Source organism: Alternaria incomplexa (assembly GCF_024043165.1).
Source record: "Alternaria incomplexa strain BMP 0042 chromosome Unknown scaffold_5, whole genome shotgun sequence".
Taxonomy (NCBI): domain Eukaryota; kingdom Fungi; phylum Ascomycota; class Dothideomycetes; order Pleosporales; family Pleosporaceae; genus Alternaria; species Alternaria incomplexa.
In genome coordinates, this window is record NW_026249854.1 from 450,000 (window position 1) to 1,261,076 (window position 811,077).

At 51.3% G+C, this 811,077-nt stretch overlaps 265 protein-coding genes and 1 non-coding gene across 266 annotated transcripts; 125 read left to right on the forward strand and 141 right to left on the reverse strand.

Annotated features, from left to right (window-relative positions):
* Window positions 1-1,770: 1,770 nt before the first annotated feature.
* J4E90_004067 (uncharacterized protein) lies at window positions 1,771-2,419 on the forward strand (the record flags this gene model as incomplete). Its single annotated transcript, XM_051433633.1, has 3 exons — window positions 1,771-2,021; window positions 2,172-2,276; window positions 2,326-2,419. 3 exons carry the CDS (start codon window positions 1,771-1,773, stop codon window positions 2,417-2,419), a joined length of 450 nt encoding a protein of 149 aa, XP_051292151.1.
* Window positions 2,420-5,076: 2,657 nt separating this feature from the next.
* Window positions 5,077-6,949, reverse strand: J4E90_004068 (uncharacterized protein; the record flags this gene model as incomplete). Its single annotated transcript, XM_051433634.1, has 3 exons — window positions 5,077-6,122; window positions 6,175-6,767; window positions 6,813-6,949. 3 exons carry the CDS (start codon window positions 6,947-6,949, stop codon window positions 5,077-5,079), a joined length of 1,776 nt encoding a protein of 591 aa, XP_051292152.1.
* A 569-nt stretch (window positions 6,950-7,518) lies between these two features.
* On the reverse strand, window positions 7,519-8,363 carry J4E90_004069 (uncharacterized protein; the record flags this gene model as incomplete). Its single annotated transcript, XM_051433635.1, has 4 exons — window positions 7,519-7,870; window positions 7,918-8,018; window positions 8,067-8,201; window positions 8,343-8,363. 4 exons carry the CDS (start codon window positions 8,361-8,363, stop codon window positions 7,519-7,521), a joined length of 609 nt encoding a protein of 202 aa, XP_051292153.1.
* Window positions 8,364-8,753: 390 nt separating this feature from the next.
* On the forward strand, window positions 8,754-11,064 carry DUS3 (tRNA-dihydrouridine synthase 3; the record flags this gene model as incomplete). The annotated part of the gene is made up of 3 exons (XM_051433636.1): window positions 8,754-8,965; window positions 9,013-10,926; window positions 10,977-11,064. 3 exons carry the CDS (start codon window positions 8,754-8,756, stop codon window positions 11,062-11,064), a joined length of 2,214 nt encoding a protein of 737 aa, XP_051292154.1.
* A 213-nt stretch (window positions 11,065-11,277) lies between these two features.
* Window positions 11,278-13,125, reverse strand: J4E90_004071 (uncharacterized protein; the record flags this gene model as incomplete). The annotated part of the gene is made up of 1 exon (XM_051433637.1): window positions 11,278-13,125. One exon carries the CDS (start codon window positions 13,123-13,125, stop codon window positions 11,278-11,280), a length of 1,848 nt encoding a protein of 615 aa, XP_051292155.1.
* Window positions 13,126-13,869: 744 nt separating this feature from the next.
* On the reverse strand, window positions 13,870-17,033 carry J4E90_004072 (uncharacterized protein; the record flags this gene model as incomplete). The annotated part of the gene is made up of 3 exons (XM_051433638.1): window positions 13,870-14,632; window positions 14,682-16,579; window positions 16,626-17,033. The coding sequence occupies 3 exons, from the start codon at window positions 17,031-17,033 to the stop codon at window positions 13,870-13,872; spliced, it is 3,069 nt and encodes a 1,022-aa protein (XP_051292156.1).
* A 1,360-nt stretch (window positions 17,034-18,393) lies between these two features.
* J4E90_004073 (uncharacterized protein) lies at window positions 18,394-21,218 on the reverse strand (the record flags this gene model as incomplete). The annotated part of the gene is made up of 3 exons (XM_051433639.1): window positions 18,394-18,469; window positions 18,521-20,988; window positions 21,039-21,218. 3 exons carry the CDS (start codon window positions 21,216-21,218, stop codon window positions 18,394-18,396), a joined length of 2,724 nt encoding a protein of 907 aa, XP_051292157.1.
* Window positions 21,219-23,547: 2,329 nt separating this feature from the next.
* Window positions 23,548-25,087, forward strand: J4E90_004074 (uncharacterized protein; the record flags this gene model as incomplete). Its single annotated transcript, XM_051433640.1, has 3 exons — window positions 23,548-23,801; window positions 23,855-24,942; window positions 24,996-25,087. 3 exons carry the CDS (start codon window positions 23,548-23,550, stop codon window positions 25,085-25,087), a joined length of 1,434 nt encoding a protein of 477 aa, XP_051292158.1.
* Window positions 25,088-26,876: 1,789 nt separating this feature from the next.
* Window positions 26,877-28,703, reverse strand: J4E90_004075 (uncharacterized protein; the record flags this gene model as incomplete). The annotated part of the gene is made up of 4 exons (XM_051433641.1): window positions 26,877-27,077; window positions 27,255-27,392; window positions 27,445-28,439; window positions 28,505-28,703. 4 exons carry the CDS (start codon window positions 28,701-28,703, stop codon window positions 26,877-26,879), a joined length of 1,533 nt encoding a protein of 510 aa, XP_051292159.1.
* A 1,409-nt stretch (window positions 28,704-30,112) lies between these two features.
* On the reverse strand, window positions 30,113-31,195 carry J4E90_004076 (uncharacterized protein; the record flags this gene model as incomplete). Its single annotated transcript, XM_051433642.1, has 2 exons — window positions 30,113-30,957; window positions 31,015-31,195. The coding sequence occupies 2 exons, from the start codon at window positions 31,193-31,195 to the stop codon at window positions 30,113-30,115; spliced, it is 1,026 nt and encodes a 341-aa protein (XP_051292160.1).
* A 286-nt stretch (window positions 31,196-31,481) lies between these two features.
* Window positions 31,482-33,636, forward strand: J4E90_004077 (uncharacterized protein; the record flags this gene model as incomplete). Its single annotated transcript, XM_051433643.1, has 2 exons — window positions 31,482-31,723; window positions 31,773-33,636. The coding sequence occupies 2 exons, from the start codon at window positions 31,482-31,484 to the stop codon at window positions 33,634-33,636; spliced, it is 2,106 nt and encodes a 701-aa protein (XP_051292161.1).
* A 520-nt stretch (window positions 33,637-34,156) lies between these two features.
* On the forward strand, window positions 34,157-35,456 carry J4E90_004078 (uncharacterized protein; the record flags this gene model as incomplete). Its single annotated transcript, XM_051433644.1, has 2 exons — window positions 34,157-34,160; window positions 34,309-35,456. 2 exons carry the CDS (start codon window positions 34,157-34,159, stop codon window positions 35,454-35,456), a joined length of 1,152 nt encoding a protein of 383 aa, XP_051292162.1.
* A 2,626-nt stretch (window positions 35,457-38,082) lies between these two features.
* Window positions 38,083-38,851, reverse strand: J4E90_004079 (uncharacterized protein; the record flags this gene model as incomplete). Its single annotated transcript, XM_051433645.1, has 3 exons — window positions 38,083-38,253; window positions 38,360-38,482; window positions 38,537-38,851. 3 exons carry the CDS (start codon window positions 38,849-38,851, stop codon window positions 38,083-38,085), a joined length of 609 nt encoding a protein of 202 aa, XP_051292163.1.
* Window positions 38,852-41,652: 2,801 nt separating this feature from the next.
* On the reverse strand, window positions 41,653-44,772 carry J4E90_004080 (uncharacterized protein; the record flags this gene model as incomplete). Its single annotated transcript, XM_051433646.1, has 1 exon — window positions 41,653-44,772. The coding sequence occupies one exon, from the start codon at window positions 44,770-44,772 to the stop codon at window positions 41,653-41,655; it is 3,120 nt and encodes a 1,039-aa protein (XP_051292164.1).
* Window positions 44,773-45,695: 923 nt separating this feature from the next.
* J4E90_004081 (uncharacterized protein) lies at window positions 45,696-46,506 on the reverse strand (the record flags this gene model as incomplete). Its single annotated transcript, XM_051433647.1, has 2 exons — window positions 45,696-46,330; window positions 46,383-46,506. The coding sequence occupies 2 exons, from the start codon at window positions 46,504-46,506 to the stop codon at window positions 45,696-45,698; spliced, it is 759 nt and encodes a 252-aa protein (XP_051292165.1).
* A 291-nt stretch (window positions 46,507-46,797) lies between these two features.
* Window positions 46,798-48,427, reverse strand: J4E90_004082 (uncharacterized protein; the record flags this gene model as incomplete). The annotated part of the gene is made up of 3 exons (XM_051433648.1): window positions 46,798-47,349; window positions 47,402-47,815; window positions 47,864-48,427. The coding sequence occupies 3 exons, from the start codon at window positions 48,425-48,427 to the stop codon at window positions 46,798-46,800; spliced, it is 1,530 nt and encodes a 509-aa protein (XP_051292166.1).
* Window positions 48,428-49,418: 991 nt separating this feature from the next.
* J4E90_004083 (uncharacterized protein) lies at window positions 49,419-51,370 on the forward strand (the record flags this gene model as incomplete). The annotated part of the gene is made up of 2 exons (XM_051433649.1): window positions 49,419-49,598; window positions 49,652-51,370. 2 exons carry the CDS (start codon window positions 49,419-49,421, stop codon window positions 51,368-51,370), a joined length of 1,899 nt encoding a protein of 632 aa, XP_051292167.1.
* Window positions 51,371-53,207: 1,837 nt separating this feature from the next.
* J4E90_004084 (uncharacterized protein) lies at window positions 53,208-54,049 on the forward strand (the record flags this gene model as incomplete). The annotated part of the gene is made up of 2 exons (XM_051433650.1): window positions 53,208-53,399; window positions 53,453-54,049. 2 exons carry the CDS (start codon window positions 53,208-53,210, stop codon window positions 54,047-54,049), a joined length of 789 nt encoding a protein of 262 aa, XP_051292168.1.
* A 9,384-nt stretch (window positions 54,050-63,433) lies between these two features.
* J4E90_004085 (uncharacterized protein) lies at window positions 63,434-64,294 on the reverse strand (the record flags this gene model as incomplete). Its single annotated transcript, XM_051433651.1, has 1 exon — window positions 63,434-64,294. The coding sequence occupies one exon, from the start codon at window positions 64,292-64,294 to the stop codon at window positions 63,434-63,436; it is 861 nt and encodes a 286-aa protein (XP_051292169.1).
* A 1,489-nt stretch (window positions 64,295-65,783) lies between these two features.
* J4E90_004086 (uncharacterized protein) lies at window positions 65,784-66,088 on the reverse strand (the record flags this gene model as incomplete). The annotated part of the gene is made up of 2 exons (XM_051433652.1): window positions 65,784-65,942; window positions 65,993-66,088. The coding sequence occupies 2 exons, from the start codon at window positions 66,086-66,088 to the stop codon at window positions 65,784-65,786; spliced, it is 255 nt and encodes an 84-aa protein (XP_051292170.1).
* Window positions 66,089-66,266: 178 nt separating this feature from the next.
* J4E90_004087 (uncharacterized protein) lies at window positions 66,267-66,880 on the forward strand (the record flags this gene model as incomplete). Its single annotated transcript, XM_051433653.1, has 5 exons — window positions 66,267-66,269; window positions 66,318-66,356; window positions 66,408-66,441; window positions 66,553-66,653; window positions 66,716-66,880. The coding sequence occupies 5 exons, from the start codon at window positions 66,267-66,269 to the stop codon at window positions 66,878-66,880; spliced, it is 342 nt and encodes a 113-aa protein (XP_051292171.1).
* A 522-nt stretch (window positions 66,881-67,402) lies between these two features.
* Window positions 67,403-68,841, forward strand: J4E90_004088 (uncharacterized protein; the record flags this gene model as incomplete). Its single annotated transcript, XM_051433654.1, has 8 exons — window positions 67,403-67,586; window positions 67,640-67,651; window positions 67,706-67,925; window positions 68,090-68,217; window positions 68,264-68,498; window positions 68,553-68,675; window positions 68,729-68,763; window positions 68,816-68,841. 8 exons carry the CDS (start codon window positions 67,403-67,405, stop codon window positions 68,839-68,841), a joined length of 963 nt encoding a protein of 320 aa, XP_051292172.1.
* Window positions 68,842-69,542: 701 nt separating this feature from the next.
* J4E90_004089 (uncharacterized protein) lies at window positions 69,543-71,086 on the forward strand (the record flags this gene model as incomplete). The annotated part of the gene is made up of 2 exons (XM_051433655.1): window positions 69,543-69,869; window positions 69,923-71,086. The coding sequence occupies 2 exons, from the start codon at window positions 69,543-69,545 to the stop codon at window positions 71,084-71,086; spliced, it is 1,491 nt and encodes a 496-aa protein (XP_051292173.1).
* Window positions 71,087-72,805: 1,719 nt separating this feature from the next.
* J4E90_004090 (uncharacterized protein) lies at window positions 72,806-74,467 on the forward strand (the record flags this gene model as incomplete). Its single annotated transcript, XM_051433656.1, has 2 exons — window positions 72,806-72,965; window positions 73,014-74,467. 2 exons carry the CDS (start codon window positions 72,806-72,808, stop codon window positions 74,465-74,467), a joined length of 1,614 nt encoding a protein of 537 aa, XP_051292174.1.
* Window positions 74,468-75,080: 613 nt separating this feature from the next.
* On the reverse strand, window positions 75,081-75,538 carry J4E90_004091 (uncharacterized protein; the record flags this gene model as incomplete). Its single annotated transcript, XM_051433657.1, has 2 exons — window positions 75,081-75,454; window positions 75,523-75,538. The coding sequence occupies 2 exons, from the start codon at window positions 75,536-75,538 to the stop codon at window positions 75,081-75,083; spliced, it is 390 nt and encodes a 129-aa protein (XP_051292175.1).
* A 721-nt stretch (window positions 75,539-76,259) lies between these two features.
* J4E90_004092 (uncharacterized protein) lies at window positions 76,260-79,374 on the forward strand (the record flags this gene model as incomplete). Its single annotated transcript, XM_051433658.1, has 2 exons — window positions 76,260-78,353; window positions 78,637-79,374. The coding sequence occupies 2 exons, from the start codon at window positions 76,260-76,262 to the stop codon at window positions 79,372-79,374; spliced, it is 2,832 nt and encodes a 943-aa protein (XP_051292176.1).
* Window positions 79,375-79,526: 152 nt separating this feature from the next.
* Window positions 79,527-80,708, reverse strand: J4E90_004093 (uncharacterized protein; the record flags this gene model as incomplete). The annotated part of the gene is made up of 1 exon (XM_051433659.1): window positions 79,527-80,708. The coding sequence occupies one exon, from the start codon at window positions 80,706-80,708 to the stop codon at window positions 79,527-79,529; it is 1,182 nt and encodes a 393-aa protein (XP_051292177.1).
* Window positions 80,709-81,423: 715 nt separating this feature from the next.
* On the reverse strand, window positions 81,424-83,656 carry J4E90_004094 (uncharacterized protein; the record flags this gene model as incomplete). The annotated part of the gene is made up of 5 exons (XM_051433660.1): window positions 81,424-82,305; window positions 82,360-82,928; window positions 82,982-83,084; window positions 83,131-83,539; window positions 83,586-83,656. The coding sequence occupies 5 exons, from the start codon at window positions 83,654-83,656 to the stop codon at window positions 81,424-81,426; spliced, it is 2,034 nt and encodes a 677-aa protein (XP_051292178.1).
* A 1,713-nt stretch (window positions 83,657-85,369) lies between these two features.
* On the reverse strand, window positions 85,370-87,412 carry J4E90_004095 (uncharacterized protein; the record flags this gene model as incomplete). Its single annotated transcript, XM_051433661.1, has 2 exons — window positions 85,370-86,912; window positions 86,967-87,412. The coding sequence occupies 2 exons, from the start codon at window positions 87,410-87,412 to the stop codon at window positions 85,370-85,372; spliced, it is 1,989 nt and encodes a 662-aa protein (XP_051292179.1).
* A 2,842-nt stretch (window positions 87,413-90,254) lies between these two features.
* Window positions 90,255-91,733, reverse strand: GCN5 (histone acetyltransferase; the record flags this gene model as incomplete). The annotated part of the gene is made up of 3 exons (XM_051433662.1): window positions 90,255-90,284; window positions 90,343-91,168; window positions 91,225-91,733. The coding sequence occupies 3 exons, from the start codon at window positions 91,731-91,733 to the stop codon at window positions 90,255-90,257; spliced, it is 1,365 nt and encodes a 454-aa protein (XP_051292180.1).
* An 814-nt stretch (window positions 91,734-92,547) lies between these two features.
* J4E90_004097 (uncharacterized protein) lies at window positions 92,548-93,781 on the forward strand (the record flags this gene model as incomplete). The annotated part of the gene is made up of 2 exons (XM_051433663.1): window positions 92,548-92,704; window positions 92,763-93,781. 2 exons carry the CDS (start codon window positions 92,548-92,550, stop codon window positions 93,779-93,781), a joined length of 1,176 nt encoding a protein of 391 aa, XP_051292181.1.
* A 665-nt stretch (window positions 93,782-94,446) lies between these two features.
* J4E90_004098 (uncharacterized protein) lies at window positions 94,447-99,069 on the reverse strand (the record flags this gene model as incomplete). The annotated part of the gene is made up of 7 exons (XM_051433664.1): window positions 94,447-94,486; window positions 94,536-95,557; window positions 95,943-96,044; window positions 96,803-96,819; window positions 96,871-97,699; window positions 97,790-98,644; window positions 98,929-99,069. 7 exons carry the CDS (start codon window positions 99,067-99,069, stop codon window positions 94,447-94,449), a joined length of 3,006 nt encoding a protein of 1,001 aa, XP_051292182.1.
* A 1,182-nt stretch (window positions 99,070-100,251) lies between these two features.
* J4E90_004099 (uncharacterized protein) lies at window positions 100,252-102,585 on the reverse strand (the record flags this gene model as incomplete). The annotated part of the gene is made up of 3 exons (XM_051433665.1): window positions 100,252-101,206; window positions 101,257-101,627; window positions 101,680-102,585. The coding sequence occupies 3 exons, from the start codon at window positions 102,583-102,585 to the stop codon at window positions 100,252-100,254; spliced, it is 2,232 nt and encodes a 743-aa protein (XP_051292183.1).
* A 528-nt stretch (window positions 102,586-103,113) lies between these two features.
* On the reverse strand, window positions 103,114-104,438 carry J4E90_004100 (uncharacterized protein; the record flags this gene model as incomplete). Its single annotated transcript, XM_051433666.1, has 3 exons — window positions 103,114-103,683; window positions 103,731-104,215; window positions 104,279-104,438. The coding sequence occupies 3 exons, from the start codon at window positions 104,436-104,438 to the stop codon at window positions 103,114-103,116; spliced, it is 1,215 nt and encodes a 404-aa protein (XP_051292184.1).
* Window positions 104,439-104,986: 548 nt separating this feature from the next.
* On the forward strand, window positions 104,987-105,785 carry J4E90_004101 (uncharacterized protein; the record flags this gene model as incomplete). The annotated part of the gene is made up of 2 exons (XM_051433667.1): window positions 104,987-105,199; window positions 105,252-105,785. 2 exons carry the CDS (start codon window positions 104,987-104,989, stop codon window positions 105,783-105,785), a joined length of 747 nt encoding a protein of 248 aa, XP_051292185.1.
* Window positions 105,786-106,422: 637 nt separating this feature from the next.
* On the reverse strand, window positions 106,423-109,252 carry J4E90_004102 (uncharacterized protein; the record flags this gene model as incomplete). The annotated part of the gene is made up of 7 exons (XM_051433668.1): window positions 106,423-107,261; window positions 107,658-107,970; window positions 108,026-108,219; window positions 108,569-108,597; window positions 108,752-108,883; window positions 109,048-109,137; window positions 109,239-109,252. The coding sequence occupies 7 exons, from the start codon at window positions 109,250-109,252 to the stop codon at window positions 106,423-106,425; spliced, it is 1,611 nt and encodes a 536-aa protein (XP_051292186.1).
* A 2,170-nt stretch (window positions 109,253-111,422) lies between these two features.
* On the reverse strand, window positions 111,423-114,441 carry J4E90_004103 (uncharacterized protein; the record flags this gene model as incomplete). Its single annotated transcript, XM_051433669.1, has 3 exons — window positions 111,423-111,560; window positions 111,612-113,835; window positions 113,912-114,441. The coding sequence occupies 3 exons, from the start codon at window positions 114,439-114,441 to the stop codon at window positions 111,423-111,425; spliced, it is 2,892 nt and encodes a 963-aa protein (XP_051292187.1).
* A 1,049-nt stretch (window positions 114,442-115,490) lies between these two features.
* Window positions 115,491-116,536, forward strand: J4E90_004104 (uncharacterized protein; the record flags this gene model as incomplete). Its single annotated transcript, XM_051433670.1, has 3 exons — window positions 115,491-115,891; window positions 116,059-116,191; window positions 116,249-116,536. The coding sequence occupies 3 exons, from the start codon at window positions 115,491-115,493 to the stop codon at window positions 116,534-116,536; spliced, it is 822 nt and encodes a 273-aa protein (XP_051292188.1).
* Window positions 116,537-117,029: 493 nt separating this feature from the next.
* J4E90_004105 (uncharacterized protein) lies at window positions 117,030-117,648 on the reverse strand (the record flags this gene model as incomplete). Its single annotated transcript, XM_051433671.1, has 2 exons — window positions 117,030-117,110; window positions 117,163-117,648. The coding sequence occupies 2 exons, from the start codon at window positions 117,646-117,648 to the stop codon at window positions 117,030-117,032; spliced, it is 567 nt and encodes a 188-aa protein (XP_051292189.1).
* Window positions 117,649-118,029: 381 nt separating this feature from the next.
* On the reverse strand, window positions 118,030-119,247 carry J4E90_004106 (uncharacterized protein; the record flags this gene model as incomplete). Its single annotated transcript, XM_051433672.1, has 1 exon — window positions 118,030-119,247. The coding sequence occupies one exon, from the start codon at window positions 119,245-119,247 to the stop codon at window positions 118,030-118,032; it is 1,218 nt and encodes a 405-aa protein (XP_051292190.1).
* A 343-nt stretch (window positions 119,248-119,590) lies between these two features.
* On the reverse strand, window positions 119,591-121,634 carry J4E90_004107 (uncharacterized protein; the record flags this gene model as incomplete). The annotated part of the gene is made up of 4 exons (XM_051433673.1): window positions 119,591-119,697; window positions 119,763-120,649; window positions 120,716-121,338; window positions 121,398-121,634. 4 exons carry the CDS (start codon window positions 121,632-121,634, stop codon window positions 119,591-119,593), a joined length of 1,854 nt encoding a protein of 617 aa, XP_051292191.1.
* Window positions 121,635-122,314: 680 nt separating this feature from the next.
* On the forward strand, window positions 122,315-124,324 carry J4E90_004108 (uncharacterized protein; the record flags this gene model as incomplete). Its single annotated transcript, XM_051433674.1, has 3 exons — window positions 122,315-122,628; window positions 122,826-123,915; window positions 123,965-124,324. The coding sequence occupies 3 exons, from the start codon at window positions 122,315-122,317 to the stop codon at window positions 124,322-124,324; spliced, it is 1,764 nt and encodes a 587-aa protein (XP_051292192.1).
* Window positions 124,325-125,817: 1,493 nt separating this feature from the next.
* On the reverse strand, window positions 125,818-127,754 carry J4E90_004109 (uncharacterized protein; the record flags this gene model as incomplete). Its single annotated transcript, XM_051433675.1, has 3 exons — window positions 125,818-126,089; window positions 126,146-127,423; window positions 127,475-127,754. 3 exons carry the CDS (start codon window positions 127,752-127,754, stop codon window positions 125,818-125,820), a joined length of 1,830 nt encoding a protein of 609 aa, XP_051292193.1.
* An 862-nt stretch (window positions 127,755-128,616) lies between these two features.
* Window positions 128,617-129,876, reverse strand: J4E90_004110 (uncharacterized protein; the record flags this gene model as incomplete). Its single annotated transcript, XM_051433676.1, has 1 exon — window positions 128,617-129,876. One exon carries the CDS (start codon window positions 129,874-129,876, stop codon window positions 128,617-128,619), a length of 1,260 nt encoding a protein of 419 aa, XP_051292194.1.
* A 1,944-nt stretch (window positions 129,877-131,820) lies between these two features.
* Window positions 131,821-136,140, forward strand: J4E90_004111 (uncharacterized protein; the record flags this gene model as incomplete). The annotated part of the gene is made up of 3 exons (XM_051433677.1): window positions 131,821-131,942; window positions 132,038-132,080; window positions 132,223-136,140. 3 exons carry the CDS (start codon window positions 131,821-131,823, stop codon window positions 136,138-136,140), a joined length of 4,083 nt encoding a protein of 1,360 aa, XP_051292195.1.
* Window positions 136,141-136,869: 729 nt separating this feature from the next.
* J4E90_004112 (uncharacterized protein) lies at window positions 136,870-137,290 on the reverse strand (the record flags this gene model as incomplete). Its single annotated transcript, XM_051433678.1, has 2 exons — window positions 136,870-137,175; window positions 137,228-137,290. 2 exons carry the CDS (start codon window positions 137,288-137,290, stop codon window positions 136,870-136,872), a joined length of 369 nt encoding a protein of 122 aa, XP_051292196.1.
* A 417-nt stretch (window positions 137,291-137,707) lies between these two features.
* Window positions 137,708-138,305, forward strand: J4E90_004113 (uncharacterized protein; the record flags this gene model as incomplete). The annotated part of the gene is made up of 2 exons (XM_051433679.1): window positions 137,708-137,773; window positions 137,838-138,305. The coding sequence occupies 2 exons, from the start codon at window positions 137,708-137,710 to the stop codon at window positions 138,303-138,305; spliced, it is 534 nt and encodes a 177-aa protein (XP_051292197.1).
* A 374-nt stretch (window positions 138,306-138,679) lies between these two features.
* On the reverse strand, window positions 138,680-139,863 carry J4E90_004114 (uncharacterized protein; the record flags this gene model as incomplete). Its single annotated transcript, XM_051433680.1, has 2 exons — window positions 138,680-139,339; window positions 139,393-139,863. The coding sequence occupies 2 exons, from the start codon at window positions 139,861-139,863 to the stop codon at window positions 138,680-138,682; spliced, it is 1,131 nt and encodes a 376-aa protein (XP_051292198.1).
* A 1,868-nt stretch (window positions 139,864-141,731) lies between these two features.
* On the reverse strand, window positions 141,732-143,393 carry J4E90_004115 (uncharacterized protein; the record flags this gene model as incomplete). Its single annotated transcript, XM_051433681.1, has 2 exons — window positions 141,732-143,301; window positions 143,386-143,393. The coding sequence occupies 2 exons, from the start codon at window positions 143,391-143,393 to the stop codon at window positions 141,732-141,734; spliced, it is 1,578 nt and encodes a 525-aa protein (XP_051292199.1).
* Window positions 143,394-151,452: 8,059 nt separating this feature from the next.
* J4E90_004116 (uncharacterized protein) lies at window positions 151,453-153,216 on the reverse strand (the record flags this gene model as incomplete). The annotated part of the gene is made up of 3 exons (XM_051433682.1): window positions 151,453-152,636; window positions 152,686-152,856; window positions 152,904-153,216. 3 exons carry the CDS (start codon window positions 153,214-153,216, stop codon window positions 151,453-151,455), a joined length of 1,668 nt encoding a protein of 555 aa, XP_051292200.1.
* Window positions 153,217-154,030: 814 nt separating this feature from the next.
* Window positions 154,031-157,031, reverse strand: J4E90_004117 (uncharacterized protein; the record flags this gene model as incomplete). Its single annotated transcript, XM_051433683.1, has 4 exons — window positions 154,031-155,664; window positions 155,713-155,799; window positions 155,849-156,199; window positions 156,248-157,031. 4 exons carry the CDS (start codon window positions 157,029-157,031, stop codon window positions 154,031-154,033), a joined length of 2,856 nt encoding a protein of 951 aa, XP_051292201.1.
* A 250-nt stretch (window positions 157,032-157,281) lies between these two features.
* J4E90_004118 (uncharacterized protein) lies at window positions 157,282-158,842 on the forward strand (the record flags this gene model as incomplete). The annotated part of the gene is made up of 5 exons (XM_051433684.1): window positions 157,282-157,340; window positions 157,393-157,497; window positions 157,550-157,555; window positions 157,628-158,587; window positions 158,650-158,842. The coding sequence occupies 5 exons, from the start codon at window positions 157,282-157,284 to the stop codon at window positions 158,840-158,842; spliced, it is 1,323 nt and encodes a 440-aa protein (XP_051292202.1).
* Window positions 158,843-159,051: 209 nt separating this feature from the next.
* J4E90_004119 (uncharacterized protein) lies at window positions 159,052-160,120 on the reverse strand (the record flags this gene model as incomplete). Its single annotated transcript, XM_051433685.1, has 2 exons — window positions 159,052-159,926; window positions 159,982-160,120. 2 exons carry the CDS (start codon window positions 160,118-160,120, stop codon window positions 159,052-159,054), a joined length of 1,014 nt encoding a protein of 337 aa, XP_051292203.1.
* Window positions 160,121-160,698: 578 nt separating this feature from the next.
* J4E90_004120 (uncharacterized protein) lies at window positions 160,699-160,908 on the forward strand (the record flags this gene model as incomplete). Its single annotated transcript, XM_051433686.1, has 1 exon — window positions 160,699-160,908. The coding sequence occupies one exon, from the start codon at window positions 160,699-160,701 to the stop codon at window positions 160,906-160,908; it is 210 nt and encodes a 69-aa protein (XP_051292204.1).
* Window positions 160,909-165,857: 4,949 nt separating this feature from the next.
* J4E90_004121 (uncharacterized protein) lies at window positions 165,858-167,154 on the forward strand (the record flags this gene model as incomplete). Its single annotated transcript, XM_051433687.1, has 3 exons — window positions 165,858-165,863; window positions 165,913-166,301; window positions 166,353-167,154. 3 exons carry the CDS (start codon window positions 165,858-165,860, stop codon window positions 167,152-167,154), a joined length of 1,197 nt encoding a protein of 398 aa, XP_051292205.1.
* A 3,106-nt stretch (window positions 167,155-170,260) lies between these two features.
* On the forward strand, window positions 170,261-171,698 carry J4E90_004122 (uncharacterized protein; the record flags this gene model as incomplete). The annotated part of the gene is made up of 4 exons (XM_051433688.1): window positions 170,261-170,453; window positions 170,621-170,968; window positions 171,057-171,276; window positions 171,344-171,698. 4 exons carry the CDS (start codon window positions 170,261-170,263, stop codon window positions 171,696-171,698), a joined length of 1,116 nt encoding a protein of 371 aa, XP_051292206.1.
* Window positions 171,699-171,890: 192 nt separating this feature from the next.
* Window positions 171,891-172,621, reverse strand: TVP23 (Golgi apparatus membrane protein tvp23; the record flags this gene model as incomplete). The annotated part of the gene is made up of 3 exons (XM_051433689.1): window positions 171,891-172,045; window positions 172,107-172,442; window positions 172,525-172,621. 3 exons carry the CDS (start codon window positions 172,619-172,621, stop codon window positions 171,891-171,893), a joined length of 588 nt encoding a protein of 195 aa, XP_051292207.1.
* Window positions 172,622-172,920: 299 nt separating this feature from the next.
* J4E90_004124 (uncharacterized protein) lies at window positions 172,921-173,921 on the forward strand (the record flags this gene model as incomplete). The annotated part of the gene is made up of 2 exons (XM_051433690.1): window positions 172,921-172,927; window positions 172,999-173,921. The coding sequence occupies 2 exons, from the start codon at window positions 172,921-172,923 to the stop codon at window positions 173,919-173,921; spliced, it is 930 nt and encodes a 309-aa protein (XP_051292208.1).
* A 72-nt stretch (window positions 173,922-173,993) lies between these two features.
* On the reverse strand, window positions 173,994-175,579 carry J4E90_004125 (uncharacterized protein; the record flags this gene model as incomplete). Its single annotated transcript, XM_051433691.1, has 3 exons — window positions 173,994-174,203; window positions 174,252-175,222; window positions 175,270-175,579. The coding sequence occupies 3 exons, from the start codon at window positions 175,577-175,579 to the stop codon at window positions 173,994-173,996; spliced, it is 1,491 nt and encodes a 496-aa protein (XP_051292209.1).
* Window positions 175,580-175,752: 173 nt separating this feature from the next.
* J4E90_004126 (uncharacterized protein) lies at window positions 175,753-177,290 on the forward strand (the record flags this gene model as incomplete). Its single annotated transcript, XM_051433692.1, has 6 exons — window positions 175,753-176,070; window positions 176,127-176,186; window positions 176,250-176,368; window positions 176,414-177,033; window positions 177,080-177,149; window positions 177,197-177,290. The coding sequence occupies 6 exons, from the start codon at window positions 175,753-175,755 to the stop codon at window positions 177,288-177,290; spliced, it is 1,281 nt and encodes a 426-aa protein (XP_051292210.1).
* Window positions 177,291-177,913: 623 nt separating this feature from the next.
* On the forward strand, window positions 177,914-178,459 carry J4E90_004127 (uncharacterized protein; the record flags this gene model as incomplete). The annotated part of the gene is made up of 1 exon (XM_051433693.1): window positions 177,914-178,459. The coding sequence occupies one exon, from the start codon at window positions 177,914-177,916 to the stop codon at window positions 178,457-178,459; it is 546 nt and encodes a 181-aa protein (XP_051292211.1).
* Window positions 178,460-178,785: 326 nt separating this feature from the next.
* J4E90_004128 (uncharacterized protein) lies at window positions 178,786-179,114 on the forward strand (the record flags this gene model as incomplete). Its single annotated transcript, XM_051433694.1, has 2 exons — window positions 178,786-178,926; window positions 178,983-179,114. 2 exons carry the CDS (start codon window positions 178,786-178,788, stop codon window positions 179,112-179,114), a joined length of 273 nt encoding a protein of 90 aa, XP_051292212.1.
* Window positions 179,115-179,795: 681 nt separating this feature from the next.
* On the forward strand, window positions 179,796-180,813 carry J4E90_004129 (uncharacterized protein; the record flags this gene model as incomplete). Its single annotated transcript, XM_051433695.1, has 2 exons — window positions 179,796-179,933; window positions 180,307-180,813. The coding sequence occupies 2 exons, from the start codon at window positions 179,796-179,798 to the stop codon at window positions 180,811-180,813; spliced, it is 645 nt and encodes a 214-aa protein (XP_051292213.1).
* Window positions 180,814-182,074: 1,261 nt separating this feature from the next.
* J4E90_004130 (uncharacterized protein) lies at window positions 182,075-182,436 on the reverse strand (the record flags this gene model as incomplete). The annotated part of the gene is made up of 2 exons (XM_051433696.1): window positions 182,075-182,229; window positions 182,283-182,436. 2 exons carry the CDS (start codon window positions 182,434-182,436, stop codon window positions 182,075-182,077), a joined length of 309 nt encoding a protein of 102 aa, XP_051292214.1.
* A 1,000-nt stretch (window positions 182,437-183,436) lies between these two features.
* J4E90_004131 (uncharacterized protein) lies at window positions 183,437-184,922 on the forward strand (the record flags this gene model as incomplete). Its single annotated transcript, XM_051433697.1, has 6 exons — window positions 183,437-183,443; window positions 183,499-183,550; window positions 183,604-183,811; window positions 183,864-184,020; window positions 184,073-184,458; window positions 184,506-184,922. 6 exons carry the CDS (start codon window positions 183,437-183,439, stop codon window positions 184,920-184,922), a joined length of 1,227 nt encoding a protein of 408 aa, XP_051292215.1.
* A 415-nt stretch (window positions 184,923-185,337) lies between these two features.
* On the forward strand, window positions 185,338-188,054 carry J4E90_004132 (uncharacterized protein; the record flags this gene model as incomplete). Its single annotated transcript, XM_051433698.1, has 7 exons — window positions 185,338-185,421; window positions 185,677-185,771; window positions 185,861-185,903; window positions 185,959-186,497; window positions 186,547-186,808; window positions 186,858-187,524; window positions 187,573-188,054. 7 exons carry the CDS (start codon window positions 185,338-185,340, stop codon window positions 188,052-188,054), a joined length of 2,172 nt encoding a protein of 723 aa, XP_051292216.1.
* An 847-nt stretch (window positions 188,055-188,901) lies between these two features.
* Window positions 188,902-191,014, forward strand: J4E90_004133 (uncharacterized protein; the record flags this gene model as incomplete). Its single annotated transcript, XM_051433699.1, has 2 exons — window positions 188,902-189,224; window positions 190,309-191,014. The coding sequence occupies 2 exons, from the start codon at window positions 188,902-188,904 to the stop codon at window positions 191,012-191,014; spliced, it is 1,029 nt and encodes a 342-aa protein (XP_051292217.1).
* A 2,914-nt stretch (window positions 191,015-193,928) lies between these two features.
* On the forward strand, window positions 193,929-195,876 carry J4E90_004134 (uncharacterized protein; the record flags this gene model as incomplete). The annotated part of the gene is made up of 2 exons (XM_051433700.1): window positions 193,929-194,355; window positions 194,408-195,876. The coding sequence occupies 2 exons, from the start codon at window positions 193,929-193,931 to the stop codon at window positions 195,874-195,876; spliced, it is 1,896 nt and encodes a 631-aa protein (XP_051292218.1).
* A 296-nt stretch (window positions 195,877-196,172) lies between these two features.
* On the reverse strand, window positions 196,173-197,729 carry J4E90_004135 (uncharacterized protein; the record flags this gene model as incomplete). Its single annotated transcript, XM_051433701.1, has 2 exons — window positions 196,173-196,882; window positions 196,952-197,729. 2 exons carry the CDS (start codon window positions 197,727-197,729, stop codon window positions 196,173-196,175), a joined length of 1,488 nt encoding a protein of 495 aa, XP_051292219.1.
* Window positions 197,730-199,315: 1,586 nt separating this feature from the next.
* J4E90_004136 (uncharacterized protein) lies at window positions 199,316-200,461 on the forward strand (the record flags this gene model as incomplete). The annotated part of the gene is made up of 3 exons (XM_051433702.1): window positions 199,316-199,435; window positions 199,531-200,288; window positions 200,338-200,461. The coding sequence occupies 3 exons, from the start codon at window positions 199,316-199,318 to the stop codon at window positions 200,459-200,461; spliced, it is 1,002 nt and encodes a 333-aa protein (XP_051292220.1).
* A 209-nt stretch (window positions 200,462-200,670) lies between these two features.
* Window positions 200,671-202,621, reverse strand: J4E90_004137 (uncharacterized protein; the record flags this gene model as incomplete). Its single annotated transcript, XM_051433703.1, has 2 exons — window positions 200,671-201,847; window positions 202,272-202,621. The coding sequence occupies 2 exons, from the start codon at window positions 202,619-202,621 to the stop codon at window positions 200,671-200,673; spliced, it is 1,527 nt and encodes a 508-aa protein (XP_051292221.1).
* Window positions 202,622-203,081: 460 nt separating this feature from the next.
* On the forward strand, window positions 203,082-204,507 carry TIF1 (translation initiation factor eIF4A; the record flags this gene model as incomplete). Its single annotated transcript, XM_051433704.1, has 4 exons — window positions 203,082-203,115; window positions 203,240-203,383; window positions 203,440-204,441; window positions 204,497-204,507. The coding sequence occupies 4 exons, from the start codon at window positions 203,082-203,084 to the stop codon at window positions 204,505-204,507; spliced, it is 1,191 nt and encodes a 396-aa protein (XP_051292222.1).
* Window positions 204,508-205,163: 656 nt separating this feature from the next.
* Window positions 205,164-206,301, forward strand: J4E90_004139 (uncharacterized protein; the record flags this gene model as incomplete). Its single annotated transcript, XM_051433705.1, has 4 exons — window positions 205,164-205,218; window positions 205,280-205,326; window positions 205,448-205,463; window positions 205,517-206,301. 4 exons carry the CDS (start codon window positions 205,164-205,166, stop codon window positions 206,299-206,301), a joined length of 903 nt encoding a protein of 300 aa, XP_051292223.1.
* Window positions 206,302-208,809: 2,508 nt separating this feature from the next.
* J4E90_004140 (uncharacterized protein) lies at window positions 208,810-210,669 on the forward strand (the record flags this gene model as incomplete). The annotated part of the gene is made up of 2 exons (XM_051433706.1): window positions 208,810-210,369; window positions 210,421-210,669. 2 exons carry the CDS (start codon window positions 208,810-208,812, stop codon window positions 210,667-210,669), a joined length of 1,809 nt encoding a protein of 602 aa, XP_051292224.1.
* Window positions 210,670-212,288: 1,619 nt separating this feature from the next.
* Window positions 212,289-213,600, reverse strand: J4E90_004141 (uncharacterized protein; the record flags this gene model as incomplete). Its single annotated transcript, XM_051433707.1, has 3 exons — window positions 212,289-212,450; window positions 212,541-213,206; window positions 213,268-213,600. The coding sequence occupies 3 exons, from the start codon at window positions 213,598-213,600 to the stop codon at window positions 212,289-212,291; spliced, it is 1,161 nt and encodes a 386-aa protein (XP_051292225.1).
* A 527-nt stretch (window positions 213,601-214,127) lies between these two features.
* Window positions 214,128-219,051, reverse strand: J4E90_004142 (uncharacterized protein; the record flags this gene model as incomplete). Its single annotated transcript, XM_051433708.1, has 2 exons — window positions 214,128-218,941; window positions 218,991-219,051. The coding sequence occupies 2 exons, from the start codon at window positions 219,049-219,051 to the stop codon at window positions 214,128-214,130; spliced, it is 4,875 nt and encodes a 1,624-aa protein (XP_051292226.1).
* A 568-nt stretch (window positions 219,052-219,619) lies between these two features.
* Window positions 219,620-221,065, forward strand: TRM5 (tRNA(m(1)G37)methyltransferase; the record flags this gene model as incomplete). The annotated part of the gene is made up of 2 exons (XM_051433709.1): window positions 219,620-219,866; window positions 219,921-221,065. 2 exons carry the CDS (start codon window positions 219,620-219,622, stop codon window positions 221,063-221,065), a joined length of 1,392 nt encoding a protein of 463 aa, XP_051292227.1.
* Window positions 221,066-221,221: 156 nt separating this feature from the next.
* Window positions 221,222-224,418, reverse strand: J4E90_004144 (uncharacterized protein; the record flags this gene model as incomplete). The annotated part of the gene is made up of 2 exons (XM_051433710.1): window positions 221,222-223,928; window positions 223,982-224,418. The coding sequence occupies 2 exons, from the start codon at window positions 224,416-224,418 to the stop codon at window positions 221,222-221,224; spliced, it is 3,144 nt and encodes a 1,047-aa protein (XP_051292228.1).
* A 598-nt stretch (window positions 224,419-225,016) lies between these two features.
* J4E90_004145 (uncharacterized protein) lies at window positions 225,017-225,838 on the forward strand (the record flags this gene model as incomplete). Its single annotated transcript, XM_051433711.1, has 1 exon — window positions 225,017-225,838. One exon carries the CDS (start codon window positions 225,017-225,019, stop codon window positions 225,836-225,838), a length of 822 nt encoding a protein of 273 aa, XP_051292229.1.
* A 794-nt stretch (window positions 225,839-226,632) lies between these two features.
* Window positions 226,633-227,609, reverse strand: J4E90_004146 (uncharacterized protein; the record flags this gene model as incomplete). Its single annotated transcript, XM_051433712.1, has 3 exons — window positions 226,633-227,163; window positions 227,186-227,192; window positions 227,602-227,609. The coding sequence occupies 3 exons, from the start codon at window positions 227,607-227,609 to the stop codon at window positions 226,633-226,635; spliced, it is 546 nt and encodes a 181-aa protein (XP_051292230.1).
* A 718-nt stretch (window positions 227,610-228,327) lies between these two features.
* On the reverse strand, window positions 228,328-229,486 carry J4E90_004147 (uncharacterized protein; the record flags this gene model as incomplete). The annotated part of the gene is made up of 2 exons (XM_051433713.1): window positions 228,328-229,071; window positions 229,121-229,486. The coding sequence occupies 2 exons, from the start codon at window positions 229,484-229,486 to the stop codon at window positions 228,328-228,330; spliced, it is 1,110 nt and encodes a 369-aa protein (XP_051292231.1).
* A 1,947-nt stretch (window positions 229,487-231,433) lies between these two features.
* Window positions 231,434-231,976, reverse strand: J4E90_004148 (uncharacterized protein; the record flags this gene model as incomplete). Its single annotated transcript, XM_051433714.1, has 1 exon — window positions 231,434-231,976. One exon carries the CDS (start codon window positions 231,974-231,976, stop codon window positions 231,434-231,436), a length of 543 nt encoding a protein of 180 aa, XP_051292232.1.
* A 2,117-nt stretch (window positions 231,977-234,093) lies between these two features.
* J4E90_004149 (uncharacterized protein) lies at window positions 234,094-234,675 on the forward strand (the record flags this gene model as incomplete). Its single annotated transcript, XM_051433715.1, has 1 exon — window positions 234,094-234,675. The coding sequence occupies one exon, from the start codon at window positions 234,094-234,096 to the stop codon at window positions 234,673-234,675; it is 582 nt and encodes a 193-aa protein (XP_051292233.1).
* A 141-nt stretch (window positions 234,676-234,816) lies between these two features.
* On the reverse strand, window positions 234,817-236,251 carry J4E90_004150 (uncharacterized protein; the record flags this gene model as incomplete). The annotated part of the gene is made up of 3 exons (XM_051433716.1): window positions 234,817-235,047; window positions 235,099-235,300; window positions 235,350-236,251. 3 exons carry the CDS (start codon window positions 236,249-236,251, stop codon window positions 234,817-234,819), a joined length of 1,335 nt encoding a protein of 444 aa, XP_051292234.1.
* Window positions 236,252-237,273: 1,022 nt separating this feature from the next.
* On the reverse strand, window positions 237,274-238,865 carry J4E90_004151 (uncharacterized protein; the record flags this gene model as incomplete). The annotated part of the gene is made up of 3 exons (XM_051433717.1): window positions 237,274-237,491; window positions 237,547-238,605; window positions 238,661-238,865. 3 exons carry the CDS (start codon window positions 238,863-238,865, stop codon window positions 237,274-237,276), a joined length of 1,482 nt encoding a protein of 493 aa, XP_051292235.1.
* Window positions 238,866-240,055: 1,190 nt separating this feature from the next.
* J4E90_004152 (uncharacterized protein) lies at window positions 240,056-242,918 on the forward strand (the record flags this gene model as incomplete). The annotated part of the gene is made up of 2 exons (XM_051433718.1): window positions 240,056-241,908; window positions 241,958-242,918. The coding sequence occupies 2 exons, from the start codon at window positions 240,056-240,058 to the stop codon at window positions 242,916-242,918; spliced, it is 2,814 nt and encodes a 937-aa protein (XP_051292236.1).
* A 66-nt stretch (window positions 242,919-242,984) lies between these two features.
* J4E90_004153 (uncharacterized protein) lies at window positions 242,985-243,977 on the reverse strand (the record flags this gene model as incomplete). The annotated part of the gene is made up of 3 exons (XM_051433719.1): window positions 242,985-243,788; window positions 243,842-243,913; window positions 243,960-243,977. 3 exons carry the CDS (start codon window positions 243,975-243,977, stop codon window positions 242,985-242,987), a joined length of 894 nt encoding a protein of 297 aa, XP_051292237.1.
* Window positions 243,978-244,393: 416 nt separating this feature from the next.
* J4E90_004154 (uncharacterized protein) lies at window positions 244,394-246,163 on the reverse strand (the record flags this gene model as incomplete). The annotated part of the gene is made up of 2 exons (XM_051433720.1): window positions 244,394-244,989; window positions 245,038-246,163. 2 exons carry the CDS (start codon window positions 246,161-246,163, stop codon window positions 244,394-244,396), a joined length of 1,722 nt encoding a protein of 573 aa, XP_051292238.1.
* A 5,666-nt stretch (window positions 246,164-251,829) lies between these two features.
* J4E90_004155 (uncharacterized protein) lies at window positions 251,830-253,048 on the forward strand (the record flags this gene model as incomplete). The annotated part of the gene is made up of 3 exons (XM_051433721.1): window positions 251,830-252,542; window positions 252,590-252,760; window positions 252,814-253,048. The coding sequence occupies 3 exons, from the start codon at window positions 251,830-251,832 to the stop codon at window positions 253,046-253,048; spliced, it is 1,119 nt and encodes a 372-aa protein (XP_051292239.1).
* Window positions 253,049-253,561: 513 nt separating this feature from the next.
* On the forward strand, window positions 253,562-253,648 carry J4E90_004156. Its single transcript has one exon. It is a non-coding gene; the product is annotated as a tRNA-Asp (tRNA).
* Window positions 253,649-254,882: 1,234 nt separating this feature from the next.
* On the forward strand, window positions 254,883-255,965 carry J4E90_004157 (uncharacterized protein; the record flags this gene model as incomplete). Its single annotated transcript, XM_051433722.1, has 1 exon — window positions 254,883-255,965. The coding sequence occupies one exon, from the start codon at window positions 254,883-254,885 to the stop codon at window positions 255,963-255,965; it is 1,083 nt and encodes a 360-aa protein (XP_051292240.1).
* Window positions 255,966-256,036: 71 nt separating this feature from the next.
* Window positions 256,037-257,509, reverse strand: J4E90_004158 (uncharacterized protein; the record flags this gene model as incomplete). Its single annotated transcript, XM_051433723.1, has 2 exons — window positions 256,037-256,294; window positions 256,349-257,509. 2 exons carry the CDS (start codon window positions 257,507-257,509, stop codon window positions 256,037-256,039), a joined length of 1,419 nt encoding a protein of 472 aa, XP_051292241.1.
* A 426-nt stretch (window positions 257,510-257,935) lies between these two features.
* Window positions 257,936-258,388, reverse strand: J4E90_004159 (uncharacterized protein; the record flags this gene model as incomplete). The annotated part of the gene is made up of 2 exons (XM_051433724.1): window positions 257,936-258,024; window positions 258,163-258,388. The coding sequence occupies 2 exons, from the start codon at window positions 258,386-258,388 to the stop codon at window positions 257,936-257,938; spliced, it is 315 nt and encodes a 104-aa protein (XP_051292242.1).
* Window positions 258,389-259,764: 1,376 nt separating this feature from the next.
* On the reverse strand, window positions 259,765-261,799 carry J4E90_004160 (uncharacterized protein; the record flags this gene model as incomplete). Its single annotated transcript, XM_051433725.1, has 2 exons — window positions 259,765-260,274; window positions 260,405-261,799. The coding sequence occupies 2 exons, from the start codon at window positions 261,797-261,799 to the stop codon at window positions 259,765-259,767; spliced, it is 1,905 nt and encodes a 634-aa protein (XP_051292243.1).
* A 1,990-nt stretch (window positions 261,800-263,789) lies between these two features.
* J4E90_004161 (uncharacterized protein) lies at window positions 263,790-265,632 on the forward strand (the record flags this gene model as incomplete). The annotated part of the gene is made up of 2 exons (XM_051433726.1): window positions 263,790-264,445; window positions 264,555-265,632. The coding sequence occupies 2 exons, from the start codon at window positions 263,790-263,792 to the stop codon at window positions 265,630-265,632; spliced, it is 1,734 nt and encodes a 577-aa protein (XP_051292244.1).
* A 769-nt stretch (window positions 265,633-266,401) lies between these two features.
* J4E90_004162 (uncharacterized protein) lies at window positions 266,402-268,303 on the forward strand (the record flags this gene model as incomplete). Its single annotated transcript, XM_051433727.1, has 5 exons — window positions 266,402-266,521; window positions 266,574-266,856; window positions 266,908-267,038; window positions 267,084-267,737; window positions 267,788-268,303. The coding sequence occupies 5 exons, from the start codon at window positions 266,402-266,404 to the stop codon at window positions 268,301-268,303; spliced, it is 1,704 nt and encodes a 567-aa protein (XP_051292245.1).
* A 292-nt stretch (window positions 268,304-268,595) lies between these two features.
* Window positions 268,596-268,948, reverse strand: J4E90_004163 (uncharacterized protein; the record flags this gene model as incomplete). Its single annotated transcript, XM_051433728.1, has 2 exons — window positions 268,596-268,875; window positions 268,908-268,948. The coding sequence occupies 2 exons, from the start codon at window positions 268,946-268,948 to the stop codon at window positions 268,596-268,598; spliced, it is 321 nt and encodes a 106-aa protein (XP_051292246.1).
* A 1,774-nt stretch (window positions 268,949-270,722) lies between these two features.
* J4E90_004164 (uncharacterized protein) lies at window positions 270,723-272,404 on the forward strand (the record flags this gene model as incomplete). Its single annotated transcript, XM_051433729.1, has 4 exons — window positions 270,723-271,191; window positions 271,243-271,886; window positions 271,938-272,177; window positions 272,228-272,404. 4 exons carry the CDS (start codon window positions 270,723-270,725, stop codon window positions 272,402-272,404), a joined length of 1,530 nt encoding a protein of 509 aa, XP_051292247.1.
* A 1,201-nt stretch (window positions 272,405-273,605) lies between these two features.
* On the forward strand, window positions 273,606-274,780 carry J4E90_004165 (uncharacterized protein; the record flags this gene model as incomplete). The annotated part of the gene is made up of 3 exons (XM_051433730.1): window positions 273,606-273,792; window positions 273,844-273,921; window positions 273,972-274,780. 3 exons carry the CDS (start codon window positions 273,606-273,608, stop codon window positions 274,778-274,780), a joined length of 1,074 nt encoding a protein of 357 aa, XP_051292248.1.
* Window positions 274,781-275,265: 485 nt separating this feature from the next.
* Window positions 275,266-275,694, reverse strand: VMA21 (vacuolar ATPase assembly integral membrane protein vma21; the record flags this gene model as incomplete). The annotated part of the gene is made up of 3 exons (XM_051433731.1): window positions 275,266-275,399; window positions 275,446-275,537; window positions 275,597-275,694. 3 exons carry the CDS (start codon window positions 275,692-275,694, stop codon window positions 275,266-275,268), a joined length of 324 nt encoding a protein of 107 aa, XP_051292249.1.
* Window positions 275,695-276,136: 442 nt separating this feature from the next.
* On the forward strand, window positions 276,137-279,649 carry J4E90_004167 (uncharacterized protein; the record flags this gene model as incomplete). Its single annotated transcript, XM_051433732.1, has 1 exon — window positions 276,137-279,649. The coding sequence occupies one exon, from the start codon at window positions 276,137-276,139 to the stop codon at window positions 279,647-279,649; it is 3,513 nt and encodes a 1,170-aa protein (XP_051292250.1).
* Window positions 279,650-279,944: 295 nt separating this feature from the next.
* J4E90_004168 (uncharacterized protein) lies at window positions 279,945-281,592 on the reverse strand (the record flags this gene model as incomplete). Its single annotated transcript, XM_051433733.1, has 2 exons — window positions 279,945-281,300; window positions 281,356-281,592. 2 exons carry the CDS (start codon window positions 281,590-281,592, stop codon window positions 279,945-279,947), a joined length of 1,593 nt encoding a protein of 530 aa, XP_051292251.1.
* Window positions 281,593-281,993: 401 nt separating this feature from the next.
* On the reverse strand, window positions 281,994-283,494 carry J4E90_004169 (uncharacterized protein; the record flags this gene model as incomplete). Its single annotated transcript, XM_051433734.1, has 5 exons — window positions 281,994-282,084; window positions 282,136-282,471; window positions 282,606-283,019; window positions 283,070-283,157; window positions 283,206-283,494. The coding sequence occupies 5 exons, from the start codon at window positions 283,492-283,494 to the stop codon at window positions 281,994-281,996; spliced, it is 1,218 nt and encodes a 405-aa protein (XP_051292252.1).
* A 1,757-nt stretch (window positions 283,495-285,251) lies between these two features.
* J4E90_004170 (uncharacterized protein) lies at window positions 285,252-286,606 on the reverse strand (the record flags this gene model as incomplete). Its single annotated transcript, XM_051433735.1, has 6 exons — window positions 285,252-285,605; window positions 285,669-285,918; window positions 285,965-286,066; window positions 286,115-286,152; window positions 286,203-286,449; window positions 286,572-286,606. 6 exons carry the CDS (start codon window positions 286,604-286,606, stop codon window positions 285,252-285,254), a joined length of 1,026 nt encoding a protein of 341 aa, XP_051292253.1.
* A 1,040-nt stretch (window positions 286,607-287,646) lies between these two features.
* J4E90_004171 (uncharacterized protein) lies at window positions 287,647-288,393 on the forward strand (the record flags this gene model as incomplete). The annotated part of the gene is made up of 2 exons (XM_051433736.1): window positions 287,647-288,040; window positions 288,098-288,393. The coding sequence occupies 2 exons, from the start codon at window positions 287,647-287,649 to the stop codon at window positions 288,391-288,393; spliced, it is 690 nt and encodes a 229-aa protein (XP_051292254.1).
* A 478-nt stretch (window positions 288,394-288,871) lies between these two features.
* On the reverse strand, window positions 288,872-290,823 carry J4E90_004172 (uncharacterized protein; the record flags this gene model as incomplete). The annotated part of the gene is given in 2 exon segments (XM_051433737.1): window positions 288,872-290,801; window positions 290,819-290,823. The coding sequence occupies 2 exon segments, from the start codon at window positions 290,821-290,823 to the stop codon at window positions 288,872-288,874; spliced, it is 1,935 nt and encodes a 644-aa protein (XP_051292255.1).
* Window positions 290,824-292,268: 1,445 nt separating this feature from the next.
* PRP10 (U2 snRNP component prp10) lies at window positions 292,269-295,865 on the forward strand (the record flags this gene model as incomplete). The annotated part of the gene is made up of 1 exon (XM_051433738.1): window positions 292,269-295,865. One exon carries the CDS (start codon window positions 292,269-292,271, stop codon window positions 295,863-295,865), a length of 3,597 nt encoding a protein of 1,198 aa, XP_051292256.1.
* A 1,374-nt stretch (window positions 295,866-297,239) lies between these two features.
* On the forward strand, window positions 297,240-298,157 carry J4E90_004174 (uncharacterized protein; the record flags this gene model as incomplete). Its single annotated transcript, XM_051433739.1, has 1 exon — window positions 297,240-298,157. One exon carries the CDS (start codon window positions 297,240-297,242, stop codon window positions 298,155-298,157), a length of 918 nt encoding a protein of 305 aa, XP_051292257.1.
* A 271-nt stretch (window positions 298,158-298,428) lies between these two features.
* J4E90_004175 (uncharacterized protein) lies at window positions 298,429-298,933 on the forward strand (the record flags this gene model as incomplete). The annotated part of the gene is made up of 2 exons (XM_051433740.1): window positions 298,429-298,680; window positions 298,751-298,933. The coding sequence occupies 2 exons, from the start codon at window positions 298,429-298,431 to the stop codon at window positions 298,931-298,933; spliced, it is 435 nt and encodes a 144-aa protein (XP_051292258.1).
* Window positions 298,934-299,313: 380 nt separating this feature from the next.
* Window positions 299,314-300,411, forward strand: J4E90_004176 (uncharacterized protein; the record flags this gene model as incomplete). The annotated part of the gene is made up of 1 exon (XM_051433741.1): window positions 299,314-300,411. The coding sequence occupies one exon, from the start codon at window positions 299,314-299,316 to the stop codon at window positions 300,409-300,411; it is 1,098 nt and encodes a 365-aa protein (XP_051292259.1).
* A 3,001-nt stretch (window positions 300,412-303,412) lies between these two features.
* On the forward strand, window positions 303,413-304,106 carry J4E90_004177 (uncharacterized protein; the record flags this gene model as incomplete). Its single annotated transcript, XM_051433742.1, has 2 exons — window positions 303,413-303,682; window positions 303,738-304,106. 2 exons carry the CDS (start codon window positions 303,413-303,415, stop codon window positions 304,104-304,106), a joined length of 639 nt encoding a protein of 212 aa, XP_051292260.1.
* A 1-nt stretch (window position 304,107) lies between these two features.
* Window positions 304,108-305,172, reverse strand: J4E90_004178 (uncharacterized protein; the record flags this gene model as incomplete). The annotated part of the gene is made up of 1 exon (XM_051433743.1): window positions 304,108-305,172. The coding sequence occupies one exon, from the start codon at window positions 305,170-305,172 to the stop codon at window positions 304,108-304,110; it is 1,065 nt and encodes a 354-aa protein (XP_051292261.1).
* Window positions 305,173-306,545: 1,373 nt separating this feature from the next.
* J4E90_004179 (uncharacterized protein) lies at window positions 306,546-307,785 on the reverse strand (the record flags this gene model as incomplete). The annotated part of the gene is made up of 3 exons (XM_051433744.1): window positions 306,546-306,826; window positions 306,881-307,260; window positions 307,331-307,785. The coding sequence occupies 3 exons, from the start codon at window positions 307,783-307,785 to the stop codon at window positions 306,546-306,548; spliced, it is 1,116 nt and encodes a 371-aa protein (XP_051292262.1).
* A 506-nt stretch (window positions 307,786-308,291) lies between these two features.
* On the reverse strand, window positions 308,292-308,761 carry J4E90_004180 (uncharacterized protein; the record flags this gene model as incomplete). Its single annotated transcript, XM_051433745.1, has 3 exons — window positions 308,292-308,432; window positions 308,486-308,631; window positions 308,689-308,761. 3 exons carry the CDS (start codon window positions 308,759-308,761, stop codon window positions 308,292-308,294), a joined length of 360 nt encoding a protein of 119 aa, XP_051292263.1.
* A 716-nt stretch (window positions 308,762-309,477) lies between these two features.
* On the forward strand, window positions 309,478-310,495 carry J4E90_004181 (uncharacterized protein; the record flags this gene model as incomplete). The annotated part of the gene is made up of 2 exons (XM_051433746.1): window positions 309,478-309,771; window positions 309,821-310,495. The coding sequence occupies 2 exons, from the start codon at window positions 309,478-309,480 to the stop codon at window positions 310,493-310,495; spliced, it is 969 nt and encodes a 322-aa protein (XP_051292264.1).
* Window positions 310,496-313,220: 2,725 nt separating this feature from the next.
* J4E90_004182 (uncharacterized protein) lies at window positions 313,221-313,847 on the forward strand (the record flags this gene model as incomplete). Its single annotated transcript, XM_051433747.1, has 1 exon — window positions 313,221-313,847. One exon carries the CDS (start codon window positions 313,221-313,223, stop codon window positions 313,845-313,847), a length of 627 nt encoding a protein of 208 aa, XP_051292265.1.
* Window positions 313,848-315,784: 1,937 nt separating this feature from the next.
* J4E90_004183 (uncharacterized protein) lies at window positions 315,785-317,785 on the forward strand (the record flags this gene model as incomplete). The annotated part of the gene is made up of 1 exon (XM_051433748.1): window positions 315,785-317,785. The coding sequence occupies one exon, from the start codon at window positions 315,785-315,787 to the stop codon at window positions 317,783-317,785; it is 2,001 nt and encodes a 666-aa protein (XP_051292266.1).
* A 1,367-nt stretch (window positions 317,786-319,152) lies between these two features.
* On the forward strand, window positions 319,153-320,579 carry J4E90_004184 (uncharacterized protein; the record flags this gene model as incomplete). Its single annotated transcript, XM_051433749.1, has 4 exons — window positions 319,153-319,247; window positions 319,298-319,523; window positions 319,585-319,944; window positions 320,082-320,579. The coding sequence occupies 4 exons, from the start codon at window positions 319,153-319,155 to the stop codon at window positions 320,577-320,579; spliced, it is 1,179 nt and encodes a 392-aa protein (XP_051292267.1).
* Window positions 320,580-320,949: 370 nt separating this feature from the next.
* J4E90_004185 (uncharacterized protein) lies at window positions 320,950-323,883 on the forward strand (the record flags this gene model as incomplete). The annotated part of the gene is made up of 3 exons (XM_051433750.1): window positions 320,950-320,953; window positions 321,234-321,759; window positions 321,822-323,883. The coding sequence occupies 3 exons, from the start codon at window positions 320,950-320,952 to the stop codon at window positions 323,881-323,883; spliced, it is 2,592 nt and encodes an 863-aa protein (XP_051292268.1).
* A 3,160-nt stretch (window positions 323,884-327,043) lies between these two features.
* On the forward strand, window positions 327,044-331,356 carry J4E90_004186 (uncharacterized protein; the record flags this gene model as incomplete). The annotated part of the gene is made up of 7 exons (XM_051433751.1): window positions 327,044-327,265; window positions 327,318-327,966; window positions 328,018-329,477; window positions 329,530-330,200; window positions 330,254-330,404; window positions 330,460-330,612; window positions 330,673-331,356. The coding sequence occupies 7 exons, from the start codon at window positions 327,044-327,046 to the stop codon at window positions 331,354-331,356; spliced, it is 3,990 nt and encodes a 1,329-aa protein (XP_051292269.1).
* Window positions 331,357-335,963: 4,607 nt separating this feature from the next.
* Window positions 335,964-337,140, forward strand: J4E90_004187 (uncharacterized protein; the record flags this gene model as incomplete). The annotated part of the gene is made up of 2 exons (XM_051433752.1): window positions 335,964-336,963; window positions 337,013-337,140. The coding sequence occupies 2 exons, from the start codon at window positions 335,964-335,966 to the stop codon at window positions 337,138-337,140; spliced, it is 1,128 nt and encodes a 375-aa protein (XP_051292270.1).
* Window positions 337,141-339,940: 2,800 nt separating this feature from the next.
* J4E90_004188 (uncharacterized protein) lies at window positions 339,941-340,591 on the reverse strand (the record flags this gene model as incomplete). The annotated part of the gene is made up of 3 exons (XM_051433753.1): window positions 339,941-340,132; window positions 340,197-340,403; window positions 340,457-340,591. The coding sequence occupies 3 exons, from the start codon at window positions 340,589-340,591 to the stop codon at window positions 339,941-339,943; spliced, it is 534 nt and encodes a 177-aa protein (XP_051292271.1).
* A 2,651-nt stretch (window positions 340,592-343,242) lies between these two features.
* On the reverse strand, window positions 343,243-345,639 carry J4E90_004189 (uncharacterized protein; the record flags this gene model as incomplete). The annotated part of the gene is made up of 3 exons (XM_051433754.1): window positions 343,243-345,286; window positions 345,399-345,553; window positions 345,604-345,639. The coding sequence occupies 3 exons, from the start codon at window positions 345,637-345,639 to the stop codon at window positions 343,243-343,245; spliced, it is 2,235 nt and encodes a 744-aa protein (XP_051292272.1).
* A 1,235-nt stretch (window positions 345,640-346,874) lies between these two features.
* Window positions 346,875-350,274, reverse strand: J4E90_004190 (uncharacterized protein; the record flags this gene model as incomplete). Its single annotated transcript, XM_051433755.1, has 2 exons — window positions 346,875-348,005; window positions 348,055-350,274. 2 exons carry the CDS (start codon window positions 350,272-350,274, stop codon window positions 346,875-346,877), a joined length of 3,351 nt encoding a protein of 1,116 aa, XP_051292273.1.
* Window positions 350,275-351,773: 1,499 nt separating this feature from the next.
* Window positions 351,774-352,677, forward strand: LCL3 (putative endonuclease lcl3; the record flags this gene model as incomplete). Its single annotated transcript, XM_051433756.1, has 2 exons — window positions 351,774-352,145; window positions 352,225-352,677. The coding sequence occupies 2 exons, from the start codon at window positions 351,774-351,776 to the stop codon at window positions 352,675-352,677; spliced, it is 825 nt and encodes a 274-aa protein (XP_051292274.1).
* A 943-nt stretch (window positions 352,678-353,620) lies between these two features.
* ARG4 (argininosuccinate lyase) lies at window positions 353,621-357,418 on the forward strand (the record flags this gene model as incomplete). The annotated part of the gene is made up of 6 exons (XM_051433757.1): window positions 353,621-353,960; window positions 354,013-355,504; window positions 355,561-355,588; window positions 355,664-355,849; window positions 355,898-357,262; window positions 357,314-357,418. The coding sequence occupies 6 exons, from the start codon at window positions 353,621-353,623 to the stop codon at window positions 357,416-357,418; spliced, it is 3,516 nt and encodes a 1,171-aa protein (XP_051292275.1).
* A 1,827-nt stretch (window positions 357,419-359,245) lies between these two features.
* Window positions 359,246-360,080, forward strand: J4E90_004193 (uncharacterized protein; the record flags this gene model as incomplete). The annotated part of the gene is made up of 3 exons (XM_051433758.1): window positions 359,246-359,286; window positions 359,343-359,991; window positions 360,030-360,080. 3 exons carry the CDS (start codon window positions 359,246-359,248, stop codon window positions 360,078-360,080), a joined length of 741 nt encoding a protein of 246 aa, XP_051292276.1.
* Window positions 360,081-360,467: 387 nt separating this feature from the next.
* Window positions 360,468-361,701, reverse strand: J4E90_004194 (uncharacterized protein; the record flags this gene model as incomplete). Its single annotated transcript, XM_051433759.1, has 2 exons — window positions 360,468-361,582; window positions 361,653-361,701. 2 exons carry the CDS (start codon window positions 361,699-361,701, stop codon window positions 360,468-360,470), a joined length of 1,164 nt encoding a protein of 387 aa, XP_051292277.1.
* Window positions 361,702-363,129: 1,428 nt separating this feature from the next.
* Window positions 363,130-364,587, reverse strand: J4E90_004195 (uncharacterized protein; the record flags this gene model as incomplete). Its single annotated transcript, XM_051433760.1, has 3 exons — window positions 363,130-363,805; window positions 363,852-364,140; window positions 364,197-364,587. 3 exons carry the CDS (start codon window positions 364,585-364,587, stop codon window positions 363,130-363,132), a joined length of 1,356 nt encoding a protein of 451 aa, XP_051292278.1.
* Window positions 364,588-366,675: 2,088 nt separating this feature from the next.
* On the forward strand, window positions 366,676-369,726 carry J4E90_004196 (uncharacterized protein; the record flags this gene model as incomplete). Its single annotated transcript, XM_051433761.1, has 1 exon — window positions 366,676-369,726. The coding sequence occupies one exon, from the start codon at window positions 366,676-366,678 to the stop codon at window positions 369,724-369,726; it is 3,051 nt and encodes a 1,016-aa protein (XP_051292279.1).
* Window positions 369,727-371,694: 1,968 nt separating this feature from the next.
* Window positions 371,695-373,764, forward strand: J4E90_004197 (uncharacterized protein; the record flags this gene model as incomplete). The annotated part of the gene is made up of 2 exons (XM_051433762.1): window positions 371,695-372,062; window positions 372,111-373,764. 2 exons carry the CDS (start codon window positions 371,695-371,697, stop codon window positions 373,762-373,764), a joined length of 2,022 nt encoding a protein of 673 aa, XP_051292280.1.
* Window positions 373,765-376,319: 2,555 nt separating this feature from the next.
* Window positions 376,320-376,894, forward strand: J4E90_004198 (uncharacterized protein; the record flags this gene model as incomplete). Its single annotated transcript, XM_051433763.1, has 2 exons — window positions 376,320-376,548; window positions 376,602-376,894. 2 exons carry the CDS (start codon window positions 376,320-376,322, stop codon window positions 376,892-376,894), a joined length of 522 nt encoding a protein of 173 aa, XP_051292281.1.
* Window positions 376,895-378,007: 1,113 nt separating this feature from the next.
* Window positions 378,008-379,700, reverse strand: J4E90_004199 (uncharacterized protein; the record flags this gene model as incomplete). The annotated part of the gene is made up of 2 exons (XM_051433764.1): window positions 378,008-379,025; window positions 379,075-379,700. The coding sequence occupies 2 exons, from the start codon at window positions 379,698-379,700 to the stop codon at window positions 378,008-378,010; spliced, it is 1,644 nt and encodes a 547-aa protein (XP_051292282.1).
* Window positions 379,701-379,905: 205 nt separating this feature from the next.
* Window positions 379,906-380,792, forward strand: ATP3 (atp3 gamma subunit of the F1 sector of mitochondrial F1F0 ATP synthase; the record flags this gene model as incomplete). The annotated part of the gene is made up of 4 exons (XM_051433765.1): window positions 379,906-379,936; window positions 379,996-380,447; window positions 380,501-380,723; window positions 380,773-380,792. 4 exons carry the CDS (start codon window positions 379,906-379,908, stop codon window positions 380,790-380,792), a joined length of 726 nt encoding a protein of 241 aa, XP_051292283.1.
* Window positions 380,793-381,099: 307 nt separating this feature from the next.
* On the reverse strand, window positions 381,100-382,610 carry J4E90_004201 (uncharacterized protein; the record flags this gene model as incomplete). The annotated part of the gene is made up of 2 exons (XM_051433766.1): window positions 381,100-382,446; window positions 382,503-382,610. The coding sequence occupies 2 exons, from the start codon at window positions 382,608-382,610 to the stop codon at window positions 381,100-381,102; spliced, it is 1,455 nt and encodes a 484-aa protein (XP_051292284.1).
* A 3,517-nt stretch (window positions 382,611-386,127) lies between these two features.
* On the reverse strand, window positions 386,128-387,495 carry J4E90_004202 (uncharacterized protein; the record flags this gene model as incomplete). The annotated part of the gene is made up of 5 exons (XM_051433767.1): window positions 386,128-386,206; window positions 386,267-386,534; window positions 386,592-387,155; window positions 387,233-387,394; window positions 387,453-387,495. 5 exons carry the CDS (start codon window positions 387,493-387,495, stop codon window positions 386,128-386,130), a joined length of 1,116 nt encoding a protein of 371 aa, XP_051292285.1.
* Window positions 387,496-389,521: 2,026 nt separating this feature from the next.
* On the reverse strand, window positions 389,522-392,595 carry J4E90_004203 (uncharacterized protein; the record flags this gene model as incomplete). Its single annotated transcript, XM_051433768.1, has 5 exons — window positions 389,522-389,656; window positions 389,707-390,156; window positions 390,207-392,051; window positions 392,107-392,348; window positions 392,547-392,595. 5 exons carry the CDS (start codon window positions 392,593-392,595, stop codon window positions 389,522-389,524), a joined length of 2,721 nt encoding a protein of 906 aa, XP_051292286.1.
* An 803-nt stretch (window positions 392,596-393,398) lies between these two features.
* Window positions 393,399-394,468, forward strand: J4E90_004204 (uncharacterized protein; the record flags this gene model as incomplete). Its single annotated transcript, XM_051433769.1, has 3 exons — window positions 393,399-393,460; window positions 393,570-394,159; window positions 394,209-394,468. The coding sequence occupies 3 exons, from the start codon at window positions 393,399-393,401 to the stop codon at window positions 394,466-394,468; spliced, it is 912 nt and encodes a 303-aa protein (XP_051292287.1).
* Window positions 394,469-395,653: 1,185 nt separating this feature from the next.
* Window positions 395,654-396,657, forward strand: J4E90_004205 (uncharacterized protein; the record flags this gene model as incomplete). Its single annotated transcript, XM_051433770.1, has 2 exons — window positions 395,654-395,782; window positions 395,878-396,657. 2 exons carry the CDS (start codon window positions 395,654-395,656, stop codon window positions 396,655-396,657), a joined length of 909 nt encoding a protein of 302 aa, XP_051292288.1.
* A 582-nt stretch (window positions 396,658-397,239) lies between these two features.
* Window positions 397,240-398,480, reverse strand: J4E90_004206 (uncharacterized protein; the record flags this gene model as incomplete). Its single annotated transcript, XM_051433771.1, has 3 exons — window positions 397,240-398,226; window positions 398,284-398,388; window positions 398,442-398,480. The coding sequence occupies 3 exons, from the start codon at window positions 398,478-398,480 to the stop codon at window positions 397,240-397,242; spliced, it is 1,131 nt and encodes a 376-aa protein (XP_051292289.1).
* A 231-nt stretch (window positions 398,481-398,711) lies between these two features.
* On the forward strand, window positions 398,712-400,189 carry NUO49 (NADH:ubiquinone oxidoreductase 49kD subunit; the record flags this gene model as incomplete). The annotated part of the gene is made up of 2 exons (XM_051433772.1): window positions 398,712-399,380; window positions 399,431-400,189. The coding sequence occupies 2 exons, from the start codon at window positions 398,712-398,714 to the stop codon at window positions 400,187-400,189; spliced, it is 1,428 nt and encodes a 475-aa protein (XP_051292290.1).
* A 2,170-nt stretch (window positions 400,190-402,359) lies between these two features.
* On the reverse strand, window positions 402,360-404,296 carry J4E90_004208 (uncharacterized protein; the record flags this gene model as incomplete). The annotated part of the gene is made up of 2 exons (XM_051433773.1): window positions 402,360-404,193; window positions 404,271-404,296. The coding sequence occupies 2 exons, from the start codon at window positions 404,294-404,296 to the stop codon at window positions 402,360-402,362; spliced, it is 1,860 nt and encodes a 619-aa protein (XP_051292291.1).
* Window positions 404,297-406,311: 2,015 nt separating this feature from the next.
* J4E90_004209 (uncharacterized protein) lies at window positions 406,312-407,994 on the reverse strand (the record flags this gene model as incomplete). Its single annotated transcript, XM_051433774.1, has 3 exons — window positions 406,312-407,682; window positions 407,732-407,818; window positions 407,869-407,994. The coding sequence occupies 3 exons, from the start codon at window positions 407,992-407,994 to the stop codon at window positions 406,312-406,314; spliced, it is 1,584 nt and encodes a 527-aa protein (XP_051292292.1).
* A 1,938-nt stretch (window positions 407,995-409,932) lies between these two features.
* Window positions 409,933-411,787, reverse strand: J4E90_004210 (uncharacterized protein; the record flags this gene model as incomplete). The annotated part of the gene is made up of 2 exons (XM_051433775.1): window positions 409,933-411,392; window positions 411,502-411,787. The coding sequence occupies 2 exons, from the start codon at window positions 411,785-411,787 to the stop codon at window positions 409,933-409,935; spliced, it is 1,746 nt and encodes a 581-aa protein (XP_051292293.1).
* Window positions 411,788-412,622: 835 nt separating this feature from the next.
* Window positions 412,623-413,839, reverse strand: J4E90_004211 (uncharacterized protein; the record flags this gene model as incomplete). Its single annotated transcript, XM_051433776.1, has 2 exons — window positions 412,623-412,787; window positions 412,835-413,839. 2 exons carry the CDS (start codon window positions 413,837-413,839, stop codon window positions 412,623-412,625), a joined length of 1,170 nt encoding a protein of 389 aa, XP_051292294.1.
* Window positions 413,840-414,474: 635 nt separating this feature from the next.
* Window positions 414,475-415,371, reverse strand: J4E90_004212 (uncharacterized protein; the record flags this gene model as incomplete). Its single annotated transcript, XM_051433777.1, has 1 exon — window positions 414,475-415,371. One exon carries the CDS (start codon window positions 415,369-415,371, stop codon window positions 414,475-414,477), a length of 897 nt encoding a protein of 298 aa, XP_051292295.1.
* Window positions 415,372-416,397: 1,026 nt separating this feature from the next.
* Window positions 416,398-419,223, reverse strand: J4E90_004213 (uncharacterized protein; the record flags this gene model as incomplete). The annotated part of the gene is made up of 3 exons (XM_051433778.1): window positions 416,398-417,775; window positions 417,867-418,742; window positions 418,790-419,223. The coding sequence occupies 3 exons, from the start codon at window positions 419,221-419,223 to the stop codon at window positions 416,398-416,400; spliced, it is 2,688 nt and encodes an 895-aa protein (XP_051292296.1).
* Window positions 419,224-419,480: 257 nt separating this feature from the next.
* On the reverse strand, window positions 419,481-420,344 carry J4E90_004214 (uncharacterized protein; the record flags this gene model as incomplete). Its single annotated transcript, XM_051433779.1, has 1 exon — window positions 419,481-420,344. One exon carries the CDS (start codon window positions 420,342-420,344, stop codon window positions 419,481-419,483), a length of 864 nt encoding a protein of 287 aa, XP_051292297.1.
* Window positions 420,345-422,199: 1,855 nt separating this feature from the next.
* On the reverse strand, window positions 422,200-423,354 carry J4E90_004215 (uncharacterized protein; the record flags this gene model as incomplete). The annotated part of the gene is made up of 2 exons (XM_051433780.1): window positions 422,200-423,294; window positions 423,349-423,354. The coding sequence occupies 2 exons, from the start codon at window positions 423,352-423,354 to the stop codon at window positions 422,200-422,202; spliced, it is 1,101 nt and encodes a 366-aa protein (XP_051292298.1).
* Window positions 423,355-423,852: 498 nt separating this feature from the next.
* Window positions 423,853-424,249, forward strand: ALTA5 (60S acidic ribosomal protein P2; the record flags this gene model as incomplete). The annotated part of the gene is made up of 2 exons (XM_051433781.1): window positions 423,853-423,924; window positions 423,980-424,249. 2 exons carry the CDS (start codon window positions 423,853-423,855, stop codon window positions 424,247-424,249), a joined length of 342 nt encoding a protein of 113 aa, XP_051292299.1.
* Window positions 424,250-425,098: 849 nt separating this feature from the next.
* On the forward strand, window positions 425,099-425,787 carry RPS15 (ribosomal protein S15; the record flags this gene model as incomplete). Its single annotated transcript, XM_051433782.1, has 4 exons — window positions 425,099-425,135; window positions 425,234-425,291; window positions 425,371-425,492; window positions 425,543-425,787. The coding sequence occupies 4 exons, from the start codon at window positions 425,099-425,101 to the stop codon at window positions 425,785-425,787; spliced, it is 462 nt and encodes a 153-aa protein (XP_051292300.1).
* A 371-nt stretch (window positions 425,788-426,158) lies between these two features.
* On the reverse strand, window positions 426,159-427,296 carry J4E90_004218 (uncharacterized protein; the record flags this gene model as incomplete). The annotated part of the gene is made up of 3 exons (XM_051433783.1): window positions 426,159-426,249; window positions 426,300-426,717; window positions 426,768-427,296. 3 exons carry the CDS (start codon window positions 427,294-427,296, stop codon window positions 426,159-426,161), a joined length of 1,038 nt encoding a protein of 345 aa, XP_051292301.1.
* Window positions 427,297-428,016: 720 nt separating this feature from the next.
* J4E90_004219 (uncharacterized protein) lies at window positions 428,017-430,642 on the forward strand (the record flags this gene model as incomplete). Its single annotated transcript, XM_051433784.1, has 3 exons — window positions 428,017-428,112; window positions 428,162-429,849; window positions 429,898-430,642. 3 exons carry the CDS (start codon window positions 428,017-428,019, stop codon window positions 430,640-430,642), a joined length of 2,529 nt encoding a protein of 842 aa, XP_051292302.1.
* A 1,093-nt stretch (window positions 430,643-431,735) lies between these two features.
* Window positions 431,736-432,589, forward strand: J4E90_004220 (uncharacterized protein; the record flags this gene model as incomplete). The annotated part of the gene is made up of 2 exons (XM_051433785.1): window positions 431,736-431,857; window positions 431,914-432,589. 2 exons carry the CDS (start codon window positions 431,736-431,738, stop codon window positions 432,587-432,589), a joined length of 798 nt encoding a protein of 265 aa, XP_051292303.1.
* A 1,801-nt stretch (window positions 432,590-434,390) lies between these two features.
* Window positions 434,391-436,105, reverse strand: J4E90_004221 (uncharacterized protein; the record flags this gene model as incomplete). Its single annotated transcript, XM_051433786.1, has 3 exons — window positions 434,391-435,226; window positions 435,280-435,672; window positions 435,724-436,105. The coding sequence occupies 3 exons, from the start codon at window positions 436,103-436,105 to the stop codon at window positions 434,391-434,393; spliced, it is 1,611 nt and encodes a 536-aa protein (XP_051292304.1).
* A 186-nt stretch (window positions 436,106-436,291) lies between these two features.
* Window positions 436,292-437,478, reverse strand: J4E90_004222 (uncharacterized protein; the record flags this gene model as incomplete). Its single annotated transcript, XM_051433787.1, has 2 exons — window positions 436,292-437,184; window positions 437,238-437,478. The coding sequence occupies 2 exons, from the start codon at window positions 437,476-437,478 to the stop codon at window positions 436,292-436,294; spliced, it is 1,134 nt and encodes a 377-aa protein (XP_051292305.1).
* Window positions 437,479-439,215: 1,737 nt separating this feature from the next.
* On the forward strand, window positions 439,216-440,943 carry J4E90_004223 (uncharacterized protein; the record flags this gene model as incomplete). The annotated part of the gene is made up of 2 exons (XM_051433788.1): window positions 439,216-439,388; window positions 439,440-440,943. 2 exons carry the CDS (start codon window positions 439,216-439,218, stop codon window positions 440,941-440,943), a joined length of 1,677 nt encoding a protein of 558 aa, XP_051292306.1.
* Window positions 440,944-451,841: 10,898 nt separating this feature from the next.
* On the reverse strand, window positions 451,842-452,786 carry J4E90_004224 (uncharacterized protein; the record flags this gene model as incomplete). Its single annotated transcript, XM_051433789.1, has 2 exons — window positions 451,842-452,365; window positions 452,411-452,786. 2 exons carry the CDS (start codon window positions 452,784-452,786, stop codon window positions 451,842-451,844), a joined length of 900 nt encoding a protein of 299 aa, XP_051292307.1.
* A 1,712-nt stretch (window positions 452,787-454,498) lies between these two features.
* On the reverse strand, window positions 454,499-455,319 carry J4E90_004225 (uncharacterized protein; the record flags this gene model as incomplete). The annotated part of the gene is made up of 2 exons (XM_051433790.1): window positions 454,499-455,045; window positions 455,099-455,319. 2 exons carry the CDS (start codon window positions 455,317-455,319, stop codon window positions 454,499-454,501), a joined length of 768 nt encoding a protein of 255 aa, XP_051292308.1.
* A 1,357-nt stretch (window positions 455,320-456,676) lies between these two features.
* J4E90_004226 (uncharacterized protein) lies at window positions 456,677-457,957 on the forward strand (the record flags this gene model as incomplete). The annotated part of the gene is made up of 4 exons (XM_051433791.1): window positions 456,677-456,846; window positions 456,900-456,924; window positions 456,974-457,226; window positions 457,275-457,957. 4 exons carry the CDS (start codon window positions 456,677-456,679, stop codon window positions 457,955-457,957), a joined length of 1,131 nt encoding a protein of 376 aa, XP_051292309.1.
* Window positions 457,958-458,398: 441 nt separating this feature from the next.
* On the forward strand, window positions 458,399-461,064 carry J4E90_004227 (uncharacterized protein; the record flags this gene model as incomplete). Its single annotated transcript, XM_051433792.1, has 5 exons — window positions 458,399-459,130; window positions 459,179-459,457; window positions 459,507-459,622; window positions 459,669-460,451; window positions 460,506-461,064. 5 exons carry the CDS (start codon window positions 458,399-458,401, stop codon window positions 461,062-461,064), a joined length of 2,469 nt encoding a protein of 822 aa, XP_051292310.1.
* Window positions 461,065-461,203: 139 nt separating this feature from the next.
* On the reverse strand, window positions 461,204-461,853 carry J4E90_004228 (uncharacterized protein; the record flags this gene model as incomplete). Its single annotated transcript, XM_051433793.1, has 2 exons — window positions 461,204-461,760; window positions 461,811-461,853. 2 exons carry the CDS (start codon window positions 461,851-461,853, stop codon window positions 461,204-461,206), a joined length of 600 nt encoding a protein of 199 aa, XP_051292311.1.
* A 266-nt stretch (window positions 461,854-462,119) lies between these two features.
* J4E90_004229 (uncharacterized protein) lies at window positions 462,120-464,648 on the forward strand (the record flags this gene model as incomplete). The annotated part of the gene is made up of 1 exon (XM_051433794.1): window positions 462,120-464,648. One exon carries the CDS (start codon window positions 462,120-462,122, stop codon window positions 464,646-464,648), a length of 2,529 nt encoding a protein of 842 aa, XP_051292312.1.
* A 3,132-nt stretch (window positions 464,649-467,780) lies between these two features.
* J4E90_004230 (uncharacterized protein) lies at window positions 467,781-470,375 on the forward strand (the record flags this gene model as incomplete). Its single annotated transcript, XM_051433795.1, has 3 exons — window positions 467,781-468,066; window positions 468,116-468,817; window positions 468,865-470,375. The coding sequence occupies 3 exons, from the start codon at window positions 467,781-467,783 to the stop codon at window positions 470,373-470,375; spliced, it is 2,499 nt and encodes an 832-aa protein (XP_051292313.1).
* Window positions 470,376-471,062: 687 nt separating this feature from the next.
* Window positions 471,063-472,046, reverse strand: J4E90_004231 (uncharacterized protein; the record flags this gene model as incomplete). The annotated part of the gene is made up of 1 exon (XM_051433796.1): window positions 471,063-472,046. One exon carries the CDS (start codon window positions 472,044-472,046, stop codon window positions 471,063-471,065), a length of 984 nt encoding a protein of 327 aa, XP_051292314.1.
* Window positions 472,047-472,771: 725 nt separating this feature from the next.
* J4E90_004232 (uncharacterized protein) lies at window positions 472,772-474,217 on the reverse strand (the record flags this gene model as incomplete). Its single annotated transcript, XM_051433797.1, has 3 exons — window positions 472,772-472,939; window positions 472,998-473,769; window positions 473,844-474,217. 3 exons carry the CDS (start codon window positions 474,215-474,217, stop codon window positions 472,772-472,774), a joined length of 1,314 nt encoding a protein of 437 aa, XP_051292315.1.
* Window positions 474,218-474,817: 600 nt separating this feature from the next.
* On the reverse strand, window positions 474,818-478,017 carry J4E90_004233 (uncharacterized protein; the record flags this gene model as incomplete). The annotated part of the gene is made up of 6 exons (XM_051433798.1): window positions 474,818-475,048; window positions 475,099-475,656; window positions 475,709-477,112; window positions 477,165-477,473; window positions 477,531-477,760; window positions 477,813-478,017. The coding sequence occupies 6 exons, from the start codon at window positions 478,015-478,017 to the stop codon at window positions 474,818-474,820; spliced, it is 2,937 nt and encodes a 978-aa protein (XP_051292316.1).
* A 1,004-nt stretch (window positions 478,018-479,021) lies between these two features.
* Window positions 479,022-481,940, reverse strand: J4E90_004234 (uncharacterized protein; the record flags this gene model as incomplete). Its single annotated transcript, XM_051433799.1, has 3 exons — window positions 479,022-479,528; window positions 479,580-481,588; window positions 481,820-481,940. The coding sequence occupies 3 exons, from the start codon at window positions 481,938-481,940 to the stop codon at window positions 479,022-479,024; spliced, it is 2,637 nt and encodes an 878-aa protein (XP_051292317.1).
* An 807-nt stretch (window positions 481,941-482,747) lies between these two features.
* Window positions 482,748-483,463, forward strand: J4E90_004235 (uncharacterized protein; the record flags this gene model as incomplete). Its single annotated transcript, XM_051433800.1, has 4 exons — window positions 482,748-482,859; window positions 482,910-483,082; window positions 483,134-483,349; window positions 483,407-483,463. 4 exons carry the CDS (start codon window positions 482,748-482,750, stop codon window positions 483,461-483,463), a joined length of 558 nt encoding a protein of 185 aa, XP_051292318.1.
* A 2,250-nt stretch (window positions 483,464-485,713) lies between these two features.
* On the forward strand, window positions 485,714-486,465 carry J4E90_004236 (uncharacterized protein; the record flags this gene model as incomplete). Its single annotated transcript, XM_051433801.1, has 2 exons — window positions 485,714-485,874; window positions 485,925-486,465. 2 exons carry the CDS (start codon window positions 485,714-485,716, stop codon window positions 486,463-486,465), a joined length of 702 nt encoding a protein of 233 aa, XP_051292319.1.
* A 2,899-nt stretch (window positions 486,466-489,364) lies between these two features.
* J4E90_004237 (uncharacterized protein) lies at window positions 489,365-491,898 on the forward strand (the record flags this gene model as incomplete). The annotated part of the gene is made up of 6 exons (XM_051433802.1): window positions 489,365-489,925; window positions 489,975-490,014; window positions 490,067-490,160; window positions 490,256-490,562; window positions 490,828-490,892; window positions 491,868-491,898. The coding sequence occupies 6 exons, from the start codon at window positions 489,365-489,367 to the stop codon at window positions 491,896-491,898; spliced, it is 1,098 nt and encodes a 365-aa protein (XP_051292320.1).
* Window positions 491,899-494,539: 2,641 nt separating this feature from the next.
* On the reverse strand, window positions 494,540-496,582 carry J4E90_004238 (uncharacterized protein; the record flags this gene model as incomplete). The annotated part of the gene is made up of 2 exons (XM_051433803.1): window positions 494,540-495,680; window positions 495,780-496,582. 2 exons carry the CDS (start codon window positions 496,580-496,582, stop codon window positions 494,540-494,542), a joined length of 1,944 nt encoding a protein of 647 aa, XP_051292321.1.
* A 3,137-nt stretch (window positions 496,583-499,719) lies between these two features.
* J4E90_004239 (uncharacterized protein) lies at window positions 499,720-501,369 on the reverse strand (the record flags this gene model as incomplete). The annotated part of the gene is made up of 2 exons (XM_051433804.1): window positions 499,720-501,216; window positions 501,319-501,369. 2 exons carry the CDS (start codon window positions 501,367-501,369, stop codon window positions 499,720-499,722), a joined length of 1,548 nt encoding a protein of 515 aa, XP_051292322.1.
* A 273-nt stretch (window positions 501,370-501,642) lies between these two features.
* J4E90_004240 (uncharacterized protein) lies at window positions 501,643-503,153 on the forward strand (the record flags this gene model as incomplete). The annotated part of the gene is made up of 2 exons (XM_051433805.1): window positions 501,643-501,657; window positions 501,819-503,153. The coding sequence occupies 2 exons, from the start codon at window positions 501,643-501,645 to the stop codon at window positions 503,151-503,153; spliced, it is 1,350 nt and encodes a 449-aa protein (XP_051292323.1).
* An 880-nt stretch (window positions 503,154-504,033) lies between these two features.
* J4E90_004241 (uncharacterized protein) lies at window positions 504,034-505,836 on the forward strand (the record flags this gene model as incomplete). Its single annotated transcript, XM_051433806.1, has 2 exons — window positions 504,034-504,975; window positions 505,024-505,836. The coding sequence occupies 2 exons, from the start codon at window positions 504,034-504,036 to the stop codon at window positions 505,834-505,836; spliced, it is 1,755 nt and encodes a 584-aa protein (XP_051292324.1).
* An 876-nt stretch (window positions 505,837-506,712) lies between these two features.
* On the reverse strand, window positions 506,713-508,383 carry J4E90_004242 (uncharacterized protein; the record flags this gene model as incomplete). Its single annotated transcript, XM_051433807.1, has 1 exon — window positions 506,713-508,383. The coding sequence occupies one exon, from the start codon at window positions 508,381-508,383 to the stop codon at window positions 506,713-506,715; it is 1,671 nt and encodes a 556-aa protein (XP_051292325.1).
* Window positions 508,384-508,692: 309 nt separating this feature from the next.
* Window positions 508,693-509,485, forward strand: J4E90_004243 (uncharacterized protein; the record flags this gene model as incomplete). Its single annotated transcript, XM_051433808.1, has 2 exons — window positions 508,693-509,188; window positions 509,241-509,485. The coding sequence occupies 2 exons, from the start codon at window positions 508,693-508,695 to the stop codon at window positions 509,483-509,485; spliced, it is 741 nt and encodes a 246-aa protein (XP_051292326.1).
* Window positions 509,486-510,338: 853 nt separating this feature from the next.
* On the forward strand, window positions 510,339-510,949 carry J4E90_004244 (uncharacterized protein; the record flags this gene model as incomplete). The annotated part of the gene is made up of 2 exons (XM_051433809.1): window positions 510,339-510,739; window positions 510,793-510,949. 2 exons carry the CDS (start codon window positions 510,339-510,341, stop codon window positions 510,947-510,949), a joined length of 558 nt encoding a protein of 185 aa, XP_051292327.1.
* Window positions 510,950-511,725: 776 nt separating this feature from the next.
* Window positions 511,726-513,627, reverse strand: J4E90_004245 (uncharacterized protein; the record flags this gene model as incomplete). The annotated part of the gene is made up of 2 exons (XM_051433810.1): window positions 511,726-513,357; window positions 513,406-513,627. The coding sequence occupies 2 exons, from the start codon at window positions 513,625-513,627 to the stop codon at window positions 511,726-511,728; spliced, it is 1,854 nt and encodes a 617-aa protein (XP_051292328.1).
* Window positions 513,628-517,149: 3,522 nt separating this feature from the next.
* J4E90_004246 (uncharacterized protein) lies at window positions 517,150-518,235 on the reverse strand (the record flags this gene model as incomplete). The annotated part of the gene is made up of 3 exons (XM_051433811.1): window positions 517,150-517,950; window positions 518,003-518,100; window positions 518,157-518,235. The coding sequence occupies 3 exons, from the start codon at window positions 518,233-518,235 to the stop codon at window positions 517,150-517,152; spliced, it is 978 nt and encodes a 325-aa protein (XP_051292329.1).
* A 639-nt stretch (window positions 518,236-518,874) lies between these two features.
* Window positions 518,875-520,802, reverse strand: J4E90_004247 (uncharacterized protein; the record flags this gene model as incomplete). Its single annotated transcript, XM_051433812.1, has 4 exons — window positions 518,875-519,624; window positions 519,674-520,419; window positions 520,495-520,590; window positions 520,652-520,802. 4 exons carry the CDS (start codon window positions 520,800-520,802, stop codon window positions 518,875-518,877), a joined length of 1,743 nt encoding a protein of 580 aa, XP_051292330.1.
* Window positions 520,803-523,633: 2,831 nt separating this feature from the next.
* On the forward strand, window positions 523,634-524,177 carry J4E90_004248 (uncharacterized protein; the record flags this gene model as incomplete). Its single annotated transcript, XM_051433813.1, has 2 exons — window positions 523,634-523,711; window positions 523,758-524,177. 2 exons carry the CDS (start codon window positions 523,634-523,636, stop codon window positions 524,175-524,177), a joined length of 498 nt encoding a protein of 165 aa, XP_051292331.1.
* Window positions 524,178-524,909: 732 nt separating this feature from the next.
* Window positions 524,910-526,166, forward strand: J4E90_004249 (uncharacterized protein; the record flags this gene model as incomplete). Its single annotated transcript, XM_051433814.1, has 3 exons — window positions 524,910-525,358; window positions 525,417-526,060; window positions 526,111-526,166. The coding sequence occupies 3 exons, from the start codon at window positions 524,910-524,912 to the stop codon at window positions 526,164-526,166; spliced, it is 1,149 nt and encodes a 382-aa protein (XP_051292332.1).
* Window positions 526,167-527,287: 1,121 nt separating this feature from the next.
* On the reverse strand, window positions 527,288-528,379 carry J4E90_004250 (uncharacterized protein; the record flags this gene model as incomplete). The annotated part of the gene is made up of 6 exons (XM_051433815.1): window positions 527,288-527,371; window positions 527,580-527,650; window positions 527,701-527,709; window positions 527,768-527,921; window positions 527,971-528,135; window positions 528,185-528,379. 6 exons carry the CDS (start codon window positions 528,377-528,379, stop codon window positions 527,288-527,290), a joined length of 678 nt encoding a protein of 225 aa, XP_051292333.1.
* Window positions 528,380-529,496: 1,117 nt separating this feature from the next.
* J4E90_004251 (uncharacterized protein) lies at window positions 529,497-530,884 on the forward strand (the record flags this gene model as incomplete). The annotated part of the gene is made up of 2 exons (XM_051433816.1): window positions 529,497-530,659; window positions 530,731-530,884. The coding sequence occupies 2 exons, from the start codon at window positions 529,497-529,499 to the stop codon at window positions 530,882-530,884; spliced, it is 1,317 nt and encodes a 438-aa protein (XP_051292334.1).
* Window positions 530,885-531,517: 633 nt separating this feature from the next.
* J4E90_004252 (uncharacterized protein) lies at window positions 531,518-531,916 on the reverse strand (the record flags this gene model as incomplete). Its single annotated transcript, XM_051433817.1, has 2 exons — window positions 531,518-531,784; window positions 531,845-531,916. The coding sequence occupies 2 exons, from the start codon at window positions 531,914-531,916 to the stop codon at window positions 531,518-531,520; spliced, it is 339 nt and encodes a 112-aa protein (XP_051292335.1).
* Window positions 531,917-532,639: 723 nt separating this feature from the next.
* On the forward strand, window positions 532,640-533,235 carry J4E90_004253 (uncharacterized protein; the record flags this gene model as incomplete). Its single annotated transcript, XM_051433818.1, has 2 exons — window positions 532,640-532,733; window positions 532,808-533,235. 2 exons carry the CDS (start codon window positions 532,640-532,642, stop codon window positions 533,233-533,235), a joined length of 522 nt encoding a protein of 173 aa, XP_051292336.1.
* A 1,127-nt stretch (window positions 533,236-534,362) lies between these two features.
* J4E90_004254 (uncharacterized protein) lies at window positions 534,363-535,100 on the reverse strand (the record flags this gene model as incomplete). The annotated part of the gene is made up of 2 exons (XM_051433819.1): window positions 534,363-535,069; window positions 535,097-535,100. 2 exons carry the CDS (start codon window positions 535,098-535,100, stop codon window positions 534,363-534,365), a joined length of 711 nt encoding a protein of 236 aa, XP_051292337.1.
* A 526-nt stretch (window positions 535,101-535,626) lies between these two features.
* J4E90_004255 (uncharacterized protein) lies at window positions 535,627-537,954 on the reverse strand (the record flags this gene model as incomplete). The annotated part of the gene is made up of 4 exons (XM_051433820.1): window positions 535,627-535,997; window positions 536,046-536,218; window positions 536,268-536,981; window positions 537,032-537,954. 4 exons carry the CDS (start codon window positions 537,952-537,954, stop codon window positions 535,627-535,629), a joined length of 2,181 nt encoding a protein of 726 aa, XP_051292338.1.
* Window positions 537,955-539,171: 1,217 nt separating this feature from the next.
* On the forward strand, window positions 539,172-540,373 carry J4E90_004256 (uncharacterized protein; the record flags this gene model as incomplete). The annotated part of the gene is made up of 2 exons (XM_051433821.1): window positions 539,172-539,623; window positions 539,671-540,373. The coding sequence occupies 2 exons, from the start codon at window positions 539,172-539,174 to the stop codon at window positions 540,371-540,373; spliced, it is 1,155 nt and encodes a 384-aa protein (XP_051292339.1).
* Window positions 540,374-541,135: 762 nt separating this feature from the next.
* Window positions 541,136-543,264, reverse strand: ATP1 (Alpha subunit of the F1 sector of mitochondrial F1F0 ATP synthase; the record flags this gene model as incomplete). The annotated part of the gene is made up of 5 exons (XM_051433822.1): window positions 541,136-541,940; window positions 542,120-542,290; window positions 542,344-542,739; window positions 542,793-543,001; window positions 543,193-543,264. The coding sequence occupies 5 exons, from the start codon at window positions 543,262-543,264 to the stop codon at window positions 541,136-541,138; spliced, it is 1,653 nt and encodes a 550-aa protein (XP_051292340.1).
* Window positions 543,265-544,338: 1,074 nt separating this feature from the next.
* J4E90_004258 (uncharacterized protein) lies at window positions 544,339-545,069 on the reverse strand (the record flags this gene model as incomplete). The annotated part of the gene is made up of 4 exons (XM_051433823.1): window positions 544,339-544,800; window positions 544,849-544,908; window positions 544,965-544,988; window positions 545,037-545,069. The coding sequence occupies 4 exons, from the start codon at window positions 545,067-545,069 to the stop codon at window positions 544,339-544,341; spliced, it is 579 nt and encodes a 192-aa protein (XP_051292341.1).
* Window positions 545,070-545,700: 631 nt separating this feature from the next.
* Window positions 545,701-549,847, forward strand: J4E90_004259 (uncharacterized protein; the record flags this gene model as incomplete). The annotated part of the gene is made up of 6 exons (XM_051433824.1): window positions 545,701-545,949; window positions 546,002-546,082; window positions 546,131-546,289; window positions 547,006-549,355; window positions 549,404-549,673; window positions 549,726-549,847. The coding sequence occupies 6 exons, from the start codon at window positions 545,701-545,703 to the stop codon at window positions 549,845-549,847; spliced, it is 3,231 nt and encodes a 1,076-aa protein (XP_051292342.1).
* A 497-nt stretch (window positions 549,848-550,344) lies between these two features.
* Window positions 550,345-551,427, forward strand: J4E90_004260 (uncharacterized protein; the record flags this gene model as incomplete). The annotated part of the gene is made up of 3 exons (XM_051433825.1): window positions 550,345-550,443; window positions 550,530-551,105; window positions 551,161-551,427. The coding sequence occupies 3 exons, from the start codon at window positions 550,345-550,347 to the stop codon at window positions 551,425-551,427; spliced, it is 942 nt and encodes a 313-aa protein (XP_051292343.1).
* Window positions 551,428-551,693: 266 nt separating this feature from the next.
* On the reverse strand, window positions 551,694-552,765 carry J4E90_004261 (uncharacterized protein; the record flags this gene model as incomplete). Its single annotated transcript, XM_051433826.1, has 2 exons — window positions 551,694-551,780; window positions 552,232-552,765. The coding sequence occupies 2 exons, from the start codon at window positions 552,763-552,765 to the stop codon at window positions 551,694-551,696; spliced, it is 621 nt and encodes a 206-aa protein (XP_051292344.1).
* Window positions 552,766-553,004: 239 nt separating this feature from the next.
* J4E90_004262 (uncharacterized protein) lies at window positions 553,005-553,683 on the forward strand (the record flags this gene model as incomplete). The annotated part of the gene is made up of 2 exons (XM_051433827.1): window positions 553,005-553,034; window positions 553,084-553,683. 2 exons carry the CDS (start codon window positions 553,005-553,007, stop codon window positions 553,681-553,683), a joined length of 630 nt encoding a protein of 209 aa, XP_051292345.1.
* Window positions 553,684-555,925: 2,242 nt separating this feature from the next.
* J4E90_004263 (uncharacterized protein) lies at window positions 555,926-556,723 on the forward strand (the record flags this gene model as incomplete). The annotated part of the gene is made up of 2 exons (XM_051433828.1): window positions 555,926-556,080; window positions 556,132-556,723. The coding sequence occupies 2 exons, from the start codon at window positions 555,926-555,928 to the stop codon at window positions 556,721-556,723; spliced, it is 747 nt and encodes a 248-aa protein (XP_051292346.1).
* Window positions 556,724-556,996: 273 nt separating this feature from the next.
* On the forward strand, window positions 556,997-557,280 carry J4E90_004264 (uncharacterized protein; the record flags this gene model as incomplete). Its single annotated transcript, XM_051433829.1, has 2 exons — window positions 556,997-557,124; window positions 557,175-557,280. 2 exons carry the CDS (start codon window positions 556,997-556,999, stop codon window positions 557,278-557,280), a joined length of 234 nt encoding a protein of 77 aa, XP_051292347.1.
* Window positions 557,281-561,356: 4,076 nt separating this feature from the next.
* Window positions 561,357-562,421, reverse strand: J4E90_004265 (uncharacterized protein; the record flags this gene model as incomplete). The annotated part of the gene is made up of 1 exon (XM_051433830.1): window positions 561,357-562,421. The coding sequence occupies one exon, from the start codon at window positions 562,419-562,421 to the stop codon at window positions 561,357-561,359; it is 1,065 nt and encodes a 354-aa protein (XP_051292348.1).
* A 1,021-nt stretch (window positions 562,422-563,442) lies between these two features.
* Window positions 563,443-564,389, reverse strand: J4E90_004266 (uncharacterized protein; the record flags this gene model as incomplete). The annotated part of the gene is made up of 3 exons (XM_051433831.1): window positions 563,443-563,678; window positions 563,728-564,109; window positions 564,162-564,389. The coding sequence occupies 3 exons, from the start codon at window positions 564,387-564,389 to the stop codon at window positions 563,443-563,445; spliced, it is 846 nt and encodes a 281-aa protein (XP_051292349.1).
* A 1,915-nt stretch (window positions 564,390-566,304) lies between these two features.
* On the reverse strand, window positions 566,305-567,863 carry J4E90_004267 (uncharacterized protein; the record flags this gene model as incomplete). The annotated part of the gene is made up of 2 exons (XM_051433832.1): window positions 566,305-567,545; window positions 567,593-567,863. The coding sequence occupies 2 exons, from the start codon at window positions 567,861-567,863 to the stop codon at window positions 566,305-566,307; spliced, it is 1,512 nt and encodes a 503-aa protein (XP_051292350.1).
* Window positions 567,864-570,397: 2,534 nt separating this feature from the next.
* On the forward strand, window positions 570,398-572,939 carry J4E90_004268 (uncharacterized protein; the record flags this gene model as incomplete). Its single annotated transcript, XM_051433833.1, has 4 exons — window positions 570,398-570,503; window positions 570,551-571,561; window positions 571,612-572,343; window positions 572,395-572,939. 4 exons carry the CDS (start codon window positions 570,398-570,400, stop codon window positions 572,937-572,939), a joined length of 2,394 nt encoding a protein of 797 aa, XP_051292351.1.
* A 204-nt stretch (window positions 572,940-573,143) lies between these two features.
* Window positions 573,144-573,900, reverse strand: J4E90_004269 (uncharacterized protein; the record flags this gene model as incomplete). The annotated part of the gene is made up of 2 exons (XM_051433834.1): window positions 573,144-573,489; window positions 573,560-573,900. The coding sequence occupies 2 exons, from the start codon at window positions 573,898-573,900 to the stop codon at window positions 573,144-573,146; spliced, it is 687 nt and encodes a 228-aa protein (XP_051292352.1).
* A 3,307-nt stretch (window positions 573,901-577,207) lies between these two features.
* J4E90_004270 (uncharacterized protein) lies at window positions 577,208-578,638 on the forward strand (the record flags this gene model as incomplete). The annotated part of the gene is made up of 1 exon (XM_051433835.1): window positions 577,208-578,638. One exon carries the CDS (start codon window positions 577,208-577,210, stop codon window positions 578,636-578,638), a length of 1,431 nt encoding a protein of 476 aa, XP_051292353.1.
* A 1,187-nt stretch (window positions 578,639-579,825) lies between these two features.
* Window positions 579,826-583,010, reverse strand: J4E90_004271 (uncharacterized protein; the record flags this gene model as incomplete). Its single annotated transcript, XM_051433836.1, has 3 exons — window positions 579,826-582,641; window positions 582,739-582,882; window positions 582,953-583,010. The coding sequence occupies 3 exons, from the start codon at window positions 583,008-583,010 to the stop codon at window positions 579,826-579,828; spliced, it is 3,018 nt and encodes a 1,005-aa protein (XP_051292354.1).
* An 882-nt stretch (window positions 583,011-583,892) lies between these two features.
* On the forward strand, window positions 583,893-586,892 carry J4E90_004272 (uncharacterized protein; the record flags this gene model as incomplete). The annotated part of the gene is made up of 1 exon (XM_051433837.1): window positions 583,893-586,892. One exon carries the CDS (start codon window positions 583,893-583,895, stop codon window positions 586,890-586,892), a length of 3,000 nt encoding a protein of 999 aa, XP_051292355.1.
* A 1,749-nt stretch (window positions 586,893-588,641) lies between these two features.
* J4E90_004273 (uncharacterized protein) lies at window positions 588,642-589,489 on the reverse strand (the record flags this gene model as incomplete). Its single annotated transcript, XM_051433838.1, has 2 exons — window positions 588,642-589,301; window positions 589,352-589,489. The coding sequence occupies 2 exons, from the start codon at window positions 589,487-589,489 to the stop codon at window positions 588,642-588,644; spliced, it is 798 nt and encodes a 265-aa protein (XP_051292356.1).
* A 428-nt stretch (window positions 589,490-589,917) lies between these two features.
* J4E90_004274 (uncharacterized protein) lies at window positions 589,918-590,592 on the reverse strand (the record flags this gene model as incomplete). The annotated part of the gene is made up of 1 exon (XM_051433839.1): window positions 589,918-590,592. The coding sequence occupies one exon, from the start codon at window positions 590,590-590,592 to the stop codon at window positions 589,918-589,920; it is 675 nt and encodes a 224-aa protein (XP_051292357.1).
* A 10,300-nt stretch (window positions 590,593-600,892) lies between these two features.
* Window positions 600,893-601,864, forward strand: J4E90_004275 (uncharacterized protein; the record flags this gene model as incomplete). Its single annotated transcript, XM_051433840.1, has 1 exon — window positions 600,893-601,864. The coding sequence occupies one exon, from the start codon at window positions 600,893-600,895 to the stop codon at window positions 601,862-601,864; it is 972 nt and encodes a 323-aa protein (XP_051292358.1).
* A 1,084-nt stretch (window positions 601,865-602,948) lies between these two features.
* J4E90_004276 (uncharacterized protein) lies at window positions 602,949-604,330 on the forward strand (the record flags this gene model as incomplete). The annotated part of the gene is made up of 2 exons (XM_051433841.1): window positions 602,949-603,196; window positions 603,421-604,330. The coding sequence occupies 2 exons, from the start codon at window positions 602,949-602,951 to the stop codon at window positions 604,328-604,330; spliced, it is 1,158 nt and encodes a 385-aa protein (XP_051292359.1).
* Window positions 604,331-604,585: 255 nt separating this feature from the next.
* J4E90_004277 (uncharacterized protein) lies at window positions 604,586-606,148 on the forward strand (the record flags this gene model as incomplete). The annotated part of the gene is made up of 1 exon (XM_051433842.1): window positions 604,586-606,148. The coding sequence occupies one exon, from the start codon at window positions 604,586-604,588 to the stop codon at window positions 606,146-606,148; it is 1,563 nt and encodes a 520-aa protein (XP_051292360.1).
* A 964-nt stretch (window positions 606,149-607,112) lies between these two features.
* On the forward strand, window positions 607,113-608,165 carry J4E90_004278 (uncharacterized protein; the record flags this gene model as incomplete). Its single annotated transcript, XM_051433843.1, has 2 exons — window positions 607,113-607,828; window positions 607,880-608,165. The coding sequence occupies 2 exons, from the start codon at window positions 607,113-607,115 to the stop codon at window positions 608,163-608,165; spliced, it is 1,002 nt and encodes a 333-aa protein (XP_051292361.1).
* Window positions 608,166-608,652: 487 nt separating this feature from the next.
* J4E90_004279 (uncharacterized protein) lies at window positions 608,653-610,074 on the forward strand (the record flags this gene model as incomplete). Its single annotated transcript, XM_051433844.1, has 3 exons — window positions 608,653-608,744; window positions 608,800-609,651; window positions 609,708-610,074. 3 exons carry the CDS (start codon window positions 608,653-608,655, stop codon window positions 610,072-610,074), a joined length of 1,311 nt encoding a protein of 436 aa, XP_051292362.1.
* Window positions 610,075-611,891: 1,817 nt separating this feature from the next.
* J4E90_004280 (uncharacterized protein) lies at window positions 611,892-616,906 on the forward strand (the record flags this gene model as incomplete). The annotated part of the gene is made up of 2 exons (XM_051433845.1): window positions 611,892-612,549; window positions 612,597-616,906. 2 exons carry the CDS (start codon window positions 611,892-611,894, stop codon window positions 616,904-616,906), a joined length of 4,968 nt encoding a protein of 1,655 aa, XP_051292363.1.
* Window positions 616,907-618,178: 1,272 nt separating this feature from the next.
* On the reverse strand, window positions 618,179-619,051 carry J4E90_004281 (uncharacterized protein; the record flags this gene model as incomplete). Its single annotated transcript, XM_051433846.1, has 2 exons — window positions 618,179-618,649; window positions 618,716-619,051. 2 exons carry the CDS (start codon window positions 619,049-619,051, stop codon window positions 618,179-618,181), a joined length of 807 nt encoding a protein of 268 aa, XP_051292364.1.
* Window positions 619,052-619,659: 608 nt separating this feature from the next.
* J4E90_004282 (uncharacterized protein) lies at window positions 619,660-620,051 on the reverse strand (the record flags this gene model as incomplete). The annotated part of the gene is made up of 2 exons (XM_051433847.1): window positions 619,660-619,804; window positions 619,858-620,051. The coding sequence occupies 2 exons, from the start codon at window positions 620,049-620,051 to the stop codon at window positions 619,660-619,662; spliced, it is 339 nt and encodes a 112-aa protein (XP_051292365.1).
* Window positions 620,052-622,831: 2,780 nt separating this feature from the next.
* Window positions 622,832-623,828, forward strand: J4E90_004283 (uncharacterized protein; the record flags this gene model as incomplete). Its single annotated transcript, XM_051433848.1, has 3 exons — window positions 622,832-623,042; window positions 623,116-623,463; window positions 623,533-623,828. The coding sequence occupies 3 exons, from the start codon at window positions 622,832-622,834 to the stop codon at window positions 623,826-623,828; spliced, it is 855 nt and encodes a 284-aa protein (XP_051292366.1).
* A 354-nt stretch (window positions 623,829-624,182) lies between these two features.
* Window positions 624,183-625,405, reverse strand: J4E90_004284 (uncharacterized protein; the record flags this gene model as incomplete). The annotated part of the gene is made up of 3 exons (XM_051433849.1): window positions 624,183-624,299; window positions 624,348-624,893; window positions 624,944-625,405. The coding sequence occupies 3 exons, from the start codon at window positions 625,403-625,405 to the stop codon at window positions 624,183-624,185; spliced, it is 1,125 nt and encodes a 374-aa protein (XP_051292367.1).
* A 664-nt stretch (window positions 625,406-626,069) lies between these two features.
* On the forward strand, window positions 626,070-627,416 carry J4E90_004285 (uncharacterized protein; the record flags this gene model as incomplete). The annotated part of the gene is made up of 3 exons (XM_051433850.1): window positions 626,070-626,136; window positions 626,193-626,230; window positions 626,283-627,416. The coding sequence occupies 3 exons, from the start codon at window positions 626,070-626,072 to the stop codon at window positions 627,414-627,416; spliced, it is 1,239 nt and encodes a 412-aa protein (XP_051292368.1).
* A 617-nt stretch (window positions 627,417-628,033) lies between these two features.
* On the forward strand, window positions 628,034-629,125 carry J4E90_004286 (uncharacterized protein; the record flags this gene model as incomplete). The annotated part of the gene is made up of 1 exon (XM_051433851.1): window positions 628,034-629,125. One exon carries the CDS (start codon window positions 628,034-628,036, stop codon window positions 629,123-629,125), a length of 1,092 nt encoding a protein of 363 aa, XP_051292369.1.
* Window positions 629,126-630,967: 1,842 nt separating this feature from the next.
* Window positions 630,968-633,156, reverse strand: J4E90_004287 (uncharacterized protein; the record flags this gene model as incomplete). Its single annotated transcript, XM_051433852.1, has 6 exons — window positions 630,968-631,034; window positions 631,099-631,645; window positions 631,874-632,012; window positions 632,061-632,096; window positions 632,147-632,984; window positions 633,038-633,156. The coding sequence occupies 6 exons, from the start codon at window positions 633,154-633,156 to the stop codon at window positions 630,968-630,970; spliced, it is 1,746 nt and encodes a 581-aa protein (XP_051292370.1).
* Window positions 633,157-637,191: 4,035 nt separating this feature from the next.
* On the reverse strand, window positions 637,192-637,843 carry J4E90_004288 (uncharacterized protein; the record flags this gene model as incomplete). Its single annotated transcript, XM_051433853.1, has 3 exons — window positions 637,192-637,337; window positions 637,388-637,515; window positions 637,584-637,843. The coding sequence occupies 3 exons, from the start codon at window positions 637,841-637,843 to the stop codon at window positions 637,192-637,194; spliced, it is 534 nt and encodes a 177-aa protein (XP_051292371.1).
* A 1,291-nt stretch (window positions 637,844-639,134) lies between these two features.
* On the forward strand, window positions 639,135-642,959 carry J4E90_004289 (uncharacterized protein; the record flags this gene model as incomplete). The annotated part of the gene is made up of 5 exons (XM_051433854.1): window positions 639,135-639,416; window positions 639,589-640,924; window positions 641,036-642,145; window positions 642,191-642,477; window positions 642,528-642,959. The coding sequence occupies 5 exons, from the start codon at window positions 639,135-639,137 to the stop codon at window positions 642,957-642,959; spliced, it is 3,447 nt and encodes a 1,148-aa protein (XP_051292372.1).
* A 900-nt stretch (window positions 642,960-643,859) lies between these two features.
* J4E90_004290 (uncharacterized protein) lies at window positions 643,860-645,302 on the forward strand (the record flags this gene model as incomplete). The annotated part of the gene is made up of 3 exons (XM_051433855.1): window positions 643,860-644,106; window positions 644,160-644,866; window positions 645,246-645,302. 3 exons carry the CDS (start codon window positions 643,860-643,862, stop codon window positions 645,300-645,302), a joined length of 1,011 nt encoding a protein of 336 aa, XP_051292373.1.
* A 695-nt stretch (window positions 645,303-645,997) lies between these two features.
* On the reverse strand, window positions 645,998-646,852 carry J4E90_004291 (uncharacterized protein; the record flags this gene model as incomplete). The annotated part of the gene is made up of 1 exon (XM_051433856.1): window positions 645,998-646,852. One exon carries the CDS (start codon window positions 646,850-646,852, stop codon window positions 645,998-646,000), a length of 855 nt encoding a protein of 284 aa, XP_051292374.1.
* Window positions 646,853-647,503: 651 nt separating this feature from the next.
* On the reverse strand, window positions 647,504-649,693 carry J4E90_004292 (uncharacterized protein; the record flags this gene model as incomplete). The annotated part of the gene is made up of 7 exons (XM_051433857.1): window positions 647,504-647,701; window positions 647,753-648,451; window positions 648,664-648,780; window positions 648,837-649,091; window positions 649,170-649,303; window positions 649,356-649,490; window positions 649,543-649,693. 7 exons carry the CDS (start codon window positions 649,691-649,693, stop codon window positions 647,504-647,506), a joined length of 1,689 nt encoding a protein of 562 aa, XP_051292375.1.
* Window positions 649,694-651,146: 1,453 nt separating this feature from the next.
* On the reverse strand, window positions 651,147-652,316 carry J4E90_004293 (uncharacterized protein; the record flags this gene model as incomplete). The annotated part of the gene is made up of 1 exon (XM_051433858.1): window positions 651,147-652,316. One exon carries the CDS (start codon window positions 652,314-652,316, stop codon window positions 651,147-651,149), a length of 1,170 nt encoding a protein of 389 aa, XP_051292376.1.
* A 2,010-nt stretch (window positions 652,317-654,326) lies between these two features.
* Window positions 654,327-655,622, reverse strand: J4E90_004294 (uncharacterized protein; the record flags this gene model as incomplete). The annotated part of the gene is made up of 1 exon (XM_051433859.1): window positions 654,327-655,622. One exon carries the CDS (start codon window positions 655,620-655,622, stop codon window positions 654,327-654,329), a length of 1,296 nt encoding a protein of 431 aa, XP_051292377.1.
* An 844-nt stretch (window positions 655,623-656,466) lies between these two features.
* J4E90_004295 (uncharacterized protein) lies at window positions 656,467-656,967 on the forward strand (the record flags this gene model as incomplete). The annotated part of the gene is made up of 2 exons (XM_051433860.1): window positions 656,467-656,587; window positions 656,642-656,967. The coding sequence occupies 2 exons, from the start codon at window positions 656,467-656,469 to the stop codon at window positions 656,965-656,967; spliced, it is 447 nt and encodes a 148-aa protein (XP_051292378.1).
* A 3,481-nt stretch (window positions 656,968-660,448) lies between these two features.
* J4E90_004296 (uncharacterized protein) lies at window positions 660,449-663,273 on the reverse strand (the record flags this gene model as incomplete). The annotated part of the gene is made up of 4 exons (XM_051433861.1): window positions 660,449-660,520; window positions 660,576-660,767; window positions 660,817-663,094; window positions 663,149-663,273. The coding sequence occupies 4 exons, from the start codon at window positions 663,271-663,273 to the stop codon at window positions 660,449-660,451; spliced, it is 2,667 nt and encodes an 888-aa protein (XP_051292379.1).
* Window positions 663,274-664,778: 1,505 nt separating this feature from the next.
* On the reverse strand, window positions 664,779-665,783 carry J4E90_004297 (uncharacterized protein; the record flags this gene model as incomplete). Its single annotated transcript, XM_051433862.1, has 1 exon — window positions 664,779-665,783. The coding sequence occupies one exon, from the start codon at window positions 665,781-665,783 to the stop codon at window positions 664,779-664,781; it is 1,005 nt and encodes a 334-aa protein (XP_051292380.1).
* A 2,046-nt stretch (window positions 665,784-667,829) lies between these two features.
* Window positions 667,830-669,434, forward strand: J4E90_004298 (uncharacterized protein; the record flags this gene model as incomplete). The annotated part of the gene is made up of 1 exon (XM_051433863.1): window positions 667,830-669,434. One exon carries the CDS (start codon window positions 667,830-667,832, stop codon window positions 669,432-669,434), a length of 1,605 nt encoding a protein of 534 aa, XP_051292381.1.
* A 628-nt stretch (window positions 669,435-670,062) lies between these two features.
* J4E90_004299 (uncharacterized protein) lies at window positions 670,063-671,502 on the forward strand (the record flags this gene model as incomplete). The annotated part of the gene is made up of 1 exon (XM_051433864.1): window positions 670,063-671,502. The coding sequence occupies one exon, from the start codon at window positions 670,063-670,065 to the stop codon at window positions 671,500-671,502; it is 1,440 nt and encodes a 479-aa protein (XP_051292382.1).
* A 166-nt stretch (window positions 671,503-671,668) lies between these two features.
* Window positions 671,669-672,852, reverse strand: J4E90_004300 (uncharacterized protein; the record flags this gene model as incomplete). The annotated part of the gene is made up of 2 exons (XM_051433865.1): window positions 671,669-672,544; window positions 672,604-672,852. The coding sequence occupies 2 exons, from the start codon at window positions 672,850-672,852 to the stop codon at window positions 671,669-671,671; spliced, it is 1,125 nt and encodes a 374-aa protein (XP_051292383.1).
* Window positions 672,853-675,286: 2,434 nt separating this feature from the next.
* J4E90_004301 (uncharacterized protein) lies at window positions 675,287-676,222 on the reverse strand (the record flags this gene model as incomplete). The annotated part of the gene is made up of 1 exon (XM_051433866.1): window positions 675,287-676,222. The coding sequence occupies one exon, from the start codon at window positions 676,220-676,222 to the stop codon at window positions 675,287-675,289; it is 936 nt and encodes a 311-aa protein (XP_051292384.1).
* Window positions 676,223-677,147: 925 nt separating this feature from the next.
* On the reverse strand, window positions 677,148-678,329 carry J4E90_004302 (uncharacterized protein; the record flags this gene model as incomplete). Its single annotated transcript, XM_051433867.1, has 3 exons — window positions 677,148-677,956; window positions 678,046-678,231; window positions 678,287-678,329. 3 exons carry the CDS (start codon window positions 678,327-678,329, stop codon window positions 677,148-677,150), a joined length of 1,038 nt encoding a protein of 345 aa, XP_051292385.1.
* Window positions 678,330-678,782: 453 nt separating this feature from the next.
* J4E90_004303 (uncharacterized protein) lies at window positions 678,783-680,051 on the reverse strand (the record flags this gene model as incomplete). Its single annotated transcript, XM_051433868.1, has 1 exon — window positions 678,783-680,051. One exon carries the CDS (start codon window positions 680,049-680,051, stop codon window positions 678,783-678,785), a length of 1,269 nt encoding a protein of 422 aa, XP_051292386.1.
* A 999-nt stretch (window positions 680,052-681,050) lies between these two features.
* On the forward strand, window positions 681,051-682,219 carry J4E90_004304 (uncharacterized protein; the record flags this gene model as incomplete). Its single annotated transcript, XM_051433869.1, has 2 exons — window positions 681,051-681,432; window positions 681,489-682,219. The coding sequence occupies 2 exons, from the start codon at window positions 681,051-681,053 to the stop codon at window positions 682,217-682,219; spliced, it is 1,113 nt and encodes a 370-aa protein (XP_051292387.1).
* A 716-nt stretch (window positions 682,220-682,935) lies between these two features.
* J4E90_004305 (uncharacterized protein) lies at window positions 682,936-683,733 on the forward strand (the record flags this gene model as incomplete). Its single annotated transcript, XM_051433870.1, has 1 exon — window positions 682,936-683,733. One exon carries the CDS (start codon window positions 682,936-682,938, stop codon window positions 683,731-683,733), a length of 798 nt encoding a protein of 265 aa, XP_051292388.1.
* Window positions 683,734-683,925: 192 nt separating this feature from the next.
* J4E90_004306 (uncharacterized protein) lies at window positions 683,926-684,975 on the reverse strand (the record flags this gene model as incomplete). The annotated part of the gene is made up of 2 exons (XM_051433871.1): window positions 683,926-684,160; window positions 684,230-684,975. The coding sequence occupies 2 exons, from the start codon at window positions 684,973-684,975 to the stop codon at window positions 683,926-683,928; spliced, it is 981 nt and encodes a 326-aa protein (XP_051292389.1).
* A 306-nt stretch (window positions 684,976-685,281) lies between these two features.
* J4E90_004307 (uncharacterized protein) lies at window positions 685,282-688,687 on the reverse strand (the record flags this gene model as incomplete). Its single annotated transcript, XM_051433872.1, has 4 exons — window positions 685,282-686,283; window positions 687,008-687,762; window positions 687,893-688,474; window positions 688,528-688,687. 4 exons carry the CDS (start codon window positions 688,685-688,687, stop codon window positions 685,282-685,284), a joined length of 2,499 nt encoding a protein of 832 aa, XP_051292390.1.
* A 4,895-nt stretch (window positions 688,688-693,582) lies between these two features.
* Window positions 693,583-695,427, reverse strand: J4E90_004308 (uncharacterized protein; the record flags this gene model as incomplete). The annotated part of the gene is made up of 2 exons (XM_051433873.1): window positions 693,583-695,148; window positions 695,230-695,427. The coding sequence occupies 2 exons, from the start codon at window positions 695,425-695,427 to the stop codon at window positions 693,583-693,585; spliced, it is 1,764 nt and encodes a 587-aa protein (XP_051292391.1).
* Window positions 695,428-695,819: 392 nt separating this feature from the next.
* Window positions 695,820-697,127, reverse strand: J4E90_004309 (uncharacterized protein; the record flags this gene model as incomplete). Its single annotated transcript, XM_051433874.1, has 1 exon — window positions 695,820-697,127. One exon carries the CDS (start codon window positions 697,125-697,127, stop codon window positions 695,820-695,822), a length of 1,308 nt encoding a protein of 435 aa, XP_051292392.1.
* Window positions 697,128-699,788: 2,661 nt separating this feature from the next.
* On the reverse strand, window positions 699,789-701,183 carry J4E90_004310 (uncharacterized protein; the record flags this gene model as incomplete). Its single annotated transcript, XM_051433875.1, has 1 exon — window positions 699,789-701,183. The coding sequence occupies one exon, from the start codon at window positions 701,181-701,183 to the stop codon at window positions 699,789-699,791; it is 1,395 nt and encodes a 464-aa protein (XP_051292393.1).
* A 255-nt stretch (window positions 701,184-701,438) lies between these two features.
* Window positions 701,439-702,584, reverse strand: J4E90_004311 (uncharacterized protein; the record flags this gene model as incomplete). The annotated part of the gene is made up of 3 exons (XM_051433876.1): window positions 701,439-701,491; window positions 701,543-701,744; window positions 701,796-702,584. The coding sequence occupies 3 exons, from the start codon at window positions 702,582-702,584 to the stop codon at window positions 701,439-701,441; spliced, it is 1,044 nt and encodes a 347-aa protein (XP_051292394.1).
* Window positions 702,585-703,232: 648 nt separating this feature from the next.
* On the forward strand, window positions 703,233-704,050 carry J4E90_004312 (uncharacterized protein; the record flags this gene model as incomplete). Its single annotated transcript, XM_051433877.1, has 3 exons — window positions 703,233-703,388; window positions 703,489-703,733; window positions 703,852-704,050. The coding sequence occupies 3 exons, from the start codon at window positions 703,233-703,235 to the stop codon at window positions 704,048-704,050; spliced, it is 600 nt and encodes a 199-aa protein (XP_051292395.1).
* Window positions 704,051-705,402: 1,352 nt separating this feature from the next.
* Window positions 705,403-706,649, forward strand: J4E90_004313 (uncharacterized protein; the record flags this gene model as incomplete). The annotated part of the gene is made up of 2 exons (XM_051433878.1): window positions 705,403-705,457; window positions 705,640-706,649. 2 exons carry the CDS (start codon window positions 705,403-705,405, stop codon window positions 706,647-706,649), a joined length of 1,065 nt encoding a protein of 354 aa, XP_051292396.1.
* A 1,077-nt stretch (window positions 706,650-707,726) lies between these two features.
* On the reverse strand, window positions 707,727-707,996 carry J4E90_004314 (uncharacterized protein; the record flags this gene model as incomplete). The annotated part of the gene is made up of 2 exons (XM_051433879.1): window positions 707,727-707,825; window positions 707,874-707,996. The coding sequence occupies 2 exons, from the start codon at window positions 707,994-707,996 to the stop codon at window positions 707,727-707,729; spliced, it is 222 nt and encodes a 73-aa protein (XP_051292397.1).
* Window positions 707,997-711,603: 3,607 nt separating this feature from the next.
* On the reverse strand, window positions 711,604-714,232 carry J4E90_004315 (uncharacterized protein; the record flags this gene model as incomplete). Its single annotated transcript, XM_051433880.1, has 2 exons — window positions 711,604-711,778; window positions 712,356-714,232. 2 exons carry the CDS (start codon window positions 714,230-714,232, stop codon window positions 711,604-711,606), a joined length of 2,052 nt encoding a protein of 683 aa, XP_051292398.1.
* A 1,024-nt stretch (window positions 714,233-715,256) lies between these two features.
* On the reverse strand, window positions 715,257-716,885 carry J4E90_004316 (uncharacterized protein; the record flags this gene model as incomplete). The annotated part of the gene is made up of 1 exon (XM_051433881.1): window positions 715,257-716,885. The coding sequence occupies one exon, from the start codon at window positions 716,883-716,885 to the stop codon at window positions 715,257-715,259; it is 1,629 nt and encodes a 542-aa protein (XP_051292399.1).
* A 295-nt stretch (window positions 716,886-717,180) lies between these two features.
* On the forward strand, window positions 717,181-718,098 carry J4E90_004317 (uncharacterized protein; the record flags this gene model as incomplete). The annotated part of the gene is made up of 4 exons (XM_051433882.1): window positions 717,181-717,192; window positions 717,364-717,559; window positions 717,609-717,940; window positions 717,991-718,098. 4 exons carry the CDS (start codon window positions 717,181-717,183, stop codon window positions 718,096-718,098), a joined length of 648 nt encoding a protein of 215 aa, XP_051292400.1.
* A 337-nt stretch (window positions 718,099-718,435) lies between these two features.
* Window positions 718,436-720,458, forward strand: J4E90_004318 (uncharacterized protein; the record flags this gene model as incomplete). The annotated part of the gene is made up of 3 exons (XM_051433883.1): window positions 718,436-719,558; window positions 719,614-719,813; window positions 719,859-720,458. The coding sequence occupies 3 exons, from the start codon at window positions 718,436-718,438 to the stop codon at window positions 720,456-720,458; spliced, it is 1,923 nt and encodes a 640-aa protein (XP_051292401.1).
* A 2,470-nt stretch (window positions 720,459-722,928) lies between these two features.
* J4E90_004319 (uncharacterized protein) lies at window positions 722,929-723,506 on the reverse strand (the record flags this gene model as incomplete). The annotated part of the gene is made up of 2 exons (XM_051433884.1): window positions 722,929-723,293; window positions 723,350-723,506. 2 exons carry the CDS (start codon window positions 723,504-723,506, stop codon window positions 722,929-722,931), a joined length of 522 nt encoding a protein of 173 aa, XP_051292402.1.
* A 1,800-nt stretch (window positions 723,507-725,306) lies between these two features.
* On the forward strand, window positions 725,307-727,560 carry J4E90_004320 (uncharacterized protein; the record flags this gene model as incomplete). Its single annotated transcript, XM_051433885.1, has 10 exons — window positions 725,307-725,392; window positions 725,443-725,707; window positions 725,763-725,807; window positions 725,859-725,931; window positions 725,979-726,126; window positions 726,177-726,308; window positions 726,363-726,465; window positions 726,517-726,867; window positions 726,919-727,075; window positions 727,124-727,560. The coding sequence occupies 10 exons, from the start codon at window positions 725,307-725,309 to the stop codon at window positions 727,558-727,560; spliced, it is 1,797 nt and encodes a 598-aa protein (XP_051292403.1).
* A 3,017-nt stretch (window positions 727,561-730,577) lies between these two features.
* J4E90_004321 (uncharacterized protein) lies at window positions 730,578-731,482 on the reverse strand (the record flags this gene model as incomplete). The annotated part of the gene is made up of 2 exons (XM_051433886.1): window positions 730,578-730,885; window positions 730,933-731,482. The coding sequence occupies 2 exons, from the start codon at window positions 731,480-731,482 to the stop codon at window positions 730,578-730,580; spliced, it is 858 nt and encodes a 285-aa protein (XP_051292404.1).
* Window positions 731,483-732,568: 1,086 nt separating this feature from the next.
* Window positions 732,569-733,766, forward strand: J4E90_004322 (uncharacterized protein; the record flags this gene model as incomplete). Its single annotated transcript, XM_051433887.1, has 3 exons — window positions 732,569-732,735; window positions 732,785-733,478; window positions 733,530-733,766. 3 exons carry the CDS (start codon window positions 732,569-732,571, stop codon window positions 733,764-733,766), a joined length of 1,098 nt encoding a protein of 365 aa, XP_051292405.1.
* A 643-nt stretch (window positions 733,767-734,409) lies between these two features.
* J4E90_004323 (uncharacterized protein) lies at window positions 734,410-736,202 on the forward strand (the record flags this gene model as incomplete). The annotated part of the gene is made up of 2 exons (XM_051433888.1): window positions 734,410-735,718; window positions 735,772-736,202. 2 exons carry the CDS (start codon window positions 734,410-734,412, stop codon window positions 736,200-736,202), a joined length of 1,740 nt encoding a protein of 579 aa, XP_051292406.1.
* Window positions 736,203-736,782: 580 nt separating this feature from the next.
* Window positions 736,783-737,715, forward strand: J4E90_004324 (uncharacterized protein; the record flags this gene model as incomplete). The annotated part of the gene is made up of 2 exons (XM_051433889.1): window positions 736,783-737,065; window positions 737,291-737,715. 2 exons carry the CDS (start codon window positions 736,783-736,785, stop codon window positions 737,713-737,715), a joined length of 708 nt encoding a protein of 235 aa, XP_051292407.1.
* A 143-nt stretch (window positions 737,716-737,858) lies between these two features.
* On the reverse strand, window positions 737,859-738,683 carry J4E90_004325 (uncharacterized protein; the record flags this gene model as incomplete). Its single annotated transcript, XM_051433890.1, has 2 exons — window positions 737,859-738,208; window positions 738,518-738,683. 2 exons carry the CDS (start codon window positions 738,681-738,683, stop codon window positions 737,859-737,861), a joined length of 516 nt encoding a protein of 171 aa, XP_051292408.1.
* Window positions 738,684-739,570: 887 nt separating this feature from the next.
* Window positions 739,571-741,859, reverse strand: J4E90_004326 (uncharacterized protein; the record flags this gene model as incomplete). The annotated part of the gene is made up of 3 exons (XM_051433891.1): window positions 739,571-741,221; window positions 741,355-741,587; window positions 741,668-741,859. The coding sequence occupies 3 exons, from the start codon at window positions 741,857-741,859 to the stop codon at window positions 739,571-739,573; spliced, it is 2,076 nt and encodes a 691-aa protein (XP_051292409.1).
* A 3,671-nt stretch (window positions 741,860-745,530) lies between these two features.
* Window positions 745,531-746,120, reverse strand: UBC11 (Ubiquitin-conjugating enzyme E2 11; the record flags this gene model as incomplete). The annotated part of the gene is made up of 3 exons (XM_051433892.1): window positions 745,531-745,639; window positions 745,698-746,027; window positions 746,089-746,120. 3 exons carry the CDS (start codon window positions 746,118-746,120, stop codon window positions 745,531-745,533), a joined length of 471 nt encoding a protein of 156 aa, XP_051292410.1.
* A 683-nt stretch (window positions 746,121-746,803) lies between these two features.
* Window positions 746,804-747,616, reverse strand: J4E90_004328 (uncharacterized protein; the record flags this gene model as incomplete). Its single annotated transcript, XM_051433893.1, has 2 exons — window positions 746,804-747,370; window positions 747,422-747,616. The coding sequence occupies 2 exons, from the start codon at window positions 747,614-747,616 to the stop codon at window positions 746,804-746,806; spliced, it is 762 nt and encodes a 253-aa protein (XP_051292411.1).
* Window positions 747,617-750,854: 3,238 nt separating this feature from the next.
* Window positions 750,855-752,669, forward strand: J4E90_004329 (uncharacterized protein; the record flags this gene model as incomplete). The annotated part of the gene is made up of 7 exons (XM_051433894.1): window positions 750,855-751,090; window positions 751,142-751,431; window positions 751,484-751,615; window positions 751,676-751,908; window positions 751,956-752,377; window positions 752,431-752,581; window positions 752,634-752,669. 7 exons carry the CDS (start codon window positions 750,855-750,857, stop codon window positions 752,667-752,669), a joined length of 1,500 nt encoding a protein of 499 aa, XP_051292412.1.
* A 2,815-nt stretch (window positions 752,670-755,484) lies between these two features.
* J4E90_004330 (uncharacterized protein) lies at window positions 755,485-756,327 on the reverse strand (the record flags this gene model as incomplete). The annotated part of the gene is given in 2 exon segments (XM_051433895.1): window positions 755,485-756,309; window positions 756,322-756,327. 2 exon segments carry the CDS (start codon window positions 756,325-756,327, stop codon window positions 755,485-755,487), a joined length of 831 nt encoding a protein of 276 aa, XP_051292413.1.
* Window positions 756,328-756,496: 169 nt separating this feature from the next.
* On the reverse strand, window positions 756,497-762,154 carry J4E90_004331 (uncharacterized protein; the record flags this gene model as incomplete). The annotated part of the gene is made up of 3 exons (XM_051433896.1): window positions 756,497-761,734; window positions 761,819-761,938; window positions 761,993-762,154. The coding sequence occupies 3 exons, from the start codon at window positions 762,152-762,154 to the stop codon at window positions 756,497-756,499; spliced, it is 5,520 nt and encodes a 1,839-aa protein (XP_051292414.1).
* Window positions 762,155-762,941: 787 nt separating this feature from the next.
* J4E90_004332 (uncharacterized protein) lies at window positions 762,942-764,816 on the forward strand (the record flags this gene model as incomplete). The annotated part of the gene is made up of 3 exons (XM_051433897.1): window positions 762,942-763,077; window positions 763,138-764,010; window positions 764,095-764,816. The coding sequence occupies 3 exons, from the start codon at window positions 762,942-762,944 to the stop codon at window positions 764,814-764,816; spliced, it is 1,731 nt and encodes a 576-aa protein (XP_051292415.1).
* Between the last annotated feature and the right edge of the window lie 46,261 nt (window positions 764,817-811,077).

Genomic DNA, 811,077 nt, shown 5'->3' on the forward strand with positions numbered 1-811,077 from the left:
GCTCATCCAGCGCAAGTCGCAACCTAGCGAGATGCGGATCGTACCGGCGAGGTGGAGCTATGCGCGCTGAAACAACTTATTGATAATGGGGAAGCGGCAGGCCACTCAGACGAGTATGTTTTCTCACGTTGGAACGTTCAACGTCATGATCCTGGAGATCGCCGTTGTCCAATGCAGGAGAAGTACGGATTGGACAAAGTGCGACAGAGTCGCGGCGGAGGCGGGAAATGTTCCATGCACTTATGACAGAATCACGGCTGTCATATTGCACGAAAAGAAGCTCTTGGCCCGGCGCGCAAAGGTCGAATAGAAGCACCGTGAGCGGTTGCTCAGCGGCCAGGGTGACGTGCTGATCAAACGAGAATTTCGTCATTGGTCATGGCATAGTGCGGAGTCAACGCACACGAGATCTAAGGGTCTCTGGCGCTCGCGAGGGAGTGTGAGGGGCTGGAGACGAGGCTCGAAAAGGGCTTTTGTGTGTGCCGGGCGCTGGCTGTGTGCGTGCTGGTGGTGCCAACGGGCGAGGATTGGTGGCAACGGCAATCTACAAAATACCATGCAAGCCAAAATGGCAGGCCAACGCCGCCGCCGCAGGGTCCCCTTAGCTGATCTTATATATTTCTGGTGCGCAAGCTCGACGAAACGGATGGCTCACAAAGAGGGATCAGCAACCACGCCCAACACGAGCGGCTGGTGATGTGCGCATGGACAGCATGACCCGCAGTCAGTCGGTCTGTAACGCGTCGCTGTGCGCTGTGGGTACAATACCTAGGTAGTTTGGGCGGAGACAGCGTGGTGGTGATGCACTGCTGTCTGGGTGCACGCAGCGATGAGGCTGCCCGCCCGCATCGTGACTTTCAACGTTGGACGCAGGCACCGTCGTCGCCGCCCCCAGCACAGGCGCAGAGACGTCAGCGACGACGCCATTGGCGGTTGACGGAACCCACGGCAGTGTTCAGTGATGTCAGCCGCCCGCAACGCGCAGCCGTGCTCAGTGTGCGGTGGGACGTGGCGGAATGGGGCAAGTGATCAGCTCTCCCATGTCTCACAGCGGCCGGCGACGTCATGCACCGCTTTCGGCCTTCATCATGACCTCTGCAGTCGCAGCGCCGCAGCAACGTCTTCAACCCCCTCGCCCGCGCGCACGCCCTGAATCACGCCGACGACACGGTCCACGCTGCGCTCATCCACTGCCCGCACCACATTCGCCAACACGCCCCAGTTGCCCTCTCGCAGGCCTGGCAATAGCTGTTCGGCCATCGCAGCGCTAATTGACCGCTTCTAATCATCCGCGCCTCTGGTGGGTGCTTTTGCCCTTGCCGATCAGCAACGCAAACCTTGCCTGCGTGTCGACAACAAAACACAGTCACAGTCATCTCGTGAGTAGACGCCGCTGGTAGCCATACGAGAGCGCTATTGCCTGCTGCCGCCGCCGCCACCCCGAGCTGTCTGCTAGGAGCGCTCGCTGCGTGCACATTCGACGCCCGCGCGCAGGGATCCTCGTCTCGGGAGACCCTGAAGCATTATCTGGCTTAGCGCGGACAGGGGCCCACCCACTCTAACATCCTTCCACATCAACCGTGTGGCTTTATCTTGGCCTGAATCCACCCACGGCATACTCTTGCCGACGCTCGCCCACCTGGCTCCATCCCTAACCTACACTCTGAGAGCCGCACTATACTGTCTCGTGCCATGAACCCGCACATTTCCATCACCTCCTACCCGTCTACTTCAACGCAAGACGACCGCCGCCCCTCCTACCCCGACGACATGTCGACTTCCTCCTCCAACTCTTCCATCAGCGACCAGGAGATGAAGAACGACCCCACACTACAGGCCCGGCCCCGGCTAGGGAGCAGAAAGTCGAGCGGCACCATCATAATACCCCGCGACAGTCCCAACGTCGAGATGAAGGAGGAAGAGGAGGAGTACGACGACGGCGATGCGCGCACCATGAGCCCTCGCCGGAGTAGCGAAGAGATTGAGAAGATGGGCCAGGATGCTCGCCAAGCTCTGATAGAGTAAGTAACTCAACCCTGCATCTCCACGTACGTGGCATGCAACGCTGCGACCCCCCTCGGTGTCGCTGTCGCCCACTGTGCTACCTCTCTCGTTTGTGTGCGCGTTTTTGACTTTCGTCCCAGCCCTTACCAGACTAACCGTTTCGCTAGACAAGCAAAAGCCCTCCAAGCCAGCCTCATGCAGATTGTCGACCGCGTCGAGGTTGTCAAGAACGAACACGAGAAGCTCGAGGGCGGCAACAAGTTTCTCCAATCGTATGTACTCTCCGCATCTCCATTGTGACGACTGGCTAACGGCTCGCAGATATATTGGCGAGCTGATGCAGACCAGCAAGCTCACCTCGACGGGCGCTGGCAAAGCGTCCAAGGTCAAGGGCAAGGGCAGGGTTATCAAATAACAATCAGTCCTCGTACTCCTACCCACAGGCGCTGTGAGCCTCCACTACGTCGGCATTCCTCCCAGGCCCCGACTCATCATGGACGCCACTCGGCTCTCGAACCCCTACTACCACGCAATCATGATGGTCTACTGTCTCACATACTGATCATCACCACCTCCTTCCAATACACGAAACACGCACGTTGATACCGCGTTTATGAGCATCTGCATAGCGGCACAGGATTGGGGAACCGGCGTTCGTCATTACACTTCGATTCAGCATACAGCTTCTGTCTTACCACCCTTCCGACAACCATTTGAACTCGGCACCGCTGGCTCAGTGTTGTCGCACTCGATTTTGCGATTATACCACGGCACATTGCGCCCTTGACCATTGGGTTTTACATTACAATAACTTTACACTTTCACCCGACCACTTTACGGGGCCATGGCGACTACGGTGTTATAGGAGTTCCTGTTTGTTTTCATTCTATACCATGGCAGGATTCTGTACGGTACCCAAGCCCAGCCCCCTTTGTTTTTGCTACCAATGGAAGAGTTGAATCAACCTCTTCCAGCCTATAGCTGAAGTATCGGTGCTTTGTCTGATACTCGGCGCTATGTAAGGCTTCATCTTATTTGAGAGAAAATTAGAAGTAACATGGTTTGCACGAGCGAATAAGCACAATGGTTATTCATGCACAGAACCGTCGCACAACCGTTTTGTTCCTGCCGCCCAACATTGCCATCATCATCTTCCAATGTAGATGACAACTCCATGACTGCATGTGTGCCAGTGCATGTATGCCCAATCTAGCATCGAAACAGGCAGGACCCTGCATGCCCATGCCAGATACGGTGAGCTGCGTAGCAGATGACCCGTCCAAGGCTCCACGAAGGAACATGACAAGGCTGCCGCAACGCAAGAAAAACTGTTCGAGCAGACCCGCACCGCTGCCCCTCTCTTTGTCGGACCATGCTCCAACCCAAAGCACGCAAGACAAGGAAAACTGACAGCCGCCACACTAAGCTTGACTGAACTAAGAAAACCACGCAGACAACACCCACCTCCCTGGTAACGCACGCCCGTCTCCGCTCTCCGTTGTTCCTACTTTGACGCTTTCTTGTTTCTCTCCGCTTGCATCCAAGCGAAAGCGATCGGAATGCCCACGATGAACTAAAGCACCAAAGAACTCTATTCCATCACGCGCAAATCTAACGACTCATGCTGTTTTTTTCTTCTCTTGCGCCGCCCGCTTGCTTGCCTACGTTCCGCTTTAGCGCGTGGGCGCCCACGCGATGCAATCATCAATCATACACAAGCCTTTAGTGTGCGATTCGCCGTTGCAACGTCGTGTCACAGATCTCATGTGTCTGACTTGTGCGCTAAGCCCACGCTGCGGTAATGCAGGTGCACTCCACTCTGCTCTGCCGTGGGAAGGCTCACATGTGCAGGAGGTCATCGCACTTGCCGAGTTGTTACCGGAAGGAAGGAAGCAAAGCAAGCGCAAGGTGGAGGAAGGTTATGGGAATAAATCTTGAAACTCTCTACCTTGCTCGACTCGGGTGTTGGTCCGTAACTTCTTGCATGCCGTGATTGGTGCGGAACCCGTCGAGGGAAATGGGAGATTAAGGTGCGGATGTTATGATTCGTGGGGGCGAAATTGGCCGCCCTGCGCTTGGGGAGGGGGTTCCGCGACATCAACTTAGCAAGCGAGATGGGTGGGAGTGCTAGTTGCTATCGATAATATTGGGATTGACAAGCTCATGAGCTCAAGCCAAAGGCAGGCCATCGCGCTCGGTGGGCACGTTGTATTGTTGTTGTTGTTCATCTTCGGTATCGGTGCGGTGAGGGGAACACGCCGACGATCTTTATCAGCCTTGCATCACGACTTCCCCATCTTGCCCTGGTACTCCGACGACACGCAAATACCACGATAACAACCGCTCACATGCGCCGGCATTCATGTCAATCTCGGTACTGTGCTTGCGGAGCTGAACACGTATGCTTCCATGGAGCTCTCGAAACTTTCCACTTTGGTCTCGTCGACTTCCTCTTCTGTAGATCTGAGGAAGGCGCTACTGACCCGCAGTTGACACGGTCTTCTGCAGTCGCCAACGGGTTGTTGCAGATGAAGTGTGGTGACTAGGTGTACGTGTCCGCACATGAGCTTGTCTGGTCATCGTCTGATCCACGATGCTGTATATGCATGGAGCGAGTCATTTCCCTCCGATCCGGGCATTGGAGACTTGTACCTACGTTTGACTGATGTAAAAAGTGGTAATGGAGTATGCCACATCGTCGATGCCTTGGATGCTACACCCGCACCGAAGCCGGAATCTTCACACAGAGGCTGCGGCAAGATATCGTTTGACCATATCGCCAACTTGAAGATCTTCTTGACCCTTGCGTCCACTGGAGACTTCTTGACAGCTAAATATCAAGGTAGCATGGATTCATACCTATGTCCCAGTATATCAAGCATCCACACCGGCTACTGGAACCAGAGGTGTTGGATAGTCATATCCATTCCCTGGATCAATCAGATAGAGTACCGTCAGAACAGGAGGAGGTAAGAGAACGGATTTGGTATGTTAATGGAGAACGAATCCCAAACACACCTTGACAAGGCAGCCAAGCGGTGTTTATTCATGCCCTAAAGTTGATTCGCTCTCCTAAGCTTTCATGACATCCACCCATCCTTCTGGCATGACCTTCCCACCCTTATATCCATCAAGCAGCCACTGCTCTCCATCAAACCCAAACTCAATCAGCGCATCTTCACTTCCCCACTCTCCGTTCCCACTCAGCCCGATCGGGACCTTGCCAGTGCCCTTTACGCCATCCACATATGCAATAGGGAATTGTATGCAGGGGATTCCTGTGAAGTTCGCTAACCACACATACTCCATGTTCCTGATTTGCATGTTGCCGTTCGTCACCCCATGTGAAAGTTCAGCTTCATCAATAGGCCAGCCCGCGTTTGGCGTCGTGGGCGTGACGATGATGAGGCCAGGATGTTTGCGGAAAAGGTCGGCAAGATGTTCCATGAGAACGTTGCGCAGACGCTGGGCAAGCAGAAAGTCAGTTGCTGGGGTCTGTTTCGCCACACTCATGAGAATCCTGTTGGCGGGCGTGAGGTCGTAGATGGACGTCCTGTGTCCTGCTGCGCCTTCGGCCATAATAGTCATTGCGTGAGCAAGTTGACCCTCTGTTAGCAGCGGGATGCTGATATCGACAATTTGGTATCCCTGTTCTGACTCGAAGTACCGCAAGGCTGATTGACAGGCCTCCTGTACTGGAGGGTCTGCGCGGTCGATCCAGGCTTTGTATACACCCAGTACTTTGTTTCGAGACCCAGTGTGCTTCTTGGGTGGGTTGAATAGCGATGAGGGGTATGTTGATGGGTCGGGCTGAGCGAGCACGCGGTATGCGATCTCGAGATCTGACATGTTGCTTGCGAGGGGCCCGCGAACGGTGACGGATTTCCCGGCGTCTGGCATGGGCGCGACGGAGACACGGGAGTGCGATGGCTTCAGACCATATAGACCACAGTAGTTGCTGGGAATTCGGACTGAGCCACCTCCATCTGATCCAATAGCAAAGGGTATAAGGCCATGTCCTACTGCAGACGCAGCGCCTCCCGATGAGCCTCCGGGATAGTATGAACAGTTGTATGGGTTCCGCGGTGTGCCCCAGTTAGGGTTGTTGTTTGTGGTATCTAGATCAGTCAGTATCTTCCATGAAACCACAGAACCGACGCTTCCACTCACCCATTCCCATCTCATGCATAGTCAGCGTCCCGACCAAGACCGCGCCTTCCTTCTCAAGCATCTTCGCACACCAGCTCGTTTCCTTGTTTCCCCCGTGGCTGTAGTCATAAGTGGTGCCGACATAATGCTTATATCCCGTGACCTTAAGATCGTCTTTGACTCCGAACGGCACGCCATCTAGTATACCCAATGGCTGCCCCTGCTTGTACCGTTGCGTGGAGGCTTCGGCAGCTTGTCTGACCATGTCTACTTTGCTGTCCATGAAGGCCGTCGAATAGGGCGAGCGCTGCGCAACATCTCTGCGTATGAGGGGCAGGATGTGTTCTACTACGTCGGTCGGTGTAAGTGTGCCGCTCGAGTAGGCATCGTGGAAGTCTTTGATCGAGTGGAATCGGTTGGAGGACGCGTGCGAGGACGGTGCGCGAAAGTTGGATTTGTCTGTGTAGTTGAGGGGAGCATCGTCGGATTCAGGCAGCGGGATTACGGTGGGATCATAGCGCGGGTCAATGCCGTCGAGTTGCCTGCATTCTCGCAAGGAGCTGAAGCCGGCATTGCTCCACAGGATGCCAGGGACTAGCGGTACAGTCGCGACTCTGGAGCTGTTAGCTTGGTGACAAAAGAATGGTGGATTGACTAACAGGTTGGAAAGATAGTGCAGCAAGGCGCCCTTGACTACGGGGTTCTTTCCGGGCGGCGGGGCCTTGTATGGCGCGTCGTGAGGTTTGGGGCGCGGATAGTTGAAGAAGCGCGGGGATGTCTGGCTGCTTCCCGACATCTTGGCTGTGGCTGCACGGAACCAATGGCAAGTGAAGCTGAAGCGATATGCAATTGGGCCTTAGGTAACACTGGTAAACGCTTGTATGCTCCTCCACTGCCTTTATGTGGAATCTTGATAAGCCTCAAGTGCTCGGGATACCTGAAGCACTGCGCTAGCTTTCACATGCTACTAGTTGGGGTGTTTTGTCATCGCGCAAGCTCCCGAGGTCCAAGACGTCCGAAGGTCCCAACGTAAGCAACAACAGAAGAAGCTTTCCGAACAAGGTCCGATACTGATCAAAGAGCATATGAATTCAATCGTGTTTACTGTCTATTGCTGCTGAGCCATATGCGAAAGTTACGTCAGCACTGTAGCTCTCCTTCCCCCTCAAAACTAGTTACCACACCGCAACACCCAGAGGACAAAGATAAAATAGTCGTATGCGTGGCATCCACCAGCATAGAGCCCTTGAAACTTCAACTTTGAAAGTACAATTGTAGTGACGACCTCTCCCGGGCGTGCGCCTGCCGTCCTACAGGATAGCCGTAGCCTGCATTCCGTGTCCGTTCGAAGCCATTCGTACGCGTCTACTGCTTGCCAGAGACCTGGTCGCCCATGCGGTTGTACTCCTTCTGCATGTTCTCAACCTGCTTCTTCAGGTTCGCCATGTCGCGGTCCTTGGCAGCAAGCTCCTCCTTGAGAGCTCCAACCTCGCCAGCACCACCAACGTTCTTCAGCGAAGAGCCCTTCTTGGTGCTGGGGTCGCCCTTGAGGGTCTTGACCTCCTCCTCGAGACGGAGAACATCGAGGATCATGACGTAGGTACGGTTGAGGATGAGCGACAGGAAGAGGGTGAAACCGCAAAGGTACATGTTGCGCTGCGAGTAGAACTTGCGGGCCTGGACCTCCATGCGCTCGATGCCTCCAGCAGCAACGCTTCTTGTGTCGTTAGTACAGCACTTTGTAGGTAGGGTACTCTGACTTACGATCCGCGGCCCTGGTCGTCTGAGCCAGAGAGCTCAATCTGCACGCGGTATACGCGGTTGACACTGTCAATGAACAGGATCAGGATGAAGATGAACGTAATCTACGCATGTCAGACGGGTCCTCCACTTGAATACAGTGACTCCCATACCTTCATGCCATATTGCAGCTTTGCTATTATAGGGCTCTCCGATATGAAGGTGAAGAGCTTGCGGCGCCATGTGAAGGGCAGAGGGACGATGAGGGCGCAGAAGATGAGCATCTCCGTCACCAGGAGGAGGAAGACCTAGAAGATGGAGGGTTAGCACAAAGGCCACATACGCGGTTGTCAGGTAAGGCGCGTAGGCGAGCACGCGAGCAGTGACGAGACGACACCATTGGCATCTCTCTCGATCGCTGCTTTCCTGCAAGGAGAGGGGCTGCTTACCAGACTGTAGTAGAGCGTCATGATGGCTACGTGGTATTATTGTCTGGTGTGTGTGTGTTTGTGTGGGAGCGGGGTTGAGCTGAATCAACAATGGATCTGGGAGGAGCTGGCTTGCGTGTGCGTGCAAAGGACCAGCAGGAAGATAAGAATCGTGCGGAGGGCCGGAAAGGATTGCAGGAGGGTTGATGTGAAAGTGGGAACGGGAAACGCGATGTGATGTAGGGGAGCCGCAAGTGCCTGGCTGTGACGTATGATCGCAGCTTTCCCAACTTGCTCACTAGCGCATGGGCCGCCGGTCTAGCCTCTTCTAGCCGCATTCGCCCTCACAATTTGAGCGAGTGCTTTTCTCTTTTGAGCAGCAACGCCAACCACGCACGCCTATTCTCAGCCTGGCCACCTTTCTTGCATAAGATGACGACAGGTGAAGGAACCAAGCTCGAGCCCGACCATTCGGCCCCAGACGGTGCTGTCTCCAATGGCATCAATGGCGGCAATGGTACAGTCGATGTGCAGTCCGAACCACCTGCGAGCCCCAAGAAGAGGAACAGGACTAGCAGTCAAGACATTGAGGATGCGGATACTTCTGTGAAGCGAGTCAAGGGTGTCGCACCCATCAAGGCAGAGTACATGCGCCACCCGCTTGAAGTAATTCGCATGCTAAGAACATCAGATTCCTGATACGACTGGATAACAACAAGGCCGCCACCAAGGACAGAGTCATTGACGACGATGCAGCTGAGGGCGCCGATGCTGAGCACAAATCTGAAGGCCTACCAAAGACTGATGCTCGCGATGGCCCCAGAAAGGGCAAGAACAACAAGAAAGACAAAAAGCAAAAGGGCCAAAACACCAGCCGCACTTTCGGCAGCTCGCGCGACAAGATACCGCTCTGTGGTACTCGCGCAGCCTACAATGAATTCTCACCCAAGGAGTGTCCGTTTGGCGAGAAGTGCAAGTTCGAACACGATATCCGCAAGTACCTCAAGGACGGTCGACGAGAAGATCTTACTACCTTCGATGGTCAATGTCCAGTCTATGCCGTCAAGGGATTCTGTCACTTTGGCTGGAAGTGTCGATTCGTCGGTAGCCATTCCGAAGAGCGCACCCTAGAAGACGGCCGGAAAGAATTAGTCCTGAAAGAAGATGCTGACCGGAAATCCGAGTTCTCCAGCTTCGACGAAGAAGCAGAGGCTGAAGTGGTCAACATCGTGCCAAAGGATATCAAGATTGGTTTATCGAGACGGAAGATTGGGACCCCGCGCTCTGACCAGTACCTGCAATGGATCGAGACCAATGCTCGCAACGAAAGAGAAATGTTCGATGCAGCTCAGATGGACATGGACGTTCTCAAGGAGGAGAAGGAGGCGCGCAGAGCGGAGTTTGTGGAGGCGCCCTTCAGGCCATCAGAGAAGCGTAGGCTCTACTACGGACCCGAGACACCAATGCTCGCACCCCTCACCACTCAAGGCAACATGCCGTACCGCCGGCTCTGCGTGGATTTTGGCTGCCAAGTGACTTGGAGTGAGATGGCCATGGGTATGCCATTGATCCAAGGTGACAAGGGCGAATGGCCACTTCTCAAAGCCCACGAATCTGAGGTAACCCCTCCAAAGTTCTTGGGCAAGAACACTGTTGTCCAGGGCTACGACAACTCGACTGATCTCAAGTTCGGCGCACAAATCGCGGCGAACAAGCCATGGCTGGCCACCAAGACGGTTGAAGTACTGACTGAATACTGCCCGAAGCTGCGCGCTATCGATCTCAACTGCGGATGCCCCATCAACCTCGTCTGTGAGAAGGGAAGTGGTTCCGCACTACTCGATAGCGAGGCAAAACTGGAGAGTATCCTCCGTGGAATGACCTATGTATCCAAGGAGGTCCCCATCACCGTCAAGATCCGCATGGGTACCAAGGACAACCACCCGACCGCGCAAAAGCTCATCAAGCGACTCGTACTTGGCGGCCACGAAGCCGTAGAGTCTGGAAAGGGTCTCTCGGGTATCGCAGCCGTTACCCTCCACGGCAGGAGTAAGCAGCAGCGATACTCTCGAAGCGCAGACTGGTCCTACATCGCCGAATGCTCTGCCCTCATCAACCGACTCCGTAAAGAACAGGCGGCCAAAACGGACACCGCCGCCGAAGCTGATCCCCGTGACCTCGCAAACGGCGGCCATGTCTACTTTGTCGGCAACGGCGACTGCTACTCGCACGAGGACTACTACAACCATCTGGAAAACGCCAAGGTTGACACCGTCATGGTCGGTCGTGGCGCACTCATCAAGCCCTGGCTCTTCGAAGAGATTGAAAAGGGCCAGTACCTTGACAAGTCTGCATCGGAGCGCCTTTCCTATATCGAGAAGTTTACCAAGTACGGTCTGCAGACTTGGGGTTCTGATGAGATGGGCATTGGCACGACTCGTCGTTTCCTCCTTGAATGGCTAAGCTTTGCGCATCGCTATGTGCCGGTTGGTCTATTGGAACACTTGCCCCCGAACATCCAGGATCGTCCCCCGAGGTTCAAGGGTAGGAATGACCTGGAGACGTTGATGGCTAGCGAGCACTACACGGACTGGATCAAGCTCAGGTATGTTCTTCTTGTGATGTAGGAAGGGGTCTTAGCTAACGTATTTGCAGTGAGATGTTCTTGGGTCCTGCTCACCCTAATTTCAAGTTTGAGCCTAAACATAAGTCCAACGCTTATGAGATCGAGGCGGAGGGTTAGAGCTTGGGTGAAATGAAGGATACATATTGTTATGGGGAGCTGCTGCGTACATGCATTGGTTGAGGAGCAGAATAGCGTGGCGACTTCGATGCATTTGCATAGATATCTTTCAAGTCTTCAGGTCTCGGTAGATGCCTCTATAGGGCTTCGCATGGAAAAGTCATATTTGAATACCAGAAACATTCATCCCGTGCGTTTGCTTCCGTAATATATCTACACCAAAAATCCCACAAGCGTCTCCAACATTTCCCTCTCCGCTGGCTCAACTGCCATCACGCCATCGAGCTGCGCTTGCAACGTCCTCTTGACGTCTCCAAGTCCTTCGTCCCTCTCCGCCAGTGCCTTCTCAATAGCCACCTTGGCACCCCCGTCCTCAGCAACCAACCAGGCCAATACAGCATCGATCCTCTCCAGACAATACAGCCCCTCACTCAACCGGTCTGGAATATTCTCCAGCTCAAAAGCCTCTAGCTCATCTTTCCCGCTTATCCGCAACGCCTTCTTCTTCTCTGCTAACTTGCTATCGAAAGCAGATAACCGGGTAACGTAGCCTCTGCGCAATTCAACCAGTTTGTGTATCTTGTCGTAGTCCTTCTCGAGGAACTTGGCTAGGAGGCGGAAACGGGTATCGGAGTTGCCCGGTAAGGAGCGGAGGAGTGAGGCGAAGATGCCGAGTATATGTTCGGTTTGCTGGGGGTCGTGTGACTTTTTCGTTTTGGAAAAGGTGCTAAAGAGAGGTTTTAGGCCGCGGCTGTCGACGAGTTTGGTGCAGACGGCTGTGGCGCTGTTTGTGGCTTCGGGGACTTCTGCTGCGGCTTCTTTGCCTTTTGCGCTTGTATTGCCGTTGGTTTGTGGTGGTGTTGTTTCTTCTGCGTAGCCGCAGGCGTGGTCTAGTACTTTCAGGGCGCGGCTCTTGCTGGTCTTGCCGTCGCGGACGAAGAGGAGACAGAGCTCTACACCTTCTGCTTCTAGGAACTTGGCTTTTCCAAGAGGCTCTTCTGTTACTGACGAGAGGCAGTTGAACAGGTTCTCCATGTATTCCTCCTCGTTGCTGTCCTTTTCTGGGTCGTCTCTTCGGTACGGCGCGAGGTTTGTGAGGAAGATTTCGACACCGTTTGCGTCGGCTACGTGGTTTCGGTTCGGTCGCGAAGATTGTGTGAGGATGGAGAGGATCTCGGAGGCATATTGTTTGTTCTGTGTTGTGGGTTTCTCGGGCTTCTGTATCCTGTCCAGTAGCCACTTTAGCAGAGCTGTCTCCCTGCCTATTATGTCTGTGTATGTGGGTTGTGATAGGAGGTTCTCGATGACGCTGAGGGAGTTGTAGACGCCCGATGCGTCGGCTTCGTCGGTCTCGTCGAAGCGGGAGAAGTTGGATACGAGCAGGCTGAGCAGGTCGGCCTCCATGAAGGCGGTGACGAGCGCATCCCATTGTTCTTGCTCCCCTCCAACGTCTTCGTCTGTGAGCTCCGAGACCATCTCGATCGCTGCGATTGCGATGTCTGTGTTCTCATGCGCCAGTAGTTCCACCAACTTGGACGCCGCTGTGCTTTTCGCAAACTCTTCGTATAGCTCCGGGTGCTCCGACAGTATGCTGAGCGCCTTGATGCCTTCGTCCAGATCGCCTTCCGACTCCATGAATTTGGTGGGGTCGTCCTCGTACTTTGCGCGCAGCGATGCGTTCTTGTTGACCTTCTTCTCAAAGTTGAGCGCCAGCTTGCGCACCCACGGCACGTCGTATTTCTCTTCGCCTATAGCTCCATCGCCGTCTTGCGCATCGATGTACTCCATGGCGTCCCGCGCATTCTCGTCCAGGCCATCGCCAAAGAAGCGTCCTTCGTCGTCGTCGCCGGGCCCGTCCTCGAAGTCGGGCGGTAACGAGGGGCCAGCCTCGTCGTCGTCATCTTCGTCAGCTACCGAGGCTTGCGCTGGGGCTTTGACATCGCCATCTGCATCCAGCTTTGCAGATTTGTAGGATTGGGTCGGGTCGGCTTCGTTTGGGTTCTCGAACTTGCGCTTTGCCGAACCGTTTGCGCTTTTAAAGAGGTCGTCGATGCTCGTCATTATGCGCGATGCGACGCAAGCAGAAGCAGAAGAAAGGCGAGTACAGCGAAGCGGAATTGGTCGACTTGTCGCGTCTTTACGAGTCGCTGAACATTGGGAATCTAGCTGGTCCCAGCTCGGCACTAGCGCGTTTTCTCCGCCGCAACGCTCACCTGTGTCGGATCCACTTCTCATCCGCACCCTCTCCATCCGCAGTACATCATCTGCACAGATGGGTTTCCTCTGCTCACCCGGAAAGTCTGGTAGACACCCACGAACCATTTTCACTTCTTGTATCTGACCAAACATATCTTTCCTTTCACACGGTCTCCTGCTTTACTCCAGCGTTGCTATGGCACGTCATGAAAGTGTCACTGATGAGATGAAGTGGAATGCTGCTTCCTCCTCCCCGGCACCGACATCTGGACTGCTAGATACTCTTGAAAGTTATAACGCATGTACTGTTGCAGGGTGCAAAGCTCATTTGCACACATCATCATCTGCATTCCAGTTCCCGTCCATAAGGAGGCCCGTTCACTCTATATGAGGATAGCATAGTTCAAGCGCATAATCAAACGGTTCACTGTAGAAGCTACTGTATAACTAAGCGTATTGGTGATGTCAGCCACGATGATGTTCATATTGGCGAGTCTATCGGCTGAGTTGGGCGGTTCATGCAGGTACTACAGCATAGTCATCATGGTGCTCCGGACACGGCCCAGCAACCCCAAGCCACGTTAAGACCCCGCGGAAAAGACGTCATGTCTAGTAACGCCTTCCATACCCCTCCTCACCATAACCACCGGAGCCATACTCCTGCCTTCGCTGGCCATATTCGTCTTCATCGTCACGGCGGCGGCCATAACCTTGAGTCTCTTCACCGAAACCACCGGGGACGCCAGAGGCGCCGTAAGATTGATCAGGACGCTCACCACCGTATTCGAGGCCCTCCGAACGACCGTATCCGCTGGATCTGTAAGGGTCAGTACCGTAGCCCCGGTGAGAAGATTCGCCAACGTACTCTTGACGACCGTAGCTCGACTCTTCCTGGCGACGGCCATATCCAGACTCCTCTTGACGACCGTATCCGCCAGTGCTATAAGAGTCAGCACCATACTGCGGTTGCTGACGGCCGTAGCCTCCAGCATCTCCGCCGTACTCCTGACGTCCGTACCTGGATGGCTCTTCACGACCGTAGCCTGACTGCTCGCCGTAGCGCTGCTCTTGGCCGTAGCCTTGCGAGTATCCTCCAGACTGGCGCTGGGGCGAGCGGCTGCCGCTCTTCTTGCGACGGTGTTCATGCTCACGGGAGCGAGAGCGATGCCTATGTTCACCAGATCCTGATCGACGCTTGTCAGCATCATCCGAATCGTCATCGCCACTGCCGTGTTTCTTGTGCTTATGGCGCTTCTTCTCCTCCTTCTCACGCTTCTTGCGCTCCTTCTTCATCCGCTTCTCGTATGAATCTTCGCCGCCCGAATCGTTCGAATCGTCGTCATCGGAGTGTTTCTTGGACTTACCACGTCGTCTGCACATCTGTTAGCCTGGGATCGGTACAACTCGTAAAACACATTTACTCTTTCTCCTCGGAGTAGTATTCTCCAGACCGATCGATCCCTTCGCGTGTTTCTTCGGAGCGCCATTGATCGCCGTGCTGGACGCGACGCTCCTCGCGACGCTCATATCCACCGGTGTTGCTGTAGCTCGAAGTCTCGACACGCTGTTCGTAGCTGTAGGATCCGCCACGGTCGTCCCGTTCCTGACGAGAGTACTCCTCGCGACGCCCACCACTCGGGTATTGTGTCTGCTCGTACTCGGCGCGGCCATAGCGATCGTTGTCGCCATACGAAGATGCCTGGTGATGACCAGTCTCTGAGTAGGACTGAGTGTAAGAGCCGTCTTGACCGTAGCTCTCCTCCTTGTGGCTCTTCTTTTCCTTTCCACCAAAAGCGTCACCAAGCAGAGAGCCGCCGATGCCGCCAACAAGACCACCGACAAGGCCGCCTAGGGCGCCACCACCAACGGCTTCGCCTGCGAGCTTGCCAACATGGTCAGAGGCCTGCTGGATCTGTGGGTTGACACCACCTTGTCCGCCGGAAGAGCCGAAGTTGTTGGCCATACCCAGAGGTTTGCCACAACCATGGCCCTTGTCGTGCACGTTCTCCTTGTGGTTGCGGAGGTTCTGTACGCCGTCCCGACTGAGCTGATCACGGAACTCCTCTTGTGCGCGCCTGTCCTTGGAGCTCCACCACTTTCCAACCGTGTCAAACATGATTTGGTGGCATTCCTGGACCCCGCGATCACCCCGTCCTCCATGATTTCTCTCTGCCGCAGCAACCGCAGGGTGGTGGAACACGCCCTTGATGATGCGGTCAATGGTTTCCTCAGGGTCGGCCTCACCGTCCCAGCACTGGACGACTTGCGGAACAGCCCAGCTCAGCACGGCAGATGCTACGCGACCAGCAGGCTCGTTGAGCACGTTGGAGAAATGATCCTTGGAAAGCATGCTGTGGGTCGGGTCGGTACAGTCATCGTCATTGAAGACGATGTGTTGCTTCTCACGAGAGCTTGCAATGACTTCGCTGGATCCCGTCTCAAGCTCAGACTTGACTTGGCTAAGAATGGGCAGAACGTAGGGAGCAAGAAGACTGAAGACGAAGATAGTGACCTGGCTCTGGACCTCCTCGATCAGATCTGGCAGAATTGGGATCTTCTCAATGAATTCGGTGATGGACTGCATGATTTCATCGTGGAACTCCATGATGGGGTAGATCTGCTTGACTAGCTCTCCAATCTGCTCAGTAAATGCCTCAGGCTCCTTAGGGGTGATCTGGATGTTGCCCATCGCAGCAGCGTTGGAGTTGTCGGCAAGCTCCTCGGCCTTACCAGCTTCGTCTTTGCCACCAAAGATGCCGTCTGGGAGCTTAGCAAGGAGCTCTTGGATCTTGCTCTTGTTCTCATTCCTGTCGGCATTGGCAATTGCGCCTTCAAGTTCCTGCAGCTCGGACTGTGTAGCCTTGTCGGTAATCTCACCGCAGACCGAGTGCAAAAAGTCGACGCCACCGAATGTGCCTGTGATGATGGGGTATACCTGCTTTCCAGCGGCGCGGACATCGAACAGGGCGTTCCTTCCGACGTGGGGGAAAATGCCCCGGTTGTCTTCGTCGAGTTCAATCAAGGCAAGCTCGACATAATTGGAGTGGGCAGAGTAGTCTTCTAGACAGTGGGTCGCAGTACCAAGCAGCCTCAAGGCTTCGTAGAAGTCGGGACCCTTTCCTCGTGAGCGACGTCCCAGGTCGATGCAACGCCGAAGCAGGTCGCGGACCATGCCAGCCGATGTTGTGATACCCAAGTCTTCGGAAGCGATGTAGTTCTTCAGGCCGGTTCGCTCGTCGACGCTGAGCTCGCGTCTCTCGTCAACGGGGCCTCGCAGGCGGCGGTCGTAGTCGCGGGCATCGAGGTTGTCGGCGTAGTCCTGAATAGTCAGTATCATGGCTTGAGCAATAAAGCGGTGTACTGACCTTGGGGTTGTCAATGTGCTCTTCAGGTCTGTAGCAACCAAGGCGATCGCGGGTGACCTCGAACTCCTTGGTTCCGTAGCCGAAGCTCATGAAGCCGAGCACCCAGAGGAGGATGCGGATAGCCTCTGCAGAGACCATCTTGACAGTGCCGACATCGACGGCCTGGGAGTAGTCGCGCAGCCAGTTGCCAAAGTAGACACGCTTGACATCCATCTTGCTGAACTTCTTGCCCGTCTGGCCGCTGATAAGCAGAGTGAGTAGGGTATCTTCGATATCTCCATGGCGCCAGTTCTGTCCCTCAATGGCGCTCAGGCTTGCAATGTTGCCCGCACCGAAAGCTGCCGTGGGGCGCGCCCACAACACCATTACGATGAGGCATGGCAGCCAGATGTCGCTGATTTGCGGCATCGTGCTCGTGATTTCGTATACTCTTGTTGATATGCACGGAACAGTCTAGGAAGAGGTTGTAGGTCGAGGAGAGAGGGGTGCGTTGTGTACACCGGTGTCTATGTGAATGTTGCTAGTGGCATGTTTCAGTGGCTGGTCTTGCTTGAGCTTACCCCACCACAGCTGACGTAGAGGGGCCACAGCCCACCAGATCGCCAGTGAGCGCTGTTCGACCAAACTACCTCTTACACCCGTCAAACACGCGTATCCCTCGTTTCGCGCAAACATCGCCCTTGCCCTAACGTGCGCGATACCAAAGTTACGCGTGTCGTTGGATGTCCGCTTCCTACTGCAGGAAATTGCCGTGCATCCTCAGCTGGCATGTAGCCCCAGGCGGCTACCGGCTACCTTGTAATCGCACCGGGCCATGACAGAATCTGTGTCGCATCAGGTAGATCTCTACAGAACCGCCATCTCCACAACTCACAATGTACACCCCGTACCGATGTATGCATCGGCTTGTTTACTATCTGTTCATTACCATAGTCGCATCATGCGGATATCCCTTCAGATGTCTTTCGCATCGCTGCATGCACAGTACTCTCATTCTAAACCAAGTGCGTTGAGACAGGCGCGGCAGAAAACGCCGTCGCTGAAGAGACTGCACATATCGTCGATGTGCACGCCGACCGTAGCATCTAGATCCATGGCGAGGTGTGGTGTGCTATCATCTGAATGGTGCTGCCTCAACTGGCCAGGTAGGAAAGCGCAAGCCGCGACGGGAACCCCGGTCAGAGCGCAGCTGTGTCGAGAGGATCGACTTCATGCTGATTGGGGTTTCGCGATGGGCTGAAATCTGTTCGGTTATGTGGTGTTGTGAATGGCTAGGAATGGCCATGTGGTGACGGTAGTGAGTTGTGGCTTGATGGCCTGGTGCGCGGTCCAAGTTGCGCCGTGTTACGCTTTCCACCGCCAGCCCGCCCGCGACTGCCGTATGAAGAGCACGCAGCTGCCATCACGCCCCCAGGTAACACCACACCTCCGCAACTCCTTCCATCTCATCGCCATCGCCTCTCACACGACCCCAACTCGGCGAAATCATACGGAACCAATGCGACTCCTCCATGCATATCGCCGGGAGCATAGTCATCAAGCGGTGAGCATGTGTAGGCGGAAGAACTGTCATTTTTGTAACGAGATTAGAAATTAACCTGTAAAGTAGGTCATACAACTCTAGAACCAACGCCGACAAGGGAATGGTGCCCTCCATGATGCGATGACCCGCTCTATGTATCCCGATCCATGGTGCCAACTGGCTTCCAATTCCCAACGCCGCAACAGGTGAATCGAACAAAGGAAAATACATCCAGTCATGACCCAACTAGTAGTTGAAGACCGTCAATGACGGGTTCAGTACGATGGGCAACAGGCAGTGCATGATAACCGTTACGGCCCAACTAGGGATGGTTAGCGAAATGTTAATGATATCGGAGTAGGAGGGTACTTACGGCAGAACGGCAGTCAGACCGGTAATCTCCCAGCCGTGGGGAGCGAAGCATCCGAGGTAGATCATACCTCCGATCATGAGGATCATGATCATGTACATCCACTTGAAGCGCTTCCAGATCTTGGGCAGCTCGGCGAAGAAGTTGGAGTTGTCCTTTTCCTTGGCTGTGGCACCCCAGCTCATGTCGATACAGAACATGTGGGAGCAAATGGCGAGGAGGATGTGGAACGAGACACCACCGAAGAAGATCATGAAGAAGGGCATCCACTTGAGGTTCTCGAAGAAGGCACCCAGTAGACTGGCCTCACCGATACGGTAGCGCATAATGGCGAAGCAGACGTTGGACATTCCGTTGAACACGATGAGCAGGACGATGAAGATCTTCCACGATTCGACATAGTACTTGTCGAGATCACCGTTGAGCCATCCGACCAGGAAGTAGTTGAGGCAACCGAGGGGAACGGCCGATCCGAGAGCGTAGTAGGAGAAGATGTAACCGCAGATGGAGATCTTGGACGACAGCTGGATGTTGGAGAAGATGAAGGTGCGGAAGAGCTTGGTGAAGGGGGACTTCCACAACCAGGTGTGCACAGGGTTGAAGACCAGTTCGTTGCAACCGTACGCGTACTTCTCCCATCTGTCCAACTCGTCGAAGATGGAAAGAGACACACCCTCCTTGAAACCACGACCGTGGTAACTGGCCAAGCGGACAATGTTACCCTTGATCTGGAGACGAAGCGCGATATCGAAATCCTCGGACACGTGGCTCTCGGACCAGAAGCAGACGTAGCCGTCATCTTCCGGAGGGTTGCCGACGGACTGGACAGCTTGCCATCGCAAGAAGGCGTTGTGACCGACAAAGGGTGCGACTTCACCGCTACCGACTGAGAAGCGGATGGCGGTGTAGACGAGGTTAGTGAAGTACGTGATACCGTTCTCGAAGTAATCCCAAGAGACTTGCATGACACCAGTGGCGTGCTGAACAATGGCGACTTCGGGCGACAGGTACATTTCGGCGGCACCGTACATGAGGCAGTCTTCAGGAACGATGGTATCGGAGTCGACAATGAGAATGATTTCACCCATACGGATGTTACCGCCAGCCTTCGCGCGGGGGTCCGCGGTGAGAACCTGTTCGAGAGCCTCGTGATAGAGAGCGAGCTCCTCCTCCTCGGAGATCGAAGCATCACCATCAGCCTTGTCGAAACGGTTGTCGACCATGCTTTGAAGTACATCCTCGACCTTGTTGGAGGTGTTGAGAGCGAAGTTCATGTTCGAGGCCTTCTTGAACTTTCCGCGGCGAACGAAGCCTTCGTGGTTGTGCTTTGGGCGCGAGACCCATCCAATGTTGTTGTTCTCGTAGAATCGCAGGAACTTCTCGTTATCCTCTGCCGATCGGACGGCCATACCATCGTCGTTGATGAAGATGCGTGCAGTTCCACCACGGGACTCGTAGTAGGAGATGGCGGCTTGCAAACTGGCGACGGTGGGCTTGACGACACCCTCAAGGGACTCGGTGTAGATGGGCATTTGGATGGTGATGGTCGACGGCGTGAATCCCATGGCGCGTGCCTGGGCAAGGTTGGGCTTGACGGCGGAGTGGAAGCGGCTGTTGGACTTGACACCAGTGACGGGTCCGAACACCTCGAAGATGTTACCCAGGACGACAACGACGAAGAAGAGACCAAGGGCGATCCACAGTGGCTCGGTTAGGACGAGAAGGATACGAGGGTAGAAGTGATCGGTCATAGTCTGGAGAATGATGGCCTTGTTTCCGAGACCGATGACGAGGACGATGATCAAAACCATGGCAAGACCGACGAAGATGGAACTTGTGAAGATGAGAGGACGTGCGAGCGACTCCTTGGGACCTTCGGCCTTCTCGAGGTCACCATCAACCTCCTCAGCATTGACCTCAACATCGTCCTTCTTGCTGTCGATAGCGAAGTCGACGGTTGATCCTCCAAGGGTGGAGTTGGCACTGGACTGGATGGCGCTGTCGAAACCACTGAAGGGGTTCTTTGATGTACCCCAAACCAAGGCCAGGATCCTTGATTCGATCTCCATCGCCTGGGAAAGGATCGCACCGAGGTCATCGTGCCATACAAGGAGGAGCCTCTCCTGGCGGATAAGAGCTGCGTATTGGAACTTGCGGATGGTACTCGAGGTAGCGACCTCTGCCATTGACTCGAAGATCTGGATCTGGGAGCCGTTCTGGAACATCAACTCCGTCTCGAAGGGCTCGAGGACATCAAAGATGGCCTGGGTACCATCGGTGCTCATGGTGAGGGCGACACCAGGGTTGATCCTCTTTACTGCCGAGAGAAGGTCCTTGTTGGCCGCGACGGGTTCTGTGACGTATTCTCCTTGACCCTTTCGGATCAGGACACCTTCGCAGGAGCCAGGTGTCAGGGCACTGGATGTCATCCATCGCATGGAGCATGCCTTGGCGTAAAGGTGCTTGATGATCTAGGTTGTGTGAGACATTGTTATGCAATCTTGAGGTTGTTTGTACTTACGGCACGGTATCTTGAGTCTTCGTCAATCTTCATGGTCAACGGCCGCGACAGGGCCGGACGACTCGTCGGTGTCTGGGGAACGGAGTAGCGGGAGGAGTCATTGACACTGCCACTGAACGATTGCCTGCTGGAGGGGATGAAGGGTCTGTCCCCATCGTGGGAAGGTGTGGCGGAAGACATGCCGAGGGGATGTCAAAAGAATTAAGAGGAGCGGTAGGGATAGTAAGCGATTGTAAGGAGCAGACGAGTCTGTTAAAGACAGGTGCTGTGGTCGGAGCCAAGAAACGAGGGAATGGGCAAGGAGCCCTGCGAAGATCAGTAAAGCGCGAGTGTGTAGAGACTGGAAAGAGAATGGAAGCGGTCGACGAGCAGAGGTTATCAACGCGGCACAGTTGGTAGTGTCTACACAATTCTCTCCGACTACGCGAAACAGGGCCCCGCCACAATCCTTAGCGACCAGGTCAAAGATACACTCATGCTACACACTATCGAATGTTCGGCAGACCCCTTGTCTAGCACGTTCGAGTCTCAACAAGACCTGCTACGCGAATGCCCCGATTAAGGTCACTGCGTCTGTCACAAACGCTATCTCGCATTCACCACCATCCAGAATCGGCGGCAGCGCAGACCGCCAGCTGCACCTAGCGATCCTTCCATCTATCGATTATTTCGCCAGCGCACGCCCCGGTCGCTCTCCCGTCCGCTGGGCCATGGTGGTCCTCGATGTTGGGACAGTGGCTCCCTTACTAGCATCGACGAACATATGTTTCGCCGGTGCAACACCATCAAGCTATGGGTCATCATCGAGATCTGAAGCAAAAGGGGATGTGCAATTGTTTGTCGCATTCGGGTACCTTGCACGCCCACGCTTGTGCCTGAGCTAAGTGGAACGGTTTAGCCTAGCCGCTGCTATACTGGGCGTGCGCCACCACTTTTTGACGTTCCGCCGGAGGAGAATTTACTTTTCTCGACGTTCGGTCAGCTCCTCGGCGTCACGTAGCGGACCTGTCCAGCCAGCCTCCTACGTTGCGATTAAGAGTCAGGTCGGAAGTGGAGACAGCTGGCCGCCTAGCTCAGCGCCGAACCGGGCATCTGGAGCGCTGGACCGCTCAGTCTTGCCGGCACCCTACGCCGCAAATACAGTGACGTCCTGCAAGCCAAGATGAGGTCCTGGCCCACGCGTGCGCCATCCCGACAACCTCTGGGCGAGCGGTATACATCCTCAGAAGGGGGACAAGACCCTGCAAATTGCTTTTACAGGATGCCCACGTTCCGGGAGCGGATGAATCCCACGTCGCAAACAAGCCAATGATCAATGCGCAGCTTACTGCATGTTGCCCTTGATAAGCACCCTTGCTGACTCTCCCGTGGTTAAGATTAGGACTTTGTTCCGCCTCTATTGATCCTGTACCCCCGTCTACATGTCGAACAACACACAAAGCAGCTCGCCACTATCAGCCACACGTCACAGATTTCCTGCCTCAACTCTTTAACTTTGCATGACGCGATGCCCAGCTGGGCTATTTCGAGCCAGCAGAGTTGCTAGTCAACAGAGTTCGATTGCAGCAGCGGAGCTACTAGATGTGCGACACCCGTCGTGGTTAGTGCGTTTAGCCGGCTCGCCGATAACTCAATCAACAGCTTCTGGTCAGCAAGCCGAGGTGCAGGATTTAGCCACCAACGTGCAGATACGGAGGGGAGGATACAACATCAGAAGCTTGCATACTGGCAAGCCGCGTCTAGGCTGACCCGCCAATGCATAGACGGCTGCATCAAGGGCTACGGAGGCGCATCTACAGGTCCACACTTTTCTGGGTACAAGCGTGGAAAACCCAAGTGTAGATCGCGCGGGTTTTGAAAAGCGATCGACCGGGCGCTAGACAAAACATGAACCATGGATTGATGTGCCGTGGCGCCCGAGATCCAAGTCAACTCTCCAACGTCAAGCCTCAAGCACAAGCCTAGCCACGGCCGGTCAAATCCTTCCGTATCCCTAGCGGTGTGTGGCTTTCCCCCCTGGCACGTTGACTGCAAGGCTGTCACACTAGTTCTGCGCCTATCTCATCTTTCCTGACGTACCTGCGTCTAAACGAACGCTAGCAACAGCCACGCTACTGTGCACTATTTCCAAGACCGTAACAAGCGACTGGGATGAAACTGCCATGGGCACTGCCCGCCCCTTGCACTTGCAGAAGCCATCACGTCGAGAACGGCAGATACGCCTAGAGCCTGTTGAATGTTCTAAATCTAGGCTTTTGGAATCCGTGAACCTCGCTCTTCCCGACGCCGCTTGAGCCTACTATCGATTTATCGGTGCCGCATACTCAGCGCGGCGCTCGCTCGGCTTGTGGTATCGATACTTCAGCTCCCAACAACGTCCCCTGCGTTGTTTTGTGTACTCTTCCAATCTCCTTAGACGAGGTCGCGTACGGCAATAAACTACCTTGCCCATCGCTAACACTTTGGCATTTCCATTCCGCTTTTGATACCTTCATTCTACAGTACGACAATGCCTTCCTTCTTCAAGCGCAACAAGAAGGCCAGCCCTGAGGAGGACGCACCGCCTCAGGCCCACTCCCAAGATGTCCCAGACCTTCCTGCCGGCATGTCACAAAGGATGCGTCCCGAGTCCTCAAACCAGGGAGCATACATTCCCAGAAACCCTTCCAACCTGTCATTCGGTCCTATATATGGGAGCCAGATCAGCGCTTCCGAAATACGGAAACAACCGCGACCCTTCAGAAGCTACAGGCTACGGGGAGAGTATGTACTACCCATTCCACCCGCTGTCAACTTGTATCTAATTTCCATGTTAGGCGTGAGCAGCCATGGGTCGACGACCCAAGGATGAAGAAGACCAAGGTCGGCAACTGGATCACCCTTGGCTTCATCATCATCGGCTTCTGTGTCAGTGGATACATCATGTACACTGGTGTGCAAGAGGCCCAAATACCTGAGCAATGTCTTATCATGGAAGACAACTTTGAGAAGATTGACCCTGCCAACTGGGGCTACGAGATCCAGACTGGCGGCTACGGAAACGGAGAGTTTGACTGGACTACCAACGACCCCAAGAACAGCTTCGTCGACGCAGAAGGTCTTCACATTGTCCCAACCCTCACCACGGAATCGACCAGTATTACCGAGGAGCAGATCGTCAATGGCTACACACTGAACATCACCAAGGCAGACGGCGACGGCTCTTGCACATCCAGCGACTACAAGTCTTGCGGTATCCGCTCCAACTCGACCACTGGAACTATCATTCCTCCTGTTCGATCCGCACGCATGACCACCAAGGGCAAGAAGTCGATCAAATACGGCCGCGTCGAGGTTGTGGCAAAGACAGCCAAGGGTGACTGGCTCTGGCCCGCCATCTGGATGATGCCCGAAGAGGACAAGTACGGTGAATGGCCTCGCAGTGGAGAAATCGACATTGCTGAGTTCCGCGGTAACTCGTACAAGTACCCTGAGGGTCGTGACTTCGTTTCCTCTACGCTTCACTGGGGTCCCGACTACAAGCACGACGGCTACATCAACACCCACGGTACCGCCTTCTTCCGCCGCACAGACTTCGCTTCCAGCTGGCACACATTCGGTATGGAATGGACTGAGAACTACCTCATGTTGTACCTCGACAGCCGTCTCAAGCAGGTCATGTACTTCAAGTTCAATGAGAAGAACAAGCTATGGAACAAGGGTGGCTTCAACGGTCTGACTACCAGCAACGGCACTCTCTTCGAGGACCCCTGGAAGCAGGGCGGCAAGAACGCGCCTTTCGACGAGAAGTTCTACCTCATTCTTAACGTCGCCGTCGGTGCGCAAAACGGATGGTTCTTTGACGGCGAGGGCAACAAGCCCTGGGTTGATGGCAGTGACTTTGCTGTCCGCGACTTCTGGAATGGTATGTTCACACACACCTCGCAACACTATGATCACTATGCTAACTCTCCATAGCTAAGGATGACTGGCTCCCAACCTGGGGCGAGGGCACCGAGCGCGGCATGACTGTCAAGTCTGTCAAGATGTGGCAGGCCGGCAAGTGCTAGATCACCAGCGTCTGACTGCCGAACGCTCCTTCCTTTTTCTATCTGATAACCCCACGGGTCCACTTCACACTATAAACCGGGGTTCACGATCACGGACGTATCACATTTCTTTTCCACAACGTCAGTCAGGGCACAAGGGCACATTAGATGAACGTTTCCCATTTCTTTTCTTCCCTGGCATGGTAGAGGCGCCGAGGCGTCTTGGGCATCAAACGTCCACATCGTACATTTTACAGATAAGGACAAAACAATACTGTAGTATCTAATAGAATTTTTTCTCACCAATCGCTTCTATGCAATCACACCAGTCCCATGCAGCTTACGTGCAGCGGAAGTTGACAGCCTAGCGACAGGCCTCCAGCGACACGACATAACCGAATACACCGTCGTGCATAATCGCTGTATGTACGACGCATCTCGTATCCGCAATCATGGTCCCACAAGCCTCGCGAAGCATCCACTCCAGCCTCGCATCGAAGACACTCGCAGCTTCGCGTCCATCACTTGCATGTCGCGTCAGCACTCGTGTCTCACCTTCCTTCCCTGACCCAGCGAACACGCAAACAATGCACCCCCGCGCATCTCCATGTCCATCGCCCGTTCTCGCCTTTGCCCAGCTATGCATCGCACCCCTGAGAAAATCACGTACGGTATCGATGCCAAAGCGCGATAAACTTTCTGTTGAACATTCGCACTAATCTCCACACGACTTAGCCTGCGACTCAGTCTCCTAATCCAAATGCAGTAGTTGCAACGCTAATGTCGGCGAATCAGAGGCCTTGGGCGCGAGCACGACTCCCACCTGTTTAAGTTGCTGCAGGGGCTCACCGGCGGAGGCGCTTCCGCTTATCTGTACACGGGAGCGCACGAACTGCGCCGCATCATCCCGATTTTGATTGTCTTGTTCCACTTGTCCCACAGTTGGCGGGCCTGGTACCCAGTCAAGTCGGCAACTGGGAGGGTGTTTACTTTTTTTGGGACCTTCTGGGGTTGGCCGTTTCAGTCACCGCAGGAGGTTTTGTTTGCTTTTCCGAACTTCCAAGTCCACAGGCGTGGGATCAGGGGCGTGGCTAGGGTACCGAGATTCACTCATGGTTGATCTTAGGTATGATGCAAGAGGGGTTGCCTACTTGGACTACATGCCGCAGAGGAGGGGCAGCGACTAGCCAACACCCTCTCATCTCTCGTGCATATTCCAACATCATGGTGTGCTTACAATCAAGGCATCATCCACTCTGGTCTCCAACACCAATCTCCCTACTTCCAGGTTTTTTCTTGTCGCTCATCAACCGCGGCAACAGCCTTGCTAGGCAGCCACGCGAGGGATTTACCGGTGGCAACTTGTCTGCTCCATCGCCTTGCATACTGCAAGCCAGAACCCATGATGAGGCGGGCTGAGGACAATGTGGGACGGCACAATCCGCGGAGGCTTCGGCTGGGCGCCACGGTATTCCAGAAGGTGTAGATTGCAACTCGGAGCGCCACCAGGGCTTCTCACAATATACAATACTTCGTCTATGCATTGCGATGCTCGCTAGCCCTAGCAGTTGCAGCAACAGGGTAAGTACTTTTTACTTTGCGATTGGGCCGTTATCTGCCAGCTCACATCGGGCCTATGATACCTTGCAGTTCCACTCCGCTACTGCACGTTACCATGTCAATCTCGTCCTCGATTGCTCAACTACTCTATCTGTCATTCCAAGTATAGCAACCGACAATCACAGTCGCACCCAGAACCGGGTACTCAGCTACCCGACGGGCCGTCGCTGCTGCGATACGTTCCTCAACATCAGAGGCCCTGTCGCCTTACCATGACCTTGACTTGGAAATCCCTCGGCTTGACGAACCAGTAATTCGTCGTTTCCCAATCTGCAGCCTGCAGGTGGGGGGCGAGCGAAAAATCAAAGTCGCGCACCAGCATGGGGATTAGCTTGGACATCTCCAAGTGCGAGATGTGTCTTCCGATGCACGTTCGTGAGCCTAGACCAAACTGTTGCCACTTTTGTTAGCCGCTGTCCATCGTGAGAGAAAAGAGATGAAGGATTTGGTGAGGCTGGCTGAGATGGCGAAAGAGGCAATGGTGAACGAGTGGCGTTATGTTTGTGGAAACGACGACGCAGCGGTCGGCAGAAGCCGATCAAGGTGACATTCGGGTGCTACGACTTACCGGCATCCAGTTGCGGTCCATGAGACTAAGCTTTTCTTTATCGGAGCTGAGCCAGCGCTCAGGTCTGAACACGTCTGCGTCAGGGCCGAAAACAGATGTGTTGCGGTGAGCCACCCAGGAGTTGATTCCGACGATAGTCTACACAAGCAGTCAGCCTAGAGAGCGCGATTTGGCATGCACGGCAACTTACGCCCTCGGGAAAGAACTGATCACATATGCTCGCTCCTCCAGCGGGTACCACGCGCTCGAGTGGTAGGCCAGTAGCTGGGTGCATTCGCAGCGCCTCCTTCATGACGGCTTGAAGATACGGCATTTCCTGGCTTTCCTTGAATGTGATGTAGTGGCCAATCTTGCCTTCGCGCTGCCGCTCGTCGATCTCTTGACGCAGAGTCTCGAAGGTTTGCGGGAACTTGAGTAGGTAGTAGAGGATTGCGGAGAGACTGATTGCTGTAGTATCTGAACCAGCGACCATGTTCGAAACGCAGCCCATGCTGAGATGGTACATTGTAAACGCCTTGGGGTCATCTGCATTCTTCTTGAAGAATTTGGAAAGGAAGTCCATGCTTGTCTTGCCTTCCTCAATGCCATCGACGGGAATGGCTTTGGTCTGCTCCTTCTCGTGTTCCGCAATGCGCTCTTGCGTGAACTTCATGACATACGCCCTCCCAGTGCCTGTCGGACCAGCCAGCCAATTTCGGATGGGAAAGAGATATTTGTGCAGCCAGGAGAAGATGCCCGTAAAGGTAGCGTACCACAGGTGATCTTCGAGAGCCGCAATCACGCCACGGATATCCTCACCCCTATCCAAGAAGCCCAGTCGCTTCGAGTATGTGATCAATCCAATAACATCGAAGGCATAGCATTGCAGCCAATGCCCCATGTCGGCATATGCACCCGCACTCGCTACCTCCTGGAGGCGCTGGCTGAACAGGTCTGTGCACTCGTCGACGTACGGCTCGTAGCTGACGAGCGATGACATTGTGTATGCGCTTTGATATTGCCTCCGGTTCTCGCTGTGTCTTGGTATAGATTGGTCGGCGAAGAGGGACCACTGCGAGGGTGACGGGTTCTGCCAGGTTGCGTACCACGAAGACTTTGGAAATTTGGCGCCATGCCCGTAGACAGTTTTCTGAGCATCGGGAGAGGAGAGGGAGTATCGATTCGGACCGTAGCGGACTATTTCGCCTGTGGTAGTAGTGTAAGTATGGTATCGGGACAGATCAGGAACAGGCCGGCAGGGTCCAACTCACCATGCTTTCGATGCAGCTCGATGTTGTCCTGTTCAAAGCCTCCTCTTCTCACTCTCCAAAGATACCACAGGTCTGTGAATCGTGTTGCGGCTGGTCCAGGTACATTTCGCAATGGTGAAGATACATTTTTGAACAACGGAAAGAGGATGCGCGCGACAGCAGCTACGACAGCTGCGAAAGCAAGAACTTCGGAATGCATTTTGACAACCTCAGTCACAGATACAACAGCAGTCTAATCGCGATGTCCTCTTATAGCTTTCGCGACGCATTTCGCGCGATCTGCTACATGTTTAGGCTCGTCCGAAGGTTCGTTGTGCGGGGAAGCGATGACGCGCGGAGAAGGAGCGGATGGCGGGAGCGGGATGTGGAGCGGAGCCTAGCATGCTCGTACGAACATTGAACGGATTCTGGATATCTCACATCATTAGCGTTCGGCATATACTGGCCATTTCGGTGGTTGAGAGATGATACAGCGAACCGCGTTGTTGGGTGAATGGGATCGATGTGCAGACATCAAAGTCGTATAGCCGAGGTAAACGCGTCCTTGACACGAACTGCATCCGATGAAGAAGCACCACCATCCCACCATGTCAACACTAAAAGTATGCCTACGGGTTCTTCTATTTTCAGATGATCTGAATGTTCTACAGAAAGCTGGGGAACAATTAGGAGAATCAAGGTTCTCAGACTCACCAACCATCTGAGCCATTGCTGGATGCATCCTGCCCACTGATTGCATCGACACAATTTCTGTGTCGCGCGTCTACAAATATCCAAAGTTCCATTCTAGGTACAGGGCGTCATTGTATGCAACAGCATTTGTGTATTGGCCCAGACGGGTGGAACAGATACCACAGGGATTACTCTACACCCTCCTCCACATTCCGACTAGAACCCAGATCAGACAAAGGTCTTGGGGAAAACGCTCATCTATCGTGAGCACCGGGTTATTTGGAACCGAATACGTTGAGATTCCTACTTCGGCGGTCGCACTATCGGGAAGGTGCGACCGCGCAACTTTCAGTTCCAAAGCTCAGGTGGCTTCTTCATATCTACAGAGCCGAACTCGGTCTCCTCATCACAACCCTGAGGCTTCGTTCCGCAGCAACAAAGCAGTGACAGCGCTTTCCGGATACATTTAAACAGTCGACTATTTTTCCTCGGAAACCCATGGAGCTCGTACTGACCCGGTGACGTTTGTTCATGGCAGCAGCAGCAGCAGCAACATGCATCCAGATGGCTTCTATACCAGTAGCATATTTTACCTCGTGTGAAGCTGATATGCTAGTATACTTGCCGCATTCTTGTTTTTTGGTATTTCCTAGATGAAGGCTCCTTCCCCAGTGTGAGCACAGGCACGGAAGGTACTACCCAGACTTGCTGACACGCGATCACCAGTGGGGCCTTGGACCCAAGAGCCATGACAATCTATTCGGGTATGACAATGTTCCTAGCTTAACGTGTTTCCATGAGCGTCGAGCTGCAGTTTGGGTACTCAGGCGTAGGTTCTACAATGAGCAACTGATGACTGGTAACCAAATCAAAGCGCCAAAAGAATTCATGATCGCAAACGCAGTGAAAGGTATCCATTTTGTATCATGTACATACCTAGAAGGCAAGTTGCCACATGTCCGTCAAACGCTCGTTGTTCTCACCGAGCCCACCATGAATGATGACGCTGTCGTTGCCGCTCTCAGCCTTGACCACATCAGCATCAAACCAACCACGGGGGTCAGGAGTACCATCGCTGCCATCGGGTTGTAGTTGAGTCCACCACTTCTCGCTGATGTCATATATCCAGACGTCCTTCAACATCTTGCCTGCACCGGCATGACCGAGCGATGAAGGGTCATGTTCACCGAAGAGAGTAAGGAGCTTGTCTTTTCGAGCCAGCTTGACTGGCAGTAGAACACAAACACTACGAGCTTCAGGTCCATCGTTGCCATCCGCTTTGAATGTGTCAGTTGACCAAGTATTGTTGGCAAGATCGAAGACGTCGATACTACCACCCTGCTCCGTGGTTCCATCAAATCCATTCATCCTGTAAAGCTTGCCACCACTGTAAGCGATAGAAGTTCCTCCTCGATGCGGCGCCGGAGCGTCGGGGGCTTGTTTCCATGTACGTTCGTTGATGTTGAACATCCACAGATCTGAGAGACGGCCACTTGCGGGACATCCAGCATGGAGGAAGAAGGTGTCTTTGCCATCGCTAGTAGAGCAGTGATAACTGCGAGCTGGTGGATATGGCGCAGATGAATCAGCAGGCATGATCTTGGACCAGGCTGAGCTTGAGGGGTCGAAGCACCACACTGCGCCATCTTCCTCTATTGGAGCCATGTCGATGCCACCCCGACCAGAGAAAAGGTACATTTTCCCATTCAGTACAGCCGAAGCACTTCCAACGCGGGGAGTGGGCGCCGAAGAGACACCTTTCGTTTCCAAACGCTTTGCATCTGTGGCGTCGTTAGTGCTGTACCTTGATGGCCTCTTACAAAGAGGGGAAGTAATACCAGACTTGAGCGAGAAAATGTCGACTTTATCATCCAGCGGCTCCCTTGGCTTCACCTCACCACCGAAGATGCAGACATGATCGTCGATAACGGAGAGGACCTGGGAAGATCGGCGCAGACGTTCGTCGTCGAGAAGACGTTTCCAGGAACCTTTGAGCGTACTGATGGGCATCATAGGCATCGTTACAGTTTGCGAAATCTGAATTGGAACGGACAGCAATTGACTATGTCGAACTTGTAGTCCTAGGTTAGTGATATATAGCTCAGATCAAAATCGAGGATTGCGTCATGTGCGGGTGGTAATACACCTGCTGTTTGCAGTGACATGCCGGTGAATCTAGAAGTGGAGAAGGGGCTAATCAAATAGGGTTAGGCTCGAATGCAGGGATCGTCATCGCCCTAGCTCCTTCCAAAAGTTCGCGACCATCGCATTTGACGCGCGAACACATGCGCCTCAACACGCCATCATGAGGCTTCGACTGACGGTCCAGCGGAATGGCTTGCCTGCCGCCAACATACTCTGGAGCGTGCCCGAAACGAACAGCACGCAGGCATACACCATTACGCGTCTGCTCGAGGATGTCAACCACATTATCCCGCTAGAGGCCGAGCACTGGGGCCTGGAGCACTATGTCGTCGAGGTGGGCGGCTTCGAGTGCCTGCACTTTATGCCCGTCACGAATGCGCTCAAAGAAGACGATCATGTTTCGTACGTGATTCTAAAACCTCTACACTAACATCTGCTAACAGCCTACCAGCATCCGCCCACTCATGACTGCCGAAGTACGCGCGCGCACCCTCACCGGCCGTGATCAAATATCAGACGGAGGCCAACATCTCGTCGATGGCGTTCCCTTCGGTCGACCCTACCTGCGCCAACCAAATCGACCTGCTGTTCGCATACCTCCGCGCAAACGACGCCGACTGGACGATGGGCAGTCCGACGATGATACTGAAGCTGTGGGACTTCTAACGGAACATGGAGAACCATCCGAAGCGCGCGACGATGTTGCGGCGCTGAGCGGTCACAAAGGGTCGGGGAATAAAGCATCAAGGGCGCAACGGGTAGTCAAGTCGGTGCAGTTCGAGCAGCCCGAAATTGATGATTCGGACGACAGCGAGGAAGATGATGATGACTTTGCACCCGAAGAAGCAGAGGAGGAGGCGTCCTCTTCAGACGACTCGGACTCGGACTCAGACTCAGACTTAGATTCCGACTCAGAGGCAGACGCAATGGCAAAGGCAAAGTCGGACGCGTCGTCTAGTGCCTCAGATACTTCGGATTCAGATTCAGAGACAGACACCTCGAGCGATTCCGACTCCGACTCCGACGATAGCGACGCAAGCTCCCCGCCCGATGTCTTGTCTTCCAAAGACGGTTGCAAGACCAAAGCAGCCACAACGCATGTACCCCCCGGAGATGGACTCAAAGCTACAAAGCTGAGGAACTCGCGACGTACAAGAGCTAATCGTCTGCGTAGTCTCAAGGCGTCTGGCAAGCTTCCCGGAACCGCTACGTTCAGTGACCTGACCGCCTACGAAGACGGCAGGTATGGTCTGGATGAGGAAGAACCTCGACACACACAACCTTTTGCCAAATCCCAAGGCAAGAGAAAACGATTAGACGAAGATGAGCCGGCAGAGGAGGTCGCGGAAGACACGACAGAGCTGGAGCGAAGGAAACGGGACCTGATGGCGAGGTTCGGAGAAAGCACAGAAGCGACTGCACCAGCGGACGAGGCCATACAGCCAACGACTCCGGTCGCTGAGAAAGCCACTACTACCCTAGTGGAAGAAGAGCCACCGGCGAAGAAAGAGCCTACCTCCAGAAGACTGCGACCAGACACCCGCGCCATTGGTCGGATACTTGCTCGACAGGCTGGGCCTGTTCGGAAGACAAAAGCGAAGGCACCGACACCTGAGCCTGAAGAGTGGTCAAACCCCGATTTCTGGAAAACCCGAATCAACCTCTCGGCGTTTGAATGCTGGGAAGAGGACTTTGAGCTCAGCGCTCCGCCCTTCCCGTTTCAGCAGCACTGGGACCCAGCCAGCAAGCTTATGCATGACAAAGCTAGAAAAAAGAAGCAAAAGAGGCGGAGTAATGTGCAGCAGGAGGCAACACCAGTAGAAGAAGAGGAGGAAGAGAAGATCATCTTAGACTACGACGATGCCCCCACAACGAACGCCGACTCTGAGTCCATCAACGCAGCCGTCGAGGACCAGCTGCGCCAAGATCTTGCAATGGCTGCGCAGTCTGATCTGCCACCACTTCCTGAAGACATGAGCACCCTGCCAGATCTCACGTCGTCCGACATGAAGGCTGGTGCGGTCATCGCCTGCAAATTCTTTACCGTGAATCCCGTCACTGTTACACCCGAGATTAGCGGATACAAGACAGCTACTGTAGAGCAAGAAGGCGACTCAGGCCCTGGTGCGGGTACGATCCAGCTCAAGATTGCTTTGCGCGATCTCCCAAAGAGGGAGAAGAAGTTTGACAGCAAGGGCAATCGCATCTACAACGCGGCCGACGCTCTCCTCATGGAAGAGGACGACGAGGATGAGGGCTTGTGGGAAGGCTCATTTGGCGAGTTACTTGAAGCGAAGCTTGTGAAGGCTGCATAAGTGATACCACGAGGTATGTGTCGTTGCCTGGTCGACCATTCGTATGGTTATCGGCCACATGTAACACCCTCTATCTTACTTCATCGTGCATCTTTCAATATACCCAATTTCATCTACTTTTGACCTTTGGGTATGTGCACGGTCCGCGAATCCGAGTGTGGTGTCGCGAACTGAAGTTTGGTGAGGTTACCCCGCCGAACGTCATGCAAACCCCTCCAGGTCCAGAAGCTGCAGAGCTGACAGCCACCGGCACTACTCTCTTCCACGGGATGAGTTTCCCATGGCGAGCGTCTCATGTACACAGGGTCTTTGCCTGCGTTTGATGTTTTCTACGAGCTTTCGCCCGCGGTGTGACTTCCCTTCGGAGCAAGTTGCCCGCGCCCGCTATTCCTCGGCGCCCCCAATTCAGGGTCTTAGCTCCAAAATTGTAACTGCCGTGGCCCACTAGCTTCATGATTAGACGCGGACGGGTACGTTATGCCATGGAGGACCGACGAGGCCGTGTACGAATTTTCGGCAGATGCGTCCCGTCTCGTCATCTTATTGCTAAGCCTCTAGCCAAACTACAGCATCATTGTGTCTGACAGACAAACTATCGCATAGCAAAAACCACAACATCTCATGTAAGTCTTGACGCTGCGATAGTGGCACAGCATGCTAACCGTCGTACAGAACTAGACACAATGCCTCTTCCCACTGGTGTATATCGGGCCGACCACGTCGGCTCCTTCCTCCGCCCCAAAGCCGTCCTCGAAGCGCGTACAAAGGCAGCCAACGGTGAGATCACCGCCGACGAGCTCCGCAATGTCGAAGACGAACACATCAAATACGTCGCAAAGAAGCAAATAGAGAGCGGTCTCCGATCCATCACCGACGGCGAGTTCCGCCGCGCATACTTCCATCTAGACTTCCTCAAGCACGTCGAAGGTATCGAGGAGAAGGGTCAAGTGGGAAACATCAGGCACAAGGATGGCTTCTCGCCACCAACGCTGGTCGTAAAGGGAAAGCTGGCCCACCCCGAGGCCATTCAGGTCAAGGATTTCCAGTTCCTTGAGCAAGCGATCAAAGAGAATGGCGGCAAGGCGAGCACAAAAGTCGCCATCCCATCGCCAACAATGGTGCATTTCCGTGGTGGACGCGCCTCGATCGACATCTCCGCATACCCCGACCTTGATGTCTTCTTCGAGGACCTCGCGCGCGTATACCAGGAGGAACTAGACAGCCTGTACAAGGCCGGCTGCCGCTTCGTCCAACTCGACGACACCAACCTGGCCTACCTGTGCGACCCCGACATGCGCAAAGCCGCCGAGCAAGAACGCAACGAAGACCTCAGCACCCTCCCCCGCAAATACGCCGAGCTCATCAACAAGGCCATCGAGAAACGACCCGCAGACATGAAGATCGGCATCCACCTCTGCCGCGGCAACTACCGCTCCAAGTGGTTCGCCTCTGGCGGCTACGAGCCCGTCTCAGAAGTTCTCTTCAAGGAGCTCAACGTTGATGCCTACTTCCTCGAGTACGACGATGCGCGATCTGGCGACTTCTCCCCGCTGCGCCATCTGCCCGAGCACAAGGTCGTTGTGCTCGGTGTCATGAGCAGCAAGAAGAACACCCTAGACGACAAGGAGGAGATCATCAAGAGGCTACATGAGGCGGCTAAGGTTGCCCCCAAGGGTCTCGATCAGCTTTGCGTGAGCCACCAGTGTGGATTCAGCTCCACAGCTGAGGGTAACGAGTTGACGGAGGAGGAGCAATGGGCTAAGGTGAAGCTGAGTGTAGAGATTGCCAAGCAGGTCTGGGGCGATGACATTAGCAAGTAAGAAGAGTTTTGTTTCGGTTGGGGGAGTTTGCGGTGCTGGTACTGAGATGAAAGCATGAGTACGGTGTTGTGTAAAAGTGGTCTGATCAGGTCTCAACGACTGATCCATGTATGTATTATGAAGTAACGGTTCAACCCCAGTGAGATCAAATGTATCAAATATAACAACATTGCCGCGTCATCACATGTCAGTGACATAATGAACAGCTGAAACCAGGCGGCCTTTTGCTCTGCAGTTCGCAGATCTCGTGTTGAGCGTTTTACTCAACAGGGTGGTCTTGCTACCCAAACCACAAGCTGTCATGGATGTTGCCTCTGCTGTTTCAGTTCCCTTCTACCTCTACAGCATACTTCTGTATGTCGCTCTTGTAAACATCTCTAAACAACCCCGGAATATCAAAGAAACAGACCTCGAAATATTTCGGACCACGATACTCCTGTTCTCGGTGCACGCGACAAACGTGAAAGTGCGTTATCAGAGCATCGAGTAACACGTTGATATTGTCATAATAGGCGTCTTTTCTGCTCTTGTTTGCATGGCCGTCACGGCAAGCCTGAGGAAGTACGGCTGGTGTGAGAGGCCCACGTTTCTGGTAATTTCGACCGAGGTAGACATGCCAGAGCGGTAGCTTCCTCAATCTCTGGTATATCGACTTCCATGATCCGTCCGTTAAGGTCGCTTCCGTTGCCTCGAACCACACCAATTTCTCGGCGCGCTTGAGAAATCCTCGGAGTCGGCTACCACTTAGGTACAGATCGGAAAGCTCTAGTGACTGCAAATGCTCGTACGAGCGGGCCATCATGTGTGTAGAGAATAGACTTTCGCAGCCATGGCATATCCTAAGCTCAGGAACTTCGTTGCACCCTAGGAGTTGTAGGCGTTCAACACTAGTAGTGGCAGCAACAACTTTCAATACATCGGGATGGACCGGGCGCACATTCTTGATGAGAGCTCCAACTTCGCGACTCTTCGCAACATCTCTGCCGTATGCATTTGGTGTTAAGAAGACAGCTTTCTTGATCCAAGGTCGAAATTCCGACAATGAGTCTGCAAACAGCCGCCATTCGGGCTTCTGAGAGTTCTCCAGCCAGAGGTAGACATAGGCGACCTTCTCTGGAAACTGCGACAGCTGCAGTGCTCGCAGCACAGTTGTCTGTTCACTTACAATATGAGTCCCAAAGGGTAGCTCTAGCTCGATGAAAGAGTCCACGTCTTGATGCTGTCGGAAACATTGGGCGAGCATATGGGCGGCTTCACCGGACCTCACAAAGCTGTACTCGTCCTCGTGTAGCAGATACCATTCGTAGTCGCTTGTCGTCTTGGGTTTTTTGAGCGGGCATACAGTTATGCGCACCATTCGATTGCGGAGGGCGGGGATACGAGACAAGTGTAGGAAGAGAGTAAGCGACGACGGCTCGAGATCAAAGCAGCATTCCTGGAGGCCGTACCGAATACTTGCGTCGAACTCGGTCCTAGCGTAGATGGCTTTGCATGTCGATCGCAGCGATCCAAAGTCTCTGTTCTTGTATGAATACTTGTTGTTGTTGGTACCCGACGCTCGTCCGAGGAAGCGACACACTCGACTGAGAAGCTCTACTGGAAGCTCGATCAAGTCCATTTTGTCTTTTCGCTGGTGGTCTGATCAGACGATTGCCTATATGGTCTCCAGAGGGTAGGTCAAATGATGCTAGGTTGAGGGATTGTTTTATGTTGACCGAACGTAGAGAGCCAGAATTGCTGTAGTCCAGACGTTAAAAGCTGCCGCTGCCTAGGTGATAAAGCCTGTCCGTGCACCAACGATGACTACATGATTTGGTCGGACCACCAGTGAATATCGTCGACTATTCTGGAGTTGCTCTACGAGCTACGGTTATGAGGATGTAGCCTGCGCTCTCATATCTGTCTGCTAGCCGCGCACTGGTAACAGTACGCGAGCATGTATTAAAAGAATACGACTGAACCTAGAGAATACGCATTGTGTTCTTTGGGTGAATGTACAGAGGAATGAAGAGAGAAGGAGCACCCAAGGAGAGTGGAAGGGATGATGTCACCGCGCTAGGCCGGAAGAGAGTGTCGCTCTTGCTTCAGTTGCACTTGAGCAGGCATTCCTCCCACAAACTACTCCATACATCACCGAGACTAGATATGAAGACTTTGTTTATCGGTGCTTGTTTCGCTGGCTTCTCTTCAAGGACCCATGGCCCGAAGGATGTGTCCACCCGTCTCCCGGCGCTTCTATCGACGTCAGCAGCCAGATGTCCCGCAAGTGCACTGACGCTTGCTGAGTAATAAACAAAGAGAGATGTACCCGAGATGAGAGGTGTTAGAAGAGCGCTAGTGACAAGTTCCTACGACTTATATGCAGAGGCAAAGAATAGATGTAAAACACTCATATCGTGATGGTGGACTTTTGGACGAAAGTGAGTTTACATTGACTATGCGATCGACCGTAAAGCGCAACTATCAAACAGAAACATGGCCAACCATGTGGTAATGACTGTCCTGAGACCTTTGAAGGCTCTACAAATATTGCCCATCGTCATCGACATTCCTCCCCTACTCCATCCACAGAGTTCGTTCAGCTTCGAGACCTTTCCGCATAGTGATTATAGGGCTGAAACTCTATCTAAGCAGCAGCGACCATCTCGCGGCGGGCGAACCTGAGGCTCCTCTTCTTGAGGGCAAGGCCCTGGTACTTGTCGATGCAAATAGTAAGAGTTCCGGACAGGGCGCCTGCTTCATCCTTGAGATCGGCGGCGCGGGCCTCGAAGGTATCAATCAACATGAAGGCAATCGTCTGCGAAAGGCTGTTAGCGAGCAGACTCAAGGAATTACGTTGGAGTTCAACAGATAGTATCGGAGCGGGCGCTAGGCGTGAAAACTACAAGAGAGGAAAGACTTACATCAACGACCTGTTCGACCTGTCTGAGTACGGCCGCAACTGGCTGACCGATGAAAGGAACAGTCTGGAACAGACCAGCCTTGCCAATGAGGATGTTGAGGAGCGCTTGGTGAACACGGACAAACTGTTTCTCTGCGTAAGCTACATATAGATTTCAATGGGATCAGACAATACTAACCTCGCGGAAGGCCTCAAAGACAGCATCGGTAGAAGCACCTGCGGGCTCTTTGGGCATGCCCTGCATCTGGGCGATGGCGGTGGTGGCGGTCGTCACAATGTCCGAGAAGCCGAGGATGATTTTAGGAAACGGTCCCTGTCCGATCAAGACCAATGGGCCATTGACAAGGCTAATATCTTTAGCTGGTGCCTGTAGGGCCAGGCTCTTCTGCGTGATCGACTTGATGTTGGTGACAACCTCAGCGGGCGTGATAGCAGCCGAGATAGGCACGGAGAAGGCCAAGGCGGCGGTGAAGAAGTTGCGGAATGAGACCATGATTGCGGTGGGAAGAAGCTGTGAAAGCGGTTGTTGGTGGTAGATGGTAGAAGTGAGGAGTGATGATTGCAGATGAAGGTGTGCGATACCTTCTTTTCATGGGAGACTGCGGTGTCTTTATACTCGACGTGCGATGTAGCCAAGCTCGAGTCAACGGAGCAAATGCTTCCCGTAGTCCTGAACGACAACTAGATCCGCTGATCCTCCTGTACACCGCGTTGAGATGCCAATCAAGCCCATAACCCAGAAGGTGGGTGATGTAGCGTACACTACTGTCAAAAGAACAAAGTTTAATGACAAGTGAGGCTATGCACTACAACCCACTTTGCCTTGACCGAACACACTCAGATACTTGCATGTAGGCCTCTGAATCAGTTGGCAAAAGTTGCTTGCACGTTGATCATAAGAGATTATTGATAGGAGTATGGCATAAGTTGACACGTTGTATCGTATCGTGTTGAAACAGCTTTCAACTATCGTCGGTAGCCACTCTGCTCTCAGCATTGTGGTTGATGTTACCTCACAGTGATTATCGACAGGGTCTACCGAACTCGTCTCTGGCAGAGAGATCTGCCATGATCCATCGCCGAGTGGGGCTTTTGCGGCTGAATCTGCACATGGCATTGCGATCATCGATTTCCACTACTCTCATCTAATACATGATCAACAATTTACTCCCAGTGAATCAAGAGACGCCGTATTGGGTAGAGAGCACTAACCGATCTCAGGGCTAAGGGGCTCATGTCACTTCCCAACTTGCAGGGTGAGCTCAGACTACCCCAAGATTAGCCTTGCAGTAGCATAGTAGATCGCTACCTTCTGCGAACAAGGCTTCTTGTCGACGTGCCCGAGTTCAGCTGAGGTTGTTCAGTTAGTAGCTCTTTGTTGGCAAGCGGCGCCCCACTGGAAAGGATGTAGTAGCGGTATCTACGGGTCGGCGATCCTTCTGCGGGCGTAGCCGTCGAACATCAGTGCGATGATGCAGCCGCCCGACATGCAGAAGCAGGCACCTACGATCGTCCAGTCAGAAATCCCAGCAACGAAGTAGGGTCGCCGAGCCTTATGCAGATCTGCTTTTTCCGTGTCCGGAGCGGCCGCAACCAATGCCAAGTCACGTGGAGGCCTTTGTTGCCCCTCGTGTAGATGGCAATCTAGTCTCACAATGTACAACGGCATGCAGGTGACTACCTGGAAAAGGGAAATGCGACATGTTCGCTGCGTGGCGCGGTCCGCCAAAAGCAACACAAAGGGTCCGGCTGATGTGTTGTTGTTTCTTTTGTCCAAGTCAGGGCTCGGAATAATGCCGAGCCCGCTGAGTCGCGGACGCTCGCCGACACTAGCCGTACAGACAGCTCCTATACTTTGGCGAGGAGCTAGCTCCTGTGCTCTCATGGTAGCTCAACTTCGGCGACTTCGCTGCACAATTTCTGCTGATTTGTAGCGACCGGAATACTCAACACATGTCGATTAGGAAATGAGAGACATGGTAATAAGAGTGAATGTCCAGATAGGTATAAATCGGCCGATCCTTCCCAGATAGCTACGTCAGCTCAAAGTTTAGTGAGATCGTACCTTAGGCCAACACCATTAGCCGCAAAAACCACCGGTATATTGCCGGCGTACTTGATGTGATGCCAGCTTGTGCTTAACCACCAACTAATTGCAGAGGCTCATTTGCTGCGGGTATTCACTCGCGACCGTTGTGACCAACCCTGTAAGCTACCAAACTTCTAAATAGCCTCCATGAACAAAGCAACGAGAACGAAAAAGCACGTTGGCAATTTACACCAGTAGAAAGCACGATGTCGGGTGTTCCGTACTGTCTGCACTGCCATGTAACTTGCGCGTGCCTAGACGAAAGGCTCTGACACAGGACGCTAAACTCCACATCCTGACGCCACTGGGCAGAACTCACTTTGATGTTGTACTGAGTCGGGCTCAATACGCTGATTGATTCTTACTGGCTTCTTTCATGTACGAGCCAGTCTTTTGTGAAGTCGGCCGTACTTCTACAGACCTCCAAACGGACTACGGCCACGTACAGCAGTGAGTGGAAGACTTACCATGAACCTCAATTACAAGTGCGTGTGCATATAACATGTCTGGGTAGTCCTCAACTAGGCGCTCAGACTCCAACCCCATCATTAACGCACCAACAAACGTCAAGCAAAGACCATAAACGAGACAGTCCTCATCCATGTGACGGCGCCACATCGTCACCTCAATATCGAACTCCGCCAACAAGAATGCGATCCAGCTCTCGATCTCTCAGGTGTCAAGAAGTCGTGAGGCGCCTCCGCATGACAGCATCTACCATTATAGATGTTTGGTCGAGGCTAAGCTCCTAGTCCTCCAAGCAGAAAGGCACCTTCTACTTTCAGCCTCCCGTCCGTGTTTCTTTACTTTTTCGTTCTTCGCAATTACAGAGCGGGCTTTCGTAGCTCCTCTCGCTGCCGTCGGAGGGGTTGAACCGAGTTGCAAGCGCCTTGCTATAAGACATAGAAAAGCAAACACTGACAGACATGATGAAGGCTAGCCAAGACAACATCGGTTACCCTTAGGTCACTACAAGACAGCTGTCAGTGTGTAGCGCATACTTACGATGTTGTCACTGTTCTGAAATTGTTCCTATGTTGAGCAAGCGGTGCTACCGGAAGCCTTATTCCCAAGGTCGTTATTACATCCATATGCTCTTAGTAGAGCTTCCCCAAAATCTGAACGCCAGCATATTACATAGACTAAATGAAATTAACGCCCCCAGAACGAGGTCTGCATTCAATATGGCAGATGACCCATAGCCCTCATGCAGTCGGCAGACGTGCCAACAACGGTAGGACGTCTTTGAACCTCACTGGCTTGAGAAGGAACTCGTCAAAACCGCTATTCTTCGCTTGCTTTCGCGCTTTCTCGCTACCAAGACCCGTTAATGCGAAGATGTACGCCCGGGTACCTCTCTCTTCCTCTAGAGTGCCATCTAAACCATGTTTCGCAGCGTCATCGGACTGTCTTGGTATGCCTTTTTCCAGCAAACCGTGTTCGATTCCACGAATCTTTGATACGGCTTGGAAGCCATCCATAACTGGCATGCTGATGTCCATGAAGATGCAGTCATAGTTTGCTTTTGGGTCCCCTTGCTCAGTGGCGGTTCGATAGAGACGCACCGCTTCTGCGCCGTCGGTGGCACTGGAATACGGTACGCCGAGGCGTTTTGCAAAAGCGCATAGCATTTTTAGATTTATGGGGTTATCGTCTACCAAGAGCAGACGGTGGAATCGGCATGTCGGGCTGCTTGTAAGCGGGGTAGGTGGTTGTGTTGGTAATGGTGCTTGTAGAGCAGGACTTGTGGCGGCGTCGGCTCGTGTCACACGCTGCAACGATAAGCTGCGGTGTGGAAGTACTTTGGTTTGCGGGTCTGGCTCTAGCATTGTGTCGGCATGTTCTAACGGCTCTGTTGGCTCCATGTCAGGTCTGCTTCTGACTTCTATGGACGGCACTGCCTTCTCCTTGGTAGTGACATCCTTCATAGCCGAGATGAGTGCAGGTCCGAGCGAGTTTGCAGTGACTAGTACCGTGTGCATGGCCTTGCTAGTGCCAGATTCGGGAGGTGCGCCTTTAATATTGCGCAGGTCGACCATGACCGGGTAAGTCCCTCCCGTATACGTAGGGAACAATGTTTTCAAGTCGTACGTGAGTGTCGAAGAGATGGCATGGTGATCGATGAGGAGTACATCCAGAACCGGAAGTGTGTCTGTGGAAACAGTGGTGAACCTCATGCCGAAGCGATCCTGGCAGATATTTTGAACGGCCCGCTCCAGCGCTTCGGGAGGCGAATCGATAGAGGGGGCAAATTCTTTGCCTTGCTCTTCGGGTAGAGAGAGACTGAGCATACCGATTGCCTTTCCGCGTAGGCATTCGTGAGAGGAAACGTTCTCGCTACGTGGCGCATTTGGTGTCTGCGCCGTTTGACTAGCCGGAATGTTGATGATGATCTTCGTTCCCTTGCCCAAACGACTAGAGACTGATATAGTTCCGTGTAGTGACTCCACGATGCTCTTCACTAAGCTCAAACCTAGCCCAGTTCCTGGACTTAGTAGATTCTCCTGAGTGAAGGGTGTAAAGAGATGGTACTTGAGGAAATCCTCACTCATGCCTACACCCGTGTCGGTCACAGAAAGACTGATTTGTGACTGACTGTCATCGGCAGCCTCCATGAATGCTAGACCTACGTGAATGTAGCCCGACTTGGTATACTTCAATGCGTTGCTGACGACATTGAGTAAAATGCGCTTCCAAGCACCCTTGTCAATGACAAAGGTCCAATCACGGGCCTTTTCAATGCGTGTGGTGACGACGACAGGCTCGGTTTGTGCCGTTGCGGGCGATCCTGCCAACAAATCTTGACGCTCTTTATTAAGTCCAGAAGAGAGGCGCGAAGAATGGTCATGACCTACAGAAACAGTCCCAATGACATCTTCGACCATAGAAGCCAAGTCGACAGCTACTGCACCGTGATGAACGTGGGTGGTGGAACGAGGATCTCCATTTCCGCCTCTTTGTCCAACGCTGGCGCGGCTATTCACTTTGGAATATTCCAACAGATGGTCAAATGTATCGAGAAGAGTAACCGCACAAGACTCAATCATGGAGATCTCCGACATCAAACCAGATCCCTGGCAGTTTTCTTGGATCAGCTCAATGCTGGCCAAAATGCCATGCAAGGGACTTCGTAACTCGTGACTGATGGTCGAAACAAAGTCCGACTTGGAAAGTGTATTTTCGCATGCTTCTAAGCGAAAGACCTCAGCCATCAGTGAGTTACCGAAAGCTGTCAATGAATTGACATCGCCAGTATCAAGTGTTTTGCCGGTGTCAGATACCCAGGCTAGGCAGGTTGCGTAACAAGCTTCTCTTGAATAGTGAAACATAGGCAGGAATATTACGTAGCGGGTCTTTGGCAATAAACTGAAGAGATCATTCCATCTGTCATCCGCACCAGAGTCAAGTTCGCCATCGCAATCGTGTTGGAAGACCCCATGTTCATCGACTGCGAAGACATGCCCTCGAGGGTACTTGGCAGTCAAGCGCTGGATGAGCGACTGACGCAATTTCAGCTGTCCGGGGGCGTTATCTCTGTGGTAATAGGACAGAGGTACCGCAAAGAGATCGCATGTTGGCGAAGATGTATTGTCAGGAGACATGTCTCGTACCTGACAACCTTTGTTTCGGGTGCCAGTTGAAACGGTGTCAAAGAAGACTAGGCCATCCAGACCCATAGCATCGCCAATACTATCTGCGGCTTTCATGAAGAGAGTGTCGACTTGAGTAGCAAAGTCAGATTTGACCCGTTTTGAGACATTATCTTGGGGCGAAACGATAACAGATGCATCGCAAACAGGCAATGACTGAACATGGTCTGGCATGGTGACGCTTGCATTCGTGCCGTCGGATAGCTTCTTGTCAGGTTTTCTTCGCGAGGCGGCGCCAAAAACATCTAGGTCGAATTGGCTTGTGTGAGCTCCAGGGCGCACAGGGGCCACAGACCTTGGAACCATGTCATCTGAAGCTACGAAGCGGCGAAGACCATGCATCATCTCAGCAGATCGAGACTTACAAGCTTCGGCGCGTCGCATATCGAGGTATGCACTGATAGCCGAGGTAGTTTCGCGAAGAGTGCTCAGCGACTTGGGATGCAGAAAGTCCCGTTCTTTAGTGTCAACAACACAGTAGCTGCCCAATATGTGCCCAGACATTGCAAACAGCGGTATCTCGAGGTATGAAACCATGTGCGGGTAGCCAGCCACGAACGGGCGCTCGGCAAATGTGGGAACCTGGCGAAAGTCTTTTATGCAGAAATACGACTTGTCGGCAATGATATAGGGACTGTCCGGCATAGGCACTGGTTTGCCCTGGAAGATGCACATGGTGAATGGGCAGACGCCCCATTCGAGAGCGATTCGCGAAGTACCCAGCAAGAGCGGCTCGGCCGGGTCTGCACTCGAAAGCGACTGGTGCCTCGTCATCTCTGCGCATATGAATTGATTTCGATTATCAATGAGCGAAAGGAATGCGCGATCGCAGTCCATCTTGTGCACGCCATGCTGGACGAGGGCGTTGAGGGTTATGTCGCTGCTGGGGACTGGTTCGGACGGCGGTCCTTCTGGGATGTGGAAGGGGAACGACGCGGCAGAGAGATATCTAGGGCCGTGTTAGCAACAGGAATCGGCAATGTGACGTCGGCTGGCAATTCTCACGCGGCGATCTCGTATGCGCGTACCCGTTCGTGGTTATCGATAGCTGCGGGTGGCGTCGTGGTCGAGATGGGCGCGGTCGTAGCCATGGTCCATTACGTCACTCACATAGAATGAAGACTGCTGGTGCTGCGTGCGACGTTTGCGCGGGCCCCAGCAGTCTTCTGGGCTTTAGCAGGCAGTCTTGGCGTTAGTCAGCCAACACATAAACGGCCCGTAAAACCAAAGCTGCCATGCTCAAGCACGGCTTAATTTCTCGTCAAATTCATCGGATCGTGATGTCTCACAACAACGCTAGCCTAACACGGGTTCCGCGGCTGCATAGGGCTAGACGCTCAGAGACGCGTATTCGTCGCACACTTCAGTCAACTTCCTTCTCGTCCCGGGCTCCATAACACTGTGCCCAGCGTCGTCTATGAAGTGCAATCTGCTCTCCGGCCACTGCTTGTACAACTCCCAGGCTGTAACCGGCGGGCAGACAACATCGTACCTGCCCTGCACGATGGTCGTCGGAATGTTCCGGATCCGGTCCACGTTCTCCTTCCTCAACCTGCAGGACAAAGTCAGTAATCATCTGCATTCCGTACAGCCAAGACTTACAGCTGCCCGTCTTCCATCCATGCTTTGTTGATGAAGTAGTGGATCTCCATCCTAGCATGTGCGAGCAGATAGGCTGGTTCTTTCAGTTTCTTGTACGCGTGTGGGTCAGGATACAGGGTGCTGATTGATAGCTCCCACGTGTTCCACGCCTCAGCCGCGGGATGACTGATAGACGAGTCCGAAGACATGAGGCGTTTGTGGTAGTTGCCGATATGATCGGAACGTTCTTCCTCTGGTAAAAACTTGATAAAGTCCTCCCAGCGGTCGGGAAACAGCATTTGCGCGCCGCCTGCATGGTTGGTCCACTTGAGTTCGATGTCTCGCACGGTGAAGATGCCGCGCAGGACTAGACTACCTACACTATCGGGGTGTGTTTGCGCATATGCTAGAGCGAGTGTGGATCCCCAGGAGCCACCAAAGACCATGTGCCATTTGGAAAACTTCAGATGCTTGCGCAGCTTTTCGATGTCTTCGACGAGATGCCAAGTAGTGTTGTCTGTTGTGTTGGCATTAGGGCGCGATTGACCACAGCCTCGCTGGTCGAGCAGAACCACTCGGTATTCAGAGGGGTTGAAGAAGACCGTGTTGGTTTTGGAGCAGTTCCCGCCAGGCCCACCATGGAGGTAGATGACTGCAAAGCGTTAACTATCAGGAAAGTTGGACAACATGGCTGACACTTTTACCAGGCTTTCCGTCCTTCTTGCCAAACTGTTGATAGTAAAGTTCATGGGTGTCATCCACCCGCAGCCAATTCACGTCCCAGGCATCCTCATGCTCGTAGCTGGTGAACTGGAGTGTTTGAGCCATCGTGCCTTAGTAGTAGATAGAAAATTTGCGGCGAGACAAGAAGATGAAAGAGCTTTTGTAGTCGACGTGTGTGCAAGACAGTCATACTGGTAGTGATGGAGTCAGACACCCAGGTACGACTACCCCGCTTTCAGTATAGTGGCCCCGCTGCTTCAAGAACACCTTCCTATTCTGCTCCCAGAATGCGACTGACTAACGGCAGCAAGCGTGCGAAAGATGCAATTGACACGCTCATATTTAAAATACACATTATTGTATGTACTGGATAATAATGACGTTGGCGACAAGGACCTAATACTTAAAACCACCTGCCCTGGTGCTCCACAAGCCGTTCGGGTCAACACTCTTCTGCAATGCCTTAAACTTGTTGTAATCCTTGTAGCTCTGGAAAACTGGCTGGTCCCACATGGCATCGTTGATGAATAATGGCATGTACATGTCGCTTGGCATACCCGCTTCTGCTATCCATTGAGGCACGACCTTGTCTAACCAAGCCGTCAATTCCCTGGCGATGCCAAACGCAAGAGCGTCGTCTGTGGGCAAGTTCCACGCTCCTTGGTAGATTAGGATGATGCGGTCAGGGTCGGAGGACGAAAGTCCCATGGCGTTTCCGCCCTTGGACTCGGACACCTTTCCAAAGCGGGATGGAAGAGGTTGGAAGTCAACGCTGAACTGGATGGCGCGAACGACAGGTAGGGTGTTGAGGAAGATACCAGTGAGTTCAGCAAGCTTGTCGCGAATCTCCTTGTACATCTGAGGCCGGGATGCAATGTATGGGACAGTGTAAGTGCGGAAGAATGCGCGGGCGTTCAAGAGTCGGACTGGCTCGCCGTTTGCCTTCAGCTGAGAATCGTTAGGTGCCATACGGCACATTGAAGTTGGATTATAGACTTACTAGCTCAGAGTACTTTTGTGTCTTGGGTAGACACAAAGGGTTGACGATCTTGAAGAAATCGGCAAACGGACCCGATGTAGGTGGCTTAGGGTTGTCGTAAAAGGAAAAGAGAATTTTCGTCTTGATTCCAGCTGCGACTACGAGGTCCGTAAGAATGATAGCCGCCTTGGGGTCTTCGGCACCGTGTGCCATGAAGTTGTGCAAAGCAGCGTATAGTGCGTCGGATTTTGAGTCGTCGAAGACACACGAGCCACCCCAGACGTCGCCCATGTGATGGACTTTAGTCTTGAACTGGGTGACAATACCGAACTGGCTACCGGAACCACGCATAGCTTGCGCAAGGTCGGGATGCTTTGCAGCATTGACGTTGACGACAGACCCGTTCGCCATAACAGTCTCCCATTCGATGATGTTCTATCGCTTGTTAGCATAGCTGCCCTTTGCATATAGCGGAAAACTGACATCGGCTGCAAGACCCTCTTGAGCACCGAGGAAGGAAAGACCTCCACCGAGCAGCAGACCAGCGACACCGACGAGACCGAGTCGTCCTCCAGCGATTGCCACGCCGCTCTTCTCAAGGTCGCCAATGACGTCGTTCCATTCGCCACCGGGTCGGACGTAAGCAACATCTTCTGCTGCGTCGTACGTCGCTCCGACTAGATTGGTCATGGCGATGAGAACACCGTCTTGGACCGCAGCATGCTGCTTGTTTGGATCGTGACCTCCGCTCCGTGTAGCAAGCTTGACAGTCGGGTACTTGTTCAAGATCTTGATAGCAATGGACACATCTTGGGCAGAGTCTGGTTGAACAATGCATGCAGGATCGACTTCGCGGAGATTGGTAGCCCAGTATTGCTGCGTCTCATGTGCGTATTCGAGCTTGAGAAGTCCCGGAGTGAGGACTTTTCCTGGAAGAGCATTGTTGATTTCGTTACACGCTTTAGTAGTGGCCTCTGTGGGAATAGCAAAGGCGGATTGGGCTCCTAACAGGAGAGTCGCAAGAGCGAGAGAGATGAACTTGTCCATGTCTGGAAGTGAATGAGTGTAAGGAACGAGCGAAAGATGGACGAAAGCGCAGAAGAACGAACGCAGCCTACAGACCACCTCTTGATGAGCGATGTGCCTTAAGTACTACAATGTGGGCTTCTTCGACGTTAGGTTTAGCTGTCTCCGGTCTTGGTTCCGGACGCCATGGCAGCCATGCAGAGAGCAGCACATGTACACAAGCTGGGGAGAACCATGGCTAGGGCAGATCGCGTGGAAGAATCGCAAAATACGGCAAACCCCCTCCAATGGCGACGCATGAAATGAGGAATTGAGTGCAGATCATGTGTGAGTCCCTGCGAAGCTTACGGTAATGGGCCCGACATTTGAGGGGAATCGACGCACACCGTCGTAAAACTATATGGTTTGCTGGATTGGGCATTTAGCCTGGATAGGATAAGGCGAGCCCAGTATTGGAAACGGTACTTGAGTGCCGAATTGCAGGACTGGCAGTCTCGGAACCCGAAGGTTTGTCAGACAAGCAGTGCGTATAATTGTCATCGACGGTCATGGTGGGGTGCGCTGATGGTGGGACCGAGTCCGAGTCCGATCTCAGGGGAAAAACACGTCTGTGGCATTAAACTTCTGGGCCATGCGAAACGAGAGTCACGCACAGATACGCTAGAGAAGTATATGTATGTCGCTGGTAATCACGATAATTGCTGAAGCGCGAGTGGTGGTGAAGCCGGGTGCAGGCGGATGCAACGATGGTGATGATGCGAGAAGGACACGAAGAGGCTGCATGCACGGCTGTGACGGGCTGGCTGAAGGTGGACGTCGTCGTATCACGTCGACATTGCATGGAGTCGTGGCGGAAGGATCGGAACGCGTAGGTCCGTGCTTGTTCGGTTGCTCCTTCTACCTCCTACCTGGGCATCGGAACCCAGGGATAAACAAACAGTGGCCGACAAGCTCACAACGCCGCCACATCCGACGACGCCGCCGGTAGCCGACCACGACGGCTGCACTCACCATGGACTCGTACAATCTCAAGACGGCGTCGACGTACATCAACAACCTGCTGCTTGCGCGGGGGTTGTTGCGCAATGGCACGCCCATTGAGTTTGCGCATCCGTCGAGGGGAGAAGGGGGGAAAGAGGCCACCATGGCCCAGATCATCAACCTGGTGCACGACCTGATATTGAAGCGCGATGTAGGCACATGCACGTTTACGTTCTGGTGGGGAGGGTCCTAATGAGCAGACAGCGCGACCAGGAATACCGCGAATCCAGCGCCGACACGCTGCGAAGCCTGCGCGCCGAGTCGACGCGCCAGACGGCCGCCCTCGAGAAGCAGCACAACCGCAATGCCGACCTATCGCGACAGCTCTCGCTCGCCCAGGCGCAAGAGCAGTCGGCGCGCAAAGCCCTGCACACGGCCGAGTCGTCGGCGCGGAAGCTGCGCGCCGAGATGCAGCGCCTCAAGACGACGGTCGACCAAGTGCGCACCAGCTGCACCAACGACGTGCGCAAGCGCGACAAGGAGATTGCACGGCTCAAGAGCCACCTGACGAGCCAGCAGCGCGGCAACAAGACGGGCCTCGTCGGCGCAAGCATCACCATCAACCCCGGCAGCACGGGCTTGGGCGCCGCCACGGGCCATGCGCGCGACGAGTCGCCCAATGTCGACGACCCCGAATACAGCCTGAAGCAGGAGACGACCGAGTTCTTGACCCAGCTGAGCCAGAGCTTGAGCGACGAGAACGACAACCTCATCGGCCTCGTGCGGAGCGCTCTGGTGACACTGAGGGAGCTACAAGGCATGCCCGAAGTCAATCGCAAACAAGACGCAGACGACGCCTCGGTCGCGGGCGACGAGCAAGACGACACGCAACAGGACATGCTGCACACGCTGCCTACCGACTACGAGACTCTCGCCGACGACATGGACACGGTCTTGGACAACCTGAAGAACCTCCTCACAAATCCAAACTTTGTAGCAGTGGACGAGGTCGAGATGCGCGAGGAGGAGATTCACAGGCTACGCGCCGGCTGGGAGAAGATGGAGGCTCGGCTGCGCGAGTCGTTCCTCCTCATGGACTCCTGGCGAAAGCGCATGACCAATGGGGACACCATCGACCTCGAGGAGCTTAGGATGGGACTAGGATTTGGCGAAGGGTTCGAGACGGTCGATAGGGAAGGATTCTCCGTGATTGATGAAGAAAGCGAGGCCGAGGAAGCTGCAAGCTCAGCCTTAGAAGAAGACGTGGACAATACAGAAGAACAAGAGGAGGCCGTCTACCTGCCCTCACCCAAGCCACACGCGAGACCAGACAAGACAACCGGGCCCGATGTCTTCAGCATCAAGTTGCAACCCAGCCAGCCAGCGCTGAGGGAGACCAACGGCAACAAGTCGCCCAGTCGATCGCCCCGCAAAGTCGCCTTCTCAGCGTCCATACCGAATACACCGTCTCAGGTGGACGGAGAGAACGCAGACACGTCTGGGATAGATCTAGTCGATGCGGAGAAGGCTAGTCGGCCAACCTCTGCAGCCAAACCGCCTCGTTCAGAAGAACGAGCGTCAAGACCAACAAGTCAAGACAGACCACGCCATGTACGTTGTGACATCTTTCCCTCTACGTCCACTCCCTCCACAATCTCCAGCCCATCAGCACCACACCCATCCTTCAACAGATCTGACAATTTACGACAGACCAAGAAGCGCTTGTCGAGCCCACGTGCCCATCCCGACGAGCGATCGCCGAAGCTATCGGTCCAAGACAAGTTACGAGAGGCCGCGGAAGCAGCCGCTGTAACCGACGGAGACATCTCCACCAAGAAGACGGACGAAAGCACCGAAGTGTCCGAGGAAAACCCTAAGAAGCGGACACCTAGATCTCCCGTCAAGACACGAATCAGTGGGAGGCCAAAGAGGAGAAAAAGCACCTTGACGCCAGAGGAGCTGGCAAATCTTCTAGGCTGCTAGACTAGGTTGGAGCATGTGCGATCCTCACGATGGCACCGTGAACTAGGACTTGATAGCGACTCGAGGCTGCATCGGCGGCTGGTCATGCAAGATCATGCCATCAACTGGCTTCCAGTTATATGCGAGGCTTGCATGTTGAGGAGTCGGTCGGTGGAGTGAATGATGGGCGTGACCCATGCTCTCCTCTATTGGGTAGGTCATAGATGCCAGTGCGTTTGTGGCCCTTATGCACTGGGTAACGGCGCGTATCCTGAGGCCCTCCTCGACTGGACTATCAAATCTCGCCAGGCCCACTCATGAGCTCGCACAGATTCGGTCAATGCGCGACTGTGAACGGTCTTGATTTTGAAGGACGTCCACGAGAAATGACCTACCTCATCGTGCGAATGGGCCATGGCACAGCAGCAACACAGCATCTCCCCTGCTTCTTGTGTGCCCAAGGGGCTGCGTATCCGACGCAGTGACATGCCTTGGTGGAAGTGCTCATAGTCGGGCATTGATAATGTTATCGTCCTCGGTCGCTTCGCGTACCTGAATCCTCCCGCCCGCCCGTCATTCCTCCTGACAACTCTGCGCTCGTTCAATCTCTAGTCTTCACATGCACCTTTGCACATCATCACGAGAGACACCGGTTTTCCTCCACATGGCGCACATTGTGACCGCAGTGTGGCCGTAAAAATCGCTCGCTCCGCCTCCAGCATTCCTGAGGTTGGTGATGTGGTGTTGTGGTTGGACGGCGTTGCAAGCCACTAAGTTTATTAGCCGCCCATTGTCCCCATTCGGGACATTAGGTGATGGAGGATATGAGCACAGCTCCAGTGATTGGGCAGAGGCCGAGATGCGGATGCAGAATGGCTGTAAATAGGTCTCTATGCGGCAGGGAGGATAGCTGCAGCGCGATCAAGGTAGCAGCCTTGGAAAGCAAATTTCTCTGCATCTGTCGTCAGCCCTCGAGCCACAGTTCCCCCGTCGAAAATGCACTGTTATGCAGTGTGACAGGCGATTATCTGCACCTTGCACATCCCGGCATCACATGGCTCTCCTGTTCTCTGCTGCTCATTGGTGTGGTGTTTTCACCCCAAGCCCGTGCGCTACGTGACGGCCCACTTATGTATTCCCCGCCCGCGTTGGCGAATGAGGGCGCAGAAGCAAGACGCCCGGCTACACACGTTAAGCCCGCCCACCACTCCCGCTTCACCATCAAGCGCTCGCCGTACATTCGATAGACTGCTCTCCACACCCGCTACCAGCTTACACCCTGCGAACATGGCGTGTCTACGCAGCGCAGGTAATCAATCGCTACCGGGTCCAGCGAGACCTGGCCCATAGTTGGCGTAGTGCAATGTGCCGGCCTGCCAGCCCCTCGCTAACGCCCAATGGTCGCTCAGCAGCTGTGCGATGCTGTGTCTATAGATAAGTAGGCCTGGCGCCGCTCACATCTCGTCTTTTTTTCTTCAGCAAGTGTGTCAAGTTCAGAGCTGTTGTGTTCGTCTTTTGTCTATTCTTTTTACCCCTCCCCTTCTCCCCCTCTACTCTCCAGGCCTGGTGCCATTTAATTCCCACTACCTCACCGTCGACCTTTATACCCACCCTTTTACAATAATCCAATTCTTTGTGGCCGGTCCACTTTCACGTAATACACAGTTCTACTTGCTCGAAACGAACTTTCAAACTCACAACGACAACGCAATACTCGCAAACCTTTACGAAACTCTCAACACACAGCTTCTTCAGCAATCTTGACGTCTATCCATTAGTTTGGCATCGGACGAATTCGAAAGAAACGATTACATCATAATACCAATCTTTACAACAGAAAGAACGAAACAACATCACAATGGCCGCTATCCAGCTTAACTTCACTCTCCGCACTTCCTCCAACTGCAAGACCGTGCACTTGCTCGGCTCCTGGGACGGCTACCAGGGTCAGCTCCCGCTCTCCAAGGACCCCAAGAAGTCCGGAGGCTGGGTCGGATGCTTCAAGTTCCAAGGACAGACCTTGAAGCAGGGACAGCGCTACTGGTACTACGTATGTCTCTCCTCTAGCACTGCATGGTGAACTGGAAGCTAACATCTGCCCAGTACATCATCGACGGCTACCACGTCTCGCACGACCCCGCTAAGGACCACACCACCGAACCCACCACTGGCCGCAAGCTTAACATCATCGACATCCCCGCTGCCAAGTCGAGCTCCAAGACAACCACCTCCAGCTCAGACCGCAAGTCCCGCCGCGTCTCGACCGCCACCATCCCCAAGGGCCGTGGCCTCAGCCCAGAGCGCATCGTCGCGCCCAAGCCCCAGCGCCCACACGAGACCCGCCAGGTCATCAACACCCAGTACGACAAGACCACTCTTGAGGATCTGAACCGCCGCTTTGCCAAGCAGCAAATCGAGGAGTCGTCCGACGACTCAGACTACGACTCCGACGAGGGCTCCGACGTTCCCTCGCTCACCAGCCGCTCCACCAACAGCTCCAGCCCGTCCAGTGTCAGCTCTGGTAGCTCATGCTGCACATGCGAACGCTACGGAATCACCCGCGCTGGTGACCGCGTCAAGCTCGACTGCGGTGGTGCTCGCTGCGGATACTCTGATGACTCATCTGACTGCTCCTCCGAGGACGAGTACGTGTACGAGGAGAAGACCACCCGCCGCCAGGGTGTCGTCATCCGCTCCTAAGTGCCTCACTACCTTCCTGGATACCATTGTTCCGTCATCGACACCTGCATCCTTGCATCTTCTATCGCAGTGTGCCGATGCGCCTTTTCAACCTCTTTCTTCTGTGCATATTATGATTACGAATCTTCTTTCTTATCTTGTTCTATCAACTACGACCGGCCTCGTGTTCAGAGGCTGGCTTCCGCTCTTTGGGATATCATGACGGGTATTATTGCCGCTGGTATGGGAGCTGCCCATGGGTTTTATGCTGGGGGGAAACGAGGCAACTGCCTGCACCTTACGACAATGGCTTAACAAGCCACCCAGAGAACACGCTAGATGTTCTCATCGTGCCAATGCACGCTCATGTAGTCTATAGTTTACTAAATCTACGGATCCGCATGCGCTCGTGCGCGGAAAGATACATCGCTTTTCAAATATGCACTCTAAGTGACTTTGAGGTATTGTAAGCGGCAGGGTGCACCGTGACCTCGTCAGGTCAGGTTGTCGCAGCTTCCCCACGTTCGTTGAGGGGTAACTGCCTAGCTCAACAGGTTCAGGCCACGGCTCTGACGCGACACCATCATCTTCATTGCCCCTCTCGGTCCGCTCTCTCACCAACACAACAACGTCACCTCTTTGGAATCCACCTACCCCATCGATCTTCCGATTTCTGAGACCCCTCACATGGAACCCTGATCTTCGTCCTTGCGCTCATCATTATGGAAGCCACTCGAAAGGACGTAAATTGTCAAACATGTCAGTTGAATGGGATTCGCCTCAGTACACATGGCATGGATACTGAAGGCTTTTTTCGATATGACGACGCCTTTCTTTTACTCCATGAGCCCTGTCCAAAATGCGATAATACGGAGCTGGATCCTTCCTTACGCTTGTGCGAGGTTTGTCATCACTTCCGTATTTGGCATTTGCTCACCTGCCGTGGCCAAATAAAATGGGACGGCCACCTCAAACACTGTCACAACAATCAGGGGCATTGCGACTTTTGCCATTCCGTCATCTCAGCGGCGCAAGACTCCAGTAGAGGATACGGAGAAACACTGGACCTCCAAGATGCCGATAGCGTCAAATTCAGACTTCGTAGTGACAGTGGCGACGGACTCGTGCGCTGCATTCTCTACATGTTCTTCGTCAGTGTTAATGGCAAAGAAGAGCCTTTTGCGGGCAACCACGAATGTATAGTAGACACAACACACCGACTCATTGATCGTGCCTTTTTCAATGCAGGGGTGTCATCATCTTTCGAGCCAGAGAAAAACACCAAAGCACTAATGTCGCGTCTCCATCCTTATATTGACTGGAGACAACAACGAATTTGGCTCGGAAGCCTACCATTGCTGAGATCATCGGAGGACAGCCCTGGAGGATTGCTCTTACGAAAACCACTCCAAGACGTTCGCGTGGTAGATGTCGTGGATGCGTGCATCGTACATCTACCTCGAGAAGCCGAGTTCGTTGCCCTATCGTATGTGTGGGGACCAGACTCCGCGAAAGATTTTCGGACCTTGCGCACCAATCTGCGCGACCTTGATACCCCCGGTAGCCTGGATAGGATTGACCTACCCTCGACAATATCAGATGCTATCACAGTATGCAGACAGCTGGAGCATCGATTCTTATGGATAGACCGACTTTGCATAATACAAGACGAACTGCACGCGGAAGCAATTCAGTTAGAGCAGATGGCAAGTCTATACCACCAAGCAGCCTTGACCATTGTTGCAGCTGCAGGTTCCGATGCAGCACATGGATTGCTGGGGGTGAGCCGGGCGAGGGCAGAGCAAAAACAACTGAAGTTTCACAGTCGCCTCCAGCTGGTGAAAACCGCACCAGATCTCAAACAAGTCTTACACAAGACTACGTGGAGCAGTCGTGCTTGGACATTCCAGGAGTACCTGTCGTCAACGACCATGATATTCTTCACTGAACATGGACTTTACGTTGGCCACAGATCGGAACCCGGCTTGCTTGATGTATACACCGAAGCACCCGCGGTACAACAATCCACATATGATCGATTACAAAATTCCTTCGACGCATTGGAGACATACACGGACAAGTCGCTCACGCACTCATCTGATAGACTGCGCGGATTCTCGGGAATACTGTATGCTACACATGGTAATAGAACAACGTACGGAGTGCCCATTGACGACTTCGATCGCAGTGTTCTGTGGCGACGACAAGGGTCGAGGATTGAACCAAGAACCCAGGAACAAGAGAATACCATACCCACATGGTCTTGGACATCGGTTGGAGGACCCATCGGGTTTTACCAGAAGTACTGTTATTCTTATAGCCTTGCTTACTGGGGCAGGTTCATCTACGAAGAAGACAGGGTGGTGAAGGTCGTTATTGGACCACCGAAGCGAACATGCCAAGTTAGAAGAGAGGGAAACGATCACGCTGTAGCCGCACTTGCATGGCTGGCTGGCTGCGTGCGCTCAAAACCACCATCCTATCTCAAAATCGACTGTTCAAGTACGGAGTACGAGAAACGGCTCGAGGAGAGGTGGTCTGACGACGATCTCCCTGGATACTGGGAAGATGCTTTTCGCGAGTATAAAGCAGATGAACTGTTTGAAAGCGTTCGTGGTAATTTCAAAGACATCACCAGACGCACCATAGTCCATACACAAAAGGCTTCCTTCACACTGGATCGAAGCAGCCGAATGAGAAGGAAAACACTACGCCCTTGGGTACATCCAGAAAATGTCACGATCCTAATTCGCAGCAATGGTCTAGTTGCAGGTGCCATAGAGCTCGATGAAGGTCTTGTCGACAGTAATGGAAGCCGAAAGATGGACCATTGTGACGTAGACTTGATTGCACTCTCAGTAGATCCTGAGGGCCATATATTCCCGCCAGTAATACCGTGCTTCGATTCACCATCTGACAGCTCGTCGCTCAGCGAGTTCTTTGGATGTATGTGCTCGTCAAACGGGACCATCGATTTAGAACCGGAAGCGCATCTGGTAGAGTGTCCCAGACACGTGAATTTCGACACACCCAGCTTTTGCAAAGATCTAGTGTCTCCCTATGATATGATTATTCGTGGGCAGGAACAGACCGAGGAAGCAAGGGCATTTGTCAAGCACTGGGAAGGATTGAGCTATTTTGGCATCGACGGCAGTCCTATTCACGATTTGAAATACATACCTGAGTTGTATGTAATGGCAGTTGCGCCGGTTCCAGTTCAAGAAGACGGCGACGTCATATACCGGAGACTGGGCATTGGAAGGGTTTATCTGAAGAGATGGGTTGAAGCGTCGCCGAAGTTCGAGACAATCGTCCTGGAATGAGGTGACTCGGATGTAGTAGATGGGTCATGAAAGACGCTGCTTTGGGCAAGCTTCGATTGGATGCGCTGCTATAGCACCTTGGCTCAGTTCTGGAGCGCAGCTAAACGGAGAGAACAAGAGATTGCGGGAAAAATGCTGACTGCCATCGAGAAGAGTTGTATCTTAGAAGAATACACTAATTGGTATTGGGTCCATATATTACGAGTATTGTCACCTAACGAATGAATCGTCACTTGGTCCCTCAATAACACATGACCACGCCTTGCTGCAAGGCCGCCTGCATCCCTAGCAAGATGCTCCAGCCCCATAATCAGCCTCCACGCGACTGCGCCGCTGGCTTAAAATCGGTACTACGCGAGAGCGTTTGCCCCTGGCCGGATCCCGCTCGCCACGATGGAAACGCCCACTAAGCCTTATCATGGGTTTCCCAGAAGAGGCTCATGTGGAGGCAGTGACTGATTAAAGTGGAGCATAGAGTGGTTGGTGGGTATGCGAGTATGGCCCAGTGTACGCTAGTACAACGCTTGTAGGGGCAGGCTCACGTAAGGCGGGATTTGGTGCCAAGGCGATTGGGTTTGAAGAATGTGATTGGTGCGCGGTTTGGATGCCGAGGTTCCCAATATCTTTTCGATGTGTTGATGAAGCCAGTCGGCACGGTTTATCCTTTGATCATCTGGGGTATGATACTTGTTTGATGCTGGAAGGCCCTAAAGTATGCAGAGCTGGGGCTGAGTACTTGCTGGTCGGTGAACGTGGGCGTAATAATTGTCTGGACTTCCAGAACAGTGCGATGGTGAGTAGGTCTATGAGTATTGGAGCCAACCTGGACGAATGAGGACATTAGAACGCCTCATGACCAGATAAGGCAAAACAAGCAGTGCTAATGCATCTCGAAGTATTAGCCTCATCTCCAATAATGTGTACAACATCGAGCTTCCAATCGTAACATGTTCTGTAGGCTTTGAGCTAATGCAGGGGTCTTTCGTGACACCAGCGTATTGGTGACGGTAGATTCGGGATGGCAATGGATCCACGACCCGTCTTGCCGCAGTGGATCAACAGCCGACCACCCAACGTCCTTGCGAGCAGTCCACAAGGCTGAATCGATGTCTCGGCAGCGTCCGTTCGGGAGCCTCTCGGCTAGGACGCATCTTATACCCGCTCTAGTGTACAGCTGTCCAAGGTCGATTGTCGGAGATGACCAACAGGGGAAGGGTTGCGCAAAACGCGCCTAAGGAGTAATGCAACCTGGCTTGAAATGTTAGCTCATACGAAAAGTCTGGGTCTTTGAAGCTGGGCAAGCTGATAGGCGGAGCACTAGGAAGCTTTAGAGATACGATACCACGTTGGCTCAAATCTGGAGAATGGGCTTCCTCGACCCCAACTAACAGCACTAGCATGCCGGAAATATTGGATCCCGCACAAGAATATAGCATTGACATGATGAGAGCAAGGCGAGCAGATGAAGGCATCGAGGAAATCCAGCCAACCGGTGGTGAGAAGCAATGGATGCCTAGCTTTCAAGCTATGACTGTAGAGTTGCCACGCAAGCCTCAATCCACGGATACGAGAATGGGAGACCTAGATCTATCCAGCGGCAGTCGCGGTACCGTTGGCTACGGCAATGTGACCCCTTCGCCCTGCGCCTAGCCTACGCGTGGTCCGTTACAGGGTGGATTCGTGAGCTTGCAGCGGAAGCAACGGCCTTCGTGGGTCATGACGAGGTGCATCGCCTTCACGGTATGTAGGCCTTCCGATCGACTGTGGCGCAATGATCCGACTCGCCGAGACTTGAGAATGCCGAATGTCGTTCACCGGCGACGTCGGAAGCGGCCGGGGTGTGAGTCGTCCTGCAAGCACCATCGGGGCGTGGTCGCGATCTAGATAGACTACAAATTTGTGATACGACGACTGAAGTGTGGGGTGGGGAGTAACGGTTTCTACACCGACGGATAAGGCGAGTTTTAGGTGTATACTTTTCATTCTGCTCATGGAGATGGCGGTGACCCTTGAAGTGGCACGTGCATTGGCCGCCAAAGGTGGGTCTGCTTGGCGAAGATGACGTCTCACGGAACTCTGTATGCACTTGCGAACACGCTACGATGCTTCATTCTATCACGTAGACCTAAATCATTACGACTACATATAATAAGTTCTCGTGTTGACTCAAGTCATGTATCGGGGCCGAACGGAGCAAATTTCTCCGTCTAGGAATAGTGGGCTTAATTGGGGTGGTGCCTTGCACAAGGCAGACTCAAATGTGCTCGTAAAAATAGCACAATGACATTGAAGGTTAACGCTACGATTGAAGTAGAAACTGCAAGTAAGAATACCACACGACGTGGACAGTCGATGCTGCTACTGATGTAACAAAGACCGAAGCAGTTGGTGTTGTCCAAAGCATGCGCAATACGCCAGTTCTTATGATGACTCCCATATCCTCGTGATGTTACTGTGCGGACCCAAAAGAAAACGCCAATTCCTCCTTCATTCCCGTGTTCCATGCGTGTAACCCATCATGTCGATCCAAACCCTCTTAAACTCCATGGTAATGCGTGTATCGTCGAAAGTGTGAAATGATGCGAACGTAAAGTGGCTGAAGATACAGCACTGAGTAACCAGCTCGAGAAGATAGTTGTGTGTTATAGTGAGCAAACGGCCTGGCGATGGAATGATAGCCCGTCTTCGCAGCTGAATGTGAGTTGTGGACATACAACCTCATGCATTCATCGTAGGTATGCCGGAGAAAACCCGCCGCTACCATAGCCGGAATCTGGGAGAACACCGGCATGATAGACTTGAGTTCGATGGTGGCTATGAGAGCTGCAGGCGTAGCCTACGAGAACTGTCTTCTCTTGGATCCCATGTCCTCGTTGACCATGGGCGGCGCATGGATCGATTGCGTGTTTGTAGTATAAGCACCGGCAGACCGAATAGCGCTCAATGACTTGATAACACATGCCGAAGAGTGTGTGATTGTGTATAATAGTGCCCAAATGTGAAGTGGCCCAGGGAAAGTGAAGATCTGAATAGCGTGAATGCCAACGATATGGTACAAAAGAAGATGTGTTGACAAGAGTGAACTGAGACTTGTAGTGATGAATCCTGACTCGACGTGGCAAGCGGTAGCATATATAGCGATAGGCGTGAAGTCAACTCGGACGCATAGGCCAGTGTGGGTCACCCGGTAGGCATCGTTGACTACCCGCAGCTCCGTCAGGCAACGGGGACCAAGTGTAGGGATGAGTGCACAGTCAGCCGGACGCTGCTAAGATGGGATTCCCAGAGGCAACTAACACAGCCATCGTGGCCGTTAGCTTGTTGACGGTAGGGAAAAAGGTTTGGTCTTGACATCCAGCAGGGGTTGGTGGTTCGCTTCTTGGAGGCTCTTCAGCTGTTGTGCATGGTGCGTCCCATGTTCTAATTGGTCAGTGGCCAAGACCATTTAATCTTGCCGGTTCGCTGAGCACATCAGTAGAGGCTTGAACGGGGCGCGCAGCAAAGCAGAGCTGTACAGGGTGTGGAAGCGCAGTAGAAGCTAACCGGGGCTGCAAAACCCCTGTAGCGCGCGGACCATGTGAACGTGCCACGATACCGCACAAGAGTTCATGTTCAAATCGGTACGTAGTGTATGAGGTGGGTGTCACGATAGCTGCGTGACTCTAATCGCATCTGACAACCCGCTTAGTCCCAGCCACGTTCCCTGATATAGCGATCGATCTGTTGGTAGGCAAGGAGGGGCAGTGTCATTTCTGACGTAGATTACTCAGGTTCGGGCCTCTTCGCGGACCACGGCGGTTTCGCTGGAGAAGTATCGTTTGGCCAGTGGCGCCTGTCGCGCGGGTCGGAGCTGCTACCGAGCAAAAGGTTTAACGTGAGAAGAAGAGTGCGTGGGCAGGCCGACAACGCGGAAGTCGAAGCTGGGGTAGGAGGAGGCACGTGCACGTCCTTGCGCTCCAATAAACGTGGAAGTGTCCGTTGCGGGGCAATTGGCAGTACAAAGTATTCTTGGTGCTTCCGCCCTTTTCCATCCACCACACTCCAATGAACCAGGTTTACTCAATCGCAAAGCCGATTACTTTACATGGCTGCGCAAGCTAACGGTCTTCACCAACTTCCCATTGAAGTCCATGGGCGGGACTGCCTGGAGCTTCAGGCTGACCAGCTGAGTGCTGCCTGGCGACCTATGGGCCGACGCCAGAGCTACGTCGACGATTCGAAAACAGATGCATATCCGCTTCTCTCATTGGTCACATTCCATGACTGAGTAACTTTCTGCATCTGTCGAGCATGCAAAGTTCCTTTACCTACGTCAAGTGTTTGAGCACACCGCTGATACAATCAGATGCGGATAGCTTCAAGAGCTTCCATCGCGTCATTATCATATCGAAACACTCTCGTCTACCCAGTGGCTATCCTCTGGTTGGTCCAGTATTGCTTCCGATCCCCTGTTAGGGCTGAAGACCCTGCCACTGGCTTGTTACACGGCTCGAGGCTGACCTGCAACGTTCGACAATCATGCAGCCCTATGCACCCTCCCGTTTCCTGGGAACGCGTGGTGGCGGTCAGTATGTCGGATGCTGCACCACCTACGTTTTCATTTGCGGTTACCGGTCGCATCTCCAATAACGTTCACGACCATCACCCTTTGCATGGCCGCAAGCGCTTTGGAAAGTGTGCGTGCCACACCGGCCCCATGCCATAGTTACTTGTTTCAGTAAACGAAAATGTAGGTCCGCAGCAGTCATCAGAACTTTCGGCCCCCAACCCTACAACTGGTCCACCAAGAGACGAGCATGATGCAATCGTGCTTGTCTTATTCCATTCGGTCCGATCAAGTCACTGTGTGCTCGTAACTGCACAGACAACTTTGTCCGACTTCACCTCCGGAATACTTAGGTATATGTTGAACGTTGCGAACACAATTCAGCTAGTGAAGGGAAGAGGTGACACCGTGAAATGACTGCGGGCAGCGAACGCAGGTCCGACCGTACCTGCGACCAGCGCACGTAATGCCATCTACCTTTAGGTACCAACCAAAATAGAGTGACACCGTTGTGCTGCGCCGGGTGTCCCTTTCCTTGAGCGACCTTGGAACGCAACGCTAGCAGAGTCACGATGACCTGCCGAGGCATCACGATTGGTATGTAGAAAATGCAGCAGCATTCATGGAATAGGTTAGCCAAAGAACAAAGATGCTATATTGTCAACGCCACCAAGCTGACAGAGCAGCCTTACTACCGATATATCCCCGCGCTTCGTAGACCTATCGCGCTCCACGGATGCGCCCGTACAAACAAGCGAGAACCGCATGTCCGGGCAGACCATCGCTTCATATGCTCCTAAGTAGCAATTGTACGATGTGCCACTTCACCGCTTAGACCCCGCGTCAGCTGACTTACATGCGCTCGAATACCCCACGCACCATCTCGCCCATCGTTCCCGCAGATACGGTACCAGGCGAGTGTCTCGGGACCTGTAACGATGTCGGCACTGCCTAGTTATCACTCACCGGAAACAGGGCGAAGATATATCCGGTTGCTGTTCGTATGTTCTTTGGATAACATTGGATACGATATCCCACTTGCATCATTCTATACATGGGATACACCGCCTTCTTTATCTCCAAATGTCCGGTTGCTCCTCCGCATGTTGGTTCCACGAAGTCACAACGACCTATGAGTCAGTAGCAAGGCGTCACTGTTTTGACCGGAATCATTGCACACAGGACGAGCAACCCAACACCGTTCGTTGCCCGAGGCGACACGAAGGAATCACAACAGGGTTAACAGCTTATAAAGCTTACGATAAGTCACAGCGGGCAAACGTCCTGTTTGAAAATGAGAGGGTCTATTATTGAGTGATACGTATGAAGGTCCTCAAAGCAGATAAAGCCAGAACAATCGACTTGGGGGTATATCCATGTCTTCCACCAAGCCTGGCGGGATCAAATGTCCTATCCTGACAGGAATCCCGCTGAACAAAGAAAAAATCCTCCAAACGCCCCCGGTGTTCTTCTAAAATGGTCGTAACGTCGTCATATTATACATCTCCCATCCGCGAAGTCGAGCGTTGCTTGGTCTTACATCAAGACTCCAGCCAGTACCATCATACCAACTGCGTAGTATCCGACGTACTTTCCGGCACTCAAGCTCATAGCTCCGCTGTCGTCGGTGCCACCAGGCGCAGTGGTGCCTTTCTCAAGGGTACCATTTAGAACAAGAGACCTGGTGCCATTGACATCAGAAACTGTGACAAGGGTCTTGTTGAGTGCGGCATAGCTGCCGTTGCCGACAAGATCGTTGAGGTATTGCTGGTCGTCGTTCTCGTCGCATCCACAGACGAATTCCTCTTCGCACAAGCACACGACGGGGAGAGACTCATTGCGGCCCTGCGTTTGGCGTGTCCACAGTGCGCGCCGGTCATTGTCGTTGTCGTCATCGTCGTTGGTCGCGGACTGGTTGTAAAAACGGTAGGGGTTGTTGTAATAGTAAGGGTAGGCGCTGTGGAGCCACAGGCCGGGCATGATGGCCACTACGAGGGCTACTCCAATCAGAGGAGCGGCGACGAGTCCCTTGGGCGTTCTCGAACCAGCGGTGTAGGGTGTTCGAGCACCGCCGCCATAGTATTGTCCACCGCCGAAAGTGCGCGGTCGACCTGATCCAGCGGAGGATAGGCCACCAGCGTTGGAGGAGGGTGATGTACGTCCTGAAGAGCCGCCACCGCTGCTTCCTCCACCCGAGCGACTGCCACCGCCTCCGCCACCACCTCCACGGCCACCGCCTCCCTTGCGACGCTCTAGTGTGTGGTCTGGTGAGACAATTTCGGAGGGAGGAACAACTCGTCGCTCTTCGAGGACGTTGAGGGCGTTGGATTCGGGTATCGAGGCGGCGCTGATTACTTGTGCGGCAACAAGGCCGGTGAGGATCTGTGAGAACTTCATGATGATGTTGATGTGTGACGGTGATACAGGAGAATCGCGGATGTAATTTGCGACACCAGATCTCGGGTCGAAGTAATACCGATAAAGCTACAGGGATGTGATAGTAGTGTGGTATGAGAAAGCAAAACGTAAGATGTTTGCAGTGTGATTGTGTAGCGGAGTTGCTAGGTATAGGGTAGGATCAATGTACGGGTTTGTGAAGAGGCAGGCGTGGGTCTTTAATGTTGTGCTGGCGCAAGACATGGGTTGCACAGCCCTGCGTCATCAAAGAAAGCCTGGGGCAAAGGGTAAAGCTTAGTCGGTTGCGACCCGCCACCATACCAGCCAAGCTCAACGCCATAATCTAGCAGGCAGTTGGGTGCCTGACCAGTTGTTCCCGATCTGACCATGCTATAGGCTAAATCCTATGGATTTTTGTGGCTGAAGCATGCGATTTCTTTGGGCGCCCGTTGGTATACGCTGTAAAAGCGCCGTTGATCTGCTCGAATGGGCGCAATGCTGCACAAACGCCTGACACAATTTGGATACCTTCTCACTCTCGACCACAACCTGAGTCTGTCCCTGAAAGTCTTCATTGTAGAATATTCATGACGTGCAAATCGATCAAGTGCATCGCATTACTCAGGGTATATGACCTCATGGTTGCTGATCTGCCGAGGCACTAAACGAGCCTCCGAACCAGAGGTGTGGCCAAACGCATCACAGACTGGATGACCAACAAACCAGAGCAAGCTCTGCCGAATATCCGATTGCGCCTCGATGTGGTTTGCTAGCGGGAGGCATTGCAATCGCTATGAATCACTACCATGGAATCTCGTCATTGGTGCGCAAATGTGCTCTGGGCATACGGCGCGGAAACAACGAACGCCAAGAACGCAATCTTGGGTGTGTGGGACTGCACGCATCAATGTGCGCGAACCATAACAATGAATGTTGTGTCTTGCATGTATGGATCTCGAAGCGCATGATGCTTTGTTGGCACAACCCGGTATTGACAATGGGCAGCATCGTGGCAGGATTAACGACAGGACCGGAGTAAAAGGCTTGGCAATTGTGACGGAGTATCATCGTACTGCGGTGTAGGACGCCTAAACGGTAAACGATGCTTCGTGATACTTGGATAATGGCCGCACCACATGCTCCATTCCTCCGCCGGCCTGCTTCTTCAGTAAAGCTCTTTGTTGTCCGTCGAGCGCCTGGTCCTCATTGTGAACAATTTCTACGATATAATTGTTGATTTGTTCGCGCGACCCTACATGTTGTTACTGCACATGCGAATGGAGTTTCCGCATCTCGAGCCGTTGATGGGCCACCGATAGTCGTAGGGCTATGTATACGCCGGTCCCTTGGTCTGGGTTCAACGGTGGCGCAGCCAGGGCACATGGTAGGCCTGGTACTTCGTGACCGTATCTGCGGGCAGCAAGGCTGATGTGGCGCTATGCCTATGAGTTGCCGGGCTTTGCGCAGCAGACATGGTCTACTCGGGCTATCATCGTGCTTGCGGTGGTGGTTCAGCGGGGCCTCCATCCGACACTGTCTGGTATTTCCTGTATTCCTGCTCGAGTTCTCTCTGCATCTCGAAGTCGGCCTGTCGTTCGCGCTTGACTCGTTGCTGTTCGAAGTCCCGGATGACGCCCATGTGCATTGCCTGATACAAGTTAGATAATTCCTGGACCATGTCCGTTCCGCAGTACTCACGGCTTTGTCGTTCCTCTGCGACCAATGCACAAATGCTACGGTACCGATTGCGGTGACGCACGTAGTCGCCAGTGTGATCTGCGACGCTCGAGACATGGCGGGGACCGTGGAGTAAAGGCGAAGTTGGGGACGGAGCCTTGTGTAAAGTTGGAGCGGCTTCTCTGCGGGTGGGAGCTCGGGCCTTAGAGCTCCTTCCGCCAAGTCGACGGCTGCATCATGCCTCTCCGCAACTCTACCCTGTGATAACCAACATCCCCGCAAATCAGCACTCAAGATGGTGAGGACATCAATAGCAGGATGTCGGGGCGAACACTGACAGCTACAGTCCGCCCAAAACTCCGCGGGAATCCAGACCCTGCTCGATGTAAGGCAGCGCAACCCACTACAACCTCCGCATAGCTCACACCGCACCTAGGCCGAGCGCGAAGCTCAGAAGATTGTTCAGCAAGGTATTTCAGCACCCAAGCTTGTCTGTTCAGGTAGTCGCTAACCACTCACCAGCAAGAGAATGTAAACAACGCCCGACGTACCCAGCCGTCTCAACACTCTAACCGACCCAGACCGTACGAAGCGAGTAAAGGACGCCCGAAACGAAGCACAGAAGGAGATCGAGGACTACAGGAAAGAGAAGGAGTCCGAATACCAGAAGTTCGAGAAGGAGGTGCGTCGGCCGAGACGACCTACTATACGCGTAACGAAAGTGGGAGACTAACTATGGCGCAGCACAGCTCAGGCAACCAGAAGGCTGAAGAGGACGCAAAGAAGGACACAGATGCCAAGGTCAAGGAGATTGACGAGATTGGCAACAAGTCTGGCAGCAAGGTCGTCGACCAGCTCATCGAGGCCGTCGTAAACGCGCACCCCAAGCCACCGGGCAAGCAGGACTAGAGCGCCAACACAAGTGGTAGGATGAAGTGTGGAGTCAGACTGGTGCGATGCTGTTGAGGAGACATATGAAGAAGAGCGCTCCTTGTACATGATCTTTGACGGACCCAAGACAGTCAAGGTCGATCTATCGGCCTCGAACATACCAACAATAGACGATATGCTGCGAGTTTGGTGAATGTACTCCAGTTCAACTTGCCTTTTTCTTCTAGGCTTAATGGTCGAGTTGATGTCTATCGTGAAATACATTCCAGTCTTCCAAGGTCACCAACCCGACACGCTTGTATAGCGCATACAACTACATTGGTGACGTCCTAGAAGTATGCATCTGTACTGTGTTCTTAGCCTCGCATGTGTGAATAGCAGACCAAGTCCTCATATCTTAGTTGTTGCTGCACCTCTCTACTCGTTGCGGACCCTGGCCCACGCTCGTCCTAGCTTCCCGAGGGCCTACGTCACTGCTGTGGAACTTTATCGCTCAAGCATCAACGCGTCCCCAGACTGCAAAACAATGCGCTGTACCCAATGATACGAATCTGTGCTCGAGCGACCATTCGCTCGCCTGTATACAGAACCACATCATGTATACTCTCACCACTAAATGCGACACGCCAATTCAGCGGCTCGCAATGTCGCAAAGAAGATCCGCGCATCTCCGACTTTGGTCGCGAGATTGTAGATGAGTTTGCTGTAATGCGCGAGAAATATGGTATGCCATGCCACTATCAAACTCAACTTCTGAAAGTAGCTAACGAAAAGTAGATGCACCTGTATGTGCTTTCGTCCTTCGCACATCGCACCCCTGACCCTTCCAGAAACACACCATAGTCCTTGCACACGGTTTGCTAGGCTTCGACGAACTACGGCTCGCAGGACAGTTCATACCTGGCATACAATACTGGCGTGGCATCACAGATGCGCTGGCGCACAAGGGCATCGAGGTTATCGTGGCTGCGGTCCCAGCCAGTGGCAGTATCGAGGCGCGCTCTGCGAAACTGGCGGAGAGCATTGCGCTCAAAGCGAAGGGAAAGCAGGTCAACATTATCGCGTGAGCTGAATTGATCCAATGAGATGCTGCATCGCAGACCACTAACAATTCATAGGCATAGCATGGTATTGACACATTGACATGATACAATAATGAGTGACTGACCTCTACTTAGGGGTAATCAGTGCCTACACCCACGCAATGCAGTTACTAAATACACGTAGGGGTCTCGACTCACGATACATGATCAGCCAGCTCCGGCCGACTGACTTCAAGATTCTCTCTTTGACCACCATAGCCACTCCACACAGGGGTTCTGCTTTTGCAGATTACATGTTCGAGACGATCGGTCGTACGTCAGTGATACTTCTTGAATGCTTCTACTAAACTATTTCTAGCACGCAGAATCAAACGTGTCTACAGTGTTATGGAGTACTTCGGTCTTGAAACTGGCGCCTTCTCCCAACTCACGCAAGAGTACATGAAGAATAACTTCAATCCCAAGACGCCAGACATACCTGATGTCAAGTATTACTCATATGGCGCATCTCTCGAACCCACTCGATGGTCCGTCTTTGCGCCTTCCCACAGTATCGTCAAGGCAAAGGAGGGCATCAACGATGGCCTGGTCAGGTGCGTGGACGGCTGGCGTTTGGTACGCTTAATGACAACTAACCACGTTGATAGCGTCGAGTCGAGTCGGTGGGGCGACTACAAAGGCACCTTGATTGGTGTAAGCCATCTCGACCTGATCAACTGGACGAACCGGCTGAAGTGGTTCTTTTGGGAGCTTACGGGCAGCAAGCGCAAGTATGGAAGCGACGCTCACAACGACTGCTGAACTTGAGCTGACCATGATGTAGCTTCAATGCCATTGCATTCTATCTTGACATATGCGGTCAGTAGCTCTGGTCCAAACTTTGGTGACAGATCACTGACACAGATCACAGATATGCTGGCCAAAGAAGATCTGTGAACTTGCCAGATGCACACCAACAAGTCGCAATTGTGGATGCGTTCTGGTCCTCCTGTATCTGACGTCTGAGCAAGCTTGTGCGTCGTCGTGGAATTCAGCTCCGCCCTTTGAGAGAAGGCTATTGATTAATGAGCCTCAGCTGAGGAAGCGTTGCGCCCAGTCACACGACGCGATGCTCATGTAAGACAGGGGTCAGCTTCAGCCCGGAAGTGCGGCTATGGCTGTGGCTGTGTCCGGCACATTGTCCGAAATGGGCACATGGCATGCCGAATATGTACACTCAAAGTTTAAGTAAATACGCAAAAAGATACTCTCTTCAGGGTACAACCTTGAACGTTGCCGCAGAAGCCGTGCAAGAGAGTGGTTTGGGTGATTGTTGCGTTGAAAAGCCTTCGCGTTGGGTTATGACGTTGGGGACGGACCCTGGTCAGGCAGAAGGAACCCCGCGGGCATCCGTTCTGGAGATGCCCAGCCCGCATCGCAAACACTCCCACGACATGACACGCGTTCCCCAGGCTTAGCCGCTGCATCACCAACTGACTTCATGCGCTAAATTGATCGTCTGCTCCCCAGCTACAACCTTTATCCTTGACATGTCGGTTCACTTCTACAAGCTTCGCGACTACCCGTTTACTTAGCCACCCGGTGCCTGGAAGCAACATTGAAATACTGGCCACTAATCTTGAACGCGAACCTTCAAGATGATCGTCAACATAGTGCTCGAGAACCCTCACGAGCACTACACCAATCTCGACGTCATCCAAGGCAGAGTCCATCTGCGGGTGCCGAATCCGACCAACATTAGCAGCATTATCGTGAAGCTAGAGGGCGAAAGCAGGACGCGACTGCTGGCACCCATACACCCAAACAGACCAGACAAACAGCGACCAGTGCTGGAAGTCCACAAGTTCCTGTACAAGACACAGGTGGTGTGGCCGACAAATGTGCGCCCCGAAGATGTCGCCCAGAATCCGAAGGCAGCCTTCACCATCAACGCCGGGTCCTTTGAGTATCCGTTCCAGTTCAAGGTACAACGCGCAATACACGTCAACATATCGCATATAGCTAACAACCCTCTCAGCTTCCTCTCAATACGCAATGCCAGCAGACGAATAACCCCATCTCCAACGTTTCCTTTTCGAACGCGATACCCGAATTCGCGAAGACACCGACACAACATGTAAAGGCGACACTACCTCCTACACTGGGTGGATTTCCGGGAGAGGCAGAGATACGATACTTTGTCAAGGTCACAGTAAACAGACCGCAGTTCTTCAAGGAGAATCCCAGGGCAATTGCGAACTTCAATTTCCTTCCGATTGAACCTCCAAGACCAGACAAGACAGACGGCGAGGCGTATGCGAGGCGACAACATGAGTTCCTTGAAAATGCGCCAAGCGTAGCGGCAGGCAAACGAATGAGCTTTTTCGATAGAAAGAGCTCGACAGGAAGTGTTCCACCATCACCGACGACAGGCAGTGTGCCACCTCGGATAGCCATTGATGCCCGATTACCCAATCCTGCCATCCTCACTAGCAACCAAGACTTACCACTGAGACTACTGGTGAAGAATGTCAGCGCGCGCACAAAGAACATTTATCTGCAGATGCTCCAGATTGAGCTGATAGGGTATACCAAGGTACGCGCGCATGAGGTATCACGGACAGAGTCGAACAGCTGGATCCTGTGCTCTTTCAGTAACATGGCCATTCCCATTGGAAGTCCTTCTGACCCTCTGGATACGGAAGTGCCCATTAATGCCGAGTACTGGTCTGGGAAGCCAGTACCCAATACGGTGCCACCCACCTTCACGTCCTGCAACCTCGCGCGTTTCTACGAGTTGGAGATACGTGTTGGCGTTGGCTATGGGAGCTACAAGCACGGTGAAGATCAGCTCATTGTCTTACCCCTCAGACTACCAGTCAAGGTCTACTCGGGCATCGCGCCACCCAAAGCACTCCTGGAAGGTGGTTTCCCTGCAGACAAACCCACCACACTTGCCCCACCGCCCCAAGCAGCTGCTCACACACCAACAACGCCAACACAAGGAGGTTTCAACGCATCTAACGCGTCTTTTGGGCAGCCAGTACAGCCCCAGCATGCTCCCGCTTATGACGATGCGCCGCCGAGCTACGAGGACGCGATTGGACAGGATCTTCCCCCGATCAATGGGTACAGAGGTAGTTACCAGCCCCCTCCTGCACCCGAAGGCGCGCCTAGGTTTTCCGACGAAAAGAGACGATGAAGACGTATACTACGCCTATGTTCGTTTCTACAGCCCGAAGTCTAGCTGCTGTGCACCCTGAGGATTACACTACGTGTTTGTCGGTACATCAACACAAATCACCGCCAAGGCCTTCCATGGACACCATATAATGGTTACCACCTGAGAGGAAACGAATTCCTCTATAAACGTCAAGGAACAGGGCTATGCCGCGGATCAGCACCCTGGACGCGTCGAGCAGTGGCGATGTGGTAGGGGATGAGCGAGTCTAGGCGGGCGACATGCGACCAAGAAGAACCTTTGGGCCGCAGCGAACGGCCTAAGAAGCATGCGTGCTGCAACCGAAGTGGGGGGGCATGCAGCAGTTCTATGGCGGAGGTTGATCTCTTTCTACCCAGTAATCACCCTTGCTAATAGCTTTTCTGTAGTTATCGGTGGAGCAATCTGAAACAGTATATTGTAGTATGGTGTATGTCGCAAGCTTTTCATCGTTACAGTTGGCTTTAATACCGAATCACTTTGTAGCTCAATGTAATCATTCAAAACGTTTGTACGTCTAGACGACATTCTTGGATAGATGTGTTCAGGTGCGGGGCATACCGTGTGACCGGTGAAGCTACACGGCAGATCGGTGGAGAGCGGCAGAATGGCACTATGCAAGCCATGCCTGTCACCAGCCATCAAGTGAGGCGTGTGAGGCATTAACGCGGTCATGGTGTGCCACTGGTAAACGGCTAGCTTTGTTGTGGTTGCGAGCTTTGCGCAGACGCGTCTGTGGGAGCAACATTGCTAAACGCGCTGTAGGTATCGGATGTACCAAAACCACAAACAAAGACACTGCCGCCCACTCCCAAGGCTGTATCGTGCATTCGACGCGACACAATGCGGTCACGATACTCTGGTGGTGTTGACACTGCGTGACTGCCTTAGCCACAGACGCGCCTTCCGGCTAGCTATCGATAGCTGGGTCCAAAACAGCCTTCAACCTTCAAAACAGACGCGCATAGCCGGCACCAATGCAAGCACGGCATTTGTTGTTGTTGTGGTCCTCGAATCGCGACTCTCCAGAGTAACGTCCAGAGCCCACTGTGCGCACTAACAGACGCGTCGTGCCTGACTTACGGGATGAGTAACAGCCCTGCACGCGACGGGATCGCTGACCGCCAGTCGTGACTGTTTAGCCACAGCTTCCAAGACCCGGATGCAGACACGATGCAAGACTAATGCAAGCGCCGCATACACTATCCCGTGCATGCTTCGAGCCGGTTGGTCAGAATGCGTGAAACGTTTCAAGCCGGCTCCAGGCTGCAGCCCCACTCGACCACTTGGTCGAATCGTCGCGTCTAACACCATATATACACGTCTACCCACCGCGAGATGGTCGCGTTTTCTGATCAATTCTTCGGCTGCTTTGCGTTAAGAGTTGGGAATCCGGTGGCGGGCTCGTTGGCATCTAGGGGAACGACCTTTGACTCACACCTGCAGCTCACGTGTAGTAGCGTCTGGCCCCGCTTTGCAACCATGCACCGCGCTGTGGTAAATACAGCTGGGGACGAGGTCGTGGCTGGTCCCGTCGGATTTTCTGTTTCCTGAGGTTTCGCTCTTACTCTTTCGAATGCTGGATGTTTGAAACGACTTTTACGATTTACTTGAGATTTACCACGAGATTGATACCTTGAAGAATAAACGACCTTTTTACGAACCAACACTATTGCATGCGACCAACTCGACTATTACAACATGTACTCGCAGCGATCATCGCCACCGCCACTGAAACGCTCACATTCGGGTGAGAGCCAGAACAGCTATGCCAGCGCTGCGACAACAGTATCGCGCGCAAGCTCCAAGTTACTGTTTGGAGAGATCCCATTGACACCTGCGACGACAGTAGATGGACGATGTAAGTACCCCGTCGCAATGCGCGCGCTCTCATCCTAACGTCATGAAGCGATTCGTTCCAATGGCTCCATCTGCAACCTGGTCCTCTCCACAAGCTCAGTCTTCTTGCGCTTCTGGTTAAACGACGCCTGCCGCGACAACGTACTGGATCACATGGAAACTGAAGACCTGTCCAATTTCCGCCTTGTATGCCATGACTTTTCATCGAAAGCCGCGCCACGACTCTTTGAGAAGATGACCGTGACCTTCAAGACATCGACCTTTTCCAAGCCAGCGCGCATCGAAGCGCTATCGAGGATAGGCCGTCACGTCAAGACCTTTACCTTCCACATGCCACATGGCCCAGAGACCTGCTTGCCACCCATCATCGACCCGTGCACTGGCACAGAGAAGCAGTTCATCTACGAGCCCCAAGTCCAGACACCGCAACATGGACCGGCCAAAGACAAGGCACCCAAGTATGGCAGTTGGGAGATGCAGGACTTGCTCATCAAACAGTACCCACCACTGTTCCATGCCGCGACCAATGTCCCTGCCTTTTGCGCCGCCTTCTCTGAACTGATCAACCTCACGCATCTTAAGGTCTCATGTCCGGGATCTACTGGCTCACTTCGACACCGACGAGGTGTAGTCGACTATGCGCTCATCTCTCTCCGCATCGCTATTGAGCGCGCTCCATTGTACAGCCTCTCTGCTCTTTCCCTCCACCCCATCCACCCTGGTGGCCTCTTATACCTCCACCCCATGCACGGCTTCGGCAGCACACCATCCTCAGCCAAGCGCTGGGGTCAAATCCGTCGCCTCTCAATCTGCATGGAAAGCATACCCTTCAACTCAAGCTCATCGCGCACCCGCGCCCAATCTCTAGAACACCTCCGCATCCTACATGCCTACCTCGCCACACTCTCACGCGGCCTAACGCGTGTCTTCTTCCGCTGGAAAGGCGAGCGAGGCCCTTCACCCCTCTCACTCGACCGTGAACCTTGCATGCTTCCCAGCCGAGAGGAGTCCACCCACCCCTCTCTCCGCGGCCAAACCAATGGTCCCCGCCCCCTGAAGTTCCCTCGCCTCCGTGTCATGGAACTGGAAAACGCGCTCATGGACTCCGCGCAAATCAGCGACTTCATCACAAAGCACAAGCGCTCCCTCCGCGAGTTCAACTTCGAAGACGTTAAGCTGCGCGAGGGCGACTGGGATCTCGCGCTTGAACCTCTGACTACCATCTCAGGGAGTGATCGGTGGAAGCAGTACCAAGAAGAAGTCATGGATGTTCCCATTATGCTCTCGCCTATTGATGCCGAGCCGCGGGTCATGGGCCCGTTGCTTGAGGAGGTCGAACAGGCCATTGAAGAGGTTAGTGGAAAGGAGAGGAGAGAACATGCGCTGTCGAGGTGGTTGGGTAGACCACGACAGTCAAGTAAGAAAGATAGCTTCTGGGGTGGAGGCAAGAGGTTCCTGCATCTTTCGAGCTGGAAAGGCAGCTCGCCTGTCATGGTCAGGTGAAGTAGCTGTGCTTGTTTTCCTGGGTTCTTGTCTGGTACTAGGGAGTTTTGCTGTGGTATGTCACGGTTGATACCCCTCGGGCATGGTTTATGGCGTCTGCTTTCTGTCTTTATCGTTCTTGTTGTTGGGTTTCGGATAACGGCCTCTCATGTCCTCTCTTTTCGTCTTTCCTTTGTCTTGTCTTCCTCACGCTCTTTACGACTTCGACGTCTTCACGGCCTTTACGACTACTCCGAAAATCACGTTTGCGCATAGTTACGATGGTATGAGTAGAATAGTATGACCTTACGATCCTTCAATGACATTTCCTTCTGGTCCTTACCTTGTGTTTGCGCTCATCGCATCGGTTCAGTGTGATTTGGATGTCTACTTTGAGAGGAACCGACTCCAGGCTGTGCTCGTGCATTGCCGTACCTGCAAGGTGTCCGTACATTTGTTTACAGGTCATGTCCGCGCCTAAAGCTCAGTAAGTATAGCAGTGCAAGAATGTCAGTAATTCGCATCCGATTAGTCATTGAGCACACATGCATTAGAAACGTGTGTATTGAAGCAGACTCCAAGTATGTCGAATATCTGCTTGAAATGGTATACATATTCGACTCCAGCCTCGCATCTATAGCTTAGCCTTGTTCTGCACCTTCTTGAAGATAGGCTCTAGCTTCGTCGCGCTCATAACGTTTCCCTTGACCTTCAACTTCCCGCTCATAAACAGCTTCTGAGCATTCGCGTTGCCGGCCGCAAGCTTGCCAAAGTCCTCGTCGCTCAGCACCAGTGTGGCGGTAGCCTTCTTGCCCGCTGGAGCAGGGCCCTTGCCGACCGTGCCGGTCTCCTTGAGATCAAGGTACCATGTTTCTTGTGCGCCGGCCTTGTTCTTGAGTGTGAAAGCGAAGATGGCCTTGCCGTTCTTGATGGCGTCTTTGCGGTCGGCGTCGGAAGCGGAAAGGGCTTGCGCGATCTCGTCGAAGGCGGCGGAGGCGGGGAAATCGTCTAGACGTGTGTTAGTCACACTATTCTGAGGTTCCGTAGGAGGTTGTGAAGGCTCGTCATGTGCATACCGTTCTTGAGAGACATGTTGGCGATGTGTTGCTAGAGTGGTGATGCGCGTTCGGGGGAGATAGAGACTGATGGCGATAGTCGCTAGGCAGAAGAGGTTTGTGGAATCGGTGTCGCGAGTGCAGAACAGTCTGGGGTATATAAGAGCTTCGGAGGCTTGTGACAGCAGTGATGATGTATGCAGCTGCGAATCTGGGGAAGCATGTGAATGAGTGAGTGGGCCGAGACCCTTGAAACGATCATGCCGAGGCATAACCGCTTTTGGATGGAGCACGTGGACTAGTTCTTCGGCAGGCTCGCATCTCTTTCCTCAAACTACTTCAAAATTCAACGATCCCTAGCAGCGGACAATACCTTCAAGTTGCTAGGAGGTAAATTGAACTTATTCGCAGCGGCTTACTCTGTTGCATTTCGTCGCACCATTGCAGTCAATCTGTGTTTCCACGAAGTGCCATTGCTACGGCCTGATAGTTCTGGACGCTGGTGAGGTAGTTGCGGCGGACGTTGAGACCGAGCAGCTTGCGGCGCATCCACTTCTGCGTTTGACTCGACTAATGCTGTTGCATGAAGAGATCGGGATGGTTGCGCGTTATTACGTCGCCGCCAAGCTGAACACGTGATGACGTGGAACAACGCGCGCGCGTCTAAGCTCGACGCGTTCCCGTTCCCGTCTCCATCTCATTCCATCTCATCATTGCACCTTCTCATCAGCCACAACACTCAAACGCTCACTTACACTATGAAGAACGATATTCACAAGACATTCGGCGAGATCTTCGATGGCGATATCACGGCTTTCCGCAAGCAACTGCTGGAGATCCAACACATCCAAGCTGATCGGAAGAAGGCTGAAGACTGGGTATCGAAACTTCGCTTCTTAGATATTTCCAAAGTCCCAAACCTACTGGACGAGGAAGTCCAACAATATGTCTCCTACGAGTATCTCGATGACCCGTGGCTTGATCCAGAGATACCGTCGCATGAAATCCCTGTTACAGAGCGCGAAGATGACGACAGCGAGGTTGAATACATTGCTGTCTCTTGGAAGTGGGATGAACGCCATCATGGCCGTCTAGATTATGCAACCAAGCCACCTATCTTCGAATACCAAATCAAGAGACCTGATGCCCCAGCCCATAAAAGTAGCTTTCCAGGCCGCTATATGGATCGAGTAATTCGATTCGCCCAGAGCAAGAGCATCAACGCGTCCAAATTATGGATTGACAAGGAATGTATATATCAGAGACGCGAAGACGAACACATCTTCTCAGAAGACAAAGAGCTTGGTGTTCAGATCATGGACGTTGTGTATGGCGGCAGCACCTTGTCAGTTGGCTTACTTACGGTGGAGCTTGCACACGAGCACGAAATTGACCTCCTATCGAAGCTGCTTCAAGGCGAAATATTTGCCAATCCCAGGTCCCAAAGCTCGCCAGGACTGGGACCCGAAGTTGACAAGAGGGCAGTACAGATGCTCATCCTGCGTATCTTGAGCGATCCACGCTGGTCGCGCGGATGGATCTTCCAGGAAGATCATTTGGCTTCCCATCGGATGATCCTGCTGATACCATGTCCCCGAGGTATTCGCAAAGATCGCGGATACAACTTTGGTGATACCATGGGGGAATTACAAGTCAGACTCAAGGATTTCCGACAATCTGTGACCATGTTTTGCGAGGCCACCTACAAGGATCAAGGACGATGGCCGAATACTGAGTTTTTGGGAAAGGCAAAACAGTACAACATCTGCAATAAGCGCCTCGTATTTGGGGGACCGGGTATCCCTCAGGTCTCCCGGCGTCTTTGGAGGGATGATGCCAGCGACGAGAGCAACCCTAGAGTTGAAGCCTACCCCACCACCACTAACAGCGTACTGGAAGACATTTGCAACCGATCACTGGAGTATGAGGAGGACAGGATCGCCATTCTTGCAAACGCTTTGAGGTTCAATAAGCGACTAAACCTCGCAAAAGATTCTCCCTTGCTCGAGGTGGGCCAATACAGCCTCTCTGTAGCACTGCTCGCACTTGTGCTTATGAATGGTGAGATTCTGGACGATGTGTCGTTGCAGAAAGATCTGATGACATTCACATTGCAATCATATCTAGATGCATGTCAAAACAGATTCGTTGTTCCTAACCTCAGATACCGGCAGAGTTTCGTCGACCGTTGCCGTTTCAGGTCACCAATCATCACACCTCGTGGTCTTGAAACGAAAGGCTTCCTGTTCACGCTACTGCCTAAAAGGCCATCAAAGGATAGAGCACATAGATACAACCCTCTCCTCCTTACAACCTCGGATCGAAAAGCCCTGTCGCCAATGGGCGGAGGTCCAATGCTTGGAGGCAAGAAGCTGAACAAGAATGCACACACAGTATTGAATCTGGTGGTCCGGAAGCTGGAGGCACTATGGCCAGGTAGTAAGCTCGCCAGGCATATGCTGCGGCACTTATCCTTTGACCAACGTCAGCGACAAGGGGAAGTCGTACCGCCGTCTGCATCATATGTATTGGATATGATGTCCGTCCTTTATCAAGCTCTTTGTGAGGACGATCAAAAGCTACGTCTCGCGCGATTAGCTTCGGCTCCTTTCGACGGAGAGCCTGTTGCCATCTTTATTGAGCCGACGCCGGACGGCTGGATAATGGAGTCTCCAGACACCAAAACACAAGACGGGAAGCCGATTCTCGCCAACGTATTTACCAGCTGGGACGCCACGCGAAAGCCCTACAACAAAGACCGGGTCGTGAGCTTATCAGTCGCTATAGAAGATGGCAAGGGCACAAGACAGAGCTGGGACAGCCGGACTTGTTACATGGAAAATACGGGATGGGTACACGGAGTTTGGTGTGCTGCAGGCGAGGAAATGGCTGACTATGTATTTCCTCTGCCAGGCCTCACTGATCATCGCATATTCAAGGAACAGCCGGAAAGTAGTAGCGGAAGAAAGAGGAAGAGAGAGGTCGATGTTTGAAGGGTCCAGGAACCGAGGATCGACACCGCCCATGGCAATATGGAATCATGGCTCAGCAAGCATTGTCCTTCATCTTTTCTCTCGCAGTTTCCACGCATGCGCAGCCACAGGAGAAGGTTTGGTGCTGACTAGTCTAAACAAGAAGCAAACGAGCGTATCACTTGCTTCTTCACCGCTCTCCAAGAACCGGCACCGATCATTCAACCAAAGCATGTCTTCCCAGACTAAAAAGCTCGTCCTGAAATTCACTCTTACCCCGCTTACATACCTGTTCACTCACATCAACTCGCTCTTTCAATCGCAGCGTAGGGCATGGAAAGACTTCGCCGACAATGCTCCGGATCCTGCTCTTGTAAACCTGATCAATGGCCCCATGGAGGATACTGGAAGACTGCTGAACATGACACAAAACTTTCTGCGAAAGCTCATCGACTTGGCAGAGATCAAACTGAAGCAGGTAGAAACGGAAGCACAAATAGCCGGTGCAGAATGGCTCGACAACCCGACCGATCCCATGAACAACGCCAAATTCCTCATGGCGAGAAAGATTCATAGCGAATACGCAAAGCATATGAGGGAGGCTTGGGATGTTGGGTTAAAAATCATTCCTGGAATACAGGCGAGATTTGACGATATGGAGGATACGCTCGAGAAGCTCGCTGTGCTCATACCAATCGAGGAGCTGGCGCTGCCACTTGAGCCGTTCGTAGTCAAGGCATTAGAGATCAACGACAGGATGTGGATATTTGCAATCAGATTATTGGGCATCGTGCGGACGGTTGATATCCCCCTCGGTGTTGCGACTGTGGCTGTCAACGTCGAAAAGTACCCAGAAGCGGACAAACTTGCGCGAGCAAGATACAAATTTGGGGACTACTGAGTGTCAGAGGATGAGGAAGTGTCTGGTGCGTAAGTAAGAGCACATTAGTTCGTTGCGAAGGTCTTAGATCTAGGTCTTGAATTCGTAACATCGTGCGCACTGATGAAGCCCGCTAGGTCGCTTGCGCTGTCTAGTCTATAAATCGCCTTGGTCTATGCCCATCCAATTCTATAAAGATTATATCCGCTCTCGTCACCTCGTCCAATACCCCGTCTCTTCTCTACAAACTCTCTTTCCAGAATTCTGAATGTAAACCCGTCGTCGCTCTTCGGACAGAGCTCTGGTTCGAAAGCGGCTTCGACAGTATCGGGAATGCCCTCAAATTTGCCAGTCTTGCGCACTGTGACCATAAGCCAGAATACACCGTTCTGAGCCAGAAGATGAGCCGCACAATCACGTAGCCAAGCGGCATGTTCGGGAGCGTAGACCACGTCTGAGGCGATAAGAAGATCGGATGCTGATTCCATGTGTTTGGGAGGTTGGGCCCAGTCCAGTATTGCGGTATCTACAGGTGGTGTGTCGTATGAGCTCAAAGGGAAATTCGCCTCGATGTTTGCGTTGCAGTTCTCCAGAACCGCAGGGTGATAGTCTGTCGCCGTGATGCTGACAGGTCCAGCGCCGACCACAGGAAGCAATTTCGCTACTGCCAAGCTGACGAGTCCAGTGCCTGCACCGAGCTCGATAATTGTCTGCTTCCCCGCAAGACTGTCTTCAGTCAGTCCAAAGCGCTCTGGCTCGGCGCACATCATGCTACTGAGTACGATGCTGGCACCCCAGGACTGAAGTCCGACTGCTGTATGATCTGTACTCGACAATGGCGCATCATTGAGCGTGACCTTAACTGTATCTCCAGATGATGCGGGGAAGCAAAAGTCTCGTGTCAGCGCCTCTTCCTCTTCATCGGCATTCTCGAATAGGGTTGAAAGAATGAAGCCGGCGTCATCGACAAGCTTTTCTCGTACATCGTCATCGACTTCCATCTCTTCCGAGCGCGCGAGGAGCGAGTTGAGCCATTGGGTGGCAAAAGTGCGCTCGAATGGGTCTGCACGCAGAGCTGCTGTCACCTCTTCGGTTGTAATTTGGTTCTCATCATCTTCGCCTTCGTCTTGAGACGCGTAACCGGAATCCGCGGGTCCAGGGGGTGAGACGATAGATGTGTGCTCTCTTTTCGATGTCGGGTGTGAGATAGTAGTCGGAAGGCGTACAGGACAGTACAACGTCTGTAGGTTCTTAAGAGCGGCGAAGACCTGATCTTCCGATGCCGATAGCAGTGAACGAATAGGTGGTAAGCTGCTTGATGGTGGCAGACAACTGCCTGTAAGACTGACACTCATCTGACGCCTCGCTAACAAATGGACAGACCAAAGAACGCACACAGGGAAAAGGAATGTGGAGAGAAGAAGGAAAGAACTGGAGAAGACGTGGAGACAAGGGTTCAGTCAGAAAAATCAATCGGCCAAGGCAAGGGACAATTTGACGATACTTAGTTTAGCCTCACGCTCGGGCAAAGTCGTGACTTCTAGATCTTTTCACCGCCTGTCATCTGGCATCGTGGGCGCATGTTTGGATCCAAAAGGCAGGTGCACAGGGTGAGCTTGCTTCGTCGGACTAGCATATTGCATGCTAAAACCGTAGTACCCGTCACACTCGACATCTACAAGAAGGCATGCAGCACTGTGAATGGGCCAGCCGATACATCTAGGGGTAGTGATTTTTGCGTGGGACGGCTATTGCCACGTGGGTCGCTAAGCCGAGCCTCATCGACGCTAGACCACGCAAGGCATAGCTATCAGATCCAATGGTCAGAGACCCATCCTAGAAAACTTCGGTCAACACCGGCAAATACGAATTGTGCCGACGGAAATAGCCTTGAAACATCTTGGTATACTCTATCAGGAATCTCGCGCAACACGTCGATTGTAGCACTAGTGGCTTGGAACCGCCTTGTGGGCTAATGCCCAGGCTGCTCAGTCTCCGGCTACGCGGCCTTTACGATCGTGCTCTTTAGGTAGACAGTGATGGACAATCCTGCTCTCTTCCGATTACAACTCATTTCTCCACCATCTTCTCATCCATAGCCTCCGGAGGTGTATCCGTGCCTTCACCCTCCACAACCATCGGCCCCTTACCCGGCTTCTTCCTCCCCGTGATGTCCATGTATATCGACTTGAATGTCCTGACACTTGTTTTTCTCCCCTCCCAAAGCGGATATAACCCTACTGCGAAGCACGAGCAGAACATCCACAAAATACCCACAACAACCCATCCAGTGAAGAACTTCTTGCTGAAAATATACGAAGAACCGTACATGGGCATGGGCCACAGCACAAGGAAAGATATCGCCATGAAGAGCGTGAGCCAGCGCGCAATACGCGATGCTTTGAGTAATTTGGCTTGTTCCTCTTCGTCAGCTTCGATAGCTCGTCGTTGTTCACCGGGGATCCGTTCTAGATCGACGTTCGCGGCAAGAGCAAGATCGTGGTCGTCACCCCTGCGGATAGCCTTCATGCTCTGCCAATCGTAGTTCTGGGGTCCGAAAGCGTACGTGAAGACGGGGATGAAAACAATGGGAGAGAGGAGGGCGACAACGTTTCCTGCTAGCATAGGGTTGTTGGCGCCGGTAGTGAGCACAGTGAGTTCTCCACTCTCTTTCTGTGCGGTGACGAGCCAAGCAATAAGGGAGCAGGCGAAGCCGAGAGGTGGTGTGAAGGTTGCTGCGACCCAGTTCATCTTCGACCACATCAGCGTTAGAGTGGCGGGCAGGACAGCGGACGAGATTATGACGCCCATGAGGAGATATAGGTAGCCCATGCTGATGCCGATGTAGTAAAGCCCTGTACTCCAGGCTGCCATTGCGACAGCGAAGCCGACAACCATGGTGTGAGACATGTAGATGAGTTGTTTCCCTGTAGCTTTAGGGTTGACATAAGTCTATGTTTCGTCAGCTCAATAATCCGCTTTCATGACCAGTAAAGTCAAGCTTACCTGGTAGAAGTCATAGGTGAAAATGGAAGAAACGGCAATCAGCTCAGCAGACATGGCGCTGGTCACAGCCATGAAGACGAGAAGCAGAACTGCAGCCGCTCCTCCCGAACCCATCAGGGCAACAGCGGCCGTGGGCAACACAAGCCCAGCCGTCACATCAGCATCAGCCATGCGGTTAGGATAGCCGGGGAAAACAGGGTTGTTCTCCAGGGCGATCGCGCTGAGACCCATCGTGGTAGCGGCTAGCCATGGAATCGCGAACCAGGACAGACCACCAATGATATATCCGGGAAGAGCATCGACGGGGCTGGCAGCGATGGCTTTGTTATAATATCCGTTGTCGCAGAACACAGTACCAAAGTTGCCCACGATGTTGATCACGAAGAAGATTGCACCTTCTTTCGATCGCATGGTTAGGTAAGAGCCTCCGGCGTTCCCTTCGACTGGGTGATCCGATGCGGCTTGTACCAGTAGATCGAAGACTTTCCCAGGGCTTCCGAGATTCTCGTTGGTCGCATATGCGGTGAAGGCAAACATCAAGAGGATGATCAGAATGACAACAGTGTGTGCTAGAGGTAATCTTAGCGACTTTTTGCTGCAAATGTAGAAGAGAGTAACTTACCATAGTCAGTCAAGAAAGTGGCCTTGATGCCTCCAAACATGGTGTAAAGAACTACACCAACAGGTAACAGGAAGCAAGCAGCAGCAGTTGGCATGCCGGTGAGCTTGAGTAGGTTAGTACAGATATATCATTCGCCGCGTTTGACGTACCGAAGTCACAACAGCGGAGCCTCCAGTCAACAACATCGAAGTGACAAGGATGTTGGTAAAGAGACCAAAGACCATGAAAACGACGTGCGTGACTGGACCGTATCTGGCTCGAATAACCTCAAGGAAGGTATGTGCATTAGGTGCTCTTCGTTTCAGCTCGATAGCAATCGTAGCAAATAAGATGATCTGCACAGTCGCTCCCGAGGCGTACCAGAAGGGGCCAGATACTCCATACCGGTAGGCGACTGCGCTCGATTGGAGAAGTGTTGCCGCCCATGTCCAAGATGATACTACGGCTGACGCGACAAGTCCTGATTTTACTGTACGACCAGCTGTCGAGAACATCTCAGAGGTTTGGAGTTCATAGTTGTATCTCTTCAGTACGAATGTCGTCAAGATCATACCGAAGCTTTGCCGAGTTAGTAATGCCCATGTATGGGGAATGTAAGACCTACGAGAAGGCAAAGCCTAGACCGATCACAATGCCATAGCCAAAGCCTTGGCTTAGCGGCGGAGGTGTACTCATGCTGGGTGAGTTAAAGACACCTCAGGTGACGAGCAGTTGGCAAGTGGAAAGTGCGATGTCAGAGGGATGCCGGAAGTTGATATATGATTAACCTTACTGCTTAGCTTCGCTTGGGAGATTTTGCAGAAAGCTTCGGTCATGATCTGCCGGCATACGACCTCTAGGAGAGGGCTTTAACCATGATAAAGCAAGAGCATTACCGTTCATCGGCCGGACGCATAGGGCAGGTATAGCCAACCGTAGGGCTAGCGTGCATATTCGCGGATAATTATTAAAGGTGACAACGATCACAGCTCGACATATGCATGGTTCTGCAGGCTTTCGTGGGGTTGGGCAACAGGAGGATGCACACCATGTGCGGAAACGATCTTCCAACCCCGGTATGGTCCGATAACGCGGCGGAACAATGCAGATAAGATGCGAACTCTTGTGTGGCATCTTTTATTCACAGCCAAGCTGCGACCAATCGCAGGCCTGCACGGCTTCGAGATCGTTGGGTTCAGGCAGCTGCTCGCGGCTGTCCAAACGCGGCTGTATATCGCATCGTTGAATGCATTGCATTGCGAGAGGCAAACGCCGACGATTTCGCAGCCTTCCAGCCATGAATGTCGAAACTACCAAGGCGAAGGTTTGTAAACTCGATGGCAAGATGCAGGAAAGTCGTTGGAACACGGAAAAAGCACTCGTCCAGCATCTCTTCCGTCAAGCTTCCAGCGGCAATCTTAGCAGGCTCGCTTAGTTGCCCGTCGCGACGCGTCATTGGCTGTTCAGCATCTCTTATCTTCCTGGCGGGATTGGCAGCCCCAGATGCCACATCGCGTTGGGATCACGCCGTCAGCGGGGATTATCGAGTGCAATCGGTCTGTGCGGGTCGGCAGGCGTTCGATCTTGCCATTCAACGGTGTGGCATAGCACCTACTAGCGCTCTTGTATGCGAAACGTACCCTTCTCTTCGACGTGTCGCTAATGCATTGTATAGCTGGCTCAGCATGTGGTGTGCGATCAGCGTAGAGTACTGGTCTTGGACTTTGAGAAGGAGCGAGCGTCATGGTATCGCAGGCGGTCTTTCCATTGACAAAGCTGGCACGGGCTTGGCGGAGCAGGAATAAACATCAACACCGTAAACCTCGACCTTGCATCGTCGCATTTTGCGACTCTAATGAGATATATGGTGGTCGAATAGCCTCGCACAAACATTGGTATCAGAGCTCGTAGTTTTTTCAAGTCCACGAACGCTGTCGTGGCCTCAGCACGTGCTCATCAGCAGCCGCCCAAGACCCATCCCGAAGCTTGAGCATGGGAAACTGTGAAGATATCATTATCCCTATGATACTCTTAGTCGCCGATACGCCGCAGAGGCTGACCCGTATCGCAAGCGAGATTGCTGTGTCGTTCATGTTGGAGAGACTGCCCTTCTTGCAGACGCTAACCGGATTGAGGCAACATGTCGTGAGTAAAAGGGCGACGCCAAGGTAGAGCCTGCGTCCAAGGGCGGAGTGCATAACCCATCTCGTGTCCACGTTTAAAGTCATCATCACGTCCCACGGTCAGAGTTTTGAGAAAGAGGTTTGAAGTGAGAGTATTGATTCTTCATCAAATCCATGTACTACTGTGGGTATCTCGTACACCAAAACTGGCTAAACATAATATTTTAGGACCACCAAACAGCGACTCCTCAGCAATGCAACATTTCATACATTTCCCGCTCCAGGCCTACGAGCCTGAGCTAAAGTTGGATCCGTCTAGAACGACAAGACCAGCGACCGTCGCACTGGACAGAGTGGAGAAAACACCTGTAATGAGAGCGGACATTGCGAGACGCGATACGTCACCGCTGCGGCCAGGACTAATCTGACTGAGCACACCGATTTGTGTACCCAGGGAACCAATGTTGCCGAAACCGCAGAGAGCGTAGGTAGCGATAAGGCGGGAGCGTGGGCTCAGGTCGTGGTAGGGGGACGCGGGGTCCTCGTCGGTGAGCGATTGGAACGCAACGAACTCGTTGGTGATGACCTTGATACCGATGAGACGAGCGACAAGAATCAGATCGTTGCCTTGACGCGATACACCGAGGAGGAAAGCGACAGGGTACAAAAGGTAACCGAGGATCAGCTCGAGCGTCAAGTCGTAATCGCCGTCGAGGTTGATGTAGCGTCCCCACCAGGTGAGCAGACCGTCGACCAGGTTGAGAAGAGCGATAATACACAAGAGCGTAGAGACGATCATACCGGCGATCTTGAGACCGAGCCAGGCACCGTTGGCAAAGGCGTGCAGGGCGTTGGCGGCCTTGTGCTCATCGTCGTCGGGCACGACAACGCGACCGGCGGTAAGAGTCTCCTCAGTCTCCGGGTATCGCAGCTTACTGAAAGCAAGCGATGCAGGGATACTCATGACGCAAGATGAAATCAGGGCTTGCGGGTTAAGGCCCATACCGATGTAGGCCACCAACACACTACCGGCGATGGTAGCGAATCCAGAGCACATGACCTGGTGCATCTCGGCCATGGTGAGATGAGCAACGAAGGGCTTAATCAACATAGCAGATTCACCCTGGCCGATGAAAGGAGAGGCAGACGCGACCACGGCCTCAGCACCGGATACTCGCATGGACCAGAAGAAGAAGACGGCGAATTTGCCAATGAACCACTGGAGAATGCCCCAGTAGTACAAGAGCTGGACGAACGAGACGAAGAAGATAATGGCTGGGATGACGCTGAACATGAAGTACGTGTTCTGAGAGATCTCTGGGGTGGTCAAGAAAGCGACACCATCCCTAGCGAAACCCAAGAGCAGGCGAGCAAGCTCAGAGATGAAGTTGAAGATGTCGTATCCAGCCTTGGTACGGAGAACGAACAGCGCGATGATGAACTGCATGAGCATACCGACGATGACCGTATGCCATACAATCTTGCTGCGGTTGCGGGAAGTCGCCCAGAACATGAAGATGAAGACGGCGAGACCGAACAGCGAAACGGCCCGGTTTGCGCGGGTGTTGTCCTCGCTCTCTTCGCTGGCGAATGATCCGACAATGATGACAGCGATGGCAAGGCAAGCAGCGGCAGGAATGCGCATCTTCTCCGGGATGAGGTTGGCAATTCTCGTTCCAGTGTTGGCCCAGACCCAGTGCATGGGTTTGGTGACAATGGTGATGGGAACGTGCAGAGTGATCAGGCGGATCATAATGGCCAGCCAGAACAAGAATGGAATGATCCAGTTCTTGTCGTTGCGGTGCACGACTACACTGGCAATCCACCATCTGATACTGTTAGCCCAAAGCACTCGAGACGATGGACGTGGAAATGCGCCTTACCCGGTGAAGAGCGCTCCAATGAAGATGTGGACAGGCAGTCTGAAAGTCCGGTAGAAAGCACTAAAGGAAGTGTACCAGGGCTTCTTCTCTGCCTCCATTTCGGGATCAGAAGAGCTGCGCGTAGCCTTCTCGACTTCATAGTCGTAGCCACCGGCCTTCTCAATGTCATGCTTCTCGTTGACAGAGTGGCGCTGGTGGAGGTTGGTGCTGTCAACACCAATGGGCGTGAATTGGCTGGCGCTGTCAAGACCACTGGGCCGGAACAACTTGCTGGTCGGCTCGTCTGTGGTTCCGGTGGTGTAGACAACGTTATCAGGGTGGGCCGCACGCGCGCTGTGGTGCACGTGTTCGTGGTGGTGCTCGCGCGCAATGTCTAGCGCCGGGTCGTCATTGCGGGCGACACCGGGCATTGGTGAGCCGTTATGTTGGTCGCGGATATCAGCCATGGCGACGAATAGGCACAAGGACAATTCCTGAACAGAGGTTGAACGACGAGGAACTGTTGGTTCTCATATCGAGGTCGGCCCTCGCGGAATTATATTTTCGCACCGTGGCACGCGCTACCACCAAAGTGGAGGGATCGCACCGTCGCTGGCCCAGACAAACAGTTGAACGGGCTCCAGACGGTCACTTGGCAACTTCCTCTTTTGCACTGGCTAGAGCACAGTAGCACAGGGTTCCATTGGCTCCCGGTCGTCTCCGCTTTCTGGAATATCTACCGTCTCATGTTGGTGCTCGCTTACTCGCTGTTCACACGCCTGTCTCTTGTGTCAACACGACCCAGTACCGGCCGACCTACCGCGCTTCTGCAACCCGGACCAGGTTCTTATCTTTCCCCAGCATTGATAGCCTGTCCAAGCGCCAATCACGGAGATGAACGTGCTGGAACGCCCGCCCAGTCCGTGATAAGCGGCGGCGAATATGCGCCCCTCCTCGGTTGAGGCTCTGTTTTGGGCTTCGCGTGGCGTTCTCGAAGCAACACCTCTGCCTCGACAACCCGACCTCCATCGTCTTCCCCGAGGTCGACGATTCCGCTGCCCTGGGTCATGTGCAGAAGCAATTGCCAGGGTCTCGCAGCAATTACACAGGCACAGGGGCGAAGACAGCATCTGCGAACCGTCGCTGAATTTCGCCTGTACTTTGTCTTTGTGGACCCTCCGGAATGCAGATCAGACCGGGTACTCCGTCTGACGCAAGGAGACCAACCCACTCCTATCAGTACGCTGCAGCGGGACACGCGCGAACGCCATGGTAGCACACGGCGTGCGCCTCCATCAGCGAGTGTTGGATTGGTGTCCCTCAATGCTATCTGACCAACGGGTCTCGACCAGCGCTATCACCATCATTCCGATAACCAGGTCTACGCTAGGGACGCTGGACCATCGAGCGCGCTTGTGGTGTCCTGCAGCTGAGGGAAGCTGGGGTTCTTATCACGAGGGCACGCATCGAGATATATGCGCCGAATCATGTCGCGGACTTCGCCTGTGTATACACTTTGGATAGCCGCTGTCTTGGCTGGCCGAGCGATCCTGACATGCTTTTGGACGCCAGACGCATTGTAATGAATGCCGTTCAAGATCCGCAGGTGGCCTTGGAGCTAGCCTTGTCCCTTCCCCGCAGCGGGCCCAGCTCCATGCGGTAGCACATCGTGTGGGCTGGCATCATTTCGAGCTGGACTGCGAAGCCAGCCCTCCCAAATTCCTACTTCACAGGGCTCATCACATGGGAAAATGTCTGCTTCGCGTTGCTCCAACTTAACGTCTTACGCTGCACTAGGCCAAGTCGTCGGCACTTCTCCCATGTCAGGCTTACCACCCCACCCGCGGCCAACCGAAAGGTTACAATTTACTGTACCTAATCATACTCTACGTGGCGTCTGCTAAGAGCACAATCACGGAATACCAACAACTAAGAGGCACAGCCATCCGCGGAGCCTCCATTCACTGATTACATATGTTCGATTCGAAGGATCATGGTCGATGCAGCACCTTATTCGCAATCCGGAACACTTACTTTTTGCATCCGTGCTGTCCGTCATCTCGGTCAGTTCCTATCAGTGTCTGGGAGAGAGTCTCCACTTTCCGAGACGAAACACGGGTGAAATATACGTGTGTGTACACCACGTCAAGCAAACACGAGCCTATACATCTGCGCTATTGCGTAAGGCCTGTCTATTGGTGTTAGGTGCAATTCACAGCGAGATCACGATTGTAATCGTAAGTTTGCGAAGCACAATCCGGGACTGCCGGAGCTCATTTAGGTACACCCATCAGCAACAGGAACCCCCAGATCTAGTGCACAGCTCCATGTAGGGGCTGTGAATTGAATCGCTCCACACGCTTTCTTTTGGGCAAGTGATCTTTCTTTCCAATTGTTGTGCTTGCACTTGATCAAATCACAGTTCCTCGAAACACGATCAGCGCAGCCTTCGAACGACCTTAGGCTACTCTCGCGTGATTTATCCCAACGAGCTTAGCATCCTCATGCTCTTCGTCCACCGCACTGCAGCTCATACTTCCTAGCGCGCACTGCACACGCCTCCTTACCGTCCACAAAGCTTGTTCCCTCGCTTCTGTGTCGTGGCTGTCACATAGACGACCACTATACCCCGTCGCTAAACCGCGAAGCCTTGTCCAAACCTCATCAACCGAGTACATCAACCACTACGGACGCCACAATAAGGTTACGGGACACGACATGTTAGCATTGTGCGATTGTACAAAACATATTTGGCCCACGGCTACCTACTTTCGTTTAGGGTGATCACAGAATCTGGTCCCACGTACCTAGCCTTGCGAAAGTGTGCTTGGTGCTACCGCGTGCTAACCCGTGATGTGAACCTCATGCGGAGAGCAAACACGTAGTCACATATCTTGTAATGTGAACAGTGACGAATCGAGAATGTGCTCGACATAATGGGGAAGGCCTGCTCGCATAGCAGATAGGCCACATGGATAAATCAATATTCCATCATCGGTCTGGGACTTCATCACACTCTGCGCCTTTATGTGATTGCTGAACGAGATGTTCACAGGTACGCTGCACACCCAGCATCTCACTGCATGTTCTTGTGAGATGGGTATGAACAAGTGATTCGAATACGTAACGACAAAGGGTATAATCAGCCCGACCGAACCCTTAACCAATACTACCATACCATACACCTTACACCGTACCCAATGCCGCTAAACAACAAGCCTGTTGATGATGATAATACAAGTTGGCATAACCCACATAACAAACGCCCCCTATGCACGGCGAAATCAGAGTGATCGGACCCCAAACCTCTTACTTGCCTGTCAACTCGCCTTCCAGATGCTGGTAGTTTGTTAGTCATGACGTTGCTGCGCCAGGCACGAGAGTGTTGAATACTTACCGACCACTCTGGAATGTCACGTATTCGCTGCCACATATATCTTTCCAAACGATTCGCCGCCTTTGCGTAGGGCGTGCTTTCATTGTTGTACTTGCGGCAATTATCGAAGATGAGCTTGGCATCTCTGATAAAGTCCTCGGGGGTAGGATAAAGATCCTTTTCGTGTTTCTCTTCCATAGTCGCGAGATCCATGGGCTCTTTGATGACGTCGTAATAGTCAAGCACCTCATCCTTATTGACGGGCTGTTGGAACGGCCAGGCGTTGCTGTTGTTCTGCATGTCATTGAGGAGATGGAGAAGGGCATTGTAGTTGGGCCCGTGGCGGGGCGCGCGAGCGAGTTCGTCCATAACAGGTGACCAGCCGGAGTTCTTGATGGCGGGAATGGTCAAGGGGTCGATGGCTTTCAGTTCGCCCTTTGCCCATTGCGCTGGCGGCGCGTGGACTTCGTAGCTCTTGCTCACGGCCCTAATCTTGGCGTTTGCGCATTCCTTCTGCTTCAAGAGCATTCTGCCGCTTTCCAAGTATCTTATCTTGGGCACCATGCTACACTGCATGATGGTGCCGCCTTCGTAGTCCTTGATGTAGCCCATCCATCTTGACTTTTCCAGGGTAATCTCCTTGGTGAAGCCTTGTTTTTTGAAGTATCCGATGGCATAGTTGTCGGCGTAGGTCAAGAAGTGCATGACCTGCGAGGTGGCTTTGACGTAGTCTTTGAGATGGGACATGAGATGGGCACCGTAGCCCTTGACCTGTTGATCCGAGGAGATGGCGCAAAAGACGATTTCGGCGAACTGGCCTTTGTCGAAGGGACGGTATGTGATGCCACTGGAACGTTGTATTGTCAGCGTCTGGCCAGACATGGGACGAGAGCCTTTACATACCCTACCACCTCGAGGGGATGTTTCACGATGGCTATGCTCAGATGGGTCCTGTCGTAGACGAGGCGCGCAATGTAGTCCTTTGGCATCTTGGGCAACTGTTTCTGGAAGATACACTTCAAGCCTGTCAAGATGATGGTGCTCTCCCTCTCCCCATCATTGTTGACCACTCTGAATTCAATCTCCCCATTGCGCTCTTCTATGACGGCGGGCTTCTCGGGGAATGGCACTATACGTTTCACGGGAGGCGCGGGGGCATCGTCGGCAGCAGAAGGTGTCGAGGGATCCTGCTTTATGCGCTTGGGAGAGCCGTTGGGAGGGTCGGTCGTCGCTTTGCGCTTAGCTTCAGCGCGAGACGGGTTAGCTTGTAGTTCGCGAAGTCGTGCGTTGGAAGAAGACTGCCGGGTGTGTCGGCGAGGTATGGGGGGAGGAGCGAGCAGTGGTGAAGTTGGGGGAGAGGTGGGATAGCCCAACACGTCGCGCAACTGCGGGATGTCGTTGCGGGGAGACATGTCGGGCTTGTGGGTATGATGCACGTCTGTTGACGCGCATGGAGCTGGAGAGGGCATGCGCACTTACTGTCGTCGGTCGCGCCCGCCATGTTGCAGTGTAGGGCGCCTTCTGTGTGCCGTCGCGCCTTCTCTCAGCCCTGTGCGTGGTGTTGACTGAATGTCGGGGAAGTTGCGCCTCCCGCGCTAGTCGCCCCACACCAATCACGGCCGATCACCTGCGAGTGAACACGAAAGGCCACCAAAGCAGCTTCACGAGAGAGAGACACTTACATAGCCCAATTGCACGCCTGCACACATGTCGAGCCCACTTGTAGACGTCTGGGAGGCTGCTGCGTCCTCGCCCTTCAGCCCTGCCGTCGGAAAGAACACGCAGTTCACAGTCGGCTTCGTGCTGCTGGCCATCTGTATGTTGGAAGCTCTGCTGCTTAGTGGACCTCTGCTAACAACGCGCGCAGCTCTCATCTTGACTACCATCTTCGGCTTGAGTACGCGACATAGCCACGCCCCTCTAGCGAACCCTACTCATGCGCACACAGACCGCTCCTTCATCAACCTCCCCGTTCTCGGTGTTCCCGCGTCATTAGCATTCGGGTACGTGGCCTCGGAAACCCAGCTACAACATGCGCCCACTGACTGCAAACAGCTTCGGCGCCGTCTACATGATCTGCGCAGTCGGCGTATACGTCTAGTTTCCTACTTCTCCATCCGGCGTTAGGGGCATACTGTGTACAATTTATGGAATACCAATAAAAGTTCAAGACTCTCGAATCTACCTGCGCGATAGCCCGTACCCTCACACTCACAACACAGCACCATGGACGAAGAAGAGCCCCCAATCCTCACGGCAGTGTCAAGCTCTGCGCGACAATTGTACCTGCTCCTCCGCTGCATCGCCTTCTCCAACAAGGCTCATGTCCACATCAGCGACATTGGCATGAAGCTTGCTGTGGATGAGGCGAGCGTCATGGAAGGTACGTAGCGTCTGGATACAATGTATTTTTGCACATTCCAAATCTGACACGACTACAGCATCCGCCTTCCTCGACAAGTCTCTCTTCACAACCTACACCTTCAATGCGCCCGCCCCACCGCCGAACTCACAACACTCCGACAGCGAAGATGAACTCGACCCAACATCTACTACCACTCCCGCGTTTCAAATATCTCTTCCCGCTCTCCTTGAGACCCTCCAGATCTTTGGCCTCACCGACCCCTCCACTTCCAAACCCCCATGGGCGCGCGATGGTGCATATCCCACTAGCACAGCCTTCACTGGAAACAACATATTAGGCGGCATGAACAACCTTTGTCGGATAAGCTATCATGGCCCCGGTGCTCCACTGGCCGTCACTTTGACAGAGGCGAGCATACGCACGCAATGCGATCTCACGACGTACGAGCCAGAGTACACAGACGAAATACCTTTTGATCGACAAGCCCTCGCCCTGAAAATCATCATGCGAGGCAGCTGGTTGTATGACGCAGTACAAGAGCTATCATCTACAAGCCCAGAGAAGCTGACCATGTACGCCAAAACCGTGCGCGGCAAACCCTTCTTCGCTCTATCGTCATCAGGCACTCTAGGCTCAGCGCGCGTCGAGTTCAACAATCAGCCCCAACCCTCTGCCTACCGCACTCCTGCGTCCACGAACCTCAACACGAACAATGAGGCAGCAGATCAGAAACCTACCAACCTGCTCGAGACCTTTCAGCTCAGCGATCCACAAGCTGTTCTCCGCTCATCCTACAAGTTTAGCTTGATACAAAAGGCCGCGCGCGCCATGAACGTTGCGACTAAAGTCAGTATACGAGCAGATACCCAAGGCGTGTTGAGTCTACAGTTCATGATTGAGGTCGAAGGCAGTGGGTCGGCTTCTCAGACTGGACCTGGAGGGGCCACAGGCGGACAAGTGAGTTTCGTCGACTTTCGCTTTGTCCCGCTCGTGGAAGAGGATGACGAGGAGGCTGAGGGCGCAGACGTTGACGAGACCCTGATGCACAATGGCACAGGAAGCGATGGCGAGAGTGGCGCTGACGATATGCTATGAGAGTACGATAGGCATCACTACTGGTAGAAAACAGGGAGCTTGAGCTCAGCATATGCCGATTTTGCTAATTCTTGTATTTGCTAGTCTGTCCAGACCCGAACAGAGTAGGAAATGAAATCCACAATCTCTTCTGTGATGAAGCAACCAAGAGCCCTTGTTTGGCAGCCTCTTACTTGGAAGTCCTGACGTTTTGCTGTGAACATGGCCCCGAACTCGACAATTCCTTCTTTTACTCAAGCTGAAAAACTCCACCTGATGAAATATAATCCTGCCATGGAGCCCGTACGCCTGTGCTTGGACATGTGAGACCAGCCAAACTTCTAGTCCTGACATGAATGCAAAATCAATTTGAATAGCGTAAACTAGGAGTACTCAGGACGCCCAGTCGTCCTTTCCATAGTTCTGTGTAATGCGTCATGGGAATCAGCTTCTTTCTTGTTTTCTTCTTTCTCGAATGTCGCGCGAGGCCATAGTATCCAATCTGATGCCCGTTATCGATGTTCGTATCGAGCCGCTTTGTCGTCGCGAAGGGGGGATCGAGCTTGGTGAGTCGTGTATCAGGCGTGCTAGACTCGCGTCTCGATCGAATGGGATTCGTGCGCTGCACGGAGCGACTTAGAACTCGAGTTCAGCTACCACAGGCATTAGCAATGGGTGGCGAATGTTCACCATTCGAATTCACCATTTGCTTTGTGGAACAGATATCTTCCAAAGCGTTAGCAAAATCTCTTCAAGGTCTCAACACCCAACTTACTCCTTCTTGTTCGTGGTCAAGATGCCGTCCTTAAGCGTGCACTTCCACTTGTTCTTCACGCGCTGGACTTTGTCGTAGGTGCACAACATATAGTCGACCATTTCATCGTCGCTGTTATCGCCATCCCCGAGTTCGTCCTCCGAGTCATCTAGGTCAGAGTTAATGGCATCATCCGGATCTTCTTCTGGCTTCACATCGTCGTCACCGTCGAAGCGCGCGGGAACCGGTGCGCTTGACGAGGCCTCTGCGTCTTCGGCCTGCAGGACACGCATAGCCGCCTTGCGCTTTCTGCCCTTTGGCATCGAATCGAGGGGTACCATGAGACCACTGTCCTGACGCATAGCCATGGCATCAACGCGAGAACGCATGAAGTCGTCCGCCGCCATGCGCTCTACTGCATCAGCAGCGCGTGCGGCCTTCAAGGCCTCCCAGTCAGCCATAGCATCACCCGAACCATCAGTCTGTGAGGTGTACATATGATTTTGCGGTGGGGGACGCTGCTGTGGCATTCCCTGCTGCTGTTGTTGTGGAGGTCGTTGATGCTGCTGCTGCTGTTGTTGTTGTTGTTGTTGTTGTTGTTGTTGTTGTTGTTGCTGCTGCTGTTGCGCCATCATGCGTTGCTGTTGCTGCTGTTGCTGGTTCTGCATAGGCATTTGAGGCAGATGGCCCTGTTGCGCCAGATTGGGAAAGTTCTGCTGCACATGTCCTTGCTGTTGCACTCGCTGCTGTACCAGAGCAGCTGCACGCTGGTGCGCGAGCTGCTGGTTTTGATCATAAGTACCGCCGTAGCCGTTGTTCGCAGTCTGAGCAGGAGGGTAGTTAGCAACTGGTGGCTGGTATCCTCCTTCTTGCTTCACGGGCACGTTGGGGAAGTTGAGAGCCTCCTGAGGTCCGGACACGGAAGGCATATCATTGTCAACCTTTACGTTGGACGGTACCGTAGGCGGCTGACGAACAGGCTCAGGAGCAGGGTCCCATGGGAAGTGAGCAATCTTGAGAGCGGATAGCCTCTCTTGCCAGCCCTAGCGATAGTCAGTATATGCTCAGCACAACTTCAACAAAACATGATGTGAGAACAACCGTCACATGACAGACTATGCCTTGTTGGGAAATGATGCGTTGGTCTTGGCGGGTGGGGGAGCTGTGCAGGGGCTATAAGAAGGCATCTCAAATACTGAGGCGCCCCCGGAGCTGCCAGACCGACCGGCAACTCCGCCCCGCTTCCAGCCGCCCATCACCCAAGCCAGGCGGTCACCGCGCGATCGCCGCAGCCAGCGAAACCGATGCGAGAAATGAATTGACAAGAAAAGTGAGAGATATAAAAGCGGTGTGACGGCAGTCGCAGGTGTGCTGCGACAAAGAAAAGGATGGCGCGCTGGCCGAGATGGAGGCCAGGTTGCAACATACCTGCTTCATCTCGTCGAGCGTGCTATGATCGACGCCCGACTCCTCGAAGTCATTCTGCGAGGTCTGGATCACCTTCTCGATGATCTGCTGGTACACGCCGCCCTGGTGGTTGCTGTTAGCAAGCCTGCCTTTACCCATCCACCGCTCGCATGCGCGCCTTGGGGATACTAACCACGACCGAGTTCGACATGATCGCGACTGTTTGATATGGTCTGAGCTATCTAGTATACGATGCGGGCTCTGTGATAGCTGCGCGACGGCTTGTGATGGTTGCTCGCGTGCAGAGGATTGAGGAATAGGCAGGCAAGCCAGGCAGGCGACGTCAGCGCTTGAGGCTGCAGAGAGGTGCGCGCGCTTGAGGAAGCTTCTGCGCGGTCAAGGAAGTTCTACGGATATCGCTAGCCCAGACGGAAGGCTTTGTACGACGTGTTCGGGTGCCCTCAGCTTTCGGGGTCGTGGGTGTATGAGTGATAGTGAGCGGCGTTCCGGCAATCATTGAGGGCGCCGGTTCCTTAGCGCCTAACGCTACTCTAGCGCCACACGTGACCACGCTCACAGCTCAACATCCAAAGATCGCGATGCAGCGTTCTGGCAGATTCGAAATATAGTAGTGCTCATGATCAATATACATACGAATCGATTCAAATGTTGGTACAAACGTCGTCAGTTCATCAATTGCACCTCAAACAGCCAACTGCATCCCATAAGAAGCAAAACTCCCGCCACTGCACTCGAATCGCACCTGGGTATCTTGGCATGCTCCTCGCAATCGCTACCGGCTAATGGTCATGCACCAAAGCCTTTTGTACCGCTGCATCGACGTCCTTGCGCCGATACCCCGGTGATCGCCCGAGACACACGCCGTGTATAATGATCTCTGTAGTAATAGTCAGCCAACTGTTGACCTCGCGTGAATGTGTACACTCACCATCAATCAGCTTCGAAACGTCTAGCCAGGCAGTCTTCTTCCGTTTCTGCCTCACCACTGGTAGAGCTGCCGCTACATCGCTCATCATGTTCATGCCCAGATCTATGTTGTCCATGTGAAAGGCGGGTGTATGCGAAAACCCATAATCATACCCAGGTGCGAGATCCAAACCCAGGGTCTGATCATATGAGATTTCGTAGTTGACAAGCCTAGGGTATTCACCGGTGTTCCCAAAAGACAAGTCTAGCCCATAAGCTCCACTATCCGCGATGTTGTAAGAGTTGTTTGGCGGATTTGTCGAAGTGGTCGACGGAGCTGCCGATGCGTTTGCGGAGTTCTGGTGAAGAGGAGGCAGACTCGTCGCGTTGTGCGGCCGTTGCCGTAGTGCACTATTGGGGGCTCTGGACAGTTCTTCGTCGTCAACGTCGATAACACACTCGGCGAACGAGCTCTTCGGGTCGAGCTTGCACGAGTACTTTTCTTCCAAATAGCCCTGTACGTCGTAACAGTCGAACCATTCCCCCTCGTATCCACGGAGGTCCACGCCGCGTAGCTCTTCACTCCTACCGTCTTCTGTATTCTCTATTATGAGCACCTTGTTCTCTGTTGGCCCAATTTGCCGTACGTTCCATCCGTTTCTGACAGACTTCACGTTGCCAGCAGCGTCCCGTCGCGGATAATGAGTTCCTGCACCACCGAGATGAAGGAATGGCGACTCCCACCAATCCAGGTCTTCGTCAATGCCACGGGCCATGATAGTTCGGAAGCGGCTTCGTATTTGATCGAGGGTCTCATGAGGTAGAGAAAGCTTAAAGACACGGTTGATTGCCTAGCTGTCATGATTAGCCTTGTATCACTACTGGAGAAATGACAGTGAAGCCAAAGAAACAATTCCTACATCGACTAGCTGAAAACGTACCGTAGGGCGAGCTTGGGCGTTGCTAAGCAAATGGAACCCCGCCTCAAGCGCCGCCCTCGACAATCGTCTGGCAAATGTTGTTTCTTGGAAACTGTACGTTGTGACCGGAGGGAGCGTCTTCGACGTTAACTTCGATAGAGGCGGCGTAGGCAATCTGTTCGTTGGCGGTGTCGCTTCAGGCGTCGGTACACGGACGGAGTACGTGTGCAGGTTTGATGTTGCATACGGTGGTTGGTGCTGACTCAGAAGGTCTACAAGCCCGAAAGGCAGCTGCGTCGGTTGGGATGAAGTATGCGATGGTGATGGGTCTGCTGGAGGCTGCGAAGATCGGTGCGACTGGTCGAAGACCGCACCAGCTCCAAACTGACGGCAACCCACCAGATCGCTCCTGCGGGAGTCTACATTGCCATATGCAGCACTGATGTGGGCGAGGTAGCTATCCGGTGTTGACAATTGTGGCTGCGGACGCTTCTCAGCGGCTGGTTTCGGAACTGCGGAATATCCCCATCCAATGTGCTGCACTTCAGGCTCCGGTTCGGCTAGCTTTGGTGCACCATTCCCTTCAATCCCGTGTTCGCCGTGTTCACCATCTTCGTCTCCCTCGTACTGGCCCTCGTTGGCTGTCTTTGTCAAGCTCGCGAACGTCTCCGTTACCAGCTTGAACTCTTGGGCCAAGCTCGGATTCAGCTGTAACAAACCTGACTTGACGGTGGACTCGTTTAGCTTTAAAAAGGCTTTGTTCATCTGCTCGATAATCGAGTGGAGCTGTGTGCTTTGATTCTTCAACGACGCGATGGTGGTTTCCTTCCGCTGCCGATATGCACGCTGCGCAAGCCGGATTTGAGTTCTTCGTCTCTGGTAAATCTGTCAGTACATTCGACATGAATGCTGAGATCGGATCGCGAGGAGCTTCATGCTGGGTAGTGTCATCTGGAGCACGGCAGGCTCATCAGCGTCGTTCACAGGAGGTGGGGATGCCGATGAGGAGCTCACAGTGGGTCGAGCTGGAGGACACATCAACAACTTGACAGCTTCTTCGATCAGGACAGGTGCGCATGTCCCGTTTACCCTCCCGCTCCAAGAGTTGACAACGACGAATCGGGTAGATAGAACAAAAAGGACGTTGCGTCTCCACTCACATCTGCAGCCGTGGCGTCCTGTGTGTCTACCCTTGGACGGCCCCTAGCCTTCTTTCCTCCAGCACCACCGTCATCGACGCTGTCCCTCCTGCGTGAGCGCTTCCGTGATGTCTGCGCCTGTTCTGATTCTGAGCTGGTCATGATTCTGGTTTTCGCTTCTGATACCGCTGATCGAACAGAGTAAGGTCCGGAGGTATGTCACCGAAGGAGTTCGGTGGAACCAATAGCGAGACTGACTACGAAAGGCGAAAGGATGCTGAACCGAAGTCGGTCTCCACGGACTACTAATCACTCCGTTCCGACTCTTGAAACACCACTATCGTTCACTTGTGAGGAAAATCGTAAACGCTTCGTATAGATTCTCAATGGAGTAATTTGGTTCGCGTAAAAATAGCGGGAAGACGTTGTGTACATGTAGATTGCACCCAGAACTAGTTCAACCTGACGCAAGCCAGACGGTAGGTATGGAAAAGCAAAAGATGCTCCGGCGCCGATTCAGTGAACGGCCGCTACAGCTCACAAGGTTCGAGATCGATCAAGGGTCCGCTGTTACACGGGGCTAATGCGCGTCTCCGCACAGGATGCGGCTAGTTCCTGCTGTCTGTAGGGCGAAGAGGCGGACGAGTGCATGGGCGGGTGGGTTCATGACCATAGGTTTGCAGGCGTTGTGGTCCCATCTACGTGGGTTTATTTGCGTGCAAATTTATAACTCGCAAGCCTATCCTAGACATTCTTGATGGTGAGATGTTTGAGACCGATGTCGTCGGAGCTTAGTAGCTGGGTGTGGCCAATTGTTTCGTTGTGCGTCTTGTAGCTCTGGTGCAGTTCGGGAGGCTTTGGCAGCATGATTACTGAACAACAAATTTCCCGGAACGGCAAGTGCCGCATGCCAAGTGCTGCACGTGACACCAAGGTGACTCCTGTCAGCAGTCTGCAGGGCTGGCGGTTATAAATTTTTCCCTCGCTCCATTGTCAGCTGGTTTCTTGTCAGCGCTTGATTATATAAGCTGTTTAAACCTCTCTAGCTTGGTTAATCAAACGCCCCCCTTTACGCTCCAGGGCGCGATACCTGGGCAGACGCTTCCTTGGGTAGCTTCAGCCAAGTCTATACGGTATACGGGCGACGCGACACCGGGAACAACGTAGATCCTAGAATATACAGATCATGACGTCAATGTTTTGATGAACGAGTGAACGAGACTGTCCAACTTATAAGTTGACGATGTCACAATCACGACTTCCATGCGTCTCAGGTACCAATGCACTAGCCCGGTCAAGGATATTTAGAGCTTGTGTATGATCACATAATCTAACGTTGTATATCTATGCTGATGCTTGCCCTGGACCGTGTCTAAGCTTCGGCACGACGCCCAACCAGTTGTTCGATTGTTCATCTTCGCCCTGCTCTGCAGCGGCCGCTGCGTGCCCACCCCCAGACTCCCCACTAGTGTTCTTCTCCGCATCATCATATCTATCTCGAACCCCATGCCCTGTTTGCTGACTGTTTGCATCCTTTACCTCCGCCTCATGTTCCCGTACCGGTCTTTCGCTTCTCTCTGCCTCTCTGCGGGAGGGGCTTGCAGATCTAGGCGCATCGGCAGCCGCATGATGATTATTCCGAGATTCCTCCGCCGATACAATAGCATGATCCTCATCTATGCGCTTTTCTCCTCTGTCTTCTGCTTTGATCCATGTTTGCAGATCCTCCTCTGAAGGTTTATGGAAACACCACATCTCGTCAGAAGTCGTGTATCCAGTGCCCATGCCGCCTTGAAAGTTGCGCTTAAACTTTCTTTGCAGACCAGCAGCTAACCGTTTCCTGAACTCATTGTCAACTCGTAGTCGGGCAGCTATCCACTGGTCGTTCGGTCGGTGGTCGTTGGGCATGTCTTCCATAAGAGGCGTGTCCAGAATCTTCTCATCTGTCATACATCGATTAATGATGGACTTGCCGCCTCCCGAGTCGGGCGTAACCAAACGGAGGAACTCGAGGCTAGTGCTGACGTTGAGATCGATAGCTCTTTGCGGATGGACAGTGGCCTTCATGAACAACGATGAGACGTGCTTGTACAAGATCGAGAAGTCGCTTTGGTTGATGTGAACGGAGCCTCGGACCGTAAGAAGATACGCAGGGGCACCATGCTCGCTGGCCTCCTTCATCAGAGACATGGACGCATCCCAGTTTTTCTGCCAATACATGAACGCTTCACTGGCGATGCCCAGCAGGGGGAGGTGTATTCGGTGCTTCGGGTCTTCCACAGGTGGCTTTACAGGCGCGCTACAAATGTGTTAGTTCCAATGTAACGACGGGGAGAAAGATATAGTCACCCCCAGATGTCGTAGATTATCCCCGCTTGCACATTAGTAAATCTTTCGGCGTGCCTGAGCACTTCTACCACTGTTGCTGCTCCGAAACTATGACCAGCCATTGTCATTTTATCTACGTGAAAACGATGTTTCCATTGTGCCCAATCAATTCCGCCCAGACCTCTGGAAGAGCCTCCAACGTAGCCTTCGCCTCGGAGATTCTGTCGTGCGATTTCCTCTCCATCGCCGTCAGATATCATCTTGAGTACACGGTATGCTTCCTCTAGCTCGCAAAGGCGCAGCTCTATTTGTGCGCTGCGCAGTTCGCCGTCGACGCCGTGCTCATTGTTCGGTGCGGTGTCCATCGGATTATCTTTGGGGAAGATGTAGTCCTGCTATAGTCAGCCTAATAGATTCTGTATTCCAAAACCTCACAGTACGCACGACATAGTGATAACCTTGCGCAATTTCTTCGTCAGTGTGATCCAGATGCTGAAACTTGGCAAAGTCTTTGTCGTCTTCTACGTCTCCGTCGCAATCCGTATGGTTCGCTTTCCCTCCTCCTTGGGCATCCTTTCTCCGCTTCCCTCGCTTCTTGTGATTAATGAAAGTCCGCGGTCCACTCCCGTCTCTATGCTCCACTGCGCACACGACGAAGCCGTAGCTCGCGAACTCAGAGCATAGGCTGCTGTATGCGGTTCTAGAGCCACCAAGACCATGACTAAACATCAACAGTGGGAACATGGGCTCGTCGTTCATGCCCTCGGGCGGACTACCCTGCTGGTTCTTGATCTCATACCCGTCTTTCTTCATGTTGCCTTCCGGAGGCCAATGGGTCGCAGGAGGGGCGTTCCTAAAACCGCGCAATTTGGTGAGCATGGTGGTCGCGCCAAAGATGCCGATGCTTATAGGGCTCGGTATGCCAGCAAACCGCGCATAACCCTTCGCCGTCTCCATGCGCGGCCTTGGAAGCCATGTCTCGCGACTCCATTTCTTCTCTCCTCCTGGGGCGTTCCCGTTACCACTCCCGAACGAGGCTGGGTAATATAGTGTAAACAAAACAGTCTCCAACTGCAGAAGGTGCCGGCCCTTGCGCTTGATGTTCGAGATCGGACGAGGGTGTTCGACAGGGACTTCTATCTCCATGCTGCCTATGGAGTATGGCCCTGAAGTGGGAGAGAGGGTCGAGTTTGGGTAAGGGAGATGATCGCGTATCGATGCGGGCGGTCTCGTGCGTGGTTTCTTCGCGTTGGGTATCTTGCCCGAGGACGAGGGATTGAGGATGCTGTGTCGACGGGCGCCATCTTCGTCACCCGTAATGCGCGTCTTTTGACGCTCAAGGAAGGACATGGTCGATGGCGAGCGGTGGTGTGAAGGGTGATCGAGGGTATCTTAGAAGAAAAAGCGCGTAACAAAACGGACGCGGTAGGACCACGCCTCTGGGTGATGAAAGCGATACAGCGATCGTGAAGAACAACGGCCGAGAATGCTTCGCCATTCTTAGTAGGCGCTAGGAGGCCCCGCCTGAAACGCTTGCTCCGCTGGCGAGACTGTGCGGATGCGCCCGGGAGACCTAACTGTAGTGTTTGGTGTTTTGTGAGAATGCCGATGATGTCATGGGCCGGTTCCCGTGGAGCGCGTAAGTGGGGCCGATACCCCTTCGCCGTCCCTGACGAGCGCAGACACTCGGCCTACATCAAGCATGACGTGAATTTGCTGGCGTTCAACTTAAGTCATGTTGAATTGAGCTATCAACTAAGATGGTGAATAACATACTTTTCCAAAAGTTGTACAGTGTGCAATACAGCACATAACGCGAGATAGAAGACATGTGCACCCAACATGTTATGGGTGCAGTCTCGGTCGCTTTGGCTCAGGCTATGAGGTCTTCGACCTGTCCACCACCGGATATTGATCGGTACCGAAAGTAGAGTTGAGCGACACCTGTCCCGAAATCTTACCGTTCTCCATGCGGATCCACGTGTCGACCACCTTCGCATCCAGCATATCCTCCTTGACGACGATCTGACGCGCGCCCCGTGTCCAATCAGTGTAGCCACCATAGCCTGAGTGACGATTGAAGCAGATGTTCAGCCCGTTGCCGTTGCTAGGAGAGTTGCCAGGGAGGTCTTTGGCCCATTTCATGCACCAGTCTACGCCATGGTCGTGACCCGAGAAAACGGCCAGGAGGTTTTCCGTCTCCACGAGCGCCTTCATGAAAGGAATGTCGGCTCCACCGTACTTGCAGTTGTTCCCAGTATGATCGCAAATATCGCCCTGGTTGCCTACACTCTCCTCGTTGATGCCTGGGTTCGCGGTCTTGGAACGCCCGTTATGTTGGAAAGAATCTGCAGCGTGTATCGGAATGTGCACGAAAGCCATGCTGGGAACCGCGCGGCCATATTGCTGGCGAAAGGCGTTGTTGGTATTGCGAAACCATTCGACAACCTGCAAGAATCAGTACGTTATGAATCCCTGTAACAAGAGTCTCATACCTTCTCGTCGACCCAATTCGGAACACCGACATCATCACCAGTGGGTTGATACTTCATGCCTCCTTTGCTGTCAAAGAACCACAACAGCATCTTCAGATCAGAAGCATCCGTAGAGCTGTACACTGGGGCGAAATAGCTGCTCCAGCCAACTTGATTGATATCGCCAGACACGGACTGCGTCGTGAAAGAGAGTTTCTTGCCATTGTTGCCCTTGACGTCCGACCACATGTGTTTGGACATGGCACTAGTGCTGCAAGTCTTGGAAGCATCATGATTGCCGAATGTTGCGCCGAAAGGCAGGTTGCGGGCGACGAGTGGAGCCACGATCTGATCGATCAACGGATTTGCGTCTTGAGGGGCCACCCACTCACAAGAGAGGAGATCGCCGTTGAGGACGACGAAGTCGGGCTGCTCGTTGTCGAGGACTGAGTTCATGACTCCGATGGTTTTGAAGTCTGCGAATGGACGGCCGCGCTGAGACTCAGCTACAAGTTGTTAGTATATACCGGTTTCAGGTTCATTCGACGTAGAGAGATGCGATGACTTACGCTCACCGAAGTGGAGATCACTGAAGACGGAAATCGACAATTGTCTATCCGCAGCGAATTGGATACCTGCATAGTAGGGCGCGGATCTGCTGTGAAGCACAGCGGCACTCACTGTTGAAGCCAGCAGCCAGATGAATTGGGTAAACTTCAAGGTAGCCATAACGGGCTAAGTGGGATGTTGTAAGTTGATGCACTTAGAGGCAGCAGGTAGTCGAGCCGAAGGTGAAGCAAGATCAGTGGAAGTGAGGGTGCATTGCAAGCAAAGGAAGCGAGACCAGAGTGAAAGACTTGCTCACGCAGATAGCGAGGGTGAGTGCAGGAAGGGGCGTGGGGGCCTACAACCCAATGGAGTCGAAGGTGAAGAGCGAGCGGCATCATGGGAAAGAGCTGATTGAACTCAACTCAGGTCTCGTTGATACTTTACGTTGTAACGTCGATGCCGCCTATCTCAGATGCGGCAGTCGTGTATGTTGTCTCTATTCCCCTACAATCTCCTCATCACGCAAAATCTAATGCCATTCCGACAGAAACACAAGGACAAACGGCCCCAATACCAGCCCACTGAAGAATGGGGCTATTTGAAGTGTGGAGGAAGGTAGGCAGGGAATGAACGGCCGGGGGTCCGCTCTGGACGGTCGCGCTAGCCAAGACTTCCCCACCAAAATTTCCAGACGCGAAGTTGGGGATCAGTCCTTCACCTCCGCCGCCATGAACGCCGAGGCTTATCTGCGCAAGCAAGGCTGGCAGGGCTCAGGTCACTCGCTCGACCAAACCGGCCGCGGCATCAAGAAGCCGCTTCTCATCGCCCACAAGAACGACCAGCTCGGACTCGGCAAGAAGAAGGCGGCGCATACGACAGACGACCAGTGGTGGTTGCGCGCATTTGACCAGAGTCTGCAGAGCATTGGTACAGGCAAGGACGTATGCAGTCATGCACCACTGCGCGCGATCAAACAGCTAATATCCCGCTCAGAGCACGCTTGACCAGATCCGCACCCAAGGCATCTATCGCGGAGGTCTCTATGGCTTCTTCGTAAAGGGCGAGATGATTGGAGGTACGATTGGAGAATCCTCAGCGACCACCACAGACGCATCGAATCCCGCTTCCGGCGCAAGCACGCCTCCCACATCCGCATCCGACACCGAAACGCCCGCGCCTACCAAGGGGAAAACCGACAAAAAGAAGAAGCGCAAGCGAGACGAGGGAGATGCCTCGGTTAGCAAAAAGGCGAAGAGCGACGCGGTCGAATCGAAGAATGAACAAAGCTCGGCGGCAGTCACGGGCAAAGACCTGAAGGCCGTAACGAAGAAGCTTGCGAAGCTGAAAACCGAAGAAAAAGCCGAGTACGAGACGCGCGCGAAAGCAAAGGGCCAGACACTCGAGCAATACGTCCTCCGTCGCATCCAGAAGAAGTCAGAAACGCGCGCTCCTAAGCCAGTAGAAAAAATCAAGGAGAAGAAATCGAAGTCGGATAAAAAGGAGAAGAAGAGCAAGAAGGCGCAATAACCACGAAGATACAATGGTGTAGATGGAGAGAACAGTAGACGATCACATCACTCTCAGGATCGGCGTGGGATGCCCGCAGCCTTTTCAGGGTGGACAAGCCCTCGAAGCGCATGCGGGAGCTGTGCAAAGAGCAGAAGTAAAAGGATCCTGGCTCGAGGGGCTATATGTCGCCGATCCATCTTCAATGAGCCGGGCGTGATCGTCAGGATAGATACCCAAGTCTGTAGGGGCCGCTGACGACTACCCCAGGGAACGTGGTCTGAATGCAAAATAAGGGCCACAACGAGAGCACCGGATCAGAGAATTGACCGGGAAGCGCAACGTTGTAGAGTCGGGATTTCTAGGCACATGCCATACGTGCGGAATACTGTATTATACCAATATTGCGATGTTGTTACAGACGAATATTATTCGATCACTCAAATAAACAACACCAACAGCATCCAGATCTTACATTTCACCATCATCTCATCCCCGCTATCATACACTGCTTCGTCTCACCAATACACACAAACAGCCCCATCGCAAAAATCGTCATCGTCAGTCGAGAAGGGAAAGAAAACCCACCAAACTCATCGACAAGACAAAAACCTACCAAAGACAGAAGTTTGTAAACAAATCACCTCGCCCAGCTAACTCAACCCGTCTTCCCACTCAGAATCCAGGGCCTCTTCTCCCAAAAATCGTCCTTGATGATATCCACGTGCTCCATCAGCACCATCGCCTTACTCCGCTTCTTCTTGTCTTTATCCCTCTGCGTACGACTCATGGGTACGGGCCATCCTTCGTTCGCCTGTTGAGGCGCAGTAGCTGCAGCCTTACTATTCGTTTCCGATTGTGGTTGTTTGCCTTTATCCGGCCTGGCCTTTGAAGAGTTGGACTTGGAGGGTTTGGGTGTGCTGGTGTCTTTGTTGCGACTGCTGGTGGACGGGCGACTGGTGGGAAAGGCTTGGGAACTTGGCCCTGCAGCGGATGTTGAGGATATTAGGGTGTGGAGATCGGGGCCTGAATGAGGGTATGGTAGGGTTGCTGATGTAGGCGCAGACTGTGTTGGTGTGGAAAAGGCGTGGAGTTCTGCAATACCTGGGTGGGAGATGTGGTCTTGCGTACCCCAGCCTTGACCCGCTCTGTTGTCTGAGTCGCTTGGCCTTCGCTGAGGCGACTCGCTGCCGTTGATAGCGTACTTGCTCCAGTCTTGCCATGGGCTGTTTCCCTTGACCTTCTCTCGCGTGCGCATCTCCTCTTCTGCGCTCATTGGCGGACTGGGCAGAGCCTTGTTCTTTTGGATCGGCGGGCTGACTTTGCGGGGCGGCGTCGATGTCGCATCTCCGGGGGTAACGATGCTCTCCTTCTCATCCAAAGTATCTCTCGTAGCTTTGAGTGTTGACGTTGATCGATGGACTGGTAAAGACAGCTTCCGCGGCTTGCTGTTGGCAGGAATGCTGGATATTCGCAGTGGTATAGACGGGGGCTTCACTGCAGGTGTGCTAGATGATGCAAAATATGAAGGCAGAGAAGGCTGGCTCGGCGATCGTTGTTTGATACGCGAAGGCTTCACTTGAGGTGGGTATGAATGTGTCAAAGAAGCAGAAGCGGAGTGGGAGAATCCATGGCTGGCCGCTGCAGTGGCATGGTGGCGGTAGCCTGCTATAGGAAAATCTGCAGGAAAATCGCCCTGTGGTGTCACTGGGGAGAAGTTGGTACGTGTTGTCGGATTCGGTTGGCTCAATGACATCGGAGGCTTGCTGCTTGGCTTCAATATTGGTGGGGACAGCGGCAAAGGCGTCAACGATGGTAGGTGTTGCTTGCCGTTCAATGAACCGTTGTTGTTCCAGGTGGCAGTTGTTGGCGGAGAAAGCGGCATGGACGAACCTGGCATATTACCCTCACCATCGGAGCCAATCGGATTGGACCTGAGTGGGTTGGGGAATGCTGATCTCGAAATCGTAGGTGGCGATGGCGGCGGTGATGGCGTTGATGTTGTGGAGAGAAAGGTAGGACGTCTGCATAGACCTGGATTCTCCATCATCTCCTTCTTATCCGGTAGATAAGGGATAGACCTCTCAATAGACTGTGATGCCTGGTGATTGGACGCTCGCTTTGGTGTTGGCTGAGCGATCGGTGGCGTTGGGAAGTCCGACAGCACGGGTGACGACAATTGCTCGGTCGGCGGGGTAGGGAAGAACTGTCACGGTCAGAAACGTGGGCGTGAATATTGATGTTGCTAAAGCATCTCTTACGTCTCGGTACAGCACCGTGCCTTTCTTGAAGCACTCTGGTTCGTTGTTGTAGTTGATTCCGAACTCCTTGAACAAGATCTCGTTCTTGTCGGATGACACTGTGCCTTTGAGTCTTTGCTCTGCTTCTCGCGCTCCCATGCCACCCTGCTGAACAAGGGTCCAGAAAGTGGTGTTGTACAGATTGTTGATATGACCTGCACGATGGTCAGATCCACTCTACGACCGACACCAAGAGCAAGCAAAAACTTCAGTCTAACAAGAAAAGGCAGGATGAAGATGATGCATCAAAATACTTACAATCGGCTTGCCGCCAGCTCATATAGTGTCGAAGGTTGATATCGCTTGGGTATAAGACCGCACGCCCATCGAAGGTCGGTAGGGGTGCTGTGAGTGGCTTATCCGGAAAGTATGTTGACCAAGAATACACATAGTAAGCAGTGAAAGTCGAGACAATCGTCGTAGTCAGTTTGCTAAACGGGGATCAGTTCTAGACGAATGACCACCGGAGGTGATAAAGTTGCACCAATAGGAGGATTCCCGTACCTGGCTCGTCGTTCGAATAAGGCGCAGTCCTTGTGAAAGACGAAACTGCGACCCACGTCAGCTAAGCCGCCCCGAAACATGCTGCCCCACCCCTGTGTATACCGCGCTGGGAACATTGGGCAGCTCGATGGAGGCATAATCAATCTCAAACACAACGTGCTCGAATAAAAGAATGCAACATACCTGTATTCGTCGCTGTTGCCAAATGCAAGGACAAGGTCGGGCAGTTCCTTCATGACCGCTACGGCGGCAGCATTCATGACATCAAGGCCATTCTTGTCGTTTGGCTTGAGGAACTCATATTTGGACGTGAACCTGTTCGCGCGTTGTTAACAATGGCCCTTGTTGGTGTACAATAGCCGAGATGTTGGCCTGGGGCAGCAATTCCGTTCATGCAACATGGTGACGGGTACCTGCATATCCCGGACCAAGAAAGTTTGCCACGGCGCAAGTGAGGGAGAGAGAATTGGTGAGCGTACTTGGAAAAGCCACGTCCGTCTATCCGTACTACAATCCAGGTGTTGGGAATTAGATTGTCGGGCTGCTCGAACCCGCGCACGTATTCGAATCTGGAGTCCGTTAGTTGAGGTCCGGTGAGCTTGTGCAGGCGGCCAGCTCTGGACGTTGGCGGCAGCTTCCCCACCCGCTCGAAAAGCTATTGATTACTCACTTGCTGTTCGCCATTTATGGCCTCTCTGCAGATAACAACCTTTCTGCCCCTGCACAGGCGCACGGCATAGTCTTTGAGCGATGAAAGACAAGAATTGACGGACGTCAGCGTGAGCTTGTTTGCTGCTCAGGAGTGCGTAAGTGTGGTTTTGAAGGCTGAGAGTCCGGGGCTTAGGCTAACCCGGTGTGCAGTACAGCAAAAGACGGTGTTTCAGGTTTGCAGATGTAATGCAGCTACCGCGACAAGCTTCTCGAGCCGACTGAAGCGCGGATAACGAGCGCGCAATTGGCACCCTCCGAACTGGCTATCATGCATTGCGTGGGTTACCCGCGGGTCGCAAAGTCTTTGAACATGGGATGAGTCCCCACACTCCGTTCCGGACGATCTCTGGCGCTCGGGCCAACGCCTTCCTCTCCAACAAAGCGACGCGCCCGCCGACACACGACCACCACCTTATCGCTTTCATGCACCAAGGGAAAGAGCTTCAGTGTACAAAGCAGAGTTGTACGCGTCCTTGCGCCAAGCCACTCTAGTATCTCCCCCTCATCGCACAGACAGACGCATGAAGCACTCGGACATGCGGCATCTCCCGACCCATACGTAGTTGCCGGAGCGGAGCGAGCGGTGAATGTGCTCAGACGCGTGCCTGTGCTTCTCGCAAATAACCGCCACGTGTGGCACCTGCTACGGGCTTCATGCTGGGAGGCATGGCGTAGCCTGACGCATACGGGACACCGGTTCTTTAGGAATCCAACTAAGGCCAGCCGCTACGCCATCTTCAAACAACAACACCATGCAATGTATACAGACACTACCGAAATCTTTCCGGATAGCTCCTATCCACCGGTTCTATAGCCTCTATCGCCACAGTATACGTCTCAGCCTCCGGAATCTGCAGCAGCGTCTTCGTCAAATCGCCGCGTTGAGCATTTAGGTTGTTGCCCAAAGATCTCTGGGGGTTCATACAGCAGCATGAACTCTGCACCCTTGTTTGTTCCTCCTGAGCTTTGTCCTCCTCCTTTAGCGATAGCCTAGCGAGAGTATTCTCCTGGTGGTGGTTACCAAAGTGCGTCAGCCACTCAGCGATCGGCATACTCATAATTACAATTAATTCCTAGCAGCACCAGGCATTACCACAAACAAAAAGCCGGGCCGGCGCATCAAAACATCAATTTCGGCCTTGTTATTCTCCGCTACTTACTGCAGGTCCCGTCCCGCACATCTCAACTTTGGATCGTCGGTCGATCTCATGTCTTGGCATATTTACGTCCCAAAGACAGCATGTGAAAAGGGCCGTTCTCACGGCTCGGCCAGAAACAAACGTAGTGGCCAAGACTTTTGATCTAATTCTTACACGACGGGTATTGGCGACGCTGGCGTCATAAGTCCATGACGGGGTTAATCTATGCTTGTTAGTATCGATTGTAGACGGCATACGATAGCTAGAAACAAGATTTTCTGATGAATCACCGCCAAACCTAACCTCAACGTCGAGATCTTCTTGTTCTCGCGCTCGTCTTGTAACGATCCGATTGCAACTACTTCGGGTGGTACGTTAGGTGGTTGTATATGTGATGACTCTGAGCTGGCATGTCTCAATCTACATCCACGGTACGGCGATGAGTCTTCGAAGTGACTCTGCGATGAGAACGTCGAAATCAAGATGAAGCATGTTGCAAGATTTTCATGTTTCTCGTGAGAATAAAGGGTTCACAAAACCATATCCTTGAAGTCCACTATTTCTGTGCATCGTGCGCCAACCCCACCGCTCTCCAAAAACCGATCTTCCTTGGCCTATCCTTGCACACCGCACTGCTAAATTGCCGATGAGACGTAATCTTCCGGCGTCAAGCACTGTCTTGTGATACCCCATGCGGCTAGACTTAGACTGGCTGGTGATGTTCCGTAAAATACTTTTGTGGCTGAAGTCTTGTTAGAACTCCATCAATCTGCATGTGTGCTACCAGGCGCTGAGTGCCTATCCCGATAGCAATGTGATATACACAGAAGTTGGTGCGCAGCTGTGGACCACAGGACAGGAACACATGATTCTCGTCCTTCCCGCAGCTTCAAATTAGGTACCCCAGGGACCGCTTCCAGGTGGGACACGAGACAATGTAGAGACTTCTAGACTCGACGATTGAGATGTCGAATGAATTAAGCAAAGTGCCAGAGAAATTCATTTCAAGGCACCAATGCATTAGATCGGAGGCCGAGGCCCGGTGTCGGCGGGTCGATGGATAAAGGTGCCAGTTGTGGCATCAAGGATTTCATCATCAACACCAAGTCGGTTGCTTTGAACGGCTTCTGCATGATGCGATCCTGTACAGCCTGTTAGCCTAGAAACGCTTTCGACAGTTATCATATACTTACTGCTCCAGCAGCAATAGCAGTATCGATCTGCTCTTTCCGAACGTTCGCCGTAACAGCAATCACAGGCAACCGTTCAGAAGACAGCACCCCCTGCCCCTCCTCCCTTTTCCGTATCTCGCGCATCGCACCAAGCCCATCAAGTACCGGCATCTCCAGATCCATCAACACGATGTCAAACGTTTCTCTCTCCAGTATCTCGAGCGCCTCCAGACCATGGTTCGCGACGGATACGTGGCATCCCGCTTTCTTAAGTTGTTTGCCGAGCACTTGCTGGTTGATGATATTGTCTTCCACCAAGAGTACGTGGAGTTGCCGCATTGCCGCTTCCTTATTGCCGGTTTGTTGAAAAATCTCTTTGAGGGTCCTGGGCTTCCATTCCACTCTTCGCGTCTTGACGTAGAATCCAAAAGTCGAACCTTGGCCCTGAACGGATGACACGCCTATTTCGCCGCCTTGCTTCTCAGTAAGCTCCTTTGAGATGAACAGACCCAGCCCACTGCCGCCGTATTTAACATGCGTCTTCACGTTCGCTTGGCGGAAGCGCTCGAATATCTTGTGAATTTCCTTCTCTTGCAAGCCAATTCCCGAGTCCTTGACGGTAAACGCAAGATAGATTTCTTCACCGGTGCCCCAATCTGGATTGCTTGTAACATCGCCGTCTTGCTTGCCCTCAGTAGCCCAGAACATGTCTTCCGGAAAGAGTTCACGGGGTCCCGAGGTGCTGGCGCCATAGCGAATGGAGAGGGCTGGCTCTTTTGATGGTTTGACGAACTTGATGGCATTCGTCAGTAGATTGATGAAGACTTGTGTCACGCGGGACGGATCCAGATGAAGGTGGTCAATGCCTAGACTCAAGAATGACGTGTCAGGTGTGACACTGTAAGAGATGTTGTGCGTCTTCATCTCAGCTTGGAAGATGTTGACGATGGATTCCACGAGCTTTGCGGGTTTGACTGCGACGGGCGTGATGGACAAGAGCATGGAGTCGAGCTTACTCAAAGTAAGTACATCGTCGATAATACGCTTCTGATGATTTGCACATTGCATGATGACGTTTGCGCTTTGTATGTTGTCATTGAGAGTATCGAGACACGGTACAGGCATATCGGCGAGCTGCGTCTGGCACTCGACAACCGCGTTGGCAATCGCATCTGCGCAATGTACAATGGCGCTCAATGGGTTCCGCATCTCGTGTGAAACTACGTCAATGAAGGCTTCCTGCTGTCTTTTTGCTTCTCTTGCTTCGGCGGCTAATCGAGCCTGGAAGGTCTGCGCCCAGCACAGCCTGCTAATGTCAGTCGTACAAGCCATTACGCTTCTCACGCTTCCATGCTCGTCGCGGTACGGGAAGGCCAGAACCTGGATCTGGGCGGGTTCGGGATCCCCGGTAGGAGGCGTGTACATGCGCTTCATGCGCAAGTCGGCTGTGACGTGGTCGGCGCCTCTAATCAGACGCTCCCAAACATCATCAGCTTTTAACCGATCATCCTCGTGATATGCGTCAAGAAAGGCAAGACCGATGGCATGTTCCGAAGGAGATTTCCCAGCTAGCTCATAGTAGTGATCGTTGGCCCAGAGCATATTACCGTCAAGAGATACATGGCACATGCCAACAGACGCGTGATCAATCAGATGGCGTAGCTTGAGATCACTGAAAGCCAGATCAGTCTCGAGCTGCTCTTGACGCTTCTTGGTGGATTCATTGTCCACGGCAGAAGATATGATACTTGACACCATGCGACCTAGGTCCCGGATAAATTGCGTGCATATATCGTCGTGGGGGCGAAATGGATTGGTGCCGAAGACGAGGTAGCCGAAAAGGCGTGTTCCGCTCATGATGGGCATTACGACAATCTTCTTGGAAGGCGCGCTCCAACCTCTCCACGAGGTAGCGAGAAATCGTTCATCATGCTCGATGACCATAGTGTCTATGCCAGCTCGTCGCAGATCTGGTATTAGTCCTTGCTCACTGTCGATAGTGGCTGTCTGGATGAGAAGGTCGTGCCCCTCGGGGAAACCAAATTGGCCGTGGAGTATCAACTTGTTCGAGCCTGGGGTTGTGTCCATTCGGTAGAGCATGGACATGGGCACATCGTTGGCGTTGGTTTCGAGCGTGGTGAGAATGTGAGAGCAGACTGCGTCGACACATTGTGAAGGCACGGAGGCGAGACTATTCAGGCAGGTGGTACGGCGGTCTGCGAGCTTCTGGCTTGTTACCTCGTAGCTAGTTGGGTCAGCTGTGTTTGGAAATAGGTCACTGGGAAACGCGTTTTCTAGCTTGGTTACTACACGTAACTCACGTTGTATTCATGAAGCCCTCGATAGCGCCTGGCATGCCGACTGGAACAAAGCCGCCAGAGAAGAAGGCCTCCTCTTGGTAGCCTCTGCGCTCGACAACCGTGGGCATGGCAGAGCTGTAATTGACTCCAGTGCCTGTCCGCTTGGCCTGTATGAAGTACTGGCTGATGGACGGCCAGAGATCGGGAAAGCCATCCTGGAAGAGGGAGCCCATAAGGTTGGGGTGAGCGCCCCCGGCCAAGGGAGCATAGGCCTCGTTGTATATGGCAGTGAGGTTGGAGATGTCTTCTCCCCACCAGAGGCAGGCTCCGCGCGAATCGGCCAGTACATAACTTGCGAACATGCGCAGCGTCGGGCTCCACGTGCTCAGTGGCCCCAGGCAGCTGCGCGACCAGTCCGTGGTGCGGAAGAAGGCGATATGGTCGGTCTGAGGAAGCGCCGCGGTCCAATCATCGTATACGCATTCATCGTCGGGGTTCATGGGAGGAGCGCCGAAGCCGTCTTCGTCGGGGGGAGGAGTGAGCATCTGCATGTAGCTGCCGGCGCAGAAGTGGCAGTCGCGAGGGAGACACAAAGTGGCTGCAGCATCTTCAAAAGGAATCGACGTTTGCGCAGGCAAGGCGCGGTCAGGACCCGGTTATCTTATTCCCATGCGATGCTTCGGTTTTGGCTGCGGCGGTGCTTCTTCGGCCAGTACTGGCGTCGATTGCATGTGGGCACGGGGCACAATCGAAGATGCATCTCGCACCTCCCCTCGCACATGCCGATCTGCCGAGATTCCCATCGCCTCGCCCCGGGCCACATGCCCTTTGAACCCATCCGCATGCCCTCGTACCAACCCTGGTACATCTACATCTCCCGAGACACTCTGTATGGGAGCAAACGAAATTCCAACCTCGCGCAGCAGCAAGACAGCCGCTGTTTGGCGGGGCAAACCTTCTCGTCCACAGGGCATTGCGACGCCACAAGCGGGTGATCCTTTTTCTTCATCGACCGATCACCGTCTTTTCGACATGGTAGAACAGGGGGGCGCTGTATCCGCCGTGTTTGCAGCCTCGCCGAATGCAGCTAGTTGCCCGTCGCTGCCCATCGCATTCACGCCCGATACTATTCCAGTACTGCAACCCACTCGCTCGTATCATGTCTGTCCAAACCGAGCGTGTCTGACTCACCTCGCCGCACTCTTTACCGGATGCAACAGAGATGCCAATTGCTGGTTGTATACGCAGGGATGCCTGTGTACTGCATTGCTCTGCTACCATGTTACGAATCAAACTGTAAGATTGATGAGAGCCTACTGCTGTCGGTCAACAAGAATTTCTCCTCTTTTCGAATATTACAAATGTCGACGTTTGGTGTCTCCAAGGTTATTTCTGCTCCACTAGCGGTTTGTAAGCGTTACGTCATTTCGTCGAGATAGCCGTTGAGTGGTTACTCGCTCAATCGCCCAACCAGACATTACGAAGCATGTCAAGATTGATCTCTAGCACCGCTCGATATAGGCCTGAGATACAAAACACATTTTCATGTAGGAACAAAACTCTATCGGTTACACATTCATACTGAGCCTCACTTTCCACAATGTCTGTCCTTATCACGGGAGCCTCTGGGTATCTTGGTGGCTCGCTGCTTGCGGCACTACACAACGCCGTACTCACTGAGCACAAAGACATATATGCTCTCGTCAGATCTCCAGACCAAGCGGAAGCGGTGAAGAAGTATGGCGCGCGCCCTCTCACTCTCAATTTACAAGATGAAGAGAGTGTGATCAAGAGCATCGTCGATGCGCAGATATCCGTCATATTCTTCCTCGTTGACGCTATGAACTCCGATATGCAGGTTCCCATGATAAAAGCCCTCGCAGAAGTCCAGAAGCAAACTGGACGCGAAGTCCACTTTTTGCACACCAGTGGCGCAAAGATCTTCAGCGAACATGCGGGGATGCCTATCGATCGACCACTTCCCGATACAGATGATGATCTGTACAAACTACAAAAGAGCTCCAAAGCTCCTCATCGACTCTTAACGCAGGTATGAGGCAACTAGCGTGTACGCGGTCCAAAGTCCAATCTCTCTTACTGAAATGACCTCAGGCGACGAACACGAACAATGTCATCATTGAAACGGCGGAGAAACATGGAGTTCGCAGCTACATCTTCATTCCATGTATCGTGTACGGCGAAGGCAAAGGTTTTGGTAACAAAATCTCGATCCAAACCACAGCTGTGGTCAAAGCCGCGAAGGGGGCCGGCGCCGTGTACGATGTCAATCCGGAGGGTTGGGTAGGTGTTATTGAATAGTCACCAAGTCAACCACTCGCATGCTGACGATGTACTCAGACTTGGCCCGTATGTCATATCGACGACAACTCGAAACTGTACGTGAAACTGCTGAAGAGTATCCTACGCGACGAGAATCCAGGATATGGCGAGAATGGGTACTATCTTGCTTCCTCCGGAAGTGTAGCCTGGTACGAAATATACACCGCAATGGCGAAAGCGCTTGCGAAGCGTGGTATTATCGGCAGTCCTGAAGTCAAGAAAGCGGATGAAGCAGCGCTAGATAAGATGGCGCAGGCCTTGAGTTGCCCAAAAGAGCTTGTTGCAGTTCAGCTGGGTGGAAAGTAAGTCTACTTATATGCTCACAAGGATAGACCAGAGGTTGACACCAGACACAGATGCACACTTGAAGCGAAGAGGGGCTATAGCTTAGCTTGGAGACCAGACCATGAGCCGAAGCACATCTTGGAGGCGGCAGATGCAGAGGTAGAGCTTATCTTAAAGCATATATGAGCAGTGAGCAGTATAGTAATAGGCATTGCGGCACCTCATTCAAAGGAAAAACTGAACAGGTCTGCAGACTACATCAAGTCAAAGGCGTGCAAAGTAGGTGACACAACGTCAACGTAGACTGCGGAGTATCCAGTCTTTTCCTAGGCTGGCCTGGCGGCATGGTATAGCTTCGAATTGTAGCTGCCTTTTCCATATGTGATAACCTGGAAGTTTCAATGTGCCAAAGAACAAGAGGACAAGCCAATGAAAGATCCGCAATTAGTGTTCCAGCAAAGCTCTTTTTCTCCCATACTCAAGTTCTGAGTTGTTCGTCTCCATCCACACTAACTCATGCCCTTTCTCCACCAGACGAAGATGCCGATCCCATAATAATGTCCAACTCTGCCTTTGTATACCTCCGTTGCGGCTGCTGCAAAGCACAATTAGCACCATCACCCTAACATGCTCCCTCAACAACTTACCTCCACGAATTTCGGTCCATCGTACTCGCGTAATAGCTCAACGTACTCCATCAAAGGCCGCATGATCGAGGCATCAGCATTCAACGCTGGACCACTGAGCGCAATATCCAGGTCATATGCCAAAACGACGACTGGACCGCGAAACGGCAGTCCAAGGCTCTTGTTCTCGAAGAGTGCACGCTCTCCCTTCACATTCATGTCGTAATTGATCTGGATGAAATACGGAAAGTAGCGGTTGTGGAATGATAGTTTCTTGATCTCCTGGGCCGGCACACCGGGGAAATGGTAGTCAAGGCCGCTTACCGTACCTTCCTCGTCGAACGCCAGAACGGAGAAGATAGGTTTGGCTGAATTGGCGGGGAAGTGTAAAACGCGCCGCATGTTTTTGCCAATGGGTTGTTTGATGGCTTTGGCGTAGGGCTTGCAGGCGAGCTTGTGGCTGGAGAGCCAGTCGCGTTCTTGACAGGCTGGCGAGCAGTAGAGCATGTTTTTGCACTGGCCACATATCTTCTTCGCACCAGGAGTACGACAGGAAGCGCAATGATCTACAACAGCAGTGGGTAGAGGAGGGACCGGGATGTAGTCTTCGAGCATCAACGGATAGCCAAAGTCCTGAGGTGTGTATGGTGTAGTTGAGGACATGGCGAGCGGCTGTAGATTGAAGAGTATCGGAGCGATATCAGGAATGGATTATAATTAGAGAATGTACCCCCAGAAGGAAATAGAGAGCTCAGCAAGCGAGCTATGAGCTTAGAAGATATACTAGCATTAGTCGTACGGCATATGAATGAGGTCGCATGACGTCTATCTCACCGCAAATGACATACTGCCTTTACCTGAGAGCCTTGATCAAGTACCCAGGTAATTTCAGTATGGGCGGTAAAGCCACTGCGATGGATGAAAGAAGACATCGAAATCCACACCGCCAAACACGCCAATCGCCGGAAATAGGTCGCACTCGCCCCTCAAACCAGTGTTGCCCCCCTCGCTTCGTACGTCGAGCTCCTCGTTGCCATCCCAGCCACCTTCCTTTACTCCATTACGCGTGAAAAACACGTCGATATCTAACATCCTTCCCTGTTGCGACTGCTCGTATGATGGTGGGTTGCGCGGAACCGAGAAGGTAATACCAATACCCACAGTATCACCGGGCTTGAAAGCCGAGGTGAAGTCGATACCACCCCATGCATCGTTAACGTACTTTCTTCCATCATCTCCATGCACTCCAAGACTGGCACGTTCCCAGCCTGGGAGACGGAACGTAGGATAAGGCGGCGCAACGAAGCCTATCGCGATGCCGGCGTCTGCTTCCGAGAAGGAGAAGCCACCGCGACCAATTCCAAGGACTTTGAGTTCAAAGTAGACAGTCTTGGAGCGTTGTGTGTTGAGCGGTGAGTCCCAAAACACGCTGTACATGGGTAAATTTGTAAGGATACTCGAATCCCTGCAGTTCGCGTGGGTGCGACAACGCCAGTGGCCTGCTTGAGGTTGAGGGAGTAAGTCTCCCAGGTAGGATGGCGCTTTCAGCAGAGCAAGCTGCCCATTCTGGATCGCAGCATGAGTGCTAGGCTGCAAGTTCTGCGGTGGCCACAAAGGATTCATGTTGGTCCAAGCCAAGGCACGATCGCCATCTTCAGTAGATGCATTAGCAGTGGGAGAACTATCGTAGCCCATCGACGGTGGTGGAGGTAGAAGCGAAGTGTCAGGTACGACTGTCCAGTCGTGGTATGGCGGAGGATCCCAGCTAGGAGGGGGTTGCTGTGGATACGAAGGAGGTGGTCCTGCTGGGGGTGCGTAACCTGAAAACTCTTGTTTAGGTGGAGGCCCTGGAGGAGCAGTATAAGAAGACGACCCGTGGCTCGGTGGAGGACCTGGTGGAGCGGAGTACCCAGACGAGGATGAAGCTTGGTTCGGCGGCGGGCCAGGCGGTGCTTGATACTTCTCCGTCGGCGCTATATTATGCTGTTGGTCTTGGGGTGAGCTGTAGTAAGGGTTGTTTGAATGCAGGTCGTGTTGATCTGTCCCATATGACGGCCTTGAAGAGCTGTCGTCGCCCTTTATCTTGTCCTTGAACTTCTTGAACATGGTGGGGCTGGAAACTCAGAGCAATGCCGAAAAATGCCCTACCCTAATTTGTGGTATAAGTAGAAGGTAGTCGAGAAAATGCTGATCAGGGGTGTGTAGTATTGTTGAGTCACATACTAGGAAAGCGGGCGCACTTGAATGATGATGTAGCGAAGGTGGCCGGTTGTGGCTGTGCACGCGCAACAAACCCCGGGTTGATTGTCACCTACCCGTCTACGTCATCGTTGGTGGCTTGGCAGGGTCCTTGAAGCCTAAACCCCGGCCACAATCAATGATGCCCGTGTCGCGCTCCAACAAACGCGCGATTTCAACGCGATGGAAGTCTGGCAACCAGACCGTTCAGTCACGCATCCCTCGCATACCTTCCAGCCACAGCCTTGCCGCGGACCCTTCCTTCTATGAACTTCACGGGGACCTCGACTTCCACATCTCTCAACCAATCGCCCATACCTAAAGATCGGTGTACGAAGTCAGTGTTTGTCTCACATGCAGTTCGTACATCGGCAATTACTCACCTTTCGCGAACGCATCCAGCCTGCTACTTCCGCTAACGCCTCTGCCTAACACCCCATAAACCACGAAATGTACCGCCATGATACCTTCGAACTCCACCCTTTCCATGAAAAAGCTGTCGTTCCAGCTCTCCCCAAACATATCCTTGAGTTTGGGCATGGTGAGGAAGCTGCGGAGCCAGTCCCAGCTTTCGGCATACAGGGGTGATGACTGTGGGTAGGAGGAAGGTAGGCTTGTGGGTATAAAGAAGCCAATGTTTGCATTTCCACCTTTGTCGCCTGAGCGGGCGAGCACGATGTCTCCCAGCCGCGCACGCGTCATTGGGCCAAAAGAACGAAGATCCACGGGACTCGCAGTTTCATAGCTTTCGCGCCTCCCAATCTCTTCCGACAGCGCTGGCGGCGTGGTCGTCAACGTCCTTGTCTCGCCAGCTTCGAGAAGATTGATCGCCGTCTTTAGCTTGCTTTGCGGCCAAATCGCTGGATAGAAGCTCAAGTACGGTTTCGGTATCGCCGTACGATGGTCCATCGTACTATGGAAGCCAGAGTAGTGCTGCATCGCAAAGTCTGCCAGTAGACTCGCTAGACCCAGGTTCACGTTTGGATCGCCGCTCTCCGCGAAGATTCGACAATACGATGTACTTCTGAGCTGGCTCTTCGGGTCGGTCTCCGGCATGCCTATGCGCTGGAATTCCAAGATGTCGAATCTGTCCAGTATGCCTTTCTGCTTCAGGCCAAACTTGATCATGCGTTCCCAGAGATCGAATTTCTCAGCCGTGGCATACCCGGTTGCGTTGACGACAATCTCGGATTGGTAACCTGCATGATAGAAGATTGCGAGCTTCGTGGTGGGTGGGGGTGGTTTGCCTTTGACGCCCCACAGACGAACTCTTTCTAATTGTTAGCGAGATTGCTCCTGCCAGCATGACATTTAAGTGAAGGAGATTCGAGCGTACCTGTTCTTGCCTCCAGCTTTGACCTGAACCTCATCCAAGATAGCCTTGACATCGCTATTCAGGTACACGTTGCCCTGAAGCTCATATAGAAACTGACATTTGACAGTGTCTTCTGTGACAAAACCCTTCCTAGCTTCGTGCTTCGTGATCACACATGTTCCGTCCTTTTCGACCTCTGCGATGCCGAAAGTGATGTCGTACAGGTCATCCAGCGGATACTCGTAGAAGCCCGCGAAATTCGAGCCTGTTACATAGCCACTGCATTCGATGAGATGACCCGCAATAAGGGCTCCTGCAAGTGCGTCGAAGTCGGTGTCACGCCACGAGTACCAGTACCATGCAGCACCGATTACGGGGCTGGCGTCCGCAACGCGACCCGCGATGATAATGTCTGCGCCTTCTTCGAGACCTTTGACGATTTCGCGGGCGCCGAGGTAGACGTTCGCACTGACGATTGGTTTGTCGCTTTTCAGGACGTCGAGCGTGTGATCCGCGACCGTTACCTCGCTGTTGTCAGAATCTAGATGCGGCGGTAAACCTTTCTCTTTGATATCCTTCATTTCGTCCATTAGGTTGTCACCAGACACATACGCAACCTTCAGATCATATCCTTTGCTTAAGACCTGCTCGTCTGTCAATTAACTAGACCATGTAGCGACTACATCGATGAGACGAGACTCACGAGTTCATGCACCTTCTCTGCCAACCCCTTCGGATTGTGCGCACCACCATTGATAACGACTTTGATCCTCTTCTCATTCAACAGGTCGATCGTCTGCTCGATGCCATCCCAAGCTGTTTTCTCCCATCCAGGATGCTTGCCCGCTGCATGTGCCTGGGCATTTTCCGCGATGTTGACTTCGGCAAGATAGTCTCCTGTAATAAAGTCTACATCTCCTAGCTCTGCTTGGTAGAGCATGTGATATCCGGGATCCCCTTGCATTCGTCAGACTGGTATGACATAGGGAAGGCTGGTATCACCTTTGTAGCCTGAGCAGTTTGCTATCCTCACTGGACGGCTTCCGCGCTGCGCTGTCCATCTCGTGCTGTAGGCTGACGATGCCATAGCTACTGCTTCAAAGATGACAGTCGACAAAGGGCTTGTGGTGAGATATTATGTGTATTCTGGGATTAGATTGCTAACGCATGCGCATGCGCGTAAAGCAGAGTTGCATTATCGCGATACAGCCGCAACTTAAATCATCCCACCAAACTTCCAATCACGAACACCTCCACATCAGACTGCTATTTCAACAGACCTGATCCTCTTCTTGCGTAACGTGTATCCAGATTGCGGGGTGATACCCCACCTTGTCGGGTAGATTGAGCTAGTCGACTTACTCGCCCGAGGGCCGAAAACGAATTGCCGTCCATCTACCATGATCGGCAGTGCTTGAGTAAGACCGGTGACAACTAGGACGATGGAGCTGATGCGCCGATTGGCGTTGCTGGCACCATGTTACAAGGCGACCAAGTAGCTAATGGGGTCGAGTGGGACGTGTTTCGGACAGCACAAACGATAAAGCCCATGCTACCCGCGTCTCGAAGCCACACTCTCAGTTCTCTCAAGTCGAAGTCAAGGCTCTACAACTATTAGAAATGTCAAATACTATGACGAACGGTCATACGAACGGCACGAATGGTAGCCACAAGGACTACTCTGTCCCCCGCGAAACCCAACACATCTTCGAAAAGGGCATATTAAGCAATCCCCTCATTGCTCCAACATTACCCATCGACATCGCAGAATGCGCAAAGACAGTCCAGTTCAAAGGCAGCGATAAGCCCAGTATACCCATCAACTGGCGCTTCGCCGAAAGCATCTCGGCACTCAAGGGGCTGGAAGCCGCCATGATCAACGTCCTTCTGAAGCAGAAATATGGACTGGAACCCCAAGAAGCTGTCATAGATACGTAAGTTGAAATATCCGAGCTTCCACGTTAATCAAGAAAAGACCGAACAGGCCTGCAGCCTACATTAGCATGGAAACCTACAAGATAGGTGACCTAGCGTTAATGTAGGCTGCAGGCCTGTTTAGTTTTTTTCTTGTATAAGGTGCTTCTGTTGTTACGAGTTGTAGCCATTGAGTAGCTAACGCGTGTCGGTGAAGCGACCATGCGCAACTCTTCTTCATGTCGATCCTATTGAACGTCATCGATCCCGATGGCGAACACATCGAGTTCTTGACCAAACCATTCGCGAGTGGATCGGACGCATACAACAGATATTTCAAGAACTGCGATCTGCATGATACTAGTAGGACTCCGTATCGCGTGGCGGCTACGAACATCTACCGGTGCGAAGATGGAAGGTACTTCCATTTACATGGCTCCATGAACCCTGAACCCACACAAGAGAGTGTTGGGTTACCGCATGATATGGACTTGGCTGAGTCGGAGGATCCATGGAAACCGTACGAAGAGAAGCTAGCAAGCATTGAATCTGACGAGATGCAAAGGTTGGCATCGGACGTCTACAAGCAAGCTGGTACCATCTGCTGGACAACCGAGGAGTTCAAGAATAGCGAACATGGAAAAGCGAACGCCCATGTAGGCCTCTACGAGATTCACGACGTCAAGAACCAGAAACAGCCAGCGTGTTGGTGGCCAAATAGTTCGGAGACAGGTGTAAAGAGGCCACTCGCAGGTCTCAAAGTCGTCGACCTGACCCGCGTAATTGCTGCTCCAGCTCTAACCCGAGGCCTTGCCGAACTGGGTGCTTCGGTGATGCGAGTAACAGCTGAGCACGTTACTGACATGTCCATGCTACACGTCGATCTCAGCTGGGGAAAGTGGAACTCGCATCTAGATTTCCGGAATGAAGAGGATAGAGAGAAGCTGCGCGCTTTAGTCCGAGAAGCCGACGTCGTCGTACAAGGCTATCGGCCTGGCGTGTTGGAAAAATATGGTTTCTCTCCTGAGGGCCTACTCGACCTGACGAAAGATCGAGAGCGAGGTCTCATTGTTGTGCGGGAGAACTGCTATGGCTGGTATGGTCCCTGGTCGTATCGCAGCGGGTGGCAACAAATCTCTGACGCGTGCTGTGGCGTATCGATGGAGTTTGGACGAGCCATGGGCAATGACGAGCCTGTGACACCAGTTTTCCCCAACAGCGACTTCTGCACTGGTACTTCTGGCGTCATCGCCGTCTTGAACGCGATAATTCGAAGGGGTACTGAAGGCGGCTCCTACAAAGTCGATGTAAGTCAGCTCCACCGTTCGGTAGCGTTGTGGACACTAACTTCTACAGATTGCCTTGAACTACTACTCCCAATGGTTGGTAAACAGCGTCGGCACCTACCCTACAGATGTCTGGGAAGATGTCTGGACACGCAATGGCCGCCAAGTATTCCGCCATTACCACAACATGCAGTATACGTTGCCGCGCTACATGAAGATGCTATTCGAGAACTCAGGATCCGTGCTCTTCAAACCCGATTTCTTCGAGATGCGACACGCGGGCGCGATCGGCAAAGACGTAAAGGGAGTCAAGCCCATTATCCAATACCCACAAGGGAAGGTGGAGTTGGGATATAATGTAGGGACGCGAGGAAATGGTGTCGATAAGCCAGTGTGGCCAAAGAGCCTGATGACCGAGGTTGTCGCGTAATCCTTGGATGTCATCTTTTTGGCAAGGGCGAGGAGATAACTAGAAGGGACGTATCAAGGCATGACTATTTGTTGAACGGAATTTGTCGCGAAATTTGATCCTGCTGTGTTCAAGTGAAGAGGCGAAGAAGGGAACCTTGGAAGTGAGCTGCCGCTGGGAAAGCGCGCTAGTCGACGCGTCTTCACGTGACTACAGTTTGATAGGTAGCCACCGGATCGTCTCACAAGCTCAACATTCTTCTCGCAAACCATGCGAACGAATTTCCAAATACTGGCAGGCTGCCAATGTAGGCGCATGCCATCTAATGAAAAGGATGAACATCTACCTATGGGGGATAATGGATGTAAACAGCCTAGAAGTCTACATTGCGTTCAGACTTTGCTAACTTCTATGTGAACACTAATGTAGACTGCAGGGTGTTTAGTCTTTCCTCGAACGCGGTGGGCGACTATGCGAGACGTCGTTAGAGCCAACGTCATTCGTGCCTTCCATATCCACACGAAAAGCTTCATCATCAAGACTAAGCACCATTGACTCATACATCCTTGACGTTACTCCTTTCATCTGACATGTATTTATTCCGCTACAAGTACATCAGCCTCCATAAGCCTTTCCACTGTTCCCAAGATTTTCGATCAAACACACCTCCAGGGCTATCTCAATCCGAGCCTCTCAAGCCATGGAAGCACTCATCCACACCCACCGCCTAACGCTTCTCCGCCTAACAGACACCTCGTCCCCTTCCTCTACACACGTCCGTATCTTCCACGAAAACTGGTCGAATCCCGACGCCACAGCATGGAGTCTGCACGGGCCCACGCATTCCCTGCCCGAAAGCTACGAGTGGATGAAAGAGCAATTGGCGCCTGAACTTGATAGCATGTTTTATGCTGTATTTGTCAAAGCCGACACATCAAACTCAGCCTCTACTAGCGACGATGACACTGGGCTGGGGAAGCATATAGGCAGCGTAAGCCTACGTCTTCAACCTAGCGGTCCTTCTCTTCCAATCTCACAGACATCCACATCGACCAATGTGAGGGTGCTGGGTTACGCCTTGTTTCCGTCAGCGTGGGGAAAGGGATATGCGACGGAAGCCGGTCACGCGTTGCTGCACGCATATACTGCTTTCGTGTCTTCATCTTCCTCATTCTCGGGCGCTCAAGAAGACAACGACGGAACCGAGCCACAAAAAGGGAAGACGTACATCGAAGCAGCAGTAGACGAGGGTAATCCTGGTAGCGTAAAAGTACTGGAGAAACTTGGCTTCAAGAAACTGGGTTGGAAGCATGAAGAGGGGAAAATGTGGCTTAATGGAGCGTGGAGGAACCCTGGGTATTGGGTGTATGGGATGTTTGTTTAGTGTGCAAGTATGAGAAAGCACATGACTGAGGCTGGAGAAGAAGTAGTAATACATAATCGCATACACAGCGGAGTATGCAAACCTCTCAAGAACTATGTTCCCACAGAGTATCCGTACATGACTGCGTGCCTTACCACTCCGCGACTTCACCCTGCTTGGGTAGTGTCGCCCGAACAACCTTGTCGCAGTTGAGCAAGCAAAGAGGATCGAATGCCTTCTTGAGCTGCCTCATTGCGTCCACAGTAGTTTGGCCCACTTCGTGTGGTAGGTAGTCTCTCTTGACGAGGCCGACGCCATGTTCACCTGTGGCTGTACCTTCGAGTTCGATAGCGCGCTTGACCATTTCGTGGACGAGGTGGGAGGCTTTGTCGAAGTCCTGGTTACGGTTGTAGAGGATGATGGCTGGAATGATATGTAAGCGAAAGAGTCCTAAGATGAGGATGCACGCATGAACCTACAGTGGAAGTTTCCGTCTCCAACATGTCCTACGATACTGGCGAGTAGTCCACTCTGTCGAATCTTCTCCTTGGTCTCTTCGATGATTTGTGGCAGCTTGGATATCGGGACGGCGACGTCGGTGGTCCAGACAGCCATGTCTGGGTTGCCCTCGCCCTTGGCCATAACGCTCCAGAGTGCTTCCTTCCGCGCTTGCCATAGGTCCTCCTTCTCTTGTTCGGACTTGGCGAACTCGAAGCTTACGGATCCGGTCTTCTTGGCAAGACCTTGCACCTGGCTAATTTGTTCCTTGACGGAGCTCTGTGTGCCGGCGAACTTGAAGAAGAGGGTGGGGGCATTCTTCCAGGTCTTGGAAGTCTGTCCCGCGTCGTTGATACATTGCATCTGAACATCATCGAGGATCTCAATGGCAGCAATAGGTACGCCAGCGCCAACGACTTTGAAGACGCAATCTGCTGCTGCGCGGATGGATGGGAAAGCGCATACGGCTACACTGGTGTGCTGTGGCTTTACAATGACTTTCAGCGTGGCTTCTGTGACGAGACCTAACGTGCCTTCGCTACCGATGAACATGCGCGTAAGATCGTATCCAGCGGAAGACTTTCGCGGCCGTTGTCGCGTCTTGATGACAGTTCCATCAGCCAGGACTACGGTGAGCGACACGACCCAGTCCTTCATTGTGCCATAACGGTATGCGTTGGTACCGGAGCACCCTGTCCCGACCATGCCGCCGATCATTGCCCCTGGACCTGGGTCGGGAGGGAAGAAGAGACCTTCTTTTGACAGCTCTTCGTTTAGAAGTTCCCAGCCCACTGCTGGTTGAACGACAACATCCATGTCGCCCTTGTGGAGCTTTATGATCTTATCCATGCGACTGAAGTCGATGCATATGCCACCCTTTGTTGCTGCGAAGTGACCCTCTAAGCTTGTACCTCCGCTGTACGGAGTGACTGGTATTTTGCGTTCATGGCAGACCTTCATGATCGCACTAACTTCTTGTGTGCTGCCTGGCTTCACGACGCAGAATGGCACATCGCCTGGCTGGGAGGGATGCGAAGACCACGATGATCCGCTGTGCGACTCTAGGTCGTTGGGATCCAGTGTGAGATTCTCCTTTCCGACAATATCGCGGAAATCTGTCCAGGCTGCTTCCATGTTCGCCTCTGAGATATTGTGCTTGGGAGGATTGAAGGTCTCGAGTGGTGCGGTCGAACTCGTGTCTGCGATTGGAGGCATCATCTGGCCATAGTAGTAGCCGATGCTTGCGGTCATAAGACATGCTACTCAACTATTAGTATACGCGACAACTGGGGTGTATGAACGGTTGGTACCAAATACTGTCGCAAAGAATTGTCCTCTTGCCGTTCTTTGCTGTAATGACTGGATCTGGATCTGCTCGGCCTTCTCTTTCTGTACACGCTCGTAGATACTCTCATTGAGTTGCAGGTAGAATGGCTTTTCGTCCTCTCTGCCCATCGGTTTTCTTTCGCTCGCCCATCGCCTCTGCGTTATTCTTCCGACTCCCGCACCAGCTCCGCATGTCCGCCATAGCGCTCCTCCCGTTGCGCCTCTTACGGCGAATGAGCCTCGTGGCAGGCTTCGTAGCGGCATTGCGACTACAATTGACGGTGATTCATGTCGTAGGCGTCGATGCGACAAAAGCGGGGAAAGCTTTGCATGTGAGTTGAACGATGATGCTGCGCGGGTAAATCCCGGACTTAAGAGACCGCCAAGAGTTCTCTATGCATGTCGCAACCAGTGATGAGCATTCTATGTGGTTGTGGAGAAGCGTTCATGCGTAGTCTCATACTGAGCAATTACTGGCAGATATCACGACATCGGGATCTGTCAGAAAAGATGCGTCATCACGTGTAAGTCTGTCAAATTACGACATCCGAACAAAAGCAAGCATCCCGAGGTCAAATGTAGTCAACGAAGATTCGATAAGGATAGAATGCATTTGAGAAGCTCGATGGCCGATACCAGAGCGTGTTATACCGAAAGCAAACCCAGTCGCCGTACCCAAATTCTCGCAACGCCGCCAGACACATGGTGCCGGCCTTGAGAGAGGTACCCAGAGCGTATCCAACGCCAGTGCATGTCCAAGTGATGAGTGTGTAAGATATGATGAAAAGCAAGTAAACAAAGCAGGTCTCTACCAATGCGCCTAAAGGAAGAATGCTAAGTCTCTGAAGATGCTCGCAAGATGTATAGCATAAGCATGGGAGGAGCATATATCATGAAAAAGGCCGTGATCCCAAACCAAACGCCATGCTAAAAACACGAAAGAATATATGCAAGAAAGAATGGGGTATAAGGATGAGATGCAAAACCAATCTGCTCAAGTGTCGGGCCAAGTGAGAGGGGTGTGTAGGGCATCGGGGTTAGAGGTAGTGGGGTGGCACCCAAGGCGACTGCTTACGCGGCTAGGCTGTCTACATCCGCTGCGCGTGTCTGTGGCGGTGCATGCGGCCTACTTTCCAGACATGCGCAGCAGTCGAGTCTTGAGCCAGATTACGAAACGCTGCCACGTACCCTTCGCGGCTCGGCTTTTGGTGACTTTGGGCGTAGAGGAAAAGACGGCTGCTTTCTCGGGGTCGACGGTTGCCACAAGCTTTGGCAGCGAGTTGGAGTGCGCCTCACGGTGGTCTGAATATTGGCGTCCACCCACTGAAGGGCGTCCGGCTATCGAGGGTCGTGGCGTCTTCTCATAGTCGGTGGACACAGTACGCGTGCGGTTTATCTCTGATCGGTCGAGCGTCTCTGACTTGCGACGTTGGTGATCCTCCTTCTTCTGCTGCTTGCGGTAGTCGCGTTCCTGCTGCTTGTGTGCCACCTTTTCGTACTTTCGCTCCTTGGCTCGCTGCTCCTCCTCGAACTTCTGTCGCGCAGCACGAATGGAGGCAGCTCTCGAGGCGGGGTCTACGGGGGAGTCACGACCGCCGCGGATAAAGCGGTAGGTCTGATCGAAGGAGGTACGCGAACTGGGCGAGGTGGTGTCGATGGACTTGAGCGTGTCACCACGCGCCCTGGGTTGGGCAATCGGAGAGGTGAGCGAGACGGACGACTGGGAGTAGCTGCCAGCGAGGCGGGTGGACGAGTTGTTGGTGTGGATGCGTAGGGATGTTCCCTGTGCCGAGGAGATGGAACCGGATCTGCGCGCGGGTTCATACGCGTTTTGTCTCAAGCGGAACTCGTCGCCCGACATGATATCATCGCCCTCGTGCTCGCTCCCGAGAATTGATGGCGGCGACGAGTGGGCTATTGGCGGTGTGTACGGCTGCGGAGTCTGGCGGATGGCAGGCAGTGGCGTCGGCCGCTGCAGACCAGACGACGAGGAGAACTGCGAGGTGTTGGAGGTGGAGCGATTGTGTCTGTGGCGGCCGTTGACGGGCGAAAAAGAAACATCGGATATGGACCGTGAGTGGGCGCCATATTCTGATATACCCAGACCGGTGAGGTCGTTCTCGGCAGCAGGGCGTGATAGATCGAGCCCGCTGGTCTCCTTGGACGAGAGCTTGCGCAGGTAAGGCTTGATCTTGAGCTGGTGGGAGGAAGTCGCAGACGGCATGGGGCGTTGTGTCTCTATCCAAGACTCTTCGTAGACCTTGGGCGTGTCTGAACGGTTAAAGGTAACGACGTCGTAGTCAGCAACGGGGCTCAGAGGGCGCGGACTGGAAACAGCAGAGGCTGAGTAGCCTCGTTTATGGAGACGCGCATGCCGGTTGGACATTGTGGGCGGAGTGAGTGCTCGCGCGTGTTATCGGCGCATGTCAAAGTACGCTGTAAGTAGACCAGGAGAGATCGGCGCAGGTGGTTGTTGCACGCAATAGCATATCACCAAGCCAACGTCAGGACCAGGACTGGCGGCAATCTTCCGATGGTTCCGCGGCTGTCAAGCGCCCACAAAATGGTGACGAAACGAAGGTGTCAACTCGTGCGCGGGATCCGGGGTAGCGATGGCGTAGACAAGACGGCGGTTTCCTCTCTAGCCGACAGACGCTTCCTTGGTTCCTTGGTTGCTGGAACCCATGGACTGGTCCGACTAGCTGCGAACGCTCAGATCAAGGCAGCCGGCCCCAGCTCTAAGCGCCTAGACGGCTAGGCGGTGGGAGAGTAGGTGAGAGATTTATGTTGCCGGGGGTGATAAGAGGAGCATCACCTCGAGACGCAGACGCCCACGGCGTTTAGGGGCCTGGGTGCTTATATGCGCTCGCTGCTGTGAGCGTCTTGTCTAGTAGATGCAGGATGGTGGAGGTACACCTAGGAGAGGAGACCGGCTGAAGCGGAATCGCCGCCTGCTTGGAACGAGATAGCAATATGACTGGCTGGGAGAGCCTCACCGCTCGTGAGCCACGGAATAGAGTGCTACCGTGCCGTCCGACGATATGCCTCATCGCTTTCCGTACCGCTACCTCCATCTCGCTCCTCTTTCGCCCCGCCCCGTATGCCCCGTCGCGCCATCAACACCGCGCAATCTAGTGGCACAGCAGCTCAGAACGCACAGCACTTCATCACTAGAGGCCACGAGTCGATTCGAGGCGCGGAGATGCTGCAAAGCTGAAGCTGACCTAGATTCTCATAGCCCGCACGACTCAGCCATGCAAGTGCTCCGCCCATCGTGGAATTGGCTGATATCTCACGATACTCTTACCCCGCAGTACCAATCCTTGTCCTAGCCCAAGCCACATCAGACATTCAAGGCTGTTATCAACGCAGTATGCATGTGACGAGAGAAGGCCTGGCCCACAAAAGCCCTCGAGTACCTCCTCACGTGCGCGCTGTTCACCGCGGCCCGCCTGAAACACGCTGGGATGAAACACATCTTTTACCCCTCACTCTTGCCCAACCATCTCCTCTCTAAAACTTTCAAGCGATACCATTCGTGCACCATTCCTCGATTTTGAGAGTCAAGTATGTATGACAACACCCATACGGACAAGAACTGTGATTCCTCTGGCCGGTCTTGCACCACAGCATGCACCTTGAAACCTTGGAATCTTCACGCTACGCATATCGGGATCCAGCACGCGTTCCGCCATCAACGATGTATCACATTGGAAAGACGTCACCATGTAGGATACGATCACGAGGAAAGACGCCTTATGAACTAACGAGTTCATGTCAAAATGCTGCGTGTAATGCATTCTTGACAACCTTCTTTTCTTAGTTGTGTCACAACGCGATGCGCTAACATTCAACGCGGTGCCACAATATTGGACGCGTTTCGAGCATCGAGAAGATGACGAATGTGCTCGAGAGTAGTCAGCATCTGAATTGGTTTAGGCTCATCGAAAAATTTGTATTCGATAGTGCTGCAAGGCAGGTTGTGGCTTTACCCGACAAGAGGCGTTGGATGTGAGTGAGAGAACATGTAGTAGTGGTAAAAGTTTGCGAATATGCACATGGAAGTAGAAGCGCATAGTCAGTCCTTTGTATGCGGTGTTGCTATTCTCTGGCAGGGCTAGTTTGCTGTCAGGGTGAGAGAAAGTCCTGGCGTTGCTGGGCAATGGACAAGGCCCACCCTGACGTCGAGCACGGGTCGCAACTTCCCTACCAACATCAAAAACATCTCAGCACCATCTTCATCCACCACGCGCGTCCCATGGAGTTATAACCATCCCAACCAGCCACCGACCGCATCCATCACTTTCAGACTCCTCGAGTGATCGCGACCATGTCGTCCAATAAGCGGGGCAACATTTTTGACCAGGGGAGGCCCGAAAACCCCTACGACGATCGCGATGAAGTCGCGGATGTGCCCCAGAAGGCGACGGCAGCACAGCTGGCAGCCCGCAAGTAAGTCACCTTCACCAGTCATCGTTGGAGTCTATCCCAGACCTCTCTAGTCACGATGCGCTTTGTCCGTCGCGTGCTGACTCTTTGTCCCCCAGAATCAAGACCGCGAAAGCCCGACGACCAGCAGGCGCCACCTCCGTGAGTACCCTAACCACAACACCACACTCCCCACCGCACCCTCGACGGCTGCGCAAGCATGTCGACCACCCGCCACACCCCGAAAGGGCGACGCGAGTTGCAACGCAGGATGCAGGCCTTTGCTAACGCACGCGCTCACCAGGGTCTATCACAGAGCGCGAACTTTGGCGCACCACAACAAAACGCCTTTGGCTTCGGCGCCTCAACACCCGCCCCCGCGAGCAACGGCGCGAACGGCTTCGGTGGCGGCAATGCCTTCGGCGGCGGCGCGACCAACAGCTTCCCACCCGCGCAGTCCGCTGCCCCGAGCAACAACTTCGCTGCCTCGTCTTTTCCAGCGTTCGGAGGAAGCAACCAGGGCACAGGCTTCAACCCTACACCGCCCTCGTCTGCGGGCTTCAACTTCACAGCTGGAGGTGCAAACCCATTCGCGACGGCCAACTCGGGACCCGCGACCAATGGCAGCACGCCTGCGCCCGCATTTGGGGGATCGTCCATGTTCGGCAACAACGACCAGGCGCAAAGTAATCCGTTTGGCGGCCTAGGCCAGAACAACACCACAAGCGCAGCCTCATCAGGCGGTATGTTCGGTACTACCAGTTCAGCTCCCACAGGCGGTATGTTTGGGTCGTCCAGCGCTGCGCCTACTGGAGGCATGTTTGGAACGTCGAGCGCTGCACCATCATCAGGAGGTATGTTCGGTACATCCACCGCCGCTTCTTCCGGCGGAATGTTTGGTACATCTAGCGCTGCGACCTCAGGTGGTATGTTTGGCACATCGAATGCTGCCCCCGGTGGCATGTTTGGCACCACCAGCGGCGCCCCAAACGCTACGAGCACCGCCGCTCCCGCATCCACACCCTTCACGTTCGGCGCCGCAACGACCACAGCCTCGAACACCGCGAGTACGCCGGCGACGAGCGGTATCTTCAGCGGATTTGGCAACTCAACACAGTCTACGGCGCCTTCACAACCAAGCACGTTCGGCGGCTTTGGTGCCAATGCGCAGAAGGAAGATGCCTCCAAGCAGGCGGCTGCGCCCCAAAACAACATGTTTGGTGGTTTCGGTTCCAACGCACAGAAGACGGAGGGTACCTCGGAAACGCCCAAGCAGAACAACTTCTTTGGAGGCTTGGGTACGAGCGCGCAAGGCACGCCAAATGCTACGGCCACCGCTCCTGCGTCGAATCTATTCAACTTCGGCGCGAATGCGCAGAAGTCTAACAGCACGACGTCAAGCGCCCCTCCAACAAACCTCTTTGGTTCTGCTCCGTCCAGCAATCCGTTCGCAAACCTCCCGACCGCCGAGAACACGTCTTCTGGAGCAGCTGCACCAACGAACCTGTTCAGCAGCCTCAAGAAGCCTGAAGAGTCTGGCAGCAGCCTTTCTGCCGATACCCCCAAGTCCAACCCGTTCGCGGCACTTCCCAAGCCAGCCGACACACCTACCACTACAGGAAGCAGTTCAGGTTTCAGCATATTTGGTGCCAACAAGGATGCGGGCGCAGCAACAGTGAAGGCTCCCGAAGCGCCAAAGTCAAGTCTATTCCAGCCGTTCAGCACACCACAGCCAGCGAAGACAACCGACGTGGAGAAGTCTCAAGGGGGCATGTTCACTGCTGCTCAACCCAAAACCAGCTCTGGCCTCTTCTCCCAAACGTTCCAGCCCGAGAGCAACAATTCCAACAATTTGTTCAAAAAGCCACAGTCAAGCTTCCCCCCTGCATCGACATCGGCATCAGAAACACCCAAGGCTGCACCTGAGGCTTCCAACCCCTTTGCCTCTTTGCCCAAACCTTCGACAGATCGTCCCAACTTGTTCAGCGCTTCGAAGGAACCCTCGCAACCCTCCCCTGCGCCGGCCACATCGATCTTCAACAGTACTACCTCCGATTCGAGGGGAGAATCGCAGGCATCTGAGATGCCCAAGGTTCCCAAGGTGCACGTTCCCAAAGACTGGGCTGTTCCAGGTGCCGTTCGCGCGCAGAGCAGCGATGGCCTACTGAAGCAGATATCCGATCTGACTGCTCAACTGCAAATGTTGAACGAAAAGTACCGACAACAGCTGAGCAACCTTCCTCCCACGGCAGACTGGTCAAGCGTGTCGCTTTGGCACTACCAGCATGCGGTCGACATTAAGAAGAAGATCGACAACGTGAAGAAGCAACGTGCAGCCGGACGAGGTATCACCGGCAATGAATCAAGCTTGTCCACGAAGCGCAAGGTCAACGATGACAGCCACGAAGTCCGCGATCCATCCCCTTCCAAGCGAGCTCGTGCGACGGAAGCATCTGCTGGTCCGACTCCGCAGCTCTCGGCTTCTACACCGAAGCTCAGTGCCCCAGCCACGGCGACATCAAACATGTTTGCCAAGGCGATCGGAAACAAGCCCTCTACACCTGCGCCAGCGTCATCGACAAGCCTGTTCGCCCCAAAGACAGCTGAAAAGTCCGCCACCGAGCCCTCGCAGCCAGCTGCATCGACTCCCGGTTTCGGTTTCAAGCCCTCAGTTCCCACCACTAACGGTGCAGAAACTTCGGCAGCCTCGTCTGGCTTCAAGCCAAGCTTCGGTGCTTCCTCCACCAGTACATCAGGTTCTGCTGGTTTCAAGCCAAACTTCGGCAGTGCTCCGGCAGGCGGCTTTATGGCTCAGTTCACTAAGACCGCGAAGACTTACGAGGAACTCGCCGCAGAACGCAAGAGGAAGGCTATGGATGAGGACTACGACTCAGATGATGAGACCAAGGAGGAGTGGTCTGCCAGGTACGACAAGGCTGAGGCTGACCGTCTCGCCAAGGAGAAGGAGATTGCTGCCTCGACCAAATTCGTGTTACCTGGTAGTACTTCTGGAAGTACTTCACCCAAGGGGAACCCGTTCACTGGACTTTTGAAGCCTAAGAGCGGAGTTTCCACTCCCAAAGCTCCCAGCCCGGCGCCGTCTACAGGCAGTCAATCGGTTTTCAACGCCTCCACGTCGCAAGCATCATCCCCCAATATCTTCGGCCACCTATCAGGTCCTTCTTCCAGCAACCAGGAAGAGTCGGATGACGACGACCAACAACAAGACAATGCTGGGTCAGCAGAGCCGCCTTCGCCTCCGAAGCGCTCGGTCGATGCATCGGAGACCGAATCCGAAGATACCCAACAGCACAATCAGCAGGAGTCAAGTTCCAAGGGCAGCTTGTTCTCAAGGATCACCAGGGATAATGATTCCGAGGCAGAGAAGGAGAACAGTGGCGCCTCTTCTCTGTTTGGACAGAGTAACGGTACTACAACTCCTTCCAACAAACCTTTCCAGTTCTTCGATTTCGGTGCTGCATCCAAGACCGCGCCGCCGAAGACCGACACGTTTGCCGGCGATCAGACTTTCAAGGCGGGTACTCCGATCAAGTTTGGCGGAGCTCCTGCTACTGAGAAGAAGGACACTGCACCTAAATTTAACTTCCAGCCTGCTACGCCTGGTGCTGGCGAGTTCTCCACAACGCCGGCGAAACCACCACCCAGCTCGATCTTCAATTTCGCCCCGTCCACAGGTGGATCTTCGCTTTTCGCTCCATCCGGTGGTAACTCTGTGACCTCGTCTGTATTCTCTTCGCGCGCAAACACGCCTCTCTCTGAAGCTGGCGATACCAGTGCCGCGTCTGCAGCAGAAGATGACGAAGAGGGCGGCAAGCAAGAACAGATTGACTTGACCAAGTTGACTGAGGATGAGCTCAACACTTACGACATTGTCTTCCACACTGAAGTCGTACTCGCCAAACACCAGGAGGGAGAGAAGGGCTGGACGAACATAGCAAAGGGCCCGCTCTGGATCCTCAAGGACAAACAGACGGGCAAATGCTCTGTGCGAGTGCGCATCCCCAGCGGTGCCACCCCAGTCAACTACCAGATCCTACCTGCGCTGCCTGCCACCGTCACTGGCGGTAGCAAGAAGATGGTCATGGCGACCAAGCCTGCCAAGGAAGGCGGACTCCAGTCTGTTCTTTACGCAGTCAAGACGCCTGAGATCGCACAGGAACTCGCAGCGAAGTACACAGAGTGTGTACCTAAATCGCAGTAAGCGACCTTGTCCATGTCGACATTCATACCCATTCTACGAACCGTGGGGTTGAGCGTCTAGCTCATCACCTGCATCCACGGATTCGATCACTTTGTTTGCATTTGTTTGTTCACCTTACCCCTGTTTCCGTTGACACCTCCATACACGTGTACCTATATATTCCCACAAGATTGGCGACATTGTTTGTTTTTCCCCCAGCGACTACCTTCTTCATTCCCCCTTTACTTCGGGCTTGTTGGAACATCATCACAGAGAGATGAGCATTGCATAGTAATGGCGTTGGTGGCAAGGAGCCCCTCTTGATTTGTTTTCTTTTATGCGAAGCGACGATGGATGGAAAAATGGGATCTTGATCTTCATGTAGTATACTATGAGCCTTCTTCCTTAATATGCATCAGCGCATTAGTCGCGCTATCTTTTGAACACATTTTTGGGACGTTCACGTGCATGACTACGTGTAACTGTGGTGCTTCCACTGACTGAGGGGGTAACCACTACCGTGGACTCAGATCATAGTTGCTTCGCACAGCCCCGCAAGCTGGCCCCGGGTCCTCTGCCTCCACTTCCCCTTTCGCTATTTTCTCTTCCAGGATTCTTCGTTCCTCGTTGAATCGATCTCTCTCTGCCATACGCTCGTTCTTCGTACTTGGAGGTGGTAAGACACCAGGGAGTGGATTAAACCATTGTCTAGAGAAGATATCAGCTTATTGCCACATCATACAACAACGCTTACTCTTTCGGCGTATTCCTGCCGTCCACGCCACGAAAGCGATCTTCAGTCGTCTGACTCCAGTCGTGTCGATCAAGGTACGCCTTCAACAGGAACGGTGACATGGGCTGTGCATCATAGACCTCTATGCCATTTGGCTCGTCATCCGGTGCTGGCACCCTACGGAGGGTCCTGCAGATGCCGTCACAGCCTATTTGGCGGAAGCACTTGAGATCTGCTGGGCGCTTCATCGTTGCGGAGAACTCGGCGAGCGCAGCTCTGGCCTTGGACGGGTCTGCAGGGCTCGGTTCGTGGACGCCGGTCTTCTATGGATAGGGTTAGGTTTGCCTGTGTTGAACATCTGGTTGATTGGCCTACGCTCTGTTCAGGCGATGATGAACCTTGTACCTGCGGGGGTGAATGAGGTTGTGGTGCAGACATGCTGGTACCTAGGTATGTAAGTTTATCGATGCTGTTGAACGCAGAGATGAGGGGCGTTGCTGTGCATGTATGTATTATAGCCTGCGTGAACAACGGTAATCAGGCTAATGCCAGTGTAATGCTGACCTTACGAAGAAGTTCTAGGCTGCGAGTTGAAGTTATTGCGGCACAGGCGCACAAACGAGGGGAATGTATTGGCTTTATGTGGGCAGTGCTTACTTTCTTGCTGAGTATGACGTATATGGCAGTACGGCTAAACTACCTTGTGCATGTTTGCATCAAGTAGCTACCTGATCGCGACGAGACAATGTCATACAAGTATTCGCAAGTTCGCTGGCATGTATACTCGAAGATATACTTCCTGTACCAAACTACTTGGTCTTCCTTCCTTGCTCATCTCGTCTCCTCACTCCCGCAATGAAGCTCTCAGTTGTGATATACGCCAGTGCGACTTTCCTCTTCTCAACAGCCACGCAAGAACAAGTGAGTGCATCTAGAAACACCCACTCATCATGCGTATACTCTTGTACTGAAGCAAACGCTGTAGTCTCTCCGCGAAGTACTCCGATCTCTCAATACCGAAACAAACGGTATGACCATGCTAGGACAAGACGGAGTCCTTCGGAGGCTCAACCCGGCTCACGACACGGTCATGGACTACGTTCAGCTCTCGCCACGGCACCTAGCCGAGTACGTCGCAAAGTACCCACCCGAGGCGCGTGAAATGTGGGCGGGCGTCGATGGACGCGCAGTTACGTCTGAAGCACAGCTGTGGGCTGTCCCGAGCGACGTCATGCCCCGAGACCCAAGCGCCTTGGTTACTGTACCGCATACCAGTTCGCTGTTGAAGAAGCAGGAGAACAACTGCCGAATGTGGACCTGTACAGAGGACGATGAGTGCAAGGCTGAGCACCCCGGATGTAATTCATGCGATAAATACTATGAGTGTGTTGGGGGATCAGGAAGTTGTTCCAGGCTCGTCAAGTGCGATGATACTTTGCCTAGCATCGAGTGAGCAGCTGAATCTGTTACTCACAACGATGGTATTACTATGTTTAAGTAGCTTTGTCTTCGTGCGGTATTAGGAGCGTGTGTAGCACCTCATACAAGAAAAATATCGAACAGGTCTAGAGCCTACATCGACGTTAGATCGCTTACTTTGCATGTTTTTATGTTGATGTAGGCTGTAACTACAGTAACGTAGGCTGCAGACCTGTTCAACTTTCCCCTAGGTTGACGTAGAAGAGTACTGCGAGTGTGTTGCATACGTCGATGATCTGGAAAATGCCTTTGATTCGGCCCTGCTTCGCGAAATTGGGTATATACTCGGGACCAAAACAAATTACTTACAGCCAATATTCGCCTTCCCTCTGAAAAAAACGGCTCATATTACTCCAAAACCCTACTCTCACCATTCTTCATACCCTGAAAGTGCACATCTTCAAAGACGTCCCCGTCTTGTGCTCTTGCTTCTTTCAACGCATCTTCCACTGTCCACATCTTTCGGCGGAGGAACCAACTTATCAGGCCTCCTCCTTTTTTCACCTCGTCATGTGTTGCGACCCAGTACTTTGCCCGGAGTGTGCGTTGGGCGAGGATGCCGTTCTTCGCTCCGAGATTGAGCTGCTGGGCTGAGGATATAGAGACATCGTGGAGGCCGTGTAGGAAAGCGAGGGTATGTAGTGGTGGGTCGGCTGTGGCAATTGGGCTGAGGGCTTCGTGGGGGATGCCGTGTGGTGTATATATTACACATTCGGCTTCTTCGCCGTTGATGTTAGACGATAGTTCTTCCGCTCCATCGCCATTTATACTGAGTGTAGAGAGACGCTTTTTAGGCGTCGCTGTCGACAGGAAGGGATGCGTGGCGAAGGTTATTAGGAGCGCGGAGTGGAGGTAGAGAGAGTCTCCGGACGCTGTGAGGCGCGATATGCTGAGCCATGAGGGGAGCGGCGAGAGACTGTAGTCGTGCCAGTCAGAATGGTCGGCGAAGGTGGGTGTTGTGATTACTGTGCGGAAGTGGTTCCAAGAGGATATTAGGTTGGCGGCTTGCTGCGGTACTTGTCAGCTCCTATTACCCTTGATCATGTCGCATGAGAATATACCTCTGTCGCGAGCACAGGCACATCACGATGAACCTCTAAAAGCGTCTCTTTATGGCAGTGGTCGGTGAATTCATGGCTAACAGCCACACAGTCCACATAACTCTCCTCATCCACCTCTTCCACCTTCCTCTTTTTGCTTCTTCCTCTGCCTAGTCGCAGTCCTCCAGCCATTATTTCGACCTGTCGTGCCAACTCCTCCACCTCGGCAATACTCTTCACGGCGCTCTCCGTCGCGTGGAATTGCTGGCTGAACCATTTCGCGACATCGCTCTGTCCACCGACGAACCATGGATCTATTAAAACATTGTAGTATACCCGGCTCCCGTGTTTGACGGCGTTCGCTGGACGCGGTATCTGAAGCAGCCAAGACGAGTCGGCGTTCAGGTGGTGGAGGATGGGCCGGCGCGTTGCGAGCGCGCGAACGACGGCGTCGCGAATCTCGAGGTGGAGTTGTGAAGATGGATCATCCATGTTTCGAGCGTGTCGTGATATGTTCGCGCTGGTTCTGCGGTTGCGCTAGATGGACGCGCCGGATTTGCGCACTTCAGGGCGACATCTGGCGCGTCGAAACGGTGACGATGCGACGAAAAGGCGCTAACGGAGGCTGGGGAAATCGTGGCGATGACGCACGGGCGACATGGAAGGCCCTCGTTGCAGCACTCATCGTCACAAGTTCAGCCTTGCGACATTCGGGCAGTCACCTCACAACTACTTTTGTATGTGTGTCAACGAATCCACTGGGTTATTTTGATCTCGGAGCGACGATATGATCACATGAACCCTGCCATAGGGATGGTTCCCCAATCGAAAAGTCTTCGTCGCCCATCAATTTACCACAATCTCCGCGCCATAATCCAGAACGTGAACGCTTTGCTCCCACCAGAATGACTGTGCAAGCCGAGTTTTCTGGTTTGTTTCTTGGACGTAGCATCTCACGCTCGGTATAACAAAACCACAACTGGTCGCATCCTCATGGACTTACGGACCACTATTTCGATGATATCTCTAGCTCTTTTACATGTCTAGGATCGAAGACGCGAAAGGACGTCGACCTGAGGTATGGTTGATCGCCCTTTGTGGGAGACTTCCACCTGGAATCATCATATCTATCGTCTGATGGAAGCTTGTAGGCATCATCAGTGTCATTGGTATTAAGTTTGCAAGAGACGGAAAGAACGGGGATGAGCCAAACGATGACTGGTCAATTATTCCAGTCCAATGCCTCAAAGCAACTACATCTCCCTTCTACCAGTCATCTCAAACACTTATCGCGCTCGACGGCGTTCAGTGCGCCATCCTCTCTACTTTCTGCCGTAAGCCATCACTCTACGAAGGTCTTCTACTGATGACCCTCGATCCTTCTGCCTATCTTGATCGCTGAAGAAAAGATAAATTCAAGCCGTCTCCTAGTGTGTTCTTTACTAGTACACTTGTTGGGTCTGTCTAGACTTGCCGTCCAGCCGATAAACTTCAGCGAGTATTGGCTACACCCTAGCACATACAAGTCTTTGTGACAGCCGGTGACAACGAACAGTGTTCGTCCAGGCCATCGCATGCAGTCATCCACTTCTGTCAACTAGAGGAGAAGGTCTCTCAACAATGAAGCTTCCTTGTTGAGCAAGTTATAAGCAATGTTGGCGCCAAAAGCCGCTCATTCGTCTTATGCCTATCCAGGTATACGAAGTCACTCGCAGTGTCTTATCGCAGGATTCGATGGAAAGCATCATGCGTGCATTTCACGATGCATGTTCGTGGGTTGACGATGTGAAAGAAATGTTCGCGCGCACTGATACGAGATAGACTATCGATTGCGCGGGAAGACTGCCGAATGCGGCAACGTCGCTGGCAACACGAGTACGGGGTTGCATAGATTGATTGTACGTGCATAAGCGCGTTGTTGGCTCTTTTGCGCCAGCCAGTGCTAGTATCTGAGAAATATTGTGTGAGTAGTTTTGCTGACGTCATTGGGTGCTAGAGCTGTTTGTTGGTGTCGCACATGCTTCGAAGTCACTTAACAAAATACTCACGGGGAAAGATGAACAAGCACTTTTGAAGGAGTGACAAAAGTTGGTCATAATTTCTGTCTACTACTACTAAGCTCGTGCCCGTCGTAACCATTCTATACCAGTTGTTCGTTGAATATAAACAGTTGAAGAGGAAAATCCAAACGCGTGAAAACCATGATAAAGCAGAACTAAAACGCTGGAGCTATACAAGGCGAGGGAATGAAGGCTCCAAGACAGAAGAGCTACAGCAATTGTTTTGCCGTCAAAACACCTAGACCGCCCGAAATCTTTGCTTGATAAGTGAAGAGAATCCGCTCAAGCTACCCGAGTAGCTTAGTAGTGAGGGTAGGCGACGTAGCCGGTGGGCTGGGGGGTCACCTTCGAGGACGAAGGAGTGTTCACGGGGTAGTGAGCCGCCGAGCTTGAAGGGGTGGCAGCGGGGTACTCCTTAGTAGACGAGGAGGGGGTAGCAGCTGGGTACTCCTTGGTGGAAGAAGAGGGAGTGGCAACTGGGTAGCCCTTGGAGGAAGAGGGGGTGGCAGCCGGGTACTCCTTAGTGGATGACGAAGGGGTAGGGTACTCGGTGGGGTAGGCCTTGGAGGAGGAGGGAGTGTGGATCGGGTAAGGCGCGGACGAAGCACTGTAGTGGATCGAGCTACCGGAGGAAGGGTAGGGAGGCTTGACCTCAGAAGAAGGCTTGGGGCCAACGGGGTAGGGCTTGGTGGAAGCTGAAGGCTTGGGGCCGACTGGGTAAGGCTTTCCAGACTCTGATGGCTTAGGGGCCTCTGAGTAGTGCTCCGCAGGAGTGGATGGCTTCATACCCTCGGGGTAGGCAGAAGGGGCTGGGCCGGGAGTATAAGCTCCACCGACAGTGACGGTCTTGGTCTCGACTACATGCTCAGTCTTGGTGACAGTGACCTGAGCAGGGCACTGGGGAGCGGGAGGGATACCAGCAGGGTAGGTTGGCTTGGGAGCCTCGGGAGTCCCAGCGGGGTGAGTCTCAGCAGGGTATGTAGGCTTGGGGGCCTCGGGGGTGCCTGCTGGGTAGGTTGGCTTGGGAGCCTCAGGAGTTCCAGCGGGGTGAGTCTCGGCTGGGTGGGATGGCTTGGGAGCCTCAGGGGTGCCGGCTGAGTACGTGGGCTTAGGAGCCTCAGGAGTTCCAGCAGGGTAAGTGGGCTGGTGGGCCGAAGGAGTCTCAGCTGGATAAACGGGCATGTCAGATGTGGGCTTCGAGCCGTGGATGGTCGATGTCACAGTGACAGTGTTGTAGGTTGGGGTCAAGTAGGTTGAGTAGATGACGCTGGAGTGCTCTCCGTGGCCAACAGAGGTGCTGCATGGCACCCAAGCTGTGTGGGTGGAGGTGAGCGTGGTCGTGATGTCGCTGTGGGGGTACTCGACAGCCGATGAAGGCTTAGGAGTAGGCTTGACGTAACCAGTTCCGTAGGAAGAGGCGTGGTAGACGGGGGTGGAGGCACTGTAGGCTGGGTGAGATGCGCTGTAGACAGGCTTGGAGGCACTGTAGATGGGAGTTGAAGCATGGTAGACCGGAGTGCTCTCGGCAGGCTTGGAAGCACTGTAGACGGGGACAGAAGCGCTGTAGACTGGAGTGGAGGCGTGGTATGCGGACGAGCTCACTGCAGGAGTCGACGCGCTGTAGACCGGGGTGGAGGCGTGGTAGACCGATGAGCTCTCAGCAGGCTTGGAAGCGCTGTAGGCGGGGACAGACGCGCTGTAGACAGGAGTTGAAGCATGGTATACCGATGAGCTTGCGGCAGGAGTGGATGCGCTGTAAGCGGGAGGGGTGGATGCCTCGTAGACCGGTGTGCTAGCTGGGTAGTGAACCTCACTGCTGGGTGTGGACGCTTCGTACGGCTTGGAAGAGGGAGTCGAGGCGTGGTAAGCACTGGAAGTGGATGCTGCTTCATACGGCTTTGAAGAAGTTGGTGCAGGCTGGTATCCAGTGGGGACAACCGCTGAGTAGCCGTACTGAGGCATGGCCAAGGCCGAGCCGACGAGGGTAGCAGCAACGTAAGAGTAACGCATCTTGATGGTATTGCTGATTTGAGTCCTAGGTGATTGATCCGGAAGTTGTCGAGATGGTATTAAGTATTAGAAGGCTTTTGTGAGGACACCGTAGCGAGTGTTGGTGTAGGAAAACTGTTGGAAAGCGAAGGTGATGGTTGGTGGATGAGTATGATAGTTGAGATGGAACGAAAGTTATATACCGTAGTCTCCAGAGTCTATACGCTTCCATAATGGCTGACGTCGATGCCGTCTCCACTTTGTCAACACGAAGTAACATCTCGCCATGTGAAGGGCTCCGCTCTACGTACGAGCTGTCGATAGCGTGAGCAGCCCGACAGTAGCATCAGCGAGAAAAACCTGCAGGGGTTGAGCGAGTAGAGGCACAGCCCTACCGCACAGTGATGCCGGCGCTGCCGGGATGAGCGACCGTTGTGGGCTATTTCTGCACCACGCTTTGGCTGTTTCCGGACTAGCGTGGGGCTGTCATCCACTCACGGCACCCGGAGCACGTATCGCATCACCCTCATCTCAGTCCAGCCCATCGTCCGTCAGACCTCAACAACAGCCGTTCGCGACTTTCGCGCATTCGGAGACACTGCCGGTGTTGCTACGCTACCCACGTTCCGCTCCCAAAGATAGCCGGCCACGTTCCTGAAGATCCACCAGGGCCGTAGCCTCGGGCGACCCACGAGCCGGAGCCTGAATTTTCCAGATGTTTACTACCAGCCACCGTGGAGGCTATACCTAATCGGGTCTTTGATAACAGACCCTCGGTGATTCGGATGAGTATTGTATTATCGCCTTTCCTCATTGCGCAGTCAATACTTCCTTACTCCATCGCCAGCGACGCCACATATGCTGACTTGCAGTTACGAGATGTCGGCTTTACCCTCCAGGGTTATCTACGCGAAGAACAAGCAATGCGCTGATGGTCTGTGGCGTCCGACCTGGCATGAACGTTGCACCGCTGACCCAAGTCTCTATGCACATGAGCGTCGGCCGTCATACCCACTAGCGAATGCGGCAGAAAACGTTCTATGCCGCGTCCCATGAAGCTATGTGACTGAACCTGCAGTACTCTGCGCGAGTAGAGCCGTGTGCGCACTGACACGAGATGCAAGCGTTGGGTTGTGCAAATGCCTCTCCCCCCTCCACTACGCTACTCGTATTTTCCAATCGACAGCCACTAGGATCACTACCTCCAGGAATATACCGGGCTATTAGGAAGGCTCGGCTATATAGCATATCAGCCACATACATCACACATCGAATTAGTGCTGGTTGTGCCCACAACTCGACTTGCCTCCGCTCTTTGTTGAATCTGGTGGAAGCTTATTTCTCTCAAGCTTCTCACAGATCATAGCAAGCAGAGTACCTCAGACAACAAAATCCTGCACAGATCTGCAGACTACGCTACGATAAAACGAACGAATCGGAAGATCTGGCGTCAATGTAGGCCCCAGAGTCTTCGGTTGTTCCTTGATTGAGCTGGGAGCACGATCAAGATTTCGGTACTTCTGTTACCAGAACATTCGAATGCACCGGCGGACCTTGTCTGGCGCCTCAGCGATGCCGTATAGGCCGTTCGCAAACACACCCGCTGCCATTTACGTTTGACTTCGTCTTCATGGCTAGAAGGACTAGCTTCATCGCAACGAATGCAAATTCGCAATAATTATTTGGCGAAACAGCGGATTTGCCCAGACGGCCATCTGTATCCATACCGAAGTTGGAAGAGAACATCCTGCTGATCACAAGCTCAAACCGGATGTTCATACCAGCGTACCTTCACCGAGTTCGCAAGAGGAATATGGTCTGACGCAGTTTTCGTCATGGCGTGGGTAAAATGTCGTGATCATTGTCAACTCAGCGCACTGTCATGCGATATTTTGCTGATACGAGCATCAGCATGGTCATTCCACCGAAGAGTGCCATTATTAGCATCGGATGGTGGTCCAGCCACACTAGGCTATCGCTCTAGATCCAGGTCTCGATACTTTCCAGCGCACAGCGACAGGCCGTTGGTACCCAGCTCCCACGAGGGAACTACAGCCAGACTGTCACCACACTAGAGTAGGAATGCGATAAAGGCATTGTAAAACCTGCACTATTATCTCCAGGTGCAGCGAAGCTGTGAGATTAATGCATGTTGGGCTCAGTACAGGGCTTGGTTTGGCAGCTTGGCACTATCAGGACTTGGGCTGGTAGCGATGACGACGGGTCCGGTGTCCCCGCAAGAGGCAGAAGCAACAGCCTGAGGCTACAGCACACTCGCTAATTCCGGAGAACAGTCACTCCCGTTGCAGCATGCCGAACACACGGGGCACAGATACTTCTCCAACTTTGCAGTCCTTATTGATCACAAAAGAGGCAGTAACGGTTGACTTGATAAGATTCACTAAAGGTGGGCGGCGCTCAGATTGTCTACTCTTAGCACCTACATCAGCTTCATTCTGTCTGTCGTCCGCATCCATCTCGTTCAAGGAAACTCCTAGCAGTTCTGCTGCTTACATTAAGATTAAAAGATGCAAAGTAAGTAATCTAAGGTCAACGTACGCTCTAGGGTGTCAAGTTACGAAGCAGGCGTCGAGGCTATTATGCGCTCAGCTAGGATCTCTACAGCTGCTCCTAGGCTGTCCAATACTGCCATAGCTGGATAATCATGCGCGAGAGCGCACAAGGTCCAGTGAAGGTCATTGCACAAAACTGGTAGCTCATCATAGCGTCCATCGTTCATGCAGCTGAAGATGAACGTGAGACAAGTATGAACTTCAGTCTCGAACGCTTCGAGAAGTGAGGCTGAAGGTATACGCGAGGTTGTTGTAGCTGCTGCGTGTGGTTCGCAATGGGGCTGAGTGAGTGTGAGATCTGGTGCGCTGTCCCAAACAACATCAGTGAACATATCCTCGCATGTCAGGTGTGGAGGTAAGCTCGGCATCGTTGGCGCCTCTAAGCCATGTTCAACGTAGGTCCCTCCTTCTTCGTCTTCGTCATCTGAGAACCCTTGTGGGCGCTCCTCAAGGGGTTTCGCAAACCTCCGGTAATCAGCAAAGCCGATAGAGTCCTCTGAGGAAGACGGGCTGGGCCAAGACAGCTGTTCTTCGTCGACCGTGGACAAGGGCTCAGATGCAGGCACGAGCTGAGTAGCAAGTGTCAGCCGTGGAGAGCGACGTTGGTGGTGAGACAGATTGCTGGAGTACAGCCCAAACGGTAAACACTGTTGGCGCACAGCTGACTGGTTTTGAAGATTGGGCTGTGGCGGTGCTGGTGGTTGGCCAATACCTGATGTGAAATCAGACCAGAATCTGCTCGGACAAGGGTCATCTCGTAGCGATATCCGGGACTTGCGGCCTTGATCTTCTAGATTGAGACAGCTGTGTTCCTTCAGCTCAGCTGAGCCGTGATCCTCATCATCGGGAATGTCTCGGTGAATCACCGGACGCGGTCGGTCTTCTTGCATCGATAGTAATTGGTTCAAAGCGGTATACGCGACGCATTTGTGCGTTTCAGCATCGACATATGCTATTTCAGCGTACCGAGGTGGTGACAAACCTGGTTCTTCGTTTGTCTCCGATGTCTCTGAGACATTGTCCTTGTCACACACATCTGAGACATCGTCCAAAGTAGGTGAGTACAGCAGCGGGCCGCATGCGACAAAGGCGTCCATATCTGGTGAAGAGGTGAAGGAAGTGTCTAGAAGGACCGGTGGTTGTTTCGTGATGTTCCCAAAGTCATCTTCCACGTCGAACATGTCCACATCAACTAGCTCGTCTATGAGCTCAAAAATGTCTTTTGCCGTGGGATACCTCGACGATAGACTGAAGTCATCGTACTTGTCAGCGAGAACGAAATCTTCTCCTGGCACACGACGAGTACCTCTCTTGTTGTCCAAACAGGTACACTCGCCATCATGGCAATCGCCAAGGAAGCAAGCAGTTGCGCGATAGAGGTCTTCGATATCGCGGTCGTATTCGACAGTTAAAGAGCAGGTGGTGATGTTACGAAGAGAATCTCGTCCCGGAAGGAATGAATGATTAGTAGCATATCGGAGAACGGGGTCGTGCTCGAGTTGCCAGTGCTCCTGAGTAGCTACATCTCCCTCCGTAGCCGACAGGGATGGGTGCGTCAAAGACCGGCCTGGACGGTTACATGGAATCTCAGGCATGGTATATCGATCTTCGCGAAAGATCGGAGAAGTGTTGAAGTCGGAGGCTACTGATACATGATCGTGTGATTCATGCACTGCCAGGGACGGTTGAAGTTTTAGATCACTGGTATCGAGAAGATCTGGAGTTAGCAAACGTTGTTGATGATGTATCAGCGGATACGTCGCTATCTCAGGCAAAGAGCCAGTAGTAAACATACTGCGGTTGGCTAGATCTTCGTCGCTGGCATATGGAGTCTCTGCATCGAAGAGCAGCTCCACATACGCAGGAGCCCTGCAATAAGAAGCGCAGGCCGGCTGCTTGTCTTCTTTGACTGGCTCCAATGTAGCAATGGTCGACATTGTCCGGGTCTTTGCTACCGATGATGGCTCATTGACTCCTCCTGCAACGAAATCGAAGGAATCGATGCGCTTCAGCGGAGGCGTTGTAGACTGCTCGGTTGCTCCAGATTCCCACTGCTCGGCAAAGACTTCGTCGGCGTCAGTAACTTCTGCAAAGACATCGAGGTAGTCATTTCCATTCTCTGTCTCCTCGATAACGGATGCAGAGGTATATTGACGTAAAGGTGTAAGTGACTCAAAGGTCGAAGTTAAGTAAAGTTCTTCAATCCGAGGAGGAGTTAGCCGTCTACCAGAGGCGCTTGCATGTCGAGGCGCAGCCGAAGAACTCATGGTATGGAATTTGGCTTATGTAACAGGATGTCAGCGCGGGGCTAAATTCGAGATCCTGCTTTCAGTGATCAACGGGATCAGGTGCAGGACGGTACTCTGTTCGCAAGGGTGCTGATGGCGTCTGAAGGCCAAGCAAGCTCTCGAGTCTCGTAGAGTGATAAAGGAATATATGAAGACATAGGAGGATCTCGTATACTTCCATTGACCATATACGTTGTGTAGTCTTCAAAATGCATTGTGTAAAATATCAGGGTTGTTGTTATCAGTACCACCACATTGTCTTGCGATACTCTTGAGCTGTCTTGGTGCAGATGACAAACTGAAGTCTAGATACAAGCAAATCAAAGATATTTTGATGCGCAATCAGTTTCCATGCTCGAAAACCAGCCTGGAAGGTCGCCTTTCGGCCGGAGGGCTCCGCATCCGCAGTGCAAACCCTTTTGAAGAAGCTCTCGGCAAAGACATTAACACGAACGCGCGCATCGAGCCACATGTTCAAACCGTCCTCAGCCGGGCTCGTGAATATCTTGTGAGGTAGCAGAATAGACACGGTAGCGCCAGTGTTTCCTTTCACATCCTGTTGCAGCTTTCAGTTCGAGGCAGCCATATTCGTACGCCGCTCAACAAGGCAGTGCGAGGTATTTACACGCCAGCGCAGATGAATTGCAATACGAGGCTGGAGCCAAGCACATGGCTGGGAAAGTCTTCCTACACTGACGCGTCGCGGTAACTTCTCAGCGAATCTCCACCAATTTGATACCAGGTGTTGAGGATTTAAGCTTGGCCTTGCGCGCCTGGTGTTGTAAGACCTTTCATGTTTGCCAATAGCTAGAGGCTCCAAGTTCACATCTCCGGGCTTCTTCTTCAGCTGCAGAAAAGGCTTTGTAATTCTTCCTTTTCTCTTGTCTGAGTGTATGTTTTTCCCATTCTTTCATCACCTGCAACGTCGCTACGACAAGTGCCGGCTCCACAGTCGTCTGACGTATGTAGACAGATTCATCAGGGGTATGACCTCCGCTTGCGTCGACATATCCGTCCCAGAAGCAGTGATCTGCCACGATACCACCATACAGCGGATCAGGATTGTTCCCTATCGCGGCGAAGAGCGCATGTCTCAGCGTGTCGTAGCGGGAACCGTGGATGGAGGAAACCTTAGTGCTTGTGACCCACATGTATGCACGTCCGTCTGGACCGATGAAGCGCAGTGAGTCGTAATTGAGCGCGTGCACGTAAGTTGTCAAAATGGATCTTGCGTTTGGGCCACCTTGGAGTAAGACTTCAGACTTTCGTAAATTGGTCCTGGGGTCCAGCTTTAATTCGTAAGACCATGCGGTCTGCTGTGATTTCGGTACCTTCTTTCCTGACTCTGTCGGCTCCTCGGGGCATGTCATTGTCCACGAGAATTTGGGACTACGGAAGCTACCAGTCGTGCTTTTGAATTTGAATGTAAACGCCGGTGGAACAGGATTATGTGCATGTTCAGAGGGGCGTATTGTTCGCCATGCACACGACTCTGGCGTGTCCAGCCAGCTGGACCCGGATGACCGTTTGCTTTCCTGGTAAGCATGCAGTGTAGAGACAACGGGTGGAAGGTTCCACTGAGGCGGATACGGTGCTTGGCGGTACTGCTCGAGATACCCTGGCAACGACATTGATTCTAGTGCGACTGATGGGTGTCTAATAGGCTGTTGCAGGCGTTCAATGGGCTGTTGATCCAGCAAGACTGGAATTGGTAAATTCTCAAGCGGTGACTCGAGATCTTTATCCAGATGCTGCTCTACAACCACTTCCGGTAAGGTGCTGAACAGATTTGGATCTCGCGCTTGTTCGAACGATCCAGGACTCCATGGTTCGGCGGCCGCTCCGACACTTCTCGAATGAGGTCGAAGCGTTTGTGCAGAGTGTTGATGCGCTAGAGGTAGAGGCGCAAGCTGGGTGGTCACTGGTGCCATGTTTCCTGGTTTCTGGTCGACAAAGGATGAAACGCTTTTTGAATGTAATCGCAAAGCCTGCGCGGATCGCTGTTGATGTAGGAGTGGTGACAGACGCTGTGAGCTGGGTGGCATCATACTGGCAGGGCGTTCCTGTTGGCTTACTGCACTGAGCGATCTCTTTCGAACCCCTTCCACCTCCAAATGCTGCATCCTATGCGCGAGCAGCTCATCTTGCTTCAATTGCTCCTCAGACGTCGTAGTTGGTGGAGCTGGAGGCAAAGGTGCTGGCAGCTCTGCGATGAAAGGCGCTGGCGCATCTTCGCTGTAGTGTGGTTGAATATATGATGCTGGCGCAGGTGCATAGTGTCCATAGTATGAGTGGTTGGGCGAAGAGGCCTGCGAGTATCGGTTGTATGGGTACACTGGCTGTTGCGGCGGCGACTGCTGTTGCCGATGTGTGTCCCAGCCCTGCCATTGGGAATTAGGAATCGGCAACGACATGGTATTTCCTGCTAAGCTGACGTCTTGGGATGAGCAGCGCAGTAGGGAGTAGGGCTGACGTCTTCAAGTATAGGAAGATCTGCAAGATTTCGCCCCATCCCAAAACATGTTAATCAACACGGGGCGTTGTTGTACAGTACGCGCTATGCGCAACGCGCATTACCCCAGGAAACGGGAACCTTCGGGGAAGATATCAACGAGAATGATCAACAGAAGCAGAACATGTCTTAGTAAGAAGCAGACTACGCGAAGTTTGTGAGGCAAGCGTAAAGGGCGAGCGTCTGAAGGAGCGGGTGCCTGTTAACTGCAGCCGCGGGCTGCTGGGCGCCTGAAACAACGCCTCAAGCCATGCTGACGGCGGCTGGCTATAGTTGAGGGCGTCCCTCAACCACTGTAACGATGGAGCACCACGACACAACCCTTGGGAGTTTCCTGCATACATCGGATTGTTCAATGGCGTGGGACGATGTGCAATTGTGGGTACGCGTGGGTTGCGTGTTCCCTATGTTCGGGTCTAAGCGTACCAGGCTGCCAAATTGCGAAGCTGAACAATTGGTCTCGCATCAGACACCTGCAAAAGAGCAACGTTATATCAAATACATTATAATATACAAGTGTAGACACACATCAAATTGCACACAGTCTACCAAGAAGAGCATAGCAGAGTGTAAGCGGCAGGCGGCAAGCGTCACGATTCCTATCATCTCAGTGGTGGGAGAGCTGCACGAATAGTTCCTCTATTGAAGAGCGAAGCACTTCACTTCGTCTTGGAAATGCTAACAACGTTTCGCAATGTACCAAAAGGCAGCACGTCAGCGATCCTCTTCTTACTAGCGAACAGCATGACCAATCTATCCAACCCACAACCCCAGCCACCAGTGGGAGGCATACCCCACTCCAGCGCCTCGAGATAACTTTCGTCAATCGCGCCTTCACCCTCGGGGTGGAAATCACGCTGCTGCATGAACTTGCGACGCTGTTCAAACGGAGAATTTTCCTCTTCGTATGCGTTGACGTATTCGCGGCCATGGATAAACAGTTCCACGCGAGATGCAACGCGTTGTCCAGTAGCCTCGTCAAGATACGACTTTGAGAGTGGAGAAAGCGCTTCAGGGTGCTGAGTGATGAAAGTGGGATTCTTGCAGAGTGGCTCGATATATGTCTCAGCAAGGGTGTCGAGAAGACGTGGAAGTGTGGGGTTGGGCGGAACGGTGAGTTCAAGGTCGTCAAACAGCTGAAGCAGCTCCTTGGAAGCGTTCGGTGATAACAGATCAGGCAGCTTGCGACTGCAGGCTTGCTCGATGGTGGGTATGAAGGGAAGCTGAGCGAAGGGCTGTGCGAAGTCGATATCTTCCGGCGCCGCTAGGGTAGGGAAGTACGTCGGCCTTAGCGACTCAACCGCGGTATGGAGTCCGTGTACCAGTTGCTCCGTCCTGGCGACGACAGTGGGTAGGGTCGCGCCGACTTCGTAGAACTCGCAAGTCGAGAACTCTGGGTTATGCGTGTTGTCGACACCCTCGTTTCTGAAGGCGCGTCCGATCTCGAAGATCTTGTCTTGCCCCCCAACAATCAACCGCTTAAGGTTGAGCTCAGGTGCTATCCTAAGCCGTACAGGGGTGTTGGACACTTCATTTGCGACAGTCTCGAAGGATCGCGCAATGGCACCTCCAGCGTTGACGTCGAACATGGGAGTCTCCACTTCCAGAAACCCACTTTGTATAAAGTATGTGCGCACGTAGTCGTAGATCAGCGCTCGCAATCGAAGAACATCGCCAGGCTCGTCGCTCGTGAGCGCGTGAATGTGCGGTCGTCGGGCAAGTGTCTCGGCATCGTCGATCCTCTCTGGGAGGTGGTGAAGGCATGGCGCGAGGATTTGAGGTACATCACGAGCAAGGACAGAGAGTTGTCCAGTAGATGTTTTCGTAGGGTTGCCTTTGATAGCTATACGGAATCAGAGTCTGATCTGAAGCTAAATGATTCATCTACTTACACACCCAATCGCCAATTCTGGCGACTTTCTTGAAACTCTTGAAGCTCTCATCTAAGCCATCTTGCGGCGTGAGCTTCATGAGCTCCACCATGACCTGCAATCGCTGGGTGTCGCGTTCGATATCGAGGAACATCAACTTGGAGCCGAGCAGCCGCACTGAGCGCACCCTTCCTGACATTGTCAGAACCAGACTGGTGCTCATGGGTGGTGCACCCTACCAAACACAGACACGAGGTCCTCCTTCGTCTCCTGGATGCTATCGTACTTGGCGTTGAAGTCGCGTATCGACAAGTTTTGAGCATCCGCAGAGTGAACCAACCTGGGGTGGTAATCGCCCAACGGCTTTACCTTGCCCAAGTGCTCCAGACGCTTCTGCTTCTCGACGTCATGCGGGCCGGTGTATGCATCGGCGGCTAGGCTCTGAGCAAAGCGCCGCTGGACAGCGAGGTACGCGCGAGCATGTTCCGGTTTAACGGAGCGACTAGCCTGGTGAAGGTATGGACGGAGAAAGTTGAGGACTGGGCGGCTCATGGTTCCTTTGTCTTGTTAGCTACAATTCGCTGACAAGGCTTTGTAACAAGTTGCAATAGAGAGTGGTTCAGTAAAGGGTATGGTGAAGTCAACCGCCCGAAGGCGTCATTCGCAACGGTTCTAAGGTTGTTTTGGATCATCATAGGAAAGGGTGTGTATAGATTGAGAGCGCTGAACTTACTTTTCTCTGGAACATGCCTGTCATGGCATGCAATGACAAGCAGTGAAGAAGATCAAGGTGAGAGAACTTCACAGCTCGGACGGCAGCCCACCCAGCGCCCGGAGTCTAGCCGTTAAGCGAGCATATAGCGTCTATAAAGCGTCTGTGCCTCTTCACGTGACCTTTAGTGTGCCAAGTCTCACTGTCTATTTATTCTGTTCGATCCCTCATGATAATCCTGCATACTTACCTTCTTGCGATTACCCAGCTCAAAGATTGGGTTAATCTGAGCGCCTGGTCTGCATTGCACAACGCGGTACTGGGCTCTCACGAGCTTCCTTCGGGAATCTCGGCGGGGCAATTTTTGCTGGTCACACATCTGTGTTGCTTTTTCATTGACGACATTGCTCTATGCAGTGTCTTGAGGAAGAAGACATTCGGATCGCTTTGCTGCATACATAGTATTGTATCGCGTCAAGTTGAGAGATCATAAGATGATGTATCTTTCTACCCTACGTATCAGTAACGTTCGGTCACGATCTTAAGCCCAGGTAGCAGTCTGGCCAAATATTCGAAATTTACAGGTATCACCTCGTCGGTCGGTCGCTCAGGGTCGCAGTTCACAGCTAGTATTCGACCAACTTTACATACGCGCTAATAATTCATCAGTTCACCCGCCAACCTCCTCTGATACTTCTCAATCACCTCCTGGCAACGAACCACCACGCCAGCAGCCAACACGCGCACCCTCTCGTCCTCCTCGCTCCCCGCCCCTAGACCCTCGAAGACCATCCTCACCCAGGCCTGCGTCTCCATAAGCTCCTTGCCTTGCTCCGTAGCCACTCGCTCCTTGTTCTCGTTCGTCTCCAATAACATCAGGAACCCGAATAAAACCGCGTTCAGGATATTCTTGTCCTTACTCGCCAGTCCGCGCACCGACAGTAGCAGATCCCAATACTCGCGCGTCATCTGCGGCAACGCGAGCGTGTTCGGGCCCGACGCGTTGAGCAACAATGACAGAGTCTGCAGAAAGGGTGGGAGAAGGTGAGTAGACGCGTATATCGAGTCGTTGTTCGCGCGAATCTGCAGCCACCAACGGCCCGTGAGTGGGAAGAAGAAGTTATCTGCCACGATTTGCGCAAGCGCGTTAGGTATTGGCTTATGCCGCTTCTTCTCGACTTCCATGCGCGAGGAGAAGGTTCGGACTTTGAGTATGTTCGGGCCGCTGAGCTGATCGGCTGCTTGACTAGCCATAGGCGATAGCATCTCACGCACCATGCTGCTTGAGATCTTGGCTACTGTAGGCGCCTTGTTCTCCTCGGCATACATTTCGTGGAGGTGTGGCGGAAGCTGCTTGCTAGGAAAGTCCGGCTTTGCAGGCACCAAATCGTCGGTCGATGTGTCCTTCATGCCCGCCAACTCACGCGCTCCCAGGCCGAGAGTCGTGAGCATGGCGATGCGTTGCTGTAGACTGTAGTCGCCTGAGAAGAACGATCGAGCAAACCATTGAGCCATTTGCGCTGGTTTCGCCAGGAGCACGGCAATTAAGGCCTGCTGCCGTTGCTGCGCGAAACCTTCAAGCTCCGAGTTGTCTTGCAATCCCGTAAGCAAAGTGGCTAATTCTTCGAGATGATCGATGACTTCAGTTCCAAAGTTCGCTTTCCGTCGGATCAATGATGCTGCAGTAGCTAAAGCGAGTTCGTGGCGATCGTAGTTTTCTTGATCACGCAGCCCTGTTATAAGGTCTCGGATGTAGACGGGCGCGGTGGGCTTGTTACGATTTATAGCCGTCGCATCGTCTGTATCGTCTTCTGGATCGGAGTCTGGCTTTTCGTACACCATCAGATCTGTATCCTCATCCTCGGACTCGGACAAGACTTCCACAACCCTTGGGCCTTGTATCTCGGTAATTCCAGAAGCTTTGGATACCTTGGGAGGCGGCTTGGGCTTCGACTGGATTCTCTTCGTTTTTGCCACGATATCCTGTTTAGCCGCAAGATTCGTGACTTCTCCAATCTTATCGTCAACCTCAGTAAGGCGTTGATACCAGCTCGCTTCTTCTGCCTCAGCACCCTCCAACTCGAACTTAAGCTGAAGTTCTGGTTTGTCCACCATCTTCGAGATAGCAACACCAACTGCGATACCTAGGAAGCGAGCCCTTGCAGATGCCGCTCCTATGCGATTTGACATGCCATTGACGTGATGGGTTGACTTTGCCATCATGGTGAGGAACATGGGCTGGGAACGCTTTACATAGCCACTGCATATGGCCAAGGTCTGAGAAAGAGCTGGAGTACATTAGTGATTTATAGCGATAGAGCGCAAATACGAAATACCTTCTTGTTGCAGCACAGGCGTGTGCCTGATGTATACTGAATCGCCAAACATCTTTATGAGACCCTCCAGAAGAGTATATAGCTTGTCTAAGTATCGTCAGTCTTGACTGTCAATGGGCGTATGATGATCACGGACCCTCGTCTTTGGCAAAAGCAGCTAGAACACTTCGCCTGGCTGATAGGGAGTCATCAAGTGCAGGAACTGTTGACCGCGTAAGTGATGTCACGAGCTGCTCTTTTAGGACGTCATTGTCCTTGATGAGCTTGTGAAACAGGGCGGCGGCAGATGATATGTTGACAGAGGTTGCAACGGGGGCATCGTCTTTACTAATAGTTTCCGTAGAGAAATACTTCTTGGCCACGAAAGCGACTACAGCATTGAGATACTTCCGTTGCTCGAACGTTTTCATCTGGGACAAAAGATTGGTCAGGCGCTCAATGGCCCCGCTACCAATCAATGTCGGAACAAGGGCTCTCATGATATGATCTGTATTGTCAGTATGTAGCAACAGACCTCGACAGAGTTTCGACGTACCGGTGTAACCCAATCCTAGCGACTTCGAACATAACTCAATAATGGCGGCAAGATACTCCTCGTTATTTGAGTTGCGCTCGAGCGAGACAGCGATGTTGCGTCCCAGCCACGCTGCATACTGCTTGCCATCCGCGACCCAACTTGTGTCTTGGTGAGCCTCATCACTCTTCTTGAGTACATCCTCAGCCTCTGCTGCCATTGATAGTAATCGACCGGAAGCAACCTGCGTGATGTACTCTCTCCAGATGAGTTTTCTTTGTGTTGGGGTTTTCCCAAACGCTAAAACGTCTTGCAACACGAGATGGGATGTTTCGTCGCGGCTTAACACCAGACTTAAGACTTGGAGAGCATCCGCAATGTGCTCAGCCGTGTTTCTCGCTTCGCCCGGTGCCTTCTTTTGGTGAGTATCTGCAACTAGCGATCGAAGCCTCGTGTTAAGATGTCCAAGACATGTTGGGTTTCGGAGTATCTTCTCGAGCTTTATAACTTCGTTGGCGTCCTTGATAGTTCTCCAGTAGTTCGGAATGGTGTCGTTGATGAGTTGATGCGCGATGCTTGCGTTTAGTGGTTCTGGTAGTAGGAGGCTGAACCCTTCAGTGGTAAGATAGCTCAGAACGGCATTCACGGTGTTGCGGCTGGGTTGGTTCTTGAGTGCCTCCAGTGCCGATTCTGTGGAGTTGATGGCAACTGCATCTTCTTGTATGCTCAAGCTCTTGACTTCCTGAATGAGAGATTCTTCCTTTTTGACTTTCCTGGTGGATACGGCTGTGAGAAAGTCGGCCATGGCGTCTAGAACAGGTTATCCGGTGCGTATACCCACACCAATCCAAAGGAAACTCGGGTCGTTGTTCCTGCTCTATTCGTGATCAATGCGAAAGGCAGACGCTCAGTGGACCTTACCCAATCGGTGTTTCCTTCCCCATGCGAGGGCCCACAGGCTAGCGCCTTGGCAGACCGTCTACGCTCTGATGCCTACGACCACCGTTTGCTGCCCTTGACTCTGCCAACAATCATTTTCCACACATTTCTACAGGATGGCTGTCAGCATCGACAATATGAGTGCGGCATCGACAAGCAGCCCGCGAGCGAGATGGTAAGCTGGATAATAAGAAAGGTCAGAGCTCTTGACTGATAGCATGCAATAGGAAGTACCTGGACAACTTCCTTACTCGCAAGGGCCCATTCACAGATGATGAAGCTTTCATGGCCGGCGAACAAGTTATCGAGTATCTGAGTAATCTCAAAGTTCTGTAGGAACATCGCGTTTCCGAAGCGCAGGGTGTCATAGCTAACCATTTGCAGTGTTATGTACGTTGTAACAACACTCGATGATAATGCACGACCGTCCCTCATGTCGCATCCTTACTAACTATTATTTAGCGGAGCTGGTGGTCTAGGATGCGAGATCCTCAAAAATCTTGCCCTATCCGGATTCAAAGACATTCACGTTATCGATATGGATACCATTGACGTCAGCAACCTGAACCGACAATTCCTATTCCGCGCCTCGGATGTGGGAAAATACAAGGCCGAAACAGCTGCTGCTTTCGTCGAGAAGCGTGTTAAGGGCGTCAAGATCACTCCCTACTGTGGCAAAATCCAGGACAAGGACGAAAGCTACTACATGCAATTCGGTCTCATCGTATGCGGTCTGGATTCCATAGAAGCGAGACGATGGATCAACGCAACTTTGGTGGGGATGGTGGATGAGAATGATCCGGATTCGATGAAGCCATTAATCGACGGAGGAACAGAGGGTTTCAAGGGCCAAGCGCGTGTCATCTTCCCAACCATGACCTCATGCATCGAGTGCCAACTGGATATGCACGCTCCTCGCGCGGCAGTCCCTCTTTGCACACTTGCTACTATTCCACGTCAACCGCAACATTGTATCGAATGGGCGCATATCATCGCCTGGGACGAGGAGCGCAAAGATATAACTCTCGACACCGACGACCCGGAGCACATCACCTGGCTGTTCAACAAGGCTTCCGCTCGTGCCAAGGAGTTCAACATCGAAGGTGTTACCTACAGCATGACGCAAGGTGTCGTTAAGAACATTATTCCGGCCATCGCGAGTACGAACGCCATTGTAGCAGCCAGTTGCTGCAACGAAGCATTTAAGGTGGCGACAAACACGGCTCCTTTCATGGGTTTCCCCGGTACAGATAACTACATGATGTATACTGGCGATGACTCGGTCTACACATATACATTTGAGCACCAGAAGAAAGACGACTGTCCCGTTTGTGGCGCTGGCAACATCGCTCGTCCTCTGCAAGTTCTTCCGGGTATCACGCTGCAGGAGTTCATCGAGGGACTGGCAGAGCGACCAGAAGCGTATGTACCCCAATCCTGATCTCATATACCCAACTCTGTCTACAGTATACTGACCTACCCAGTCAACTCAAGAAGCCCTCCATCCGTACAGGCGAAAAGTCACTCTACATGCAGCTCGCAGGCCTCGAAGAGCAGACGCGACCCAATCTAGAGAAGAAGATGGTCGACCTGGTGGAAGAGGGAGAGGAGCTGCTCATCACGGATAGGAGCTTCCCCACTCAGTTCAAGTACAAGGTCGTATGGGCATCCAAGTAGATTTCGGGACTCAGTCGCATTGGGCTACCTGATAGGGGGAAGCCGGCGGAATGATCCTGCAGGACACATCGCGCCCGTCAGAGCAACGTAAATATGCTGCACAACATGTAAATCGATGTCATGCCACGGAAATGACAATCGCACGGTATGCTATCATGTGTCTTTGGTGTCCGTAAATGTACAGCTACAATACAGATATCCATGGCCCTTTATTGTACAACAGCCTGCTTCTTCTCTGCACCACTGACCTCGATTGGTCCTTCCTCCTCAAGTGTCTCCTGCCCAAACGGCTCCGCATCTCCATCAAGCACCCTGCGAACCTTCAGCGTTGCCTCGGCTCCAAACATGCCCACAACGCCAATCCTCCTCTCCAAAGGTCCCCAAATCTTGACTGGTGGCGCCTCGCCCTTGAACAGCTCCCGTCCAGCGTGTATCAGCTCGTTGGCCGCAAAACTGCCCTTGGCGTACTTGGGCTCATAAGTCACGCGATCCCACTCCTTCCTTTGCAGGCGCAGGAGCTGCTGCTTCATGCTATCCGAGACAGTATCGCCAAGCCTGATGTCGGCGAGTTTGGTGCCCATCCTTTCGTCGCCGCCGGCTTTCCTCTCGCGCTTCTTAGGGCCTCCTCCGCTGCCCTTGTTACCTGCCGCACCAGCGCGGCCTTTTCCACCTGGTCCTGGTCTACCGCCTTCTCGGCCACGTAGATTTGGCCCACGGAGGTTGGGTCCTCGTGGACCACCAGGCCCGCGAGCAGGGCCATCAACCTTTTCGCGGGTTATACGCAGGGTGGAGGGGGCGCGGACCATCTGGCCCTGGGGAGGGGTGGAGCCGCGGGTCGTCGTCGGGCGCGCTGTGTTGCGGGCGAAGCGGGGGTTCGCGTCTGGCTGCGCATCGGCGGGGGCTTTGTTTTCGGGGATGAAGCCGTCCTTGTTGGCTTGAGGAGAAGGGGAGCCCGGACTTCGTCGTGCCGTTTGGCCGCTGGGGAAGGAGCCTCGTGCGAGTGCGCCGGGCTGGATGCGGCGATTTTGGAGCGAGGTAATCTGCTTGAGAGCCGTCGCTTGCCGGGCTTTGCGGGTGTTTGGTGCTGAATATCTATCAGCATTGAATTGACAGGGCCATTGAGCGTCTTCAAGGCGTACGGTGGGCTGGAGATGCTGAATCACTGGGTTGCTCTTCCAGTCTCTTCGCGGTGCTGTGGAGTGCCCTCGCTGAGCATTTGGGCAGAGTCGATACATCTGCTACTAATGAGCGCCTCAAAGCGCCCATTGAAGGGCACATGTGTCGCTGGGCCATGCTGTGTGGATGGCTGCATTCGACGCTGGCGCTCCAAACTCCAAAAGTTCAAGATCACGATGTCTTGGCAGACAGGGATCTTGCCCGCTGGGCCTCCGCACCACGTGCTCCGCTCTCACTCCGCCGACAAAGGGCGCAGTGACAGTTCCGCGACACATTCACTGTACTCCAGTCATCCCGTCTCAGCAGAGCTGGTCTTTGTTTTGAAAGCACGTTCTTCCCGTCGCGTGCGCGTGACTGTAACTCCAAGTCAACAAAATCCTCGTCTTTCATCGCAACTCATCTACACCACCTGCAACCCGATTCTTCGGTCGACACTCTCTTGGGCTTCTATACACAAACTGTAGTCATTCTTTTAATTACACTGTTGCATCCCACCTCAACTGCAGTCTACCTCAACGGCGCATCACTTAACACCGGGATAAAATCAACAACAAACACACATCATCACTTCCGTCAGCCTCTCCTTGAGACACAGCCTTCTATACAGACCTGTTCTGTGCTGCTTCGAGCGCATCCGCATACCTTTTCACGTTCTCAATCCACGACCCAACATCATCGCTATGCTCCGACGCACACCCACCACAATCACCCTCACCCAGGCGGACATTGAGCAGTGGGAGGCTAGTCGCCAACGCAAACTCCACGAGGCTCAGCAGAAGCTCGAAGCTGAGATCGCTGCGAATGAATCCAATGCGGTATACAAACCCAAGGAGTCCAAGCAGAAGTCTACGAAGGACCGTATCATGGGTGGGACTGGAAAGGGCTACTGAAGAACCCTGCCCGCTCCATCTAACGACCATCGACGTCTTCACGACTCATTTCACGTATTCGCATCCGATATTTTGCGAGTAACGACTCTTCTGGCTTCATCTTGTATCACCAAAAGTTTGGAATTTCTCCGTGGCGCGTTTTGGCATACATCTACGGCTTTGCTTTACGGCCATCGATTGGTATGCTGGAATCTCCTGGAAGCGACTGTAACGTATGCCTACTCACACGTGGCAGGCTACCCACGCATGTCCGAGTCGTTGTGACAAGAATCTGGGGAACTGGATAAATACCAGACTATGTATGAGTCAGAGAATTGTTCTCTTTGTATCTATGTATGTACCTGATAAATGCGGTGGTAGATCTTCCACTGTAGTCGATGTAAAGAAGATCAAAAAGTCCCACAGCGTCGTTGCTTCCTGGGGGTTTGTAGGGGTCAGAGGGAACGCAATGTACACAATGTACACAATGTTACCTGTTTTTCGTTTCTTTTGGTAGATGAAGATGTAAAGTTTTTTCGTACACGTTTGCCAAGTTTGCCAGTGCAAAGTGACGATGACAGTAACAATGTGTTTGGCATTACTAAAGGTCGTTGTACTCGATAAATGGCGGACGATCATACGCCAGCTACATCAAAGTACCAAATTGCTTTTCTTCTGAGAAAAAATCTCCGAATGAACCAATGACATACTCCAGCGTCAACGTTACCAATAGCATCAACGAGGCGTGCCGTCCCGGGACGTCGAGACCCTTCCGGTGGGCCACGACTTGCTTTTGCGGCAACACGGGCGGTCACTTTTGCACACCGATCTTCCCTCACATTATTACGTGTCAACGGATAGGCTTGCAATCCTGGTGAACGTCCCGTGTGTGCGCTCACCCAAGGATTCGGTAACGTTGGTAAATGGGACGAAGGATCTGACGCCAGCAGTGCTTTACGTACGAGTGTCGGGTAGACCTCTACTCGTCGCCACTGCTGAACCCATTTCCAGTCCCGATAGCTGAATGCCAGATGATTATGTCCCCAAGGCCATCATGTAGTTGTCAAGCAATAATGTACGTTCAGTAAAACCACATCGCAAGCATAAGCGAAGGCAATGCGGCTCGTGGCTCGAAGTTCCAATATCCCCGTCCGGGCATCGATCCCAAAACGACAGCCACGCCCGTTGACAAACGCCATACCCGCCACCACACCGAGGGTTGCATTGGAAGAAGGCTTCTTGGGTCCAAGTTCGAGACCCTTGGAAAGGGTCGTAATGTGGAGGGAGAAGCGGGATGACCTACATGTCACTCATAGATATAGCTAGTATGTCGATGGATTGCTGTCTACCTAGGTATAAAAGATCGCATATGGCGATAAGGCTTGACGGGTTCATCGACGCGAGCTTATAGGGCTGGAGGTAATGCATAGTGAACATGGGTTCGTGCATCGCTTGGAGGTATGGCGTACTTATGGCGAGCTGATCGTATTATCGAGATGAGATATCGACGGCTCAATGCAGTGTTACTCCTGGTTCATAGTAGTCGCCTGTCAAGATGCCTTTCCCGGAACACCTTATACAAGGGAAAAATTGAACACCCTAGAGCCTACATCAAGACAAAAATATGCAAAGTAGGTAGCCCTACGTCAACGTAGGCTCTAGGGTGTTCAGATTTATCCTTGTATGAGGTGGGAAGGTTATCACAGTTGTGTGTGGACATCGATAACGGCTAACGGATGCCAATCATATTTTATCCTTTACATGCTGGCAGCAAGTGCTTGGAAACACGGCTGGTAAGGCTGCCGCTCTCAGGGTATGTTCCTTGGTTCATGCGGAGAGCGATTTCTCCGCCTGCCGAGTGATTCTGAGACGTCAGCCGCAGACCTATCAGGCCGTGATACGAGTATTAGAGTACGCACTTCAAGGGCTTTTTGCGATGTAACCTACCGCAGTGCAGACATGTAGTCACAATATGTCTAGGGCCGAGACACATGTACTGATCTGACTACGGGCCGACTACTCTCAGATGCTTCGAAGGATTGTGACGTTCTAGTTCGGACCAGCTCCCCAATCGCGACGGTTTACCGTCTCTACGCATACTGACCCACAAACGAGGCGTTCTTCGGGTTCTATTTGGGTCGCAAGTACTTGCTCGTGCAGGCTGCGGATGGTGTGAAGTGATTGTAGCGTCTCTTAGCGTTCTGCAGAACCATGGGATGCGTAGCTCGTGGTAGATCAGACGTGGCAAGCCAGGTCCTTGGGTTATACGAGACAGAGTAGTCTGAACCAGGCAGTTGGTGACTTCGGGCGACGACGGTCTCCTTGCAGGGCAGAAGGCTAATGATTAGTATGTTGGGATAGATACTTCTACGCGGGTTTCGTGAGCCTAGGCACATATAGAGTGGCGGAACCAAGACGACCGAACCGTTTGAACTTGCTCCAGCTCCTCCCTTCCCCACGAATCCAACGGCACGAACGACGACAGCGGCTCGGGTTCATCTTGCCTTTCAAGCGGTGGTTCGTGAGTACGGGCCAACATGTACCAAGAAGAAGTCTGCTGAAATGTCCGCCAATCAGAGTTTTGTGCGTCTCCAGTCCGAACGATGCCTAAGAAGGCGAAGGGGCTTCTGCAGGCACAGTGCAGGGCTAATGCGCGTTCTCCGTCTCGCTACCTCAGACGGACCACACTGTTTCTGAGGCATAGCGCCCTTCCCACAAGCCAGTAGAAAAAGCCAGAAATCATCGCGCGATGAGGGTGCATCAAGAGCAGGTCACTGCGAGAGAATGCTATACTTGAGACATCCATAGATGGTTTGGGAACGAGTTGGGATGGTCGGTTCGTGCGTCATACCTAGACAGGGTCAGGACACGTGCCGACCTGCCACCCGTGGACAGACCTCATCCAACGTTCGGACAACACAAACTCGTGTCCACAAGCAAGTCAGCGGCGCAGCATCACAATGACGAAGCCTGTCCTAATCGAGTCAGTATCGTGACCCGATCAAAACAACGAGAAGTTTTTACGCGTCGGCACGCGTTTGTTGGGGAACCTCACCAAGCGGCGCTAACGCGGGAAAGAGTGCTCGAAACCGCCGGACGTTGCAGAGCTGACTACGCCACCCAGTGCTCACCGGAGCCTGGTTGGTGCAGCTTACGATCGAGGCTCTCAACGCAGGTGTCAGACCGGAGATTTATGGGACAGTTCGTGCTTCCCGCGCGTGTTTTTGCTTACTCCAACCGGCAGAGCAGGCACAAGCAAGCTGAATAGTTCACAGGTCCACAGCAGGAGACCTCGATCGATGGCCACTCTTCATGGTGACCAAGTGGATCGAGGAGCAGTTGGGCTTCCCGCCACCGGACGTCAGTGATGAACCGCTAGGGATTGTGAACGATGACCCGGAACCACTTGTAGCGAGCTATTGATTTCCTCAACGGTTCTCGGAGGGTCGTTGCCGATAGTCAATTGGACGCGCCAGACAGTTCTGTACGAGAAGGCTCGCGATAGCATCAGTGCTGGGCGTTCAGTCAGCAGCAATCTCGCAGATCCGTGGTGGCTGGAAAGCCAATCCTGCAGGCAGCCTGTCGAGTCTCGACTCCATCGCAACACCATCAGAACCGATGATTTGGGGCTCTCCACAAAAGGATCCTGTTGGAAGGGGTGATTTTTAATCTCAACCTCTGCGAGCTACTACACCGCAAAGATCTTTGCTAGACGCCCGTGGATGCCGTCTTGGATGCTGTCGCGCTTCGGTGTGGGAAGCCCTTTGTCCATTGTCGCGAATCACGATGCACGAGCTGGGAAAAGACATGCGAGCTGACCGTGCTGCCTTCGGCTCCTTCGAGCCAGTGTCCTTGCGCATGCGAGCCCTGTTCCTGAACCCAACCGTAATCCATGTCTGCAGACCCGCCCTCTGCTACGAATCCTAGCCGTCCTCGCATGTCTTGGCCACTAAGCTTCTGGGGGTGAGGCCGCGCTAAACCAGGGGAGAAGTGTACCTGCAGGGGTGAAGATGGTCCGTTCCCTTTTGGATCGCCGCACCCACTTGACCTGTCCCCAGGCCGCCCAACCAGGAGCCACATTCAAGACCAGGCCGTCTTCCTGCATCACTGCGGCTTCGCTCTCATGCCGTGACGGCTTTTCTTACTTCTGCCAAAACGTCCCGTCGTTCTTTTTGCATCTGCTCGGCCCTACGCGCCCTTAATCCGACCAAAACCTTATTCACTCTTTAGACTCTCCGCGTTCGAGCTAACGGCAACCAACTCACTCCACAATCGTTTCGTTTTCTCATCTGCGACATCCGTTCCGCCTGACACTGCCTATACTGTCACCAGTTTCATCTACACGGCATTGTCTTCCAAGAAGCCATCCTATACCAGCCCACGTCCGCGCTTGACTGAAGCTCAGAGACAGTCTTGCCGGTAGGGTCCACGTACTGCCTATAACCCTGTTACATCGCACTTCGGACAAGAGTGGGGATCACCGCTGGAAGGACTCTCATGCTGCATATTAACTGAACGCTTCGGTTCGTTTGGTGAGAAGAGTAAGAATATTCGACATGGCCAACACTACACTGCTGCGGGGACAATGCCCGCCGCCTTTCTATGATGTGTCGAAATTTGGATTCGACGGCTGTAAGTGCTCTAATTTAGCTTTTATACAGTTGCTGACATTCATAGTTCTCGCTGGAAGGTTTTGTGCGCCAGTTACACCAGGCAGTGACGTTATCTGCTGCTTGCCCTGTCCTCTGACAGATTTCCTGTACCCAGAAAGTAGGTACCTGGAAAGCCCACATTGAGATTCACGTTCCTAATCTTTTCTAGGTTTCAATACCGCATATCGCGCAGCTGAAGCGCTCAATGTGGCTGGTCTCATCTGTCTGGTCATCCTGCTCATCACGTACTTGGTCTTGCCGGCCGAAAAGACTCGTCGACATTATCTCAGCTATTGTCTCATCATAGCCGCAATTCTCATGGCAGTAAGTCTGAACTCGGCCTACCCAGCCTACATCTACTGATCGACTTTAGCTTGGCTTCGTAATACCCTTTGGTGCTCAACCAGAGCAGTGCTACGATGAGATCACCCCAAACGATATGTACTCAAGTTTGACGTGTGCTTTCTCTGGTGCTTTCCTCATCTCTGGAGGCATGTCGATGGCAGTTTGGATCTTCATTCGCGCTCTCTCTATGCATCTTCAGATCTGCTGGGACGTCACGCCAGGACAGAAGTTCTTCTACTGGGCGCAAGGTCTGGGTTGGTCAGTTGCGGCCACTTTCTTCACCATCACTATCACGATCACTGGAGTCTCGTTCAGATTCGGTGACGTCTGCCACGTCAATGCCGAGCACTCAATGAAGGACTTTTGGGGTCCCTTGTTGGCCATTGCGGGTGCAGCTATGGTTATTCAGGTCGCAACGTAAGTCACTCGGGAGAGACAATGTGACGACATTACTAACATCGTTATCAGCTTCGTATACTGTATCAAGGTGTATCTTCAGAACATGTTCAGCGACGACAAGACCGAAACACAAAGCAGCGCTGGCCTCCCCTCTTACACGACCAGCATACGGAACCGATCTGCACGAGCTGTTTACCGGCGTGTTCGCAAAGTCCTATACCTGCAGTGGCGCGGCATAACCATCGTGGTCTTCATCCTCGTGGACGTCATCTTCTTCTCTATCGTTTTCATCTGGCTGAACTCCGTAACATCGCACGCCACTGAGGACCTCGACAAATTCCTTCCATATGTCATTTGTCTGGTAACACACGCCGACAAAGGCCCAGAGCCATGTTATGAACTCGGCCAATCCCTCGCTGTCGACCAATCTACCGTGACAGCAATCTTGATGATGCTGTCCATTGCCGGTCTTCAAGTGTTCTTCCTGCTTAGCCGATGGAGCATGGTAGTCGGCTGGCGAGATTTGATCCGAAGCAAGTTCAGCAAGAACCGCGAATTTGTATCCTTGGACGCTAGGAATCCCCAGGAAGATGTACGCCATTTCGAAATGAAGAACTTCGAGCCGAAATCCACAGCAGATGCATACTATGGTACTCCTGGACTTGCTAGCTACGCTATGGGAAACGAGCGATCGGACACCCCGGATCATTTCCACAAAGAAACTCAGCGCGACTACAAGAGCCCGACACTGAGCTTTTCGACTCCAAGACCCCAATCACGGGCGGCTACCCATGTCGACTGGGATCCTAGATCATCCATGGCAAGAGGAGGACTCGGACTGCATCCTCCAGACTACGAATCTAAGATCTGAGCATGAATACAACAATTTTCCTTCGCTACACTCCATCACATCATATTAGTGCTGAATCTGGAATGATCATGCTCTGGGTATGAAATCAACCGTCTGATTTACCCGTCACTACACGCGAGCCGAATCGAGACTCTCAGTTCAGCGAGTTGCAGTCGCGAGACTAGCACACTTGGCCATGCACCAGCATATGGCCATGGGTCGGGACAGAGAATACGCGGTCTTTGCGCGAGACCATGATACAGATCAGTCTCAACGCAGCCATTCGCATGTCAATGATTGACGCCATGCCCTTCTTGTCTCTGAACTATATGTCAGACCACTAGCTTGGCATCTCTGACTAGGTGTACTGCTGATATAGAGTTCAAAGACCTCCTCACAGACTCTATCGCTGATTCATCGCCAAAGGCGAACGAGGGGTTGGGCATCATTACACCCGCCTCAGTACACGTCGCCTTGTATGAAAGAATACATGGGTGTGTATGCGGATGACAGTCTGTCACTGCAGCAGCAACAGTCTTGTCGCCTGGCCAAGGCCGTGGTAGTTCCTTTCTCCGGGTCGTTTCTTACTGTATTCTTACACATTCGTTCGTTGCACGGAATGGAACTCGGTGCAACTCATCATTCCCTGTATCATCATTGCAGGCGATCTTCTCGCCCTTATACGGAGTCGATCATTCGCATGTACCGGATTCAGCATCGCACGAAGCCACAAGCTCGTCGGCTCCCACGCCTGCCTTCCACGCGAACTTAAGACCCGCTTCTCTTGGTAGTAGCTCTACCATAGCTCACATATATAGCAAGTATAGCTATCCTATAATAAAATACATAAACTAAGAGCCGAACGCATCGAAAACCTTACTTCTACTCGCGTCCCTACACCCGCCCGCTTTCGCATGGATCGGCTGAACGTCCAATGCCGTTGTACGATCGCTTTTGAACGGGCCGGGACCTGGCTTGTACCGGTAATATGGGTAAATTCGAAGCATATGATATGTCGATCTTGGCAGGGTCAGGGAAGACGTCGCCGAGCAAAAAGAAACAGCCCAGAAAACGTGGTAATGGGAAGCACATCCTTTCCTCCCTGACAATGGAACCCTTGCTCGGGTCCATCAGCGACGTCGTGTTGAAGACAGACTTTGACTAGTCTTTCGTGTAGTGACATGCGCACGCGGGATTTTGCGAACTTTACTCGATAACAGCGAATGAGCGTTATGCCGTGCTTACGCCCCATTCTTCACCATGCCATTGGGTCGCTATACCATTTCCAGAGGGATTCCTGACACCTCCGTACTCCGCACCTCTCTCCGCCCAGCAGCAGCGACCAGAACCCATCAATGCGATGCAGTCTTTCGACTCCACCTTTCGAAAAGAATTGTTTCCACTTCCGCGGCTGCAGGAGCAAGGGAATCAGGTCACATTCACATTGCATGGTGGGAATGGATCTGCACTACTCCTTCCCTTTGCACATCCTCCTCAACAAAAGGCCCCAGTTTCCAGAACATCGTTCCCCGGGAAGACACGCGACTGACATGACGGAGGAACGTTATGGAAAGAGAAGGTCCCCCTTCCACGTGTGGGTACACGGGCGCATCTTGACAGCGGCCCCTTGTTTTTATCGGTATAGCGAGACGCCTCTTTAGGAGCAGGCATGAACGCGTGCTCGGCTCGAGCTGCAGGAACAGGTATCTGGGCCGCAGAGCGGTTGGCCTGACGTGACATGGGTGTTGCGTGGCCCGCGCGTCTCGAGGCAGGATTTATCCAACGGCTCGGCTCAGCAGGCCGTAAGAGCAACCGAGATTGAGGGCTGATGTGCCCTTGGGGGAAATGCTGGACGCGATAGCGAAGTCGGTATCTGCGGGATGTATTGACTTGTCAGACATAATAATTTCGGCACTTATAGCCTTACGTGGTGCGTCGTGGACGGTCCGATAGAAGAGTTGTCGACGAAGGCATGGGTTGTGAGAGCGGCTTCGAAGTCGGACGTTGAGGCCCCACACCAGGCATGAAAGTCGACTCAGTTTCAGCTTGCGTGCGATAGATGTACGCAGGGCTCCTGACAGTCTCTGCGACCATGCTCCGTTTTCCATGTGCGCCTGAATAAGAGAAGTGGACCGGTCCGCGGCGGAAAGATTTGTTATTATCCGCGTCGCCTACAGCATCAGGCTCTCCCTTCGTATAGTTCGGCGTGATAGTCGTGCAGCTCCACGTTCACGTACTGAAGGCTCTTTCCAGTCGCCCTCGAGCCTGCTACACATAATTAAGGCCGATAGAATCCACACGAAGTATGCTTTCTAATCATCGCAGACTTGGAACAATACATGTCTCGACATGGCCATGCTACTATGAGCACTGAAATATGTTGTGTATGCCTTGACAGCTGACGTGCACTAACTCAACAAAATCGGCCTGCGATGTTGCACATCTCTACTGCGCTGTTCGCTCTTAAAGCCAGGAAGCCCTTGCGCAGGCCAGTGATGAATATCTGATAGTGCATAGGTTCCTAAGAAGAGCGGATGTCAGTCGGTGCAATTAGCGTGGTGGTGTGACAGCTTCCACTGCTGGCTGGCGACTCCACTACATCCTGAATCCCAGACCGTAATTACCTAGTATTGCATAGCAGAGTGTGGCTAAAACTCTTAGAATCAGCTTAAATTTAACGTCGCACAAGATGAGCCTTCAACACAGGCGCTGATGTCACAAACACATTGTTCACATAAGCCATGTCTCCCATAACACCAGGCACAGATCTTTGAGCCTACCTAGCTCTTACTCATACTCCCCCAGAAAGCATCATTGATAAAGTTAAGTAACGGAGTCGCAACATATGGCACAAGAACGTGTGCGTGTTCTAGACTTTAAGGATCTAAACAACGTCATGACTTCAAGGGTCAGGGCGAAGGGGAAGGAAGGCGATACCCCACCATGTAGCGTACCTAGGTATACGTACCGACTCCATCCCCACTTCCATCGTCATTACCAAGCAACGAGGTACGACTTTCGACTTTCGCCATCACCAGCACGATCAATTCGCATATCGGACTTTACAGCTCTTCTTTAGACCCTCAGTCCACACCCACTACTTGTCTCTAAAGCTAGCATGGTCGCGATGGGAGGAGGTCCAGATTTACCGTCTCGAAATGCATCGAAAGAGAAGGAGCTTGTGCTGTGCGCATTGCACTGGCCTCAAGAGCTATGCGAGCGTGGCTTGAAAGTCCTCAGAGAAGCTTTTGACGATGTGGAAGTGAAGTACTTCCAAGTCAAGTGGGAAGGTGGCAAGTCGGAGATGGACGCACCTGAAGGTTAGTTGGCAGTAGACACACAACCTTGCAGTGAAGAAGAGATCGAAACCGAGATGACGGGTTCGCGCGTTACCAGTCGTCCAACAAGCACAACCCATCTGCAGCTGCAGAGCTTCCATGCTTCCCGCGATTATACCTGTTACACAACGTGGCTAATATCATCCCAGACGACATCAAGCGCGCAACCTATATCGCGACGCTATCCTGGCTCCCGGAATCCGCATCGTCCATTCCAAACACCAAGCTCATCCAATTCTTCTCTGCAGGCACGAACCACGTGTCCAGCCACCCAATCTACACTGACTCTAAGATCCCGCTATGCTCTGCCAATGGCGTTCATGGCCCGCAGATTGCCGAATGGGTCATCATGATGAATTTGGTGCACAGTCATAGCTACACTAAGCTTTATGACAACCAGAAGAACAGGGTTTGGGACCAGAAGGTGGGACTCAGTGTCAGTGATCGGGTGGGGAAGAGAGTGGGTATATTGGGGTACGGTAGCATTGGTCGACAAGGTATGTTTAATCAACTTCGAAAAGACGGAGAAACACAACTTTTGCTGGCATACTTGCTGCCCATGGAAGCTATGCTAATCCACGGCAGTCGCTCACGTAGCAAAGGCCATGGGCATGGACGTAATAGCCTACACAGCCTCACCACGCAAAACCCCAGAGTCCAAGCACGACAACGGGTACATCGTCCCTGGAACTGGTGATCCCGATGGCAGTATTCCCAGCGCGTGGTACAGTGGAACTAGCAAAGAAGATGTGCACGAGTTCTTGAAGCAGGAAATCGACCTATTAGTGGTTGCTGTGCCGCTAACGTGAGTAACCTGCCCACGTCATATACTGAGAAACGGTTCGATCATTTTTCACTAACACATCAACTAGAAAAGCGACAACGCATCTCCTCTCCACCGAGGAATTTGAGCTCCTGCACAAGTCCAATCCAAAGGGCACCTACATCGCGAACATCGCGCGGGGGCAGATCATCGACCAGAAGGCTCTCATCACTGCTCTAGAGAAGGAACATATTAGTGGTGCGGCCCTTGACGTTACTGATCCCGAACCTCTGCCTAAGGATGATCCGCTGTGGGATGCACCAAATGTCCTGATTACACCGCACTGCAGCGGAGCGTCAGACGCGTATGCCGACCGCGCGTTCCAATTGTTGGTTGAAAACATAAAGAGGGACCGAAGTAACGGCAAACTGATCAACGAGGTGAACCGCGAGAGAGGCTATTGAGCCAGCACAACACCCCAGACTATAGCTCCGTAGAACATTGAAGTCGATTTGATAGATCGATGTAGGGTATCATAGATGCCCTGGGTAGACTCCAAGTAATAGACCATGTGCCTAATCGTACAAGACTCTCCTGCGCTTGTCTCAATGGCCAGAGAAACGAAAGCATCGCGCAAACACCGAAACGTCAATGTATCACCGCCTGAACAGCCCAGAGATCATGCCGCCAGCCAGATTCCTCGCGAGACCCGAACCGTACATTGCGTTTGAGGCGAAGCCCGTCGCTTGGCTGAACTTGTCGCATCGGGAGAAGGCAAGGGTGTTCGTAATCGTAAGGACGAGCGCGATAACTGAGACCAAAACGTTAGCTCACCACTACCGATGCCCACAAGAAAGCAATTCGATACATACCAACAAGCGTCAACCAAATAAACTCCAAGCTGACGAGCGCGACAATCGCCAGCAGCACCCACAACACAGGCTGCGCATACAGCGCGAGCCAAAAGAAGCGCTTATCCGTCGCATTGATCTGGCGCCCCGTTTCCGGATCCAGACTCTCAAACACCCAGCGCCCGTCTCCTGTGTTGGCGTCGACTTCGTTCCACCAGCGGAGGCCGACGAGGCGACGGCCAGCAATGTTCTTAAGGTAGTAGAAGTCCATGGCGAGGAGCAGGATGGTGATGATGAAGATCATGACGAAGTTTGCGGTGAGGAGGCGGAGGCCGAGGAGGTAGACTAGTAGGGACGCTGGGGGAGAGTTAGCTGTGAAGGTGACATACTGGGCACGTATGCATGTGGTGCCTGTAGCTTGTAAGTTGGGATAACGTACAGATGCGAAAGGTGAGGAAGGTAAGCAGCGTGATGGGATGACTGCTTAGTCTCCAGCTCAGCGAACCAGGCGCCGGCTCTTGTTGTGCGTTCTCCATGGTTTCTTGTGCCGTCGGGGTGTGCGTGGTGCTGGGGGAAACAGTCCGAGACGTGTGAAGATCAGCTTCACGTGGCTTTCTCAGGGACGCGTCGGCGATCGGCGTTTGGGGGGAGCTTTGGTGGAGCTGCGACTTCCCCGCACGTCATAGGCTAGCGACAGTGTCCGAGGTGCGTAACGGCTGTATGACTTTCTGCCATTCAGGCTTATACAGTTTTGTGCTCGAGGCAGGCCTCTCGGAGGAAGTAATTCAGTCAGTTCTGAAGCAGGATGGCGGCGCCAATTATACGGAGGGCGTGCATGTACGGTATACCATCACCACTCCATTCACATACCATACAAGCAGTTCCACCAGTACCATACTGACACTCCTCACAGTGCCGTCCTCTTCCAAGAGAATGCTCGAAAAGTCCTTCGCCATGACCGCCGACAACGTAACCTACGACCTCGAAGACAGCGTCGCCCCGCACATGAAGCCCGAAGCGCGCTCCAACCTCCGCTCCATCCTCAATAAGCCCCGACCCGCCGGAATAAAAGAGATGTGCGTAAGGATAAACAGCGTAGACACAGGCCTCGCGCTGGATGACCTGACCGAAGTGCTCAAAGGCGAGCACCTCGATGCCATCATGCTGCCCAAGTGCGAAAGCGCTGCAGACCTGCATTTCGTCACGGACGTGATACGGCATCTCTCGCCCGACCGCCATCCTAGTGCAGGGACACAAGGGAAGAGGGAGCCAGTGCGCATAATAGCGCTGATAGAGAGCGCAAAGGCGATCCAGAATCTGAGTGAGATTTGCGCGGCTTCGCCGTATATTTCGGGGCTCGTCTTTGCGGCAGAGGACTTTGCTAAGGATATGAGTCTCACGCGTACACCTTCGCTTATGGAGTTTTTGTATGCAAGGAGTGCGATTGCGACGGCGGCGAGGGCTGCCAGACTTCCTAGTACTATTGACTTGGTATGTACGAGCTACAAGGGCGAGCAAGGGCTCAAGACACTGGAGGAAGAGTGTTTGAATGGCAAAGGGCTCGGGTTCAACGGCAAGCAATGCATACACCCAAGTCAAGTCGCCGTGTGTCACAAAGCGTTCAGTCCTGGCGAGAAGGAGCTTGAGTGGGCGACAAGGGTAGTCATAGCGGATGACAAGGCAAGCAAAGCTGGACGAGGGGCTTGGACATTGGACGGCAAGATGATCGATGCGCCAGTCGTGAAGAAGGCACATGCGATACTGAGACATGCTGAGGTATGTGAGATGGATGTAAGTGCTGTCAAGGAGACATGGAAGGGACAGGAGCCTGAGTAGCTGCCAATGCATGTTGGCATCTTCGTATTGTTCTCCTACATGATGACCGCGAGAGGACCGTATGGCTCTGATCTATACCGTAATCATGACACTGGCGTTCTTGTACCAGCTCAGCAAGGGGTTGTCACCATTCTTCGTCGTTGTCTCCGCAATGTCTGCTCTGCCGGCCATGAAATCTTCGTGTAGGTATGTTCGTGCGAAGCGTCCGGTTATCGACGTGTACATGGGTTCCATGACTTCGAAGTCAGTGGGGAAGAGTATGTCAAAGTAGCCTTGGTGCACCTGGGATGTATTAGTGGCTGCCTTGTAATCAAACAGTAATTAACTTACAAGAGGTGTCGAAACAGGAATCATCTGCCTCTTGTACCTCGTTTGCACAACAGGCGCATTGATACCTTCGACCGCATCGCCCAGCTTGTGGAAGTCGCTACTGATCAACTTGTGGTTTGGAAACTTCTCGTACAGCATGTAGAAGAACTGCATCAGCCGCGTTGGGATGTACTCCGGCATGCTCATATTAGAGCGGAACGGTACCAAGCTCTTCAGGTTATTCATGAGCCGCGAGCCTTGCAGCGGGTGTGGGTATGTGGTGCAGGCAGCGTGTCTGCGCTCGAGGAATTGGGTAACGAGGGGGTCTATGGTGCGCGAGTAGTATTCGAAGAGCTCTCCACGAGGATCAATGACGACGTGGGATTGATATGGGAGGCCCGTTTCGAAGTCGTACTTTAGGGCATCGTGTGCGAAGTTGTCGAAGACTTCCAATGCGAGGAAGTAGCAGGGAGAGGAGACGTAGATGTTCCAGTCAAAGACACTGCGATTGATGATTTCCACTTTGTCAGAGTGACCTCGCGCATATGCTGAGTGTCCTAGACCCTTCTGTTGCAGATCGGCTAATTGACTGGAGATCTCGATGATCTTGAACTTGGTCCGCTCGTACACGTCCGGGTGCACGTCTCTTATGAAATCGAGGATGTTCAACATCATTGTACCGTTACCCGCGCCCATTTCGTATATGTTCAAATCATGGTATGGGTAGAAATTGTACTTGTAGTCCTCGACGAGGTAGCGTGCGATCGCTTCTCCGTAGTAAGGCGAGAAGAGTTCGGTCGGCGTATGCCAGAGCTGGCGTAGGTCGTTCGGTTCTTGGTAATCAAGATCGTCTTCGAAGGCGGTATAGCGGTGCCGCAGCTGCTGGAAGAATTCGTGCTCAGAGCCCATGGAGTTGAAGTCGAATGGATCGCCCGGAGAGAAGATGACGACTTGCTTGGAGAAGTAGCCGTAATTGGGGTTGTACAAGCTGTCTTTGAATCCATCAGTATAGTACTACACCACAGGCAAGATTCCCAACCTTCTATAAAGTCGCGCAACAACATCTTGACTCTGCGCGGTCTTTCTCTCCTACTCCGCAGCATGTCCGCTGTGACCATTGGGTATCTCTCAAACTCTTCCGTCCTCTCGTGCGGGAATGCATTCTTCCTCGGCGTCCATCTGCTCTCGCGCTTCGTTTCTCCCTCACCCAACCGTGTGGCCTTGCCTCGTCTTTGGTGGTGTGGTACGCGGGCGCCTGCGAGCGCTGGTCGAGCTCCGCGGGCAAGACATTGCGACGCTCGATGCGAGAACAGCTGGCGGAAGAGCTGCGTGGCGAGCGGCGAGTCCATTGGTGCCAGAGACAATTGTCACGAATGCGTCGCGACAGCAGTGGTGGCTGTGGTCTTCCGCGCGAATGCACGTGGTGAGCTTTGCGGGAAGCCGCGCCAAGACGGGGATACCACCAGCTCCGATCGCGTCAACTCTGCAAACTGCACGCCACAACTCCCCAACTTTTTGAAAAATGGTGGATCGCTCCAAATATTACCTCTTAGGCGCTTTGCTGCTAGGGATTGCTCTGACGACTGCATACAACAAAAAGAGGTCGATAGAAGGAATAGATAATGCAGATCAACTTCTGGCGCAGCAGCAAAAATGGCTATCGCAACTCGCAAAAATTAATGACTTGGAAACGTTGAAGAAGAGTTTACTGGAATTTGGTGGTGGGCACGGCGCCGTCAACATCAAGGAAGGCATCGAAGGATGCATAGGCGACACGCCCCTCATCAAAATCAAGTCACTTTCGGAGTTTACAGGATGTGACATACTTGCAAAAGCTGAGGTAGGAATACTTGCATGGATTTATTTGCCCTGGAATGTCGCTAACGTGAATAACAGTTCCTCAACGGAGCCGGCAACAGTCCAAAAGACAGAGTCGCTCTAAGCATCATCGAGATGGTACGAGAAGACTCTACTCCGCCTCCGGTTTACATCATGTATGTTTGCTGATTCTCATAACAGGCTGAAGAGAAGGGTCTTTTGATCCCACACTCTGGTGACACCATATACGAAGGCACTGTGGGGAGCACTGGTATATCATTAGCCGCTATTTGCAGAGCAAGAGGTTACAAAGCACACATGTAAGTCGTCATCTGACTCAGAGGTGTGTTGGCTGACAAGCGAAGCTGTATGCCAAACGACATGGCAATCGAGAAGTCAGATCTCCTCCTGAAGCTTGGTGCTGAAGTAGAAAGAGTGCGCCCGGCGCCTATCGTGGACCAGAAACAATTTGTCAACCTCGCACGATCGCGAGCAGAAGAGCACACCGCAAGTTCCGAAAAGCCTGGGAGAGGACTGTTCGCCGATCAATTCGAAACGGAAGCCAACTGGCGCGCACACTTCACTGGCACGGGACCTGAGATCTATGAGCAAACTGGGCGTCGTGTAGATGCTTTCGTTAGCGGCGCTGGCACTGGAGGAACTATCTCTGGAGTAGCGTTATTCCTGAAGTCCAAATTACCCGACATCAGGGTCGTCCTTGCGGATCCCCCTGGCAGCGGCTTGTTCAACCGCGTCAAGTACGGTGTTATGTTCGACCCCAAGGAAAGAGAAGGAACGCGGCGGCGACACCAAGTGGACACAATCGTTGAAGGGATCGGCATCAACAGAGTGACTCACAACTTCGACGTTGGTAGGGAGCTGATCGACGATGCCATCAGGGTTAACGACGAGCAAGCAATTTCCATGGCGCGCTGGTTGGTTGAGCACGATGGCATCTTTGTTGGAAGCTCTAGTGCTGTGAACTGTAAGTTGTGAAGCGTTCAACAGCAGGCGGCACTGACTTATTGAAGGCGTCGCTGCCACGAAACTTGCAAAGACACTTGGCCCAGGACACCGCATCGTCACCATATTATGCGACAGGTAAGCCAATGTCTCAAACCTCTAAGTATGTACTAACACCTTCACAGTGGTGCAAGGCACTTGAGCAAGTTCTGGAAAAATACCGAACCAGTTGGTGGCGCCGAGAACGATGTGTCTCTCCAAGCCATTCTCGACGCTTGAGGCTTCCTTCCATTGACGCTATCTGCCTTCAGATACCTGACGCATGCAAGGCCTTCATTCCCATTATCTATACCCACCACAGTTTTCGAAAACGAAGAGGTTGACAAATTCACCGCTGGTCGTGTCTGAAACGGAGCTGTACAGCGGCGTTCAGATCGTGAAAGATTTGCCAACGCATCACAATGTAAGCCAACACGCCACCGCATCCTCAACAAGGGTGATCAGCCCCCGCCTTCATCAAGCACTACCATCACTACCATGGATGCGCAACATTGTGCAGTAGCAGCCTTCCATCATCCACACGGAGACAATGGACACGTGACAGGAGAAAGACAAAGGCTCTACTCTTCACGAGATACTAGGAGTCAGAAGAGCAAGTCTTGAGCGGCGGTGTCTTAACAAAGAGCAAAGCTCCAACAAAACCCATTCTTCTGACAGCCGCCACGCCCGTTTGTGTCGCCTTTATATACTACGGCGACCCCTCAACCCTGCATGCTACACACTCCCGGCTGGTTCACACCAAATATCGTCGCACACGTCCTCCTGCAGCAAACTTTCTTCATTCAGCAAGCCCTTGCCCGACCAGGATCTCTTTACCAAACGAACATATGCCTAACCGACGCATGAGCGATACAAACGGAATCAACAAAGCAATAAGTCCTACATCGAGCATTGTGCAAAGGCGAATAGCAAGAAAGATGTCACCATGGAATCGCAACCCAGCCCTCGCAAATAAAATTGCCGAAATGCGCCTCACCATCGCCCCCATAGTGCACGTGGAGACAGGGATACCAGCACCCGAGTTCCCCTCTACAATGCTCGATCTTTTCCTCCTCACCGAAGCGCAACTCGACGCGCTAGCTGCCTACTATTCCCAAACAAATTCAACAGACCTCACAAACCAATATCCCCAGACAATGAACTGGCAACAACCCTTCTTAGACGCCAGCGATGCCTTACCCGAAAATTGTAAACTAGGTGAGCTGGAACGGTTAAAGATCAAGATGAGGATGTTTGCGAGGTTCATTGGTATGAGGGGTGCGGATACACCGCGGTGGGAGTATGATCGTCAGATTGAGATTTTGAGGAATAAGATCCAGAGGAGGATTATGGATGAGGAGGAGAAGGTGCTGAGGAAATTTTATCAAGGTCCTGTTAGTAGGCCATGAGGGCTTAGAAGGGTGTCGGGCGTGCTGATCATGCGTGAGGATAGAGGGAGGTTGCAGCTTTGTTGGCGCCTTCCGTTAATGCGCTTCGTATATGTCAACAATGTATCCTCTAGATTTTACCATCCTGTATTCCAAGAATAGTGGTCAGATTGCAGCAATACGCGGACAGGGTATTGGATGTGTGCTTTTCTGGTAGTACCGAATTTCAACCATGGGTTCGCAAACCGCAAAACCATTCCATATCCCTCACACAATAGCATAAAATACTTCCAACACCAAACTTGAGACTCCTCAGCTCATAGATTCAACATACCATCCACGCCACCATGAAGCTCTACATCAACATCCTCCGCCTAGCCCTGTGCGCCGCCGCCACCGCCTCCGTGCACCTATCCGAATCCCAGCTGCGTCAAAACCCCGACACAATCCCTCTCGCAGATCTCGAACCCACAACACCCCTCAAACAGGTAAGTCAAGAAACTAAATCCCCCTCTGCATGAAAAAATCGCCTAACAAAACCTAGTGCTACAACTACTGCATGGTCACGCTCAAGTACAAGGCCCGCCGAGGCGGAGAAGGAGATTGGAATTACATCCGCTGCTCGAAGGCATGCAAGGAAGATCCGAACGTGAGTGAGACCAGGATAGACGTCTGAGCATCTCTGTGGGTGTGGTTGTGGACTTGGGTGTGCTGACGAGGGTGTAGTATGCTGAACAGCCTACTGAGACGTGGCGGGCGATGTTTGTGTTGCAGGCGAAGGACTGTGAGCGCGTGGCAGATGAGTTTATGAAGGAGCATCCGCGTGATGCTATGGATCTTCCGGAGCATTTGAAGCGTCTGGGGTGTTGAGAGGAGCGCTTTGCGGGTTAATGAGGGAAGCCACAGTATACATTCGGAATACAAGACCGAGAGGATTTGGACATCTTCAAGTAGGTTGTAGTACAGTCAGCTCTCGCGATCATATGAAGATACCCGAGAGCTCTTGGAAAAAGGCTGTATCGCGTCCCAAAGCACTAGCTCAACGATCAGTACAAAAGGAAGGCATGCGAAAGCCTGCCATATAAACCCTTCTCTCGCGACGGTATCCTGCTTTCGCACATGGTTATCGTTTGATTGCTGATTGGAGACGCGCGTCTTCAGGATGTTGAGCGTTTTGACGATGGCTCATTGGATAGGGTTTGGAGTTCAATGGATCAAGCCATCACTCAAGGGTTCAGGAACCATGCCACCTCTGTTCTCTCCGCACTGAAGCGATCGCACCCGAACGCGTCAAGAGGGTTCACATCTATTTGAACAACAGCGCAGCCACCAAGTTCTAGGAAATAACTCCTCCATCATGAAGCTCCTTACCAACATCCTCGGTGTTGTCTTGTGCAGTGCCGTTGCCGGCACTGCACAGGCACCTGGCTTACAGCAAACTCCCGACATCGAAGTTCCGAAAGCCCAGCCCAGTATCGACGTACTCCGCGAGAAGGTAACCTGCCAGGTGAGATTGAGACGTACCCTCCAGTAATATCTAAAATCTAACGGAGTATAGTGTATCAGGTACTGTTTCGATGGACTCGCCGAAGAAGATGAAGCTCCTGCTGAATGTACTCGTGCGATCGGTTGTGCATACACATGCGGCACAACGAAAGTTCCAGACGATCGCTTGAAGTACATGCTTCACTATGGTTAGGCGACAGAGGGGTTTAGTAGGGTCAGTGCTAGAATATGTCCTCACCAGCACCAAAACCTTACTTACTCAGCGCAGGCAACCAAATACTATGGCAGACAAGCCTCCGTAAGTTCGCACAAGGAATCACGTTCATATCAGTGCCGAGAGAGATGTACTGACCAAATGACAGTGGCTGCGGGATCTCCTTGATGCGGACATTCGATATCCGTCTGCGGACCCATACAAGCACTACGGACAAATTTTGGAAGATTTCGAGAAGCTGGAGAGAACGTTCACTCCGTATACGACAGATGAGATGAAAGGACTGGGACGAAGGGGGAGTTCCGAAGAGGATGTCAAACGAACTGCCCTACTACGAGATGGAAAGCCGTTTGAGTCAACGCCAGCAAATGAAGGCACAGACGCTCCATCATCCAGAGATCTCCTTGGCGCGGACACTGATTGGCCGTCTGCGGACGAGGACGAGGATGAGTCATATGCGGAATTTCTGAGCAGCAGTTGGGAATATGCTGAGAATATCCGTGCCTTGAGGGATACTGACAGGATGTATGTGGTGGAAGCCCCGGAAAAGACGGGTGTATCATCAGAGGGTTCCAACCGCTATTGGTTGTATACGTACGACGGTCGCAGGTACGGGCCGTACGACAACAAAGCTCAGGTAGAGTTCGCACTTTGAGCGCGGTTACGTCATCTTCTCCACCATTGAAATGAGAAAGAGCCTTCTGGTGGTTCATCTTGCGTTGATGGAGGGGTGAAGTAGGGTAGAGCGGCTTCTCCAGATCATTTGTAGTACCTCGGGGGTGGTGATACTGTCTAGAGCAACGATAGCTGAACCTACATCTCCTTTTAGATTGCGCAAAGCACTGCGATGCATGTGAATCCGTGTACGTCAACAGCAAAGCTGATGATAAAGAGCCGCAGCCGAATTGACCACCTCACGCTAGCCCTCCGGTAACACTATACCTCTTCCGTCCAAGCACCAAACCGCCAACGGCCCGGGAGATCGACAGAGCATCGGCAAAGCTTCGCTCGCGTTCGCCCATCACTCACCAGCACTTCGCCAATACTGCTCCTTCCCCGCTCACGATGCGCCCGAGCCCCCGGGTTCTCTCACGCCACCACAATTTATCGTGAAAATGCCACCACGCGCGCGTCCCCGCCACCGACCCTTGACCATCGCAACCATCTGCGGTACCACATCGCTCATCCTACCCACCGTCACGCTCATCCGCCTCTACACCATCGCGGCGCTACCCGTATACTCGCTCATCTACGCTGGCTTGATAAGCGGGGTGACGTTTCTCTTCTATGGCTACGATAAGATGCAGGCGCGGAATCTGGAGTGGAGGGTCAAAGAAGTGACGTTGCATACACTGGCGATAGTCGGAGGGTGGCCGGGAGCATTGGCAGGCATGCACTATTTCCAGCATAAGACGAGGAAGGTGAGGTTTCAGGCTGTGTTCTGGGGGATTGTTCTGGGCTGGGAGGGGGTCGCGTGGCTGGTGTGGAGTGGTGGGGTACAGGTTGGATAATGAGGAATTGAAACAAGTCTATCAAGACGACGGGGAAAGATTTCATTAGGGATATGGGAGGCCGTTATGAGAGCCATGACGGTCGTGAGAGTACGGCGCAAACCTGCCGGGACGGTACACAAGGAGAAGGCTACCGTGAGAGGAGCCACAAAGGAACCACCAAACGCCTACCGAGGGTATGTCCAACATTCGCCTTCTGCTGTCGTGTCGCTACTCCGCTTTCTTCCGGACGTCTCTCTGAATCGTCTCCTTGGATGCGATAACCCATCCCCGAAGGCATTCGAGCAATGCCCTCAGACACGCCTTCACCACCTCCTAGTGGAACCGGTCCGAGATCTTCTTCGATACGTCCTTGGTCTGATCCCAGACTTGGGTCGCCGCTCGGACTGTACAAAAGAAGAGGCATTAGCGACCGGTGAGCGGAGATGTGAGTCTATCAGCGCTTTCACCAGCTTGCTCTCCAATGGGATTCTGCATGGCGCCGCCCGCGAGGTTGCTGATTCCTTGCTTGAGGTTCTTGACGTCTTCTTGGTCGGAGGTGGGGATTTTGTTGATTTGGTCTGCGAGGTGTTAGTGTTTGCGGCATGGTGTTTGTGAGTATGGAAAGACTCACCCTTGGCCATGTAGGACATCTTGTTCTCGCCCATGGTCTGGAGGGCTTGCTTCTCCATCTTGCGCTTCATCTCCGGGGAGATACCGAAGAAGTAGAAGTAGCCGGCGGCCAAGGCGATCAAGCCAGCGAGGATGGTGAAGATGCCGATAGCCATAGTGGAGACTATGCGGTTGCTCGTTTGTGTGTGAGAGTTTGTGAGGAAATTGGTGTGTAGTGCTGCTACAGAGGAGATTTGGCAGAATAAAGAAGTGATGTGCGTGGTATGGTGGGTGTTTGTCGATCAAGGCCCAGATTATGTAGACGGGAGGGCATGACGTAGGAATTCCACATGCAAACCTGCGCGCGTTGCGACTGCGGGACCAAACGAGCGGTTCCTTCTTGGCATGAACTGGGCCCTACCTGCTGTGGCGCGTGCATTCTGAGAGCATTGAAATGGTCGCGTCTCCAAGCTGCAGTAGAGTCATACTGCGAATGCAACTGTGCATTGTCTAGCGACCGTTGGTGTCGGCATACTAGAGCAGACCATTAGGGAATATACGAAAAGTACGGCCTCTTTCGTACCAGAAGAGAGATTAACTGTTCGGCTCTTAAGGATATGATTAAGAAGCTGCGAGCAGAGAGATGTCTATGCTTCGCGAGTCAAGATGACAGTCCCTGTTGAGCCTGCCCGACGCGTGTATACTGCAACAGAACGTGTATGCAATGTCCGCCCACTCATCTGATAGTACGTGGTAGCATCGACCTGTGGTCAATTGAGCCTGACAAATATGGCATGGAGAAAGCGTTGAGGGCTGCTGCTAGGTTTTGAGCCATCCGCTGGCGCTGCGCCTCAAAGGCTCAAACCCTGGAGGCCGCGAGGCGGACACGAACATCGAATGCGCCTGCCCCACAGCCAGGCTAGGTGCTACTCCAGCAAGCCTTCCAAGACGCTCGACCTTTGTTGCTGACCCGGTCCAATTCCGTGCCTCCTTTTCACGACTTTCCTTTGCAGCCTTGCCTTTTGCTCCTAAGACAGCATTGCTACCTAACTGTTGTTTCTTACCCCTCACCCACCCCACCACCAGCTGAACGCGCCTGATAGGCACCCCAAATCTCACCCTCAGCCTGAGACGACGCTCGCGGCAGTCGTATAACTGCTTACCAGCTCGCCCATCATGAGTTGTACTTCCCTCCCTGCGGTGCGCATTGCGATATCCAGGACTGACTGCTGGTCTAGTGACAAACATGCTCAACAAGCTGCACGGCCAGCCCGACAGCTATGATCGCAAGTCTGTATCCTGCTGCCCTGCGCCCCGACGTGTACTGAACATGCCATTCACAGATCACGATACCGCTTCGGAAAGACACTCGGCGCCGGAACCTACGGTATCGTCAGAGAAGCTGACTGCCCCGAGGGCAAGGTCGCTGTCAAGATCATCTTGAAGAAGAATGTGCGCGGCAACGAGCAGATGGTGTACGATGAGTTGGAGATGCTGCAGCGCATGAAGCACCCTCACATTGTCAAGTTCCACGATTGGTTCGAGTCAAGGGTACGCGCGATACGGGTCCCTTCTGTGGGACTGTGGAGCTGACACCTGCCAGGACAAGTACTACATTGTAACCCAATTGGCGACGGGTGGAGAGCTCTTCGATCGCATTTGCGAGAAGGGCAAGTTCACAGAAAAGGACGCCGCTGAGACAATCCGACAAGTACTCGATGCAGTCAACTACCTCCACAAGAACAATGTCGTTCACAGAGGTATATTCTCCGCCTCGGATCGGATGCGACTACAGCAGCTAATTCCGAATAGATCTCAAGCCAGAGAACCTGTTGTACCTCACACGCGACGCGAACTCCTCCCTCGTACTTGCGGATTTCGGTATCGCCAAGATGCTCGACTCGAAGAGCGAAGTCCTGACCACCATGGCTGGCTCATTCGGATACGCTGCTCCTGAGGTCATGCTCAAGAAGGGTCACGGAAAGCCCGTTGACATGTGGTCCATGGGCGTCATCACATACACACTGCTGTGCGGATACTCGCCGTTCCGGTCAGAGAACCTTGCGGACCTGATTGAGGAATGCAAGAACGGTCGCGTCATCTTCCACGAGCGCTACTGGAAGGAAGTGAGCCCGGAGGCCAAGGAGTTCATCAAGAAGCTGCTAGAGCCCAACCCAGACAAGCGACCAACCAGTGAAGTACGATGAAGCAGTCAGGGTCTGTTGGAATGCACTAACAATACTAGGCTGCCCTCAAACACGTGTGGCTCAGCGGAAGCACTGCTACCGACCACAACTTGGTGCCAGAGATCAAGGCGTACGCGGCAAAGGCCCGTCTCAAGCGCGGCATCGAGCTCGTCAAGCTTGCCAACCGCATCGAAGCGCTCAAGATGCAAGAAGACGAGGAAGAGGATGTACCAGGCGAGGCAGACGTGCCCGCCAACGCTCGCGAGGCAGCCGGTGAAGCCATTGCATCGCATTCCGAGGACAAGAGTTTGGCAACCAAGGAGAACGCAGACACAGGCAAGGGACCTGGACGCCTAAGCAGAATCGCAAAGGGCGCCATCTTCCGGGAAGTTGTGCTAGCCAAGGTGCGCGAGATGAAGGAAGCGGAGGCGCGAGCGGAGTTCGAGAAGAAGGCGTCGGAGCCGGTGCAGAAGTGAGAGAGAAGTTCTGGACGACTTTCCTTGTTTCTGGCGTGATCCTACAAACATGTTGAGTTTGCTGCAGTATTAGCGGAGGTCTCGTTTCCCAAGTATACCCCTGGAAGATAGCGACCAGGCCCCACTACCTAGAAACAGTTGATTGGCTGAATGACATTGTTTGAAGCGTGATGCTGCAAGTTCATGTGTTTACTATTTGTCGTGGCCATGGTGTGGTGGAGGACGCATCTGGTGATGCAAGCGGACCGTGCGCGGGGGCTTGGCAAAACTGGGAAGCCTAGATTGAACACTGCGGCGCGTCCACCGGGTTGACGACGGAACGCGCATTTCACTGCACCGCCGCCACGATCCCTAGCCGCCTCGAGACGCTCGGCAAACCACTCAGTCCGACTACGCGATCACGAATCAACCGGAAATGGAGAGCGCGGCCAAGCGCAAAGCCGCGAGTGCTGCAGCGGGCGACCACGACGGGCGCCCTGCGAAGCGACAAAAAGGGACGGTACGTGCAGGCTGTGGTGGTGGGCGATGCATCGTCGGGCGTGTCCTGGAGATGGACGAGGCGTGATGGGCGCGTTGCGGGATGCTCCTTAGTCCAGCAGCGCGACACCTGGGGGGTTCGACGACCAGGCCATCACCCCGTCGGCCCCTCATCAATCCTCAACACCACGCGCGCGCCGGCGATGCACTCAGCCATGGCGGGAATTGGATTAGACAACAATGAGAACAATGCTGACAGGAGACCGCTTCCGTGCAGGCCGAGACGCCCAATTCCCGATCAGAGACGGTTGAGTCGACCACGACGGCAGGCTTGAAGTTCCTCGACAGCTTGAAGCAGGCCAAGGACAAGACGTACGTGACGCCCTTCTGACGCCTGTCGCACTGGCAGCTTCCATACTCCTCAGTGTGCGAACATATGAACCCCCACTGACAGCTTGCAGCGGACGCCCCATCGCCGTCCACTTCCTCACTCTCCCCGACAAGGTATGTCCCCGTTGCGCTCCCTCCATACACCAGGTCCACTGACAATTGCATGCAGGCCGAAGTGCCCGACTACTACGAATTCACGAAACTGCCCATTGCTATTGATACCATCGAGAACAAACTCAACAACGGCGAGTACGCGTCCCTAGCTCAAGTCGAGAGCGACTGCAAACGACTGGTCAACAACGCAAAGGCCTTCAACGACAAGAACTCCGTCATATACCAAGATGCCGAGCGTCTACGCAAGACTGCCTCCAACTGGATGGTCAAGCACAATCCCGCCTACCGTGACGGCAACTATGTCGCAACAGCCACCCCGATCCCGGGCGAAGACAACTCCACCCCGTCGAAACCTTCCCCCCGCGTTACCTCGACCCCAAGAACCGCCCACGCACATACACCTGCCACGCAAGATACAGCCGACCGCCCTCGACGCGCGGCCGCCATCGCGGCGTCGGCTACACCAGCGCCGTCCAAGTTGCGACAGTCGGCGTCTGCTGCGCTGGAAGAGGACGATGATAGTGCTGATTATGCAGGCAAGACATTCCAGCAGGCACAGGAGCAGATCGTGAGGGAGATTCTTGATTATGAGGAGTAAGTTGCATGCTCTGTGCTGAAATACCAGCCAGCTAACACTCTCCAGCCAAGGACTGCAGATATTCCTACCCTTCCAGAACCTCCCGTCGCGCAGCTTGAAGGACTACTACCAGCTGATCAAAGACCCCATGTCGTTGGCCGCCATACAGAAGAAGGTTCGCGGAGTAGTGGGACGCGAGGCTCCGACAGGTCACACTTTGTTCAAAAGCTGGGACGCTTTCGAAGAAGCTTTCAGTCTGATTTGGAAGAATGCTCGTATCTACAACGAAGATGGTAGCGACATCTACAACCTCTCGCTCGAACTTGAAGTACGTACACTGTCTGCATGCTCTCATACCTGAGTACTGACCGGCGTAGGAAATCTTCAACAAGAAACTCGAAGAAGCCAGATCCAAAGTCAGCGAGCCAACGCAACCGAAGCTGAAGCTTAACATGTCCAGCGCCGCCGCGGCTCCAAAACAGCAGCTCAAGCTGAAGCTGAAGCCGAGCCCGGGATCAGAGCGTAACACTCCAAGTGCTCGCGATTCTGCGACGCCCGGCGTCATTGTTGACAACGACGCCCTTCAGCGACAACAACGACATGTTCTCGATAGCGTGGGCAACCGATTATCTCAAGCCCCACCTGGGAAAGCCGCGACCCCAACAGCACCTGCCAATCCGTTTACTGGACCAAGAGGTGGTGCTTCGTCGATTGCACCACTCTCTGCTGCCCAGAACAAAACCGCAGGATCCCCGCCCGCCGTCAACGGTGTCAAGCAAGACGTCCAATCCCCTGCCCTGAGTGCCATCAGGCCGGCCAGCACCGCACCGGATAGCCAGGCTGCCCGACTCAGCGTCCCAGCGCAGACTCCACATCCGAGCATGGCCCCTCCACAGAGTGTGTCTCGCCAGGCAAGCGGCAGTCCACATCCGAACGGTATTGGACTGCAGAATGGAAATCACGTTCCCTCATTCCAGACGCCAACTTACTACGCGCCTCCACCAGTAGACCGCGTAGACAGTTTCAGAAAGGTGCCACTCAAGAGTAAGTGTAGCAATCCTGATTCAAGAGATCTTCCATTAACAAACGCAGGCGTCGACGAAGCACTAATACCCAAAATCACACTCAACACCCACCCAGCGCTTAACCCGTCGAAGCCATGGTCTACGAGCATCTTGGCGAACAAACAAAAAACCATGTACAGTGCCACGATGGTGGTCGCACCATCCAACTCTTACATTCAAGTTGTACCCAAGGTCCCTATCGCGCTTACAAGCCGGATGTACCGCCTCTTTGTCACTGTGAATGGCAATAAGACACTCGAAGCAAATCGTGTTCCTGTCACGGCAGGCATCAACGGCACAAGCCCAAGTCCCAGCTACGAGGGTGGCAAGAAGAAGGGCGAGCCACTGTTCGAAGCCAAACTCGTAGCTGGCGTCAATCGTATCGAGGTTGAGATCGTCGCGGAGAAGGAGCGCAAGGTTCAATCCGAGAGTGGCACTGCAAAGAAAGAGGATGTCGAGATTGAAAAGTGTACAATCTTCCTACATTTACCTCGGCAACCGACGCATTAGGCATCCGACGACTTGGACAGGGCAGACCCTGGATACAAATGGTTGGACTCGCTCGCGTCATGGTTGGACGCTCATATTGTTTCTTGAACGCCTGGGGTATTGGCGTTTACCATTGCGGTGGCATCAGCATCAGGACGACAGGAGTTACGGTGCTTGCTTGCTTTTATTTCTGGCGGTATACCTGAGATTGGAGCGTGTTGTCAAGCTGGGAGAATGGGAATGGGATAACAGAGGATTGAGACTAGGGGGGAGGAAGCGCGATGCAAATTCCGCGTTGTAAGAATAGGGCCTTGTCGATCGAGACGTGCACATCTATCTACTTAGTTTCTTTGAAACGAATCAAATATTTGAATTGTATAGCCTCTGCGCATGGGTTGAATGGTTGAGCGTGCAGTGCGTCGTCTCGCGACCTACATTGACTACCCTGGCGACATGCACCTCCAGACCTCGTTCCTAGCCGAGCTGCACATCTCGGGAGCCAAGCAGCAACTCAGGTTAATCCTTCGGGAAGAAGTTAAGGTTCGGTATGCAGTCAGGATATTCATGCAGCTGCAGCTTCGGAACTCCGCGCTTACCGTCCGAGGATACACGACGGCGGGCGCAACATAAAAGGAACGAGAACTGGACATACATATAAAGACCCGACTAGCCACATCTTTCTCTCCCGCAATCTCAGATCGCAAGCATCCAAAGACTCACAATCATGACCCTCCCATCCCGGATACCCTCACCAGCTCCCCAAGCTCGCCCCAAACCAGGTCTCCTCCTCGTACACCCCCGCCTCCACGACCCCACCCCAGCCAATGCCACCAATTTCCTCCGCTGGACCAAACTCCATTTCAGAGATATGCTCAACATACTCGACACCGGTTGCGGTCGCGTCACACAAGACTTGCGGTTCGTTGCGCCGGAGGGCGATGATGGGTATGGGCATGACAAGAAAGAAGCAGGAGAAGGTGGCAAGGGCGCGATGCCTAAATACTTCTACACGTGCCTGATGGATGACATTGCGTTTCTAAAGACGGAAGCATACATGGGTGTCAGTCGAAGACTGAACCTGGAAAAGAGCAGGAACTTAGAGGAGGGAGAGGTGGGCGTGGGGTTTCTGGAAGAAGAGGAGGAAGGGGAGGAGAAGATGGTGTTTGACATCGTGGATGCTAGATTCGCCGTGTACGAAGAAGTAGGGGGGTTGGGAAGGGAAGGTGAGATGCCGTTTCAACGTCTACCAAAGCATCTCGCTTCGCGGATGGGCGCAGCGCCGAAATCTGTGCTTGTTGCTGTGTATATCGATGTTCCACTTGGGGTTGGGGCGGAGAGAGATACTGTGCCGCGGGGTCTTCACGACTCTCTCTTTGCTCGCTTCAAAGCTGTTGTTCCGCCGGCTCTGAAGCCGTACTCGTCGTTGTATAAATGGGCGGGGGTGGAGGCGCAGCCGGATTCTCATCCGTTGATTGGTAAGGATAGGAGGGGGGAGTGGATGGTGCTGCTTTTGTTGGTTGATGAGGAGGGGGAGACGTTGGTCAGAGGGCATGCTGTTATGTTGGTGGAAGGGTGGGTTGAGCAGGAGAGGGGCAAGGTGGGGGATGGGCGGATCGAGTTTGGGGTTTGGGAAGGAGAGGTTTTTATGGGTTGATTGAGAAGGCCCTCGTTGTCTGGGCCGAATTGGGTGGGCTGAGATGCTGATGGACGATGTAGGCATGCTTCACAATTTTCCAATGTGTGCGTTATGCCAAATGAATATGTAGAGTGCGCCTTTGACTCAGACTGCGGTCTGGCCCTTCGAGCAGATCATTGAGATGGTACTTTGGTATACGGTATCATTGCGATAGCTTTGATGTTACGTTATGCCAGATAATGACGCTTTGCAACATGGCTACCGGCTGTCTTCATTTAGTGTCGTAGATATCACAGACGGTCGATATACAAGGCGCGCAGGAGGTAGGACGTGAAATTTAGTTGTGTTGTGAGCCCGTGGATTCCTGAGCGTCGGTCATGAGGGGTGATATCACCCCGCATCAACGGAGCTACACACCGCCGTGAGCACAATCCCGATGCCTCTATCATTCTCTCTTTCCACACCCAACATTGAAGTCTGCCCAGAGCCCTGCAACATGTCGCCGATATCGGAATCTCATACAGCCTTGTCAAGGACAGAGAATGGAGTCTTTGATGTCACGCCAAAGATCGATTGGCAAAAGTCCGCGTTAGTCTCATTATGCCCAGCGTCAAGGCATCACATACTGACATCAAGTAGCGTTGAGCGCAATGCGCTTCAATCGCCTCTACTGCGTCTACCCCGCGAACTGCGCGATCTCATATGGACCTTTACCTTTACGGGAACTGCAAAACCTGCTTGCAAGGTTTCCCGATACTCTCCATTCAGCGTCCTTACGGTATGCCGACAAATCTACACCGAAGCTATCAGTCTGGCGGGTCCATTCCTTACCTGGTCTTTCAGCTGCCTGCGAGACTACGAATCCTTCTTTTGGGACATAATATATAGTGAAGGACCAAAGCACAAGATTCGCTTAGTACACTCCATACAGATTGGCGTCGATCCTTCGGATCTATACATGCTAGCGCAGATAGTAGATCCGGGGACTGACGATGATGTGGATCATGAAACGGGCGAATACCGTCCCACGCTCCGTGCTTTCGAGAATCTAACGCATGTGGAACTACTGCTGTCCGCTACAGGATTCTTCCAGGATTCTGATGACGAGGACGACGAGGAAGCTGAGGCGGCTGAACCAAACCGGTATGAGATCGAGTATATCGAGGAAGCCAGAGACAACTTCACCAAAACTATGGAACGGAAGGTTCCTCGTGTGCGTGTAACGTACAAGGACTTCGATGACAGCTCGGCAATGAAAAGGTTCTGGACAACGCAAGACCCCAGGGAGTTGAGTCTGCGGACGTCCTCTGGTCGGCGAGAACAACAAACAGCTTTGGAATCTTGACTCATCGCATAGAGTGTTTTCTCTTATGTCGGCTCCTTGGCGGAATGGAAACGGGCAAGACTAGCGAGGCATCGCAAAAGCAATGGCGGAATCCGCTTCCTCCCGCACATCGTGGCCTCGTGTTCATGACCGCGGGAAAGGTCTTGAGTGCGCGCTGTCCGGAATGTGGTGGCAACTGGTCATATTCGTTTGTAGAGCTGCCCAGACACAGTCTCGCCGACCTCGACAGAGTTGTCAGAAAGCCTAATTGGGGGTCTTCTCGAAAGATCTGGAACGCATCATAGGCATTCGTAGTGATTGATAGCACGTAGTCGACATGCATAGCAATGATGAGTACATCATGAGATCTCACCTCAACAAACCATGACAAGCTATCGCTAGGGTACTTGGTACGCATCAATGACCTTCTTATGCTCCAACCGAGGCTTCCGCTGGGTGATTCTTTACGTTAGTCGTGCGATAGAAACAAGCTTTCGGTTCTGGATGAGCGAAGACACGGCTGAGCGCTGAAAAGTTTGCAAATAACGTATGTGCGGGTAGGCCTGGAAAGACATTCTAGTCTCGCGACGGCGTTCCTCTCAAGTTCTCGAGAGCAAAGGTCTGACATGTGAACAGACAGTAGACTCATTGTCATGATATCGTTCGTCCGCAAGCAGGCGAAGTATACGAAAACGGACTCCGACTGTTGCCTGCCACAGGGCCGAGGTAGAGCAACGCGGTAGAAACGACGGCTTACCAGGTCACCGGACACGACATTGCAGTAGCAGCGGGAGCCACAGCTGAGGCTCGTCGTATTTCCATGGGTCTAGCAGAGGCCAAGCTTTCGCGTCTTGCTGAGCGGACTTGGCAATCTGCAAGCCATTATTGAACGAGGCGATATTCTCGAACAGCATCGGTGAGACCAGAATGGAAAAGTGCCGCAGAAGTCCCATCTAGTCCTTCGCTACTGCACACTGACAGCCTCAGCTTATCGGACTTGAGAAAATGGCGGCGCCATTGTGAAGACAGCGAAGCAACACGATGGTAGCAGAGACGACGTGGAATTTTCCCATGCAGTGTCAACATTTGCATGCCACGAGTCTATTGGAAAGTTGACAGCGGTTTGTACGAAGGCGCGGAGAGACATCAGAGGCGATGCTGCTGACAGGGGTCTGCTGGTGAATAGGGCCCCCGATTTAGTATCACCCTTCTCGCGTGTTCAAGTGCAGTCGCGGGGTGGTCTCGCAAGGGTAAGCGGATGGATGTCGAATTAGCGGGAATTTTCCCATGCTAGATATTTTCCGACGCTGTGCCATGGTCGAGCCTCATCTCGGGATCAATTGCGAAGTAGGTGTGAAGGACAGACTCGACTCTGTTATAGCAATTGCATGATCTTGCTACTGTTAGTCCGTGATCGGACCAGAGTGGTGGTCTTCTTGTTCCACCATGTCTGATCCCAGCGTGGTGCGACAGCTGTTCCAGACAACCTTTGATCGCTGCGCGGTCCTACGTGGACGTAATAGTAAAAACACTGCATCCAGTGTTGAGGCTCGACATTATGCGCAAGGCTATCGGCAGAATCAGATGCTTTTTGTTTTGATTCTTGGGTCAACTCCAGTTCGGCGACGCAGTTGTTTTGGCGGATTGTGACGGGAGGGGATTTGAAGCGCGTACATGTGATGGTACGACTTGACCAATGGTGAAGCTGTGTAATGAAAGGGAAGACACGAGCCGTGCATTCGGCATGCATGAATTCCGCGCTGATGCTGCGTTACGGGGTAGCTGAGGTTAAGCTGTGGAGAGGCGTGGTGGCTTGGAGGGCTTCGAATGACAGGCTGAGCGATCTCCACGCCAAGGCCGACGGGCGCTAGCTTAGCGCCGATCGCAGCTTGGTCACAGTCCAGACCTCCCTTTCCGCAGCCTCCCTTGAACCTTCTCCGCTTGCGATGAACATACACACACAGTACCGGCACACTGACAAGCAGTCCCCCGGACGCGGAACTGCTATTCCTGGATGGACGGGAGTCCTAAACAAGCCTGGCCAAGTTGACCGGTCTCTCGTGTCCCACGATGCACTAGCAATTAGCGCTTCACAGCTCACACGCTGGCAACAATGTTCAGCCCTAGCAGGGCGAGACTGCTACGAAAGTTTTCATGGAGGGCCTGAATCGTGTTGACCGCTCGTACCCAGCCGTCGTCTAGGCATGTAGAGCGCCATCCGTAAACGAGGACCTTCCTGACTACACCTTTCCGAGTTGAGACTGTCGGTCTTCCCGAAACAGACTCTGCAACTCGTTCGTTGTTCAATTTGCCTACTGGTATCCGTCACGTGGTCATGGAGAAGAGCAGGGAAGACCTGGGGTTCTCGTGGTCGAGAAGATCCAGATGAGCCAAGATTGAGTTCAGCATCACCTACTCATATGCACCATTCGGAGATACTGATCGAATTCATTCCGCACTTGTAAATGGAGTAGTCTCTCATGCTGTTCTATCAGTAAGGGCTAGTCATCCTGCTGGTCGCCAAGACTCATCAGCTTTCGCTCATCGCCTAGCTCTTGCTCATACCAAGCCTCTCAAGCCATGTCTAGGCAAGGATCCCATATTCTCGGCCTTTCCAGGCAGTGGCTTCAAGCAGACTGCGATATGGCGAATGTAGACACACTCAGGCAACAGTAGCGAGAACGCCGAATGGCGTCTCCTGCCGGCCCTAGACTTCCCATCCCATTCTTGTGGGAGTACACTTGCCACGATGAGGGATGGTGGGAACGGGGTCTGGCCGGATACCATGAAGTAGGCGTATTCGAGACCTTTTAGCTTCTGTATACCATGAGATGGGGATGTATAAAGTGTTCCAAGACGCCAGTGTACAACAGAGCATCAGCCCAATTCACTCATATCTGCTCATCTCCTGATCTTCATCCGCCTTCACTACGCCATGAAGAACTATCTTTCCATTGGATTCACAGCCCTTTTGGCATCACAAGCACTTGCTGGCGACGACGAGTGGCTCAGCCCAGTCTACAAGCAGATTTTTCAGAACCCGCTTCCTATCCCCCAGGATAAGGCCAAGTCGTACACCTACCGAAACAAGACGACGGGGAATGAGATTGATTTCTACGAGGTCGATGTGAAGCCATTCACACAACAAGTCTACCCTGGGCTTAAGCCTGCCAACCTTGTTGGATACGATGGAGTATCACCTGGTCCTACTTTCCGCATGACCAAAGGTCGTGAAGCCATTGTTCGTTTCAAGAATCACGGCCCCAAGGACCTTTCGGTGCATCTTCATGGTTCCTACAGCCGAGCACCTTTCGATGGGTGGGCCGAGGACACTACGAAAAACGGACAGTACAAAGACTATTGTGAGTATCGGCCATCACTGGCAGTATGCCACATGAATGCTAATAGTTCTAGACTACCCCAACAAGCAGAGTGCGCGAACTTTGTGGTACCACGACCATGCCATTCACCACACTGCGGAGAACGCCTACTTCGGACAAGCGGGCTTCTACATTCTGCATGACCCTGCTGAGGATGAATTAAAACTTCCTTCAGGCTCATACGATGTACCTCTGGCACTGGCCTCAAAGCAGTACAACAGTGACGGCACGCTTTTTGATCCGGCAAGCGAGACTGTTTCCCTCTGGGGCGACGTCATCCACGTCAACGGTCAACCCTGGCCTTACCTGAAGGTAGAGCCACGCAAGTACCGCTTCAGGGTGCTCAACACAGCCATCAGCCGTGCCTTCAAGCTCACTCTTGAGGACCCTTCCGCCAAGAAGGTTTCATTCAATGTCATCGCCGCAGACACTGGTCTCATGTCCAAGCCTGTGCCGACCGACAACCTTGAGATCTCAATGGCTGAACGCTGGGAGATCGTCGTCGACTTCAGCGCATATGCCGGAAAGAACGTAACGATGAAGAATGCTCGCGACGTACAAGCAGACGAGGACTACAACAGCACTGACAAGGTTATGCGATTCGTGGTCGGTTCCTCCGTCTCCAGCACCGCCGGCAACGGCGCTCTCCCAGGCTCTCTACGTACAGTACCTTTCCCACCAAAGAAGAGTGGCATCGACAGGAGCTTCAAATTTGGACGCACCGGCGGAGAATGGACCGTCAACGGAGTCACCTTTGCCGATGTCAATAACCGCATCCTCGCAAAGCCCCAACGCGGCGCTGTCGAAGTCTGGGAGCTTGAGAATTCATCCGGCGGCTGGAGCCATCCCGTCCACATTCATCTTGTCGACTTCCAGATCTTGAGCCGCACCGGAGGTAAACGAAGTGTTCTTCCCTACGAACGAGAAGCTTTGAAGGACGTCGTCTTGCTTGGTACCAACGAGAAGGTCACTGTCATCGCCCGCTACGCCCCATACGATGGTGTATACATGTTCCACTGCCACAACCTCATCCACGAGGACCACGACATGATGGCTGCTTTCAACGTCACCAGCCTTGCCAACTTCGGCTATCCTGAGACTACCAAGTTCATTGACCCGATGGAGGAGAAGTACCGCTCCAAAGACATCAATGAATACGACGACAAGCACATCGATGAGAAGTGCGCTGAGCTTGAGGCTCTGGAGGCTTACACTGAACCTGAGAAGGTTGAGCAGGCGCTTGTGGAGTACTGGGCCAATGGAGGCAAGGGACCTAGCACGCTTGTCACTAGCACTCGACCAGCTTCCTCATCATCTTCGTCCTCGCCTGCTACGGACGCTGCTTCCTCTACGACGTTGCAGACAAGTTCTACACCACCGTCTATAGCTGCTGCTGGAATTGCTTCTTCCTCTCCGACGATAACTTCTGCGCCCAAGGCGACAAGTACAAGTACGAGGAGGGATGACAAGAAGACATCGACATCGTCCACCAGGAGAAGATAGAAGAGGGTTGAAGGTTTTAGGCGTTGCTTTTCTTTTTGTACATAATCTTTCAAGGCGTTCTAGAGGCTGGTGGGATACATACCATGACGACACGACATTCCTTATATAGCGAGATCATTCAATGATATTCTCTTTTTCACCACAATGACACCCCTAGTCTGACAATGTGAACATGTAGCCCGTGCCGTAGAGGCGATACTGATTTAATGGAATGGCGCATGCTTGTTAACCACCCTACCACTTGTCCCTAACACCCGGCCTCGAAGAAGTGATTTGTTCGGCGCGCCTACGAAAGGCTATCCGTAGCGCCCCTCCAGAGCTCTACTCACGATCGCTTTCGAACCCCGCCGAGCATGAAACCTAGAAAGGGCGTTGAACATCCTACTCTCCTCTTTACTGCCGCCAAAGTCCCAATTCTTGTACAAGTTCTCAGCAGCAGCAGGTCCCAGATTATTTGGGTCAATGCGACGCCCACCGTGTGCGAATATGTCGCGACCACTGAAGAAATTCGCTGCACTCCAGTATTCGCCGATCTGGGGTTCCTTCTCCGTGTTCACTAGATCCGCAATGCAAACGTCGCCCGCCCATGTCTTTTCGCCTGGCGTAGTTTCCATGGGATGCATGTAGTGCTTTTGCATGATGTTGAAGACCTCACGTAGCTGGTCCATTCTCTTCGCTGGGAGACTTGGCTGGCGCTTGCGTAGTTTAATTTCGTTGGCGGCAAGGGTCAGGATTCGGAGAACGATAGTCGGAGAGAGAGTGGGCTTATTCTGTTCTTTCAGGAAGTCGTTCTCGAAAACAGGGTCGCTACGAAACATGTCCAGGATGTCCCGGAGGATGTCGCTGCAGAAGAGGACGAGCTTTGGTGTGCAGAAGTTGAGATTAACGGCGTCCGCCTCGAGCCATAGCACAACGGACCGCAAGGTTGGGACAGGGTCCCATGTTTTGTCGAATTTGTGGAAAAAGAGCCTATGGTACGTCCATCCTTCGGGCGAGAGTGCGTCAGCTGGCTAATTGAACAGCCGTATTCGCTCATGTTCTTGTCTTTTGTCGCCGAAACTATTCAAAAGGCGACGGGTCGACTCATCGACTTTCTGTAGCGTTAACGGAACCTCGCGCATATCAAACTGGTCTTCTAACACAGAATCTAAGTGGGAAGGACTCTGGAGAACTCTGCTTCGCAGGAGACGTTTTCCGATCGTGCTGATCGTACGGTATGAGTGGCCATTGATCGCATCAGTCACACCGTACTGGAGAAGTTCAGGCCGTTTTTGAGCCTCCATAATGTCCTGCGGTATCTTCCCATAGAAGAGTCGTTCAAGATCCTGGCGTTGCAGGAAAAATTCCAGATCGGGGAAGTGCGGAGCATCAGGGAACAGCTTGCAGCATATGTTGTACAGGTGAGCGACGCTCAGTACATGACTATGATTGGCGTCGTGTGAAATTGGGAATTTGCGCACCAAGGATCTTATAACATATGTGTAAACGCCACATCTCAGGCGGTGGCTGCGCAGGAAAAGGTCCTTTTCCTTGACGAAGGGGTTGCCTGGACAAAGCGGATCCAGTTGTGTCGGTATTCTTATGCCACGGTCATTCGGCCTGGTTATGAAGCTCTTCACGACTCCTTGTAGAAACAGGGCGGCTCCGTCGTTGAAGAAACTCTCTTCGAGGTCTAACACGAGCGTCTCAAGCGAATCAAAGTCTTTGCCTCTATGGACGTCGACAAGACTATTAGGATGCGTTTTGATTTCTTGGATGAGTGTGGACGCCTTTGTCACTTCTCGTCGTAAATCCTCGAGCGGGTCCCCCAAGGAATCCTTGGGAAGATCATTAATTTCGAGTTGGATCTGCATAGCAAAGGTGAGCCAAAATGGTATTGCCCGTTCCTTATCCATGCATCGAACGCCGCGGGATAATTCATCCTCCGGGATGTTATGTAACAACATCGGAATTTGGCAGAAAACGTAAAGCACTGAAGCCATATCCCGCGCACCGAGAACGTGAGGGTGCATGTCTCGATGTTTGTGTTCCTCACTGAGATTGTGCACCAAAACCGCCCCTGGGTGTTGCGATTTAGGGGCCAACTGAATGGTGTCGAGGAGCAATTTCAGGCCATTGTACACAGGGTAAAAGCAAAGTAAAGATTTTGCACCGGAAGTCCCCACTATATCAGAAGGTAGGATGAATTCGTCGAGGTCGCTCTCATCCCCAAGTTTCTCTGGATAAAGCTCCCTAAAAAGGAGCAAAGCCGGTAGACACCAGACGGGAAATAACTCCGCGGGGTACTGAGGCGGACGTGATAGACTTTGGTCGAACTCGTATTCTTTCTGTCGCACGATTGCGATCGCGGTATTCGTGACGAACGCTTTGGTCATCAAATCAGACTTTCCTGTCCATCGCTCTAAGACATATTTCCGAATCGATTGCATTTCTTTCAAGAAACCTTTGATTTCAAGAAAGAAGTCTTCCTCTACATTCGCGTCGTCCAAACTAATCTCCACTGCTGGGACAGAAGGCAAGTCGTCTACGATCACGGGCTGATCATTAGACTCCTCGTCGTCCTCGGTGGTATCCTGCACAGCCAGTTTGGAGAAGCCTATTTCTATTGCTGTCGTCCCCGAGGAAGCCGTCTTTTCCTTCGTCCTCTCATTGTCCGGCTTGCGTATATGCGGTCGCAGAATGTCTAGTATCCTTTGAAGGCGCGAGGAGAAAGCGTCATGCTGCTGGTCCGCGTTCGCATCGCAACTCTTGAGTCGATACCAGGCCGTCACCTCCCGCCGAAACCGAATAGCTCGAACCAGGATCGTACGCATAAACGGTGGTATAGATGCCTTCTGAGGATTTTTCACGATACATTGAGCCATTGGCTCAAAGTCACGTTCGTAAACCTCATGCTTGTAAGAGTTGTTGGAAGGCGTCGGAAAAACCCGCATTTCCGGGAAGCCTTCAAAAGATACCCAGCGATGTACTTGGTGTCGCGCTTGTATTCGTTGCGATTGTACTCGGTTTCTGGCGGCAACACCATGTTGGCAGTTGCTGCCGATGTAAGTAAGATGAGAGCGCAGTGGAATAAGTAGATATTACTGTGGGTGTTCTGTGGGTGTTCTGTGGGTGTTCTGTGGGTGTTCCCAGATCGTCGCTACCCGTTGTTCCAATGCTGCATTCAGGTGTGGACGACACAGACGGAATGAAATAGTACAAGTAGCAACCACGCAAATAAGTTGCTAACTCACAACGGACTAGGAAACAAGAAACTTATACGAAATGTAGATGCAGCGTATGCATTAAGGACAGTGGAGTGAACGTCTTCGGATGACGCGGGTCCGCGGCGAGGATTCCAGGGCCGATGCCAAGGCGTCAGTGCAGACCGCCGTGCGGAGACCCCGACCAGAGTTTCGAATTGTGAGCGAATCCAACCTCTTCATGCCAATCTAACAAAATGACGAATCTGGATATGCTGCTGCTCAAAGGAGCCTCTGCGAGTAATCCAGAGGAGGGTCTCCAAGAATTGCGCTACACAATCTTGACCGAAGGTATACCCGCCAACAGCGAGGGCATGGTATGTTCTCCACACTACCCCATGCGATCATATTGCGCATGGGCGCAATCTAGAATCGCTCAATGAATTCTGTATACTAATTTCTACCGGTCCAGTCCGAGCTGCGCATATACATCTGGCTCATCCTACTCAACGCGCCTCCTCTTCGCACCGACGTATATCTCGATCTCGTCCGGCAAGGCGCCTCACCCGCGCACGCCAAAATCCAAAACGATACCTTCCGCACCTTCCAGGGAGATCCTCTTTTCCGACGACGCGTCACTCAGAACAGCATTACGCGTGTGCTCAACGCGGTCGCGTGGAGGCTCAACGATGCGCACGAAGCACGCGTCAATGGCTGGCAGTCCCCACCAACACTATCCGAGTTCGGCGGTAGCCCAGATACATCGATGATGTCGCGGCATTCCCTCACTGCGGGTACGCGTACAGAGGCGTCGACTACGAACGATGCTGAGCAGATTGGTTACGTGCAGGGCATGAATGTGCTCTGTGGGCCGTTTCTGTACGCGGCGAGGAGTGAAGTCGAGGCTTTCACGGGCTTCGAACGGCTCATTACATACGAGTGTCCGGGTTATGTGAGAGGATCGATGGAGGGTGTGCACAAAGGTCTTGCATTGGTGGACAGGGTGCTAGAGGTGGTCGACCCCAAGCTGTACGGCCACCTCATGGCACACCACATGGAAGCCAAGATCTACGCTTTCGCATCCGTCCTCACCATGTGCGCGTGCACGCCCCCGTTGCCTGAGGTCCTACAGCTCTGGGACTTTCTCTTCGCATATGGACCACATCTGAACATTCTGTGCATCGTGGCTCAGCTGGTTCTGATCCGCGGGGATATCTTGAATAGCCCGAGGTGAGTACACCCTTCATACACATCTGAAGCAGGACTGACGTATTTATAGCCCCAATACGATCCTACGTAACCTGCCTGGTCTTAACGCTCAGAAGATTGTCGCCGTGGCTATGAGCTTCGCCGGCAAGATACCTGAGGACATGTACGTTGAGATCATCAACCACGCAAAGTGAGCTGGCGCAGAACGGGGAGGATAGATGTGACGCTGCGATTATGATGTATGATACGACCTAACGATTAAATGATACCCACGAGAGATAGCTTGCACACAGCAATGTATGAATGTTATGATTAAACCCCGATCCTTCTAGTTGTGACGCTGTCGAACACTATATGCATGAGATTAAATGCGGAATTGCTGTCACTACGATCATTGCAACGCTCATGGAATGTCAGCATCATCGTCATCCCCACCAAAACCAAAGCTAAACCCTCCGACTTCTTCCTTCTCGTCTCCCTTCGTCAGCTGCTCCCACTTGCCCTTTCCCTTCTTCCCCTTCCTTTCCAACTCCGCGAGGCCCTCCTCCAGCAGCTCGGGGTGTTGTTCCTGCAGCCTCTCGACGAAGAGTTCATACGCACGGTCGCAAACGTCCTCTTTGAACCCGCTTACTTCGCCGCGCTGGTCACGCAGGAAGCCTAGTACATCAGGCAATTTCTTGCGAGGCACAAAATTCTGCGTCAAAGCGAGGCTGTCTTCGAGATTGAGCACTAGGTGGAACCAGCCGGACGGTACATGGAGTACTTCACCAGCATAGCAGATGCCTTCCTTGCAGCCGGGCGTTTGGCGGGCGAGTTCATGGAACGTGAGCATGTACTCCGCGATGCTGAGCGGAGAGGTGATCTCAGATTGATCGTCGCTAACGATGACACCGGGTGGAGGATCGATGCCTGGGCCGGCGGGGAACATGAGCCAGTATTTGCTGCCTGTCAAGACTGCGTTCCATGCTGAAGTTGCGTTTGGATCTTTGTGGAAGGTAGAGCCGCTGCGCTTGGGACCCATGATCATCCATCGGCAGTCCGGTCGGTGTTCGCCTAGGACACTGAAGAGGTCGTCGCCGAAACATGTTGGGCTCCAGTATGCGGCTTCTTTGGAATGCGGTGCCGCTGTGATGTCTACGCCGGTCTTCTCGGCGAATGCGCGATCGAAGAGGTACAGGGGTGACTCGTCGGCGTTGTCGTGCATGTAGGACATGTACTTCTTCATGGGCCAGTCTACTGCTTCCGCGCGGAACTTGGTTTCTGGGAATTTTTCGAGGAGATACTCTGGCGTCCAGGTACCGTATACAGGCCATTGCTGGACGGGTGTAGTGAGCACAAAGGGCTTGTCCACCCAGGTTTCGGCGTACTCTTCGTATGTCAGATCTGATAGTCGGGCTATCTCATTTTGTTTCGGGATTTTGGCCGCGTAGGAGTTTAGTTCTGTGTGGGCGCACTGAAATGGTCGATAAAGAGTGTCTGAGAAGAGGTTGGTGCATGATATTGAAGTGACGTGCTCTCTTGGGATCTTCAGGTAGGTTGCTCGCCAGGTTCCACGCCACTCAAAGTCTTCAGCTGGGGAGCTGTTTGATTGTTAGCGTTCGATTGGAAAAAGTGTGATTGTCTGGTATTTTCAACGCAAGCAAACGAGTGATGCATGTTGAGCCTGGTATAAAGGAGAAGCAACGCTCTATTCCACTGGGAAAATGCAGCTTCGTATATACCACGAATTTACACACAATCAACTTAAGCAACGATCTACCACTTTATCCCGGGGAAATACAGAACGCCCTGAAATGAATTTGTGTCCTGCACTTCCACGGCCGAGGCGCGGTCAGGCGTGCAGGCACAGTCATACCGATCCAAGAGAGTTTACAAGGAACGCCTTCCTTCACATACACCGCCTGACCGATTACATGACTGGACGACGACTGGAAACGTAGGAATGACTGTATACGAAAAAGATGGGGAATGCAACATGTTGTGTATAGCAACCGTGGTACTCACCTTACGAACAAAGCCCGCCATAATTCGTCCAACCTCGTAAAGGCATACAGAGCGCGGCATGTACTCCCCAGGCGTATCAGAACGTCAGCTTCGAATGACTCAAAGATGTGGCTCAGTAGTTCATCGGGTAAGCTGGCGAACAGTCCGCATCTCGATTTGATATTCTCGGACGCAGTATACGCATTGCCGGCCGGCTTGATACCCAGAGGATGCGAGGGGACTGCGATTGCCGCCGCCGCCACATCATCGTCGTCGCTCTCGACTTCAGTCGCCACAGAAGTCTTGACTCTTTTCGAAGGTCGTGATTCGACAGTGGCAATGCCGGGGTGGTCCAGAATGCCGGGCGCCATGTCAAAGATGGACCGGACACGATGCTTGGTGTTTGCTCAGCGCAGACGTTTTCAGGGCTGCAAGTGGTCTAGGAGGCAAACCAAGGGACAATGAACAGAGTCATAGGCTGACGCTGGAGCGAGCCAGTGGAAGTGAAGGCGGACCTAGGTGGGAGCCGTGGGCGCATTTGAACTAGCGTGCTTTTGGCACTAGCACACTGCTGAGATTTTTTGTGGCCGACCTCTTAAGCCAAAAAGCGCCCACCTTCTCTGTCCCTCCATCACCAAATCCACCACACAACCAATACACACACTACCCTAGATACCCGTTTGATTCTCTTGCAGAGGATCTGGTATCTAGCTTTTACTACACAACTTTTACACACGCGGCGGCATCCAGAGGATCCTCCGCTTTAACCCCGCCACGAGCAACACTTCGACTACGGTCCCGCACCAGTAGTCGCTCCTTCCAGTCGCAATCATGGCTGACAAAGGTCTTGAGGACGTGCCCGAGGGTGAGTTGTGCCCCGAGTGTTGTCCCGCTGCTCTTCGAAACTGCGCGCCCCGCAGTGCGAGGGCGGCGGCGACGATAGCCTCACCTGCAAACATTTCTGCGAGCCCCGGCTAACCTACGCGCAGGCCAGATCGAGTCCAACTACGATGAGATCACCGACTCGTTCGACAACATGAACCTCAAGGCTGAGCTCCTCCGTGGAGTCTACGCCTACGGTTTCGAGCGCCCCTCTGCTATCCAGCAGCGCGCCATCATGCCCGTCATCAAGGGTACGTTTGCCCACCCCCACCACCGCACAACCCAGCAAGCGACTGACATAATTTAGGCAACGATGTCATCGCCCAGGCCCAGTCCGGTACCGGTAAGACGGCTACCTTCTCCATCTCGACCCTCCAGAAGATCGACTCCAACGTCAAGGCCTGCCAGGCGCTCATCCTCGCCCCCACCCGCGAGCTCGCTCAGCAGATCCAGAAGGTCGTTGTCGCCATCGGTGACTTCATGGACGTCCAGTGCCACGCCTGCATTGGCGGCACCAGCGTCCGTGACGACATGAAGGCACTCCAGGACGGCCCCCAGGTCGTTGTCGGTACTCCCGGCCGTGTCCACGACATGATCCAGCGTCGTGTCCTGAAGACCGACCACATGAAGATGTTCGTCCTCGACGAGGCCGACGAGATGTTGTCTCGCGGTTTCACTGAGCAGATCTACGACATCTTCCAGCTGCTCCCCCAGTCCACCCAGGTCGTCCTTCTCTCCGCCACCATGCCCCAGGACGTCCTCGAGGTCACCACTAAGTTCATGCGCGACCCCGTCCGTATCCTTGTCAAGAAGGACGAGCTTACCCTCGAAGGTATTAAGCAGTTCTACATTGCCGTCGAGAAGGAGGACTGGAAGCTTGACACTCTGTCCGACTTGTACGAGACTGTCACCATCACCCAAGCCGTCATCTTCTGCAACACCCGCAGGAAGGTCGACTGGCTCACCGACAAGCTCACTGCCCGTGACTTCACTGTCTCGGCCATGCACGGTGACATGGACCAGGCCCAGCGTGATGTCATCATGAAGGAGTTCCGTTCCGGATCTTCCCGTGTCCTCATCGCCACTGACCTTCTGGCCCGTGGTATCGATGTCCAGCAGGTCTCCCTGGTCATCAACTACGACTTGCCCGCCAACCGCGAGAACTACATCCACCGCATCGGTCGTGGTGGACGTTTCGGACGTAAGGGTGTTGCCATCAACTTCGTCACCGCCGACGATGTCCGCATGATGCGCGAAATCGAGCAGTTCTACAGCACACAGATTGAGGAGATGCCCATGAACGTGGCTGGTAAGTGTTCATTGTATCCCCGTACTTCAGGCCTGATTACTAACGTGCACGACAGACCTCATCTAAGAAGTGGTGCTCTGCTATCTTCTCATCGCCGCCTCACTCTGCCCACTAACGCTTCAGTGGTGCATTGGATAGAGGCGGTGGTCTTCTAATACGAGTACGCCTGCACGGCCAGGGGTGCTCTCTGTTTGGTCCGGTTCAAAAGTGGTTCGAGGTAGGACGAGTAATCGTCTATACATCGCAGCATCTTGGCGTTGGTCTCTCATGTGCGAAATGATTTCCCTAAAAGAATGTCTGCATATGATAGACTTACGGTGCGTAGTTGACGGATGGGTCCTGTTTTGCAATTTCATGCTACTTTCCTATGTCCTCGGGGATCTGCTGCACGTCGTCAACGCATGCTCACGCGGTGGGATATGTAGCACTTCACCATGGCCACGCATGTCGATGATAACGATCGGGAGTTTCCTTTCATATAGAGATGCGATTCAATTGCATGAAAGTTACTTAACTTGCACTTCGCCATACAACTGAGTGATGTGACTACTGTCCAAGTCGACTAATGCCTGACGTGACGATCTCCACACGGCATCTATTTAAGGCGCGGGAGATTCTGGGGCTGCCACGAGGCTCTTGCATGCCGCCTATCGATAACCTCGGTCCACGACCCCACTGAGCTTCACGCTCCCGACGCACGCGCATCCCATGAGACCGACAGCATGGCTCGCCCAAAGCAAAGCTATTGCGACGATGGCGCTTTCCCAAAGATCTATTGTAAGTATTCTATACGATTGCGGTCTGCAGCAGGCCTTCATCTTGCTAATACGCCCAACAGCGCGCCTTGGACCGCCTCCGAACGTATTCCCCTCCGCCAACGCGATGGTATGACTGTCCCCTTACGAGACGCGCGGCTGTCCTTATATTGCTCTTTCCGGACCGGCATGGCGAGCTTAAGGTGGTCCTCACGATGCGCAGCGCGCAGTTACGCAACTATGCGGGACAGGCTGCGCTGCCCGGAGGTACTGGATCACACATGGGAGTTGGATTAGACGTGCATGCTGACATGGTTCAGGCAAAGCAGATACACTCGACGAGTCGCCGTGGGACGTCGCACGACGCGAAGCGGACGAAGAGATTGGGCTGCCCATGAATGAGGAGAAGCTTCGAGGATTTACCGTGGAGCACCTTTGCGAACTCCCTGCGAATCTCGCAAAGACCGAGCTCGGAGTGCGGCCCTGCGTAGCCTTTCTTCGTCCGGCAGAGACGTCCTCCGACGTGCCCGCTTCCTCCGACACGAATGGTCTCTCTGTAGAAGAAAGGCTTATGCCGCGACTCGACCCCAGGGAAGTAGCAGCGGTCTTCACGGCGCCGTTTCACAACTTCCTGCGCAAAGGGTGGGAGGGTGAAGGCCCACCACCAGTACAGAAAGACGGTAGACCCGAGAAATGGTATCGAGGCTCTTGGACAGACTGGCACGAGTCACGCTGGCGAATGCACAATTTCTACATGCCACGACCCCCTCCATCTCCGACACTCCTACGCAATTCCGCGCGGTCCTCTCCGCCATCCAAACCAGAACCTTCTTCGCATCAAACTTTACCTGATGGAGATGACCCTCGCCCAGAGCCTAGCGCAATCGACAGCCTCACCACGTTTAGAGTATTTGGCATGACAGCAAGAATACTAGTCGATGCGGCCCGAGTAGCATATGGCGAAGAGCCTGAATTCGAGCACAACAGCCACCACGGAGACGAGGAGATGATAGGGAGGTTATTGAAGATGGGCAGGCTCAGTGAAGTGAGGAAAAAAGGTGAGGTACTTACGCGCGAGGTACTGAAAGAAGCCAGTAAAATCTAGAAGATTAGAGAAGGCGAAATCAGCCAGACAATCGTACCATTATACGCCACGACATATCACAGGTAACGGGGGAGGCATGGTATAGGTAACCGCTACACTTTAATACTAACATGAAGTATCCACATTCTTCATTTATGCCTGTTTTGTCTTTGGAAGCCAAGGTCGCGATGTGGACCTCGCCCAGCGGCTTCCAGAGATACGAGGCGACAAGGCTCGTTGGGCGCAGGGAAGGATACCGCTGCACGATCCATCTTGACACGATAAGACTTTTTACACATGAGCATCGTCGGGAAGGCGATGACATCGTATTACCACGGTGATTCGGGTGATCTCGGGCGTTTTCTTTTCAACCCGAGACCTCAGCGGCGTTACTTCAATGAGAGGATTCTGCAGCACATGCGAAAGCCAACCACACCAAGAAGCACCTCTCTGCATGAAACCGTGCCTCTACAGCATAACTGCCTGAAAAGCAATCAGTGAGCAACGCCCTTAAACGCTGCCAGATAAGGGGCCGGCGTAATTTCTCTGCCACCAGTGACGACACACATGCATCTGCTTGGCGAACTCTTGTCTCTTCCGCAGTGCTCCGCGACGCGCCGTCCTGTCCGCCCGCGAGCGACGGAATGCATTTTGTGATCATAGCGATGTTGACATGTGAAAAGCCCAACGATGGTCCTTGGCAGTGCACGGCGCAGCCCGCTTTTTAGCGTTCAGCCTCAGGCCCAGGTGTAGATCATCATCATCCGGCAGCTCTTGCCCCGTTGGCCATCTTCACATGCCCTTGTTCCTTCCTTGTCTCCGATCATTCACAATTTGCATCGTCTTTGGGCTCTGCGTATCATCAGCGCACCGACGTGCTCAGCACTGCCATGAACACTGGATCACGGCCCGATTGGTCGACTCAGGTCGGATTTGAAAAGACGTTGAGTGCACCGCCCACGCCCAGAGAGCAACTCATCATTACAGACCCACCGGACGCGACGCAGTGCGTGTAACCCACTCACAACGAAGACAAGCCGGAGTCGAAGTTCGCAAGCCCTCAATCAGTTCCCACCCTCTACAAGCAACCTCCAGGCTTGCACGCGCTCACCTTGCGGCGGCATCAACTATACGGGCAGGCTTCTGGAACGCACGTGGGGACTCGGCGCTTTTTGAGGAATGACGATAAGTCGAGATAGGCTTTTTGCCTAAGGCTTAGCCTTGGCCGAAGCAGAGTCAAACACCAGAGTGGAGCTTGGGCGAGGGTTCTGGCATTGTTGAGACAGCTTCGAGCTTCCACCCGATGATCTTGGCCCGACAAGCTTCGCACACACGCAAGCAATCAGAGCCGCCAGTGTCAAACTTCCCTCAACCTTATTTGCGTTCTAGTATGCGGCTGTGGCTGCATCGGGCTGCGAAACGGTGGCCCCTTGTTTGGTTGTGTCTTGCGCGGGATGCTTGGCAACGAAGCCGACGCAACGGGCTCCGCTTTAAGCGTTTCGTCATCCGTTTCGACGCCCCTTTTTGGCACCACGAATCACCGTCCCTCGACAGCTTGAGCCGCATCTTATTTTCTCATTGCCCAGTCCATGTTCCGCGCTTAGCATGCCCTAGTCAAGTCGGAGGAATCCGGACCGCACCATCGCATGGTGATCCAGATTGGAGACCGCCATGCCCGCCGCCTAGGGGTTCTCTCAAGTCGAAGGGACTCTCCCTGCATTGCGGCGCGAAGCCGACGCCCGCGTCACAGCTATTCGGTCCTGCTGCCCTGAAAGCGATGCGTCAGGTTCGCTCTAGGCCCAAATATGACAGGTAAGATGTCTATGTATGACGGACATGAAGTTGAGAAGGACTCCCCAGTACTGTCAATCTGAGTGGACAACTGCAATATGGCAACTACGTGGATGCAGTGCACGAATACTATCCATCATACACTGAGTTATCCACAGGATACGCAAGCAGCATAGCCACGATGCAGATCATGGAAGGCGATAAGCACTCGTCTTGAATGTACTAAGCGACGGAAGCTAGCTCAACATCTTGGCGCATCGTGCACCGCCAAGGTGGAGTTACCATTCCTGGAACTAGATGAAGCGAAGAGGACCTCAGGTCGTTATCTAGGTGTACGTGCGCTGGCCGCTGCTCGGAGCTTATTCGACGCTTTGATGTGGATACCAGGAGGATGTACGCAACACTTCGTCCTCGCCAAGCACTCTGAGATCCCACCATGACTCCGTGGAGCCTCATTGACTAGCTGCCAGAGGTATTTGCGCTAGATTGGCACGCAGTTCGAAACAGGACCGATACTAGAGAGGCAGACCCATGCTGATCCCGCTCGGCGCGTGTTAATACACTGGTCTATTCCCGAGCATTGCCTCTCGGGTTTCTATCAAATTGCCCCGTGCAGGTCAATACTTGTCCCTATTGCGCGTTTTGTGGTCATAGTTTCTTTGGTTTCTTTCCTTTATTTGCCGTCTCTTCCATCTTTTAGTCTCTACGGTGCAGGACACCTATTCTATCATTTCAGCAATGGATACTCGCTACCAACCAGAAGGCTTGTCCTTTGGCCCAAAAGACACCTTCAGCCCTAATTTCGAGAACAACGGTCAATTCCCTCTCCCACCAAACCAGCAACAACCTCAATATGCACCTCCACCTCAGCCTCAGCATATTAGCCAGCAGTACGGCGGTCTACCTTCCGGACCTCGTATGCAAACTCCTCAGCAGCAAGGACAGTATGGTCTACCTTCTGGCCCCCGTCAACATTCTCCTCAATCAAGTCGGGATGTGAACAACTACTCCCGCCTGTCCAACCCTCAACAGCAACAGCAACAGCAACAACAAACACCCGAGCAACAACAGCTACAGCCAAACCAGTACCAGCCGCAACCTCAGGTCGCACAACAGAACCAGTTCTCCTTTGAGTCCGGCGAGACTACTCGCACCAACACATGGGCAGCCAACTCACCAGCGGCAACACCTGCGCCTATGTACGCATCTAATGGAGGAGGCTACTTTCCCGGTCCGGTTGATGCTAATGGATACCGCATCGACACGAAGGAGAGGCAGCCAGAGCCAGAGAACCCTTTCAGGGACCCAGCTCTTCAGTCGCCACCCCAGATGGACGATATCGATCTCGAGAAGCACAAGCATGCCGATGGCCACTCGGAATGGGACAAGCACACCAAGATCCCTGGCAGGAAGGATCCCAACCAGCCATACCTCACTTTCGGACAACGGCTCAAGCACTACACATGGGCGAACTACACCCTGACGATGGCTACTGGTGGTCTCGGTACGCTTATCGCCATCCAGCCCCATTCTTTCCCCGGTCTCATCACCATCGGCGCCGTTTTCTACATTCTCAACCTCATGCTGTTCACTGCCGTCACAATGACAATGGTCCTCCGCTTCACCAAGTACGCTGGATCCTTTAAGGAATCCATCAAACACGAACGTGAAGGACTCTTCCTCGGACCATTCTTCCTGTCGATCGCTACAATCATCACCGGAACGCAGAAATATGTCATAGAAGCGTATGAAGAGGATCACCCGAATCGTGCATGGGCAATCACTACCATGGCTGTCGCTTTCTGGGCATACACCTTCATCACTTTCTGCTTGGCTTCCTTCCAGTACTCATTCCTGTTCTGCAGCCACACCTACAAGCTCACCAGCTTCATGCCCTCGTGGCTGCTCCCCATCTTCCCTGTCATGCTTGCGGGTACAATCGCCTCGGTCATTGCCAAATCACAGCCCGTATCGTCCAGAATGCCTATCTTGGTTGCCGGACTTGGATGTCAGGGTCTTGGATTCACGGTTGCTATACTCATGTATGCGCACTATATTGGTCGCCTGATGCAAGTCGGATACCCCGATCGTGAGCATCGAGGAGCCATGTTCATCGCTGTCGGACCGCCTTCGTTCACCTGCTTGGCCCTGATTGGTATGGCCAACGCTCTTCCTGACGACTTTGACTTGCAAGGCGATGGCCTTGTCGACGCGAAGCTACTCAGGACTTTGGCTCTCATTGTCGCACTCTTCCTTTGGGTATTGGCTATGTGGTTCTTCATGATCACTCTCGTCGCCGTAAGTTCGCCACAGTATCTCGTTCTATAATAATACTGACATCGGTTCCAGGTCATCAACTCGTGGGCTGTCTACTTCCATCTCGGATGGTGGGCCATGGTCTTCCCCAACACCGGATTTGTTATTGCCACCATCTCGATCGGCAACGCGCTGAAAGACGAAACGGTGCTCTTCGTGGGGAACGGCCTCACCATCGCCATCATCACGATGTGGTGCTTCGTCCTATTCAAGCACGTACAGGCGATCTATGTCGCCGACATCATCTACCCCGGCATGGACGAAGACATTGCAGACCACTAAACGCCAAACCCAGTAATCTCAGCACCGTCGCATCGCCGTGCGATATCTGCTACCAACTTGCTTTCAACGGCGTTTCTCTTCGGTTTACGTTTCTCTCACTCGTTGTACCACCACGTATACGCCTGTCGTGAGTCTATCAAAAGCACCACGCTCCTTTTATACCCCCATGTTTCCGCCATCGCTTCTCCGTACCTTCTCCGAAGCCGCCAGCAGGTCTACAGGCTTCCCTCGTTTAGACACCACACTCTCCATCTCCATTCCAGCATTAGACCTAGGGCGCGCCAACAGACACTTGTAATGCACACACACACCATCACTCTTTGTATTCCCCGAGTTTTATCCATTTTACTCTCTCCATCGGCTTTTGCATAGCGTCGGCGTCATAAAAAATCGGGAAGGGGCAACAGATACCACGGGCAATTTTTCTTATACATACTTCATTTCTCTCGACACGAAGTTTGCGCTGCACTGCACTTTGATGGGGGCTGGAGGACGGAGATATTGAAGTTAGTCAAAACCCGTTCCGATAGTTGTAGATAGCTTCCACAAACAATGTTCGAATGCATGCGCGCGTTTGTTGCTCTTTCCCACCATATCATCGTGTTTTCGTCTTCGCTTTTCTCCCGTTCCCGCCAGCTTTCGCAAGCTTCACGATAGCCAGATTACGATCGGCCAGATATCCATCTACGTAACTTCCCGTCCTTAGGCACCTAACTAACCATCACTCCGCTCACCATCATCAAAGCAACGCATCGGCATCCCATTCTTAGCAACACTCCAGACCAAACAATTCCCCTACCTACCACACAGCAAATGCCACAGTAAATGAAACACCTCAACAGTCTCAGATCCTAGTGGCCGCGCCAGCCCTTCGCATCTCATTCAGCAAAAAAGCTTGGCCCGCTTGGCGGAATTTCACATGCCTCTGCACTGTAACACGACGATTCAAATTGCCGCATATGGCCCGTGCGTTTTCGCGCTGCGCTCTGAGATAAGCGGTTTTGTTTGATGCGTGCGCGGGAGCCAAGACGGGCTTGGGGGGCGCGTGGGATTTCATGTATGTGCATAGGGCTTGGTAGTTTGGGGGGGATTTAGGATGCAGGTCGTGGGATTTGCAATTGAACCTTGGGAAAGCTTGGGGTGGGTGTGGGTGGGTGTGGTTGGCGTTTGTGACATGGGGAGGATGGGGAGCCACGAAAATACATCGGAAGGGAATGGGACTGACTGAGACTGTGTGTGTGATGAAAGAGGAACATGCGTGCAAGGGCTTTGTCGCTGGGCTGGGGCTGTGAGCGTGATTGATGCGTTGGTCTACGTATCCTCCCTCCCCGGATAGCGAGTGATGCGGACTTGGCGAGTAGATACCGCGCGTGGAGACGGGATGATGATGGGGTGGAGACTGAGTACGTTCTCTGACAGTGTAGTGGAGAAGGAAAGATGGAGTGTTGGGGAGCATTGGATGGGGAAGGTGGAGATGTAGATCAGTGAATGCGTGTTGTATGGTACGTGTGAAGCTGGCCAGCGCTTCAAGCACGTTTGACGCGTAATGTTGTAGCGGGGAGGTGGAGAGTTGGCCGTTATGACGTTGTGGCGGTCATGACTGAAATGTATGATTTCTACTATAGCGTGCTCTTGGGCGCTTCTTTGTCCTTCATCGAGCGAACTAGTCGGAGTGCTTCGTCAAGTCCCCGTTTCGTGTTCTCGAAGTACACATGTGAGAAGGAGCTGCTGGCTTGCCCGCTGATGGTTCGCGCCTGGATACCGTGGCTGATCACACTTCCCTGGTATCTGTGTTAGCTTGTGCTGTTTTCTGTATCCATCTAGTTCTCCGCCACGCGACAACCAAAACAAGATGAAGATTAGAAACTCACTCTCATCAGATGGAACACCCTCGCAACGTCCCATCGATCCCGCCTCGGATCCCACCCCGCCTTCTTTTCATAAACCCCCAATAACTCCTGCATACTCGGCAACCCATTCTCCGCCTGGTTCGCCTCATCATAAACATCACCCCCCTGATCATCCCTCACCGTCTGCACCATCGGCCCCCCAGGAATACCCACCTTACTAGCACGATTCCAATACGGGCCCGTCACATACACAACATCCATAAGCGGATGTCCCAGCGTACTCAACTCCCAATCCAAGATAGCAACCACCCGGGGCTCAGTAGGATGCAAAATGATGTTATCAAACTTGTAGTCGCCGTGGATGATGCAGGTGCGCTCCTGGGGTAGGTGACTTCGTATGTAGGATACGATTTCGTCGAAATGCGGGTGCGCGCGGCCGAGTTGCTGGCCGGTGGTTATGTCGCGGACTTGGGCTTGTTGGGCTTCGATAAGGGAGAAGGTGTTGCAGTGGCGGGCGTAGAAGTTGGTTTTCTTGCCGAAGGAGGTGAGGCCGATGGCGTCGGGGTTGATGGAGTGTAGCCACGCTAGGATTGAGATGACGGATTCCCATGCTGCGCGACGGTCGGAGAGTGGCAGGGTAGAGAGGTTGGGGTCGGTGATTAGACGGCCTTGGATGTACTCCATGACCTAGTGGAGAGGTAGGCATGTCAGATTGGAAGCGTTTGTCTGGAGGGTAGCTGGGACATACGTAGAACGCTGTTCCAATGATTGATGCATCCATACATAGGCAGTATACTTTCGGGACTGGGAAACCCTCAACCGTTCCAAGTGCTTTCAAGACTTTGTACTCTCGATCGACTTGGTGTGCTACAGGTGAGATGATGGTGCCGCTGGGTTTCTTTCGGAGTATGTAGCGTGTACCAGCGGCATCATCGACATAGTATGTCGGATTGCTTTGTCCGTATCCGATCTTTGTCGATAGCACGGGCGTCTTCAAATTGGGTATCTCTTGCTGCAGGTACAGACCAAGCTTTTGGTCGTCCAGATCATGTTGTGTCTTCTCTTTCTGTGTGTTGACCATCGTGGAGTGTGCTTTGCCTGATTCCTTCGATTTCAGCTATCGCGTCACAGACAAGTAGATACGTAAAACCCATGGTGCTACTGAAGATATACATTGGCGTCGTGGTCGTGTGCGAGTAAGCTGTGTCGATCCAAGAGTTAGCCTCGGGCAACCGCGTGTGAGGGGTTCTGGAAACAGTCTAGTGCTTGCGGGGTGAGCTGCGCGCAATGCAACGAGGTGCAATTACTACGAACATGAACGCTATCAGGGTCAGAGCAAAACTATGGTCTAGCAATGAAGCTGAATTGACAAAATCTCTACGCTAAATTATCGCGCAAAAGGAGAGTATCAACTATACTCTGGGTATCCCAAGAAAAGCTATACAAAAGCCCGACTATAACGCCAAAGCCTGACGGGGACAGCAACAACAACACCTCGACCGACCGTCTTTCCACTGTTCTACAACTTCGGTACAAGAATTAAAACCCTTCCACATGGCGCCGAATGTCTACATGTAACTTTTCCAGCCAAATACTCATTACGCGTCCTCACGTCGACGCCTCGCTTCCTTCGCTGCTGAAGTAGCTTTGATCTAATCGCAATATCCATTCGATCTTCTCCCTCTCGCTTCGCGCTCGGAAGATGTACGTGTTGCTTCTCGCGAAGACAGCAAAGACAACGTCCTTGTGCGCGCCGGCATTTCCTTGGCCGTTGCTTTGCTGACCACCTCCAAGTAGTTTCGCGATTTGCGGTGAATGGTCAATACGCGCTGTGCTGACATTGATGGCGTTGATCTCGTCGCCGTCTGATGAGTAGATGTGGAGGTATGGCTTTCGTAGTTCGACGTATCGCCGTATCCAGCGCGTGTTTGTCGGATCTGGAGTGAGGAGGTAGGACGCTTTCATTAAGTTAGGGTTCTTGCTAATGAAGCGGACGGTAGCTGTCAAACTTGGGGTTGGGTTTGGCGATGGAGAAGGAGAGCGTGCCGCAAAGGCGGCGCCGTTGGTAGGAGGCTCAAGATTCGTGGGGTTGAGGATGATTTCTGCAGGCGCTTTCTTGGTCTTCCAGAGCGAGACCATGCGTTGGAGGAGTGCTATCTGAGCCTCTTCCAAGGGCTTATCCTTTGAGGAAGCAAGTGCGGAAGCAGGTATGCTCAATGCCTTGGACGACAAGACAGAACGCGCTGTTTCTATCTCTGCGATCCGAGCGCGGCGCTTTTCTATGTGGATGAAGTCGCGTACCAGCGAAACACCGCGCGGCGTCCAGCCTGCGAGCTGCTCTTCACCCTTCACGTAGTCGTCTTTCGTGTTCATTCGCCAGAGATCTGTCGCACGCTTGACGGAGGTGGGGCGAATGGCAACGTTGAAGATTCCTACTGTCGAGTGAACGACCTTTACCGTATTCCAGATGTTCGCTAACGAGAAAAGAGAGGTCTGGCGCATGTAAGAACGGCCCCGGATTTGAACGAAGAGGTCGAAGGAGAACGACATCGGTTCGATAAGCTTGGACGATGTGACGTCGAACAGCAGCGTGACTTTCACGCGGAAGTTATCCTTTGTCGCCCGATCGAGGATTTGAGACGCGTGAGCCGTACTGTCCCATCGTCCTACAAATTTGACATTTGTGGTGCCATCGGCGTTCTTCCTGATGACGGGTGGGGATGTCAGATCGACAGGCACTTCTTTGACGGGTGAGCCGTAGTTAGGACTATTACCAGCTGCATCGACCAATCGGATGTGACCCATGCGCAGCGACTTGACATCCTCCCATTGTATCGTGTCTCCAGAAGTATGGGTGAGGTTGACAACGATGCGACGCGCTAAACCCTGATGGAGTTGGTATACTCCAGCGTCCATGACGTTGCTCTGCGTTACCTCGACGGGTTGGTATGTCCCGTCATCCGTAATCTCTTGAATCTGGATGCGTGAGAAGATGTCATGTGTATCCTCCGTGTAGAACTCCGACTCCGGTAACCGAGCGTGACGGCGCTTCTGCTTGGGCTTTTCCGCAGAGTCGCGCATGTCATCCCAGCTCAGGAGTTTATCGAGGTGAATGTCCGTAACCTTGGCGAAGATGGAGATTCGAAGGAAGGTGTCGCGCGGGCTCGGGTACGGAAGACTCATGCTGTGCACACTCTCAAAGCGGATAGGGCCTTCGTTGAAATCGGTAATCCAGGTCGTGGTCGTGGCTCCACTCTCGTCCGAGATACCAGGTACAAAGAGCACAGCGTGGACTTGGGTGCCCTCTCGTTCTGGAAACCCAACAAGCTCATGCATACCAACATTGAACTTGAGCGTAGTCGAAGGTGCTTCTGCAGATGAAGGCTCCAGTGAAAGTCGAATAATACCAATGGGGTTCGCCGTGTATGGAGAGATAACGTCCAGGCTGAAGTCTCGTACTCTTGATTCGAACACAGCAGCGAGCGGAACGTCCACATCGCCGATGCGCGAGAACTCGGGCATGCAGGGTTCTGAGAATGGCGACTCCGGGTTGAAATGCTGGAAGTATTCTGGTCGGTTCATGTACTGATGCATTTGATGCATCCGTCGGACGCGATCGCGTAGCTTCTGTAATGACCATAGGTGCACCACTTCGTTCTTGAAGTCGATGACACGAACACCAACGCAGGGCTTGGACTGGCTGTCGAGATATTCATCGTCTTCACCTGGAATGCCCATGTTCACCAAGTCGTAAGATGACGGGACAGTATGCCCGATATCGACGATGCAGAATTGAAAGACGACGCGCTTGTCCATCTGTTGACTCATAACTTGAGCCTCCTTCAGAACAGCGGCGTTCTGCAAAAGCGTCTCCGCCATGGTGACATACTTCCTTCGCCGCCACTGTTTGAAAACAGTCCTGATCAACTCCAGTTGCTGCTCATTTTGCTCGTTGTGTGCATCCTTTGCTTCGGCTTCGGCTTCAGCTTCGGCTTCTGGAGTTCCGCTGCTTTCAGGTACCCACTCGTGGCCAAGCTCTTTCATTTGACGTGCAAAAGCCTCCTTCTGCTGTTGTAGCTGCTTCTGCATTTCTTCCTTCGCAGCTCGCAGCTCTTCCAGCTCGACTTTTGCTTCTGCGTCAGCTTTCAGCTTTGCACTGTAGTCCTCTTTCCGCTTGTCCATCTTCTCTTCCATGTCTTCTCGTATCTCCTCCATCTTTTCGCTGCCGTCTTGCCGAGGCGTAGATGGCATCGTTAACATGGTATCGAGCGAGAAGTTGTCTAGCGTCCCACCAGAAGCGTACTTTTCTCGTACAGGATATGAGGACATCGACTCTGTATCCTCGTCGCTGAAGATGCGACTCTCGGGACGTGCTTTGCGGGTCTCGCGCAACCTGCTGAGATCTTCGAAGAGTGCCTCAAAGTCTTCGTCTGGAAGGTTTTCGATGCGTTTGTCTGGCCCCAGCCACGCCGTAAGGGCTTCTCTGCGTGCGTAGGAGAACTCTGACTCACGGCCGCGTTGCCAGAATGCAGGCGATCCTGCCCTCGGACTATCAGGGTCGAAGTCAGAGTTCGCGATACTGATGGCGCTGTATGATCTGTCGTGACCAGGTCTTGGTGCAGGCGAGGGAGAGTTGAGCTGGCTGGCGGTGACCGTCTGTCGAAGTAGGCTTGTGCCTACTTCAGCACGCTCAGCTCTTGCCTCTTGCGGGTTGTTGAAGCGGAAAATGTGGAAGTCGCCAAGGATGATGCGGTGGCCGCTCTTGAGCAACCTTGGCTTGTCGATGCGTACACCATTGACCATGACACTAGCGGTTTCCTGGGGTATCACCGTCACCTTGCCGTCCACGTTTTCGAAGTGACAGTGTTCGGCAAGAATCTGCGAGCCATTCAGACGTATTTGTGCGGTTTGGCCTTCAACATCAGAATTGCCAACGGTCGTCGTGCCCGGTTTTAGGTTGTAGACGAGACATTCAGTCAAGAGTGGATCATCACTCAAATTGACCAAATGAGGCATGTTCTTTGGTGTTGACAGACCAACGAAACCCTTTTCGATGCTGATACCAAGTTCTTCCAGCGCGGCTTCTCGTTCCTTGTGGATCTCTTCCGTCTTCTGCAGCTTCTCTTCCCAAGTTTGGTTCAACTCGGTATAGAGTTTCTCTGATTGATCAAGCTGCTCTGCAATCTCGGCCTTGGATACCTTCTTGATCGAACCGTCTGCTTGTGTGATGGAAACGATCTGCTTCTCCAATGGTGTGTCGGGTGCGTACTGTTCTTCTATGATGCCATTCGCTCCGGCAACTCCACCGCCTCCTCCACCCAGCTGAGTCCGCAGTTTTGACAGTTCTTCCTTGAGCTCGCGGATCATGCGCGCGTTCGGGTCTTCGTTTACGACAGCGTGGTTTTTGATGCGTTTTGCGGAGTCGGCGTAGCGGAGGGTCGAGAGGGTCTCCTCGAAGTTGATGTCGGCTGGAGAGATGGCAGCAATCATGGCTGTCATACTGTTTCCTCCCAAAGAGTCTTTCAAGAGCCATGTCAAGATGGAGTCTCGGTATGGAACTTGGGTACCCTTCTTCTTGCCTCCCGACGACTGGTCTGCAAGCGCTGCAATGACGCGACCCAGTGTAGACAGAGACCTGTTAATCTCGGCACCCTCTTTCAATCTTGCGCCAGTCGCACCCGTCGACTGAGCTCGTTCTGATCCGGCCAAATCGACCAAACTGATCTTGGCGACCCTCTCTCCGCTCATGCTTGTCTCGACATCGTGGCGCTTCTGGGTGAGGGTAAGGGTGAAGACGGCGTGCGATCGCGAGGACGTCTCGTTCATGTTGGTGGCAGCCACAGTACGGGCCTTGTTTCCCTCGTCCATGAGGTTCTCGATTTCGGGAAAGGACTGGACGACCAACTTGGCGAGATCTTCGACATAGGGACCGGTGGAGGGATGCTCGCGAACTCGCAGGTTCCCTTTATTCGAGGGGTTCAGCAGGTCGCGTACGCGCTCGTTGTAGATTTCCAGGTAGGACACTTCGACGGTGCAGGACGAGTTCTTGTCGGCTTGTAACCCCTTGATCCTCTCGAACATGTCCTGGCAAATCTTGGGGATGATTCCGTACTCAGCGCCATAGCCCATCATAGAGTACGACTTTCCCGAACCCGTCTGACCGTAGGCGAAGATACAGTTGTTGTAGCCCTGGAAGGCATTGTCGAGCAGCGGCTTGCCAAGATCCTCGTGGAGGTTGTCCTGGCCGGCATAGTTGGGAGCGTCGCGGTCGAAGGACCAGTACGACCTATCGAAGGCGAATGTCTTGGTGCCCTCGGAGGCGGCTTTGGCGGCTTTCCCCTTGATATCGGCATGGGCGGGAGGGGAGAGGATGGTCTGGTCGCCCTTCATCTGCACGATACACTGTGCATTGCGCGCCTTCTCTGCGCGTTGTTAATTGCGACGGTATAGTAAAGCCAGGGGGCTGCCTACCTCGGCCGTTGAAGGGCCTGCATCGCACCACGACCTTGATGTTTCCTCCGCCAGACGCCATGGTGGGCGTGGTGACTTTGTTCGTGGTCGGAATCCGGGGTATGCGGACAAAGGAGATGGCAACGGGCCGCTCGGTCTATGCAGCGGTCAGAGGCGGGATCCGGGAGACTTCATGGGCGGCGACGGCGGTGGACGGGCGAGGGCGAGGGCGCGGTCGCGGTCATCCACGGCTCAGGAGGCGGTGCTATGGCGAAGTTGTTTTGTTGATTGACCACGCCGGTGCAAGATTAGGTACGCGATCCTGGTGTCCCGACCCCTGCAGCCGACCACGAAGCTTGGACTGGCCTGTCGTCACCTGTGCAGCGGACCCTGACGCCGTTCAGGACACTGACACTCAAACGTAGTCGAGACAGATACAAGTTGATTACTACAGACTATGTCTCTCACGTCTCGAGGGTCGCGCCCAAAGCGCCCGCGTTCGGTACCTGACATGTGCCATGCTGGGGTCATCCTAACGGTGCCTGCGTCATCCCTCACCAAAAAATAATTCCCCAGCCGCGATACACCCACGCGACACCCATTCTCCGCGCGCCCACGATTCAATGTCGGCCACAGAAGCGACCACCGACATGTTCGCGCCCCCCGTGAACCGCGCCATGAAGGTGCTGGACCGCAGCTTCTTCCACAAGACCATCCCCACCTCGGCCGCCCGCATCTTCAACCCCAAGGACATATCGCGCTGCCGCAAGGAACTCACCGCCAGCAAGGACACGCTGCCAAGTAATCGCATAGATCCGATAAGAGTCGACCCCGATTCAGAGCAAGCGTCCAAAGGCAGCAAATGCCTGCTCCTGCGACCAGAAGTCGTTCACTCTGGTGAGTCACCCCACGGCAGTAGTACATGGGAGTACTGAGTCTGAAACCAGGCAGATCGAACGACCTGGTCCCCTAAGCTGCGCGATCTCGAGCAGGACGGCACGCTAGGCGTCATACCCTACCAGCTGCAGCTCAACTACGACTACTTCACCTACTCCGAGATCACGAGCGCAACCATCCCTCCGCCCGAGTCCGTCCACGACGATGAGATACCCCAGGGTTTCGCCCTCGCCGGCCACGTCGCCCACCTGAACCTCCGCGAACGGTACTGGCCCTACAAGCACCTCATCGCGACGGTCCTCGCAGACAAGAACCCCATGGTCAAGACGGTCATCAACAAGCTCGACAATGTAGGCACCGAGAACGCATTCCGCACCTTCCAGTACGAAGTACTCCACGGCCCAGACGACATGAACGTCGAACTGCGCGAGCAGGGCTGCACCTTCAAATTCGACTTTGCAAAAGTATACTGGAACACGCGTCTACACACGGAGCACGAGCGGCTCTGCAACATGTTCCGCGAAGGCGAGGCAATCTGCGACGTCATGACCGGCGTAGGACCCTTTGCCGTACCTGCGGGCAAGAAGAAGTGCTTCGTCTGGGCCAATGACCTCAACCCCGAATCCTACAACTCGCTCGTGGGAAACATCAAGATCAACAAAGTAGGCGACTTTGTCCGTTCCTTCAACACCGACGGCGGAGCGTTTATCCGTCAAGCCTCTGCGGATCTGTTGACGAGCGATGAACACTCTGTATCCATCTACCCCAAAACCAAATCTTCGCGCAGCAAACCAGAGGAGAAGAAACAGCCTGAACCCCTCAAGACGCTCGTCCAACCACGATTCTTTTCGCACTACGTCATGAACCTCCCCGCCTCGGCCATTACCTTCCTCCCCTCCTTTATCGGCCTCTACGCCAACGTCCCCGGATACCCAGCCTCTGAAATCAAGAAACTCCTCGCGCCACACACGTCGCAGAAGCTTCCCATGATCCATGTACACTGCTTCTCGACCAAGAGCGATGATAATGTGGAGGAGATCAAGGGCATCTGCGAAGAGGTTAGTAGGCAGTTGGGTACCGTGATCACACCCGATATGGAGGATGTGAACGTGTATGATGTGAGAGATGTGGCGCCGAAGAAGAGGATGTTCTGTGCTAGTTTTAGGTTGCCTGAGGAGGTTGCTTTTAGGGAGGTATGAATATTCGCTGTAGACGTAAAAGGGGCAAGATAGCATGTTGTCGGGCACACGTTTCACATGAGCTAATACCCACTGAGTGAGCCATGTTACAACACGGCAAAGCTATAGCTGAAGCCGATTGATATCCGTCCATCACGTCACTCTCTCCCACATGCTCTATAGATCCATCAACATCTCATCCTCGATATCATCGTCAAACTCACCCTTGATTCCACTCACATCTGCCTCTCCTGCTGTCCCCATACTCTGCCTCTCATCCCCTCCCGTCAGATCAACAAATTCCTCCATATCGAAATCGAACTCGCCGTCATCATGCACCTTCTTCTCTTCCTCGACGACAGGCTGCTGAACCACGACGCCAGAAGCACCACCGAAATCCATCGAGACATCATGTTCGAATCTCCCGCCTGCAGCGCGCTGTACGTCTTGACTTATACTCTCCTCCCTCTGCGTAAGATCATCCGCCTCTTTCCGCGCATCAAGCGCCCGCTGAATCCCCTCATGGATCTCACACCGCGCATCTGGGCCATCGATCCTCTCATACCGCTTACACAACAGCGCATCCAACGTAATCACCCACTCCATGATCTTCTTTTCACGCACCGGCTCGCCGAACACGTCATATGCGCTTTCCGACGCGTAACCCCATTCTGGGCTGTTGCGCTGCATGTCGAGTTTACGCGAGCTTTGTACGATGGTGTCGATGCTGGCTGGAAGATGGAATACCAGGTCTTGGATCTGGAAACCATCGGGTGTGCGCTCCAGTGGGAGTTTGGAGGACTTGGTGCGCTCGAGAGCGTCTGTTGTGCGGCGTCTGGGTCGACGTGTCTTCGCTGTTTCGTGGGGCGGCGCGATGCGAGGCTCCTGCCTTTGAGGTGCTTTTTGGGGGCGGGACAGGGAGCTGGAGTGTTGCTGTTCTTGCGTTTTGAAATATGCTTCTATCTCTTTGGCGCTTTGGTCGGGACGGTGCGTCGCTGGAGGCTTTGAGATTCGGTTAGACATCTGAGGGCCGAAGGTATGATCTTCATGTTCAGCAAAAGCTCGAAACTGATCAGCCACTCGTCGCGGATCGATATTCATCTGACCGTCATCGTTGACCAGTGAAGATTTTCTGATGCGCTTTGAGCGAGACTGCGGTTCCGCTGAGGAAGCTCGCGGAAAACCATCAACCAGCGATTCAGATATGCCCTTATCTCTGCCGCGTCCAAAGAAGTTACGAATATCTGTGTTGTTGTTTGAATGGAGTTGTCTAGCGACTAGCCGGTCTGCTGGATCCAACGCGGGTCTGCTTGGAGAAGATGAGGCGTTGTTTGGGAATGGTGCTCCTCCAGTCTTCTTGGCCTGCTTCTGTCGACGAGCTGGTTCGAGGGCTTGTGTACCAAGTAGATACTCTCCAAGCCCCATAGCATTCGACCTTTGCTTTGATGGTGCAAATGGTGTATTTACGTAGCCTGGTTGAGTGCGTCGGTTACGAGGAGCTGGGGTTACTGGAGAGGTCAACCGCTGTGAGCCCTTTCCGATCTGGTTGTAGTCCGCGAGTCCTGACTTGATGGAGTTGATGTCAGATCGTGCGAAATGGCTCGATGAGGCGTTCTGTGGCAGTGGCCCGATACGCTCGTGACGACCTCGATCGTCCGTGTCCCGCTCTTGTATCCGGTCGTCGAGAGCACCAGCTTCTGAACTGAGGCGCGACATATGCTGGATACTACGCTCCAGTTCGGCATCCAGAGGAGATCTCATGTTCGTCTTTGACAACGTCTGAGGTGTTAAGGGCACCGCTGACAATGGACGACGTGGAGTAACGGCAGGACTGGGAGAGGGGCGATGCGGGTCGCTACTTCTTTGGCTTTTGGCCGGGCTCGGCAGCTGTTCGTTGCTCACAGCTTGTTTGGGTTTGATCATAGTGTTCATTCGAGCAATGGTCCATGGATTGGACACCTCCACTGCGCGTAGACCCTTCTCCTCTTCCGTTTCGACCACAGGTGCTGGGTTTTCTTGCAGAAACTCTAGGTCTTCCTCATCAATACCATACATGCTTGACCTCCAGCGTGGCAGCGCCTGAGCCGGATCAGTCGTGGGTTGCTCATTCCGGTTTGCAGGCTCATCGTCATGTATCGTGATGGAGCTTTCGACGCGACTCGGTAGCTCCTCAAATTGGGGCTCATACTGCTGTTGCGCAGACGTCGGCATCTCAGCATCCTGAATATCTGGAATATCCTGAATGGCCTCAGGATAGTAAGCTTTGAGCAGCTTATCCACAACGGCAACAACCACTTCGCTGTTATCGAACATGACGTCGTCTTTGGCTGGCTCGATGTTGGGGTCGTAACTGTCAGGTGGACAAATGATGTTCATGTAGAAGAACGGATCCTTGACGCCAGCCAGCGCAGGCGCTGATTTGCGGAGTCGTTCCTTATAAGTTGTGATGATCCGCTTGATAGTACCACGACTGTTCGACACAGGCCTTGCATCGATCGAGACGAAGGCCCCTCGATGGGCTATCTTCGGTCCGCTTGCACCTGGCTTGGGCAGGAAAGCATGAATCTCGAAGCCGTCGGCCTCTAGAGCAGTCCAGTCGCACTGCAGAGCGCAATCTTTACCGATGACTTTCAGGACTGCATCTTCAATGTTGGCGTCGGCTTTCGGTGCATAGACAAAGTCACCATTGCTGTTCTTCGCTTTCAGTACGCGGAGCCGGAAGCGTATAGTAGGCCTGGCCAGTGCATAGGCTTGCATCAGCCGCCGGATCTTCGCAAGCGTTTTCGCCGAATTCTTGATCGCCGTCTCCTTTCGGACGGGTATGAAGTCAAAGAACTTGGTAACCTTGACCGTCGTGCCAACTGGATGGGAGTCGTGTTCAGTGCTGCATACATTAGTCCGTGATAGCTATCCGTGAGATTACCATTGATGTCTTACGAAGCCAGCTCGCCGTTCCGATCATACTTCAGCTTGAAAGCGACTGGCTCTCCTTCTACTCGAGTAGTGACAGAGAGCGAGCCACTCATGTCGGCCATGCTTGATAATGCCTCACCGCGAAAGCCCAGCCATTTCCCTCCGACTTCTCTCAGGTCGTGAAAGTCTCTAATCTTGCTCGTGCAGTAGCGGCGACATACAAGAGGGCGATCTTCAGCTGGTATACCATGGCCATCATCTTTGACTTGGATAGAGTCGACCGTGTTAGCAGTGATATCAACAAATATGCTCTTCGCTCGCGCATCTAGAGCGTTGTCTATGAGCTCTTTGACGACGGAACTGGGATCAACAAGGACCTGTCCGGAACCGATCTGTCGCGTTGTCGTTGGTGGGAGAGCCACGATGCTGGGTACCGCAACACTGTCGAGGCCTTCCGCCATGCTGGTAGGACCGAGAATGAACTTGCGGAGGTCCCATCGGTGGCAGAAGATTGAGCCCGAGTGAGACTCATGGTTTGGTAGTCGGTGCCTCTATCGTGCCTACCTCTTCCACCCAAGTCGCGTCCGACGTGGAAAGAGCCTGACGCGACGCGCCGAATGCTTCGTTTGCCCACTCATCTCGTCTACATTGGTCTTTGCTATGTAAGGAACGCTGCGTGAATCGCGTGTCTATACGCGATGTTTAGGTGTTAATAGAGATGAGTTTAGCGTGCGTCATCGCGTGCTCTCAAACTGGCTCTCGAAGTATCCAATCACAGCGTAGATAGCCTACGGGTGCGGGAAGACTTCCAGAGCTCTTAAGAGGGCCCGTTGCCGCGATTACTGTCGCTCTCCGTACCTGACTGACTGTTACTTTGCCATCTCAGTTTCGCGCAGGACGAATTTGAGCCTGCTGTACATTCGCGTTGTTGAGCTTCAGACGTTCTTGCTGTCTGGAAACATCTCTAGGTTTACAACATAGAAGGTATACTTTGCGCACCATCGCTGCGAGACTTTAATTCATGCTAATCACGTAGTCCTGTTGTATAAATCCTATACCATGGCCTATTCGACTGACGCTGCACGCTGGCGAGCCCTTTCGACACGAGATGCAGACGCGAATGGGCACTTCATTTACTCCGTCAAATCTACCCGAATCTACTGTCGGCCAACGTGCCCTGGACGACTAGCGAGGAGAGCAAATGTCGGATTTTATGCGACACCACTAGAAGCAGAGGCAGCTGGGTTCAGGGCCTGCAAGAGATGCAAGCCCAACACCGTACTCGAAGATCCACAGGAGCGAGCGGTAGAAAAAGCATGTGTATTGATTGATGAAGCTTTAAAGAACGAGGACGCCAGGGCATTGAGACTGCAAGATCTAGCCAAGAAGGTCAATCTCACGCCGCGGTACTTCCATAAGATCTTCAAGGACAAGATGGGGTTGACACCGAAGGAGTACGCAAAGAGAAAGGCGAACGAGCGCAACAGCCCCAGCACGCTATCGACATCGGCGACAGCAGAAGATGGAAGTAACCAGTCTTGGGATTGGGATACATTCGATTTCAACGATCTAGTCGACTTGGGTACAGACTCGAGTGCCCTCAACACGGATGATCTCGCCGTGCTCGAGGAGCAATCCTCTATGATCAATCCCGACCTCGACTTTGACATGACCAGCTTTATCCAGTCTTGGAGCGACAGCTATGCGTTCGATCAATCGATCTCGTGGCCTGCCGACTGCGACAACCTTGCCGACCCCTTCCTAGGGTTGTCAGACACTATGGGCTTGTACGAGAAGGCGAGGCCGTCCGTCTCCACACTCGAGTTGGACGCCGCGGCGTTATTCGATAGCGATAGCGCAAGCAGTATCCTGCAGACGTAGCCTCCGTAGCGTCAATACATAAAATGCCATGCGCATCTCTCAAGATGTCGCATTGTGCCCTTGTCATCACATCTGCTCGCGCGATATGTCATCTCTGTACCCCCGAGTCGACATCGCGCGTCGTGTACGTCACGCGTTGTGTGCAGCGGTCGCTTAGGAAATCGTAAATAGCAGGCACCTAGTCTTTGCATCGTCAGCGACAGTTCTAAACCGAATTCCATAACGTGAGAGTGATGATGCTCTTCAGAGACCAAGTTATAAGCAGCGACGGCGTAGCATTTGTCGATGCTAGCCATACCTTTTCCGGCTCTTCCTAAAGTGTTTAATGGTCGATGTACATATCATCTTTTGAGCTGTGCGCGCGCGTCGCGAGGACGCGGATGCGGTGAATAGAAGGAAATGTGAACGTACCAAGAGAAATGAAGCACAGCAAGCAGCGGCTGTAGGTTAGTGTAGAACAATCAGCGAGCTACTATTGATGCGCGCCACTGCTCCGTAGGGCTTTGCGTAGCTTGCACCATGGTGGTGGAGAGTTGGTTTGGCGGCGTGTAAGAGCGGATGAAGAAAAGTTGAAGGCTCGGAGGAAGCTGCAGAAGCCGCCGCCAGGGACCCACATCTTTCAAGCGAGACGCTAACGGCATTCACTCGCTAGTTTCACCTGCATCCATACATTTGCTGTAAACTTCGAATCTTTAGCATGTTAAGCTTGTCGCTGAAGGTATATACCTAGCTTTCGAATCAATCCTCAATCGGTCTTTCAATATCCACGAGTTCCAACGATAACATGAGAAGGCTCACTCCCCAACAGCCTCCCAAGCACTCAAAGGATCCGCCCATATCTCCCAATGCCCTATCTTCCCCTCATGATCAAACCCACTGAACCGATAGATGAACTGCTCATCCCATCCCTTGCCCGTCTTCTTGCTCGTAAACCTTCCTTTGCCGACAACACTCACCATCCCAGCATCTGCATCCACAATGAACCCGCTGTCTCGCGGGAACGCATCATCCGGCAAGACCATGTCCAGCACATCAGTCATCAGCTTGAAGTACTCCTCGCAGCCGTCTTTGCCAGAGAATGTCTTGGCTAGGAAAGGCAGCCGCGAGCGTGACCACTCAGGGCCGTGCTCTGTGATCTTGGGCGACTTGGTGAAGTAATTTGATAGGAGGTCTGAGGGAGGAGGGGGCGAGATCAACGCGCAGCAGAAGAGGTATGTTGACATTCGCAGCTCCATGCTGCGATCTGAAAACATGACTGGTGGGTCTTCCTCCGCGAGGGTCCTTCCGAGACGGTGAAGCGGGTATGTTGGTGTTGCTGGCCCTCGCTGTAAGCTGTAAGCGATGTACGTGGGCCCTGTTGCGTGCTGATCGGTCGGGTTGTATGCAGTATCGCACGCTCCGAGTTGTGATTTGATATACCCGCAAAGTGGCGTATGCACCAGGGTGTGCTAACAGGTTGTCGGTTCTGTTGCGAAGCGGTGGGCGTCAGCCGAAGACGCAGGTAAGATTTTGGGTTTGGCAGCTTTCAACGGCGAATTGATGCCCTTGATCCAGGAAAGATATCAGTAACGAATATCACAGGTGGGTACGCTGTGACCAATAATGCGATATGAGTGCGTGGGGAGATGCGATCGATGATGGGTTTGGAGAGCATGCACGAATGACTGGCGATGAAGTCATCGTGATATTTACCTACACCGGTGTACAGCGCCTGCATTTACATGCTGGCTCAGGCGACATGGTAAGGAGGAGCGTTGTTCCACCTGAGCATGATGAGCACGCCTTCCTGAATCGCATTCCTCCGAGAGATCCGAGCCTGCCTATCATGGTGGTACTCAAGTTCGTCATGCATTGGATTTCGCGCGTAGAGCCACGCCACAAAAAACAACATGCTCATTACCACCTACGACCAACTTCAGCCACAGCCGATGGTGCATAATTTTGTATTCCCAAAAAGTAGCCAACGCAATCATCTCAGGGTCCGCCAATGCGACCAGCGCCAACATACCGTAAGGGGCGTATGTTAGCAAGGCTATCATCTAATCTACAGCGTAGCATGCATATGCAGCTTACACAATGTAACGGTCCTGCGGATGTTCCCTCTCTTCGCTTCAACGTGGGCATTCTGTTGAGTCAGATGAACTGCATGCAGACGGTCACGCAATTTGCATCATTTTTCGCAATTGGTTCTGGGTGAGTAGTTATCAAGTGAGAAGCTGGTGAAAGACTGCGTTGCTGCCCTATGGAAGGACTAATATTGAGTTTGATTAGTGTTGCCCTTGGGCCAGAATTATGTCCAAGGTAGTAGAGAAGCCTGCTGCCCACTCCCAAGATCTTGTAAACTGTAATAGCAGAAAGCTCCGCTGGGAACTGACTGTAAAATGCTGTTCCATGGTATCCGTCCCGTGTTCCACGGCCCCTTAAACGCCTCGCGCTGTGTGGTTATATACAAATACGATTTCAACCTTGGCCGACGAAAGATAGCGACTTCAGTCCATCGCGGTAAAGAGACATACCTGCCTGGCCATCTGACTGGCCAGCAAGATCTCCCTAAAGACTTGGTCCATGCCGCCCTTGAAATGGATCGTGTAACTGTCCACTTTACCCTTCCTCCTCTTTTCTCCCCAGACAAGTTTGATCAGCTTTGCATCGTCGCATCGCTTGCCCGTCCTGCTTCCTGGCTTTACCCAGTCTTGCTGATATTCGTACAAAGTCTCCGGCATGGCATCGTCGTTCGGATCTCCCTGCTTCCATACGAAGCGGCGTCCACCATATTTGAATCGTCGCGGTGACCATGGTATCTTCTGTTGCCTGTCTGGGTATTCTTTGATCGGTTGCGAGAATGGTCCGCGTAGATGTATGCACCGCGACTTGTAGGCCGCGTCTTTGGTCATGGCGCGCTTCTTGTCAATGCCGGAGAGAAGGATGTTTATGCATGGTTGTGGGTACTCGGCGACACGGAAGAAGTCTGCAGCGTTGACTTGACTGTCGTCGCGGTGGGTGGCTTCAAGCATGTATAGAGCGTATTTATCCGAGTAGTCGCGTGCGCTGTAGATGAATTTCCTGAAGCCCGAAGATCCCGTCCATTCTCGCGTGCGGTGAAGATTGTACGTGGTCGTGGGCTGGTGAGGGTCGAGCAGCGAGTGGTACGGTGTATTTGGAGAGGGAAGTTCGTCACGCGGGGCATGTGAGACGGGCGAGTATGAAGTTTGCCATGTAAGGAGGTTGTGGATCTGAGGCATGTCAGTCACGACCCAGCAGTGGACAGGAATTGCTACTCACTGCAGACAGACTCTCGCTCTCCTCGTCCAAGTCTCCGTTCGCACCCCATTGGTTCGGTGCTGCTACAAAGACACACTCGTTCCCATCTTCGTCGATCTGGTCGCTCCCACTTTCAAGATGCGGCCTTAGCGCCCGCTGCCTCTCCCTGTGGATGTTGATCTGCGTCTTGATGATGCGCACTTGCTCGTCTGAGTTGTCGTCTGGCGATATACTGGCATGTGATTGCTCAATCTCTTGCTCCAACGCCATCGCTGCTGCCTCGTGTTGCAGATAGGAAGTGTCGTAGAGCCAGGCATGTTCGGATTCAAACGCAGAGCTTCGCAAGAGCTCCAGATGCTCCCGTGACGTGAGTGCTGGGCGGTCCATGGTTGGGGTTTGTGTGGTGTGAAAGTTCAGGCTGGCGAATATTTGAAGGCAACTTGTTCCAGACCGAGGAGTAAAAAGCAAGTCGAAATGAAACGGGGTGGTGATTCAGCCTGGGGTCGCGAGGCAGCAAAAGGAATATGGAGGCACATGAGGAATGAGGGACGGCGGGCTGGACATAGCTGCTGGCAGCAGCTGATGAAGCACCATAAGAGTAGCGTCGAGCTGCATCCCCGTCGCGCCCGCCGCGCCCTGTCATACCGACTCTACTGTTGTGGAACACGGCGTACTGGGGGGCCAGAAGTCACCGTCGCATGGATAGGGTTCACGCACGGCCGCCCTCGGCTAGCTCAATGACTGACACTCCATACTCCAGGGCCGGAGCAATGCATCGGAAGATTAACTCTGCCCTTTGACTTTTCCCTCATTTGCAGCATCAAAGCACGGTTGGCTGCATGCCCTTGGCGGTCCCGATGATCTGTTATGCTCTCGTGCGATGGCCTGGAGCTGTCGGCGTGCCTTCGTCCATCCATCATCTAACATGGCGTGAGTGCCCAGGTGGAGATTGCCATGGAGTCCTTTCGTTTGCTCAATCTCTCTACACACCTGGTCTTAGCGCAAGACCAGTCCCATGGCGCATGACGAGTCTCACCGTCCTTACAGCAGCAGATTGCGGGCGCTTAGCAGGCATCGGACTCCGAACATGCGGTCTGTTCTTTGTCCAACCAAGCCACACACCACTCACAACATGCCGCTAACAGCCACGGCGTGCGCCGCTCCCACCATCCCTGGATCTTCAGTGTCTTCGAGAAGCGACTGAAACGTCCGGTACAAACCTTGCCTATATCTTACGCAGGGCCAGAGGACCCCGCGCTGGATGAATGCCGTGAAGCCCGCTGGGCATACGAGAAAGCGTTGCGCTGGGACCTGGCTGCTGACGGGCATTACCCCACACCGTTATCAGACATGTGCAGCGCCTTCGCCCGGCTGTACGGAATGAGAAATCTAGTCCATTACTTCTTCATTAGGTACAGCGATACCCGCAGCACTGCACGTGGTCGCAACTGGCTACACGATGTTCCTATAGAATGCGAGCCCAAGCAACGTAAGAGTTCGGAAAGATGACGACACGCACTGAAGAGCAACGTCAGCAATGCCTTTACATTCTGACCGCAGCACGTTATAGCTTTCGTCGTACTGAAGAAACCTGCCAGAAGACCAAGATCATCACAAGCATCGAGTATCCTATAGGAACAAAGGACCACTGGGTCGGTATTGCCCCGGCATCCACCGGAGCACAAGCGAGACTTGCTACTACTGCTCCGAGCGCGTCTTCTGACTCTACCGGGATCCGACTAGTTTGTTGACTTATTGAAACCAAACGATATTGAGACATTCCCACATCGGTCCTCCGCCTCCCGCTCTCTCGGTGTAACGCATGTTATGTGCTCAAGCGAGAAGTGCCAGAGGAATATGAAGAGTGGTCCTGGGGGGGGGCGGTTTCTACATGTCATAAGCCATTGAGACATACAACCAAAGATACCAAGTCTGGAGGACGAACGCGTATCGCATGCGCACGAGAACCCGAATGGCGTCGTAATAGATGTCTGCGACAAGATGTAACGGTACGCCAGAACGCCGAACAGGTCGCCGAACTGTGGCAGGATGGCTCACCGCTTCGGTTACATTGTGGCACTGGCTTGCTACACAGCATCGCGTGGATGGTCGCACTGCCAGTCTGCAATGCAAGGTACGTTGCTTCGACTTCATTACCGGCACTATGGTTCCGACAGGTTGCGATCCCTTGAAAACCTCATCTCATGCCATGCAATGGTACCAACATCATGGTCCCATCTAAGATCTTTGTCATAGTCAAGAACGGACATACCATGCGAGATAAATGGTACATGGTAACGGCTTCATTGGTTGATGTCCATCGGTTATACACAATCAGAACAAGGGATCGCTCTCTTTGATCGGCACCAGTTCACCCTTGCCTTTGAACACCTCTACAACATGAGCTTGCTCGCTTAGCATGAACCTCGACGTCTGGTTTCCCACACCAGCCAGCCCCCTCCATCTCTCCAGATCCTCCTTCTTCCTCTTATCGCCCAGAGCCTCCTTCGCTCTCTTCCAGTGACCCTCCGAGAACGCGATCAACGTCGTCATCTTCTTCTCCTTGATGTCGTAGACAGCAGAAACGATACTGCCGGTCTCCTCGAGCCAGTTTATCTGCCAAAGTTCACCGGGACGGATACATTGGTACGTTGCGCGCTGGTAGTTTATGCGGCCAGCCATTGGACCACCGTGAATGGCATAGACGACACGGTCCGAAGAGAAACACCATAGTTCGTACCGCCACTTTTCGGGTTTGCCATCGTTGTCTTGCGCATCGTAATCATAGATTAGATGTGTGTCGAGAATGTCTTTGTCGAAGCTGGGGTCGAGCTTGGTGTTCGTGAGAAAATCAGGCAGGTTATCGCCTGGTGCCATGGTGTCTGAAAGCTTTCTGTCTGGTATTGAGGGAGGTAAGGATACCAAGCATCATGATGGATTTCAGTTGGATATAGTTGATGCTCGGCACTACCGGATCGATGACGTAGGTGCAGTTTCAAGAGCTAGATCCCGCGCGATGCAACGCTACTAGGAAGTCGGCATCTAGATTCGCCTTTGCGATCGGTCCGAGTGGAAAAGAAATATGGTCGAGTGCACCCAATGCAGTGCGTATGCTAAGTACACCTACCTACAATCGTACCGTTTCATAGAAGGAAGACCCGAACGCCATCACCCAGCCATGGATCGGATGTTCGCCACAAAAAGCCAAATTACTCTGGCGCCGTACGGCTGAGACGACTGGAGTGGGACCATGGAGCAAGGCCATTCAGGATGAATACTGTACCATCATCGCTGCCCCCGCGCCCACCTCCGCGTCCACCTCCGCGTCCCCCTCAGCGTCCAAATCCGTGTCCAGTTCAGCGCCCAATGTCGACATACTGGCTCGAGCGACATCCGACGACATGGATATACTCGTTCAAAGAAAGGCATTCGTAGTCACAAAGCTTCGCACAATCATGGCTATTCTCGAGCACGAGCCGGACGGCCTGATACCGAACATTCTCTTCACGAGATTGACGAGACGTTGGTCGGCTACGAGGACCGCCAATGTAAAGGAGCCTAAATGGAGAGATTTCAGCAGCTCAAAGGGTCTACTCATACAGATCGACGAAGACGGAGTCGAGGTGCGACCTTCTCTCACCCGCTCAGACAGACCGATTACTATCAACCCTGCCGTCAGTTATGCGTGCTGCCCTGACGCAAGAGCACTATTTGGGACAGACGTACATGTCCACGACAATACCGACGATATTAGAGAGACCTTCGATATCGTGCTGTCTTGTTCGCGATCCAGCGGACCCCGATCCAAGGAAGATTCCGCATGCCAGGACGCAGAGACGGAAGCGCACGCTCACGTGGATGCGCTATACAACACATGGAACCGTGTCTGCAATCGTCTGGCTACGCCCCACACCAGACTCGCGCATCCTGATAACGTGTGGGAAATGGAAATCGCATCGCCAATATACCTACCGTATTTTTTGGGACACGACTCCTCCATGGAAACCGTCTTCGGTCAGCTAAGCCAAACCTCTCATTACCGCGAGTCGATCAAGCAGGCTATCCTACACTACCAAGAGCTAGCAGGGCGCCCGATCCGTGTGCTCTTCATTTTCCCAGGTTGTGACGGACTCACGACCTCCAACAGGTCGTGGGGGCAGATGGCGGGACAGTTTCCTCTTGTACAGTTCAGCCTGACGAGTATGAATTACGATACGTTCGCAGACAAATACCCTTGTTTGTATACGAAGAGGGGAACATATTCATTCGCGCACCTTAAAGTGGACGATCTCGCTGCGGAGTGGGCTATAAGGGAAACCAGCAACGACCCTACACTACGGGTTTTGCAGCGACCGAAAGAGCACCGATTTCTTTGGTGGCTATCCGTACTCCATCACCACGAGTCTACTCATCATTGGCCTTCACCGCAGCAGCTTGAGAAGCCCGACGAGGTAAAGCGTCTGACCATTCCGCGACATACCCTGCCCGACGAGATGAACAACACTCAGAGCGAGCCAAAAGCGTGCGAAAGCTGTGGGGGCGAGACTGAGCGTTGCTGGACTAGAGGGGCTGAATCGCACACTATACGATGTGACAGGTGTTGAGTGAGGGACAGGAAGTGATGTTCGCACAAGACGTGTCCGCCTTAGTAAGAGGCTCTGGTTAGTGATCAGTCCACAGAAATCCGGCTAACCATATGGGGTAACATTATTTCTTTGCTAGTCCACCAAACAGCACGGTCCGAACAATTAAGGAAACATGACGCTGGCTTACGATATCACAACAAAATTTCGGTCTTGGTATGTGACGGACGAATGTAGGAGAATTCTCGCAGGGGCTATCCGTCGACGGTATAAAGGTCGACGGGTTTACAGAAATGGACAACCAACACATCCATCACCCTCGACGCTTCAATCAACTGCCTAACGATTGATCATTTCTATATACACCATCTACTCCTCAACTTCCCAATCACCCAAAACCAGCCTTCCGAGATGTCAACTCCCTCTCTTCGCTCGGTCATCGGAGTCCCCAACTCAACAGCATCGGTCAAAGACTCCGTTCTCGTCATCATCGACGCTCAAGACGAATACATCTATGGTAGCCTACCTGCTCAAGACTACAAGGAGGTCAACATCGCCATCTCCAGCCTCCTGGAAAAATACCGAAAGCAAAACGGCCATATCGTCCACGTCCTGCACAACACGGGCGATGACGAAGCAGCTATCTTCAAGCCTAATGGCAAGCTCACCAAGGAAATGGACGGCATCGAAGCTATTAACGGCGAGCCTATCGTGTGGAAGAAGCATGCTGGATCTTTCTCAGAGACAGACCTAGCAGAGATTGTTAAGAAGACTGGGCTTAAGAAAGTTGTCCTTACGGGATACATGGTGCATGGCTGTGTGTCGAGTACCGCTCGCGAAGCGACTACTTTGGGATACGAGGCTCTTGTTGTGGAAGACGGTGTTGGTCAGCGCGATATGAAGGATATCCCGGCTGTGCAGGTTAAGAAGGTTGCGCTGACGGAGATTGATGATATGTTTGGTACGGTTGTGAAGGCTTCGGAAATTAATTAGATGTATGAGATCTGGTCTAGTTAATGCTCCCCACGCTGGTCAGCGGAGCTTCCTGTACGAAACGATAATTATATAATTATCCAAATGCATCGGAACCGTGTAATCGCCATATGTGTACGTCGCGCACCGAATGCCGAGGCCTCATTCTCTGATAGGCGTGCCGACGTTTGAACCTTCGCTGGCCCGTTTGCGCTGGCCAAGTACGAAACCTTCTTCTGTTATAGGCGTGCCGATACTTGAGCCGCCGCTGGGCCGCTTGCGGTGGCCGAGTACGAAACCTTCTTCCGCATCGAACATCAGCTTTGTCTTCGCAGCTTGTCCTCTTAGCGGTTGTGCCGCCCGTGTTTTAGAGTCCTCGAAGACCTCTTTGACCTGGGTTGCTGTGAGCTACTGATCGGGTATATCTTTTCCGTTGACACTTACATCAAAGCCTTGCATCGCCGTGCCGAAAGTAGACATTCGATTATCATAGCATGCACCGTTCTTCCACATCGCAAACAGTCCAAAGGCAATGGAGATGGTACTAGCAAGGATGGCCAGTCCGTATGAGAGCAGGAGGTTCTGCGGGTTGTAGGCGTAGACGACCGCAGAAGTGAACGTGGTGACATTGACAGGGACTTTGGTACTTTATTTCCAGCGTTAGCCTTCGAACACATCACGGGATTGTAGCTTACCAAAGCGAAGCATCGTTGACCATGCTCAAAGACACATTCAGCGCAAATGCTTCGACGTCCTCACGGAATGAAATATCCCGGACGCTGGACGGGTTTTGAAGAGTGTTGACAATTTGGATTGCCTGGTTTATGTCGCGAGTCATGTTGTAAAACTGCGCCCCCGTAGAAAGAGATGTCGCGTCAAGCCGGCCAGCCGAATCCAGTGACATTCGCGTGTTATCCCTGTGCCAGGCGACATACCCAAGCAAATAGCTTGCTAGGCCTATGGTATATCCAGAATAGGCAGGAGAGCCCTGACCTGGCGAGAGAGAGCTATTGACCCACGCATCCTTCGGATCGTACTTGTTGAGTAACTCCCAATGAATGTTCTCGATACCGACTACACTATTGCGGGTTTTGACGGTGTATGAGACAGTAGCGTTCCACACTTCGCATGACAAATACTCCGTATCAGATTGATACGGTACATCAGTTGGTCTTTTCTGAATAGCAAAAGCAAACTCGTTGGTGGTTTGCTCAGTATTGTTCCAGTTCAGACCTAATGGAGTTTTCTCCAGGGTCCTTGGATATGAGAGTCCGAGGTAACCAATCTCTCCGTAGGAAGGGATCTTAGAATTCGTCCATTTCAGACTGTCAGTAGTCAAGTTATTCACCGCGGCGACTCTAGTCTCGTTGGCAAATCGCAATATATCGTCGTGCACGGTGTTATTTGCTGCGGTGCAATTCAGTACCGGCAGAAAGGCTTCTGTCTCGTACGATGTGTTTAGGTGAGAATGAGGCGCTTCGAATGGAAGACGGCTACCGGAAGATGCGACTGCGTTTACGATTCGTCCGAGTCGAGCTGAAGGACCCGAGATCCAGGGAAGGTACGCAGAATTCCTAAGAACGAACGCGTCTGACATGCTGAGGTTGTTTATATCCGCTCTTAGCGCTTGTTCTATAGAGTGTGATTGCGTTGTTCTCGTCTCGACTGATAATGTTGGGGGAGCGAACAATGTTGGTAATGGTAGACACCTATAAACCGTCAGTGACACTCATTCAAAGGTGCATCTATCGGTTACCATAGTATGAGTGCAACTATGAGCCCAAAGTGCAGCTCCCGGATGACTTCAAGGTTGAAGAAAGCGGATAAGTTTCTCGAAATATCGAAAGAGTCGTCGATAGATCTCAAGCTTATTGAACGCGCCCGGAGACGCATCCACACAAACTGCGTGTATGCGATGCCGACGGCGATCTTGAGGCTCAGAGCGATGCTGATTGCGAAAGCGTTACCGAAACTTACAAGGGTCAGTCATGAACGTGGGCGTATGTCTTAGTACATACCGTAATGACCACTGCTGTCGCCCTGTCGAGCCTATCACATCTCCATCCAGCATTGTGTAATATCGATGATGTCCTACTGCGAGAGCAATGCCGAAGAAATAAGAAGCCAACATGTTTGTCGGAGTGAGCCAATGGGATTTTGCAAGTGTTCGGAAGTTAGTGTTGTGCCCAGAATTAGCTGTCAGTGATTGCAGAGCAGATGCAGCGCCGCCATCGCTTGCATGGGGTATCAGCGGTATGTCCGTTTGAGACATTGCGCTATCATGTCGGCGATGAGCCATTGCGATCTGTGGTGTTAGAGCTCAGACCAGGATTAATAGTGTAGATGTACCGAGCTTGTAGCGTAGGTGAGAGCGAAGCAACGAAACGAAGAACATGCGCGACAGATTCCGAGGTAACAGGTACTTCTTGTGGTGCATCCCTCTTGTGCTCAGCCCCGCCATCTAGCCAAAGCCTATAAGTCCTCGATAGCTCTTTGGGCGATGTTTATGCAGTATTGCGGCGTGGCTAGGCTGTGAAACGTCAAACGATTGGCCGAGCCTACCTTGCAAGCCTCCATGTGACGAATTCTACATGGTTCTAATCTATGTGTTTACCCCACTCACACATCCTTCTCTGCATGAATGACAACATGCTCGGTCGATCTTCGCCCAGATACCCCTCTCAGAATAGGGCTGTCGTCTAGCGGAGCTACACCAGCTCGCTTTGCCTCCGCTTCTGTGAAGGTACCGTATAGATCGATAGGATCGATCTGGTCCATATCTAGAACTGGGAAGATCTTGTTGAGGACATAGAAGACGAAAGCGCTGATGAAGAATCCTATCAAGGTGTCAGTGGCCCTTCAATTTCCATTGTCGTGAGACAATTTACTCACCTATGAAGAAAGCCATATTGTAGAGCTGTACCAAAGCCCGTGGTGGATCGACATCTCCTCTTACTGTCACTATAAGACCCCCAATCGTCGGGATCCATCCACATAGCCATGAGGGTATCGCCCGCCAATTGAAACCTTTGGTGAACCAATACGACGAGTTTTCAGTTCGATATAAATGACTCAAGCGGATCCTTCTCTTTCGCAAAAGGAAGTAGTCGCATGCCATTATGCCGATGATTGGTGCTAGAAAGACCGAGAAGGAAGACAGTACGGCGATAAATGTAGTGGCACGGTTGATGAGCTGCCAGGGTTGAACGACCCATGCCGCCACAAACGTAATTATGGCACCACGTCGTATGTTGATGTAACGTGGGAAAAGGCCAGCAAGATCGATACCACCGGAGACAGCATTTCCGCAAATGTTCTCGAACATTGCGGTAAATGCGAAACCTGCAGCCAGGAAGAATACCCCCGCACGTGCCTTCGATGAGCCGTTACCGTTGTCCATCATGCGCATGAGTAGATCCGGTGGGTTCCAATAGATTTCTCCATACAACTTTTGTCCTGATGCAGTTGTAACAAGACCAACTAGAGAGACGATGACGCTGGTGATCACACAGCTAGTGATAGTACCGACCATGTAGGGTGTTCTTCCACGAGAATAGCGTGAGAAGTCGCTGCCGTTTGTGATACCCGCAGCAATGCCACCAAGACTCTGATTGATGCCAGCCATGATGAGCCAAGAGGTACCCCAGGCGGAACCCGAGGGAATGTTTTCGCCGGCATTCCATAGAGGGCCTACACCTTTAGCAGTCGTCACTGCCCAGATCATCCATGCTAACATTCCGATGCCGCACCAGAGGCAGACTATGAGGAACGGTATCTTGAACTTCTCCGGTCGCAGCCACAAGAAAGGTGTCGATATGAACCAGAAGACTACGAATCCCACAAACTGGTCGGTGGTAGCAGGGAAGTTGGGGCTAAACGTGTTCGGCATACGGGCATACGAAGGCCAGATCGCGGTTAAGCACACAGCGACTAGACGGCCTCCATTCCAACCTGGTTCAAATTAGCATCATAGTACCCAGTGTGCCCTCATAGTTCTCCGACTTACACTGAACGGCGTTCCATATGAAATTGAGCAGGATTCTCTGCGACAAAGGTATGAAACTCCCGCGCATTCCCCAACTATACCTGTTCTGTACTGTGAAGCCAATGTGCCACTTCAATCCAACCCAAGCAATAAGTGTGGAGAAGAAAGCGATCAACAAGCAGCTCACAACGATGATAAGGATAGACTGTGAGACAGATAAACCCATAGCTTCAGTGATATCAGCGATCGAAAGCGACGAGAACCATATGGTATAGCTTACTCAAGAAAGTACTTGGCGTTTGCCAATTCGCGAGGTTCAGCGATGAAATCGCCCAAAACCCGAAGAAATTGAACCAGCCCCATGTCCTGCGCTCTGGCGGGAGGGGGATTAAATCGCGGTTGCTCCATGCATCTGTTTGCTCATGCTTCGCATCGTCTCCACGGAGTCGTACTTTCTCATCGATATTCCTCAAGCGCTGTCTCAAAGTCATGATGAACGCGAACCAAGGAACGCGTCGCTAGTCAAGGAGGCTGGGAGGGAAGTAATTGCGACGAACGCCAGTGGTGAGCTCTTTCCGCCATCTTAGTGTTGCTACCCTTGTTATCAACCGCGCTCGGAGTCACCCCAATCTAGCTGATCTAACGCCGACCCAAGTTTAGTGAAGATGATAATGCGCCGACCGGGGCGACGATGCAGCATACGCGGGAAGAACACCTTATCCGCCGTTAGAAAGAGGGGTGTTTGCGCCTATCTTATCTGATCATCCGAGCGCAGTGATCAGCGCCGAAGAAATCCCATCTCAACCTCTGCTGCTACCAATGGGCAAGCTGTTGATGACTGGGTAAAGAGTCGGAGTAGGAAGTAACTCCAAAAGTGGGGTATGGGTGAGCGATAAAGTAGGAAGGCGGCTTGGGCCGCGAACGTCCGAATTCCGGACCTAGCTCGCCCCACCAATCGAAATCTTATCAGATGGATTCTGGATGCATCACGGCCAGCCAACTCCAATTCGATCAGAAGAGGCTTGCATCTTGGAAGTATTCACGGCTACGATGGCGACAGGAAAGAATCTGCGAATAGGCGTTGACGTCGGTGGGCACGTACTGTACATCAGAACTACGAGAGCCATGAGGCTAATACTGCGAATAGAACCAACACTGACGGAGTCATCATTGATCCTATAAGATCGGGTGAAGATGACCGGGGAATTGTTGCTTGGTACGAGTCCTATACCCATACGTTGAACACCACGCTTCCTCGCTTAGCCCACTCCCTCATAAGACCCAAAGAACACCCATGATGATGCCTACCGGAAGTCGATCACCCCCTGATGAGAACGCGAGCTCATACCATAACTCAGGCACAAGGCACCCACTACTACCGACCCAAGTCATGGCATTGCCGATGCCATTACCACCATGTTCAAATCCGCCTCGGTCGACCCTTCTTCCGTTGCGAGTGTGACAATCGGAACGACCCACTTTGTCAACGCAGTCGTAACCCGCGACCGAACACGTCTTTCTCAAGTCGCCGTCCTCCGTCTTTCTGGTTCTTTCAGCAAACATGCACCGCCATGTGTCGACTGGCCAGCTTCTCTACGTAACATCATTCTTGGACACTATGCGCTCATCAAAGGAGGACTGGAGGTGGATGGAAGCCTCATCTCCGACATCAAAGAACACGAGATAATAGAGCAATGCAAGATCATCAAAGAGAAGGGAATCAAAAGTATAGTCGTGAACGGCGTCTTCAGCCCTATCGATACGGTAGAGAAGCAAGAAGAGCGTACTGCGGACATCATCCGGCGTGAGCTAGGGGACGGTGTCGATATCGTTCTTAGCAAGACCGTCGCAAACCTGGGGTTTCTGGAGCGCGAGAACGCTGCGATACTCAACGCCTCGATTCTGTCATTCGCCAGGAAGACGATAGCATCATTCCAGACACCAATCAAGGCACTTGGACTGAACTGCCCTGTTTTCATCACCCAAAATGACGGCACGATACTGAGTGGCGAAGCCGCAAGCCGACTACCGATCCGAACCTTCTCATCCGGCCCAACGAACAGTATGCGTGGTGCTGCTTTCCTTGTCGGGAGGCAGGGGAATGGCGAAGCAATGATGGTTGTGGATGTCGGTGGAACTACCACCGACGTGGGCTTGTTGCTCGCAAACGGCTTTCCCAGGCAGCAGGCCGCGTACTCGGAGCTTTCTGGAGTGAGAATGAACTTCTCATATCCAGACGTGAAGAGTATAGGACTAGGAGGCGGAAGCTTGGTGAGAAGAGTGGGAGAGAAGGTGCAAGTAGGGCCTGAGTCCGTGGGATATAAGCTACCAGAAAAGGCGCTCGTCTTCGGTGGTGACGTTCCAACAGCGACAGACTATACCGTCGCTGCTTCATCCGATATTGCGATAGGCCAGTCGAAAAAAGTGCGAGGGAAGCTGCACGACGATGACATACAAGCGTTCAAAGCTGAGACGAAAAGGATGCTTGAAACAATCATTGACAAGATGAAGACATCACCTGATGACCTTCCCGTCCTGCTTGTCGGTGGTGGTGCGGTCATAGCTCCGGACGAGTTGAAGGGAGCAAGCAGAGTGATCAAACCTCAATGGTCTGGTGTAGCTAACGCTATTGGTGCTGCGATGGCGCGAGTGAGTGCCGTAGTCGACACGGTCAAGTCTACCGAGAAGCAGACGCAGAAAGAACTACTAGCTGAGATATGCGAGGAGGCGAAACGAAAGACCATCGAAGCAGGTGCATCAGCGGAGACGGTCTCTATCGTCGAAGTGGAGGATCTACCATTACAATACGTGGCCCACAAAACGCGATTTATGGTCAGAGCTGCGGGAGACTTTGACTTTTCACGAGCTGGAGATTTCATAGATCTAAACGTCACTCAGGAAGGAGGCAAGGTAGAGACTAGGCCAAAGGGTACAGGCGATGCCATCGCAGCACCTTCGACTGAAGAGGCGTCTAGCGAAGTTGATGCAGCAATGGAAGTTGACATCGTTGCGTATAAGCCCAAAGTGGCTAACCGAGAGTGGTGGATATCTGAGACCGATCTGGACTGGATCACCATCGGCTGCTACATTCTTGGTACTGGTGGCGGAGGCTCTCCCTACTCTACCATGCTCAGAGTGCGTGGAATCCTACGGTCGGGCGGGAAAGTTCGCGTCGTTAGTCCAGACGATCTCAAAGACGATGCGCGAGTGGGAAGTGGTGGTGGTGCTGGTAGCCCAACAGTCGGCATCGAGAAGCTGTCCGCTGATGAGTAAGTCATGTATTGGTGCCACACCATACCTTTGCTAACCTTCGCTCAGAATGATGGATGCTCAAAACCACCTCTACGATCTCATCAAGGGTGGCTACGCGACGCACATTATTCCTCTCGAGATTGGCGGCTCAAACGGCTTGCAGGGTCTCGTTTTGGGTGCATCAACTAACATGAATGTGCCATGTGTAGACGGTGACTGGATGGGCCGAGCATATCCAACAAAGTGGCAGACAACCCCGGTCGTCTTCGGCGAGCGAGAAATCGTGTTCGCGCCTGTTGCAGTGGCTGATGGCAATGGCAACACGCTATACATGCCGACCGCAACGAGTGACCTCAAAGTCGAACAGGTCATCAGAGCAGCATTGAGCCAAATGGGCAGCTCCGTCGGAACAGCTGATGCTCCAGTTACAGGCGCTGAAACAAGACGCTGGGCTGTTGAACATACAATCTCGCTGTCGTGGAGGATAGGACGAGAAGTAGCACGCGCGCGCAAAGAGAACAGAATTGACAACGTCGCGCAATCAATCATCGATGCGGTTGGAGGTTCTGAAACAGGCCGTGCGCTTTTCAAGGGCAAGATTGTTGGTGTAGAGCGCAAGCTGTACATGGGCCATGTGTACGGCGAGGTAATCATAGAAGCTACGGGAAGTGAGTACAAAGGCAAGATTAAGATACCCTTCAAGAACGAGAACATTGCTGCGATCCGGATACCGGATAGTGGAGAAAGCACGACTGGGGAGGAAAATAACGAAGACGTTCTGGCTATCGTTCCCGACCTTATCGCGGTCATTGATGCGCAAAATGGCGAGGCTATCGGAACGCCAGAGTATCGGTACGGACTGCTAGTCTCGGTGATCGGTATCACTGCGAGCGAGCGCTGGACTAGTCCGAAGGGTATTGAGATTGGAGGCCCGAAGGCATTTGGGCTGGATCATCTGGAGTACAAACCTTTGGGCAAGTTTGTGAAGCCTGTTAGCGTTATCGACGAATATGACGGAAAGGCATGAGCGCCAGGAGCTTGGCTGAACTGGTTGAGTAGGTATGCAATGTTCTAGATATCTTTTCGTCTAGGATTACTCAGCCTGCTTTGTGCCAGGATATAACGGCAGGATGATCTTCACAGCAGCCTCGTAGCTTGTGAATAGAATACCTCCACTAAACACCGTGCGACCCAACCTCATCGTCGTGCCTTTCCAAAAACCCTTGATCCCGTAATCCAACAAAACACTCTTTACAGCCTCAGCAGTACTCGTGCCTTTCGCACTCTGTGAACGCGTCTTAATAACGTCAAAAGGCTGCGTTGCAAGCGTTGTCACAACGCCTGCTACTGATCCGTTCGCGAAGTTCACCAGCGTATTTTGTTCGATATTCTTGGCCTTCTCATAATCCTTGAGGATGTTGTAGGTCCCCATTCTGAACGCCGTTGCTGATGCTTGTTTCAGGGTAGTGCCTGCGAACCCGCGGTATAAACCGAGGATACCGTGTTCCTTCCAAATGGTGGTGGTAGCGTGGAAACCGGACCGAAAGCGCCTTTCGTTCCTGGCATCGTCGATGAGGGCAGTCTTGATGCGCTCTGTGGGTGTAACTGCGGTGATCGACGCGATTACTCCCGCAGTCATGCCGGCCAACAAATTGCGCAGAGGGGAGAGCGTGCCCGTCTCTGGGTCGGCAAAAGATGATTTGATCTGGTCGAAGAAAAGAAAGCGGACGGCGTCTTTGCCTACTGAGCCAAAGACCAGCGCTCCGCAGCCTTTGTATAGCGCTCTAATGCCTTCATTCTGATAGACTTGGGTCACGACTAGGAAGGGATTTCGCGGCGTCGGCACGCCCTTCTCAGCTCTTAACTGCACACGCGTTTTCGCAAACTCTAGAGGATACTGCGAGTGGTATGAGTCACGGGATCTGGGCCGGAATGCCTCTTTGGACGTACCGAAAGAAAGCCTTCCACACCGCCAGCTATGCCGCCGGCGACCAGAGAGACTACCGCAGGTGTGTTCTTGTCCTGTAAATTGTTAAACTTGATCTTTAGACATTGCGCGTGAGCTTACATCGCCGCCTGAAACCATTTGCGTCTAGGAAAATAGGGATAAAGATGATGTTGTGATGAAAGTGACCTCGGGATGGTCGACAGAAAAGATGCAGATATAGCCGAAGCGGTTCCGTTCCGGGTGTCCTCAGCGGCATCGACCATGGAACACGAAAGCGACGCGCCGAGCCCAATGATATCACGGCCATGGGAGAGGTTACTTCAAAACTCAATTTGCAATCTTGCGCACTTCCCGCGCACATTCAGGCTCCTGAGGTAGGCCAAACTGTACCGTGTGGCGCATGACGTCAGCGGGTCTTCTCAGGGCTCCTGGACGGAAGGCCGTGGACGCGACCTTTAAGACACGCGACGCCGGAAACTACTGGACTCCAGAAGTACCATTCCATTTTAACACTTAAATTTCCATTGATTCCGAGGCAGATTGAACTACTGCGACTACGCTGCCGCATCATCCAACTCGAACAAACTATCGAACCGGTTATCCCTCGCTGCAGCATAAGCCGCCATCTTCTCGTCGCCGCTGTTGTCGTCGCTTTCGTCCTGCGTCCTGCTACTCAGCTTCCCCATTTTCTTCAAAGCATCGTCCACATTCCAAGCGATCCGCTCAGCGCCTACTCTTGCGCCGACCAGATTCGGCGCGCCAGGGCCAAGTCTCAATCCGGCCAGTCGTCCTGTCACGAATAGAGGAACGTCATCGTCCCACATCATGTCTTCATTCAAGCATGGCAGACCGCCAACGTACTTGATAGGATACTCTTGTTGGATGTTCTGAAGGTAGGGGATGGTGCGGATGTCTGACTGAATGCCAGTGGCAAAGACCATGTAGTCGATAGACGGCAGTTTGGGTTTCGAATCTGTGGACGTGGCTTCGCAGGCCCATGTTTTTGAGCTTTGGTCCCACGATACGGACTGGAGTTGAGTATAGGTTTGAAGCTCGATCTTCCCGTGTGCGACATGCGTATCGAGAATTTTCCGGTACCGCGGCGTCATACTTCCTCCATTACGGGCTTGCACTATCATCTCAAAGCGCTCTATCACCGATTGTTAGATGCGATCACCAAGTAGGAGCGTTGACATACCTTCATCAGTATCTGCCGTCCAGAACTCGGCTTGCTTGAAATTCCGAAACTTGCCCACCCACTCTAGGTCCACGTCAAAGTGCTTGACCTTAAGCGGACCGCGCATGAGCATCCATACTTTGTTCACGCCTCGCTTGATTGCTAGATCCGCCAGCTGAATACTCGTCAAGCCGCCACCAACAATGAGCATACTAGTCGACTGGCGAGCCTTGACTTTGGTCATTACGTAAGGTGGGGGAAACTGCTTGATCTGCATCGCATGCGCAAAACCTTCGTGTGGACGTTGAGCTGGTAGACCAGGGATAGGAGGTATCGAGGGCGCATTTCCAGGACCGACAGCCAAAATGACGAGGTGGGCGAAACGCACGCCTTGGTCTGTGGAGACGCGGAAGACTTTTCTCTCGTCCGCCATCACATCATCTGGGACAACACTGTCAAGGTCCGCTTCATCGAACTTTGAGATATTGTCGTATTCGATATTCACGACGCTCTCTTTCCTCAATAAATCCTTGCCAAGCCGATATCTTTTGATGACCTCTTCACAGTGAGCGTCGAACAAATCGGTACGTGGTACAAAGTAGTCCTTTCGGTCCCTTTCATCGACGTCTGGCGTGCGGCCCAAAAACCTTCCTTGCGACTTCAGGTTCTTCTTCTTTTTGTGCTTGCTCACTTCCTTCCCGGCAACTCCAGGTAGTGCTTGGATGTCTTTGTCTCTCTCTTTCTCGTACGTATACCCGAGCAGTGCATCTCGATCAGCAGGATCGACATGGAAGAACATCGGACTTCGAAGGTAGTCAATGTGGAAAGTCTTGAAGAGGCGCTTCCACTTTGACATCCAGTCCGCGCCATCGGCGTCAAGTACAAGCATATCTATCGCTTCTTCGGGTGCTACCTCATGGTCGCAGCCACAGTCTGAGTTCCCGGGTGTTGACGGTGGGGTTGGAAGTGAGTCCTTGTTTGTTCGGTAGTTTTTGATGTTCATTTTCCGACCATGTTTACGAATCCAGTGGTAACGTTGATGTTCATCATCTGTGAAGGTTGCCGAGGGTGTCTGTTCACGGAGCCGTGCTGCTACTGCTAGGCCAGCCGGGCCTCCACCGATGATGAGTACGTCGTGGATGTGCATTATGTTGCAGTCTGAGAGTAAAGGCTTGGGAGTTTACTGAAGAGCGTATGTATTATGGAACGTCGAGATACTTCGAGTGTCTTGTGCCCATGTGAGTACCTGATGGCTAGCGTTCCAAATTGGGTGCATCCATCATGGTGCTAAAGGCACACGATGACGAGAACACGACTCCACGTACAAAGACGGACCGATGCTAGAGGCTCAAATCAATTCGAGCACATGTTCAGTCACAGCTTTTCTGATGAGTAGCAATTACGCGCATGTGTGAGCGGAAGTGTAGCCGATTGTGTTGATAAGAACTCGTGTATTCATTCATACGGCATGGAAAATCTCCTGGTCCTTATGGCCCTCCGTCGTTGCGGACGTTCGCCAACTGGCAGGATTACTCACGCTCGACACTCGTAGTGACCTCGCGTCCTCCATTTCGATCGCGCTGGTGATGAATTGTGGATCCTGATCCTCCCTTTGCTTCCCAAGACCGCCATTCATGTCTTCTTGACTCTCCGTCCGCCTGAAGATATCCCGAAAGCCTCTAGGTATCGGTTCTGCTCTAGGTTCCGGCCAATAGGCGCGTGTGTGTGCAGATTGTGTCGCGCGTGTGACGGTATTGGGCCCGTACGTGTTCTCCGCAGTGTATGTATTGGAGCTCCAGTTTCTCAGACCGAGAACCCGTTGTATAAGCGGATAGGTCAAGGGCAGATTCGCGCAGAGTATCGCTGTATACGACTCTCGAAGGTACCAGATCGTCCACTCAGTTCCAAAGGGATTTGTGAACGAGTAGTATTTGTTGAGGACTGCTGCGACGATGGTGAACGCTCCTATACAGAAGATCACGAAAAGGATCGTTTTGTTCTTCTTCGGTAGGCGTACTTTGAAGAGCAACGGCATGGGTATGCTTATGATGATTAGATCACTGGAAATATTGAAGACGGCGTTTGTGATGAGATGATTGGTCGCTGCCGAGCATTGTTCTGGTATCGTCAATATCGTGTGATTAGATGTTGCAAAGGCACTTACTCGAATTCGGCGGTACTGCCCAATATTGCGAGAACGGCCGACACCAAACCCCAAGGTATAATATTTCCATGACCACAAATGCGACAGCGACATATATGGAGGTGGCGATGACGATCTTGTGTTGCGGGAGGACCATCGTCATACGGTTGTACATAATGAGTAGGCATGCCTTAACCAGCCATATGGTAAGGAGTTGCATCTGCTCTACTACCAAGACCAGCTTGGATCCGTATATACGCATCTTGATTTCGGCATCTGAATATTGAGAGACGTCGTCTCCCGGCGGTATTAGATTGCCTAGATACCGGTATAGAGTCAGCGTGTGTCTCTCTTGCAGTTTGCACACGGAAAGACGTACTGCTAGTCTTTGTGACTTCGTGCATGATAGCAATCAGCACTGTGTCGGTAGCCTTGTGTCACAATCAGTACTTGTAGTCGCTCGATGCTGCGGGTCACAAACCATGGCTACAAGTATTAAGTAATCATCTAATTGCAATAATTTCCATGATCCACGATGAATTCTTCTTGATATTAGTCGGATGATGACGACGATCCAGCACACGCCGTAGAAAATTCCAGCCTCAGGCTCAAGAACTCCGGCCATAGATAAGTGGTTGGCTCGCGAGCCGAGGTTGTGGGAACGTTCAAAGGCCGGGCCAGTAGACGGCGAGTAGTCTCGGAGTTGGTTGCTCAGGGCTTTAGTGGGTGTTGATCAAAAGTTGTCGTAAATATCAGGGGGAATCTATCGATGCGATAGAGACCACGGTGCGTTGGGGAACAGAGTAAATCGATGAAGAACTGCCGAGCGCCCGGTCAGCAGCCTTGTTGTGACCACAGGCGCTATGTTGTGAAGACCGGGTGTGAACTCAGCAATCACTCGGCATTTCTCTGTGATGTCGGCGGCTTTCCGTCACAAAATGCTTCATTGACAATTTGATAGGTGCTCTGGGATGTTGCTTGGTTGGACTGTTCCGGGGTGGCGCTGTGGATGGATGCCCTGGGGTGGTCGCGCAGTGTTTCAGTGGAAGTATTCGGATTGAGGAGACAGCGCTCAGAAATCGCGGACCCCCGGACCCCAAGATATCAGACTAGGCATCTAAAAGTGTCGCAAGCGCCACTTTCAATGGAGCTGTGCATCCTCGATGATCTGCACAATCGACTAAAGACGGACGTCCCTGGTCCAGCTTCGACACTTGTGGGACTCGCGGTAGCGCCAATTGGATGACGAGTTTGACGACTCAGACCTGGGTTGAGGCTGCCCAGGTGTCAGAGAGGCGCGTCCAATTCGAAGGCCGCGGCAATATGGCGATGTTGGCTGCTGACCGGAAACATTTCGCGACGATTCGTGGTACGGTTCAAGAAGAAATGTCACAGCAAATCAAATGCGTCCAATGCGCAATGGGTTTCCCGGCGCTGCTTCGGTGATTTCATGCCTGGTAGTGTTGCAAACTGCGACTTCAGGCGAGCAATATCGTAGGTATGCTATATAGCTGTTGCCAGTGTCACTGGAATTCTGACTCGCAAAAGATATCGGTAACATCGCAGCGCAAATTGAAGGCGTTGAGGAAAGTTTGGCGGTGCCCGTCAGCTTGCGTGAGTGACATCGGGTGTCCCGGCACGCTTAGTTTGACGCCTTTGGCGGGCCGTAGCCGTAAGTTGTACTGGTCCCGAGGTCAACACTTGCATAATTTTCGTCCTTGCTTCAGGCGTTCAGTCAAGGAGAAATGAAAATCGCGCAGTGACAAGAAACTCCCAGGAGCCTTGTCGCTGCTACAGATAGCTCTGGAAAGAGACTGTGCTGTCATGGGTGTGCATAGGTAGTGTAGCGGCGTCGGCGCCTCAAAAGTGCGAGGGCAAAGGGAAGTCGTAGCGTTCCACCGAGTACCCCAAACCCGGGTCTCTTTCGAACACAGACATGATTGACTTCAGCACATCCACAATTGGTAGAGTTCTACCGTCGACTGTTGGTCATGCAAATCGCAATCTCTGCGATTGAAAGACAGCGAAAACTGACCAGCAAGCACATGTCACCGACAGAGGTCTTGCAGAAGTTCAATCGCCAAACAGTCAGGTTATTGAGTGCAAGTTTCGGAAACTGTCGAAAACATTGAAACACCTGCGCGATATAGACAAGGAAGACCCGACACCACGACCTTGGAACCAGCGGCTTAGAAGACTCAGCCTTCGAGAAGAAAGCTCAGACTCACCTGGGCAGTTTCAGTCGGCATTGAGCGATGGCTACTGTCAAGTTCGGGAAAGCAGCACCAGGGGTGACATTCTGTCGGCGATGCGCGAGCTGCACGTGAATGTGTCGTATCGCCACACCCGCGGAGGTCCGAGTCAGTGGTTTCGCGTTTGCCAATGAAGAGGGACTTGAATGATCAACTCTCACGCCTGACCCACATCATGTAAGCCGTACGAACCCAGAGCAGATTCGATATAACACACATAAGGCCGACTCAGCTTGTTCGGTGACTCTTGCATCTGGCGCCAGTGCCGTTGCGCCAGATATGCCAGTTGTGGGGAGGCTATTTCTTTCACTTTGAGAGGTGCTCATGGTCAACCATGACGAAGAAAGATTTAGGATGGCTTTAAAGACCTATGTAAAGGTAAAGATATGGGATCATTGGACCGAAATCCCACGCAGTGATATTGCCTAGGAGCTACACGCCGGCGTCCAGCTGAAACTTGCACTGATCTCGCAGAATCGACCCGGGCCCCCGTGAGTGCACACCTGGGCAGTCTCGGGTGCCGAGTTGAATATCTGAAGAGGAACTCCAAGCGATGAGGACCACTGGAAATACTTTCAAAGAAAGTGATAGTTGGCATGGACACTCTAGCACAGACGTGACTGCTCATACAAATACAGGTAGTTGCATGGTGATCATGGCCTCGTTCGACATGGAGGAGAGGATCAGCCCGGAAAGAGCGTTTGGTCAATCTCCATCATGCAATCTCAAACGAACAGCGGATGTATGTTTAATCATCAATGTTTTTGGGGTAGACGTTACCCATGGGATCGACGAACAGGGATAGCAAGGGGCATCAGCCCACGCTGTGCTAGGTACTCACCTGGGCACCAAGGTATTTCAACGCAAGCAAGCAGCTGCGCATACGTATCAATCCTTCTGATATTTCAACAGCGTTTGCTTATCCATAACGCGCTCCTCATAATGTAGCTACGTTAAGCAGCTCGTAGGCGTCTCGCCATCTCTCAACGAGTGACATCAACGGTGAGCTTATCGCTCCTGCCACGCCACGTGGAATCTGACTGGCAAATCTATTCTACGAAAGCCTATGCCCATTGAAGCATGTCCAGCCGTATCGCAGCATCGAGGTATCCCAGGACACGGTACCTAGATATGCAGTCCCCGGTCGTAGATATCGGGCGGAATATTTCCGAACAAACCTTGGAACCTTGGAAGCACCAAAGGTGTCTTATCCATCTCGAACACTAATCCGTTCATGTAAGCGGTCACCCATTTCCATACCTCTGTGTACTTCCTACAACTTCGCTGCACGGATCGCACAACACAAAAAAGATGGCGGTCGGACGATACGGCTGCCCAACCTCTCGACAAGCCACCTTCTTGTCGTGGGTGTCGTGTGCCCTGGCGTGTCGCAGCCCGCGATCTCCTCCACACCTCTCCCTCTAAGTTAGTCTAGCCGAACCGCCGAACCACGCAACTGATAAAGAGCAGAGAGATAGGCGTCCGCGCAGCGAATGACGAACGCCTACCACCCCTACTAAGAGATTATGACGCCGCACCCAAACACCGTTGCAGCATGGCTTCGCGTGTACTCTCCCACTTGGAGTAGTGACACCCCGCTTGCAACCCTGCTGCGCGGTGATATGCAGACTGGGGTGTGGGTGTATATAGACGAGTTGTTGCGCTTCCATGCGTTGCTATATTCTTGGAGTAAGAACGCGTGTCGCGACTTCTTCTTATTTTTCGACGGCGCCTGCGACGGCGCGCGCATGCATTTCGCGTTGCGACGATGACGACTTCCCAGCATCGGAACCACTCCGTCGCGGAAGAACCGGTGACATCTGTTCTTCCAGATGGCGACATACCTTACGATCCCACGCATTCTCTCAATCCAGATGAAGAAGTTCTAGCGGCTCTTGGATACAAATCGGAGTTTAAGAGAGAGTTTTCGCTGTTTACCACCTTCTGTGTCAGTTTTGCGGTTCTGGGTCTACTGCCTAGTTTCGCGTCTACGCTCTATTATGGCATGGGCTATGCGGGAACCGCTGGAATGACTTGGGGCTGGATTGTCGCCATGGTCGGAATCCAATGTGTGGCTATGAGCATGGCAGAGCTGTGTAGTAGCATGCCCACGAGCGGAGGTTTATACTACGCTTCTGCTGTCCTGGCACCACCTGGTTGGGGACCTTTTGCTGCTTGGCTTACTGGCTGGAGTAATTGGCTGGCTCAGATCACGGCGGCACCGTCCGGCAAGTACAAACCGCTATCTCGTTCGCGACGGGTATGGACATAGAGTTGACTGTTTGAGTAGTCAATTATGGAATTGCGGCCATGATACTGGCGGCGGCTAGTATCAATGACCCGTCTTACGTCCCCACGGATTATCAGACTTTCCTGTTGACGGTCTTCATCATGATTCTTCATGCGATCCTTTCCTCTATGCCGACACGTTGGCTTGCACAGTTCAACTCCGCCGGTTCCACGTTCAACTTCATCGCGCTGATTGTGGTCATCATAATGATCCCAGCGGGCACAGACCGTACAGAGCGCGGTCTACCCCGTTTTGCCCCTTCGAGCGAGGTCTGGGGCACAATATACGAAGGCACATCCTTCCCAGCTGGTATATCAGTCCTGATGTCCTTTATCGGCGTCATCTGGACTATGTCAGGCTACGATTCGCCATTTCATCTTGCGGAAGAATGCTCGAATGCGAACTTGGCTTCTCCGCGCGCTATTGTTCTGACATCCGCTACTGGAGGTTTCTTTGGCTGGTTCCTTCAGCTTGTCGTGGCATACACTGTCGTTGACATCGACCTAGTCCTCGAGTCTGAGCTCGGGCAGCCTTTCGCTGCCTACCTGATGCAATGCATGTCGCAGAAGATGGCGCTGGCGATCCTTGCACTCACCATTATAGCCGGGTTCAGCATGGGTCAAGGATGTATGATTGCGGCAAGCAGAGTGACATTCGCGTACGCGCGTGATGACTGCTTCCCGTTGTCCAAGTACTGGAAGAGGGTCAACAAACACACACAGACACCTGCGAATGCCGTGTGGTTCAATTGCGCGATCGGCATATTGTGCCTGTTGCTCATATTCGGCGGAGAGCTGGCCGTTGGAGCGCTGTTCTCCATTGGTGCCATCGCAGCTTTTGTGTAAGTGCTGACGAGCATGGTGTGCGTGCTCTACTGACATCTGATAGCGCCTTTACCATACCCATTGCCATCCGTGTCTTCTTCGTAGGCAATCGCTTTAGACCAGGTCCATGGAACTTGGGGAAGTACTCCAGCGCTATTGGTAGCGTTGCATGTGTCTTTGTCTTGCTCATGATACCTATCTTATGCTTCCCTAGCGTAACCGGACCGGACTTGACGTAAGTCTCACCAACACTTTCACGCTGCTTTGACAAGACTAACGTACCAATAGCGTGGCAGACATGAACTGGACATGCGTCGTTTACGGTGGTCCGATGTTCTTGGTAACGATATGGTGGTTCGTTTCCGCACACAAGTGGTTCAAGGGCCCCAAGGTCAACATCGAGCATATGATGCTTGGACGGGAAGAAGCCGTTCTGATTGGACAGGGGTCAGTGGGCGATGGAAAAGATGGTGACAACTCGTTGGGTGATATGAAAGGTCCGGAAGAGATCACAAAGTCGTAGATCAAGGTTGACCTTGGTGTGCGGAAACTCGCATAAGCAGTGTAGCAGGATTACTGAGTTCTCTCGGACCTACTGTTCGAACAGGAAAATATACCAATTAGTCCGAATGTGTTCATGGACAGTGATGCACCGGCTAGGATGCAGTCCTCACAGATACACCTCGTCACACAAATGAGCCTGATTCACCCAGCGGATCTGCCGGGGCTACACCTTGGTTCGTTCGTGTCACATAATGAGCTTTGCGGGATCGCGTATTGGTATGAGCATGTTGTCGCGAATTCTGGGTGGGTCAGGTGCTGGTCAATGGCCCCGCGCTTCGGCTGCAAGACGGCGTGTCGCGGGGCACATGAGTGAACATACGTCACCTTTGATCGGCAAACTGGAGACTTGATTGAAGCGATTTGATGGCATGATTACACCCAATCTGCTGCGCTCGCAACATCTTACGAGGTTATTTATTACATGTCGTCGCATCTTGTCATCAATCAACTACTCAACCATCAGGTTGACCAATCTTCAGTAGTATAGTGGTCAGTATTTCCGCTTGTCACCTTTACAGGCAACGCGCGGGAGACCGGGGTTCAATTCCCCGCTGGAGAGCTCTCATTTTTTGTTTTTGCGTGTTCGTCAAGACCCTAGCTATGTGATGCCACCGGCTGGATGTCCATTAGTTCGAGGTCGGTAACCACATGCATGCGTCTTTTGCAGAATCTGTACTTTTTTTTCTTCCCGAAGCAAGTCACATCACGAAGTCAACACTAATGTTGATCTTTATGTGTGTTATGTACTCCGTTCACGTCCTTGCCGGGGGCGCGGCTCGCGCCTGCGGTGCCGCTGCCGATGCGAGCCTCGCAGCTACCTCCACCCTCAACATGCTCCCCGGACCGTCCGGAATATACCAAGACATCACGATATTCAGAACGTCTCCCAGAGCTACCAGCCTAGACTTCTCCTCACTATTATACTCTAATGCGCAGATGCGACGCGTATCGCGACGCTGTGTTGTAACACGGATAGCATGCGCGTCGGCGGTACGTTGACCAAGACCACCAGGGCGCACCGCTCCGTCGGAATTCCATCAGCCTCCAAATACTGATGAGGCTCTTTTGGAAGCCTCAATCTGTTTCAGATCTACATTATGCTTCATCGTAGTGACGCTGACGCCAACCAAGCCAAGACTGACGAGAGGCCAAGGTATCTCCCCGAGCAGCAGAAACATCTAACGCGATGAACTCGTCAGCTCCAAACCGTACTGTGGAATTGGACCAAAATATATGTCTCCATTTACACCATCCGTTCGACGATCCCCGTTCAGAATTCGCGTATAGGAGAAGTCCCAGCAAGTCCGTGAGCAGGATGTGTAACCAAACTCCGCAAATACCACATCTGACCACAAAGTCCGACCACAGCGCGTTCGCTGTGTAAGCCTCTGTCATGCACCAGCTTGGAGCCAGAATCCGCTAGTAGTATAATTTAGCTAGCAAGATCAATGCCAGAACCTCTGTGCTCAAGACAAGCACAGCGAAGCTCTTGGGACCGGACATGCCAACGCCGCCATGCCAGGCTGGCTGTCAACCTGACGCCCATTTACCACGAATACACAGCCGCATAATCCGGCGACGTTGGCATCCCAAGCGAATACCGCCGTAGCATTCGTCACCTCGTGTAGCTTGTCATCTCGACCGTGTCTTGGAAGGACCTCTTCAAGTCCCTTTTCTACCCCTTCTTACTCACGCATACATAGCTCACACCCAGTAGCAATAAAATGTTCGTACATCCAAGCTACGCGCCCATCTCCATCCCTTCGCCATCCCCTTCCACCCGTTCCAAAGCCATGTACGCACCTCCGCGCTTCCTCACCGGCAAGTTCATCATCTGGCTCTGTCTTTTCCTCATCGGCTTCCCCATCCTCCTCTGGAACCACCCCAACTTGGAGAACCTCTCCGTTCCGTATGCCCGACCCCAACCGCGACCCAACGCCCAATTCATCGCCCACGGCGACTCGAAATGCCTACCAGAAGTCTCGGCTGAACTCATCGAAGCAGCGACTGCGAAACGCGCTACTTGTCGGAAGTACTCACCTTTTGCAACGGGGCGGGCGCGCATTGCGACTGTCACGGCGCATTTTGGCAAGCCCCAGGAACACTATCAGAAAGCGCTCAAGACGCATCTCCAACATGCCTTGGTGCATGGTACGGAGGTTAGGGTGATGTGCGATCCGATTGTAGATGATCTGTGGAACAAACCCGCTTTCATCCTCAACCTACTCATGCGGGAGATGTTGAAGCCAGAGAAGGAGCGGTTAGAATGGATACAATGGGTTGATCGAGACACCATCATCCTCGATCAATGCCGTCCGATATCCAGTTTTCTCCCACCAGAGAAAGCGCGCTTCGGGTCCTGGTGGCGCCGCGACGACAACAAAACAACGTCAGCACCAGCAAATACAACAAACCTCCTCGTAACGCGCGACTGGAACGGTCTCAACAACGGCATTTTCCTCCTCCGCGTCAACGCCTGGGCCATCGAACTCTTCACCGCCATCCTCGCATTCCGCCACTACAAGCCGGAGATCGACCTCCCCTTCACAGAGCAATCTGCTATGGAAGAAGTGCTCAAAACAGATCAGTTCCGAGACCAAGCGAGATATGTGCCGCAGCACTGGTTCAACGGGTATGAAGAGGAGGGCACGCAGAAGTTTCTGGAGAGGGAGGACGTGGAGGGGTTGAAGGAACGGGATGTTAGGAGGGGGGATTACCTTGTTCATTTTGCGGGGAGGGGGAACAGGGGCACTTTGTTGATGGCGTGGAGTGACATGTTGGAGGGGGCGGGGGATGTCTGGGAAGAGGGTAGGGTGCAAAGAGATGTTTCGGGTGAGGTCGCGGAGTTTTGGAGGGATCTTGGGTATGGGGTATGATGGCGTGTTTGGTAGCTCTTTTATTTGTTCAAAGCTCGTCTCATTCCAATTGTATTATATACCCTTGCAATTCAATAGTAGCTTGAGCTTGGTGCATAGTCCGCCTTTGTGCCTGGGAATGCACCGGCAGGAGGGTTGCGGTCGTCCTCGTCCGCGCTGTCGTCTTCGTTTCCTTCGAAAGCCTCGCTTGGATCTGGTGGCGCCCGCATGCGGATCAAAGCGTCTTCGTCGAGCGCAGGGACGATGAACATCTTGGTGGTGTGATACTCGCGTCCAGAGGGCATGCTTGCTAGCAATGGTTCTGAGGGAGGTACTATTTGAATGCCAACCTGATATAGTCAGTTAATCATGCACAATGAACCAGTGAAGGCGGGTGTACATACGGTGTCGTTCTGTTTCTCCCACTTCTTCAACAACATATCGACAATTCGTCCTTCTTCGAACTTGCCTGCATCAGTGCCCCAGTCCACGCCTTTTTCGATCTTGCGATCTTCCCTCTTCTCCTGCCATTCTTTCTTCAGTTTGGAGAAACCAGATGACTTCTTCTCTTCTTCCGCACCCAGCGATGCAAAACCCAGCTCCTTCTTTGCGCCTCGTAGCCATGCAATGCCGTCGCCTGTCTTACCACCTCCTTCAGCATCACAGGCAAGGAACCGACACGCCTTGCCTTTGGCGGTCCGCCTCAGATCATCCACGTATTTCAGCAGATCGTCGTTGATCTTGGAAGACCGCCCAAACATAGCTTGGGCTTTCGCAGCGTGTTCTGAAGAAGCAAGGCACAGTCGAGCGAAGAGGTGCGCGCGGACCTTGGGTATATCGACGCCCCGGAACATCCAGTCTTTGTTCTGTTTGTTCCGGTCTTCTATCACGACCGCTGGGTATGGATCGTCTTTCAGTACGGTGATGAGTGTAGCTTCAGCCATAGTGAGCTCCGCTAACGCTCCCAGCACAGCCGCGGATATGTCTATAGCCGCGGGTTGTGAGTTGTACTGCCCTGCGCGGTTCACCAAGTATGTATGTATGGAGTTTGCTTCGAGAAAGTGCTTCATAGCAGCGCCGATTGCGGTTGCGCGTTGTTCGGGCGTGGGTACGGTCGCATTGTAGAGGGTGTGTAGCTGTGCTCGAGCCTGGAGGCTGTATACGTATGCCAGTGTCGAGAGAGTATAGCAGAGCTCGCTCTCAAGGCTCTTGAGCTTCACTCTTGCTGGCTCGCGACCCGGTATCGAAGACCCCAGCGTCGAGCGCCATTCTACTTCCAGCTCCTTAACCAAGACCAGGTCGATCTCTTCGCCGGCGCAGCTTGCACCACTCAGTCCTGCATCGAGAGCGAACAGGTATGGTATGTAGTCGTTGAGGGCGGATGTTACGGTGGAGAGGTTCGAGGCCTGTGAGGCAGGCGGTATGCGCTTGTGTCGCTTGAGTACGTCTCGAAGGACGCCTCGCGCAGTGGTCGCGCAGTTGGGTAGGGACGGATGAGTGCTGCTGTTGAAGTATTCTGTGAAGGATATGCTGGAAGTAGTCGGGAGGACGAAGGGGAAGGGCATCGTGTTGACTGTTGACTGTTGCTGGTCGGGACGGCTGTTGACGCAGGTACGCGGTGGTAGCGGGGTTGGGAGCTAGCCTTGGCCTCATCATATCAGCAGCCTGGGGAGCCACAAAGCGTCCGGAACACGCGCCTGGAACAGAAGACCTAGAAATTTGAGGTTTCACGTCAGTGGGAAAAGAAAACATGCGAACTGTACCACTGCAATTGTACACTTGTTCCAATAATTCGTGCTACATCGGTCTCTCCTCGGGCATGTATATGTACAGTTTCGCCAGTACGAGAGAATTGGTGCGTTTCTTCAGCATACGCTTGCCGAACGCCATAAACCCTTGTCTTCGTCTGGTGGTGTCTCCCGCTGCGTGTCGTGTATGGTCTGCCTGTTGTCCGTCCTTCATGCAAGCGATCACCGCTGTTGGCGGGCCGCTTATCGCTTCAACGCATCGTCGACGTAGTTTTGTTGGGCAAAGAGGTATCCCTTGACCTTTGCGTCCTTGAGGAGCTCGAAGTAACGCTCTGTTCAGCCTGTGTTAGCCTTCGTTTTGTCATGGCGTACATCCTCAGACGGCCTTGCACCGCTGCAACCAGCCCAAAATTCGATCTCTTGTCCTTCTGCGCGTATCCTTCTAGCCTGCGGAATAGAGAAAGACCTACCTCGCAAATGTCCACACTTCTCCAAGTGGTTGACCCCCTCCCTCCGGTAGCACTTGCCCATCTCGTCCCTCACCAACCTCGCCATCATGCTCCTCACCCACTGCTCCCTGATGATAGCATCTTGCGCGCCCTTGAGCGCAGTGTTGTCCTCGTAGTCGACACCGTCAAAGGTTGGCGCAACCTTGGGCTTTTTGGCAAGGAAGAGTTCGGACTCTGGGGTCGGCATTGCGGCGGCGGGGAGTGCGTTCGGGGGTGGCGGACGTGTATATGGTTTCCGAGGACTCCGTCGAGAGGTTTAGAGACGTGCGACGGGGCAATTGGCGGTGTTGCGAGGTGTCGTGGTCGTGATCGTTGGTGAGCTTTGAAAGGGCCGAGCTGCGATTGGCGGCAGTGCACGTGATGCTGCATCACCACCACCTGGGCAGCGCCTTCCAAGATCGCGCAGGACCACTCTCATTTTTCGCTATGGTATTGTTTCTTCCCTCTTTTAGGTACACTCAACTCATGTTCATGTCACACCATCCTTATCCTCCTTCTTACCCCGATCCCACCATCCACCCATCGCAACACCCCAACCCGCACCCGTCTGCTGATTTCCATCACTTTGCAACTTCACATCTCCTTGATACTTCACATGCCATCTCGCAGGATCAAATCTGATCTCCCTCATGGAAGAGTACAACAGCCGTAGTCTTTCTTCTCTCTCTTGTTCACAAAGTGGGCACATGCGCTCGAGCCGGACAGTGTGCAGGGGATGTACACGACCTTCTTCGCAAGTCGGCTGGGTATCGTTGTCCTCTAGAGCTGGAGGATTCGGCGGCGAAGTTCTGGCTCTTGAAATGATGGTAGGTGAGGTCGTGTGCGACAAGGCAGTTCTACCATCTGCGTTTGGAGTCAGGAGAACGTCGGTAGTTGACAGAAGATCTGTGTGATATGTCTTGTTATGGTCTGTTTGTACAGCAGAGTGTAAAGTCTGCGAATTATCTCCGCACCTGGTTGTTTTGTCTGTTCTTTCGTTGGAGTCATCGTCTGGCACCAGCGTCATTTGTGAGTCTCTGCCCTTGCGACTGCTTCCCGAAGAACTCTCGCCTCCGGTAGCTAGATCCTCATGCTGTGTTGATGGCGATTTCGACTTTTTTACGCTCTTCGTCTGCGTATCCTTACAGTGCCTAACCGGCGTCTCTGAAAAAGTTGAGTGGCTGCAGCCAACAAAGATGTAAAGTCGATAGTAGCACATTGCGTTGACGTTGACAACAGACTCTGTCTGGGAACATGGGGCTTTGTTTAAGATGTTGGTGTAGTGACTGGTGATTGCTCGCTGAACACGCTGTTATGAAACGTGTACCAGTAGTGCTTTGTCTACTTCACCGCGGACAAGTCTAATTTCGTATTGACAAAGACTCAATGGAGGGTCAGACCCTGTGAGCAAACGGGAGTGAGTAAGAGCACATTATGACTGGAACGCATTGACACTTCTGTGGGCCTACACGGCTGTTATATTACAATTTTACATACAGTGGTATCTTGGGCAAACTACAGTGAGGAATCTGGATACGAACACCTACGCTATGCTTGATGCTACATGGAATCGCCGAAAATTCATCATACCGCCGTCTCCTTCTCTTTTGAAACATCAGGATTACTTGTCTGCGCCTCAGGGTCGAGCGGTAATGACCCTTTGCTGGCCCTCTTCCTCCGCCTCTCTGCGCGCTCTGCTTCCCTCTCGAGCCTCTTTGCCTTTTCTACCTCGATTCCAGTCTTGGTCTCCTCGTGCTGTTTGTCGAGCTTGTTACGCGTGATTAAGAGGCTGACTACGAGACCCACGACAGCAAATGCGACGTAGAGTATCCACATGGTGCTCAGCGAGTCTGCGAATGCCGTTCGCGCAACAGACTTTTGCTCATCGGGGAGGGACTGAATAAGCCCGACGTTGGCGCCGGCGGAACCTCCACCGAACCTCGACGCAGTTTCGGGACCGAGCGAAGCGGCCAGTTGAGACTGCTTCGACTTCATCTCGTTGTTGAAGATGACCCCACCTACAACGACCGAGATGGCGCTACCAAGGTTCCGAGTAAAGCCGAATGTTGCAGTCGCAGTAGCGATGTCGCGTTTCTGGGAGCATGTCAGCATCGGTAAGCTAACGAATGGCAACTATGGTTGCTCTACCGCAACCCCGCCTCTAGTGTCACGTGTAATGATCACATGTGCAGGCGCAGAAAAAGAAACTTTTGATGGAACTTACCGGTACGAGACTCTGGAGTGCAATGAGCGGTGATTGAAAGTTTGGACCGACACCAATTCCAGCAATGATCTGATAGACGATGATCTTGGCCCAAGAACTGTTGACGTCAAAGTCGATGAAAAGTCCAAAGCCCAGTGTCATCATAATCATGCCAAACCAGATCATAGGTAGATACTGCCCGGTTTTCTTGATGAAGATGCCAGTGAAAGCAGAGAGGAATGAGAGTGAGACTGCAGTAGGCAGTAGATACACTCCCGAAAGAATAGGTGTCGCGCCAAGCACAGCCTGGAAGTAAAGTGGGAGGAAGTAGTTGCCGCTGATGAAGACGAAGGAGTGGAAGAAGCAGGTAGCCAATGCAGCCAAGTTCGATCGCTTCGAGAAGAGATCGAGGGGCATGAGAGGATACGGTGCTACCCGCCACTCAATGGCGAAGAAGATGCCAATGACTACGGCTCCGAAGATGATAAGACAAAGCACTGTGGCAGAATCCCAAGGATGTGAGATGCCTCCGAATTCCAGGCCGAGAAGCAGCATAATGACTCCACCGACCATGGCGAGCGAACCCAGCCAATCAACAGCTTTGAGGCCTTCACGGAGCGGAGTCTTTGGTGTCTTGACATCGAGGAAGAACAGGAGGATGAGGAACGCAACACCGTCGAAAGGTAGATTGATGTAGAAGCACCATCTCCACGAGACCTTTTGCGTGAAGAGCCCTCCAACAACAGGTCCTAGGGAACTCGCCAAGGCCCATACGCCACCGATGATTCCAAAGTATGCACCTCGGTCCCGCACAGAGAAGAGGTCGGATATGGTAATGTTGACCAGTGTGATGAGACCTCCACCACCAATACCCTGTATCACCCTTGCAGCGATTAACATATCCATGTTGACAGCCACACCTGCAAGGAGGGAGCCGACAAAGAAGATGGCGTTTGTGAGCAACAGGATGGGTTTTCGTCCGAAGATATCAGAGATCTTGCCCCAGATTGGCGTGGCTGCTGACTGTGCGATGAGGTACGCCGAGCCTATCCATGTATATCCCGAAGCGCTGTTGAACTCTGCCGAAATCGTGGGTAGGGCGGTTGTGACGATGGTAATATCCAGAGCAACGAGTAGAACCGCCACAGCCAGAGAGAGCATGATCAAGAAGATCTGTAGCTTCGTTCTCTGAGGGAATTCATCTTGCGCACCAGGTGCGCCCGGTGCAACAGCGGCGCCATTCGCTCCAGTAGCGCCCTCTTCTACAGCCTTCTCCCCATTTTGTGTTGTTCCGTCTCTCTCGGTGAGACTGACATCGGTCGAAGAAGAAGTCGTAATATCGTGACGTCCGTTCGGCGCGTTCGAGTCGAGGTGTGAGTCCCCAGCTGGGGCTGGCGCATCGTGGGTTGCGCTCATATTACAAATGCTAAGGAATGACTATTATAAAGTTTACGTGTGACGCGGCGGTGACATGTTATAAAGGCGCACACAAAGCTGAGTGCAAAACTGAGTGCAAAACGTTTGCGACAGGCGATGACACAGACTGGGTCGCTTTCGCGCCTCTCGGGGCTCTCGAACACCGACGCGACATGCGTCATGGCGCTACATACGGCGCTGAGATCGATCGCACGAGCTGGATCATTCCCGCTCTGCATTTTACCGGAAATAAATCCCAGGGGCTGCTGCAGTTCGCAGATAGCATAAATGCTCGCGAGATTGCTGTGCGAGACGATGTGCGACTGATAAAGCCCCTTTGACGTTCGTGGTCGTCGGAGAGGCGCTGCTTGGCCCTGCAAACTGATGAACCGTCCATGGCGAGGCTACTGTTGTGCGACGTTACACAGACTGACCAAGTCTGCCACGCCGTTGGGGAACGCATGGCTTATCTTCGGGTTGCTACAAATGGTATTTCCATTATCGATGTGTGGTGGAGTGCCATGCGGCTGGAGCAGCGGCTTTGACGCAGTGTCACTGAACAGCCGGGGGCAAAGACATGATTGCAAACGCCGCGGAGAGAAAGGACGACAGGAGTACGACTGTACTTTAACATGTTGTGTTGCTGATGTTCACACCAAGGCCCTAACGAGATGATTCCTTTTGAACCCCGACTCATCCCCACTGTAATACCCGTGTGGGTAGTTTGTTCTTCGCTTCTTCGCGCGCTCTAGGGTGAGCTATGATTAGCAAGGCGAGGGCTAGCAGAGGACCATTTCATGGTTGCACGCAGCACGGAGCTTGCGAAGGAGTTTGGTCCTGATACGAAACGTACTAAAGTCGTCTGCAGCCCTTTATTTTGTTAGAACTATGGCATCTGGCAAGGCGAGCAGTTTAAATCGCGCTTTAGTATGGGCGAAAACCCTTGATCCACGCGAGATGTGTGTCTTGACCAAGATTTAAGTGCTTTTGGCTCGTCGTGCTTTCTGAGCGGTCTGGAGGTACACCAAGAAGAGATCCAGGCAAGATTGAAATGTTGAAGTTCGATCGATGAGCAGCGCGTCATTCTCCACAAAATCCCCAGGCGCCGAGAGAGGAAGCGCATGTGGAGGAGCAGGTGTTTGGACGAGAAGCATGGATGGTTTTCGTCATACTGCTGTATGCTGAGCATCGGTGAAGTGATGGAGCAGAGGCATCGTGTTGAGAGGCTAAGTGAAGGCTAAGTTAACCTGCATCTGAGTGGGGGGTGCATCGCAGTGCATGGCTTTGGCGTTCGCCGTCAACGTCGTTCGAGCCGGGGGAAACGAGCGTGAGCACACATGCGCAGCTGGCTCTTAAGGTTCTCAAGGTTCTCCGCAGTTCACTTTCGGCGCTGCTGAGGTGCAGCAACGGCCGGCGCATCTCGGAAATGAGGCAGCCCCCGGCACGGTGTCGCGACAGGATGTGAAAGGCGCCTCCACGCGAGGGTGCTAGCGACGGTCTAGACTACACATGCTTCTGTTGGGCATCTGCAGGCTGATCACCGAAAGGCCTTCTGCAGCTACCCCGTAGGTGCAGCGAAGCGTGCTTGGAGGGCAAACGGATGCGCAGCGGCAGAGCGGTCGGTCCTTTGTGGCTTGAAGGCGAGGGGTGACGTGAAAGGCTGGACGGGACCCCAGAGTAGCCCTGGTGTGAGGGTGCAGGGGCGCCTCTTCAGGTTTCCAGAGTTCGTGGCTAGGCCAGTGCCGCTACTCCGCTTCGTGGTTCTGTCTCGACAATCTCCGCACCTCCCACTGCTCAACAGCTGCCTTCACGTCCGCCGTTGCGTCGTCAGCCCGATTCCTGGCCACGCTCCACTGCACCTCTGTCCCCGCACGCCCATACATACCAAGTCACGACCGCATGTCTACGCCGAATTATCTGAGATTTCTCCTCGCCGCCGCTGGGCCCACGCTGTGATAGATATTGAGGCATTGACCCGCACCCGCCCGGTATGACGGCCATGCTGTCGCTCCCGCGAGACAACCCGCCCTTCCAGCGCTCGCCCTCGTCCGCGTCCCTCGCCTACGACACCTACACGCCCATCCGCAAGAACCAGTACTCGCTGCCCGACCTGCGCTCGCCGTCGCTGAGCGGCTCCTCGCGCACATCGTCCATGCACTCGACGCCCTCCAGCAGTGTCTCGCTCGATCCCAAGTCAGACGAGTCGAGCAGCGAAGACGATGGCCTGGCATTTCCCAATTACAGCTCGGCGCGGCAGTACAGAAAGGGAAAGGGTGTTGCAAAGGGCATCAGTTACGGCGTCACGCCCATCGACATGGCCTCGTTGAAGCCCGCAACCTCAGCCATGCGCCCGGGCTCGCTGCCTTCACCGTCGCCGACCGAAGGCTTCTCCTCCGATACTCCCATGACCACGCCAGACCCCATGCCCATGTCCGAAGACGACACGGCCGTGCGCAAGGAGCCCTCACACCACGTCGACTACCTCTCGTACGAGTGGCGCGAGGAGGACATCTGGTCGTCGTGGCGGCACATCGTCGAGCACCGCAGCGTCTACGGTGAGCGCTCCAGGCTCGAAAATGCCTCGTGGCGAACGTGGGCCAAGGCCCAGTTTAAGCTCAAGACCATCTCGCCCGAGACATTGAATTGGTGAGTCCCGAATATTTCGATCTGCAGCCACGGCAGGGGTGTCGATCACCCCCATCCGTGCACCATCTTGCAGATTTTTAACTCTTGGGCACTGCTAACGAATCACCAGGCTCAAAGACGTTGACGTGACCTGGCTGTACGGGCCCATGCAGCCTGCCTCAAATCGCTTCTGCTCGCAGCAGAATTCGGAGCCAGCCAGCCGCCTGTCCAAGACGAACTCCTTCGTCAATGGCGTCAAGAAGCCAATCCTCAAGAAGCGCAGCATGTCCGAGGCCATGCTGCAAAAGTCGCTGTCGTCGTCGTCACTGCTGCAACAAGCGGCCGAGTCGGTGCAGGCCCAGCAAACAACCGGTGTGACGCTGGAGTTGCGACGGCCCCGACCAATCATCGGCCGTGTAACCCCCGACTTCCCCACATCTTCCACATTGTCCCGAGGCCTGCTTTGGGAAGGCACGGACTACTTCTCCTCAAAGTCCACCTCCGGACTGCACACTCCCGATCACGGGGAGAAGCGGCACATCCGCTTCGACGACAAGGTCGAGCAATGTATCGCCGTCGAGTGCAAAGACGCCGACGATGAGGAGGATGACTGCAACCACAACCCCTGGGCCAAGTACCAGGAAGCGGATTCTTCGTCGGACGAGGGCGTCGTCATGATGAAGCGGTCGCGCCGGAAGAAGCCTCTTTCACGGACTGCCTCGTCCGTCAGCATCAGCACGGACAACAAGACCATTGCTAAGCTTCCATCGACGACGCTCAAGTACCGGACAGACTCTCCCGACGTCCCCGAGACGCAGCAACATCACTCCCTCGCCATGTGGAAGTCGCGCAGCGGACTCTCTCCGTCGCCGTCCTCCGAGACCCTGAAGCCGTCCAATCCATCACGAAATTTCCTGCTGGAAGAGGACGACGAAGAGAGTGAGGAGTTCCTCAAGCCCTCTAGCGCTTACGGCTCAAAAAGGGCCGGCACTCCCACTGCTTCGGATCCGTACTCATTGCGCCGGAGTGGGTCGTCAGCCTCACTGGAAAGCGGCGCACTACGAAGAACACCATCCGGCATGTTCATGCCATTTGAAGGCGACGAAGAAGAGCCTTTACCACCCACTCTCATCGGCAGAGTTGTTGACACCGTAAATACTGCACGCGACATAGGCCATGTCATATGGAATGCGGCATGGAGTAATTAGAACTTTGACTTTAGCGTATGGCGTTCGCGGCTTTGTACTACTTGCGGGATGGACTTGGGAACAGGTAGCATACATACGCAGACCACATCTTACGACCTGGCTAGGCGGCGGAGTTTTGGGAATACCTACACTGAAGCGCCGTTGGCTGCATGCATTGGTGTGACTATGGATATAGCTCACCTACAATCGATACCACATACGTTCAACCATTGATGACAGTACTGGGTGATGCAGTGTGTTGTGTTGGTCGTACAGCGCATGAGCGTGATCGATGCGAGTTTGTTGTGCACAACGTGGCCTCTTTGAAGTATCTCCTTGAGATTCGAAAAGCAGCCTGAACTGTGTTCCTTATCTTGGGACCTTTGGATTCGGGGTTGACGTGTGGAGAAAACGTTTGTTCTTCCCGAGGTCTGCACTAGCGCCGCGGACACAGAATCCTGGCAAGAGCTATCGTGAGCGAGCACCTGGGAAGGACCTTGGATTACTAGGACTTCCTAACCACTTGATAGTAATTGCATGCAATGAACTCTTAAGTGAAAGTGTATCAGATCTGGCCAGCTGGCGTGAAAGTAATTCGAGAAGCATCCATAACCCTGGAGCATAACCGTGCATGGGTCGCCGCGCTAGTGGGGAGCTCCAAGGGCCCGCTTCCTGCCACATTTCACTAAGGTGGCCTTTCTGTGTACTGGGCATTTAACTGCCACCTTGCCCCAACGTTGAATCCGTGAACTCTTCTCCTCCACTTCAACCCTCAACTAAGGCAAGCACAATGCGTTTTGCAATTGGCGCCACCGTTGCGCTCGCTGCCGCCGTTGTGCGCGCAGACGACGCCAGCTCTTCCGAGTCAGCGTCTTCTTCCTCGACCACGGTCGCGAAGCCGACCTTTACTGTATGTCTCTGAATCATACACCTAGCCGAGGCTCTCTCTAACATTCGTATAGCCCACAAAACTCAAGGCACCTTTCCTCGAGCAGTTCACCGACGACTGGGAGTCCCGATGGAACCCCTCACACGCGAAGAAGGACGTCAAGGCCGATGACGAGGAATGGGCATACGTTGGCACTTGGTCCGTTGAGGAGCCTTCCGTACTGAAGGGTATGGAGGGTGACAAGGGACTGGTCATCAAGGACAAGGCGGCTCACCATGCCATCTCCGCCAAGTTCCCCAAGGCCATTGACAACAAGGATGACACCCTTGTTGTTCAGTACGAAGTCAAGCTTCAGGGTAGGTTTTCTAGCCAAATTTGGGATATCACGTTATTCTAACAACGGACAGATGGCCTCGAGTGCGGTGGTGCGTACATGAAGCTCCTTCAGGACAACGCAGCCCTCCACGCTGAGGAGTTCTCCAACGCTTCTCCCTACATCATCATGTTCGGACCCGACAAGTGCGGTGCTACCAACAAGGTACGACACTTCTCTCAATATAGCCAACTACGCTGACATTTCTAGGTCCACTTCATCTTCCGCCACAAGAACCCCAAGACCGGCGAGTACGAGGAGAAGCACCTCAAGAACCCGCCCATGGCTCGTATCGTCAAGACCACCAGCCTCTACACCCTCATCGTCAAGCCTGACCAGAGCTTCGAGATGAAGATCGACGGCGAGTCCGTTCGCAACGGAACCCTCCTGGAGGACTTCACCCCCTCCGTCAACCCCGCTGAGGAGATTGACGACCCCAACGACACAAAGCCTGAAGACTGGGTTGACGAGGCCCGCATCGCTGACCCCGAGGCTACCAAGCCCGAGGACTGGGACGAGGATGCGCCGTTCGAGATTGTCGACGAGGAGGCCACCAAGCCTGAAGACTGGCTTGAGGATGAGCCCACCACCATCCCCGACCCCGAGGCTGAGAAGCCCGAAGACTGGGATGACGAGGAGGACGGTGACTGGGTTCCTCCCACCGTTCCCAACCCCAAGTGTGACGAGGTCTCTGGCTGCGGCAAGTGGGAGCCTCCTATGAAGAAGAACCCTGCCTACAAGGGCAAGTGGACCGCTCCCTTCATCGACAACCCGGCTTACAAGGGCGTCTGGGCCCCCAAGAAGATCGCCAACCCTGACTACTTCGAGGACAAGACCCCTGCCAACTTTGAGCCCATCGGTGCTGTAAGTTGACTCTATCTTGATTGCACAGACTCTTTGCTAACATGCCGTAGATTGGTTTCGAAATCTGGACCATGCAGAAGGACATTCTCTTCGACAACATCTACATTGGCCACTCCATCGACGACGCTGAGAAGCTCAAGGCCGAGACCTTCGATCTCAAGCACCCCGCTGAGAAGGCTGACGAGGAGGCCAACAAGCCCAAGCCCAAGGACACACCCAAGTCGCCCTCTGACCTCGTCTTCAAGGATGACCCAGTCCTTTACGTCAAGGAGAAGGTGGCCCTCTTCCTCGAGATCGCCAAGCGCGACCCCGTTGAGGCTGCCAAGTTCGTCCCTGAGGTCGCTGGTGGTATTGGTGTTATCGCTGTCACCATCTTCGCTATCCTTGCCTCCGTTCTTCTCGGCTCCGGTGCCGCTCCTTCTAAGGAGCAGGTCAAGGCCCAGGCAAACAAGGCCAAGAAGTCCGCTGTTGACGCCAAGGACAAGGCCGCCGAGGCCGTCGCTACTGGATCTGAGAAGGCCCAGGCTGAGATCAACAAGCGCACCACTCGCTCAAACGCTTCATAGGCAGTATTTACTATTAAGTGAAAGGAGTAGTACCCTGTTGGGAGATACAGAGTACGAGGAACAGACTACCAAAAAGTGTGGTTCAGAGGGTATTTCTTCGCCCCTCCCCGATTGGATTCCTGATTTGCAGTTACACATCATTTCGAGGTTCTCGGCGCTATGATTATGTATTGAGGCTTTGTTCCTGAAAATGGGATGTGCAGCGCCCCGGGTCACAGGCTGGGAAATAGGGTGTGTAGAAACATATGTTCAGATTTCATCGATAAACCTATGACTTCTTTGATGTATGCTATTACTCGGCTTCCTCTCGTGTTTCTTCTTCTCGCACGCTTGACTTGCCCTTGTCGCTGACGTCCAGTTCCTCATCGCCTGTATCGGCGGGATCCTCTTCATCACTGTCATCAAACATATCTTCGTCGCTAGCGTCAGAGTCGCTGGTATCGGGGTCCTCTTCGTCGCTAGACAAGATTACCTGCGGCTCATCCAGTACATAGTAATCTTCAATCTCGTCAATCTCGTCATTTTCCGCGTCTTCTACTTCCGACAAGCAGCGTATGCCTCCTCGTACTTCTCTTCGCGGGACAGGTTAGTCTCGGCGTGGAACCTGTCGGTACACACCTCATCAAGCGGGCTGAGGGGCGGCATAGTCGCAGATATTGTCGACGTTCTGGTAATGGAGTGGTGGGGGGGGGGGGACAACCGTTAGAGTAGATATCTATCCAATCGACACTGACTTCGCGTTCGACCGAGTCCCTGTTTATTCTAGCGTCTCCGCTGTACACATGTGCCCCGCAAAATGTAACCCCAAATCGACAACCCGGATGTGTTCCCGTATCCGTCGACCAACCATGGAGTTGAACCGCCATCACGAAGAGAGTCTCAAAGTGGAGACGGTTGTACCTGACGTGAGCAATCATTTGCGCGATGCATCCTTACGAGCCGTACTAGTATTGATATTTTGTAGACTGCCCATATCGATGAGCGTCAACTACATACTCCCAAGCCAGCCTAGAGGCGTCGGCAACAAGAGAGGCGCCAGCGACGAGACACTGTGAAGTCAGAAAATGCTTGCAACTCGGACAGCGTTCACGAAGAAGATGCCTTCACGCAGCACTCCGCAAAGGAGGAGATTTCTATATTGTATTCAGATACTGGTACTGTTCGCGGGTCTCAAAGGATCACGATGTTCGCAACCTCCACAACAGTGTGAACCACGACAAGTTCATTCTCCAGCGCGCCGAGCTACAACGCCTCAAGAATCCGCCTTCCGGTCCGCCAGGCCCTTGAAGCTCGTCAGACTCGTCAGATTCTTCCGGAAGCTCTGATTCAGGTAGTGAGACCATGAAGAAGGTCGGCACGATCGTCGCTGAGTTCGCAAGGGTGGGCCATGTCAAGACCTATGACACCAAACGGAACAATCACAAAGTCATTGGCAAGAACGGTCACAATGGCATCGTTGCGGCTCGCAACTACACCTCTGTGTTGGACCGTGTCTGCTTTTGCAACGAACGTGGGAGTCGCTCCATGGTCAAAAAGCAGTCTGCAGCAACATCCGTAGAGGTACCAGATCAGCTATGACTTTGAGCCTGCACGCGGAGCAAGACGCCGCGGAGCATGGCGCTCAATTGTCTACTGCTTTCACCAAGGAATTCTTGCTGTGTAGCGGCAACAGCTGCAGGAATGACCCAATCTAGTCTATGTATCGCGGACTTCTAGATGTCAACATCGGAATGTTCTGCGACCCTAGTTATGGGAGACATGACTTGAAGGTGCTGGATAACGTTGGGGCAATGGGCAAAGGTGTATGCACTTCTATGGGGAAGGTACGGCTTCGTAAGGCTCTTGGCCACATTTTGTAAATAACGACATGGATTTAAAGATACACTTTCAAACTCAATAGCTACATGACATGTCAAGATGTGTGTATCTATGTGTAGGTGAAAGTGGGGCAGATGATGACATAAACGCTGCACACGCCGCGGAGGAGCGACTTACCGACCTCGGGAGCTGGTTATCGACGGATGCGCACCTGGCATTGCGGGGAGAGTTCGGCTGTACACCCTGCTGCTATGAAAGGCAACCCGGATTCACTTTCCCTATAGCCGCAAGTGCCGGTTGGTTACTACGTGGTTTCTTCTTTGATTAGGTGCAATTCCTATTTCCTGATCCTGCAGAAGACCTGTTCAACTCCAAGTGCGTCTTCCAAGGTTGCGTTGAGCTTACCTTGCTCCCGATCATGTTCTCTCGTCGCGCGCTTTCACGCCTCCCAACATTGAGTGCTCGCTCGTCCGTCGCGCGCGCGGCCCCTCTTTGTACGAGAATGTCGTCGCCAGTCAGCCAAAGTAAAGTCGCAGCACGGCGGCTGCATGCCACGGCGCAGCACCTGAAGCCCGCATCGTCAGCGGCCGAGTCGTACCCCATGAACCACGAGCCAATCCAATCCCCCGCGGACACACCAAACTTCCTCGACAACAAGTTCGTGGCATCGAAAGCAACACAATGGATAGATCTACACGACCCCGCGACCAACAACCTGGTTACACGCGTGCCGCAGAGCACAGACGAGGAGCTCAAGGCCGCGGTGGACAGCGCCGAGAAGGCCTTCAAGCCATGGAAAGAGACCAGCTTGCTCCACAGGCAGCAAATTCTGTTCAAATACACACACTTGATTCGCGAGAACTGGGACCGTTTGGCTGCTAGCATCACCCTGGAACAGGGCAAGACATTTGGAGACGCGCGTGGTGATGTGCTCCGTGGCTTGCAGGTTGCGGAAACCGCATGCGGTATCACGACGCAAATGACTGGCGAAGTCCTCGAGGTCGCCAAGGACATGGAGACACGCAGCTACAGAGAACCATTGGGTGTTGTAGCTGCCATTTGCCCTTTCAGTAAGTGCACGACTGGCGGTAAATGAGGTTTGTGCTAATGTGCTACCCCAGACTTCCCCGCTATGATTCCCCTCTGGACCATCCCCATCGCTGCTGTTACCGGTAACACTGTCGTTATCAAGCCTTCGGAACGCGACCCCGGCGCTTGCATGATCCTTGCCGAGCTTGCGGAGAAGGCTGGATTCCCTGCTGGTGTCATCAACATTGTACACGGTTCAGCCAAGACTGTTGACTTCATCATCGACGAGCCCCGCATCAAGGCGATAAGCTTCGTCGGTAGCAACAAGGCTGGAGAATATATCTACTCGCGCGCATCAGCCCAGGGCAAGCGTGTTCAGGCCAACTTGGGCGCAAAGAACCACGCTGCTGTCCTTCCCGACTGCAACAAGAACCATGCTCTGAACGCGATTGCCGGTGCTGCCTTTGGTGCTGCTGGTCAGCGATGCATGGCTTTGAGCACTCTGGTCATGATCGGCGAGACCAAGGAATGGGTTCCTGAGATCGCTGAGCGCGCAAGGGAACTTTCGATGAACGGCGGTTTCGAGGAGGGCGCCGATCTTGGTCCCGTCATCAGCCCTCAGTCCAAGAAGAGGATTGAAGACCTTATTGCGAGCGCCAAGGAAGAGGGTGCAACTATCCTCCTTGACGGACGTGGTCAGAAGCCTCCGTCCGACAAGTACGCCAACGGCAACTGGGTAAGTCTTGCTGATATGTGGGGATGATCGTATACTGACTGGGCTGTTCAGGTCGGTCCTACCATCATCGCCAACGTCAAGCCACACATGAAGTGCTACACCGAGGAGATCTTCGGCCCTGTCCTTGTCTGCCTAAACGTCGAGACCATCGACGAGGCCATCGACATGATCAACGCAAACGAGTACGGTAACGGTACCGCAATCTTCACTCGCTCAGGTGCCACTGCCGGCAAATTCCAGCGTGAGATTGAAGCTGGTCAGGTTGGTATCAACGTGCCCATCCCCGTACCTGTAAGTTTCCTTCGGAACCAAACGTAATGAATGAAGGCTAATGTCAGCAGCTCCCCATGTTCTCCTTCACTGGTAACAAGAAATCGGTCGCAGGCGGCGGTGCAAACACTTTCTACGGAAAGCCAGGTCTCCAATTCTACACACAACAGAAGACAGTAACAAGTCTTTGGAGGAGTGAAGATGCGGTCGCGACGAAGGCGTCGGTCAATATGCCTACACACAGCTAGTGGGGAGACGTGAAAAAGGATTAAGCATATGTAATGGATATGATGAGCATATAGCACTCATGAACGAATAAATGGTGGCTAGCGCGCAAGGGTCGTGTTCACGGGGAGCAAAGTGATGCAAGCCCACCCGAGTTAACAGTGGAAATCTTGGCGCGTTGGAAACGTCGGCAAAGCCGCGCCGTGCCTATCGAAGTGCTTGACGTATCCTAGGTGACGATGATAGTATCCACAGCCCCGCGCGTAACCCATGTCGCGATCTTCCATGCCTCTTGTTAAAGATGGGATTTGACACACGAAGAACAGCGGCAAAATGCAAGCTTTCCATGTTTGTCAGAGATTCTGCAAGAGTCCGGCTACGCGGCTAGATTTCTGCTGGTTGCTGGATTGAAGGGACGCCTCAGCCACTAGTCTGCATGGTGTACCATAGATAGCATTTGCGGGATGCACGACGAAGATCAAAGGTGCTGCGACAGCAGTGCAGGTGCCGTGATAGCCAGATTGTGCTGTGCTGCGCAATTAACAGGTGGTGGTTCTCTTGAATGTAATTGAGATGGTGAATTGAGTTTCGCGGTGGCTGGCGTGGAGGCGCGGGTGAGAAGATAGCGTCCGCTTCCGGAAGTAAACTATTGACGCTGTCTAAATTTGCCAGCTAACGGGAGATACGAGGGGCGTTTGGGTTGAACTAGTAGGCTGTGCAGTGAGACTTGACCCTCCATTGTCACAGATGAACGGACGGTCGCGGTGGAGTGGGAGTATCATTGTAGAGTAAGGCTGGGAAAAGTGCACGGCAGAGCCATAAGAGTAGATAGACACCCTTGCTCGGTACTTTTGTTTCAGAGTGGGTGATGGTGATATTCCCCAACCGTTTAGTCTGGTCGTGGCTTGATGACGAGTCGCGTCTCGGCGTCGAAGAGTGAATGGACCGCGCGTCACTACCTAGGTACGTTGTCTTACTACGCAGCCTAGACTTGGTCCGCCTTCGTGTGTTAACACCCAGTTTCCATAGCTCTACCGTCACGCATTCTTGATCCTTCATCAATTTGCTTCCGCGACATCTCTCGTCTCAGTTACTACGATACGCCGCACGCTCCACTTGCTCACCACGCGCCACATTACAGCTCCAGCTCCACCGAGTTACCCGGCTCGCACGACTCGTTAGACGCTCCGCAGAAAAAACTGGGTATCGCCCATCGTTGCAAGAATGGAGCAAGCGGCACAGCAGCCATCGCGCCCGCGCGGTCTCAGCTTCCACAGCAACAAGAGCAACAAGAGCCGCGAGACTCCCGCGTCTCCCAAAAGCCCGACCAAGCACCAGCGCAAATACTCTGACCACTACGACCCAAACTCAAAGGCGAACCCCAACGCCGCCATGAACGAACAGCAGCCCAGTATGCCGTCGTGTGCACCCTGTCTATCTTATCGTGGCTAACCTGCCCCAGTCGCCGAAGCCCTCACCAAGCCCACTCTCGCCTCTCTCCGCTCCTTCAACCATACCGACTCAGCCGGTAATCCCATTGGTAAGTCGTGTCGTCAGCGCTGCGTACTTTCGTTATCTAACCAGTACCAGCCGATCCCGATCTCTCCAACCCCACGCGCTCGCGATGGGAGCGACCACTCGACACGATCCGCTCCTTCGAGGCTGCCATTGATGGCGAATACAGACGCCGCGCGCAGTCAATGCGCGCCGACCAGACCGACGTCATGAGCTACGCGAGCCGACGGAGCAGCTACTACGGCGGCGGCGGCGGTGGTGGATACAACGACCAGAACCGCTTCTCGTCCGTCAGCGGCTACTTTCCCCAAAGACAGACGCAGCGCGACAGCTATGTCGACGGCTACGGCAACGGCGGGCCTGTTGGCGCACAGCCACAACGCATGCGATACGGCAACCGCATGCAGTCCGACCCGGGCTGGAACAACAGACAGAGCGCCCATGGTGGTGTCTACCCCATGAACGGCTACCAACAGTCGCGCGACACCGTCAACACCAACGGCTCGAATGGCAGCCACAGCGACGGCCCATACTCCAACGACCACAGCAACAGCGAGAATAGCTCCATCGAACGCGGCATGCCCGTGCAACCCCCACAACAGGACATGGGTGCACAGTACGGATTTAATGGATTCGGAAGGGGCCCCATCATGGAGGAGTACGCACAGGGGTCGGGTAACTACTCACAAGGACCACCGCAACCGCCCGCTCACGCCATGCCACCACCGCCCCCGAGGCACTCCACCCAGGCAGCACCGATTAAACTCGGTGGTGGTGGACCGCCCGCTACCGAGAACACAAGACCGGCTATGCTTTCGAAGAAGAGCAGCGATGCTGGCGAGAAGCGCAAGAGCTGGTTTAAGAGACGGTTCAGCAAAGACTAAGCCACGAGCAATGATGGGGAGGAAGATGGCGACTAGCTATAACGAACGGCGCTCCTGGGAATCCATTCGACAACGAGAGGCGCGAGCTTGCCATGATGATGAATGAAGATCTTCACCATGGGGCTCTGGAGTCCTCTGGTCGAATCACTGTTGCGCGAGCCTGCGTATACAGCATGTTGGCGTTACTGTGGCGTTTTAGGAATGTGGAAAGGGTATATACCGCGATTGTCACTCCTTGTAGTTTTGAAATGTGCTGCTACAGTAGAAGTTCGCTCCTTGAGCCGGCTGGTAATGTGGTAATCATAATGGTTGATGAGTCAATTCGTGTTCGGTTTCATTGTTTCAAGTGATGAGTGATTCAGTCACTCTCTAGGTATTATGACCACCCGTAGTTCCGCAAGAACACATGTTTGCGTGTACTTTGCACAGTCGAGCCGATCCTTCTAGCCATGCATCGATACCCCAGCCATTTCGACGAGCAAGCCCTACAACTTCTTCTTGGACTTCTCTGCTTCTTCTCGCATCTCCTCCTGATCATCTTTGAATGCCATGATCACATATGCGATCAAGACCACGTTCGCCATGAGTGCTGCCAAACCACCCGCCCATGTTGCGTTGCCTGGGTAGAGTCAGTGCCAGTTCCAAATCTCTTATGAACAACCTACCCTTGAAGACAAAGTTGACTGTGAAGAAGTATGTGCCAATTGGCAGTGTGATCATGGCAAATGTGAAGCTCATCAACTTCCAAATCACCGAGCTGTTGCCATTGTCAGCCATTGCACTATACCCATGCTATCCAGCATAAAGGCGACTCACGATGGCACCGCTGGTGAGGTGTTGGACGGCTCGGGGGCAGCCTTTCCATCATAGTCTAGAGACGACTTCTGCTCGTTTACGGTTCTTCTAGTCGTCATTCTGCAGATGGGGCCTGTAGGTCGTGGTGTTCTGGCTCGTGAGGAAGCGACGGATCAGGCCCTCAGCCGAATTCAGCAACGTAATAGGCTCTCAGAATGGTCCAAGCTCAATATCTTTACGCGTAGTAAAGTGGTTTTAACGCGTTGTGTTTGGTGATCCGCGTCGCCAGGCAAACCCTTCCAAGGCTCCTTCCTGCCTACGCTCTGTGGGTGTTTTAGCATACCCGCTGCTTTGTCCACTTCGCCTTTGTTAGTGCGCTTGGCCGTTGTTCTCTGTGTCTTCTCTTTGCGCTGCTCTACTTCTTCCGCCCGCGAACGAAGCGGCGAAATTGACTACTACATCCACTACCACGACGGCATCCTTACTCTGCTCAACTCGCTGCCATCGTGCAGTCGCACAATGTACCGCCGCGATCCCATACTGTCGTCTTCTCCGCCCCCGATGGCACCGCGCGCCTCTCCGCACAGCGACGACGAGCGCGATACCTACGTCACGCAGCCTACGCAAATCCTTGGGGAGCGCTCGCCCTTCTTTGCGGCGCCGTCTGATACCACGCAGCCCACGCTCATAGTCACGCCGCGCGCGCACCCAGTCCAAGCCACGGCTTCTTCGTCGCAATTACAAGTCCCGCGTTCGTCGCCCGCCCCTCAGCGCGACTCGTCGCCTGTCATGTCGCCGCCGTCGCAGTCGCAACGCCCATACGGGGGCTACAGCAACCCAATGGCACCGCCTGGCACAGGCTTCTTCCCCCCACAAGCAGTCCGCAAACCAGTCGTCGACCTCACCTCGGACGACCCACCTGTTGAGCGCGACCCAGACGAAGACGAATCGGAGTATAGGTCTAATATACCCTTGTCCAAGATCGAAATGGCATCCATGACATCGAGGATCGAAGAGACACCGCAGAAGCCGACCTGGGATCTTTCGAGTTATAAGTACGGCAGCGACCAGTCGCGTAAACGACCAGCGGAACGATTCGAGTCGAGTACACCACCTAAGCGGCAGAAACCTATGCAGCCGCAAGGGGGGCCTTCACGCGCTATACCTATAGACTTGACCGAAGACAAGGAGATGACCATGGAGGATATCCACGACTTGAGCACGTATACCAAAGTCAAGCGATTACAAGCTATATACCCGAACCGCTCTGTCAAGCAAATTCACGATGCTTTGACAAAGCGAAAAGGCAACTTCAACGACGCCTCCGAGTATCTGGCGGAACAAGAGTCTGAGGACGAGCTGCTGCGGTCTCCTCCTCGCCCAGGAGTAGCCCGTACAGCATCAAATCCAGTTGTAAAGAAGACGGCACAACGCGGTCTTAAGCAGCCTGTACAATCGCTGCAGAACAAGTACTCGAAGTTAGGCGCGACTCAGAACAGCCCAGTCACGATCGATAGCCCTGAGAAGGAACCACCGAAAGCCAAACGTCGACTCAAGAGCGGAAAGGATCGCAAGAAAGTCGTCTTCTCGCCCTCCCCCGAACCCGCACCCGTACGACCGCAACAGAAAACAAAGAAGGAGGCGGCGATCGTTGTCTCCTCTGACGAGGACGAGGGTATTGCTGCGGATCTCATGATCGACGACGATTCGGAAGCAGGTGGTTCGGTTGTGGAGAACAGCTTTGACGATAGTAAATTGTTGAACCTCTTCAACACTTGTACAGTGGAGGAGTTGATCGACTTATCTAGTCACAAAGAAGAGGACATTAAGGAGATCTTCAAGCACCGCCCATTCAAGTCTCTTGATGCTATTCGCAAGGTCCATGTGGATCTCACGCCAGTAGAGAAGGGCAAGAAGAAGTCTCGCAAGCCACGTATAACAACCGGACAGCGACTTGTGGAATCTACCGAGGCCATGTGGAATGCATACAACACCATCGACTCGGTCGTTCAGCAATGTGAGGCTCTAGGCAAGCCGATGGTTGCGGGCATGGCAAAATGGGGCATTGATATCTTTGGTGCTTCTACAGAGGATGGAGTCGAGATTACAAGTCTCGATGATGCTAGCGACACGAACTCTTCTCGCGACTCAGGTTATCATACCCCTCGGAGCCCGAATGGCAGCGATACGGAGCCTAACAGCATACGAAAAGCGGCCACTCGTACGAAGCTTTTGACACAGCCTGCGATCATGAACGATGATATTGAACTCAAGGACTACCAGGTTGTAGGTCTTAATTGGCTGAACCTCTTATGGAAGACTAAAACCTCGGGTATTCTGGCCGACGATATGGGTCTGGGAAAGACATGCCAGATCATCGCTTTCCTGTCGCACCTCAAAGAAGAAGGCGTCGGAAAGCCTGCGCTTATCGTTGTGCCTGGATCTACACTAGAGAACTGGTGTCGTGAGTTTGAGCGCTTCTCCAACACGATCAACTTTACGCCCTACTATGGATCACAGGCGGAGCGGTTCTCTCACCAGGAGAGCATTCTCCAAAACATCCGCCAGGGAACGTGCGATGTGATCATTACGACATACGACCTTACCTTTAGAAAGGACGACTCTTCGTTCTTGAGAAAATGCAGGCCTGAGATCTGCATCTTTGACGAAGGGCATATGCTCAAAAACGCCAACACGATCCGGTACAAGAGCTTGATGAAGATTCCTACGACTTGTAGAATTCTGTTGACAGGAACGCCACTTCAGAACAGTCTTCAGGAGCTCATGTCGATCCTGGGTTTCCTCATGCCGCAAGTTTTCTATGGCGACCAGCAGGAAGAGGTTCAGGAGATGCTGCAGATTTTGTTCAAGCACAAAGCCAAGACTATGGAGAGCGACTCGCATAGCTCTCTGCTTTCTGCTCAACGTATCCAACGCGCTCGTACGATGCTGACACCGTTTATCCTCCGACGAAAGAAGGCTCAAGTGCTCAAGCATCTGCCGAAGAAGACGTCCCGTGTCGAGTACTGCAATCTTACCGATACGCAAAAGACGCTTTACAACGAGCAGTTAGCCAAGCAGCGCAAGATTCTTGAAGACCGAGCAGCAGGCATACCCGTCAAGGACCATGCCAACGTTATGATGAAGCTGCGACAAGCAGCCATCCACCCCCTACTCTTCCGCCACCGGTACAACGACGACAAGATCCGGAAGATGTCAAAGGCGTGTCTCAAAGAAGACATGTTCGCCGAAAGCAGCCCAGACATCATCTACGAAGAACTCCAGCTATACCAAGACTACCAATGCCACCAGCTCGCCTCCAAGTACCGCGCGCTCAAGAAATTCGAGCTCCAAGACCAGGAATGGATGGACTCTGGCAAAGTCGCCGCGCTCCTCGCTTTGCTGAAAAAGTATAAAGAGAACGGCGACCGCGCCCTAGTCTTCTCGCAATTCACGTCCGTCATGGACATTCTCGGCTGGGTCTTTGACGACCACGACATCAACTTCATGCGCATGGACGGCTCCACACCGATCCAAGAACGCCAGTCCCTCATGGACGTCTTCTACCAAGACGAATCCATCCAACTCTTCATGATCAGCACCAAGAGCGGTGGCGCAGGTATCAATCTTGCCTGCGCAAACAAAGTCATCATCTTCGACTCAAGCTTCAACCCCCAGGATGACATCCAAGCAGAGAACCGCGCGCATCGCGTTGGTCAGACAAGGGAGGTCGAGGTCGTCAGACTAGTCACCAAGGGAACAGTCGAAGAGCAGATCTACGCGCTTGGTGTCAGTAAACTGGAACTGGATAAGATGGTCCAGGGCGAGGAGAGTGAGGAGGGCGCCAAGGGCAAGGGCAAAGGGAAGAAGAAGGACGAGGTGGCCGGTGCGGCTGATAGTCTGAGCAAAGCGGAGGAGGCGGGTATTGCGGCTGTGGAGAAGATGATGATGGCGCAGCTTAGTGCGCCGGCTGCAGAGGTGGAGAAGACGGCTGAGGCTGTGCATGGTGAGGGGGATGTTAAAGAGCAGTTTTTGAATGGCTTGAAGAAGGCGGGTTTGGATGTTGCTGCCTAATTCTATTCCACCGGCATATAATGGATGGAGTGGAGTGTGCGAGGTGTTGTTGGCACAGATTCCAGATGGCCTTTGGCATTCAGAGATTTTATAGATGTTTTTTAGTTGGTTAGATGTGGTCTTTTCTGTACTGCATATGCAGAGTCAGCGTCCAGCGATGGCGTTGAAATGATGCGATTTATCTGCACATGCAGTGTTACGGCATTTGCCCAAACTTGAATTATGTACTACTATCTTGTACTTGAAACTATATACAGCGCTTGCTCCTAATATCCACACATACTCTGCGTTCTCTCTAGTCCTTTACACTCACTCCAGCTTTACTCGCGTCCTTGGCAGATTGCTTCTGCGTCTTCGGTGTTTCTTCTTCTTCCTCTGAGCTCTCCTCTTCATCATCCTCATCGCTATCTTCCTCTTCTGAACTCTCCTCTGCTTCGGCTTCTTTCTTGGCTTGCGTCGCGGGTTTCCCTTTTGTAGCCAATGGTGCGGGTTTCTTGTCCTCTTCGCTGTCCTCCTCACTCTCTTCTTCCTCGTCGCTACCCTCTTCTTCTTCACTGCTCTCTTCGGTCGCTGCAGTCGCTTTTGCCGAGGCTTTAGCTGCTGCTGCTGGTTTATCCGCATCGGCATCCTCTTCGTCCTCAGAGCTCTCCTCCTCGGACTCTTCTTCCTCGCTATCTCCATCCTCCTCATCGTTCTCCTCGTCTTCCTTCTTCGTCGAGCTTATCGGTCCAGCACTAAGCGCAGGGTTCTTCGCGTCGTCGTGCATGGACGGAGGCGCATGTACGGGTTTCTGTAGATCGGAGAGCTTGGGAATGCCCGGTTTCGCGGCCGCTTTGGTATCTTTTGTGCTTTTCGACTTTGTATCTTTGCTCTTTGTGTCTTTGCTGCTTGAGGATTTCGACGACTTTGATTTTGCGACGGGCTTTCCGAGACCGAAGAGTCCTCCTGTTGCGGGTTTTCTTGTAGACTTTGACTTTGCATCTTTTGAGGATGTGGTAGTCTTTGTCTTGGTGTCTTTTGCCTTGGAGTCCTTTGCTTTCGCGTCTTTTGCGTCCTTTGCCTTGGTGTCCTTCGCCTTGGTGTCTTTGCTAGTGCTTGATGTAGCGGCTTTCGCGTCTTTCGTGCTCTTCGCATCTTTCGTCGTTGCGGTCGAGGCAGCGGGCTTGGCCTCCGCTTTGGCGGTCGAAGCAGTAGCCTTTGTATCTTTGGTCGCGGTCTCGGTCGCGGTCGGTGTAGCAGGTGTCGCAAGCTTCGGCGTCTCGGGTAATGGGACAGATTTCGGCGAGAGGATGCTGCTAGGATCTTCCTTTGTAGGGCTCTTCTTCGACGTCGCCGAGGTCGGTGTGTTGGTCTTCTCAGCCAGCAATGGGTTCGTAGTCTTGATGTTGCTTGGAGTAGGCTTCATCGACGCGGCCTTCTTCGCAGCTTCCGCGCCTAGCTCACGGAGCGCCAGGTTTGTCTCTGGACTGGGTATGATGACATTCTCCTTCTTCGCAGCTGCGCTTGTGGATGAGAAGGAGGAGGTGGTCGTAGCTGGCGCAGCCATGGGCGGTGGGCCGGGTTTCGCAGGAAAGGGCGTGAAGGCTGCCGTGACGCCCAGCGCTTCTCGAATCTCGTCGTACTCGTTCCATTCTTCGATCTCGGTGATGCCCTACAAGACACGCATTAGCTTCCTGTCCCAGCTACGCGCTTTCTCCTATACCTACACCCAGAACATATCCCTCTTTGACTATCAACGGTAGCTTCTTCCCGCTGGCTCTCCGCTGGAACAGCTTCTTTGCGAGCTCATCTGTCGCCGTGTCGACTCCCTTAAAAGGGATCTTGTTCGCCCTTAGGATTGTTTCGATCCGAGATGTGGCAGTAACAATGTGAGAGGACCCGGCGGTCAGCGAGGTAAAGAGGTATATCGTCGGGTCGTTGTCGTAGACGCTTAGTTCGGCCATGACTGAGGCTCGGTCGGGAGTTGCGCGGGGTACGGTGGATAGCTGTGCTATGCCCAAGTCACCGTGGCGAAAGAGGCAGAAAGATTGGGAAGGCAAGCCGGCGTATATTGCGGAGGTTTTATAGGCCTCGAGACGACGACGTGTAGCGATTGTAGTTTCATAAGTCCACGGGTTTCATAACACCGCCCTGACAGGACGAGGGTCTAGTGGGGCGCTAGCTTGGACCCTTTATTTCACAAGAGATCGGCGGGCATGCGCCAACTCGCGAGTCACCATGCACATGTCAAACACCATTTGGGATTTTAAAGTTGAAGATATGTTTGCATTATTCATATCGAGCGAATGACATTACAGATTATTCCAGGAAACATAACTAGTGCCGTTTTTCTCGTGACTACACATTATGCTGGCGTGGGACCATTGGAGTATTTGCTAGCAAGAACTGTCATCAGGGCGTCGCTGACTTCGAATTCCTCGAGGACTGCGCCAAAGCTAGGTTGTGTCAGTGCATGCTCAGCTGAAATCAGTATGATACTAACATACCCGTAGCAGCGGACTTTGGCAAGGAGCTCCTTCTTCACGAGCTTAATGTCCTCTTTGGAAAGATCCCTGAAGCATTCGTCTTGGAGGATCTTCGCCCAGGCCATGATAGGCGTGATTTCCCCATCAAGGGGCAGACGATTGCTGAGATCGAGTAGTTTCATCAAATCCGGCATCTTGACGTCCGGCATCTGATGTGGATACTTCTCCTCGGGGCAATTCGTAATGTGCGCATCGGGAGGTGCCGTTGCCATGAGCGCATGGCCGCTGATGTTTTCGTCGGCCTCGTTGGCGCGGACCATTAGAAACTGCATGTGGTCCATGCAGGGTCGCTCGAGCCTGTTAGACGCAGTCGTCAGAACAGATCTCGTAAAGATAACGAATGACGTACGGAGGCCAAAAAGAATGAAGAAGAAAAGACGTAAGCGCATTACTGCTGGGGCGGAGGAGAAAGATAAGGCGATCGGTCGTACGTTAAGACGAAGTCAATGCCAATCTGGTCATAGTCCATCGCATGCTGGTGATGGTGACCGGACTGCTGGGCTTGTTGTTGTTGAAGAGTCAAGGCTTGACCGTTCATTCCATCATGAGAGCTAGATCCGCGTGTTGGTGGCGATGTATAGCCAGTCGACGCTGATCCTGGCCCGTAGCCTGATATGCTGCCAGTGGAGCTTCCGTATGCGGAGCTGTCGACGCGGCCCATGCCATTGCTCCCCGGGCTGGAGAGATCGAAGGAGATGCCATGTGCCATGAGCAGCTCTCTCAGTCGGCGGTTCTCGTCTGCGAAGGCGTCCCGTTCCCTCGTAGTAGCTGCAAAGGTATCCTTCAGACGGATCACCTCCTGCTCGAGGGCCTTGATGTATAGCTCCTTTCGCTCTCGGTGTGTTCTTGTCAACAAGTCAGTGCGTGATACAATATATAGCTTGGCTGATGTTACCTCTGCGCCTGGCGGTTCAGCTCTTGCCGTCTGGTCAAAGCCGGTTTGCTATCCGGTTTGGGTCCTCTTCTCTTGGGTGGTTGGCCATCTTGCAGGAGTCAGCCACCAGATCGAGGCGATATCTCGATGAACGAACCTCTTGTTGTCTTCTTGTCGGTCAGACCCTTGAAGAATCCAAATTGTGCTAGAGGACTCTTAGATTCGCTTCCTATAGAGTGCCACTGCCCGGTACTCTCCATGTCCGACGCAAATCCAGCCAAGCTGCCCCGCCTGCTGCTGCTCATGCTCACTTCCGAGAAACACTCGGAAGCCCGACGAGAAGCAGCAGGTGAGGGGTACTCGATGGCAGCGCCGGATGGAGGGTAGGTGGGCGCCATGGTCAGCGCATGCGCATTAGGCCAGGACATATAACGAGCATGCGACATGATGTTTCGATATTAGGTAAGAGATGAAAGAAACAAAAAGGAATATTATGTATGTGTGTATGATGAGCTTTGACGAGAAAGGAGAGTAGTGCGGCCATGTATATGTAGTGTCGCCAGCGCCTCGCCGGGTGAGGCACGCAAGCGTTCGCAGGGTCTTTGGCCGTTAATGCATCGATCTCAACTCAACGGCCGGCAACCATGCGAGCCGCGGGGAATGTTGCAACGTTCATGCTAACACGAGCAGAGCTGTCAAGGTTGTCATGGCGAGACTGGTCATGTCTCTGCAGCACGTTTCTGGGAGTGGAGTAACGACGCGAGAAGCTTCAGCAGCGGCGACCCAATGGCGGATGCCATGTCTACGTGCCAAGAACAAACTGTAGGAATCGCGAAGCGGAGCCAAAACAGATACAACTTCAAAACGTGGAGCGATTAAAGCGCTGGAGACTGCCAAGAGAAATTCCACATACCACTGCTGTTGTCGCGATGACTGGCACCCTCGGAGGAGGGGTCGGTTTTGATAGTAGTTGCCATGCTATAGGAGCGGCATTGGCAGCAACGCGCACTTATGGGTAAACGGTTCTCACCCTCGGCGCCGAAATGGCGGAGAAGCCGTCGAGTTGCAGTGAGCGATGCGCTAGACGCAAGTCAGTCCACAGGGCGACAATGAACCCCTGCGCACATCCGAAACGTACAAAAGTCGGGCTCGTCGGCGCGCAGAGATGACGAGTAGACAGAGCCGGTGCCCGCGGTTCTGCCGTGGGGTGTTTGGGTATTTGAGCAGCGAGACTTGAAGGGCACGTCTAGTTGTAGTGGAATGCGGCCGAGGTCCTCCTGTTCCGTGCTTCCGAGTTGGGCCAGACGGCGATGATGAAGAGACGGTTGCAATGGGCGACGAGCTGCCGGTCAATTGAGACAAGCGATGGTGCCCTTGGCGTCGCAGAGTTGAATGTAGCACAGGAGAGGGCACGCTGGTCTGGAAGGACGTGCCAGGGTAGCTCGACTCCTACACTTGCAGTGCGATGTTCAACGCGATTTAGTAGCCAGCCATGCACGCAATAATGCGCTACACACTCGAGATCGTCGGCGAGAACACAGCCCCAGCTAGCGATTTGGAATCTGCCTGCCATCCGGGTCTGGAGGTTGCAAGATGAGGCGGTCAGTGCACAAGATCGAGCCAAACAGCCTTTGGAGCAATCACAGCCAGAGCGCGGAAGCAGCTTGTGATCCGCTGGTGTTTAGCGGCTTCATTCTGCGGCTCTGCAGCTCCTCCGGTCTAGAGCTTGCAGCTGGCGCGCAGTGCAGTGGCGCCGTGCGACACCCAACATCCCAGCTTTACAGCGCAAAAACAAAGGGTCGGCGCGCAAAATACCCCATGGCATTGTGTCATGGGCGATGCATGGCCAGGGCTGGGTGGTATCAAGAAATGGCCCAGCCACCTCGGCCCCGATAGGCCTCGGGCACGCCTTCCTGTGGCGGGTGCATTCTCCTCTACCACACTTCAACGTACTTCGTATAACAGCTATCCACTTAGACATGCAGTTGCCTACTCCGTACGGTCACGCTGTGCGGTATATATATTTTGCGGGGCAGCCAATCGCTATATTTCCTGACGTCGACCCTTACGACATAGCGCCTACTTGAGCGTACCATCACAAAGCAATTAGAAAGCAAGGCTGGTCTCAGGTCCTCCATTGTACTGTATAGTCTGCTCTAGATGCTCTAGAACGGTTGAGTAATCATTGGGCTCCTGCGAGTGCTTATAGCTTTGGCTTGTTGTCGAGGATCTTCTCAATCTCCTCCATGAGCTCCGGTGTCAACTTCTCGAGCAACTTGAGAGCGCCACAGTTGTCCTTTACCTGTTCGGGCTTCGTTGCGCCAAGAATAACAGTAGACACATTCGGGTTCTTAGCTGCCCAGGCAAGCGCGAGTTGAGTCGTGGTGCCTCCAAGTTTCTCAGCAATCTTAGTCAGTTCCTTGACCTTCTTGATCTTAGCCTGTCCCTCGTCGCTCTTCAACGCCTCGATTGAGTTCTTGAAGAATTCGGGGTTAGTCGCGAATCGGGAGTCGGACGGAATGCCATCGTTGTATTTGCCAGTCAGCATGCCCGAAGCCTAAGTGTTGGTACACGCGTTAGCATAGATCTTGGATGTAGTAGGTTCGTTCTGAGTTCTTACCAAAGGTGACCAGATGGTCGTGCCGTACTGGTACTTCTTGTACAATGGAGCGTATTCCTTCTCGAAGCGTTCGCGGTGGAAAGCGTTGTACTGAGGCTGCTCCACGATAGGGGCGATTAGGTTGTACTTCTCGGCGATGTCGCATGCCTCCTGGATCTGCTCCGCAGACCATTCGGATGTACCCCAGTAGTATGCCAAGTTCATCTGGATTGTCTGCGTGAAGGCTTCGACGATCTCCTTCATGCCAACGCTAAACGTACGTTAGTGGGTACTTAGAGCAGAGAGCTAATACATACTCAGGATCGTAGCGATGAGCAAACACAACGTCGACGTAGTCGTGGTCAAGACGCTTCAAGGAGCTCTTCAAACCTTCGACAATGTGCTTCTTGGATAGACCCCTACACATTCGTTAGACAGGTTGGAAGGATGTAAGGCGGCCATCTTACCTAGTGTTTGGCTCCTTCCTCTGAGTTCCGAAGAAGACCTTTCCAGTACTGTCAGTCCCCACTCATGGCATGATGAGACTGATCTTACCTTTGTCGACAAGACGTACTCGTCACGCGGCCATTGCAGCTCCTTGAAAGCCTTGCCCATCTCAAGTTCGCACTCACCAGCTGCGTATACCTCGGCAGTGTCGAAGAAGTTGATGCCATGGTTCCAAGCCTCTTGCATGCAGTCCTTCACGATGGAACCCTTCTGCGTTCCTCCGTATGTCAACCAACCTCCCAAGGACAGGACCGAGACCTTCAACCCAGCGGGTCCAAGGCGACGGAACTGCATGCTATCTTGACATTAGCAAATGCTCAGACGAAACAGATGTAGGAGTACACATGTCAGATTGGGAATTGAACACAACCACGCATCGAGGCAGACTGTTTTGTACTAGGAATTGACGTGACTTACTCCTTGGGGTCAAACTTTGTCTCGACGGCAGGCATTTTGGAAGTTTATTACGAGTTGTTTGCAGACGAGGATTTTTGGTTGTGTATGAGCTTAGAATGAGGGGCAGGACACCTAGGCATAGAGAAGCAGTTGCCCCACCGTTGACGGCAACTATGATGAGGTCACGTCATGCGGGGTTAAGGCAAACTCCGTAACCGCACAAGGTAGAAGAATTGCCGTATGCCTCGAATAAACACGACTGAAAGATTTGGGAATGATCGGCTACTGTACAAACCAAGCGGCGCAACGTTCCGCCTTACTTACGGCTATCACATTTGCGGCGGGTCAGGACTGAGACACCTGTGGACGAGCTCGTAAGCCGCAACAACCTTTCTTCCGCCCGCGACCAACCAGAATGCCCCATTCAGCTCTTCGCTGGATGCCTATCGTCCCAGAACTACCCTATAATTTTGTTGCGGTGGCACTAGAAGCTGTTTAAACTCCTGTCTAACTCCTGTCCAGCGGCATTGGCGAAAGCTTGACCTCGCTCGTTTCATGTTTCGAACATCCCCGGCAGCTCGGTGGCGCAGAGCCAATCACAGTCGCACAACGCGTATTCACGTGCATTGTTCGTCACCTCGCACAGGCAATGATTGGCCGTCACTGCTCGTTGATCTGGGGTATACGGTAAGACGGGTTCCTGTATTGTGCTGACGGCGCACCTGAAGGGGGACCCTTAGGCGCGCCACAACGCGCGCCTAAGCTCATATATCTTGGCCGTCACCTTCCTTTATTACTTCTATACACTGCCTCCTCGCGGTCTCTCAATCCCTTGTTTAGATCGCTAGCTTCTGCAGGCCTGAAGCAAATTCCATTCAACGTCACTCATTCAAGAACACTGTTCCGACCGCTCACTTTACAATACAACTTCTGCACTCGGCCTATTCAAGAGCACTTTCTTACTTAAGACCATCACCTCGCACCAGACTTGGCCTCAAACAGCTCATTATATATATATATATACATCCACATCATCAAAGAACATCGACCTTCCAACTATATACCTATATACTCCACCAATCAGCCGATCAACAACATGGGTTTCAAGAAGAACATCCTCGTCGCAAGTGCCTTTGCACTCTGCGCTTTCGCAGCACCTGTCCCCGCCCGGGGCCCCGATTGCGACCTCGAAGACGGTGCCCCGGCAGCTCCCCCAGCAGATGCCCCAACCACCGAGGCGAGCCTGACTGCTGACAACTTGATCGCCATCGCCCCCACCACCGCGTCCTGCGACGGTGCACCATTCCCCGACGAGTGTGCAGATGCAACTGCAGCCGCTACTGCTATCAACAAGGCCTTCGAGACCTACAAGATCACATCCAAGGGCGAGAGGGCCGCGATCGTCGCGTATGAGCTCTTCGAGAGCGGAAACTTCAAGTACAAGAGGAACCACTTTCCCGAACCAGGTAGGCCTGGCCAGGGCACAAGAAGTAAGTAACGCTGTTAGATGAACTGCCCATGTCACAGAAACTGACTTATGTATTTAGTGATGGCCATGCCCCCCATTATCGAGAAGTACGCAACCGCTATTGCAGGTGCAGACGCCGTCGCGACAGCAAAGGCCACTGGAGTCGATGCCGTTCTCGACCTCGTGAACTCCGACGACGAGAAGAGTTTCGGTTCGGCGGCCTGGTACGTCACTACGTGCAGTGCGGAGGTCAGAGCCGGTCTTGACGCGGCCACCATCGAGGGCTGGCACGCTTTCTTGACAGAGTGTGTCAACACCCCGCCCGCTGCTGAGCGTGACACTCTGTGGACTGCGACCACGCCCAACGTCCAGTGAGGTGACTGAGAAACGTCACCAAATTGGGTCGGTGACAGAGCTTTTATTCATGGCGCATTGGGCTGTGGTAAGCCCAATGTATATTTCTTCACTCAAGGCGGAGTTTTCAGATGTAACGACTTGCTACGAATTTCCTATACAATTATACCAACTTCATTATCCATCATGTGTGCACCGTGTTTGTGTAGTGACTAGGTGACATCTCTCCATTCAAACGATACCTTACCGAAGGTAAATATCGTAAACCTGGCCAGTTAGCGTAACAAGATGTGGAGATACCAGGTGTTTACATAAAGAGTTAATCTTATATTGAATACATTATACTAAAGCAGCCTGACCACTGCAAATGAACGGCCGATGCGTTGCGTTAGCTGAAGAGAAAGAAGCAAACGAATGTAAGAGCGCTACCATGCTTAAATATATACAAGCAGACATATCATAAAGTCCTCCTACCAAATAATGTGTACCATCGTCCGCTTCAAATCGGTGACACCTCACCCCAAGCCCCAACATCTTCCCTCGCCATGACCTCTCCACACTCAGGACATGTGCATCCATCCAATCCATTCATACCCGAACACTGTCTGACCCACGCCTGCAAACACCCAACGCAAGTCGCAGGCTCGTGCCAACAATTCGCTGTGATCCTGCGCTCGCTGAACTCGAATACTGGCCTTGACGTCTTGCACAGAATGCACGTGCGCTCAATGGCTGGTGTGTTGCGGCGGGAACTAGGGGTCATTGCCCGAGGGCTAAGAGAAGCGTCGAAGGCGGGGCGCTGGTATAGTTGGGGAGCTGTGCAGGTGATGTTCGGGGAAGGCAGGGCGACTATGCTGCTACGTTGGGATTGCATCGATACTGGGCGTGCTTGGGATTGCCACGAAACAGGACGTCCTTGGGATTGCATCGAAACAGGCCGTGCTTGAGATTGCATCGATACTGGACGTACTTGGCGTAAGTTTTCGGCGGATAGCTGTGAGGGTAGTGTAGTTGGTGATAGCGAGTTTCCGCTGCTGCGGCGTCGCTCTGCGGAGGCGGCGGGACTTGGTGGGGCATCAGTCCAGGGCGCGAAGGGTGCTGGAAGGGGTGCTTCGAGTTGGGCTGACTTGACGTTCATGTCAAAGGGCGAGTAGGTTGGTGTCGGGATGAAGTCGACCGCCGAGAGACGTTTGGATGCTGCTGGGTCCTGGTTGGCTTCGGCTTCGTAGACCTGCAGGTTTTCCTGTGTTAAGTTCATTCTCCGCAGATCTTCGACAACGGTTGCAAACTTTTGCTGCTCATGTTGAGCTGAAGAGTCTCTTCTCCTAGCGCCAAAGTTCTTCAACGCTTGCGGTATGGTTGACCATCTGTGCTTGATCTTCTTCTCTGGTTTGTTCTTCTCTTCCGATGTCGCGAAGGCATCCAACGTGGGGTGTATTGGTGTTGCTGGCGTAGCAGAGAAGACTGGAGGGGGTGAAAACGCAAGTTTCGAGGATGTTACAGGCGTGGGTGGACCGACTTCGTCATCCCCGTACTGCTGATAAACCATGTCATTCTCAATGTTCTCCCCTGCGATGGCTTTAGGTGCACACCCTGACACGGGTCGCGAGCGGTTTTGTGGGTAGCTGTTGTTCCGTAGTCCTCGCGATGAGGCAATCTTGGTTCCGGAGCGATTTCGTTGGTGGTAGGTCGCGAAGGATGTAGGTCGTGGTCGCGGCTGCATTGGCGGGCTGTCGAGTGCAGTGGAGCTTTGAGGGTGATATGAGATGGGTCGTTGCGTTTGTGCACCGTTTGCATCGTTCATCGGTGGATATGTCCACTGCGTAGGGTTTACTTGTGGCCTCTCACATTCACAACTGCCGCGGGAAGAAATGCTGCTCCTGGGCTTGTCTGAACTGTCAAGATACGATGATGCAGGCCCTTGACCTGGTGTATTAGGGCTCATAGTGGCTGGCGAAGCAATCCATTCTGGCGATAACAGGTGTTGCGCGTTGTATGATGTCGGTCGTGTGAGCGGTAGCGGCCGTCGCTTAATCGGGGATGTATTGACTTTCGTGCTTGATTCTGTCTCCGGAAGCTTGCTCAATGTTTCTTCGGGATTGAAAGAGGAAGCCGGGCGGTTCGGATTCGTCCATTTGTCCAGCAGGTCAGAGTCGCTGTCCTCCTTTGGCTTCTCCTCGATTGGTTTGTCCTCAATCACTACCTTTTCGACGACGGCCTCCGTTTTCTGCTCTTGTATTACCGCTCGAGACTCGTCTTTTTCTTCTTCGACATCGGAAATCTCTAAATGCTCGTACATCGGTCGTTCCAACCATCGTGTTGTTACCGATTTTTCGCGTTGCAAATTTCTTAGAGCTTCCTCAGAATCTGCGATCAAGCCAAGCATGCGTTGCGCCTTTGCAGAATCCCTCTTAATCGGCCGTGGATGCCTCAGAAGTGGATGTACGTCATCTTGAACATGACTCTGCGCCACAGCCGCCATAGTTGTGAAGCCGTTCAGCCGAAACGAGGGAGGCCTAGAGAAATACCAACGACAGCGAACGTGGTTGGGGGGGATGAAACAGTGGGCACGAGCAACACAATAAAACAAGAGGCAGGATTAACCCCTCGTAAGAGCGTGGGACAGCGTCCCTCCATATCAGCAACATGCCGCGACCCTACCACTACCACGGACCCCGGCACGGTACGACTTTACTGTGTGGCTGGCAGCAGCACAGAACCGACAATCCGTTTCAAGCCCTTGCGCAGAAAGCCCGGAGCTGCGTAAATCACCGTTAGCTTGGCTCGCGCAACACTGCGCCTTCGATTATTCGTTGCTAGGGCCCGTATTGCGAGGCCTGCAGTCAGAGTAGTTCGGCGGTTTTGAGTGGTCCCCGCTGCGTGAGACGTATTTTTAGAACCAGTAGTAGGGCTTGGTGGGCATGGCTACGGATAGCCCACGCGATGCCGACACTTGTGGCCATTGACAAAATCTCCTGCAATGGTTCTAACTGCGTCGACATGAGGCTGCGAAGTATCACGATGACGACGCGTGGTTCGCGCTGGCGGTGTGAGCATCGCGTGATGGCTGGCGCAATCTCAGGTAACGAAAAAGATCAGCGAGCCACATAATCGACTGACGAACAGTGCCCGCTGTCGTGCCTGTGCTTCAATTTAGTTTCTGGAGTGGGTCTGTCGCCTCTGGTGCTCGAGACATGGGAGACCTGGAGCTCCTCGGCTTCTTGGGATCTATTTTGCTGATGAGTAGCCACTTGGTGTGCCACCCATTGTAGGGAGACGCGCATGCAGGCTAGGCGCCACCAAGGCGACAGAACTCAAGACGGATCAGTCCAGGCCTATCTCGCGCCTTCGAAGATCATGCAGCACACATGTAAGATGTTCGGGACGATCAGAAGAAGCAACGTGTCGGGCCCGCATTCTTGCAGGCTCTGGCATCTGTCGCCGATGAGTAAACTAGAACTTTAACTCTGAGTTGAACCCAGGGACAATGCACACAAAGCTGGCGTGAGTGGACGGACAATGCTATATGACCTGCGTTCGCCCGTTGGTAGATGGCTGTGCCGCATTTCGATATATTGCGAGGCGGACTAGGGTACCAGGCGTGGGCACAGTGAGAAGAGAGGCTGCGCCGCTCGGCTTGGGTGTGGCGGGTATCGATGAAGTCATTGTCTGTGGGCCTTGCAGCGACGTGATGCAGCCTGGCGACCTTTTGCACGCCTGTGTTGAGACTCCAAGCCATGGGTTTCGAGCGGAAGGGGGTTGGTGACTAAGCCGCTCACGCTAGTGCCAATGCGGCCGCTCTGCCAAGCCCTGGATCGCGAAACTTTGGAGAAGCTCACGGTGTCGTCGCCCCAATCACCCCAACCCCAATCTACCCGTCACCACCTGCTGCAAACATGGCCGGACCGCGCGCAGGAAACTCGAGGGCCAACGGCGCCGCCAGCGGGGACACGTCCAACAACAAGCAATCGCTCAACGAGCCCCTCGACAAGGAGCTCTACGGCGGAAACAATGGCGACTACGTCAGTTCCATCGCCGTTGCCGATGACGACGCCGACATGGACGACGTGCAGCTGAACGGCCGGAGCCTTGTGGGCCAATACACGGCATCCAAGGAGATGATGAACGAGTTTGCGCATGGTGATGCCGGAGAGGCGGATATCCTCGACAGTCGCGAGAAGCAGGCTCAGATCGCATCACGCGAAACCGACTACCAACGACGACGATTCGACCGCGCCCTTTCTCCGTCGCGAGCGGATCCATTCGCGAAGGATGGCGAAGATGGCGGCCAGTCGTACAAGGACGTGATGAAGCAACGCGAATTCGAGCGCGAAGAGGCGCGTGTGAAGAGGCTCATCGAGGAGAGGGAGAGGGACGGAGGCAACGAAGTCCTCGACCACAAGCCTACGCTCCAGGACGACGGATCCGCCCCTGTCGATGGCGACAAGACCCCACCCATGAAGAAGACTCGCAAGAGGAGACGCTGGGATGAGAGCGGCGACGGCGAAACACCTGCGATCAAAGAAGAGGCCGACGAGACCACGGCAGATGGCGAGCCTAAGAAGCGATCGCGATGGTCACCGGCACCCGAGGAAGAAAAGGCAGAAGACAAGTCCGCTGAGGCTGCTCAACCGGCTCGATCGCGTTGGGATACCACAGCTGTAGCCCCCGCCAGCGCCGCAACGCCTGCTCCCGCCACCAACGGCGCCCGTCCAGTCGCGCAGACGTTCGCATTCGGCACCGATATCTCCAACCGCAATGCTCCCTTATCCGACGAGCAGCTCGACATGATGCTGCCTGGTGAGGCTGAAGGCTACAAGGTCCTCGAGGCTCCTCCGGGGTACGAGCCAGTGCGGCGACCAGTGGGCATGCCAGCACTTCCCACGGGATACCAAGGCTTCTTGCTTCCGGAAGCAGACAACAGCTTGGCTGCCATGGGCAAGCAGCTGCCCACCGAGATCCCAGGTGTCGGTGATCTTCAGTTCTTCAAGAACGAGGACATGAAATACTTTGGAAAGCTCACAGACGGTGCAGACGAGAACGATATGACCGTCGAGGAACTCAAGGAGCGCAAGATCATGCGACTCTTGCTCAAGGTCAAGAACGGAACACCACCCATGCGAAAGACTGCGCTTCGACAACTTACCGACAACGCTCGGCAGTTCGGTGCTGGAGCCCTTTTTAACCAGATCTTGCCTCTGCTCATGGAGCGCACGTTGGAGGATCAAGAGCGCCACTTGCTCGTCAAAGTCATCGATCGTGTCCTCTACAAGCTCGACGACCTTGTTCGGCCCTACGTCCACAAGATCCTCGTCGTCATTGAGCCTCTCCTTATCGACCAAGACTACTACGCCCGTGTCGAAGGTCGAGAGATTATTTCTAACCTTGCAAAGGCCGCTGGTCTCGCACACATGATCAGTACGATGCGTCCCGATTTAGACCACCAAGACGAATACGTCCGAAACACCACCGCTCGAGCCTTCGCCGTCGTTGCATCTGCCCTCGGTATCCCCGCCCTCCTTCCTTTCCTCCGCGCTGTGTGTCGATCCAAGAAGTCGTGGCACGCACGTCACACTGGTGTGAAAATTGTTCAGCAGATCCCTATCCTTATGGGTTGTGCTATTCTTCCTCACCTCAAGGGACTTGTCGAGTGTATCGGCGACAACCTGAATGACGAACAGCCAAAGGTCCGCATGGTCACAGCTCTTGCACTTGCAGCTTTAGCTGAAGCCGCGAGCCCGTACGGTATCGAGTCATTCGACGATATTCTGAACCCTCTCTGGACCGGAGCCCGTCGCCAACGTGGTAAGGCTCTTGCATCCTTCCTGAAGGCGGTCGGTTATGTCATCCCGCTCATGGACGAGGAGTATTCCAACTACTATACCAGTCAGATCATGGAGATCGTCATTCGCGAGTTTCAATCACCCGATGAAGAGATGAAGAAGGTCGTGCTCAAGGTCGTTTCTCAGTGCTCGAACACCGCAGGAGTAACCCCAGTCTACCTCAAGGACAATGTTCTCCCTGAATTTTTCAAGCACTTCTGGGTACGCCGCATGGCTCTTGACAAGCGCAACTACCGACAAGTGGTGGACACGACCGTGGACCTGGCGCAGAAAGCTGGTGTTGCTGAGATCGTCGGCAGGATTGTTAACAACATGAAGGACGAGAACGAAGCATACCGCAAGATGACTGTCGAGACTGTCGACAAGGTTATCAGCACACTAGGAGCGCACGACGTCGACCAGCGTTTGGAAGAACAGCTAATTGATGGTGTGCTTGTTGCGTTCCAGGACCAAACCATCGAGGACCCCATTGTCATCGACGGTTTTGCTACGGTCGTCAACGCACTGGGTGAGCGTACCAAGACCTATCTCCCGCAGATCGTCGCAACAGTTCTTGCTAGGCTCAACAACAAATCCGCAACCGTCCGTCAGCAAGCAGCAGATCTCATCTCGCGAATCACCTTCGTGATGCAGAAGTGCGACGAGGACCCACAACTCATCAAGCTTGCGCAGGCGTTGTACGAATACCTTGGTGAGGAGTATCCTGAGGTTCTTGGTTCCATTCTCGGTGCTCTTCGTGCTATCGTCACAGTCGTCGGTCTCCACGCCATGCAACCGCCTATCAAGGATCTGTTGCCCCGTCTTACACCCATCCTTCGTAACCGACATGAGAAGGTACAGGAGAACACCATCGATCTGGTAGGACGTATTGCTGATCGAGGTGCAAACTACGTCAACCCTCGTGAGTGGATGCGTATCTGCTTCGAACTCTTGGACATGCTCAAGGCTCATAAGAAGGGTATTCGTCGTGCTGCCAACAACACCTTCGGTTATATTGCCAAAGCTATCGGTCCCCAGGATGTGCTGGCCACTTTGCTTGGTAATCTTCGAGTTCAGGAGCGTCAGTCCCGTGTCTGTACTGCCGTCGCCATTGGTATCGTCGCCGAAACTTGTGCGCCCTTCACTGTCCTACCGGCTCTTATGAACGAGTACCGCGTACCGGAGCTCAACGTACAGAATGGTGTCCTCAAATCATTGTCCTTCATGTTCGAGTACATCGGCGAGATGGCAAAGGACTATGTCTATGCCATCACACCACTTCTAGAGGATGCTCTCATCGACCGAGATCAAGTGCATCGCCAGACTGCCGCTTCGGTCGTCAAGCACGTTGCTCTTGGCTGTGTCGGTCTCGACTGCGAAGACGCGATGATTCACTTGCTCAACCTTCTTTGGCCAAACTTGTTCGAAACCAGTCCTCACGTCATCGACCGCATCATCGAGGCTATCGAAGGTGTCCGCAACGCGATCGGTACCCCGCTTGTCATGAACTACGTCTGGGCTGGTCTCTTCCATCCAGCACGCAAAGTGCGAAACCCTTACTGGCGCATCTACAACGATGCCTACGTTCAGAACGCCGACGCCATGGTCCCAGCTTTCCCAACTTTCGAGGAGGACGAGGTCAGGAGACATGAGCTGGATATTTTCATCTAAACGTAAGATCCCCAGTACCTTCTTTTGCTTTCTTTCCTGGGGCCACTACCCCGGGGATTTGTTGCACTTTCTTGCTTTCAGCGAACTGGGAATTGGTTATAGTTGGAACAATGGTAGGCCAACCCTGTCAGGGTCTGGGCTTGTCTAGCTTATCATGTACATCACAGTAGGGTTGGATCGGAGTATGCGGCGTTACAGTACGCTAAGATCAGAGAGAGCATGAGTCGCCATTACCAGGCCACTTCAGTTTAGGACCTCTTATGGTAACAAAAAGATAATCTGCAACCACTTTACACGCTGATCACCTTTAGGTTTCTGTGAAGTCATCTCATCTATCCCAGCCCTTGATCGTTGTCAGAAGGTAAGTCGGTGCTTGCCGCTGTCCTGTATGCTGAACCATCGAAGAGAACCCGCGCTCCCTACCAGAGGGGAGTACGTCTATGTCATTCACTCACACACATCATACCGGGATAAGTATATGTGCTCTTCACTTCTTTTCGTTCTTGGCCATCGAATACCATGTTGGACTCCACTCTCGTCGTTTGATAGCCCCGCACTATGATGATGGTCTTCGTCGGACTGTGCTCGAATGTTGCCGGCTCCAAGCTTTGATCTATTGCCACAGTCGCTGGCCTTCAAGCGGGTTAGAGATATTGATGGTATTCACTGTCTTACACGCCCAGCATCAGTTCAGAGTTATGATACAGCGTGAGTATGTTGGGCCGGTGTCATTAACTTTTGATACCAGAATATCAGCTGCGCAGTTCAACATCGCAAACTCAAGCATTTCCCAATCACAGCCCATCGGTTTGCAAGATCCTGTAACGCGTCCTTTATATCATTGCATGAAAAGTTATCATCCAGCGTTAAGAAAATTTCGAGTTCATGTCGCAGCTCATGGTTGAGAAAAGAAGTGGGCGATGCTGAGGTCGGGGAAAATCCCCAACCTTCTATTGGTGCGCGGACGAATGTATGCGATCGGATGCGCGCGAAACCTTGGCCGAGAAAGTCCCTAAACCCTAAATCCGGGTGCTGGTATCCTAGCAATATGCGTCAATGCTAGAGACGTTTGAGCGTGGTATGCGACATGAATGTCCGGGGAACGAATGAGTGCTGACGGAGCCTCAGCCGGGGGGTAACTGGAAGTACAGGCTCAAACACAAGCATAGTGAGTATCGCGGCGGTATCGTAGTCCCTATGAATCTACACATGTTCTTGGCAAGGATACATAAACACCTGGCATTTCACGTCAGCGTTTAGCAGAAACCTTGAGCAGCTCGTACAGACGAATAAGACCATCGTTTCTTACGTATCCTTATCAACTTGCTTCCACGAACTACCAAGCAACCCGATTCTTCTTACGCATCAACTGCGATGGCCACTGTTCGCAAAGTTAACTTCCTCAGCCATGGCATCAACGTAATCGGCGATCTATACCTACCCTCCCCAAACGCACCAGACCGCCAAAATGCCGCCCTTATTGTCGGCCACCCCGGTACATCTATCAAGGAACAAGCGTCTGGATTATATGCCAGAAAGCTAGCCGAACATGGCTTCATCACTCTCGCGTACGATGCAGCCTTCCAAGGTGAGAGCGAAGGCGAGCCACGTTACCTAGAAGATCCGTACCAACGAGTCGAGGACCTCAAGAGCGCTGTAACATTCCTTTCAACTCTTGACGGCGACGTTGACCCCGAAAGGATCGGAGTTGTTGGAATCTGTGCTTCTGGAGGCTACGCAATCTTCGCTTCACAGACTGATGTACGCATGAAGGCCGTGGCGACCGTAGTCGGCGTCTGCTTGGGTGGTATGCATCGCAACAGTTTGAGAGACGACTTTGGAAACATCAACCCAGAAACACTGCATCAGCGCCTGAGTTTTGCAGCGCAAGAACGCATCTCAGAAGCCAATGGAGGAAAGCCTGCCGCATTCAGCACGCTAGACGTTTTCGAAGAGGCAAAGTCATACTATCTGACTCCCCGCGGGTACCATCCCAAATGTAACAATCTGCAGCTTGTGAGGAGCTTCGAAAAGCTTTCCACATACGATTCTCTTGCTTTCATCGACTGGATCTCTCCGCGACCGCTGTTGATGATTACGGGAAGTTTGGCAGACACGGGTAATGGAGGCCCAGCCGATACCGCTTGCTACAGCAAGGACGCAATCAAGAAGGCCAAGGAGCCGAAGGAACTTTTCGTCATTGAAGGAAAAGGACATCTCGATTTGTATGCTGATACTGAGGAGAGTGTTCCAAAGCTAGCTGATTTCATGGGGAAGGCGCTATGTACTTAGAAGCCGCCGGTGTGTGCCAACACCTAGGTACATCCTATTGGCGTTAGCAACAGGGCGCCCTACGTATGACAACGCGACTCTTACGCGAAGTGGAGTTTCCCAGCTTGGACGTAGATGCAATGCGACACTTTAGGCAGCAGCCACTAGATCTCAATAAATATCCTCTCTAACAACAACCTCACCTGCTGTATCTAGGCACACAAAAACAGACTACTGTTCTGAACCATCTCATACCAAATTCGGAAGGCAAAGCTTCCTCAACTACTACATCATGTCCGATTCTGGCAAGTCCAACTCCGGTCCTCCTGGCGCGCCCCCAGCCGACGCTCCAACCAAAACCTACGACGCATCATGCCACTGCGGCGCATTCAAGTACTCCGTCACTGCGTCTCCACCTCTTGATGACCCCAGCGCGGTCCTAGTGGAATGTAACTGCAGTATCTGCGTATCGAACGGTTATCTTCTTATCTATGTGCCCAACGAGCGTATCGTCTTCTCAAACGGTAGCATCGAGCATTTCAAGGTAGGCAAATATGTCACTAGCAACATAGTAAATACCGCAAAAGATTAGGTCAGCTGATGTTAGTTCACAGTCTTATTCTTTCGGAACTAAGAGAATGGGCCACTACTTCTGTGGTACCTGCGGTGCATCATGCATGATCCGCTCCAAGGATCCCAGTTTCTTTACCGGTATGACGTGTATTAATGCACGCATGCTGCAGGGTGTTGAGATTGAGAAATTGAAGCGCAAGTCTGTCGACGGGAAGAGCTTCTGAGAGCTTGTAGTGGGGTTGTTGGCGCAGATGGTGTTAGTCGGGGAAATGGCGAACGAGGACCGGAGTTGGTGACGTGAGGGGCCGGTCGCTGTTCATTCGCTATGGTTCTGCATGTACAGTTCGTACTTGCTGACAAAATTCGGATATTCAAGATTATAAATGCGACTTTGTCCTACTGTAAGGCGTGCCATTGTTAGTGAAACTATAAAATCGGACACAAGAGGCTCAACTCTAGTACTTGAATCGGACATAACAGGTTCGGGCGGTAGTACGAGACATACGTTACATCGATAAATAGCTGACACAGTCTCCGTTCTCTGCATTGACCAATTCAGATACCTCCATACACTGAACAAGCGCTTTCCTAACTCATTCAAACTATGTCTCCATCACTCTCCACGCCCAACACGTCACCCACACCAACCTCACCAGGCCGTTGGGTTATAACAGAATTCGGCAAGCCATCCGTGCTAAAATGGGAGGCATTCGATCCCATGGCCGCGCTATCTGCTGGCGGAGTGCTTATTCGCATCCTGGTTGCTGGTATCGCTGGAGTCGACAATATTCAGCGTGTCGGCGGTTACCCTCATCCCCTAGCCAAGGCACCCGGCTTCACACCTGGATATGACCTCGTAGGCGAGATAGTTGCGCTGGGCGATGCTGTTCCAAAGGGAAGAGAGCTGAACATTGGAGACAGAGTCGCAGCGTTGAGCATGTTCGGCTCACACGCTACACACATCGTCTTGCCACACGAAGAAGTCATGAAACTGCAACTGGAAGACGACCTGCTGAAGACGTGCGCACTTCCACTAAACTACATGACTTCATGGGGCCTGTTGAAGCACAGTGGTGTCGATCTACGACCTGGCTCGAGCATCCTGATCGGGAGTGTGAGTGGAGGACTTGGAACAGCTATGGCTCAACTTGTCAAGGCATTCGACATGGGCATCAAGATGTTCGGTACATGTTCGCCGAGCAAGTTCGATTACGTGCGCTCACTGGGTGTGGAACCGCTTGACCGAAACGCCCCGGATCTTGTGGACCAGCTTTGTGGGCTGACGGATGGAAAGGGGGTGGATGTCGCATACGACGGTGTTGGTAGTGAGAAGAGCGTCCAAGACTTCCTCGCAGCAACCAAGCAAGACGTCGGCAAAGTGGTCGTCTTCGGAGTTATGGGGGGCATCGCTGCAGATGGGAGTAAGATGTTGGCGAACGTCGACGAGCTCCTTGAAGCAATACTGCAGCCACCGCGAGTAAGCTTCTGGGCGCTTGATATTGAATACCCAAAGAAAGAAGTGGCGGAATTCTTTGCGCTTGTAGAGAAGGTGAGGGAAGGGAAATTGGACCCGGTCATCGCGAAACTGATGAGACTGAGCGATGCAATTGAAGCGCATGAGCTTCTTATTCATGGAAGTGCGATTAAGGGGAAGATGTTGTTTGTAGTGGACGAAGAGCTAGCTAAGTCCCATGGCATTTAGAATGTTTTTGGCAGAAGAACCCTGCGAGAAATATATGAGATGAGTTTACAGCTGTAGCAGAAACTGTTCGGAGCTGTGACCGAGTAAGAGATACTCAAATGTTGCACAGTAAGAACGCTAGTGAAGCGACACCATGAATGAAACCGTGACGTGTGACATATAGACAACGTCTCTCGGTGACACACATCCGAGAGAAAACGAAACGGAAAAGTTCTCTTCGCACACATTCGGCAGGTGTGCCGCCATAGTCTTGTTCCCGTCACTCATACGGCTGTAGGGTCTCCGGTGTTCCGGAAGAGCTGTGTCTTTTGACTTGTGCATACATGGTACTAGGAAATATGCTCATTAACTTCGAATCTGGAACATAGGCATTGGTTGGATACATCGCACTTGTCGTAGGAGCTTGTTCACTAAATTCTGGGAAGTAGTAACCTGGGTTTGGCTCAACCATTTGCTGAGGGACCGCACCCCAGGTTGCAGGTATCGTGGTCATTGCTGGTGGTGGCCAAGAATTGTTTTGCCACGTTGGTGACACATCTGAAACTGAGTAGTAACCAGGGTTCGGCGTAGAAATCAATGGCGATGGCGTGGGTGCTGTTTGTATGTCTTTGGCAAGGATCGTAGCCGTGACCTGGGGGCACTCATTCTGCACCCGCTTTCGCAATGATCCTGGCAGGCCGATATTGTTCTCGCATAGCCGTTCTAATAGACTCTCAATGATGTTCTCCAGATTGTCTATCTTCTCGTTGCATCGTCGCTGTGACTGCACATTCTCATTCTTCGTTGTGATCAAGTCGTTTTCTAGTGTACTGATACGTCTCTCTTTGGCTTCAACATCTCGCATGAGCTGCGCGCATATCTCATTGCCCCTGGCAAGAGCTTGTCGTTTGGATGGCCTCCGTATCTGGCTATGCTCGAAACCAGGCCCTGGCAGGAAGTTGGGCTCCAGTGAGTCTGATCCAGGATTCACTAGCTTCCATATGAACTTCCATCTCTCTTCTTTAGAGAGTGTCGCCCAGGAAGGGCACCTCTCGGACCGACGATGATGAGACGCTGTGTCGGCCAAGCGATCAGAGCAGGAAATGCCAATGCAACGTGGCTCGCAACCTTCTGAGGTATGTTTCTGCAGCACATCACCCGCTTTCTTCTCTAAATCCTCGATTGGCAAAAGTTTGCAACAATCCTTGCATATGACGATTCGGTGGCGAACTTTCAGGCTTCTTAGTAGCTCCGATATCGTGGTGTTCGTTCCTTGACATTGATGCATTTCAAGCAGTGGACAAGGCATCTGATCAGAATATATCGGTCGATCCGGTGCGTCCGAATGGGCCGGATCTCGCTGTCTATTCGGCTTCTTCCGAGGAAGTTGATCCTCTTCATCGTCTCGCCCTGAAGCCCTTATGCCTGGGGAAAGACTACTCTTTCTGGCTCCCCCAGTTGAGAATGGATTCGACGTTGCAGAGCTCTTCGAAGAGCCATTTGACGCAGAACCTCTCTCTGTCGTTCGCGGTGAGATTATAGCATCGATATCGTACGATGGAGTTCCACAAACTAGCGATGGCTCGCGAGTATCGTAGCCTCGGTCGTTGTCTTGAAGACTATTCCAAAGCTCAAGGACAAGCGTTCTTGTTGATGGTATTGAAGCGTCTATCGTACCCAAGACTTGCGCTGGTACAGCTGGAAAACCCCGATTGCTGATGCTGGCATTCGTACTCGGTGGGGAATCCATAGCGGAGAAGATACTGCGATCTCTAGTCGCGTCGACCCATTTCAGTATCCCATCTTCCACAGCGTGTCGTTGATCCGCATTGCTCGTATCGTATTCGCAGATCGAATTCGATTGGTCTTTGACTTTGGTGCTTGGAACTTCCATGGCCAGAGTGGTGGGTACGATGATGCCCTGCGTATCCTGTCGGTCTTCCCCTGCCATCAAAGTTTCGTGTCTAGGGCAATTGCACCGCTTCTCTGTGATTGAAGGTAGCTGTGTTCTCGCGATGGAATTTTCTGTGAAATCGAACGAAGTTGGTCTCTCTGGTACGGGAGACCAGAAACTCTGTGGAGAGAGCGGTGGGAATATAGACGTCGCTGAGACCGAGTCTCCGTCATCTTGAGGTTCAAGCTTCACAGCCTGTGTTCCGATACTACTCGTAGTCTTCACACGTACTAGACGGTTCTTCCGATGAAGGACTGGAGTTACTTGTCTGCTCGAGGAGTAGTCAGAAACGGAAGATCCCCTGGATTCGCTGTCGTAATCATCCTCCCCCAACAGTGAGGAAACATCCGGAGGGCAACTCGTGGGGACATCAAGCAAGCCAGGAGAGGCAAAAGGTAGCTTGTAGTAGTCGCGGCACAGATAGTTGGGGTCGATGCTTTTCTTTCGCTGCCGCGACGACTTGCTTCGAAGGTAACATGATTCCGGCTGTTGTATGCTCATGCGTGCGTATGTTGCGATGATTGTCGGAAGGAACTAGGAGTGCTATATTAGACAAAATAGGCTTTGAGAAGACTGTATATGAACTGTGGAAAAAGCAATGACATATATGAGAGTAAGCCTTGGCTCTCCATTGGCAGAAGGTGCGGGCGGAGCCGTCATGGGTAGGCGGCTACCTCTCAAGATGACCAATGACGCGTCGTCGCAAATGGCCAGCGACGGGAACAAATTGTTCAGCTCCCAAAACGTGATTGACTGGACGTCATCTATGCAGCCAAGACATAGTCTACAGCTCGCATGGAAGAGAGCTACCACTTTCGGATGCGAGCAGATTGTTCGACCACATCGGCCTTGTACACAATTTCCAGACCTATTGTACCATGAATTCCCCAACCACGGTGCACTGTAGGCATCAGATTCCCTCCTCAAGCAAAGTGTCGGGCTTTAAGATGTTTTTGTCTGAGAGTTATCGAATCGGTGTTGCAACATGTCATATACCGGCCTGTATCGTATCTGAGTTCATGAAGACGATGAGGAAACGCTCATCCCGTCCAGAACCACCACAGACCAATGAGCCCGACATTCGGCGCCACTGAACTTGAGCAAGCCATGGAAACTATCGTGTTCAGTCAACAGCTCCATCGGGAGCTTGAAATCTGGATCGGATACACCAAACACGGCCGCAACTACATTGACAAGCAGACTAAAGCAGTCGACACGGAACAACAAATACTCTATCTCATCGAATACTGCAGGCTATGCTTCAGCGCCACAGAGCGCATCATCTCACGCTGGGTGTGCTGCAAAAGGCCCATCGTCCAGATATGCGAGATCAACGCCGTAAGTCCATTGCCAGACAATAACTGGCACAGAACTCAATGCTGATCATGTCCAGCCCTCATTCCGAGGACGTACCTTTCCTCTGGAGGTGCCCTTCGAAAACGTCGAGACATCACATGCGCTATCGGCTGCTTTGCTGCGACCGGGGCTACTACGTGAGAGTGGGAGGATGTTCCACGAAACGGAATCGTTCGATGTGGAGAACACAGAGGCATCACCGAAGCGGAAAGTCTTGTGCATTGGCCATGTCGTCGACAAAACGTATCTAGCATGGCCGCTAGCCCTATCCTTCGTCATCGCGACAGTTGTAGCGGTCACCGCAGGAGTCGCAACCCACAGCGTATCGGCAGGTGCGGAGCTAGGGGGTTTCATCGGCGTCGGTGTCGTATTGTCATGGTCGTACATCCTGTGGCTCCTAGGATAGCTCATGCATCTATGCGTCTGAACCTCTGACCACCGTCTTCATCTCTCTCTAGCAAACCCCTCATCTCTTTAGCCCTCTTCTCTACCTCTCGTGCACTGCCTATTCGACTTTCTTCGGGATGCCATCCTTCAATGTGCGTGAATAACGGTACGATGGCAGAGCTCTTCCAGGCCACTACGCCCCTCCTCCATGTATATACGAGCGTAGCTACGAAGAACGCAATGCCCATGATGACTTCAACAACTGGTACGCTTATCCAGGCCCAGTGGACTTTTATGTATTGCTCCGTCGTGATTGTTCTACCAGGGAGTTTGATGCTGCTAATTCCCGTATTGAAAGCGTACGTCATGGAAGTGCTGATAGCCTCCACAGTTTGCGTAAGGTTTGTGGAGTTGTACAGAGCGAGACCGTATGCGTCGCGTAGCGAAGAGGAGAAAACGTCGGAGAGAAATGTCTTGATACCCTTGTTGTCGCCTGCGTTGATGCTGAAAGTCGTGTTACCCGTGAGCGTTGTAGTCTCATCTGAAAGGTTGAAAGAGGCCCACTGTATCTCTTCGCCATATGACTTGGGGATACCGGAGAGCTCATGGTCTTGAATGATACCGAGGTTGAAGGTACCGTTCACGACGGTCATGTTGCGGACATGCCGACCGACCCAACGCATGTTGCACTCTGTGATATCGGGGGCTTCAATGCTATACTGCCCTATCATGTTGGCTGTTGCGAAGCTGATTATGGAGCTGTTGAATGCAGCGCCATCGTTGGACTCACTCGAGTGAATACGAGCGGTACTGTTGAACCAAGTTCCCTTTTCGCCTCCTGAGCTAGTACTCCGAGACGATTTGATTAAAAAGCCAGTGGGAGTTGTATAGTTGCATGCTAAGCCTGCGTGTATCCTACCGCAGACGATTTGAGAGATGGATGTGACATTTGTACAATTGCTAGCCACTGCCAGGGTTGTAAAGTCATCCCATTGGCAGTTTCCAGTCTGACATTCCACTTGTACTGGTGCACTGAGGTTGTAGAGTCCATTCAGGATAGCGCCTTGTATCTTGGGGTCCATCATCCTGTCTGCTCGCTTTGTAAGCCTGAAAACGACCTCTAATGAATCAAGCTCAGAAGCTTACCTATGGTCCCTCCTCCAGTGACGCCTCTGGAAGCACCTGAATCGTAAACTTGATTCCTATAGAAACTTGCGCCGGAGGTTTCAAAATGCAGTCTCGAAGGGTAAGAAAGCAACTGCTGCGACAAAGGGCCCATGGCGAGGGATAGTATCGTGATAAGAGAACCCCATGTTGCCAACTTAGTTTTAAGATGCAATCCCCAAACGAGTTCCAGAGAGCCCCAAGGTCCACGACTGGCGTCGTCGAAGATTTGCATCTCTCGCAGCGGGCGTGGTGACCTGACCAAGTGAATCCACTTAAGTTGACTCAAGCATGATGCAACTGATACTATCAGGGCTGTCCGCGATAGGGTCGAAAGAAGTGCAACAACGGTGTTTAGCGTGATATTGTGAACAAAATGCCAATCAGACAAGGGTCTCTCCTGGTAGACTTTTAGTATGATTATTATGGCAACAACGCACAGGAGACTGAAGACTGCGGATGCAACCTCCCACCGCCAATCTCCCCAATGAAAGCTTCCAGAACGCTTCGGTGGATCGTAGTGCGTTCTAACAATGGCCTGCTCCTTCGAAGATCTGGATTCTGGTCCTTCTGAACTCCATGCTAGGTTGTTACCGAGCAGTCTTTCGGTGTGAGTGGCCGGGTCGTGATCTGGGATACCATGTAAACGATCCTGCTTGAGACCGCCTGTAAGTGGGTCTGCCCTGACTGGAGCGGTGGCCGTCGGAAGGTACTCTTGGCTGAGCTCCAAGGAACACATAGAGGCAGAGCGAGATGAAGCCATGCTCAGGATCCGGTGGAGCAGCGATAACTTCGTTTGTCAAGATCTGCGAGGAGTCGACAGGACTAAGTATTGTTACATGCGAGAGGCCGCTGGCCTAGTGGCTTCGGTGGCTTCGGCTGGGTGGGGGCCAAAAGCGGCTGAGGTGTTGTACAGATTCTGACCATTGGCTATGGTTTGGCAAGGCGTCCTGCCTAGTAACACCTGACGCTGTGTTCAACGATCTGCAACGCACGCGAATATACCTGTGTCAAACAACAGTGATACACCTCATACAAGAAAAAAACTAAACAGGTCTAGAGCCTACATTAACGCTAATTCACCTATCTTGTAGGGTTTTAATTTGATGTAGGCTGCAGGCCTGTTCAGCTTTTTTCTTGGTTGGCGTGGATAGGTCTCCTGACGGCTAGGATGATGTGGACGGTAACACCAAAAGAACTTGATCATTTCGAGATTGATATTGGACGTGGCAAAACTATCGCAGGGGTATCTTGGTGTTCGAAAGCAAAGGAGGCAGGAACGTAGCTCGAAGTATTACAACTCATCGAATGCGCGAAGTCGCTCATCGTCATCTAGTACAGGCTGCGCTTCGGGGGTCTCCATTTTTGGACTTGCAGTACTAGATGACGGCCCTATAATTGCCTCTTTTGCTATGTCTGGAATGTCGGCCTTCAGAATTGCCTCTCTGGTCGCAGGATCGAGTGTGTTCTTCGGTTCGTGTGGGTTATCGGTCGGTTGCGACGGGCGGAAGACAACGAGGGCTAGTATGAGAGCAGCTACGAAGCCCACTATAGCCCAGAATATGCGCACGCGATCTGTGTGATGTCAGTTGAAACGGAAACAAAGGAAGGTTGTGAGGATAGCCATACGGGTGTTCTTTGCCTGCCACTGCGCTTCCGACTTGGCCCTCGCATCGACACGCTCTTTGGCTCGTTCGAGCCTCGCCGTCAGTGCATCAGCTTTCTCTTTGCCCGCCTTGATGCGCTCTTCCAACCCGCTCACTTGCTCCTGTTGCGTCTTGAAGCCATCAAAGGCTTCCACTTGGCCAGTCACATCCTCCAGCAACTCTGTCGTGTCCGACTCGAAGTTTTCGTGGAGCTCCTTGGTCAGGCCAGAGAGCTCTTGCAGTGTTCCGATGGTCTGGCGCAATACAGAGACCTTCTCGAGAATAGAATAGTAGGTGTCGTCTAGGCGGCGCGACGTCTTGAGAGACTGGTCGGAAAGGGTCTGCAGAACCGCACGAAGGTCTCTGCGGGCCATGTTAGAAGAGGCATCTTGGTGGAATGCTGCGGGCCTGATAGTGAATGACGCAGACGCACCGTTCTCTAGCCTCAACTCTCTTAGCCTCTAGCTCCACATCCGCCTGCCGGATTGGTCTCCGCGGCGGGATGGTGATGCCTGGAGTGCTTTCCTCCTTCCCATGCACGCTGCCATCCGCCTGGCCTGGTGCGACGCTCTCCCTGCGACTGTGACTGGGGCTCGTGTCTCTGCTCCCTCGCGCCTGCCTCAGCAGGTCTCCGAAGCTGGTGGGCGGCTGTATCTGGATGGCTGACTGCATCGCCTCTTTGGCAGCATGGCGTCGGCTGGAGCTGTGGCGGTGCCGGTCATCGTGACGGTCGTGGTGGTGTCGCGACGACTTGTGCTTGTGCAGGTGGGAATGCGACTTCTTCTCGGGGTCAGTCGTCACGCGCGTCGTCGAACGGGAGCTGTAGAGGTTGGGACGGAAAGACCTGGGGTCGGCCAGGCCGGCATGGAGGTGAAGCTGTCCGTCCATGTCATGGTGGTGGTTGGGTCGGCGCAACGAGGCAGTTGTCGGTGCTGCTGGGTTCCAAGATCGACTTCCGAGTTTCGCGTGTCATTGCAGGGGTCTCCTTCCGCTAGCCAGCTGGGGAGGCGCATGTGAAGAGAGTCATGAAACAGCCGCCTAGACACTCATGATGATTGTGACTTTGCAGATATTGAACTCGAATTGCTTGTGCACGCAATTCCACGTCTGTGGGTATGATACTTTCAGTACTGACTTCAGATTCTTTGATCATGTACAGGATTCTAATGATTGCTTTTTGCTGCGTCTTCCACTGTGGAAGTCTCGATAGGGTATCATTGCTTGCATCCGCCCTACAGACTGGACTTCTCTGAACTGGTGCCGGTCGCTCTTGCTTTCCCGGTGGTTTCTAGGCTGTGCAGTCGCGCCTGCCTCTGCACCTTTACAACACCCTCCCGAAGCGGCATTTTCTTGGCCGCATTATATGCTTCTGCTTTAGTCTAACCGACCCGAGCTCATGACTTCAGCATCTTATTTCGCTTCTCCCTCCTCTTCAGGCGCTCGACGCGCTTCTTGTGCATCTTCTCCTCCATCTGGGCGAATCGCTCTCGTTCTGCTTTGGCGGCGCGCTTGGTCTTGATGGCTTCGACTCGTCGCTATTGCACAGTCAGTTCCTGTCTATTTGTAACCAAAAGCCGTGGTTTCCTACCTGTCTCTCAGACTCCTTCTCGTCCTTCAGCTCCTTCTCCTTCGCCTTGACAGCAGCGAGCGCTTTCCTCTCCTCACTGCGCTTCTCCCATGAGGTCTGGCCAGCCTTTGGTCGGAAGGGGCCCTTGTTGTCGTGCCATTGCTTGCCTGGGGAAAGTTAGATTGCCATGTCGCAATGGTGTGCCGCACTCAGCTGTCGCATACCGTTCTTTTTCATGCCCTTGACAGGGGCAGTTTCCGTCGCAGGAGGCGCCTCGATTATCACAGATTCAGACATGGTTGCAGTGTTGCGCGACCAGTGGATCTCGCAGAAGTTCTCGAACCCAGAACACGGCGGCGCGAGAAAAGTTAATGCCGATTATCGATAACTAGCGCACTTTGCCGGCGCGGGCTGCCAGCCAGGGATCCCCAAATTCCGCCCAACTCAAACGTTATCAGATCGAATTGATCTGATAAGCTGCATCAGCAGAAGTGCGGCCGGAGCGCGTTCCCAACTGCTTGTTGCCTCCATACTTTATTCGCGCATGCAGATGGTCTGGCTTAGTAGGCGCTGTGCGCTTTCCACTCTTGTAATACTTTCTTCCGATACTGCAGAATTTTCCTAGGCTAGCTAAAGAAAGGTCGACCCTGTTTGGTACAACGTTGGGCGTTATCATCTTCTCCATCCCCGTCGCACACACGGCCCGCTACATGCTCCCTCGAGCAAACTCTCTTCGTCGTGTTACACACTTCCGAACCTTCCTCCACTCGCCATAACGCAAACGCTACCGGTGTACTCTATCATTGACATGGGCTCCGATTCATAACAGTAGCCACGCGCCCTCTCACCGCCCACGACTCTTCGCACGCAACATGCGCTCGGCCTCATAACCATACATTCAATACAATCACACATATCCGTTGACGAGCCACATACATTCCGCATTCATGGAAGCACAAGAGAGTCCGGTGTCGGTGGTGGGGGGAAGAGGCCGGCTGCCCAACCCAGTCATAATGGAAGAGGTCCGGAGCCCTGCTGCTGCACATACCATAGGCAAGGGCGAAGAGGCCCTGAAGGATGTTCTCTGTGGATCCGCAGCTGGAATTGTCGGAAAGTACATCGAGTACCCCTTCGACACGGTCAAAGTTCGGCTACAGTCACAGCCCGACCAGGTGCCACTCCGCTACACCGGGCCATTGGACTGCTTCAAGAAGTCCTTACAGCAGGATGGCTTCCTTGGAATATACCGGGGGATCAGTGCGCCTCTGGTGGGAGCTGCTGTAGAGACGAGCACATTGTTCTTTAGTGTGAGTAGTATCTCAATGAGGAAGGGGACCAAGCTGATGTGGTTCGCAGTATCGTCTGGCTGGCGATGCCCTCAAGTCCTCGGGATTTTATCCTGAACTGAAACGACACCCGGAGCGAGATCTGCCCTATTCCGGCATGCTCTTTTGCGGAATGGTCGCAGGCGCCATCACATCACTCTTCTTAACACCGATTGAACTCGTTAAATGCAAGATGCAAGTTCCCCTAGAAACAACCGGCAGCGTCGTAGCCGCACCAACTATCAGAGGAGTCATTGCTTCCATCTATCGTCACCAGGGCCTCAAGGGCTACTGGCACGGACAATTTGGAACCTTGATTCGCGAGACAGGAGGCGGCGCGGCATGGTTCGGTGGCTATGAAGGCATGAAGATCCTGTTCAAGGGCTCCAGTACCTCAGCCAAGGACGAAGATATTCCCGTCTGGCAGCGCATGGCCTCTGGTTCTGTCGCAGGTGGAGCCTACAACTTCATGTTCTACCCTGCGGACACGATCAAGTCGAGGATGCAGACGGAAGACGTCAAGCAACTGACTGGCGGAAAGTCGACATTTAGCGCCGTAGGAAAGGCGGTTTGGAAGCAACATGGTATCAAAGGCATGTACCGTGGGTGTGGTATCACAGTTGCGAGATCCATACCCAGTTCTGCATTCATCTTTACGGTATATGAAGAGTTAAAGAAGCGATGGCCTACTCGTCGGGTAGAGTAGGACCGTTACGGAATCTCGCGCTGGTTGCGCGGAATTCGTCGAGCAGCATATCATGGTGTTTGGGGGCGTTTTTATAGCATCAGGCGGGAGCGTCGAGATACCATGTATTGTTACATTGAGCGTATAGAAAAGAAGCAGTAGTCTTAGATTATAGAGCGCATGCACATGCAACTCTTCCCAAATTATTCTACCTTCACATGTCAAAGCGCAAACACCCCTGTCCCTTCCTCCTCTTAGCGCGAAACTGCACCAATCCACGGATGTGGGGAAGCAGCGACCGGCAATGTGACGCGAGCCGAGGATCAGATGCCAGCGGCCATTCCGCGACTGCGACTCTGCGCTATCTATACCCAACCGCAAACCTCGCTCTCGTCCCCATGCCAGCCTCATGATACGTACACGGTACTTCCACTCTTCTCTTTACTCTTTCGATTGTCTCCTTCAGAGTTCCCGCGACCGTAAAAGGTAGCGGCAAACGTCATCGCAACGCGCGCGCGCTGGACCGAGGCTCTTCTTCGCCGGACGCAAGCCAGCAACGACAGAACACAACACCCAGGCCATAACACACACCTACAATCGACATGGACAGATTACACGCCCTCGAGGTATGTTGCAGAAACTCAGATTTCGCATCTTCTCAGGCGCGAGCTGACGGCTTGAACAGGCTGCGCTCGACAGGATTGTGCTAGATCCAAAGTACCACGATATCCTCACACTGGTAAAAGGTGTAAGGAATGGCATCGTATATGGAAGCAAAGTGCGCTTTCCGCATGCGCTTGTGTAGGTTTCCGCAAGGCCGTACGTTTATGAGAGGTGGATAGCTGACGCGTGGTTGCAGAATGATCTTCCTCTTCAGATCTGGAAGGTACGTAGACCTCCCCTTACTACCAAACCTCTTCTCTACTCCATAACTAAAAAGTGTTCTTGCTGACAAAAGCCAAACAGTTTCCGATCAAAATGCTTGCTCGTCTACAAAGCGACCCGCCAGCACGCCCGTAACCTCGGCCTCTTCGCTCTCGTCTACAAATCCTGCATGATCTTCCTCCGACACGCGTCCCCGACCGGTAAAGAGCGACACTACGATTCCTTCCTCGCTGGCCTTTTAGGCGGCTACACCGTCTTCGGTCGCACAATTCACAATTCCGTGTCTCAGCAAATCGTCATATACGTAGCTGCACGCGTACTGTTAGCGTTGGCAAAGCTGGCAGTACAACCACGACAGGTCGGAGGTGGAGCTAGTGGACAAGGAGTCCAGGGAGGTGGTGGCGGGTGGGAACTGTTCGGTAATGGCGAGATGAGGAGAACGATGGCGAAGAATGGGTGGCCGGTTTTTGCCAGTCTGAGTTGGGCGATGGTTATGTATATTTTCAGGTGGCATCCTGAGGCTGTGCAGAGCAGTTTGAGGAGCAGTATGAGTTACATGTGGGTAACCCTTGAAGCTCAAAGAATATGGGATTATGCTAACGTGTGGACAGTTACGTTCAGTCGGACGACTGGAATTCCTTACGAACGTTACTCTGGCATAACAAATGAGCAAAGTGGAGAGAAAGGGCATCGAGTGACAGGAGAAGACGTCGTGTTCGGATCGAGGACCCGGCATGCGGAGGCGAATGGAAGGCAATTTAGATGCATATACATTGGCGCGCTACACCATGACCATGATACAAGAGAAATATCAGGAAATATCCAAAGAATCATGAGACAATGATATCTCCTTTCTAAATCCATCCACCAGTAACAAAATCTCCCGACCGACGAGGTTAAAAGCGGCAACATTGCTTAACGCGACCCCAAATATCCGGCATACACAGTGACATAGGTCCGCACCATGCCAAAACAAAGCGACCAATCTCATCAGAGTCATACCTAACTCCTTGGTCTACAATCGCTCTCGGTGTTGACCGGTGGCTTTTTACCCCACTTCCAACGCCCATGTAGGCGGCCTCCGGTGAGCCCATCTCGGACACGCACACGCGACGCGTTCTCCCCAAAACAAAGTCCCCATGCCGTCATCAGGCAAAACAATCTACATGCCGGTTACCTTCGGATCTTACCAGCTCGTCTTGGACGTATCCTATGCTATCCTTCCGTCGCGTGGTTACTCGAGGGTACTGTCGACTACCCCAGGTTATGAGCACGCTGGCCGGTGTCGGAATACGGTAATAGATGAGCGGAGGATAGTGGTCCTTCAGAGTACTGGTGTGATCTCGGTTGCGATAAATGCGGGGAAGGAGGTCCAGTGATGGGTTGTTGGAGCCAGGTAGGTGACCGACTCAGGCTTGGGGTCAGGCAACGTGTCTGTCGCGGAGGCGGTAGTGAGTCCCGTTTGTTCTGTCGTATATTTTGGGTGGCCGATGATCGCTCGTGTACTGTGTGTATAAAGACTTCGGAGGATGTGCGGCAGTCGTTCTTTTCGATCCCTTCTCCAGAGTTTATTGATTTGGAGGTGCTTTGATCTGTATTATTAGCGTGTATACCATTACCTTTGCCAAAACGATCATTGTCCTGTGACAAATAGAGTTGTCTTCCATTGCTTGCTGTTCCTGTTCCTTCTCGTAGAGCTGTCGAGGTAAGATGCACTACTTCTCTATGTGTATGCAACGATTCGACTTCGGCTACGTCCTCGCCTTTGGCAACGATGGTACTAGGTACTTGAGCCGATACTACACCAGATGCACTAACATGCCTTCAGAAAAGACTGCTTGGTCTTCTTACTATCGCCACGATGTACGACCGCGATGATCCGAACAACCCCTCCCACCAGCCGGCTCTAGATAGCCCATCGTCTGATAGACCGCCCCAATTCAAATGGAGGAATTGTGGCTACGACTGCGGAGAAGGGTGCGAGAAGGCCAGCGACGACGAAGGCGGTGGCGGAGTGAGCGACGACGAGACGGCCGTTGATGCAGACGACGAACCATACTTGATGACCGCGTCCCACGAGGAGGATATCAGAGTTTTCCAAGATGCAGACGATGCCACGACACACTCTTCAGACCTAGACCCCACAGACGCGGTCCAAGACTGTGCCGCCATGTCGGACAGCATGGTCGTCGAACCGTGTGCCACAATCGACCACAGTCCAGTAGCATCTGCCGGCGGCAGCGCTCGCAGCCGATCACCCGACCCGGGTGTTCTTTATTGGGTTGCCCACAGCATGCCGGTTGCCACGCCGTTGCCTATTGAGTACTTTTTTCTGCAGTCTCCGCTGCGTCTCAGCCCCCAGTACGAGCATTGCCGCGGAGACCCAGCGAGTCACCTTGTCGTGCCGGATCGCTCGCCCCTCTGGTATCTGGTGGAGCAGTCGTGGAACGGGTATGCGCCGGCTTATGGATACATCTCGCCGCCATAGTTTGGTGTGGTATGATTAGACTGGAAGGCTTTTGTTGGTTGGTGGTTGGTGGTTGGAGTCCAGGCGCGCTCTCTTTTGGAATGGATATTCAGATCATCCTTCGATGTTGTGTATAACGAACGGAACTATTGAGTACCTAGGTATTTCTTTTGGCGTTTGAGAGAACTGTGTTAGTCGATGTATCCAAGAATTGTGTCAGTTTCAAGAGAAGCAGTCGTGAGGTCCCAGCCAGATGCATGGTCAATGTGAAATGGAAAGCGATATAGGCGTAGCGGAGCGAACAAAGCAATAGTAAGATAGGAGTATCCTCACGAAGTGCCCGGGAGTTATGGTAGATTTGTCTAATTTTGGTTACGGTAACCGTCGTTCATGCTGCATGTGTCAACCGCAAAAGCCACCCGAAATCGCCCGCACCTGCCCGATTACTCCTCACAACGTCGGATGGTCAGCGCCAGATTAAACTCGAAGTATGCCTTCTGAGCACGACACCGGTAAACGGAAAGCGCATGTGCATGCTGCAGTTGTGTCGTGGAATTGTGATAAATTATGCCATGATGGCTACGCACACATGAAAAGATTCCTGCCTCAGCGGCCGCATTCGGGAATACATGATGCCGCCATGACCTTCTGTGGGCTCTTCTCAGCGGAGACAAGTACGTGGCTAGGGTTTCCGTAAATAAAGCATTAATTTCCACACAAAATGCCGCACAGCTTTCACTGCGAGGCAAAGGCCTGATCAGACTTTCTGGAATCCCCAAAGGCTGTAGTCATTCTCGATCAGCAAGCGGGCGTGGAGTCTGGAGTCGTGGAGTAGCGCATGCCATTTGTCGATCCCCGATGCTCGACATGGAATTGTCTAGTTCTCATCGCAGACCCACACGGCTGCTGCACGTTCGCACCGTGCATCCTGGAACGAATTAACGTGCCGAAGATGCGGTCGGGTGCAGAGTGCTGACTCCACTGATTGACCGCTCCGCCCACGAGGCTGGTCATCGGGCAGCTGGTAGACAGCCATGTAGCCCTAGAACTTTCTGCCACTGCCCATTTAGTCCAAGTCCGAGGGATATCTCGTGTGTCAATAGCGGTGCACGCATTGATAAGACCATCTAAGTGCCTGGATCTTGCTGGTCCTAGGGCGCTACGACCAGCTCTCGAACCTCAACAAGACGCTGGAAACTCAACCCTGTCGTCCAACGAGCTGCGCCCACGACTGAACACGACCGCGACCGCCCTGGATATAACCAACGGCTCTCACCACCAGTGCACGCCCACGCATACCCAAACCCGCAAACCCCCGCGGTAGCTCTGGGCTGTCCCTAGCAGTCGCTCCACCATACGTCATCCTGCACCACACACGCCAGCGCCAGCTACTAGACATTGTGCCATTCACATGTTTCTCGGCAACCTCTCCTTCAGACGCTTTCCGCACTTCGACAAACCCTTGGCCGTGTGGGAACTGCGATACGGGGTCCAGTAAGTTGAGCCCGGGCGTGGGAGACGGCCAGAAGCAAAATGGCACGCGACTGACATGCTCCAAGACTACACGAGTACCCTTGAGCCCTACGCGCCTCCGAATCGACCGCCGTAGACAATTCCCTGCCCCCAACTAGCCAGCATCGGCTGCACCCTCCATCCCAGCGCTTCCACCACAACATACCGCCAGCGGGGATTGCGTGTGCTTACTTTTGCACCGAGCATTGTCCGCAACGTCGCTGTCACGCTCAACAGCGCCCCTACGCAGTTACATGCCTCCGAAATATTCCGAGTAAATTCCCCGCTTCGGTTCCGCACCTCCCCAGATACTAGGCCTCTGCCACTAGTCTACCCGGGCGACCGCATAGTCTTGCGATTGGCGAAGACACCGTTAGTCATATATCCGATTGCCTGTATAAGTATAGCATCAGGGAGCCCCCTTCAAGTGCTGGAAATACTTAAAGATGGCGTCAGCAGCTCCTCCCAGGCGTTTCAAGGTCGAGCCCATCGAGACAACAGTCTCGTCCTCCAAGGACAAGGCTGCGGCAGAGCAGGACAAAGCTCCGGCACAGCAGGCCGAGAGGCCGAAGCCACGGAGGTTTGCACCACAGCCAATAGAGACGACAAAATCAAGTTCCAAGTCTAGCCGTAGGTTTGCGCCCGAGCCCGTTGAGACTACCAAGAAGTCCAACCGTCGCTTTGCTCCCGAGCCCTTGGAGACGACCACACGAAGCAGTCGTCAGAAGTTTGCCAAGGACTGGGAAGAGCAAACATCCCCCACTGGGAAGTTCAAAGCGGATCCTATGGAAGCGGCTTCAAGCTACAGTAGCCAGTACAGGGCTTCTCTAAAACTGCCTACCAAGAAATTTCGACCGCAATTGATCGAAACTGCCCAAAGACATCGCAAGGCTGGGGACGACACTCCCGCAATACAACCGTCCGACAAGACTGAGGCGACCCCGGACTCTGCAATAAGTGCCCGGAAAGCAAGGATACTGGGAATCCCTCCCACACCGCCAACAAACACACCGACTTTTGATATCAAACAGAACCCTTTGTTTTTGGAGATACAACGCAACGCCTCACCGTGTAGACGCCGGTCGTACTTTAGCTGCTCGCAACACTCGTTCCGTGTTCCTGACTTAGACCCGATTGAGTCTTCCGAGTCTGAAGCATCTGCGCCGCCATCGCCGACCGAGTCGCCACCTTATATTTCAGACCATTCGTTTATGTACAAAGAAGCTACTCGACGACGAGAAAGTGTTGACGACAGTTCTGCTGGCTACCTACTTGAGTTGGCTGCTAAGGCTGCAGAGAAACAGCTTCGGGAACAGGCCTTGGCCGCATTCCCGAACAGCGACTTCCACGAACCCGTGGCTCATTACGTGGATCATGATACAGAAGGCTCAGAGCCATCAGTCACTGAGGCGAAGCCGCAGCGAGAACCGTCCTTCACGCAGGTTAATTGGGATCTAATTGCCATGCGTGAGTATCAAGAGAAGCAGAAAGCCGGTAAAGAGGAGCAGAAGCAGAAGGAGTATGTCAAGCCTGCTTTCAGTCCATTTGGAAACCCAGCCGGCTTTCTGGATGCTGCTACGGCCAAGAAGTTTGCGAAAGAGCGAAAAGACCCCGAATTAGAGCGTCAGCGCAAAGAAGCTCGACCTCCCATGCTTGGACAGGACATCAAATTCCCGCGATGTGCATCACCGGAGCCATCTCGTTTTGACCCTACTCAAGGATGCGATGCGGTCCGGACGGCTATGTGCTATCTCTCTGAGCAGTCCAAGGCCGCGTCTGAAACAGGAGAAAGCTTATGGTGTGGAAAAGGCAACGGCAGGCAAACGAGTACAACACCATCATTGTGGTCCAATGCCAACAGCCGAGCTTCGAGCACGCACGGATTGTGGGGTGGATTTTGCGTCAACGGTGGAGACAAGTCCCCACGCGGGCCAGCCGGTCTACTCACACCCCACAATGAGAAGCCAAACCCCATGTCGCCTTGTCCAACGCCCTCTACGAGCCTCTTGCCACCTACGCCTCCGGCATCGAGCTCCGGCGTCACTTTTGGGCAAACAGACTTCTCGGGCATCGATGAGAAGCTCGCTGTCGAGCAGTCCATCGAAGAAGAATTCGGTGACAACTTTGTCACCCAAGTGTACAATTACCTGTCACTCGGTTATCCATCAATGGCACGTCCGTTCGATGAAGAGCTTTCAAAGATTTCGCACATTCCCATTTCCGAGTTGAGGCAAGACGATCACCTCGCCTCATCCCGTGGCTACATTCGTCTAGGCAACGACGGCAATTTGAAGGACACCCAGATTACCGAGGAGACATGCATGCGCTGGCGCGCCTTACGCATCTATATCCAGGAATGGGCAAGGCAACACCCCCACATGGCTGAAGATGAATTCATGGCTGGGGGGCGTGGAACTGCCGTTAGGAAAGGCAGTTGGGCGCTTTAGATGAGTGTTGCGCTCATGGATTGTATCTTCCCTGTACATGGAGCTTTTTGAGCGGTTTAGCGTTTACATTCAGCGGTTTTTTGGCGTTGGGTCTGGTGTACGTGGTCGGTCCTTCCCTGCATGATGTGGCTTGGTACCTGGATGCAGATCTCCTATGGAGCTGTTCCGGTTTCTCCGCTGTCTGTTTCATGGTGCCGGGGAGTCTGTTGGGACCTGCATATTTCCTTATCTTGAGAATGTATATATGTTTCTTTTGAGATAGGTCCCTTGTAATCAAGCCTCGGTTGGTTTCTAAAAGCTTATGAAATGTAGGGTTTGATAGTGGCAGGGATCGCTTGGCGGATGACATGCGCATTCCGTCGTGGTTTCTTTTTCCCTTATCGCGCACCTCCCCGCCTCCACGCTTCAACGTTTCCGTGTGGATATTGCCGCAGATAGACGCATATACGGCAGGACGACTCGTGTCTAATTACCGGAATCTTACTGCGCTTATATCCAGGTGTACAGCTTGAGTGGCTCGAATAGCCTTTGAGTGTGTTCGGGGGGAAGCAAATACGTCTTGAATACATGTTTCTGTCAACAATACGGTGTTGCTCTCGTTGTTGAAGCTGTTACTCACCGCTCGTCCTGCCGTCAGTAAAACTATCACAATCATTGCTTACACGCGAATCCTTACGATGTTTGATACCAATACGGACAATGCCTACCGTGCGGCTGGAGGCGTCCGCCTCGGACGGCGCCTAACTAGGTACATCCCACGCCTGCGATCGACCCCATCATGCTGAATGTTGCACCCCGGGCGCGCTTCGTTCGGGGACAAGCTTGGCTGTCAGCGACTATTCTCACCAATTATGCATCCCCACTGGCATCTTTTGGAAGGATGAATGGGCCGAAACAGGATGCTAACTATTCAGGTCGACTTTGATGTTGATCATCGCCACAGGCCATCCACGCCATTGACCTCGAAGGATTCCAAGATACCGATTACAACTTCGCGGAGATGTCTATTGATGTTTGTTGTTGGTATAGTCTCAGGATACCTGTCCCGTTTCTTGGGCCGTATCCAGATATGACCTGATGTCTAGGTGTGTTGATAGGTGCAGCGGAACCATGTCTATCTTGGCTAAGCAGTAAACTTCCCGCGGCATGGCATTTTATCATCCAAGGCTGTCATCTCATTTCAAGAGTTTTAACCCTTTTATCTCGACACTATGTTTGAACCGAGCTATTAACAATTCAAAGCATGGAGCATTACATGTGGAGGAAGTGCGACTGATAACCCCAAGCATTCGTTTTCTCTACAACAGGTCTCGTGGACGATACCCTTGGCCGAACGACTTTCAGGTGATACTATCATAATCTCGATCATGGGCGAGAGCAACATGTCCGACTTCGCGCAGCAATTGTCGGTGCAATCATGGATATTATACGGCATCGGCATGGTCATGATCTTACTCCGCACGTTAGTAATACCTAGCCAAACCATATCGCCGTGCTCACTCTTAACTACAGATACGCGCGATGGCATCGAGTCGGAAGCCTAAACGCCTTTGCAGCAGATGATTGGATCATGGTAACAGCCGTACCAACCTTCTACACTGGGCTGATTGTATGCTTGAACACAATCGCAACGGGAGGTGGAAGTAACCTCTTTCCACCAGAGCTGTTCTCTACGTTCACTCAAGGAGAGATCGATGAGCGAATCAAAGGATCGAAGATCGTCGTCGTTTCCGAGCAAGTAAGTCAACAGACCACGAGGCATTAAAACCATACTATGACGCACAACTAACACGTAGTAGTGTATGCTCAACGTTATATGGTCCTTGAAAGCCTGTATGCTGTTCATGTTTGCTCGTATGCTGACCGGAACAACGAACATGAAGTGGATCAAAGTGGCTGCACTATGGGTCGTTATCGGCTGGTTCGCTGTCCAGATCACTTTCTTCAGTGCATGTCGCCCATTCGTAGGATACTGGGCAGTGCCGCCTCCAAATCCGCAATGCACGACTCTTGAGCACTTTGCGATAGTACAGGCAACTTTCAACATAAGCAGCGATGTCCTCATCATCGCTGTGCCGATACCGATGATCATGTCGCTTTCACTTCCTCTGAAACAGAAAGTCGTGCTGGGCATACTATTCAGCATGGGTATCTTCGTTGTACGTTCCTCCCTCCTGTCAACTCACGGTTTCTTCTTACTGACATGACCGATAAGATCGTCGCAGCAATATTGACAAAATTTTACAATCTATCGGACGTATACTCCACCACGTACATGCTGTGGTATACCCGTGAGGCATCCGTTGCCGTCTACGTAGCCAATCTCCCCGGCATCTGGCCTCTTCTCCGCGAACACATACGTTTCCTTCGTGAGCACACAAGCTATTATGCCACCAGCCAATCACAGATGCCTGGCCAGAGCTCGCATGGATACGGTAATCTGTCTAGAAGCAAGCGCCAGAGCCGTGCCCGCACCTTTACAAACCTCAGCTCACACGACGTCGAGCTCGCTTACGATATCAAATCTGGCATTACATCGATACATGCACCTGGGCAGAGAGTACTAGGAAGCGAGAACCCCTTCGTGGAAAGAGAGGATATCCAAAGGAGCGACGACAGGAAAGATCTGGAAGCGGGGAGTAGTCGGAAGGGAATGAATGGCGTAGCCTATATGGGCGTACACATTGATACCGAAGTAGAGATTCAGAGCGACCAATGGATGGGGAGTAGGTTGGAGTTGGCGCAGTCGAGAGTAGTCCGGTGTGAAGGTCCGGAGGCGCAGGCAGGAAGATGATGATGCCAACTTGTGGGACTGTTGTTAGTTGACGCGCTTCGTCGGGTCTGTTGAATATGTCAAATTTCGTCTCATCTCGAGCCAGACGATACCCAATCAAGCAATATCGTAAGCCGTTGATTGCGGTAGGATATCATTCACCCTCTACCCTCCACCCGCTCCGCTAGCGTTGCCATTCTTCTTGGTACATACCCTTCTATAGATGGGTTCTCTCCACCGTAGATTTTAGGGGGTAGGGCTTCTCACGTACATTGCTGCCGCAACTCATCTCAACCTGGGACAGACTTTACTGCGTTAGGCAAGTACTGAGAGCTGTCGATTGTCGCTACGGTATCTTCACTTCCCAGGAAGGCGTTTAGAGGTTTGTAGAATGGGTAGAGGTTTACCCTTCGTCGTCTGGAAGTTCTATTCAAGTGCCTTCGTATTACCGTATATTCTGGCGTAAATGCATTTCTTTGGCGATTAGGCATATTTCAGGTCCGTTGAACCTGACGGAGGTCCTTCACTCAAAGATCGAAAGGGCATCGCGCTGACGTCAGAGGTTCAATCACGCTAAGTTCCGCTGGGGTTAGTGCCTCGTGACAACGCGATCTCGCGCGTCGCCCTGGCTTGTGGCGAGTGCTACTTGCATTGGTTCGAGGCGCCGCTCCGCAGCTTGCTGCGACCTCGCAATGGCGCTCAATCCTCGGAGCCCTTCCGTACACAATCAAATGATAACCCGATTCATCAAACATCCTAAATCCACCAACTTCGATGGCGAGCAAGATCGACCGGTCAAGCGCCAGAAGACGGGCAACAGCCCCAAGAAACCACCGCCAACACCACGCAAGGCCGTCAAGCGCGAAGTGCTTGATTCTGACGACGAGAGTAGTGGCACTGTGATCAAAGAGGAAGAACAAGAACACAAGACAGACCTAGAAAGTGCGCTACCTCAAGTCGACACAGGCGATGACGCCATCAAAGCATATGAAGCGTACAAGGCCGAGGAAGAAAGCAAGACAGTCGGGACAGATGAGCGCTTGGAAAAGCGATCATGGGTTCGAGGCAAGAGCTCGCTCTATGTCGACGCATTCAACCTCGCGTTGGATACTGTGCTGGACGAGGAAGGCCACCTCTTTGATGAGGCTGAAACAGAAGTCTTTCGAATGTGGAGAGATATAGGCTATGAAGCGCAGTATCTGTAAGATAGAAGTTCCAGTATAATGAGCAGTAGAGTCATACTAACCTCGACTTCTCTCCTAGATACGTACGCCTTTTCCTTCGCAAGACCTCCGCATGGCATCGCATAAAGAACCTGGGCTACCACAGCGACATCTCAGACCTTGACGCAGCAGCCGAAATACTGCAACGTACATATGACCTGCCGGCCTCCTCCTCCGAAGTCGAGTCACATCCGGGCGAACTAGAGGCACCAGCAGGCACAACACTGGGCAACACATTCACGTTCGCGGATCGATCCGAGGAGGAGATAAGCACACTCGAGGAAGCATCATCCTTGCTGAAACTCGATGAACTGAAGGCTCTTGCAAAGGATGCCAAGGTCAAGGGAAAGAACAAGGGTGAGCTTCTGAAGGCTCTAAGACGCACAAGTCAGCGACAGGCCGGTCTTGGCCACGTTGGTTTGACCCGTTCGGACTCGGAGATGTCGCGAGCATCCTCTGTATCCAGACCCCGACCAGAAACGCCCGATGTCGAGCTGGAGCCCGAAGGCGATCTCTCGGATGATGCAAATCGCGATGCGCACTTCACACGAAGGATCATGCAAGAAACGGGCCCTTGTATACGACTCTCCCTGGCCACTTTGAAGCTCTTCGAACGTGTCCATCTTGTCTTTTACCGCTCTACCGAGTGGACCGAGAAGTCATTGACAACCATCATCTTGGCGAAGATTGCGCGTTGGAACTTTCCAGAGTACATTGTCTCTCGATCTGCGAACATCTTCGCCTCTCGGTCCCTATTGCTCGAGTATGAGGCTTCTATCCGAACGCAGTATCGGATAGATAACATTTTGGAGTTCAACGGAAGACCAACGGAGAAAGGGTATCAGGAAATCTTGGATACCTTTGAGGAGGTATATCCGCGCTGGCAAGTGCTTGTTCAAGAAGAGCAGCGAAAAGAGGACAGCGTCTACCATAGCGGCGAAGGGTCATACCTTCGTCGTCTTTCACCAGCTTGGGTGTACACGCGCATCATTCACAAGACACTTGACATACTCAGACGACGGAAGGAGCATAGGCGCGAGCACGAGCTCTTGAATGAACTGCTGCAACAGCGACTGTTCCATCATTCTCGCAGAGGAGCTTGGTATCAGCGCAAAGCATTGCTTGAAGAACACTACATGGCCGCCTTGACCGATGCGGAGAACAGAAGCGTAGAGAAACAAAAGAGGCATTGGAAGCTTATTGCTTTGCAGACCTGTGAAGACGGGTTGCAGGATAACCTTGTGCATATTATCTATCACTATGATTTGCAGAAGCGTATCACCAAACTTGAACTGTCACTGAAATTTGTTAAACGATTGCAACACGACTTCTCACACGTCCGCTTGACGAAGCCGGTCGAAGTTGTTATGGAGGGAACGCGCATCGAACGTGAAAGACCCTCATTGTCGAGACGGAATAGCTCACCACATGCGAAATCGGGCCGACGGGGTGGAAAGACAATATGGATCGACCCGCGTGAGGACGGCGAATGCTCGGTCGAAGCAATGTGTCTCTCGCATTACCGCAACCAAGGCTGGAAAGGCTATCACGCCGAAGGTGGTATCGTGCGCACGCTTTTCGCATACTTGTTCTACGACGTCCTATTCACGTACGTACCCAACGTCTTCCAGACTCCGTACCAGACCTGTCCGTTGGACCTACATACCGACGCCTTCTATCCGTCTCGGATATCCGAGATCAACGCGAGGTTGAATGAGATATCAAACGGCGACGCACCCGCCATCATCCAGAGAATCTACGACGACCACCATGAGCGTCGGACTTGCGTTGTAGGTCTGGACTGGACATACGACGTTGTGGACCTGCTTGAAATTGCTCGCTGCTTTGACGGCGAGGCGTTGGCAACTGTGTGCAAAGTCATGGCGCAAGAGTATGGGCAGAGAGGTGGCGGTGTACCCGATTTGTTTCTTTGGCGAGTTGCAGAAGAAGAGGGGAAGAAGGGCGAAGTCAAGTTCGCAGAGGTGAAAAGTGAGAACGACCGTTTGAGTGATACACAGAGGCTTTGGATACATGTGCTCTCTGGGGCGGGAGTGACGGTCGAGCTTTGCGCTGCCGTGGCTAAAGAGGTGAAGGTCGTTTGAAGTGAGAGAAGAGGCACGCCTTCCGATATTGCGAAGCAATCCATGGATGACATCAGAGGACTGTTTGCTCTCACTAGCCCGATTGGACTGTTGTCGTAACCTTGGAAACCACCCTCGACGCTCCTTCTGTTTTGCTCGTCACGAAGCTTGAATCGCGTACGGAACACCACGATGGACGCTCGAGTTGCTCAAGAAGCAGCCGTCATGTAAGTTATTACGGAAGTTTCGCGCTGCCCAAATTATAACTAATATCGCTGCAGCGCCACGCGCAACCAGCGAGAGTTGGCCTTTCTGCGTCTCCCGGTCGAGATCCGCAACCAAATCTATGCCTACGCCCTTCGCCACACCAAAATCCCCAAGTTCTCGGGGCCTTACGAGATAGATGTTATTCGCTGCCTACCTCTCCCCGCGGATCTGTGGCTCCTCGCCGTCAGCCGTCAGATCCATGCTGAGACACGCCTCCTACCCTTCAAGCTCAATGCTTTCCAGATGTTGCCCAAGGATATCGGCATATTCGTCAACAAACTCAGCAACGCGCAAAGAGATGCAATAACCACGTTCAGGGTCTGTAGAGGATCTTTCGAGTTCACCAGTGGGTTTATCCCGGTGGCTGATATGCATATAGTGCAGAGCAGTACATCGGCGGCCCTTTGGGTTTTGGAAACAATGATAGGCCTCGAGCGCGTTGTGATCCATGGCTGCATTGCTTGGGACAAGAAAAACGTGTGGGCTCTTCACTCGGAAAAGGAAATATCTGCGTGGATTCGTCGCTGTGCTGGAAATCGAGAAATCGAGGTAGTATTTGAGTACAACGACCTCGCCCTTTGGTAGTTTATTGCTATGGCGGGAAGCGAGTTCTACACTCTTCTCTAGAGACTCAGAGATCGTAGATTGCAACATGATTCGCGACACTCGGAGCATATATTCGCTTCTCTTTATTGAAACTACACATAGTCTCCATGTGTCTTCATTTCCATTCTCTCACTTCCATACGTCTGACCAGTTTGCTTATACGGATCACATTGGCCATGTATCCAACGACAAAGCGATTTGTGAGATTCAATTCTGCATACTCCAAAGGGAGGATGACGTGGTATCTTATGATTCAACAGCCCCGCTCAATCGCATCAGGGTGTGCTCTCCTCCATTTCCTGTCCCAAGTGGCTCGCTTCACGCAGGGATATCAAATGCTCTTCAATGTAGTACTTGACCCCATGAACTCCATCATATAAAGTCAACCTTTTGTAGCGTGCACTGCCAGACGCTTGCGTACGCCCATTCCTGCGCCGTGTATATGCTAATCGAAATCGTCGGAATTTGGTTCGTAACGTGTATGCGCCGCGCTCAGCCGAGGACCAGTAGATAGATTATCATGAGGGTGTTGATTAACATCAACGGTACTGCATTGTGTCAGCAAATGTGTCCTGGCTTTGTCTTCCACCCCTCTAAGGGACGTGGGTATGGAGGGGTACACGTACACCTCATGAGCGTCCGTACGGAGGATACGAGGTTGATCAGTCGCGCCTTTATACTGGCATCGTCGCGAGGGCCGCCGAAACCGGGTTCTGCTGCAGATGCTGTCCAGCCAACTATGTCCTGGTCAGTCGGATGCTCAATTGTAATTCGCGTGTGCCAGTGGATGCGTAGATGCGCAAAGGTCGCGGCGGGTCATGAGGACCTGGTAAACGTACTGCGTGCGAGGAAGCGGTCTTCGGAGAGAATCGCTATGGCGTTGACGAGGAGGACCGCGACTGCGCGTGTTAGCGAGCGAATCTATCAGATGCGACTTCACATGTAATACCTGTAAACAGTCCGCCGAGCCCGAAGAAGAACATCTGTAAGGCTTGGGCAGGATCGTGTTGTTGTGTCGTGCACTACGATGTGTGAAGGGGGTATCGCTGAGAGTCGCAGGTGTCGATGTAGCTGCCTAGTAGAAAGACAGTTGTCGTCCTGGGCTTCAACATCACCATCATCGGGATTATGTAAGCGCAACGCCTACAACAGCGTATCTGGAAGCAGCTCGGGCTTCTTGACAGGACATCGCCCTGATAAAATGACACGGGAGCGCCGTGTGCGGATGCCTGTTTCAGTACCAATTCCGCATGTGCGTGAAATGTCGTGATCCCGGAAGAGGTACATTTGCATCGTAGTCATGGGAATTTCTCGATTGCCGTGCATGGCTTGTCAATCGCGTTTGCAGAGGGCGGCATTCTAGACCGCCGGTCGATTATGCTCAACCTCAACAGAAGACCATTAAAATTAGTGGAGATCATTATCAGACCAAATCGTCGACATGTTCAATACACACGATGTAATGCCCAGTCCAAGATACAGGCAAGACGGGGAAGTACCTAGGTACCTACCCAGGTAGCCTGGAGACCCTTAACCGAACAGTGTTCAGCCCACAATGATCGACGTCGCATCAGCCAAAGGAATCGACCCCCCAGATCTCGCGCCAAACAACCGACAACCATGTTCCGTCGAATGGCAGAGCTCGGGCATATTCCCCATGGCCGCTACGGACGCGCGCCGTCTCAAAGGTGCGTCGACTTCTTTCACCTGCCAAATTTGCGTCATTGCTATAGCACCCGGCATCCCGGAAGCGTGATTCTAGAACTTCGCGACATCTCTGACCTTCACTCATACGTTTTCCTGGTGGTGCCTTTGTGTGCCTGTCGCCTCGCTCGATTCACTTTTCGCAGCATCGGTAGTTGTTACCTTGGTAGCGTCTGTCAGGGTCTAGACTTACCGATCGACCCCTCGTATAGCGATCACCGAAGCGCGTCGACAAACACCGCCCAACATCTTTCCACGCTGCAAACTCGCACTTCTCTCTCCCGATCTCGAATACGGCTGCGCGCGAAACTTCTTATGATCTGGATACGGCGTTTACTTCATGTTGTTGACTGGTCTGGTTGAGGCGCTCGGAATCGGCTCTATCTTCGGCGGTCGCCACGGTTCGCGGATACACGAGTCGCATCACAACCCTACGCGGCCATAATACTCGCGCCACCACACCACCGTGATCATGATGACAGAGACCGACAGCGGCGATGGCGGCTACTTTCCTATGGGAGAGCGCTCTCGCTCCAGATCTGCGTCTCCCAGCTCGATTCGTAGCGACTCAATGTCAATCCATCTCACAGAGCCGTCAGCCACCATGGCTGCATTTACTGCGCTTCAGTACTTGCCAGTACCGGTTCTTGTCTTATCTACCCAGAAGACCGTAGTGCTTGCAAACGAGGCCATGGGTCGCCTTTTTGGTATTGACTTGGAAGGTGATCATGATCTTTCAATAGCGGAAGCGTTGCAGGACAAGACTATGGGTGATCTTGGTGTAGATATTCTACAGAACGGCTCTCCAATTCTGATCACATGGGAGGTTCGTTATAGCCCATGCATTTGCCCATGGATCAATTATTTAACTTTTGTAGAGCTTTCTGGATTGCGTAATCGACGACTCAATAGCAAGCAGCTTAGACGAAGATGGAGATTCTCATATGGGCAGCGGCCACACCACACCGACCGCAGCGACCATGCCATCTCAAGAAAAACCCCAGTCAACAAAACCATTGCCGCGCTTAAGCAGTACAAACCTTGCGCGAACAATGGTACGCGACGTATCAGTAGAGGTGGTCATTGCGCCTCTTTCTTTGGATCCCGACGGCACTTTGAAAAAGTCAGAAAGAAAGAAAGATTACGAAAATGCAATGCAGGCATCTTGCATCATATCCATCTGGAGCATTGATGATAACCAATACTACACGCTGAGTTTCACAAGTGCAGTAGCTGCTGATAGTGCGCCACCACCCACCAGTCGTATAGTCACTCGTACAAACACAGGAGCTCGCCTCGACAAGTCACGAAGTTCGGGTTCGTCGAGCTCTTCCTCAGGCCGACGTTCGGGAAGCAGTTCGAATTCGACCTCGAAAGCCGTTACGCCTACTCTACAGCAGCCAGAATTTCCACCTCGAGGTCCTCCTACTAGGGGCAAGGCCGACATTGCCAATTCAGCCTCTATATTCCAAAAGGCAACACAACTCAAGGATGCTATCCTGAACTCTATTACCATGCCCGCATACGGTATGTATGATTCCACACCTACCTGAGGTTCTCCGACTGACTCTTTTACAGCAATGTGGAAAGACCAAAGCTTCGGAATTCCAAACAAAGCCCTCCTGCGGCTACTTTCGAAAGATTCCACCTATGCACCCGGAGACCAGCTAGATTTTCTCAGCCAGTTCAACTGTTGGACCGAAGATTTCCAGCGCCTTCTGAACCTCGATGAGTTCCCCATTATTGAGGTCTGCCGTACACGAGAGAGAGTCGGAGGACGGCGCATTGGTATGCGACATCCGCTCACAGGTACTCGGATTGTGTATGAGATCAACGGCGAGCCTGTATTCCACGAAGAGACTGGGGATTTCCTTGGTGGTATAGTGATCTTCAAGGATATCACCGAGTATACCAAGCAAATTGCCGCCCAGATTGAAGAGAACGAGAAGCAGTTTGAGTACATTGCAAACTTCATGCCGGTCATGGTATGGACGACTACGCCTGATGGGCTTCACGACTGGTTCTCTCAACGGTGGTATGACTACACAGGGTTGACAGTCGATCAATCAATAGGCGAAGGCTGGCGCCTACCGTTCCATCCAGATGACATGGCAGCAACTGCTCAACGTTGGTTCCACTCTCTCAAGACAGGCGAAGAATACAACACAGAATACAGATGCCAGCGCTACGATGGAGAGTGGCGCTGGATGTTAGGACGAGCTTTGCCCTTTTACGACGACTCCGGACGCATAGTTAAGTGGTTCGGCACATGCACCGATATCCACGATCTTGTCTTGGCTCGTCAAGAGGCACGTCAAACAAGAGAGCAATTGCAGCAGGTCATCCAGCACGCGAAAATTGTCCTCTGGGTTATTGATCGCAACAATGAGGTCAAGGTCCTGGAAGGCGATATGGCCGCTACCGAACGAACCAACAAGGACAAATTGGTTGGAAAAAATGTTTTCGATGTCTTTGAGTTGCGCGGCAATGATCGAGCGCGATGGCATGGACCTATTCAGGAGATCCTGCAGGGAAAACAATCAGCTGAGGTCGTGAACGGCAGATACATGTCCGAAGCTCGCTACTACCGGACCCGTCTAGTACCGCTCATGAGCACTTCCAGGACTGCAGGCGTCGACGGCAATACCTTTGTGAATGGTGTGATCGGTGTTTCCATGGATATAACCGAGCTGCGGGAAAGAGAAGAACAACTCAAGGAGCAAGAGAAGGAGAATTCGAGGCTCCTGGCCAACGAAGCGGCAGCGAAAGAAGCAAGTCGGATGAAGTCGCAGTTCTTGGCCAACATGTCACACGAGATCCGAACACCTATCGCTGGCGTAATTGGCATGTCTGAACTCCTCTTCGATATGAACCTGGACGAGGAACAGAAAGAATGTGCCGAGAACATTCATCGAAGCGCCAACAGTCTCTTGACGGTAATCAACGACATTTTGGACTTTTCGAAAGTTGAGTCAGGACGGCTTGACGTTGAGGAGGTGCAGTTCAGTCTCAGCGTCGTCCTCCGAGACGTGAACAAGGTATGTCGCAGGCTACAGCGTATGATCTCATTGTCCTTACTGACCCGCTCAGATGATGTCGTTTGCTGCACAAAGGAAGGGTCTGGATTACCAGAGTTCTATACAAGATGAGGTTGGGGCAGATCTGCGCGTTATGGGAGATCCAGGCAGATTACGGCAAATTCTCACCAATGTGCTAACCAACAGCATCAAGTTCACCTCGGTGGGTACTGTAAGACTTGCCGTCTCCATCAGCCAAGAAACAAAAGATATGGTCACGGTCAACTTCAACGTTGAGGACACTGGAATTGGTATAGAAGAGGAGGTCCGCAAGCGATTATTCCAGCCCTTTAGTCAGGCAGATTCGTCCACGGCTCGACGATTCGGCGGAACTGGCCTGGGTTTAACCATCAGCAAGAACCTCGTTGAGCTCATGAAAGGTCAGATATGGCTGGACTCGAAGCTGGGGCAGGGTACTACTGCTACTTTCTGGATACCATTTACTCGTGCGCCCTCGCAAGATGGAGAATCACCTTTGGTTCATCTAGAGTCAATTCCGGATCGACTTCAGAGCGACATGTCAGTCTCTTGTGGCAGCTCGGAAGGCCATACACCGCCGTTGACACCGCAACTTCCTAATGGGAACTCATCATACCCGTTGCTCAAATCAGCAATTCCGGATCATCTGATGAGCCTTCCCGACAACGAAAGACAGGAGATTCATGTTCTCGTTGTCGAGGACAAGTAAGTTGCGCTTGAGCAAGTTCTCATGGAAAAGGTGATTAACAAACGACCAGTCACATCAACCAGCAAATCGCGCTCAAGACGATCAAGAAGCTTCACTTCTCGGTCAATGCAGTGTGGAACGGCCAAGAAGCTTTGGAGTATCTAATGCAGGAGTTCGGCCCTTCGCACCCACGCCCGGATATCATCCTGATGGACGTTCAAGTGAGGCAGCTTCGTACGAGATTTTGCACGTGTTGCTTGCTGACAGAAAACGCAGATGCCTATTCGAGATGGTTACTCCGCTACCCACGCAATCAGGACAGAATCGCCGTGGCGCAATATGCCCGAAATTCGAGGTGTTCCGATCGTTGCCATGACGGCTAGCGCGATTCAGGGCGACAAGGAGAAGTGTGTATCGTGTGGTATGGATGTAAGTTTTCACCAGGCACATCTTCGGATTCGTGATATAGGAGATGCTAAGACTCAGTAGGACTATCTCGCCAAGCCAGTCAAAGGGAAGCTGCTGGAGAAGGTAGGTTTCCCCAAGCCAACTGGTGGGTCCGCTAACAATCAGAAGATGCTTGTGAAGTGGGCACTCGAAGGCCGGCGAAAGACGGCAAAAAGCAAGCCACCCACAAACGACAATGATCGACATGGCGTCGCAACCCCGAGCTCCAAGGTGGGCTCTAGGGCAAAAGATCACCCGCGAACGGCAGACTTGTCGGTTGAATCTGAAACAACGGCGCAGGCATTGACCGCTGAACTTGACCGCCTCCACTACCAGAGCGATGCAGCATTCACAAGGTCCAACGAGAACGAGGGTGAGAGGGCTATGCGGCGTATTCACGCTGAGGAAAGAGACACGAAATTGCGCGACGAAAAACTGCTTTCGTTAGTCGGGCCACAGCTCATCCGTCACAACAGCTCTCAGGGGCCACACAACGAACCATCGATGCCTCTGACCGAGGCAAACATTGAGAAACTGGCCCATGAACAAGAAACAGACTCTCTCACAACAAAGAAGCCCGGTTCTCTGGATGAGGCCGACTCGAATAGGGCAAACAATGCTCATAGTATGAGCAACGCGAGACAGGCTACCTTGGCACGACCGGGGCTTTCAAATTCGCGCCTCCATGCCAGTGAACGGACGGTCGTTGAGCACGTCACTCGATGAAATGCTCAGAGACGAATGCTCCATCACGACCACCGTCATTTCAACATCAATAGAGCCTCGACATGTCGGGAAGACACCCGCGCCTTCCTTCCTTTTAGAGACGAAGCATTGACAGCGCACAGCTGCACCACTTGCTCGAAAGGTCAAGTCAGTCTGCAAGAAAGAAGTCATGCAGATACGCTTAGACACTCAACCACAGTACCGGAAACTTTTCTGAAAGATAGGGATGCATCATAGGGTAGCGACAGGAAGTTAGATGCTGGTGGTGCTCGGCGACCATGCAGCCTCACTTCATTGGCAGGGCTTTCAATGCCAATGCATAACCTGACCCGTTCAGGCCCCGAGATGCGAAGACCCATGCGATGTCCTGGCAGAAAGGAGAATGCAGCTTTCCTCATGCAGTATGCACGTGCTCGGGGAGATCATGTGCATCTGATCACATCCTGGTCGTCCGACGATTCTCCTTGAAGCCGGTCAAAGAATGAAAACGTGGATTTCGACTCGAGTCAACTGTCAGAAGTACCCCACCAGCAAGTTAGAAGCATTGGCATTGCGCGTCCTTTCGGGCGCATAAAGGGGAGATAGGGCTGTAGTAACGGCTGTAATGCCGCATAATCAGATTAGGAAAGAAAAAGATTTTGATCTGCGAACCACATCACAATTCTCGTGTCCCTGGTCTCTCGTGCCTCTCGAATGGGAAAGTGTTTGCTTTTCGTACCCAATTCCTTGGCTTGACAGTGTTGATCATGTACCTTGTCCGTTAGGAGGGCGGGAACTTTCTGGAGATCATGCGATAGAAATCGGACATGCAGAATCTCCAGGTCAAACTTTGTTATGGCACAGACGTGCCTTGCGCAGCCACCCCCAAGATTGACAGCCTGACAGCCCGCGTTACTCCCGCAGTTTCGATGAACGTTACATCGGGCGGGTTGAGAACTCGTAAGTGCGGCTTGCCGAGTCGTAGCGCTCTCTTGGCTCACCACGTTGCCATTGGCTGTAGCGCGCAATTGCACCGCTGCCCGTGACTAGTGTTTTTGCTAGCAAAATGGACCTGGTGGTTAATGTACCAGAGTGTCGGGCGCACTTGATTCGCTGCCTCGCCGACTGCTTTTGTTTTGCGGTTTTACTGCTGGCTTTTTGTCGCTGGTTTAGGCGCTGTTCGGTTCACCTGCTGCCCGGATCTAGCAGGAGTTTGTTCGTGCGCTACGTGGCTATGGAGCGGTTGTTGAGCACTAGCTGCACACAAGCCTCGGCGGAGATGGTTTGCGCAACCAATTCGGTGCTGCGCAGCTTCGTCGTGAACGTGTCCAACACGTGTGCCTGACAATCACTCGCTGCTGATCGATCTCGCAGAGCCGCATATCTGGCTCTTATGAAGATCGCGGGGAACGCTTACTGAAGATCTCCAGAACTATGGGATGCTGTTGCACATAGATTGTCTGCAAAGCCGCAGGTATCTGGAGAGCCGGCTTTGCTTCTCCACACGCCTTGTGCTATTGCTCGTATTGCAAAGCTAGTGTGCGATCTCGGAAATAAAAAACAATCCACCCTAGAGCTTATCGAGTACCCAAATGGCTTGGCGGTGGGCGTAGGTGGGCGCAGGATGCTCACAGACAACGGCTAATAAACTTCGGTGATCTGGCATGGCTTGCGAATGCAGGGTCCAATGTCCAAATGCCGAGCGAGCGGCTGCCGACACCCTACGACCTTTGCGACAGCAGATAGCGCTGGGGATGGGTCACGTCCACTTCTTTTTGGCCTGCTGTTCTGATGCTGATGCGATGCACAGCGCGGCGTCAGATGCTGCACTCGATTCACCGGCCACTCGAGTAGGGTACCACTCCCGCCGACAGCTGCACACGCAGAGTAGCGGCAGAGGCAGACGCAGCGAAGTGGAGGCCTGACGCTCAAGTGACTTTGATAGTGCAGGCTGCAAGCTCGATGTTGAGCGGGATGGCGCTGCTCCAACAGATCTTGCCCTGCATGACCAGGCCCCGCGGAGCCACGAACACAGTGAGGGGGTTTGCAGAGCAGCTCCGTGCGCTTCAGATGCAAGGCGGCCCTTTTGTCCCAACACCTAACCACTCACGTCGACCAGGCATGCAGCGGTGAGATGGCAGGTTCCGAGTGCATGCTTTCTGCCCATTGCCACTCGTGCTCGCGCTCGCATTCAGACAAAGGCCCCAAGCCCCGACGCGCGCTGAACGCCCAACACAGCGTTCTGCCCGCTGGTATAACGCACTGCAACAATGGCTGCTGTGCAGCATGGTCAATATCCCGGGCGGCAAATCATCTGCATGCTTGACCGCTCCTACATCATCCTGCATGGCCTTCACTGTCGCCAGGTACCGCTTGGGGGCTGCGCCAATGACAGCTCGCTTACGGCCTCTAGCGTCTGCGCTAGGGCGGGCTTCCTATGACGACATTGCCAGCAAGCACCCATGATGCGCCCACATCCTACAGCACCTTCCACCAGCGCGCGTGTCAGCGGGGTGTGCAAATGGGCCTTGGCTCTCATCATTCCTCCCAGCTAACCATCCGGTCCGCGTCAATGACAGGCCGAAGATACGGAGCACGAAACAACCTGCCCCAGGCCAATCGTCGACGCTGTGCTATCGGCTCACGATTTCGTCATTGGTGGATATAGCGACCGCACACACAACCAGCCCTGCTACACATGACGCCTCCATCCCAAGGGCAAGCCGATATTGGGGAGTGCGAATGATTGGAGCTCTGTGGGAAGCCAAAGTGGTGTCTCCCTCAAGACTCGGCCCAGCGTGTGAGTCGAGTACAGTTACATGGTGCCGAGTAGGTACACCGACTGCGACCGACGAGCCTGTGGTGCCCCTATTGGACAAGGCAGTTCCCGAGACTGTCGTGGATGCCGCAGCTCGTGACCCGCCATCTGGCTAAGCTACAGTCGTTGCAGCCAAAGCAACATGGACGGCGATCAAACGCTTGCCCATTGCTTAGGTATGCGCACAGGCGCTGCTTCAGGGGACTAATTTCACGTCGGGCGCTTTTTTTTCTGAGTGCGCCGTGCACGACGGAGAGTCAGGAGAGGGGCGGAACCAACGCTAGGACAGAGGGAGAGAAACTCACAGAGTTCGAGTTTACGCAACAACGTGGAGATAGTTGTGGCGGTCCGACTCCGCGACGCGAAAGCAGCCTCTCCGGCCAGTGTCCGGCGCGATGCACCTCGAAACCGCAAGCTTGCGAAGCCGCCTTTTCGGTCCCTTTCTTGGTTGCGGTGGAGCGTGCTGCTAGGCGACCGTTGTTCTGCAGCGTCGAGTGTCGACAGTCTCAGAAGCAATGCTTAGGGGGTGATCAGATATCGCCAGGATGAGGACACAGGGCAACTCCCAGGCCTGCCGCACTCGTCAGCATTACTGCGGAGCATTTCACTCTTATCGCTGATCAGGCTAGCGCTCATTGACCAAAACGGCAGGATGCAATTGTGAGTGAATGCACTAGTCCGCTTCCATGCCCCTCGTCGACCCTGGCCAAGTGGATGCACGCCAAAACAAAAGCCAAAAATCCCTCCCGCGCCTACCGCCCGCTGATTCGCAGCTGTCTGGCAGAGACGAAAGGCTTGCCTAGCGGCGAGGGCTTGTTTGGCGCACCACTGGCCTCTCACGGGTGAGAGGGCTGCCGGTGATAGCGCGATGGAGAAGCGGTAGACGCTGGCGTGAGTAAACGGGAGCTGAAGGCTGTTGAGCCCACTGCGCTCAATGGCGCGGATGCCACATCGGCCGTGGGCAGGCCATTGAATAACGCTCCCCACACGCTTAAAAGCAGCGTGCAGAAAGATGCCTTAGCGCAAACCATCCCTGTCGTCACCGACGTAGGTGCTTCCGGGGTCTTCAGCCAACTTGCCTGCTCACTATGCTTGGCTGCCAGCCTATGATGGAGGTGCTGTGAACCCAAAAGACGTAAACGCTTCAAGGAGCGGAATTTATCAGTGTCTCTTCCCCGATAAATCGCCTGCTGATCAACACTCCCCAACCTCTAAGCTTTACTCAATCCTAAATTGTCTCTTGCCTTAACTCGTACCAGAGACTATCAATACTGCTTTCATCATCGTTACCCTCACATCCTTACTTCTTTGTCGCTGGTTTGCTTTTGGAGCGAATAACGTTACCGAACCTTCCACCGCGACACGCAACACGCAACCCCAGCCCACACGGTCCGCCCCTGCACCCGCTGGGCATTCTGCTCCTTGCAAGCACTGTGCTTCACTTGAAACGCTCGAGCGTCTGCCACCCAGTCACTGGTGTCCGCTTTCGCCCTACACCTAATCTCGCTGGTTCATCGCCACGGCTCCTGGTTAGTACAGGTCAACTGATCGACATACCAGAGGGATTATCTTTACTCGACTTGGACTACCACTGCACGGGAGTCCCCAGTGTCAGAGTGAATTCAAAAGGTCGCAGATCCCACCACTGAGTACCTGTGATCGACTATCTCCACGTTTTCAACCCTCGAACTATCACGTTTCACACCTGGATCTACGAGTAGAGTGCCTGTTGTAACACTCACATTCGTCTTCTTGTACCACCTTCTACTCCGGTCCTTTCCACCTCACCTCCGCAACCCTCGACATCGCAATGGCAATGGCAGTCGACAACCGCCAGCAACCCCAGCTTAGCAGCATGGGCTACGATCACATGCGCTACCCCCAACAACAACCACACTTCACCAACCCGTGGGTGTCCACCGGCGCCTCGCAGCAGCAACTGTACCAAACAACGGTCGCACCCAATGTAGACGCGCAACGGCCTACCAGCATTGCGATCCCGTTCCACAGTCTGCCAGTCACAGCTCCTCCCATGGGACAAGGTATTACTCTCCCGGACGGCACTTTCGGAACAGAGAACTTACTTGTTACGTCTGAAGATATCATGTCGCGAGGATACCCTACTGGCTATGCTACCTCTGGGTCATCACCAAACCAAACCTATGCTCCTACTTCCGCACCCTACTCTCAGGTGGAATATGGCAACACAGAAAGGAGCCCGTACGCATACCAACAGGATGCCTCCCGCCGCTCTTCACATCCGTCAGTCCCCTCAATAGCCTTCTACGAGTCCGTAGAGAGCGCAGCCCAACGACAACGCCAAAGTTCACTTGTTGACTTTAGCAGAATGAACGCACAGCAACCGCGCAACAGCTTTAGCGATGCGCTTGACGCAAGCCGTGGCATGGTCTCCCTGAGTCAGTCAGACATTACTCCTAGGAATATCTACGGCTCTCAAGGAACCAGCCGCAGCTCGACCGACTCCTACGGCTTCCCTTCCGCACACTCGACACACTCGTCAATCTCATCAGGCAGCTATGGCCCGAACGGGTACTACGGTGGTGAGGGCTCTGTGACAGATTACAGCTCTGCATCGGAGTCTGTTGATCTTGGCAACTCGCGCACTTTGCCCCGCCCCAATGCGCTCCTCGGTGCCAACATGCCTCCCGCGCCTGCGTCGATGATGAGCCAGTTCAGCTCAAAGGTCTCCTCCAGCTCGCAAAAGAAGCATAAGTGCAAGATCTGCGACAAGCGCTTCACACGACCAAGTTCGCTACAGACGCACATGTACAGCCACACTGGCGAGAAGCGTAAGCACTCTCTATCACATCCCCACCTACATCACTAACATTACCACAGCATTCGCATGCGAAGTCGATGGCTGTGGCCGCCACTTCTCCGTCGTATCCAACCTGAGGAGACATCGCAAGGTTCACAAGAACGACGGCAGCATCGACCACCCTTCACCGGAGAGCGTCGATCACTAGGTGATCACCACCTTGGTCGCATTTAGTGCCTTGCTTGTCTCGACCCCGTCCCAGGTCTCACCTCAACCGCTTCGTCGCACACGTCTTCAGTACATATAATGTTTTGAGATACCACCGTCGCGCGTTTCCTAGTCACGACTATAGATCGAAACGACAACAATCTGGGACGGTCCTTCCCTTCTACCCATCGCTGCCCACCACGGTTTTTTACTGAGATACCACCTGGCCCTCAACCCGAGGGACCACCACGGCGTTCTGGTGTTCCGAATTACGAGTATTCCGTTTCCGAGCGATTTTCAACACCCTGTAACATTACGCGTTTGTCTTATCCGGGCCTGGTCTCTTGCCGCCCGCCGTTGCTTATTTAATCTTTCGACATTGCTCGACAAGGGCTTTGACCCATAGTCGTCATGGAGCATTTTGTCATCACCATTCGCTTATACCCTTTAATATTTTAGACTCTCTTTTAGCAACCACCCTTTTCCGACATAGAGTCGTGCGGAGGGTCGGTTAGCACAATGACGTTTGTACAGTAGTAGCTTGCAGCGCGCGCGCATAGGTGCCACCCACCGAATGGGGGTACAAGCCAGAATGGCTTTCCGACAGACACTGAGTCGTCGAATACAGGCAGCGGGATCGAAATGACGCATCCCTCCATATTGTGGATAGCAACGCGGCTGAATCAAAGACCCTTGTTTAATCCCATGCATACCATCTCCCGTTTTTTCTCTGTCTCGAAAACTTCCAAATTCGTCTCACCAGCTGACATAGTGACGGCAGCGGCCCTTTGGTTCGGGACTATGGCGCGGTCTCCGGTCGTCACTTGCGATACCTCGGTCGCCGGTTTAGCCAACGCGACCTCGTCATGACCTTGTCTCCGCAATGCCATCATTTGGCGTCCCGTGAGCGGTGGGCTTATGACAAGGGGTCAGTCTTGGCTCCCGTCATGCAGCGTCAGCCCCTTGCTAGCCGCAAGACCCTTCTTACCTCAGCGAGTGGGATGTCTGCCGCCGCACCTTGGGCCGCCAAAGGCTTTGGTTCTATGCTATCATTCGCTTTCACACCCACCGGTCCCGTCACTCATGGTAGCCCCTGCCATCAAAGTCGGAGTTGCGTACGAGGCTGAGTGGGACGCAACGATGTCACTTGTTTCACTCGAAAGCGCAAAGCCCCATAGCTGCTGACGTCGGGCTTTCTCTCTGCGTCGCGTCGGCTGCGGGACTTTTTATTTTCTCTGCTTTGCAGGGAGTGCCAATCACGATGCTCGCTTGTAACAGTGGGTCACGCGCTGAAGACGGTCCGAAAGCAGCCTGAGATGAGATCGTAGTGTGCCTGACGGCTGTAGAGTCGTGCCATTTTTCGAGTAAAGATCGTCGTAGGGACGCGACGACTTACAGCATCGCGAAACTTGAGGCAACATATCGCGTTACGAGAACGTGACGAGGCGAGTGCGTGACTCTTTCGCTCCGCTTGCTACTGGTTTCCGCCGCGCCTGTTGGTGCCCGGAGAGTGCGCTGTAATCTAGCTTGCAATACCGCCGAACCACCACTCAGGACAAAGTATCTCCGCCATGGTCCTAAACACCTGTCTTTTCGCCACCCGCTCCGGCTCCTCTATTTCGGTCGGCCTTTGAAACCGCAAACCTTGTGGCCACCACACGGAATTGCAAGCCATCATGCAAGCCAGTGTTGCGTTTTCGACCGTTGGTTCGTAAGGGAGACACCCTTTCGCTTTGCTATCCTAATCTCCGACGATCGCGACTCTAAGTAGTACCATGCACCGACACGCTCACGAAGCGAGGGCGGAGTGCCTTAGCTGAAGCGAACTGGTGTCGTTGGGTTATAGTTCCGCATACCATGATATTCCAGGATGCGAAGTCCACAGCCTACCAGCATGCACTTCCTGCGCAGCCGTCTCATGTTAAGCGACCATGGCTGGTAGTATAATCTCAATCCTGGTCGTGTCTACGCCGCCTGAAAAAACCATATGAGGCTTGGGATTGCATGCATTAATGCCCTTGCTATTCTTGATCTTGACGGAAAGAAGGGTCTCTGCAGCGGTTAACAACAAGGATGGTAGGAATATGACCATACGCCTCATCTTCACTACACATTGCGGTGCTACCATGTCATGAAGAATTGAGGGAAGCAGGTTCGAAAAGCTCATTCGCTACCGCTATCCCCAGATGATGTACTATGAATCCTTCACAATCTCTGGCTGCGACAAGCAGGACTTGCACTTTGCATTCTACTTCGTGATCCACTATGCTAACCCTCGTCAAGCATGAAATCCGCTTCGCAGAGACGAAGCCGCCAGCAGAGGCTACAAACACGGCTTGCGCGTAACACAATGCCAAGCCGAACTCCACCGCCATTCCTCGAAGCAAGCACCAAATTCAAGCATCAGGTAATCTCCACTACGACGCCAGCTAGTCAGCACAGATGCGTTGTCGTCCTCTGGTGGTGTAGTACGTTATCCTCCCTAAAGTGGGTCTCATATCGAGATTGAACCAACCCCGCGTTCCCAAGTCTGATCTACGACAGTTTCAGCCCTCCCGCGCCTGTTGTAAGGTATCCACACGCTGAACACGCGCAGCTCCGGGTGCCTAACCGATGCTTTTGTGCCTTCCTATTTTGTTGGTAGGCGTGTTAGATTCCGTGTCTCGGGACCCATAGGACGCGCAATCGTCCTCTCGAGCAAATTGCTCGCCTAGAGAAACTTTGGTACTCTTTTGTAATTTCAGGATTCTTGTATCCCGCCGCTTTCGAGGCGAGCGGTGTCGGAGTCTTGGGATCGGTGCTCACTCGCGTCCGTAGGAAATTTTCTGTCGCTTCGTCTTGTTGCCGTCATCGTCGTCGTCGTCGGCTGCCTTCTTCTTCTTGCTCCCTCCTGGCCTCGCCCCGTTTGTAGGTTGGCTCGATTCGCGCGTAGGGAAGGACGAAGTCGGGGTAGGAGCGTGCGACGGCGTCGCGGAGCCCGGTGTGGAGGATTCCTGGAGTGCAGTCAGCATCAATTCTCTGGCTGTCCATGAGCAAGCGCGGTATCTCTCCACGTACCCTCAGGAAGCTTGTAGAGCTCCGACTGAATATCCGGTCTGCATCACTGATGGGCGCTTTCCGTCTGGTCGCGGTGCCTGCTCCTCCTGCTGTCGTGGTGGTGGCCGCTCCCTTGATGTAGTTGTCGAAGCCCTTGATAATGTTTCCGGCGCTCGTCTCTTCGAGGTACTGCGTCTCGACTCGGAGGATGTTGTCCTCTAGTTGCAGCTGCCATAGAAAGTCAACACACAGGTTCACAACGCGTCATTGGCTGTACTGACCAGACTGTTGTCGATGATGCGCTTCTTGTTGAGCGATTCGCGCAAGTCGCGTCGCAGTCTCTCGTAGTAGGGCATTCCGCGCGAGCTGTCTGCGCCCGTGTTGTTTGCGCTTCCTGGCGCCGCGTTTTCGGCCATAGTGATACTTCGGATGTTGGCTTTTGGTGATTCCGAAGGTAGAGGTTCGCGGCTGCAGCAATTGTCGTCGGTCCCTAGTCCGGTAGATCCCAGGTAAACGGTCGCGGTTGCCTTTGGGTGAACGCGGAGGCTAGCGTTGCTGAGCTCGGGCCTCTTCAGCAAACGCAACTTCTAGATCTCGAGCAACGATGCCATCGCACCACACCTCCTTCCCTCCTCCCGCCTAGCTGCCATCTGTCGCCTGTGCAGTCGCCGACAACTTCCGCTTACCAACGTCGCGTATACCTGCTCCAGACGCGCTCAAGCACCCCGCGCCGAACCTCCGACCTCTCAGTCGCAACAACAAATCAGAGAGACCTTGCCCGCGTGACAGCGACAGAATCTCTCCCAATCACCCAAGCAGCAGGCCCATCCTACTGTGTTTGCGACTTCACAAACATCGTCGACGGTTTTACCAAGACAACAACAATCTTGCGCCCGGTGTATACCAAACCTCGAGGATTGCTGCCTGAACTATGGCAATGGACGCCAAAGAGATTGAGCTCCGTGGCAAGGCCATCGGAAAAGCCGTGGCCGAGGGCGAGCCAAGCGCTTCTGTAATCAAGCTGCTCAACGACTTGAAGACGGGTGTGCAAGCGACCGAGGATCTCTTGCGCTCAACCCGCATTGGTGTCACCATCAATCGTCTGCGATCGCACAAGGACCCGGCTGTACAAAAGCTGGCGACAGAACTGGTAGCAAAGTGGAGGGACGAGGTCAAGAAGAAGCAGCCACCCAAGATGAATGGTCCCGCAAAAGCAGCCGCGAACGGAGGTGCAGCATCTTCGCCAGCTCCTCCACCCTCAGGGACTGCGTCACCAGCCCCCAGCCTGGCCAAGAAGAAGCACGACGTCGCCGCCGACAAGCGCAATCACAAGACCGACAAGGTCAATTACCAGGTTACTGGGGACGAGGCACGCGACAACTGCGTAAGGCTGATGTACGATGGCCTGGCCTTCATGAGTGAAGCGAGTAAGTTCGAGCATATGGTGTACCCTGTACTTGACTGACATGCGCAGTGCCGGACGAGATTCTCGGTGTCGCAAAGCAAGTCGAAGCCGCCGCCTACAGTAACGCAGGTAGCGTAAACAATACCTACAAGGAAAAGATGCGCTCTCTCTTCCAGAACCTCAAGAACAAATCGAACCCTCAACTCCGCAGGCGCGTATTCAGCGGTGATATACCCGCCAAGCAGTTTGTCGTCATGACACACGACGAAATGAAATCGGATGCGCGCAAAAAAGAGGACGAGGAGTTGGAAAAGCTCAACATGAACCAAGCCATGGTTGCACAAGTCGAAAAGGCCATCTCCAAGGAGTTCCAGTGCGGAAAGTGCAAGCAGAAGATGGTCAGCTACAGTCAAGCACAGACTAGGTCCGCTGATGAACCTATGACTACGTTCTGCGAGTGCATGAACTGTGGTAACCGGTGGAAGTTCTCATAGACGGTGGTCGATTGTGTTCACGTGTGGTGCAGATTGTACGCGTGCGTGGTGTATCAGTATAGCGGGTTGCGGCAAACATTGAGTAGCGGGCGTTTATAAAGGTGGCATCGAGGGCGTCGGTCCATTGCGGAAGAGTGTCTGCGTTTCGACTTTTCTAGTCTAATCTGCGGAGGAAAAAAGCAGATGCAAGCTTCTCTTCTTTCGGCACTGATGGATATGGTTACTATATCAAATATAATTTGGACCCAATTCTTTCACAATAATCATCGCTTCAAGCATATTCTGTTCTAGCATGCGGTTGCCATGTCTTTTGGACACTTTCGAAAGTTGCTCAGACTCGATGTAAGAACAAGCCGTTCTTGCTGGACGACCATCTGAAGGCATTTGTATGTATAAATTTGCTCTGCGAATGATGACCAACGTACTTATCTCCAGTAAGAGCAACTCCTCCAATGTGAGCTCAGGTCTTGTCCTGACTTGAGGCCCTGTCACCTTGTTATTACCTCTCTCGCTGCACAGAAGCTCTTATGTTTCGACACGATTTGAGCCATCTTTGTGTACTTGTCTACAGCCTGTTAAGCCACAACAACCCTTTTGAGACTTTCAGGCATGTCCTCCGCGTCGTAAGAGTAGATGATTTCTGGAAGTTACGAGAAACAAACATCTCGAAAACTCACCCTGTCAAATGATAGCCCGCATGCAAAGTCGTTTTGATATCACCGGCCAAGCACAGCACTGTCGAGGTACAAAGTGAACACCCCCACCGTGCATAACCCAACCCAATAGACTCGTAACAGATATCGAAACGATAGCAACGAAGAGGTCACAGCAGCTCGAGAAACAGTATAATTCGCTATTCTTGTCGTCGCCATGGACTCGCAGTTTTGCTCAAACGAGTACGCTACAACGGTATTCCGAAGATTGAATATGCACAATACACCCGCCCAATCCGTGGGGGATGGTAATTACAACGCCATCGTCAAGTGAACAAGACATAGAGAGAGACTGCGAGAGGAAAGAAAAAGGTAACTATGCAATGCACCGCCGACGCTTTGGGTTTTCGTCCTCATCCGCTTAGAAGAGACTCCAACAGGGGAAATTGTTGGATCCAAAGCTAACAATGCAACAATCAACGACACTCGTTTTGCGGCCCGGCATTTCAAGTCTCCTAGAACTTGAACGTGCTCTTCTTCCGCCCTAAACTGAAGCGGTTCTTGCCGTCCTTGTCGGTGTCGGTGGTGGGTGTATCGGGCGGGTTGTGCTCGTCTGTCGTGCCGTCGTGCTTGTCCTTGCCTCCGGACCAGAATTTGGGTTTGGCTTTGAGACTCATTGATGTGTGCCTAAAACGACTCAATCCGCTCATACCCTTAACGCTGCCAAAGCCATTCGCAGCCTTGTCCTTCTCCCCGACCGCACTTGGAAGTGGCGGTACAACCTCCCCACTCGCGACGCGCTTCTTCTCTTCTTCAGCTGCTGATGTTTTGCTGGCTTCGAGTGCTGCACGAAGGTCATCTTCTTGTTTGCGGTAGTTTTCGCGCCGTTGTATTTCCATCTCTTTGCGCTTTTCCCTCGCTTGCCTCTCAAGCTCCTTCTCCTGGGCCTTCTCCTGGGCCTTGCGTTCCTTCTCTTCTTTGCTCTTACCGAAGAGCCCGAGATTACTTTTACGCGCAGCGAGTACGGGAACCTGAGTTGTGGTATGTTCGACTGGGTGATGGTCGGTGTTCGTTTGAACCTGTGCAAGCGGTGGGGCGGTAGCTGCATGGTCGAGGCTCGCGAATTTGTCGGCCTCTTCCATCGTGGGGGTGGTCGCGTTGTGGAAGGTATGATATGACTGGCCGTTGACCCCGTTCGCTTTCGGTGTCGTGACTTCTTCCTGTGCCATCTTGGCAGCTTGCTCTGCTTCGGCGAGAGCGTCGGCTTCCTGTTCCTTCATCATAGCTTCTTCTGTTGTCTCCTGGTAAAACAAGACGTATGCACAAGCGAGCACATTCTCTCCACCGAAAAAGTTCCTGACGTAGGCCTTGTCTACCGGTTCAACCATCTCGTCGTCAAACAATAGCCAGCCTCGATCTTGCGTCTTGATGATGGATACGTAGTGACCATGATAGGGTCCACCTCCTATGTGAACCACAACTGCATATAGCTCGTATAGTCTGTCTGGGTCTTCTGCTTCATCGGTGGTGTTGAACAGCCGGAGGTAGAAGGGGTATACGACGCGGTGGAAGAGCTTTTGCAGGCGCTGGAGATCCTCTGTATACTTAAAACGCTTGAGATGCAAGGCCAGGATTTTGGGCAATCGCTTGATCTTCATCCTCTTTTCCGCCTCTTGCAGGCCTCCACAGTTGTCGCAATGAAATTTGTTCCGTTCACACAACATCTCCTCTTCTGAGAATTTGCGCAAACAGCTCGTCACTGACGAGTGCTGTTCCAGATCGACAGACAGGTCCAGGAATGCCTCGTCTCGCTGTGATGTGTTTTCGCATGTGAGGCATCGTGTTTCGGACGTTAATGTGCCTTCAAACAGCTCGTGTACCCACCCAGAGTTTGACTTGGCAGAGGCCACCGAGTTCCGCGCGGTCACTACTTGGCCATCCGTTACAGTCTCGCCGTCCTCGGTTATCTCTTCCACTTGGGCTGGGCGACTCTTGGAGTAATTCTCGACATTATCTACGACCTCGTTCAGCAGTAAGTTCAGGAACTCGTGTGCATCCTGGTGCATAGGTGTCCGGAACATCTCATTGTCCCGCCGCAATATCTCGAGAAGTTTGTGTGGGCTGACGACGCCTATGCGTGATCTGTGTGCTATGACGGCCTCGAATATATCTTTCAGCGATGAAAATAGCGATTCGTTCATGCCGTATGCGTTTGCGTTCTCGTAGTCCATCTGCAGAACCGGACCGGCCGCCAGAGCCTGCTTCTTCTTGTACTCTGGCGAGTCTTTGTTATCCTCTGGCTTGGTGCCTGGGGGTTGGTTCGTCGCGCCTGGCGTGGTAGCTGGTTTTGCGGGACTTTTGGCATTGGGGCTAGAGAGTGAGGTGCGCCCCGTGGGCGAGAGGGCTGTACTCTGGCCATTTGGGAGATTTGTGTTGAGTTTGAGGGGGCCTGACGTGGGCCTCTCGAGGGCTTCTGGGGGTGAGCGCGCGGGGAAGTTGATGACCTGTTCTCGAAAGGGCACTGAGTAGTATAGACACTGTACTATCGAGTTGCAGTAACTGGCGGGCAGTCAGTATGTGTCGGGACGGGAGTGGACGAGACGTGTACATACCATGTGCTTCCAAACTAGAGCATAGCGTAGTCAGCAGGCGGCTCGCGAAGGGCGGTTACGTAGCCAGACTTACATTCTCAAAGCCGAAGAACTTGTCGCTGCCGTCGCCGCGCAGAGGGCCCGCGTTGAGCAGCAGCTTCTCCAGCGGCGTCACCTCGGGCGCGTTGGGGTCTTTCCTGACGGGTATGCTGCCGGTCGCTGGGCTCAAGGGCGGCTATGGTATGTCAGTCAGGGCCAGCCATTGCCGATGAACGCGCGACTCACAGCACCGGACTTGATGCGACTGAAAAAGGAACTCATGGCTGGGGTATCGTGCGCAGGGAAAGGGTGGGGTGCAGGCGGACGAGGGCTAATGCGACAGCACTTCAGGCGATGTGGGCACGGTCGTGGTGCGAACGGGCTGGGGAAGGTGCTACTGGGTGCGGGCCCAGGGTTGTGGAAGGAGCGAAGGGCAACATGGAGGCCGGCAGAGGTACGAGGCGTGAAGGATGCAATTCACGCACAGCGGCTTGGAAGGCTGGCACGTTGGGGAAGCAGAGCCGGAAGACGGACCAAGGCGAGGCGAGGCATGGCTCTTTGGGATAGCTAACGCGACTAGAGGCGCCATAAGAGAGGCCGATGCCGAGAGATCCCCACGACCTGGCACACGCGACCCCGCCAACGAGGAACCGCCTCGGACTAACGCGCTGAAGCCAGCCGTTCCATCCAATGCTGTCCCAGCCAGCGAATTGTATCACCCACGCGGTGGGGCGCGATACCGAAGAACATGCATAGAACATCTGATGCTGATGCCCCCATCGCGACACGCTGACCCTCAACGGCACGCTGCCCAGCCCGCCGACGGTGTGCCTGATGGACAAGACGCTCAGCCGCCTGCATCGAGGCTAAACTCCCACCAGTCATGCGCCGCGCTTCTAGAACAAGACTGGCAAGCAACCGTGGCGCTTGTCGGCTGCCAGAGAGCGATCGTCATTGGGGGACGAGGGAACTGCTTCTAGCGTCTTCCCATACTGTGGTTGTGACATGCACTGCAAAAGTCCAGAGCATGACGACACCAGGCCTGACAGTCCAGAATTTCACCCCCGCCAAGTCGCTGTCAACTACACTCAAAGTCCAACACTGACACCCATCTCAACATATTGCCGGGGCCATGCACATGATTCAATAGCAGGCGGGCACCCTCCCGTCTTATGCAGCACGGCACACATCCCCCGCATATCAGCTTCGACGACAGGGTATCCATGGTGGGTCCGAATGGGTGTGCGGCAGTCATGCGTTCATGTTAGTTCCGTATTACTCACTACATTTCTACCTTTGTCGCTGTGGACGACGAATTACAAGGAGTATACACGTACTACATACACTTGCCTCACGAAAATGCCCAAGGCGGGTGTGCATTGTTGTGCGCCTGCCGTTGAAAATAGCCACGCGAGAATCTCAGCCACCCTTTTACCCGAACTCCATCTCAACTCCTCCAAATGCTGATAGCCCACGGAACACAAATATGACACATGAATAATACAACAAAACAGGACTTAGAGTCTCCGCAATCGCTTGCCGGCTCCCAGCTCGATAGCTGTGCGGCTGTTAAGAATGAGCTCCTCGTTTCCACCCTCTGGCGGGTTGGCCTGGATGTACTCGCGCCGTATGCGTGCGGCTTCTTTGTCCCACGTGTCTACGCGCTCCTTGAAATCTGCTGTGCTTGCCGTCGCGTCGTCTCGTGCGTTGCTGGCTTGGTCGAGGTAGGGCTGCTTGACTTCTTGCTCTGCCGTGCGCCACCGTAAGCCCACAGCATTACGGATCTCTTGCTTCGGTGCTTTGGCTTCAGGATTGCCTGTCCTAGCTTTGTGGGCGTCATCGCACTCCTGCTTGCAGATGTACCAGAAGTCTTTGGTGAAAAGCAGGAACGGGTTGACGCCCGTACGTCCTGGCTTGATTGGCCGTTCACCAATCTGTTCCAATATAGCCCCTATAATGGCAGCTTCATAGTCTTCGTCGCGTTGTATCCGCCCAGATTTGTTGTCTCTCGACTTCGACGTTGATGCTGGAACGGCAGGCTCGAATCGGCGTTTCGTCTCGACGCTGGGTGTCCCTGGCGACTGTTCGATCTTGACCACTTTCTTTTCAACAAGTGGGCTGGGTATTCTGATAGGTCCGAAAATTGTCTCAGCAACCTCCGCAGCAACCCGAAGGCCTGACAGGTAAGCGCCGTGCACCGTTGCGGGATGTGTACCACAAGTCGCTTCTCCTGCGAAATGTAGTGGGCCATGGGGTCGCGCCATGATATCGTAGTCTCCTGCTTGTGTCTGTGGCCCGACGTATGAATAGCTGCCGCGGGCGAACGGATCTTTCTTCCAACGCGTCACTATCGCTTCTGTTGGGAGTGGAACGTGGTTCGGTGCGAACATCGCGTCGAGCCGGTCCGTGACCTCTTTAACGAGCTGATCGTTCGATGTCGCTTCGGCGTAGTGAGCAGCGTCGCCTGCCATCAGCGCTATCAACACTGGCTTTCCGCTTGTTTTGATACAGTTCCAGAAGAGATAGAATCGTCCGCGTTTCGCAGAGTAGTCTTCGGGTCGCATGCTGGCTTCCTCTTCTGCTTTGTTGAGCAGGCCGAACATGTCTCGGTCTGGCTCCCAGAAGGCCTTTTCGTACACGAGAACAATCTATGCACATTATTAGAAAGGGTAGCAATCGTCTCATAGTTGAACTGACCTTGTTGAGGAGACCGAAACCCATTCGTTCGATAACGTCCTGCTTCCAGTCAGGTAGAGGAGGCTCGAACTTGATTGACCCGGACTTCAGCACTCCCAGTGGGGTTGTCAAAACAACCTGGTCGGCCTCGTAAAAATCGCCGTTCGTGCACTCAATCTTGACAGCTTTGCCTAGATGCTGCTCCTCGATGTTGTAATGAACGGCTTTGATAGGGGTGTTGAAACGGACGTTAAGCTGACTGGGACATTGCCAGAGGCCGCGCGGAACTTGTTGATATCCTCCAATCACCTCGCTGTGCTCGCCCTCGAACTCATTGCCGATGTCCTGATCCCAGCCGCTCAGACTGAGCTGGTTGACGCTTACTGCATTCGCATATTCGAGATTAGCGTGATGCCAGTTCAACAGACGCATGTCTCTAGGCTTCAGATCGACAAGCGATTGGTATTGAAGAAGACCTTCGTCCATTGTCTGCCCAAGTGTGGGATACTGGGACGCTTTCGCAATCGTGTCAAGATCTAAAGACTGCGTCCCTAATGCACCTGCTTTGAGTTCCCAACCCATACTTTGCACCGTGTCAGCTGCTGTGACATCCGGGTTGAAGCCAGCGCTGAGTTGGTACGCCCTACCAGCTAGCTTCTCCACCCCTGTTGTCGGTTTTTCTTGCTTCATCGACGCGGTGCTCGCAGCGTTTGCGGAAAGGGGAGCATCGGAGTGTTCTAATTCGGCGACGGTAGGACCACCAGCATCAGCTGGCTCACGGCCAAAGGCCATCAGGTCACGATCACCTTCTACTGTCCTATGAGCTGCTGGCTTGTTTCGGTATGCTGCCGCTCGTTCGAGGACGTCGTTGTATAGCTTCTCCACCAAGATGTCTTGACCCCTCTCTACAACCGTGCCATCGTAGTCGTAGAGTATAGTGTTGTCGCGAAGACCGTGGTAGGGTATGCCGAGCTGACCTCGGATGATCGAATTCAACGGGTTGCCGTGTTCGAATCCAGTAACGATCTGAGCGCCCATCTCAGCTGTACAGCGATGCCCAGGCGGGAGTGTAGAGCCGGACTGCTTGAGAAAAGGGTGTGAATAGACACGGCCTCCAACGCGTGGGCGAGCTTCAAGGACAGTAATCTTAGGTGGCAGTTCTCCTGCTTCTGTCAACTGATCACCAAGCTGGGCGAACAGTCCTTCCAGATGGCGAGCGCATCCTAACCCTGACATACCCGCACCCACCACGATTATGGTCCGTCTTCGCGCGACCTTGGCTTTCGACTTGGGTAGTGTACCAGTAGTATTAGGCACCTCAGCGCAGCCGAAGTTGATGTATCCGTTCCTCATGAGCCACAAGTGTGCCACCTTCGCGAGGCCAAAATAACGCTTGTCACGAGCGCATCCCGCCGCTTCTTCGAGAGAGACGTATACCAGAGGATTGCGATGCCACAAGCGAAGTATCGCGTTCCTGATGTTTAGGTAGATGGTAACCTGGGCGTGAGTTACATGATCTCGTAATAGCTCGTACTCAGCAGGATGTAGAGTGAATGGGTTGAGCCGACTGTTCTCTGCTGCTAGGATACATTGCCTACCAAACTCTGGCCAGGAAAGCTCTGCAGGTATGCTTGAATTCGCCTTCATCTCAATGACCTTTCCTTTCGCCGGAAGAGAGTTTGTCCTTCGATGCTTCTTCGGCTGCTCGTGTGACTGCGGAAGCTCGGGGGTTGAAGATGCATGTGATGTGCGACTCAGGCTCTGTGGTGTTCTTGTCGTAAACGCTGCGTCCCTTCGATGGTCTTTCAATGATGAGTGAGGTTTCGCGTCGTTTCCGTTGACAATCGCATGCGAACCGCTGCCCTTCAGATGCGATGAATGTTTGTTCGGGATATTAGTCAGGCCGTTGATGCCTGAGTTTGGTGTGAATGGTTTTTGCAGTGGCGAAGGTGTATAGTTGGCTCCATATCCATTAACGAATGCACCTGGAGTAGACTCCTCCCCTTCGTGACTTGTGCCCAGTTCTGATGTATCGCGAGAATCGCCGTATTGCACGGACGACGCACTCGATTCGCGGCCGTAGCCCAGGTTGCTAAACCCAGGTATAGGTGCGATGCCGCCTTTCAGATGTATGCTATCATTAGACATTGGCAACGATAGGAGATCATCGTGAGTTTGGTCGAAGAGATACGTGCCGTCATCGAGTGCGGTGGGATCGGCTGTGGATGCGATGGAGAACATGCTGATGGAGACCCGGGGAGGGAATGGGAGGCACCTGACGAGGAAGCGGCTACGGGCCGCAGTCAGTAGTTGGCCACAATTCCACTACGAATGTCAGAACGTGTAATGAGTGAGAGTTATTGCGAAAACATGAGGGGTTCGGTTGAAGTTGTAGCGATGGTGGCAGGGTGCAAGTAGACGATAGACCTGATGCCCAGAGTTGGAGGTCGAGGCACGAAAAGAAACGCGCCATACCCACCTAGGCAAACTCCGTCCAAGCCAACCCCGTCATTCCTGACTTCATCCCTCTCCCGCCCACCTCGAGGCGCCCATCTGCCCTCCATCATGGCCATGGTGGACTTGCGCATACTCTCTCAATGTTAATGTGTAGCTTGGCATCCAGGAAGCGCCGATAGCTGCAATGCTGACCCCGCTCTTACGGAAGCGAGCAGTGCTACAACTCGTTGCGACACCCAGCTCCAGACATCCGTATCTCCATCTCGAAGGCCTTCACATGGGTCTAAATACTGCGCAATACATGCATGCAATCTCCTCATACTTCTTCAGCAGTCGCGATAGCATGGCTTCGAGGCTTTCGATCATGCCGTACATGGCTGCATTCATCAATTGCGCCTCCTGAGGTAAGGCTCGATTGGCGAAGCTGACTGAGAAAACCGATAGAAGGATATGAGGGGAAAAGACAATACATGTTATTGTACATAGCAGGTACTTCAATACGTATATATCACTCTGATTGGATCACGACTGATGAGACATACAGGACCCTAGAAGTCACCTATTTTCACAAATTCCTGCGCAAACCTTCACCGTACTAGATCCGAGACTGCGACTATACCATATCCACCAATCGAGACTCATCATACATATCGTCTATGCGGATCGCGGCCTACCGAGTTTCTAAAATCGGAATTGGACGATCTTGACTGCGCGTTGTAGTCTACGAGGCACTATTCGAGATCCCCTCTGCTCCCTCGCAGACTTACGTGTCATCCGTTGCACAAAATCCTTGGTGCTGCGTGGGTTGTGATGGCCTGCAAAGCCGATGGCATACTTTTAAGACAATAGCTGGTGCTACACCATGGGCTCAGGGCTGCTAGATCCTGCTAGCACAACCCATCGCAGCCTTTCCCTGATTCTGGGACATATAACGCTCGAACACACAGCGACGCTTAGAAGAATGTGTGCTTTCATCGTGGCGCACCGTACTTTTGCAGCTCCCGGGTCGAAAGCCAACTGGGCGTCATGTCATTGACATACTGATAATGCACCTGAACACGATAGAATGGTTGATAGTCTAATCAAATGCACTTTACATCTTCAGTTCTCTCCAAATTCTCTGCCCTTGTCCTGGAATCTTGACAACGCATGGGAATCACGTGATACATGTTGACGCTAACCTTCTATGTAAACCGAGGCGGTTGCGCCAATTACCAACAATTCGAGGCCCACACCGTCTTCTGTCTTCACTTCCCACACCTCACGACCTCGCATAATAAACAATGCGATGGCCGTGGTCACGCAACGACGATGACCAAAAGAAAGGTGGACTCGCAGACTGGATCGCGCCAGCGAAGCCAAATAACTGGTCAAGCGCGCTGTATGAGCCGAGGACCCTGATTCCGGCGATCGCGCTCACAGTCTCGACGGTTGCTGGTGTCCGGCTCTACAAGACCTATCTGCGTCGCATCCCAACCGTCAACCACATCAAGCCAAACTACTACCGCCGCAAAGGTGTATTTGGCCAAGTCACGAGTGTTGGAGATGCAGACAACTTCAGGTTATTCCACACGCCAGGTGGGAGGATAGCTGGGTGGGGTATCTTGCCCTGGAAGAAGGTGCCATCAAAAAGAGAGGATCTCGTCAGGCAGACAGTAAGTGCTCTGTAACAAGACGGTACTAGACGTCACGGTAGGACTTCGCGTCGTTATCGACAGCTAACTTTGCACCCAGCTACACATTCGGATTGCTGGAGTCGACGCTCCAGAACTTGCACACTGGGGCCGAGAAGCTCAGCCGTATTCGAAAGAGGCCCATGAATGGCTCATCAATCTGATCCATAACCGCCGAGTACGCGCCTACATATACAGACGTGATCAATACGATCGCATCGTCGCCCAGGTTTTTGTGCGCAGATGGCTTTTCAGGAAAGACGTTGGATTGGAGATGCTGAAGGCTGGATTGGCTACCGTATACGAGGCCAAAACAGGTGCTGAGTTCGGTACCGCTGAAGAAAAGTATCGCGCTGCAGAGAGGAAGGCTCGCGAGAACAGGGTCGGGATGTGGTCGAAGCCAAACTTCATACAGAGGATGGGCGGCGCCAGTAGTAAGACACTGGAGAGCCCACGCGAATACAAGAATCGGCACACCGCTGCAGACAAGGCAGATAAGGCAAAGAAGGCATGATGAGGAAGTTCGGCTAGAGGCACAGTCATACACCTGCTCGTGCGCAGAAGCACACGAGTGCTGCGATCGTGGCAGAAACGCGCCAGGCTTCTTCATCGTGCCGGCCCAAGCATGAGGAGTCACCAACGGTCCGAAGACCCCACAAAGCGAATTAGCGTATTGGCACAATGTGATACTGGGATAGTTCAATGTTGGCATCTTGTGGATACGTGATTGTAGAGACCGCAAAGTAAGCGGTCGTGGAGGGCGCGAGTTGTCGGCATGCTCTACTACAACGAGTGTACGTCTGAGAGTGTCACGACTCGTGCTACCCGTCCTCACAGATGTATGACTACTAAGAAGAGGCGCATGGTGCTGAAAGTAGTAATGCAATGACTTCCGCGACGCGCTAGTGTGACTGTATGGAGAAAGCTCTGCACGACCATGTCAAAATTTCTTCTCATCCGTGCTTGCGTGCCAGAATGCTGGGGATCAGAGTTTCGGCGCCGCAATCGGTGCTCCGCACGATGTTGCTCGCGACAATATGGTAGCAAACAGAGCAATTCGCATTTACACCGGGCGTACTTGTGACTGGGTCGCGTATAATGAGTGGATCAATTTGAAGAAATGCGAATTAAATAGAGGCAGTAAATGACCGCATACCACGCTTCATCCCTCCCGTTTCCCAGGATCGCCGACGGTCTTATCTGTGCGTTATCGGAGATAGCTTGATTGGCCCGTCGCGCATCATTGGAATTTTTTGGCTGCCGCATCACATCTTCCCCACAGATTATACATAAACCCGGAGGGAGTCATTCGTGCTCTGCTCAACTGGGTCGAGCTATAAGCCTTCAATTGCACCCGTCGGCCACCGAGCGACCTTCCTCCCGCGCGTTCGACGCCTAATCCTCCATCCTCATCCTTTGTCGAGCCCGAAGCTACCCAGTTGCTTGACTGCCTGCAAATGGCTCTCTGCGGACGTCTAGCACGTCGCGTACCTTCCCTTACAGGTCACACCCGCTCTGTTACTCCTTCCACATACTCTCGAAGTTTCACAACCCGAAGTGCTCGGCCGTTGACTTCGCTCCGCTCCAGCACAGAGTCACCTGCCGCCCTCCGGCAGCTGCGGGCATTCACAAAGGTCGCGTCGACATGGAATAAGACACAGACTGCGCCTAATGCAGAGGCATACCTGAAGAGCGGCGTCATTTCTGGCGCGCAGAACTTGGTCGATGTCAAGAAAGTCCTAGTTATTGGTAGCGGTGGTCTCAGCATTGGTCAAGCCGGAGAGTTCGATTACTCAGGTGCGCATACATTCTCATGCACACGCAAACTTGCGCGCTAACCAAGTATCAGGTTCCCAAGCACTCAAGGCCCTGAAGGAAGCTGGCGTCAAGTCTGTTCTTCTCAACCCTAATATTGCTACCATCCAAACATCCCACGTGCTCGCCGACGAGATCTACTACCTGCCTGTAACTCCCGAATACGCCGAATATGTCATCCAGAAGGAGAGGCCCGATGGCATCTTCCTCAGCTTCGGTGGACAAACTGCGCTGAACCTTGGTGTACAGATGGATGCCAAGGGTATCTTCGAGAAGTACGGCGTCAAGGTGCTCGGAACCAGCGTCCAGACTTTGAAGACCAGTGAAGATCGTGACCTCTTCGCGCGCGCTCTCGACGAGATCAACATTCCCATCGCCAAGTCGATTGCCGTTTCCACTGTCGACGAGGCACTGGACGCTGCCGAGAAGGTCGGATACCCCATTATCGTCCGTGCTGCTTATGCGCTCGGTGGTCTCGGTTCAGGTTTCGCGAACAACCCAGAGGAGTTGAAGAACTTGTCAGCTCGTTCCCTCACACTTTCACCCCAGATCTTGGTCGAGAAGTCCCTCAAGGGCTGGAAAGAGGCTGAGTATGAGGTTGTGCGCGACGCAAGCGACAACTGCATCACGGTCTGCAACATGGAGAACTTCGACCCTCTTGGTGTGCACACTGGTGACAGTATCGTCGTTTCGCCCAGTCAGACATTCAGCGACGAGGAATACCACATGCTCCGGTCTGCGTCCATCAAGATTGTCCGTCACTTGGGAGTCGTTGGCGAGTGCAACGTGCAATACTGCCTGCAGCCAGATGGTCTCGACTACAGGGTCATCGAAGTCAACGCTCGTCTCTCTCGTTCATCTGCATTGGCGTCCAAGGCCACTGGTTACCCACTCGCGTACACCGCGGCCAAGATTGGTCTTGGGCATACTCTTCCTGAATTGCCCAACGCCGTCACCAAGACCACCACCGCAAACTTCGAGCCCAGCTTGGACTACGTTGTCACCAAGATGCCCCGTTGGGATCTCAGCAAGTTCCAGAACGTCAAGCGCGACATCGGCAGTTCCATGAAGTCTGTCGGTGAAGTCATGGCCATTGGACGTACATTCGAGGAGTCCTTCCAGAAAGCTTGCCGTCAAGTCGACCCCAAGTACCTCGGGTTCCAGGGCGAGAAATACGGCGAGAGCTTGGACGAAGAGCTCAAGAACCCCACCGATCGCCGATGGCTCGCCGTCGGGCAGGCGCTCTTCCACGAAGGCTACACTGTCGACAGGGTTCACGACCTCACCAAGATCGACAAGTGGTTCCTGCACAAGCTCCAGAACATCGTCGACTGCACGCACGAGCTTGAGGAGATAGGCAGCCTCTTCGGTCTGAAGAAGGAGATCATCCTCAAGGCCAAGAAGCTCGGTTTCTCCGACAAGCAGATTGCTAAGGCCGTCAACAGCACTGAAGACGAGGTCCGCGCTCGCAGGAAGAGCTTCGGCGTCAAGCCATGGGTGAAGCGTATCGATACGTTGGCGGCAGAGTAAGCATCTTGGATCGCATTTGAGGAACGATACATATACTGACTTGCTATTGCAGATTCCCGGCAAACACGAACTATTTATACGTAAGTGAATTATCATTGCATTATCATTGCAGCATCTCCTTGCGATTGGCTATAGTCGCTAACATACAACCCTAGACCACTTACAACGCCTCGTCCCATGACATTACCTTCGACGACCACGGTATTCTCGTGCTCGGAAGCGGTGTCTACCGTATTGGAAGTTCGGTCGAGTTTGACTGGTGCGCCGTCAACGCTACCCGCTCGCTCAATGAGCTCGGCAAGAAAACTGTCATGATCAATTACAACCCTGAGACATACTCTGTAGGTGGCATCGGCAACGTCGTTGAATCATCACTAACTTACTCCTAGACCGATTTCGACGTCGCCGACAAGCTCTATTTCGAGGAACTCAGCTATGAACGTGTCATGGATATATACGAGTTGGAGACTGCCAGCGGCGTTGTTGTTTCTGTCGGTGGTCAACTTCCCCAGAACATTGCTCTCAAGCTCCAGGAGTCTGGAAAGGCGAAGGTTCTTGGAACCGACCCTCACGACATCGACAAGGCCGAGGATCGCCACAAGTTCTCTTCCATCCTGGACTCAATTGGTGTTGATCAGCCCGCCTGGAAGGAGCTTACTTCCTACGAGGAAGCGAAGAAGTTCGCAAACTCCGTCGGATACCCAGTTCTCGTTCGCCCATCATACGTCCTGTCAGGCGCTGCCATGACTGTCATCCGCGGTGAGGACGAGCTGAAGGAGAAGCTCCTTGCCGCTTCCAACGTCTCGCCCGACCACCCAGTTGTCATCACTCAGTTCATTGACGGCGCTCAAGAGATTGACTGCGACGCTGTCGCCTCCAACGGAAACGTCCTTGTCCACGCTGTCAGTGAGCACATTGAGAACGCCGGTGTTCACTCTGGAGATGCCACCCTCGTGCTGCCCCCTGTCCACCTCGACAAGCGCATTCAGGAACGTGTCAAGGAGATCGCAGACAAGGTTGCCAAGGCCTGGAACATCACTGGTCCTTTCAACATGCAGATCATCAAGGAAGAAGTTGAGGGTTCCGAGCCTAACCTCAAGGTCATCGAGTGCAACCTCCGCGCCTCTCGTTCCTTCCCCTTCGTCAGCAAGGTCCTTGGTACCAACTTCATCGAAGTTGCTACAAAGGCTCTCGTTGGCCGTGACGTGCCCGAGCCAACTGACCTCATGAGCGTTGAGAGGAATTACCTCGCCACCAAGGTTCCCCAGTTCTCCTGGACTAGGTTGGCGGGTGCTGACCCCTACCTTGGCGTAGAGATGTCATCTACCGGTGAAATGGCCTGCTTCGGTAAGGACCTGGTCGAGGCCTACTGGGCGTCCGCGCAATCGCAGATGAACTTCCGTCTTCCCCAGCCCGGTGAGGGTCTCCTCTTCGGTGGTGATGTCACACCTGGTTCGCTCCACTCGAACTCCCTTATCCAGATCGCCAAGTACGTCCACGCACTTGGCTACAGGTTCCTTGCTGCCAACAAGGACGTCAAGGAGCTTCTGGAGAAGAACACCGAGGGCATCAGCGTCGACGTCATTGAGTTCCCCAAGGATGACAAGAGGAAACTCCGTGAGGTGTTTGAGAAGAACGACATCCGCGGCTGCTTCAACCTGGCCAAGTACAGGGCGAGTGGCCTGTTTGACGAGGACTACGTAATGAGGAGGAACGCGGTCGACTTCGGTGTTCCGCTATTCATGGAGCCCAAGGTAAGTCCATCACCCTGACATTCAAGAAATGATAAGCTAACTTCAATATAGACTGCCGTTCTGTTCGCTCAATGCATGAGCGAGAAGCTTCCCAAGAAGGAGGGCATCCCAAGTGAAGTCAGGTCATGGAGCGACTTCGTTGGTGGTCGACCATAGAGGAAGAAACTTGTTGGTTACTACGGCAATGTTGATGTTTTATCGGAAAAGGAATGGTTCTTTGTAAGAGATATATCCAGATGTAGGGTCAGGTGGGATCAAGATCTTGGGACGGGATGATCGGGATGAAGATTATGTTCTCATGTGTATAGCGTTTCCAGCTTGCGATCAGCTCTATGGGTCGGTCAGCGGGAGTTGTATCAGTTCCTTTTACTTTCAATTTACTTGAAAAGTTTACCGCTCATGTGGCCAGGTAGTCAAGGATACATTTAGTTCTACGTTAGTCCGCTGATCTTTGCAGGTATTGTGCTAGAGTGGGTGTGCTGTGATACCACGAGAAGATGGTGGGGCATTTCACATGTGTAACAGGTACTTTGGTGTCTACATTAGTATGAAACAAAGAGTTAAGAGAAATCTTGAGGCAATGTAGTCTTCTGGGTTGTCTGTGTATCTCGACAGCTAGGTTGAATCCCCTGGGATGAGGTGCTGGAAGCCACGTTTTGTTTGTCTTTACTCAATTTTCCTTGGCGAATGAGAGGCTCTGGGAGGCAGGTGCGACCACTGGCCAGAGTGAAGGTGAGCCTAGTCTTGGCACTGTCACTTACCTTGTCACTTCCACTTCTACTTACTCTTCAACTTCCCACAGCTACCCCTCGGAACGCGCAAACTCTACATGAACAATATGCCAACTTATTACGATACCATCATCGATCCTTCGGGCGAGAGACTTTCTAGCGAAGCCGCAGAAGTCATGTAAGTTTGAAGTAACACAACGTTTCATAAAAGCTTACCTGATGTATAGCTCCGAGATGAACCGCCAGCGCTCACCTCTTCTTCGCCTACCTGCTGAGCTACGGAACAAGATCTACGAATACGCGCTCGGTGGTATGCAGCTTCGCATCTCCTACAGTAAGAGGAAATTCGCCCTCCTTTCTGCATTGTCTTATGATCCGTCCGTCTCGCTCACACCTCTCCATCGATTCGTCGGCTTGACGCTCGTGTCTCGGCAGCTCTACGCGGAGACCAAGATTCTACCATTCGAACTATGCACTATGGATATCATAAGGTCCTCTTTCTATCAAATAGAGAGACTTAACACCACTCAGCGTCAGGCCATATCAATCATACGTACACATTACATGAACGCTATAAGTGGCGCAGTATGGAAAATTTTGTGGTCAGAGGTCAGATTGCTGACGGGGCTAAAGCGCGTGGAAGTTTTCTGCTGTCCAACAAATTTGGGACTATCGGGGCGTATACATTTAGTCGAGGCTGTCGAGAAGGGACTCGATCGAGATGATGTAGACGTCGTGGTCGATTTTAGGAACTTTGTGAAGACTTCCGCTTAGCTGTCGCCACGAGGCCGTCGAATACATGGATGCATACGACCCCAGCTGGCCAATGAAATCTGGTCATGGCGTAGAAGCACATATTGGAGCAACAGATGGGAAAAAGTATTCTTTGGTTGACTGAAAGAGGACGGAGCCCTTCATCTGACAATAGCGAGCATTCTTTACATTACTTGCATCCATCTTCTGTATTCCGTGTGCCTGATGAAGCGAACGGTGACACAGAACCGCATATCCAACTTGCTCTTCATTCCCACGCGACAATGGAATGAATGCCTACGCAGAACCCGCAACACTGTAGTAGTAGCTTCACAGGGTAATACATAACAAACAAGTCACACCCTATCCATTCACCCAAGACTATCAACATCGGGCGTGATACAAAAATCTTGCTCTCTGTATTTGTTACCCCTGTCACACCTAAAGTCTACCTAACACTCTTCTGCAACTCAAAATATCCTACAACTTGCACTCAACCATGTCCGATAAAGAAGATATGATGGCCGAGGCAGATACAATGTACGTCTGAACGTTGAAATCATCATGACAAACCCCCATGCTGACGACATCAATAGCACACAACGCAACCAGCTCGAGTCGCCACTCCTGAAGCTGCCAGGCGAGATCCGCAACAAGATCTACAATTACGTCTTCTCCGTCGGCAGCGTCTACTTCGGTCGCTCATATCATCACTATCGCACGAGCGAGACAGACTACCAACCGGAAGGATGTGAGCCCACCGATCTACTAGAAGTAGTGTCGACCTGCCGCCAAATTCGCTCAGACACCTCTATGCTACTATTCAAGAACAACGTAATCATTATCGACGACCAAAAGATTTTCAAGATAGTTGAGCAGCTCGAGCCGTACCAGCTCGAAGCGATCAAAGCTCTAGAGATAATCTTCTACGACATAAAGGGCTGTATGCCGAACTTGACTACTTTGAGCAGAATGTTTGCCAGGGAGTTCAAGCAGTTCCTGGGGCTCGAGAGGATAAGCGTTAGGTTGATTTGTTGGCTCCAGGATGATGATGTACTTGAGCGCGAGTGCGAGGCATTTTGCGAGGCGCTTAGGAAGAATACTCGGCGTAAGCCAATTGAAGTTACAAATGCGTTGAAGCATGAAGACGACGATGAGGGGGAAACGGACGTGGATGAAGAAGAGACAACGTCCGACGAAGAGACAACGCCCGACGAAGAAGCTGAGCCTGAGGACGAGGGACTGGTGGGGATGACGATGAGTCTACATATATGAAATGTAAGTCAGCGGACACCAAGGCTATAGCGGAAGAGGACGACCCTATGGAGAAGTAACACTATCCTACTTGCAACTGTCGTCGATGAATATCTTGCATAGCACGACCTCACAGGCTGCTCCAATATCGATAGCAACACATGTATCACAAGAATAAATGCCTATATTGAGTCTATAACTGCCATCGTAGCTAACAGACCAGCAATGCGGATACATTATGCGTGCATGCAACAGCACCAACTATCTTCTCACCTTCCATGGAGTCGTAGCCACGACCCCAAGACTTCCTAAATTTCAGACCAAGCCCAACGCCAAACCAGCGCCATGCCGAGTGATATCAATATGCAAACTGTCGTAGTAGAAAGGAATGGAAACGCCCGCAATACCTGCAAATTCGTGTTCGCTAAATGCTATGCATGTCATGTCGTCACCGTTATCGTAGATGCTTAGACGCGGATTCCCGCTCCAGAACCCCATCGTAGCTTCCGCAGGCCGAGGCCAGTGCCCTTTATGCCTGCAGCAGCTTCCTTACCGCAGCGTCCGGCCTCGGAACCTGCGGTGCCAATCTGACCCATCGCCTCAGCATGTCCAGTTTCTTTGCCGACGACGTAGCCAGCTGAGAAACCAATGGCGCTGACGAGGACTACGACACCAGCGCTGACGACCCAGGTAAGCAGCGTCGGGCTGATTTCCTCAATCATCGGGGTTGTCTTGCGTGCCTTTTTGACAGTACGGCGGTCTTTGCTGCTGCTGCGAGCACTGGCTATTGGCGGACTGGCTTTGCGCTTGGACTTCTCGGAAGGGCTGCTACTGGTGCTGCATGGGGATGATGCGGCCTCTTCGGATATGTTGCCCAAGGCCACGGACTCTGGCACCATGCGGAGGGAGGATGGATCGACTCGTGTGGATGAGGGAGTGTTCGCGCGCGGTTGGCCTGGCTTCGGGAGGCCACGCACAGCGGCGGCAGCCGAGAGCAACGTGGATAGGCTGGCGCGGAGGGCCTCGTCGTGGTCGGGTTGGTAGTTGGGTGCCATGGCATTGTAAGGGTTATGCTGAGGGTAGGAGTGCTGTCGCTGTCCAGCCGGCCTCACGTTCCTGCGAGGTGTGTACAGGGTGCCGGACTGCGACCGGATAGCTTGTTGGTTGTTAGGGTGCGAGAAGGCGTTTGGCCGTGGCTGGAACTCCCGTCTTGAGGAACGTGGGTAGTTGACCGCCGTCGCATTCTCATCGTCATCATCTTCCCTCTCAGACATGGTCTCCGAAGACGCCACCGACTGCGGAGTTTGCCTCAAAGGTGACGGAGCGATGGCCTCGTTGGAGGATGTCATGACCCTGTCCGACTCGCTTTCGCTCTCTTCATACTCCTCCTGACTACTGTTTCCTCCCGCCGTGATGCGGTGTCCAGTCCCTATTGAGAACTGACCGCCGCCTCGTGAGCGTCTGTTGGGCCGCCTGTGCGCGTTGGAGTCGTGCTGCACCGTGAGGCCCGTAGTGATGATCTCGTCGGTCGCAGAGGATAGGGAGGTGGACGAAGGCGCCGATGCGAGATCAATCCATGACTCTGTGTACGATGTGTCAGCTGTTGCTCGACGTACAGATGCAGTGAAGCATTGAAAGAGAACGGGTCATACCCTCTGAGCGTTGCCTTGAAGACGCAGCGACATGTCGAGAAGGAGGCATGGCTTGGTCCTGGTGGTTCGCGTCGTCGGCCCCTATGTTCTGTCTGCCTGCTCGCGGTGGACGGTGATCGTGCATCGCACCCTGGCCTTCACAAATCCGAGCCTTGAAAAGAGCTCTGCGGCGCTGGACCTCAGCAATAGTCCCTATATCCCCGAGCCCTAGGTTGACCGGTGGTGTGGAGGTATGCGCTCAAGTGGATCCCAAGGGCCGTTCCGACTTCGGTTCTTTGTTAGGACTGGGAACGCTACAGCTTGTTGATCGAAGCAAGAAAGGCCAGCGCAGCTCTGAAACAGCTTATCGGGGCCCAGAAACAAGGCACGGCACCCAGAGCCACCGAATCCTGTCGCGGCGACGCTGCGAGTCGTCGTTGGAGATAAGGTAAGGCCGCGGACGAGCTGACGCTATGTAGACTGGCTCCCCAACTTGCGCACGGCCAGGGTCTGGGCGTAATGACGTTTCGTGGGGAAGGGTGGGAAGCGGAGACCACGGTAATCGCCTTGGGCGGGGCGCGAAGGAACACGATCGAAGCGAACGTAGCAAGCAGAAGGAGACAAGTTGATGTAAGGAGAGATATCGCAAGGTCGAGGCTGGAGTATGTAGACGGCTGCTCGTTCCTGACCCCGTGTCCCGTCTGGTCGTTGGCGTATGACCATTGGCAGTAGGTGTGGGTGACTGACGAATCAGACGTCGCTCACTCCCCTTCCTATCCAAGCCTGGCGAGTCTAGACGTGCTCACCTGCCTTTATCCAGGACATGCGCATCTACCTCCTGAGCGCATTTGCCCTGTGGTCTGCGGTGTGCGAGACATGGTCGCGTAGTCGCGCAGCCTCATCGCTCAGTGCTACGTACAACCATGCCAAAGTCTATACAGATCCATCATCACTCCGCCCTCCTCGACGCTTGTTTACCACACGCTATCTATAACGTCATTATCTGGGGTGTGAAGCGAGTCGAGTTGCGCCACGTAGACTTTGTTCTTCTTCGACATGGACTGGACAAGGGAGGCCAGCTCTCCCGTGCATGCCTTGCAGGAGATTCGCGTCCTCCAATACCGCATACTGTAGGTTCGCTCATCTGTATCGAGTTCAAGTTCTCCTTTCCTTGATCCCCATACTGCTTCTGGAGTACGTCACAGGCTTGGTATGAACAACTGGGGAGACCTTGCAATGCAAATAGCGATCCTACGAATGAGATGCAAACACACCGTCCAGCTCGGTGTCCAGTTCGCCGAAAGTCAATTTCGTATCGTACAGGTATGGAACATCGACTCCGATCCATGCAGATATCATACCACTGTCATACATCCTCCTCTATGCGTGCGGGTATTATAGCAAAATCGTAAGCCGAGCCGCAGGCTTAGGGAAATCCAAAATATATCGAAATGCGTTCCAGTTCATCCAGACCAACCCCCCATGTTTCGTGAAATCTCTAGTTCTTCTTCTCTTCTTTCTTCTCCTCCTTCTTTGTCCTGCTCTTGAAAAAGTCCGAAATACCGTCCTTGAACTTCTCCCAGGGTGTGCGATTCAGGTGGTTACTGAGTTGGCGGTACTTGTACATCTCAGCCCAGCAGTCGCGACCCCATTCGCAGCCAGCCATGTTGACCATAAAGTCGCGATCTTGCTCTTGGTAGTGGATATCGGGGTTGTCGCCATTCTCACCGCATGCGCCTGGTGGGAAACTCATGATTTGGCGTTGCTGGATAAAGGCAACGTGAGGCCTGATCCAGGGCTGGTTCTGGTACATGTACTCGAAAGCGTCCTGCTCCTTGTGCTCCCACTCCATATGTTTTTGTTCGTAGCCGACAGGGTCCCACCAGATGTCAAGCAGCCTGTCGGTCCACGCGCTTCTTCGCACCATGAATGAGCCCAGATTGAAACCGCCACAGTCTTGGGGTAAGAGCATGTTGACAGAGTCGACCTTGCCGTCTCCCACTGGTGAGCGTGTCTCGGGGTCGAGGTATTCGTCGGTCAGAGGATGGGTGATGTTGAGGGGGTTGTAAACGTTGATGTCGCGATATGTCACGTCTTGTAGCTGCTTGAAGACATGCTTCTGAAGGGAGTATGTCGGCTCCATAATGAACGTGTTCGTATCAAGCCACCAGAACCTGCGAGATATTAGCCTGGACCACATCATCTTCACGCAGCACGTACCATTCAGCATGCGGGTACTTGCGCATGGCGTTGCGAATGGTGTCAACCTTCTCCCAACTTTCTCTCCACTCGTGCGCATAACGCTTCTTGGTGCTCATGTCTACGATCTCCAATTCGTAGCCCCAATTCCTTGTGTACTTCTTCTTATTCTTGACGCTGTCGCGTTCGATAGCCCATTCGCGGGGACCCTTCCATTCCATAACACCTCCACCTTGGTTCGCTGCGAGTATAACGACGTATTTGCTGCCGCCGCCGAACCATGCGGACCGTCTGTACATACGACGGATGGCTAGATCTGTCAATGCCAATCGCGAGAGGGGGGGCTTGGAGGAGGTGATGACTTACGTGTGTTTGAATTGTAGAAAATGAAGAAGAATACTACGAATAGTACCAATGCGACCCGTTTCCGCAGACGCCATATTGTCCAGGCTATGCCATTCAAAATACGCATTACTTTGTTTTGCGACCGCCCACGACCTAGTTTCTCCTTGTCGCCGTGGTTGAAGGGCAAGCTTGTAGAGATTCTGCGAAAGTGCTTGCCGAAGAAGCCTTGGTTTCTCGGGGTGAAGCCGGGATATCCTTTCACCTCAGCACTCCGCTGTTGAGCCGATGCCCAAGTGACATTGTGTGAAGAGGAGCCATTCGGGTAGGGGCTCGTCCGCCCACTGTTGTCGTATGGGGTATTCAAGCCCGGGCTCGACCATCCGCCTGGTTGAGGCGAAGGCGATCTCGACATTTCGAAGGCGCCTGGCGTGCCAGGAATGGAGGGTAAGGCTTCGCCCAGCGAGCGGCCGTGAAGACCGCTGGTTGTGCCTAACCTGCTTCGCGACTCTGCACTGTCCGGAAGGTTGATATTACTGGGCGGCAATTGCCTTGCAGCAGAAGAGCGCCTCCTGCGTTGGCCACTTGAAGCGGAGAAGGAGGATTGGGAAGCCAGCGTGACTTTGGCGGCGTTGGACGGGCCGGGTGGGGATAGAGGAGCGACGCCGACGTGAGGGTCGTGGCGACGGGACAGTCAGCAACAGTCGCCGCTGTGATTCGATGGCAGCTGCTCGAGCGTGCGGTACTGCAGAGGCAGCGTTGTGGTATTACTGAGGACAGCTGGCGGCTGGTAGCCAAGTTCTCGAACGGCAGGAGCGCGGCGGTCGCACTTGAAGCGGGAAGGAGCGTCGGGGAGAATGCGGTGCAACGTCCAAGGCTGTCGTCTCGTCAATGGCAATTGATATAACGAGGGACGGGAAACAATAAAATACTACAATACGTCGGGGTGTATAGCTGCTGGAAAGGAGTCTGGCGATAACCCAATCTAGGTCTTCGAGTTCGCTGCTTGGCGTGGATCCAAAAGGAGTACGCTAATTCCGTCTTGCGCGCACCTCCAGGATTGACTACCTTTCAAGACTCCAGTCTACTCCGCGGCAACGATAGACATCTGCTCCGCGACCTTGTGTGGCTTCAATGCGTCCCGTGGAGCGCGAAAGACGCTGATATACAGCAGCTGTGGCATCGTGTGGTGATATTAATAGTTCGTATTCGGATAGCGGCACCCACATCGCCAGCAGGCGCGCAAGACCGACTTTGATAACAGCTGTCATGAGTTGTTGTGCGTCCAGCAACTCCAAATGAGGTGTCTGATGTTTCCCAAATGATTCTGGCACGTTGCAGTGTGTTTGCATGTGCCCCGAAAGGTTAAATGCGAACGTGTGGTCGCAGCTTCGGCTGACCACGTTGTGCACGCTTAAGCCGTGGCCGCCTAACGGTAGACGTCGCAGAGGTATACATATCACTATATGCTATACAGCCTGATAGTGTGTTCACGAGAGTACCTATAACCGGCGATGGAGTCGCGTCTATATAGTGGTGGTACAAAGAGGAAGAGTCCCAAGCACCTGTTCGGCTGAACACCACTGACCCAATCTCCACGAGTTCATCACTGCTACCACTGACTGCGACAGGCTCATGAAATGGAGAAGAGCCTCCTCAGGTACTTATAAAGGCATCCACCAAAGAGTAGACAGGGAAATGGTCGGCGCATACAGACCGCACTGACGGCTAGCTAGCGCCATCTTGGCGGCGCCTTTCTCGTCCAACGGTTGGTGGCAGCCCTGATTGATCTGGCGCTTGAGTTACGTCGTCCTCCCACCTTACTGGTCCATCTCAACTTTCACTAGACACGACATCCAGCTATGCTTCTGGAGCGTCTCAGATTTCGCATAGTGTTGTACAATTCCAGCCCAGCGAATCCACGGCGGTTACTGAGCCTAAAGCCTGGATACATGGCGCTCTTCATGAAGCAGATCCACCTGGTGGCTCCAATCACCTTCACTCGGGACCCGTTGACAACGCCTGTTGCGTCCAGCACGCTTTGACTCATCCATTCGTAGTCGCCAGTGCTGCCACATTACAGGCTGGAGCAGAACTCTAGGTGAAGGAGCTATGCACTATGCGGTATGGCAGCAGTTTGCCTGGTAGGCGGCAAGGCCATCGATGGCCATGTAAAGATCCGGGGTTGCGTGTTCGCCCAAGAGCAAGAGCCTCACCATTCTCCTTTTGCTGTGCCTTTACCGTCTTCCGTACCTTTATATCACTCTCTTTAACAGTTTTCGCTGTCACTTGCTTTATGCCGTTTTCCTCGTTTTCTTTTTCCATCGTCACGTAATAGATTTCGGGCCCCGCGACACACCTCCACAATAGCATCAACAATAGCACAGCCACATAACGTCTCGGCTTCACAATCACTTCGACGCCGACATAAGCCATTGTTGGTCTCACCTTCGTTTAGTATCGAATACCCACCGACGGAAGACACCGACGGATAGCACCAGCGATGAGCTCGACGAGGAGAGACGTATACGGCCAGCAGCCATCTCTCAAGCCATCATCGAGGTCGACATTCAATACCGCACACCAAACGGACTACGACTCACAGGTGGATCGAGAAGAACAAATATCGGTGCACTTCAACGATGAGTTTGACGGAAGCGCAAACCTAGACAGGTCAACGTGGGACACCGAGCCCCATGTTGAGTCGCAACGAAGAACGTCAAGACACAACTCGCGATCATTCGCAGGACGCGTTTCAAGGCAGAAGAGTCGGCGGCGAGAGCTTCTGGGAAGACCGGCGAAGCCTGGAATCACTGTCGATACGAGCTTTACAAGACATAGAGGCACCGAACCCCACCAGGTCTTCCCCCAAGGTGGAGAGAGAGGAAGCGGGTCTGTTCGCAGGTCGCCATGGTTTGGCTTAGGACGATCTTCGACCAGGAATAAGGGTTTGGGTATCACCAAGGGTACACCTCAACCGAACAGTACACATCGGAAGAAGCCCAGCGTCGACCGGAATGATCTAGACACAGCCATTTCGATGACACCCGGCGGCAAGTCGTGGCAAGAAATATCACCTTGGGATCGACGTATTCCAATCGGAATATCGGTGCCCACCGACAGCATCTCCGACTTCAGCACGCTGCAAGCCAACCGACCTCGCGCTGGCAGTGACGCTACTCTTGTGACACCAAGCATTATCATCACTCCCGCAGCAGTGAAGTCCGTTTGGTCTCCAGATACTCCCTTCACAGAATCCGATTATACGCCGAGCATTTACTCTCGTTATCAATCGACTTTTGCGAGCTCGAACGTTCCTCCGGTCCCAGCTCTGCCTGCTGGTATGTCACAGGTACCAGGCCCTAGTGCATCCAGAGACACACAAGGAGCGACTGGTCACGCCAGGAACGACACTTTGGATTCAGCAGGGACTGCCTTTGAAGAAGAGGACGATGACTCTAAAAGGAAGGATCGCATCATGTCTACCAGTACCGTCTTCGAAGAGGACGAAACACCTCTAAGAGAAAGAAACGTCGAGAACTCACTGGCTATTGACACTTCTATGGTGCCCACCCCACGACGATCACAAGGTTGGTGGAATGTCATCACAACGCCATTTGTTATGACACCGAAATCATCAACCTGGACCGAACGTGGTGGGGACCGAACACCTGATGTGCCGATGGTTCCTTTCCAATATGGTACCCGAAAGGCAGACGAATCGAACCCACTTCCAAACACATCCAACAACATGGCGGCCACAGGATCCAGTGCTCCAGTGCAGGAAGAATCGGAGAAAGCCGTAGCCTACTCGTCGCAAGAAGCATCTTCCGGTCCTCACCGTGTTACGTCGCCACTTTCTACTATGTCAGCCTCGCCAGTCGTTGCTACGGCCGCCATCGGAACCGTCTTGATGCCCCGTCAGGTCGAGGAGCCACGACAACAGATCAACGTCAACATTGAACTGCAAGATAGGCGACCGATGCCGGACAACTATTCCGTTCGGGCTAATTACCCACCACCTGCACAGAACTTGCACACGTCAGCGCCAGCACAACAAGTGAAGAGGGGAGTGTCTCCATCCGCGAATGCCAACAGTTCACAGCAGAGCTTGCCGGTATTTGCGCCGCCACCCAAGTTCGCCCAGAAGGCCTCACACTGGAGCTACGATAACGTCAGTCGTTCCAGCTCACAAGCGTCTTCACCTGATCTCAAATCACGAAAGAAGCATCGCAGAGTCTGCAACATGATGAGCCTTTGGCCGTTTGGGAAGAAAGGAATCCAAAAGAACCAGGATAGCACGAAGGAGAAGAAAAAGAAGCGAGGCATCTGCTTCTGGGGCTGTTGCTGTTGTCTGATCTTCCTCATACTATTGGCGATCATCATCCCTCTCATTGTGGTCCTCCTCAGGAAGGGCAACGACGACAAGCCCACGGCAACTCAGCCAAGCGCAGATGTTGGCAACCAGTGGCTGAACCTGACCGACTACCCTCCCATACCAACGGGTATCTTGACTGTTGCGCAACCCGAAGCTGTAGAGGAAGAAAGCGGCTGCGTTGCGCCTACGACGTTGTGGAGCTGTGCACTACCGAAAGAGCTTCAGCAGTCCGTTGAGCCTAACAAGCCCGACCAACCGAACTTCAAGATCGAAATCACGTTTGAGAATGGCAGTGCGGCTGAGTTGCCAAAGTCTCAACGAGCAAAGAGGGCGGCAAATGCAGTCTCCGCTGGTGCTTTCATCCGATCACTGCTACGTGCACGTGCTGCACCTTCGCCATCTCCTGCGCCTCCATCGACTGCTGACATGAGTTTTCTGGGACAGACCACTGACGGCAATTCTGCGCCGTTCGAGGGTGAGGAGACTGGCCTGTTCATCAGCATGCAAGATCCTACTGTCAGCGCATCGCGGCTGATGAAGCGTGCCGATGCGAGCGATCCGACAAACATCACCGCGGCGATCCCACCACCGATGTTGGCTTCTGACGGAACTGCCGCGCCTGCGAACTTGCTGCCTTTCCCATCTGCGCAGCCTCTACGACTGTACAATCGCGGAAAGGACAATGAGCACTACGGCTTCTACAACTACTTCGACCGCTCCATTTTCTTGAAGCAGATTAACGGCACCAACCGTGGTGGCAACCCTGCAGACGTCGACGGAGGGAGTGCAAAGGACGCCGCGAAACTGAGGTGTACGTACTCGCAGACACGCTTCCTGGTACAGATCTGGACACGCAGCAAAGAAAGCAAGCCACTGCTACAGAACTCGGCCTCAGGCGCATCAGACGTGTTCAAGCGGCCAGGCACCTTCCCTTACCCAGTCACTGTCACTATGGACCGTCACGGCGGCGACCCATCGAAAAAGAACCTTTATTGCTACGAAATGGAGGATGACGGCTCCGTCAAAGACGAAGAGTCGAAAAAGTCGTTCCAGTTTGAAGACCGCGGGTTCGGAGGCAACCTTGTCAAGGGCACGCAGGGACAAGGAAGTGTCAGCGGACCCATCGACGGTGGGACTGGCGGCTGCCGATGCCAGTGGCAGAACTGGTTGAGTTAAGGGTCCACTCACTCGGGACCCCAGCATGAGTTTTCCTTTGTCGAACGAACACTTCCGGGTTGATGGAACTTGCATAGCGTTTGGCTTTTGCGCGTAGAGGATACTGCGCCTTTTCATGTCTCTCACTTTTGTTATCGAATTTGCAGCCTCTCTCGTCGGCGACCAGAGTAAGCTCGATTCTAATACTAACCCACTGGATGGCCTTCTTGTATAAAAATATCCTTAGTTTGGATCTCTAGTTAATACATATTGATATCAAATTTCAAACACCGAACAGTTCACTTCCACCGTGCATGGTCGCTAAGCCTAGCTGTAGCCGTAGTGTAAGTATGTGTTTGGTCCACATGCGGCTCGGCGAGCCATTTCGAGGGATTGTGGATACTGTGCAGTACCGTCGGATGGTACCGTGGCATCTCCGCTGACATCCTGGGCCATTCGTTTTGAGAGCTGAAATGCCGAGTATCATATGTGTGTATTGGGTGAAGGGAGAATGATTACGCTGGTGGTAGTGGCAAAGACATGATGCCGGTAGTTCCATGACAGGGTTGGTATTGCATTCTCCTGCAGAATCGACGACAGGTTCATTATCCCGACTCTACTGCCGTGGCCGTTCGAGACGAATCCTCGGATATGAAAGTCGTTCCTTGTAGTCCCACTTCGGGAGTAAGCAACAGAGATTTCCTCGGATATGCGTCTGTCAGGCGGCAGCACGTACCCCAATACGTTCGGAGATAATAAGGGCAATGTCACTTGGCCAGCGTTATTGGAGTTGATAGGGACGTGGGAGAATGGCAGCGGAGGAAGTGTGGATACTCCGCAGAACTGACGAGGGTGCATGCGGCTAAGCGGTCTAGCAGCCCTGCACGGCCCAGATTCTCGGACCCCGCCATGTCCACTGATCTCGCCCACGTTCTCTGTGCGCCTTTCTTATTGGCTCTCCAGCGCCTCATCCCTTGAAGACCTTTCGTCGCCTCGTACGTGCAAAGTAGTGGCGACGCGGGTCAAAGTGCGTCAATGGCGCGGGCGGCCTGGGCAATTGATCTGTTGCCATGCCTCCTGATCGCAGGCTTGGTGGTGCTTGTCCAAGCCCGCAAAAGGCTTGTCCAAAACGTCATCGCTCCAGCAGCTATCGCGAAGTAAACCTTGGTTACACCGGAAATCTGGGGACTGGGCGGATGTCCATGGCACAAAAAGGGTCTCTCAGAACGACAATCTCTAGCACTATGGGGCATAGAGCAAGGTACATAACAGTTGCGCTCGCTCTCGGCCCAATTAGAGGCTGCTGCTTGTGCCGAAAAGGCTGGGATTTGCTGTCGCGTGAGCTCCTTCCGGACTGGGTGGGCCCTCCAAACTCGTAGCATACTCGCGTCCGTAACGTTCTGCCCCCGCCGGAAGCGACGGTCTCTACACTAGAATTTTCTTCCCATCCGTGGTCCCTTATATAGCCTGGTAGCATCGGCGTCTTGCGAAATGCTCAACTTTGTTCACCCAAGTTCGCGCTCTCTCTGCGCCCCTGCCTCTTCTCTGCCTCCCGGCTGAACGCGTGGGACCCTCTGACCCTCAGTTCTTACGTACTGCGACCCTCAAGAACAAAAAAGCGCACTGCCACCACGTGAAGGCGCGTATTCATCATCAATCAGCGCATACACACTCCCGGCACTCGGTTTCGTCATCGGACCGTCCGGCTAGTACTAGGATCTGGCAGCGTGCTGAATCGCAGATCCCATCCACCACTCAGGAGCCACCCACGTCGAACGTGGTACTGCTCTGCATTGTACGTGGGACTACTCGCGCTACAGACACCACCGGGTGATCGGTATCCCTGTGGGACAATTAGCATTCTTGCATTACAACCAAAGCGCATATAAGCTTCACTAGGACCCGCGCTTCCGGGCAACGCTTTCACCAGCCATCCCCACCATCAGCATACAACAACGAGATCGCCTCGATCCTCGTGAACTTGCTGCAATGCCGGACCTTCGCGATCCTACGCCACCTTCCCTCCGGGATTACGGTATCGCTGCACCCCATGGACCCAACATGACTGGCGAGCACCAAGCAACTCAGGACATTGACATCCGGAATGACATGAGCGAAAATGAATCGAGCGTATTCCACGCCCTGTTGCACCCGGACGACCTCTACAATGCCAACGGCACCTACTGGGCAGATCTGCCCCTGGGGCAACGGGTCAAGTTCATCGGCCAAGTCGACAAAGCTGAAGCGAAAGCCGAAGCGAGCTACTTCTGGGATATGTTCAAGAAGGACCCGCTTGCGCCTATGGGTCACTACTTCCGAACATGTGTGATCCCCGGTGCTGGTCTTGGTCTCGAGGGGTGAGTTCTACGATACTGTAGCTTAGATCATTACTAACAAGAATTTAGATACGTGCTCTTCTCTATTGGTAACGTCAGGCCTCTCTTCCAGGCTGCTTTCCCAGAATGCTGGAATGATCACGAAATCTGCGACAAGACCTGGCTCCAGGCTGTCGACTACCTAGAGATCTGTGGTATCATTGTCGGTCAGATCCTCGTTGGTATTATTGGTGACTGGCTCGGTCGTCGCTTTGGTCTCATCCAGGACGCCGTCATCATGTTTGTCGGTCTTCTCATGCTCACCGCCGCCTGGGGTGTTACCCAGAACGGATGGGTCATCTGCTATGTCTGGGCTCTCTTCTTCTACGGTATCGGTGTCGGAGGCGAATACCCGATGACTGCAACTGCTGGTATGGAGAACGCCGTTGGCTCTGGTAAGGTGTCCACCAAGGACGACCGTCTTCACCGTGGTAGGAAAGTCACTAGTGCTTTCCTGATGCAAGGTTGGGGACAGTTCTTCAACCAGGTCATTTTGATCATCTTGCTCCTCATCTTCCACGGTGGATCATCGCCCCCGTACTCGAAAACCTTGGCTCAGTGGACCTACCGCGTGTCCTTCGCCATCCCCGCTGTCGGCACACTCTGGCTCGTCTACTTCCGTTACTATAAGATGAAGTCCGCCTCAAAGCAGCTCGCGCTGTCAAAGAAGAAGTCCAACGTCACCGGCTACGACGTCCAGTCTTTGAAGCTCACCTTCACGTATTTCGGGCCCCGTGTCCTAGCTACTGCGGGAGCTTGGTTCGCCAACGATGTTTTCTTCTACGGTAACAAGCTCTTCCAGAACCAGTTCATCGACATCATTACGCCTGGCAACAAGTCCGTCATGACCGGCTGGTTGTACAACTTGATCAACGTCGGTGTATCGCTATGTGGCTACTACCTCGCTTCCCTGCTCATCGACAACAAGTTGTACGGCCGCAAATGGATGATGATCGTCGGTTTCCTGGCTGACTTCGTCCTCTTCATGATTCCCGGTTTCGCCTTCGAATACTTCACCAAACCCGAGAACATTCACGGTTTCCAGGCCATGTACTTCTTGTCCTCCTTCTTCAACCAGTTCGGACCCAACAGTGTTACTTTCCTCGTCGCTGCCGAGGTCTTCCCCACACCGGTCCGCGCCACTGCCCACGGATTCAGCGCTGCGTGCGGTAAGGCGGGTGCCCTGCTCGCTGCCGTCCTGTACAACTACATCGACACCCAGACCAAGTTCTACTTTGTCCCCTGGTTCGGTCTCGTCGGTGCTCTCCTTACTCTGCTTTTCCTCCCAGACACCACTGGCCTGGATCTCAAGGAGCAGGAGCGTCGCTGGGCTTACATTCGCGCCGGCAAGGAGCACGACTACCACGGTATTGCCGTCCACTGGAAGCATATGTCCTGGTGGGAGCGTTTCCGCGGCCAGCACAAGGACTACGATGCCAAGCTCGACTACGAGCAGAAGATCGCTGAGATGCGCACAGATTGGGTCGAACGCCAACAGCACAAGTTCTCCGAGAAGAACGGCTGGGAAGGTGTTGAGGCGGATGAGGACGACCACGCCGACGTGCACAACTACTTCAAGCGTACCACACCTGGCTCATCGCACGGCCCTGAGCCCATGATGGCACCCAAGACGGTGTCGGAAAGTGACTCGGCGGATGAAATTAGGCGGGAGAAGGAGCTGTAGTGGAGCTACGAATTTGGAGTTTCGTTGTAGATCCGATGGATAAAATGTTGATTATTAGCGTTATCGTTCTTTTTAGCATTACAAAGGCGTTTCTATCGTCTTGCGCTCGACGCAGAGGTTGTACCATGATACATATAATGAAGATCGTTATGACAAGTATGTACTTGGACCCATCCAGACCGTTTCCGTTCCCGGCCTGAGTTGTTGAGTTTGATGAGGAGAGCGGCGCGGCAAAAGCAATCATTGACAGAATCTCGGTGCGTTGTTGAACTCGATCAGAAGTAATATAAACGCGCCCGGCTAAGCTTCTCTGATACACGACGTGCAGTCGTGACCGATGTTGAGCATGCATACATAAAGTTGTGCACGCACAGCAGTCGCTTGGACAGAAAACCTCTGTTCGGCTGTTCGACCCAGCCAACAAGACAGCCACCGGCGCCTAGCCCCGGGCGCAACCCAAACAACAGCCTCTGGTTTCACGAGCGACACCTCGGGATGACACAACAGATAGGCGGACGGACACCTGCAGTTGGCGACGCACATGAAGAAACCTTACCGCAAACCTTCACAGGTTTCGGTACACGCTTGGTTTCAGCGGTCAGCCATGGTGGCAGGACGTGGTAATTGGGAAAAGGGCAGGCTGGGTGGTAGCCCGGGCAACTATCACCCACCCGCTTTTTCTCCACGATGCGCGCGGCGGTTTGGCGGTGACAGCTGCCTGAACTTCGGGTCGCCGGCGCTACACCGGTGTACAGTTGGCAGCTTGGGAACCGCAGCAACAAGGCTGGGTGTCTGGTGTCAGTCGTGTCTTGTGCAGATGTCTACGGCATTGGGACCTGCGCAAGTGCAGCTTGTCAAATGCACGTCGTAGCGTCGGACAAGACGGTGTGGACAGGGTGAATGAAAGGAATCTTCCCGAAAGCTTTCGCGGCTTTTTCGCCGAACAATCTGCAGGCGCAAGATTTGCAGGCACTCTCCTTCAGTGTGCTTCCATCGCCGTCTTTCCGTAGTTGCGCCGGTGCACCCAGCCTCACCATGTTGTTGCGACGAGATCGAGGACATGTCAAACACGAGATGGGAAGGAGAGCATATGACGACGTCATGATCTCCTTCTCCTTGAATCCTTATCACGTATTACGGCAGCGGCAAGCAATCGTCGTTGCGAAACGAGATTACGAGCGTGGTCCTTGCATGCTGGTGAAAAGTCCGGAGATGGGGGGACTGGGGTGTTTCTGGCCGTGCGCTTCATTCCCTTTAGCCTTTTGCTCGCATTTGCCGATGAATGCGTCGACATGTAGGTACAGATTGCACGTTGTTTGTTTCAATATATTGTGTTTGCATGGGGTTTCAATCGAGATTCTTGGGTTTTCCTCGGGCCATGGAACAGATGGTTTAGTGTTGGTGGCAAATGTTCCTTACTTAGAAGCAAGCTGCAAGGGACGGGGATGGATCATCAGGAGAGGGAAGGAGAGGACCGAAGTGCTGGCAGCATTGATCGATTGAATGATTGCGCGTTAGCGACCAGAGCGAAAACAAGGGCAAGGGACACGCGTCACCGCACCCACGATCACGGGATTCAACAAAACCGATGCAGCTGCCGAGGATGGCTATGAGCAATCCCAGGCACCTGTTGCTAAGGATAGTAAAAACGAAGCAGAATCGCAGGCCAGCAGACGAAACACGATCAGACAGCGGTGCGTAGGCAAACTGCTGCCAACAATAACCGTGAGGGACGCATAGGGCCGCCAGCTGTACCGGGCAACGATCTGCATGCGTTATGGACGGGCTTGAGGCGATCGAATGGTGACGGACCTGCCCCTGGCACTATGGTTGCTAGTCGCACGGCCACTGGCGGGAGGCGTTTGCTGGCGTCGCGATAAGGTGCGCACAAGCGAGTTGCAGTGGAGAGATGTTGCGTGGCACTGCGAAACGGCCCTCTTCTGAAGTCAAACTCTTTCGCCTGCTTGCGCGTTGGCGATGGCTGGTGTGGCTGGCGGTCTGGGAGAGGGGAAAAAGCTGGTTACACGTCGAAGTTGGCGGTAGTCAGCGACATGGAAGCTCCCAGGCAATCAAAACGAAGCAATTCGGCCGCTTTCACCAGCATGACAAGCTCTCTCGCAGGGGACTAGCCTCGCCCAACGGTTCGAGTGGGCCAACTTGGATAAAATTCTTGGAACGATGCTTGTCCATCTGCCAATCGCGGACTCGCCTCGTGTCTGTGCGCCGGGGCTGGGTTGTTCTACTCTTGTCGAAACACACGGGCGCAAAGCCTCTCCAATTACTCTGCCTACCACGTCCATGGGCGCACAGGGCACTTTTGGGTACGGTGGGTCCGCCCGACCCCATTGCGACACAACAGCCGCAAGTCTTGCGTGTGTGTTGCCCTGCGGCTCCAGGCGAATAAATAGATAGCCCGTTTGCTGCCTCCCTTTCTCTTCTTCATCCACTCACTCCAACGCACAAACAGATTCCACCCGCTTCAACTCTCCAATCTACGAGTCGATCACTACACAGTCGCTATCTTCAAGTAACTACTACCAACCCACATCATCAACATGCGTTTCTCCATCGCCTCCGTTGCCATCATGGCTGGTGCCGTCGCCGCTGTTCCTCAGTACGAGGTCCAGCCCATCTCCCAGATCTCCGACGGTCAGATCCAGGCTCCTCCTGCCACCAGCATGATCCCCGCCGTCCCCATGCCCTCTGGCTCCATGGTCTCTGAGATCCCCGCTGTCCCCATGCCCTCCGGCTCCATGGTCCCCTCTGGCGACATGACCTCCACTGGTAAGTTTCTCTGCGACTCTACTCACTCTATCACGATACTAACAACACCATAGTCGCTGTCACTGAGACTGCTTCCGTCACCTCGGTCGTCGTTGTCCCCACCGCCACTCCCGTTGTTCCTGGTGGCTCCATGTCCGTCCCCATGGGCTCCAACACCACCATGGTCACCGGTACCGGCTCCATGACCGCCACTGCCTCCACCCCCGCCTCTGAGGAGACCTCTTCCGGCGTCGCTGGCAGCGCTACCGAGAGCGGTGGCATCCCCGAGTCCACTGGTGCCGCCGCCGGCAACATGGTCTCCTTCGGTGGCCTTGTCCTCGCCATCGGTGCCGCCATCGTCGCATAAGCGCCTCACCACCACCCTTTCTTTCCCCTTCTTCACGATATACCACCAACTCAGTCACGATTGGGTTGCATGTTTGTTTAAAAGCAACACGGAGTAACAACACATTTCCAAGCATTAATGGCGGGGATTTTTAATTCGGGGAACATTCACGTCGGGGTTAGGGGTTACGAATGATTCTTCTTCTCATGTATCCTACTAATGCGACAATGTTCCAACGGGGATGCATACACATGGCTTGAGATGTATAGATAGTTAATTCAACTGAGATATCAGTCGCCGACAGGCGGTCTGAAACAAATTTTACTTCCTACGTCTGTGATTGCGCTTGAACAATGCTCTGTCTTCATGACGTGTAGTTCAGAAGAGTTTTCCTGGCTACCTTGTTTGACACATGTGAAAGCTCTCGACATATGCAGCTCAGCGCACAGGAAAGTGGTACCTGGAACCGACCGCGCCAACGTATGCAATATAATCGCCGACCTCCCAGCTGCCCCTGCCTCGGTCAACCCGCAAGACGCGACTTGCCTCCCCTCTTTGCGCGACCACACGACCACACCTACTCATCTTACTGCTGCTGCCCCCGACAGCGACGTACGTCTCATATCGCGCGTCCTCCCCTCAGCGCAATACGAGAAAGACAGCGGGCGCGCGGGCGACCCCGAGCCAACGAGCTGCCCCCAGCGCATTAGCTCCACACCACTAGCCAAAACGCTACGTGGGCAAGCTTTGCAACTAGAAAACGGTGGAAATGGCACTTGGCAGGTTGGCTGAACTAGCACCGGTCAAGTGCAGTGTGCGTCTCAACCAATTTTATCATCCTGGAGCAGAGCTAAAGGGCGGAGTTTGGAATTGTCGTGTGGTAGTGTTGGTGTATATGTTTTGGCCCTGTCTAGATGGGTGTGGTTTGGTTGGAATGGTAGGGAGCTAGAGGTGTCCCCACATGTTCATGCTTGGATGACGGGTGAGAGGGTTCTGCGGCGTCTTGTTCCGACGAATGAACGTTTGCGAGTGTGAGAGCGAGTGTGCTGTCAGAATCAATGTGTGGGAGTTGGTCGGGAAGTTGCGTAAGTGATGTGAATATTCCGGGTATCATTCTAGTTATACATGTATCGACTACCTTGCCTCCACAACATGCGTCAACAACTGTCCGAACACATTCAACCCTTCTTCCGCTGTGAAAATGCGCTTGGGTATCTCAAATTCGACTTCTGGCTCCTTCTTCAGATCACGGTCGAGTTCGACATCGAGCAGCGCTGTGTAGGAGTGGTCCAAGAAGTCTTCCAAGTTGTACGCTCGCTTCGTGAATTGCTCCGAAATGATCTTTGCCAGCGTCGCAACGTTGGGGTGGTAATGCGACTGTAGTGCCTCTAACTCCCAGACACTGCTGTCAATGGCGTTTGTGAGGAGAGGGTCCAGCTCCTCCATGTCGAACGGGTCGTCCATGCCTTCCTCTTCCAGCTCCTTTTGCAGAGCCGGGTCCCGGATCTCGCGGTGCATCATGAAAGTGCAAGCTGGATGTCTCTTGAACATGTTGTAGACCCAGGGTATTACGACGACGACACCCGCGGGCGGACCGTGAAGAGCTAATCGCGAGAGACGCTTGATGAAACTGGCGACGAGGTTGGCGGGCAAATGGGAGGAGGACATGAAGGTGTCTAGCAGGCGGAAGAAACGCGATCGGTGTTTGGAGTGGAGGAGTCCTTCGTCGAGGAGGGAGTACAGCTTGAGGTAGAATGACGGGTAGTCGAGGTTCTTCTCTGAAATTAGGTAGTAGATTCCGGACAGTGCCAGCAATGAGGTTGCGCCGCCCACGTTGTAAGAGTCTGTCAAGAAGTCGGACAAGATTTCAGGCTGCTGGAACCACGGCGCAATCTGGTGAGAAAAGTTGTGCAGGATAGACTTGCGCTGCTCTTTGGAGAGACCCGTGCGCATCGTCGCTAACCAGGCTGCCTGTGCCTTCTCCTTGTATGCTTGGAGGGACGGTATCGGGCTCTTCCCTTGCACTTGGACGTAGAAGTTCTGGATGTCGGTCTTTGATTTGGGGACTTCGGTGAGTGTGAATAGGAGGGACAGGCTGTTCGCAGCTACGAGTTGGCGCGTCGTGATGTCGAGTTCGCTGTCAAGTACATCCCTGGATGTATTAGTGGAGGCCATAAGGCTTTATGTATCTATATACTTACTTGATGGTCTGGAAGGTCTGGTATCGAATATCGTCGAACTGCTTGAGGTACTTCTCTGCAAATTCCTCGCGGTTCAGATCGTCTAGCGGGAGGCATAGCAGCACCCGAATCAGTCTCGGCAGCGGCCCGTTCTTGATCTTGTAGTCCTTCTGTGACTTTGCCTCCTCCTTGACCAAGCGCAGGACCAGTGTCAGGGCCACAGACTGCTTTGGGGGGTGCTCGCTGCCGAGGAAGTCGTCGATCAGAATGTCAGAGAGTTCTCGGTAGCGCTCTTTAAGCCACGAGACAATGACGCCCTCTGCCTCGCTCATGCCCTTGCTCTTCACCATGTCGCCTGTCACGAGTAGTCGTGAGAAGACTCGGCAGAGGGCCACGGCGGCGAGGATTGGTCCCTCATTCTCGGCGTCTGCCTGTCTCGCTCGCTGCAAAAGAGTTGCAATGTTGTTGTAGTGTTTTCGCGATTCGATGATTTGTGCTTCGAGCTGTACAATTTCCGACTGGATGTCCTCGCCGTCGTCGCTGGGGGATTTGCGCCGGCTCTTCGATTTGGATTCGCCGCGCTCTGGCTTGCTTGGGTCCCTCTTCCTCTTGACACCAGACGTGCTGGCCGACTTTGCACCCGACATGTTTTCCTGCGACTGATTTCTTGGCGTGGAGTTGAATTGCTTGCGGACGCAAAAAAGTTGGCGATGTCGAAAAGTGAGGGCGGGCCGGGCGAAGTTCGGCTAGCGCAAGGGCATCGGCGCTTGGCTCAGAGTTCACGCAGCATCACGAAAAGCTAGCTCTCGACGACGACCAGCACCCCCAACTCCCCACGCCCATCAGACAGCCATGGCCTCACGTCTTGCAAGGAGCGCGGTCGGTGAGTAGCACCTGCCCGATGATTCTGCGATGCCATTGACCCCGTGCTCACCCCAATAGGCGCCGCCCGTCTCCGCCCATCGCTCCCTCTCCGCGCCCTGCCCTCCATCTCCGTCCAGGCCCGCTACAACTCCAACCTGCCCCAGGAGGACCCCAAGAAGAAGGCCCAGACCGTCCTCGACTCGATACCCGTCCCCGGCAACAGCCCCCTCACCAAGGCCGCCGTCCTCTCCGCTGGCGCCGGTCTCAGTGTCGCCGCTATCAGCAACGAGCTCTACGTCGTCAACGAGGAGTCCATTGTCGCCCTCTCGCTCCTGACCATCTTCTGGGCCGTTGCCAAGTACGCCGGACCTGCCTGGGGAGAGTATGCGCAACAGCAGGCCGACAAGATCTCCGGCATCTTGAACGCTGCCCGCCAGGACCACACCACCGCTGTCAAGCAGCGCATCGAGAGCGTCCAGGACCTCGGCGGTGTCATTGACATCACCAAGACCCTCTTCGAGGTTTCCAAGGTGCGACACGACGGGAGAGGACACGCAAGGGACGAACACTGACAACCCCACAGGAGACCGCCCAGCTCGAGGCCCAGGCTTTCGAGCTTGAGCAGAAGACCGCCATCGCCGCCGAGGCCAAGTCCGTCCTCGACTCGTGGGTCCGCTACGAGGGCCAGGTCAAGCAGAGGCAGCAGAAGGAGCTCGCCGAGTCCATCATCGCCAAGATTGAGAAGGAGCTCGAGAACCCCAAGACCCTCAAGCAGATCCTTGACCAGAGCGTCACTGACATTGAGAGTACGTGGCATTGCATTTCAAACGTGCGGCATGGGCTAACAAGCAATAGGGATCGTCCAGAAGGCATAAGCGTCCTATAGCATCCAGCAGTCAAGTCAATCAATGTTATATAAATCTGTGCAATAGTCAGGCTCGTTCAATATAGAGTACCTCAGGCTTGGGAAAAGGCCGAAATATTTCGTTCTGTCTCCTGAATACAAGTCTCTTTTCTGCCGTATCTTTCTGTTCGGTCTCAGACAAGGGGGACATTGGCCATCTGGAAACCCCCACTAGCATCGCCACTCGACACCACCATCAGCCCACTAACGATACATAAAGCCCTGCGTGGAGCCCACTTTCGCATCTGCTTAGAGACGCATGTAAGCATCGACGCCGTCTACACAATCAACTTTAGCGCTCTCTTGGCCCGCTGTATTTTCACCCTTGGGGGAGCGGTGATGGTCTTCTTCGCGGTCCTCCACTTCTTCTCTACATCTGCATAGCGATCCTTGCCTTCCCAATCCCCCACAACACTGTCTCTCGTACCAATGCGCGCATCAAAATGCTCCAAGCCGGGTGCCAGCTCAAGCACCTCTCGGTATTGCCCCGGATCCCAATACGGCTTTCCGGATGGTAAGGGGTCCATGGGAAAGTAATCGTAACCACCCATGTCAGATATGGTCAAGCTCCTCAAACTTCCATGAAGACTCTGCAACATGAAGCGTAGATATCTCGCTAGGGTCTCGCTGTCTTCGTACGCGAAGTCAAGGGTGTGGAGAGATTTGATCGAAGCTAGAAATCTTGTCATGATAGACATAGTGTCCACGCCGGCGTTAAGCCAATTTCCACCGCTGTATGGGCGATATTGTCTCCTGATCATGAAGCCCGTCGTACTGATGTGAAATCTGAGGTATTTGAGATTGATGGCGCGGTTGGTGAGGGAGGCGATGAATTGAGGCGACGTGCCGTTGGGGAGATCTAAGCGTTCCAGGCGTTCCCAGGTGGTTGCGCGCGCCCACAAGTTGCAGTTTTGCTCTGTAAACGCAAAATCGCCCTGCCTCAAGGCCAACTCCAAGAGCGCAGGGAACTGATCGCCAGGCTGAAAGTCAAAATGAAACATGCCGTATTTGACGTATTTGACGTATTCCCATTCTTGGAATTGCGCATGATGGACAGAGCCATCAACGTCGATAGTAGAGAGACGCAGAACTTGGAGACCAGTTGGCACAGTGTTTTTGATATATGCAAGTTCACTCAGGGAGTGTCCGGTCTGCTCAGGCACGGTTGCGTAAATTTCCGCATCGAGAGTGTAAAGTTGAGGAGACGAAAGCAGACTGTGGTCCAGAGGATGGAATCTGCGATTCTTCAGAATCCAGTGCGAACGCGCTGAAGGATGCAATTCGTATAACAAATTGAGCAGGGCTGGCGGAAGCTCGCAGTTCACACGCCAGGTAAGGTCTTGTAAGTTACTGGTGCTCCTCAGGATGGTCTCTAGCAAGGGCAAAATCTCGAGCTTGAATTTGTCTTCATCCTTGAACGGACCTATTTTGAGATGCCTGACATATTCTCCAGTTTTTCCATTTCTGTCCCTGAGCCTCTCTAGCATCGGCGATGACAGACTCGGCCCAAGTAGGGTGCGATCATGGATAGTAAAGTTGCGGAAGAACAAGTATTGAGACTCGTTGCGGCATGCTTTAGAGACGAGACGAAAGTTGAAGAAGGCTTCCCGATCGGTTTCGTAAATCTGACAGGTGTGATCAGAAGAGGAAAACGATGTGAAGCATTTGTTCAAGTACATACGTCTTCTAGTACAATGAGAAGTATCGCCAACGGCATGCGTAGTAGATGGCAGATAGGCTTTGCAGTTATCTTGCCTGGTGGTCGCTTCGTGCGGCGAAGAGGGGACATTTTTGTGGAGAGAGAGCAAGGAGGGAAGACAGACTGCCGCCTGGCTTTCTTCCATGCTAGCAATGGGTATATGAAGCTGTCATCCCAACAGGGCGCAGCAGCGTATTCATCCGTTCCTATGCTCAGATTAGGCAGTACTGATCCTTCTGAGCATGTAAAGGTCAGGCTGCATCTTGAGAGGCTGAGCGAGCTACATGCCGCGGTTGCCTTCCACCCGCAGCTGATCTGTATGTGCTTGCGTTCTCGACCTGCAAAGCGATATGAAACGCATATCTGATGGAACTACAGCAGGACTTGCTTGTTTCCTGCTAAATTTTCTAAACGACCTGCTTGCTTCGATGTTGTTGCAGTGATGTCGTGAGGCGGGAACGTTCGGGCGCAGTCCCGTTTCCAACATCATGCGAATGATGATTGGGCGGCCACGAACACCCCCAGCCGACTATCCATTCTGCTGCGCTTCCTGCCACACCAACCCTTCTCCATCACTGCCACCCAAAAAATAGGGTCAGTGTTTCCGCCTATCTATTTCCGCCTGTATTACTATAACTATTTCACTATATGGCAGTGATATATGTGACAGAGTAGCGCGTATCCGACAATGAAAGTGGCGTGAGTGACCGAACGAGTCTGTCCCCAGGCAGCCAGATATCGAGCAATTCCCCTGCAAGTACTCAAAGTGACTGGCCGTTCGAAAAACGAGTCTCTACTCTGATAATCTGCCCAACTATAAGATAAGCGGTCTCGAAGGAACCATAGTTCTACACTACCACTGTAGCCGTTGCCCAGTCTCCATCATCGGCTCTATACGACCTGACAAACCGGCCACTGTTCTGCTAATCATACGTCTAATCGTCAGATCTAGTAGCCATGACAGTCTGTTTCGGCGCCTGGAGGGCGTCGCCTCATCAGCGCAAGCTGGCTCAAATCATGGCGAATCCTCGACACTCTGCCCCTTATTACCGAGGCCCTTCGCCAGCAGTTACTTACCAGAAGAATGGACTGGTGCAGATGGATCCCACTCCAGAGCATATGCTGTCCAAGTAAGTACTATCTCCAAGGCTACGTCAGACGCTAATGTACTAGGACCCAACACAACGCGTCGACGAATCTCCTCTTGTTGCCTGCGGAGATTCGTAACATGATCTTTCAGGAAGTTCTAGGCGGCTTCCAGATATCAATGAACGTCCCCGGACTCGATATTTGGCAAAATGGTGGTGATGACTACAAGCCTGGAGAACTCCGAAATCTCGCGTTTGTGCTGCCATACGTATGCCGCCAGATCTATACCGAGACCGCTGTCTTACCTTATGCACTCAACACGTTCGTCGTGAGCTGCCGTTCCCACCGCAATGCCTTTGCCGGAAACCGCAACCAAGCCCAGCTAGAAGCCATACAAACTGTCCAAGTTAATAACCCCTTCCTTTTTGATTCGGTCAACGGGACGGGGTTTGGAGGCTGCTCACGGTACGCACGAGGATGTAGTTGCCCGTTCGACTGGAAATCCTACCGTTCTCATTCCCCACCACCGTTAGCTATGCCGTTCACGCTCGTATTCCCGAACTTGCGGCGAATTTGGATTGAAGTTGACGTCACTGAAACTGGTTCCGACGTCCATTTCGTCAAGTTGTTGGCGCAACATGCTGGCTTCAATGATTGGAAGGATTATGTGACGATGCGGGAGCGTGGTGTCCTTGAGGTCGTCGAGGTCGTTGACCCTATCGAGACCGATGACCAATAGCTCCTGATTCAGGTTCCGCAGAACGCGTCTAGCAAGATGCTTCTGACCGTACTAGCCTGATGTTGAACTTGTCAACATCGGTTGGAGGTTTGTGAAAGCATTCGAATCCAGAAAGCTTTGGTATGGTGGGAGAGGTCGCACCAGAGTCAAAACTGTTATTTATCTCGTTTTGACAGAGTATCTAGTGCGCATGTATAATCAAACTATCTATTTCTGTTTAAAGTGCCACATAACAATATTCATCAAGCTCGTAAAGTCTGCCAAACAAAACAATACATATAATCACCCCGAAAACTCTTACCCTTATTGAGAGCTGGTAGCACAGTGGATGGGACTTTCCGTTCCCAGATGTGTATGGCTCTTGACTGTCTGCGCTAGTCGTGGTCCGACCAGTCGCGTGTTTGTCGCAACAGACCCTTCCCACCTTCTCAGACTCCCAACTACCGCGATCATGGATCCGACATTGAGCGCGCGTCCCGATGATGCCCTACCGAATCCAGGAAATAGTCCCGAATATCTGCGCCCTCGGTAAGGAACAGAACTACCAATGGAGCAAGATTTTACTGACGAAACAAAGTACACAATCCAACGCGCGTACACGTCTTCTCGCTCTGCCTGCAGAGGTTCGCGAAAATATTTACAATTTTACCCTCGTTAGCAGCAATGAGGTCACCGTCGACAAGAAATGCGTCAGGTTCGACAAGGCACCAGCCCCCCACGTCCTCGCCTTACTGAGGACCTGTCGACAAATCTACATTGAATCGCGTCTGGTGTTTTACTCCGGAAATAATTTCAAATTTCCCTACGAAGTCTTCCTGCGCTGCTACCGGTCCAAGAACTGCATGCTATCGCGCGAACAACTGGAAACTATCCAGAGCGTTGTCTTCGGCCAGGCACGGCTTTACTACTGGTCCGGAACAGAGTGGGATTATCCCTGGATGGCGGGTAGGAAGATCTTTCCGAACTTAAAGAAGGCTGTGTTGCGGGGTCTTAGTTCAAAGCAAATGTTAGAGCGTGATGCTGTGGTGGGAGGGAGTGCCACTTGGGTGAAATACCTCGACATCCAGAAGGGCATCAAATTTGAGGTGATCATCGAAGATAATTCATAGGCTGGGTAGCTGGCGAACTAGTTAGGTTATCGATATCCAGGATGAGGGATGCGACGAGTTTTTCTGTGATGGAGATGGATTGATGGGATTGATAGCATGTAGCGAGCGGGTAGGATTCCGGCGATGTTTTACATTGCTGGTCTAACCCAGGCAACGCACCTGTTCACAGCATTTCACACCCCACAGAAGTCATAGCACATGCCAGCAGTCAATGAGCACAACTAGTCATCTTACGACAAGCCGCGGTGTATAAGAACAAATGCTAGATTGAGGGGTATGTAACACCAAGACTCGCATGCTCCGACAGCAGCAGCAAAGATCAATACCATACAGTACCGTGCGCAAACCAAATACATGCCCCAAACATACAGGAAGAAGATTGACACACACAAGAGGGAAAAGCGACTGCCAGATACAAATGCCCGCAAGACATGAGAAGACCATAAGGGATGAAATTGTCGAATCGGGTCAAAGGGAGCCTAGAGCTCCAGGTAATGCATGCGTTCGCTGCTATGCTATGCTGAACTGAACAATCGGTCGTCGTTTTGGAAGATGTAAAGGTGGTGGTTTTGGTGGTTGGGTATACGGGAAAGGGGGTTCGTCGTGAGGAAGGTCGTGACAAGAAGGAGGGTATCGATGGAAAAGAAGTGGGCGAGTCGAGCGGCCAAGGCTATGGCCACCAGTTCATCCTCTTGTAGCTCTCAATGACCTCTTCGACCTTTTCTTTGGTGATCTTCTCTACGTTGTATCTGGTGGGTTGTTAGTATACCGCCGGCTTATTCTTCCATGTGAATAGTGGTGTGACTTACTTGAAGCCCGTCTCCTTCTCGAACAGACTCCCGTCCATGCTCAGATCCGCATCTTTCAGCAGCTCCTTCTCCATGTACGGTGTCAGCGGTGTCGACTGGCTGATGCCGGCTTTTTGTTGCAGTTCAGCCCAGGGGTCTAGCGTCTCGTCGTTGACTTCGTCGACGACATGGTCAAGGTTCAATCGTGCAAAGGCTGAGATGAGTGTGCCGTGGAAGCCGGTTTCGATGTTGAAGATCTTACCCATGAGCTGGGCAGTGTCTTTTTGGGCTAAACATCATGTCAGTACTACAGTGGATAGGATTACGTGGTGTGGAAAGGCCTTACAGTGATTCGCGTGATCCACAATGTTGAAGGTGGGTGCCGGTCTGCGTCCTGGGGGCCCCTTCATGTACCACTCGACACCATGCCACAGCGCCCTTGTAGAGTCTTCAATGTGCACCAGGTTCGTCTTCAGGTCTTCTTTCCATAGGAAGCGCATCTCCTTTCCTTTGCTCTGGTATACCCTCGCCATGCAAAGCGCCGTGCTCAGGTATTTGCTTGTGTATGGCCCGTATACGTGTGCCATCCTCATCACTATCAGGTTCAAGCCTTCGATCTTGGCCAGGTCCTCCTCAGCCTTGAGTTTCCATTTCGCGAGATTGGACCAGGGTTTCGGCTTGTCTGACTCTTTGCTGGGTGCGCTGTCGGGCTTGTAGACCATGCCGGTGCTGACTTCGAGGAAGCATTTGACCTTGCGTTTTGCGGCTTCGCGGCCAATGGCCATGGACAGGCCATATGAGCGGAGCTCGTAGACCTTCTCGTCTTGGGCGAAGCGGGTCTCGCCGCCGCAGTTGAAGACATAGTCGAATTCGGCGCCGCCTTCACGGTCGAATATTCGCGGGAGGGATTCTGTAGGGTTCGAATTAGCCTCGAACGTCTTGTTGTAGACATCCCTTGGACCCAGAGACACGGTCAGGGGTACGCACTCTCCTGCGCCGCATCCGCCTGTATGAATCGCTCTCTTGAGCACGCCTCCTTGAATTCAGGTGCAAGCCATGCCAGCTCCGGGAGATGTTTGTCGACGATGCGAATCTGCGAGGCGAGGTTGTTGTCGTGGATGTACTTGGCGAGGTGTCGCCCGGTGTAGCCTAATCCACATGGTCAGCCCTCGTGGCATGCTTGGGTTGTGCCCAGCGCGAGCCTTACCCAACCCTCCTATTATCAGCACCGAAGGCTTCTCTGAAGCCATTTCTGGGGTCGCGTATGTTCGTGATCTGCGTCTCCTGTGCGCGCAAGAAGAGATCGCTAGGGGATTCTGAAGGGCGCAGTGGGCGGATGGTGTCTGCTAAGGCCAAAGTCGGGGGTGGAGATTTGAGCGGTGCGGATCGCGCTCAGACCGTCTTTGCGAGGAACCAACTGGCGAGGGACAATATCACGGCTGCTATAGGCGAAGCGTCTTGCTGCGATCGTCTGTCTTGCTCACGTTGGAAGAAAGATAACACGCGGCGTTCGTGAACGCGGGCGTCGAGCTGGAACGAGAGGGACTAACCACGAAGAGAGATACTCCAAGTAGGATACCGCGGCACCACAACGATGTCATATAACTCAGGCCCAATATGCGCGACTCATTGACCTGCAGGAGGGGGGCAGTCAGGCCGATATTTAAATGTGCACACCCAAGCCCGGCGATAATTCTCTTCGCAAGAGGCCACCCCCATCACTGAGGCTCAAAAACCAACTATGGCCGCCAGTAGCAGTCATGGTCGGGCACTTGTGGCTGATCCAATGCACACCATAGTGGTCCGCTCCGCAAGCAAGTCGACCGAGATTATGTGGGCTTCGTATGTAGCGAGCCCGCGACAATTGTATTGAAGGCGCCCGCCGCCACCCGCCACATTATGCAACTTGGGCACGAGCACACATTGCGATCCGCTCCACCGTATCCGCTCACATTCACAGCATGACGTTTGCTGTTCCTATCTCCTGGACACATAGCGGTTGTCGCGGGAGATGTACAAGAAGCGGGCGGTGAACGACGGCGCGCTCCCGCAGTGCTGGACCTTGTCTCGAGCTTCAATACTTTGGGCGCATGACAGCCCGACAGTGGGGGTGAACTCCCCCTGAGTTCGCACCAACAGAGCTATCAGGCAATCCCTGGCTGACGTAGCCATCATCCTTGGGCGTTCCCCGACGTTGTGTACAATGTGTAAGCCACACTCGCCATCCTTCAACGAGCGATTACCGAATAAAAAGCAAACAAGTGCGGAGCCGCGAGGTCTGTCGCTAAATCGCCTTCCCCTTTACAGACACGATGCTGGGGTTGTCCTTCTAGCTTAACGTCTAGCCTGCATAAAACCCTCGCTTCGTAACAAGTTCAGATGACTTCTACTAGGCTAGGCAACGTGACAAGAAATTCGGTTCGTAGCATTGCCGATATGTATTCAATATTATGGTCATTGAGTCAAGTAAGACCTCGTAGCGGCCGACTTAAACAGCACGAATGCTGTCAGATGTTGCTGTGATTCCGCGGAATGGTGACTCCTCATCAGCCCAACGCCCTCGTCGGCGACTTAACATTTATTGTCAAGCCAAGGGATGGCGCCTCCAACATACACAGTTCGTACCGGCGTTGTGTCATGCAGCTCCGGGCTCCGAGGCCTGTCGGCGCCGGGTACCGTAGCACACGGCGTGCGAATCTAGAGATCCCTTCGATCTGTACCTCCTATCAATAAATGTAACGCAGGTACCCAGACCGTATCATTGGCTGCGACGCACTTTCTTACACCGCTCTATGCCACCCATCGTGATTGTGCGACCCAGCCGACATGCGGTTTGCTTCCAGAGCAGGTTGTGTGACGGTGCATTGCAAGACAGGCATGCATGCACAACCTCGGAGTCGAACAGCAGTTCATGCATAGAACGTCACTAAGGATGGTGATCGTCCCGCACTTGCATATGCATCAGTAATCCTTTTCAGCTGAGTCTCTATTTGATATATTGCTGTAGATGACTGGCTAGATCGCAGAGCTACTATGAATATCTTAAAGCTATGCAGTGGACTCCCTGAAGTAAAATGAGATCGCAACGTCATATCGCATGCTCGCCGAACCGTACCACCCATGCCCTTTCATACGAAAATAGTACTAAATGCCATCGTGCTTTTCTTCGCCGCATGTCGCCCAGTCAGTCTCACCCTATGATGCTGTGTGCACCCGATGCAAATCTATGAAGACGTCCGAAGACAAGGAAACCCCGCCTTGCATGCATGCTTTGCTCTAAAACTCCCAGGTCTCATCGACTGATTTGATGGCCCAGTCGAACTTCTCGCGGAGTGTCTTGGAAAAGAACTTCTCAATGGGTACGTCGAACTTCTTGGAGAAGACCACAGTGAGACGAGGGTCGATGTAGTTCTAGTTGCGGTTAGTCAAAGATGATGCAAGATGGGCGTGGAGTGACTTACGATCTTGGACGTGCCAAGGGCAACCTCCTTGTTGCCCTCCTTGTCCTCCATCTGGATCTTCATGTTCTCAATGCGCTGGTTGAGCTTATCGATGTTACCCTCAAGCTTGTCGACTGTTGGACCCTTGCCCTCAGCTTCGACCTTGCCAGTCTTGTTCTCCTTCTTGTACTTGGCGGCCAGCTCATTTACCTTCTCCATACGCTCCTCGAGCTCCTTAGGCTTCATCTCCTTCTCGCCGTCGGCCTTGAGCTTCTCATTCTCTTTCTCGAACTTCTTGGTGATCTTTTGTCGCATCTCTTCGATCTCTGCCTCCTGGTGCTGTTTGACCCACTCCATGTCGAGATCTTCGGGTCGCTCAAAGTACTCAGCACCCTTCTTCTTCTTGATCTTCGGGTCCACGTCGATCATCATCATCTTGGTCCTCCAAACCTGATAACGAAGACCATTAATCTGACAGAAGTTAGCATGATAAAACAGCGGAACGTGCGACGACAACATACCCTCTCGTTCATCTTCTCGATGGAGGTTGCGTGACTCGCAGCGACAGTACGCTTGTGGTTACACAGGATGGCAACTTCACGATTGGCATCGTTGTAAGCCTTCACCTTCTCCTGGACTGTACCAGTAGCCTTCATCTCCTTGAGCAGCCGGGCCATTGTGTACGAGGCGTTGTAGGTACGGAAGACCTTTGCGGTGAGACCAGGCATGTAGCTTGTCAGATGCTTGTTGAGACCCGACGTAGTCAATCGATCAAAGATGTCATCGCCTGTGGTCTTGGGCTCCTTCTTGAACAGCTTCAGGTTCTTGAAGACTTGCGGATCGACCTTGACTTCGTCGTAGAACCGAATACTGTCTTTACCCAAGAAGTCAAAGATGACAGTCTCCGGCGGCTTCAGAGTGATATGCTGAAACTTGAGCGAGCAGCAACCGACCGTATCAGCCTCATCCTCTCCCTTCTCGTTACCAGCACGGAGGGCGAACTGATCAATGAGGTAGATGGCGGTAGCACGTTGACGATCAGCCATCATCTTGGAATTGAGATCTTTGCGGTAGTCTTTGCGGATGCGGTCGATGTGCTTCTTGAGTTCTCGCGCCTTCTCGAACTTCTTGAAATCGCTCTGGCCCTTGATGTCGGAGTTGGCAGCGAGCATGACGTACTTGTAAGCACTGTTGATGTTTTCTTGCCACATAGCCAGCCATGTGCCTTCGTGATCGTGCTTGACCGCCTTCCATTTGTGACCCGCGGGTGGCTCAGGGACTTTGGCATTCTCGCCAATGTTGATGGTGATCTGCTCGGGCATAACGCGCTCCTTTACACGACCGGTCTTGGGATGCTCGCCACGACCACGGAAAAGACCGGGGGGTTCAACGCGGAAGTTGCCGACCTTTTGCTTGCGACCGTCCCACAGGCAGTACATGTACTGAGCCTCAGCAGCCTCCTTCTCAGCCTTGAGCGCTTTCTTCTCAGCTTGTGAGAGAGCCTTCTTCTTGGCGCGCTCCGCGTCGAACCATTCGAAGATGGGCTTGAAGTCGCACTTCTCAAACTTCTTGATCTTGACTGTGTTTCCGTCTTTGTCCTTGCCGTGTCCAGTCTTATCCAGAACCTTCGTAAAGTCCTCGAAGAAGTTTTTGTTGAAGGTAGGGTTCTCGACGTTGTGGGTGGAGTTCAGCATGCTTCCGTAGAAAGTAGCTACCTCCTCGGCGTCCTTGTGCAGGGTAACAGGTACACCATCGTACACCAGTTTGACGTGTTTGGGAAGCGGCTCGTACTCGGGAGGAAAGACAACACCGGCGTGTTCCAGCGTGTCCCACTTCTTGGTGCCATCACTCTTGCCTGGGTCCTCCCACCAGCGGTACTCTTCCTCCTCGTTCTCAGCCTCCTCGTCCTGCTCCGTCTCCTCTTTCTTGACTTTGCCCTTGCCCTTCTTGACAGGCGCGGCGGCGGCGGGCTTCGCTTTGGTGGCTTTCTTCGGGGCGGCCTTTTTAGCGAGCGGCGCGTCAGAATCGGACTCTTCCTTCTTGACTCCGTTCGTCTTCTTGGCCGGCGCCTTCTTCTTCGCAAGAGGAATGTCGTCGTCGCTGTCGCTTTCTACCTTTTGCTTGCGCTTCGGAGCAGCCTTCTCCTTGCTGCGCATGGCCTTGGCCTCCTTTGCAGCGGCCTTCTCGATAGACTCCTTCTTCTTAGTGAGCTTCGTGGCGAGAGGCACGTCGGAGTCGGCAGACTCTCCGATTTGTTCGGCGCTTGCTTTGGGGAGCACCCTGGCCTTGAGAGGCACATCGCTGAGTTCTGAATCGGAGTCGTCCTGGGTGGGTTTTGCTTGCTGTGAGGTCCGCCGCCGCTTACTCTGCTGGAAAGTTAGTCCAGCTTAACGCGCGTGAATTTCATCAAGGGCGACCTACCAAAGGCTTGTCGTCATCCTCGGAGCTACTGGCGTCCTTGTACGATTTGCTGTTTGTGACGCTGCTGCGCGACTTGCGCTTTCCGTTGGCGCCGTTGGTCTCGGGCGCATCGATATCCATCTTGTCGTCGTCGGCGACTGGACCCATACGGATTGAGATGCCGGGCTCGACGTGACCGTTGGAAGGGACTTGGGCGTCCATTTTTCTGTCTTCTTCTTTGGTGATCTGTTCGTTGGACTTTGCTGTTGGAAAAGTTTCGTTAGCCATTTTGCGTCTTCAGTGGAGGCGCACTGGTTGCGCTAGGTTGGGTAAGGTAGCGAGGGAGGAGGTTGGTAATAGTTGGGAGGTGAGAGGGTGGAATTTGACAAGGGCGATCGGGGCGCGTGAGAGGGAGATAGCCGTGGCGCGTGGAGATAGCGCAGATTGCTGGGCGCACTCACCTTGGTTCTTTCCTCTCACAAGAGGAGTGTCGTCGTCTGAAGAGGACATGATGCGAGAGACAGGCGCGCGCCGGGATTGCGGATAATAAAAAACAGGACGGGCGTGCTCAGCGAGATCTGGCGCAGATCGAGGAAACCTAGTGGGAACGAAAGAGCGGAGCCCGTGGAAGGGTGAGAGTTGTGGAGAGACGCGCGCCACTTGCGGGCAAAGACGTCGTGCGATTGAGGCGATGTTGAAGTTTGAGGCAGCAGGGACGAAGGGAATAGACGAGGGCGGACAGAGGATGCTGAGTTAAGTGAAGCGCAGCCAGGGAGCCATTGCCCAGCTGTGCTTCACTAAGTCCACCAGCGCACGGGCGTTCGGCCTTTGCAGCAGATGCGTAACCTCACCATCGATCGATGCACTAGGACGCTGCAAATCGGCTACCAGCGAACACAGCCATTGTGCAAGCTGCTTGCTTTTCCTACAATACGGAACATGCGGAACGGTGCGTCAAGGCTTTGGTGGGTGCCCAGTTGGTGCCTGCCACCTGTTCCTCCATTGTTCGTGCCTATGTCCTCCTAATGTTGTCACGACGATGTCGTCTTTGGAGCCATTTTCGGACTCCTCGGACTTCAGCATGGTTCAAAGACACACTCTACACTGCACGCAGACTGCCACGAGCGTGGCGGCGCTGGTGAGAGGCACCGCATCCGGTGTCCTCTGTTGGAATCGCTCACGTGACACTTGGCGTGTTAGCGCGGAAAGCAATTCAGTGTCCCGACTGCCCGATGAGAGCTTCCGCTCAGCAAAGACAGCAGTGAAGCACCACCACCGGCTGTCGCCATCTCCACTCATCTCAATCCGTAGCCATGATGCTGTCACGAGCTGCGCGCCCGGCCTTCAAGGCGGGCATGGCCGCCGCCGCCGCCCGGTACGCTCCCACCTCCGCCCGCAGCTTTTCTCGCGCTCTGCGACCCCCCATTGCCGGAGCCATTGCATCGCCCACTGCATCGAGTGCTGACTGGAACTTGTGTATCTAGGCCCGCCACCCTCTCCGTCTCCAACGCTGCCGGCTATGCCACCCTCCGTGAAATCGAGGGCCGCCTCAAGTCGATTCGCAACATCGAGAAGATCACCAAGACCATGAAGGTCGTCGCCTCCACCAAGCTCACCCGTGCCCAGAAGGCCATGACCGAGTCCCGCAAGTACGGCCAGACGTCCAACACCGTTTTCGAGAGCGCCGAGACCAAGCCCATCGAGAGTGAGGGCAAGAAGAACCTGGTCATCGTCTGCAGCTCCGACAAGGGCCTCTGCGGTGGTATCCACTCGGGAATGTCGAGGAAGGTCAGGGCTATGCTCCAACAGAATTCCGACATTGAGTTGGCTGTCATTGGCGAGAAGTGCAAGGCGCAACTTGGTCGTTCCAACGGAAAGAACATGGTCCTGTCCTTCGCCGGTGCCGGAAAGGACGTTCCTACCTTTGCCGACTCCCTGCACATTGCCGACCAGATCTCCATGCTGCCCACCGAATACGCTTCCATCAAGATCGTCTACAACAAGTTCATCAACGCTTCGAGTTACGAGGCCACCATCCAGGAGGCCTACTCTGAGGAGGCTATTGCCCAGTCTGGTACGTCATACCTCCAAGTAGCAAAATTCATGTCTGACAATCTATCTAGCCAACTTCTCTGCTTTCGAGATTGAGGATGAGGTTCTCCCCAACCTCCGCGAGTACGCCCTTGCCAACTCGCTCTTCTGGGCGCTGGCTGAGGGTCACGCTTGCGAGCAGTCTGCGCGTCAAAACGCCATGGACAATGCTTCCAAGAACGCTGGAGACATGATCAACAAGTTCCAGATTCTCTACAACCGAACGCGTCAAGCCGTCATTACTGGCGAACTTGTCGAGATTATTACCGGTGCGGCTGCTTCCGAGGGTTAAGCGCTCCAGGAGCTTTAGACTTGATATCCCAATGATCTGGTTCCATCTCCCTCATGGGCTGTGTAGAATAACCATCTGTTCATAGCTCTTTTGTACCAGCCAGTTCGTGGAAAACATTCATGGTTGAATCTCGTGCCTTGTGTCATGTCTGCTTCTCGACCGCATCTACGCTGCGGCCTACGTCACATCTGGGCAGCACCGTGCAGATCTAGGTACTGTCATGCTCATCACGTGTGTCAGCTCTCCTGCTGCACCATTGTCGTCGCAGGAATGCAGGCTAAGATCACCAGCCACCTCAAGGAGCGCCCCGGCATCCTCCGTCCTCGCTACAACCTCCTCGCCAGATCGGAAACGGTCGCTTGGGTAAACACCACGCGGATGTGTGCTGCAGTGCAGCGCGATCGGCCTCGGATCTAGATCAATCATCTGCAAGTTGGCTTGTGTGTGATATATCTCATCATGGTCCAACTGCAAATTGGCAAAGCTGATGTCCGGCTTACAATGCCGACCTGTCCCTCAGCTGTAGGTCATGAGTCGCAGACAACGGCAGAGGAAAAAATCGCCGGCAGACGACTACACCACTACTCAGTGAGGCAGCAACTATGCACACCAACTGCCATGAGACTGCAAATCAAGCAGTCTGCACGAGGGTCCTTCAAACCTTATGCGTGCTTCAATCCCAATGACGGCAAGTGTTTGCGTACCTGACCTTCTTCGGCGCGCTAAGGGTAGGGATAGCTGGTTTATGAAACGTAACCTGCATTCGAAACGGACTCGCCCCTCTGACCACACCCTCACCCGCAGAAATAGTACGTCAGGCCTAGTCAGGCACGGTCAGGCCCTTGAGGCATCATATAATATGGCCCATTATGGGCGTTCCCATTGCTTTTTGTCTCGTTCGCCCACTAAAGCGCTCCGGTAGCTGTTTTCTGAGGAGCATCGAGAAGAGGAAAGCGCACCCTGCATTATTGCCTTTACTGCTTACATCGCTACCAATTCAATAAACCCTGAAGCCGGCTTCACTTTTTTCATTCTTTGAGGCTGCGTTTCTCTCTTTTCGTTCCGCCTCTATCCGGTCTGCTTCACGCCCAAGGTCACATTCGCAAATACAATTCAATCGCTGCTTGCTCTTCAATCAAGTTCGACCCACATTCACCGACCCACAACTTCGAACGACTGAGCAATATGCTGGCGCAGGCTGGAACATACATGTTGAAGGCGAAGATGCAGGCTCTCAAGGACCTGTATGCTAGTCGACACTACACACAATGCGCAAGTTTTGGGGAGCGTTTACTGGGTGATATCAATGACAAGGTATGTAAAAGTAACACTACGCCGCGTACCTTCCATGATCTGAAGGTCGCCAAAGCAGGCGCAACACGTGAAAAGCAAGTGCTAACGAACAACAGATCCATCCCATTCACTCCGCTTATCTGAACTTCTACATCGCCCTCTCTCACGACACACTGGCGAGGGAAGCGACCCTCAAAAACCGCTACAAGGAATTGAACGCGGCGGAAAAGTACTACAATGAGACCATCGTCGCTCTCACACCACCTTCGCCATCTTCCACTGCGCCGATGGAGGATGACGACCAGCCTCTGACACCAGACTCTGCGACCATCCCCAACGAACAGACCTGGTTCCGGCGGTCATCCAGAGTCAGATCCTTTGACTCGACAAGCAGTTATCGCAGCTCGACCTCAAGCACGGATTCCTACGCCTTCGACCTGGAGGTAGACCCAGATCTTGCGCTGAGAAACTTCCGCTTTCCATCCCCACCCGGCAAAAACGTGGAATGGGACTCTTGTGCCGACCCTAGACCCTTGTCCCGCCACATCAAGAACGACAGCATCCTATCACCTCTTTCCACAGAGCATGTGCGATCGAAACCAGGGGTCCAGCTGCCGAGTGGTACCCCCGCCTTTGTCCGCATGGTAGAGGGCCATCTTACTAGTGTGCGGACCCTAAAAGAGACGACCGGTGTCCGTGGTGTGCGTTTCGCATTCCCGACTCCTTCGCCATCCCCCACCAAGTCGCAGTTCAAAGATCCTCGCAGCAGCTGCATGCTGACAGACGAGGAACGGGAAAAGCTGCAGCAGAAAAGGAAGAACATGACATGGCGCCCACGCTTCAACCCTGAAAGCGTGCAGAAGCTATGTAGCGATGCGCTGGCAGAGCTCTCGTAGCTGTCAGTATGTCTTTTCGTGGAAATCTCCTCAACTCTCGTCGCAACGATTCAACGCGGATGACCCACGAACATACCCATGCGTTTTGTCACGGTCAACGAGACACACATCCTACACGACTTTCTTTGATGTTCATTTAGCAAGGTGTCCCAGGTGGACAAATTCTCATATACCCCGGTTGATACTTGTCGGTTTCGTCTTTGTAAAGCTATGATTTTTGTGCAAATACGCGTCAGTTACGAATGTCTAGTTGTATCAATAGAAGCAAGCTTGTTTTTCTCTCTAGACTGTACTTCGATCTCGTTCTAGCATAGGCATCAAAGTCAATGAATACGTTTTGAGTTTGAGGTACCAGATCATGCACATGAAACCTGCACCCTTAATGCGAGATGCGATTTGAAAGTATAGTGTAATCATTGGTTATGCCTGTTGACAACCGCTCAAAGGCACAATGTCAGCTGGACTAATCCATGCAAAAGAAGTCGCTCCGTGATATCGTAGACTTTTCGAAACCCGCCACCGTAATGCCCTAAAACGCCATTGCAATGCAAATTCTTCCACACTCCCGTTCTAAAGAGCTTCCTACTTTTGCATCTCATCCAATCCCCTCTTAATCCTTTGACACTTGATCTTGAGCAGCTTAACACTCTCCAAAAACAGCTCGTCGCTCTCCCACTGGCCAGTGCTTTCTACCTTAAAGATGAAGTGGTCCCGTATCCGACCCAGCTTCACTTTGTCTTTGAATTCGGGATGTCTTAAGCATTCTCTGCTGACGGTGTCATTCATGGCGTTCTCGACTACAGCCTTAGGCTCGCCTTCCTTGCCTTCCAGCTCGGCATGTTTCTGGGCGTCCTCGGAAGTGACCTTGTCGAGCTTGATGACACCCCGGGGGAAGCAGCGGGCGAATTTCTTTGCGTCGGCGCCGATGATGGGTTTCGTGATGTCGATGGTAGGCATAAGGCGGTACGAAGCCGTTGCGACGGGCGAGAACTTGGCGTGGTCTTGTCCGATGCCCTTGATAGCGTGCATGCTGAGACAAATGCTCTGCCCTGGCCTCATCTTTGCGATCAGGATATCTGGGTTGGTAGACCGGATTTCTTTCCCTTCGCTTTGCGCAAACTTCTCCTCTTGACGGCCGTGGGGTTGGAAGACGATGTCTTTAGCGTAGACATTGTGGCCGACGTAGAGTTTATCGGGATCGGTCTCTCCAGCTACTGCTCGTTGCAGACCGCCCTCTTGCCATGTGCATTCCACGTCTAGTCGCAGCGCAATGGTGTTATAGTCTGAGGGTGTTCCGGAGCCCTCGTCGTCGTCTGTGGGCTTCTTGTACCATTTCAGCCAGCGGAGACCCTCGCGGTCGCCGCAGAGGGGGATTAGGCCAAGGCGGTGGGCGAGCACTTCGTCTTGGATGATGGATGTGTTTTGGTAGATGAAGACGTCTTCTATGGCGAGCGTAGGGATTTCGGAGAGGAGAATGCGGCGGAAGGCGTTTGCGACCGAGGTGTCGATACCAGTGAGGGAGAACTCGGCGTTGTTGGGGACAAATTTGTGGAAGGTGACGTTGAAGTTCTGAACCTTTGGTTAGTACGTAGTCATGATTTTTGATATGAATCTGGTCGCGCATACCTCCTTGAAGTATTCCAAGTCCCATTCGTGGTTCTCGCCCGGCCAGTGTCCTGGGAAGTCGGTAGACTGCTGGTTGGTGACTGTCTCTGGACCAACTCCAAGCGTCTAATTGTGGCATTAGCGGAAGATCAACCCCATATTCCAAGTCGCGTAAGTACCTTGCGCTTGATCTGCTCCTGTGCACTCGGCGTCGACATGGTTGCGGTGTTGGGGTCAAGTTTGGTGTTTTCGGAGGGGAGCACTTTCCATGTTCACAAAAAGTTCGAGGAAGGCGCCGGCACGCCAAGACCCACGCAGCCAATGGCGGTAGACTCAATCTGGTAGCATCATCGATATGAGGAAAGCTCCCCTCCAACGCCACGCCCTCACTCTCCACTCTACACGCCCATTGAGGCCCTATACTCGACGTAGGGAGAGATACCACCACCATGCCCGTCTCCTTTGCGCGTCTGGCCGGCCCCGCGGCGAAGCGAGCGTGCCTCAACGCCTCCCGACCCCAGCTCCGATCGGCAATCCCTTCACGGCCCATTGCACGCTGCCTGTCGACTACATTCCCCCGCCGATACGCTGAAGTCGAGGAGAGCCAGCGGACACGATTGGTCCCGACTGATTCCAACTTCGGCGGCGTTGCACCGGCCGAGACGGCCCAGGAAACCAGAGCGGAGGAGGACGAACATGTAGACACCAGGAAGATCCGGCATTACACTGTCAACTTCGGGCCCCAGCATCCCGCTGCCCACGGTGTGTTGCGCTTGATTCTGGAGCTGAATGGAGAGGAGATTGTGCGCGCCGACCCGCACGTTGGCCTGCTGCACAGAGGCACAGAGAAGCTCATCGAGTACCGGACATACCTCCAGGCTCTGCCATACTTTGACCGACTCGACTATGTTTCCATGATGACCAACGAGCAGTGCTTCTCGCTGGCTGTCGAGAAGCTGCTAAACATCGATATCCCAATCCGCGCCAAGTACATCCGTACCTTGTTCGGTGAAATCACCCGCATTCTGAACCATCTCATGTCGGTTTTGTCCCACGCTATGGATGTCGGTGCTCTGACGCCCTTCTTGTGGGGTTTCGAGGAGCGTGAGAAGCTCATGGTGAGTTGTGCGTGGCAAAAGCATAGATTGCACATGCTGATTACGTCTAGGAATTCTACGAACGAGTCTCCGGTGCCCGTCTTCACGCAGCCTACGTCCGCCCCGGTGGTGTGTCTCAGGATCTCCCCCTCGGTCTTCTCGACGATATCTACCAATGGGCCACCCAGTTCGGTGACCGCATCGACGAGACTGAGGAGATGTTGACAGACAACCGTATCTGGATTGGCCGCACAAAGGGCGTTGGTGTTGTCTCAGCTGCTGACGCCATCAACTACTCTTTCTCCGGTGTCATGCTCCGAGGATCCGGAGTTCCCTGGGACGTCCGCAAATCGCAGCCATACGACGCCTACGACAGGGTTGACTTTGACGTCCCAGTCGGTGTCAACGGTGACTGCTACGACCGTTACCTCTGCCGTATGGAGGAGTTCCGTCAGTCTCTCCGCATCATCCACCAGTGCTTGAACGACATGCCAGCCGGCCCCGTCAAGGTTGAGGACTACAAGATCGCGCCCCCACCACGTGCTGCCATGAAGGAGAACATGGAGGCTCTCATCCACCACTTCTTGCTTTTCAGCAAGGGTTACACTGTACCACCTGGTGAGACATACAGCGCTATTGAGGCGCCCAAGGGAGAGATGGGTGTCTTCTTGGTCTCAGATGGTAGCGAGAGGCCGTACAGGTGTAAGATTAGGGCACCTGGATTCGCACATTTGGCCTGCATGGACCAGATTTCAAGAGGTCATTTGCTTGCCGATGCTGTGGCCATTATCGGAACAATGGATTTGGTCTTTGGTAAGTCCCATCCATAAGAAGTGCATGTGAGACATATACTAACTTCCTCTGCAGGTGAAGTTGACCGGTAAGAAGTAGAAGAAAGGAATAGAAAGGCGGCTGCATTTTTGGCACGATTTGCACAGCATGAGTTTTTGTTGCGTTGCATGAAGGATACAGGGCCGATGGGTCACACTCATATAGTCGACGAGATCAATCACGAAGACGATCAGGTCTTCGGTGTGGTGGCTCAGCAGCGGCGGTAGCGGGCTAGGTGAATGGTTGTAAATACTGTACCTACGTGTTTCTTGAAAGTCAATTGACATTTGCATGTTCATCTCGTCCCTTTCTATATGCGCGTCCTGGAATGACTTCCATGGAGTTGTGCTCGTTGGTTCTTCGATCCCTTCTCTTTCTCGTTCTATACCAAAATCAAGGCGTCACATTATGATCAGCCATGAGCATGGTAGTGAATGAGATGTTCATGGCAAAAGGTCCGTTTCAGGAAAGCATTTGTTATGCAATGAGACTATGCTACTGCGAGTATGAATGACAACAATCTGTGAAATATGTTCCGACTGGATAAACTTACACCAAGGTACTGAAAGGGGACACGGAAGTAAGACCAGCTCAGTATAATATACATTATCCTATCCCGTGCCCTCCTACAAGAACATGCCCGCAGCGGAGCCAAGCGCCATGATGCCAAATACCGCCAGCCCAGCCTTCGAAAACGCGCCGTGTGTAACGCCTACCGCACTGGCAGCGCCCGTCGAGTCCGCAGTCGAAGAGCTAGCACTCGCGCTCGCATCGCCACTTGAGCTCGCAGTCGCGCTCCCGCTCTCGCTCATCGTACCCGCCGATGAGGATTGCGCCACAGAACCACTGCTACTAGCTGTATCCGGGTCCGTCGAATTCTTGCTAATCTCGTCGAACGGTGGAGTGCAGATGACAACGTCGACCCTCTTGCTCAGACACTCTCCCAGCTCCAAGAAGCTCTGTTGGTCGCTAGCCGAGCACATTGCCGTGCAAGGAAACGGGCTGCCCATTGCGGTGCTGTCGTTGCCAGAACAGCACGCGTACATATCCCAGAAAGCATGGTCGTTGAAGTCCGCGTCGTTGCTGATGACGCATCCGCCATCGCGGCCGGACGGTCGACCGAGAGGGTAATTGGAAGGCTGCGCGGGTGTATCGGGCATGGCAGAGTTGGAGGCGCATCCTACTGCAGGGCCGTAGCTGAAGATGGACGGGAACTCTGTGGGTTTGGTGAAGGGTCTCGGCGACGCATTTGTGTAGGTTGTGTAGACATAGTTGTATGTCGTCGTCGGTGTCGTGGTGATTGTAGACGTCATCCTGAACAGTTGTTGCTGCATGTGCGTGATGCGAATTGTATGTTGGTAGGTAGGCAGGTAGTAAGTGACGAGTAGCTAGCTAGCTGGAAAGAGAGGCTGAAGGAGGTTGAGCACCACCACAAAAGCAAACAAGATAAATTTCAGCTAGAAAACAGCGCGCGAGCTGACGCGTCTGAGTAAAAGAGCTATGCCGTATCACAGGTGGAAGGAAGCGGTGTCTCGAACGTAGGGGCAAAGGATACGAGATGTGTGACGGAGTATACGAGTGTTAGGACAGATCTAGAAGGTGACTGCCTTTCTTAGTTTCTCAAAATAGTAAGCGAGATCGTCGACGCAGGTTTGCGAGGAAGTGTCGTTTTGAAAGCCGGAACGTAGAAAGCGAATCTGGGCATATATCTTGTAGCGTTCGCTGCACAGCAAACAATCAACTGGAGTGAATGATTGTGCATGGGGGTAAAGAGTCTTCGCCAGTAAAGTTCACGGCAGTTGCGGGGCGCCTCCAGGGCTGGCTTAGCGCGGCGGCGTCACATGCAGTCCTCCGCTAGCCTGCGGTTGGCCAAAATACCAGGCAATCTGGACTCGTCGCACGCCGAACAATAGTGGACCATGGAACATAAGAACGCGGCCACAAGGTAGGTCGAAGTCCAACTACGAAGAACAACCCAGACTGTATCGGCACCAGTGCATTTAGAGGATGAAAAGAAAAGCCATTTAGTTGCACACCTGGGCATCACATTATCAAAGAACATACGGTTTGTTTTGAACAGTTGAATTCTCATCTTGGTATCATAGCTGCCATGCAATATGGCACATTAACTTCCCACTAACACCCCTTTCGGGATCTCTACAACCCCATCTATGCCTTCTCATCAATAGAATGGTGGACACCGACAGTGCGGTCTCCGTGCACACTGCTCCTCCTCAAGGTCTCATCCTTGTCGTAGTCCTGGTCAAGCTGGTTCATCTCGTCCTCAGTCTCGTTGAGGTGGTGGAACAGAATCCAGATGAGGCAACCAGCGATAAACGAAGCAACGGCAAGACCAGCAAACATCCACTGGATCTTGGGGTCAACGACAAGCGGGTTGAGAGCCTCGGAGATGGCAGATCCGAAAGCGTTGGTGAGCAGGTACATGGACTGGACGAAGGACTTCATGCTAGGCGGGGCCTTGGTGTACGCGTACTCGAGTCCAGTGACGGAGGCGAAGATCTCAGAGAGACCAATGAGAATGTAGGCACCGGTTTGGGCGGCAACGTGGATGTTGTTACCCTGGTGAACGCCATTGACAAGATCAGCGTCGCAGGCTAGTGGGGTCATGTAGCAAGGACCAGAGTGGTAGATGTAGTATTGGATGACGCAAGCGTAAATCATGGCGAAGGATGCAATCCAGAAACCGGCGACAATACGGTTGATAGGAGGGAAGGCGATCTTGTGCTTGCGGAGTGTGGGCATGAGCCACTGGTCGACAATGGGCAGGAAAACGATAATAGCGATGGGATCAAAGTTCTGCATCAGATCGTTGGGAATGCCGTGAAGACGCATCTGACCGGCCTGGGTGACGAAGTTGTTGGAGAAGTTGCCGTAGACGACCCAGTAGATGGGGTAGAAGCAGAAAACCTGGCAAGCAATAAGAGCACGCTTGACCTCATCGACAAAATGGTCGTCCCAGTTGAGGACCTTGGTCTTGCCGAGGCCGGCCTGGTAAGATGGCTTAGCAGCGTCCATGTTACGGTTCTTGATCATCATCCAGATGATGCGGAAGGCATCGGTAATGATGGATCCCTGAGGAGGTCGGACAACGTAAACCTTACGGCCGAGGACGAGGACGAGCAGTCCGACGAAGAAGACGCATAGGCAGAGCAGGTAGGCACTCCAGAAGTCGCGGTCGCGTTCCAGGTAGGGAGTCGCGAGCAGAGACAGAGATCCGGCGTTGATGCACCAGTAGAAGATCATGTAAATCCTCTGAATGGTGATGGCAGGGTCAATGATGACCTTCTCGCCAGTCTTGTCATCGGTGCCAATGACCATTTGTCTCCTCTTGTATTGATCGGCAATCAAGGGCGCAACGTTGGACTTGATACCTCCAGTTCCGAGACCGATGATGATAATGGCAACGATGTAACCAGCGAGACCGGCGCCGTGATCCAGAGCGGTAGGAATGGATGTGCAGGTAAGGACGATGAGACCGAGGATGTAGACGCAGCAGAAGATGACGATGGTGTTGTACTTTCCAAGGTACTGATCGGCAATGATGGCACCGAGAATGGGAGTAACATAGCACCAGAACTGGAAGAAAGTGGTGAGACCAGTGGCTCCCTGGTGACCCATACCGAGCGCACCGCGACCTTCCTCACCGCTGCGAGGACGCGAGATGTAGTTTTGGAAGATACCAGAGGCACCATAGTAGGTGAAACGTTCGCAGAGCTCGACAATGGCGACCAAGAAAGCGCTCTTGGGGAGGGGCTCGCCAACCTTGCGGAGTGTCTTCAACTCCTCAGCGGTGGGCCTGATGCCACCAATGCCATCCTCCTCTTGGACATAGGAAGCAGCATCGGAGTGGGAGCCAGCAGTGAGCGCAGCGTCCTTCTCGGTGGAAACATGCGCGCCGGCAACGTTGGAGTCGTTGATGGTGGCACCGTAGAGGTGAGGGTGCTTGTCAGCGACCTCTTGACCGTGCTGGAGTGCCTCAGCGCTGTCAAACATGTCAGCAAACCGTATTAATCCCAGCGGACCCGAGTACCAAAGGGCCGACGGGGAAGCAGAACGTACGCAGTAGTCTCGTGGGCGGTAGCCATGGTTTCAGATCTCAATTGCGACCAAAGATTCGGTCAATAGAGAGGCAGCCCAGAGTGAGTGTGACCAGAGGGTGAGAGGGAGATCCGGTAACACCTGGAGTCATACCAGAAGAACGAAGACACCTCCATATTTAACCCACCCCCTCGTTGAGCACACGCGGTACCCACATGGCATTCACCTACCCAATGGCTCCGACGTTCGCCTCTGTCGCTCAAGGGCAGTGGGACCAAGCACGCACAAGCACTCTCGCCAGGCCCGATGTAACGTCTTGATAGCCCTGGTTCTAACCAGATAAGCATAGTCGTCCGGCACAAAGCCTGTCGAAGCCTTCCCTTGGCAGCTTAGTCGCGCCACTGCCCGCTCGGCGTGCAGACAACCGATTCGCCCCCAACCCGGAACACCTGCAAGCACCTGCCAAACGCGGCGATGGCACGCGGTGATCTTACGTTGGTGTTTGTGACAGAGTAGTTGGTTACCACACCTCAATGTCGTGCCGGGCTGCCGGGCCCTCGCCTGGAAATACAGTCGTTGTGGTTCGCCAGTCCGCCAGTTCGCTTCGATGTAAGGCACACCCCGGCATGATCAATACTCGTATAAAAAACCGCAAACGCAAGTCTAGCTGCAGTCATGCTAACCACTGTGCCGCCACAGAGATAGGAAGGCATCGGCAATGCTGCAACCAAAAGATCCAACACTTTCCATTACACAGCACCGACCGACCCATAATCTTTCCAATCTCCAGCCTTCCAGACACTCATCTGTTTGCAGAAAATTTGCGTGGCCGGCCCACTCCGATTTGCGGAAAGTAGTAATGGTTCTGCCATTCTCTCCGGTTTCAGGGACCAGGTCCGCCGAATCTAACGACCTCGGTTTCTTCTCTAAACGGTCCCGGTACACACTAGCTCGGGCAACGCCGAGAGAGATAAGCTTCTGACCCGCCGTGGAGCTGTTCTCTCGTGCATGGTCATCTCGCCTAGACACGCTCGATTGGGGATTCCTGCCTCGACATGGCCAATGGGTCTGGGAGGATCTCCGCATCGCGCGCTTATTAGGTGCTTAGTGGGGAATTTAAGCGGTGGTTGGGTCTTTGATGTTGGTGTGGGATCAATGTCTGATAGCGGTGACCGAGGATCAGGCGAGTAACGGGCGTAAGACGATGATGATCTGGCAGCGTGATAGCTGGACAGTCGCCATTGCCGTGTCTCTCGTTACTGTGAAAGCGCTGTGATGTGAAAGTGAAAGCACTGCATTGGAGGATGTTTCCTGAGATTCAATATGTCCATTCCGTCATCACACGCAATTTCCGTTACAAGCACGGCTGGGCTGCAGCGCCCAGACACGGAAGGCGCGGTCAAGCTTTGTTACCGACACACATCAATCTGTCAGCGGCGCAGTGGCGCGCCTGAACCTCGGGACGCCTACATGGCCCTTGGGTAAGCGCGCAATCCCCGCGTTAATCCCGGGCTTTCCCTTGCCTATGCGATTCTTGCTGCTTTCCGTGTGCCTGTCGTTGAGGCTTCCAGAAGGTCACTCCTGCAGCAAGCATGGCGGTACGCCGGTACCCACGGCTCAACCCACAGATCTGGAAGCTGCTTATCCTTGTGCCCACATAAGCTCCATAGTATTAGCTTGGTATATGCTTGGAGTGCTTCGTGTCACAGGGCGCGAGTGGAGATGTTGCCCACTTGGGTAACTACCCACAGCATCAGCACGGAGCAAGTGAGACACGCGACCTGCCAGCTACTAATTTAGTTGGGTGGTTGGTGTAAACGGTGAGATAAGGATACGAGTACGCAAAGTCACGTTTTGTGATATCTTTTAATTATGTTTACCTCATCTACTCGTCGAATACACAACGATGCAATCAAGCTTCATCCGACTCTCTACACGCACCCCGCGATCGACGACAAGCTATCGCCTTAGCTTTTGGTACAAATATCCTCCCAGACAATAAAGAAAGTTGACACATAATGCGTCGGGTACTATGTGAACAACAGAAGGAAACAATCGATGCTTATGATGATGGACCGTTGGGACCGGTAGTGTTGGGGTCACAACATTGCTTTCCTCCACCACAGCTGTCGGGGCACTCTAGGAGACATGCGTCAGGGCCGCCCTTGACGCTGGGGTTCTTGCTCTTGCGACCGCCGTCTTCCGCGCCGCTTTCGTCTGAGCCATGTGCCGAGTGGTCGTGGCTAGCATCGAGGCAGAATTCGGGCTGGATGGTCGAAGAGTGAATACCGTACTGGTGGAGGCATTCGCGGATTTGGCGTGCGAGATCCATGTATCGTGCTGAGCCCTGACCCTTGAAGTCAAAGTCGACCTGGACGTGGAGCGATGCGATGAGCTTAGTGTCTGATAGTTGCCAGACGTGGAGGTGATGGCAGGAGACGATGCCTGTGAGGTCGGTAATGTCGTCGGTGATGTCGTCGATGGACAGGTTCTCCGGGACGGCTTGAAGAAGGATACGAGATGCAGCCTTGCACAGGGGTAGAGCAGACAGGAGGATGATGACGGTGATGAGCAGAGATACCGCGGGATCGGCATACATCCTCCAGGAGTAGTCGGTAAGCCAGATGAACAGGGCAGTGGCAATGACTCCAATGTTGCCCAGGGCATCACCCAAGACGTGTAGGAAAACACCGCGCATGTTCAAATCGGCGTGAGAGTGACCATGTCCACCTCCCGATGCCTCCTTCTTGGGCTGGTTGTGCTTGTGGCCCTTGTGGTTGTCCTTCTGGCTAGTCTTGCCGTTTCCGTGAGCATGGTCGTGAGAGTGGTCGTGCGAGCCGTGGCTCTTAGGCTTAGATAGAAGCGAAGTCTGCTCGGTAGGCTCCTCGTCCTCGACGACATCGTTGTCCTCGTCATCTGCCTCATCATCGTGCGCGCGGGACGACTCGATGATGCTGTTCCTGAAGGAAGAGGGGTGTACGTAGATCTCGTCGATGGTCGCGTAGTTGCGTGAGTGCGATCGGCTGTGGCGCTTGTTCTTCTTTGCGGTGGCTTTGGAGGGGCTTTGGGTGAGGTTCGACGGGAAGCCAACGCGGTTCTGGGGCAGCACATCGGCTATATTGCCGCGCTCGTCCGCAACGGCATGGTCATGCGCATCGATGCCGTGAGAGTGTCCCTCCTCAGCGTGCGAGTGTGCGTCGTTTCCATGTGAATGACCGCCGTGGGAATGGCCGCCGTGACCGTGGTCGTGGAAGAGGAAGAGGCCGACAATGTTGGACAGAAGGCCGCAAGAACCGACGATGAGGATGATAACCGGATGGGAAACGTCCTGAGGCTCGACGAAGCGCTGGATAGCCTCGAGGAAGATGGAGAGACACAGCGCGACAAGGAAGACGCCATTGATGAGGGCGCCCAGGGTTTCCGCGCGTTGCCACTGCTCCAAGTTAGCATAGCCATTACATGCCAGACGCGAGGCTTCTTACTCCGTATGTGTATGTCTTCGAGTTGGTCTTTTGGCTAGCGACCTTGACGGCCCATAATCCAACGAGCAGCGATATGACATCGTTCAACTGCGCGTGGTGTCAGCATCATCACTGGCGGCGAGGCCAGATATACGCACCATGTGGAACGAGTCGGCGACCAGCGCTAAAGAGTGCACCGTGTAACCCGCGATGAGCTCGACAAAGAAGAATGCCGTGTCGATAGCCAGCAGGATCATGATGCGCGTCGATTTGGAGAGCCCCATGTTGGCGGTATCGGAGCGCCGTAGACGCTGTATAGGACTGGAGTGATGGCGGCGCAAAGGGTGCGATCGGGGCTTTGACGCCTATTATACAACGGCAGAGGTTTGTTGTGTTGGCAAGGACGCAAAAAAGGGTTTGGATTCACGGTTCACAATGCGCGCTGAATTCAGAAACAAAGTCGCACTAGACATTGCGTCAAGGCTCATCCAGGCCGGTCCGCATCCCCCGCCACAATCTGCCCTCAGCACCCTAAGCACTCCGCCCAAAATGGCTCTGTGAGGCAGCGTAACGGCCCTATCTGCCCAATGTAACTTTAATCGCCTCAAATATTATCATCTCTCCAAAATCTTGGTGACATTTGGCGGTCCTGTTCGCCGCTCGCTGACTGCCCCCAACAACTCGAACGTATACCGAGGCCCAGGACCAAATGCGTCCATTTCGATAGCCAACATACCCACAAACACGGCAGACCTTTCCAACGCTTTGCCCCGCATAGTTACTACGGTTCGCCGCTGTGCCTTCCGCCGACTTCAGTGCCGCAGCTTGAACAGTGAGCATGGCTAGTCGAAAGGGTCTTACATGGACCCACAGCAAACGATGACTATCCGCTATTCGAGACATGTTTGAAGCGTAACGACGCCCGTAAAACTCCTACATGACTAGTTCTCGACTTCTACCCGTGGCTGGTGCGCTGACTAACCATATTCGCGCATGGTGTAGCATGTGAAGTACGACCACCTCGTACAAAGAAAAAAATTGAACAGGTCCGCACACTACATTAAGATGAGTACATGCAAAGTGGGTGTGTTAACATCGATGTAGACCCCAGGGTGTTCACTTTTACCCTAGGTTGACGCGCGACAGAAACTATTCATCCTCCAAAATACGTCTTCTCCACGTCCACTCCAACGAGTACTGCAAACGTCCCCAACAGCAACAACCCCATCAACGCCATAACGAGTCCTACTTCCCATCCTCCCGCAATCGCCCTCCCTCTCACAAGCGCTTGCTGTAGTCTCCAAAACCTGATTGCTCCAATCACAACCACCACTATAGCCATGCAGATGAAGGTCGCTGTGAGTGGTTTCCCAACCTTGTAGAAGCCGAAGTGCGAGTTGGGCGTAGACGCGTGTTGCAAGTGGAACAGCTGGGCAGTCACGATGCCCGTCATAACAAGGATGAGGGAGGTACGAAGGTAGCCCAGGAAAGTGCGTTCGAGTGCTGAGGCGTAGTCAGCAGTTGGATTGTCTGAGGAAGCAAATTGAAGGAGACGTACCTAGATGATCTCTATGCGCTCCTTCATCGATGCTAAGACTGACATGTCTAGTCCAGAACCTAATGGCTGGGTCATACCACCGCTCCGTCCTACCCACTTCCTCTCCATCGCTTCGATCCTCATTCTCATCGATCTGTGTACTCACACCATCCCCGTTGGAAGTACGGCGTCTTAGGTCATATCTAGACCCATGCGACGAGCTGCGCAGTGATGTGTCGCGTGATCGTAGACTAGCGAAACTGGGCGTGGCATGCGCTTCATCTGCTTCAGCAATCCTTTCGCGATGTACGTGAACTAGTTCCCTTGCAAAGCGCTGTCGCTCGTAGCGCACTGCATCCTCGGAGTCGGGGTGCGGCTCAGCATAGGCGTGATGATGCAGAGCAGCCGAAGGTAAGTCAAGTGGTGATAGCGCGCGAGATGCTGTCGGGCCGCTCATCTGTCGGATCTGAAGTTGTGCAGAGTTTGTAAAAGTGGGAGCGTATAATTAGATATGGTAACACTTGCTTGGTTCATGAGCGACAGCAGGTGGCTTTGTGTCGGTACGTCGCTCGGTTCGTCGGCATAATTACACCGACACGTCGAATGCTCAATGATAATAGATATTAATATTACGTTCCACATGCTTCTTCGTGACAACCTCATTCCCTTCCTATCAACAGCTTCCTCATGCAAGCGCCAACCCACCGACAACCACTACAGCAGCAACGTACACCTGCTCCATAACCCCATGTGTCGCTCTTGCCGCAGCACCGCTCGACGTGCTCGCAGGGGCAGCTTCCGTATTAGATGCTGAGCTCGTAGGAGAAGCAGTAGGCGTAGGAGTCCTGGCAGATCCAGTCTCCTCAACATCATCCGGCGCATCAAAGAGTTCATTTCCGTCACTCGCCATCGTCCAGCCCAGCGCGGTACCATCACCGCTAACAGCTTTACCACGTACAAAGCCTTCCAACTCGACATCCTGGAGATTGATTGTCGTTTCGAAACCCGTCCTCCTTGCCACGGTGACATTGGTCCAGGTACGTGAATCGCTAGCATTGGCTGTGCATACAACCCAACTCTCAACCTCGGTGGCGCCGTTCCAAGAAAAGAACGCCGTGTTGTCGCCTTGGTCCCAGTGCACATCTGGCTTGGTTGATGGCCTACCCTCCCATTGCTGGCGGTACGCTCGGTATGCGTTTACGACGTTGCTCTTGCCGAATTGCACGTCGAGCAAGACATTGCCTTCGTGATCTAGCTCGGTGAAGTAGGGCTGACTACCGAATCCAAGCACAAAGTTTGTCGTTTCGTTGGAGGGATCGATGGCTTGTAAGCTGCCTTCGAACGTACCAAAGGTCTTGCCTAGATTGGTGAACTCGGTGATAAGCTTGACAGTCTTCTCATCCTGGTTGACGTCGAGCAAAAGACCTCGCGAGTAGCCAATCGTCTCGGTGGGTCCGTTGTCGAAGAGTGTCATGCGTGTTTGATCTTCGTCCACCCAACGAGCATCGTGCTGGAACGCGAAGGTGACGGCTGGGTCAACATCGAAGTCCGACTGACGACCTTGGAGACGCCAGATGATGCTTCCATCTTGTCCAGAAATCTTGTAGATGCAGTCCATGACGCGCGCTGAGACTAGGTAGTCGCCGTTTTTGTCCTTTTCAACCGAGTTGATGTGGAAGTAATCCCACGGCGCTTCTTCGGACTGGCCAACGTCAGATGGTAGAGAGTTGTACGACTCGTTGATGCCAACATGCGTACTGGCATTCCACTCAAAGACAATATCCCCAGTCTCGATGTTGATTTCCTGGAACGTGTTCTCGAACAGCCAACCGTTCTCAACACCCCCAGATGCTGTCAGATCCCATGGAATACCATGATAGATCAAGACAATCGCAGTGTCATCGGCGGTGATGAGAAACTCATGGATATCGCCCATTTCGTCTCCGAACCGGCTGACTTGGAAATGTGCAATCTCATCATAGCTCTGGTTGAGGATATGGTACGAGCCGCGTCCGTAGCCGTTCAGTAGCTCGCCTGACCAGAGTGTGAGTACAGGCTCGCCCTTGTACGTTTGCGTCTTGAAATCGAAGGGTTCACTGTAATTCCCGGTCCACACAAGCGAGCCCATGCGGTCGTCCGAGAACTCTGGTTACACAGATTAGCACATGGATGTCGCGTGATACGATAGGGCTGAACCAATGCAGGGTTCATGTCACAACCCTCAACCAGCTTCCTGGGAAATAGAACGACGTACCAAATATTGCTGGCCAATTCTGCCCACTCGTAGGCAGACCGTTGATTCCAAGAAACACATGCCCACTCATCAATGCGGTGCCGTTGCGATTGATTTGCATCTGCGGTGGCTTCACGTCCACATTCGATCTGTAAGTCTGGTACGGCGTGCCGCTTGGGTCTTCAGCTCCATAGCTATCGAAGTCATAACTGACAGAGTCCTGCGCGGTAACGAGAGGCTGTAGTAGAGACGAGAGCTGCAACAGTGCAAGGCTAGCCTGAGTAACGACTGAATGAACTCCGCGCATCGTGACGGCACACACTTAACGACTGACTGGAGCAGAACGAGACGAAAGCGACAGCAGGCAGCGACAGGATATAGTAGTAAAGGATTCAGAGCATAAAGAAAGAGGATAAGCAGGCTGAGAACAAAAGGCACCTGCACAAAAAAAGGCGGCCAGCCGTCATGTACCCCGGCCAGGGTGCGGCTGTTGGCTTCCCAGCTCATCTCCTCAATCCGGTCTGTCGATTGCTTACACTTGGCCCGGATAAGCAGAGCAAGCCACGCGCATTGGGCCTAACACGTCTCTCTTAGGCGCAGGTCATGGGGTACGTGATCCTCTTCGATGCAGCTTGTAGCTTTTGGCTGGACAGCTGCAGGGTGTGGGGCCGCGGCATGTTAAGGGCCCAGAGTATAGCAGCCTACAATCCATCTATTACACGTATGATTATGCTGCCCATTCACCGGTTCTGGCTCTGCGGCTTGGGTACTTGCAGACGCTGTTCGTAGGCTGACGACGGCTTTGTTGTGACGCAAAGTAAACAGCAGGCTGAAGTCAGGCGTGCTAACGGCACGCGTTGATGATACGGACAACTGTGCCGTGTGCGCCACAAAATGAAATGCGGCTGCCGCGTCGAGCGGGGCTTGAAGGATGATTCGTACACCACCGCCACAGTCTTTCACTTTCGCTTATCGCTTGCCAGGTTTTACGGAAAATTACTGATGGTTAGCGCGGCATCATATCTCCACTTACATGAAGCAGGTTCTTGGTGGGTCGGTGGATGCATCTTGATGCCAAGTCAGGATGAATTCGTCGGCTCATGTTACCGTCTTGACCTCTTGGGCTGTTGTGCAGACAGGCTCTACTTGCTCATAAACTTTGAAGCCATGTTTAATACACTCCCAAGACCGCCACCAGAGTTACCGCCGCTACCAGCACTGCCTCCGCCCATCTGCGACTTCAAGTAGAACTTGAGAGCCATCTGTGCAGCCTGCGCAATGGCATCCTGCTTAGTAGCACTCGGGTCCTACGCGTGTCAGTAACGATAACAGGTGTGTTGAGCTTGTGACTTACGGTCTTGCCCTCGCTCTGTTGCTTGTCGAAAAGCTGGGCCGCCTGTCCCATGGCCATGCCGATGAACTTGTTCTGTCCGCCCTTGGCATCCTCGTTGCTGCTGTTGTTGAACATCTTCATGGCTTGCATAGCAGCAGCAGCTCCGACGTTGTTTGAGCTGGCTTGCTCGCTACCGCCGTGGCCACCGCCACCGTAGAACTTCTCGTGCTGCTTGACAGCGTCGTCCTCGTCAACATCCTCATCCTTGAGCTTGTCCTTCTTGCCGGACAGCATGCCGAGGACATTGCTGAAGAGGTCGTTGTCGCCGCTGTTTCCAGACTCGCTCGATGCGTGCTGGGCTGCACCAGAAAAATCGTCTGAGCTGCCGCCGTAGCCGCCGCCACCGCCGTAGGATGTGCCAGAAGATTGTTGGCCTTCATGGTGACCGGATCCGCCGTAGCCTCCCGAGTTACCTCCTCCATAGCTGCCTCCGGATGGACGATCGTTGTAATTGCTGCCTCCGGATGGACGATCGTTGTAGCTGCTGCCTCCAGACGGACGGTCATTGTAATTGTCGCCGCCGCCTGAGTAGCCACCGCTTGGACGTGACTCCTGGCGGCTTTCGTGTCCATATCCTCCGCCACCCGAGTAACCTTCACTGGGGCGGTCACCGCCATATCCTCCTCCACCCTCTTGTCGTCGTCCACCGTGGTCTTCGCGCCTGTCGTCACCTAGCGCAGGGCCACCGTAGCCGCCTTCCTGTGGTCTTCCATGTTCTTCTCTGCGCTCATCACCCCCACCGTAACCACCTGAGGAGCCGTAGCCACCTCCACCTCCACCTCCACCCCTCCTCTCTTCGTCGCCAAGAGCAGGTCCTCCGAAGCCTCCCTCCTGGGGACGGCCGTATTCTTCGCGGCGGTCACCGCCACCGCCGTATCCGCCCTGTTCGTTTCCGCGGCGGTCGTCTCCCCGGCCACCGTAGCCAGACTCCTGGCCGTACTCGCGGCGGTCGTCGTTGTAGGACATTTTGTAGGGTCGAGAGTCTGTATATGTGTTAGCAACCGATGCGCCAAGCTGCACTACTCTGGAAGTGCCGATGTAACTATGAAGCGTAGCGTCGATGCTTGCCAGTCTGACGAACGTTCAGAACGCTTCACCAGAAGCTTGCTCCGATGCTTAGGAGCAGCCAAGCTTCATTAGACCGAGGCGAACATCCAAGCTCGCAGCTGATCAATGCCTATGAGAGTGAAAAACTTACAATGTGTAGTGAGTAGAAGAGTGTATAGGTTGAGTGTTGAAAAAGTGTGTATGCGAAGATGTGTTTTTAAGGGGATGTAGGCTTCAAGTGACAGACTGGCAGCTATAGCTCTGGGCCCCTCCCAGCATGAGATTGCCCCGCTAGTGACGTACACCACGCGGCAAGCTTCCCTGTCATGATTTGCGCTAGTGTTACAGTAACATCTGCACTGTCTGGGCTCGCATGTTATGTCACGTCACGCGATTCATCGATTGGCGGTCAGGGTCTTTAGGGTACAATTGCAGTTCTACAAACATACCATAGTAGCCTCGGCGCAAAAATTGCACTACGGGAGCCAAGCGACGATTTGCGACTATGAGCGGCCATACCGAATCTACCGACCGTCATGGTATTACACCGACCATTAGTAGTCATCGCTTCTCCTATTTGAGCTACCATATCCCGAGCTCTCGCGGTCGTTGGAGCCGTAGTTGTCTTCGGTCTTGCGTCCAGAGCTTCCGTACGAGTCATTGTCGTCACGGCCCGAAGAGCCTCCATACCCAGAAGAAGTGTTGCCGGAGCCATAAGAAGTTTCTTCAGAAGCGCCAAAGCCACCAGAGGACTTGTTGCTGGAGCCGTAACTGTCGCTGTCCGTCTTGCGGTTGGACGAGCCGTACGAGTCATCATCGTCCTTGCGGTTCGATGAGCCGTAGCTCGACTGGTTCTTGCTACCATATGAGTCGTTGTCATCGGTACGGTCCGAAGAACCGTAGCTGGACTGTTTGTTGCTGCCGTATGAGGAATCGTTGTTATCGTTGTCGTTGCGGTCCGAAGAGCCGTAGCTGGACTTCTTGTTGCTGCCGTACGAGTCTTCATCATTGTCGTTACGGTTTGATGAGCCATAGCTCGATGATTTGTTCTCGGAACCGTAAGTATCGTCACTGTCCTTACGGTCGGAGGAGCCATAGCTAGACTGCTTGTTGCTACCATAGGAGTCCTCGTCGTTGTCGTTACGGTTCGAGGAGCCGTATCCGGAAGACTTGTTGCCAGACCCATAAGAATCGTCGTTGCGGTCTGAGGAGCCGTAGCTTGATGTCTTCTTCTCGGACCCGTAGGTATCGTCGTCATCATTCTTACGGTTGGAGGAACCGTACGAAGTGCTGTCGTTGTCATTCGACCCATAGCTAGACTTCTTGTTGTCGTAGGACGAATCCTGGTCATTCCCATATCCGGAAGACTTGGAGCCGTACTCGTTGTCCTCACGGTTGCTGCTACCGTAGCCTGAGGTACGGTCCTCGCGGTCGTTATCGTTATAAGACATGTTGATAGATATGTGTTCGAGTGAAAGACTCTGAAGGGTTGGAATATTTGGTAGAGAAGTTACTTGCTGTTTGCTGAACACTGACTATCGTGGCAGGCCTCTTCCTCTTTATATGCGTCCTCTCGAGGGCAGTCTACCCCTCTATCACCCCGCAATGCCGAAAGCAGGTTTGGTGTCGTTCATCCCGCCTATGCTGTATTACTATCGCTGTGACCCCTGTGAAGCTGAGCCGTACATTCGGACCGCTCTAGATCTCGGCAAAGTCCGGATGTGCCTTGGTTCAGCGGCAGCTCATCACCAAAACTGTCATGGTGATTGATTGAGTCTTCATCGTGGCACCGCAAAGCCACCGCAAAGAAATGGTCCAGGAAGGATGAGAGAGTCTAATGTGGCCTGTTACAGCATAGAACGACCTCACCAACTCTTGTAGTATCACCGTGGATGCACCGAAGCTGAGATTGCGGGATTAATGCGGTGGCTGATCATGGTTACACTTTGTTCAGACACGTCTCGAGAGTTGGAGGGGTAGCTATCGAGTGGGCGTGGGCGAATAGAGCAAGTGCGATCGGACACGGGATGACCGAGGGGTGGGACATCGAGCACGCAAGCGACATGGGTTGCGAACTGGACCCCTACACAGCACAGCCACCTCAGCCACGCTTCCAGCCACAGTCTAACCAAGAATTGGTCAATATACCCGCGGGAGAAATACACTACGTCGACCGATTCGCGGCGACAGCGATTTCGTGATACGATTTACTGTCAGGTTTCTTCGTTTGTGCGACGAACGCGTCCATTCGGACTTGCAAGCTTACGTGGCAGCAGCGAAGGCTCTTGCTTCACCCCAAAGGTCGATACGTCCGCCGATGTAACTTCCCACTCACATGTTCATTTTGCTCTTCGAATGAGGTAGTGGCATTCAGCATGATAGACCTTGACGGTTGTGAAGATACCGAAGAGAACGAACTAGTTCTACATCGATATAGCTTTGAAGCATGCTACAGGATGACTTCGTGCTTTGGCCTGTCAGTCCTCTTCACAACGGCCTTCCCAGTCTTCGAGTGGGTTTTGAGGGAGGGTAATCCCCGATTCAGCTACTGCGTGCTCCAATTTCTCCAGCATAGATTCTCTCTTGAGCGCTTTAGCGAAAGACAGTACCGTGAAGCCTTCATTGGTAACGACCGACAAATCAACATGCCACTCCAACAAGAGATCAAGTACTTCTTCGTGATCGCGCTCAATTGCCTCGAATATGGGCGTCCAATTACTCCAAGTTCGCGCGTTGATGTCGCATCCGCACTCTTTGAGTCGATTCACTATGTCTAGGTCTCCGCCACGACAGGCTCGATAGAATGGGGTAGCACCTGACGCCGAAGGTCTGTGTGGATCAGCACCATGGTTTAGTAGAAGATCCACTATGCCTTTCGCACACCATTCGGCCGCGAAATGCAACGGAGTCAACGCTTTGAACTGTCCCAGTTCGCGAGTTGGCTCGTCTACCTTTGCGCCATGATCTAACAGATATCTGACCAGATGCTGGTCGTATCCCTTTGCGGCAACTGTAAGGCAGGTGAGGCCATTTTCGAAATGGTGGTCCATGTTTGGTAGCCGTTGGCATAGCTCCCGTGCGGTAACGTACAACTCGGCCCAGATGCACATACATGTTGGCGAATAGCCGAGGATATCGGCATTGGGCAAGATATTCGCAATCAGGCTCTGCCATCTCTTATAGCAAGGTGGTCCTTCCTCAGCATCCAGGAATCTGATGAGAGCAAGGCGGGACGGGTCAAATGGATATAAGCGATATACTGAAGCGCCCGCATGATTGAACCAGTTGAGTGCCGCGTATCTGCAAAATGCATAATCTTGATGATGATCCAGATCTATGCCGTACTCTAGTGGCACATTAAAGGTATCCATGGTGAGGTACTGAAGGCATATATCGGCCAGCCATGCTTCTGCCTCGCTATCAGACACATAGAATTGACTAGCCGGACTTTGCTGGATAGTAGTGGAGGTAAGATATTCCTCTAGGGTAAAATGGCATAGTCTTATCAAACTGCGCTGATCTTCGGAACTTTCAATCCGTATGAGTGTGGAGATAGGTTCCAAAGCGTCGTAAGGATCTGTGACCACGGCATCATGATCCAAGTCGCGCTCATCGGGTTGCATGGCCAAGATCTCCGCTAGCTCGGGAGCAGTCAATGGTGTCGCAGCAGCAATAAGACACCGGAACAACTTTTGTACCTCTTCAATCCTTGTTGGGTACCGCGTCGCGATATCGCACAAAAGTGCTTCGTACGTGTGTCCAAGCCCATGCGGTAAGTTTTGCACGATGATCTTGATCTCTTTATCTGACTTCGCCGTACAAATGTAGTCAATCTTCAGACGCGCCTGTAGCATCCTGCATTGCATTAGTAATCTATCATGACGGGTAGATTAATAGCCGTGAAGGTAGGTGGAAGACCAGAGGACGCAAGACGTAGGAGACTTACGTGCCCGCACGGAGGACGACCTGTTGTTGTATTGATGACAAAGTGTCTTTGTTCTTGACTTTGAGCACACCTTTTGCGACGCGCGCCTGAATTTCTTCCGCAACGTAATGCTGGATGTCGGGACGCATGTTCTCTGCAAGAATGACATGTGTCGTAGCAAGGTTGGGATATCGTCCCGGGATAAGAGCATCAAATCGGCTCGTCAGAAGAATCTTGATTCGGCACCTTGCGCCTTTCTGGGACTCGTGAATTCTCGCAAGACTTCGGGCTATGCTATCACCCTCAGTGGACTCATCGAGCGCGTCCAAGATGATAAAAACATTCTTTAGATGTACCACAGATGAGCAAATCAGTGGGAAGTAATCGTCGCTTTGGAAAGGGCGACTGCCTTCCTTAGATTTCTCGTTGTAGAGTAATCTGCCTTGTTCGAGACACAAAGGTGAAGCTTCCATCATTTGTCTCGCAACACTTGAAGCAAAATTCTCGTGTGTCAGTTTCGCGCGATCGCGATGATCGCAGAAGAAGTATAAAACTGCGGCGGTATCCGTACAAAGCCGTTGAATGTGTCGAATAATAGAAGCGCAGAGGAGCGTTTTGCCTGCTCCAGGAAGACCAGTAATCCACATGGTGCCAGAATCCGAGTCTTTCCAATCTTGGAACTCCTTTGAGTGCAAGAGCCATTCTCCAGTACCAGGAATATGGCGACTCAAAGCGCTCGCAAGACTGGCATGCGCGCCATCGGACGGCGTTGGACAGACCCACGATATTACCTTCTGTGTTTCCTCACGACTCATCTGCGCACGGAGCTGCTCAGACATGTTCTTCATCTCGTCTGATATGAGGCCTTGTCCTACTTCGATGCGCCGAATTGCCGATCTGTGGAACTTTAGGCCAGATACTCATCAGAAATCATGCATACTCACGCAGAGTTGGCCTCGATAGCATTCGCAAGTAATCCGCGCATGTGATGAAGCCTATGCAGGGCGTCTTTGGTTTCTTTCTCTTTGAAAGGCCACATTAACTTTCTAACAAAGTTCTTCGCATCCTGACCATTGACCTGCTCGCATTTCGCCAGCGCCCGCTCGATCGACTTGAGCGTGGATTGACATTCTTGAAAGACGCCGACCCGTTCAAGAGCCTGCAGCGCATCGTCTGCAGCTGCTTTGGGCGATGTATCTGCGATTTGTTGAATTTGCGCGAGAAGGCTGTTAACGGCCGCGGTTTCCGTCAGAAGACTCCGGATCTCGCTGGGCGCTCGCGCGACCTTCGATATGAAGTTGTAGCCGCCAGCGAGTAGGGCACCGCTCAGTTGGACAAGCTGAGCGACAGATGCAACCGTGCCAACGACCTCAGCCATGACAAGTGGTCAGCAACGGATGCATGTGATCGATGGCTGTAGGTGCGCGCAGTGTAGGAGTCTAGGATGGTAGGCGCGTCAGAGCTGAAGTTCAGCGCGAAGGCGGGGAGGGACCCCAGCCACTTCCCTAACGGTCAACCTTCAACCTTCAGTACTTTCAAGGTTGCATCTGAAGAACAGGGTTAAATTTGTAGTCGCGGCTTCACATGAGATCAAAACGATAAGGCGCTACATTCGTTCTGCAAATCGACACATCATCAAACATCCCTCCGCGACTCTTCAACAGGCCGCTCCTCCTCTGCCTCATTTCTCCTGTCATACGCCTCCGCCAACCCGTTCAACTCCCCCAGATCCTCAATGAGTATAGTGACGTTCTGTTTTGCCATCAGCAGAAGAGCATCGAGTTCCTTCTTCTTAAGAGAGCCCTGCGTTACTTTTCCAGTCGGCAGAGGCGGGGCGACATAGCCTTCTGGCTTACAAAAGTCTAAAAGCCCGCCGTCTTGAACACTGGGAGTCGGAGTGCGCTTGAAGATGCATGCCAAAGGACTACGATACGTTTCACGCCTTCTCTGAATGTCGAGAAGTGTGCGCCAAACCTCCCATTCACGCTCCCAGCATCCAGTCAGAACTTTGGTGCTGAAATCTGCTATGCGTTTTAGCTCGGTAATCTCGTCTTGTAAGCTGCCATTTTCTCGATCAAGTTCCCTGATCTGCAGGTGGTTCTCTTCAAGCTGCGTGCTGAGCTGCGGAATGAGATCTTCTTCTAGGCCCCAGACGCGATCTTGCAGACCGTATACAGCAGCATGTAACCTTTGGACAAGACGCACTACTATTGGAATATCTGATGCGGCATTACTGGGCGGCACAAGTGCAGGGAATGGTGGCAGATGCGGAGGTGCCGAGTCCTGGACGACGTCGTAGTGGAGGGCGAGCTCGGAAGGTGTTAGTAGCGAACAGAGGAGGTTGAAGACGTGCTCTGGCACGTTGTCGGGAAGCGCAGGCGGGTAGTGGAAAGCATCATTACCCGAGTCCCCGCTAGAGCTTGATGGGGGATAGTAGCCTGGATGTACACCATTCGTTAGTTGAGCTGGGCTCTCGTCACTGCCTCCTCGTAAAGGCATATTATTGGGCGTGGGAGAGCGATAGAGAGTGCGGCTTGAACTTGAATCGCTGTGATGTCCAGGACTAACACCATTTGTTAGCGGTGGCGGCTGCTGCTCTTCACTCCTCCTAATATCTTCTAGTGACGGCGATGGAGGTGTCTCCTCAGCATAAATGCGATCATAGAACGCACTTCCAGCAATTGGGTAACTGAAGTTTGGAACAAGACCGGCGTCTGCCATTGTGATGGGGTGAGCATCTCCATTCCTAGATTCAACAGTGGTAGAGTTTTGACGCACTCTCTCTTGAATCCTTGTTCTCGTGGCCGGATCAACACCATCATTGCGAATGATTCTGTTGAGCGCTGTAAGCCATGTTAGTAATTCAGGTTGCCCTGTCCGGTCCGAAAAACCATTTGGTAATTCCGTAGGGAGTTCCGCTTGAGCTTGCGTATGTAAAGAATCTGCTGGAGCAGGCGGGGGTAATGGATCCGTCCGCAATGTCGCATTAACAGTCGTTTGAGTCGGAACTGTTGGATGCAATCGTGCTGCAGAGGTTGTCGTTGTCGGTAAATTGTGTACCGCGCTTGACGCATTTATAGTGGCCTGTCCACCAGGATCACCGAACTGACGACTATCTGAAGGAAAGTCCATGAAACCATCCCACTCACTAGTACCTGGGGTGATCGGCGCCCTCGGTGGAGATGGTTGTCCTGGAAGAGAAGGCCGCCGCTCTGGAATCTGTGTTCGCCGAACAGTAGGAGTTCTGCCGTTTCGCTCCTCCCATCGCCTAAGATTCTCCGTATTTTGCGCGGAAGTCAGATACTCACTCGGTACAGGCCTTGGATGCTGTGTTTGCCCAGCCGCAGCAGACTTGTTGTTCTTCTCTTCCCATCTCCTTAGGTTTTCTCTGTTCTGTGAGGCCGTCAAGTACTCACTCGGTACTGGTCTTGGAGGGAGCTTCTGCTCTGCTTGTGTTTTTGGACGCCGGATTGGAGTCCTATGCACCTCCTGCCGGAGCTCTCCACCTGGTGGACCAGCGTATATTGGTTCAACGTCCGAAGCTAGCATGATGCTGTTGAAGAAGAGCTGCTCTCGTGGGTATATATGGCCTCGGTACGGACCCCTATCGATGATCACCGGAAGCTCGTCAGGCGAGTCGCTACTTCTGGGCCCAATACGTCCGTCATCGAGGTCATTCTCAATTTTGTCGAGAGCCCTTTGCCTCTCCTTCTCGCGTTGTGTTTCTAGCTGCCTCGGTGTAGGGGACGGCTCATGGATCGTGTAATAATGAGTAGGGCGTCGGAATGGGTGTTTGAGTCGCTGAAAGGATGGCATCGTCGTGGTTTTAGACTGGGAGTTAGGTGGCGGAGATACTGGACAGGAGATCAGAACTTGAGTGTTCATGGTGAGGATACATGCTGGGCTGTTTGGCAGTTCCATGTGCTCGGTTGTGACAAAGGGGCGTTTGTGAACGCGCTGGATGAACATTCGCTTCAATGCAATCGCAGAGCGGTGCGTGGCCATGGTGATAACTGGACACGTCGATCCTCGGCAAAGGTGATATCGATGGTTTGGAAGGGACAACACAGACAGAGCACAGTCCATGCGGTAAGGTTAGAACGGAGTAGAGGGGTACCGTGATATGTTGAAGCCTGAAGGTATTATTGCCGACGGCGTTATAAATATACACTACTTGCATTGTAATCTCTTGCAGCGAGATGCTTACTGTGAAGCCATGATCGTTCTTCCGGGTATGCAACAACCGTAAATGCGCCATGAAAAAAGAAGAAACCGCTCCGTGGCTATGCAACCGCGAGAATGCAGATGAAACGCCCCCATGCCGTGTGATCGTAAACCGTAACGCCGAAGAACCTCAAAACCTCTTCTTCGCCTTGGCAGCCATAGCCGCCAACTTCTTCTTACGTTCTTCTTTCTCACGCTTCAACCGATTTTCCTCCGCTAGTGCCTCCGCGTCTTCCTTCTTAGCAACCTTGAGTGCTATCTGTTCTTCTTCTTCTACGTCCCAGATACCGCCCTCCATATCAGAAGAAGCGTCAGAGGCATAGTCTTCTTCTTCGTCCTCCATCTCACTAAGCTCGTCCCAGTCTGCGTAACCGTCATATCTTCCTTTGCCTGGGTTCGGTTTGGCCTTGACGGCTGGTGTGCCGTTTCGACTAGACGTTGCAGGTGCGCTTGTTGGACGGGCGGTTCCCTTGTAGCCAACCTCAACAGGCTTCTTGGCAGGTCGTGCTGTGCCTTGATAACCAACTTCGACAGCCTTCTTCTTGTCTTTCGATGGATCAGCTTTCGGGTCTGTTGTTCTTGAGGGTAATCCAGCGACAGGCTTCTTGCCCTTTGCGCCGGCACTTGCTTCTGCTTTCAGTGCCAAGCGTTCTTTTCGTGTAAGGATCTTTGTTGGTTCATGCTTGATTGGTGGGGCGATAGGCTTCGTTGAGTCCTTCTCTTTCGCCTTCTGAAGCATAGCGAGATATCCTTTCTTGGGTGCGGCAGACGAGGCGGGTGTTGAGGTGGTGGCGGCGGGCGCAGGCTTGGGTGCAGGAGCTGCAGCCTTCGGTTTGGCAGCGGGTGCGTTTGACGACTGTAGGGGTTTTCGCACGGGGGGATTCGCCGGCTTTGAAGATGCTGGTGCAGCAGTGCCACGATACGGGACGGCGGTGGTAGAGGCGGACGGAGTCGGTTTCGACGTGGCAGGCGATGAGGTGGCGCGCACGGCACCATTTGCCTGCGCTGATCCCCCGACAGCCTCCTTCCTCTGTATCTTGACCTGTGTACTCTCGACTGGACCCGAGGCCTTGCGCTTCAGCTGGGGGGTTTGCGAGGCGCTATTCGCCCCTCCGATCGGTCGCGGCGCTGGCCTAGGGGCTCCGGCGGGCGGGCCTTGCTTCGAAACCGTCGCCTGCGTCTTCGCGCCCGTACGGTCGATTATAGACATGATGTCTTTGAGAGACTAGATGATGCAGTCAGCATACGACTGCTGGCGGGGATGAGTCGCGAGACTCACACTCATGATGGGCAACTGATAAGCGTTTGACTCAGGCTACCGGTCGTCAAATCGATTGGAGGACAAGTTGTACATGCTTTCCAGGTGAGATTCGCCGGTGTCGATAGTCGGCGATGACTGATCACGCGCGCGGAGAGGAGGATGGGCGCACGGGACCGGTCGTGGATTGAAGAGGGGAGCGGCCAGAGAATGAGCGGTCGGCGGCGGCGCAGACAAGTCGCTTTTATACATGGCTTTGCGCCTAGCCCGACGACACGTGACAAGGCGGGCGTCTTGCGCTAGTCGCATTGCGGCATAGCCCAGGTAGCGAGATCCCACCCGAAGTCAATATTCGCGGACCTCGAACTTTTCTTTTCTACGACAACCTACAGAAGAACTTGTAGCTTCAGTCTCCGGCCCCGACGGTACGCACCACTTTGGAATCGCATCTAGCAGCGCAATACTGACAAGCGCAGGTTAAATCGATTGAACTCCTGTTCCAGACAAACCACCCCAACAATCACAATGAAGCACCTCGCGGCATACCTCCTTCTCGGTCTCGGTGGAAACACCTCCCCCTCCGCCGCTGATGTCAAGGTAAGAGGGAATCGTCCTGTACAACTCGCTATACCACGTTCTAACAACGCAATAGGCCGTCCTTGAGTCCGTCGGTATCGAGGCTGACTCCGACCGTCTCGACAAGCTGATCTCCGAGCTTGAGGGCAAGGACATCAACGAGCTCATCGCCTCCGGTTCCGAGAAGCTTGCTTCCGTTCCCTCTGGCGGTGCCGGTGGCGCTGCCGCTTCCGGTGGCGCTGCTGCCGGTGGCGGTGCCGCTGAGGCTGAGGCCGCTCCCGAGGCCGCCAAGGAGGAGGAGAAGGAGGAGTCTGACGACGACATGGGTTTCGGACTCTTCGACTAAGCGCGTCGCCAACCACCTCTTCACGATGTATGATCCAGCAAATCTCTCGACCATTACGAGAATCATGCGCAACGAGTTCGATTTGGGGAGTGTCGAGCGAGCACTACAAGGGATTTGGAGAAGGACACTGCGGCATTACTAGATTAATTGCCTGCTGAGATACCCGGAATGAAGCCATGCACCCTCAAACATTCAGCAGTTGTACTAGTGTCGTGTGATGCCCGACCAATTTCGCATGGTGACTGTGATTGTTTAGTATGGCCACCTTTGACTAGAGATGCGTTGTCTCCAATTAGACCAGGTCCCAGTCTGAGCTAAGGCGCATACTTACCTGCTTGCGACATGTCATGTCAAATCTCGCGACTGGCGAACCGACAGTGAGATGTATAGGGATACCACAGCCACCATGAACGAGCATAACAGAGAATGTTATGATCTTGGGAAAGTATTGAAGTGACCTCGGATCATCATCTAGACTTAGAGAAGAATAGTCGCGTGTGAACTCACTGCGTCATCAGGTATTTGGAGTCGTTAAAACGCATCCTATATAAAGCGGGGTTGGGGTGAGGATTCTTTTGCAAGATCCGTAGAACGTAGTAACTGGTTACAGTTGTGCAGCGACAAATCATCATCACAAATATGTTCACATCAGTTTAGACGTTCTCGTGTTGGTGAATCAATAGCATGATCGCAGCTGCCCGTCTGGACTGGCGCTAAAAGGCCTCGCTTAGCGCACGGGGCAGCTACACCTCCAGGGCTCTAATTTCAATATCGCCCATCGAGAACTGACGACCGACAACTACCCTCGCGACCCAACGAAGTTCTCCCATCACTTCGACAACCACAAACATGGCTGACGCTGACTACGATCCCGAGGCCGCAGCTGGTACGCCCTTGCCCTCCGCACCAGACCTTCCCATACTCCCGCACCGCTCTCCCTGGATACGTGCACAACGTGATGGACATGGCTAACGAACACAACAGCCCTTAAGGCCAAGAGGGCGTTCCGCAAGTTCTCTTACCGCGGCGTTGACCTCGACCAGTACGTCTTCCGATCCCCGCGACTCCTCGAACGCGCTGGAAATGCATACAAGTGTGGCGGTATTCTGATCGATATACAGGCTCCTCGACCTCGGCTCTGAGGAACTCCGCGACCTCGTCCACGCCCGTGCCCGCCGCAGGTTCAACCGTGGTCTTAAGCGCAAGCCCATGGGTCTCATCAAGAAGCTCAGGAAGTCCAAGCGTACGCACCACTGTCCGCCCAGCCGACGGGTCATTGCTAACACAAGACAGAGGAGGCCAAGCCCAACGAGAAGCCCGACCTCGTCAAGACCCACCTCCGTGACATGATTGTCGTCCCCGAGATGATCGGCTCCGTCATCGGTGTCTACTCCGGAAAGGAGTTCAACCAGGTCGAAATCAAGCCCGAGATGGTCGGCCACTACCTCGCCGAGTTCTCCATTTCATACAGGCCCGTCAAGCACGGAAGGCCGGGTATTGGTGCCACTCACTCCTCCCGTTTCATTCCTCTCAAGTAAACGAACTGGGTTTTGGTTGCATGGGTTCTTTCGTGGGGCGGATATGTACTTGATGACCTACAATGAATAAGGTGTTAGGTGCATTTACTCTCGATGGCGTGACGTACACAACGGTCACAGCGGGCATGAAGATATGGTGTAGATAGCACCACCATGACATTCGAGATACCTCCAAGACTGCTCCTTCATTACGTGACATGCACATGTGATGGTGACGATGCAGTTCTTGGTTAATCAAACATGGCGCTATACTGCACTTCACATTCCAACGTTCACATTATACCACGACATGGTAAGCCAACGAGACGATGGATAACAGTAATCAAATTGGGTATTGTTACAATAAGAGAGTCGACAAGGATGCGATGCTGCTATCTCCCAAGGCGCATCTCGACCTTTGCAAAGTTGTACAAGGCTCGCAGGAAGACCTGGTAGTTGACACCCTTGTTGTCTGGTAGGTGGCTACATTGTATATCAGTAGGGAGTCAGTGGTTCAAAGTATGGCAACTTACAAGATCTCTGTCAACCTCAGCTGCCACGGTGGGTATCCTTTGAGTTGCACTGTAGGACTGAACAGAATCAGAAGATCTGGTTCACTCGAAACGTGGTCGTTCAACTGCGCATCAATCAGGTCCGTGTTGATCTGCTCTTGTCGTACGTCTCCCTTCTGGGCCATCTCGGCTAGTGTGCGCGTCAGGTCGACGATGGTGTCGCGGCCGTCGTGTTCGGAGAGGAGGAGGACGGTAAGATGCTGGCGTTCTTCCCCTTTGAGGTCATCGTCTGCACTCTGAGGAGGCGTGTTGGGAGGAGAGTAGGAGGATAGGTGCGGCGCACGGAGGGAGAGCGTAGGCTTGCGATGGGGTCCGAAGTAGGCTTCTAGGGTTGACCAGATGGAGGCGTGGGTCTGAGGGAGGTAGTTCTTAAGTACACCTGTTCATTCTTGTCAGCATAGCTCTACAGTCAGAATGGGAAAGACTTACCCGTCCGTTCGTAGACGCTCAGAAAGGGTATGCCGGCACTCGCGGCCCAAGCTGCTATCTCACAAACATCGTTTACAAGTCCTTCTAATCCGGCTGTACCCTGGCTTCCGTCGTCCTCTTGGTATTCAACTATCACACTGAGGTGCTTGGGCAGCTTCTCGAGGTCTTTGACATCGTGGGCGATGAACTCTGGAGTCCGGTGATGGTACTTGAGCAGCGAGACGACCTTGCCCCTGACAAGTCGGTAGGCGCGACGGAAGCGGAAGAAGATGCTGAATAAGAGAGCGACGACGTGGTAGATTGCGAGGTGGAGGAAGGTCTTGATGGGGCCTGCGAGTGGCTTGCGGTTCTGTTGGGCTGCGCGTTGGCGGCGGTCGCGCAGGGCCTTCTTCTTCTGCGCCTGCGTCTCGCTGTCGGAAGGTTCGGAGGGGAGAAAGGGCTTCAGAAGTTCTTCGCGTTGCTGGACGGAGAGTTGCTTGCTTCGTCTAAAAGCGGCCTCTTGCGTGGGAGTCAGGCCTGTGGTAGCCATTACGGGCGGTGTGGAGGGTATTGAACAACAAAATGAACGGGACAGTCAACGTCTATGGGAACAGGGTCAAGTAGTTGAAGTATGACAGAAAGGAGAGGAACAATGCGCGCGTTAGCTGGCCATGTCTGGTAGACGTAAGATGATGAAATATCCCGGTGAGGCTGGTGCATACGAAGTACGTGTGGCGCCGTGCCTGCCGAGCACAGCCAAGTACAGACGCGCATTCCGCCTGCTCCGCCATGCGCTGAGGCGTCATTACGCGGACGCTGTCGCAAGTACTGTGAGGCTGTAGACAAGGAACGCATTGTTTTGCATCTTTGTATACGGCCTACCCAGACAGGATTGGTGGCATCATAGTGCATGAGGTCACCCGTTGTTCGTTCGGCTGGAGCTGCTGCGAACCTTGGATTGCGGACCTGGTACCGAGGCGTGGGGTATCCACAGGTGCGACAAGCCACAGTCGCGACTCGGACATGTTCCAAGCTGCATCACCACATGCAAATCACTGCAACAGGAGACATCTACGCCTAATACCATGCGGGAGTGAAAGAGGCGTGTCCATTAGCAAAACCCGGCAATTTCATGCCCCGCGACAGCTCAATCAGCACCTCCAGGGCAACCGGGGGCATTGGCGCGCTGGGCTGCTACGATAGACGTCCGTGATAGTAGACTCGAGTGATACCCAGCACCCAAGGCGCAGTTGCCCACACCTCTGCAACCATGCAGCGCATCAGCTCGGATGGCTCGTCGGTACTCACCCACCAGACGTCGAGGAACTCGATACGCGCGCCGCAGTTCACCCTAGAGAAGTTCACCGTAAGCAGCCGTACAGCTTCCGCTTGGTTCCCTCTGTTGACTCTCATAGAGCAAAGATTTCCTGGTCAAAGACTTCATCGAGGACCTCTCCCAAATTGCCGTACCCGCGACACGACGCTCCGGAGGCGCTGCCGGCCAGCAGACTTTCGATCCCAAGCCGCTCATTCGCACGTTCGAACACGCCCTCACACGGCTCAACAGTCTTTCCGAAGACCTAGAAGAGAAGGAAACTGAGCTCTCCACAGCTGTGCGCCGTGCGGAGCTGCAACACAACCAGAATGTCGAATCGCTTGGGAGACGGCTGGAGACGGCCATGGACAAGTTCCAGAGGTTAGACAGCTCGCTGAACGGCAATGATGAGGGGGGTTCAGATACTGGGGGCAACGTGGCCATGCGCATTGGAGAGCGACTCGAAGAGCTCGATCGCCAGCGGAAGCGAGCCCTGGACGCAAAGTTCCTGATTGAATGCTGGCAAGAAGTCAGCGAACGGGGCGAACTCATGATCCTCGAGGACCAGCGAAAGAACGGCGACATAGTAAGGTGCGCTGAGATTGCACGCCAACTGCTGCGCATCAGCACGCGTCTCGACCCAGAGGGCAGCCAGCGAGTCAACGGAGAGGTACAAAACGGGATGAAGAGGAGAACGGTACACCAGTCGAGACACAACACGAAGGAAGTCATCGAGAAGTTCTTGGAGAATCTGGAGCAGGATCTCCTCAGCAAGTTTCAGGAATGCTATGCGCGTCCAAACTACGCTGGCATGCGCGACTGTGCCATTGCGCTCAAAGGCTTCAACGACGGAGCTAGTGTCATTGGAACATACGTCAACCAGCACTCTTTCTTCATCGACCGCATGCAATTGAATGGCGAAGACCTTGCGACAGATTTGGAGACTTGGGATCGCCTTCAAGATCCTGATGCGGAACCACCGGGTGTTGAGCCTACACTACAGTCTCTGATCGACGAAGTCAAGATTGTCGTTCAAGATGAGTCCGCCATCATCAAACGAGCATTCCCGTACTACGAGGAGGTGCTCATCAAGTTCCTCGAGCGCATCTTCCAGCAGTCGATACAAAGTCGGTTAGAGATGGTGCTCGACAAAGCAGGAGAATTGTCTTCGCTCGCATTTCTGCGTTCACTGCAGGCATCTAGGAGCTACATCACGCAGTTGGTGGACGATCTAAAATCACATGGGTTGACAGAGCACCCGGAGCCTGCCACTTCTGCGGTCGCAGCTACCCTTGATCAGCAGCTGGAAGAGCTCTTCTCCTCCTACTTCATTGGAGAGAAGTACATTGAGCGGGAGAAGAAGAATCTGGAGGAGCTATACTCCTCGCTATTGCTCAAGTTCACCATCTACCACTCGCGACGTAGCAAAATGCCAACCTCGTACTTTGGATCGCTAGCCCAGCGAGGCAAGGAATTGGCTGCATCCGCTCGTGACAAGTACATGGAACGCCTTGAAAGCACCGAGTTGCCCGCCAGTCAAAAAGCAACGCTGCTTCGCATTGCTGGCTTGAAAGAAGACCAACAAGAGAAGAAAGACATTGAGGTGACTGATGAAGATGGCAGGCTATCGCTACCAGTCGCTAAGCGTATGCTCAAGTGGCTAGCAGAAGGTGTTGGGCGTGGACTTGAGCTGTCGCCTGGCAATGAGACGCCGAAGGACGTGCAAATACTGCTAAACCTACTGCTACGGCAGATGGGCGAGATCTATCTGGAGACGGCACTAGACGCGTAAGCCATACCTGCTTGGATTACGCATCCTTACTAACACCAAAACAGTGCACAAGACCATGCCGTTTCTCAAGAGAACTCCAAGACAGCCCCTGATCTCGCTCACTTCCCATCGCTGCACGCCATCACCACAATCCTACATCTTCTCCAACAAACCACTACAACCATCGTCCTGCCCCTTTGCACACCCAATCTCACCATTCGCCGCGACATCGAAAAGTCCGCGAATAGCACAACTTCGACCCTTGAATCCAAACTATCCAACATCCTCAATCTCACACTCACAGCATCTCTCAACTGGGTGAGCAGATGTCTGTCTCAACAGAAGAAAACCGACTTCCGACCCAAAGAAGACGATCTGATGGTCACAACCGAGACACAAGCTTGTCGCGACGTCTCCGCGTTCCTGACCCGCGTCGCGTCTCAAGCCTCTGCCGCCCTCTCTGGCCGCAACCTTTCCCTCTTCCTCGCCGAACTTGCTCGCGGTCTGCGATCTCTTGTTCTGTCCCACTTGCTTAAGTTTACCATCTCACAAGTCGGTGGTCTCAGTGTATCCAAGGACATGAACCGCTATGTTGAGCTCGTGAGAGCATGGCCTACGGGCGATGAGCTGGAACCTGGTGCCATGGATGTGCTGACGGATGTCAGTACGTTGTTCATTATTGGACCGGAGGCGTTGAGGGATAGGCTCAGGGCTGCGGGTGGACAGGATGCGCAAGAGCTGAAGGGCTTCATTGCCAGGAGAGATGATGTTGGAACTGTGGGGGTGCAGAGCGTGCTTAGTGGTTTGTAAAGATTTAACGTTCTTACAAGATTTGCGAATCTACGAATGTATTACACATATGTTGAACCTGTGAATGGACTAGACGGCGAACGTCATCCCGCACATGTGCCACGAGTTTCGCTCCCTCATCAACCAATCACCATGATGCCAGCATCCCGACGCCACGCGCAGCCAAGCAATAAAACGCATGCAGGGTCCGGATGTTGCGGGTTTGGATGTGAACAATCGAGTTGGTAATTCAGACTTAAAGGCCTCGATTCTTGGAAAATATGGTTCGGCGCATGTCATCAGTACTTAGCGGGGAGGAAGTGACGTCCAGCGAAAGGTGCCGTGCTGCACACCATATGGTGTATAAGAGGAAGTAACGACCCATAAATCTGGCTGTCACAACATCAACATCATCGACCGTCGTCTCCAAAGATTTTACATTCCTCTCATGAATACATCTCCTCCTACACCCAAGACCAGTCCTCCCAACCGCAACCATTTGCATCACAAGCGCCCTCGTGGCGTTGCTCGCCTGCTTCAGCGGCAAATCGTCATCGCACTCACGTTCACGCTCACGATCGCACTCATCGAAGTCGAGATCGAAGTCTAAGCCGAGACGAAGTTCAAGCAAGCGCTCTACACGTTCTGGGCATCCGCATAGGAGTTCGAGAGATTATCCGCATCGTTCGCACGCTCCGAGGCGCGTTTACTAGGTGGTCAATCTTTTGGGGTCTATGGGATGGGCTGTGTTGTTTAGACGATGAAGAGGAGGGGCGGTTATGGTGCGTAGGAATCCGTCTGGCGTATCTGTACCATCAAGCTTGTTGGCATCATGAAGGCCATTTTCAGTAGCGTTGAAAGCGTTGCGCTCAATCAATATCTGGCACTCATATGTCATTTGTGCTGAAACTTTCGGCCTAATATTGACGGCCCTGCCTGTCTAATTCACACTCACCGTCAAATCCAGTCTCCTTTCATCCTTCATCGCTCATCGCTCATCGCTCATCGCTCATCGCTCATCGCTCACCACACGCTAGCGTTGTTCACCGTGTGCCAGCCAACTACAATCAGCCTGGCTCTTGACCTCCAAAACCACTACGCTCCACTCCACATCATGGCGCGCCCCGAGGTCAAGAAGATGGCTCTGAAGATCACCGCACCAGTCAAGACCAGCCGCGTCGTGAAGACCAAGAGGGCGTACCAAGTCAAGATCAAGATTGGCAAGCACGCCGCTAGGTAAGTGATGATCCGGCTATGTGCTGTTCGTGCTCTACTAATCAGATGACCTATAGGAACTTACATAATCGCAACTCTCCTCTTCTCCGTCTCCCAGGAGAGATACGCAACCAGATCTACCACTATGTCATCGGGGGTCATGAGGCCTGTCCGACCTGGGATAGCCGAGATTGCCTTGACGTCGAGCTTCGCGCTACTCGATACAACACAAGCGGTGGCACCCGGGAAGGCTGGGCTGAACTATTCACACTTAGCTATGTGTGCAAGCAGCTCAACATGGAGACGAAGAACCTTCCATATGAACTCACCGCCTTCCAGTCAGACATATGCGCTGCATTTGACCGATTCCTGTGTCAGCTTAAGGAGGAGAAGAAGGAACTCATCACCACCGTTTCCTTTGGCTTCAAGCACTTCCACAGTGTTAGCGACTGGACCGACGCGCAGTTCCCCACCCCGGCTGAGCTGTTCCGCTGCACTTCTCTGAAGACCGTAATCTCCCGCATCACGCTCGGTCAAGGTCAGAAACTCTTGGTGAAGCTGATCGCTCGACACATGAGAGCGCGTATCGTTCTCGAGAACGACCATCTCGGCTACATCTACGATGGGGGAGACGAGTATGAAGAAGACGAGTATGAAGAAGACGAGTATGAAGAAGACGAGTATGAAGAAGACGAGTATGAAGAAGACGAGTATGAAGAAGACCACGAAGTTTATGCTGAAGATGAAGAGTAAAGGCCTCTGGTAAGCGTATGAATACCTGCACCTCGGTTTGTTCGTGCTAATAAATTCTAGACATCTCTTCTTGAGGTGCGTGCTTCCCGTTCAGCTCAAGTACGCTTCCCAGGATTTGTCAGTCATCTGTACCGTCATGTCGATGACTTTACTTCTTCGATACCTTCATTTCGCGAACATCTTCAGCGTTCTCGATCACCCATCGCGTGCGGCATTTTCTACTTTGTTACGCACAGTGGTGACAGAAGTTTTGAGCGCTTTCCTAGGCACCTATGTGGAAATGGAAACTATGCTTCGAACTTGAACACTCTGTAGAGATCCGTTGAATCGTTGTCTGTACCCATAGCTACGTATGATGGAAGACTCTAAGGAGTAGGTGGTTTCGTAGCACATAGGGCACAAAAGGCATCGACTTGATCTCAAGATGGTTGATTTATGTACTGCTTCATCGTGTGATCTTCGATCTTCCACACTATCTACCAACTTATTCTCTACCCCGATGGCTCAATGGTAGTTATCCACAATTTCATAATGAGTATGAAATTGCTCATCAACCCTTCGAAAGCCTCGAAGTGGCCCTTTGCTCTGCACTGACTTCGCTTCAAGCCACTTCTGCAGTATCACTATCAGCCTCTCTTCATAGACTGCCTCAAGTCGTTCAAACGTCTGCCATTTATGCTCCCGCAGTAATTCCAGATGAAGCAAGTCTGACCTACATCGCACGTCAGTAAGAATACGTTACTGGACTATTTCCGTAAGTTATAGACCACTCACCAGTATATCCCAACCTCTACTTTCTTCCCCTGTATAGCGCTGCCGATCTCCTCAAAGCACTCTCGCAGAGGTATATTCGTTTCGATACCACTCCATTCCCACTCTTCCATGGCTTTCATATCCTCGGTCGTTGGTAGCGTTTTGGAAAAGATTAAGTGATCGCGTGGTAGACACTCGAGCACATGCAAGCCAATGTCGAGATGGGTAAGTGCCGGGAATTTCGCTAGAAGATTTGATGCAAACCATAATCTAGACTGCTCCACCAGACCGTTTTTTTCGTCAAACAGGCGGATCGAATACAAAGGCAGCGAAAGCTTCCGTATAAGAGAAAGGTTATGTGCCCCAATCTTCAGCGAAAACGTCGTGAGGAGACTCTGGTAGCCGTATTTCCCGTGTGCGGGTATGAAGTTGAAGCAGTAGAAGCCGAAGAAGTAAGTGCGCACCTCTTGTGAGATTTGGCGGCTGGTCAACATGAGACTCCAGAGGATTGGTCGCGCGGATGATTGGAGTGCTTGAAAGTTGCGGCGGTAGCAAAGGCGGACACCGACCGAGAGTGAATCAGGGTCGCGTTTATTGAAGAGATATCGGTAGATTTGCTGTCGGACTTCTAGGGGAAGCTTTTCGAAAGAAGATTGTGCGGGTTGAGTCGGAGGGCATGAGACAGTAGGGTTTAGTTTTATCGCAGATAGGGAAGTCGTGATGCCGTCTAGTTTTGCGGATGAGGAAGACATGACTGAGATATGTTGCCCGATGGTGCTGCAGGATCGTGAAGATGAATACAGAGTGAATTGAGGGATCAAGAAGGTAGAGCTATAGTTGACTGCGTGTATTGTTGATGAAAACCTGCACCCGGGTAGATAAGTAGGCTAGGGGACTGTGCAAAGTCCAAACCGCGGGAGCTCGTAGCTCACCTAGTTAGATTCGCCACATGTACTCGCAGAGAAATGGCGCACCAATTCACTCGACCTGTCAGCGCTTCATAGCAAAAATCCTAGCTCTTTATTCTCTTCACGCGCTCGCTAAGTCGCTACAGTCTTGCTGGCTTATCGAATGCAAAAAGCGACCTCCCCCTCTTCTCACCATCTTGCCATACCCATCCGCTTTTACCCACAATCTCGACCGCACCACTGGCCATCTGTCGCAAAGTACTTTCATCTCCATGGTTCGAGAGGAAACGTTTGTTGCTGCTCTTTAAGCGACCAATAATGTGACCTCGAAGCGGGCTACCGTCTCGGTTGAACTCTACGGTGTAGGTTTCGACAACAGCCTCGCCCTCTGGGTCGAAAACGAGCTCAGGCGCGGGCACATCAGTAATCTGCGGCGATAGAGGGTTCTCTGTCGGATAGTTTCCTTCTCTTCTAGGCTCTTTTGACAATATGACGACGTACTGATAGCTCAGAACGCCGCCATTGCAGAGCACCAGTCCTTTCTGGCCTTTGTCATCTCGCAGCTGCCGCGTCATTTCAGTGAGCGCATGCATTGAGTAGTTATTGCCAGCTCCGCCGAACGATGTCAGGCCCCCAAGTATCGTCAGTGGCTTTTGACGACCAACCACAGGTATTCCTAGATGCTGCGCCGCGATCTTAGGCACAATAGGGAAGCAGGAGTAGATATCAACGATATCCATCTCTTCCTTGGTCGTACCAGAAGTCTCCAAACTCGCATCGATAGAGCGCGATATACTGGGCGAAGAGTAGAAGTTCGGTCGTTTCCAGAACTCATCGGCGTCCTTCGTTCCCGCGCCGCCAAGCGGATAAACCCATTTCGACTCGGGAACACCTAAGGTTCTGGCGAAGGAAGTCGATGTAAGGATGATTGCAGAGGCAAGATTAACCGTATTAAAGGCATTCATAAGCAGGGGATCTGCGCGTGTGATGTAAGCGTCCGTTCCTAATGCGGAAAGAGGTGAGACCCACAAGGATAGCATATCATCCTATTCTTCTTCCCAACAGTCTTGATGTCTTCCTCACTACTTGAAGCCCCTTGATTCCATGCGTACTCATTATTCTTTGCGACGTCCGCAAATTCAGCATACAGCTTTGCACTCTCTTCGTGGTTTGCCTTCAGTGTCTGTCCGCGATGCGCACGGAATGCGTTCTCGTAGAGTGGGTAGACATGTATTGGCGCGCCAATTTTGTGAATAGCACCGAGGTCTTTGCCAGAGTCAGTAGAGGAAAGGGATTGCCAGAGAGAGGAAACCGCACTATTTCCTAGGTCGCGACCTGTTGGTGTGAAGACCGAATCTACGGCTTCGGACGGAGCTGTCCAGCCTGGTGGGGGAAGTTTCTTTGCAGCTGCGCATGCGGATACTGGTACAGTTAGTAATGAGTGGAGACGGCGGAAAGGCATGCGCTGCGTACACGAAGCTAATGCTTCACCTCCTGTTACAACCGCGACTTTGCATTCGCCTTTTGCAATTCTTTTAGCGGCCTCATCGAAGAGCTTTCCTGGTTTATCGCCTCCATGTTCGGAATATCTCTTCCATTTCAGACTCTGATCAACGCCCAGCTTCTCTGCCAAAAGCCCGGGTAGATCTGGATACGGCCAAGTCCACGTCTTGACGACATCGATGCTGTCGATTGCTGACTGCAAATCGGTCTTCGAAAGAGATGCAGTGTCGCTGATGGCTTTCTGGATGGCTTCTAGCATTAATGTCGCGGGCTCCTTCGCATCCGCGATAGCGGTGGAGCGGTTCTTGATGTCGCCTACGCCGATGATCACGGGAGTATTGGTGGACGTCATGTCGTGTCAACAGAATAAGCGTAAGACGGGTGCAGTTTGACCTCTCGTTGTGCAATGCAGTTTTACTTATGTCACGTACTCCGTGATTGAAAGCATGGCTTCCATTGCATGTCGGAGAGTCATGGTTGACGTGAGGAGTCCGATTTGCCGAGGTACAAATGACGCGACCACTGCCGCACGCGCTGCTCATGTCCTCGACGCGTCAGTTCCGGTCATCGCGATTGATGCATTATCTGCAGCAGTCCTCCAGTCTCTCCATGCAGCGTATAACAATACGACAAAAGCCTGTCCCTCCGGATTGATACCGTTGAGCGGCGTCTGCTGCCCCTCCTTCAGTGAGTTGACCACAGGTGCCGCAACACCAGTTTCCTCATCTAGATGGTGACTGACAGACTCCAACTTACGCGTCGCCCATCCTACATACCGTTCCCCGAATGTGCCAGGCTCGAGAACCGCCATTCTGAAGACCGTAGCTGCCATTAACGCTGTCCCAGCAACCTCTGCAAACCACGTCTCGTCATCGAGATAGTTGCGCAACAGGCCGGATGCATCAGTATCAGCCTCCATCGCGCCGTCAAAAATGACTTTGGTCATATCTAGTAGCATACTCTGCTCATCAGCGGTTTCCGACGCATATCGAGATTTGCGCAGAGTTGCTAGGACCCTAGTCATCCCAGCTGCAGCCCAGGCATTGCTCGTACACCACGCGCCATCATCGCTCTTTACGCTGTTTGTGCCCTCGGCATTGGCGATGTGTCGCCAATACCCTTTCGACGTACCTAGCACCTCGCAGTATAACTGGCACTGCCGTACACTCTCTTTCACCATGCCTAGATCTGAGGTGAAGACACCGTGGTAGGCAAGAGCAGGCGGCACCATGTAGATGAAGTCTGCCCACAAAGAAGAATACGCATCGCGATGCGATATCGCGCCATTGCCGTATCTGGGCGTGGTGGAGAGCAGGTCGTGCAGCTGGCGATCGGCAGCGGAGAGGTAAGGATTGTCAGACGACTGGAAGGTTGTCGATTTGTAGAGCAACAAGGCCGGAATGCAGAGAGATGTCGGATCGGACGACGAACCTGATTACTGCCCTTAGCATGCGTTGGACGAAATGTGAGAGGAGAGAGCTTACCGTTACCTTCGCACAGTCTCGCGCTATTCGTCTGTATGAATGGTTTCACATATTGCAACGCTTCTACATCCTCTACCGTCAACTCTGGTATCTCGCCTCCGGGAAATGGGTCATGAAAGATGCTGTAATGAGGATCTCTGTACTCGAGTAGCGCTTCAAAAACGGTGCCGTACTCCCAGCTATGTGACGCAGTTTCCTGCGCTTTGGAGAGAACCTTGTCGATCACAACCTGTAGAATCATTTCGCGAACTTCTCGATTGATGCTTTATGTTTGTTGGTTCCTAGAATCGACGGGGATTGTAGCTTCGAAGCGCGTGCATACACGTCTGCGATATGACGTTCGCGACGCGCGCATATGCTGTCATCTCCGCGCCTTCGCTTCCTGCCGCGGGTGCAGAAAGCTTGGTGAGGGGTTATTGTTCCTTCTAAGGACCCTCGAAGCTTGACCCAACCAACTCGACAGACCCACGAGAACGACGCAACTTACGTTTTGAGATATGATCAACTGTAGAGGATATTGGGGGACTGTTGCGAGCTTACACGACCAAGCATGGAACTCGCACCTGCGATGTCAAGGGTCATGTGTGCTCAAAGACAAAGATGAAAGGTATGTACTCCAAGAGTACATGTCGCATGTTGCTACCTGCCTTCAAAAGGGCATGCAGGTGGACTGAATGGTGTCAGGAGACCCACATGTTAGTGTGCGCAGGATTGCAGGACCAACCGTGTCGACTAGGGTGGACGCCTACGCAGTGTTACCGCACTGACGTTTACCAAAGCTGACAGCCAGTTTCTTATTGAAGGTTGGCAAGAAAGTACTTGGAACGAAGCGCGATGGAGGGTTCCTTCACTTCGGTATCCGGGTACATGATAATGCTGCTAGATTGATGTATAGTAGGACGGTGGGTCGCGCCAGAGTTGCATGGCCCTACGGATGATGTACCCACAAGAGACCCGCAGTGAGTATCCTCCAAGCGACGTCCAAGCTTCTGAGATCCTGCCTGGGTGAAAGTGTTACGTTTGAAATCCTCAACGGCACGAATACTGAAGATAAGAGTAGCACATTATGATAACGAAGGAGGCCTAATAGCATTGTAGTCAAATGTCAGAATCTTCTAAGCGAATACCAACATCTCGAGCTAATGCGTCTTTTACTACCTAGGTATACGGCGCATACAGTCTTGGTTCGTATCATCGGCGGCTTGTCCGGTGAAACCAGACAATCGCGCCGCCGGATGAAGCACGAACCGCAATCCCCGCGATCCCCAGGTTTTGCAGTGAACTGTCAGTCAGTGCATTCTCCATGCGCCCCATGATCAGCTCCATTTCTACCCAGACCCAGCTCGCAAACCAGCGGCGGGTACCATGAGCGCTAAGGCTTCTAGGCGTATTTCCAGAAGCTTGTTCGAGCTCTGGACACGCCCAGTTTGAGCCTCACGCACACGATACGCGCGGTTTACGTCGGCTCAGTTCTTTTCACCTCACTCCACACGTAGGGCGCAGGGCGCATGTCCAAACACCAACAGATGCACAGTGCCCGTGGCGCAAGGAAGTAAACCCGAAGGAATGCGCGCCGCGCAGAGGGGACGTCATCATACGAGTTAAGCAACGGGCTGCAACCATCACAGCGCTCGAGATATTTTTCCCCGCTTTCCCTACCGGTAGTTCGCACTAGCCAACGATAATTGGTTTCCCAGAACCCGTTTTGACAAGGGTCTGGGCCACGATCGTCCCATACGTTCGATAAGGACTTGGCCACCGAAGCCGTACCACGTTTGGGTAGGTCCGAACCGCGAACGTGGAATGATCTTCCTCTCGCGCCGGGCCATACACCACATTTGCTGAAAAGTCTGCTATCACGACCGGCGCATTCTTTACCCGCCCTTGACATCCCATCTACATAACCACTAGGCACCCCCCTAGGGCGAAAGCAAGATTGGTACCGCCGACCAAGCCTTCCTTCTGTCTCGTGTTAACCATGCCGAACCACCACATAGCCGATGAGAAGCCTGAGGCTGTGCCGTATAGCTACGACGAGAGTCAAGTTGGCTTTGAGGAGCCGTTTGTCCATGGCGCCGCTACTGTTGGTGGTGAGACTGGACGAGGAGGAGACACACATCGTGGACTGAAGAGTCGACACATCCAGTTTCTGTAAGTCTGCGTTCTCTCTTGTCGCTGAACCAATCGCTAACGTTCTGTCAGTGCGCTTGGTGGTGCTATCGGAACAGGTCTCTTCATCGGATCTGGATCTATTCTAGCCCTTGTCGGTCCTGCTCCGTTGTTCATGGCCTACCTCAGTATGATGCTTGTTGTTTACAACGTCATGAACAACTTGGCTGAAATCGTCACTTACCTTCCCATGCGTGGTATCACTATTCCTTACTTCATCAAGCGATTCGTAGACCCGAGTCTCGCGTTCGCCGCCGGTTGGAACTACTGGTACGCCTACGCCATCTTGGTCGCCGCTGAAGCTACAGCTGGAGCAATCCTTGTCGAGTACTGGGAGACGCCTGTCCACAATGCTGTCTGGATTACCATCTTCCTGGTCGTGGTCTTGTTCCTTAACATTGTCGCAGTCGAGGTATTTGGAGAAGCCGAGTTCTGGTTCGCTTCTATCAAATTCATCACCATTATTGGTCTCGTTATTCTCGGCTTTGTGATCATGCTAGGCGGTAGCCCTAACGATCAAGGAAGGCTCGGATTTCGATACTGGAACAATCCGGGTGCTTTCAAACCGTACATTGTGGAAGGGAACTCTGGACGTTTTCTGGCCTACTGGACTGCGTTTGTCCGTGCTGGATTCGCCTTCATCACTTCGCCTGAATTGATTGCGCTCGCTGCCGGAGAGACTATTGCCCCACGCCGGAACATCCCCAAGGCTGCTGGCCGCTTCGTTTACCGTCTTGCTATATTCTACGGTCTGGGTAGCTTCATCATCGGTGTTATTGTCCCATCAGACGATGATCGCCTCCTCAGCAAGAGCTCCAACGCTTCCGCTTCTCCATTCGTCATTGGTATCCAGCGTGCGGGAATCGTAGGTCTGAACCACGTCGTCAACGCGGCCGTCTTGACATCAGCGTGGTCTGCCGGAAACGCTTTCTTGTTCTCTGGATCCCGTGTCTTGTATGGTATGGCTCTCAACGGGGAAGCGCCTAAGATCTTCGGCAGGACCAGCAAGAAAGGTGTACCATATGTGGCTGTTCTCGCTACATGGGCCATCGGACTCCTCGCGTACCTGAATGTCTCCAGTACTGGCGCCCAGGTCTTCTTGTGGTTTTCCAACATCTCCACCATCTCTGGGTTCATTGCCTGGATCGTCGTCATGATCACATACATCCGCTTCCGCAAGGCCATGATCTTCAACAACTTGCTTGAGTCTCTTCCCTACCGCACGCCCTTCCAGCCATATCTTACATACTTTGTTCTCGGCGTAGTGTCGCTCCTGACTCTGACCAACGGTTTCCAAGTATTTGTGCCAGCGAACTGGTCTGTGTCCGACTTCCTTGCTGCTTATATCACCATTCCGATTTTCATCGTACTTTACGCTGGCCACAAGATCTACTTCAGGACGTCGTTTGCTATCAAGGTCGAGCACATCGATGTTATAACGGGTGTGCGAGAGATGAACGAGTTGTGCAAGGACGATATCACCGGTGCACCTGTGCCGAAGAACGTTATGCAGAAGATCTGGTACTGGCTTGCTTAGTATCGCACCAAAGAGTAGTTTTGAACGATTTAGCGTGCCTACTTCAGAGTCCTTTGCTCCGTAGATACCATCAATCAACGAGATCATGTTAGTTGATCTTTCGAGTCAATGCCACCCGGGTAGTTCACGGTTTCGTCCCTTGATGCGAACACAGTAAAGAGCAAACTTCCTTCTTGCGTGCAAAAGCAACCACGATGACGTATGAGGAAAAGGTTGGCCAACCACATCGTGCATGCGAAGAGTGCGGCTGAGCACCCCGCCAAGGCTCAGCCTGATCCAACTTGACGGCCTCTACTTCCTTCTTAGACTTCTGATACATTATCGAACCTCACTACCGTCGATTACTGTGCGCGTCCCGTTGTTCACCGGTCGACGCACACCTAGATATCGGGGTCATCATGATTTGGTACTGGGAGCAAGGCAAGCTCATTTCCACTCGTGCAAGGCTGGAATAGGTATACTTACACAACTTGCAGATTCGCCCTCCCAAGAGGTATCATGGCAGAGCGCTTTTTGGTCCCTGCTTCCTCTCGCTTTGAGCTGTATGACCCAGCCATCTGGCCAAGTGTTACAGTACCCACATCAGTTGCGGACCTATCTTCGGAGCTCTCCGATCATCTGCGCATTTGATGCGTTGGCACAACTCATTCGCTTTTCGGTATATTTACTCTCGGGATACTATACTTCGCCACTGGATGCTGCCACTAGAGCGATGCGTGTGCGAACGCGGCCGCTGCGGGACTCTGGACCTCAAGAAGGATTCCAGACCCTCGAAACCCTGACCAGTGTTAGATGGCTCATCTTTGTTATCGGAACCCTCACTCAGGCTGTCAAGCTCATGGCTACAAGCGGGTTGCACTGGACGAAAGCATGGGGTGGTCTCTTTCTAGCCAGCTTCGGAGTCATGGAATGCTTCATCGTAGCTGCATCTTTCCGGCAACCACCGACTTCAGGCTCATACACACTATTAGCAGAAGAGGATGAAACGAATCATGCTCTTAGACCGAGGTGGATGAGGGATGCGCGATATACTTTGGAGCGCAATCTGGATCTTTTTGAGTTGTTTTGGGGCTATCTCGCTCTCGCCTTACATTGCCTCTTCCTCGGCTGGGCATCTTACGTACTTCTTCACCCATTCATCAACTTCACTGGTCTGCTGAAGGACGAAACCGACAACTCTTTGTATTCTGTTACCCTAGTAGTATGGATTCCAGTCATCTACTTGGCAACCCTGGCCTATATGTGTGGAGCATGGATCTGGCTAGCTCTTTGGGGTAGTGGAGATCCCCTCGCCAAAATCATTGGTACCATCATTGGCCTTCTTCTGCTGACAGCGTTCCCTGTGGGGTTAGTCACGCTGTTCACCCTGGTTGAAAAGGAACAAGTTCTTGAGCTCTTGACGGGTTGGGCTATCACGATTCTGGCCTGCATTGGCGCTATGGGTATATCGTGGGTTCTTGGGGAAGTTCTTGCCTTAGATGATTTTATTAGGTATAAGGTTCTGCTAGTTGATCGCGAAGAAGAAAAAGGCATGGAAAAAACACGATGGTCGATTGCGGCATGGTCGATACTTGGAGGCACTTTCTCGCTAGCCATTTGCTATTACGCCTTTCGGTATGATCCGAAAGGTACGCATAAGCCAGAATGGACGAATTTCTTCGGGTGAATACCCAACGAGATTCGTCACGAGTTGGCGTCTGAACAGTCAACCAATAGCAGAACGAGGCTGGTGGCATGCAATCCGGGGAATCTTGACAGCAGCGTGGAACGGAAACACCGCAGCTTATGGTTGTGGACTTGTGGTACTGTTCCAAGCTCCTAAAGTCACTGTTGTAGTTTTTTGTGTCGCAACGTAAAGTCAGGCGTGAACACAGCTTCTGAGTGGGGCATAATTGAGAGTACCCGTTCTCTTCTGCGAGACCAATATTAGAGCTTTAAACAAATAGTCGCAGTAACGATGGAAGAGGTTGCAGTTATGGATGAGATTTTCGATCAGCCTCGATTTTCAACGGATTGACACTGACAAGGCTGAAAGCTCCAGCATACAGGCGGTGTAGGCTTCCATACCCACCAATATTGCTTGAACAACAACGAAGACCCAAGGCTCATGGGTGATCAGTTGATGGGGGGCTGGTATGAGATTTTATTCGGCCTCTAATTGTGTAATGGTTGTCTTCGCTGTCTGTGAAGGCCAAAGGATCTGTTCGAGCTGCAGACCTGGGCGCTTGCCATCTGCGTTGGCATCTTGGTGGTGACAACATCATCGCAAAAATAGCTAGGCGCAGAGTTTTGGATGCTGTTGACGTAGAACCCTGGACACCGCCTCGTAAGAAGGTAATGTTGTAACCGTACTGCTTTGATAGACGCAGCCCATCGTGATCCGTGGAACGCCATTGTCGCACAGCGTATGCTGCTGCGAGGCAGAGTCATCTGATACCGCGAAAGCGCGTCAGCGGCACACAAGAAAAGTCGAACCGGGGCCATTCTGTCGCTCTTGGAAGAGTCTGTTGCGCAGCAATCCGAGATGGAATTGTACTTGTCGCCTCATTTCGTTCGCGCGCTCTCCGTGGGCCGCTCCCGAAGCAACAACGGTCCGAGGTTGTAATGAACAAGTTGCGGGCTCGAGAGCGTAGATGGCGACCCTCGGCGGCGGGGCTGTCGAAGTTTGGCGGTCTTTGGCCCCAAGGTTCGCTTGCCAACTAGCAGGAGCACTAAAGTCAAGAGCTTCAGCGCTGCTTCCCGACAGCCGTCTACTCCAATCTTCGACAGTATTTTTGATGTTGCAACCGATGCCACGCGGTGTGTTCGGTACGGGTCCCACTGTCGGGCCAGCCATCGTAGGGTGCAACGATCAGCTTCCAGAGGATCTTATCCCAGCATGCATGTCCGCACACCATCCCACGACCCCAGTCGGCTCCTTTTGCGGATCAGCATAGCCTGCAAGACCACGAAGACTTGCGTTTGAAAGTGACCATTAAAGTTCATGGACGTCTACCGCAGCCAGGTGTGGTCCCCATTGGAGAGTGTATATTCCTATTCCGTCACCTTCGAGCCTATCGCAGTGTCCAGAGTCGTATGGCCGGTGAGCAGTCGCATATCTCCGATTGACATGGTCTCAGAGGTGGCCTCAAGCGGTGTAATCGCATACTAGGCGCGGCGCCTATGACTCGAACTATCGAGCCCTGTCTATGCATGTTCTGCGTCTTGTCGCGACAGTATGGTGGTGTGGTTTTGCCTGCCAGCTCATATGAGGCTCGCGCGAAGAGAAGAATGCTGACCGGTCGACGGAATATGTTGCTATCGACCAGGCTGTTGGGTGACGAGGTCTCTTCTTGAGCTGTTCTTATACCTTAATGTCCTCCCCTTAGGGTGTAGGTAAGTCCCAACGATTACGGTTTTCTTCTCTTGCTTTCCCAACCTTCCGCTGTTTTCTTAGATCACTTTTGCCACTTGTAATGGCTGTCGAACTCAACCTGCGCGCTCGGGATGCACCTTCCACAAGAGAACGTATCATGGCTTTGCGCGAGCACAGTCAACTGTTCGAACTATCGGCCGACTATCCACAGGCTGTTATACACCAAAGATTTCGGGAACAGTGGGCACGCGTCATACCATATACGGAAAGCAAAGTTCATCGATGCCTGCGAGCCGCTGATGCATCCCTCCAACAGGGTTTGTCGCCGGACGATGTTGTTCATGAGGACACTGATCCAGCGGAATCTGGATTCACGAGATCAATGGATGCCCTGACCGAGAGCTTGTTACTCCACTGCATGTAATACCCATCACATATGTGCAAGCAGTAGCTGACGGTCGTGGTAGCCCAGGTCGTCGAGGGTTTCCGGAAGATGAGCATGGCTCCTTCGCCTTCGAAAGCCGATTTGGATTTGTATCGCATCTATAATGGTGGTAATGGACGCGCCGCCAACGGGGAACTTGCTTCGCTATACGGCGACAGAGGTCAGCCCATACCGAGTGACTTGGCCACAGCCGATGGCGACGACCTCGAGCCGATGGCGCAGCTTATTCGAGATCGGCTTATGAATCCGGTGATACAGTGTATTGTTCGGCCTTCGAAAGCTCTGTTGCATGTACTGCCCATGCATAGAAGGGAGCTACCACCCACTGGGATCGATGTGGAGTACGTCGAAGGGAAGGTCGTATCAGCTATCGCAAATGCCTGTGTGCATGTGCTGGCCACTTTGGTCCTAATTGCCCCGATTGCGATATTTACTGTCGTTGAGGAGCAAACATTGCGAATCGTCGTCATGCCTTTGTTCTGTCTGCTTCTCACCGCGTCAGCGCAGCTAATGGGCCCTCGATCAATGCCTCTTTTCACACTGGTGACCGGGTAAGTAAACAAACCCTCCTTCCCTTCACCTACTGACAGAGCTGTAGATATTTCCAGGCGATGGTGGTGTTCGTGACTATCACGAATGAGCGGCAAGTTACTCAGTAAGCGATGGATTGTGTTGTTGGAGTGTAGTGTCGTCTAATCAGCTCGGAATGGAAGCATGTGCCCTCTTCACCGCCAATTGCAGATCAGGTGCTAAGACCAAATGGGAACAGTGCGTTTCGAGTCATGCGTCTAGCGATTCACCCTGAACATCCATGATGGATGCCTCAAGGTAATGGTACCCGCGAAGATGGGCCAGCCAAACGTTTGTACATCAGTGTTGCTTGCGTTCTCCCCAAGTACACCCATTCGATATAGCATGGTGATGTTTCAAATCCTGAGAAAGCAATTGCGCCAGTAACTAGACGTAGATTCTCTCCGACTACGAGGTCAGACGCGACAGCTCGCCTCTCTCAACGGTACGAGAGTACGTGACGAGAAAGCGTCTTGAGGTACGCTTCAGGTCGAGCTCATTAAGGGGATATTAGCACGAACAGTACCTAGGTAGAGTACAGGCGCGCGCACTGGACTTGTTAGGAGCGCATGCTTTGATGACTTTCACAGCGCCGCCTCTAAGTACGGAAGATCGGATCACACACGTGAGGCTGGGTTCTGTTTCAGTCACATCTCCCCTCCCCCCTCAGCCACAAACAATCGCTTAGGGCCGCACCGCTACAAAATTATCATCTACCCACTGGTCTGTATTCGGTCTCCTAACAGGTGCCTCCATCACCCGACTTGCATCTTCTCCGAGCTATACCTGCCCAGCATCGAGACACGGCACGAAGTATCCTACTCGTTGTTCATCATGGCTCCCCCGTCTAGAAAACTCATCACGGCGGAGGGCATCAAGATGCATGGTCAGATTCACCATGGCACCAGTTGGACGTCTTCAGCAAGCTGACTATAGTACAGAGCGACGCGCCTCCGCTGCATCCACCACTCCAAGTCAGACCGCTTCCCCGCCTGCCAACAGCGACAGAAGACATGAGACCCCCCAACCAACGAAACCAAAGCACCAAAATGACCGCCCAGGCACGGAACGCGTCGATCGAGCCAGCAGATAATAACATGCGCTTCAACAACATCACGAAACTTCATTGTCCAGATCCGCAGCTCACAACCTCGTCCTTGGAATCTATTCACAGCGGATTCGAAAACTACGGTCGTAACCAAGGGGACGCAAAGTAACGAGATGAGATCACACGAGAGCTGAGTCTCTTGTTGCGTATAAGCGTCGAACCAACACATCATCCATAGCCATGTATTGAGCAATCAAGACTTAAATCCAATAACAAGAGCACGTCTTTTTTGAAGCAGAGCATTGTATGAATGCCAGTGCGCCATCGTGAAGTCCACTGTACGCGTACATCTGCAGCAAGCACATACATGTTGTCCTAACTGACGCTCTACCAAGTCTCTGTTGTTTGATATCAACGTGTGAACACAATTCATGAGTCGATCATGACAGGATGCCACGCGTGTGTCCATGTAGCCACGGTTGATCGCCTCCCAGCTTTGTTGTGTCCACCACAAGCACTGCATTGTGAACTGGTAGAGGATGAGGTCTAGTAATCTCACATTCCATACGCAGACGCCATTAGCGCAATGTAGTACCGTAACCTGTTGGGCCTGGTAAGAAAAACGCTCCCCACTCCACTGTAGATGCAACATCCCTCGGCAATGCATCAGCATACCCTCCCTGGCCACACGTGTATCCCAACTCCGGAGCTAGAGATAGCTCTAAGCCTCCGTTATTATCCCATTCAACACTGTTGTGTATGTGGTGTCTCCGTGGATCGTGTTCGGGCCGGTCCTGAAGAGGCAGGTGGATTCGCGTGGAGTAGGATGCCGCTTGACGATGGCTCGATACGTGTTACTAGGTCTCGGATAAATGGAAGCTGTATGATCACCTACATGCATAATATGTTAGCCCTCGGCAACTCAAGAAGCGGGTGAACGGATCAGAAGGTGGTATAAATACGCGGTCCTCATTCACCGAAAGGACCTCAGGAGTGTGGCTCAAGACTTCTCTCCGCCTTGAAATGTCTCCAGCGTGTGCGTAGTATCGTCTTTCCAGTATTCAAATTGCGCGTCGCGTATATGAGACATGCCCAGGCGTGTTCGCCGCGCGAGTAGGAGCTCTAATCGTCGTCGACGCGCGTGACCGTCTAAAAAGAGGTGAAAGAACGAGAAAAACGCGAAGAAAGGTGGGAAAAAGGTGGAAACATGAGGGAAAGCGTCAATTTTCGAGAGGATTTGAGAGGTCTGATTGTCGAGACGCGCAGCTCTAGGAGATGGAGAAGCACTGACCCTGGGTAGGCCTGCCAAGCTATGAAGGACCTCCGAACGGCGAGAAATATCCGCAGCGACCACAGGCCTATCGCTATCCGACCCCTGTAGATTTGGTCAAAGAGAGAGTTTGCATGCCCTTGAGACCGATCGCGGAGTGCAGTCTGGAGAAACGACAACATCTGGTGGTATCATTGTAAGGGGTGGCTGGTCTGGCAACTTGCATCATCAAAGCAATTCCCTTAAGCAGTGAACAGCCAGTCACTCAACGACCACACATCACGAAACTCCACATGATTGATGTCATTATCATGCTTATGTGCTGTCTAGTTGCAAACTCCTCATAGACCCTGTAGATCGCACGCAAGCCTATCACCAACGATTCCACCCCGACTCTTCCACAACTTCGTAGGAGCTGAAGTAACTGAGCGACAGAGCCTACTAAAATATTTGTCCGTGTTCCCCTTCGCGAGCCGGATATCTCCAGATGGCGAGGACTAGCAAATGTATCCGGGCCTTCGATGCGCATGCTGGTTGTAGCACGGGAATGCGCAACAACCAGCTGCGACCATGCTAGACTTGATACGTTTCGCTAGTATCTGTCATTGCGCTCCCTGTTGTCTTTTTATCTCTCATTGTAATACCTTCCACTCGCCCCTATGCCCTCTTTCATCGCAACGTCACAGCGCGCGCCCAAGTATCCAGATGATGTGCGGTTGAGATAAGCATTCCCAGCAGGTTGTAGGAGTTGAACGGTGGATGGACGGGCGCCATTAAGCGGGGCGCATGTGAATTGAGTTGGTGGGCGGCATGCTGCTGCAATTGGTACGTTGGAGTCGGTGATGTAGCCTACTAAGCGTCGAAGGCGTTCAATGGCTGCAGTAGGAACATGCTCGATATTGCTTTAGGCGATGAGCCACATCTGCAGCCACAAGATGTCGAAGCCAGATTACGAGAGTGGAGGTTATCGGGTCGCGGGTGGGATTGGTCACGACCGTCTCCGACAGCCTGAAGGTCGCACTGTGAGATTACGCTTGTGGATCTAGGTGCTTTCAGTGAATGCAAGTTACAGTCTGCCTCGGATACCGTTCTCCGTCCCTGTGAGATGAGTGTATGCGCGATGTGCGTGCAAGGATAGCCATGCAACCTTCGCGCGCCAGTCGAGTAGCGAGCTGTCGCCAATCATTACCTCCTCACCGTGTCCGAAGGTGACCACGATCAACAGCGTAGATTTCGCGCATACTCTCCCCTTGTATGAGCCAGCGAGCCAGAGTCTTTGGGGCTAAAGATCTAGCTTACTGACGCTGTGACTCCCTGACGCTGCTGTCCCCTTCGTATTGTCTCTCGGTATGCATACAGTGGTGTGAACGGACTCGCTATGCGATGCCCGTATGTACTATTTGCTCTGCACCTTCATCTGTTCCTCCCCTGCGGCACAGCACGGGAAGCAAGGATGCCGCCAGGGAAAACAATCCCAACGGTGCGGAGATCTCAAGCATGCAAGGGCATGTGAACCGCAGGCGCTTCCAAATTCGCCATCTACTCGGTACCGTTGCGTGGGGAAGATCGTGAGGTTCGTTGAGTGCCACCGCGTTAACGTGATTGGCAAGGTTATCGGGCGCGTCTGCAGGATTTACGGCAGTTGTGTAAGAGGGACGGGTACCTGGCTCTCGTACAGTGTAGCTTGCAAGGAATACGGTCGCTTAATCGTGAGTACTAGTATTAGCTTTCTTCTCCGAGAGGTGGTCGTATCTGAGTAGGATGATGGGTCAGCTCGTGTCTTGGAGAAGATCGGGTGTACCTTTGTCAACAGCAGAGTGCGAGCTCTGCTTAATAATCGTAAGAAGCTGGAAACGCTTTGTGCAGCTGTGACAAGACCGCGAACGAAAACGTCTTCTGTCTGACCGGTGCGACATCGTAGCATAGACAACGATGGATCGAACGCGTCGTGAGCGCGCGAGGGAGACTTTCGTCGCGCCTTCTAGGCTCATGACAGACTATCGCCGAACTGTCTACGCACCTTGAAATCACCCCCGGCTAGGCTCCAGTTGCCACAGGCGTCCAGTGCGGCGGGGATTTGCGCCCAGACACTCCCCAGGTCCTGCCTCCGCCCCCAAGCAAATGCGGGCGGCCTGAAGGTCCAGATAACATTCAAAGGAAGGGTTTCCCGAGAACATGAGAACATGGAGATACCGAGATCTTGTCTTCTGGTATGCCGATGAAAACTTCGATAATGCCTTTGTCCTTTGATAGCGTGACGACCCCAAGGCTGGGGCCAAAAACTTCGCACCGACCAAACGCATGGCCCGCCTCTTCCTCGCGAGCGGCACCAGGTGGAGGATCTGCGCCACCCCTGTCTAATCATTCAGACATTGCGCCTCCAAATCCTCCAACCTCGAACCCTTCTAGGCGGCGTAGCGGACCTTTTTGCAGGCCCGTCAAGCGAGATTGGAGGTGTGAGCGGCACGCATCGTCGTTCAACACGAAATTGAAGAAAAGGGAGGCAAAAGTGGACGACAGCATCCTCTCATATTTTCTCAGGTTTCTGTGAAACGTTCAAGTCCATTGGCTCTGGGCAGCGTCAACAACTATACTTATCCGGACTGAGTTGCGAAACGGTAGATCAAAATCCCCTTGTGCATTGTCGGCCATACAAAGACCATCAGAAGGGGGCCTACTGCGGAATCGGTGCAACGGCTGTCAAAAGCGGGTCTACATCCTTGCCCAAACTTCGTCTCAATCACCAATGTTTGCTGACCGGTCAGCCTCTGACTCAAGGGCAACGCTGCTTCCTCCGAGAGTCGCTATGACCAACCATCTGCATCGGTAGACGTGAGAAGTTCAAGGGGGAACGACAGCGGCGTCTTGGGCGCCCTGTTGGTTCGATGAACTGGATTGAGACTGGGCGCCTGTTGCCGTAGGCTGTTGTTGTGGTGGCTGGTTGTTTGCCGAATTGGAATAGCGAATCGATGAAGCCTCGTGGGCTTTGTGGGCTTGTTGCATGGCGCTGTCTCGATTTGCACAGATAAGTCCGTATGTAAGACCCTTTTCCAAGGCTAAAGCATCGCATCAGTGCCTTTGTCCACGACAACACCAGAGGGGAGTGAAAGGTTCATACCATCCTTCGACCAGACGATCCCAGAGTCCTGTGGCTGTGGTCTAGTCGACATCCTTCGCTAGTTGAGCTAATTGGCCGTCGCAGGAGTTCTCGCGGTAGAGGATATCGAGGGCTAAACAGCTGAAGGCAAAAAGAAAAGATTTATAGTCGGATAACGGGTGCTATCTGTACTAGCCGATGTGACAAGTCGTGCGAATTTGACCTGGAATTTGGTGCGCGCAGGTGGAGCCATAACCGATCAGCCTTGCAGCGCTGTCCAATTCCAATGTAGCCCATGTAGAGGCTTCCAATGGGCCGAAAGCAGTGCTTTCACAATTCCTAGTATCTCTAACGGAGTGGTACAGGTGTCGAACGGGTAGGCAACGAGGTAACGCGGTCCATCGAGTATTATTGCGACTTCGCATCCTTCTAGTGCTCCGTAGCTGGGTATTGGTATATTGTCAGTAGCTAATGCCTTAGCTTGGCACGGCTGAGCACGCTTTGATGGAGTACACGAAAGGTTGGGGCTACCGAGACGACTCAGCATTTGCTATCCGGATGCGTGATGCCACGGGTCCGAAGAGAACAGTAACAGCATAGCAGTCCCCTGTCAACGAGTGCTTCAGGTGATGTCATCCGATGCCTAGGAGCGGCAGTAAAGTTTGGAGTTGCGGTGCGCCGTCCTGTCCAGGTACAGTTCCCATTCGCTGACGATGATGCAGCGCCTCAGCAGCCGATGTAGGTCTAGCGCATCATGCTCCGGTCTAGAGTGGGTCCCAGCTTGAGTCTGGTATTTTGATCCTGTGTTGGTTTGGCTGAACGCATCCGATAAAGTCTCGTTCTAAGTCAGCGCTGCTTATTCGTTTTGTCTCTCGAAGAGTGCGCATGATACGCTGTATGTACCAGCGATGCGACGAGATCTGTGCTCATACCTGACCGAGTACGTGTTTCGCACTCATCATGTCCCGTAAGTCGTATGTGTGACATTTGCAGGATGCATAAGGGTCTGGGTTGCTTGACGCTGCCGAGTGTTGTCGTTGAGCAGTAACGTTACAAGGACCGCACATACCCTGCATTGTTAGTAAGTCTCTGGGGCTAGGAGAGTATCTGTACTTACGTCGAAAGCATAGAGATGAACTTCTGATTACGAAACAACAGACTGCATGCGGTTATGATTACAGCAATGACGATAACCCCTACGACGCTGGATGCACGCTCGGCGGTGAGGTACAGGGAGGTAACGGCCACATATATGAGCAATGAGGCTAAGATGTTTCCGGAAAGTTCAACCACAGCTTCGAATCTGCGCATGCTGAAGGCCTCATACACATACCCGTCTGGGGGTGGTCTTGACCAGGTTAGGGCCATCCAGAGCCAGGTTGGAATGTACGGAGCCCATAGGGCAAACTTATCCCAGAAGAACCTTCCTATCTTACTGAGACTTGGCTGATCTATGATCTGATAGATGTCGAATGCGTGGCCTTCCTGATCGTTCGTCGAGCCCCAGACCGCTCCGTCGAGTCCCAAAAGAGCACCCGGTGGTCCACGAGTCTGGTCAAACAAGACCTGTAAATTGCGAAGGTCCGCGACATCGTAGCCTTTCCCGGCAAGGCGGTTGAGTCGCAGAAGTGCTTCTTCTGCTGATGGTCAGTCTATGTTGATTGCAGCTCCAAGATGCCTACCATATTCCTTCAACTCGTTCTGAAGCTCTTCGTACAGCCAACACTGAGTAGCCTCTGGAGGGACTCCAGAACTTCTCGATTCTGCTTCGATGAGAGCAAAGTCTTTCAATATATTCGGATTCTTTTCAGCATCGCGTTGTTCAAGATGCAGCAGGTCCTTTTCCAACCTGGTCAGTTTGTACTGGCGATATAGCAGAACGCGGATTGCGAGAGCGGAGAATTTTCGCAAATGCAAATATCTGCTGTTTCGCGAAAAGAAGAAGGCAAGACTAGGATAGCCGTCCTTGTGGAGTGTCGCATGGTTGCCCGGGTTTGCTGGGGCTGGCTGTGCCGAGGATGTGTGTTGAGGTGTCGCGTAACTGGCTGAGGCCGCCATTCGTCCGATGGTGTGGAAAGAACCTGGTAAGGGAACCAACGTTCGAAAGAGGCAAGGTGAGAACGCAGAGGACCGTGGAACAATTAGAGTATAATCGCCAAACGACTGAGATTTCCTCAAGACAAGAAGGTAGCTGACATCCGTAGACAAGGTGAGAGAATAGGGCACTGTTTGGAGAGCCTGAGGGTAGGAAATGCCCAAGAGAAGACCAGAGTTTCCACTGTTGGATTTAACTGAGTTTGTTTGGGCTGGCGCGGCTTTGCGGTGATAAAATCGAACGCTGTCCCTTTGGACTATATACCCAGCAGGTCACCAGGAAGCGACCGCATCATCTAATTTGAGTGTTAACGGCCAGATACCGGGCTGTAAGATTGGTAAGAGGGGAGGCATGAGAGAATAGCACCATGATGCCTAGCATCCGTCCAAACCTAGGTGCTCGACAGTATGTGAGCCACAAAGGAGGTGTGGTGCCTGACTCGCGCTTACTGCAAAGCTATCTCTGGCTGAGGCAATGAAAAGATATCCGCTGATGCGATTGCCGCTGATAGAGTGCGGGGGCAGACGCCCATATAGCTGCAGGTCAGAGCTTCAGGGGTGGTGGAGTTGCAAAGCCACTGGCGGACAGCCTGCGCCGCCGACATCGAGAAGGAATCTGTGCGACCACAACGTCAATTTGAACTCAACGAGACAGGAGGCACGGTGAACACACTCCATGTATACTGAGAGCAGAAGCGCCGGGAAGACTTGAGCGCCTTCTACACCCGGCCAACGCAACTCACTCGCAAGGCTGATGGATGGCTGCGATAGGTGTTCAGAGCTTCCGGTCAACTTACTAAAGATAAACACGATATCTTTCGCCAGTTCTGAACGCAGAGATAGTCTAACCTGCCCTACAAGGTTGAGTGGTGAGCGCAGAGAAAATGACTGTGCAACAATCACCATCTTCGGCATTGGCTACCAGGAGGATATGAGATCACAAGCGCCGATTGAAGTACTGTCGGAAAGCTTCGACCTAATGTGGCCAGATCATGGCTGCGCGTCGCCGCTGGATCGTGGCGGCCAGTTTCCTGTGAGACGGCGTCTAGTATGCGCGGAAAGAATGGTTCTCGATGCATGTGAAGAAGTAAGGGCTTCAACTGGGCTGCGAGTGATGATTTGGGGTTGCACCAGCACTCAGAGCTGAGCGATACCTGGCTGCGCTAGAACGGAGCTAGGCAGGAGTCTCCACCATGCTTCCCAGGTTGACCTGACATGTGAATCAATAGCACAGTAATTACAAACAAGGAATGGTGTGATTTTGATTGATTGAGAGATTTACTCTGATGATGGAGAGATGTGCTAGATCGGTCATAAGATATTAAACCTCAGAGCCATGTAATAAATAGTACTATGTGCCGAACTCATCTCCTCTTAGTCAGGCGCTGAGGCCCACGATATACTCCCGCCGTGACAACATAAGCCAATGGTTCTTGTACGTTGGCCTCTCCAAAGCCAACACTATTTTCAGACTAAGACCGCTTGATGGCCATCCAAGTCAACACCTCTGTTGCTCAGCGCTTGATACCACGATCAAGCTTGGGGGTATCACTGTACTTTCCGTCTCGGATTTCTCAGCTCCAGCCTGATACGCGCCGGGCGCGACAGTCGGCCATCGCCCGAACGAAGGGCGTTTTATAGCATTCTGAGGCCCCAGTGAGCCAGATCATAGCCAATCAGTATTCCCCACGTCCCCTTCCACCCCTTCCCCTCCGGCCCCCGCGCTTCTTACGATCCCAGTTGCCCCTAAAACCGCGACCGCCTTGATGGCCGTTCCTCTCGTCGCGCTCGCGGTCTTCTTCTTCTCTCCTCATCATCTCGCGCTCGCGCTCTATCCGCTCTGCCTCAAGCTCCTCAGGGCTCTTCTCCACGCGCACCTCGGGCTTCTTGAGTTCAGTGGGGAACCGTGGGTGTGCGCCGTACTTGCAGCCCTTTCCTTCGGGACAGAATCCGCAGAGGTAGAAGGGACACAGCTTCTCCTTCTTGTTGTGTTTGAGTGCGCAGTATGGCCCTAGTGGACAGAAGCCTCGGTCGTAATGTGGGCAGGATGGGCGCTTGGCTTCGGGGTCGATGTGGAGGTAGAGACAATCGTCGCCGTTGGAGCATGTCTGGGTTCGAGCGTAGTAGGAGCACTCGGGCATTCGTCGTAGGTTGTACTCGTGAAGGAACTCGCATGTTTCGCCCTTTTTACACAAGCCGCGCAGCCAATGTTTGCATACGAGACTGGGATTTGTTAGTCTATGAGTGTATATATGCTGCATTGCAAAGACGCATACTTGTTGTAGGATGACGAGACGTTGTGTTTGTTTGGACACCTGTTCCCATCGGGACAGTGGCCCTGAAGATACGCCTTGCATACTGGACGGTCGGGACTGAGGCCAAAGCGATACTCGCGCCGAAGAAACTCGCTGAACTTGAATGTATATTGTGGCTGCTGAGCTTCTATCGGCTTCGGTTCAGGCGCGGGCGTTGGTACGGGGTTCATAACTTCAGTCATCGTGGCGCGCTCTGACTACCTCATGTGGGTGAGTAGGATGCGATAGGCGCAAAGGATAGAGTTGACGTGCTGCGTTGCTGCTGTGACGTCGCGGTAGCCCGCGCGATCAACAATAACCTCGAAAGATGGGACGCGGAATCACGTGGACGCTAAGATGCTGAGCTTCATTGTTCCGGCCCGACGGCGATCACCGTACTCCCGCATCCACATCTGCATCTGCAACTTACCAGATGCGTATTACATGGCGGTTACATCCCGCTCGGCCTTTGACTTACCCTGATCTACCCACTTCATGTGCGTTTCCTACGTGCCGTCGAACCGATCGTGCGACCCTGAGACCCCACGCATACGACGCTTCGTGCTCACTCTGCTCTTCTCGGCCCGTCGATACGCTTTGCAGGATCTGTGCATTCTCATCAACGCGTTCGCAGGCCGCCATGATCGTTTCCAGGTTTTGATTCCGTGCGGGGTCGTCCTTGCACTCGGTCACCATTTATGCAACACGGCGTTTGATGCTCCTTGGCTACTATCCCTCTAGCCGCTTGCGTCATGCCCTCTCCCCACAAGGATCCGGAAAGCCGTTCCTGGTCGTGTATTCAGCAGTCAATATTCCGTCTGTGTTCCGCAACAATTTGAGAAATTGTCCTCGGCTCAATATTGACTGCTTCGATACCCAGTCTCGCATCACCATGTCATTGCACTCCAGCTGGTGTGGGTAGAGCTGAACTGTTTTGTGGTGGATTTCATCATTCTACTCTTGAAGCACTAGACCCACATTACGATGTCGGAATATTGAGAAAATTGCAACCTCGTACGCGACACAGGCCTGCTTCACGCGATCATGGATCCTTGGGATGGCAGTTTAGTGTCTATTTGTAGTCCATCAGTTGCCAGACTGGGCCTCACCGTCTAATCTGTAGTAAAGCCACTACAGCAGGGCCTGCATGGAAGCCTTCGTCTTTTCTAGGATGATTGCGCGGTCCGTTGGTCTCAAGGCGATCATCATAAGCATTGCATCACCGATAGTCTCTGGTGCCACTATTGATTGCGTTGCATTGGTATTCATATACAAGCAAGAAGTGCTCCTGAATCACCTTGAACAATCTCGACCCATTTCTTTATCTTCTTTTGTCTAATAGCCTCACATCTACAGATACAATCGAACACACATACACACGGCTCTGATCTGCTTACTTACCTATACATTTTCGTCACCAAGACTAAACCTCGAATCCCAAGACGAAAAAGAGCTTCCGATAGCCGTCCAACTTTGATCCTTCAAAGTCCGGGTACCCGCCTATACCTGCAGGGTGTTCTGACGTGCAGCAAGCTAGGCTGTAGCTGACGACGACCGAAAATGAGCCGACACTACTTCAACCCGCCTGGTCACGACACCACTTTCTCTACACCGCTGCAAGCCATGTACTGGAACGGAGTCTACTATCCTAACTGGCGCATCTATCGCGACCAGCCACCCGTGTCGCTGAACTACGATGTCATCTCGCACGTTTTCTATGCGTTTGCCTGGTACGCTAAGTGCTGGATAGAGTTACTGGGTGATAAGGCTAATACGGTCACAGGGTGAAAGATGATGGAACTGTCTACGTAAGTATGTCAGATGTACAAAAGTCTCACCGACTGACTCGCGTTGTAGCTGAGCGATGAATGGGCGGATGCTCAAATCGAGGTTCCAGGCACTGACGACATTCCTGCAACGAAGGGCTGCCTGAACTCTTTTGCTCTATTGAAGCGAAAGTACACCAGACTACGGGTTGTACTGTCTGTCGGTGGAGGCGGAAAAGGCAGTGAGCCTTTTGCAGGTGTAGCTCGTGACCCTGCATGCCGTGAGCGTTTCGCTCAGTCGTCGTTGGCATTGGTACAGCAGTTCGGAATCGATGGAATCGATAGTCAGTACCCCAAACCAAGTTGAAGAGCCTCTACTAATCAGACAATAGTCGACTGGGAGCATCCTTCAGATGCCAGTCAAGGTCAGGATTACATCGCTCTTCTGGCTGTACTTCGTCAGTACTTGCCAGCCCCTCAGTACACTCTCTCTTCGGCACTTCCAGCGGGTGAATGGGCCCTTCAACACATCAACCTGGCACATGCTTCGCACTATCTGGACATGATCAACCTTATGGCTTACGACTACTCTGGACCGTGGGTCAGCAAGTGCGGACATCAGGCTCAACTATTCACACCACACATTCCGCACAGTCCCGAGGCCGCAATATCCTGCCATTCAGCTGTCTCCTACATGATGCAGCGAGGTGTCCCAAGACACAAGATTGTCATGGGTGTGCCAGCATATGGCCGCAGTTTCACCGGAACCCGTGGTATTGGCCACTCGTTCTCCGGGCAGGCAGGAGAGGAGGGTACATTCGAGTATCGAGATCTACCACGCCCGGGTGCGGAAGAGCACGTTGATGAGCAGTTGGGCGCAGCCTACTGCATTGGTGGTGACGGAGGTCTAGTCACATACGATACCCCGCACACAGTCAGGATGAAGGCCAACTACGTGCGTCAAAACGGACTAGGTGGACTCTTCTATTGGACCGGTACAGGGGATGCAAGCTCGCTCACGCAGAAAGACCGCAGTTTAGTATACAACGGGTTCTTGGGTCTATTCCCGCAGTAGCGCCTGGGTTGCCGTAGTAAGCCCCACATATCAAACTCAAGTGGGATTCAAATGTATTCATAGACTCTGATGTGTATGAGCGTTGAGTTTGTACTCTGTATATGTTCAAAGGCGATGTTACCACACGTCAGGGTGCTCTAGCGCGATGAGCTCGGACCTCGGAGTACGGGACCCTGGATTGAGGACGCGTGGGATATTGGCCTGTGAAGCATGGGGGACGTCAGGCAATTGCCAATAATACCGAACTGTGCGTACTGCATCCTAGATAGATAGGATATCTCTCGTCTTAATTTGCACCCTGGCCGTGCCTGCCTTGCCGCTGCGACGACTGCAACCGTGTACCGCGAGCGCATGCCATTGACGCGGACGCCCGCCGAACCACATGCCTGCGCCCTCCACCTCGCTGGAATCTAGTACGCAGTCCCAGTAACACCCACAAGCATGGATTCCGCGCTGACGCTCAATGCAGCTTCATACGACCCCATCGATCACCTGAACGCCATCTTTTCCCACCCCGCCGCGCTCTCGTCCGTTTCTGCCACGTCGGATGCCCTCCGCAGTTACCAGCATGACCTCGACGAAGACATCGCAGGCGTTGTCGCCTCACAGTCCACTGCCGATGCCGACAGCGTGCAGCGCATCCAGGCCGCCAAAGCAGAGCTGGCTGACCTATTCAAGAAGATCGAGAGCGTCCGAGAGCGGGCCATGCAGACGGAGCAGACCATCACCGAGATGACTGCAGACATAAAGCGCTTGGATAGCACCAAGAAGAACCTGACGCTCTCCATGACAGCGTTGAAGCGCCTTCAGATGCTGACGACGGCATACGAGCAACTACGGAGCCTCAGCAAGTCGCGGCAATATCGCGAATGCGCACAGCTTCTACAGGCTGTGATACAGCTCGTGGCACACTTCAAGAGCTATCGCTCGATAGACCAGATCGCAACGCTGAGTCGCAACGTGGCAGATGTGCAGGGCGAATTGCTGGAACAGGTCTGCGAGGACTTCGAAGTGACATTCGCCAAGGGCGAAACCGCCCAACGGAAAGGAATGCTGGCGGAAGCATGTCTGGTCATTGATGCGCTTGGAGAGCACGCTCGTACACGGCTTATCAATTGGTATTGCAATACGCAGCTTCGCGAGTACCGCCAAGTCTTCCGGGGCAATGATGAGGTGGGACACTTGAACTATCTCATGGTAACACGATGCTAACAACAACAGGCTGGATCCTTAGACAATATTGGGCGAAGATACAGCTGGTTCAACCGGATGATGAAAACATATGATGTCGAACACGCTTCCATCTTCCCAGCCTACTGGAGAGTAAACGAGATGCTGGCCAACTCGTTCTGCGAAGGAACCCGCGAAGACTTCAAGTCTATATTACAAAAGGCTGTGCGGAGAGGCGACGGGCAGAGTCTGGACGTCGAACTACTTCTTTCGTGCTTACAGGAGACGCTGGACTTCGAACACAGCTTGGAAAGGCGGTTCTCCAACGAGGTTCGTGAAGACAGTCTATCACATTGTAATACGTACTCATTCCCCGCAGTCTCGTTCTTCCTTGGATACAGTCGCCTCTAAGGACGATCGGCCGCATGGCTTTAGTCAGGCCATCTCCGAGGCCTTTGAACCCTACATGAGCCTCTGGGTCGAGTCTCAAGACAAGTAGGCTACACATATGCACCTGTCGAGAACAAAGCTGACTTTGTAGGCAACTTGCCAATTTAATGCCAAAGTATCGGCAACAACCCCTGCGCAATCCAGAAGAGGATTTTTCGCATCAAGCTGTAATACCCTCATCGACAGAATTGTTCCAATTCTATCGTATGACGTTGGCGCAGTGCGCCAAACTCTCGACTGGAACGAGGCTACAGGAGCTATCTATGACTTTTGCCAAGTACCTGGACCAGTACGGTCAGCAAGTGCTGTATTACTTCCTTAGTGAGAAAGCAGGACCACAAGGACCATCTGTCGAAGACGCCATCCTCATTCTCAACACTGCAGACTATTGTTACATGACCTGCAACCAACTGGAAGAGAAAATAAGAGGTCGCATAGATGAAGAGTTCAAGGAAAAGGTCGATTTGCAGAGCCAGGCCGACGCCTTCATGGGTATCGCTAGTGCGACAGTCCGAATGCTTGTCCGGAAAGTAGAAATCGCGTGCGAGCCTAGCTGGAGGGAGATGCGCAACACGCCTTGGGCAAAGCTCGAGAGCGTAGGCGATCAAAGTTCCTACGTGGGAGAACTTCTGCGTAACGTGAAGGAGAGATCTGGAGAAATCCTGAAGTATCTTCACAAGCAGCAATATGCGCGAGCTTTCAGCGATAACCTTGTCGACTTGATGGCATCCACATACATTGCGAACATAGTGCAGTGCAAGCCAATCTCTGAAGTTGGTGCGGAGCAGATGCTGCTAGACTCGTACGTGCTGAAGAAAGGCTTCACAGAGCTACCCACGCTCAACGAGGAGCCTGGTACAGCACCACCAGCAAGGTATGTTCTGAGTCGCTCCTGTTTGGCGCAACGTACAGTTAACTCAATTATCAGCTTCATCAAACGCGTAAACCAGTCAATGTCTAAGATCGACCCTCTCCTCAAAACACTCCAGGTCCGCCCCTCGCCACCAGAGGCACTCGTACAAGCCTACCTCATCCACATTGCCGACAAATCGGACACCAACTTCAAAAAGATCATGGATCTCAAGGGCATCCGCAAGGCTGAGCAAACCCAGCTCCTCGACCTCTTCTCTGCCTTCCGCGCATCGCCCAATCATGAAAACCTCGTGCAGAGCTCGCCTTTCCTTACTCCACTGCAAATCCAGACGGGAGGTAGCGTTGGTAGTGCGGCGGGAAGTGTAATGGGTACGATGGGCACACCAAGTCTTGGTGGAGGCAGGTTTGACGCAACCGGCCTGGGCAACATGCTCGTCAATGCAGCCAGAGATGGTGTTGACCGATTCGGTAGTCCTGCGCCGGGTCAGCAGCAGCAGGCTGGAGGTGCTGATGGAGGCGCGAATTTGGAAAGTAATCTGAAGAATATTGGCAAGTTCTTCAGGAGAGATGTCGGCGGGTTTAGAGGGTTTGGACGGAGTGAGGATGGACGATAGATATGCTTAGAAGACGCGCCCGCTATTGCATATCGATAGAGACTCGAGGCAGCAATATAATAACATGAAAAGAAGATGTATTCTAACATCGATGGGTATCAAAATCCGTATCCCACACCATATCCATAACTTGGCGTCTTCAAGACACAAACAATGATTCCCCATCATCATGTTCGTCTTCCCTATCAGGTTCCCTCATGTAGACATCGTTACTTCCGATCAGCCCTTCACCATCGCTTATCACCATGGCCTCTCTCCGTCTCCTCCTTACATCCCTCTGCGAACCACTCCCCATTCCAGGCTGAACGACATCCCACCTGAACCTGTTGTTGGGTAAGAACGCATCATCCCTCCAGACACCCATGTCGCCCAGCAAATTGAAGGCCAACTGGGCGCGATGCAGTACTTCTCCGTCTGCACAATACAGGTCTTTGATGAGCAGGTCTTTGGCGGACTTGGAGGCGTAGAAGCGTGTACATAGGATCTTTGTCGCGGAGGCTCGGATATCGTTGTTGTGACTTGTCGCCAGTGTCAAGAGGGAGCTTGTCTTGATGGCATCTTCTTGGTGGGTGGGCGGTCCGGAGGGGATGGCGCGGCGCTGCTGGGGGATGTTTTGGGGGTCTCGGATCTCGGTGAGGGTGCGGATGTGGTTGAGGCCGTGGGAGACTTGCTGGACGGCTATGAAGGTGAAGACGCCTGGGAGATGGTTAGCGGGGCTGATAGGTTGGTGGAAGAGGGAGTTGTACCGAGGCCGAGCCAGAGCCAGTGGTCGGGGATGTTGGATGCCATCGTGAGGGATCGTTGGTCATGACGTGAGGCCTATGGCGGCGAGGCTGGAAGCATGATGCGGTCGTGGAGGCAGTTGCGCGCGGGCAGTCATCGCTCGTCGCGTGTGAAAGTGGGGCGCAGCTCACAGGTGGCGCTAGACCGGGATCACCATGCCCGAAGTTTTGGCTCTCGAAATAATTTCAGGTTGACCATCTCGTGTCGCCCACGAGCCTCTCAACGCCGAATTCTCTATCGGAAGGTCTTCAGGCTTTCGGATACCCGCAACGATGCCGCCCTCCCAGCTGAAGCGGCTAAAGGCCTCCCTGCGCGAACAGGGCATCACCGGCCCGCAAAAGTCGAAGAAGCAGAAGAAGTCGCAATCCAAAAACGCCGACCACCACGAACGGAAAGCCTCTGCGCTCGCCTCGATTCGCGAATCTTTCAATCCCTTCGAGTTCAAGCACCTTGCGCGCCCTCACAAGCATGAGTACGTCTCTGCGCAGGCTGAGAATGCCCCCAAGAAGATCCTCGGCCGGCCTGGCGTTACGAAGAGCGCGGGCGAAGAGGCACGAAGGAAGTCGCTGCTTCCGGAGATGCATCGCAAGAACAAAGTCGGAGGCATCTTGGATAGGCGAATAGGCGAGGATGACCCGACAATGAGCTTGGAGGATCGTGAAATGGCGCGCTTCGAGAGGGAACAGCAGCGCAAAAGAGGTGGCAATGTCTTCGACCTTGAGGACGATGCCGACGAGGTGGAGCTTACCCACGGCGGACAGTCTCTTCGTTTTGACGATGAGATTGGTGAGGAAGACTACGATGCGGCTAGCATTGCTGGCTCAAGCGACGGCGAAGATGGCTTCTTGAAGAAGAAGAGGCGGAGAGACGATGACGATGACGATGAAGACGGCGAGGTCGACGGCGAAGCGGCTGCAGACCAGCCAGAGCGAAAGAAGAGCAAGGCAGAGGTCATGAAGGAAGTCGTGGCCAAGTCAAAGCAGCACAAATACGAGCGTCAGGCACAAAAAGAGGACGATGATGAGCTGCGCGACGAACTCGACAAGGACCTCAACGACGTTCTGTCTGCCCTGCGAGGACACATCAACAAGAAGCCCGAGCCCGAGAAGCCAAAAGACCCCCAAGTCAACGAGTTTGGCATGAACGCCGACCGCGCTGCGCTCCTCGCTGGAACCACACAACAAGACAAGGACAGAGAATACGACAAGCGCGTGCGCTTGTTGATGCAAGATGAGCGAGCAAAGCCAACTGAGCGGACAAAGACGGAAGAGGAGAAGGCCAAGGAAGAGGCTGACCGCTTGAAAGAGCTCGAACAGAAGCGGTTGAAGAGGATGCGAGGAGAGCCAGTCAGCGACGACGACGAGCCACGCAAGAATGGTGTCGAGGAGCCAGAGGAGGATGAAGATGAAGATGAAGACGACCTTGCCGATGATGCTGCTGAGTTTGGTCTGAAATTACCAGGCCAACTGAGACCAGAAGGCGTTGAAGATGAGGACGACTTCATCATGGACGACGATCTTGTGGCTACCGACTCGGAAGCAGACATGTCTGACGATGAGTCTGACGCTGGCTCTGCGATTGACGACACCATGGCCATGGATGAAGAGGATGCAGACTTCTTGAAGCACGTCATGCCAGAGCGGAAAGAGCAGCCCAAGGCTGTGAACGGCGTGCTTACACTCGCTGCCGAGCCTTCGTCAAAATTGGCCTTTACATACGCGTGCCCGCGGTCTCACGAAGAGCTGCTGAAGGTTTTCAAGGACGTTGCTCCCAACGATACCTCTACTGTCATTCAGCGGATACGTGCGCTCTACCACGCTGGACTGCATCAAGACAACAAGCACAAACTTGCCGACTTCGCATGCGCACTCGTTGATCACGTCTCCTACCTATCGAATCAGACGCCCGCTGCGTCGTTGGCTGTCATCGAAGCCATCATCCGTCATATTCACTCCATGACGCGGTCGTACCCAGTTCAGATTGCTACCAAGATCCGACAACACTTGAAGCAGCTTCAGGTATCGAATGACCCAACCCCAGGTGATCTGGCTCTCCTTGCCGCTATTGGATCCATCTTCCCCACTTCTGACCACTTCCACCAAGTCGTTACTCCCGCCATCACTATCATGGCTCGCTGGATGGGACTTACCTCACCTGCTTCTACTAAAGATGTTGCAACCGGTGCATTCATCGGTGCGCTATGTCTCCAATATCAAAGGCTATCAAAGCGATACATCCCCGAGTTCATCCGCTACACCGGACTGTCCCTCAAATCAGAGCATGCCACACCAACTCTCCTGGCCGCCCACAGCAAGAACGTCATCACAGCCGCCGAACTCTGGAGCGCCTCAACCGCCTTCATCGAGATCTTCACCCCACTACTCGCCCCCCTCAAATCCGCCAACCAAACCTCCACCCACCAAAACCTCCTCGCCCGCCTCTCCCTCGCGCGCTCAAAACGGCGACCACTCCTCCTGCACCACCACCGCCCCCTCCCCATCAAATCCAGCATTCCCAAATTCGAAGAATCCTTCGATCCCAACCGCCACTACGACCCAGACAAGGAGCGCTCGGAAGCTAAGAAGCTGCAGAAGGAGTACAAGCGCGAGAGGAAAGGTGCGCTCAGGGAGCTGCGCAAGGATGCCAACTTCATTGCGAGAGAGACGCTCAAGGAGAAGAAGGAGAAGGATAAGGCGTATGAGACGAAGTATAGGAGGCTTGTGGCGGAGATTCAGGGTGAGGAGGGGAGGGAGAAGAACGCTTATGATCGGGCGAAGAAGGCTAGGAAGAGTGGTAGATAGGTGGTTTTGTTGTGGAGGACCAGATCGGTGGAGTTGCAATGCATCTGTTATGGCGTTGACGAGTCGATTGTTTTGTTGCGGTAATGGAATGGTACCGAGCATTGCACGTGTCTGCTACCGTTTCGTGCACGGGATGTTTATATGGCCAGTACAAAATGAAGTCACCTTGACGTTAGTCCCTGAGCGCACAATCACGTTTCACTGGAATCACAACGCACACGTTCTTGAACTAGCACCGCTACTCAATCGGGTTACCGCTATATTTACCTGCGAGCCTCCGTCGTCCACTATTGCTCACTGTTTTGGACCGCACACCCTCAAGTTATATAAACCATAGCCATGGCCTACGTCCCAACAAAGTCCGAGGCCGCCGCATCCACGTGCGAACCAATGTATGTTTTCGAGTACACCCCCGTCACCTCACCAACCCAAACTGACATCACCAGAACCCTCCGAAATCAACGCGAATCCCCACTCCTCCGCCTTCCAGCCGAGCTTCGCAATCAGATATACGCCTACGTACTAGGCGACCATGAAATCTGTACAGAAAGTCTTCCCTGGGGCTATCCCACGCCCGGCCATCATCACATCCAGCTGTCCTCCCACAACAATGGTATATGGACAAGACCACACCACTTCCTCGCGCTCACAGCCACTTCGCGACAATTGCGCTCTGAGACAGAGTTTCTACCCTTCAGGTTGAACTGTTTTCAGGCGCACCACAGCCGCAGCTTCCAACATTTCCTTGGGATTCTCTCACATCGACAACGCAACGCTATTCGTATCATCCGACTGATAAAGGTGGATTATTACCATACTCCTAGGCGTACCAGGTCGGCAGCAGCGTTTTTGCTCAAATGTCGGCATAGTCTTAATGGCCTTGAGAAACTTATTGATGAGCGCATGGACGAGGGTGATGGTCTACGTGTTGAGGTGCCGGTGATAGGAGGGCCCTAGTAGAGAAGATGGTGGGGTTAAGTCTGCGGGTTAGAGATGAGCGTTGGTAGGACGAAGTTGTTTCAGGACGAGAAATGAAGTTGGAGACGAGAGTCGTGTGATTGTTATTTGCCAAATCAAGCTTTTGGTTCGTGTAGCATGATGATCTGTATACTTTGGAGTACAGAGTTCAATTATGAATGGATAAGAGGCCTGTAGATTAAATAACCAAATCGCTTCGCCGCAGGTGGCTTGATATGCTATACTAATATCAAATCTTTCACGTCTTTAGATATGCTATGTCGTAGACTCCAGGCTAGTAGAAATTGAACAACTACAACTGTCTAGTGGCTTCATTGCATGAGTGTGGGGAGACCCTGAAAACTCTTAGAAGGATCGCCATGAGCTATCTCTTGTGATAGACGTTGTGCGCCGTAGATTTATATGACAGTGGGTTTCGAGCGGGCACATCTCTCGGCTTACGGCATGACGACATCGGCCTAGGTCGGACAGGCGGGTTGACCCGAATTGACGACTCAGTACTGGGCGTTCTGGGTGGAGGCATCGTGTCGTGGAAAGTAATTGAGGTGGGCAAGCGGTGGAAACCGAGTACGTAGAACTGAGGGTCAGCCAAGAAGGAAGTCGGAAAGCGCTGACGCCGAACGCGCGAGACTAGCTTGATGTGGTCGCAGCACCTCTTGGAGTAACGCATCCATATCTTTGAGGTGTGCATCTCAATCAGAGCGGCATAGCTCGCCGCCCACTCATGGAAATCTAGAGCAGAGCTATCGTGAAAACCCATCAACTGTGTTTTGCTGAGTTTTGAGCATGGACAAAAGCGGTATGCACTTTTTGTATCCAGCCTTCCTAAAAGAACGTACACCCCATATTTAAATGGCGGCTGCTCGCTTAGTAAGGACCTGTTTTCCCCACGTGCGGGCTGGCATCCTGCAAAGAACCTTAATTGCACCCACAGACATCTTTTTCACGACAAACAGCGCCGGTTCTATCACGGGCTTATCGTGGTAGGCTGAGAGAAATGCCCTGGATTGGATGCAAGTCCCCGTCGAGGATCCAAGTGCCGTCTCAACGTACCCGCACAGCCGGCTTTCCCCAGAGCATGACGTCAGATGCTATTTCGCGACATCACGACTGCGCTCAACCAAGAGCCTCGGAGTTCTGAAAATGCCGCCTCTTACCATTGGAGGATCTTTCGATGCAGAGTTAATTTGTCGCACACGCTGTAGGTATGCGTCAGGCTAGCTGCTGTGCTCAGCGTGGTTGCTCAAGACAAACACATGATGTAGCCGAACGTCAGCAGGGAACACAATTACGAATACTCAGAAGGATCTGGTGTGCCAATTGTGCCACACCTCAACCGTTTTCCAAGCTCACTTGGCGGACTCGCACACCGAAGTCGACATCTTTCCTCCCGAGCACGCAATTCCGGCCTTGAATCTCTATTGGACACTAGTGCGAACCGTCAGCGACCATCACATCCTTCGCGCCCCATCCCTGTCGCCGCACCCGCACACCCTTGCAAGCTCGACCCATCTGGCATCAGATTGTTGCCGGTACCGCGGCGAAAAGCGTCACAGTCGCTAATAATCACTTAGATCTGATCGGCATATCAGGGCATTATGTCACTTGTCAGATCCCTTCACTCGGGCTTTGCTTGGAAATACTTCCTACCCATCTCATCCTCTCTATCATGACAGTGGCCTTATTGCCTCGACATTCCCCCGACTGCGCATAGACTACTAGCGTACATCAACACCAATTCCGATCCAGTAACGGAAGCGATCACGCAATTTCTCGTCATATCAAGCAATCCCGAGGCGTCGTAAAGGCTTCGGTCCTTCCCACATCCAGGGCACTCAAGCTTCCCAAGCTACCTTGACTTCGAAACTCACAGGCCGATCCTGCAGCCCAGACCGGCACAGCACCACCGTCATTCGTCCCAGAGAGACCGCGTGCGATTCACTCCAAGCCACCAATTGCTTGCGCTGTGCTTGTTCACACCCGCCCGTTCGGTGGACTGCATAGATAAGCTTTCGGACGTCCGTCAGCTCTTGTCCTTGCTTCTAAGGCTTATTCGGTCTTGTCAAACTTAGTACTGGATTTCAGGCACGTGGCATTCCAGTGCTGATCCAGTGCATCTTCGTTCGAGCGCGTTGGAGACCTCTCATCGCAATAATGGCTTCTACAGCCAGTAAAGTTGGCGAAGGCCTAGCAAAAGTGTTCGGCATCGACTTGCACTACCGGAATGAAACTGGCTCGGAACGCATAACTCGAGGCGAAAGCGTCTTCACCATCGACTCCGCAGACACCTATGTTGAGGAAGAACCTACCGCGAAAGAATGGATCAAGGACACTCTTCCCAGTGGTCACGAGCTGAGAGAGTACTGCGCCAGCCTGTTTCCGTTCCTTTCCTGGATAGGCCGATACAACGTACAATGGTTGATCGGAGATCTTGTTGCTGGTATGTCACTCTCTAATAGCAGTATTGCATGGCTATTAACATCCGTTAGGTATAACTGTGGGCGCTGTTGTAGTCCCTCAGGGTATGGCCTATGCGAAGCTCGCTGAGCTTCCTGTCGAATTCGGACTGTACTCTTCCTTCATGGGTGTACTCATCTACTGGTTCTTCGCTACCTCGAAGGACATCACCATTGGACCCGTTGCCGTTCTATCCACAGTCACGGGCGGTGTCGTACTGTCTGCAGAAGAGAAACTTGCTGGCCAAGACATCTCACGAGACATGATCGCGTCCGCCTTGGCCATCATTGCCGGATCAATCGTTCTCTTCTTGGGTCTTGTCCGCATGGGTTGGATTGTGGACCTCATCTCACTGCCTGCTATCTCGGCTTTCATGACCGGCTCTGCCCTCAGTATCGCTGCTGGGCAGTTCCCTGCCATGATGGGCATCACGGGATTCTCGACTAGGGACCCCACGTACAAAGTGGTCATCAACTCGCTGAAGTACCTTGGACGAACCGACCTCAACGCATCATTCGGCCTGACCTGCCTGTTCCTCCTGTATGCGATCCGTTTCACCTGCGGTCAGCTAGCGAAGCGCTTCCCTACCCGCGCCAAGTTGTTCTTCTTCATCAACACTCTGCGAACAGTGTTCGTCATTCTGCTGTATATCCTATTCAGCTATCTGGCAAACCGAGAGCACAGGGCCAACGGAACCAAACCGATTATCAAAACCCTTGGAACTGTTCCACGAGGTAAGATGTTTCCTGAACTTGGTCAAACTCATTACTTACATTTCCAGGCTTCCAACACGCGCGCGTGCCCAAGATTACGATCCCCATCATCAAGTCCTTCGCAACCGAACTCCCATCGACAGTCATCGTCCTCCTCATCGAGCACATCTCCATCGCCAAGTCTTTCGGACGTGTGAACAACTACGTTATCAACCCATCGCAAGAACTCGTAGCCATTGGTGTCTCCAACTGCCTCGGCCCCTTCCTGGGAGCATACCCCGCGACTGGTTCTTTCTCACGTACTGCCATCAAGTCAAAGGCTGGTGTTCGCACGCCTTTTGCAGGTGTCATTACGGCTGCCGTAGTGCTACTGGCCATCTACGCGCTGCCAGCTATGTTTTGGTACATTCCCAACGCAGCGCTATCGGCAGTCATCATCCACGCAGTGCTGGACTTGATTACCCCACCAAACACTGTATACCAATTCTGGAGGATCTCACCGCTTGAAGTCATCATCTTCTTCGTTGGTGTTCTCGTTACCGTCTTCTCCAGCATCGAGAATGGCATCTTCGTCACGGTGTCAGTGTCCGCAGGCATGTTTGCTTTCCGCCTCTTCAAGGCCAAGGGCCGCTTCATGGGTAGGGCCAAGATTCACTCCGTCATTGGCGACCATCTGCTGGACCCAACCGAAGAAGACAAGATGTCGCCGCCTGGTGTTCGGCAAAAGCCCTCGGAGGGAGAGCACTCTGTCCGTGAAGTCTTCCTACCCATCGATCACAAAGACGGATCCAACCCAAGCATTCAGCTGGAAGACCCTTACCCAGGTATCTTCATCTACCGATTCAGCGAAGGCTTCAACTACCCCAACGCAAATCACTACCTCGACCAGCTCACCGACATTATCTTCGCGAAGACGCGCCGTACAAACCGAGCCACCTACAACAGACCGGGAGACCGCCCATGGAACGACCCTGGCCCTCGCCGTGGCAAGGATACCCAAATTGCCGATGACCGACCCACGCTCAAGGCTATCATCCTCGATTTCTCCTCAGTTAACAATGTCGACCTTACTTCAATTCAGAACCTGATCGACGTAAGAAACCAGCTCGACAAGTATGCGGCTCCAGACACCGTCGACTGGCACTTCTGCAACATCAACAACCGCTGGACCAAGCGCTCGCTCGCCGCCGCCGGCTTCGGCTACTACACTCCTGAGATGCCCGATAGCGGCATCACCCACCGCTGGAAACCGATTTTCAGCGTCGCCGAAATCGGCGGCTCCGACTCTGCTGCCGCGGAAGCAGAAGCACGCGAGAACCTCCTCGCACAACGCACATTATCCCAAGTACGAAGTCGCGACATTGAGGCTGCGCATCCCGACTCCGGCGATAGCTCCGAGACGGGTAGCATCACCAAGCAGCTGGAGCACAGCAAGGCGTATGGACATGCCGATGCGCAGGATGCTCGGCATAGGGGCCGGATAGCGGTTGTTCAAGGGCTGAACAGGCCGCTGTTCCATGTTGATGTTACGGCTGCGCTTAACAGTGCGTTGGCTAATGCGCAGAGGAAGAGTCATTGACCAGGGTGTTGTGGCCTTTGCGTTGTGGTAATAAGAACTCGTTTTCTTTCAGTACATACTATGTAGAGATGATATCTATTTGCGCTCGGCTGTTTGCCTTGAGTGTTTCTTTTCCTGCTCAAAGACTAGTCTTACGATCTGCATTTGTGATGACGTGAGCGTGCGATGTCGCTCTTGCTGGTAACTGACGTGAGATGGTTCGTTAGGCGGCCACTGCTTCCTTTCTAGACTGATCACGATGGCAAAGGTGGTATATGGTGATTGGCCATGTTTTTGAGATTGTCATTCTTTCTATCCGATACTCGTGCTCGTGCTCCTACTTTCCTACGCGTGGGTATATGTACCGCGTCATGCCCCAAACACAAAACATCAACGCCATGCTATGCTCTGTCCAGAATCAGTTTTGCCTCGCCCTCATACAGTGAAAGAAAAGCCCTGCTCCTCGTGATGACAGCCAGATGCTGCCCCCAAGATGTCTGCGCCTGCTTGAAAGTCCCGCTCTCTTTGCGCAGACGTCCATGTTATCCAAAAGTGTGCTGCCTGAGTTGTGATGTTGTAAAGGTAGCAGCAATACCGATTCCTAGCTCTTCGTTGTTCCATGTCTGGTGTCGTACAGATGACACCAAATTCGTTTCCATCCAATCTCATGCGAACTTTCATCGCTGTGGACTCGCAAACGATCAACGTCTAGTTGTACGCTTCAGCCGGTAGAGACTCGCGACTCTGTGCGAATAGAGCACCAGCTTGCTCGATATTCCACTGTCCAGCTTCCAGGCACTGAATAGCGTAGTCGCGCTTAAGATTGGTTTCGCGCTGAACGTAGAGAATCATTTCTTCCTTCCTCTGCTGCTCCGGGTCGACAATTGCAGGTGCAGGTGTTGGTGTGGTAGCAGCCGGTATTTGCTGTGCGTTTGCTGCGTTGTTGTTTGCCGCCGCGTCAGGACGGACCTGATTGCCATTTAAGATTTTGAGTTTGGGGAACCACGAGACGATTTCGTCTTGCCAGTTCGGGTTGGGAAACGGGTCGACGATGAGGTGTTCGACGTTTCTGAAGCGGCCTTTCCACGGCTTTAAGGTGTCCAGCGTCGCGAAAGCGTTGTTGCTTAGATCCAGGTTTTGGATGTGGCGGAAGTGGTTGCAGAGTTGGTAGACGGCGTGTGTGTTTTGGAGGTTGTTGCCCGCAAGTGTGACGCTGTGGATTGCTGCTTCTTTCGCTTCTTGCGTCTCGAGAATGGCGTCGCAAACAATCATGAGGGCGGGAAAGAACTTCTTCTGTGCGCCTTCCGATGCGAACATGCCGGATTGGAGAATTTCTTGGTCGCCGGCGATAGTTGATAAGTTCAACAGCTTGTTGGTTGCATCGTAGCGTCGTCCCAGGAAGCCTTCCATCAGCGGATATGATGGATTTGCCTTAAGTCTTTCCAGGGTTTCTTTGTCGATCGCCGGCTCTCGTGAGCGATTGTCTGTACGATTGTCGTGCTGAAAGTGGTTTTGGCCTCCCCTGAATCCTCGTCCCCGTCCTCGTCCCCTGCCTCGTCCGCGTGAGGACTCGCCATCGACCATCATCTGATCGTCGTCATGGTTTTGTGGTGTGAATGAGACACTCCAGTTCCCGCGCCCTCGACCGCGACCACGTCCTCGCCCACCTCTTGGTTGATCGTTCATGTTCATTGGAGTATGTTGGTTGTGTGTTAGAAGTGGAAGAGATCTATCAAGCAAGACTGAGCAGATGGGATTGTCTATAAAGTCGGAAGGTCTGTGCGTCGCCAAGCCACAGTTTTCCAGTTCGTCCCATTGTCATTGGCCAAATCCTATGGAACCTTCGACGTCGACCAAGTTCACTGCTATTGTGCTCTTGCTCTCACCTATTGTTTCATGCTCTTTAGTCATGCCTGTTTATTGAAAATCGTTATCTGAGTGCGAACAATACGGTGCTCTCGTGCTGACTCCTCGGGTTGCAATCAGGCAGCAAGGCAGCCATTTTGATGACAGCCCAAGGAAATTGATCCCGTCAGCCAGCAAAGCTCTCTCCTGCCAACCCAGAGTGCGAGCTCAGGACCTTTGAGGCTCTAGTTGCACAATGCTCTCTATACCTACCAAAAGACCAAGTTTTTGAAACCCAGGAACGTCAGTATAATTGAACACAGGAAAGCAATACAAGTCATCCAGTAGTCGACTGAGACCAACAGTAAAGTAAGTGTGCGTTTCATAGATTTCCGATCTAAATGATACAAGCCTTGTTCGAAGGACAATCTCTATCTCCCACCACCCATACCACTCTCCCAGACTTGTAGGCATAAGTCTAGTCTTTCCGTTGATGTCCCGTGACGCCAAAAACTCCACACATGAACGCGCGTAAATGCAACAATGAGATGACCTTCAGCAACGATGGTCTTCTAGTTTGAGTGGATCTTCTTGATCCGGTTCACACCCTCGTACAATGCGCGGTCCACGGCCGCAGCGACAGTAAGAGTACCACCAATCACGGCGCAGAGACCGACGAGGAAGCCAGAGAAGGACTTTTCACGAGCTTCGCGGTTGATGACCTTCATGGGTGAAATATCCTGTTGCAGCCATTAGTAACCATACCATGCAACAAGGAGTTGGTACTTGGGAACTTACATAAGAAAAGAAAACACCGGGGATACCACCCCGAGCGTGGATCCTCTCCTTGTGGCCCTCCTTTTCATCAGAACCACCCTGCAGACTCCTATGATGGCTGGTCACAGAGTACTGATGCGTCTCAATGCTGCCCTTGTATGAAGCATCAATGGTCGCGCCAAGGAGCTCATCGTGTTTTGCGGGACGAGGAAGCTCCTTCTCCCAGCCGAGTGGCAAGTAAGCGGTCGACACGACCTTGATGAAGTACATGAAGTTGTAGGCCTTTTCGTCGGTATGCTGCTCGGTGTTGTCAAGAGGGTTGATGTGGTGGTTTGACCACCCACCAGCGCCAGAGCCTGCGTGCTTCCTCTGCATATCTTGGACAACGACATCGCTAAGCTGGGGGCCGAAGCGAAGCTGGTGAACCTTGTGGGTGAAGGTATGCGCGTACTCGTCTTTGAAGTAGTTCTCGAGATCGTGAACGTGCAGGTTGCCGTTGGAGAAAGATTTTCCAGGCGCAATATGAAAGTTACCGACAACCTTGTTGACGCGGATGCTACCCTCGAGACGGCATCCTTCCTGACGTTGCTGGTCGAGATGTTCGGCGTAGTGTTCGCGCTCGCATTGTTCGACTCCCTCTCCACGACCGAAAGACCAAGATATCGAGGCGTATGCGTCGCGGACTTCGTCGCAGGTATTGCAGCAGCCGGGCTTGATTGCGTTGGTGGGGGCAGGTGCGCCGTAACATTCGCCGCAGTAGTCGGGAGCAAGATGTGACGCTTCGTCCGCGTGCCTGAAACCGTCGTTAGCACTCTCTGCTGCTCCCCGTATATGCCTGCTTCCAAAAGCGACCCCATGTAGACTTACAGATCCAACGCCTTGATATCAATGACCTTGCTGCCCTCCTTCTCAGGGCTCAATCGCACCTTGTTGATGCCATGCGTGACACCCATCTGCAACTCTCCAGAAACATCCATGACATCGAGTGTTAGCAGCTCGCATGGTACCCGTGGGAACGTTACATTCAGGGCAATTTCCATGCGTTCGCCTCTGCCCTTATCAACCACCAATTCCGGTCGCACAGTCACTCTCCTGTAGTCGGCCCACTCGCCCCACGTTAACCAGAAGATAACCAACAAGCTGACTATGGTGACGATTCCACCAGATGTAGTGCGCACGCGCGCATCTTCGACCGTCTTGGTGAAGGCGTCGAGCCTCGTGAATCGCGATTTGGCGGGCATAACGGCGGGTTACCGCTGCAGGGTAGGCGTGATTGTAAGAAGTTGGTGTGAAGCCCTGAAGTAGAAGGCAATTGGGGTCGAGACCAGTGGGGTTGAGGGTGTAGCCGAACGTTGTCTCAAGACGTGGTCGTAGCTCGCGTCTTGAACAAGGACCGAGTTGACTTGAACTGCAGACGCAATTGGCGCTGCTTTTTGAAAGAGGTGAAAGCGAAGGAATGAATATCAGCACTGTCCGTGCAAAAGCCGCAGTATCATCGTACAGAGAAGAGAACTGGCAAGCAAGTCAACGCGTGGACGCGGCAACGTTTCGGCTGGACTAAAGGACAGCTATGCGACTGAACACTAGCTCCGAGCGCCGCACCACGCTAGCGTGCTTCGGGTAGGTGCGCATACCGAGCACGTGGAGCTGCAGCCCTGGAGTGGTTCACCAATACCAGGAGCCGTTTAATAAAAGGGGGAATTGAGAGTTGCAGTCAATTTGTACACAGAATTGAAGTAATTTTCATTAGGTCTTAGAGGCACGCAGAATGCTCCATCATACCGCTATTCAAAGGTGACCAGATTGGCGTTATGCCATCTGAGGGGCATATTATAAATAGCCTACGAAGCGAGAACGTTCCTGAGCATGCTGTTGAAACCATCACTGAGCTTGTATAGCTCCACGATAGGTGGCTTTTTCGGTTCGCCTGCCTTTCTCCGAAGCTTCTCAGCAGCGCGCGCTCGGCTCTTGCGCTCAGCCTCAATCGGGTCTGCGATATCTGTATCGTCCATGTCTTCCGAGTCGGTGGAGTCGCTGCCGTCATCATCGAGTTCAAGATCCTGGAGGTCCATCTGTATCTCGTTAGTGTATGGCCAATATGTTAGCAGAGAGGAAAACGAACCGCGTTCAGCCCAAAGTCGCTCGACTTGAAGCCGGCGATACCACCCATAAGCGGATCAGGGTCATCACCACCGCTCGCCATCTTTTGCCTTGTCTTGTCCGAATGCCACTTCTTCCTCGCCATTTGCCACTTGATCAGACTGTTGATCTCACGAATGGCCTTGTTCTTGTCGATCATATTTGAATCGATTCCACCCTGGAAGAGCGCATTCATATCAAGCTTACCGCCACTTCCAGGGCCGTGACGCAGGAAGTCCAAGATACCCTCTAGCCATCCCATGAGCTGGTCGAAGAGACCATTGTCATGCTTGTGCACCTCGTGAACGAACTTGTAGAAGTTATCCTCGTGGCGGGCGCACAGATCTATGAAGGCCTGCACGGTTTGATTGGGGTCTGCAGAAATTTCTTGCCGTTGACAAGCTTCGATGGTTTTGATAGTGTCATCGGCGAACATGGCGAAGTCGGTAATACTGTTGTAAACGTTTGCGGATTTGTATACACGGACAAGAGGTTCGTAGAAGATGGTGAACAAATCCCGGAAGAGCTGCAGCGTGGTCGGCTAGAAGTACGTCAGTCATTCATCTCTGAAATCGCCTTTCCGTCAAACTTACTTCTTCGATGATCTGGAGCATCATGAGCTTATCCCTCTGTCTGAGACACAGCTTCAAGTATTGCTTGAGGTGCGCGAAAAGCTCAGCGCCAGATCGCATCTCCTTCTCGACCTGACCGGTCGCGTTAGTAGCTGTGCTGACGGTGCTGCGGGTGCTAGCTCTTCTGCTGAGGCGGCTCGATCTCACATTTTCGACCGCGTTGTTCCATGCAACGTAGGCATTGAAAACCTTCTCCACTTGTTGCGAAGACAATTCTGGTTGGAAGAACTCGGAGCGCAGTATGGTCACGACGACATCGACGTTGTCGCGCGCAGCTTCTTGTCGAATCGCTTCCTTGACACCTTCATCCGCTTGTACGTATGCTTTGATCTTGTCGCAAAGAACATCATCCTTGATCCTCGTGGAACCAAGTGTGTCGATCGTCTTCTGTACAGAGTTGACACCGTCGTTGATAGCCATACCAAATATACGCTGAAGTAATGAACGAGCGCCGAACGGCTGTGCAAGGAACAGATCCAGAACCCCACTCATGACGGCTGCAGGGTTGGCTATCCTAATGACGTTCTTGAGGACACCGTAAGGAACGAGAGAATGTATGCGTTTCGCCTGTGCAAACAGCTCGGGGGAATTGTCCTCGGCTAGGAACAAATGGTAGATGGTAGCAGCCACTTCTATCCGTAGCCACTCTGCAAACTTTTGGTACTCTGGCTTCAGGTCTCGGATGGTGTTCTTGACCCTGACCTCTTGGAACAGGTGTGAGAGTCCATTGCTCTCTACAATTTCTCTCCTGAACTTCTCCATGTGGATGTCAAGCTCCGCTGCTCGCTTCCGCGCGACTTCGTAGAACTGCTTTTGTTCCTCGATGCGCTTCTTGTCCATCTCTTCTCGCCTCTGGATGTCTTCCATTTCTTCCTCATTGACCTCAATGGGATCGTGTGTCAGGAATTCAGCCATGGCACTTGACTGGGCGATTCGCTCGTTGTGTAGGAATGATCGGAGGAATGCGCGAAGAGAAACACGTTGTTCTTCCCTGTACAGCTTACGAGGAGCTTTGTACGCTGAAAAGTCCGCTGAGGCTCTCGGCGAACGTCTTCCTAGTGATGTCTGTGAGGCGTTCTTCTTATGTCCGCCGCCAAAGAGATAGCTACGCAAACCACCGCCACTGCTCTCAACAGGTTCAGGAGGGGGAGGTCCTTGGGTAGATCCTGACGAGATAGAGCTAATATCGTCGTCATCAGCACTTGATTGTAGGAGGCCATCTTTCGCATTCTTTCGAGGTAATGGAGCGAGCACTTTGCCGGGAAGTTCGAGACGTATGCGTTTGTGCAATTGAACGAAGTCTGCGTATCGGCGGCCAATGTAGAAGTCCTTGTCTCCGTCGTGCTTTACACGTATGAGGTACTCCTGCAAACGCATGATTAGGTTCTGTCTTCGGCCAAATTGTATGCCTACTTACCGCATGCGTGTGGTAGCGGAGATGTCTCTTCACCGATGTTGTTCTGACGCCTGCGACATTGACGTCCCAACCATTGATAGCGTGTCCGCTCGGTTCGTTCATTGTAAGTCCCTTTTCGTCTGCCTGTCGGTCCACGATCTCCATCTCGGCAAAGCGTATTCTTTCTTCGTAGCCTGACGCGGTGGGAATGCCAGAGACCATCATCAGCTCGACCAGCTTCTCGGCCTTGAGCGCTAGCTTTCTCCTCTTCGTTTCCTCCAGCCGATCTTCTGAGGATGAGATGTCCTTGCTCGCGAATGACTCTAGGAACTAGAACGGCACCTTTGTCAGTTCCCTCTCTACGCAGTATGACCTCATACAACGTACAACTTGTAACTTGTCCTGCCAGAACTCCTTCTCTTTGGCCTTGTCTAGGAAGGGAAAGTTCCGAACATGATTGACGAATATGTAGCGGAGGAGGGGCAGCTCTGAGTCTTCCGGTGCAACTTCGCCGGCATCTGAGCGAAAGGGTGCGCCAAAGCGTCGCAGCGCTGTAGGAGAGGAGAGTTCGGCGATTTCGTACTTTGTTTGCTGGGAGATGAGTTCGCGCTTGAGGTCTGCGCCATCGTTAGCTTCGCCACGGGCTATGGATGATGTTGTACGGCTTACAGTGCTCTTGTTTGCCTGTCAATATGGAGCCCTCTGGCGGCACCGACATGGTCGAGAACTTCGAGTAGGATGTGTCATTACGCTGGGGCACCGCCGGCCGCGCGGGCTCGCCAAAGTTCTGTACTGAGGGCTGAGGATTCATCGTGGTGGGCTCTGTGGCACCGTTGAGCTGGATGGCAGGCGGGGTGTCGAGGTTGGCGGGCATAGTTGGATTAATAGCAGCGTTAACGCGCGGGCTAGGGAGCCGCGATCCGAAAGAAGGAAGATAAGGTGTAGAAGGAGAAGGAATAGCGAAAAGCAGACTTTGGGGTCCCTGCAGATGACCGTCGACGCGTGTTGTATGACGCCTGACTAGCACCACGGAGTACCTGTGGCTGCAACTGAGGCTGGTGCACTGCGGAGATGCGGGCACGGCACAAAGGACAAGAGATACGATGGGTCTGCACCGCCCGTTCTTGCTCAAAGTGGATCAATTCAATGCTTGTCGGCACTGAAGCAGAGTCGGGCGCGTAAAGGATTGTGGCTGAGTGACGCAACCCGATGTCTTAGCTCATCTGACGTATGGAGCGCAGAGACCCACGAGGCCAAACGAAGGAAAGAACGGCATCTAATGTCTTGGCCGTGTTCGCCCTTGTTCCCCATCTCGTCTGCACAATACGCGTCGCGTATCCTGGGAATGAATACGAGGCGTTCTGGTCGAATTGACAAGAGTACCCCTCTTCGGAACGGTGCCTAAGACTCGGAAGTACCTGAAATCGGACCGCATTCGGCTCGCGACTGCTCTCGAAGATCGCACTCGCACATCGCCAGGTCATGCATGGCTGACTTACTCCCCTTGGCGCAGCCTGTCACTCATATCTAGCAAGGAAATCTGACATCGAACACGTTCTGGCCACGGGCCAAGATATCTGGTTGACTAACTAGTACAACATCACGCCGGGTACTATCGTGTGCGAACATTAAGGTTTTCAGTTGCAATTTGACTATGGTTGATATCTACTCAGTTGTACTCGTACAAGCCCGATGGGTGAATAAATCAAAATGCCAGTCTATGGCGACAATTAGCCCAGGACGCCGGCCTGTTCCGTTCCCAAATTGCTGCCAAGGCCTTTCATGGCGTTTCGGCAGAAGAATTCAAGTTACCCACACTAACGCCAGTCCACTTCACATCTTACATGACAACCACCAATGCAGTCGGAGGTCCGAAGCTCAGTAGTTGAGCTCGCCACTGCCACCACCACCAACCGCATCCAAGTCTTCGTAGCTCTTGATTGACCGACCTTGCACAGACTGTACAGGTCCAGGTCCACCCTCACCATATCGCTGAGGGCCTTGACGGCTACCACGAGGCGGAGGGGTCAATCGGCCGCCGTTGACAGCGGGACGAGCACGGCCGTCACGAGGTTGACGATCGTAAGGTCCAGTACGGTTGTTGAAGCGATGGCCGCCTCGTCGCATAGGTCCGGCACGGTCATCGTGAGCAGCATTGGGATCCCAGTTACCACCCATAGCAGGATTGAACAGAGCGCCCAAATGCACGCCGTTCTGCATACCGTTGTTTGCCATTGCCATGTTCATGTTGGCCAAGTTGAACCCCCGCGGCGTTCCAGTGGCCTGAACATGATTGCCCATCGGGAAGTGGCCATTGCTGTTGGCATCACTACGGGATGGAGCAATATGCGCAGGGTCGACAACATAGCTGTTGACCAGTCGCAGCTGTTTCGCATTAGTAAATGTATCCTTACAAACATTCCTGTGAACACTTACGTCCTTGTGTAATTTCTCAAGCCATTCAGGATGACGCTTTTCAGTATGCTTTCGCCAGAAATGCTGGCCTTTGAACAACTTTGTGCATTCCGGAACCTTGCAACGCCACTTGGATTCATCCTCCTGTTTGACATAACGTGAGAGTTCATCCTCGATAGCTTCATCTAGAGGCTTGCCACCGAGCTTGCGGATATCAACATTCTCCGGCTCAAGTAGCTGTAGCAGTTTTTCCTCATACGTCTTCACCCAGTTGAATGCTCGTTGAAGTTGTTGTTGGTTCTTGGTACTCAACCGCATCGGCTTCTTCTCTTGCACAGGACTACCGCCCTCGCCATTCTCTGGGTCACCTGAAGACTCTTGCTTCCTGTAAGGAAAGAGGTCTCCAGTAGCCGTAGCTCTCGCGGTAGCCTTGGCCGCAGTTGTAAGACTAGCGCGCGGTCGGCGAAGATGTCCTCCCGCGCACTTGCGAATCAACTCATGGACCGAGTCGCTCTCAAAGACGCAGAAGAAGCAGAAGTTGTAGACACGTCGGAGATACTCGATGAGGAGATCAAGCTTCTTCTTCTTGGCCAGCAGCTCTTCATCATCCACTTCATCATCGAAAGCACCCTCGTCGTCTTCCATGGTTTCATCTTCACCCTCCTCCAGGTCTTCTGGATCCCGCGCTTTCTTGGTCGGCACCGGGGCATTGGCTGGGGGCTGAAGCCAGCCTTTCGAGCGCAGAGCCTCGACACGTTCTTCGATCTTACTGACACCGTCGACGTTTGAGAACTCTTCTTCGTGTTGCGCCTTGAGGTCGGAGTCGAGCTTCCTCACGAGTCGTTCAGCAAGCTCTAGATCACGTTCGATTCTCTCAGGCGCAGAGAAGAGGTCCCAAAGTGCCTTCTTGCGAGGAGCGGCAGGAGGTTCATGAATGCCGACGTGGCAGGTGAAATTGCCACGCTCTTCATCGATCACAGTCTTGCCGTTGAGGGCTTCGAGAGCCTTGTGAGCGGTAGACTGTGGGCCTTGGGCAGCTTCAGGCTTATCCTCAACAGCCCCTTCTTCGGCATCGTCATCGCGTCCATCACCACGGTCGTCGATGACCATTGGCTGCTCATCGCTTGGATTGAGAATGACCCAACCGATGCGGTGGCACTTCTTAAGTGGGTTGGGGTCGCTCATACTGAGCCACTTGAAGCCGCCAGGGCCTTCTCCTAAGTGCTCCTTGCAGAACTCCTCGACTTTTTCGCGGTTGACTGTGGGCGCAATGGTCTTGATGAGTAGCGTAGGCTGGAACGCAGTCTCATCGCGGATCTCGCCGCCTTTGCAAGGCAACAAGTCGCCCACGCCCAGCACCTCGTTGGCAGCCGTTGTTTCGCCCTCTTCCTTTTCCACAATCCCGCCGGCACCGTTCGAATCGTTTTTGTAGATGCCTTCCAGCGTGAACTCGTCGAAGTAGCCCTCGTCTATTTGTCTCTCCCACTCCTCATAGATGCCGTGGCGATATTGACGGAGCTTCTCCTTGAAGGCCAAGTCATAGTCTGGGTCGTAGCGCTCCTTGAACCACTCTTCGTTCTTATGCTTGTCTACAAACGTCTTCGCCATCTGGACTTGTAGCTTCTCCTTGTACTCGTCATACGCGGCCTGAATCTGTTCGCGCTCCTTGCCCCGTTCCTCTCGAGCCTCGCGCTCGCCTTTGAGACCAGGTTTGCGTCCGCCATTCTTTGCGCGCTCCTTCTCCTCCTTCATGAGCTGCTCCACACGCCACCACTCTGCGAAGTAGTTGAACCCGACCTGGTATTCGAGGTGCATGGGGTTCGGGACCGGGTTCGTGGTGAAAGTCGGCGCAAAGTTGTCCTGACCAGGCACGTACCGATCGATGCCTGCCTGCACGGGCGGAGGCGAGGAGCGTCGTCGGTTGCCATCTCGGCGGGGGCCGTCGTAGTCGCGCGCGCGATCAGGTTGGTATCGGTCGATGTTCTGGGGCGAGCGCGATCGGCGCCTGCCTGCCCTACGGTCTCCGGAGCCTTTGTGACGTATGTTAGCTCAGTCTGATGTTTCAGAAGCGATTGAAGATGGGTTTTAGGAATTATGCTGGTCGTGTCCAGGAGTCAGACATCAGAGCAACGCCAAAGCACGCGCAGTCGGTCTGGGCCAACAGCGCTTGGCGAGATAGGCTCGGAGCAAACACGCGGCATAGTTTCGCGTGACGGTGACAAGGGAAGTCCGTCACGTCTCAAAAAGGGTATCTGGCTTACCTGGTGAACGGCGTCTGTACGAATCCGCGGGCGGCCTGGAGTCCTCACGCGTGGCACTGCGAGCCGTCAGCATCGTGCTTTGCGCACCGTCTTCTGCACCAACATACGTGTAAGAGTCCATCGCTGCGGTATGCACGCGTGATAAGATGGTGAATGGTTATGAATACGTGGCGCGAAATCGAGACAGGCAGTCGTGTTTAGGCGGCTCGGAGTGAGTGTAGTGCAGCGAGCCTGGGGGCAGCGCGCGTAGTCTTCGGTTGCTTTGACGCGCAATCTCGCCGGGAGTATGCGCTGGGTGGGAGTGGATGCTCGACAGGCAATCGGCGCGGGTAGCTGTTTGCCATGATGGCTCGGTCAGAGAGGAACAAGTCAGGGACGAGGTGACGGAGAAGGAATGCGATTAGTAACGAGGAAGAAGAGGCGGGTAAGAAGTGACAAGAAGCCGACACGCCTGGTGCGATTGAGAGCACACGGGCAGCGCCGCAGGAAGATAAGGTCAGAGAGGCAGCTGGAGGGAGGCTGGGCGCAGGGCCACGGGGACGAAGCTGTCCGAGCTATCGAGACAGCTGTACAAGAGGAAGAAGGGGTACGAACAATGGGACAGCTGAAGGACGAGAAGGTGCACTCACGATGTGCTAAAGTGACTCCCGGGCAGAACGATGCCGGTGGAGAGGGCGATGGCAGAGAGAAGGGTGAGGTACGTCGCGGAGGGCTGGAGAGACCCGAACGACGGCTGAGACGGGGCTAGCGTTCCACGCGGAAAGTGGACCCGGCCTTCCACGCGTTGGCCGAGGCTGTGATTGGCGCTCCGAAAATATCACGAGATGCGGAGTGCAGGTACAGGACGCTTCTTTCTTTGCCGACTTCTGCTATTGCGTATTTGACATTGATCGACGGTTACACACAAATTTCATCTCCAAACGCCATCATGACGAGCTACATCCCCTCCCTCACGCTTCCCAGCTTCGCTTTCGAGAACCCTGCGGTGGCTATCCTGCTACCTGTTCTGTGTGGAACGGCCACAGGATTTGCCATCAGCCGTAAGTCAGTGGTAGATTCGTACCGGAATGGTTTTCTGATTCCAAAACAGCAAGTGTGTCTCAAACAGCATACCGAACGCTGAAGCAACCTCCACTACATCCTCCCGGTTATGTATTCGGACCAGTCTGGACAGCACTCTATGCCACCATGGGCTACACAGCCTATCGCGCGTACACTACTGGAGCGACGTCTGCTAACCCCAATACTGTTGCTCTGGCGAAGGTATGAGAATGCTATGCGCGATCTGCTAGTATCCGAGCTAACCCGGTGCAGCACGGAGCCACTCTTTACACTATCCAGCTCGCCTTGAATCTCATGTGGACTCCTCTCTACTTTGGTCTCGGTCGTCCCATCCCCGCTTCAGTTGACATTCTCGCTCTTGGTGGAACTCTTGCCTACCTCATCAACATCTGGGGACAAGTTGACCCAGTTTGCGGATGGCTGCTCGCACCCTACCTAGGTTGGGTCGGCTTCGCAACATACCTCTGCGTAAGTACCGTGATAGTCCAACGTATGTTGGGTGTCAAATGCTAATGCCGTATTCAGATCGGGTCAGGCTACCTGAACAACTGGGACTTCAGGGCCATCTCTAAGAAAGATTAGGAGATTCGTCCGTATCGACCAAATGGCAAAAGAACCGTCATATCTCGACATGACTTGACGGTTTAATATCAGTGTATATTATGAGTGGTAAGTATACACATATACTACCATCTTGTCCAATAGATGTACATTACAGTTCCTGGAGATGGTGTTGCCCCAGGGTGACGCCAACGTATCAAACTATTGAAATCGTACTCGGTACAGATGCTGCACCGAATCCGCTAGCCTCTCATTTTCTTCATCACGGTGTGACCACTTGATATCTACTTTGCAAGCAGTGGAAGGTTTCCATGGACTCAGCAGGCTTGCTTTAGAGTTGGCTGGTCGCCATGGTGAAGCACACCGAACTGATCTGTAATGAAGAAAGAAAGACAGGAAATACTAACGAAAGATCTTGAGCATGCGAAACACACATCGACATGAAATTGGTCGTGAGAGGCTTTGAGCCCTGGACCAAAAGAGAATATTACCTCTGAGGTCGCACCTAGAAGGCTAGTACATGAGACACGTACCTGAGTATGGATCGACGCTTTCACTTAAGTCCAGCTCTGCTTCCACTTTCCGGTAAGCAAAGACCTATAGGTCTGTGCACTTTGTTTAACTATGTCTCCTTTGCCACCTCTAACTACGATCGCTCGATTTGTAATCTCTACTTCTAGCCTCTATATTTTCGATTTTGCTCAATCCAAAGCCTTCCAATGATCTCGACTACTCAACTTGATTCTTCTAGCATTATGTTGCAAACCCCGTCGACACAGCAATTGCTCAAACTAACAGAGCATGACAACGATCGCCCAGAATTTATCGCTGCACTCGCCGCACTCGCTGCCCTGTAGGTCACATCTCTCCCAGCACGAACTTCAGCTAACATCTTTTAACAGCACTCTCCAGAATCGAGAGCAATGCGTCCTTCTCCGCCTCCTCCCAGAGCTTCGTAACGCAGTCTATCAGTACGTCTTTCAAGAAGACGACATAGAGATTTGCGCCCCAATTGGCGAGAATACCAACAGTGATCGTCACACACATTATTCTAGGCAGAACCTACAGCTACTCGTGACTTGCCGTCAAATCTATACCGAGGCCAGGCTACTTCCTTTCGCCTCGAATACATTCAAGGGTGGTCACTGGGCACTACGAAAGATTACAAGGCTTCTCAGTCGGGATCAAGCCGATGCCATATCGACTGTGTACATTGTGATCGATGACTATCACTTCAGTTTCGCCATGGATGTATCGAAACCCGCACACTCATTCGAGAATTTATACGCGCCCGCCCGTTTGGTTTTACGTGATACTTTGCTATCGACATTAGAGAGGCTTGCAAGGCTACCGGGGCTAGAACAAATTCTTCTCTCTCCCTGGCAATACGAGGGCAACCCCTGGAAGCAGATCTGGAAAAACGGTTGGGCAGAGGATTGCAGACAGTTGGTAGTAGAGGCATTGCGACAGCAGACAACTCGCCGCAAAGAGATAAAAGTTCGTTCGCTGGTTGAACAGTAACAATATTGGATTTGGGTATCGGGGTGTGGCATCGACACAGCTGATAGGCCGAAATAAGGGACTGGGCCGTTTGTACTGTGATTGCGTGTCACCTCACCGCCCCTACCGGTAGTTTCGGACTCACACTCTGGTCATGTGTAAATTCGATGGACTTTCAAACTTGTTCAATCCTACCTTAATTGTTCTAGAGCTTCCATTGCGTGAGGATGAGATGGGACTATGCAGCAACTCAGTCACTGCAGCTAAGGATGCCGATAACATCGGAATGAGATCGTGTCAACCTCATTCCCAAATTAGATGCTACGTGTGAAGCCGAGATAGGTGCTTGTTACTGAGCGCTCGCATCTAAGGTCTCTGGGGAGCTGTGTTACAGCCAGTGAGGAGTCGCTTCCGGTGTGTTTCTCCGAGCAAGTGGAATCCATGTACTCGACTGCAGTACACGAATAATATGGACGATCATGTTAGAACTCGATAAAAGCTTTTCTAGACCAGCGAAACGCGTTTTTCATTCGTGATCTCTTGTAGTGACGCTGTTGAGAGTGAATTGAACCTTCCAGATCGTGAGCGTGGCAGCAACCAAATACATGTCCATTGGCATCGACACATCTGAATAACTCACGCATAGTCACCGACACGTTTCGTCACGCATGCTCGTTCCGCGAGCACGTCATCTAACTCTCACTTTTTTGCAATGGCTCGCGCCTTCCCTCCACACCGTGCTCCTTGTTTACCGCCCCACTTTCCTCGCACATGCTCAAAAGTGATTACGCAGCCTTCTTGATCTTACTATCAGCACTCAACTCCCAGGGCTCTGTATTCGCCATGTACTCGCCCGCCGAGGCTATGTCTGTTCCCGAACGTGTACGCTACTACGATCGCAGTGTTGTGCTCATGGATCGCCTCGCAGCAATGTGAGTACTGGATCTTGCATTCGTTGTACTGCTAGCTAACGAAGATACAGCTCACAGCGCAATCACCGAAAGTCACCTCTCCTTCGTCTTCCGGCAGAACTCCGCAACAAAATCTACAAATACGCTTTCCTCTCCCATCCAGTCCGCCCAACCCGTGAGCATAGAGAGTGGCCACACTGGGCATATCCAAGATCACAATTGAACCTACTGGAGACCTGCCGCCAGATCTACTTCGAAGCCAACCTCTTCCCGTTCGCCCTCAACGTTTTCGTCGGCTACGCAGAGCATGTCATCGAGCTGTTGTTGACGACTTTCACTCCTTCCCAAACCGACATCATATCCGATGTACGGCTATATGTTGACGCCTTCGGAGTGTACAGGGATGGCAAGATTCCAGAGGCCGGACTCAAGGCATGGTTCATTGAGGAACTGGGGGACCTGTGTCAGCTTGTCAGTCTGAAAGACGTAACACTGATCTGGTTTGGTAGTGACATTGAGGTTGTCAAGGAGCATTTGAATGCGACAGTGCTGAACGTCTTCAAGGAGGCGGGTCGAGGAGATATCAAGGTCGCGGTCCGGTACTTCGATTAAGGTGTCGCGTGTCTGAATGCATGTTACATTTAGCCTCTACTGTATTACTTTTCGGAAATGAGACTCCTGTCATCCATTATTCTTGATCAGCCTCACAAAGAACGTGCTTTACCCCAGGTTTTACCAGCGAGATCGCACTTTTAAGGTGTGCGCAATGCTTGACACTATCGTAGAGCGATTGGGTCGTATGCCTTCTGGGTGTGGTCTACTGTGAAGAATATGATCGTTGAACGTTCCGCTGTGACTGCATTACTTCAAAGGACTTTTCCTTTAGGTGTAAGGAGAATATGTTTAAGTAAAACTAAGCGTACGAACACCGGAAGACTATGGCGTCAGTTCCCTCCAGGGCTGGCTCGTGCGGGCGCAAACAGACAGCACGTGACGTGGACCCTGCCAAGAGCTGCCGCAGCCTAACCGCTTGTATTATTCTTTGTTGCCCCACGCTCTGCTTTGGCAAAACCTCACCAACAACCGCCCGCCGAACGCCGGAACCTCAAGTGTCGCTGCAGTGGAAGGGGTGCGCATTACTAACAAGTGAAAGTCATAGATTTCCTGATACTCCAGTGCTAAAATGGCGCCGCTCGGTCCGCCTCCGTACACGGCCGAACAGCTCCAAGCGATAACCTCACAGGAGGAACGTATTCGCGCCCAGGCAGAGCTCACCAGTACGTGAAATGCGAGTCGCAGGGTCAGAAAGATACTTACGATCTACTTCTAGGCTACATTACGCGCGCCAGGAGAGAGAAACAAGAGAGGGAAGAGCGCGAGAGGCTTCAGTCGAACGCTTATACTGGCTCTGGTTACCGCACCACCTCCCACGGCTTTCACAACTATACTTCTCCCTCTATTCCTTCCTACAGACCCGTCCACAACCCCGTCTTCAATCCCGTCTACACTCCGGTCGCTAATCCTTCCTACAACCCTCCGTACAACAAGTACAACCAGCGCGGTGGCTATGGTACAGGTAGAGGCCGAGGTGCCGTAGGCAGAGGCAGAGGCTACACACCCTACCACCCCTACGCGCGTCCTCTCAATGCACCTGTGTATACTCGCTACACTGTTGATTCCGATGGCACACATGTTGTCCCCGAATCACGCGAGGCCAAAGAGAACGAGGATCCAGCGCAGGTACCGGCGGACAGCACCAGGTCCTCATCCAGAGATCACCAGCCGACTGAACCATCAAGACTTTGTGCCAACTTTACACACACAGGTATTTCGACGAAACGACATTTCGGGTCCTTTCCTCACCCATTGTTCGCCTCTAACCTTTGTCTAGGTCGGTGTTCCATCCCGGGCTGTCCTTTTCGTCATGATCCGGATACACAAACCGTATGCAAGTCTGTCCTCTTCAAGGGTGTTTGCTCCGACAGCACCTGTCAACTGTCTCATACTGCATCGTCGCACAATACGCCTACGTGCCAGCATTTCCAAGCAGGCCGATGCACCAAAGAAGACTGCCGCTTTGCTCATGTTCGTGTCAATCCATCCGCACCGAACTGCGAAGCTTTTGGGCGCTTGGGTTACTGCCAGAAAGGAGACACCTGTGCCGAGTTGCATGCATATGAGTGTCCCACTTTCGCCAATACGGGAGAGTGTTCCTACACTGGTAGGCACCACTATCCACATGTTCGTCTTGCCTCTCGCATGAGGAAGACCACTCGTCTGTCTTCTCCAGCCCAGTCCCCGCCTAATTCCCCGGTTCGTTCTCCTTCATCACACACCCCTGCTACTTCGGACGCCCCAGAGGATGATATGGATACTGCCGAGGATGCTCATGAGTGGATGATTCCGAAGACTGGAACTTCTCCGAAACCACAGCAGTTCACACAGCAGGCGGACTTCGTTGCCTTTGAGAACGACGACGAGTAGCATTGCCCACTCACTGGATCCGTGATATCCGGACATAGTATGTGCCCCTCTGCTCAGCTTCCATTACAGTCCTTCCTAATTTGAGGTTTCCAAAGTTTCCAACCTGTGGTTTTCCGACCTGGTAGGTAATCTCTGGAACGCATTCAGCTTGTCTTGACTTTTGAAGGTCCAGAGCTATTCATGGCGTTCAGGGTTCTTTCGATGATACCCCCTCTTACGATTTCCTACCTCTCTTGTCTTTTCCTTGTTTCTAATCGAGCGAAATCTCTCGCTCCTGCTGCAAGCGTATCATATGACCCGATGCGACGTTGTACGCTTGGCGGATTTTGCACAGAGGCTCACGAAGTCGCTGCTGGCTTGCTGATGGATACAGTCGTCCCATGAAGGACATGTACGTGAAAGAGAACAAAAGAAAAAAAAAGTAAAAAAAAATCAAGAATTTAAGACAAACCTCTTCCGTCTGCTGTGTGATGCCATAGACTGCTACATGTATCAGTCGCCATATTCAACCGGCACTAATCACTGCTTCGACGCGGGCATCAGTAGCGTCAGGTACCATAATTCCTAGTGTGAGATGGGCCATTAGGCTTGACACACTCACAGAAAAGGTTCCCTCTTCATGTGAATGTCTTGTATGTGTTCGTGATAATGGTCTCACCACATACGTATGTCTCGTACCGCAGTATAGCTACAATATTGTGATTGCTGCGGTTCGTGGCGCTGCGTCTGACATATGAGGCGCGCAGTGGAGGCTGAGACGGGCTGCGGCTACTGCTTGGCCCTCGTCCTACAGTCAATCGTGCCTTACAATTCGACAGCCCGCGCCGGCAGGACCATGAGCGCTTTCACCTTTGCGATGAATCTACGGAGATATAGGACCACCCTCAGAATTGAATAATACCCACCGCACGACGCTCGCTTTTCGTTGCGTGAAGTTACCCTTGGATATTGTTAGGTCTCGAGCCGCGTACCCCTTGCCTACGCTGGCAACGCGAAACTCGACGCGACAGCTCCTTTGCGCACCACCATGGCGCTCAAAGACTTGCTGAAGAAGAAGGACAAGATTAGGGATGAGGGCGCGACTCCCACGTCACCCACGGGCCCTACGCTGTCTCCCGACGTCCCAGAGTTCCAGTTCTTCCGCACCACGACCTCGACGCAAGAGACCATCGAGCCGCCCAGCTTCCCCGGCGATCCCACGCGCGAGTCTCCTCTACTGTCGCCGACATCGCGCGGCAAGTTTGGCCGATTCAGAAGTCGCAGTAGCGCTTCCTCTCAGGGATCGCAAGCAGCTGGTGGGGAGCAGAAGCATGACAAACTGGCGGAGCGGTTGCACTTTGGACGGAGCAGGTCGAGCAGCTCAATAAACGTGCCGGACAATCTGCCAGAAGTGGGAGGAGACGGCGTCGCACGAACAGAGGAGGAAGAGGCCAAGTGGGAGACGAGGGCTACGGTGCTGGTCACACATTCGCAATACGGATCTAGTCAGCCCAATACACCAAGCCACGAGTCTGTGAATCCAATGTCACATGGACGACCGACGAGCGCAAGGAGTCGTAGTGGGACTGTCGGTGCGCCTGCGGACGAGGTATGCATAATTCTGGGGAAGGGCAAGAATTGGTCTAAGCTTTGCATAGGAGACGATCCAAGAGGCCATCCGTCTGCATGAGAGTAGTAGTGAGTAGTCACACGAGGTGGGTTCTCATGATGAAGCTGACAGGATGACCAGATCTTGAGGCCTCAACGGCGCTCTTTGGCAGACTTGCAGAACCAACGGGTGCGAACAATGCTCTAGCGCAGGTTCTCTACGGTCTCGCATTACGGTAGGTCCAGCCTCACTGATCGCAGCCTGATATCTCCAGAGCATACCCGAATGTTGCCCTGGATGTTGCCCAAGGCAGTACTGACTAGAACATAGCCATGGCTGGGGATGTGAGCCTGACCAGGAACAAGCTGTCCAATACCTGTCCATGGCAGCGGCGAACAGCGCTGAGGTCGAGAAACTCGCCCTCGGCGCCGGCATGAAGAAAGGCGGTGCAGCCAAAGGGGAGCTCGTGCTGGCCATGTACGAACTCGCCAACTGCTTCCGCAATGGCTGGGGTATCAAGAAAGATCCCGCAGCCGCAAAGCAATACTACGAGACCGCCGCGAATCTAGGTGACACAGATGCGATGAACGAGGTAGCCTGGTGCTATACCGAGGGGTTTGGAACGAAGAAGGATAAGGTAAGCAAGCCGTGTCGTCTCTCCTCAGCCCAACTGTGGCCGTCCTGCAGTGCACGCCTGCGTCACCGGTCAATGTCGACTCGTTTAGAAGTTCATGCGATAGCGACGCGAACGGTCAGCCCGGAGGTCTTGTACAGCCTCGACCTCAGCCATCACGCGCAATATGCACTGAGACACGACTTCCCCTCGTTATCCCGCCTCATTGTTTGGGCAGCATTGATTGTATTCGGATTAAGCGGCAGGTATGCTAACTGCGCCTCGCCAGTTCAAAGCGGCTCAGTTTCTGCGCCTCGCGGAATCCAAAGGGAACAAGACGTTAGGCAACACATGGTAAGCCCCATAGATTCTTTCCTTCATCCCCTTCTGTATCGAGCACGAAGAGCGAGAATATGCCGGACCGAGGACCACCTTGACGCCGTGTGGATGGAGCACATGGTGGTCACCACGAGCAGCCATCACGACCTTCATCCGCGCGATCCCGTTCCAGCCGGTGTTGCATCCTCAATCAATCCTCAACACCAAGCCACCATAGCAACCAGACAGGATCCAACAATCCAACGCACAGCGCTACTGTCCGCATCGGCCGACCGGTTTCAACGCGCATCTGCCAAGCATAATCGATTGGCCCTCGATGCACCGTTTTGAACAGTCCTGCTCGCTTAGTCGATGCGGACGCTGGACGGCCCTCGCCCTCACCCGCAGCACGACCTGTCACACTTACTGCCAGTTCCCCGCTACGCACACATGATGGCATTCGCAAAGAAAAACTTGACCAGTAGCACATGTCCCGTTTGGCACAAGCCTCGCTCTCCCGTTCCAATAATGGATAGTGGCATGCCTCCAGACCCGTTGCGCTGGGTGCATAGTACACACAAGCTTGTCTACGGGGATACACGTGGCGCGTCGCTGGTGGCCTCGGTTCCGAAGCGGAAGAGTAAGCGGAACGATGGGGAGGTTTAGCCAATTATGACGGAACCACGAACGTTGTGGTGTGTGTGGAGCACAGTCAGATGGTGCATGTACGGATGGTCTGAGCAAAGCTGGAGATTGAGTTGCATTGATGGCGCGACAATGGTGGTGCTGAAAGAGAAGCGGAAGATTGTATGACGGCTATCGCGACAATGACGGCAGCCTCGGGACGACGACCAACGACCCATCAACAACTTCATCACGATCTGGATCTGGGTCTTTAGCCCGCAGTAGTCTCGGCATCCCGTTGCCTTCTTGGTCTGCACCGACTGGATACCGAGGATGTTTTCACTGATTGGTGGGATGAACAACGTGCTGACTTATCTCTCTCTACAGGATCTGGAAGGACAAATACAACCCCAAATAAGGCGCGATCCGCAACCCGCTTACGGACAGGTCCTTCCGTCCCGGTCCGACTCTACTTCAACAAGCCTTATCCTGGAAGTCATGAGGGCACACACCCGGAAGTGGTCGTGTGAGGACAGTGACGGAAGCCTGGTCCCTTTCCCGCGCGGGGAAAGGGAAAAACAAGCTATTGCTTTTGTTTTTCCTTTGCTCGGAAACTCACACCGTATGTCTTGCATAACGTTATTTCCAATAATTCACATCATTGCTGGCCTATCATCGTCGCCGTACTATCTTGAATTTTTCCTTTACCCCCCCATGACTGTTGCTTAGTTCACACGCTATCGTTTGCTGAGGATGCACGTAGAGTAAGTGGCTTGCTGAAAGGCCGTCATCTGGATCTGGGAAGCGAAGGTCCGGAGGGCTGTACACGGACAATGTCTCTGGTACGCGATAGGCTATGTTTCCGCTTTCAGAACGTGGGGAGCATGTGGTGTGGCACAGCAACGGCGTTATGTCGTAGTACAGCAGCCCGTTTCTTGTTAGTTTGTCAGATGAAGCTTGCTGGATGTTGCGTTTTAGGCGATGGTGTGTTTACCCGTATCGGATCGTGTGTGACGGTCAAGACATCGGTCTTTGGCCTTGCCCTTCTGATGTCCTCTTTCGATAGATCGTCCTCCCCAAGTGTCCATGTATCGTATATCGTGTTGACTACTGCAGGGAAACTGACCCTCTTTGCTCAGCCACTCACACCACGCATCTCAGGCTTCCCGCGACCCATCTGATCCCCTCACAAAGAAGCGGTCCGAATATGAATCATCCATCATCCATGATACCATTCTCTGCTGCATTCATCGTGTTTCACCATAGCTGCACGCTTCTGCACAGTCAAGTCAGATCCTTTCGACATGTTACCAATCAAGGTACTTAACATAGGGTGGGGCGTAAGACAACATTCGTCATCCATCGGACGAGGGAAAAAAAGGTGGCTCAGCCCCACTGAGGGCCCGATAACTTGCATATTGCATGATATGCTGGACCCTGTGGTAAATCCGCAGTCCGCAGACGTTGACTTTCCAGGTCTCACCTTGTGAGCAGAGTGGGGGATGTGCAGTTTTTTTGGGGCTATTGTTCCGCGTGAAGGAAGGTAATCGGCTGGGTGGCTTGCGTTGGCGAAGCGTCATACCCACAGTAAAGAGAGTGAATTACTGGACATGGTGAACGGCTGTGCAGTCAAAGGGTACGTGCTTCAGGCCATGCATTATGCACCGCGCGTAGACTTGTGAAGCATGTCAGAAAACCCGCGGATGGCGCGTTTTCCCGTTTGTTATGGAAGGGAGATCCTTTCATGGACGCTTCGCGCGACGCGAGGCACGCGACGGACGGTCAACCGCGTGGGCCCTCGACGGAAAAGCCGTAAGTGGAGAAGGGGTAATTCACACATGAAGCGGTGGAGATATGGACTGGCGTTGAATGAATGATTCACTGCGACCAAGTGGGCGGGCTGGCGTTGTCAGATGCAAGAGTCTCGAACATGGCAGTCAGTGGCGAGGACGACGGGTTTCACAGACCAGTGGGTGAAGTCGGGTGCACATTCAAGGAAGCGATGTAAGCGCTGGAATGGAAGGGCATCCGATAGCATTACTTGACTCGTTCGCACTTCTCTCCTCGCCAATAGAGTGGGCGACTACTTAGGTACAAAGACATTGTCCCGGTGGTGCCATGCCAACCAATCGAGCCCTGCCCACCAAGGCCCTGTGACAAAGGTCGCAGAAACGGCCGCATCTGTGACGCGACAAGGGAATAATCGTGAAAAAGCTGGTATCTCAAAACATGCGCGGACAACAGGTCCGGAAAGGGGGTATTACGAAAAGTGATAGCGTGAGTAGGTGACCGTGAGAAGCGTAAAGGTCGTAATAGAACTTATGTTAGTCGTAAGAGGAGGAGGAAGGGGGAAGGAGAAGGGGAAAGCATCGTCTCTTTCAAGCAATAAAACAAAACTTGTAATCATCCTCCTCGCTCAAGTACCAGAAAATAAGAATGCTGCCAATCTGTCTCGCTCTTGTGCCATCATATACAACTCTCGTCGTTTGTCGTCGGATACATGTCCCATGTCCTTCGTTTCAATCTCTCTCCATATCTCGTGGTAACGTTAAGGGAAAATATCCAACGCTCGCTACGCTTTGCAGTAAATACAAAAGATGAAGCCAACCGCGAATGTGTGCTCGCTCTGCTCGCTGAACCAATCTGATGCCAAAGGGATAACCAAGATACAAAGGAAACAATAAACACAAAACTAAATAGGTGAAGTCGTGAACCAGGTCTCGACGTGGAAGGAAAACAACCGCCATGTTATGCTCAAGCGAAGAAGGGTACCTGATGAGGTGGACCCAAAATTCGACGTTGCCGTCCCATATTGTAGAAGACTGGCAAGCGCCAGAGCTGTGGTAGAAAGGAAAATGGCGATGCCCATCGTAGGCGCTCAAAGGAGAAACGCGCAGAAGAACGAGGTTCCAGCCGGACCATGATGCAACTTGTGACCCTATAGGCACCCCTATAGAAGGGGTGCTAAGAAGTGAAGCGCTATGCTGATAAACGACAAATGCAACTTAGGGGAGTACAAAGGAGAGGTAGTTTGTTGGTAGTGATCGTGGTGGGGCTATTTAGCCCATGTTTTCAACTTTGGTGCCGTCGGATGTGCTGGGTCGGGACATGGCAGCAGACTCCTCAACAATGCGCTTGAACTCGTGGACGACCTCGGGGGCGATCTTGTCCCAGAGCAGACTGCGAGTGTAGATCTCAGCAGCAGAGTCGCCCTTGCTTTGCTCACGCATAGCGGCGAGGGTCTCGGCAAGGTTGCGACGGTGCGATGGCTGAGAGCCAGGCGACAGCGGGTCGCTGAGGTCGTCGCTGGTCATGCTGTAACGCGAGCGAGTGAAGTCGAGAGACGTCATGCTGTTGTACTGGTCGGGAGTGATGGAGAACAGCTGCTCGTGCTCTTGCTCCTTGGTGGGCCCAGTGAGATGAGAGTGCAGCTGGTCGAGGTGCGAGCCAGAGATACCAGCAAGCTCAGAGCCAGACATGGTAGTCTTGGGCCAGGCCATGCCGGAAGGCGTAGGCTCGAGACCGGTGACGTGGCTGGCAATGAGACCCTGCTCGCTCATAGCGGTCGACACACCAGCATCCTTGAAGATGCTGTCGAGAACGGTAGCGGAAGCGGCACGGACCTCGTCGGGCATGCGAGGAATGGGAGGAGCGGCACCACCGGACTTGCTTGCGACAAAGGCACCGCACAGCAGGAGCATGAGCAGGAGGCCAGAAGCGACGGGCTTGTCCTCATCCTTGCGGGACACAAGAGAGAGCTCTTGGTTCTGCTGAGGAGTGGGCTGGTCTTCCGAAGCGAAGTCGTTGACGAAGATGTAGTTGTCCCAGTCGCTGTTGCCCATGTTGAGGTTGTCCATCTCAGAAGCGAAGTCAGTGAAGGTGCTGCTGGGTGCGGCAGCCATGCCGGTGCTGCTGGCAGCCTCAAGGCGCTCGGTGAGGACCGAGACCTTCTTGCGAAGCTCGCCGGTCTCGAGAGTGTGGTTGCGCACAAGCTCCTCCTTGTCGAACTGCAGCTGGTTGATCATGTGGTGCATCTCCATGGACTCATGGTGCCACTTCTCCTTCTCAGCGACAAGGGAGTCGTACTCGATGCGCATGGAGGCGAAGTCATCTTGCATCTGGCAGATCTTCTCCATCCACTGCTTCTTCTCCTCTTCGAGCTCCTCGGTGTGCTTCTTCTTTCGTTGCCGGGAGTCAAGTCTAAGATGATGTTAGCTGATGAATAGGGAGAGGATAGACCAAGAGGTAGATTGGACCAAACGTGGAGCGTGGAACCAAGAACCAAATGGGAGTACGTACGCGGCCTGGCGGTTGCGGAGGAGTCGTTTTTGCTGCTTCAGCTCCTTGAGGTCCTCTTCGTTGGTGCAGCTCTGGATGAGGTTGTCGATGTTGACGAGGGTGCGCTCGGCCGGGATGTCGAAGCGGGCGTTCTTCTTGCGGATGCCGCCGTCACGACGAGGGGAGAAGGAGCGGGGAGGGGTGTTGGGCCTCATGCGCTTGGGTCCGGGCCGTGCGTCCATCTCCTGCTGGTTGAAGGCCATCCAGTCGGAGTGCGTGTGGGGCGACATGGGCTGCTCTGGGGCTGAGGGGAAGACGGCACTAGGTCGGACATTTTGGTGCACGGGGAGTCCGTGGAAGGGCATCTGCTGCTGCTCGACGAAGGGCGCCGCTCCAAAGTCACCGGGGCCGAAGGGGTTCAGCGGCTTGGGGGCTGTGGGCGTCCTGGAACCAGAGTTGTCGGTCACGGGCCATGACTGCTGGCCGTAGGTAGCAGCTTGGTTGGGTGGTAACCGGGCGAAGGGGTTGTTACTTTGCTCGGTGAAGAAGGGGTTGTTGCCGTTGGTGTTGACGACGGAGCTGGTGGCGGTGCGGTCGACAAACTGGCCGGCGGAGAAGTCCTCCCAGATGGAGGTGTCGGGCGAGAAGATGCCCTGGGTGCTGGTGGTGGGCGACATGAGCACGGGCGTGTCCAGGATGGTAGAGTCGAGGGTGGCGTTGTCGTCAAAGGAAAAGGCGGAAGGTTTCCTGTCGAGGTTGTTCAGTGTGGAATTCGGCCTGTGAAAATCCATGTGATGTGCGTTGTTGGAGTATTGATGGTCCATGGCGGGCCTATGTATCAAAGTACCGGTGTGGGCGCGGGACTGGCGGTGTGGATTGCTCTTTTCGGTAAAGGTGATCGCAGGATGTCCCCAGCGATTGTACTCAACTTCAACGGTTGCGGGTATTGGGGCAGGAAGACGGGCAGCAGAGGCGATGCGCGTCTGATAGCGAGCGATGGGCAGGTAGCGGCTCAGTGAGGGTCTGGGTGGTGGCAGGTGAAGGTGGGAGAGGGGGCTTAAAGCATGGTGGTAGGCTTCGGGCGGGGTGTGCAGGAAGCGCAAGCCTGCTTGAGCGCGACGACCGGGGTCACGCTTCCGTGGGATGCATCTGGGCACGAAACCGAGCAAGGCCCTGCGATAGGACGCCCCAATAGCGTCGGGTATTGATGCATCATTCCAGCACTCTTCCCAGCAGCGACTGGCTGGGGTTGTCCTGTCACGCCCGCCATGGGCCCATTCACCCTCCGCACCGATTACCCAGTGTTTGCCCTGGGGCCGGCGCTGCACGTCGCTGGACGAGCCGTCTGCGTAAGTGATGCTTTGCCGTTTGTCGCGCGCCCGCTGTCACGCATCTGCCTCTGGCTTTGGCTTCACGGGGACAGGCCTTCTGTCACTGCCGCCGTCTACCAGACATGGCGCTTGGTACGACAGCTGCCACAGCTTCGGCTCAGCTCCCGTGCCGCCCTGCCTGTGCTCTGCGCTGCTGCACCGCTGCTCTGCCTCTATCGATACGCAGCATGACTGGCTAGCCTGCGCGGGCCGGCCCATGTACTGCCATATTCCACCGGACAACCCCATCGCGATTCGCCTATACCCTCCTCGGCCGCCCGCCGTGAAAACTCTGCTCGAAAGAGTCAAGATGCGATGCGCGCTTGTCGAAAAAATACCCTCCCGCAACTGTGGGAATTGCTGTTTCGTCCTGGTAGCGGCGCATCGCGGGCTTACAGCGTAATCGCCATCATGACTACTGTCTGCTGAGCACGACGCGGCCCGCCTAAGCCCCGGCCGCCCTCACGCAACGACACCCCGTCCCTCACCACACTGACCACAGCCACTCGCAGACGGCAGTTGGCCGTCAGCCGACTCTGATCTCATTTCCCTTCCTGCGCAGGGTGAGCCCTCTTGGCCGCCTCGGTGCTCTTCATCATGGTGTCATCTGTCCAAGTTCCGGCGCCCTCTGGCGTCCGCGAGTCATCTCACCGCTCCCTGCCCGCACCACCCTTCCCTGTCTATTTTGGCTTTTCGACTACCGTTCCTGTACTTCCGTGTCCGCTCTCATTATTATCGTGGGCAGTTACTTGGTGCAAGGTACCAAGCGGCCGCCGCTCCGTCTGGCTGGACTCTTCTGCCTGCCCATCGAGAGGCAAACACCGCAGCCACAGCCTGCCGTCCTGTGCCACCCTCGAGATCCGACTGTCTCTTTTACCGAGGGTCTGGAAACTCTCCAGATTTTCCCCGCCGATCATTGGTCACTTTTCGCAAATCCTTATCATGCTTGCTTGTTGCCGCTTGTTATTCTTCCGCCGAGCATCATCGGACGGTTTGTCTCAAGTCTCGCATGATGCCCGTAGTAGGAAAAGTAGGACGCTGCGAAATCTTCATCTCCACCCCAATTACAATCTGCACGCCGTAATAGAGCCTTGCTATGGCGGTTTGTGCGCCCTGCCCGTGCCGTGCAACGCGTACTGCGGCTACTAAGACATCCATCCCCAAGCCAAACTCTCCAGATCGCGTTACACCAAATCAACGCGCCGTCTGTCGGAAATGGCAACGCGTCATTCTTCTTGTTGACAAGCTAGGTCAACTCGCCGACGCGTAAACGCTGCTCGCGCTGCATCTGGATCGGCCGTGGCTGTTGATCCTCTCTATCATGGCGCGTACTGTGGCTCGCGTTACTCGGGGCCAGGGACTGCATACTAAACCGAATGTAATGCTCCACTTATTGTATTCGGATGCTTCCGACCTGTCTACCCTGAGACGAGGGCTTCCAGTTGACCGGAACCCGCTACAGACGCTGATGCAAGAGGATCAAACAGACAGCATCAGAAACACGTTGAAGCCCAATCTCTGGGGCGCATAACATGAATGGCCCCAATTCACGTCGACTAATCGTGTCTGTCAAAAAGGTGAGGCTGTAGCGGTGAAAGACCCACTCTCCGCATCCGCGCATGGACCATCATCACTAGAACCTCGCCGTCATAGTTATTCCTGTCGTAGGGAATGTCCACGATCGTTGACAGCTTGGCACCATGCACCGAGGTTTGATCTGAAACAATGAGTCACTCGTCTTCTTTCTCCGCACCCGGCTTTGGCGTGGGGCCTGCATATCACCAAAAGCTTAGAGTACCGGCCGATGACGGCAAGGTCGTGGAAGACGGTGGAACAGCTAGAAGTCGAGGCCATTGTACCTTTACTCCATCGTAGTGGACCTGAAACACTTCGCGGGTCCGGTTACGCTTCCCGTCGGTCGTCCATTATCAAGCTAGACTGCCGGCCGATATCCAAGAACAGTCTATCGCACGTCTTGTTCCGATGTCGATCAATTTGCGGTGAAGAAGAAAGATTCTTGAATGTTCTGATCATTGCGGTGAAGAGACAGATTTGCTTGCTGAAACGGACGTGGTGTATTTTGGAAATATGGGTAGAGTCTTCCATAGAGAAGGTGACGCGATGCTACAGGCGGAAGGGTAACCACATGCCTCTTTCTGTGCGATGAATGCCGAGCGGTCTTCCGTTATCTCGCGATGATGAGCACATCACGACCGCGCAAGCCGGATTGTGTGGTTGGCATGTTGATCCAATGGAGCGCGGAAACGGGCAAGCAGCGGTGAGTTTCGGAATCGAAGAAAAGCAGCGAGCAAACATGTGAAGGAGGCTGGGTTGAAGAATGACGTTGCACACTCGTAGTTGCGCAACGTACTGTGAATTCGTAACTCCACGCGCTCGGGAGTACTGGGTATCTCGGTTCAAAGCTATGGACATTCTGTGTTCAACATCCCCGTTGTAGTGTAGAGAGGGAAAGCACTAACCTTTGTGTCTCCTTTCAAACGCATGGCCTCCGCTCCCCTTGCTTTTGTCGCGTGTTCGTGGCTGTTGCCGTCTGACGTGATGAGTCATAGCGTTGTGTAGCAGCTCTATTCTCATATTCCTCCGTTGTCGTCCCTGGCCCACAGCTTGACAGTGCGATCTTTGCCTCCACTGACGATCCAAGACGCGTCACTCGTCACGTCGGTACTGAAAACAGGACCTGAGTGACCTTGCAGTGTCTTGCAGTGTGCCCAGTCATCTGCGGAGAAGATCTGAACGTTTTTGTCAAAGCCTGACGAGATGACAAACGTAGAGGCTTTCTTTGGTATGACTTCTCCTTCGCTGTTCTCCTGTAAAGATACTCCGCTGGTTGGCCCATCTGTACCCTTAAACCATCGGAGGTCTGTGACACCTCCTGTGTTGGCGGCAATTGAGTTTGTCTCTCTCATCGCTCGAACGTCCCAGCACTTCATGAAACCGTCACCTGAGCCGGACAGAAGGCGATGACCGTCCGTTGACCAGTCGAGGCCGTAGATGGGCTTGATGTGGCTCTCCAACATGTAGATGACACGACCTGTACGCACATCCCACACGCGGCCGATACTGTCAAGACCAGCACTTGCAACCAATGACCCATCACCGCTGAAGCTCACGGTATAGACCTCTTTTGAATGACCCTCTTGCATGAGAAGTTCTTGACCGGTGTTGACGTCCCAGAGTCGCCATGTCGTGTCGTCGGAAGCGGAAGCCAGGTATTGTCCCGACGGATGGAATGCTACTCTGCAGACGCGGTCGGTATGGCCTTCGAGGGTGCGCAGGGGCTTGTCGTCATCTAGCGACCAAAGCTGAATCTTGCCCCCTGCTCCGCCAGATGCGAAGTTTACGCTAGAGGTTGAGACGTTGCTACCTTGTAATGTCGCGCCTGGCATCCAGTCTATGCCAGTAGCACGCTCCGTGTGTCCACCACGATACGCCTTCTTCTGCTCCAAGCTGGGAATTTCCAACAAGGCAACCTTTCCACCCCAGGTACCATATGCGACATACTTGCCGTTGGGCGAGACGCGCACAATGCTCACTGGACGATCTGCGGTTTGCGACCCATACAGCTCGAACCCCTTGAGACGGTCCTTGATCTTGTTCCTGAACTCGACGTGGGTTTTGAGGGGAATGGTAGCTTCGCGACGCTGGAACGCGACGCGCTCCTTTGCGCGGGGTAAAGAGTATTTGGCCATGTTCCGTCGCGCGTCCAGTAGCGACTGCGTGCCTTGGGTATAGAACTCTTCCTGCTCATCACCTGGAGCTTCCTCCACATCTTGCATGTCCACGTCTGCCGCATCCTCGCCTAGTGCTTCTGCTGCCTCTGCAAGTAAAGCTCGGAGTCGGTCGCGTCGCTCAGAGGGCCCCTCGCCGAATAGGGTGATGGGCTCGCCTCGCGATCGCAGCTTTGCCTTGACATCGCGGTCGGCGGTCGGTACGATTAACTGCGCTGCTCGTCGTTTGCGGTCGAAGTCCTCCATAAGGGAATGGGCCGACGCGTTTCCCCCACCGGGCATGGCATGGTTACGGTCGAGCGGGACACTGGAAAGGTCGATGCCCTCCATCGCATCAGCCTGGGGGCTATGGTCAGCTTTTATGCGAACAGAAGTTGCGACCGAGCTACGAAGCCCGCGATGCTTCTGCGCCAGTCTATCGCTGCAACTTGGGGTACGTACCGCGCCATTCTCCTCCTCGACATAGGCTTGTCGCGCCGGGTGCATGCTCATGGTGACTACGGGTCCCGCGGCGGGGAAGGATGTTGGTGCTCGGGGGGAGTATCTCGAAAAGAAGTTCCGAGCCAGACCACGGGTTTAGGCGATAGGGCTGAGCTAGCGCCGGTTATGTCATACTCCGCGTTTGAGACGAAGCTTGAAGCACCTGCAGTGTTTGGTCTAGACGAATATGCTCTGCAGGTAGAGACCAGATCTCAGTAAAACAATGCCTTTCTGTTATCCCTAGTTTGCTATTGGGGTGTTTCTTGCTATATCTACCCAACAAGCATGCTTCAGATAATTGTAAGTACTCCACGAACTAGCCGATCGGCAATGACGACGGCCAATGTGATTTCTTAGCCCAGAAGTCCCTTTTCCTTCAACATAATTTGTCGCAGAGGTACGGCACCGCCAACAGGCGCTGATTCTGCTGCCAATTCCCACGTACTGACTCCCATCTCCAGGCTCTGGCTGTGGCCATGTCATTTGCGATTACCAGCGCTGCGGGCCTTGCGCGACTTCCACCTGTGTCGCGACGCGCCTCCTCTAGTGGACTCTTCCTGTTTGCTCTCGCCGCATCTCCATTGGCAGCGCCTGCCTCGTCTAGTCGAACAAGCGGCCTTCATTCGCAGCGCATGCCTTCCAACTTCGCACAACCAACCTGCCCGCTGAACAGAGATACCTCTCCGGCCACTGTCGGCTTACGCTCCTTTCATTCGACTTCACACAACTGGCGGAGTACGCCGCAATATACATACCATGTTGCGGCATCCTACTCAGCCAAGCAGGATCGCTTCAATGCGGAGCAGAATCTGTTTACACGACCGCTGCATGACCCCAGCAGTAGCAAGGTTGAGGACCTGCGCGAATGCAAGGAGGCCATAGACAAGCGGAAACGAGCGAAAAGTGGCCAGGATGCTTTCTTTTTCAGCCAGGTGGGAAACACAAACACCACAACATTTGGTGTTGCAGATGGAGTAGGAGGATGGGTCGAGTCTGGATTGGACCCCGCCGACTTCTCTCATGGATTGTGCGAGTACATGGCTTGCGCCGCGCGCTCATGGCCGCACGGATTCAACACGACAGCATTACATCCGAAAGACCTGCTCCAGGTCGCGTACGACGAGGTCACGGATGATGACACCATTGAGGGTGGTGGTAGCACGGCATGCCTGGCTGTTGCCGAACCGGATGGCAATGTCGAGGTAGCCAACCTGGGAGATTCAGGATTCATGCATCTAGGACTCAATGCCGTACGACATTTCACGCAGCCTCAGACGCACGCCTTCAATACCCCGTATCAGCTTTCCAAAACTCCCCAGCGCATGCTCGTGCAAATGGCCGTATTCGGAGGCCCATCCACACTCTCGGATCTACCAAAGGAGTCAAGTATAACGCACCACAAAGTACGCCATGGCGACGTTCTCCTCTTTGCAACCGATGGTGTGTGGGACAACCTGAGCCCACAGGATGCGCTCGGTATTGTCAGTCGTCACATGGTCGACCTGGGAGCTTGGGTCGAGAAAGATGGCACTATTGAGGTTGGACAGGATCTAGCGAAGCTGGTACAAGCCGACTCAGCTCGTAAAGCTGATAGCTCCTCCCTCCAAGCCAAGGTGGCTGTTGCGATAGCGAAGGAGGCAAAGGTGACGGGGCTTAACACTCGTCGGGATGGCCCCTTCGCCAAAGAAGTGCAACGATACTACCCTGGGGAGAATTGGCACGGTGGCAAACCGGACGACATTGCTGCCGTGGTAGCTGTCGTGCTTGAGGATGCACCGCAGCGCGCAAAGCTGTGATTATATGCATTAGATCTCTGTTGTTTGGCTGCATGGGTAGGCGATGGCGTTTTGGAGAGGACTCAGGCGCGGAATCGGAGGCGTATCTGCGCATGCCACTATGGGTTGGTAATCGTCTTAGCGTATGAAGTTCAGTGGTGGTTACGAATGTTTGAAGACTAGATAGCGACATCAAAAGATCATCATTACATTAGGCCTTTACGAACCATCTCTTGTGTAGATGCAGAGAGTGAATCTGAAGCTGAGTGTGTTTAGATCACGGTATACATTTGTTGTGGTTCTGTGTTAAAGTAAACCTCGAGTTTGTATTTCGTGCGACATGTCCCTCGAGTTGAGGCAGTCTGCCCAACTTTCACATGATGCATGCAAGCACTGTACACGAGCTAGGCTATCGACATCTATGACATACTCCTACTCGCTATACTGATCATCTATTGACTACTTAGGTACTGATGCTACCATGTCTTTGTCTGATGACAGCAGGGTCATACGTCGGAGCACTGATTGCTGCAACGTCTAAATGTCAAGACAGATAGAATGCACAGGCAGGCCTAGTCTTGCATAGCGAGGCAGCTTTGACGTCAAACGTGTGGGGCATTTTGCAGCATGGTGCCTCGGCTGTTTGTTTATCGCAGTTACCTCAGCAACGCGGCCACGCGAGTCTCAGGATTCGCGCGCTACCTAAGTATCCATGAACGCCAACTTCACCCCGTCTTTACAACGAAATCGCCCGCCCACCTTCCGGATGAATGCGCAACTAACCCTTAGCTAACGATCGCTATCCACGTAACCCGACGAGCACATCGAAAGCAACGCGCTTGCCGAATCTCGACGCGACAATCGAATGGCTACACTTTCTCCCACGCCCTCCTATGGGCGCATGCGTGCGCATTCCTCGATACGACCCAGGAGAGACTCTCCGCTATCCGTACTGGGGCAGTCGCAGGGCTTCTCAGCGGATGCGCCCATGATGCAGAACATCAACATTGGCGACAGCTCCGATGACGAGATACCACAACCAATGAAGCTCAGCGCTTTGACGACGGCACTTCTTGCGCAAGGCAGTGACGTCGATTCGCCTGAGAAGAGGAAACCCAAGCTGAAGATATCGCGCAATGCTTCTGGCTCCAACACGCCAGTGCAGGATACCGTCACACCTGCACCAAGTTTGCGAATAAAGCGAGTGCCACTGCGAGGTGCGCCGATGAGACGGTTTCGAAGGACGCCTCTGAGCGAGGAGGAACATCATCCCTCTCAGGACCAAGAGAACATGCCCATCTCCGCAGTCAAGTCGCAGCCTGAGAACGTCCCCGATTCCGTCTTGAAAGTTACTGGTTCCGTCATGAAGGTTGCAGAGGATCGCCATATGCAACCGCAGCCAGAGCACCAGTCACCGATACAACGATCTTCGCAGCAACAAGAAAAGCAGATGCCGCTCCAGGCGCTGAGTGCGAACACTCCACGACGACCAGCACCTCCGCCACCGCCGAAGATGTCAGTGTTGGAGACAGCGACTACTGCTGCCGGAGCAGCCACAACGAAGACGAGAGAAAGAAAGAAGAGGAGCACACTATCGGTCAATGGAAAGCATTACTCGCAAATGGACAGGATCGGAAGAGGAGGCAGTTCAGCCGTGTACCGCGTCATGGCAGAGAATTTCAAGCTTTTGGCGCTGAAAAGAGTCAAGCTTGAGGATGCAGACGAGGCCACTGTACGGGGCTTCAAGGGCGAGATCGACCTCCTACAGAAGCTGAAGAACGTTGACCGCGTTGTGCGACTATACGATTGGGAGGTCGATGAGCAACGTCAAGTGCTGAGTGTGGTACGTGTATCTTGAAACAAGGCAAAGTTCTATGCTAACATGCACCAGCTCATGGAACTCGGAGAATCTGACCTCGCCCGTATAATACGAATGAAGCTCGATCCCGCCGACGGAGACGGCAAACTAGACCTAAGCTTCACACGCTACTACTGGAAAGAAATGCTCGAATGCGTCGGCGCAGTCCACGACCACGACATTGTTCACTCTGACCTGAAACCCGCAAACTTCCTGCTCACCTCTGGCCGCTTAAAGCTCATCGACTTCGGCATTGCCAACGCCATCGAAGTCGACCACACCGTAAACGTGCACCGCGACTCGCACATCGGTACCCCAAACTACATGTCACCTGAGTCGCTGGAAGACTCAGCCGGCGGCGCCCGAGGCCTGCTCTCCAACGGCAACGGCTCCAAGGACATGGCCCTCGGTAAACCCTCAGACGTCTGGAGTCTAGGCTGCATCCTCTACCAGATGGTCTACGGCCGCCCTCCCTTCGCACACATCACCAATCAAATGGCGCGCGTCCTCGCCATTGTAAACCGCGACTACAAGATCGAAATCCCCGACCTCGGTGTCGGCGATGTCCGCGTCCCTCCCGGCCTCAAAGCTACGCTCCGTCGCTGCTTGCAACGCGATGCCTCACGCCGACCAAACGTAGCCCAACTTCTCGACGAGCGAGACCCTTTCCTCTACCCCGACGGCGGAGAGGACCTGAGAATACCACAGGAGTTGCTCGGCCAGATAATCCAACGAGTCGCAGATCGGTTTAGAGATCCGAATAAGAGCCCGCCTACCGACGATGAGATTCGTCAGTATCCAGCGAGTTTCTACGAGAAGATTAGACAGTTGCTGGAAAGCGATTGATCTTTGTCTTTCTTCTCTTTGTTGTACTCTTTGTCTATTCTTGGTGCTCCGTTTGCGGACACTGGCATGTACATACACGCCTTGTTTTCTTTGTCTCTTTTCCCATCATCATCATGACGACTTGGCGCTGGGGTTCCTTTGCTTATCTCCATCTTGGGCTGTTTGTTCTTGCTGCTGTCAGCTACTACATTCTTGGTACCCACTTCTGTTCGCGCGGTATCACCGCCTTTTGAGCGTTGAAGCGTCGCCTTCCTTGTCAGGGTGTTCTATTTGTTTGGAAAAGGCGCATTGTCTCTTGCTTTGGATGAACTCATGAATGGCGGTCTCACTCTAGTCGCATACGGTTTCCTTGGTTCGTTGTATATACCCGTGTTCGAGAGTTGGGGAAATCGATTCTTTTAATCGTTCATTGGATGACTTCTTGCTGCTTGTGATATCGTGTGATGATTCATGTGTACTGCAAGAACAAGACGGCAGACGTTGGGCGGACTGAGATGGTTTGCCTGTTCGCGTCTGGTGACTTCGCCCTTACGAGGATCTCAGGATCGTACTTCGATGACACAAGTTCAATTATTCTAGGCAGATTGCTTGCCTACAACAGCGTGCTGTTATGAAAGAATTGGACAAAGTACAGAATTCCCCATGGAAGCGATTAAAGACAACCCATTCCTTGAACAGGTCCTAGTATGAGCAATAATTGAAGTTGGGAATATCCGCTATGGAGCCATAAATCCTGCATCCCAGCCTAAAGATAACGCCATGTAAATGCTCCGTGTCCAGTGAGAACGCCAAAGCGATGCTACATATAATAAACACCGCTACCCAATGTTCATGACCAGCCCTTCATAGAAAGCGCAGAATCTAGGAGACGTATGATCACTCATCAGCCTCCTCATTAAGCTGCTTACGCTTGATTGCAAGATCCGCCTTCTGCTTGTCGATCTGAGTTTGTGCGCGCTTCTTGAAGAGGAAGTTGGTGTGTCTGTCGCGTGCTTCTGTGCTTTGAACAATAGCTCTCTCCAACTCTGCGATTTCGCCCCGAAGTTGCTCTTGACGCTGTTCCTCTGCTGCGGCGGCTTCGTCCACCTCATCGACGTCCTCATCGGAATCTTCGTCGTCGTCATCGTCATCGTCGTCTGCAGACGTTGCGGCTCCGGGTGTAGAGGCTGCCGTCTCGGTTTCGACAACCACGTTTCCGTTCTGGCTGAGAGCGTGCATGGCGACGTCGTGAGCGGTGGTTGGCGTGTCGGCTTGTTCGACTTGCACGTTGTCGTTGTTTGCGAGTAAGGCCTTCAGTTGGTCGTTGTCGCCCTGGAACTCGACCTCGTCGTCCATGAGTCCTTCGGCAAGCATCTGCTCCAGTTGATCGGCATCCATTTCCTCCACTTGGGTAGCGTCTGCCATCTCCTCATCGTCGACCTCTTCCTCAGAACTTGACTCCTCTGAGCTCTCGGCCTCACTGTCTACCATCTCATATTTGGTTGATTCAGCAAGCTCGTCAGCTTCCAGTAGTCGGTGTAATGATGCTTCGGCGCGTTCAACGTCGATGTAGGATTTGCGAGGGCGGAAGCGTCGCTTACGGGCCCACTTCATAGGTGGCGTCAGACCGTGGGGAAACCGGTGCGTGTCTGGGGAGATGTAGGATGGAAGCGGATACTTCTTCGCTTCCTCTTCATTCTTAACTTCGTCCAGGACGAGCAGCATCTGGCAGACGTCTGCGGTCTTGACCCAGTCCTTCTTGTTCCAACTTTTCAGTGACTCTATAACTGCGGGCAGCTCGACCATAGTCGCAGCGTAGTGGCGGCCTTGTACAGTGAGCATAGCCCGACGGCCCTCGCGGTCAAAGAATCGGAAGTGTACGCCGGGCCCTCCCTGTGACACACTCTTGCCGATAGTCTTCTCTTCGATGGACTTGCGCAGTAAGTCGCAGTCTGGGCCAGGCTTCATGCGCAACACAAACTGAGATTCGATAGCCGGGTCAGGTTCCGCCTCTTCTGCCTCGCTGTCGTATCCGACACCATATGGTCTGACTGGCGGCTTTCCTGCGCCTTTGACCTTCAGAATGGCTGGTCTCGCCGAGGTCATGCTTCCCTTCGGTTTGATCGAGAGTTTGATAGATTGAGTGCGGTTGTGTGACTTGATAGGCTGGGGCGGAGGTTGTTGGACCGCGGCGTAATCGTCGTCGTCGTCGCCGCTGTCGTTGGCCATGGCGAGGCTCTTCGCGGTGGGTTTCGGCTTGCGCTTCGCGGCAGGTGAGTCGACATCGTCGCCGTCTTCGCGTGCCCTCTTCTTGGGTCCAGGCTTTCCCGGGGGAATAACGTTGCCGCTTTCATCGAGTTTGGGCTTCTTGGTGTACTTGCGCTTGACTTTGGCACCTTCGCCGTTCTGGCCATCGGCAGGCTCACCAGCCGCGGGTCCTGAGGGTTTGAACTTGATTTTGAGGCCTCCTGGCTTCGCGGAAACGGGTGTAGGCGCGTCGGCCGGGGGAGGTGCGGCGGGCGGCGCATCGCCAGAAGGCGCATTTAGGTTCTTGAGTTTGAGTTTCATCTTGGGCGGCGGTACGGGGAGTTTCGTTGTTCAGGACGGAGATATGGGACTGCGCGCCTGGGTACGCGACATTTGCGAGGGCGCGCGGTGGTGTTGAAGCTGGGGTAGGTGAGTCGGAAGCGTTGGCATTCCACGGGCGGCGGCCTTGGCGTTCACCGCAGTGAAGGGCCAAAGCTTTCCAGTCGCGTACCTTCACTTTCCTTACACTCGCTGCGCCGGACAGTCCCACCATGCGCCTGCTGTTCCCGCCCTAACAGCACCACACCACAGCGGACCTTGGCATCTTCCATCGCCCACGCCATCGCCAGCATGTCCCAGAACGACCTCTTCCTCAACCTGCTGCGGCCCGCCGTCCTCCACATTCTACGCGCCACGGGCTTCCAGCATGGCAAACCCTCGGCCGTCGACACCATCGTAGACCTCACGGCACGCTACCTATCGCTGCTGGCAGAGCGCACAGCCTACAATGCCTTTTCCAACCACAACGACCTCACACCGGACATTAGCGATGTGCGCATGGCAATGCAGGACTGCGCCCTTCTCGTGCCCACCATGACAGCCGGAGAAGAACTTTGGAAGGAGATATTGCGCAAACCGCTTGATGAGTACAACGAGGAGACGGGCGCCCGCGAGAACGAGGCAGCCCGCCGCGACGCCGAGGACACGGCAGACGTGACTGAATTCATTGAATGGGTCAAAGGCGACCAGAACAAGGAGATTCGGCGCATAGCGGGCATCTACAAGCCAGTTGCGACGAATCCGACGGAGCAGCTTGATCAGGAGGAAATGGAGGATTATCTGAACAGTATGTCCGATTGCCCTTCAACACACCTGTATACTTACTAACTGCTCCCTAGCTCTCATGAAGAAGCACAGCAAGACCGGCGTCGAATCACGTTTTCAAGGCACCGTTCTGGGTGTCCCAGCCGAACCAAAGACCATCAAAATCGAGGGAGGAGGTGCCGAATCGATAGAAGAGTGGTGTCGCAGAACCCGTGAAAGAGCCGCCAAAGCAGCTGAATCGAAACGAGAGAGCCGCGAAACTACAAACACCGTCGAAACAAGGGAGCCCTCGGCAGACGTGGAAATGGAAACGGAGTGATATTTGGCTGTTCATCTTAGAAGCATAGCGAAGGCGTTTGGTCACGGATCATCTTTAAGGCGTTCAGGGATAGCTAGGTTATGGGCTGGTCGGCTTTGTAGCCCACAGGGTTACTCCATGGGTTTGTTGGGAGTTCGAGCTCGCGCGCTCATCATGCCACACCTGTAGGGGTTTCAGTGCGTATACCTCTATCATACATTAGGCGATAGGAGGTTGTGGCGACGGTATGATATTTATTTCTACAATCAGCAGCATAACACTAGTTGAGTAAGGTCGTCCGAGGCGTGCTTTATTAGCAAGCACGCTGTCTGTTCAAGAGAAGTACTGAACCCGTCATCTACTATATCAGCAAGTAACAAACAACACTACATGTACTATGTACGTATGTATAACCCAAAAGTCTACATTAGTGCACCGTTCTTCACCTCACTACGTTGATTATATTGTAGGCGGCAGCGCAGACGAAGACCTGCGTGTATCTATGTGGTTTCTCGTTGCACGGTCGCATGCAAGTTTTGGGATCGATCTCGCACTTAGTCCTCCCGCCATCGTGCCGCGCCGATACCAATAACTACGAGACAAGACTAAAACGCGGCTCAGACGTTTGTTTTCCACGTCCTCACATGACAACGGCGCGCATTGGTGGGGCGGGAATGAATGACGGGCCCACCCCGCAGACGTCATAGCAGTGGCAGATAGCCAAAACAATATCCTCGACAGCTCCAGCCTGATTTCCCATATACAAACCCAATCCACATAATTTTCAACCTCACATACTCTGTACATCAAAATCCTCACCTGTCAATTGATATTTTACCTACCCAAACCACAACCACATTTACCAACATCAACCATGTCCGGTCTCGATCCCCAGGGCCCCTCGCAGCCCTCTCTAGACCAAGCCTACACCACACCCGGCAACCCAGCGCAAAAAGACCCAAAAGAGCAAGTCCAAACAGAGTTCAACGCCACCGACAACGCCGCTACCGTCGACCAACGTATCCCCACCAAGCAAGCTACCGACGCCGAGGGCCTACGGAACGCAAAGTTCGAGGAAGGCATGGGAGTCCACGGCGCACCAGCGGGCGAAGAGAGCAAAGGTCTGACCCATGAAGACGTAGGAAGGCACAAGGAGCTGGACGGGCAACAAATGGCTGCGCCGGGCGAGGGACGTGTAGCCGATGCGGTGGCTCAGGGAGGGAAGGGCCTGGGTGGTGGTGGAGAGCAGCCTGACTTGGCGAGCGATCTGGACAGGTGAGTGTTGGGTACTATGACAGTGGGTTGGACGTGTGCTAACAATCGAACAGGAAGAAGGCTGAACAAGCCGAGGCGAGAGAGGCTATTAAGCAGTCAAAGGGCGAGGCAACACAGGTTGGTGGTGCATTGGGCCAGACTGGTGGACCTGCCAACCCTGTTGATAACTCGACACAGGGTGGTGGTAACTACCCCAACTCTAGTTACTAGGTCTTTTTGGTCTAGAGGCGGAGTAGAAGACGATGTCTTAATTTGTGTGGGTTTCGGAAGTGAGCTGGCTAGTACACCTGTATGCTTGAGACAGAGCAGGAGTAATGCACACGATTTGCCATCATATCAATGTTCACCATCAGTCATACCACCCGTTGGTTTTGGAAGTGAACAAAAGTACACGAAGCCTTGTTGTTTCTAACCTACAACAACATATGCGATTTACTGACAGGCATCTTGGCAACAGACAGTACAACTTACCAAGCTGGGTGAATACGTCGTCAGGACTGTATCCGGGGTAGACACGCGAGCGTCATATCTACTTACTGTTGATGGATATCGAAGACAAGGACTCGAAGATGAGTTATGAAGGAAAGGATACAACCTAACATCACACCAACGCAGACAAGTTTATTTTGATTACTGTATTTTTCTTTCTTTGAAGCCCGGTAGCAATAGCTACACGAGCATTAACGTTATGCGACAGTAACATCGGTACGTTATGTGAGCGCCCCAAGGGACAGCGTCACTCTCTATAAAGCCCAGCAAATCGATACATCTCATACACGTCGACGAGCGTGAAAAGACGAAACCAAGAAAGCGCCAAGATGCAGACCTACCACAGCTGCTCCATAGGAAGTCAAACTGGTGGTCAATACATCGAACGCCAAAGATAAAAAAAAAGCAAACAGCGCAAACCCAACGTTATATACATCAGCGACTCAGAGAGCCAAGTGAAAGGGGGTGAGGGAGGAAGAGGGGAAAGATACATGGGCTCAAGGACCCATGTACGCGTCGAACTGGAAGTTACTCATGTCGGTCGGGACAGGGAGGTTGGGGTCGAAGAAGGTGTTGTTGTCAAACACCATGGGCTCATTCGCATGCATGTTCATACCGTAGTCCATGTATTGATTTGGGTCAATAGGGACCTGGTCCATCATGGGTACTTGCATGGGCATGGCCATGGGAAGCGGCTGTTGCGACGGAGGGTAGGCGGCAGCAGGAACAGCAGTGTTGTCGACTTCGTACGCAGAAGTGTCGAAGGTGTTGTCGATCTGTTCAGACGCGTCGTTGTCGGAAGCGCTTTCGGGCGACTGAGGGGTGGGCTTGTTATCGACCTCCACCTCTTTAATCCAATTTTGCTTGAGATACTCCATGGGAGGGTGGTCTCCGCCACCGATGCCACCACGCTTCTCGTCGTTCTTGCCCTTCCTGCCCCTCTTGCGGGGATGGAAGTGCGCACGGCGAAGGTGAGCGGCGGCGTTGTAGTACGCACCGTACACCTTCTTGTTACGGCAGTGCTTACAGTTGGCGAGGAACTTCTTGTCGGCTGAAGAGTCGACGCAGATGTAGCCCTTCCTGCGAGAGGCATGGGCGCGAGCAATGTGACGGTCAAGCTCATGTGTGCCACGGAACCCATCGGGTCGCTCGTTGCAAAAGTTACACTTGATCTTTGGGTGTTGAGGACGCACGTACGGTGTCTTTGACAGAACACCGACAGTCTTAGAGGATCCATCCTCAGACCTTATCCTTGTCATCTGAGCATTTGATGACGCAGACTGGGTCGCATCATTGTTGTCGATTGCCTTCGGGGCAATCTTGCGAGACGCAGCTTGCGCGTTGATCTCGCGTTCGCGTTGCGATTGACGAGAGTTGGTCGATGAAGGTGCAGAGACCTCGCTCGAGTAACCCTCGCTTGATGAAGCTGAAGTCGACCTCCGCATATCCTCCGCCAGGCACGACTGATCGTTGTCGGAAGAGGCAAGTGCATGTACACTTGCAGGAACAGATGAAGAAAGGAAAGCTTCACTGGAGGAGCCAGTGAAGTTGAGAAAATGAGAACCATCAGCGGACTCGCTGATGGGCTTTGATGCGACGTTAAAGGAATAAGGAAATGACCCATCCTCTGGGAGGATGGGCATACATGAAGAATTTGACTGATTACGCGACATGGAAATGTTGTCAAAAAACAGAGGGTTGTAACTACCCTGACGACTCATGTTACTAGATTGAGTAACAGGCGTCATCAGAGCGGTTGACGGTGTGCTGGGTGAAGAGGCGTCCGAAGACGAACTCCACTGCAAGCTGGGTGTCAGTTGCAACTGTTGTGAATGCTGGGGGGTGGGGAGGGAAGAAGAGTTGTCTGGCTGGATGCAGCTGCTGACGTAGTCGCCAACACTGTACTCAGCGATGCTGTTGTAAGCAGTCTCTGGCATCGACTGAAGAGTCGGCTGTCTTCGCATGGAAGTGTCAGAGTAGAGCGTGTAGTCGGTGTTGGACTCTTGGGACATTGAAGGCCAGTCAGAGTAGGTGGTGTTTGAGCGGTGTAGGTTGTCGGTCATGGCCGAATCTGAGCGGTTCATGACGGGAGCAGAACGAGTCCGGTCCATTTCTTCGAAGCCGGTTGTCTAGTGGGTGTTAGATCAGGGACGAGAAGACCAAAAATGTGTCCATACTGGGAGCTGGGTCATATTTGACGTGTTGAAGGCCATTGACCGTGGGACCTGGTGGGCCATGGAGGGTTGCGACGGTTGGCAGGCAGCCTGGAACCACGCGCGGTTTAGATCCTCCTCTGAGAGGTGTGCGTTGCTCATGCAGAAGTCGTGCTTGGCTTGTTCGAGGAAGGCGACGTAGGCATTACTACTACTACTGCTACTACTCGCAAGAGTCGAGGCCATGACGTCTGAGGGGTGGTGGGATGGGATGGTAAGAATAGTGGTAGCGGTGTAAGAAGCAAGCTGGGCGAAACGATGATCAGCAACAACGGCCAAAGAAGGGCTTGTCTGTGCAGGAAAATCTTACGGTGGTGGTAGATGGTGGTGGTGAAGAAGGAAGCAAATGGGGTAATGTCAGAATTGCGAGGCGATGAATAAGTGAGAATGCGGGTTGCGAAGGGGAAGATGTGCTTTTAGCACCACCTGGGTGCATGGGGGACGAGCGATGCGCTGGCTCGTGTCAGAGAGCGTCTGACGAATGCGGCCCGCGCTGAGCGGTGGACGAAGGGCCAAGGTGAGCTCAGAAGGGCTATCCTCGCTGGCGATCGATGCCATCCGTCTGACGTTTCATTGGGCAAAAAGGGGCGGACGCAATTTTCATTCGCTGCCTCACTTTTGGCACACGGAAGCCAACACCGTGGCCCTGGCCACTCGATCCTGGGGACTCCCCAGTGCTACCCTATCGTGAACCCACACTCGGTGAGGGACCACCAGGTTTCATGCGTCCATTCGCATTTGGCAAACTGTGCTGTCAGTGGCAGAGGCGTCACCCACACGTTTTTCCTCTGGCGCCGCGCCAATGTCCGTCTTATTCCCAAAGCGTCTACCGCACGGCTGAATCGCCAGCCATCAGTCGTCATCGCCCATGGGTACGCGAAATGCGGAAACGGCGGATCGCCATCAATTTTCTTCCTCGCGTTAGACATGTCAGCAAAACGAAGAGTCCAGGCTCAATGATCGTCTCCCATACTGGCAACCGCCAGCCCATGTGTCGTGAACTACCCGTTCAGGATGGCACCTCATCGCGATCACACCTTGGCAGAGCATCACCCCAGGTACCCAGGTACCCCGGCCTGAATCGTGGTACGCGGCTCATCTCCCTAAGGTTTGATTGATCCAATCTACACTATTGCTATCTTGGTCATGAACTTTCCATCTGCTGTCCGCGGCCTGCAGGGGACTTGAGAAAGGCTGCGCCAGGAAGGCCTGGTGATAGCAGTCCTCGCAGCCTGCTCCGCTTACGTTTTTCTGGTGGGTGCATAGAAACCACAGATGACGCGGACGAGAACGAGGACTTCAACCCGGGAGGACCTTGTGTGACACGGGGACCCATTGGCCCTACCTCCCTCACGCTTGATACGCTTGCCTTGCGGGCGACAAAGTCCTCCATCTCTTCATCCATGGCGTCGCTCATCTTTAGACTTTGTCGTAGCCAATACTGGTCCAAGGTGGCTTCAGTAACCTTTGCGACCACACCAAACTCCTCGAAAAAGATTACTATACTGTCCAGCCCTGCGGAATCCGATGTTCGCCTTCCTGGCGAGTCTAGTTTGGGGTCAAACGTAAATGGGTCAAGCGTTGCGACAGAATCTCTGCGAAGCTTAGCTGGATGCTCTGCCAGCATGATGGCCCCGGGTAGATAAACTCTCCGCCGTTCAGCCGCGTCAACATCTCCACGTTGGTGTTTGCGCTTTAGCGTATGGTGGGCTTCTACGTTTGGCCGTGCGGAGGAGGGCGAGTGGGTTGTATGAGCAATAGGTCTGACAGACCGGACTGACTTCCGACCCCACGAGCGAGATGAGCGTGGGCTACCTGAGGTTTCACTTGTCCCAAGCCGCTCTGGTGGTGTTGCGTAACATTCTCGTGGTGTTTCTAGCATCGAGCTGGGCGAGGTAGGTAATCTCTTCGACTCAAAGTCCGCTAAAGCAGTGTTCAGAGTGTTTAGCGTTCCAAGCTGCTTGTGTTTCACAGTCTCTTGCCCTCGTGATTTCTCGGGAAAGAAGCCGAGAGCACGCGTCGTACGATGAGGTGTCGCCTCGTTATCCTGGCATGATGGTGGTTTCGGCAATGCCTTGCGTGGTCCCAATCGCCCGTCCCTGGAGGCCTTCCTGGTATCCAAACAGTTCGCAACCCCCTCATCCGACTTCGGCTGCCTTTTCCTTATTGTGTTCGAGTAGCTCAACCTTACACTGATCGCTCGCCGTGGCTCCAGGGGTGGTGTAGCCTGTGCTTCAAAGCCGCCGGGAGGTGCTGTCTGGGACTTCTTCCTCAATCGTGGCCGATCTATCATGCTTTCATCATTGGCCCAGCTTTCTCTCCATAGTCTCTCCTCATCTCTGAGCGTCGGTGACGTTACTCTGATTGTTAGTCTTACTGGCGACTCTAATTGCGGCGGCGAAGGAGGTGATCTCGGTGGGGTTCGTAGTCGTAGAGCGGCTTCGTCGCCTTCTTCTGCCGCTTCGTCTTCGGATGAATAAGAGGAGGGTGAGAACATCAAATCCCAGAGCCCGTCGTACATGCTCATGCTGATGTCGCTCGTAGGGCGGCCTGCGAAGTTCGCAGACGGCAGCATCTCGACAGGCATGTCATAGTAATCTTCTGCAGAGTGTGCCATACTGCAACAATGATGATTAGAAGTGCAGAAGTGAACCAACAGATGCATATACACACACCTCGATGACGATAGCGTTGCTTAAAGGCTCCCTTTGTCTACACATGGCTGCACTGATCCTGCTGTTGCACAGACAGAGGCGGGAATGCATTCCGATATTTTGGAGGACAAAGAAAGGCAGCCGTTTGGGGCGAAGCGCGTACAAACACCTAGACAGGAAGTTCTCTATCCGCCAACATCAAGTCCGTAGCCCCGAACCCGATCAAAGCTGCTTACATTGGGGGTAGATTCCCGGGCCATAATCCTCTTTCAGCCCGAAATCGCCCCTTGCATATGCGCAGTCGCCGAGCCTCATCAACACAACCACCAACGCGATCCTCAATAACCGGAACATTTTCCACATGCACGCCGTCTATTTTCAGATGCCCTGCATACGCATGCGCTCATGGCATCTTCCTTGAACCGTGTGACGTTTCTTGAGGTATCGTTTATTCCAAGTGTGCTACGTTTGCTGTAATGCCCAGCCTTGAGTGGACATTCACGATACTGGAGAATTGCGAATAACTACGTTGCCTTGGAAGCCTGCTTGTACGTTGGGTTCTAGAGATCTTGCCCTGTACCTAGGTTGAGTACAATACGTTCGTCTAGGTAGATGTGTACATTCTCGCGTATAATTTTGTTTCATTAGAGTAAAAAACTGTACATACGTGATAGGACATAATTCTGCCATACTCTATTGTCAATTCCTCTTATCGAAGACCAAGTTACTTAACACAATGTACAGTATCCGAAGACTCCTTTGACCCGCGGGAGTCTGGCCTGGCGATTTTGGGCCCGCGCATAGCATATGTAAACATGAATTGGTAAATTGCCAGATCATTGATAACACTTAGCAGATCGTATGAGAATCAAGCGGCCTCATATACTCGGACAGTAAACCGCTATGTCGCTCAAAGGCACGAAAAAAAGGCGGTCGAAAAGATGTATTTCTACAAATCATTACATTTACTTATGTATTAATGCCAGTCTTTGACACGAGATGTGCTTTGCCATAGACATCCAGTTTTATCATCACGAAAGGAGCAATTTCCAGCTCACAACATGGGAGTCTCCTCCCTCTCGCCAATGACGTTGAGGAAAGCAGTGTGTACATGGCCAGTCAAGTCACTGGCTTGCAGCGACCTGCCCTTCTCCTTGAACGCCAGCTTCGAGCACTCCCTGGTGATGCATGATCCACCATACGCCGCAAGAGCAAGCGTCTCGCTCCTTGACATCTCAGTGCCAATGTCCCAGATCTTGTCGTGGTATGCTTTCCTGTACGCCAACAGGGTCGCCAGACTGCCAGTAAGAGTGTCACCTTGGCCACCAGAGCGCTTCAGACCACCCTCGCCCTCGGACACGAGTGTGTGCGAACCGTTGGAGATGTAGTCCTTGGCGCCCTTCTGAATGATGGTGACGCCGCCGAATGCCTTTGACAGCTTGGCGCATAGCTCTGAGGGATCGCCTTCGTCGACATTTACGCCCTTGGCCTTGGCTAGCCTTGCGAACTCGACAACGTTGGGAGTGAGAATGCATTCAGTGCAGCCATCCACGAGTTCCGGCCTTGTCTGAGCGAGGTAGAGGCCGTCGGCGTCCAGCACAAATGGGATGCCCTGTTTCCTTGCCTCCTGGATGACCTGTGCGCAGGTTTCTTGCATAAGTTCATCGCGACCAAGACCGGGACCAATGACGATGACGTGGAGACGTGATAGCATGGCTACTACTTCCGAGGTGATGCTGTCTGCGCTCTCGGACTTGGCGAGGTTCTTCGATTGGCGCATGTATGGATGTACCATGAGGTTGGGAGAGTACGTCTTGATTACCGCACCGGCGCCGGGTTCGCAAATTACATGGGACTGCAGCCAGGTGAGCACATTGTCGGACATGGGTTGATCTGGATGTTCCTACCATGTCGCAACCTAGCTTTGCGGATGCCATAGCAGAAAAGTAAGGCGCACCAGTGTAGTCTTCACTGCCACCAATGACAGCTACACGACCCAATTGGCCTGTTCGAATACATTAGAATCCACGTTGGGGGCTAGTATCATAGATCATTGCTTACCTTTGTGAAAGCTCTCGAGCATGGGCGGTACCATGTTGTAGACCTTCTTGAGCAGGTCTTTTCTAGTTGCGCTGGCCATCTTGGAATAGTGTTCAGGGTGTTGGTTGATGTATTGAGTGTTTGTACGACAAAAAGTATCGAGCCTCGATTGTTGTTAATGGCTGTGAGGAGCTTTGCGCGGCTATGGTTTTGTTATGGAGCTCAACGCGCGAAGAGTACGTCATAATGATAGCGGGGCATCATTGCTCCACGCGATGCGCGCGCGCCACACATTACCATGATACATGCGCGGAGAGAACAAAGATATGAAGAGTAGTCAGTATGATCACTGTCGGAAACAGCAGCGGCATGTTCAAGAGTTAATTCCAAGTATTATCAATTGCTAAGACAGTCTCTCACTCCGCTAAAGCTCACTAATCTCTGAGAACCTATGAAAGAAGACGCATGTCGCAAAGAATAAGCCCGCGTCTTCTCATCGGACCCCAATAATCCTGCTTGTTCAGCACTATATGTATATACACCGATGACCCCTGTCGTCCAAATACGAAAGCTGGTGCGCCAGCTGTAGAGATAGCCGAACGCGTTTTGTTAGGGCATGCTCATACCAACCATCGCAAGCCGTTGCGCTTCAGTATTGCAGTCAGGTTACTGCAGAAAGACGACCGCAACCGAGCCGAAGACGCCAGTTCCTTGCCCATTGCTCATGAGCGCGCCGCGTTTAGGTGGACGCATCATCCGTTGCCGCAACAGCTGTCTCAGATTCAGCTGTCGCCTTCTCGACGCCTTCTGCGCTCTTTTCAGCCTCTTCTTGCGCTGCAGGCGCATCCTTGATGACCTCTTTGTCGGCTTCCGACATTTGCACATCGCCATCCTCGTCAGCGGTCTTGGTGACGGCGGCATCGGTATTAGCATCGTCCTTCTTATCTTCCTCTGTGGTCTTCTCAGCAGACGGCGCCTCGTCTTTGGCAGACTCAGATTTCTCCCGATCTTCGCTCTTAACGCCGTTGGCAGCAGCAGCCTCAGGCTCAGACGCCAGAGCAGGGTTCCACTTGGAGAGAAGATCACTGGAGCGCTGCTTGAAGTGGTACGCGTCCTCCATCGGAATAGTTTCAAGCTTCTGAATTGCCCTCAGTACCTTGTGAACCTTGGTCTTCCTGATGACATCGGCCTCCAGATCCTCGTGAGCCTCAAGCTGCTTTAGGTACTCGTCCATGCTCGTCATGTCCTCGTCTTTTGGTTTCTGGTCGCGCGAGAGGAAGCCCTTTTGCAAGCGATGACGGAGGTAGAGAACTTGCTTCTCGCGCTTCACTAGTCGCTCCTCTTCAGTCATAGGAGCCTCCTCTGGTGTTTCAGGCGCAGCTTCTTCACTCGCTTTCTTCTTAGACTTGGGCTCCTTCTTGGGTTTCGCGGCCGATGCGGCCTTTGGTGTCTTGCCAGTCGTCAATTTAATCTTGGGAGTCTTTACAGCCTGTAAGTAAATTAGAGTGCGTAAATCGACGGGTATATGCGGTGCATACCTTCTCATTTTCGCCATCGCTCTGATCATCCTTCTTGCGCTTCTTGGTGGCCTTCGCCTTCTTTGCAGGGGCAGCATCGTCGCCAGCTTCTCCCATCTCAACGTCTTCTGAGTCGTCAGGGGCTGTGCTTTTACGCTTGGCTGACTTCTCAGCCTTCTCCTTCTTCTTTTGCTCCTTCTGCTCCACGTCTTCTTGCATCGCAGATTCGTGGGCAGCCAGCATCTCCTTGAAGTGTGCCAGATCGTGACCCTCAGCCGCGATTTGATACGCTTCCCAGAGCTGCTTGTTCTTCTTGCCTTGATTGCTAGACTCCACGTCCTTCTTCACCTCCTCGATGTCGAATGATAACAGCTCAGTGTTGACCTGCCATGCGAATTCGTTGGTGCCGAGGAACATGACCGGGTATCTCCGATCCTTAGCGTTTTTGCCGCCCTCGAGAAAGTCTTCGCGATATGTACCGTCAATGCGCTTAGCACTGACAGGACGTTTGCTAAGCAGCGACTCTGGGAGCATTTGTTCATCGCAAACAATGACTGGCCACGGCTGGTAACCCCGCATGGCGACCATGAACATGTCACCAGGCGAGACATTCAGACGCAGCTCAGGTGGCGGCTTCTTTCCCTTCTTAGCCGGTGTCTTCTTCTTGTGCTCGGGGACACCTGCGCCTGATTTGCGCTTGCCGTTGGCAGCCTTCTTCGGTGCTGGGGTGCCATTCGTTGCTGGCGCGTCGGAGGCAGGGGCGGCATCTGAGATAATGGGTTAGTACGCGATGGTAATACGCTGGTAGCCCGAGGCTCGGAATCAAGCATGGCTGGACTTACCTGCGTCGTCGCTGGCCGTGGTTGGCTCTGCCTGCGCGTCAGCAGTGACGTCTTCCTTCGCGGCATCGTCTTTTTGAGCAGCGTCGTCTTCGGGAACTAGTTCGCGATCGCGTTAGCTACTGCGCCCTGTAAATTTCACGAGCAGATGATTGGTTACCTTCGGCGACACCTGAGGTGGCTATGACACCGTCCTCAGCCGGCTTTGCCTCAGCGACAGCAGGCTCTGCAACAGCGTCTGAAGAACGCGTCGGCAGTTCAGCAGTGTTGGTGGTGTCCGCAGACACGGGTGGGTTGGCCTCGTCCGCCATTGTGCGAGTCGAGCTCACGCTTGTACGATGTCGTGTTGACGCGTAAGGGAGGCGCAGATTCGCGAATTACCTCGTCGATGTGTCGGGCGCGATGGCAGTGTCGCGTGATTGATGGTCGACCGGGTAGATCGATGGTGCGCGGTGGGTGAGGTGGTTGGGTCGTATTGTGGTGGTGTGGGGAGGGCAAGAAAGAAGAGATCGGAGACGCAACTCTTGAACTTTCCAGCGACGCCAGGCGCAGCACGTGACGTTCTTCGGCCTGCACGCACCACACGAGCTATCGCGTTCGAAAAAGTGCGAGGTAATTGAGAATCGTTCGTTTAGGCACCGGTGAAGTTTTGGTAATGTTGCAGCAAGTGTGGCGTGTTTGCTGCGTCGTGGGAGGTTTCGCGCGATGCGATGACTTGGGTCCGTGCAGGAGTACAGCCCTGAGAGCAGCCGCGCCTCCGGCCAAGCAAACCCACTGTTCTGATACTTGTGCACGAAGCTTGCTGATGATGCGAAAGTGACGGTTTTTCCACGTCGGCGCAGCTCTTTCGATTATGCCTTTCTCGCTTTGTTGAGCTATGGTGAGCGGTCGATCGGCTGTGACTGAGAAGCCGCCACTGACGAGCTAGACGAATCCCTCGAGGTAAGAGCGCAGGCCGATGGCAGCGACACTTGTTGAGGACCACCTTTCCCAGCTCTTTCTCGTTCTGTGAGGTCAGTGTGCTCGTCGCTAGAAGATGACACTCGTGTTGCGACGATGGTGAGATATGAGCGGCTAAGTTGCGAGGCACCAAGTGAGAACGCTGAGCTGCGGGGTTTTGGACGTGCTCAGGGTAGGCTTGTCAGGGTATTTTGCATTTCGGTTACTACTAGAACATCGTCAGCTTAAGTATTGTTGAATTTAGATAAAACAAAGAAACACTCACCGTAGTCTAGCCTGCACTTTACCAAAATTCCGGATCTTACCATCGAGACAAAGCCAACGACCCTGCCAGCTCCATTGTCCCCTATGCCTTCGCGACCTCTCTCCTGCGCGACAGCTCTAGCTGCGCAGTCAAAATTGGAAGTTTGGTACATCTGCCTTGATGAAGTACATCGCGACGTCTCTAAGGCCCTTCAGAAATACCTTGTAGTATGATAGATGAAATCAGTAAACCCCACCTCTAAGGACCGAATATCATGCTGTGTCAGTCCCATAATGAGTGAAGCCTTGTTGTTCCTCGGATCTACTTTTAGGGCATCATGAGCTCGTTAACCTGGCTGCGTACTTCAATACAGGCCGGTTCATACGTCACTGTATCCATGTACAGATCGCACGAGTTCCATCTCTTTACCAAATTCTCAGACGTGTCTTTCTCGAGTGAGTGAAGGCGTAATGAAAATGAAGATGCCCTGTACAGAATTGGAAAGTTAGAAGCAGTGGGACTCTGCGTACGATATGCAGGAAAGGTATGCATCGGAGAGGATCTGTAACCAACTCAAATACGGGATAAGAGCGCAATCATGAACGTGCTAACGATCAAAATCATGAGCCTCGACAGCGGTATTCGAAACCATACTGCGAGACCTAGAAATGACCATGCTCCTGTACTGTCTGGATCACCTCGTAGAACCAAGGGATGAACAAGGGATGCATATCTGTTACGCATGACAAATTTCCTAGAACAAGACACAGGGTCAGTAGTATCTTCAGTCAGGATTGAGAATGGTCCCTCCTAGGTGGAAGGCTTCCCCGGATTGTCATAGTCCGAGACGGGGGTGGCCCGCATCCGCGTGATTATCGATAAGCCTGCATCTGCCGTCTCTTGTGTAATGCCCACGGCGGTAACACGGTTGTATATCGCTTCCAGGTGTAGACCCATGCTTGACCATTGTCTGGTGGTCCGATATCGTGCAAATGCTGTGAAGCAAGATGGCTTGCTTTTTATCGCCTCGAGTAATTCAGTCGCCGGCAGCATTCATCTTTTGGACATATGCGAAGCAATGCCGAGAAACCCAATACGAAAATGTCCCCTGTTGCGGTATGCGATGATGATGATCATGATGGTTGTCGCGACCTCCGAACATAAAGCGCACCAACATGAGGCCTCGTCAAAGCGGCTTTCGCAGAGCCAAGGCACGGGGGCCAGCACCAGGCCAGCGTCGAGGCCCCAGCCATGCGGTCTCCATATCCATCAATGCCTTCGTCCGATGTGGTTACTAGTGCGATGTATGCGATTGTCGTTCGTCCGACCGGTTTACGTGGGCGATCGAGGGGCAGTGGTGCGCGGGTAGTGCCATCGTGTGGTCGTCGTGCGGTAAATAAATATTAAGAGTACAGAGCGGATATCCGGAATCTGCACATGAATGAAGCAAGACATGCACTTGCTCGCGGTGTGAGGGCGTTGATGGTGTTCGAAGCGGGCGGCTCCTACGAGCGAGACCTGTGGTTGTCGCTAGTGGACCGCCCATCACGTGTACTATTAAGCGCTGCAAAACCATGCGTGCCCTAAGAAGAGCCGCAGTCTGAAAGCCCAATCTGGTCAGGAAGACCAAGCCGACACGTGAAGGATGTAGCATGGAAAGCGCATTAGTCGGGACGATCAGACGGCAATGTCGAGGGTGCATTCAGGATACCTGCGGCCGTACCTGGGTAGGCTTACGCAGGTGCTTGCAGGCCGGCTAGAACGTCTGTCATACGTTCTGAAACACACAGGTACTGCAAAAGCCTTACCCGCTAGAGCCCGGTCCGCGCATGCTGCAATTACTAGCGCAAGGCAATCGACGACCCGGCGATCTGCATCCCTAGCTTTCCTCTGAAAGTTGCGTAACAAACATCCCCGCAATATCTTCCCACCAGAACAATGGCAGCTGAAGCGCCCACCGCCAATGGCACGTCTACCAGCGACTACCAAGCACTATGGGCGGACAAATACCGTGGTGTATGTATGCTCGATTACCCAGCATGCCAGGTCTAACGACCCGCAGGCGACCGTAGAAGACCTTGACCCCCCGCCTGCGCTGTCCATCCAGCCCTCGGACCCCATATCATGGGCGCTCATGTCCGGCCTTGAGCGCGACTACACACACCTCACAGTCATCTCGCAAACGAACCGCGCCCTACTCGGCTACATCAGCATCCCGCATCTCCAGCAACTCCTCAAAGAGGGTAAAGTCAAGGACAGCGACCCAGTTGAGGCTGCCATGCACAAGTTCCAACGTCGCGGCAGGCGATACAAGGTCATCACCACCGAGACGCCTCTGGAAGAGCTCGAGGAGTTCTTCGCCGGCGGGGTAGACGGAAGCGGAAAGCAGGAGTTTGCGGTAGTGACAGACGCGAGCAGGAAGTTCGTCCTGGGCGTGGCTACACGGGCGGATCTAGAGAACTTTGCGAAGAGGAGGGCATAAGCTGGCTTGGGATGCTCGGTGATGGGCAATGGAATAACATCGCAGGATGCATTGGCAGGCGTTTATCTGGTATACCCTATGGCAATGCTATGGAAGCTCAATTCAACACGGCTTGAAGGACAATGATCCTCAGAAAGTAGTCATCTACGACACAAGTAGTCTCTGGGCTGTTGCGAAAGCTAGATATACATATCGTTGCGCCGTACAGCTTAAGTTAGAAACTACAGAAAAACATGTACAAATCTAAGTAGTAGGGAAAGCGACACATGCTCTTTCAGAATATTATAAATACGTGTTTGCAGTACCCAGGCCTATCCGGCCATGCGACAGCGCCAGAGGTAGCGATGATCCCTAGCCTGTCTACCTGGGCACGCTGCACTAATACCTAAAAACGTGTACAAGACCATGTCCCGTAGATCATGTTTGTGCAACCTTACTCGACTATGTTAACTCTCCTTAATCTTTGCATGGCCGTTTCTCGCGTGAGGTGAACCTTCGACTCCCCCACACGTCATGGTAGACGGCAATACCACTTGCTGACTCATGTCCTCACATTCCCGATCCATGGTCGCCATGCGCAAACCGCATTCTCGGGTTCCCCACACACCGGAAGGTAGAGCGACGGCTCCGCATGGTTTTTTGGGTTGAACATTCCTGGACGCAAAAGTCCTCAACAGAACTTTTTCTTTCTCTGCATACTCCATCGCTGGCATGCTCGCACCTTCCTTTCGCATGCGCAGTAGACCCCTCCTCCAGCACCAACTATCACAAGCCTGGAGACTAGCACAACGAAAGTCGCCAGTAATCGTCTTCCCGCAGCGTTCGAGATGGTATTCTCAGCAAGCGTCCAAAGCGCAAACGGGCGCTGGCACGACTACGCCTGTTCCTGATAACGCTGAGCCGCCCAAGTCCAAGTTGCCTTTCTACTTCGAGGCTGGATATGCGCTCTTCGCAAAGAGGCCTTCGCGGCCGTTTCCTCCGCCTTTCCTGTCGCTGCCTTCGACGAGTTTCTCTGAGCCCCTGAGCACGCACAACAAGAGTCGTGATCGCCGACCGACAGTCAATGGGCAGATGATAAGAGGCGTCACAAATGGGGACGATGCGGTGCTAGTCAGTGAGAGCTTCATTGCGGCAAACGACGGTGTGGGCGCATGGGCAACAAGAGAAAAGGGTCATGCTGCGTAAGTCGCGTGCCGTATAGTCGCCTCAAGACGTACAAGTGCTAATTACACTCTGCAGTCTATGGTCCCGCCTAATCGCACATTTCTGGTCCCTCGAAATCGAGAGCGCATCCTACTCCTCCACCTCACCTCCAAACCCCGTCACATACCTCCAGACCGCATACGAACTCACAAAGCAAGCGACCTCCTCTCCCAACGAATGGCACGGCACGACCACCGCTTGCGGAGCACTCCTCGGTGCGGATAACGAGCAACCCGACCACCCCTTACTCTACGTAACGCAACTGGGCGATTCCCAGATCCTCGTCATACGGCCGAGCAGCAAGGAGGTCATATACAAAACGCAAGAGCAGTGGCACTGGTTCGATTGCCCGCGCCAGTTAGGGACTAATAGCCCAGACACTCCGGACAACAACGCAGCCATGGATTGTGTAGAAATCCAGGAGGAAGATGTCGTCCTGGCAATGTCGGATGGCGTGGTAGACAATTTGTGGGAACATGAAATCGTGGAAAACATCTGCGAGAGCATGGAGAAGTGGAACGGAGACAAGGAGAAAGACACAGAAGACCAGACTTATGCTGATGGCATGCAATTTGTAGCGCAGCAGCTAGTCAATGCTGCGAGAGAGATTGCTCAAGACCCGTTTGCCGAGAGTCCGTATATGGAGAAGGCGATTGATGAGGGCTTGTCTATTGAAGGAGGTTCGTACAGCTACCTACATGGGCGAGGTTCTCTGCTGACATCATTCTAGGAAAGCTTGACGACATTAGTGTCGTGGCTGCACAGTGCAAACGGCGCAAAGGATGAGGCCGCGAAACGAGGTTTTGATGACTGAACTTCCGCGAAAAGACTACAGACCTCATCACGCGCCGATGACCCCTGAAGGCACTAAGGTTCCGCTTGGAAGGCCACATGGCATGACCATGGAAAAGTGCCGGATCACAGGTCACACCTTGTACTTCCGCGAACGGCCCTGCACGCGTGCGTTACTTTGTCATAGCGTCGCAGCGCCACGCCGAAGCCCGAGACATATATCGCGCCGAGAAGCCCCATACTAGTATCTACGCGAAAGCCGCATATGCCATAGGAACGTAACCGACGTTATTTCTCATACCATAGAGGAGACTGCGAACTACATGGATTTCTACTGCGTTTTCTATCGCGGGTAGCTTATTCTGTATACTTGGCTTTTGCTACAACACTAGAGCCGCGAAGAACTATGCGATACACCGCATTGATGTTAGGGACGTAGTAGAAGGGGAATTGGAAATGAATGCTCAGGGTTGCGATATGTAAAACGGTCTAGAGTACAAATGACCATCGGAATATTAATGGGCGTAGTTGCAGTACAGACATTCTCTATCCATCCATGTCATCATGTTTTGAGGTCCTCCATGGCGCGTGGGCAAGGATATGATTCAAGCATCTGATGGAAAGCAGCGATTGAACATAGTCGCCTTTTCCTTTGCTTTTCAGATGTAAACGGCAGTGACTGGTATCGATCGTATGCTCTCTTCACTGGGCGACACCGCCAACAACGCTTCGCTTCTGCATAGGAAGAACGCGGTCCCGTTAAGCATGCCTTGCAGAGAGCGTGCTTATAGACAGCCTATGACTTGGGAGTACCTTCTCCACGAGCCGGTGATCCTGTGGGTGAGCGAGTGACACGACGTCTAGCCCTACCGGTTTTGCTGCGAGAACGTGACCTGCTAGAGCTAACGGATCGTTTACGCTTCTTGATGTCGGCACGAGAGCCGTTTGAATCAGCCCCAGATGAAGTAGAACGTCTGCGCCGCCGCGGTCGTGCAGGGCTTATAGACATAGAGCTCGATGGGGAGCGACGCCGGCGGCGGGGAGGAGTTCGTGATCGTGAACGTGATCGCAGCCTGGGTGCTGGTGAGCTCGACTTGTTTCTGATTGGCGGGGAACTAGATCGCGAAATGGGCCTGGGCGGCCTCCTGCTGTCCCGGCTTCGAGACCGGTCTCTCCTTCGTCTTGCGGGTGGAGACTTGCTACGGGAAGGAGACCGACGGCGCGTACGACGAGGAGGAGATCTTGAGCGGTCAGCTGACGGAGAACGCCGCGGTCGACGTCGTGGTGGTGGAGATCGAGAGGGTTCTGACGATGGTGAGCGACGTGTACGACGAGCTGGTGGAGATGCAGAACGACTGCCCGAAGGTGAGCGACGACGCTCGCGAGACCTGTCGCGACGGCCTCCACGCCCGCGACCACGACCTCCTCCAGGTATGTAAACATCGCGCTCGCGATTCGGTGGGGAGGGTCTTCGTCTCCTGTCACATGTCAGCAGTCTTGATTTCGAGCGTACAGGCCTAACACATACGGTGGTGATCTTGAGTCGCGATCGCGACGCGGAAGTCCTCTGTCAAAGTCTCTTCCACGTCCCCTACGATCACTACCACGGAATCGTCCTCCTCCTCCGCCACGGCCACGTTCAGGGCCACGCTCGGGTCGTTCCGGACGCTCGCTCTGACGGAACGAGTCAATCATAGCGTTCTGCGCCTGTTCTTCAGCACGGCGAGCATCGGCAGCGGCTTTGGAAAGCTATGAGTTGTCAGCGATGGTAAATGAGCAAGCCTCTGACCTAACTTACCTGCTCCTGTTGCAATTCGGCCTTCTTCGCTTCGAGCAATTCTCGGGGCACACCCATGGGACTATCCTGCGCACTCAGCATGAGATCCCATAGTTCTTTACAGAAAGGTGCGGTCTCCTTGTTGAGGAAGCCCGTGAGCTGAATCTGGATTTCCTTGATTTTGGGCTGCGTCCGTCAGCAAACATTCCGTTGTGTCAACTGGAGGGTTACTGACAAATTGATTCTGCTCAATGAGATTGTAGCACGTCTCGACCACAATGTCATCTTCGTCACCGAGGATAGTGGTGATCCTGTTAGCAATCCACTTCTTCATCAGATCGATGTTGACTTTCTCGATGTCGACCTTCTTGTCAAACTCGGGAGGGAACTTTGTCGCCTTGAGGCGCTTCTGATCGATGCTGAGCGCCATTTTGAGGACTTGAGATAGTGTGGAGTTGCAAGAAAAATGGGGTGACGCGTGTGCGGGAAGACGAGTTCGCGACAGTGAAAGCTGGAGCTCGGGCGGGCCCATCTGCGGGCTTGGCGGCAACCTCCGGGAATTACGTCGTTCATGCAGGTACGACCGACGCTAACGTTGTCGTCACCTGTCCCAACCCTCACCTGGGCACGCTTTCCCTGCCACATCTTGAACTCAGATACTGCAGACTGCGATTCGCGGCAAACACTTCATTGTTGCGAGCGTACCACATCATACAAGAAAGAAAAAGTCGAACAGGTCTAGAGCCTACATTGACGTTAAGTCACCTACTTTGCATGTTTTTATATTGATGTAGGCTCTACAGTGTTTGAGTTTCTCCGTGAATAAGGTGGTACGCTCGAAATAGAAGGCCTTGCTATTGTAGCCATGAGTCTACTGTACTCACCTTCGAACAACATCAAGGATTGAAGATGCAATACGTGCTGCATGTCTCGAGGTAGAGCGCAGACTGCATATCTATATAAGCTATTGCCAGCAGACAGTTGCACACTAGAAACGTAGTAAGTACATTTGTACAAACACAGGCCAAGGCTTAAAGAAGTAGGCGGGTCTCTAGGCGGCTCCCGCTCTCTCTGTTGTAGATGACAAATCGTCTGAATCTCCAGCCTCCCCTGCCATCTCGTCGAAGTCGGCAGCGTCGCGCTTCCAATCGCGCCCAGTCCAATACTTTCCATCGCGCCCACCCTCGGGGTAAGAGCTCCGGAAATAGTAGGACTCGCCAATCTCGACCAGCTCGATATCCGTGTCGAAAGCGATCATGCAGTGGCCGCGATCGCTAAACTCAGCAGTCCAAGTTGGGAAAGGCTGAACGCGTACTTGCTGTATTTACGCATCTCTTCCTGCCGTCACTCGATCAGGATGTTTGGGTCAAGGCTTCTCTTTCTGTTCCAGAGTCAAGCTATCTCGATCAAATAGGATGTGGCCACAACCATCCACTTACCTGGGCCAGCATACCATTTTCTCCCGCGTCCAATCTCACCGCTCAAATTGCTTCTCATAGTTCCTCCTTAGCATCTCTCGTCTATCATTAATTCCATCCGCACTTGTCATGGCGGGCCAAGCTGCGGCTTCGGACGTGCCTCTTGTGGAGCAACCCGAGAAGCATACCAAGCCCAAACGTCCTCACAAGCCTGCGAAGCCCGGACATCATGGCAGGCCCGTACCACCACTACCTGTCGAACCGCCCCCTAACCCATATCCTGAAGACACCGATACAGCTGCACCTGAGCCAGATGATGAGCCAGAACCGCCGGAACTTGATTTCAAACCTCCTCCCAATCCACCAGAGGAGGGCCCTGGTGAAGCTCAGACTGATGGACCCGCTGAAGAGGCACCTGAAGCTACCCCAGAAGAGCCTGCAGCTGAGCCTGAAGCTGAGCCTGAAGCTGAGCCTGAAGCTGAGCCTGAAGCTGAGCCTGAAGCTGCACCTACCCCGGATCAACCTCCCGCAGATCCTGCACCTGAGCCGGATACAGAACCTGAAGCTGCCCCCGAAGAACCAGCAGCAGACCCACCAGCTGAAGAGCCTGAAGCTGCAACCGAACCTCCCGAGCCTGTAGAGGAGCCCCCTGAAGAAAAGCCGTCTGAACCTGCCGCTGAACCAACACCTGACGCCGCGCCAGAAGAGCCAGCAGCACAGCCTCCAGTTGAAGAGCCCGAAGCTTCTCCTGCACCAGTTCAGCGTTCGGCAGATCCTGCACCTGAACCTGTCCCCGAGGAGCCGACAACAGAGCCACCAGCTGCAGAGCCCAAAGTTGAAACACCCGAGGAGGCTACATCACCAGAACCTGAGCCGGAAGCAGAGCCAACGTTGCAGGTGCCTGCTACAGAGCCCGTTGAGACAGCACCTGTAGAGCCTTCACCACCAGCTGCCGACCCTGAACCTACGCCAGCGCCTGTCGAGAGTGCAGCCGAACCAGATGCACCATCTGAACCAGTTCCAGATGCACCAACAGAACCTCCACCTGCACCACCTGTCGCGGAAGAGCCCGAGGCAGCACCGACGGCTGAACCTGAGGTCGCACCGGTGTCTAGGGCAGTAGAGCCAGAAGCACCAGCAGAAGCAGCACCCGAACCGGAAGCAGCACCTGCATATACTGCCGCAGAGACCGAAGACCTGCCTCCTCAGCCTCCAGAAGCGCCAGCGCCGGAACCGGCACCGTCTGTAGCTGAAACAGAAGCACCAGCCCCTTCCGTAGCCACTACTGCCACGTGAGTACACTAACTCCCCCTCCGATATCGCTATACTACACTACCCTTATTTTCATACTAACATCCACCAGCAAAACCCGCAAACGCGACAAAGTCAAGCTTCTCGCAGCAATGCGCGCACCGCCCGAGTCCGTCCCTATAATGGTGCTTCTTCGCCAGAAGAAGAAGGCTGGTGAGGACGTCAAGGCCATTGCAGATGCCATGCTCGCGGCTGCGGGATCTTGAAGTGAATTGGAAGATTGGTATTTGGATCGTGGTGGTGAACTTCAAGTCTCCCTAAGAATTCCCTCTACCTGGCTTTGACTACCTACCCCTATGTAGATGCTACTCGTAGCTCAATTTCATCATTACCCTTGTCTTTATTCACGTGTAACGCCTCCTCTCTGCTTCATACCGTACATGATAAAGGTCGAACTTCTCGTAGCACGCTCTTCTTTACCTACTACAACACGTGTAAGAAGGTTGCTGTGTTGATACAAATGTAGCCCAGACGGCTACAATTCCCTGGAGCCCTCCGCAAAGTCTTTTCATCTATCGATGTAGACTGCAGTACACGAAATGCACCTGGTGTCTCCTGTTCAGATTCTGTCTTGTATACCGCAACTCCACGCAAGAAGTTACTACTGACATGAAGCGACGTGCATGTAGACACAACAATGTCTCCCTCCGCATTGACGTTCCCATCCATTCCGTCTCCTCAATACCCACCGTGCAAGCTCTGCTGTTGAGCATGACCCCAGACAGGGCTCGCCCTTGACCTTCGCCGCAGAGTCCCCGCTTCTCGCGCTGGGCTTCTCCCAGCACTTCTCCATGCTCCCACTCATAGTATTGTAGTTCCATCCTCAACCCCAACCCTCTTCACCCCCCAACAGCCTTCCTAACCAAACTCCTCGCTTCCTCCAGGCCCCTGCCCAACTCTCCCCTCTTATGCGCCTCCTTGACCTCGTAGTGGAATTTTAGCAGGTCTTTTGCGCGCTTCAGTTCTGGGTCTTGCTCATCGTCCACTGTTGTTGATGACATTTGGTTCGTCGTGGTCTTTGCGGCGGCATCGTGAGAAGATGGGGGTGATGTGGAGGTAGAGGTATTCGAGTGCGCGGATACGAGGGCGAGTGCTGCGGCGGGGTCCTATAGTCGATTTCGTGTTAGAAAGGGTATACGTGTGTTGGTGTAGGAAGGGCAACGTACACAGACGCGCAGGGAGACGAGGTCAGATAGTATTTCCGCAAGTTGCATTGTGTTTCCTTGGGTTTGCGCCATATCTGCTATTGCTGACGAGAAATCCGAGGCCTGTTTGCTCGTGTGTGGTAACAGCTGTGTAATGCAGCGTGGGAAAGTGCTGAAAGTTTGGTCGCGTTGCGATGCGAGCGCAAGTGGGATGCATGGCCTGGAAGCTCTGACGTTCACCCCACATCTCGGTTCCCAACTTCCCATGGCGGGCAGGGGCCCAGATCAAAACTCCCCCCGTCAATTGCCGGCTAAGTAGTTTGCCGAAGACGGTGTGCGACTTTTGCTTTCAGTCATCTCCGCGTGATTTTGGGTCATTGTCTTGAATACGTTCGTTGGTTATCATTATGGCGAGTATCCAAGCTATCAGGGCAAACTGCCGCAAGGTACGTGATTTCGTGTCATGTTCGCGCTATCAACGGATTAAGAGAAGAAGAAAGGGCTGGGAAGTCGCGTTAAAGTGAGGGCTGCAGTTGTAGAGTTGCTCGCTTGTCATCCTATGTGAAGACATGTGCCGTCCCTCTGGCATACGTGTTGTGAAGGTCGAGCCTGGTAACCTTGGAAGGAAGACGTTTAGCAAAGACGCTCTTCGTGCAATCTGACATGTTACAGGTCATGTGCATAGGCCGAAACTATGCAGACCACATCAAGGAGTTGTCGAGTGCTACGCCTAAGCAGCCCTTCTTCTTTCTGAAGCCACCGTCGTCTATCTTGCTGCCAGGCGCTGGCCCAGTACTACGCCCACGTGGTGTAAACATGCACTATGAAGTTGAGCTTGGTCTCATCATGGGGAAGACATTGCGGGATTTGCATCCTGAAGATACGAAGGGTGCTATGGATGCTATCGAAGGTACATAAAACGCCATACATCCAGCCAGATATAACAGTATATCGAGATCCATCCGACTAACATTCACGACCCAGGCTACATTCTCGCCATCGATATGACAGCTCGCAACGTGCAGGACGAGGCGAAAAGAAAAGGACTCCCATGGTCTATCGCAAAAGGCTTCGACACGTTCATGCCCATCAGCAACTTCATCGCGAAAAACAGAATCCCAGACCCACAGAAAGCACACCTTTGGCTCTCAGTCAACAACGAGATGAAGCAGTCTGACAACACTGAGCTGATGCTTTTCCGAATCCCAAGACAGCTGAGCGATATTAGCAGGGTCATGACACTGGAGAAGGGCGACATCGTACTTACGGGAACCCCGAAGGGTGTAGGCCCAGTGAAGACGGGCGACGTTATGCGTGCAGGGCTGAAGGTCGATGGAAAAGATATCGAAGAGGCAAGTTTGGAGGTGCGAGTTGCGGATCGCGAGGGCTTGTACGAGTTCAGCGAGACATAGTGTCAGTTCCCTAATCGAGGGCAATCAATGAGGCTCGTTTGCTTCCGATGGATACCAAAAATCATCGAGTTCCGATACCTCTTGTTTCGTCCTAACAGGATTTTTCCTAGTTCCAGACCCAACAGCTAGCTCAACTCGGTTGCCCGTATTGCGCGAGCTCGAAGGCTTAGGGATGGCCTTCAAACGTGACAGTGGCGCTGCTGCTGCTTTGCGAGGTGACTTCTTAGCTCTGTCTGCCACGGTGGTATGCATATCATCGCTCTCGCTACGTCCCATCCCTCTCGCTTTCTGCGGACTGCGTAGTATAACAACGAGTGACTTTTGCTGCTCCTCATTTACAGCGCTCGGTCGAACTGGCGAGGGATTCCTCCTCTTGGCAGCTGAAGTGGCAGCGTTAGGTATGTTCGACTTGGCAAGACTTCTCGTGACCAACTGAGTGGGTTCAATCGCCGTGTTTCTGCTTTGATTTACAGCAACATTGCGCTTTGTGGTTGCCGGAGCTCTGCCGGAGGGCCGAATCGCTGTACTGGATCTGGCCTTGCTATTGTCTGGTCCTTGATCCTGGGCAGTCTTTTGCTTCTTGCGCGATGAAAGAGCTGGCTCGACCAACTGTGTTGGTGGGAGGAGTGATTCGCTACCTGTTACGTGCGGCTTTCGCTCTTCAGCATCCTGTTCTTGCATCCTCTTAGCTTGAGCACGAGTCAGCCTTTGAGTGTGGGGCTCCTTTGTAGGCTGCTTTCGCTTCCGTGTGATGGTTTTGTCGGCCAGTTGTGTTGGAGGCGGGGCGACTCTGGCACGTGGGCGAGGCTTTCGTGTAGGCACCGGCACTGGGGCTGGGGCTGGGACCGGAGCCGGGGCCGAAGGATGAGTCGGGCGGTTGTGATGGACCAGCTGTGTTGCAACGGGAGCAGCGTATACTGGTTGAACAGGCCTTGGAACAGGTGTTCGGACTTGTCTCTGTTCATCTGCCAGATGTGGTAACATAGAGTTGTGGATCGAAGGTCTCTGCATCAATCTTTGTCTTGCTGACTTCACTGGATGACCTGGAGGTACAGTTGAAGTAGACGTATCGACTGGTCCCCTGAAATAGTCGTTAGCGTTACAAAAGGTCATTACCAAGGCCGCTCTTACCTATGTCTCATCTCTGGACTCCGGGGTACTTGAATCTCTTCACGTACAAAACCCGGCATGAGTATCAGGTCTTCATCGTCCGTGTCACTTGTTACTTCTGAAGTTCCGGCGTTGAGTAATTGAGACGGTGGAATGGATCTTAGCATGCCATGCTGAGGCTTAGAAACGGTCTGTGGGCCAGCGGTGTTGGACTTGGACTTGGGATCCTGCCGCGTAGATTTGAGCCGGGTGACTTCTTGCTCTAAACTCTCGATCCGACGCGCGTCTTGATTACGACCAGCTTCGAGAAGATCAAGACGTCGAAGAACACCCTTCAGTTCCCTGGGGACCTGTTTGAGCTTGTCGAGACCGTCCACAGCATGAGACAAAACATTGTCCAGCTCGATCTGCTTCTGCCTGACGTGCTTGTTCGTGTCGACGAATATGCCCAGGCGCGTCATCTCGCCTGCTGCCCACTTCTCGAAAGCCTTGTCGTCATCTTCAGCTTCGATCGCTGCGAGTTGTTGCTCCAAGTGGCGGACCCTGGACGTGGCAGCTTCGGCAGCCTCTGCAACGTGTTCGGTAGATCTGATGCGGGCTTCGTATTCTTCATGATGCTGCTGAAGCGTTCGCATCTCCGTGAGCAGATGGACGTGCTGTTGTTTCATTTCTGGCCCCCATAGCAGTGCCTCCGCCGATGCGAACGGCATACGTGAGTCGACATCTGTCGCCGAACTAGGTCTTCTGGGACCCATTGCGAGGGGATGCGGATCAGTGACGACAATGCGTTAGCTAGTACGATGTGGTGATGAGGTAAGGTGATGTTGCTGGCGAGGCTAGATAGAAAACGCTGACCGCTACATGAGAGGTGAAGAGAATGACTGGCTGTGTGCGCCGTAAGATGAGAGGCGATATTCGCGACGCGATGGTGGGTCCAGACGAGAGGAGCAGGCACGAGGTTGGGTGTGGCTTCCTCGGTCGAGCAGCTTCACCGAGCTGGCACATCTCCGCCACCCCATCCAAGGGACAGATTGAACACCACCTATAGACGCCAATAGAAGTAAATAACCTGGAAGTCTGCGTTAAGTTAGTAGTTTGCTGACTTTCGTTCTGATACCAGTGTAGATTGCAGCGCACCTGCAAAGGTTCCTTTTGAACGTGGTGCGGCAACACACTTACCGCAAAGCCTTAACGAAGACCAGATCAAAGAATAAGTAGTGAAGTAAACTCTTTCTTATTTCATGCTACCTACTGGGTACCCCCCACTTCCACTCAATCAGATTAAGCAGTACGCTTCGGTCCTTTCGGCGCATCTATTACATCATCTCTCTTCATGATGCGAATCTTCGTGTCTTTCTTTGCGCTATCTCCATCCGATTCAGATTCCTTTGGCCGTTCCGCCACACTCTTGTCGTAGCTACTCGGGTCGATACCAAGAATGCCACCTACATTGTTGCGGTCACCGGGGACAGAGAATTCGCGGAAGGCGTAGCGCCATTCATTTAGGAAGCCGCGAATGGCCTTGCCAACTTTGTCCTTGCCGTTCTTGGAGTGGTGACCCGTTCCTGTAATAGCGTAGACTGGACGCGAAGAAGAGCTGTGCTTTAACAGGATGCCTTCGAGATACGAAACCGACTCATCTGGATGCAGACCTGGGTGATGTTAGTCTCGGTATAAACAAACACTCTGTATCGACGTACCGTGAAGATCAACATACAGCTCTCTCGAGCCGTCGCTGTCCTTGTTGCGATCTTCGTAAAGGATACGAGCAGCTTCACGGTGAGCTTCACGCATCAGGTTGTTCTCACTCTGCCCCCTAAGACTAAGAGCTTTAGCCGCGCGCGAATCGCTGCGGTTCCAAGCTTGAGCAGCGCTGTTGTATGTTAGCGGTGGAATGTCGTAGGACGAGGCATGCCTCTTACCTCTGCAAAAACTTGTTGCGCAGACTGCCATGCTTGAAAGCCTCGGCGCGAGCTTTGAGATAAGCCTGATTGCCCTTCTCACCCGTCTCTAGCCATGGAATGTGCTGAGGAGCGGGTATCGCCTGGGCAGCCACACTGTTTTCGCGAGATCCTGTGAAGCTTTTAGTCGGTCTCAATCCCTTGCGAGCCGGAGTGGCAGGAGCCGGAACAGGCGACATGCGAACGACATCTGCAAGATTGTTAGGTCCTGGAGCATCTTTGTGATGGCCATGTCCACCTCGCTTGCCGTGGTGACGCTTTCCAGTCTTAGCAGCAGCAGCGGAACCCAGACTAGGGAAAGCGTCGTTATCGTCGACTGCGAGCACCGAAGGTGTGGTGGCACGCGAAGTCTGGCGACTGCCGGTTCTAGACTGCGGGCGGCTACCGCCTCCGGGAGTGAAGTTTGCAAAAGGACTCAGTCCTGGTGGAGGGCGTGTGGGGCCACCACCTGTCAGACCGTAGAGTTGTTCCAAAGAGGTCGCGGCTGATGTTATCGACGGTGTGCCTAGGGGAGAGCCGTTGTAGTGGAGGGTGGGAAATTCATAATCGGACATCTGGAAGTTGGGTATTGGTGGAGTTTGGACGTCCGACACAGCCATACGAGCCATGAGCGCAGACGGGTCATGTGAGAAGAGGCACGTATCGCCAGCCAGGCAGTTTCCGTTTAGAAAGTATCTGTATCGGGTATTAGCCTGGACTACCTAGAGAGCTGTGTATATACCTACTTGCACAACGTCTTGCTGGTGTCATGGCTGAATCTGCAGTCTGCTCGGGCGCAATGTCCGGTTGACAGAAAGTACTTGCACACGATGTTGCTCTTCTGCTGACCCACGGGTGTACTAGGCCTAAATGCTGGGCTCATAGACTTCCCGATGACGTATCCTGGGTGCTCGGAGGGTGTGGTAGGGAGTTGTTGTACGTCCAGTTGCTGTCCCATGAGTGCGAGGAGAGCGGCACTGAGGTCGTAGCCATTGGCCTCTAAGACCTTCTCCAGCTCTTCGTCTGATCGGTCGTCCCTGAGGATCGAGCGCAGCATGTCGTATGGGCCCATGTCCATGGTCTGGGGCTGCACCCACTCGGCCGCGGCACCGTTGAGCGTGCCATCGCCGAGGAGAGACGACTCAGTGCTCGCGGCGTCATCGTTGACTAGCCAGTCGACGGAGTGGCCATCGAGGTCGCCATACGACTCGGTGTTGGGACTTGCGCATTCGCTGAACTGGTATGCGCTCAGGCTGGGGCTGTGGGGGATATGCGGTGTGGAAAAAGCAAGGCGAGGCGAGGGTCGCGGGGAAGTAAAGGGGGACGCGGTGGACGACTTTGTGCGCGCGAAGCCCGGTGGCATGGGGAAGCCCGGCGGCGGGTGTACCATGCGCGGCGAGGCGTTGACAGGAGTAGGGGCGCGATTGGCCTGCCAGGGAGCTGGCGAGGGCCGGCGGATGATGGTATGGCGGCTGGGCGGAGAGCTGGACGAGCTGCCGGCGTCGCGATAGCGCCAGAGGCAGTCCAGGACGATGTTCTCGAGTGATTTGCCCGTGAGGTTGGTCTCCTTGCGCATCAGCTCCTCGAGCTTGTCCGTCTTGTCCTCCTCATCCAGGGCCTCGTCCTGCAGCACAGGCAGCGCCTTCTCGTACAAGTCGTCGGCGACCATGGCGTTTACTTCCAAGCAGGCAAAGGATACTGGGCGATGGGTGTTCGGGTGTGGCGCGCAGGACGGGTGAGGTCAGAGGTCAGAGGTCGGGGTCCAGGTCGAGACAGGAGGCCGTCGGGGGTGATTACAAGTACTGCGGGTAATGGCAGAGGAGCGACCGGCGCGTCACAGGAGGAATGAAGCTGCAACGAAGGGCAATAACCAGTCCCGCAGCCTTCTTCTGCAGGACACACCAAGTGCGCCAAAACGGGCAGAGTGATGGAATGCCTGGGGCGATCTCGAGCGCGAATGAAGCTCAAGGGACTAGGCTCAACTACGTAGGGGTGGGGGATGCTTGCACCGTGCAGCAACGTCGACCATACAGCGGGAACGGTAATCTCCAGCACTTGCTCCCGGTCTGCCCTACATGGCCCTGGAGCCTCGAGCGGGTGGTGATGTGGTGCGAAGGAGTCTCAGCTGAGCGAGGATGATGACGACTGGGGCTGGATAAGAAGTGCTGCGATGGCATTCGTCGGCGGAAAAACAAGCTGCAACATATGCCTCAAGTGCCTTCGAATAGGGCTATGGGCGCCACAGACTGCGAGAGGCTGAGTAATCACGTGCTCTGCGTCGTGTGGGTCCGCGGAAACATCCATGGATGCAGTACGTTGTAGGTTGCTGGGAGCTGTCTAACATGACCAGAGCACATGTCACACACAGTATATGCGCATACAATGCTGCAATCACCCTATACACGAAACAACTTGAGCAGGTCTGCGGACTACATCACGACAAAAACCTGCAAAGTGGGTAACCTAACGTCAACGTAGGCTCCAGGGTGTTCAGTTTTTTGCTAGGTTGACTGGCAATCATCGAATTATAGTTGTCCCACGCGCATGCCGAGCAAGACTGCTTTTCAACTCGGGGCCGATCTGATCTAATCGCCTAATGCAGGGCGGATCCATGGCGGATGCACCGCGTTCGTCCGCCCGGATGACGATGAAACCCAGAGCTCTCCAACAGCGCCCACACCACACTAGCATTAGCATCTCACACCAAAGCTGCCTCCGACGCTCCACTACCACCACGCGGAATGTCCGTCTCCAGTTGTATCAGCTAGCATCTCCCATTACCGTTCTATTCACTTCCCTACTGCATTCACATCCTCTTACCTCCGCATACTTCCGCGCCACTCCGTTAGGCGCACCTCCCCGTATTGTATAGAGGCATCCATCAACATGCCAGCGAGCGACTATGATGTCCGCGCTCTTGCGCTTCCTTTAGACGACGAGGAAACAGGCCAGACGCCAATATGGAGTCGACGTCCGCAATCATCTACCTTCCGGCGCAACGCATCGCACCACAGTCAACAGACCTCATGGCGGCAGCGCGCCATGGACAAGTACGATACACTCTCGCGACGAGTCCTCGATCAATATAACAAACTTTCACCCCTGCAGAAAGTGCTGTTCTTCGTAGGGAACTTGGTGCTGGCAGTGGGCGGCATACTGTTCCTGGTGTACAACGAGCGCATATTCGGGGCCCTGTTACCCGTCGCGAAGAAGTGGAGAGACGTGACAGCCGGATGGCTGATCCTCTGGGTCTTGATCTTCATCGTATCATTTCCGCCATTGATTGGCTATTCGAGTTTACTCACCATAGCCGGCTTTGTCTATGGCTTTCCAAACGGGTATGCTTCACACGTTACTCACAACATGCAATCTGACAGTGTACCAGTTGGTTCATCGCCGCGACTGCAACCGTCGCTGGCAGCACAGCATCCTTCCTCCTCTCGCGCACCCTCCTCAAGTCTATGGTCCACCGCCTCATAGCCAATGACACGCGCTTCGCTGCCCTCTCTCTCACCCTCAAACACGATGGCCTCAAACTCCTCGTCATGTACCGACTATGTCCGCTACCATACTCCATCTCCAACGGCGCTGTCGCAACCTTCCCCACCGTACACTGGGCATCCTACGCTCTAGCCACAGCCATAGTATCACCGAAGCTGATGCTACACATATTCATCGGCAGCCAACTCGAGAAGATTGCTGAAAGTGGAGGCAAAATGGACCCCAGCACAAAAGCTCTATCCTACGTTTCCATTTTCATTGGTCTCGTTGCGGGTGTTACCACGGGCTGGCTCGTATACCGCAAGACCAAGGCCCGCGCTGCACAGCTAGAAGCTGAGGAGCGTGCGGGTATCCGTCGCATGAGTATCGAGGACCTTGAACATGAATACGCGGACGATCCGGGAGCGCTGGAAGCTGCCGAAAGGTTACGTGAAGAGGATGACGACATCAGTCTTCGGACAACATGGGACGATGAATACAGAGATGAACCACCCGAGACGGGTGATGCCGTGGAAATCGGCGACGATCCATTCAAGGATGGCGATGCCAGTGACGGAGAAGAACGGGGACGCGGAAGGCAGAAGTAGACGTATTTGTATACGGTCCTTTTGCTTAGATCGCTTGGATAGGCGAGTACCTACTATAGACTACTAGAATTGAATCCGCATCGTCAAATGTCCTTCCCTTCCAACTATATCGTGAGACGGGTATGATCTGGCTACAAGCCAAGGGAATAGGCTCTGAATTTCATTCCATATTTCAGACATCCTATATTACGTTTGCCTGCTACAGACAAGCCTGCGGCTTCAGAGAGTTTTTAATACTGATCCTGGTCGACATTCGGCTTTTCTCCCATTGGCATAGGTTTGGGGCATGAAGCAATGTACGTAAACAGGGTACCTCCAAACTATTTGGATGCTACCTGATGTGATCACCGTATGCTGCAAGATGACAGTGAGCTACAGCAGACATGACCGAGTTCCTGCGTAGCTTAAAATCAATATCACCTTTTCGTCACATACGTCAGGAACAACAAGTATAACAGAGGAAACGTTCATTTGTCATATACAGAGCCTCCACCATCCCACTTCCATGAGCTGAAAAAGAGCCGTATATGTACCGCTAACAGGAGCACAGGGAATCACAAGAGGTATTCGTCGACCAAGGTAGGCGTGCGTTGCCAGGCTGATGTCAATGCAGAAAAACGAACAAATCTTCCATATTGAGACACAGCTGATGGCGAGGACGCATCTTCTATTATACATCTATTCTCAAAGACCAATCAGCACTTTTTTGGCCCCTCAGAACATTGGAATAGACAGTACCCACTCTTCCAGCCTTCAACTCGTTTATGCCGCGAAGCTCTTGGTGAAGCTCTGTGCAACCTCCCTGAGCTTGGACTCGAGGTCCTTGCTGAGCGCACCTTCCCGGTCGATCTGGTTGAGCATGTCCTGCTCGTTTGATCGGAGGTGGGCAAGGAAGTCAGCCTCCCACTGAAGAATCTTGCTGACGGGTACGGAGTCGAGGAGACCGTTGATACCAGCGTAGATCAAAGGAACCATCTCGTTGACGGCCATGGGGGAGTACTGCTTCTGCTTGAGGAGCTCGGTGAGACGCTCACCACGGGACAAAGTCTGCTTTGTCGCAGCATCGAGATCGGAACCGAATTGAGCGAAGGCAGCAACCTCACGGTACTGGGCCAAGAAGAGCTTGAGGGAACCGGCGACCTGCTTCATGGCCTTGACCTGGGCAGCGGAACCGACACGGGAGACAGAGAGACCGACGTTAATGGCGGGACGGATACCCTTGTAGAAGAGCTCGGCCTCCAAGAAGATCTGGCCATCAGTGATGGAAATGACGTTGGTGGGAATGTAAGCGGACACATCACCACCCTGGGTCTCAATGACGGGCAGAGCAGTGAGCGAACCACCACCAAGCTTGTCGTTCATCTTGGCGGCACGCTCAAGGAGACGAGAGTGGAGGTAGAAAACGTCACCGGGGTAAGCCTCACGACCAGGAGGACGACGGAGAAGCAGAGACATTTGACGGTAGGCAACGGCCTGCTTGGTCAAGTCATCGTAGATGATCAAGGCGTGCTTGCCGTTGTCACGGAACCATTCACCCATGGAGCATCCGGCGAATGGCGCAATGTACCTGAGGGTGTGTCAGTCAATGTCTCATATCAGCTCACGTCAAGCAAGAAAAAAACTGAACAGGCCTGCAGCCTACATCAACACGAAAGCACACAAGATATGTGACCTGGCGTCGATGTAGGCTCCAGACCTATCCGGGATTTTTCTTGTATGAGGTGAGCTCGTACAGATACAACTTACTGCAGAGGGGCGGCCTCAGAGGCGGTGGCGGCAACGATGATGGTGTACTTCATGGCGTCGTTCTCCTCGAGGGTCTTGACGAGCTGGGCAACGGTGGATCGCTTCTGACCGACGGCAACGTAGATACAGTAGAGCTTCTTCTTCTCGTCGGTGCCCTTGTTCCATCGCTGTCTAATCTTCATGTCAGCTTGTGTTGCTTGTAGGTCGTAAGGAAGTTTGCGTACTGGTTAAGCATGGCGTCGAGGGCAACGGCGGTCTTTCCGGTTTGACGGTCACCAATGATCAACTCACGCTGACCACGTCCAATGGGAACCATGGCGTCGACGGACTTGAGACCAGTCTGGACGGGCTCCTTGACGGACTGGCGGGGCAGGATACCGGGGGCCTTGAGCTGAGCACGGCGGCGCTCAGTGGTCTTGAGGGGACCCTTTCCGTCAATGGGGTTACCGAGAGCGTCAACGACACGTCCGAGAAGAGCCTCGCCGACGGGAACGTCGACAATCTCTCCGGTACGCTTGACGGTCTCGCCCTCCTTGACCAAACGGTCAGAACCGAAGAGCACAACACCGACCTGGCCGGCTTCCAAGTTCATGCACATGCCCTTGACACCGGAGGCGAACCTGTCACCCCGTTAGCTTCCATGGCAAATTGTCGTAATGTGCAGGTGGCGTACTCGACAAGCTCCTCAGCCTGGACGTTGTTCATGCCGTGGACACGGGCGATACCGTCACCGACGGACAGGACACGTCCAGTCTCGGAGAGGCTGTTCTCCTCCTGGACACCGCGGATCCTCTGCTCCAGGATGGAGGAAACCTCGGTGGGGGTGGCCTTCGCATCGGCGGCGTAGGATCGGATGGCGTTGGTGAACGCGGGAGCGCGGGTCTGTGGGCGGGCAAAAGGCGTCAGTGGTGCACTTGGGTAGAGGGGAGCTGGTCCCGCCGCCGCGCAGCCCGGGCAGTTCCATCAACGAAGCTCCATTGCGGCGCCAATGGCATCGGATATCGGTTCTGGAGGCTGCTGGCGATGGCTGGACGGGCGGCAGGCGCAATTGCAGGCGGTTGCGATGGACTTACCGACGCAATCCTGCTCGTGGCAGAGATTGCAGCGACCCGGCGGCTCGACTGGCGGATGGCCCTTGAGAACATGGCTGCAGCTGCTCAAGAGTCTAATTCGGAGGCTCTGCAACCAATTGAGATTGATGCAGGTATGGAAGAGGGGAGATGGTGATGGAGTGCAGGATGGGGAGCTCTGCTGTGAGGAAGAAAGTCCTGCGGTTCGGGAGGAAAGCGCGGACCTTGGCGTCTACCCTAATCCTAAAAAAGCCGCATCTCAACCGAGCTCTCTCACTGCAACACCACGTTGGCACTCGACGGGCCATGATCTGACTGGCGATTTTGAATAAAATACTAGACAACGAAACGGAGCATTCAGCTGCTACGCATTATTGCGTTGACCTCTTCGTACGACATCCCGATCCGATACACGATCCTCGTCTACATTGTCAGTACCCCACACTTTGATAAAGATAAAGTAGATGTTTGTGGATACCTTCGGACTGCGTTTCGGTGTACGGTACAACTGATATCACGGTCTCCCTTGCAAACTTCTGTTGTCAGGATCAGATAATTATTATCGACTGGAAGCATACATTGTACGGATGGCGTATCTACCTCAATGGCCCTTCCAATACATCAGTACTTGTAACACATACAAGGGCGCATTCCAACACAAGCCGACGGGCTGTCCTCTATGTTGCAATCTACATAAACGAACAGCGAGGAAGATTACGATAGCTCCGCTGTATCGTAGGTGTCAAAGCTGTTGATACGTTCTTGTATACGCCTTGCTGTCTTGTTGTAGTAGGCAAAAAAACTACGCCAATGTGTCGAGCATTCTTCCAATTCGGGTTACTCAAGAGATCACGGTCGAAATAGCATGGCTTCAGATATAAAATAGCAACATTCTAAATTGGTATCCTACTATGTTATGTGAATCTTTAAAAACTCGCAGCCACTTATGCAAACTTGACTACCAAAGACAACGTATACCTCAAGACGCCGCGTACACCTTGCTCCTGCGCAATGCTCCTTCTCCTGCAGTATTCATACACTATTTGCACTGTCTTCTGGTCCTCCAATGTCTGCTTCGGTTAACCTGCAAGTGCCAATAACTGGGTCCTTGTCTGCTCATGCGCTGTACATCCGTTGTCGAGTTGCGTCTCATTTCGCGGAGCCGTTTTGACCCTTCTCCTTGCTCTTCCTAAACTTCTGAATCTCCAACTCAACAGCCTGGTCTATCCGGCGCTTGAGTTCGGGGCGGTAGCCGAGCATGAAGAGTATCTCGAACCAGACGAAGAACGGAGCCAGGAAGATGGCCTGCACAAGGTTGTCCAGAAGCGCTGGTGCTCTTCCTTCGAACTTTCCGTGTCCGACGAACTGGGCGATCCAGCATGCAATGTTGATTGCGCCGGCCCACGAGTTGGCAGTCGCACCGTACGTTGACGTGAGGTGGTTCGCATACGCGGTGCTGCCGATAAGGATCGGGGCAATCATGGCACCTGCGACAGGTTCCATGAGGATGTACAAGGTCGAGTACAGAACGGCTCCGGCCGTGCCGACGTTGAGCGGGAGATTAGGTACCGAGAGCCATGACGGTATGGGGACGGCAGGCGTGTTGGTGAGCTACTATCGTGTTAGAGGGGCCGCGATGAGAGCAGTCGGATTCCTCACCAGTAGGAAAGACGTCAACAGGATCGGAGGTACACAGAGCAGATGTATGCCGACGTTGACCTGACACATGACATGTTAGCTGACATGTGAAGATGCTCTCTGACGGCAGAGCCTACTTTATTATGGTGGTATGCTCCGTACTAGATTCCAGTCAGCCAAGTACAGACATCTGTTGAAGAATGACGTACGAAGACGAGTTGCTTCTCTAGATTGAGAGACATGGTGCCGGATGGGGAACTTGGGCGCGTGTCAAAGAGTGGGATGGACGTCAAGAGACTAAATCATGTCTTGGAAGCGCAGGATGGAGAGTCGAGCTCGGGGAGTGTGGAAGGACCAAGGCACCGGCGGCGGGAGCCGAGAGATGATGGCGCAGGGTGAATGGGTATCACGACATGGGTGTGTGGGGGTGCGCAAGCTGGCAGGTGGGAGTTGGGTCGCTGCTCGGGCCTTAGCGAGTGATTTTCCGCGCCGAGAGCCCTGCAGCCCTTGGAGCTCACCTTTCGTGTCGCGACCATTGCCCTGCTACAAGACACTCACTCCGCCCACATCTGCGACCACTGTACCCTCGGACTTGCACGGGCGCCGCGATCACACTGCGACTTGGGTGCATGGGCTGTTGCATATAAGAATCAGGGCTGCGTTGGAGGCCGAAGGCGCGTCTCGCTGAAGCACGCGCGTTGCCTACCGCATACTGTCGACTCTTGACTGGGCCGCTCAGCATAAAGACAATAAAGTCGCATAATAGCAAGGACGACGGTCCTGTCTCTACCTTGTCTCGATCTTCACCGTTGAACCGTGCAACTCATCCACACCGCGCATCTCCTCTACCGTATCCGCCGTACAACGCGCAACATGTTCTTCCTCAAAGAGCTTGAGAAGACGATCCAGCTGCATCCCTCGTACTTTGGCCCGCTCATCCGTCAGCACATCCACCGCGAGCTGCTACAAAAAGAGGAGGGATCGAGCACGGGAAAGTACACCATCGTGTGCATTCTGGACTCGTTCGACATCTCCGATGGCAAGGTGATGCCTGGCTCCGGCTCTGCGGAGTACGTTGTTCACTACAAGGCGGTCGTATGGCGGCCATATAAGGGCGAGGTGGTATGTGGAAGCGTCCGACGTGATCATCGAGTCCATTGCTAATAATGTCAAGATGGACGGCATTGTCACCTCAGTGCTCCGCACCGGATTCTTCGTCGACTGTGGATCTTTGCAGGCCTTTGTGGGACGCAGTGTACATCTCACCCTAATTCATGCCTCCATCCATCACTAACACCGACAGATGATCCCCGCTGAAATCAAGTTCGACGCGAACGCTACACCCCCGCAGTGGACCGACGACGGAGAGCAAGTTATCGAGAAGGGCACCAACATCCGCATAAAGATCAAGGGTCTGAGATCAGAGGTGGACAAAATGTATGCGGTCGGCACCATGAAGGAGGTAAGAAAGATGAACGTCGGCTTTGCCGAACATCGGCTAAGCAAAGCTTTTAGGATTACCTTGGCCCATTGCCATCATAGCAGAATGAGTCGACGGCTATTGACAGTATGCGCCATTGTGGAGGGCCAGTGCGCGAGCAGTCTGCTCAAACAGGCATTTTCACTACAGAACAGATGTTATTGTTCGGCGGGACCATCTGGCAATTCATGCACAAATCAACATCGTCGGTAGAAACACGAAGCGAAATATCGAATTCTTGGCTGTATCAGTACTCGTAGGGAGTAAGGCAATTGCTCAATTGGTTCAAGGGTTTGCAGAACCAGAGCAGATGTGGCTGTATTGAAGACCACAGCGGAAGGAAATCATACCATCTAGAATTGGCACAGTTTGTAGCGCCATGCATTCCAATAAATTCCCAGAGCAGGCTTGAATAGGAACGCGTCGCACAATCTCATTGTAATGCAAGTCTTAGTGCAGCGCGGACGGCCCCTTGCGTCGAAGAGTGGCTTGGGGCGTTTCGGCCAACACCAGCTCCCGCACCTCCGCGTGAACTCCGCAGATCCGCCCAGCTGGACACTGTTCATAACTCGCACCTGCGCCTTGCCACTATACCCATTTCTTGAGGCTGGTCTCATCTGATCCTGCGTCGCATTCCATTACCATGTTATAATTGCTTGCGTTCTTGTTCATACTTGATCATTACCATGCCGCGACAGCGCGCCGCGAAGGAGGAGGAGACGGAGCTGCTAACCAAAGAAGAGAGATCCGCGCGCACTTCAGAAGACGGCTCCGAAACATCCATATCCTCCATTTCCACAACCTCGCTCGTCCTCGAACACATCAACGACCCGTCCCTCAATCGTGCGTCGCAAGCGAAGCGTGGGGAGAAGTACACGGACGACGATGACGACGCAAGCCAGGCGCGCGAGCCGTTCGACGTCGAGGATGGGCGGTACAAGGCCCCCATTGCTGTAGACAAAAAGACAAGGAGGTGGCTATGGATCGTGGGCACGGCCTGTGTAGCTGGATGGGCGCTTGCGCTCGTCTTCTTCTTGATGAACGGCAGCTACAAGCACGCTTCGTCCAGGCCACATGACCCTCTTGCTAGTTCTACCAAGGGCTCGGGGAGGAAGATTACGTTGGACGACGTCTTCGGAGGCCGCTTCTATGCCCAACAGCAAAGTGTCGCATGGATACCGGGACCACAGGGCGAGGATGGCTTGTTGCTTGAGAAGGGCTCGAGCAATGAGGAATACCTGGTCGTTGAGGACATAAGGTCCAAGGGCGAGGCAACCTCTTCTGCGAGCAAGACCACGCTGATGAAGAAGAACACATTTGAGGTGGATGGCACATACGTCTATCCCAGTGATGTGCAGCCAAGTAAAGATTTCAAGAAGGTGCTTGTCACGTCGGGTTACCAAAAGAACTGGCGACATTCCGGTACTGCGAAGTACTGGATTTTTGATGTTGAGACACAGACTGGCGAAGCTTTGGATCCGGACCAGCCAAACGGCGCAATTCAGCTAGCCTCAATATCTCCGCAGTCGGATGCCGTCGTGTTCACGAGAGACAACAACATGTTCCTGCGCAAGCTGAACTCCAAGGAGGTTATACAGATTACAAAAGATGGTGGCTCTGAGCTCTTCTATGGTGTACCTGACTGGGTGTACGAGGAGGAGGTTTTCCAAGGAAATAGTGCGACATGGTGGTCCGAGGATGGCAAGTACATCGCATTCCTGCGCACCGACGAGTCCACCGTTCCGACATACCCGGTCCAGTATTTTGTGTCACGGCCTAGCGGAGAGAAGCCCAAGGCTGGCGAAGAGAACTACCCCGAGGTTCGCGACATCAAGTACCCCAAGGCAGGCGCCCCCAACCCCATCGTCTCACTGCAGTTCTACGATGTCGAAAAGGGCGAAGTCTTCAGTGTCGAGATAGAAGACGACTTTAGTGACGAGAACCGTCTGATCACCGAGATCGTCTGGGCCGGAAAGACGAAGCAAGTGCTTGTTCGCGAAACCAATCGCGAGAGCGACATCCTGAAGCTTGTCTTGATGGACGTCGAAAAGCGCACCGGCAAGACGGTAAGAACTGAGAACGTCGCTGAGCTGGACGGAGGCTGGATGGAGGTCTCACAGAAGACAACGTTCGTACCGGCTGATCCTGACAATGGTCGTAAGGATGATGGATACATTGATACAATCATTCACGAAGGCTACGACCATATCGGCTACTTTTCGCCATTGGACAGTGACAAGCCTGTGTTGCTCACTCAGGGCGAGTGGGAAGTCGTTGATGCGCCCTCTCGCGTGGACCTGAAGAACAACCTGGTGTACTACGTTTCAACTGAGAAGAGCTCCATGGAACGACACGTCTACTCTGTACTCTTGAACGGTACTGGAAAGAGCGAAATGCTGGAGAATGGAGGTTCAGGCTACTACGACGCTTCCTTCTCAGCTGGTGGCTCTTACGCCTTGATCACCTACAACGGTCCCGGAATCCCATGGCAGAAGATCATCAGCACGCCATCGAACAATGACAAGTACGAAAAGGTCATTGAGGAAAACAAAGCGCTTGACCGCTTCGTACGCCGGCTTGAGATGCCCATTCTCAACTATCAGACAATCAACGTTGATGGCTTTGAGCTGAACGTCCTCGAGCGTCGTCCGCCGCACTTCAACCCGAAGAAGAAATACCCAGTTCTTTTCTATCAATACAGCGGGCCGGGCTCGCAGGAAGTCAACAAGAAGTTCAAGGTTGATTTCCAGTCGTACATTGCCGCCAGTCTCGGGTACATTGTGGTGACAGTGGACGGGCGAGGTACGGGCTTCCTTGGTCGGAAGCTTCGATGCATCACAAGAGGCAACATTGGATACTACGAGGCGCACGATCAGATCGCCGCGGCCAAAATCTGGGCCAGCAAGAAGTACGTGGACGCTGATCGCCTCGCGATCTGGGGCTGGAGTTACGGCGGTTTCAACACACTGAAGACGCTCGAGCAGGATGGAGGAGAGATGTTCAAGTATGGGATGGCTGTCGCTCCTGTGACTGATTGGCGGTACTATGGTAAGAAGACTCATGGTACTCATCTGCTTCGCTAATTGTTTACCGCAGATTCCATCTACACGGAGCGCTACATGCACACGCCGCAGAACAATGCCGAAGGCTACGACAACTCCACCATCACCGATGTCACTTCCCTAGCGAAAAACGTCCGCTTCTTGGTCATGCACGGTGTCGCCGATGACAACGTGCACATGCAAAACACGCTGACCCTGCTTGACCGGCTGGATCTTGCAGGTATCGAAAACTACGATGTCCATGTGTTCCCCGATTCGGATCATAGTATTTACTTCCACAACGCGAATAGGATTGTCTACGACAGTAAGTAATTTCGTGTGCCATTGATACGACGAAGTAACTAACAGAATTCCAGAACTTAAGTGGTGGCTCGTTAATGCTTTCAACGGCGAATGGTCGAGGATCACGAATGCAGTGCCCAAATCGCAACTTGATTCAAAGTCGATAGGAAGCGAGTCAAAGGCTCGGCATGTATAGTGTTTGACGCGTATAGAATGCGTAGGCGTTACAGGCGCGGAATTCCAACATCGTTACCTTGCAAAACTATTCTCATCAGCCATCCCGAATTTTCAGACACCTTTGGATTTCGCAGCTGATAAGCCGAACAATGTAGCGAAGCCAGCTAATATGCATGATGCATGATGCAGTGCTTGTGCTTGCTGATTCGCCGTTTTTGAGTACCGGAGTAAATATGGGAATATACTCAAGCTACCCACACTTTGACGCGATTTTGAACCTACCTGACAATTGTGATATCGCGGTATGGTCGTAAGAAGTCTCACTCAATGCATTTGCAGACCCAAAAGTGGCTGTCATCGAGGAAGCTCTCATCAGCTGCTCCTTCCCCTCTCGAACCCCACTTTTGAAGCCACTACATCACACATCGCAAGCATGACGGCATCTTCACTCATCCACTTGCCTTTTCCGCCTCGACTAAGCTGTGGCTTGATACATAAACCTCAAATATCGATGAAATGACTTTCGGGCCTAGCAACCTAGCCGTCTGCGAAACGTGCGGCACGCAATTCGACGTTCCGCTTGAGCAGCACCCTGAGACATGTCGGATCTGCGATGTACGTCCATCACCAACACCAAGGAACCTGCAATCACCGCAACCAGAATACGAGACACAAAAGCAGTAGAGCTAATCAATACCTAGGATCCCCGCCAATATGTTCCCGCATCAGGCCAATCCTGGACCTCACTCTCAGCCTGCCAACCCCTCCAAAAGAACACATTTGAAACAGATAAAGAAGACTCTCGTATCCACTACATAACCACGGCGCCTCTCTCTCCATCGGAACTTCCCCCGGGTCTGGCCGATTCTAGCACGACCCGCAAGCAGCTTGGTATTGGTCAAAGAGCCATCTTACTACAAACATCACGCGGAAACATCCTTTGGGACTGCGTCGCTCTCTTAAACCCTGCTACCATTGAGTTCATCAAGGGAAAAGGTGGGCTAAAGGCCATTGTAATCAGCCATCCGCATTTCTACACGACGCATTTGGAATGGGCGAGTGTGTTCGGGTGCCCGGTGTATATGTGCGGTGATGATCAGACATGGTTGAACCGGAAGGATCAGAATGGCGTGAGAAAGATGGTAAAGGGCGTCGCTGAGATTGAAGAAATTGGCGGCGAGGCCAAGATGATTCAATGCGGCGGGCACTTCGAAGGCAGCTCGGTGCTGTGGTGGGATCGGAAGCTTTTCATCGCTGATACGTTTATGAGTGTACCTGTCAGTCCTTCAAATCTCTTATTAATGGAGTCACGGTTGCTAACGATCGACGTAGTCTGGTTTCAACAACGCGCACCGCGTCCCGGATACGACATCCTACTCGTTCATGTGGGCGTATCCTAACATGATTCCGCTAACGCCCACAGCTATTCATGGAATCTGGAAGGCGATCAAGCCGTTCGAGTTTGACAGGACGTATGGAGGGTTCCCAGGGCAGAACCTGAAGAGGCCGGATTTGAAGAAGCAGGTGTTGGAGAGCATGAAGATCTTCCTGCGGAGAAGTGGACATGAGAAGGCAGATGTTTTTGAGGAGCGTGTTTGAGAAGAACGGCAGTGGAGAAGAAGGTTGGGACTGGAGACGCCGGCAAGGATACGTGATGATAATAGTTGTAGGTGCGCGTAAAGTGTGATCATACTCTATAGAGACCGTCACCACCACCGAATTAATGCAGGTTCATTATGACAACGTCTAATGCTGGATGTGAAACAAGTATATACGATCGCAAAGAATAGTTCGTGAATACCAAGGGCGGATGACAGCGCATGGAATGTCAGTGTGAGCCCAAGGCTCTTCTGAACTAACCAAGTCTATCCGAGAGAGCCTCCAAGAACCCAAACCTCGCCGTTGGATACCTTGTCGGCGATGCTGGTCACTTCGACGTCGGCAGGTTGAATCTGTAGGCTTGTGTTAGCTAAGAACAAATAGAATTTGGACCAGGTTAAGTTAGTCGGTGGGTAAATGCCAGCAAAAATCCAAAAATGGTCAAAAATGACCGAAACATGGGCAAAAAAAGATCCTGGAGTATCTGACTATAGCCAGACGAATGCTGAACAGAGTGGGACTCGAACCCACGCCACTTTCGTGACCAGGATGTCTTGAATTTTCATTCTAGACTTAACGTTAAGAAACCTTAACCTGGCGCCATAACCAGCTCCTATAATTTGTTAGATTTGGTCATTTTGAGGGTGTTCGACGGAACTTACGGCCATCTGTCCTTCTCTAGGAACTGTTCGATGGAGATTTGCTCAATAGATACAAATATATTGATAGTTGTGTGGGTGTGGGACGAATGGTGGGGCAGTGCCAACCAGAGGGCGGGACTACCGACATAGCGGCATGGCTTACCTTCTTTTGGCCGTCCTTGGACTCCCACCAAATCTCATTGCCGGCAAGCGTCTTGACCTTCTTGCCCTCCTCCCATGGGCTCTCTGGTATGATGTGGCGCTGCACAAAGCGCTCGAGGTTGCCCCGCGCTCGGTCTTGGCCGCTGGTGCCCTCGTACGCGTCCGCGCCAAAACTGTCGTAGTCGTCGGGGTCTTCCCAGGGCTTCCTCTTTAGGTCGCGCATGATGCTGTTGTTGAGTGCCAGCACCGTAGCGTTCTGCGAAGCGTTTTCGAGGCGGCCGGAGACTGCGTCGATGTCACGTGTCAGGCCGCTGAAGATGGCGATGTTCTGCGTCTTGCCGATGACATCGGATATGATAACACCAGTCGTCGCCTGGCCTTCAGGGTTGCCCATGATGTAGTCTCGGAGAGGTGACTGTTCGCTGAGGATGTTGAATGACTGGATAATGCTATCGAAGGGGCGGGCTTGCGCAGACGTGGCAAGTGTGAGGGCGATGGTTGCAAGAGGGTATGCGACGAAAGAGACGGGCTTCATGATCGTTCCAGATGGTGCATTAGGGTGTCGTTACAGGTTCTGGGTGAACGCGGCGTTGAAGATGGGAGCACAGACGTCATGCCGCGGTGAAGCCAAGACCTCGTGACCGCGCGACGGGTCCACGGGTGCCTTCCGAGCTTGGGGACCAACTCTTCTTTTCCTCACATGCCTTCACCAACGTGACACCCCGCGCCCTGGAGCGCGTCTAATCCAGTCGCGCCAAGTTTCAAATACCCGCCATGGAGCTTCAGATACCAACCGTCACTACCGTAAGAGCAGTCAAGTATCGCGCTCGTAGCCAGTCGCTAAGTAGCTCAGGACGACCTACGCGCCTTCCATGCGCAACACTTCCCACACGCGCCGCCGCCAGAACACATACTCCACGGCTTCGAGCCAGAGGCAGAAGCAGCTGAAGAATACTACGACGAAGCCGACGATGGGCTGGGCTACTACCCCGACGGCACGAAGCGCACCCTGACTGACGAGCAAATCGCCATGTTTCGACACTCCGAAATCCATGCAATGCTCCGCAAACGGCGAGTACGGAAGGAAAATGGCGAAATCTCTGACGACAACGATGTCCCTGCAAGCCCAGCGCCGGCTGTTCCACCCACGCAAGAAGACCTCTCGCGCACAGATGATGTCGGCAAGGCGCAGCCTGAGGCGTCTACGGAACCGAAGAAGCAACAGTGGGCGACCAGCAGTGCTACAACAAAAGCCAAGGCCAAGAGGAAGCGAGATCGATACGCGAAAAGGAGGAAAGAAAGAAGGTTGGAGAGAGGCTTGCCGCGCAGACGGAGCGGCCGCGACGGCGCAGACAGCGGCGACAGTGACGATGGAAGCGACGAATGGGACGCCTGGCACCAAGCCAACGGGCCCGACGTGCAAAAGGACGAGACCCTCGATCTAGACTATTGAACGGACAACGACAACTGATGGGCAACAACTCATTCATGCAGCAGCCGCTCCACCACTGCTGGCTTGGAGCAAATCACATATGCCTAGTCGACACCATGCTGTAAGTACCCTTCTCTCTTCACCCCCATATGCAACGATGAAACCCTAGTTATCATCCTTAGGCGTAGCCGGCGACAGGCTTGAGACGAGGGTGAAAGACTGCTTGCGGCCTGATCTCTTGACTCGTCTGGCGCTTTCCAAGACGACTCATAATCTTCTCACTGAGCAAAACTTCTCCCCGTAACACACAACATACTATCTGTACCATTGTACTAATTGTTACTAGGGTTCGTTTTTTATGTTGAGACCACGACTTGCGCCGGAGGACCTCGAAGAGACGCGCAGACAGGCAGCAGCTGTGATTGCGCCGCGATACTGGGAAGACTCTAGGCCCTTCGGTGGTTCACGGTCACCCTACGTGGACTCTATAAGAGTCGGGAGAATTGATTGCATCTGAGCATTTATGAAAGTACACAATTGGGAGAGCCGATTCCCCATGAAGCAGCCGCACTATGGAGATGCATTGAAGCCATTGAAGCCATAAAAATAGAGTCTTCCGCCTATCCTCCAGGACCTTTCCCAGAATACCACTGATGTCGAACGCGAACAATCTCAAGATGTAGCAGAAACTTTTGATAAGTAGTTAAACGGGAGCTCGCCGCCACGCTGTCAAGTGCCCTCCTTCCATATGTGAGTGCTCTGACCGTGTGTGAGCTAGGTCGTTATGCCAGTGAATTGTTCGAAGACCATCGAATGAGACAGGCAAATAATTTCAATCGCTATTGGTATTGGGCGTCGCAGGAGTGACGCCGCGCCACCTTCGACTTTATCAGCATGCTTTTAGGCGGACGACTCCATATCTTGGCGACTTACGAGTTAACATAATCACCCCATCCCTGATGGGTGTGGTCTACCTTCACTGCGAACGGCACAGCTTGGATGCTTGGTCTGAGATGTTCGTGCACGGCCTCCTCGACTTTCTCGCGGGTCACAGCTGGATCTTGGACCGATAATACCAAAATCCGTAGCTCTTGCAACGCGGAGAGCGAGCGAAAAAGCGCGGATCTGTGGACTGCAAGGTATAGCTCTCCGAGGTACATATCCATGTGAGGCCATGGGACTGTGAACGGCAGGGTCGTGATTTGCTTGCGCTGGTTTGGTTTGAATTTCTTAATCGATCTCTCTGCTGCCCGAACATTATCGACGGAGAATATCGTGAGAGCTAGCGGCATGATTGCGGCTTCTGAGTATATTTGTCGACAGGTTCTCAGAAGAGCCGTGGCGTTTTTCGGCTCTGTCGGTGAAGGGTGGAACCTCCCTTTCCAATTTGATCGATACAGTTTCCCACCCAACACAAGCTTCCAGATTTCGTTGCGAATCTCGGCGGGCATTCGAAGCAACGGGGAGTTCTCATTTCGTTTGACGCTGGCAGTCCGTTAACAGTTGCTCTTACTGAAAGACTAGATACACTCACAGATCCTTTTCACCACCTTTGGGTGTGACGTTGAGTAGGCCGTTCCGAAATTTGTGGTATCCGCGCGCCGGACGCTTGATAACCTTGTCTGCGCTCTTCTTGGTGGCAGGTGCCTTCGGGGCTTTGTCGCCGGCGGCGGTCTTGCGGGGCGTCATTGCTCGTGTACGTTGTCGAGATTGCTGAGGTTGTTCGAGCAATGCGCGGAGTTCTGGGTTGGAGTACAATCAAGAGATGATTGACCTTTGAGGTAAAAGCAAGGAAAGATCTGGCAGCGGAGAACTACTACGAAGGAAACCGCGTAAGACTAGCGTGTGACCGTGCGTTGAGCGAAGAGGCAAGCACGTGGCGGCGATCAGAGATTGGTGAGGGGAGGAACGATGGTGATGGTGATACGAGTCACCGAGTATGGGTTGCTACCTAATCCACGCCGTGTCGTCGCTCACCTTACGCGACATGTATGAGCGAGCGCCGGTACTGTTGGAGACGAGGATGGTTAGTTGACTTTACCCTCTACTTCGTGCTGCTACTTGACATTATATATGGTCTCACCCACCTTCGCCTCCTACATCCCGCTCGTATCAGGTACCTTGTCTCTTCTGACTCACCTAGTAAGCCCGACCTGCGCCTTTATCTGACCGCTAGTGCCCGGCAGTTCCATAAGTAGCTATCAACTCTACTCTTTTCCTTAGACATCTACTCTACACTTCCCAAATCATCGACAACCTCATCATGGCATCTCGAAGGTTTAAGCAAGCTGCGACCACTGCTAAGAGCACGAAGGCTTCTACCGGTGCAGGAGTAGTGAAGCGCAGTCACAAGAAGCTTCGTTTCCATGAGAACGGCCTACTCAATGTTGAGACACAGACGGGAAAGTACCTCAAGATGTCAGTATCTCCATCGACTTGGGTTCAAGTGGTTCACTAACTTGAACACAGCGCGAGACAGAACCAGCGGGACTCCCCATTACTGCGGTTGCCAGCAGAGATTCGCCATTTGATCTTCGGGTACGCACTTGGCGGCAAGACATTCTATATCCATCACGACGACCGTCAAGGCATTGCAAAGAATGAAACGGTCTCAAAGAACACCCTTGCTCTGCTCGCTGTCTGCCGACAGGTCTTTGCTGAAACCGCTTTGTTACCCTTCAGCTCGAACACCTTCTCAGCTACACATCCCCAAGTGTTCAATATGTGGATTGAAGACTTTCCCTCGGTCTTTGCTGAAGCTGTCACTTCGGTACGCCTTCATCCCTGCGTAGTGTTCTCTCTTCCGGATCAATGGCTCGACCTTCATGCCGGCATACCAGATAGGCAGGATCTCAGGCTCGGCCACGGAGACAAGCGACTGTCTTCGAACTTGACCTCTCTCAAGGACGTACAGCTTGTTGTGGGCATGGTGATAAGAGGCTCCAAGCAAGATAGCAAGAAGCTGCAAGAACGCGGTTGGCAGTTCATAAAAGGTCTGTATGAGGCAGAGAACAGCAAGGTCGAATTCACCAGAGGTTGGAGACTGCCTTTGCTTTTCTAGTGGTTGACATAGTTGCTTCTTTTATTCTCTTTTGGCAAAAGTATACTGGAATCGATCTGATCCAATTGCAAACGTGCGAGGAAACTACTACATCTTGCCTGGAAAAGTCTATTCATTTTGTGCTTTACTTCACCATCAACATTCTTGTATTGTGCCACAGTGGGCGATATTTCACTCTAAGTAGTCCTTTGCTATGATACAAAAATCCATTCTTGGCTTATGCATCTACCCTCAATCACTCCACCGACGCATCCATTCTACTTTCAACTCAACATGTCGGCCGCTCAAACTATTCCTCAGATCGACACACCTAACGACAAGCCTCGCCAAGGGAAGCGCGGCTACCAAAAATCCAGAGACGGCCTACTCAATATGAAACCCATCGGTAGCGAGGTTGCTATGTAAGCTCAGCACGGCCACATCTAAATTCGTAATACTAATGCCAGTGTAGTGTGCAGCGAAACGCCGAAGAATCGCCCCTCTTACGACTCCCTGCCGAAATCCGCGCCATGATCTGGAAGCTCGCTATTGGAAACCCTGTCATCCGCCCAGCATAGGGTGGACCTCTTAAGCCACTCAGATATAGATCCGTGTTTGAGGAGCGTGCGTCTGAATTCCCCGCACCGAGGCACCGCTTTGCCCTCCTTCGTGTCTGCCGCCAGATCTACTCGGAAGCTGCTGCGTACTCTCGCCATATCAGCGTCTTTCGCTTCTACGACTTTGGCAGTTTAACATGTTGGGTCAAGCATGCGACAAGTGCTCAGCGAAAGGCTGTACATAAGATACAGTTTGGCCGCTATGAGTACATACTCCGAAAGTGGATGTCGAGACACTTTGCGGGGGAGTTGAAGAAATTGCCGGCGTTGATCCAGGTTCAGATATCGTACTATGGGTACAAAGCTGAGGCAACTAAGGAGTTACTAGATGGGTTGGACAAGATGAAGGGGAACCTCGATAAGACCATGAACGTGAAGCTGGAATATCAAGCTCGGCAAGGTAGTCATGATTGGGTTTATACTTTCTTGAATGGGGAGGACTTCAACGTGTAATGAACTGGTAAGATCTGTCTATAACAACCCATGATTGTTTGCTCGTGCGATGATAATGTGCTAGGCTGGGGCGAAGATAGCCATCGTAGTAAGAAGCGGGAAAAGTAACATTTGACTAGCAGTAGGAATGGGGGAATGCTAATGTCAGCCGCTCAGATTCAGCATGCACTCCCCACGTGTCGGAGAATTTAGAAGAAAGACCGGAAGTGGCGCATGGGAAGAGCGGCGACGGATTTGACACGGTCTGATGGCTAGCCTTTGACGATGGGTGGTAGGAGCCGTATCAAACGACGTATAACAGTGATGAGGAAAAGCTCAGCAGTTGTCTTATTGATGGAGCATGGGCGAAGTCATGGCTCAGCCTTGTCTAATTTCGATCGCTGTGCAAGAGCTGAGAAGTTGGGCGCTCGTGCCCACTGAAGGCTTGGGAGCTCGCTCAAGTGGTGATGGAGATAAGCCGTGCAGGCCGGGCTGAAATGTTTTAGAGGGTGATGGTGGTACTCTAGGTCGCTGCGTCAGCGGATGATCCAGGATTATAGTCGGATCGCCGTGGGTTAACGGGCACCGAGCATGCGTGCGATGGACATCAAACACATGCTTGGCTGGCTGATGATCAAGAAGCCCCGTCTTGCCTGTTGAACATTGCGGTCAGGCCAAGGCTAGCTTCGGTGTCTTGTCTGCGAGGTCGTTCGAATGTCGGGCTCGTGTCTGTCGCTGTAGTATGTGCATGGTCGCGCTGATCGTCAGATATATCGAGTGAAGGTATTCTGGGTGGGCCATTTGGGATGTTATTGCCAGACATGAGAAGCGGTGTGCTTCCATCAGATGAACCAGGTACCGGTCGAAGCGGCTGGGTAGATATTTTCTTGGTCTTCCGTAATCTGATCTCTCTCCATACGAATCGAGCTTGGCTGATTTGACGTTTTGTGACGATGACTAGTTTTGACAGTATCCATATTGGAACAATGATTGTCAACATGTACCTCTGAATTACTTGATATTCATCCCCACTGCCTGCGCTGGCTGCGCTGACCATCAAGGTGGTAGAAAATGCGCAAAGGATCAGAGATAAAATGGCGATCTTTCTGGTCGTCTCGAAGAGAGGTTGACTTGCAGCGCCTACAGACTCATCCACGCCATCACTTGTTAGGTGATTGGACGACTCAAGAGCCAGTAGTTCTGATGTAGTAAGACTTGGAGAAGAATTGTCTGCAGCATTGACCCGATGTAACTGTTCTTGGGTTGATGAAGGCTGAGACTTATCCGACACGACTTGCTCTTCACTTGATTAGCAGATTTATAATATGAATAGAGAGATGACTTACCATTAATCATCTCAATCAGAGCAAGCAGTGGGAGGACGAGTAAACCAATTGCAACGACTTGACCAAAGCCAAGCATCGATGGCCCTTCCAAGAGGTCTACATTGGAATTCCATACTGCTCTGACCGTCGTAGTCGTTCCGTAGACAAGTTGAAAAGCCCATACCGGAATTTCAGAAAGATAGGCTTCATGGTATTGTTCGAGGAAGTACCACGTAGAGACCCTTGTCTTTCTCCCGAATGGTCCGATCTTGGTATCGTAGTAGATACGCGCATCGGCAACGAGTTTCGCCGTCTCTGCTGTGGCAAAATTGTTCATCCGGCTCCAAAAGTGTACTGATATGCGATCGATCAATGTAGTAGTAACATGGCGATGATGGGTGGCTTCTGGAGCGGCTACTCGAATCAGGGCTGAGATATGCTTGCCCCATAGAATTACCAACACAGGGACAACAAGGATACTCACCACGGCTGCGTTGTAATATAATTCCCTGTCCCGTAACGCGCATTGCATGACTTGACTTTCTGACAAGTAGGACCTGCCTTGGTCCACGTAAAATGCGAAGCTGAAGAAAACGACGAAAAGAAGTGTGAAACACACCCGACAGTACCTAACCCAAGTGTGCTGGGCTAGGTGATCCCGGAGTACGTCAAGAGACATAGTATGCGTAGCCACCGAGAAATAAGCCAGTGACGTAACGATATGCCATTCATACCGATGAATGACACATCGACTTGAAAGCGCAGCAATCAGTATAGAAATTCCGGTTATAAGCTGCTGATCACTGAGCATCTTGAGGAATCTGACTAGAACACGGCTATGGTTGCGCTGATTTGGCGTCTGCGTCGATATTACATCTTCCTCGCGGTTGTGGTTTCGTTTTCGCCTGAAGCAACTCTTGAGTAACATAAGTACGTGCTGATCGATCGGTTGCAGCAGACCCGAAGGCAAGGTAGCTGTCAGGTACCCCCAAGTTACCACTGAGAAAACAGCCAGAGCGCTAAAAAAGAATGATATAAGAATCTGGCTTTAAATCAGCACGGTAGTCATCTCTTGGGTTCGATACTCACGCCGATACCCGCGATATCCGCATTGAACTCCATCTTTTGTCTGGGCCCCCAAGGATCCACATCATCACATTTCACGGAACTGCCACAGTTGCCCATAATCGTGTTCAGTCACTCAGACAAATGCAGTAGGGTACTGGTATGGAGGCTTATGGCCTGGCGGGAGCCGTCGCTCTGCTCACGATGGCGATGCGTCGGAGATCGTGACTGTGATAGATGGTCGGTCGGCCAGGAAGGCGAGCTCTTGCTGCTAATCTGATGTACGATAGTACTGTACTGGAAATCCAGATAAAATGGCGCAGTCGATACTTTGGTGTAGTTGACTCCCGCGTCGTGTTGAAGGAAGCTGTGTCCGACCGAGACAGCGAAATTGAAGGCCGGCGTCAGCACATCTACAGCCTGTTCAAGCAGGGAAGACATGATCACCCGCGTCGTCCAGGCCGCCACGAAGCCTTGATTGGGTGGTTTTAGGCCCCCGAATTAAAGGCAAGGCTGGCTCGGGTGTGGACGGTAGTTGCAGATCCACGTCCTACGCAGGATCACATTTCGAACACCGCCTCAACCGGGTAATTGGCGACTGCGCATCTGGAATTGGTCGTATGTGATTGGCGCATCTGTGTAAGGTGCAGTAGGACCATGTTGTTGTGAGGCAGACAAGTGGCAGGCGGTTGTCAGATGTGGAAGGTGCTGCGCTATGTATTGTTGACGAATGTACAGTGCAGGAAGGCTGAGACACAGGCTGCGAGTGTCTAGGCATCTATCGAAGTCAGCAACACGCATCGCAACGTGCAACACACCTTGGAATGTGTATACCTTTTCGATATCGTGGCTGTAAGAAAGTGTGAGTGACAGAGCGAGGAAAGTGCCAGGACGCCCTGCTGCTTCCTCCGCGCTGAGTCATGCCACGAGCCAACCCTCCAATATACTAGCGTAGCGCGAGTCATTGACGGCTGCGAAACCTTTCAAGGCTCTTTCAGTCGCTTTCCACAAACTTTACTGCATCAGTATTACAATTAGCATGAGCCTGCAACTATCTCGACTTACACAACATGTCGTTGTTTTCAAATAAAAGCTTGACGAAATCGGGAAACATACAGCATCACTCTTACAGTTGATTAAGCATCCATTGTTGTTCATTCGTCTTTCATTCATATAACCGGTTCAAACCAGTCACGTTGGGGTATATACAACTCTCTACTCCTTGCTCAAATCCGCAATCTGCAAAACCGCCTTACCAAAGTTCTTTCCCTCAAGCATACCAATAAAGCCCTCAACCGCATTATCAATACCCTCAGTAACACTAATCTTCGCCTTGAAGGTGCCCTCGGACAACCACTTCTGCAGCTTCTCCTGGTGCTCCTTCGCGTGCTTAGGACCCATGTTCTCGTCACCAACAATGAAACCGCGGATAGTAAGGCGCTTGGCAACAACGTTCATGAGGTTGCGGATGGGGTACTGCTCGCCGGGCTTAGCGTTGTACTGGGAGATCATGCCGCAGGCGATGATGCGACCGAAGTTGTTCATGGCGTTGATGGCGGCTTCGAGTTGCTCGCCGCCGACGTTCTCGTAGTAGATGTCGATGCCGTTGGGGGCGAGGCGGGCGAGGGCATCGGCTGGCTTCTCGGTCTTGTAGTTGAAGCCGGAGTCGAAGTTGAGCTCCTTGGTGATGAAGTCGAGCTTCTTGTCGTCGCCGACGGAGCCGATCACGGTGAGACCCTCGTGCTTGGCGAGTTGGCCGACGAGTTGGCCGACGGCACCTGAGGCGGCGGAAATGAAGATGGTCTCGCCCTTCTTGGGTTGGCCGATCTCGTAGAAGGAGGACCAGGCGGTCAGACCGGGCATACCGAGGGGACCGAGGAAGTACTTGGGGTCGAGGTTGTAGGGGTTCTTGAGCTCGATGCAGTTGGCGACGGCGTCCTTGTCGAGGACGGAGTACTCCTCAATGGGGCTGATGCCCATGGTGATGAGAGTTTGGCCCTCCTTGAACTTGTCGCTGGCGGACTTGACGACCTTGAAGATGGAGCGGTTGGTGATGGGCTTGCCTAGCTCGAAGGGAGGGGAGTAGGACTTGACGTCGGGTGCACGCATGCGGCCACGCTGGTAGGGGTCGAAAGATGCGTAGAAGTTCTTGACGAGAAGAGCACCCTCTGGGAGCTTCTGGTCGAGGTCGATGTCGCGGGCCTCAACAGCGAGGTCCTGGCCTGGCTTTGGCCATCCCTCTGGGACTTTCTTGAAGATGACGCCCTTGTTCTGAACCATGGTGGTGTGTTTGTTGTGTTTAGACTTGGGTATTAGGAAGGAAGAAGTAGGGTATTGTGTGTTGATGTTGTAGAGTGGTTTAATAATTTGATGCTGAAGATTGAGACATGAGCACCTAGCTATATACCAACACCTCTAGCTGACAAACTGTGATTTCACCGCCGAGAGAAAGACCCTGATTGCATCATGGGTGGAGGGAGGGACCGGAGGCGCCGTCCTAGCACGGCAAGCCCAGTCGTAACGTTGCATATCGGCCAGCGACCGGCAAAGAGTCGCAAAACGAATTTCGTCCGACCGCAAAAGCCACTTCTTTGGTTGAAGGCCTCGACGCGGGGCCCGAAACTTGTCGCAAATGCAGAATCTTCGAGACAACGTTGAACGACACGAAGCCATGACGAGCGCTCGCGCCGGGAGTCACCCGCTTTGGGGAAGGTGCCCGCTGCGAGATTTAAGGCTGAGCCGAGGCAAGTGGGGCGTGGATTGGTAATGGAGGGGTGTAGCTAGAAGTCGCTATGGATTCAATGCACTCAGCGGTGAGGATGCTAGGTAGTGTGCTGACTTGGAAGGCTTAATGAAACGTCCGAGCATATGTCTGATTCGTTTTGTGCGTTAGCAATTGGAGCAGCATGTCGGAAAATGATCACGAGCAAGCCAAGTGCGTCTCAAAGCGTGTCGTACAAAAAGCTCTACAATATTCATGCATAGCCTGCCGGGAGGATACGGACGTAAGTCGGTACATTGATTCCTACGTCTCCGTTGGATGCGGTGCGTGATGAATTACTTGTGTATTTGTCAACCATCATCCTCCCTCGAAAGCAGTCAACTGCTCCATAGAGCTATCTGACCAAGCCTAGCCTCAAGAAATCTATCGTAACCTTTACTCCGTGTAAACACGCGGAAGTTCCCTTGTTGGGCAATGTCATGCTTAATCCCGTCGTCGACGGCTCCTACGCCCAGGTGGAGATTTGTATGCACGCCATACACTATCGCTCGCCTGAAATACTCGGAGGAGGTTCTTGTACTACTCTTCCTCTTCTTCCTCTCTGCTGTCTACAAAGAAGTCTCCCTCTTCCTCCTCAGGCTCCATGACCTTCTCTATCAGCTTCAGCGTCTGTCGTAACGGCAAACCGACAACGTTGTCGTATGACCCTTCTATGCGCTCGATGAGGCACGCGCCCGCTGTCTGTATACCGTAGCCGCCTGCTTTATCGTTGCCGTCGCGCGTTTTGACGTATGCAAGGATCAGTTCGTCGGTCACTACTCGTGTTAGCATTCAATTCAGCCATGTCTCAAAAGGAAGAAGTACCAGTAGGATCAAACATAACCGTTGTCTCTTCAACATGCGTCTCCATGGCATATCCCGGATCTACCGCAGACTCTAATGGCTTCATCACCGCAACGGCGGTCATAACCTTGTGCGCGCCCTCATCTCTCAGCATCTTCAGCGTTGCTATATGGTCTGCCTCGCTCTTTGGCTTCTCCAGTATCCGCCCAGCGTGCGATACTACGATTGTGTCGGCAGCGATGACGATGGCAGGTTCGCCGCGCTCGCGATTGTTAATCTCGGTTTTGTATACGTCATGCGCTTTGGCGGATGCGGTTTCGAGGACGTAGTTCAGCGCGCCGAGCGAGTGGTCTAGGTTTTCGGCGAATTTGGATGGGCATACGTCGATTTTTGTGAGGCCGATCTGATGGAAGTCAGTATCTGGCATGTCCATGGCCGGGTAGATGTGATGCTACCTGTGCGAGAAGCTGTCTTCTCCGTGGTGACGCGCTCGCAAGCACAACTCTAGATCCCCTCAACTCATTCAAGGCTGGTAAGTTGAGTGGAGGAGGAGGAGGCCCTGGAGGCGGTCTCTTCGCTAATGGTGCGCCTGATCCGGGGTTGTTTTGTGGGATTGGTGACTTCCGTGCATCTTCATACGAGGGTGGAGGATCAGACGGTAGTAGGGGCTCTTTGGCGTCCATTGTGGCGGATGAAGTATGTTTAGCGATCAGGTGATATGCAGAGGCTGCACTTGAATAATAAAAGGTCAAAGAACTGGGTATGCGCTGCGATTGTAATGGTGTTGGGGATATCTTTCGATGAAGCTATTGATTTCGGGGATGCTTCAGGGTCCAAGCTCCTGCGCCACCCGACTGGATGACGTTCGCCTGGGGAGCCGCAACGCAGATCTCTACTTTCACTTTCCTTATTCTGAAGCACCGCAACTACCTTCCAACGTTCAATTGTCCACTGCAACGAAAGACCGCCGCCTGTTACTAACAAAGCACAAAAATGGGAACACGGAAAATAGCAAGTACGTGTAGAATTCAACCAAAGCCTAGAGGCCTTCAAGGTCTTCCGTACTCAAAGCTAAAGGCTCGTTACCTAGGTATAACTGTAATGAAGACCATCGATCGTTCCTAAGATAGATGATCTATGATATATATCAGGATCCTCTCCTCCGCCATTTCATGGACAGCCCAGAAAATGGTATCGCCTATGTCCGACCCCGACGGTGCGCGAAACCTCAGCTTCATTACGCCTTGAGTAAGAAAAGTTACAAAGAATAGAAAACTTTCCCTCGTTTCCTCATCGACCAAGCACTCAGATTTCTCTCCTTCCTTTCCTGAGGCTACATGTGGGACACGAGGTGCGATCCACCAGCAATCACCAAGTCCGTAGATGTATAGCTGAGTAGCAAGCGGATAGTGTTTACCATAGTCATCGCTTTTTTCATGCATACCGAAGCACATCGTTCCGACGGTGTAATCTCGATCTAACAATACATCTAACAATACAATACGGAGTTGCTACTTTCCGCGTAGCGGCCCTGCAAGGGTTGTAATTTTCGCGAAGCGATAGCCTGTACCTCTACTTCCCTTTTATAGCCTTCTTATACTTTATTATAGCTTGTTGCTGCTGCTAGAGAGGGTGTAAGATGCCTCTTTTTAGCTGTGCACGCTCTACATTTAGCCTTAGCAGATAGAGCGGGCATACTTACTTCCGTAGCCGGTGTAGCTATTCACTCTAGCCGGCTGGTCTATCACCTGGCATCTTTTCCCATCCATGATTCTTGATAGGCCATAAACCCAGGCGAATACAGAGTCCAATCGCCCTCCAAAGACTCCATCGGCATTTCTTTACCATCAAGAGCCCATTGTCGCACGTTTCTCTCGAATCGGAAGCAACTGGCATTGTATAACTGGTGCCTTTTGAGAACCTTCAAGTAATCCTAGGAAAACTTGTAGCCTTGCGCTTCTTGATAGCCAGCCGATGTACTCTGCGATAATTCTTTTTATTACGGAGGTGTTCGGGTAACCTGCGTAGCTGCCTCTGCTCACGCTCCCTTGATGTAGAGCGCTTTTCCATGATGCAAAACGTAGACTGATGATCACCTGCCGAATGAAAATGTATTGTGGTCGAAGTAAAGATGGAATGAAAAGACCTGCGGATGTTATGGTTGGGTCGATGCTCACCGTGCACGTCATCACCTGATCGGTCTGACTCGATCAGGCTAGAGCTGCCATAGGATCACCCAGGTGCCAACATGTCACCTACCTTTGTGTCCTGTTCAATAGCTTGTGTTTTCTCAGATGCAATACGATTGCTCACATCTGTCAAAGCTATTTTCCACAGTAAGCAAAGCTTTAGATGCTGTTGCCTCCTTTCAATCTGGAGAGAAAAAGGTCCACGCGCGCAGGGCGGATTACCATACAAACTACGATCTATAACAACCAAATGATAACGATCAACCCCCTCAACCAGGATTGGAGTATCGAAACAGCGTCTCTTGACCCTGCCCATACTCTACGGAGATCAGACTACCAATGCTTTCTCTTCAACCGGGGCTTGAGCATCGACACAGCGTTCTCCGGCACCGGAGATACTTTACAGATCTCAATCTACCAATTTCGTCTTGTCGACGTGGAACATCTTGAGTATTGCCTCGTATGCTTCGTCGAAGTCGATCTTGTCAATCTCTTTCTGCATCTTCTCCCTGCCTGTGACGATCTCTTTGGCAATGCTTGGCCAGTCGAGAGTATCATGACCGATCATCTCTTTTGCGCCGCTGTCTACATGCACTGGCAGTAGCTTCCCATCCTTCTTCCTTACGATACCGTCGACAATGACAGTCTCGATATCGGCCAGGCTGGAGTGTAGGATGATGGCGGCGACTGGGTCGTGTTGTGCGGCGCCCACCATACTGGGACTCAGAGCATCGAAAATGACCAAATCTGCCTTGTACCCTTCCGCGATGCGCCCAATCTCGCTGCTCATGTTCGCAGCCTCTGCACCCTTGATCGTTGCCAGATTGAAGGCGGCCTCGACGCTGAGGCTATCGGGAAGAGCTCGTGGAATGTTGCCTTGTTTCATAATGTGTTCGTTGTAGTGGTTTCGCGCATTTCCGAGCCCGAGTTTTGCTTCAGCGATGATGGAGCCGGCAGTGGCGGAATGACAGTCAACGCCAAGCGCGGCATTGTCTTGCAGTCCGATGGAGTCGCCGCTCACACCTCCATCCGGGAATGAGGCATCAAAGCAGTAAGATCTCCCCATGGCCATCTGAAGCTCTGAACTCGGGGTAGAGCTCACGAATGCACCAGCGGCCTTCAAGAGTTCAGCATCAGCCTTGACGATCGTGCCACCATGCGATACGATGATTTTCTCATCTAGTAGACCATGGTTCGACGCTGCTAGTATCACACTACCTCCTAGCGATACAGAGCCGTGGGTGGTAATCGTCTTGACGCCTTTCGCATTCACCCTGGCAAATGTACCTTTGATTATATCCGCAGGGAGAAACCAAAAGTCGAACGCAAAACCCAGCGTTACTCTTCCTTCTCCGAAAGGCCCGTTATCGGCGAGCTCCTCGAAGGTGTTCATGACCCAGTCCTCGAGAAGATTTGGATGCCAGGTGAGGGGGTTGAACTGCTTGACGAGCGAGATTGGAGTGTAACAGAACACGGAACGCATGCCAGAAGATGCAGTACCTGCGATAGCGGCTTTGGCGTGTTCTGGTGAGCGGGTGATATGTGCGTGCTCAACCACCGTAGTTGTGCCAGCTGCAATGCTTTCCAGTAAACTGGCGAGCTGGCCGTAGAAGACATCCTCGGGCGAGTATTGGAAAGATTGCGAGTTGCCTGCTCTTTGTTAAAATGAGGTCGTCTATTTCTACATAAAGCCATACCAGTCACCATGTATTCCAGCAGCTGCTCATTGGCATGCCTGCCTTTGAGCTGCGTCTGCCAAGCATGACGGTGAGTATCGATGAAACCTGGGCTGATGATCTTGTCGGTGCAGTCGATAGTCTCGGTTCCCTCAGATGGTTTGATATCATGCGCGATTCTCGTAATCTTGCCGTCTTCGACAAGAACATCGGATTTGGTGGGAACGACGTGGTTGTTTGCATCATGAATCAGAGCCACACCGCCCCGGAGAAGAAGGGTTTTGGAAGCCATCGCACGAGTCGCCACACCTGTGTATAGTTGTCGCGCTTCCACCATTGCTAAATCCAGGGTTCATATACCTCTTATTACTTTGCAATATCGCATTACGCCCCGGTCAGGGGTGAGGTCATCGTTGCTTCCTTTGACCCCTCACTCCGCTTTCATCGGCACCCTTGACGCATCAAGAGCGAGACGCGACTTTCCATGGCTTTAAGGCTTCACCGAACGACGAGAAACGGAGTTTAGGACATCAGTCAGCTATGCATCTAGATTTACCTGCATTTCGCCCTATCGAAAGGGCACACATATTGTCGCGTGTTGGAAGCTGAGGTCAGCGTCGCGTGTTGGTTTTCGCGAAGGGTCGATGACGTAATCTCGTGATCGCTTGAGCGCTCCATCAAGGGCTTCACGTGAGACAGCTTTTCCGGCATCAACTACGGAACACCAGCATTATGTCTTTTCACGACGGTGTCAGATTTTGCACAATTTATACATCCGCGTGGAGCTACATTTGCGCAGCATCTCGCACGCGCCATTGACAGCAGAGGGCTCCTTAATCCGCAAATGTACTGACATTCGCCAGATCACGCATTATCGATCTTCAAGTGCGCTACCAAGCTCAAGCACGCCATGATTCACCTCTTTCATTACTATAACGACTCCTCTCGAACGAATACCACGATACCTTCGAGTCCTCCCTCCTTGCGGACGTCCATTGCCCGACTAGGAGGTGACCGACATAAACCCCCGTAAGGACACCAGTCAGCCCGTCGCAGTCGGCCATCCCACGTTCTATACGAACTCCAGACCCTCCTCGGCGATATACATACGAAGGTGCATAGGGCTGGATCGGCCAGACTCCTGGGATGAACCGCCACTCGCTTCATCAACACTCACGAGGATGTGGCCTCATGCTGCGTCGGAATACCCGCAGATCATGCAGACTCCGTACTGTTCCAGACTCTCGGCTCGTGCTTGCTGGAACCCACGTCGCTGGTCCTGGTTGCATGCATTATAGCGTGGCAAACCAATGGCATCCAAGCATCTTGGACAATTACACATCGTAGCACGCGTGGTGAAGAGGCGGTACAGGCTGGTTGTGGTGGCATTCCGCTAGGTCGTGAGCGCGTGCGTAGCTGAACAGTTGCTTCTTCTTGAAGAGCGTGTCGATTCGCTGGCCCGCGCGAGTGTGATGCATGCCTCAGATGGCGTGCTACCACGAAGTCGATCCGCATAGTCTAAGCGATTCAGGTAGGAGTTCAGCTGGAAAGTCCGCGCATGGGTGATTTCAACCCGACACCCTGGTTTTACAGCATCTGGAGATGAATCTGGCGCTTATTACGCTGCAAATGAGGCTGGAACCTTACCCAGATTACCGATCCCGAATGTAGCTTTGCGGAGACCCTTGAGTTCTGAACCACGTCCAAGAGCTCAGCAATGAGATTGCATCTTCTTCCATTTCTGCTCACAAAAACTACCTTCTTAGCTAGTGTTTCCATCGAAACATCGGATTGGTTTCCACATCCAGGCGGAACGTCCCGAATCTTTCGAAGATACACAAAAGGGCGCGCTTGCATGCTCGCTATTTGTTTCAGTGCATTAGCCTTTCACACGTGCCGGCCTGTGTGACAGCCTACTTACAGCACCGTCTTTCGGGCGCTAGTGTGGCTGCAGTAGACCTGTCCAGGTAAGCATCGCATTCGGTGCCAATGCCGCCAACCGAGATGTCGCAATACTTGGCATCAATTGCGAACGTTACGCGAATAGTTCCCACCAGATGTCAGTCTGTTGAGATAATGCAAGGCTGGGCATGTCCACCTTTCTTCCTCTCGTTGGTAATCTCTTCTTGAAGAACTCGAAGATAACTAAACAAAGAGGTAACTGCACAGATTGGTTGCACGGATGATGTTTAGGACATTGTAGGTGTACGCTAGCCATGGCCAACCAGCGACCCCAGATCTCCCACGCGATCCGCCAACGCCTCAAACGCCATATCTCCGCCTTCGGAAGCCCAGACCTCACAAGCTCAACGCTTCGCTGGGCCCAGCCTGCCAAATTCCTCGTCTTCCATCTGCCAATAAGTAGGATTTTGCTCAATGCAAAGCACGTCATGATCGGGCGCTGTGCAGTGATAGCAATGCTGTACTGTGATTTGCACGGAAAGCTTCTCTCGCACGCTCTGCCCACGCCAAGCGCAATGTGCCGTCTTGTTAGACGTCAAATCCTTGGGATGGCGTCGGCCCATAGCACATGCGGCTGTGCCTCCGCCTTGGATCTCGAACTATGTGGCATTTCTATTTGACCGAAGTTTACATTCTCCCACTACTTCTCCACGGGGGGCTCGTTCACGCAACGTGCTATAAGGTTACACCCATCTTCCCTCGGTCTGGCAAAACGTCGGGTCTTCCAGATACTCGTGAACTTCTGTCAACGCACGCGACTCTGGGGACATCCACACTGCCGGAGCCCTACCTGACTTTTTTAATCTGTTATCCACGGAACCCTAGAAGCCCAAGACACAGCCATCGCTGACGACGTCCGCCAACATGGCATCCGCTGGTCAGAAAGCAGCCAAGGTGCTTGGAATCAACCTTGACTACCGAAAAGAGCCCGAGGTCTCTGGCGCTGCATCAATATCCTCCGTAGAAACATGTAAATACTGTATAGTCTGTCATCCGGCAGTAGCTAACGAAACGTAGACGTCGAGCGCGAACCGACCGCAAAGGAATGGCTTTCTCGATTCAAACCGTCAGCAACCGCCACAAAACGCTACCTAAGAAGTTTGTTTCCCTTCTGGGACTGGATCTTCCACTACAACCTGACATGGCTATTCGGAGACTTTATCGCCGGATGTACCGTTGGCTTTGTCGTTATTCCCCAAGGTATGGCATACGCTTTGCTGGCGAAGCTGCCTCCTGAGTATGGACTCTACACCAGTTTCGTCGGTTTCATTCTCTACTGGGCTTTCGCTACATCCAAGGACATCACAATCGGTACTGTTGCCGTTATGAGCACCATCGTTGGCAACATTGTCACCAAGATCCAGGATAAACAGCCGGAGATCGAAGCCGTGGACATCGCCCGGGCTCTTTCCGTCATTGCTGGTTCCGTTCTCCTGTTCATTGGTCTCACCCGTCTCGGAAGGATTGTCGAGCTCATTCCTCTGGTTGCGATCACCTCGTTCATGACCGGCGCTGCCATCTCCATTGGAGCCGGTCAGGTACCAGCGCTCATGGGCATCTCTGGCGTCAACACGCGTGGTCCCACATACCTGGTCATCATCGACACCCTTAAAGGCCTTGGACGCACAAAGCTGGATGCCGCTATGGGATTGACTGCCCTTTTCATGCTCTACGCTGTTCGCATCTTTTGCAACTTCATGTCGAAGAAGCAGCCATCGAAACAAAAGGTCTGGTTCTTCGTCAGCACACTACGGATGGCCTTCGTTATTCTGCTTTACATCATGATCAGCTGGCTTGCCAACAAGGACATCCCAGGTCTCCACAACGCGAAGAACGATGTCAAGATGGCAAAGTTCAAGATTCTGGGTCGCGTGCCACGAGGATTCCAGCACGCTGGAGCTCCGAAGATGGACACCAAGCTTCTCTCCGCAATCGCGCCTGACATTCCAGTCACTATAATCGTGTTGATTCTTGAACACATCGCAATCTCGAAGTCTTTTGGGCGCATCAACAACTACGTCATCAACCGTAAGTCATTCTCATGTCTCCGATGACGAAGTACTAACCCTGCTGTTTAGCCTCGCAAGAACTTGTCGCCGTCGGATTTACGAATGTTATTGGTCCATTCCTGGGCGCCTACCCGGCCACCGGCTCGTTCTCGCGAACCGCTATCAAGTCGAAAGCAGGTGTTCGTACCCCGCTCGCTGGTATCTTCACTGCAGTCATCGTCCTCCTCGCCTTGTATGCTTTGACGGCAGTCTTCTTCTACATCCCTTCGGCCGCCCTTGCCGCCGTGATCATTCACGCTGTCGGCGATCTAATCACGCCACCTAACGTGGTGTTCCAGTTTTGGGAAACGTCGCCTCTGGAAGTAGTGATCTTCTTTGCAGGTGTCTTTGTGACGATATTTACGAACATTGAGAACGGTATCTACGTTACCATCGCAGCCTCATTCGCACTCCTGCTTTGGCGCCAGCTGTTCACCCACGGAGCTGTGCTAGGCAGAGTCCGGATCTACATCGCCAGTCCAGAGACAATGGCCAACAAGGACGATGGTCACTTCGCCCCTGGATCTTCCGCTGCTGTTCGTGAAGCGTTCATTCCAATCAGCCGCAAGGATGGCTCAAACCCGCTGGTCGATATCGAGACTCCCTATCCCGGTGTACTAATCTACCGCTTCACCGAGGGCTTCACATATCTCAACCAGCAAGGCTACATGGATGAACTCGTTCATCATGCCCAGACCATCTCTCGCCCAACAACACTCGACAAGTACCAAAAGATTGGTGATCGGCCATGGAACGACCCAGGTAAGTTTGGTATATACAATGAGCCCTTATCACCGTACTAATTCTTGTAAGGCCCACGTCGCGGAAAACAGATCAACGTCGACGACGACCGACCCATCCTCCGCGCCATCATCCTAGACTTCAGCGCCGTCAACAACGTCGACGTTACATCCATCCAAGGACTCATCGACGTCCGCGCACAACTCGATCGCCATGCTGCACCCGAAACAGTAGAATGGCACTTCGCCTCAATCAACAGCCGCTGGACCAAGCGCGCCCTGACAACCGCTGGTTTCGGTTACATCGACCGCGAACGTTTCGCCGCGCGCCAGCACTGGAACCCAGTGTACAGCTACGCACCTCTCGATAACTCAGCGGCGAAGTTGCATGATGAGGAGGCGCAGGATGATATTCAGGCTGTTAATAGGAGTAAGGGTCTGCCGAGTGGCAAGGTGACCACGGTGCATGGACAGAACCGACCGTTTTTCCACATCGATGTTGCGGCAGCTGTTGAGAGTGCGATTGCGGGTATCAATGGAAAGCTGGCGCAGACTAGCTCGGGGAGCTCACATGAGCATGAAGTTGGTCAGACGGAGTTTACAACCAAACAAGATTAGATAGGTCGTTGTATACATTTTTCGGTTTGCCATGTTTTCGGCACACTCTTCTAAGACTTCGCGCACCCCTTTCGTGTGACAAACGCATTGATCCATATCGTTCATTCTTTCATAAGTTCATATATACAAGAGGAGGTCTCCCCTATCATAATCATATACAGCGAATCACTTCACCCAAACCACCTCACCACCCCATCTATCCACCTACTGCCTAACACACCCCGTCTTATCCGTCAACTCCTTCGGACACGTAACTTCCTTAAAGCTCACACTAGGGTTATCCGCATTCTTAAACCAATCGAACCGCCACTGGCAGCCCGGCTTTAGCTTCTCAGGGAAACCGTCACACTCGGATCTCGACGAAATACCGCCGTACTGCTGGCCCCAGCCGTTGGGCGGAGCACCGAATTGCGCGGTACACGCGTTGAAGATACCGACGCCGCCGCCGGGCATGGCGATGTCGAAGTGGTTGTCGCCGAGGTCGCCGCCGGTGTTTGTGGTTTGTACGATCATTTTCTTGCCGGAGACGGGGCCGGATGTGAATGTCATTCTGGAAGGAAGATTTGTTAGTCATGGTTCTTCGACGTTGAATAGGGTGGATAGGGTAGAAGTAAACATACTCGTAGCAAGCACAGCACCAATCACTCTCTGTCTTTCCAGCCAGCTTCACAGCCGCAAATCCGTATGCGAGATCATCGTTTACGGCCCAGGGGGACTGGTCGGTGCACATGTATGCCTCGCCTCCTCCGCTTTCGCATCCGCTCTTTGCGTTGAGGTTCGTGAGGGGGTTGTCGTTCTTGTCGCAGGTGGCGATGGGCTTGTTGACGGGGGCTTTTCCTGCCCAGGCGCAGGAGCCTTTGCAGCAGTCCCAGTAGCGTGTTGTTTTGCCTGTGGATTGGGCGGAGACGGTGGCGAGGCCGGTTGTGAGGGCCAGGAGGGAGAGTTGCTTGATGGATACCATGGTGGGCGGGCGGTTCTGTAGATCTTTTTTGGGAGATGGAAGTTGGATTCGGAGAGCTTGTCGATTTACAGTGAACTTGGAGAGAGCAGCTTGACGTTTATATATTGTCATATATGCCAAGTTACTTCCCCATCCCATCCATGACGAAACATCATCTAGACTTACCATCTACCCCACAAAATGCCATCAACGCCTGTCCTAGCCACCTTCCCGTCCTCCCACACGGTACCAAACAGCCCTAAGAGCCCTTGCAACCGGTGGCACAAGGCCGCAGCCGAGATGATTTCTGGATCTCAAGAAACGCCCAGCACGTCAGCACCCACTGTTAGCGCTGCACACGTGTAAAAAACAAGAGCAAACATGCTTGCCCAAAGTCATCATTTTCATCTATTGGAGTAAGCGGTCAAACTTGGCCTGCGGTGGCAGTGGACAAAGAGGTGCACGACACATGGTGCACTAGGACGCGAGGTTCATATATTGCGGCGCTATTGTCGGCTCCTTCTTACTCGCTGGTAAAGTGCCGGGACGTAATTCCCGGACCACCACGTTTAATGAGGCGCCCGGGAGTTTTGCTGGCTGGATGCTGGACACAGCGGGGTGCATATACGAGGTGTTTGATAAACATTCCGCGAAAAGCTTGATTTTGAAGGACGTTGCGGCTGAACGTGCAGTTCGCTGATGGTCGTACAAACATCTTGGGAAGTCAGGAGCCGGAGATGTTGTAGAACAAAGGGCGGTTTAGCGCAGTTTCAGAATCATACCGATGTTCTTCCTAGCATGGAACACGGAAATGGCCAAGGGTCTTGCATGCCGCGAAGGATGGAGCGTTCATTGGTTGATTTATGCGATTTAATTTATTGCAGCGTCATTCTTCGGCTGCTCGGGATGTACATGAGGCTGATGACGAGAGGGGTGGTGAAGTTGTGCTTGGAATGTGTACAATCGCTGCGAGTGCTAGAGCACATTCTGCAAGCGATTTGCAAGTGCTCATCGCAAAGCGTCGCCGGAAATCTCGTGCAGAGGTACTTGGGCGAGTACCACTACGGCCTTTTGCGATCTTAACATTTGTCGGTGTGACTAGTGGTCAAAAATGCGTGGCGCCCCACTGTCTTGCGGCTACTTCGCAAACGTTCAGCTAACAGCCTGCATGCATTTGGATAGCTTCGCGCCGGATTCCACAGTCCTGGTATTCGTTTTGGGCTATGGTCGGTGAAGTGTAAAGTGCCGAGCGACTGTTTTGGTGGGTTGGAGACACTGAGCTGTCGGAGAACGCTCCGGTGCCGCTCGTTCGTGGCATGATGTGCATTCCAATGGGTCCTTACTGAACTCGTGAACTCAGCCCAGATGACGGGCGTGTTGGCTTGTATAACCTCTCAGCTGGCGGCTGAAGCATCACATTCCAACCTCGCTCTTAGACGCTTCCAACACTATCATGATTCTGGGACGATGCGACCAGCTGTCACTTATACGTCACCGTGACCTTTTTATATACGTGAGTAGTGAACCGTAGGTGTATATGTAGACTACTATTGAGAGTATGCCTTTCATGAGCGGCGACTCTTCGCTGCGCTTTGTGAAGCTTGACTTTATAGCTCAGGCTGTAGACCCGCGAGTGGAAAGTGAATCCCAGCAAAAGGACACAAGAAGCGAAAAGAACACCGTTGAAGAAATGACACCAAAGAGCGCCCTCCGCCTCTGATACCACCAAGTATCTCCAGAAATAATGAGGTCGAACCCGTGTGACCTGAGGACCCAGTAGAACATCAGCACCAATCCAACGACTCTTGGAGTATGCTTGTTAATCAACAGAGCTCTAAGTTTGCAGCAGTTCTCCATGCGCGCTCAGCGTCAACGCTGACGATCTCTGCCTTCCACATATCGGTTGTACCATATTAAAACCGTGATGCTTAGAACGAAGTAAAGTACATAACCGGCAGCAAGGGCCCACACTTGCCGTTGAGTAATCTCGGGATGTTGGACAGCGATACCCGGCTGCTGCCGTTGGAAAAACTGTTGACTCATGGTAGAAGTTTGGTAGTGCAACGTTCCTTTTGGACTGGTTTGCCGTTGCTTCGCCGTTACTTGGGTCGTATTCGGGCGCTGAGCGTTGAGAAAGTTAGTATGCTTTTTTGAAAGACAAGGAGTAGTCGTGAGGTTAGCTTTTATACACAGTTGATACACGCAAGGCTATTGAATCAAAGAAGCAAGACTGGAAGGGGATGTTGTGAAGCCGACAAAGAAGAATGTGTGAAGACAGGCATTGAAACAAGACCCCTTCGTGGTTTGCTGCTGTTCCTTCGCGGACAGAAGGAAAACAATCATGCGCGTTGTTTGAACCACCGTCGCATCGGCAGGACTCTCGTATCACAACCCGAACTTTGACGCGCATAATTTCTTTTCAGTGTTGAACGCCTCCAAGCGGAGTAGCGTGAGTGGTGGACTCGACAGGAACGGCGGAAATGAGGTATCGTGAACTGCCCATGGGACGTCGAAGCATGGAATATCCCTCACAAAGATCAGGTGAGGGCACTCCGAGGGTACTCCTTTTGTCGACGCGCGTTCATTTGGATTGATGATGGAGATCAACGCCAGGATACAAACTTCCACAATGAGGCAGCAGGAAATGCCGATCCGAATCCGCGATGCCCGAACCAGCCACCTGAAACGGGCCATGACGTAGCGCTAGAAGCGGTAGGCGCAACGCCTCATGCCCCAGGTTACCAGCCCCTCGGCACCCATTACCACTCCCAAAACTCTGCCGCTGTGCAGCTTCACGCCCCCGTAAGCTCGTACGGCGCAGCCCCAGAGTAGCATCAGCAATGCTGCAAGGTCAGCGCCGTGCTTCATAACGCGCCATTATCATGCTGCCCTGCTCACCGCGGTTTGTGGCGATCCTGCTCGCACGGGAATGACACGCCGTGACAGGTCCGGCGCATTTGACGAATCCACACCGGGGGCATTGATCGCCAGGTCGCTTCGGCCACTTGCGCACACGGTCATGCCAAAAGGTTATGATCGCCATAGCCTACAAGTCGCTCAAGAGGAGCATGCCTCCTCCCTTGAACCTTCCTCTTCTTTCCTTATTCATACGAACTACACTCCGCTGCTACCTCGCTCCCCGCTTTGCCCAACCTCCGCCGGCATCCGATGGCTACGGCACCGCATCTCCACTCTCTATCAGAACACTAGCGAGATCCATACACACGTTCATTCTTCTTATTACTATACTGTCCTTTCCAGCTACTACACTCTTTACTTAGACTATTCGCGGTTCAGCCCGGCGCTGCACCACCACTATTAGACCGCCATGCCTAATCGCTCCTTCCTATGCCGACTAATCTTCTGCGCCGTATTCGCCGTATCCGTCCTTAATATCTTCACCAAGGCCACCCCGCCACTCTTCCACGCCGCAAAGACCTCTGCGCATGAGCACCCCCAGGAACTCTTTTGCCCGCAGTCCAAGCTCGCCGATGACGTCTTGGTCGTCTTGCGAACCGGGGCCACCGAATCACTCGAAAAGGTGCCGGTGCACCTCCGTACCACGTTACGTTGCGTCCCCCATTATGTTATACACTCGGACCTGGAAGAGGAGATAGACGGACACGTCGTCCACGACGTCCTCGAAGGAGTTAGCGAAGAGACGAAGAAGACGAATGACGACTTTAAGCTGTACCACCAACTACAAGAGCACGGAAGACGAGGTGTGAAACAACAAGAAGTTCTCACATCGCTATCCGGATCGTCGCAGGGTGACTACCTGCGAACCGACAACGATGGCTGGCAGCTCGACAAGTGGAAGTTCCTTCCCATGATTGACCAAGCACTCGAGGAGAAGCCGGACGCGAAATGGTATTTCTTCCTGGAAGCCGACACGTACCTAAACTGGAACAACCTACTCGAATTCCTCAGCAACTTCGACGACAGCAAGTCCTACTACATCGGCAAGCACCTCTTCATCAACGAAGTCGAGTTCGCCTACGGTGGCGCAGGCTTCGCCCTCTCTGCCCCCGCCGCACGTAAAGTCTCCGCCCAACGCTCCCCCCGCATCTCCGAATACGAAGACTTTACCAAAACCCACTGGGTCGGCGACTGCGCTCTTGGCAAAGTCCTCGAAGACGTCAACATCCCCCTCCACCGCGCCTTCCCCCACTTCCAAGGCGACTCCCCCGCGACACTCGACCCTGCGACTTCCAAAATCGACCGCGACCTCTGGTGCTACCCGGCTGTAACGTATCACCACGTTTCGCCCACCGAAATCCAAGAACTCTGGTCTTTCGAACAGGACTGGTACAACAGACACCCGATTCTGCTGCGCCACCGCGACATCTTCATGGAGCTCGTGCGACCCAAGATCGGTCCTTCGGTCACAGCCTGGGACAACATGTCCGCAGACAAAGAATACAACGCCCACGACCACTCTGCCGTCGCCAACGAACTCGAGCGCAACGCCTGGAAATCTTTCGAACACTGCCGCACGCTGTGTGAGGAGCAGGATGATTGCATGCAGTTCTCATTCAACGAGGGCAGTTGCGCAATCTCCAACAGCTTCAAACTGGGTTACGCGAAGCCCGGTGCGCGGATACGGAGTGGCTGGATGGTTGATCGCGTGGACGATCTCTTCAGGAGTCTAGAGGAGCAGTGCGGACTCCGGGATTGGTTTGCGCCGATGGAGACTCCGAAGGAGAGGGATAATAGTGAGTTGAAGATTAAGATGAGGAGGAAGAGGAATGTGATGTGAGAGTCCCTCACTTAACAAACAGCGATGGTCTTGCGTTACAGCAGCATCAGCATTGGCGTTTTTTCATGGTTTGATGGTTTGCTTGCGCTTTTTTTGTGTGGTTTGATTTGTTTTGAATGCAGATGGAGATGATGATACCCCCCAAGACACTCGCTTTAGATTCATAAGTTTCAGTACTATATACTACATCGTTGGATGGATGGATGGATGGAAGGCTGCACTGCGCAGGACCTCAACTCAAGTAAAAAAGAAGAACAAATAAACAAATGTTAAAACAATCTCGCAACTGCTCGTCCTTCGTCGGCCTTGTACTTGACGTGGGAACCTGACTGTTGCTGCTCCTGGCCGAATTGCCGTCTTTTGAACTTCGACCTTCTTCACTTGTTGCTAGCGGTAAACCGACTGCGTCTACTTCACGGTCGTGATAGGAGTTGGCGATGATAAAAATGCCTCACCTCTTTACTTGCTCAGTATGCGTAACACAGATGGAATGAATTATTCTCCTATAGTAAAGGCAGCTTGACATGTACAGTTTCAACAAGTCGAGAGTTCGCTGTGAATGCGTATCTGTTCCGTCATGTTCTTCTTGGACGACGTCGAAGCAAACCTCTGTGATCATAAGCTATGATGGGCATCTCATGTCACGCATTGAAACACCTCACAGTCACTCAAAGTCCAAAACGCAGTCTATCAATCGTACTATTACACATTTCATCCCTCCATACAGGCACTAACTACATCTATCCGCGCTCGACAAAGACAAGCTATAAAGCCTCGCTTTTCGCTAGATCCTCTTTCATTCTACCATCATAGATAACAGACAGCGCAAGACAGGTGAAGGTAAAGATTCTCATCATCGATAATGCTAAGATGCAGTATATGACGCGCGCATGACTATATCGCAAAACCACCAATGAAAGCAGGACAGAGAGGGGTATGTTGTTGTAATGAAGGATGACTACCTAGACAACCTTCAGGACGGTATATTGATGAGAAAAAGGAAAGAAAAAGGTTTCGCTATCGCTATCGCTAGAAAGAACGCCTGACCCAAAGCCTCGCTGATGCAATTGCTATCATGTCCATGGTAGCAATATACGCAGCGGGCAACTATTAATGCATGTACTGAACTTGAAATCGAACGGGATGGTATCAGAAGAGAGGGAAGAGGAGACACGACACTATGTCGACTACATCGCAATCGCCGTTGCGGTGCTATCGTGTTTGTGTTCCTCGGGACTCTCGGCGTACGCCAGCAGAGCTTTTGCATCATCGAGTCCCGATATCGCGAGGCCCTTCTCGTCTTCTTCGTGAATGGTGCTTTCTTGGATGCTCTCTTTCGAGATCTCGCTCTTCCTTTCGGCATCTTCGATTCCGTCTTCGTCCATGAGGTTTGGTGGCCGTTGACGCATCGCGCGTGCCTTTTCCAGTGAGATGGTCTTTTGCTGGTAGGTGGTCGTAAATGGAAGGGCTTCGTCTCGGTCGATTGTGGCTTTCATGAGCGCAGCCATCCAGAGTCGGCCCACGGCAAGGCTATCCACTGCGAAGTAGTGCACGATGGGCTTGGTGAATTGGACACCCTTTTGGAGTCCTGCACGAGGTGGTACAAGCTTGAAGATGAACATGCCTGAGACATCCTCCTCCAGCCCTGGGATACCTTTGGCGCTATCCGCAGATGCCGTTGTCTGTATGGTGGCATTGTGCGGAGATGTAGGTGAGTTGGCCGCACCTGTTAGAGACGCATGGAGGCCTGTCATCCTCTCGTTGTTCGCTGGTAGCACGCGATGCGATGAGATGTCGATGAGACCTTTCTCTTCGGTATCATTCTCCGTGTAGTAGTAGGCCAGGCGGCGGCCACGAAGCACGAATAGGCGCGTCTTCCATGTCGTCATAAGACTCGAAGACTTCTTCTTCATCCAGCCGCTATAGTCGCAGTTCTCCATGGCTTGTTGGGGAGTGATTTGCTGACGGCCCTTGAGATATGCACTAGTGCCATGCTTCTTGGCCTTTTTCTTTGCGTCCTTGGGCGTGGTCGAGCCAGCGGTAAACCGCCTGTTATTATCGGCCTTTTCAAGCTCGAAACTCTTCGAAAGTGATGTGCCAGAGGGTGTGCTAGATCCCGTCCGCGAGGGTGACTGCATCGGTGAGTCCTTGTGTTGTGTGGTGGAAACATCCGCGGAGCTCAAATTCGCCTTCTCGCCGCCGGTTATCGCGTCTGATATCGCTCGAAGACCCCTAGATTGTGATCCCTTTTTACTGCTGAAGAACGAGCGCGTATGAGATGGTACAGCAGCTGGCGAAGGTGATGCACGACCTGTGCTTGAGGTCTCGCTACCTGCGACGTGGGGCGAATTCGCAATGGCGTCAATGCTGTGCGCATCATATGAGAGCTTGGTCACGGTTGGATGCGTTTCGCTTGCTGGCTTGAGAGGGCGCACAAAGTCGAATGCACTAGAGCTGCGCTCGCTTTTGGTGCTGGTACCGTAGTACTGTTTCGCGGCAGCGGAAATTGGACTCGCTGGCCGGAGAGCCGAATCTGCGCTGCCGATTCGGCTGTGTCGGCGACTGAACGACGCGCGCTGTGCGCCTTCGGTCGTGTAACTAGCATTGCGTGAATGGCTCGCGGCGCTTTCTCTCTTGCGCAGAACGTTCCTGCTACTCTTGCGGTTGTCGACCTCGCCTCCGGAAAAGTAGCCGCGGTCAAGATCACCGGAGCCTAAGCCGGCCTCGCGGAAATCGAACGTAGTTCCATTGGTACTTGAAGCATGATGGTGATGTGATGAGACCGGTCTGCCGATATCTTGTACGGACTTGGACAGCGATGTCGAACCCATGGTCCAATTGCGGTCGAATGATGGCGTCTTCCTGTGTGCGTGGGCGGCCATGGGTGCAGATGTAGGCGGCTTCATTAAACTGGGCGTGCTAGGCGTGGGTGGTCCCTGCCCGTATTCGATAGAAGAGTGGCGTCTGCTGTGGTTCATACTTCGGACGGAAGCAGCGGAGGGTCGTCTAGGCGAACCGGGCGTAGGTGAGGCGGGCGTGTGCTGGATCAGTGGAGAGGTCGCGTCGATGGTAGACGATCGGCCGGCGGATGAGGCTGCACGTGGGATGTGCTGACGGCTGGTGTTGCCTCGGGATCCGATGCTTTCCCTGAGCGTCGGTATGCGAGGAAGGACCGCCCCAGTTGATGCAGCCCTGCTCCTTCCCATATCGGCTGGAAACTCGTCGGGGCTCTCTGAAGGCGGCAGGAGAAGGGTCGTCCTTGCAGCTTCGGCTTCCTTCGCGTTCTTGACCTCGGACTGCAAGGCGTTAATCTTCATCCACGTGCGCAGTCGCGGTCCCATGGGGCCCAGATTGAATTCCTGCATGAAGATGAAGTTGCGGTCCACGCCCAGCAGCGCCTCGCCATCGATTTCTTGGTCGCGGAACACATCGCAGTGCTTCTTCTCCACACCCGCGTCCTCGAGGTATTCGGCGACGCGCGCAGGCGACCATGTCTTGACCTCCTCCTCGGTGTGCCAGCTCTGCTCCTCCTCATCGGTCTCCTGCCCGTTGATGTATGACAGCCGGTGGTGGCTGCTGTATTCGCTTCCCGAGTCATTGGACCGTATCTCCTTGCCCACAGCGCTGTGGCGCGGCGTGCTCATGCCCGTGATGTGCTCGTCGATGACGCTCAGCGTTTCGTGCATGACGGGGCTTCCTATCGTCTCGTCTTCTGGTGGCGCCTCCCCGCTCAACGTCATGCTGATGCTCCGCGGGCCATTTTGTATAGATGTTCGGCGAGCAACTTCTGGTCCCGACGCGATGTTCAGGGGCTCTGTGGGTGCAGACTTTAAAGGTGGAGGGGCGCTCGTGGAAGCTGGTGGCTGTGCGGCGGTGGTCGGCGGCTCAGAAATGGCCATGCCGGGCTGAGGCGATGGTTTTTCTGATTGCACGGACATTTGCGAGGGATTGCGCGAGAGCATGGTCGGAATGGGCGTCGGTTTGGGTGCTGGCCGTGTGTATACTGATATACATCAGCTGCGTTGCTCGCAAAAGGAAGCATGACGATCAAATAGATAGGGGATGTGCACTACTGTGCTGCCGTCGATAGCGCAACATACCTTCAGGAAACAGGCCGTTCTCTCCCGTCTCGGTGTTCTTGCCTAGAAACCAGCCATCGCCAAAGTCGTCGTCGCGCTCAATCAGCTCGATGCGGTCTCCGCGCCTCAGGCTCAGCTCGTCGGGACTGCGGGCGAGGAACTCGTCTGCAAGTGCTGTCAGCAGCTGTCGCTGGCATGTGCGACGCAGTGGCAGCACGGGTGAGGGGAAACATACGCACTACGACGAGGGTATCGCCAGGCCGGCAGCCCTCGGTGTGGGTTCGTTGCGCCATGCTTACAGCTGCTCTCCAAGACTGGGTCGGGTCGGGGGGCGTGTATGCGGGCAGTCTCCAGATCAGTACAGGTGGTTCATCCTCGTGGGAGTTCGCGCTATCGGCGGGCGAGGCGGGCGCAACAGTCGGACGTTTGGCAGACTATAAATGCTGGCTACCGAGCCACCGCTACCTGAAACAGCCTGACAGGTGCGCAATGAAACAAAGTGGCGATGTTGTTTGGAGCGAGGGGGGAGGTATATTGCTTGATCCCGTCGTCGTGCGGCTGCCGGGGGTGTCGTGTCTATACTTGGGTGGTGGGACAGAGAGGCATGAAGCTAGCGATGTGCATCCTTGGAAGCAGTAGGCGACCTAGCCTGCATGCGATATGAATTACGTCGGTTGGCAAAACCACGGACGCACCGGGCGCTCCAAAGCAAATCTCGACTAGGCGCTGCGCTTATTGGCAGAGTGGGTTTGTACGGCAGCGGGCAGCCCTGGAGCGGTTCTGACTTGGCCGCTGACGATTTGCCGTCCAGCGTCCAGAGCCCCCGGCGGCGCCCATGGCCTTGGCCCAAAGCGACCTGGCATGTTCGCGAAACATCGCTGTCCGTGCGCCATGCCATCGGGTGTCGTGAGGGCTCACTGCCATCGCGAGGCCGACGTTCACCTCACCCCGTCGCGCCTTCTGTCACGTGTCTCGCGGCAGCCTGGACAGCGAAAACTCCTTCTCCCTCTACATCCACATTCGGCACCCACGACCCGCCGCGCCTACCATGCACTGAGTCGCTCACAAACTCCCTGCGCGACATGAACTCCCCACATTCCAACTCGCCCATGTCCAGCACTCGAAGGCGACCAGCGCGTACCCTCAAGCGAATATACACAACATAACAAAGCGGCATGTATCACACCTGGGGTAACGCCATGACCCCCGGAGTGCCAGACGATGCGACAGCCCAGACGCTCAACTATGCGCTGGGCAACCTTGGGGGCCGACAGAAGAGCTGGATGACGCCGCTGCCCTCCAGCGCGCCTGCCCAGCCGCCCATCGTTCCTGCCGAACTCACACAAAACCCACTACCCTTCACCGTGCGCGGTCGTGGAAGGCCTCGCAAGCAGCCCAGGTTTACTGTTCCTTCCTCCACACACGCACCCGCAGAGAACCTGATCACGCGCCCAACCGTCGAGACCGAGCCGCAGCCACTATCGAACTCGACGTCTCCCCAGCTCCCAAATGTCGTCGCCCACCAGAACAGCGCCAACCACGGGCATTCGGCAGCCCGCGTGCTTCCGTCGCCCACGCCAAGCGAGGAGACATCGCGCTGTCCGCCCCCAGCACCGCACGAGACTGCTCCTGCAAAAAGAGTCAACGAAGGATATGCGCAACAAATGGGCAAGCGGAGGCGCAGTGAGGCTTATGCAGGGCCGGTAGCAAACCCGACGAATCCTCCGCCGGACCTTCCGCGTCGACCGTCCGGCCACTACTCACAGATCGGCAGTCCTATGCTGGGTCAGATGGGTCAGACCGTTAATCGCAGCCCGTCGCTCGGCATGATGGCATCGCCACAACTGCCCCAGGGCATGCAATTCCAAGATCCGCGCCTCAGTAGAACACCTCCTCAGCCATACTCGCCCTATGGGCTGCCACAAGCAGTCTCGCAAGACCCAGTATCCCGGCCTGTATCTCGCTCCGTACAGCCTGATAACACGCCTACAACCCCCTTGGCCCCTGATTTCATGAGCCAGGGCTGGTATACAAAGAAAGACTGTCTGCAGATCTTAGGGCAATTCCAGGCATCAGCACCCCCAATATCACCTGCCTCTCAGGACAGGAAACGCTTTCTTGTGCTGCAGAACGCTGTTGAGCTGTCAGACTGGCCCTATCTTACTATGCATCAATGTTACTGCCTGATGACCCACGCCCCTCACATGCTACCGGCGGGGTTGAAGTCGTTGCCAGGTTTACAACAAGCGCAGAGGATATTGCACGATGTTCTTGATGCAAACCACATACTATCGCCTAGTTATCTTCACTTCTTCTCCCATTTCCCATACCCGATGCAGCAAATTGCAGCCATGTGGCCGGCCACATTCGAGTACCAAGCACAGCTTTTCAGACAGTTTGTTGACCAGTCGCCCAACTACGACCAACTGAAGGCGATATGCGAGCACCGTCGATTCCCGCCCCTCGTCCGAGAACTTGTTGTCGAACTCCGCGTTCATTCTCTCACTTTCCAGCGTCTGCTCTTCACCGCTTTTCTGCGGTGTATTTGCCGCGCGGTGGTCTCGAATCCTAATGTCAAACCCTTGCTTGCAAAGTTCGAGAACGACATAGTTGGTGTCTTCGAGCAGAATCAACACTACCACTACTCACGGCATGCTTCCTCAGCTACGGAGACGCCTGAGCAGAGCCAACAACTAAAACACGACGAGGAACGAATTTGGGGCTCTAACCTGAGAGCGCTAGTCGAGGCATTCGAGGCTAACCTTCGCAAGAACGGCGCTTCATTGGCTGATCACACGTACGGCGCTCCCCAACCTCAGCAACAGGTACAGACCCACCAGGCCCCTCCATCGCAACCGCAGCAAGTGCAAGCCCAGCCCCAGCCCCAACCACAACGAGTACAGACCAGCTCGCCCGCTGTTCCGCCTTTCAATCATCCCCAACAAATGCCACCGCGCACGACTAGATCGGTTGACCAGGGTTCGGCACAAGCTGCTATACAGCAGTCGCGTGGGCCTGGTCGTCCTCCCGCACGCCCTGCCCAATCTACAGGGGTGGCGCCGCCTCCACGTGGGGTGCCCTTGCTTCCTGCTGCTGGCTGGCAACAACCACAACAGCGTGTACCCAATCCAGCACGCTTTGGGCTGCACCAAGCTCATCTCAGAAGTCCAGTTCTTTGTGCGCAATCCAAATCCTCGCCGCTGTACACATTTTGTCAAAACTTCCTCAAACCCCCAACGCGGTTGTCCTCGCCAGGCCGTGCGATTGAGAAATGGACAATCACCCTGACACCTTATGATATGCAGAGGATTGGGAAAACTATTCCAGATCAAATGGGTGGACCTGGTACTGTGAACATCAACGAGACCACGAAATTTGCTCGTTTACGTTGCGTCAAATGGCCGGAGCCTGAGTGGACGGAGGAACGCTGGGCTGTCGCCGATACGTCCTGGATACCTCACTCATATTACACGCTCAACGACACCCCTCTCGAACCGCGGAAGAAGATTCACTATGGAAAAGACATGCCCATCGATCTTACGGGCCTGCTGAAAGAAGGCGAGAATGTTTTGGAGATCGCAGTAATGGCTCGGTCCGGCGAGAAATCTCATCTTAACTACATGCTCGCCATCGAGGCCATGGTCGTCTCATCCCACGAGTCCATCGTAAAACACTGTCTAAACCAGAGCCGCGTCCCCGCAGACAAGGTCCTACAAGGCATCAAAAGCAAGCTCTCCGCTGTCGACGACGATGAAATCAGCGTCGTCGAAAGCACCCTCACCATCGGCCTCTTCGACCCCTTCAGCCAAGCCAAAATGTGCGACATCCCCGTCCGCAGCAAAGCCTGTCCGCACAACGATTGCTTCGATCTTGAAACGTTCCTCCAATCCCGGCCACGCAAAGGCGACGCATCCGTAGCCGATCAGTGGAAATGCCCCATTTGCAAATCTGACGCGAGGCCACAGATGCTTTTCGTCGACGGCTTTATGAAGGAGGTCAAGAAGCAGCTCGAGGCCCATGGACGAGCAAATACGCGCCATATTATGGTTCGCCAGGATGGAAAATGGATACCGAAAGCTGAAGTAAGAGAGGGTGTTTCGAGTGCCACGCCTGAACCTGTTGCTGCGAGACGGTCGGTTCCGGCTGAGGTTGAGATTATCGATCTTAGTGACTGATGAAGATCTGTTTCTCTGGGTCTGTTCCGGTGGCTCGTGTACTTGTTTTATTACACATGTACGTATTTGGTCATGAACAAAAGTGGGCATTTCAAGCGTGGCATGGTAATGGAGTTTGTGGAGGTTATACCCCTGATTTCTTTTCGGTTCGTTATGTATGTATGAGGTGCCTGATTATTTCATGTCTGAGGGGCGGTCCGGTGGGGGATATCTTCTAGTTGATGTAGGACTTGAAAAGTGTAGATTTAATAATACGTGGTAATATCAACAAGCAATGCTGTCCTAATCTTTGGTTGCACGTACAGTGCGTTCGTGTCTACGCTGCGTATGATATATGCGTTGTTCAACATCTCACATCCCACATGAGATGCCTGTAACCTGTACCTCTACCCCTAGATTCGATTCTATAGCTTTGTACGAGCGTACAAGAGACCTCGACATCATGCTAGCATCCCCACAACCACCAAAACACTATTCCGAAAGCTCATCGCTCGATATCACCCCATCTCCTCGCATACGCCGACGTATGGGGTCAGCGCTGTGTGAAGTTTGTAACTTGCATTCCTCCGAAGTCTCTATAAGGCTCCTAAGGAATGGAAGTTCCAAAATCCAGACCTCACTGATCCCATACGCTGGTGCCGTACCTGTTCATGCCCCAGAAGGAGAGTGTACGCGCTTCGGCACACAGCTAGTCTGATGAAAACCCAAGCACTCATTCAAACTAACCCCACGACTGATAAACACCATGTCCCAATCACATGATCCACTTGTTCCACTTCGCACACGTGCACGATGTGGAAGAAGTGGATCATGTGACTAGGGCGTGATGGGGATCACTTGTTGAGCAGTTTAAAATGGGGTTTGATCGTGTTGGGTCCTGTTCGTCCCGTGTCTGCCCGTCTCAGAATACCTTTCCAGGCTACGAGGGTCGATAGAACGATGAAGACACTCATATTGCTTCATGGAGTGTATGAAGCAATGTGGCTCGCCGACGCCGCGGTCGAATCTTTCGCAACGGCCTGTGAAGGTTACGTCGAGGAATCAGAAAGCGGCGGTAAGAGCGTTCGGCGCTTGTCGGAAGTGTCTGGTCGGAGTGCTGGATGGAGTGGATACGGTGCATGTGCGTGACCACCATCATGCTAGACGTGGGCGTCGGAGTCGCTGAGTTGTCATCCGGCTGTTGAGCGGTTGGATACTCTGTTGCGTCTCATGCTAGCGCCCCCTTTGACCATACAGATCCCTATCGTTATAGATTGTTCCAGCCTTAAATCGATCCCCGGTCGTGCTACCTAGATAGTACAACAACCGAGGATCGACTTAAGGCTGGAACCATCACATCTAAATCAGGAGTCTGGTCGAGAACTCGAGAGTGTGAGTCAAAGCGATGCGTCCTCATAACGTCGGTTGGCATGAGAGTTTGCCGTAGCTTTGGTTCGTTCGCTTTCGTTTCGATGGGAAATGTGCTGGAGGTTGAGAGAATGTACGATCCAGCGCGGTATGCTTTCCTCGAGGAGTGAGGCGTGGGTATGTGTTGCGTCCTCATTCCGATCACGGTTTTCCTACATTTTATCACTGCCGTGAAGCGTGCTTTCAGTCGATCCCACCGCCGAGCTCGCTGCGAGCCGTCTCGCGGGATCGTGCGTAGACAGTCTTTTCGAAGCTGTCGGCTGGGACCATGTCTCCATGTGTGTGTCACCCGCAACACGACCATTCCAGTTCGTCGCCCTACAGACGCTGTTATATCCATCTTCACCCCCTCCTCCTCCTCTCCTCAAAGCCCCTCTCATTCTCGCCTCCCTCAACAATCCCTCTCAAACTCGGCATCCTCTTCTCCACATACTCATTCATCACCCTGAGCACTCTTGCTGGAGTGCGATACGCATTCGGCGGTCTCTTGCTCACATCGCTCAGCCCCACATGCGGCACGCTCTTTTCCAAATCCACCTGCGCCATGCTCTTCATCGGGTGGAATTGCTTCCAGTAGGGCTGGCGTTCGATGAAATCGGGGTGTACGGCGCGGGAGCGGTCGACAGTTACTTGGAACCATTTTGTGGATTTCTTCTGCGAGGAGGCGTGCGGTGGGGGGTCGAAGGGGAGGGGTTTGGAAGGAGGTGTTAGGGCGGGGGAGGTGCCGGTGGTGCCGGTGGGGGTGGGTAAGGTGCGGTTTAGGAGTTGTGAGGGGCGGAGGATCTCGTCTATGCCGTCTTTCTGTGGGGTTTGCTGGATGGGCGTGTCGTCTTCGTCTTCTTCGGCGGCTTGGATTTGGGCGTCGGCGTCGGTGTCGCTGGTTATGAGCTTCTCGAGGGCGAAGCGGAGGGGTGAGGCGTCGAGGGCGCTCTGGGCGGCGGCTTCGTCACGGTAGATGGCGAGGGCGACATTGTCGGCGGGATTCTGGTATTCGTACTGTGCCTAGTGTGAGTGGTCGTGTGGAATGAGTAAACGCATTGGTGAAAACGTACCCGAAGATACTTGAAGGTGCTGATTTCGCCGAAGCGTTGGAGGACGCGAAATATCTCGCGGCTCTCGGATAAATTGGCGGGACGTGGCACGATGCGCAAGTGGATGGAGCGCGGTGCCAGCGCCCGGCGGACAGACATGGCGGGTGTTGTGGTCGTGGCTGTAGGTGGGACGGATGCGGCACAAATTTACGAACTTACGATCAACAGCCATGTGGGTCACCAATTTACCAATGCTCAGGTTCGCGGAACATGCAGCAACGCGGGAAAGGAACACTGCGCTGGGCCAGGCGGATAAGTCACGATAAGAGCATAGTGGGAGTGTGTTGCATGTTGATGATAGTTGTGATTATATAGTATGTGGGTGTAACGACAGCGCTCAGCTTGTCGCACCCTAAACGCCAGGCTCAACCCTTAGGGAGCTCTTCCACCCGATGGTAATATAATAATACATCTCCAGGCCCTGTCCAATGTTGCCTTGTTTCCAGCAAGATCAAGTGGTATAATGCGCCCGTAGTGACACCCCAAACGCCGTTCGCTATGCATGTAACCAAATTCGACTGATAGTACTATGATGACCGCCTCTTCGATACACCATTGCCCTTGGACCGCTTGCGCATGCGCACAGGTCGGGTGACGCGGACGCAGCTGTCGCGCCTTTCGTGGGCCTTCCACACTGGCATGCTGGCGAGTGACTCGATGCCTGAGGCAGGCACATCGTAGTCCATGTCGACGCCCTCGTCGTCTCCAGAGTTGCCAGATGCGCATGTTGATGTCGAATATGTAGAGGATGTTCGCGAAGACGACTCGCTGACGGTGCACTGCTTCTCCTCCTCGATCATCTGGACCAGCTTGGAGAGATCGCGAGCATGCGACGAGCTGCACTGCATGCGCGAGCTCTGTTGGCGTTGCATCCTGAGAACGGAAGCTGCGATGCGCGAGTAGGTGGGTCGCGCCTGCTGTTCTTGCTTGGTGGAAGGCGCGCACTCATCGTCGCTTTCCGGCGTAAGAGGACCAGCAGGATAGCAGCGGACGCTTGTATCGATGCGGAGGCTTTGCTGGTTGAGTTGAACAGCGAGGTCGCCCATAGTGCATGGTGGAGTGGGAAGGCGATTTGGCGCGTAATGCGGGTCCATCGCCTGTGACGTGGGCGAGACGTTCATAGCTGCCCGCTCAGCTTCGTAGGCGGAGTAGTCAGGTGACGGCGCCGGGTCGAAGGAGAAGTCGCGGAACATGTTGGCCATTGTGTTGTTGTGAAGACTGGATGGTCGGCCGGGGTAGGTATGTTATCAACGTCGTGACAGAGAGCTAGAGACGCAAATGACGGCGGCGAAGGATGCTATAAGGCGCTGCCCATGGCGTTCCGCGGCTTGGGGGCGTGGGACTAAGGCGAGACTAGGACGCCGGGGCCAGGTTTACCATGCTTCTGGCTAGCAGCCACTGGGCACTTGCCGTTGGCGCTGCACTCCTCATTCCTCAACCGCTCCACTCGAGTAGGATTGCAATCCCGGCCTAGCTCCCAATGCTTCATCTCTATTCCCTGGCGATACTCCTCTCCTATCGCGCGGAACATGTCGATGCGGACACTATGGCATTTGCTGCAAATTGACGGCGGCGGTCATACGCCCCCAAACTGCCGCACTTTTATCGTCACTCCCGGCTTACTACATGACGGCAGCAGTCAGGGCTGAGTGAGGGCAGCTGGACGCGAGGATCAAGGGCTGCCTTCTGGAAGCCTGCAAGGACTCCCTCACAGCCCAAAAGCCCGCGGCACCTCTCATTCGTCGATGCCGACAATGCGGAATCTGGAGAAGCGATCGGCGCCCATCGACTGGCTGCGGAGTTTTCTAGCAAAGCCAACAGGTGCGCAGTCTGCTGCGTCTAGTCCTCGATCCAGAAGGAGAGGCAGAAGCTCCTCAGAAGCCGCTTCAAGACGGTGGATCTCAACCACGTCCCGGAAACCGCCAGTGTCAAGCTGCAGTGCGAGCTATCCTTATTCCCACGCCCAGTGTCGCTAGAGCTGCTCACTATCGCCGCTGGCGCTCCCCATCACACGGATCGGCACTGCTTAGCAGCTGAAGCTGTAGGGAATTCCCGGCACATCACACATGACCCTTCAAAATCCCACGCACGCAACTCTGAAGTTTGAACACTGGGTCATCCACACGTTTGGTGAAACCACGCGCCGCGAGATGCCACGTCCCATCGTCCCCACTAGCAACTCGCGGCGGCTTTTTCTCTTGTTCTCTCCTATCCAAACCTCCCTTTTCTTATTTCCTATATCCAATATTCCGAACCGTCGAGTCCACTACGCTAACAGGCCTTGGGTAGCATCCGCTCCGACGTTACATGTGAAGTTTTCTTTAATTTCGGTCCTTCGACCATGGATGGCTTTCGCCACCCTGTGGATCCGCCCCGGATGCTGACCGCGACCCCTGATAGTTCCATTGGGGATCAGGGTGCTCTCCCGTCAGACGTGGCTGACTTTGCATGAAGCCACAGTTTGAGGTACCCGAAGGTCTGGGGCGACACGTCTGTGATTCGTCAACGTTGGACTAACAACCCGACAGCGGGACTCGTTTTAGGCCTTCACCGGAATGAGCCTACCTGTTTGAGCTGTAACCTCCAATCTCCCTCTGCTCCTGAATCTTGGATCCACTCCGCCTTCCCCGTTAGCATCAGTCCCTGCGTCGCTCAATGCAGCGAATCATGGACACCGGATCTAGAATTCTGTCTTGCTATACTTCGCGACCTTCTTCGTTTCTATCGCGCTATCGCTATCGCACCATCACGCTGGGGACGACGGCAAGTCGCGCTGCCCGAGCTGAAGTCAACCCAGCTCACTACTCACACTTACTGAGCTCGACATCGTCTTATCTAGTCAGGGTCGCAAATGAGCATGTCGATCTCGAACGCCCACTCTGCGAAACCACCAAACAGCTCTCGACCAGCTGTAGCGGCCTCAAACTACTTACGAATCGCGGATGCCTGCTCAACTGCTGTCGCAATGAGGAGCACAGTAATGTACTCGGGGATCGACGTGAATCGTCTTCCAACTACTGTCTCCTCGAAACTTCACTGCATCGAGTCGGCGTCACCGATGCACACCGTAGCTGGGGGCTGAATAATCTCATCGCAAGTGGTCTATAGCTACTGCTCTGGTGCCTCATGAGGCCAAAGACATGGGGTCTGTATGCTTGCGGCATCGATTTGCTCAGACGCATGCGTAGAGGTGCGTCCGAGATGCACCAATGATGAATGTCATCGCACGCTCCTCAGCTCTCTCGGACTCCCCGCGACGTCTAGTCGGCGGGGGCTGAAGAAACTACTTCTTGGCCGGACGTACTCAGAATGCACACCGCACTGTCTGGCCCCATCGCCAAGTCTCATTGCATGCTATGCTCGCGCGTAATGTACGTCGGGCATGCCGACCGCACTCACCTTGCGTTCTGTCCACAGAAACTTGACGAGACCCAGCAATCAGCGTCTCCATCTCGCGGACTCGTATACATACAAGAGGTGATCTAGTCTTGCTAACAAAATGTAGCCTCGCATCAAACTGGGCATTCGTCAGCGCTGCATGCACTGATACATGGAGTCGCTCTTTCGACCATGTCCTTGGTTTTTCGTAGAGCTACAAGACCCTCTCAAAGCTACCAAATGACGGAGCGATTACTCATGCGCTATTACCTGCTCTTCACTCTACATATGAGTTAGCGGAATCCTCATCTATCTAGATTTGGTTACGAGCAACGAAGCGCTGTGCGCAAATTCACCCTCGTCTCCGAAATGACTCCTGCCTGATTACGCGGGGTCTTATCGATCGAAGGGGAGGACAGTATGTGCGCGCAGGTTTGCGACTGTCGTCCTCTGCGCGCAAGTCTGATGATACTTTCTGAATGTAATGTACCAGCACAAGTGTTCATGCGCGCATCGTAGCGTGTACATGTGGGCACTCGAAAGATCCCAAACGGCAACTACAACACATTTTCGGTTCGACAACCCTGCAGAGATTATGCTGGCAATCAATGTGCTCCTGCTAGGCTTCGGTGGGCAAGGATTTCGTTTGCAACTTGTGCAACCATCCTATGATTTGCAGGATGCGAAAATTCATTAAGAGATTGGTACCAAAGTCAGCGATCCTTGGTTGTCACGACCGACTCCCACCAAACCACACGCTATGATCGCAAATACTCAGCATGCGCGATGTGCAAAGCTTGTGTATTTGGTATCGATGCAAAGCGACCAGAGTTACCCACCATGGGACCCATTGCGCTGGAGCAGAAATACTGGATGTAGTAATATAAAATTGCGAAGGAAGGATGAAGACATCTTCAACTCTCGCAATATTACATCTTAACATTGTATTCTTACAAGAGCCAGAAGCCAAACACGATGTCTCTCTCCAAATTCAGCAAAACGTGGTTCAAGAAACGATCTGGCAAACGCCATGCGCCTGAAGAAGAGGCGATTACTCCCGAGCCTCCTTGCACGTCTGGTTGCACGGAACCCACCCTACTAGTAGAACAGCACATCCGTTGGCTTCACAGCACACACTTTGGAAAACCCAATGAAGAGATGGCAGCCAGGGTGTGTCGTCTCAATGACTTGATCAGCAACTGGAAGGAGCGTCTCGACGCGAAAGACTTGCGAAAGACTCTATCTGAAGAGGAGATGACAGGCCTCCTGAACGACCTATCGGAGACGTTCTTCGACGCGGAACTTGTTCCTCCTCAACCCTCATTTCAAGTCCAGTTTGACTGGGTAGACGATCACGACAAGAACAAATGGAACATTCTTGGGGTGACAATACACAAAAGCTACGGCTGCCTGATCAAATTAGATCCTAACGTCATCAATCCACTGAACCACTGGGTTTTTCCAAAAGTCTTTGACAAACGAAGGCAAGGTCGCCTTGGTACGCTCCTCCACGAGCTCTGCCACGCTTTCTTCTGCAGACATATCTGTGAAAACTGCCACAGCAGGGTCAGTCATGGCATGGCCTGGCAGCAATTGGCCCTAGAGTTAGAGCATGTCAGCTCCAATTTGTTGGGACAACGCATGGATTTGGATCGATGCCTCAGCCTCACTTGCGATGAAGAGAAACTTGGCATAAAGTCAAGAGGGCGTTTGGATTGGGACGAGTTCAACCTCGCTGATACCGTTGTTGGACGCATGGCATTCAAGAAGCCTTACCTACTTCACCCTAAGACGGTCAAGATGTGTCGGGTGATTAGATCTCGGTCGGTGCTAGAATGACCGGCCTACCGGCGCGGAAGTACACCTCGATCCCAAGGCCACTGCACAGCAGAACACAGCGTGCGTCATCGCCAGCCCCTCCCGCGCAACAACGATCGGTGCCACAACCTGGGAACGCAGCCGCCTGACGACAGCAACGACGACGAAAGAGACTCTGACACTGAAAGACGACGCAGAAGAAACCGGATATAACCTTGAAGAAGCGTCATTCGGCTGACTCGAAGAAAGAGTTGACGCACGACCGGGTGTACGTGCGCGACGTTTCACAGAACAGGGGTCGGATAAGCGGAAGCGGAACCTAGAAAAGACCCTGATAACATAACGTCTGTCATGCATGCACACTCCACACTGCGCCACGTGGCGTGCGAGAAATGAACAGCCACACCCCCCTTCCCAGTATCGGACCGTTGTCTTTGTGCAACTTCCGTCACAACCCAGGGCAGGATTTCCGAGATGCCCGTTCTCATTCACGAAACGCGCGTACCGGCGATAAGCTGCGGCCCCAAACATAGCCTCGACACACCTGTACTCGCAGAACAAGTGTCCATCATGTCTTGGATTGCAGTTCTCCAAACCTGCCTGGCATCGTATCGGCATCACCTGCCACAACGAACCCTCGTCCCGATCCTCAGACGACCCTGACCGTCTGTGCGCAGCATGCCTCGCAATCGCGACAGATAGCCCACCCCTGCTGTGCATCCGAATCCTTCAATCTTACTACCCTTACCGCCTCACTGTTCGGTTAGGGCACCATGTCCCCAAAACGGCTGTCACGTCTTTCCCATGGGCCGAATCTCGGATTTGGGTTACTCTTTTCTTTTCCTTCAATCATGTCGAATTTATAACCCTGTACATTAGCCCATTAATATTACGTCTACCCCATGGGGAATCCGTCAGTTCTGGAAACGCACGATGCAAGCAATCTTGCAAAGAAGACAAAGAAGTCGGAAAAGAAGAGAAGACGACTCCATCCCATCCGGCGCATCGCGAAGTTCATTCTTGGCGATGGGGAAAAACATCAGAGGAAACAGAACGACGCCCGACGTCTCGGCGATCAGCTAGAAGAAGGGAAAACGTGCCACGGCGCATCAACATGGCACAATCTCCTCCCCTTCCTCGAACCGCTCTTTGCCCTGGACCCGAAACTGTCCTTCATCGAAGATCGCATCTTAGGCCGCAACCCAACGATATCCCACACCGATGACTACGCTCCCATATCAACGACGCCGCCCAAATCGCTCACCCAACTCCAAGCCCACGTCCAAGAAGCAGACCTCCCGTGTACGTGCGACGAATGCGCGCCGAAACTCTACAAAATCTCCACCTTGGCTTCCCACGGCGCGCTCCGCGACCGTCGCAACAAACACACCTCCAAAACCCAACACCGCAAAACCCCCTCTTTCTCCTCCGAAAAGGTGCCTAAACCCACCAGCCCAGCGCCGTCATTAACCCTCCGCTTCCACGGGACCTACGAATCCATGTCCTTGGTCCGGCACCACATTTCCTGGCTCGACGCAACATACCTGCACCCGTCCGCGCGCCCCACGCCCTCCGTCCTCCACTTGCGCAGTCTACTCTCATATTGGTACCCGCATCTCACATCGCACGACCTGCGCTCCACGCTCTCCGCACGCCAAGTAACAACGCTCTTCGCGCATCTAAACCGCGTTTTCTTCGCCGGAAACGTACCTACGCACAACGACCTGCTAAGCGCCGGATTCAGCTATCTAGACTCCCGACAAAGCGATTGTTTCGGAAAGAGTTTCTACAACCCCGTAGTAGGTACGCAGGTTCTCCTTCATCCTATGCTGTATCGTGGATACAGGCCGTTGGATACACCGACACAGACGCAGCAAGCGCGGATGAAGTCAAGGCTAGGTACACTTTTGCATGAGATGATTCATGCTTTTCTGAAAGCGTATACGTGTCGGAGTTGTCCCATGTGGGCGGCTTGTATAGGCGAGAGGGGGCATGGGAGGGCGTGGCAGGTTTTGGCGAGGAAGGTGGAACAGGTTGCCGCGGTTGTGGTGGGTGGGAATGTTGATTTGGGGAGGTGGCAGAGTGCGTTGAGCGAGTGTGAGGGTGGTGGACTGCCGAGTGTGCATGATTTGGAGGTCTGGGGGATGGGCGGTGGCAGTGGTAGTGGGGAGAAGGGGTGTTGTTGACGGAGATGGATGAGTAGACTTGCATTGCATTGGGTCGGCGCTATATTCACGAAACGGAGTTTTAGACGGCTGGTATGGCTTTTGTAATGATATCCTTCTACGTTCAGGCCGCAGCTTCCATTGAGTTCTGGAGCATGTTTGCATTACCTTACCGAGGATGTCCACATCATCCACCGCCCGGCATATCCGTTTCCACCCTCTGCGGCTCCACAAACCCAAAGACCTCCAAATCATGTCTACTCGGATAGTGGAACTTGGCCCCAGCATTCTTCATATCATGGAAGGCCCCATCCATCCTGCCCAAGTCGAGGCTCAACCCAAACAAACTCGCGAACTGCGCCTCAACACCCAGCGCCAACCTCTGCCACGCCCTCCCATGGTGTGCCAAATTGTCATTCGCAGCACGGCAAGCCCTACAACACAGTGCTAGAATTACAGCATGTATAAGCTCATGCATTAACGTAGAAAGCCGCTGTATCGCCAAAGCTCTGGTAAAGTCGCGATCGGGACTCCCGCTCATTATGACTTTTGTAGGATGCATGGCAATACATTGAACATCCTCGCCGTTACGATTTTCCGTCACGGTGACGCCGATCGAGTTGACATTGGTTTCCAGGTAATGGCTGTGCCAGGCGAAGTCAAACGGGATTATGGCGCCAAAGAAGAATACACATAGCAAATGCTTAATCAGTGCTTTCATATCATCGACGGTCAGAGTGCCACGTGTATCATGCGACCCAAGTCTCGCGATTAGATCTTGATGGTAGAGCCATTTCTGTATCTCCGATGCAGATCGGATTTGCCCGATATCCAGTTCCTTTCGTGGTCTGCTGAAGTATTGGATGGAGCTGCGGGCTAGTTGGAGGGCTTCGTATCGTCCCGATCTCATTCGGGAGTTGTAGATGATAGTGGGTCGCTGGCCGGGTAGGATGGGGATCTCGTTTGGGGGATGATTTAGGTAGCAAGAGTAGGGGTAGTTTAGGTAATGGTCTCTCGCGCAATCCTCGCAGAAGCAATCTTTGACGAAGGTTCGGGTTAGGATGCGGTCGTAGAAGGTTGCTTTGGGTCCTGTTAGAGGTGCTATGGGTGGATGGGTGATGCTGTGTCCATTTGAAGCCATAGTAGAGTATTCGGTGATGGGTAGAGGCTGAACAAGGCGCAGAGAGATTCCACTTCATATTTCGAGACCAGTTTGCCTATTTCTTTGTGATTATGGCTTATTGTTCACGATTTCTGTGTTACCCGGCTCTAGACCTTTCCAGTTGTAAAACTCGCGAGAGGAAGTCTCAGAGTTTCGAATCATCTGCCCACGACTGATTCACATCGCTGTAGAAATCTCATGTCTCGATCTGGTGCAACGTGCTGTTGTCGAGCTTTGGGGCGTCTCAAATACTGTGAGACTTTACGGTCTAGTACGTACCTAGGTATATAGCTACCACGCGGTGTCATCACAAGCAAGTAGCTCAATGAATAACAATCCACCCAGCTATTCTCTGGAAAAGAAACACAACCAATCCATCATGTGTAGACGACTTTGCGATGCATACAACCTGTCTATGACTTCTCTCGACGTTGATTATCCGAAGACGCCACAGGAATACATCGACATGATCATCGATCGTCACAACAAAACCCGTCACCAGCGGTTCGGGACCTGGATAAACAATGAGAAATGCCGCAATCCTTGTGACAAAGCCATCCGCGCTGTGAAGCACACCAACAAGCTGGGAAATCAAACACGTAAGCGCGACCCACTGCGAAGCACCAGCCATCATGCTATCCGACTTTCCGACGAAATTAAAGCTATTATGTTAGAGGGACCTGAGTTTGCCAATGACGAGCAGCTAGATGCGATCGCATCCTTTAAAGAACTGGTGGAGGACAAAGCAACGGGCTCTCTACTGCGAAGACTGGGGTGGTCTGATGCAAGAAACGTCTCCAGGGACCAGATGAAGTATCTAATAAAGCTCTTGTCAGCAATCTTCTTCCGCGACTATCAGATGGAGCTTGACTTCGAATGGAAAACCTGCAACGACGATTATTTTGGCCGTTACACATGCGATGTGCACCCCAAAATTGAAATGTCGGCTTTCAACTACATGGATGCTTCGCCCCACGGAAACCTATCTGCCCGAACCATGTCACGCCTAAGCACCCTTCTTCACGAGCTGGTACACGCATATCTGGGTATCTACGCTTGTAGGTGCCCATCGTTTGTGAAAGATGTTGAATCACTCAAGGGACACGGATTAGCGTGGCAGCGGCTTGCGAGCTCGGTGGAACACAATGCTCCTCGCTTCATTCACCTACCACTAATTCTGGGAAGATTCACCTCTATACAAGCTAATTGGGGTGTACCGCTATATTGGCCAACTCAGCAAGAAGTCAAAGAGTGGGATTTGGAACGGATGGTAACTTAGGGTGTCAGGGAGATTGAACCTCTTGACGTATTGTAGTTAGTAAATCAAACGTTGATCGTTGTATAAGAGAAAGCCCCAATGTCATGTGGCCTTTTCGCATGTCTCTGATCGTTGGTATCTGTGCGGATTTATCCGCCTTCCATGTCTCGCTCACATCGAGACATCTGATGATTATCCACATCGATAAGTACCGTGTATTGCAATGGAGAACATGTGTTTATATACTCTCTATCCATTATCAGAAACCAAATAATGCCACCCATAAGGACTGATAAGCTCACGTCGCGTTCTCGTCCTTACGAAAGTGCTCGATCATCAAGTCGATACGAGCCTCTCAGAACGCCACATGAGTTTCTCTACATGATCAAGGAGTACCACAAAGCCAATCCGGCCAAGCTGTCATAAGATGAAACGGCGCCTAGAGCATGCAAGAACTGCGGCAACACTGCCATCAAAACCACATCCGTCCACAACAGGCTCGGCAACCAGGTCGACGAGCGGACGCCATTGCTCTTCTGGCGTCACCAGGCTTCCCAACTCAGCGAGCTGATGACGCATGGGTCAAATTCGAACCGCGAGCATCTCACAGATGCCCAACTCAAAGCCATCGACGCTTTCAACGCCATGATCGAAGACCATTCCAAACATGCAGTGCTGCAGCGACTCGGTCACCCAGACGCCCGTAGCGTAAATGGATGGGAGATGGAAAGGCTAATCATCCTCTTGACAACCATCTTCTTCCAAACCACGCCATGGGATAGAATGGAAGTGCGGTTTGACTGGTCAAACCAGCCATCTGATCCGGGTAGCATGGGTGACTGCACTTGCGCGGGTCCAGATCAACCATATGCGGTAGTGAGACTATCCGCATCTGAAGTCAGACCGTTTCGAGCCTTTCGTCACTTGACTGGCAGGGCCATGTCTCGTCTGAGTACATTGCTTCATGAGCTTGTGCATGCCTATGTCGGCTACTATGCCTGCCCGTGTTGTTCATCTTACCGAGAAGATCTTGTGCAGTTAGGAGGACATGGAAGAGTTTGGCAGAGAATTGCAAGGTCTGTGGAGCGATTCGCTAATGATACACTTGGTCTTCCGATTGATTTGTGTCGCTTTGAGGCTGTTGTCAACAACTGGGACGATATGCTGTTCTGGCCTACGGAGGATGAAGTTGAAGGGTGGGAACTGGTGTGGTGATCGGGCATAGCATGCGACATCATTGGTCAGAGCTGCTGTGGGTCTTATTAGAGATGTTGTTACTGGGTAGAAGGGTTACCAAATGTGTCTTGAAATGTACTCCTCTGACTCATATGTCCTCGAAAACACTGCACAATATAACTCCAAACTAACTCACGATCATGAAGAGGCTTTTGAATATGCGTACCGGAAATCGTCGGAGCTTCATAGGAACAAGAAGCTTCTTCCGCAAGTCGCATCAACCCAATGCGGATGAACACCAGCATGTTTTCTTCTCGAACACTTACGAGAATGGGAAGCGTGCGGAAGATGTCTCAGGCTAAGACAGAGGCTGTGAGGAACTTCTCAAAGCGTCTTACCCAGTGTGAGACTTCTGTCGTCAGCACTATATATCAGCCATGCAAGTCTGTCGAAAAGATAATAGAAACCAGGAAGCAACATACCATCCGGTCTTCACCATACGAACACAAGATACCGACGTGATTTCTACACATACCAGTGTCAACATGCCCTCTACCACTTCACTGGACCGAAAGACTCCGCCAGACACCCCCGAGGAGTTTCTCGAAATGGTCATCGAGCTCGATCAAAGGAGGAAGTCGCAGCGTTTGGCGAGTCAAAGGAGCAAGCAAGTATGCACTTCCAAAACTTGCGAGAGAGAAATTGCTGCCACAGGCATTCCCGGTGCACCAGGGTACAGAGAGCGAGCATCCTTAGTCCGGCAGGGGCACCATGCTCTTCGACTTGCCGATGAAATTGAGCGTAAGATGGAATTACGTAAACATGGATTGAGCCGCGGACAAAAGGAGATACGCGATGCTTGGAAGGACTTGTGTAACGACAAGTCGGCGAAGTCGTTGTTACAGAGGTTAGGGGGCAAAAACGGCATAGATGTCAGCAAAGCTGAGATGAAGAGGCTGATCAACATCTTCACCTACATCTTTTTCCCAACCACGTCAACAGACGCTAAGATGGAGCTGGACTTCGCATGGCAAGATTGGAGGCAGATGCCACAAGAGGTTGGCGCCTACCGTGAGCTTGACAAGGGAGGACCTTTGATCTGTATGTGTGCTTTCAACTATGTCAAGGGTGAAAGCTGTGGGAGTCTGAATGAAATAGCCTTAGACCGCCTGTCCACTATCCTCCACGAGCTTATACACGCGTATCTAGATTTCTATGCCTGCCGTTGCGTAGAAGTCTTGGACTCCTTCGAGGAAAACGTTGATCAAGCACAAGGGTATGGACGAGCGTGGCAGCGGATAGCAATTGCAATAGAGCGCGCCGCTCCGGAACTCCTCGGCTATCCGCTTAGCATGGGTAGGTTTGAATCGCTCACAGCGGCTTGGAAATACTTCAAACATTGGCCGAGCCGGGAGGAAGTCGAAGGCTGGCAGTTGGTGTACAGCGGAGGTAAAGAGGAAGAGGATGAAGATGAGGACATGTATATACAATGCGGAGGTGGAGGTGAGGACAGATAGGGGTATGGGTCAGACCGGAGACGAGATCTGTTTGCTTTGTTATTCTAGTCTGGTTGAAACGTCGTAGGGAAGAAGCGCAATAACATGATGTAAACAATAATTGATCAATACCAGCCATGCCGACCATGCCAGCGCGAGACATGCAGACACGCTCTACAGCGATCCAAAGCGATGCGGCGACGACGGAGAGTATTGACTGGGTTGTAGAAAGGAAGCTGCGATGTATTTGTTTGCTGCCATCATCATCATCGTGCAGGTGCGGGGCCGAACTCCGCGCTAGCCACCCGCTCCTACCACAGCTGAGCACCAAGTTCTAGGACAACCAAGCACAGCTTTGTCAGACTTGGTGGTATGTAACCTATTGTCACGATCGCTACTATGAAGCCTGCCACCGATACACTTTGTTCGATGCCTACCGGAGACACGCCAACCAAGTCATGGCTACTACATCCGCTTGAATGGTCATTCGATTATTTCGTCCCTACACGTGCGACATATCACCATATAACAACAGAAAGCTTGAGCGAAGATAAAGTACGCTGGCGTTGTTGTTCCAAAAAGATGGTGTCTGGAATTCTCCTAAGCGTATTAATCATCGGCAGCGCAGGCTTGGGTTGGTACTTCAATCAACGTGCCGGAAGAGGTGAGTTCCCGAGCTTGTACGAAGCCGATATCGAGGCGGTGACGAAGGGCTTGGAGCGAAATCATTTTACTAGTGTAGATCTTGTCAAGGCAAGTTGCTGACATTGAACACCATCCCCTAATTCGTCGATTAACGCTGCCAAACAGACTTATATCGCTCGTATCAATGAAGTGAACGATATATTGCGCCCAGTCATCGAGATCAATCCTGATGCGCTGGATATCGCAACTGCACTTGATGAGGAGCGCTCGAAGGGCATGGTGCGAGGGTGAGTACAGAGTTTGAGATACTCTCAATTTCCGCTGACTTTCAGACCGATACATGGCATCGCTATACTCATCAAAGACACTGTTAGTTCTCCAGAGTATCAATGACTTCTGTGATATCACTAGATTGCTACACTAACGTCAACAACAATCCCAGATTGCCACAAAAGACAAGATGAACAACACCGCTGGATCCTACGCGCTCGTCGGAGCCAAGGTTCCATCTGATTCGACTATCGCGAAGAAGCTCAGAGAGGCAGGTGTCATCATCCTGGGCAAGACTAATCCTAGCGAATGGGGCAGCTTTCGGATACCATGGAACTCAAGCAACGGCTGGTCAGCATATGGCGGACAGACATACGGAGCGTTCTATCCTCATCAAGATCCCTCCGGCAGCTCCAGTGGAAGTGCGGTCGCGGCTTCGTGAGTAGAGCTTCCGATCGACAGATACCAGCTAACGATTGAAGATTGGGTTTGGCTACCGTCACCCTGGGCGGCGAGACTTATGGTTCAATCATTGACCCCGCTAGTGTCAACAACGTCGTAGGAATGAAGCCAAGTACGCGTAACTGATCGTAGCATCTGATCACCAGCTGACTCAAAACAGCCGTCGGATTTACATCTCGGCACCTCGTGATACCAATCAGCGAGCGCATGGACACCATCGGCCCCCTAACAAGAACCGTCAAAGACTCCGCCTACGTTCTCCAAAGCATCGTAGGCACCGACGTATACGACAACTACACCTCTGCCATTCCATCCGACGCTGACAAAGACTTCGTCGGCGCCTGCAAACTCACCGCGCTTAAAGGCGCACGACTGGGCGTCCCTCGCAACGTGATCAAGCTCATGTCCGACAATACAACAGACTCCATGATCGCAGCCTTCAATAACACACTAGACATCCTCCGCTCATCCGGTGCAACTGTCATCGACACCGACTTCCCAGCTGCCCAAGATTTCCTAAACGACAGCCTCCTAGGCCTACAAATCATGTCCGCAGATTTTGTCGTAAACATCGAATCCTACCTCAAACGCCTCATCTACAACCCACACAACATCTCCACCCTAGCCCAACTACGCGTTTGGACACGCCAAAGCCCACTAGAAGGCTACCCAGGCAAATCAACAGGCGTCTGGGATTTCGCGCTGGAGAACTGGAACAACACGACTCCTGAGTTTTGGCAGGCGTACCAAAAAGGCCTGTACTATGATAGCGAAGGAGGCTTGCTCGGAACGATTAAACGGCACGGCCTTGATGCTGTTGTTTTACCGTCGAAGTTTGCGTGGTACTTTGCTGCTATTGCTGGGGCGCCGGTTGTGAGTATACCGATGGGGGCTATGGGGGATGAGCAGCCGGTTGTGGTTGATCCTGATGGGCTGGTGCAAGCGGCGCCGGGTATTCCGTTTGGGTTCAGTTTCTTGGGGGATAGGTGGAGTGATGCGAAGATTGTTGGACTGGCGTATGCGATGGAGCAAAGGACGCGCGTGAGGGGGAAAGTGGAGCCGATTGTTAAGCCACGGATTGAGTTGGGAGATGTTGTTGGGATGAAGTAGATGTCTGGCTTGGTATCTTAGGTCTTAGTTCTAATTCCAATCAAAGCAGTCAGCGCACTGCGTCAGTATCCGATGTTCATCTTTCTACGCTGGCTGCGCAACTTTGGCAGTATGTGGAGCCTACCAGATGTCCTTCCATACAAATGACGAAAGGTGGATCTCTAAGGGTACACGAAGCGCAGAGCGTTTTGGCGGCGGCCACCTGGGGTCTACAACATAATCATGCCACGACATGCGTAGCCATTAGAAAGTGCAATGGGCCGATTGTACAACCCGTTCAGTCCGCGCCGGTCGATAATCGCAGATGCAGGTACGAATGCGGCTGCAAATGCAGGAACGACCTCCGGGCCCACTGCAGAGGAACCCCAATCGAAGGAACGCACAACGGCGCCGAAAAGCCGTCACGCACCGCACCCATCCGTCGGCACGATCCCAGACAGACTAGACGACATAAAAGACTACGTACGCGGTGTTAGCAGCTACATCCAATGGCTGCAAGGCCTCACCGAACACGAGCGATCGAACGTTACCCGCGTTACAGAAATCAAGCGCGAACTAAAGAGTGCGCACCGCGACCTAGAGAAGCTCGATGCGAATTTATACTGCGAAATTGGAGATGAGATTGAGGCACTGGTCAAAGATGCGAAGAGACATGCTTGGCGGTCGTATAAGAACGTGGTCAAGCTCGAAGAGAGGTTGAGAGGGCCGAAGAGCGGAGATGATACCGGCGTCAAGCTGCGCAGGATTTCGGGGCCGCAGAATGGAGGGAGGAGGAATACGTCGACGGATAATGGTAAGGTTGAAGCGTATGTTCGCGGGGAATCGGAGGAAGAGAAGTTGGCGTTTGATGACGCTGTTGACGTGCGTGGACGGTCTGTTGAAGGCGACCACTACGAAGATACATACCTCATGTCCGGTGGCCTACCAGTTGGAGATATACAACCGCCAGTTGCAGTCCAGAGAGCAGGACGCGCCAACGCATTTGAGGCGCTGAGACAACTACCGCGTCTGATCATCCACGGAGCGCCGTCGCAATGCTCGGAGAGCCTACGTCTACCTACAACGCACCCCCTTAAGTTCCCGCAACCGAGAGACGAAGTCAAACTGCGCGTGCAAGAAGAGGAGGCCAACATGGATCCTGTTTTGCGCGACCCGTACAAAGAGCGCCGAGGTAGCTGTAACGGCTTCATGATCACCGAGATGACGATGCAAGGGATCGAGGACGCTCGCTTCGTCTTGCCTTATCTGCACTACATGAAGCTTCACGAGCTGCGTGCGATCAAAGAGTGGCTGAGCAATGCAGGCTTCATTGCGAGTTCGGGCTCGATGAGTCGCATGGAGAAGGCGCTCCTGTGTATACAGCTCCTGCAGACCGGCTGTCGATACGAAACGTTGGCCGTGATACACTCGCGCTCGCCGCGCCAGGTCATGGAGTCGTGCAACGAGGTCATGCGAGCTCTGTTGCAATGGCATCGGATGACAGTCGACGATGGCGATATAGGAGATCAGGCCGAATACATCGTTCTCTGGGGTATCTGGCACAAGTACGTCGTCTCTGATGGAAGAGCAGGGCTGTACTTTGGTTTCGACTGGACGTGTCTCGCCAAAGTCCTGGTCGCACTCAATGTGTACATAGGCCGCTGGCGCATGCAGGGCAAGTTTACCATGGACGGTCCTGCATTTGCATGGGGCAAGTTCTTCGTGCCGGCAGTCGATGGCAGAGAAATCCCGGATACGATAGATGGAAACCACGGAGAGCGTAATGACGCCGAGAGGAGGTCTCTGGACGAGGTGGCTCGGCGGGGTACAACTGTGTGAGAAGAAGCACAGACGGGTGAAGGACTCTTTTTGGCACGGTCAAACGGCCTTTTCCCTCAGGACGCAGCACGGCAATTCGGCTCGTACAGAGTGGCGCGCAGGCCGGCAATGGTGGGCCATGACGATGCGGATCCATTAAGCGTTTAGGATTCGTGCTCCACATCGTATCGCTATCGCAGCGGCATATCGCATGGCAGCGCGAGTGGCGCAGAGAGCAGACGGTCGCTTCAAGGGTCGCAGTGCAGCGTGCCTGGTGTTTCACAATCTCCTTGGCTCCCGGCCTGGCGCAAAGCCACCCTCGGTATGCAGGTGAGACACGATAGCGCGAGGTCGCACAAGCGGCTGGGGGAGTCGTTTGCGGCCTGCTCGAGACCAAACGACGGCAACGGACAGCGAGTGAGGCGAGTGCAATATTCAATGAACCGATCCTCAGCCAGCAAGCCATTGAATGCACAAAGCGCTCAGGAGAGTCGCTATTCTCGGGGATCGACAAGCGCCGTTTGTAGTTTAAGGTCCGCCGACCAATGGCGAGCGGCAGGGAGCATTTGTGCACTAGACGACTCCTTAAATCTGCGTGCAGGGCAGCATCCCAAATGCTCTTCACCACGCTGTCTCTAAAACGCGGCCCTGACGCTCCCTTGAACGACTTTCCCCTCGTTTTCCTTTTCTCGTCACGAGAATCCACTCTTTACTCAGCACTCGCTATCCCAGTCGCTCCTTGCTACAAACACCAACAGCGCGTCTGGTCTACGCGCACTACCACGCTCTTTACACATCGTGCTTACAGATCATCGTAATACGCCGAGATGAAGTCATTCGCCCTTTCCACGGCTGCGCTTATCGCAGGCCTTATCTCGACCACCACTGCGCAGACTCACACCGACTGTATGCGCCCTGAGGTCTACCTGCGATAGACGTACTGACGTAGACAGGCAACCCGCTCAACACCACAGGATGTCCCGACATGGAGGCGCTCGGCGGAAACGCCACCTTCAACTGGAACAAGACTGGTATCCCGAACAACGACAAGATCTGGCGCATGCCCAACCAGGGCAAGATCGACTGGAATGAGAAGGGCGCGACCTTTGCCATTGAGCGATCCGGCGACTCTCCCACGGCGAACTCGGTCTTTTACATGCTCTTCGGCCGCCTCGAGGTAGTCATGAAAGTGGCTACCGGCAAGGGTATCATCTCCAGTGCCATCCTGCAGTCCGAGGCGCTCGACGAGATCGACTGGGAGTTCCGCGGCGACGACAAGATGATCCTGACCAACTACTTCGGCAAGGGCGACACCGAGACGTACGACCGCGGCAAGGACTTTGATCTTGGCTTCAACCCCCAGGACGACTACCACAACTACACCATCGACTGGACGAAGGACCGCATCAAGTGGTATGTGGACGACAAGGAGGTCAGGGAGCTCACCCCGGAGGAGGCTAAGAACGGCACTCGTTACCCTCAAACACCAATGAACATCCGTCTCGGATCGTGGGCTGCGGGTGACCCCAACAAGAACGACCCTGGTGTTATTGAGTGGGCTGGCGGCGTGACAGACTTTGACAAGAGTCCCTACATCATGACTATCCAGTCCGTCTACGCGGAAGACTACACCAAGGCTGCCAAGTACTCGTGGGAGGGCATGGACGCATCTGGTGACTGGGAGAAGGTCAAGGTCATCCAGTAAGTTCATCACGTCTGTTTCTCAGCCAGCACAGAGCTAACAGAACACAGGGGCAAATCCGAAACCCTCGAAGAGATCAAGTCTCCCCACGGAGTCAGGAACCGCTTCAACGACCTTTCTAAGGGCGCCAAGATCGGTATCATCGCCGGTATCCTCGGATTCGTAGCCATTGCCTCCATCATCATCCTCTTCTGCTGCATCAAGCAGCGCCGCGCAGGCAGGAAGGAGGCCCAGGCACTCCTCGCCGAAGAGCAAAAGGAGGCTGCCGAGCTGAGCGAGTACAAGGCGCAGATGCAGGCGGGCAGGTTTGCCATGGGGTCCAACAACCGCGTCTAGGAGCCACGAGGCGGGCGTAGTTGGAGTTGCGGATATAACAATTCTTAATAGGAAGGGGTTTTCTTGCAGCTGGAAGGCAGCTTTCCTTGTTGAATAGAGGCTGTTGTTCCCTTGTCATGTCAGTGTTACGACCAGTTGATTTCTTTGTTTCTTGCATGCCGTCCTTTTCATATACCCTTGCGCTGCTAGTTGTCGACCAAGGCTATAGCTTAGTATTTAGTTTGCAATACACCTACCACGGCTTGATGTTGTGTGGTTGGGATCTGACGGCATGCGGCTCTGCAGCAGCGCAGCGGCACAGTGCGTGAATGGTTGGTGGCGGCTGACATGTGACGGGCGTTCTCCACAACCCCGGACATATGGGCATGCATGGTGCGGCCTGCGCCGGCTAACTTTAAGCTGCCTCGGCATGTGAGCGGCGGGCTTCCGTCGTTGACTTTCACGACTGCCACATTCGTTTCCTCAACTCTCAACCAATATTGCAAAAATGGCTTCTTTCTCACGTTCAATAAGACCCCTCACTCGCGTTGCTACCGCTTCGTCGCGTCCGCTGCGATCGGCTGCCCGCCCCGCCCCGCAGTATGTATACACCACGAAGGCGACAATATATACGACTAACACCATGGCCACCCAGATTACGATGCCTCTCCACGACTGCCGCCCGCCGGGAAGCCATTGACATCTCCGATGTGCCACCAACGCCCATTACCCACCTATCCGAGACGGAGATGCTCATGGGCGAGTCCGTCTCGAAATTCGCCAACGAAGCCATCCTGCCCAAGGCGCGAGCCATGGACGAGGCCGAAGCCATGGACCCGGCGGTAGTAGAGCAGCTCTTCGAGCAAGGCCTCATGGGCATCGAGATACCCGAGGAATACGGCGGCTCAGGCATGAACTTCACATCGGCCATCATCGCCATCGAGGAGCTCGCGCGCGTCGACCCCAGTGTGAGCGTCATGTGCGACGTCCACAACACACTCGTCAACACGGCTATCCTGAAGTACGGCTCCGAGAAGCTCAAGAAGGAATGGCTTCCTAAGCTCGCCACCAACACCGTCGGTTCCTTCTGTCTCTCAGAGCCCGTATCCGGATCCGATGCCTTCGCGCTCGCTACAAAGGCCACACGAACAGACAACGGCTACAAGATCAGCGGAAGCAAGATGTGGATAACGAACAGCGTTGAAGCTAACTTCTTCATCGTCTTCGCCAACCTCGATCCCAGCAAGAAGTACAAGGGCATCACTGCGTTTATCGTAGAGAAGGGCACACCGGGTTTCTCTATCGCGAAGAAGGAGAAAAAGCTCGGTATCAAGGCGAGCAGTACCTGCGTCATCAACTTTGACGACGTCGAGATCCCCAAGGACAATCTGCTGGGCAAGGAGTTTGAGGGCTACAAGTACGCTATTGCGCTGTTGAACGAGGGTCGTATTGGTATCGCAGCACAGATGACCGGTCTCGCACTGGGCGCTTGGGAGAACGCCGCTGGGTACGTCTTCACTATCTCCCCCAACCCTTTCCCTCACATTCACTAACACTCCACAGCTACGCCTGGAACGACCGCAAGCAATTCGGCCAACTAATCGGCGAATTCCAATCCATGCAGCACCAACTCGCCCAAGCCTGGACCGAAATCCAAGCCGCCCGCGCCCTCGTCTACAACGCCGCGCGCAAGAAGGAGGCGGGCGAGGACTTCATCATGGATGCTGCCATGGCGAAGCTCATGTCGAGTCAGGTCGCTGGACGTGTGAGCGGCCAGGCGATTGAATGGATGGGAGGCATGGGCTTTGTGAGAGAGGGGTTGGCGGAGAAGTACTTTAGGGATAGTAAGATTGGCGCGATCTATGAGGGGACGAGTAATATTCAATTGACGACGATTGGGAAGCATTTGCAGAAGAGGTATACGAAGTAGGAGGGTTGAGAATGCCGATTAGAGCAATGGAATAGTAACAGTGTATTCATCAGAGCTTTCCTACTATGTGAATGGGTGAAACGGGAAAGGGATTAGTGTGATGCTTAGAAGGGGTATGGTTCCTCTATTGTGTAGCTGGCTGTATTGCTGTTTTACTACGATGTTATGGAGTCTACGTAGGCATCGACTACAGTCATCATCTAGACATGTATCGATGACATAAACCTTAGTATCGCGTGTCAAAGGGGTATGATCCCTCTCCTGCGTCGTAGAATCCGCATAGGCATTGACTCTACTAAGAAGACTATAGATCCGAGAAGAAGAAATGGGTATAATAAAGCAGCCGAAATCCGATAACTCCCCTCTACCAGTGTCCACCGAAAGCGTAATATGAAATGTACAGACTCTGATTGAGCCCGCGGTGCGGGGTCGCAGCTCTCGAATTGACTCTATTTTCCATATTGGAATGACGTGTGAAAGCATTGATATTTCTTCTCCAGAATGACGAAGCCTGAGTCGTAAGGGGCTCAGCTGCAACTTCGGTACTCAAAAGCAACGTACACCATGTCGCGGAACGCATCGAAGCGTCCCGATGAACCCAAAATGCGTCAGAATCTAGACCATTCATGGATTTGCAATTCTCATTGTCAGGCTATTGATGAGATGTAGTGCAGTCTTGCAGCGCTCTTACCCATCTGATATCGGTCGAGATCCCTACTACAGCTCTCATACTATCGCGACATCATCTAGATGTTGTTTTGTATTGACAAATATTGGCCAAATTACAGGCCAACGCGATGAACCAGATCGTGGGCTCGCTTCAAACATCCTGGGGAGATCGTAGCGCATAGCGGGGACATGCAAAATGACCTCATGGCCGCAAGCAGCCTAGTGCATATCACTGTCAAATCTCAATCTCGATATCCGCCATTGGCAAACAGCTTGCTGACACGTCCTACTCATATCACGCCACGCGTTTGCATGTTACTTGTTACTTGTCACCTGGTCGCACCTGCCCGCGCAATCATCATGACTGGGCGGCGCAGTCATGGCAACCCGAAATCATGGAAGAGACGTTCCGGAGGGGCATGTCTCCCCACTCTCGGTCCACCATCGACGCCGGCCTGGGAAGACCCATGCTACTCAACTGCGCCAACGCTTCGCGACCGGAAAATATCGCAAGAACCATGGTATGCCTGGGTGGGTGGGGGAGGCGGAGGGGAGGCGGAGGGGCGGTGGAGGGGAGGTGGTGGAAGTCATCTCTAGGTGTGTGGTGCAGTCCAACAGTATGGTGAGTCTCAAGAGTTTGGTGAGTCTTTGAAGTGTTCAATCGACTTGTGGTGAGTCTCGGTTGACATCGACGCCCGACTGGGTAGACCCATGTCATCGGAATGCGCCAACGTTTGCGACCAGAAAAGCGCAAGAACCATGGTATGCCTTCCACTGACAACCCGAGTTGCTCCATCGTCATAATTCACCTTGGTGTGACGTCCCATCTTCTCGGCCTGAGGCGCGTGTCTCGTGTCGGCCCAACCTCAAACTACACACGACGTCTATTCAATTCATAGAGGCTGTAGTCGCATCCTACGCCCCTCACATCCTTATCATACCCCTGTTTTCCTTGCAGCCCGCATCTCGCCTGTGACAGTGGCCCACCACAAATCACTCCTTTAGCCCGTTCCGTGCCAGTCCGTCAGCGCCAACGCAATCCAGGCGGTTGCAGCAGTTCCCCAGCCACATTGCATACAGAGTTTTGATCATCCTCTGGCGCAAGTCGCGTTCTCGTCACCTCATGGTCGCATAACCCACCGCCTACCATGGCGCCCTCTAAGGCTAAGGACCTGGACCGTCCAAGTGCTAGCGAGCGCATACATTCTGGCCTGGAGAACATCCTGCCAGCAAGCTTCATCGATATGCAAAAGTGCGCTGGCGACTTCCCCAAGGAGAACAAGTCACATCTATCTCCACACTCTCGGCCGTCTGCGACCCCACTCTCCAGTTTGTCGCGTTCCGTATCGTCCATGACAGACAGCTTCATGCTAGAACACTGGGGTCCCTCTTCTTCAAAGTCTACGCGACCTGAACACGATGGCAGAGACAGCGCAGAGGCCCCACCCAAGGGCGAGGACGCGCCTACTGTCATATCAAACTGGGCGCATCTTTCCTACATCAAAACCCAACGTAATACGCTCCGCGCTGAACTCAAGGCTCACCAGGTCGCAGGGGCTGAAGCGAAGCGGTCGGTGACATCACTGCGGCGTCTTGCTTTTCGCATGGCCGTGAACATATCGGTCAAGGAGAAGCAGATTGCAACTACTGCAAGGAATCTGGCCAAGAGCCGGACAAGTCATTATGTGGAGGGCAAGGATGCACAGAAGAGAGTGGAGGAGTTGAAGAGGGCGCTGCGGGTGGAAGAAGGCAGGAACAAGGAGATTCTTGAGGCACTGGAGCGGGCCTCCATGCTGACACTTCAGTGTAGGTTTACCAAGTCGAGATTTTACCTCTGCTGATAGATCGTACAGACTCCACTCCCAAGTCTCAACCTCAACACAAACCCAGAGGTCTCTTCATCTCACCACCTCCGTCCCCACCGACACAATCAAGTGTCTTTGACAGTCCCACCCTCGCGCCGAGGACTCCAACACGACCGTCGCCATCGCCATGGCACGATCTAGACCTCGAGCTGACTCCTCGACTGTCAAGCCCTTCTGAGATACGCACCTCCGACAGCCGTCTGATACGAGCGAAACGCGAGTCAGACCAAGCTCTTGCTGCTTGTCGAAGCCGCATAGAGCAACTACAACGTGAATGTGCCACAACCAAGGAAGATGGAAAGCTTCTCGAAGCCACACGAGAGGGGCTGGAACAGGAGATTCACAGCCATCAGTCTCGGATTGCTGCTCTAGAACGCTCGAGGTCTACAGTACAGGAGACTCTGGAGTCGACCAAGGTGCGACTGAACGTTACACTAGGCTCAGAGGAGACTCTGAAGCAGGAGCTCAAGGCCAAATGTGACGAGATTGCAGAGTGGGAGCAGAAGAACGGAACTATGCATCATACGATCGAAGCGCTACAAAAGGACAAAGTCAATCTAAACAATCGTCTAGACGAACGAAATGCCGAGATTAGGGAGCTCGAGATCCGTACAGCCGCCTTGGAGGAAACTCATAACTCTTTGCGCAACAAGGTCGAGACGGCTGACCGCTACGAAACATCGCTACAGGACCGCCTTGCCGAAAAGGAGAGTACATGCCAGGATCTACAAAAGCGACTTGACCGCGGAAAGGAGCACATCTCACGTCTAGAGCAGAAGATCACCGGTTACGAGAAAGATGCGGCTGAACACTTGCGGAAGATTGAGATCGGTGGGAGTGTCATCTCTACGCTGCGTGAGCAACTACAAGAGTCGCAATTTTCAAGCAAGAACACTGGAGACGCCCTGACAGCTTTGGAAGAGGAGCTGGAGCAGCTCAAGACCAAGCTAGAGGTTGCGAGCGATGCGAGCCGAGTGCTGTCTACAGAACTTGAGACTACCCGGACCGAGAAAGCCAACATCCAGAAGGAGTTGCGCACTGCCCAAGAGAGCCTTGAGCGCGAGGTCAAATCGAAGACCGATCTTCAAGCGGAGCTGGAAACTCTACGCACCTCTCACGACGCCATTGAGAGAACTTTACAACAAGCTCAACAGCGCAACCAATCTTTGGAGACGGTCGATGCCAACAGTCAGGCCCAGCTAGAGAAACTTCGTGACGAGAAGGCCGCACTGGAAGCCGATCTCAAAGACTCTCGACAGCTGTTGTTTAGACTACGCGAAGATGTACGGATGAGAGACGCTGAGCTTTCCGACCTGCAGTCTGTCAAGTCGAAGCTTGAAAAGAAGCTCCAAGTATCAGAAGAGCGCGTGTCGAATCTGGAGCAAGAGCTGCATCAAGTGCAAGCGTCAAAGCAAGCTGCCGATGAACAGCATGCGCAAGAGGTCCAGAAGAACGCCGAACACCTCCACGAACTAGAGGCGTCCATGGTCAGCCTTCGCACTGTGCTTGACTCGTCAGAGAAGCTGGAGGCTTCCTTACGTGGAGAGCTGGATCGTGCGCGCAGTTCTAAGGATGCCGTTGAGAAGGAGCTCGGACAGGCACTTCAATCGAAGGCGGACCTTGAGAGTCAGGTCGATCATATCCAGTCGAGACTCACATGGACAGAAGGCGACCGCAACAACTTGCAGACCAAGATCACCCAACTTGAGAGCGACCTCGGTTCCAGCTCTCAGGCCAAGATTGACCTCAATGCGCGACTCTCCGCTACGACAAACGAGAGTGACTCGCTCAAGGTTCGTATCTCGGAACTGGAGGCTGCGCTCAAAGACAACACCGACGCGAGGACAAAGGCTGAAGAAGCATTGTCGGTTGCACAGCTGTATGGCGAGACGTCTAGCAAAGACCTGGCGGACCTTCGTGAGAGGCTTGAACAGGTTGAAGCTGCTAGGGATAGTGTGCAACAGGAGCTGAGCGACGCGACTCGCTCGAACACAGATCTCGAGACCCAGCTTAATGCAGCGAAGGGTCGCTTGACTAAGGCGGAAGAAGCGTTATCAGCAGCACAGCTCGACGGCGAAGCCTCTAGCAAGGGCCTCGTGGATGTTCGTGGGCAACTCGAAGAGGTGGAAGCAGCTAGAAAGGGGTTGCAACAGGAGCTCAACGTTGTGATCGGCTCCAACAAGGACCTAGAGACTCAGCTCAGCGCAGCGAAGGATCGCTTGATCAAGGCAGATTCTGAGGCTCAGGACGTACGCACGCAACTCTCCGAATTGCAAGATGAGATCGCGGAACTCCATCGATCGAAACAGCAACTCGAGGAACACCTGCTGGCCCATAATGCCTCCCACGAAAAGCTCGATGAGGATCTACTGCTTACTCAGTCTCAACTGAAGGAGGTGCAATCCCAGATCCCGCATCTTGAGGCGCGACTAGCTTCCAGCGAAGAGGAGCTCGAAGCTATGTGCCGAGCTAAAGCCGTCACTGAGAAGCGGCTCGAAGAGACGCAGGTTGCCAACGCTAGCTTGGAGAAGGAGCTTGATATTGCGCGAAAGGATAACGAGGAGATCAAGAGTCGACTTGATAGCACCACCACCACCAACGCGCAATTGGAGAAGGATCTTACTACGACTCGTTCCAAGATTGCAGAGTCGGACGCACACAAGACTGAACTCACTTCCAAGTTAGCCGACGCGGAAAAAGAGCTTGACAGCCTCCGACAGTTGCAGGACGAGGTCGAAAAGAAGTTAGGCGAAGCGTTGGCTGTCTCGGCAAGCACAGAAGAAAGTCTACTCTCGACTCGTACCCGTCTGAACGAGGTTGAATCGCAGAACGCCTCCATATCCGCGGAGCTTACCAGAACGAATGAAGAGTTAAATGCTCTTCAACACGCGAAGACTGAGCTGGAGAGCAAGGCAAGTAGCGCTGAACAGCAAGTCGGCTCGCTTCAGGATGATACGACGAACATGCGCTCACGCATAGCCGAACTGGAATCAGACAGCACTGACTTGATCTCTAAGCTGTCAGCCAGCAGTAAAGAGCTGGATGAACTCAGATCAGTTCATACAAAGCACGAGGAGTCTTCTCGATCCGCGTTAGATCGCAATAGTGCGCTCGAGGCCGAATTTCGCGCTGCTCAGATGCGGCTGGACATTGCTGAGTCGGAAAGCCTGGAAATGCTCAACGACCTCATTGCTGCCAACGAGGAACTCGGATCTCTTCGCGAGTCGAATGCCACACTTGGCGCTTCTGAGAAAGAACTGTTCGTCCGCCTTACCTCAGCAGAGGAGGAGCTCGAGACCGCACGTGAGAAGAACGTGAAACTGGAAGCTTTCCTCGAGCGTGTGGAAGCGGATATGGCTGATGCTCACTCCGCCGTTGAGGATACCGAGAGGCGCTACCACGAATTCGTAGAAGAGTCGCAAGCCAAGCTGGAGGCCGCGAAAGACTCGAAGCAGAGATACAAGCGCCGACTTTCGGAGAGGAACAACGAGCTCGAGATCCTCATCAATGAGAACTCAGACCTGCATCAGCAGATCGGCGACCAGACGCGAGAGCTAGGTGCGCTTAAGAAAGGCAAAGGCAAGCTGGTCGAAGAGCTATCAAAGAAGGAAAAGTACATTGAAGAGCTTGGGTCTTCTACTGATAGCAGGATAAGATCAATGAACTCGGCATATGACGGTCTCAAGCGGAAGTTTGAAGAGCAGCAGCAACAGCATCGAGAGCTAGACGGCAACCACGACAACGCTGTTCGTCTAGAGGCTGAACTGGAGAGGAAGATGACTGAGATTGAAGAGATGCGACACCATCAAGACGAGTACGCGGCATCATTCACTGCGCTCGAGCAGGAAGTAAAGGCGCTGCGAGACGACAAGCGCGCCTTTGAGACATTGATCGCGACCTTGCAAGATAAGATTAGACACCTGGAAGCCCTAGAGCATTGGGACGAGCCGAAGGAGAACAAGGAGTCGAGCGAACTCCATCGCACTTCCTCGCCTCGCCACATCACCATCAATGACGGCCCTTACGACACTGCTCCTTCGAGTCCGATTTCATCTCACACAAGGAGTTCGATTGGACACATGAGTATGCAGCATGAGAGGCCGCAGACTAGCGCGAGCACTGTCTCCCACGAGGGTGATCCCGAGTCCTGGGGCCTGCGGATAGAGAAGATACGCATGCAGCGCGACGACGCAGCCATTCAACTCAAAGGCATGAGGAAATCGCGACACAATCTCAAAAAGACTTTGCGAGACACGGATGCGCAGCTCCACCGGTTGGAGAAGGAGACGAAGACGTAAGCCCCCTCTATCAAATCACCACGTCATGCGACTTCAAAAACTAACGAATCCCCAGTAAACGTCCCCAAAACCTCCTCCGCAAGAAATCCCGTCCTATGACACCCAACCCCCTCACCACCTCACCCGACCTATCCCGCAACACACCCTCCCCGCGCATCGGCAGCGCACCCCAAACACCCGACCGCTCTAAGACCTCTCATGCAATCTCCTCCTTCTCGCCTCGCTCTACTGTGAACGCCAATTCGCGACATAGTACATACATCGCTCCCACCGCCCCCATGACGCCTGAAAACAAAACTGCGCCTTCTACGCCCGAGCGACCCAAGACAAGCCATAGTATCAGGCACAGGCTGAGTTATAGACCGACGACTAGTGGTGGTGAGGAACATGTCCACAAGGGTCATGGGCATGTGAGAAAATGGAGTTCTGGGTTGAGGAGTTTGTTTCATAAGGATGGGTGAGAGGTAGCTGTTCTTTTCGCTTTCTTTGGTTGCTTTGACTTTGGATTGTGTATATTTTGTTTCTGTTTTTCTTTCTTTTGGCCCAGGCTGGCTTTTCGCTTCGTGTCGTTGTTGCTTGTGTTGTAGTTTATTCTCCTCTTCGTTCTTGTTATCGTTTGTCTTTTATTCATGTCACTTTTTTGCATTCTTGAGATACCAAAGGATAGGGCTTATGGAAGGGGGTAATGGGTTCTTTCTAGGGTATCGTGAGTGGTCTTGCGGTCGCAGGCACGAGTGGATGCATGTTTTTACTGCTATTGACGTATGTATTTGGCATGTAGATGGGGCGTGAAAACAGCATCGCTCTTCATTCATCTGCTGTTCTACTACAATACCCATTTAGGCCAAACTGGACTCACCCGTGAGTACGAAGGCCATCGTGATATGATGTAAAACTCTAGAAGTGATGCAGTAGCTCAGATTTACGTACTTTACTAGTAGGGGATGGCAGGGCATACAAGTTGTGCTGTGGTCCACGTGACAATGACTAAGGTGTCTCGGCAATGACGTGGGTCTTGCAACACACCTGAATCTTTGGCAACATCGCCATCGACCTACGCCAGGGATTTGACAAGGACGACGGCTTTTCATTTTTCATTCTATCGATGTCTGTGTATCTTTCGCGATAGCGTTGCGCCTTTCTCTCGTCGCACTGGCGCTGCGGGCCCCGTGGTGCCTTCCGTAAGGCACCCGCTCAAGCGAAAGACGGAAGGCAGCTCAAAGTCCTGTGCTCTTTACCCAGGTGTCGAACGTCGCCCTTCAGCCAAATCTACTACAGCACTACCTCGACGATAGGCCCGACATATGTCTTTCTACCTCTTACGAAATACCAGATGACGGCAAAAAGTACGGTTCCTCCAAACGTGACTGAACTGAAGTTCATAGATTGCGCATTGACCTCAACGGAACCCGGCCAGAACGAGAAGAACCACATCACAAACAGGTAGATGCAGGCGAAGATGTTGTTGGCCACGCCCAGCACACCGGGAACTCTCCATGGACCCCATTGCAGTGTCTCCGGTCCGACCATTGCGGCACGCGAGTTGTACGGGCTGATGCCCTTGAGACGCCGCCAGAGGAGAAGGACGCATACGATGAAGTATGAAGCGTAGAGGCCGCCGATACTGAGGTTGACGATGTTGCTGAAAGCGACGAAGGAGCCGAGCGCGATGAACGACAGGAGCACGCTGACGGCAGCTGTGATAAGGATCGTGTTGACCGGGATCAAAGTTGCAGGATTGAGCTAATACCGTCGTCAGCTCCTGCAACACTCGTATCCCTATACGAGGGCATGTTGATGGGATCATACCTTAGTGACCTGCGCCGAGAACGGCACGGCTCTGTCTCTTGCGAAGGACCACATCTGCCGCGAGGTTGCGGCCATGAGACCTACCAGGCAGCAGACACCAAGAAACCACATGATCAATGCCATGGCCATAGCCCCACCCGGAGATCCCGTGCCTTTCAAGAAGACATAGAGGTAAGCGTATCCAAGAGTGACTGAGTTCTCCAAAACATCATTCAGGTCCCCCAGGCAGAAGAGGTATGCGACCATCATAGCAAGTCCAAGTGCGCCATTGAGGAACACGCTAATCTGGATGGCTCGCGGCACTACCTTGGATGCGTTCTTTACTTCTTCGGCCATCTACATGCATGTCAGTTCCTTGGATTTCGACCAATTCGGGCGAATAACATACATGAACACATGAGTCGACACCTGGGAGGAAAGATTAGTATATTGCCTTCGTCGAGTCTGGTGTCTTATCACACTTACCGACTAGCGCGAATATTGACGATGGTAGCCCTACCATGAAAGACAAGCCCTGGGTTGACCAACCACCCGTGTTGACAAATGTGACGAAGATTGATGCGTCATTGTGAGGAGCGAGATATACGAGAGGAATCAGGATCGCAAAGAACCCCAGGATATGCAATATCAGTATCACGCCTTCGAAATGCGCGAGGGTCTTGCTTCCGATAGTATTGATGACAACGGCAAACGCGGTCACTGCCCAACCGAGCAGCATGGCTTGGTACGGTTTGGGGGAGTAGTCGTCGTGGAGGATTAGAATCACGCTCTGTAGTATTGTTCCAGCTAGGTACGCTGAAGAAGCAGTGGTTGCTTGCCAGCCTATCAACGTCACCCATCCCGTGATATAGCTGAGAAACTTTCTGGATGACGGTGGAGCCAACATTGCGACCCAACTACGATCCGTCAGTAAATAAGCTTAGCCGACGCTTAAGAGAGGCTGCTTACTGGTACTGGCCACCTGCGGTAGGTGCCATCGAAGACAACTCAGACAGGACGGTGTAGATGGAGATTGAACCGATCCAGATAAGAAGATACCCCCAGAATACGCCGGCAGGGCCACCGTTCAAGAGACTTGGCGTAGAAACTCTGCGGTACTGTCAAGAACATACCCGAGCGTGTTATTCAAGAATTGAACCTACGACAGAATGCCCTCCCAGGTCACCAGCACAGTACAAGAAAACCCCAAGATCTGCATGAACCCAAAGGTCCGCTTCAGTTGCGGCTTCTTACCCAGCCGAATGAGATCTCTCTCATCTCGAGTGTAGCTATCATGATCGCCGTCTTCGATGGCGGAACTGACTGCTTCTGCTTTCGTCCTGTTGCCGAGCTCCATGCTTAGGATAAGATAAGGTATGTCGAAGAAAAAACGACAGCAAGAGATCGCGACGGACACTTCGCTGGGTGCGAGGAAGATGAAAAGTAACTGCAAGCTCTTAAACCCGCACTTGAGCAGCTTCGCGTTTAGATGTCGGTTATGCACAGATTCATCCAGATTGTTTCGCTAAGCGCATCGAGCAGGTAACATGCCGTGCCGCGACTTTTGTCGCACAGCATGCCGCGCGGGGATCTTGATAGCAGGGTCTACATGATGCCCCGAAACTTCTTCACCGTATTCAACCCAGCGATATACTGACGAGACACTCCATTTCCCAATTGCGCGTACAAATCGCGAGCACTCTCAACCCTCTCAAAGGCATGCTGTACACTGCGCAATCTGTCGCCAACTTCTCTATCCCCTCCAGCCCAACAATCTTGCTCTCCCCTCAATGCGGAGATCCTTACTCAATATTCTTCCTATAGGATCCGGGTGGAAGTAACCTAGTTGCCGCGGATGTTACCGTCCCGAGCGTTATCAACGTTGGCTAAGCCTCGAGCGTGTGGATCAGCCGCCATGGTCGCACAAACACCCACGACATCAACACATCCTTCGTCCCTACCTTCCTTTTCCCTCACGCAACTGCATATCGACGGGGTGTTCATGCACGTTGTCTTCCGTTTGATTGGTGGCCCAAAGTGATGCGTCTGCGCGGATGCGGCGCGGATCGTCTAAGCGACCTATTACACCATTCCAAACGTCTTAATGCTTGTAAAGCGTTCCGAAAGCTTGTCTCGCTGGCTATTACCAGATAAGTAATCAGCCTGTACCCTTGACGTCTTACGCGTCGTGCAACATGCAGGTTAGCGAAAGAAGCCGAAGACTCGTATGTGTGCGTGGGGGTGGTGACAGTTAACTGGTGTACAGTACGAATCCTACGAGGGGTAAGAGTTGGAGGTGAGTGTATCAGTGTGTTGTGTTGTTGCTTTGGCTTTGGGATGTCCGTGAGCACCATGTGATTCCTGAGTGTTGGAACAGACACAGATAACGAAAGGAGGGAGTTGTCTTCTCGGACTTGGACTTATCCTGGTGCGCACGCTGCTCAAATGGTAGCACCATCTCAGTCATTGCTACAAGCGGAACTCCACCATGCTTTCTGAACGCAAGGCTATGGATGCTGGCAAGCGTCCTGCCTTCCACGACGGCCATGCAGCACCATTAATCCAGATACTCGCCTGGCTATTCCTAGCTTTCTCCCCACTAGCTGTTGTAGCGCAATTTGCGACGAAGAAAGCCATGTCTCGGCGGCTGGTAGCTGCGGATTTTGTTCTGCTAGCGGCTCTGGTGAGTATTCCGGGATTAAGGCAAGACATAGACACACTGATGAACATCTCTCCAGGTGTTGTCGGCGGGACAAGCCGCGACACTTCTGAGTCCTGCTGGTCAGGCTATCGGGAACATACAAGCTGGCCTTGCGATAGATCAAATTGATGGGGCTTGGAAGGTAAAGCAGACGAACATCCTGGAATGCGGCGCTGAACATATCAGGCTTTATTCAGCAGCGAGATTCTCAGCGTCCTCACGATCGTTGCCGCCAAAGGTTCGCTACTCATCTCTCTGACGTTGGTGACACCTGTTGCTAGTCATCAGAGGATGATGTATGCCACTGGTGTTGTGACGCTGCTTTGGGGGTTTAGTGCCGTTTTTCTCATCGCCTTCCAGTGTCCGTCACCACAAAGATGGGATATAACCAACCCAGAGTGCATGGATCTCGTACGTTCGGCAGGCAGTACTGAGAGTCCCGCGGTGTTAGCTAACACAATTCAGCGCGCCGTACGAACCTACAATGCAGTCATGAACATCGTAACCGACCTTGCCCTAGCCATCGTACCTACGTTGATGGTGCTACCGCTGCAAATCACATCCGAGAAACGCCTTACTCTCATCACAGGCTTCTGGTCGCGCATAGCGTGGGTATAGCCTCACCAACAATGAGCCTGCGCTAACACAAAGTCCCACAGCGTCGTATTTGCCTCCGCCGCCCAAATCGGATACATACACACCCTACCACTACCCAGCGACCTCCTCCATTCGATATGGCGTATAGTCGTCTGCGGACAGATAGTGCAAGTGACGAGTATCATGACTGCGACGATTCCCTTCCTGAAGCCTTTCATGATGAGTCTCGACTCGGGTCTACTTAGCGCAAATCAAGCTTGTGTCGCGACGACATCCGGCTTTACCTCTACAGGGCATACGGGCCAATTATCGAGCTACATCAAGATTGCTAGTCAGGGCAGTCGCAACCCATCTTCTACCAGAGGAGATAAGGATGCCGATATCTGGGTGCGGAAGGAAGTTGTAGTGAAGAGAGAGCCAAGTATTGAGTTACGTGACATGGGAAAGAGTAGGTAACGCAGGATCGCCGAAGAAGAGTCATATGTCGTAGCCATCTCCAGCTCCCGCGTTGCACTAGATGTTCCGCTGTGAGCAGTACCAGAGCCTCATACTCTCTCGATCAAGACAGAACATGCGTCGCCCCCGGGCCACTCTTTCTCGCGCGCAAGGCGCACCTTCCATTCACCTTCACTCATACGCGACGCACGAGCGTTCCACAAGATCCACCCACCTAGGCAGCGCTTTCCCCACGCGCAAACGCTCGTCAAGCGGTGACGTAAATACACCACCGCGCTCTCACCTCCTCCGTCAAAAAGCTCTTTCCACCGCGCCTCCGCCTGCCTCACACCTCCCTTCCCTTCCCCAACGCAACTCGACCCACGAACAGTTAACCCATCACCATGCGCTTCCTCACCACCATCTTCCTCGTACTCGTCAGCCTCGCCGCTCTCGCAAGCGCGGGCGGCGATAAAAAGAATGGCGGCCAAATGAGTTTCGAGGATGTCGTGAAAACATGCGTCTACGAGTGCAAGGAAGGTCCTCACTGCAGGCACTACTGCGAGTGCATGGTCTACAAGATGATCGGCAAGAGTGTCAAGTGTACAACTGATAGTATGTGGGACAGCTGATACCCTGCGGCAGGCATGGGATTGTCATTGGGATGTTTTGCTAATACAGATCATAGAGTGCAAGAAGGCTCCTACAGGTTGTGAGAAGTACGAGCTCAGTGGCAAAGTTCGTCGAGACGAAGATACATCTGCGGCCGTTGATCAGGCTGCGTCTGCGACTGTTGAGGAGGCTTCGTCCGAGACTGCTGCTCAGGTCGACCCCGGAACCATCAATTACAACCAAGACGCTCCCGAGGACTTTGTTCAGACTGCTGATGTCAACGGCGACGACAACACCTGCGCAACACAGGGCTGCTCCGAGGCCTTGCCGTATTGCCTCAAGGCGTGCGGCTTTGGTCCCCATTGTGAGGGTTACTGCGCCTGCATGTTGCACTCGAACCCGAAGTCAATCTGCCGCCAACAAGGTACGTGATAAGATTTTCTAGCTCAACGAGAGCTTCATTTCTGTTCTATCTATACTAACTCTACCACAGGCTGCGTCGAGGCTCCTCAAGACTGCGATCAATGGGAGTTCACCGACCACGACATTGCTCTTGCTGGCCCAGAGACTGCCGACTATGAGCAAGTCGCTGCCGCTGCCAACGCTCGCGAGGGAAGCGACGACGACGACGTTAACAGCGAACACTGCAAAGCTTGCCGCGACGCTGGGTACGAATGTAGCAAGAAGTGCGGCGCCAACGATATGATCTGCAAGGCTCTATGTCTGTGCGCGAGCACTGCGGAGGATAACTGCGGCAAGTGCAAGTCCGTCGACTGCCCACGCACTTAAGAGTGGGGAGTTGTCGGGTTTCGGTTTGAGCGATGATGGCAATTCTGACCAAGTTGTTGGAAGCTGGATGAGACTGCGGGTCTTCGGGTCCACGTCCGAAACTGGAGGCGGTTCCTGGTCTTCCCCCCAAAAAGGATCACGATCTGTGTAGATCTAATATCTAATGACATGCTCCCTTCTTGGTCATAATCTCGTTTCACAACTGTGATGGGTGAAAATGCGCGCTCGTCCCAAGGCTGTCCGCGATAATGGTTGCGGTGGCAGTCAAGCCGGTTCTTCTCTGGATGGTTGGACAAGCTGAGCCCGAACGCGGAGCCGTTTCGCGAAGTGAGATCAATGTGACGTGCCCGTCTTTCACTTGATGGGCTTCCTCGCGTAAACAACTGTCCCAGGTAAGTACGCATGAGTCCGGTAACTCTTCAACTCCTTGCGCATCTGCGCTAGATGCAGTTGAGCTCGTGCAACAGACCACTGCGTCATGTCAGCTTAATCCATCACACCAACATCAGCAATACTCACACCGCCAACCTGCGTCAACAACCTCAACATAAACCCCTCGACCCCATCCATCAACCTCAGCTGATTCCACCGCCCAATATTCTTCAGCTTCTTATCCGTCGGCCACCCATTCATCGGCCACTTATACTCCATAACCTGTACATCCACAAACCCGGCCCTCCTTATCCTCTCAGCACTCTCCTCCCAAATCGTAAACGTCTTGCCGAACCGATCGCCCATCTCCACCACCACTTTCCCCCAGGTATGGTAGAAGTGGTCTGGCCCCATTGACCCATCATCGGATGTAGGACACACGGAGTGCTCTACTATTTCTATCCAGCCGCCTGGTTTAGTGTGTTTGTAGGCTTGCTGGAAGAAGAAGTCCCAATCTGGGATGCAGCCGAAGAGCTCGCGGATGTGGATGAAGTCGAAGTGGTTAGGCGGGAAGGTCCATTCGAGCGAGACGTCGTCGATTTCGAAGTGGCAGTTTGGGGGGACCCATTCGGGTTGGATGGGGGAGAGGTCGGTTCCTGTTACTGTTGCTGAGGGGTATTGGTCTGCCATATCCTGTACATGTATTATTAGCCTGTGTTGGGGGATATGGCTGGGCAGCGTACAATTGCCCATATGCCGGTTCCTGTGCCGCAATCTAATATCGTCTGTGGATTAACCAGCGGCGCAAGATGCAGCTTCTGGTCGAGCGTCAGGAGGTACATGTGGTGCGCGAAATCCAGTATCTCCTTGGCCAGCTCGTCATTTGGTCCCCAGTATGCGCCGTCGCGGTATGCGTGGTACTGGCGTCCATTCTCCATGCGGTGGTGGAGGATGGACGAGGCTAGCGAATCGGTCTCGTCGCCAAGGAGGCTGCCGCTGTCGAAGGCTGAGTCGGACGAGAAGCCAAGGCCATCGTCGTCGTCTACGGGGGACGCTTCGGAGTCTGGTGGCGCTGCGTGGTGTACGGGGGCGTGTTGTTGTGGGTACGAGGAAGAGGAAGGCGCGTCGTCTCCTAGATGCACGGCGCTATCCTGCTGGTGCAAGCCGATGCCCTCGAAAGGCTTCGGAGAAGATGAAGACGCCATGGTGCTGTCGTGAGAGTGCGCGGCGAGGAAGAGTGGGAGATATCGACGCGACGCCCGGAAACGACGGGTTACATATTGGAGAGTTGGAGCCGATGCACTGGGAAGTTGCTGGACGCTGGCCGGCCGCTGACTCTCGTTTGGAGGCGTCTGTCAATGGGCGAGGGGTCTCTGGCAAAGTGGAGCATTGCACCGATGGCGCCGCGTTCGCGCAGCATCCCCGAGTAGATCCAGCGGATCGGCCGTCTGCTCCGGTCGCTGCCATTCGTTGATGCGCGTGTAATGCACGCGCAAAAGGAACGGTGCTGCATCGCCTGCATGGCAGTTAGAGGCGTCGGGGTAAGCGCGTGCTGGCGGCACTCTACCGACGTTGTACGAAGACTCTGGGTGTCCCAGGCAGTCAGGCCATTGGCGAGCCTGCCAACAACGTCGAAAAGGAGGGTGTCGATGAATGCATCTCGTGACTGATGGACTGGCTCATTTGCGGGCCGCAAACGGCGTCATTCCCTTCATCGCCGTTGTCTAATCGGCCCTTTTGGCAGGCGGCACGGGTTGGAGAGGGTGGGCCAAGAGCACCTCTACAGTGGATACTCGAACTTTGTTGTAGAAGACGAAGAACAGGTTGAGAGTATGACCAAAGTCCATCGATGATCTCAGGCGACTTGACATGGAAAAACCAACTGCCGACGGCGAAGCCATTGCGGCGCAGCTTCCTTATATCATCATTGGCTCTGGTAAGCGACGGTGACGCCGCATACATGCTGCACCACACGGTCTGACCAGCTCGCAGGAACCGCTGGACTTGCACTCGCACAGGGGCTCCGCAAAGTATGTACACCGTCTGGGTAATGCAAAAGAGTAGCCTCATTCGAACAACTAGGCGAACATCCCGTGCGTCGTGTTCGAGAAGAACGCTGCCACGCATGGCGAGCGCGACTGGAACATGGGCCTTCACTGGGGCGCGCCAGTCCTGAAAAGCCTCATGCCAGATGGCTGGTGGGACTGCATCCAGAGCGTCCAGGTCGACCCGAATGTCCCCACGAAAGAGCAGGACACGTTGAAGTGGCTGCGAGGCGATACCGGAGCGCTGGTTGCAGCCATCACCTTCGGGCCTTTCTACCGCTTACGGAGGAGCAAGTTGCGCGACTTGTTAATGCAAGGCCTTGACATACACTTCGACAAGCGCTTATACGATGTCTCATACTCACCTGATGATGACTCAGTCACTGCCCATTTCGCCGACGGAACCTCGACGACGGGACGCATGCTGGTTGGCGCGGATGGAGCACGCTCTTCCACCAGGCAGATTCTCCTCGGGAGGGAATTGGGCTCCATCAACCACATACCGTATGCGTGCACGTTTGTCCAGTGCAAGTTTACCGCCGAGCAAGCCCGTTTCTTGCGGTCATTCCACCCGCTGTATCTAGCATGTGCACACCCGAATAACAACTTCGCCTTCTTCGGCATGCATGATGCGCCGGACGAAGATGACCCGGCTTCCTGGACCTTCTTCTACTACATCTCGTGGAGAAGTAGTCTGGAAGAGCAGGAAGCCACAAAGAACTGGACCGGTGCTCAGCGCCTGGCGCAACAAAAAGAATTCGCGAAAGAGTTTTGCGACCCGTGGAGGAGTGCGTTTGAATGGACGCCAGACTGCACGCCTGTGTGGTACCTCGGGCTCACTGACTGGGACCCGGGTATGGAAGGTCATCGCTGGGATAACCATCGCGGCTTAATTACTATGGTGGGCGATGCTGTGCACCCGATGACGTACCAGCGAGGTCAGGGCCTCAATCACTCTGTTACAGACGCTGGGAAGTTGTACGAAGCTATTACTAAGATCCAGGCTGGCGAGGACAGGAAAGCTGCGGTTGATGCGTTTGAAGAGGAGATGATTAGGCGTGGGGGCACGGAGGTTAGGGATGGCACGGCAAATACCATGATGCTTCATGATTGGGAACGCGTTAAGCAGAGTCCGCTTTTTACAAAGGGGATGAAGAAGACCGAGGCTTAGGGGTTGGTAGATTTGGTTCTCGCGTTATATCAATGCATCGCGTCGTAGTAATGTACAGTAGCATGAATGAACAGATCTCTGGGCAGTCTCCTGATCGCCTCAATCTTAACAACTAATGTCTTGTGTCTAAATTGGACGCTGGTGTAATTAAGCCAAGAAGATACCCAGGAGTATATCACAGTGAGCTGCCGATATGCCCGGGCATTAGAGTTGCTGACTGATGGTCGCGGGTTAGCGCGACAGTGCACATCCAGTACTCGCGGTCCCCGACATCACACGCAGCTTCATTGATCGTTCTCGACACTTGCAGAGACACGCTATCGCGCCACTGACTCTATCGTGACTCTTCGCAATGATGGGGGTTGTTCTTTCTCATGAGCCGTAGACCCCTCATCTGGTGTCCAGGGCTCCGGCGAGATGCCTCGGATAACATTGTCCCAACACCATGACGTCGGCCATCCTCGGTCCTAGCTGCGCGATGCGCGACAACGCTCGACATCTACTGTCGCTCTATTCTTGATAGCTAACATTACGACCAATTTCTCGAATAGTGTACTGACAAGCTCAAATTACCTCACCCCGCCTTCCAGAGTTAGAGATCCCGCCCCCAAACGAAGATGACCTCCCCTTCCGAATTTCACGGCTGGCTGGGCCACGATAAGAATGCCGCGCAGGGTAATATGACATGGTCGTCCTTCCAACCTAAGCCCTTCAACGCCATCGACATCGACATCAAAGTCTCCCATTGCGGCATCTGCGGCACCGACATCCACACCCTGCGATCTGGCTGGGGCGCAACCCACTATCCCGTATGCGTCGGCCATGAAATCGTCGGAAACGTCGTGCGTGTGGGAGACAAAGTCAAGAACCTGCGCTTAGGCGACCGAGTTGGCGTTGGCGCGCAGGCGTTCAGCTGCTTGAAGGACGACTGCGAGGAATGTAGCGCGGGCATTGAGCAGCATTGTCCGAAGATGGTGGGCACATATAATGCGAAGTACCCCGATGGAAGCTGGAGCATGGGCGGATATGCAGACTACGTTCGCGTGCCAGCGCATTTCGCGATCAAGATACCCGTTGGGTTGAAGAGCGAAGAAGCAGCGCCTATGATGTGCGGCGGCATCACCGTCTATGCGCCGCTGAAGAACAACGGCGCAGGTCCCGGGAAAAAGGTCGGAATCGTAGGTTTGGGAGGTCTAGGCCATTTCGGCGTCTTGTTCGCCAAAGCACTCGGCTGCGAGAAGGTTGTCGCGATAAGCCGACGGAGGAACAAGGTCGACGACGCAAAAGCTATGGGCGCCACAGATTACATCGCCACCTCTGAAGATGATAAGTGGGCGCGCAACCACAGCCGATCCCTCGACCTCATCATCAGCACAGTCTCCTCTCCAGACATGCCGCTCGAATCCTATCTCCGCCTTCTCCGTACGGGCGGTTCATTCATACAAGTCGGCGCACCAGAAGACAAGCTTCCTCAAATCGCAGCGTTCGGTCTTATCGGCAAAGGATGCAAGATTGGGGGTAGCCAGATTGGCAGTCCCAAGGAGATCGAGGAGATGCTTCAATTCGCGGCAGCCAAGGGCATCAAGCCTTGGGTGCAGAAGCGCAATATGAAGGATGCGAACAAGAGCGTGGTTGATATGGAGGACGGACATGCACGGTATCGTTATGTGCTTGTGAATGCGGACCATGGGGATAGGGCGAAGATGTGAGCGCGAGGCATGTTACCGCGTTGTCTTAATTCAACCAGTATTATTCACATCTGACGGCCAGCAGAGCAACTCTGACACCAACGCAGTCAAGTGTAGTGCTTGACATATCATATCCGCTTGCTGTTGTCGTTGTTTGTTCCCTAAACCAGATTGTCTCATAGGCGCCCGTCTTCTCAGACCCTTTCCCTTATCTCACACTCAACAGCCCGTTTTCACAATGCGCAACAGAACTAACTTCGCACCGCCCCTGCATTATCTCATTATTCGCAACGTGCAAGTGATACGTCGCCTCCTGGCTCACACGCAAGCCGCACCTCCACCCATCCACCAAACCACCGCCCCTTCAACCACAATGCGCTCTTCCTCACTGGTCCGCATCAAAATCCCACCCAGGGTACCGAATCCGCCCCAACCCACCTCACCAAGCCGCGCAATAAAGCAATGCGCGCGACAATCCCTCTCTTATCTATACTATCTTCACACATTCCTTATGTCTTGGTTTACGAAGACAAAGACAACGCCGAACGCATCCAAGACGCCCACAGCTTCCAAAGCACCCAAGGCGCGCATCGCCGGCATGCACATCACACGCGATCAAGCGGGACGCCTCATGAAAGTCTGCACAACACTCGAGGAAATGATGGAGAGACAATGTAAAGACATACATTCTCCTCACAGCACCTCGGAATTCTACGCGTCGTGTACGTTGACACGCATCAGGAAACAGCAAAAGGAGATCTTGAAGAGGCTCGAGGATCTCATATATAGTGCCAAGGGCTACAAAGATGACGCGGCTTGCGTGGAAGAGTTCTACGATGCGCATTGCAGTATGCGAAGGATTGAGATGAGGTGCGAACACCAGTCCAAATATCCCTGTAGGGATTGGAGGACTGCGGCCGAGAGATATTGGCCGTTGATAGCGGCGCGCTATGGACCGCTTTTGGATCTTGTTAAGGGATTGAAGAGGGAAATAGGGGATGCGCTTGAAGACGAGAGAATGTGGGCTGGGGATGCGGTCAAGCGGGATCATCGCAAGAGTCTTGGGTGCGTGGAATCGGCACTGAACCGCGGGCCTCGAAGCAAGCCCACGCCTGCATCTGGGTACATATCTCTCGAGAACAAACACGTCACCTTCTCAGAAACAGTGCTCTGGCGGAAGTTCAACAGCGCAGCCCCGCCAAAGGAGCTAGACAGACTGGCGTTAAACACATTGCTCCACAAAGAAGAGTTTACAACGAGCTTAGCTAGAAGGGGGCGTAGGTCAACAAAGAGCTTTAGGAGGAGGGAAATTAAGAATAAGGGGTGGGATTCAATGTTCAAGACGGATTGGTGGAGTGTAGGCTTGGAGCCCTGGGGCTCGGCGAATGTTAAGGAAGAAGAACAGGAGGCGACGGAGGAGGATATAGAGAGATTAGAAAAAGAGTTCAATGAAGAGATAGTGCGGCAGCTAGCGACACAACCATGGTAGGAGGCGGAGGATAAATATGGAGATATGATAAGATACCGCGGGAAAGAGGTGCATCAAGGGGGAGGACACGATGTATGATGAACAAGCTCATTTTGCGCAACCGTCCATTTGCCTCCAACGTCCGCAGAAGAGCTACCACTAAACACGAACATACTCGAGGTACAACAACTCCAGTGTCCACATGACAATCCACCCAACAGCAACAATACAGATTGCTCGTAAAACTTTGTAGGGGAACCGCCAGATTCCACGAGATACCCAGTACCACTTTGGCACATCTTTCTTGCTCCTGCGCCGCCAGACAACACTGAAACAGCTAGTTCCAGCCTCTAAACCACACCGAGTTTGGATATCCCAAAGACGCATGGGATACTCTAAGCCTTCGCCATACTGAAGCCAAGGCTCAGGTATAAAACCAAAACGTGATCCAACCCGCGTATTCTGGGGAACGTTGTACCAGCGAAGACTGATGTGCCTGATACTAGACCGATTTGTCGTCTCGCACAACTTGTCGTATTCTGGAATAGTACGTGCTCCTGGGGCCAGGATATCTCGACACAGGGCCTTGTGCGTGTCGCAGTACCGGTTGTACATGGCGAGTTGCGACCTGTAATTCCGCGGCCACTCGTTACTAAAGATGAGGATGACGGTGGTAATCCAGGACCAGTGCCAGGGAATGAATTTTGGCAGCCTGGTAGAGCCTGCCGTGGGGTCTAGTGGTGGGAGGCGGAGTACGATCTTTGATCTGTTTAATGAATCGCGGGCGGACGTGAGGATGCGTATGTTGTGGATGGCGAGGAAAGTTTGGAGTTGGGTGTATTCTTTGGATATGTGTTTCTTTGCTTCGTACTTCCATTCTTTGCGGATGAGGTGACATGTTTGCAGGAGACCGGAGTATGAGGCGAAAGAGGTGTTGACTGGCGAGATGTGGTTGTAGATGTTGATGCGTACCTCGGCTGGCAAGGCCAGGAAGGCGGTTGTGGGCATGAGGAAGCTTGACGGTGTGTAGTAGCTCTCGTGGTTGCTACCATCGAGGGAGCTGTTGAGAGGACCTTCGAGTACTTAGTAACTACCTGATAAGTGTGGAGGGCTAGTGCACGGACGAGGCAAAACCGCGAAGGCAACTGCCAGTCCAAGTGCTCGAAACTTTTCCCAGAGGCAGCACAAGAGCCCGAGTGAATTGCATTTTGTTTGTTCTGAGATACAACTGGAAAATAAATACAGCAAAGCTGGCGATGGGTGAGTTCTTCAACGAACTTTCACCCGCTCTGGCTGCCTACGCTGAACCTTAGTATATACCTTGGTCGGCTTGTTGAACCAGTAATTGTGCGTCTCCCATTCCTTCTCTGGTTCGAGGAGCTCAAGGTCGAAGTCGCGTAGAAGTTGCGGTATCACCTTGTACGTCTCGCACAACGAGATCTGTAACATCGTCAGGAAGCTTCAATATACTCGTAAGCTCCTACTCACATTCTTCCCGATACATGTTCGCGATCCACCACCATACTATATGGTTTTTAGTACCCAGGAGTAGAAGCTGGTCATAACACTTGTACCTGTAACATATACCTCTCCATCCTTGCAGTATCTGGGCCAAGCCATCGTTTAGGCACGAAGTCATCTGCATCATCGCCGAAGATGCTCTTATCGCGCTGTACCACCGCTGCATTCATACCAACTCGAGTGCCAGGAGGAAACCATTCGCCAGCGATCACACATCCACCTTTGGGCACGTGACGTGGTAGTGCCATACCCACGCTTGGGTGGAGTCGCATACCCTCCTTGCAGCAAGCCATTAGGTATCGTAGTCCCACTGCCTCATGGTACTGGATGATTGGGCTTAATAGTCCGGCTTGCGCAGCTTCGTCTATCTCGGCAGTGAGCTTGAGGTAGGCGGACGGGGTACGCATCAGGTAGTAGAGGACAGCGGTGATGGCTGCTGCGGTGGTGTCGGAGCCGGCGATGCTAGTGAATGTTAGTGCGCGAGTGAAGCCGCGAGAGAGAACCCACAAAGCTCCATAAACTTCCGCCTTTACCTCTATCAGTCCAAATTCCTTCTCGGTACCCTTCTGCTGCATGACCTTGAAGAAGCTCTGCAGCATATCTTCGCAGTCATCGGCTTTGCCGCGCGCGATGCGACCTTTCCGCTTGGTAACGCATGCTTCAGATGTTTCTTCGATGTGTTTCAGCGCTTTGAGTGCTTTGGATACGCGTGGTATCATTGCGCCGCTGATAAGCACGATCGGTCGTAAGTACGCTGGCGAAGCGCAGGCAACGGCGATGAAAGGGATCAAAAGGTCTAAGGAGTGAATGTATCCACCACAATCATGAGCGTCCTTCATGAAGCCAAACATGCGACTAAAAAATAGCTGTCCGATAACGTCGAAGGCGTACCTAGGTTCCAAGTCAGTGTTCACGCATATGAGGCTTACTGTATAATGTCTTACCATTGGACCCAAATCGACATATCAAGCGTGCTACCATTCGTTGCACCCTCGCTCAGCTTGTCGACAAGCATCTGTACACATTTGTCGACAGTTTCCTCCATCCGCGGGATATTCGACATGGAATAGAGAGAGTTCACGATCCTGCGCCTCTCGGCGTGTTGACGCTCGTCGAGGTTCGTAAAGGCATCTGGGTATCTTGACCAGGTTGATCGGAATGGGAGGTAGAAGTCAGTCTGTAAGACGTCAGCATCAGTGACGACTCTCAGAATCATTTGCGTACTTTGGTGAACCCTGTATGTGTTGCGTATATGGTCTTGATTGCTTCAGGGTCCGCAATTGCAACCTCATTCGGGGCTATCCGAACGATGGGTCCTATACTGGTCAATACCGCGGAAAGCTTGACGATTAGGGCAGTAGCTCCATACCATATTTACCATGAAGTCTTCGTTGTGTCTTCTCCGAGCTTCCTCGTGCAACATCGAAGATGTGCCAGAACCGCGTGATGGAAGCAAAGAACGGCCCAGGGTACTTGGCCAGCGGGTGTATATGTCTGGCATAGACGATCCATGTTAGCAGGTAAGTAAGAAGGGAGATCACAATAAGAGCCACAATAGGCATTGAATGGGTAAAGAGCAGCTGCTCCCGAGACATATTAGAAAGGCCTCGAATTAGGGACGACATGATCAGGTCCAGGTAACTCTGAAGAGCAGATGGTGTGTCCTCTGGCACTTTATCCTGTAGGCTCCAAGAATCTGATCATCCCAGGCTGACTCAAGGGACCTGTAGACCAATAGGTGTGTACACGGCTCCATGTATCTTGGCCGACACCGGGGCTGAGACCATTACTGCGGTGGCATTCGCGCTTCTACGCCGCTCCAGGACATCAACATCGTCGCTTGCTGCAGATCGTTCCACAATCACAATCGCATTCGTCGCATAGCGAGATGAAAACCGCTACTGTGCAGGGCAATGGAGCAGTCCCACAGGCTGGGAGTCCGCATCGTCCTGTTCTGACCCTATTCACTACATCAAGTTACGCCTCTTAAGGTCTCAGGCGTAAGAATCATCGTATCGACGAGATAAGTGGAGCATCCCTTGCCCTTGGAATGAACCGTGATTGCTGAAGTCGACTCCACCAACAGTGGGGTGGCTTCTGACATCAGCAGCACTGAACGACAGGCTTGTCACAATCGTGTCCGAGGGATCTGTATGGTAGACCTCTCCTCAAGCCGACCAGGCGATTGGAGGTGACATTGAAAAGACACGGGCAGCCTTCCAGGTAAGGACATCGTGGCGCCGTACAATAGGACATCGTGGGATGGGTAAGCCGGCACGGCACGGCTCTGCGATCGGGAAGGATGGTCCAGGCCGACGCAGCTTCCGGGAACCGAGATACGGCGTAGAGACCAGTCGATAAAGGCGTAGCGAGCGGCACGATGTGATGTGGTGTGATGTTGAAGGTTGCACGACAGCTGGTGCGCAGCGGTTCTCCCCAGGCCGCTAACCGGATTTGCCGTGCGCCCCACATCCATGTCATCATTGGTTGAGCCAGCGGTCCTCGATTTGTCCCAGCAAGCAGGCAAAAGGTTTACGCATTACATAGTAGTTCGCTAATAAACATACACAAGATGATCCATTTAGTGAGAAAGTTTGCCGAGAAAGCACAATTGGTTCCAGTACAGCGAAAATGGAATTCTTAGCCAAAACCACCAGAGACGCCGCTTCCGATTTATACCAACGCTTCACCCAAACTGCCTTCCAAGGATATAATACGCGTCTGAATCAGCCTGGTAGCCGCTCAACTACTGCGGGTCCGTCCACCCCTCCTCCCTCCCGACCACCTTCTCAATCTCCTTAACCACCTCCTTCAACGGCTTCAGGATCCTCCTCTGATAAATCACGACCATGCACTCCACATCCCACATCTCCAACTCCCCGTTCTTAGCACCCTTGTATTTCCCCAACAGCCCAAGCCCCTCCGCAACATCCCCAACAGGCCCCTGCGCCGACCTAAACTTCTGCACTGCGCGCGACCCATCTTGATAAATGTTCTGGCTCTTCGTTACAAACAGCTGAATAGCTTTGTTCCGCTCGATCAGCGACATCAACCCCAAGTCATGGAACGCCTCCACCTGGGCGTCGATATGCGACTTCACGGCTTTTAGTAGAGTCAAAGATTGGTTGGCGTCAGAGCGTGTCATGACAGTGCTGTAGATGTTTGTTACTTGGCGGGCAAGGCGTTTCTGTAGTTGGAGATGATGTTTCTTCGATGCTAGAGTTTCGAAATCGGGTCCGGAGTCGTAGGCGAAGTCGGTTTGGGGTGCGGTGGCGTTGGCCATGCGGCCTTTGAGGTAGAAGGATGTGAAGCCTGGCATTGTGGATGGATTATGACTTGAGGGTTGGATGGTGTGGTGGCTGATGGGTGACAGTCGTTTGGTGGTTTAGTGGTTGAGGGGGTTAAAGAGAGTGAACGTTTGATGAGGCTCAGAGACCGAGTCGTTATATAGATTGAGGGGAGCGTTAGTGGCAAGTATCGAGGTTCTGGTTCCTGCTTGTTGCTTGCATGCAGCAGTGAGTTTGCGCTGTGCATGTACGACCGCGTACTTCGAGGTCACAGTGGTTTCCTCTTCACAAGGGGTGAAAGTCATGAGATGGGGAATGAACGCAAAAGTCTAGGTTGATCTTTCGGGCTTCGCGCTGGAGCTTCAAGTCTTCGCGGGATACTTTAGGTGTGTACATTTGTGGGTTGGTAAGTCGATAACGGTGGTTTGCCGGGGCTGTTCGTCGGAATGGTCGTCTCCAAACTCACCCACGGTAGCCAAGGAGATCTAGGTTGATGAGGCTATATGAAACTGCAAAGAGTCAACGCTTACGATTGTAGCCAAAATGAAAAGCAATGTATACCTGGGATATCATTATAATACATTGAGTTTACAAAATCATTGTGTCCTCTCGACGGTGTCTACAACACCAGCACGTACAACTCCAGCCTTGCAGCTGCAGTTGGGAGTTACCAGATTCGGCTGCTTTATACACCCAATTATTCTTCTCGGATCTATAGTCTTTTCAATTGCAGCTGTAGAGAGAACAGTCTTATCCCACGATAAGAATAATGACTGCGAGAACCGCAGCTATACCGACGCCGGTTGCCGGCTCAATGGCAGCGATAATGCTAATTGCAAGGACGGTTGCTGCCAGGCTATACTTTATGACAGGGTCAGAAGCTGCGTAAGGACATCCACGTGTATAGCAGTTTGTAACAACGCTGTCTATCATCCAGTCGGTTGTAAGGGATGGGACAGTTTGGTGGCGGGGGTAGGCTAGACTCAATGCATGGAGTCTTTGCAGTCTGCGCCTGGATGCGCGCATGGTGCTGCATTTACAAGCGGCTGTAGAGAAATGGACTGTTTTCATGGTGAAGTTGAGAAGTTTGGAGTTGTCGTTGTGGGTGCTTGAACCTGAATCGAATGCTGTGGACGGTATGAAAGACTAGACAAAAGAAGCAAATGTCAATGTTGTAGGCTGTTCACAGTGCAACTTCGCAGTGTGGTGTAACTGAACGCCGATGAGGGGTGCATACACAATGTTTGGTAGTATTTGTAAAGACGTACAAGGCCGTGATACGCATAATCCCACTCGGTATCGTTGCTATCAGGTCAACTTGAGGTGGGGAAGGATGATGTTTCGATGTCACAATGTACATAGTAAAGGGTGGCGGCATCTTGTCATTCTGGATCGAATGAAAGTTGGATGTATTGATGAGAAGCCCCAAGCAGCAAAACAATATCGTGGTGAGTATCGCAAATAATTGCTCTTCGTCCTCGGCGAGGTTCAAAATGCCCAATCTAAGTCCTCTCATACTTGTCCTTATTACCAACCTTAGGCTGTCGCTGTCGAAGCATGGGGGATGCAGTCTCAAATCAACTTTGGAAATACCGATGCTCTCCAAACCAATGGGGTTGTTATACGTGAACAATGAACTGGAACGGTTCAAGAACCGCTTGGGGGCGAACATGGAACAATTTTGATGCGTTGACGGGCCGCTTTCGACATGTTATCGAGTTCTCTCAAGGCGTAATCCAAAAGGTGCATGCAACGGTACAGAAATCCGGGAGTGTACTATCGAAGCCGATCCTCTGTCCGAGAAGTCAGCTTTATGGGCCCGTGACCATCTTGTTCAACTTTTCCAACTCACGCATTTTGTTCAGCTCATCCAGGATCAACTGGAGCTCGTCTTCGTCCATGTTCAGCGAGGGAATGAGGGTGGTGGCCTCTTCTGCGGTGTCCGGGGTAAGCGTTCCTAGCATGCTTGTCAGCACCAAATCCATGCTCTTCCAATACTTGTATTACCCAGCAGCGCCTTCTCGACAACAGATATCTCGGGGTGGGCATCGAAGAGGGCAGCGATCGAGTGCAGACTGTCTTCCTCCTTGTAGCGGGCGAAGTTGTCTAGGTAGTCGAGAAACTGTGTGATGGTTCTGCTACAGTCAGTCCTGGCTCTTTCCTTGACGCTCCCCATGTGTCGTGTCTTCTCGAAGCGACTCACATGCTGTCGTTGTATATCCTATCGCGCAGAGGGTTGTTCTCGGGGTCCTTCTTCTTCCGGGCCTCGTGGACGGCTGTGACGACGGCGCGCGCTTCGGAGACGGAGAGGGCGTGGACGTCTTCAAAGTCGCCCAGCTTGATCTCAGAGCCCATCTCCTCCTCTTGCTGCACCGGGGGCTTCGGGCGCGAAACTAGCCTTGGGGCCTTGAAGACGGGTGGCTCCTGCCTCTGGGGCGGCGCGTGTTCTCCCTCTCCTTCCATGGCGAAGGTGTGTAAGGGTATGTGGTAGGCTGGTAAACGACGGTAGGCAAAGGTATAGACGCGATCGGTGAGCTGTGATGGTCTTTGTTGGATATGCGCAAGTTCTTCGGGCGGTGCGCGAGCTCGGTCCTGCTAGTAAAAGCGGCGGAGCTGGTGAGAGCGGGTGAGAGCGAGTGAGAGCTGTACTATGGCAGTGACGACGGACGTGCCTTCCAACCGCGAACAACAGCCTCACCAGGTGGAAGTCGCGACTGTCGAGATCTCAAATGCCAAGACTCTCCGAAAGCGCTAGCGACACCCATGAACCTTGAAACGAACAGCCTTCCCCGCCCGGCGCGCTGACTTTCATCGGCCTGCAGACGGCCTGCAGTGCGTTATGCTCCAGGAATAGCCTGCCATGTACCGAGGATGCTGAGGGAAATATCTCGTGTGTGCGCTGGACGTATAATATCTTGTGTAACGTCTTCACAACCCACCAGCTAGCCGCATACGCACCGGCAGCGCAGAACAAGTGCATAATGGCATACTAATGCCGGCTCTCTTAGAGGGCTAAAATAAGCTCAAGGGGTCCCAAGGCGCCGATGCTGCTGCCGGCCATCTGCCTGTACATCGCAATCAGCGTGCACCAAAGCGGCTAGCGCCGTCTGCAACATGCAGTCCACTCCTCGAACATTGACCACAGCCGCAGTGACACAGGAACAACCACCAGCCTCACACCCCAAACCGCCTCCTGCGAATTTTCCGCCAAGCGACCACTGATTGCGCTTTTGCGAGTTGCATGTCCGGTGCTGCTCCCTCTTGTTACTTGCCTTGCCCGCCCTGACCGCGTTTCATCCACCGCTCAGGGTCCTCGTCCTATGCCCCCCATAGCACGCCGGGCCTAATTCACCACACGCCTGCTCCTCCGCGGCGACCGCATGCCGTCCGAGTTGCTTTTGCGCCCATTGTACATAGCATCCCTTACACCCAGCCCAGCCCGCCCTGCCAGACGCCGCGCATTGCTAGACAGAGCGCGCTCGCCAACGCATCGCCGCCCTTCTACCCTTGGCCACCTCCCCGGGTAGATCCACCGCGACTCGACACCCCTCGTCCGCGGCACCTCCTACCAACGCCGCAGCTCATCCGACGAACGTACTCTGACAAACCCGTCCCTGCCACCTCTCGCCTCCCTGTCGCGCGCCCCTTCCACCTCGGCTACGCCACGCACCCGTTCCGGACCCTGCATCGAAGTGGAGGATTGTCGAAGCTGGCGTAACTGGACATGGGAACACCGGCGGAGGGACCGCCTCCGATGGATCATCAGGGCGCCCAGTCACAGTACAACTACGACCCGCGCAACAATGGCCTCTCCAGACGCGCCACCGACGAGGCCGCATCGTCGACCAACAGTCTTGCGCCCTACGACCGCACCAACTACCCCCCGCGATCGTCGACCGATCCAGGGGACCAGAACCAGCCCGTCGCCAAGCCCAAGCGAAGCGGGAAGATATGTGGAAAGTGTGGGGAAGGACTGACTGGACAATTCGTGCGAGCCTTGGGCGACACCTACCATTTGGAATGCTTTACTTGTCACGTAAGACACCCACGTTATTTTCTGGATTGGAGGAGTTGGGCGTACGCACGTCTCTTGATCTCTAGCGACGCGAGCGCGCGCATCGCTGTCCTGGATGGACTGCTCCCAATTGTCTCGAGCGCAATAATTCTCTACATAGCATCTCTGATCACAATGCTGACCTGCTTTCTAGGACTGCGGTAAAATCGTTGCCTCCAAGTTTTTCCCCGTACCCGACAAGCCACCCGGCCAGTACCCCCTCTGCGAAACAGATTATTTCCGACGTCTCGATCTGCTCTGCTTCGAGTGCGGGCAAGCCTTGCGCGGCTCCTACATCACAGCGCTAGACCGGAAATACCACATTGAGCACTTTACCTGTTCCGTGTGTCCTACCGTTTTCGGCGCCTCGGACAGTTACTACGAACACGAGGGCAGCGTCTACTGTCACTACCACTACTCCACCAAATTTGCCCAGCGGTGTAACGGCTGTCAGACATCGATTCTGAAGCAGTTCGTCGAGATCTTCCGAAACGGACAGAACCAGCATTGGCATCCGGAATGCTACATGATCCACAAGTACTGGAATGTCAGGCTTCATTCCACAGGCCAACCTGTCATTGAGCGATTGCAGGATGCCGATGGCGACGCGACAGATGAGGTGCGCGAGAGCGTCCGCCAACAGGAGGAAGAGATCGAAGCCAAAGTCAACTGGATCTGGAAGACCCTATCAGCTTTCGAGGAAAAGTCCGCGACCTGCATCTCCGACATGCTCCTGCACGTCAGTAACGGTGCTTACGTCGACGGTGTCATGGCAGCCAAGAAGTTCATTGTGCACGTCGAACTGCTTTTCGCGGCCGCCGACGCGCTCGATGCGCAATTGATCGTCAGGACACCCAAGGGATTGACCTATTCGCGCGAATCCAAGCTACTTTGTAAGAAAGTGGTAGCCTTCTTCGCGCTTCTTACCCAGTCCCAGGGTACTGGCGTGCGACGACTGGGCGTGACCCAAGAATTGCTGTCCCTGGTTACTGGCTTAGCCCATTACCTGAAGCTTCTCATTCGCATATGTCTGCAGGGTTCTCTAAAATTAGAGCGCGAGACCCGGAGCTCCACCGGTTTGACCAACTTCCTTACCCAAGTAAACTCACTCGATGCGCGGTTGGAGGACGAGGCCCAAAGAGACCAGGCGGCTGAGTCCGCGCGGCTTGTCCCAAGATGGGCTGACGCATGTCCAATATGCGATGCCCAGGTCGAAGACAAGTGTTTACACCTGAACAACATGTCGTACAACTACAGCTGCATGGTTTGTCGGGGGTGCAATGCCGACTTGCGCCATAGCCCTCAGAGCGCTTATTGGAGTAAATCGAAGCGAAGCATCTTCTGTCCGGCATGTGCAGCAGCGCAGCCAGACGCTGAGAACGGTTTCGAGCAGGTCACCAAGCTGCGCCAATATGTGCACCTACTAAACGTGGCGCATGCACGTCTTATGGCGACCCTACGATCCAGTGGCGCATTGCCACACACTTCAGGTAAGAATAACTCTCCGTAACAGATCACCTCGTCACCACTCATCTTGACACTCCGACTCAGATTTCTGGAGCCGCTTCCGAGATTACATTCGTCCCACTAATGACTTGTAGATGATCCCAACCTGGCAGGCTATGATTCCACACAGGGACATCGCCTTGGGGATGACCCGCCGCATCTGCGACCGGACACACGATCAAAGTCGTATGGAGGGACATCAGCAACAGACAGTCAAAACAGCAACAACGCCGCCTACGAGCAGTCCATGTCTGACATCAAGCGCCTACGATCGACACGACTTGACAAGCACCTATCCAACACGATGAAACGTGCGCGCGCATCACGAATCATTGACGGTCCAGAGGGCCTCGAAGGAGAAGGACAAATGCGAGGAGGAATGCAAATCGTTCAGGAACGCGAGCTAGGGGGTGACGCCGACGCTGTAACACTCGCTGTGAACTCTCTCGCTTTAGACGACATTGCTCGCATGGCTGCGTTGGAGCAGCAACGAGAGCAACGTCCAAATGCATTCCGCGCTGGTGGAAGCGCACTACTGGGACGAGAAGATCAACCGAAGCTGCAGAATGGCCATCGTCGCGACTTCTCTGGCGCCCAGGATCTACAACAGATGACCGAAGGTCGCTCACGAACCTACTTCTCGGAGCTTTCGCCACTTGAATACTTCAAGCTGAAAGGCCTTGCAGTACTCCAGCTTGGCCTCTTGCTCGACGACAATCAGTACAACCAGGGCGATCTGCTCGATCTCATCGAGTCGAAGAAAAACAACTTCTGGGGCAAGATCGGGTTCGGCAAAGCGTTCAAGGCCGACAAAAGCAAGCCGAAGAAGGGCGTTACAGGAGTCGAGAAGCCAGTTTCCGACAAAGCAACTTTCCGACAGTCGCTTGAGTACCTCGTGGAAAAGTATGGTGATGAGTGCACGGAAGGTGTAGGACCGGGCGCTCTCAAAGTTCCAGCTCTGCTTCAGGATTGTATCACTGCGATGAGAAGTATGGACATGTCTATCGAGGGCGTGTTCAGGAAGAACGGCAACCTCAAAGCTCTGCGCGAACTTGAGGAAGAGATTGACGCTCACGGTGTTCAGAAGGTCGACCTGAATACCAAGAACCCAGTCATACTCGCCAACCTCCTGAAGCGCTTCCTCAGGTTGATGCCTGAGCCGGTATTGACATTGAAGCTATACAGGCTGTTCATGGTGGCTAATGGTAAGTCGCTTCATCTTACCGGTCGTGCTTGACTAACATTAGCAGACATTGAGGATGAGGCACAAAGAAAGAAGGTCTTGCATCTCGTGCTTTGCCTACTGCCCAAGGCCCACCGCGACACAATGGAAGTCCTGTTCTGCTTCCTGAACTGGGTTTCATCGTTCCACACTGTGGACGAAGAGACAGGCAACAAAATGGACACCTGGAACATCGCCACCGTAATGGCTCCCAACATTCTGCGAGAGAGCAACGACAAAGAAGTCAAGAGCGTGGATCAAGGCGCGGTCAAGGTCGTGTTTGATCTCATCGAAAACAACGATGAGTTCTCGGAGGTATGTTGCTCCGCCATACTACCAATCCACTTTCATACTAACGTCAACAGGTACCACCCGAGATCATGGAACTACTCAGCGATGAAGTGTCCGACATGAGCGCGAAGGAAATCATGCGCCAATGGGAGCAGAGGGGGAAGAACCCTCTGTCAGCTCCTACGCCATCACCCAGAGACCAAACCGGCACAGCTTCCAGGAAAGACCAGCGCAATTCGCCTCAAGTTACGACGGCGGACAATAACCCCTCGGCTCAAGCTGGCGAAGCCTCCGTTCGCCAGATCCCCGGCGGGGGTGCTCAACCTATGGGCAGCAATCAGCACAGCCCCACACCAGGGTACGACCGAAATACACCCAACCCTACATTCGCCCAGAATCCCCAAGCTTCTTCCGACGGCCACCGCACTGCATCGCCTCATCGGCACAGCTACCGCTCGCCCGGCTTCCAAAAACATACACAGATTGGCACCGCGGGCGCTGGATGAGACACGACCACTCTTTTTTGGAACCCTCCCGGAGTACAAGGCGTTGATTGCATGCAACCATCTATGCATGGCTTGAGCGAAAAGCATTCAATGAGCGGCGAATTCTATTCTATACCCCTGGCCAGAGTCTACGTTATGACATCTAGACTGGCCAGTCCATCTTCTCACGCATCGGCTTGGCATAAGTTTGACGAACTTGTTTGATTACATTGTAGGCATCCTGCGCTTGCGCGATGCGTACTGGAAGGAACAACATTTTTGCTGCAGCATTGGTATGGGCGTTTTCTGGGTAATCACATTGTGCCATATACGATCTTGGCATTGTTTACTGGTGGCGCGATTATGCGCGTGCGAGTGCGGAGTGCTTGTAGAGGTGGTGTTTGAGAGTGTGAAGAGTACTACGGATTGGGATGGGTGGACTTGCATGGCCGAGCTGCGTGGAAGCTGCATAGGCTGCTGCGGTAGAAGTCGAGCCGAAGGTGGAGATAATGTATGAAGTCGCGCGATGAAGTCTTCGAAGACTTACGTTGCCTACTGTTGGTAGATGGCTTTAGAAGCCGGTGTAGGTATCTGATCATTCTCCCACTCTCTACGTCATCTTTCGTCTTGTTGTTTACGGTGCGAGGGACGCGCTTTCCTCCTCATCTTCACCGTGCTTGGCACTTGCCGCTCGCTAGCACTCACCTTCATGAAGCTTCCCTCACGTCCTCCGCAGTGGAACCTCACTTTACTGCGTGTTTTCTTCCTTCCCTCAATTTTCTCACGCAGGCGCCGCATTCGCTGCGTGCTGCCCAAGGTCATCGCTTCGCAGCACTACCTGCCTTATGGGAGGCTTCAGACGGTAGCTCTCTTCGCCCGCATCAACCGGTGCTTGTACTTGTATCACGCGTCGCGCGCACGATGGATCCCGCCACTACCAAGGTCATACTTGGGCTCCATCGCGAGGACCTGAACGCCGCCCTTCAGAGCCTGTCCAGGACCAGCCCTGATGACCGCGAAGGGGCTGCTTTCGCCGCGTTTCGCGATGAGCTGATGAGGGGCTGGAACAAGTTACACGATGCAGTCTTTACGCTCATCATCGTTCGGGAGGACGACGCCGTTCGAGAGGCTTTTACGCAACACGCGGGTGAAGCGCAGCAGGCTGATCGTGAGTACAAGCGTTTTGATCATGGTACATGAATCAATACTAACACTATGAAGGCAACTACGAGATGGCTTGCAGATTTGCAGGTCTGCCAGTGCCTCAACGCCCTGCGGTATCAAATGATCACGGAGCCCACGGAATCGCAGCAGATAAGCAGTCCGAAGGCGTGAACGGCAGGACGCTCGCTCAAGAAGCTCCCCGCTTCAGCTCCGTTGGGACGCAAACGGCACCTACCAAGACCAAGCCTCCTGCCGGAAACAGCTGGTGGCCAGCCTTGTCACTAAACAGTTTCAAGCGTTCGCGCGTTGAAGATGCGGATGATGAAGACAAGAACTCACTCACACCATACACGCATGAATCTACACTCAAGAAACGGACCGCCTGCGTTGAGCCGGCAGAACTTAGGGAGGCAGATGACGGGCGAACCAAGCGAACCAAGCGAACCAAGCGAACCAAGCGAACCAAGCTTGTATCAGAGGCCAGCACTACCCTTATTAATGCTACCGCCAATGCCGCCTCGTCCAGCACAATCAGCAATGAAGATCATGGTCTCCCTGCAGCGGGATCTGGCACTATCATGTCTCGCAAATGCTCTGCATGCTTGGACATGCACCCCATCCGAGACACAATCCAGCTTCAATGCAAGAACACTGGTGACGCCGAGGCTCATGCATACTGCCGCGAATGTCTCATCCACCTCTTCGAAACCTGCATTACAGATTCTTCGCAATTCCCACCGCGATGCTGTAATCAGATATTACCGGTCTTTGCCTGCATCCCGTATTTGCCGCCTGCGCTCTTCGCACGATTTGTGGCCAAAAGAGAAGAACTGGAGACGCCAAACCGAACGTACTGCAGTAACGCTCTCTGCTCAAAATGGATCAGACCTGTCAACATCGTAGCAAATATCGCGACATGCACAACATGCATCCACAAAACTTGCGAGACCTGCAAATGTGGGCAACATGAAGGTCTTTGTGAAGACGATATGGATGTGAAGAAGCTTCTGGATGTGGCTAAAGAGAAGCAATGGCAGACTTGCCCCAATTGCAACGAGATGGTAGAGCTAAAGGGTGGATGTCTTCACATCACGTACGTACCCACGTCCGTGGCGCATCTGATGCGGTCAACTGACTTTTTAGATGCCGCTGCCAACACCACTTCTGCTACCGGTGCCAGGCGCCATGGCGTACATGTAATTGCGGAAAGAATGTGCGCCGCATTGCTGATACACCAGTACCCGCGAACTTTGCCGCTCCAAACGTCGTCAATCCCGCAAACATGGCACCGCCCGTACCAGCGTTCTTCGGTGCATCAGTGGCGGCTCACAATGCTCCCATCTACCTTGCAAACCCCGCTCACGCCGTACCTCCTATCCCACCGTTTGGCTTTGCACCAGCTGTGTATGCCCCAGTACCAAACGCTCCCGTCTTTCAGCCTCAACTGCATGTCCCAGTACAGTTTCAACCCTTCGGTCAGCATCCGCAGCAACACCATCCTCGGGCCGATGACCACGAGTTTAGGCGATTATATTGGAACAAGGGCGTTGATACCAAATGCGATTACTGTAAGAACCAGGACCGCTGGGTCCATGGCTGTAACTTTAGAGGGTGTGATGTGCGGGTTTGTTGGCGATGCACGAAGCGTTACCATCCCAACTCCACTACAACCTGAAAGCCGCTTTCTACATTTCGAGCGCAACACATATCAGGCGGAGAGTTTCAGTCTACACGTTGCTCACAGATAGGTCGTATGCTACCTGTATAGATAGCTAGCTATATGAACGCATATGCATGGCACTCTCCAGAGAGCATGTATATAAATACAGCATAGCATAGTAGTTAGTCGACATCGGATCTAAATTCCGCTAATGCAACTCTCACTTCACAAAGTTCTATTTCTTGACCGCAACAACGAACAACCTCGGGTATCCCAAAAGCACCTTCCCATCCACCAACTCCGGATACTCGCCCTTCAATCCCCTCTCATACTCCTCCAAAAACGCCTTCTTCGCCTCCTCCCCCTCAATCCTATTCAGATAAGGCTGCAACCCCGTCCCCTTGACCCACTCCACAATCGCGCCCGCATCCTTGAGCACATGCATATACTTTGTCCTCCACACATTAACCAAACTCGCCTGCCCAACCAACGCATTATAAAACGCACTCGGCTCTTCTATAGGATCCAAATCCGGCCTTTTCGTATCCTTCAAATCTCCAATCTGCGTATCCACGAAGGAGTCTGACCACGCTTTCCCTGATTGCAACGCCGTCTCGCGCATCATCCGGTGCGACGGCTCGTGGTAGTTATCCGGTACCTGGATGGCTAACACACTCCCGCTTTTCAGTGAAGAAAAGAGGCGCGCGAGGGTGGGAATACGTTCGGAAGACCGGAGCCAGTGGAATACCGCGTTGCTGAACAATACATCCACATCTCCATCTGCTTTGAACGTCGCCAGATCCCCTCGCATGAAATCCACACTGTCTTTCCCTTCGAACTCCGCGTTTGCCTTTTCCAACATGTCTGGGCTACTATCCATACCCGTGATGCGCGCAGAGGGAAACGCATCGAGCAGGACTTTTGTACTATTTCCGGGTCCGCAGCCGAGGTCGTAGATACGCGGTGTTGAGCTGGTGATGTTGGGTTGGATTTGAGACACGAGGTCGTAGACGGCGCGGAGGCGTTCGTTGTTGAATTTGAGGTATTGGGTTGCGGACCAGTCTTTTTTTGGTGGGGGTTCTGTGGACATTTTCGCGGTCGTTGTGCTGAAGGGCTGGTATTGGTGTTGCTGGTGGTTGTCAAGTCTGGGTTGGCTTCCTTTTTCGATTTGATGGTTTGTGAGTGTGTGCCGTTGGTTAAATGGATACGATGTTGTGACGATGGTTGATAGACTGCGGATATGTATCCGCGGGTGGAGCGTGGCTAGGCGGGCCGATTGAAGGGTTCGAGGACCACGGAGGAGTGGGCAGGCCATCTGCGCAGAATCTTTGCATCAGCTGGGGACACGGCTAATGATGCTTGAGTAATGCTTGAGGTGGTTAAGTATGTACAAGGAGTGACAAGCTCTTCGGAAAAGCGCCGTGCTGAGGTCTGGAAGCTCAGTTCAGCGAATCAGATTGCATGTGTGGGGTATGAGGCTAGCGGATGGGGTTAAGATCGGCGTATGTCCGGGGTGACGCATCACCGAAGAGGCCTTCAGCTTGTTATATGTAACCGGCAAAGACACTTTTGCAACTTCATGGAGCACGATTTTGGAAGTAGGTCGATCTTACTTTCGGTTTATCAAAGAAGGCTCAATGTTGGTCCCCATATGTCTTGCTACCACACATTACCTCCTACGGGAGAGGACACAAGGAAAGCTATCGACTCTGAAAACGAACTTGCTGAAGGCGCAAAGGCACTAGAATCGTGGAGGCATCATCCCCGGGGGACCCATCTTGTTACCACCAGACTTGCCTGCCGTGATCTCGGGATAGGTCGTGCTTCCCTCGTCGTATTCGATCGGCTCTTGGTCATTGTCTGGCACGCGCGCGCTGGTGCTGAACACCTTGACTGAAAGAGTCTTTTGGTCTGGAAACTTGACACGTTCGCCATTTTGCTAGAAGTACAAGTTAGTTTTGATATCAGGTATGACGTGGGGTGGACTCACATCATAGACATTCCAGGTCAACTTCTCGGTCAAGAAAGGCACCACGTCGCTGGGCTCCAGGCTCTTCAAGCTCTTGTTTTCGATCTGCTCGACGAGATAAGGTGTGATACTTGTTGTACCGTTCATCAACTTCTCCGGTTTTGAGGGATCTTTCTCGGTGTGCACGTCGTCGAGTCGCTCCGGCATCAACATCATCCAGCTTCCCACGTCGACAACTGGGTCGGAGTTGAACATGCCGCCGAGCGAGTACTTGACGATGAACGAAGGTGGAAGTTTGGAAGCAACGGCTTGTGTCTCGATGATCCAGTCGGTGTATGTGCCATTGCTGTCCTCGAGTGTTTCTCCGAATGGCGTTGGTTTGGTACTCATAACTGTAACTTTGCTCTGTGCGCGCGCGCGGCCACCATACATCCTCGCAATCTGCGCTGCGACATCTGCCTGGTAGGCTTGGTCTGATGCGAACTTCCAGCGCTTCGTTTCCGGATAGGCATAACCTAGGACAGTGGTATTGCGACAGTCGTTGAAGGTCATGAATTTGCCGGGGTCCTTTCTGAATGGGAGGAGTTCAGTGTTTGCGTCAACGTCTTGGTAGTCGTCAAGATAAACATTGCCGTGCGGTCCTATGCTTGACTTCTCCATCCAGAGATCGGGGTGCGCTCCCTGGTATAGTGCGAGTAGGCGGTCGACGTTGCTGACGATCTGTTAGCTTATGTGATTATAGGGATTAGGCGCACTTACGCATGATGTAACATGAAGAGGGGTTCGTATGACGAATACTCCAGCGGCCACATATGACCAGGTGAAGACGTGGGATCGTAGCCACCGCCGATAACGCCATGTATCCAACCATGCGGGTCTTCTAGTATACTAGAGAATCGCGAGAACGTGCTCGCTCGAAAAGCAACACCAACCTGAGATATCAGATTGGTGGACTGGCCATTGAAGGCACCGACAAACATCGATTGTCGCGATGTCGCATTGGCGGTCGCGTCACTCGGCCATCGTATCGTCGAACTCATAGAGGCCCACTGCATGATACATTAGAAATCCTGTTCCGCGATCTCCCAAGATTGAGATCGCTTACCTTGTGATCAAAGCCAGCAGGTATGGGGTTGAACTTGTAGGAATACAACGGATTTGACACCACTGTTAGACTGCCGTCCGTATCCGTCACCGCTATTTCGGGGGCTGTAAAGAAGTCGGGCACCGGGCCAATAGTGTTACCTTGTGCCCAGTCCCAATAAGGTATGCGGAACTCATTTGCTGCCTTGAGGTACCGTTCGATCTGATCGGCGGGTGCTTTCTTAGCGATATCATAGACATGGCTCGAAAGTGCTTGCTACGATCAGTCAGTACCATCGTCGTTATTCCTTCAGGGAAAGGCGAAGGCACGAAGGTATGAAGGTATGAAGCTCACCTCGAATAGCGCAAGGTACGGGCGATGCCAACCCAGGAACAACTCATTGCCATGTGGGCAGTAGCCAGCCTTTCCAATCTTCTCTTTTCTTCCTGGTGCATCACCCCAAATGTCGTAAGGCCTTCCATGTATCGCTGAGCAGTATGTTAGTAAGCGATGAACCATGCTGATAGTGGATGTGCTCACATGCGATGCCGTAGAATGAGTTGGGGTTACTCTGCGGAGTTGTATGAAGTTGTCGAAGCGCCAAGATGTAAAGACTCCATTGGTCTGGCGCGTTGTTCTTCAAGTCCCTCACCTCTCGGCGCACATAGACGTTGCCTGCGAAAAGTTAGCGGTGATCGATACACGTGCGGCCTAGCTGAGTACTAACCGTTTTCATCTCGTGACTTCACTCCGGTCACTACGCCCACTGCAGACTGACGGACGGTATGGGAGCTCTTCCTTTCCGATACAGGCGTACACGTGACGTATGATATCAAAAGCCACGGTATTAAGTATCGAGCGAGCCACGGGACGAGCATGGTGAGCGACTGTCGCAGCAAATGAAGGGTATATCTGCGGAGAGCCGGTCAGAGGGGAGCAAAGAGATATATATTTGTATATCAGAGCCTGCAGCCCCTGCGTGTAAAACAGACTAGCCACATTGAGGTCATATGCGGTGAGAGTGAGTGACGATCGCGCCTGTCATCCACAGTCGAAATACTAGGTTTAGGAGCCCAAAATGAAGGCAACTGGATGTTGCATAGGGACGCGATACGACAGCAAAGCGTATTGCGGACCAGAGTTGTTGGTCTCCCAGACCTGTGTTGTTGTTGTGATGACAAGAGATGTGGTAGCGAAAACGTGCCCTGAACCAAGGAATTTGCTAGGTGAAATGTGACGCACTCACCTTGTGACGCGATGAACACGAGGAATATAGCACGAAAAGTGTGAGTTGCCCGCTGTTATGGGAGGATATACCGCTAATGCAGCAACGCAGTATGAGAGCAGGCGTGGCGGGTGCGTTGTAAGTTTACCCTCCCGCTGGCGTTCTTCTAGAAGCGGAAAAGAGGGATGCGACGATGACAGTTGGTGACTTAAATTACAGGGCGAAAGCTAGCGATTGAGATAGAAAGACTGCGTGTGATGTTTGAGTCGAAGGTGCATCGACGAAAGAAGCATCGTCAAGGGGTTTGTTGACGTGCCAGAAATGTGCTTTTCTGATCACGACCTCGTCTCTCCCGCACCGGTGCGGTAGCGATCAAGTCGTAGGAGCACAGAACATAATCGCTCCAAGGTTTTCGCGAATAGCCGTTGTGTGAAACATCAGCCGGATACATTACCGCAAGCAATCTTACATAGTTTCGACCGCGGTTTCGGAACGCATACTGGCTGTCAACGCCAAATATGGTTCGCACGACGCATAAGCTTTTCAGCCTAATCCACAACTCAATATACAGACAAAAGATGGTAGGGACATTTGTCGGCGTTCGGTGACACCCGCGGATCTCTGCATTCAATGTTGCACGACGCGTGGAGCAATGCGCAAGATGCTGTGTACCCCGCGCGGCTACATGTCTGGCTGACGGAGATTGCCCGACATGAATCCACCGAAGGAGATGTCGCGATTAGAGTCTCCACAATCCTAGCTTTTCCGTTAATCTTTCGTGCCGTTTGAGGCTCGACAAAGCACCGACGCGCCTAGCGGATGCTTACGGCGACCGACGGCGGGGAATAAGGTAAACTCATTCGCATACATGATAGTGGAACGTTGCAAGACTCCGGAAATAGTTGATTGCTGATTTGAATGGTTCCTAATCAAGACGCTAATACAGGTCATTCGTGCCGCTAGCCGTAGCTGACTGCGTTGTGCATCCTTATACAAGTATTCCGCATAGGACCACATGCGCAAACCGCCTGGCGGTCATCTCGTTCATTACATCGTGTGTATCGTCAAAGTGCCAGTCGGAATACTGGAAGTACCCATTCCAGGGTTTAGATGTCGTTATATCCGAGAAGTGTCTTTGGCAGATCTTTATCCGCAACCGCCCAGGCCCAGGCACGACCTGCCTCGCCACACCATAGGGAAGATGGGTCTTCCGATTTCTCAAGCATTCCGTCTTTGGCCATCGACTTGATCTCATGGCCTGTGGTGTAAGTCAAGAAGTGTTCGAATTGCTTTCCGTCCAGAGCGAGAGCGTTTCCAGTGATACCGTGACAGAGACATGGCTCCTTGGTGAGCAGGCCTCTTTCCCAGATGCATTCTCTAGCTTTTGCGACAACCCGATCAATGCGATCTTGAAGTCCCGGGAAATATTTTCGGATTGAGAGAATGGAGTTGACCACACCCGGTGCTCCGTGACAGACTTCAACGAGCTTGTCACGACCTGGTGGGAGAGATGAAGGAAAATTGCCGCTCTCGTATTGATAGCTGAGCAAGGCGCCTAGTTCAGCCTCCAGCTTAGACGCCCAGGAAGGGTCGGTGAGCACGATCTGTGTAATGATACCGATTGCGCCATGAACGGCGCCCACGTATGCCTTCCCATGCCACTTCCAGGGACGCGGGCTTTGCATGATGTTCTCGATGACCTCATCGGCCGTGTCTTCGATGAGCTCGGTCACGTCCTTGTTATGAGCGAACGCCCCGCGCACCAAGCGGAGGAGGTACAGATAGCCAGCGCGACCGTATAGCCATTCGTTGGAGGTCTCGTCCTCAAGCATGACTGCAGCATGATCGCATAGCTCCTTTACAGTGTCGGGGTCTTGTGCAGTCACGGCGTACAGGGCAAGCAGAGACATGATGTCGTTGGAGATACCGCATTTCTTGGGAGATGGTGGCGGGAACTCCTTGATATGAGCCTGAGCTTGTTCGATGTAAGCCGCAGACCATGTATTCAAGGGGTAGTCGTCCAGCTTAAGATCCGGGTATATGTTGTGCAGGGCATAGAAGAGGTAGGCTACTGAAATCGGTCCGTAGTATAGACCACCGCCTGGGGGTACATGATGCGGAGGATAGTCGGTAATCAATCGATCCAATGACGCTAGCAGTTGCTTGTGAGGATCTCGTCGTGCCAACGGCGCATCATTCCGGAAATAGCGGGGTATAGAGGGAGTCGGTGCTGCTTGTGTTGCCGAATCTGCAGGCGGCGCGCCGTCTTCGGACATGATGATAGGAGTATATTGAGGCGAGTTGATTCAAATCTCTCGTTGGAAAGCGAACGGGTAAAGTTGGCGCAGATTTAGGCATGCGCGAGTGACGGAAAGGTGTGAGATCGTAGCTGCCCGACTGTGACGTCAGCGGGGCTAGTCGTCGATGATTGGTCAGCTGCGGCGGTCGCAGGCTAGAACGAAAATTGGCAAACATCACACCAATAACTCCATGTGCTGCGCTGGCGCAATCTCGAAGTTTCTAAGCTACCTGAGCTACGGGGTATCTAGGTGTTATGGTACATCTCCTTCTCGTCCGATGCTGTGATCAGCATGACCAAATTGACTCATAACATTCTTACGTCTAAATCCGACGACCTGCGTCTCGTACAGTTACAATGTTCATCACATCTCGCTGGTTTAATATATACCCAGCGACTTCTGTTGTAATATGATCATGATTGAAGAAGGGACTAGCCGTGGGAAGTACGGCCTGGCCATGGTATGGGCTCAGCGGGAAGCTCAGTTAGATGTGCCGGCGAGCCGTTGCGATGGATTTCATGCTGCCCTATCTCTCGACTGTCTAGCTGGGGTGGATCTTCTGGTTCCGTGATCGAGTCTGCTCTGTAGAGTGCCGCTATTTTCTGCTGGAATTGGGTGGAAGCTTTCCCTGGATGCAGTCAGCACTGTGTACCGAAGATCGAAGCGTGACGCGTGGGCTTACTTGATAACTGCGATGTCATATCGTCACCGACCAAAGGAGAAGGGTATGTGGTTGCTTTGTATACCTTCGTCCGCCGTCTCTTTCTTAGGTATAAGAGTATAGAGGCGACCAATGCGCCCAAAATGACTGTGCCTAGCACTGCGCCGACCACGGGCGCTATGATCGACGACTGAGCGTGGCCAGCTGATACTGGTGCGTTGATAGACGGTGTCGCTGTGGCTGATGAGTTCGGTGTAACAGTCTCCAACGAGGGCTCTTCGAAGCTGAATGTAGACCCAGTATCAAGGGATGACCCGGAGGCCGTTGAAGAAGCTATTGAAGAAGTCGTCGCGGTGATCGTCACCATCAAGACCGATGTATTTGGGGTAGGCGATAATGTATGTAAGGCTACTCACGGTCAGCTCTTACAAACGCCCAACGTACTGGGTGTACTTACATCGCCCTGGGGTCCGGTCCTTGTCGGCAGGACAGGTACTACCTGGCATGCATGGGTCTATCGTGCAGCAGCCACGGAAGTTGTTGCACTTGTAGAATACGCCTCCCTCCGGGCATGAGCCATCGTCTCTTCCTCGAAGTGCGGGTATCATTGTGTCAGACTAGATTTCTTGATCGATGAATGATGACGATAGGACGAGAGCGACCAGATATGAAGGTGCGACCACGACCATGATCAAGCCTCATCAGCATGTTTGCATCAAACCGTCATCAGACGCAAAGGTAGTGCTGTCGTAGGCCGCCGAGGCGACGCAAACAAAGCGGTGCATCGCAAGGGTGCTCCTTACTGCGCTTCCACGTGAAACGCTCTGCCCGATGCAGCCATGAGGTCAAAGAATTATTGGCGCTGCTCTTTGTGTGTCTATAAATGTCGTACGCGAGCTCATTTCATCTTCAGGGGTCGCGTGTGTCGATGTGTTGATGGAATCGTGGGACGACCTCGGATGCAGAAGGTAGCTAGCCCCACCAGCGGCCCCGACTTCCCCTTCTCGCGTAAGAACTAATTACACCATTACCATCAACGCCACAAATATTGCGAACGTCGCCCAGCCATCGCATTCCACCCGGTTTATTGACAGTTCTCACATGATGCATCCGGGGAGATTCGTGCACGCGTAATCGCACACATTTCGATGGTCTGGCCAGGTCATGTCACGCGACTACGCGTACCGATTCCCAACAGCACCACACGACGCCATCTCGGCCTGGCTGTGTCGACTATACGATGGCTGCATCATAAGGAATGCGAATGTCGAGAGAACATCTATTACGGGGCAAGACGCAACACTTTGATAGATACTGACAGATCTTTAGATACCGTAGACAAGCTTCTCAGCGCTGACAGGTCGCATCCACGGTTCAGTGCGGATGACACGTCTTTCCTCCATACCACCCGCACCAAGTAGCTGGAAGCCATCCTGAACCACGCTTTCCAGACCACCCGGCATCAATCTGATAGGAGCTGTACTCAACGCGGAAACCATACAACCGTTGAGCCATGCGTAAAACGCCACCGTGAACCCACGAGCAGCTGGCGATCGTCGCACAGTAAAGCCTTGGTATTGGACCTCCTCACCCAAACCCTCCCACACTGCGCCGTAGCTTGGCTCAACCGAGATGTTGGGCGCCTTCCAGGCTCCGCCTTCGCGAGATCGGACAATGGCTATCTTTCCGTTGCGTGCGAGGGTTGAACACGTGCGCTCGACGGAGCTACCCTCAGAGACGCAATCGAATGCATAATGAATGCCAACATCTCCTGTGAGCTCTCTGATCCGCTCTGGCCAATGGAGGTCGCGATAGTCCACGAGAGCGTCATACCCGTAGGGCTCCGTTTTGAGAAACTCCCATCGAGCTTCGCTAGCGACGCCGTACAATCTGATAGCTTTGCCGCTGGATCTGGCGCTGAGTCGTACCATCTGCGCGGCATATAGTGCCACCGATGTCGATGCGCCGTAGATGAGAACGTTGGTTGTACCAGGTCCATCTGCTTCGTTGTGTGTGGCTCTCCAGTCCGGGTGCTCTTGATAGACTTGGTCGCGATCGTAAGCAAACGGAGCTTGCAGGCCCAGCCGGTACCATATCGCTTGCGCGGCCGTGAGGGCTACGAGACTCACACCAGCAGCCTGCTCCATGGCGACTGGCTTAGATATTTTCCAGACTAGATCCCACGGTGCGACAACAAGTTCTGCGAATGCACCTGGCCGGTCATTGACGCTGCAAGCTCCTTGCAAAAATCCTCCGACCTCATCGCCGACGCAAAGGTTCGCCTCCACGGGCACATCGCAACCTGCTTCGACTACTACCCCAGCGAAGTCGCTTCCAACGGTGCGCCCGGGGCTGCCCAGTGGATGCGCAACGTATAGTGGGTCAATAGGGTTTAGCGCTATGGCTTTTACCCTGATAAGCAACTCAATTGACGATGGTACCGGCTGCGGTATATCGCGAATATACGCCGTTCGAGCTTCGGCTGCGAGCACGAGGGCTTTCATACTTGCTGGCGCTCGCTCGTTTGAGTATGGGTAAGCTGATTGAACTCGAGGCAGGTCGGAAAAGTGGATTTCCTCGGATGTCTTTGGGCTGATGTCTGATGAGACAGCCTCTATCATGGCCCTCTCGTAGGAGAAAAGAGGTGTGCATGTAATGCTGAAGGGCGTGTATTACTAATGCCGTGCAGGGTAAGCGATGTTCAGCTGGGAGCAACCTATCATAGGTAAGGCGATGTAATGGTGCTTTCAAGTCGAACATCGATTACGAAATGCTTTTCATCAGTCACAGGTGAATTCATGGAGTCATGCTCTTCGTCTTAGGTTTTCCAGTCGGCTACCCGTACGGTACTGTAGACAACTAGCGCCTGCACTGTGCGAAGTCTAGGACTATGTCGTGGTCCTTCTCCATTCCTTCTTAATCTCTTCATTCATCCACCTGATCACTCATCACTTCATACATTCGTCGGATTGTAACGCCGAGTTCCCGCCTATATCGACGCACCACGACTACGACTCCGGGTTTGAAGATGACTCTGACGTCGCGAGTTTGACGTACGAGGCCTATGGGTACGTGAATACCTCCACGCTGCAGTATGTCGCAGCACTGGAACCAGTATGTAGGTATTGAAGAATACGAGGCTCGGCCCGTTGGCGGCACGAAACATCCGAAGCACCTCCACTCTATGTGAAGATGTGTTGTGGCTTTGCGCACCCACAACCCCTGTCTAGTCCGTTTCAAGACCATCCAGACCGCAAATCTCCTGAGACTGCGTAATTGGTGGTACGTGTTTGTGGATCACCTAATCCTTCTCATGTAAATGGAAAAACACATTACCGTGATGAGTGGCAGGGGATGAGGAATGGGTTTGGTGTTGTATAAGATACTCGATCGCTGTGGCTAAGCAAGCCCGCCTCACCCCATACTCACAACACCATACGCTCGTTACCTAGCATCTACGTCGAAATGATGCTCACCAATTACTCCATCGCAGCAGCCTTCATGCTAGCCACAGCTGTCACCGCAACCCTCGACCCCGCAACCTCCAACACAAACGGCAGCTACCCATCAGCCCCATCCTGCTCCCGTAAGCTCCCACGCCTCCCCAATCTTGCCTTCCCATAAACTAACCCCCTCTTAGCTATCAAAACAAGCAAAGCCATCCAAGCCGCAGAATGCAGCCACAACACCCGCACGTCCGGCCAGACCTTTGCCGTCTTTACCCAAGACCACCAGTACGACGGTAACTACGGGTACCCGTACGGCACGTGCGAAGCGTATAACTGCGCGCCAGGAAGTGCGATGAAGAAGAAAGCGGGGACTTGGACGTTCTTTTGGGGCAAGGCGGGTGTGGAGGGAGAGGAAGAGGGCGATGGGGCTGGGTGCATTAAAAGTCCGAAGGATGGGAGCTGTGGGTGTGAGAACTCGGATGGGACTTTCGTGTACAAAGGAACGAACTGCAAGTAGGAGACTATGAGGAGATTTTGGGCGGATGCTGGGCGGGGCGTCCTTTTTGAATCTGTTTCGGTGTATATATTTGGGCTGACCCTCATCAATGAGCCTTATTGGTCAGCTCTGGCATGAACTGCGAGTCTGAAGATGCTTTTTGGTGGTGTTGCTCCATTGATGGACTACTGTGAGCCTACAAATTCTGTGAGAAGACATGAACATCAATCAATGACTGCTGATATTCTTCCTCAGCATGGACAAGTAGCGTCGGTTTTTCTAGAGTCTTTGAACGTACGCGATGGATTTAGCTTGTGGAGACTGGCGCAAACACATGAACACGCACCGGAGGACTTTGAGTTCTTTCGCACCCTACATCCTCTCCCTCGCAGCTTTTTTTAGTGCATTAAAAGGTCTGCAACTCAACAAGCCAACGCCATGTCGCTGGACAGATTGATTTTCAAAAGCGCGGGGACACAGAAAGACATAAGGGGAGTGTGATTTGATTTTAGTCTCGCGCGGAAATGGTTTGTTAAAGGAAGAAGGAAGCTTAGTGATAGAAGTGACACTTGTATACGCCTGCATCAGCGCTTTGATAATTCAGAAGACATGCAAGAGCATATGTTTACAGCGTTGAATGCGAATAAATGACTGTGAATCCCCGGCATCTCTTGAGCTCAAAGAGAATTTTTTTCGTTTCCTTTCGTACACCACGCTCTTGGTGTTGTGTGAGCGTGGTAAGAATCAGACGCTGCTCTTCTGGGACATAGGTGCTTAACTAGCCCTTTTGTTGATGAAGGCGAGCCAAGAACCAGGAAACTATAGCTTTTTTGGTTGCCATCCAAAAGGTGGCATCCGAGGCGTGCGAACGAGCTGCCCGAAGGACATCCCAATCCTATTGGACAGCTTTTTGTACAGAGTAGAAAACACATGTTTTTAAATTCTCGATTTTTGAAAAGAGAGAGCCGGCAACATGTGCACATGTGCTCTTTGTTTTAACATTGAGCCTTGGAAGTTGTTGAAGAAAGTGAAGAAGATGACAGGGAGTAGAGTTTTATAGTGAGGTCTCGGTGCAGGCACAGACCCATGGAGTCTTCGCCAAGATCCAGGACACAGTCATATCTTTGCCTGGCAGACGTTTTCAAAGGTTACTGTTGTCCTTGCTCAAAGAATACAACATGCGCCGATCGCGAACGTGTTTGAAGTAACTACTCTCGGTCGCGGGAAGATTCAACATGACGGGTGCGAATACCATATTTTTGTAAGATCCGGTGGTCTTCTTCTCAACATCAGAACGATCATTCGCATGTTTAATCGAACTTGAACAACCATGAGCTTTTGGATTTCGTAATTTTTGTGCCGTCCGCAGAGACACACCAGCGCAGCCGAAACATCCAAAGCTCGATTCGGCATTTTTTGGTGCCAGAGGAGACAGCAGACATATCCCGATCGTCCGTGATTTTTGGTGAATTGAGAATAGTTTGGAGTGTAGTGGTGAGCAAAGATCCTGCTGTGCAGAACGTGGCTTTTATAGGCGGGAGCATCAGGTGGTCGGGGTGCTTCAGCGCCGGCCGAACAACATATGTCGATGGTCGTTGCTATTTTGGAAGCAGCACATGCAGTATACGATCTCCACATTCTGTAAACTCGCTCAGAATAGTCGCATTCGCATACGGCAAACATATCCCATCTTTCTTTGCTGTCCCCCGGCGAAGTCATCACAGCTTCCGGATTCTTTTGAGAAATTTGGAGAAAAGATGGAGAGGAAGGCGGGACATGGCACCGGCCCATAGTCATTTTGAGAAGGACAGAACGAGCGGCGGACATGCAATACCAGCTCCTAGTTTTTGGTAATGAGAACGTAGGAATTGTTTTGTGGAAAGGAAGAAGAGAGTGGAAGCATGGGAGATCTTATAGACGCTTCCGGAGAGATGTTCACGTGCGCCGGTGCGATAGACAGACTGTCCGAAAAGGTATCGATGTGAAGACATGGTGTATGTCGCAAACGCGAAAAGAATCAGCAGCAGTTTGCCATGTATCGACGGCAGAAGACCAAATTCTAGCGCTGCCCCGTCCATGTAGAGTCCGGTCGATCACCACCCCGGAATCTATCATATCGTAATATCATCACTCTCTAGTCGTCCACTGAGTTCGAGAACAGTCACCTCATCATCATGCCTCAGGTATCTTCCCTCTCATCCCCGGCGGCAATAGCGCATCCGCCTTCCGCGCAGCATCCACCTCCTCAGCCGTAGGCTCCTGTGGTACATCGACGATAACGCTAGGGTCTTTCGAGCGGGACGCCAGCATCGCGGCGCGTTTCTGTAGTATGTCAGCCCAGTACTCTCAACCCCTCTTGCCGGCCATCCAACCAGCCACGATCGCGCATTGCGCCCCACGAAGAGGTTCGGGAGATGGATGGATGTAAACATACCTCTCTAACCCCTCTCCCGGCCCCCACGCCCTCACCCAGAAACTCCACATCAATCCCCTCCGCATCGTCCGGCGACCGCATCGAGCCTCTCACGCCTCCCAAGCCATCTCCCGTTGTACTCATACGCCTCCTCAGCTCCTCAGGCGTTATCGCGCCGCCGTCCAACTCGACCGGCGCATCGTTTATCGCGGGTGTATTCGTGTCGATCAGTGGTGTTTGGCTAGAGACTGCTGGACTAGTTTTATGCGGGAAGGTAGAGGTGCGGGAGACGGGGGAGATGGGGTCGGAAGTGGGAGGAGAGGAGGTTGCAGTGAGAGGGGGAGGGGAGATGGTGGGTGGTGGGTTTGACATTGTGAGGACGGTGGAGGGAGTCGTAATGTTGGTGTCTGAGGTACAAAAGGATCTCTGAAGAGGCCTCGTAGTGATGATGGTATGCGCACTTCTCAGCCTCGTCGCGTCGCTCTCACGGCTGTATGTCGAAAGGCAAGGTGGGTGACGAGCAGATGTCGCAGACGTACGTAGGCGGCACAGCTGCCTCTTGTGCAACCGAAGCCTCAGGCAGCCCGCCTTTTGCAGCCTCACGGCCAAACAAAAGCCCGCGAGCGCGTAAGCAGGTCGTGACCGCGATGACGTTTGACGCCCACGCGCCGGCAATTCAGGGTCCAGCGGTTGAAGTGGGGCAGCGACGCGGCAGCTGGCCGGGGTCGATGTCTTGGTATGGACCTTGATCGTCGCGTGCTATATCGGGATACGAGTTGGATGGAAAACGACGCAACAACACTAAGGGTTAAGTTGACGAAGAAGGCATGGGAACACTGGGTATGTGTGGGTTTGAAACAAGCGCAAAGGCTGAGCTGAGTTCATTCATGTTTCCATCGCGGCGCGGGGCACATGGCTTGCTGCGCCTCCTTCCTCCCGCCCTTTTGTACATCCAATAGCTGACGGGTATCTAGTAACACCACCAAGCTTCGGCCTCCGAAAGTACAGATCATGCAAACACATACGGCGCTCAAGTTACATAATCATCGGCTCATTACCCGCTCGCAAATAGCGTAAGGACGCGAAGTATTAGTTAGACTGCTTGGGCATCAAGAACCCCATGGTGTACGCTTCACCAGAGTTCGTCTTCGTGGAATCAGCCTTGTCGCTGTCAGCTATCAATAACATGCAATGAATCGTGATCATCAGTACTTACGCCCATGTAGACATCCTGCCCGAACATGTTTGCTCGGTTGCCTTGGATAGGTTGCTGGTTCGGTGTCTGTCCAGTGGCTGGCATCCCGTTTTGCTCTGTTTGCATAGGCATATTCCCGAGATCCATGGGGAAGAAGTTGTTGGTCGCTTCCATGCCAGGGTTGGGGCCTTGGATGTACGAGTCCCATGCGTCCTAGTCAGGTTAGCAAAGTAAAATTGGCGGAACCATGAGGATGACGTACCCAGTTGATGTTGTCTGTCGGCGGGAGATCTAGATTTTGGAATAGATTCGCTCCGAACAGGTTTGAGAACGGACTTGGTGCATTCTCTGGCCCTGATGGTCCGCTTGTCGGCTGGTTGTATTGTGGTGTCAAGCCCGTCGACGGCTGAGGCATAGGGTCGTTTAGCAGATTGGCCATACCGGCAGGGTATCGCTGATCGAACATGTTGGCATTGGGCGTCATGCCGCCTGTGCTGAGTAGGCCCAGTGTCATCGCTGCCGAGTGTTCAGGTGCGACATTGGCGTCTTCCATTGGTGCCATTGTCGGGTATGCGGATGTAGCTGCTTGGAAGCCATTGGGCGTCTGTTTGGCTACCCGGTTCTTCTTCAGCTGATCCAGCATGACACTGAGCGTGGTGTGCGCTTTGTATGCTTCCATGGAGTGATCTTTCAGACCATCCCAGATGCCCACCGCTATCTCTATAGCTTCGAGCATCTCCTCGCAGCGATCTGAACTCCACACGAGTGTGTCTCCTGACGGTGGAGATCGAGATGGCGCTTCCCTAGCAGTGTGGTAGAGATCAGAGGAGATGATCATCGCTGCAAGAAGGAAGTCGACAGTAGTCAGCGATGAGATGAACCATTTGACGTTGCGCAACCGACCACCGGCCTGGCATTCCCGGTGCAAGGTCGCTTGGTGCTTGAGAAGCATCATCGAGGCTTCAATAACAGCTTTCCTGGAGTAGGCAAAACGTGATTGCACTCTCGCATAAGACAGGTACTTTCGATGCAGTACGCATATGATTTTGAGGAAGAGGAGATCTAATGTGAAGCGTTGCATGATCAAGGTAGAAGGGTCGCGCGCCGCTTCATCCATCCCTCGCATCTTGAGATGCGGTGAGATGTTGTCGTGTAGCTCTCGAGCTTCCGCATCTAGTTTCATGACCTCTTCGTACGAAGAGCATGTCAGAGTATCTGTGCACTCGACCGCTTCTCCGAGCTTGTAGATCAATCTTGTCCGATTGATGAGGAAGAGTGTAGGTGTAGCTTCGGTTTCTGGTCTCGAAGGAGGCAGTATCTTCATGTCTTTGTGGAGCTCATCGTCGTATATATTCCGCGGTATCTCAGTGTTGGTATCCCGGGGTCGGACGATGGGCGGCAACCCAGCTTGTGCGGAGAACAGCAGATCAAATGAGCGGACCGCAGCCCAGACACGTCTTCGCATCTCCGCCTGGAAAACGGGTATGCCGGCATATGGCGCCGCATCCCGATGCAAACCCATGCGCATCGCTAGCCGCACAATGATACCCGTGCTTATCAAGATGCCAACTTCTGCATCTCTACTACGAGCATACTCTGCATGAACGTGCAAGATCAAGGTCTCCATCATCCCTGTAATGGGCTGCGTAATGTCTGACATGATCAAACATTGCGCCGTCAAGTCTCCATATTCTCTTGACATCTCCCAAGACTTGTTGTGGTATTCCGGGGGCTCGTCGCCAGCTCGTGTGTACGACTGTAACGCGATACACATCATCGCAAACACAGTACCAAGCCAGATAATAGGCGTCTCTTCTGGTTGTGCCCAGTGCCTGTCGTATTCCTCCTGGAATGAAGGACCGTGTATTATGTGAATGCCGGGATCGTATGTGTTGAAGAAGCGCGAGACGAGGAGATCGGCTGTGGGCTTTGGTGGAAAGCGCGATAGAACCTCGACTTTGGAGGTTGGTTTCTGTCCGCCCATCAGGAAAGATGTACCCGGCGGTCGATCTTCGACGTGAGTTGCCTTGAATCGCTTGAGCTGATCCTCGTACTGTTTCTTGTGCTCGGCGAAGTAGTTCTTGACTTCCGACAATTCGCCCAAGATTGCGTACCAGTGTGCTTCTGATGCGAATATGGTGTGGTTGTTGTGCACCTTCATTACTCCAATTGACTTTGTAACGTTTTCCATCTCGCTTTCATCGTTCACGTCCTCCTCGGGTATCGACTCGGGAGCGCCGGTGCTCATGCTCGTGATCATTTGGCTTGGATCAAATTGCTGGTCCGGGCCAGCATTGGCCATGCTGTTCGCAATGGCTGCTTGAGCAGCGGCAGGCCCTGCGCTCTGCGCGCCATTGGTCATCAGCGAGAGAACCAGCCCCTCGAGACGGTCAATGCGGTTCTGCATATCATCGGGCGTCGTGGCGGAACCGGTGCTGGCTGAGCTCTTCTTGCGGTTGCCTGGAGCTGCGTACGTACATGATGCCGTATCTCCGCGTTTGGTGCAATTGTCGCAGGGATGACCTCGATTGCATTTCAGCCTACGATGGTCAGCATGTGGCGATCATTGCTTCGTTGTCGAGATGTGTGCCTACTTTCGATGCCTGCATGCTCCACATGATAAGGGAACTCGATTCCGTTTACGTACAACTCTAAATTGCGGATCTGGCGGCGACTGTCCTGCGCTCGACGAAGTCGTTGAAGGCGGAGTGGGCGGCATGGTCGCGATCGCGTCGTCCGCAGGTGTGATATGGGACGACGGAGAATGCGGACTTAAGCGCTAAAGTCCGTTCGATATATATGATGGAATCTCACGCCTTGGTGGTCGCCTAAGCTGCAGGACTAGGATATTGACTGGTCCAGACTCGTGTCGTGCAGACGTTGGTGGTCGCTAGTATGCGCTTTGCAGAGGAGAGTGTAGCGAAAGGTCGTAAGGTGTGCGATTCTGCGATTGCGGCCCGGTGCGGTCTTAAATCTTCCGGAGCTGAGCTATCTCCATGCGCCAAGTGCTATGACTCTGAGGCGTGAGCTTGAAATGGTGATACTGCCCTGGTGTTGACTTGTTTGCGACTTGCTTCCGCCTTTCCACCTGTGAATGTTGTCCAGTACGCCAAACCTTCCGCTCTTCTTTTTCAGATACTGCCTCTTGTATTCGCAGACGTACGCTCCAATCGATGCGTAGACAATTCGTCGTTGGGTGGTTCGTCTAGATTCGGCTTACGCAGCGCTTCTTATGAGGGGGAGGTGCAGCTCATGCAATGGGCAGTCGACCTCGCGGTGAGAGAAATGTGGTCTAGCGGTATATCGAAGGCTTGTTGACACCTGCTAGCCTCTGTCAGCAGCTGCACATTCACAGAACCATGCGCCGATTCGTACTTACTCTTAAACAGGTTTGCACGCACCGCCAGCTTTCCGTCTAACGCGCCCGCCTCACGATAGCGACCTCTGCTTGTGGAGACTCCTCAATTAGGCCGTTGATGATATGCGCTGGCTTTGGCGACTCGAAATCCACAAGATAAGAAGGTCGCAAGAGGGTGTTGTGGTGTTGCAGTCAAAGGCTGGTACGGCCATGGGCAGAATTAGGCGGCCTTTAACTCCGACCACCCTCATCCGTCGCTGCCAAGATGACCTGCGACATGCGACTCTCCATCATGTCGCCATCACGCATGTCCATGTAACTGACCCTACGGATTCGGTCAGCTCCCCCAGTGGCGAGCTCATCTCCACCACTACCACTATTCTGACTCCGTATGGCCCCTCATCGCACACAGCTCTTTCCACATGTCAAGATTGCTCGTGGTCGCGCTTGCCCCAGGCGGGGTCGAACTAGCCCACGCTCAAGCCACCTGCTCGCTGGCGGCAACTCAGGCCCGCTACTTCGTCCGGCGACAAGCTTTTGACAAGTCTGGGGCCTGTTCACAGTTTCTGTATCACACATCACTGTGCAAATGGTAATTTGATGCGAAAAGCTTTCCGAGCGAAACTTTGTTTGAAGAGAAACAGAACTATCTGACGAAATACACAATCACGCCAATCTAGGGAAAAACTGAACAGGTCTGGAGCCTACATCATGGTTAGGGCACCTACTTTGCAGGTTTCCATGTTAATGTAGGCTGCAGACCTGTTCAGTTTTTCCTTTGTATGAGGTGCAATTTAGGTCCGAACGCTTATATGAATTTCTTCACAATCATCATTATCATCAAATTCGCCATATCGTCTGATCCATCAGGCTCCAGTACTTGGCCCTGTACTATTGCCATCGCCGTTCGCAGACGCTTGAGGCTCTGCAGCCGCCGTCCAAGGCACCATCCTCTCTGCCTTCGCGTCCCATTTATGCACGCCTCCCGTGCCGACGTTATACTGGTAGTAGTTCTCAGTACCGCCCTTGATCATCGCCTTCCTGAAAGTGATATTGATCCTTCCCTTGCCTGCCTCGGGGCCGGCGCGCTTTGGAATACTATGTAGCCAGTTCGCCTGCGTCTTGCCACGCATCAAGACCATATCTCCCGAGCCGAGAGGCAGCTTGATGCCCTTTGGCTCCTCCATCACAACGCCTGCCTTGGGTGGGATAGGCTTGTGCTTCATCAAGAAGTCGCGCTTTGCACCGAGACTGAACGATGCGATTGCCGGATTGGGACCGAGGAACCTCTCATCGTCGGAGTGGTACGATATGCTGTCCTTGCCATCGGCGTAGTAATTGACGAGGCAAAAGTTGAAGGTCTCGCCAGTGGTGCCCTCTGTCACTTTCTTCAGTTCCTCCAGACACTGTGGGATAGGACGAGGTGCGCACTTGTAGCGGCTCTTCTCAACCGGCTTTCCAGTCTTTGCATCTACCATGCTGCCGTCAGCTGCAAAGCGCGATGTGTCATCAACACCAAATACGGTCGTAAACCGCGGCGTGTTGATCTGTGTTTGCGCTCCCCCGCGGGTGATGTTGTACTGCACGCGGTAGAAGGGAAGTTCCTGTCGAAGGAACTCGAAAAGTCCTGGCGCAATACTGGAAGGTACGTATGGCTGATGGTATACAAGATCCAGGTCCAGCTGGTCGTTCATAAGCTTGCCCTCCTCAGCAGGTGCGAATCCCAACTGCTCCGTGAACGGGGCAGGCAGGTGTGGGATGGCGAAGGGGTAAGACGCATGGCTTGACTTATGAAGACTTGCTTCATATCTGGGCCTCTTGGGCTCAGGGCGCTTGAAGAACGAGTCAATGGCACCTCGCTTCAGCGACATGGTCCTTGAAGCTGTGTTGGTCCACACCTGTCCAAGCCTTCCACCAACTATCACGGGCTGGAGGACCTTCACTGTCACTATCTGGAAGCAGGGCTGCTCAGTTTGCCGACCACCAGCGCCTTCTAATGGGAAAGTAGGAAGTATCAGGCTCGAAACGAAGTAGCCTACAATGGTATTGCTAGCAGGTTTCTGTTCCACGTTTCTGCGCCTGGTCTCAATCAAAGTCTTGCAGAGGCGACGAAAGATAGGATGCTCGAACGCTCTATTGTCGAATCTTTCACAGGTGCGAGCCAGGTGGGTGTTGTAGGCGGCAAAGGCGTTCCAAAGACCTGTTGCACCGTCTGAGGCTGGCACGCCTTGTCTTGGAGAATAAACCGGAGGCGGGGTTGTGTCCCTAGCTCCAGGACCCGATTCGAGTCCAACGGAAGCTAAGTGTTGGGTCAATCCGGCAAGGCCGAGGCGCACAGCGTGAAGTGCGTGAAGCGCGCGGAGTCTGTTAATTTGTTGCGCTCTCTCCGAAACTTGAGAGTGAGGAATGGGGCGACGCGACTGTTGTTCGCGACGATTGTGAATTTGTTGGGCTATTGCCGAAACTTGAGAACGAGGAACAGAGCGACGGGGTCTGCCTGCAGGAGAATTGAGGAATGCAGAGCGTGTAGTGACCATTGTCGCGACGCGTCTCTGCGCTGATACTATTCTGAACGTCGATGACGTATGTGATTGGCTTGCACAGACGTCGACGTGATTGGCTGACGTCTGGTAGCGGGGCTAACGCGTGGTTGGGAGGAACGAACATCATCACGTCCCATCCATCGAAATTTTGCAATTCCGGCGCTCAACTCAACTTTGCGCAAGGGACCGAAAGCCTCTGGTCTACGCATTTTGTCGGGGTACCTGCGAGCGCGCGCAGTGCGATGAGGGCTGCAACCGACACGCGGTTGTGCTGACAAGGAGAGGATGCGCAGTTGTTTGGCGGACGCGACGCGCGAACGATCCTCCACCCCGCCATCATCGCAAAGCATCTGCGCAATCATGACAGTACGCTCGGGTGTTATCGGAACATCTCAAGAACAATCTTTACGTTATCAGGAACACTGAGCGATGCGTAAACAGGCAACTAATGCATTTCATACAGGTAGTAGCCGCGATTATCGGTCATCACGACATCTCAGCCAAAGTCGAATCTAGCTTTAGTGGCCGAAGATACTGGTTAAACTTATTCATACAATGTATCGATCGCTTTATATCGAGAGTTGGACAAGATATTCAGCTAATACATCAACCCAAATCTTCTTAGTCACTCTTTCAAAACTGTACGTCTCTTGAACCTCCCCCTTTCTCAAGCCCGCCCTCCAGGTTCATGCCAGCCATGCATGGACTTACTTCTTCTTCTTTCTCTCTTTACCTGGGTTCAAGAAATCTTCGAGCTCTTTGTCTTTCTCTTTCTCTTTCAACTTTTCCTTCGCTTTCCTCTCCTCTTTTTCATCCGCCTGCCATTTCGACTTGCACGATAAACAACCTGGCTGGTTCTTGAGATGTTTCTTGCCTGCACACCCTTGACGGCACGGCATCTGGTGCTTTGTGCAGTATATCAGTCTGCCGGTACTCGGGACGCAGTTTCCAGGGCTCACGTCGCCGACCCAACCATTCGCTCCGGGGCAGTGATGCTTGACAGTTGTAGTACCTTTACCCATGTTTCTAATGGTTGATAATGTAAGCGTGTCTTGTTGTTCTTTGCGGATGGTGTTGCGATGAGTAGAGTGTTTCCTATAGGTTTGTGGAGGCGTTGTAGGTAGCGCGGTTTATATACACGGACTTCACGGGATGCATTGTGACGATGTGAGACTTTCACGTTCAGACAGTCGATGAGTTTGAGCATTCACACCGCGCACGCAGTGACGGTCTCGAAGGGAAGAGACCCTGTGCACCGACAAGGCTTGGCACTAAGCAAACAAAGAGCTACCATGCAACAATGCGCCCCAGAAACTTCAAAAGGCCCTTCCGCCTACACTACAACTCCTACCCACACCTTTAGACGACGACACCATGTCGCCTGACTCTTCTCCGCCTGTGGCTTCGACTGAACGAGTTGCGGACACACAACATCATGCTACAGGTGATACTGTTACTGTTACGACGGGCGGCGCAACATACGACACTCTACATTATGAACCAGTTGCTCGCAATGACCAGCAGGACGACGAGCCGCAAGATGATGCGGTCTCAGAAACGAACACCGTTCTCTACGGACAGGAGCCATTTGAGACATTACAGCACAAAGTTGCCGATCTAGCCGCCAAAATCTTCCAGCGAAACCCACGAGACATTTCAATCCACGAAATGAAGGGTGGCTCCTTCAACCGAGTCATTGGCGTCACGCTCTCAACAAAGCCAAAGATGTTTAGCTGGATCTGGTTCACGTTCCGCTGTTTGTGCGCGCGCAAGAAGAAGGCGACCACACAGTGCGAGTCGTACATTGTACGTGTTCCGCGAATGATGGACGATGGTGACAATGGTGCCGAAGCTATGGCCGAAGATATGAAGCGCCAAGTGGCAGTATTGAAGACGACTATGTCACGACTACCTTTGCCCACTCCCGATGTCGCAAGCTACGATACTACTACGGAAAACATATTTGGACGACCATACATGATTCAAAAGCGACTTCCTGGCAGCAACCTGGCCGGGAGCTTTTGGCATAACCTCAATATACAACAAAAGCAATGCATGGCTAAGCAACTCACCGCTCTCGCATCTACCATCGCTTCTGTGGAAGGTCCAGCCGGCGATATAGCATCGCGAAACTTGTCCTGCCCCTCGACAACCCCGATCGGTGTCGATACGTTCTCCATGACGGCTTACGGTGATCAGCCGTCGTCCAAACCGACATCGACCTGCAAGCCCCTCGACTTCCTCCTTGAGCGTTGCGAGCAGCATCGCGCTTATGACGCATTTGAAGGAGTCAACTTTGACGAGGTCTGGGTGAGCTTCGCTAGGATGTCAAAAGCTCTGGCAGCTCGTGGCTTCCTCGATGGGCCCTGCGTACTCGTCCACGGCGATCTCAAACCTTACAACATTCTAGCGGAAGTACGTAGTGACACCGAGGCAGTGATCACAGGCGTCATCGACTGGGATTCCGCCATTATCGCTCCTGAGTTCATGGCTTATAGAGCTCCGTTCTGGCTTTGGACGCCTGAGGAGATGACTAGCGGCGAGGAAGACGGAGAATGGGTAGCGTCTGTGGAGCCAATCACTGAGGAGGACAAGATGATGAAGCAAGTGTTCCTCGATAACGCATCGGAGAAATACAAGCGCTTTGCATTCTCCCGAGAGGCCATGATGGCTAGGCAAATGTTTGAGATCATCCATAAGGGCATGTCCGATGAGTGGGAGCATGATTTGGCAGAGAGCATCATCATGGCTTGGGATGACCTACACCCTGAGGATGATATTCATTACCGCAAATCTTACTCTGACTCTGACTCTGACTCTGACTCTGACTCTGACTCTGACTCTGACTCTGACTCTGACTCTGACTCTGACTCTGGGTCTGATTCTGATTCTGACTCCGACTCTGACTCGGAATCTACATCAGATGCGGAGAAAGACGAGTCAGTCGTTGCGAAAGAAATTTCCGTTGTTGTAGAGTAGTAGAACGATGGTTCGATATACGCATGGCATGGCGATACCTAATTACTTGATTGACATCTTCCATTACAATACATGCACATACTGTAATCTCTAGTACGACATATGTGATCGATACTCCATCAAAACATAATAACTAAGTTCTTGTTCCAACTGCTTTGAACATTTCAGAAACCTTGGAAGGCTTCAAGAGAACTATCCGACTGCGGTAACATCCAGGCTCTCTCCCTCCAGACACTTTCTTCCATATGACGGAGGTCGATATTACCGAATTCATGAGTTGCTTGCACATGGGTAGCTACGAGCTATGACAGTAACAGAAGGAAGCTTTGAAGAGGCAGCTTTGGAAGATCTGCAACCGTGACAATGTGTCTTACACAAAGCCCATTCTCCTACACAGGAAAGAACTAAACTGCTCTTGTTACCTGATGGGCGGACATTGTGCACCTACAATCATCACTATAATCAGATGACCACCGTGAATTCATTCACGATGCCGCGAATTATTCAAGGGAAAGAAAACCCTTAACTCAAATCTTCCTTTTTGGACTTCTACTAAGCGGGAACAGGAATAGACGAATACCTTGCCTTGAGACCAGGTCAAGATATACAGGCGGTAAGGCCGCACCCAATGGCGCATCTCGATATGTCACTTCATGGACTGAGCAAAGTTGACATCGCCTGCATTGAAGCGGTTAGAGGATACCTCCCAGATCGCGTCCCGAGCAACGATAAGCTGACAACTTCTGGATATGAAAGTGAGAACCCCTTACGGCGCTTGTTCGATGACGAAAACATCTTCACTGAGGGTGGCGTAGGCTTTCTGGAAGGGAGAGAAACAGTCTTGAGGTTGAAATTTCGAATTCTGCAACTCATTGCCGATCTGTTCCCTGAGAGCGAGATCGAAGAGTCTTCACTCCAAGTACTTGGAAAGGGCTCTTTGAACATCGTGGTAGCTGTCACATTACAAGACAAGGCGCAACGACGTGACTCCGGGGTCGACTTTAGCGCTAGAGTGTCAAGGTTTCTTGGCATACCTCCACGAATCCGCAAGTTTGCTTTGAGAATTCCAAGAGACAAGAATGGAGACATGGATGGTCCTCCTGTGAGCGACGTTGCTGGCGACATTGTTACACAACGCGTTATCAGCTCCTGCCTAGGGCTACCCATACCCAAGATTGAGAAGTACGATCTTGGTCCGACAAATGCCTTGGGACGGCCATATACCCTGCAGACCTTACTACCTGGTAAGAACTTACATGCATTGTGGCTAGAGCTGAATCCACAACAGAAAGCGTCGGCCATTCAGCAGATTACGCAAACAGTGGAAAGGATCGCAGCTGTCACGACGCCCGCGGCTGGGTTCATCTCCCTCAGTAACTTGACCTCAGGGAGCTTAGATATAGCACTGGATCAATTCCCCGTTCCGACGGACAAAGAAGCGAAAATTCGACCACACTTCGCTCAGCCCAGCCAGAGTCCAGCGCCATCTCAAACACCTTTTGGGTATCTGAATGATCATTGCCAGCGTTGGCAGAAGTACGAAGAAGAGATTGGACGTGCGAGTCGAAACAAAAACCTGTGGCGAATCACGATCGCCGTTGCGAAAGCTCTGGATCGGCGCGGATGGCTAGGGCAGCGCTTTCATCTTACGCATGGCGACTTGTTTCCCCGCAATATACTCGCTAAGATCACAGTCCCAGAGACTGTGGAGATCACAGGTATCGTAGACTGGGATATGGCTTGCTTCGCACCCAAGTTTGTGGCCCTCCGACCCCCGTTCTGGGCGTGGGTAGGTCACTCGATGGACGAGAGAGACGAAGACTTGGCAACGTACGAGCCGCCTGAGGGAAGATTCAAGACGTTGAAGCAAGCATTTAGGAGCGCGGCGTCAGAAGAGTTCATCATATTTGGTCTTTCGCGCGAGAGTGCCATCGCGAGAAAGCTGTTTAGGGTCGTCAACAGTGGGTTGCTGGGCGATCGTCGGCATCTGGCGCTTCAGCTGGCAGAAGAATGGAATGCCTTGTATCCAGAGGATAAGATTGGTGATCTTGAAGCAGAGTGGAATTGAGAATCGTTCACTTCATTGTTCATATAATTCCCCTCGCGAAGCAAACAACCGTATAACTTTCCTACTTCCTACCTACACGCGTGCAACACTCGATGCAAAGGCTGATGAATACCCTCGAAGAACTTCGCAACTACCAGAGACATGTACCGGTTACTGAAGTTGTTTCTTATCTCAGGGTGATATAGCAGTGATGACCTTTGGGAGCAATCAAGAAGTTGTTGTCCATCTCCATCATCTCATCGTTCATGGAGTCGGAGATTCTGGCGCCGCGACAATGTCGGAAGAAGAGAGCAGCTCCTAAGCGGAGCTCCATATAAGCCAGATGTATGCCGATACACACCCTCGAGCCAGCTCCAAAGGGCATGTATGACGCCTTTTGATGTGCTGACATCATGCTCTTGTCCAAAAAGCGAAGACCGTCAAATTCGTGGGGATTGGGAAAGACGGAAGGATTGCGATGGTTTGTGTAAGCCTGAGTACTGACCACGGTATCCGCGGGGATGTGATGGCCGCCTATGACAGTGCCCTGTTTCGGTACAACCCGAGGTAGGGCGCCAGGAGCAGCGCCGTAAAGCCTCAACGTCTCTGCGATGACGCTGTTCAATAGAGGCGCAGTCTCGAGCTCTTCCTTCGTAAGCTCCTCGCTGAGTTCTGCAATCTCGTTCTCGAGTCGAGACTGCAGATCGGGCTGCTTGAGAACCGCCCAGACGAGATAGGTGAGCGTCACCGCGGTAGTGTCCGATCCGGCCACAATGAAGCCGGCCGCTTCCTCCCTTATATGTTTATTCGAAAGCGCGGCAGTCTTGCTGTCTTCCCCAGCAGCCATCATTTGATTGAAGAGATTCTTGGCATTGCCACCCTCACTGCGCATCTTCTGTATCGCCCACTCGCCGTGTTCGTTTAGGACATCATCGATCGAGTAGAGAAACTTTATCCGTTTGATGGGGAGGTAACTGAGAAGTTTCCAGATGGTAGTTCCAATTTCGGACCGAATGATACCGCAAATAAGCGCAGCCTGAATAGCATCGATGTATGGTGTTTGCTACCTCTGTTATTAGAAAATGCATACATAGCAAGACTGAAGAAGGCTGAGTTGCATACCTTACCCATCTCAAGCATTTCGGAGCTCTCTCCAAAGCTGAGGTGAGCGATTACATCATTCGCCATGAGCGTCCACCATTTGAGGACATCGGCTCCTTGCGATGAACCCACTGCGTCGTGTCGAATTCTCTGGACAGCTAGGTTTGCTTTCGTCCTAATCTCCACGTCCCAGTTGCTGCTCAAGCTGGTGTTGCTGAAGGGTCGGGCAAACAGCCTTCTTCTTGCGGCATGGGCATGTGGATCGCGCATCGGGAATATACCGGGTGTATCAGTTGGAAGGAGAGATGAGTAGAAGTCTGACTTCAGGTACCCAGCACCGATCTTGTGTATCTGACTGACACCGGCTATGTCCGATATGGCTGTCTCGTTTGGAGAGATTCGCACGACGCCGCCATAGCGCTGGTGAAGATTGTCCACGTAGAAGATCCGTTTTCCTGAAACCGTCTGGTAACGAAGGACGAGATTGGTGTACTTAGTGTACCATGGCCCTGGCAGCTTTGACAGTGGACCTGTAAGCCCTGTCCACACTATCTTCGCATTGTTAGTGTGACGCAATGGAGTTTGGTATGAAGCCTTATACCTTGAGGATGTAGGCCAATACCACCAAGAGAGCGGCTAAGACGCCTTGCTGAAGTAACATCTGGATGAAGTTCGAGTGAGCTCGCAGTTCCTACCGATATAGATCCCGGTCGAGTAGAGGGTTGGACTTGTGATCCAACTTACAATATGCTGTCTCAGATCTCTAGCTGCGTGGGCCCTTCACATATTGCCAGCACTTGCGGAATGTGGGGGTCGAAGTCGCGAACGGCCCTTCATTTTTCGCGGTGGTTGTTTGATTCATTAGTGACGCACGTCCTGGAGGGTAGTTCTTGGGCCGCCTTGGAAGTAGCAGACCTGATAGACGATCGCGTCCTCACGATGCGAGACTTAATGAATTCGCTCAAAGCTGCCGGTCAAAATCATGGATGATATCGACCGAGTAGTGGGTCTGAACGCATTTGAGTACACACCACCAGACACGACCAATCATGAGGCCTGGAGGGCATACGAGCACAAAAACACGCAATTGGTCAGTCGAAGCCGACTGATGAGGGGGTATCGCATTGGAGTGGGCGGAGCGGTGTATCAGATTCTCCGCCTCCACCTACAAATGGCTCGGATGTGTTGTTGCCCCGAATGAGGCCTTGTGCACCCTAGGACGCGCTTCGTTTTGAGTCGGCCGAACTGCGCTGGGTAATGGTGTTACTCCAGAGATTGCTCACGGGGCCTACGGACGCCACGGCCGCCGCCGTAGCTCGTACGTCGCTCCCGAGGTCGTACATTCCAGTATTAGCTCCCAGACTAGACTTTATGAAGATTAGCGTTCGGGCCGCGAGCGGGGAAGGTGATGACGTAAGGAGGCTCAACAATATCACCAAAATCTATTCTCGCCATCTCCAACTTGCACATATCTACTCAATATCGCTAGCGAACTAATGGAACAGGCTAAGTTCCCGAAAAACATATCGCGAGGGTTCGCCAGTTTGCCATTAGAGCTGTTCCTCAACGTTCTCGATCAACTTGTGGGTACCCACAGCGGCCAGCATCCTGTAGCGTATGCACCGTCAAACATCATCACCAAGACGTTGCGCGCACTCACTTTGGTATCGCGCAACACTTATCTTATAGCCACACAGTATCTTTACTCGCATTGTGTGTATCTGGACAGTTGCACGACCTATGCGCGATTTCGCAGAACACTCGGACTAAACCTGGGGCATCACCCACAAGCTCTCAACTATGGAGAAGCCGGGCGAAACGAAAAACTGTTCATGGAAGCCCAGGCACTTCGCCATATAACATCAATATTCATCTCCCCAACTGAGGTGCACAGGCCGATCGAAGGGAACTACACGCCTTTGGTGCGACTACCACAGGTCATAGATTTCTGTAATCTGACAGGATTTTCACTCAAGAGACTGGCTTTAGATCTCTCTCCGATCTATGCACCACCAAGTGAGGTTGAGCAAATCAGGCCGCATATCACCGAGAACAGGGTCTTTTCACACATGTTGCACCTTGAAGAGCTCATTGTCAGCTACGATGTGGTCAACTACTTTCGACACCCACCGCCCAATCTCAAACGGCTTGCCATCACTACCCAAGAGATGTCGGATCTAGAAATAGCATTCTGTCTCAAGACCCCATCCTTGCAAACGCTTGTGATGATGCGACCCGTCAATCTAGCAGCGAAGACCATCGACACAATATTCAGATCATACGATGGGAAAAGCCTGGACGTTGTTCTTGTCGATGTGAACTCGAACCATCGGACACCAAACAAGACCCGGAACTGGACACATCAAGATACAGTACGTATCTGGGAAGCTGATGTACCGGTCAGCTTTTACGGCGATGAGGACGATATCATTTTATGCGATGCCTGGATATGGAATCACGGAGTAGGTGGTACCCTATGGAGTCAAGACAAGCGGAGGATGGCATCATGGGAAGAGGTTGAGAAGCGTCTGGCCGGACCAGTACACACCATTGTTGATTTGTAGCTTCGAGGTTATTGCACACATCGGGACATCACGGCTCGAGCAGCACCAATGTGGCATCAGCATTGGTTTCGCATTTCTTGTGCGAGGCAGCTCTCGAATCGACCATCCATCCGCATGCGTAATCTCCTCGCAATGAAGAGTTACACATGTCTTTCCGGTCCATGGATCTGGTTTCCCCAGGTTACACCCTCTTGTACCAGCAAGCTCCCTGGAAACTTATCTTTCAGTGTACCCCGCCCGACTATATCGTCTGCTTCTCTTTCCAACTCTTCTATATCCCATGTAGCATGCACATAGCTGCCCTTGAGCCTGTCCGCTCTGCCTCCACCCAACCAAACCGAAAACATGCCGACTAGCTCTGGACTATCGAACGCAAAGGGCCTGAACATATCGCTCGTCCTCTCCGTCCTCACAACCCCAGGATCTAGCGAGAAAGCCTTCATATCTGGATATTCGACGTTGAGGAACTCGATGAGCCGGCGGTCGGTTTGTTTCGCAATGCCATAGGAAGAGAGACCGGGGGTCACGACTGTGCCCGCACCAGACGTGATGGAGATAAATGTTCCAATTGGTGCCGGACCAAACGTGCGGATGTATTGATGGGCGGGAAGATGTGTGCTGCGAAAATTCGTCGTCATATCGGCCCACCACTCGTCGTTATCGTCGGTCTCATCTATCCTGCTGAGATGTGCGGTACCGACATTTGCGATGACTACATCGAGTTGGCCAAACTCCTCTCTTATCGCATCAAAGAGTCTGGCGACCTCGGTCGATTTTGTGGTGTCGCAAGCCATCGCCAGGACCTGTGTTGTGGGGTTGAGGCGCTTCAGCCTGACGATGACGGGCTCGAGATCGTCTGCATCGCGACTACTAATGGCGATACCCGCGGCCCCTGCCTTTGCCCACGATGAAGCAATCGCTCTACCGATTTCCTCCGAAGCTTCTGTGACGAGAATGTATTTGCCAGCGCCTGTGTGTTGTACTTCTTCAAGAGCAGGATATGGTTGACGATAGTATGTGCTAGTGAACTGGCACATCTTGGTAAGCATATCGGGGTTAATGTGCTGGGCGACCATGGCGACGATGAAGAATTGTGTGGTATTCTTCGGCGGATGTGGTGGACCACTTCCTGAATATCATCATCACATACCCCAGAGACGGCTTCTCGCACGACTAGCATGCTATCAGCATTCGCCCGACGCGATACCACTTCAGAGGGCATCTACTCTCACCGTGGTATTGAAGCCACAGCGACCGGTCACCAGCTCCTCGGTCCCATCCTTCGCGTGCTTGACCCGCGGCCAAGTATACCCAAAAGACAATGTCGATGATGATAGTATGCAATCTAATGTTCTTTCACACTCTTAGAGCCTCTCTCATAGCGATTTCCTGCATGCGATACTTTGATAAAGGTGTAAGGCTATACGATCAGACCAGTCACAAACCCCCCACAACTTATTACAGCATGAACAGGCAGATCCAGGGCTACCTGGCATATGACGTGCCGAAGCCAGACACCAGTCTTTAGGCATCTGGAAAAGCAGAAGTCTAAGTATAGAGTACTCCTAGGGTGAATGTGTACAAGAGCATCTCGCTTGTATCCGCGGCCTATAATTAGGCCGCTAGCATGCAAGTCGAAGAGCCAACAGTACCGCTAAGAGACCGATAACAGGGTAATTGGAGGCAGATCTCTCACAACTGGTGTCCAGACTTCGCCTGGTGTTGTTGCGAGCCAATGCGAAGCCATCAGAGATGTTGGCGTTCTAGCGTGTAAGCGTTTGGGGGCCAAAAATGCGGCCAGTTTTTACCGAACCCTTGTCGTCGGACGGTTAGATTCTGCCGGCTACTTCTTAACACGGAATGCAGCGCGAACATCGGACCAACACATGAAACTTCACGTCAAGTGCGATACCGAGGTATCAAGCATAATTTCACAAGACATTACGCGGTGGTTATGGTGACAGCCCATCTAAAATTCATTCGCTGGATGTCGCGACAGCCCTACGCAACAACCACCTCCTGCCTAACAACCGCATCATCCCCTTTCCTCGTCTCCTCCTGACCCTTCTTCCAAGCCTCCGCCCTCCCATAACTCTCCCTATACCCCCCCAAAATCGCCTCTTCAACCGTAATCTCCCCCCACCTCTCCCCCTCCCCCTCCCCCCTACAATTCGGCAAACACCCAACCACATACTCCGGATTACCGCTAAAAAACACAGGAATACTATACCTCTCCTGCCCACTCACATTGATAACACGATGCAGATTAGATATATACCGGTCGTTACTCCACCGCATCATCAGGTTACCCAGGTTGATGACGAAAGCACCGGGTGTGGGGGTTACGTCGAGCCATTCTTTCGTCGCGTGGTCGTAGACTTGGAGACCGGAGACGGTGTCCTGGAGGAGGATGGTTATGCAGCCGAAATCTGTGTGGGCGCCTATGCCGCGGGTGAGGTGTGTGGGGCTGGAGGGTGGTTGGGGCGGGTAGTGGAGGAGGCGCATTGTTGCTACTGCGCCCGTGGCGAAGGCGTCGAAGTAGGTTTCTTCCAAATCGAGTGTCAAGGCGAGGACTTTCAAGATGTCTTTTGCGAGTGAGACGACGCGGGCGTAGTATTCCAAAGATGTGGCTTTGAAGTCTTGGACATTTGGGAGGGAGGCGGCGGACGGCCACATGTTGGGTCCGGAGTTGAGCTTCTTGTTGATGAAGTAGGGGTGGGTTTTTGGGATCTCGTCGCCGATGTAGAAACCTTCTTTTAGTTCGGGGGAGGTGCCTTCTTCGAGGATTTGCGATTTGAGGAGCTCGTAGCCTCGGTTCCAGGTGTTGGTTGTGTCTGGATGGAGATGTGGATGAGCTAATGTTCTAGACGACGTTGCTTGATGGTATGGCTGGACCTACCTTTGTTCACCTTGTTCTTTTCTTCCAGTGGTAGATCGAAAAACTTCTTGTTCCAGTCCATCATCCTGTTTTGCAGCTCGATTGGCACGTTGTGACCCGTGATCTGGAAGAAGCCATTGTGCAGGCAACAGTTTCGCACTTCATCTACGAGCTGTTTCTTGGATGCTGGGTCGTTTTGGTAGAATTCTAGGCCTCGTAAGCAAGATTTCGACTGCTAAGGCTGTCTGGCGGGTCAACGTACTTGAGAAGTCTAGGATGGGAGGCGCTTCACCGGCGTTTGGCATGATGAGCTCTCTCGGTCAAGTTCAATGTGTTATCAAGGTAAAGCGTGTGATTGAAGTGACCCAATGGTTGGGATGTGATGATACCTTGGTACTTGGTCACGTTGGGTGTGGTTTCTGGTAAACTGCAGAGCTATCGAGACGTGTCGCCTTCAATTATACCACCATTTGATCGTTACTTCCGCCTTCCGTCATTCTCATACCCCAGTATGTTGGTTACCCCTCACAAGTGTCGCGCTATCGATAACAGCGTTGTGTTGTCGAAGATGGGGCAAGTGGGATTGGGAAACCCTTCACCCCACTCTTGTCGTGAGCTTGTGATTGGCCATGCGACACATCATCTACGGGATGCATCATGCACAACAAGAGGTATTCTGCCAAGATCAAGATATGCTATTGAGTGCAGACTGCCAGATCGCAGTCTTCTTCGACCACCACCCTACTGTATTGCAGTCCTTAGTCATGCGGATCGAAAGCCATGTCATCTTCGTCCAGCACATGGTCGAGCTCAAGTTCTTGTTGAGCCAACGTGTATATGCCTTCATCTAGGTCCTCAACGTTCATAGTTGTCTCGGCGCCATCGCTCTCATCACTCGCCAATGCTGTGGCGAGCCTCTGATCGTAATGCAGCTTCTGCCATTCATCTACAATAGACCTGGCTTCCTCTTTATCTCCATCGTTACGAATGCCGTCTCGGAGTAAAGCGAACATTCTCCTCGCGATCATATACTCCGGTTCGTAGGCGTATCGCTTCCACTCGTCACTCGCCGCTTCCTCCCACGAGCTCTTCAATCGCCGGTAACCAACATCTTTTGGCTCATCTGCAGCTATCATCTCATTGTACTCGTGACCGCCTGATACCCATAGCCAGAAAGGAGCACGATAAGCGACGAATTTGGGGCAGAAGTGCGCGAACTGAGCATCCCAGTCCAGTAATCCGGTAAGCGAGAGCGATGAGTCGTGTTCAATCTCTACGAGCATGTTCCGCGGGTAGAGGTCGAGATGACAGAAGTAAAACTTTTCTTCATCTGGGATAAAGCCCTTATCGTATAGCGTCTGTATGATGATATCGAAGCAGTACCATGGAGCAATGTCGCCGTCGTCAAGATCTTCCTCTAGTTTCTCCCATTGATACCTCTGGTGTACCAAGAACTGGCGTGTAGTCATAGCCTCAGCGGGGCGGTCCGCGGGTCCTGAAAAAGCTGATACCGGGTTATGACTGGTGCCGAAGGCTTGAATTTCTGGTGTCACCTTGTTGGGAGAATGTGGTAGTCTTGTTAGACTGGCGATGATACCTGCCTTGGGTTGCTGAATAGTATGCAATTTCTCCATAACACGGACAACAAGGTGCACAGTGTTCATCCTTTGGTTGATCGTAAGCTCAGGCCATATCGTGTTGAGATTCTGGCCGGGAAGACGGCTCTGTATGGTATATGACCGTGACAGAGGATTACGCGGGTGCTCATCTAGATGTATGATGGGAGGTACGACAATGCCGAAATTGATGCGCGCGAACGTCAGAGTAGCCACATCATACCTCATGTCCAAGTCATCGCTTGAAGGCTCCCTTCGTGCGCTCCTGAGTATGTGGTGCTTTGGCGTGTAAGCTTTGACGTAGTCTTCGTCACTGGTCAGGAATGAATGTATCCAAGGGATAGTAAAAGTGCGAGGAGGTAAAGGCGTAACAGTGATAGCTGTGATTCGACTATAACCTCCACCGCGCATATGCTCGATTCGACAGGTTGCTCTGGGAAATAGAGTGGCGCAAAGTTCCGCGACTCTTTTACTGAAGAATTCGAAGGGCTCTTGACCATAGGCCACAGTAGATGTCTGAGATACACTGAAGTCCTCCTCCTCTTCAAGATCCTCGTTACACTCTTCGTGCGGAGCCTTGACGACGAGGTATCTCCGTATGTCCGTCACTTTGAACCTGGGATTGGGCGTGGAAACTGTAGGAGTTTGCGCGTCTGGGAATAGTGTTGGAATGTGCGCGAGCAACTAGATGAGTAATAAAACGCCCGTTGCAACCTACGAAGGTGAGTTTCGTGCGACATTGCGACATTCCAAGGAAATACTTGCAGGTGTTTGCAGGGTACGAGCGTTTGCACGTACCAGAAGCTCCATGGGAAGCGGGCCGAAGAGCCCAGACGCTCGATGTGAGAGCGAAGGAAGAAGAAGTACATCATGGCAAAGGATACCGCAATTCACGAACTCCAGAGAAAAGGAAAGCTGATACAAGACAGAAGCTTCTTGAACTAGCCGTTGCCAGATGTCACCGGAATACCGTGATACGCGACCGTGTCGGATGTCGGGTGTGGGAGAACATCGCGGACGTATCTGCACACAGTTCAACGGATTTGAGTACGGGGAGTAAAAACATGATAGAAACCGACAGCAATGCGACGCGATGAGCAGACTCAAAGGAATGCTGGGTGTTAAGACGCGAGAGATGACGGAATGTCTTCCGTCATGACGTCTTGTCTGATTGGCCAACGGAAGCTCCACCTTCCGTCAACCGCCCCACCTTCGCATTAGTGTTGCTTGGTCATGCTCGACATAAGCAGCGCATTCTCCGCCAAGCCTCAAGTCAACACGCGCCGGATTGTTAAACCTTTACCAACCAAGCAAGCTCATGATGGCACCCACACCAGACCGCTCCGAAGCCTCCCTCGAACATTCTCGTCACCCTAGTTGCGTTCTGCATAAAGCGCCCCCGCCCGACCCATGAAGACGCTTTCCTCCCTCCTCATCGCCATCATCGCAATTGCACTTGCAGTATACAACAACGAGTACATGCTCTCGAGACTTACACAGTCACTGAGACACGTGACATCCCTTGCAAAGACCACCAAGCCCTACTACAACGCCACCGAAGATATGTCGACCATGTTCCGCGGACTGCCCGTCATCCCCGACGAGAAGTTCACCACGGATGCGCCCCGCAAGATCGCAAAGTCCTTCCTTGCTGTCGAGCAATCTGAAGGCGCGGGAGCGAAAGTGAGGAGGAGTGTTGGCACCCCCAAACTCCGCAACTTCTCTCCCTTCCTCATGCTTGACCACTTTGCCATTCCACCAGGCGCAGGCTTCCCTGACCACCCACACCGAGGTACGTGATGCGCGCAAATGACATGCCCGTGATCATGAAACTGACTCTTGATTCAGGCCAAGAAACCATCACATACCTCCTCTCCGGCGCCGTCGACCACGAAGACTTCGCCGGAAACAAGGGAACTATCGAGCAGGGCGACCTGCAATTCATGACAGCCGGTCGCGGCATCGTCCACGCCGAGATGCCGCGCCAAAACGAGGACGGCGCGCCCAACGTCGGAATGCAACTCTGGGTCGATCTGCCAAAGGAGCTGAAGTCATGCGAACCCCGCTACCGAGACCTACGAGCGAAGGAGATCCCCGAGACAACCGCGGACGACGGCAAGGTGCACGTCAAGGTCATCAGTGGACAAGCCTACGGCACCGAGAGTCTGAAGGAACTGGCATACACACCCGTCTGGCTGCTCGACTTCACAGTCCAGCCCGGCGGCAAAGTCAAGCAGCCCCTACCCAAGGGCTGGAACGCCTTTGCATACCTCCTCAACGGCACCACCATCTTCTCGTCCGACGGCGTATCGCGACCCATCGAACAATACCACAACGTTGTTTTCGAGAGCAACGGCGACAGCATCGAAGCATCTGTAGAGGAGGGTGCTGAGAAGCCATCACGGTTCATTCTCGTCGCTGGCCTGCCGCTCGACCAGCCCATTGTACAATACGGGCCCTTTGTCGTCACGTCAAGAGACGAGGTCATGCAGGCTATGATGGACTACCAGAGCCACTCAAATGGTTTTGAGAGGGCGAACAACTGGGAAAGTGAGATTGGAAAGAGCATGGTGCATTGAGCTGCTTGACTCTGGTAACGATTTCCTTTTAAACTTCTTCTTCTGTATATACCAAGTGACGATACCTTTATTCCTACTCACATTGTTTTCCACTATCACATTCGCCGTGTGATTCCCTTCTGTTCTTCAAACATCCATACTGCTGTCAGATGCCCAGGAACAACACCACGCTGAGCGGAGCTTGTCTCCTGATGTGTCTCGTGCGCTCTGCAGTGATCTCGCAAACCATATTCCCAGTCTACAAATATCCCAGTAAACCCACGACTCCTTCACTTCCTTCACAAACTGCACTAGACCACATGCCGATGGCGAGCCTATCCACCATCCAAGCTTCGTCAAGCTCACCCCTCTGCTCGATGTGTCCCAATCCCGGAACTTGGAAGTGCAGCCAATGTCACTGCTCCCGGTATTGTTCAAAGGTCTGCCAAAAAGACGACTGGCGAACTCACAAGCTTCTTTGTAACTCGTACCAGGACTTTGACCAAAGCCTAGCTCCTTCTCCGAACCACTTCCGCGCAATCTTCTTTTCTGAAGATGGGGAGGGACCTATCTTTCTCTGGTTACGCATCGATCACTGTACCACGCCTGGCCATGCTTATACCATAGGGTTTGAGACCGTACCATTTCCACCACCGTCTCTTGGATACGGATCCCCGCAGGTAATACTTGATATTGTCGAAAATCGCATCCTCAAGCGACCCCATGAACGAATCGGTATGCTGGGGTTTCTCGCTCCAAATGCAAACGGCCAGGTGAGGCTCACAGGCCGTCCAAGTACTAGCCTGAGGACCATTGACCCGGAGCTTTTCGATGGCTACCGCGGACCTCTGCTGTTCTGCGGTCGACGATTTCACCTTGATATGATGTCTCTCCGGCACATTATCGATGATTTGCGTACCAACTGGTACGATGCCAACATCAACGCCGAGAAGAACATGTCAGGTCCCATCGAAGGCGTTCGTGTAAATTGTCACGGTGACACCGACGTCAGTAAACGTCCACAATATGAAAAGACCAACGTGGACGACACATTCTTCGCCAGTAATCGTCCCTTCAAGATCCCTGTCGGTGAGAAGATCGATATCCCACTCGAAGTACAACAGATGAAGGTGGCATTGCCGTGGAGGAGGCGTCACGTTGACGGCAATGGGTATCTCAAATACTCACACAATAGCGACGCGCAGATACTTAGTCCGGCACAGTGGACGGTCCGGACAGGCTCGATCATGATCGTCCGAAAAGATCTCAAGCCGCTGCATCGCGCTCATGTGGAAGCACTTCGTGATTATTGTCAACGCGTAGGATGGGGTAGCGCACAACTGTATCACTTGCTTGGTGGACCCTATGGCCCAGATGTAGACCTGACTCCGTCCCTCGACATCAACTATCAAGCGAGTTCGGTGCAGTTGCTTAATGACGCGTCAAAAGAGGATTTTGAGGCATACTTCGCTTACTTCATGCAGACTGTCGGAACTGCGAAGTATGGGCATGTTCCCTCGCCTTATGAAGTCTAGGGGGCAGGGGTGTAGGGACGTTCTATGCAGACATGGCTTATATTAACAGACGTCTCATTCAAATTGAGAAGATCGGTATTCTCACAGTATGTACACTCAGATGTTCAATAGTATGTATGACGGAGCCAGAACGAAGTGAACGAATTGCACCTCCTTCCATGTAACCAACTACCCGCTACCTTCTTGCTGAGCTCAAAGACTGACACACCCACTCGAGCTATCTTCCACAAAGATACCGCCGTAGATTTGTCCTTCGCCGCGGAGTGGAACGTGCTCCTGATACCCATCATACACCACAGTCTCAGTCTCAGTCGGCTTCTTCGCAATACCAATCTGCAACTGCCCACCACCAGCATTGCTATTAGGCGTAGCCTTCGTCACCGCCTTCAACGGCTTATTACCCGCAGAGTAATAAACCTTGATCGTACTAATCATCTCGTTAGCCTCCAAATCCTCACCCAAAGCTCACTGCACAGAAAGAAAGAAAGCCACTTACTCCCTAACATAATCCAACTGCACCCCAAAATTCTGCCACTCCCCTCTCACTATCCTCGTCTGGAACACAAACTCGTTCTTCGCATTCTGCACCTTCCACATCTCCCTCTCTTTCTTCGTATCCACACCAGTCCCGCCATCACCCACCAATACAACACCGCCCACAAACATGAATTGGTTACCGCTGTAATCACCCTTCTCATGCCACACATTCATATACTCATGGCTCAGATTCAGCGGCCTGTGTTCATCCTGCCGGATACTCCAGTGGAACGTCACAACCCCATTATCCGATGCATCAGCTCCGGCGTCGTTGAGATCGTCTTTGAACAAGAGGCCTGCGCGGCGGAACCCCGTTTGCAGGTTTTCGCCTGCGCGGAAGAGGGAGCCGTCGTCGATTGTTACTTCGATTGGTTTGTGTTGGAGGGGGTTGTCGAAGCGCGATGGAGGTGTGGTCTTGGGGAAGAGGAGGATGGATGACCAGGTGCGGTTTTCGCCTTTTACGTAGTCGGGGTTGTAGGGGGTGGAGCCGGCGGGTGTGTCGAAGGAGTGGAGGGTTAGGTTTTTGGTGATGCGGCCGTCGAAGATTATGGGGCATTTGATGTGGGACTTGGGAGCGTGAGGGTGTGGGCGAGAAGGCGGAGATGGTGGTGGAGGTTGGGGTACAGGTGCATGTGGTGGTGGAGGTGGGTGTAATGGTGTCGCAAGGGCGAGGCCCAGGAAGGGGAGTATGCAGAGGAACTGCATTTTGGACTGAGATTCCCAAGACACTACCAATGCTCACGATGCACATCAGTATATTTTATATGTATCATGGCACATACGCGCTAGTGCGCCCTATACATATTGGCTAATTAAGTAGAGCGGCAGAACACTATGGGCGAAGTTCTAGTGCAGCCACATTTACCGGAACACCATTCGCACCAGGCCGACGGACCTGGACGCCGGATCCTTTTGCATCCTGCAACGACAAACATCCTACTTCTCAAACACACGGGTGGTGCTTCTAGACGCGATCTGGAAGCCTCGTGACGCGATGAAAGCATTCGCGCACTAGACCGCATATGGTGAAGAGACATCCCCATACTTCTTTCGCCCTTCTTTTTCCATCCACTTCGTCCAAAACCGCTCAAAATTCTCTTTGGAAGCTCTGTGGAGTAACAGGTCATTGTGCATCTCGAAAGCCTCGTCGAATTTGGAGGCCAGGTTCCACGACTCCTTGCTGTCTAGAATCTCTTGAACTTGTTCACTGCCGATGGAGTATAGATATGCCATCAGAGCCGCAATGTGAGCGACAAGCAATGGCCTCTTGTCCTTCCTCGCGACGTAAACACTACCCAGGCTAGCTGACCACTCAGCAGGGTTGAGTTGTACGAAGCCGAAGTTCCAGGCATGATGCAAGCCTTTGTAACCGCCGCTCCGATTTCTCCAGGGTAGCGCTGGGGGTATAGTGCGAGCAAAAAGATCGATACCGAGCTTGGACGCAATCCACATGAGAAGATTCTCGTCCTTTTCGTAGAAGCCGTCGGTGACTTTGCAAGCCTCAAGTGATGGGCGATCACTACTTAGTCGATCGCCGATGCAGTTGATACGGACACCAGGGATGTAGCCTTTTCTATTGTCTCCAAGTTGGCGGAGTGATTTGTCGTACTCCATATACATCATGTCGATGATATGCCGGAAACTGGTCATGTCGAGATGTGCGTGATGGCCGATGAAGAGTATGTTGCCTTTGCAACATTGCAGCAGCTCGGGTGCGATGTTAGCCATGCTCTTGTTTGGGACGCCAGTCAAGCATAGTTGATCCGGTAATGCTGGGCAGGCTTCAAGGCAGCCAAGCATGTGGATAGTATCATGCGAGCGTTTCAAAACGCAATTGTAGGATGAGTTGCCGCAGCCGACGAGTCCCTTGCTCTGATCATCTGGCATTAGATAGTATTGAAGAGCAAAGCCTTCGTCGCCGGGCTGCGATGTCATCCTCACCCACACCCACTCGGGCGCGGCCTTTCTGGCGTTGAAGAAGATGGCCTTGAACAGTGCAGGTTCAGGAGGAATCTGTGTCTTGTAATTTCGATACGCCCTGCAGAGTAGTTCATGAACGGATTTGTCGTCTTGCAGACACTCTGTCGAGCAGTAACAGCTGCATTTGCATGTCGTGCACATGCATGTAGCTTTACGGTGGCACATGCAGCAGAGGCGAGCAGATGGTCGCGAGACTTCATTCATGATGACGTCGTTGGTGTGATATCGATAAAGCCTACAATTAAGATAAGAATGAAGGATGAAGTTCTAGGAATGCTAGGACAAAGGTATTAATCTCCTCTGGGAACGGAAGGGAAAGTGCGCGAACATGCGCCTAGCACCCACCAAGTGCTTTGACAATGGAAACCTTCCCATGGAAGTAGCTCGGTTTTAGCGAGACGTTGCAATCAATCTGCTGATGTGAAAGTCTTGGAGCCGCAGACAGTGCAGAAGGCCCTGTGCATTTGATCATAGCAAACATGTCTATCATAGCCGGTAGAGATTAGTCATTTTTCTCTTCACTTTCCCGGGTTGGGGTTGTTGCTCGTCGACGCCCCAGAATTTGAGGAAGGTGATTGGTCTCCATGTCCACTGCGCTTCGTCGTTCAGAGCATTGTCCAGGATCCACGTGATGACGGCGGTGAATGCGACAACCCCGATAGCGCTGACCCAATAGACCCAGAATTCACTTCGGTTCTGAGACCACGCATGAGAAGTTAGTAATTTTTCACTAACAATATGTTCATGGTGATCTTACCGGTGCGTAGTTGTCTTGCATACTGAACAAGCTACTTGTGTATGCCAAGGGAATGAACAGAAGGGCGAGAAGGTTGAGTCGTTTCACGCGCTTGGCCTCCTCCAAGTTCTGGCGATTACCCGCGATCGATGCCAGTCCAGTCATGGCTTGTATCAAATTATCGGCCCGTTCCTTAAGGATCTTGAGACGGAAGTAGACGTATTGGAAGTCCTTCTCGCAGTCTTTCCACGTGTGCGAATGCAACCTGACGGACTTGTTGATCTGCCCATCTAGCGAATAGTCGAGACTGAGTAATGCATCTTCGAGATCGTCGCGATAGTTGCCGCACCGTCGCGAGATAGTCTGCAAGCTTTTCCATTGACCCTGTTCCTCAACCCAAGCAGTAGTAAGCCGAAGCTCCAGCGAAGGTAGCATGGCCTTGATGTAGTCAACAAGCTGAAGGTAGTGCGCGGCGACTACCTTCTTTAGGAAGATTGCTGATGTACTGGGCGTGGCCCACTCGTCCTCGGAAAACAGATCAAAATGTTGCTGATAGTAGTGGAGGAGGTCGTGCAGCATTGACTTATGCGGATGTTTAGTCTTGGTATGTATCTGATGATGAGGGACGGGTGGAATGAAGTCAACATAGCCTTCCTGAAAGGGTGCGTTCTCAAGTACGTCGCCTTTGTCGATTTCACGTAGCGTGTTGTCATCGGGATTGACTTCTTTGGGCGGAGGGTGTAGGTCAACCAGCTGGGGATCACACAATATAACCACTGCGTGAGTCAGCTAAGATCACTCGGACTGCTCCTTGCTGATCCTGTCTTCCGAGCCGGTGTCGAGCTTCTGAAGCAGCGAGATATCTTCAAGAGTGATTCTAGGATCAAGTGTGCGAATATCACGTACCATCCCAACCGCCATTCTCGGTCTTGCGGGACCACCACCCGACTTTACGCCTTAGTATCCCGATCGTGCTATTCTCTTTTTGGCGGGATGCTGTCATGCCCACATGCCGTCTCGTCCGCTTGCAGAAGAAATAGCGATTTTCAAGCGCTTTGTTGAATTGCCGTAACTCGCAATACTGGAGCTGAAAAGCCTGCTGCGGGTCTAGCAAGCTGGGTTGGGGTAATGCATCGCTCACTGGTGTAAAGTCGTTGCTCCAGACACATGTCCTCTCTTGCCGCTGGAAGAATGAAGGATCCATGAAAAAGTGACCGCCGACGGCTGCGACAAAATCAGGTGCTAGACCCTCCATGATATAAATGCGCCGACGGTTGTGGTTGTGCCCCGCGGATTCAAAGTGCTTAACAAGCTCTTTCTCGCCTCTGAATTCAGTCGTTGTGAAACCAGATGCCCCAGTAGGAGGAGCGTCTAAAAGCGCGACGAGCGCGTTGCCATATTTCAGTGGCTCATCCTTGTTGTTTGGATCGGCCTTCTTCAGGCCAGGATTGGACCCGCTCAAGGCCTCGATATAGTCGCGATATTTGCCTGCTCGAGATTAACGACACCTGCAAATGGCACTTGGACAAAACATCATCTACCATTAGCACAGAGCCACGATCCAATCGGTGGCTCTTCGTTCTTCAGCATGTTTGGGCTTGGGGTGACCGTCCTCGAAGTTGCAGCAACGGATGTTTTGGTAGCTTTTGGAGCCCCGGCGATAGTCGCCATCTCGACTGCGTTGACGCCGTTGTTGGCCATTGATGCAGATGTGCGTAGCGTGCCCGACATCAAAGCCCTAGAAATATATTGGCTCTTGAGCAGCTGGCGAGAAACGCGTTGATGCTAGGGGTTCGGAACGCGTCGTCGTGAATAAGACGGGATGAAGGAAGCGAGCCTTCGATTTTCCGAAGGGGCCGCGGCTCTGCATCCAGGCGGAGCTTTGTCTGCATCAGTTGGGGGCCAGAATTGCGCCACGTCATCCGTGCATTCACAAAGTTCCGCTTGTGGACGCATGCTCAGGTTTTGTGTCTGTATCGCAGGCACATTGAGGCTGTGGAACGCGGCCGGTGAGTATTGGGAGGCGGGGAAAACCTGACATCTGGAGGCAGCCTAGCTCGCGCGTCCCTCGCGGCTGTGCATCTCCAGCAGTCATCGAAGTCTGCTCTTGATGCACGTTGCTATAGACATGCCTGTGCTTTTGGAGCGACGCTGTGGCTTGTCGCAGTTAGTTACTCAGTCAAGGCAGCACCTGGGACTAGGGTGCAACCGAAGAAGCTGCAACAGGTCACGTGAGAGATTAGCGCGTTCATATTGTCGCGTTTCCCCCCGCACGCGCGGGCGTTCATGCGGGTTCACACGGCGGAAGTCTACACATCCGGTCGCGATTTCGTCGCCACTCAACCATCGCACTCAGAGATCACTATGGGTATGGATTAGTATGCGTCGATGTTGTGCATAGCGATCAGTGGAGGCGCGGGCTTCAATTGCATTTTGCCTCGCATGCAGGCCCAGGTCCACGGGTGGCTGTGGCTTACCTGCAACATGATGGCGGCTTTGGCACATCCGAGGCCACCACCATGACTCCAGATCTTTCCCATTCCACAATCATTCTGGCCGTCAACACCCAGAATGCTTAACTTGGTCGCATAACACCAACAATCACGGTGGATAAGCTTGATCACACACCGAGCCCAGTACGGCAAGCGCGCGAATATGAGGCTACTCAACCCGCGGACCCTAACGCTCACGACATTCATCGGCGAGATGCCCGAGTATGTCATTCTCTCACATCGGTGGGAAGCAGAAGAGCTCTATTCGAGGACGTGATGAACGGAGCAATCAGCAACATTAACAGTCCAGCCCGGACCAAACGTGGATTTTCGAAAGTGCAGGGCACTTGCGCACTCGCGATCAAAGATGGATTCGATTGGGTCTGGATAGACAGCTGTTGCATCGACAAATCCAGCTCTACGGAGCTTCAAGAGGCGATTAACTCAATGTTTCGGTGGTATCAGGAGGCTCAGATTTGTTACGCTTACTTGAGCGACGTTCCAGATGACGAGGCTCAATCTGATGCATTCAGACAGAGCTCATGGTTTACTCGCGGCTGGACCTTGCAAGAATTACTGGCACCATACAGTGTCGAGTTTTACGCAGCCGACTGGACGCTGATCGGCTCGAAGGCTTCGCGAGCCGCTGAAATTGCACATATCACTGGGATCGACCTTGCCGCTCTTCAGGATCACTGGTTCGATTGGAAAGACAAGTACTCCGCTGCAGAGAAGATGTCATGGGCTGCGCATAGAGTCGTCACTAGGTCCGAAGATGTGGCTTATTGTCTGCTGGGCTTTTTCGATGCAAACATGCCATTGCTCTATGGAGAGGGGGAACGTAGGGCGTTCCGCAGGTTGCAGCAAGCAGTGTTTCATAGTGAAGCTGACTATACGCTGTTACTCTTCGCCAAGATCAGCGAATCCGCTGACGTGTCATTGCTCGCGAACTCGGCCAGGCAATTTTGCAGGAAAAGTCTCTGTAAAGACTGCACGCAAGAGCCGACATATCTTCCTGGTTGCGTCGCGTATTCTCAAATTCGAAGTGCCCTTGACGCACAGGGGAATGCATTCAGCGATCCTTCTCTGCGGTTGGTCAAAGGCGGCGTCAAGCTCAGTGTGCCTCGGATCGAGATCAAATCGGGCTTCAGTATCAAAAGATTTGGCTCCATTCCCGAGACTACTCCTGGCGAAACGAACGAACTGGTCGCACTTCTGCCTCTGACTCTAGTAGGATGTGAATCCCACCTCTTCGGGATCATTCTTACGTCACCCGCAACATCAAGCTATGCTCGCTGCCACGCGGCTCCTATACTTGTGGATATGAGTTCCCTCAGTAGTTCTCACTTCGACCCCAAGACTTTTATCGTAATCGACAATCTCAAGCCTTCTGCGGATGCAGCTCGGAAGTATGTCTTTTTTGAGCTGCGCAGTTCCACCTTCCAGATGTCATCATGGACTTGCACTACCGACGACAGTCACGATCACCCGTGGAGGCCTGGAACAATCATTGCAAATACTATAGCTACCTCAGACCGCTTTGCTTTGACAATGCGGTTGTTCAGTACCTCCTCCAGACTCTCGCCAATAATTGTACTGGACGACTCCAGGAAAGAGCTCAGACTGCAAAGCGTGGAGATGCAAGGCGATGGGCCAACACCGCGATTGACACTAGAACAGAACAACCGCATAGATCAAATGACAGTTCCTCTCGTAACAAGTCAGGGCTGTGTCAACGTTGCACTTCGTCGTCTACGCATAACCATCTATTTCGACGATATTGACGTTAATTCAAACGGCGAGCGTTACCGAGTGGAAGTAGAATACGTTGGAAACACTATTCACGATTCTGAGCTCGGGAAGGCATACGCCGAGACTGGAGACATGAACCCAGATGAAACATCTGTGTACACTACGGCCGCCGGCTGAATCCAGCAGATCACATTCGTTCTTGTTCAACGAGATCGCTGCACATGCCCTGGTGTACCGACTTTGGGCCTACGCTATACCCGAGCCGGCGCCAGATTCCAACCAACACACTGAGTCCACGACGCGCAATCATAACACCACTATGGGTCTTCTTTGCTAGCAAGTAGGTACCTACCCGCTCCCCAGTCAGATTTGAGTGATGCATGATGGGGAGACTTCTCATTTCGCACGCAAGCACTGGGGCTTGGTGTTCTTGACTATGTATGTGGGATTCTCGATCGATTTCGCCTTTTTTGCCGAAGAGGCTTATCATCAAGAACATGGATAGCTTTAGGGAAAAGAATAGATTTGGTATTGTAATCTAGATGGGACTAACGGTGATTTCGCAGCCGTACGACTTGAATACAATCAACCCTGCCTAGCCCACCCCGACTGTCTGTGTGGCGCCAACAATCGCGAAGACATAGCCATAAACAATACATCAGGCTTCACTCGATGTGCGTACGCACCCCGCGATTTTGTGGCGCTCGATAGGTATGCTATTTTCTGAAAGGGCCTAGTGGATAAGAGCCTATCCGACTAGGCTGGGGGAAGCGTCCGGCATGTGGTGGCGGAGCGCCTTCTCAGCCAACAAGGCACTATCGGGGCGTTTTGAGGACCAGTCAGTATGTACGATACGTGGCAGTGCGTCTAATCCGCCTTGCAAAAGCAGTCTTGGAGCCTTGCATCCCATAGTCGTTGGCCATGTCATCGACGTAGGTGATATGTCGACAAGAATGCGATATCATCAGTTCAGTGCCGAAAGAACATCAGATTGAGGCAGTGCCAGTTCGGTCTTGAATGTGCGCGAGTGATCATTTCAAATACATTTGTTTGCCCGTGCTTGTACTGGAATACTCAGAGCACCGGTCGTTTTAAGCTTTTGTTCAGAATCACCATGACTCCACCACTTCCAGCAAAAGAAGGCCAGGTCCCCTTACTTCAAGGCGTCTTCGGCCGGCCGTGTAGTTATCCAACAGCTATCATACCGCCTACAATCCATGAGGTTGTGCAATGGACAGAACCCAATGGCTCGTTCCCGCAACAGATGGAGTCTCACTATGAAAGCCGACCACGCAACAAGACGACATTGCCCCCTATCCAACGTGCCCTCAAAATGATGTCTAGGGATGTAACAGGATGGCAAAAGAAGCTCACTGGCGATGCAACAGGTGAACAACCAGCGAGCGAAGCGATAGGCCCACATCCACAAGCGAGTTTTCATCCACCGACCACAGCTTCTATGCTCGCCAGCAATGCGGCTAAACCTACCTGTTCGTTGAACCTGATATGCTATCGACCCGGTAGCCAGGGTTGTGTCCTCCGACAGATTCGCGTCATCAGTCGTGCAAAGTTTGCTAAGGTGGAAGACTATAGCGCCGCAATAGAAGCCAACGATGGAATCGTCAGTACGGACAAAGAATTCTTCGAACTTCTATGGAAGAAGTATAATGAGCGCATGTGTAGCTTCTGGCGGCGGTACCTGTCTTTAAAGACGCTTAGACGGATCAGGCTTCTCTCGGTAAGTCTTTCGGCGTGTCTTCATCATACAACGGTGCTATCACTAACACAGTCGAAACGCATTAGTATACTTCAACGAGCAGGCCAATAGTCGTACCGCTCGATGAGTTCACACTCCAAGAGATCTTCTACGCGTACAACAATCCCGCCACGATACAGACGAACGATGAGTGGATAAACTGGGTGTTCCAACTTAGGCAGAAGGACCGGCGGCACGCGCTCGAATTCGTTGAGGGCTGGAGTGGGTTCCGCATCGGTATCGTGGGGTCGATACCTTGGGTGGCGGCGACTGTTGTCGGCGTTACATGGGTGGCGAAAGGCGGCGATGCGCAGACAGCCTTCACTGTTGCTGCGTTTATACTAACTGTGGGAACAAGTACGTAAACGATCCCATTGATCTTGACTGTTGCTGACGACTGAGTAGCGTGGCTGGCGCTATTAGCAATCGTGAGTAAGATCGAGCTTTGAGATGCGATCGCGAGGAGGCCTTTGTGATGTATGTGTGATATGCAGCCACATCTGTTTGCGCTATCGCCATTTGAGTGCGTATAACGACTGCTTTCCAATCTATACCATATATGAAGCATCCAAACCTCATCCATGAATGCCGCGTTCTCATTCTTCAACTTCCTCCTCCTCGTCATCGTCCTCTTCCCAATCAAACGCCCCCTCCTCATCGCTATCCTCCAACAACCGATCAACAATATCATCCTGATTCTTCCACACCCGTTTCACAAGATCGAAAACCCAATCCGGCCTAACCTCCACCTTCTCCGCGGCCTTCTTAAACCGCTCCTGAACACACACCAACCCATTCTCAACGTCGTCATACGACGGCACTTTAGTCCTGACCATCCCGAGAACATCATCCTCAATCACAATATCCAGTGTTTCCAGCTGAGCCTTTGCGATGTCGCGGAAGAAGTTATTCCAGTTGCCGCAAAAAGCGTTGATAATATTCAGGTGTTTGAGACTTTGGTGGAATTGGTTCAAACAGTCTTCGTGCCATAGAATACCATTTGCCGAGGCTTCAAATCGGGAGTCGTATCGAATGGTTAGGGATTCAAGTTCTGCTGCCTTGCAGCCGTGGATGCTTGGACCCGGTTCGTTCACAGATCTGACCTGGTTAAAATTTAAAGTCAGGTCGCGTAGGCTAGGGAAGCTGTCATTTGTTAAGAGCATTTCGGTGTGAACCGGTGGGGGAGTCTCTCGAGACCAGACATTTGTCAAGGTGGGTCTGTCGTCGATACTACTCCCAACACGTAGGAATCTCAACGATAGGTGGTTGAGACATAGCTTGTTTGTTTGTGTGAGAACCTCGCTCAAGACGTATTTCGAAACGGAGGTCTTGAAGGATTGGAATCCAATAGAAGGTACCGGCATTGCGAAGCTTGTTGGGTGGATTTCGGCTCGCTGTAGAGCTCGAAGTGCAACATCAAGGCCGATCATCATTCCGCTGTATGCGACGGCCTCCGAGCTTGCGTCTCGCTTTGAGCCCCTGGCGTATGGGCTCCTACATCCCTGCAAGCGACCGTGCTCTTCACCAACTTCCTTGAACAGCGTTTCGTAACGGCTCCAGGCATCGATCTCGGGTTCGACGAAGGCGAAAGTATGTAATTGCTTGAATGGAGCCAAACTCTTCGCGATGGTGGTTATCAACCCCTCTTTTGCTAAGACGTATTCGGCGACGGCGTCGTAATGCGCCCCATACAATCTGGGGGATACGATGGAAGAGGTCCATACCTTGCCGAAGATGGACTTGTTTTCCTCTTTCAATTTTTCCCAGCGCGACTCCAGATCAGGTAGAACTATTGTTCTCAGCCAACCCACTTTCATCTCTGAAGAGGACTCGGGAAAGAGGTTTTGTGCGTAGTTCCTACTCCCAGCTACCCTGTCGTTTTCCATCTCTTCTGAAAGCGTGGAAGCGTGCGCGAACCTTTCTAACAGGGCGGTTCTGCGTTGCATCCGGAATCTGTCCTGAGCCGATACCGTACGTTCCGTGACTTCTTTGACTGCATTATTATGTCGATGATTTGCTTCGTCTCTGAGAGCGACAGGATTTTCGTGATATTCCTCATAACAGCAAGTCATGCGAAGAGACTTGATCGCCTGGGCTAAGGCATTCACCTTGCTGATTTCACTCAACGAACGAAGATCATGGGGACTACGAACATCCCAAGCCTATAGTGAAATATCAATGTCAGCTGAACCGATCGTACCAGACGATATCTTCGCTTGCGTCGAAGCTGGTGATGTACATACCTTTGCCTGAAGAGACTCGACGAGGTGTGATTGGGCACATGCTTTGAATCGCTTGTTCACCAGTCGCATCACCGCCATTGGCGTGCCACCAGCGACCACCAAGTCTGTAATGAGGTTTAGTAGCTCGTTCGGTAGACTGCCGAGTTGTGCTCTGACCTCGCCGATATCTGCCATAACCGCGTCTGTAGATGCGGCCATTGTCGGTTCTGGAATGCTCTTTATGTCTCCTAAGGATATTAAGTATGAGTGCGAAAAGTGAAAGTTCACATCAAAGACGGTAGCGAAGTATGTGGCACAGTACCTCCGCAGCAGTGGGGCCGTCTAGCGTGGTGCTAGCCGTCACGTGCCAAATCTTGTAAGGCCTTCGCCATCGTTCAGTAAATCAGCGACCGACGTAACATGCTTGAGGACTTCATCGGTCATTCAAACAAGTATGGTGTATCATAGTAAAACTAGGTATATATTGATATAATTTCATTGTCCCATATCATGGCTGCAACCACCGAGGGGAACCCCACACTTTCGTAAATGCTCAATACGCCTGCAATGCCCAAATAGATACACGCCCAGCCCATAAATCTCTACATGTTTCATACGCTCAAGGCAGCAGGAGCCGCCATCTCCTGCGGTGGGATGGCCACAGTTGCTTCCGGCTCCACTTCAGGCACCTTGACGCGCTTGGCCTCAGGCTCGTCATCATCCCGTTCCTTGCGCTTCTCCTTCCGCTCGACAGCATCGCTTTCTGGATTTGCCGCTTCCTTGACCCGAGCGCGCTTAGAAGCGCGCGATTCGTTCTGCGGTATGCCCAGATGCTCGTCAACAACGTTGGCCTGCTGTAGCAAGTCGTCAACGTCCTCCAGGCCCAGCGCCTTGATGCAATCCGTGTAGCACTTTGACTTGTTCATCGCCTGATACGCTTTCTCCTTCCCTGGTATCATCTGACTGAGCAGATACTTTGTGTTCCCCCAGCGGTTCTCTACTTGTAGCGCGAAACGCATGTATTCGGTGACAACGGTCTTCCACTGCGATTTCCACTCGTGTGGCCCGCCTTCTGCGTCGGGTCGGAACACGCTGGGGTTCTTTTCGGCTGCGGTTGCAATCATTGCGCCGTCGACGTTGAACTCTTCCGCGAGTTTGAGGGCTTCGGTGCGCGATGTGACGTCGCCGTTCATCAGGCATGCGACGCCTGCTTCGTGGCATATCTCTCCGATCATTTTGAGTTGGTCTCGGATCGCGCGCTCCCTGGGCCGCATGGGTGTGGTTCTACAGTGCACCGTGAGACCCGTGATGCCGGTGCGCACCAGTCTCTTCACCAATGCCGCTGTCTCTTCTGGCGTGTCCAGAATTCTGATCTTGACGCTGATGCCGATCTCGAATGGTTTTCCCACTTCTTCCACGAGACTCGTCAGGATGTTGCAAAGCAGGTCTGGTGTCTTGAGCAGCGCTGCGCCCATACCACCGGAAGTCGAGAATGGCTTGGGGCAGCCAGAATTGACATCGATACCTGCAACATCCGCTGCGACCATCTTGGCTGCCTGGACTGCCAACTCCGGATTCGCCGTGCCAATCTGATATATGAGCTTTCCCTTCTCCAGCTCCGGATGTATCCGGTATAGGACGCTTTCGCGATTCTCGGGATCAAGGGTGGGGTTTTTGATCTTCGAAGTCGGCAGGCGCGAGAACTCCAGTGTATTCGTGTGGGGGTTCAGTCGCTTCGTGGTGCCAATCATGGCGCGATCGATGGTTTCGGGTCCCCAGACCAAGTCGGCGCCGTACTTCAGCGCGAGGAGGCGTGAGGGCAATTCGCCGGAGCGCACCATGGGCGCAAGCACCACTTTGCCACGGTAGTCGACGCCATTCTTGGGGATGGGAACGCGGGCGGGCTCGTTGGATGCCATAGCTCGTGTTATCGATCGTGATAGGGTTCGAAGCATAACATGCCTTCACAGGAAGAGGGCGGAGGATTGGGATGTGAGTGGGGAGGGAAATCGTAGCGGCGTTCTGAAAGTTCAGTGCACGTGCCTTCGTGGGTGGGGTTAGCGCGGGGGCGTCACTGCAGGTACACCTGACAGCCACCTCACCATCTGCTTCACATAGTGAAGTTTGCTAGACATCTGGAGGAAGACGCTGAATATCAAGCAACCTTCTGGAGGCTGCTCGTAATTCTGGAGCTCGAGCCGATACCCTGCTGTGCGCTATCATCTTCGAAACCTTCAGGTCCTTTCGCAAGATCGTTATCATTCAAATAAATACGAACTCGCTCTCTTTGAAAGTACCCATCTCATGGCTCTCACTTTCCAGAGGATGCACATACGCATCACCCACAAACTTCCAAATCTCCGGCTCATGGTCCGTAGCAGCAGTGACTTTCTTAATCACGTGTAACATCGGCGCCCCATTAAGCGCGACTAGAACATCACCCGGCTGCACGCCCGACATCGTTATACTGAACAGCCCTTTCTTAGTCTTGAAGAGCTGCTTGTTACGAAACTCGTGCATGGCGTCCAAGAACTTGTATGCGTTCGTACAGCGGTCCTCCGCACTAATAACGTCTTCGGAATCTGCCACCGAGGCGTATGTCTGTGGATCTTTCGGGCCCGTATACAATCTATGCCCCGTAAGTATAGTGATAGGAGCCCAGTGCCAACAAGAGAAGCGTACTTCTGGGTTGCTGTATCGCCCATGATTCCCTTCAGCCGCTGGGCCATCGCTTGAAAGTCAAGATACCAATCATGACTTATCACCTCGTCCATGTAGTTCTTCTGGTTGTTCACCAGCGTCTGCCAGTATCCTTGTAGATTTCGATGGTTTTCAAGTTCCGGCTGCCGCCACGCTTCGCAATCTCTCGAGGTGTGACCCAAAGCATCATCGGCAATCATCTTTTCCCAGTCTGCGACAGCTATGAGTAACCCTCTTTCCTCAGGTCGATATAGATATTGTCCTGGACTAGGTGAGGGTATCATTGCGAATGCTGTCATGACCTCATCGACTACCGTACCCGTCAGTATCAACTCGTCTGAACCCAAGCCACCCCGCGAACATGAGACCTTATTGGCAGCTGCGTACCGAGACGGTCTTTCGCACTCAAACTCAACCGGCCCCAAGGTTCGGAGCGCTGGACTATGAAAATCCGGTACCCAGGACGGTAGACCTGTGCGTTTGTCCACTTTGAACGCGCTGCGCAACCATTCCCACAGATAGGCCCTGTCGGGCGGCGCAGCGAAAGCAAATACGAATATAGTCGCTCGCGTGAACAGGTCTTCGACTAAAACGTATGCTACCTCTGGATCGAGACAGGTTCGTCGTAGAACCTCAGCATCCACTAAGCCCAGCAAACCTAGGACACGATCTTCCGGTTTGAGGCATATATGTGAACACGATATAATCATCGTTATTGCAAGCATCAGGGCTTGTGCATTGACCGCCTCAACGTCTTTGGCACTCCTCCAGTCCTTCACGATGATTTGGATGGAGAATATTGTACCTTTCCCATACTTTTGTCTCTGTTCAATTTGCACTGACTCATCGCAAAGTTCCGCAAACTCGTGGCATCGTCTGAACTCATATTTGAGGCACGTCCACAAAGTTCCATCTTTAAGCGCGTCATTCAAGGTTTCCCAGCTGCATTCGTTATCCCCACAAAGGAAGGTCAGATCATGGGCCAACGCCGCTTCTTGTATGACCCATAGTCTTCCAAACCAGTCGTTCGAAACAATGTGATGGAGAGCGAGTTTCACTGGCATTTCGACGGTTTCAAGATTGAGTCTCTCCTCTTCATCGTCGATACTCTCAAAGTGGCGGCTGCGTTTGTGTTCTGCTAGTTCCTCAAGAAAGCGGAGAGCGTCAGGAATGCGTTCTTGATACTTCGTAGTACCAAGCCATACCCATACTTTCTTCGCTTGCTTGTAAACGCGATTCATTTCCCGGATCTGCACCATCTTCTCTTCATGATCCGCCTGATTGATACAAATAGCGTCGATCCAGATCGGCCGTACCGGCCTGGTATCTCCGCGGCGCGCAAGATACGGTAGTGCAGTATGTAAATTGCGATGCACTTGCGCAGTGCAGTCGTTCAGGGTAATGTTGAGACGTTCAGAATCAGAGCCCCACACATAAGATAGCGCATCGAATTCCAAGTCGGACTGGTCGAGACCAACCGTTTGTAGCCTCCAGGTATGGCCGTCCGCGGTCTTGTTGGAAGCGGCAGTGAGCAGACGGATGTAGCCTGCTGGCAACGGGTCGTGAACGAAAGGCGGAGGTTCTATCATGCTGGATCCGCGAAGAGAAAGGTGGAGCGTCGTGTTAGAGACTTAGCATCTGAAGTGCGGGGCGCGACTTCCGCATCCTGGGGAGAGTGGCAGTCAAAGAAGACATGTTACTAAGCTCGATCGAGATTAGGCTATTCACGGCGCCCGGCGGTAGGTGTGCGCAGTGTCTGCATTGACATTTGATTCGTTCAACAGTAGTATCTACGAAATTGAACAGGCCTGCAGCCTACATCAACATGAAAGCATACAAAACATGCGAGCTGGCGGTGATGTAGGCTCTAGACCTATTCATTATGTTTTATCGGTAACTTCGCTCTCTGCCCAGCGTCTCGCAAGCGCATCCATATGCCCTGGTGGATCGACAATAACAGTCTTTGCGGCACCATAGAACAGTACTTTCGGAACGTCTGTGATGAGCACAACCTCATGCGGGCCGTCGCCATAACCATCAGTAATCTCCAAGCGCTCGAGATTGAGATTTCGACAAAGCTCAAATATCGACTTGTAGTTGTCGTTGTACATATCCACAAACGTTATTTGGCGAAGTGTTTCTCTAAACAGTGCGATGAAATTGAGTAGCCTCGGGTGGTCGACTTTGGTGTCTCTGAAGACGAGATTCGCCACAGTGGGTACGTCCATGGCTGATGGAAGCGGTCTGCCGCCGAGGGTACTTTGGTGGAAGGAGCCATCCAGAACGAGCGTACGTAGTGCTGGAAAGGTGTCTCTGGTGATAGCCACGGTCGACAATGCTTGGGGTGGATTTTGTGGAAACCCACCCTCGCCAAACTCATCTCGGAGAATCAGGACCTCGACTTCGCTCGAGACCTTTTTGATGACTTGTATCGTAGCTTGTATTGTGAAGCAATGTAATCCGTTCATCTCCGCAACGAGTTCGAGTCTCTTGGGAAGAACGATAGATTGCGCTAGGGCGCTGAGGAGGAGGTCTTGACCTATCTGAATGCCTGAGTGCTCATATATGTACCAAAATATGTCGACGTCCTTGATCATTGCCATTTCTCGAAAGACTTCGGTGAATCTGCCCGCGACTCTCCTGGCGCAGTAATGGATGTTGACGATATTCGGTAGAGCTTCCAGACACGATAGAACGAGTTGCCAAAGCTGACTGCTCCTAACAGCATCCTGGAGTGTACGTGCAGTACTGCTGTGATAGTCATCGGAAGACAACCATAGCTCCGGGTACCAATCGAGCTCGCTCTTGATGATAGCCTGAGTCCTATTCAAAAGACCAGCTTCGAATACGTCTTCGTGCTTATAAACTCCACCAGTTTCCACGTTACCAACCTCTGGCAGGAGGTGCTCGGTGTAGCGAGAAGTGACGGTCAGTTTTCGAGTCCACGGGTTCAGATCCTTGCAATTCGCCAAGGCCACGAGGTTTTCCATGCTCTGCTTCGAGCATAGGTCGAAGGTGGTCTCGTCGAGTACTTTTGCAAGAGCCCGCCACGCGTGGTTGTAAATGGTGCGGCTCACGTATCTAAACGTGAGGAGTCTGGAAGCGCGGCATTGACCGCTGAGCGTTTCTTGCATACATCGTCTGTTAAGAGATACCGTTGTTTCCGTCAGTGCGGGTTGCAGTCCGCGTACCGCTTCGAGCAGGATCCTTTCGAGGAGTTCAGCGGGTAGTGACTCCAGCCGGCTCGTTGCCGCGGAGTATCGAGGAGTCGACATTGTCGCGGCGATTGAAGCTGGTGTCAGTTGCGAGGTCATGTAGCTGTCAGGATGCACGGTGAGCTTATTGAGGGCGCTGGGTGTTGAGTGTAGCTCGACTGTCCAGATCGCGCGCCTCAGGCAGGCGGCCACGCCAGGTGTGACCGTGCGCCTCCGCGGTGGAAGGAGCACCTCGTCGCACGACAGACTCACCAAGATTACACGTAGAGTTAATACATTCGATTAGCAGAAACTCGATTGATGATCAATTAACCTCTACAACCTCGCCTTGACTGCCTCAGGATCTGCGACCTGTACCATGATTTTGCCTGCATTTGTTAGTGACGTTGACTCTTTCAATGGTAATTGGACAGGCTTACCAGTGTTCTTTCCCTCGAACAGGCCGACTAGCGCGTCTTCGGCCTTGTTGATGCCTCCTTGGATGATTGTCTCTTTCCTCTTGAGGTTGCCTTCGGAGAGCCACTGCGCGAGCTGCTTCCTGGCCTCGGCGTACTTGTCCGCGAAGTCAAAGACGACAAAACCTTGCATGCGAATGCGCATTGAGATAATCATCATGTAGTTCTGAGCTCGGTTAGCTGGGCGCATTACAGCGACTTGAGATGTTTGACATACCTTTGGCCCTTGAGGCTTCTTCTTGTTGTACTCGGAGATCGCCCCGCACATGACGAAGCGCGCGAAAGGCTTCGCTCGGGAGAGGGCAAGGTCAAGGATCTCTCCGCCTACATTGTCAAAGTACACATCGATCAGGCCCTTGGTTGCAGCCCTGAACTTCTTTGCAAACTCCGGGTCCTTGTAGTTCAGCGCCTCGTCAAAGCCGAGTTCCTCCTTCAACCATGATACTTTGCTGTCCTCACCAGCGAGACCCAGAACCTTGGCGCCTTTCAGCTTCGCGATTTGACCGACCACACTTCCAGTAGCGCCAGCTGCACCGCTGACGACTACAAAGTCTCCAGCTTTGACCTGGCCGATTTCTAGGAGTCCAAAGTAGGCGGTAAGGCCGGTCATTCCCAATACGCCCAGCGCATCGGTTGGTACAGCCCCCTCCGGCAGATCCAACGACTCGACATGCTTCTCATTCAGCACCGAGTACTCGGACCATCCGCACATACCAGTCGCGTAGGTACCGACGAGGAATTTCTTGCTCTTACTCGCGACGATAAGGCCAATGCCGCTACCACGCATGACGGCACCAATCTCGACCGGAGGAATGTAAGAACGCGTTGGGTTTAGCCAGCCGCGCATCGCCGGGTCAAGTGATAGGTAGAGTGTCTGGAAAAGTACCTCGCCATCTTTGAGTGATGATGCCGATGGAACTTCTTGCTGCTTTGGTGTGAACGTCTTGCCGGCGACAACAGCGTCGACTGGCCGTTCGGCGAGGTGGATAGATGTATATGAAGGCATGTTGATGGATATGGTGGATTGATGGCAGACTTCTGAACGCTTTGTTTGACTTTCACGGTAGTGATCCGGGAGATCAGACGAGGAAGCAAGGTTCCTTTGAATGGAGATGGATGGTATGGGAAGTCAAAAGTAGAGACAGCTCGGCCGCGTTTGTAGTTCGTGTCCGCACAGATCCTCCACAGGCGTTCTGCGGAGAAGATACCGAGGCTCGGGTGGTCGTTTCCCGATTAGGACCGCTACATAATCCAAGGGCCGAACAAAGGAACCTCAACGGCCGTAAGAGTTACTAATCTTCAGTACGCAACGACAAATTGCATGTGTGCGCAGGGCTGACAGGCTCAGACTTTCAGGCATGTCTCGAGATGGTTCATAATCTGGGTAGGGCTCGACTAAGGCGTCGCTGGTCTATTTGCGTGGGCGCATGCCCACGTAATCACGTGTATAAACTAGTCAGATCTTGAATGTGCTGAAATGCCGAGGAACAGAACCATAGGGCCATCCATGCACATTGAACAATTACATCGAGATGTGACTTGCAGATTCGATGGTTGTTGAGTTCGAGAGGAAGCGACCTGACTGCCAAGCCACTAGGGAGTTCTGACTAAGCGAATCTCGAGCTCAGCATCATCGCGAAACCCAGCGGTACCAATGACCGCCAGCAACCTCACGATGCAGTCACTACGCAGAACAGCAGTGGCTGCTGCCCGGACGAGCCGCACTTCACTCCCGCGCCAGTCGCGCCGCTTCGCACACGATGAGCACGCTCACGGCCACCCGACCCCAGCCGCCGACGAGCCCATGGGTGTATGTCAACCGCCCTTTACCCCTCCCAGATGGTCCTAGGCTTCCGTCCAGGTTATCGCAGCACTACACGAAGAATGTTGCTGACTCAATTGGCATGCAGTATGGCTTCTTCATGACCATTGGGGTCATCCCCGTGGGAATCGCCGTATACGCCTTGTCGCGACCGGACGGCGAGAACAACGAGCCCTACATTACCCGCATGATCTCCAATGCGACGGCTGGACTACACGAGAAGTGGACTTCGCAGAACGACCACCACGTGCGCATGATCGAGCAGGCGGGTGAGGACAGGGTGCTGTTCGCGAACACACGGCCTCAGGAATACGTCGACATGAAGTTCCCAGAGTACGTATACCCATAATGCGGCACGCAGCCCTATAGGAGGAACTATGACTTGGGGTGAAGGCGAATTAGCGCACATGGATGGGGGATTGGTATGGAAGCCACAGGCTAACGAACACAGGATCATGAACGTCGGATCGCCATACAACGTCCCCGCCGGAAGCCAAGTGCAAATGGACAAGGTTATCGAGAAGTACAAGAAGCTGGCGTACGAGGACAATGAGCGCAAGCTGGAGAAGTTGAGGAATAACGACATCTCGTCCGAGACGCCCGTGACAGGCCCAAAGACTCGCGTCAAGAAGGCGCCCGACATGTTCTAGATAGAGATGAATTCTGCTCGCTAGATGTACATACTCAGGGAATGATATCCGTTTCATTTGTAGTGTCTGTTACTGTGCTTTGACAGTCGGTCTTTGGTATTCAGTATCGCATCGCTATTCCACCATTGTCTCCTGGCCGCCCTGATTCATTGTCAGAAAGCCTGCAATCTACGGAAACATGTTTCAACCATAGACCACTAACGAAACCGTCTTCTTACAGGACACTTGACGTAACGCTCAGGCTCATGTAGGGACGACGGAAAAAAGGCAAGACTCGAAGTGCGTTCGGTTCGCCTCTGCGCAAGTCATGAGCTCCTTATGCTGCTAGGGTAGTTTTAACCAGTAGAGCTGATGCTTTTGGAGATGTCTCTGGTCTTAGCGTGCTGCGCTCTTCCCTCGGCGGTTGGGTCTATTCATAGAGACAGTACCAGGCCCATCTGCATGGAGGGTGGCGGCCGTTGTTACAAGTGAAAATCATGTCCAACCATGTTACACAGTGACTCCCAGCACAGTCATACTGGGGGCGGTAAGGCTCAGCCACGTTGGTAGTGCAATGTGGGGTATACTGCCTGCGATATTATTGTGACGGAGGGAGCAGGCAGACTTGCGGGTTACAGTAGGCTCAATATTTTGGTACATGAGCATCGTTGTGATGGCTGCTGGCTTCCGTGGTGGTAATTCGGCGCGAAGGCATCGAATCTTGGAGTACCAAGGACTCCCCAGTATACTCGTAAGCATCGCAATGTCCCGGCACGAAGGCGTTCATGCTGACGAACCTAGCAGTCTTACGGTGTTTCGTGCGGGAAACGCACACGTCACGTTCCGTAGGGCAGTTGCTAGGGTTCCGCCCCACTTGACAGCGGGTTCCTGAACGGGGATCATCGCTGATTGGCGAACCGCTACACCAGCATTACCAGACCACGATGAATCCAAGGTGAAGTGAAGGGGAGGTTTGTAGGCGCTTCAAATGGCTAGACTAGTGTTCACTGCAAAATGCATTGCTTTTGACTTGGCCGCTCCTGTTGCTCGTCGAACCATGACAGTTTGGAACCTCATCCGCCCAACCTCGCCGCCTGCCAAATACCAACGAGTGAGGAACATTAGAGGTTACTAACGTTTTGTGAAGATCCGCCGGAGCACGACAAGACCATCAGCAAGGTATGAGTCCCCCTCAACCCAGTCATCTGTTGGTGGTGCGCAATCTCCGCTAGATTGCTGCAGTTGCATTCTTTTTCGTGCCTTTTCGTGGGCAATCGCTGAGCAGCAGTACTGGATCTTGGTCGACGGCTCTCGAAAAACCAAAACTAATCCAGAGACAGATGTCCAGTCCTGCCGCATTGCGCACTCGAAGCATGCCGCTCCTTCCCTTTCGCAGGAGGAAGGTAGTCGCGGCCGCTACGGCTCCAGGTAAGTTAGCGCTAGGGTGGACCCCTGGCGTCCCCAAACACAGCGCATCACCCATCGTCCTGATTGACGCGCCGCATAAACATCTTTCCTGTCCGCGCTGCGCTGCACAATTGCATTGTTTGGCCCCCCGATGCCGCTTCCTGAAACGCGCCTTCACAACGTTGGATGCTAACCCTCTCAAGACTCGGCCCCATTGCTCCCCGAACTCAACTTCACCGCCCGCAAGAGGAATGACATGAACGGGTCAGCTTGGACCACCGACGACACTTCTCGCACTGCGAACGCCGCACCAGCACGCACGACCTCGACCACCACCATGCCCTCCTACACTTCGCCCCGCAACGTCTCAGGCCCGCTAGCTGTCGACAAAGCCGCCATGGCTGCCGCCGCCGATGAGAACAGCCCGTGGGCCCGCCCCAACCACTACAGCACCCCCAACTCAAAGACGTCACAGTATATTGATAAGATCACACAAGAGAACGACCGCCTGCGACGAGAACTCAGGGCCGAGAAGCTCGCAAGAGAAGATGAGGCCAAGCGTGTGTCGGCTGCACAAACCAAAGCCGAAGACTCCCGCGCCGAGTACCAACATCTCCAAGTGCTCGCCGACACCAATGCGCGAGCCATAGAGCGGAAAGACCGGAAGCTCGAAGAACTCAAGGCCACACTAGACGCCGAAATACAAAGAAGGAAGTCCGCCGAACAGCGAGCCGAGGAAGCGCTGCGGATGCTGGGCGACACACGATCCGAGACGCAACGACAGCTTTCGCAAGCATACGAGATGAGGGGCATGGCAGACACGAATCTCGAAACCGCACGAGACGGCTTCAAGCGCATCACCGACGGCTACGAGAAGAAGGTCCGCCAAATCAACGATGAGCTCAACGAGCTACGGAGAAAGCGCCTCGAAGACGCCGATAAGATCAAGCGACAAGCCATCATCAGTGACCAGCTACAACACGAATCTTCGCGATCCACACGGGCCGAGGCCAAGCTGGTCAATCTGATGGAGGTATACAAGAAAGAGCACCGGAAAGAGATGGATGGTCTCATACAGGAAGCAGAGAGGCTGCGACGCGCACTGCCAGAGAAAGAGCGCGAGGCACAGAAACTTGTCGATTCGTTGGAGCAAACCCGCGATAAGATGCGATGGGTCATGACTCAACATGAACGGCAAACTGGGGGGAAATGAACGCCTCATCGTATACTCCACACGTCACCCAACAACCCGGTAAAGGGGGCATCGAGCGAGACGCGATATAGGACCGAGCCAGCATGCGCACCAAGCACGATCCGGCCTCTGCGGTCCCACACAATACGACTATAATGACCAAGCTTTGTTTCCTGGGCTAAATGGCAATCTGTAATATATTTGGATATGGCGTTGAGGTTTGGCATACATCACCACATATGCTGGGATGAATAGGCGTTTATTGGAGATCGTAGTCAGGCTTGACATTCTGACATTGCACGCGCCGGACACTGTTCGGCTGTTTTTGATCCAAGGGCTTTCAGCTGCTGGTTACCTATCTCACTTAATTCATCCATGTATTTGCATGTCGCACAGTCCTAACCAGCCATGCTTTCACTTTTTATTGCTAACACTCAAATTTTGAACTAGCCATTTCATCAGGCTGCGATCGATTTTGCCGTCGCCCGCCGTTGCTTCAGCCGCTGCCCACTCTTGGGCGCTCTTTCCTGGACCCTGACTCGCCAAGCAAAGCTCCATCGGCCCCTTCCGCGCTCAGTTCTGTTTACATCACATTCGAAAACGTCCTCACGGCGCGAGATGGCGCCATCACGTCAATCCCACAGGAACTCAGAGTATCGTGGGTGCGCTTCAATATTTACGGACTCTCACAATCGTCGGCGACCTGCACTTCACGAATCGCTCTTTCACTCTACGGTGTATATTGAGGGCATGACGGTAAGGGTAGCCACATCCAAAATAGGCACTCACTGATCACCAAGTTGACACACGTAGATTGAGCTCGAGTCTAACGCTCACACCAGCACTAAGCCACATGGAACCGTCTGAGTTGATTACAGATCCACCAATCAAAGTACAAGTACAACGTTACTGGACAACAATTGAAAATGCAGACAAACAACCCCCAAACGCAAGATGCGGAAGTCACTCTACGCGCGCCATGACGACCGCCGGAAAGTACGCGAAGGCTCAAGTTCGGAAGTTACGTTCGTCCTGCATGGTGGTCAGTCAATGCTACAGTGTCGCCTCAGTGTATACTCACTGAGATACAGCGTCCGTTTAGTTAACGGGAGTGCCGCACTGAATGCAGCATTTTCCAGGGATGACCCAGACCGTGTCTCCACGCTCGAGACAGGCAGGGCAGCGACGACCGGGTACCTACAACGATCAGTAAACGCCCTGGACGATGATCGCTTTTTTACTCACCGGCATAGTGACGATGCCTTCAGCGTCATTCATACAAGGAATGGCTACTCTGTCGATGGGCGTGTTCATCCACATGACGCTTCTGGGTAGGTGTCGGTGTTGGAGTTGCATCTTGGAGGACATGGCTGAAGCGAATGACAGTGATGATCTAGAAGAGACAGGCGAGCAAAATACGACTTGAGGTTTGAAGGAATGTGGAGCGACACTAAAGAATCAAGGTGAACAGAGCGAGTACCTCTCATCTAGGCCAGAGACGCTTCTTTATACATTCTCAACTTCCCGAACGGCTTCGGTGCACCAGGATTCTCTATCGCTAGCGTAACCCTTGTGCTTCGCAGTGCGCTTGTAGCGCCATCGGTCTGCAGTTTTCCGAATTCAAGGAGACGACTCTCTCCTGTGCCTCTGACCTGCACGATGTGCATGGTGCGTTGTACACTTCCAACGAGAGCAGATCAGAAAATGCCTGCGCCATGTCTATCCACCTGCCTGGGAGCATATGGACAGGTACATGTCAACCAGTATCCCGGGGACGCTAAACTTCCAGATCGTCTAGCTAACCGCAAGTCGCTCTAGAGGCTGTCAACGGCTGTATACACTGGTGCCACAAAGATTTGGACTGCGGAACCAATACCGGCACGCAAGGAGCTCAGCTGCATATCGTAATGGATCATTCTGACGCTGACGACGAAAAGATACGTTCCGCATGAGGTGTCCTTCACCAATATGCGATGAAACAACACTGTTGCCATCACACCAAGTCGAAATCGCCAAGCTGTTTTGAGATCATTTGATCAGAACTCAATGGCACCACTATGGTTTGCTACCCTATCTTTGCTAGATAGTGTACGTGCGTGTCACGGCACCGTCAGTTTCGCTGAGCCTCGTCGCTTTTTCATTTTGTCAAGTTCGGCGCTAACGAAGCCACGATTATCTACAAGCCCTGTAACATGCAGCCGCAAGCAAACTTACGCCCTATCCCTGCCTTTCTGCACAGTCTAGGCTCGCGATGCTTTTGCAGCCTTGCATGAGCCAAACCGTTTGGCGATACATCCCGCGACCCGCCGCCCGTTTGGACTGCGATCGCCGTTCCGTTTCTTAGCTCATACCGATAGCCGTCCTTCCGTGGTATGACCATCTACAACCGTCGTACGTTCACAGCGGATGTCAATTCGAGCTGTCCAATCTCAAGCATCTGAAAGATGCAGCCAAGCTACGAGATCGCGATCTGAGATAACGGCTTATCGTTTGTACTATACAATCCTTCGAACCCCGGTCCCTATCTTCCTCAGATTGAGGATGCGTTCCAAGCTCTTGTGTGCGGGGCAATATAGCCACGAGTCGAACTTTCGATCGACCAATCATGACTATCCTACTGACATCGCTAAGCTTCCTCTATTTGTGGATCATTACTTGGTCTTTTGTCGATGGGACTAACACATCTGACTTAAGCACTACTACACCTGAGGTATACTTCTGGATGAAGCACCGGTGTTATAGCCAGCAAAACGCAGCAGTTTCCTTCGCCTCTTACCCAGGCTTTTCCCATGCCAATCCTCCGGATATTGGAAGGGTGTCGGCAACAGTGCCTTTGCAAAGCTCTTTGTCCTCGCGCCCACGTTTCCGACTCAGACCCTGATGAGCTGCTTTGAAAGCCGTGGCACAGCGCTCAGTCCGATCTCGGCTGCATGCTTTGCGCCGCAGCTGAAACGGAGTAGGCATTCTCTGTCCCGTCTCTTCGTGCAGCACCCGTGGCTGGACGTTCTCTCCCGAGACCGACTCTTTACTCCCGAGTACTACACCGCTCCTTCATGTACCGATCCTCGGCATCGCTGGTCAGGTCATTTCGGCAACAGGTAGACAGTACGAATTCGAAACCCAGTTGCGTCAACGAACGGTACGAATTACGAGCGTTGGAAATGCTACGTTATTATTGTCGACCTGACAACTTACACGAAGATGCGAGGGTGTTATCCACCATTAGTCTGGCGCTAATCTGTAGACTGCATCCCCCAGACTAAGGGGCCGTCCCGTCCGCTCAACGTGTCGCATAAACCCGCGTGGTAACAATGGCACTGTCATGCTTCTTTCAGCAAGTGAGCTAACGGGCAAATTTACTCACTCATGGTCATGCGACAGCTGTATTCATCAAAGCTACCACGAATCCGGATTAACCAGGGTACACGATTGTGAAGACTTGTCCGGATCCAGACATACTGTCACCCCCGGGAAAATGAACCATATGGTGCTAAGTACCCACTAAGACTGTCGAAGCACGTTCGATAGTCCTCAGCGATCTTCCTCTCTAGTCATACACCGGGCTCGAGAGACCGCCTCAGCAGAATTAGTTTTTGGTCAAACGCTGAGAGTAAGACCATCTCGCAGCATGCCGAGTCTGATCCGTGGGGCCCACCCGTCAATCTCGTCACAGAGCGATAGCTGTCAGTCGCTTCGCTTCGCGAGCTAGCTACTCACATCATACTTCGCCGCTCCGTGCCCACTTTTGATCTGGTGCACGCGCTACACCGATGAATTCAGAGAAAGTCCCAACCCGACCAAGGCTCTTGTAGCATCCGCTCGGCACGGCTTGCTCGTATCCAGCTCATCACTACAGGTTGAATCACATCTGAACTGGGCATTCCATACACCACCGATGAGCAGCCGACGATGGCTACAAATGTAGCCATCTGCAAAGCTCAAAACCTCAGTTCCCGTTGATTGACAACATCGAACATGTTCCAGCACCAGTACCCGCGACTGGCCAAATGCATCCGCGTCCTGCTCAAACAACCAACAAGGTACTTTCTGCATGACGCACGACACCCAAGAGGTACAGCTTCAACGCCACGCGGAGTGAGTTTCAACATCTCCGTCACACAGCATCGGTCGAGGTACGTACCGCCAGGCAACATGCACGATAACGCCACAGAGCCGCATGAGGTCGAAAAGGTGGCCGTTGGTGATCATCAGCCTTGCCCTCCGAGTTCAGTCACACTGCAGGCGTCGCTTTTGTCTGCCTCGAGGAAACGTGTCCAGGCAACTGCCGTGTCAACAGTCGCAGTGTCGTACAAACCGCGGCTGTCGCTCGGGTGATGCTGCCGCGTGGGACGAGGTGATGTCAACACTTTCAGCTAAGTCTTTGTGCTTGCTGGTGCGAATTGATCCTGTGTTCCTCGAGCCGGTAGTCCTTCCTGGCCCATTCCGCGAAGCCGATAGGCGTTGGTTTCTGGGCGCATTTGCTGACACTTGGGCGAACACTATACCCCGAAACTGCCGACATCAATTCATCAAAGGCTGGATGCAACGAGACTGAATCTTGTTACACGCCGTGCGGATGCCTTCGTAAGAGATTCAGGATACATGTTCTTCTTATGATGTATAAATGCATAGCAAATTGAGTGGGTACCGCGCAGTGTATCGCACACACACACCGAGATAACATACAGTAAACTCCAAGACGGAGCATCGGTCACCGTCATAACGACGCAAGCCTTCTCCTCAGCCCACCACGCCGCTTATGCTTCTCACCCCACAACTTATGAACCAAATGCTGAGGCCGCGACAAACTCTCATGATCAAACTGGTTCCCACGCTGCACCCGCGCGCCTCTCGGCAACAACTAGAGCACAGCATTAGCCACAACACCACACTCCACAAAGTGTGCACCAGCTCCAAGGAAACAAGAAGATAGGTCGGTAAGTAGTAGCGGTCAGGAATAACAGATATAGTTGATTCAAGCCGTACTGACCGTCTTCGTGATGCGGACCAATAGCACACCCTTGGTGATGACACCGTTTGAGTCGTAGAGATGCAGCATGCGGAGGCCGGTCTGCAGACGGTCGAGGCGGAAGCATGCCCAACCGGCTAGGTCGTCCTTGCCGAAACGCTCTTTGTCGATGACTTTGAATCTGAAAGGAAGAGGTTAGCATGGACATGGTCAGTCAACGAATGGAATTCCGAGCAACGTCATGACGAGAGGAAACATCGCGCCCACGTCCAGTTGCGCATATCAAGGCTGTCTTCGCTGCGAAGGAAAGCCGTCACCAAACGGCCGATGTACGGAAGCCACAGCAGTATACCGCCTTGGCGCTGCAGCTGCCCCATAGCTCGACGCTGAGTACCGACTCTTTGGATCAGATGCAGAGTCATGCGGTGCCATCGAAGAAACGACGAGGCGCTGGCGCTAGAACGGCGTGAACGGGAATAACGGCGATCTGCAGGTGCAGTGATCCCGACCCTCATTCGACAGCCGTGCCACGACTGCTCACTCGGAATCTCTCTTTCAACGCTCGCCATACAACGTAACGGCGCGTATGCAGCGAAATGATGCAATGTCACCTGACCAGACCCCATGACCGCCATTCTACCACCTCTCTTGGTAGACCGGCAATAGCATTTGTGGGTGGGTGCGAGGCTGATGCTTGAGGCTCTCATGGCGACCTGCATGTACCTGACACGTAGCAAAAGAAAAGAGATGGGACTCACCTGACAAATGTCAATTCTTCCGTAACACCAGGAACATTGACGAACTTGACCATTTCACCACCGAAATCGGGGTTCGTGGTCCTTGCCTTATCGGTCTCTTTCTTCAGGTCGGGGTCGATGGTCTTCGTGCCTTTTCCATCACCGGGCACATGTTCGGAGTTGCGCTCTTCGTGCGACTCAACATGCAGCTCGACCTTGACATAAGGCTTTAGATCCTTTGGATCGTCTTCGTCGGGCGGCAGAGGAATGTCTTGTCCTGCGAAGAACTCAATGCTTAGGTTGAGGTCGTGATGAGTTATTGCGGTCTTCTGTGTCGCTGCTTCGCTCGTGCTGCGGTAGCCTTCTGGTTTGAGAACCCATCCGGCGGTACCTGCGAACATGGCTTCGTTTTGCATCATACCGCCGTCCCAGCGTTGCCAGTTCAGCGCTACTATCTGCACACCCGCACGCCAGAAGACGGAAGGGTTCAAGTTTGTTGATGTCAGCCGCGTGCCTTTGGGGTATGCGCGCATGAAGAAATGTTTGTTATGTTCGAAAAGTCGGACGGGGTCGTTCTCGTGAACTTCCATCAGTGTACCTTCTGACAAAGAGAACACGTGGGTAGGAACCTTCGCCTCTGGAGCATCGAGAGTTTTGTACGAGTATCCTCCTAAGTAAACGCCCAATCGTGATAGCGCTTCAATAACCTTGGGTTTCGGCGCTGGAGGGTTGTTCTCGTCATCTGGTCCGGCTTCTTTTGAGTCGCCCGAAGCCGCAGACTCGGTACTCATGGTATGTTGTAGCTGGGGCGGGGGCGCTGCCGCTGCCGCTGGCGCGGCAAGCGTTGTAGGTTGTGGTTCAGCCGCAGCTGGCTTCAGGTGTCCACGCTTGACTTTCACCAAGATCTTGTTGTGCAGCTCCTTCAGTGTGGGTAATTGGGCTTCGAGCAGACCCTGCGCTGGATCGAGAGGTAATTCAAGTAGCATGCCTTTCCAATACTCGTTCATGATCTCGACCATGATCTCCTGTTGCTCTGGACCAGCGTGTACTTCGAGACTGACAATCAGGGGCAGGTTCGACACAGCAAATGCGTAGTCCCTGATGATTACACACACCGCGCGAAACGTCATGTCTTTGGTCAAAGTGTAACCGTGGGTTACCTTAGGCTCGGCTCTCGATGTATAGGAAGCGGAATGCCAGGGCTGAACCTTGTTGGCGTCCTCGTGAGGCGGCTCTGATGTCTCTTGTTCTTCCTCCTCGGATTTGTCCTTGCTGCCAAACTTCTGGGCTAGCCTTTGACGAATGCTGAGACCGGACTTTGATTTCTTCTTGTCTTTTCTCGCATCATTTGATCCTGGGTTGCCTCTCGCCATTTCCTCGTCAGAACTGGAGTCGGAAAGCTCGTCTCCGTCCCAGACATCGACCTCGACGCAGCGACATCCTCGCATCAGGACGTTCTTGTAGGCATCAATGCTGGCGTCGCTTGACAGCTGATTGCCGGTAAGGTATGTGTTGTGGCTCGATGAGATGAAGTAGTTGGAGATGGGATGCGACTCGTCGACTGGTTGCGCAGGCTTCAGGACGCTTGCTGAGCCCGACATGAAGTAGTTGGCGAAGTTGGAGAATGAGCCGTCGGCCAGAAGCTCAGCGTTCTGTCCTGAGCATTCCTGCTCCTCAACCAGCCACTGCTGTTGCCCTTTCTTTGTCGTCAAGTCGTAGCGCGTTGTGATCTGGTCGTAGACTCTCTTGAGGTGTTGCGTAAGGAGTGGTGATAAGGCATCGACCTTGCGAGCTGCAACAGAGGCGGATGCTGTACCACCGCCTGCTTGAAGTTCGGGGTTGTCGACCTTGGGCGTACCCAGCTTGCTGTCTTTCTTGCTGTCTTTGTCGGGCAACATCTTGTGTTGATGTTACGAATACAGCGGGGTCGACGGGAGAACAAAGTCAGGAGGGGCGGCGAGAGGGTTTATACGCGGCAGCAAAGTGCAGAGTGGCAGCGGTGTATGATCCTGGACGCGTATGCGTGCCTGAGTAATGGCTGAATCCAGGCAGCTCAGCTGGCTCTGAGGTGTCAGTATCTCCTTTCCAATTGCGCAATTGGTTCATAGGCGGGTATAGTCAACATACATGCAATACGCACCAACAGTATGCGCAACTTAGTTTCGCGACTACAAAGCCTTTGTGGAGTGGTAGCGGGATCTAGTTGTGAAGGTATGAGGGGTGCGGGCCGCGACGTTGACGCGGGCACAATAGCCTCATGGTCAGCTCGTGCCTGCCTTGGCTTGCCGCACCGGCGTTTGATCATCCAATTGGTGGAGCACATGCATCGCTAATACCTGCTGGAGATTGACACGCAACTTCCGCCGTTTGCTGCATGCGCAAGGTGAATGAATGGGGGCTGCCCTGTTTGCGGCGCTGAGTGAAAGGGGTCTAGCTTTGACATGTGCCTCTGCAGCCTCGCCAAGCCCACCGACGTCACTCAGGGTCCAGCATGGCCAAAGATATCATCATTCGATAATCACTGACATTCTTGACGCAAATTACATTCACAATGGTCAAGTCACGGGAAGAAGCAGAGAGCAAAGTCCGATCTTGGGGGTTTGACCATGTGTTTACGTGGACCGATAGCCCGTGAGTATACAATCGCTCTACTACATTGAGTGTAGACTAACTTCCTCATAGCAATGCGCACTACTCGCCACACAAGCACAGCGGGAAGACGACACATCTTGTACTCAATGGCTCTATAACGTACACATACCCTAATGACCCCGACGCAACGAAGGAAACAATAGGTCCCGGCGCTAGATGGGATGTTGATGCGAACAAGGTGCACGAAGTATGGGTAGGGAACCAAGGTTGTACATATGTCATTGGAGAATGAACTATCGGAGCACTGCACGTATGCCCGTTCAGCACCGCTTAGCCCAAGAACCCATTCTGTCCCAAGTATTTGATAGCGTCGAGTGCCAATTGGTCTGCCTTGATCAGCTCCTGCTCTACCATGCGCTCGTACAATCCCTGTAGTTTTGTTTCCTTTGGAGGATGATGGAATTTACATTTGCGCAGATACGGGCATTTCCCGTTGCGCTTCCAATTGCTACACACACTCGTTTCCTTCTTTGCGGCGACTGGTGCCCGCGGGGGAGGAGGAACTCGAATGACTGGTGGAGCAATCTTTGAAGATGTGGGTTCTGGCGCTTCGTCGCTGTCTTCTGACTCGGACTCGGACTCCTCTTCCTCTTCTTCGGAACTTGATACCACAGATGACTCTGATAGCACTGAACTTTCAGCCTCAGACTCTGTCTCGCTCTCGTATCCTAAGCCCAGATCCACCACGCTCGGCGCAGATTGTTTCTTTATCATGCTCTCGTGAAGTTTCTTCCGTAAAGCCGCGAGCTCTTCTTGTCTGCGGTTCTCGGCATCCCGTTTTGCGCTGTCTTCCTTCTTGGTCGTATTTTCCTGCCTCCTTTCGCGAGGCTTCGGTTGCTGAATCTGGTTGTCGTCGCGGTGCTCTCTCGGTGGCTTGCCACTCACTCTGCGCAAAAAGTCGATCTCGGCTGCTCGTTTCCTCGCGGCTTCCTCTGCCTTCTCCACAATCCTCTTTTGTGTAGGGAAATTTCGTCTCCTGTCCTTGATCCATGCAGCGACCTCAGCTCCTGTTTGAATGCTAATCATCTCCCCTCCATGCTCGAACGCGAAGCCCCCGCCCTTGAGCTTCTCCGTGTACGCGGCTTCTTCGTCGATGTCCTCTTCATCGCTGCTCTCATCAGGAACTGGCTGCTTCGAGAGTCCTAGATTGACCTTGCGCTTCTTATTATCAGGTCGCACCACGGGAGGTGGAGGCAGTGAAAAGCCGAAGCTGGGCACCTGTGGTGGTACGGCGGCCTTGGCCCTCGGTGGCTTCGAACTTGGCTGCGATTGGTTTTGCTGCTGCTGTGCGTTGTTGTTTCGGTCGTTCAGTTTTCTCTTCTGACCGGCGTGTTGAGGCGGCGAATACTGAGGGCTCGGTTGGTACTGATGGGATTGTGGTGACTGGGGAAAGGGGACGTTGCCTGTGGTTGTCATATGGTTGGCGTATGCTGCCATCGACTGTACACCGGCCGGTGTCGACATGTATGACATGACCTGGGCGAGCGCGTTGGGGTCGTATTGCTGCTGTGTCGCGCCATATGTTTGCGCGCCGCCGGTGAAGGACGTGTTGTTGTAACCATTCGGAGAGGCGCTGTTGGGCGACGCATTCGCCTGGTATTGTCCGTTACCAGCATTGTAGCCTCCCCTGTTATTTGCGCCACCTCTGTTGTTCTGATAGCCTCCTCGCTGGCCTCCTCTGCCGCGCGCATCTCCGCGACCGCGACTCTGCCCATGACCACCTCTTGGATTGCCTCCAGAGATATCGAAGCCCCCTCCCCGGTTTTGATTGCCGCCTCTCCCGCGGCCCCTATCACCGCCTCCCCGGGCAGGGCCGCCCCGTTGACTCGCGTATGGTTGCTCGCTGGATGTAGCCTTCGGCGGCGGCGGAGGCGGAGGAGGAAATCTGAAGGACGACATTATTGTGGTTGAGAAATCGTGTTGCGCGCGAAAAATAGTGCTAAGACATTAGGTATAATAGTTACAAGGAGCGAAGGTAGGGTGAGAATCGCGAAAACGCTGGGAAGGCTGTTGCAGGACATGCGACGCGCCTCGGGAGTCCGCAAATCCCAGAAGTTCCTTATCGATACCACTAGCGCAGCGCTAGTGGTCACCCAAAGCACTCTCACCATCAACTCCATTGTCTATATCCGCCATGTCCAGGTAGCGACCGATTCTCTGCTCTTATACCCATGAAGCCTCCAAAGCTGCGATCATGTTCATACTTGTAAGTTGCTCCCAAGTCCATTGTCGCCTTCATCTCCTACGCGCTTTCGCTCTGCGCGTCAGAAAATTTGAGCGGATGAGAAAGACGGGACTTGGCTATGACTACGCGTAAAGCAGTCGCCGGGGATCGCGTCGTGCGCATATTGTGGATCTTGTACTGATTCTTGCACAGACCACGATTCAAGACTTGATACAAATCAAGCCGCAGGACTTCGAGAAGCCTAGCGCACAAGCTATCAAAGATGTAGTCAACGACAAGTACAGCAATAGGATCGTTCCTGGCATTGGCCTATGTCTCTGTATGTGGGATCTAATTTCTGCGACCGAGGGTTTGATCGGTCACGGGACTGGGCTTGTCAACGTTAACAGTAGGTACTACTACATCCCTCCTAGAAACTCCGCTTACATGCAACGCAGTCGAATTCCGTATGACTGTCTTCCGCCCTTTCCGTGGCGAAATCATCTACGGACGGATCAAGTCATCCAACGAAGAAGGCATCATTCTTGACCTGGAATTCACATCGGAAGTCTTCGTTCCCTACCAAAATCTACCAGAGAACTCGTCCTTCTCTAAAGCGGAGATGGTGTGGATCTGGAACTCCGAAGGCACAGAACTTTTCTTCGATAAGGGCGAGCCAGTTCTGTTCAGGGTAGAGCATGAAGAGTGGTACGACCAGAGACCGACAATTATTGAAAAGGATGAGAAAGGCGAGATCATCGAAGAGAGACCGACGGCCTGGAAGATCATCGTAAGTTTTCTGAAATGCCAATACCTAAGCATGTCTGACGTGTAATTTAGGGCTCAATGGCTCAACCTGGTCTTGGTCCTACTCTATGGTGGGCTGAAGGCGGAGAAGAAGAAGAGGGCGAGGAAGGCGATGTCGATATGGAGGGTGCCGAGGAATGAGCGCCTCCGGACGGCCACTGCTTGTTATTTAATCTAGTACACGAGAATATGGCAAATTTCACGGCGGCTTGTGCTTGGTTAGTATGTCAGCACGAAGCAAAATTCGCTCACAACCCTTCAGCCACACGAAATTCTACCTTCATTGACGCGTCTAGCCGCTACAGGAATGTTCTGCGTTGAGAAAACATCATCACACAGCGCTTTGTAAGCGCAATGCAAGATGTTCCTCGCCAATGCAGGTGCATTCCAAGCAAACAAAATCGCTTTAAATACCTGCTAGGCTGCCCTCGTGTACCCTTCTCAGCCACACAACATCAACGACAATATCAACATCAACATGCCCGATAGTGGTACGGTCGAGAGTAAGATCACCAGGAAAAATGATCCAGATTCCTGGACGGATGTATTTACGCTCGATCCTGAATATCATCGCCTGTACGAACTTACACTGTGTACCTATTACGACGACCCAAAAGCGCCAGTTGACGAACTACTTCAGTCCAGAGGACCTCCTTCGGCTTTCTCTGTCCAAACGCTTTGCGCTGCTATCCAGAAGAAATGCTCTCTCACAGCCTTCAAAGCATATCTACAAACATACGCGGGAAGTCCTGGGTTCCAAGAGACCTTGACCAACCACGGCTGGCCTCTATTGTACCATGCGGCTGAACGCAACTCTGTCAAGATGGTATCTGTTCTTCAGCAACACGGTGTCAACACTGAAGTCCCGAACAACACCTTTTCTATCCCCTTGCTAGCATACGTAGCAATTCATGGTCAAGCAGAAGCTATCGACACCAGCGAAGTCATGAAGCTTGTGCTTGCCAATGGGGCCAATCCTACGGTCATACCCATGGACATGTGGGTCAAGTTCTTGGAAACGCCCCAAGACGAGCCTGTTGCCGCGATCTCGGTTCCTAGATCTGCCTTGCAGAAGTCAGCATGGTGTACCCCGACGATCCGGCCTGTTCTGGCTCGAGCTTTGCACCTGACCCATCGATATCTACTGTCCTTGGCTTACAACATAGCACCGCTGTATGCCAGAACGCGTCAAATCGCCAAAGGAAACAAGATGCTTGAGCTTACGAAGCTTCCATACTTCCTCGTTGGCCGGCGATGTGTGACGAGATTGGTCATGAAGAAGGTTTACTCGCACATCGCTCATCGTACGATGAAACCACTGATCATGGCGTTCGCGGGTGCGTCTGGTCACGGCAAGACAGAACTAGCCAGATCGATGGGACAGCTTCTATCCGTGGATACCGTATCGATCGATTGCGCCAGTTGCGGTGACGTTTGGGCACTCTTCGGGTCGACTGCGGGCTGGGATCGGAATGAGGACGGGTCGAAGCTCAACAACTTCCTGACTGACCACAGTGGAAAGCGATCGGTTGTATTCCTAGACGAATTCGACAAGACTGATCAGAAAGTTCGGAACGCGCTTCTCAACATCATGCAGAGCGGTAAGTCTCCTACGTCTTTGACGATGCGCGCGCACTATGAGCTAACCTTGAGCAGGTGAGTACGAAAATCGGCGTTCCAACAACGGTGTGGACTGCAAACAGACAATATGGATCGTTGCGACGAATTTCGGTGACGACGAGATCAACACGTACTATGCGAAACACATCGAGAGGCTCAGTGAGAAGCAAAAGCACAATCTCGACATCAGACCCCTCCAAGTGAGTCTGGCACAGAGGTACGGTAGCAAGTTTGGAGTAAGTACTTTTCTTTCAGCCACGCGTGTCCGCTAACCAGTCTAGATGCCGTTCACCGGGCGTCTGCATCTCTTCGTTCCCTTCCTCCCATTCTCGCCCTCTGAGTGCGCTGTCGTACTTCACAAATTTATGCTGGAATACGCGACTAGTATTCGCCAACCGATCGATCACGATCTCAGCGTCATCCGCTACATTGGACATTGTAGATTATCACTCGTCGACGACGGCAAGATATGCACCGCCTTGACCGAGAAGTACTACAGTAAGGATCTCGGGGCGCGAAGCTTGGACAACGCTGTCAGGGAGGTCAGGGACGAACTTGCGGACAAGTACAGCGAGACCGACGTCCTTGCCACGGAAGATCTCAACGACGGGCCTCTTCAGACATTCATCGTGCGTCGATTCCTCATCGCGGATGATGTCTATGAAGTTGGGGTGTTCACGGATGGAACGAGTGGTGGAGAGGAGGCAAACAGTGATGAAGACGAGGTAAACAGGGATGAAGACGAGGTATACAGGGATGAAGACGAGGTATACAGGGATGAAGACGAGGTATACAGGGATGAAGACGAGGTATACAGGGATGAAGACGAGGCAGGTAGTGATGAAGGTGTGCTCCGCGCACAGATTAGGTGGGGAAGATGAGACAGTCAGCGATGATTACGACGGTTTTTACTAAGAGCGTAGCGGAGCTGTCACGACAGACATGTATGATTACTAGAATGATGTAAGAGAAAAATTGCGGTGTTAGAGCAAAAGCGTTATCTATCAATGCTATCAAGTAGATCCAACATGTGTTTCTGACGTCTCATTCTCGCTGATGATGAATTGGGTGTGGGCTGTGGCGTATGCGATGACGCTGGCCGTTCACGGCTATGACTCGCCGTGGGCGCGAGTGGAGCGATGCTTGTTGCATTGTTCAAAGATGCAGTGCTGCTCATAGGTGGTCGTGGGCTTGAATAGGCAGAAGACACAGACCAGTGCCTACCAGACTCAGCGTGACCTCGTGTGGCCAGAGAAGGCTGTGTTCGGGAGGAGACAGTATCAAGCTCGAAGGTCGGCGGCGAGACCAATGTTTCGTTGGCGATGGCGGTCGGCTCGCTGACCGTATGCGAGATGACAGGTCTGTGTCTCGGGATAGCCGGTAACTCTGAGGCAAATGTTGTGTTGTATTCTTGGCTCGCAGGCAACTCATAGTTAGGATTATGCGAGCTGGGCCGTAGAGTACGTCTCGAAGTATGAGCTGGCTCGCTACCTGGCAGCTCTACTGCCAGATTCACATCCCCCAATAACTCCGATAATGTTTCGATCTTCTTGTCTTGGGAGACACGGTGTCTTGGGGCTAGAGTTGGCGCGGTAGGATGAAACGCGTACGGATTCACTGGTCCGTCTGAGTTTGTACCACTCATGAAGCTGTCGCTCGCGAGTTCTGCGGACGCTTGATGCCTCTCATACGTATAGGCCCATGTGTCTTTTCGGGCTGACGGTACGATATGCGCGTCATCACGTACTTCACTCAGCGATGACTGCGAGCTTCTATAGATCGGCTGATCAATACTGACATGACGCTTGGTATCTTCGAGCAATGTTTCCGAGCGGGGACTGCGCTTTTCAGCCGATGTATATGTAGGGGGAGGACTGCTTGGTAGGCTGGGAGGTGATTGATATCGCGAGTTGTATGGCTTGTAGTCTCGGTGGTCTGGCATTACTTGCATTTGTCCACATAACGATCGTAGGGTGAACTTAACCGCATCAATGGTCGACGCGTCTTGTGTGTATGGTGCTTCGGTAAAGAACGACTTTTGGTTCGCTGACCACGGAGTGTTGTTGGCAGGGTAAGATGTCGTTCGATTGGTGTCCCCCAAGAAGACCTTCGGTGAGCCATCACCCATTTGAGCCGGGCCGGTTGATCTTCTGTGCCGCGACACGATGTCATCAAAGTAGGTGGTGTCTTGATATGTGGGTAGTTCCTTAGTGCTTGGTAGGTCCTCCAAGCGATTGAGGAAGCTGAGTACGTTGGACAGTTGCTGATGGCATGCCATAAGTTCGCTTTTGCGGTCCGCTAATCGCTCGCGGTCGTTGAGAATATGTTGAAACTTCTGAGCTGGCTCCAAGACATTGCGATGCTGCCCAATACTGCCACAATCTACCCATCTACCAATTTCCTCTAAGGCAGAAGTGGTGTTTTCGATGCAGCTCCTTATCCAAGGAGATCTTTCTGGTGTCTGTGCGAGTTTTGTTCGTACCGAGCCAACGGCAACCAAACGCTCAACCTCGGATAGGTCGTTACGGACGATTCGTATTGTTCGCAAGAAAACCTCGCTCTCGCTTCCGATGTCTGCGCTACGTATCGCAAGATCAGCGAACTGAAACGCCTTGCTGACACTGGCGGATCTCGTGGGTATACCTGCTACATAGTAAGCCCTGCGCTGCGCTATGATCGTACAGCTTTCATACCTATGAGTTCGCTCATATTATGAGACTTTGGCCAGTTTGGACAGTAATGGAAAAGCTCCTTAACAACGGTTGATGCTCATGATGATACGGAGATGCAGGTCGTGAAGAACATGTTCACGAGCCTGGCAGCTGCCGATGGGCGGCTCATAGACCCCCAAAACTGTGTAAGCAGCGAAAGCACCAACAAGGCTGAACCTGCGGGTACTGGAATACCCCTCATGCTGTGTCGCAGTGCTTCGAGAACCGATCTGCAGCTCAATGCTTCTTTCCACGGGCTGAGCTCATGCGTCTGCGCCTAAACATAGGGTCATTGCTCCGCGGGCCATGGTGGAGGGCCTATACCAGATAATCGAACCCATCGACCTAAGTATATCTCACGACCGAGTGGCTGCTGCGTGTGTCGCGATGGTGAGTCGCAGATTGGACGGAACAGAAAGGGACGCTCCTCCTCCGCGCCTGTGGCACTGGCGCTAAGACGCATGGGGTTTAGTGCAAAAGCAAGCATCAACTTCGCTCTTCAGCCTCGTCCCTTCCTCCTGTGCGTTTCCGCCCACACTCCTTTGTCATGTCCTAGACGCATCTCAGCTGATCAATGGCTGCATTGCATACTGCATAAACTATTGATGAAACGCCATTCTCGCTCCACCACACCTCATTCTCATGCCGCAATCTCCTTTTCAAGCAGCACGCGTGACGGCACCAGCACCTGCCCCTGGTCTCCGATAATCTGTAGCAATGCTGGGAACACCGCCAACCCCCCATGTTCGCTAGAAAACCCGAAATGGAAGACTCCGGGCTGTTCAAAGAGTAGGAACGCGAAGTTTGCCGATCGCGCAAGAATCATGTCCAGATTCTTGCGGCGCTGAGCTTCCAAGCCACTCTGCACGAAGGGCGCCACGACAGCATCCAGGTCTGCAGCCGCACTGGCGAATCTTTGGAATCGCTCTTGCGTATCCTGCCCAATTCGACCATGCAGGAGAGCACCAGTCATGGTCTTCCATTTGCTGTACATGGCTGATTGCGCTGAGTTGTGAAGTTAGCTTCTTGTTCCAGGACTCGCAAGGCTGGGATGAACTTACCGGCATTCTTACCGTCCTTTCCAGGAACGGCTGATGCGAGAGGCGCAAGCTCTCCCGGAAGCAAGCTCTCAGCGCGTTCTCCGGTGCATCTCGAGAGCACACTCCAGGCGACAATTAGGCGAAGCATTTCTACTCGGGTTGAGATATTGGAGAGCATACTTGCAAGTACGGAAGAGCTTGTGCCAGTTGCAATCGCCAACTCTTTGATATTTGCCTGGATGATACTGGTTGCCGGGACAGGAGAGACATGATAAAACTCTCGAACGTGGTTTTTGATGTTGTCTCGTATCTTCAAGGCTGCGTCGGTGATGGTATCATCTGATGCAGGCTGAGGCAGCATGTCGTCGATATTCGAAGCATAAGCGCTGGTAGCGACAGTCGGGCCTTTCTCCACGTGCCCAGCAGCGCCATGATTGTGGGCATGAGACGGTAGATGAGTCGATGCTGGATTGTAACGCTTCTGTTTCTGACGGCGTAACAGGAAAAAGAACACGACTCCAGCGATCAACAAGCCGACGAGAAACATTCCAATAGCCACTCCGGCCACCGTACCTCCAGACAGTCCGGCGGTTGCTCGTTGCGTGTCCGGGGAAGGGTTGCCGCTTGCAATCGTACCATTGCTGCTCGGTGATGGACTAGCAGTTTTGGACATGACAACGGACTGAGATTGGCTTGCTTCTTCACTGCGTGAGCCAGTTTCCAGCGCTGCGCTTGAGGAACAATTTGGGGCACAGTTAGTTTGATTCGTAGCCGGATCTGGGATTATAGTTCCTGCAGGTGTCTGCACCGTACTCGGGTCACCGACTGGTGGTGGTGGCGGTGGTGCTGAAGTCGCTGGATCTGGGACTGCTGTAGCAGCCGGTTCTGTTACTGCAGGTGTGGAAGTTGTTGATGTCACAGACACTTGCGGAGTCTCTCCGAGTTGCCTCCACACAAATTTCATATTGGCGCCAAAACCCTCGAGAATTAACAAGTGATCGGGAATAAGAAGGAAGCGAGACAGTGTTCTCTGATCGAGCTCGCGATGCCGTGATATAGGCTGTTCATACCTCGATTCGCTAGCTCAGCCCGATCAGAAATATGCAGGCTTCAGCTGTACAACAGTAACGCAGGCTGCGAAGCTCTGACCACTTGATTTATTCGCCGGAATTGGTAAATGTTGGCGAGGCTGATACTAGCAACATAGTGTTGAACTCTATGGTGTGGGGTCCGAATGCATTGTTGCCGAACGGTCATCAGCACGAGCCCGTGTGGCTTGTCACTACTTCATATCCGTCTGTCACACCGAATGAACATCGCGTAACACCGCCGCAAATAAATTGGCATCGCAGCAGACCCCACGTTGTACTTTTTTTTGGGAGCGGTCTCGACCTGTCGGCAAGAATGAAGTGTGAGGCTGAGCCAAGGATGGCTTTCCAGTGACCGGACAGGGAAGACCGGCATACCTCAGCCTTGTCACTTCTTGCACCTGGATTTCATACATGACAAGCATCAGTACGTGTTGTTGAAACCACGCGAAGCTGTAGTGTCCGTGTTATTACTACGGGATAGAAATTGCCCATCATTTTAACACACGCTTTCATCATGGAACTTCCACAATCTCGACCAGATTTAGTTGTATCCATCGATTTTGGAATGACATGTAGGTTGCGACTTGTGAGTTGGCAAGATCTCAGCGCTCATAGGTTTCACAGGTACTGGTGTCGCATACTGCAACGTAGCGACTGGGTCTGATAATGTACGGCACATTCAACGCTGGCCCGGACGAACGCAAGCGAATGAGAACAAAGTAAGATATTCGACGGTATACCACGAAACACAAGCTAAATTCGTGCAGGTACCGACATTACTTGTATACCCACAGAACTCCGAAGCGCCATCATCGTGGGGATTTCTTGCTGAAACTGCACAAGAGAGCAGTGGTGCAGGCCACGAGAGTAGGGAATGGTTCAAGATCATGCTCGACGAGGACCTACTGGAACAAATGAGATCCAGGTCTAGTGAGCCATCGAAAGTACCACGTATCCAAGAAGTAGAGAAATGGTAAGTCCGGTACTCGAAGTCGGTCGGGTAGTTAGCTAACGGTTTTCCAGGTACACGGATTACTTCAGCTACCTCTACCGTACGATCGAAGCACGACTACGAGGCGAGCTTGCGAGCCGATGGGAAGACGCGAACATCGAGTTCATCTTCTCGGTACCTACAACATGGAAGCCTATACCCACTGTGGAACGATTCAGGAAGACGATCTCCGCAGCTGGTTTTGGGTCGTGCGCCAACCACACAGCATCAATAGGGCTGACAGAAGCTGAGGCGGCTGCGGTACATACAGCGCGTAGTATGCCTGGTATCTTCAAGGTGAGTCGCCTAGCAAATCATGATACTCTTGCGCAGACTGTAACATTGCCAACAGGAGAACGAGTTACTCTTCGTATGCGACGTGGGTGGAGGTACAACGGTGAGAAAGCATCGTAGTACCGCCTCATGGCTAGTTCGCTGAGTGTTATAGGACCTATCGGTTTTTCGAGTGAAGAACACTCAAGGTGGCTCTCTTACTCTCGAACAGATTGATGTTGTATTCGGTAAGATTCTCGCAGCATTACATCCGTGCTATACTGACCCCACGGAGGTGCCACTATCGGAGCCGCGCAACTCGACAGTCTATACGAAAAAGAGGTGCTACAGCGATTGGAGCATGCCGACCGACTTCAGCCAATGGGACTTCAGGACATACATCAGGCGGCATGGGAAATGCGAATCTCGAAGGAATACCAGAAGTTTGTTTGCATCATCGACAAGAGCGATGACAACCTAACTGACTGCTCAGTGCAAAATGCGATTACGGCTCGGAAGAATCTTTGATGGATACCGAGACCTTTGCGGTGCGGGTACCCAAGCTGGACAAGGCTTACAACAACCGAGAATGCGCTATTAGCGCCGGCGATATGTACTTCCAGCGGTTAGACTTACACATGAGACCTACTCGTGGTATTCTTAACTGACACCTCTGTAGCGACGATTTGAAAGGCTTTTTCGACACTCAGGTATCTAAGCTTTTCGAAATGATGGACAAACAGCTCGCTCGTGTTCAGCAAAAGTTTCCATCCGAACAAGTGGTACGTCAACTTACATGTCATGCTATAATGTCACCGTCTCACCCAGTTCAGTCTCATCTCGTCCTGTCCGGAGGTCTCGGCAACTCCGCATACGTTCAAAACTGTCTACGAAGCCGATACGCATTCGGCAGCACACCACACTCCAACGCACAGCACATGCAGATCCGCATCGCACCCGACCCGCAACTCGTGGTCTGCAAAGGCAACGTGGCCGACCGTATTCAGAAGCTCAAGACCGGTCAATCGGTGCTCGGGTGGCGATGTAGCCGTGCATCATACGGAACGATGTGCAAGATGCTGTACGACCCGTTCAACCTTGCGCATTTTGGGTTGAGGACGGAAGTTGATCCTTTGGACAAGAAGGAATACGTTATGGATTGCATCGACTGGTTTATCAAGCAGGTAAGCGCAATCTATGGGTACAATATGATAACGAGATGCTGACTGTGTCAGGGCGAGCCAGTCTCGAGCGACTTCCCCATAGTAAAGAACTTCCAACGAAAGTGCCCACCAGCCTCATCCAAGTACCCCAACCCACCAAGAATCTACCCCACGGAAGTAATATGCACAGAAGTCGACAAGTCTGAACTTCCAACAGTAAAGAACAACGGTGGGTGTACATCCCCGAAATGACGAAACACAATACTGACATCCTCAGCCTGCCGCTCAATCTGCAAGATCGAATCCGACTTCTCCTCCCTCCCACTATCCCTCTTCAAACTCAAAAACCGACACTGGTGGAACTCCGGCCCGAAATACCATCGCATCAACTATGTCGTCAAAGTCAATCTCGGGCCCGCTGATGTTTCTTTCGAGCTTTGGCACAACGGTGTCAAGCTTTCAAAAGACAACTCCATCAAGGTGGAATGGCAAGCGAGCGGGCCGCCTGACCCGAATGCGACGACTATTGCGCCAGACTTCCCGATGAACAGTTTGCCAGCGGTATCGAGTTATGATGCAGCGCATCGCCGTACGGTAAGGTCGGTTGGTGATGGTGGCGGTAGGCTTGGGACAAATTGGGGGAAGTGGGAGAACAAGACTGGTGTCAGATCTCAAGTGATGTCGGCGTCGCAGAATGGGTCCAGGGTGTGGTAGGAAACATTATCGTCCGCCTTCATGCGCATCGTGGATGGGCTCGCTGAGATCCAACTCCTCGTACGCAGGTTGCAGTTTCTGCGCGTTCGTCGTCTTCGGGGCCGCGTGTTCATGTCTCCATTTCTGTAGCGAAGTCGACCAGCGCCTATAACCGCAGGAACATGGTATTCCAAGCATACAACATGTTCATCGCAGAATTTCCAATGGGCCTCTCAAACTCCGCTCCTCGATCATAAGCTCTATCCAAATCACGGCATCGCACAACAGGAAAGTTGCCGCAACCGCCATGAACATAACCATCAGAACGGCGCAAAATACGCCACAAGCGTAAAGTAGCTGGCCGACTTTCTCTTGAACAGCAAATGGCGGATCGAACAGCTGGCACCGACATATAGGACATAAATGTCCACCTGGAGATTTAACGAGCTCGGCAAGGCAGTCTCGGCCCATAACGTGGTTGCAAGGTAGAAAGAGCATCCCGGCGTGAGTATTGTTGTCATAGGGTTCCCAACAGAGGCAGCATGTGTTGTCGTTGAATGTGTCGATCGGTACCGCCGGGAGGGTCCGCCATTTCAAGAATTCGTCTCTGGAGACGTAAAGGCCGAGGAAATTTTCGAACATGGCTGGTGTTTAGTTGGGTGGTAGGTCTGTAGAGTTTGTTTAGTACAGCACGGAATGCAAGGGCGTGTTAAGTATAGGTGAGCGGTGGGCAACCACGGATGAGGATGATGTGGGAAATGGTTGGTACCATCAAATCAGTTTCCCACGCTGGACGAATGAGAAGAGAGCTTTTTGCGCATATTGGACAACAAAGTGGTAGAACCAAGGAGCATGATTATGATACAGAATATTAATTTACCTCAACGCGTAGAAGTACGCTTATTGCAGGTGGATGCCTATAAACGACGCTTAAACAATCTCTTACCTCTGCCGCTCAAAACCCACCCACCTATGATCGGAGGTGGGCATCAAAAATCGACGGATTGTAGACGGTCCCTCCGTATAGCAAAGCTATTACGATCTGAGCAAAACAGAAGCGAACCAATATAACAGAGAATACGGTCGTTGAGAAGATGACACGGTCGCGCCGACTCAATAGTCGAAGGTCCATGCAACCCACGGGTACGCTAATTGCAATGGCGCAGAGAAACAGCACTGGAAGCTTCTGCCACTGCCATGGCGTCTGAAAAATCTCGTCTACTAGGTAGAAAATGCTGGTCTTCACCGCCGAGACTCTGGAACGTCCTGATGAAATCATGAGATGAACATAGAGGGCCTGAACGATCGCGTAATTCCGCATCCCCAGTTCCAGCTGGGGTTGCAACATCGGGTTCCTCGGATATATATTGGTAAGCCGCCGTAAGACGAAGTCAATCTGGTAGCACACGTTCGACATGTAGTACCAGGAGTTGACGACCTTGACTGGAAACCTGATCCAGGCCGGAAGTCGATACCAGAACGGTTGGAGTGTGTACCAGAACGCTTGGAGTCGACCGAAGGCGAACATTGCCCAGACTTGCAGACGAATAAAGTAATCCAGAAGGATACGTCCGAGGAAAATTTGGGTAGGAGGCTGAAACCATACTGCTCGGCAGATGGGACATTTGTCTCCATTCGGGGCGTTGATCATGTCTTCGAGGCAGACATCTCCGAATACGTGATCGCAAGGCTGCACGCGAACCGCGCGATGATCTTCGTCGTATGGACCCCAACCTAAGAATATTAGTACATAGTTACATGTCAAGATAGGGGGAAATACTTACAGAAGGTGCACTTGTCTTCGTAGAATTTGTCGTTCTCGCCAGCGCGAACGACATTCTTCTCCAGGAAGGTCTTCTTCGTAACACCGAATAGCTTTTCGAACATGGTTGTTGTTTAGGTTGTGGGGTGAGGTTGGGAAGCTGTTGTAAGGGCCGCGCGATTTTAAATAGTCGTGCAGACGTGTCAGTCAACTCCAATGTAGAGCAAAAATGATTGAAGGACAGGGCGCATTGTGAAATAACTCAAGTTGTTGGAGAGTGAAAGATGAGGTGAAATTGAGAGCGCATTCACTCGTAATTACTGCGGTGACCCAGACGCGACGAGCCAACCACACGTCCCGCATTTCATACGACTAACACGTAAGGAGATACTCTACGAAAGAGAGAAGTATCGCAACTCCAAGAACCTTGGTCGTGATTGCTGCGTATAAGTACAGTTAATAAAGCGAGAGGCGACTATTGGTGATGTGTGAAGCGGCTGGTGTGGGCGCCACATCGAGCCGCCTACATCTAAAGAACGATAATCTGTATGATCCTTCGGCATTCCCAGACTCGGACGAATGACCAAAGGAAAGAGATGGGTGGAAACCATGGTCGGTAGGCACGGAGGAAAGACGCGGGCAGTCTCCACGTGGATCCGCGTCACGGGCGCAGTTTAGCCGAGCACTAGCGCGCCGGCGCGCCAGCTACAAAACCCCGCCAAAAACTATTTCCTTGCTCCTCCAACGGCCTGCCTTGCCAACGCTGCGTTTCTTTGCACACCTACAGACACTCTTTCGAGAGCACGTCCTACCCTGCAAATGAGAAATTCGGAGTAATCTTCACTTTTTATCACGCCCACTTGTGGGCTGTACTGCTCGTAAGAGCCTGGCGTGACTCACGTCTGCATCCGGCATCAGAAAACTCAGGGCGCCAGAAAGCGCGACTTCTTGCTTCGGCGGGGAGGAGCGTGGAACTGGTGTCCCTATGGGAGTCGGTGCGAAGATTGTGTGCTTTGATCCTTCGGGTGAGAGGTGACACTGTAGTACAATACGCAGCGTACTTGACCTTGAGTAGCCCTTTGGGCGAAAAAGGGCACGGTATCATTCGATTCTGATTACTCTGGCGAGGCAGGCCGTTCAACTTTTTCTTTACTATGTAAGTGCGCTTTGCGCTGTCCTCTGGTTCGGGGATACTGCTAATAAAAACTCATGCGAATCCAACGAGACGAAGCCCTGCGACTACTACCCGTTTTCCTCTCGTCCTCTCCTGGAGGGCTTACTCCTGCGGCTCCGATGCCACGTCCTTCTCCAGCGTATACATGATGTCTGTCCGCAACGTATACTTAGTACCCTTCACAACGTCATCGCCCGAGTGAATGAGGAAGCGATGCTGGAAGAGCAGGACACGTCCGGCCTTTGGCTCGACGTCTATGCGGCTCTTCATACTGCTATTGAAGAATGTAGTGGCGCCACCCTCGAGCTGTTTCTCTCCGCTCTTCGATACCGCATCATTGAGGTAGAGGTGCAGGGTGAAGTAAGAGCGCTCGGTGCCGTCGGGCGTTTCGTAGGTCCCATCGCAATGCGCTGATCTAGTCAGCAGCTATAGTCGCAAGATGCAATGCAATACACACGTTTAAAATACTCCCCGCCGATGTACTTGAGATAGCGTCCGCGTTCATTGAGTCTGGTCACCTTCCACGTCTCGCCCCGTCTCGCTGGGCCGTTGCCTGTGACGTCGACCCAGTTCTGCAATCGATGGATCTCAGGCACCGACGCCTCTATCCTCGCCCATAGCTTGGCCATGATGTCTTTGTTGTCCCAGATGATGCGCCCACACTTTCTCGTGTCCTCATACATAGCCTGCATGCCTCCACCAACGTTGACCAGAGCCCTTTCCCACTTGCCGTTTGCGGTCGCCTCGGCTGCTTGCACTAAAATATTGCACTCGTCTTCAGAGAGGACACCATCAAGTATGACAGCCCATGACTTTTCGTCCTCTAACAAGCCAGCCTTCTTGAAATCAATTTTAGACCTGGTCAAATTGGGCGCTGGGCCTTCGAGGAAACCATCGGGCAGTGTATATGTGGAGGGCGGAGGGCTGGGCTGGACGGATGTCCGACCTTCGTGGGAGCGAAGCAGGTCCTCCTTCAAGTCTGCGGGTAAGGCTCTGGTAGCTGCCATTGTTGATAGATATCGCACTGAAACTCGGAATGTGCGCAAAGGAAGCATGCCCTGAAATGAGTTTTTGAATCAATGCGGACTTTAAAGGCTGCGCCGGGCTGTGAAACCAGCTGACTGCTGCCTGGAAGTCGTCGATCCATACGAGAGACATGGAGGCCACAAGGCGTCCATCGTGCATCTACTGCATATCGCCCACAAGGAACGCGTGAAAGCTCTCAGGAGCGACTTTCTGCTCATCTTATGCCTTGGTCGCCCTGGAAGAAACAAGCAGTAGCTCCATGACGCGGGTCCCTGGCGCGGCCACGGGACGATGATCGGCGAAAAGAAAGCACAGTAGCTTGAGGAATGACTTCCAGAGATACGGCCGCCGCCTTCTGCGCTGTGTTCTCAACGTTTCAGCTACCATGGGTGACAGCTGCCTTGTTAGCTGTCCAGGTGGTGCTGGGTGCTGGGGTGGCAGGGACTGTCACGTGGAAAGGCAGTAGCTATTCGCGGCCCTTCTCGACCCTCACAGCCTCGCGTTTCAGGCACACGGGCTGCATCCGGGCTGCATCATCATCGTCACCGCGCACAATTGATCCACCAGCTCATCCACAGGACGCGAGTCGGACGCAGCACAGTGAAGGCAGTTTCATGTGACCCGTTGCTTCTTATCGACACCAGCGCCGTCGTGCAGTGCGCGACCAAGCCCATCGCAAGCCACTGCCGCTGCCTCCCTGCTCCGCCAACCGTCGCGCCAAGCTAGAGGTGCCGACTTCACTCCTAATTTCCCGCTGCCACGCCAGCTTCACGACGCTCCGAGGCGCTGACGCGACGCCGCAAAGCTCAATTCCCCGCGACCTGACCATCGTCGCCCTGTTCCCCCCAATTACCAGCACGTCGTCCCTGGCGTCGCGACCGGCCGGACCACCACGCTCGCCGCCGTTCGCTCAGCAACCACAGCACTAGCCACGCAAACACACCGCCCGCCGCCAGCCTACGCCAGACCCTGCGTCTACCGTCTATCGATACCTGCCATTCTTCACCCACCAGCGACGATCGTCGCGCGCCTCTCGTTAACACCACATCTCCCGACTCACCCCAGTCATGTCGCACCCCCAGGATGCCGGCTCTCCGGTGCCTCCAGCCCACCGCAATCGATTCCCAACGCTCTTCGAAGTCCTTAGTAGGACAACCAGGCCACCGCTGGATCTCTTCTCCTTCTACATCTACATGCGCGACCAGCAGCGCTCTGTCGACTACTTGGACTTCTGGTAAGACGATCCCATGTCCAGGCTCTGGGACCACGCTGACCACTCACAGGCTTGATGTGTCGCAACATCTGCAGCTATGCAGGCTTTACGTCCGACGGTTACACAGGAGCATGATAGAAGAAACTCCTGATCTCGAGAAAAACAGTAGGCGTTCATCTTACATGTTGAACAACGCTGGAGAAGGCCCTTCTAACGAGAAAGGTGACAATCTGTCTGACCAGCGCCTGTCCGCCTTTCTTCGTTCCGACCGCGGCAGCCGCAACCACTCGCCACAAAACAGTCAGGGTAGCAATCAGAGCCGAGAGTTCCCGCGACCAAGCCTGAACTTACTAGACACTCCGGGTGATTCGAGCTCGCCCGGCCAGAACTCGTCCACTGATAACACTCAGCCCAGCAGAGAGGACTTGCGCGCGTCGGCAGAGAAGATCTTGTACACGTACTTGCTCCCTGGGTCCGAGCGGGAAATAATAATCCCCCAGAGTATCCTGACCGAGGTGCAAGAGGCCATAGAAGGGCCAGAGCAGCGTGCGGATCCCGAGCTCTTTGACAGTGCCAAAGACTACGTCTTCCAAGCCATGGAGCGCGACGCATACCCAGGTTTCTTGCAGAACAAGGGCCTCGGCAACCTTGTGCCCCAGAGCATGATGCTCCGTCTCATAGTAGGACTGATCAGCTTCTTTGCGGCCATGTGGACGTCGTTCATTCTTATATTCCTTGACAAGTCAAGAAGCACGCGCTGCTGGGTATGTCACCTTTCGGTTATACGATGGAGAATCAACTAATGTTTTGCACAGATCATCCTCCCGTTCACTATCGCCATCTACCTCATCTTCACGCACCAGTACATGCTTGACCCAATCCTCGCCCTGGCTGGATTCAGCGAGTACACCTTCTTCGACTTCAACCGGATCAGGGAGCCATTCGTCAAGAAGACGCTGAACAGGCGCTCCATCACTGTCATGGTCATGTTCCTGGCTGTCACGGTAGCCGTCTGCTGTCTCTTCATCTTCGTTCCAGGCAAGCGCCTGTAAGCCAGTGCATCTGCGTGGCTTGTTTTGATACCACATGTAATGTTTGTTTATTCTTGGCGTTGTCAGAATGCGAAGCGCGGAGGGAATCAAGACCAGCGGGGACATGGAGAAGATACCCCCTCGCTTCGTCGCCATCCGACCTCCAGCAGGCTTTCCTTTGTTTTTGAACCGATGCTTGGATCGGCCATGTTCTGGTAATGGACGGCTGTTCTCTTTCTAGAGCATGGTGTTCAGGCGTTCTCTGTGAGACGATCAATAGCGAGTTCAACTGAGATATAACCCCCAACCAATTGATATTCATCTTTAGCAGCGCTCAAATGCCATAAGAAAGTAGTCAAGCGTGAGATGTATGCACCCCTGATTGACGTTTGGCGAGCCGTTAGGTGTGGAGTTGGTGCATGCACGCCAAGGCGCAATGACGTGAACCGCGGCCGGCTTTCACAACGTCGAAGTGCACCTTACCTCCATTATCGGCAGAGTGCGCGCATCAGCAGTCGCGCCTTGTATCGCTCTATCGGAACCACTACCAGCACTCTACAGCCCAACGCACTAATCCTCCAATCGCTTGCAATCGCGACATCTGACGTGCCAAACCTTCTTGCAGCTACAGGCACTAGCGGAGTGGATAGCAGCGACCAGCAAAATGAGCGGGCCAACAGCTAAGAGCAAGAGAGGGCCGACGGTGCTCATGACCGACAGCCGCGACGCTGCACCCCGAGCACCCCAACGACCCGGCGCAGGACAGCGACAGGCGACAGGCGCGCGCTTGATCTCGGTGGACAACATCCTGCAGTACGCCTCCGACATTCCCTCGCAGCAGCAGCGACGCGGCCCACCTGGCAACGCCAACCGCCCCATCATGCACACGCGCACCCCCAGCGGCCGCCATCCGCTCGATCCCAGACTCACTGGCCGCCTGATCCCCCAGCACATGCCCACGCGCTCCAGCAAGCTCAGCGAAAAGCTCGTCCTGCTGCCCGAGACGGAGGGCCAGAAGGAGGACGAGAAGGGCGACTTTGACGACGACGAGTACGAGGGCCCGCCCACCGACGAAGACCTTGCGCGACGGACTCCCAAGGGCGGGCCAAACGACAAGAGCTATGCCGAGCGCCTGCCCAAAGCGAAGCGGACGGATAAGCTCTCGCGCGTCACGGCCTACTGCACCGCCCAGGCCTATAAGATGAAGAGCACCGCTCAGTTCGTCAAGGACACCCACAATGCGCGCACCAAGCTGTACGACGACTGCCTCTACACCGTATACCACCTCCCGCTTCTGCCCGGAAACGATGGCTACCGGGTCCGCAGTAGCCCGGCGCTCAAGAGCCCAGGCGGAAAGACGGTGCTCGACGAAGAAATCGAGCGCAACGAGCAGCGCGATCATCACGAAGGCTACTTTGGCGACGAAGAGACATACTACGTGCGCGACGACCACGAGCTCGACCAGCCCTGGGACGGCATGCACGACCGCCGAGACTCGACCGAGAACTCCAGAATCGCCCCCAATGCGCTGACCTTTGGCGAGATGTTCGTCTTCTCGTACGGTGTCGTCGTTTTTTGGAACTTCACAGAGAAGCAGGAGAAGGACATCTTGGCCGACCTCACCTTCTCCGCCGTCGCTACCGGAATCAACATCGCAAGCCGACCCTTGGCCGAGTCCGACTTTGAGACGGAAGAGTTCCATTTCGAATACAACCCCGAGATTCAGCGTCCCCGCGTCTACAACGACATGATTACCCTCAAGAGCGGAGACCACATGATCAAGCTAGCCATGAGCCACGCCATCGCGCAGAGCACCAAGCTTAGTCTGTTTGAGGAGAGCATGAGCCGGACGATGCTTGCCGCGCAATACGTACCGAAGCGCTTAGCACTTACTGGAAAGTTGGGCATGAGGAGGACGGATGTAGTCAAGATGATTGGACAACTCTTCACCAGCCGTGTCGAGGTGAACCTATGTACGTATTCATCCACCCTCCAACGACCCACCCATTACTAACCACTCTCCCAGCATCGAATATGCTCGACACCCCAAGCTTCTTTTGGGACTCTGAACCTACCCTCCACCCACTCTACACCGCCGTCCGCGAATACCTCGAGATCAAACCCCGTATCCAAGTTCTCAACGAGCGATGCCAAGTCTTCTTAGATCTGGGCGAGATTCTCTCCGACTCCATCAGCGACAAGAAGATGACCAAGATTACGTGGATCATCATCGTACTCATTGTCCTGAGTATCTGCATAACGTGTCTGGAGGTGCTGCTCCGCTTTGCTATTCTGCAAAAGGGCAGGACCAACGTTCCCGTGGCTGGAGATTTGGAAATCAGGGCCGTGGGTGGACTCAAAGGCATGGGTCCGCCCGCGTATGCTGGCCCGGGTCTACTCGCCGCGAGGAGTTTGGTTTGGTTTGGCAGCGGGGTGAAGGGTCTTTTGGTTGGTTGAGTGCATGACGTGTGATGGGGAACAGAGGGGTAATACAATCACGAGAATATGCATCGGGTGGTCTTCCCACAGGCATCTCTAAGGAGGCGCAGTGCTATTCGGTCGCTTTTTGATCATTATTCTAGGCATCAGCGATGGGCGTTTCTGGTCGGCGCCAAGGGGGTGTTCTTTGGTTCTACAAGCTCTAGACTGGGGATACGTGTAATTTTGAAGGGTTCAATTCCAGACAAAATGCATCATCACGCTCCTTTCTTCGTCCTCCCCGCTTCTCCATCGTGATCAAGCACAGCGAATACGTGTAGTCTTTCAAGGGTCGGTTTCCAGACAAGATAAGTCATCCACGTCTACCTGTCATGTTCCCCCCTCGTCCATCGTCATCAAAACTCCCTTTCATCCCTGGACTGTATACTTCCATTAGGCTCCATGCCAGACTGAATACATCATGAAATTCTGTCCCCTATCTTACCGTTCCAAGTATCACGATAAAATGCCCCCATTTAAATTCCACATCTCCCTCCTAGCACCTTGATCCTCCATCTTCCCATCCCTATTCTCATCAACCACCAGCCACCAGCCAATCATGAAGTTCAACACCCCCCTTCTCAACCTCCTCACCCTGACCGCCATCCTCATCCCCGATGCCTCCGCCCACAAAGACAAGAAGAAAGCCGCCGCAGAACTCGAGAAAGACATGACGGCTCACACCCTAGAAGCCAAGGCCGTGAACTACATGGTCTTTGTCGAGCCTCTCTGGCACTTCATGGACATGTGGCATAACCATGAGGCCTCGTACGGTGTTACGGGTCTGGACTGGGTGACGGATGCCTGCACAGGCGTTGATGACAGGCCGTTTAAGTGGGACTGTGAGTTTACTGGTACCGGAGAGAAAGAGAGATAGAGACCTAACGTCAGTCAGTCAAACCAGCATGTATCCGCCATGACTTTGCGTATAGAAACTTCAAGCGCCAGGGGAGGCTGGGTCATGTGAGTTCACCCTCCCTTTTGCCCCACAATTCCGCGCTGGTCTTTTCCTTCGGTGTTCTCCCATGCACGAGAGCCACAAACTAATCAAACAACACAACAGCAAGCCCGCAAGAAAATCGACAAGAACTTCAAGGAGGACATGTACGATCAATGCAGGAAGGAAAAGCACAAACATCTGTGCCGTATTGGTGCGAAGATTTATTATGCCGGTGTGAGGGTTATGGGGAGGAGGGATCTTGTTGAACCGGAGAAGACTATGATGCATGCCACTGGAATTGCCAATGCTACCACCGAGGACACTGCTGCCATCGCTGCCATTACCGTCGACTCGGATGCTGAGATTAGTGCTGAGGAGAGGGCTCAGAAGGTGTTTGAGGCTTGGATTGCGGAGCTGCGAGCGCATCCCGAGGTGCTGATGGAGATGACAGAGAGGGATTTGGAGAATGTCGAGGTGGCGCTTGATCAGGGGATCAAGGATATTGAAAAGAGTGATGAGGTGCAAGAAGAGATGGCTGCTGTTGGTCTATGATGAGATTTACGAGCTGTTGGCACAACGCAAGTATGTCCGCTGTGCCATGGTCCAAGAGGTCTCTGTATCCCCAACCATGTACTATGTCCATCATTCAGTAGTACCAATAGCAATACAAGCCCATCTACCCCACCCTTCTACTTCTACTCCTTATCCACAGCAAAAGCCTTCAAATCATCCATCGCCACGCCCTTCAACGCCTTCTCATTCGTCGCCTTGAGCACAACCTTCGGCACCTTCTTGTCATCCATGCCCGTCCTCGCATCAAACGCCTCCTTCCACCTGCTCACACAAAGACACCACTTGCAGCCATCCGTCAACCCCACTTGGCGCAAGTCATTGCCCCGCGCGGCAGAGAAGTCGAGGAACTCTTTCGATACTACACCCGCGATGGCGTGGTTGCCGGCGTCCGAGGCGGGGACTTCGCAATAGCCTGAGCGCGTGAAGCCGGTTAGGGGCTGTGTCGAGTGGAGCGCAAGGGGTTGCTTGAAGACTGTGGTGTGTTAGCCGTGGTGGGTTGGTGATGGGGGTCCTTGTATATGTCTGGCATGGACATGCCACCTGCTCATTATCAAATCGCAAACACCCGTCGCAGTGCATGAACGACGTTGAGACTGCGAAACGCGTGCCTGAAGATCCCGAGTCCGCGACGAAACTGTTTCATGCAAATGAACACAGGATCGGGATGTCGCGTAACCGTTTGGCTGGTTCCCGAACGTTGAGACTTGAGACATGAGACGACCAATGCGGGATCCCGATGTCTTGTTTCCTCTTCTCAATTGAACCATGTGATCTTACGTACCGTTTAGAGACATACTGCCGGCTTCTTCCCGTTGCTTTTCCCCGTGATTTTGAACTGGTGCTCTTTCCCACTTAATCTGCACGTCGTGAACGTGAGCGTATTCGCGTTTCGGAGCTGTTCGTGCTGAACGTGTAAAGTTGGAGAGGAGATTACGTAGCAAGCGCATGAGTGATGAGGTAGCAGGGACACGCGCGGGTATTAACGTGCACACAATGGTTGACGGCTTGACGGGTGGTGGTGTGCTCAAGATGGCGTCAAGAGAGCGTTAGAGCGGAGGTTTAGCGCGTAGGGCTGAATGGATGACGTTTGGCAGGGGGGTAGCTGCCGCAGATCTCGAGAGCTGCGCGATCGGCTGTTGCACCATCGTGGGCCGCGGCTGGGATCTGGGCGTTGGGCGTCTTTGCCGGGGAGCGGGCCTAGGAGCGGCGATCGACGCGACGATCTAGATTGTGATGCCATTGCAGCTACAGATGAATGCTTTTAATCTGTGGTCTCTAATATCGTTATTCGGGGTCTTGACGTGCTGGACGTGGTATTGATGCAGGCTGCAGCATCCATAGGTTTACTCAGCATGTGGCGTTAGCGGACTTCAAGGAGTATACAGGCACCACCAAGTGATCGGCATGTCTGGACAGAGTTCACACGGAGTTTATTCATGTTGAGAAAGGTTGCATCATCTGGGATTGTATTGATTTGAAGTGATTGAAACAGAGCTACTGCGCCATGCAATTGTTCGTAGATGATCCTTTTCTGTAACCGACAGCATTAAGATATCATCGCAGTCGTGGATGTAGAGAGCGATCGTGGGCGACACGTATTGATGAATAAGGAAAGTAGAAAGTATACAAAAACACCGTATCCCAAATGCATCCGTGACCGGTCTTGCCATCCAAACGCCGCCAGTAGGAAAGATCCCAAACACCTTTTTGTGGGTATGCAATTCGCTGCCATCCTTATGAGATCGGTAGGCCGTGGGTATATATGCAGGTTGTAATGTAGTAAGTCGTATGCGCACTAAGCGCAGCGTCGTGAGTGACGGGTAGTGTGTGGTGCTCATCGGTGCACGGCACCCGCCTTGATCTCTCTCTTCATTTCCTCGAGCTTCTTGTGCATCTTCAGGAGGTCGTTCCTCTGGGCCTCAGTCGGGGGCTTCTCCGCCTCCGTCAGCTGCCAGTACAGCTCCTCGTACTTCTTATAGTACTTCTGGAACCTCTGCGAGAGCTCGACAGTCTGTCGGAAGCTCAAGTTGGGCATGGAGGGTGAGGTGGTCGATGTGGAGGAGGCGCCTGGGGATGCGCGCGGGTTGTTGTGGTGGTAGCGCGAGGCGAGGCCGGTGTCGATGTTAGCAACCTTGCGGACCTTGGGCGCGGTGGTGGGAGTGTTGGAGGAGGAAGAGTCGTCCGACTTGCGCTTCAAGGAGCTCGTACTGGAAGGCGTAGAGCCGTTGGCCTTGCCGTTGGTGTGTGAGGGGGTGTGAGTAGGAGTTGCGCGGTCGCCACTCGGCTTCTTCACAGCCAGGTTGTGGTTGTGAATGTCGCTGTCGATGTCGTTCGCCTTGCGCTTGAGCGAACGGTCAGAGTTACCACCGGACTTGGCGGGCGATGGAGCTGCCGCAAGCGCCTTGTGGACTGGGTGCGAGTCCTCGAAGTCGCTGGCATTGACAGGCGGCGAGGCGGACAGCGGCGAGGGATTCTTCGGCTTGGTGTTGATGGGCATGGTGGGCTTGAAGGGCCGGTTGGCGGGGCGGTCTCGCTGGGAATCGCGGCCACTCATCTTGGGTTTTGCGCGTGGGTTGGTGGTGCCTTCTGAAGCGGGGGCTTTCTTGTTGCGTATCTTCGAGGCGTCGGCGGCAGGTGTATTGGATTTGGAAGGTGCGACGGGGCGAGGAGTTGAGCTTGAAGGCGTCGAAGAGGCTGGGGCTGTTGCTATTGTGGGCTGCTCCTCCTTCACCTCTTTCACGCTCACTTCCTTCGCGGCCGCGGCTGCCTTCTCACGGGCCAAGTACTTCTCCTTCATGGACGACTTCGGCTTGATCTCCACTTCCTTGGCGGCCTTGGGCTTCTTCTCAACTGCAGGCTTCTCCGCAGCCTTCTTCGTGACCGTCTTCTTCTTGGTGAGATCAGATATCTTGTGCATTGGGGTGCTGGCTTTGGGCTTAGCTTCCGGCGCCTTCACCGTCGAACGCGACAAGCATATGCCTTGGCCTCTCTGGTCACGGGGCAGCAGGATCTGCCAGAGCTTGTCGTCCTTTGCCAACCGCTGGCGGTCGAACGACTTGATGGCGCCATCAATGGCTTGCTGCCGGTCCTCGGCACTCTGGTAGGGGAACTTGAACGGATTCACCTCACGGAACGACTTGTCTGTCAGCTGCCACTTGTCGGCGTCGGCAGTAGAGCGCTTGGCTATCTTGGGCAAGACATCTCGTATGTTGGCCGGCGACGTCCTGCAGGTGGCGGCGAGAGAGGCCTCGGTGGCGGGCTCCCGCGCAAGGAGGTGGATGATGGGCACTCGGAGCGCGCTGACGATCACGTCATGGCTGTTGCTCGGCTGCGAGGTAGGAGCCCGCTTGTGCATGGGCGACGACGACGCGCTGAGCGATGGCGAGCCCAGCATAGAAGGAGCGAGGTGCGATGCCTTGAAGCCCGTCGACGGGAAGCGGCGGTGGGCTGGTGTGCGCCCGGGAGCAGCATCGCCGACAATGGTCCTGCAGCAATCTTTGTCAGTCCTGGTATACACAACTTGGTCTCATCATGGCAATCATCCGTGACAGGGGTGCTCGAGTCTCTCGACTTGATGCCAGAGATCGTGGGCAGCCATGGGATACCGGGGAGGCATACTTGTTGGCTTCCTTGAACTCTGATATCGCTGCCATGTTACTCCGTAGCTGCTCCAGCGCCGAGTCTACGCCTGCCGTCACGTCCTCCGCCTTGTGTACCATCAGACTGTGGTTGATCATGCCCGCGAACTCGAGGCTGTCCGGGCTGCCAGTCCCGCTGGACTTGTACAATTCGTATCGGTGGAGCTCGCTGCTGCTCTGCAGCATGTGCGTCTTGTCGCCATACTTGAGTTGCTGTTGTTGTGGTTAGCCCAGCTCGTGCCAGCCCCCATTCCGGGTCGAACCACCCAGGAACACCAAGCGTGCACACATACTGGAGTCCGTCCGAAGATTATCTGCGGTGATTTTCCGCTCCTGACACTGGCCAGGAGCTCGTCGACAATGTCCTGGGTAATGTCCACCTGCATGGCCTGCACAGGCGGTCGTCTGTCATCCTTAAGTCCGGCGTCGCTATCCGGAGCCCCGACAAGGGCTATGCCGCCCGGGGGGAGCAGCGAGGTCGCCATGTTGGTATTGTTGGCGTCTATGGAATCAAAGAGGCGGAACGAGGTGTGAAGCTCGCACCCGGATGTTGCTAGGAGAGGCAATGCATGGAGAGAGCACCCAGGCACTGAGCGAAGAGCAAGCAGTGCAGTCGGGTCCGAGGCAGAGACCCGTCACAGACGTCTCTGGCGTTTGGGTGAGGCGTTGGTAGGCTCGAGGAGGACGGAGGAACGAACAAAGGACGCTGCTCGGAGGACCGTCAGACAGGTCAGACTGTCACTGTCATAGCGCGCCCGGAATCCAGCGAGCAAGCGTGCACGGATATCAAGGTACGATGCTGAAACGATTGGTTGTCACGCACAGGATCAACGGCTGGGAGAACCAGACAATGTTGCTATAACGATGCAGTGTGTTCACACGCAAAAGTGAAGGGTAGTGAGCTGGACGGAGGCCGAGCGAGTTGCGGTGTTGGGCCAGCACACATGCCTGAGAAGGCGGTGGTGCCGACAAGGGCGGTCGAGGCATAGCACGATTACGCTTCAGGGTGCCAAATCCAGCGGCGGCCCGCTTGCAAGGTACCTCGTGCTACCTCAATCTGTGGCCGCTGCAAGGCATTGCCATTCACACCCACTGGTCCCATTTCGTTTTATCAAAACAGCATGCTCGTCACGATACGATGCCATCATCACAGCATGCAAAAAGCGCAGAGCGACAGCTTTTGACTCGGGACTCGATCTCCAGTGCTGCGCCATATTCCAACACGCTGACCAGAGCTGCACGGTGTGCTGAGTCTGGCAAGCCTGGGCGGGTCCACCATCACTCGTGGCAGAACTGCGGGCAGCAAATGGCCTGCGTTTAAAAACGACGGGCGCGGAATTTGGGAGCCGGGTGCGCCAGGCAGGGTCGGGTATGTGCTGTACCTGTTTCGAATCCAAGCTGCCCTGTCCGTGTTTGAGACCATAGCAAGGCCATGCTTCACGTTGGCCTGCAGTTGCCTCTCCAGTATTGTCAGTGAGGCTTTCTCCATCCCCCAGGGCGCATCGCCTGACCAGAAAGATTCCTCACGGGCTGAGGCTTTCGGTTGGGGGCATCGCGTCACCCGCGCTGTCATCCGGCGCGGCGGGTTCGGTGCTGGTTAGATCAGCTTCATCGGGAGGCGCCATGACAGGGTCATCCAAGCCCGACCTATTTTGGTGCCTGCGGAACCCTCCACCGAGAGTGGGGAGCTTGCTTCCTCGAACGACTCACTTATGGGAGCTATGGTGGAACTCTGCAAATACCAGCAGCTCTTCAAGCTTTCATCAGTGTCTCGAAACGACTACATAATTCTTCGCTGATTTCGTTGTGCTTCAAAGTTTTCATGCGAGTCATGCCACTCCCTCCAACCCCCCCACCTCTAGCAGTCAGCCACACTCATCGACTACGACGAACCATTTGACCAGGCGTACGTCGGCAAGCAGGGCTGCTTCTATGATTCGTAGAATATCATCGGCTGCAGCGTCAGGCGGTATGGTGGAGACTAAATCAGAGACTAGAAGCCATCCGCGTCGGAACCTCGCGTCCGGTTCGACGGCCAGCAACAATAACCGAATGCGTGAACGAACATGTTACTCAACATGTGCATGAGTAACGACGGCTGCAGGTAGACGAGCAGCGTGTGTTCGTGGTTGCTTCTGACCTTCCCGAGCACCTGCAGCGAGACCAACGCTGACCTGCATATACAGTCCGTATCGCTCGCCAGTGTTGCCCACCCAGTGTATCTAAGAAACATTGCTAGCAAGCCATGCGAACAGCTGATGTCAAAGATCAACATCGATCAGCCGTCACTCCCGACCTCATCGGGTCTGCAAAGCGTCTTCCAATTTGGAGACCTTCCGTGTTCTGGAAGGCATCCGAGGTATAATATCTGCACCCCTGACCCCGTCTTTTGGCGATATTGCATTGCGAGGCCATGGCGGGGTACGTAGATGAGGTACCACAAACTGCCGTCACAAGATCATCAAATCTCCATGGAAAGTGAGCACAACGATGTCAGGGCGATTACTTTTCGATGGGTTCGCCCCTCGTTCGTGCAACGTTATGTCGAAAAGCAACGCTGCAAACCTGAGATCGAAACTGCATATCGCGATTCAGCCCCAAAACTTGCCTCGCCATTGTCCAGCAACTTTCTGGGTCTGCAGATGACTGCACTGGCAACTGGGGTAATTGAGTATTCGCCTCCCGCTTAATTCGTGCTACCCGATCAAACCGGGCGTATTCATCATGATCGGATTTTATCCCTGACGAATGAGGCTGATACCCACTCTGCATGGAGACTTTGCTTTTCTCCGCGATTCTGCGGTACTGAAAGCCGCACATCAGTACACAACGTTGATCTAGAACTACCCCTATACTATGCAAATGTCATTAACATTGGAAAGCAAGTCCGAGCAAAAACATCCTTCACGAACACTACGTCAGCACCGTTACGGATGACCCTCCTGTCACATCACAAGAGGTCCGCATCATTTCCTGGCTACGCGCGCGACGCAATACGAGGCTTCGGGAGATTGGGCGCCGGACAGAGTGGCTCCCACATGGCTGGCCACGCATCCAATGTCCGTAATTGATTGTGGTAAACCTAGAATATTAAGTCTGCCTCAACAGCCGCTGCGGAAATAATAGCGTCGCACTCAGACCTTCCCATTGCGCATCCCCGATCCGAAGGGCTTCCCAGCCGCCCAGCCACAACACACCACCACCTCAGAAACGCCGTCATGCATAACGCCATGACCCAGACCCCATCTAATCTCCATTTAGAAGTTCATAACGCATCGCATGGCTTTGTAATCTCAGGTCGTACATTGTCAGTCCGCCATGTACGTCGTCACTAACCTGACTTGCGCAGCTTGTCTAGTTTCAGTTGTCTAGAAAGTCTAGAAAACTTGGAAGAAGCAAAATCGTGGATTGCGTGCCCTGATCGGCGAGGCGCGCGGTGATCAACTGATGTGCAGGTCGGTCAGGCCCTGGGGGACGGCGCTGGGCGCGTGGGCGTGGGCGCAAGTGCAGACTCCGAAGGTGCGGCGTGACCCCGGTCTTCGATCCCGCGTTGAGCGGCAGTGGCGTGGGGCAAGGCGATCGCACTGCTGAGGCCGCCTGTGTTGGGCGACACCGCCATGTTTTTGCGCACACGAGCAGTAGATGATGATCTGTGTCTGTCCTATTCTCGTGATGCATCTTTTACTCTAATGAGGTTTGTACGTTTTGTCGTACACTGAGGGGATGGCTGGGTAAGTTGGTGTTGGTGGGATAAGCAGCCACCGATGGCATGGCACTGCAACATCACTCAACAGAACAAAGGCATCAAGAAGGCATGTTGTGAAACAGAGATTTTTCGTAGGTATTCGTAAGTCCTGAGATCGCAACGCCACAAGGCATCAAAGTCGAGTTACTGTGACTATCCTTTGACACTATCCAACGCCGTCGCAATGCGAACCAATATAAAGCGCCGAATGCAACTCCATGCCGAAGCCAAAAGTCAACCCAGCATATCAATCCTGCTTGTTATCCCAGGTGATGTCAAGAAATCGACTAAGACCTAACGCCCCGCTGAAGATGCGCAACAAACTGTGCCGTCAAGCAGCATGCCGGGCCGATTGTCAGACGCACCGAGCCGCGAGACACTGTCAGATCCAAGTAGATGAGGCGAAGGCGCTCACGCGTCCAGGTCTTCGGGAGCCTTGTGGCGGGCGAGGACAAGGCGCTTGTACTCGGCGGGGTCCTTGTCCCAGAGCTCTGCGGCCTGGCCGTTGAGAGGGCTTGAGCTATTCCATGTCAGTACGTCGTTGTTTACGCTTGTTCAAAGACAAGTCTTTGACTCACTTGTTCGGCTCGCCCAACAAGCTCTGCAGACTCAGCAAGACAGTGGTGATGTTGTAGATGGCGCTCCACTTGTCCTTGAGGATGTCGAGACAGATGCGGCCTGAGAAGTCGACATTGGGGTGGTAGATAGGGGTCTTGTAGAGGACGGTCGGCGGCATGTAGGGGTAGTTGTTGGAGAAGTCCATGGACAGCTTGAAGACGAGGTCGGCGTAGGGGGTGTCGGCCGGGCCGTCGATGGTGGCAGTCCAGACAGTCATGTTCTCGTCATCGGGGAACGCGGTGATGCCAGGGGTGGGCTTGGTCATGATGTCCATAAGCTCCTTTTGCAGACTGAGAGAGTGTTAGTGGCAGGTCCATAGATGATGGAGTGCGTGGATGAAGGGGGACGAACCGCGCTGCGATGTTGGCGTTTGCACCGCTCATTTTGTCTATATCGAAGTTGAAGACGAGACTTTTGGTGTAGTTGCGTTGCAAGTCTGCAAAATCTACCACGGAGTCGCGAGTCGCAGCGGGGCAAATGGTGTTCTGATCGCAGAGGGATTAGCAAAGCACCGGGACCGTCCGGTAGTGTGAAAGAGACAAGAGGCTGGCGTGAATTCGGCTTCTTTGGTGCTGGTGTGCGCGGGGATAGGAGGGTGCGTGGGACGGTGTGGCTAATGCAGGCACGGCGTGGATTTGATGTTGTGTTGATTTCCCTGCGTCTGCCCGGCAACGAGGCCCCGACACGTGCACATCCCTGCACGCGTTTCCCCGCTCACCGTCGATCGCCCTCGTCCAATCAGAGCGCGCGAGGTTTGCGTTCACTGACACAACAACGCTTGTGTTTCAACACGTCTCGTCATAAAGGTATATGGCGGTGAGTAGTGCTCTTTGTATCATACGCCTACCGATTTGTACTAGAAGAAAACGCTGCAGCTCCGATGCAATGAGAATCAATGCTTCCAGTGAAGGCAGTGGCCAAGATCGTCTGCATACCGGCGAAACGTCGTCTTAAAACCGGTGGTTAATAGTACTTGTGCAGCCATCTAGTGGTATCAAGCATACTGGTGTAGACGATTGGAATACCAATGTTATTCGCCCTGTTTCCGACCAGCACCTGGGTAGCATCAGTCCTCATCCAAACCTTTAACCCTCTGTTCTTCCACAAGTCTCCTTTCCAAGCTACATCTCAGCACCCTCTTGTCCTTGCCTATCCCTTGCTCCTTCAAACAATCATCTTCCCGATCCCAGTACACAGCCCAACCATATCCCCCCTTCTCCTCTTCCACGGCAACAAGGCATTCCTCTCCATCCAACGTGAGCCCCTGCTCATCCTCTGTCCAGTCCCAAGGCCCGACTGTATGCTTCTTCGCTTCAACACGCGGTCCATAGCGTAATTCGCGCGTCGTCTTGTTGGCATAAAGCCAATTGAGTTTGGGCTTCGTGGGTTTCGAAGGCGCTTTGTTGGAGGGCGTGGGAGATGGCGTGGATGGTGCAGATGAAGCGGGCGATGGAGGTGGTGAAGGTGGCACAGTACTGACGAGGCCTAGCACTGGCGCTGCAGGCATTGGGCGATGCGGTAGTTCTGATGATGGGAACGGTAGATAGAAACCGGTAAATGGATGTGGTAGTTGCTCATCGTTCGGACCGGGCTTTGGTAGTCCTGTTTCCGGATCTTTGGGCCAAAGCCGTATCTACACACTGGTCAGCCTGTCCAAAGAAACAAGTAGATTCGTCGCATATACCTTGCCATCTTTCAGTACTACGAGAGCGCCGTCCACCTCGTCCCTCTTCCGACTCTTCGCGTCACAGAATACGTCTAGGTAGAACTCTTCTTGGCGCTCATCGCTTTCTGCTTCTTCGTCTAGCAGCCGCTGTTGGTGTACCGCTTCGTTGGCGCCAATGGAGATGGGAATGCCGGCTAGCGTCAGTGCGTACATTGTGTTGTTCAAGTAGGTAGACGGTTAATGAGAGTGGGTATCGCATGAGCGACGTGATCAACGCGCGTGGGAGACATGCTGTGGAATGCTGTAAACAGGATGTAGGGCAGCGCAAGCTGGGATGCTGAGGTGGAGTTCGGCACGATGTTGTCATAGTGGGACGGCTCGACTTCGGCTAAAGTTGCCTTGCCCGACCCAATCCCCTCATGCGATATGGGCAGCCATCACCAATTTGCTCAGGCATCACCTATCGCCTTATGTGTCGCTTGACTTCCTTTCAGATACTCAGGTTAGTGATGTGCCGTCTGCAAAAGGCTGCACAGGATTGCATTCGATGGTTGATGCCCGTAGATTTTCTCATCCGATTTTGCCAGCATTATTTGCTCTTAATACTGCGACAACTGAATGTTGATCATACGACTTTATTCTTTCTAATTGCCAAGATTCTACGATTTATCTTTATCGATGATCAAGGTTCTTACAGACTGTTGATGCCGTAACAGAGGCTGTGCAGACACATATCCTCTCTTACTGTCTGCTTATGTGACAATAGAATACCTCGAGTGGACGATGTGCCCGGTATCGTTGCGATGGATTTTCCGCGAGGAGTGTGCGGAATCCAGGAAAGTGAGAGTGACCACATACTAGACGTCGCTACTGTGTTGCCCCGAGGACCACCGAAAACAGAATTAGCAGACCTATAATGTATCAATCGCGAGCAGCGTCTCTTCCGGGGGTAGCTACGGTCTCATCATGCCGCATACTTCATGTAGTAACTTCGAGCACCTCACCTCCAGTTCGCAGTGCGCAGCATCTGTCGTTATTGCCTCCCGATGCCTTCAGCTGTAGAGGGCGAGATAATGGCGAAATCAAGTGTACCGTACTTGTCTCATCAGGTTTTGACCTGTAATTGGAAGACCAGGATCAGAAAGGAAATTGTGCGGTCTATTTCGAGTGAACGGTTGCCGGAGAGAAATGGATGCCAAAGCCACCGAGAGGCCTGGGGGATTGTTGATTCATCGTAGTTGCAAAATTTGCGGGACCGGTACATATTGAGTCGAGAATGGTAGGAACAGCGAGGCCATGGCCACATAGCATTACTTACTTCAAACGTCGTCACATGCGAGAGCTGTTACGCGTAATAAGAGACTGAAGAAAGCTTGCTTCAGCGATCTTGCGCCTTCATCATGCGAAGCGAAGCCGAATCTTTTTCTTGCCAATGTCCAAGCCTATCTATTTGCCTACTGCAACTTTTGTGGCTTGTGTCGATGTGTATGGCGTTCCTTGGCCGTTGGATCTGACGGCGCGTTGCCTCGGAACTTGTTTGGTTCCAAGCCAGCTCATTGGTAGAATCGCGCGCTTCCAATATCGATGGTGTAAATGCGGTCCTTGAAACTGTGTTCATGTTCAGGTGCCTCGCGGGAAGTGTTGAGATGCCACGCGGTGATATCGTAAATGCCTCGGTTCTTTTCATGCATGCGCCGCGATTGGAGACAGCATACGAGTTACCAAGGTGTGGTGGTGTTGAGGACTTAGGAGCCACACAACATTGTGGTCGCGGCACGCCTGATGGATGCATCTACAAAGCTGAGATCTCAGTGTCGTTGGCTTAGAAAGTCGAATCCATGATTGCCTCGGTCATTTGAGTAGGAACTCAACGCTGATTGGAGAGTTTACTGGGAAGCCAGAGTCTTGGGAAGGTTACCGATTAGGCTCCCAAGCACCGGGTTACTATGCAACGATCGCCGTGTTCCGAACTCCTGGTTATGGGTGCATGAGATCTGGTTCCCAATGAATGATGAACCGGTATGGAAAGGAAGAAACGCGTGTCGTAGATACAGGAAAACTAGAATTTCTAGGTGCGTAGCATATCCTCTCAATCTACAACCATGATTGGGGTTTATACCTTCAATAAGCATCCAGGTCGAACAATTAACAAGAACATCCCTTACTTTAATCATAGACACGAAAGTGAAACGAACTGGTGCAGAGCGTAGATACCGAGTGGTGTAATCATGCCACGTCTGTGATGCTGTGCACCCGTAGACACATGCACAGCATCCCTTGCTGTCGGGCCTAGCGACGGATACTGAAGGAGTCACAAGCGAGCGCTTGTGATGATGGCAGGTTCGGGACAAGATTGGTGGAGCCTATTGGTCTAGACTAGAGGCACTGTCAATTAGCGAGTCGATGTGTTGAAGGTTTCGCTTTCGGTTGTAGAGCATTACATGCGGCGTCGTTTCCTCGCCAAAGCCCCACACATTCACGGCTTTGTAATACAGTACCGGATTTGATGTCCCTGCAAAAGCTGGAGCAGTTCTGCTGAGCTGATACAATGTGAGACTCTGGATTCGCGCCGCAGTCCAAGCCGCTGGCTACCGGGTCTTCCGCGGAGGTAGGCGTGCCGCAAGCGTCTGCAAAGGAAATCTTCCTCAGCGTCAAGCATCGCGAGAATGATCAGAATGACGCCGACAACAGCCTGCCAAGGCGCCGGAGGCTTGGAACGGGATATCAGTGCCAATGCCCCAAGCTTCAATGCGGCTCGAACCACACACGCCGCAAAGCAGTTCGGAGCAGTCTCCCACCTGGGGCAAGTCTGAAAGGTGGAATGTGTTCATGTGGAGTTCCTCTAGCATCAGGAACGTGCCCGCTTACCCCGCGCGTGTCGTTGAAACGTGGTGACGCTGATCGCTTGATAGCTGGGTCGCACAACGTGAGGTCGAACAAAGAAAAGCACGCCAGCCGGGCCATGCCGAATCTTCAGCTCTCGTCCCTAGAAGTAGCTTTGCCATGGCGGACGATAAGAACGGGCGGCCGGCTGGTGGGAAGGCTTCGCTCGCAGGTCATCTGGCGTGTCAGTGGATCCGGAAGCCACGGCGGTTTTCGCTAGCATGCGGGGTCTCCACACGCCAAGCCTCTCCCCAGCTTTCATCGCCTTCGCGTTTTCGCTCCTTCCCGCGGGTGGACTGCTTTGCTGCTGATGGCGTCGTATCGTCCTCGATGAGTATCCACACGCTGGATGAATGAGTGGTGAATCCCCGAGCCTCGGTACTTTGCCTGCGGGATGCCTTCCCAACACGCCCACTTCACTTGGCAGCGTCCAGGCGGGGAGGCAAACGGCAGGTGCTTTTTGACATATAACGCGTCTATCGTGTGCGACTTCCGTGCTCCTACCCGGACAACCCACCTTCACCACCTACTGCCCTAGAGGTCAACACCTACACTACGCGCCCCAACAATGGCCAACCAAGTGGCTGTTATGCGTGACGACGACGCGTTCGAGAAGAGGCCCGTCTCTCTTAGGGAGAATGTCGACGGCTCCCAGGACGGCTCCGGCTACGAGTGCGAGTTCAGCGAGCGCGAGCAGAAGAAAATCATTCATCGCATCGACCGACGCCTCGTCGTAACCGTGGGAGTGCTCTACTGCATCAGTCTGATGGACCGCACCAACCTTAGTGCCGCTGCCATAGCTGGGTTCGTGAACGACACGTGAATTCGCGCGTCCTCAAGACTAACGGCAAGTAGCATGACCGTTGACCTCAAACTCGGTCTCCTAGAGGGCTCAATTTCACGCTACTCCATCGTCACCATCGTATTCTTCGCGTCCTACATCGTCTTCCAACCCCCGGCAACCGTCATCTGTCGTTATCTCGGACCTCGCAATTTCCTATCGGCTATCGTTGTGCTGTGGGGCGGTGTCATGATTGGCATGGGCTTTGCCGATAGTTACGGTACCATGTCCGCGCTACGAGTCATCCTGGGAGTCCTAGAAGCTGGCTTTTTCCCGAGCTGTGTCTACTTGCTGTCCACCTGGTGTAAGCGCATGCCGGCCCTTGGATCGCCGCAATTTGCTAAGACCCCTCTCAGATACCCGATTTGATATTGGAAAGCGATACTCATGCTTCTACATCCTTGGAAGTTTGGCATCTGCCTGCGCCGGTATCCTCGCTTACGGCTTGATGCAACTGAAGGGACAGCAGGGCCTGAACGGTTGGCGCTGTAAGTCATCGCCCGGTTACGCCTTGATGCGACTCTGCTGACGTTGCATCTTCCAATTAGGGATCTTCATCATCGAAGGCGCGCTCACATGCTTCCTTGGTATCGTCGGTTACTGGGCTCTGGTTGATTTCCCGGACAAGGCGCATAAGTCGTGGAACTTCCTGACTGAGCGTGAAGCCATGTTCATCATCGACCGCGTCAACAGGGATCGTGGTGATGCTAGGCCAGAGCCATGGTCCATGGCCAAGTTCTTCAAGGGTGGTGCTGACATCAAAATCTGGGGTTTCGCTCTGGTACGCCCCAAGATTTCCAATGATCCCCCATTCGCTGACGGGTATAGATATTCTTCAACACCACCACAGTCACATACGCACTGGCATACTTCCTGCCCATCATCCTAACATTGAACATGGGTTTCAGCACCGGCGCTGCCCAGTGCCTCGTTGCTCCTCCTTACGCTTTTGCTGCCATCGTCATGTACACCACCGGCTGGCTTGGAGACAAATACCACCTTCGCGGACCCATCATTCTGTTCAATATGGTTCTCTGCCTTGTCGGTCTGCCCATCATGGGTTTCCATTCCAATCCGAACGTCAGGTACTTCGGCGTCTTCTTGACCACCGCTGGCGCAAATAGCAACATCCCCGCGACGATGTCATACCAGGCGAACAATATCAGAGGCCAGTGGAAGCGCGCGTTCTGTTCTGCCATCTTGGTCGGCATGGGTGGTGTTGGTGGTATCGCTGGAGGTCTCGTTTTCAGGTATGTATCTGCAAACTGCATTCCATCGACCGTGCCATTCTAATGCCGAGTAGGGAACAAGACAAGCCCGGATACGAGCCAGGACTGTACGCCTGCATTGCGTGCTGCCTGCTCACAATCGTCATTGTCATCCTCATAACACTGAGATCCTGGAGCTTGAACAAGCGTGCGGATCGTGGTGAGCTCGAACTGGAGTACAATGATGTATGTCTTCTCAACCTTGTACTCAAGTGGCAACATATTAACGTACGCACAGGATGGCGACCAGAAGGGCTTCAGGTATACTTACTAGAGCTGCATCAACCGGATCATCAAAGCATTGATGGTTCTGTACGAATTCGAGATGCCACACCCGACGATCGTCTTCTTCTCACGGATTCTTCTCCGGCTTTAGAAAGCATCTCGATATTAATGAACTCATGCCCCGTTGTTCACTACCTTGGATAATTTTTCTCGAGGATAGATATGTGCAACGTGAACGTGAAAAGATCTTGGACCGGGTAGCTGTACACATCGTGCGTGCATAACCAGGCTGCTGTTATATGGTGTTTGGACAGCCTCGGGATCAGTAATCATGTTCTTCTAAGTATTCAAGTACGCGTCACTCGCTCTTCTTGACGCGATTTTATGCGCTGCCGAAACAATCGTCATGAAGGCGTTAGATGGCGAAATGTGCGAACGCGCTTCTTATCTGGCACGTCTGGGTATGTTGGTGGCACAATTTTTGCGTCTTGGCACGTGCACGCCTGTCAGATTTCAATTTGAAATCCAGGGTCTTACTGGACGCTGAACACGTCAAAGCACACAGCTCGCATTTCAATAGAGCATATAGGCTAAGTGGTGTTCAGCTCGCTCCCTATAGCCGGCTTCACCTCCTAGGGACAGCTCACAGTCTTCCAGAGTCCTCCTTCGAGCTGTATGAAACATTCACTATTGCTGCCACCGAAATCACCGCTCACAAACACTTTGCGTAAATTTAGCAGAGGCCACAAGGTCTCGTATAGGGCGGAACGAACCTACTAATACAGCAGCATACGCAGCAGTTGCAGCGAAGACTTCGGCTCGTCCTGCGTTCGTGCAAAGCCTCACACTCAGTGCAAATAGCAATGTGTATACGGCTATGAGCCCCAGCTTTGCGTTTGGGTTGCTCAAAAAGTAGAGACTAACAATCGCGCCGACTAGCAAAAGTGCAGCGAGCACCATGCTTATCGCAGCCACGACCTGTGCGACGAGTGTGTCATTATATCTGTTTGATCTGTCGAGTTCCTCGCGTGGTGAATGTTTGGTGAAGAGCCAGTGGTTCCTCAGCGAACGAGATAGGTAATCTTGGTTGGAGGGCTTTTGAAGGGCCACCAGGTCTTGTGTATCTTCCAGAAACTTGCTCGCGCGACCAAATATCAGCTTCTTCGAGGAGGCCGGCATATTTCGAATCGCGGTTCCGTTAAGATAGTCCGTATCGGTGGTCAAGATTCGTTGACTGGGTTTACTGAGTTGGGCGACTTGAGCGCGCAAGGTCAGCGCTTCGTCTGGCCAATGAATCAGCATGAAGCCTAAGATGTGATGAAGCGACTAACAGTATTCTTTCAATAACCCCTTCAATTCTTTAAGCTTGACTTGAAGCTGCAATTCGAGGCTGTTAGAACCGGGTATCGCCCTTTCGCACAAAACTTCCCACCGCTGAAGCGACCGGCGGGTGTCCAGATCGGCTGATTGCCTGATCTCAGATTCTAGACCTTCGATCTCATCTCCGAGTGTTACCATCTGACATTGCAGCGACGATATGTTGCGCGCTGCAAGTACCCCGAATTTGCGAAACACAAGCGGCTCATCGTCAGGATCTCGAGCGATCCATTTGGCTAGCGATGGATAGCCATTTCTGACGTCTGCGAGATCGATACCAAGAGGCGAGGTAGACGGGGCCATGATATTGTGGCTATGCTTGAGCCTTGACCGGTTCGACAGATGTGTCGGGGAGCAAGTTGAAGCTCGCATGAGCTCAGCCCATGCATTTATGGTGCCGGTCACACAAACGTGGCCCAGTTCATGCACCTTGACTGCGGTCAAGTTTGAGGGGCGGCCTCAGCCGCCCCTCCACATAAATCCTGTGTGTCCTTATTTCTTCACGTCAAACGGCACACGAATCTTCCCACGACCAGATTTGCAATAGAACTACCTGAGCGGAGTTTCTTCACCCACCGAAACATCTAGAGGCTTTCACCATCATCCCAATAAACCACAATATCAAACCGGGGTAACACAAGACCAAACATTACTTTGAGCTAAATCACCCACGTTTCACTGTAACTTCTCACGTATGTGAGGCGTCTCCGCGCTCGGGAGCTTCGACAGCAGCTGACCAGGTTCAGATCAAGTACCAGAAACGTCACCATGAGCCTCAACATCTCCCGTCGCAAGGTCGACTTTTTGATCAATATGGATTCACCCGAAAACGAAAAGTTCTGCGAGATGACACGTCGTAGCTGCGAAGACGACCGAATCGATACCCTGCCTCTTCGAGACCGACGTGCCGCCCGTGAGGTAGAGACGAGGCGGCGTGCGCAATGGGACGGGGAACAGGCTTTGGGACAGGCTAGTCCGGGGATGGCGCTGTTAGTTCGGTAGCAGAGGTGCATCGTTAGGTACTCACCTACCAAGGGTATAATCACGCCCTTGATACCAGAAGGACGGAGTTATGGGTCCGGAAGGCTCATGATTAACGGGAAAGACAAAATCAGAATGGGAGCCTTGGAAAGCATGTACAGGAGCGGGCGACAGTGTTGTACACAAAGCACGTTCTGCGGCTTGTAATCTAGTATTATATACACTTTAAAGGAAATGAAGTGGTATTCAGCGAAAGATCAAAATGTCAAAATGTGTGACAACGCCTGCCCAATGCCGACGGCATAGCAAAAGGCTGGAAATGCGACGCCTTCACCACCCAAACTCCGTCCGTCGCTATGCAAACGCTCTGAAGAAAAGTGAAGAGAAACACTAGATCGAGAACAAACAGCCTACAGCAGAGATGGCCTGCTACTTGGCTTCATACTCGTGTTAACGAAGACTGGTCGCTAGTAAGATTTGTATTTCTGCACAAATGTTAGTTCTGTTCACATCACTAGTATAGTAGCATCACTTACGTCTTCAATCTTACGCCTCGATTCGGGATCAAGCGCGTTGCCTACGCCTAGTAACGTATTGCTCACCAGTTTCGTGGTACCGAGCGCAGGTCGCAAGATTACAGTCGGTCCATATCGACGCAAGGCCCTTGCGACACCCGTACCGCTACCCTCTTCCATGACGTTTGCAGGAATCGCGATCACCGCGTCACGAGCAGTGTTCCAGTCGCGTTCGAAGTGTCTGACCGCGCTGCGAAGACCAGCGCCCACACCGATCGGCTGGTTGGCGTAGTTCGATACGGCGCGTGGCTCTTCTGTATCGGAACTAGGATCTTCTCCATCCCAGTCGAGAGATTGATGGCGGCTCGATGAGTCAGTCTGTGGGTTAAGAAACTCCTCAGTGCCTTCCAGCACAGTTTGCGCGCCGATCGCCATCTTCGCACCCAAACGTGCTGCCCCTGACGTTGTGTTCATAGCGAATGCTTGTACACCCTTCCCCAGACTGCGTACGATTCGACCGTCTTTCTTGTACTCGCGCATTGGAACGTAGACGAGGTCTTTGAGGCCGGAACCGACATTCACAATAGGTCGCAGGCCTGCGAGCCCCGATAGTACGCCTGGTAACTGATTGTTCTTGACATCCGGTGACCACACGTCATTGAGAGTCTTGTGAAGTTTGTCGAACGATGTAATTCCGTATAGAATTGCGTGGCGTAAGGTGATGTCTGAGCCGTCGAGGACGAGAAAATTCATGAACTCCGTTGTGTGGCCGGACCGGAGGCCGCGATAGTCCACGCGCTTTGGCTTGTAGTCCAACTTCAGCTTGACTGCCATCACTTCCAACCGCTGAATGAAAGGCTGGTCACCAGCCGGGCTGCTAGCGGGTGCGGAGTCATCTTTGAACTCAAAGAAACGCGTAATGAAGTCCAAAGCATCCTGATCGATATGCAAGCGGAGTGGAAGGATAGACACCTGATGATCAAATTAGCAAGAACTGGGATGTTCAACATGCATCAAGACTTACTTTAATGACGAGCTCCGAAGCCGCTAGATCAGTGATCGGCTTGACCGTGTTGAGTTCAAGATTTATCATCGGACGAATGAGCTCTCTCTTCGCTGGATCGATTGCGCACGTGACAAATTTCCTCCAGGTAGAGCTAGGCATGTGATCGAAAACCTCTAGATCTCGTACGCGGACATTAACGGAATTGACCGTCTCGCCTGTATCCGGCGGAAAGACGACAAGATCAACCGCGACCCCGCTGAGGGAGAATGCAATCTTTTTGTGTTTACTACGCTCGAGCTTGAGACGACGCCTGTATTTGGTAGTACTTCGAGGCCGTAGAGTAGCCCCAGTCGAGCGTGTCGCTGTCGACGTCGCGTAACTGCCCGTCTCGCTGGCAAGATCGTCAATATCATGGTTGATACGTCGGGCTAGAGCTCCTTTCTCGTCCTTCACAGGAACACCAATCCAAACCGAATTGAAGAGGAAGTCTTGCTCAACGAAGTCATCGTCGTCATCTTCTTCTCGTCCCTTATGCCTTCGCTCCTCGGCGCGAGCCTCAACGTCATCCACAGCTTTGCTGATAACGCTCCGTGTTTGAGGCCAGTCATAGCCGTCGTATAAGTTCCAGATGACGTTGACGTCGCGGACGCGTACCTTTAGTGGAGCGCCTATAACCTTGAACTCATTGGATGGATGATATTGGTTCTTTGTCGAATCCCATTTACGGGCTTTACCCTTTGGTTCGATATTTGACTCTCCGAAGTAGTCGTCGTCAAAATCAAACGCTTCTTCTCCTTGAGTGACTTCGTGCTTCTCCTGGAAGCTCTCAAGGAGAGCTCGATCGCCACGTTGGCGAGTTATAGGCGGTGTGGGCAAAGCGCCGAGATCTTCTTCAGCCAAAAGGCTGTCACCCATTTCCTCATCAGTCGGTAAGGGTTGTGAATTGTAGAGTCCCCCAACGAAAGTAGGACTCTTTGACAGATCATCCTCCATCAAGTCAGCATTGCTCATGAAGTCATCGGCATCGGCTTCTTCATCTTGCAACAGTTCATCGCCAGTGAATGACTCGATCATTTGCTGTAGCGGTACCGTCGTACGATATCGCTCTGCGGTTGATGGTGGCGTTGGGGGCTGTAGACCGCTCAGAATTGTCATAAGCGTCTGTGTAGAATCTGCGCATGACTCAATAACAAACAGCTCATTTTTGAACTCCACGTCCACTAGCTGTGGGTGTTCCTGTCCATCACCTCCAATATTGACTAATATCTTTGCGGCCGAAATCGAACTCAAAGACACATAGCCCAAGTTTTTCAGCCCATTTAATTGGCCGTTGGCAGTGGGTATGGTCGAGACAGGTCCGTGGTCTTCTTCTAGGCGCGCTATGTCATCTATAGCATGCATCGAAGCCTTGCGGAGGTCGACCGTGACAGAGTAGTCGTTTCTTGCTTGCTTACCCGTGACATGCGCTTCCGTGAGGACGAAGAGACCCTTCGACAGTGATTTCCGGGGATTGAGACCAATTGCGCAATCCCTCAGTAAAAGATCGACCTGAAGCGGCTGAGAGACTGCTGTGACTGGCGAACTCGCCTGGGAAGATTGTCGGCTGATGGTCTTAGGAGAGGATGCGCCTGTGACGGTTGCGACACTCGAGGCCAGACCTATAGCCAGATCGTCTACCGTGCCATCCTCAGCAATCCCCAGCGCTGCCATAATCGTGCTGACTCGGTATTCAACGCATAGGTTGAACAGCTTGACTTTCACCATGGGTTCCATCTCATCGCCCACCATCCTCAGCATGATGACGGGTAGTTCTTCCGATGGGTCTAGCTCCACAACTTCATGGACCAATACTTCTTCGTTGCGCCGAACAGTCGCTTTGCTTACTTCGACAGCAAGCAAAGCAGGAACTCCGACGTGTGCTAATGCGGATTCCTGCAAGATGACTGAGACATCTCCAAGTTTCTCATTCATAGTAACGCGAGCATCCAGCCGTTTCACAGATGCGAGGCTTAGAAGGCCAGGTCGATCATCATCTGGCAAGTATTTGGTGACCTTGGATAATCGAGCCAGCTCTATCCCCAGAGCCTCAAAGGCTTTCATGTGTTCAAGATCTGAAACATGAACACCGATTTCAGCGATTTCAACTCGGAGTACGGAACCTTTCTTTCGCTGACGCAGCAGGGTTTCGATGAGAATGTCGTCGTTGTTTTCGTACGGGTTCTTTGATGGCGTGATTAAGGATATTAGCCTAGTGAGATCCTGCTCGCCAGGAGCGAAGAGAAAGTTGATTTCAGTGCCTTTCATTTCTCCAAAAAAAGGTGCAGTCTTGGGGGCGATCTCCGTGTAAGGGCCAGTCAGCTGTGTCTCAGAAACTTTGAGGCGCACATTGCTTTGCCGTACAGCAATGCGCACCGTTGTCGTGTGAAGTTGCATGGAACATGACTTCCCCCTGAGGCCCAAAGATACCTCACCGAGTTTTACGTCGATCTTCGGAGACTTCGTGGGTGGTGATTCTTTGACAGGGGGAGGTAGACCATCACCAAAATGTACACCGCGAGGCCGAGAGCGGGCTGGCGATATGACAGGACTTGCGACTGCGCTACTAGAGTTGATGGAGTTGCTCAACTCTAATATGCCGCTGAACCCACCAAAGGAGCCCAACGCGTCGTCCAGTTTCTGGATGTCAAACAAGATGTTGAGGGGACGGGTGACGATGGTGATACGATCGTCTTGCCCCTGCTCGTACTTCAGTTCTATATCGTGATTGGGTTGTTCTAGCGGGACATTGGCCGACCGTCTGGATTTCGGCCGTGAGCTGTGGAAGGAAATGATGTCTTGATCCAAAGATGCTAATTTGAACTTGCCAATATGAAGTTGAGTTCGCAAAATACCGGAAGACTTGCCACTGGTGAGGTGTATAGCCGAGAAATTGGCTCTCAATATTGCGTCCGAAGGTTGAAGTTCCAGTTGGTGCTCTGAAAGCGGCCCTTCCTGCGTAGATTCCGCCAACACGTGCTCCAGCCACGATAGAGCAATGCTCTGCACGGAAACTTCAAGACTCATGGGAGATGATTCCAAAGTTTCCGTGGGCTTCGATTTCACAGTTCCTTCGCTTGAGGACTGTTCCCCCGTCAGAGTCTGTGTTGCCCGAGCAAACATAGCGGCCATGATGCGGCCAGTGGATATGTCCATATGACCGACTACGGAGCCGACATCGACAATGATCGAAGCCACGCCTGTTGTCGTGGGCTGCGCTGGTGGCCGAGATGTTTGTAGGGATGCGGGAGTAGGTCGTCCGCGAGACGATGCTTCCAGGGAGGGCTTTCGACGGTGTGAAGAAGAATGTGCATAATTGGAGAACGATCCTGGCATCTCCGTGAAAATAGAATCTTCACCCAAATTGGAAGGACTAAACTCCATGCCTGCCGCATCATCGACTTGCTCGCTTGTTGCATCATTACGCTCTTTATCACCGAGGGCCATGGGGAACCACACAGTAATCTCATCTATAGTGAGAAACCGTTTGGCATGTTTTCGCGGACCGGGCGCGTCAGGCGTGGGGGTTTGTGTAAGTTCGGGTCTTGGCGGCAAGACCGAGCTCTGGCGGCTCCCCGGACGTGGAGTCTCGCATCCATCGTCTGCTTCTGGCAATGGCGCTAAAATGCTACCGGAGATCATATCCTCTGGTATCGGTTCCGACCTATCGGAACTAGATTCTTTACTTGAGTCTGACGAAGAGTCCCAGCCTCCGGGAACGTGCCCAGCATGAGCGGAACTAGCCTGCGTCGCACTCACTGCACTCATGTACATACTTTCAGCCTCATCGTGCGTGAAAAACCGTGACTGGGCCATGTCTTCATCTGGTGAAGGCGATGGATCAAGATGCTGGTGCACGTCGTCGGAAAGCTCCTGAGTATCATCCGTTGTTCGCTCATGTGCTGCAGCTAAATTGTCAGTACTGATGTGGGGTGCCTGGATATGGCCCGATTGAGACGGTGAGTCGATCACATTCGGGACTGGAAAGGAGCGACCCAGAGCAGACACAGTAGGCAAGTCTGACACGGATGCATCGTTAGCGGTTTCGGAGATGTGAGTATGTCGGCTTGAAGTTGCACCGTCTAGCCCCCACGTCGCCGCGTCTGATGACTGTTCCATCGCTGATATATTCTCAAGTTGTGAATTGAGCATGTCATTCTGCATCGCGAAGTTGAGCAAGCCCTCGTCGTCATACGATGAACTACCCTCGCCAAGATCAGGCAATGCATAATGTTGCTGAGACTGGCCGAGTGAAGGCTGCAGTTGTTCATCATACACACCGTCATCGGAAGTAGCGTCTGCAAAACGATCATCGTCTGTTGTTTGTGGCGACGGCGCTAGCTGTGCTTGGTCTTGGGATAAAGAACGCTTGGGGGAGGTAGCTTCTCCGTGAGAGACGGCACTTTGGGCTTCTGTTGGCGAAACGATCTGACTGGATGACGCCTCTTCATCGCCCCGGAATGTTGTCGAGCTTCTCACTTCCTCTTGGAAAAATTGCCTGGACTCAACAGGCTGGTCTTGAACTTGACTCGTCGCAGATTCGCTGCTGGTTTCATGGCTGCTTGACGCCTGAGATCGCGAAGTAGGCGGAGATGACGGCTGCGAGAACTGCGAATGAGATACGAAATTTTTGACATCGGACACAAGGCGCCCGCAAATGTTTTCCACCCGCATCCTCCGCTTACCTAGCTTCGAGGTGGCGGGAGGCAACGTTGTGGACTCAGCCTCAATGCGAACATCTTTGGCAGTGGTCGAGTCAATCGCTATACTCTCGATGTGAAAGCTCAGAGAAGAAGGTGAAGTCTCGCTTGACTTTGACGAGTCCATGGCATCGTTAGGGAAGTGATCCTCCACATCTATATCGATGTTGTTGACAACTATGCTTAGACGATCTAAAGCGGTGTTCAACATATTGCGAAGATATGTTGGGATCGTCAGAGGCGCTCCAATACCAGCAGAAGCCTCTTCGCCATCGTCGCTCGATGCGACCGACTCGTGCATATACGTAGGTTGAGACTCGAGCTCATGCTGCAGCTCGCGAATTTCTTCCAGAGGCTCCGTCTTTATGAATGACTTGGCCAGCTCGTCTACGGTGGGCACGTAGTCGTCATCATCATCGTCATTGTCTGAACCATCGTTGTACTGGTTGTTGGGTGGAGCGGAAGGCGAAGCGGCCGTTGGAGGTGGCGAGGATCGTTTCTGGGTGTGCTGTCGGCAAGTATTTGAAGAGGGAGCACCTTCGACATGCTCGGTCAACCGAGCTTCTACCCGTATGCCATGTACCTCTATCAATATCTGGGGGACGCCGAATTCGAGGACGAAGGTAACCCGGAGGAGCGAGGCCTGCGCTTTCAACAGCTGGATCTCGGGAGGGAGCGTGAGGTGTAGTAGTGCTAGGAGTTTCTAGAACATGGTGTCAGTGCTAGGCGCACAGTGATGGACATCTCCGGGACGTACCTTGACGTGCAACCCAACGTCCCGAACCTCGAGTGTAGTGCGCCTCCCGACATCGACGCTCACGAAGTCGGCAGGGTCTTTGTCCAGTATGTCGATGTGGCGCAACCCGTAGAGGAGCAGCTTCCGGCCGATGGAGCTCGAGAGCGTAGAGAAGAAAGCCATGGCGGTGGAGAGGCTGGCGACCGGGTTGGGGGACGCGCTGGTGGCAGGCTGGTCGAACGCCTATCGACGGGAGAGAAGAGGCTCCATGGATAGCGGAGCGTGCGGGTTAGTGGCGCGTATCACAACTGCGAAGTGTGAAAGTCGTCCTATCGGTATGGCGATGCACAGTGGTGCCTGCCAAGTCTTGTTGCTTCACCAGCCGCGGATGTGAAGTATGGACGGTCCCGGATCTAGAAAAAGCAGAACTGTAGGGGCATCAGCAACGGAATTAGTGAGGGTGCCGGTCCGCGTGGCAATAAAAGACGTGGGTGATCACAGGGCGAGGTTCCGCCGTCTAGCGTCGAGGTTGCGGTGCTATGGAGCGCAGATGATGTGTTATGCCATCGCAGGCGACCGTGCAGCTGCCATCACCCGCTACCGCCCCGCGCATGCACCACCGCGCGCTAGGCAATCGATAAGCAAAGCCCCAACGCGTCAAGAGCGCGTGCTGTGAATGGGACAATAGTGGCGATTGCGGTGCGGCTTAGACTTCACATTCGAAGAGTGAAACACACCATTCCCTGTGTTCCCGCGTGCCCTGCTGGTACATGTAATCTGTGCAGGCTTCCGTATCTCGCCGCTCTTGGCACGAGTTAGACCCTGTTACGTCAGCAGTCACTAGCTCCATTCAGGAAGGAACTCGCGGAAGTCACCGATAGGGCGGCGTCTGACACTCTTACAACAAATTGTGAACAACATTTCCTTCACCAAACATTCCTTATTCTGAGCCGCAGACACAGTCGCTATCATGACTACGAACGATGCTGCGAACGACGAAGAGTGGGCGCAGGCCGAAGGTGTCCCGAACCTAAGCGACCCATTCATCCAACAGTACCTACAGGGCCGAGACGCTTTGGTACAGCAAGAGAAGAGACAACGAAGCGGTTCGTGAACCAAAGTTGTTCGTTACTCTACAGCTTGTGCAGTGGCCTAACAGCCTGCAGACTATCTTTTCCGCCAGAATCTCTCGCCCATGGCGCAAGAAGCATGCGCCATCGTCTCCCAGATTCGATTTGAGGAGCAACAGACCCTCTGGACAAAGGAATACGAAGACAGCTTACTAACCGAACATGTCGATGTCTTTCCAGGCATGATGTTCTCACTTGCCAAGGAGCGCATGGAGAAGAGCAAGCTGTGGCAGATAGTCAAGCGAATGCCGAAAGGCGCACTCTTGCACTGTCACTTGGAAGCCATGGTGGACCTTGACTGGGCGCTTGAAGAAGCTTTCAACACTGAGGGTGTCTGCGTTATTGCTGATAGTCCCATCACCGACGACAAGACCAGGCGCAAAACCGGCTTCTCCTTCACCTACTCCAAGGACGCGAACGATGACGCTTCAATATGGAGCGACGGCTACACTGCGAACACCCCGGTGCCTGTAAATCAAGCCGCGGATACCTTTCCGAATGGTGGCAAGAAGGCCTTCGTTGAATGGATTCGCTCCCGCGTCACTATTACCCATTCAGAGCACCTCTCTCATCACGAAGGTCCCAACGAAGTATGGCGCAAGTTCATATCATGCTTTCCTATTCTCGGCTCTCTCATCTACTACGAGCCTATCTTCCGCAAGTTCGTACGCAGGATGTGCAAGGCTCTGGTCGACGATGGCGTATACTACGTTGACTTGCGTGCAGCGTTCTATACGCCCTACCGCAGCAGCAAGAAGGAGATCTGGGACTCGGACCACTTCAATTTGCTTGAACATCTGGCGGACGAGATTGAGAAGTTTAAGGCGAGTGAGGAAGGGAAAGACTTCTGGGGCGCAAGAATGATCTGGACGACCATTAGACAGTTCGGAAAGAAGCAGGTGATCGAGAGTAAGTTGCTTACCGCTCGCACACATCTCATTCAATATCAACGCGTCTGAGAGCTTTTGTATTGCCGTGCTAACAATCAGCCAGGCATGAAGCAATGCATCGAGATGAAGATCGAATTCCCCGAGATTATCGCAGGTTACGACCTCGTAGGCCAGGAAGACCTCGGCCGCCCGCTTTCAGACCTTGCGCCCGAGCTCTTCTGGTTTCGCAAGGCCTGCGCTCAAGAGGGAGTCGACATACCTTTCTTCTTCCATGCCGGGGAAACGCTTGGCGACGGCGACTCAACTGACGAGAATCTCTTTGACTCTATTATCTTGGGTACGAGGCGCATAGGACACGGGTTCAGCCTTTACAAGCATCCACTCCTTATCGACATGGTCAAGGAGAAGAGAATCCTAGTGGAGAGCTGCCCAGTATCCAATGAAGTGCTACGACTTTGCTCGAGCATCATGTCGCATCCTCTGCCAGCGCTGCTTGCCCGTGGAGTTCCTTGCTCGCTTTGCAACGATGATCCCACCATCCTTGGTCAAGGTGTATCCGGCATGTCGCACGACTTTTGGCAAGCGCTTCAAGGATGGGAAAATCTTGGTCTTGAAGGCCTGGGCTCATTGGCGGAGAACAGTGTGCGTTGGGCTAGTCTGGATGATTATAGTGCGAAAGAGTGGACACAGGATGTCAAGGATGGAATGTTTGGGAAAGGATTACGGGCACAAAGATTGAAGGAGTGGGTGAGCAAGTGGGAGAAGTACTGTGCTTGGATCGTCGAGGAGTACGGTGTGGATGAGAACGTAGAGCCGGAAGAGTGAATCTCTACAAGGCATAAGAAGTGCTTCGGCACGGCACATACAGGGTGGAACGAGATTCAACATCGTGTTTGGTAAGATACATCACTCGAAAGGCATGACCATCTCTATTTTGAAAATCATAAGTACAATAAGGTAGCGAAATAAGCTGCCGATAGAACACGTTTAACATAAACTTAATAAGTATTAGAACTCTCTTATATTAGTTAAACGAACACCTAACTAGCTATATACAGAATTGTTATACGCTCTCTTTACTGCTATAAGCATTTTTATTCTTCTCTAATTTCTTATTTAGAAATAAAAGTTAGTAAGATTATTAACAAAGCGATTAATTTATAGCTCTTTAATCTTTATCTAATACTATAGACTATTCTAAATATTATTATATTATAATATAATAAGATTAAAATTACTAGAATATTAGTTAAAGATCTAAATATAGAGGTTCTAATATTCTATTACATATACGTATTATAAATCTTCTTTATATATACTATTAAGTTTAGTAATTTAAAGTCTATACTAGTAATACTATAAGTACTTTTACTTACTATTATAATATTAATATTACATTAACTAAAATAGCTAATTATATTAATATTATAGAATATCTTTTACTTTCTTTACTATATATTTTAAAAGTATTTTTCTAATTTAAAGAAAAATCTATAGCTATAAATTAAACTATATAATTTTAGCTAACGTAGGTATATAGTAAGTAGTTAGTATAAGTAAGTAGTTAGCTTTTACTAAGATTTTACTAAAACTCTATCTCTCTTACTATACTCTAACGTAGTAACGTAGTATTAAACTAAAAAAAAGCTTAGATATAGCTTATAATTTAAGCTCTTAAATAAAATATAATACTTACTATATATTATACTATAAAAAACTATAATACGTTAGAAACTACGCTTAGATAATAATACACTAGAACACTTTATTACTATAATAGTATACCTAACTTAATAGCTCTTTAAGAATTAGAAAAAATAGAAATTATATAATATATTCTAAAGCTATTAAAGTAAAAATACTTACGTTTACTTACTAATATTAAGAAGATAGCTAATAATTTACTTTAAGTCTATAACTAAAATCTAGTTAATAAGAAATAAGCTATAAACTTTAGAAAGCGCTGTCTAAAGCTTGAAGTTAAGTTTAATTAAAAGTATAACTATATTTAAGCTCTTTATAAAAATTCTAAGATTATAGAAAACTAGTTCTATCTAGTATAGAATACTAAAGCTAAGTATAGTATCTAGAATAAAGATAGTTCTAACTTTAATAAGATAAGCTTTATAATAAACGTAATATTAACTAAAGTAGTAGTTATAGTAGTAGAGCGTTAAAAATAGCTAAAGATAGTATAGTAGAGTAATTATAAGTAGGTTATAGCTATTTAGAGTATTAATATAATATAGTAAATAATTTTACTCTTTATTATTTTTACTAGTAAGTACTATCTCTCTATTTAGTATAAGAAGAAGAATCTACTTTATAATTAAGTTATTAGAGTCTCTAAAAATAGCTAGATAATAAATAAGCTTAGTCTTAAGTAGCTAGAGTACTTTAATAAGTATATAAAGAAAAGAGTTATTAGTAGCTAATATCTACTAGTTATTAATAGCTATAGAAGCTATAACTTAATTAATTTCTACTAGCTCTATAAGAAAAAAAAAGATAATTACTCTTTATATATCTATATACTTTTTATACCTACTATAGCTACTTAATATTAGGTATTTTACGCTACTAAAGAAGACGTATAAGTACTAAGCTAAAAGGCTAATATATAATAAGATTACTTATATTACTAAAATAGAGTTTTTACTATGCTCTATTACTACTTATAATACCTTAATTATAAAAAGTAATATTCTAGAAAGCTTTTAGAGCGCTAGCTTAGTTCTATTTAATTTAGAGGCTATAGTATTTATACTTAATATCTACTTATATACTCTACTACTATCTACTATAAAGAATAGTCTCTAGTAGTTAGTAACTCTAAGTAATACTCTAAAGTTTAAGTTTTAAATAAAGCTAAGTCTTAAAAGGTTTTTAAAGTATATAGAAAGCTTACTAACTTTAATAGTTAAAACTATTAAAAAGCTTATAAAGAGAGTAGAGATAATAGTATACTCTCTAGTATTAATAACTAAGTATAATACTAAACTTAAAGTAGCTAATAAAGTAGCTACGTAATATAACTTATAAAAAAAAAGCGTATATAGAAGAAAAAGACTTTTATAATTAGTAAAGAACTTTAACTAATAACTCTAAAGAAGTTTAGAGTATATAGTAATAAGAAAAAAGTTAAAAAGAAAGTATATATTAAAGTAGGTAAATTATCTTAAAGACGCTATAAACACTATAATAAAGTAGAATATAACTTACGTATATAAAAGTAAGATTTGTAGAAGTTTTTAATTAATATAGTTTACTATAAGAATTAATTACTATTCTAAATAGTATTATATATTTATATATAGTTATAGTTTTAGTAAAGTCTTAGTAAAAAGGTTCTACTTGCTTATTATCTACGTTATAGAATCTAAGAGATTATAATATTAACAATAGTAATAATAATAATAATAATAATAATAATAATAATAATAATAATAAATAGTAATAATATACTTATAAAAAGTAAAAGTTATAGAGACTTCTATAGTATACTTAGAAGTAAACTTTAAAAATGTAATTAATAAGCTATAAGACTTCTAAGCTATAAAAATATTAAGATATTCTTAATTCTAGATTTTACCGTGAATAGGCTTTTAAAAGTAGGTACTAATAGTAATAATAAGTAAGTCTAAGTAGAACTCTTAGTAGAAAGAGTATAAGTTATAGAAAAATATAAAATTTAATTAGAGCCTTTTTATTAGCTATAAAGATATATATAAAGCTATAGTAGAAGTAGTATTACGCTATAGTACTATATAAGCAAGCTATAGTTAATTATAGAGTTATGAATAGTGTTTAATTATAGTACTATAAGATATAAAAGTTAATATATAAGTTAACTATAGTATAAGAAACAGTAGCTTAAAGAAAGTTATATAAACTTTATATATAAAGAATACTTTTCTCTTTATCTAATAACTTTCTATATATTTTACAAAATATATAATAATTCTAAGACATCTAAATACTTCGCTAAATACTTACCTAAGTACCTAGTTATTACCTTTAAGCTTAATATTAATACTAATATTACTTTAAAGATATTAAACTTTACTTTCCTTATTTAAATTTACTACTTGAGTAGATACTTCTAACTTCTTAGTATTAAGTTTAAGTAATACTTAGGCTCTTAACCTAGAGTCTCTAGTCTAAGTTATAATAACTTACTTATATATATCTACTTAGTATATCTTTAAAGATTTAAAGTATACTAAAGCTATATAGCGCCTTAGGTGTTTACTACTTTAAATAGTACTACTTAGCTAGCATCTTTATAATAACCTAATACTTATACTTATATCTATCTACTATATATTTACTTTATATACTACTCTATATACTACGTAATTACTCTATACTATATATACTAATATACTAAATATAGCTTTGTATTTAGCTACTCTTATAGAAATACTCTTACTAGTAATATTATAATACTATTACTATTACTATTATATATAAATACTTTACTATCTATATAAAAATACTTATACTAATATAATACTTATATAATATATTATTTAAACTTTATAAGTATTACTTAATCTATAGTAAACGTTATAGAGAGGGTTTTTTTTTAAATCTATAGTTATATATAGTAAGTATAAGGTGTTTAGAAAATATACCTATAAGAAGATTACTATATAGAGTTACTAACTACGTATTATAACTCTACTCTATTATAACACTCTACTATAATAACTATTACTTAAGTAATGTAAAGGTATATATTTACACTATACTATACCTCTAACCTCTCTTTAAACTTAGCTTTAGCGCTCTTTAGCTTTTTACACCTACTTACTTTTATATATAATAAGTTTAGTAAGTTTTTCTACTCTACTATAAGAGTATTCTTTATACTATTTATATTACTAATCTTTTGTTAGATTAAATTAAATTACTATATATACGCTATATATTACTTAATTCTTTATATTCTTAAAAAGATACTTAAATAGCTAAAGTGCTACTTCTAACTCTAGATTTAATACGCTACCTATAGTTTTATTCTTCTTATAAACTCTAGTAGCTTTTTTATATACTACTATTTTCTTATTAAAAAACTTAAAGTCTACTCTACTTTAGATTAATTAGATCTAGAGAAATAATTAATAATTAGAAATAATTAAGTATATTATTATTTAGTACTACTAAAGAAAGTTAGAATAATATCTCTATCTATATACTTAAGAGCTAAGTAATTATATATTTATAGTTACGTAATTATATCTGCTCTTTAACTTTAAAATACGCTCTAGAGTAGTAAAAGTATTAATGAACTTTACTAAAACTAAATTTTTTAAATCTACTATAGTTAGTATACTTTAGTAGAGCTTAAGTTTAAGAATATAAAGTATAATAGTAATTTATAGCCTAATTAAGTATTTAATTATACTTAATACTAATAGTAGTAAGCTTTTATTGATTAAAATATAGCCTAATAGCTTTAGAATTAATCTAATTAGATAAAATGTAACTTTATAATACTTTAAAATAAAGCTAATAGCTATAAATATCTAGGTACTTAATATATGAGACATAATTTTACTAGTAAGATCTAGGCTTATAATCTCTCTTAAGTAAAGGTTATAGTAGAATTAATAGCTTAATAAGCTACGCTAGCTACTTATATAAGTACGCGCTTAGACTAAAATTAAAAACTTCCTTAATTATAATAAGTTTTCTAATTTATCCTCTATTTACTATAATTTTTTATTTATATATTACTAACAAGCTTAAGATTTTAGACTAATAAGCTAATAAGCTACTTATTAAATTCTTTTATCTACTTAAGATTTACTACTTTTAAGCTTTTATACTTAAATTTTTACTTTACTTAAGACTTTACTTTACTTACTTTTTTATCTTTTTTATTACTATAGTAAGTTCTTACTTTTATACTTTAATTAATAGCTAACTATTATAATTTAGTTTAATAACTTAACTTCTAACTCTAATAATAACTATAAGTAATAGTAATCTAGCTTTTACTATAATAGTGTCTTATATAATAATTCTAGTAGTAGTAATTATAATATGCGCTCTAGCGCTTAGCGTAATAGCGTATAGCGTACTAGCGCTTAGCCTCTACTACGTAATTAGCTTCTAGTGGCTATTAATTAACGTCTACTACCTTCTCTTTTAACAACAACCTAGGCTAATAATCTATTTAGCTTCTTTTAGAGTACTTAGTCTATAAGTAAGCTAGTAACTTAAGGCTTTATAAAGAATAATTATACTAATATGTATTAAAAATAGAAGAAGTATTATAAGCGCTTAGTATTAAACTACTAAGCTTTTTATCTAAGTTATAAGCGCGTTTAGTAATTTAGTAGCTTTACTAACAAAAATATCTAAAAATTAATTAAAAAAGAGTCTAGTAGTATCTATTTAGAGAATAATATTTCTAAATATAAAAGTTTAGACCTTTAATAATCTAAGCAAGTCTAGAAGTAAGTTATTTAAGATTTATAAGAGTAGAAGTCTCTATCTAAGTAAAGATTATAGTTACTCTAATAAAAAATCTAAAACTAAGACTTCTAAGCCTAAGGCTCTAAATTCTCTTAGTTATCTACGTAAGTAGGTTAAAGTAATACCTAACTATAAAACCTTATAACACTTAATATATAACTATTATATTTATTAGTGACTTTATAATTATATTCTAAAGTTAGATTACTTTAAGCGCTTTTATAATATTTAGCGCTACTTATCTTATAGCTTTTATAAGTATAAAGTACTTAATTAAAATCTATATAAGCGCTTTATTAATATAGTAAAGTACTAAAGTACTAAGGTAAGCTTAATAATCTTTTTATTATCTCTTTTAATTCTTTACTAACTTAATAATAAAGCTAGAGTTCTAAGAAGTACTATACTTATTAATGTAAGCACTATTAGAATATTTATAAGTATAAGAAGTAGACTTAAAGTTTTTCTAAGACTCTAAAGTCTTTAGATAAGAAGAGCTCTAAGTCTAATCTATTTATAACTCTAAATAACTCTAGTTAATATAGCGCTTATACTAAATCTATAATACTAAGTAAAAGTATAAAAAGAGTTAATATATAGAATTATATATCTATAGTACTACTTTAGTTTTCTACTTAACATTACCTATCTATAGCGTTTGATCTATTATAGTATTACTTAGAATATTATTATTAAAGTTAGTTCTAGTAGTAGTTACTACCTTAGTTCTAGCTAAATTCTTTTTAATTCTAGACTTAGCTATTATATAATTAGTAGCGTAATTAGTATAATTAGTATTAGTCTTAGTAGCCTAATTTATAGTCTTAGTAGCGTAACTAGTAGTCTTAGTAAAATTATTCTTAGCTTTATAGCTACTAATCTAATAGCTTAATATTAAGTATTATAACTAGTAGGTTCTACTACTATATTTAGCGTTAACTTACTAAGTCTAAGCTTAAGCGTAAAAGTATTTAGATTAAGTATAAGCGCCTACTACTTAAAGCTTATATATAAGCTTATAACACTAAGTAGACTTATTTATAAGCTTATCAAAAGAACTTTAAAAATAGATAAATTAAGAAAGAGAATTTTAAGAATTATAAATATAGTACTAGTTTGTAAGTTAGTAGCTATATAGATTTGATTTAGTAGAAAAGGTTTAGTAATTTATATACTTTTACTAATATTAATTTAGTAATTACTTTTTTCCATCTAAGCGCTATTTAGAGTAACTAAGATCTAGCTTAGAAGTAATTAACTATTATATTAGTAGTCTAAATAAAGTCTCTTCTCTCTATCTACTTCTTAAGAATTAAATAATATAAATCTTTTAAGTTAAGTAGCTATTTAAACTTTTTAAACTATTATTAAGTAAGTAATTTAGTTAATTTATTTAAAGATATAAATATAGTCTCTAAATACTTAACTTTAAGTAATTCTTTAGTATATTTCTACTAAAGCTATATATTCTAGATATTAATATATCTAAGAGAAATATTAATCTACTTATTCTTTTTAATAACTAGCTTTATAGTTTACTAATTATTACACTAAACTATCTAAGGTTTTCTAAAATTATGTACTAGCTTTTTAAAAAAGTATCTAAGCGCTGTAAGTTTCTTAGTATTATACTTAAAAATAAAAAGCTCTACTTCTATAGTAGATATAGTAACTATACTTTACTTTATAGCTTTTTTAAAAATTATATCTTTATATAATAAAGTAATAAATCTATAAAATAAGCGCTAAGTCTCTGAGTTATTAGTAAAGAATACGTCTTTAGTAGTTATTAAATTAAGCTTATTATAGCTACTATACTAGATTATATTAAAGAAAGTATAGTAAAAATATATAATTACTTATCTTATAGTTTTTTTATATTATTACCTAAAATTTAAAAGAAAATGTAAAAGCTTTAAAGTAGTATGCGCTATAATTAGTTAGAGTATAATTACTATATAAAGTATAGAGCTAGCTATTGTCTAGTTTCTTTTAATTTTAGACTTAGTTACTTCTCTAGTATTCTTAATTAGCTCTTCTAATAGTAAAGGCGTTAGAGAAAAAAAATCTATCTCTAAGCTTAAACTTCTTAAGTATCTTATCTATATATATATTATAGATAATATAATTATTTTTAGATATTAGTCTTTAATTATATAAATACTAAGAAACTACTCTATATCTTTCTAATCTTAAAACTTATACTTACTAGATATCTTAGCTTATATAGCTATTACTTACTACTTTATATTTTTATAGTAGAGTAGTAAAATATTATTATTATAGAATAAAATAAAAATCTTTTATTCTTAATTAAAGAATAGGTATAGCTCTTTTTAAAAAGCTACTATACTAATAGCTCTTAGTATTTCTAAGAACTTCTTATACTATAAAAGTAGAAAGTTTTATAATCTATAAAGCGTATAGTTTAGCTATGAATATAATTCTAGCTTTTTAAAGCTATCTAGTATTTCACAAACTACTAAATTCTCTACTATAATCTTTATATTAAGAAACGCTTCTATAATATTAGACTTTTTAATCTTTAGATTACCTTAGGTAGTAATTAGTATTATAGCGTAGAAGAACTTTAAAGCAAGAGTTACTCTATAAGTAAAGTTAATTAAGTTCTTCTTTTGAAAATTACTATAAACTATAATTTTAGCCTTATATTTAAGAAAATAGCTATCCTAATTATACTAATAAGTCTATATCTTTTTTAATAAAAGTAGCTAATCTTAGATTTATAATCTATAGATTTCTATTTAAGTTTTTCTTATACTTAGCTAATTAATCTTTCTCTTAAAGGCGTCTTTAAAGAGTATATATATTATATACTATAGTAGTAACTTTTATAATCTAAGTAGCTCTTAAAGATTATTATAGTATTAGTAAGCTATTTTTAGCTTATACTTACTAAAAGTAGGAGCTATAATAATTAAGATTATAGTCTTTTAGCTAGCTTAATTATTTTAGTCTTTTTAAAGACTAAAAAGGTATATCTTATAGTAGTTAATCTAAGCTTAATTATTAATTAAGCTTATAATTACTATATTAACGCTACCTATACTATTACTCTTTAGTAAATTACTAGGCTAAGTAGTCTATTTACTATTTCTCTTAGATGATCTTAATATCTAATAAATATTTATAAAAAAAGCGCGCTTAAACTTTTTACTCATAACTTTTTTACTATAGCGCGTACTAGAGAATATAGCTATTGGCTAATATTATAGTTTTATTAATTATTAGAAGAAAGCTACTAATTTAGATAGCTTATTTTTCTCTCTCTTTAGTACTTACTTTAGTAGAGTAAATCTCTTATCTATTTCTATAAAGCTAGAGTCTATTATAGTAGACTTAATAGATAAAGTTAGATTATTTAATTTATATATAGAAGGCTCTCTACCTCTAACCTTAAAAAGATTAGATTTCTTAGGCGTATATACTACTCTATAACTATTAGAAACTCTATAATTACTTTAATTACTTATTTCTAAAAACTCTGGTTCTAGCGTAGATTCTAGAGTAGTAAGCCTAGTAGAAAGTAGCTAATTATTAGAAATCTCTAAAAGAATACTAGCCTTTTGCTCTATCTTTATTAAATTAATAGAGCTTTAATTGTAATTAATTAATAGACTAATCTTATTACTTTAATTATAGCTTATATTATTTCTAAGTTTTTACTTAGTAGTTAATAGCTCTACTATACTTACTATTTGATTAATAGGTAGAATATTAAACTTCTCTATAGAATTTATAAGCTTTTTATTATTAAGTATTTTAATCTACTTAATTACTTAGTCTCTAAGTAGCTTCTTATTATACTTACCTTAATAGAACGTTCTCTTATTAAAGGTTATATTATAAGTTATAATTATCTAATTAATTACTAGTACTTATATAAAATATATTTTAAAATGCTTAGTAGCTAATAAAATATTAAATATAGATATAAGACTTAACTTTAAAGTTTTTATAGTACTTTCTAGCTACATAATTATCAATAAGTAAATACGCGTAAATACTATAAACGTAAATTTTACTTTAATCTAGATAAAGATTAGTTGTCTAGTTTCTAATCTTAGGTAGCTAATAGTATTAGAAGTACTTTCTAAACTATTTATTTAATACTTAATAAGAGAATAAGTAGCTATAAAGCTATAATAAACTTATTCTATAGAGTTAAGCTACTATATTTATAATTACTAACTAGAGCTTAGCTAGAATATTAGCGCTTATATATATTTTAATTAACTTAGTAATAAGCTCTTAGCTAACTCTCTCTACTAAGCTATTAGGCTTATAGGTATATAGTAAAGGCGTTATAATTTTAATTTTCTTCTTTTTAGCCTTTTTTTTATATCTTAAGTACTTTCTTTAAGAAAGTGTTATAGTATTATTATTTTAGCAAATTTCTATAATTATCTACCAATAGTAGTACTTAACTATAGCTATAAAGCTTATAATAACTTCTTTTATAAAGTCTAGTAACTTATTCTTTAGGTTATAATTATATAGCTTACTTAAATAATTTCTTCTAATAATCAAAGCCTATTTATAAAGTATATAGCTTATAGAGAAGTTAAGTAAGTTTTATAATATTTTAAAAAATAGTTATAGTAATAGCTTATAAAGTCTATAAACAATTACTTAATGCGTATAAGTAGTAGCGTAATTATTAGACTTTCTATATTGTATACTAGTAATCTCTATATTTTAAATAGCTTTAACAAAAGCATTAAGAGCTTATCTATTCAAGTAGCCTAATTTTTAATACTAAAAGTTAGTGTTTCTAGTACGTAACTATAAAACTTATAAGTAGATAATAGTATTTATAATAATAGAATTAAAAGAATAGATAGAAGTATTATATTTAATAAATAAGAGGTTAAATCTATACTTAAGAATTGAAAAAATAATTAAGACTTCTAGCGTATTTATTCTAATTATATAATTATAGCCTATATACTATATACTACTATCTCTAAAAAGCTTTTCTAAGATAATATTAGTATAGAAACTAAAGATAACTTTAATACTAGTAAGTGTAAAGTTAGTTTTTCTTAGTTCTTTAGAGGTGCTAAAAATAAGATAAAGTATATAGTTACTAATACTAATAACTAGAAGAATTTAGCTAATCGTCTAAGCTATCTTATTATTAGTCTTAATAAAGAAATTAAGCTTAATTGAAGCCTTATTATTAGCTAAGTAGACTATAGCTCTACTATTAAAGATTATACTAGTTAAGAGTTTATAAGACTTATAGTCTATACTAAAGATAAAAGGCCTAAACTTCGTAATTAGTTTTTTAGAGTAAATAATTATAGAAACTTTATTACTAGAGTACTTAGTAGCTAGTGCGCTTATTTTCTAGTTTAATTACTTAATATTCTTATATAAGCTACTTTACTCCTCTTTATAATAGCGCTTTTAGATCTTTTACTTATCTTAAGTAGAGAGCTTTATAAGAATAACGCCTAATAGTTTAAATTAAGTAATTATAGTCTATAGTTAGAAGTACGTAATTAGCTTTTCCTTATACTTTATATTAGGTTTATAAGAGTAGAATTTAGGTAGTAAGCTCTACTTTTACTTAACATAGTAAAAGTAAAAAGTTAACTGATAATAGTATTAAAGATTATATAAGCTTAACTTTTTCTAGAAGTAATTAATATCTTTAAGAAAATAATACTAAATACCTTACTAAGATTACTAAAGCTTAACGTGTTTTTTCTAGAAGCTACAGTAAATAACTGATTATATTACTACTAGTAGGCTTACTTTAAATTAAACTTCTTAATTATTATAAAAAAGTTAGTAATAATAAAAGGCTTTTTAACTTCTAGAAGCTTAAAGACTTTTATCTTTTAGTAGATTGTTAACTAGTTATTAAACTACTTCTTAGTTAATTTTCTTTACGTTTTATTAAAATAAGTATAACACTCTATGTAGATTATAGACTATATAGTCTAATTACTAAGCGTAAGTATTATCTTAAGAGTTCTAATAAGAGACTAAACTATTTTTCTATTATTTCTTATTATTATAAGAGATAGGTGCTTAGAGATAATAGTGCGTATAATCTAGTTCTTAATATTATTAATCTTTTTAGTCTTTCTTAGCTACTACTTAAACTTATATTACTACTTAAACTTATATTACTACTAAGCTATTAAAGTAGTGCTATTCTTAGTCTTATTGTTATAATTTTAGAAGAGAGCCTTATACTTATAAATAGCTTTATTATACTTATTCTTCTACTTTTTAGTTAGGTTTATAACTAGATTAGCTAGCTTTATAGGCTCTAAAATAAAAGTATTTAAAAATTTAAGCTTATAAGAGTCTATATTTATAATATCTAAAAGATTACAATTAATCTCTTTTTAGATACTTTTATTATTATAGTATTACTTAAAAAGCGCAAACTAGGTATACTAGTTAGACTACTTCTTAAAAAGTATACTTATAGCTATAATAGCTATATTTTAATTACTTATATCTATAGATTTAGTATTATAATTAAGATAGTTAAAGTAGAGAATTAAGATAGAGATGTAGAAGATAATAAAGAGGTAGGTAGTAAGTTTATGATTATATAGAAGTTCTAGTTATAGAATATTAGAGAGAGTGGAGTAGAATGAGATTAATTTATTTATTATCTAGTAATACTTTAATATATAGTAGAATTTAGTTCTATAATTAAGCTACTAGGCTTATAACTATTAGATCTAGAGAGATAATTTATAATTATAGATAATTAAGTATATTGTATTCAAGTACTATAAAAAAAGTTAGAATAAAATCTCTAGCTATATATCTAAGAGCTAAGCGATTACGTGTATATAATTACGCAATTATAGATACTTTCTAACTTTAATTAATATATATATAGACGCTTTTTTCTTTACTGTACTTATTTTTTATTAGTTATTTACTTTATACGAAACTTATTTAAAGAGTTTTCACTTACTCTTCTTTCTATATATACTTTAGTAGGTTTCTAGTCTATAGAGTTATTTTTACTTATTAAATATTTAAATCTAAACTTACTAAAGTTCTATTCTAACTTTTTATAGTACTAGTTTTTTATAATAATTTTTATATAGTTTATTAGTTGTATAATATTCTAGTTCTCTAAAATAACTATAGGTATTATAAGCTACTTAAGATCTAGTCTTAGAATACTAAAGTACTATATCTTTAAATACTTATTATAGAATTATTTTATATTAAAACTAAGCTTTATAAAAGTAGTGTTAAGTTTATTTAAGTACGCCTTACTACTTTACTTAAATATTACTAGCTTTTTCTAGAATCTTTTTTAAGTATAATGTTTAAGATTTATTAGTCTAAGAACTCTTAAAATATATTTATATTACTAGATTTCTTAAGGTAACTTATCTATAATAGTAGAATACTTACTACTATATCCTTTAACTAAAAGAAATATATTTTAGCTAGCTTTTTAGCCTTTTTCTAATATCTTATTACTTATTTACTATCTAGGGTTTAAATCTTTAGTAGTTACTATAGTCTTTAGTAAAGAGTTAGAGGTCTAGAATCTTAATAAGTTTTAATTAGTTAGATTATGTATTTTACAGTCTAAGAAGTTTAGCGTTTACTTATTTAGCTTTTACTACGTATATATTCGTTAAAATAAAAAGAAAAGAAAAAGTAGATATTTTAAGAAAAAAGAGTTTATAAGTATACTGTATACTAGCTTTAAGTTATATACTTTTCTAAATAAAATAATTTAGCATTTTAGAAGTGAATTTTAGTTCTATAAATATACTTAAAAAAGTAGTATAATTTTCTATAAGCTAATTAGTACTACATAGTTTTAAAATAAAGATAACTAATATCTATTTAGTCTATGCGTTTAGTATATTTCTAAATAGCTAAATTTTAGTTTAATTCTCTTTATTATTTATTTCTATATTTATTATAAACTAGAATTACTAAGTAATATTATTTTAGCTATAGTCTTACTCTATAAAAGTAATAGTATACTAAGCTAAGTCTTTTACTAAAGTATATAAAACTATATCTATACTAAAAAAAAGTTCTATAAACTTCTTTAGAGTACTAATTAAATTTAATAATAAAAAACTAATTCTAAGAGTAGGTACTAGAAAATATAAGATAAGTTTAAAAGTTAAGAAAAAAAGAGCTTTCTAGGTAGCTATATACTTTAGAAGAGTTTTCTAAGCTTAGCTAAAACTAGACTAGATTTCTAATACTTCTAGCTAAGAATCTTTCTAGGCGCAGCCTGTTATATACTAGTCTACTTACTAATAGTCTAGTATCTAGACTTTTTACTTAATTAAACTACTCTTTAGTAATAGAGTAAGTATCTTTAGAAAAGTCTATATAGAACTTATAGAATTTACTAGCTATACTTAAGTCTTCAATATATCTAATATTAAAGTTAATCTAATTTACAAGAATAAAGTTATTATACTAAAATTTTAGCTATAGTCTAAGATTTCTATTTTTATATTATAGTCTAACTATTATATATATCTCTACCTTAGTATTAAAAGTAATTAACCTACTTTTATAAGTGGTAAGATCTATTATAGTAGTATATTTAGTATTATCTATAGCTAGAGTATTAAAGAGAATAAGCGCTTTCTTTATAAGTTTAGAAAAAAAGTTAATTTTAATTATTACTAGTATTGTGAAGAATCTAGTTCTAAAAGTATTTTAAGATATAAGACATAAAATATAAAATAGAGAAAAGTATCTTATAAGCATAACTTTTTAAATAAAGTTATATAAAATAGCTATTCTCTAAACTATAGTATTAACTTCTATAATAGTATTATAACTATAGTTATCTTTCTAGCTCTATAGCTAATAGAGAAACCCTTATTTAATACTATACTACTATCTAACTTCTAGCTCTTTTACTAATAAAAGCTATTTATTAATACTATTAGTATCTACCTAGCTTCAAAAGCTTACCTAGATATATATTTTTTAAATTTTAATAATTCTATACTCTTATAGCTTATCTTAAGTACCTCTAAGTATATTATATAGTTCTCTATTACTATTAACTTTTTAAGCATATTAATAATACTCTAGATCTTTAGTAAATATTACTAAAAAAGTTCTGTTAATATCTACGACTATATTATATTAAATATAAAGAACTTAATAAATATTCTTATTATAAGATTACTATAAAGAGTTATTTAGTTACTTTTATTACTTTACTCTATATTAATATTCTACTATAATATATAATAGTAAAATTATTATACTTACTTTATTATATACTAGTAGTTTTTGTATTTTAAATAGCTTTAATAAAAGCTTTAATAGCTTACTTATATACTATTTACTACTATTTCTAGAAATCTTTTTTAAAATAATATTAACATAGAAACTAGAGATAACTTTAATACTAGTAAGCGTAAGATTAGCTTTTCTAGATCTCTTAAAAGTACTAAAAATAGAATAAAGTATATAATTACTAATACTGATAACTAAAAGAATTTAGCTACTAGCTTCTACTAATTCTTTATTAGTATTAATAAAGAAATTAGATAAAATTAAAGCTTTATTATTAACTAAGTAGACTACAGCTTTACTATTAAGAATTGTACTAGCTAAGAGTATATAAAGCTTAGATTTTATACTAAATATAAAAGGCCTAAACTTACTAATTAGCTTTTTAATTTTCTTTATAATTTCTAAAATATATATATAGGTAAGATGTTATTCTAAAGTAGTAAATAAGTAGCTACTCTCTACTTAATAGTTACAAAAGTTAAAAAAAAAAAAGAGTAGTTATTAACGTAATTTAAATAGTAGTAGGTCTACTTACTAAGTTACCTATCTAGAGCCTTAGCTCTAGCTACTAAGTAAAACTTAGGTTTTTAAATATTAACTACAAATACCTAAAAAAGAACACTAACTAAAGTAACTCTAATAAGTATTACTAGTCTCTTAGCTAGTAACGTATTATAGTTAAGAAAAAGAGAATTTAGTATATAACTATATCTAGAGCCTAGAAAATGCGTATTTCTTCTTAAGCTTCTTACTACTTCTTACCTTTAATACAAAATCTTATATACCTACTATACTATATATGAAAAAATTATATATAATATAATAGTTACTCTATTAAATAATAAGAGAAATAGGTTCGATTAGATATAGCTTAGGCTAACTAGAACACTATAATAGTTACTATAGTAGTAGATCTTAAAGCTAGTATTTACTATTATGAAGTAGCTTCTTTAAGAGGTAGAAAAAAAGCTTTAAATAATAGTACTAGAGCTAGTTAGTGCGCTACTAGAACACTTAGTTATAGATAATAAGGCTATCTTTCTATCTTTTATAGATAATATTTAGATAAAAGTAGAGCTTAGAAGCTAGTTAGAACTATAGTTAATTAAGTATATTACTTACGTTAATAGCTAAAAGGCGCTTAAAGATTATTATTTAAGTAACATTCTTTTATAGGTAAGATATAAAATATATAGAAAGACTTAGTAGTAGCTTTGTACTAAGTATTAGGAAGTTAAGTAAGTAGTTAAAGTGCTTAAGCTAAATAAGAAGTAGAAGAAGTTTATAGCGCGTCTATAGAGATTAGTAAGCTAGGTATAGATATTAGTAGTATTAATATCTATTTATATTAACAAATAGATAGTAGGTAAAAAAGAGCTATTAATATAACTCTACTAGAATAGTAGTAAGAATAATAATAAAAGTTAATGTTAGTAGTTAGAAAGATTAATTAACATAGGATTTAAGATATTAAGTAGAATAGACGTGGAGATTAAGTCCAGAAGTACAGAGTGACTTTATTCTTGTAAGTTATAATAGTGTTTTTATATTTCTATCTAAGTATATTAGTAACGCTATATATATACTAGCTGTTAAATATAGACGTAAGCCTAGGTACTTATTATTAGTAAATTAGCTCTTAACATTATATTTTTAAACTATATTAATAGTAAAAAGTTAGTTTTAAAAGCCTAGAAGCGGTAGTTAGCTTTTTAATGTAAATAATTATAAAAACTTTATTACTAGAGTACTTAGTAGCTACTTTACTTATCTTTTAGTATAATTACTTAACTTTTCTATCTAAGCTACTCTACCTTTTTTTATAACAGCGCTTTTAAATCTTCTACTTATTTTAATTAACTAGCTTTATAAGTATAATACTTAGTATTTTAAATTTAGTAGTTATAGTCTATAGTTAAAAGTAAGTAGTTAGCTTTTACTTATACTTTATATAAGACTTCTAAAAGTAAAATTTAAATAGTAGGTTTAACTACTTTTTACTTAACTTAGTAGAAGTAAAATGTTAATCTATAATAGTATTTAAAGTTATCTAAGCTTTACTCTTTTTATAAGTTATTAATATCTTCTAGAAAAGAACGCTATATACTTTACTAAAATTGCTAAAGCTTAATAGATTTTTACTAAAAGCTCTAGTAAATAACTTATTATATTACTAGTAGTAGGCTTACTTAAAGTTAAACTTCTTAATTACTATAAAAGAATTAGTAATTATAAAAAGCTTTATAACTTCTGAAAGATTAGAAACTTTATTCTCTAGTAAATTATTAACTAGTTAGTAAACTACTTTTACGTAAATTATCTCTAAGTCTTTAATATAAGTATAATACTTTAGATAACCTATATACTATATAGTCTAATTAGGTAGTATAAGTATTATCTTAAGTGTTTTAATAAAAGACTAGACTATTATTTTATTATTATTATTTTTTATAAAAAATAAGTACTTAGGCGTAATAGTATATATAATTTAGTTCTTAATATTATTAATCTTTTTAGTTATTTTTAGCTACTACTTAGACTTATAATTTTAGTAAGCTATTTAGATAGTACTATTTATAAGTTTAAAGTTCTAATCTTACAAAAGAGCTTTATACCTATAAGAAGCGTTCTTATAATTTTTTCTTACTTCTTAGTTAGGTTCTTTAAAGAAGCTTCTAGCTTATTAGCTCTAGACTAAAATATTAAAAAACTTAAGCTTATAAAGGTCTATATAAATAATATCTAAAAGATTTTTTTTTTCTATATACTCTTTTTATTATAGTATTACTTAAGAAGTGTAAACTAAGTATACTAATCTAATTACTACTTAAAAGGTATACCTATAGCTATAATAGCTATATTATAATTACTTATATTTATATATTTAGTAATATAATTAAGGTGATTACTATATAGAAGTAATATAATATTTAAAAAATAATAGAGAAGTACATAGTAAGTTTATAAATATTCTTAAGCAGAAATCTAAATCTTAAGTAATAATACTTATAGCTTAAAGAGCTACTAATTCTAAAAGAGTAAGAACTGTTACTAGTACTCTAAAGAACGTATAACTAAAAGTTTTACCTACTTCTAAAGGTGTAGCATTAAGTAAGCTTAAGCTTAGAGCTTTAGCGCTACTACTTATAAAGTAGTTAAAGCTTCTAAATCTTTTAGGCTAGCTAAAAAGCTATTCTATAAATACTAAATACTCTATAAAGATATTATAATATAATTTTATATACTAATTAGCTTATAACTAATAGAGTAATATATTCTAAAGCTTTATAGTTAGAATATATATACTAAAATCTCTCTTAGTAAAAGCGCGCTTCTTCTATCTTTTATATTTCTATAATAATAATAATAATTAGAACTCTAAAGATTAAAGATATAAGTAGCTTAAATCTAACACTAAACGCTGCGCTAGTTAAATAATTTATAAGTCCTCTTAGCGTTTATAAAAATAAAACTAATCTCTTACTAGTTATATTACTTTACTACTTTACTAATACTTAACTAAATTAATTTTTTATTCTTTAATTACTTTTCTTTAAATTATGTTACTTTTACTATATAAGGCTACTATAAGCTACTTTATATCTACTAGAAAAAAGACTATTAAATAGGCTATTCTAAAGGCTACTCTAGTAGCTATAGAATAAGATATTATTTATAATATAATACTTAATCTCTTAGGCGCTCTAAAAAGCGTTCTAAAGTATATAAAGAGCTACTTTATTAATACTCTTATTAAAGCTTCTATTAAAACTTCTATTAAAGCTCTTATTACTACTATCTTGCGTATATATTTACCTAAAGCAAGGCTACTAATTATCTGTTTCATTAGCGTTACTATTAAAGAACTCTTTATTACTAATATATATAAGTTCTTCTACTAACCGAAGCTTATTATTAATATAAATTAGATTAATTTTATTACTATAGACACGCTAAAGGCCTAATCTATTTATCTTTATACTTTTATATATAAACTAGTACTAACTATAAAACCTCTCTCTAAGATTATTTATAATCCTATAGTTATGTAGATTAGTACTTTAAAAAGAATCTTTAGTTATCTTAATAGAGAATTAGATAAAAATTAAAAAGTGTTTATTACTAGTCTCTTAAGTATTACTATAGTTAAGTAGATAGAGGCTATAATAGTTATCTAGAATTACTTTTAAGCTATAAGTAGGTAGTTACCTCTACTAGTTACTAAGTATCTAGATAGTTAATATAGTGTTACGTTAAGGTTAATAGAAGATAAATATAGCTAGTTCTGTTAGTAGTATACTTATTATTACAAATTATCTTAATTATTTCTAGTTATAATATAAAGAAGGTTATATAGGCTAGTGTAAGCTTCGTCTATAGGCTAAAACAACTATATTACTATAGTAATATATACTAAATTAATATTAGAATTATTTAGTAGTTTTAACAGAGACTAGCTTAAAGTCTTTTAATGTCTTTGAATATCTTTTAATATTATTTTACTATAAAGATAATACTAAATTAGGCTTAAGGCACTAAGGTTTATGATTATATAGAAGTTTTAATCAGAAATTTTTAAGAAAGAAAAGTAAAAGAAGATTTATTTATCTATTTTCTAGTAAGCTTTAATATATAGTGGAAACGAGTTTTATTAAAGCTACTAGACTTATAACTATTAGAGCTAGAAAGATAATTAATAATTAGAGATAATTAAGTATATTATAATTAAGTTTATAAAAGAAAGTTAGAATAAAATCTCTAGCTATATACTTAGAAGCTAACTAATTACGTATCTATAATTATATAATAAGAACTACTCTCTAACTTTAATAGTAAAGCTATCTAATATCTTAATATTTCTTACTAAGACTTAGGCCTACTTATAGTAGTAACTTAATCTAATATAATATATTAATCTACTATAGTAGCTTATAAAGCGTTAACTTCTATAGATATAATTATATTATCTTTAATAGCTAATTAGATCTTATAAGCTTAATTAATTAGCTCTTAAACTTCTATTCTAAGCTATTTAGATATAAGACTCTACTTTATAGAAAATAAGAAGTGAATATTATAGTTCTCTATAATAGTATTTAGAGCTTACTTAGAGATTTATTTATTCTAATATATAAAAGAATACTACTAAGAATAGTTAAATATAGAATTGTAAATTTCTTAGCTTTTATATCTTCTAGTACTTTTAGCTACTAACTAGTAACTCTTAGTACTATTAAGTACTAATCTAGTAGGATTTTTTTTATAGTTACTAGTTAAATACTTAGTAAGTATAGAATGTATATATAATTCTTAAATAAGGAATAATCTTTATAATAAATAGTTTAGCTAAGCTATAAATAGTTCTAATAACTACTAAGTCTTAGCTTAATTTAAATTATACTACTAGAAGTAGAATAAAGTGATAAGTAATAAATTACTATTATATAGATAGAGTATCTATAATAACTAAAATAATAATACGTAGTTAGTTATTATAAATAGTAACTCTAAGATAAATATATTTTCTAATAACTTAAATCTTACTATATTATATATATAAAGTAATAGTAGACTTGAAAGTAATAATTAAAGTAGTAATACGTATACTATAGAGCTATAGTGAAATTGAAATTCTCATTCAGTCTAAAATATAGAGTCTTTACTGTAAATCTTTAAGAGAACGTAGATATAAAATAATATAATAATACATTATTATATTAAATAATATTAAAATTATTAATTTATAATATAGGCTAGATTTAGAATTAAAACTACTTCTACTTATCATAGATTTACAACTAGTACAATAATTACTATATTACTTTATGAAATATGCTAGTATAGAAATGCAGGTATAACGTAGTTAAGTAATATAGTATATAATTATAATATAGATATATTTTCTTAATACCTTATATAATAGTAGGTAGTAGCATATATATTCTTTAAAAAGTTTTAGAAATGAAAACTAAGTAAGGATGTTTGATAGTCTTAAACTTTATATAATATTATTAAAGTTAAAAGCTATATTTTAATCTAGAACCTATTAAGAAAAGAGCAGAACAAAGTATATATTCTTTATGTCTCTAAAATACTATTTAGAAGTTAAATATATAACTTATTACTCTCTAGAAGCTCTATATAGAAGTAGAAAATAGAGAAGAGTAGAACTATAGAGAAATAGTAGTAAACGTCTAAAGAGTATTTAAAGCTATTTCTAAATTAAGACTAGATAGTAAGAAAGTAGTAAAGTATAGTAGCCTATAGCTTTTAATTCTAGGTATAATAACTCTAAATCTATTATAAAATAGCTTTTTAAGCTAGTAAAAAAGCTATATATATATAATTATACTAGACTCTTTAGCTATAGTTATAGAAAAGTAGAAATATCTTTTCTTTTCTTCTCTTTTTTTTAATACATTCTTTATCTTTTATATCTTTTTTATTTTCTATATTTTCTTACTCTTTACTTATTAGTATAGAAACTTTAATTTTTAAGAAGCTTTTATTATCTTTAAGATATATATAAACTATTCTATAACTACTATAACTTAGACTACTATAGTTATTATTAAGTATAGGCTAAGTAAGTTTAAGCTAATAAGCTATTTAATTAAAAACTAGTCGGTTAAAAAGATGATAGATTAGATATACTACTATACTAGACTAGCTTTTTAATTTTATATAAATTATAAGTTAGTATACTATATATTTAATAAGTTCTTAAGTATTAATATCTACTACTTAAGCTTTATTATTATTATACTATTAAATAGTTTTATAGTACTTAAATGTAAAGGTTATTCTAAGATAACCTAAGAGTTAGTTCTTAGAGAGTAAGTAAGTAAGGTAGAACAAGTTAGTGTACTAGCATAATTAGTAGATTAATGTAATAGTACAAAGGTATAATAGCATAATTAGTAAATTAATATAATATTATAAAGAGTTAAGAAAGAAGCATAATTTTTAGATTAAATACTAAAGTCTTATATAAAGTTAAATACACTAAGCTATAAGAGTTTAGTGCCTAAGCTATATACTTAATAAATATTACACTTATAGATAAGCGTGTAAGTAATTATAGATAAGTAGTAATATGTCTTGCTAGTTATTAGTCTAACTACTTATACTTATAGACAAGCGCTTATATAGAACTAGCGTTATCTTACTTATAGATAAGTAGTTATGTAACTACAGCGCAGTTTCTATGCTACACTTCTATAACTATACCGCACAATTCTTTAAAGTAATTACGCTAACCTCTAGAGTGTCTCTTAGGTTAGATCGTAATATTAAAGTCTATATCAGAGTATAGTATATATACTAGTAAGACTTTATTATAACTAATAGAAGTTTTAAGTAGACTAATTATAAAAAGAACTTTATACTCTATAAAGTACTTATTAATTAGTACTAAAATTAGTTACTATAGATTTTAACTATAGTAAAGAAATTTTTTAAGATAAAAATTAAGATATCTCTTACTTTCTTTACTATTATTCTATCTATCTCTATATTTTAAGTAGCTTATAAATACATTAGTAATTAATAATAATAATTTTAATAATAATATTAAACTAATAGCTAGACAAATAATAAAAGTAAGATAGTTAATATATATAATATAGTAATACTAATAGCTTATTAATGAGCTTATAGTAAGATATGTAAATAGCCTAGTAGAGATATATAGGCGCCTTTAAGGCTTTTCTAATATATAAGAGCTAATATATTAGACTGTTAGAGAGATATAAAATTTTTATCACACTATAAATATATTACTAATACTAATTCTAGAAGATACTTAGGCGCTAAAAATTTTTTATAACTAAAATAGAAGTAGTAGTAGAAGTAGCACTTGTTTTTAAAAGAGACTATATATAATATAGTAGTACTACTAGAAATTATCTATATATATTTAGTAGTAATAACTAAGTTTTTAAAAAATTATAAGACTTTATTATAGATAAATAAGAAAGAAAGGTAAGAGTAGATAGTAAGAGAAGCTTAAGTTTAGGCTAAGTTTTAATAGCTTTAAATTTTATGTATCTATTTTATATAATATAGTAAAATATAGTATAATACAATATAATATAATGTAGTAAGCTCGATCTCTAGAGTCTAGAGAGAGATAAATACTATATATAATTATAATAACCTAACTATCTTATATTAATTAAATATTACTTATAGCTATCTTATCTATTAGCTTATCTTTGTACTAGTTCTATATTATTATGTAATACTTAGAAGAGACTTTATAAGCTAAGGTAAGTCTAATACTAGTATAGAGCTTTTAAAACAATTAGAAATACTTATATAAAATCTATATAAACAGTAGTTACTTATACTCGATATGTAATATTCTCTAAGTTTAGCCATATAAGTAACTATATTATCTAAGTATTTTCTTAGCTTAAAACTATACTCTTTTTTTCTTTAGCGCGTTCTAAATTAGTTTTAGTACTTTTTATCTCTAGCTATTTTATCTACTACCTGCTATAAAGTTTAATAATACTTACTAATTTAATTTTACTAGTAGTCTTCTTATACTAGCTATAATCTTAGTTTAGTAATTAGAGTTAGAAAACTACATTTACAATAATATATACCTAGTAGAAGATAATATTTATTAAGTAGAAGCTTATTTACTTAGAAAGTATTAGCTTACGACTTAGCTTATTGAATTTATTTATTTTTTAGTATTTAACTACAAAAGCTAAAGCGCTTTTCTTTTAACTATTGAGTATTATATTTATAGTAAAGATTAATATAGAAACTATAATAAAGTAGCTATAAACTATAATATTAATTTGACTACTTATAAATAGATTTTAGTAATTGTAATAAGTAGTTTTATAAGAACTTAATATCTTAATAATAGTAATAGTATAAGGTCTCTTAACATAGTGTATAAAGAAATTTACTTCTGTTAAGTGATAGGTATTCAAAAAACAATTTGTATAATAAAAAACAGAAATAGAGATAATAAGTAGTTAGAAGAAGAATATTTGTACAAAAAGGAAGTATTATTAAATTAAATAAGCTTTTAATAAAATATATTTTCTAAAGTATATATTCTCTAAAGTATAGCATTAGCTATTATTAAGATTCTTATCTATATACTATTATATTATAGTTTAATACTATAATAGACACTAAGTTTGTTATATAGTACTATAGCTAGTTATCTAGTTTTATAGCTAAAAGAAGCACTCTAGTAATATATTCTACTATTCTTTTTATATTACTTTATACTTTACTTTTTTAGCTAAGAGATCGACTATAAAGATTTACTTAATAGTACTATCTGTATCTACTATAAAAAGCTTATCATTACTCTATCTTCTAGATAAAAGATATTTAAAAAGATTTATAGTTTTTAAGCTTAAAACTTACCTTTTTGCTATATTAAAGTCTACTTCTGAATCTATAGAAACTGTTTTATAACTAGTTATTTTTCTAAGTATATTATTATAATTATTATTGTTATTATGAATTTATAGTATTTGTTATAAAAATAGTTTTACTAAAAGTTACCTCTACATTATAGGTTTTAGAAAAGATTTGAGAATAAACTTATATTGACATTACTTTATAGAGTTACTAAACTAATGTCTATTACCTTACTCTATTCTAACTTTGTACTATACTTAAGTATTAGATTTAAATTTATCTAGAGTTTAGATAGAAATAAGCTTATAAAATAGATACTAATAGTAATAACTAAATGCTTCTAGTAATTAAAGTTAAGAAGAGAATACTCTTTAACTCTATCTACTTTTATTAGAAATTAAAAAAGTAAGTAGAAAAGTAGAAAAATATATAATAAGTAGTATTTAACGTATAATTTACTATAGAAGTAAACTAAATCTAAGAATAGAATTTAACTATAGAACTACATAAGTAAAGTATAGGTTAAGGTTAAGTAGAATATAATTAAGGATAGTATCTATTTTTACTATTATAAAATATAGAAGTATTTTTGTAGATAAACTATAGTAAGAAGAGTAATAGGTTAGAGAACATTTTATAAGCTTTATGTAAGAAGATTTTTTCTTAATAATCTTTAATTTATTTAGAAAGAAATTAAATCTTTTTAATATTATAATATATAGCTAAATACTAGACTAATAAGCTAAATATAAGTTCTAAAGTTTATTCTAATACTATTATAACTTTTAAGACGTTAGACTTCTCTATTTTTTATACCTACTACTTAAGTAAGTATTAAGTCTTTTTAGTCTCTAGCTTATATAGAGTATAGTTAGTACTACTAATACTAATATAGTCTTTTTCTTGTTTTGCTTTTAAAATTAACTATATAATAGTAACTTAGATTAAAGTATTAACTTTTAGTAATGTTAGTGTTCTAAAAAGAACTTACTATAAAAATCTACTACTCTCTACTAAATTCTATATTAGTTTATTTTATTATTTAGCTTTTTTAAATAAGAATACTACTTATAGTTTATACTATAGTAAATTATTCAAGAAGAATTCTATTTAGAAACCTTTGAGTAGTAATAATAAAGTAAAGAAAATATAACCTACTATAATAGAGCTAGTAGACTTTAAAGTAGAAAAAGAAATCATTTTTCAACAACGTATATTCTAAAGCTTCTTAAAAAAATTCAAATTTTATAGTATTATCTAGAAAATTAAAAAGCTAAAAGTATAACTATAATAAATATATAACTAGAGAGTAAGGTAAAAGTTTTTATTAGTATCTTAAGATAAAATAGAAACTACTTTAAAATATAGAAAGTAGTAGTAAAAGCCTTAGATTGAAAACTATATATAAGTAAAGAAGTAGTAAAAATATAATCTAAAATAGAGATAATAGTTATAGTAATTATATATTATAGCTTATATAGTGAAAAGCATATTTGTTTATTAGTATTATTAGTTTTACTTGCAATTTTGTAACTATAATATAATAAGTTTAGATTAAGTTAACTCTAATACTTGTATTAGACTTAATTAGTATTATTTTATAGTTATATTATTTTTAAAAGTAGTAATTAATAACACTAGTAGATAGTATGTAAACTAATTAGTATGAAATAGTAAAAACAAAGTCGTTAGTTATATATAAATATGTAAAAATAGTTAATCTAAGCTTAATAGTACAAATAGTATAAATATTGTAATAGAATATTAATATAGAGTAGAGTAATTTAGTATAGTCTAGTGACTTTATATAGTAATCTTAATATAGGTATATTTTCTAAATACTCTATATTTACTATAATCCAGTAAAAAGTATTACTAAAACTTTTTTTATAGTATTTACTATAAATATAATATCTTAATAAGCTTAGTAATAGAGGCTTCTCTAGAGAACTTAAAAGTAGTAATAAGTAAGCTATAAAGCTATAAAGTTATAGAAATATAAAAATTCTAAAAGTAGATATCTAGATAAGCTTTTGAAGCTTAGTAGAGGCTAATAGTAGAAATTAGTAGCTCTTATTAGTAAAAGAGCTAGAATCTAGAGAGTAGTATAATATTAATTAAAAGCCTTTTTATTAGCTATGAAAATAAGTAAATAACTAAAGTTAGTATAAAGGTAAATATCTTTATGAATATTAATATTATTATTAAAAGAATATCTATTTTACATAGAATTTACATAAAAGTCTCTATACTTAAATAATAATTTTTTCTACTATAAATCTTCTTTTTAACTTCTTAATCCTTCTATTATAATTTTTAATATACTATACCTCTTTTTTAATAAGTAATACTTAGTTTAGATAAACTTCTCTTTTATACTTATATAGAACGTTTTTATCTTTAATAATTTTTAGACGCCTAGTATTTTAGAAACTACTAATATAAGTAATTCTACTATATTTAGAAGTAGTTTAATTAAATACTATAGTCTATACTAGCTATTCTATAAAAAATATTATATAAATTTTAGCTACAAATATAGAGCTTATATAGCGCTATAGAAAGTACTTTAAGTTTAATAGTATTAATATTATAAAGTAGAGTAATAAGTTAAGGTAGATAGTAAGCTAATAGCTGTTAAGTATTTAGACTTTTATTTATATAAACTTTTCTTTTACTACTTATATAATTACTTTAGAGTAGCTCTAATAACTTTAAGTACTAAGTACTAAACTTATAGCTAGTATATAAACAGTACTAGTAATATCTTATAAGTAGATATTTATAAACTTTATAGGAAGTAGTAAGTTTAGAAGCTAAAAGTAAGTTATGCTTTTGTTAATTTAGAAGGCTCTAAATATATAAAGAGTATAGTATAAAGCTATAAAGACTACATAATATAGTAGCTAACATAGCTAGACGTAGAGATAATTATATATAAAATATAGATTACTAGTAAATATATAAGTTTTACGTAAGTATTTTAAATTATAATAAATTATATTAAAGGCTTTATATAACTATTAGACTTACTATAGCTTACTAGCTTTTCTTTTAGTATTAGTAGACAAGTAAGGTATACTTTTATATTACTAGTTAGTAATTTAATTAGCTATTAGAGTTATATTATAAATATAAAGTAGTTAGTGTATTATAATTAAGTATATAGTAAATATTATATTAGTAGTAGTATAAGTAAAAGTACTATAAGTTATAAATCTAGGCTTATATTAGAGATTTTCAAGTTTAATTAAAAAGTCTAATACAGTAACGCGTTATTACGTAATTACGTAATAACTTAATTCTAGAAAAGGTACACTATAGACTCTATCTCTTAGGTCTAGAAAGAATAGTATCTGTATAAGTATTATAAATTTTAAATCTAAGATTATATCTAAGATTACTAACTTTATAATTATATAGATAATATAGTGTTAAAGTTAGAGGATAGTTATAATCCCGTAATTACAAATACGTAATTACTTAGCTCTTAGGTATATAGCTGAAAGATTTTATTTTAACTTTCTTAAGTAGTATAAAATTATAGTATAGTTGATTGTGTCTAATTATTAATTATCTCTTTAGCTATAATAGTTATTAGTCTAGTAGCTTAATTATAATACTAATTTCTACTATAAATTAAAGGTTACTAGAAGATAGATTAACTAATCTTATATTACTCTACTCTTTTCAATGCTCTGAAATTAGAACTTCTACGTAATTATAAGCTTACTACTTACTTTCTTATACTTAGACTTAGTAAGCTAACGCTATTTATAGTAGTAGATCTTACTACTTTTAATACTAGATATTAAGCTATTAGATTAGTAACTATAAAGCTAAGAATTATACTACTAAGACTAAGAGTTACACTACTAAGACTAATACTAACTATACTAATTACGCTACTAATTCTATAATAGCTAATACTAGAACTATTAAGCTTACTACTAGAAATAAGATAGAGACTATTACTCAATCTAACTCTAATAATAATATTCTAAGTAACACTATAATAAATTAAAGTCTATAAGTAGATAACTTTAGGTAGAAAATATAAGTAGTAGTATTAACTAATAATAATTAATATTAAACTTTCTTATACTCTTTCTTAGTATTATAGACTTACTATAATTACTATATTAATTAGAGTTATTTAAAGTTTTAGATAAAATAGGCTTTAAGCTCTTCTTAGCTAGAAACTATAGAGTTTTAGTTAATAAACTATCTAAAGTCTTAAGTAAACTAGTAGCTACTTTCTTTAACTTCTTATAATTATAAATATCTTAAGATAGCTAGCGCTAATAAAAGTAGTAATTCTTAGTGTTTTAGCTCTATTATTAAGTTAGTAAAGATTTAAAAAGATAATAAAAAGACTATTTAACTTACTTTAGTACTAATATTTATTACTATATTAATAAGGTACTTATATAGATTTTAATTTAGTACTTTATACTTATAAAAGTTATAAAATAAGCAATACTAAACTTTATAAACTTACTTAAAGTAATCTAATTTTGGAATATTATTATTAAGTTAATAATAGATATACTAGTTATATATAGAGTAGTATAGATTATTAAGATTAAGTATTACTCTAATCTATTTACGCTAATAACTAAAAGACTTTAGACTCTTTAACTTAGAGGTCTTAGACTTGTAAGTTTTAAACTTAAATTTCTTAATTAGAGAACTAGAACTTTAGCTAAGAAACTTCTACTTTTATTAATTCTAATTACTTTATTTTTAAACTTACTTAGATTGCTAAAAGTTTAAACTTTTATACTACAGAGTACTATTAGCTAGAGAGATACTAGTAGAACTCTACTTAACTAATTTATAAATGTTCTTATTACTAAAGTTACTAAATTAATACTATTACTAAACGCGCTTATAACTTATATAAAAGGCTTAGTAGTTCAATTTTAAGCGCTTGTAACACTTCTTTTATTCTAGATATTAATTAGTATTATTATTTTTTATAAAGCTTTTAGTTAGTAGTATATTTAAAAGCTAAGTACTAGAAAGTATACTAATTAGATTATTAGCTTTAGTTGCTATTATAGAAAAAGATAGTAGATATTAATTAATAGCTAATAGAAGCTAATGATATAGTAAAGGCTAAGCGCTAGAGAGCGTATTATAATTACTACTACTAGAGTTGTTATATAAGACGCTATTATAGTAAAAGCTAGATTACTATTACTTATAGCTATTGTTAGAGTTAGAAGTTAGGTTAATAAACTAAATTATAATTGCTAGCTATCAATTAAAGTATAAGAGTAAGAACTTACTATAGTAAAAAAAAAAAGATAAGTAAACTAGAGTTTTTAGTAAAGTAGAGATTTAGGTCTAAAGCTTTAGAGAGTAAAAGCTTAAAAGTAGTAGATTTTTAGTAAATATAAAGATTAAATAAGTAGCTTATTAGCTTAAAGACTTTAATATTTTGATAATATAGAAAAAGAATAATTATAGTAAAAAAATTAAGGATTAGAGAACTTATTACTATTAATAAAGTCTTTAATTCTAGTCTAAGTGCGTACTTATATAAGTAGCTAGCGTAGCTTATTAAGCTATTAACTATACTATAAACTCTATCTAAGAGAAATTAGAAGCCTAGATTTTACTAGTAAAATTATCTTTTATACATTAAGTACCTATTTATTTATACTTATTAGCTATATTCTAAAGTATTATAAAGTAATTTTTTATCTAATTAGATTAATTATTAGAGTCCTAGGCAACGCTTTAAAAAAAAAAAGAGCTTACTACTATTAGTATTAAATATAATTAAACGCTTAATTAGACTATTATTTTCTACTATACATTTAATTCTTAAGCTTAAGCTCTACTAAAGTATACTAATTATAATAGATTTAATAGAATTAGTTTTAGTAAAGTAAATCACTACTCTTACTACTCTAGAGAGTATATTAAAGTTAGAGAGTAGTTATAATTACGTAATTATAAATATATTATTGCTTAGCTCTTAGGTATATAGCTAAGAATTTTATTCTAACTTTCTTAAGTAGTATAAAATTTTAATATACCTAATTAACTCTAGTTATGAATTATCCCTTCAGCTCTGATATATAGTAATATAATTTTTTATTATAACTTAATTAGATAGTTACAATATTTTATCCAATGTATACTATAGACTCTATCTCTTAGATCTATCTAGAAATTTAATATACTTATTAGAGATTTTACTTTTTATTTTAATAGTGTCCTTAATATTATTCTAGTAATACTTATCTCAAGAGACTCTTGTTTTATTAGTATAAAAGAGTAATTTATAGTAAGTAAAAATTAAAAGTTTTATATCTTAGTAGCGCGCTTATAAACAAAGCTAAAAACTTTTAACAATTTTTTTTAAGCTTTATTAGTACATATATTCTTTAATTACATATTTTTTTTTTGAAATAATATAAACATAATAATTTTTAGTCTACTTTGAATACAATAATCATACGAAAAGTACTCTATTTTAGATATATTATAGTACTAAGTTACGTATAATAGCTTCTAAAAAGTATCTTAGTAAAGTGTACTAGGATAAAGTATAAATAAATTAATCATAAGTAATTATTCTATAAATTTAGTAATAACTATAGTCAGAATATATAATATAAAGATCTTTACTATAGTACGTCTATATAGTATTTTTGAATTTCTTTAGTTACTATTTACAATAGGCTAAATATATATTTATTTATTCTATATTAAATACATTTCGAACTAATTATCTTATAGATAATAACAACATTACTATAGATCTTTTTCTATAACTAATGTTTACATTAAGTATTATAGAATATTTTTAGTTTAAACTCCTATTAGTAAAACCTATTATATAGTTAGGTTCTAGAACTTTCTTTCTAAAATAGTTTTTTTTTCTTTTTCTCTTAATTAAAATATATCTATATAGTAAAAGCTAAATACGTAAAAACTAATCTTCTAAAATTAAAAAGAATCTAAGCTAATTGATAATAATATATCAGAATTTTAGAATTTTGATAATAAATAAATATCTAATATAACTACTAAAAAGTTAAGATTTAGATAAAAAATTAGCTAGAAAATTCAAAGACATAAGCTAAAGAGTTAATAAATATATATTTCCCTTACATTATTTTATACAGTAGTAGGTATTAATTATTTAAAAGAAGCTACTATAGAAACTCTAGTAATATAAATATTATTTAGAAGTACTTAGACTACTAGCTCTTGAATTATATATTTAGAATAAAATTTTAAAAAGGCCTAATAATATTAAAAATAAGTTATAAGATTATTTTCAAAAAACTTAATACTACTCTTATAAAGCTTACTTCTTATACTAGAAATTATAATTATAGGTCTTTAAAATAATAGTACTTAAAGTACCTTAAAATTAATTTTATAGTAGCTTATAGTATTTATAGTACTTCTAAAGTACTAGACTATAATATAGCTAAAAAGCTATATAAAAATTAATAGAAAAGACTAGTACTACGTAAAGCTAGTCTAAGACTATAGTAAGTCTAGAATACTATAATTGAAAGATAAGATTGATTTCATAAACTAAAGATATACTAGAAAATATTATTAAAAAGTTAGTAAAAACTTTATAATTAAGTTTTATATAAAGTATGTAGCTAATAGAATCTAAATATACTAAAGAAATGTGCGCTTACATATATACTATAGTAGGAATAAGAACTATAGTATATAGTACTTTTAATTACTAGCTTTTAATCTCTTTAGCTTTATAGACGTTTAGATAGTAAATACTTTAGATACTAAACTTAAAAAAAAATGTGCTCTCTAGACCTTAGAGATAGAGCCTACTACGTTATATCTTTTAATATTATACTATATTATAAATAATAAATGATTAAAATTTAAAGTTATGAAAACTAAGCCTAAGCTTAAATACCTCTTACTACCTATCTATACCACTTTTCTTTCTTTTCTAAGCTTATAATAAAGACTTATAATCTAAATTAAATTATGTATAACTACTTATTATATATAGATAATACCTAGTAGTTACTACTATATTATATATAGTTCTTCTTAAAAGTAAGTAATCCTACTACTACTACTTTTGTTAAAATTATTATTATCTAAACGCTTAAGAAAATTTAAGAATTAGTAGTAGTAGTAATAAGTCTATAGTGCTATAAAAGAGTTATACATTCTCTATAGCTTAATGCGCTAGCTAAATACTTTTAAAAGATTTTAAATGTATCTATAGTTTATACTAGTTATGTATTCTACTTTAAGCTTATTAATAAGCTATTATTACTCTATTATCTAAATTATCTATCTTACTTATTTTATTAGTCTAATTATAAGTTTATAGCTATTAGTATTATTATATATTACTAGCCTATATAGAAGCTACTATAGATATAGCTTAAGAAGAGATAGATAGATTAATAGTAGAGAAAGCAAGAGACCTCTTAGCTTTAATTTTAAATAGCTTCTCTACTATAGATAGAAGATATAGTATTTACTCTTTACACTGATAAATAAGTACTTTATAGGTTAAAAAGCTTTTCTTATAATTAGTCTACTAAGAACCTCTATTAGTAGTAATAAGATCTTACTAGTATATATACTATATTCTAGTATAGACTTTAAGTACTATAAAATTACTTAATAGTATAATACTAATATAGCTTAAGTAGTAGATATTAAAACTTAAGAACTTATTAAATATAAAGTATACTAACCTATAATTTATATAAAATCTAAAAGCTAGTCTAGTATAGTAGTATATCTAATCTATTATTTTTTTAAACTACTAGTTTATAATCAAATAGTTTATTATTTTAACTCTACTTAGCCTATACTTAATAATAACTATAGTAGTCTTAGTTATAGTAGTTGTAGTATAATTTATATATATCTTAAAGATAAGAAGAGCTTTTATAAATAATATAGTTACTATATTAATAAGTTAAGATAAAGAAGATATAGAATATAAAAAAGATATAAGAGATATAGAAAGTATAGAAGATAGAGAAGATAAAAGAAGATAAAGAAGATAAAAGAAAAAAAGAAAAGAAAAGATATTTGTACTTTTTTATAACATAAGCTAAAGAGTCTAGTAGAATTATATATATTAAACTCTTCTACTATCTTAAAATAGCTATAACATAATAGTTTTAGAGTTATTACTAACTTAATATTTTACACTACTATACTTTATTACTTTATAGTCTTACTTTAGAAACAGCTGTAAACACTTTTTAGATCTTAATTACTATATTTCTATAGTCATAGCTCTTTTTACTTTGTACTTCTATATAGATGTTTTAAAGATTAATAAGATATATATAACTTCTATATATTATTTTAAAGATACATTGAATATATACTTTAGTTTATCTCTTCTCTATAGATTCTTAGTTAAATTCAAGCTTTCTACTTTACACTTTTATATAAAGTTTAATAGTATAAAACTTTATAGCTTAGTTTTAATTTCTAAAACTTATAGAAGAATATTTACTACTACTTACTATAAAATAGAGTATTTAGAATATATATCTATATTTTAATTATATACTATATTACTTAACTACTTTATGCCTGTATTTCTACACTAGTATACTTAATAGAGCAAAAAGTAAATATAAATAGAAACTTTTTTAATATAGAGAACTACAAATATTTTTTTAAAGTTATAAGTAAAAAGAAAAGCTTTAAGATAAACAACTTAATAAGTAGACTTTTAGAGAAAAGAGCTTAAGAAAACTTTAATAAAATTATACTTACTATAATACTACTAGACTTACTTATAATATAATTTATATAGTAATCTTATATTAAGAATAGCTTATACCAAATATAATAAAGAAGCTAATATAATATATATAGAAATTACCTAACAATCTATTATTAAAATTATAGATAAAGTAGAATGAATGATTTATATATTATAGGTAATTTTAAATACTAATTAATATTAAGAAAAGACTTAGTTATCGAAAATTTAATATAAAAATAAGAATTTCACTTTCCTTACCTTACCTTAAATAGACTAAAATAATATAGTTTTTGCAATAGCTAAAAAGGTTCTTTATTATACATTTTAGTAGTAATCTAGTGTATATAGCAAAAATAAAAAAAAGGCTAATAGAACACTTTTTTTCTATTTCTACTAGTATTTACATCGTGTAAAAAAAATCTAAGAAAAGAAAAGTTATATTAGTATAAGTAGCTTTACTAGCTAGGATATTCTAAGCTAGAAATAGAAAACTAGAAGAAAACTTTACAGATAGACTATATAATTTCTTATTATTAATATCTTCTATATTTAGTGCTTTATTATAGTTACGTAGTATATAGACTATAGGTAGCAAAAATTACTATATTATATTATTATAGTGCTTTATTATAGTTAAGTAATAATATATAGGCTATTAAAGTTAGAAGAGTTAGTAGTATAGGCTTGCTATAAAGTATAGTACTTATTAAGAGGTAAAGACTTCTTCTATTTAGCTCTATTATCTATATTAGAGTCTATATCCTCTCTATATATATAAGGCTTCTCTCTAAATACTAGAGGTAGTAAATTAAGAGGCTATTTAAGAGGTAGGTTACTAGAGATATTCTTCTTCTTATATATACTTATGTTATTCTTCTAACTAATAGTATTCTTAAGAAATATAACGTTCTATAGTATTATAGGTAAAAGATAATATCTTTTATTACTAACTACGTTCTTTAAACTATTAAAAACTTACTCTACTCTAACTTAAGTAATAGAAATTACTAGAATATGCTTTATAACCTGCACTAGCTTAGAATAAATAGATATAAAGTTACTCTACTATTATAGTAATTTAAAGTTATGATCTTAGATTACTATAAGCTTAAAAGATAGAGTTTACTCTTCTCTCTAGTAAAAAAAATAGCGTTCTTAGTTTCTAAGATAAATAATCTAAAGAAGCTAGCTATTAGTAGTAGAGAATCCTTTTCCTAAAACTATTTATTATCCTATAAGTTTTAATAGACTAAAAATAGCTATATTCTAAGTATACTAGTTTTTGTATCTAACGCTAGAGTTAATATTTAATATTTATAGTAATCTAGGTAGTTACGAAACTACTCGCGATATATTTCTTTATATATTACTTTCTATCTCTTCTTCTAGAAGCTATTAGTACCTAATTATAATAAAAGAATATAATAATATAACCTTATAAATATTAAGTTTCCATATTAGGGTAAGAATAGTTATATAGTTAAATAAATACCTACGCTTAGTATTAGTCTTAGAATAGTACTTTTTAAGCTTCTCTTTACTCTTATTAGCTATAAATCTTATAACTACTAGCTAGTTAGTTGTTACCTATTTACTATAATCTTTATCTAGTTTAGTAGTTATTCTATCTAGAAAATTTAATAAGTAGTTATATATCTACTAAATATACTATATCTGTAGTTCTTTTTACTAGCTAAGAAAATTAGTAGTAACTTTAAATTTCTCTAGTAGCTTTGTTATTCTCTATAGGTATTACTATTTACTACTAGAGAGCTGTAGTTATTTACGATCGCGGAAATTAATATTAGCTAACTAATCTCTTTAACTATTTAGGTTGTAAACGCCTAGTTTATTAGCTATCTTATTATTTAACTACTTATTAATAAATAATTATAACTTAAGAGCCTATATATATTATATACTAAATTCTACTTTGTCTTTACGTCTTAGATTACTAATAGACGCCTATTAGTAAGTAAATAGGCTTAGAGTGTAATAAAATATTTATATTATTAAGGTAACACGTTAATAGCTATATAGAAAGCCTATAGCTACGTAGTAATAAGCCTATAATAATATACTATAATAATATAAAATACTTATCTTTTATAAAGAGTTAGGTACTAAAACTATAGCTTCTACGTTACTAACGTAGTATATCTATAGTATCTCTATATTCTCTAGCTTATTAGATACTTATAGCTTAAGATATTAGATAATATTTTAAACTATAAAGTTAATTATATAAGCTACATATAGAATTATATTTTTATCTAAACTCTAAGAAATACTATTTACGTCTAGTTAGTTTCTAATAGAGGTTATAATTATATAATTATTATTAGCGTTATTATAGATATTAGTAAGAAGGCGTAATTTAATATTTACATTTTATAATACCTTTATAACGTTAGGTACTATAATTACGCTAGCATATCTTTCTTATGTAAGTATAAAATTAAGTAGTCTCTTGTAGAGTTTCTAGCTACTACTAATATAGTAAACCTTAATAGTAAGAGAACTAAGGTAATTAGTAGCTTACTAAGTATCTAGTATAATAGATAAATTAGTTTTAGCGTTAGAATCTTAAAGTAGAGCTACTCTTACCTTATTAAATTATTAGTTAAGTATTTCTATAAATTTATAACGCGTAGTTATTATAGTACCTAGTTATAGAAACTATATAAATTAATAAAATAATAGTTACTCTATAGTATAGAAAGACTACTTATTATTAATTACTATACGTATAACTTTGCGCTTAAAGGTTTTAGTAGAGTAAGTAGATATAGGTTTAGGCGTAGTATAAATGTATAGTATAAATAGAGTATATAGTTTAGAGTAAATAGAGATATTTATTACTCTATAAAGGCTTATATTATAATAATTTAATATATACTTTATACTTATACTTAGTAAACTAACTAGATACTAAAGAATAGTTCTATATCTTAGATAATAAACGTATAGTCTACTACTCTAGCGTTCTACTACTTTACCTACTTAAGCCTATACTACACTTATACGTATAGAATTATTCTTATAAAAGTAAGCGTTTAAAAGATCTACTATATATAGTATCTTACTTTACTAATTTATCTATACTATAATAATAGCTTTATAAGCGTCTCTATCTATAATAAGATAAGTAGAATATATTACTAGTTATATAGCTAATTTTTCTCTACCTCTTATATAACGCTTACTATTAAACTTTAAGTTTACTAACTTTACTACAAAATCTAATAGAGAGTTAATAGAGCTTAGAACATTATCTTTATTATTTTCTATATTATTACGTAGGTATAGCTATAGTAACTTACTATTATAACTAGTAGTACTTAAGAAATAATTTTTTTTAGTATAATAGAGTATTATTATAATAGGTATATTTAGATAGAATAATTAAAAGGCTCTAATACTTTATAATAATATAAAACTATAGTATAGAAATTAGTATATTATAGTACATAGACTAAGTCAAGAGTTTTTAGTGTTAGTACTATTTTAGAGGTAATTAGTAAAGTACTAATATTAGGTTCTATATTAAAATTTAGTATTATAGACTAAAGTAAGTACTAAGAACGCTACTAATAGAGTAACTCTCTATTTCTCTATTATACTATTATTAAATTTATCACTCTTAGACTTCTCTCTACTTAAAGTCTTAGACTCTCTAGAACTATTATTCTTAGAATTAATAACCTCTAAACTATACTTATTATAATTCTTAGAATTATATTCATTCTCTAAGTTATTAATTGCCTTCTAAATACTTATTATTAATAACTTCTCTAGCCTTAGATACTATAGTACTAGAATTGCGTAGTCTAGTTAAGTTAGTAATAGGTATATAATAAAGTAATATAATAAATCTACGCCTAAGCCTCTAACTTTACTATTACTAGTTCTTTATTATCAAGATTCTTAACCTGATTAAGCTACTTAGTATAAGTAGTCTTACTTAGAAAGAAGTTATTCTTAATCTTATTAAAGCTAGTATAATAGTTCTTCTAAATAAGCTTTTTAACTATACTACTAGAGTTAAAAAAAGTATATAAGCTCGTTACTTTTCTAGAGAAAGATATCTTCTTAGACTTCTTATTAGTATTAGAGAGGTAATTTAGAGTAGAATAAAGTATATAGATATTAATTTCTTTATAGATATAGTTCTATTTCTTATAAGTAGAGGTAAGTTTATTCTCTAGCTATTCTACTACTTATAGTTAGTTTAATACTATAATAATAGACTATATTAACTTATAGCTCTTCTTCTACTTATACTACTTATTCTAAAGAAGCTTCTACTAAGTATTATAAAACTATATATTCTTTTATCTACTCTACCTCTTAAGCTTCTTCTTAAGCGTAGTTATAGTACTATAGTTTATATCTCTAGCCTTTCTCTTAGTAGTCTCTTTCTCTATTATTATAGCTTATCTATTACGCTAAGCTATAGTATAAGTACTTAAGTTTAATAGATTAGTAAAGAAAGCTTAAGAGTTAATAAAGTGTTCTACGTTTGTTCTACTAGATCTGCGATCTTAAAGAATACTAGTAATTTTAATATTCTTATAACTAAAGCTCTATTACCTAGATTAGTATATACTATTATAAATAACTATAATAATTACCTAAGTAAGCTTCTTCTACTTTTTAGCCTTAAAGAACTCTAGTAGCGTATTCTTAGGCAGCGTAGCTCTAATAGTTATATAGTAATCTAAAGGCTTAAACTCTTACTTTATTATAGCTATATTATAATAATTATATATAATAATAAAAGTAGTGTATTATAGAGTTATATGTAGTTTTATTATAATAAGTAAGTTTATTATATATAATTATTATAGTATAGCTTATATAAAGTCTTACCTCTATAATATATATACTAGTAGTAAAGCCTCTTATAAAGATCTAGCTAGAAAATTCTTACGTAAGGTACCTAAGATAGCTAAACTTTAGAGGTATAAGAGGAATAGTAATTCTTTAAAGCCTTACTACTATAAGTCTAGTAGTAAGTTATAATATTATATTATTACGTTTCTAAGCTAATAGTGTATAGCTATTACTATCTATAAGATTAGGCGCTACTAGAAGAGTACTAATCTACTTCTACGTAAAAGCCTCTTCTATTACTTTATTTATAAGATTGCTTAGAATATTTAAGAGGGTCTATACTTTTAGAAATAGACTCTAATAGCTATCTAAGAGACTACTAAGGCCTTTTTAGTTAGCTTCTTTAATAGTATATATTTCTATTCTCTCTCTATTACTACTCTTATACTAATTATAATAGATAGTAACTATAATAATATTTACGCTGAGAGAATTATAATTTAGATAGAGAATTATAATTTAGATAGAGAATATATAGCTATATAAGAAGTTCTATAAAAAGTATAATATTATAAAGTAGAGTATAGTAGTAGAAATCTAGTGTATTAGCTTCTATATACAATATGAACTATAGCTATAAGCTCTAAATAGTACTTTCTTTACTACTATTACTACGCACTATAATAAATAACTATAATATTTTTTGTAAATAGACTATCTACAAAAATAGCTAGTTTTATAATTATTCTAGAATATTTCTACTAATTATATAATAATCTAACCTTAATTTAACTTATTTAAAGATAGCTCTTACTATATATATCTACACTATAATTTTTCTAGATTAGATTAAAGTTAGATTAGAGCTATTACTAATATAACCTAATCTTAACTAGACCTATATCTATTTGCTACCGTAACTATTACCTACCTACCTATTCTTTATCTATACTAATTAGTCTCTAGCTCTTACTATAGTTTATAATATACTCGACTACTTATTTCCTATTATTATATACTTTATAAAAAATATAGGAACTTTTCTACTTTTACTTATTACACTACTACTCTAGGTAAGGTTAATAAAGTTCTATTTTTTTATTATTAGCGTTTAACTTCTAGTAATCTAAACTTTTAGAGCTTATAGCTACTCATACTACTATACTATAAAAGTCTCTTTAGTAGTTAATATATTTAGCTATATTAGTATATATAGCCTACTTACTATAAGAATAGTAACTACTAACTATCTTTTATTATAAACCTTATCTAAGATAGGTTTACTTTTAAGCTTAAAAGTTGTACTTAGTAATAAGTATATATACTTAGTAGTATATAATATAGTCTTTTTATTAAAAAGAACTATAGTTCTTATAAATAGTATTATATTTTAGTTATAGTAATAGTTTTTTATTAGCTTATTTAATATAGAATATTTTATCTAGTAAATTATTAGATAATATATAAAAAGCGCGCTAAAAGTAGCTATCTTAGTTATAGCTAAAATAGTAGCTTTTATAGTAATAATAAAGTTAGAGTAAAAATCTTTAAGAAGATATTAGTTAGTATTAAGTTATAAAGAAGTAGTAACGTAGGTACATACTTCGCAGATTAGCAGGCTTCGCGAAACACTTATACTAAGACCCTACTAAAACTCTCTCTATTATAGCCTATAATAACCTACTTTAGTATAATATAGCATAAAAGACACTAAAATAGAATTAAAAGGCTACCTCTACTTTATAATTATATATTTACGCGTTATATTTTATATTATTACAGCATCTATAGCGTCTTTAGAATAGTTTACTCTCTTTAGTACGTATCTACCTTTTTACTTTCTTTCTATTACTACGCGCTCTAAACTTCTATAAAGCTATTTTACGCTAGCTATTTTTTACTATTATAGACTTTTCTACTTTAACCTACTTTCTTTTATATAATTTACGCTACGTAGCAGCCTTATTAGCTACTTAAAGCTTAGTAATCTCTTTTTAGGCTAATACTAGCTTATATATAATTATTACTACGCTCTTTAAGACTTTCTTAAAGGCCTCTACTATAGAAGTTAGTAAGCTATCTATATGCTTTTAAATTTTCTGCTTTACTAGCGTTAATTATAACTCTATTTTAAGAGTATTACTAGAGGTTTATAATAGCTAGAGTAAGTTACTAATAAGTAGTAGTAAAGAGGTGCGCAACTATATATTAAGGCCTATTATAACTATCTCTAGGTTAAATAGAACTAATCTAGCAACATAAAACTCTACTTAGATATTACTAGAAGTAATTGCAGCATTAAAGGCGCGCTTAAAGTATAGTAGAAACTTAAGTTTTATAATATAGCTAATTTAGTTATATATTAGCTTCTTAGCTTAGTAGCTATACGCCTTCTTTAATAGCTTAAAATAATCTATATTAAGTAGCTATAGTAGGTAAGATAAGTGTAGAGGCATATAGAGAGTAATAATCTTCTTCTCTTTATAGTATTACTTAAACTAAAGAGCGTTTTAGCTCTTATATCTATTAATAATAAGCAGCTAGTGCTATTCTATAGTACGCTTTACTATATAGGTATTAAAGTGCTCTAACTACTAGAAACTAATCTTATTTATAGTTTAACTATTCTTAGAGACTAAGATTAACTAATTCTAAAGTATAGCGTCCTCTTTATACTAGATAAAGAGGTAATAGTACTCTTTAAAAATAATATAGAGTAGAATAGCCTATTTTATTATATTAATACTCTAAATAACTATAGTCTACTCGCAATTACCTAGCTAAATAGACTTTAGTTATTTTTGCTTCTCTAAAGCTATAATAATAGCTCTAGTTAATATTATGCTTATTATAAAGCTAGTCTTATTAGAGTTATAAGTATTCTTATTCTAGATACTATACTTAGCTTTTATATTAGCTACTAGCTAGAACTAGGCTTAGATAGCTATAAAGTCTTTATAGAGAGCTCTCTTATAGTTATACTTATAATTAAACTTTACTTAGAGCTCTAGTTAGCGCTTAACAAATATACTAGGCTATCTTAGACTAATCTAGGCTAGATTACGCTTAGCGCGCAAAGAATTAGCTATATTAGCTATATCTATAAGGTAAGAGAGGAATTCTCGCTTAACTAGGTTAAGTATATACTAAATAATTACTCTCTTCTTAGTCTTATATAAACTTATTATTATTAGCCTATAATCTACTTATAAGAGTTATTTAGCGTATTAATAGTATAGAGTTATATAAGAGATGTTATAAGTAGCTATAGCGCGTTGTAATAAGAAAGTTACGTCTTATTTAATAGCTTAAAGCGTAGTCTATATTCTAGCCTTCTTTAATAGTTCTATCTAGTGTAGTTAATTAAGTATTATAGAGTAGAGGTAGTTTTAGTAGAGTCTTAGTATAAGTGTTTTGCGAAGCCTGCTAATCCGCGAAGCATGCACCTACGTTACTTAAGTATTTAGAGTTTATAATATAAAAAGCTTTTAAAAATATAAAAAGTTCTTTAAGATAGAAAGTTATTAGATAGAAGAAAAAAAGTATTCTTTATATATAAAGCTTTTTATAATTCTCTCTAAGCTACTATTTACTATACTATAGTTTACTTAAGCGAATATTATTTTAGTAGTACTATAATTTAATATTATACTAGACCTAAAGTTTTCCTACGCTGCCTAGACTCTTATATATCTACTTCTATAGCTAAAAGAAAAGCTATATAAGTTTATTAATAAGCTTATTATTCTTATTAGTATAATAATCTAATTACTATTTAGCGCTACGCTCTTACTTCTACTCTTTTTACTAAAAGCTCTACTAAGAGCTTTCTTTTAGAAAGCTTCTATATTAACTTTTAAAAATATTCTAATAATTCTATAGCGCTATACGTCTATTACTACCTCTAAGTCTACTTTTAAGTTTACTAAAAAATAAAGTTCTTAACCTAGACTCTTTAGTCTAAATTAGAATAATCTATTTATATATATCTACTTAACTCTTAAGCTCTTAAGCCTACTAAGACTACGCAGCGCTTTAGGCGTCTACTATCTTAGTATTATAACTTAAAGAAGAAACTAAGAAACTAAAGTTCTATAGATATTAGCGTACCTAAAATAATAACCTAATAGCTATAAGTAGTTACGTAACTTACTTAGTACTTAGTACTCTTAGTATAACTAAGTAATACTAATTAGACTATAGAACTACTTAGTACTTAGTACTCTTAGTATAACTAAGTACTACTAAGTAGAATAGTACTTATTAAGTATATAGCTTAGGTACTAAACTCTTATAGCTTAGTATATTTAACTTTATATAAGACTCTAGTATGTAATCTAATAATTATACTTCTTTCTTAACTTCTTATAATATTATATTATTCTACTAAACGTACTATTATACTCTTATACTATTATATTATTCTACTAAATATGCTAGTATATAACTCTATCTAACGTACTTACTTATACTTTAAGAACTAACTCTTAGATTTTCTTTAGATAATCTTTATACTTTAAATACTCTTAAGATAAGTAATACTATAATAGATATCTCTGCTAATTTCTATATCTCTAGAGCCTCTATTTAAGATAATAAGTCTAATATCTACTATAGTAATTATAATAAACTTAAAGTATAGCTACTTTAGCTAGACTAATACTTCTATCTTAAAGAAGATAGAATTAAGAATAATAATAAGGTTATTTTAGCTACTACTTATCTTAAAGAAGATACTAAGAAGTAGTCTATTCTAATTATTTACTATTATATAGATAACTCTATTAGAGACGCTAATAATATTACTTTAGTAAAAAACTAGAATACCTTTAAAATAAAAATACGCGAAGTTTTCTTACTCTACTAGAAGAAGGTAATTACTAAGTAGAAAATTTAATAACTACGCTAGATATAGTTTACTACTAATTATACTACTTAATTCTAGTAGTATAAGATAGCTATTAACTAGAATAATAACGCTTTGATATAGATATATAAGTAAAGTCTTAAGCTCTAGGTATAATAGAAACTTATAAGAAGTAGAGAAGAAGTTACTACGCTTTAGAAGCTTAAGAATAAAGCTATCTATATTAATAATAAACTCTATAGACTAAAGTTAGAAGAATAACTATTTATATAGAGAATATAAGTACTAGAGAATATAAATAGAAACGCCTAAGTTTACTCTAAATCTTACTATTTATACTCTAACTAAAGATATTAATAAAGCTATATATCTAGAATTCTAGAGTTATACGCTACTAATAGCTATAAACCTATATACTTTAATAATCTTAATAAGAGACTTAGATAACCTAAGTTTTATAATAAAAAGTAAAAGAAGAAGAACTTTAACTACTACGCCTATAGTAAACTAGGTTATATAGTAAGAGACTATAAGAGCTAAGATAAGATAGTATAATAGCTAAATATTCTATAACTTATAGACTTAAATAACTAGAGAGCTATATAGAGTATTAACTACTATTCTTAATATAAGTAGCTATAAAGCTTAGTAAGTAGACTAAGTAATATATCTATTATAACCTCTAAAGATATAACGTAAGAAGATATCTCTTTAGATAAGTTAAGTATCTCTAAAGAAGAAGCTAAGAAATCTATAGAGGTTATAGAAATTAATAAGACTAAGTTTAGAAAGATAGACCTATTTAAGAATAATAATAGACTATTTATACTATATATTTAAGTAAACTAGATAATCTAACTCTTATTATAAATTAACTAGCTACTATAATATCTTAATAAACCTAATATTAAGTATATCTATAAGACTCTAGATATTATAGCTAAGATATAAGAGAACTATTATTACTTCTTTTAATAAGTAATAGAAGATAAGAAAAACCTTCTACTATATATTATTAATATTATTTCTACTTCTAAATAACTAGACTAGGTCTAGTAAGCTATTAAGAACTATAAAAACTCTATAATTAGTAATAATAAGATTATTATTAAATACTCTAAAGAATTAGATTTTAAAATTAATACGCTACTTATATACTTAGAAAGATCTTTAAAAGAATTTCTAGAGTTAGAGAACTTCTTTAAAGAATTTAGAAAGTTAAATAAATATAAAGATCTTTTAGAGAAACTTAAGAAGATAGGCTATAATAATAAGAAGATATATAAATAGACTAAGAACGCTATAGTATTATAGAAGAACTAGTCTACGTATTATCTCTCTAACGTAAAATAAGAGAAAACTAAGATAGTACTTTTAAAGTTAAAGAAGTAACCTATAAATAGGCGTCTTACTAAAGTTAAGTACTAAATAGATTATAGAAACGCTTTATATAATAAACTTTTATAGATAACCTATATTATAAACTTCTATCTAATCTACTATAGTAATAAGAATAGAGTAAAATAGAACTCTAGACTAAATAAGAAAACGCTAAAGTATAAATAGTCTTAGTTAAAATATACTACTAATATATATCTAGTATATCTATAGAATAAGTAAACTACTTTCTATTTCTTTAGATATATTAACCTATAAGATATTTTCTAAATATAATTAGTATTTAAAAAGGATATTAGAGAATAATTAGTATTAGAGTATAACTAAGATAACTAGTATTTTTATCTACACTCTAACTATAATAAATATATAATTACTAAAGATTTCTATAGATTTAGAAAGACTTTTAGAGACTAAGACTTCTAATAGAAGAAGCTTATAAGAAGATTAATAGTATAAACTTCTTAGAACTTATTAGGCTTCTAGTAAAGCTTAATAAAGTATAGATAAAGATATTTATAGACTTAGAAGCTTAGGTAAGCTATATTTCTATATAAATAGTATATTAAGCTAAGCTTAAACTACGTAAAAAGAAAAAGAGTTATATCTTATTTATTACTAATAGGCAATCTATACTAGGTAAAATAAAAATTATCTATAAAGTTACTAGAGTAACGCTTAATATCTATAGATACTAGAAGAAGCTAGACCTAGATATCTTTAGATTAGCTACTTATAATATTATATTAGATCTACTCTAGTTATAAGAATATAACTTATAAATAAACTAGAAGTTAAGAGAGTTCTTATTTAACTACTATAGATTAAATATAACTATAAGTATACCTATATATTATATAAAGCTAATAGTAGATAAGAGAGAGATTAACGTAATTATAGTAAAGTAACTAGTCTTAACTAAGAACGTTTTTAAGAAATAAAGGTTTAACTTAATAGATACAGAAAAAGAATTACCTAATTATAAAGTTAGAGTTCTAGAAAAACGCGTAACTCTAAGTATTCTAAAAGAGTATAAAGAA